General features: G+C 39.6%; 1 protein-coding gene across 1 annotated transcript; it reads left to right on the top strand.

Moving 5' to 3' along the window:
• Positions 1-484502: 484502 nt before the first annotated feature.
• UNC5D (unc-5 netrin receptor D) lies at positions 484503-970240 on the top strand. Its single transcript, XM_036250102.1, has 17 exons — positions 484503-484680; positions 747617-747835; positions 760634-760777; positions 787862-787965; positions 860860-861040; positions 861868-862035; positions 863754-863918; positions 885494-885526; positions 901410-901595; positions 908553-908930; positions 913325-913409; positions 931601-931769; positions 933369-933596; positions 941942-942091; positions 950460-950624; positions 956680-956858; positions 969048-970240. The coding sequence occupies exons 1-17, from the start codon at positions 484578-484580 to the stop codon at positions 969250-969252; spliced, it is 2862 nt and encodes a 953-aa protein (XP_036105995.1). The 5' UTR covers positions 484503-484577; the 3' UTR covers positions 969253-970240.
• Positions 970241-1153433: the final 183193 nt, after the last annotated feature.

The raw sequence follows: 1153433 nt of genomic DNA on the forward strand, positions 1-1153433 counted from the left end.
TATAAATAGACTCAAAAGAAATTATAATAATAAATATAAGACCCAGTACTATAAACCTTCTAGAAGAAAAAAGTGAGCATATATTTGTGACTTTGGGTTAGCAAATTTCATAGGTAAGACACTAATAGCAAAAGCATGGCCCATAAAAGAAATATAACGAAAAACTAGATCCTAGTACTTAGATCCAAATAAAAAACTTCTACTTTTTAAAAGACAATGTTTAGAGAATGAAAAGGTAAGTCACAGATTTGAGGAAAATCACTTCGGCATTTATATCAGATCAAAGAGTTGCATATAGAATATATTGAGTTTCAAAATGTAAAGCAATCAGAATTCAATAATCCAATAGAATAATGGGCAAAAAACTTGAGCACATAGTTTCCAGAATTCACAGGTGGCAATTAAGTATATGAAAAATGAATATCATTTAATTTAAAGAAATGCACACTAAAATCATAATAAAATACAGCCACACACCTATTACAATGACTAAATTAAAAAACTGACCATACCAAGTGTTGGAGAGCATTTGGGGGAACTTGAATTCTCATACACTGACAGTGAGGATGTTGAATGACAACAAATTAGGATACTTTGACAGAATCTCAAAAAGTTAAACATCTATCTATCAATCAAAAAACACAACCATTACATTTGAAATTTTTATTTTATTTTTTCTTTATTGAACCTAGAGAGAGAAGAAGGGAGAGGGAGAGAGAGAGAGAAACATTGATGAGAGAGAACATTGACTGACCACCTCCTGCATGCCTCCCACTGAGGATTGGGCCCACAACCTGGGCATATGCCTTGACTGGGAATTGAACCAGCGACCTCTTGATGCATGGGTTGACGCTCAACCACTGAGCCATACCAGCTGGCTTCAAACATTACATTTTTATATTTTTACCAAAGAGAAAGTGAAGCATATGCTCATTCAAAGACCTATACATGAATATTCAAAGCAGTGTTATATGTAATATTTAAAAATAAAACCAAAGTATCCATCAATATTTAAATAAACTGTTTTTATTATGTTATTTACGTAGCAATAAAAGGCAATAAATGATATATGAATTATCATGGATTGATATCAAGATAATTATATGGAGTAAGAGCAGACAACTAAAAATTATATTCTATATGACTGAATTCATTTAAAATTCTAGATGTTCTAACTGGCCTAGAAAATTCTAACTATTCTAATCAGAAATCAGATATGTGGTTCCCTGGGGGAAGCAGGCAGAGAGGGTGTGATAAGAATTACAAAAGACACAGGATAACATATCTCTCTATAAATAGATAGATACATACATATACATATATACACATACATATATACAAACATATATATTAAAATGTGTCAAACTGTGCACTTTAATTATATAATTTATTTGTGCCAATTATAACTCATTAAAGCTGTTTAAAAAATGTGCCACAGGCTTTAGTAATAACAACTTTGACAGAAGATTCAGTGCCATTGTGAAAATAAAAGCATGACTGGTGAGTTCAAAATAGAATGAGAACACATATAACGTAGACACAGACAACAGTGTGGTGATAGCCAGAGGGAATGGGGTGGGGCTAGGTGGAGGGAGGCAAAGTGGGGGAGGAAGGGGATGGAAAGAGACTTTGCTTGGGGCAGTGAACACATGATGCGGGTGCAGACGATATTTTATTCAGTGGTGCACTTGAAACTTGAATGGTTTTGCAAACCAATATCACCCCAATACATTCAAATAAAAATAGTTAAATATTTCTGTATCTCTTAAATGTCATATTACACAAACATAAGATTAAAGGTATGTGAAAGTGATTTTCACTTGATAATTAAGACAGTATTTTTAACGAATGTCCAAAACTGTATCAATGAGAAATGGATTTTTAAAAACCTCAAATAACAAAAAAGCATAATATGTGATACATAAAAAGCACCTAATACATATCTGAGAATGAACAAATCAATAAATATATTTTATTGCTTCCAGTAAAAAAAAAAAAAAGAATGAGAAGAGAGAGAGTAAATAGTGAATATAGTTGTGAACAGTTTATTGATACTTGGTCCTGTTCTCTCCTGGACACAAACACTGTACTTCCTTTTCTCCTTGGACTTGAGCATAGCCATGTGAAGTGTTTTGGCCAATGAACTGTGTGCCAAAGTAACAGGCATCACTTACTAGTGAAGGCATTAATGCAGAGTCTTCAACTTCAGTTGATGCTTCTCCCTCTTTGATGAAAATAGAAGCACAGATTGGTATAAAGGAGTCTCTTGCTTGGTCAACATTTGGAGGACAGCTGCACTGTTTTGTTGCCTATACCAGCAGATTTTATATGAATTAAAAATAAATTATTTCTTGTCACTGCAGCATGATCTGGTCTGTCTCTAGTGATATGATATTGATTTCAGGAATTTTTGTTATAAAGAGGAGAAGAAAAAAGAGGTAGAATTAAGGATGGTTATTTTTTATAAGATGAAATTGTTATAATATTTTTGCATAAAAGTTCTTGAATAGATAAAAGTTTATAAAATTTAGGTAGGGTGGTTACTATTCCATTTAGAAATTATGTGGAAAAAAAGAAAAAACACCATCGTCTAGGTAAATGACTTTCAGTGACCACTTGTCCACTCAACCAGCGACTGTTGTACAGCGAACAAATTACATGATTTTCCATAATGCCCCTGTGTTAAGATCATAGGAATAAAAGTTGACCTTAGGAAAAGGAAGAGTCTACCCATTAAAATAGAATGTCCAGCCCAGCCCAGGACATTGGTGCAGTTACAGAGAAATGGGTAATTTATTTGTGGAAGATTTAATTATTTCATTTTATAAATATTTACTGATTGACTTCTATGTGCCAGACACTATTCTAATAGCTTGGGGTGCAGAAGTTAAAAAAACACAGGAAAAAAACATAAAACAGAAGCAGTCCTGCCTCCATAGAGCTTACATTCTAGTAGAATGAGGAGGAAGTTGGTGAAAGTCAAAACTTAAAAATAATTTTGTGTTATATTAGAATGTATAAGTTCTATAGACAGAACTAAGTTAAAGAGAAAAGAGGTGTGGAGAAGAAATAAGAAGTATGGATGTTTTCTGTGGGATGTCTATTCTCGGTGAAATAAGACGCCACGGTATCAGCTGAGAATGTGCTAACAGTTTGAGCTAGGGCATGAGAGATGAAAAACACAGTGATCTGGGAATGTGGGAAAGTGAACTGCTTTGGAAATGGTGGTTGGACTGCCAGGCAGCATGGAGGAACCGTGTGCAATTTGAGGTAATAAAATGAAATAAATCCAATCAATATGATACATATTTTTCTCCAGCCATCCTTAGCTGAATGGGTAGAGACAGTGAACATGTAAAGAATGAATTGGATTAGACCTGCATTTTATGTCATTTAATTATACTCCCAATCACCTGCCTGTAAACCCCAGGAACATTTAATCTCAGTTTTTATTTACTTTTCATATCCAATCATTCACTGTTATTCAATTTTTCATTAATTTGTTCAACTAATGTGTATCGATCACCTCTACTGTTTACAGCATTGTGGCAAATAGGAAAAAATATCCATGTCCTCAAGAAATATTAATGTAATATAGCACAACATAATGCAATAGCACAACATAACACAATATAAAATATTGTGGAAACCAGCTGTGCACCACGCAGCTTAAACACTGTGAGAGAGCAATACTCCACACTAGTCTAAAAGAGTGTTGGTGGGTTGACTGTGTTGTAAGGGAAAACTTCCCAAGAGATGGTCCAGATATATTTGGAAGGCGCTTAATGAATTAGCACAGAGAAGGCATTACAGACAGGTGAACTGTCTTGAGAAAAGACAGCGTCTTTGAAAAAGGGGTGAGAGAACAAAGTAAGTTCGAGGAGCAGATGTAGTTCACATTTCAAGGGTCCAGGTTTTCAGGCGAGGAGTGTCAAGCAACAAGAAAGTGAGAAAGGAGAGAGAAGCAGGGACCAAATCATGCAGAAACACATCCCATGTTCAAAGTTAGAATTTTATTAAGAAGGTGAGAAGGAGTTCTTAAGGGATAAATGAGGGACTAACATGATCACAGTTAGTTTTTAAAAAGACTATTCTGACAACATTGAAGAAGGCAACACTTAAGTAGAAAGACTAAGGGTTAACCTGTTATTCACTTTAAGTTTTCAAGGACATATTTTCTATGTACAGACTAATTCCTAAACTTCTTGCCTTGATCTACACATTCCGTTTTGTCTTTGCTCTCTGTAGTTGTATAGCCAGAAACTTAGGAGTGTTTTTGTTGTTATTAGCCAGTGTTGGCTTCTTGAACTTAACGTATACCTTCACCTTTTCAGTTATGCTCCTTGTTGCTTCTGAGTTTGATTCTCGTTCCCAGTTTTGCAATGTTTCCATGAACTTACCCATTAATGACACTTTCAGACAGACCCGAGACTTCCTCCCTTTGGGGTTTGTCCTTATCTCATGGATGAGACTAAATTAGGCACTGAAGAATGGCAATAGAAATTAAACAAAAACTTATAGTTCTGTGATGTTTAGAAGATACATTTATTATTCAATATTGGTGATAGACTGGATATGGAGGATAATTGAGAAAAGGAAATAAAGAATGATCTTCAAATTTTAGTTTCAGTATTAAATGTACCATATAAACAACACTGAAATGTAGACTAGAAGAGGAAGGGGAACAAGTTTTCAAAGGAAGATAATCATTTGAAGTTAAAGATTTCTGTAAGAGGATGTTAGTAAACAGTTTGATGCACAATTCAGGCTTAGAAGAAAGTCTGGCTGCAAGGGAACAATGCGTGTGCCGTGTACATAGAGGCAGTCTTGAAGGCCACAGGTGACATGAAGCCTCTTAGCGATGATATAGATAAGGAACAAATGGAGGAAAGAGCTCATGGGAAAATCTAGAAAAAATAATTGGAAGATAAACAAAGAAAACCAGGTAAGGATGTCACAGAAGCCAAAGTAGGAAGGTCTAGTCAATGATGGCGAAACAACTCTCAAGACTCTACCTTCTTAGGCCTCTAAAACCAATTTTCTCTTTTCCATTCCTATTACTTCTGCCCATATTGATGAGCATATTCAATTGCTAGTATTTGTCTGTCAAACTATAAGTGGTTTCTCAATTCATCCTTCATAATTGTCAGAGTTATCTTCAGAACAAATCAGCACATGTTATTTTTCCTATCCAAATACCTAAAACCTCACAACTTGGACAGTCAAGTCCAAATTTTGCACCTAATGTTCCAAGTCCTCCAAGTGATGGTCCCAACCAATCCTTCTAACTTCATCATCCTCCAGCATCTCCTTTCATCCTTTTATTCCATACACAGCTAATCACTAACATTGCTGGGCTGGGCAGGCACCTTCAACCCTCCTGACTTTATATGTATTCTAGAATGTACCTTACCCTAGATTACCTAGATACCCCTTCACATACATACCAAAAATATTCTTTTCATCCAGTTAACTCAAATGTTAGCTTCTTGTAAAGCCTTTTTTGAGCCTACCATTCCTAAATGTTTTCTTTTCCTGCAATGTGGACACTTGATGTATCTATTTTTACACTTAATTTTATTTATTTTTTTTGTAAAGAAAATTTCATAGTTATGCATTTCTTAAAATAAATGACTCTGTTTTTTTTTTTTTTTTTAATATTAGTATTTTCTACCCTTCTAGGTCTACCTTTCCAAATTTTGCATCATTGCCATATATGTGTTAAAGTGGTTGATCCTTGAATTCTGAATTAATTTGAGCTAAATTAAAGAGAGTTTTCTATAGAAGTGTGTATCTGTGTGTGTGCATGCATGCAAATGTATACATACAGGCATATCTCCGAGATATTGTGAATTTGGGTCCAGACCACTTCAATAAAGAAAATATTGCAATAAAGCAAATTAAATAAGTGTTTTTGTTTCTCAGTGCACATAAAAGTTATGTTTGCACTCTATCATAGTCTATTAAATGTGCAAACTCGATGTTCAGACCTTAATTAAAAATCATTTCTAACAATGCTAAGTATCATCTGAGCCGTCAGTGAGTCATAACCCTTTTGCTGGTGGAGTCTTCGCCTCCGTCTTGATGGTTATGGTAGTTGCTGAAGGTTGGAGTGGCTATGGCAGTTTCTTAAAACAAGACAACAATGATGTCTGTCATATCGGTTGACTCTTCCTTTCACTTGAATATTTAGAAATCATTGTAAGGTTATCAACTGGCCTAATTTCAATATTGTTGTGTCTTGAGGAATGTCCTCAGGGAGGCCTAAGGACAAAGGAGAGAGAAGAGGTAGGGCTGGTTGATGGAAGGGTCAGAACACACACAACATTTATGATTAAGTTCTTCGTTGTGTATGGGTTTGGTTCATGGCACCCTGAAATAATTACAATAGGATCATTAGAGATCACTGATTACCATAACAAGTCTAATAATAGTGAAAAAGTGTAAAATATTGTAAAAATCACCAAAAAGTGACATAGGGACATGAAATGAGCAAATGTTGTTGGAAAAAAAATGGCACTTATAGACTTATTCAAGGCAGGGTTGCCATGAGCTTTCCACTGGTAACAAATGCAATATCTGCAATAAAGAGATGCACAATAAGATGAGGTGTTCCTGTACAGTGTATCAATAACAGCTTGTTCATTTTTCCCCAAAAGTGTTTGCAAGTTTTAAGTAATTCATCTTATCAAAATCTAGGGGGTTTTATTTCCCAGTTGTTAAATGTAATATGTGATACTTGATATCAAACACACAGGTGCTAAGTGAAATTCTCCTTCTATTAAAGAGAAACTGAGGCCCAGTGAGATGTTATAATTCACTCCTGATGATACATATTCCAGCTGTACACTCTGGAAATTGTCCAAATCATTCAATACCATCTTTGATTTGATTCAGTTATGCAGGGTTATACATTTGTGGCTTTTAAGAATGTCAGGGCAGAGAGGTGCTTAAGGATAATCTAATAATAATAACCACATTTGAGGAGTTTCCACCTGGCACTGCATTAGGCATTTTACAAACATTATGATGAATACTTACAATGACCTTGTAAAGTGGGTGTTTCTATCCCCATTTTAATGAGAAATGTATTCTTAACAGGATGAAGTAGGTTAGCTGTAATCACTTCTAGCTAGTGGCAGAGCTAAATTTCAACTGCAGATCTGTCTAGCTCCAAAGTCCATGCTCTTAACAATTTAAAAGTAATATATTAGTTGACTTTTGCTATTGTATGTGACAAGAATATGATATTACTTTTCAAACTATTTTAGAGATTATCATCAGCAATGAGAGAAAAAGTTGTTGCAATGAATACATGAAAATGATTTTCGCTTAACTCTCATATATTTTGTCTTAACAAGATAAGTAGTTGTTTTAGTATCCATTTATCCATTCATTCACTCTACAAGATTGTACTGAGTACCTACTATGAGCAAACATGTTCTAGGCACTCCAGGGAGACATTCATGAGAAAAACAAGAAAGGTCTGTTTCCTTAGAGAGCTTACATTTTAGTAAGAGTAAGACAGAAAGTAAACAATAATCATGATAAATGAACTAATCATACAGTACGCTAGAAGATGATAAGTGTTATGGAGATATTTTAAAGTTAGAAAAGCAGATAAAAATTGTGGGACGAGGGACTGCATAGTTTGCAGATTTAAATAGTGGGCTTGGTGGAAGAGCCCTCCAGCATAAAGAACAGCCAGTGCAAAGGTATGGATGTATGTTGGAGGAATAGCAAGAACAGTGTGCTGGAACAGAGTGAGCAAGGGGCAAATTTCGAGAGGACAGATCTGGGAGACGCGAAAATAGAGGTGTAGATCTCTGCTGGACAAGAACATACTATATTTCTGTGTCCCTATTTTATCTTAGTCTATCTGCCTTTTAGTTTGTTTCTGCCCTTTCACAAATTTGGGTCAGAAAATCAATTGTGTCATATAGTGGTTTTATTACTCATAAGTGGGAAACCTCATTTTATAGCTTTTGATTACTACAGTGAAGTCAAAGTAAAATAGAGAATCTGCTCCTCCATAGATTCAAGACCAGAACAAAAGAGTGGATAGCTGAGTTCAGATTAGACTTTTCAGTCTACCTGTCCCTGGGCTCTGTCCAGACCTTGTCTTTTCTTTGAGTTGATATTAACCCTCAGTGGTAGAGATTCTCTAGTAAAACCCATAAGTGTTGACTCCAGAAACTGATGAAAATATTTGAACCTAGCAGCCATCATTTTCTAAAACTTCTTATAAATTATTATGGGGTCCACTCTATTCCTGACCTGAACACCAGACAAATACGTGGTAACTGGAAAATTTGCAGTCATATCTTGAGAGTCAAGTTTTTAAATTCTAAATTTCAAAGCTCATATACCCTTTGTCTTAAAAGAAATAAAATGGCCGCTGCTCTGCCCTTGAATTTTCACTCTAATTAAGCATGGTTTTCTCAAAGGGTGATCGTGTCCACTGTGAGTCAGAATTTTTGTTATTGTCCTTGCTTTTAACAAAAAGCATAATGATTTCTCTCTCATGAATAACTGGCCATCAGATAAAGTCTCAAAAGACATTGCACTGATTAGCATCTCTGAGTAAAACACAGGATTTAAATCCTGGCTAGGCTTTATCCCAGATTATCTCTGGAAGAAGGAAAACAAAACACCCAGAGGAGAGATTTTAAGTTTAGTCTCTCTTTTTTGTACTTATAATAAAGACTCCCCCTAGCCCCCAAACCAATCAGCAGCCCATTGGCCGGAACCCAGAGCTGGCTCATAGAAAATTCAAGTCTGCAATGGACAGCAGGAAGCTGTCTTTCTGTACTATATCTCAAGAAAAGTGAAACCAATTTGATCATTATGAAGCCTGTCGCCTCGTGGCTATGCAGCACTCCCCAACATCCTTGCCATTTTATGAACGATGAGAGCGCTTAACAATGACAGCCTGCCTTGTCCTCACTCATGGTTCATCAGTCACCCTGGATACCGACTTAGAGGTCTTGAACAGCTGTATTTTTTTTTTTCCTGGAAATAACAGAGGACAGCATTCTGTTTTAGCTAACATTAACTAGACCCGCATTCTGTGCCAAAGTCCATTCTGATGGCTTGCTGGTCCAAATGTTGAAGACTGGGAGCGGAGGGAAGGTCTGCCCGGAGTACAGCCAGACTTGGAGCAGAATGAACATCCCCCAGAGAAAGAATGGAATTAGAAACCCAAGCCTTTAAAATATGGCTTATTTATGTTGACAAAATATTCAAAGAGCCAGCATGAACATTTGCTGTAATGGAAGAGGAAAAAAAAGTCTTAATATAATCCATTTCATCTATCCGAACAAACTAAAATGCTGGTTGAAGTTGATTGTTTTATTTGGCACCTAAGTATGTGAAAATTTTTTCTTTGCAGATTAGTAGCAGTGGCAGGATTGTGCTGAGCATCTGCCAAGTGATGTTTTTAGCACTAACATTAACTGGATGAAAAGAAAAATAGTGGGGGATGGGATTATAAACAGCATCCCAGAGACCAGGAGAGTGATTTAGCTTTGCCTAACAATATTTAAATGAAGAATTCTGAGGCAGGAATCTTAAGTGAATAGAAAGATGATCCCAGAGGTTATCAGCAGTCTCTAATTGCAAACATTTTTTTGTTTTTGTTTTAATCTCTTTGTATACATCTTCCCAAAGGGATGAACTTGACCTTTTTATCTAGATTATTAAAAGTATTATGCTAAGTGAAATAAGCAGGTAAGAGGAAGACAAGTATCACATGATCTCATTTATATGCAGAATCTAATGAACAATATAAACTGACAAACAAAATAGTTCCAGAGACAGGGAAGTAGGGAACAAACTGAGGAACCGAGGAAGGAAGGGGGCAGGGGAGAGATAAACTGAAGAACATATGTGCATATATACATAACAAATGGACACAGGCAATAGTGTGGTGAAGGCCAGGGGTGGGTGGGAATGGGGAGGAGGAGGTCAATGGGGAGAGAAAAGGGGAAACATTTGTAGTACTTTCAACATAAAGATTACTTTTAAAATATATTTTAAAAAGTACCATGCCTACGCATTGTCAAAACTTTTTTAAAGTTATGGAGAAATGGCAGGCAGTGGTCTCAGAGTCTTGCTCAGCAAGTGGTCAATACAAATACTTGATGAATTCTTGAGAAATATACCATGATTGATGGTGCCAGGGTCAGTGCTTGGTAAGAGTATGAACCAACTGAATTTCATTCTCAGAGACATCGACAGTATGGTGGAAAGACTATTGCATTAGAAGCCAGGAACCTCAGGTCTAGTTCAACTGTTGCTCCTTCCTGACTATGGAACAGCTGAAAGTCACTTATCTTCTCTGGGTTAATAATGTTATAAAAGTTCTCTTAGTAAGCATGATTTTATTATGAATGAGAATAATAGTAAACTAAAGAGCACCAAATAAGGTCAATGAATATTATTTTTACTTTAGTCCCCATTAATATATTTTCTCTTTGTGGGTCTTCTTGCCTTGGCCTCTTTTTGGCAGCTCAAGTGTTTCTTCATATCTTACCCCGTATCAGGGCCTACACGCCAAACGGCATTACAAATAAAGAGTGAAGTCTGGGAATTTGAGAACAGTTAACAAGCAGACAGGAGATACATTTGGGAACAGACGACCTGCTTTTAACATTCTCAGATAATTCAGTTTCCTGTAGAAGTGTCCTGCCGTGCTTCTGTCAGTACAGACTAAATTTTTTATGTGGTACAACAGAATAAGCATGGTAACCACTCCATTAAAACCTTTTCAACAACTCCCAATTGTTATGAGAATAATCCAAATCCTTACTATAGTATGACCTGTTACCTTCCTCACCCTCCCACTCTGTTCCAACCATCATTCCAGACATAATGAAGTTAATTTCCTTGCACTGCTTTCTCTCTTTCCCTGTCTCTCTGCCTTTCTCTGAACTCCATGCCTTCACTCTTTTATAGTCTGAGATGAGGAAAAGACAGGGCAGGAATGAAAATAATTTAACTCACATTCAGGCCACACATTTGCTTACCCTTGCTCCAAAATGTCGTATCCGATCCCTTTCCCAAGGCCCATGCTCCCCTTAGCTCTTCTATGACAGGTCATTGAGCATTATTGTCTTGACTTCATCAAGTATTCCCTTGTTCATTTTGGCCTCATGCCTAGCACACTTCCTGCTACATAAACTTACTAGATCACCATATTTGAAAAATTGAATTGACAAAAACAGAAGACCGTGGTACTTCTATCAACTCTGATATTATAACTTGGATTAACCTACCCTTTTTAGCCTCAATGTCATAATCTATAAAAGAGAAATTTGATTATATATTCTTTTTTTTTTTTTATCCTCACCCGAGGACATTTTTCCATTTTTTTTGTACAGATAGAGTGGGAGGGAGAGAGAGGAAGAGAGAGAGAGGGAAACATCGATGTGAAGGGACACATCGAGTGGCTGCCACCCGCACGACCAACCAGGGCCGGGGACAAACTGCAACTGAGGCATGTGCCCCTCACGGAACCGAACCTGGGTCTCTCTGGACCGCAGGCCGACGCTTTAACCGCTGAGCCAAACCGGCCAGGGCTGATTATATGTTCTTTTTAATATGATACTTTGGTTTCTAGGAATATTTTTCCCACAAAAAAACAGCATCCGTAGAAAGGGACTCAGGCTTTTCCTCAATAACACCCCAACATTACAGGCTGATAGTTTGAGTAGAGCATTCACAAAGAACTGAAAGAGTTTATATGTTTATATCTAAGAAATGATCATAAAATGTTGATTCCTCATATTTAGAAAATGTCTATATTATTATAATAATGATTAAATTCTTAGTATTATCATCACTTCACATTTTATTATCTTTTTTTTTTTTAACTCAGTCAATCCTCATACACCTTACAATTTATCATAGGCTTGAATTAACTGTAGAAGGACATTCTTTCTCAGTTTAAAAGTTGATTTGGCAAATCTTCCTCAGATGACTTCTGAGTCAAACTAGTGGAAAGAAAAATGAGAAGAAGAAAAATGGACGTGCATATTGTTAAAAGAGAGAATAAATCTATCCAGGATAAAGATGCTGAACCACATGGTCAAGCAAAGTTATGTTTCTTGTACAGGACAAGAGGCTATAAGGAAATAAATAAAACTTTCTGTGGCTTCAATTTTCCTACTGTTTGTGGAAAGACTTGACATTTAACAACATGCACTTGGCTATTCAACAGAAAATGGAATTATCACATCTTTCCCATAATGGTCCACAAGGCAGATCTTGTTCCTTACTGCTGCCAGACGTCTTCTGGAGCCCAGAGTGGAATTCCTGCAGCGGAAATGTCAAGTGCAGTGAAAACAAAGGGTGGGGGGACACGAAGCAATGGCAAGAAATAGCTCTTAAATACAGCAATTTTCTAGGCCATGTCTTATTCTTCTGATGAGAAAGGGGAAAGAATCAGTGTGAATTCTGACACTTCAGTCATCTCTGCTACCCCTAGTCTCACAAAAAAGAATAATCTTTGGCAAATAAAAGGTGGTATTGTGTCATTGTCCTCTTTGCCAAGTTCATGCATTGTTTTCATTGGTAGGAAGGTTAGAAATGCAACATTCTGTTGGAAGAAACATAAAAATGAAATGTGGGCAGCTTATTTAGCAGTCGATCCCCCATCCTTTCTGTTTGCTGAACTCCCAGATCTCTGGAACAATGTCATTGCTAAGCAACAGGTCAGACACTTCCTTTCAAAGTGCAGGTGAATGGGAAGGCATACGGTCTGTTGAATCAGAACCCCCATAGCTGCATCAATCCTGTGCTCATCAGGGTGTGGGGTGGGCCATTCTTTCCTTGTGCTCTACACTCTTCATTGAGATGTGGGATGGGCACCAACCTGGATACAAGAGGCAAAGGTTCAGAGCCCAAAGATGTCATGAAGAATGTGAACGTTCCTAAGTGATTTCATGTCTCTAGACCTCAGTGTTCCCATGTGTAAAAGAAGGCAATTGGGCTAGACTAGTATTTCTCAAATTTTACTTGCATCAGAATAATCTGAAGAAGACATTCTTTTTTTTTTTTTTTTTTTTTATCCTCACCCGAGGACACCTTTCCATTTTTTGTTCAGATAGAGCGGGAGGGAGAGAGAGGAAGAGAGAGAGAGAGAAACATGATGTGAAGGGACACATCGAGTGGCTGCCACCCGCACGACCAACCAGGGCCGGGGACAAACTGCAACCGAGGTACATGCCCTTAGCGAGAACCGAACCCGGGTCTCTCTGTACCGCAGGCCGATGCTCCAACCGCTGAGCCAAACCGGCCAGGGCTGAAGAAGACATTCTTATAATGACTTATTTAGAGAACTCTGGAGATTATCCAGGTGTCTTTATTTTTAAACAATCTACTAGTGACTGTAATAAAAAACCAAAGACTATATCCTTTTTATCCTGACTTGCAATGAGTCTATAATCCTGATTAAATGTGTTAAAAACATTCATCAACCAAATATCTAGTAAACGACTCCTTAGCAGAATTTCATTGTCACTGAAGCAGGAAAACTTTGTACACTTCAGAAGCTCCAATTTCTAAAAATGTCCTAATTACTGGAAGTAAGATCATCCTACCCCTCTGGTCCCTGGAGTTACTTAATCTTCTCTTTTGTCTCCCAGGTACAATTTATACTTATAATGTCAATGGTAGCTAAGACTAACATGGCACATATTTTGTGCTAGAAGTTCTTTTAAGTCTTATTAACTAATTTAATGTATATAACAACTCTACACAATTAATTATAATTAATAACTTCATTTCACAGATGAGGAAAATGAGGCACAGAGAGCTCAACTCACTCACTCAGGGTCTCACAGGTAATATTAGGCTAAGCTGAAACAAATCCAGGCAGTCTAGCTCTAGTGTTCACACATAAAATGTGTTCTAAACTTGATTTGTTGGTACCATTTTGGTATTTACATAGTTTATGGTGCCCTCTTGATTTATTATTATCTTTTAATTACTACTGGCAAATCTCTAATGTGTGTTGATGCCTATTCACCATCAATAACCTTAAAGCTTTACTTAGCACTGGAAATGGGAGTAGAATCACGCTCCAGTATATAATAATAAAGGTCTCTGCTTCCAAGGAATTATAGAGTCTTTTTATAAATTTGTAGGTTTTCTTTTTCTTTTTTTTTTTTATCATCATCCAAGGACATTTTTCCATTTTTTGTTCAGTTAGAGTGGGAGGGAGAGAGAGAGAGAGAAACATCGATGTGAAAGGGACACATCGAGTGGCTGCCACGCACACAGCCAACCAGGGCCAGGGACAAACTGCAACCGTGGTACGTGCCCTTAGTAGGAACTGAACCCGGGTCTCTCTGCACCACAGGCTGATGCTATAACCGCTGAGCCAAACCAGCTAGGGCTGTAGGTTTTCTTACTTCTGGTCTGTATAAAACCATTTCTACAAGGGGTTTTGACCATAACTTTGCTCACTTCAAAAGCATTGATTTGCTGCTAATTTCCCAATGTTTCAGACTATGCTTTTAAGTGCCAATAATTAAAAAACAACAACAACAAAAACCAAACTGTATCCCGTAGCTCCATGATATCTAAAGGTGTTCATTGCTCAGTCTTTTGGCTGAGTTTTCATACAAAGCAGTCAAAATTCAAAGAAATGTTACCTGTATATAAATGTTCTAAATCAACCTTTTCCATTCTTACAATCCTATTTAAAATTCATAGTTGCTTGAAAATTCTAAATAAAATAAAGCAAAATTACTTTCCAAAGCATTTATAACTCCCAAAAGGATATTTTGCGAGTGTGACTGTAGATGTGTTTGAATACATATGTGGAAGAGTTTCACACACAGGTAATATTCAGGATTTATATCAGAAAAATACATTTAATTCTAGCCTCAGCTAGTTGAATCTGGTATCATAAAATCAATCATGTGTCAAAGCATATTTTTAAAATGTTAAGAATGTAATTCTTATGTAAATAAATAGTGATCATTTGTCATATTTTTATTTGACTTATTAGTGATGAAACCAATGATTTGAAAAAAAACTGATTCTAAAATATGTAAGAGAAATGGGGTTTTCTATAATAAATGAAATAAACTAATGCTGACCTAAGATTACTATGTTTGATTCAAAATAAACTGGTTCATATCTTACATTGCAATAAAATCACAGACTTTAAGTTACTTTTCCTAGTTACAAAAAATTAAGTCACCTTGTTTTATCATTGTGCTAAAGTTAACCTCTAGCTTTATGGAGTTATAAAATAGCTGGGCTATTATTGATAATAAACATTATGTCAAACACATAATCCCCAAGAGAGCTGGAACTTAGGTAAAATGTTAGAAAATGTTCCAGCATGATATCAAACATTTACATAGTCAATGTTTTCCTTTATTTTCAAATTTAGGATAATTTGAATACATATTTATTTCATACAATCTATTATGCATTCAGAGATTTGGCTTATTTGGGTGGATAAGAGTTGTTTTTAGTGTTAAGGTTAGCATTACAGGATAGATCTTTCCCCTAGGAAAAGTTATTATAGATCAAGAGAGATTGCATTAGTATGGTGACACTGAAGTCCATGAGACCATGAAGAAAGTCACTGTAATAGTTTAGGGAAGTGATGATAAATGTTTCAACAGGGAAAGCAGTGACTGGTACATGGGAGTTGGTATATAAATATTAATTGACTAAATATGTCAAAGTATAATTTAAAGTAAACGACTGACTCCAAAAGGTACCCATCGGCAAAAGTAAATGAATAAAATATTGATTGGATGGCCAGTTCTTTTAAAAGTGTTCCAAGATTTGAGACTATATTTTTCTCACCTATTTTATTACCTGTTGTTACTGCATCTACTACTTTGTTAATGGCCTCCAATAGAAATGCACTAATATTTTCTTTGCCATTTATCTTTTGTGATTGTACTTGCTGTTCTCTCTGCCTGGAACATTCTTTCCTCAGATATTCACCTGGCTTGCTCGCTCAGTTCCTCCAGGTTTCTGCTCAGGTGGCATCTCTCCACAGATGCTTTCCCTGACTACCTCCTCTGCAACAGTAATCTCACTTTCCATGTTTCTTATCCTGCTTTATTTTTTTCACATTTATAGATATTAACATCTTCATAGCTATAGTTATTAACACCAATGCTTATGTTTTAAAAAAATAAACTTTATTTTTTTAGAATATTTTAAGATCACAGCAAAATTGAGTGGAAAGTACAGACAATTCCCATAATCCTCCTGCCCCACAGTCTTTCCCACTATTAACGTCCCAAACAAGAGTGGTGCAATTGTTAAAATCAGTGAACCGACACTAATAAGCTATTATTACAAAAAGTCTGTATTTTAAATTAGGGTTCACTCTTAGCATCATACAGTCTGTAGATTTTTGACAAATGTATAGTGATGTGTATCTAGTATCACAGTATCATACAGAGTTTCACTGCACTAAAAATCCAACTATTTCACCTGTTTATTCTTTTATTCCTCCTAATCACTAGAAACCACTGATGTTTTTATCATTATTAGAATAAAAAAAAATTTCTCAAAATCCTTATTTGAATTTCTCAAAGGATGTTAAAAGCTTTAGAGGATAGGCACCATACTGCATACACGTCTTTTAACCTATAAGCACTTAATAAAGGTGTTTCTGTTATAGTAGAATTATAAGACTTGCTGGTTGATCAATTGATTGATTGACTTTGGAAAGTGGAAAAAAAAAAAAAAAAGAACTGACACACAAAAGTCAGAAACAGCATAGGAAAGGGCAGATGATTTTGTAACAGTAATTGTTTATTTTCTTATTTTAAAGTGATTTAATTCACTCAACTCATTGCAGTTTTTAAGTGGAATAAGACTAAATCGATGTGAAGACTGATAGGCTGTGTGTTCCAAAGATTCATATTAGAATTTGCTCTTATGTCAGGAAATAACTTAGAAGCCTGACCTGTACACACCTGCAGAGTTAAGCAAGTCTGAGTTGCTTGTGCTAATGTTTCCAGGAAGCTAACTACCATGCTAGATAGCTAACTTGTTGCCTGGCAACCTCAGTACCCAAGCTCTCACTGTACTCTGGAGGCACTTCTCTGATGTGGGTTGACGAGTATTTTGGAAACTAACCTTAGAACACTGTGACCTGGTTCCATACTCAAAGGAAAGTGGAAGATGAGGACAATTTTTCATAAAATTCATTAAATAATTCTATTGCTCTAATTTACCTCAAATGATTAAATTTTTTGAAATAGAAACTCTCAGGTTTGAATTCATTTTATCATCAGCAAAATCATGATTATTTAATGGATGTGAGGAATCCACTTCTTTTCCAGGGTGAACTAGAGTACTAATTTTTAGGTTGTGGCTCAGAGACAGTAGTGAATTGTGAGAATTAGAAACTTGCTTCATTCTATAGCTGGAGTCACTTGCTCCTCAACTGTGTGCTCAACATACTTGTAGATAACAATTTTATGACACTTAGAGGACAGAGCATGTGTTAATCCCTTCACATAGAATAATTCATTTAATCATCACAAGGATCATACAAGATTGATGCTGTTATCTATTGTTTAAGAGAGGAAACCAACAAAACACAGAAAGATCAAGTAACTAAGAAATGTTGCAAGATCATGATTAATGGTTAAGCCAGGATTTGGGCCCATGCAGTTTGACTCTAGATTTTGTTTCCTTATGGCTCAGGAGCCAATCTAACCTTCAGGAGTTTAAGAAATTCTACACTAACACATCAGTGGCTTCAATGCATTTGTTTGAGCTCTAACCTTATGCTATAAGTCTGACAATTGGATTTCTGCATTATTCCTAAGCCAAATTCCTATCTCCTAGGAACATTCTATTTTCTAGATCCTGGCTTTTCCCAAGCTGAAGAATATACTTGTCCAGCAACTTTATAAGTTAGAAAACAAACATTATTTTTTATCATTGGTTCACTCATTCACCCGTTTACTTATCCATCTATTATTTATCAGCAATGCACTTTGTAAGAAGTGAGGAAAGGAATTGTAGGCAAAATGAACAAGAAATAGCACAAGGAATTTCTTGAGTGCCTACAATGTGATAGGCATTTTTCTACGTAATCAGAAATTAATAGCTATGAAAGCAAATTTCCTGTCCCCATGGCACTTATGCTCCAACAGGAGAAACAGACAAATGCATGGCATAAAGTATATTATGCTATGTTAAAGTTTGAAAAGAGTTATGAAGCAAAATAAAGAAGAAAGAAGAAGAAAATAACAGAAGGGTGATTTTATAATACAAGCATGTTAGAAAGGACTCCCTGGTGGGATAACATCTGAACCAAACTAGAATAACGGAGGGAACAGGCCATGCAGACAGCTGGAAGACGCTTTGTGAGAGCAGGTACAGGGAATACACCGGCCCTGAGGCAGAAGCATGCAGCAATGAAGCTAATATGTCTGCAGAGAGAACTGGACAGTGGTAGAAGGTGAAGCTAGAAAGTCCATTTTGTGGACTCTGTAGGAATCGGTAAGCCAAGTAAGAACCTGGGTGCAGTTGTAGTAAAAATGTGTTATTATTTAATAAGGTCCATAAATTAGTTCATATGTGTATTATCAAAATCCTATTCATCATCTTAAAATCCTAGAACATTATAGATGGAAAGGACATTCACATTACCCTTTATAGTAAAAAATCGTATACTTGATTGTTTCATATAATGCCCAAAACAATAGCAACAACGGTAACAACTTAAGTGTTTAATGACTGTTTACCTGTTAATCATTGTGCAACAGAATCTGTGTACATTGTTTTCATTTCAGTCCCAGAAAGAAATGAAAAAAATAAGTTTCACAGAAGTAAAGTAGCATCAGCACCAGGGAACCACCCAGCTGTGCTTGGATAATGCCAGGAGGGCACTCACTGTGTAAGGGCAGAGCCAGCAATGAGAATGTGCTCTGTGATGATGTGGGTCATTGTGCCTTCTGCTGTGCCCCCTCCATTCCCTTTTTCTTATTTGACGAGTCTCTCTCTGGCTCTTTCTGTATTTTTTTCCCTAAACTCGACAAGACTGACATGGCCATTAGCATAGTCTGAATAGAAAGGACAAATATGTCACAATGAAATTAGAAAGACTTGATGCATCTTAAGAGCCCTCATGGGGTCACTTTTAAACTTTCCAAGGTCAAGTACAAATGTCTTAGTCTTTATAGGCTTAGAAACCTTTGAACATCCATTGTTCAATAAAAGGTAAACTTACATTAACCACGGTCACAGATACTGAGGTACAAAATCAGAAAATACATCTATTAATCTGCAATAAGAATTGAGAATGCTAAGAGGACTGGAAACTTGAGGTCTTCATCCAATACATTATTTTTGTGTGTATATATAACACGAGAAGCTGGAGTATATGAGAAGATTTCACAGAATGAGATCAATATAGTTAAATCATTCAAAGTCTTACTGATACCAAGCTGAGATTCTTGATATCAATAATACATGGAATGTTGAGTCCTTAAGCCTGTCTACCAGACAGTGCTCTGATGTGACCTGCCAATATTTGCCCATTTCTCCATTTTCCTTGGTTTTGTGGTTGAACTTATTATTTTTTTTTAATGTAGCACACCAATACCAGGAATCCCATATGGCCCATTTCTTATACAGCAACACTTGAAAGATAGCACAGTCTAGCATTAGTAATTAAAAAATAATTCTAGCTTTACTTATAGTTTTCAATGAACATTAATGAAGATCCAATTCTTAACCCACAGCAGTAATCCACAAAAAAACAATTCCTCTTCTTCTCCTCTTCAATTCTGTCACAAACTGTAGATGCCTTAAACCACCCATTATCTAATTACTTTCAGCTCTTTCCATGAAACGCCCCCAGACATCCTGCCTACTACGTGGAATCTTTGCTTTCCTCCTTCCCAATATTTTTACAACACTCAGGTACTTACCATCCAGCTCCGCTTCAGTTGTATGTCCATTATAACAGCAAACAAAGTAGCTTTAATTCTTAATCACCTGAAATCTTTCTTAAAGTACTGTGGAGCCAGTAAATCAGTGTATAACATCTTCTTTTAGTTGCCAGATTCGATTGAGTCATATAACAACATAATTTTGTCAAAAAGGGAAATCATGTCACTTTGGTATGATAAAGTTGACAGATGACAAATAATCTTATATGTAACAATTTACTAATTTAAACTATTTTCATGGGAAACATTTAATGTGTTGAGATTTTTATAGAAATTAAGTCAAATAGTGGCATTTTAGATCATTGGAAAAAGAATTGATTCTTGAGCCCAGTGTTAAGTGTTTGAGCTTTATTTTATTTTATTTTATTTTATTTTTCCATCACCATTTATCCCCTGTCCACTGCAAATTTGGTGTCACATTATGCAAGTCTCCAACATACTTTTTATGACCTTAGTGTTGAACCACTTTGACTCACCCATCTTGTAACACATTTTCTAGTGTTTTTCTCTTCTTCCTAATTTCTGACTTGGGGTTTACCTTCTTTTAATCACCTATCATTGTACATTGGTACTTTACATACAGCACTATTTCTTCAGCTTTATGCTTTACTCTCCCAGTTCAACCATTCTTTGAATGCTATGCCTGCGTATACTGCCTCCCTCCCACACTTTAGGTACACAGAACTAGTTTAGCTGCCAAAACGCTTGCTCTGTGCACGTCTCATTGGTCAGTAACCCACTAATTCTCTCTAGTAAGGTCAAGTAGATCTAGATAAAATTGTAATTGAAATAAATTTTGTTCGTGTAAATAAGAGCATTTTTACCACATAGACTTTGCCCTCATTTGGACATTTAGTCCATTCATAAGAAAATGGGGTTATTATTTTGGGCTCATGGCATTAAATAAAAATCATGTATACTACATGTGTATCCTAAATTTATTTCACCAGTATGTGTATCGATACCTCTTCAACTGGTTGTAATTCCAGTAGAATCTCTGTATTTGTAGGGTCATCAAACATCATCTCACACAATGCTTTGCCTATGCATAAAACTCCACTTCAAAATCCCCAACAAATAGATGCCCTTTTTGTTTTTGCTGAACATTTCTTACATTGCTTCTATCTCTAAAGAGCCAATTTTGCACTCTGGAAAATTACAATCATGCTAATAAAGATATTAATTTAAAAGAATGATTGCTGGGAAAGGGATAGTTGTGATCACTCATAATTCATACTTAACTAATACACATTATTCCCTTTGGACAATGTGGACACCAGAGGGAGTGAGGAAAGATTTCAGAAGTTTTGACATGAAATATGAAGCTTAAGGTGGGTCAGAGAGCATCAGTGGAACCAACAGCCTCAACGGGTAAACACACACTGAAACCAAACTGTCTTTTACCTGGATAGATTAAAATACCGGTTTATAAGAGTAATCAATATTTTAGCCATTAACCCTAAATGTGATCTATATTGCCCTATGAATTCCAAAGCCTGAATTATTCTATGGCACTGAAAATCTTTGGCAAAATAGAAGTAACCAGAGATAATGATTACGTTTCCCAAATAGAAATGTATTAAATATCGCAGTTCCCATCATAATACAAGTAATAAAATAAGCAATAATTCCAAATTAGAAAGACAGAGAATGGCTCTCAAAAAATAGAGAATGACAAATTTATGGTAATTGAGAAGCTCCAATACACACGTGCACACTCACACACACACACACACACAAGCTTTCACAGTTAAAAAGAAACTGTGTTAAAGACAGCTTTGGCATTATAGAAGTTCAGTCTGGAGAGTGCATGGGAGGGAGGAGCCGAGTTGTACCAACTGCCGTAATAGTCTGGGCTGTTTCCTATGTTTCTTGATTCCTCAGTGAAATGAGGCTATGCTTAAGGCCTGAACTCTTTTCCCTGGAAGACTGTCTGATCCTCGATTTCCAAATGGTCAGAAGGACCCTGAGGTATAACACAAAGACCCAGGGTCCAGCTGTTGCACAGTCTCTGGCTGTCTTGTAGAGGAATTGTAACAACGTTGGAGGAATGATGTGAGCTCAACTCAAGATTTGCATTAACTGAACATTAGCAAGTCCTAATATTTAAAGTGGGATAACTAAGTAAAAACTCTCTCTGAGCTGTTTGACAGCCTTATGAATATGCAAATAAGAAACCAAAAACTGACTTCCAGTGGTCTGCTGTAAATATATCAGCAGAAATATGCATCCAAGGCAGAGGATTTAAGTCTATACAGTGTTTTCTTCTAAGTACAACACTTAGAGGCAAGTTTTATTACAATGCACTGAATCTACTGAGCATTCAAATCAGCTGATAGCATTTTTAAATCACAGTTATTTTGGCAGTTCCTATTGAATGCAATAGAAGAGCAACCAAAAGTAATAAATTTGCTTGTGAAAGCAGCCTTGCTCTTCGTTGTTGTACATTGTTGTAACTAGGACAAAATTATGCAATAAATTTGCAGATGTATTGCCTTTATTGTCAGCAATGGCCAGATTTTTCCTGTTTATTTTAAGCATGTTTATATATGGAATGCTTACATTTTTATCATTACTGTATAGGAACATACTTTAACCACACTATAGCTACAACAGGAGAAGGCTCAGACTTTTTGAATAACATGTCTGCAAAAACCCTGGATTTTCAGCAAGTACTAAATTCAATGTTGTTGCTGTTTTCAAGGATATTTTTAATTTTTAATTTTTGACATTATTACAGATGTCCCCCATTTTCCCAACAGATTCCAGGAACATATTCATTTCAAATGCACAACTGTGTGTGAATAGCTCCTGCAATTACTCTCTGCTCTCAAATTATGCATGGGGTGGGAGGAGGTATGGAGGAGAGATGTTTCAGTTACTCCTGGTATATCAGGTTGGGCATTTGCTTAAAGTATATATATCTTTTGCTCAGCTGGTGTGGTCAGTGAACTGAGCATTGTCTCAGGGACTGAGAGGTCCTGGTTTGATTCCTGGTCAGGGCACATGCCTGGGTTGTGGGCTTGATCCCCAGTAGGAAGCAGCTAATCAGTTTCTCTCTCACGTCGATGTTTCTATCTTCCTCTTTCTCTAAAAAATTAATAAAAACATATTTATATATATATATATTTAGTAGTTGGTAGTGGATTGGCAGAAGAGTGTAGATGTCCTCTTAGTCTTGTATTTAATGAGTTTGACTAACTTATTCACAATCATCTTTCTGTTCAGTAGGCATTTGATTACCAATTTTCTCCCCAATACTGAAATATTTGTGCAATATACTTAATATGTTCTTTAACTTGAATAAACCATACAGAATTATCACTTCTCTGTCTTTAAACCACAAAACAAATTTGAGGATTTCATATGAAACAAAAGAAGAAATCTATTTCTAAGGAGACAAAATAGTTTCATGTACTTGTGGATGCAGAAAAGAGCAATTGCTTAGGGAGTTTATCACTGAGTTTCTTCAAAGGAGAGAAAAAAATAATAACAGGAGCAGAAAGCCCATGGGTATGTGTGTGGGTGAGGACAGAGAAAGGGGTCTTGAATGAACATGGGTTACATTGTTGAGGCAGGTTGTAAGGCTGAACCTAACAGTGATGTAAATTCTTTGACTAAAGGCACTATAGAAAGAAAGGCTGGACTCATTTCCTTAGGGGAAATAAAACTTCTCCCTCCACCACTCTTTAAATTTCACTTTAGTCTGCTTTTGCTTCCTATGGTGATTTTGATATCAATGACTTAACAAGTGACAGGCGGTAGATCTGTGTCAGAGTACAGTGGGAACACATTTTCCCTAGCTGTGTGCTTCTTCCTCTAGTTACGAGCTTGAGAAACAATAAGTGATAGCATATCCAAGAAGTCCGAAATGGTGCTCAGTACACATCTCAGTTGCTGTTCGAAGTGCCTGGAAAGCAGCCACACCTGCAACGAGGGTGGTTATCTCATATATCCCTTCTCTTGACCTTGAATTGCGCTCCTGTCCTCATCTCCCCTCTACCCAACTCACAACTTTAGCCTTCTTGACTGATTTCCAATCTTCATCCCCAACCTGTTGCACAGGCTGGAAATCACATATTCTGTGGGTTTGCCTTTCTTCCCTTCACCCCTACCCTCATATCTCATATCCTATGATTCTGCTTCCAAAACACTTATGAATATGTTTGTTTCTTGAAATTGTCCTTCCATCTCCCAATAACCTCAAAACACACTCTTTCCTTCCCTTGGAACACTCCCCTCATACCATGTTCCCACACAATCTACACACACACACACACACACACACACACACACACACACTCAACTCTTTCTCATCCTTGGGATCCGAAATGAATATAATACTCACTAGAAATGAAAGAAAGCCTGGTGTAATTTAATGTAATCTATCACCATCATTATCATTATCTTCTCCTTCTTTATCTTCTCCTTCTTCTTCATTGTTTTCATTCGAAGTTTCTAACCAATCCAATATTTCCTGTGATATATTTTTTATGAGTTATGTACTTTCAGTTTTATTATATGTATGGTATTTTGCAGTACAATTTTATTTAAAATCTGTTTCTGCCATTAGATTGTATGGTCTGCAAAGTCAGTGTCCAACTTTTATTTTTTTATTAATTTATTTTTGTTACAGAAATTTCTCCTCCCCCCCTCCACAGATTCCCCCCTCTCCTTACCACCCCGCACAGTCCCCAGCTTTGTTGTCCATGTCCATTGTTCATGCATACATGCATATAAGTTCTGTGGTTTATCTCTCTCCCACCACTCCCTCTTCTGAGGATTGTCAATCTGTACCCCATTTCCACGTCTCTGGGACTACCCCATTCTTCAGACTGTTATCTTCATTATATTCCACAAATAAGTGAGATCATATGATACTTGTCTTTCTTTGTTTGGCTTGTTTCACTTAGGATAATACTTTCCAGGTCCCTCCATGTCATCTCAAAGGATAAGAGATCTTTCTTCCTTACAGCTCCATGGCAGTCCATTGTGTATATGTACCACCGCTTTTTTATCCATTCGTCTACCAATGGACATTTGGGCTGTTTCCAGATCTTAGCTATTGTAAATAGTGCTGCTATGAACATAGGGATACATATATTCTTTCTGATTGGTGTTTCAGGCTTCTTAGGGTATATTCCTAGAAGTGAAATCACTGGGTCAAATGAAAGTTCAATTTTTAATTTTTTGAGGTAACACCATATTGTTTTGCATAGTGGCTGCACCAGTCTGCATTCCCACCAGCAGTGCACTAGAGTCCGCTTTTGTCCACACCATCGCCAACACTTGTTTGATGATTTGTTGATGGTGGCCATTCTGACAGGTGTGAGGTGATACCTCATTGTTGTTTTAATTTGCATCTCTCTGATGATTAGTGCTGTTGAGCATTTCTTCATATGTCTCTTAGCCATTTGTATGTCCTGTTTGAAGAAGTGTCTTTTTAGCTCCTCTGCCCATTTTTTTAATTGGGTTCTTTGTCTTTCTTTTGTTGAGCTGTATGAGCACTCTATATATATTGAAAATTAACCCCTTATCTGATATATCATTGGCAATTATGTTCTCCCATACAGTGGAAGGCCTTTCCATTTTTGTGGTTGTTTCTTTTGCTGTACAGAAGTTTTGAGTTTTATGTAGTCCCGTGGGTTCATTTTCTCCTTTGTTTCCATTGCCTTAGGTGATGTATCAGTGAAAAATCTGCTGCATATGATGTCTGAAATTTTGTTGCCTACAGTTTTTTCTAGGATTTTTATGGATTCATGAGTCACATTTAAGTCTTTTATCCATTTTGAGTTTATTCTTGTGTATGGTGTAAGTTGATTGTCTAGTTTCATTTTTTTGCATGTAGCTGTCCAATTTTCCCAACACCATTTATTAAAGAGGCTGTCTTTACTTCATTGTATGCTCTTGCCCCCTTTGTCAAATATTAATTGAGTATATTGCCTTGGGTCCATTTCTGGGTTCTCTGTTCTGTTCCACTGGTCTATATGCCTGTTCTTATACCAGTACAAGGCTCTTTTGATTATAGTGGCTTTGTAGTATAACTTGAAATCTGATACTGTGAACCCTCCAACTTTGTTCTTCTTTTCCAAGATTGCTGTGGCTATTCAAGGTCTTTTTTGGTTCCATATGAACTTTTGAAGTATAAGTTCTAGTTCTGTGAAGTATGTCATTGGTATTTTGATGGGGATTGCATTGAATCTATAGATTGGTTTGGGTAGTATGGACATTTTAATGATGTTCATTCTTCCAATCCATGAACAAGGTATGTGCTTCCACTTTTTTATATCTTCCTCTTTTTTTTTTTTTTTTTTTTAATGACCTGTAGTTTTCTGCAAAAAGGTCATTTCTTTTTTTTTTTTGGTACGTGCCCCTAGTGGGAACCGAACCCTGAACCGCAGGCCAACGCTCCAACTGCTGAGCTACACTGGCCAGGGCTTTTTTTTTTTTTTTTGGTACAGGCCCTTTATTTCTTTGGTTAAGTTTATTCCTAGGTATCTTAATTTTTTTGCTGAGATAGTAAATGAAATTTTTTTTAGTTTCTCTTTCTGTGAGTTAATCATTGGTGTATAAGAATGCCATCAATTTCTTCACATTAATTTTGTATCCAGATACTTTGCCAAATTCATTTATTATGTCTAGTAAATTTTTGATTGTGGTCTTTGGGGTTTTCTATGTATAGTATCATGTCATCTGTGAATAATGACAGTTTCACTTCCTCCTTTCCAATTTGGATCCCTTTGATTTTTCCTTCCTGTCTGATTGCTGTGGCAAGACTTCCAGTACTGTGTTAAATAGGAGTTGCGAAGTGGGCATCCTTGTTTTGTTCCTGTTCTTAAGGGAAATGCTTTTAATTTTTTTCCATTGAGTATGATGTTGGCTGTAGGTCTTTCATATATGGCCTTTATTATGTCGAGATATGATCCCTCTATTCCCAGATTTGTGAGCGTTTTTATCAGAAATGGGTGCTGGATTTGTCAAATGCTTTTTCAGCATCTATTGATATGATCATATGATTTTTATCTTTCATTTTATTTACGTGGTGTATCACATTTATTGATTTGCGAATATTGTACCAGCTTTGCATCCGTGGGATGAATCCCATTTGGTCATGGTGAATAATTTTTTTGATGTATCGTTGGATTCTATTTGCTAGTATTTTCTTCAGGATTTTGGTATCTATGTTCATCAGAGATATTGGTCTATAGTTTTCTTTCTTTGTAGTGTCTTTTTCTGGTTTTGGAATTATAATTATGCTAGCCTCATAAAATGAGTTTGAAAGTCTTCCTTCTTTTTGAATTTTCTGAAATAGTTTGAGTAGAATGGGTATTAGTTCTTCTTTGAATGTTTGGTAAAATTCCCCCATGAAGCCATCCGGGCCTGGGCTTTTGTTTGCTGTGACAGTGTTGATTACATCTTCAATTTCTTTTGTTGTTATTGGTCTGTTCAAGTTTTCTATCTCTTCTCGGCTCAGTTTTGGGATAGTACGTGTTTCTAGAAATTTGTCCATTTCGCATAGATTGTCAAATTTGTTGTCATATAATTGTTCATAATATTTGTTAATAATCCTTTATATTTCTGTGGTGTCAGTTATTATTTCTCCTCCTTCATTTATGATTTTGTGCATTTGGGTTCTCTCTGTTTCTTGGTGAGTCTAGCTGAGGGTAAATTGATCTTCTTTATCTTTTCAAAGATCCAGCTCTTTGTTTCACTGATCCTTTGCATTGTTTTTTGGTCTCCATGTCATTTATTTCTGCTCTGATCTTTGCTATTTCCTTCCACTTGCTCTGGGATTTTGTTTTTGTTTGATTTCCAATTCTTTAAGTTGTGAGGTTAGATCATCTATTAGAAATTTTCCTTGCTTCTTGTGGTCGGCCTGTAGTGCTACGAACTTCCCTCTCAGAACTGCTTTTGCTGCATGCCATAGATTTTGTGTTTTTGTGTTCATTTCCATTGGTTTCCAGGAAGTTTTTAATTTCTTCTTTGATCTCCATGGAACCCATTCATTGTTCAATAACATGCTATTAAGCCTCCATGTTTTCAAATGTCTTTGCATGTTCTTGTTGCAATTGATTTCTAGTTTCATGCCATTGTGATCTGAGAAGATGCTTGATATGATTTCAATCTACTTGAACTTGTAGAGACTTAGTCTGTGCCCTACCATGTGGTATATCTTTGAGAATGTCCCATGTGCACTTGAGAAGAATGTAAATTCTATAGTTTTGGGGTGTAATTCTCTGTAGATATCTACTAATCCATTTGATCTAGCGCTTCATTTACAGTCTGTGTTTCTTTGTTAATTTTTTTTCTAGAAGATCTATCCAGTGATATCAGCGGGGTATTGAAGTCCCCTGCTGTTGATTTCTCCTTTGAAATCCTCCAAAAGATTTTTAATATATGTTGGTGCTCCTATATAGGGTGCATATATGTTTATCAAGGTTATATCTTCCTGTTGGATAGATCCTTTCAATAGCACGTAGTGGGCTTCTTTGTCTCTAGTTATGGCCTTCATTTCGAAATCTACTTCATCAGAGATGAGTATTGCTACCACAGCTTTTTTTGCTTTCCATTTGCTTGAAAGACTTTTTTCCATCCCTTCACTTTCAACCTATGTCTTTTGTTGTGAAGTGGGTTTCTTGTAAACAACATATTTGTGAGCCATGCTTTCTTATCCAGTCAGCTGCTCTATGTCATTTTATTGGAGCAAACTATTCACATTTAATGTGATAATTGATATGTATGTATTTATTACCATTTTTGTTTAGTGTGGTTCTGTTTTACTTCCTATTTCTTCTACTAATTACAGCAGTCCTTTCAGCATATCTGGCAGTGCTGGTTTAGTGTTGGTATATTCCCTTTGCCTTTTTTGTCTGGAAAGCTCTTTATTTGAACTTCTATCTTGAATGATACCCTTGCTGGATAGAGTAGTCTTGGCACTCCCTTCTGGTCTGTAGTGTTTCTGTTGAGAAGTACGCTGAGAGCCTTATGGGGTTTCCTTTGTAGGTAACCTGTTACCTACAAGAGACAGCTTATCTCTTGCTGTCATTAGGATTCTCTCTTTGTCTTTAATTTTTGGCATTTTAATTACTATGTGTGTTGGTGTGGGCCTATTTGGGTTCTTCTTACTTGGGGCTCTCTGTGCTTCTTGAACTTGAATGCCTTCTTCCTTCACCAAGTTAGGAAAGTTTTCTGTCACTATTTCTTCAATATATTCTCTAACCCATGCCCATGTTCTTTCTATTCGGGTACTCCTATGATGCAAATGTTATTACGTTTCCGGTTGTCCCACAGTTCTCTTAAGCTGACTTCCTGTTATTAATTTTTTTTTTCCTTTTGGTTTTCTGATTGGTTGATTTTTCTCTACCCTGTCTTCTAATTCACTGATCCAGTCTTCAGATTTCTCTACTCTGCTATTTAGTCCTTCCAATATGTTATTAATTTCTGCTATGTAATTCTTCATTTCCACTTGGTTGGTTTTCAGTGTTTCTATATCTTTGCCCATGGTGCTAATATCTTTACTCATGCTATTGAGCTTCCCCAAGATCATGGCTCTGAAGTCTACCTCTGATAATTCGCTTAACTGTATTTCATTGATCTCATCTTCCATAGAGTTCTCTTGTTCTTTCATTTGGGATTTCTTTGTTTCAGCATTTTGGCTATCTCAGTGGGTTTTGGAGCCTGCCAAATTTTTCCTGTGGGTGTTGGTTTTCTGCTGTTTGTGGCTCCCTCTTCTGGGTTTGGATGAGCCTGGGTGGGTCCATGTTAAACACCACTGTCAAGTCTTAGTGTCCTGGGTAGATTTGAAAGCCCAGGAAGGGTTCAGTTATCCTCTACCTTTTTCCTGGTGGTAGTAGTCTCAGTTACTTAGTGCCTTGGAATGTAGTCCTGGTGTTCTGCATAAGAGGATTTCCAGAGGGTGGGATACAGGCTGGTTATTAAGGAGCCTCAATTTACATTTCTTTGCCTCACCTAGGAAAGGCTGAATCTCCGGGGGCGGGGGGGGCTGCTGCTTTTCCAAAGAGCTTGGGAAGGAGAACACTGGCTGCAACTTTGTGGCTGCAACTCAGCAATAACTCTGAGTGCCTTCCAAATCCTGGGTGTCTCCACACAATACCAGCCAATCTGACCCCCTTCTGCCATAGCCCCCAGGTGAGTGGCTGTGGCTCTTTGCGCTGTGGAGCAGGCTTGGTCTTCATTCCCCAAGGGCGCTGTTCACAGTTAAGACTGCTGCTGTCCATGGGCTCCCAGCCCACCACTCTCTTGTGCCTCTGCAGATCCTACCAGTGTCCCTGGTACTCTCCTGCTGCTTTTCCATTGCTTTTTCCTGAGGATTTGTCTTTATTTTAGTTGTAATTACCGTTTAGTCCTGGGAGATCATCTGTGTCACTTCTATTCACTCCGCCACCATTTTCACATCCTCTATGCCTATCTTGTGCACAGCTGGGTCACACAGGCCTTTCGGGTGCTCCTGTACCCTGCGGGTCCCTTGGGTAACTGGATTGCACAGTCCCTTTGGGGACCTGGCTCTGTGCCTATTTTATGGGCTGCTGGGTTGCTCAGGCCTCTCTAGTGCTTCAGCACCCTGCAGGTCCCATGGGTAACTGGATCGCACCACAGTCCCTACTGGGTCTCACAGGCCTCTCTGGTGCCCCCGCACCCTGCAGTTCCCATGGGTGGGCAGCTGGATAGTACCAGTCTTTCTAGGACTCTGGCTTCCCACTGCTCTTGTGGGATACTAGACCTCACAGGCCTCTGTGGGATCCCCAGGTCTTGCAGTTGGTGGTTGGGGAGTGCTGCTGCCCCGTGGGGCTCAATTCCTGCTCAGCTTTTGCTGCAGTTTTTGGGGATGGGTCTCAGCAGCTGATCGGTGCTTCTGTTGCCTGGGGATGGGTGTCTGCTCCTCAGCCTCTGTTCCTGGGGGTATATCTCGACCATGATCGGGCTGCTACCTTGGGGAATGGTGCTGAGATCCGGGCTGTCTGTGGTTTCCGTGACCGGCACCTTGGGAGCTCCACTACTGTGCATGGGTCTGTGTTGACAGAGTGCCCACTGGTCTGATGGTGCCAGGTGCGCTGGTGGGCTCAGCTTGCTGGGCCCTAGCCGTTCCCACTACCTCCTTCCAGGGAAGACCCGGGATCTTCCAAAATGGCGGGACCTCCCCGCAGTGCAGGGAAAAGTGCCCCGACGAGCCACTTACTGAGGCAGCCGATTGCTCCGTCCACAGCACTGGAATTTTCTGCTCCGTGGCTCTGCACTGCTCGCGTTTGGTCGTCCACCTTCACGTCCACTCACACTCTCTCACACTCACTCACTCTCTCACACACTCACCCTCCCTCCGGTCCTGCCCACCCCATCCAGTGTCCAACCTTTAACTGCCATATTTCTAGAACCCAGTATGGTATCTGGCGAATAGTAAGTCCTCACTAAATGTCAATCAAATCAGGCCTATATTGGACTTCTCTATTCTTCCTGACAGAAATCTAATCCAAATTACCACTTTTCCTCCATAGTAAATTTTAACTCTCTTAGCCAGATTTTCTGCCTTTAATATCTACTATAAAAATCTATTCTGCTTGATCCACTGCTGAAGTTATAGGGGATTAGGCACTTTCCCTGTAGTTAGATACTTGAGCACCGGTCACATTGGCATCCACTGTACTGGAACACAGGCAAAGGACTTCAGAGGAACATGGCATGGCTGTGTTGCTGGATGCGAATGAGTGAAATCTACCACCTGATCGTCCCTCAGTACCTACATGGTTGAGAAGTGTACTGATGCATTTCCATTGGCTGTGAGTCAGAGTTTCAGTGAGTGGATGACAGTGAGGATATGCACACTGGTCAGGGACTGCTGCCCTTTGAAACCAAGAAATGAGTGTACATGAGGAAAATGTACACGATGCTGCCAGCTCAGGGTCCAGCAGCAGTCTGCTCATCATTTTCATGGTGATTCCAGGGCACAGGCTGCATCTTCTCCAGGTGGTTTCCAGGCCCTCCACCGCAGAATCTGAAGAACAAGACCAGGAGTGATATGGTAATCAAGGGATGGTGGGCTAACAAACTCACTGTCACCAGGGGTGAACTGTCTTATAAGACAGAGATTCCACCTCCCACCAGAGCTTTAGTTTTCATAGGATGTGGGAAGGAGGAGAGAGAGTGGGGGAAAGTAAGCCACACATCCATCTGCCAGCTGGGGCCTCAGACTTGGATATTGGATGCTCATTCAGAATTCTCAGAACTGGTAGTGATAAAAGCTAGTAAGATAGATAATGGAATGAATATTGACCTTCAAGTTATGCACCATTAAATTGAATTGGGACCACAAATCACTGGACTGTACTAAACTTTTTTTATTTTTATCCTCACTTGAGGACATTTTCCCATTTTTTGTTTAGATGGAGGGGGAGGGAGGGAGGGAGAGAGGGAGGGAGAGAGGGAGGGAGAGGGAGGGAGAGAGAGGGAGAGGGGGAGAGGGAGGGAGGGAGGGAGGGAGGGAGGGAGAGGGAGAGAGAGAGAGAGAGAGAGAGAGAGAGAGAGAGAGAGAGAGAGAGAGAAACATCAATGTAAAAGGGACACATCGAGTGGTTGCCACCTGCACGACCCAACCAGGGCTGGAGATAAATTGCAAATGAGGTACGTGCCCTTAGCGGGAACCAAACCTGGGTCTCTCTGGATCGCAGGCTGACGCTCTAACTGCTGAGCCAAACTGGCCAGGGCTGTACTAAACTTCTTCAAAGGAACAAACGCTAATAATGGGAACCACTAATAAACTTTTCTATTGTTTCCTCCCTCTGCCCCATATTTTTCCCCTAGAGGATGGAAGGGTGGGGAATTGACAAAACTAAGCTTATTACAATTATTTTTTAAAATTAGAACTATCCCATGTTTGTACATTGTTCTGGTGATGGCCTTCAATCGAATGTATAATAGAATTATGAATGAAAATGCACGGAAAATCAGTTCCTTGTCCCAAATTAATGTAGTAACTTCCTGCTGCCTTCTTAAATTGGAGTATAAATTAAATTTTATAATACACGGCTTTTAGAGTCATTCTAGTAAAAATATTGCGAGTCCTTTCTGTAATATTTTGATCAGAACATGACTGGTTTTTTTGTGAGTCTTAAGACACTATTTGACCTGTTATTTGCATCACAAAAATTGATGAACTGGTCATACACATTAATAGCAACCCATTATATCATTCTTTCATCTGAAGTACTTCCCTACTCATCATTATATTTGATACTCACAATCCCTGTTTTGGATTGTTTGTTTTTGGTTTTTTTTTTTATCCTCACCCGAGGACATTTTTTCCATTTTTTTGTTCAGGTAGAGTGGGAGGGAGAGAGATGAAGAGAGAGTGTGAGAGAAACATCGACGTGAAAGGGACACATCGAGTGGCTGCCCCCGGCACGACCAACCAGGGCCGGGGACAAGCTGCAGCCGAGGTATGTGCCCTTAGCGGGAACCGAACCCGGGTCTCTCGGGTCCACAGGCCAATGCTCTAACCGCTGAGCCAAACCAGCCAGGGCTAGAATTGTTTTTTTAATCTTCACTTCCTTAAAAGATATTGGGACCAAGAAAGCTCTAGAGACTCAATTTTCTCTCAGCTAGTCAGTGGAACAGGGGAACTAAAAGTCAGGTCTTGGCCCATGAAGCAATAATGCACATACACAGTGATGGAAATGAAATGCAGCTGTGGCAGAGACATGTCCATTAATGCCACAGCATGTAAGGAGACAGGCTTCCTAGCCCCCTTGCGTCATTTGGAGCCAGGAACTAGTTAGTGCCCATGGAATGTTGGGAAAGATTTGAATGCTGCTTGCGTCTACACCAAATACCACCTGATATTCTCCATTTTTCTTTTATTGTTCACCAGCCAATGAAATTCAGAAAATACAGAGGCAGTTTCCAAGGCCTTGAAGGGTTGTGACTGCACAAGGTGGAAGGTATCCTGGATTCTAGATTCCCCTAGCTTAGAGAAGGGCCTCCCAGGAGATCCCCTCAAATGCAAGTGTCTTCACTGCACTTTGAGTGAATCAGATTTTTAAAAATTAAACCACTGAGATTTCAGGGTTGTTTATTAATAATACATATATTGAACTAAAGTAATTATATCTGTCAATTACTCTTATAAGAGAGAATTCTAAGTTTTCTCCCTTATTCAAATTGTTACTTCCTGATTTACTGTGATACACAATGAGATAATAAACTCTGAAATGATAATACATTGATATCTGAATAGTGTCTATGTTTTTGGTTTTTTTCCATTCAACAAATGCTATTTGAGAAACAGTAAACAGGAAAGCACACCTCTTATTGTAGGGAGAAGTACATGATTTAGTTTTACTGAAATAGAGAGGTGAATCTAGGGGTCCTTCCAAGCCTGTTAGAATAGAAATTTAGCAGAAAGTATACCAGTGATATATGAGGTTTAAAACCAAAGGCAAGGATTAATTATGTCTGAGAGATGTTCCTGGAAAGCTGTTAATCTGTTGTTTTTCACTGGTTGTCAGAGCAACCTCTAGAGATGAGTGGTCTGCCAATAATAATCAGAAGGGAGTGCAGTCAGGTCAGGAACTCTTACAATTGACAAATGTAAAACCTCCTAATGGAAAATCATAAAAGCTCTTTGATGCTGAGGACAGCAAGAGGCTTAAGTGGGGACAGTCAGCCTTGTCGACAGAAGACAGCTGGTAGTGTGTCATCAAATGTAATGCCTTGTCATTTCTCTTTTCTTGGGATCTGTGTTAGACAGTATCTCTGGTGCAAATCTGATTATCCTAGGAGACGCAGAAGTTGCTTTGTGGTCCTATTATCATAAATATGAGTATTTAATTCCCTCATTAGTAGTAGACATGTCTAATTATACACTATAGATTAAATATCTCTTTCTTCAATTATGATTGAGGAAAAAAAGGATTTTAGTAGACTAAAAAGACAAAAAACAACAACACCAGAAATAGAGGACAGGTTGAAGATGGGTGACAGAGAAGAAAGAAAAGCTCAAAGAGGGGAAATACAGTGTCAGATATCTCTTGCAAAAATAGAAGAGCTGTAGTTGAAGCAAAGTAATAAAGAGGGCAGTATTGCAGGAACAGATAAAATAGATGGAACCAGACTATCAGAATGGTCCATCAGAAAAGAAAGTCAATTGAAATGTATAAACAGGAATATCAATTACTTCAGCTATATCAGTGAAAGGAGAAGAGATTTTTCATTGTAGTTGGACAGAATGAATGAGATTCGGCAGCAAGACCAAAACAAAAAGGAAAAATTTTAAATGATAAAATTTGACAACTACTTTGAAATAATTAGCTATATTCTTCCTATAAAATATTATTAATTAACATAAATTTAATAAACACAAAGTAAAAGTTTGATTACTATCACAGAATTTGTGTAGAAACTTACGGTATAAAAAAACTTTCACAATATGGTTTAATGATTGCACTCATGACAGACTACAAAGGCATTATGTATACATATGTACAATGTATATGTATACTGTATGATACTCATATAATAATGTATATTCTATAATACATGTCATATATAAACACTGTATATGTTATACTTTATATACTATATAAAATATAATACCTATAGCATACCTATTTTTATAAAACATCTATAATATAATTATAATACATTAGATATTATACAATCATACCAGATGCTTGGTTCCAGGACCCTCATGGATTCCAAAATCCACAGATGCTCAAGACTTTTATATAAAAATGGTATAGTATTGGCATATAACCTACATACATCTTCCCATACTCTTCAAGTCATTTCTAGATTACTTATAATACCTAATACAATGTAAATGATATGTAAATACTTCATATTTTATGTTGTTATTGTAGAAGGCATTAGTTCTTTTAATTTCAAATCCTAATTGTTTATTGCTAATGAATAGGAATGCAATTAAATTTTAAATATTTAACTTGTGTTTTGAAACCTTGGTAAACACACTTATTAGTTTTAGTAGCATTTCTCTAAATTCTTCTAGTTTTAAAATTTTATCATTTTTTGTGGTATTAATGGTTGTACTTTCTGAATCTCAGTCATCTGTCCAACTGTATACAATGAGAAAACTCTTGCCCTTTCACTGATAAAGCAAAACTAATTCATATTTGCATAAATGATTGGATTTCCTGCAAATATATTTCATCTCTTCCTTTTCAATCTGCCTATCTTTTCTTTTTCTTGCAGTATCTATCACACTGATAAAATCACCAATTCAATGTTAATTAACATAGTGAGAACAGACATCTTTGACTTGTTAATATTGGGGAGAAGTATTTGTTTTTTCAACAAGAGGTATGTTAACTGAAGGATTTTCAAAATGGTCATCATAATGTTGAGGAAGTTCCCTTCTATTGCTAGAATTGACACTGGATTTAGTAATATTTTTCTTCATCATCTATTGAAATGATAACAAATTCTTTCTCTTTTACTTTGATAACATAATAATTAATATTGATAGATGTCCAGTGGTTCTCAACCTTTCTAATGCCATGACCCTTTAATACAGCTCCTTGTGTCGTAGTGACCTCCAGCCAAAAAATTATTTTTGTTGCTACTTCATAACTGTAATTTTGCTACTGTTATGAATCGTCATTGGAAATATGTGTTTTCTGATGGTCTTAGGTGACCCCTGTGAAAGGGTCATTCGACCCTCAAAGGGGTCACAACCCACAGTTTGAGAACTGCTGTGTTAGACTGTTAAATCAAACTTGCATTACTATGACAAACGCCATTGGCCATATTGTATTTTTCCTTTTACATTTTGTTTGATATGGTTTGCTAAAATTTTATTAAGAATTTCTGGGTTCATGTTCATGAGGGTTATTATTCTGTAAATTGAAATGTAAAGTCTTTCTCTGGTTTTGATATCAAGGTAATTATATAAATTGAAATGTAAAGTCTTTCTCTGGTTTTGATATCAAGGTAATTATATCATAAAATAAGTTGTGAAATGTTCCCTCTTCTTCAATGTTCTGGAAAACTTTAGTAAAAATTCCTACAATTTTATTGTTACATTTGGTAGAAGTCACTTAGTAAAGACTTCTGGGGATGGAGACGTCTTTGTGGGAAGGTTTTAATTGGAAATTTTATTTCTTTAATTAATACAGGGTATTTGGGTTATCTAATCCCCTTTAAGTGTGACGTATCTTGTCTTGAACAAATTTGTACATTTTATATTTAATTAGTCAATTTTATGAGTATAAAATTATATTTCACTATTTATATAATTCATAGCTATGTCACAGGTCTTATTCATAATATTGATAAATTGTATCTGGTTTTTTTTTGCCTGAATAGTCTCATTAGTGGTTTCTTAATTATATTGATATTCTCAAATAATCATCTTTTAGTTTCATTGATTTAGTCTATTGACTTTTTTCATTACATTGATTTTTTTACAATCATTATTTTCTTCTGTCTTTTTTTTTTTTTTTTGTCTTTGTCCTTGGGGAAGGTATTTAAATAATTTATTTTTAATAGTTCTACTTTTATACTACGCCTTGAATGCTGTTTTCTTCTAAGCACTTCTTTAAATGCACCACAAAATTTGTGATGTCATATTTTAATTTACCATCAGCCCAAAATATATTTCCATTTTCTTTATGATTTATTTTTGATGGGCAGATTAATTAAAGGTGTATTTATAATTTCCAAATATCTAAGAATTTTCTCTATATTTTTGTTATTCATTTTTAATTTAACATTTTTATACTAAGACAATACACTTCATATGATATCAACCATTTTAAATGTACAAGGCCATGTTTTATATCTTCAGTTATAGTCTATGTTGGTAAATGTTCTATGTACAATTGAAAAAAATGTATTCCACTATTTTTGGGTAAAGTGTTCTATCAATATTGATTAGTTAAGTTGCTCAATAGTATCCTATCAATTATTAAGAAAAAAGTCTTAGACCTTCAACTATTTCTCCTTGATGTTCTATCAGATTTTTCATTTTATATGTATTGAAACTATGTTATTAGTCATATAAACATTTAAAATAATTATAGTCTCTTCATTAATTAATCCTTTATTATTATTAAATAACCCTCTTCATTCCATGTAAAAATCTGTGTTCTGAAATCTTTTTCTGATATTAAATAGCCACTCTAATTTTCCTTGATAATTTTAAGCATGGTATATCCTTTCATTTATCTGTTCTTTTAAATCTATTTGTAACTTTATAATTAGAGTTAGTTTCTTGACAGTATAAAATTTAATCTTTCATATCCAATATTATAAATTCTTTCAATTTTGTGTGTGTAGTCAATGTAATTAAATGCATTTATTGGCATAGTTGAATTTAAAATTTTCATATTGTTATTTATTTTCTATTAGTCCCATATGTTCTTTGATTCCCTTTACTTTTTTCTTCCTTTTTTGGATCAACAGTATTTTTCCATTTGTTATAGGTTTATTACTTTAACTATTTTGTTTACTTATTTGTATTTTTTTAGGGATGGCTTGACTTGTTAGAGTACATAGTTTAATTTATCACAATCTACCTTCAAATGTTGTTATACTGCTATATTTATGGTATGATACAATAGTATATTTCCACTTCTCCCCTCAGTCATTGTTCTACAGTGGTGATACATCTTACTTCTACTTATGTTATAAACTCCTATATACAATGTTTCTATTTTTGCTTTAAGTAGTCAATTATTATTTCTTTAAGAGATTTAAAGATGAAGAAAATGTTTTTAAGATAATACCCAAACATGACCTTTCCTGGCATTCATCACTGCCCTGTAATATGTTCACACAGTCATTTTTCACTGTTCATAACGGTTACTTTCTATAAAGTTACCACCAACACTAACTTCACAAATAGTCATTTTTCCTACTGGAAACACAAGTTTAGTTTCCTTTGAGCATCTGGTCATAACATTTTCATCAACTGTCCACTATACAAACTTGCTTTATGTGTGTTTCTATATAAAGATATCGTATTTAATATGTATTAGTGATTCATTATCATTGAACTCACGGCCCACATCATTATGTCTCATGCTTGATTAAAGTTTATCTAATACACACATTTTTTCTGTAAGGCATATCAGTCTTCTGGGATTCAGAACACTAGACACATTTGAAGACTATGCTTCGGCCATTTTAAACAGCAAAATCACTGCCTGGCTGGTGTGGCTCTGCGGTTGAGCCTCGACCCATGCACCAAGAGGTCACTAGTTCGATTCCTGGTCAGGGCACATGCCCAGGTTGTGGGCCAAATCCCCAGTGGGGGGCACGCAGGAAGTGGCCAATTAATGTTTCTATCTCTCTCTACCTTCCCCTTCCTCTCTCTCTAAAAAAAAATAAAAATAAAGAAAAAAATAAACAGCAAAATCACCAACACAAAGCATAATTTATGTGAAACTCATGGTATTAAAGAGACGGCAAGAAGTACACTCATTTATAGTAGGAGAGCTGAGACGAAATCAGAGCATCACCATGTTTAACCACAGCAGGAAATGTTTATATCAGATGCCTAGATTTTTTGCCGTTCTGCACATGTCTGTGAAGGACTGCTGAAGTTCCATGAGTATTACTACTGGGGTTGCAAAATAAATGATAATGAGTTAGTGGGTTCACAAATATGGAATCTATGTGTAATGAGGATTGACTATTTTCATCTGAAATAATTTTCTTCAGGCTAATGGCATTCCTTTAGCCCATTTTATTACACTGAAAAAAATATGATCATTTTACAGTTCACATCTGGGTTGGTTTAAACATTTGACACAGTTGTTCAGTTTATACCTCCTGAAAAACTTTCCAGCCTTGACTTCGAAAATATCACACTCTGTTAGGTTTGCTAATTCACTGGCAGCTCATTCTTAGTCTTCTTTGTAAATCCGGCCCTTCATCTCAGACTCTGCATGTTTGAGTGACTCAGGGTTTAGTCCTCGGATCTCATTTTTCTACCTACACTTATTTCCTAGATGATCTCATTCAGCCTAATGGTCTTAAGTGCCATCTGTCTGAGGACGGCTTAAAAGCACATTTTTTCTATCTTTACCTGCCTCTCTGAACTCCATATCCTTTTGTATAAAGACATGGTACAAGTTCAACAATTTCACTTGGGTGCCAAATACACAATTCAAAAATTTCAGGTCCAAAAATGAACCCCTGGTTCTCCTAACGCACACATTGTTCCTGCCACACATTCCCTTTACATTAAATAGTGCTTTCATTCCCTCAGATGCTTAGGCCATATAATTCTTTGATTAATTCTGAGAATCTCCATGGTATGAGTTTCACAGTTTGAAAAGTTATTAGGCCACATATGCATGTTAATACATGCTTTTCCATTCTTTATAGTCCTCTCCCACCCAAATCAATTCTAAGTGTGTCTCAGGTTAGTCTTCTTAAGCCACCAGTTATCTTCAGAAATTTAATTGTACTTGTTACTTGGATAAGAAGACCTCAAATCCTACTATCTCACCCCAATCTTCTTGTGAATTTTATCAACCTCTACTATATTTTATAAACCATTTATTCCTTCTGAATATTGATGCATGCATGCTTTGTACTCTTATGTTATTCTGTCCTATTTGTGTTCTCTTTTATCTTTCAAAACTTTCAGTGATCATATTCTTAATTTCCCTTATAAATATACCCCTTAACTTCCAGCCACTATAATTTATCCTCTATTAAAATTCTTCAGAAGTCTTCTGATTTCCAATGAAATTAATGTCCCTCCTCCAAGCTTTTCTAAAACTCATTCTGTATGACACTTACAAAATATTTAATGTATTATAATTACTATATACATATCCAGGTTTCATAATTTAAAATCGCGCAAATACTTGTAGGTGAAAGTATGGCTAGATATTCTAAATTCCTTGCATGCCTACCAAAACCTACTTGCATCTATTAGATACCAAATGAATGTTTTGCAAAAATGAGCTCCTCTTAGATATCACTTTAATCTCTGCATGAAAAGATTTTACTCCCATAAATATGAAAATCGTTTTAAGTTTTGTGATCACAGTGTATTGACTAGAGTATGGTTATAAGAAATAAACCACATCAGTTATTTTCAGAGAGAATTTTAGATAAATAATTATCGACTAGGTATTGAAAAACTCAAAATTCAAAGGGAACAGTAAGGTTTCACAAAACTGCAGGAAGCAGCTTGAATTCTTAGCACAAAAGTTAAAAAGAAAGAGGTTGGAATGATTAAAATGTAGCAATTTGGCAGAGGATTGCTGTGGGCTAAAACACTTTAAGGAGTAGGTTCTTCCTAGCAGGTGTTGGTGTCTCTTAGCTCAGGGAGGAGTCACAGAGGTGAGGGGACAGACCTCTGTGGAGGGGACATCAAAGGGTGGTATTGATTTGCTTGAAGGGTCATGAGGCTGGTTTTGTAAGTTTTGTTAAAAACAAACAAACCAGGGAGAAAAAAATGGTGGCGGAGTGAATGGAAGCTACACAGACCATCTCCCAGGACCAAACTGGATTTACAACGAAAATAAAGACAAATCTTAAGGAAGGGGCAACCGAAAGGCAGCCTGGAGGACCACATAACCAGGGACACTGACTCAATCCTGGTAGGCTTGCGAGGACGCGAGAGGGGGCCGGGAGCCCATGGTCCGCAGCGGCCTGGGCGGGGACCAGCGGACTCGGCTGGGACCAGGGGACTCGGCTAAAAGCTGCTGCCGCCTTGGCTGCGACCGGTAACCGCAGCTGAGTCCTTTGAACTCTGCTGAGGGCTACGCCCTCGGCTGGTGCCGCAGACCCGGCCACCCTGAGCTGGAAGCAGCGCCCTCGGGTTAAAAGTCCCAGGCGGCTCCACTACGCAGAGTCTACACAGAGACTAAATTGGCAGCAGCCACTCACCTTGGGCCCGGGCAGAGGGAGGGCAGACTGGACTGGAACTATGTGGGGACACTCAGGATTTGGAGGGCGCTCAGAGATTTTGCTGAGTGCAGCCACACAGGACTGTGGTCATCTTACTCCTTCCCAGGGCCCTGGGGAGAGGCAGAGGCCTCTGCCTCAAAGATTCAACCCCACCTGGTGGCCATTGAAATGCTAATTGAGGTCCATTAACAACCAGCATCTGCCCCACCCTCAAAAAATCCTCTTACACTGAGCACATGAGGGAGTTTTTTAGGCAACTCAGAAACCAAGGTTCTTCAGGTGACCTCTACAAATAGCGTCCAGGCAAAAAAAAAACTAGAGGATAACCACCATTCTCTAGGCTAGCAACTCTAACCAGGAAAGTTAAGACTTGACAGTGGTGTTTAAAGTGGGTCCTCCCTGCCTCATCCAATCCCAGGAGAGGGAGCCACAAAAATCAGAACACCAACACCCACAGAAAAAATTTGGCAGACTCCAAAGCCCACTGTGATAGCCAAAATGGTGAAACACAGAAACAAAAGCCAAATGAAAGAACAAGAGACCTCTACTGAAGATGAGATAAATGAGGTGCAGTTAAGCAAGTTAACAGAACTAGAACTCAGAGCCATGATCTTGCTGAAGCTCCACAGCATGAGTAAGGACATAGAGATGCTGAAAATAAGCCAATTGGAAATTAAAAACCACCAAGAAAAGATGAAAATGACATATCAGAAATGAAAAACATATTGGAAGGTCTAAAAAGCAGAGGAGAGGAAGCTGAGGACCAGATCAGTTAATTAGAAAACAGGGTAGAGAAAAATCAACCAATCAGAAAACCAAAAGGAAAAAAATATTAAAAAACAGGAAGACAGCTTAAGAAAACTATGGGACAACTGGAAACATAATAATATTCGCATCATAGGAGTCCCTGAAGAAGAAAATGAGCAAGGGTTAGAGAATATATTCAAAAAAATAGTGACAGAAAACTTTCCTAACTTGGTGAAGGAAGAAGGCATTCAAGTTCAAGAAGCACAGAGAGCCCCAAGTAAGAAGAACCCAAACAGGCCCACACCAAGACACATAGTAATCAAAATACCAAAAATTAAAGACAAACAGAGAATCCTAAAAGCAGCAAGAGATAAGCAACAGATTACCTACAAAGGAAACCCCATAAGTCTCTTAGCTGACTTCTCACAAGAAACACTACAGGCCAGAAGGGAATGGCATGAAGTAATCAAGGTCATGAAAAACAAGGATCTGAATCCAAGACTACTCTATCCAGGAAAGCTATCATTCAAGATAGAAGGTCAAATAAAGAGCTTCCCAGACAACTAAAAGGCTAAGGAAATACATTAGCACCAAACCAGCACTGCAAGAAATGTTAAAAGAACTGCTGTAATTAGCAGGAGAAATGGGAAGAAAAATAGAACCACACTAAACAAAAATGGCAATAAATAAGTACATATCAATAATCACCTTAAATGTAAGTGGAATGAATGCTCCCATAAAAAGACACACAGTAGCTGATTGGATAAGAAAGCGTGACTCATCAATATGTTGTTTACAGGAGACCCACATCACAACAAAAGACTCACATAGATTGAAAGTGAAGGGATGGAAAAAAATCTTCCAAGGAAATGGAAAGGTAAAAAAAGCTGGGGTAGCAATACTCATATCTAATAAAATAGATTTCAAAAGGAAGGCCATAACTAGAAACAAAGAAGGCTACTACGAAATACTGAAAGGATCTATCCAACAGGAAGATATGACCTTGATAAACATATATGCACCCAATATAGGAGCACCAAAATATATTGAAAATCTTCTGGAGGACTTCAAAGGAGAAATCAATAGCAATACAATCATACCAGGGGACTTCAACACCCCGCTGACATTAGTGGATAGATCCTCTAGACAAAAAATTAGCAAGGAAACAGAGACTCTAAATGAAGCACTAGACCAAATGGATTTAATAGATATCTACAGAGAATTATACCCCAAAACCACAGAATTCACATTCTTCTCAAGTACACATGGGATATTCTTAAAGATAGACCACATGTTGGGGCACAAACTAAGTCTCTACAAGTTCAAGAAAACTGAAATCATATCAAGCATCTTCTCAGATCACAGTGGCATGAAACTAGAAATCAATTGCAAGAAGAACATACAAAGACATTTGAACACATGGAAGCTAAATAGCATGTTATTAAACAATGAACAGGTCACCGAGGAGATCAAGGAAGAAATCAAAAACTAAATGGAAACTAATGAAAATGAAGACACAATAACACAAACTCGATGGGATGCAGCGAAAGCAGTTCTGAGAGGGAAGTTCATAGCACTACAGGCCTACCTCAAAAAACAAGAAAAATCTCTAATAGACTATCTAACTTCACAACTTAAAGAACTAGAGAGCAAACAAAAAGAAAACCCCAGAGCAAGTAGAAGGAAGGAAATAGTAAAGATCAGAGCAGAAATAAATGACATAGAGACCAAAAAGCAATTCAAAGGATCAATGAAACAAAGAGGTGGTTTTTATCTAGACTCACCAAGAAACAAAGAGAGAGAAACCAAATACACAAAATCAGAAATGAAAGAGGAGAAGTAACAACTGACACCACAGAAATACAAAAGATCATTAACAACTACTATGAAGAATTATATGGCAACAAATTCAACAATCTAAGCGAAATGGACAAATTTCTGGAAACACATAGTCTCCCAAAACTGGACCAGGAAGAGATAGAAAACATGAACAGACCAATAACAACTATGGAAATTGAATAGGTAATCAAGACTCTCCCAGCAAACAAAAGCCCAGGCCTGGATCATGGGCGAATTTTACCAAACATTCAAAGAAGAACTAATACCCATTCTACTCAAACTATTTCAAGAACTTCAAGAAGAAAGAAGACTTCCAAACTCGTTTTATGAAGCCAGCATAATTCTAATTCCAAAACCAGAAAAAGACACTACAAAGAAAGAAAACTACAAGCCAATATCCCTGATAAACATAGATGCCAAAATCCTGAGCAAAATACTAGCAAATCGGCTCCAGCAATACACCAAAAAAATTATCCACCATGACCAAGTAGGATTCATCCCAGGGATGCAAGGTTGGTAAAATATTCACAAATCAATAAATGTAATACACCACATAAATAAAATCAAGAATAAAATCCACATGATCATATCAATAGATGCCAAAAAACCCTTTGACAAAATCCAGCATCCATTTCTGATAAAAATGCTTAACAATGTGGGAATAGAGGGATCATATCTCGACATAATAAAGGCCATATATGAAAGACCTATAGCCAACATCATACTCAATGGGCAAAAACTAAAAGCATTTCCCTTAAGAAAAGGAACAAGGCAAGGATGCCCACTTTCGCCACTCTTATTTAACATAGTACTGGAAGTCTTAGCCACAGCAATCAGACAGGAAGAAAAAATAAAAGGGATCCAAACTGGAAAAGAGGAAGTGAAACTGTCATTATTTGCAGATGACATGATACTATACATAGAAAACCCCAAAGACGCCATCAAAAGTTTACTAGACTTAATAAATGAATTTGGCAAAGTAGCAGGATACAAAATTAACGTCAAAAAATCGATGGCATTCTTATACACCAATGATGAACTCACAGAAAGAGAAACTAAAAAAAAATCCCATTTACCATTGCAGCCAAAAAATTAACATACCTAGGAATAAACTTCACCAAAGAAATAAAGGACCTATTCGCAGAAAACTACAGGTCATTGAAAAAAGAAATAGAGGAAGATATAAAAAAGTGGAAGCACATACCCTGTTCATGGATTGGGAGAATTAACATCATTAAAATATCCATATTTCCCAAAGCAATCTATAGATTCAATGCAATCCCCATCAAAATATCAACAGCATACTTCACAGAATTAGAACAAGTACTTCAAAAGTTCATATGGAACCAAAAAAGACCTCGAATAGCCACAACAATCTTGAAAAGGAAGAACAAAGTTGGAGGGATCACATTACCAGATTTCAGGTTATACTACAAAGCCACCGTAATAAAAACAGCCTGGTAGTGGCACAAGAATAGGCATATAGACCAGTGGAACAGAACAGAGAACCCAGAAATAGACCCAAGGCAATATGTTCAATTGATATTTGACAAAGGTGGAAAGAGCATACAGTGGAGTAAAGACACCCTCTTTAATAAATGGTGCTGGGAAAATTGAACAGCTACTTGCAGAAAAAATGAAACTAGACCATCAACTGACACCCTACACAAGAATAAACTCAAAATGGATAAAAGACTTAAATGTGACTCATGAATCCATAAAAATCCTAGAAGAAACTGTAGGCAACAAAATTTCCGAAATCATACGCAGCAGAATTTTCACTGATACATCACCTAAGGCAATAGAAACAAAGGAGAACATGAACACATGGGACTACATCAAACCCAAAAGCTTCTGCACAGCAAAAGATACAATCATCAAAACGAAAAGGATTCCCACTGTGTGGGAGAGCATAATTGCCAGTGATATATCAGATAAGGGGTTAATTTCCAATATATTTAGAGTGCTTATACAACTCAACAAAAGGAAGACAAAGAACCCAATTTAAAAAATGGGCAGAGGAACTAAATAGACACCTCTCCAAACAGGACATACAAATGGCCAAGAGACATATGAAGAAATGCTCATCATCACTAATCATCAGAGAGATGCCATTTAAAACAACAATGCGGTATCACTTCACACCTATTACAATGGCCGCCATCAACAAATCATCAAACAAGTGTTGGCGAGGGTGTGGACAAAAGCGGACTCTAGTGCACTGCTGGTGGGAATGCAGACTGGTGCAGCCACTATGCAAAACAATATGGTGTTACCTCAAAAAATTAAAAATTGAATTTCCATTTGACCCAGTGATCCCACTTCTAGGAATATACCCTAAGAAACCTGAAACACCAATCAGAAAGAATATATGTACCCCCATGTTTGTAACAGCACTGTTTACAATAGCTAAGATCTAGAAACAGCCCAAGTGTCCATCAGTAGACGAATGGATAAAAAAGCAGTGGTACATATACAGAATGGAGTACTATGCAGCTGTAAGAAAGAAAGATCTCTTATCCTTTGAGACTACATGGAGGAACCTGGAAAGTATCATCCTAAGTGAAAGAAGCCAAACAGAGAAAGTCAAGTATCATATGATCTCACTTATTTGTGGAATATCATGAACATAAGTCTGAGGAATGGGGTAGTCCCAGAGACATGGAAGTGGGGTACAGATTGACAATCCTCAGAAGAGGGGGTTAACCACAGAACTTATATGCATGTATTCATGAACAGTGGACATGGACAACAAACTGGGGACAGGGCAGGGAGGGAGGGGGATAGGGGAATCAGTCGGGGGGGAAAAAGGAGAAACATCTGTAAGAAAAATTAATTTAAAAAAACCAAAAACAACAACAAACCAATAAACAAAATACCATGTAAACTGGAATTAATTGCTATTATGAACAAATTGGCCCATTAGAGTAAAATATTACTGAAATGGCACTATAACAAAGTGGTAGCCAATATAAACAGCCAAAGGTAGTGAATGGGAAGCATGTCCTCCCTTCCCTGGCTTTCCCGTCTCCTTCTAGTGTCCTTATTGGCAGGGCTTAAAAGAGAGCAGCTGGAGAAACTGGAATGTGGATGGTAGAGTCCTAGTCCCAGCATTACAAAGAGTGAGATGGAAAATTAAACCCAGTAGCTTAACTTCTGACACACTCTCACACCTTTTTAGATCCAAATGCTGACTTTTCTTTTCTTTTTCAGGGAACTGCACTTTATTTCATTTATTTTTTTATTGTTGAAGGGATTACAGATGTCCATCCCTTTTCCCTCCATTGACCCCTCAACCCCCCTCCTGCCTTCCCCAAACTAATGTCTGTGTCCGTTGGTTGTACATATATGCATATAAGTTCTTTGGTTTATCTCTTCCCATGCCCCACTCCACATCCCTTTGAGGTTTGTCAATCTATTCCCTACTTCCATGACTCTGGATCTATTTTGATTGACAGCTTATTTTGTTCATGATAAACCATAAATAAGTGAGATCATGTGGTACTTGTCTTTTTCTGACAGGCTTATTTCACTCAGCATAATGTTCTTCAGGTCCCTCTATATTGTCTCATAGGGTAAAAGATCTTTCTTACAGCTGCATATATTCCATTGTGTAAATGTACCACAGCTTTTTTTATCCACTCTAAAAACAACAACAACAACAACAACAAAAATAGCCACAGTAATCCTGAAAAAGAAGAACAAAGTGGGAGGAATCACAATACCAGATATCAAGTTATACTACAAAGCCATCATAATAAAAATAGCCTGGTACTGGCACAAGATCAGGCACATAGATCAATGAAACAGAACCCAGAACCCAGAAATTGACCCAAGACAGTATGCAAAATTAATATTCGACAAAGGAGGCAAGAGCATACAATGGAGAAAAGACAGTTTCTTCAACAAATGGTGCAGGGAAAATTGAACAGGTAGATGCAAAAAAATGAAACTAGACCACCAACTTCCACCATAGACAAGAATAAACTCAAAATGGATAAAAGATTTAAAATGTAACTCATGAAACCATAAAAATCCTAGAAGAAATGTAGGCAGAAAAGTCTCAGACATCACATGTAGCATACTTTTCACTGATACAATCACCTAGGGAAAAAAAAAACAAAGGAAAAAATAATAAATGGGACTACATCAAACTAAAAAGCTTCTGCACAGCAAAAGAAAGCAGCATTAAAATGAAAAGGGAATCCACTCTCTGGGAGTACATATTTGCCAATGATATATCTAATAAGGGGTTAATATTCAAAATATATAGAGTGCTCATACAACTTAACAAGAGGAAGACAAACAATCCAATTAAAAAATGGGCAGGGAAAAAAAAAATGTGCAGAGCCCTGGCCAGTTTTGCTCAGGCTTAGAGTGTTGGCCCATGGACCAAAGAGTCACAGTTTTGATTCCAGTCAAGGGTACGTACCTTGGTTGCAGTTTTGTACCTGGCCCTGGTTAGGGTTGTGCAGGAGGCAACCAGTTGATGTGTCTCTCTCACATCGATGTTTCTCTCTCTCTCTCTTTGTCTCTCTCTCTCCCTCCCTCCCACTATATCTGAAGATAAAATGGAAAAATATCCTCCGGTGGGGATTAAAAAAAAAAAAAAATGGGCAGAGGGCCTGAATAGACACTTCTCCAAACAGGACATACAAATGGCCAGGAGACATATGAAAAATGCTCAACATCACTGACTTTTCTTTTTTAAACTACACTGAGTAAAGAATGTAAAAATGAGCTAAATAAATCACTTAAATAAGTGGATATCTTGTAACACTTAGTGGCGCTTCAAAAACATCCCTGTAGTTTTGAAATACCAAGATGAATGTGTTAGAAAAGACAGATAAGAAAAACACTGACTTTCTTAGAAAATTCTTTGAAATGAAAAACCAGTTTAATAAAAAAAAATTATTTTAGATGCTTTTTATTGAATATTCTTTAAATTCCCAATGGAAAAATTCACTGGATTTTAAAATATATTTCTTTTCTTCTTTTTTAAACATTTAAGTTGATCTTATTTATTTGATAGAGTTCTATCACCGAAGTTGTTGCTGCTGGTGTATTCTCAGCTTTTTACTGTAGCTCTCCTTTGGAATATTTTTTACATGATTGATCTACCCAAAAGGAACAAATGCATTACAACCAATCCCTCTGAGACTTGCTCAGAAATCCTCTGGTCGAAAGGAGAATATATGCAGTAAACTGTATTTCTCCTAAACTGAATTCCTAAGTCTTGTCTGTAGGGTCTGGGGAATTGTGAAAGTTGCCACTACTAACTCAGAAAGATTTGGAAACCAAGGAACAAGAAATCCTATTATATAAAAAAGAAAATGTATCTGTGGCTTTTAGTTTTCTGCCCAGTTTATCAGGGGAATGTCACGTTGTGGTGAGTTAATACTGTTCAAACTGAATTTGCATAGCATTTTCTTTCAAGAAGAGATAAAGAGGAAGAGAATGATAAAATTAAATATTTGCCCGGACAGTGTGGCTCAGTGGATTGAGCATCGTCCCGAGGACTGAGAGGTCCCCATTCGATTCCCGGTCAGGGCACATGCCAGGGTTTCGGGTTCGATCCCCAGTAGGGGGCATGCAGGAGGCAGCCGACTGGTATTTCTCTCACATTGCTGTCTCTGTCTCTCTCTCCCTTCCTCTCTCTCTCTCTAAAAAAAAAATCAATAAAAACATATTTTAAAAAAATAATAAATTATATTTTTTATTAAACAAATATATGTTTCCCTAGAATTATTTTAAAGAGAAATTTTATCAGGAAAGCATTTTGCATGTTCTAAATATCTGTCTACCATGTTATGGGATCCCAAGTAAAGGAGTTTGAACAATAGCATAAGTCTATCATGATTGACGCGGATGAAATTCTCAGTGTTAGTAAGAATTTATGGGAAATTATTCATTCACCAAATATTAAGTTAATGCCTACTATTGATGAATCACTGAGTCAAGTAATTTAAGACATTTTTTTCTCTAATCCATAAAGAAAAAATCAACGTCTTTGTTATTCCATATGACCTTTCAACTTTGACCCACACTCAGGTTATATATACACCCAGAAAAAGAACACTAGAATTTCAGTTGAGAGTTAGTTCTACCTTAAGCAACTACTTGTAATTTGTTCAGAGGTCCATAAAGCCCACTCCAGTTTCACCAATTGTTAGGTACACATTTTGTTACTCACCCAGAATAAAATATTACTTTTTCTTACCTCCCTTGCAAACATCAGTGAGCATTTTGCTAAGTTCTGGGCAATAATATATAAGGAGGAATACTGTAGGAGGCTCTGAGTAATCTTAAAGGAAGATGACTAGTCTGGAAAAGTGTTCTTTTGACATTTTACCTTTCCTTCTTCTGGTCTCAAATTCAAAGCAGCCCTATTAGACTTTGCCATGAACTTCAAGAAACCCAGCACTAGAAAGGTGAAAGAGATGATCATGAGGCCACTACGTATTAGCCTTCCACTGACTTCACTGCAATCTAGTTTACATAATAAAAACTTAAGTTATACTTAGTATAAGCTACCATTATTTTGAGTTTTCCCTCTTATATGCACATGAACACAGTACTAATTAAAAAATAATAATTTCATCTTTATTTTTCTCCATAGTAAAGGGAATTACTGGTTGATTTTTATTTTTTTAATGTTATCTTGAAAATTCAGTATACATTTTAAATCTAAATTTCCTAAATAAATTATTCACATCATTTATTCTCCTTTCTAAGATGACAAGTATATTAGTACAATTTATGCATTAAACCAAGCCCTCTCCCAACTTTTTAATGTTATTAGAGTTTGGTTCTATTATTACTATTATAAACACATACATTTGTTATTAATTTGGTAGCCAATGATTAATCAAATTTTCCAACATATGGTCCTGGTCAGTTTGGCTCAGTGGTTAGAGTGTCGGCCTGTGGTCCAGAGAGACCCGGGTTTGGTTCCTGCTAGGGGCACGTACCTCGGTTGCAGTTTGTCCCCAACCCTGGCTGGTCGTTTGGGTGGCAGCCACTCGATGTGTCCTTTTCACATCGCTATTTCTCTCTCTCTCTTCCTATCTCTCCCTTCCACTCTATCTGAACAAAGAATGGAAAAATGTCCTCGCGTGAGGATAAAAAAAAAACATTTCTAACATATGTATTAATTTCCATATCCACTGCTGTTCCTTGAAAGGCTCACCTTCCTTTTTAGTTCAAATTTCTCTTGAGTTTTCTTTTACTATTTGTATATCTGAAAAAAGTTTTTATGTCACTATCTCTTGAAAGATATTTCAACTCAACATAGAATTTTAGGTTCAGAGTTAATTTCTCATGGAACTCTGAAAATATGACTTCATTTACTTCTGCAGTCTACTGTTGCTGAGGAGACATCTTCTTCAGTCTGAGGCTCATTTGATTTAGTTGGTCTCTATCTTTTCTCTTTGTTTTTTTTCTCTCTATTGATATTCTGTTTCACAGTGATGAATCTAAAGTCAGACTTGTTTTTATTTATTCAGCTTTATTCCTGGATGGTTTTTTGGTTGTTTTTTGCTGTTGTTGTTGTTTATTTGTGTGTGTTTTTTTAAGTGAGTAGTCATGTATTCAATTCTAAGTAGTTCTCAAGTATCTCTTCACTGGCATTTCTTCAGTTTGCATATTCTAGAGCTCTATTAGATATATGCTGAAGTTGAGTTAATTTTTGTATATAGTATAAATTTTGGTTCAAAGTTCAGTGATTTGCATATGGTTATCCTATTGGGTTAGTACCATGTGTTGAAATAGATTATTACTTCTCCACTGAATTACATTTGTACTTTCCTCTAGTCAGTTGTCTATATAAGTGTGAGTCTACTTCTGGATTCTGTAGTCTGTTTCATTAACCTACTTTTCTGTCACCGAAATAACAAAAAACATTTTTTAACCATAACTTTATAAGCTTTAAAGTAAGGTAATGTTAGCCCTCCAACTTTGTCCATCTTTTTGAAATTTATTATAGTTATTCTCAGTCCTCTTTTTGTTGTTGTTGTTAATCCTCGCTCAAGAATATTTTTTCCATTGATTTTTTTTTTTTTTTTTGAGAGAGTGGGAGGGAGGGAAGGGGGGAGGGGGGAGAGAGAGAGAGAGAGAGAGAGAGAGAGAGAGAGAGAGAGAGAAGAGAGAGAAAGAGAGAATCATCAATGTGAAAGAGACACATTAATTTGTTGTCTCCCACATGACCCCTGCCAGGGCCAGGGATTGAATCTGCAACCCAGATAAATGCCTCCGAGCAGGAATGAAACCTGCTACCCTTCGGTCTGCGGGCTGATGCTCTAACCACTTAGCCACACTGGCCAGGGCAGTCCCTTGTCTTTACATATGGATTTCATGTATTATGTATTTTAAATTATATAATAATAAATTATATCAATTGATAATAAAAATTCTGCTGAGATTTTAATTGGGATTATATTGAATCTATAGATCAATATGAGGAGAATTGATATAATACTATTATTTTGAGTCATGAGAACAAGGTAAAGGTCTCAATTTTTATTAGACTTTTGAAATTTATTTTACCAATGTTTGTTATTTTCAGTGCATATGTCTTGCATATATTCAATCATATTTATTCCTAATCATTTCATATACTGAATCATATTGTGAATATTTTTTGTTTTAATTTCTAACTATTTATTTAAGTATTTAAGTATATAGAACACAATGATTTGGGGTATATTTATCCTGCATTCTGCAATTGTGTTAAATTCACTTATTAGCCTTACTAGTTGTATTTGTGGATTATTTTATATTTTCTAAATAAACAATTATATCATTTTAAAAATAAAGACAATTTTACATCTTCCTTTGTTTAGTAGAAGTTTTGAGAAAGAATACCCTTGTCTTGAACCTGATAGTAGAAGAAAAGTACTGTCTTCCATCATTAGGAATAATGTTTCCCGTAAATGTTCTTTATCTGATTGAAGGAAGTTTCCTTCTATTCCAAGTTGGCTACGAGTTTTTATCAGAAATAAATATTGGGCATTGCCAAATGCGTTATATCTACTGTGATGATAAAGTTTACTTTTTAGTTTGAAAATATGGTAAATTGTACTAACGATTTTCAGATATTGAACAGTTACATTCTAGAATAAACCCCATTTAGTCATTGTACTAATGTCCTATTGCTGCTCTAACAAATTGCCACAGCTTTATTGAGAGTCAGATGGTAAAAACAAGGTGTTGGCAAGGATGTATTTCTTCTGGAGACTCAGGAGAGGAAAAATTCTCCCAACCACTGTATTATCTATTTTAGAAAATTAAAATTTTTATAAGTTTTATTTGGTAAAGTTTGTTTAAATTTTTAATCTACATTTATAAGAAATATTGATATTTAGTTTTTTGTCTAATCAAGTATTTGTCTGGATTTGGTATCATGACAATGCTGGCCATATAGAATGAGTTGCAAAATATAAGGGCTAGCAAAAGTAGGTTTACAGTTATTTGTATGGAACATACAATAATTAATAACAATACAAGAATAAACTCTGAGTTTCACGAATTCACAACTATAAACCTACTTTTGCCCACCCCTGTATTGCCTCCTCTTCAATTTTCAGTAAATGTTTGCACAGAATTAGTGTTATTTTTTGTTTCATGTTGTGCCATGGTTTGTAATTTCTTTTGTGGGAAGATTTTCAACTACAAATTCATTTTTTTAAAACAGATATGGGCCTATTCAGATTATTTATTTATACTTAAGTAAACTTTAGTGGTATTTCTCAAAAAATTTAGCCATTTCATCTAAACTGATTAATTTACTGGCATAAAGTATATAATATTTTCTTATACTTTTTAAAATATCTGCAGATTCTGCAATGTCTTTCATTCCTGACATTGATTATCTTTATCTTATCCATTTTGTTTTCTAATCAGACAGGCTAGAAACTTATCAATTTTATGAATCTTCTCAAAGATCCAGCTTTCAGTTTTATTGATATTTTCCATTGTGTTTCTACTTCATTGATTTCCACTTGGATTTTTATATCCTTTTTTGTTTGTTTATTTGTTTCACATTTAGTTTGTCCTTTTTCTAGTGTCTTAAAGTGAAAGAAAGCTATTCTTATTTCCTTTATTATTAAATTTGTTGGAGTAATAATAATTAATAACATAATTTTCAGGTGTACAACATTATAATTCCACATCCGTATACTCTGTTGTGTGAGTCCCACACAAAGTCTAGTTTCCTTCCAGAACCAAATACTATGTAATCATCTTTACCCACTTTGCCCTTCCACCACTCCCTTTTCTCTAATAACATAATAATGTTAATATAATTGCACTTACTACTAAAAACTTTACCTAACCACGCTTTAGTAGCATTTTACAAATTTCCATATTTTTTTTCCCATTTACATTCAGTAGAAAATATGTTCTAACTTATATTTTCTTTCTTCCTTGACCCACAGGTTATTTAGAGGTATGTTGTTTTGTTTTCAACCATTGAGAGAGTTTATAGAGATTTTTCTGTTATTGGTGTTTAATCAATTCCACTGTGGTGAGAGAAGAAATTTTGTTTTGAAATATTTTATATGTATTGTGATTCATTTTATGGACCAGAATATGATCTGCTGCAGTAAATGTTTCCAAAGCACCAAAAGGAAATGCGCAGTCCACTGTTTTGGGTTGGGATCTTCTATAAATTTCAATTAGATAGTAATTAGACATTTTATAAACTTTTCTACTTCCATACTAACTTTTAGCTACTTGTTCTATCAGTTACTGAGAGAGGGGGATTAAAATCCCTAACTCTTAATTATGGATTTGTCTTTCCTTAAATTTGATCAGATTTGTTCTCTTTTTGAAGCTGTTATTGGGTACATAATTGTTAGAATTATGTTCACATATATGGATTTACTCATTTATTTTTATAAAATTACTTCATCTCTGGTAATGTTTCCTCTTCTCAAATCTATTTTATCTGTTATTAATACAATCACTTTACTTTTTTTAGTTAGTGAGAGGATAGTATGTCTCTTTTTATTCTTTAACATTTCTTAAAGTGTACATTTATTTTTTTAGCTTTCATGCATTTTAATGTCTTTATTTTGACTTAATAGTTCTAATATATATTTTGCTGGGTATAGAATTACAGGTTAATAGGGATTTCTTTTTTCAGTAATATTGCTCCACTGTTTTCTTTTTATTAATAAGAATCTTCAGTCCTTCTTATCTTCAATCATATATCACTAGCGTGTCTTTTTTTTTCCTGAATGTTTTTAAGATTCAGATTCTCTGTCATTGGTTTTTAGTAATTTTATTTGGTTCACTGGTATAGTTTTTCTGATGTTTCTTGTGCTGAGGAATCATTAACTTCTCAAATCTATTGATTTATAATTTTAACAAAATTTAGAAATGTTGGCAATTATTTTTCAAAGTTTTTTCTGATCCCGCCCACAGTGATATAAAGTACATGTAATTAGGGTAAAGTTGTCCCAGATGCCACTGATATTCTTTTCACTTATTAAACTCATTGTCTTTCACTGTCTTACTTTGGGCAGTGTTATATTTCTGTCTCTTTAGGTTCATTATCTTTTATTCTATTACCATCTAATTGGTCATTATTTCCATTCAGTATTGTTTTTCATCTCACACATTTTAATTTTTACTGGTCAGAATAATTGATTTATCTGTTACTATTAGTATAATTTCAAAAGTGCTTTCCTCTATTGTACCTTGTCTTTTACAGAACACGTGTACTAGAATTGTCTCTAATTATTCTCTCCTATGTCTAGGGACTATTTATTGAAAAAAGTCCTCAGAGTTGGTGAGATAGTGTATGCAATGCTTAGCATGATTACATTGAGTATTCACATTCAGATATTCTAAACTTTAACTTGATATTATTTTTATTAAAATTGGTTGTAATAGCTCAAAAAATGTATTGTACCCTCCTAAAACTAATATAACATTTTGTAATATATAATTCAAGAAAATAGGAAAAGAAAATAATGCAGACATACATATTCACTTCTCTAGTTCCTTCCATTCAGTCTCCAAAACTTCGGTCATTGTTCAACTTTGGACCCATATTATAGTGCACCTTTCCAGCTACTTGTAATTGGCTTGAGTTGATATCAACTCTAGAAAAAGGATATCAACAATAAAATTTAGCATTTTATTTTTAAATTATTTATAATCCTCTGAAATTTTCAGAAACATAAGAAAGAAAAGACATGCTCAAAATATTGTACTTTAGTAAATCTAAGAACACAGATCAGCAGCACAACTCCACTATAATTCAATGAAATTAAATTTGCTATGCAGGATCTGAGACAATGTACACTTTCTGAAGGTCAATTACTACCTGAATTGTGTAAACAGACAGATGCAAACTTTAGCTGCATTAGTTTTTCATTGATGATCTTTACTTCTGATCCTAAAAGAAAATGTACTTGTTAATAATTGTAATATTACTGACCTTTCCCAATAGCCTTTTGATTAATGATATAGCCTTTCTCTCTGCTGTAGCATTGGGTGTCTTCAGCCTGTGTCCTGGACACCAATTTCACTCAATGGAAGGAAAGCATAAGGATTAACCTATGAAATAAAAATTGTAAAACATTTGGACTATTGGGAATGCTCAAGCTCCCCAAATAAGATTTTAAAAAATTAACCATTGATCAAGGAAATAAATCAAGAACATACACAGAAGCAAAAGAACTTTCTCTGTGGAATCCTAGTTATCCAGGTAACAATGTCCTGATTTTGGCTTATAGATCTCTAGGTCTAAATTTAGAAAGGAGAAAGATTTCCCTTTAAATCCATCTATTTAGTTTTTACCTGTTAAGAAAGTGATCACAGAACACATTTCATTTGGAAGGCCAGACAAGAATGAACCATTAAACTCCTAATAGCTTATGAGCTGAACAAAACTCTTCCTAAAATGGAAGTTATTGCTTTCAGTGGTTCTCAACCTTCCTAATGCCGCAACCCTTTAATACAGTTCCTCATGTTGTGGTGACCCCAACCATAAAATTATTTTCATTGCTACTTCATAACTGTAATTTTGCTACTGTTATATCTTGGGGACCCCTGTGAAAGGGTCATTCGACCCCCAAAGGAGTCGCGACCCACAGGCTGAGAACCGCTGGCTTAGAGGAAGAACTGATTAAATAATTGAAAAAAATAAGTATATCATAACAAGTTATAAAAAGTGTTTTAGTAAGGGCACTGAAGGTCTGGAAACCTCCAATATTAATAAAATAGAAGAAAAATATAAGGAGACACAGATATAACTTTTAATGTGCTCTTAGTTCATTTCCCTTGTATTTTCATATCTTATAGAAATTATCAAATTTATACTATATTATCTTTTGTAATTTTGAATAGAGAATAATATCAAACATATACATTGTTATATCTTTAGGGCAGAGATATCCATTCATTGAATCTGTTTTCTTGTTAAGCCTGAACTACCTTAAATAGCACCTCTTCCGTTCAGTAGCAACTGGGATTGTAGGAACAGGTTACTAGGAGAAGAAGGGAGATAAAACACTATTAGTTTGCTTTGTGAACACAGTTTCATTCTATAACATCAAAAGTCATTCCATGTTTCAGAATCAAGCTTTTTATTTGAGATGAGGTATTTAACAGATTCAAAAGAATTTAGTAGATCCATCCTGGGATCCCTTCTCACCATTTTGGAGAAAATTTATATGGTTTACCTAATCCCGAGTTCTGAGAAAAATCAATTGAGAAACTAGGAAATGGGAAAAGTATAATTCTCCTGTGAGAATTAAAGCTAAACTATCAACACAGTCATGTTAATGCTTGGAAAGTATTCATGATGAGTTGAAAACACAGTTAAAAAATACTGGCAGAGCAGAAGGTAATGGCCAGCATTTCTGGAAACCAGGACAAGATGCTGGTAGAGGTGGTCACATGTGATCACTAGCTCTCACTTGTAACCATAAGAATGTTATAAGTGTATGTTGTGGGTCTGTCTGCTGCTAACAGTGATGCATTCATTCTTACAAATAAAATATATGTTAATAAATTCATACTCATAGTATACTTTATACTAATCCTATAAATGGTATTCTAAGAAATAATAAGTTTGGAAGCAAAATAAGCCTTAAATGTCAATTTTGACACATAATTATGTGTAGTGATATCCTTGCTAAAATCATATAATATTGTACTCTTTGAATACCACACAAAAATGTTCACTCGCATTCTCCAGTTTTGAATATTTTCTATTGATTCCTGGAAAAATGTGCTCATAAAATAAAAGCTGATCTAAAATCTGATTTGGCAAAAACAATATCAATGTCAAAGCTGAAACCAAAATCAGAGCAAACAGACAAAATATTTTAATCATTAAATAAAAAGGAGCTTATATGAAACAACCTGCGCCCCAACACTCAGCATGGAAGTGTTTGCTTTTATGCTTAATCCTCACCAGAGGATTTTTTTTTTAAATTGATTTTTAGAGACAGAGGAAGGGAGGAGAAGAGAGAAACTTCAGTGTGAGACAGGAACACTGACTGGTTTCGTCCCGCACTCGCCCTGATTGGGGATTGCCCACAGCCTAGGTCCAGGCCCTGACAGGGAAAAGAACCTGACACATTTTGGTGAACAGGACAACACTCCAACCAACCGAGCCGCCCTGCCAGGACTAGCATGAAGGTGTTTTAGACACTCAACACATTTCATTGTAAACTGGGAGGCACTGTAAATTGTAAACAACACCTAAATTTTTTTTCAAGATGAAAACTATAGAATAGTGCAATTTGTATTTTAAAAGCTTTAAAATTTCATTTTAAGAATGATACATTTCTGTGATATTCTTGTGGTATTATTTTCTGATAGGAGCTCTCTAGGACCAATCTTCTTTTCTGTGTGCTTACATGGTGGAGAGAGAGAGAAAGCTCTGGTATCTCCTCTATTTATAAGGACACTAGCCTTATCAGATGAGGACCTCACCTTTATGGCCTTATTTAACCTTGATTACCTCCTTGTAGGCCCTATCTCCAAAGACAGTCACATTGAGGGTTAAGGCTTCACCATGTGCATTTTGGAGCATACTATTTAGTTTATAGCACTGAACACTTACTTTTCCCAAAGCTTGCATTCTAAATAACCAAACATAAGAAATAGAAAAACATTCACATCAGTGATCCCAGACAATGGATTAAAAGCACTTGAAGAAAGTTTATGGAAAAATGCAAATGTCCAACTTTTAGACTCAATGGATCAAAGTCTTTAATGACTAGATGGTATCAAATCCAACTCTCATGTTGTCCAGATTAAAAATAAATCTAAGATTCAAGCTTCCTAAGTAATTAAGCCACAGACTGTTGATGCACAGTCAGCACTGGAACTCACGCTTCTCCATTCCCAGCATAGTGACATGTTATTTCCTTCATACTGTCATTCTTAGCATAACTCACAAGTCTTGATGAAATGAGAACTGAAATAATATGTAAATTAAGTAATTAGAAGCAAAAATATTAAAACTATTTTTCCAAAGTTGTCCATAAATTAAATTCTAACTTGCTAATTTTATATCACCTCCACTTAAGCCCATTTTTTTTGGTAAACATAAATGTCTACAATTAGAAAATGTCATGACATGAAAAGTAACGGTATAAGATATTCAAGCTACTTCAACTATAAGGAGTATGATTTTTTTGAGTCTCAATTTCAACTCCTGCCATTTTGTGACTGTTTTTCTCAGACATTCTTCACTCTATTCCATTCCATTTAAATTTTGCTTTCCACAAAAACTTTATTAAATATTTGAAAGGCAGTGATTAAAAAGAAACATTTTTACTTTAGAAAAAACACACATTTGAATTAATTAGAAACCAAAACGTCAACAGTTGTAGACTTGCTACTAAGTGAGAACAATGGAAAGAATCAGCACAAATATTCAAGTTAATCCACCTGTTTTCCATCAGGAATGTTTTCCATTAATTTTTTAAAACATAACACTTCAGCCCTGGCCGGTTTGGCTCAGCGGTTGGAGTGTCGGCCTGCGGTCCAGAGAGACCCGGGTTCGGATCCTGCTAAGGGCACGTACTTTGGTTGCAGTTTGTCCCTGCCCCTGGTTGATCGTGCTGGTGGCACTAACTCAATGCGTCCCTTTCACGTCAATGTTTCTCTCTCTCTCTCTCTTCCTCTCTCTCCCTCCCACTCTATCTGAAGAAAAATGAAAAAATGTCCTAGGGTGAGGATAAAAAAACAAAAAACAAAAACATAACACTTCATGAGAGGGATCCCAAGTAAAATATGAATGTGTTTCCAATAACAAAACTTGCTTATGGAAAAGAATTTTCACCTCTTACCAACCATATGTAATTTATCTCTTTGAAATAAATTGAAATCCTGTTTAAAGTAACTCAAATGTATAAATTTATATGCACAAACACGTGCATACACACAAACACAGTGATTAACTTAAACCTTGAGGACAATATTCTCCTTTTATTCTCTGAGTTTGTGGAAGTATGAACTCTACTTATTCCTAGTCAGATTGAAATTTTATTTCCATTTTTCTTAAGTTTATCAATTTAGGTAGTTGGGTAGAGCCCAAATAATTGCTCTATGCCTAAAAGAAAAAATGAGAAGGCAGTGTTGGGTGGGGATAAAAAGGACAGAAAAGGATTATGTAAAATTATAGTACTTCTGTGTTTCTGATTGTTGGTCATAGCCGGAATTGGTCTAGAGAGAGGTATCACCTGTGAAACTGGCCAACTGGAAAATAACTAGTTTCATTAAAAATAGCAGTAATGAAAGAGCACCTACCTACTATCAAATATATTCTTAGACAATTATAATAGGGAGCATGGCTCTGGTGCTACAGCTATCCACAGGCTAGAAATTATATCGTGTTTTGTTCAGACTGACTTAGAATTTAATCAAAGAAGCAATATAGCAGTAACTATCAAAAAAAAAAAAAAAAAGTGGATCTTTTTCTTATCTCCCCAGTGTAGGCCTTCTATAGTCATGTGAGGGTTCTGAAAGGGAATTGAAGAGTTAAATGGTGGTTGTCCGGTAAAGAATGCTCCTAGCACGTCCGCCTGCGGTCCGGAGAGACCCGGGTTCGGTTCCCGCTAAGGGCATGTACCTTGGTTGCAGTTTGTCCCCGGCCCTGGTTGGTCGTGCGGGTGGTAGCCACTCGATGTGTCCCTTTCACATCGATGTTTCCCTCTCTCTCTCTTCCTCTCTCTCCCTCCCACTCTGTCTGTACAAAAAATGGAAAAATGTCCTCGGGTGAGGATAAAAAAAAAAAAGAATGCTCCTAGCAGAGGGAGCCAGTGGCTCTGGGTCACTGCTTTCCACACAGCCCAGAAAATCCTGCAGCCTCTGCGGAGCCACCAACCCGTGGGTCACATACATGTTGCTGTCATGAAATCTCCAAGAACTCATGGGTATCACAGACTGATGTCACTGATAACGGAAAATCAAAATGGTCCCTAAAATTCTGGGGTTTTTAAAGCTTCCTATATTGATGCGTTCTGCCAAAACAGAAATTAAAAGCCAATTTGCATACTCTCTAAGGTTCTAGGGATTATATTTAAATTATATTAATCCTACATTAATCTTTGCTTGCACAGTACAAAGTTCTAGATGTTCTTGAATCAAGTTAGCATCATGTTGGGGGATCATCCTTCACAATGGATGTCTACTAAGATCTTCCTGATTCCATTCCTGAGGTTGTAGTCTCCATTTTTCTAAAGATCTTGTTTAAAGCTGACCTTTGTCTATAAGACCATAATTTTCAAATAATCCTTAATTTATTTTTTTCAATAAAAGCTAAAGATTTATGTCAACTAGTAACTTCAGTTGATTAATTTTGTCTTCTAAGAGCACTATGAAGAGAAGGCGTGTGAGGGCTGAGCTGAAGGGAGCGCCAATGAGCAAATGTACCTCCATTAAGCATGGAGAGTAGTATGGAATGCACTTCCCATCCCGGTGTTGGATTCTCTCACATCTCTACTGAATAATGTGTTACTGGTTAGCTAGCCAAGATGGATCCAGGCCCAGGTGTGCCTTTTAAGGCATTTATACATGAAAAGAAATGTTGCAAAATCAGAGTTAAGTAGAGAATTTTGTTGCAATGTAGCTATTATTGAAAATTCTGTCCCTGAGACAATTATTTTCCACAACAATCTTAAATACATTTATTTTACTCCTACTACCCTCCTTTCTTTTCTTTTCTTTTTTTTTTTTTTTTTTATGAATTTTTATTTATTTTTTTGTTACAGATATTTTACCTTTTTACCCCATTGGCACCCCCCACCCTACCCCCCCTCCACCCTGTCCCCGGCTTAGTTGTCCATGTCCATTGGTCATGCATACATGCATATAAGTTCTGTGGTTTATCTCTTCCCACCCCCCCACCCCCCATCCCCTCTTCTGAGGGATGTCAGTCTGTGCCCTACTTCCATGTGTCTGGGTCTACTGTATTCCTCAGACTGTTATGTTCATTATATTCCGTATATAAGTGAGATCGTGTGGTATTTGTCTTTTTCTGCTTGGCTTCTTTCACTTAGGATAATACTTTCCAGGTCCCTCCATGTCGTCTCAAAGGATAAGAGATCTTTCTTTCTTACTGCTGCATAGTACTCCATTGTGTATATGTACCACGGCTTTTTTATCCATTCGTCTACTGGTGGACACTTGGGCTGTTTCCAGATCTTAGCTATTGTAAATAGTGCTGCTGTGAACATGGGGGTACATATATTCTTCCTGATTGGTGTTTCAGGCTTCTTAGGGTATATTCCCAGCAGTGGGATCACTGGGTCAAATGGAAGTTCAATTTTTAATTTTTTGAGGTAGCACCATATTGTTTTCCATAGCGGCTGCACCAGTCTGCATTCCCACCAGCAGTGTATTAGAGTCCCCTTTTCTCCACACCCTCACCAACACTTGTTGTTTGATGATTTGTTGATGGCGGCCATTCTGACAGGTGTGAGGTGATACCTCATTGTTGTTTTAATTTGCATCTCTCTGATGATTAGTGATGTTGAGCATTTCTTCATATGTCTCTTGGCCATTTGTATGTCCTGTTTGGAGAGGTGTCTATTCAGCTCCTCTGCCCATTTTTTAATTGGGTTCTTTGTCTTCCTTTTGTGGAGTTGTATGAGCACTCTATATATATTGGAAATTAACCCCTTATCTGATACATCATTGGCAATGATGTTCTCCCATACAGTGGGTTGCCTTTCCATTTTGATGATTGTTTCTTTTGCTGTGCAGAAGCTTTTTAGTTTGATGTAGTCCCATGTGTTCATTTTCTCCTTTATTTCTGTTGCCTTAGGTGATGTATCAGTGAAAATTCTGCTCCGTATGATGTCCGAAATTTTGTTGCCTACATTTTCCTCTAGAATTTTTATGGAGTCACGGGTCACATTTAAGTCTTTCATCCATTTTGAGTTTATTTTTGTGTATGGTGTAAGTTGATGGTCTAGTTTCATTTTTTTGCATGTAGCTGTCCAATTTTCCCAACACCATTTATTAAAGAGGCTGTCTTTACTCCACTGTATGCTCTTGCCACCTTTGTCAAATATTAATTGAGCATATTGCCTTGGGTCCATTTCTGGGTTTTCAGTTCTGTTCCACTGGTCTATGTGCCTGTTCTTGTGCCAGTACCAGGCTGTTTTGGTTACAGTCGCTTTGTAGTATAACCTGATATCTGGTATTGTGATCCCACCTACTTTGTTCTTCTTTTTCAAGATTGCTGTGGCTATTCGGGGTCTTTTTTGGTTCCATATGAACTTTTGAAGTATTTGTTCTAGTTCTATGAAATATGTCGTTGGTATTTTGATGGGGATTGCATTGAATCTATAGATTGCTTTGGGTAGTATGGACATTTTAATTATGTTAATTCTTCCAATCCATGAACAGGGTATGTGTTTCCACTTTTTTATATCTTCCTCTATTTCTTTTTTCAATGACCTGTAGTTTTCTGCAAATAGGTCCTTTACTTCTTTGGTTAAGTTTATTCCTAGGTATCGTAATTTTTTTTGCGCAATGGTAAATGGGATTGTTTTTTCAGTTTCTCTTTCTGTGAGTTCATCATTGATGTACAAGAATGCCGTCGATTTCTTGACGTTAATTTTGTATCCTGCTACTTTGCCAAATTCATTTATTAAGTCTAATAGATTTTTGATGGAGTCTTTAGGGTTTTCTATGTACAATATCATGTCATCTGCAAATAATGACAGTTTCACTTCCTCCTTTCCAAATTGGATCCCTTTTATTTTTTCTTCATGTCTGATTGCTGTGGCTAAGACTTCCAGTACAATGTTAAATAAGAGTGGCGAAAGTGGACATCCCTGTCTTGTTCCTGTTCTTAATGGAAATGTTTTTAGTTTCTGTCCATTGAGTATGATGTTGGCTGTAGGTCTTTCATATATGGCCTTTATTATGTCGAGATATGATCCCTCTATTCCCACAGTGCTGAGCGTTTTTATCAGAAATGGATGCTGGATTTTGTCGAATGCTTTTTCAGCATCTATTGATATGATCATGTGGTTTTTATTCTTCATTTTGTTGATGTGGTGTATCACGTTTATTAATTTGCGAATATTGTACCAGCCTTGCATCCCTGGAATGAATCCCACTTGGTCATGGTGAATAATTTTTTTGATGTACTTCTGGATCCGATTTGCTAATATTTTGTTCAGGATTTTGGCGTCTATGTTCATCAGGGATATTGGCCTGTAGTTTTCTTTCTTCGTAGTGTCTTTTTCTGGTTTTGGAATTAGAATTATGTTGGCCTCATAGAACGTGTTTGGAAGTCTTCCTTCTTCTTGAATTTTTTGAAATAGTTTGAGGAGAATGGGTGTTAGTTCTTTTTTGAATGTTCGGTAAAACTCCCCCGTGAAACCATCTGGGCCTGGGCTTTTGTTTGCTGGGAGAGTCTTGATTACCTCTTCAATTTCCTTGGTTGTTATTGGTCTGTTCAAGTTTTCTATCTTTTCCGGAAATAGTTTTGGGAGACTGTGTGTTTCTAGAAATTTGTCCATTTCGCTTAGATTTTCGAATTTGTTGCCATATAGTTGTTCATAGTAGTTGTTAACGATCTTTTGTATTTCCGTGGTGTTGGTTGTTACTTCTCCTCTTTCACTTCTGATTTTGTGTATTTGGGTTCTCTCGCTTTGTTTCTTGGTGAGTCTAGCTAAGGGTCCGTCAATCTTGTTTATCTTTTCGAAAAACCAGCTCTTTGTTTCATTGATCCTTTGAATTGTTTTTTTGGTCTTTATGTCATTTATTTCTGCTCTGATCTTTACTATTTCCTTCCTTCTACTTGCTCTGGGGTTTTCTTTTTGTTTGCTTTCTAATTCTTTAAGTTGTGAGGTTAGACAGTCAATTAGAAATTTTTCTTGTTTTTTTGAGGTAGGCCTGTAGTGCTATGAACTTCCCTCTCAGAACTGCTTTCGCTGCATCCCATAGATTTTGTGTTGTTGTGTGTTCATTTTCATTGGTTTCCAGGAAGTTTTTAATTTCTTCCTTGATCTCGTCGGTGACCCATTCATTGTTTAATAACATGCTATTTAACCTCCATGTGTTGAAATGTCTTTGCATGTTCTTGTTGCAATTGATTTCTAGTTTCATGCCATTGTAATCTGAGAAGATGCTTGATATGATTTCAATCTTCTTGAACTTGTAGAGATTTAATTTGTGTCCTATCATGTGGTCTATCTTTGAGAATGTCCCATGTGCACTTGAGAAGAATGTGTATTCTGTAGTTTTGGGGTGTAATTCTCTGTAGATATCTATTAAATCCATTTGGTCTAGTGCTTCATTTAGAGTCTCTGTTTCCTTGCTAATTTTTTGCCTAGAGGATCTATCCAGTGCTGTCAACGGGGTGTTGAAGTCCCCTGCTATGATTGTATTGTTGTCGATTTCTCCTTGGAAGTCCTCCAGAAGATTTTTAATATATTTTGGTGCTCCTATATTGGGTGCATATATGTTTATCAAGGTTATATCTTCCTGTTGGATAGATCCTTTCAATATTATGTAGTGGCCGTCTTTGTCTCTAGTTATGGTCTTCATTTTGAAATATATTTGATCAGATATGAGAATTGCTACCCCAGCTTTTTTTTGCTTTCCATTTGCTTGGAAAATTTTTTTCCATCCCTTCACTTTCAACCTATGTGAGTCTTTTGTTGAGAGGTGGGTCTCTTGTAAACAACATATAGATGAGTCATGCTTTCTTATCCAATCAGCTACTCTGTGTCTCTTTATGGGAGCATTCAATCCATTAACGTTTAAGGTGATTATTGATATGTACTTATTTATTGCCATTTTTGTTTAGTGTGGTTCTATTTTTCTTCCCATTTCTACTGCTAATTACAGCAGTCCTTTTAACATTTCTTGCAGTGCTGGTTTGGTGCTAATGTATTCCCTTAGCCTTTTTTTGTCTGGGAAGCTCTTTATTTGACCTTCTATTTTGAATGATAGCCTTGCTGGGTAGAGTAGTCTTGGATTCAGATTCTTGTTTTTCATGACTTTGATTACTTCATGCCATTCTCTTCTGGCCTGTAGTGTTTCTTGTGAGAAGTCAGCTGAGAGCCTTATGGGGTTCCCTTTGTAGGTAACCTGTTGCTTATCTCTTGCTGCTTTTAGGATTCTCTCTTTGTCTTTAATTTGTGGCATTTTAATTACTATGTGTCTTGGTGTGGGCCTGTTTGGGTTCTTCTTACTTGGGACTCTCTGTGCTTCTTGAACTTGAATGCCTTCTTCCTTCACCAAATTAGGGAAGTTTTCTCTCACTATTTTTTTGAATATATTCTCTATCCCTTGCTCATTTTCTTCTTCTTCGGGGACTCCTATGATGCGAATATTATTACATTTCCAGTTGTCCCATAGTTCTCTTAAGCTGTCTTCCTGTTTTTTAATCGTTTTTTCCTTTTGTTTTTCTGATTGGTTGATTTTTTCTACCCTGTCTTCTAATTCACTGATCCGGTCCTCAGCTTCCCCTACTCTGCTTTTTAAACCTTCCAATGTGTTTTTCATTTCGGATATGTCATTTTTTATCTCTTCTTGTTGGTTTTTAATTTCCAATTGGCTTATTTTCAGTGTCTCTATGTCCTTACTCATGCTGTTCAGCTTCCTCAAGATCATGGCTCTGAATTCTAGCTCTGTTAACATGCCTAATTGCTCTGCATTGATCTCATCTTCGGTGGAGGTGTCTTGCTCTTTCATTTGGCTTCTCTTTCTGTGTTTCACCATTTTGGCTATCACTGTGGGCTTTGGAGCCTGTCAAGTTCTCCCTGTGGGTGTTGGTGTTCTGCTGTTTGTGGCTCCCTCTCCTGTGTTTAGATGAACGAGGGAGGACCCACGTTGAACACCACTGTCAAGTCTTCCTTTCCTGGTTAAAGTTGCCAGCCCAGGAAAGGTACTGTTATCCTCTAGCTTTTTGCCTGGAGGCTAGCAGTCTAGGTTACTTGATGCGTTTTGGGTCGTCAGTTGATTGAAAAACTCCCTCTGGTGCTCAGCCAAGGGGCTTTCACGAGGGTGGGGCAGATGCTGGTTGTTAGTGAGCCTCAATTAGCACTTCAATGGCCCACAGGGTGGGATTGGATCTCCGAGGGAGGGGCTGCTGCCTCTCCTCAGAGCCCTGGGAAGGAGCAATGTGGCCACCGTCCTGCGTGGCTGCACTCAGCCAAAGCTCTGAGCGCCCTCCAAACCCCGAGTGTCCCGGCACAGTTCCAGTCCAGTCTGCCCTCCCTCCGCCGGAGCCCAAGGTGAGTGGCTGTGGCTGTTTCAGCCTCTGTCCCGTCTGCGCTGTGGGGCCGCCTGGGAGTGTGACCCGAGGGCGCCGCTCCCAGCTGAGGCCGCTGCCGAGCTACCGACCGTGGGCTCCCAGCCCCGTCTCGCGCCTTCGCAAGCCTACCGGGATCGAGTCGGTGTCCCTCGTTGTACGGTCCTTGCAAGCTGCTTTTCTGTTGGTTTTTCCCGTCGATTTGTCTGTGTTATAGTTGTAATTCCAGTTTGGTTCTGGGAGACGGTCTGTGTAGCTCCGTTCACTCCGCCGCCATTTTTCCAGATCTCTCCCTTCCTCCTACCCTCCTTTCTATCTTACCAAATCCTTCTATCCTTTTCACTAAACTAAAGAATAACATATTATTGTGGAGTCAACACAACTGGATCATCAAGTATGAAGATAATATATCAATGATGAAGCTAGTTAAAATAAACTAAATATTATGGTCATCTCATGCCAATAGGAATGGTCTCAGAAGTTGTCACTTGGAAGTGCTTCTGTGACATAAAGAAAAATAAACGTTCCCCTGGTCAGTGTGGCTCAGTTGGTTGCAGTATCATCCCATACACCGAAAGGTGGCAGATGCAATTCCCGGTCAGGGTATATACGTGGCCTGCGGGTTTGATCCCTGGTTAGTCGGGGTGCATATAGGAGGCAATCTCTCACATCCATGTCTCTCTTGCTCTCTATCTATCCCTTCCTTTCTCTGAAAGCAATAGAAAGCTTACCCTCAGCTGAGGGGGAAAGAAATGTTAATATACAAAATATACAATATATTCATTCTGCTATTGTGCTTTGGTTGATGTTTATTACTGAACATGCATGGTTAGTGTTGTGTATATCTTCAAGTTATTTATTTTGAGACATTTATCCAAGTGTAGCAAAGTGGCATATAAGTGGAATTCCACATCAAGAGAATGCAAACAGTGCAAAAGATCAATGTATCAAAAAATGACTAAAAAACAGATGTTATTCAAAGTGAAAATAAATCATGAATAGAACTCATCATAATATGTTCACACAACTCTCTTCCATTTAATAATATATATATATATATATATATATCAATAAAATATCAGTCTTTAAATCATTCACTCGTATATATAATTGGTGATTCATTTGCTAAAGCTTAGTCCCTTCCTTGTGTTACAGATTAAGAAAGAAAACATATAGGATTTATGATACTTATCTCAGTCCTTCTGAGATGCAAGCACTCCACTATAGAGACCTCTACCATAGTATAACTATTAATTATCTAACATGTTTACTTTCAGAACATAGCATAGGTCATGAACAAGTGCACTGGATGATTTCTTTTAAATAATGGCAACTATATAAATTCAACTCTTTAGATATCCACAAAACAGAGATCTGCAAGGTGAGGAAATAAAAACGTACAAGCTTATACATACACAAGATAACTAGGAGACAGAGGGTACTGTAATTTACATATTAGTTGGGAAATAAGTGTCTGAAACCATTAGAGACACGTCTGACCTCTATTAGAATGATAGCCAGGCAGAGACTATGAAAATGAGAAGGCAATAAAGGCCTCACATTGTTTGAATACGGGTAAAATCATCCTCAGAAAAAGTAACAATCATTTGGAAATTCTGAGAATGGTTATTGAGACAGTTCTAGGACAGACACAACTAATCTCTGGTGGAAAAAAAATCAATCAGTTTGGAAGTGGGTGGAGGTGAAGACTGATTAAGATGGGTTAGGAGGAAATTTTCTGGAGGGATGATAATATTCTGTATCTTGAATTGACAGCTGGGTTACATAGTTGCATGCATATATCGAATCCCATCAAATGAGATGTTTGAAGTACGTACACTTTATTTCATATAAAATTTCCCTAATAATCTAAACATATATTGAACTCCAGTTAAAGATTAGTACTTGAAAGTTAGGGATACCATGCATTGATCTCAACAAGCTACTATTAAATGTATCCAGGGGGTGGCTAGAGAGAAGAAGAGATAGTGTTGTGATAAGGGAAATATAGCAGAATGTTTATTGTAGTGTTAAGTTTTTAGGTATATGTATTTTCTGTATAATTCTTTTAAGTTTTTGTATGACTGATGATTTCCTAATAAAATGTTAGAAAATGTTTTAAAAGTTTTACATTATACTATATTTGCATATGACATAATTTTAATACATAGCAAATGCTTAAAATTATTAACCATGGTAGAAAAAGTTTCCTGCGTATCACATGATATCATGGGAAAAATGCTCTTACACTAATACCTATTAATTTGAAAGCTGAACTGAACCCCCACAATTTTAGCACTTCCTATGAGGATCAGCAAGACTGCAATATTTCTTTTCTTCTTGTACTTATGATATTGTAAGAACTCTGTGATATATAAATTCATACACTTATTTCTTTACTAATTTACTTAATACATATCTATTTAGTGACTAAAATGTGCCAGATACTTTGCAAGCACTAAGAACACAAAAATGAACACAAGACAATACAGTAGTGAATATAATACAGAGAGAATCCTTGTCCCCTGGAGAGTGCAAGTATAACAGAGAAGGGAAGAACCAAACATGCAAATATAATAAGTGAGCTAAGTGTTTTGGTACCCCAAGATCACAATGTTAGTGAAGGGCTTTACAGGACACATGAATTCAAATGTATCTCTATGTCTGAGTAAGTACTGAGGAAGGTGCAGCCAAAGAGATGGCTCAGTGATGGGAGACAATACCTTCAGTCCTCTGTGGGTAGAAATTTTGATTAGTGAATCTTTTCTATTTTTATTTCTTGAATTTATTTTTGTTACAAATTTTTCTCCTTTTTCTCCAATTGACATCCTCTTCCCATCCCTCCACCCCCAACATCACTGTCTATGTCCATTGGTTACATTCATATACATATAAGTTCTTTGGTTATCTCTTCCCTATGCCCCTCCCCTCTTCTAAAGTTTGTCAGTCTGATCCTATTTCTATATATCTGGATGTATTTTGTTCTTCACCTTATTTTGTTCATTATATTCCACAAATAAGTGAGATCATGTGATACTTGTCTTTCTCTGACTGGTTTATTCCACTTAGCATAATATTCTCCAGGTCCCTCCATGTTGTCTCAAAGGATAAGAGATCTTTCTTTCTCACAGTTTCATAGTATTCGATTGTGTATATGTACCACTGCTTTTTTTTATCCATTTGTCTGCTGATGGATACTTGGGCTGTTTCCAGATCTTAGCTATTGTAAATAGTGCTGCTATGAACATAGAGGTGCATATATTCTTTCTGATTGGTGTTTCAAGCTTCTTAGAATATATTCCTAGAAGTGGGATCACTGGGTCAAATGACAGATCAACTTTTAATTTTTTGAGGAAACATCATGTTTTTCATGGCTGCACCAGTCTGCATTCCCACCAGCAGCGTACTAGAGTCACCTTTTATCCACACCCTCGCCAGCACTTGTTTAATGATTTGTTGATGGCGGCCATTCTGGCAGGGGTGAGGTGATACCACATAGTTATTTTAATTTGCATCTCTCAGATGATTAAGAACATTGAGCATTTTTTCATACATCTCTTGGCCATTTGTATGTCCTATTTGGAGAGGTGTCTATTTAAGTTCTCTGCCCATTTTTTTTAATTGGGTTCTTTGTCTTCCTTTTGTTGAGTTGTATGAGTACTCTATATATTTTGGAAATTAACCCCTTATCTGATGTATCATTGGCAGTTATACTCTCCCATATAGTGGATTCCCTTTCTATTTTGATGGTTGTTTCTTTTGCTGTGCAAAAGCTTTTGAATTTGATATAGTCCCATGTATTCATGTTTCCTTTGTTTTTCTTGCCTTAGGCATTGTATCAGTAAAAATTCTGCTCCGTATGATGTCTGAGATTTTGTTGCCTACATTTTCTTCTAGGATTTTTATGGATTCAAGAGTCAAATTTAAGTCTTTTATCCACTTTCAGCTTATTCTTGTGTATGGTGTAAATTGGTGGTCTAGTTTCATTTTTTTGCATGTAGCTGTCCAATTTTCCCAGCACCATTTATTAAAGAGGCTGTCTTTACTCCATTGTATGCTCTTGCCACCTTTGTAAAATATTGAGCATAATGTCTTTGGTTAATTTCTGGGTTCTCTGTTCTGTTCCATTGATCTATATGCCTGTTCTTGTGCCATTACCTGACTGTTTTGATTGCAATGGCTTTATTGTATAATCTGATATCCAGTATTGTGATCCCTCTTACTTTATTCTTCTTTTTCAAGATTGCTGTGAGAGGCTATTTTGGGTCTTTTTTTGGTTCCATATAAACTTTTAGAGTGTTTGTTCTAGTTCTGTGAAATGTCATACTCAAGGGCAGAAACTAAAAGCATTTCCTTTAAGAACAGTAACAAAACAGGGATGCCCACTTTTACCACTCTTATTTAATATAGTACTAGAAGTCTTAGCCACAGCAATCAGACAAAAATAAAAAATAAAAGGGATTCAAATTGGAAAGGAAAAAGTGAAACAGTCATTATCCACAGCAGATGACATGATATTGTTATGTAGTAAAAACGAAGGATTCAATAAAAAAACTACTAGATTTAATAAATGAACTTGGCATCCAGCTTGTGTGGCTCAGTGGTTAAGCCTCGACCCTTGCACTGAGAGAGGTCGCCAGTTCAATTCCCAGTCAGGACACATGCCCAGGTTGTGGGTCCAATCCCTAGTGGGGGGCATGCAGGAGGCCAATTGATGTTCTCTTTCATCAATGTTTCTATCTCTTTCTCCCTCCCCCTTCCTCTCTCTCTAATATGAGTAAAAAATAGACAAATAAAAATGAATTTGGCAAAGTAGCAGGATACAAAATTAATGTCAAGAAATCGATGGCATTCTTATACACCAATATTGAACACACAGAAAAAGAAACTAAAAAACAATCCCATTTACCATCACAACAAAAAAAATAAGATACCTAGGAATAAATTTAACCAAAGAAGTAAAGGACCTGTTTGCAGAAAACTATAGGACACTGAAAAAATAAATAGAGGAAGATATAAAAAAGTAGAAGCATATACCTTGTTCATGGAATAGAAGAATTAATATCATTAAAATTTCCATACTACCCAAATAAATCGACAGGTTCAGTGACTCTTTTAATTGGAATTCAACTATCTTGTGTTGAAAGTAATATATTACCAAAGTCAAGAGCCTGGTTCTAGACTGCCTCACTCTGGCATTCAGTAAGTCTACCACCCTCATCAAATTATTAAAACTCTTGATGTTTCAGGTGCTTTTTCTAAATGGAGCATTATAATAGAATGCACCTCATTTGACTATTTGAAAAAATAAATTGAATTCATGTGATGTGGTTGGAGTGGTACCTGGTACACAGTAAACATTCAATGAATGTTTATTATTATTATTATATGGTCACTGACTCTTTGATCAGATTATTTTTCTCCAGCAAGGAAGGTTACAACTTTTTTCAGTGAAAAATTTTTTCTAAATATTACTGAGAATGTTACGTATTTGCCAGTAACCCAAAAGAAACAAAGCTTTACACAGAGTGATGAAATGGAGAGACTTGCATGAAGAGAGTACTTCAGGGGAAAGAATGATCCTCAAGATGAGCAATGGCGAGAGCCTTAACACTTCTAATACTGTAGGAGCTAGTGCTGGAGAGTATTACTGAAGCCCACTGTGAGACGGAGCCTTGGAGGCAGGACTACCTAGCAGGAGCTGTAGGTGCAGAGGAACACTATCAGTGCCCAGGTTTTCAGTATACAAAGCAGAGAGGAAGCAGGGATTGAAAACCTTGATTGCCCATGATTGGCTAAAGCTCTCCAAAACAAGTGATGAGGTAGTGTGGGAAATGTAGGGATCAGTTTTCTAGGCTCAGAGCAAGAAAGGGAAATATGGAGAGTGGATCTAGGATAATAAATGGAGAAAAAATAGCATGGTAACTTTTTTTACATAGAGACTAAACAGATTGGACAAAGGGGTCACATTTAGAAATTTACCACTTTGATTGCCATATTCAGCGCTCCAATAACGGCAAGAGAAAAACACTCCTTAAGGAAAGGCAGTGGGAAAACTCAGTATTGGTGCATTCAGAATTTGCCTACTGCTTGATGCAAAAGTTGATGGTTTGTCTGTTATAGACTGGGCTTCACTTCTGCACAAGTCCATTCACTTTTCCTGACCAAAAATACTTACTAGTAGTTTTCTATAATATTTTGCAATAAACACATTTCCATAAACAATAAAATATTTAGAAGCATAATGCATAGAGACTAATAAAATTCCCCAAACAATAACATTTCCAGGGGTAAATTCAAAATATCCTAGTTAACTCTATTTTTACTGCCTAAATATAAAAACAATACTTAATCTAAATAATCCTTTAGCCACAGTATAATGCTATTTTAGCTCTGATTTCATAAAAGTACTTTTTGGGGTTGGAAACATGATGCTCACCTTTCTCTCTTACTCTTGCTCTCTACTGTTTTCTCTTAATCCAAAAATAGATTTGGGTATCTATAGTTAAAGACATCTCCAAATTTTCTCCAAGTACCGAAGTTTCACCTCTTAATGGAAGCCTGAAAGCCTTAAAGAAAGTTCAAACATGCTTTCACTTGCGTATTTGATTTTACTCTCCATTATATTGTACTTAGACAAGGCCTTTTATTTTTCTTTGCAAAATGCTGGTAATTTTCTTCCATCACTTTCTTTCTTTCTTTTTTTTTTTTTTTTTTAATGTCTCTGCAAGTGTTACAGTCTCGTGGAGGTATTACTTAGGTCTTATTCACAAAAGGCTAGGCTCATTTTCATATTAATACATAAAAGTCACTTTCTAATGTCTTTATGATCTGTAATTATTAGATTACCTAAAGCTATCTGCCAATAACTATGAATAGTGTCATATAACCTTCTCCACTGGCAGATTTATTGCTTAGATTTTTAGGGGAAAACCCCTTCTGTTCCACAACTAGACTTCATATTGTTCTAAAATATTTTTCATTATTTTTTTCTTGGTTTGAAATTTTGTATTTCACATTTTGTATTTATATAGAAAAATGTTTCTCGTGGAAATATATAGTATGAAATTGATACATTTGAAAAAATGTAAATGATGACAAACACTGAGAGTTATGTAAATGAAAGATTTCACCAATAATCACCTAACAAAATTTTCACTATTTATATATGTTATAAAGCCAAATTTTCACTGTAAATTTCTATAACATATGTCCTACTTTATATTTCTATTTATTTCTTCTTTCCTTCTGGAGTATGGGTCTCATGAAAGCAGAATCATACAGTTCTTGTTTACCACTCTACTTCCACTCCTCAGAACTTTACTGATACAAAAATAGGCATTATGTGCATTATATGCGTACAAGCATAATTGAACAAATAAAATGATGTGATTTAGTGGTTCTTGGTAGAATTTGAGAAAAATAATTTTTAAAGCAACTTGAACTAAATAAGTACCGCTTACTACACTCATGACAGAGTAGTAAGAATCTAAGAAAATTCTTGATCAAGTGGAGTGAGGAAAGTGAAACAAGAACATTAAACAAGGCCAAGCAGTCGAACAACTTACAGCCAACCAAGAGTGAGTCACAGACCTTATCTTCCCTAACCAAGGACATTTGAGATCGAATGGTTTATACTTCCCCTCCTTAACCAGAGAATATAGAATTTAAATCACCTGGTCTGGAAAATAGAGAACAGAGATCCAGTTAATGCCATTTGTGAGAACTAAATCCAAGGACAGATGAAGTCAGGGGAACACATAACAAAATACCCATTAGAGCCAGACAGACCCAAGGTAAAAGTAAAACAGTAAGGCAGACAAAAGAATAATCCCAAACTCCCCTATACTGCCATTTTGATGCATCAGCATATTAACAAAGAAAGTACCTGGAAAGCTGATGAATATTCTACTGAAACCATCCCCTAAGATTCTCACCCAAGGAAGAAAGATAAAAACCCTCAGGACAAAGACCCAGTGAGGGCTAGCTTTAAAGCATGCCCATGTCCCTTCTGGGACATGAACTTCTCACTCCCTCCTAAACTCTAAGGGACCCCAAGAGACCTGCAACCAGGGAGCAGCGGGCAGCAGCAGCTCATCTTAGGCGCACTCCCAGATCCTGTCTCCAAGGCCCCCTTCTCTCTGACTTCCCAATGAGCTAACAGCAGCCCTGCAGTGGCTCATTTCTTTCCTATAGCATCTCCTGGGAGCCAAAGCAGAGCCCAGCCTATGCTCTCTCCTGTTACTTCTTATACCCTAGCCCTTCCTTAGTTTCACTGTCCCCAGCTTTAAAAAAGTACTCTCAAAATCACCTGAATTTACATGGTAAAATCATTTCTTCACAAAGTCAAGAACCCACACACTACAGACCAGCCTAAGGGAGACCTGCTCTGGGCTGGTCCCGGAACGATAACATACTGACATAACATTTTTTTTTTTAATGTTGTATAAGATCATCTAAGTAAGATCACAAATAACATTTGTGAATGGTATCAATAAAATAAATTCTCACTTCAATATCAACCTTATTTTCTTTGCAAAGCCAGCTCTGCGGTACTAACAACACTGGGTTATGTTATCTAGCATCAAAATTACAAAATATAGACTTCCGGTCAAGATGGCACGTAGGTAAGTGTGGTATCGCGTCCTCCCACAACTACAAAGTTACAACTATAACTACAGAACAACCATCCTTAAAACCACTTGAAATCGAGCTGAACGGAAGTCCTACAACTACAAAATTAAAGAAGAAGCCTCATGGAGACTGGTAGGAGGGGCGGAGGCAGATGGGCTGGTCCCACACCCACATGTGGCAGATAAAAATTAGGACACCTTGGCTGGAAAAACCAGTGGGAACTGAGGATCAGGGAAACTGAGGCGGCTGGAGCCCCAGGCAGTTCCCCTTAAAGGGCCCGCACAGGGACTTATCAGACTCTCTCCCTCTCAGCTTGGAGGGGAGGCAGCTCGAGGGGCACCAGAGACATACAGGGAAGAACTGAGCTGTTTGGCACTGGAGCGAGGGCTGGAGAGGGGGCTTTCTCTGGGACAAACGTGCTGTCAGAGGCCTTTGTTCCTTGGTGAGCCTGTCCCTGGGGTGGCAGACAGCTGCCATATCTGGGACTCCAGCAACCTGGCTCACTCTGGTTGCCCCGCCCTAGTGATTCCCTGAGGCCCTGCCCCATCCAACTTTCAGGCTTGCCCAAGCAGTTGCCAGTTGTTTAACCATAAGATTGGCCTGTCTTGGATCCTGCTTCAGGTTTTCCTAAATTCTTTCAAACAAGCAGCATCTGGTCTCAGCTAGCCCCATACCACTCGTTAAGTAATACATAGAAACAAACAAAGGGAGGCAGCCAAAATGAGGAGACAAAGAAACAGGTCCTAAATGAAAGAACAGAACAAAACCCCAAGAAAAGAACTAAGTGAAATGGAGATAAGCAACCTAACAGATGCTGAGTTCAAAACACTGCTTATAAGAATGCTCAATGAACTTAGTGAGAACCTCAGCGAACTTAGTGAAGACCACAAGAGCATAAAAATGGACCAATCAGAAATGAAGGATGCACAGTCAGAAATGAAGGAGGCACTAATTGAAATAAAGAATAATTTACACAGATTCAATAGTAGAGTAGGTAAAGCCAAGAAGCAAACCATCAATTTGGAATATAAGGAAGCAAAAAACACCCAATCAGAACAGCAAAAAGAAAAAAGAATCCAAAAAAAAAAAAATGAGGATAGTGTAAGGAGCCTCTGGGACAACTTCAAGCGTGCCAACATTCGCATCTTGGGCGTGCCAGAAAAAGAAGAAAGAGAACAAGAAATTGAAAACCTATTTGAAACAATAATGACAGAAAACTTCCCTAACTTGGTGAAGGAAACAGACAGACATACAAGTCCAGAAAGCACAGAGAGTTCCAAACAAGATGAACCCCAAGAGGCCCACATCATCAAAATGCAAAAGGTTCAAGATAAAGAGAGAATCTTAAAAGCAGCAAGAGAAAAGCAGTTAGTTACCAACACAGGAGTTCCCATTAGGCTGTCAGCTGATTTCCTCAAAAGAAACTTTGCAGGCCAGAAGGGAGTGGCAAGAAATATTCAGAGCGATGAAAAACAAGAACCTACAACCAAGATTACTCTATCCTGCAAAGCTGTCATTTAGAATCGGCCATATAAAGAGTTTCCCAGACAAGGAAAAGCTAAAGGAGTTCATCACCACCAAACCATTATTATATGAAACGTTGAAGGGTCTTCTTGAAGAAAAAGATAAAAAATATGAACAAATAAAATGGTAATGAATACATATCTATCGACGATTGAATCTACAAACAAAACAGAAACATTCTCATAGATATAGAGAACATTTTGTTGGTTGCCAGATGGGAGGGGGGTTGGGGGAATGGGTGAAAAAGGTGAAGGATTAAGAAGTACAGACTGGTTGCTAGACTGACAAACCTCAAAGAGGAGGGGGGTTTCAAGAAATAAACCAAAGAACTTATATGCATATATGCATAACCAATGGACACAGACAACAGTGTGGGGAAAGGCAGGAAGGGGGTGGGAGTAGAGAGGAGGGAGCCAATGGGGCAAAAATGAGAAAAATCTGTAATATATTCAATAATAAAGATAAAAAAATTAAAAAAAGAATATACTTGTAAAAAAATTACAAAATATAAAATTATTTCAGAAATGCATCTTTCTAAGCCTTTATTTTAAGGAAGTAAAACAATATTTAAAGACAAGACAAAATAGAAAAAGAATATCTTATGATTTTTCTCACACATTAGCATATACATGTAAGGATGAAAAAGTTCAACAGATTATTCTCCATATTTCCTAAGATATTTTATTCTATGTTGTATAAATATAATATAAATAGAGCCATTTTAAAGTGGAATCAGCATTACCACCCCAGAAGAACTGCCTGGAATTTCTTATGCCTCAAATCTTCACAGTGTTAAAACTGGGCAAAAAAACCTTTGGACTGGGCCTAAAGTAGCACTACATCTCCCCAAAACTACCTGGAAAGATAACAAGAAAGCAGATATTATAATATTATAACTACTGGACTGATGGCTACAGGATTTAAAATTTAAAATTACATTCCTTAGGCCCTAACTGGGAGGGGGGCTCAATTGGTTGGAGCATCATCTGTCATCCTGTGAACCAAACAGGTTGAAGATTTGATCCCCAGTGAAGACGCTTATGGGAGGCAACCAGTCTCTCTCTCTCTCTGCCCCCTCTATCTATATAATCAGTAAACATATCCTTGAGTAAGGATTAAAAACAAATTTCCTTAGAATTGGTATTACTATGTTAGCTTATCTGCATTTATAGAAATGCCTCTCTTTTATTAAGTAATTGTTTCCCTTCACTGATATAATTGTTTCCCTTACCTTTCTCCTAAATACCTCTTATGTTTGCCTCCTAATAAGAACAATATTGAGTTTCTTCCTGAATCAGTGCTTCTAAAATTGCTATTCTTTTGGATCTCAAATAAATGCTTATTGCCTCTCACTTTGGTCTTTTATTTACAGGTTAACAATGTAAAACTATGCTCTACCAGTATTATGACTACATGTAACCCAGGCATACTCTGTGTGACTTTCCAGTTCTAACATTCTGTGAGTCAATAATTCTAACACTTTTCATGTAAAATTAAAGAGGCACAAAAAAAAAATCACTTAAATTCAGTGGCTGAGTACATATATATTTTGAACACTTGGAGAAAACAAGTTGTTGAATTAATTAACTATAATGTTTTAGAGCATATTAAAAACACTTAATAATCTGATCACAAGTGTGTACACCTTAAGTAGTGTCTCACTTAGCTTCTGTGCTTATATTTAATACCAACCATAATAGTGTTTGCTATGCTGTAGAGCAGGCTTTGCAAAAACAAAACAAGAAAATCTAATATTAAAACCATTTCACATCACACAAGGTTATCTAGGGAGATAAATAATATTTATGTGTTGTTGCATTTCTATTTGAAGATTTCATAAAATCAAGGCATTGAAAGTTATTATTTTGAAGATAACACAAAATAATAGAAAGTTATAAAAGTAGTTGCTGGAAACTATTAGCTAGTTCCTAAAATATAGAAACATCTCACTACAAATAAAGAAAATCAGATGTTTAAAAAAGCAACAATAGCAACAACACAACAACAAAAAAACCAAGTTTCCATACAGTTTAATAATTCAGTTAAATTAAGAATCAAAAACTGTAGACAGGACCTCTGCTTGTGAGATGATAGAGTAGATATATTTTCCCCTGTTCTTCCTGTTCAGTACAACTAAAAACTCTGGACACAAGCATAGAAGGCTTTGAAAGATAAAGAGAAAGCAGACCAACAAGAGACCTCAGGAACCGAAGAACCACATGGTGCTGAGCTCCTTTAGTTTTCTTTTTGCCCCAAAGAACCCGCATATTCAACTGAAAAATCTGGAAATCCAGAAGTACCAATGGGCACAGACTAAAAATGCCCCAACAAAGGTCTGCTGTCTAAGTTACCATAAGAATTGCAGACTTCAGCACCCCTTTAACAGCTGATGAAACAATTAGATAAAAAAGCAAGAAGGATATAGAATAACTCAACATTATCATCAAACAAAATAATCTACTTGACATTTACAGAATATTCCACCAAAAAGCAGAACATATACCAAGACAGATCATATTCCAGTCATTAAAGAAAATCTCCAAAATGTTAACAGAAAAACAACAGAAAAATCCTCAGACTTGGAAAACATCTTTTTACATAATCAATGAGTCAAAGAGGTGTCATGGGAAAATTTTCAAAATACATTTAACTGAATAAAAATAAGAATAAGGATATCAAATTTTCGGAACAGAGCCAAAGCAGTGCTGAAAGAGAAATTTATACTACTAGATGCATACAATTTTTCAAATTCTCAAATCAAAAAGCTACCACCTCAAGATTTTAGAAGATTTCTTTAGAAGAAGAAATAAGCCTAAAACAAGCCTAAGGAAGGATAAAGTTCAGAGCAAAATATTACTAATATTGACAAATATAAATAATAAAATCAATGAAATAAACAGCTGATTATTGAAAAGATAAATAAAATTGAAATCTCTCCAGTAAAACTGTCAAAGAATAAAACAATACATTGTATCCATATTTATTAACATTGAACACAAAGATACTAAAACTAAAAATACAAATATCATTTACAGTTGATAAAAACATAAAATACTTTTGTGTTAATACATTGAAGAATGTACAGGACTATATGCTGAAAAGTATACAATAAAACCAAATAAATGAAAGATCTAATCAAAGAACTATACTATGTACATGAACTGGAAAACTTAAAATAGTAGAGTTCACTCTCCTCTAATTGATAGACAGGTTTATACACTTTATATCAAAACCCTAAAAAAGTTTTTGTGTGTTTATAGACAAGATTTTTCTAAAATTCATATGAAAAGGTAAAGAGACTGAAGTATCTAAAACAATATTGAAAAACAAAAATATATTGAGAAAAATCAGACTGCCAGTTAAAGATTATATAGCAACTGTAATTAATACTGTATGGCATTGGCAGAGGGATAGACACATAAATTAGTGGAACAGAACAGAGAATCCATAAATAGATCCAAATAAATATGTTCAACTGATTTTTGATGAGGTAAAAAAAACAACAGCAATTTAATAGAAGAAAGATAGAGTTTTCAACAAATGATACTACAGCATTGGGACATCTATAATCAAAAAAATGAACCTTGACCTAAATTTCACAGCTTATACAGAACTTAACTTAAAATGGTTCATACACATAAACATAACTTGTAAAGCTAACCTGGCTGGGGTGGCTCAGTGGTTGAGCATTGATCCCTGCACCAAGAGGTCACACTGGTTCGATTCCTGGTCAGGGTACATGCCCTAGTTGTGGGCCAAATCCCCAGTGTGGGGCATGCAGGAGGCAGCCATCAATGTTCTCTTTCATTGAAGTTTTTATCTCTATCTCCTTCTCCCTTTCTCTCTCTCTCAAATCAATAGAGAAACAAAAAATTTAATGGTAATCTACAAAACTTTTAGAAAAAATAACTGAAGAAAATCTTTAGCATCTAGGGCTAGCCAAGGAGTACTCTGACTTAATACCAAAAGCAAGATTTATTAAAAAACAAAAAGAGATAAATTGGACTCTTAGTAATTAAACATGGCTGTTCTGTGAAAGGCCCTGTTAGGAGCATGACAAGATCAGCTAGAGCATGGGAGAAAAGTGTTTGCAAATCACATCTCTGACAAAGCTCTAGTACCTACAGTATTATATATGTATATAGTTATTTTTTTCAAAATTCAACAAATAAAAATAAATATATAAAATAAAACCATCTAATTTGATAAAGGGAAAATATATACATACAATCTCTAAAGAGGATACAGATATGACAATAAGCACATGAAAAGATTTTCAATGTCATTAGCTATTAGGCAAATGCTAATTAAAAGTACAAGAAGACATCATTACACACTAATCAGAATGCCTAATGGTAAATATAGTGCCAACACTTAAAGCTAGTGAGGTGTGAAGAAACTGGATCACTCTTACATTGCTGACAGGAATGTAAAATGATGTTGGTGAAAATGTAAAATGGTATAACCCTTCTGAAAACTGGTGATTGCTCAAAAAATTAAACTTGCAACTACCAAATGATTCAGCAATTGTACTCCTGGGTTTTGTACCAGAGAAATAAAGACTTACATTCCCACACATACACACACAAAAAAACCCTATTCACAGATCTATATAGTAGTTTTATTCATAATTGCCAAAAATATCAAAACAAACCAGATGTCCTTCAATGAATGAATGATTAAACAGTAGTATATTAAAGTTATGGAATGCTGTTATGCAATAAAAAGGAATAAACTATTGATACACATAACAACCTTATGATTCTCCTGAGAATTATGGTAAATGAGAGAAATCCAGTTCCAAACTGATGCATACTGTGTAATTCTATGCATATATTATTCTCGAAATGACAAACGTACAGATATTAAGAACACATTAGCATTAAGGAAGGGGTGGAGGGAGAAAAGTGAGTGTTGTTAGAGGGTAATATGAGATGTTCTTCCGGTGACAGAACTGCTCTCTATTTTGATTATATCAATTTCAATATCTTGCTTGTGATGTTGTACTATAATTTTGCAAGTTATCATTATGGAGGAAACTGGGTAAAACGTACAGGTATCTCTGTATAATTTCTTACAAATGCATGTGGAATCTACAAGAATCTCAAAAATTTCAATTAAAATAAAGAAAATTCCAGTAGGCAGGAGAGAAAGATGACTAGGTGGAACACAGAGGATTTTTAGAGCAGTGAAAACTATTTTGCATGATACTATGATGATGGAATCATGTCCTTATACATTTGTTCAGACTCACAGAATGCACACTAAGACTGAACTCTGATGTAAACTATGGACTTTGGGTGATAATGATGCATCAATGTGGGATTGCCAGTTTTAACAAATGTGGCACACTGGTGGAAATGTTGATAATGGAAGAGGTTATGTATGTGTGGGGGTAGAGTGTGTGTGGGAAATCCCTCTACCAAAAAATATAAAAGGTGTGTGTGTGTGTGTGTGTGTGTGTAAATCTATATATAGAGAGAGAACAAGAGAGAGAGAGAAGATTGTGCACAAAATAGAGTTTTGTTTTGTTATGAAAACACACTAGCCCAGCTGGTGTGGCTCAGTGATTGAGTGTCCACCCCTGCACCAAGAGGTTGCCAGTTCAATTCCCAGTCAGGGCACATGCAGGGGTGATGGGCCAAATCCCCAGTGGGGGGCCCATGCAGGAAGTGGTCAATCAATGTTCTCTCTCACTGATGTTTCTATCTCTCTCTCTTTCTCCCTTCCTCTCTCTCTAAAAATCAATAAAGAAAAAAATTTTTAAAAAAATGACACACTAAAAATGTTTCACACCAGTCAATCAAACAAAAAGAAATAATCTGATGGTTAGAGTTAGCGGTGTAATATATAAGGGGTAAGATGTGTAGAAAAAATTTACTCGTTTTACTTTTCTGTGGGGTCTTGATACTCAAGGATACAATTCTTTGTTTTAACAATATCTATACAAAGCTGTCCCTAACTTATATCTAAGCAAATAACACTAAATTTGAATAGAATTCCCAAAATGCCCAAGCAGTAAAACACAGTTTACATCTTAATAGAAATCTCAAAAAAACCAGTTTGATAAATTAATATGATTTTTAATTGGTCCATTAATTCTGGTATAGCCAATGCGTGTTTTCAAGTATTTTTAAATGCTTGTTAAATAGTGTTTTATTACGTAATGCAATAATTCTGTTAGCAGTCTTGTTTATATAGTACAACTCAGTTCCTTAGGAAGGAAAATATATTTAACCTTCAAAAGAGAATACAAACTTTAAACCAAGCAATTCAAATTGTCACAATTTTTGACTTACATATGAAATTGTTACAGAATCTTTCACATATTAGACATTGGAAATCAACTAATTTGGGAGAAGTGTTTCTAATTTCTTTATTGGAAAAAATACGATTGTTATATCTGACTTTCAGAGTTTCTAAGAGGATCAAAGGAAATGATGCAATTTAAGAAGCTTTATAACCATGAAACTTTGTTCACATGAAGTAGCTTTTATGATTTATAATAATTATTAGTATTTCACAGTGGTGGTTTGTTTTTGAAAACCATTCTCTCTGAAATTCACTATAAACCATTCTACATTTAATGCAATCTGTAGCTTAAGTTGCCTTTCATAATTTTTAAAACAAGTCCTTAAAAAAGTGGAACTCAGATCTCTATAAATTCTTAGCTAATTTTAAATCATAGTAAAAGATTTTCTTTAAACTATCATTGCAATTGCATAAGCAATGGCTCAATGTGCTTTGAAACTGTCATTTCTCTACCTTAATTTGGTATATTCAACTTAATTTCTTTTTTTTTTAGAGTTGATGATTTTAGAGAAAGTGCTGAATGACACTGAGGAATCTATTGATACTTTTATTGTTTTTTAAATATATTTGCATTGATTTTTTTTTTTTTCCAGAGAGAGATAGAAACATCAATGTGAGAAAGAAACATCAATGGGCTGCCTCCTGCACACCCCTTACTGGGGATCTAGCCCGAAACCCAGGCGTGTGCCCTGACTGGGAATCGAACGGGGGCCTCTCAGTCCATGGGTTGACACTCAATCCACTGAGCCACACTGGCCAGGCTCAATTTAATTTCTTAAGCGTTAGAGAACAAATCATAATTAAAATAGGGGTGGAATGGGTTCATTCTTTAGAAGACTATTTTTTTGCAGCGTTGAGTAATCAGTGTGACCTCAATATGGTGGCTTTCCTTGTTGCTGAGAGACAAGTACTTTTGTGTGACGGATAAACAAGCTCAGCTCTGCAAATCCTTAATGTGAACTGTCCTCCTGGATGCTAGGAGTAGTCTTTGTTGTCTTTGCAGTTAGAGGAAAGGGAGTAGAACCCACAGTGAAAACAAGAGTGGGAAGTTTAAAGCTGGACGTTGTTATTACCTTACCATGCATGGTTAACTCAATAGAAATCAACAGTCAAGATTCCACCATACTTCCTACACACACACACACACACACACACACACACACATAAGATATGGTTTATTTGTCTCATTTTAAAAACTAAATTTGCTCATGGAGAGAGTTATGAGCAATTAGAACTTGGTCTCCCGTAACGTATCAACAGTGTTTTTGCCTTTTGGGAGGGCAGAATACATATGACACAGAATTCAAGATGTGATCATTAAAATACTGTATTTATTTCATAAAAAGTGGCAATCCATTGGATAAATGAGGAGAATAAGTTGGAATTATAAGTATATTTCAGGAAGAATATTAATGCATATTTAATATTTCCTTTTTCAAATTACAGGAAAATTATATTCATATTATGATCTTGGCATCGTGGTTACATAGCCCTGTTTTCAGTTAGAATTTCACAACATGGAAATTAAGCTGTTCATTCTTTCTGTTCTTGATGATCTCTATGAAAGGAGGTTCCAAACCTTCATCAACCAACTCCTCAGTTTCACAAAATATATAAATTGTATTTCTGAGCTATTCCTTGTCTCCAGTAGCTTTCGTTATCCACTCCCTTTTCCAAGAGATTTTCCCATGTTTTCTCAGCAGATGAAATATATATCCACGTGCCACTGACATGGACTTACTTTTGTGACTTTACTTTGACCAACAGAATATAGGTGGTAGTGTCAAATGCATCAGTGTGAAGAGGAAGGAGTGTGGCGTGTTTCTCATTTCATTTTTGTAATTCTGCCTTCTAACAGGAGAAATGGCATGCCCTGAACATGGTTTAAGTTTTCTTTCTGTGTCTTTAATGACATGCAGAACAATTCTTAATCTGGCACTGAGCCCAGCAGGACCCTAGAGGCAGTAGAACCATCTCGTAACCTGGCAACAGGGGATGATAGTATAGCCTTGATGTTGGAATCAAGCAGTCTTGTTTAAAATCTCATGACTTTGAATGAGTTAGCTAAATATTGACTATTAGTTTTTTCATGGATATATTTAAGTTAATAATGTCCTACCCACAAATTATTGTGAAATTTATGTACCTCTATCTAGCCAGAGTGAGACTCAGGGTAAACACTCAGAATTTTTTATTTTTATTCTTCATTTGGTAACCCCCCTTTACATCGAAGCCCAAACCAGGAACATGGCCCAAGCAAAGATGGAAGGTAACTAAGTAAAAACTATTGTTAACATTGGTGCTGGTAAATAGTAAAAATATTAGTTTAAGAAGTTTGATTAGACAAAGTCTATGCCACATAGTACCTTAGTACCTTAAGAGAGTAAGGTATTATATTTGAGGTATACACCAATTTGCCCTTAGAGTCAGAAGGTTAGAGTGAGAAAGAATTTAAATGATGACTGATCACTGCCTTTCAAGAATGAGAGAATGCAGGCCCCTCCAAAATGAATGGTCTTTACCCAAATTAGTTAATGGCAAATCTGTCACTTACACCAACAAAATAATTTTATAAATATCAGTTGGATTTTTAATCTGGCATATTAAGAATATAATTCTTGTTTAGTATTCTTTTTCAAAAATAGTAAAATGTCTGCGTCCCAGAGCATATCACCATATCTTCTGTTTCTTTTTGTTGTTGTTGTTGTTATTTTCCCCCCTCCCCCGAGAATTGCACCCAAATATCAGTCTCCTGGGAAGGGTTTGAAACAATGAACAAGGATATATATTGTTCAGTAGGGAAACATGTGTGAAGTGCTGTTTGCATGTGAAATCTGACCATACTCTCACTAAAGAGGCTCGATCAAGGAGCAACCTCAAGGCAACCAAAGTGGTCTTGATAAGCTGCCATCTATGCATACATTCCTTGCTGTTTAAACTGACAATTTCACAATTTAAACACTAATTTTCCCTGTTTTCAAAGCCTTAAGTTTTTAGAAGCAACTGTAAAGATAGGGTTTTCAAATACTCGGAGGGTGCTCTGGCCATGCGATCATCAGTGAGACTGAGGCTCTTTGTATCGCCAGCCAGTCTTTGCTATCACAAGAAAGATAAATATATCAGTACCATTATAGTGGAAAGGGATTTTTAATAAGACTCCCATGTGGTAGCTAAAAAGAATAAAGACAAATGAAAATACAAGGAAAAGTAAGCTGAGTTCAAGACAAATAAGAAAAATAAATAAATGCAAGGGGGGACAAAAGCTTTTTAAAAAATGTAAAGAGGATTAAAGAGAGAAGAGAAGGCTGCTTAGTATTTTCATGACCTGCAGGCACACACTCCATACCTGCCAGCCACTGACTTGGGCCTGCAATCTGTCTTAGTTTGGTGCCATCTGAAGTCCTAAGCCACACAAGTATCAAACTTTGCCTAACCAATTCTTAAGAGGCAATTCTTTGGCAACTTGTTCTGCTGCTGAAGTGGCTGGCACCGTAAGGGGTTTACAATGAGGACCCTCTTACATAATACTGGACCCACTGCAGGACGACCTGCCTAGGAGAAGCAGTAGACTGAGAAGAAAATGGTTCCACCCTGGGGACAGCCTCCACACCTCTCCTGCTCTCTCCTCTGAAGGAAGATCAGTCAGTGAGAAATCCAGGACTGAAGTCTATCGTTTTGCTCTGAGGGCTGGTGCGGGAAAAAGGCAGCGCAGCACAGCCACGCTCTCTAACACTCCTTAAGCGAAGAAGTATACAAGTAAATCCACCTTGGGCTACTAGATCAAATACTGCCTCTCTGGCAAGTAGGTAAAGTGTGCATCAGATTCCATTTATCTTATGTGGTATTCTTTTCTTTTTCTCCCACTTCTGTGAGAACAATGATGGATTCGCAGAGAACTCCTGCACTTGCTGTCATGCAGCTATGAAGGAAGGTGTAATATTGGAATTGCACTAAAGCATGCTGGATTTGGCTGACTGGCTGGTAGGCAGTAATTCCCCCCTGCTCTGTGAATCCCAGCAATCCATCAAGGAGAATTGCTGGTGAAAGTGACAGAAAAATATCATAAACCTTGCTTTCATTTGATTCCTGTGGATGTGAGGACTGGCGCAGTTTAAGCAGATTATGCTACTGAACTGCAGCTTGGTTGAATGATTAAAAGATAAAGCACTTCCATTTAAATCTTTACCTAAATTTATCATCTTGGATTTTCTGAATTGTACTGTGCAGTTTTGTCATAAAATAGAAATGTTTGATTCAAAGGTAATAAAAGCTATTGATCTACAGTGAAGCAATATTAACATAGTGGTTTTATAATTAATTTGGTGCCAGATAAAAGAAAAAATCAAGATCTTTCAGCTTTGATGATTAAAAGAGGACTAGACCTTTGAAGATATATTGGTATGTGTAACAAGAAGAACTTGTTTTAAAGGAGGTATGGAAAGGGTTAGTTGTTAAAGTTCCATATTAGATGTCCAATTAGCAATGATTTAGTTGAGAGACAAAACATGTACCTCCTTTTGGTAAACTCCCACTTAAACATAGAACACAGACATACAACTTTTGGATTAAAGCTGAACAAGCTTTCACTTGGCCTAGAGGATCTAATGAATGTTGCCATATCATGACAACACAAAAGTTTGTCAAAACCTACTAGTTTTTGTCTTGAAAACAAAGTATTTTCTGTGGATCCTGTCCCAAGGCACAGATGGTAGGTGCAGCTGAGAGGAGAGCAGTTTACTCTGAGCCCCGGGTCTTCATCAGACCTCAGATGATGGACACTGAGGAGTATGAACCGGCTCTCACTGCCAGCCCAGGTTTCCATGCAAACACTAGTTCAGAGTGGATACGTGAGCCCAGGGATTTTCCTCCCTTTGGCTTCAGTGTCCTCATCTACACAAAAAAGAAAATAGACATATTTCAGAGAATAAATATGAATATGAAATAAGCTAACAAAGAAAAGGTACCTATTAAATCATGATATATTTATTCTCAGTGGATGCTTGTTCTACCTGCACTTTCTCTTTCCTTCCCTCCCTCTCCCTCTCTCTCACCTTTACATCTTTTTCTCCAAATATGTGTATGTGATTTAGTGGTTGTAAAAGACAGAGAAGAGGAAATGAAACAAAAGTCTAAAAAATGTAGCAAGTGCAATCTACAGAAAATAAGGCGACAAAAAAGACTGTTTAGCCACTTTTCTACATGTGCCTCTCCAACAGAAATAGTTTTCCAATTTCATTTGGACGTTTTGTTCAAGCAATAAAAGGTGACTTTTCTAAAAATCCATATACATTATCTTCCATTTGTATATGAGATGTACAACAAAATTACTTGTATAGCTCACAATGGCATGTTTTTGTTTCAACCATAGAAACTCTTAGAATGTCGCTATTATAATTTCATAGGGGCTGAATTTGAAATGTATATGTCTATAATGTTATCACTCATTCAGACTATTATAAGAACAATGCTATTTGTTATATATTTATATATTGTATTTAATAATATATTTTTTTCTTGGGTAAATATAAAGTTTTTCCTGCCATAAATGTTTCTTTGACTATAAACATATGATTATTTCAGGCTATCTACTGAATTACAAAATAATAATAATAGCTACTATTTGTTGAACATTTAGTATCTGACAGGCACTAAAGAAGATTTAAAGTGCATACCTAATTTAATCCTCACAATACCTTTAAGATTTTAGAGCTGTTTCCATTTTACAGGAGAAGAAATCAAAGCTCAAGCATGTTATATAACTTGTTCAAACTCATTCCCTTGCAATTTGTTAACCACAAATTTGAACCCCTTCATTACTAATTAAAAACTCAAACTCTAACCCTCTATAGTTTCTGAAGAAACAAACAGTACAGGCTCCTAATTAAAAAATAGTTTTACATGAAGTTTGATTTAGAAGTAGATTTTTCCAAGGAATTTTTTTGTCCTTTAAAAAAATTTCTCTTTTTATCAGAACATGAAAAACACAAAGGGATTTGCTTTAAGATAAAAATTTAAGAAACTTTTAAAAAGTAAGTTTTATAATATCATATATTCTGCCTTTCAACACCTTTTTTGGAGAAAACAGCGATAAGACTTAAGGGAGGAATTTGGGGTCTGGGAGGGCAATTGCCTCAAGAGTCAGCAAAAAATTAGGGACAACTAAAAAGCTGCTAAAGATGGATTTAGGTTTTCTAGGTTTAAGATTACAGCAGCCAGGATAGGAGAAGTTATACTTTATAATAGAGTTAGATTATTTGTGGCTTATAAAACCAAAGATTTATATGTTGGTTTTGTTCATTTTAAAAAATCTCTTATAACACATGTTCATCAATTGTCAGCTGGGGTTTGTGGTCACATCCCATAATCCTGGGATCTAGACAGATAGACCCATTCATATCTCAATTTTTAGCTGGACCATTGCCATGGAAAAGGAAAAAAAAAAACAAATAGAACTCTGGAGAGTAGGAACACCAGCAAATAAATGCTTAATCAACAGGTATATAACTTCTGTTCAAAGTTCACAGACCAGAACTAGATATATGGCTTTACCCAACCAAAAACAAGCCAGAAATTTAACTCTTCTAGGGACCTAAGGCCCACAGTGGTTCAAAGTAGGTCAAAGAGAATATGACAATGCTATTCCCATGGGCTAGGTGAAGCAGCGTGCGCCTACAAAGACACTGATATAACTCTTTGAATACAAGTTTACTTTTCCTAACAGCAGAATTCTCCTTAGGATGACACTTAATTATGTGAATTAGTACTTGGATAAAATCATCTGGAACTGAGGCTCTGGGGCTTGTGGGGCTACTAGTGATCAGGAAGGAGGAGAAGAGGAGGTGAAGATGAAGAAGAAGATGGAGGAGAAAGAAGAGAAGAAGGAAGAGGAGGAGGAGGAGAGAGATAATATGCTTGGGTGAAACCTAAGAAATGGTGGCTGAAGGAATCTTTGGAAAATAACAGTAATGTTTAAAGAGAATTTAAGTTGTTTGCTGTTTTCTTTTTTCTCCCAATGAGGTTTTCAGTTAAATTATAGGATTCTATAGAGTGCTTTGTGGAGCTGTGGCAGAGTAGTGAGGTGCTGAGCCCACCCAAGTTGGTATAGGCTAGAACCACAGGTAATGCCATAATAATGCTTGCCCTTCCTTTATTTTCTATTTCCAAACTACAGACCAGCCTATGCCCAGCCTTGGGGCAGGAAAAATGCCTATAACTTAGTATAGGAGAGTTTGCTCAAAGTCCATACAGGTGAGACTGTGAAAGAGGGAGGTCATTTTTGATCATTTTAAACAGGTTAGATTGTTCCTGCGATTAGATTGTGATCACCACAGCAAAGTTCCACAGGGAACATGTGTCCCACAGGCTGTGCAGTGCTCATTCCAGATATATAAATTCTTCTGCTTATGTCAAGTTTGAGAAATATCATACTTAAAATTTACAAATAAAATCACCATTTTGTTCTACACAACTTGAAAACATATACATTTTTATTACTTACATGAACTCATTTAATACATAAATCAACTCATCAATATAGGTAAGATACAGATTTTCTACTCATTTTAGATACTGGAAAATTGAGGACTAGAGGAAATGAACAAAGAAACCAGCGGCAGAGCCAGCAAATAATTGCTTATGTGCCATCTAACTCCCAATCCAGCACTTTGTTTATTGTATCTGCTGCCTTGTTAAAAGCTGTTAAACACAGAAACATTTACCTGTTGGAATAATTTTAACAAAATACACTTGACTTCTGATTTTCTCGATTTCCCTCTGCTCTCTTCTACCTCTAGAACTACCTTCTCTAGGGGCAGTTTTTTCCAAGAGAGTCAAGTGTTTTACACCACCTAGATCCCAGATGGACCGGAATATTTTCTGAAATAACTCCAGGAAGAGGTGAAGTGCTTTTATGCATGAGGCTTTCATCTCTTCTTATCTTTGGTATTGTTCTTGAAGTTGACTTTCTCCTCCCCTGGTGGCCTTGAAATGTTTCTTTCAAAAAAATCATCTTTTCATTTTCTTAGATCTTAGTCTTTTTTTTTTTTGAGATATTGTAAAAGGTTCAGAGAAAATGTTACTTTCTCTTTGCTCCTCCCATCACACCCTCTCTGGCTCATCAGCATTCATTTATTCCTCCTGTTAGGATATTAATTCACCCACTGAATATGGAGTCACTAGACACACTCACACTTTAACCTTTTAGTCTCTGGAGGCTGGTATTTTCCATTGGCTTCAGCCTTTCCATGTTTATTTCCATGTCCTTCCCCCAGCTTCCTGAAGGGTAAAAGTGATGAGAAGAAGAAAGCCATAGGGTGGCAGGGTACTGGCTACAACCAGCAAAAGATTATAAACTCCTTATGTGCATCACTTTCAGAAGAGTTGGAGTTCTAGGTCAGAGTGACTAATTACGCACACCTAGGTCACAGCTACATGCCTCCCTCAATACAATGAGAGGGGATGTGGGACATCTGTAACAATAAAAATAAAATGAAAGGTAAATAAATAAATAAAATAAAGGGACAAAACTGAAGCACAGAAAAGTAGGAGGCCACCAAGTTAGCAATCCAGGCAGCCAGCCTGCCTCTGGAGCCCACCCACACCTGCCAGTTGGTATTTCCTCTATTGTTTCTGTGCAGTCCACGGAGAGTGGCTGCAGTCCTCAATTCTGCAACTGGGTCCAAGGCAGCTGACGACAAATATTCCATCCTTCCGCTGTTGATATGCTTATTTTCCACTGGTATTTCAGATGCTCTGGGTTTTCACCCAGTGGAGTGGCCCAAACTTTCATTTCTGAAGGAATCTAAGCCTTGGTGCTCTTGTCTGCTTGCGCTTGCAGTATAGTCGCATGCACCTTTGCCCTTGAATGAAATAACATGGAGTTTTGCTGGTGATCCCCTGGGTTCAGTTTGTGCTCTCTTCTGCCTTCATTGAGTGGTGCCTCACTATTTCTTCTTGATCGTCAGGCTCAGTCTCTACAACCCACAGTATAATTCATGTCATGATATCTGGAATCTGTTAACAATCTCACCTTAAAGTTTTATACCTCTAAACTATTTCTCTTCATACTTTAGACAGTATCTTCTGTAGAAAAAATTAAAGAAAATTACTCCACTTTACAAAAGAAGGCAAATCATGGTATAAATAATAAAGTTATTTTCCCCCAAAATATGTGGAACCCTCTGAGAGTTTTCTAAACTTTTTCTCACATATAATCTTCAGTATTATTTGGTAATTAGGAAAATCTTCTATCCTTACTTTCCAAACCCTATTAAATAGTTAATAAAATATTTAAACAATAATATCAAATTGTTGCTTATTTCAATAATATTCACTCTAATCCTGACCTATGGGATAATTAAGCATTCCATGTCAATAGCCCTGCATGGTAAATACTACTGCCCTTCCATTCTAAACTTGTGTGCACACACAGATCCATTAATGTGATTTGTGTTCTTATTTACATACATTGTTGTAATAATATTCTGAGTTGAGAGCTTCTTGGAAATGTTGTTAAATAAGCCAGACATTACCATCTGTTATTCTCATACTGGAATCACCCAGTCTGAATCAGAATTTGAATATTGGCAAAGGTGAGATTTTGGTGCCTTGAAAAGAAATGAAGGGAAGGAGGGAGGGAAGAAGAGAAAGAGGAAGAAAAGGAGGAAGGGAGGGGAATGAAGAAGAAAAAACTTGCTCATTATAATAGTTACTCTCTGAGACATTTCAGAGTGAAAACTCGCTGTATCTCCTTGAATTCTCACTGGATATGTAAAGATAATGGATCTGTAGTTTTTGACAATCACCATCATCGAGGAAAAAAATGAGTAAGATGGACACCAAGTTTTTAAAAAAGTGAGTACGCTTTATCTTTTACTTAGTATATGCTTATTTTAGAAGAAGTTAAACCACAAGGAATTTAAAAAGTAAGCAACAATAACAAAATGTAATTCCATACCTTGAATATATAACTTCAAATCCACAATCCTCCACTTTATTACTGGGTGACTTTGGGTAGACCACATTTGTTTTCCCATCTGTACAATGTAAATACTATACTTACTTATATCTTAAAATTGCTGTGAAGGTTAAATGAGATAATAAACCTCACTTAGCACAAAGTGGGCACCTAGTAGAAGCTAATTAAATGCCAGTTTACATTTAAATTAGTTGGTAACCAAAACTAAATTTTTTAAATAAATTGCTTTAAAATTGGCAACAGCACTGTCACTAGAAAATCTTCTCAAATGATTGAAAAGCAAACATACACATATTTTATGGCTGCAAGAATAATGGTGAAAAAGAGCAGATCGAAGTAGTTGGTGTGAAAATCTTCTGGCTTTCAGTGAAAACAAACACTAAGACTAGATGTGAAAGGTGTAGATATCTTTGTGATTAATTCCATTATTTAATTTATTTGAACTTTCAAAGCGATGTTGTGTTGCTATATAGGTGTTGCCACAGGGACCCATTACTCATGGAAAGTCAACAACGTTTATAAATGGGAAACATAAGGCATTGTGGTAGTACACAGTTTTTTCCCGTTCCTTAGTTCTAGATGCAGGGTGTCTGAGGAATTACTGACACTGAATACATTTCTCACAAGGAAGAAAAGAGATAAATAGCTCCTAAAAGCCTGCTGTTTACCCAAACCTTTGATTTCTAGATCTGGTTCATCTACTTATCCACTCAGTGGATGGTATTTTAAGATAAGGCAAGGATTAAAATAATATTCTGCCTTTCTATTTTCAGATGCTTCAAACTGATATCCATTCCAGAAACACAGAAATCAACTGTAGTGGAGACCAAGATCACCTTAAATAAGAAGTTGTCCCTTTTGAAAAGTAGCCCCATTGCTTTCAGATGTTAAGAACCTCTTAGGACTTGAATAATTGTAAATAATCTGTATTAATTGAGATAAAAGACTATATTTGATTTTGTATTTGATTCTGAAAAATAACACCCAGTTTAGGAGTTTGATTCTATCACAGTATCCTTATTAAAACTTACTTTTAGAAAGAATAAAGTGGATAATTTATGTTTCCTATTTGAATTCTACTTTTTTAAGTCATAGTATTTTATTTTCTAACTTCAACCACGTCAGATTTTTAAAAAGAGGAGGGAGGAAGGAATAGGTATCATCATATTTATTTTCTTGATATGGACATTTTGTTTCTTTTAAAAATGCAAATAGACAGAAGGCCATATGTGCAGATCCTGAATCTAAGACAATGAAAAAGCTAAAAAACAGACAAACAAATAAAACATATGCACACAACTATAGAAGGAAGGTTAAGAGTCCACACCACTAGCACAGATATCTCCAGTATGTAACTCTGTCAGTCATAATAATTCTGGAGGACATTTTGGGAGGGGGAGGGTAGGTACGTGCCCCTAACGGGAACCGAACCAGGGACTCCTTGGACCGCAGGCCTCTCTGGTCTGAAGGCCGATGCCCCAGCCACTGAGCCAAACCAGCCAGGGCCATTTAATGAGTTTAAAAAGATTTTGAAGAATAACCAATGAGGAATCAATTTAATGAATTACATTTTAAAAGAATAACTATAGTCAATACATTATCTACAGAAAAGAAAGCAAGTATTCTCCCTCACTTCAATATATCCCCACTTGTGCACACAGGGGCATTTTTGGTTCCACAAAAGCTTGCCTCCTCTCCTCCACTGTCATCTGCAGGGAGCTGCACTGCTGGTACATCAAGTAGGATGAGAAGCAGAGTTGGTGAGACTCCATCATTGCTAATCAGTATGACTTATGTTTGGAATCCCTCTCAAGTACTGTGCAGACACCAACTAGGAACTGAGATGGAATCTGAGGGGGTTATATGTGATCAATCCCATTATTTTCATATAAAACTCTGACACCTACAGTCCAAAGTCCCAATTAAACCTTTTCAAAATTGTATATTTTCAGTTGCTATGTATTATCTAAGGAAAATGATTATGAACTCTTAGACTGAATGTATTGAATGCTTTTTCATCAAAACCTAGGCCAAGAGTGAAACGAGTGTACAGCACAGTTAAGATTGGTTTGCTGGCATTCTTAGCTCCTAGTAGTTTAATTGCTACCTAGGTTTCCTGGAACACCGCCAAAAAAATTACCTGCATGAATGTTTCCTACTCTATAGCTGTCACAGCCGACTGGTAACACTGCTAGACTGAGCAGCAGGCAGGTTTCTTAGCTGCTTCTTCCCAGCTCAAGTACAGGAGCAACATGTGAGCATTGTAACCTCTGCCTGCAGCTGTCGGCTGGCTTTTACTACAGCGATATGCAGGCAATCCTAACTGATGCTGCTGGTAATTCAGGCTCCCTGTTTCTAAGCAACAAGGATCCAGATCAACAATATATAAATCTTTGTAGTTTGTTTTTGGCACATTGCTAATAAAAATTAAAAATAAAAAACAAATTGAAACCTTGTGCTCTGGCTTAAAAATAAAAGAAAAGATTTGCCTTGAAGCGTTTCTATGATTAAATAGAAAAGTGTAGATTGGGAATGCATGGTGAAAGGGTAAAGTTTAAAAGTTAGAAAAAAAGGCCACTTGTCAAATATCAAAAAAGCACATTAAATTATTCTTCAGTAAATGAGCTGAGTTTCCAGAATAAGAAAGAGAAAATAGTTCATTAAATTGTTAATATAAGTCTTTAAATAAAATGGTGTAGTTGAATTCTCACTGACTACAAGAACAGTATTTTTACCAGCTCCTGCAATAAGAAATGGGAACAAGAAACTGTGGATGCTTTTCCTTTGGTGTAAATAATAGCAGATGACAGGAGAATTTATAAGCTGATCTTAATCAGCAGAATGAACCTTCTTTATAGGCAAATATGGCTGTACAAATACGATATTGGGTTTGGGGTAGGAAAATTATTGTTTCAATTCAATTCAATTCATAATGGAAAAGCTATTAGTCTAAAACATAAGCCAGCTAGTTGGAGATTGCATTGCTTATCTTACTGAACTTTGAAGTGGAAATCACAATAGTTGAAACATAGTTACAGTTAGTAGAGAAGGTAGAGATTTGAAAGAAAGAAAAAAAGAAAGCAAAGTAAAAATATAAGAATTACAGTTACATTAATTACTAGTCCAGTACTATATTTACCCTAGATTTTGCTACTTCTGGTTCTGTGATTTGGATCAAGTCACTTCCCTTCTCTGAACTTCATTTTCCTCATCCTTAAAAATAAGATGTTGGTCCGGCCGGCGTTGCTCAGTGGTTGAGCGTCAACCCGTGCACCAGGAGGTTGCCAGTTCTATTGCTGGTCAGGACACATGCCCAGGTTGTGGGCCTGATCCCCAGTGGGGGCATGTAGGAGGAGACCAATCGATGTTCTCTCTCATTGAAGTTTCTGTCTCTCTCTCCCTCTCCCTTCCTTTCTCTAAAATCAATAAAGGGGAGAAAAAAAGATATATAATATAATATCTCTAAATGTCCCTCCAGCTCTAAAATACTTTAGCCTTATTAGTTTTAAAATAACTTTCACATTAGCACTATCTCAAGTTCCTTCTGGAAAACCTCCACAATATTTTGTGGACTTGTCCATTTGCTTTTTTAAATTGAAGAAAGCATGTGAAGAAAGGCATGCATTCCTAATGGCAAATTTTTTTAAAAAGTATGAAAATGAAATTCAAATTGTGGCTTGAATAAGGAGAATTAGAATGACACATGACACTGAATAAACACTTATTCCAAAAGACATCACCACTATCACACAACTGTTGAAAGCATATTGCATTCAAAGTATTAAATATCATGTATTATTTCAGGTTGTATAATTAGGATAGGCTCAAAGTCTAAAATAAATCAATTTGCAGTATTTAAAGGCAGAAGAAGAATAAAAGAAAGAATGGACAGAAGGGGGAGGGAGGGAGGAAATTGGCCACATCACTGCACAATTCCAGTGGGCACATGTGCAGACAACAATGAGGACAGCGTTTCTCCCATTTTGCCATGAGGCAGCCTTGGACCATACTCTTCTTTGGCAGAGCCACCATTATATCTTGACAGACTTAAAGGATACCTTTCTTCTAACTGTTCTCGCCACTATTTCATTTAAATTTCTCACTCCCTAATCCATTCTCCATGAAGAATTAAGAAGTAATTTTCTTAAAACGAAAGACTGATCTAGTTGCTTTTCTGCTTATAATCCTTAGTTGACTATACACTGAACTTGGATTAAAATCCCAAGGCCCCACTCTGTTGACCAAGGCCCTGAATGACCAAATTCCTGCCAGTTTTTTCAGTATCATCTTGTGCCCACTTCAAGCCACACTGCCTTTAAAGTTCTTCAAACACAACCAGATTATGCTTTGGTCAAGGTCTTCACACACGCGATCCCTTGGCCTGCAATGCTCCTACTTGCCTCCCCATTCCTCAACAGGCTCATTTCTTTGGTCTCTACTTGAATATTACTTACTCACAAACCTTTCTCTTGACTTTTCCTCTGTCACACATCCCATATGGCAAACTAAATTAGTTCTCCTACTATACATGTTGATTATACTTCATAATACTTTTATCAATGTGTTAATATTTGTATCATTACCTGATGAATTCTTATCTCTTCCTTTAACAAATAAACTTCACATCTATTTTGGCCTGTTGTGTTTCCCATTGACTTAGAACACTGTCTGACACAAAGCAGTCACTCAAATTATTTGTTGAATGAATGAATAAGACCCATTCTCAAGTTATAGAGAAAGTGAAATATTGAACTATCCAGGTCATTTTATTGGGACCAGATTCTTTGATTATGAAAAAATCAGTAGAAGAGAAGAGAGTGACTGGTGTGATGTAAAACCTTAAAGTAATAACAGGGCTAGAAGAAACTCCCTGTAAGGGATTGGCTTGTTAAATGAGCAGTGCACCAAAGTGCTTTCTCTGATCATGTGCTTGTAAAGTAGTAAATACTATACAATGAAAGTGCTCCTGGGTTAGAGAAGAAAGCAGGCCCCCTTAATTCAACACACCAAACAAAACCCCAAAACAAAAGATGGGGGGGGGGGGAAAGGCCAAAAGAAATAATGCTAAGGAAGTATAAGAAAATTAAAGCAAGAATTTTCAGGAGACAGTACTAGGTGAAGAATGAGAAAATGGAAAATGGAATTAGCACACCAGGAACTAAATCATTGAGTGGTCCTTAAGAGTTGGGGGTCTCAAAGGAAAGATATTCTTTGAAAGAATTCCTTGAAAAGACACCAGGCATAGTGGAAAAGCACTAGATTCAGAGTTCGAAAATCTGCCTCTTTTCCTAGAGCAGCCCTTGATTTGAAAGTGACTTTGGTAGATCTTGGCATCTTTTGTTCATAGATATGATGAAAGCATAAAAATGAGTTGAAGATTTATATTGCATTTCTGGTAATTTTCAGCTCTAACATTCTATATAAAATCAAATAAGTCAAATCCTATTCAAGATGAAAGCTAGGGTGTTTGGGGAAAATATGAAGATCTCAGCCAGTGAACCTCAGGGAGAAACACAGAGCCCCAGACCCTTCCTCATCTTGATGATGCTCATCTTGATGATGCTCTCTGCTTACTGACATATCACATCACTGCTCTGGCAAACCAAACGTGGAAACCTGATTGAAAGTCTGTGAAACTAATAAATAACTTTTGTGTTCAAATACGTTTCTAGTTTTCTAGAAGGTGGTATTATTTTTAATGTTGCTGTTAAGAATTTCTATGGAGTTCGACTTAGCACCTGGTTGAAATGGCTTTTACTACCATCACAGTGATTCTAGCATGCAGACTGAGGTGGTTACCCATATTTTACATTTTACTAGGGTGATTTGCTTAACCAAAATTAATACTGCTATTTTCAAACGAATGGAGGTTGTACCAGAGAGGCAGGTTAACTGGATGTTTATAGCTACTCTCTGCTGGTTAGAAGATCACACATCTTGAATCTCTACCCTCCTCTCGATCTACACTCACTAGCTCACAATCCTCACATCTCTTACTCAGATTATTTTAACAGCATTCTAGTTGTATTTTCTGCCTCCCGTGTTTACCTCCAAAACCAGCATGCCCTTTGCTGCCAGAGTGAAATTTCTAAAATAATCACATTGTATCACTCTCCTGCTTAAAAATCATTAAGGGTGAGGCTCAAATTCTTTTACATAATATGGACTTACTTTCACAATCAGGGGCCAGTCTCTTTTCAGTCACTTCACAACAAACCAGATCATTCTTTGCTCCCACATATGCCATTTCATGTCTCCCCCTTTGCTCAGGCTTGTTCTTTGTCCTGACAGGTGCTTCTGTCACTTCTGTCTAGTAAACTCTGATTTATCTTTCAAACTCCAACTCAGCTCTATCTTCCCCTCTGCAACTTTCTCTGCTATTATGCTGCCTATTGTGCCACACCAACATTAATTACTTTCTTTTTTTTTTAAAGTTTTTGTTTTAATTTTTTTTTTTTTTTTTTTTATCCTCATCCGAGGACATTTTTCCATTTTTTATTCAGATAGAGTGGGAGGGGGAGAGAAAGAGAAACATCGATGTGAAAGGGACACATAGAGTGGCTGCCACCCACATGACCCAAGCAGAGCCAGGGACAAACTACAACCCAGGTACGTGCCCTTAGCAGGAACCGAACCCGGGTCTCTTGGGACCGCAGACCGATGCTCTAACCACTGAGCCAAACCGGCCAGGGCATTAATTACTTTCTTTCTGTGATATTAAAATACTTCATATATATTTCTCTGATCTCTTTTAACACACTGCATTATTTACTGAAATAGAAGATATTTCTAGAAGTCACATGTGTCTAAACCTCTGGTGTCCTGTATAATGTGTGAAATATAACTAGCATGCAACAAACGGTGATGAAATTTTCCGGAACCCAACTGAATTAAATGAAACTAAATAATAACAGACAGTCATGCCTATTGAGTATAAAAGACTGGAGATGTTTGAAAGCATGGAGAAAGACGGCAATGTGCCTTTTTGAGCCCCAGGGGAATGCAGCACACTGGTCCTCTCCTCCAGGGCAAATACTGTCATCTGCAGCCAACCTGGCTGTCAAGAGGGGCTCAGCTGTGGCTCCTCAACATGAAGAGGACCTGGATCTGCCGGGAGAAGGTGGATGGGTAAGATGGAAAGGAAAGCAGACATGACTACAGCAAGGTATTTTCTATAATTTAACTTTGTTCACAAGCCCTTGGTTGAAACCCATGGCTTGGAAAGCCCTGCAGGCTAAAACATTTGTAAGGGAATTTTTATAACAACGAAGAACTAAAAAAATTAAGAAAAATGAGAGATGTACAAATGCACAAGTATAGATACGTGTGTAGGAGAACCAATGTCAAACTGCCAACTGGTTTTTCTCAAGAAGGAACATCCTTCATTATGAGATTATATCCTTTCTGATTTCTTCCTATTATCATTTCCTGGTTTTTAAGCAATGATGGTCACAGCAGATGTATGTTTGTTCTTTGGTTGTTGCATCTTTGTTCTTTGGTTTATATTTTTGGTTCTGTTTTTGTTACTTTTTAAAACATTCTTACATGAACAAATTACGCCTCTTTTTTTTTCTTTTAATCCTCACCCGAGGATACTTTTCTATTTTTTGTTCAGATGGGGGGGGGGAGAGATAGAGAGAGAGAAACATCGACGTGAAAGGGACACATCGAGTGGCTGCCACCTGCACAACCCATCCAGGGCCGGGGACAAACTGCAACCAAGGTACGTGCCCTTAGCGGGAACCGAACCCGGGTCTCTCCAGACCGCAGGCCAATGCTCTAACCGCCGAACCAAAGCGGCGAGGGCTTACATGAACAAATTAAATGTAGTAATACTCTCATGGAACTTAAAAGAAATTAAAAAAAATTGATCCACAAAAGCTAAAATCTGGGAACAAGAGAGTTTGCAAGAACAGGATGTGCAACTGTTGACGGAGACTTGGAGAACCATGGACTAAGAAGCAAGTGGCCAGAGTTGAAGTCTGAATTCTGACACTGATTGAATATGCTATCCTTTGCAAATTGCTTCATGGAACTATAGGGAGCCCATCTTTCTACATTAATAAATGAGGATGCTGCAGTAGTTCACTTTTTTCAAGATCTGATACAAAGACTGCTGGTGGTCCAGTTTCCCCGAGAGCCACAGAAGGAGGCAGTGTGCAGGGGAGGACATTCCTCCACTGTTTCTCTCTCATCCCCTCACTTCCACCACAGCAGTTTCTCTCTCAGATCTGAGCTCTCATAAGACTTTTTTTGGGGGAAAAAAACCTATGTACGTGACATATCTACATAGATGTCTAATAGATAATCAAGTCCAAAACCCAACTCGTCTTCACCCCACATCTGCCCCATGCACAGCCTTCTGCTTCCCATCTAATTCCTCAGATAAACATCCCTCGGAGCCACCCTGATCCCTTTCCTTTTCTCACACTGCACGTTGGATTTTTCAGGATGTCATGTAGTCTACACCTTACATACATCCAGAATCACACCAGCTCAGCATCTCCTTGGAGGCTGCCCCCATAGTCTCTTACTCGGATCACAGAAAAGGCCTCCTGCCCTGATTTTACCTTTGAGCTCTATAGTCCATTCTTCTCACAGCTGCTAAATAAATACTGGTCAGATGTCAGTCATGGTATGCTTTTTAAAACATTTTATTATGCTTTGTTTAAAACTCTCTAGTAGTCCTTTCTCTCAGGATAAAAGATGAAATCAATACAACTGGATAAGAAATCCAAGTGTCCTATGCTGCTGGTAGGACGGGGGCCTTGCCACTCTGGCTTCTTCTCCCTCTTCTCTCATCCGTTACTCAGCTCCTGCCATTCTGTCCTCTGTGCTGTCTGCCAGGCTGGGTTTCTCCTGCCTCGGAGTCTCTTCACTACCTGGACTGCTCGTCCCCAACATACCAAACGATGAAACGTCGCCTCTTTTGTAGAATCCTGGAACCATTATGTACTACCTACAGCTTTTTATACTTTTATGATTTTTGGTATTTCTGTAATACCACAGTAACCCATTACATATTATATATAGCTTGGAGAAAGAAACTATTTAAAGTATTTTGCTAGCATTTTCTATCCTAACATTTTACTTTTCCAATGGGAAAAACCTTGACCACTTTATTTAAAACTTCAACCTGTGGCCTGCTCCAGCATGTCCTGTCCCTCTTAACCTACACTACATTTTTCTTTATCCAAAATTCTTTTTTTTTTACATACTTTACTTAGTACCCATATATCTTTGATAGAATATAAGCTTAATAATGAAAGGGTTCTCTGCCTACTTTTCCCCACTGATATATCTTAAGCATCTCAAAATGCCTCTCCTCCAAACTAAATGCTCAATTAATATTTGTTGAATATTGAAAAAGTCAAGAAAGAATTTCATGCCCTGGCTGGTTTGGCTCAGCAGTTAGAGCATTGGCCTGCGGACTGGAGAGACCCAGGTTCAGTTCCTGCTAATGGCATGTACCTCTGTTGCAGTTTGTCCCTGGCCTTGGTTGGGATCGTGTGGGTGGCAACAACTTGATGTGTCTCTCTCACATTGATGTTTCTCTCTCCCTCTCCCTCCCTCTCTCCCTCCTGCTCTATCTGAAGATAAATGCAAAAATGTCCTCTGGTGAAGATTAAAAAATAAATAATAATAATTTCATTACGTGGAAAAAAAAAAAAAAGAAAGAAAAAAGACCACTACTAGACCATACGGTCATCAAGATCTCTTCTACCTCTAAACTACTGTTATTCTATGAATCCATATCTAAAACGGATTCTGTGCCCTCCTGGGCCCACTTTGAGATCTAGCTGCTTCCAGAAACATCAGTAACAAAACTTTTTTTGGCTAGGTTAGTCACACATTTCTCAAACTCTCTTACATGCCACTGGCAGTTGATATACCCTCTCTGCTCCCCATGGCTGCATGATCATCACCCAGAGAGTGATTTGAAACTTTCCTGATGTTCTATTTAGCTTCTGGCTGCTATATGGTGCAGCCACTGGGAGACATTACTTAGAGTTTTGCATTGCTGCCACAGTCAGATTTGCCAGCAAACCAGTGGCCAAAGAGGACAGATGATTTAGCATATTGGATTATTCATCTAGCAGATAGTCCCCAGCATGGGTCCTCTGCAGATGAGTGCAGCTGAGGCATGCACAACTCTTTTGACTTCAAGGACATTTAGCTTGTCAGGGGTATGAAAGATGGGACCTTCTCCCACAGCTAGGAAACATATCTGAGAAGTCTCAGCAAAGACAAGAAACCAATCAACGATGTTGAGGAAGATGTTAGATTGGTGCTCCCAGTTTCCTCCTCCCTCACAGCTGAGTTCTGCACTTTTTCAACAGTTGACTGTCACACACACACACACACACACACACACATTTTTTTCACAAGTTCTTTTGTGAGAAAAAATAAGTGATATGATGGTGGGTTAGACAATATAATTTTTTGAGTGAAAATAAAACATAAAACAAATTCTTTCTGGTTTTGTCTGCCATTGTCTTTTTCTCTTATTTTTTTTAATAATTTTTATTTTTGTTGTATTCTCTTTTTCTCATGATTTTCATCACACTATGAAGGAAGAATCTGAATCAGAAAAGTGAGGTTGAAGTATTAAGATGTTTCTTTAATATGTTAATTGATTTGCAGAAATTACTCAAATTAGTCTTACTTTTCTTATCTTCAAATTGTGGATAATAAGAGTACTGACTAACCAGGTTTGAGTAAAGATGAAACAAGATAACATAATGTGTAGCATTATAGATATATGAATATGTATATATGTATGTATGCATACATAAACTCAATCACTGGGCCAGATGATTAGTATCTGGGACATTTTTTTAGGGGGGAAAAACTTTCTAGTTTTTTTGTGTGTGTGTGTTATTGTTGTTGTTGTTGTTTTTAAAACCCTCCCCCACTGGTATGGAGCACCTAGACTTTAAAAATTTATCTGACTCAACTCTGTATCCCTCATGCCAAAGAGAATATCGAATAGCCCGGTGTAGGGACCTGAAAAATTTGAAGAATGAATCAATAGTCTTTTAGGACTTTCTTTCTCTTTAAATTGTTCTATAAATTTGGTTAGGGACAGAAGTTTTTCAAAAATCTTAAGAGACTTTGAGAAACAAATGACAATTAAATTATCACCCCTCCAGGATTCTGGCTCTCTATCATTTCCTTTTTTTCCTTTACTCAATGGAGTCCCAGATGTAACTACTATGCTACACTGCTAAAGGAGAAAAGGGGCAGGCTTGGAGCTGCACAGAATTGTTTCCTAACATCTTAGTGGCATCTATGTCTGTTTTGTTTTACTTTAAGGGCTCAGGATAAAAATGATGGAGGGGTAAAGCTTAAAGTCAGGCAAAACAGGGTATAATTACATCAGTGGAAGACGTATGACCATGTGGATGGAATGGAAAGCTCTCACGGTTTTCTTTTCCAACCCTGGGGAAGCAGGTGGCTTCCATGAAACACTGGAACATGCTGTTCTCCAGGCAGTGACGGGGAGAATTCTATTTTCTCCTTGAAAAGAGTTAGTAGAACGACAAAGGCTTCAGATAAATTTGTTGTTAAAATCTCAAAATTCAACATAGTATGAGTATACATTTAGATATAATACAAAGCATACAATCTTAAAGACAGGCTGGATAAACAGTGGTTTTTAAGGGAAACTCTAGCACCCTAGAAGATATTTGGAGGATTTCATGGAGGTTTTTGCTTACTTGAATTAAACTGAAGAGAAGAAGAAAGGTTTTCAATGGAGTCAGTCAATCAGGGTGGCATTTCTGGGCACCATGTGCCCGATTATCTGCTCTAAGGAGGCGTGTAGAAGCACAAAAGGGAGGCTGCATCCCAAGGTCTGTCTTTCTGGTGTCACCCTGCCCACTGCTCTCGCTCAGTGCCCTTTGTCTCTGGATCTGGAAATGAGACTGGCACATCAAGCTCTACAGAATCACTGTGGGTAAGCTGGATGCTGCAGTAGGCAGATTTTGAAGATGACTCCCAGTATTCTCTGCTTCTTAGTAGTGGGCTGGATCTAGTAACTTTCTTCTAAAAAACACAGTAAAACCATAGTGGCAAAAGCAACTTCTGAGATTAAGTTGTAAAAGACAGATTTCCATTTGCTTACACTTTCTCTCTGGCTCTTCTCCCTTGCTCTGAAGAAGAAAGCTGCCATACCGTGAGCTGCTCTGTGAAGAGTTCCACATAGTAAGGGCTGAGAGTGAACTCTGGGCAACAGCCAGTGAAAACTGAGGCCTTAGCCCAACTTCAAAAGCCATGTGAACGAGCATGACAGATGATCCCCCCAGCTGATCCTACAGAGGACTGCAGCGCCAGATAATCACCTTGGTCACACCAGTAGGAGTCCCTGAACAGAGGACCCACCTAAGCTGTGTTGGAATCCTGACCCATAGAAACTGTAAGAAAATAAATGTTGTTTTAAGCTACTGTGTTTCTGTGTAATTTGCTACTTGTGTACACCTTGCTTCCTTTGCAAGGTTATTGTACTCAAACAAAAAATGTCAACACCAAATAAAGCTTGACTTTAACAGGTGATCAATAAATTAGAGCTGTAATGATTTTTGTTTTTATCATTTTTATAATTCTCATTTTCAAGTGTGTTTTCTAATTTCTTTTATTTACTGGACTTTGCGTTATTACCAATAAAGTAATTATATCTTGAGAAAATATTCTAAAATCCCTTTAATCATTTCTCTTTATTCAAGTAAATGATTTAGTAAAAAATAACTAAATGTCAGGAAATAAATCATAGATGAGCTACCAACAGTGGACAGTATTTTGTAAAAAAGGTAAACGAGTCTAGGGAGAGGTAGAAACTATTGATGTTTCCATAAAATTTCCATAGCACCTCTGGAAGGTGACTATATTATTCACTGGAAATTCATGATAAATATTGACTGCTGAAGGCTTTCCAGACTTCCCTATATAAAGAGGTATACCACCATCTGCCTAATTTTCTATTAAAATCCTAGGTTTCTTTTTTTATAATGCTGATTATTGTTTAAAATATAATCTTGCTTATCTTTTTATTTCTATGTTTAATGTGTCTATCATCTTACTACCAGTATATACGTTCTGCAAGAGCAGAATCCTATATTTTATTTTCATCACTCTATTTCTAGCACTTAGAATAGAAAAAAAGTTTATAAATGAGGAATGAATGAATAAATGACCTGTCCATATAATTTTACGAGTTGACAAAGAAGAAAAGGAGAGGGGTAATCCCTTTCTTATAGGATTGCTTAGAACAACAATACATGATGCATTTGACATAGATTCATTGCAAAGCTAGGTCATCAACCATATCTTTTCTTCAGAACTAAAATGAAATGGCCCAGACTTTTGGTCTTGGGTGGGAATATGCAGATACATTCTTTAGGATGTGAGAGTCTAGGTCATCTCTCCCTTTCGTTGGGTTCTCTGAAATGGGTAGTTTTATTACAAAAATTAAACACCCCATCCTAACTCATGCCCCCACCAAGAAGTGGAAGAAAGATGGTGTCAAACTGCCACACTTAAGGGGAATTGTCAATCTCTCCTGCAAATTTTACCCCTTTCCTCAGTTATTTTGAAGGATGTTACACATGCTGATAAGGCTCTGAATGTTAGGGCCGGATATGAAGCAGAAGGTATTCTCCATACTCAGATAATAAGCTATAATAGTTCCATGCTCCCACAAAATTCAAAGCTATCACAGTGGAGTCTTCCTGCTTGGGGACCAGAGATTTAGAAGAGCATAACTCCTCATGCGTGGGTTGGTGGAGGGATTAAAGGAGGAGAGAATTGATACCCTCATACTATTTGCACTAGTGTCTGAACTACCCCATGGTCCTCTCTTTTTGATATCTAGACAGGCACACAATGTAGCCATACACAGAGGGGCCCACCTTATCTGCTTCACTTTAGATGCACAATCTTTGCCATTTACATTTTGAGTGATGTTCCTACTGGTAAAGGTGAAATGGCTGAATTCCTACACAGATTCGGGGAATCTAAGTGAAGGAATAGCTTATGCCTTTCTCTACAAATAGCCCCTTGAGTTGTAGTAATCCTCACAGAGTTCCTTAGGCCTATGGTAGTGCAGGATCAATAGATTAGAGATGGTTGTGTGGGCGGTGGTGTCTAGGCTAACAGGCCTGTGATTTCTTAGAGCTCCTCAATTCAGGAAGAACTAAAATTTTCCATGAGCTCAAGAAGGCATGAAAGGACACGAGGAAGAGGTAGACTCAGGACATCTTGTGTTGGACATGAAGAAGTCCCCAGGATTGATTTCTATGGATTGAGGTTGAGAAACCAAATATGAAGAATGCCATCTCTGCGCAAACACCATAAGTAAATAATAATAATACAGAACCAAATGATGCACCGCTCACAGCAAGCCTCTTCTGTAATCTCCCTGGTACCACCTCACACACCCACTAAAACTTGGATGCAGCCTTAGAGATTGGTGGGGGCATAGTGTTGAACTGAGTGGGGCTTATAAATAACTGAGATTTCATTTCCATCATTTGGCAGCCAGGAGCTCAGTAAATGAAAATTAAATTGTTACATAAAATTAAAGTTGCAACCCTAGCTGGTTTGGCTCAGCGGTTAGAGCGTCGGCCTGCGGTCCAGAGAGACCCGGGTTCGGTTCCCGCTAAGGGCATGTACATGAGTTGCAGTTTGTCCCTGGCCCTGGTTGGTCATGCAGATGGCAGCCACTCGATGTGTCCCTTTCATGTCAATGTTTCTCTCTTTCTCTCTCTTCCTCTCTCCCTCCCACTCTATCTGAACAAAAAAATGGAAAAAATGTCCTCAGGTGAGGATAAAAAAAAAAATTAAAGTTGCATTCCTTTATTTGGTAAATGAGATTTTATACCCATTGCAGAGGTATTTTATTCTACAGAAAGTGTTGTCCTTTATAAACTCTATTTACCAGGCTTTAACCCTGAGGCAGCAATAAGCTAGTGAGGAGAAAGCATGTATAATCTTTGGCATCTGTCAGATTATGCCAGATGAAATTATGGTTCTGTAACCTATTTCCTATGTGAGTTTAGGACATTCACTAAATTTTCCTGGGCCTGTTTTCCATCCATAAAATGTAGGGGGAAATACCCATATCGTGGGATTTTGTGGAGGACAGATAAGGCAAGTGGAAATCCTTAGTCCTATACCTGATGTATGATCCATTCTACTGTCCAATTGTTAGCACTGATGAAGGTAGGCTCAGTTTATGAATGCACGGACACTGGAAATATTTTACATGGTCTGCATTTCTGGATGTGGCTCCCCAACTTCTTGCCACATCCAGAAGCAGGAGGATCAAGATCTCCTGAAAGAATGATAGTATGTTTGGCCATCAAAGCTGTGTGGTACTCTCAATAGTATTTCCACTCCCTCTGGCTCTGCTAATTCAGCATCCAAGAGCCTGGGTTTCTAATCCCCTTTATATCCCTGTCAATTCTTATACTAAACCCCAATAACTTGAATATCATGCTATCTTAATTTCTTTGCCTTCATAAAAAATGACTAATTTAATAAATGAGCAACGTATTTAATGCAATTTAGGCATTAAATATTTTTCCTGTTTCAAAATTTTTCCAAAAACTTACCATGTGACAGGCACTGTACTAGCCAGAAAGGATAAAATCATGAATAAAACAAAGTCCTTATTCTCGAAGAGCTCACAATATAATATGAAGGACAGACATAACTAAGGATATATGATGAGTTCAATAAGAGAAGTGTATTCAGGGTACTAAGGACTTGGCCTAAGGGTAAAGAGGGCAGAAGGAGAATACAACTACTAATTATTGACCTCTTATATTTTCCATACAACCTTTAACAATAGGGGTAATTGAATCCATTTCAGAGACGGGGAAACTAGAAGTCAAGAGTTAGGTGACATTTCTAAATTCAGAGGTCTGGCCAAGAGTGAGGCTGAAAAGAGTAGCTCGCTAGGTCAGTCCAAATCCAGAGCCCATGCTTTGTCCTCTGCTCTAAGGTCACTTCATATCTGCTTAGCAGGAAGAGAAGAAACAGCCCTGCTACCCAACTCCAAGATGCCACAGTCATTTCCTCTGCAGTGACTTCTACATCTGCCACCAAATAATTCCTAAAAAGTCCATTATCATCCATGGAGAGATTTTTTTCAAGTTGTTTATTTTTCCCATTGTAAGTGTTGCTATTTTGTATTTATGCCTTCCTTGTGAACTATATTAAATTTGACACATTTACTGTACATTTTTATTCCTTCTCTAGATTTGGTTGAGAGAGAAGGGTTTTCTCTAATTAGTTTATATATTAGAGTTTATGTTTCATTCTGAAACTGCCTAGAGATTCATTGGTGTAATAGGTATAATATAAAATTTTTTTCTTATCATGATAAAAACCCAACAAACAATTAATGTGAAGTTATAATTTGGGGAGTTTCTGGAAGAATCTGAAACAATTCATATCATGAACTAACCCATTACTAGGGGCTGCTGCGCTGATTTCAGTAATATATAGTGCTTTGTTCGTTTTTACTCTGGCTCTCCTTCTACATGACTCTATTTTGACAGGCAAAAGCAATTAAAGTCACTGTTTTGGAACTTAGTTCATCTTCTCCATTCCTCCTTCTCATTTTCTCTCTCCATCCAATCTGTCCATAACACACACAATGCTCTGGCCTTGAGTCTGCCCCAGCAGAGCCTAAGAAAGAGAAAGATAATTTCTAGGAAACGGGGAGCCTTGCCATGGAGTGTGAAGGGCTTTGCACCAGGACTCAAGGGCCCTAGAGGCTGCCTGTGCTTTCTGGCACTTGAAGATGTGTGTAGCAGCAACTTAATCACAAGTGCAAGTGTGCATCCTCTCTTAAGGACCAAGATCAACAGAGAGGTAGAGAGCTGCCCATTTGTAAAAGGAGGCAGTATTATGAGATGCTGAAAAAGACAACTTCCAGCTCTCAGTAAATGCTAAAAGCCTGGGCAAAGACAGAGGAATGGTCAAAGCTATATCATGGCTTTTCTTCTCATATTTATGGAGCAATATGTTGCACACACAAACAGAAATAATTTCTACAACAAGATCACTGCAATGCTGAATGGGTGTTGCAGAGAACTGTCTTACTTGATTCAGCTGATTTGAGCATCTAAATCTTGACTATAATAAGTAAGTTTAATGCATTAAACTAACTAGTTATATACATTTAATATCTATAGGGAGTAATCTTGTTTTAACATTATTCTGAAGTTATATTAAATATACACATTTTAAATGTGCATCTTGATTAATCTTTACATATGTATGCATCTGCATTATCACCACCCTTATAAAAAACATGTTTCCATTACCCCAATGATTCTCCCATTCTTCCTCTTGGAAGGATTGATTCTTTACCACATGATTTTATAAACTTGATAAAATGTTTTGACAAATAATTCATATTCTGAAATGATAATATAAAAAGTAGTAATATAAAGTGGATGTAATCTGTTTTGGATTCTTTGTTTTGTCACTCTTCAGATCCTTATTACCAGGAAACCAAGAACCACCAGTCAGGGTTGCAATGGGAATGGGTCTGACACAGTCTAAATTGTTATCTGTAGGTTTTTCTTTTTGCCTGTTTCTTATTGCCTATACCAGGGAGTCAACTTCTTGTATCAAGGTCCTTGCCAATGAGATTTATATATTTGTCCTTAAAATCCAACTCTTTTTCACTTGATTTAAACGGAAGGAGATACTTTCTTCTAATATAACCACCAAAATACAGTACTGGTAAGTTACCATGGAATGTTGTAGCTCTCTAATTCAAAACTGGAATACTTGGTGTCTTTCTCTGTGTTCCCCGTGGCAGTCACATTCTTCTGTAGGGTGAGCATTCTGAGTGCCTCCTATGGTGATAAGTGGCATTTTAAGCGTCTTTTTTCAGGTGGCATCACTGCCTGCTTGGATCATCCCTTTTGAGAGTGCTGTAAAACACTCTGTGTGATACTACTAAACACTCTCCCCACAGCAACAAATTCCATGGTGACAAGATGGTGACTTGATGTCAAATATCTTGTGCACTCACAAGACAATTATTATTATAATGCATTTAACTGCAGTTTTGTATTTTATTAGGTATTCCACCACATATTACATTCATACAATTATATGGTGAAGACAGGTATTCTTTTTAGTTTCATCTAATACATGAGCAGTAGGAGACTTCAAAAAGTTAAACAATTCTGCCAACACAAGGCAGAGCTGGGTGTTTTGAGCATATAAATATACAATATTATCTTCAAATCCTGGTGGGGTATAATCCAGCTGCATAAAATCAGCCAGCTGTCTCTATTTCTGTGGTTTGTTGGTGGATATGGTATTTTTTAATGTTATCTTGGGTTAAAATGCAGAGGACAAATTGCTTGGTGATAGCACTAGGGGACAGAGGTTTAAGAAAAAGCAGCTGTGGATACAAAAACTCTGTATCACATTGCTATCTCTACTATTCTACTGTAAGTATCTTCTTGAATTACAAATGTGATCATATCAATCTCTCAAAACTTTCATTGTCTTTTCATCTTCTACAGACAAAATTAGCAACTCCTAAGTAAGTGAAAGGGGCTTGATGATGTGCCATCTTTCCAGAACCATCTCCCCCTTACTTAGCCCTCACACACTCTCTCTCTCAAAATCTATACTTTAAAATCTACACTGTACTTCCTCATTTTCATTTTCAGGACTCTGTGAATATTCTCAGCAATTTGCAACTGTTTCCACCTTATGGAACACACAAACTAATTACGAAAATTTTGCCTGACACGCCTCCCCCCCCCCCCCAAAAAAATAATAAGTATAACTTTGATTCATTCACACTGGAAAGCTATTGTGTTCACTGTTGTCATTTTTTTATTTGACAATAAGGAAAAAGAGGTCAGTGCCCCTGACTAAATAGTCAGGTATTACATGTTTTAAAAATCCTTGCAGCACACAGCACCCTGGATGAAAATTGCTGCTCTATCTGGTTAAAATTTCCCTATTCTTTGTTCAGTTGACTTTGATACAGAACCCAGGTTCAGTTGCCTGCCACTCAAAAGCCAAAAGCCGAGAGACTGGAGCTGATGGAAGGAAAATTTCATTTATTCAACAGCTAGCAGCTTGAGAAGATGGTAGGTGCATGTCACAAAGACCATCTTAACATCTTAACGCAGGCAGGGCTTTCTGAGTGGGGAAGGGGAAGGAAAAACAACCACCCCTGGATCCAAGAAAAAACAGAGGGGCAGAGAAGGTTGTGAGTGCTCTCTGAGAGTGCTGTGTGTGAGTCAGTTTGGGGACAGTCAAGCTATGATTTGGTTTTTGTTCAGTCAAAGGTGAGCAAATTTCCTGGGGTTGAAATGCCTGAAGGCTTAAGTCTGCTTCCTTTGAGGTTAGCTCTAGAACCCTTTAAGCAAACAGGTTATTTATCCATAGCTACTTGGAATTCACAAGCCTTCATTTACAGCAACAGAACAATGGTGGGGTGGGTTAGGACCTCATCAAAGCGTACAAATCACTTCCTCTGAGAAGTCCTGAGGACCAAATGTGATACTCCATGTGAAGTACTTTATTTCTTAGGAATTCACTCTAACTAGCATTGTGAATAAAATAAGCAAAAAGCAATATGCTGCAGAGGGAAGAATGTGGGCATGGACTCTGGGATCCTACAACCTTCTCACGCTCATGCGTCCCCAGGTAACAGTAGGTGAATCATTTAATATTGTTAAATTATTTTTCTTTACTGATGTTGGAGAGAGAGAAGAAGGGAAGAGGGAGAGACAGATAGAAATATCAATGAGAGAGAACATCGATTGGCCGCCTCCTGCATGTCCCCCACTGTGGATCAGGCCCACAACCTGGGCATGTGTCCTGACAGGGGAATCAAACCAGTGACCTCTTGGTTCATGGGTCAATGCTCAACCACTGAGCCACTAAAGTTTGTGTGTGTGTGTGTGTGTGTGTGTGTGTGTGTGTGTGTGTAATATATACATATATACATACATATATATATATATATATATATATATATATATATATGAAATATAGGTATGGTGGTAACTACATGCAAAACTCTTTGCAAGAATTGAGAAAATATATATAAATAAAACACAGTCATTCTTTTTGTGTGCTGTTAGCTATTCTCGTCACCCTAGTTGTGCCTTGCCCTGATCCTAGTAGCTTCCTTTTTCCTGGTTGACCAACTCATGGCTTATTCCCAAATGGCCTGCCCCTTAGGATATCAAAGCACCTCAAATATATGGGCTAAAAACACTCTAAAGTGTTATTCCTCCCTTCAGGTATGCATTTTAATGGCAGTCCTTGAAAACCTACAAACCTTAAAAAAACCAAAAGATATCAATGTTTAATGGTAGAATTTGAAGCATTATGACAGGAGAAGGAGCTGAAAGGGATTTTAAATTTCACTGAGTGCAACCTATTTATCTTATGGGTGAGAAAACTTTGAAGTAGATAGGGAATAATAGGTGTCGCCCAACAGCCCAAGGTCCATAACTCAGGCATAAACTCAGATTAACAGATTCATAACAGCATGTTCTGCCTAAAGTGTCATGTGCTCTGTGGGGAGTCTCAGCAGCAACTACCTTACATCAACAACAAAGATTTCCTGTCCTTATGACCCAACACTCCATCTACCAGCAACTGGATCAGCTTTCTGGCCCCAGGATCTAATGCAGTACTTTTTTCTGAGCATCTCATCCTAAAGAACAGTATACTAAATTGATATTTTGCACTTAGAAGAGGTGAGGAAAATGGTAAATGCCTTACTTGGAAAATACTCACTAATCGACTACTATTAAACAATCATGCATTATTCAGGGACCATTATGTTACAGGAGGGGACGAACTGGCTTAATACTTATTTCACCCTACACAGAATTAGCAACCAAGCATTAAAAACATAGGCTGTAACAAGTTGTGTAATCCTGTATCATTTTCTCCCCACCCCAAATTAGCTCATACAGAAGTCACAGAAAAAGACTGTCTTTATTTTAAGAATAGGTCTTATGTCTGAGTCAAAATCTTGGACCCTAGTTTCTAACGGAGAGAAAGAAGGTAAGCAGTGCCAGGATCCCATCACAACTGTGCTTTCTTGGGCCAGTATAGAAAGCCAACAAATAGTACAAGTGACTTACGAAACTTTGTAACTTAATGTAACTTGAACATCTTTCAACCCATATAGGTGGTCTCCAGCCGTGTCGCTCAATTTGTCATCTCTCAGGCCTAGCTTGTTGCTTTAGGTGCTACAGAGTATCAGCTGGACCCTACCTTAAATAACCATGCCCTTCTGAGTAGTCAGCGTTTTTGCAAGAACCAGTTACAAAGGAAGGCAAGTAGGAGAGGCCAAGAGATGACCTAAAACAATACATTATTTAAACTCTAAGGCCAAGAATAGGGGATAGGACAGAAGAGAAGAATTGTGGAAACAGTAAAAGGAAAGTGGGGAGATTATATTTCAGAGACATGAAGAAAAAAATTAAAGATGATGAGAGAAGGCTAATAAAATTGTCAAAGGAAGATCAGTGAGCAGGGAAATTAAAAGAGTTAAATAAGAATTTGCATAAAAGAGACTAAAATGAATTTAAAAATTACAAACTAAAAGATCTAATGAAGATTATTGGAAAGTAAATGAACATAGCAACAAGAAGGGTTCTGCAAGGAACAATGCATTACAGCGCTGCAAGAGAAAAACATCAGAGAGAAACCGCAGAGTGAGGAAAATAGAAAGAAAATAATTTAAAGTTCAGCCCACAGAGGAACCGAGAAGATGGAGATAAAAAGGATATAAGAGGCAGTAAGTGACAGATATTAATACAATACACAGAAGGCATGAGAGAACTATTCAAAGCATAAAGGAGTGAAGCTGGGTGACAGGCACGGGCATGAAAGAAAATGCATGCTCCACACAGGCAGAGCATTTTTCAAAAAAAGTATCTGAGAAAGCATTCAATATTGCTTTAAATAGCATTGACAGGATGATAAAGGTATCTTCAGAACTGTAATTAAGAGTTTATTCATGTATAAAAACAGCACCTGCAATATTAGAAAAGTAAAGTCAGGGACACTTATATCTCCGTAAATATCTAGAAAGCCAACTCTGCCTGCCTGCATGCACAGTTTAGCTGTTATCTGCCTCACTAAAGGAAGTATCCCGGGATTTTGCATTTAAGAATCAAAGGAAAATGGTTTTGAACTTTTCTTCATACATATGACACAAATTTTAGGGCACTTGGATGACAGGGCTGAGTTCTAAGTGTATGGCTCTCTACAACGTGGTCATTTTCTTGCACTGTGCCCTTCCTCCAACTCCAAGACTCAAGCAAAATTATAAAGGATTAACTAAAGAACTTATATGCATATATGCATAGCTCATGGATGCAGAAAATAGTGTGGTGAAGGTCTGAAATGGGGCAGGAGCCAGGTGGAGGTGGGCAGAGGGGAAGAAAATGGGGGACATCTGTAATACTCTCAACAATAAAAATAAATAATTTTTTTTAAAGTGCCCACTCCACAGTGTCCACGTGATCCTGGTTTCAAGTACCTAGATATCAACACCTACTTATCCTAGGCCTCCCACTGGTAACCTTTATTTTGGACATATTTGCATCAGTGCAACCTCCACACACACATTTCAAACCACCGCTTTAAGACAGAAGACATTCTCTCTCTCCTAAACCATGGGGTCATCTAGATGACCCCATCATTATATTTCAAGAATTTCCCAGGTTTGTAGCATCACAGAATGCTAGCTTAGAAAGGGACTGAGGATATAAAATAATCCATGCTCTTATTTCACAGATGGGGAGGAGAGGTCAAGGCTATATTAATCTAAAAGTGACACCAGTGAGTGTATCATAACCCCTTCCATAGATGTTTTATGAGGAACACTATTTTAAAATGTTATTATACTTAGACTGTATAAACAATAATGTATTATACATATGAATGAGAATCAAGGAATTAACATAAAAAATGAAGCAGATGTGGAGTACTTAGCCACATGGAAAATTCAAACATCTTTTATTGCATTAGGTCAGAGGCTCCCAGTCTTTCTTGGTTCTCAGTGCCCTTACTGTCTCACTGATTTTTCATGGCACTCTTGGGAAAACAAACAAACAAACAAATAAAACTAACAGTTCAGTTTAAGAAAATAGGTTCAGACACTTGGAGAGTATTTATGTCTTAACTTATTACCTGCCTGAAAAAATAATACACATGAAATAAATTATTAAAATACACTTATTTGCTTCTTAACTTCAATACTGACTAATGGGCTGTGAGTACCTGCTGGGCACTGCACAGCTTCTCAAACCTTGGGATCAGATTACATATTGCCATCCTCATTTCCTGGTCCACATCCATTTTCACACCACATTTGCTTTTTATCACAACTGCCAAAATGAAAGTAATATGATGCATGACACTAAAAGAAAGGTAGCATGATTTGCTGTTGAAACTGTGAACTACCTCTAGCTAGCCGTTAACACGGTGTCCAATAAATGCCAACTATGATCATGTTTACCTCGAAAATTTAATATCCCACCATGCCCCTGTGAGTTCAGTGGTGCCTGTGGAGCACCTTGGCAGAGGGTTTTCCTTGCAAGCAAATACACGATGAAAGAAAGAAGCAAATCACCATGAACCTATTTCTGAAGAGTGTGATGTCTCCTCAAGAGGAGCCTCAGGTAGGTCCTTGAAGAGATATTCCACAAGAAGACATTGTTATCATAGGAGATGACAGTACCATGCATGTCATTGCCCCTAAAGACCTTCCAGGGGCACAAGTTGTAGAGGTGAAAGAGAGTGATATTGATGACCCTGACCCTGTGTAGGCTCAGGCTAAAGTGTGTGTTTGTGTCTTAGTTTTTTAACAAAAAAATTTAAACAGTATAACAAAAAGGTTAATACAAAATAGCTTATAGAACAAGAATATAAAGAAAATATCATACAGCTGTGCAATGTGTTTGTGTTTTAAGCTAAGTGTTATAAAAGAGTCAAAAGTTTAAAAAATGTTAAAGTGTATAAAGTAAAAAAGTTACAATAAGGTTGATTTATTATTAAAGAAAATATGTGTTATAATTAGGTGCAGCCCAAGTGTAACATGTTTATAAAATCTGCAGAAGCGTTCATGCTCATTCATGTTCCAGGCCTTCGGTTCACTCACACTCACTCTGACTCAGAGCAACTTCCAGTCCTGCTAGCTCCATTCACCATAAGTGCCCTATATAGGTACAGCATTGTTTATCTTCTATGCCATATTATTACCAAATCCTTTCTATGTTTAGATTTATTTAGATACACAAATACTTATATTATGTTACAAATGCCTACATTATTCAATATAGTAACATGCTATACAGGTTTGTAGCCTAGGAGCAATAAGCCATCCCATAAGCCGAGGTATGCAGTAGGCTGTACCATCTTTGTTTGTGTAAGTGCACTCTGTGATATTTGTCCAACGATGAAATCACCTAACAAAGCATTTCTCAGAACATATCCCTGTCATTAAGTAATTCAAAACTGTATACTTATTATAAAATGGTATAGAAAAGAGAAGGCACTACATGAGCTCATATTTTTGGTTAATCAACCCAAAGGGGGCTTTCAAAGTTATTTTCTGACAGAAAAGATAAAAGGGAAGGAAGGGGTAAATGGGGGGGAAAGGGGAGACATGTGTAATACTTTCAACAATAAAGATAAAAAATAAATAAAAATCAATTTAAAAAAAGAAAGACCTTCAACTTGGCATTGCTTACACAATGGTAATAACTGAAAGCTCTAAAGACAAATTTATCAACTGCTCCTTAACTTTCAAAGAAAATGAGCTTCAAGTTAGGTAAGTAAATAAATGGATGGATGACTGATAGATAAATAGATATATAGATGACTCAGAACAAATATTGATAAGATGAAATTGGAGTCAAGTTTTTAAAAGAAGTAAAAATGTTATAATGAGATCAAGGTACTGAGATCCCTAAAATATGATCAGGAAACTTTGAGAATGCATGAAGATTGGAAAAGGGCATCTAAGCAATTTTAAGAAGTGCAAGAAGTAAATTTATATAAATATATAAAATAAATTTATATAAATAAATAAAAGAGTTTGATACAGATTCGAGTCCACAGTTCAGAACTAACAAGTTAAAGCTTCTTTCGTGAGCATTTAGAAAGAGAAAAATGATCTAAGGTGACATTAGATTGTATCTTTAAAGGAGACTGCCTAGGTAAAGAGAAGGAGAGATCTCTTCTAGCATGACCATTATGTTCATTTTGGGGGCACCAATTTTTTAGAGTGATAATCCGGATGTAATTTAAAATAGAAAATCAGAATAGTGGGTGGGTTCAAGCAACATGTACAAAAAAAAAAAATAGTGTAATTTTTAAGATTGTTATTTTAAAAAATGCATTTGTATATGATTTACATTTTAAAACTAAACATTCATGGGAATTTCTAATAGACTAACCTCACAACTTAAAGAACTAGAAGGCAAACTAAAAGACAACCCCAGAGCAAGTAGAAGGAAGGAAATAGTAAAGATCAGAGCAGAAATAAATGGCATGGAGACCAAAAAAAAAAACAATTCAAAGGATCAATGAAACAAAGAGCTGGTTCTATGAAAAGATAAACAAGATTGATGGACCCTTAGCTAGACTCACCAAGAAACAAAGAGAGAGAACCCAAATACACAAAATCAGAAATGAAAGAGGAGAAATAACTGACACCACAGAAATACAAAGGATCATTAACAGATATTATAAAGAATTATACGGCAACAAATTCGACAATCTAAGCAAAATGGACAAATTTCTAGAAACACATAGTCTCCCAAAACTGAACCGGAAAGAGACAGAAAACTTGAACAGATCAATAACAACAAAAGAAATTGCAGATGTAATCAAGACTCTCACAGCAAACAAAAGCCCAGGCCCAGACGGCTTCACGGGGGAATGTGTCCGAACATTCAAAGAAGAACTAATACCCATTCTTCTCAAACTATTTCAAAAAATCAAACAAGAAGGAAGACTTCCAAACTCATTTTATGAGGTCAGCATAATTCTCATTCCAAAACCAGAAAAAGACACTACGAAGAAAGAAAACTACAGGCCAATATCCCTGATGAACACAGATGCCAAAATCCTGAACAAAATACTAGCAAATCGAATCCAGCAATACATCAAAAAAATTATCCACCATGACCAAGTGAAATTCATCCCAGGGATGCAAGGCTGGTACAATATTAGCAAATCAATAAATGTGATACGCCACATAAACAAAATGAAAGATAAAAACCACATGATCATATCAATAAATGCTAAAAAAGCATTCTACACAATCCAGCACCCATTTCTGATACAAAAGCTCGGCAATCTGGGAATAGAGAGATCATATCTCTACATAATAAAGGCCATATATGAAAGACCTACAGCCAACATCATACTCAATGGGCAAAAATTAAAAGCATTTCCCTGAAGAACAGGAACAAGACAAGGATGCCCACTTTTGCCACTCTTATTTAACATAGTACCGGAAGTCTTAGCCACAGCAATCAGGCATGAAGAAAAAATAAAAGGGATCCAAATTGAAAAGAAGGAAGTGACACTGTCATTATTCGCAGATGACATGATACTATACATAGAAAACCCCAAAGACTCCATCAAAATTTACTAGGCTTAATAAATGAATTTGGCAAAGTAGCAGGATACAAAATTAACATCAAGAAATCGATGGCATTCATATACATCAATGATGAACTCACACAGAGAGAAATTAAAAATACAATCCCATTTACCATCACAGCAAAAAAAATCAAGATACCTAGGAGTAAACGTAACCAAAGAAATAAAGGACTGATTCACAGAAAATTACAGGTCATTGAAAAAAGAAATAGAGGAAGATATAAAAAAGTGGAAGCACATACCCTGTTCATGGATTAGAAGAATGAACATCATTAAAATGTCTATACTACCCAAAGCAATCTAGAGATTCAACGCAATCCCCATCAAAATACCAACGACATACTTCACAGAACTAGAACAAATACTTCAAAAGTTCATATGGGCCCTGGCCGGTTTGGCTCAGCGGTTAGAGTGTTGGCCTGCGGTACAGAGAGACCCGGGTTCGGTTCCCGCTAAGGGCACGTACCTCGGTTGCAGTTTGTCCCCGGCCCTGGTTGGTCGTGTGGGTGGCAGCCACTCGATGGGTCCCTTCACATCGATGTTTCTCTCTCTCTCTCCCTCTCCCTCCCGCTCTATCTGAACAAAAAAAATAAAAAATAAAAGTTCATATGGAATCAAAAAAGACCTTGAATAGCCACAACAATCTTGAAAAAGAAGAAAAAAGTTGGAGGGATCACATTACCAGATTTCAAGTTACACTACAAAGCCACTGTAATCAAAACAGCCTGATACTGGCACAAGAACTGCATATAGACCAGTGAAACAGAACAGAGAACCCAGAAATGGACCCAAGGCAATATGCTCAATTAATATTTAATAGAGGTGGCAAAAGCATACAGTGGAGTAAAGACAGCCTCTTTAATAAATGGTGTTGGAAAAATTGGACAGCTACATGCAAAAAAATAAAACTAGACCCTCAACTTACACCATAAACAAAAATAAACTCAAAATGGATAAAAGACTTAAATGTGACTCATGAATCCATAACAATTCTACAAGAAAATGTAGGCAACAAAATTTCAGACATCGTACGCAGCAGAATTTTCACTGATACATCACCTAAGGCAACAGAAACAAAGGAGAAAATAAATACATGGTACTACATCAAACTCAAAAGAATCTGCACAGCAAAAGAAACAACCACCAAAATGGAAAGGGAACCCACTCTATGGGAGAGCATAAATGCCAATGATACATCAGATAAGGGGTTAATTTCCAATATATATAGAGTGCTCATACAGCTCAATAAAAGGAAGACAAAGAACCTAATGAAAACATGGGCAGAGGAACTAAATAGACATTTCTCCAAACAGGACATACAAATGGCCAAGAGACATATGTAGAAATGCTCAACATCACTAATCATCAGAGAGATGCAATTTAAACAAAAATGAGGTATCACCTCACACCTGTCAGAATGGCCGCCATCAACAAATCATCAAACAACAAGTATTGGTGAGGGTGTGGAGAAAAGGGGACTCTAGGACACTGCTGGTGGGAATGCAGACTGGTGCAGCCACTATGGAAAACAATATGGTGTTACCTCAAAAAATTATAAATTGAACTTCCATCTGACCCAGCGATCCCACTTCTAGGAGTATACCCTAAGAAGCCTGAAACACCAATCAGAAAAAATATATGTACCCCCATGTTCATAGCAGCAGTATTTACAATAGCTAAGATCTAGAAACAGCCCAAATGTCCATCAATAGGCAAATGGATAAAAAAAGCAGTGGTACATATACACAATAGAGTACTATGCAGCTGTAAGAAAGAAAGATCTTTTATCCTCTGAGACGACATGGAAGGACCTGGAGAGTATTATCCTAAGCAAAACAAACCAAGCAGAGAAAGACAAATATCACATGATCTCACTTATTTGTAGAATATAATGAACATAACAATTTGAGGAACGGGGTAGTCCCAGAGATGTGGAAGTGGGGTATAGACTGACAATCCCCAGAAGAGGGAGTTGGGGGGAGATATAAACTACAGAACTTATATGCATGTATGCATGAGCAATAGACATGGACAACAAAAGTGGGGCAGGGTGGGGAGAGAGGGGGAGGAGGGTGTCAATGGGGGAAAAAGGAGAAACATCTATAACAAAAATTAATTCATTAATTAAAAATAAATAAAGAAAGAAAATAAAAATGTATTTCTATATTATTTACATTTTAGAACTAAACATTCATGGGAATCAGTAATAAGTCTTCCATTGGAAAAATATTTTTAACAGCTTCCAGGTATAATTCATATGTCATATAGTTCACCCATATAAAGAATGGCAAAAAAAAATACTTCCAAATGGCATATCCAATAAGAGGTTTACCATATACACATATGTGTGTGTGGGCATGTGTGTGTGTATGTATCTTCACATGACTCAATAGAAAGAAAAAAAAATCTGATTAAAATATATGCAGACAATTTTCCAAGGACATAAAAATGGCCAAGAGGTACATGAAAAGGCGCTCAACTTCACTAAAGATAAAGGAAATACAAATAAAAACCACAATGAGATATCACCTCACACCTGTTAGAATGATAAATTTTCAATATTGGCCCTCATTTCTGTAAAGCTTGTTTCATATATTTTGATGCTTTGTTATTTGGAGCACACATATTTATAATTGTTCTATCATTTTGACAAATTGATTCTTTTACTATTATGAATTTTATCATTAAAAATATACTATCCTTATCTCCAGTTATATTCTTTGTTTTAAAGTCTATTTTGTTTCATATTAGTATAACCCCTTCATCTTTCTGTGATCACAGTTTGCATAATATATTTTTTCTATTTTTCACATGTAATCTACTTTTATCATTGAATATAAAGCTTGATTCTTGTGTAGTTGGCTGTTGCTTTTTATTTTTTTAATCCAGTCTGACATACTCTGACTTTTGAATGGATCTTGTTTAATCCATTCATGCTTTGTGTTATTTCTGTGTAGCTGGACTGACATCTGCCATTTCACTTTTTTCTTTATATGTGTCTCATTTCTACTTTGTTCCTCTCTTCTTCTTTATTGCATTCTTTCACATTAAGCAAATATTTTCTAATAAAATTTTAAATTTCTTGACTGTTTATTTTTCTCACTTTTTATTAATTTTTGTAGTGGTGACTCTACAGTTTACACCTTAACTAATCATAATCAGCCTCAGTTTTTTATACCATAATTCCAGTAACATATATAAACATTACTCCTATATACTTTGTTTTCTCCCTTTCTGTGGGATAATTGTTATGCATATTGTATCTAGTAATGTTACAACCCCAAAAATACTTTATTGTAAGTTATTATGCATAATTATCTGTCTTTTAAAACAGATGAGAGAAAAAAGAAAAGCAAATATATGGTTATAGTTTTTGATATATTAACCATCCTTTTTAACTTTTTAACATTTCTGATGGATTCACATTACTATCTGGAGTCATTTCCTTAGCCCAGTACAACTTTGCTCCCACTCACTATATCTTCCTTTACTTCTGTAATTACGGTTTTCTTTAGTTCTTTAAAAATTAATAACAGCTATTTTGAAGTATTTATCTCTTAAATCCAAAATCTGTTCACTTTTCCAGGCAGTTTCTGTTGTGTGCTTCCCCTCCTTCCCCCACTTAGAATATGGGTCATGCCTTCCTGTTTATTTGCATATGTCATCATTTTGTTGTTGTTTGAAAGTGAACATTTTAGATGTTCTAGTCCCTTTCCAGGGTTTGTTATTGTTACTTGCTTGTTAATTTCTTTAGTTACTACTTAGACTGCATTAGTGACCTAAGTTTCTCTCTTTCAGTGTTAAGTTTCTGATAATGCTGCTCAGGGAAGCACAGCTTGGACATGTTCCACAGCCTCCAGATAAAAGCATATCTTAGCCTACCCTTGCTGGCAGCTTTGCAAGACCCTAAGCTCACTCAGACTTCTCACCTACATACAGAATTATGAGTCTTATTTACGCCACTATATTTCTGGTAATTTTTTTATGCATTAACAGAAAACCAATACAATGTTTAACCCATCTCCAGTATGATCTCTCTCTAATCTATTCTTCACATAATTCTTTCTAAAAATCAGACAGTCAGAGAAAGACAAGTATCAATTGATCTCACTTATATGTGGAATCGAATAAACAAAATAAACTGATGAACAAAATAGATCTGGAGACATGAAAGCAGGGAACAGACTGACAAACCTCAAAGAGAAGGGGGTGGGGGACAGAAAGAGATAAACCAGCCCCGGCCGGTTTGGCTCAGCAGTTAGAGCATCTTCCTGCAGACCAAAGAGTCCAGGGTTTGATTCCGGTCAAGGGCACGTACCTCGGTTGCTGCTTGGTCCCAGGCCCTGCTCTGGGCCATGCAGGAGGTAGCCAGATGTGGCTCTCTCACCTGGATGTTTCTCTCTCTCTCTCTCTTTCTCCCTCCCTCTCTTTCTCCCTCCCTCCCTCTCACTCTATCTGAAGATAAATGGAAAAATATGTTCAGGTGAGGATTTTTTAAAGAGAGAAACGAAAGACCTTATTGCATATATGTATAACCAATACACACAGACAATAATGTGGTGAAGGCGGGGTTACGGGGCTGGGAGGAGGGGTCACTGGGGGAAAGCAGGAGGGACATTTGTAATATTTACAATAATAAAGATAAATTTAAAAATTATAATCATAAAAATAAAAGAGAAATCGGACTGCAGTTCTTCCTTGAGTCCCAGGAACTGTCAAAGAAAATTTAAACAGCATAATGTTCAAGGCTTCACCTAAATATATTAACTGTGCTGAAATCAAATGGTGAATTTGCACTCTGGCAGTAAGTCAGGCTCTCTTTCACCTCCACGTGATTGCACAAAATACTCTGCTCCCTCCTTGCTACATTTAAAATAAATTCTGAACTCTACTCTTATCTGTTAGTTCCTATATAATCTGCTCCTCCTCTCTTCACTTCCCTAAATTTAACTAGTATCACTTACCTCTTCCTTACTAAACTCCAGCCAAGCATTTTCTCTTTATTTGGTCTTTGGACTTCTCTCTGCCTGAAATACTCTTTTCCAGATCAGGGCTTGGCTGGGTCATTCTCATTCAGATCTTAGTTTTAATGACACATTCAGAGATGCCCTTCCTCACCTCTAAAAGAGCCCTCAAGTTACTCTCACATCGCCTCATTTTATTTTAGTCACATCAAATAACTGTATGGATCCATCAGAAAAACAGAGCAATTATAAACATGTATGCACCTAATACCAAAACATCAAAATACATGAAGTAAAAGTTGAAAGAAAGAAAGAAAGAAAGAAAGAAAGAAAGAAAGAAAGAAAGAAAGAAAGAAAGAAAGAAAGAAAGAGAGAGAGAGGGAAGGAAGGAAGGAAGGAAGGAAGGAAGGAAGGAAGGAAGGAAGGAAGGAAGGAAGGAAGGAAGGAAGGAAGGAAGGAAAAAAGAAAAGAAAAGAAAAGAAAGAGAGAGAGAGAGAGAGAGAGAGAGAGAAATAAAGAAAGAAAGAAAGAAAGAAAGAAATAAAGAAAGAAAGAACAATTTAGTATTCTAACAGAACTTAGGTGATATCATTGTAATATATTTTCTTAGTTATTTATTTATTTATATCTCCCCACCACCACACACTAAAATACTGTTTTTATAAAAACAGACACGTAGATCATCTTGTTTAACTATATTCCTTTTTTTTTTTTTAAGATAAAACACACATAATAGGCACTCAATGATTTAATGAAGTAATTACTGTCCCCAGTGTGGTGCAAGGTCTTTAAGTACAATAGCTCAGTGCACAACCTGTTCAACTCTCCACAGGAGGCAGCCACTGAGGGATAACACAAAAAACACAGCCCTATTTTATGTCTGTGACTTAATCTTCATAAGAAATCTATAGAACTATAGGAATGAATTGGGAAGTTTTTATTTAAACCAATTATCACTGGGTAAAATTGGCAAAAGACTTGATGACTCTAATATTAGAACTGTGGCAAGTATTATATCTGTAGAAAGGCAGGCAGGGGATAGTGGTTGAATTATTCAGTGGGATAATATAATTATACTAATTATTGTCTTATAATAAATTAATAGCAATCAAATGCTGTAATGAAGATGTTCAGTATTTTGGTCTTGGACACCAGATGGCTGAAATTTATTAAGCAGTCTATAAAATAAACATATTGGGGAGCACATACTGGACAGTGATGTCATAGGATTCTTCATTATAACTAGTATGAATCACTGAAATAATGCAATATGATCTCTAAAACAAACAAAATTTCAATTGTCATAGGATACTGATTGCCAAGAAAGTCCATATTTAAATGGAGACGGTATTTAGTAGATTATGAGTTTGAGACTCTATGGCATAGGAGTGGTAAGTTTTCTATGGGACATACTTTGAATATACATGTCAGCAAAGCTGAAACTAGCCTCAATATTCATTTAGTAACATTTTCTAGAGGAAGGCATCTCTAGATCTGGTATTAAACAATCAGTTGCTGCCAGTGTGGTTTTACACAAGTTGCTTCAATTTTACAACCCTTCATTTTTTTCTATGACACAGAGATAAAATAACAACAACAATGAGCTTTGTCATTCACATATGACAGTTTGGGGCTCATATAGAAAAAAACCAAAAAACTATATGTTATAATATTGTGAGTTTAAATGAATGATTAAAAGTAAGCTATGCACTTTTGGTAATAATGATACATGGGTTTACCAGGCATTGAGTACTCAAATAAATACACTGTAATACACCAACAATTTTTTATTTTCACAGCACAAATTACTATGAAAATACAATAAAAATTCAATAGAATAAGAGATATATTGATAATATGTTAAACCTGCTGACTTTCTCCTTTTATAACCCAGGGACACTGAGACCCTGGGTTCAAAGGCCAATGTGAATTTCTGTAGATAAGTTACCATAGCAGATCTCAAGGTTGCAGACCTTCATACCCCATTCAAATTTCAAATTTCAAGAGTACTCTATAACTTCAGAATTCTTCCCTGATCCTCAATGGCCTCTAGCCATAGCTACATCTGTCCTAAGGCCTTGTGCTTTTCTTCCCATTCCCCCTCCATGTGGCATTTCTGTCACTGCATCGAAGTCCTTAGAGGCCTAAGCATCAGCAGTCACAGCTGGCAGGAGTGATTTCTATAAAGCAAGTCAGGGTGAAAGGTGCTTCATCTACCTACAATACTATCATTATCAGTCATCTCAGCAAAATCAGAATTGAGCCTCCTGCCAGTGTGACGGCAGCTGCAAAATGCTGATTTCCTCTTGATATGGATTTGTTGATTGTTAACCTAGAACAAAATGTATATTGCTTTGATAAAAAAAAAAATGCATGTGGAAAAGCTTCTTATTTGAAGGATTAAAAGTAAAATCTGTTTTTGTTCTAATTTCCTTCTGTTCTATTTGAACAGCAGGAGTACAGACTGATTTTTTACTATCCTTCTGCTCAAGGCAGTAAGGTTTTGACATTAAACAAAAGGAGGTATGTATTGCAAATATCCAGGCCTAGGTCAAGGAACCTGTGACATGAAAATTGGACTTTGTTACATGAGATGCAACTCTGATATTTTTTTTCCTTAATTGACTTGGTGACTGCAGAAAAGTTCATTTACTGTAATCAATATTACTTTACATTGTGCCTAAGTCAAAAACTACTTTCCAAGGTCAATAACAATTAGACAGATGGACAGAATTGGCAGCATCAATAATGATGAAACTCAAGATTTATACCTGCCGCTCTTCAAAAAAAAAAAAAAAGCCAGGAAAACAGCTAATTGCATTGTATTGAATTTGCAACCTTGCAGGAGGACCTAGAATGTGCCCTGGAAAAAGTTCTAAGTACCACAAGTCAGGAAGCTGAGATGAAAAATCTCTCTATGTAACAATAGGGAATTGTAACCTACCCTACCATTCTTTTGACATTGTTTCTATAAATGCTGACTCTGACTAATATGTAGCTTATAGATAAACAGCATGTTTATATAGGAATCTTGGAACTAATTTCAGAAGATGCAGACTCTGACATTCAATCATCCCAATTCTAGGAGATTTGCTAACCTTCAACCATAGAACCAGGAAGATGTAGAATCAGGAATGCAAAGACCAGGATGATTGATGCACACCAGATCATGACTTGAACAGTTTCAAGATCCTTATCAGAACAGACTGCACTGGCTTGCACATAGAGAACTTTTCAACCCCCTCCCTTGATTTCTTTGTTCTGCTTTCCCTCTCCCTTCTTATAAAAACCTCTGATTGCACTAAGATGTTGAGAAGGGCTTTGGCTAAGAGTGCCCCCATCTTCTCGGATAACAGGTATGCAAATAAACCTCTTTCCTTTTTCATCAGCACCTGTCTCACAAGTTTGGCTTTTGTGGCGACAAGCAATAGAACCTTGGTTTCAGTTACATCTGAACCTTTACCTCTGATATCTTAAGTTAACTAAGATCTAATAAACAAGAGGAAGATGCAGACTCAAAGGATATGGAAGAATCACAAAGGATACCGATGAGAAATAAGTTGGTATCTTGTAGAAATTTTAAAAGAAATAAAATAATGTCACTAGAAAAGGAATTTATAAATAGTTGTCTTTGATGTTCATTAAAACTATGGTTGGTAAACATTGGAAAAATAACAAAAATAAGGGGAAGTCAAAATATGAGGCATACTAAAGAGAAGTGATGAGAAATTAATGAGCACCTGTAAAGACTGAGTAGTTTGTCTGAAAGAACATAGGAAAGTATTTACGTTCTGCCAGGGTATGTCAAGTCAACTATACTCATGCATCTCAAACATCTGCACCTTTGCTATTGGTTTTCTGTTTTTGTTTTATTTTTCTCTTTGATCTGCTTTTTAAACCTATATTGAATGGTTTAGACCAGTATTTCCAGGAAGACAGAATGGCAGTGATACCAAGAGAAAGGTTATTAATCATTGTTAGAATCAAGATAGGATGAGTTAAGTCAAACAAGGAATAGGACTAGCCAGAGAAGCTGTGGCAATGGTTCTTGTGGGCTGAGCAAAAGGCCTCATTAGCACAGCAAAATCAGCCACATTTAATCAAAGCAAAAATGAACAATGAAATACGTGATCAAGTCTAAAAGACAGTGGTTAATAAAGTAGCTAAATCCTGGAACTGGGAATCTAGATAAAGACTGCTGAATGGGATCCTTACAACCCAACTAACTACAGGGTACCAAGACTTAGGGCATATAAAAGAGACATACTTAGTATAACAAAGATCATAACTTGCTAATTTCTCTGAATATTCTTCCTCCTAAAATAGCAGTTCCTACAGAAAAAAAAAAAAGTAAAAATACATGAAAACACCAATCTCATATTTTTGCTTTCTGGTTTGAAGTTATTGAACTGTATTCCAAATGCACACAATCTCCTTTCTTCTTGCTCGAGAAACCCTTAAGTTTCTTTGACCATCTGCCTTCTTGCTTCTATCCTTGTCATCTCTCTACATCCATTCTCTTGACACTTAGAAGAAATCTTTTGAAAATGTAGTGAATTGGGTAATATCATTCTCCTACTTAACCCCTTTCAGTAACTTTCTATTATGCCCTGAATACATTCAAACATCTTTTAATAGCCTGAAAGAACCTGCAAGATATACTCCCCACTTGCATAGCCTTAACTCATGCTACTCCCTCAACTTACACTTTTCAATACACCAGGAACCTATTCACCTGAAGAACTTAACACTTCTACTTCCCTTTCTTTCCCCTCTATTAAGACTTTTCCCTAGTGCTTAGGAGTTTTTTGTTTTCCTATAAGATAATTTATGGGTGATTGTCCTGGAGAAGAATACAATTAGCCAGAAGCCCTGATGGTCACCTATAATATTTCTTTTATTATATGCAAATAGTTGTTTATGGTCATTCCACCTTAATTCTTAGTGGTATGGACTCACCAATGAGCATCTGACAGGATTTTAGGAAGCTAGTTATAAAATTAGCACAGAGGTCACAATCTCTTTGATTTAAAATCCCTGGGTACAAATTTGTATTTCTACCATTTCCATCACTATTTAGTTATGTGCATTTAGACAAGTTATTGTTATTAATTCTCTCTTCCTTCTTCTCTACACTGTGAATAACAATGATAATTTTTAAAGAGCAAATAAAATTTTTTATTTAAACGTTTCTAGTAATTTTGGTATTCAGAAATTTTGGGGAACATTATTACAGGTGAAGTTTTTTTTCACTCCCTTTTCTCAACCAGTATACAAAAGGAGAAAAGAACTAGCATGAATTAAAGAGTCAAAATGTATAGGGCATTTTAAGAAACTGTTTACATGTAATGCATTAATTAAAATGTAAAAAGAAAAAAGTGTGGTTACCAATTTTTACCCCCCAAATCAATCCTCAAATAGCTAATACCATGTGGTATGTACACACACACACACACACAGAGACACCATTCACACACAGACATCTATATGTATATTTTTAGTATTACATCCTTGTTATGTCATATGTAATTGGAAGTACAGGAATGAAATTGTTATTCCAGATTAGAGAATGTATTTATATTCTAGTTTTGTTCTGTATTTTACTTCTTTCTTATCTCCAACCCATATTCCATATATATCTTTAAATGCCATTGTTATTACAATTAGATTCTTCCCTTTCTACTTTCTGTCAACTTTCTAAAATCCCATCAGTTGCTTTCAACAGATGTAACACTATGAAGAATGGAAGAGGATGCCCATAAAGTTGTGCTGGCATGTTTATAACCCCAAAATTGATGATTGGTAAATTATCGAGCTGACTTGTTTATAGCTTCATAACTGATGATTAGAAACTCATTGTGTGACCTCTAGCTGAACCTGTTTTGTAAAGACCCCCTGAACCAAAAAATTGTTGGGAGCCAGCTACGTGTCTGACGGAGTCCACAGAACCTGGAGGTCTTGAGTCAGAGACTCAACCTCCCCCACAATCTCAAAAAATTGGGCTTGCATTGTGTTTGTGCAGCTTGGGACTAAGTACCTTGTACCTTGAAATGCCTGGGTATTCCTGTTATCTGTAAGGCAAACTAATTCTATAAAGCATTTCTGTGGCCCTGGGTATTATATCAAGAAGATCTTTTTTCTGTAAGATATAAAAGGCATATAATAAAGCATATTGGGGCTGATTCCAAAGACTGTCACAGGGGTGTTCAGAATCAGATGCCGGCTGGATAATAAACGGCTCTTATTTGGACTTCAATTCTCTAGTGGTCTTTCTTTGACTCTGTTGCGCCACAACAAAGTGAATCCAGAAAAAGGCATCCAGTATAGAAGGCAGACCTGGGAATCCCATGACAGAACACAGACATATTTCTGTGGGGGCATTCAGAGGAGACCGACAGATTACTATTTGCATAGGATCCAAGAATATCATGGCTCTAAAATCTGCTCTCCATTCTATCACATCCTCCTCTTAAAAAAGAGAAGAGAAGAGAAGAGAAGAGAAGAGAAGAGAAGAGAAGAGAAGAGAAGAGAAGAGAAGAGAAGAGAAGAGAAGAAAAGAGAAGAGAAAACACTAGGTACTGAATTCCAAAATGGCAGCGGAGTGAATGGAAGCTACACAGACCATCTCCAAGGACAAAACTGGAATTACAACTAAAATAAAGACAAACCGTTAGGAAAAAGCAACAGAAACATAGCTTGCAAGGACCATATAACCAGGAACACTAAATTGATCCTGGTAGGATTGTGGAGGCACAAGAGGTGGGCTGGGAGCCCACGGATAACAGTGGTCTTAGCTGTGAGCAGCACCGTAGAGGTTAAAATCCCAAGCCTGCTCCACAGCACAGAGAGCCAAGACAGAGTGCTCAAATAACCAGTCACTCACCTTGGGCTCTGGCAAAGGGAGGGCGGACAGGACTAAAACTATGTGAGGACACAAAGGATTTGGAGAGAGCTCAGAGCTTCTGTTGAGTTGCGGCCACACAGGACGGTGCCATCTTACACCTTTCCAGGGCTCTGGGGAGAGGTAGCGGCCCCCATCTGCTAGATTCAACCCTACCCAGGTGGGACATTAAAATGCAAATTGAGGCTCATTAACAACCAGCATCTGCCCCACCCTCGAGAAATCCTCTTATATGGAACACCTGAGGGAGATCTTCATTCAACTGAGAACACCAGCTGTTCAAGTAACCTGGATAAATGGCCTCCAGGCAACAAGCTACAGGCTAACTGAACCTTCCCTAGGCTTGCAAATCTACCTAAGAAAGTAAGACTTGACAGTGGTGTTTAACATGGGTCCTCCCATGCTCATCCAAACCCAGGAGAGGGAGCCACAAACAACAGAACACCAACACCCACAGGGAAAATTTGGCAGGCTCCAAAACCCACTGAGATAGCCAAAATGGTAAAACAAAGAAACAAATCCCAAATGAAAGAACAAGAGAACTCTACTGAAGATGAGTTAAATGAAATGCAGTTAAGCAAGTTATCAAAGGTAGAATTCAGAACCATGATCTTAGGGAAGCTCAACAGCATGAGTAAGAACATCAACACCAAGAGTAAAGACCTAGAAAAATTAAAAATCAACCAACTGGAAATTAAAAACCACCAGGTGAAAATGAAGAATGACATAGAAGAAATTAAGAACACATTGGAAGGACTAACCAGCAGAGCAGAGGAATATGAAGACCGGATCAGTGAATTAGAAGACAGGGTAGAAAAAATCAACCAATCAGAAAACCAAAAGGAAAAAACAATTTAAAAACAGGAAGACAGCTTAAGACAACTGGAAACATAGTAATATTTGCATCATAGGAGTCCCCAAAGAGGAAGAAAATAAGTATGGGTTAGAGAGACTATATTTGAAGAAATAGTTGACAGAAAACTTTCCTAACTTGGTGAAGGAAGAAGGCATTCAAGTTCAAGAAGCACAGAGAGCCCCAAGTAAGAAGAACCCAAACAGGCCTACACCAAGAAACATAGTAATTAAAATGCCAAAAATTAAAGACAAAGAGAGAATTCTAAATGTAGCAAGAAATAACCAACAGGTTACCTACACAAGAACCCCCATAAGGCTCTCAACTGACTTCTCAATAGAAACACTGCAGGACAGAAGGGAATGGCATGATGTAATCAAGGTCATATAAAACAAAGATCTAAATCCAAGACTATCCAGCAAAGCTATCATTCAAAATAGAAGGTCAAATAAAGAGCTTCCCAAACAAAAAGGCTAAGGGAATACACGAGCACCAAACCAGCTCTGCAAAAAATGTTAAAAGGACTGCTATAATTAGTAGAAAAAATAGAAAGAAAAATATAATCACACTAAACAAAAATGGCAATAAATAAGTGCATATTAATAATCACCTTAAATGTAAATGAATTGAATGCTCTGATAAAAAGATAGAGTAACTGATTGGATAAGAAAGCATGACTCATATATATGCTGTTTACAAGAGATCCACCTCACAACAAAAGACTCACATAGGTTGAAAGTGAAGGGATAGAAAAAAATCTTCCAAGCAAACAAAAAGAAAAAAGAAAGCTGGAATAGCAATACTCATATCTGATAAAATAGATTTCAAAATGAAGGCCATAACCAGAGACAAAGAAGGTCACTAGGTAATATTGAAAGGATCTATCTAACAGGAAGATATAAACTTGGTAAACATATATGTACGCAATATAGGAGCACCAAAATATATTAAAAATCTTCTGGGAGACTTCAGAGGAGAAATCGATAGCAATACAATCATAGCAGGAGACTTCAACACCCCGCTGACATCATTGGGTAGATCCTCTAGACAAAAAATGAGCAAGGAAAGAGAGGCTCTAAATGAAGCACTAGACCAAATGGATTTAATAGATATCTACAGAGAATTACACCCCAAAACTACAGAATTCACATTCTTCTCAAGCTCACAAGGGACATTCTCAAAGATAGACCACATGATAGGACACAAACTAAGTCTCTACAAGGTCAAGAAGATTGAAATCATATCAACCATCTTCTCAGATGACAATGGCATGAAACTAGAAATCAATTGCAACAAGAACATGCAAAGACATTTGAACACATGGAGGCTAAATAGCATGTTATTCAACAATGAATGGGTTATCGAGGAGATCAAGGAAGAGATTGAAAACTTTCTGGAAACCAATGAAAATGAGCACACTGCAACACAAAATCTATGGGATGCAGTGAAAGCAGTACTGAGAGGGAAGTTCATAGCACTACAGGCCTACCTCAAGAAAGAAGAAAATTTCCAATTGACGATCTAACCTCACAACTTAAAGAACTAGAAAACAAACAAACAAACAAACAAACAAAAAACCCAGAGCAAGTAGAAGGAAGGAAATAGTAAAGATCAGAGCAGAAATGAATGACAGAGAAAAAAAAATTTTTAAAGAATCAATGAAACAAACAGCTGTTTTTTTGAAAAGATAAACAAAATTGCCCTGGCCGGTTTGGCTCAGCGGTTAGAGCATCGGCCTGCGGTCCGGAGAGATCCGGGTTCGGTTCCCGCTAAGGGCATGTACCTTGGTTGCAGTTTGTCCCCGGCCCTGGTTGGTCGTGCGGGTGGCAGCCACTCGATGTGTCCCTTTCAGGTCGATGTTTCTCTCTCTCTCTCTCTTCCTCTCCCTCCCACTCTATCTGTACAGAAAATGGAAAAGTGTCCTCGGGTGAGGATAAAAAAATAAAAATAAAAAAAATAAAAAGATTTAAAAAAAAAAGAAAAGATAAACAAAATTGATGGACCCTTAGCTAGACTCACTGAGAAACAGAGAGAGAACCCAAATACACAAAATCAGAAATGAAAGAGGAGAAGTAACAACTGACACCACAGAAATACAAAGCATCGTTAACAAATACTATGAACAATTATATGGCAACAAATTTGACAATCTATGAAAAATGACAAATTTCTAGAAAAACATAGTCTCCCCAAAACTTGACTGGGCAGAGATAGAAAACTTGAACAGACCAATAACAATTAAGGAAATTGAAGATGTAATCAAGACTCTCCCAGCAAATAAAAGCCAAGGCCCGGACAGCTTCATGGGGGAGTTTTACCGAACATTCGAAGAAGAATTAACACCACATTCTCCTCAAGCTATTTCAAAAAATTCAAGAAGGAAGACTTCCAAACTTGTTTTATGAGGCCAGCATAATTCTAATTCCAAAACCAGATAAAGACACTACAAAGAAAGCAAATTACAACCCAATATCCCTGATGAACATAGATGCCAAAATCTTGAACAAAATACTAGCAAATCAGATCCAGCAATACATCAAAAAAATTATTCACCATGACCAAAAGGGATTCATCCCAGGAATGCAAGGGTGGTACAATATTCACAAATAAATAAATGTGATACACCACAAAAACAAAATGAAAGATAAAAACCACATGATCATATCAATAGACACTGAAAAGCCATTCGACACAATCCAGGATCATTTCTGATAAAAACACTCAGCAATGTGGGAATAGAGGGGTCATATCTAGACATACTAAAGGCCATATATGAAAGACCTACAGCCAACATCATACTCAATGGGCATAAAACTAAAAGCATTTCCCTTAAGAACAGGAACAAGACAAGGATGCCCATTTTTGCCACTCTTATATAACATTGTACTGGATGTCTTAGCCACAGCAATCAAATAGGAAGAAAAAATAAAAGGGATCCAAATAGGAAAGGAGGAATTGAAACTGTCATTATTTGCAGATGACATGATATTATACATAAAAAACCCTAAAGACTCCTTTAAAAATCTACTAGACTTAATAAATGAATTTGGCAACGTAGCAGGATACAAAATTAATGTCAAGAAATCGACGGCATTCTTATACACCAATGATGAACTCACTGAAAGGGAAACGATCACATTTACCATCACAGCAAACATATTAAGAAACCTGGGAATAAACTTAACCAAAGAAATAAAGGACCTATTCGCAGAAAACTATAGGTCATTGAAAAAAGAAATAGAGGAAGATATAAAAAAGTGGAAGCACATACCTTGTTCATGGATTAAAAGAATTAACATCATTAAAATGTCGATATTACCCAAAGCAATCTATAGAATAAATGCAATCCCCATTAAAATACTAATGACATATTTCACAGAACTAGAACAAATACTTCAAAAGTTCATATGGAACCAAAAAAGATCCCGAATAGCCACAGTAATCTGAAAAAGAAGGACAATGTAGGTGAGATCACAATACCAGGTATCATGTTTTGCTACAAAGTTACTGTAATCAAAACAGCCCAGTTTTGGCACAAAAACAGGCATATAGAGCACTGGAACACAACAGATAACCCGGAAATTGACTCAAAACATTATGCTCAATTAATATTTGACAAAGGTGTCAAGAGCATAGAGTGGAGTAAAGACAGCCTCTTTAATAAATGGTGTTAGGAAAATTGGACAGCTACATGCAAAAAAAAAAAAACAAAAAAAAAAACTAGAATATCAAATTATACCATACACAAGAATAAATTCAAAATGGATAAAAGACTTAAACATGACTCATGAATCCATAAAAATCCGAGAAGAAAATGTAGGCAACAAAATTTTGCACATCATACGCAGCAGAATTTTCACTGATACATCACTTAAGGCAACCGAAACAAAGGAATAAATGAACATATGGGACTACATCAAACTCAAAAGCTTCTGCACAGCAAAAGAAACAACCATGAAAATTTAAAGGAAACCCAATGTATGGAAGAGTGTAATTGCCAATGATACATCAGATACAGGCTTAATTTCCAAAATATGTCGAGTGTTCATACAACTCAGCAAAAGAAGGACAAAGAACCCAATTAAAAAATGGGCAGAAGAGCTAAAAAGACACCTCTCCAAACAGGACATACAAATGGCCAAGAGACATAGGAAGAAATGCTCAACATCACTAATCATCAGAGAGATGCAAATTAAAACAACAATGAGGTATCACCTCACACCTGTCAGAATGGCCACCATCAACAAATCAAACAACAAGTGTTGGCAAGGGTGTGGAGAAAAGGGGACTCTAGTACACTGCTGGTGGGAATGCAGACTGGTGCATCCACTATGGAAAACACTATGGTGTTACCTCAAAAAATTAAAAAATGAACTTCCATTTGACTCACTGATCCCATTTCTAGGAATATACCCTAAGAAGCCTGAAACACCAATCAGAAAGAATATATGTAGTCCTGGCCAGTTTGGCTCAGCGGTTAGAGCATTGGCCTGCGGTCCTGAGAGAACCGGGTTCGGTTCCCACTAAGGGTGTGTACCTCGGTTGCAGTTTTTCCCTGGCCCTGGTTGGTCGTGCGGGTGGCAGCAACTCGATGTGTCCCTTTCTCGTAGATGTTTCTCTCTCTCTCTCATTTCCTCTCTCTCCCTCCTACTCTACCTGAACAAAAAATGGAAAAATGTCCTCAGGTGAGGATTAAAAAATAAGAAAGAATATATGTACCTCCATGTTCATAGCAGCACTATTTATAATAGCTAAGATCTTGAAACAGCCCAAGTGTCCATCAGTATACGAATGGATAAAAAAGCTGTGGTACATATACACAATGGAGTACTATGCAGCTGTAAGAAAGAAAGACTCTTATCCTTTGAGATGACATGGAGGTACCTGGAGAGTATTATCCTAAGTGAAACAAGCCAAGCAGAGAAAGACCAATATCACATGATCTCACTTATTTGTGGAATATAATGAATATAACAGTCTGAGGAGAGGGTAGACCGAGAAACGTGGAAATAGGGTACAGACTGACAACTCTCAGAAGAGGGGGAGGGGCAGGTGCGGAGAGATAAACCACAGAACTTATATGCATGTACGCAAAACTGATGGACATGGACAACAAAGTTGGGGACGGGGTGGGGGGTATGGGGACGAGGGTGTCAATGGGAAAAAAAGGAGAAACATCTATAACAAAAATAAATAAATAAACAAACAGTGGTGGAAAGGAAATAAGATAAACCTATCTGGTTATACAACAGAGTTGTATTCTACCTTTTCAATAAAATAATGACTACCAGTAAATTAATAAACTAGTACAATTATTTTGGAGGTATATTCATTCTCAGAAAATAACTGCAAAGTTAGGGGAAAAAAGCAACCAAGGACTATAGAGAGAGTTCCTGGTTGCGTTAGAAGTGTAACAGAGGCTCAGAAGTATAACCGGAGTCTTCTGTGCTCCAAAGCAGCACTGTGTGATAGAAACAAAATTATGTCCTCCCAGCATTCATATATTGAATCCCTAAACCACAAATAATAGTATGTGAAGATGAGCATTTGGAAAGTAATCAGTTTTGATGAGGCCATGATAGTGGAGGGGTCATGATGGGATTAGTGCGTACCCTGTTTCTTAGAAGAGACACCTGGGAGCTTACTTTCTGTTTCTTCCTTGGCCACAGCAAGGTGGCCATCTGTAAGCCAGAAATAGTCCTCATCAGAACATGACTGTGCTGTGAGAAATAAGTATCTGCTGTTTAAATCACTGTCTATGGTATTTTGTTATGGCAACCCAAGCACACTACAACACTGACTAATAGATGATGAAAATATCTCTGCTGTTCAACATTATAGTCACTAGGCACATGTGGCTATTGAGCAGTTAAAACATGACTAGTGTGGCTGAAGAACTGAATTCTGTTTTTACTTCATTCAGTTTTATCTCATTTAAATGTATACAACCATATATGGCTAGTGGTTACCATATTGGACAGTGCCGCTCTAAAGAGTAAGGCTATGCAAGGACTGCCCGAGAGCAGGCGTGGTGTCTTGGGTTTAGGCCCAAGGAAAATAGACTCTGGAACAGAGCTTTGCACACAGAGTGTAACGGAGCATGCCCTCAAGCTCAACACCTGACTGGGTATGAAGGAAGTATACCTGGGTAGAGAGAGGGGTTGGACTGAAAAGCTGATGCCACCAGAGCTCTGGTGCCAAGGTGGCCCTTCAGAAATGCCTGGCCCTGAAACAAGGGGGCTGGGTCTTTATATCCCTTACTGTTCCCCACTACACTGATTGAGGCATACCCCCAGTAAGGTCCATGACTTGGACAAAGAACTTGTCTTCCTCTAGCAGGGGTGGGGAACATCTGCCCCACAGGCCATATAAGGCCTGTGAATTCAATACCAGCTAGCATCGCATGCCTCATCAAATTAGTCTGACCAAATACAGCAGGCTAATCTTTAAGTTGATAATTCTGCATGGCCCTCGAATGATGTTATAAATATCCAAATGGCCCTTGGCAGAAAAAAAGTTTCCCACCCCTTTAAGGGCACTTTCTAGAAATTGACTCAGCTGAACACTGTCATTTGCCAACATTCTTAACAGTTAGGAAAAATGTTTGTCTCCGCTGGGAAAAGAGAAGCTGGGCTCCATAGCATGGCATCAACTATGCTTGACTGAAAGTTCTATTACTTTATCTCCATAAACAAGTTCTTTCCTGTCAGATCATAGGTCCAGTTTCTCACTCATAAGATATTTATGTCACTATGAGGGCACCAAGTATATACTGCTACATAGGCTTACATCCAAGACAAGCAGTATGAAAAACACATTTAAAAAAGTAAAACAAACAAAAACAAAATTAAAAAAAAAAAAACACTTCTTTTCCCCAGATCAATTTATTTTAAATTATCAAAGGATAAAAGGGATAATCCTTTTGAAAAGTTTTGCTAAGAGGCTGAGAGTACCAGATTTTAGTGCCCTGCCTATTTTTACTATTCATTAAATGTTGAAAGGGATCAAAATAAATCTATTGAAGTAGCCTTTCGTTTTACAGATTCGGAAATTAAAGCCTGGAAATACATATAGAAGTGTTCAAGATTTTTTCATTCGTGTATATACACAACATGTCACTGAGTTTCAACTGTGTGCCAGAGTGCTAAATACCAGTATGCAAAATGAGTGAGGCATGAGCCTTACATCTGAGGAGCTGTAGTCTAGGAGAAAGATAAAACAACAACTGAATTATAATATAATGTGGTAACTGCCATGTAGTGAGTTAAACTATATGCTTCCCAATAAAAGAAAGTAACGAAACAATTTTAGTCCCCGCCACCCCCCTACACACACACAAAGATGTATTTTCCATGGATCCTCAGAATGTGAGTTTATTTGGAATAAAGGTCTGTGCAGATATAATTAAATGTGGGATCTCTATATGAATCAAACCAAATTCTTCCTGGGGCCAGTGTGTTTTTCCAAAAGAAATGTGGAGACTTAGAGCCCAGGACGATCATGTGCCATGCCTCTAAACTGGGGAAAAACCACAAAAACCAAAAAAGTTGACACTCCTATCCATTATTTTAACAGCTTGAGTAATATAAATGCTTTTTTCATCAGAAAAGTAAAGCATCAACCAGAACACTTTCCACAAAATGGCTATGTAATAAAGATTAAGAATAGAGCAAATATATTTCGCTTTAGGTTAAACACAACACCACATATTTATTGTTGCCATCTCCCCTCTGCTTTACTTTTTATTCCTTTAATTAAAATACAATTTAATTTCCAAGGGTTCTAATCACATCATTTTGAAGTCACTTTGGAGAGGGGAGAAGGGTTGGTAATAACTGGGTTTCTGGATCCCCATATACGATAAGCACCAAACAGAAAACAAAGGTTCAGTCACCCAGGCATTTTCTGTCTTACATTTCAAACTGTCATTTTAAACAAACAAATACAAATATTCCTGAGTGATGAGGAAAGCAAAGTGGGTTGTTTTTTTCTGGTTCCACTTTTCATTTCTCAGTGAGTTTCCTAATAGCACCTTTGACAAGTAACATGCTTTTCCACTGTGATCAAAATCACTGACAAACATGCAGCTCTCCTTTCCTTTAGTATCCTGCTCTGTTATGCTGCCCCAGGAGATTCTTCTTTTTTTAAATTCCCAAATAAAATCATCGAAGGTGACAACTAAAGGGGAGATGTTTAATAATGAGGAATTACACCACAATCATTTCATTAACCCTTCATTGCCCTCAAATTTGATTTAACCTCCCCCCCAAAAAAACATAATTGAAAATATAGGAAATCTATAACCACGAATGACAAAGCTGGAAGAGATATGCTTGTATAGTATGTGATGGAAAAATGCCCCTTGAGGGGCACTGCTTGACCTTTTTGAGAAATCAGCAGTCATAATTATGTACTAGAAGCACACTGAGTTTCCAAAGAGACCAAAGAAAGAAGAGACAAGGACAGCATATTACAGTCAAATGCACTTATCCTCCATTTATACTGAACATTTTGTTCAGTTAGTAAGAGCAAGTCAGACTAAAAATCTAGATTCAAATTTCCCATTGTGCTAGTTTTCTACCCCATCCCATGTCCTCCTGTGATAATGAGGATTACACCAGCTCCCAGAGAAGACTGTGAAGATGGAAGTTAATACTGCATATAAAGCTTTAAGCAGAGAGTCTGGCATATATACAACAGACCTCTAAATGATGTGATCTCTTCAAGATAAGGTAGACAAGCCACTTCCCTTTACTAAAGTGGTGATATACAGCATAAAGATTACAGAAGATGTTACTGTTTAATTTGTTCAGTCGATTTTGATTCTAGGTAAATTTGGAAGCAATCACTATTTATTTTGTTGTAGTATTACATAACTGTTCCTGGCCTCTGTTGTCCTCTAAAGCAGAAGTATGTTAATATCATTTTCCATTACATGTTGGGCCATGAGGAAAAGACAAAGATGACTCTTGTCATATTCAATTTTAGAACTCATCAACCATGAAAAGATTTAGCAGGTTAGTTTATTGGGAAAACTTGTTCATATTAGTCAAATAGACTTAGGGCTAATATTTCATTTGTTTAGTAATATTAATGTATGTACTTTCTATTTTTACTCCAATTTAATAACACTGTATTAAGGAGGAGTAACATCTACACAATAGTGCTAATAAGAGGCTTAAATATAGCATTTAAATTTTTTTATTTTGAAATATTAGATATATTAGATTTAATAGTGAAAATAACAGTTCTTCCATCCAGCTTTTTTTTTTCCAACACTGAGAAATGCGGCCTTCATTAGTCACAATATTTATCTGTTTATTTATCTGTTCATTTCTTGTATATATACGAGGTTGTTTCAGAATTGCTAAACCATACTTCTGTGAAAATCAAATTTATGAAATAGAGGATATTTGTATACATTTATTTTTGCCTTACAGAATACATAATCAAAAATGATTTTCCATGGTTATTTAAATTATTTTCTTCTTCTACTTATTTCAATGTAGTTATATCATTTATTTGTAATATAGTTTAATTCATTTTTTTTTTGTATTCTATTTTGGGTATCGTTGGCAATTCAGTTGATTTTATTCATTCATTCATTTTTAGGTCTATTTTAAAAGTCAGAACAAAAGCTACATTCAAGCCCGGCTGGTGTGACTCACTGGTTGAATGTTGAATGTCCACCAATGCACCAAGAGGTCATCAGTTTGATTCCCGTTCAGGACGCGTGCCCTGGCTGTGGGCCTGGTCACCAGTGGGGAGCATGCAGGAGACAGCCCACTGATGTTCTCTCAGTGTTTCTTTCTCTCTCTCCCTCTCCCTTCCTCTCTCTCTAAAATCAATAAAGAAAAAATATTTTCTTACAAAAGCTACATTCAGAAAGGTATGACTCCCCCTTCACCTTTTTACCCCATTCCCATCCCCTATTATTTTCACCCCAATCTCACTTTCTCCCTTTTGGTAGCCAACCTCATTAGTTTCTGGTTTATCCTTCTTGTGTTTATTTTTGCACAAATCGTCAGATACATATATATTTTATATCCTTTTTCTTTATATAAAAGTAGCTTACTATAGACACTCATAGGTATGTTGTCCCTTTTCACTTAACAGTATAACCAAGAAATTCCTCCACATCACTTCATAAAGATCTTTCTCATTCATACTGCATAGTTCTCTATTATGAGGATAAATCATAGTTTATTCAATTCATTTCCTATGCAGGGACATTTGGAAAACTCCCAATGTTTTGCATTTATAAAAAATGCTGGAATTAATAACCTTGTGTTATGTATTTTTATATTATTGGTGGTATTATATTTTTAAAATACATTTTGATTTTAGAAAGAGAAAGGGGGGGGAGAGAGAGAGAGAGAGAGAGAGAGAGAGAGAGAGAGAGAGAAATGAGAGAGAACTTTTGGTTGGCTGCCTTCTGCATGCCCCCCCTACTGGGTGAGGATGGATCTGATAACCCAGGCATGTGCCCTGACCGGGAATAGAACTGGTGACCTCTTGGTGCATGGGATAATGCTCAACCAACTGAGCTCCACAGGGCCCGGGCAGTATTGTAGTATTTTAAATGCTCCTGGTACATGGTAAAAGTTGGACATGAATCCTTCAAAGGGCCTAAACTTTGATCTGAGCTACATTATAGGAGGAGATTATTATTGGCTATCTATGTCAGACGTATAAAGAGGAAAAAAATATATCCCAGGTTGAGCCCTGGCCAGTTTGGCTCAGCAGTTAGAGCGTCGGCCTGCGGTCTAGAGAGACCCAGGTTCGGTCCCCGCTAAGGGCACGTACTTCAGTTGCAGTCTGTCCCTGGCCCTGGTTGGGTTGAGCAGGTGGCAACTGCTTGGTGTGTCCCTTTCACATCAATGTTTTTTTCTCTCTCTCTCCCTCCTACTCTATCTGAACAAAATATCAAAAAATGTCCTCAGGTGAGGACATTTTATCTCCCAGATTGAAAAGCTTGGAAATCAGGAGACAGTCCAAAGCACTGTCTATTGGGGGAAAAGAGGAGAACTAGACTTGACACAAAAATTTGCAAAGCCAGTTATGAATCAAGATGTTTTGAGAGAGAAAAATCAGTCAGAAGAAAGAGTCTGAGGCCACAGTGTGTGGAATCCTTCACAGGGAATGGAGAACAAACCATTATTAAAGTTGTCACAAAAGAAGCAAATGACTGGTTGCAGAAGGCCAGGCAAATGTGCTCGTTTTATTAATTGCTCCAAACTATTATTCATGGAAATGTAATAGTAGCTACAGGAAGTAAAATAACTTGTTTTCGGTTTGACATTTCTTGTAAATGCATCCTAGGGTTTCCTGACCCATGTTGCTCAATTTGAGAACTCCCCCTAAGACAATTCTCCAATTTTTATAACTTTGAATGGATGCATATTAATTGATATGATGATACAATGATCTTGTTAATGCTTAATCTTATCACAGGAGAAACTAGAAAATCAAATGCTTACCTTTGGGGGACTGCGGCAGAAAAGAGAAGCTTCCTGCTAACAGGCTCAGTCTCAAAATGGAGAGCAGGAGGAGTAAAACTGAGCACACTCAGGTACACCTTCCAAATTCATCAACAAATAAATGACTTCTGTTCCCACATGCAAACTGATTAAGGATGGAGGAAGAAGCTAGGGCCCCTCTGCATGAATAAATTAATGGTGGGAAAAGATTCTTCTCTAATACTGCAAACCCACTGGGAAAATAATTCTCCATATACACATTTCCAAAGTGAGATAGTAGAGCTACTTTCACACTCCAGATGCATTTTTAGAGCTACGCTCTTTGTCTTCTGACATGGCCTGGGTTTATTTTATATATATACATATATATATGTATATATATATTTATAAATATATATGTATATATATATATTATATATATATTTTTTTCAGTGAATCAGTACCATCTGGGTCCCAACTTCAGAAGAATGTTTGGTAGCCATGCTCTTAACAAGAGTCCTTAGGCTCCTTATCCTCGATAATTAAACACTGCAGACTCCTACTGCTTCTTCTTCTTTTTTTTTGTTTTGGTTTTTTAATCTGATGCTGGTTTTACATCTTGAATTAAATTATTCTTCCAAAGCTGCTTTATTTGTTTGTCTTTTGCAGGGAAAGACAGGTATGAGAGTTAATTAAATATCCTCTTGTCAGACAGATGATGAAATCTTCAATGCCACTGGTTCTGGGTGTGTGTGTGTGTGTGTGTGTGTGTGTGTGTGTATGATGTTCATTCTTAACTTATTCTTCTGCAAAGAAACTGAAAGGCAGTATCAGCCTTCTTATTTATTTTAATGGCTGGGTGGACTTGGCTTTGGAAAAGATCAGACTACAGCAGTACAGAAGCAAGGTGGCAGCAGGGGTCTAATTGGGTGGTTTGTCTGACAGTGCTCATAAGTAATTAGGGCCATGTCATTGCCAAAACCTCTCTCCCTGGCTCTGCACTAAATGCTGGACCTCTAGATCTCTTTCATTGTGTCCTGTGTGCTGATAGGGAAGACACAGCCCATTGCCTACAAGAATATAGAAGGCTGTTGGAGAGAATTGTGTTGCTACAAGAAGAACAAGATTACTACAAAAGGAAATATCTAGGTGAGGGACAGAGAGTGAGTGATTGGGATACCGGCAGGGCTTAAATGTCATCTGGGAGGAGAAAGTACTTTTTTATTAACTTTATGTGCAACAAAGAATAATTCCCAGGCCTGTTTTATCTATAGTCATAGATACTGTCCTTTATTTTAGTTAGGGGAGAAGAAAGGCGAGAGAAAAAAATATCAGATTTAGGATTCTTTGAAATTATCTCTAATATTATTTAAGAGATAATCTCTTGTTCCTAGGAAGTTAAATCATGGTTTATCACAGGTAGCTGGAAGATGCACATATTCTTTATATAAGCTATGTCCATTTATTCTTTCCAGGGAACAATATAATTACTTAGAATAAGTTATTGAGTTACTGTTTTGAAATCTCCTAGACAAGGTGTCTCATATCCCTTCGTTTGAATAATGGGGAAGAAGTTTTCCACACCATGGAAGAACCAATGGAATCCCCGGAAGGGCCATGGCTGCTCACCTGGTATTCCTTCCTTGATAAATGCCATTGTACTTTGGGACTCATCATCATGTGTCTTTAAAAATATTTGCCTATGCTTTGCCCTGAACATAGTCCTCTAAAACCACCCTCAGATCTCAGACCTGCACTGAAACCAAAAGATCGCTTGCATCACAAAGTTTTATTTGTTCTAGCTAGAAGTAGTCTTTCCTCAAAATCCTATGATATAATCACACTTAAAATACTTTTTACATATTGCCTTCAATAGTTTTTGATGTGCTCTCTATTATCTTTAGTACTTACAATAAATTCTTAAGAGTAGAGACTATGTTTTATGTGCCCTTCCATATAAATTCAACATTTACTCAGCTAGGTCCTGATCTCATGGAACTTATTTCTAATTACAGGTGAGGATAGGGACAATATAAAAATGAAGACATAAATAAACACATTACTACACAATAACCAAAAAAAATTAAATACATAAACATAGATGGGGGAGAAAGTGACCTGAGAAGGAGGAGTTTTATGCCAGGGAAGGTAGACAGTAAGTAAGTTGAATGGTCAAGTAGGCCACTCTGATGGTCAAGCTGAAGCCTGAATGAAAAGAAAGGACAGAGGATGACAATACCTGGGATCAGGTATTTTTAGGGAAAGAAACAGGAAAAGCAAGTCCTTTCGATAATCATGGGTTTGGAATACACAACAAATAAAATAAAAAGTGTGTGTGCCTTGGCATCATTAGAGGATGGGTAGGTGAAGTTGCAGGTAGCAGATCACATAAGCCCTTGCGGGCTGTGAAAAGGAGGATCTTAAGCAGAGATGCTTAAGGTTACAACTTGATTTTTGTTGCTAAAGTTCATTCTGGATGCTGAGTAGATGTGGTCCATAAGCCAGCCATCATGACAGCAGAAAGGTCAGTTAGGAGAATAAGGCATTTGTCTAGGTGCAAGTCAATGGGACTTAGACTAGGGTAGACCATAACATTTAGCACTGAGCTTTGTTGAAGAATAAATAAATGAGTGATTAAATAAATGAAATGAAGAGGAAGCTTACTGGAATGAGGGTATGTCTCCATTTTGGAAACGTCCTTTTTGAAACAGGGGAATCTGAGACAACACTAACTTCAACTGTTACCCTAACCCTTATATAAACTAAAGGGATTCACAGAGGAAATTATCCTGGGGAAAAGCTTTATTCTGCTTTGCACATTTTCATATAACCTAAATAACTTGTAAATTTTTAGAGATGAACCAAAAACTCTGGAATTCATTTGGAGCAGAAAGCACAAATTCTATGTCTCAACTAACATTCCTCCAAATAAGAGGCTCTCTTCACTCTTTTGGGCTGAACAGAACTGAATCAGCAAATGGGAATCTAAAAAGATGCAGTGTGAATTAAGCCAAAAAAAGTATAGGAATGGAATGATCCAATGTCTCAATCATGTCCTTAATTGTATCCACTGTAGACCCTTGATATACCCACCTCAGTACTCCAGTACTGCAGTACCCTGTTCCACCTGAATATCTTGAAAAGTCATTTTCCTGTTTACCTATGAATTTTATCTCTACCAACTGAGTGAAATACTCAGAAAAGCACTGACTGGGTCCCATAATATCACTATATTCTCAGCACCCATAAGGTCATATATATAACTGGTGTTCAATTAATGTCTGGTGGTGCTGCTAGTGACAAAATTGTTCACCATCTCTAAAGTGACCACTCTGGACCTGGATATGGGGGAAAGTTACCTGATAAAGAAATCCTTACTGGGAACTCTCAAGGAACACCCAGGAGGGGAGTTTTTGTTGTTGTTGTTTTTGTATAGGATGATGTCAGGTGTCCTCCTACATGTGAATTCTGACCCTTGCCTATTGATCTTATTTACATTAAAATTTTTTGACAATCCCTTCTCTTCCCAAGGGCAGTGACAGGTTTGTATGCTAATGGCCAGTTCTTTCTTGTGCCTGCCTGACTCTTCATTCCAAAGAAGAAAGATGCTATGTCAGTAAAATACATTTTTATTTCTTTTGCATTATCCAGTAAGAATAAGATGAGCCAAACCACTTAACTGCTTTAAAGTGGTGGCATTCAGTGACCCTGACTGCCCTTTTAGCCTGAGCTCAATCTGCACAGTGACCTGGAGGTGAAGATTTTCATTGGCCCTTCCTAAATGCCTAACCCTCAATTCCCCAAGGATCTTGAAGGTTTGCTTTGCAAATATAAATGTCAAAAGGTCTATATATAAATTTATATTTAGTGACCCAGCAGAAAATTTTTGTCTAAGAATTTATTTATTTGAGGAATGGTTCTAAGCTCTGAATCAGCTAAAAAGGTGTGGCTAACTAAAGGATGGTGTTGGTGTCCTAAATAGCACCGTCCAGAACCCTCTGACTCACCTTGTCAGACATGCTGTGCCCTGCTGTAAGCCTGGAGGATGAGCAGCCCATTACTCTGCTTTGGGACAGCATGATGAGAATCAACCCAGGGACAGAGATTTTTAAAGATGTTTTATTAATGTGTCCCTTGACTGTTCATTTGCTAAGGGTTTACAAATGCTTTATCAATTATTAATGGTCTTGATACCTAGCTTTAAAAAAATCCTTCAAGTTGGGAAGGATATGGACATTGAATAATTCACACTGTGTCAATTCTAGTAAACTAATGCCTTTTAACAGATAAGGCCAGAGTAATCTGGATTAAATTTGTTTATCTCTGGGTTTGTTTCCTTTTCATTCCTCTGAAAATGGGGACTATACCTTGAAAAACAAGGCATATCATCTAGCTGTTAAAATTGAAATTGGGAGCCAGGACTTTCATGGTTTCAGGCTAATGTTTCTCCTGACCTTGGTTAACGGTTGGAAAGTCATTTAATAGGCCTCTCTTCTTGACATTTTCAGATTTCTCTGGCTTTATTCTGCTACTCATTTCTAAATGAATTATTGAAGATGAATTTAACCAGCCACCCATTAGTTTGCACTTTTCTCACACTTGATATATCACTTTGGCCTGACTTTTTTTCTTGCAGACATTAAAACCATGACTAGTTCTGCATTCTGACTCTCAGTAGATGCTTTTTCGGATTTCTCACTACTTCACATATCCATTTTATAGTTTTTAACCAAGTGCAGTAGAAATCAAAGGTATTTTGCATTCTGTGTGCGTATGGATTTTTCAAGGTCAAGAATCACAGTGCATTTTCAAATAGAGCAACTTCAAGGCAGAAGGCATTTAGCGTGGGAAAGCATTTAGGGTGAGCAGCATACAGTGAATCAAGATGAAACCTGTTGTTCAGTGCCCCTTTCTCTGAGTTGTGGGATGTAGGCCCTGGGCAATTAATCTGGCTACATAAATTTGTCTAGGCAAGCACAGCTGCGAAGTCCAAGATAACGGGTTCATTCCAGGTGACCCAATTTGAATAAAAGGGCACAGTAACAATAAATCTCAGGTAGAAGGCAGTAATTTTCAAAACAGGTCTTGTATCTTAGTTTTTAGATATTGGAATATGATAAGACCCCAACTAATAGTTGGGGATATAAAGAATTAAGATTCAACATGGTGATTTAGGGACCTATAAAGAGTTGGGATCCCCATCTACTGAACCGATATGAAAGCCAGAGAACATGGAAGTCCACCATGGACCCACTATAGGCCCGCACCCATCCTTGCCACTGTCATCATGACAACCCAACAAGAGTACAGGACTGTGAGGAGTGAATATGCAGAGGCAAAAGGAAGGATGCCAACACAAATACAAACCCATTGTTGGGATTCATCAATTAGCCGACCATGGATAAGAGAAAGAAAACTTAAAGAAAATGGAGAAAAATCAGAGACTGATATGTGTCCATTTACTGTGCATCACATTATAATAAGCACAGTCAATACAACAGATGGAAACTAGAACCAGTATTTGTGTAATTCAGGAGTCATTAAACGAGAGCCCAGGGACCAAACCCAGCCTATTTTTGTAAAGTTTTATTGGAACACAACCATGACCATTTGTTTACATATTGTTTTTGGCTGCTTTCATGATATAACTCCAAATGAGCAGTTGCAACAGCAATTGCATGACCAACAAAGCCAAACATATATAATCTCTTGTTTCCTATGGAAAAAGTCTGCCGACTCCCTACCATAAATTGATTTGCAAAAGTATAACATATAAAGTGTCTTGTATTGTGTGTAGGGATAGTGGTGCTAAAAATGGGTAGGTGGTAGTTTTTATCCCTTCTCCCCTATAACCTTTCTAATATATACTTCTATAACCCATGTACAAAATTTGCTTTATTTTCAAATAAATACATTACAACACCGGGTCAATTATGTTTGATTCCACCACAGGTCTCTATTTTCCCTAACTGGTCATCTATTAAGTAATGAGTAAGTTGAAAGATGTTATGGTAAAACAGCATGGTATCCCTCAGAAGCCTATAAAAATAACAATGAAAATAATAATGACAATAACACAGAAATATAGTTTAATCCTTGAACAACTGGGAGGAGAGGGGCACCAACCTCTCAAGCAGTCAAAAAAATCTGCTCATAACTTTTGACTCTCCAAAAACTTAGTCATCCCTCAGTATCCACAGGACACAGGTCCCAGGATCCCTGTGGATAGCAAATCCCCTATATATAATGTAGATCAAAGCATACCGTCGGTCCTCCACATCAAAAAACTCCCAACCTTGGATTGAAAACAGTACCGGTATTTATTGAAAAAAAAAAGGAGTATAAGTGGGTCTTCACATTTGAAACCTATGTTGTACAAGGGTTCACTGTGCCTATAAAGTTTTCTGTGTGCTAGGCTCTATTCCAAATGCCTTAACATAGAATACATTTTCAAGCCTTAAAATAACTTTATGAGTAGGTACTTTTATAATCATCATTGTCATTTTATAAATGAAAAAATAGAAGTACAAAGGGGTTAACTAATGGGCCCAAGCTCAAGAAGCCAGTGACAGAGCTGGAATTCAAACCCAGATAGTCTGCCTTAAAAGTTTCTATTCGTATCCCCTACATAATGCTCCTTTAGCTTTTGAACTCTATGATATCCAGAAAGGTCATGAAACAGTGTATTCTCACAATGGACATGCTTCAGTTACAAATTGGAACCTAACAAATGAGAATTATCAAATATCTTTATCATGGAATTAGCACCCAAAATATACCACTTATATAAATTAATGATTAAAAGGTGTATCTAGAGTTTACAGATCTAAATTCTAAAAATCAGCTATTAACTTGGCAAAGAGTGAAGTCTTAGCTAATAGAAGTTTCTAGAAAGGAGAACAGAACATTAAAATAGAGCACATAGTGAATGTTTTTATCATATTCCCTTAATATGAGTGGGGCAGAGAGGAGTATATATGGACAAATGACTGAACTGATCATTAGTTATGTAAAAAAGATAGAAAAGTTTCTTCTGGAAATTCACAAGTGTAATGAGAATAAATGATGTACATTTAAAATGCCTGCAATTGAAAAGAAAATATTTTCTGGATGAAGCAAATTTTTATTTGTTTTTACTTGTATGATCTTTAACATCCTCCACTCTTATTTCATCAATGAATTCTAACACACTATTAGAAATGTTTCCCTACGTAGTATTCCAGGCTCTACCACTAACTTTCAAAAGTATTTCATCTAAACCATCTCAGAGAGATCTATTCATTCTTTCCTTCATTTAGTAAATATTCACTGAATGCTCACTGTGGGCCAAAATACAGTGTTCAGCCCAGGTGACACAAAGATGGGAAGACATGCCTCTTCCTGAGGAGCTCACTCTCTGCAAGGGAAGACAGACATGAAGAAAAAGTACATTATGATGAGTGCTTGGACACAGCCAGAGGAACTCAGAGCACAGAGTAGTTTGTTTTGCCTCAAGGAGTCAGGAGCAGCTTCATCAGGGAGACGACATTTAAAGATGTCCAACTAAGGCCATTCACATTTTCTTTCCATTTAAAATTATATACTTAAAATCAAATGATAAAATAGAAAAAATATTTTAAACTTTAAAAGTGTAGCTCAGCCGGTGTGGCTCAGTGGCTGAGCATCGACCCGTGCACCAAGAGGTTGCTCGTTCGATTCCCAGTCAGGGCACCTGCCCAGGTTGTGGGCCTGATCCCCAGTGGGGTGCATGCAGGAGGTGGCCAATCAATGTTCTCTCTCATCGGTGATTCTCTCTCTCTCTCCCCCTCTCCTTTCCTCTCTCTAAAATCAGTAAAGAAAAAGAAATTAAAAAAAAAAAAAAGTTAAGAATATACATTGAGAAAGTGGCTGACTCCAGGAAGGACATCTGTATCTGTGGCGATCACTGCAAAGTGGAACTCATTATGAAGCAGATCCATTTTGGCTAGCAGAATGCATACAACTTTTTTTTTCCAAGTTGTTTGAAATCAGGGTTTTGTCCCAAATCTACCTTGTAGTCTATCTCTAACATGGGCACTGAAAGATATGGATTAAATCTCAGCCCTCTATTCTGTTCCCCTGCTCAACTGTTTATTCCTGGATTCACAACCTTTCCTCATTATGATCACATCAAATTTTGCTATCTGGTAAGGGAAGAACCCTCCCCACATCTTCAGAGTTGTTGGCTATTCTGGGCCTTACGCTCTTCCAAATAAATTTAACAATCATATTGTCTTGACCCTATCAAGTCCACAAAAGACTCTTGGGAAATATTTGAAATTGGATTGAATACATGAATAATCTTGGTTAGAATTTATAGTATGACAATATTTTCCTCCATGAAAATGATATATATTTTCCTTAACTTAAATCTTTTAATATATATTAACACACATTCATAATTATCTCTTTTCTACTGCATTCCCTTCTCTTCTCTTTTCCCTTCTTCTCTTTAGAATTTTGAAAGTAACCTCAAGACACCAGAGATTCTGCAATCACATCCACAGCACTGGGTCCCAGGACCCGCTTTCTGTAAACACTGCGATCCAGTTTAAGCACACCGCCCCATCATTTTCCTCTGAAGCCTTCCCTGATAAATTTCATACCACTGGGATTACTCTCTAGCTCTTTTTCCCTTCCAGGCACATTCTTACCTGACTTCAGTATGCACTTGTTACCAGGCCTTTTCACTGATCTCTAATTTTGTGTTCTTTAGTTGTTTCTTGTAACATGTTTTGTCTCCCTGTAAGAGCCTATGACTGCTCCCTGCTTTGTAAATCCTATACTGGGCTTCACATTAGTTAGATTGGCATTCAAAATTGTTTATTAAAGGAACAAAAGACTTCAACAAATGCTTCTTTTATCAAAAAAAAATCTGTCATTTTTAGAGCCATTCCCAGTTGCTGAGGGATCACAGGAAGGAAAGCTTTCCCGTCTCACTGTTAGTTCCTCTCCTGGGCGTGTCAACATGGCTTTCTTCACACTAAAGAAAAATAATCTATCACTTGGTATCAAACTATTTGCTTTTCAAATTGAATATTTCAGAATAATAAATCATAAAAGAAAGGCCATGAATCAAAAATGCCACCTGAACATATCCTGTATTTTTCCCCCTCAGCATAGCCCAAAGTGACTGCTACATTAGAATAAATCATCAGATAATCAACACAAAAGGCCTCATTTAAGTTCATTATTCATAGCAAAAGGCTGTTTTTTTTTTTTTTTTTGGTCTTGATATACTTTTTTCAGAACTTTGGTTTACAGAGATAATAAAAACAAAGCTGTGTCAAACAAACCCGAGGGTTCCCATCTCTGCATAAGTGACATGAGTGCCCCCCAGCTTGGCCTTGGCCTCCCGAGGCAGCCTCCCCCTCCGCAAGCATCCTCTAGCAAACTCCTTTCTTGGCTCTGCCATCATGGAGAGTGGTCATTCTATGCCTTGGTTAGGCAGCACTGCCTCCTACTGAGATGTTGTTTGTTCACCCCTCTGCGAAGTCAAATAATACATTTTTTAAATAAAAGATTCCAATCCCACCCTACCCAAAGAAAGGGAGTTCATTTCTTTGGTCACATACATATTTAGCACACATTATGGAAGGCTCTGCGACAGTGTGCTTGGTGCTGAGGGAAGACAGATGGACAAGATCAGATGAAGTACAAGAGGAAGGACAACTCTGTACATTTGGATGGTTAAACAAAACACAGCAAATATCACAACACAGCACAGAAGGGTGTTGTCTCTCCTTTCCCTGAATAGACCTTCCGAGCAGTACATACTCAGAGGGTGCTATGGAGCGAGAGCTTAGGGGGAAGGGCAATGTCTTTGCAGACAGGACATTTCTACTCCAGATCTATTTGTACCACAAACGAGCTCAGTGACAGGACGACATACTCCTTTCTACAACTATTTTCTCATCTGCAAAGTGAGAGAAATTCAGGCAATGATTTCTAACTTTACCTTCAGCTCTGTCTTTTTATGACTATGAAGCTGCATCATAAAGTCAACCACTGTAAAGAAAATGGAACCATCAATGTTGTATTCCTCACCATTAGTTCTATATTAAATAAATCATGGCTAAGACGAACCACCTGGCAAATGCCAACTTTAAATCTTTATAATCATTTAAGATAGTAAAATTTTATTCAGGGTCTAGTAAACGAGGTTGAAAATGTACAGTATTCACATACTATACAAGAGATCCAAAAATAATGTAAAAGTTATAGACTTTGAATATATTTAATTACCCTTTTATAAAAATGTTATATAATATTTTGACTTATCTTTTGAAAATGAAACATTTTCCTCATTCTTAAATTAAAAGGGATTTGTTCAGAAAAATAAAAATACCAGTGATTTAAAATTTCTTCATGATGCCTGTCTGTATTTTATACAATAAGCATGTATTACTTTAGTAATGACAAAACAAAATTTTAATTTATTTATAAAATAAGTATTTCTGTGCCCTGGCCAGTGTGGCTGAGTTGGTTGGGCACCATCCTGTGCACGGAAGGGTTGCCTGCTCGATTCCAGTCAGGGCACATGCCTGGTTGCAGGCTAGATAACCAGTGGGGTGTGCAAGAGGCAGCCAATCAGTGTCTCACTCTCACATCAATGTTTCTCACTTTCTCTCCCTCTCCCTTCCTCTCTCTCTCTCTCTCTCTCTCAAAATCAATTTAAAAAATAAGTATTTTTGTGAGTTTTTAAATGGGTCTAATATCAGTGAGTGATGCTTCCAAGTTTCTGGAACAACCATACCCAAACCAAGCAACCAGTGAGCCTTCAGTATGAATCCACCCTCATTCAGTCTATGCAGCATACTGAGTCTCTGACTTCTGGACCTGTCATCACCCGCCAGAGTGGAAAGTCCACTGGCCACTATGCCCAGTGCCCATTCACATGAAGGTTACTGTAAAAACAGTCTGCACCTCCCTCTCCTCCCTGTTTAGATGAGATATTCCCATTAGTCCTCTCCCAACAATCACCTCCATATTTCTCTGAAGCCAGCACCAAACCTGTTCTCCAACCCTCCCCAAACCTCCCCAACTCTCCCTTTATAAAATTGCAGCTCAATGATGAACAAACTTTTCTCAATCTTTCAACTTCTTTCATTATCTTAACTGATATCTGCCAATACTGTGATGTTCTGCTTCCTCTATCCTCTCTGAGGTGGCGGCAGACTGTTTTCTTGTATCTCATGTCTCCAAACCAGAGATGGATCTGGGGTCATCTGTGCTGTCCTTCCTGCTTTCAGATCAGTATTGCATCAACATAACAGAAGAAGCCCATCCCTTCGAGGCTCGTGACATTCAGTTATATCATCCTTTTCTTCTCTCTACTATAATTATTTATCATGCCTTTGATAACTCCTTCTCATTCATCAAAAATTTTGGTACCTGGGACAAGCTTCCTCCTCACTCCAAGCACTAAACATTAGCATCTATTTCCCTGACTCATCCAAACTTGCCTCTCAGTTCCCAACCTCATTTCCAAGGACGTTCTATCCTGTGCCTTGGCGATTTCATTATTCATAACTGCTCCGCCTCCCAAACTTCAATTTAAACAGGTCATTTGAACCACAGCCTTGTTCTTTATCCGATTTGCTTCTTTCACAACCTCCACTACCACGTACTTTGAAAACTTTATTCCCGGATTGCTTTAACTCTGAGAAAGACTTCTAGTTACACTGTAATATCTAGGATTCCCCCTCTTCCTCAGTCACAGAAAACTTGAATGTTGGCTTGGTACCTGGCCATCTAGAATAAATAAATATCCAGTTTCTCAACTTCACCTTCCGTTTAGTTGTGGCCAGGTGACTACTGGGTGCAATTTCAGGGAGTGGCTTTAGAGGAAGAGAACATGCCTTGCTTGTTCTTTCCTCTTTCCAACTTGTTAAAAAGTAGAAATGTGGCTAGAAATGCAAAAACCCTTTTGTCTCATACAGTGAGCCTGGGAACAGAAGCCACACACAGTTGCTAAATCAGAAGGACACTGAAAAGCACAGTAACACTCATACATAGGCGATCCCTAAACTTACTGAATGTTGAAAGAGAAGATTCCTCTCTTGCTTAAGCTACATTTATTGTTACTGTGGAATTGCTATTGTTTTGTTTGGGTTTTGGTTATTCACAATTGAACCCAATCATAGCTAATATACTAATTATCCACTCTGTCCATGCCTGTCTCTGAAGAGCTAACCACTCATACTGGCAAAGGACAAATAACCCAAAAGATTATTTCCACTGTAAATTTATGACACAATATCACATGGTCCTTCAATACTACCCAAAAGTCATACCATATCTCTCCTTTCAATTTATTCCAGGACTATAAAACACCTTCTCTACTCTCTTCAAACTGTTTATTTACTTTATCAGCTACTTGTTTTATTAATAAAATATAATCCATTGGAAAAGAACTTCCTCATTTTTAAGATATCAAACAAATAAACCAACCTTATCTGTCACTCTTCTATAGAAGACTAATCCCTCCAACGGACTTCTCAAGAAAAAATGCACTGCCAACATACTTCTCCATTGTACACTCAGCCTCTCAACCTCTAAGAGCTTCTTTCCAAAGGTGTGTCGATATGAGTAGTGTTTCTGTTGTTTTCAGCATTTAAGCCTTACACCATCTGAAAAAGAAAGCATGCTCACTCATAGCCTTGTCTCTGTAAACTACCACTTTTTTTTCTCTTCTCCTCTACCTATCTTTTCCAGTTTGAAGTTAAATTTCTCAAAGGAGCCGTCTATTACATTCTCTTGGTCCTTGCCTTTCTCTCCCACTTCCACACACAAAAAGATGGGATATAATCGATTATCCCACTGAAGAGCTCTTACTAATGAAACCACTGGCTGCTATGTCACTATGATCATCATATATTTTTCAATTCTCATCTTACTTGACCTCCTAGTAACATTAGGAATTGATGTTCACGTTGTCCTTCTTGAAACATGACTTTCCCTTAGTGGTTGTGAGCCAACAAGCAGTATCCTGTTTTTCCTTCTACATTTTTGGCAACTCCATTTTTATTTCCTTGTTTACTTATATTCATCTATGAGGCATAAAGCACTGGAGTTTTTCAAGGCTCTTTTCCTAGTATGTCTTTTCTTTTTCTTCCTAGAAAATTTTATTCAAAATCATAGACAAATTTACCACCTAAACGCAAATAGTTTATTAATATATATATTTAGCAAAGCCTTCTCTTTAGAGTTTCAGAACCATTTGAGTTGATATATTTCAATCCTTTATAAGTATACTTTGCACACATTAAATGCCATATAAGTGTTATTGTATGTCCAACTGCACATTAATTGTCTTGTCATGGATGTAACAGAGGCACCTTGAGCTGAGGATATTCAGAGGAAAATACATGCACTTCTTTGGCCACCACATGTGGTCTTCTACCAATGTTTCTCTTTCAGTAAAATCTACCACCTACCATCTACAGAAACACAGCAGTCTGCTTTCATATTTTCTGCTCATTAATTTATCCAACAAAAATATCACAAATCCCTCTATTTACCTCCATCTCAATCTTTTACCCTTCCTACTCCATCACTATTTTCTCTTGCCTAAATAATTACAAAAGTTTGCTAAACATTTCCCAAATTCTCTTCTTTTATTTACCACTTTGAAGAGGATATAATCTTTTGAAAACAAAAGTAAATTTGTGTTACTCTCCTCTGTGGCACACGTACTTAAAAATGTTGTGTGATCTTAGGATAAGAGCAAATGCCTCCTCGGGCCAGAAGGGCTCTTCATAGGCACTGATTTCATCAGCCTTCTCTTGTTCTTCCTTCTTTCTCACCATCACTCCTATCCACTGCCACTGACTTTCTTTTGGTTCATCATAGTTTTCATGTTCCATCCTATCATAGATATTTGCACTTGCTATTTCCTGTGCCTAGAAAAATCTCCACTTCCTCGTTTGGGTAATTTCTACTTAGCTTAAAGCCTTCTTGCCCAGCTGGTGTGGCTCAGTGGTTGAGCTTCGACCCATGCACCGAGAAAGCCTTCTTGATGCTCCCTTTCTAGGATTAAGTAGTCCTAATATGTCTCCCATAGCACTGTGCACCTCTTTTCCATAGCTCTTGTCATTATCTCAATACCATATCTGTAAGACATTCTGATTAATGTGTACATTCCTCAATATACACAAAAGCAGCAGGTTTATTCATCTTTGTACCTAGGCTGTAGCAAAACTCTTTGGCACCTAGTTAATGATCAATAAATATACACTGAATGGATGAAAAAATGTCTAACTTATCTCCTATGAAGACTGTCCAGAAAGATTTCACCTACCTAGCTTTCTTTCTTTTGATTTTTTCCTCCATGAAATCTTCTAAAATACACAAAGGTTTTCAAAATAAAATTTCTGATTTTATAGCTGAACTTAAAATTGGATAACATTTGTTTAAAGGCACAGGATAATAATTAATAGTTCATTACTTTATTCATTTTTTATTTTTTTATCCTTACCGGAGGACATTTTTTGTTCAGATAGAGTGGAAGGGAGGGAGGGAGGGAGGGAGGGAGGGAGGGAGGGAGGGAGAGAGGAAGAGAGAGAGAGAGAGAAACATCAACGTGAAAGGGACACATTGAGTGGCTACCACCTGCGACCAACCAGGGCTGGGGACAAACTGCAACTGAGGTACACGCCCTTAGCGGGAACCGAACCCCAGTCTCTCTGGACCGCAGGTCAATGCTCTAACCGCTGAGCCAAACCAGCCAGGGCGATAGTTCGTTACTTTAATTTTATGTATGGGGAGAGAAGTTTCCTCTCCTTTTCTTTGTTCTTTTTTTTTTTTCTCTCTTTTCTTCCTCAACCTAAAAAACATTTTCCTTGAAGAAGAATGACTCCTAAGGTAAGAGTCAAAAAATATATGTTTTAAGGACATGAGAAAATTCATGATAATCCTTTATATCTGGGATGGTGGCCAGATAACTTTGGGATTCCACGAACAGAATCTTCCAGGTACTTTAAATGAATAAATAAAGTGTAGCAAGTAGTGTTGCCTATGTTCAATGTCTTAGCCAGGCCTAGTCCTATAAAGCATAGCACTGAATGAAGTCTAGCAAAGGAAAGAGGCATTCTTAGTTATCTAGCTCAATGAGACAAGAAATAACACTGTTGGAAAGTACTGCAAATAGGGCTCCCTATATATGATTAATTGACAAATGAGGGGTAAAAACAATAAGTACTAATCTTAAAAAGAACCATTCATTAAAGCTAAGGGAAATCATATGGTGTTGTGGATAAAAGGCACCAGTGCTTAACATTGATGAATAGAGCTTTAGTAGACTGAGAGAATTAGGAAGAAAATTCTAAGCAAGATAAGCAGTGAGAAACACAGGTCTGAAAGAGCATACTTTTCTTTTTTAAAAAATATGTTTTTATTGATTTTTTAGGGAGAGAGACATAGAAACATTAATATAAGAGAGAGATAGCATAAAATATAAGATAAAGTGTGGTAAATGTTTGCAAGTTAGTTTAAAAGTAAAGTAGGGCTGACAGATCCTTTTTCAATGATATTTTGAGCCCTGATAATTAAGAGAGATAAAAACAGGAAAGTCTTTTTTTCTTTCTTTTAAATTAGGAAATGGTAACCTAGATTTTAAAAGTGTTTACATGATATAATGGACATCTCATTAAGTAAGTGGAAGACACACAGCAGGACAGATAAAGAAGTGAGGACATTAAATTAGGAGTTATAGCTAATGATAGCCCTTATGACCTTATCCCAGTGTCTCACCACTGCCCACCTCTTTGATAATTAATTGAATCACTAGCTAATGAATTAGTCCTGCCTTGGAGTATAGGTCTCTTACATTGCCTCCTAACCAGAAATCATAACTGGTAGCCCTGAAAGTTTAACATCGAGCTAAACTTCATCTTATGTTGCTGTGATTTGTTGCCTCTGAACTTCTGCTTTGTTTCTCAGAACAAATCTGCTTTGCATCCCAGTTCCAGTAACCGGGATATGTTCCCTTTACCTAGCCTAAGCTATTGCTCACGTTTCGTGCAGTACTCCCATATTTTCCTAGATCAAAGATTTTAACCTTCTTCTTCTGTGCTTTCAGGATCAGATATTCTGTACTAAATTCAAATGAGTAGGCTGTGATCTTGATATACGGGGCCAGACCTTGCTGCCTATCTTACTGTCAGCAGTTTTGTGTTCCTATGAAGGACCACACACTGAATCATTTCCATCAGCATCTTACATGCTACATTGGCTCCATCTTAAAAAACAAAACACAAGAAAGAAACAAACAAAACACCTACTCTTGACTCCAGCTTTCACCTTTTGTAGCAAATGGTTTTTATATACAATAAAAATTTTAAAATGACAAAAAATTTCTATATAAAAATTTTAATCTTGTTCTCTGATGAACCAACAGCTGTAAGAGAGAGTGGGGTAAAGTTCTTTACTTTGAAACAAAGAATGGGAGGAGGGTCCAGGCTGGGGAAATCATAGGATTTTAATTACGATGGGGGAGCGTGGGTACCAAATTGCCAATGTTCTCCCAGCACAATTTCAGTCAGTCTAATATCAGAAGACATCACACTCACTGCAGACGTCCTGGGAGTCCCAGACAGCCATGGGATCCAGAACTGTTCCTGTTTATATTTGAACAGGAGTGGACAACATCCATGTGGTGGCAAATTGCAGTCAAGACCTGGACAAATGTGGATCACATAGCTGGACCATTGGAACTACAACATGACAGTTACACAGGTCATTTCATTAACCTTGAAGTAATGGCACTCTCCATTTTATACAGTTGAAATTTTTGGACTCTGTGCATTGGGTTATGGTAGAGTTTTCTGAAAACATGCTGTTTCCATTGCTCTTTGACCCTCTACAATCTGGTTTTACTCTCTCCCACTTCACTGAAACTGCTTTTGTCAAGGTCACCAATGATAACCATAGTGTTAAATCGACTGTACAAATTATTTGCCTTTATTTTACTTGACCTGCATTCAACATACCTGACCACATCCTCTTTTTTCTAACACACTCCTATCTTGGGTTCCATGAGAACATCCTTTTTTTTTTTTTTTTTTCTTACCTCAAGGGCCATTCTTTCTCAAACTTATTTTATGATTTAGCTTCTTCAATCTGACCTCTAAATGCTATAGTCCCTCAGGGCTCCATTCTAAACATTTCTCTATCTACATGATCTTACGCACTTCTATGGACTTAAATATTGATTATTTTCAAATTTATATTTCTAGTATAGAATTCTCTTTCACACTTTAAAATTGCATATCTAATAACCATTTGTACTTAATTTTCTCATAAATACCTCAAATTTTATTAATATGATTTTATTATAATCATTCTCATTTTCCTACTCTTCCTACCTGTCCCCCAAAATATCTCCTATTTCTAAATTTTCCATCTAAGCATTCGCAAAGATGCTACATTTAGAAACTAAGAAGTCATCATTGATTCTTTTTATCTCACCCTGTCTTCTGTTGAATCCATTTTCTTCTTTTTTTTTTTTTTAATTGAATTTACTATGGTGACATTGGTTCACAAAACCATACAGGTTTAAAGTAAATAACTCAATAAAACACCATCTTCACACTGCATCATGTGCCCATCACCACAAGCAAAATCTCTTTTCGTCCCCATTTTCTCCCTCTTTTGCCCACCTCCACTTGACCCTCACCAAATTGCTGTCTGTGTCTGTGTGTTATGTATATATGTTTTTTGGTCAATACCTTCACCATTTTTTTCCAGTCCCCCAACTCCCCTGCCATAAGACAGCTGTATTTGTTTCCTGTTAATTATGTGTGTAAGTTATATTTTAGAGTCATCCACACTCTTTTTTTCCAAAATCACTTCCTTAGCCAGACCACCGATCATCTCTTATCTGAACTACTGTAACAGACTACTGCCTGGTCTCTCAGTGACTCTCACTCCCCTGTATCTCTTCTCCAGATATTATCAAAAGTGATCCTTTTAAGGGGCAAATTAAATAATGTCACTCTTCTACACAAACCCCTCAGTGGCTTCCCTTTCAACTCAGAAGGAAACCCAATTTCTTTATCCATCATATAAAATACCATCCCAGCACTGAATAACTATCCCCACTGCTCACTGAATGCCAGTCCCACAGGTCTTTTCTAAGGTACTCTGCCATGTGAGGTCCATGTCATTTCAGAACTTTTGAATTTGCTGTTCTTCCTCTATAAGACAATTTCCCTCTATTTTCCTTTCCTTAGGTCTCAGCATAAATGCCACCTCCTCAAAAACGACTTCCTTGATTGTCTTAATTAAAACTGGTTCCTCCTGGGATTGTTTTATCTCAGCCTTGCATATGTTTCTTATTAGCACTTAGCATCATATGGGAGTGTTTATATTTGTTTATTTATGTAAGCATATGGACTAAAACTGTTGTCCATCACTATCCTTCACAATACCTCAATGTTTGCTACATAGTGGATGTTCACTATGGGTACATAGACTCTTTCTATAAATGAATTGTCAAAATGAATTATCATAGAGGAAAACAATTAGGAAGAATACAAGTACAAAGCAAAAAGAAAATATATTTAAACTACAACAAAAAATTTTATCTATGATATTTTCTTTAGAGCACTTAAGAATCAGACCTAATGTCAAAAGATGATCTAGAAAAAATAGTAGTAGGCTACAAATTACCTTTGAGAGACAGTGTCAACCTTATCTTTTCAATGTGAATTAACAAGGGCTGGGATCATGTAATCTTATTGGTCTGTATAGGACTTGACTGATAAATAACAAAGATTTCTTTCTTTCTTTCTCGTAGACAGTACAATAAAATAGTTACATAAAAAAGTTTGGGGAGTTATATTTCAGTATTTGTGTGACTTTGCTTAAGTTATTTAGCATCTTCAACCCTGAAAGTGTTCTCATTTTTCAAGTAGGGATGATAATGGCATCTGCCTCATAGTCATGTTATAAAGAATAAATGAAATAAAACATGAATAAGTATATTTAACAGTGTCTGGCATATGTTAAGTACTCAATAAATGCTTTAGCTACTGTTATTATATTTGTAATTTAAGCCTCACTCATGATTAATGTAGCTCTTCCCCATGTAACAGAACCAGTCTCAGCTAAGTCCCTACCTATCTCAACTCTCTCGCTTTCAAACTATAGAACTCTCAAGCTGTAGTGTGCCACAGAATCACATGGGGGATTGTTTAAAGTGCACATTCCTGGGATGTGTCCCCAGAGATTCTTTCATATTAAGTCTGGGGTATAAGTGCTTATAATAAACATTCCAGGGCACTATTTATGAAGAATGGGATTCTAGGACCTCATTTGGCTATTGGCATGGGACAGATCTAGGTCCTCTTTGCAGATGGCTAAGAAATTATTTTTACTAGTTGGAATTGAGAACAAACAAACAGGGAAGAGACTTGTTAAAGGGAAACCTTAAAGAAATGTATTAAATGAGAGCTTATTTGAGAGGGCCATGAGAGAGTGAAACCCACTGGGAAAATCACTGAGCATCAGTGTTAGAGCTTTATTAGAACAAACTTTCTCTCTACCAATCCCACTCTCAATCTCTCTCTCTCTCTCTCTCTCTCTCTCTCTGTCCCTCTCTCTCTCTCTCTCTCTCTCTCTCTCTCTCACACACACACACACACACACACACCTCATCTCGATCTCTTTCTCACAGAGTTTTGGTGACTCATTGGTCTATTTATAGATGGGTGGGTGGGAAAGAACTACATCAGTAGCACCATCACCAAATACAACAAAAAATCTAGCCATGTTTGAAAAACAGAAATTAAGCAAAGAACTTACATGCATATATGAATAACCAACGGACAAAGACAATAGTTCAGTGAAGGCCTGCGTTGGGGGTGGGAGCAGGGTGGAGGGGATCAATGGGGGATAAAAGAGGACATCTGTAATACTCTCAATGATAAAGATAATTATATATACATAATTGTGTGTGTGTGTATATATATATATATATATATATATATATAGAGAGAGAGAGAGAGAGAGGCATTTTGACTGTGCTGCTAGTGGGAATGGTGCAATTAAACTTCCCAGCCCCACCTGCTATGCTCAATTAATCATGAAGGGCAGAAAGAAAAAGAAACAAACAAACAAAAAAATCAGTTGAAAGAATTCTTAACTCTTTTGTTGACTTTATATCAGCTACATAGGGTTTTTAGTCCTGGTGGAGCAGCAGTTACACAAATCATAAATATGCTGCATGAAAAATTGATCTTGATAACATCCAAAATGTCTAAATAATTGTTCTATCAATGCAATGTATATTTTGCTAGTGTTTTTCTCTATACTATAGGTAACTAGAGCCTAGTGACAATGGGAAAAAAATAAAACTAACTGTGACATAGCAAATATTTATGTTTTTTAACTATAAAACTTTTTTTTAACCAAAAAATTATATTTAAATCATGCCTTTTGTTATCTGAATCAGAGCATTTTCTCCTCCAGGCCATTTTCTTCTATTTATCCACACCATATTTCATTGAATCATTAGAGATGAATGTCATTTTTCTGAATCAGCTTTACTTTTTAAAATAAGATCAGATTTTGTAAGCATTTTTCCACGTGTTTAGGTGTAAAAATACTACACATTTAATTTGAAGCCAGAATAATGCAGAAGAGTCTTTGTTCTTCAGTGTTTTAAGAAAAAAACATGTTGGTACTCCTTTAGTAATCACATTGTCTATTATCACAAAGGTGTTTGTGGCTGACATTAGTAGCCCATCACATTCTAACCTTCCACTTTCAACATGAATTTCTGCCACCTCTTTTGAGTTTGATAGAACAACGAATGCTTTCATTTTCAGTGTAATAGAATATGCAACCTCAGTAAAGATCAGAGTTCCTTTGTTCTATTTACATCAAATCTTCCCTCAATTGTTGCCATTTTGCTGCCAGTATAATTGTAGATGATACCCTGTGTCTGGATGACACAGAATCAAAAATGGTTTAACAGAAGCAATTGCTAGCTATCCTTACTTACCTTGCAAGAAAGTCAACCATTAATTGAGAAGAGGGCATTTATGTGAAAGTACTTCAAAAAAGGTATACTCTGAGTGGTATCATCTTTATTGTTTGCAGTCACTACTGTAGGAATCAAGACCTTCAACTATTTATCCTCAAATTATCCCCAACTTCCTCACTACTGACATGTCCATAGACTTTATGACTCAAAATGCGTCAGCCTAGCCTGCCCTAGATGGTACTGAGCCTCTGGGTCTGTTGCACCACAACTAACTAAAGTTATAACAGTGTAATCGTTTATTTGATGAGTATGTATTTGTTCCATCATGTTCCAAATATTATGCTAAGCACTGGAGATGTAGAGATGAATGGAACATCTATGATCACTATTGCATGAACTTTCAGTTTGGTAGATTTGAGGCACAATTAATAAATTATAATAAATTCTGATAAATGCTATGCAGTGAGTATATAAGGAATTATTTGAAAAATTAAAAGGGCAACTGCCTTTACCTAGTGGATTATTATTGGCATTATAAGAACAGTAATATTTAGGTTGAAGCTGGCTTGAAGAATTTAGGAAAGAAAGAAGTACTGAAACTTTTGGAAGAGAAAACCACATGTTCAATGCCCTGAGGTAAGAAAGTATAGCACATTTGAATATTTAAAAGACATGTTACACAGGTAGAGCATATAATGTAATTAACATAATCGTGCATGGACCTTTATAGGAGACTATGGAGATAGGCAGGATCTAGATTATGGAGGAATGACTCAAAAAGTTTGGGTTACATATTAAGAGCAATGAATGAAAAGCCATAGAAGGCTTTAAGCAGCAAAAGTAAAATGATCATACCGTTGCTGTTAAAAAGTTCACTGAAAAGAGCATAGACTATGACCAGGATGAGAATAAGACTAAAGAGGAGAAAGGAGAAGCATGCTTGAGATGTGAAGCTTAGCAAGTCAAAGTTTGTGAGACATTTAATTTTCTGAGGTGATGGTAAGATTGGCATGGAGAGGGAGTCACTGAACCAGGAACTAAATTCTTAATGGCTGAGATAGTAAATGAAAACAATGAGCAGGCACACTACTAGAATATTCAACAAGTGACTGTGTGAGAATCAAAGGAATAGGACTTTTTGAAAGGAGACTGAGAAGTAATAGAATGATGACCCAGGATTACACATACCACAGGTCTCATCTTAAAATTAGTTAAGTGAAAGAATGAAAACCTCCCCTTAGACTGCAAAAAATTCAACAACCTCAAAGGAGACCCAGGTTTTTTTTGAAGCCGGAAATTCTTGAAAATGTTTTTTTGTTTTGTTTTTTTTTAATAGGCTGATGATGCTAGGAAATGTCTCCAGTTCATCACAAATGGCTTCTTGGAGCAGTACCTATGGATGTTTCTTTCTCTCTCCCTCTCCCTCCCACTCTATCTGAAGATAAACAGAAAAATATCCTCCAGTGAGGGTTAAAAAAAAAAGATCTGAGAGTGATGGCACTTATGCCACATCCTAAACTAGAGATGCTTAACTTATGTTCAAGTAACACTCCAGTGCTCTCAGTAGAGACAATAGGTTACTTGGCAGTTTTAAATGTTATGTCTATATTCCAACTCTCACTAATATTTCCTTTGTGAAGATTATAAGAGATCATATGGTTTAAACTGTACAATCTAGGTTATCAATCACTGTTATTGGGTCTAGGGTTATCCTCTTCTCTTGACTAGATTATAAGCAATATGAAAGCAAGAATCTTTCTTTTTTTCCTGATTATTAACTATCTGACTTTGGATAATTGTATCAGTCAGCTATTGCTGCATAACAAACTACTCCAAAACCTCAGTGGTATGAAACAATAAATATTTATTATTATGTTCACATTTCTTTGGGTAAAGTGGGGCGGCTATGCTTCAAGCTGCAGGTCTACAGGTTGGCTGGGTGGATTCAGTTACCAATGTTTTATGGAACAGTCACCTAGGGTAGCTCTGCTCAACACAGGTCCTATTCTTCTGAGATAACTGAGCTGCCAAAGTCACACTGTTTTCAACAATGTTAGGAAAACTAGACACCTGTCTCTAGTGCAGAAGCACATTTCAAGTTTTTGCTTGGATCGTGTCTTATAACACCTTTTAGTTAAATTAAGTACATGGTCAAGCCTACCATTAATAAAAGTACACTTTATCCACAAGAAGCGAGGGGTGGGAGAGTGACTATTTGCTGAATCCAACTCTCAATAGGGTTCATTTCCCTCAAAGTAAATGTGGTGATAACCTGCAGGGCTCCGAGAGTGCCTGGTGACAACCGAGAAGAAAAATGGCTAGCATACACTGGCATTCAGTAAACATTTATTGAATTATTGAATTATTTTCCTACCCCCATAGTATAACAATATATAAGACCAAGTTATATTTTAGAAATGTCCTAGACTTTGATCAAGTTGGGATTTCCAGATTTGATCTTGACTTTTATTTGTGACCTTAGGCAAGTTCAGAAATGCTTCTCTGCATTTTATCTTGAGTTGTTACAGATCTGAGAGACACCATTTATTAGAGAATATTTTGAGATTTTGTAAGCTGTTCTAAATATTTAAAAGTTTCGTTTCTAAGATCTCAGCAATAACTGTATGGAAATGTTACTTTTTAAATTACTAATTTGTTGATTTTAAGTAAAAATTACTTCCACTTAAAAAAGCACAATTAACTTTCCAGCTTTTCAGGCATCAACTGTTATAACACATGAGTCCCAAAGTCAAAATCTTTGGCTTTGAAGCTTCATTTTTTTGAAACTTTATAAATATAAATAAGTTCTTATGAAGTATTAATAAATCACCTCCAGGCCACAAGGAAGAAAAATAATAACAAATAAAGAGACTCACAATGTCTTTAAATCCATAATGAAAGAACACATTTAAAAAGCAATAATCAGAAAACTAGTCATCATATACCATTTAATATTCTGCCCCCTCCAGTGGAAAACAATGGACTTAACACCATACTCACCCATCACAAAAGGAACAAGAGTGTGTAATATGATAGTGATCAGTGTGTCCCAGTAAAGAACACTCTATAGGAGATTTTATTTTCTTTCTTGAACTTTTAATTCCTTATGGCTGTTAGCACTTTGAAGGGAACTTTCAGGAAGGTAGAAATTTCACTCTGTGGAATGATTGTTATTTAGAATAGGGACTGTGTCGATTTTTTTTTCATATTATGTTTCATAAAACACCTGGCATGGGTTTATAAAAAATAGTAAAATATTAATAAACATCTGTTCATTGACTCAATTGTGTTTTTCTTTATGTATATCTATAAATTTTGTGTCAGAGAAAATAATATTAATGTAAAGTTAATATTAATATTGTGCCTATTATGCATCAAACAATATTCTAAATAGGGTTATTTATATTATATAACATTAAGAGGTAGATACTATTACTATCCCCATTTTCCAGATGAAAACAAAACACAGAGTATAAGTAGTTTACTGAAAGTCACAAAGCTAGCTAAGTGTCAATAAGTGCGATTTAAACTCAGGCTTTCTGGCTCCTAATCTATGCTCTTAACCATATGTGACCCAGCTAACAAGGAAGGTGCACACTTCTTAGGGAGGCAGAATAGCATCTTGATTAAAGACATAGGTTTTAGAACAACATGTCTCAATTAAAATCCCATTTCTACTCTTTATTAGCTTGGCAACCTTGGGCAATTTTCTTACATCTCTAAAGTTCAGTTTTTTCTCTGTGTCAATAAAGAGTATATTTACTTAGAAGGATTATTAATGAGATAAAAAAGCATACTTAACAGAATACTGGCATATAATGAATTGGAATTATTAATACTATTTTAGTCTAAGTGCCCAGGGAAATTAAATGGCTTGCCCAAGGTCATACATCTAGTTATGGAAAAGTGAAGTCTAAGCTATGAATTTCTTGGTTCAAAGTTCAATACCTTACTCTCTGATAATGGCCAGCCCCCAGGGAGTTTTTACATTGCTTGATGAGGTGAGGTGATTCAGAAAGGAAACATATTGCCTAACAATGTAGTTACAAACCACACAGGGAGGTCTGGCTTTGCAAATGTGTTATATCACTTCAATCAGCCTGCATGCTATTGTCATCATGTTTTCTTCACTAGATCAGAAATAATAAGTAACAGAATATTCAAACAAAGCCAAATTTCTTCATGAGAGTTTTCCAAATAAAATGTGAGGGCTCAATTAAGTTTACATCACATCATCAATATCTGCATCCACTTATTAAGTGCTTCTTCATTTCCCTAACATTTATCATCAATCATATTAAGAGTTTTTAGATTTCCATACCTCAGCATTTATCTGTTAGTCTCTTGCAAAAGGGTGGGCAAAAGTAGATTTACAGTTGTTGGTATGTAAAACCAATTTAATAAAGCTACTGTAATAATCATAACATGCATGTGTTTTTCCATACCAATAACTGTAAACCTGCTTTTGCCCACTCCTGTATAATGTTATATCAAGCATTTAAAAAATATCCTCTTGCTCCTAAACCATCAAATTGTCTTTTACCCTCTCCAGTTTATTAGGGGATATAAGTGTAGGGGACATTATATTTTCCTGGTGTTTTGGATTTTTTAAAGCTATTCATAGCCATTGTACTAACAAGCTATGTTGTACTCTTCTTACATATCACACTACTAAAATGATTTATTTTGCATTTAATTTCTAGGAATTCAATAAATGCAAACACACTCAAAGTGGTTTCAAACACCTTTGAGGTCTGCACAGCATTATTCCAGAAAGGCCCTAAACGTTGTTCTTTTAAGTCATATTTTTGACGACTCCCTGATGCTTTCTACAAATATTTTCTCTACATTCTCCAAGTCTGATTTGATTTAGCCCTACAGCTTTATAAATGTCCCTGAAACACATGGGGTATAACTATAATCGATGATTCAGCACATTTCCATCACATAAAAATCAAATTTCCACTGGCATCACTTACTCTTTATTGTTCTGAGATCAATAGTTGAAGGAACCCTTAACCCAGCCGCATGGCTGTCTACCCAACATTTATTCATAATATCAGTCTATAAATTCAATAGAAATATTAGGTTACAGGGGAATTCATGCTCAGCATAGCAAGATTTCTTGAGTTTTTAGAGTATGCTTCAGACAAATTGCTCTTCTAACTACCAAAGTCTTCCAGAATGAAAGTGCACCACAAAGCAGGACTCTGAGCCACTACACCTGTGGGTGGTGTGGAGATGGGCAGGTAAGTTTGGGGTGTTTTTAGGTAATATAAAAACACATTCCTTCCCATCTACTTAGTTTATCATAAGAAAATGACATCCTTGGATATGTCCATGTTCTTTATTAGCTGAACCTTTTGCAATATTTGGTTGAGATCCTTCTGAGTCAGAAAAGGGAGTTCTGAGCACCTTTCCACAGGAGGTTGGTTATACATCATTAAATACATACTCAGAGCTACTTATTAACTTGGTCCTGCTTTTCTTTTTATCCATTATCTCTTATATATTTATAGTAAATATAGCTACATATCTTTTTTATGCCACATGTAAACTCTAAGAAAGTTTTGAGCCCTAGCCAGTTTGGCTCAGCGGTTGGAGCATTGGCCTGCAGACCAAAGAGTCCGGGTTTGGTTCCCGCTAGGGGCATATACCAAAAAAAGAAAGTTTTGAATTGTACAAGAGGCATTTAACATCAGCTTTCAAAAATACACAAAGTTTAGCCCTGGCCGGTTTGGCTCAGCAGTTAGAGCGTTGGCCTGCAGTCCAGAGAGACCTGGGTTCGGTTCCCGCTAAGGGCACGTACTTCAGTGCAGTTTCTCTCCAGCCCTGGTTGGGTCGTGTGGGTGACAGCCACTCGATGTGACCCTTTCACATCAATGTTTCTCTCTCTCTCTTCCTCTCTCTCCCTCCAGCTCTGTCTAGAAAATGGAAAAATGTGCTCTGGTGAGGATAAAAAATAAAAAAAATACACAAATTTTAGAAACATCTTTTAAACTTTGGTTCTTAGAACTAAAAAAGAAAAACAAACAAAAAAAAAGTTTCCCTGATAAATTTTAATGCTTTATGACTTAAATGTATTTCTTAGATAAAAAGGTAGTATTTTCTTATGTTTTGCTTAAGCTGGCTCATTATTAACTGAGGGCAGGTATCATATCTGCAACCCAAATATGTGCCCTTGACCAAGAATGAAACCCGCAACCTTTCGGTGCACGGGCTGATACTTTAACCACTGAACCACCAGTCAGGGCTCACCCTAACAAATTTAATTTAAAAAATAAAAGAAAAAAATAAATAAATACCCTCCAACAATCTAAAAATAAAATAAAATAAAATGGGAGTTGGTAAAGTAGATTAGGTGTGCAGTTCCACATTGCTTTCGACTGACCCCTGCATTTCCTGGTTGCCTTCCTACACATACTATACCTCAAATAACCTACTAGATTACTCCATGTCTTCTAATACAATTTTTTGAAGAGTTAGAAAGTTTTATGTATCAAGCATTAAAATGAGTCTTGCCAATGGGATTGAAAAACTAAAAAAGAATTTAAGGATCAATGCCCTGAAATAGAACAGAAATAATTCAAGAATGGCAGGGCATAGTGTTACTAACTGTCTGGGAGCATAAATGAAATCCTCACTCCTCAGCAGACACTGTATAATTATGAGACACAAGAAGAATGTGATTGTGTTAACTTCATTTATATGAGCCCATGGCTTGCCTTTGTTTCTTCAATTTTGAGAAGTGATCAATAGCTTAATGAATTTTTCAGGAGAAATGTACACATCAACTGAATGATGCTTCTATAAGGACATCACTAAAGCAGAATCAGAGTTAACCATTTAATGAATATCGTGACCAGCAAGGTGGAATGATGCACTTTAGTTTTATTCTGCTTGGAGAACCTACTATTTAATCTTTCCTATGATTCTAAACCACTGCTCACCTCCTCAGAAACCTCACACACACACTTTACATGCAATAAGATGTCTTAGAATGTGTGCAGGAGTGCATGGATACCAAAGAGGGCTCCATCATTTCCTTATGTGAAACTTTGGGCAAATCAGTTAACATATCTGAAACCTCTTTTTCTCATCTGGAAAACAACAGAATCATAATAAAGAGTTAAAATATATTATTTTAGCCCAAATGGTGTGGTTCAGTGGATTGAGCATCGTCCCATGGACTGAGAAGTCCCAGTTTGATTCCCAGTCAGGGCACATGCCTGGGTTGTGGGCTCAATCTCCAGCAGGGGGCAAGCAGGCGGCAGCTGATCAATGTGTCTCTCTCACACTGATGTTTCTCTCTCTCTCCCTTACTCTCCTTCTTAAAAAAAAAAATCTTCCAGCTTAAAAAAAAAAAAAGTATTATTTTAAAAGTGTATTTTGTTTTATTTTATTACTTAATCCCTTCACCCATTTCACCAGCCCCCAAACCCCGCCCCCCTCTGTTCTTTATGAGTCAGTTTCTATTTTTGTTTGTTTATTTTGTTCATTGGATTCCATGCCACATATAAGTAAAATCACATTATCTGTCTTTCTTTGACTGGGTTAATTTCACCTAGCAAAATACTCTCCAGGACAACAGTATGGTGATTACCAGAGAGAACGGGGGTGGGGGCAAGTAGAAAAGGGTAAAGGGGGAATAAATGGTGCTGAAAATAGACTTGAAGTTGAGTGGTAAACAAAATACAATATAAAGGTGATGTATTATAGAATTGTACACTTGAAACCTGTAAATTTTATTAGCCAATGACACCCCAAAAAATCAATTTTTTAAGTGCTTTTTAACCAACAAATAAGTATATGGCTTAGAATGCCTGTTAGTTTTATTCTAGGTGGTCTTCTGTGCCAGCACCTTCATACTGTTACCTCTCATCCCCTACCAAGCACACCATGGCTTCTGCCATTTCTAATCATCTGTAAAGCCAAACAGCCTCATAGGCTAAATACATTTTTAATGCTCAGAGTCAGGAATCTTGCTGGTGACTGCAATAAGAGATATTTTGGGCCCCACTTGACTGTAGCAACTACATGCAAAAGAATGTAAGGGCTGGAAGACAGTGTATTGGCCAAGCAAATGCTACAAATGCCTATTTCTTTTTAAAATTGTTAAAAGCTGTAATTTTCACACACACACACACACACACACACACACGCACACAGGCACTACTGCTACAACCACCACCACCAGAGCAGTAGTCATTTGCTTCTCAAAGCCAAAATAAACTATTTACATTTTGCTTTCTTGGGATAACTTTTTTTTTTATCCTCACCTGAGGACATCTTTGCATTTATCTTCAGACAGAGCAGAAGGGAGAGAGGGAAGAAGAGAGAAAAACACCGATGTGAAAGACACTTCCACTGGCTACCACCCACATGGCACCACCAGGGCGGGAACAAACTGCAACCGAAGTACGTGCCCTTAACCGGAAGGGAACCCGGGTCTCTCTGGTCTGCAGGCCAATGTTCTAACTGCTGAGCCAACTCTGTAAGGGTGGGATATCTTTTTATAGGAGGTAAATATATCTCATTCCTCCAACTCTACAACTCTCACCTTCTGTTTAAGGGCTCTAAGAGTCTAAAACAGTGGTTTTCAACCTGTGGGTCATAACCCCTTTGGGGGTCGAACGACCCTTTCACAAGGGTCACCTAAGACCACTGGAAAACACATTTCTGATGGTGATTCATAACAGTAGCAAAATTACAGTTATAAAGTAACAACAAAAATAATTTTATGGTTTGGGGTCACCACAACATGAGGAACTGTATTAAAATGTTGCGGCATTAGGAAGGTTGAGAACCACTGGAGAACAGATAAGTTCATTGAACACTTGCTATATGACAGGGGCTGAGCTAATCATTTTTTCATCTTGGCTCTGAAACTTCACAATTATTGTCTTCAATTTACAGATACAGAGAAGTCACTCCCTCAATGATATGAGTGGTGAGTGCTAAACCTGCCTCATTTTGTCCACCTGACTCAAGTCCATGTTATTAATCGTCATGTTACTTGGCCTTCCAAGTTCTTCATTGACATTTACAAAAGGGTGGGCAAAAGTAGGTTTACAATTGTTTGTATGAAAAAAGATATGCAGGTTATGATTATTACAATAGCTTTATGAACTCAAAAGAATGCCACTCACAACTGTAAACCTACTTTTTCCCAGCCCTGTCTATATTATATATTAACTTATTTATTCGTATTAATATAGTATTAATATTATTTAGTACACATCTACGTGATAGGCACTGCTCTAAGTTCTTTATATACATTGTTTTATTTGATCCTTAAAACCATACTATGAGGTTGGAATAGTTTTGATCATTCCCAATTTACAGGTGAGAAAACTGAGGCATGAACTGAGGCAGTGAAAGATCACACTGTTATTAAATTGGAGAGACAGGATGCAGATCCAAATCCTGCAACTCTGCATCCCCTCTCTGTCCCGCACCCTGCCCGCAGGGCCAGGCTCAGGATGGGGAGCCTCGGGCTCGTTTGCAACACCACGCATGCCCCACCCTCAGCACGTGGCCTGCCCACTATCCGGATGTGCGCACCCTCCGTGCTTTCCCCAGGGTCCTAGGCCAGGGACTGCCTCTCCGTCCCTCTTCCCTGTGCTCACCGGGAGAAACTCCTGCATTGTCCTAGGCCTTCAACGTGGACTTCGCCCATGGGCTCCTCTGCCCACTTCCCGTCCCCAAACAGCATTTAATTATTTCCAGAGCACTGTGGGCAGTCTTCTGTTGGGCCCCTTTTCACATTAGGGTCGACCTTAGAGAGCGCGGGTTCGGTTCCAGCCGCGGTTATAACGCGAGGATCACAACACAGCGAGTCCTCATCCTTTTGCCGGTGGCGGGTCCCGCCTTCAGGCTGTAAAGAGCAGACATCTGGCCTGGACAATACAGTGAAGAGCAATACCAGGAGTCGGCTGGTGACTCACTGCTGCGTCCTCTCCTCCCCTGACGGGGCGCTCCTGGAGCCGGGTCGTGTTCCAGGAAGTCAAGGCGAGGGCCTGACTTCCGGTTGGCCGCTGCGAGTCCCGCGCAATCACAGGCCCCACCCCTTCCGGTGCTTGGCACGTAGGTTCCCAGCATTCGGCGCTAACGGGGGTGTTCTCCAGGACGCAGACTTCAGGGAGCAAAGTGTGCAGGTGAGTCTCCCGACCCTGGACGTGACCGAACTCGCTGATGCCTCTGTGTAAACCAAGACTCCGGCGACGGCTGTGGACAGCTCAGCTCGGGTCCCGAAATGCAGGTCCCCTTGCTTATTACACCTGCCACCCACCAATCTGGATGGTCTGCCTCTTTCTTAGGCCTCTTCTTGCCCTCCATGTAGGAGGACTAGTTTCACATCGCCCAGAGCTCCTGAGGCGGTGAAGCAGTAGATGGCCTTGTATTTGGCTGTGTCCCTAATGTCTGACAAAGTGACTGGTGTGTGGTAGGTGAGCATTTCATTACATGTTGAATTGAATTTGATACGACTGCTCTCTTTTTTATTCTCTGCCCAATAAGGATTGGAAAAGAAATAAAATCAGAGGCCCTTTCAGGTCGTTTTGCTCTAATTAGAAAATTTTAGTAAATAAATCACAGGTTTAGTCCCCATTCAGAATGGTTGAGTCCATGAATTGTGTTTCTGTGAGGTAATTTTAGATGACACTTAACATGTGCAACTCGGTTTTGATATCTCATAGTTCCCTTCCAGGAATAGAATGTTTCCCTATCAACGTGTTTATCTTTTAAGAATTCTGAAGAATCAGACACAAATATTAAAAACTTGGCTGTAGATGTATCTAGAAGAGATCTTTTTTTTTTTTTACTATATGTGTTAATTAGTCCTGCTTTAGCATATTGTTTCAAATGATTATCACGACCCAAGTTGCATTTTTATTTTTTAAATAGGAACCACAGAATTTGAGTCATTTGGAAGAGTAACCAAATACTTCATTTTTAATTCTGAGTAATTGTTGCACATATTTCGCAAAATCTCCAGGACTTATTGTTAATTGCCTTTAATGGTAATTAATACCATATTTTCTGACTTCTGAGTAACTAACTTTCCCTTAAAAGACAATGGGATTGCACCTAACATCATGCATTATATATGGAATAACTATTGTCCAATGACACACTAGTCCCTACTTTGGGGCATGAAATTTCTAAGAAAAAATCAGTGGTGCCAACAGAGCTTGCTGGAAGTTTAGAGGAAACATTAAAGGGGAAGGAGAAGAAGTAATGTATAATATAGTAGGGGAAGCTGCATAAAGCCATTGGCTTCTGCTAATAGGGTAATTTTTTTTCAACTAATGATCAAATTGGAAATACTTTCTTCCGACAAAAAGACAGGGAAGTTTATATAATCTCTTCAACCATCACATTAGAAGGTAGAACAGAGAAAGTTGTCATCTGAGGATAACTATTAACAATCAATTTGTAGTTAATGCCCTGAAAGAAATGGAGCTTCTAACATAAAGTAGGAAATCAGAAGAGAGATAAATAGGGTAATAAATTTACAATTGATGAAGAATATCTATCTTGAAACTCTTGAATTTTTACAATTACTTATAGAGAGACTGAGAATTATTTTCATTTATTTTAAAAGCCACATCATGGAGATAGCCCATTTTCGAAAAGACCAAGAATAGTAAAGATAATTAACAAATGGCATAGAACCAGAATAAGGTCTGGATTGCACTATAGTAAAGAGAATTCATTATAGATGCACCTGACTGTACATTTATCATGTTTTTAGTTGGCAATATTCGACATTAGTGTTGCACACTACATATAGTTTGCATTCACTTTCTCTCTATGCATATTTAAGTTGATTGTTTGGTAAACTGCATATTACTCATTTCATGATGTTTTTCCTGTCATTCTTTTCTGATCAATTTTGTTGCTATCTATATGCATTTTGAGTAAGAGAAACATTTAAAGGATAATGATATTGGACTAGGTAAACCTAATTAATAATTTAACAGAACATAGGACAAAAATGTTACATTACAAAAGGGTGATGGAGCATTGTCACATTTTGTTTTCCATTCTTTCTGGGAAGGTAAATCCTACAAGGACATGAAGTTTTAAATGAAGAGTAAAGTCAGGTTTCTTTCTGCAAATTTGTTCTATCTTCTTTCCTTTCCTAGTCCTCTCTCTCACTCAAATCCCATCACTTTCTTTCTCACCTTCCTTTTGTTTCTTTCTTTCCTTCCTCCCTTTAATACTTTCTACATCCATCTCCTACCACAAATGTATTTTGAGTAGCAAACAAAATGGATATTTTACTTCTTTTCTTTATTTTCCTCTATGACTAATGAAAAATGCCCAAAAAGAATCATTGTCAATGAGTTCCTCTACAGAGTCCGGTCTTACAGCCCTGAAATGATGTTATATGGTGCAGAGCTTTGCTGAATTGGACACACACGGCAGCACTAAGATAACAGATACTCAGATGATGCTGTCTTGTGAACTGAAGTGAGGCAGCTGCAAGTAAGAAGGGTGAAAAATGCACTTTAAAAATGTACTGAAGCGTGGCGATGAGCAATCTGGCATAGCAGGAGCTCCTAGGTAACAGCTGGAGCAGACAGAGAGAGTAGCCTGGTATTTAAAAATTAAAAGCTAGATTTCAGCTGAATATGAGTCTATAGTAGCTGATACTGAAACTCCACAGGATTGATATTTTTTAAAAGTTGAAATGTTCTCCTAATTGTCAGTCTTTATTTTGTGGACGAAAAGGAGCCACCTACTAACCTGACAAGCCCAGGGAAGGCCTGCGTGGTGGCCTTGCAAACTCAAAACCCTAAAGTAACCACAGAGGATGATCTGAAATTAAAACGTTTTAACTAAAAGCAGTCTGGGCAGGTAGTCATGTCCTAGGTCGGCACCTTCCCTGACAAAGGTCCATCTCAACTGAGCCTGTGTATTGTATTGTCTTTTTGCATCTATGATAACATATCTTTGTAATGTCAAAGTAATTTTCCTTTTTTCTGGACTCCTCCCAGTACAGGTACCACTCTGCAGAGACCACACATCTCCTCATTGTTATTGAGTTAATTGTTGACTGTTAACGATCCTGTACCCGCCTATGTAAAAGATGTATGTGCTATCATTTTACTTTTTATCCAGTCCCAGAGGTTTCCCCACTTTACTTTCTCTTGCCTCCTAATCTATCACCAATAGGTTTCATGTAACCCACTTATGTCTCCTCTTTTGATTGTAATGTCTAAAATAAGGTGCAGACAAGATCAGGCATGTTCAGGGTGATATGGCCATAGACTAAAATAAGGTTCAAAATTCAATAATGTTTTTTGGAGCAATATCTCAATCCATTGATATTTTGCTTCCCTGCAATTGTTGACAGTTTTGGCTCAAATAAACTCACAAAAATTCTTCACAGGTTGTTTCTTATGTTGACAATATCTATACGATGATTACCAGTCTTGAATAAGTAGGTCAATTTGGAAGATAGCTGAATATATTACCCAAGTGACCTGATAAAAATTATGAGCTACAGAGCTTTGGAAACAGAAACAGCAGACTAATCCTATGAGGAGCATTTTAATTTTTTTTTTTTTCATTTGTCATGTAGGATACACAGATTGTGCCTGACCCTCAAATTAGATAGACAGGTAGGTGGGTAGGTAGGTAGGTAGGTAGAGGAACATACATAAAAATTTGGGCTCTTCAATGCAGTATACTTGGAGGAAAGCTTTGTAGGAATAAGAAAGTGCATGGAACTAAGGGACAGCCAATGAGCTCATGTCCTATCTAAGGATAGAGCAGAAGGTAAAAGTTAGAGCATGATGGTATATGATATATGTTTGTTTTCTATTGCAAATTTAGAGGCATGTGAGTAAGTTCCTTATAGCCTCTCTATCTCTGAAGTAGTGTGCTGTGGATCACAACACAGCGAGTCCTCATCTTTTTGCCGGTGGCAGGTCCCGACTTCAGGCTGTAAAAACCATGACATCTGGCCAGGACAATAAAGTGAAGAGCAATAACAGGAGTCAGCTGGTGACTCATTCCTGTGTCCTCTCCTCCCCTGACTGGGCACTCCTGGAGCAGGGTCATGCTCCTCAGTCAGGGTGCATAAGGGAGGCAAGGGATCAGTGAGTCTCTCTCACATGGATGTTTCTTTCTTTCTTTCTCTCTCTCTCCCCCTCTCTAAAATCAATAAAAAATATTTTTTAAAAGTGTTTTTAATTATAATATGCATTTATACATACATATTTTTCACTTTGATCTGGTGTATGTATGTCAAATGTTTTCTCTCAGCCTACGTCTTTTCTTTTGATTTAAAAAAATTTTTTTAAACAGCAAACATTTTTTATTTTGATTGTGATCCAATTGTGATAAAAAAAACCCACAAATTTTTCTTTTATGATTTAAATTTTTTGTGTTTTAATAAACCTTTTTCTACCATAAGGTCACAAATAGTTTTTGCTATGTTTTCTTCTACTTGTTTTATTGATTTAGGTTTGTCATTTAAGCCTATGATCAATTTCAAATTAACCTTTACATATGGTGTGGTATAAGGATTGGTTTTTATTTTACTTTTATTTTTGGTTTGGATATTCAATTGATCCAGCACCACTTGTTACAAAGATTTTCTTTTCTCCCACTGAATTTTCTTTGCAATTTGTCAAAACTCATGTTGACATATGTTAACTGTATATGTTTGGGCATGTTCCTGGGCTGTTATTCTATTGATCTGCATGTTTATCTTTCCACTAAAACCAAACTGTCTTGACTATTTATTGTAACTATTTGGCAATTGTTGAAATCAGGTAGAATAATAATTCCAGCTTTGTATTTCTTTATAAAAATCCCTTTGGTAGTGTAGGTCTTTTGCATTTTCATGTAAATATTAAGCTTGCCATTTTTTACTGAAGTACCAAGTAGGATTTGTTTGGAGTTTGCATTGAAATGTCCTGGCCTTTTAGCACCTATATAAATTTCCTACAGATAAACGGTTTCATACTACTTAAGTTTTAAATAAACTACAACATATGTTGATACACTGCTTTGAAAACCTCTGGCAAATATTGGCCCTAACAGGTAGAGACATAAGCCTTTAGCTGCTGGTTTTCAACTGCAGACTCACTGAGGCATATTTTCAACTACTTTGGAACTGTGGCAGTTAAATAACTTCTTTAGAGGAGACAAGTGATACATTGGAAGTTAAGATTGTTATCACTGCACATTAATTTTTTTGGTATAAATCCATTTCTTCAAGACTTTAAGAGCTCAGTTTTCATAATTATTCAATAAACATAAGCAGAAAGAAAAAATTCCACCAGAATCCCAGAAGTGGAAATAACATTACAATGCTAATACATTCAGTAAGAGGCCACAGTAATCCAGATTATCATACATAACTGTCTCATGGAAACTAATTTGACTTTTATTGTGCTGCTAAATGAAATTATTACATGAGCTATAGATTATTGAGCCCTGCAGCAATTCTGGAAAAAGAGGCACTGTGCTGCAGCTTTTACTTTGATGATTGTAAGTTTTTTAAAGCACTTTACACATTCAGTGACTAAAGAAGACTATAATACTCAGAAACAACACAGTGACTAAATACATTACTTGCCAGAAACCATAAGGATGGCAGAAATAATGCAGCAAACAAAGCATTTCCTCATTAACCATGAGCATGCAATGAAGACAAGGCATTGAAAAGAACTTGCATGTGAGATCTGTGTAATTATGACAGTGATTCCTCTGACAGGAATGCCTAGGACAAAGCCCACAGCTCATTCCTAAGCAACCCCTTAATGGACTTTGAATATTCTGGAGAATTTTTCATCTTGCTTGGCGGCCTTGGCAACAATGCACTGACCATGAAAATTTTAAGATTTTGAAACCATTGGAAATGTTACCATCTGATTAAGGATATTGTTTATTTAAAACATAGTTTAAGGCAAAAAAGAGGACCTGTGTTTGGAGATAAGAAAGTCTTTTTGTTATAGAAATTACATTTAAACATTACAAGGAATATACTTCTTGATACAGGAATTGGCATTTGAATTATAATTAATATGTTAACAGCAGTGGTTCAATTTAGTATCACATTTTTTCTTTACTTTTTCATCACATTTATCCCCCTTATACCTTCTTCCACCTTCACCCCCCCACCACCACCACCACAATCACCACACTGTTGGCCCTGTCCATGAGTTCTTTCTCTTTTTTTCCTTTTTTGCTCAAACCCTCTACCCCTCAATCCTGCCCCCCCCCCCAGGAAAATTTTATGTCATTTTGGAGATCTTCTTTGGACACACCTTCCAAATATAGTTAGTGTCCTCTTTCTTGTTATGAGAACCACTGTGCTTTATTTAGATCGTCATTAGAGCATTTGTCCCATTTATTACAGGTAAGGATTTAATGTGCATATCTCTCCCACCACCCTGAAAACTCTGGTATTTCAGCGTCTGTACTATTAGATCATGCCACCCTATCCTCTGCCTACATGCAACAACCTGCCAGCCAGTCAGGCCCATTTATTGAATATTTTATTATGTGACACACTACCCCAAATTCTAAAACCACCCAGGGTGACTTCAACATCATTGTATAGCCTGGCCTCAGTCTTTTGTTGTCTTATCTCCAGTGACTTTTCTTCCACTCTACTTTAGTTACCTGCTCCCATAGAAACAGCATGAACCTGGCCACTACCCAAACTTGCTTTCTGTAAAAAATTATAAATGCAAAACTATCGATCTAAAACTATAACTTTCTCTTCTAGCTTGTTTATTATATTTATTTGTTTATTTGTTTGTTTGTTTATTTATTTCTGCTACAAGCCTTTCAGCTCATCTAGTTTTTATATATTTTAAACAATTTACCTTCTTCCAGATCTCTAGCTCTCTACTTTTCCAATTTTTGCTTTTATCCAGTGAAAGTTCTATGCTGTTTTGGTAATATTCTTTGCTCCATTGTTTTTTATCACTCATTTCAACCAAGCATCAACCTGGAAGACCTCTGCTGTCTTCTTTCTTCATGATTAATTTCCAGTAGCCTAGCACTACCTGGAACAAAATTATTCCATGGACACTTACAATCACTAGTTTCAAATGAGCTCTCAGTAAGTATCTAGTTGACTCATTCTCCCACTTTCTGCAACAATTATTTTATACTTTCTTCACTGTTCTTAAAATCCCAACCCACCCCATTTTCTCCTCTTACTATGAGTAGATAATTTGTTTCCAGTTTCCCAGAGCAATAGAAGCAACCAGAGAAAAAGCACTCATCTTTACAGTAACATATATCAAATTGCCTTCTTCTACACCTATCATTCTTTCCTCTGATAAAAGTGACACTATGCCTCTTCTTCTCTGTGGTCAGACAGTTCATCTGCCTATTCGCTGGATTCTACCTGCTCAACAATTCTTTAAAATTGTGAATGTTGATAACATCTCCTTCTGTATATTGAATTTCTTTCTTAACTCAAGCCTTTCCTCTGATATTTAAACATGTTGAGGTATCTCCCATATTAATTTTTTTTAAAGTGCTCCCTGGGTCCCCAAACCATTCAAGTCACATCCTTTCTGTTTCCTCTCTTTTATTGACAAACTTTTATTCTCACAGTCTCCATTCCTAATCTGTTACTCACACAAAAATCTAAAATGTAGTGTGTTTTCCAACCACCACATTGCAAAAGCTAATACTGGAATCCTCAATGAAATCCATGTTATTTGACATCTCCGTAGCATTTGACAGTTCACAACTCCCTCCTTAAGAGGCTTTTCCAGTGGCCTCTGGAACTTCTTTTCCTAGTTGTCTTCCTACCACTCTGGTCATTCTTTTTAAGCTTCTTAGAAAACTATTTCTCCTCTATCCAAACATTGAATAATTTGTTGTCTTAAAGTTTAGAATCTCACCTTTCTTTCACTCTATATTACCACTTAGATTTTTTACTCAATCCCATGCTTTTAAGTAATATTAACATGCCAGTGACCTTCAGCTTTGGCCTCACTTCTGAGGGCTGGACCTATGTATATAACTGCCTGCCCACTCAATGCTTCTATCTAGATACCTCAAATTCACTTTAAACACAACACAACCAAAAGTGATTTCACGATTCACTCCCATGTACAGGGGAAAAATACCTGGTTCCTTTTCAGTGCCTTTTGTCTTGGTAGAATAGTATCATCATTCAACCAGTTACATAAACCAGAAACCTTGGGGGCCACCCTTGACTCTCTTCATTGGCCTATATTTCACATTTGTTGCTAACATCCATTCAAAACATTTTTATTGCCCTGGCCAGTTTGGCTCAGTGGTTAGAGCGTCGGCCTGCGGTCCGGAGAGACCCGGGTTCGGTTCCCGCTAAGGGCACGTACTTCGGTTACAGTTTGTCCCCGACCCTGGTTGGTCGTGCGGGTGGCAGCCACTCAATGTGTCCCTTTCACGTCGATGTTTCTCTCTCTCTCTGTTCCTCCCCCCCCCTCCCACTCTACCTGAACAAAAAATGGAGAAATGTCCTCGGGTGAGGATAAAAATAAATAAATAAAAAAAATAAAAAAAAACATTTTTACTGTGAATATCTTTCAAATTCCTTCACTTCATCTTCACAGTCACTAAACTAGCTCGAGTTGCCATCCTCTCTTACCTGGAGCCCTATGATACTATATTACTAATCTTTCAAATCTATAACTTATTTTTTATAATAAAGTTAAATTAATTATCTCAATATATAGATATGATTGTGTTCCCCCAACCCTCTCTTGTGTAAAATATTTTAGTGTTTCCCGTTGCTCTAAGGACAGGAAAACAGAAAGTCTTTATGGGACTGTTTGGTCAAGCTCCTGACAGCTGAAACCTCTTGCCACATATTGTTTGTCTCACTCTCTGGAACTGTGCCATACCAGCTTTCCTAAAATCCCTCCAATGTGCCATGTTCTCTCCTGTAACAGGAACTTGACACATTTCTGCACACTCTTCCTGTCTTTGTTATTGAATAAATTCATAACCATCCTGATCACTTTTTGAGACATGCTTTCTCCGAACCACAGGCCAGGCCATATTCCTTTTCTTCCAAACACCTACATCATTTTTGCACACACAGTAGCATTTGTCACTTTGGTCGGTGCCTGTCTCATGTGCACTGCCACACCAGGCCGGCCACTCCATGAGAGTTGGACATGGTCTCTTTTGGACTGACCTTTAGTAAGAACTCAATACATATGTTTTTGTTGAACTGATAGAAGTATAGATAGATAAAATATAAAGAGCATAACAACATGTTCAAAATACGGTCAATAAATTAGGAGACAATATTTTTCTGTTTTCTTTCTATCATATTTTTTATATTTCAATCAAGAAAAATCTATTAGTGACATTTTAATCTGGTTTTTTTGTTGTTTGTTTGTTTTATTTATTGAGGAAAAAGTGTGTTCTTTGATTTTCTTTTACCTTAATCACTGGGGGTTTTATATTAGTCCAATATTCTGAAATAATCTTCCCTCTCCAAAATCACCTACCTAGGTTTAAACAGAAGCAGCAAAAATTATACCTAGGCAGTAAGTCTATTAATTAGGGAATAAACAGAAAAGTTCAATTATTAATTTAATTCCATTCTAAACTACTTGCTTTAAAGTAAAGAGTTTATACTTTGCTAACATGTATGTTGTAATTGTTGGGTTTTATAAAATGATGTGCTGTAATTTAAACTATATATTATTATATAAATATTAAAATATAACAAGAGACAGAAAATGGATAATTGTAAAAGCTGAGTATGGAAACCATTTTAGTGGGTTGACTTGACAAAACCTAACATTTCGGGAAAATTAGACACAACATACAAGAAAGTTTTACTTATTCTTGGTGAAATGGTTTTCCCAAGGTTCTATACAAAGCTTTCTTGAAATTGAATTGTAACTTAACAAAAGCATGCAAACTAATGGCACACACTGGCCTGTGTGTTGGTATAAAGTACTTGAATCTTAACTTAGTTTGAAATCTGTCAACAAAATAAGATGGACTGAAGAATGATTAGAGGGTTGGGTGGGTTGATAGTATTATATAAAATAAGAGTAAAAGATTAATTATAAAATCTAGGTATTTACTTATTCACCCTATTATCAACTTCTATGGATATTTGCAATTTTTCTACAAATAAAATCTTGAACAATTTTTTAATTGAATACAAGCAAAATAAAATAAAATTGCTATGTTTCTTTGTCCTTGCTCTTGACAGATTCTTAAAGTATTTTACCCATGGACTCCTTTTTCAACAAAAGGTTCCAAAACAACTCCTCTTAGTGTTGTCAAAGGAGCAATTCCAGTTCTGAGCCAAAATCTAAGATGAGGAAAATAGTCCTTTCCAGGCTGGCTCCCTTTTCCTGAGGTAATTTTATTACAGGGACTTTTTCAACATTTCCATTTTAGATATTTGCCTTAGAGTTCTTATAATTTGTCTCCAAAATTTATCCTTGGTGTAAACACTACATAAAGTTCTTTGGCCTCAGGGAATAAATCTGTAATTTTTCTATAAAATTTGAACATGCCTATTTAACCTTTGTTGGTATTATTGTTGTTTCATGAGAAACTTTAAATTTTAAGAACTGCTTATGAACCAATCACCAAGATCTCTCAGAATCTCAGGATTGGGGGCTGAGGATTAAGAGGAGATATTAACATGAAAGAGAACATGATGTCTTCAAGAAAATAATAGATTATCCAGCAATGCTGAAGGTCATGACATAGATTCGCCTCGTGGTATTCCTTCTGTTTTCAATTCCTGATGTTCACTATTAATGCCGAGGGACTTTGGGCAAACCATTTCATCAAGAATAAGTAAAAGTTTTGTGCATGTTGTGTCTAATTTTCCAGAAATGCTAAATAAGGAGAAGGGAACATAAATACAATGATTTCTAAGTAACTTCCATAGTTTAGGCTCAGATATTCAGTGACTTTTCCTTTGTACTACATGTGGCTAAGGACTGTTTTTTTCCCTTCAGTCCTACTTACTCTAACATCCATTTCTACAAAAGGAGAAGAGAAAGATGGTTTCTAGATGTGTCACAGTTTTAGTAAGGTTGCATTCTTTGGAACCACTAAGCAGGGCCATGGTAGAAAACCTGTAACACGTCAGCCTTATTACTGCCTCATTCAGAGAATTGGGTGTCAGGAGACTTGTTGCTTTTGTTCCTTGAGAGATGTAACAGCTCAATAGCTCTTCAACTTTGTCCTGAGTAGTCTCTATTTAGAAGTGGAGACTTAGAAGTTTTATGTTAAGATAAAAATAAAAATTTAGAAAATGCAAGGGCAAATAAAGCAGTAAGAACAAATGGCAAGTTCGGCTTTTTTCAGTGGAGTTAAAATATGACATACATATTTCAAGTGATATAGGAGAACCTCTTTGCAAACATTTCACTCCAGATATTGTTGTGTTGAAGTGTCAGAACTAAAGGATCTCAGAAGCTAATAGCTTGCCAATCCCCAAAGCTCCTCACAAGCCTGTGTAAATCCCCTCAATTAACCTCCATTTTAAAACCCAAAAAGTAAATAGATACATAAATAAAAATAACCAGCTGAACAGCATCTCCAGAACATTAAGGAAACAAATGCAATATATCATTTTTGTTTTATAAGAACAAAGCAACGGGGGAGAGAAAGAGAGTTTACATAAGGATATGGGCAGAGAGGAGTTGAGGGTGTTGAGTCAATAATGTGCACCAACTCACATTAAGAACCTTATTTGTGTTTCTGTTACAGATCCCATAGCTTAGTTGTCCAAGGCCACCCCAGCCCTGTTGCATGTGTAATGTTTGGTGTTTATTTTCACCCTTGCTATAGCATAGACTGGATTAAGTATCCAGGGAACAGAGACATTCCTTGCAGACTTTGTCTTACGCTGTACCTGAGATTATATTACTTCTCATGTTTTCTCAGTTTTGTTATCTATCAACTGTAAAAACTCAGATCCTCTGAAGGATAATGCATAGTTCCAACACATGCTGAAAGTTCTTGGAACGGCCTAGGGACTCAGAAGACCCTGTTTTAGTCTAGCCTATGACACTTATTATCCTATTTGTCTTGAGTAGAGTTTTTACGTTCCTGGAATCAGAGTTCCAATATTAGTAAGATATGAAAATTAATAGTGAACCACAAAGTTCTACCCTGTCTTCAGGAAGGAGGTTATAAAGGTGCTGGTGGGGAGGGATGATGATGGTCTCTAACACTGATCAGGCACCTACTCTATTTGAGCATTATGTTAAATATTTTACAAGTAATATTTTACTATATTCTCACAGAATTCCTATAGATGATACATCTAAAGCATATTCTTACATTGCAGAGAGAGTGTATTACAGGACTTCCACGGTATAAATCTTTTTTTTTCTCTTTCTACCGAGATCAACTGAGATGTCAAAATAAGTCAATGTATATAAAAATTCTTTAAAAATTGTAAAACAAATTACAAATGTGAATTACTATTTGGATCAATAGCTAGCACTGTATGTAAAATCAGCACTGTACATTATTTGCCTCTTTCCCTAATGCATTTCAATCTTAATTTCATCTACTCTCCAGTTGTTTGAACTTGTCTCTCCCTTCTTTCTTATCTGTCTTTCTTTTTATTTCATTCCATTCCAATAAAACCTTAGACATTGCTTAGCCTTTCTATTGGGATTTTAGAATTTTTATTCTCAAACCGTAAATAAATTGTAAGTACATCATGAAAGATTATTTTACATAATAATGGGATGGGGTTTTCAACAACAACAGCAACAACAACAAAACTGCAGTTATTGCTAGGTTGTCTCATGTTTTGTTCCTGTTCATGTTTTGGGCTAACTCTCAGGAACAACAGCCATGGAAGAAAATGATAGAAAACAGGATTGGTCAGAGGGAGAAGTTGTGTTGTGGCAGAAATTCAGTCCACAGGAAGAGACAGACTGCATGCACTGTGATTAGAAAAGGACTGTTTAATGTGCACCAGTGCTATCCCAGCGGAGTCACCTCCAAAGGCTGAGCCCTGAGCCCGGGTTCCAGCAGCTTTTATACATGATAAGCCTCCGGGAATTTGGGGGCTTTTTTGTTCCACTGTAGTTTAGGTAGTTGGGGAATGTATGGGAATTACATTACAAAAGCCAGGGGCAGGGTCTCTGCCCTGCCTAAGGGGTGCACCTGGCTTGCCTTCCCAGTTGAACTGCAATGCTGTTTTGATGGAAGTGCAGTCGAAGTTACAGAGGATTCTGAACCGCGGCGGTATTCTAAGGTGATATGAGAAGGCCAGGCCTTTCTCTTCACACATAGAGTAATCATTAATTCGGGCAGTCCCCCAGGAAGGGTTAGGACCTTGGCTCTGTTTGGTATAAGCAGGCCCCAAAGAGAGCTAACTCCTGAGGACTGGCTGCCTGCAGTAGGCCCAGATGCTGCAATAACAAGTTCTTCCTGCCTGAAGGGGATCTAGATGGGACATACTGACCTGGGCCCTGAGGCTAAGGCAACTAAATTCCATTTTTATCACCAATGGAATTTCCTCGATATTTTTCCAATAATAGATTAATTACCCCTAGAACTAAAGGAATTTTGCCTAAGATTATAGTTGCCCCATGTGTTAGGACGTATTTGCAGTTTCTGGGTATTGGTATTTGCAAGTATTGCAGGTACTTGTGAGCCCGGTGAATAATGCTAATTTTGACTTCTGTAATCACTGTCACAACCTCTATTGTACCAGTCCCCTGAGGTGGTGGCAAAAGGGGGATGAGGCTTCTGTCTTTAAAAATCAGATGAGCCGGATTCCAAAATGGCGGCAGAGTGAATGGAAGCTACATAGTCCATCTCCCAGAACCAAACCGGAATTACAATTAAAACACAGACAAATCAATGGGAAAAAGCAACAGAAAAGCAGCTTGCGAGGACTATATAACCAGGGACACTGACTCGATCCTGGTAGGACTGCGAAGGCACGAGACGGGGGCTGGGAGCCCACGGTCTGCAGCTCGGCAGCAGCCTTACATGTGAGCAGGACCTGTGGGTTAATCTCACAAGCAGTTCCATGACGCAGAGCCAGAACAGAGGCTAAAATAGTCACAGCCACTCAACTTGGGCCCCGGCAGATGGAGGGCAGACTAGACTGGAACTGTGTGGGGACACTCAGGATTTGGAGGGCGCTCAGAGCTTTTGCTGAGTTGCAGCCACAAAGGACGGTGGCCATATTGCTCCTTCCCAGGGATCTGGGGAAAGGCAGCAGCCCTTCCCTCAGAGATTCAACCCCACCCTGTGGACCATTGAAATGCAAATTGAGGCTTACTAACAACCAGCATCTGCCCCACCCTTGGGAAATCCCCTTATGCTGAGCACCTGAGGGAGTTTTTCAATCAACTGACAACCCAAAACTCTTCAAGTAACTGGGACTGCTAGCCTCCAGGCAAAAAGCTAAAGGATAACAGTACCATTCCTGGAAACCAGGAAAGTAGACTTGAGAGTGGTGTTTAACATGGGTCCTCCCTCGCTCATCTAAACCCAGGAGAGGGAGCCACAAACAGCAGAACACCAATATCCACAGGGAAAACTTGGCAGGCTCCAAATCCCACCATGATAGCCAAAATGGTTAAACACAGAAACAAAAGCCAAATGAAAAAAAGAGAGACCTCCACCGAAGATCTTATCAATGTGGAGCAGTTAGGCAAGTTAACAGAGCTAGAATTCAGAGCCATGATATTGAGGAAGGTCAACAGCATGAGTAAGTACATAGAAATGCTGGAAATAAACCAATTGGAAATTAAAAACCACCAAGAAGAGATCAAGAGTGACATATCAGAAATAAAGAACACATTAGAAGGTCTAAAGAGCAGAGTAGAGGAAGCTGAGGACCAGATCAGTGAATTAGAAGATGGTAGAAAAATATCCACCAATCAGAAAACCAAAGGAAAAAAACAATTAAAAAACAGAAAGACAGCTTAAGAGAACTGTGGGACAACTGGAAAAGTAATAATATTCGCATCATAGGAGTCCCCGAAGAAGAAGAAAATGAGCAAGGGTTAGAGAATATATTCAAAGAAATAGTGACAGAAAACTTCACTAATTTGGTGAAGGAAGAAGGCATTCAACTTCCAAAAGCACAGAGAGCCCCAAGTAAGAAGAACCCAAACAGGCCCACACCAAGACACACAGTAATTAAAAAGCCAAAAATTAAAGATAGAGAGAATCCTAAAAGCAACAGGAGATAAGCAACAGGTAACCTACAAAGGAAATCTCATAAGGCTCTCAGCTGACTTCTCACAAGAAACACTACAAGCCAGAAGGGAATGGCATAAAGTAATCAAGGTCATAAAAAACAAGGATCTGAATCCAAGACTACTCTATCCAGCAAGGCTATCATTCAAAATAGAAGGTCAAATAATGAGCTTACCAGACAAAAAAAAAAAAAAAAAAAAAAATGGCTAAGGGAATACATTAGCACCAAACCAGCACTACAACAAAAGTTAAAAGGACTGCTGTAATTACTAGAAGAAATAGAACCAAACTAAATAAAAATGGCAATAAATAAGTACATATCAATAATCACCTTAAATGTAAATGGACTGAATGCTCCAATAAAAAGACACAGAGTAGCTGATTGGATAACAAAGTATGACTCATCTATATGTTGTTTACAAGAGACCCACCTCACAACAATAGACTCACATAGGTTGAAAGTGAAGGGATGCAAAAAAATCTTCCAGCAAACGGAAAGTAAAAAAAAAAGCTAGGGTAGCAATACTCATATCTGATAAAATAGATTTCAAAATAAAGATCATAACTAGAGACAAAGAAGGCCACTACATAATATTGAAAGGATCTATCCAACAGGAAGATATAACCTTGATAAACATATATGCACCCAATATAGGAGCACCAAAATATATTAAAAACCTTCTGGAAGACTTCATAGGAGAAATCGATAGCAATACAATCATAGCAGGGGACTTCAGCACCCTGTTGACACCACTGAATAGATCCTCGAGAAAAAAATTAGCAAGGAAACAGAGACTCTGAATGAAGCACTAGACCAAATGGATTTAATAGATATCTATAGAGAATTACACCCCAAAACTACAGAATTCACATTCTTCTCAAGTGCACATGGGACATTCTCAAAGATAAACCACATGTTAGGGCACAAACTAAATCTCTAAAAGTTCAAGAAGACTGAAATCATATCAAGCATCTTCTCAGATCACAATGGCATGAAACTAGAAATCAATTGCAACAAAAACATGCAAAGACATTAGAACACATGGAGGCTAAATAGTATGTTATTAAACAATGAATGGGTTACTGAGGAGATCAAGGAAGAAATTAAAAATTCCTGGAAACCAATGAAAATGAAGACACAACAACACAAAATCTATGGGATTCAGCAAAAACAGTTCTGAGAGGGAAGTTCATAGGACTACCTCAAGAAACAAGAAAAATTTCTAATTCACTGTCTAACCTCACAACTTAAAGAATTAGAAAGCAAACGAAAAGAAAACCCCAGAGCAAGTAGAAGGAAGGAAATAGTAAAGATCAAAGCAGAAATAAATGACTTAGAGACCAAAAAAAAAACAATTCAAAGGATCAATGAAACAAAGAGCTGGTTTTGGAAAAGATAAACAAGATCGATGGACCCTTAGCTAGACTCACCAAGAAACAAAGAGAGAGAACCCAAATGCACAAAATCAGAAATGAAAGAGGAAAAGTAACAACCGACACCACAGAAATACAAAGCATTGTTAACAAATACTATGAACAATTATGTGCCAACCAATTTGACAATCTAAGTGAAATGGACAAATTTCTAGAAACACACAGTCTCCCAAAACTGGATCGGGAAGAGATAGAACACTTGAACAGACCAATAACAACTAAGGAAGTTGAAGAGATAATCAAGACTCTCCCAGCAAACAAAAGCCCAGGCCCAGATGGCTTCATGGGGGAGTTTTCCCAAACATTCAAAGAAGAACTAACACCCATTCTCCTCAAACTATTTCAAATAATTCAAGAAGGAAGACTTCCAAACTCGTTTTATGAAGCCAACATAATTCTAATTCTAAAACCAGAAAAAGACACTACAAAGAAAGAAACCGACAGGCCAATATCCCTGATGAACATAGATGCTAAAATCCTGAACAAAATACTAGTAAATCAGATCCAGCAATACATCAAAAAAATTATTCAACACGACCAAGTGGGATTCATCCCAGGGATGCAAGGCTGGTACAATATTCGCAAATCAATAAATGTGGTACACCACATAAACAAAATGAAGAATAAAAACCACATGATCATATCCATAGACACTGAAAAAGCATTCGAGAAAATCCAGCATCCATTTCTGATAAAAATGCTCAGCAATGTGGGAATAGAGGGATCATATCTCGACATAATAAAGGCCATATATGAAAGACCTACAGCCAACATACTCAATGGGCAGAAACTACAAACATTTCCCTTAAGAACAGGAACAAGACAGGGATGCCCACTTTTGCCATTCTTATTTAACATTGTACTGGAAGTCTTAGCCACAGCAATCAGACAGGAAGAAAAAATAAAAGGGATCCAAACTGGAAAAGAGGAAGTGAAACTGTCATTATTTGCAGATGACATGATATTCTACATAGAAAACTCTAAAAACTCCATCAAAAATCTACTACACGTAATAAATGAATTTGGCAAAATAGCAGGATACAAAATTAACATCAAGAAATTGACAGCATTCTTATACACCAATGATGAACTCACAGAAAGAGAAACTGAAAAATCAATCCCATTTACCATCATGGCAAAAAAATTAAGATACCTAGGAATAAATTTAACCAAAGAAGTAAAAGACCTATTTGCAGAAAATTACAGGACATTGAAAAACGAAATAGAGGAAGATATAAAAAAAAGTGGAAGCTCATATCTTGTTCATGGATTGGAAGAATTAACATCATTAAAATGTCCATACTACCCAAAGCAATCTAGAGATTCAATGCAATCTCCATCAAAATACCAATGACATGTTTCACAGAACTAGAACAAATACTTCAAAAGTTCATATGGAACCAAAAAAGACCCCCAATAGCCACAGCAATTTTGACAAAGAAGAACAAAGTAGGTGGGATCACAATACCAGATATCAGGTTATACTACAAAGTGACTGTTATCAAAACAGCCTGGTACTGGCACAAGAACAGGCATATAGACCAGTGGAACAGATTACAGAACCCAGAAATGGACCCAAGGCAATATGCTCAATTAATATTTGATAGAGGTGGCAAGAGCATACAGTGGAGTAAAGACAGCCTCTCTAATAAATGGTGTTGGGAAAATTGGACAGCTACATGCAAAAAAATGAAACTAGACCATCAACTTACACCATACACAAAAATAACCTCAAAATGGATAAAAGACTTAAATGTCACCCGTGAATCCATAAAAATTCTAGAAGAAAATGTAGGCAACAAAATTTTGGACATCATACGCAGCAGAATTTTCACTGATACATCATCTAAGGCAACAGAAACAAAGGAAAAATTAAACACATGGGACTACATCAAACTCAAAAGCTTCTGCACAGCAAAAGAAACAGCCACCAAAATGGAAGGGGAACCCACTGTATGGGAGAACATCATTGCCAATGATACATCAGATAAGGGGTTAATTTCCAAAATATATACTCATACAACTCAACAAAAGGAAGACAAAGAACCCAATTAAAAAATGGGCAGTGGAGCTGAATGGACACTTCTCCAAAGAGGACATACAAATGGCCAAGAGACATATGAAGAAATCACTAATCATCACTAATCATCAGAGAGATGCAAATTAAAACAACAATGAGGTATCACCTCACCCCTGTCAGAATGGCTGCCATCAACAAATCATCAAACAACAAGTGTTTGCGAGGGTGTGGAGAAAAGGGGACTCTAGGACACTGCTGGTGGGAATGCAGACTGGTGCAGCTGCTATGGAAAACAATATGGTGTTACCTCAAAAAATTAACAATTGAACTTTCATTTGACCCAGTGATTTCACTTCTAGGAATATACCCTAAGAAGCTTGAAACACCAATCAGAAAGAATATATGTACCCCTATGTTCATAGCAGCACTATTTACAATAGCTAAGATCTGAAAACAGCCCAAGTGTCCATCAGTAGACGAATGGATAAAAAAGCAGTGGTACATATACACAATGGAGTACTATGTAGCTGTAAGAAAGAAATATCTCTTAGCCTTTGAGATGACATGGAGGGACCTAGAAAGTATTATCCTATTTGAATCAAACCAAGCAGAAAAAGACATATACCACATGATCTCACTTATATATGGAATATAATGAATATAACAGTCTGAGGAATAGGGTAGACCCAGAAACACGGAAGAAGGGTACAGAATGACAACCCTCAGAAAGGGGGTGGTGAGGGGAGGGAAGAGATAAACCACAGAACTTATATGCATGTCTGCATAACCAATGGTCATGGACAACAAAGCCGGGGATTGGGGGGGGGGGGGGAGATGGGGGAGGAGGTGTCAATGGGGTAAAAAAGGAGAAACATCTGTAACAAAAATAAAATAAAAAAATTAAAAAAATAAATAAACATTAAAAAATAAAATAAAAATTGGATGAGCAAGAACAATCTGGTGCTGAGGATCTGGGGAAGCTGTACCCCACCCCCCAGCCCACAGGTGTAATGAAGTGCTCCTTTACAATTTGACTGTGCCTCTCTGGTTATTTCGGTGACACATTACAACAATACGTCACAAGGTACACCACCTAGTTTGAAAGGAACACGAAAAATCACCTTAGAGAACATTTTTATTTACAGAGGACTTCTTGAGTAGCCTCCTGTTGTTACTGAAATATAATTTAGTAGTCACCCACTGCCCTGGAGGATGGGCAAGGGGATTTTTTTTGTGACCTGGAAAGCTTTTCTTCCAAATATACTTTGCTATGCAAAACTGGTCTTTGCATAATTTTGCTAAAAACCATCCTAGAGGGAAAAGGTATAAGCCATGAACTTTTCCTGTTTGAGACAATGCTGCAAAGAAACTTTTTCTGTCTACTGAGATGTCCCTAATTGAGATCTGCAGGCAGGAAAGGACAAGCAACATGCTGAAGAACTTAGCACCTTGGAAATAGGTAACTGGCCTGGTAACTGGGGCTTTTCATGAAAAACTGAGCTTTTCATTCAGAACTGAATGAACTGAATGGTTGTATTCAAAATGAGTTATACCTGCTTTTCTCTTGTTAGTCTGTCTTCTGTTATATGGGGCCCAGCCAAGAATTCAGAAGGGTTAAAGGAAAATTGTTTTTTCCTCCCTTAAAAAGCCAATAGTTGAGAATGTGATTAGGAAATAAAAATGGCTGTTATTTAGCAAACTTAAGTGTGCAACACCACTGCAGATGTACAGAGAGCTGAACTAATAAAGGCAACACAGCAGTGGGCAAGAATGCTTAGAATTGGGTGAGACTTATTTTTACTAGTGGCATCTTACAGACTTGTTCAAGGCAATTCAAATATTTATTTAATAAATATTTATTGAGTGACTGCAATGTAATGAGACCTCATCTAGGCAACCAGGATGTAGCAACAAATAAAACAGATATAATCTCTGCCTTTAAGGAACTTAAATTCTAGTAGCAGAGACATAAAACAAACAAGCAGCTAAATAAATTAGATCGTTTAAGATAGGATATCTAAAATGAGGAAAACAAAACAGAATTAGTTGTGTGCAGAGTGCTAGAAAATGCTGGCTCCTAACAAGGACTATCTCCTTTACCAAACCTTAGTTAGGCTTCTCTGAGCCCTCTTCTCAACTAGGCCTTGACCTTGGCCCCTGTCATTGTGAGAGCTACATATTGAAGTCTTAGCAAGAATCTTGCTATGTCAGTTTAGTGAGAATACCCCCACCCTTAATATTGAATCAAATTCCTCACCCCTTACTCGACATCTGATCTGTCTTCAGAAAGTATCCTGTTGTGAGTCTAGCAAAAAAATCCCCCATACCCTTGATGTCTCTCCTCTTAGCAACTTCCATTCACTAATCTCTCTTTTTTTTTATCTGCTCATTGGCTATAAATCCTCAGCTGTCTTTGCAGTAGTCAGAGTTTAGCCTGATCTTTCTCAATCTCATTGTGATGGACTTAACTCCTATTGCAATCGTTTTGAATAAAGTCTAATTTACCATTTTAAAAAATATGTTTTATTGATGTTTAGAGAGAAAGAAAGGGACAGAAAGAGAGGGAGAGAGAAACATCTGTTGGCTGACTCCTGCATGCTCCCCCCACCAGGGATTGAGACCATAACCTGGACATGTGCCCTGACCTAGAATCGAATTGGAGACCTCGGTCCATGGGACGATGCCCAGCCAACTGAATCACACTGGCCAGGGCAACAAGTGTCAGCGTATTTTTTTTTTATAATAGCCTCCAAGCCCTGGCCGGTTTGGCTCAGTGGTTAGAGCATGGGCCTGCAGTCCAGAGAGACCCGGGTTCAGTTTCTGCTAAGGGCATGTACCTCGGATGCAGTTTGTCCCTGGTCCTAGTTGGGTTGTGCGGGTGGCAGCCACTCGATGTGTCCCTTTCACGTTGATGTTTCTCTCTCTCTCTCTCTCTCCCTCCCTCACTCCCTCCCGCTCTATCTGAAGAAAAAATGTCCTCGGGTGAGGATAAAAAAAAAAATTATAACAGCCTTCAAATCTCCTGAAAAATACGTTGGCAAGACAAAGCTGAATTTATTGTTTCAAGAACAACCACTACCTCAATAGTCTGATAGTCTTTCTTTAGGAAGAAGGATAATATCTAATCTATTGAGATTCTGAGGTTTGGTTTAAGGTAGATCTTTCAATAGGGAAGGGTGGTGTTGATTACCATTGGGTAAGGATCATAATATAGTAGTTTAAGATTTGTGGACACAGCCAAAGGAAGAGTTTGAGGCAAGGGTTTCAAGAGCCTTGGGATATAAACTTCCTATTGATTTTTTTTCTATTAAAAAGTAAATAGGCCTTCCTGGAAGTTCTTATAATAAATAATCAAGTTACTTGCAACTTCTTTTCCTAGACAAGAATCTCCTGGAATAGAAAAGGTATGTTGAATAATGACAGTAGAACAATCAAGTCATGTTGCTATAGACAAGTGGTGAACAAATATTTATTGTAAGGATAATATAAAAGATATTTTAGACTTTGAGGGCCATGTAGGAATCTGTCACATACTCTTTTTTGTTTTTTGTTTTTACTTTGTTTGCAACCATTTAAAATAATAATAATTTAAATAAAACAAACAAAAATTCTTTCCTCATATTAGAATAGGCTGGATCTGGCTAACAACCCATGAGAAGGCAAGATCTCACAGTGCAAAGACCCCCGCCCCTGGCTTTTGTGAGAAGGCAAGCCAGATGCAGATCCTTAAGCAGTGCAGGGACCCTGCCCTTGGCTTTTGTAATTCCCCTGGCTTTTGTAATTCCTCTACATCCAACAGTGGCTTAAACTACAGGGGAACTAGAAGACCCGCAAATGCCTGGGGGCTTATCATGTATAAAAATTGCTGGAACCCTACCCCAGGTCGGGGATCAGCCTTTGGAGGTGACTCCCCTGGGACAGCACCTTTGCACATTAAACAGTCCTTTTCTGATCCTCTGAGTGCGTTGCGGTCTGTCTCGCCCCGCAGACTGAATTTCTGCCACAACACCCATACTTTGCCAGCCCACTAAGTAGAGAGTAAATTGTGAGAAGGAAGTTGGTTTCACCCTTTAAGTAAGTTAATATAGGATGGTCAGGGAAGGCTCCAAACTTTAGCTTCTAGGACTGATGAGACATCCATTGTCTATTCAACTGACATGGAGAGTAAGGAATGGTCAAACTTCAGTTCTCTAACATTTCCCATCTTGAACAGTTTGGTTCTCAAACATGTAATTCACAGAAAAAAATGTATGTTTTCAAACAAAACTTCAGTTCTGGACCTGATATATCAGCATGACAAAAGGCATCTCTCAGTTTACAGCTAAACCTCAATCTTAACATCTCAGGAAATTTGTGCCGGCTTTTTTTGTTTGCTTTTGTTGCTGGTCAAATGGATGATTAGCACAATTTTAAAATATAAAGAGGCCATCAAGTGTCCTAATGTTGATAAGGGTGTGAATGGGCTCACAAAACAGATATCACCAGCTATTGAAGAGGTAGAAAACTGTTGTTGATTTAGATAAACAAGAAGCAGTTAGCCAGTGACAGCAAGCAAAGAGGGCACCTACTGACCTCCTGAAAGACACCCTGGAAGGAGCGCTGAAAGCAATTCATTGAAGGCTAGTAGGGGGTGGTTTGATACATTTAAGAAAAGAGATGTTTGTTTATAGATTAAACAGCACATTAGACATGTACTGTATATAAAGGTTAGTACAGGGAATCATTTAGGGGTCTGGAATGGGTTAATTCAATTTACATTATTGGAATTCAGTTGTTGAACAAATCGCTTCTCGAACAGCCTTCTGTAACGAATTAAGTTCAAGAACTGAGGTTCCACGGAATATAGTACTGTACCCTGAGGCAATCCACTCAGGATTGGGTTATTTGGTGATGGTGGAAGTCATTAAGAGGCAGGCACTGAATGTTCCTTAGTAATAACAGAAGGTAGCATTTAAATAATTAATTGAAAAAATAAAAGTGAGCTTAGTTGCACCCCAAATGTTGAAGCAGATCACAGATATTAAACCAACAAAAAAATTATGATCTGGAGGGTTGGATTCTCTTTGAGGAAGACATGCTTTTGAGTTAAAAAGTTATGCCTCATCTTTCCTGCTTCCCTTCTCACTACAAACTTAGGTTACTATAACTAGGAGAAATAATACTGCACCACTGAATATTTTATAGGCTTGTGAAGGTTAGCCATTATATATGTTCCAGGATGTGCCTTATTCACAGCAATTTGCAGCTAATTATAAAAGAGCCTTAGAGGTGTCTATAGAGATTAGGAGGTGGGGAAATGGAGGGAGCCATTAATTGCAGTAGAGATAAAACCTTTGGGTGTGTATATGTGTACTATAGCTTAAATCCAATTTCATAGAACATCTAGCACAATAATTTGTATATAATATGTGCTAATGACCATTATTAAATAAAGACATGAAAAAGCAATGAGCATCATGTAGTACTACACTGGGAATTATTGTTTTGTTTTCATCCAGACGGCATATGTTCTTGACAATTCTGTTTTCAGTTGCTCTCATACCCTTTCCCATTTGGTGGTTTTCATTGCTTACTGTATAGCTCCTCACTAGATGGAAAAAGAAAACTTATCTCTCTCTTTATTTCAGGAGCTGTTATGGTAGGTATAGACATAAAATAGATTGATAAAACAAGATAATATGGAGGCTTGATGATTTCACTGATCTTTATTTTTTTTAGCTATCCTATTTTAGCAATATAATTTCAAGGTGGTCCAAGCCAAATAATTCTAAGAGTGTAAATTGCTTTAAATTATGCTATCTATTTCAAGCTGAGTTAAACTTCATTCCATGGTTAGCTAGTTGCTATATGGAAGTAAATACTTTGTGGTTACTTTAATCTTCTTGCCATGTCTTCATGCAATAGAAGAGATCATTTATCAAGCAATGCAATGCTATATTTAAAAAAGATTTGGAAAAGTTTTATCTTGTCTTCAGGAAAACTGGCTATTTTTTTCAGAATCTCTTTGGTGTTGCTTTGTCTTTAGAGATAAGGATGCTCCTTTCCTTTGCCTATAGGGAGGGCACCTCTCACATGAGGATTTATGACCTATTTTAAGGGGGAAAGGTGGGGGAGAGGTCAGTGACTTTCCTGCTTTTTCTGTTTTCTCAAACTCCTTCACCTTAAAATAGTCACTATGCCAAGGTATACTATATTTTGGGGTAGCATGTCCTGAACTGCAAACTTTTGTGTTAATATCTGTTCCTAAAACATCCTCTTTAAATGTTAGCTAGGAATAGAATTGGTCTCAGAAATCAAGAAGATAAAGCTGAAATTAAAATGCAGGTAGATTCACATATTTGTCATAGAACACAAATATTTGTGGGCTAAGTCTCAGTTGGTGATATGGAACTCTGAGCTTAGTCAAGAGGTTTGGGAATATGAAAACTAGTGTTTTGAATTCCTTTTTAAGAGAGAATATAAACAGTGAAAGTGTCAAGAACAGGCCTCCCCAACATCTGCTACTTTGGCATGTGAATTATTTTGAACTGAGGGCAAGCAATACTCTGCATACTCAAGAGAAACTTTTACCTCTCCTTTAACAAGTTTAAGTTTGGGCCTTTTCCATAGTAAGAATTATTACATAAAATAACTTGTTATGACCTACCTACAGTGCAGGGCAAACTTCTAATTACTAAACATCTGCTCTTATCCTGTGAATTTTTCTCCTCTCCTCTGAAGCCCCAGGATGCCTTCAGGACCTCATTCCTTGACTCAGAATGTCATATATACCTCATTTTACTTTCTGCTTCTGAACTCCTTGTATAAGTAGGGTCTTTGACTCTCTCATATATGTGGAGTTCCCATACATATATATGTAATTAAATTTGATTATTTTCTCTTGTTACTCTGTTTTATGTTGACCTAATTATTAAACTGAGCAATAAAAAAAAAAAAAAAAAAAACCCTAGAAGGGTAGAGTAAAATGTCTTCCTTCCCAAGAACAAATTGACATTATATCTGTAGTACCAAATTTTATGGAGGTTACAATTGGCAAAGAAGTCTATACATGTTCCATGGGGGAAAACAAAGAAAAAAAAAATGTTTGAGAAATACTACTTTAGATTGAAGAGTAAGGAAAACTGAAAAAGAGGGTGCTTACAATGAAAAGAACCAAATTAAAATTGAGGGGGATGAACCTGGTTTCAGAGCAAAAAAGATGTTTTCCAGAGGGTAAAAATACACAACTAATTTCCAGTTGTGTATAAGTAGGGAAGACTAGCAAGTTAAACCAGTGGTTCCACAAATTTATGGTTGGAGACGATATCTGCTAACAGAAGGAGGATTGAAAACCGAAGGACTTTTTTAATGAATTAAGCCTATGTCAAATAGACTAACATCAAATGACACTTTTAAATTATGTCAGTTTTATATAATTTATTCTCTAAAATCCCCTACCACTCTGACAATAAGTTATGCAATAATTGACCAAGAATGCTGTACTTCAGGTGACTGGACAGAAAAAGATTTAGTATAGTCAAGGCCAGTCTCCTGGGCATGAGATGTGTTATAATCACACAGGGCCCCATTCTTGGAAGAACCCTGTGCTTGGTTTATGACTCTGTTGTCACTGTCTTGAAATTCTTTATAATTTTGAACAAGGGGGCTAATGTTTTCATTTTTCACTAGGTACTGCAAATTATGTTGTTGATACTGAGTACAGTAATAAAATAAGGGTGATCTAAAAGGAACAAATAGGTCTAGTCTTTGGAGGAGAAATTTCCCTTTCCCCATTCAATTTCTCTAGATGTTAGAAGAAAGCTTCCCATGGGAAGCAGTGGCCACATGCTTCTTTCTGTTTGGGTGCCCGAGGGGCCATGTTTCACTGAATATTAGCAGAAACAAGAGGCTGTGCTGTCTTTCTATGCTAAAATTTATCCCACTAGTAGAAAAGTAATGCTACTATTACCATTATAATTAGCTAGTTATTGAGAATAACAAAGGAGCAAAAGGGAGGTATACATTATAAGCATGTGGTTCTGGGCAGCTTCACTATGAGACTGAAACTTTATACTTCCCGGGGAACTACTGCTTTGTTCCCTGAAAATCATAGGGGAAAGGGGCCCAACAAAGAGGGTGCATGTGCAGTGAGTCAGGGTGACATGGGGAAGGTAATTGCCTGTCAATTTAACCTGGGAACCATGGACTCACTTGAGGGGGTAGGACCACTGCAAGTGTACAAAATCTTAGAAGGTTAAAAATCTCCAGGCACCAAAACCAGAAAAAGACACTACAAAGATAGAAAACTATAGGCCAATATCTCTGATAAACATAGATGCCAAAAACCTGAACAAAATACTAGCAAATTGGATCTAGCAATACATCAAAAAAATTATTCACCACGACCAAGTGGGATTGATTCCAGGGATGCAAGGCTAGTACAATATTCACAAATCAATAAATGTGATACACCACATAAACAAAATGAAAGATAAAAACCATATGATCATATCAATAGATGCTGAAAAATGCATTCGACAAAATCCAGCATCCATTTCTGATAAAAATTCTCAGCAATGTGGGAATAGAGGGTTCATATCTCTACATAATAAAGGCCATATATGAAAGACGTGGAGCCAACATCATACTCAATGGGCAAAAACTAAAAGCATTTCCCTTAAGAACAGAAACATGACAGGGATGCTCACTTTCGCCACTCTCATTTAACATAGTACTGGAAGTCTTGCCACAGCAATCAGACAGGAAGAAAAAATAAAAGGGATCCAAATTGGAAAGGAGAAAGTGAAACGGTCATTATTAGCAGATGACATGATACTATACGTAAAAACCCCAAAGACTCCATCAAAAATTTACTAGACTTAATAAATGAATTTGGCAAAGTAGCAGGATACAAAATTAACATAAAGAAATTGACAGCATTCTTATACACCAATGATGAACTCACAAAAAAAGAAACTAAAAAAACAATCCCATTTACCATTGCAGCAAAAAAATTAAGATACCTAGGAGTAAACTTAACCAAAGAAATAAAGGACCTATTCACAGAAAACTACATGTCATTGAAAAAAGAAATAGAGAAAGATATAAAAAAAAGTAGAAGAAGCATATACCTTGTTCATGGATTGGAAGAATTAACATCATTAAAATGTCCATACTACCCAAAGCAATCTATAGATTCAATGCACTCCCCATCAAAATACCAATGAAATATTTCACAGAACTAGAACAAATACTTCAAAAGTTCATTTGGAACCGAAAAACACCTTGAATAGCCACAGCAATCTTGAAAAAGAAGAATAAAGTAGGAGGGATCACATTACCAGATATCAGGTTACACTACAAAGCCACAGTAATCAAAATAGCCTGGTACTGGCACAAAAACAGGCAGATAGATCAATGGAACAGAATAGAGAATCCAGAAATGGACCCAAAGCACTGTGCTCAATTAATATTTGGCATAGAGGACAAGAGCATACAATGGAGTAAAGACAGCCTCTTTAATAAATGGTGTTGGGAAAATTGGACAGCTATATGCAAAAAAATAAAATAAAAAAATAAAACTAGACCATCAACTTACACCATACACAAGAATAAACTCAAAATGGATAAAAGACTTAAACATGACTCATGAATCCATAAAAATTCTAGAAGAAAATGTAGGCAACAAAATTTCACACATTATATACAACAGAATTTTCACTGATACATCATCCAAGGCAACAGAAACAAAGGAAAAAATAAACACATGGGACTACATCAAACTCAAAAGCTTCTGCACAGCAAAAGAAACAGCCACCAAAATGGAAAGGCAACACACTCTATGGAAGAGCATAATTGCCAATGATACATCAGATTAGGGTCTAATTTCCAAAATATATAGAGTGCTCATACAACTCAACAAAAGGAAGACAAAGAACCCAATTAGAAAATGGGCAGAGGAACTAAATAGACATCTCTCCAAACAGGACACACAAATTGCTAAGAGACATATGAAGAAATGCTTAACATCACTAATCATCAGAGAGATGCAAATTAAAACAACAATGAGGTATCACCTCACACCTGTCAGAATGGCCGCCATCAACAAATCATCAAACAACAAGTGCTGGGGAGGTTGTGGAGAAAAGGGGACTCTAGTACACCGTTGGTGGGAATGCAGACTGGTGTAGCCACTATGGAAAGCACTATGGTGTTACCCAAAAAAATTAAAAATTGAACTGCCATTTGACCCAGTGAATCCACTTCTAGGAATATACCCTAAGAAGCCTGAAACACCAATCAGAAAGAATATATGTACCCCCATGTTCATAGCAGCACTATTTACAATAGGTAAGATCTGGAAACAACCCAAATGTCCATCAGTAGGCAAATGGATAAAAAAGCCGTGGTACATGTACATGTACACAATGGAGTACTATGCAGCTGTAAGAAAGAAAGATCTATCTTTTGAGATGACATGGAGAGACCTGGAAAGTATCTTCCTAAGTGAAACAAGCCAAACAGAGAAAGACAAGTATCATAAGATCTCACTTATTTGTGGAATATAATGAACGTAACAGTCTGAGGAATGAGGTAGTCACAGAGATGTGGAAGTGGGGTATAGACTGACAATTCCCAGAAGAGAGGGTGGTGGGGGAGAGATAAACCACAAATCTTATATGCAACAAAGCTGGGGATAGGGTGGGGAGGGAAGGGGATTGGGGAATCATTGGGGGGAAAAAGAGAAACATCTGTAACAAAAATAAATTAATTAAAAAAAAAAAATCTCCAGACAAAGGAATTCTCACTTTCTTGGCTCTTGTTTCTCTGATTTTGCTCCTGCTTCCTTGCCTTCAGCTGTGTTCCTTGTATTCATCTGGGTGTCTTCATAAGTAAGGGACCGATAGACTGCAGCTGGAAACACTAGGTAAGTGAGCTGATGCTGGTTCGGACTATGCAGATATGGAACAGAAACTCTGGGCAATAGCTTTAATTCTAGCCCTATGGAAGACACAGCTGGACTTATTTCAAGGTGGAATGAAGGGAGGCGGAAACTTGGGAACTCAGGGGTTTGCTTTCATGCAAATAAATGCTACTCATTTTCCCATGTAAGTCTCAAAAAATTCCTTTTCTTATAACATCACAAGAAGCCTATTTTCATCAACAAAAGGTGGGGACACGGAGAGCTCCCAATGATAACACAACTGCCAACCTGTGCTTGAGATTGTGGCTAGATTGTCTGTCTTTTATGATTACCACCGTCTACCACCTTCATGTTGCCAGTAATCCACTAAATCAAATATAATATATGCTCAATTAGCTCAATTAGCCTTTTTCTTTGCCTCTTAAATCACATAAGGCTATACTTTTAGTATTGGTATCATTAGCAAATAAATTCCATGAAAGTAAGGTTATTCCAAAAACTTTACTCCTATGAACTCTAAAATTCTATCATTTTATCATATAAGAGTGGGAGAAATTATGGATAATTATGAGATATGCTTTAACCAATGTGAGAGACAAATAAAAATTTCTGGGTGGGCTAAGAAGTTTCTGACTGTAATGTTTTGAAAAGTGTCTGCAAAATGATGCTGGAGCAGCTGTTTGCAATGCAAAATGATTGTATTCCAGAAGCTGATGAACTTTAGTTGCCGGAAGTGTAACTGTGGCAATGGCAAAGATGACTGCTCCCCGAAAATGTTCTCTTTCCTTCCATATGAATGCTTCCTGTCAGGAGGCCTCTCAGGAGTAGAAACAAGATCCCTTTTCATGGCATCAGCCCTATTCAAAGATGCCATCAGGGAGTCAGGAGAGAGGCACTCAGTCAGTGGAGCTGCCTTTCTCCCTCAGGGAGGCTGCAGCTCTTTGCCGGTGATGAGAAGAAGGTGTGATTCTCACATTTAATGAAATCCCTGAAATTTGAGGCTTTCAGTTAACATCTGGTCTTGAAAGAGAAACTCTTGGCAGGCTGTTTTCATGCTGCTGGCTGACTGGTTGGATCAAAGGGACTTCCTGTCCTCCTCCCCAGTCAAGATAGCATTAGCCAATGGTTCAGCTCCATTCACCACAGCAGGGGCAAAGTAAGCAGAGGGAGCCCACTCAAAGTGCCAGAGACTCCTGACAGCTGGCTCCCGCCATTCTCAGCCTGTGCCCTCTAATCAGATAGCTGTTCAATTATGTCCAGTGAACCCCAGCTCAGCAATTAAAAAGGCAAACACTTCCTGAGAAGATTGTGGCTAGAGAAATTGATAAATTCGCTTTTGCTTGTGACTCAGGGCACAGTGAAAGCTGTATAAATGTTACTGTAGAGCCCTGGCTTACCTGAGCTTTAGAGAGAGCTTGCCCTTCTCAAAGGGAGGGGGCTGAAATCTACCAAAGACAGTGTGAAATGCCCACACAATTGACAATCATTACAGCTCTCCCTACCTCTCATTTTCCCTCCCAGTAAAAATTGTATCTTTCTGGTAGTGATGGCAGGTATTACTGCAAATGCTCTGATTGGCTGTTGTTACTATAATCAATGCCCAACCTTAGCTCTTTCTCTTCCCTGTCATAGTTGGGGTTGCTTTGATTCCTGAATTGATCAAAGGAAGAGTTGTTTCTTTGGTCATTGCCTCTCTCTTTTATTCTGGTGTTGTTTCCCTCTCCTCTCCTGTCTGGTTTCTGTCCACTTCAAATGACCCAGGCTTTTCCAAATAAGAAACTAAAAAAAACAAACAAACAAAACCAAACAACAACAACAAAAAAACAATGCAAGCAGGAGAGAGAGGGACAGAAGGGAGCCTGAATATATCATCCTGTTAATAGGGAATGGCTAGGCTATGCACTGAGGAGAGTTTATCCTGTGTGTGGAGCTAGTAGTAAATATATTTGTATTTTCAGAAACAACTGCTATTATATTGTTTGACTTAGGAGACAACCAAAGATGTGTAAAGATGTGACTTATTAGAAATTTACTAGTGTCATATGTAGAGGTAAAAAAGATGGGAGAGGTTATAAACTAAGTGTTAAATAATAGTATTGGCTAAATAAACCATGGTATATTTATATCATGAATTACTAGTGAAGTCATTAAAAAGGATTATGTAAATGTATATTTATTAATATTGGTTACCATATGCTAAATTATATACATGTATATATGTGCTACCTTTAAATGGCAATATAATGGATATAGAAGAGGTGGGTTATTTTTCTTTGAGGACACCCTTTTAGCTATGTTACAGGATCCTAGTGCCCTTACAGACCTCTTGCATTAAAATATCTCTCAGAAACACCTACACCCAAGATCCCCTGTCCTTACTTGCTGACACAAGGTAATTAAGAACTAACTGGGAAAAAATGTTGACTAATCACCTTACTTCTGGACCTTATATCCTGATTTGTACCATGAAGGGGTTTGACCAGATGATCTTTCAAAGTCTTTCTGGCTCTAATAGTCCATGATTCTTTATGTCAAAATTATTAATATGACCCTGATGGAGTTTTGTTTTGTCTTTTGGTCACTGTGACAGGCATATGATGAATACAGTTTTGGCAAATGGCTCTGTCAGCAGCCCTCAAATCACAGGATATAGGTAGGTGTGCTCCCACCTACTCAGCCCACACATAGAACTAACCCTGGAGTCCAAGGAAGAGAGCAACTCCAATGAACAAGCATCATAAAATACAGACACTGTTTTCCAGAAGCTTATGGAGTATTTCTCTGATTTCTCAAATGATTGTGAGTCCAGTCAAATATCCAAGAATTACCTACTTATTAGCATTCCAGGTATAAGTTTTCCCTTTTTATATTTGAGAGACACCTTTTAACTTCTACTTGAACACTGTTCATTCTTAATGTTCAAATAATGACTTTCAACTTTCTCTACTTGCTTTAGCTTGTATAGTAGATTCTAGATGATAGACTAGATAAGGTAAGGAGATGGCAAAGGCTTTTATCTGCCAAAAAATAAAATATTTTTTATTATTTCCAATTCCCTTTAAAGATCTGTTTCTCTAATTGCTTATGTATTTTTTTTGAAACATGAAAATAAAAAAGGGTTCTTTTTGTTTTGTTTTTTATTATTCTTTTAATCATCAAGTTTACATATTATTGTGCCCAGAAGAAAATAACTCTCTAAATATTTATATAAGCTTTAATTCTCAGTTCCTCAACACATTACTCCATTGGAAACATACCTCACTTCTACCTCTTGTCTAGGGAGACATGGCAGAATTTTATTCAATATATTTTAAAGTTCTGCAACTACTTCTTTGTCTGTTTTGTTTCATTTGATTTTTCTGTAGGAAGGAAGCATTTTTTTCTTCTTCTCTAAACACTTAAAATATTTTATCAAAGTTAAAAACTGCTCTTAACAAAGTTATAAAGTGATCTACTGATTCATAGGTGCCAAGCTCATGGCTGATAAGATCATTCTTTATTCAATACATGAGTAGCTCCTGATCATTCTACTTCTGAGTAAACCTACTTCTTGGTCATCTCTTGTTTGTCATCTTGAGTACACAGCTTAATTGAGCTATAACAACCAAGACAGAACAGTATCTAAGTTAGTACTGTTATGGCAGAAATTCGGTCAGCGGGAAGAGACAGACTGCAACGCACTCGGAGGACTTTAATGTGCACTGGTGCTGTCCCAGCAGAGTCACCTCCAAAGGCTGAGCCCTGAGCCTGGGTTCAGTCACCTTTTATACATGATAAGCCTCCGGGAATTTGGGGGCCTTCTAGTTTCACTGTAGTTTAGGCCTTGGTGGATGTACTGACCTGGGCCCCGAGGATAAGGCAACCAGATTCCATTCTCATGTAGGCCTCTTGGCTAAGGCGACTAAATAACTCCATTTTTATCATCAATGGACCTTCCTCAATATTTTTCCAATAGGAAGTTAATTACACCTAGAAGTAAAGAAATTTTGCCTAAGATTATAGTTGCCCCACGTGTTGGGAGGCATCTGCTGTTTCCAGTATTAGTATTTCAGGCATTTGCAGTTTCCTTAATCGGTAACTGCAGGCATTTGCAGGTATTGGTGAGCCCAGTGAATAATGCTAATTTTGACTTCTGTAATCTCTGTCACCCCCTATTGTACCTGTCCTCAGGGGGGCGGGGGATGAGGATGAGGCTTCTGTCTTTAAAATGTGAAGAGCAAGAAGAATTGGGGTTGCTGATCTGAGGGGAGACTATGCCCTCCACAGCCTGCCCGCAAGAATGAAGTGCTCCTTTACCATTTGGCTATGTGTCTCTGGTTATCTCACTGATACATTATAACGGTACGGGAATTACAATACAAAAGCCAAGGGTGGGGTTGCTGCACTGCCCAAGGGTCTGCACCTGGCTTGCCTTCTCACAAGAGCCAGGGGCAGGGGTCTTTGCACTGAGAGAGAAGGGGATTGTGTCTGGCAGAGGTGGGGGTTGTATCTGCCTTGCCTTCTCAGTACAACCTAAGAAGAGATCTTATGTTAAATTTACCATTTCAGATAATACCTCAGTCCATATTTAAAGACCATAAACTAATATAGAAATATTGTTTTTAAAGCTCAGCTCTTGAGAATTTTATAAATTAATTGAGAAGAAAGGCAGATGTCAGTGAACATACGTAAATGTATAACTAATAGAAACATATTAACTCTCTGTTATCTCATATTGTTAAAAATTGAATATTCTGGTTAAACACCACTGTATTTACTTTAGTGGTTTCCAAGCAGCAACTCCAAAATCTATTCTCTGAATTATTGAACTAGTTTACTATTTATTTATTTATTTATTTATTTATTTATTTATTATTTATTTATTTATTTTATCCTCACCCGAGGATATTTTTCCATTTTTTGTACAGATAGAGTGGGAGGGAGAGAGAGGAAGGGAGAGAGAGAGAGGAGAGAGAAACATCCATGTGAAGGGACACATCGAGTGGCTGCCACCCGCACGACCAACCAGGGCCGGGGACAAACTGCAACCGAAGTACGTGCCCTTAGTGGGAACCGAACCCGGGTCTCTCCGGACCGCAGGCCGACGCTCTAACCGCTGAGCCAAACTGGCCAGGGCAGTTTACAGTATTTTTAAACATACTAGTACTGTACATCTTTTAAAATGCCAATTACAAAAATGGTCAGCAGAATGTCCATTAATTAAAATTATAGGGTTTTTCACAGAACTACTGAAAGCTGTGCTAAGCTTTATATGAGGAATTTATATGTTTGTCTATGCTTGTATCTGTATATATGTGCACCAACATACATGTAAATAGTGGCAACCATGTGGTATATTTGTATACATTTCAGTGCAGGACATAAGTCATTTCAAAGTGTAAAGCTTATGATTTTATGAGGAACTACCGGGGTTTTCAACAAAAACGAATCATCTCTGTGACACTAACTCAACTTCATTCTGGTTTTGCAGTGCTTCTGACAATCTGTTACTTTTCTGTGTTTTTCTCCCGTCACCATGCTGTATTATCTTTCCTTAGTCTGAGTCCTGCATGAATGTCACACCACTCTCCTGTATTTTCCATATCATTCATGACACAATTATATTGTGATAAGAGCCTGAGTAATGTAGGCATTTGTTATTAAAATAGTATAACTTTGATTGATATAGTAATTCAGAAAACTCTCCTAATTCATTTTTTTCTATAGTTCAGGACTTTAACATAATGACTATAGAGTTATCTTATAGTTGTAGATATAAATATATGGCCTGTACGACCACTGTTTTATGCATTGTCACTTTGAATGTTCATGACAAATGATCATTCTTTGCAATAATATGTGAAGATGCTGCTATTACTTACATATAATGAGAATCTCTTCCCATCATCCAAAAAGGAGCTCTGAATCTAATTTGTAGCTCCTCATGTATTTTTACAACTTCTAAAGATGTGTAAACTTATTCAGGGTGTTTTGATTTCAGTTTTAACAAAGTCCAGGACGTAAGAGATCAGAGAGTGAAAGCTGGCATCATTGGCTTTGGTATATTATTATCTTGGTGCCTGGGCTCTAATGAATGCCATTCAAGGAGGCCAGATGCATCAGCCTAGGAAAGATCCCCGGGGAGGGACATTGTTATCATGGATATTCATTGCTAATGTTGATGTTATCTTTATGAGGAATAAGGAAATCTGCCAAGAGTGTGGTGAAAATCACAAACTGTTCTCTACTACGATCAAAAATCTCTTAACAAAGAAAAATAAATTAGGACGTGTTCTCTGGAAAAGAACAGAATCTCATACAAAGACAGAACTAATAATGAATCAATATGGCCGAAACAAAAATGTTGGTTGAAAGCTGGTGGATGTACCTGGAGAAAATGATGTGGTCTAGTATTAAAAGTAACAATGCCCATGCATAAAAAGTCTTTTTCCCCTCTTATGGAATTAAACTCAGATTCATAAGGTTAAACAGTATCATTCAAAGAAGTTTTAGAATTGTGAGTGGTCATTAGCTTCTGGATTGGAAAAGTAAAATTCTGATAAAGAGAATCTGAAAATAAATTAAGATTATGATGGCTGGGAAGGTTGAATCTGTAATATAAAGAAAAAAAAAAACTTTCATTTGTTTCATTTGTCAATGCTGATATATAAAAAAGGATACAGCACAGTTGCTCCTGGAGTATTTAGTTCTTTAAAATATGAAAAAGCAAACTTCGATGACATTTCTACCCATTACTTCCTGTGCAACAAGTGCTATCATTAAAATTGAATTTGGCATTGCTTTGTCTTCACTATCCTATGTTTATGAGGCAATTTTCTAATTTTCTCTGTCCCCAGGAGAAACTATTAGGTCCCCTGTTGAGTTCATTAGCATGGCTCTGTAAATTAAAATGTAGGAGACAGCTTGAAAGGAACAAGAGAGCACTATTTGTTAATGAAGCATCTTACCTGAACAACTTTCTGCTAATCAGACTAGGGAAAAAGAAAGCTACGTTCCACAAGGTGCCCATGCAGGAGAGGAGAAGGGAAGGGCTCATGACTGTATAAGTGAGAAGGTAGCTGGTATTCGGCCTAACCAGCAGGGACGGTACTCCAGCTCTCCCCTTAGTGCATTCCATAGACGGCAGTGTGATTACAGCTCAGTCCATAGGGCATGGGCTTTAATCTGTTTAAATGGAGAATTGCTGAGACATGTTAGGGAAATTTAATTTTAAGGAAATATCAGTGTTTTAGTGATGAGGAAGGGCAAAGCGAGGTGATTGCATGCTCACAAGGATCTTAGTCTCTCATTTCTTACCTGCACCAGCCATCTGATCAGCTGTGGTATTCCTGCCTTCAAGCTGCAGGCCCCCACCCCATCCAACCTCAAAACTCCTCAAAGTGAATGTCCTAGCATCAGTGAGATCATGTCACTCATCTGCTGAAAACCCTTCAGAGGTACCCACAACCTAAAGGACAAAAATCAAAATCCTTAGTCAAGCAGAGAAATTTCTATTAGATTTGGCACCAGATGACCTTTTCAGTTTTATCTCCGGCTGCTCTTTACTGTGGACGCTTGAGCATTAGCTGTACCAAATGTCCTTAGTTCTCCGAACTCACTGTGCTCCGTGAAAACATTCGACTGCTGTACATGCCGTTCCTCTGTGTGTAATGAAACCCTCTTCATCCCTTTTACTAATGGTCAGCAATCACCCTGCCTTTGAGACTCAGCTCCCATATGATCTTTTCTCATAGTAAATTTGTGTAGATTTATAGATGTATATTTGTATTTTATATACATGCAGAAAGAGACAGTCTTTATTTTGCACAACAATACAGGAATATATAATGACTGCAAGCTAAAAAACAAGCAAAACTATCTTAATAATCAGAAAAAGTATAATGGTCCCATGAACTTTAATTCTTTTTTGTCAAAACATTAAATGCTCTTTTAGTGTCAATTATAAATGTACACAGAAATAAAACGCAAAATGAACATTTACAGCACATCGTGATTATAAACATTGAGAATTAGAGTTTTATTTCTTTGTAAAAACAGGTAACGAGTCATTTGAAGTGTGTTTTTCTCCTTCTCATGGTATAACTTGCAAAACAGAGCGAGCATCTTTTCTATGCCTTGACAAATGGTCATATTGCTTTCTAAGTTTGAAACAACTTCCAACACTTCATATTCTTTGAACTTTCAATGTCATGAGGTATTTCTGAAGTTCTCTTTAATACAGAGTTTTTGCCAGCATCACTCCCTCTGGGACATCAGCACCCTTTTTGTTATAACCTGTTTCCTCATATGTGTCAGCTTTTATCAAGACCTTCTGGCTACATATCTAGGGTCTCTGGAACGCACTAGTGTTGATATGCCCACAGTAACCTGTTTCTTCTATAATTCTATTTAAATCCAATTTGAATTTTACTCCCAGTGTTAACACTTTTCTTTTCTTTTCTTTTTTTTTTTTTTTTTGCTGAGTTCTCTTCTTTGTTAGCCAATTCCCTCTTTTCATTATTAATACTTGTAAAATATAACAGGGATGCATAACTAGGAGGCAGGAGGCAACAAAACTACCTACTTTGTTGTCTGAGTCTGAAGGTGCATGGTGGACAATTATTGACAGCCTATAAAAGAAATGATGTGTCACTGATCATGATGAACTCCTGTTATTTACATTACAATTTGTGAATGGAAGAGCTAGGAAAGGAGTATGTAATTTTTGCAATTACCTTGTCTCTCAATATCAGTGGAGGATGGTTCCAGAACTTCTCATGGATACCAAAATTCACAGATGCTCAAGTCCCTTATATAAAATGGCAAAATGGCATAGCATTTGCATATGACCTACACACATCCTCCTGTGTACTTTAAATCTCTATAGATTATTTATGATACCTATTAGAATGTAAATGCTATGTAAATAGTTTTACACGGTATTGTTTAGGGAATAATGACAAGAAAAAATTCTGTACATAATCAGTACAGACACAACCATCTTAGGCTAACTACATAGTACAGGTAAGCAAAAATGTAACTTTTCCCCCAATATTTAAAAAAAAACTTTTTTATTGATTTTAGAGAGAGAGGAAGGTAGAGGGAGAGAGAGACAGAAACATCGATGAGAGAGAACATGAATTGGCCACCTCCTGCATGCCCCCCACTGGGGATTTGGCTCACAACCTGGCCATGTGCCCTGACTAGGAATCGAACTGGTGACCTTTTGGTGCATGGGTTGATGCTCAACCGCTGAGCCACACTGACCAGGCTTTCCAATATTTTTGATCCACAGTTGGTTGAATCCATTCATGGATGTGGAATCCTTGGATACAGAGGGCTGACTGTATTAGTTAATATATTGTGGAAACTAATATTTGACCATGTTGTTGAGGAACTGGTGTTAGTTAACTGTGAGTCATGATAGCTAAACTTTATGCATATTGAAATGGTGCAAAACAGGGACTGTGTGTGTGTGATCATTTATTTGCAAATCTAGCTTTCCATTTATAATGCAAATTTCTGTGTATCAAACACCTCTTATGCATCACTTCTGATGCTTTTGGCTGCTAGTTTCACCTCAATTGCTCTCCAACTGACTTTGCATGAAAAAAATTCAACTGTACCTAGCTTATATTCGGATCAGGTACTTCTCACCTCCCGTCCCACATTTTCCTGTTTCACTGAGCTATGAGATGCCAGAGGATCTGCTTGACACCCACACACATGCACCCCAGTATAGAAACCAGTAGAGAAAAATTTCTAGTTTCCTTTTCTTAGATAGATTGATCAGACTCAGTAATTCATATAGCCTTTCACAGGACATTCCTGCAAGATCAAGCAAGCTCTTGTGCTGAACAAAAGCAAAGATCTGGTGCTGAGTTCTCAATTGTTAACACATGTGGGTCTGGTAGTCCGTGAAGGCTTAAAGCGAAACTACAAGTGAAATTTGAAGATAACTATCAGGTTTCCAAGCAGACAAGAGGGGTAAAGTCCTTCCAGGCAGAAGGAGTAGAGCTACAAAGGCATGAAAGCATGCTAGAACATGGCATATCTGGGAGAATTGCCGGTAATTCAGAAAGACTGGGCTGTGTGAAGAATAAAGGTGAGAACTGAGATAGCACCAGTAACAGAGTCTTTAGACTACGCTTAGAAATGGAAACGTTATCGCATGGGCTATTGGTAGCTATTAGAAAACTTTAAGCAGGAAAGCAACATACACTAATTTTCTAGACAGAAAGGGCTCTTGGAATACAGCGAGAAGGATGATTGGAGAAAGGAGGCTAGGAGATCATGAAAGCCTGAAGTAGGCAGTGGTAACGTGGATAAAATCAGTGATCATGTTGAAGAGACTTTAAAAGGTACAACTAGTACACTTGATAATTTATTGGATTATAAGAAGGAGGGCAAATGAGAAGGAATGGTCTAGGATGATTTTCACCTAATAATAGTCAATGGAAATTTCATTATTTTTTGGCTTGAACAATAAACTGAGTGAGGGAATTTCAAAAAAGAGCTAAGTTTTTGTAACCTCAAGATCTAGCAGCAGAGTGTTTAGCCCAGAGCTGATGTCTGGTCATTTTTAAATTTATTTCTAAAGTATTCAAATTCTTATAATACGTTCTCTATCCCACCAATTCATCAAATTGATTCCCCTTGAGAAAGACAGCATGATTGGTTACTTAAAGAATAATTTAATGTTTCTCAAATATAATGACAAAAAAACGTGCAGCAATAAATAAGTAAAATGCCTTGACTATATTCAGGCTTTGAAGCTCAGTTTTTACATTTGTGAGTTGAGTAGTTGACCGTATGGATTTTCCCACATGGATCGTTTGAAAAGGAACTTTCAGTGGTTTATAGTGCTAAATTAACTTATTTCTAGGGCCAAGTAACAGATATTCTTCTCCTTGTCTATCCTGACAGCTTACTTCTTTGCATTTCATCTGTGCACATATTTGGAGAGAAATGCATCTTTCATTTTGATTCTTGACAGCCATATCATTTAAGATCTGAAGTGTTTTGCCTTCTGAGAACTTGAGTCACATTTGTTAATTTTGATTTATAGCAAATGTTTGGTACTCCACTCATGACTTTCACTTACCACACTTAATGAGCATCAGTTCTTACAGTGCCTCGTATGTGGTCTGAAAATGTTATTTACAGCCTCTTGGTGAGGGAAATGTCACAACAAAAACATAGAACTTAAACCTCAGGAGGTAGCAGAATAAAACAGACTGGATGAGCTGGGAGAGAGTAACTTCATATATGCAGTTCGAATGGGTCATATACTCCGAGATGAACCTTCCTGTAGGCCAGTGGTTCTCAACCTTCCTAATGCCACGACCCTTTAATACAGTTCCTCATGTTGTGGTGACCCCCAACCATAAAATTATTTTCATTGCTACTTCATAACTGTAATTTTGCTACTGTTACACCTTAGGTGACCCCTGTGAAAGGGTCATTTGACACCCAAAGGGGTCACAACCCACAGGTTGAGAACCACTGCTGCAGGCAATGTATATGTTTACCAAAATAGATGATAGCAAAGTTTCAAAAATCCAATGTCACAAGCAATCAAAATGGTATGTTGATGTCATATAGATTGAGAATTAAAGAGCACTGGAATTTATCAAGTAGGTCATGGATGATAACGATACAGATATTTCCAATAGGTTGCAGAGAAAGAATCCTATTTTCAATAGGTTGAGGTAAGAATAAAAATTTAAAAAGTATGGACAGTTGTTGTAACTTCTCTTGTAAGAATATTAGTGGTGAAGGAGAAAAGATAGAACTGTATTTTGATTAAGAATAGTGGGGAGGTAGGGCCTAACACTTTTTTTGTAATGAGAAATTTTTAAAGTCTAATTTTTTAATGAAATCTATTTTTTTAAATATGTTTTATTGATTTTTTTTTTTTTTAAGAGAAAGAGAGATAGAAACATTGATGCAAGAGAGAAACATCAATTGGCTTCCTCCTGCACACCCCCTACTGGGGATCAAACCCGAAACCTGGACATGTGCCCTGACTGGGAATTGATCCTGGACCTCTCAGTCCATGGGATGATGCTCAGTCCACTGAGCCCCACAAACCAGACATGAAATCTGTTTTTAATTTTAAGGGAGATAGAGACAATAAAAAGAAAATTTTAAGAAGAGAAAAGGACGATAAACAGTGCTGGAGAAATGGAGAAGAATTAAGTCACACAAAGAGAAGATAACAGATTCTGTTTACTTAAAATGTTGAAGCAAGACTTTGGCTTTATTAGATTATACCTGAGTAAGGAAATTGACTTAGACAAAGGAGATTTATGGTGAAGCTAATGTAGCTTACCTTCAGGAACTTTAACTTGTGTAGGATCCTCCCTTTCAATATGCTGGGAGGGCCCTAGTAATGTTTATTCAGTCATATGTGTTTGTAAAATTTCAAAAACATGATATTTTACAAGCTCTTGGTAAAGACTGCTACATATTTCTACTCTCGCTTTATTTCCATCACACCTCTCCTTGTGTGAAGTAGCCAAAGGATGGCTATGGACATCTTGGAGATCTATCTAGGTGGGATTTAATCCAGTAATATAGTTTGGTTTTAGTGGGATACTTATGTAGCTTATAGTTACTTTCATGTGTAGATAAATTACTGACCATCATTTTAGTATAGAAATGTCTTCCAGGAACACATTCCTACCACTGACCTATCTACTCACTGGGAGCCGTGGCATTAGCGTGTAGGACCTCAGGTTGTCTAGCAGTATGAAAGTATCCATTTGTGGTACCAAAGTATGCGGACAGTGGAGCAGAAACAAGATGTGAAATGTATGAAGCCAGAAGCTAGTCTTTGGGAAAATTCTCCAAACTATAAAGCTTAGCTATGAAAACACTTGAAGCCGACAACATTCTAAAATTAAACATGCTTATCAATGAGTAGTAAAGCTGATATTTTTTTAAATGATCAATGATTAAAACATAACGAGTTTAGTCAATCATAATCAACACAATTATCTGTTTTTCTATGGAAAATTATATTTAAAGAAGGGGCTTTCTGAAAGTATGTAGCCCAAACATGTAGGATAAAAAGAGTTTAGAAGTATCAAGCAGTTAATTAATAAAAATTATTATTTTTCTGAATTTTTTTATAATTGTGCTATTTATCATATTTTAAATATATAATTTATCACCATAGCTTCCTCTATAAATATTCAATTTTTGCACTCAATTTTGTATTCATAATTTTGTGGTCTTTTTCTCGAAGAGGGCTCTCAAAATTGTGTAAGTTTCAAGACACAAATTCTGGATTCTCTGTAGCGGGCTAAGTATCACGCTAGGAATCATGGGACTTCTAAATTCCCACCAGGGTATCTGGCAGTTTACTACAGGAAACAGAAAACTGACTTTGTAAACTCCAAACTTCTGACAATAAAAGCAGTGGGAGGAAGGAGTATGTGAGGCAGTGAACACAGAGGGTGATATTATAGAGCACTGCAACTTCGAGACACTGTAGTAGACACTTTATGTATGATAATTCATTTAGTCACTTACAATATGATAGGTGCTATTCTAAGCATTGTACATACCTTAACTCATTCCATCCTCACAACAACCCTATGACATGAGTACTATTATTATTCCTCATTTACTGATAAGGAAGCTAGGCCCAACTCTAGTAGAGTTATGATTCATACATAGGCTGTTTGTTTTCAAAACTACAACTTTACCCCCCCCCCCCCCCCCGTGTGCTTGCCTCACAGTTACACTGATAAATGTATTCTTTAGCTTCTCTGTTAACTATAAGTACATACCATGATCAGGTAATCTAAATAACTTGTTCAAGGTTGTCACATCATTTGTGATGGAGCTGAGATCTGAAATTCTGAGTGGTTTGGAAACCCGTATATTTTTCTGTTGCACTAAACAGCCACCCATTAAATCTAGTTACTCTGTATTGGGTACTCACCACAAAAAAAAAAAAAAAAAAAAAAAAAAAATCTCCAAATATGGGAAATGCAAGAAGTACCCATAGGTCAGTTTATTGAAATTCAGAAAAGAAAGTCACCCCCTCCCCTTTTTTCCCTGGTACTCAATGTAGCTGGGGGAGGAGGTTAGGGAGAAAATCCTGAAACACTTGGTCTGTGCCCAGTAGGACAGTGCTGTTGGGCACGTCACTGAGGTCCACTAGAGTAGAATTGTCCAAAGACACAGAAAAGCATGTGCTGGATTAAGAGAGGTGTCAGTACAGGTTACAGCTCAGTGCAGGTGTGGTTTCAGAAGTGCTAAGTGACCTTTTATTGAACTCTCAAAAAATTGGGATATAAATAAATTCTTGCCACCTTTATTTTCAAAATTGCTTTCTATTTTAGGGAGACTTTTTGTTTGTTTGGTCGGTCAGTTTGTTAACTCCGAGAGAGGTCTTTGTCATTATTTTGTCATTGCAAATCACTTAGTAAACTACTAAGTGTCTGTTACATGACATAAAATGACAAAGTCATATCTTGTTCCCTGAAGTTTTGTCACATGGGACAGCCAGGACAGGCTAAGTCAAATGTCAGAAAGATTTTAAAATTACATTCGTAATGAGTTATCAATAAGATATGTTTTTGCCTTATGTGGCCTTACTAATTTGGTAAAAATTAACTAGATCATAAATCTCCTGGGAATTGCATTCTAGATTTGGAAACATATTCATAAATAAAAATCCTGAAAGAGCTCAAGTGCCCAAGACATGGCATAGGAAGTTGGAGAAAGGGAAACTGAAAATGGCACTGACCCTGGGCTTCCAGGAAGACTAGATAGACAGTGGCTAAAAATAACTGTTCAGACTGTCAAACTTCAGAGGAGAGGGATTGGGGGAATGAGATAAACCAGTAATTTACATGCATGTATGCATAATCAGTAGACATAGACAACAATGCTTGGGGTGGTGGCGGGATAGGAAGGAGGGTGTCTGGAGGGAAAAAGGAGAGATAACTATAACAAAGATAAAAAAAATTAATAATAATAAAAAAAATGCAGCAAATGGCTAAGAGACATATGAAAAAATGCTCAACATCACTGATCATCGAAGAGATGCAAATTAAAACGACTAGGAGGTATCACCTCACACCTGTCAGAATGGCTGCCATCAACAAATCATTAAACAAGTGCTGGGGAGGTTGTGGAGAAAAGGGGACTCTAGTACACTGCTGGTGGGAATGCAGACTGGTGCAGCCACTATGGAAAACAATATAGCATTTCCTCAAAAAATTAAAAATTGAACTGCCATTTGACCTAGTGACCCCACTTCTAGGAATATCCTAAGGAGCCTGAAAGAATATAATTAGAAAGAATATAAGTACCCCTATGTTCATAGCAGCACTGATTACAATCACTAAGATCTAGAAACAACCCAAGTGTCCATCAATAGATAAGAGGATAAAAATGCTGTGGTACAGTCTGGCTGGTGTGGCTCAGTGGTTGAGTGTCGACCCATACACCAAGAAGTCACCAGTTCGATTCCCAGTCAGAACACATGCCCAGGTTGTGGTCCCAATCCCCAGTGGGGGGCATGCAGGAGGCGGCCAATCAATATGCTCTGTCATTGATGTTTCTATCTCTCTCTCTCCTTCTCACTTCCTCTCTCTCTAAAGTCAATAAAAGGAAAAAAATTTTTTTTTAAAGCTGTGGTACATATACACAATGGAATACTATGCAGCTGTAGGAAAGAAAGATCTCTTATCGTTTGAGACGACATGGAGGGACCTGGAGAGTATTATGTTAAGTGAAACAAGCCAATCAGAGAAAGACAAATATTACATGATCTCGCTTATTTATGGAATATAATGAACAAAACAAGCTGATGAACAAAATAAACCCAGGGACATGAAATAGGGTACAAACTGACAAACCTCAGAAAGGGGCGATGGGGGGAGGGAAGAGATATACCACAGAACTTATATTCATGTATGCATAACCATGGACATAGACAGCAATGCTGAGCAGAGGGTGGGATCAGGAAGTGGGTGTCAGTTTGGGAAAAAGAAAAAACATCTGGAACAAACAATAAGATGAGTGGGGAAAAAAAATAAAAATAAAGTAGTGGTGGGCAAAAAGAAAATACAGGAACAAAGTGAAACTTATATTATTAAGAAAGGGCTGGGAATCTGGCCAGTGTGTCTCAGTGGTTGAGCATTGACCCATGCACCAAGATGTCACTCGTTCAATTCCCAGTCAGGGCACATGCCCAGGTTGTGGGCCAAATCCCCCTGTAGGGGGCATGAAGGAGGCGGCCAATCAATGTTCTCTCTCATTGATGTTTCTGTCTCTCTCCTTCTTCCTTCCTCTCTCTCTAAAATCAATAAAGAAAAAAAAAAATGTTTAAAGAAAGGATTAAAGTGAAAACAATGATATGATAGAAGCCTAGAGGAGAGAGGTTTGTTTATATTGGAGAACTATGGCAAGTGATGTTTGATAGGTAGGTCAGGTATAGATTTTCAAGGTCAAGTTGAGGAGTCTGGACTTCCTAAAATGGAGGATTATCAAAATGTGAAAGAGATCAGTAACTAGGAAAATTGATTGGGTGTTAATATGCAGAGTTATTTGGGAAGTATGAGTCCCAGAAGAAAGATGAATGAGTAGATTTCCTATAAGATATTATTAAAACTTTCCAGCATTAGGTGATAAGAGGCAGAAATGAGGTGGAAAGTACTGGAATTCACCTTTTTTTTTTATTTTTAAGAAGAAAACAGGATTTGACAACTATACAGTCTAACTGGTTGTATGAGAAAGAGTGAAAACATTTATTAGGTCATGGATAGGCAGAATATGATGTTCAAGTAGAGAGAGAGAGAGAGAGAGAGAGAGAGAGAGAGAGAGAAGAGTTAATGTATTAAATTTCAGGGTTCCTGGAAGGGATTGACTTTTGTGGCAGAGACTGTTGATCTGTGTGTTTTGGGACACTCAACTCTAAAAAATTATCTACCCCCCCCTATGCTCTAGTTCCAAGCTCACTAATCAACTATGTAAATTGTTTGTTTGGTTTCTCATACATATATATCAGGATAGCACTGGCTGGAAATTGTGTACACCACAGACTCAAGAAAGTGCTCTCCCTACTATAAACAAATCCTTGGCTTCTTGTTTACACATATGTTCTCTGTAAATCTGACTGGCTGAATGTGTCTCATTGGGTCTAATTAACTCTGGGGCTTGGACAAGACAGAGCTTCTGAGATCAGCTCTGCACTATGCCCAATTAACCAAGGTAATGCTTCTTGTTAGGTTGTCTTGGTGCTAGTTAGACTAGCTATGCAGTCTCTTTGTATGGTGCACTTTTCATAGTACCATCCCCCTCAAACTGCAGTCCCCTGCAGAAGGAGGGCCATCCCTGTACTGTCCAAGATGTGACTTCTCTATTTCATCCTTTGAGGCTCATTAGAGGGATTGAAATTTACATAAATGAATGTTATTTAGAAGGTATGATAGAGAATATTATCCTGATATATGCTCACATTTGATTGTGATTCAGTATTTATAAATAGATGTCACTTTTCAGAAAGAAGGTCTGAAAAAAATAACTATTCTAGTGTCCTATGACTTTAGCTCACAGTCTTATGTGACCCATACTGAACCATCACATTGTCTTCCAAACTGTAATGCAATTGTGAGAAGTAATCAAATGTGTTCATATTGATTTAAGTTCCCCTGTTGAAGGTGTTTATATAAAGAAAATAAATACTATAAGAAGCAACTTATGATCATAGAGATGTTCTTGAATGGTCTACAGGTTTATTACTTAATGAAATACAAATGAAAATATAAGGACTTTTATTCAAGGTGCAGCAGACCACTAATCTAAAATCATGTCAAAGACTAAACATTTCTTTCTTTTTTTTATTTTCTCCTTTTTTCTTCTTTTCTTTATTCCACACTTCTTCTATATTAGAATCTGTGGTATACTGCATCATCGTTTCTATACCTTAATTACATTTAAAATAAGAATCAGAAATCCCATGTGATCCATGACTATAGAGAAGAGAAGACTGAAATGAAAGGATGTAAATTTGTGTATATATTTGTGAGATTAAAAAGAAAACAGAACAGTGTATCTTAGGAAAATAGGCAATATCTCAAAACCCAAACCCAGATGTAATCAGATTTCAATTCAATCTAGCATCTTTTTCAAATACTTTGCATCTAATAACAGCAGAAATGGGAGTGCATTACATCAAAATGACATATAGAAGGGGCTCACCCAGCTGGCAGATAGAGGCTCATAGTGGTTGGGATGTTGTTATTTAATGTGTTTATGACTATTGCTTAAGCATGTTCAGAATTTTATAACAGAGATATGAATAGTACTTACTGTATCTCATTACAGACACATCTGCATAAAAAGCATATGGAAAATGGATTCCCTCTGCACACTTTACTCCAAATTACCAGTGTTAATGGCTATCCAGAAATTTTATTGAAAAAACAAATACTGGAAATGAAAGCAAAGGTATAGTTGTCAGGAAGTTTGATCCTCAGATTTATTAGTAGGAAATATTTCAAATGAGTTTTCTATTAATTGCAAATTGATTACCTCATCATGGACTATGCTTGTAACATTGCATCATTTCTCCCAGGCATCAAAGTGATATAAACACCGTTTCCCATGAAATGTGCTTTTGTGAAACAGGTAGAAGAAGTTCACACTCTTCAATTTAGCCAATGAAGCTAAGAAGGAATTCAAGAGAAGGACAGATTTCAAGGAAAGCCTGATGACCACAAACCTAACAGCAGAATGCTGAGAAATGTTCTAAGGTATATTACGAATGCAAATAACTCCTGCCTGTGTAAATACCTGTGGGGGTGCTGCATCCAAAATTCCCTGGAATATGTGAAACAGTTTTATTTCTCAGTATTTCTTAGCTTCTGAATTTAGTAGGTTCCCTGTTTTGTTATAACTCTTTCTTTTATGGCAGCAATTTTCATGTTTTTATAGCGTTTTTACAACCCATTGAAAGGCCTCTTGGCACAATGTTTCACCTTAGATGCTGTCACAGAAGAATTCACAACAGTAGGGAGCAAAGCTTCATCAATGAATTCAAGCCTACACTTGCTTCAGGTCTAATGGATGTCCGTCCCAAGGTATCTCAAATTATCTTATGACTAACTTGATTCTACACAGTGTCCAAAATCAATGATGGCTAAGCCTACACAGAAATCAAGAAAGCCTTTCTCAAGAGTGATTTTATAGCTTTAAGCTTCTGTCTTTGGACACTCACATAAGAACCATACTTCTGTGTTCAGTCTCATTCAGTCTAATTTGTCTTCTGACATAGTTTCAGTAAGAAAGTTAGTTCCCTACCAAGAACACAACCTTGCAGTTAATTATAGATGAGTTGAGGCAGAAACTGACCCTCCTGCTAATTTCTTTCTATGTAGTTCATGCCAGTTTCCAATGTCCCATATCCTGGACCTGAGTCCTATAGTCTCAGATGCTAAATGGAGCCCTACCTGAACTTACTGAAATGTCTCTGAAATGCTGATGTCCATCCCTAAGACTGCCTAGACACTCCATTTGGACTCAGTCCTGATTTCCATCCCCTATCCCTCACCTACATCTCTGGATAACACCAACATAGGTAGGGCCAGGATTCATTAGCCTGTTTCAAATTACTGGTTCTTCCATTTGAGACAATCCAGTGTCCTCAATCTCAGCACACCCTAAATATTGTTTCAGAGCATACCTTGTCTGCTAGCTCAAGCAAATGAAAGAGGAAAGTAAAAACCCATTTTTCAAGAGAAGGAGGGGGCCATAGGGAACTAAGTTCCAAAACATCCCAAACAAATTGAGAGGTAGAATAGGGGGAATAATTGTGTTTTATTCATCTAATCCTGGAAGGCAAGGCAAGGCAAGGCAAGGCAGGAAGGAAAAAGGAAGGAAAGAAGGCAAGAAAAAGAGAAAAGAATTATACCAGTAAACCAAAGCCCAGATAAACAGACTAGACACGGAAAGTTTAATATTCCTTATACCCCTCCTTATCCCCATCTATTTAGTTGGCTGCACATTAGAAGTTAGGACTGAATCTCTTGCTTTTCAGTCTGATGCAGTCAGAATTAAAGTCAACCTGAGACACCTACTAAGTCTAGCATAGGGTAAGTCAACAACTGTTCCGGTGACACCAAGGGATTGTATTGTTTTGCTTCCAGATCCCTTCTTTCTGACCTCTCAGTACTAAGCTTTAGTTATAGAAAACCATTTCGTATGTGTTCCCTATATACCAATCTGTTTTATGTCTTTGAGCGTTTAAAAAATAATGTTCACTATTCTTGGAATTCCCTTTAGTCCCCATCATACACAGGGAACTTTGATTAATTTGCCAAAGTCAACATTTGAAGTCACTTTCTCGAGCATTTTCTGCAGCACCTGCCATTGTTTCTGTTGGCAGAATAAACCATCTTCCCTCAGAATGGTGAACTAATTGTTGTATTTCCCATTGGGAGGGGGTGTCGGGGATTTTGGGATCACAGAATGACAAGGTAGCTATAAATGATAACCAATGATTATAAATGATTACTGATGATTGTCAAATACAGTACAAATATAGATCTGACAGTGACTGACAGGTAATATTCAAAAAGTATTGTTCAATCAGCAAGTATTTTGTCTGGATGAAAGTTTTCTATGGTTTTCCAAAAGGTTCTGCCTATACTTTGCCTCATTTAACTTCCTTGCAGTTGTCCCAAACAAAATAGATGCCATATGTATTTTAATTGACCAAACCCACCAAGACTGCCAAATGCAATAGAAAACAAGATGAAAATTTAAAAATGTTTCAACAAGCTGGATATGCAGATAAAATTTAACTTGTGCTGCCTGGCCAGTTTGGCTCAGCGGTTAGAGCGTCGGCCTGCAGTCTGGAGAGACCCGGGTTCGCTTCCCGCTAATGGCACGTACCTCGGTTGCAGTTTGTCCCCGGCACTGGTTGGGTCATGTGGTTGGCGACCACTCGATGTGTCTCTTTCACGTCGATGTTTCTCTCTCTCTCTCTCTCCCTTCCACTCTATCTGAACAAAATATCAAAAAATGTCCTCGAGTGAGGATTAAAACAAAACAAAAAAATTTAACTTATGCAGTGGGTACTGGGTATTCTCATAAATTGCTGATGGAATTCTAATTTGATTGATACGGGTTTTTTTAGTATGGGTTTATTTTTTTAAAAAAACTTGGCATATATACATATATATAAACTTTTAAACAAAACATTTCATATTTAAAGATATATATATATATATTTTTTATCCTCACCTGAGGACATTTTTCTATTTTTGTTCAGGTAGAGTGGGAGGGAGAGAGAGGAAGAGAGAGAGAAACATCGACGTGAAAGGGACACATCGAGTGGCTGCCACCCGCATGACCAACCAGGGTCGGGGACAAACTGCAACTGAGGTACATGCCCTTAGCGGGAACCGAACCCAGGTCTCTCTGTACCGCAGGCCGACGCTCTAACCACTGAGCCAAACCGGCCAGGGCTTTAAAGATATTTTAAAAGAAATAATTATACACACTGTTTTTTATATTTTATATAATAAAAATCATATTATAAACAGCATGTAATTATAAGAGAAATACTATTATGCAAAATTGAAAGACAAAAGGCAAAATATGAGAAAATTTGAACATTTTATAGAATCATATTATAATTGCACACAACTCAGAGGTCATCAGAGAGCAATTTTCTCTCAGAGAATTACTGTTTAGTCATAATTTGTAGAAATAAAAAACCATCTCCCCAAACTTCTCATTCCCAAAAGCTCAAACACTCCTGGCTCAACACTTAAATTTATGGATGATGTCAATTTCAGCATCATCACACCAGGTCAAATGTTTCATCCTATTAGCAGTTTTCATAAAATATCCACTCCTACCAAATTTATGAGTTGTATTGAATTCACTGAAAATCAGGGGTGTGGCGGGATTATGGGAATGAGTTACACTGCAGTACACTTGAGCTTCTGCCACCTCTCTTGGCCTCCATACTCCCTAATCTGTACTCCTTCAACCTGCTCCCTCGTCTCCTACCTGTTCCTCACCCCTTTCTTGGTGCCCTGAAGCTATCTGATAACCCGGTCCTGTCAAAGGGTCAAATTCTATCTCAAGGTTCAACATATACAGCTATATATGTGTAGGTTGTTATAATAATTCAAATTTATTCCCAACAAATTGGGATGAAAGACAGCATAAGAGTAACCAAAATATTAATATCCGTTAATTCTTGGTGGTAGATTTAAAAATGATTTTACTTTTATTACTTATTATGTAATTTCTAAACTTCCAGAAATGAACAAGTGTTACTTTTTCATTACAAGGGAAAAAATGTGTTTTTTGTCACATAATATGGTGAATTATCCAAAATTAGAGACTAAATCATACTTTGAGGAACTATTTTACAAGTAATAGTATCAGAGGGCCCTTCTAACTATAGAATTTTAGAATTTAAGGGTAATTGTTAAGATAAAATGGTGCAATGAAAATGAAAATACTGATGAGATTCCAAAATGGCGGCAGTATGAATGGAAGCTACACAGACCATCTGCCAGGACAAAACTGTAATTATAACTAAAATAAAGACAAACCGTTGGGAAAAAGCAACAGAAAAGCAGCTTGCGAGGACCATATAACCAGGGACATGGAATCGATCCTGGTAGAATTGCAGAGGCGTGAGAGGGGGAATGGGAGCCCACAGACAGCAGCTGTCTTAGCTGTGAGGAGTGCCCTCACGGTTAAAATCCCAAGCCCGCTCCACAGTGCAGAAGGCTAGGACAGAGTGCTAAAATAGCAACAGCTACTCACCTTGGGCTCCCGCAGAAGGAGGGCAGACAGGACTGGAACTGTGTAAGGATACTCAGGATTTGGAGGGAGCTCAGAGCTTTTACTGAGTTGCGGCCACACAGGATGGTGGCCACCTTACTCCTTTCCAGGGCTCTGGGGAGAGGTTGTAGCCCCTCCATCAGAGATTCAACCCCACCCAGGTGTGCCGTTGAAATGCAAATTAAGACTCATTAACATCCAGCATCTACCCCACCCTTGGGAAATCCTCTTATGTGGACACCTGAGGGAGTTTTTCATTCAACTGAGAACCCAAGGCTCTTCAAGTGACCAGGACAAATAGCCTCCAGGCAGAAATTAGAGGATAACTGAACCTTTCCAGGGCTTGCAAATCTACCCAAGAAAGTAAGACTTAACAGTGGTGTTTAATGTGGGTCCTCCCAGGCTCATTTAAACCCAGTAGAAGAGCCACAAACAGCATAACACCAACACCGACAGGGAAAATTTGGCAGGCTCCAAAACCCAAATGGTGATAGCCAAAATGGTGAAACAAAGAAACAAATCCCAAATGAAAGAATAGGAGACCTCTACCAAAGATGAGATAAATGAAATGTAGTTAAGCAAGTTATTAGAGGTAGAATTCAGAGCCATGATCTTGAGGAAGTTCAACAGCATGAGTAAAGACATCAATACCATGTGTAAAGACCTAAAAACATTGAAAATCAACTAATTGGAAATGAAAAACCACCAAGAAGAAATGAAGAATGACATAGCAGATAAAAAGAATGCTTTGGAAGGATTAAGGAGCAGAGTAGAGGAAGCTGAGGACTGGGTTAGTCCATTAGAAGACAGTGTAGAAAAAAATCAACCAATCAGAAAACCAAAAGGAAAAAACAATTAAAAAACAGGAAGACAGCTTAAGAGAACTGGAAACGTAATAATATTCACCTCATAGGATTCACTAAAGAAAAAGAAAATGAGCAAGGATTAGAGAATATATTTGAAGACATAGTGACAGAAAACTTCTTTAATTTGGTGAAAGAAGAAGGCAGTCAAGTTCAAGAAGCACAGAGAACCCCAAGTAAGAACCCAAACAGGCCCACAGTAAGACACATAGTAATTAAAATGGCAAAAATTAAAGACAAAGAATCCTAAAGGCAGCAAGAGATAAGCAACAGGTTACATACAAAGGAACCCCCATAAGGCTGTCAGCTGACTTCTCAATACAAACATTACATGCCAGAAGGGAATGGCATGAAGTAATCAAGGTCACGAAAAAACAAGAATCTGAATCCAAGACTACTCTATCCAGCAAGGCTATCATTCAAAATAGATGGTCAAATAAAGAGCTTCCCAGACCAAAAAAAAAAAACCACTAAGGGAATATATTAGCACCAAACCAGCACTGCAAGAAATGTTAAAAGGACTGCTGTAATTAGTAGAAGAAATAGGAAGAAAAATATAGCCATACTAAACATAAATGGCATTAAATATGTGCATATAAATAATCACCTTAAATGTAAATGGATTGAATGCTTTAATAAAAAGACACAAAGTAGCTGATTGGATAAGAAAGCATGACTCATCTATATGTTGTTTACAAGAGACCCACCTCACAATAAAAGACTCACATAGGTTGAGAGTGAAGGGATGGAGAAAATCTTCCAAGCAAATGAAAAGGAAAACAAAGCTGGGGTAGCTATACTCATATCTGATAAAATAGATTTCAAAATAAAATCTATAACTAGAGACAAAGAAGGTTACTACATAATATTGGAAGTATCTATCCAACAGGAAGATATAACCTTGGTAAACATATATGCACCCAATACCAGAGCACCAAAATAAAAATCTTCTGGAGGACTTCAAAGGAGAAATCAAAAGCTATACAGTCATAGCAGGAGACTTCAACACCTTGCTGACATCACTGGATAGATCCTCTGGACCAAAAATTAACAAAGAAACACAGTCTCTAAATGAAGCTCTAGACCAAATGGATTTAATAGATATCCACAGAGAACTACACCCCAAAAATATAGAATTCACATTCTTCTCAAGTGCACATGGGACATTCTCAAAGATAGACCACATGTTAGGACACAAACTAAGTCTCTACAAGGTCAAGAAGATTGAAATCATATCAACCATCTTCTAAGATAACAATGGCATGAAACTAGAAATCAATTGCAACAAAAACATGCAAAGACATTAGAACACATGGAGGCTAAATAGTATGTTATTAAACAATGAATGGGTTACTGAGGGGGTCAAGGAAGAAATTAAAAATTCCTGGAAACCAATGAAAATGAACACACAACAACACAAAATCTATGGGATTCAGCAAAAACAGTTCTGAGAGGGAAGTTCATAGGACTATAGGCCTACCTCAAGAAACAAGAAAAATTTCTAATAGACTAACCTCACAACTTAAAGAACTAGAAAGCAAACAGAAAGAAAACCCCATAGTAAATAGAAGCAAGGAAATAGTAAAGATCAGGTCAGAAATAAATAACATAGAGACCAAAAAAAAAAGAGCAATTCAAAGGATCAATTAAATAAAGAGCTGGTTTTTCAAAAAGATAAAGATTGACGGACCCTTAGCTAGATTCACCAAGAAACAAAGAGAGAGAACCCAAATGCACAAAATCAGAAATGAAAGAGGAGAAGTAACAACTGACACCACAGAAATACAAAGCATCGTTAACAAATACTATGAACAATTATATGGCAACCAATTTGACAATCTTGTGAAAATGACAAAATTCTAGAAACACATAGTCTTCCAAAACTGGACCAGGAAGAAATAGAAAACTTGAACAGACCAATAACAACTAAGGAAACTGAAGATGTAATCAAGACTCTCCCAGCAAACAAAAGCCAGGGCCAGATGGCTTCACGGGGTAGTTTTACCGAACATTCAAAGAAGAACTAACACCCATTCTCCTCACAATATTTCAAAAAACTCAAGAAGAAGGAAGACTTCCAAACTTGTTTTAGGAGGCCAGCATAATTCTAATTCCAAAACCAGAAAAAGACACTACAAAGAAAGAAAACTACAGGCCAATATCTCTGATAAACATAGATGCCAAAATCCTGAACAAAATACTAGCAAATCGGATCCAGCAATATATTAAAAAAATTATTCACCATGACCAAGTGGGATTCATCCCAGGGATGCAAGGCTGGTACAATATTTGCAAATCAATAACTGTGATACACCACATAAACAAAATGAAAGATAAAAACCACATGATCATATCAATAGATGCTGAAAAAGCATTTGACAAAATCCAGCATGCATTTCTGATAAAAACGCTCAGCAATGTGGGAATAGAGGGTTTATATCTTGACATAATAAAGGCCATATATGAAAGACATGGAGCCAACATCATACTCAATGGGCAAAAACTAAAAGCATTTCCCTTAAGAACAGAAACATGACAGGGATGCTCATTTTCGCCTCTCTTATTTAACATAGTACTGGAAGTCTTAGCTACAGCAATCAGACAAGAAGAAAAAATAAAGGGATCCAAATTGAAAAAGAGGAAGTGAAACTGTCATTATTCGCAGATGACATGATATTATACATAGAAAACCCTAAAGACTCCATCAAAAATTTTCTGGACTTAATAAATGAATTTGGCAAAGTAGTAGGATACAAAATTAACGTCAAGAAATTGACAGCATTCTTATACTCCAATGATGAACTCACAGAAAGAGAAACTAAAAAAACAATCCCATATACCATTGCAGCAAAAAAAAAAAAATTAAGATACCTAAGAATAATGTTAACCAAAGAAGTAAAGGACCTATTTGCAGAAAATTACAGGACATTAAAAAAAGAAATAGAGAAACATATAAAAAAGGAAGCATATACCTTGTTCATGGATTGGAAGAATTAACATCATTAACTGTCCATACTACCTAAAGCAATCTATAGATGCAAGGCAATCCCATCAAAATACTAACTACATATTTCACAGATCCAGGACAGATACTTCAAAAGTTCTTATGGAACCAAAAAAGACCTTGAATAGCCACAGCAATCTTGAAAAAGAAGGACAAAGTAGGTGGGATCACAATAATGGATACCAGGTTATACTACAAAGCTACTGTAATCAAAACAGCCTGGTACTGGCACAAGAACAGGTATATAGACCAGTGGAACAGAACAGAATACCCAGAAATGGACCCAAGATATTATACTTAATTAATATTTGACAAAGGTGACAAGAGCATACAATGGAGTAAGGACAGCCTCTTTAATAAATGGTGTTGGGAAAATTGGACAGCTACATGCAAAAAAAATGATACTAGATCATCAACTTACACCATACACAAGAATAAACTCAAAATGGGTAAAAGACTTAAATGTGACCCCTTAATCCATAAAAATTCTAGAAGAAAATGTAGGCAACAAAATTTTGGACATCATATGCAGCAGAATTTTCACTGATACGCCACCTAAGGCAACAGAAACAAAGGAAAAAATGAACACATGGGACTACATCAAACTAAAAAGCTTCTGCACAGCAAACGAAACAGCCAGCAAAATGGAAAGGGAACCAACTGTATGAAAGACCATAATTGCCAATGATACATTAGATAAGAGCTTAATTTCCAAAATATATAGAGTATTCATACAACTCAACAAAAGGAAGACAAAGAACCCAATTAAAAAATGGGCAGAGGACATGAATAGACACCTCTCTACAGGACATACAAATGGCCAAGAGACATATGAAGAAATTCTGAACATCACTGATCGTCAGAGAGATGAAAATTAAAACAACAATGAGGTATCACCTCATACCTGTCAGAATGGCAGCCATCAACAAATCTTCAAACAACAAGTGTTGGCTTGGTTGTGGAGAAAAAGGGACTCTAGTACACTGCTGGTGGGAATGCAGACTGCTACAGCCACTATGGAAAACAATATGGTGTTTCCTCAAAAAATTAAAAATTGAACTTCCATTTGACACAGTTATCCCACTTCTAGGAATATACTCTGGAAAGCCTGAAACACCAATCAGAAAGAATATATGTACCCCCATGTTCATAGCAGTACTGTTTACAATAGCTAAGATCTGGAAACAGCCCGAATATCCATCAGTAATGAATGGATCAAAAAGCAGCGGTATATATACACAATGGAGTACTATGCAGCTGTAAGAAAGAAAGATCTCTTATCTTTTGAGACGATAATACTCCTGGAGAGTATTATTCTTGGTGAAACAAGCCAAGCAGAGAAAGACAAATATTACATGATCTCACTTATTTGTTGAATATAATGAACATAACATTCTGAGGAACAGGGTAGACCTAGAGCCGTGGAAGTAGGGTACAGAATTAAAACCCTCAGAAGAGGACGGGGGAAGAGAGAAACCACAGAATTTATAAGCATGTATGCATAACTGATGGGCATGGACAACAAAGCTGGGGACAGGGTGGGGGTATGGGGAGGAGGATATCAATGGAGAAAAAAGGAGAAACATCTGTAAGAAAAATACATTTAAAAAAAAAGAAAAGAAAATGAGAATACTTTGAAAAGTATGAATCTCCATAAAAACATTATTTTGATGCTTTGCAGCGCAACGATAAGTACAATTTCTGGTACTGAGTAGAATATAAAATTCAAACTGATTCATGAATAAAATTTAAGAACAACAGAGTTCATAGGTAGGAAGATTGATAAATATTTTGGATTATAAATGTATTCAGCTCTTTTACAGTTCGTCCAGAAAAGGTTAAAATTAAACAAATTTATAATTCTTGCTTGTTGCATCTGAAAGTATTAGACAGCCAGTTAAATCATGATGGGCTCTTATTTGTTTTGTTTAGTTTTAAAACGAATTCTTAAAAATTCAAGGTCCCTGTCATAATTTTTAAGGAGTGTCATCTATGAATATAAAACACTTTCAGCTCCGTGGAACCTTAGCATTAAGATTATTGCACATTTTATTAGCCTTTCTGAGGCTCTAAACTAGAAATTCATCTGCCTCTAACCTTTCCACCCAAGTCGACTTCATACATAAGTAAAGAGCAAGTTGAAATTACTGGGAGCTGTAAAAAAATGGAAGTTCTCTGCTTTCTTCTTTCAAAACCAATATTAAAATATATGAGGTGCAATTGTCAAACTAAAAATTGCCAGATGATTTATATGAAATGAGTGGCCAGAAGGCTAGCCTGACTGCGCTCTTGCATTTCTGACTTTAAGGGGTCTTTGGGAAGGATGGTGATTTCCCATCAAAGTCATACAGCAATGAAAGTGGGGGCTAGTGGGCAAAGGGTAAGGAGAATGGCCAGATACTGACTACAATTGGAAGACAGTGCTACTTGGCACAGCATGTTTAGACGTTAAACTCTTTAGTAAACAGCTTGTAGACAAACCCCAAAGGACTCAAATTTTCTCTCCAGTTTCTTATCTCTCCCATCTGCCTCCATCTTATCATCTCCCCAAGGAGAAACAAGTATACCTGTCAGGCATCCTTTTACCTTGTCAGGAACTTAACTCTAGCTGAGGTATCCAGATAGTACAACTAAATGGATTTATACACTTGAGGGTGAATATCTGCTTCTGTTCACTGAACTATAGCTTGATATCTAATTTGTTGCTCACTTGTCATAGCAGTATTGATTATTAGAACCAGTCTGTGAGCATGTGATCCTGTCTCATCTGACTTGGCCATCAGAGGCTGCTTCTTCCTGCAAGGTCCTCAACCAGGATCTTCTTCACTTATCTGATAGGGATGTGGTAAGAACTTGGAAAGAGAGCAATTGAGATGTGAAATCTTATTCCTGTTCTTCAGAAATTCCAACACCACTTCTATGAACATCATGATAAATAATATTTGGGGCTTTTTTCACACACTAATTGCCTTATATTGGGGAATTCTATTGACTTCTCCATTAATTCATCAATAATTTATTAAGATTATTTATAAAGTTCTATCAACCATCCTTTAAGGCCTTGAATCTAACGAACATGAAAACTGAGCTGAGCATATTCATGTGATATATATCTCAGGAGGAGAGGGAAGGGGATTATTTTTCTGGAACTGGGCATTGTCAGGTTGAATGTTTTCATTGCATGAAGACCTAATAATCCTAATGGGAAAGACGATTAAGATATATTGTGGTAAATAACCAATGCCAGAATTGAAACAATGGAATAGGAAAGAATGTAGATAGGAATGATCATTTAAACTCGGTAAGTTTATTAGTTGAGAAAAATCACTTCAGTAGAAAATGAATTTGGTGTGTATTTTATTAGAGATGCATTCATTGAATATCAGCCAGTATGAAGAATGATTTGAGGGAAATACTGTGTGGTATTAATTAAAGCATTTTTGACCTAGTATCTCAGGGAAGACATACACAACTTTTACCTAAATAAACTAAACAAGCAGTGTTAAATAACAGAGAAGTAATGCCATGAGTGACTTTTTAAAAAATGGACGTCAAAGCCCCCTCTCTTTGTGATTTAATAAGTAATTCTTATATGGAGGGGACAAAAGCCCTTCTCCATTTTAGCACAGTGATTGTTGAAGTGAGATCAGACATCAGGAACTAGAATAACACTGTCTCCTGCAAATAGATAGAACGGTGCCTGTACTAGGAACTAGAGGCTCAAGGAGAGGGACAGAATCAAAGAGATCAGTGCTAGAAAGTTTCTTAAAGATCTAGTACAAACATCTTTTTTATTTTTAACGGATGAAATCTGAAATTGAGATGAAAGATGTGCCTAAAACTCCACTGCTATTTCATGTATTGGCAGGGTTAGAACTCATATCTCCAGATTCCCCATCATTCTTTCAACTAACTCATTATTTTGTATAATTTTTGTTTATGATTAAATTGCTTTCTAAGCTCATCATTTCTTAGTTAAATTAGTTACAGTCTTGCAGCTTTACTTTATATTGTTTACCCTGAAAAACCTTATATACCTTATCTATCCTATGAAAACTTAATGGCCTGAGATGACTGGGTCAAACCAATCCCACCAGAAGACACATGACATGGCAAGACCACGAGAAACCTTGGCGTGAAGCTGTTGGGTCATATTTTAATCATAATTCCAATGAAATAACATCATATTTTTTACTTGCAACAAATCATGGAGAATAACTCAGCCAGATATGCTCAGAGGTTTCAATTTGGATATTCTCTGTCCAACACTGAAGATATAAGAGATGATCATTGTGATTTAATACAAAAATGGGAAGTGGGAGATATGGAATCACAAATCCAGAACCGTTTATTTAGAAAATGAGTAAAATTAAATACACTTTGATATCAGTGAAAGTTTATGAATTAACTTTAAATCAATTACAAATTCAATATTATCTGTTTCTCAATTCCTGTGAGGTAGGCAGTGCTATGTTCACCAGAGAGGTTTAGTGATTTACTCAAAGTGACATAGCTCCAAGCTAGGAATCCAGGACCTGAAGAATGGTTTGAGTTTCTTCATGGTATTCTTTCTAACACAATACTAGTTGCCCCCAACTTATCTAAAACATTTTGTTTTCTGAACTGAAAAAGAACTAAAGGAAACAAACAAGTATAACACTTGAGGGTTTTCAGAAATGATTTCCTGTAACACTTTCAACATAAACTGTATAAGCTGAGTACAAAGACAAAACCACAACTGGAAAAAGAATCTTAAAGGTCAACTGGTTTGAGAGGGCAGCCAAGGAAGTCATCTCAATTTTAGTGTGTTCTTGATATATGGATCTAAACACAATCTGAAAAGACTAACCTAATATCTTTCTGACCTAAAGTTGACCCAAACACAATCCTAATTTGCAAAAGAAGGAAAGCAGAAGTTAAAGGTTTAAGGCCATCAATCTTAAAGTATATTTCAGATGGAAAACATCAACAAACTAACCAAAAAAAGGATTACTGACCAAAAGTGAAAAAAAACAAATAACAGGCATGAATATTTTGGATGCACATAAACAAGGAGTGTGAGTTTAAGTATAATAAAGATCTTTATCATTGGCACAAATTATCTGTATTTAAACTGCTTATGTATATACACATACATACATACAGAGTAATATTATTTTTTTCAGCCAACATATGCTGAAATTTACCTGTAAAACTAGTGTAGGAAAAACAATGGACTATAGAGTAATGATCAACATTTTCTCATAAAAGTACAAAATGTGACTAACTATATTAGTCAGTATTCTCCAGAGAAACTGACTAATACTATATGTATACATATATATAAACTATATCACACACACACACACACACACACACACACATCAAGAATAATAGAGAAAGATATTTTTAAATTTTTTTATAATTGATATAACATACTATTTTCAGGTATACAACATAATGACTTGATATTTGTATATATTGCAAAATGATCACAATAAATCTGGTTAACATCCATCTCTATACATAGTTACAAATATTTTTCTTGTGATGAGGACTTTTAAGATCTACTCTCTTAGCAAGTTTCAAATATGCAATCTAGTATTATTAACTACAGTTATCATGCTATATATCACATCCCCATGACTTGTGTGAGATGAAATTATTACAAGTAATTGACCTACTGGCTCATGTGACTATGGAGGCTGGCAAATGACAAGATCTGCAAGGTGAGTTGTCAAACTGGAGACTCAGGAGAGTTGATGGTTTAGTTTCAGTACTTGGGAGAGAGTCAGCCTTTTGGTTCTATTTTATTTATCCTTCAACTAATTTAATGAGGCTCACCCACATTACAGAGAACACTCTGTTTTATTAAGCCAACCAAATTAAAAGCTAATCTCATCTGAAAACACCCTCCAGAAACATCCAGAATAATTTTTACCAAATATTGGGTACTTCATAGCCCAGTCAAGCCAATGCATAAAATTAACCATCACAATGGCTAAAAGCAAAGAGACCAATGTTATAACAGATACATAGAATTTATAAAGGCAAGTGAATGTTATTTCCTGTTGGAAATAATATGTTCATTGCCATAATGTGGTAAAACTTGTATATATGATGTTCTTAAGTCAGGTGTGTTGGCAAAGGACAAGGGCATCCAAGAGAAGAATTCCAAAGCTAAGTTTAGGTTTACATGAAAGAGCAAGTGGGTATATAATCCAGTTGTTTTAAATTGAAAATCAAAAGAAATAAAGAGTGAGCCCTCTACCCCTGCTCAGGCTCAGGGCATGTATATGGAAGGTTTTATATTGCCACAGAAATAACGTGTGTGTGTGTGTGTGTGTGTGTGTGTGTGTGAGTGTGTGTGTGTGTGTGTGTGAGAGAGAGAGAGAGAGAGAATATTGTCTTGCATTTTTTTCCCTCCACTGGAAAATGAGGCAAATACAAAGTAGAACCTAGAATTTCTCTACTTTAGAATAGTCTTGTTTTGTTGTTGTTAATCTCACCCGAGGATGTTTTTCCATTGATTTTTTTAGATAGAGTAGATGGGAAGAAGGGAGAGAGAGAGAAACATTGATGTAAGAGAGACACATAAATTGGTTGCCTCCCACATGACCCGGTTGGGCTGGGGATTGAACTGGTAACCCGGGTATGTGCCCTTGACTGGGAATCAGTTCTGTAACCCATGGGTCTGAGGGCCAATGCTCTAACCACTGGGCAAAACAAGCCAGGGCTACTAGAATAGTCTTGACAAATTGCCATATTGAGAGAAAAGCACTCAATTCTAAAAGTCAGATAGAGAATGTGTCTGATATTGTGAAAAGCACTGTCTGTAATTAGCACTTTTTTAAAGAAGCTGAGCAGGTAAAAATCAAAACAAACAAAAATGTAAGACAGCTTTAGACAGGGTTAGCTAAGTATGATTTTCATGAGTTTATTTTTAAACTCCTTACACAATACACATTGAGGCTTTATATTCCCCCATATTTTCTATTTTATGTAAACAAATAATGAATATACCTCACTACCAAATATCTAATTTGGATACAATAATATACAGTTACATTTCAAAAATACTTTTAGATTCATTCGTGTATTTAATTCTTACAAAATTATTTGATGTTATTAGAATGGGTGTCATATATCCAGTTTACAGATAGAAACACTGAGGCATAACTCAGGATAATGACTTTTTAAATGCTACACAAAACTTGAGTGGCATAACTGGGAAGGCAGTAGGCTTTCTAATTTTTATAGCACTATGCCATAAATTTCTCCATGGTTTTCCCAAGGCTTGTGTATAGTCATTGATGATCTTTTAAAAAATACTTTGTTTTATAAGGAGAGGTGATATATATTTCATTGCCTTTACTATTTTGCGTGGGCTGAACAACTCAATTATATCTGGGTCACAGGGACTACCATTTTGTAACTGTCTGGAATCCTCCTGTCTCCCTGTGCATGAGCTGAAAACTTGATGCATTTGCTTGATCCTCTCTTCTATTGCTTAAGCAATGAAGAAAGCATTACCCTAATCGCACTCAATGTGTGCTATCTCCCGGCACAGCTGTTGTGTAATCATTCCAAGCTCAGCCATTTAAGGAGTCTTACCAATGTCAGAGCCCAATGAGAGCTACAACTTCAGATACTTGCCCCCTAATAACATCCATTTTTGCTTTCCCAGCTGATTCCAGGAAAGACAGCCTGTCGGGCAAGGTTTCACAGTCCATAACTCTCCCTTTATTGTCATACCCCTCCTCCCCTTGAGGGGCAGTTTGCAAGCCAGCTCCCAAACATAGCCTATGGAGCAAAAGATTAAGCATGGCTTAGAGTCAGCCTCTTTATCAAACGAACCCATAGAGTTGGATCAAAAGCAAGCCACAAAAAGACAGATCTGTTTTGGCAAGTGGTCCACCAGTGAAGATGCCTGTAGGAAAAGCAGTTGGTATCAGAGATGAAAAATGGTATCAGAAGACAACAGCTTAAACTTGTTTCTTCTTGCTTAGTAAAGTAATTGGAACTGATTTTTAGTGAGCTTAGAAGATCATGCTACTGACCCACTATGGGTAGGCTTGGAGTTTTCTAGAAGTGGGAATGGAAGATGAGAATGCCAGATATTAATTTGATAAAACTTGATTTTTAATTACACTCATTTCTATTTACTCCTTTGAAGATATAAAGGTAAAAATAATGGATTTTCAGTCAGAGATCTTAGTTAAAATCTCAACTCTGTTTTTAATAGTGTTACTTAGAACAAATTATTAATACTATATTAAACTCAAATTTCTCTATCTGTGAATTGGAGGGTAATTATGTCTACCTTCCTAAGTCATTGCTTGGATTAAAATCTAGATGTAATTTAAGTGTTATATATAATACACACCCTTCATAGAATATAGAGCTTCTCTCATTAAATGGTGGTTATTAATACTTACTAAAAGAGCCTTGTGATTGAGCATGATTTTCATTTTAACAGTGAGAACAGTGAGGCTCATATCAGTGACTTGCCCAAGATCACAAAGCTAAAAGAAATAAAGTGAACACCCAAATATATCACTTAAACATGTAATTAATTAGTTCTGTCATCCCAGAAACTGGACAAGTAACCAAGAATTTAGAAGAGCCTCTAGTTCTTTACCTTGGCTTTTTTCTCCAAATTACATGAGCTCAGTCCTTGGTTGACTGTGATTACTATGAAAGAAGTACATTAAAGAATGGTGATGTAGTTGGTCTTGAATAGTATCAGAAAGAAAATCTGGTTGGGAGGGTCATAGGAATCAAATACGTCCTTCATTCACTTTAATTACTTCATAGAAAAAGCGTAAGATCAATGAATAGGAACAAATCTCTTAAACTGAAAAATAAAAGTACAAGGAAGGACTAAACACATTTACCTATAGAGGAGTATATGGACGTGATACGTGGTTCATCTATCTGAATCGGTAGGTAGAAGGAGACACATTAGATAGAAAAGGATAAGAAATAGTTCTTTGCACGTGTACCTTTGACCTAGGTAGCTTTTGTACAGCCTTGTCACCATCTATTGACAAGCAGATATAGGACAGGCTATAAGGAAACTACTAAATTCCCACAATGCCCTTTCTAAGGGTTAGACTCTTTCAACATATCAAGATGGCTATTTCTGTGGGGAAAAATCACTGCAGGATCCAGTGGGCTAATGTAACTTATTTTTTAGGTTCCATCATCCTAATTTCTTATCATGACTATACGGCCATTCTGCAGCTTTGTCCCTTTATATCCAAGGATAATAAGAGCTCTTACATTGTGCCAGACTTTTAAGTGTTTTATATCCTCACAACAATCCTAGGCGCACTAACTTTATTCTCATAATAAGATAAGCACAGTGAATCACATGGAAGTTAAACAATTTGCCTTTTATCACACAGCTAGAAAATGGCATTGGCATTGGGACTCAGGCAGTCTAGCTCTAGAGCACAATCTGGTATCTAAGACAATACATCCAATGCCAATTCTTCTCACACTATCTATGGTCAAAGATTTGGTTTATTTTGTTTTGTAATATGTTAGAAACAATATTCTTATAGACTACACTAAAAATCAGCAGAAAAGTGAAATTAAAAATATATCCAAAATAAAACTCTAACTTTTAAATTATTGTAAGATTTAATATATATAAAATTATTCTGTAAAGTGACATTAAAGTTCCTCAGTACTTACTCTCACTTTCTTTATGTGCCATGGTCCATTAGTGGTCCCCCAAACACATTTGAGTAATATTGCTCTAGGCTGAGGTGGCTGACTGGAGATGGGCACATTATGTGTCATTGAAGTGAGTCAGGTTGGCTACTCTGCAACAAAGTCCACTCTGATGCCATGAACATCTAGATCTGTGCTCTCTAATCAACTAAGTCAACCAGTCATCTACACTGATTGAGAAATTAACAGATTGAGGGACCCTTTAGAACTGAAATTAGGATTTATTATATATTACACTAAAGGAAGTTGAATGTTCTGGCACATTAACTTACAAAACAAATTTTGAGAAATGTCTCATGAAGAACTAGCCTTCTTCTTTTCCCAAATTACTCTCTTATCTTAATATGAATTTTCTATTTCATCCTGTTTTCTTATGAAAAATGTAGTTTCCACATTTTCTGAAAAATAATAGGTATTCAATGAAAGTTTGTGATTGAAAATTCGCATTTATTTCAACAAATACTATTCATATCAATTCTCCAGGTATGAATGACATCATATAAGTACTACCTGAGTCTAAAATGATGAGATATATGTTCCCTGACTAGAGGTTTAGTACTAAAAAGAAAATTTTATAGACAAACATCCTAAGTGATGATTTATTCAAATGAAGTAGAGGAGATTAGAAGGGACGAGTTAAAGTCAAAAGTGTTTACCACTTTGTTTTATTAAAAAATTCAAATATTTTAATATCCATGCTATAAACTTAATGTTCTTGTTATTATAACTTGGAGGCTTTAAGTACTGCTTGATTGCTCACACAGTAAAGTCTGTCTTTATAATAAAATTTTGTATAAAAGTCTTTAAATTAAGAGTGCCAAGTTTCATGTTAGTCTTCAAAAAATATAATTAGTCATTATTTTTCTAACAATTCATAAATATGAGTCACACATTATGAAAGTATGTAGTTTGTCACATGTGGAGATAAAAAAGATCAACCTCAGCACCTATTAAATACTGAATACTTGGTACTACTGGGTAGGGATGGGGAAGGGGTAAAATAGAATACAAAGTTGAGTTCTGCTCTCCAGTGTGCAGTTTAGTCGGAAGTCTGTCAAACAATGATGGTTATCTTCCCTTTGTGTAGCAGGGCTCTGTTCCCATCCCTGCATCCACCCACTCTCCAAGCCTAATGAAAGTTGACAATGAAAGAAGAAAGCCTAGGCTTTCTTTAAATGTTACATTGTTCAGTCCACTCCACAAGAGGTAAGGGGATAAGAGCATAGGTGAAGGCTGTATAACCATTGCCAATATATTTTCTGATTCTTAACATCAGAATGTAAAGCTTATCAGAAACTTGAGAGATCTTTAGCCAAACATTCCTCCTACAGAAGAGTGGACTTTGAATTAGTTTCTGGAAAGTAATGTACATTGACCTCTCCTTTTCCTCTTAGATGCTTTTTCAGCTAATATGTGTAAGGTCATGAGCAGGGTTAAGGATGCCTTTGGGTCTATAAAACACTGCAATCTACATTGTCCTCCCCTACTCATACTGGATTCAAACCATAAAATTCACCTTCTTTTAGAGTTAGTATTTAACCTAATCTATATACCAGAGTCATAAGAATCTCACCCTATTTTTCATAACCATTAAAACAATTGAAAACATTTTCAGTCTCTTTGGAAAAACAGGCACATTTCGGAACCTTCCCTACTCTTCAAATAATGTCATTATTCCTCCCTAATTATTTCTCTCTGAGAAATTTAGCTTTGTCCTTTTGGCATAGTTTTTATCATTTGGAACAAATTTTGATTATTATCTATGTAGATACTTCTTACTTCAAGATAGACTGATATGTTAAAGTCCCTGAAGGAGAGCCTGGACAGAGCAAGCATGTTCTATGGTGTTGATTAAACACAATAGAAAAGTTGCGTAAATGTTTATCTCACAACAGACACACGTTCATGTGGATGTACTTTAAAGAAGAAAAGAGAGAGCTTCCTCCTGATAAAGCTTGTTGGGAAAGGAATTATTCAGAGCAGGCTAGGCTTTGCTCTGTTAATCCCTAGACCCCCAAATTCTAGGGAGTATATAAAAAATTGCTTATTTATCTCTCCTGAAAAGTTAAGTGGCAATCCCTGGCAATTCCCTGCCCAAAAGTGATTCAGGGATCCATGCTCTTTACACTCTGTGGTATCATTATTGCCCAGAGTAGACTTTCTTGGAATCCAGGAAGAACTTAAAACTTGACCAAAGGCCTCCATGAATATAATAACATAACTTCTTTCTCATACATCTAGAATGCATCTACTATGTACCATCCTGGGAAGAACTGAGGAAAGAATCATGCAAATAAAAAATTGGACAGCTACATGCAAAACATGAGGCTAGACTACCAGCTTACACCATACACAAGAATACACTCAAAATGGGTAAAATGGATAAAAGACTTAAATGTGACCCGTGAATCCATAAAAATTCTGGAAGAAAATGTAGGCAACAAAATTTCAGACATCATATGCAGCAGAATTTTCACTGATATAACACCTAAGGCAAGAGAAACAAATGAAAAAATGAACACATGGGACTACATCAAACAAAAAAGCTTCTGCACAGCAAAAGAAACATCAGAATGAAAAGGGAACCCATTATATGGGAGACCATAATTTCCAATGATACATAGATAAGAGGTTAATTTCCAAAATATATAGCATACTCATACAACTCAACAAAAGGAAGGCAAAATACCCAGTTAAAAATTGGGCAGAAGACATAATAAAAACCTCTCCAAACAGGACATACAAATGTCCAAGAGACATATGAAGAAATGCTCGACATCACTAATCATCAGAGAGATGAAAATTAAAACAACAATGAGGTATCACCTCACACCTGTCAGAATGGCTGCCATCAACAAATCATCGAACAACAAGTGTTGGCCAGGGTGTGGAGGAAAGGGGACTCTAGTACACTGCTGGTGGGAATGCAGACTGGTGGAGCCACTGTGGAAAACACTATGGTGTTTCCTCAAAAAATTAAAAATTGAACTTCCTTTTGACCCAGTTATCTCACTTTTAGGAATATACCCTAAGAAGCCTGAAACACCAATCAGAAAGAATTTATGTACCCCCATGTTCATAGTAGCACAATTTACAAGAGCTAAGATCTGGAAACAGCTCAATTGTCCATCAGTAGATGAATGGATAAAAAGGAAGTGGTACATATACACAATGGAGTACTATGCAGCTGTAAGAAATAAATATCTCTTATCCTTTGAGATGACATGGAGGGACCTGTAGAGTATTATCCTAAGAGAAACAAGCCAAGCACAGAAAAACAAATATCACATGATCTTACTTATTTATGGAATATAATAAACAAAACCAACTGATGAACAAAATAGATCCAGAGGCATAGAAGTAGGGTACAGACTGACAAACCTCAGAAGCTGGGGGAGGGAGGGTGGGAGACAAACCACAGAACTTGTATGCATGTATGCATAACCCATGGACATAGACAACAAAGCTGGGCATGGGGCAGGGGGTGGGGAATGGGGAGGAGGCTGTCAATGGGGGCAAAAGGAGAAACATCTATAACAAAAATATTAAAAGTAATTTTTAGAAATATTCTTAAATTAAAAAATAAAAAAGAATCATACAAATAATTTTCTGTGAGTCTTATCTTACTTATAGAACCTCAGCTCTAAAAGACTACAGTGAGTAGTCTCCTTGGAGTTCTCCTCTAGATTGTCTGTGTCCTACCATCTGAAAGAGAAGAATGTCGAGAATCATTTAAGACATGAATGGCCTAGACAGTGAGTGATGTGAAACAATTATACCCACTTTCCATTGGCTAAAAAGGCCTACCTATTTGCAAGAAGTCCAGGAAGGAGAAACTTCCGGTGTGCCCAGGAAGAGGAAATAGTTTTGTTTTTTGTTTTTGCATATAGCTGTTCTTTGTCATAGGAACAACATAGATGGTTATCATTACAAAGCATTATCTTAGATCATTTCATCTTGGTAGGTCATCTGACATGATTTATGTAATGTACTGAAAATGATGCCGGAAACTTAGCAAATACTATAGGAGTGTTTAATTATGTTGTTATTATTATCATCAATAGTGTTATTACTACAATTATTACATGACTTGAACAATACACTATTAGAAATTCTCTTCAAAAAGACTTTGTTTCTTGAGAAAACAGAGAAGTCCCTAAAGGTGCCACCTAGCCCTCCTCATATTAGTTCATAGTCCTGGAGTTGTTTATCAGATTATCTAATTCTCCACTTAGAATGCAGACAGTACCTATCTCTAGGAGAAGGATACCCTTTCACCAGGGTAGATGCTCTGGCAGCTCAAAACCTTGAGTAGCTGTGACAACAGAAGTCCCAGCCCGGAGTCTCAACAGTATAGGCCATAACCTGGGACACCAGATGGAGAGTAGGGCCCTCCGGATCAGGTGCAGGGTGCAGGCACTTGGAATGGGCTTGGGCTGGAGGGAGAAAGCCTGAAAGGAAACTGGAATAAATGCTGCTCATAGAATCCCTCCCTCTGCATCCCAGTTCTCCCAGTGCTCTTTCCACTTCCCAGCACCTTTGGTAAAAGTTTTGTTTAGCCATTCTCAGTCAATGAAATTTCATTGTTCTACTAAAATGTCTAATTCCCCAAGGGAGCCTTTCCTCAAAACTTTAGTGCACTCTGACTCACTCTCCAAACCCTCAATCTCAAGTGCCAGCCATGTGCTACTATTGAGCAGGGATCTCCCAGGGTAACACAGAATGGCTTTTTCCTTGTTCACAGATCTCAACATCCCCAACCCCTACCCCAAGAAACACCAAAAAAAAAAAAAAAAATCTATGTCTTTAAGGCTCAAAGCCTGACAAACCTGGAAAGGTTGGAGACAGAAAGCTCATTTTACGTTACTGAATTTATCTTGCACTGTTTTGTTAGCTTGTTTTGTTTTGTTTTGTTTTTCTAAGAGTTCCAATTACTCTGTAGCCATGGCATTAGTTAATGCTAAAAGTGACCCCTTTTGACAGGAGAATAAAGACTGAAGAAATGGTTTGTAACCCACCTTCCATAGAGAAAATACATTTTTGGAGAGCAGGCGTTCTCCTGGACTTGTGTAGGTATGTTTCTGCCCAGGAGACAAACCTGATGGTCCATTTCCTACGGCAGCTGCAGCTTTGTCAGTGGACTGTTCTTTCCCCTAGTATGTAAGTCTGTAATTAAAGTTTTACCCATCCTCAGGACCCAAGGTTAACACATCCTTCCTTCTCTTCCCTCACCCTTCTTACAACTTGCATGGCACATACTCTTTCCTCAAGTAGACTTGAGCCCCCTACTGCCTTAGGAAGTTTTCAGGAATAAGATTTATATCTGATTTGTTTCTCTTTACCTCATACTGATGAGCACAAATTAAAAGCTTAATACTTTGAGAAGCTCATGTCAGCAGTATTGCCTGAAAAGAGCGTGAATATTATGATCCAGAATGTTGATTTCTCACAAGATGAAAGGTGACTTTGAAGGAGAATGCTATATGCACATGAAATTCAAATAGAATTATACTTCAATCTTCATTATGTGAATGCATTCTTTCCAAAAGAGCAAAGTTACAAACCACTATGTAAAATATTTCCATAAGTATCAAAATGTATAGAGAAGTGTTTATTTTTGTTGTTCTGCCCATAGTTTATCCAAAACATCCTCGTAGTCTTATTTAATAGGTTATTAGTCATAGCCAGAAACTTAATTCCAATGGATAGCTAAAGATTATCAAGTGGGTGAAAGTGACAGTTAGGTATGAGAGAGGATGGAGACACAGCCTTCTGAGTACCTGTTTAAAGGCAGATCCTTTCCTCCACATTTACAATGATTATAACAACATTCCTAACTTCTGACTAAATGCAGGTGTCAGACTATATGTATTTCAGAATATACAATGATGAATGAGGCCTGCCTCAAATATATTTCTATTCTGTTTAAGAGAAGTTAGATAAATACAAAAAAAAAAAAATTCACAATGGGATATAACACTTTTTTTTTTTTTTTTTTTTGGTATATGCCCCTAGCCGCTAGGGCCTAGCAGAAACCGAACCAGGGACTTTCTGGTCCGCAGGCCGATGCTCCAACCGCTGAGCCAAACCAGCCAGGGCATATAACACATTTTATATAAAGCATCTAAAGAAAATGTGAAGAGGGGTGAGAAAAAGGAGAAATCACGTTTGCTTGGTGGATCCGATTTAAAAAAACAGAAAGAAAACGTGTTGGGTGGGGTTTAAGAGAGACTTTGACATAGTGTAGAATTTGACTGCAAGGTGACGTGATTAGAAGTGGGGGCCCATTCATGAAGGGACCAGCAACAAGGAAGCCAAACCCATAGTGAAAGGATTGTTATTCCAAAGAATTTTTGTGACAAAAGAATCTTGTCTTTTTGTTTAATATACTTGAATCTGTGGTCCTTCTCTTAAACTTTATGCAAATATTGTTTTCTTCAGTTCACTCAGTATAAGTGACACTATGTGGGGTGTGTATATAGGTATCACCTGTACTGCATTTCCTTCTGTGGCTTTCGTCCAAGACCAGCCCTGCCCAGAAATCACTGGCTTCAAGACATGTCTTGGGTTTTTGCCTCATTTGTCAGTTCTCACTATCTCTTTCTTGATATTTTACTTTGATTTGAATAATTCTTGTTATTTCTGCCTTGACATCTCTGGGGTTGTGGGATTAACATATTTGGTTTTCTCCCAAACTCCACTTCTGGCTTAGCCTTTGGATTTTGAGCCTTCATCTTATCTTCCCGATTCACTGTCGTCCTAAACCAGGAGACCAGGAATGAAATTATCATGCAATGAAATAAAATGGCAATTAATATGGCCAAAGATAATTTTTGGATCATATAAATTGGGGACTAAAATTCTTTCCTTGATTTAATAAAATAGTCCCTATATAAAACAAACATCTCTATTATATAAGTAGAGGCTATTTTCCACACATAACCCAAACTTTCCTGTGCTGACCTTCAAGATGTGGAATGAAAGTAAACTAAAAAAATATAATTTTTTGCAATTGAAGTATAAACAAAACCCTAGTATGTAATTATTTCCCAAGTTATTCTCAGTTCTCTCATCTCTGGCTGTATAAATATGGATGCATTAATAACCAATGCTAATAGACTGTGCTGTGCTTTAAATCCATGCCAATCCTGCCCTCTATCACAGCTGTGCTTCTTAGCATGCCTAAAAGAAAGAAAATCAATGTCTGACTCATTCCTATTTGCTCATGAAATTAAATGTTAATTAATCATGATGATGACGGTATATTTTATAATTACTAAAAAAATAAAAAACACAGCAACCGCCTACGGAAATTCTATTTCTTCCCCAACTGCTCCTTCCCTCGTTCCACATCACCTACCACCTTGCCGTCTGTTATCGCGCCTTTCTTCACTGCCTCATCCCCTTGTCCTTTTTCCAGGCTCCTCTGCCTTTATTCTTTGCCAGACATTTAACATGAGGCCCTCCCTAGAAAACCAGTTGAAGAGAGAAGAAGATAAACCCTGCAATTTCATAAAGGCAGTCGCTGTTTTCCGGACTTAGCTACAAAAAAAAAAAAAAAAAAATTAATTTTCTCTGTGCACCCACATCAGTGTTGCCTGCTTTAGCAGATAAGCTTCTTGGGAGCGGGGACCATGTTTTTCTTAATTAGGTACAGGCTTTTTAAAAGCTTTTCATCCTGGACCAAGGTCTCAAGGTCCCTATAGGTGCTCAATAAATATTAAACACAGGCAATCATTGTCTAATGGCATTTATTAAGCATGCCCTTGCACATGCGGCTGTTCAGAGAAAAGCTCAACCGTCAGAGTCCTGCCTGCTAGAAATGTGCGCTGAAAAATGGACCGCACTGACGCACCGCACTAAACTGATAACATTACGAAAAACTTGCACATCGTGTTCTATATGCGAAGACTACCTCGTTTTCTTAAGGAAATATTCACGCTTTTTATTCTGGTTGGCTTTTTATCAAATCAGCCATCCACTGAGTACTGGGTCTCCAGTCCTATGACAAGTGCAGAGACATAACACATACTTTTTACATAAGATACCTCAAAACCTATTTGTAGTTACTTAAATTCCTATATTTATAAATAAGTTAACTGCTTGCACAAATGGTGCTACATGATGCACTAAAAGTCACATGAATAAATTGTTTAAGTAAGGGTTAGGTTTGAGGGGTCTTAGGCAAATGTTGAGCAGATTTATGCAACTGTCCTTTATTAGACCTAAACATATTTTTAGAAAAATGAAAGTTATAGTTCCTCTAAACTGTAACTGAGAATTTCAATCAGATACCCACCATCTCACTCTCACCCACTATCTATAACATCATTTAAAATTATATCCATCAAATAAGGTAATTCCTGATAGTTTTTTTTTTCGAAGTTAGAACGTACAAATTCATATGGCACAGAATAACATTATCTCCTCAGGTTACTTTGGCACTTTATGAATGGAAAAATCTTTACATGGTACCATAGACTTTAAATACTTAAATGACAACAACAACAACAAAATCACTAGTAAAATGATATATGTCCAAAACATTTCCTAGTGGGATATGATTTTACAGATATATATGATAAGTGAGGATAGCCTGCTCAAAGGTTTCCCCCAAGCATTTAATGTATTGATTGATTACTCAGAATTAACAAAAGCACCCATTCACTCACTCACACAGTCATTCAGTTATTTATTGAACACATGCTATATGCCGTGAAATGTCCTTTTTACTATGTACACATTATTGAACAAAACAGATGCAATGTTTTCCATTATGGAATTTTCACTCTATTAAGAGAAGCAAATAAAGCAGGAAAGGGAATAGGAAATGCTGGGACTGGGATTGCAACTTTAAAGATAGTGGTCAGAGAAAGCATTATGGAGAAAGGGACTTCCAGCATTGATGTGAAGACAGTGCGGGCTGTAGTCAGGCATTTAAGAGAACAATGCTCCAGATGAGGCAAATGCATATAAGGGAGCCTGCTGACACTTTGGAAGAACTCATTGCAAGTTCCAATGAGATCACAGCAGAGTAAGTAAAAGTATAAATGGCAGGAAACTAACCATAGAAGAGGTTAAGAAAGAGCAGTGTGAGGGGGAGAGGGGGGCTACCAAGGGGTGGGCAGAGGTCCTATAGCCTGTGTAGCACTTTGGCCTTTACTCTGGGTGGCTAAGGAGGCTTTTGGAAGGTTTTGGTTAGAGGTGGGATATGAACTGAGTTAGGATTTAACACAATCAAGCTGTTTTTGTCAAAAATAGACTTTAGAAAGACGAAGGGAGAAGAAGTAGGATGCCACTGAAATGACTGATATGTCAGATAACGTTGATATCAACAGTACTAGGAGCAGTGGAGGTGGTAAGAAGTCATGTCTGTATCTCTTCTGAAGGTAGAGCTAACAGCATTTGCTGATGAGAGACAGAGATCAAGTCATCAAGGATGACTCCACATTTTTGGTCTGAGGAACCAGAAAAATCAATTACCATTCAATGTAATGGGGGAGACTGAAAGAGGAGCAGTCTTTGATGGGTAGGTCAGGGTTTCCATATTAGATATAATCAATTGGTGATGCTTGATATACACCAAAAAGAAGATGCCAAGTGGGGAGGTAGACATATAAGTCTCGAGTTCGGGGAAGAGATACAGCCTAGAAATATAAATTTGGATGCTAGTAGCATACATATATGTGAAACCATGAGTCTTGATGAAATCATGAGAGAAATAAATGTAAACAGAGAATGAGTTCAGCATTAAAAAATATATGTGCTTGAGTGACATGGTGACTTAGACTGTATGAACTCAATTTCTTCAGCTGGAACAGAGCTAGCCACCATGATTTCTACAAATACAAACACGGTATAGTCTGATTATTTTTAAAGTACTGGAAACTTACTTCTTGTGGCATTTTATTTTTTTTTATTTTGTGGGCAATTAGATAATAATAAGCATTTTTTATATAGGCACAAAAATAAGCTTTTAGTCTAAAACAAGATGAGACCACCTTGAAATTTCAAATTAAACACTAAAATTACAAAAGCCCTCTATTGTATCTGGAAGGCATATAACAACTTTAATTGTCCTCCAAAGAGTTGTTTCCACTTTGTCTTATTTTCTACGGGCAGATTAAGATACTAAAGTAGATTTTGTAATAGGGGTGGGTTGGCCAGAATGTTAAATAAAGCAGCAGCTAGCGGTTGGAAGAACGGTTTCCATAGCTATTGCGAACATGTCACCCTGGATTACGAAGGTGTCTCTGTGGAATTTTGTCCTTATTTGAATCATGCAGTCCCTCTGTAGAGAGTTCTCTTAATTAAAAACTATTCTATTTAAGTAACTGGAGAGAGATCCTGGGAATGAAAACAATAAAATTAAAATTCTTTTTTTTTTATTATACACATGTTTCTATGGGCAAAGACATGTATATCTAGCACTTCCTCATTCACATGTGTAGACTTTCTTTAAGTCTATAGCAGCTCGTCTGTTCAAAGCAAATATCAGGACACTTGACTTTTTTTGAGTTACAATGGGTAAAATTAATTATATTCTAGAAAAATCTTAGATTTCCCTGCTGGTAATCACTTTGACATTTTTCTTTATGCTTTGCTCTCTGAAACCAAAGCTAGACAGCTTTTAAATGAAAAGGTGTGAAGTTTTATCAGGAAAGGCTTGCACATAATAGTGTGAGCTCAGTTACAGAGTGATTATCAAGACGGCAAGCACACGGATCCTTTTCCATTTCCCAAGGTAAAAGCAAACAATTTTCTCTCACAGGTTTTGCTTTAGTAAGAACGGACTAAAGACTACAGTAAAATCAATAATATCATTTGAGAACCAGGAGTGTATGCTACAATGAGCACAATATTTGGAGAGGAAAAATGAGAATTAGATTCTACCTTGGTCTCTTGCATTGTATGTGCCTGAACAGGTAACAAACTTCAAGGCATCATTCTCTCCATCTGGAATTCAGAAGGGCAGTTGGTAAGCTTAAATATAGCAAAATATACTAAAGGGCTACCTAAAAAAATAGGCAGTCACTATATCACTCTCTCAATAACATATTTATAATATATTTCATTCAAATTTGAACATTCTTAAAAGATATACTTTGCGATAAAATTATTGCATTTATAAACTTATCTAGGGTATAATTAATCTATCTACTTCTTATCTTATTGTAATATTTGAATTATAGTACAAAAGAGTTGTTGAGTTTTACATTTGGATTTCTACAGTTAGTTTGAACTGTTTTTAGAAAAATTGCAATGTGATGCTGTGTTGAAAGGAAAAGTCATTGTTTATTTAGAAGAACAGAGAAACAAATGTTCATGGTATAAATTAATGATAGAAAAATGTATTAGACAGGATATAAAAAGAGAAGACACCCCTAAGTAAGCAAAGTTGTGTGTCCTTGTCATTGAGACAAATGCAGAGCAGTTGCCTGTCACATGCTAGGCACACACCAATTAAAAGCTGTAGAAATTCCCACTTGGCCAGGGTGGCTCAGTGGATTGAGCATCATCCCATGGACTGTTAGGTCCTGGTTCGATTCCTGGTCAGGGTACATGTCCAGGTTGTGGGCTCATTTCCTAGTAGGGGGCATGCAGGAGGCAGCCAATTGAGATTTCTCTCTCATATTGATGTTTCTATCTCTCCTTCTTCTCTCTCTAAAAAAAAAAAAATCAATAAAAACATATTTTAAAATAAAATGAAAGCTATAGAAATTGCCAAATATCTTGGGATAGATCATAGAATTTTCAAAGTCAGGAAAGGTTACATGGCCCTGGACGGTTTGGCTCAGTGGTTGGAGCATTGGCCTTTGGACCAGAGTGCTGGATTCGGTTCCTGCTAGGGGCAAGTACCAAAAAAAAAAGTCAGGAAAGGTTATATGAACAAGTCATGACTTATAAAAATTATTATTCAGGTGCTGAAAATCTAGCTTCAGATTTTCCAACTGACTTGCAAGAGCCTGTTCAAAGTTTATAGGTGTTTAATCCAATCAAGGTGGGGAAAAATGAAGCTGGTTTGACAGTAGATCTTGAAGTATCCCATCAGTACTAAAGGCTGTTGAGAAGTCAAGACCTTTGATAAGTGAAGTACCCTATTGATACTATGCTTTCTTGCAGAGGACCTAGTGTGATTAGAAAATAAACTCTGAATATAAAGAGATGAGTCAAAAAAGTTTCTTGTGCCCTGGCCAGTTTGGCTCAGCGGTGAGAGCGTTGGCCTGCAGTCCGGAGAGACCCTGGTTCGGTTCCTGCTAAGGGCATGTGCCTCGGTTGCAATTTGTCCCTGGCCCTGGTTGGTCATGCGGGTGGCAGCCACTCGATGTGTCCCTTTCACGTCGATGTTTCTCTCTCTCTCTCTCTTCCTCTCTCTCCCTCCCACTCTATCTGTACAAAAAATAGAAAAAAAAAAAGTTTCTTGTACCCCTGTGGATAAAGTAAATTAGAATTGTATTGATAAATTTGTACTAACTTTGTTTGTTAATTTTAAAAAATCTCAAAGTTTCTTTTCTTACACAAACAGAAGTTGTTATGATACTGTCAATGTGGTAATTTTAAAATAACATAAATGATTTCTGTAAGGAATGATAATAAAACTTTAGATTTAAATAATATTTTCTCTATAAGTGGTCAAGTATTCTCAAGGCAAATTATCATTTTATTTTACTGTAAACTATTTTCATATTAGTTTACAAGTAGGGAAGTAGATAGAGTTGTTCCATGGTTTTGCTTTTCTTTCCTTATATTATTTATTACATAACACATTATCTTAAAATGTATCAGCTTAAAATAATAAACACTTATTATGCCACAGTGTTTCTGAAGGTCAGGAATGCAAGAATTGCTTAGCTGAGTCATTCTGGGTCGGAGTCTCTCGTGAAGCTGTAGTTAAGCTGTGGGACAAGGATGCAGTCTCTTAAGACTAGACTGGGTCTGTACAATTCACTTCCAAGCTCACTGACATTGCCACCTGGCTGTTAGCAAAGGCCTCAGCTTTTTCCGCGTGGGCTTCTCCATAGACTGCTCACATTATAGTTTCCAGAGCAAGTGATGAGAGAGAGAGAGAGAGAGAGAGAGAGAGAGAGAGAGAGAGAGAGAGAGAGAGAGAGAGAGAGAGAGAGGCAGAGAGAAAAGTTGTAGTGTCTTCTTTAATCTCAGAAATGCCATAGCATCACTTTTTCCATATTATGTTTACCACACAGACCAAACCTAGTATAGTAGAGTATGGGAGAGAACTATATATACAAGTGGATGACTGCCAAGAGGTGGGATCACTGGGGCCATGTTGGAGGACTGTCACAGCAGTTAGTGTCCATGACTGGTGACACAGCTGGTGCTAGTACTGTGAATTCCACTCTACGATTTAAGAAAAAAAGAATTTCACGTAGAAACTAAATAACTGCTCTGCATCCTAAAAGGCTAAAAGAGTTGGAATCATCTAGTTTGCTTCTTTCTTTTTGTTTAGGTAACAATAGAACTAATAACTTGATGACAGTCACTAGGAGTTTTCTGAAAGAATGGTATAATTAAGCCATACAGATGTACATGTACATGCAAGTTGGGAGATCAGATAAATGCTTCCCAAAACATGCTAAGCTGAAAGCATGCTTACTAACTGCTCCTAAACTAGCAGTGTAAATACAGAGCACTAGAAGGTGAATATAGAACACTAGAACTATTGGTATGGAGGATGCTAGAAGAATTTGGAAGGTCCATTCCTAGCCTGTGCTTTTATTAACTTTAAACTACATGACACCTAGAAAAAATTTCTGGTGGACAATTGTCTACTTTGTGAAAAAAACTTTTAGAATAATATAAAAATCTACAACTTGGAGTAAAAGGTCCCAGTAGCAATAGCTACTAATAATAGCAGAATACTTACAGGAATCCTTAATGACATAGAGTTTTTTGGGTTGTTTTTTTTTGGGGGGGGGGGTTGTTTTAAATCCTCACCTGAGGATATTTCTCTATTTACTTTCAGATAGAATGTGTGTGTGTGTGTGTGTGTGTGTGTGTGTGTAAGAGAGAGAGAAACCTAAATGCAAGAGAGACACATTGATTGGTTGTTTCCCACATGACCCTGATCATGGCTGGGGACTGAATCACAATGGAGGTATGTATGTGCCCATGACTGGAATCGATTCCTCAACCCTTCACTCCATAGGCCAATTTTCTAACCACTGAGCCAAACTGACCAGTGCAGAGTTTTGGGTTTTTTTTTTTTAACTTATCTTCATTATTAACTGTATTACAGATGTTCCTCCTTTTTTTCCTATTGACCCTCTCTGCCCCCCTCCCGCCCCCCTCCTGCCTTTCCCCACACTGTTGTTTGTGTCCATTGATTATGCATATATGCATATAAGTTCTTTAGTTTAATTCTTCCCACCCCCACCCCCCTTCCCTTTGAGATTTGTCAGTCTAACAACCAATTCATACTTATTAATACCTTCACCTTTTCCAACCATTCCCCCAATCCCCCTCTCATCTGGCAACCAACAAAATATTCTCTGTATCTATGAGAATTTTTCTGCTCTGCTTGCTCATTTTGTTTGTCGATTCAATTGTTGATATATATTTATTGCCATTTTGTTTGTTCATATTTTTTATCTCTTTCTTCAAGAAAACCCTTCAACATTTCATATAATAATGGTTTGGTGGTGATGAACTCCTTTAGCTTTTTCTTATCTGGGAAACTATATGGCCATCAACTCTAAATGACAGCTTTGTAGGATAGAGTAATCTTGGTTGTAGGTTCTTGCTTTTCATCACTCTGAATATTTGTTGCCACAACCTTCTGGCCTGCAAAGTTTCTTTTGAGAAATCAGCTAACAGCCTTATGGGAACTCCTGTGTAGGTAACTAAGTGCTTTTCTTTTGTTGCTTTTAAGATTCTCTCTTTGTCTTGAACCTTTTGCACTTTGATGATGATGTGTCTTGGTGTGGGCCTCTTGAGGTTCATCTTGTTTGGAACTCTCTGTGCTTCCCGGACTTGTATATCTGTTTCCTTCACCAAGTTAGGGAAGTTTTCTGTCATTATTGTTTCAAATAGGTTTTCAATTTCTTGTTCTCTCTCTTCTCCTGGCACCCCCAAGATGCAAATGTTGGTATGCTTGAAGTTGTCCTAGAGGCTCTTTACACTATCCTCATTTTTTTGAATTCTTTTTTCTTTTTGCTGTTCTGATTGGGTCTTTTTTGCTTCCTTATATTCCAAATCGATGGTTTGCTTCTTGGCTTTACCTACTCTACTATTGAATCTGTGTAAATTATTCTTTATTTCAGTTAGTGCCTCCTTCATTTCTGACTGTGCATCCTTCATTTCTGACTAGTCCTTTTTTATGCTATTGAGGCCCTCACTAAGTTCAATGAAGTTCTCATTAAGTTCATTGAGCATCCTTGTAAGTAGTATTTTGAACTCAGCAACTGTTAGATTGCTTATCTCCATTTTGCTTAGTTCTTTTACTGGAGTTTTGTTCTGTTCTTTCATTTGGGACCTGTTTCTGTGTCTCCCCAGCTTGTGTTTATTTCTATGTATTAGGTAGAGTTGCTATGTCTCCTGCGCTTCCTAGGGTGGTCTGTTGTAGTAGGTGTCCAGTAGGGTCCAGTGGCACAGCCTCCCTAATCTCCCAGCTAGGCCCTTGAGATTCACCCCTTGTGTAGACTTTACACCCTTCTGTTGTAATTGAGTTTTTATTGTAGACTCTATGTGGCTTCTTCTTTAATTTTGTAGGTGTAGGATTTCCATTCAGCTTGATTTCAGGTGTTTTTGAATGATGGTTGTTCTGTAGTTTAGTTGTAACTTTGATGTGGTTGTGGGAGGATGCAATACCGCGTTTACCTACACCACCATCTTGACCAGAAATCTCCAGTGCAGAGTTTTAAGCTAGAAAACATTTTTTGTCCTCCATGACATTAGGTTCCTATGAGAACTTCCCTCTCTGGCTTTTACCTGCTCTGAATTTATTTATTTTTTATTTTTTGCCTCAAATTATTTAGGATTAAATTTTTAAGGATTATTTTTTTATATTGCAATTTATTTCATCAGTTCACAATGAAAGCAGGATTTCTGTGCCTTAACTAGTGGATAATAGCTATTATATTTGAATAGAATTCTTTGGCTTTATTAACTGTTTCAAATAACTTGAATTCTAGAGCATCTATATTAGAGAATTTTTGTTTGGAATCAGCAGACTGTTATGGGACTATTAGAGATGTACAGTAGTCCAGGAAAGCTTCTAAAGGTATGTGCGTTTTCTCTGGTATTTTTTTTTTTTAATTTTTTTTTTAATTCTCACTCGAGGATATTTTTCTATTTATCTTCAGGTAGAGAGAGAGGGAGAGAGAGAGAGAAACATCGATGTGAGAGGGACACATCAACTGGTTGCCTCCCAGATGACCCCGACCAGGGCCGGGGATGAACTGCAACTGAGGTACGTGCCCTTGGCTGGAATCGAACCCAGAACTCATTGGTCTGAGGGCTGATGCTCTACTGCTGAGCCAAGCCGGCCAGGGCTTCTCTGGTATTTTTGATACCACCCAACTCTTTTCCCTAAATGAAATCTGATTGTATCAAAGCTTGGAAACCTTCACAAAACAAGAGATGTCTTTCTTATCTAGCAAAACTCCTCATGGGTACCCATTTCTAGTACCAATGTGATTAAAGAGAATCTAACCAGATGGGCCTGGACAAGGTGACTGGCTAAATTTGCAAGCTATTTCTCCCTCTTACAATTTCATAAAAGACACAATAAATGAAAATACAAGAATAAATACATGGTAATACTGGAAGAATGAAATAATGTTATCCCCAGATGGAAATAGTTATTTATTAAAGATATAAATATATTCTATTGTGTGAAATCCAACAGAGTGGTGGAAATTACAAACATATAAAAATGAAAAGATCCTCCAAAATAAGATAAGTCTTCTTGGCAGAAACTTATAATAAGACTCAGTTAGTAGAATTTAAATCAAAGAATGGGCCATGGACTAGTAGGCTGATATATTAATCAGCTTATGTTGTGACAGCAAACACATCCAAAATCTCATTGCCTTATACCAATGAATGTTAATTTCTTGCTCTTCTATAAGACAGTTGGCTATGGAAGCTTCACATAGGGTGTGGCTTTGGTCTACTTCCTCTCCAATTGTTTTCTCATTCTAGGACCTAGGTTAAAGCACATTCTGTATAAATATATAGCACATCCAATCTGGGGTGTCCTCTTTTCATAGTCAAAGAGTAGAGCACAATAAAGCGATAGAAGACCTGTGATGCTTGTAAAGCCTGTGCTTGGAACTTGGATACATTTCATTTGCCAAAGTAAATCACATGACCAAGCTTAAAATCAGTGGGACAAGAAATATATTCAAAGCCACAGAGGATATGGTGTCCATTATAAGTATTCAATAATAAAATCCACCATAGTTACCTCTTAGTCACAAATATTCACTTGATTCAAAATATAAATTATATTCACCTTATTCTCAATAAAGAAACTCAAAATCCCATTCAAAGATGATACCAGGCTTGAAATTTAGGACCTCAATATAGTCCCTTTATGGGTTCCAAATATATAGGTCCTATTCTCCCAGAGGCCTCTGACCTAAAATGCCAAGTTATCTGCTTGCACAACACCAACATACAATGTGGGAACAGAAATAGTATAACTGCATAAACACTCATATTTAGAAAGGGTAAGAATGGGAGATATATGGCGGTCACTGATTCACAGCAATTCTGAAATCTCACAGCACAACTTTACAAGGTTCCCCCATTCAGGTGAGAGAACTGATTAGGCAGCAGTCTTGCTCCCTGGGAGTAACCCCTTATTATATTTTGTTTCATTGGCTCGCAACTATGTTCTTGGGAATTTGTTTCCTTTTTTGTTTTTCTCCTTGACTGTATTTGAAAAACATGTCAGAAAATATTCTCTCCACGGTGGCTGAGCAGCATCCCAGCCTGCTTTTTGCCTATCCAAAATTTGGGCACTCAGGGTAATTTTGTATCTGAAAGATTTTAAGTATCTTTTAGTTCAGATTGGAAGTGCATTTGTCATAAACTTTATGTTTTTATTTTGGTTTGGTTTAATTTTTATATAATTTATTCTATCAGCTTCTTATGCAAATGTACTCATTCATAGCTCTTTGCAAGATATGACTTTGAGTTTCTGATGATTTTGAGTTTCTTGGATGTCAATGGGAACATGCCATGAGTTCCTATTATAAGAGTCATTTTGACCAGTTGAAAGGATAATCTCGGGCCAGAATAATCCAATCAGTGGATTTAACAAAATGTGCAATCATCATGCCTTGTTAGGTCTTTGCTCTGAGGTTGAGTCTTGATCTCGATCTCACTGGGCCCTTCTCACTCAAAGCCGTTCTCAATTTATCTTAGACTTGTTGATGAGAGAGGGAATTGAATCATTCAACTCTGCAAGTGACAACATTTATGGATTTTTCTCTCTTTGCCCTTATTCCTAATTTCAAACATTTTTTTGAAACTTTTTTTTTTTTTTTAGCTAATATCATTTTCTTTAGAACCTTCTCAAACACTACCAGTAACAATGAACTCAACTACCGACATTCTCTCTTCCTACTACATCAAAAGCATGAGCTTACCAGATATTTTGACTACTTTCAAGATATTGCAAGAGGAAGTTTAATCAACTGTTTACCTCTGTAACTGCACAGGTTATCTTTTTTCCAAACTTCTATAACAGTTTTCTTGCTATTCACTTGTTGTGGCAGAAATTAGGTTGGAGGGAAGAGACAGATTGCAACGCACTCGGAGGATTAGAAAAGGACTATTTAATGTGCACTGGTGCTGTCCAAGTGGAGTCACCTCCAAAGGCTGAGCCTAGGTTCCAGATGCCTTTCATACATAAGCCTCTGGGAATTTAGGGGCCTTCTTCTAGTTCCACTGTAGTTTAAATGGAGGTTGGAGGGATGGATGGGGATTACAAATGCCAAGGGTGGGGTCACTGCATTGCCTAAGGGGTTGCACCTGGTTTGCCTTCTCACACTGTCCTTGATTAATTTTGTTGTTTTTGCTTTTTTAAAAACAAAAATAAAAACATCACCCCATTTCTGTTACCAAATTCTATACTAGTTAACTTTGTTGCAGTAGCAAGAACTTCCCAGATCAATCCCTTACAGTAACAAGCATTTACTTCATGCTCACAGATCTGCAGTGGCTCTGCTCCAGGCATTGGGAGCAGTTCAGGTCTGTTACATCTGCTTGGTTAGCAGAGATCCAGCTAAAGTTACCTGGGGCATGTTCTATGCATTCTTGAACACAGGAGTAAAAGTGCGTAAGTGAACGGCACAAATACACTTAAAAGGCCTCTGTGGAAATGTGGTATGCCTTTGCAATGGCCAAAGTAAGACATGGCCAAATCCAGTGCTACTGGGGCAAGTGAATATAATGCTCCCAAGATGGGGGTAAGACAGAAATGAATATGTACTAAATAATGCAGTTTTCCTTAGCCAGGCAGTAATTGACAACTGCTGTTGGAAAAATGTGTCAAGGATGCATTTTCACAGAAGTAGGCACCTCAGAAGTATTTGCCCTCAGGATAAAACAAGCCAAGTTTACTTCTCACAAAACAGTTAGGAATCTGACACGAGACTCTCATAGCAAGTGCCATGAAGAAGTAAGACAGTGTCCTACATATATTGTTTCTGCAAAAGGGACAGGAAAATCCCACACCCAGAAGACAAGCTTCGTGTATGACACAAAGCAGGATTAATTAATGCAACAAGTTAAGGGAAATCAGTCGTTATCAAAACAAAAGACTTCTTTCATTTTGCAGAAAAAAAATGTTTACTTTTTTTTTATTTGAAAGAATGTAGACGTGATATACTCTCTAGTTCACCACAAAAGTCACCAATTCTTACTGTGTTAAAACCCCATTAGATTTGAATATTTGCTTGATCTACTTGGCCTATACAGATAATGCAGTGTCTCACGTTCTTTGAAAACAACCTCTCTGGCCACAGACCTACTCTCACTCTTCCCTCCAGTAAGCTGGGGCAAAGGACATAATTGCAGTCCTGTTGTCTGCCATGAAAACAGATACATGCCCCAAAGCTGAGGAAATACTGTCCAGCTACAAAAATTGGCCAAATATAGCACCTCACTCACAAAAAAGTTGAAAAAAAATGATGAAAATGAAGCTTAGAAATCAAAAAACAAGAATTATTCGTTAAGGAAACAGTTAACACAAAAATAAATATAAACTAGTAAAATTTTGTCAGTTTTAAGAAATAATTGACATACATCACTGTAGAATTTTAAGGTACATAGCATGACAGTTTGATATCAAACTGTGTTCATATACATATGTATATATATTTATATATGTATATATAAATATAGATATATATTTACCACAATAGGTGTAGTTAACTTACATTATCTCATGTAGATACAGTGAAAAGAAAAAATGAAATTCAGTGCAATTTTAGTTTGTAGATGTAAGATGAGGTAATAGGCAGAAAAATGAAAGAGCAAGTGAGAAAGGGAGGGAGAAAGGAAGGATGGACTTGCCAAGAAAGAGCAGTAATCAAAGTTATTGCAAATTAAATTCAGGAAATAAGGTTGCAAAATAAAATAAATAGGACTGTCTGGCTGGTGTGGCTCAGTGGTTGAGCGTGGACCCATGCACCAAGAGGTCGCTGGTTCGATTCCCGGTCAGGAGACATGCCCAGGTTGTGGGCCCGATCCCCAGAGGGGGGCGTGCAGGAGGCGGCCACTTGATGTTCTCTCTCATCGATGTTTCTATCTCTCTCTCTCTCTCACTTCCTCTCTCTCTAAAAATAATAAGGGGAAAAATTTTTTTTAATAATAAATAAAATAAATAGAAGGACCAATGAGTAGAATGTTCACAGATTACATACATTTACATATGTAAATTTAAATTAATAGGCAGAAAGATCAAGCTAAATTATTCTTTCAGATTTCCAAAACAGGAGTTAAAAGGATAAAAGCTCTGAAATTAAAAAAACAAATTAAGAGGTATACTGTATTTGTGTTGAACAGTTAAAATCCCACTAAACAGTGAAGATGTTCACAATATTTGGCAAACTGTATGGCAAAGGTGCCAGATGATTATAACACATACCAAGCAATGACAATGGAAGTCACCTGGTATATCATACTAATAGCTAATTAGCCTAGCTTTCATAGAAGACCCTGGCATCAAAACAGAGAGAACAAAGAAGGAAACATACTGAAAGTACTTAGGAAATAAAATTTTTATTCAATTAGTAAGGAATAAACTGGCCTTAGAATTCTAAATTGCAGCATGCTTGTTAGAATACAATAAATCAATATTGTCAAAGTTCTGAAAAATAAAAATGGTGGTGATTATGATGATAATTGCTATTCGTTATAATCACTTTATTCCTTAATTCTATACTCAGACAATGCCTCCAATAGTTTCAGTCTTCGACTAGAAATGAAATCTCCTTTCTGTTGACTGAGTTTGGTAGCTATCTAGATTCGTCCCTACCAATTCAAATCCTAATGTACTACCGCTTTTCTGTGCTTCTACCTGAACACCAACGAAAATTAAGAATTACTTACAGCAATGTGAGAACTGTTACACAGATGATCCTGGGGATTATATGAGGAAGCCCTTGGTGCTGCCCAATGTGAATTCTCTTTCTCCGTTGTCCCTCAGGTAGATACAGCGAGGCTTCCTGTCTGGCTTTTTGTTGTCTTTGCCCCACACTGCCTGGTTTTTCCCCACAGGGTGGTAGTCACATGCTGTTCTCATTGCAGCCAGGACAGGCTCTGAGGACGTCACAATAGTTAGAGAACCCGAAGTTGAAACTTGTGGCAGAGAAGAATTTATTGTTTCTCTGCGATCAGAAATTTAGACACTTTCTTCCTAAGACGCATAGCGTTGAGCAGGTAGGAAATGTTCAATTAATCCATGTTAAAAAGAATAATAATAATCAAACCATTACATCAATTTCTCCCATCATAAAAACTAGAAGGTTTTTTTTGTGGACTTCATATTGTTTACAACTTTGTTTTTACAGCAGAAGATAATGGGACCATGTGTGTTTTTCAAAGGAGCCTCCCCTTCGAAACAAGAATAAGTAATGTGAGGATGTCTTTCTTAATTTATCAGTTGTATAACTTGGAAAGTGTATTAATGTCTCAGAATTTCAATCTCCTTCATAGATAAATTGTGAATAACTCCTAACTTACAGAATTATTGGAAAAATTTGTAAAAAAAAAAAAAAGAAAAGAAAATGCCTGGTTCTTAGAAACTGACATCTACTTTTATTTATTTTTAATGATATTACTCACAAAAAAAACTCTGGATTTTCCACACAATTAGCATAGTTTAGAGAAAGAGTTCCTCTGGGGGGACATTATTCCTGTTTTGGCAGCCTGGTCAGCAGAGAGATTTGTGAGCAGTGTGATGGGCCAATTTGTTGCCTGGATGAATTATATTCAAATAACTTCACCACATCTCTCCAGAGAACTGTTTATAAGGTTACAAGCTCATCAAGATCCCTCTCTGTGTAAGAGAAGCCGATTGGGTTTGAACTGTGGGAACTTACGGCCTAAACCAAGGTCTCACAAAGCTGATTGGAGTTCTGCCCTCCTTTGCCCTCTGCTTCCATCTACTTTTGACAACTCCACATGGCGGGGAAACTTTCCGGAAGCTAATGCTTGTTGGGTTATGATTACGTTCTGAGAAAGGGAGAAGTTTCTTGAATGACAAGTTTCTTCTTCCCAAGAATTTGTATATTTACTTGCCCCCTGAAGCCAACTTAAATATTTATAGAAATGTTCAGGATGGGGAGGAGACCACACCATCCATTCTCTGTAGTTAGTTCCTGCTAATTCTGCTTCTTAAGTTAAAATTTGAATTAAGTGCTTGCCAGAGTTGTGCCTACATTGTTGGTAAATAAATATTACCTGGGGGGAACACTATTGATGTCATGTTTTATAAACACTTTCTACTTTGTTTCTTCATAAAATAGTGGAATTTAACTATTTTTTTTTTTTGGAAAAAATGATATATTGTGTGTTTCTGTCCATCCCTTAAGTTGTCCCCACATGGAGTACCTCTTCTTGGACCTGCCTTCCCAGTGTAACCTGTTGCTATAAGTCATGTAGAAGAAGTAATGACTGCCAGAGTGTAACCTGCCCAGCAGGGTTTGTCTCATGAGGCCTTGGGTTTCCACAGTATTATTCCCTTAATCATATCTATTCTCCGTAAACTCTTTAATCAGCCCTTAATCCTTCCTCCTTCCTTTGCTGGAACTAATTATGAGGAGGGCAGTCTCCATGATTTCTGCAGGACTGGACTCCTCGGAAGCAGGCCAGGGCTTCTGTGTGGAGGTAATGATCAGAGTACCTAGGGCAAAGGTGGTGAAACTGACCCCAACAGGAAAAGCTACCATATCTTTTCAAGAGGTGGGATTTCTCCATCAGGAAAGAGGGTCTTTTCTGACCCAGCATTCAGTTCTGGGAATCAGACAGGAAGCAGGGAAAGGTGTCTGTCTAGCCCTCCAGATCTCTGAAATCTTGCTTGGTGGTGAAAGGGATGCTGATGATGTAGGCAGATCCCCACCATACGGCTCACCATAGTCGGAAGGTGTTAACGCCAGTCTCATCAAAACGTGCCGGGCTTCAGTTCCTCTGTGAAGTCTTTCATTGATCACCTGCCCACCTAATCTCTCATTCTTAAGACTTCTTGTATCTCAAGTATAACTCACCCAACAATTAATCATATACTTTCTGGTAGCATTTCTTGTTTCACTGTCTTAAAGTACTATTTAGTCATTGGCATGCATTCATTAATGTTTTAATCTTTCATTTCTCAGTAACCAGGTTATATGTTTATTAATTTTCTTCCGTGTGTGGCTTTGTTAATTACATATAATTTTCCAAGAACTCTATAGGCAGAATATTTCCTAACTAGAAAAATCTCAGGGAGTTACAATTCAGCATTGCTAGGTAATCAGTTCCATTCCTCTGGCATTCATGTCTGAGATGAACTTTTCCTGAAGTAGATTTACTTTACGTAAGGTTTCTAACATCCTAGGGTATAAGGATGCCTAAAAAAAGCTCTTGTTCAAAAGAAAAGCAGTGCCCCCAATAGACCTTTCTGTGATGATGGAAATGTCTGTGCTGTCCAATCAGATAGCAGTTGGTTTCATGTGGTGATTGAGCGCCTGAAATGTGACCAGTGTGACTGAGGAACAAAATTTCTCATTTCATTTCATTGTAATTAATCTCACTTTAAATAGCTCAGTATATTGGCCCCTAAACCTGTCATTAGCCACCCCCACCCCACCCCCCCGGCCACACACACACAGAACAAAAATTACAATTGTAGTTAAGTTTGCAAATAAAAAATGTGGTCTCTGTCTTTTTTCCCACTGGTTATTTACAATGTAAACAGAAAAGTAAGCCATAAAGAGAAGGGAGAGAAAACCAAGACACTCTGGTATTGGAGAGACTTTCAGAAAAGGGGACCTCTCTCTGTAATCAGCGAATGAACTAGCACAGGACTTGCAGAATGTGAGAGATGTGAAGATAAAAGAACACAGATTTAGTTGTTCAGTGGTGTGGAGCACTAGAAAATAATTTAACCTTTGATAGTTCACTCTAGGGAACAGGGAAGAATGGATCTCACTCTGTAAAGAAAAGTGCTTTCTTATAATGGATCCCTATGTAGAAATGGATAAATTAACTAGTAGCTTTTAACTAGATTGTAGATAAATGGAAATGATTATAGGAAGCTACACAAATTAGGTGGTAACTATGACATCCTAACAACTCCCCACAGACATCTTTGGAAATACATTAGCATCTGAGACAGTCCTGCTCATTTATTACCACCTTATTTATATTCTCCTTCCAGGATGTCACACAGGATGTTTATATTTAAAAAAAAAAAAAGCAGGACAAGATAATCTGGCAAACTTTTCGGCTTCTGTTGTTAACATTAACACAAAAGAGACACTCTGGTTGACTTCCTACAAGCAGGCTGGGGACAGCTGACACTCAAGTTTGTCACACCACTCAGAGAAGTTTCTGTTAGCAGGAGTTGTTGAAGCTGAACAAACTACTCTCCTGCTTGAGTGCTTCTTTTGTCTCATTTCCATGCCCTTCTGAGGTTTTGCCCAGCTTGAGGCTGATGAATCAAAACCTTACACTATACACTGAATGATTGCAGAAACAGAGGCATTCATGGTAGGGATGACTTAAACGGTGATGCTGGGAAATTCAGATAACTGTCTATACTAGTGAATGTAAAAACAGAAAGCAAACACAGCAATGAATTAAATAGTACAATAACCTACAATTATTCCCTACATTAATGTGTAATGTTGAAGCTTTCCTGAGCACATCAAGAGAAGCACTTTGGGGAAATTCTTCTCAGGTTTCAGTTCTCAAAAGTAAGGTAGACTATTTTGTGCTAAGCCATCTAAATGTATTGTAACATAATTAGAGCTGTTTGGAGTTCTAGGGAACAGCCTGTCAATTCTTCCTGGATTTCATTTTTAATTTTACTCAGGAGCATAGGACCCACTTCAGAGTCTATTAAAATAGAGACAATATTGCACAGGTAAAAAAGTAAATATCCCTCTAAGGCTAAGTGGTGATGCTAAAATAAGCTGCTGTGATTATTTGCCAACTGGTTTGTGCTACACACTTGAGAAAGTCTGCTCTCTAGAGAGATCATTTTGAAATTTAAAATTGCCTGATAATTCTTCCTCATTCCTAAATCTGCTCTCAGTTTTGTTATTTTAAAATTTGTATAATATTGGATGATTTGCTATGACTGAGCAATTCCATTTCCAGGTATATACCCAACCAGTGTGTGTGTGTGTGTGTGTGTGTGTGTGTGTGTGTGTGTGTGTCTACTGATCAAAAGGCATGTATAAGAATGCTTGTAGAAGCACCATTTAGAAATAGCCCAAATATCTACTAACAGGGAAACTGATAAATATATTATGATATATTGATAGAATGGAATATTATACAGCAGTGAAAAATAAGTATGATTGCACACAACATGAGTAATTATCACTATATCACTAAAATAATGTTGACAAAGGGAACAAGCACAAATGTGCATTTAGGATTATACATATATAGCTAAAATCCAGGCAGTTTTTAAAACTAGCAGTCAGGAAAACAGAAAGAGACACAAGGAAATCTTTCTAATTCTGGGGTGCTGGGAATATTTTATTTTTTGATCCAGACTTTTAGGTGTATGTTTAGTTTAGAAAAATTCATAGAACAGAATACATAACAACTTGTACATTATACTGTTTGATATCACACTCAATAATAATGTAGTAAAATAAAACAAACTTGTTTCACATTTTAATTTTTACTAAAGAAAGAATGAAATCAACTGATTTTACATTTTAATTGTTTTACTAAAGTTCAAATAATATTAATTTTTTGTATAATATTTTATTAAAGTTTTATTAATATAGAACACAAAATAAAACAAATCATACACAAAAGTTAAACAATTTTTTTACAATGTATATATTCCCATATAACCAAAACCAGTATTAAAAAACAGAAAAGTATAATTTTATTCTTCAAAAGTCATATTGTCTACTATTATTTCTTTCTTGAATATGGCTCTATTGATAAGCTAATTAATGACCAGTGTAGGGTGCTTATTTTATCATATTTATGGATTTATAGTCTTTGACATTGGGTCATATACTTTGTGTCTCTATGAAAGGGTAATCAAAATGAAGAAGAAGAAATAAAATGTAAATTTATTTTGCTCTTTGTAATTAGATATTTGTCAATATTCACTTTAAAAATATTTCAAGTTTTTCTGTCTATGTGGCTCCGTTGGTTGGAGCATCTTCCAATGCACTGAAAGGTTGTGGGTTCAATTCCCAGTAAGGGCATATACCTAGGTTGCTGGTTTGATCCCCAGTTAGGGGGCATCTGATCGATGTTTCCCTCTCACATTGATGTCTCTCTCTCTCTCTCTCCTTCTCTCTCTTTCTCTCACTCCCCCTGTCACTTCCCCTCTCTCTAAAATCAATAAAACAATATTCTTTGGTAAATATGAAATATATATATGCTGATGAATTTGGCTTAAAAAACTGTTAAAAGATAGAATTGAATATTATATAGACTTCCTTGACATTTCAATAATCTCAGCCACTTTTGTCTTATATTGATAACAATTTACTGAACTTCACTCATTAGAGATCTGTGTCCTACATCAAATCTGCCTGGCTCTATCATTCACTAGATAAATAATTTAGCACATCACATAGCCTTTATATGCTTTTATTTTATGAAGCAGAAAGATGCCTGACATCTATTTTGGTCAATATTATAAGGCATTATGTTCTCTTCTATCTTTTTAACTTTTTGTTGCCAGTAATTAATTTATTCAATATACAATTTTATATATACATGTATATATAATATAGTACACATATATGTATATATACATATATACACAATATATATTGAATTGAATATGCTATACTACTTAACTAACTATAGAATAGAACTAAAATAAGAATGTACTAACAAAAGAAACTTATAAAAAAATCTATCTAAAGCAACTCATATTAATCTTAGTAGATGTTAAACCCAGCTTGTTACTCTAACCTGATTTTTTCCTCTTGAAATTAGAGCTTGAGAGTTAGAAGGTTTTTTTTTTTAATATAGTTTACAGGGATCTGCAGTTTCAGTTCCTGTGTGAACTTAAGGAGCAGCCTGACCTCAAGGTCCCAGCTGACATAAACTACCCAGTCACAATAATTCAGCTGACAAAAACCAGATGGGCAACTCAAGGATGCTAACTTTGACTAATATGTAACTTATAAATAAAAAACATGTTGTACAAGAATCCTGGGAACTAACTTAAAAAGATACAGACTGCCACCTTCAGACATTCCAGCTCTGGGAGATTTGCTGAACTTCAACTATAAAACCAGGATGACAAAGACCTGGATGATACACAGCAGACTATTGTTTGACCAGTTTCAAGGTCTTTATCAGAATAGACTGTGCTGGTTTGCACATAAGAGAACTTGTCAACCCCAACCCCTTGATCTCTTTGTTCTGTTTTTCCTCTCCCTCCTTATAGAAACTTCTGCCTGCACTGAGATGTTAAGATAGTTTTTGGGACAAGAGTCCCCCATCTTCTCTGGTCACTGGCACCTGAATAAACCTCTTTCCTTTTTCCACCAATACCTGTTTCACGAATTTGACTTTTGTTGCCAGGCAGTCAAAACTGGGTTTGGTTACATATATAATTTATCTCAGAGTTACATGATTAAGAAAAATATAGATATGTGATCAATATCAATATAAATCAAGAAAGATTTCACAAGCAGTGTATGGATGAGATTAAAAAGAGCTAAGATGGTTATCTCTGGTGAAACTTTTCTTCAGGATTCTGTAAAGATATTTTCCATTATTAGACGGGTTCAGTTACTAATTTGCCAAAACACAAGTATAATAGAACACAAAAATGTGTTTTATGAAAATATAAATGAAGCCAACTCTAATTCTTCACTGCTTAACTGGGTCTGAACTGTGTTTCTCTGATATTTCTACACTTAACTTCAATTCAGTTATTATGCTCTTGTTTCATATAGGAGAAACAAACTCTTGCCATTTTAGAGAAAGGAAAGGAATTTTTCAGGAGAATCTCAATGGTTCACAGAAGACTTCTGGTCAAGATGGTGGCATAGGTAAACACAGTCTCTCCTCCTCCCACAACCACATCAAAATGACAACTAAACTACAGAAAAATCATCATTCAGAACCACCTGACATCAAGCTGAACAGTTCCATCACTTCTGACTGTAAAAAGCAGTGGTAACTGAGGCTGAGGGAGGCTGAGACTCTTGAGTCCCAGGCAGTTCCTCTTAAAGGGTCCACACACAAGCTTATTCAAATTCACTCCTTCTGGGCTCAGCATTGGGGAGGCAGTTTGAAAGGCACCACAGACATATGAGAAGAATTGAAGTGTTCAGCAATGGGGTGAGAGCCGGAGGGGCAGCTTTCCCTGGATAGACTTGCTATGGGAGGCCATTGTTCCTTTTGTGAGCCCTTCTCCAGGGCAGCAGACAGTGGATATATCTGAGACTCCAGCAACCTGGCTCACACTGTTTGCCCCACCCTTGGGATTCCCTGAGGCCCTGCTCCACCCAACTTTCGGGCCCACCCAAGCTGTTTCTAGTGGCTTTACCATAGGATTTGCCTGTCTTGGATCCTGCTTCAGAGTTTTCCTAAAATTTCTCAAACAAGCAGCATCTGTTCTCAGCAAGTCCTGTACCTCTCATTAAGTGGCCCCAGGCCCGGCACTAGAAGCAGCCAGGCTTGATTCACAGCTTGGCTGTTCCTGGGTACCTCCGAGCCCAGAACAAGAAGCAGCCATCTACAGATCACTTTGTAGCGTATGCTGGGTGGCCCCGGGTAAAACACAGGGAGAGCTGACCTTGGCCCAGAGTCAGCACCCCCAGCGGACAGCTTCAGACCACATCGAAGAACCACCACCCACTACCTCCACAAATGACACACTCAATGAGTGGGCACAGTAAGTACCAGAGCCCTGCTGAAGTAAGTCTTGGTCTGTGCATTGGGCCCCTGCACAACTGATCCTCCAAGGGAGTCAGAGGCCAGTGGTCAGTGGGCACAGCCAGTTCTTGCAGCTAATCAGCCAAAGTAAATCCCTCCCATTGATGGGCAAACAACAACCCAAACTCAATTACAAAAGAAGGGTGTACAGTCCAATCAGAGTTATACCTCATGGCCCAGCTGGGGTGATCAGGGAGGTTGTGCCCCTACAGGACACCTACAACAATAGGCCACCCTACAAAGCTGAGGAGACATAGCAATTCTACCTAAATATGTAGAAATAAACATAGGGAAGCAGCCAAAATGAGGAGACAAAGAAACATGCCCCAAGTAAATGAATAGAACAAAATTCCAGGAAAAGAACTAAATAAAATGGAGATAAGCAATCAATCAGATGCAGAGTTCAAAACACTGATTATAAGGATGCTCAAGGAGACCTCCAAGGAACTTAGTGAGAACATCAACAATATAAAAAAGGACCACTCAGAATTGAAGGATACACTAACTGAAATAAAGAAGAATTTATAGGAAATCAATAGTAGAGTAGGTGAAGCCAAGAAAAAAACCATCGATTTGGAATATAAGGAATCCAAAAACACCCAATCAGAACAACAGAAAGAAAAAAGAATTTTAAAAAATGAGAACAGTGTAAGGAGTCTCTGAGACAACTTCAAGCATACCAACATTTGCACCGTTGGGGTGCCAGAAGGAGAAAGGAGAGAGCAAAAAATTGAAAACCTATTTGAAAAAAATAATGACAGAAAACTTCCCTAACTTGGTGAAGGAAACAGATATACAAGTCTAGGAAGAACAGAGAGTTCCAAACAAGATGAACCCAAAGAGGTCCATACCAAGACACATCATCATCAAAATGCCGAAGGTTAAAGACAAAGAGAGTTTCTTAAAAGCAGCAAGAGAAAAGCAGTTAGTTATTTACAAAGGAGCTCCCATAAGACTGTCAGCCGATTTCTCAAAGGGAACTCTGCAGACCAGAAAGGAGTGGCAAGAGATATTCAAAGTGATGAAAAGCAACCACCTACAACCAAGATTACTCTATCCTGCAAAGCTATCATTTAGAATTGATGAACATATCAAGAGTTTCCCAGACAAGAAAAAGTTAAAGGTGTTCATCAGTACCAAACCAGTATTATATGAAATGTTGAAGGGTCTTCTTGAAGGAGAAGAAGAACAAAAATATGAACAATAAAATGGCAATAAATACATATCTATCAACAACTGAATCTACAAACAAAATGAGCAAGCAGAACAGAAACAGACTCATAGATACAGAGAACTGTTTGTTGCTTGCCAAATAGGAAGGGGCTGAGGGGATGGGTGACAAAGGTGAATGAATTAAGAAGTACAAATTGGTTGTTAGACTGAAGAACCTCAAAGGGAAGCGGGGGAGGGCAGGAAGAGATAAACCAAAGAACTTCTATGCATATATGCATAACCAATGGACACAAACAATAGTGTGGGGAAGGCAGGAAGAGGGTGGGATTGGGGAGGAGGGGGCCAAGGGGGAAAGGGGGGGGCATCTGTAATACATTTAACAATAAAGATAAGTTTACAAAAATAAAATAAATGGTTCATAGAAGACTTCTCAAAGGTAAGGACTGACTTGAAAATCTACAACAATAATGACAGATTCCAGGTCTTAGAAAATAAGAAGTATAACCATAGTATTTTAGCAAGTACACACCATCAGGACACTTCTGCTGCCTCTGTACTATGCACTTACTAAAGTTAGGTATTATTGTATATCACCAGTACCACAGACATTAATGTTTTCATCACTTGCTTAAGATTTAAAGTCTGTGATGGGAGCATCTTTTCAGTGTGAAATGGCTGAGTCTTAGCCTCTGGGTGAAAAGAGGGGAAATATCTTGCTTCTCAGGTATTTATGCAGAGACACCAGCATTGCCTCTCACCAAAAAACGAAAAGAATTGGGGAGCATGTCCAACCAGGAAAAGTGAATAAAAGCTAAGTAGAAAAAAATGCATGTATTTAATAATAAAATGATCCTATAAGTGTAATTGTCTCATTTTCCTCTGTTACTGGTGTGTGGTCCACTTGATAGCAGAAACAGCATTTTATTGTTGTATCTCCCAGTGCCTACAAGAATGTTAATGTTTGTGCCTGGCCAGTGTGGCTCACTGTGGGCCTGGTCCCCAGTGGGGGCCATGCAGGAGGCAGCTAGTTGATGTTCTCTCTCATCAATGTGTCTCTCTTTCTCTCCCTCTCAAATAAATAAAGAAAAAATATTTTTTTAAAAAAAGAATGTTTCTGTTTGAGCACTTGATAGAAGCTCCAAAGGCTATTTGATGGGAAGATGGATGAATGAAAACAATTTGTGAATCACTTCAAACCAGAACTTATGCTTGCAATATTTTGTAAAGCTCTCAAACTATTATTGTACCAGAATCTAAGCCAAATCATCATTTGATTTGACCTTACATATCAATAAATAAAAGACTAATACTTCAACAAAAATGATAATAGCACATAAAGTTTATAAAAGAAGAAACACAATTAATTAATGTACATATGAAAAAGCTGGCTAGTTGCTATCACAATGCAAAATAAAGCAAATATGAGACTCTGTCTGATTCTCTGGACTCTATAGCAGATCTGGGTATATACAATGTTTATGCAATAACCATTGTATTAGTGAATATTATATTTATTGAATGAATGAACAAATGAATGACATAATCCCACTCTCGACCATAAAGTGTACAGAGATTGAATAAATAATCATAGGTAACATTTCAGGTTTGTAGGGGGAAGATAAGCCCTGGCCAGTTTGGCTCAGCGGTTAGAGCATTGGCCTGTGGTCCGGAGAGACCCGGGTTCGGTTCCCGCTAAGGGCATGTACCTCAGTTGTAGTTTGTCCCTGGCCCTGGTTGGTCATGCGGGTGGCAGCCACTCGATGTGTCCCTTTCACGTCGATGTTTCTCTCTCTCTCTCTCTTCCTCTCTCTCCCTCCCACTCTATCTGTGCAAAAAATGGAAAAAAATGTCCTTGGGTGGGGGAAGATAAATAGGTACATCCTTTCTGGAAAACAATTTGGCAAATATACTAAAAACCTTTAAGAAGTTTAACTCTTCACCCAACCATTCGTCTATAGATTTACTATTTAAAAATAACCAAAAATGTACATAAAGACTTACAAGGGTATTTATTTTCATGTTACTGATAATAGTAATACATTAGAAGATAATTTAAATGTTGAAATAATTGGGATGATGAAATTAAATACACATAGGATGGAATATTATGCAACTATTAAAACTTGTGTTATCAAGTAATATTTTCATAATATTATTATTAATGGAATAATTTTTATAGTGTACTATCTAGCAGGATATAAATTTGGGTATAAATATTATCCCAATCTATAAAACAAACAATGACACATACTGAAAATTATTAGAAAAAATATATCAAATGTTAAAAAGTGGCTACTTATAAATAGGGAGATTTAAGTTGACTAATATTTCCCTTTTACTCTTTTCTGAATTGTTCATGTCTTTAACAATGTACACATATTAAAAATTAACAATATAATATTTTTTAATTGATTCTATTTGCTCTTTCAAATTTCAGATCTCAAACTGACTTTATAGTTTTTTCTTTCATATTTCTCTTATTATAGCTTTTCTCCTGATAATCTTTTCTGTGCTTCTACTTTGCCTTTTAAAAGGAAGGATTTAGGAAGGATTCTACCCTAATATTCTAAGACATAAAAATAAGGCATACTTGTCTCTATAACAGTTCTGTCCTATTTACCAGTTTTTATAACTGAGCTATGCCTTGGATCCTTAATAAGTGATTTCTCCAATGACAATTATGTTTCCTTTGAACTCTATATGTTACCAGCTTCTAAATTTCCAAGCACAGAATCCTTCATTCATTACTGACACACTTCCATAATGCTGACCACAACACACAACCACACTTCCTTAGAGTCAACATACATACTCTCTAGACACAGTGCTGCACTTGCTGGAATGGCTGTTCCCGACTGAGACCATCTCTCGGCATCTATCTCACCGCAAAGGTCAGAGATAGCTCTAGATTCCATTTCTTTCCAGTCTGCTCCATTCAACTGCAGTGGGTCAAGCAGGGGGAAAACTGGGCTTGAGATTTGAGGAGCTCTGAAAAGATACAATTCTTGTTATTAAATTTGAACTTGGCTAAAGATAATTTCTTCTCTGAGGTTATTTAATAATTTTCTATAGCAGTGTGCTCTATGAGCCATCTAGGAGGTAAGAACTTGGACTTTGGATTCAGACTGCCAGCTCTGTCACTTACTATTTGAGTTATGTCTTGAGCAATTAATTTAATTGTCTAGTGTTTCCATTTTCTCATTTGTACTATGGACACAATTAATGCTAACTACTTTGTAGAGTTGTTGTAAGAATAGAAGATGTAATTATATGTAAAGTGCTTAGAACATTGTATGAGATATAGTGAATACCACCTAAATTGTAGCTTCTCCAGAGGTAGAACTACATAGCCCTGCTTCTGCAGTACTTCATAGCTTTAAATAAGGATTTTCTGAGGCACTCAGCAAAAGATCTCTGAATAATGTAGGGTATAAGGAAAAGATTTTAAAAGTTCTATTATTTGTATAACATGGATTGTAGACAATCTCCAGAAAGTAGAATAAAAGAATGATTATGGCTATCAAAATAACAAATAAGAGTATTTTTCTGATCTATGTTCACATTCTAACTATGATGAAACAAGCGTATTCTCTGCTACGACCTCTTCAACAGGAGGGTCTTAGGGACTTGATTACCTGGAAACTGGATGAAATCATGGGCTTTAGAGAATTTAACTGTAAAAAGGCTTTTATTCACAAATCCAAGGAATGTCTATGAATTACACCTATATTTGCAGTATGAGGTGATAAATGAAGCTGACTCAGAGTGGTGAAATCACCATCCTGTAAAATGGTAATTCACTTTGTTTTTCCTCTATGGAGATGTTGCTGAGACTAATTTACAGTTTTCTTAATTTTTTATCCTTCCACTGCTTGTTGTGTAACCTGTAAGCAATATGCTTCTCAATTTCTGGCTTTCATTAAATCTGTCACTATTTCATTCATTTTATTCTGTTCATCGCCTGTCACAACATCATTACTCTTTAGTAGCAATTTGAGAAGAGGTATGAATTCCCTATGTAGGTTTTACATATAATATTTAATATTAAATCAATAACAAAATTCTTCTATTCATTTCAGCCTATGTGAATACATTATATGGACACTCTCGCAGGCTTCTGGGAACACTCCCTTTTGGACCCCTGAACTGCCATGCAAAAAATCTCACTCCTGGCCACCATGCTGAAGAGACCACAGGGAAAGCCACAGAAACCACATAAAGAGAGGAGAGAGATGCCTATGCTCAGCAATTCTAGCCTCTAGCTATTGAGTCGGTCCATCTGTGGCTCCGAACTCCATGAAGCAGAGGTAAGTCTGTGCCACGCTTCCTGCCCAAATTTGTAAGAAACATAAACACTGTTGTCTTGTAAACTAAGTTTCTGAGTTGTTTGTTATACAACAATAGAGAACAGGAGCATAATTAATGTGTGTACAACCAAATTCCTTGGCCAAAAAAACCTGGGCACAACTGGGACATGTAATGCAGTCTAGTGCCAATGACCTGAAGAATGTATGGGACAGGATGCTTGACACCGTTTGCCCTGAATGCCGATTCTCGTAGCATAGTTGTCCTCCACCATGACCCACACTCAGGTTCACACACTTACCGATACTAACTCCAGATCTCAGCCGCATCCCACAGTGGTTAAGTCCACAATACGGACGAGTGGCCCTGCTGGCTGAACCCGAACTGCCAGAATTTGAGTTTTATCACATTCCACATGAAAATCACGAATATATTCCCCAGTATTTCTGTGAAAGCTGTATGAGCAATTTACCAGAAAAGTCTAAATAATTGGCCCTGGCCGGTTTTGGCTCAGCAGTTAGAGTGTTGGCCCTTGGACCAGAGAGTTCCGGGTTCGGTTCCCACTAAGGGCATGTATCTCGGTTGCAGTTTGTCCTCGGCCCCAGTTGGGGTTGCGTGGGTGGCAACCAGTCGATGTGCCTCTCTCACATCAATGTTTCTCTCTCTCTCTTTCTCCTTTTATCCATCCTGCTCTATCTGAAGATAAATGCAAAATTGTCCTTGGGTGAGGATAAAAATAATAAATAATAATTAACACCTTGTTAATTTTATTTTGAGGAAGCTATAAACATTTTTTAAGTATATATTATCTGATATTTTATTTAAGAGCAATAAGACATTTAAGTCAGCTGGGGAGAAAGAACTACTTCAAATCCATGCTGTTTCAAATAAAACTATATTAACTTAACAAGACTTCATACATAAAGAAATGCTATTGATACATTGTTGGATACATCATAGAGAGGTGCATAGAATTATGGTGGTGATGGCCAAATTTTCATCCTTGTGCTAACAAAGGTTCTGTGACATTTGCCGTTATGCTTTGATAAGTTTTTGGTATTCTTCCTCAGCCCTCCAAGCAGTCTTCCCCCAACTATGTGTTTCTGTTTCACCTATTTTCTGTCCTCTCTGTGACCCTTAAAGCTTTCTAAACCATAATACCACATCCCAAAGCCCCTGAAGGCAAATTGAAAATATTTACTAGGAGTCATAGCAATGGTCTTGGAAAGCCTATTTCAGATTCCTCCCATGGATGGGGGATTCTCTAGCTCTGAAACAATCTGCATTGTTCTTGTTACATTCCCTGTGTCTTAAATTTGGAATCTCTAGTTGGTCTGTCCAGTGCCTTACTTTGACTTCCTCCTAGGCACCCTGACTGATACATACCTCATTCCCTCCTTGTCCTATGTTGCCACCTGCAGTCATGAAGGCAGGGTCTCCAGCTGCTCTCCTTACTCTCCGAGGGATATCTTGTAGTTCAGGTGGGTGCCATGGAGTGAATTATGGTGCCCGGGATACTATATCAAGCCCTACAAGTAAGTTCTCCCCTTGGAGAAGGGGAGGAAATGGTTGGTGGCCAGGAGAATTTAACCACATTTCTCTAGTCAATTGGATTTCCATAGTCTTTATAGTTTACAAAACACTCCACATTTATGGTATTAATATCCTTGCAATGAGGGACATGTGCATAATCAGTTTTATAGACTAAAAAAATTGAAATTCTGAAGCTTAAGTGGCTTGCCTAAGGCCACATGGATGTGTAGCATATAGACTTGGAGTATCTTGGCATGAAGACTGTCTTTACAATTTTTGCTGTTCTAAGCTTTTGGATTTATGCCTTAGGGTCTCGACTAGGGATAAAACAGAGCTCAGATTTCTGTCGAGATTTCTTAATCCAGGCTTTCTATGAAGGATGGTAAAGGGCAAAAACAAGCTTGACCAATGGGTCTGTGACTAAAAGCAAATGCCATTTCAGAAGGGAGGAATCATGCAGCAGACCAGAGTCAAGAGCGGAGGGGTAGGCGTTCATCCAGGTGATTATGTAGGAAGAGTGACTAGATGAGAGGTGAGACACGTTAGACAAGGGTGGACATTGAGGAGGTAGAAAATAATAAAGTGCAGTACAGTTGTGTCAAAGAATATTAAGAGACCAATCTCTGAAATTTGGGGTGCTTGCTGCAGACTTCACTCTGTACAGTACTGGCATAATTTCTTGGGCTGCATAGCCATCTAAAACTGTGAAAACACTTTGATATGGCCCTCTCCCTACCTTTGTTTGCTTCCTATGCTTGAAACACCTTTGCTCTTTGTCATTTAAACTTACCTGATCTGTCCTAGCCTCTCCTCTTCTCTCCACTACTTAATGTTCCTGGAGACTAACAATCAAAGATTTATGAGAACTTGACAAGCAAGGCAATGACAATTCTGAGTCTAAAGCGTCATTTATAGATCCTGTTTAAATTTTCAGGCTGACAGAATACCACCTGATACTCTTTGACATCAAATCCTGATCTATGGCGAAAAAAGTAATAATAATAACCTGCTAAAGTCTTATACTTCCTTGTCCTCTCCCCTTATGGATATCTATGAATGAACTAAACAGTCTCTCATTAAGCTTAGAGAGATTTTTCAGTTTATTAGAACCACTTACCTAACAACCTTTTGTTGTTATAACTACAGGTAGAGAATTTCATGAAGTGCCACAATTTTCTAGTTTTTGCCCAAGTCTTCCCAACTATGTTGGTACCACTGGCGGCAGGAGTACCAACAGTGGGTTGTTGATGGTTCAGAGAACGTGAAGCTGGCTTCGCAGCCCTGAATGCTCCATGGCATCCACTGTGAATGACTTTAGGTATTTGCCTCAGTCGACAGTATTTGGCAGCTATTGATTTTGCTTGGCCCCATGGAGGACAGCAGGAATAAATCAAATGCCTTCATTATGCCTCCATTGGTTCTTAACCAAGAACTCATCTCCATCTCCTCCCAAATAGACATTTCCTAGTTGAGTAGGGAAAACCTACCCTACTCTTGTGTTTCGCCTTTATTTTCACACTTTTATAATACTAACAACACTTCTGACACCAGAGGTGTGAGTTTTTCCCTCACATCAAACAATTCTATGACACCAGCTGGGAGTCCTACATTATTACTAAATTCTGACATCATTTACGGGGATGTAGTGTTATCTATAACAGGTTAAGGGTTCAGTGCCACAAGACTGCACCCCTCAACCCACACAACCCCAGGCTGTGACTCTGCTTCTGACCAGTGCTGGAGACTTCTTTCATGTAAGAGCCCCTTTGCTTCACTTTCTGATGGCGACGTGGACAGTTAAAACCAGGGCTTGAAGGGAAGCTACAATATAACTAGAATGAGCAAAAGCTCTGGAAATTTTGTAACCAATAACCCTTACTTAAATGAGGAAGTGCTGAGCAAACATACAAATAAAACTACACATCCAGATGCATGTCATGGAAGTTGGTGTTATTTTTCTCCTTTTTTTTTGCCCTTTGATTTCCTGTAGTCTCTGATTTGGTGGGTTTGCACTGCAATCATGCATACCTAAGGGTTTGGTTTTCTTTCACTAATGTATCCAAAAGCTGTAATGTTTGTTTCATCTTTTAGTTTTGCAAACAAAACAGCTCCAATTTACTGCAGGGATTTACTCTATTTTACCCCACCTATTGTATCTTTATTTTTTCCCCTCTCTCCTTGCTGGTTAAAATTGGCAGCTGCTTTGCACATTCCCTAGAGATAACCCTACAAAGCTAGTGATGCTAGTAGGGGTTCCATTCACTGCAGAAAAATGTCAAACAACATACTTAGGAAGTGTTATTTTACATTATTATTTAGAGTGCAGAGGTTGGGGAAGGAAGGCCTGTCAATTCCTTGCATTTAAATGCATTCTAGTCTGTTTCATGGAATTGTATATCAGATTCAATATAATTGAGATTTGGCTAATATGAGTTAATGGAGCTATTTTGGCTAGTAAATATCCTTTTCTCTCCTTGTTTTCAGAAATTACATAAAAATATGGGCAGTCTGATGAGAAATCAAAGTGTTGTTATGCCTCTCACACACACACACACACACACACACTATGTAGTCTCTTGTCTCACTAAATTACAGTCTTTGTATTAATCACATTGTGGGTATTGCCCCAGCAAACCTATTCCATAAGTATTAGTATATATGACATACAGTTTTCCACTACATCATCTTATGTAGAATTAGTCTCTGACTCCTCTGCCTTCTCATTTTAGACCTTGTTCTCTCCCTTTCTCTATAAAAAAATCTCCATAAATATATGCACTGTCTTTTTTATGCATATGAAGACAATGAGTGTAGTTGGTTTCTGTTATGAACTAAATTGTATTCCCCAACTAGGCATATGTTGAAACCCAAGCCCCAGTGTGACTATATTTGGAAATAGAGCCTTTAGGGAGGTAATTAAGGTTAAATAAGTTTGGAACCCTCATCCAATAAAGCTAGGATCCTAACTAGAAGAGAAAGTCATGACAGAGAATTCTCACTCACTATCTGTGAATGCACAAAAGAAAGGCATTGGAAGAACAGTGCAAAAGGTGACTCCCTGTAAGCCAAGAAGAGAGGCCTTACTGAAAACTAACTCGGCTGGCACCTTGACCTTGAACTTTGAGACTCCAGAACTGTGATATGTCTATTTTACAGTTCTAGATCCAATTCTGGATTTCACATTGCATTTAACTGTTATGCAAAATTTTCCTTCAATTTGTGAAAGTTCTAGCCTTCATTTATCTCTCATATATTTGACAATTTTGAAGAATCCTGGTTAGTTGTTTTATACAATCTTTTTGAAATTTAAATTTCTTTGATAATTTCTCAGGATTAGATTGAGGCTATGTAATTATGGTAAAAATAGCATAGAAATGATGTTGTGCCCTACCCAGTGGTTCATAACAAGTAGCACATGATTTTGATATGCCTTATTACGGGTGATGTTAATTTTGATCACCTTGGTAAGGTGGTGTCTGTTACGTATTTCTGCTTTATAGTTACTATTTTCCCTTTGCAATTCATTAGTATCTTGTGAAGAGATACTTTGAGATTATGCACATGTCTTTTTTTCTCATCATATTTTTGTGTACTAATTTTAGCATCAATCATTGAACCTGAAACAAAATGCAGGTTTGACTGCCTGATGCTTTGAAAGCCAATACTCAAGAGGCAGGTGCTGGTGTAAAGAAAAGTGGTTTATTCAAGAACTGGCAGCCTACAAGATGTGGGACCCTTGCTCCAATGACCATCTTAACATCTCAGTGCAGGCAGAGGCTTTCATAAGGAGGAAGAGTGAAAACAGAGCAAAGAAATCAAGGTGTGTATGTGTGGGAGTTGGGGGGGGGGGGTTGTAAAGTTCTCTATATGCAGACCAGCACAGTCCATTCTGGTAAGGACCTCAGAACTGGTCAAGTTATGGTCTAATGTGCATCATCTTGGACTTCATCATCCTGGTTTTATGGTTGAAGGTCAGCAAATCTCCCCCAGAGCTGGAATACCTGAAAGTGGGAATCTGTATCTTTTTCAGTTAGTTCCTAGGATTCTTGTACAAACATGCTGTTTATCTTTAAGCTACATATTAGAGTAAGCAATTACAGAAAAAATTACAAAAAAAAAAATGGTGGGGTAGGTTGCAAACCTTGTCTACAACTATTATGACAGCAATGTTTTCCTAGTGACATTTTTTATTTCTAGCACTTCTTCCACATTGTTAAATTGAAATTCTTCTGTAAGAAGATGCTTTCCCTGATCCCTAATATTTACTTATTCAATTATTTATTTATATCTGTATGTTCTGATGAATATTTTACTCTTTGTATTATAATCTATTAATGTCATATTTTGTTGTTCAAGTTGTCACACATTTGCCTCCAGTGTTCGTTTGTCATACCTTCTTTATGTTTTAAGCACTTTTCTTACTTCCTGGCACCATAAAATATTCCAAAATGATTTTGTATTTCTCCTGCCACAGTCCTATTGTCAAACATTTCTCCAAGGAGCCCTACTTCCTCTTATTGAAGAATGATGTTTAGAAACTAAGATCTGGCCCTGGTCAGTTTTTCTCAGTGGTTAGAGCATCAGCCCGTGGACCAGAGAGTCCCAGGTTCAGTTCCCGCTAAGGGCATGTACCTCGATTGCAGTTTGTCCCCGGCCCGGGTTGGGGTTGTGTGGGTGGCAACCAGTCGATGTGTCTCTGTCACATCAATGTTTCTCTCTCTCTTTTCCTCCTCTCTCCCTCCCACTCTATCTGAACATAAATGCAAGAATGTCCTCGGGTGAGGAATAAATAAATAAATTAATTAATTAATAAAAGAAACCAAGATCTGGGTAATGGATATGTTCATTTCTATTTGTTTATAGGTCTCTCTTAGACAGAGATAGTGAAATGTATGTCTATTCACATATACAACAGATATAGCCTTCTCTATTTCGTATATGTAACTTATTTTTCCAACAGTGAGAAACCTGATTCTCATTACATGTATATATTTATTTATTTTCTCAATCCTACTATATATATAAATTAGTTTCAAAATTACTAGCTATATCCCCATGAAAACCAAGGGTACTAATGAAAACGGTGTGTCAGTGTATGGTTTTTTTGTTTTTAACTTTGCAACATATAATCAGTCTTCTTTTGGAAAGCTATTTAGATCTATTCCTTTCTTTCCCATGGTCTTCAAGCTGATTATTTTATTCAAGATATTCAAGCATAAAGAGTCACAGTCATTTGTTACAGTTTAAGTTCTATTTGGGATATCCCCACCCCTTCCCCACCACAACATCCTAGTTGATGTTAATTGTTTATTTGTTGAGGAAGGGGTTATGATCACCAAATTTTAATGTGGAGCTGGTGGTAGGGATGTCCCCTCACATCTGACAAGCAGTTCTAGGACACCAGCTGAGGATCCTATAATTCAGCTCAATTCTGACACTACCTGGGTAAAGTATCAGATCCCATAGGTTAAGGTCACAGTCTTACAAAACTCTCCCCCTCCCCAGTGTTGTCAGTGGAAATCAGGCTCTTCCACAGGATTGAGACAAAAGTATTCTAAGGACCCATGCATGGGAGATTGTGGTGTGACAAAATTTATGTGGGTGGAAATAGACCCCTGTGTTTCCAATGTCGTATCTCTACACAATCTGCCATGGAAGAAGTCTAACCATGTCTTTAGCAAGGCCAAAACAAAGCCAGTGTCCAAAGTTTCTGTTTCATATTAAAGCTTAGTCTTTTAAAGCCTGCATGGTCTGCTGTGGACCCCAGGCAGGGCTAGATCTGCATGGTTGCTTATGGAGAGAACTTACTAATGAATAGAGCCAGTGTGGGTCTTGGGTGGGAGAAAGAGAGAGAGAGCTTTTCTTTGTTCCCCTGGGTTTGGATCATGTTGGGCTTGGGAAGAACCAGGAGCTTTTCAAAATAACCAATCAACTTTCCAAACTTTTGGGGGCTTTTGATGGGTCTACCACCTAACCAATGATCTCTTTCCCAGGTTAGACTGACAGGCATCTATGATCAAACACCTCCCTGTGCACCGTTTTGAGTTCTATTGCACATGTGCTTACTTTCTCCTGCTGCCCCTGACAATGTGGTGCTAGAGAGTGGACAGTGCTCCTGGGGAGGTTTTCTGTCTGCTCTGAGAGGATTAAGTCTCCTTGGGGGCCATCCCCTGGAGTATGTGAATGAGTCTGTAGGTTCCTGGTGAAGCAAACAGGCTCAGTATCCAATTTCCTTTACTCTCTTTTCCTTCATTACTACCTAGCTAACCACAGTAACAACTCAGACACCATTTGCAAGCTCAGGTTGCTACCTGTCCTTCTGACCTACCCAGGTACAGATCAGAGGTTCTTATGACATCCTCAGTGAGTTACAATAATTTGCTAGCATGGCTCATAGAACTCAGAGAAACATTTGACTTACTAGGTTATGGTTTATTATAAAGATTTATAATTCATGAAAGCTAGATAAAAGAGATGAATAGGGCAAATACGGGGAAAGGGAGTAAGACCTCCAGGTCCTCTCAGAAAATGCCACTTTCCTTAAATTTCCAAATGTTCACCAATCTGGTAGTTCTCTGAGTCCTGTCCTATTTATTTTTTATGGAAGTCTCACTACAGAGGCATGATTAATTAAAGCATTGGCCATTTGCTACAATTCAACTTCCAGCTCCTCTCTCCTCCCTAGAGGTCAGGGGGTAAAATTCCAAATCCTCTAAATTACATGGCTGATTCTCCTGGCAACCCACCCCCATCCTTAGGTGGTTTCCAAATGTCCCCTCATTAGCATAACAGAAGACAACCTTATTGCTCTCCTCACTTAGAAAGTTCCAAGGGTTTTAGGAGCTCCGTGATAGAAAATGGTATGAAAACCAAATGTAAATAAATATCGTATTATAAATTACAATATCACATTGAGCATGTAAAACTTTCGGAGAGCTAACCAAAAGGTGTATTTAAATAAGTTTTTACTCCTAATTCCTTCTACCCTGTTACCATCCACCTGCTCTTTCCCACCCTCTTCTCTACATAACCCATCTCAGTATTTTCTGGTTTCTATTTCTTTTGTATAAATGAGCAGATACATGCATTTTTTCTCATATCTTTTTTATTCCTATGTAAATAATAGTATATTCTAGATCATTTATAATTTGCATATTTTGATGAGAAAACAGGATACCTTCTTCACTCATGTAACTAACCATAGTTTATAAAACGGGAGACTAATAACCTGAACTTTGGGGCCAGAAGAACCTAGGTTTGAATGTAGAACCAAGTACCAATTTGTGATCTAAATCTTAGATAAGCACATCTAAATCTTAGTTTATTTGTCAATAAAATGGAAATAATAGTACCTGTAGCGTAAGGCTGTTTAGAACAAACTAAATATCACATCTAAAGCTTTTAACACAATGGTTGGCATTTGGTGCAGTCACGTGAAATGTCAGAGTATTAGTAATATTATGTGTATTTGTATAGTAACTGACATTGTGATTAGATAATTGGCTATTATTAGCAATTTGTTTATCATAATTGCTTTCTTTAAATGAAGACCATCAGTAACTTTGCACACAAATAAATTTTTCCTCAGAGAATTATATAAAAGGCAGAACTAATCTTACTTTTAATTTGGAAGAAAGTCCTCAAATTGGCCACACTGAAATTGTAGCTGGACATATTTTTGAAAAGTTCAAGTATTCTGCTTCTACTAATCGTAATCTCTTGCTTTCTACTATAATAAGAGTCATAAAGCCTCTCTCTGCACCATCTTCATATGCTATTTGTGACAACTGAACTAGTAAAAGACAAGATCTTGGTGGCACATATAATTTTTTGTATTAAAAATAGGTAATGGTGAATTGTTTGTTAAATGGTTGCAGATATGCTGTTGAAGTAATTTTAATAACTTTCAAATTGCATTCAAAGTGGGTGGATTTTGTGTAGACCAGACTTGTTTGATGCACCCTGTACTGGCAAAATTTTAGTTCATCAACATTTACTAAGTGCCTTATGTGAGTCATACCTAAGTTAAGTGCTGAAGGTAAAACAACAACAAAGAAATAGCCTTTCCTTCCAGGATCTTGTTGCCTCATGGGCTCCCAGAAGTTATTTGTGTGGTGGAAACTCTAAACACTGGACTGCACATTTTGGGTCTTTTTGACCAGCCAGAATCCATCTGGATCACTAAGAATCAACTGGGGCCATTCAGAATGAACTTACCTAGTTATAATCAATTAGAATAATCTTTTAAATATGCTTTCATTGTACAAATGTATATTGAATAAATATCAGATGGCACATACTGTTCTCAATGCAGCAGCTACCACAGGAAAGTCCTCCTATTCAGAAAGCTATCATTCTGGAGGAACAAGGCAGTCAGTGAATCAGTCAATCCAAACCCCTCAGGTGATAATAAATACTATGAAAAAAATTGATGAAGCATGTAGAATGGATAAGTTGGATATTTAGTTAAGATTGGCTAAGAAAGGCCTCTCTAATAACAGCATATCTGAGCAAAGATGAAGAAATTTAGGGAGTGTGCTCTGTGGCAATTTCCCCACAGTAAGTTCTTCACAGCTGTGGAGGGTTCCCTGCCGCAAATTCTGAGGTCCAGAGTTGAAACTATGCTTGACATTGTTCAGGATGACCACTAAAGTCAGTAGGAAGAGAGAAAGCAAACGATAAAGTAAAAAGAAATCATGTCAGCGCAATAGTGAAGGCCATTTCCCACCTGTGAAGCTCTTGGAGGATTGTGAACAGGTGAATGGCATGATCTGGCCTACGATCTAGCAGGATTCCTTTGGCCACTGCTCTGAAAACAGGCTGCGAAGGTGTGTGTGTGCAACAGGGGGATCAGCTGGGGAAGAAATCCTGGCAATTGAACTCTGACTAGAGATGGTGGATTCTTGGACAAGTGTGGGAGCAGTAGAAAGTTGAAGTGGAGGTTTACTGAAAGAAACCTGAATGTAGAACCTACAGAAAACATCCTATGGAGTGTACCAAAAAGAGAGTGGTTAAGGACAAATCCAAACTCTGGACCTGAGCTTCCATAAGAACCAAGTCTGAATAACTCGTTCAGTATTAACGGTCCTGCATGGAAGCCATTCTCTTTCCTGGAGGGAAAGCTGTATTCCATTTTCGGGGGGTGGAGGTGGGGGGATGATCTAAAATTAGAACTCAGGGTAATATACATTTCAGGAACACTGAGAAATATTGTGGTCTTACTCATTTGCATGGAATAGAGACATCCAGATCTGCAGGGACAGTTTCTGGTCATCGGGACACCAGGACTGGGGGAAATGCTCGGGCTAGCCCAGGCCTGTGAAGCCCGATTGGAGCCCGAGTCGGTGTGGTTCACATCCCTACGCTGTAAGCTGATATGTTTTCTGTGTCCTCTTACAGGGCCTGAAATATGCTTCACTCTATAACCACTTATGAGAGTTTACAACTATATATCTTGGGATTTACTTGCAGCTTAGGAAGCACCATGCATGCTTGAAATTGCAAAGTGTTGGCCCAAAATGAGCTGGGGTCCCCAGTCCAGGAAATTAGAATATTTTCTTTAACTATAAAGTGGAAAGATAAAAGAGCTTTTCTGCTGAAATATCGTCACACAATTTGGAAAAATTAGATGTTCCTTTGCCAATGGTGGAGAAACACCTAACATATAATGTTCTGTCTTGTTTTTAGATGTGAAAATGTCCTGTATTCTTTAGATTTTTGAAGGCCATGGTAGATTTATTGATTGTTGGGATATGTGAGGTTGTTTTAAATGTCTGAAACATTGTGTTTATCTTTTCTCTCCACAGTGTGTCAAATTGCCTACACCTATCTAGGTTCTTAGAAAAATAAGACTGACTTGAGAAAATGAATTTATGTTGGCTCAGCCACTACTACACTGCCATATGCATTTTAAATGACCCAGAGAAATTCTCTGCATTAGTACAAATGAATTATTAACTACATCTTATAATTTAATAGTAGAGGGCTGATTTCTTAAGTTTAATTTTAGAAAAAGGTTCCATTTAGATATATAGTGAGCACATGCACATTTAGATAGACATATACTGGTCTATGTTTCAAGCCCTGCTTTTGGAGAAGGCAGTTCTAGTTACAAATCTTGCAGCAGAACCAAAGGAATAAACAGTAGATTCAAAGGAGAAGGAGTCCATGCATCTAACATGACACTTAGGCTATGTGAGAAGAAACAGAGAGCAACCCAGAACTTTATTCCTGAGGGTTCTGGCTATGCACGAAGCTGGTGTAAGCCAACTGAGCATATCAGGGTCTAATGAAAATGATTGTACTTATTTGCACACAGGCTCTATTTGCTCATTAAAAGCTTCATGCAGGTAAGCAGTGCTCCCACAGGATTTGGGGCTGGATTCATGGGACTAGATCCATTCCTGCTTTCCAGAAATAATTAAGCTAATTCAACACAGTCGAATCCAGTGATGTTTCAGGTGACAGCATTGGAAAGAGTCCTAAAGTTACAGTGGGGTGACATAAATGAAAAGATGTGACAAGTGGCAGGCCATATCAAATTTCTGAGCTTCCCTTTTCTTACCTGAAAAAAACTAAAGTGTGTGTGTGTGAGAGTTGGAAAAGATAAATTTTAAGGCAACTTCCAAATTTGAAATGGAAAAGAATTTTAAATGTCATTCTTCCTCAGAAGGCTATCAACATTTTCAATAATTCTTTGATAATGTAAGTGATAAAGTTCTGAGAGAGATATTGTCAAAACCAGAAAAATCTTAAGGGTCATCAGAGCTTTGTAACTAATAATTCAGGCCCTGAAGTCAAACAACTCAGGATGAATTCAGTCTCATCACATATGAGTATGGAATTGTGGATGAATTATTACACTACCTAAAAAAACTTGAATACAGGGCAAGTGAATAATTTACAAGCCCCCAAAATAGAGATCTAGTTATAAAAAGTAAAGTATAAAGATGAGGGTTTGGTCTGAAATTCATATTAGAAGACCCTGTACTTAACATAATTAAAAAAAAAAAAAAAGAGGAGATTAGAAATAAGGTTGGCTCAATACTGAACTGAGTCACCTCAATTTTAAATAGGGCCCCCTAAAATCAGCCCCAACTTTGGGCATATTTAAATAGATAGCTAGGTCACAGTTGGCAATAATGGGTGTCAACATTTATAGCTCCAACATTGGGAAGAGACACAGAGAACCAGTTAGATAGTAAGTTCTACCATAACAAAATGGAAAATGTGGTAAGGTTGGCTTTTGAGTGCTGATTAGTAATGCATCTATGTGTAGTTAGCTTGTCTGTTTGATAATACTTTTACCTTTCTAGTTAGAAAATTGGATTAGATGAAGAGCTGTCTACTGTTCCCTCTGGAAAAAAAAGAATCACCAAAGAGTGGCGTTATCTCAAAAAGTCTTTCTCATGAGCATTCATCATACTCAGAACTACAAACAACTGGCTGCTCACATCTAGCCTCCCTGGAGTGAGTTTTCACATGCCCATAGTCAGACTACTAAAGGTCTAGGTCAATCGCAGATTGTTAGTCAAAGACCCTGCTCACAGTAATAAGATCTAGCATTTATTCCTTTATGAACTAAGATCTTCAACTTTCTGAGAAATCCATGGAAACATTGGCAGAAGCTGGACCAGCAATACCAGGAAAGAAAAGGTGAAATTCTCTCATTATTATGGATTCTAAAATATACTATCAATGACCAGCAAGTAACAATTGAAGTTCAATAAATGCATCTTCTTTTAAAAAAAGATACACACACAAAAAAACAAGTAATCTTGAAAGTCCAATACACTATCAGAAATTAGATTTGCTTGCAACCCAAGACAACTACTTTGTTTATCAATCTCAAGACAGAAACTATTTTGTCATGGTTCCTAACTTTTTCTCTAACTTGGGTAAAACTTCATTATCAAATGTGACATGTCCAAGACATGTCACAGCAAGAAAAATAAGTTCACCCCTCTGTTTCTACTCTTCTGTGAAGTTTTGGAGTTACCCACTAACATTTAGCAGAAAACTGAGGTAATACACAAGCTGCTTAACGGTACTGATGCTGCCCAGGCATGGAGACACGTAGGGACCATCTCTCAACTTGCACAACATGACAGCCAAACACTTGACAATAATGTAACTCAGGCTGCTCCATTGTGTTTGTTGGGAACAGAGACCAACTCAATGTGAGAGCAACTTGGATTAACATAATAGAAGTTAACAGAGTAATTAAATTCTTCCACATCACATGTAAGTCTAATGTGTTAATAAAAAAGTAACCGCACCTCTATTGTTTCTGCAGGTTCAGTTTAATTACATGGCAGTTAGAACTCTCTCTCTCTCCTCATTCATACTCAGTAAGAACTCCCTTTACCATCTGCTGATGTTTAATTAATATACATTAAACACCCTGCTCTATTATTAAATGTAATTTAACAACTTCCTCTATACTCTAAATTCAGGGCAACATGAATGGAAAATGAAATGAAAGAAAACAGTCTACTCCCCTTATTAAAATATTGTATACATATTTACCCACGCATTATTTAATCCAATTTAGGGAAGATTGTTTTTTCACCTCTTAAGTGTGGAATGACTCTTGGAAGCTTAAGGAATTCATAGTTTATTGACAGCCAAAAAAGAGTTTTCTTGGTGAGCAGAATTATCTGATTTGAAAATAGCCCCCCATTTACCCTATTTCAAAAGCCTGGGGATTTAAAGAATTAGCAGATGATCAGAAGGAAAACTCTGTACTACTTTCTATCTAATACTTTCAGTAAATGTTTAATACTAGAATGTCATCATGTACAGACCTCAGAGGTTAAAGAGAATTATGACAGGGTATAGAGGACATAGTTGCCTTTTTACAGAAATTCAGATGATGCCAAGCTTATAGCTTAATTTATATGTACTTATTATTATAAACCAAAGAATATTAAAACGGCGAGTTTCCAAATTTTGTATGTGAGGAAACAAGAGGGGAGAACAAGTGGGATGTTCTGCTCTCTCCCCCAGTGCAAGCAGCAAGACGGTAGATATTGTTTAAAGAGAAATTAAAACAATGATAAGGCCAATTAAAAGTCAGTCTTCTTTTATTATCACCATGCAGTGGCAGTTTTGATGATAAAATACTTCTCCCAGCAGGGAAGACTTCTCCTCTCAAGTTCCCCTCATGTCCCATTGATGTGCCACTGCACAGAACTTCCAATGCAAAGATCCAGTCCCATTTCACAACATCGTTCAATCTAACCCCAACTCTCTAAAATAAAAACAAACAAACAAAAGACTTAAATGTGAGCCGTGAATCCATAAAAATCCTAGCAGAAAATGTAGGCAACAAAATTTCAGACATCATATGCAGCAGAATCTTCACTGATACATCACCTAAGGCAACAGAAACAAAGGGAAAAAAATGAACACATGGGACTACATCAAACTAAAAAGCTTCTACACAGCAAAAGAAACAACCATCAAAATGGAAAGGCAACCCACTATATGGAAGAGCATCAATGCCAATGATACATCAGATAAGGGGTTAATTTCCAAAATATATCGAGTGCTCATACAACTCAACAAAAGGAAGACAAAGAACCCAATTAAAAAATGGACAGAGGAGCTAAATAGACACCTCTCCAAACAGGACATACAAATGGCTAAGAGACATAGGAAGAAATGCTGAACATCACTAATCATCAGAGAGATGCAAATTAAAACAACAATGAGGTATCACCTCACACCTGTCAGAATGGCTGCCATCAACAAATCATCAAACAACAAGTGTTGGCAAGGGTGTGGAGAAAAGGGGACTCTAGTACACTGCTGGTGGGAATGCAGACTGGTGCAGCCACTATGGAAAACACTATGGTGTTACCTCAAAAAATTATAAATTGAACTTCCATCTGACCCAGTGATCCTACTTCTAGGGATATACCCTGGACAGCCTGAAGCATCAATCAGAAAGAATATATGTACCCTCATGTTCGTAGTAGCACTATTTACAATAGCTAAGATCTGGAAACAGCCCAAGTGTCCATCAATAGATGAATGGATAAAAAAATCTGTGGTACATGTACACAATGGAATACTATGCAGCTGTAAGAAAGAAAGATCTCTTATCCTTTGAGATGACATGGAGGGACCTGGAGAGTATTATCCTAAGCAAAACAAACCAAGCAGAAAAAGACAAATACCACATGATCTCACTTATTTGTGGACTATAATGAATATAACAGTCTGAGAAATAGAGTAGACCCAGAGACGTGGAGGTGGGGTGCAGATTGACAACCCTCAGAAGAGGAGGTGGTGGGAGAAGAAAGAGATAAACCACAGAACCTATATGCATGTAAGCATAACCAATGGACATGGACAACAAAGCCAGGCACAGGGTGGGGGGATGGGCAGGAGGGTGTCAATTGGGAAAAAAAGGAGAAACATCTGTAACAAAAATAAATTTAAAAAATAAATTAATTAATTTTAAAAAAGGTTTATACAAACAATGTTTCAAATGGGGTGTCTCCAGAGATGTAAAAATCCATTTTAGGTTTATCTGAGCTCATGTAAATAATGCAGATACCAGATTCTGCTCTGAGGAACCCTGGCATTCTCTCTGAAAATCGGAGAAGTATGCTTACTTAGTTATCAAGAGGTAGGCGGGGTCAGTGTCTCAGGAATCCCCCTCTGACCTATGCATCCCTGAAAACTCAAAATTGCTTTTGTCATAGTAGCAACACAAAATATTCATGTTTGAACATCACATGTGTCAAATGTGAGTGCTGGGGCATTGCTCCAGGATCCCAGGTCCAGGCTCTACAAACACAATTGTCTTTTTAGTTTTTAAGAATAAAATAGTGAGGAAATCTAAGTAGATAAGATTGGAGACGTCGTCCAAAGTTTCCTGTGTCTACCAGGCATTTCCTCTAATGCACCAATGTTTTCTCGTAAAAGGACATTGTAAAACATAACAGAGAAAACCCGAAAATAATTTCTATGAATGAAATTTTAGAATGGCATTGCTGAATGAACCTGGAGGTGCTGACGTCTCACATCATGATTTTGAAGTGAGGTACAGAAGTCATGGGTGATATATTCCTTTCTTATTTGTTGCTTTCATCTTCATAGATATGACATTAAGACCAATAATGCATATGCAGAGTCATCGAAAGAACTGTTTTAATTCCATTCTCAACTTTAACGTAACTTGTCCCCAGATGAATGGCTGATAAGCTCTGGACTAAGGTGTCACAACCTCAGTGTCTTCTCTGAGACTGTATGCTAGAGCACCCCATATCTGAGTTAGGTACTGACATGATCTCCCTGTGTTCAAAATGCCCTAATCATCTATTCTCTCTCTGTTTCCGCTTGTGAAGTGCTTCAAACACGATGTATATGAATATATACATATGGCACATATTAAGATATATAAATACATTTTTTAATGTGTGCTAAGCACTGCGCTAATTTAGTAGTGAACATGATTTACAATGTAGCAGAAAAGGGAGACGTTAAACCAGAAATCTTAGTTCAAAAATACAGAATGTTGTGGTGGGGATTTGGGATGCACAGTGCTTTGAGGACACAGAGCCCATTGGATCTAATTAGTCCTTGGGTCAAGAAATGTCTCCCCCAGGAAAGGATTCTCAAACTGAGACCTAAAGGATCAGCAGAAGTTAGTAAAAATAAGTCAGAAAAAAGGGCAATGTGTGACCTCTCTAGGGCCAATTATTTGGGCTCAAAGAATAAAGAGGGATCGTAATAGGAGGCTTTAGCTGGAATCCACTTGAGAGGTAACAATGGCCTGGATGGGTTTGGAAGGAACATTGAGAAGCAAAACTAAGAGGTGGGCATTCCCAGCTGTGGTGGGCTTGCCCTGATGGGTCAAGGATGGCTCCTGGGTTTGTCTGCGTCCTCACAGACTCGTTCAGCTTGTCTTAGTCCTTCTGTCCTCTAGGACGACAGAACCCTTCCTGCAATGCCTTAGGTTAAGGTTCATTATTTCATGTTGAGCTTATAAGATGATGTGGTATTATTTTTCTTTATGCCCCTAGTACTTTTCTCAGTGCCCTCATGTAGGTAACTTCAAGTTAATGTACATTTATTTGATCAGATCCCCTGTTCTACCAACTGTTACAGAAAAAAATTAATTGGGATTAAATTATTTGCTATGCGGTCATAAGGCAAAACAGCAAAATTCCTCATTTCTGCCTCTGAGATTCTCTTTCCAAAGTTCAAACAAAATCTCTCTCTCTCTAGTTCAGTGAGGGTTAAAGATTCAACTTTATTCTCTCAAGGACTATCTTTCAAGATCTTCTCTCTTTCCCCCACATCTTCGGTAAAATCAAAATCCCCTTAGGATAAGTAATTTAAAATAGATGAATGCCCTAAACTTTCCATTGCCTTTAAAGAGATGGTAAAAGGAAGACGTTCTCATCATTGTAGCTGAAGCAACATGTCAATCATTATTGACAGAAAGAGCCAGCAAAAGCTATGCTTGGGACCATCCTCCCTTCCTGCTATTTCTACCTTCACCATGGGAAATGCTCAATGCACTTTCTGTCCTATAGAGCCAATTCATTCCCAGAAGTCACACAAATGCATTAGTCAAGGTATCATTATTATTTCAGGGTTGCTTTTACTTTTTATTCAGTTATTTCTTTCAAAAAAAGTTGGGGAGATATGAAGGGAGAAAACAACCCAGGGAAAACATTTAACTGTAATTTCAGATAGTAGATAACAGCTCTGGGCTGGCCCTCTTCTGTGTTTGATTTTACAAGTGTGAAATTGAACGCATTCATGCCTCCATCCTCAGAGGGTCATCATTAGTTTCACCCTGCTGGATGCACAGTGCCTGTGTTCAGAACAGAGAAGACCAGACACTGGTGTGGCCAGGCTCATGATGTTCCCACTGTGATGAGGTACCGTTATTATTTTATGCGAGATGTAATTATTGCCTTGCCAATTGTTCTTCAACCTGCACATGTCTGACATGAAAAGTCCATGTCCTGTTAATTTCCAAAATTAATATTTTCTCTTCCTTTAGTATTATTTCTCACTTGCTTTTACCGTAGCATTCAAAACCTTTTAAACATAACCTAAAATAGGAAACACATTTTGCATTGTAATCCTGTAAATAAGCACAATGCATTTAAGTATATATGTGAAACAAATGTTTCATAAAATAATATTTAACCATATGAGATATTTTCTAATATTTTTCATTTTATTTTTTTCTCTTCCTTTTCTTCTTCCTCACCTCCTCCTCCTCCCAATCTCTCTCTCTCTCCTACCCTTCTTTTTCCCCCTTCTTTTATTTTTTAAACAATATGGCATGACCAACCAATGGGTTCCACTTCAAAACACTGCTTTATGCCATATTAATGAATAGTGTTCTTAGATATAAAAACCCATTTAATAAATGAGACTAATCATCTTTTCAATACAGAAAATAATCCTGCGATCCAGAGAGACCCGGGTTTGGTTCCCACTAAGGGCGCATACCTCGGTTGCAGTTTGTCCCCGGCCCTGGTTGGGTGGTGTGGGTGGCAACCACTCGATGTATCCCTTTCACGTCGATGTTTCTCTCTCTCTCTTCCCCTCTATCTGAACAAAATATCAAAAAAAAAGAAAAGAAAAGGAGAAAAGAAAAGAAAAGAAAAGAAAAGAAAAGAAAAGAAAAGAAAAGAAAAGAAAAGAAAAGAAAAGAAAAGAAAAGAAATCCTGGCTGTCATTTTGAATCATTTCTTGATGACTCTTGTTGAATACACTTTCATGGTTAAAAGACTATCAATATGGTTTTTAGATCAGCCAAGAATATGGGACATAAAACAGAAAAAAACAAACAAACAAAAAAAAAACATTTATACAAAGTTCTGGTTAGGCCACACCTAGACTAGTGTGTATAATAATTCTTGTTAAACTACTTCAAGAAAGAGATAATGAAACAAAATATTTCAGGGAAGGCAAATGACAGGGTAGAAGTACCTGGAGATACCACCCAAAGGGGGAGGTGAGAACATACGCTTGCACAAAGGACTCAGGTCCTGTTCTCATTGGCCTCATGACATAATCACACTGCTTTGTCTCTGCCACCAGCAGGGAGTCTGAGATTTTTTTAACTGGATTTTGGTTTAGACTGATATTAAAAGTTGGTGTTTTTTTTTTCTTTTTCTTTTTGGAAAACAAGGGAATACTACTATGGACTAAACGAATCCTCCCAAAATTTATATGTTTAATCTCCAGTGGTATGATATTTATAGGTCAGGTCTTTAGGAGATAATTAGGTTTAGTTGAAGTCATGAACGTAGAGCCCCCATGATAGAATAAGTGCCGAATGAGGAGATGAGGGGACCAGATGTGAGCATTTGTGAGCAAGAAAGTTGCTGTCTATAAGCCAGGAAGTGGGCTGTCACCAGACACCGAGTCGGCTGGCACCTTGATGTTGAACTTTGCAGCCCCCAGAACTATGGGAATGAAACGTTTATCATTTAAGCTACTCGGTTTGTAGTATTTTGTTATAGTAGCCCGAAATGAGTAAGACAAATATTATTTTAATTTGATCAGTAGCTGACAAAGAGGAAAAAACATCACTTCACCCTCCGTAGATTGTTTTCAATTCTTTGTTTCTCCTTATTCTTTGAATCCAATCTCTGTAACCAGACACAAGCAAATCAAATACCTGGATATGAGCAAGCCCGCCTAACCACAGCTCGGCACAGGCAGAGAGAGGTAAAGCACACACGATTATGCCTGAGATCTTTGTCATCTGCCATCAATATAATAATTGTGGACTTAAGCAAATATTTGGGTCAAGGTAATTGTCTGGAGAATTTATTAATTGCACTAGTTAATGAGTAATTATCAGATCACAGTCAGATGCTCTCTCTTTCTGTATTTTTCCCCACTGGTATACCTAATACAGCAACAATTTTTCTGTTTAATATACTAATAGATTTGCCTTATCTTGTGTTTCACTGGGAATTTATTTAACCAAGACTTCACTGATATGAGCAGTTGTTTAAATTGAAAAATTGCAATGCCTTCCCCAACAACCTTGATACAAGTTTTATCTGTGTGTGAAAGTGACAAAAACATATCTGTTTGTTGAGACAGTGTAGGGATGAGCTAGCTACATAGAGATGTTATTTTATATCTCGGATTAGAAATAAAGAAAAGTCATGGTCCTTTCTTAGGGTTCGCCTGATTGTCCACACTAACGATGTGAGTGTGTGACTGGACCATGTTCTTCTGGAACTGTATCACCAGTCCAGATGGAGAGTGCTGTACTTACATAGGGAAATTGTGGTTTCACATTTAGGTTTAAAGGGGACCGGGTGATAGAATCTGGAGCATTTTTGTTTTTTAATGTAGGCTTCTAACTATTAATTATATAGTGAGTTAATTTGACATTTTTATAGAGGCATTTGTAATGTATTTTATTAATAAACTCTTGTTTTGCAACGGCCATAATTAGGCATCAAGATAATAAAAGGATGTATTCAGAAGAGTCACTCCAGCTTAAATAAACAAAGTTTTAAGTATTAAATTTCTTACCAGAAATAAATACAACACCCTAGGCCAAAATATATCACACAGATGAATATTTGTTCCTACACATAAGACAAGTTTAAGGAAATGCCTTGACATGTGATAGCATGTTGAATTTTTTTCTTTAATTTTCCAGTATAAATTTTTTATATGTAATGGTAGAAATTGTAAGGATCCATAGTGTGGAGAAAAAGAGAATGATAGGTGTGTGAATATATGTGCATGAGAGAGAAAGAAAGAGATTGGGAGAGAGGGGTAATGGAACGGTTTGGTTAGATATTAAAGGTATAAATGGCCAGATTACTAGACCATAGGACATCCAGGGTTGGATGAGAAATGCTCCTCAGAGAGTTGCAGCTGGTTCACAAGAGTGACACTTGCTGATGTATGTACCTGGAGCATACCATTCTCAGATCAATCATTTCGCAGAAGCCTATTTTCTAGGTGGGCTGGTAACAATATTACTAGGATTTAAAAAAAGAACCAGGGAAGAACATGTAATATATTTTAGGGTGTTACACAGTCCCACAGCCTTAAAAAGATAAAAAATTTAAAAATGCTTCATATCTTTGATGAAGAAGATTCAGGGCCAAGTACGGAGAGTTCGCCTCATTCTCGTGAAGCGCCCAGGGCTGGCCATAACACATTCGTCTCGATGAGGCACTTGGAGGTATCTTCAATCTGTTTTCTACCGAAAAGCACACACGCACTATTGTTTTGTAGCACTTCTTTTCAGCAGCCAAGTCATCCCTAGGAGGGTCGGCTCACTTGTTTATTTCTAAGGACGCGAATGAAATTTATCTGTGTATAAGAGAATGTAGTCGCTGACCTTTACATGATATATAAGGAAACACTATAAATCTTACTTTGTTATCACTCACCCCTCAGCTAGTCCTCATCCCACAAGGCATTAGTAAAATGTTACCTGTAAGGAAATAAAATTTTAAAAAGTCAGGTAGGGAAATGACAGTAGCTAAAGACACTTGGTGCCTATAGGGAAAATGAAGGAATTCTGCCCGTGGATCTTGGTTGCAGCAGAATGAAATACTTTCCTAGCTTCAGAGCCTTTGCTAAATTTCCTTCTTGTTTTGCTTGCTACGAATCAATTTATAGCCTGTTGGCATAACACTGTCTTTTACTTATCATGAGGAATGTTGAAGCTTCTTTTAGGGGATCGGTATTAAAGAGGATAGTCTTGACTCAATAGAGAATGAGAGCAAGTCAAGTCGACACATGTCCCCAGGGTTCAGGACTGAGGCAGATGAAGATGTTGCCTTTGACTCTGGAAAGTCTCAGAATCCTCATGATGGAGGCAAGAAATCAGGGATGTAAGCAGTGATAAAACAACCACATTCGTCAAACACATACTGTCTGTTTTCCTTGCCTTATCTTTAGTTCATAGAATAATCTTCACAGACAAAGGGTCTATCTATTTTGCAAATGACTAAACTGAGGCTTAGAGAGGTTACTTTATTTTCTCAGAGTCACCCAGCTTGTGAAAAATGGCAGAGTCAGGGTTTGGTCACAGGCCTCTAACTGATTCTACATTTTCCTATTACTTCACAAAGGTACCCAGGAGTTAAACTTGGGAGAGGGGAGCTGCTTTTAATCCAAAACAGTTGGGCAATGGCTCTCATCCTAGTACATACATTCTGATTTAGTGTAAGAAAGACTGCTGTGTATCATGGGCCCATTTACACAAATACATTGTCTTGGAAGAGAAAGAAACAGGCACAACACAAGGAAATTATAATGAGTGTATATTTCACACACACACACACACACATGAGGGGGGGAAGGTGGGCGAAAGAATGAATGGAGGAATAGAAAAGAAATAGATTAACTCTGCTTTGGATAATTAAGAACACTTATAAAAATGGTTTAAATTTAGTTATGTTTTGAAGTATAACTACACAGAAAAATTATAGCTAGAGCAGAATAGTGAGGATAAGCTCTGAGCAAAAGTTTTGGGCAAAGTCTGGAAGTTTTGTGGCTTAGCTAAATTAATGAGAACATAAGGGTTAAAAATAGACTTCAAAACCCAAGTTAAGAAATTTATATTTTTATTCTGCATACAGAAGGGGTATTTGAATCTTTCTAAAGATGGAAGTGAAGTGCTTGTTTTATAGACTATGAAGATAATCTAGTCTCAGTAAACAAAAGACAGAATTGTAAAATCTTTAGATTCTGGGAGGACTACATAGAGTCTCATAGAAGTAAAAATAAAAATATCTGGAAAAATATTTCCGTCTGAAAGCATTGAGATTTGAAAAGAGTAACTGAATGACTTCCCAGTGTGCCCTACACTAAGTGCTAATAGATAATAACCCCAGATAGCACCCATTCAATTAGCATCTCCGTGTCTGAGAACCCATTCCTTGTGCTGAGAAGGTGATGGTCGTTTTTAGAGGCATGGATTGAAGGCATCTCCTCCAGAGAGAGTGAGCAATAAACATTACTTCCACCAACCCAGCTTTGGATAAGCTTTAAGGGCAGTGAACTTCCTGACAAGTGTCTGGAGAGCAGTAAAGTGTGGAGCCTTATCTTTTAAGTGCTAGCTAAGGTGAGCTTTGAGCTGACATCCTCTTATAAAAGTTGAGAATCTGAAAAGACTCTTCCATGCTCTTAAACCACTCACTCCCCTGCTTTCTCCGCACAGAGGCCTCCTAAAAATATCTGGTAAAAAAGACCAAAAATCTTTCTAAAAAGTAGCTTTTAGTGGCCACAGTCAAGTACCAAACAAACTAACTGCTTACCTCCAACTCTTATGACTATATTATTTAGGTCTGAAAATATTTAGAGCAGACAAACCTAAACTCCACACCTCATCATGATCAGTTTTTTAAAGTAAAGCTCCCAAGGACTCAGAAGTGGGTTTGGGTGGAGCTAATGAAATGTAAGCCATGGTGCCTGGACTGACAGGGCCTTGTAAGGCTCTAGAAAGATCCTGAAAACATAGGAACTCTGTAATATTTGTCAGATTTTTTGTTTCAAGTTGTAATTTGTTATGGTTTTTTCTTATCTAAGTAAACATGTACTATATATATATTTTTTTATTTTATAAAGAGGGCCTCCCCAAATATTATAAGTTGCCCCTCTATGGTTTCTTTACTTTGGGTCATATACCTTCCTGGTGTACTCACCAAGGTAAATTGATTGAAAACACAAGCCTAGCCCTGGCCGGTTTGGCTCAGCGGTTAGAGTGTTGGCCTGTGGTCCTGAGAGACCCGGGTTCGGTTCCCGCTAAGGGTGCGTACCTCGGTTGCAGTTTGTCCCCGGCCCTGGTCGGTTGTGCGGGTGGCAGCCACTCGATGTGTTCCTTTCGCATCGATGTTTCTCTCTCTCTCTCTGTTCCTCTCTCTCCCTCCCACTCTACCTGAACAAAAAATGGAAAAATGTCCTCGGGTGAGGATAAAAAAAAAAAAAAAAAAAAAAAAGAAAGAAAATACAAGCCTAGCGAACTACATGGATTAGCTCACTAGATACAGTCACACTAGTGCCCCTGTCCATAGTCTGGCTTTCTGCAGTTTCATTTACTTTGGTCAAAAATACTAAACAAAAAATTCCAAAAATAAACAAGTCCTAAGTTTTAAATTGCCTGTGGTTCAGAGCAGCCCGATGAAGTCTGGCACCCACCGGCTCCATCCACCAGAGATGGGAATCACGCCGGGCCAGTGCCTCCAGGTGTGCCCGCCCCCCCACGGTGGCCACGCAGGAGCCGTCTTGGTTCTGTGGTATCTGCTTGTACGTCTTATTTTATATAACAGTGGCTCTGAATCACAGAAGCAATGATGCTGGCAATTCGGATATGCTAAAGAGAAGCCATAAAGAAAACACTTCCCTTAACTGAAAAATAAAAGTTCTGGACGTATTAAGAAAAGAAAAAGCTTATGCTAAGATCTGCAGTAAGAAGGAAACTTCCATCCGTGAAATAAGGTATCTTGAGAGAGAGAGAGATCACATTTACATAACTTCTATCGCAGTATATTCTTATAATTGTTCTATTTTATTACTAGTTGTTGTTTTTCCCTGTGCCTAATTTACAAGTTAAACTTTATCTTAGATGTGTAATATAGGAAAAAACATGGTATATATAGTGTTAGGTATATTCGTAGTTTCAGGAATCTACCGGGGTCTTAGATTGTATCTCCCTCAGACTGCTGTATTGAAGTCGAGTCACCTAAATATCAGGGGTCATAGACCCATCACCAAATTGGTTGTGTAATGTTTATCTTACAGACACTCCTGTTAGCAGTTTACAAAAATGCTAGTTCTCTGTTAAGGCCAACCCTTCTCCTGACAGAAATCTATGTAATCTGCATATGAGAAGGAAGGTATCACCTTTTCCTCTGTGGTAAGGGACACATATTCACTTTATCCTAGAGTAATTTCAAGTTATTAAGGGACAAGTTAAAGAAGGGAGGTGCAGCACACATCTGAATTTTGAGTTGCTGAAAACTGCACTGTTGTCTGCTATCTCTCCTCTAGAATCGTGGTTAACGTCTTATACAAACAAAAATACAGTAACCAGAACTTATGTTGAGCTCCAGCAGTTTACCTGGTAACAATTCATGTCCGCAGAGACAAAGAAAGTGCAAAGGTCAATAAGAGCCATAACCTTGCATCCTTGCAACTGATTTGTACATAAGGTGATAAATAGTTCCATTAATTGGGGTCAACAGCAGTATAACTTATATCAAGCCTGTTTTCTTTTTGTGCAGAATATCAGCCTTAGGGTGAACAACACTGATCAATAGGAGAATTGGCAAATGTTTTATATGGAATGTTTAGTGAGCTAACAGCAGCTAATTAAGAGGAATAAAGGTTTGATCTCTTTAAAAAAAACTGAAAAAGTTCTACAATGGATTCTGGCAAAACAGATGTTGTTCATGGAGTTGATAAAGAGAAAGAAATTAGTAAGGGTATGTGTCCATCAGTCATGAAGAGTGGTTTTGGACAGGTGTGAAAACCAGAAGTAAACTCCATTTTTTTGCTTTGTTGTCTTCCAGTTATGTAGTAAATATGGACACCAAACAAATACCGTCAGCACCTGGGCAGAGAGTGCTTTGGCTTAATGAAGTTCAGGGTGGTTTGCCTCATTTGTGAAGCTCAGGAAAGCCAGCTCCTCTGTGTTCACAAGAGTCTACACTTTTATACCATTTGCATCGCAGATCTGTTGGTCACCAATGTCTTTGGGTTTCACTATAGATTGTTCCTATACCTGAGGCTTTGTGTTTTTGAGATTGAAAATAAGATTTAAGTAGAATAAAAATCCTAGAGAAGTTTTTAAGATTTTGCATTATTAATATATTTTGTTTTACTTTGTTACTTGCTAATCTGTGTTAAACATGACACAGTATAGAATAAAAGCCTTCTGTTTACTGACGTGCTCTGAGGGTAGAATTAATTTTAGAGTATCAGCAATCTGTTGATAATGAGTTGTTTTTAATGACTGGAAGGAAATTCTACATTTTAATGATACTGCATTTTCCTGATTAAAAAGTAGTAAGTGTTCCTTTAAAAAAACAACATAATTTTTATTTATTTATTTATTTTTTATCTTCATCCAAGGACATCTTTCCATTTTTTTGTTCAGATAGAGTGGGAGGGGGAGAGAGAGAGAGAGAGAAACATTGACGTGAAAGGGACACATCGAGTGGCCTCCTGCACGACCCAACCAGGGCTGGGGACAAACCGCAACTGAGGCACGTGCCCTTAGCAGGAACCGAACCTGGGTCTCTCTGGACCATAGGCCGACACTATAACCGCTGAGCCAACCGGCCAGAGCACAACATGATTTATTTTTAATTGTAATTGTTCATATTCCTTCTTGGTAAGTCACTTGACATTCTGATTCAACAGATACGATGTGGGCCCTGGACATCTGTGACTTTAATAAATCCCCCAGGTGATTCTGAGCTACACTAACTTTTAGAACCAATTTTGAATCATATATGCTATCTTGTTTTTATTATATTCTACATTGTTAAAATATTTTATGAGAATATTTTCTTTTCATTAAAAACACTTTGAAAGCATAATTTTCAATGGTCTCGTGGTTTTCTGTCACAGGAATGGATCACAAAATATTTTTCTATCTTGAACATATAAGTTTATTCTAAGTTTACTCTTATAAATTATGTAGCAGTAAGCATTTCAATATATAGACATTTGAAAAGTTCTGATACATTTTTGCAGATATGTTTTTAGAAGCAATATGACTGGATAAAAACTATGCATTTTAGAAGTCTCTAAAGCATGTTGCTAAATTATTTTACAGAAGAGTTATGATAATTTATAGTAGTAGCTATAATATTGCTCTGTGACACCACTCCGCCAGTTTTAAATGTTTTAATTATTTTTATCTTTGATATTTTGTAGCTGAAAATTGTTATTTCCTTGTAGTCTTTTTCTTTGTGTTTTAATCCTCACCCGAGGATATTTTTCCATTTATCTTCAGATAGAGTGGAAGGGAAGGAGGGAGAAAGAGAAATATTGATGAGAGAGAGACACATTGACTGGTTGCCTGCTGTCTCCCACAGGACCCCAACCAGGATGGGGACTGAACTGCAGTCGAGGCACGTGCCCTTGACTGAAATCGAACCCAGGACTCTTTGGTCCGAGGGCCAATGCTCTCACTGCTGAGTCAAACCAGCCAGGGCATCTCCTTGTAGTCTTAATTTGCATGTATTTGAGTATATAAAGACGAAACTTTTTTTTTCTATGTTTATAGGCCATTGGGGATTTTTCTTTAGAGAACTGTCCAGATCCTTTCCCAAGGCAGAGTTAAAAGTCCTCAGCTAGCCACAGATCACCAAGGGATTTTGAAATCCTCCTAGCACATCTAAATATTATCCTTCCTCTAACCTCTCAAGTCTAGCTAGTGAGTGCAGATAGGTTCCAGGCAGCTATACTAAGGTTACAATTTAAGGGTGCTCCCCAGTCCAGAATATTCCTTCTCAGGGTGAACGATGACAGGAATCTGCTCTCCTTGTCACTGTCCTTTCCTTGACCACAGGCTGAAGAGAGGCCAGCTGTCTGAAGCTCTGTGTGTTCCTGATGAGACTCCATTTCCTCTTCTGAAACACGCTCAACATCACTACCACCTTCTGAGAGATGACCGTCCCGGTGAGTCTAACCCTGTCAACGACTGTCTCCACAAGAAACTCAACGCTAAAGATTTTTCCAGCCTCATTCTCCAGACTCTGGCCTCTAACACTCCTTAACCCACATCCGTCTCCCGCCTTCTCTAGCCCCTGACCCTTTCCACCGTGCCCTCTGAGACTTGGAAGCCCGCATCAGCCAGCCTTTTATTTCCAGGCTCTTCTCAGAATGCGTTGGTTTCATATTGTCCTATTTGCCTAGAGAGGACAGCACTGCTTCTCTTCCGCAGCTCCCCCTGCTGGTGGCTGTCCTGTCTCTCACACACGTCATGCTCCTGGGCTTGGGTGTGTAGCTGTGCCTGCTCCTCAGGCTCTGCTCAGACCGTGGTCCCTTCACGTGCTGTACAAGCCTTCAGCTTTGAAGCTCGTGCCATCACTCTACGGGTGTTGCCATCACTCTACAGGTGTCCAGCCCTCATCGTTTCGGTCATCTGTACACCTGCAGTTCACTTACTCTTATTCCCGGATTGTTTTGGCTTGTGGCTCATTTTTGCTGCGTGGAACACTAGCCACATGATCTTTTTTGGTGACTTCAATACCCTCACTTTAAATTTAAAAGTCTCCTAAATGTAAAGAAATAGAGCTCTTGGACTTCCGAGAAAAGCAGCTATTCCCCGTAGAGTGCTTTACTCCATCTCTGACTATCTCTGTTCATCTGACCTGAAGTGGAGTTTGATCCTGGGAATGGGGAATATTATAGGGTACATGGGCTGGATTTGGGTCTTACTGGTAAGTCAGCCAAATAAAGTTTTTTTCTCAAGGATTAAAACCACCCAAAAGCTTGTGTAAGCAATGGTGGGATAAATGGTAGGAAACAACATCACTCAGCAAACCACATGTGCCAATGTGAAAAGAAAAGGCTCGGCATCCAGATCCGCCGATATTCTGGTGTGGCCTGTTTGAGCAAAGCGCCTAGTGACGAGGCTCCTCCCAGGGCACTTGGAGAACCGCTCACTGTAAAGGCCTCTGGGCTTAGGGTTCACGTTCTCATTTATGCCAACACACCTATAGCCGTCCACTATGTCCCCTGTGCTAGTCATTATAAAAACAAACAAAAAACATTTAAAATAAGGACACATATTAGAGGAGAAAGACTTTTAGTCTTCTTTAAAATAATGACTGTATAGCAAACCATTAAATGTAAATGAAAACTAAAATGCTGAGAGTAAAGTATGAGAGAAAGTAAAAAGAATCCAGGGAAAGTTAAAAATAAAAAATTCAAATTCCAATAAAATTAAAAGGTTAAATGTTAAAAATAATAAGGTAGAATAGATGAGATGTAAAATAAAAGATAGAGAGCAGGAAGCCAATGAGATAAAATGTTAAACACATGAAAGTAGAGAAAATGAAAAATTAAGATAAAAGACTAAAGGCCATGAGATAAAAAATTTAACTATATAAAAGAAAAGTGGATTAAGGATTAAGAGTAGAACAAGAAAGTTAAAATATAAAGTAAAAAATGTGCCACTGAAAAAGTAAAGAGCATCAGGAAAAAAATGTTTCTAAAGGAAAATGGAAATAAACAGCATTTTTAAAAATTAATTAATTTATTTTTGTTACAGATGTTTCTCCTTTTCTCCCCACTGATTCCCTCCCCCCTCCCTCCCTGCCCTGTCCCCAGCTTTGCTGTCCATGTCCATTGTTCATGCACACATGCGAGTAAGTTCTGTGGTTTATCTCTCCACCACCATAAACAGCATTTTTAAAAGCATAGGAGAATCTGCCAGTACTTGACTAAGAGTGAGAATCTGCTGTGACATATTTCTTGGGGGTACTGGTGGCACTCTTCTTCCTGCAGTGGAATGTGTCCTTTGAAGTAACATTCCCCTACGGAGCTCCACATGTAGAGAGCTTTTTAATGAACTAGATTTCATGATAGGGCCTGGGTCTCAATCGTATAAATTACTACCAGTACTGAGCTCTGGGTTTGTAAAAGCAACACCCCATTTGTCCTCTGGAAAACCCTAGAATAAAAAATATGTATATATGACATATGGAGTCAATACTCATCGCATGCGTGTATCTGTTATGTTAGTTCGGAAAGCACTTTGCCATTCATGATTTCCTTCGGGCCTTTCTAGCGAGCGCCCGAGGCTGGCAGAAACCGTGTGCTCCTTGCAGCAGAAACAGGTCCCGAGAGATTGGAGGCCCGCAGAGCGGAGGAGCCTGGGCTGGGAAGTAGAAGGTGAAGAAAGAGTACTAAACGTGAGACCATTCTTCCAGAGCCAGAGGAGACGAAGCCACGTGTTAACACACTCATCAAACAGCAGGACGAACTCGGGGTGGGTAAAAGGAAGCCTTCCTGAATGTTTGAAGGGAAGCCCAGCGCCGGCCTGCGCTGCGAGTCGCCTTAGCCAGGAGGGAGTCTCTGCGAGGCCCGAGCCCCTGCAGCATGATCCCTGCCCGCTGCCCGCGCCCTGCCATACGCAATCCGTCCCGCCGTCATCTGTGAGCCACCTCGTGACCTTGCTATGGCAGGTAAGAAATGAGAAATTTCGAGGACGGCTGCACTCCCTGGGTTTTCATGGCCTTGGCATAAAAGTACTCAGTGCAGGTGCTCCCGGGCAGTGAGCTGGCGAGGCAGGGTTGCAGAGTGTCGTGAGCCTCAAGCCACCTCTGTGCCTGCAGGGGCTACGCCGGCTTCGGGCCATGGCGGTCCGCAAATACCGAGGCCCAAGGCCAGCACAGGGAGAACTACTGTTTTCTGGGCCATCATTAGGGAATTCCCACCTCTTTTGATCTTTTCCAGACCTCAGTATAAAATATGAGTGATTTTTTGGTGGGTTTTTTGTTTGTCTTGTTTGGGTTGGGATGTGTTTGTACGTTTTTCGTTTTGTTTTCTTTTTTTGTCTTCTTGTTTCTTTGGCTTATTTCTGATCTTCGAAAGGAAGCGCTTCATAACCAAGGATTAATAGGGATTGGAAACCATTTTGTGTATGAAAGAAGCATCATTGTTTGTTGATAAACCCCATGTTTGATGTCGGAAATGTTCTGGAAGGAGGAGGCAAAGACAGTCATTTACTGTCCAGCCTCTGCTTTCTACAATTCTGAATTTCGTTAATAAGCTGACTGGACTCTCCGTGCTCTTGAGCTGTTGAAAGATAGAAGCAAATAGGCTTGAAAGGAAAAGGTTAGCAAGGGAAACAAAATAAAGATAGCAAGACATTGTAGGTAATAGAGAAACACTCATAAGAAACATACTTTTTCAGAGTCAAACCTTTTTAAGAATAATAATAAGTAAGCCATGGATGTCAGGGAAATCTGAAAAGTTTCTCCTTTGGCTCCTCTGTTGTAGACTCTTGTTTCTTCTCTGCCCTGACGTTCACTCCCGTTTCCTTCTCTTCTTAATCTTTTATTTTCTTGACTTTTTAAAATGCTGGACTCATAGCTTCTTTCTAACACCTCATGCTCCAGGTAGCAACAACGTGATATAACAATCCATTCAGTATTTTACAAATATTATTTTGTGACCGCCATGTGGCAGGCAATGTTCTAGATGCTGAGAGTACTAATGAAAATAAATGCTTATATTAAATATCTGCTATTTGCAATAATACACAAAAATAGTATAGAAAACTAGCCTAAAGCCTTCTGAGAGAAATGCTGACCCAAGTTTACTTCACTAAGAAGTTAACGCAAAGTCACTTCAAGTACCATTCTCCTTCCCTTGACCTGTATTTTTCACTCGCAGGAGGAAAATGTTCCCAGATAGTTCTTATTTATCCTTTGTGTCAATTCCTTATTCACCCAAATAACTCTGTTGGCAGAAGAGTTATAACTGGCATCGACCCCGTGTCTCACATCAATATTAATGACTCCTGCATGTAAAGTGGAAGACAATACAGTAGTCCTCCCTTACCCACAGTCTCACTCTCTGTGGTTTCAGTTACCCACGGCCAGCCGTGGTTCAAAATATTAAATGGAACATTCCAGAAATAAGCAATTTATAAGTATGAAATTGCACATTATTCTGAGTAGCATGAAGTCTTGACATCCCGCTCTCTCCCACCTGGGATGTGAATCGTCCCTTTGTCCCCTTATTCACTGTGTAACCTAGGCTATCAGGTTGATTGTTGTGGTATCACAGTGCAGGTGTTCACGTAACCTGTATTTTGCTTCATAGTGGCCCCAAAGCACAGGAGTGGTGATGCTGACAATCTGGATATGCCAAAGAGAATTAGCAAAGCGCTTTCTTTAAGTGAAAAGGTAAAAGTTCTCAAATCGGTAAGGAAAGGAAAAAAAAAAATCACATGCTGAGGTTGCTAAGATCTACAGTAAGGACAACATTTCTTTTGGAAAAAGAAGTCCCTGGTAGTTTCACCGTCAGACTCAAATGTGTCAAGAGGTTAATAGGAGCCGAATACTACATCACAATGCCTGCATCATTCACCTCACTTCCTCTCATTGCATAGGCAACTTATCATCTCACATCATCACAAGAAGAAGGGCGAGTACAGTACAATAAGATACTTTAAGAGAGAGAGAGACACATTCACATAACTTTTATTACTGTATATTGTGATATTTGCTCTATTTCATTATTATTGTTGTTAATCTCTTAATGTGCCTAATTTATAAATTAAACTTAATCATAGGTATGTGTGGAAAAAACGTAGTATATATATAGTATGTACTATCCAAGGTTTCAGGCATCCACTGGGGGTCTTGGAATATACCTTTCTTGGGGTAAGGGGGATTACTAAATACAGAAAGGGGTTTCCACGTGAAGTAGGTCTAAATGTACATACAACTAAGATTTGTAAACAAAAATAACTTTAAAAAATCTTAACAGTTTTAAATGAAACATGTCCTACTATTGGACCCCGTTATAAAGACTTGTGATTCGGATTAAACGTCATTAGGTGTGAGTCTGACACCAGAATCTGTGTCATGAATGCTGGAGCCTGAACTAAGCAGCAGGTGCCAACAAGATACCCAGAGGAAACAGGTGGGATCACAGCTCCGAAGACATTAGCAAAGAACACTCAGGGATGCAGAAACCCAGCAAAATGAGGGATACCCCCAGAAATGTGAGCAAGGACCGTGTGGCAGAAGACCACACATAGGCCGTCCTCCCAGTAGCTTCCCCTATACTAAATTTCCAGCATGGGAAGGGTGATGGAGAGAAACAGTCTTGATGGAGAATTTGCATTCTGAGTTGCCTAAGAGGAGCTTTATTTACAACAATTTAACAAGATTGACTCTTTTTCTTGAGAACAAGAGGAGATTATGTAAAATATAGGGAATGTTACAATGTTTTGGGCATAAGAGTCATTATGTTTCTAACGACGACTCTGCTTTGCATTGCTCTACTGGCCGGAACTGGAATTCTTTTTCGGAGGGATAGACACCAATGTAGCTTTGGTGTCTGTTGATTCTGTTAACAGAATGCCAGAGAGAAAACAGACCAATGAGTAATGCAAACTTTAGAATGAGCCTAACTTGATCTTTTAAAATGTGCTCTAAGCTCTTCCTTCTTGGTGAGAACCTGAGCTCACACTGGTGAACAGATGAGAACCAAAGCCAATGTTAGAAAGAACAATTTTTTCCCCCAGTATAATGGAGATAAAATACTATTAGATCAAACTCTTTCATACATTAAATATACTTTTGTCTCCTAACTACTAATCTCAGCAATCCATAATAAACTAAGAATTAATCAAGTAAATAAACTTGTTCTAATAAATATATCAATTTTTATGCCCTGTATTGAAGCAAAGGCTTCACCCAAAAATTGAAAAGAGGAAGAGAAAGGTTCATAGTACAATTTTTTTCTCACTTTTTAAAATAACATTAAAAATACAGTTTGGCCTAATCAGGAGATTTTGTTATTCTTTCATATTCCTTACTCAAGTGTTTATTTCAAGGACAGGATCTGGGGGTTTAATTAGGGGCGGGGTTCAGCAGAAAACATTTTCATCTTAGCTGGATGCAAAATCTCTCTTGAATTCCCATATTGTTCAATAATAAATATTTAACCGGAAGCCATGCAGAAATGGAACGTATTCAATGCAGACGAAGATGTACCACACTGGCCAATGGTTAAACCAAATTACTACAGTTTGCAAACTGGAGGCAGCAGGTTTATTAATGAACTAATAGAAAAAAATTGAACCACCTCCTAAAGAGCATTGAGTCTAGAATATGTTAATCCACCTGCCAAACTTAGTTATCTTTATTTAAATATGTATAAAAAGTATTTTCATTTAAATGTATGTGCAAATGTGTGTGTGTGTGTGTGTGTGTGTATGAACTGGTATAAACATTTCATTTAAACAGATATATGACATAAAGGAGGACATTTATACATCCAGGTAATAGCGATCAGAGAAAAGGAATCTTTAGAAAAAGGGCTGTGTCTGTCATTCCCCATCACAGGGGAAGAAATGATTGAAATGACTGTCCAGTCTGGGGGTCTACAGTTTTAATATATGAATTAACCCTTCATCAGGGACTAATGAGCTCTTGGTGAGTCTCCTATTCTTTTTCAAAGTCTTTTCAAATGTTTTCCTCAATCTTTTTTACTGCTCATTGAGAAATTTACAAATAAGGATTCAAGACTTTAACAAGATTTTCAGAGGGTCTAGTTATCATTAATGAAACCACGATATAAATAAATTAATAAATAACTGAAGGAAGGTTCTTAAAAAGCTGTTTGCAAACTGATTTTCCTGCAATTGAGTCCTCTTTTAAATACACCTAAGACATTTTCGGCTTTAAGGCAGCCCTGTCTTGAATAACTATAAAAGCAAAGATTACCTTGTATCTGTTTTGTATGTTAGATTTCTGCCCACTGAATTCCCTGCAGCAAGGCAACCATAAATAAATACCAATGATAAAACTCACTGTGAGGTTTTTAAATGATCCAAGCTCTTCCTTGTCCTTATAGCTGCCTTCCTTTTATGCCTTTGTTCTTTCCCGCCACACTTTTCTCATTAAAAGGAGACTAAGACTGATCTCTGGAGGCCATTATTTTTCTGAAGACAAAAGAACAAGACAGCAGCATCCCACCTCCTTCCCGTGCTGCCTCCCACCTCCTTTTTGTTCTTACCCCATGAGGGACCTAATTGTCTAAAATGGGTCAAATATGAATATTGTAAAGAAAGATTTATGGGAGGTTTCTTGTTCTCACTTAAAATCCCTGAGATACACACATATTTTGTCAGTCTTGGAGAAAAGAACAGCTTCAAATCATTTAAATCAGAATCTTTCTCTTTTCCTCTTGTTAAAAAAAAGTCACTCAATTCAAGTGACATTTTGCTAATAGTGATTTATCATTCAGTGAATATTTAACCTCTGTAAGCAACTTGATTTTCCTGATGAATAGCCTTTGTTGTGGACAGGAAGCCACTGGACATCAGGGCAGATGGAGACAGAATGGTTTCCTATAGGCAAAGGTATCAAGACAGAGGCGGATTTTTTTTCTCTATTTGTTCAATCTGTATGCAGAATATATACCAAAAAACTGGGCTTGGAAGAGAGGAAAGAGGAGTGAATATTGCTGGAATATTAATAACTTAAGACTTGAAGATTATGCCATCCCCCTGGCAGAAAGGAGCAATGATTTGAAATGACTTTTGATGAAAATGAAAGAAGAAAGTGTCAAGGCAGGAGTGCATTTTAACACCAGGAAGACAAAAATCATGACTACAGAATAAATACACAACTTTAACATGGACAAAGAAGACATTGAAATTGCTACAGATGTTGCTTACCTTGGTTCAGTCATCACTTCAATGGGGACTGCAGCCAAGAACTCAAGAGAAAGCTGAGACTTTGCAGGGTAGTAATGGAAGAATTAGGAAAAATCATTCAGAGCAATGTGTCATCAGAGATCAAGGCTAAGGTTCTCCTCACCCTCATGTTCCCAATTACTATGTACAGATGCAAAAGTTTGCAATGAAAATTAATGGAAAAAATATTGATTCTGTATGCATGTACACATAGCCAATGGATATAGACAACAATGCTGGGAGGGACGGCATTGGGAGGAGGGTGTCAATGGGGGGAAAAGGAGAAACATCTGTAACAAAAATAAATTAATAAAAATTGCAAAAAGGGAAGAAAAAATTGATTTGTAAAATATGGTATTTAGGAGAACTCTATGGACTCTCTGGACCAACAGAAAGATGACCAAGTGCATCCTAGAGCAAAGTAAGATTGAAACATCGCTGGAGGCAGAAATAAGGAAACTGAATCTATTCAGGCACATCATGAAAAGGCAGATTCTCTGGAAAAGACAATACTATGGGGAACAGTAGAAGGCATCAGGAAAGGAGGGAGACCAATTATGAGCTGGAGTGACTCCATAAAAGAAGCCACAGGCATGAGTCTACATGGAGCTGAGCAGGGCTGTTGAGGACAGGACACTGTGGATGTAACCCATTCATAGGATCACCAAGCGTCAGAGCCAACACAACAGCACATAACACACACACAAGCCACTGACACTATTCTTTTTAGTTTTAAACACAGATTTATTGAGCAGTATGTGCATGCATTTTATATACATTGAAAGGTTGAACATTTTAAAGCATCTAAATAATGTAAGGCAAAAGTAACAGTAATAATAATATTGATTAAAAGAATAGTATGTGTCAGGCACTGTTCTAAATAATTTGCATGTATTAATTCATTTAATATTCACAACAATATGAAATGAGTTATATTATCCCCATTAACACAGGAAGAAACTCAGAGAGGTTATTTGTCTAGGGATCCACAAACTGGAAGCGACAAAATCAACATTTGAACCCCGATAGACCGTACCCAGAGCCTTTGCTCTTAATAAAATGAAGAAATAGAGACGGCTAGAGATAAACTTCTTCCAGGGCTCAGGCGTCTCCCTCAAGTCTCTTCCAGACCAAGTAGAGCACGGGGGGGGGGGGGGGGGGGGGGAGTGCTGGGGTTTACAGGGATGGTTTCCTAGACCAGGGATTAGAAAAGGAACAAAAGGAACGGAGAGTAGAGTAAAGCAAGATAGCACCCTGTGGTCGAGATGAGCTTAGGAAGGGAATAGTCTATTTCAGCTGAGGGCCAAATTCATTCACAGCCGAGCAGAGGGGCAGAAGAGCAGGTGCAAAGCTATGGGACCTGGGAGAGTCTAGAGAGGAAAAGAGCACGGTGTCTGGGGATCTTGAACATGGGTCCATAAGCAAGAGGACAGGTGTCTTTCATAAGGAACTAACTGAGAGGGTTGGGGAAAAGTAGTGTTAAGTTGAAAAGCCATTTTTAGCATTGTTCACAATGGACTGCTATCAAGATTCAGCTTCAACTATTCTCTGATAACCCTAAATGTACTGTTTCTGTACTACTATCTATTCTCGGGAGCTCAGAGTAATCCTGTTCAAACATAAGTAAACACAATTGACTGTTCTGCCCACACACCTCCAGTGGCTTCCCATCTACTGGAAGCAAAATCTAAACTTGTACCATAGCCTACAGGCTCTTCCACGGTGGTCCTCAGTCACTGTGCTCTGGCCTGCTTGCCGGTCTTCAGTTCTGCTAAGTGATCCATCTGCCTCAGGACCTTTGCACCCTCTATACCAATAGCACTTAAAACAGCACCGGGGACACAGCAGACATTTAATAATCATTGCTGAATAAGCAAATGCGTTAGACATTGCTGAGAATTTTGAATAATGGTAATGAGATTAAAAGGTAGGAAAAAGAGGCCTTATTTTATTAGTCTAGTCCAGGGGCAATAGACGGCCCTTAGGCTGAATTCAGTCCTCAGCCATGTTTTGTTTTATCCACAGAGCAATTTTTCAACAATGTAAACCAATATGTAAATATTAAGACAGTTCACATAAAAATCTAGAATTCTGTCTTTTTTTCAAAAGTGGAGGGTCTTGACATCCACTGGACCTACTATATTGCTCTATTTCAACAACTGTCTGAGCTCAGGAGCAGCTGCCCTTTGAAGGCCAGGCCTGCCTTCTCCAGCTTGCACACCCACCGCAATCCCCCTGCAACATCAAGGCCAAGTGTGAGTTGCCATATATCATTGCTATTGCACTGTTATATGAATTAAACTAAAGAAATATTTCTCTATACCCATGTCTCTGTCAATAGCAGGAAAACAAAAGATTAAGAGAACGTCATGATTCAAGAAAAATGGGAGAGAGTATACTTTTTTGTAGAAGTGAAGACATTTCTATATGTTTAAAATGCCACCACTGGGCCCCTTGTGCCATATATATTACCTGTCTGGCCCCTTTCGTCACTTGAATTTGCCATACCTGTGCTCCCCACGAACAGAGAAAGGGACTAGCAGGCCTCTCGGTGATTGGGCTTCAGTGGCCTTAGGAGAAAAAAATCCTGACTCGACCATGTGTGTCTGCTTCTGAGCTTTTGTATTCTGTTTTTGTTTGATCTATTTTTTATTTCATTTCCTAGAAAAGTTTCTTTGGAAAGAACTCTATATCTCAGGTGAAACATGACATCTGCAATTTATTATCAAGTATCATGTAAAACAATCTTCAGTATTTCACATGTGCCGATTAGATCATTTAATCTGCCCAATGAACTCACACATTAATGATAACTATTACTGTATTTAATAGATAGGCAAATTGAGGCACAGATCCCTAAAATACCTTGTAATAGTGTCAGAACCAATAAATGGCAGAGCCAGAACTTAAGACCAGTTTGCCTGGCTCTAGAGTCTGTGGTCTTAACCATCTGTCTGCACTGCCTGCACTGTACCAGCCCGGCAGTCTCCCAGCCTGGGCACTTACGCTGCAGGGGGGGGGGGGGGGGGGGCTGTTCTGTGCATGGTAGTATGTTGAGCAGTATCCTTCACCTCTACAATAACATCTCCCCACGCCCACGGAACTACCCAAACTTTTCCCAGACATATCCAAATGCTCCCCGGGGAGCAAAGAGACCCTTGGTTGACAACGACTTTGCAGAGATGACACTAAGGATTGCTTGTCTCCTGCTGGCCAAGCGGATGAGAAGGCTGGGCGGGCCCACAGACAAGGCGACAGCAAGGTGGGGTTTTTCTATCTACAAGTTCCTGTTATTGAAATTAGCTTGAGTCAGTCCTTGTGCCTACCCACCTAAAGATTCCTGACTGGAATAGCGCTAGTGCAAAGGAAACATCACATATACTGTCAGTTAGAACTTTGTAAATTGCAATATTGTTATCATCGTCACCACCAAGATTTTTTAGAGTGGACTAAAATATGTCAGCAGAAAGGCAAATCTGCGTCCAAGGACATCAATCCAATGAATATTCAAGCAGTTGTACATATCAATGTATCCACTTATTTCTTAATTCTAATGTTTACTGAACACCTACTGTGTGACAAGATAATGCTAGATAACAGAAACTTTCATCTTTGTATTCCTAGCATTTAGAAAAGTACCAGGCACAGAGTTTCCATTCAATAAATGTTTCCCAACTTCATAAGGTTCACCTGGGAGGAGACCTAGAAACCCAAGGATAGTGATAATGAAAATAATTTAGCAAATTTTGAAATAAAAAATTTAGATACAAATTATATATATAAATTTTAGATACAGCACCAAAATGTGGCATGTAGGCACAGAATGAACCAAGACCGGGGAGATGTACTGGCACTGAGTGATTGTCAGCCCACCCTCACTGTGGATTTCCCTCTGTCCAACACCTGTGGTGTGATGTAAAGCAAAGACACTTGCAGTGCCGATGACCAGGGTGAGGGATGGCAAAGATGAATCGGAAAGTTAATAGAACCCAAAGAGCTGGAAATACTACCGTAGCCTAGCAATGCGCTTAGGCACCCAATTTGTTTTTAAAACATATGCATTAATTGATAAGCTGATTGGTTTAATTTTTGAACAGAACTAAAACATGCATTTTAAAATTTCACACTATGGAATAAACATGTTTTCCTGCTATCAAAACAGAAACTAGTACAAGAATAAAATTATGGTCTTCCCTGCTCCGCCTTGCTTCATTACTGTTGCTGCCTTTGCAAGTGCCTCCCCGCAGGACGGTCCCTGTACAAGCCCTTCCCTGCACGGTCTGCACCATGCTGTTAGGAGGGTTGCTTCGGTCATTCCTCAAGGCAGTAAGTGTTACTTCAGTTTGAGCAATAAGTGGCTTCTGGATTTAGTATTGGTTATAAGATTTAGATTCAATAGTGTATTTATATTTCATAAAAATAAATATTTGTTGACTAAATACCTAAACGAAATAAATATTTGTTGACTAAATACCTAAAGGAAACTTCTAACTATAAAATAAGAAAAAAATATATACAGCTAAAGTCACCTTTATGTATGAGTATTTGAGTATACCTTCCCTTCACTGAGGGAAAAATAATAGTATGTGTGTGGTTTGGCAAAATAGTATTTATGACTGGAGGACTGTTTGACAGGTAGCCTGTGTACAAAAGAGTGCTAATGGGAGGCACAGTGGCTTAGTTAAGACCCTTGCTCACTAGTCACCATCTCAACTGGCTTAATCATAAAGGAAATTTATTGGAAGAATTCTCAGCTGCCGCACAAAATCCAAGGACATTATTAAACCAGAAGTCAGGAAGAGCGGAACCAGAGCAGCCTGGGAATCTTAAGAGCAGGAATTCACAAGCTTACCCTGCCGTTGTGCTGTTCCCAGCGTTCACCTTCTGCCCTCGGCTCCGAGGTCTCGTTGGCCCCTGCGGGGTCAGGGCCACGGGGTCAGAACCCGGCGGCAGGAACACGGCTCTGAGAGGGCAGGTCTCCATAAACCAAGTCTGAGCAGGCACTCCCTCGGTGTCTAGGATTATAGTTTTGAGGTAGAGGGAAAAAATAAAGTAATACAGGGAGAAGTACGAATTCAGAAATCAGTGTTACCTGCAAGACGAGGAGATCTTGGTTCCCGTCTTCTTGAAGGAAAGATTTCAATCAAGAGACGAAGTGTAGACAAGCAAGCAAGAATTCATTGACCGCAGCAAAAACACACTTAGGACAATGAAACAGGAAGGGCAGGGGGGGTGGGAGGGGGGAGCCCAGGCTGGGCGGCTTTGACTCACTGGGAGTCAGAGAAAAGGGGCCTTGGAGAGAAGTTCAGGGGGTTAGCCCAGGACGAGCTGCCCTGCTCACTGCTCCCCTGGTTGCAAGTCTCTGGGGGTCCCTTGGAGTTTAGGAGAAAGTGTCTGTGGGGAGCGAGAGGAAGAAGGGAATGGCGCGGGTGTGTTCCCTGGAGGGAGAGCACCCAGCAGAGCTGGGCTGCTCTGGCTCACTGGGAAGTCAGAGAAAAGGTTTTGGGGAGAGGTTCAGGGGACTTGTCTGGGAAGAACTGCTGCTGCCCGTTGCTGCCCTGGTTGCAAGCCTCATGGGGTCCCTTGGAGTCTAGAGATGCTTGGCTGTGGGGGAAGAAAGAGGGCGGGGAAGCACAGGCGTGCTCCTGGGAAGAGCTGCGATCTCCGTTTTCACAGGTTTTGAAGGTTGATGTTTAGGGGAGGTTTTAGGGGAGGATCAATAGAATATTCATCAGCTTTATGCTGATGTACCAAAATTAGGTTTATTCTCCTAATTTGTCTGTCCTTGGCTGTGCCTGGCAAATAGCACTAATTGGATTTCTGTTATCTGTCTCACTGCATAGGGTGATTTAAGCTATTTACCCTCTGGCTGGGGGAGATGTGCAAACCATTCTACTCTTCAGGGTCCTCGGTTAGGGAGGAGAGGATTTACTAGGTGGCTGCAAACTGCTGTGTAACTGTCTTAGTTTCCTGATTCCTAGTCCACTTGTCCTGGAATGTTCCTAACTCCTTACTATCTTACAATGATAGTGGCGTGGTCTCTGAAACAGGTGCCCCTCGTTTCAAATTCTGGCTCTGCCACAGCTTAACTGTGTGATTTTCAGCAAGAATTTAACCTCTGGGTGCCTCAGTTTCTCCATCTGTCAAAGGAAGCCAGTAATAATATTTAACTTACAGCATTGTTGTCCAGACTCAGTAAGTTAATATTTAGATAATGCCTGGCTCATAGAAAATCCTAGATCAAGGTGTAACCCAGATGTGGCTGGCTTCTGATGCTGCAGCCTTGTCTCTTAACCTTGCCCACCTTTGGCTTATACTGAACCCAAACTTTGGGTGTTCCCTTGCTTGAAAAATTTCTAATGTTGCGATACATTAGTTAGATAGATAGATAGACAGATAGGTGGATAGATAGACAGATGATAGCACTTTTATGGGAAGGCAAAAAAAAAAAAATGGCTTACATATATATCAAAATTCAGTAATATCCTTACTAGGTTCTTCTGACCTTTCCTCAAATTTCTCTACTGTTGCAAGTTTCTTCCTTTATTCCATGCAGGCTTTGAAGACTCTTCTAACAGCTTCACCAATTCAAGCTCACTCCAGATTTGCACTTTGCTGAGGGGGTTAAAAAAAAAAAAAGGTGCTGAAATTAACCAAACTCCCGTAACAAGGGGCCCATTCTAGTATCCAGACAAATCAAACAGGCCCTGTCCAGGGCTGAGTCAGAGACAGGGAAAAAGCGAAAACTGAAGAGGATGGATTCTGTTGCTAAGAAAATCTAGATCATTTAGTCCAACTCTTTAAAATTTCAAAACTGGAAAATACAGGGATATTGTTTGAGGCAGAGTGTGTAGCTCAGAGAAAGAGTATTTCAACTCATCAAAGGCAAATCAACTGCAATAGGCCTGCACTAAGGAGACTCAGTCACGTTATCTCTGTGGTGGAAATGTAAAGCCTGGATGAAAGAAGATGAAGGGATCAACTATATAACGTACATGCATAACCCGTGAATACAAACAACAGTGTGGTGCTGGCCAGAGGGAAGAGGAGGTGGGGGTTGAGTGGAGATGGGCAGAGGGGGGTAAGATGAGGACATTTGTAATATTATCAACGATAACAATAAAGTTGAAAAAAGTTAACAATATGTGAATCCGGGTAAAGGATTAAAAGAAAGAAAGGAAGAAGGAAAGACTTTGTAAAGCCCAGAGTGAAGAACCCAGTGGCAATGTGTGGAGGAGGGTCAAGGTGCGGACGTCCTGCACTTAGGCTGTGAGCTGCAGTTCTGCAGCTCAGTAGGACTTTGGAAATTACTTGATTCTCTTCTATTCCAGTTTCTTCATCTGCACAAGTAGGATAAAAATAACACGTACCTCAAAGGGTGTTTTGCTCATTAAACACTGTATGTGCAGTACTTGTGACAGTGCCTTACATCACAAGAACAAGCTGCTATTATAATGATCAGGATGCACTGTGACTAAGGTGTCTTTCCAGGGGGCAGAAGACTGCACCAGGCTTGCGGGAGGGGCAAGGAGGGTGGAGATGATACTGGGAATCTGGTATAAAAGCCTGTTAAAATTCCAAATTGGCTTAAGTAATGGACATTTTTATATAATGTTTAAAGTTATGAAGTTGTTTAGTTGTATACACTTTTTTTATGATTGCAACAAACTTTAATAAAGTAATTTTTCACCCAAAAGAAAGAGGAGATGAAAGGGGAGTAAAAGAAACAGATCATGGTCTAATAAAATGTGGTTTAAAGAACAGTCTCATCTCTTATCTCCTTAGGCCCAGTGGCCTCCGAGTGCGGAACGCCTGACCTCAAACTCTACCTCACCAAAGAGCTTGTGGGACCCAGTACAGGATGAATCATGGTTGCTACTATACATGACACCTCCTCAGTGTGGTTATCTGTCTTCATTGTCATCATAATCCACTACCTAGTTTAGTGCATAGCTCAAGGCATATTTATTTAATAAAAAATACTAGATACTATAGCAGGCATTTCATCCTCTTAACCTTGTGAATGTTCTATTGACACCATCACAATGATCTGGTTACTATTTAACAAAAAAGGAGTAAAGGGGAGACTAGGTAATACAGTCTTGCCATTTGCACAGCTTTGCCAGAGCTGCAGTTAACACTCCCCAGGCCTCTTCCCCACAAATTAACGGGAGACAGACAGGACAAAGGCAGTTTAGATGCATGCCCAGTAAGGTGTGAGTGACGTGGGCAGATGCTTCCTTGTCAATCACACTTGGAAACAGATTAATTGGCCCAAATAGGCATGGCCACCGCAAGGGCGTGAAATCTGAATATTTAAGCTCCTAAACAAAGAAAGTTCCCTCTTTCCTCTCTTGGCTCTCAGTCCTCTTGCTGCCTGTGCTGGGCTCCTGGCTTGTGTGGCTCCCGTGCCCTGCATTCACCCATGTGGCTCAAGCCATGAGGGACCCACACAATGGACTGATGGACTGAATCTAGCCTGGTGCTCTGCCGGACTCAGCTTCACCATAGAACAGAAACTCTGGACACTGGTCCTGCTTCTAGTTCTGCTGAACCCCCAGCTGCCCCTCTTCCAGGACTGGACTCAGGGAACTGGGACTTTGCAACCTGAGAGATATAACTTCATCAGAATAAAATGTACTCATTCTTTCCATGCAAGTCTTAGAAAATTCATCTTCTCAAGATATTGCAAGAGCCCCACCCCTACTAGTGTCAGAGAACTGCATTTCTCCAGCAACAGTATCACCTTTGGATGTATTATCATCCATATTTACAGTGAAGTTCAGAGAAATAAGTACTTCTCCAAGATCATACCTCTAAGCAGGGTTTAAGCTTTGTCATCTCTTGTACTATTTTGCAACAATATTTTTTTTTCTGGTAAAAAGCAGACAAAAAGAAAAACTACCTATTGCTTCCTATTGCAGTAAGAAGTCATTAAACTGACGTTTCGTTAGACTGTGAGGATCTCATACACATCCGCCCTTCAAACGTCCTCTCCCTCCTGTTACTTACAGTTGTTCCATCTGCAGCCATCAGACAACTCTCCCAGTTCCTGAAATTGCTATGTGTTGCCTTTGCTCTTATTCCCATGCCTCAAATAATTCCTCCACCTCATGTCTTCTTCCTTAAGCCTTTTCCAACCCACAAACTGGAAGGGATTTTTTTTCCCCTTTCTTAATCAGTGTTGCATATTTTTGTGTCTCTATTAAAACATTTTTAATTTCTTAATTACAAAATGATGATTATAGTGACTGCTTTTATACCTGAACACAAGAAAAGTGAACCACAATGGGTACATCTCTATGATGCTTAAAGTATATACTCTCCGCAGCCTGTGACAGTCTTGAGCATAGAGCACAGTCAGTCACCACTGACTGACTGCATGAGCATACAGAATTCTTTTCAGAGGTGATCCGGCAGAGGAGTGAAATGCACGTGTGGACACTCAGTTATGGCACAAGTGGGATACAATTCTTTCGCAGGAAGAAGTAATGTCCTTTCAGTGTGATGTGTGATTTGAGCCAGCACAGGTCTGGGAACCTAAGGATGGGAATAAGAGTGGATCCGTGACATGTCATGGCCCACTAGAAGTGTGCTGTTTTTCATCCTCAAAACTTTTTAAAAAAATTATTATTAGAGTTTTCAGTTTCCAAAAGAGAGAAACCTCCAGTTGACATTCACCTGAAAGTCAAGAATGACACGTGGCCGCTTTGTGATCTTCAAACAGATGAAGTTTATATTTTGTCTGTGTGACTAATTATCACAGGAAAACAGGATTACTATTACACAACAAGGTATAAAGGAGCATGCCTAGAACCCAGAGATTCTCTGTGGAAACCTTTAATATCCCCACATTCCATAGTAAAAGCTACTGAGAAGCCACAATAACAAAAGACTAGCAAGACTACTAAAACACAGACTCCCTCCCCCCACCCCCCAAGATAAGAACCATAAAGTCTGGAGAACTGGCTGAGTGCAAAGGAAAAATTAAATGAACAGTAGAGGAAGAAAGTTACAAATTGCAGTTATAGATTTATGGCCAGTTGTAAAATCGACCACTGGATTCCTTATGCATATTTTCATTGATTTAATATGGATATGTGTGTGTGTAGGGGGGTGTATACACACAACACTATTTTCTCTTTCTCCAATTCACTTTCTATCTGATATAAGATGTGTTAATACTAGTTAACTCTGTAACTCGGTGTTTAAGTTAAAGGCCATCAAAAGGATTGTGACTTTACTAGAAGAGTAATAAATATCACGCAGGGTGACTAAAGTGGAATAACAACTTGATATGCCCATTTTTGTGAGAAGATGAGAATATGTTTGGTTGTAGTCAGAAGGGCTGCCTCATGTTAGCCAGATGTTCTGATCTTTTTTCAAAAGTTAACCAAGGATTAAAGGAGTGGTATGGATGCTAGGTTGACAAAAGGGTGGACTGTGCTAGATTGTTATATGCCAACCTTTTGCTAGATCCTCTGTGCAGTGGTCATGAGAATGTTTCATAGACCTCCAACTGCACAGTGCTTGCCCGAGGAAGCCCCCCCCCACCCCCCCACCCCGCTGTGTGCTCTGAGATTCATCACCACACTTGCACTGAGACCACACTTCCCGTAAGTTACTTATAGCCTGTGGCTCTGTGTGGCAGGGACATAAGGCAGGCATCTTTTGGGGAGAACTGGGATTCCACCAATGATCAACCTTTGCTTGAAGACTCCCCGACACCTTGGCAAACCTTCATTAGATTGGATGGAATGATATGTCATTTCCACCCAACTGTACTTCCCTTTTCTCTATTAAGACCAGAATAGCATTGTGGCCCGATGTCTCTCCCAACCTTCTCTAGCTGACTCTTTATACTTCTTTGACTGGTACTTACCCTAATAAAAACTCACATTGAGCTCCATCTTGGAGTCAGATGTTTAGAGGACCTAGACTGACATACCCCCATTCTCAGACCTCTTCTATAATGCAGAGTAGAAGCCAGGAGCTACATTTTACATGTACTTCTCTCCTGTATGGTGCTGGGATAGGGTTTCCTATAAAAATGACTTGTCTGACATTCAGAAGACATAATGAAGGTGAGATCATTAGCCTGTGGAGGTCTCTATGAGCAAATGTAGTGTTTTCATAGATTTCTCCATGAACTGTCTCTACTACAATAAACTGGGAAAATGGTAGAATTTGTCTCAGAGACTTCAAATTTGCAGTGGTTTATCACAGTACTTTTGAAAAATACCACTTTGTGTTTCAGTTAGTGACTCTTACTTACCTCAGTCTAATAACTGCAGCTTTCCAACGTCATTGCCCAAGATAAACCCTCTTGCCCATTCTGGGCCCCTTCATTCCAGGGATATTTGGAATCCCTCAATTTTTCTAACCATATCCAAACTGACACATGAGAAAATTGAGGTTTATATCTTTATATAATGTTTCAGAGACATAAATGTCCTCAGGGTCCCCACACTGTATTTGAACATGGAACACGTTCACTTCATTCTTAAGTAAAAGAACAAAGAGAGTGGTTCATTTAAAAAGGCATAATTATCATTTTTAAAAACTAGGTAAAATGCCTAAAGACTTGACCTTTTTTATTTATCTTGCCCCTTCCTGCCATTTCTATAGATGCTTTTATCTGTATTCCTGTCTCTGCTCTACCCATCAAGTGTCCACTCTCCCTTCCCCTCACTCACATTTGAACCACCAGCATTCATCAGAACCTTCCATTCTAAACTGACCTCCGCCTCCTGTTGGCTCATGTGAGTTTCTCTATTAATGATCTGTTGTTTCAACAGTAAATATAATGCATTCCCACACAGAACCCAGTATGATCTTCCCAAATCACAAATATGATTATGTCAAGTCTCGTGTTCTACACACTTAATGTCTTCTCATTGCTTTTATTTTTATTTTTTTAATATTTTTTCTTTACTGATTTTAGAGAGAGAAAAGGGGAGAGAGAGAAATAGAAACATTGATTGGCTGCCTCCTGCATGCCCCCCACTGGGGATTTGGCCCACAACCTGGGCATGTGCCCTGACCAGGAATCGAACTAGTGACTCCTTGGAGCATGGGTCGATGCTCAACCACAGAGCCACACAGGGCAGGCATCTTCCCATTGCTTTTAGAGTACAACCCAACCCAATCCAAAATCCTTCAATTGCCTTTCATGGCCCTATATACTTCTGTTCTTACTGAAAACACCTTCCTGCTTGCTCTCTTGGCTTCTACCACTCCAGCCCTTTTTGTTTGTTTCTCTAGTGTATATCATGTTACTTTCCAATTCATATATTTTTACATTATGTGCCTCTCCTTGAAATACTTTCTTCCCTATACACACTCACAGGCATGTGGGTGAATGATACACATCTTTCGCCTCACTCATCTTACTCATGCTGTGTGTTTTAGTTTAAAACCAATTTCTTCAGGAGAGCCATCCCTAACACCCTGACTAGGTCGAGTTCTAGTGTTATCCATTCTCAAAAGAGCTACTTCTGTGAAGTACTTATCACAATGGGATTCAGTTCATTGTTCTGTGATATTTTATGATTCCCATTTTCCATTTAAAAGTTCTATGGGAAGCCCTGGCTAGTTTGGGTCAAGAGTTAGAGTGTCGGCCCGCAGACCACAGAGTCTCGGGTTTGATTCCGGTCAAGGACATGTACCTCGATTGAGGTTCTGTCCCCAGACCTGGTCGGGGTTGTACAGGAGGCAACCAATCAGTCTCTCTCTCTCTCTCTCTCTCTCTCTCTCTCTCCCTCCCACTCTACTTGAAGATAAATGGAAAAGTATCCTTGGGTTTAAAAAAAAATTAATTAGTTAATTAAAAATAAATAAAATAAGAAAATAGAAGTTCTGTGGGAAAAGATGAATACTCATATTTGTTATCATATTTATGTATATTAGGCATTTAATACATATTTTTGAATAAATACATACTCTTGAATAAATACATACTTTTCATATAAACAAGTTCATAATCTTTTCTTTTTGTCATTGTAGCTATTTTCTGTGTTGGGTTTCAAGAGTGAGCTAGTGACAGTTTACTCTTAAAAGACAGAATATTGAAACTGGGGACAATGCTAACACTTACCTATATTTTCCTAGAAAATACAGTGATTCACTGGCTTATCAAGAACCCAGATCATATAAGTTAGAGTGGAAAAATTATAAGAAAAATAAAGCATGTTCACAAGCTTAGATCACTTAAACTAATCTTAGTGGAAAGAAAACAAAGTTTAAAAACAAAGATAAAATTAGTAGTCTGGATTGAATTTATCATAGATTTCCAGGGAACACCACATACAGACAAGGTCGGATGAAATCATATGGGAAGCATTGTCCAGATTTGTCTGGAGCAGCTGCGTAGGATCACCGACGAAGAAATGTGCCCCCCTCCAAATTACCCCCAGGCACACACGTCCCTTTAATGTTTCATGAAGCAAGCACACCTGCCTATGCTTTACGACAAGATTCTCACACTTCCTACTGACTGTGAGAGGAACCATTTTACTCTGAACAAAGGAAAATACAACATCTATTCCATACTAATTTTAGAACGAGGCAGTATAGAAAATGAACAATACTTCTTGCTGTGATGAAAATCCAATTAAGCTTAAAGACACCCTTGGATATGTCTATTGCTGGTAAATGGATTGCGTTCATGTTTCACACCTCATTCTTTTCCCTCCCAACTAAAACATTAAGAATTTCTCCAGCCCTGGCCAGTTTGGCTCAGCAGTTAGAGCGACGACCAACAGACCAGAGTCGAGTGTTTGATTCCAGTCAAGGCCACGAACCAAGGTCGCAGTTTGATCCCGGCCCTGGTTGGGGTCATGAAAGGAGGGATCCAATCGATGTATCTCTCTCACATAGATGTCTCTCTTTCTCTTTCCCCTTCCCTCCCCTTCTCCCTCGCTCCCACTCCATCTGAAAATCAATGGAAAAGTATCCTTGGATGAGGATTAAAAAAAAAGGATTTCTCCAAACAAACAGTCTGATCTATTAGTGTAACAACCCTGCCATGGTTAGATACCTGAGTACCTTGATCTCAGAAAAATATTTTCCTTGGTTCCCCCCCCCCAACTTTTTAACTTCAAAGTAGGCTAAAGACTGTTCAAGCTTAACACTCGGGCTCTAACAGGCTTGGTGAACATGTGACATGCAGTCCTTAGCATTCTGGACGAACCAAGCCAGAACTTAGAAGCCTTGGAATCTGGCTGCATCCCACCGTCCAGAATAGTAACCCCAAAGCCTTATCCCTTCCCTGGATGATTTGTAACACCATCCAGGACTTCCAAGATTTAGGAGTACGTGATTTCCGTCTCATTTACAAAACCTAGATGTGCCTTCCAGAGCGACTATAAATTGTTACAGAGTAAATCAGATGGGGAAGCCTGTTGTGGCTATAGTTCTGGAGGTGGAATCTGCTCTCACAAATCAGTCCGGCTCCTGGTACTTGGCAATGCAGATAGCAACTGAACAAATGCTTCCTTTTCAGTCCACATCAACAAAAATAATCAAAAGCAGTTTGCCTTCAGGAGGCAAAGACTGCAATTCAGCCTCATTGTCTCTGCTCGGAGGTAAGTGAACCTCCGGTCATCGTCCAGAGGGCATTGAAATCCTCGACATAGCACAGGGGACCACACAGGTTTTTCACATTAAGGGTACATTTCCTAAAATGTCCTAGTTATTTCTTGCCACTATTGTGTATGCTTAAATAAGACACATTCATATCAGAATATGAGAGATAAACTCAAAGAAAGTGGAGGGCCTGCCATATATATATATATATATATATATATATATATATATATATATACACACACACACTCACACACACACACATATCCCTTCTTAACAAGTGGGAGACAAGTTTTTGCCCTGTAATGCCAACTCAATACAATGAGGCACAGAATTGGGGGGATCATCCTTTTGGATTCTGGGAGACAACAAATGCCACACTTGGATGTACTGTGCTGTCTACTTGCCTGGGTAATCCCAAGTCTGCCTGTTTTCAATCTTACCTAGAGAAAGGGGAGACTCTGAGTTAGGAGCAGGCTATTGTGCGAGGAGCCCTGCGACTTGCGTCTCATGACCCAGTAGACCCAGGGGCATGTACATTATCGGTGGAACATCGAGGTGACTTACTGAGTCTCTGGATAAGCTTCCCAGGGTGTTAGAGTTAGACAATTCTTGTTCTTACAGATAAGTATTATTTTTAGCAAATGCCAAATGACTCCCAGACCCTGGTAGAGTCTAAACACCTGGTCATGGGACACATAGTAATTTCGCAGCCCAACTGCTCTTCAGAAACTGGGTGTATCTAATACACTGAATCATAAAAAATTGGATGATAAAGCTGTTTCAAGTGGGAAATACAAATAGTATATGTAAGATCAAATCTAAGAAGGTACAAAAGTTACAAATAAAGTGCATTTGTAGGTGGATCAGATTGTCATTTTCTTTAAATATGTTTTTATTGATTTTTTTAAAAAGAGAAGAAGGGAAACATCAATGTGAGCCTGGCCAGTGTGGCTCAGTGGTTGAGCATCGACCCATGCACCAGGAAGTCTCTACTTTGATTCCTGGTCAGGGCACATGCCCAGGTTGTGAGCCCGATCCCAGTGTGGGGCATGCAGGAGGCAGCCAATCGATATTCTCTCTTACTGATGTTTCTATCTCACTCTCCCTCTCTCTAAAATCAATATAGAAACTACACACACACACATAAAATAAACATCAACGTGAGAGAGATACATCCATCAGCTGCACACCCTCTACTGGGGATCAAGCCCACAACTCAGACATGTGTCCTTACTGAGAATCGAACCAGGACCTCTCAGTCCATGGAACAGTGCTCAGTCCACTGAGCCACACCGGCCGGGCTGGATCAGATTTTCTTAATACCCTCGGTTGCCACCTCTCCCTCAACCCATACATATAATCAATTAACAGAGGAGGAAAATACATGGGCCTGGTTTATGGTCAGGTGTGAATAGTATGCTGGAATCAGCTAGAAGTTCATAGTTGACACATTAAAGCCCTACTGAAGGTTAGCTCTGAAAAACAATGCTGAAAGAAAATCCTTCCAGTATAAAGAACTTCAATCTGAGGTTTGGATAGACATTGATTGATGGACAGTTGCTAATATTTTAGTGGTCAGGGATTTGGCACAAGAATGAAAGACTGAAGATATGTAGTTGGGTTTCTTAAAATGGAAAGAGCATGTAAAGATGTTTGTAAATGCCCACCAGAATGCTCCCATTGAAAAGGAGATAAAAATACCCATTTGCTAAATGTCAGTCAGCCTTTTTTCTTTTTTGTCTCTTTTCTTAACCACCCCAGTTTTGGCTCAATGCACCTATTTCAGAAGTGGTCACGGTAACAGTGATGGAGGCAAACCTTGAGCTCAACAACACAGACTTCACTTTCCTAAAGGTGATTACATGGTGGCCACTGAGTGCCGCAACTGAGAACCCAAACTGCCAGTGGAGAAGCCAACACTCAGACCCCAAAAGCATTATTACTTAGAAAAAGCAGCCATCTACCTGGTAGCAGGTGGATTACATTGGGTCTATTTTCATAATGGAATAGGAAGTTATTTATTTCTGTTAGGATCCAGGGTTGGAGTGTTTGTAGCAAAACAGTCCAACCTTACATATGTGGGCAATGTATGGTGATGTCTACCCATTCGCAAAGTGAATTTGTCCTGGAAAGAAGGGGTGCCCATAAAAGAGGTCACTGTCACTCTAACAGCTCACACTTAAGGGGTTTCTACTTCCCTTCTCCATTAGCTTGAATACAGTGGCTTTGGAGGTCCAAGTGCCAATGGATAAAGTGCTTTTACTGGGGAATACGGAATAAATTGAAAAACTGAGGCTGCCTCGTGGCCATTTTAGGTTCCTCATGCTACTTCACTAATACATGGAAAGGTAATCACTTTACTGGCTAGGACGATTCCTCCAGGTTACTAAGGGAATATTAGATAAATCAGGGACTTCACTGAAATGCAGCATACTCACTTTGACGCCTCTTAACCAATTATACTAGTCAATAAGAAACTGAGGCAATCCAATAGAATTAGGACCACCAAGGACTCAACTGTTGTAAGAATTATGTTTTGGTTCACCTTACCTTATGAAAAATTCTGTCATTAAATTAGTGACAGAAATAGGAAACTTTGATTTTCAGTTTTGTCCTTATAAGCAGCTATAGAATTAGAGACTGTTGTGCCTGTATATTATTTTAATTAATTGTTATTCTCTTTCTATAAATCCCCTTTTTCCACTTTCACCTAATACAGAGCATATTAGTGAGGGCTAATATCTTTGGCTTCATGTGGAAATCTGACTGGAATTATACCGCTCTGTGATAGCATGATAGCTGATGGGACTTGGTCGCTCCATGAGGAACACGAACTGCTATCTAGATAAAGAAACAAGACTGGAGGCTGAGGGACAAACTTAATGGACTGTACTACATAATCTCAATTTGCCACCATATTCATCTTTACCAGTTTCACTCTTTTTTCTTTTTCTTTTTGATTTTTGGATTAGAAAGGCTACATGCTATGGACTGCCTGAACTCTCTTGCCTTTGTTTGGGTTCAGAAGATAGCGCAAGAGATTTACACTCTTGAATCTTTGCCTATCAAGCCAGAATCTGTAGAGGCCACATTCCTCAACTGATGGTCAAATATCTCCAACAACCCTCTTCTACAGTTATATCTCTCCCTGAGTTTTGGTAACCATTTCCTCCCTGTCTCACTTAAGGCGTGGGGGGTAGTAACTACTGTATTAACTCCAGGTAGGTTCCATTAGCCTTGTTCATCTCTTTAAAAATATCTTCTCAAACTTTTCACACACACAAAAAAAAAAAAATTAAGGAGGAGAAAATGCTTCCACACTCATTTTGTGAGTCCAGCCTTATTCTGACACCGAACCAGACAATAATACCACACACAAAAAAGAGAAAATTATAAGCCAATATCCTTAATAAACATCCATGCAAAAAAAAAAAAAAAAAAAAAGAAACTCCAGACAAACAAAATAGATCCAGAGTTATGGAAGTAGGGAACAGACTGACAAACCTTAGAGGGAAAGGGGGTGGGGGTTGGGAAGAGATAAACCAAAGAACTTATATGCATATATGCATAACCAGTGGACACAGATAACAGTGGAGTGAAGGTGTGAGAGGAAGGGGTGGTGGGAGTCAATGGGGAAGAAAAGAAGGGACATTTGTAATCCTTTCAACAATAAAGAGTAAAAAAAAAGGAAGAAAGAAAATATTTGCAAACAAATTCAGCAAAACATTAAAAGGGTCATATAACACCCTGGCCAGTTTGGCTCAGTAGTAGAGCATCAGCCCCTAGACTGAAGGGTCATGGATTCAATTCCAGTCAAGCGCATGTACCTGGGTTGCAAGTTCGATCCCTGGCCCTGGTTGGGATCGTGCAAGAGGCAACAAATCCATGTGTCTCTCTCACATCGATGTTTCTTTCTCTCTCTTTCTCCCTTCCTCCCTCCCTTTTACTCTCTCTAAAAATCAATGGGAAAATATTCTCAGGTGGGAATTAACAAAAAACAATTTTTTTTAAAGTATCATACATCATGATCATGTAGGATTTATTTTAGGGATGCAAGGATGGTTCAACATTTTCAAATCAATCAACATGACACATCATATTAACAAAATGAAGGATAAAAATTATATAATCATCTCAATAGAACAAGAAAAAGCATTTGATAAAATTCAGCATTCATTTTTTATAAAAACTCTCTACAAAGTGGGTACAACAGGATTATATTTCAACATAATAATGACAAACCCACTGATTACATTATACTCAAAAGTGAAAAGCTGAAAGCTTTTCCTCTAAGATTAGGAAGAAGACTGGATGCCCACTCTAACCACTTTTATTCAGCATAGTACTGGAAACACTAGTCACAACAATTAGGCAAGGAAAAAAAAGGCATTTAAATCAGAAAGGAAGAAGTAAAACTCACACTATTTGTAAATGACATAATACTACATATAGAAAACCCTAAAGACACCAACAAAAACCTTTTAGAACTAATAAATGAATTAAATGAAGTTGTAGGATACAAAATCAATATACAGAAATGTGTCATTTGCATATACTAATAAACTATCAGAAAGAGAAAGTAAGAAAGCATTCTCATGTACAATTGCATCAAAAAGAATAAAATATCTAGAACTAGATTTAACCAAGCAAGTGAAAGAACTGTACACTGAAAACAATGAGACACTGATAAATTTAAGGACACAAAATATGTAAAGATACCCCATGCTCATAGATTTAAAGAATTAATATTGTTGCCCTGGCCAGTTTGGCTCAGCGGTTAGAGCGTCGGCCTGTGGTCCAGAGAGACCCGGGTTCGGTTCCCGCTAAGGGCACGTACTTCGGTTGCAGTTTGTCCCCGGCCCTGGTTGGTCGTGCGGGTGGCAGCCACTCGATGTGTCCCTTCACATCGATGTTTCTCACTCTCTCTCCCTTCCTCTCTCTCCCTCCCACTCTATCTGTACAAAAAATGGAAAAATATCCTCGGGTGAGGATAAAAAAATAAAAAAAATAAAATAAAGAATTAATATTGTTAAAACTCCATACTACTGCCCTGGCTGGTTTGGCTCAGCAGTTAGAGCATTGGCGTGTGGTCCAGAGAGACCTGGGTTCAGTTCTCGCTAAGGGCACGACCTCAGTTGCAGTTTGTCCCTGGCCCTGGCTGCATCATGCAGGAGGCAGCCACTCCATGTGTCTCTTTCACATTGATGTTTCTCTCTCTCTCTCTCTCCCTCTCTATCTGAACAAAAAATGGAAAAACATCCTCAGGTGAGGATAAAACAAAAACAAAAACAAACAAAAAAAAACCTCCATACTACTAAAGCAATCTACAGATTCAAAGAAATCACTACTAAAATTCCTATGGCATTTTTCACAGATCTGGAAGAAATAATTCTAAACTTCATTTGACTACATAATTTCTTCAATAACCAAAGAAGTCTTGAGAAAATAAAACAAAACAAAACTGAAGGTATCACGGTCAGATTTCAAACTATACTGCAAAGCTATAATAATCAAAACAGTATGGTATTGGCATAAAAAGAGAAACATAGCTCAATGGAACAGAATTGCAATATGGTTAATTAATTTATAAAAAAGGAACTGAGAACATACAATTGAGAAAAGGAAATCTCTTCCACAAATGGTGTTGGGAAAACTGGACAGCCACATGCAAAATAATGAAAATAGATCACAATCTTACATCACACATAAAATTTAATTCAAAATGGATTAAAGACTTAAATTTAAGACCTACAACCATAACATTCCTACAAGAAAACATAGGCAATACGCTCCTTGACATTGGTTTTAATGACCATTTTGAGGATCTGACGCTAAAGGCAAGGGAAACAAGAAAAACAAACAAATGGGACTACTTCAAACTAAAATGCTTCTGCACAATGAAGGAAACCATCATCAAAACAAAAAGGAAATCTACCACATGAGACAATATTTGCAAACCATACAGATGAAAAAGATCAATATCTCAAATATATAAAAACTCATACAACTCAACAACACAAGCAACAAAAAACCTGTTATAAAAAATGGGCAAAAGACTTGAATAGACATTTAAAAAAACATGTGTAGATGGCCAACAGGCACATGAAAAGATGTTTAACATCACTAATTACTAGGGAAATGCAAATCAAAACCACAATGAGATATCACCTCATGCATGTTAGAATTGCCATTAGCAAAAAGACAACAAACAAGTGTTGGAGAAGATGTAAAGAAAAGAGAGTCCTGCCCTGGCCGGTTTGGCTCAGCGGTTAGAGCGTCCGCCTGCGGTCTGGAGAGACCCGGGTTCGGTTCCCGCTAAGGGCATGTACCTCGGTTGCAGTTTGTCCCCGGCCCTGGTTGGTCGTGCGGGTGGCAGCCACTCGATGTGTCCCTTTCACATCGATGTTTCCCTCTCTCTCTCTTCCTCTCTCTCCCTCCCACTCTGTCTGTACAAAAAAATGGAAAAATGTTCTCGGATGAGGATTTAAAAAAAGAAAAGAGAGTCCTTATACACTGTTGGTTGGAATGTAAATTAATGCAGCAACTATAAAAAAACAGTATAAAGATTCCTCAAAATATTAAACATAGAACTACCATATGATCAAGCAATTTCACGTCTGAGTTATTTATCTAAAGAATACAAAAATCTGACAAGTACTACCTCAGCCAGGTGATCAAGGTTTGCCTTAACAGTGATGTCATGTTTTCATAACCCTATGATGTGATGAAAATCTCTGTGGTTTCCTCTCAAGAACCCATATCCCAGTCTATTCATAAGAAAAATACCAGACAAAACTCAATTAAGATACATTCTGCAAAACCTGACCAGTCCTCCTCAAAACTATCAAGGTCATCAAAAAAAAAAAGGTAAATCTGAAAAACTCTCACAGCCACGAGGAGCCTAAAAAGGTATGATGAATAAATAGAATGTAATGTCTTGAAAGGAATCTTGGAGCAGAAAATAGTACATCCAGGGAAGACTACAGAAGTCTGAATAAAATATGGACTATGGTTAATAAATACAAAATAAACAAATAATCTTATCAACACATGTTATGGTAAATTCCACTTTCAAATCTTTATGTTAATCTCCCAAGATGAAATGCTATTGGCCCTCCTTCAGTTGTTCATTCATTCTTTAAAGTTAAGCTGAAGACCTACTTATCAATCAAAATTGGCCCTAATATCCTGAACCCCGGTGATCTCTCATACTAAGGACTCAGGGTAAGAGTAGGTGTCACATCACTGAGCCCCATTTATGTTATAACTTTCCTTTCTGTTGTCTTCACATCTATATCTCGGCTCCTTGTATGATCAAAAAGCAAGTGGCTTTGTGTTTGTAAACTTCTTTTATATAGCAGTCATCTTTGAATATAATTATAGACTGAAAGGCATGTGGAAATCACAATTTGCTGATTAATTTAAAGAAATCATAAGGGACATATCCCAGATGCCTTTTCACACCCAAGAGTAGTTTATCACTAGGTACCATTTTCCTGTGTGTGTATATCACCACTACAGTTTTGGGATTTACAGTAGTAGCAAAGACTAATTTTTCTTTTCTTTTAAAGAGTTCTACAGCTTCCTAATGACTAAAATGTAAAATCTCAACTTTTCAGTTCCTTCACTGAATTCTGCTAACAACTTCAGTCTCATTCCCTGATATTCCCCCACATTTACCTTGTGTGCCAAATTAGTAATTCACTTTGTTTTGGGTGGGGATGTCCATGGTCTTCCCTACCTATACAAAGTTGGCAGTGAACTTCATTTACTCTGCTTAGACCAATTCCTCAAAGCCAATTTTAACCCTTAGGTTTAAGATTTAGGTACTTTTTACCCTGTTCTTCTATATCATTTCAAAGTATTGCATTGTACTATTTCAAAGTATCTATCTACAATACTTGTTACCTTGATACAATTATGTTGACCTATCCACCTTTTCAACTGTACTATGAGGCTGTCAGTAAGAAGGACTGCATTTTCTTCTTCATGGCTCCTGTAATTCACTGAGTAGTTGGCACTTAACGTATCTTCAAATGAGAACTTATTAATTGAATGAATGACTAAATATAAATATAGTATATAAGAAAGAGATGTATTCTAGCAGGTATGCTATCCAATACCTAAAAACGCATAGAAAGTTGGTATTGTGGGTATGTTTTCAATAATATTGCTGAAAATGCAAACTATCCAGAGATATATGTTGTAGAAACATCCACTCACCTTCTCAGTGAAGCATCTGAATCTTTATAGCACATATTCCATGAGTGCTACTCTGTAGACATGGACCTTCTTTGTTACTTTATATTGTATATTTTAATTACTTTATTCCTTTTTGTTGTTGTTAATCTTCACCCAAAGATATTTTTCAATTGATTTTCAGATAGAGTGAAAGGGATGGAGAGAGAGAGAGAGAGAGAGAGAGAGAGAGAGAGAGAGAGAGAGAGAGAGAAATATCGATGTGAGAGACAAATTGATTGGTTGACTCCCTTACGACCCTGACCAGGGCCGGAGATTGAACCGCAAACAAGGTATGTGCCCCTGGCTGGAATAGATCTCACAACTCTTTGGTCCATGGGCCAACGCTCTAACCTCTGAGCCAACTGGCTAGGGCTATTACTTTATTCTTTATATGGCACTTTACAGTCTATAATTCACCTATATTGTTTATGGATCTGCCCTGTCCCTACACAAATCTTGACCCAACTATCTATCTGAAGCACAGATGACCTCTTTCCATTTCAAGTTGCCTTGAGATTTCTCTGTATTTTATATGAATGTTAACACTAGAGAATGGCCCCATCTTCTGTAAGTTTCCAACCAAGCATTTGGGATTGGCAAGCACATTCGTCAAGGGGCCGACACCTGGCCCAGACAGACACGTGAGCAGATCCTTGCTTTCAAGATGCAAGTTAGCATCCTCACATGGTAAAGCTGGAAGGAGTTCCTCTTCCTTCACTTGGCACACGTACGGAGGGCATACCACCTGCGTGCAGGCGTGATGCTAGGCTCAGGGATGGTACCTCCAGCTCAACCCTTTCATGGTAGGCACTGGAAAACAGAGGCCCTGACGGGTAAGACGGTTCTCCCCAGTCACTAAGCTAATATTTGCTGGAGTACAAATGAAAAGTCAGACCTCCAAGATTCTTTCTTTATTGCTTTTTCTAGATGTGAAGAGCCTGGTAAAGTTTTCCAAAATGAAAAGTCTATCCTTTCTGGAGTGCTCTCAGTACTGAAATTTCACCATCCATTCTTTAGGGCTTCTTTCAAATTCTCCTGTGAGAAGTAACCGTATTAAAAAATCTGTAAAATTTTAGAAGAAATTAATTTTTAAGTGTGAAAAAAATCAAAGCAGCTTAGAAATACCGGGCACCTGGCAGGAAGACAGATCATCAGGGGCAGGAAGGCAAACTTAGGTGAAGCCCTGAGGCAGCCGAACGCCAGGTGCCTCACGTCTTTGTCTGGGGCCAGCCGGGTATGTCCAGAGCGGAGTCATTACCTTGCTCCAGCCTGAGCCCTGCTTCCCCTGCCAGCCAGTGTCCCTGTGGTTAATAAACTCCATCCTCCCGTCTGTGAGTAGGCAGCCCCGGTGAAAGTCTCCTCTGGCACCAAGGCTGCTGCTGATTATCAGGGTTACTTCGGGAGTGCCCACTGTGGAGTCCAAGAATGTTTTAGTGTTGTTTTTTTTTCTTTTTTTTCAAGTATCAATTACAGTGTTCTTCCTTGTTTTGGGTCAGAAATGTCAGCAGGAAGAAAGAACACTTAAGAAAAGATTTGTTTATTAATTGTTAAGACCAAAAGAAATGTTGGCAAGAGCACAAGATTTCTGCCAAAAAAATGCTTTAGCCTAGATGCCTGGATTATTATTATTATTATTATTATTTTCCTAATAAATTGGTTAGGAATACTAGGTAGATCCTGGGTGAAGTAGAAAATAACCATTCTTACTCGCTTGTGTTTCAAGTTGTGTTCCTGTTAGAAGGCAAGGGCTGGCCATGAGCTGGCCGTGCCCATTTCTCTCCTGGTCCTAACTATGCCAGTTCAATTTAAATTCCCAGCAGTATCTAAACTGTTGCCTTTTATTAAATGAAAGACGTTTTAGTGTGATTTATGTATAATACCTAATAAAGAACATTTAACACTTAAAAAAAAACAAAAAAGAAAAGAAGAGAACCATTCTGGACAATCCAAAGGTCAGGCTTCGCGGGGCTGTGGCTGGGCTGGCGGCCAGATGAGTGAGAGCTGCTTAGAAAAGCATATGGAGGAGAAGGGAGCAGGAAGGCTGCTACATTCAATTAGAAGGACGCCCCTTTTCTCCAAATTTTAAATGCATGCCAGCCAATAACATCGAGGACCACAGATGATGAGCCTGAACCCAGTACTCTGCTGTGGAAAGATCCATGAGCTTCTCAGTGTGAGATGTTCCTGCAGTGGCCCTTTGCTCAAAGCATTTGGTATCAGAATGTGGTGGCGGAAAAGCCACCCTCCATGCAAAGACCTTGACAAATCATCTTGTGTGGGCCTGCTCTGCCCCGCCACCCCCCGCAGAGTCCCTGTTTCACACCAGAAACACCTCCTTAGAGAGTCTGGATACATTTAGAAGCTCTGTCTTTAAGAGGACAACAAAAAAAGAGAAAGATGGATTAGATACCCTTTGGTGCCATTTCACTTAGAAATGAGAACTTGTCTGCTGAACAAGAATCACTTGTCAAAGGGAAGAGAAGGTTTAGTCTTTTAAATGGAGTCTGTACTTGCTGGGGGTGGGGGTGTTAAAGGAAGAATAATGCAAGGTGTTTGGTATCCTGCTGACATTAAACATACTCTTTCTCTTTCTGCCTGTTTCTTTCTTTTTGCTTTTAGTTGCGGAGGGATTCAAACATAAATGGTAGAAAAGAGTACCCATGGGCATAGTCAGGTACTCATCACGGGGATTCAAAATTACAATGGTTTGCCAGTCTTTTCTTCGTCCCCTCTCGCCCCCTCCTCTCCCTACTTTCACTGGGTTATTTGAAAGCAAACCTCAGACATCATATCATTTTGTCATAAATACTTCAGTGTACCTTGCATTTATATAACCTGTGTTTCTTAAGAAGCGTTTGACTGCTGCAGAATAATTTGGCTGGCTCAACTGGGGATCAGGCACTGCCTTCTTAGATAGCATGCCCTCATCTGTAAGCCCAGAACGCATCCCTTCGCTGTCAGCAACATGCCTAAGAGCATCTGATTCAGAAGCTCAGGAGGTACAGTTAGAAAGGAGAGGGGGAACCCAGTGATGGCATGGTGACTGTTTTCTGCTTGGCCCCTAGAGGCTAGACTGAGTTCTAGTCTCTGTGATTTGAATAAGGGCAGTAAGTGGATGGAACACTTTGTCTGTAAGACCGAGAGTCTGGTGTGAAGTTAGGGCTCGTGCCCAGAGGGGTTGTTTGGGAGAACATTGAGAACACTGATCAAAATCAATTCTGTTTGGAGGCCTATGTATGAGATGGGGCTCAGCAGAAAAATCACTTTTCTGACTTCTGCATGGAACTCAGCAACTCTGACACTGAGATTTATATGGTATTTGGAACTAACTTCTCAGGCAGAGTGTAAGCATTTAAACAAAGGGCACTTTCAACTCTGGCAAGAGCAAATTCCCACCATTTGTTCATTGATTGTTCTTATTTTACTCATTCCAAAATAAACTGAGCTCCTCCTACTGCATGCTTGGTATTGTTCATATTATTGGGGTCATAGCAGAGATCAAGATACACACAAAAATGTTGCTAATATTTTAGAGAGAAAAAGAGATAATATTCTCTACATATACAATACAATGTCAGGTAGATAAATGCTATAACAAAGAAAGTAAACCAAATTAAAAGGAGACTAACTTCAGGCTCAGGGCTGTCTTTTACACAGGTGGTCATGGAAAGTCTCTGTGAGAAAAAAACTTTTGAGGCGAAGCCTGAATTAAATGTGAGAGAGAGATATGCCCAGGTGTGGGTGAAGAGCCTTTGGGTTAAAGAAACAGCAAATGCAAGCTCCCTGAGATTTAAATCAGTTTGGTATGTTCAAGAACAGAAAGACCAGTGTGGCTGTGGTGTTGTGATCAAGGGGCAGGATGATAGGGGAGAGGCCAAGGCAGTTTGGATCCATCTTGTAGGGCTCCGGAGACCACACTATTGAATTTGTGTGTGTGCTATGCAGGGTCCCTACGTTGCTTTATGACAGAGGCATCAACCATTTCCTAGTCCCCGCAGCTGGACACCACGTAATCGGCATGAGCATGGACCATGGGCCTGAGGCTAAGTGTTTCAGCAACGGAGTAACACAATGTGTTTACATTTTAAAAAGAAACCCCTGGCTTCTATGTAGACAAGGGATTGCAGGGCAATACAACAAAAGAGACCTTATAAGAAGCCATTGGAATAATCTGGCAGCAGATGATGGGGTTAAGCCTAACAAGCAGATAGTGAGATGTGCTCCGACTGAAGCTCCATTATCAGATAGAGCCAATAGGACCTGCTAATGAATGTGAGGTACACGTGATGTTGCCCTTTTCCAAGACAGAAGAGAGGGAGTTTGAAAGTGATGTAGATACTTTTAGTTTCTACCAAATCCTTTCTCTTTGTCCTCTTTCTTCTGCATCAGTGTGCCCCTTTGTACTGTTTATTCCTAGGAGTGAACAAATGCACAATGTTTCCCGTATCATATCTACTCCTTGGACATCCCTGGCTCTGCAGAATCTGGGTCAGCAGGTTGTAGTTCCCATGACCACAGATTGGTAGGCTTCTGCTGGGTTTGGCCAATGAGAGAACAAAGGGAAAGACTGGCAGAGGAATAAAAATACAGGGTGTTGCTCCCGAGCCCTCTGCCTCAGGTGGGTGGCATGACTGGTGGAACTGAGGACTGATCCCTTTGGTGCTCTCTGTTTAGAGTTCAAGAAGGTCGAGAGAATCCAGAAACAGGGACTAAGATGGAGATGGTAATAGAAAAAGGGGAGCCCCATAAACCAAGTGACAAACCTTATCAAAAAGAGAATAATTGCCCTGGCCAGTTTGGGCTCAGGGGTTAGAGCATCGGCCTGCGAACCAGAGAGTCCCGGGTTCGATTCCCGCTAAGGGCACATACCTCAGTTGCAGTTTATTCCCGGCCGCGGTTGGGGTTGTGTGGGTGGCAACTACTCAATGTGTCTCTCTCACATCGATGTTTTTCTCTTCCTCCTCCCTCTCTCCCACTATATCTGAAGATAAATGCAAAAATGTCCTTGAGTGAGGATAAAAAAAAGAGAGAGAGAGAGAATAATTAACTGTGTCATCTGTCATTAAGGAGTTGTATAAGATAACAACTGAGATATCTCTTATATTTCACAGTTGATTCTATTTGAAGAATCAATTGGTTGGATTAGTGGGGATGAAAGCTTGATCAGGAAAGATTAAGGCAAAATACGAGGAGAGGAAATAGAAACAAGTATTGGTAAATTTTAAGGGGACCAGAGAAACTTGACTATCTTAAGGGGAATATAATGCTTGATAGGGATTTTCTAAAGATGGACTATATATCAGTGAAAGAGTCCATCCACTAAAACAGAAATCTCTTCAAACATTTAAAACAAAGGAAATGGAAGAGCTGAGGCCCCAACGTGGGCAGATGGAGCCCAGAGATTAGCACCTGCAGGCCACTGTGTCCTTCTGTCTAAAAGGACAAAGGAAGGACAGATGTCACTAGAGCCCAAAATTTGGTGTCACCTGCAGAAGCTGGAACTACAGTAGTCATGTCCACTTGGAGCTGCAGCCAAGGAGAAGACTCAGCTTTTATCAGAGACATTTTACCATTTAAGATTCTTCTTTCTGATGGGGCAACACTGACTTGGAGGAGTTTACAGGGGACCATGATTCTCAGCCATGCCTGCTCATATCGTCTCAGGAGCCTTTCAAACATACCACCTCCAAGACCACACCACTAACCAATTAAATCAGAATGTATAAGGTAGGAAGCAAAGCTCCAATATTTTTTTATTTTATTAAAGGTCCACAAATTATTCTAATGTATAGACAGGATTGAAAACTGCGGCTGAAAACCCTGCATGGTAAAATAGGTCTCAGTTGTTCCTTGCCCAAAACTGCCTCCAATGCTTGAATCCAGACCTAAGGTGTCCATCATCGTGGCCAATGCTGTAAGCCCCAAATCTCTCGTAACATTGAATTAATTTCCTTAATGAAATAGGTTGCCTGAAAGCTCCATCCCTTTAATGCTGTTTTGAGGTTATGAGAGCAAAAAAATGAAAAGCCCGGATAGCATTGTTTCTTTCAGGGCAGCAGAATGATGAAGCGGCGTGGTTCCCCGTGTGGCACCGAGGGGTGCATGTTCCAGGACGCTATAGGTCCCAGCTGAGAGGCAGAGGGGCCTGTGCTGGCCACGTGGAGTGAGGGCCTCACTATCTATTTCCAAACACTAACGTGCCTTTCAGAGTGGCTCAAGTTTGTGTCCTCTAATTTGAAATACATCATATACCTCATAGTTAGGGTATCTCTTTTTCTTGGAGCCTGAAATGTTTATTACTCTTAGGGAATCAAAATCTTGAGTCTGTGGATCAGAAACAAGTTCCTTGTCTTTTATTGAGAATCCTGCATCTCGGGTAGGTAATTCCCCCCAGCCGCTGGGATGTAGTCAGTGTTCTTCGTTATAATTAAATGATAAAACTTCCCATGGAAGGCATCCAACACCAAATATGTCAGTTCCATCAAAGTGGAGTAGATCACAAGGTACATTTACCCAGGGAAATGCTTCCACTTTGGAAAACTATATTCTCTCGTCAGAAGCAAAATGACAACCAGTTGCCTATGAAGAGTCAATAACAAAAGGCTCTGTAGTGGCTCATGGTGCATCTTTAGCAGCCTGCATCATGTAGTTTTCTGGAAATAATGAGTGGCTCCCTCCCTGTCTGATATTTCCTTATTGGCATCAACATCTCCAATGTCCAGATAGACTTCGCATCAAGTGTACATTTAGGGAGGTTGTAATACTCAGCTGGGATGTGAAGCACACAAATCATTCTGTCTTTCACGGCTATTACTTATGCTACTTTCAAATCTCTTTGCTAAGCAAACATTTATTAAATACCGACAATGGACTGGGCTTATATTAGGCAATGCAGGAGGTACAACCCCAAGGGTGACACTTTTGATTCATTCCCTCGTCCAGTCAGGCATTGGAAGTTCATTAAGATGAGGGAAAGCAGAGAGCTGGGAGTTTGTGATTCAAACTCACCTTTCCAAATTAAAAATTATGTGGCTCTGTTTACATATGTGCGCTTATCCCTATATATTTATATGTTTATGTAATACTGTTCAGTTCACTTTTGTATATCATGTGTCCTAGCATGAGATTCTGTAACCATAAAGAATTCAATAAGCTTGTGCTAACAATACATTATATGAATGAGATAATTAATTATGATAATTGGACATGCAGGGCATAAAAATTAAAAATGGTAGCTAACACATAGATTGTTTATAGTGTGCAGAACACTATTAAAAATCATTTGCTCCTCGCAAACCATAGGAAGTATTACTTTCATTTTCATTTTTTATCTAAGAAATTGGAGACACATAAAGGAACCCAACTAAGCACACACACCTGGACAGGGGCAGCAATAGGGTGCATACTCAGGCTTTCTGGTGTAGGTATTACACCAACAAAACTACAGTCTAGAGAGGTGTGATAAGCTAGGGTTTGATCTGTGCTAGGGTTGTTCCCAGAGGGAAGGCAGCATGAGGTTCTGGAAAGAGCTTTGCCTTTGAGATCCTGTATACCCAGCTTCACATTCAATAGCTGTGTGACCTGGGGCAAGTTCATGGATCTATCTGAGCCTCAAAGTTCTGATAAAAATTTAAAGTGCAATTTTCTTGTTAGTGAACAGACACTGGAGTCAGACTGTCTAACTGCATGACTGAGCAAAGTACTTAACCTCTCTGTGCCTCAGTTTCCTTGTTTGTAGAAGGACATAGGAATTATGACTATCTCATAAGATTGTTGTAAGGGTAACATGTCTCGCAAATGCTTTTAATGATGCCTGACACCCAATAGGTGCTACATCAATGATAATTGTTATTATATTGTTATAGATATTACTATTATTATTTAGTTTTACTAGAGAATAAATATTTTATTGCTACTTAAGGCCAATACTTCCACTTTGCAATAAATCCAACTCTCTCTAACCTACTCAAGGGTTCATTCCAGGAATTGCTCTATATCATCCACTTTGTCCTCTATTATCCTCTTTCCTGGAGCATTCCAATCAGTGCTCAGACATGCTGGAATTTCTCCATATTAAAGAAATAACTATTTTAATCCATTCCCATCCCAGCCATCACTTTCTTGTTTTTGCTCCGTGTTTTAGAAATACATTTTTTTAAGTTGTCTATGTTTGTTATTGTCAATTTTTCTCCTCCTATTCTCTTTTTGTTAAAAATATTTTGCCACTACATGTATATAAAACAAAGGTTATCATCTTTATAATTTTTAATTGTACAGTTCAGTGGCATTATATACATTGGTACCATATGCAACTTCCTCACTATCCATATCCAGAAATGTCACCCTTCAAAACAGACACTCTATACCCATTAAACAACTCCCCAGCTACCACCCCCACCCCTGGAAACCCCATTCTAATTGCTTTCTCTATCATTTTGGCTACTCTGATGACCTCATAAGCAGAATCACACAATATTTGTCCTTTACGACTGGCCTATTTCACTTAGCATAATGGCCTTAAGGTTTATCCATGTTGAAGTACATCCCAGCTTCATATATTTTGATGTTCTGCTATTACATGCATCATATTTACAATTGTTATATTTTCTTGCTGTACTAGACTTTTAAATACTATATACTCTCTTTTTTCACTTGAACGTTTGGCTCTGAATGTTTGACTGTAATATGTCTTGGTGCCAGTCTTTTTGATTTCATCTACTTGAAGTTCATTGAGTTTCTTTGATGTATACACATGCACCGATGGATGTACACACATCCAGTTCATGGATTTATATTTATGTGTCTCAGCAAGCTTAGGAATTGAGTTCCAATATAGTTACAGCAGGCATATTCTGCTTGTGCAATTTTTGTCTCCACTCTCTTCATTTTTTTTTAACTCAGGATCATTGATGTATACTTGATTAACACAATTTTTTCCCTTTTATTAGGTGTACAGTTCTGTGAATTTGACCAAATGCATAGTGGAACAATGACCACCATACTCAATATATAGAATATTTTCACCATCCCAAATGTCTCCTCTAGCCCATTGTTTTAGTCAATTTCCTCCCGCATTTTTAGTCTCAGAAAATCACTGATCTTTTTCTATCCCTTTTATTTTGCCTTTTTCAGATTGCAATATAACTGGAATCATGCCATATATATACTTTTGAATCTCACTTTCTTCACTTAAAATAGTACACATGAGATTGCTGGGTATTAATCTATTATAATATTCCATTGCATGAATTCCACTGTGTATTCCTTCACAGGCTGATAGATATTTGGGTTGTTTCTAGTTTGGGGCAAATATGAATAAAGCTGCTATAAACTTTTATGTAGAGGTTTTTGCATGGACATAAATTCTTATCTTACTTGGGATTAGGGTTGATGAGCAGTATATTAAGTATTTGATTAACCATAAGAAACTGCCATATGGCTTTCTACAATCCCTTTTCCAATTTGCTTGCCCAACAACACCACATCAGCTCCAGTTTCTCTGTTTCTTCACCAGCACTTAATATTGTCAGGGTTTTTTGACCATGCTAAGGGGGAAGGAGAAGTGACATCGACTGAATGTCTGTACAGACATTCCTATGTTGAAATCTCCCTATGATGGTATTAGGAGGTGGAGCCTTTGAGAGGTAATCAGATCTAAAAGCAAAGCCCTCATGAGTGAAATTAGTTCCTTTATAAAAGTGACCCCAGAGAGTTCCTTTGCCCTTCAGCCATGTGAGGACAGAGCAAGAAGATGGACATCTGTAAACCGGGAACTAGACTCACACCAGACACCCAATCTGCTGGCACCTTGATCTTGAACTTCCCAGCCTCTGCAATTGTGAGAAATAAATGTTTGTTTTTAAGCCACCCATCTCTTTGTTCTAGTATCACAAATGTACCAAAACAGGAATTAGTACCAGGGGTGAGTGGTGTGTTGCTGTAACAAATACTTAAAATGTAGAAGCAGCTTTGGAGCTGGGTAATAGGTGGACGCTGGAGGAGTTTTGAAGTACAAGTTAGAAAGAGCCTACACTGCTGTGAACAGCCCTTTAAGGGCAATTCAGGGGAGAACAGAGGAGAGCTGGAGGGAAAGGCTCACTTTCCTAGAGAACACCTGCAGGTACTAAACAGAGTGCGGGTAGAAATACGGATGGGAAGGCAGTTCACGAGGTGCCAGGCAAAAATAAAGAGCATGTTATCAGACATCAGAGGAAAAGTGATCCTTGTGATAACCTGACTGAATTGTGTTCACGATCTAGAGTTTTGCGTGAGCAATAAAGTTGGATATTTAGGTGAAATTATTTTTTTTTGTTTACCTTATTTATTTGTTTTCTTTTTTATTTACAGTTGAAATTCAATATTATATTAGTTTCAGGTGTACAGCATAGTAAACCTTTATTGATATAAAGATGGAGCTATTTTTAAACAAAATGTTGAAGGAGTGGCTTGGCTTCGCGTGACTTCTTGTAGTAAAATGGGAGAAGAGCAAAATTACTTAAAGATGGAATTGCTAAACAAAAAAAAAAAAGCAGAATGGATAGATTTGGATAATTCTTGGTCTATCCATATTATAAAAGAGTGTTCTAAAAAAAACCTGGTCAGAAAAGAACACTAAGGGTATGGCCAAGTGACCATTCCACAGGGAGGTTTGTATGAATCTCATAGGAAGCCAGAAGCTATTCTGCAAAAACAATGGAAGAGTGACCTAAAGGCAATTCGGAGATCTTCTGGGCAGCCACTTCCATCACAGGCCCAGAGTGTAAGTCGGTGGGGTGGGGGGCAGAGCAGTTTCTAAGGAGGGGCAGCTGGCCCCTGCAGACCTTGGCACAGGCTGCCCAGCGCTGCCTCATGTCATGAGCTGCACTCCACACTGTGGTGCCATGCTCTGGGTGGCATTGCCACCCCTGGGGCCTGGAAGGCACAGCATTGAGCCCAGGAACGTTATTCTCCAGCCTTCATGTTTAAAGTCTTGTTTCCCCTGTTAGGTATTGGACTTACCGGCACCTGGCAATTCTTTCTCCCTCTGTCTCTCTTTGGGAATGTCTTCGCTGTGCCTGTCGCAGTGTTGTATCTTACAGGCACGTGATGTGTTTGGTTCCACAGGTTCACTACTGCAGGGAATTTGAACAAGATGAATCTTTCCTTGGGTCCCACTCACATATGATTTATATATTTAAAGGAGACTTTGAACTTGGATTTTAAAGTTGACACTGGAATGAGTTAAGACTTTTGGGCTACTGGGATGGAATGAATGTATTTTGAATGTGAGGAAGACATAAATTTGAGGGGCCAGGAGCAGAATCCTATAGCCTGAATGTTTGTATACCCACAAAATCATATGTTGAAATTCTGACTCCCAAAGTAATGGTATTAGAGATAGGGCCTTTGGGAGGTAATTAGATAATGAACGTAAACTTAAAAGTGGATGTCGTGGACTTTATAAAAATGTTAAATGCTTGGTTTTCAAGAGATTCCTATGAATATTACTAGGCAGGCACAGACTCAGAAAAATATTTACAATTTATACATGATAAAGAAATTATATGTAGAAAGTATTTTTAAAACTTTTACAATTCAATAATATAAAGACAAGCAGCTCCAAGAAAAACCTGACAAATATTTGAACAGAAACTTCGCAAAAGAAGCAATATGGGGAGCCAGTAATTACTCAACATCATTAGTTATCAGGGAAATACAAATTAAAGCAACAATTAGATACCACTGCACACCCCCCTAGAGTGGCTAAAATTAAAAAGTAATCAAAGAGACCCTGGCTGGGTAGCTCAGTTGTTTGAGTGTAGTCCCAATGTGCCAAGATTGTGTTTTGATCCCCAGTCAGGGCACATACAAAAATCAATAAAAGCATAAATAAGTGGAACAACAAATCAATCTCTCTCTCTCTCTTAGGTCAAGACATAAAAAACAAACTAAAAATACTATATATTGGCAAGAAAGTGGAATACCCAGAACACTTGTACATTGTTGGTGGGAATGTAAAAATGGTTCAAGAACTTTTCAAAACAGTTTGGTAGTTTCTTGTAAAATTAAATGTACATTTACACTCGAATGAACCAGCAAGTCCACTCCTATTACATAAGAGAAACACAAATATATGTTTGCAAAAAGACTTGTACACAAATTTTCACAGAAGGCTCATTCCTAACAACTAAAAAGTGAAACAACACAAATGTGTATCCATGGGTAGATTCATACACAGAGGGCGATGTATACATGAAATGGAATACTACCCACCCATAAAAAGGAATAAACTACAGACATGTGCAACAATGTGAATTAATTCCAAAACCGTGATGAGAAAGAGAAGCAAGACAAAACAGAAACCAGATGCAATACAGTTCATACCGTATGTTTCCATTCATATGAAATAATATGAAAGTCAAATCTAATCTGCAGTGATAAAAATCAAATCAGTGTTTGCTTAGATCCAAGGAATGGTGGTGCAAGTGTGTTGGGGGGAAGAAATGAACTGAAACGGGCTCAAATGATTTTCTTGAGTTATGAAAATGTCAGATATCTTGATTGTGGTGGTGGTTACATGAGTTATACAAATGTGTACACTTATCAAAAGTCATCCAACTCTACATTTAAAATGTTTGAATCTTAATGTATGTAAATTACACATCAGTAAAACTGGATCAGAAAAAAATGTAATCAAAGAAAACTTTCTTGAAATAAAAGAATTACACCTACATATTAAAATGGTTCACTGGGTTCCTGGAATAATTGACTAGTAAATAGTTGACTAGTAAAGTGATTACAATTTAAAGATGAAGAAAAATTCTCAGGACTTAGTCTCTAAAAAACCAAAGTAAGAAATAGTATTGGAATCAAACCTTTCAAACCCAACATACAAAACAGGGCAATCTTGGAGCAGCCTTTTAAAGAAACTCAAGGAAAGAAAGCGTGATCCAAGGATATTATATCCAACTAAGGTACTATTCATTGTCAAGGCCACAGATAACGAGTTTACACCAGGAAGGCTCAGGCAGTTCTCATGAGTGTTTCTGGAGGAAACTACCAGGAGATGATCTTCATCCAGTCAAGAGATAATGTGATGGTGAACATTCAGGACATTTAATTATAGGTGTAAGACTAAAACAAGGATAAAGAAAGAGTAAAAGAATAATATGTAACTATGATCTTACAAAGCATAAAGAATTCCACCTTTAAAATAAAAAAGAGAATGAAAATATAAAAAATAAAATAAGTTCACTGATTGTGGGGATGGAAGTAAAAAAAGATAATCGATTAAAACTAACAAACCAAATAGTAAAATGAAAGTAAAAACAGGGATTATAAAAAGTAAAAATAAAAACATAAAACATATGTTTCTAAAACATAAAACCCCAAATGAACCCTTTTAAAATACTAAAAGAAACTATTGTTTTAAAAACAGAGCAAAGAGAATCATGTGAAACAAACACTTCCGTTTTAACTTCCCAGAGATGGCTAATGATAACTAGAGATTCTTTCCAATCTCTCCCCTCCCACCCTCTTTCTACTTCTTTCTCGCTCATCCATTTCCTCTCTCTCTCACGTGTATTTTAGTACAAACTTGGATTGTTAAATTGTATTTGCATTTAGTATATCACCATGAGCACTGTGCATGCCAACAAATGTTCACCAAAAAACATGACTTTTATAGATTCTTATATATTCCACATAATGGAATAATTGATATTTTTATGATTCTGAAACCTTGCTGGCTCATTCTGTACTTAAAAATCAAGGATGCAACCAGTTATTCAATCATTTCATATGTATTTATAAGATGTGCATTGCATGTAATACATCTATGAGCAAAATAGAGGGCAGTGAAACATTTAATTATATATGAGATTAATGTTAGTAATGTGGAAGTTAAGAGATGTGGGATGCAGTTTAAGGACTGTATCTCAATCTTGAGATAAAGTCTAGGCCTAGTTTAGGCATCTTTGGAAGGAACAGACATTTAAAATGAGGCCTGAACAATGTGAAATGAGCTCAGGAACAGGAGATAAAATATGTTTTGGTCATATTTTCTTATGTCTCTATTTTTCTATCATTTTTAAAGATTTTTTTCTCTCTCTATAAATGAGACTATATATTTACTGTTTAATTATAGAAGGCCTTAAGGATTTATAAAACATGTTGCATCTATTTTTTTTCCCCAATTATGGTGTCGACTCCTCCTTGTGTTAAGACGAGAGAGTATCAAGCTTTTCTTGTGTCCTTCTCCGTTGCCCCTTCTTTATCAGGTTTGCTATCATGAACTGGACCTTTGGATTCAGATTTTATTACTAATAATGTATTTTTCATATATATCTTCTCTAAAGTATTGTTTTAGACATTTGAGATATATTATAAACAGTTTAATACCTGTTAAGTGTGTGTAACTGGTTGTTGATTTATTTTATACTGTAACTTGTCCATTTTGAGATTCTTATGTTGACTAATTTTGTGGTTGACTAGAATATTTTAAATGTTTTCTTTTTTTCCTTCAAGAAAGTGATATGTGGATATTTAGGTATATCTAGTGCAAAATATTTTAAGGGAGTTATTGTAATTTAATCAACAAAGAAGTCAGTATGTTTTGGCAATATTTGTCTTAAAAAATGAAAGAATGAGTATTAAGAATCAGTTTAAATCTAATGTCCGGAACAGACCAATCTACAAACAGAGAACAGAGCAGTGGTTGCCTGTAGCTGTGGGACTGGGGAGACGAGGTGTAAAGCCCAGTGATTTGGTGTGGGGATTTTTTTGGGGGGACAATGAAAATCTTATAAAATGGATGCACCTCTTTATATATATACCAAAAGTCATTGAAATGTACGCTTTAAATGGGTGAATTATATCTCACTAAAGCTTTAAAAAATGAATCAGCTTATTTAAGTGTTTTTTTTTGTTGTTTTTTTTTTAATCCTCACCCGAGGATATTTCCTTTTTTTTTTTGGTACAGATAGAGTGGGAGGGAGAGAGAGGAAGGGAGAGAGAGACAGAAACATCGACGTGAAGGGACACATCGAGTGGCTGCCACCCGCATGACCAACCAGGGCCGGGGACAAACCGCAACCGAAGTACATGCCCTTAGTGGGAACCGAACCCGGGTCTCTCCGGACTGCAGGCCGACACTCTAACCGCTGAGCCAAACCGGCCAGGGCAGCTTATTTAAGTGTTTAGTCGTCCATTATTTGCTGAAATTTATCTTCTTTTCCTGAAAAAAGAAAGATCATTTGCTCATCTTCAGGCTTTTGGCATCTCTCTTCTTCACCATGGCTTCAAACTCAAACTATGAACTAGGTAAAAATCACAACAGCAATACGAATTTCAATCTCACCTAGCTATATATCAAAATACGAGTTTAAATTTCATTTCAATATTTACTTTTAGTTCTGTTTTGCTTTTATCTGTGACTCTGATGTCTGATGTTATGCCCTCCCCACACTTTTACCCCTCAGCCAAATAGGCTATTATAAGTGGGTCTAATTCATGTTCTTGTGTAAAGGCTTACACTATGACCCCCGGGAAACATCACATTAGACAGAATCTTTATCAAAATGGTAAAACCCATAAGCCAAAGAGCAGAAGTTCTAATCGTGGAATTTAAGGCATTATAAGAGGTTGCAGAAGCATTTGGGAATGTGAAGAGATTTTCAATTACCCTGAAGTCAGGACACCTGTGGGTCTGCTGAGTGCCCCTGGTTGGTAGGTACTTCCACCCTCTGCATTATAATCCCCGGAGCCATCAAGGCTGCTATTTCTCCAAGGACTTCTTCAGGTCTAACCTGGGTAGCTAAACGACATCTTTATATTTAGTTGGGTTTTTAATCCTCTCCCTCATGGCCCTCTTCCCTACAAACTATAGATGGAAGATGTTTAAGGCCAGTGCTATGAAAAAACTAGTAAGTTCAAATAATTCTTCTTTTCATTTATGTTACTTTATTGAACGCTTTTATGAAATTTGGCAATGTTTTTCTTCTCTTTATCTAAAATAATGCTAAAAGTACTAAAAAATTCATACAAGACACTGAGTAAGCCTTAGAAAGAAATACAAACAAAGGAAACATGATTTAAAAGATTACCTGGGAAGTTTTCTTAGTACTAGGGATAAAGAACAGAAAGTCATGTAAAGATCTTTTTCAATGAACTCAGCGCTGCTCACCAGCTTCTGGAGGTCTATGGAAATAAAATCAGCGTTGATGACACCTCACAGTGAGCGTCAGCCAAAAGGGAAGCTTTGTGTCCCTGGGGGCGGAATGAGGGAAGCCTTCCAAAGCCCTGCCATTCAACGTCCCCAGTCCAGTAACAGGGCTGTATCAGTGCACATCCTCATTGCCATTAATCACATCATTCTTAGAGAAAATGATGCTTTTATTTAATAGTACCAACAATTAGGTTTTTAGCTATTTTTGGTTTATCTTAACATACCTTTATTACAATATAGTCTCCCTTTCTGATCTTCTGGTGTCCTTTAACATTGTTTATTGTGAGTTTTCAAATTAAACAATGCATCTTCCTATTCCCTTTAACTTTGTCATTGGGGGTGGGGGAGGCGGTGCGTCAGCAGAAGCTTCTCTTCGAATTTCATCTCTAGCTCCAGCTGTGGAGTTTAAACTGCAAGTCCTCTGGCGGGCTCCTCTCCCAGTGCTGTGCGGTTCTACAACCTCTCACATCAGACCTTCTGTTATTTAATGTTTCGAACTCACCTTGAGCTAATCGTCCTCCATGCCCCCTCGAGTCTTTCTTATTCTCATTGGCACACAGCTCCCCCTGTGTTGACAACGTTCCTTTTCCTCTCACAAGGAGACACTTCTCTTTGCTTCCCGACCCTTCTGCAGCTTTTCAGGACGGCACGCACGTTAGCTGCTGCGGTGGCCTTTAATTACTGACTCGTCAGCCTCGGTCTCCCTGGGTAAAGGGAATCTGCTTTGCTCACACCTGTGCTATCGAGGGCAGTGTCTGAGACAGGAGAAATAGATCACAGCGTGTGATGAATGTCTGGTCCTCTGCGGCCGCAGGAGAAACTGGCAGAGCAGCCATGCTCCTTGCTCCTTTCAACAAGGCGTCGCGCCGCACTGGGCCCGCTGCTGCTGCGCACCACGCGGTGCTGCGAGCACACGTTTTTCTTTGTTTGGGAAAAGGGGGTGGCAGGTTTAATAAATCCTAGGTTGTGGGCCTGGTCTACTTTCATCCTTTCTCTGGCCCATTTTAAAGGAAGAAGAACGGAAGTGAGATTTCCTCTCTGGAGACCAAGATGCATGTCCTTGCTTCATCATTGTTCGCTTAGCAAGCTGCTGCCTCTTCGATCTTCAGCTTTCTTATCTGCAAAATAGAAATATCGCTTCACTCTGCCCACACTGCGTCCCTGCTAGGAAACCCCGATGAAATGATATGCACGGAACACATAAAATTATGAATGTGTATTAGCATCATTACTAGGAGGTGTTTTTCTTTTTCACTCATTCTTTCGTTTTACAAATGTTTATTTCAAGGTCTATGAAAGCTGGAGGTTTGCTTTGTTTACTGCTATATCCTCAGGACCTAAAGCAGCACCTGACACAAGGTGAGGACTCATTAAATGTTTGAGAAATAAATGGATGAAAGAATAAATAAATGAGTTAAGCATACACCAGGCAGTTACTGTGCCTGATACTAACTAATATAAAGGTGAATGAAATAAGCATGCGTCTTCCCTTTGGGGATTTGTAGTTTCATAGAAAATATAGTACTTAGAGCAAAGATACTGAGTTTCCCCTCAAGTTACACAGGACTAGGAAAAAAATACAACATAATCGAGCCTAAATTAAGTGAATTTTGAAGCTGGCAAAGCCATCTTGAGGACTCTGTTTTTTCTTTATTTCAAACTCTTATGAAAATACATCAGTGACTTTCAAATTAATGTAATTCTCAAACTAGAGTTCTTGGAGATGTCAATATTTGTTTCCAGTGAAAGTGGATCTTTATGTTTAATAACTGGAAAATGCTTGGTTAAACAATATTAAACAGGATGTCATTGACTTTATACAGGAATTTGTAAGAATTGACATCTTTGAAGGATTAAGTCTTCTCATGTATGAATGTGTCTATCTCTCCAATTACATAAGTCTGTTTAATTTTATTCAGCTACATTTTGTGGCTTTTAGTGTAGGGGTCTAGCACCATCCTGGTTAAATTTATTTTTAAGTCTGTTGTGTTTTTATGTTATTTTCAATATTTTTAAAATTAAATTTCAAATAGTTTGTTACTTGTATGGAGAAACACAGTTGATTTTTATACATTGATACTTTTATCTTCTAACTTTAACAAATTTACTTTACTTATTTTTAGTAGTTTTTATGGATTCTTTGGGATTTTCTATTCTAGTGATCATATTAGTTGAGAATAAAGAAAATTTCTTTCTTTCTAATAAATATGTCTTTTATTTTCCTAGTGTATTTTATTCACTCAAGATGGCCCGTTCAATGCAGATAAAATTAGTGATAGTGGACCTAATAGAGAAAATGTGCTCAATGTTTTATACTTAAGTATAATGCTAGTTGTGGGCTTTGTTAGAATGAGGAAGATTTCTTCTGTTCCCAGATTGCTGAAAGTTTTAAATTATTATGAAGTTAATTAAATTTTTATTAATTATTAATGTAAATGATTTAGTATTTTTTAATAATCTTATTTAATTATTATTTTATGAATTATGGAGTAAGTGTTGGATTCTCCATCTAATGAGATGGGAATGTGAGGTTGCTTTATTCTGTTAATATGACAAATCACATTGACTGGTTTTGAATGTTAAACCAATTTTGCTTTTCTGGAAGAAGACCCACTTATTCATGATATATTATCATTTTCTATATTTCTGGATTCAATTTTTAAATGCATTTTTAAAAAGTTTTGTTCTATGTTCATGAGAAATATTTATATGTAACATTATTTTTAGAATATCTGTGTTAGGCTTTGCTATCAGTACTTTGTTTGCCTTATAAAACAACTTGATACCTGCTGCCTCCTCTGCTTTCTCTAATATTTGTGTAAGATGGGTAGTATTACATCCATAAATGTTTCATAAAATTAATCTCTGAAGCAATCTGGACCTGGAATTTTCTTTGTGGAAGAATATTTGATAAATAATTGAATAATCTTAATGGGTATATGACTCTTCAGATTTTGTTTTATCTTGTACCACTTTCTGTCATTTAAAAAATTTTACTAATTTACCCATTTTGACTGAGTTATTAAATTTAGTTCCATAAAATTGATCATAATGGTCCCTTAGTACCACTTTTATATCTCTACATATATTCTAATATACCATATTTTATTGCTGATATAGTATTGCTCTCTCTATCAGCCTACCTAGGGATATGTTAATTCTGTTAAAACGTTCAAAGAAACAACTTTCAAATTTATAATTTTCTCTATTATATATTTTTTTTCTGTTTCACAGATATCTGCTGTGATCTTTATTACTCTCTTGTTTCAAACTACTTTATATTTACTTTGCTCTTCTTCTAGCTATACATATGGATCATTGATGTTAGACTTCTGTTTTCAAATATAAGCATTTAATAATATAAAATTTTCTTTTAACTTAATCCGTTTCATTTTTATTTTTTATCATTTTATTATCATTAGGCAAAACTAATTTATAATATTTCTTGTGATTTATTCTTTGGCCCTTGTGATTATATAGATACCATATAATAATAATTTGTAATTTAATTGTCTGTAAAAATTCAGTCTTTTAGCCATATTGAAACATTCACAATTTTTGTCAAATTGAAACTTGTTTTATAGCCCAGAGTATGGTCTGTTTTGATAAATGTACAATGTACACCTGAGAGAGGGGTGTTAAATTTTAAAATTAAATGTATAGATTTTTCTGTTTTTTTAATTCAGTTAATATTTCACATCATGTATTTTTTAATTCTATTAGTCATATACATACTTACGATTGTTATATCTTCCTGAAAATCAACATATTTATCGCTATAAAATGCCTTTTTTCTCCTGTAGTACTCTGTCTTGAGGTCTGCCTTATCTGATATTAATATACCCAATCCAGCTTTCTCATGCTTACTTCTAGCATTGCATTTAATGCATCAATTCCGGTTGTATTATCTTATGCTTATTGTGAATATTGAATTTTTTTTCATCCTTTTCTTTTGCAACTTCTCCTCTTCTGTTCCTTTTTATTGAGGCTTATTTTTAAAACAGTATAACTTTCACAGAAAATTTAAGGGGAAGGTACATATTTATGCCCTGCCCACAACATGCATAGGCTCCCCCACTGTCAACATCACTCACCAGAGTGATACACTGATTTATGACTCATTGCAAAAGAAAAGGATGAAAAAAATTCAATATTCACAATAAGCATAAGATAATACAACCGGAATTGATGCATTAAATGCAATGCTAGAAGTAAGCATGAGAAAGCTGGATGTCCACAGTTTATTCATTCACCTATTGAAGGACATGGTGGTCACTTCTGAGTTTGAACAATTATGAATAAAGCTTCTATAGACAACCATATGCTAGTTTTGGTGTGGACATAAGTTTTTAATTCCTTTGAATAAATACCAAGGAGAGTGATTGCAGGATATTATGGTAAGAGTATAATTAGTTTTGTAAGGAAATTCTAAACTGTCTTCCAAAGTGACTGTACCATTGTGCATTCCCACCAGTAATGATTGAGAGTTCCTGATGATCTATATTCTCATCAACATTTGATGTCATCAGTGTTCCAGATTATGGCCACTCTGATAGGTGTTTAGCAGTATCTCACTGTTATTTTAATTTGCATTTCTCCGATGATATATAATGTGGAGCATCATTTCAAATGCTTATTTGCCATCTGTATGTCTTCTTTGGTGCGGTGTCTGTTAAGCTCTTGGCCTATTTTTTAATCAAGCTGCTCATTTTCTTAATATTGAGTTTTAAGAATTCTTTGTATATTTTGCATAATATTTCTGTATCAGATGTCTTTTGCCAACATTTTTGCCCAGTCTGTGATTCATCTTTTCCTTCTCTTCTCATTTCTTTTGAAGAGCAGAATTTTTTCATTTTAATAAAATGTAGCTTATCAGTTTTTTTCATGGGCATGGGTTTATTGTTCTATCTAAAAAGCCACTGATATAATCAAGGTTACCCATGTTTTCTCCTACATTATCTTCTCTGAATTTTATAGTTTTATATTTTATATATGGATTGTGATCCATATTGAATTAATTTTGCAAAGAGTATAAGATCTGTGTCTAGAGTTTTTTTTTTTTTTTCATGTTGATGTCTAGTAGTTCCAGCTCCATTAGTTGAAAAGCCTATCTTGACTCCATTGTATTGCCACAGCTCCTTCAATATTGTGTGGGCTATCATGGGTCTTTTGCCACTTCTTACAAACTTTAGAATAACTTTGTCAATATTTACAAAGTAACTTGCTGGGATTTTGATTGGGATTCTTTTGAATCTATAAGTTAAAAAGAAGAGATATCTTACTCTGGCCAGCTTGGCTCAGCGGCATCACGGACTGAAGAGTAATGGGTTCGATTCCAGTCAAGAGCATGTACCTTGGCTGCAGTTCTGTTCCCAGGCCCTGGTCGAGGTTCTGCGGGAGGCAGCCAATCGACATGTCTGTCTCACATCTAGGTTTCTCTCTCTCTTTCTCCCATGCAATCTGAAGATAAATGGAAAAATATCCTTGGGTGAGGATTAAAAAAAAGAAAAAGAAGAGACATCTTGACAATTAGAGTATCCTATTGACATGACATACTTTTCCATTTACTGAATTATTCTTTGATTTCATTCATCATAGTATCATATTATTTTTCTCATACAGAACCTATACATATTTTGTTAGATTTGTACATAAGAGTTTAATTTTGGTGTGCTAATATAAATGATATTATGCTTTTAATTTTAATATCCACTTGTTAATTGTTAGCATATAAGAAAGAAATTGACTTTTGTATATTAATCTCTTATTTTTCATCTTTGCTATAATTATATATGTTTCAGTATTTTTTGTCATTTCTTTCAGATTTTCTGTATAGATAATTGTCTGTAAACAAGGATAGTTAAATTTTTTCCTCTAAATTTTTATCTTGTTTATTTTCCTTTATTGTTGTATTAAATTAGCAAGGGTTATTAGTACAATTTTGGAAAGGAGTAGTGAGTGAGGACAATCTATTGTTTTTGGAATAGTTTTGAGCTTCTCACCATTAAGTATGATGTTAGCCATAGGTTTTTTGTAAATATTCTTTACCAGGATGAGAAAATGTCCCTCTATTCTTAGATTACATAGATTTTTAATTTTGAATGGAAGTTGAATTCTGTCAAATGATTTTTCTGCATTTTTCTTATAATCATGAAAGTATTCTAATATAGCCTGTTTGTGTTATGGACTACAGTACATTGATTTCATTTGATGAGTCAGCATTGTATACTTGAAATAAATCCCATATGGTTATGTTTCATAATTCATTTTATACATTGTTGGGTTCAATTTACTAACTTTATACACACACACACGTGTGTGTGTTATGTAAGTATTACTTATGCTTCTGTGCTCAAAAAGAGATTGTAGAGAATTGGTATAACTTTTTTCTTAAATGTTGGTAGAATTCACCAGTGACCTATTTTAGGCTTAGTGCCCTTTTTCTTGGAAATTTATTAATTATTGATTCAATTTCTTTAATAGATATGTGCCTGTTTAGATTGTCTACTTTTCTAGCATGAGTTTTGGCAATTTGCATCTTTCAAGAAATTAATCCATTTTATCTAGGTTATTAAATTTATGGGCATACATGTATTCATAGTATTCTTTTTTTATCCTCATAATTTCCATGGAATCTGTACTGATGTCCCCTCTTTTACTTCTGCTGTTAGTAATTTGTGTCCTCACTCTTTTTATTTAGTCTGGCTAGAGGCTTATGGATTTTATCAATTTTTTAAAGGACTAGCTGTGGTTTTATTGATTTTTGTCTATTTTCTTTGTTATTTTCATTGATTTCTGCTCAAATTCTTTATTTTTATTTTTATCATTGACAGTATTATAGACGTCCCCCATTTCCCTCCTCTTTGCACCCCTCCACCCAGCCCCTGCCCCACCCCAGCCTTCATCACATTGTCCCTGTCCATGAGCTATGCATATATGCACATAAATTTTTTGGTTAATCTCTTCCTGTTCCCACTCCCTTCCTGCTGAAAACTGTCAGTTTGTTTCATGTATCCATGCCTCTGGACCTATTTTGTTCATTAGATTCCACATAGAAGTGAGATCATGTGATATTTGTCTTTCTCTGACTGGTTTATTATGCTTAGCATAATACTCTCCAGGTCCATCCATACTGTCACAAAGAGTAAGAAATCCTTCTTTTTTTACAGCCACATAGCATTTTGTTGTGTTAATGTACTACTGCTTTTTTATCCACACATCTACTGATGGGCACTTGGGCTATTTCCAGATCTTAGCTATTGTAAATAACACTGCTAATTATTTCTTTTCTTATGCATAATTTAGATTTAATTTGCACTTTTTTTCCTAGTTTCCTAATGTGGAAGCTTAGATGATTGATTTTAGATCTCTTTTGTTTCTAGTATGTACACTCAGTGATATAAATTTGCCTCTAAGCAATGCTTTCCCTGCATCCTGCAAGATTTGATAAGATGTGCTTTCATTTTCATTTAGTTCAAAAATATTTTAAAATTTATCTTGAGAATTCTTTTTGACCTATGTCTTGTTTAGAAGTATGTTGTTTAATCTCCACGTATTTTGAAGATTTTCCAGTTATTGATTTCAAGTTTAACTTTATTGTGATCTAAAAGCAGATATTGTATGATTTCTTTTTTTTTTTTTTACATTTGTTAAGATGTGTTTTATGGTCTACAATGTGGTCAATACTGCTGAATGTTTCCTAGGAACATGAGAAGACATGTATTCTGACATTGTTGAATGAAGTAGTCTATAAATGTCAGTTATATTCAGGTGATTATTGATGTGGTTGAGATCAGCCATGTCCTTACTAATTATCTGCAGACTGGATTTATTTCTGATACAGGGGTGTTGAAGTCTCAAACTATAATAATACATTTATCTGTTTCTCTTTGCAGTTCTATCAGTTATTGTCATGTGTAATTTGATATTTCCTTGTTAGGTACATACACGTTAAGAATTGTTATGTCTTCTTAGAGAAGTGAAGCCTTCATCCATATGCACCCACCTTCTTTGTCCCTGATAATTGTCTTGCTTTGAAGTCTACTCTGCCTAAAATTAATTAATATAGCTATTTCTGCTTTCTTTTGACTAGTGTTAATATGGCATAATTTTCTTCTTTTATTTACTTTTAGTCCATACATCTCTTAGATTTGAAGTGAGTTTCTTTTTTTATAATTCTTTTTTTTTAATCCTCACCTGAGGATATTTTTTCTATTTATCTTCAGATAGAGTGGGAGGGAGAGAGAGGGAGAGAAAGGGAGATAGAGAGAAACATCTATGTGAGAGAGACACATTGACTGGCTGCTTCCCACATGACACCAACCAGGGCCGGGGATGAACTGCAACCGAGGTATGATCCCTTGACCAGAATCAAATCCGCGACTCATTAGTCCATGGACCGACGCTCTACTGCTGAGCCAAACCGTCCAGGGCTGAAGTTAGTTTCTTGTGGACAACATAAAGTTGGGTCATGTTTTTTGACCCACTGTGACAATTTCTGTTTTTTAATTGGTGCATTTGACTATTGATGTTCACAGTGATTATTAATATAATTGCATTAATAGCTATCATATTTGTTACTGTTTTCTATTTGTCTTGCATGTTTTTTGTTTCAATTTATGTTGTACTCCTTTTCTGTCTTTTGTGGTTTCAAAACTTTTTTCTTAATCCTCATCCAAGGATATGTTTTTATTGATTTGAGAGAGAGAGAGAGAGGAAATGAGAGGGAGAGAGAGAGAAACATTAATGTGGGAGAGAAACTTTGATCCGTTGACTCCTGCATGCACCCCAACTGGGGACTGAATCGGCAACCTGGGTATGTGCCCTGACCGGGAATCAAACCAGGCCTTCTCAGTCCATGGGATGATGTTCAATCCACTGAGCCACACCAGCCAAGTATTTTGTGGTTTTAATTTAGCATTTTATATTATTCCATTTTCTCTTCTTAGTATATCAGCTACTACTTTTCAAGACTCTCTTTGTGTGACTGCATTAGAGTTTACAATATATACTTAAAGCTAATCAAAGTCCATTTTCAAATAACACTATACCACTTCACTGGTAATGTGAGTACCTGATAATAACAAAGTAGTACTAATTTTCTTTCTTCCTATCATTGCTGCATTCACTTCATTTATAAATAAACATATAGAAGATATACTGGGTAAGCATACACAATGCATATGTGCTTACTCTTATTTGAATAAAATGTTATCTATTTGATCAATTAAGAAAAAGACAAGTTTTTTATTTACCTTAATTCTTAATTCTTCTTTGATGCTCTTTCTTTCTTCCCAATTTTCTCACATATATATAAAGGACTTTTAACATTTCTTGCAAGGAAATTCTGGCAACAAGTTCCCTCCATTCTAGTCTGAGAAAGGCGTTATTTCTCCTTTACTTTTCAAAGGATAACTTTGTGGATACAAAATTTTAGGTTGGTGCTTTCTTTTCTCTCAACACTTTAATCTTTTATTTCACTCTGTTCTTGCTTGCAAGGGTTCTGAGGAGAATTAGAATGTATTTTTTATCTTTGTTTTTCTGTATGTAAGGTGTCCTTTTTCCTCTGGCTTCTTTCAGGACTAAAAAATAAAACAACTTTGGTTTTTGTCATTTGAGAATGACATGCCTCAGTGTAGATTTTGTTTTTGTTTTTTGGCATTTATCCCGCTTGGTGTTCTCTGAGCTGCCTTGGCTCTCGGGTTTAGTATTAGACATTAATTGAGGTATAATTTTCAGTCATTATTATTTAAAACATTTCTTCTGATTCTCTCTCTCTTTCTTCTCCTCTGCACACATATCCCCGTTATGTGCAGGTTCAATCTTTTGTAGTTGTCCCACAGTCCTTGGATAGTCTGGGTTGCCCACCCCAGTCTTTGCTCTGCTTGCTTTTCAGTTATAGAATTTTTTATTGTGACGTCCTTGGGCACAGAGATTTTTCCTTAGTTGTGTCCAGTCTACTAATAAGCCTGTAAAAGGCATTCTTTCGTGGGTGTTTTTTTTTTTATCTCCAGCATTTCTTTTTGTTTCTTCCTTAGAATTTCCATCTCCCTGCACATGTTGTGCATCTGTTTCGCATGCTGTCTACTTTGTCCACTAGAGCCATTAGAATATTAATCACAGCTGATTCAGATTCCTGATCACATAACTCCAACTTCGCTGCCGTGTCTGGTTCTGATGCTCACTCTGTGTCTCCCAAATTGTGTTTTTGCATTTTGGTATGCCTTGTAATGTTTTTCTTGATAGACAAACACATTGTACTGTGTAATAGGAACTGCTGTGTGTCGGCCTTTAGTAACGTGGTGGTGAGATAGTGGGGACAGAGGAAACTTTTTATAGTTTCTGACTAGTCTCAAAGAGAGCCTGTGCCTGTGAATGGTAAACTTAAGTATTTTTTTAGTTTTTCTTTTTTGCCCCCTCAGGTGGGAGAGGATGGCTAGAGAGGCTAGAGTCGGGTATCTCCCTTCCCCAGTTAGGCTTGATAAAACACCAGCAGGTTAGGTTCTTGTTAACTAGTTTCTCCTGAGGGCCAACCTTGTTAAGAACAGATTGCTCTCATTATTTTTAAATAGTTCCTTTTCCCTTTCCTTGCCAGGTGCCGGAGGGATAGCTCTACATTATTTACTACAGGAATCTGTCTGAGCTCCTGAAAATAAATTACAATTTTGTGGGTGCCCACCTATGACTGCGCCCCCCGCCCCGAGAATGTTTAACTCCAGAATTGTCCATAAGGAGCTTTCAGTAATTCTTCAATCACAGTCAGGTTTCTCCACCCCCCAACGGTTCCTGGCCATTTCCACTCGAGTCCAGTAGTTGTTATTCTCACTATTGTCTGTCTCCCCAGGCCTGAGGGTAGCAGTGTGCCCTGTGTCCTCACTTCTCTTACGGGTCCTAAAGGAATTCTTGGTGCTTCAGTCTGTTCAGCTTTTTACTTGTTAGGATGGAGTGGCAACTTCCCAGCTCCTTACATGAGGACACAGAGACCATAATTCATAATTTGCTTTTTATCGTCCTCATTCACATACACATGCTTAAACCCATGTTTATGGGTTTGGGTTCATTTGTTTAAACCCAACACTTCTTTCACACCATCACTTCTCTTTTCCCCTTTACAAGAAAACTTGTTTAGAAAACTCATTACGTTCAATTAGGTTGCTCCCATTTCCCCTTGGGTCCACTATAATAGGGCTTTTGCCTATAATACTTTACTAAAATTGCTCTTACCAAATTCACACAAGCCCTCCATGTTGGTAAATCTAAAGATCATTCTTAGTTACTGTACTTGATGTGACAGTAATACTTAACATAATTAATCACTTTTTCCTCTTGGAAATATTTTCTTTACTTGGTGTCCAAGGCATCATATGCTCATCTTTCGTCTCCACTGGCCGCTGCTTCTCTCTCTCCTCTTCTGGTTGTCCCACATCTCCGTGCCTTCCAGGTGATGTAGGACTCAGTCTCTGGACACCCATCTTTTAGCATCCGGTGATCTCATCCAGTGACTGAGCTTTAAATTGTACCTGTATACTTACGTCTCCCAAATTTGTATGTAAAGACTGGTCTGGTCCTATTAATTCCAGACATGTTATACTCAGCACATCCATCAGAAAATAGGCATTTCAAACTTAACCTGCCCCAAACTGAATGCATAATCTTCCCCTCTACACATATTCCACTCACAGTCCTCTCCATCTCAGCCAGTGGAGACGGTATGCATCTAGTTGCTTAGGGAAATCTGTCAGGAGATAGGAAAGGCCATTGCATCCATTGCAATATATATTCAGAATCCTCCATGATCACAATCTCTATTATATACACCCTTCCTAAGTAGCCTTTTTATCTTACCTGAATTATTACTATATTCTTATAACTTGTCTCCTGTTTTTTGTTGTTTTTTTTATCTTTGCCAAACCTGAATCTATTCTCAACCAAGTCAGTCAAATCCTATTATTTCTCTGCTGTACACCCTCTAATGGCTTTCCACCCACCTCAAAGTAAAGGTAGAACATCTTTCAAGAGCCTAGAAGTCCACCACCATCAGCCTCACCAATTACCTCTCAAAGCTCATCTGCTACTGTGTGTGTTCACTTACTCAGTGCCAGCCACACTGGTCTTCTGGCTACTTTTCCCCACATATCTACACACTTAGGACTTTCTGATGCAGCTTCCACTTCCTGTATGCTTTCCTTGATAACTGTGCTATGTTTTCTCACTCATTCAGGTCTTTACTTAAAAGCATTACCAATGAGGTTGGTTATGATCATTTTATTTAAACTTAGAGTCTTCCAACCTTTCCTACTCCCTTCTCTTTTTAATTTTTCCCCTTTATTGATTTTAGAGAGAGAGGAAGTGAGAAGGAGAGAGAGATAGAAACATAGATGAGAGAGAACATCAATTGGCCACCACCTGCATGCCCCCCACTGGGGATCAGCCCCACAACCTGGGCATGTGTCCTGACCAGGAATTGAATCGGCATCCTTTTGGTGCATGGGTCGATGCTCAACCACTGAACCACACCTGCCAGACTTTAATTTTTTTCTTTTGAGAACTCATCACCTCCTATAACACCATATCTATTTTTCTATAATCTATCTATCTATCTATCTATCTATCTATCTATCTATCCATCCATCCATTTACTTTTGTCTCTCCCTCACTCACCTCCATTTGTGAATAGAATTTTGCTTTTTCTATCTACATATTTAAAAGTAATATATATTATAGCCAAGTATTAATTTTTCCAGTTAATGTAAGGTGTATCTAAAATGTGAATAATGAGATAATTTTAGGTGTAGAATAATTAAAATAGCCATTATTTATTGAGGATTTATAATATGTCTGCCTCTAGATTAAGGGTTTTACATGTATTGACTATCTCATTTAAATTTCATAACAATCCACTGAGGAACTCTTCCCAAATTCTCAGGTGAAGAAACTATAGCAAGAGAGGATAAACAATTTTCCCAAAGTCGAACAGCTTGTCGGCAAGGTCAGTATTTGAACCAAGGCATTCTGATTCTTAGCCACCACACTGACATTTGACAGGTGTGCCTTTCCACCAGGGATTCTTTCTGAGTTTTGCCTCTTGCTGGCTTTGCATGGATGTTATAGATATGTGTGAACAAACATTGTTTGCTTTTCCTACAGGTTATAAGCCCTCCGAGAAAGAGATTCTACCTTCATCATCTTTGAATATACCTTAGTGCCCAGAGCAGGACTTTCTCATGGGCGGAGCTCACTGAATGTTGGGCTAGGAAATATAGACCAATGTGTGACAGTTTGATGACAGAAGTTAAAATACTAGTTTTTTGGAGGCTTGATTCTAGAAATGCAGTGAAGCTTCCAACTTCCTTTTTCTTCCTTTCAATTCATCCTTCGGATCTATTGCATGGGAGGAATTAGAGGCAATAATTTCTCAGAATGATGCCAAGCTTATCTTCTTTTAAATATCGTTTGGTATACAGTTTTTAGCATTATTCATAAAAATAGAATAAATTTATGTTACTAAAACTATCCAGATTAAAGTCTTTATAATTAATTAATTAATGGCAAAGTACTCTTCTAGGTGTTTGAGATATAAAAAATTGATATATATAAATTTGTCTTTCAGTTAACTTGAAATAATTTAATCACCAATAAAATGGTTATCTCTTCCTAATCACAAGCTTTTTTTAAGAATTTTTAATCAGGAAAAAAAAAATCTTCCAAAATGTTTTGAAATTTAAAATATAGAACCATGATCTCATCTTTGCTTTGGTAGGTTCATATTATGAGTTATACAGTTGTTAAAGTTACATTTTTTTTTTTTATTGGGCAGCTTTGAATATATAGTTCTTAAAACTCCTAAAAGGACACAACTAAAATTTTAATGGGCATTTCAGTTAAGTCTGTTTGAATTTTGTATTAGATTTCCCTTTAGCCTTGGGTAAAGACATAGAAAAAATTGCCTGTTTAAAAATGTAATCATCACACACAAGAACCTTCCTGAAGTCAGCATCAAATAGAATAAAATATATTTTATTAATGATACAATTCACAAAATTACTAGACCTGCCACTCTCTGCCCTCCAAGAACACCTCCTCCTTTTGTTACATGTACACAAGTCACTGGTGTTTGTTCGGTGCAATTTAACCTTCTGATTGCCTTGAACGCTGAATGAAATAGATTAAGTGACATGCTGGTTAGGAGTGTTGACTTCTGTTGTGAACGAATACCAGTGAAATCCCTGTCTTGAGTCAGGCCCAGTTCTTGTTGAGGAAATATAATCAAGAAATTATATGCAAGCTTTGTTTGCTCCAAGTCTAAAGTTAAGTTCAGTAAATAAATGGAGTCCATTTTTTTAAAGATCCAGTCAAGCTTAGGAATCTGGGTTCCTTTCAAGGTACAGTGGCCCTCTTTGTACTAAAGGACTTATTTCTTTCTCAGTAAGTATGTCTAGGATTCATACTGAATTATACTTACTCTCTTCCCTCCTGCCTCAATTTGGTTGGTTTGTCCATATCTCAAAACTAAATAAATTTCCTCCTAAAATTTGTCTCAAAGAAGAAAGAACTGTACCTTCCTGGAAGACTGGTACCCAAGCCTAAAATTTGCTCTACCGTGAAGCCAATATCTCACTGTTACAAAGATGCCAGCAAGGGTCTATGGCTTCTTCAAGAGATAAATAAAAATGCTCTTGGTTCAAGTTTATCATTTGGTAAGAAACAAAATTTGTTTGTAGTATTTTAATTTAGGATTCATTATACTATGAATATTTACTGACTATATTTTAGATATTAAAATTTGATTAGACGTTATGAGTGAACCTCCCCCTACCAAAAAAGACAATTTTCTTAAGCAGCTTATAGCCTCAAGATCTGGAACACAATGATGTAATAACTAAGAAGTACAAAGTAAAGTATTTAAGTGTTATTGGATATGATTGACCAAAAGATTATGATACAAAAGATAAAGCTGGGGCAATTTACAATAACAATTTTCCAATATCTAACATGAATTTTACTATTAGAATAGAATAAATTATCAAAATGGCATGTTCATTATTCTAAGAGTGAATTTCTACTGGCTAAGTAGAGTTATACAGAAAAATAATTTGATTTATTAAACGTTTTAATCCCAATGAAATTATGTCTCCACTTCAGAGGACATAAGTCAACGAGAAGGTAAGTTCTTGTTTTTGAGGTGTCTTAGAGTAGAAGAATAAGCTAACTCTGCTTCCACAGTCAGCTTTACGTGTGCATTTGTGTGTGAGCTGCAAAGGGACATACGCAGCAGCAAAGCCATAGCTACACACTGGACCTTATGTGATTGTCATTATTTCTATCCTGTTCAGAAGCTTCCCTAAAAACCCAACTCTGCACACAAACTATGTGAGATTCAGAGGGAGCTTTCAACCAGCACTGCATCTGCTGTAAGACACACATTTCACCAGAGCAGAATGTCCATACCATGAGTTAATTCTCCTCTGCTACAGGGCTGGGAAATTAGGGATTGATTAGCATTACTTTCAACTGTTCCTTTACTCTAATGCCCCAAATAGGGTGGATTTTTCTTTCATTTCATTTATTTCCTAAGTGCCTGGAGTTAAAAGTACTTAATTGGGCTGAATCATGTACTTGTGTTTTAAAAGAATTAAACAGGGTGTTTTTAAACTCCTCCAGCTGGCCCCCAAACCTTTCTGAAATACTGCATTAGACAACACAACAATTAAGTGAAAACATCATGAGTCAAAATACAAGTAAAGGAAGAGTGATTTTTCTATCCTCCTGCTTTATGACCTCTGACAGGATTTTTAAAACTGTTTAATCTTCAGTTGGTAAATACATATGTTTGGTAAACCTTTGTTGAATAAAGTAATTCACAGAAGGAAATAATATAAAAAATGTACATGAAAGAGGAGATAATTTTATGCTAGTGTCTTAATATTTTAATAATATTTGATTAGTAGATTTAAAGAACAGTGTTATAATATTTGATTAGTAGATGTAAAGAACCCCACATATTCCTAAAAATTAGAGAGGATCTGATTATCTGTACTTAATAAGCCTGTTGATTTTACAGTTATACTCAGTCTTTAAGAGCAATGAGATATTCATATTTGCTCAATTTATTATTCCAATTAATTCTTCATTTATAAAAAAAGATCCAATTTCAAAATTGAGTTAAAGATGGTTACAGGTGATTAGTTATGATGACAAGGTTGAAATATTTTCTGAAGAGATGGGAAAAAAAAGAACAACTTAATATAGGATAGTTAATGTAGACAGAAGAAAACTTCAAGTAAGACTTTTTTTTTTTACCTAGTTCTACTTCGTAAATACTAGAGTAGCTTGTAACAATAATAAAATGATAATTACTATCTATACATGTGTACATATGCACACAAATGGAAGTATACTCATACATTTACATACACTTGTTTGATCACACTAAATAATGACCCAAAGCGAGCAGAACTAGAAAAGACTCAATCCTTGAAAGTAAGGAATCACAATGCATAACAGTCATTCAAGTTACTTCTAACCTGCGGGTATTACCCGTTCTGCAGTAGGACTGGTGTGGGACAACTGGAACCCAAGCTGAAAGCAGTAGTATTGTTTTCAGGTGTGAGAGAACTGAATTCAGTGCTCCGGGAGCAACTGGAAATTGGGTATGGAATTCTGGAAAACAATGTATTTATGGAGAGATGAATCTCCAAATTTGTATCTGAAGTTTCCTCAAATACTTTCTTGACCTAGAAACTAAGAATGTATGTGTGAGACTCATACATTAGCTCAACAATAAGCAATAGTTAGAAATTTATAAGCGATTTCAGCTGATACCCTTTACACAAGAGACAGCGTTTTGAGTATGAATCCTGCCAAGTCAGGGGGATGTGGTAAATACTTTGTAATTATATAAAATCCCACCAGGGTAAAATCTTAAGAGTAAACACTGCATCCCAGGACTAAGGATATACCTAAAATAATAGGCAAAGCTAACACAAATCATCCCCCCCCCCCAAAAAAAAAAACTAGTGATTTACCAGTAATTTCTGCCTTCTAAAATAAAAATCATGACTTTTCAGAGAAGGATAAGTGAATTTAGTGTCTCTAAAATGTATCATCAAGTCAAGTATACAATAAAAAAATTTATACATATTAGAAAACTAGAGTATTTGAACCATAGTCAAGAGAAAAAGTAATAAAAAGAAAATGATTATCAGTTGATCTAGATATTGGAATTAGCATATAAGTATTTTAAAAAAGCTATTATACCTGAATTGAAATATTAAAAAATATAGACTCATAATGAATGCATAGAAAAATCCACAAAAAATTAAATACTATTGAAAAAGACCAAATGAATGTCTTAAAAATGCAAACTACAATATCTGAAATAAAAAATAGTTCACTGAATGGACTCAACAGCAGACTAGAGTTGAAGGAAGAAATATTCAGAAAACTTTAAAATTGATGAATAAAATACCCAATATGATATGAAAAAGAAAAAAAATAAGAGTCATAGACATGTGAAAAAATACTAAGCAATTTATGCAATATATTCATAATTCTAGAAGAAGAGCAGAAAGAGATCAGAGAAAATATTTGATTTGGTAATGGCTGAAAAATCCACAAATCAATGAAGGCTATAACTTTATAGATTTAAGAAGTATAGTGAACTCCAAAATGAATAAATACAAAAGAAATAAAATTTAGGTACAATATAGTAAAACTGCTGAATTAAAAAAATTGAAAGCAACCCCACCCTCCAAAATAATACATTACATGAAGAGGTAATAAAATATGTATGGAAGCTGATCTTTTATCAGAAATAATGAAATACATAAAATAGTAAAATATGATCTTTAAATACTGAAAGGGGGAAACAAAACCCAAATCCACCAACTCAGAATTTTATATCTTGAAAATTTAGCAGTTAAGAATGAAGGCAAAATAAAAACTCTCAGATAAATAAAAATGAAGAGGCTTGTTTCTCAGTTCATCTGCACTAAATGAAATGTAAACACAGTCCTTTAGACTAAGGACAATCAATGTTTCTAGATGGAAACTTGGATTTTCAAGAAGTGACAAAGAATCTAGGCAATGATAAATGTGTATGTAGACATAAAAGGTTATTTTTCTATTTTAAGATTGAAGGATAACTAAGTTGGAAGACTGAAACTATCTGTCTTTAAGACTTCTTATAAAGCTACATTAACCAAGACAATGTGGTACTGGTGAAAAAACTGGCAAACAGGTTAATGGAATAGAATGGAGAAGCAAGAAACCGTTCCACATAAATATAGTCAACTGATCCTTGACAATGGAGCAAAGATAGACTTTTCAACAACTGCAGCTGAAACAACTGGACATCACATTCAAACAATAAAAATAAAAGGACTTATAGTCAACAAAATTAACTATAAATGGATCACAACCTATATGTAAAATACAAAACTATAAACTTCAGATTAGATAGCATAGGATATAAACTAGATGACCTGAGGTATAGGAATGTCTTTTAGATAAACATGATCCATGAAAGAAATAATTGATTAGCTTGACTTTATTAAAATTTAAAAGTTCTGCTCTGCAAAAGGCAACATCAAGATACTAAGAACATAGATCCTAGACTGGGACAAAATGTTGGCAAAAGACACATCTGATAAAGGAGTGTTAGGTAAAATATACAAAGAATCCTTAAAACACAAAAATAAGAAAACAATTTGTTTAAAAAATGGGCCAAAGACCTTAAAAGACATCTCACCAAAGAAGACATACAGATAGCAAATAAGCATATGAAAAGATGCTTTACATGATATGTCATCCGAGAAAGGCAAATTGAAGCAATAATGAGATGCTACTACACACCTGTTAGAGTAGCCATAATCTGGAACACTGACAACATTAAATGTTGATGAGAAAGTGAAGCAATAGGAACTCTCATATGTTGCTGGAGGACTACAAAATGATGTAGCCACTTTGGAAGAAGTTTGGTATTGCCTTAGAAAACAAAACATACACTTACAATAAGATCCAGAAATCATGCTCCCAGTTACCCAAATGAGTTGAAATCTATTTTTGAATACAAACCTGCATATGGATGTTTATAGCAGCTTTATTCATAATGGCCCAAACTTGAAAGCAACCATGATGTCCTTCAATAGGTGAATGGATAATGAACTCTGGTGCATCTGGAGTTTTATTCAGGGCTAAAGAAATGAGCTGCCAAGCCACAAAAAGACATGAAGGAACTTTAAATGCATATTTAAGTGAAAGATGCCAGTCTGAAAAGACTATGTACTGTGTGATCTAGCAATACAACCTTCTAAAATAGGCAAAACTGTGGAGGCATTAAAAAGATTAGTGTTTGCCAAGGGTTGATATGGAAGAGGGGAGAAATAGGTGGAGAAGAGAGTATTCTTAGGACAGTTAATCACTCTGTATATTGTTATAATAATGAATATATATCATTGTAATATTCATATAAACCCATAGAATGTACAACACTAAAAGTGAACCCTAAGGTATAATATGGAGCTTGGGTGATTATTTGTCAATGTAAGTTCATCAGTTTAATAAACATACAGCTCTGGTGAGTGATGTTGATAATGGAGGAGACTTGCAGGTATGGCCAGGTGATATATGAGAAATATCTGTACTTTCATCTCAATTTTTCTATGACTATAAAACTACTCTAAAATAATTACATTTACAAAAAAGGAAAATAAAATAAAAAAGAATTATTAATGATGTTGAGCAAAGGTGAATTACTATAGTGATGTCCTTGGGAGGATGGGAGGATGTGATGAATTCAATCCTAGGAGCACCTTAAATTGTAAATGAGGTTGCAGAACATTGTGGAAGTTTTATTCTGATTATTTCTATTTTCTCAAAAAATTAGGAAATAAGACATAAACAGAGTGTTTAAGAGAAAGAGGAGAAGGTATAAAAAAATTTTTTTAGGAGGGTGCTACTTTTTCCTAATCTTTTAGTAATTATAGTGAGCTGTCCAGTGTGTAGGGACTACTATCTGCCAAGCTAGCTGATCATCTGATTATCTCAAATTAACATTTTCTCTGCTGAGATGACTGAAAGACTCAGTTTTGCCACTTCACTGTTGGTTGAGAACAAGGGTCATGTCTTTGTATTTCTGGCAACTATTTCAGTGTCTGGAACACAGTGGACATTTAATTAATGTTTAAAATCAATAAATGTTTTAGGACCTTATTGTATTTGTGTATATTGCTGATTTTTTACATATCTATATTGGTTGAGGGCATGTATGAAATGTTAGTTTCTGAACCCTTTCCAGTACTAATTACCCAGATATATCCAGAATACTCTGTGTTTCTCCTAAAGTTAAAAAACAAATATGCTGTCTTTTAGGGGCTATTTTAATGGCCCTATAATATGAAGATTTGGAAATAATCTTTACGCTGATATATGTCCCAGAGCAGAGATTTCAATCGTTTCTAACGTACTATCAGCATGAAGAATCTTAACATGGAAGAAAGACTATACTGTCTGAAATCAGAGAGATTGTAATTGAAAATTAACACTTCTATTTGTAAAATTATTTTAGTATCCTCATGGCCTCTGTCTATGGACTTGGATTACATATTAAATGAGATATTATGTTAATATATAGTGGGAATTTAATAAATTGTAGCTAAGGAACCAAGTACTTGCATATTATATTCCTATTTTTTTAAAGACAAACTGACATTGAGAGTTGTCCAGTTGGAGACCACAAGTTACCTTGAACTGTTTTGATTAAAGAAGAATCACTTGAGTGAAATCCCATTATAATATAAATGTAAGACTCATAGGTACCCAATGACCCAGAGAAAAAGGCTATGGTCAAATCTTTTTATGTAGGCTGAAGAAGGCCAATCACATTTAATGAATGAGTTTTGAACATGGAGACAAACTGAAGAGCTTCAATGGATGAATAGACCTTACCACTGAACAACCACTGAGATTTCTGCGTTTTAACAATAAGAACAACAAAATCATCACCATATCAGTGAAATTGATAGATTTAGAATGATTGGACCAGCAATGTTCTGATTGGTAAGTGTATAAGAAGCAGCCATAGAAGAAGCCCTCTATTCTCTTGCCATGATGCTTTAGGATAGAGGGTCTTCCTGGTTTCAGACAATTCTGCCCAAATGTCCAATAGAAATTCAAATCAGTTTTAATTTGAGAAAAAAAAATGTATATATATAACCTTATTTCACATTGGCCAGTGAACAGTGAATTAGGTCATAACAATTATGTTTTTAATTAATAATATTATAATTATAATTAGGTGTTACCTTCACAGGGGAACTCCAAGGGGAAAGTAGATTGGCCCACTGTTTCCCTCTTGTACGATTCCCTTGAGTGCCCAGTGTTCCTCTGAAGCTTTCTTATTTCGGGCATTTAACTAGGACCAAGATTCTAAACCCAAGGATCTACTATTTTTCAGTTAACTCTTTTACCCTGTTTTCTTTCCAGAGTACTCCAAGGACAACAGTAAAAACAAAGCAGCTGAGTGTTTCTACTCCCTCTTTAGAGAAAATGCCAGCATGGTCTTGCCTTCCTAGAACATCCATAAGCTCTTAGTAGGTAAGTACTATCTTATGCTTGATTTATGGTTCTCCCTAACATGCAGCACAGTGAGTAGATTTATTATTGATGGATTGGGTAGGTGTGAAACCATATTTTGTAGTAAGCAGTGAGCCCAGGAATGAAATAAGCTTGTGTCACAGCTGGAACTTCCAATGTGCCTGTGGCGCTAATCGTGACCTTCCTGCTGCTCTACTGGTCTGACAGACAATTTCTCCGCAGCCTTCACCAAGTGCTGCACTTGATGCTTCACTGTTCTTTACATTGACTTTTTTTTTTTTTTTTTTGCCAACCCAGCCCACCTTAAAATAAATAAAACACTTTGAAAACTTTCCATTGTTGTTTTTGGTGTAAAATGCTAAGTCTGTGAAAACTTAGTTTATACAAAGGTCAAAATGAAAAGAAAAAAAGGCTGTTGGCATAAAAACTACTTGATTCATCCTCACCCTGAGCACTAACATCACTGCTTCTGAGCCTTTCTTCTTCCCTGCTACTCTTTCTACAACAGCAGCTATATTTAGTACATTGGACCGTCTCCATTCTTAAAAGTGAAGACAATTATGTCAAAGCTAAGCATCCTTTAATAACGCTTTTTCAAGAATGTGAAAGGCATTGAAAATATTTAACCACCAGGTGAACTTCAGTCAAGTAGCAAGATTAGGAAGTACAGTGTTCCGATTCAGTGAGCAGCAGGCTGGAGTTAAAGAATGTAAGTCAGTGGAAGAGAAAATGTGATTAAAATGTCAGTCCTGCCGATGGTCAATTACTTTTTCCCAAAAAATATGTACTAATAGAGTTCCTCAAGCTGTTCATTGTGTTTCTTATCTCCACTATCACCTTTCTCTTGGGGGCAAGTAAGGCCTCCAACATGGTTTCCCAAATAGTTTCTTACTATTGAAGCAGAGGTAAGCCTTCAAAAATTATGTAATTATTATTTGACAACCAAGTGCTTGAATGTTTTGTCCTGGTTTATCTTCCTAATAGGAATTTCAGCCCTAATTCTCTGCCTTGGACTTTTAATAGACTGAAAAAAATTGCTGTGAGTGATTAGATAAATTGGGTACAAGTGACTCAAAAGTGTTGAAGCTATAGTAGGGTAGGGTAAAAATTGATATCAAGATTAAGTCCAAGGTCCAAAGAGCTGGTGCTCACCACCAAACCACTTTCTCTAAAGTAGCTCCTCTGATAGCAGGCTCCTGAACCTCACTCACCACTCCCATCCGCTCTGTTCTAATTCACTGTCTCGAAGTTTGTATATGTAGGTATTTTATTTATTATTTTTTCACTTCAACCATAAATATGTATACACACACACTCACACATGCACACACACAAATACACGTGTGTATGCACACACATACACACTTAAGTACCCCCTCTGGGCTAGTTATCAAGTTACAGAAAAGAAATAGAAAAATGAAATAACGTGTGGCCCTTTTCCTGAAAGGCTCACACAGTCTTCCTGGGGTGCATTCATACGAACAAATCAAAACCTAAACCAAGGGTAGTGAAGCATAGAAGAAGGAATCCAAACTGTGCATGGGGAGGCAAGCAAAAGAATCATAGGCACATCAAGCCTGAGATTGCCACAATAAATGAACGATGAGGGAGGCACCCCATTAGGGAGAGTGGCAGGAACAAACACACTGGCATAAAAGAACATGGTACATCCGAGGAATCACACTCAATTGCGTTAGCAGCAGAGCAGGGGGTACAGGGGAAGGGCAAGATGACAACAATGGAGACTAATAGATTCTATCACTGAGAGGAAGCTATTGAAGACTCATTTTGTAACAAAAATTATGCAATTGTTGATTCTGATGGGCACGTGTAGGTATGACTAGAGTTAAGGAAAATAATTAGTTGTGAAAGGAAAAGACACAAACTCTTGTGAAGGCAATGGCAATGGTTATGGAGAAAAGTGGTTGAAGAAGTATTTGAAGTAAAATTTTTATAACTGAGTTATACTGAAAGATGACAATAAAGAGACTCTTGGGTTTCTGACTTGTGCTTCTGGGTGAACTATAGTGCCTTTAATAAAATTGAGACTATAGGAGGAAGAATAAGTAAGCTTGAGTAAAAAATAGTTGTACCTAGATTTGAACATTTTTTTTATTTTGAGTTATTTGGGGGAATGACCCAAATTAGGCACTTAAGTGTATATGTCTGTAATTCAGGAAAGAGTTCTGGTCTGGAAACTTGGATGTAAGAGTCATCAGCAGACAGGTGCTAATAGAAGCTGTGTCTGTATGAGGAAGCATCTGAAGTCCTTACCAACCCTCCTCAACCTTGTTCTAGCATCATCTATAAGAATTATAATACCAACCACTTCTAGCATCATCTATAATAATTATAATACCAACCACTTCTAGCATCATCTATAATAATTTTTCTAGTCAATTACTTTCCTGCAGAGAATATATTCTTCTCACTATTTCAACACAAACTTCGTGCATTTTTATCCGCCATGCCCTGATTGTACTATTGCCACTTCCTAGACGTCCTCCTTGTCCTTCTTGACTGTCAATATGTTATTTTTCCTCTAAAATGAATGAGTCCCTCTTAGTCTGGGGACACTCTCATGGGCAGATCAATCCCACTAATGCTTATCATGACCTCTTTTGAATTCCTGTATAATATACTATCTACTCAACTATTAGTTACTTATTTTCTAGTTAGTATAATATATAATTTTACAATAATTTATATTAATGTACAATTTTTTTTTTTTTTTTTTTTTTTAATCCTCATCTGAGGACATTTTTCCATTTTTTGTACAGACAGAGTGGGAGGAAGAGAGAGAAAGAGAGAGAGGGAAACATCGACGTGAAAGGGACACATCGAGTGGCTGCCACCCGCACAACCAACCAGGGCCGGGGACAAACTGCAACCGAGGTACATGCCCTTAGCGGGAACCGAACCCGGGTCTCTCCGGACCGCAGGCGGACGCTCTAACCGCTGAGCCAAACCGACCAGGGCTTAATGTACAATTTTAATACACATTACGTGTAAGATTTTAAAAATATTTTACAAAATCATTATTTTTGAAGATAACTAATTTTACCCTCTGAAGTTGTATGTAATATATTATTTCCCATACATACTAGATATCCAACAATAGTTGCTGCAGGTTTTGTAATATAGATATTGCAATAATTATACTACTAATAATGCTTACAAAAAAAACTGTTGTGAGGTTCAAATGAAATAATTTATAAAAAGTACTCTGTAATTGTAAAACATTTTATACATTTTAAAAACATTATTATAATATTAATTACATAATAAATATCTGAGAATTATATACACTATCATATTCTTTACGCACAATGATTGATTATAAGAAATATTGGATCAACCGATGTAACATTTCGGACCAGACCTTGTGGAATCCTGCTTCAGGCTTAAATTGTTGGTTTGAAGAGTAGCCTCCCTGTTTGACCACGAGGAAAACTACTGTGTCCTGAACTAATGAGGCAAAAGAAAAGAACAGTGCCAAGATAGCGGTTGTTCTGTAGAATGTCATGTCAACTGCTTCCTCCTTATCCTTCCTTAGAATTATGTTTAAAAATAACGTCCGCTTGTCATCTTCTTTAGAAAGAAGAAATGCCCATAGTAAACAACTTTCAAACATGAGAAGAAAGTTGGAAGTTTATACTACCTAACTTCTAGACTGATTATAATATTTTAGTAATGAAGACAATGTGGTACTGACATCAAGATAGGAAAAAAAAAAAAGAAGAAGAATGGAAGTGAATGGGCCATTCATTTGTACTCATGTGGTCAATTGTTTGTTTTGTTTTGCTTTTATTAAGATGCCAAGAAAATTTATTGGGAATACCTTTCAACGAATGGTGCTGGAACAATTAGATTACTATATGCAAGGAATGAACCTTAATCTTTACCTTACAATTTATACAAACATTAAATTGAAACTGAGCACAGGTTTACATGTAAGAATTAAAAATCTAAATAATCTCAAAGAAAACGAGGAGAAAACCTTAATGATCTTGGGTTTGGCAACAATTTTTTAAATAGAATATCAGAATAATAAAATATAAATACAAAAATCAATCATTTGGACTTCATCAAAAATTTAAAAAAGAACAACAAAAAAACCTTTTCAGGTCTTTTTTTTTTTGATATGTGCCCCTAGCAGGAACCGAACCCGGGACTCTCTGGTCCACAGGCCGATGTTCCAACTGCTGAGCCAAATTGGCCAGGGCAACAAAAAACCTTTTCAAAAGATACTTCTGTAAAAGTAAAATGACAAGCCCAAACTTTTCTTTATTATTCTTTATTTATTTGATTTTTTAAAAAACTTATCTTTATTGTTGAGTATGTTACAGATGTCCCTCTTTTTTTCCCCCATTGATGCCCTCCTCCCCACTCCTGCCCCCTCCTGCCTTCCCCACACTATCGTCTGTGTCTATTGGTTATGCATATATGCATAGAAGTTCTTTGGTTTAGTTCTTCCTGCCCCACCTCCTCCCTTCCCTTTGAGGTTCAGCAGTCTAACAACCAATTTGTGCTTCCCAACCCGTCATCTTTTTCATCTAACTCCCCTCCCATCTGACAACCAATAAAAAGTTCTCTGTATCTATGAGTCTGTTTTTGTTCTGCTTGCTCATTTTGTTTGTAGATTTAATTGTTGATAGATACATGTATTCATTGCCGTTTTATTGTTCATATTTTTTTATCTTCTTCTGACAAGCCCGAACTTTGAGAAAATACTTACAAAACATATATCTGAGAAAGGCTTTGATTTTTGATTAAATGAAGAATACTTACAAATCAATGTTAAAAAGACAACCCGATTTTTTTAAATAGGCAAAAATAATTGAATAGACATTTCACAAAGATATATGGATGGCAAGTAAGTATGAAAAAAAAGTGCACAATATCATTAGTCATTAGGACAATGCAAATTATCACAACAATATATTACTACATCCCCACAAAATGGCTAAAATTAAAAAGAAAAATCTTATCAATCATTTGTTAGAGTATAGGGTAATTAGAAAACATATTTATTGCTAGTGAAAATATAAAATGGTTCAACTATTCTGGGAAATGTTTAACAGTTTCTTAAAAAGTTAAACATAATGTACAACCCAGATATTTTACTCCTAGATATTTACCCAAAAGAAGTAAAAATATATGTTCAAAATATGTGTGCATGAATATCCATAGCAGTTTTATTTGTCATAGAAAAATAGAAACTGGAAGCAATCAACATATCCAGCAGTATGTGGATGAATAAACAACTTACAATATATTCATACAGTAGAATACTACTCAACAATGAAAAGAAATAAATTATTGATACACATAACAATAGGAATTTATCTAAAAAATAATTATGCTGATAAAAAAGCTAAATAACAAAGAGTTTATACTGTATCATTTCATTTATACAGAAAAATTTTAAATATGTTTAATTGAATTTTTAGGGGGTGGGGAGAGAGAGAGAAACATCAATGTGAGAGAGAGACACAAATTGGCTACCTCCTGCACACCCCTGCTGAGGATAGAGCTGCAACCTGGTATGTGCCCTGACCAGGGATTGAACAGGGACCTCTCAGTCCATGAGAGGACACTCAATCACTGAGCCACACCAGTCAGGCTAAAACAATTCTTACAAAGTGAATAAACTATAGTAACAGAAATCAGATCAGTTGTTGTCTGGGGTCAGGTACAGGCATGTGGGGAAGGAAGAGACTAAAAGGAGTTACAAAGAGGCATGAGGTAATTTTGGAGAGTGATAGATATGTTCATTGTCTTGAATGGAATCTGTATTCATATGTCAAAAATTACCAAGTGGTAAACTTTAAATACAAGCAGTCTATCAAATGCTGATTATACCTCAATTAAACTATAAAAAATATATTAATGACTAAATATCTACCACAAACAAAAAGCATATGTTTATTTGTATACATTCTTAAAAAAGGAAAAATAACCAGCAGAACTTCTGCTATGTTTACATACCACTCTCTGCTTCAGATTTTTCTAATCAAGCCTCCTAGAGGTCCTACTTTCATGTTCCATATTGTGTCGGGTCAGTGGAAAAGGAAAACCAATTATCTAGGGACCAGGTATGGCATGAATCTGTCTCTCCAGCCTCACACTGCTCACCAGAGCCCAGAATGGCACCGTGTTTGGGTAAGAATTTTGCTATGTTAAAAGCAGGACACATTTCTACTTATCAGCATTGATGATAGAATTTTACTGAAAACTCCTGCTGTTTGGGACCAGACCTTTATATCTATATATATACTGGAAATCACTCATTGCAATAGGACCTCTATGAGACACTTTAATCATTCCATTTACAAAGTGAATTCTGAACCTTTTCCTGCCATTGGGAATTCTGTTTTGTGTGTGTGTGTGTGTGTGTGTGCACGCGTGCATGCGCGCACGTGTCTGTCTGTTACCAGGTAACTCAACAGATTGTAGAGATGTGTCATATAGACCACAATAAGGGTTACAACAGAAACTTACAAAGGTAATATGAGTTGCCTCAGAAAGCAATCTCAGTAAGCAATCTGAGTTCAATTCACTTGAAGATGGAGTGTGTATATATCCAAGAATGAAGGTGCTCAATCTTTTTTGGAGGAAAAAGAAAACTTACCAAAAGGGAGTGAGAATTGTCCACTTGCCCTCAGCAGCCTCCTCAGCCTTGTGCATTGAGAGGATCACTTATAGACTGAGCTAAAAGTCAATTCTGACTATGAGTAGCAGTACATCAAGAGACACCTTCCCACCATCAAGGAGCAGTGAGTCTGAAATTGGTGTTTCTGCATTAAACTTCGTATCATCTTTGAACAGTTGTGTGGTCACTGAGTTGTAGCTTCCCGCCACCCATCTGCACATAGTCTGTCTAGTCCTAAGGTTTAATTTTCTGAATGATCTGATTACATTTCAATTTATTTCATTGAATATTCACTACATCCTACTCTGTGCATTAAATTCTGTTAAATCAAGGGACTACAGGATAAATACTGATCAAAATCTCACCAGTCCATGATAATTCAAATCTAAGAAATACATGGACCTTGACTTCACTGAACTCATATCTAAAATGAGAGACTGACCACCAGCTTTTTTACTAATTCTGGTTATGTCTCTATTTATTGTTTGATTTTAGACATCTCCTTCTGGGGCCACTTTTCTGTTACTAACCATACTGCTAGCATACCAGAAGACATTTTGGACTCCTTGGGTACTGATCTACAACGTGTGTTTTCAAAAATCTTAGACACTATGGTTTGAATGATTGGTGATCGATCTCAGGGTTATCCCATCTGTTCATTGTTGGCACTGCCCTTCCTACATTCATTATCTTCCCTACCAATTTACCATATATATTTGCACCCAATCCTCTACGGGCCATAAAACTGTAGTCAACATTAGCTCCAAATATTCTTATGATCCACTTTAATATGCAAATATTATATTTGACTTATCAGAAATTCAGGGAGGGTATCCAAAGTAAGAGTAAATACCAAGGATCAAGAGCTCAAATGCCAGGCAGAGGCAGACACCACAATTTTATTCAAATGTTAACATAGAAAGAGATAATTTGGTCATTCTAAGGAGAAAATGACCAAGAAAAAAAAAAAAAGATTGTTCTAGAATAGTAGAATCTGGTTGTGTTCCTTGACTCAGCAAAAGAAGGAAATTGTCCATAAGGAGATGCTGAAGGAAATGCTAAAGGAGAGAGCTGACCTATGGAAGCTGGCCGAAAAGAACAAGAAGGGTTATGAGAAAGTGCAGCAAACTTCGGCAAAAGTGAAGAAAACTTCGGCAAAGATGCGGGATACAATTTTATGTGATGCTGTAGTAGGCAGAGAGGAATACCAGATGAATACTGATGATTTTGAGATGTTGAAGAAAGTAGAGAACCTCAAGTCAGAAGTTTTTTATTCTGCCAATATCATAGGTGCAGTTAGCACCTTCAGATGATGTGTGTAGGGGTGGAAATTAACAATGTGAAATAATGTGAAGCAGTTGCAGTGGAGGATGTGTTTTGCATCCCTCTCCCCTCCCCATATAAATAAATAAAGGATTGCTGAGCAGCAGGGTAGACCTAACTGTGTTTACTTAGCATGAAATTGCAGTGGACCCAATTATTTTAGTTTTGTGACTTTCTTTGGCTACTGCTGACAGCCCAGCAGAAAGAGTAGAGAATAATACTTGTTGGGGTTATCCAGGGTTAGGGATCTATAAAGTAGATTTGACAGAAGCTTGGGAGTGGTGTTGGAGAATCCCAACATGTTAATGAGATGTCCCTTAATTGTCTGACCATAGGCTCCAGGGTTTGTAGGAAGGCAAGTGGATTCAGACAGAGTTGGTCGACTACAAGAACTGGGAGAGTATCAGGGATTGAAGGTTATGAAGAAGATGAAAATCATGTCAGCAAGAAAACAGGATTAGGATAAGGGCCTGATAAAATTGTTATGGTCACACACACACACACACACACACACACACAGTCGTCTTAGAGATCCCATACTGAATGATCATGAGGGTTATTAGGCATCATTACTTCTATGTATCTGAAATGGAAGGATGTAAAAGTCAAGAAAAAAAAATAGAATAGAGAGAAAATGTATAAGGGAGATGTACTCATTGTACCAGATGGATAAATGCTCTGGATGTAGGTAGATGGATATGGTGAATGTAATTGGTCATCTAAAGGATGCTAAAAAAAATGGCATAAACCTCCAAGGTAAACATACAGTTGAGTGGAATAGAGTCTGGAAGTAGCCATAGTATGACAGGTTTAAAAAAAGTCTAACCATATCAACTTGTCTCTAGCATTGCCCACGTGAGAGAGTAGAGAATGATTGGTAAGGAATTTAGGAAAAGTAAGCCAATTTTCAACGAACGCTAAGAGACAGAAGGTTTACAAGTGGAAAATTTTAAATTATAGAGGCATTTTCTTGCTTAAGGTACCCTAAAGTTTCCATTAAGCACAATTAAAGGGAGCCATGGAGAGAGAGAAACTGTGTAGTGCTCCTAAGGCAGGAAGACCTAACCTGAAAGGAAGTAGGAATGCAGAGACAGGAAGGAAATAATTTGCTCTTCCAACAGTGAGCATTGGTAATTGGCATGAAGGAAGTGTTTAAAAATTAGACATGTTATCTCTCTACTCAACTCTTCTTTGCTAAGTTTATTATAGTTTCACATTACTATTTACAGATAATACTTTGATATCAAAAATAAAAGAAGTCATTGAGGGTTGGTGGAGGAAAAAAAAGGTTAAAAGTAAAGTGAGAAAGACATTTAGAATTCAATCAATTCTCACAGTGAGGAAAGTGAATTTAATGAAGTTAAATAACCTGTCTGAATGTCCTCAGCTTGGAAATAGAAGTCATGTCTTTTAATCATACTGCCCCTAATTAACTACCAATCAAAAGACTCATGTTTTCACTTCATCTCTCCTATTAGCTAGCTTTCTTTTTAATCACCGCACATTTTTTTTTTTCTTTTATAGTTATTTTACATGTAAGTCACACAAAAAAGCAGCTTTAATCTCCTGGTGTCTCTTGGTGGTAGAGTAAGCTCAACCTGGGGCTACATGCCAGCAATACTGCATGCGGCTTCCTTTCTTTTCTTAAGTAGAATGGCAGGTAAAACTTTGAGTTTGAATTCAGGGTCCTCACATTTCTACTGGCAGTTGTGATCAAAATCTTATTTTTATTAAAATTACAAACGGCTGCAGGGTTTTCTTTCTGGCTCTTTTTTTATTTCTCATATGCTTTCCCTGTGGATTAGCATGTGAAATATTAACAGACTTTGCTACTGACAAATGTTTAAATTTGATCAAGTCAATTCCTCTTTCTGGGTCTCTAAGTCATTTGTATGTGAAATGAGAAAGTCATACCACATTATTTCTAGAAGATGCAAGAATTTGCTATGAAACTCATCTGTCTGGATCTCTTTCCTCTTTTCCCCAAAAAGTTCAGTGTCAGGATTTCCCCCAACCTCTATGAGTTCAGAAATCTGTTTAGTTCTCAATTTGCAGCATGTATAATCTACCCTAAGGCCCTGCTACAGCAGCAAATGGTCCCCAAATTGCAATGTATGCACAAATGTACACAAAGTTCCAGTTACGCAAGATGAATAAGTTCTGAAGATTTACTGTCTAGCAGTGTGACTATAGTTACACTGTTATATTGTATACTTGAAATTTGGTAAGAGGGTACATCTTAAGTGTTTTCACTACCATAAGAAAGAAAAAAATGAAAAGAAAAAATAACTGTGTGATGTGATGGATATGTTACTTGGCTTGACTGTGGCAATTATTTCACAATGCCTACACATATCAAAACATCAAGGTGTGTGCACCTTAAAACTATATAATAAAGATGGAGAGAAATTACTCATTCATGCAAAGTCCACTGTGGGTCTGAATAAATTCCAGGTTAATGTCTTCCATGTGAAAGCCAAGCATTCCAGGCTGCTCTAATCTAATGGTGCCTCTACGTCACCCATGCTATCAAGATTCTGGGTGGCTTCCCAAGTGAAGCATTGAAAATAAAATGCTTTTCAGGAAAGTGACATGCAGTACATTTGCTCACATTATATAGGCCAGACAAGTTCTATGGTCCTGCAGAAATTCAGAGGCTGGGGGAATGCAAACCTCCTATGTCTTCTGAAGAGAGAACTGGTTAATAGGGAAAAGTTTAAATTCTCACCATGGGATGGGAAAGTAGCATTTAAATTTCATTTTTCCCACCTTATGTATTTATGATAGTTGGTCATAATTCAATATTCTGGGCAGTCTTGTATTTACATGCTAGTAAAATATTTATAGTAATGTACAGGTGCTCTCGTTGTAGTTTGAATGCTAGCTAAGGGAAATCAGTTGCTTTTTAAATGGTTGTAAATGGAAAATAGTTAACATTTATGATTCTAAATCATTTGTGTCCATGAATTTAATTCTCTGTATGTATTTTAAAATTCTGGGGGTTCTATTATTTGTGGGGTTGGGATTTCTGTTTTGTTTGGCTTTTTTGAAATTTTAGTTTGTAAAGGCATCTAGAATCTAAAAGTCATTCATCTAATATGGAAATCTGCTATATTAAATTATATATTAAATAATATAAAAATAAAATTCTTACCCAGCTTGTTGTTCCAATGCTATACTAAGGTAAATGTTCCTAGAGGTACTATTCAGAAAGGGAACACAGAAAGAACTGCAAGAATAAAAATTCCATGCAAAAAGTTTGGATTTCTTATCAACAGTGTGACAAAGTTACCCAAAACTTATTCAAACTTAGCAAGGCCAAGATAGAATGTCTGGATTTATGTTTTGGGATTTATTTATTCATGTATTTATTTATTTATTTAAAGAGGCATTTTACCACTGGCCCCTTTATTTTCTCTGATTTGAACTTTATCTTTGGAGAGATGGAAATATATACCAGGAGCCTGCCCGGACATAATGGGCATTTTCCTAACATGCTTCGTGCTGAAGTCATTAGACTAAATAATTTGTATGTCTTCTCCAGGCCCTTTCTCATACAGCATGCTCCCACAGTAACCGTGAACATGTGGGAGTCATGATCCTGGACTTTTACCTACAACTGATTGGACCAGGGACGAGGGACCATGTGACCCCCAAGAAAGTAAGACAGAGTGTCTGTCTGCTGTGGAAATCCTGAGGGCTTTCCAAGTTCTGGCTCAGGAATACCCCAAAAATCAATAATACTTCCCTTTCTGGTTTCCATAAGATATTATTTTAACTAAAAAAAAAAGTAACTTTTCACATATTTGTTTTGCTGGAGGTAGTTTCCATGCCTTTAGGTCCCTTTATAGCCAATTATCCCTGATGAAGAAGACACTAGGCATATAGTAGGATAACAGTGGGTAACAATTTTGAGCACTTACTATGTTTCAGACACTATTCTAAGTACTATAATTCTCACAAATGCCTAAGATAGTTGCTAAAATTATCTTCAACTAAGAAAAGTAGAACCAAGGCACAGCAAGGTTGAATCACTTACCAAAACCAGAGAGCTAATAAGTGGCAGAACCAGGATTCAAACCTATGAAGTCGGGTTCTAGAACATGTGCTTTAGCCATTGTGCTACAGTGCCCTGGTAGGCAATACTACTTGGGGTCTCTCTGCTTGACTTTGTATTCACTAATGCTGAAATCAGATAAGGGTAGGTCTGAGAAGTTCCAAAGTAGAAAACCTCCAGATAAGAAGTCTGGAAAAGCATTGGGAAAATGAGAGAGTCTCAGGTCTGGAGATGTCACGGTCTAGTTAGTGTACGGTGAGCAGGACACTTTATTTATTGCCTGAAAAATTTGCTGAAATCCTTGTGTGGAGCAATGGTGTGGAGAGGAATGTTTTTTCTTTTGCCTTTTAGCTTCTTAAGTAAGAGTTTATAAATTAAGGCACCAGCTTATATACATGAATTATTTACTGAGTAACTAGGTTTCTCAAGTTTTTACTTTCTCTGAAAGACAACTGATTGAGATGTTTTGAACTATATCTTTTCTGTTGTTAATAAACTCTGAGTATTATAGTGGCAAAGATTGACTAGATAGATAGATAGATAGATAGATAGATAGATAGATAGATAGAGGTTATTATAATTTTATAATCAGGTAACTCCAGCAATTGAATTAGTCTCTAGCACCCCATTACCAAAACTGGCACAGATTAAGCATTCTTCTGCCTGAACAGATTTTTGCAGAGATACTGCCACAAGTCATGCTTCTAATTTTCTCCTTCCTTGACAAGAAGCATCAAATATATTGTGAAGTGTGGCTGATTTTTATTGACTGTGTTAAACAAAGCACCTTTTGTTAGCTCAATCATATTCCGCTCCTTCATGGGAAACACTCAGCATGACTCATGGTACCTGCTGGTGCTTATTACCTTGGGCTGTGCAAAAGGTAAAATAAAAATGACCAGATTTAAAGGGCCAGAGATAACATAATGATGCAGAAAGAAAATGATCTGAAATAAATGGTTATATGAAGACATGGCAAGAGCCCAGTAGCTAAGTTCTGAGCCTTGGCCATGATTCCAGGTCCCCACTACACATAAAGGTAAAACAAAATTTCCTATCTTCTGGGCAGTAGAAATCAAATCAGTCACTCTGCAGGGAGAAATGCTTGTGATTGCTCTGGTACTTAAGTCTAAGTAGAAATGATAAGCAGATAACTCAAAATCATTGCAGGATATTGAGAACACCTTACTATTAACAGGTGAACATAAAGTTTTGTATCCAGGTTGGGTTAAAAGAGACAATGTTGATGAATATGTCTATATAAAATGTTCACAGATGGAGATTATTAAAGAAATATGATTCAACTTTCTTTTGACCAATAAAATAAATGTGCACTTTTAAAATCAGAAGACTGACTTCTGAAATAATGTGTCACCCTCTACGTACCTTAGCAGCCCAGCTATAGAAGTCCACATACCTTGCACTCTAATTTGAGAATGTCCTAACTGCTGCAGCCCTTGTTGTGAGCCTTTAATTGCAACAGTATTGGCCTCCTTTCATCAACTTGGCATTTGGGGGGGGCGGTGAAGGACAATTTTAGAGGACTATCCATCAATTTTATAGGGAGGAGAGCAGATGTATACCAGGCAGTTCTATAATCTACAATTTTCTTACCTACTAGGTTCTTCTATCATTGATCTAGGTTAGGGATTTCCCAATGCTATTGAATATAATAATCACTCAAAGAGATAAAACTTTTATTAAAATTCCTGGGATTGTCCCCAGTAATTCTGGGTGGGGTGTAGTAATCTAATTTTTTTTTTTCTTCAGATAGAGCGGGAGGGAGAGAGAGAGGAATAGAGAGAGAGAGAAACATCGATGTAAGAGAGACACACTGAGTGTTGCCACTCACACAACCCCAACCTGGGCTGGGATCAAACTGCAACCAAGGTATGTGCCCTCAGCAGGAACCAAACCCAGGACACTCCGGTCTGCGTGGGCTGACGCTCTAACTGCTGAGCCAAACTGGCCAGGGCAGTAATCTAATTTTTTAACAATGACTTAATAGGTGCTCCAAGGACCACACTTTGAGAAACATTTCTATAATAAACAAGTTTGCAGAGCGCATTGATTAAGAATACCTCTGGAGGTCTCTGCTTAATATCAACTTGAAATAGATTCCGAGAAGAGCTGGATAACAAAAGATGGATCAACAGGAGAGTACCACAGGCCAGTGATGCATCTATGTCCATGAATGGGCTGTCTGTCTCTATAATGGGAAGCAAGTCTCGTTTTTGATGAGTAGAGAGGAACTTAAGAGCAAGTTTCTGAAAAAAAACGGAGTTTCCTACGATCTTAGATCTATCCATTCTGGGGGTTGGAATCTTACTTATTTCTAATCAGATAACCTGGAATAATTCAGGAAGGGAAGATAATCCATCTCCTGATTGAGATCTGCAGTCTCCAGACAGAAACCCACTCCTCTCCACCTGCTCATGGTCTGGAATATCGCTCTCATCGAGGCTATTTCTTACCTAAGGTTGCAAGGCATACCAACACATTTTGATAGAGTTTTGTTATCACTTCTATCAAGTCCCCTAAAGTTCATTTTGACCAGCACAGGTCTAAGTCCCAAAGGAAACATGGGAGAGTTCAGTCATTTGCCAAATAGCTCTATGTCGTGTGGCTGAATATTCTCCCTAGGCCTCATATTTGAGATCAGAATTGAACCTTAGTGTATGTTAAATAAATAGACCTACTTTTAAAAAATTAAATAAAACACTGATATTTGATAAATGTTTAAAATGAATGGGGGGAGCTATTACATTATGCACAACATTTCAGTTAAAAAAGAAAAACTATTTTTCCCAAACAATTTAATAACTCCCCCAGTTCACACACTTCACTAAACAAAGCCCTCTAATACTAGTACATGGGGGAACCAAACCATATATAAAACTCAAAACTACCCCCAGCGAAGTGAAGAAGGTCTCCTTTAATTAGTTAAGCTTTCAAACCCCGACTGCCTCAGTGAATTAAGGAAAGCTGTTTTGCTTCTTGTTAACCACCAGCTCCTATATACTCCTTTCCTTTGGAATAGAAAATAAATCAAAATGGGAAGTATTTTTGGCTCCTGAATTGATTAACTGCTTGACCAACATTTACAGAGTATCTCCTTTAAGACCTATGGGAGCAATTTCTTAAAATAAGTACTTACAAGTTGCCTTCCATTTGCCTAGAGTCATCCTTCCTCTTAAAATGCAGTGAGGTGACTGAGTGTCAGTGCTATTTCTTTGATGACCAACAATGAGCCTTGCTCTAAGGGCAGTGGTCTCATCCATTTTAGATGACATTCCTTAGTAATACATCATGCCCCACACGGAACCCGTTGACCACTCAGTGGAAATACAGCCCCCGCCTCCCACAGTGTAAATGTCTGTGGGAGAACCAGATGTGCTCAGGGATGTAATCACTCCTTGTTAAGGGAAGTCATAGCCTTCCAGTAGCCTGTTTTTAATGTTTTTCAAAAGCTCACAACTGAGAGTAGATAAATCTGTCAGTAAATTTTTCATATTAAAGTTTAATTGTATTATTCCTGCAGAAGAGTGGGCTTCTTTGTGCAATTGACTTTCTTGCACACCAAATATGGGAATATGAGCAGGAGAAGTCAACGAGACAAAAACAGAACCTTGGACTAGTCAAGTTTAATAGAATTTAGAGATGATGATATCTAATTTCTTCATTTTTCAGGTGACAAAATTGAAGTCCAGAGAGGAGTGTCACTGCTCCATGTGTATAACTTCCCAATGACTCCTCCTACCTCCACCTGCAACTTTCAGCTCCCTTCTTCCATTTACCAGCTGCTAAACACTCTGAAACACCAACTCAGTGCTGCAAGTCCAAAGCCCTTTGTGTTTATAATAATACCTCTATTTCAGACTAACAGTGCTTTATTAAATAACTGGCTGCATGTTTATCACTTTAAGGGCAGTGCCTTAATTAATTAATCTTTTTATTCTCAGTCCCAACTGCAATGCATTGTACAGAGAAGTTACTGAAAGAAATCCATCTGAGTGACTTGCTTAAGGTAACACAAGCAGCCATGATAAGAGCCACTGATTTACTGATGTTGTTTTTAACTCTCTTCTACTAGTACTATTTCTATTTCATCATCTATGTCTGTTATGCTTCTCTTCTTATCTGGCTACATCTGAAAAAGTATGCAGTGTTGAAAAGACTTAGCCAGATGCATTTTTTTTTAGTGACACACTATCTCAACTTTATGGAATGTAGAAACAAATGTAGAAACAAAAATAATAAGAATTCTGGGATTTAAAATGCATAGGATTAAAATGCTAGTTCTCCCACTGTTTTTTGTGTGAAATTATTCAGCTAATATGAACTGTCTACCTGAGAAATTATTCAACTTACCTGAATCTGCTATCCTAAAAAGGTTATTGTATAAATTAAATGAGATTACATTCGTAAAGCATGGGCAAACAGGAGGCATTTTGTTGAGGTTACTTCTATCCTGTCTTCGCCTATAATTTTACACTTTATAATTTCCAGTTTTTTAAAAATATACATTATATCATATGAGACATTACTGCTCTGTGATGTGGGCAGAAGAGATATTTCCTCTAATTATAGACAAAGAAAATGATATGCTTGAGATATGTTTCTAAGAAATAAAACCAAGCATTATTTTTTGCATCTATCAACAGCGTATCCAGTCAATACCAAAAGTGAAGACTAGATGTTTCCATGCACTGCAAGAATTTTTAAAACATGTAATAACTGACTGTGTAGTCAGGGGTACTGATCTCTTTTGCCTTAGGCTGTCAAGTAACAAAATAACAACAGCCAACACAACAATAGCCGTGCAGTGTGAATGAATCAAAATTATACCTACTTTTTGTCAGATCAGCAAAAAATACAATATATCTTTTGGTGTGCCACAGAATTTTAGTAATTAGTTTGTGTGCCATGAGATGAACAAGGTTGAAAATCACTGCACTAAAATATAAGATAAACATAAGCTCTTTCTTCCATGGATACCTGAACTTCCCTAGAAAACTCCAGGAGAACTAAAGACAAACCATAGTAGGGTCTCAGAAATAACCACAATTCTGTTTGACAAGGTCTAGTTTGAATCAGATATACCATTAATTTTGTAGGAGTGTAAAGATATGCAATTGACAAATATAACCAAGCAAGAAGGTGATTGTCATTAATTTGTAAATAAAATATACAGACATATCTTTCTATATACCACGGATCTCTGTATCTATTTTTATGCCAGCACCATACTGTTTTGATTACTAAAGCTTTGTAATATAGTTTGAAATCAGGAAGTGTAATGACTCCAGGTTTGTTCTTCTTTCTCAGGATTGCTTTAGCTATTCAGGGTCTTTTGTGACTCCATACAAACTTTAGAATTTTTTTTTTCTATTTCTGTGAAAAATGTCATTAGAATTTCTATAGGGATAGCAGTGAATCTAGAGTTTGCTTTTAGTAGTATGGATATTTTAACATATATTAACTCTTCAGATTCATGAACACAAGATATCTTTACATTTGTTTTTCTTCCATTTCTTTCATCAAAGCCTTGTAGTTTTCAGCATACAAAATTCCTTGGTTAAATTTATTTCTAAGTATTTTATTGTTTTTGTTGCTACTGTTAGTAGAATTATTTTTCCGATGTTTTGTTTTTAGTACATAGAAATGCGCCCTGGCCAGTTTGGCTCAGCAGTTGGAGCGTTGGCCTGTGGACCAGAGAGTCCTGGGTTCAGTTCCCGCTAGGGGCATGTACAAAAAAAAAAAAAAAAAAAAGAAAGAAAGAAATGCAACTAATTTCCATATGTAGAAACATCTTGCAAATGTACTGAATTTGTTGATTAGTTCAACAGTATTTTTTTTTTTTTTTTGCTTGATAGAATATTTAGGGTTTTCTATATATAAGTTCACATCATCTGCAAAAAAAATACAACTTTACTTCTTCCTTTCTGATTTGGATGCCTTTTATTTATTTTTTCTTGCCTAGTTGTTCTGGCTAGAACTTCTAGTACTATGTTGAATAAGAGTGGTGAGAGTAGTCACGTTTGTCTTGTTCTGATCTGAGAGACAAGCTTTCCATTTTTCATCATTGAATTTAATGTTGGCTCTGGGTTTGTCATATATACCTTTCATTGTGTTGAGGCATGTTCCTTCTATACCCAATTTGTTGAACCTTTTTTTTTTTTTTTTTTACCATAAAAGGATGTTGTATTTTGTCAAATGCTTTTTCTGAATTTAAAAGATGATCGTATAATTTTATCTTTCATTCTATTAATGTGGTGTATCAGATTTCTTGATTCTCATATGTTGAACCATCCCTTCCTTCCTGGAGTAATTTCCACTTTACCCTGATAAAGACACAACAAGAAAATAAAATTATAGACCAATATCCCTTATTGATATAGATGCAAAAATTCTCAACAAAATATTAAAAAATTGAATTCAACAACACATTAAAGAAATCCTATATCATAAACATCACATATATAACAATTTTGCTAGCACTAAGGAAAAACTGAATAAGGGACTAATATCATTTTCAAGGAACTAGAACATGTGGAAAAGAGAAAAAAGCACACAGATCACCTTCATGCAAGCAAGATGAAGGCAGACAGTCCCAAACTTGAATCTCCCCTCTACAAAGTAATAGCTTGTGACATTGGAGAAGTCACTCAATCTTAATGAGATTAAGAATATTCTGAGAAAACAAAAATTCTTACTTTGTACACATGTTTAGAAGATAAAATTTAAATCAGTTTTAATTGAAATTGAAAAGGAAGGTAGTATTCATTGTGATTAGACCCCACACTTCTGCCTGACCCACTACCATCTCTTGATGAGTTAGAAAATTTGTCTAATTGGAAAGATTAGTCAAACTTTTTATCCTGAGTTTTAATCACCTCGAAATATAAAAATGGGGATAAAAATAAGATTGGGCAGGCCTGTGAGTTTACCAAGATCTCTGATTTATTTATTCTAAATGTTTTATTCCTTTAAGAGACAGGAGGCTATTCCAGGACACTTCATGGCTGGAGATATAGATATAAGAGTGTCAGGCATATAAGTGATATTTAAAGTCAGTATTAGATGTAAGACAGAAGGTACAAATGGGAACTTCAAAGGAGCATACACTTGTAAGGCTTTGTAGCAGCTGCCAACTGACTGGTGGCTGCCTAAGCCCTACCCCCAACATCAGATTCCACCTGTAGCATAAAATCTTTCCCTTTGTTTGTTTTTTTACTCATCTTTATTGTTGAATGTATTACAGATGTCCCCCCTTTCATCCCCATTGACCCCCTCCTCCTCAAACCTGCCCCCTCCTGCCTTCCCCACACTACTGTGGGTGTCCATTGGTCATGCATACATGCCTAGAAGTTTCTTGGTTTATCACATCGCGCCCTCCCTCCCCCCTTCCTTTTGACGTCCCTCCCCCCTTCCTTTTTACGTTCATCAGTCTAACAACCAATTTGTACTTAATTCCGTCATCTTTGTCACCCATCACTCTAGTCCTCCCCCATCTGGCAAGCAACAAAAAGTTCTCTGTATCTATGAGTCTGTTTTTGTTCTGCCTGCTCATTTTGTTTGTAGATTCAATTGTTGATAGATACGTATTAATTTTATTGTTCATGTTTTTGTTCTTCTCCTTCAAGAAGACCCTTTCACATTTCATATAATACTGGTTTGGTGGCGATGAACTCCTTTAACTTTTTCTTGTCTGGGAAACTCTTGCTATGTCCATTCATTCTAAATGACAGCTTTGCAGGATATGCAGAGGCAGCAAATAGGATGTAGAAAACTGTCCTGTTTTAGCTACCAGAGTACAATGTGTTAACATAAAGCAGCTGTTGATTTAAATGTCTGTCTCTCCAATGGAATCTAGGCTTCTTGAGGGCAGGATTGTATCACCAGCCCTAGCTCCTAGCACTTAGCAGAGCAGACACTGAATAATGTTTCTCTCTCTCTCTCTTTTAGTTTTTTTACAAAATAAATAATACATAGAAGTTTCTCAGTACTTGCTGGAACTTAACTTCCAAATACATAAAGTTCTTAACAAACAGCCAACACTGACATCAAATGACTTACATTCATTATTAAAGGATCAGAGGTGCAATCTGAAATAGTCAAGAAGCCAATTGCCCTAGAAATGAGATATGCCTGTTTCTCTGGATTCCAGCCTCCTCAGCTTCTTGTCTTGCAATAGTTATTGCCATTTTATCCTTCTTCAAGCTCAAGTCTGTCCAAGGCTCTGCTCGAGGTGAATGTGGTCCCTACTGAAGGAAATTGAAGAAGTAAGGAGTCAGATGACTCAATGAAGTCATGTTTCTACCTGACTACTAGACCTTTTCTGAAACTGAGTCAGAACTTTCAAAATAGGACTTCTGCCTTGTTCTTGAAGCCCAAACTCTACCTTCTTTCTGGTTTTGGACACTGGGCCCCTATTTTGTTAACTACTCATTATTCAGTCAGTGGTAAAGTTATTCTAAGACCAGGACTGTTTCAAACCTGCACCCTTTAGAACTGGAATATCACCACTGAATGGTAGACCTGAGTCTGAGGGCTAAATTTCAGAGCTCTCTGATAGTGATGAGTAGTCTAGCAGGCAACCTCTATCTGCACGTAAACTACTCAATTTCTGCACACCTATTAAATCTTTTTTTCTTTCCTTCCTTTTCTCTTACTCTTCCCTTTCCCTTTATTTCTCCTGTGAAAATAAATGAAAGACCACTCAAGTGAGAACATAACTTGCCGTGGCAAGGGAATCAGTCACTATCACTTGGCATTTTGCAGAGACTCAGAAAGTCAGAGAAATGGGAAAGCTTTTTAGAGAAAATAAAGGAAGGCTGCAGGTGTCCCTCAGTGGAAGCTGTTAGCCTGGGAAGCTGTGGGCAGGCTGGCGACGCAGGGCAGCCTGTGCGATTGGCTCCGGGTGCACATTTGGCTTTCTCTGGGTGATCCTAAGTTGGAAGCAAGGACAAAAACCAGGGAAGCTGTCAGTTATTAATCAAGTCTTGGTCATTTGGGGGAGTTACTGTTACAGAAGTTATTGTTCACCCTCCTAGATTGTGATTACAGATGGCATTCTGACTTTTCACAAGTTTGGCTTATGGCAAACAGGCTTCCTGGGCTATTCATTATAGATAAAGGGGTTGGTTTCCTGATCGGTTTGCTGCAGATTGTAGGTTATATTTTTATTTTTATATATGGTCTGGTCATTGCCCATTTGTATATTTAGCCTCTCATGCTCTTAACTTTTTCATCTCCTTTTCTTAAAATCTTTTTATTATTTTTCTTCATTTCTTCTAAATATGCATCTTTTCTCGAAGTTCAGTAAAGCCTGTGGCATGGACAGTGAGACGGGGCTGAGCATCAATGTGTCAGGAGGTATTCTGTTCCTGCATGTCAAGCTCTGACGAGCTCTCAGGTCAAAGATGGAGAATGTGGGCAACTTTATGATACAGAAGTTATGGTACGGTTTGTTTTCATGAACAAATATTAAATGCCATGTCACTGTCTGGCTACTGAAACCCTTTACTCTTTAAGTTTCATAGAAAATATAAAATTAAAATCTGAAAACATGACTCAGTATCTTCTGGAAGTGAGATTAAACTTAATGCACTTCAGTTTCTCTACTCTGGACTTGCCACCACATGGACATCTTTTAGGTGAGCAGCAGAAAGTGATGACGTACCCTTTGATGTGTACCTCCAGAATATTTCATCTTTTTTTTTTCGCTACTAAGAGTGGGTCTTTTAAAAAAAAAATTTTTTTTTTTCTTTATTGATTTCAGAGAGTGAGGAAGGGAGAGGGAGAGAGAGAGAGAAACATCGATGAGAGAGAACATCGATAGACCGCCTCCTGAATTCCCCACACCGGGGATTGGACCCACAACCTGGGCCTGTGCCCTGACCAAAAACCAAACCAGCAACCTCTTGGTGCATGAGTTGATGCTCAACTACTGAGCCACACCGGCCAGGCCAGGAGTGGATCTTAAAAGCAGCTATTTGGCCTGATTGCTTCTTGTTTGAAGATGATCCAAGGAAAAAAAAAATTGGACTTTAAAAAAAGTGGATGTTTGTTGTCTTCTTGGAGTATGGCCAACTGGAGCAGTAAACCTAAGTGAGTCAGTGACCATCCAGAGAAACTCACTTAGATGAAGAGCTAGAACTGATAATTTTGTAAGACATCTGCTTCTGTGTGCTGAAGACCTATGATCAAAATGCTAGAAATATAGAAATATTTCATATTTGTTGTAGATTTGTTAAATTTGAAGATCACACTTTGTTGTGTAAAATTTTATTTTCAATGGAATGCTTCCTTTCTTTTGGAATTTTTAAGCCAGTTAGGCTTTGGCCTCTTTATCTGTGAACACCTGCAGCATCTTCTCTAACCCACTCCTCACCTAGCGTTACACTGGGTCTTTCCACGGGAAATAACTGCTGCTGTGTGTCTCTCCACCCAGGGAGAAAGGCAGGGTAGCTACCAAATCACAACAGCCTCCTACTGAACGAATGTGAGCACAAGCAGCATTTTTGAAGGTGATCTAGCTGTGCCAGCTGAATCACTGCTCACAGTAATTTTACTAATGCATTCCATCCTGAATTTAAAAAGCCTGATGAGTCACCCTGTATGCCCAACTGCTTACATTATTAAGCAGAACATAAAAGCATTTACATATATTGGCATAATCCATTGCTGGATCAACCGAATTAACTCCGACTGTTACAATTCTTCAGACTTCACATGAACAAAATAAATGATCCTTTAACCAATAGAATGTGTTGGCAAATATAGAATTAAAATGTCAGTTGTTTTATTCAAGCTCATATTTTATGTCTATGTTGTTCTTGCATAAAAGTAGTTAACCACCACACATAAATCTGAAGGAGAATGAAGGAGTAAGTTAAATTGCCTAATATGCTAAAATGATACCCATGTGAAGATATAGGGCAATTTCCTACCATGGCTTACCAAGAGAGTATCTTTTCATTAATTTAAGAGAGGCAGGGAGTGGAGTAAATTCTCTCTCTGGATAGTGCATTGCATCTAGAAAATTCCCCTTTTCTCGAGAACCAGATTTATTTGAGGTGTCGTAAAGTCCTTTATAACGAAATGGCAATGTTACTGTGTTTCAGAAAAAGAAGCAACTTTTACCAGGTAACAAGAGTGTCTCTATTTCCTTGGCCATTCTCTAGCACTGTGATCATCACTCATCATTCATGGTACGTGGCACCTTTAATCTTCAGAACATGTGAGGCATTTTATCAAATTTTCCACACATCACTAGCAGGCACGGCTGCCTATGACATCCTGGATCTCACACTGTACTTTTGAAAAGTGTCTTGGGATTTTATTTATTGAGTCATTAATGATAGAAACAGAACATTTATATTTATCATTATCTCTAAAAGAACACAGTCATTTGTCCAAGCATTTGTTTATAATGATCCCCAAGGAAAAGATGTGATTGTTTCCGATATCACACTTCTTTGGGTCATGAGATGCTCTCTCCTTGTGCTGTTTATGTGTTTGCTCTGTACTGTATCGTGTTATCACACTAGGTCATCAAACATCTAGTTAGGCCGCGAAGGGCAGGAGCAAAACCAGACTACATCACTAACTGAGACGAGCGGTCCAGTGCACGGCTCCACCACATTCTGCAGCTCTCTTCCTGAGCCCATTTTCAGTCTGGCTTTCTTCAGCCTTTCTAGATGCTGCTTCTGCCTACCATCTGCTCAGGCAGAAGGTGGTCAGGCCTCAGGGGCATGGACAGTGCCAGTTTCCCTGATGCTGCAGAAGCCTCTGGTCACGAGCAGACTACCCATTCCATCTGAAATCCAACATCTCAAAACAATAGCCTTTTCTAATTTATCCACTCTCCAAATCCCAAGTCACAAGGAAGGGGGCCAAATTAAAAGGAAGTTGTGCACGGACCAACTGTGGACTGGAAATAGAATGCCAGAGTTCCCGTCCGAGTCCTGCCATGCCTCACCTTTCCATATGTACGGCTCTATTGCCTTTACTTGCAATTATTCTTTTCTCCCTGGGAGGATAACAATCTCAGGGGTGGAAAAGACCTTAGAGATTTGGTTGTACCGCTCTCTTGACCGTGCACCAGGCATAGGCCAAATTCCAACCTCCACGTCCAGTGACCTACTGTATCTCACAGCTGTTACACATGGAACCTTGCCTTGTCTTAGCTCCCACGAGTTTAAATTACAATAAATGCTAAGTAATCAGTCCACGTATATGTGTATGTATATAATATTTGTAAACATAATCTGAACACATTTTTTAAAAATACAGGTATAAAATGGTTGCATAAGTGATTTGATTTCCTTAGAACAGCTATACATAGCCAAGGAAATGGTAATGTTGTGTCAGGTGAAGCCAGGTTCTTTCAGTTTTTCTGCCTCTATGTGGATTCCTACCTCTGCAAAAGGCACAGATAGTTAACTAGTCACTACTTTGGGAAAATGAGACACACTGAGAATTTTTTTTTTTTTCCAGATAATACTCAGCATCTTTCCAGAGAATAAGACTTGACAAGAGGCAAAAAGCATGGGAGAGTTTTGTTTTTAAGTAATCCAAACACCAACTGTCAGCCTCAAAGGAAAATAATATGCAACACAGAAATAAAAATGAATGATGACTTAACCAGGACAGGGTTAGAAATGGCACTGAGAATTTTAACTATGCCACTTATAAAGTTTTCTTCTTTCCAGAATCAAGGCATAATCTATGTCTAAATATATGAATTTAGCATGATTTCAGATATACATCATGTTTCTGAGATTTAAAAATTGTTCTACTTTGGCTACAGTAATTTAAGTAAACATAGTTTGACTCCAGTGACATCTGCCATCTTCTTCATTACCCAGTGAGTTCTTCTGACTTGACAACCCCCAAGCCAGCTCTCCCAGGACCAGCCTCTCCCAAAGTATCTTCTGTGAGTCCCATTACAATTTCAAGATATTTGTCAGAAAAAAAAAAATTTTTTCATATTAAGTCAAATTTGAGAAATGTTGAATGAAACAAAGCTATGTGTACATTTTCTGCAGAGTGTTCAACAAAATCCGCTGCATTTCCCATATCCTTTTAGGGAAAGAACACCTTCATGCATCAAGAGAAGCACCAGAATTTCTTCAAATGTGACTTGGGAACCAAACCCTAAGCACTCTAGTTAACCTGCAATATCAAATCACAACTCATGGAATTCCTGTGTGAAACAAGAAAAATACAACCTTCATTTCTCCTTTCATGTTGCAAAAATTTTCTGTGGGATATGTGTGTGATATCATTTGCCACTTATGGTACAAAGCTTTGTGCTCTTAGAACTCTCAGAAGCAAAGAATGTGTATCTTTTTTCTCCTCGTCTGCCTGAAAGCTTGTATCCTACAATAGAATGATTGAATCTAGTTTTTGCATTGATCAGAGTAGACACCAACAACCTCATTCTCAACATCCTCCCCTTGTTTCTATTTTTTTTTTTTTTTAATCCTCATCCGAGGACATTTTTCCATTTTTTGTACAGACAGAGTGGGAGGGAGAGAGAGGAAGAGAGAGAGAGGGAAACATCGACGTGAAGGGACACATCGAGTGGCTGCCACCCGCACGACCAACCAGGGCCGGGGACAAACTGCAACCGAGGTACATGTCCTTAGCGGGAACCGAACCCGGGCCTCTCCGGACCGCAGGCCGACACTCTAACCGCTGAGCCAAACCGGCCAGGGCCCCTTGTTTCTATTTTTAATATCATGTATCTTTTGCCAGTCAGCAGGAATAAATTCATGCTCATTGTGGAAAATTCACCAAAGCACAAGAAAACTGATATTATCTGATTTGATATTCTATAAATAATCTTAAAGTTTATATTTAGTAATAAATACTTGAGAATAGCTAAGAAAATCATAAAACAAAAGGACAGGAATAAAGGTAGTATAGGGATTTTCCTTAACAATATTATATTGTAATGTAATTAATGTGATACTACACAGGAAAAGACAAGTAGATTCTTGGAACCAAATCCCTATACTACAAAAATATATCTAAGAAAATATAATAACTTAATATGTGACAGAAGGATTTTTGTTTTTGTTGTTGTTGTTGTTGTTGTTGTTGTTCAGATAGAGTGGGAGGGAGAGATGGGGGGGAGGGAGGGAGAGGGATAGAGGGAAAGAGAGAAAGAGAGAGAGACATTGACGTGAAAGGGACATATTGAGTGGTTGCCACCCGCTCGACCCAACCAGGGCTGGGGACAAACTGCAACCAAGGTACATGCCCTTAGCGGGAACCGAACCCGGGTCTCTCTGGACCGCAGGCCGATGCTCTAACTGCTGAGCCAAACCGGCCAGGGCGACAGAAGGATTTTTTAAATCAATGGCAAAAGGTCATTTCTTTTAAAAAGGACACATGGACATCAAAGAGAAAAATAAAATTATATCCCTTTCTCACACCATATACAAAAATAAATTACAATTACATTACACATTTAAATTTATTTTTTAATGGAACAATAAAACCCTTAACAGAAACTCTATGTGATTACAAGTTAAAGAGAGGACATTTTAAACCAAGACATGAAACCCAAACCCACTAAGAAATAAATATGAAAATTTCAGTATGCCAAAATATAAAATAGAAAGTCAATAGATAAAAGATTGGCTTTGAAAAATAATACAGATGACAAACTAAGTGCATATACATATAATGCATAAGGATTTTTTAAAAAATGCAAACAACCCTATAAAAAATTTGCAAAAATAGAAAAAAGCAATTTCCAGAAGAGAAAATTTTAATAACAAATTAATAATAATTAGATAAGTTCATCTGAAGGTAATCATAAAATATCTTATACCACTAGGATTAGCAAATATGTGTTTTTAAAAAATATTTATTGCTGGCAGAGATATGAGATAGAAATGTAAATGGCTACCATCACTGTAGAATGTGAAAAGAAATCTTTCAATTTAACATACTCATACTATTTAACACTGAATTTCTGCTCTTGGTCAGATTTCCCATTTAAAAATTCCTCAGTGTGTATAAATGTATGTACATAGATGATTTTTGCAGAATTATTTGTAGTGACAAAAAGTGAATTTTGCTTCCACTAGGAAGTAAAAAGATGGAAAAGGCTTGGCTCCCACATGAACACTGAGAAAAATGTGGATCAACTAAAAAATCATAACTTTTCCTGACCCCATTAGAGTAGCTTGAATAACCAGAGCGAGACAGGCCCCTCCCAGGAGAGACAAGACAGACAGACTGACCAGCCTGCCGCAGCACAGGAAGGGGAGGTGCTACTCAAGCTGTTCTGATGGACTCTTTCCTCCTCGGGCACTCACAGGACATGCTGAGGGCAGGACAGGGGAACAGGGCACCCTCCCCACATCTGCTTTCTTAGTGCTCCTTTGTGGCAGGGGTTGGGTGCCCCTGTGGGAAAGGCACAGAGCCTTAGCGCCCCCAATCTTCTACCACAGACATCTTCACAGGAAACTAAAGCCTGAAGCTTCTCACGAGGGCTAACAAATGCTACTACCTGCAGGGTACACATCAAGACTTATGGTAGCTGGAGAAAAGCAGAAGAAAGAAACAAAACAACTCTACTGCCAGTGGAAAAGCAAAAATGAACGTTGGGTCCTAGAACACACATCAAGGCCATTGAAGGTTAGTTACCACCAGGAAATATGTCAGAAATTCTCTTCTATTCAACATCTTCCACAGACACAAAGAAGGCTTCGGTTGTCATGGAGAGCAGAGACATGAAGGCTGAGACCCTCCTCTTGAGGTCCAGGTACGTTGGGTCTGCCGAAGACTGAGGCTGGACCAGAAGCACCATCACCAGCCTGGCAAAGCACTGAGGAATGAGAACCGTAGTCTGACAGTGCTCAGAGAGGGGGAGGAATTTGAAGACAGACCACCCTCTGTGCATGTGTAGACAGGCTAGAATGTAAACACTAAGAAAAATCCTCTGACACAACAGCCCTCTCCCTAAACACATGTGAACAGCAGATTAACACTAGAGATTTTTTTATTTTTTGGTAACAGCTTTATTGAGAAGTAGCTCACACAGCATACAATTTATCAATTTAAAGTAAAATGTGATGCTTTATAGTGCATTCAGAGTTGTGCTGTCATTTGCACAATTTTACATTTTCATCTCCCCCCAAAGAAACTCTGTACCATTTAGATAATTATCCTCAGTCTTTCTATTCCCCTTCTAACCACCATCACCTGACCCCAAGCTTTAAAACACTACTAATCTACTTTTTTTCTCTATCAATTTGTCTAATCTGGACATTGTATATAAATGGAACCATATAATTTGTAGCTTCTTGTGACTGACTTCACTTAGCATAAAGTTTTCAAAGTTCATCTATGTCATAGCACGTATCAGTACTTCATTACTACTATGGCAGAATAGTATATGACATTTTGTTTATCAATTCATCAGTTGGTGAACATACAAGTTGTATTCACTTTTGGATTATTATGAATAATGCTGCTATGAATATTCATGTGCAACCTTTCATGTGGACATATGTTGTCTTCCGTGGGGGGTATATGTTTAGGATTGGACTTGCTGGGTTGAATAGTAATTTTATGTTTAACATTTTGTGGAACCGTCAGTCTGTTTTCCAAGGTGCCTGCATCATTCCCATGCCCACCAACTATGTATGAGGCTTCCAATTTATTCATAAACTTGATGAAAGTTGTTATTTGTCTTTCAGATTACAGCTATCCTGGTTGATGAGAACTGGTATCTCATCATAGTTTTGATTTCCATTGCACTAATGATTATTGACGTTGAACATCTTGACACTTGCTATTGTCCATTTATATGTCTTCACTGAAAAAATATCTATGTAGATTCTTTGCCCATCTTTAATTGGGTTATTTGTATTTTTATTATTGAGTTATAGGAGTATTTTATATATTCCATATACAACTCCTTTATCAGATATATGATTTGCAAAAATTTTCTCCTGTCCTGTCTGTTATTTTTTACTGTTCTTTTTTCTAGCTTTATTGAGATATAATTAACATAACATTGTATAAGTTTAAGTTGTATGATGTGATTATCTGATACATGTATGTATATTGCAAATTTTTTTATCAAAATAAGGCTAGTTAACACATCATTCAACTCACATAATTACAATGTTGTTGTTGGTGTTACGGTGAGAACGTTGACGCTCAGAACATTAACACTCTACTCTCACCACAACTTTGAAGTGCACAGCACTGTGCTGTTAACTTTAGTCACCATGCTGAGCTTAGATCCCCAGAATTCCTTATACAACTGAATGTCTGTAGCCTTTGACAGACATCTCCCCATTCCACCCACCCCTCAGCCCCTGAAAATAATCACTCTACTTTCTGTTTTTTTGAGTTTGATATGCCCCCAAGGACCATCCATGTTGTTGCAAATGGCAGAATTTTTATTCATTTTTTTTGCCTAAATAATATTCCATGATAGATAGATAGATAGGTGATAGATAGATAGATAGATAGATAGATAGATAGATAATCACACTTTTTACCCATTCATCTGTTTATGGACACTTAGGTTGTTTTCATGTCTTGGCTATTGTAAATAATGCTGCAGTGATTGTGGGAGTGCAGATATCTTTGAGATGGTGATATCATTTCCTTTTTATATATACATGGAAGTGGGATTGCTGGGTTACAGGTAGTTCTACTTTTTATTTTTTAAGAATCTCCATACTGTTTTCCATAGCAGTAATACCCATTTGTGTTTTAAAAAAAAAAAAAAAGTGTGCCAGAGTTTCCTTTCTCCACATCCTCACCAACATCTATTTTATCTTGTCTATTTTATGATAGCCATTCTAACTCTCGTGAGGTGATATCTTATTGTGGTTTTGATTTGCATTATGTAATGATTAGTGAAGTTGAGTGCTTTTGCATTATTTGTTGGCCATTTGTATGAGTTCTCTGGAGAAATGTCTGAAAAGTCCTCTGCCCATGTTTAATGAGATTACTTGAGATATTATATATATATATTTGGTATTTGTTGATCTTTTGCTGTGCAGGACATTTTTAGTTTGATGTAGTCCCTCTTACTAATTTTGCCTTTGTAGCTTGTGGTTTTGGTGTCATAGCCAAATAATAACAATAATAATGATAATGATAATAATAATAATTGCAAAGACCAATGTCAAAGCTTTTTTCTATGTTTAATTCATTTCAAATTAATTTTTGTGAGTGGTATAATATAGGGGGCCAATTTTATTATTTTGCATGTGAATATTCAGTTTTCCTAACAACATTTATTGAAGAGACTATCCTTTCCCCATTGAGCATTCTTGCCTCCCTTGTTAAATATTAGTTGGCCGTATATGTGCGGGTTTACCTCTGGGCAATGTCAGTTTCCTGATTTTGATATTTAACTACAGTTATAAAAAATGTTTCCATTGGGGGAAGCTGGATGAAGAATGACAGGATTTTACTATTTTTACAACTTCTTGTGGCTCTATAATTATATCAAGAGGTGGGGGGGGGGAGAACCTAATATAATAAAATAAAATATACAAAATAAGAAAGGATATAGCAGATATAAACAAATAATCATAGATTCAGGGAAAAATTCAAATTCGAGACCAGTCCCCGCCTCCTCCCCCGCCCCCAATCTTAGGAAAGTGATTTTTGGATGGCATTAATCAATGGAGCTAGGTTTATAATTTACTGATTAACATCTCACATCTGTACATTTCCCCTCCATCAGCAGCTGCTCTGTTCCTGTGTGGCACAATCATTTCTCCCTTCACACTGCTCTAGCCTTCCAGCCCATCTCTCTGGTTCCATCTTACACCTTCCCAACCATTCTTCTCACGATAGCCATGACAACCTCTGTAAAATGTCAGTTCCATCAGGTCGCTGACAAAGTCCCTTTTCTATATTAAAATACAAAATATAGTTCTCTTGTGCTATCTTCCATTGTTATGGTTTATTTTTTTCCACATAACTTTTAAAATTTTTATTTTTAAGTCACTTATGGAGTCTATTTTTCTCCAAAGGAGTTACCTATTTTTCTATATTCAGTTATTAAGTAATCTCAATATATTTACTTGTGATGCTAGTTTTATCATTCAATATATCCAATGTACTCTTGTGTATTTCTGAGTTTTTTACTCTGTTAAATTGGTCTCTCTGTTAATTCATAGGGTGTTTCATACATACTATTTTATTTTGTTGTTTGTTTTTATTTTAATTTACAGTATATTGCAATACCTGCTAATATAAATCCTCCTTATAACTTTTGATATTCAAAACATTTGAATATTATTTTGGATATTGAATAAAAAACTGTACAAGATTCTCAGTCATTTTATTTTCACAGAATTCTTTATTCATGCTTCCAAGGTATAAAAAAACTTTTTTGGATTTTTCAATACATTTCCATTTAAACATATCTAAACTTGTCATCCTGAAAATATTTCAGGTTGACAAGTTGTCCCAGAATGAGATGTGGCCATTGGATTAGTTTCTGTTCATTTCAGTGTCCTCACTGATGATGCTTCCAGCACAGAGGCTCTCCGTTTCTTCACTGTTTCTCTTGAAATGGTCTTATCTTCCTCCGATGGTCATACCCTAGGAATCCTGTCCAGTGATCACATCTTTTCTTATCTTCAGTTTCCAACACTACCTATTATCTGTCCAGTTCACTGACTTAGAACCCCAACTGCAAAGGTTTTTAAGCCCTTAGATCCTAAAATCTTTTCCTCTCTTGCTCCTTACCTCCTCACTGGATATCTTACACAGTTTTGATACTACATTCTTATTTTATTAATGAGTGTTCTATTGTAGGGATACACTCAGCTCAGTTGCTCTTCTCTCCACTGATCCTAATCACCTGGACAACTTTAGCTCTGATTAAACTCAGTTCTCTTCCTACTCATATCAGCACCCATATAGCAGAATATGGCTGAAAACCAAACAAAAAAAATCATACACTGCAGATTATCACTACTTTACATCTGTAACTACCATCCTCACTGGGCCCTGGGCGCCATCCAGGAAATCCTACCATATTCCCCCATTCTATTCAGTCTCTAAATTCCCCACTGACTATTTCATGTCTATTGCAGTTTCTAATTGTTTAGCCAGACTCCTCACTTTCAACTCATTTTGCTTTCTTTTTCAGTAAAAAATAAAAACAAACGGAAAAGGGCTTAACATTCTCCTACTAATATATATAACTTCCAACTCACCTATATTTGTGCCCATATATAGTCCTCCCCCGTTCTAGTTCTAGAGTTCAATTATTTGTATGGTTTTCTAAGACCATACAATGGTTTATAAATCTAACCGTAAACGGAATTCTATTTCCTCTTGCCTACCCATAAACATTGCTTTAGTAATTGTCTCCTGCATCACAGAATGTCTCCTCTCTGTAGGCTCATTCCAGTCAGTATACAAACATTCTCCCATATTAAAAAAAAATGTTAAATTCTTTAGCAACATAATGTTATGTTCAGTTCCCTTTCACTGAACACTTCATTTATCAGCTTCTGTGACAAAATTTCTTAAAAGAGTTGTCTATATGTGTGGTCTCCCATTCTTTTCCATTCTGTTTGTAACTACTTCAATTATGCTTTAAACCCCACATTCTATTGAGAAAAGATTGTATCAAGGTGACTAATGACCTCTATATTTTTAAATTTAATGATTCATTCTCATCTTACACAATCTGTCACCAGCATCTGTCTCAATGATTACATCTTCTGCTTTGAGTCAGTTTTATTTTCTTAAGGTTTGCTTTCTATACGCTATTTCTTCCTTCCTCTCCTTTGCTCTGCTTTAGTCTCCTTGGCTAGTTCTTCATCCTTTTTTCCAACCTCCTAATGTAAGACTTTCCTAAGTTCCTCCGTTCTTGGTACTCTTCTCTATCTGTACTCTAAATCTTGGTAACCTTGCCCAGCCAGTGTAGCTCAGTGATTGAGTATCAACCCATGCACTAGGAGGTTGCTGGTTTGATTCCTGGTCAGGACACATGCCCGGGTTGTGGGCTCGATCCCCAGCAGGGGCTGTGCAGGAGGCAGTCAATCAATGTTGATGTTTCTCTCTCATTGATATTTCTCTCTCTCTCCCTCTCCCTTCATCTCCCTCTAAAAATCAATAAACAACAACAACAACAAAAAACACATATTTAAATCTTGGTAATCTTTTCTAGTTCCGAAGATTTTCACCAGGTTGAATCATATGAAATTGCTGTTATCTTTGGTAAAAACTCATCAAGCATTGTCAATTGTATCTGGTTTAACACACATACCATCTACATGTCACAAGTTCTCAGCTCAGATATAGCTTTTAAATTTCAATCAACTTAAGGAAATGCCCACTCAGCATCTGCCTTGGCTGGATGTCTAATACATAGCTCAGCCTATACTGTCCATGACTGAACCCCTGGCCTTTTCCACCAAACCACTCCTTTCTCCGCCCAGCCCATCCTACTTGGCAGTCACATCCTTTCAGGAGCCCAAACAAAAAACCTTTGAGTCATCTTTGTTCTCTTCCTCTTGCTCCCCATATCCAGGATGCCAAAAAATCAAAAACAAGCAAAACAAAACAACAAACAAAAATAAAAAATTTGGTTCTTCCTTCAAAATATATTCAGAATCCAACCAACTTCGTATGTTCCCACTGCGCTCATCCAAGTACTGATCACCATCACTTCTCTCCTGGGTTACTGTTCACCCCCTACATCTCCCTGAGTCTCCCTTTTCTCTCTACAGTCTGTTTTCTACAGAGAAGCCATAGTTCCCTTTTTAGAACGTAAGTCAGATTTTTCGACTTCCTTTCTCAAAACCACCAGTGGCTCGCCACATTATTCTGAGTAAAAGCCAAATTCAGTGCATTGATCTTGAGAACCTGGCTTCCATTTATTTCCTGTCTTCACACTATCCCCATCCCTCATTAGGCTTCAGTCCTGATGTTTATTCTGCACGAAGGGCTCTTCCCCTTGTCAGCCAAGTGGTGACCTTCACACCTACCTCATATCCTTTCTCTATTGTCACATTCTCAGTGAGGTCTTCCTGAGCCCCCCACCCTGACCCCACCGAGGCATTCCCCATCTCTGCAGTCCTGATAAACACCTTCATCATTCCACAGCATGAAGGCCCTCGCATACTATACAATTTATTTGCTAATTATAATTGTGGCTTATTTTTATCCTCTTCCTCCCAAATACAAGTTCCAAGATAGTTTGCTTTGTTTAGTAATTGTATTTGTATTCCAGGTGCCTAGAACATTATCTAATACATAGTAGATAATTAGATTTTGGTACATATCATAGAAGTATTCATTCTTTAATTTTAAAATATTACCTAAATATTAGAAAAAATTACACAGTCTTTCCTTGTGCATTCACTGAACTGAACTCTCAGCAAAAAATAAATAAATAAATAAATAAATAAATAAATAAATAAATAAATAAATAAAAAAGCTTTGGTTTTACTTTTGTATTTAATATTACCAGATAATCTTGTCTTAAACTATGGACATTCCTTAATTTCCCCTTTATATTTACCACTTTCCATTCATCCTTGGCTGTTTTATTTATTCTTTTGGACTCTAAAATCTCAGCCACTGACTGTACTGACATGAAATTTAAACAGAAACATCACTGTATTTACAGCCTTTAAAGCTTCTATGACAATTTACAATATAAAGTTTCTTTAATAACCACAGGTTCCCTAAATCCAGTTTTACTAGAGATACAATTTCTTTAACTGATTCTCCCCCCTCTCCTTAAACTTTTTAGCTGACACAGTAAATTGATGCAGGTCATGTGATGTACTAGAATATGAATCTGCCATCCATCTTGATACATCCCAATTCAATGTGTCAGCTGAATTCATTTTCAAAATCGCTGCAGCTCCACAAAAATTTAGCTTTTTAAAATCCCATAAAAATAATAAAAGACTGCAGGTTGGATGTTAACTTTCTAAAACACCACAAGCGAAAAGGGGACTCCTCAACATGAAGTACTTCCTCCCCCTCCCTCATAATGGTACACACCACTCTCCAGTGATATCCAGGATAGGACTCATCCATCTGAGATGAGCACAGGGGTAGTATGAGATTGCATCTACTTTGCAGCCCCAGACACAGACAACAAAGCTGGCGGAGGATGTAGCAGTTGAGTGTAACATGAAACTCATTCCCTTTTACTTGCAGTAACAACATTCTCTCTAGCCACCTAAATTAGAGATATGTAACTGACAAATGTACCTTTTTATATGTAATAGAAACAAATTGTGAAATCAGATATTACATCTTAATTTTCATTTAGTGTCTCTGGATTTAGGTACAAGATGTTAGTGTCTTCTTGCCTAAAAAAAAAAAATGCTCGAAAGAAATATTTTCCGTGTGTGATGGTTAATTTTATATGTTAATTTGGCTAGGCTCTAGTACCTAGATATTTGTTCAAATACTAGTCTAGATGTTGCAATGAAAGTCATATTTAGATGAAATTAATTTTTAAATTGGTAGACTTTGAGTAAAGCAAGTTATCCTCCATAATGTAGGTGAGCCTCATCCAATTAGTTGAAAAACTTGAAAGAAAAAGAACTGAGGTTCCCCAAGGAAGAGGGTGTTCTACCTGCACTCTGCCTTCAGATTTGAGCTATAATATCAACTCCTCCCCTGGTCCAGCCTGCCCACCTGTCCTAGAAGTTTTGGATTTGCCAGCCCCCACAATCATAGCCAATTCCCTAAGATAAATCTCTTATCACTCTCCTCTCTCTCATAAATGTGTGTGTGTGTGTGTGTGTGTGTGTGTGTGTGTGTGTGAGAGAGAGAGAGATCTACATCTATATGTATATTCTGTTGCTGATGATTCTCTGAAAAACCATGACAAATGCACTTGATGTATAATATTATTAAGGAAAGAAGTTCCAAATTAATACAAAGGAAAGTTAAATTCGTTATTATTTTTCATTCCCCTCACTTGTAAAAAATGAACTAAATTTGGTATCAATGAGCCAAGAAGCGTATTCATTTAATTATTTTTAACAATCAATGCTTCTAAGAAGGAAAATATTTCCTAATTTTGAACCTACAAAAGAAGAGTATGTTACACTGGCCACAATATTATACTTCATAGATTTCAAAGTTTCTCTTTACTAGTATAGGCTATTAAGTATCCTTTTCAGAACAAGTATAGAGAACATAACCCTTGGTTGACATTTGAAAATTGTTTTCTTAATAAAAAATGTTTAAAATGTTGAGCTTAATATTTACTCTCAAAAGATTTTATTTTATTTTTTTCAAAATAAACACAAGTAGGATAGTTTTACGTCAGAGAAGGTTTAGTATGCTTGGCCCTTAGATATGGGGAGAAGGGAAATCATTATTTGGGTGAAATACAGTGTTTCTTATGACCAGGGGATCAAATCTGGCCACCCTCTGCTGTGAGCTCAGCAAAACTATAAAACAAAACAAAACAAAAATGTGTAAAATATATTACTTTTTTTTTTTTTTTTAATTACAGTTTAACACAAAACCTTAAGCCATACGTATAGCATTGGTTACAAATGTGTCTGAGTTTGAATTCTAATTTTACCATTTAATAGCCATATAATATGGGGCAGTTTTTAGTCTCTCTGGGCCTTTGGTTCTCACCCATTTAGAGAATAAAATAATTGTATCTTTCCTCATATTATTGTACTGCTTAAGTCAGTTTATACATGTAAAACTCTTGAATGTAAAAGGCACTCAGTCCATCTTATCTTTATGTATAACTAGAGAATTTTAATTTATTTCTGATTATGTCTACATATAAAACCATTGACATTAAATGATACATCTGAGTTCAGTTTAACAGGAGTAGTTATTAATTATTTGGTTTCAAAAGTTTTATTGATTATATACACTTAGGCATTTTAACTAATTGTAATGTGACTTTTTTGCATTCATTCAATGGTGTTCTCTATGTTATTACCTTGTCTGTGGAAATAGCCCTTTCATGGAGACCTCAGATTTCTGATACGATGACAAGTTATCATCCCTCCTAGATAGAGGATGTCCATCTGAGAAATGTTCTGAATAATATTCCCTCTGGTTTAATCCTTGTTCTGCAAGTTTAGCCACCACTAACTTATACGCAAGAGTGTAATCTTTTTTTTTTTTTTCAAATTCATTTCATAAAAGTTTTCCATTAAATACTTGCATATTTTTCTTTGTTCACCAACCTCCAATCCCTCCCATTTATTATATTCCTAATAAGTTGCATCCTTTCTTTGCTTTAGATTATATCTCTTTAATTTGTTTATGTCTTGACAGCATAATGCCCTACTATGAAAGGATGGGCATATCTCAGTTCAGTTCAACAAAGAGGAAGTGGTTATTAATGATTTGGTTATTAAATGCTTTATTATCAATTTACTTTGATTTCTCTTTAATTTCTTATTTTGTTGTATTGTTGTTTTTTTCTTTTGTCTAATGACAGAGATAAAACTAAAAACCACATTCAGGTACCATAATACGAGTATATAAAATACACAATATCAATTAAATAATTAATTGAATCTTAGTTGTTTTTTTAGTTCATATTTCTCTATTGTCTCTTTAATTTATAGTCAAACTAAATTCATATTCCCCCAAACTATGAAGAAAAAATAAATCTTTACCTTTCCCCCCACCTTATCATTGTTTTGCATAAGGTATTTGCCATATGGACATGTTAAAAATTACATCTAAAATTATATGTATACAGATGTTCCACAAATACTTGTTTTAGAGAAATATATATATATATTTTTTTTTAATCTGAAACTCCAGACTTGTCCCATCTTTATTTAATGGAACAGTCTAAACCTTGCTAAAAAATGATAGCTTTCATGATTGATTACGTCATTGATCACACCAAAGCTATTCTGGGATTTACCTCTGTTAATCAACCAGATGTTCTCTATGGTCTCAGTGACTGAATAAGTCATTTTCCCTGCTTGTCATGGACTAATGGCGAAATGGTGGTTATGTTTGTTTGTTTGTTTTTGTATTCACAAGGGACTCTTCTCAATACTGAAGGAGGAACAATATAAATTCTATAAAAGCAAAAATGTATAGAAGCTCTTTAGATTTGCACTTAGCTACACTGAAGTTGATGTGGGCAATCTGTGTTCTTCTCTGGGTTAATAGCTCTGAGTCACTTTCTGACATCAACTCCAGCCTTATTTTAAGGGAGCGTATTTTGGCTTCCTTTCAGTCAAACATCTGCAACCCACACAAAAAATAAGCTACTTGTAAACCAAAGTTCTTTACCTATTTTTAACTCAATCTCTTACTATCCCTTCACTTGTCCAAGTAAAATGTCAATATGAAAATTTACCTCCCAGCAACAATACTAAACTCTGAGTGAGGCAGTCACAATTAGAGTATCTTTAGTTACATTCTTGTAGGTTAAAAAAAAAATTCCAATAATAGTCTTATCTCCTTAATGTAAAAAAGAAAAATAGAAGTGAAGTTACCAAGGTGGCCCCGTAAGTCATTCCTGATGTCACTCCCCACCCCACAAGAATAACAGCCAATATCTATTCAAGAACAAAAGACCACTGAGAGAATCTTAGGACACAGGGGTGAGGCTGAAGCATCTCCCTGCGCCTCGGAGACAAGACAGAACACGTGAAAAGGGAACTGGCTGCACACTGACCTCATCGCCCCTCCCCAGGACAGCACCGCACCATGCGCAGAGGTCTTCCAGGAGCCTCTGCCTCCTCCAGTGGGAAAAGTGAGCCCAGGGAGACGACCAGTCTCCCCGAGCACTGTGGGTCACTCCGTGGGCACCTCTAGTCCGATCTTGCACCATGGGGATTACAGGAGAATCTGTGGGGTCCAACCACTGAAAATCTGACTTTGATGGACAAGTGGGGGAGAGGCTTGAAACAAACAGCACAGGGATCTTGGCAGACCAAGTTCATAACTGCAGTACTAATCCCAACCGGTGGCTCTGCTCATCTGTAGACCCAAGTAAGTCAGGGGCACACTCTGACCAGGGAGCTCAGCAGAGTGTAGATCTGCCTGATTCAGATCCTCAAAGGAGGAGTTTTGCCTGCACTAGAGCCCAGTTTGTCTACACCTGGGCAAGGTGCTGAGTGACAGCCCACATATCTCCTGCTGTAGAGAGTGCCTTCCAGCCCCATCTGCCCAGAAGGGCTGGTGACAATGCCTGGAAACTGGGCCTTCTAGCAGCCAAAAAATAGGTGGGCAGAGTTGATTGAACCCAGAACAATAAAAGTAATGGACACAGAAGCTTCCTGAGCTACACATCAGCAGGAGGATTAACTCATACCTAAGGGTGGAGGTAGCCCCTGACCCCTCCCAACTGGAGACTCTGTTTAGGAAATCAAAAGTAGCTTGGAGAGGCCTCTCCCCTCCTGCCTACATAAGGGCACTGAGACATACCCCTACTCACTGGCCCCATCCAACCAGATGGACTGGCACAAATATTTGAAAGCTATGTTTTCAAACATATCTCCTGCCTACAGAAGAAGCAGATAGTTTGCAGGAAAAGGCCAGTGACCCTGTCTGACCAGGAGCTTGGGATGTAATTTGACTTGAATTAGGATGACAAAACTTTATTGGTTTGAGAGCTACTTCTCCATTGTACCTGGGCAGAGAATCTAATGTGTAGCCTTTCTCATTGCTGAATACAGCCTTCAGCCTGTCCAACCAGGGAAACTAACGAGAGCACACAGGAAGCGGAGTAGCCTATTCAACAGCCCTACCTACAGTGCCACTTGAACAGAGAGCACATGCTGTGGCTTCATCAATTTGCAGAGCAAAATTAGTGGCCTCATCTGACCAGGAATTCAGTATACACTCAGGTTGATTTGATCCTGCAAAAAACAAGCTATATAAGACTTGGACCCTGGCCTTGTGCCCTGCCAGGGCAGGGAAGTTATCATAGCCCCATATGCTACTGGATATAGTACCAATCCTGATCATCTAGTAAGCCTGATTGAGACTTCGGGCAAACATGGAGACTATCCTACAGCTTCACTTGGTTAGGGAATTAAGCCAGAAATCCTATGCAACTGCTATCAGCAATGATGCATACTTCCATCTTATCCTCATAGTTTGAATAGTTATCTTACCCCAAAATAGACCATAATGGTCCCCCCTCCCCAAAGACTTTACCAGCAGACACATCAAGAAACCAAAACTGAGCAGACTGAAGAACTGTCTGCCAAAGCAAATTTATAAAGTCCATTTATTCAAATGGACAGATATCAATGTAAAGAATCAAAGAACATAAAAACTCAGGTACATATGATACCACTAAATGAAATAATAATGTTCCAATAACTGATCCTAAAGAAATGGAGATCTGTGAATTCTCAAAGAATTTAGAATAATCCTCTTAATGAAGTTGAATAAACTGCAAGAAAATACAGACAACGAAACAAAATTAGGAAAATGATGAATGAACAAAATGAAAGGTTTGAAAAAAAGAATAATTCAGTATCAAAAAAGAAAATCCTAGAGTTGAAAAATACAATAACTGAACTGAAGAATTTAATAGATAATTTCCAAAGTAGACTCAGCCATATAGAAGAAATAATCAGTCACCTGAAGGATAGGGTACTAGAAATTAGAGGAACAAAAAGAAAAATAAATGAAAAATAGTGAAGAAATCCTACAGGAATTATAGGATACAGTGAAAATAAACAATATTTGCATTATGGAAATTTCTGAAGAAAGAAAGGTAATAGGCCAGAAAATATATTTTAAGTATTAATAACTGAAAACTTCCTGAATTTGGGGAGAGAAATAGACATCCAGATCGATGAAGCCCCCCAAACCCTGAATAGGTTGAACTTGAATAAGGCTACACAGAGATTCATTATAATTCAATTGTCAAAAATGAAAGACCAAGAGAGGATTTAAAGAGCAGCAAGAGAAAAGAGAGAAGTTACATACAAGGACATCCCTGTAAGAATATTTGCAGAGTTCTCAACAGAAGCTTTTTAGGCCAGAAGATTTGGGGATGACATATTCAAAATATTGAAAGACAACTGTCAACCAATAATTCTGTACCCAATTAAGCTGTTCTTCAGAAACAAAGGCGGGATAAACACTTCCATAAACAAACAAAAGCAGAGAGAGTTTATTAACAAGTGGACTTGCCTGACTAAAAACGTTCAAAGTAACTCTTTGAGAGGAAGTAAAAGACTAATTAACATAATAAAAACACAAAAAGGTAGCACAAATCTTACTGGTAATAGTAAACATATAGTCATAGTTGAATTCTACAATATGGCATTAGTGGTGCATAACTCAGAATTCTAGTTTAGAAGTAAGAAAATAATCATGGTAAAACTAAGTATAAATACAATCATCAGATTTTAGTTACACAATATTAGAAATATGTAAATTGTACCACAATAACTTAAAACATGAGGGGGAAGAGAAGTAAAAATGTAAAGTATATCCATTCTATTGAAGTTGTTATCAGTCTAAAATAGGATATTATAAGTTTATGATATTTTGTGTAAGCCTAATGAAAATCACAAGAGAAAATTTTGTAGTAATTACACAAAAGATCACAATAAAAAGTCAAAGCGTACTGATACCAAAAAACATCAAAATACATACACATGCACAGACACGCGTGTGTGTGCACACACACACACACGCACACACACACACACACACACCAGGATTTAAAACAAAACAAGGAGCCCGGTCGGTATGGCTCAGTGGTTGAGCATCGACCCATGCACCAAGAGGTCACTGATTTGATTCAGGGCACATGCCCAGGTTGTGGGCCAAATCCACAGTGGAGAGCATGCAGGAGGCAGCCAATTGATGTTCTCTCTCATCAATGTTTCTATCTCTTTCCCTCTCCCTTTCTCTCTCTCTAAAATCAATAAAGAAAAAAAAATGTATATGCAAAACAAACAGAAGCCAATTAATAAAATGACAATAGTAAGTCCTTACCCATCAATAATTACTTTAAACATAAATACATTAAATTCTTCAATCAAAAGACATAGATTGGCTGAATGAATTAAAAAAATCTAACAATACATTGCCTAAAAGAGACTCTCTTTAGCCTTAAAGATATACATACACTGAGAGTGAAGGAATGAAAAAAGCAAATAATGATTTCAAGCAACTGGTAACAACAAAAAAGCACGAGTAGCTATACATATGTCAGATAAAATAGACTTTAACATAAGAATGGTAAAAAGAGACAAGGGGTCAATTTAGCAAGTAGACATAACAAAAGTAAATATTTATGTGTCCAACATCGGAGCTCCTAAATGTATAAAGCAAAAACTAACAGAGCTAAAAGGCAGAATAAACAATGACACAATTACAGTAGGAAACTTTAATACCCCATTCTAGCAATCAATAGATCATCCAGACAGAGAATCAATAAGGAAACAGAAGATTTGAACAATACTATAAACCACATGGACCTAACAGAACATTCTATCTGAAAACAGCAGAATTCACTTTCTTCTCAAGTACACATGGAACATTTTCTAGGCTAAACCATATCTTAGGTCACTGACAAGTCATAGAAAATTCAAGAAGATTTAAATCATACCAAGAGTCTTCTCTGGCCACAACGTCATGAAACTAGAAATAAGTAACAAGAGAAAAACTGGAAAATCTTGAACAAATAGAAATTAAACAACACTCTCTTGAACAACCAATAGATCAAAGAAGAAATTAAAGGGGAAATCAAACAGGATTTTGATGCAAACAAAAATGGAAACACAACATACCTGAATTTATGGAATGCAACAAAAGCAGTTCTAAGAGGGAAGTTCATAAAATAAATGCTATAGTAAGAAACAAGAAAAATCCAAATAGACAACCTAACTTTACACCTTAAGGAACTAGTAAAAGAACAAACTGAGCCCAAAACTAGCAGAAGAAAATAAATAATAATAATAATAATAATAAAATAGAACAAAAATAAATAAAACAGAGAACAGAAACACAACAGAAAAGATTAACCAAACTAAATATTAGTTCTTTGAATAGATAAACAAAATTGACAAGCCTTTGGCTAGACTAACAAAAGAAGAGAAGATTCATATCAATAAAATTATAAATAACAGACATTACTGCTGGTGCAACAGAAATAAGGTTTATAACAGGCTACTATGAACAACTACTATACACCAATTAACTGGGCAACCTATAAGAAACGAAAATATTATTAAAAACATACAATATACCAAGAATCAATCGGTAAGAAATAGAAAACCTAAATAGAACAATTACTAGTAAGAACATTGAATCTGTAATAGAAAAGAATATGGTCCAGACTGACAAAACTCAGAGGAGGCGGGTGGAGGGGGATGGATAAGATGAACCAAAGAACTTACATGCATGTATGGCAACCAGTGGACATAGACAACAATACTGGGGGTGAGGAGAAGTGGGATGGGGAGGAAGGTGTCTAGGGGGAAAAAAGAGAAACATCTGTAACAAAAATAAATTAATAAAAATTGAGAAACAAACAATAAAAAAAACCTCTCTACAACAAAAAGCCCAGGACCATAGGACTTCACTGGTGGATCTTACCAAATATTTGAAAAGAATTAACATCCATTCTTCTCACCAGTTCCAAAAAATTGAAGAGGTGAAAACTCTCCTGAACTCATTTTACAAGACCAACATTATCCTGATACCAAAACCAAAAAAGGACATTAGCTGAAAAGAAAAGTATAGGGCAATATTCCTGATGAATATAGATGCAAAAGTGCTCAAACAATACTAGTAATCCAAAATCAGCAGCACATTAAAAGGATCATTCACCATGATCAAATGGAATTTATCTGTGGAATGCAAGGATGGTTCAACATATACTAACCAATCAATGTGATACATCACATTAACAGAATGAAGAAAAAGAATCATATTATTATTTCAATATATGCATAAAAACTATTCAAGAAAATTTAACCTTAATTTATAATAAAAACTATTAACAAATTAAGCATAGAAGGAACATACCTCAACATAATATAGGCTAAAGCTAACATCATACTCAGGAATAAAAGAATGAATGTTTTTCTTCTAAGATCTGGAATAACACAAGGGTGCCCACTCTTAGCGCTCATATTCAACATAGTACTGGAAGCCCTAGCTAGAGTAATTAGGCAATAAGAAAAAATTAAAAGATCAAAATTATAACAGAAGAAATAAAATTACCTCTATATGAAGACAACATGATTTTATATAAAGAAAATCCTAGATTCATTAAAAAAAACTGTTAGGTCTAATCAATAAATTAAATAAAGTTGCAGGATACAAAATTAACATACAAAAATCAATAGCATTTCTATACACTAACACATTTTTTCTGAAAAAGAAATAAAGAAATTGACCCCATTTATAATAGTATCAAAAACAATAAAATATTTAGGATTAAACATAACTAAGAAAGTGAAGGATCTCAAGCTGAAAACTACAAGACACTGAGAGAAATTGAAGAAGACACAACTAAATGAAAAGGTATTCCATGTTCATGGATTGGAAGAACTAATATTATTAAAATGTCAATACTACCAAAAGCCATCTGTAGAGTCAATGTGACCCCTGTCAAGATTGCAATAGCATTTTTTTTTTCAGAAATAGAAAAAAAACATTTCCAATATTTATATGGAATCACAAAAGACCCAGAACAGCCAAAAAATTTTTGAAAAAGTAAAACAAAGCAGGAGGTATCACACTTTCTGATTTCAAGCTATACTATAAAGTTATAATCATCAAAACAATATGGTATTGGCATAAAAATGCACAATAGATCAATGGAATATAATTAAGAGTCCAGGAATGCACCTAAATGTATATGGTTAAGTGATATTTGACAAGGGAGCCAAGAATACACAATGGATAAAAAAAGCCTCTTTAATAAATGGTGCTGCAATTATTGGACATTCACATGTAAAATAACAAAACCGGATCTATATTTTACAACCCCACAAAAATTAATTCAAAATGGATAAAAGAATACAAATATAAGACATGCAACAATGAAACTCCCAGAAGAAAACATAGGAACAAAGTTTTTTGTCATGGGTCTTGGTAATAATTTTTTGTATGACAACTAAGGCACAAGGAAAAAAAATAAACAGGTGGGACTACTTAAAACTAAATTTCTTCTGCATAGCAATAGAAACTATCAACAAAGTAAAAAAACAAACTACAGAATGGGAAAAAATATATTTTCAAACCATGTATCTGATAAGGAGTTAATATCCAGAACATAAAGATCTCATACAACTCAATAGCAAATAATAACCCAATTTTAAAAAATGGGCAAAGGACATAAGTATACATTTTCTCCAAAAAATATCTATAGAAAGCCAATGGTTTCATAAAAAGATGCTCAATATTACTAATCATTAGGGAAATTCAAATTAAAACCATATGAGATTATAACCTATTAAAATGGTCATCATCAGAAAGACAAGACATAACACATGTTGATATGGATACAGAGAAAAGGGAACCTTGTGCACTGATGGTGGGCTTGTAAATTGATACAGCCTCTCTAGAAAACAGAATGGAGGATCCTCAAAAACTAAAAAAATAGAATAACCATATGATCTAGCAAATTCTGATTCTGGGAATATACCCAATGGAAACAAATACATTAACTTACAAGATATAAATAACTAACAAGATATAGATCTTGTTCATGCCAAAATTATTTAAAACAGCCAAGACACGGAATCCTAAGAGTTCTTATCACAGGAAGATTATTTTTCTTTATTCTTTTGTTTTATTGTATCTATATAAGAAGATGGATGTTACCTGAACCTATTTGATAATCATTCCATAATATATGTAGATATAATCATCATGCTGTACACCTCAAATTTATACAGTGATATATGTCAGTTATTTCTCAGTACAACTGGGGAAAAAGAAAGAGGAAGAAGGAAGGAAGAAAGGAAGGGAGGGAGGGAGGGATGGAGGAAGGGAGGGAGGGAGGAAGAAAGGGAGGGAGGAAAGGCAAATGAGGAGGGAGGGAGTGAAGGAAAAGAAAGATCACAGTCTTTTATTTATCTTTTCCCCTAAGGATGTCTCAAATTGATGCAGGACCCGAAGTTATCCCTAGGAAGTATGAGGTTAGAATAAAATTTTAATTTTTGTAATTTTCCCTTTACTTCATTCCATTTCTAATGTTTATATAACTTCCGCTTTAAATAACTCAAAAGAGCACAGGAAGTTATAAGTTGCAAAATAGTTTAACCTTAGAGATTTAAAGCTAGAAGGATAATTTATGTCCAATACCAAGGACTGGCCTTTGCATTATGGAAAAGCTGAGAAAATATTTGCAGTTTGAGCCCCAGCTTGTTTTAGCAGCAGTTGGCAAATCAGATCAGCCTTGACTCTGTCCCCTCCCCACTGTCCTTGTCCACTTCCTACATCTCAATCCTGTCCGGGTAAGCTAGACACAGCAAAGGGAAAACAGGCCTGACCACAACCACCCAAAGACAATGCTGTTCATACCACACTCCAGCTGCATGATACTCTTCCTGTTACGTTTTGTTCGTACATCATCTCATTTTTATCCTCACAACAAGCCTGTAAGGTAATCATCATGACAATGATTTCACAGCCAAGGGAACCAAGGCTCAGAACAGTCCAGTGACCACCCAGGGCATACATATTTTGTAGGGAAGCTGGAATTCTAAGCTGGTCTTCAAATCTTGAGTTGGAGGATTTGTTCTTTCTCTGTTCTCCAGGGTGAAGAAGACAGCTCACTAAGACGACCGTGAAAGGTCAGAAAGGATCAGGGCTGAAGAAGCTGCCATTTCTCCTTCCTCTGTATCACAAAGTTTCTCAGAACGACCCACACAGACCCACAGGCACACGTTCAAATACACTCGCAAATCCAAGATGCTAGATTTTTAATGGAGGGGAGGACATCTCCAGAGACAGTAACCTGGCCATGTGACAATTGTTTGTTTCTTGAATCCATGGAAATTGAAGGAACACTGATGAATTCATGCTCACAAACAACCCCTTTTTTAAAAAAGAGCCAAAACGATTCATATTTGTGAGTGATCTTTGCCAGGTGGGACGATTACTGACCTTTTCTGAAACCACACACAGTGGGGAGCTGTATGCCTGTATCACCTTAGAAAAACAGCACGGAGAATTAATAGCCGCTTTCTTGATGGTAGGAGGGGTGAGGAACTTTGATTTTACCCCAGGGAGTTGGCAGGCTTTTACTGCTCTGAGCTTTTCATGCATTATGCTAGTGACACAATATTCTAGGGTTAAGACAAGCTGGCTTTTCAGGTCAAGTACCCACAGAGAAATCTCTTCCTTTCCTAGCTAAATTTCTAGCTGCAGCCAAACCCAGCCGAGGACGTGTCTCTTTCTCCTTTTCATAAGCTGCCCAGGCTCAGATGGTGTAAAGGAAAAAGGAATGCCATAAGGTTCTGGCCCATCCCCCAGTTGAAAAGTAATTAGAATTGCTTCCAGTTTAAAATTTGGCCCCCACTCACCTTCGATCTTGTGTCCAGCATGGATACGAATTCTTCAGCCAAGTTACCACATTTTTAAAAAATCACATTCATAGAAGTTTAGAAGGAGCATTTATAGATCCTATGGAAAGTCTCAAAGACAAGCTCAGCTAATTGTTGACACAAGATTTAGCCCACATTTGGTCTGTTTCTCTGAGATTAATTCTTTTTAGGACTCTTCTTTATTTATCCTAACATGTGGTCATTGGTAGGCTATATAGTTTTGTGATTATAGCGTGTGTTGGTGTGGGGTATAAGAGTCTGTGTTCAAATACAATAGTTCCCCCTTATTGGCAGGGGATACATTCCAAAAACTCCAGTGGATGTCTGAAACACAGATAGTATACTATATATACTGTTTATGTATATATAAACACACACACACATACATACATATGTATCTTCTCACTTAAGGGAAGCACTTTACAACTTTTCCTTGGCATATCCATATTGCCAGCATCATTCCTCTTGTGTTTTGGGGTCATTTTTAAGTAAAATCAGGGTTATTTGAACACAAGCACTGCAATACCAGGAAAATTGATCTGATAACCCAGAGAGCTACTAAGTGACTAACAGGTGGGGAGTGTATACGACATGGACACCATGGAAAAAGGGACTAGTGGAACAGAGAAGGCTGTGGGACATTCCATCACAATACCCACAATGGTGAGCAATTTAAAACTTATGAATTGTTTATTTCTGGAATTTTTTTTTAATTTTTTTCTTTATTGATTTTAGAGAAAGAGGAAGGGAGAGATGAAAATATCAATGAGTGAGAACGTCAATTGGCCTCCTCCTGCATGCCCCCCACTGGGGATTTGGTCCACAAACTGAGCATGTGCCCTGACCAGGAATTGAACCAGTGACCTCTTGGTGCATGGGTCAATGCTCAACCACTGAGCCACACCAGCCAGACTGGAATTTTCCATTTACTATTTTTGAACTGCAGTTGATCATGAGTGATTGAAACCACAGATAAAGGGGGACTACTGTACCAGCTCTACCAATTATTGGCCTATTTCTTCTACCTGTTTAGTGGGGAGAATGATAACTAACCTTCGGGGTGATTGTGAAGATTACAAGAGTAACAGAGGCAAAGCACTTAGCACATTGCCTTGCATATTACACGTGTTTAATAAATAGTAACTATACAGATAGCATAGGAATATGTGTACCACAAAGAAAATTAAAGAATACATCTCATACACTTCAAAACTAAACAAAACAAAAAAACACTCCTAAATAAAGTAACAACCAAACTCTATTTTTTAAAAGTTCATCTGAAAAGTTCAGTAAGTTTAGAAATGTTGACTACAGCTATAAACCATGTTCCTTGTCCTACTCACATCTTTTAATCTGCTAGTCCCAATCGGGACTCCGGTGATAGCCCGCTAACTGCGCCTGTTACTGCTATTGGCTTGGAAAAACAAGGTAGCAGCCCACGAGGACATAGAATGCAAGATTTTCCTCACATTGTCCTTTATAATTTAAAGAACTCAAATGTCTTGTATACTCAGTGGACAATTCAGAACAATGTCAGGTTGATTTCCCAAAGGGTAGAATTCACTGTTATAATCATCATACATATGGAATACAGCTTCACATACTTGAAAAAGAGAGCAAAGCTAGAATATATTCCTTGTTTGACGTTAATTAAAGTGGTAGAGAAACAGCCCATAAAACACTATCTACAGCCAACTAATTCAACTGTAGCAAGGATGTTGATTTATCTTGCTTTTGGTGCATATATTTTTTTCAAGGGTATTTTTCTACTTGAATTAAGAGAGAAAACAGTTCTGCTACTCAAATAAATAAGAGTGCCTTTTTTGTGTGTGAAAAATTGCCAGGGACACTTAAAAGTGGATATTTCAAGGACAAACTGCTGGTCTTTTTCAGGGTGCCCACTTCAGGTTACAGAAAAAGGGAACAAAACTTTTGTGCCCTGTTTTATTTTTCGTCTGTATTTTAGTCTTCGCCCTTTAAGCGTACACAATATTTAGAGAATAGACCGTTGTCCATTGTGTCAAGGCCACCTCAGATACAAACGAGAGGCAAGTTAGGCATTTACACAGGATAAACATGGGACCCGGGCTCTTTCCTGTTCATCTCCTCCTCTTTCCGTCCCTGAGCTAAGAACATAATCTGAATACGTTATAAATCCTCATGAATGTTTATTGAATGAATACCTACATTTCCATTCTTGTTTTGTAACCTGTTCACACCCACACATGTTCTCTTTCTATAATCAGTAAGGATCAAACAACTCCTAGGTGCTACGTGCTGGTTTTCTTTTCCTAAAATTTCACATGAAGAACCTTCTCCAAATTCACTCTGTATCACATCCATTCCAACGTCTTAACTGTTCAATTATCTTGGTAGCATTCACATGTTGAATTATTTACTCTATAGTTGGCATTGCGCTACGTGTTTTATAATCAATAATTTTTTAAACCCAAAAGCAATCCTAGGAGTGAGATGCTATCATGATTCCCGTTTTAAAGATGAGGAAATGAAGGCTAGAGAATTATAACCATTTGATCAAAGCTGCATCCTAGCAACAGAACTAAGACAGAGCTCATTTATTCCTTATTATACTGGACTGTCTTAACTAATAAAACAACTAAAATTTGTAAAGAGAGAAGGGACTTACAGAAGCCTGAGTCCAATTGCTTTGTTTTCCATAGGGAGGAAATGAAGTGATATTAAATGTTTAGTCCACAGTTTCACAGCTAGGCAGAACTATATTTGAAACCATATAATCCAACTTTAAGTCTATTGTTCTTTTCACACATCTGGAATGCACAATCGACTATATCATTCAATTCAACAAAACATACTCTTTGCCAATGTTTGTATTCATTGCTAACTGGTTTCATCCTTTTTGTATTCTTCTGTCCCTTTATCTTTCCTGCGCTTCTCACTCTCAGCCAATGTTTTTATCTTCATGTTTTGAGCTTCTCCTTCTTTCTCTATCTAGTCTGCTTTGGCATCTTTCACTATATTTTCTCCAGATTTTCCTTCTGCACATCTGACTACCCTGTTCAGTCTCCCTCATTTGCTTCTACTCTACCACACCTTACAATGAGTGGCCACTAACGTTTCATGTGTGGGTTTTCCTGTCTGTCACAACTTGATTTATATGGCCACCTAATCCTAAGAATTCCACCTTAGCCACTCCACCCTGGTATTCAAACTAGCTGTGACACTACCTGAAAAATATTTCAACCAGCATGCAGTTACACATGCGACACCAACTCAACATATCCAACTTGGAACTCATGTTCTTTGCTTCCCATTAGGATTGCTTTTTAAATTTTCTTTTTCTGGGTCATAGCATTCCCCTATACTGATCATTGTGGCAGAAACTGGCCAGTTGTTTACAAATATCCATGTTCTATTTCTTAATGTCACACTGCTAGATTGTATTTCCCGACTCCCTTGAGGCTAAATGGATTATGTGACTGAGATCTATCTAATACAATGTGGGTGGAAGGGATACACACCTGTTCTGAATCTGACCCTAAAGACTTGTGAAATATTTCATTCTGTCTTCCTCTCTTACCTCACCTGTTAAGAAGCCAGGTGCAGAGGCCTCAGTATAGGAATTCAAGACCCTGCAAGGTTGTGCAAGTCACAATGCAAAGAACCTGGATCCCTGAGTTACCTCTTGGAACAGAGCTGTCAGGTCTCACTAGAATGTGACGGAGTGTCAGATAAAATCTTATTGTGTTCAGCCAGTTTCGTGGGGTTGTCACATAAATTAGTTGATCCTGATCAATACCCTAAGTGGGCAACTTTAGTCAATAATAGCCCTGCTGTTTTATTTATTTTTTTATACCCAATTATTCATAATTCCCAGTATTTATCCCTGTTTATTATTTTTAAATTATTTTCAGTTTTGGTAAAAACTCTTGTCCCAGTGTAATTGTTCCCATTTATTCTTATGTTTTCATTTCTTTTACTAGAACTAATACAATTTATCCTCAATTGTTTTTTGCTTCAAATTTCTAGTCAATTCAACTCTCTTCTCTACTACCTAAATTCCTAAACACAAATCATCATCGAAAATATCAATGCCTAAAATAATTTGATGGCCTTGAATAATTGCTATGAGAGTAAAGTCTAAATTCCCAATCATGGTCTTCAAAATTCTCCTTTATACCTTTTCCTGCTCCAAATGGTTTAGCACTCTATTCAAACTATGTATTTCCTTCTTCCATCACTTTATTCTATGTATAAGTATATAATTATAAAAAATTATGATTATTCATATTTATTTCTGTTCTATCAAAATTCTTCTTATTCTTTAAGGGCCAACGTCATTTCTTCTATGGTATACTTTCTCTAATTCCAAGATTAGAATCGACTACTATACCCTTCATGCATATATATTCTATTACATTGTTAAGCTTAGTTCTGAATATTATACTTGTCTCTACTATTTTGATTCTTAGAGCCAAGTATCAATGTGTTTTTTAGTGTTTATTTCCTAGTTCATTAGACCAAGCTTTGTACTTAAAGGACGTACCCAATAAACTTTGGCAAATGTCTGTGGAAATGAATGTATGTACAAATGCAATATAAAATACATTTCACTTGTGAAACATGTTGCGAGGCACTGGTACTTATAAAAATGGCTCATGGTATACTCTCTGCTTTCAAAACTAAGTCTGATAGTTTCTCTCTGTATATTCCAACTCATCAAAGATTTGCTATTGTTTTTTGTTGTTCATTTATCTCTATTCTTTGAAAAGTTAGGAGTTCAATGATGCCTTTTAACTTTTAAAATGTTTTATGATGTTTTAGACTTTTCTTGGATTAAGAAGCATCAATCCTCTTACCTTAGAAACCTATAAGAGATGTGGAAAGTACACTTGAGAAATAAAAAGAGAAGGAATAATACCATATAATTATTTCAGTATATCTATCTTTTATAGCCAATAGTCTTGCTTTGCTTTTCCAGACCACTAGTAACCACTCCTTCTTACAAACTCATAGAACATCATGTGCTACTCATTTGCCAATTAAAATCACTGCCTTATTTGATATTCTGTCATTGCTTACTACTATTAGTTATTCTTCTGCTATTTACTCTCCTTGCTAGATTTTAAACTCTTTAAGCATAAAATCTCCCTTTGAGAATAGTGGTCTGCTCTACATATTATTCAAGTAATAACTCAGATTTTGTTTTGCTTTGTTTTAATCCTTAGAATGTCGAGTGAAATATTCATGCTTTAATTTGGAATAGTGGGTGCATTTTTTTCTTAGTTTGGTTAATTGAACCGTGTTGTATGTTTGACCTTTGCTATCCCTTGCTTCTGTGATGGTGATCAAGGCACCGAATGCCAGCAAGGTTCACTCAGCGCGATTTGATTGAACAGGAACTATTTGGTGAGACACAAGAAAGGAAATCATTTTGAAATTCATATTATTTTGCTCAGGATTTGAATGTTTGAGCATACATGTTTCTAGAATGGGTTCTGAGAGATGACAAGATTCACTCTGTTAATAATGGAGTTTAAATGCCAAGGCTGCTATTACTTACAATGTTTACTCTTCTGTTCCCTCCTATAATCAGCTATTGCTTCACCCATGTCATAGTTTGTGTTTACTATATAGACCATCAGGAAGGAATTTGTTTCCTCAATGGCTATATTCTTGGCTCAGATTTTAGATTTATAAGTTATTTCAATGAGGAAGAATTGATAGAAATTAAGGCCTGCAACAGAATCTTTGAGGCTACTTAGTTAAGATAAATACATGACATGGGAGTCGTGTTCATATGATGGCGATAAACCTGTTCCAGTTTAGAGTGTGAGCACCCATAAAAGAGAAGAAATGGTCTCTGCTTCTTACCATCAGCCCTGACTGCATGCAGCTCGGAACACCAAAATAACCCATCAGTTCTGCCCTGGCCGGTTTGCTCAGCGGTTAGAGCATCGGCCTGCGGTCCTGAGAGACCTGGGTTCGGTTCCCGCTAAGGGCGCGTACCTCGGTTGCAGTTTGTCCCCGGCCCTGGTCGGTTGTGCGGGTGGCAACCACTCGATGTGTTCCTTTGGCATCGATGTTTTTTTTTTTTTTTCTCTCTCTCTCTCTCTGTTCCTCTCTCTCCCTCCCACTCTACCTGAACAAAAAATGAAAAAATGTCCTCGGGTGAGGATAAAATAAATAAGTAAATAAATAACCCATCAGTTCTCCTTCACCTCTCATTCTGAATTCGGGGGCAATAAGGAGAAATGGTCAAGTGGAAGCCACGGGTCGAATTAAATCTATTCGTAAGAAGATTAGCACACCAGTGTTGTTAGGTAGCCCTCTTTCTCTTCCCACAACAACAACAACAACAACATTGCAACAGCTCCGATTACACTTGGAATGAAAAGTTAGGGAAATCTCGATAGTCAATGTTTTTCTGAAATTTCTACATAGCAGCTTAATTTCAGTATCAACACGGCCACGGTGCCTTACTAAGCATCCGAGAGAGCTACCTGCACCACCCTGCCTAGACGTGGAGGATGGGCAGTTTTGCATTTCGGAATGTCAGTACACAGCCTGTTCTCCAAGGCCTCTGAAATCCCTAAGCCAGAAAGTCTCTTTGCCGAGTGCAATTCCTTAATCCAACATTCAAAGCACGTTATCTTTAAAGAGGTCTGAAATTCCTTCTCTGTGACCACCTGACAGATGGAAAAAGGTTACTGCTACAGTTTCCACGGGGTGGAAATCTTTGTTAATATTCGTTAGTAGCATAAAGCTCGAAATCCTAGGCAGCACTTCTCTTGATTTAGTTCGAAAATCCCCTCACGATCCTTTTATGTGTAAAAGAGTTAATTCCCAGAGCCAGCCCTAAACTAACACACAATGACAGCTTCTCCTTCAGCTGTCACAGCAGGGGGAACATGCAGTGTCGGGTTCAGAATGAGGGTCTCCTGTCCCTTTGCCTTCTGTTCCCTACAGTGAGGAACACCACAGCCAGACAGGCCTTGAAGTCAATTTGCATGGGGCTGTCCCCTGCCCTTTGTTACCGATAGGTGGCGCTGTTGCAATGCAGATCATTACACATACACATGGACCTACAGTGACAGGAGTGTGTTCCACTGACAGCTGCAGGGACACGTGTGCACTCTAGCACATGGACTCCAGCACACCCTGACAAACAGCAGAGGAGCCAGCCCTATTTCTGTCACCAGAACTGGTGTTTATTTACTAAGCAGATGATCACCCACAAATTAGAACAGAACATTTGCACAAGACCCAAACTTTGGCCTATATTTAAATAAATGTGGGCTTCCTTTAATCATTTTTAGATTATTTTCCTTAAATGAGCCTAACTGTAGTTTACCTCATTAAAATTTTTTAAATATTCATTTCTTTGCAATTTCCTCAGCAAGTCCTACTATTAAAGTATTGATGTTGTCTGTTTTAATGTATGAGAAAAAAAACTTCACCACCCCCCCCCTTCCCTTGCCTGGCTCTGTCTTTCTTGACTTTGAGAGAAATACTGTCTAATGATGCCACAGACCACAGACTTCAGAAATATGTCCATCAGAGACAAGGAAAAATATCAAAACTGGATCAAAGATTATATATGCGTGTGTGTGTGTATATAATCTTCCCTATGGAATTTGTTCATGTTTTATTCATTAATGCCTTTTCATGTCTTGACAGAGAAAATGTAGCAACAAGTTGAAAATCACTCTCTCCATCTGAAATGTGTTGCTGATCAGCTAAAGAGAAACTGTGAGGGAGTAAATGCTAAAAAGGCCAAATGTCCTGCCTGCCCAGGGCTTGTCCATCTTTCTTTCACAGTTGTGGGATCATTAACCAGTGAGTGACAGTGGAGTACTGCTTCCTGGAATTATGATTCCACAGGGAATGTAATAGAGACCAGTGCAACTCTTCCAAATTCATGACATCGCTGATTTTTTTTTTTTTTTTGCTTTGTAGAAAAATGACTAAACATTCCAAAACTGACCTGAATAATTTTGCTTATAATTCTGGCAAGGCCTTAATTTCCAGTGGCACTCAAAATAACTTCCCCCCCAAATCATGCTCTTCCCCCAAGAAGCACAAAAACTGAACTGTTTCCAGGAGCCAGCTATGTACTCTTTACACGAAGAAGTGAGAATAGGCAAATGTTAGTTTCATAGGATTGGAAGAGCTGGACAGGACAAGGGTAATCAGAGCGCAAAGTAATTCCAGCAGCAATGGTCCATGATAAAGTCATTGCCACTCAGTTGGTCTCAACTCCAGTTGCACCACGAGTGAAGCTTATTTGTTCCTGCCAGGCTCAGTCCTTCTAAGGAGGGCCGAAAATAGGGTTAGCACATTCAGCTTGGTTTTCAGTGAATCTAAAACCTAAGCTGAGCCTGGCCAGTGTGGCTCAGTGGCTCAGAGGTCGCAGGTTTGATTCCTGATCAGGGCAAATCCCCAGTGGTAGGCATGCAGGAGGCGGCCAATTGATGTTCTCTCTCATTGGTATTTCTCTCTTTCTCTCCCTCTCCCTTCCTCTCTTTCTAAAATCAAAAAAGGAAAAACAATTTTTTCAAATATAATAAAATAAAACCTAAGCTGGGCACCATCCTAGGTTTCTCAGCATTCTTAAGGTATTCCACTGGCAAAAGTTCCATGATTAACATTTTAAAATATCTTGTTTCAGAAAGTCTGTGTCTTCTTATTAGGTAAATAATGGGTTTCTACTTAAGGGAAATATGATGGTATCAGAGAAACTGCTCTGACACCCTGACCTCCATCCAAATGGAAAATTATTGACTCATAAATTCAATATTATGAAAATCAATTCCTAAACCTCTACAGCTAGACATTTTGTTCCTGCTTCTATCCATGCTATTATATGTCTCTCTAAATGATGTGTTTTAAACTAATTCATAGTTTTATTTTTAGAAATTAAATCTTCCATTTCTAAATATAGAAATACTTGTAACCCAATTGAATTAATTTTCCTTAATAGAACATTTTTAAGTCAACTTTCAGTCAATGCAGGGTGTATCTTAGATGACTATAGAGAATTCCCTTTATTTCCGGTCTCTCTCTTCTCCTCCCTCCTTACTCTTTATTCTCCAAATAACATTTTAAAACACAAACAAACAAAAAACAGATACTGGTGCTGAGCCCAGAAGATCCTTGTTCACTTTCTCTGCAAGCAGGAGGTTTTAGAACCGGAGGTCCCATGGAAGGTTACAGTTTATTGAATTTTCTTTGAATAACATATTTTCACAACACTTTGAACGTCACATTTCCAAAGCATAATTTCAGAACACTCATGATGCATTGATTGGTCTAAAATATGTTTCATAAGTCTTAGTCAGTGGGGAGAATGAAATTTTAAGGCTGTAATTCTTCAAAGTGGTTCATCTCAATCAGAGCAATATTCTTAATACACTCCTCACTCTCTAAAGTTACCTTATCAATTTGTATACACATTTATTTTCTTTCTTACACTTAATGATATCTTTTTAAAAGAAAACATTTTTGTAGTGCTTGATACCTAGGGACTCAACAAGTAATTATGATGAATAAATAAACAATATCGCACACATTCTGGTATTACTGGTGGAAATAATATAAAAAGTTATGCCCTGGCCAGTGTGTCTTGGTTGGTTGGAGTGTTGTCCTGTACACCTAAATGTGGCATGTTCAATTCCCAGTCAGGGCACATGCCCAGTTTACAGGTTCCATCCCTGGCCAATCAATGTTTCTCTATCACCTCTCTCTCTCTCCCTCCCTCTCTCTCTCAAACCAATAAAAAAACATATCCTCACCCTGGCCGGTTTGGCTCAGCGGTTAGAGCATCGGCCTGCGGTCCTGAGAGACCCAGGTTCAGTTCCCGCTAAGGGCATGTACCTTGCTTGCAGTTTGTCCCCGGCCCTGGTTGGTAGTGCGGGTGGCAGCCACTTGATGTGTCCCTTTCACATCGATGTTTCTCTCTCTCTCTCTCTCTCTCTCTCTCTCTCTCTCCCCCTCCCTCCCACTCTACCTGAACAAAAAATGGAAAAAATGTCCTCGAGTGAGGATAAAAAAAAACAAGAAAAAAAATATATCCTCAAGTGAGGATTAAAATATTTTTTTAAAGTTAATAACCTTCATACATTGTTGGTTTTAATGCGAAGTGTTGCAACCACTTTAAAACTAGTTTGCCAGTTTCTTATGAAATTAAATATACACTTACCATATGACCCAGCATATGTGGAGTACAGCAATCCCACTTTTGAGTATTTACTCAAGTAAATTAAAAAGTTACGTCCACACACACACACACACACAAATCTGTACAGAAATGTTTATAGCAGCCTTACTCATAATTGAAAATAGCCAAGATATCTTTTCACAGGTAAATAGATAAGCTAACTATGGTACATCCACAAAATGGAATAGTATGCAGCAATAAAAAGGAATGAGCTATTGATGAAACTTAAAATCATTTTTTGCTAAATGAAAGAACACAGACCCAAAAGCCTACATATGGTATGGTCTATTCATGTGACATTCCTGAGAAGGCAAATCTATGGGGATGAAGAATAAATATTTGTCTGAAGGATTTGAGGAGAAGGCATGAACATGGATTTATAGGGTGATAGCACTTTTCTATATGGCACTGAAAAGGTATATACATGACTCAGTGTATTTGTCAAAACCCACAAAACTATACACCACAAAAGTGAAATTTATTATATGCAAACAAACAAACAGAAAATGTTGGGGGATCCCAGATGGCATACAGACTCTGACAAATGAATCTATGTTACACATATGTGAAAAAATTACACTGAAGAGGGTGAATAAACAAATAAGCTGACCTAAGTAAATTTGGTAAACAATGGTTTGAATGGAACAATTAGACAAAAGACAAAAAAGAACTCTATATAAGCACTGTACTGTAGTTGGGAAGTTTATTTTTTAGGGTTACAGGTTAATAATTCTGAAATGAGTTTACATGTATACTAGAGTTTGACAAATTGGTAAAAAAAAAAAAAAATTATAAATAACAGGGGTCAATTTTCTCACTGCCAAAAGAAATCAAGTATAAAATCAAATGAAAGGAAGGTCAGAGTAAGAGATGTAGTGTGAACTTTCTATATATAGTTAAGTCTGTGTGTCTCTCTCTAAAGGAAGAGAGAGGGTGAACATGTGCAAGAGGGGGGAGAGGGTGAGGGGTACTGAAATATGTGAGTATACATGGGGTAGTATCCATACAGAAATATTTCCTAGTTCTGTACAGTGACGGAACCTAAAAGCAATGACAGGCCAGGAGCAACAAGCACAGCTAGTGCCCAGATCTTGGCTTCTAAATGCCATTCTGTGATAAGAGCAACCAGGGCTCCTTGGAGAAAGAGTAAATTCTAGAGTCCAGGGTACGCAGGATGATCCTGGAGCATCCTGTAGTGCCGGAATGTAAAAGTGCTAAAAAAAAAAAAAAAAAAAAGTAGACATCTTAGAAAGATATGCAAGCTCCCAATGGATAACACTGGAACAAAATAAAGAGAAGATTGGATTATAATCCAAATAATACTACAAATGCCCGTGACATACTGATATAAATAATTGAGTAAATGAACAAATGCTCCTTATAGAAGAATCCAAAATAATAAAGAAATGGGGAAAATAAAAAAACACCATTAGATCACCATAAAAATAATTGCATTGCTTCTTGCAAGATCTACTGAGAGATGCTAAAATTAGTGAGGAAATGTTAAGAAGATACAGGATAAATGAATAGCCTCAAAGTTTCTCTCCTATCATGCTTATTAATTGCCATCATGGTTTTTAATATAGTCCCAGAAATTCTTTGGTGGTCCTTCTTATAGAAAGAAGGTGGACCCAAATTCTCCTCCCCTGAAAGGTGGGCTGAACTTAGTGAATCTCCGAATAGAATATGAAAAGGCAAAATAATAATACTAATTAATAATAATGATGAGAATAGAGACACCTGGAAGACAGTGGCTTAATAAAATGTATGAGGCTACACCTCCAGCACTAAGTCAAGATGCTCATGTGCCCTTCTGGTGCAATGTGATGATAAGGGCGCTGCATCTCTTTAGTATCCTTCCCCAAATGCATAGCCTCCATTCACTCGTGAGAAAACCTGAGACAAACACAAATGGAGGTACATTCTGCAGAATACTTGTCCAGTACCCTAAAGTGGCAAGGTCACACACCAAAGCAAAAAAGAAAGGAAAGGAAAGACTGAGAAATTGTCACGGGTTGGTATAGACTAAGGTGATGAGGTGACTAAATGTTGTGTGGAATCCTGAATTGGATCCTGAAACAGAAAAAAAAAAAAAAAAAGGATCATATTTGGAAAACTGGAGAAATACAAATAACCACTGCAGTTTAGTTAATAGTATTGTACCGATGTGAATTTCTTTGGATAAATGCACCCTGATTATGTGAGATGTTAACGTCAGGGGAAGATGAATGGAGGGTAGAAAGGACTCTCTGTACTAATGTCACAATATTTCAGTGCATCTAAAATCATTTCAAAATTAAAAATTTTAAAGGACAAACAAGTGAATTAACAATAGATATCCATGGGTAGTGAAGACCAAAATTGACAATGGATACCGTGGTGAGCATGGATGTTATCAATAAGGGAGCAGATTAGAAATGGAATTTTGAAGAGTGGTTAGAATTTAAAGATTTAGAAATTAAGAAGCAGGTGCAACATGAACAAAGTTATAGCAGCTGAAGTGCACAGCTGGGTTCCGAAAGCTGTGAGTGAACCAGTCCAACGAAATCTTGGGCTGGAGGAAATTGGAAGGCAGAGTTAGCAGGCCTCTCTTACTGTATAAATAATGGTTCTGTAGTGCAATCATCTCATTTAATTACTTGCCACATTTATTTTTCTAAATTAAAATATCTTTACCCTTCCTCTTCGATGAAAGAGTGAGCTCTGTGCTAAAATGCAGACATTATCTCATCAATTTGTGTCACTGGTGAAGACATAGTGTTTCTTGTGATTTGGTTCAGGGCATTTTTTCAGCTATCAATGAATTCATTACTGGCCAAAACAGTTGATAAAACATCTGTTTAAGTCATTGTCTCGAGAGGTAAGGTGGAGACATTAAAATTACCAAGTCCGATTGCACTCATTATTGGGCTAGAATGGTGAGAAATGATGTGGGCGACCTGGATCACTGACTTCCGTTTACATTTGTCAAAGACCCTTCCATGTGCTCCAGAGTCACTGTGCTCAGATATCGGCTACTTTTACTCACAAGGTGGTTTCTGCTCAAAAGTCTTGTCAGAGTTGCGCACGAAGGATTTGAGTCATCTTTCCTGGCCATGTTAATAGTGTCTCTGTATGATGTAACATGTATACTAGTTAAGGATTCTGCCTGGAATGACTGTAGCGTTGTGTGTTTTTACATCTCCTGTGACTGCGGTCCAGGAAGCTTCTACAACACTCCAGAGCCCTCTGAGGGCGTCTCCAGGGTGCACCATCTCTTCCCCCTCAGCCCTGTAGGGAGGACCCCAAAGCTGGCCCTCTAGGGCAGCCCCTTCCAACCAGGTGCCGCAAACATGTTCAAAACACGCAATGTCTGACTGTATAGTCGGGGGCACTGACCTCTTTCCCCTTAGACTGTCAAATAAAAAAAAAAAAAATGAGACCAGTCCACACAACAATAGTATCTGCTGTGAATAGATCAAAAGTATATCTATTTTTTTGGTTACATCAGTAAAAAAAAACAAAACAAAAAAAACATATTTTGGGGTGTGCCGCAGAATTTTAGTAATTAGTGTATGTGTTCCGTGGCTTGGAAAAGGTTGAAAACCACTGTTCTAGGGGGCTAACATGTACTCAGTTGAAGTTGGACTAATGAAAGGACCTGCAGACGAAGCATCGGAGCTAATTTCCCTCACTCCGTTTGTTTCATTGACAATCATTAAAATGCCTGGCGGAGCATTTCCAAGTATGTGTCACCATACAAATGCAGACACACACTGACCCTCCTCATTGCCATCAGCCCTTACACACACCCCAACAGACACACACGCACGCACACACTCATACATAGTTTGCTCTCATTACAGGGAATCAAGCCTGGAAACAGTTGTCAGCTTCTGGGGAGGAACAATCTCTCTTTCCTGCTAGTAATGAAAAGTGTAAAAATGTGCCCATAAAACCTCTGTCTCCTAGGAATTCCCACTGTTCAAGCCAAGCTCTCACTGAGACAGGGGAGGGAGACTTTCCACGGCTGGAGGTATCTTTATCAAATCCCACATGAAAATATAAACAGTAGGTGACAAAGTAATCCTGGAAAGTAAGTTTATATTTTGCACACCTCCTCCATGCGATCAAACATGGGTAACTTTGAATCATTCTACTTTGATTCTTCAAATTAATTACGGGCTAATCCAGAGAGCACCGGAGATGAGCTCCGTCCTGACAAGAGTGTCTGATTGGCTGCAGGAAGGCATTTCCTAGGATATGGACTTAATTAAACTGAAAATACAGAATGTTAAGGTTAGAACCTTAGACTCACAGTGTGGCATAATCCAGCAAGGGGGGGGGGGAGGAATGCATTTTGATCCATGCAGGAAATAATGGTGCATAAAAGTGTGAATTTGTGCCAGTGAGGGATCCCAGACGGAGTTCCAGAGGCCAAGACAAAGCCCGAGGAACTGTGAGCAAGGGCTCCGGGCATAGCCTCCGGGTACCTTGGCCCTGTGCCAGAGGTGCGCCATCCTCTACAGAGAGCAGCCCGATGCCCCATGCAGGCCTTGGCATTACTGTGCAGATTCAAAACCTTCTTTTTAGAAGTGGTCTCCATACTGTGGACACCCCATCTTCTGAAGGGAAAAAAGCATTGCGCCTCAAAAACGATTCTTCTTTGCTCTTTCGTGCTGCAGAATTCGCCCGCACGAATCCTCTCAGCTCTCCCCATGCTCCCAGATGCCTTCTCCTGGGCACACACACCCCCAAACTCACTGGAACCGAGGCCCGAGGAGAACCGAGACGCAAGCCTCTTTTCATGCGTGGTGTCAAACGGCAGCAAAGGCTGTCTGCTCCTACTCATCCATTCTGTTTCATTTACAAGAAAGCACACTCTTCCTCTGTCTCTCTCAGACACACACTCTCACGCACATCCACTCACAGAAATTCTCTAACTTTCAAGGCATGATCAATAGAGAGTACTCTGCGCGGGAGTCGCAGCGAGGCCTCCTGCACGGAGCCATGGAAACTGGCAAAGCTTTTCCTGAAGAACCAGCAGAGTGGTCCGCAGGAAGCCTGAGAGAGGAAGCGAATGGCATTGACCTGGGTGAGTCGGTACCCACAGTCACCTCACCAGGTCAGCAAGGTGCAGGTTGTCCTGACACGTTAGCTTGACACTGGATAAGTAGATGCACAGACGAGAAGTCACTGAGGAGAATAATTGCACCTTGAAGAGAGGATAGTGTGACACTTCTGGACCGCCAACCATCTTCTCTAAGAAATTACTCTGGCATCAAAAAGTCTCGGAGTTAAAGTCAGATGAGGTTAAAGGGTTTTATTCTCTCTAAAGAGAAAAAAGCAATAATCGAACAGAAAAATGTTTGCTAGAAAAACAATACCATGGTTTCTGTCACACCCCAGATGAACCTCAGAAATCAATTTACAAGGAATGTCTTGCTTTTCTTGTGAATTAGGGACTGCTGATGACAAATTCTCTTCTTTGACTTCGATTTCTGCTGCACAACTGAGAAGCATCTTGGCTGATGTTCTTGCCAGCTCCCCTGGTTAAGTTAAGGGCACATGATGCCCAGTTTTGTTTTTGATAAAATGATCTTTTCCTGGCTCACGCATACCCCTTCAATGTTCTCCTCCTTGATGCTTCAGGGAATTCAAGTAAGATTTCTGCATTCAAGCCAACTTCGTCATCTAATCCTCTTTAGATATCATGTTTAAGTCTAACCTGAAAAATTTCAAATACTACTTAATGAAATAATTTTCTTTGCTTCAAAAAAAGTGTGTGTGGGCGGGAGGTGTTCAAGCATTGAGATGTGATCATTCTGTTGCACATTTAAGCAACCAGTAATTATGCTCTTCTAGCCTCTGCTCCTATCTTGGACCAAGGATTCGAGAAAGTCAGAGGAACGGCGTTGTCATTCTCCATGAAGAAATGTGTCCTGCCCTGCCCTGGCCGGTTTGGCTCAGCGGTTAGAGCGTCGGCCTGCGGTCTGGAGAGACCCGGGTTCGGTTCCCGCTAAGGGCACGTACTTCGGTTGCAGTTTGTCCCCGGCCCTGGTTGGTTGTGCGGGTGGCAGCCACTCGATGTGTTCCTTTCACGTCGATATTTCTCTCTCTCTCTCTCTCTCTCTGTTCCTTTCTCTCCCTCCCTCTCTACCTGAACAAAAAAATGGAAAAATGTCCTCCGGTGAGGATAAAAAAAAAAAAAGAAAAAGAAATGTGTCTTTTGGGGCGTACCCTCTCATCCTTTTCTACTTTGCTTTTTTACTCGGGTCGCTTTCTCTTCGCTAGCATTCTCATTTTTGAAGAACGATGTTGAAAATGAAAGCGTGACTTTCAGAATCAGGAAGACACCCCCTTTTGGGCAGCAGAGAAGAGGCCCGTGCTGCCCTCCTCCATCCCGAGCCACTGCGCATCTCCCTCGTGACACCCTACGACAGGCATCGCCACTGACCTCGAGTTACAGTAAGGACACAGGTGCACCGGGTCTATGAACCATGCCCAGCTCAGCTGAGAGGCGGGACCCAATCCAGCTTCTAGTACTCCCGGGCCCAACTGCTCTGCTGCACTGTCCTCTTCCCAAGGACATTAAATGGGAGTGTGAGAACGAGCAGAGAAGACCTAGGAAGTCTGAAACTGGGCATTTTTTATATGCTTGCCTTTCAAATGAAACATTATGCCCTTAAAATCAGCATTTGTAGCCTAGCTGGTCAGGCTCAGTGGCTTGAGCGTCGGCCCATGGACTGAGAGGTCCCAGCTGGATTCGGGTCAAGGCACATGCCCGGGTTTCGGGCTCTATCCCCAGTAGGGGGCGTGCAGGAGGCAGCCGATCGATGTTTTTCTCTCACATGGACGTTTCTATCTCTCGCTCCCTTCCTTTCTCTCTAAAAAATTAATAAAAACATTTTTAAAAATAGCATTTATATTGTTTAAGCTTCAGTATGTAATATTAGTATTGTAGGTTTTCTTAATGAGCACCAATGGCAGTACACTAAATCAATTCATGTAAAATAATATGTAGAAACTAATAAATGTATATTTCTTAATCCTAAGAAAAATACAGAGAACTTTACCCCTCATTAGCATTTTCTGGGTCTTGATAAAAAATCCTAAGATAAGAAAAATCACAGTGTTGAAAGCTAGACACTGAATAGAAAGAATTTGGCCATTTAATTACCCAAGCTGAAGAGAATTTTAAAAGCATATCATGAATGATGAAAAATATTTTTTTTCTGTTGATAAAAGAAATCCAAATTTAATATAAAAATATATAAATCTGCCCTGGCCAATGTGGCTCAGTGTCTGCCTGCACATTGAAGAATCGCAGGTTCAATTCCCAGTCAAGGGCAGGCACCTGGCTTGTAGGTTCGATCCCTGGCCCTGGTCAGGGTGCATGCAGGAGGGAACCAATCAGTGTGTCTCTCTCACATTAATATTTCTCTCTCTCTCCCCCTCCCTCCCTTCCACTCTCTCTAAAAATTAATAGCAAAAATATCAAAATATCCTCGGGTTAGAATTAAGTATATATATACCCATCTTATATTAGTAACAAGAGTAAGAAATATTTTTAAATCTTAACTCTTTGTGAAAGGCATCTATAAATATACTTACATCAAAAGGCAAAAAATCATTTATCACCTCCAAATATAAATATAATCTCAGCATTTTACCCTTAAAATCTAACTCATCTCAGCATCTTATCATTAAAAGTCCAACTCATCCAACTCAATTTATTGAGAGTGTGAATTAAAATTCTGTGTATGTAGGAATCAGGAATCATATACAATAAAATCTATACAGCAATAAATCATAACATAGAACTGAATTCTCATTTTTTAATCTTTTTAATTATAATACTTTTATGGAAAGTAATTATTAGAGTACTATTAAAAATACTGGTTGAATATCATACCAGTGTTAGAAATAAATGATATAAAAAGTCAAAAGGAAATAGTTTTATATTGCATATAATCTAGTTTGAATGTAGAATGTGTATATGTACTGGTTCTATATCAGGGGTTGGCAAAATACACTCAAGTGTCAAAGCCTGACCACTTTCTGTTTTTGTAAATAAAGTTTGATTGGAACACAGCCATACTCATTTTTTACGTATTGTCTATGGCTGCTTTCAAGTATAAACAATGGCAGACTTGAGTAGTTTCAACAGAGACAGTCTGGCCTGCAAGGCCTAAAATATTTATCATTTGGCCCTTTATAGAAGAGTTTGCCAATCTCTAATATACATCTGACACATAACTAGGTAGCAGTTTTTGTGAGATTTAGTTTCATTAAGGATCTTTCCTGAATTTGTTGCAGCAACAAATTCTGGAGTTAATTCTGTAAGTTGATGAACAGGTAAATTCATATACTTGAATAAATTAATATACTTGAATAAACTCTGTGATTATGTTTTGGTTCAACATGATAAAACTGAAAAATCAGTATATATAGAGAGATGTATATGAATATGTAATACATACAAACATACATAAATCCTGTAAGTACGCATAGTGGTGTGTTATATAGGCAAATCTTCACATATGTAGGCAAATGTTCACATGAACTCTCTCGGAGGATTGAAAGTTGCTCCTGCCAGCTATGAGGCCTTGGTCTGTCTCAGCCTCAGTTTCCTCACTGGTAAAATGGTGACAGTGATGGTCATAGCATTGCTTGCTAGCATAATATTGCTGCAAAGATTAAAGTAAGTGAGAGCTTAGCATTTTGCCCAGCACAGAGTAAGCATGTAATAAATGTTATGTTACTAATATCTTCATTACTGTTGTAATTATCGAGAATCCTTGCCTAAAAGCAGGCACCTCTATGTATCTCCAGATGGGTGTGTGAATTCTGTAGGGAAGATTGATATCATTATCAGAATATTATCTAGATAACCAGTATGTGATGCAAATGGATGTCCTTATCAAAGTGCTGACAATCTGGTTTCTCCTCAGAGCATAATCATAATCTAGATTAGCTCTTATTCAACTCATGTGGAAAGAAAACACAGAATGATTGGAACACATCAAGGGTAGTACAAGGCACATGTTAATCATCCATTCTCATGGGCTTTTTCGAGTTTACTGGTAAAGAGAACAGATAATGTAGGATGCATTTCCTTCATCTTGAATCAATTTATCAGGCGCCAGGGAACAAACACCTTGGGGACATTAAAAATACTAGCCTAACCCTAGGGAACGTTGCTCTAGTTTTTTTTTTTACATCTGGTGACATTTGAGGTCTTTTTTTTATTTTTTTGTGAGTGCCTCTTTCTGTCGTCAGCTTAACCTGGTTTGAAATTATTGATGCCAGGTAGTTTCTTGGCTCTGGCTCTGGGTTCTCTTATAGGGCTTTTGTCATCTTCTGTGTACTTCATCATCTCAGTGTTCAGTCTGTTTTCACTTTGCCAGAAGTGAATAAGGTTAATTCACGGCTCCAGCAAAACAGCTCAGCTCCGGCTCCTGCCAATCCTCACCCTCTGCCGGTATCAGACCAGATGCAGTGAAATACCTTCTCTGAATTAAAATCTAACATTACATTCTTAATTTTATTTAGGGCCACTATAAGAAATGTCTTCATGAGGTAAGTTTTTACATCTTCTCGCAATTTTTCTTTTGAAGGATTTGTTTGTTATTAACCTGGAACTCAAATATCAGGATCTGGCACAGAATTTAGTGCCAGAAATTGTCTCTTTCGCATAAATGAAATACATGTTTTCTCATGCTATAAAGGCAATATAAATGTTTCTATCTATCTATCTATCTATCTATCTATCTATCTATCTATCATCTATCTATCATCTATCTATCTATCAGCTATTGGCTTAATACCTAGAAGTTCAGACTAAATATTTGAGTGCACTACCTAATATAAGTTTCTATGAGAACTTTATTCCATTTTCTATGAAATTACAGGTCTCTTTTTTGGGGCCTAAGAGAAATATGAAAACAACTCCCTAAATGTGTGTGTGTGTGTGTGTGTGTGTGTGTATGCCATGATTTCTTTTTTTTTTTTAAACTTATTTTTAATCCTTACCCGAGGACATTTTTGCATTTATCTTCAGATAGAGTGGGAGGGAGAGAGGGGGGAAGAGAGAGAGAGAGAAACATCGATGTGAGAGAGACACATCAAGTGGCTGCCACCCACACGACTCCAACCTTGCCTGGGACAAACTGCAACCGTGGTATGTGCCCTTAGCGGGAACTGAACCCGGGACTCTCTGGTCTGCAGGCCAATACTCTAACCGCTGAGCCAAACCGTATATGCCATGATTTCTGAATAGTATCCTAGAATTAATCATTATACTTAAAATGTTAGTGAAGTGATAAAGGTATACCTATAATTGTTAGTCATCTGAATTTTCCTGGAATCTTAATTTAATAAATTATCCAACAACTTTGATAGTCTCCAGTGGAAGTAAGTACATTTGGAAACAAGCTGAGAACCATATACAGAATGAGGTTGATATTATTAAATAAAATGGATATTGAATTTGTTTCTCAAAGTTAATCAGTAAATAGTGTTTTGTTTGTTTTGCTATGATCAGAATCCTCTAGAAGTTATGAAATCTCCCATTTTGTGCAGAAAGTTTTTATTGAGCTATCTTTGCTATATAACATTATGTTAGTTTCAGGCATACAACATAATGATTCAATATTTGAATATTGTGAAATGATAAACACAAACAGTGTGGTTGACATCCATCCCCATGCATAGTTATAATTTTTTTTTATTGTGATAAGAACTTTTAAGGTCTACTCTCTGAGCAACTTTCAAATATGCAAGAGATTATTATTATCTGTAGTCACCATGCTATATATTATATTCCTATGACTTATTTATTTTGAAACTGAAATCTTGTACCTTTTGACCCTCTTCACTTATTTTGCCTTCCCCACCCAACCCCCACCCCCTCACCTCTGGCAACCACCAATCTTTTTTCTTTATCTGTGAGCTTGGGGTTTGTTTTGTTTTGTTTTGTTTTTAGGTAACACATATAAGTACATACAGTATTGATCTCCTTATGTCTGATTTTTTTCACTTAGCATAATGCCCTCAAGGTCTATATACATTGTTATCAATGGGAATAACTTATTCATTTTTATAGCTGAATAGTATCCCATTGTATCTCTCTCCACTATATCATTCATTGTATCATTCATCCACCAATAAACACTTAGACATAGTATTGGCATACCATACATTCTCAGTAAATAATCATTAACTATAAAATGTATGTGACTATGCATCCATACATGTTTGAAAAGGAGAACTCCTTTGTAAAAATGCATGAAGATAAAAATCAAGTGCTTTAAAATCTGTATGTTGTTATAGAGATCCATTGATATGGGAAATTGGTACTTTAGCAAAGATATAAAAGTGAAGTAATAGGCCACCCATGCCTAGTGATTGCCGCGTAACTGAGGGAGGCTAGATCTTGGGAAATACAACACATAATAAATAGCATGCTTAAAAGAAATAACACAATGTTTTGTGACTTAAAACACAAACTTATTATGCTCTCTCGTGGTTGTGAGAGCTGACTGGGCCCACCTGGATTGTTTTGCTTCTGGTCTCCCATTCTCTTGTAGTCAGATGACAACGAGGCTTGTGTCATCTGGTGGCTTTTTCACTTACGTGCGCTCCTAGGCTGGGATGGTGGGATACCTGCGGCTGGACAGGCGTGTCTTTCTCACTCCCACTCTCTCCACGCAGCCTTTGCACATGCGCTCCTCCACAGAACGCCGGAATCGGGGGAGTCCGACTTCTCACGTGGCAACTGGATTCCCCCACGCAAGTGTACCAAGAGCTTAAAAATCATTGTCAATGGATAAAATAAAAGAAAACTAATAGTCAAATGATCACCTATTCCCATGCCAAGTATTATGAATATATTTTATTTCATTCTTACAAAATCCTGTAAATCGAGTACCATTATTCCAACATTAAAGAGGGAGAAACTGAGGCTCAGACTTGTCACCTTACTGCGTCAGCTCACATAGCGATAAATGGACAAATCAGACTCTGTTTTCTCCAATCCAAATCCAAATTGTTCTTTCCCCAAAACCAACCTCTTTTCTCCTATGTTGAGCCACCTCATAAAACCATGAAAAATTAAATGGCAATAACAAGATAGGAATAGCAGTTCAATATACAATATAAGGGATGTCATAAATCCCATGTGATTAATAGCCAAATTAAAGTATAGTCACCGACTACTCTAGGAGTTCAGCAGAGTGGAAACTCTCTATGAACTAGTGTTTCTGAGGAGCTTTCTTAGAGGAGAACAAGTGATGTAAGTGCTACAAAGTTTTCTTCGCAAACTAAAGATAATTCAACAGGGTTTTTATCTTTTGCATTTTATCTTTTGTTCATCAGAGATTTGTACTTACCTCAAAATTCTGTGGCTATGTTTTCCCCTTACATAGATATTAAAATTCCAGATCTGTAAAAGGCAGAGCAGATACAGTTTTCTTTAAGTGGCTTAGATAATAACTCTAGATATTTTTGCTGATTTCCCTTTTACTGTGTTAGATTATACGACCATTATTATTTAAGCCTAAGAGAGAGTCCAATCCGCTGATTAAAGCAGGAAGAAAGGACTCTTTCATTAGCGAGGCAGTTGTACTTTCCTTTATGGGGAGAAGGATGATTGCGATGTTACAGTGATGGGCTGTTTCCCCCGCTGGCTGCAGACAGGAAGACGTAGGCCTGTGCGATCCTAAATTCACTCCAAGCTTTGCCTTATTCCTGCTGGCTGTGTTACCACCAGGTTTAGAGCTTTATGTTTGTGTTGGCCCCTGTTTCCTACTGCATCCCCCTCCCTGGTGAGAGCTCCTGGGGGGGACTCTTTCAGCAAATACAGATTCCCAAGAGAGGGAGAGAAATGATGCAGGCTTGTATGGGATGTGCAGCAAATTCATCTTCATGCTGATTAAATGGCCCAAATCAAGCAAAGTGGATCCATGAAAATTAGGCTGTAGAGCCCTGTAATGGCTTTGCAAGCAGAAGTTTCATGCAGCTCCCAAAGTTTCCAAAGCTAGAGCTGACATCATTTGCTAGATCTGAGGGCAATACAGTTGCCTGGGTAAAGTCTACATACAAGTGCTGTCCAGAGCTTTCTCTTCATAGGCTTACACATTTTAAAGACTTCTGTGGAACTATCCAGATTCTTTTGGCTTGGTAAAAAGAGTAATCCAATGATACTGCCAGACACCTAGACTACAGGCTACTACAGGTAATGCAATGGGCAAAGCAAGCAGATCCTTCTAGGCGTCTAAGGTAAAGCTTGCCTACATTGTTGTTGTTTCTTCCCCTAAGTAAATACCTTTTGAATGTCTGCCTGTTGCACACTTTGCATACAAGTGATATCAAACTCATGCAGTTGGTTTCACATCCAAGTCATGCTCTGTCACTTGTTTATGCTCTTTGCTCTGTCATTCTTCACTTGCCTTACTCTGCTTAGCTTCAAGTTTCAGCTCAGATATTTTCTCCTCCAGGAAACTTTCCAAAGCCTCGTTCAGTGTCATGCACACTTCCATCATGTCCCTGAAATACTCCATTGGAGGCATCTGTATGTCATGCCTGGCTCCATAAGGTCATTGAGAATGAAGATATATATTTTTTTTATGATCATTTCTTATTCATCCTTGTATCTCAGTGCCCAGCTCAATGCCTGACTTGTAGTTCCAGCTCAGTAGTATTTGTCGACCAGAACAGAAGAATGGGAAGGATAGAAACTCAGTGAAGCGCACAAGGGAGTTGGGTGTCCCAGGCACAAGCAGTGTCTCCTGCATCTCCTAGAAGGAGTTGCTTGTACGGGAATTAACTCCAGGGTGCCTCTCACAACTATAACTCCATTGTTAAAATTTTCTGAAGTCCAAAGCTGCTACAGAAAACATAACAGGGAGGTTCTAGCCATTAATTGAGTCTGTTGCACCTCCCTTAGGAGTCATGAAAAGAGCCAAGAAGAAAAAAGTAGAACCTGATGCAACCAGAGGGGTTGCCTAGATCTCAGAGCTGGAGTGGGAATTTCTGATCATCACCAGAGAAGCACTAAATCCAGGAAAGGAGACAGAACAGAGGGATACCAAGCTGAAGACATGTGCTACTCTGGCATAGGGGGAGAGGCAGCAAGCCAGAGGTTACACATGAATGGAAAGGAATTCAAGTTAATTTCCTAGAAGAACTGACACCATTTGAGACGTGCCTGCAGGTGCCAGATTTTTAAACAGCCATGGGCTGAATGGAAGAGCTGCTGGCTGCCTGGTCGTGCTTTCCAGAGATCGGCAGCATACGGGCCTGCTCCGCAGCAGATCAGAAATGAGAAGGCCTGGAATGTTGGCTGCTCCTGTGAGCGATCCCAGTGCCAAGTCAGCAGATCACAAATTTATTTAAGGCCAGCACGAAACAAAGTGTGTATCAAGCCCCCCTAAGGTTTTCTGATCAGCTTGGAAGGCAGAAAGGCAATGGCATTCAGTAGATACTCCTCTAAAAACCAGTGAACCGTTATTTGCATCTCCTTGGGGGATCGGAGATGGGGCCAACATGGAAGCGCAGAGAACATTCCCTTCGCTGTCACACTGCGAAGCGACCAGGAGCTTAGCCCCAGCCTCTCTTGCTCCACTGCGATTTGAATGAGATCTTCTGCAAAATGCTGCTTGTGCAAAAGACGGTACTAATGTTTCCCACCGAGTTTAAAGGAAAAGAGTCAAAGAACTGCCTCATCTTCCTAAACCTCATCATCAGTGGATAGGATTCATGACCCCGGAAGGAGCGAGGTTTTAGCTTCTTCAGGTCAAATACGGTCCACAAGAGCGTAGTGCGTAGGTTGCCCTGAGCTACTGAGAGATGCTCCTGAACAGAAGAGAACAATGAATTGCAGTTCCCAGCTGCATATTGAATGCTTCCTATTAGCTCGCTATCCTTTGCAGTAAATCAACTTACTCCCCATTACAATAGATGGCAATAGTGCATTTCTTGTCAGCAACATGCTGCAGTAATAAGGCTCTTTCAGACAGCCTCTCAAATACAGATTGTGATGTCTGTGGAGAAATAGAACTGCTTTTAAAAAGAATATGAGCAATAGCTCCATAATAAGGCCAGATCCACTATTTCAACAGAAGGGTCTCTGAATTTTCCTTACATCATGACAAGAAATTTATTGCAAAGAGCATGATAAAAATTCATTATTTAATTGAAAACTGTTTAGGAAATCGAGGTCCTATTAATTCAGCAACAGAAATACAGCCTCCAAAATGTTTAAAGCCTACAGAAACTACAGATTATCTGGAGGACTCTGGGACCAGCCAGAAGCCTTGGATTCAAAGCCTGCCTCTGGTTTACAAGCTGTGTGAACATGGGTGGATTATTCAGACCCCCTCCTGATCTTCCCTGTCTAATGGACATAATAATAATGCCTCCATACAGGATTTGGGGTTAAGTGAAATAACATCAACAACAAAGCCTGTAACACAAGGATCTAATACATGTTATTCATTGGTATCTTACCCACTGTGTTTTAAAATTTCTAACATTGTAGGGCCAGATGCTCCATTTAATTCAGGGGACCTGTGGGATGCCTGCTCCTTCTCTCTTGGCTTTTCCTCATGCCAATATCAATTTGAGTTCTCAGAAAATATTCCGGGGAGATTGAATTTTGAGCCTCCCAAGTGAAGAAATGAAGAGACCAAAGTCGGCTTGTCCCCACTGGGTTGGCATCTGACAACAATTTGAAGCGGATCCGAGACATCGCAGAAAAGAGCCGAAAATCACATTGTCAGCCTGAGATGCGTCAAAGCTACTTGCTGGCTTGCACCATCGCAGGGAGAATCCCCATTCAGCATAGTCCCTGCAGCATCACACTTGGTCTTGGCAAGATGGGAACTAGCTCACCATTCCCATGTGGCACTAGCTTGTTGTAAGTGCTTGATGAGAAAGAAATAATGACAGTAATAACCTCTCTTCACCCACAAACAGTATTCATTTAGGGACATCTGTCACCATTATAACTGTGGACAAAAATTCCAATATCACTTTGTAAACCCAATGATGTTCTTCACTTTGAAGCCAGAAGGAGGATGCCTTGCTGAAGCTGTGAACGTCAAGGGAGTCCAGCGATGGTAACAAGCGCACCTGCGCCTGCTCTACTGGCTGTGTTGCTGGCACAGAGAAGGTGTGATGCATCCACTTCAGGTTCATTGTCTTGTGCTTAATTCCACTTCATTGGCCAGAATCTTTTCTGTACTTTAGTGTAATCCAGATTTAGTGAGTTCCTTATTTTAACTCTTGCTTGGCTAATGAATGAATCCCCTCCTACCAAAAAGGTGTCTGCAGACTTGGGCGGGAGTTCCGACTAGGAGAATATTGACTGACCTCTTCTCTCTCTCTAGCTGCATCACGCAACTCCGGTTACACGTGTCATACGAGCCTCTTAGTGACCAGGAGAACACCGTGTTCCTGGGACAGGGGTTTATGAGATGCATAAGATTGTTTTCAGTTTTTATGTAGAATTAAGGCTCCATTCCAGGCTATTTACACTCAGAAGGAAGCAGGTACATGACATAAGGAAGCAGGTTTCCAAACTCTTCAGAATTTGACAAAGTTCAGCCCCCAATGGAAGCTGTTCTCTCTCATGATTTCTTAGCAGATCTTAATATTCTGGTTAGTAAAGTAAAATTCCCATGTGTGATTACTCCAGAGCAACGAGCAAATCAAAGTCTAGTGAAATGTCTTTGGTCAAGGTCGACCAACCCACCTGGAAGTGGGCAAGGGGAACTCACATTGCTCTGGCTTTCACAGACCTCATTTTAATAAAGAACCTATAAATGCACTTAGTATCTTGTTTTTTTCTTATTTATTTTGCTAAGTCAACATTCTTTGTCTGAGCTATGAATTGATAGATATCTCAGGCAGGGTTTAAGAGATTTTGTTATAACGAGGGTTTGATGAGATTATTTCCGTGCAAGACAGCATATACCATCATAATGTGGTTTTTGTTTGTTTGTTTTTTCCTTTTATTAAGATATAATGGACACATAATACTGTATAAGTTTGTTATATAATATAATGATTTGATATATGTGTATATAATGAAATTGATACCAGAATAAGTTTAGCTAACATCTATCACCTTACATAGTTACAATTCTTTTGTGTGATGAGAACTTTTAAGATCTATTCTCTGAAAATTTCAGATATACACTGCAGTGTTGTTAACAATAAATCCATCATATACAGTCAATTAATATCTTACATGGTAACCAAGAACACTCAATGGAGAAAGAAACAATAAATGTTTCTGGGAAAATTGGATGTTCATATGCAAAAAGAAGTGAAACTAGACTTCTATCTTACCCTACTCACAAAATTTAATTTGAAATAGACTAAAGACTTAAAGGTAGTACCTGAAGTTATAAAACTACTTGTAGAAAACACAGGGGAAAAGCTCTTTGGCAGTAATTTCTTGGAGGTGATACCTGAAGCACAAGCCACAAAAACAAAAATAAACAAATGGGACTACATAATGTTTTATTACTAACATAATAATGACGATGGCTAATATTTGTTTGTTCTTATATGTGAACAGTATGCTAAGTACTTAACATTGTTTGTAACATCCAATCCTTACAAGAGTTTGATGAGGTAGATGCTGTGGCTGCCCCCCATTATGTAGAAGAAATTGAGTTTGAGTTTAATGGCTTGCCAAGTGACACACAAGAATAGATAATAAAATCAGGATTTGAACCTAAGTTGGTCCAAGCTCCAGTCTCTACTTGTAACCGCTATGTTCAAATGACACGCTGGTCTAATATCTATCTTTTCAGACCTTTCTCCTTCCATTTACTTTATTCACCTTCTCTACATTGTGGTGATGCTGGTGGTTGTGATTAATTGTGGCATAAAGCATTCGTTTATTGAGCGAATGTTTATTATGGTCCATGAATGTGTCACAGCAATTTCAACTAGTCAAGAAAATAAAGTGTATACACAAATAATTATTTTTAAACTCTCCCATATTATTTCTTTCTCCACATTTTATGTGTTAAGTATAATCTGTCTATTCAGTTTCTCCTATAGAGGCTCTGCTGGTTTTTGTACTTAACAATCCCTATTTCAAACTATGTAGTGATGTGCAAAACAGTGCGTAACATCTTTTAAAGACCACCTTGGGTAACTTTCCTGCAATGTTTGAATCTGAAATATTTTACCCCAAACCCACAATTTTCCATATAGTCAAGCTGCTAAATCGCCTTTCTGAAAGGTAGAAATTACTGTTGATTTGATTTCCTTAAGCAAATATAAGCTATTATAGATTTCACTTTAATCCTACCTCTATTGCCATGTCTCCCTCCTCATCTCTAGAATTCTAGACAATTTTTGACAAGATATACTTGGAAATGTTTATTTTTATAAAAAATTAATTTTTAGGTGTACCAATATTTTAATCATCACACTTAGCCTACTTTAAGAATGTTCTAGTCCAGGTTAGAAACAAAACAGCAGCAACAACAAGCAAGCAATCACAACGGCCAGGAATCAGCATTATTGTCTTTCTTCTCTGTTTCTGTGTCTACTGTTTCTCAAGCACTTACTATAGGGCTGCCTTAAAGACCCTGATGTAGATGCTTTATGAAGCTTTTCTATGTCCTATCAAGTCAGTTTGAGAAGACACATACTTCCCGTGTTATGAAAAGTTGTCATAGAGGTAACACTCCTTTTGGTAAAGATTAATTTGGACTCTGGCTTTCCATATATGAGAGTTACTTAAAATTAGAAGCAAGCAAGTACTTAATGACTAGTTTCTTCCTCTGAACCTGGCTCATGATACAATTAAGTCAAAAGAATATCAAGTAGGGATCATTTCTCTCAGTTATAGAACAAGTAAAGTATTATACAGATTTACACCACTTCTTTAAATAACTGGATCTGATCATTAAAGAGCTGGAATTTCATTATGTTCTTGTGACCAGAATCCAAGTTTTGTACGTACTCTACTGAAAATGAAGCACCTCCTAGTATTTTCTGTTTTGGTCAGAAGTTTCCCTATGGAATTTGGTCAGATTTTAAATGTTCACCTTCCTTTTAGACTATTCTGTGTATTCACTCTAAGTTAGTTTATGACTTAGGCATATGCTGGCTTTGTTCTGTGGACTGTTTGGGTTAGTTCAGGACCTCAGAGGTAAGGATTTCATCACAGTTATTGAATGTTAAAAATAATGAAAAAAATCCTCCAAATACAAAACAAAAAAATAAATTCCAAATTTAAAAAATCTGCTATATAATCAAGCTAACATCAGACTTCTCTCTCTAATACCATACCCAATTCCAAGAGACAGTGAAGTAGCACCTAAAAATACTAGGGACAAAATGATTACAAGTCAAATATTTTACACCTAACCAAGCTGCCCTTTAAGCATATAAAATATAAAAAGTCATATACAACAAATACAAACAATTAAAATGGAAAAATTCAGAGAATACTTTTTCAAACAGCAGCACTTAAAGAAATGATTTTACGATTTTCACTCAGCCAAGAAATGACTGAGAATGTTTAGCAGCAGGCTGGTCATGAGCAATGACTATATTTTGCTACAGCTAAAATTAAAGTATGTGGGGATAAGGGTAACAGAACAGTAACAGAACAGTATTGAAATACAGATGGCTTGATAACACAGAAGTAAAACAGCTAACAAAAGCATAGAAGAGAGTGCAAGGAAAATAAACTTGCAGGTGCCTCATTGCTAGTAGCTGAGTGGCACAGATAGCATTTAAAGCTAGCAAATCAAATGGCAGAAATATAAAAGTACAATGGTAAACATAAAGGAAAAATAAGTTACTTTGGGGATAAGTGGGGAGATGGAAAGGAGGGAGAGGAATAGGGATAAAGAGTATAAAAAGATGTAAAATAATTTTTAATGCTTGTAAAATTAAACTAATAGATATTGGGTATGATAATAATGATAATCACCTGAAAATGCAAAATTTTCAAATATCAGAGGATGTACAATTTTTTTTATCCTCACCCGAGGACACTTTTGCATTCATCTTCAGATAGAGGGAGAGGGAGAGAGGGAGAGAGGGAGAAAGAGAGAGAGAGAAACACCAATGTGAGAGAGACACATCACTGGCTGCCACCCACACCACCCCAAGGGGGGGGGGGGGACAAACCAACCGAGGTACGTGCCCTTAGCAGGAACCGAACCCGGGTCTCTCTGGACAGCGGGTCGATGCTCTAACTGCTGAGCCAAACTGGCCATGGCAAAGATGTACAATTTTTAAAAAGTAAATAGGGATGATTAATTAAGGAGAACCTAACCCACTTGGGTATTATCAGAGCCTAGATGCCTGGCGGGAAGGAAAATACCCAGCTGCAGCCCACTCCAGCCGCTCCCCAGCCTAGGGAGGGGAAGAACCGCAGGGGGCGCTGGCGAATGAAGTTCCCAGCCAGAGGCACTTGCACACATTACTGAGCGCATCAGCACACACCGTGGACGACCCGGTTCATAATTCTCTGGGTGGCATTCAAAAACTCAGGGAAGATATTCAAGAAAATGATACACGTGGTTGCCTATTAAAGGCCAACAGGCAAAAGCCAGAATAAATGGGGGCTTGCCTTGGAGGGAGACATTTCTCTTTATCTTGGTTGGATTTTTTTTTTTTTTACAGAAATGAAAATATATCCTCTAAAAATGTATTCTCATTATTCAAAATTAAAACAAGGATTAAATATTTATAAATAAAATAAGTTGGGTTCCAACTGCAGCAATTGTATCAGAGAACTGTTCTTTGATTCACAGTCATTTTATTTCCTTTTCATATATACTCAGACTTCTTAAAAGAGTAATAAATATTATTTTAATAAAAGCATGAGGAAATTATATCAGCTTTCTCCACTTCCTCACCATCTTCTACTTATCCCATAAATACTTGCAATTGACTTTCCACAGTCATCAATGATCTCATGTGGTCAAAACTATAAAAATCATCACCATTAATACACCTACTTTTACTTAACACTTATGTATACTGCTATAGCTAAATCAAATGTCGGTGAATGGAGAATGTTAAGCAAGCTTGCTATTTAAAGGGACTCAGAAATGACTTTTTTTTTTTTTTAGTAAATGATATTTATCTTATCATCTTTTGGTTTATATTTTAATTTTTGATAGTTTCAATTTTATTAAAATAATGTTAGAATGATTTTGACTTTTCAAATGAGGTTTTAGGAAGAATATCAGTTTTGATCTATTATTTAAAGAAGGTTTGTGTGTGTAACTGGGTGTGTGTTTACACAGGCTTCACAAAACATCCAGACTTGTTTCAGTGCAGAAATCCACGCTTGGCAATTTGCCCACCCGGATTCCGCACCACGTGGTGCTCGTTCACGGAGGGGCCTTCATCACCCATCTCAGGGTCTCTGCTTAGAGAGACCCACACACCCACCAGTTTTGAAAAAAAAGTTTTTTTTAAATCAAGTTCATTGACATGTCCTAGCTTCCTCTGATTAATGCCAACTTTATTCTCCAGCCTTTGTGTGATGAAAAAGAATCTGAAATTGTATTTTGTCTGAGGTGATAAGGAAGCACTAATTTTTGTGACGTAATTTAAAGAAAATGTGTTTTAAAAATAAAAGCAGGAACATATAACCTAGAAAGTGGCCTTTGTTTTTCTTTTGGCACTAAACCTTATTTCATTATGTTAATTCCAGAGGGCCAGCAAAAGAAAATTGACTTAAATTGAACAGTAATCCATAGTGAAATTGACCAATCCAGTTTCACTTATTATGGACTCCGGTAAATGCAAAAAGTAGTATACTAAATTGAAAATAACAAAAGAGCAAACGCTGTCTCTGAATTGCTAATACATTGGAAAGCCAAGGTTTCCTTGCATGAGAGGTGCAGGTCGTATAAGGGGCGAGTGGGCACACGGAAATCCTGCAGGCTGTTCCTACAAAAACCAAGGAAAGTCTACCGGAATTCCAGAGAGCGATCTTCAACTCGGGCAAATCAAAGAAGCATTTTTGTCTGGCAAAACCAGGTACAAAGAAAGAAGAGTAAGTGAATAGCAATTAAGAAGTTCATTAGGAAAAGCCATAAAACAGTACAAATGAATGTTCACTGTAGTATGTAATGAACTTCAGCTTTGTGTCTAACAGCTTCTTCCCATCCACACATTCACTGCACAGCAGCTTCTGGTATGACAGGCTGTCTTCTTAGGAACTGTCCCAATGCCAGTTTAATAAGCATTCTGTAAAGTACCAAAAAATGTGTATAGTTTGCTTTCATTTATCTAAGGGGGAAAAGAATACAAATGTGTGTGTGTGAGTGGGGGGTGCCTATGGAAAGTAGCTGAGAATAAGGTGAAGGGAAAAACAATTCAAACTGAACTCCCTTGAATATACCTTGCTTTAGAAATTAGACTTTGAAAATCATATAGTTATATGTTATATTACTATAAAACAAAATTCAATTTAAAAATGATCCTAGAAGTAAAAAATACAATGAAATAAATAAAAACTGTGTAATTAAAATTTTGGCATAACCCATCAGATAGGAACTATTTCAAGGGACTTCCAAACACAACGAGTTGGCTGCACGTCTATCATGAGACAGATCCGAAGGAAACAAACTGCAAAATGAGAGTGTGCAGATGGAGAGGTGCTACTATTGGGTAAAAGCGGGGTTCAATCCCCCTGGGGACTCTCAGAGACACGGCCTGGGGCCTGTGTCAGAATTGTCCCTCAGAATGTCAGGGAAACCGGGCATTTATGTACTGCACATCTGCAGGCTGAGAGTTACCTCCTGGGACTTCTGCACTATTCCCAGGGCTTGGAAATGTCCTCAGACAGAGGGATGCTGGAAGTCTGTGGCAGCCCCAAGAACCACTGTGCCTCTGACCTCCAGGACAGATGGAAGGAGTACACCTTGGACACAGTGAGCACCCCACTATTTCTCACGTTTCACAAATTCTATATTACTTTCACTCTTTGTTCATTGAATTGAGATCCAGACAAGGTCTAATATTGTGACTGGTTAACCTGTCTTTTAAGTGTCTTCTAATATATAGATTCATTCTCCATCTCTCTCTCTCTATGTTATTCTTATAGAATCTACCCATATTTTCCTGTAGAATTTGTCACAGACTGTGTTGTGAAGTTCACCTCCATAATGCTAACATGCTCTGTGTTCTCTGTATTTCATGTAGATTGCTAATTATGATATCGAAGTTTGATTTTTTCCTGACTAATTTATAGGTGGTGGAGTGTTCTTTCAACGGAAGGTACGTAATTTCTGGTTTCTCTCTCTTTGTAATAGTAATGAAAATTTAAAACCACTACTTAGATGCTTAACTCATTAAAGGTTACAGAAAGGTAGTATCTTAATTCTATTGTCCCTCCTTCAGTCATTAGTGTTAATACATCTATAAAGAGAAACATCTTCATCAACTATTTAGCTGACAAGAGTCAATCCCGTTTATGCTTCCTCTCACTCACAACGTGCTTCTGCTGATGTTAAAAAAGGAAGTGTTCTTGCCCAGCCAGTGTGGCTCAGTGGATTGAGCGTGGGCTCATGGACTGAGAGGTCCCAGTTCAATTCCCAGTCAAGGCACATGCCCGGGTTGCCAGCTCCATCCCCAGTAGGGGGTGTGGAGAGGCAGCCCATTGATGTTTCTCTTTCTCATGGATGTTTCTCTTTCTCTCTCCCTTCCTTCCTGTCTAAAGAAATTTTTTTTTTAAAACTGTTTTTTTTTTTTTAAAGAAGACCTCTTGGTTATATAGACGTTAAAATTTTCAGACACAAATTTTAATGTTTTACAGAAAAATAATTGTCATAAAAATTACAGAAAAAGCATAACCTCTGATGTTTATACTGTCAAAAATAACAACAACCAAGTAAAGGTCTTTTAATTTCTGGGCAAAATCTTTGTAAAAAAATCTTGATAGTACAAGGTATAATAATAATATACAGTGGTCTCCCCTATCCATGGGGATAAGTTCCAAAGCCCCAGTGATGCCTGAGACCATGTATTGTACCAACCCCGATATATATTATGATTTTTTTACTACACACCAATAATAAAGTTCAATTATAAATTAGCCGCAGTAAGAGATTAACAACAATTGCTAGTAATAAAGTAGAACATTGTGACAGTATTCTGAAATAACAGCAATGGGAATGTGGTTTCTCTTTCAATCAAAATATCTCCTTGTACTGTATTCACCCTTCACTTACCAAAAAAAACACTTTATGGCTTCTCTCCGGCACATCTGAATTGCCAGCATCACTACTCTTGCACTTTGGGACCATGATTAAGTTAAATAAGGGTGACTTGACCCCAAGCACTGTGATACCATGACAGTCGTCTGATAACCAAGACAGCTGCTAAGTCTCTAATGAGCATGGAAGGTGTTCAGCGTGAAGATGCTGGACAAATGGATGAGTCAAGTCCTGGGTGGGAGGGAGCAGGAGATATAAGATTTTATCAAGCTACTCAGAAGGGGGGGAATTTAAAACACATGAATTCTCTATTTGGGGAATTTTTTGTTTAATGTTTTTGAACCACACTTGACCGAGGTTAACTGACACCATGGGAAGCAAAAGTGCTGATAAAGGGGGACTCCTGTATGTTCATGAACATTATTTTTTTTTAATAGGCACTCAGTCTGATATTTTTAGCAGCACAGCAGGTGCACATCTGTTCTCATCTACTAAACTGTATTGTGAGTTAATTTTAAAAACGTTCTGAAGAGATTGAACATGTTTATTTCCCTTTCAGCTAGTTGTAGTGACTCACAGAATCAGTCTTTCTCTTCTACTCTGATACTAACCATGTCTGACTCAGCTACAAAAATCAGTTGATCCAGCAAGATAAACTATACTTTCAGAGAAGATCTATAATTGCTGCAGGAAGTTCTTCATCATGTAATGCACCTTTGGGGCACTGAACCCCAGCTTCTGTGCTTATGATGCCACTGATGTCTCGACTCTTACAGTCAACTATTTTTACATATTCATTCAAATAAGGAGGATCGTGATCCTATGCTTAAAATGTCTTATTAAATAACCTTCGAGTTACTAGCTCTTGAATTCTCCAGGATTTTACTGAGATGAAACCATGTCTTTTTGGGTGTTAAGATGTCAAATTATGTCTGGTTTAACTCCTTGCCTTTTATTCGGTAGTTCAGGAAGCATGAAAAGTGTGAGATTAGGGTTTAAAAATTGAGTTGCCCAGGGTTCATTGTCGTCGAAGTCCATCCACCTCTGTTATCCAATGGAATAAGTATAGCTGTCACTGCACTTGAGGTTCCTCAACATGACACCACCCAGACACGTGGGAACAATTGTTCTATGAAAACAACTCGAAACCAAAGCTTTAACAAGGAGATGTTAACTGAACTTGAACAAGGCTCAGCCACTCACTAGGACACAGGCTGAGAAAACCCCCGCAGTAGCCAAAAGGCAGGTCTCTTTAGCAGCAATAGCACCATCCCACTCAGTTCAGCTCCCCCTGCACATCATGTCATTTCGACAAGTTTTGCACCAGCAATTGTGACTGTTCACCAGAGAGTCATACACATCGATGAATTATTTTGTCAGAGCTTTGCTCTCATGGCTTATTTGGATCATAATTAAATCGTGGAGGGAAATACATCCAAAATATCAGTTGGTGCCAAGGCAGGAAGTAAATGCTAAAAAAAAAAAAATGGTTTGGCTCAATGTGGACATTTTTATAATCTTCATTACTGTGAGGTCTGAACCTAAGGTATTACTCCAATAAGGTAAAGCTTGTCCCTTCCTCTATGTCTGATAGATAAGAGAAATCTAGATATAATTTTCTTTTCTCTCTCTCTCATACATAGGCATACATGTGTATATATATATGATTGATATGTTTATATATCAGTCATATACATATATGTGTGTGTATTAAATATATAAATATATATTATATGTTGATATATATTTTATATATGAATTCTCATAGCCAATCGGTAGACTTGCATTTTTTTATTGGATTGTTCAATTTTGTAACTGAGCACCTTGGAATGCTTTGTACCATTTAATTACATGCTGGTAATTAAATAACTACATTCAGGGAGAAAAAATACCACCAAGCAGATGTCGTATACTCAAGGAATGTCATATTTGTTCTATAAATACAATTTTATTAGTTTACAGTAAATTCATGTTTAGCACAATATTTCCCATGCTGTGTTTGTGCTTTTCCTCTAGCTATACACACTCTATGCCAGGAGCACTTTTCTGTTTGATTCCAAAAGCCTCTCCCAGGTGTCAGTCAAGAATCACCTGTTGCTCTTGTCCACAGCATGGCTCGTGAGGACCTGAAATGAGGAGGTCACTTTCACCGCCACCACCCAGCCATCCTTCCCCTGCTTTGTGATTTGCAGTTCACACTTCTCAACAAACAGAATCCTCCGACACCAACAGTCATGCACAATGCAAGTTATTTGATTCATTTTTACCAAGTGGCTTTGCTGTGTTGTTGTTGTTTTTTTTTTCAGTATTTGTAATTTTGCTTTGTCTATGTTTATTTTTCTGAATATACTTTATTTTTGTCATGGTTATCATGAGAATCCCTAGCCTTGTGTTAAAACAACTAATTGATTAAATTTTCAAACATATTTTTCTATAATGCAGCAATAGCAATGTTGGCTGTGGCTGAGTTCAATGCTGTACAATTGTGTTCATTTTGACAGAATACTTAAGCAGTGTACAATAGAATTGCTTTAAGTTATAAGTTAATAACCACTTTGACCTAACACAAGAACACATGAGTAGTTTATTTTTGAAATAAAATTAAGCATAATGCAATTGCATTTGATATTGCTTTGGTAAAAACATGAGTAGTTTATTTTTGAAATAAAATTAAGCACAATGCAATTGCATTTGATATTGCTTTGGTACAAACCTAACTGTATTTTTGCATTAATGGGTTTAATTGATGCAGGTATAGTTTTATATAGAGTAATCAGTGCCCTTTAGAATCTATAGAAGGAATCACCACTCCTACTTAAAAATTTTGTTATAAAGTTGGAAAATATTCTACCCTAACATTTTACTACAAAGAATCAACATGTATTTAAGACTAGCCATTAAAATAAATAATTATAAAGAAAATAGTTTAACTGTGATTGATGGCATTTTAGGGATATCTTCAAAATTATGTTATACTTACATTATTTGGTAGTGTCACAACACCAGAATATTTTGATGACTTAAACAATAGAAAATAAAGGAAATATGTGAATTAAGAATTTTCCAAGGTGTTTTTATATTTTCCAAAACCTACCCAGATTACATAGTGAAAAGACCCTAAAATGAAGAATGGTAATTTATGTTATGATAATATGTTAAAAGTTTCTGATATTATCTGACATAATATCTTATTATTAACTTTTGAGAACCTGGAGCATTGCACATATTATAAAATGCCAACTTAAATTATTTTCACTGGATAAGAAGCAAGAAATCATTGTATACACTGAGACCAGAAAGCAAGATTGTAATTGAAACTTAGAAAGATTTACCTGCCCAATAGTTTGTAGGATAAAGGAGACCAAAGAGAGACTGTGGGCAAAATCAGGCAGTAAAGTCAGAGAGAGCTCAGACTAGGGTTGGCTGCAAAAACAAGAATAAAGAAGACATTGCTGGGTCAAAAGACAGTTCTATTTTTATTTTATTTATTTATTAAAAAAATTTTTTTATTGATTTTAGAGAAAGGAAGGGAGAGGGAGAGAGAGATAGAAACATCGATGAGAGAGAACATTGATCGGCTGCCTCCTGCATGCCCTCCACTTGGGATTTGGCCCACAACCTGGGCATGTGCCCTGACTGGGAATTGAATTGAAGACTTCTTTGTGCATGGGTCAACACTCAACCACTGAGCCATACTGGCCGGGTAGCAGTTCTATTTTTAATTTTTTGAGGAAACGCCATACTGTTTTCTATAGTGGCTACACTAGTCTGCATTCCCCCTAGCAAAGCACAAGGGTTCCCTTTCCTCCACATCCTTCCCAGCACTTGTTGTTTGTTGATTTATTGATAGTAGCCATTCTGGCAGATGTGAGACCATACCTCACTGTAGTTTTTATTTGCATCTATGTGATAATTAGTGAAGCTTTTTTCCATATGTATACTGGCCATCTGTATGTCCTCTTTGGAGAAGTGTCAGTCTATTCAGATCCTAAGAATTCCAAAACACCAACCAGAAAGAATATATGTACCCCTATGTTCATAGCAGCATTATTTACAATAGCCAAGATGTGGAAACAGCTCAAGTGCCCATCAGCAGATGAGTGGATAAAAAATTGGTGGTATATTTATATAATGAAATATTACGCAGCTGTAAAAAGAAGCAAGTTTTATCATTTGTGATAGCATTGATGGACCTGGAGAGTATTATGCTAAGTGAAATAATCTAGTCAGAGAAAGACAAATATCATATAATCTCACTAATATGTGGAATCGAATGAACAAAATAAACTGACAAAGAAAATGGAACCAGAAGCATTAATAGGTAGAACAAACTGGCCAGTGCCCAAGGGGAGGGGATGGGGAATAACTGGATAAAAAAGGTGAAGGAAATAGCTAAAAAAATATATGTATACCCCACAGACATGGATACTAATTTGGTAAAAGCCTAGGAAGGTAGGAAGGGGGGGATGTGGAGGAATGGAGGTGGGCAAAAAGGGGGAGGAGTGGAGAGGACTCCTACAACAAAGTCAAGAGTAAAATTTTTTAATAAAAAAACAGAATAACTATTTGAGTAGCTTTTATTTAAAAATAGTTTTTATTAAAAACAAAACAAAACAAAAATAATGTGGGACTACAACTAAGTAAAAAAAAGTATACCTTTCTTATGACTTTGGTAACAGGGTAATTCTGGTCTCATAAAATGAGTTAGGATGTATCCCCTCATCTTAAATTTCTTGGAGGTATTGGGAAGATTTGATGATAATTCTTCCTTAAATATTTGGTAGAATTTACCACAGAAACCACTGAGTTTTCTTTGTTGGGAGGTTTTAAATTACTGACTCAATCTCTATACTAAACATAAATTTATTCAGTAATTTTTTTATTTCTTCCTGATTTGGTCTTGGTAGGTTGATTTTTTTCAGGAATTTGTTCTTTTCATGTAAGTTCTCCAATGTGTAAATAAAGAATAGTTCATAGCATTCTAGTATAATCCTTTTTAAAGAAATTTATGTGAAATCAGTAATAATGGCCTCATTTTCATTACTGATTTTAGTTATTTGAGGTTTTTTTTCTCTTTTTTCTTAGTCAATTTAGCTAAAGGTATGTTGAACATTTTGAAAAACCAACTCTTGGTTTCACTGGTTTTCTCAATTGTCTATTCCCTATTTTGTTGATTTCTGCTGTAATCTATTTTAACATCACAGTTATAAAATTGCCTCTTAGAGCTGTTTTTGCTGCATCCCATAAGTTTGGTATATTGGGTTTTCATTCTCCTTTGTTTCAAGATTATTTTCTAATTTCACTTATAAATTCATTAACCATTGGTCATTTAAGTTGTTTAAATTCCACATATTTGTAGTTTTCCAATTTTCCTTCTGCTATTGGTTTCTACTTTTATTCCATTATGGTCAGAAATCCTACTTCATATGAATTTAATCATTTTAAATCATTAAAATTGTTTTGTGGCCTAATATATGGTCTATCCTGGAGAGTGTTCTTACATGCACAAGAAAAATGTATGTTATGCTGTGGCTGGATGCAGTATTCAGTATGTTTGTTAGGGTCAAATGGTCCACAGTGTTCAAGTCCCCTATTTTCTTAGGTAGATGCTACCTTGATGTTTTATTCATTATTGTAAATAGCATTGTGGAGTCTCCTACTAGTATAGCAGAGCCATGTATTTCTTCCTTAAATTCTGTCAACGTTTGCTTCATATATCTTGGGGCTCTGGTGTTGAGCACAGAAATGTTTATGATTATTTTTTCTTGGCGAATTGATACTTTTATCCATATATAATGTCCTCTTATATGAGTTTTTTATTTAAATTATTATTATTTTTTATCTGATATTAGTATAGCCACCCTTACTCTCTTTTGGTTACTGTTTCCATGAAACGTCTTTTTCTATCCTTGCAATTTCAACCTATATATGTCCTTAGATATAATATGAGTCTCTTGTAGACAATATAGTTGGAGTATGATTTTATATCCATCCTATCAATCAATGTGTTTTGATTGGAGATTTTAATCCATTTGACATTAAAGTAATAAATGATGGGAACTTATTTTTGACATTTTGTTGTTAATTAATTTATTTTTTGGTATGTCTTATAGCTCTACTGTTTTACCTTTATTTGTAACAGGTTTTTGTATTTTATAGCTTCTATTTTTTTTGGCATTCAATTGCTTCTTCAATGACTCAGTATATACTATTTCCATTTTATATTTTTAACATAGTTACCTTCCTTTCTTTGAAGAAATTTATAAACTGTTTTAAAAGATTTCTCTGCTGGAATCCGAGGACCGGATCAGTGAATTAGAAGATAGGGTAGAAAAAAATTAACCAATCAGAAAACCAAAAGGAAAAAATAATTAAAAAATAGGTAAACAGCTTAAGAGAACTATGAGACAACTGGAAACATAATAACATTCGCATCATAGGAGTCCCCAAAGAAGAAGAAAATGAGCAAGGGTTAGAGAATATATTTGAAGAAATAGTGACAGAAAACTTCCTTAATTTTGTGGAGGAAGAAGGCATTCAAGTTCAAGAAGCACAGAGCCCCAAGTAAGAAGAACCCAAACAGGCCCACACCAAGACACATAGTAATCAAAGTGCCAAAAATGAAAGACAAAGAGAGAATCCTAAAAGCAGCAAGAGAGAAGCAACAGGTTACCTACAAAGGAATGCCCATACGGCTCACAGATGACTTCTCAACAGAAACACTACAGCCCAGAAGGGAATGGCATGAGGTAATCAAGGTCATGAAAAACAAAGATCTGAATCCAAGACTACTCTACCCAACAAGGCTATCATTCAAAATAGAAGGTCAAATAAAGAGCTTCCCAGACAAAAAAAAAAAAAAAAGTCTAAGGGAATACATTAGCACCAAACCAGCACTGCAAGAAATGTTAAAAGGACTGCTGTAATTAGCAGGAGAAATAGAAAGAAAAATAGAACCACACTAAACAAAAATGGCAATAAATAAGTACATATCAATAATCACCTTAAATGTAAATTGACTGAATGCTCCCATAAAAATGCACAGAGTCGCTGATTGGATAAGAAAGCATGACTCATCTATATGTTGTTTGCAAGAGACCCACCTCACAATAAAAGACTCACATAGATTGAAAGTGAAGGGATGGAAAAAATCTTCCAAGCAAATGGAAAAGAAAAAAAAGCTGGGGTATCAATACTCATATCTGATCAAATAGATTTCAAAATGAAGGCCATAACTAGCGACAAAAAAGGCCACTACATAATATTGAAAGGATCTATCTAACAGGAAGATATAACCTTGATAAACAAATATACACCCAATATAGGAGCACCAAAATATATTAAAAATCTTTTGAAAGACTTCAAAGGAGAAATTGACAGCAATACAATTGTAGCAGCGGAATTCAACACCCTGCTGACATCACTGGATAGATCCTCTAGACAAAAAATTAGCAAGGAAACAGAGACTCTAAATGAAACACTAGACCAAATGAATTTAATAGATATCTACAGAGAATTACACCCCAAAACGACAGAATTCACATTCTTCTCAAGTGCACATGGGACATTCTCAAAGATAGACCACATGTTAGGACACAAACTAAGTCTCTACAAGTTCAAGAAGACTGAAATCATATCAAGCATCTTCTCAGATCACAATGGCATGAAACTAGAAATCAATTGCAACAAGAACATGCAAAGACTTTTGAACACATGGAAACTAAGTAGCATGTTATTAAATGAATGGGTTACCGAGGAGATCAAGGAAGAAATTAAAAACTTCCTGGAAACCAGTGAAAATGAACACACAACAACACAGAATCTATGGGATGCAGCAAAAGCAGTTCTGAGAGGAAAGTTCATAGCACTACAGGCCTACCTCAAGAAACAAGAAAAATCTCTAATAGACTAACCTCACAAGAATTAGAAAGCAAACAAAAAGAAAACCCCAGAGCAAGTAGAAGGAAGGAAATAGTAAAGATCAGAGCAAAAATAAATAACATAGAGTCCAAAAAACAATTCAAAGGATCAATGAAACCAAGACCTGGTTTTTCGAAAAGATAAAAAAGATTGATGTACTCTTAGCTAGACTCAACAAGAAACAAAGAGAGCGAACCCAAATACACAAAATCAGAAATGAAAGAGGAGAAGTAACAACTGACACCCCAGAAATACAAAAGATCGTTAACAACTACTATGAACAATTGTATGGCAACAAATTCGACAATCTAAGCGAAATGGACAAATTTCTGGAAACACATAGTCTGCCAAAACTGGACCGGGAAGAGATAGAAAACTTGAACAGACCAATAACAACTAAGGAAATTGAAGATGTAATCAAGACTCTCCCAGCAAACAAAAGCCCAGGCCCGAATGGCTTCACGGGGGAGTTTTACCAAACATTCAATGAAGACCTACACCCATTATCCTCATACTATTTCAAAAAATTCAAGAAAAAGAAAGACTTTTGAATTTGTTTTATGAATCCAGCCTAATTCTAATTCTAAAACCAGAAAAAGACACTACAAAGAAAGAAAACTACAGGCCAATATCCCTGATGAACATAGACTCCAAAATCCTGAACAAAATACTAGCAAATTGAATCCAGCAATACACCAAAAAAATTATTCACTATGACCAAGTGGGATTCATCCCAGGGATGCAAGGCTGGTACAATATTTGCAAATCAATAAATGTAATACACCACATAAATGAAATGAAGAATAAAAAACACATGATCATATCAATAGATGGCGAAAAAGCCTTCGACAAAATCCAGCATCCATTTCTGATAAAGACACTCAGCAATGTGGGAATATAGAAATCATATCTCGACATAATAAAGGCCATATATGAAAGACCTACAGCCAACATCATACTCAATGGGCAAAAACTAAAATCATTTCCCTTAAGAACAGAAACAAGGCAAGGATGCCCACTTTCACCACTCTTATTTAATATAGTACTGGAAGTCTTAGCCACAGCAATAAGACAAGAAGAAAAAATAAAAGGGATCCAAATTGGAAAGAAGGAAGTGAAACTGTCATTATTCGCAGATGACATGATACTATATGTAGAAATCCCCAAAGACTCCATCAAAAATTTACTAGACTTAATAAATGAATTTGGCAAAGGAGCGGGATACAAAATTAACATCAAGAAATCGATGGCAATCTTATACACCAATGATGAACTCACAGAAAGAGAAACTAAGAAAACAATCCCCTTCACCATTGCAGCAAAAAAAATTAAGATACCTAGGAATAAACTTAACCAAAGAAATAAAGGACCTATTTGCAGAAAACTACAGGTCATTGAAAAAAGAAATAGAGGAAGATATAAAAAAGTGGAAGCACATACCCTGTTCATGGACTGGAAGAATTAACATCATTGAAATGTTCGTACTACCCAAAGCAATCTATAGATTCAGTGCAATCCCCATCAAAATACCAACGACATACTTCACAGAGCTAGAAAAAATATTTCAAATGTTCATATGGAACCAAAAATGACCTTGAATAACTATAGCAATCTTGAAAAAGAAGAACAAAGTTGAAAGGATCACATTACCCGATTCCAGGTTATACTACAAAGCCACTGTAATCAAAACAGCCTGGTACTGGCACAAGAACAGGCATATAGACCAGTGGAACAGAACAGAGAACCTGGATATGAACCCAAGGCAATATGCTCAATTAATATTTGACAAAGGTGGCAAGAGCATACAGTGGAGTAAGGACAGCCTCTTTAATAAATGGTATTGGGAAAATTGGACAGTTACATGCAAAAAAATGAAACTAGACCCTCAACTTACACCCTACACAAGAATAAACTCAAAATGGATTAAAAGCTCATGAATCCATAAAAATCCTAGAAGAAACTATAGGCAACAAAATTTCAGATATCATACGCAGCAGAATTTTCACTAATACATCCACTAAGGCAACAGAAACAAAGGAGAAAATGAACACATGGGACTACATCAAACTCAAAAGCTTCTGCACAGCAAAAGAAACAACCGTCAAAATGGAAAGGCAACCCACTGTCTGGGAGAGCATAACTGCCAATGATACATCAGATAAGGGGTTAATTTCCAAAATATATCAAGTGCTCATACAACTCAACAAAAGGAAGACAAAGAACCCAATTAGAAAATGGGCAGAGGAGTTGAATAGACACCTCTCCAAACAGGACATACAAATGGCCAAGAGACATATGAAGAAATGCTCAACATCACTAATCATCAGAGAGATGCAAATTAAAACAACAATGAGGTATCACCTCACACCTGTCAGAATGGCCGCCATCAACAAAGCATCAAACAACAAGTGTTGGCGAGGGTGTGGAGAAAAGGGGACTCTAGTGCACTGCTTGTGGGAATGCAGACTGATGCAGCCACTATGGAAAACAATATGGTGTCACCTCAAAAAATTAAAAATTGAACTTTCATTTGACCCAGTGATTTCACTTCTAGGAATATACCCTACGAAGCCTGAAACACTAATCAGAAAGAATATATGTACCCACATGTTTGTAGCAGCACTATTTACAATAGCTAAGATCTGGAAACAACCCAAGTGTCCATCAGTAGACGAATGGATAACAAAGCTGTGGTACATATACACAATGGAGTACTATGCAGCTGTAAGAAAGAAAGATCTCTTATTTTTTTAGATGACATGGAGGGACCTGGAAAGTATTATCCTAAGCGAAACAAGCCAAACAGAGAAAGACAAGTTTCATATGATTCCACTTATTTGTGGAATATAATGAACATAACAGTCTGAGGAATGGGATAGTGCCAGAGACGTGGAAGTAGGGTACAGACTGACAATCCTCAGAAGAGGGGGTGATGGGGGATAGATAAACCTCAGAACTTATATGCATGTATGCATGAACAATGGACATGGACAACAAACCTGGGGACAGGGTGGGGAGGGATGGGGAGGGGGGAATCAGTGGGATGAAAAGGAGAAACATCTGTAACAAAAATAAATAAATTAATTAAAACAATAAATAAATAAAATAGAAAAAATCTAAAAATAATAAAAGCTTTCTCTGCTAATGCCAACCTTTCCACTCAGCCGGTTTGTACTGTCTTGACTATAGGTAACATTTTCATATTTCTTTGCATGGCCTAAAGTTTTTGCATAGAAAATGGACCTCTAACATAACATATTGTAGCAACATCTGGGTTTTCTTCTTCTCCTCCCTCTCCCCTCCTCCCTCTCTTTCTCTTCTTCTCCTTCTTCTCCTCCTCCTCCTCCTCCTTCTCTTCTCCTTCTCCTTCTCCTCCTTCTCCTTCTTCTCCTTTTCTTCTCCTCCCCTCCCCTCCCCTCCTCTTCCTCTTCCTCCTTTTCTCCTCCTCCTTCTCTTCTCCTTCTCCTTCTCCCCCTCTCCCTCCTCCTCCTCCTCTTCCTCCTCCTCCTCCTTCTTCTTCTTTAGTTTGTTTTACTTTTAATATATTTCCTAGACTGAAGCTTGTGGAATTTCTCCCACTCATGTGAGTGTTGTTTCTGCCTCATTTTTAATATTTCCATTTTATTTATTTATTTATTTATTTATTTTTTTTATCCTCACCCGAGGACATTTTTCCATTTTTTGTTCAGATAGAGCGGGAGGGAGACAGAGGGAGAGAGAGAGAGAGAGACATTGATGCGAAACGGACACATCGAGTGGCTGCCACCCGCACGACCAACCAGGGCCAGGGACAAACTGCAACCGAGGTACGTGCCCCTAGCGGGAACCGAACCCGGGTCTCTCAGTACCGCAGGCCGACGCTCCAACCGCTGAGCCAAACCGGCCAGGGCAATATTTCCATTTTATATTTTAGTCTGGTTCCCTAGAGTTTTCCCTTTTGTCTGCATAGCTCAGTCATCAGTCAATGATTTAAGAAGAACTTAGATTCAAACACCTAAAGCCCACAGGCTGCCTCCCTGTGCAGTTAGATCTCTGTGTGGTTTGGGAAGCACATTCAGTTTTGCGCCGGTTCCCACATCCCCCTTTTACTTGCTGGATTCTCTCAGACCTCTTTTGCTCCCCAGTCACCGAGGCGTGTACGGTGAACTTACCACAGTACTTCTGTGGCTTTCGCCTTTCCAGAATCTAGCATTAATTTCAGCCTAACTTCATGTTCGCCACAACTGGGACTCCTGTCTTCAGGTAGCATAGTCGCAGCTGTTTTCATTTCTCATTGAGTTTGCCATTTAAAACAGGAAAACTTCAAGATGCCACCCTGGCCCAAAACTAAGTTTCCCACTCTGGCAGCAACACCGCTGGGATGTGTGGCCAGCTCTGCGCGTGGAAGCTCCAGCTCTCCTGATTGGGCTGGGGAGGAAGGCTAGGCCACGCCCCTTCCCACTGATGTGGCTTTTCATTTCGTCTTCTTCATCTGTCTCACTTTCCCCTTTAAAATGGCTCTTTTTAAAACTTGTTTATTTACAGATAGGATTCTCTGACAGTGCCTCCATAATCACAGTTTGTCTTCTTTATCAACTTTTGAAAACTGAAACAGTTGTTGTATTGTATAGCCCGCTGAGTAAGTTAGATAAAACAATATCTCAATGGATTGTATTCTGTTTTGTTTCTTAATTGTATTTTCATATATTTTGCCTTGTATGCCTCTGTCTTCTGTGGCATTTTGGGCAATTATATCAACCAGAAATACTTACTGAACAATTCTTGTCTACTAATTGTGTGCAGGATCACATTTATATGGAGAAAAATATGACACACTCCTTGAAATGAAATACCCTGCAACCTTCCTGAGGGAAATAATCTATTCAGTCCTTTTTCATATCTGTTTAGTCTTCTTGTATGACATCTTGCCTCTTGCCTGCATTTTCAAATATTTTATTTCATTAAATATTATAAAAAGGCTTATTTAAATCTTATAAACAAAATTGTAATATCTGAATTTCTCAGTAATGTGATTCTTTAGCTCATTGAGTCTGTTCACGCACTTATGGAGGCTTATTTCCTAGTACTTGTCATATAAATTGTAAGCTCATATTTGTCTGGATTTTATGGGGGCAAAAATCCCAGTTTTTAAGAGTGTGCTCTCCCAAGAGGACATCTTTTTCCTTTTGCTGCATACTCTGGGACACTACCCATCCAGCACAAGTTAATTTCATGGTTTTGATGTTCTGTAACCACACAGGTAATGTAGTTTTGACCCTCAAACCTGTATTCAGGAAGGGCTCATTTAAAACTCTTACCCCTCAGATCTCTGGAATGCTTACAGTGAGCAAGATAACCTTTGGACTGGGACAAGCCAATATTGTATTTTATTTATTTATTTATTTTTATTCTCACCCGAGGACATTTTTCCACCTTTTGTTCAGACAGAGTGGGAGGGAGAGAGAGAGAGAGAGAAACATCGACGTGAAAGGGACACATCGAGTGGCTGCCACTCGCATGACCAACCAGGGCCGGGGACAAACTGCAACCGAGGTACATGCCCTTAGCGGGAACCGAACCTGAGTCTCTCCAGACCGCAGGCCAATGCTCCAACCGCTGAGCCAAGCCGGCCAGGGCCAATATTGTATTTTAAACAAGTGTTTTCAAAGCTAACGGGACAGACGACATTGTAACTACCAGACTGAAAATTAAAGACAGTCTTTAGAATTAGCATCACCATATATAGTTAACAAATAACTTTGGTTTATTTGTACCTATAGAAATTCTTTCCTTGACTTACCAACATCAATAGAAATCCCTTTCTTCTATTCGTGTCATTATTTCCCTTCCCATTCTCACAAAACCCCTGGCCTTCACCCCTAATTGTAACACCATTTGGGTTTATGGCTGAATCAATATTCCTTAAATACCTATTCTTTTGGACCTCAAACATTTGCTGCCTCTCACTTTTGGCTCTTTTTAGGATAACAGAATGATAATCTTCTAGTTCAGTCACTGTTTTAATAAGAATACCATGTATTTTGCTTTACAACATTGGCTCTGGTTTTGGAATAGTCAATCATAAGTGTTCTACTTTGTATAGTTTAAATAATTTTTAGTCAGCATATATATGAAAAGTTTAGCAAATGTAACAAATGCATTTTTAGCACCTATGGAGATGACTGCAAGGTTTCGAATATTCAAGTATTATAATATATCTGTTGAGTAATAGCTTCCAGGGGAGGACTCCCACTCCACCAGGAACAGTGGACTCAGGTTGTCAGCTCACTCCATTTGGGGTTGCAAGAAAGACACAACCCAAGTCACACAGATATTAGGTGAAACAAGACTTATTCCCAAACAGAAGAGACAGAGCAACATCAGCTTCAGTAGTAGATGTTGGACCCCGCATCCGGCAGGACTCCTCCCAACGCTAATGCAGGGTAATCGTCTGCATGCACCCCTCTCCTCCTGCAAGCAAAGGATTCGACCCCTCCCCCGTGGAGTCGGACAGAAGCTGGTGGCATGCCTAAAGGTCATATGGTACACACCCTTAAGCAGAAAAGGAAGCACACATACAGGCCAGAACAGGGAAAGATACTCCCAAACAGGGCAATATGCCCAGCAAAGGCTGTGGGACCTCCTAGTTTCTCTGAAAGGAAATATTCCAGGCCCAAGACCACCCTTACGTGGTTATGCTGGGGAGGAAGGCTAGGCCATAGCCTCCCCCTTCTCACTGCTATGCAGGGAAGGAAACAACCTGTCTTTTCCAACAATTTTCTAGCTTGAACCTCTTAGAATTATGGAAAAATCCCAACTTGGTCATATTTACATGCACATGTACATACAGGTGTAAATGTATATGAAATATATAATATATTTATAATATATATTTTACTATTATTATTAATTTTCTGGTTAATCCTCACCCGAGAATATCTTTTCCATTGATTTTTAGAGAGGGTGGAAGAGAGGGATGGGGAGAGACAGAAAGAGAGGAAGAGAGAGAGAAACATCGATGTGAGAGACACATTGATCTGTTGCCCCCCACAACAGGTCAAACCTACAACCCAGGCACATGGCCTTAACTGTGAACTGAACCCAAGACCCTTCAGTGAGTGGGCTGATGCTCTAACCACTGAGCCACACTGGCGAGGGCTGTAATATATATTTTATATATTATATATACACACATATACATATGCCATGCATTTATTTTAATTTAGAGCTTGATAATTATATTCATATCAAAATTATTTGTTATATAGTTTTCTGTTCCTGGTACATATTGTACATTGAAATATCTGAATTATGCTGGTTTTACAATTAGAAAATAATTTTTTCTTAACTTTTTTAATTGAATTTTGAATTTAAAAATAAACACATGCTCATTTTATCTAGTGGAATAATGTAAAAATATATAAAATAAAGAGTAATCTCCTTCCACTCTCAAACGTTTCCCATTTTATTTCCACATTTTTCTGTTTATAAAAGTACTTAACATATTTGCACTTTTGTTGTTGCTTTTGTTTAGGGGGCTTATTGGTTTTATTGAAATGAGATGCTTCCTGCTCATGACGGACTGTCCTACAATAATGATATTGTATATGTTAGATATCCCCTTAGGTCTGTGTGCATAGATTCCTCACCTAGTTTTTGATAGTTACGTAGTATTTGACAATGTGGATGAACTGCAATTTATTCAACTTTTCATGTAGTAGATACATACTCACATAAAATTTATGAAGATTTTGTTTTTGTTTTGTTTTTATTTGTCCCTACAAAAATAAACATCTTTGTATATATAAATTATATACAAGTATTTTCAAGTTTATAAGATAAATTTATTCAATTGTGATTACAGTACAATCTATATTTCTTAAATAATTTCCCAAAGGGTTTTAGTAATTCTATCTTCCATGAGTAAAATATAAGTGACTATTTCTTATTCATATTACCACCATTCCTTTATTACATCTTATAATATTATATTATGATGTGTGGGTAAAAGGATGAGTGAAAGATAGTATAACATCATAGATTTAATTGGCATTTCTCAGACTGCTAATGAGATTTATCATTTCTTCATGTGCTTATTTTCCATTGGATTTTCTTTTTTTTGATAACTGCCTCTTATTTGAGTGTAATATTATTAAAATACTTTTAGTTATAATATATAAAAGCATACTACATTTTATTTTTTATTTATTATTATTATTTTATATGTAATTAAATAATTAATTTTCATTACAGATGTTTCTCTTTTTTCTCCCCTCACTGATACCCCTCTCCCCCCCACCCTGTCCCCAGCTTTGTTGTCCATGTCCATTGTTCATGCATACATGCATATAAGTTCTGTGGTTTATCTATCCCCCTCAACCCCTTTTCTGGGGATTGTCAGTCAGTACTTCCCCATCTCTGGGACTACCCCGTTGCTCAGACTGTTATGTTCATTATATTCCACAAATAAGTGAGATCATGTGATATTTGTCTGTCTCTGTTTGGCTTGTTTTGCTTAGGATAATATTTTCCAGGTCCCTCCATGTTGTCTCAAAGGATAAGAGATCTTTCTTTCTTACAGCTGTGTAGTACTCCATATGTACCACAGCTTTTTTATCCATTTGTCTACTGATGGACATTTGGGCTGTTTCCAGATCTTAGCTATTGTAAATAGTACTGCTATGAACATGAGCATACATATATTCTTTCTGATTGGTGTTTAGGCTCCTTAGGGTATATTCCTAGAAGTGGGATCACTGGGTCAAATGGCAGTTCAATTTTTAATTTTTTGAGGTAACACCATATTGTTTTCCATAGTGGCTGCACCAGTCTGCATTCCCACCAGCAGTGTACTAGAGTCCCCCTTTCTCCATAACCAAGCCAATGCTTGTTGTTTGATGGTTTGTTGATGGTGGCCATTCTGACAGGTGTGAGGTGATACCTCATTGTGGTTTTAATTCGCATCTCTTTGATGATTAGTGATGTTGAGCATTTCTTCATCTGTCTCTTAGCCATTTGTATGTCCTGTTTGGAGAGTTGTCTATTTAGTTCCTCTGCCCATTTTTTAATTGGGTTCTTTGTCTTCCTTTTGTTTAGCTGTATGAGCACTCTCTATACATTGGAAATTAACCCCTTATCTGATACATTATTGGCAATTATGCTCTTTCATAGAGTGAGTTGCCTTTCCATTTTGGTGGCTGTTTCTTTTGCTCTGAAGAAGCTTTTGAGTTTGATGTAGTCCCATGTGTTCATTTTCTCCTTTGTTTCTGTTTCCTTAGGTGATGTATCAGTGAAAATTCTGCTGCGTATGATGTCCGAAATTTTGTTGCCTACATTTTCTTTTAGGATTTTTATGGATTCATGAGTCACATTTAAATCTTTTATCCATTTTGAGTTTATTCTTGCGTAGGGTGTAAGTTGATGGTCTAGTTTCATTTTTCTGCATGTAGATGTCCAATTTCCCCAACACCATTTATTAAAGAGGCTGTCTTTACTTCATTGTATGCTCTTGCCCCCTTTGTCAAATATTAATTGAGCATTTTGTCTTGGGTCCATTTCCGGGTTCTCTAGTCTGCTCCATTGATCTATCTGCCTGTTCTTGTGTCAGTACCAGGCTGTTTTGATTACAGTGGTTTTATAGTATAACCTGAAATCTGGTAATGTGATCCCTCCAACTTTGTTCTTCTTTTTCAAGATTGCTGTGGCTATCCGAGGTCTTTTTTGGTTCCATATAAAAGCATACTATATTTTACAATAGTAAATAATTTTTGTCATATAAGTAGCAAAAATATTTTCCATTCTGATGTTTATTTTTTGATGTTATGAAGTTAAGATGTTTTGACATAATTTTCCTTAAATAATTTCACTGAAGTGTAACTTACATATAGAAAATGAACAAATCAGAAATGTACAGCCTAATGATTACAAAGTGAGCACAGTCATGAAACATCATCTATGTCAAGAAAGAGGACAATACCAGTAGCCAAAAGATTCTCTTATTGCCCTAATATATTCATTATACCTTCCCTTATTGCTCACTTTTAACACTATGTATAGTTTTGCCCATTACTAAAATTTATACACATATTTTAAAAACATTATGATTTTATTGTTTGATAGGATGAATTTTTGTTTTACTGAAAATGTTATTTTTTGTGTTGGTTTTCTTCTCTATTTTCATATCTTTGCTTTCTTTCACATGGTATCATTTTTCATCTGTCTAAATAACTCTCTGTATCACTTCTAGTAATGTGTATCTGCTGATAATAACTTCTCTCATGTTGTTTGTGTAAAAGTGTATACTTACTTTACTTTCATTTTAAAGGGTATTTTCACTAAACACAGAATTTAATTTGCCATTTCTTTTCATCTTTTGATAATACTCTTCCACCACCTTATAATTCTCATTATTTTGTTGAGATGTGAGCAATTATTTTTATTACTCTGCCATTCCTTGATTTTTACTGCTTGTTCTTTTTTCCCCCCAACAGTTTTACTTGAAATGTCTTGATGTGGTTTTCCATTGATTGTCTGCTTAATCTTTTTAGCAGTTTTTAAACCTTTGTCTCAATGAATTCTATTGATTATAAAATTTTCAGGTGTTATCTCTTCAAATACTGTTCTTTCTCCATTCTTTTCTTCTGATACTGAAATCCAAATTAGACCTTTGCAAAATATACTATGTCTTTTGTTCTTTTCTCCATTTATTTTTGTTTCTTTGTTTCTCAATGCTTCATTCTGGATATTTTTGTCTGATCTCTTCTTCATATCAACAATTAACTCTTTATTTGTGTCTATTATTTTGTTACCCATCCAATAAATTTTTAATTTCAATTACTTTGTTCTTTAGATCTAGAATTTTTGATTGATTATTTTGACTTTTCTAGTTCATTGCTAGAATTGTCCATATTTTCTTGTTATTCATTAAAATATTAAACATATTATCACATTGATCTGTGTTTTGATTCTTAATCTTTTATGTGTAAAAAATCTTTTAAAATGTTCTGTATTATAGATTAATTATATTTTACATGGTTGCTTATTACATTGTAATATTCTGATGACATCATTCCATGATCTTCAGCTGTCCACAATGGTTGATGTTGAATCTGTTTCTTTCCAGGTGATATGTATTGTTTTCAAAAATATATCACCCGAGGACATTTTTTCATTTTTTGTTCAGATGGAGTGGGAGAGAGAGAGAGAAACATAGACAAAAAGGGTACACTTTGAGTGGCTGCCATCCACACGACCCAACCAGGACCGGGGACAAACTGCAACCGAGGTATGTGCCCTTAGCGGGAACCGAATCTGGGTCTCTCTGGACCGCAGGCCGACACTCTAACCGCTGAGCCAAACTGGCCAGGGCTATCTGATATTTTTAAATATATCTTTTTAACCCTTGATATTTTATCATATCACCATATGTGTTGATGTATAGATTTATTTTTATGTATCGTACTTAGAAATTTTAGTGTATTTTTAGCTAAATAATTATTTATGTTTTTAAACCTGGAAAAGTTTCATCTTCTAACTCTCAAAATGTTATTTATCCACAATTTTCTTTATGATAATTTTTGTCAACTTTTATTAGATGTTTGTGAGAGTATCTCAATCTGGCCTCAAAGTATCTGAATTTCTCCTATATATTTGAATTATACTTGCGTTTTTTCTATATCTGATGTTTCTTCAATGTCATTTTCATAGTAACTAATTGTTTCTTCTCCTTTGCCAGCCTTAAACCTTGTATTTATTACTTTTCCATTTCTAGGTTTGTATTATTTTCTTCTCCACCAATGCTTGTCTTGTATCAATTTGTTTTAGTTCAGTTTTTATATTTGTTTCTTATAATTTGAAATAAATATAGTTCTTTCTTTTAGAAATGGGTGCATTCCAAATAAATATATTTTAAGTTCTACAATATTTTTTTCCGTAAAGTGTGAATTGATGTTCACATTTTTATTTTACTTCTCTGTAGTTTTGACATTTTATGTCTTCAAGAGTTTTAGGATATTGGTTAGTATGGTCATTTTAAGGAAAGATAATTATTTTTCTTCTCTTTTTCCCTCATTATCTCTCTCTTTCTGTGATTACAACTCTTTGCATCGAGATTCGTGGCTACCTCCATCTAAACTCAAGGCCCTAATTCTAAAACCAGGTCTTACAAAAGCCATTTAGGACTTCTTAGTTGCAGCAGTGTTGAGAGGTTTCACATGCAGCCCTGGAGCCAGTGTATGGTTAGGTTCAGCTCCCAGTGAGAAAGCTTTGCAATTCCCACTTTCCTAAACAGCAGTCCTAGGTACGATGAATTTTTCTGATGCACTCCTCTTGCGTTTGAGAATTTCATCCTAATCTCTTCTTTAAACTGTGCAACTGGCCCTAATATCCCACCTAGCATGAAACCATCTATTCCCTATTACACTGCATTATCCGCACTCCCATCTACCCCTGCCTGCTTCAAAAGCCAGAGCCCAGAATGCACACGGCTTAGCCCCCTTTTCCATTGAGCAGTTCTGTGCTGTTGATGACCCAGGCAGATATATATCTTGGTTTGGAACCAGGCTATGCATCTTCACTTTTCTTTCCGACATACTGCCTTTCATTCAGAGCACAGAAGGATTACAGTATAAAATTACCATGCCATCTTGATCAGAAGTCATCGCTTTATCTGCAAAATGTTAAAAAATAATTGTTACAGGCACACACACACACACACCCAGGTAGATGTGATAGCTCATATGCACAAATGTATATATGTATGTACACACATATGACATATGTAGATACATTAATTCATTCCATATACACACAGACAGTTCATATATGTGTATACATATTCATGTGTGTATGTTTGTGTGTGTAATTTGCATTCTCTTCTCAGCAGAGAAGTATATTGTTGATAGTTTGAGTGCACTAGAATCAAAGGAGTTCTAGCTTTATTTTCTGTTTGGATTATTTCTTACCTAAGTACCAGTGATGATCTTGGCCCTCTAGTAATCTCCAAAATCTATCCTAGAACTATTGTGTCTGTCTCAAGGGAAGTTAGTACTTGAACTGGGATGAAGTCATCCTTATACCTGACAAGATGAGTAGAATATGTGTTTGAATTAAATTGCAAATGGTACCCTCTTAAATTTTATTTTCAGTAAAATACCACTTAACATGTAAAGTAGATATTTTCCCCTTCAAAATGCATGACAGCCATTTACTAATGAATGCTTTTAAATCCACTGCCTGAGCTTTAAGATATAACAAATTATAAATTCATAGTTTTTTTTTTCTTTCTTACACATATGGAGAAACGGTTGCGGGTATAGTAGGATTTGGGCCAGGAAAGTCAGAAAAGTCAAAGCATTATTTTAAAACTGGAAACAATTCCGTTTGTTAAGCTGACATTTGCTCTTTGCACACTAATTGAAATCATTAACAGTTACCTAAGTCCAATTTAAACAAATATACTATTGTTTTTCTTTTTCTTCCAGTGACAGGAATTTATTACAGAAAGCAAAAAATAAAATAAATAAATAAATAAAAAGAAAGAGAACTCGTATTGCTTTCTTCTTCTTTTACTTTTCAGAGAAGCCATTCCTTTCTTTCGTTAGTGACTTCTAGTTGGCATTTGTACAAGTGGCTTGTTATGGTTAAATGCTCTTTGATAAGCTCCTTTGATTGCATAAGCCACCCCCCAAATGTGTACATTCCTGTTCTGTGTGTCACATTTTGTTCCAGAAGCCTGATGTCTCCTTCTTCTTTTGGTTCTGGTACTCCAAAGGGAAATCTATTTTCTTACAGTCTTCAACTTTGGCATGCAGATATTCTCCTGACCACATCCATCTATCTCTGAGCCCTTGTTCTGGAGTAAAAAGGGCAGCTTTAGTGTACAAGGATACCTGATGGTCTTATTCAAGCCTGTGTACGAGAAACCCTGCATCGAACCCTACTGTCCCACGACCATTTGCTCTGGGTAGTTGTGCCATTTCTTAAAAAAACCCAAACAGCCCTGGACCTCCTGAGAGTAAGGGAGCAGTGGGGGAGGTGGGACTAGGAGTTTGTTTCATTGTCACACTTCTGAGCCTGCAGGGCAATCATGCCTTCCGCCCTCTTCTGCTTGGAGAGAGCTGTGTGGCTACCTGTGTGTCCTAGTAAAGGCTACATGGCAGTCATAGGACCTCAAACTATACGTGGACTTAAATTATCATTGGGTGTCTTCTCCCTTGTCTCCTCCAGCAGGCGCAATGCCTACCAGAGTAGGTAGAGAGTAACGAATGAATGAATAAGTGATGTCCCAAGGAGGAATATGGAAGGAACAAATAGAGACAAAACCAGGAAGCAAAAACCTGTCACAACTGCAGGCTCCATAACGGTTTGGCAGCATGTTCCATTCGCAGGGGGAGTCCTGGTATTTTTCTCCCACTATGGAAAGATTCCAAGCTATCCCTGAGCTACCACAGAGACCACAAAGTGCTGGGATGCGTAAATGGTCGTGTTTCTGATGCTAAGTGCCAAGGTCGGGTAACTCAGGGGTGGCACATTATGCTGTCATCAGACACTGTATCATTTATGAGTTAACACATCTCATCTTTTCTCATCGCAGTTTATTATTTTTTAAAGCGCGAACACATTAATTTTACTGCCAAAGAATTGTGTTTCTTGTTATTATTTTTAAGTTCTTTCATTCGTCTGTGTCAGCAGCTGCAGCTGAAACGCCAAGACGCCTGATTCCAGGAAGAATCCCCAGGGTACGAAAAGGGGAAGGCACACTGGCGGTGTCAGGAAAACTTGTTTAGTTAGGGTCTTATCTTGGTGCCCTGCTGCCCTTTTTCAACAAATGTATTGGATTTTTGTACTTTATTGCTGCTTCATAGCCCAATATCTAAAATAGAGTTCTCTAATTTTGTGTGTGAAGGAGTTTACTTAACAAACGATCCCATATTGCCTTTAACAGGCAAGGTTCTCGGCCTGGATTATTGTCCACAGATGAACATCAATGGACAGCCCTCACAGCTCCCTAGCTTGTAACCTCCCTTCCCACCCTCTGCTCCCACCAGGCTCACGAATCCCAAGCAGAGTTGTGAGCACACAGTGGTGAATGACATTTGGCATGCTCTCTGTGAGCTGCCTGCCTTTTTGAAATGTGCCGCTCTGATTGAGCGAGGTCTTCCTGGGGAAATGACTGCACAGAGCATATTCCCAGTGGAAATGTTGCTTGTAGAATATCTCATTTAACGGAATTGCCAAGTTTATCCATTGAAGTTGCCAGCTGTTGCCCTTTCGTCCAGTTGATTTTTGGCTTTCCCTGCTTATTATCATAATTGTATGATGAATAGAGACAGTGGCTTTTATCAGAAACATCACAGTGGCAGAGCTAGTTAGCTGGGTCTTCAGAAGTAGTCATCACATTCAGGAAAGAGGAATGTCACCATGTTAGCATCCGTCACGCGGGAAGTCTGCCTCTCTATGACGCATGCCTAGGAAAGAATCTGTGTGCAGCTTGAAAAGGCCCTAAGAAAGAGAGAAAGGTTATTACAGCAGTTACAACGAAAACTACCTGTTCAGCCCAGAAGGTTAATTAAAGTGATGTACACATGTATTGTAGAACTTTCTCAGCTCTTCTCCTTTGAGTCTTTATTTCATGTTCATAAGCTCACCTCCTCTTGATTTCGGCTACAGTTATGTTCTGTTCCCAAGGGTCTTGATGTCAGTGGCTTCTGACACCTTGCTTTTGATTAGATTTTAAATGAGGCACCCCTTTCTCCTAAAAGAATCCAGTTCTTTTATTTAGGGCAGTTCAAAACTGTTCCCATACTTTCTGAAAGCTTCCATGTGTAAGGTGTTTTTGTTTGTTTGCTTATTTTGTTTTTGCTTTTTTTTCTTCTGTCTATTTTGTCTTTAGTCATCTAGGTGGAAATGGCAATCCCTTCACTATTTTTCATGAATTCACTTGCCTCCATAATCTTAATGAATCTTAACCTGTAAACAGAAAGGCTACGTCTTGGCAGGCTTGACTTTCCACCAGCTCTTTGACTCTCTTCCTTCCCCATCTCCTAGAACAACAAATTCTTCCCCCTTACTCATGTAAAATAGTTTTACCTTCTTTAACTTCTCCTGGAGTTTTACCACTTACACCAAAAAGGTAGGATAAATCATTTAAAATAATGTTGTTATTTTTTTCAGGCAAATATAGGGCTTTTTCTAAGGAATTATGGTAAGTCACTTAAAAACAATTATTATAGTTGGAAGGGCATATCACTCTTTGCCTGATCTCTATCGCCCCTCCTCTAAGTTTGACTCGACTCAAATGTTTTCTATTTTTTGAGACTAACTTAGCTAGACATTATCAACAGGCAATGGAAAAAGAAGGAAGTCCTGCCATTTGTGACAACATGGATGGAACTCGAGGGCAATATGCTAAGTGAAATAAGTTAGATAGAGAAAGACAAATACTGCATAACCTCACTTATATGTGGAATCTAGAACAAACAAATAAAAAAACCCCAACCAAATTCATAAAAGAAACAACCAAATTCCTAGATACAGTAAACAGATTGATGGTTGCCATAGGCAGGGTGTGTGTGTGTGTGGCAGTGGGTGGGTGATGAAATGGGTGAAGGGGGCGAAAGGTACAAAATTCCAGGAATAAACTAAGTTCTGGGAATGCACTGTGAAGCATGGTGATTGCAGTTAACAATGTTTTATTGTAAATGTGAAAGCTGTAAAGAGAGATCTTAAAAGTTGTCATCACCTGAAAAAAATGATAACTGTGTGGTGATGGATGTTAACCGGACTTACTGTGTGGTGATAATTCTGCAATATGTACAACTAGCAGATCACTGTGTTGTACTTCTGAACTGAAGATAATGTTATATATTAATTATATCTCAATAACAAGAAAGCAATGGAAATAGAACCTTTCTATCTCTTTATGTATAATGTGTTAGAAAATAAGTATAGTCAATTCAAACAAAGAATTGAGAAAAAACACTCTACTAAGTCTATTCATTGAATTAATATTAATTGATTACTGTTCATACTTATAAGTTGGCTCTAAGCTAAAATAATCTCTCTAGAACAATATGTTTGTGCTCTAATTGTCCCAGTTCCAGAAGAGGTGACTTAATTTTCAATTTGGTTGTATTGAGTATCAAAATAATAATATGCTAGAGTTGAAAATGATGGATCTTAAGTAGGATTGATTTTAAAGTCATCTAGTAAAACACTCTCATTTTACAAATGAAAAAATAGAGAGGAAATGTTGACTGGCTCAGGCCACATAACCAGTCCCTGGCAGTGTCATGGAGGGGACTTTTGGTGTCCTGATTCTGCGGTTCTATGCTCTGCTCCTTGGCCAGACACAACGACCCTGGGTAGTGGTGGATGTGGGTATATCTCTAAATGAAATGGAATACAATTCATGCACATTTCAAAACAGCAAGGATTAGAGTAATACAGGGTGTATAAATATGGTGTACATGGTGTACAACCAACACAGGGTATGTAACATGGGGTGGGAAATACTGAAGAGTCAACTTCTCCCGACTCACTAGCTAAAAAGTACTGAGGTGGATGAGGTGGACTGTCTCTGAAAACCTGATGGAACGGACACTACCTCAATCTTTTTTTTTTTTTTTAAATCCTCACCCGAGGACATTTTTGCATGTATCTTTAGATAGAGCAGGAAGGAGGGAGAGTGGGGGGAAGAGAAAGAGAGAAACATCAATGTGAGAGAGACACATCGAGTGGCCGCCACCCATACGAGCCCAACAGGGGCCGGGGACAAATTGCAACCGAGGTACGTGCTCCTAGCGGGAACTGAACCCGGGTCTCTCTGGTCTGCAGGCCAATGCTCTAACCACCACTGAGCCAAACTGGCCAGGGCAACGCTACCTCAATCTTTTTTTTTTCTTTTTATCCTCACCCGAGGACATTTTTCCGTTTTTGTTTTTGTACAGATAGAGTGGGAGGGAGAGGGAGAAAGAGATAGAGAGAGAGAAACATCGATGTGAAAGGGACACATCGAGTGGCTGCCACCGCACGACCAACCAGGGCCGGGGACAAATTGCAAGCGAAGTACGTGCCCTTAGCGGGAACCGAACCCCGGTCTCTCCGGACCGCAGGCCGACGCTCTAACCGCTGAGCCAAACCGGCCAGGGCCTACCTCAATCTTTTTCTTGAGTCTGGAATTGTTCTCAAGCTGGTGTCTCATTCGTGACGTTCAGTAGCTTAGTTATGTGCCCCCGAGAAAAATCACTTCTATGCTCAGCCTAACTTTCTCCATCCGCCAAACAGGAATAATAATGTCTATCTTTCAGGGTTTGATTCAGCTCTGCACCAAATTATACCTGTGAAAGACATAGTCCTCGAGCAGGGCATGCAATCAGAGGTTCTTGGTTTCCCTACTTCTCTCTCATTTGTCTTTGCAATTTTACTTAAATTATTAACCTACTATTATTTCATCTTTTCCTCAATAGTTTTTTTTTTTTTTTTTTTTTTTTAATTTTTTAACTGTTTCTAATTTTGCTCCTCTCTGGGGACAGCTGTGATATTTAAATACTATCTTGGAAATGTAGTCAGTTATACTCTTTTTTTTTTTTAATGAAAATACTAATTTGTGATAGAACTGCCACATAGCTTGAAGAATAAGAAAAGTTGGAGGATGAACGATTGTTTTCCAGAAGACAGGCAAAGTATATTTGGTAGATTGATTCTCAATTCACCTTCTCAGAGGAAAAAGGACAAAACCCTCATTTACCAAGATTCTAAAGAGATCTTCAGGCAAATCCCTGGCCAGCCCCACATCACTTGGCTCTGAAGCATCCCTTCCCCAGAGCTCGGTTTTCTTGACCAGGTCTGAAACCTTTTATTGAGCTTCAAGAAGACTAGAGGAAACAATCGGTTCCCTTCCCTGACATTCGCGTGCCTGGTGGCACTCAGGACAGGGATGGCACATGTGATTCTCAGGGAATCAATCTTTCTGCCGATCAGCCTCTTTTTCTTTGGAAGAAAGTGAGTTAGTGCAATTACCTTATCCAGAACAATTACCTTGCTTTAAGCTGTTTATTCTCCAGAGAAAGGTGTTTTTGGAAACAAATAGCACTTTGACAAGAAAGGTGGATTTTAAAAAAGTACTTGTATCAATATTGAGTATGGGCATGGGGGAACTGTTGGGAAGATTGTCTTTCTTTCAAACTAAGATTTCACTTCCTGTTGGGGTCAACCAGGCAAAAGGGGACACATATGCTGACCAGCTGAGCTATGGCACCATTTTGGGGACTGGATATTGTGAGAAAGAATTCGATGCTCTGACCTTGAAGTTTTGGACACAGGGTCAACTATCAGGTGTGTTCTTTGCTCTGAAACCTTGTGGCCTAACCTTGTGGCCAATCTCTCTTAAATTACTCTTCTGCAGAGGGGAGAATAAGAAGCAACTATGAGGTACTTTTCAAAAGCAGTTCAATAAAGATTTGACAGTCTGTTCAAAACAACCCATGCTTTAAAGAAAAGTCTCTCCTCTATGAAAGGCCCAGCGTGACTTCCTTTCCCTGACACTTAGGATAAAGGCAATTCCCAGGGCCTAGATTACAACAAACAAACACAACAGAAGCCATCAGAAATGAGGGAGCTTTCTGAAAATTTGAGGGATCCCGGAGTGATTAGAATCATAGACAAGGGAATTGTGGGAGTTGGTAAAAATGAATATCGATCACATACCCTTCAATGCACCCATGACTGTAATTTTCCCACCTTTTTATTTACATGGGTGCATGTTTAGCGTAATTGCAATAATGGATTTATTCTAGTGTATTTTATCCAACTTGGCATTGAAAGTCTTTTTTTTTTTCTTTGAATTTTTCAGGAGTGATATCTCTGATCTGCTGTTAAAAAATGGAAGCAGGGGAGGCACGACTGTTAAAGGGCTGAAAGTTGAACTAAACCGAGGTTTCGCGGAAGCAGCAGACTGAGTTAGCTGCCAAGATGTCCTTGTCTTTCTGCGCTGGGTTCGTCTCCGAGAGGCCCGCCAGCTTTGCTCACATCCTGAGGCTCGTGTGGTCTCGGCGAGCCCGGCTCTGGACACGCTTCGGTTCTCCGAGAGCGGGTTTCATTCGCGGAGCGTGGAAAAACCTGGGGGTGCGCGCAGTCGCCACGGGGCTCACCTGCACCTCCCGCCCAGCTCGCCGCCGCCCCGCCCTCTGCCCCGCCCCGGCCCGGCTCATTGGCTGCCGCTCGGAGGGGAGGAGACGGGCGGCCGCGGGGGTCTCATTAGCGATGCGGACTAGCTCCCCTACTCGGTAGTCCCGGACCCGGCAGCGGCGGGCACGGCCGGCAACTCCGGGAGCTGCGGTGGTGGCAGCGGCCGCCCCGCCGTGGGAGGCCATGGGGGCGCGCTCTTCCTCCGGGTGTCCAGCCAGCAGCGTCTCAGAGCGCCCTGCCCGGCTGCTGTAGGGAGCGGCCGTGGAGCAGAGTCACTCGCTAAAGACCCTCGGGACCCCCTCGCTCGGCATCTGGCTCACCGTGCCGCTCTCGAGCTCCCGGGCGTGGAAGAGGAACCGTACCTCGGAACGGGGAGAAGATCATGGGGAGAGCGGCCACCGCAGGAGGAGGCGCCGGAGGAGCGCGCCGGTGGCTCCCTTGGCTGGGGCTCTGCTTCTGGGCAGCAGGGGCTGCGGCTGCCCGAGGTAAGCGCTGGGCAAAGCGGGCACCGGGGCTGGGGGCGAGGCGAGGGGGCGCCGGCAAGACCGAGTGGGACCCGTACCTACGTTGTTGGCTTCCCAAGTTGAGCCCCGCACCTCTCCGCTCACCGAGCCCAGCTGGGTGGGAATCGTGCGGAGGACCTCAGAGAGGACCACTGCCTCCCACCCCAAGTTTGCCATCAGGATAATCCTACAGGTTGCTGTCACGGGGTGCCTACCCTTTACTCTCGCTTGCTCCATTTCCCCAGCCCTCCCCAAATGCTGCAGACTGGAGTACCCACCTCTTTGCCTCCAATCTCGCTGTCCCCTCATTTCTCCACTTCCTTTCAGGGCGAGCTCGTTCTTGGGTGGGCGCCCACCGTGGTGTCCGAGAGTTCCTGGGAAGAGGGGTCGAGTGGTGGGAGTCTCTGTAGGGTGGGTTTGAATGGAGAGGGTGCCTTGACCCTTCTGGGAGCAGCATCCAGGCTGAAGTCCGCTAAGCTGGACGCCTCTCGGGCGACATTAGCCCGGGGTTCTAGGCAGCACTGGGCTTTCCTTTGAGGAGGCTTCGTGGGTGCGGGAGCTGGGGAGAGCTGCGTGCACCGCCCGCGTGTAACTGCGCCCGCAGTGCAGGGCGCGGAGAGCTGTTGGCCCGAGGCCGTCGCCTGGCGCGTCCTCTCCCTACCCCGTGCCTACTCCAGCTAGGGAGCTCGGGAGCGCGGGGCCCCACGAGCGGCGGGGAAACCGCTGCTTTTTCCGACTGAAAAACGCAGACCCCATTTTCCTGGATCCTCTGGACTCCAGCAGAGTGCAATTTTACAACTGATTTCAGCTCCACCTTGGGCGAGGACAGGGAGAATGAACTTAAAGATAAATCCCGCGGACTTGTTTTGAAGATGATCAGAGGCATTTTGCACATACCTTGAGTATTGTGGCTTTCCCTTTGAAACAATCCGGAAGCTTCTCCTTTACCTTTCTCTTTCCCCGTGTGGCATCCATTAGGCTTAGAATATGTAATTGCATTAAATGATGTCCCTAACGCTTGTCTGGTGAGAGATGGAACTGACCTGACTGGCTCACCTCTGCTCTGCTGGCTCTCCTGCTCTGTCTGTCTCCTGAGTGGCCGCGAGACAGAAAAGGCTGGAAAGGATTGAGGATACTCACAAAAGAACTGATATAATCTCATTTTTAGAAAAGCTAACAGTGTATTGAAAGCGGTCGTGTGGTCTGGAATAAAGAATGTTTTTTAAAAAGTAGATTGGGGCTTTCCATTTTTTTGACTCTGTTCAGTGACTATATGCATTTCATTTCAGAAAGTTTTTTTTTTTTTTTTTTTTTTAATGGAGCAAGCTTTTTAAAAAGCAGGAAAGGTTTACAGATGAGCCTCGGTGACTGCACACACTGGGTGATGGGGAAGTATGGTTCTTTTTTTCTTGCTAGAAGCACAAGCTTCAGCCATTTCATTTACCACTGAGAATGCTTCCTTGCAAAGTCGGCTCCGAGCTGTTTTCAATACACTGTGATGGGGAAAAGCAGGCCTTTTCTTTCCTAGATGTTGACATAAATGTCTGAGTTACCACTTGTTATTTGATGTGGGACACCTAGCAGTGACTGACTCCCTGTCCTGACCCCTCCGACTTTGGTTGGTGGAGTTGTCTTGAAGCCAGCTCCAAACAGGAAGTGGGGACATGCCGACACTGCTTGGATCAAGTTTTGCTGGCTGTGAAGCTAAGGCTAGCACCTCTTGTCTGCAAGCTGTTCTTTAAAGGTCTCCTGGAAAACATGCTGTACACTCTGCAGGCTTATTTACACCAAATGTGTTACACAGATCACGGTGATGCTCGAGACACATGGAGGGGAGCACTAAACCTGACTAATATTTCTCTTGTAATATTTTACTTTCTGGGGCATGAAGCCCATTACCCTTAGCATCTGTCAGATTCCTCAGTCAGCAGGCTGCGAAACCTATGAAGCCACATGCACCTGGCTTTGGACAGGTGGGCACAATTGGAGTTTTCAGCACAGAGGGTGTATTTTAATGTTACTTAGGTTCTTCCAGCCCAGGAAGGTGGCCTGTCATTAAAGGAAGGTCAGGTGTGCTCTCGTGGCATGCTTCCCAAGTCGTCTCACCCGGCTCTTTCTGGTTGGCCCTAGGTGGTTCTTCTTTATACAAGGGACTCTATTTTCTTCTGTGAGCCTTTCATGTGGATTTGAACCAATAGTCTGCCTTCCCTAGTTAACAGGATATCCAGAATTATGCCATTTGCTTTGATGATATAAGACTATCTAACAGTTCATTAGCATCTTCTTTACAATTATTCATCATTTATTTATTTCCATGATTGCACCAACTCCTTTCTTTCTTTCTTTTCCTTCTTCTTTTCTATCCCACACGATGTAAAACCCTCTGAAACTCACAGTGGGTTTTCTGATGCTGGGCTCTGAATATGGTCAAGGAGGAAGGTACTTGAGGTAAGGGAGTGTCTGAAGAAACCAGCAGTGTCCCAGATAGCAGTGTTGTGTTTCCCTCCCTTGTAAGCAAGACTTGCCTCTTCAGGTTGATGTTCCTGACTGGTGGCATGCTGTAAGGAAGGCACTTTGGTGCCATGATTACTGTGTATTTCAACACTTTCCAATTTAAAAGAAGGTTGTTTAAAAGTTGTTCATGACCATGGAAGTAGGGTACAGACTGACAACCCTTGGAAGAGAGGGTGGTGGGGGGAGGGAAGAGATAAACCACAGAACTTATACGCATGTATGCATAACCAGTGGACATGAACAACAAAGGTGGGGACAGGGCGGGGGTGGGTGGGGAGGAGGGTGTCAATGGGGTAAAAAAGGAGAAACATCTGTAACAAAAATAAAATTAAAAATAAAAAAAATAAAAATTTAAAAAAAGAGCTGAAAATGAATACCTTTGGGGACAGCAAGATTATATGGTAGTTTATACAACATTCTGTATTATTAACATTTTTTAAAATAAATCGCTCTTATAATCAAAAAAAAAAAAATTGTTCATGACCTGCCAAGTGCTAATTGAATCCACATCATGTTGTCATACTGCTTTGTTTTTGTTCTTTGAAAAAAGGAGAACCACTGCTGATCTGGGTGGGATTCCTCTGTTAGATACTGGGCATAGCCATCCCCGTCTGAAGGCAGGGAGGAGATGCTACTAGACAGGCTGAGCTTCCGCTCAACTCCTTGCTTTAAAAATTACCCCGCACAATGAAATCTTCCTGTGGTAACGAATTAAGGGCAAGAGAGTATACGTTTATTTTATAGGCATAATAGGGTCATATGGTTTATGCATACCTAAATCCGCTTATCTACCTAGTTCATACAGTATTAAATCTATCGTCATTTTCTTCTGAATGAATGTTAGTGCAACCCCACTTACCCCCACCCCTTTTCCTCATCCTGTTCCCTTTCCTCAAAAAACGTTTCTCTAAATTTCCTGCTGGGCTTGTCTTTGTCTGACTCCTGGGTTGTGCTCTTAACTTGAGCAGACCAGAGGCACCCTCTTTTCCTACCCAACAAAGTGTTCTGTTCACAAAATCACTTTAGAATCTCACTTCTTAAGAAGACATGCACAGTTGTGACCTGGCTCTATAATGGCAGCATTTGTCACCCCCTTTCATGGTCTTACTATGACAGTAATAATGCCCCCCTCCATCCTTCCTCACTATCTGTGGGTCTGTGGTTCTTCAAGTGGTGCCCCATAGGGTAGCAAACCCTTGGGAGCCCCATGAATGCTCCGCGAGATCCCTCAGAACCTCCTTACCGAATCAGTCAACCTGTCCAGACCTTGCTCTCTTATTACTTAGGGGCACACTTTTCTATCTCCTCACTGACTTGTAAACTTGTTTTTTTATTGTCCTCCTTCTGCCAGATACTGTATACAACTGAAAACGGTGCCAACTTGCAAGGTTTATCAAGACATTGGTCTATCAGGAGACAGTGAATATGTGATACCTTTCCCTGTGACTTTGCTTCCTCCTGTAATAATATGGGGGCTAGAGACCCAGATCCCATGTATTACCATCTAATCCCAAAGACAGGTGTACAGAGATATTCATTCCATACATCCTCGTAGGAAAAGGGTGGTGTCGAAGCAGGGCGCCCGTCTTTGTGGGTGGGCACCTGTGTTCACAGAAAGGCCAGCTGCTTCTGGATGACACCTTTGCCATGAATTCTCATTACCCTACACTCCGGGCAGCGTCCCCTGCCCAGCTCTGACCTTGTCTTCTCTTCTGTCCTCCTTATCCCGGTGCCTTCATGAACGAGCAGCATGTGGAGTAACCAGAGCCTCTGTCATTCTCAACTGCACACTCTAGATGAGGACACCTGTCCGCTCACCCCTCGCTGGCTAAGCGGCCGGTGTCGGCGTGAGCCATCGGATTGCTACCGTTTTTCACGTTGTGCTTATTTTTAAGAGGACGCATTTTTGCATTGCAGCCTTGTTTGAATATGAAAGAATGATAGTAATTATTGTTTGTAGTATCTGCCATTGATTATTCTAAAAGCTTTACACACATGGACTCATTTAATTCTTAAAATAAATCTGCGAGGTAACATTATCTTCTCGTTTTTAAGGTAGGAAAAGAAAGGGCACTCAGAGGTTTAATAGTTTGCTCAAGACCACGGAGGTAGTATATGGAGGAGCCTGGATTTGAACCTGTGTGGTCCAACTCCAGAACCTACAGCAATGCCAATTTTCGAAACTGCCGAAAACAAAGTGACCCTTACAGTTTGGTGACAAAGTACTAAAATTATATCTCTATAACTGAGAGCTGCAGAGGAATTTAGAGTAGCTTAAATAAATCTATAAATATATTCAGATAAATCTCAGAGATTTATGTTGTATGAAAACAACCACCCTCTCACCATTCAGCTTAATATACTTTGGGATTGGATTCACGCTTAACATTCTGAGCACCAGTTTCTAATATGATAACTTGCCTTTTTTTTTTTTTCAATTTTGAATTTCAACAGAACATATTACTCTGATTGAATACACCATCCATGGAATGGCAGATCCCAAGAGACTATTTGTTGCATGTCTTATATTTTTAGCCTTGTTTGCCGGGAAAATGTGGAGCAGGAGGTTTGAGAATAGATTGTTAACACCAGAGGCTGCTGTTTCTGCTGTTTTGGGGATTCCTGCTGCAGCTCTCCCAGGCAGATGGCTAGATTCATTTATAGAAAATAGATATTCATTCTATTTTGCATTTCCACTTTGAAAAGAACTTTTAATTGTTTGTGCCACATTGCATCATATGGCCTTATTGTGCGCACACACATGCTGAGTGTAGATAATTTCCAGAATTAGGCGGATGTTAATGTATTCAGTTTGGACTGCACTAGAAATCTACTACAAACTCTGCTGTGCTTTTGGAGTATTTCTTTCGAAGGTGGGTTTGTGTCAGTAGTGTGTACAGCATATTTGGTCCTTAACTCCCCCACCCCCACCCCTCTGACTTCACCGAACCAGAAATGGAGGGCAGAAATATTAAAGTTGTGCTTATGGAGCTAAGCTAAAAACAGTAAGCATGTATTATGCTTCTCTTATGACATCAGACCACTAGAGGACATGAATTATTTCCTAATATTGTTTCCAAGAGGACAAGAGTAAGGTGAGGCCTGTATTCTTCCTATATGACTGGTTCCTTTGACAGATACTGACTTTTCGCTCCCACATTTCTGGTTCATATAGTGCAAGAGAGCTTTCCTCCCAGACAGAGACCTTGGCCCCTGTATCTCTTGCGAACCCAGCCTCGTCAGGATAGGAGGAATTCTGTGGGAAAACATCACCGCAACAATGTGGAACTTGAATAAGAATGGACTTACAAACGCTTTGTTCTTACCTACATTGAAAATGTAATTTCTCAATCAGGGAAGTCCAAGTCTAAAAGTGACATTGGAGACGTTCCAGAAGGTAGGTGATTGGGAGGCAGGCATAGGAAGCAGGAGATACGAGAGACCAAAGTGAAGAAATCCTCTGACTACTTCAAGGATCCAACAAATACTGGGGAAACTGTTTAATATCATTCATAAATTTTGATAACTTACTATAAAAGCAAATGTATTTACTAAATATTGAATGAGAAGATTTGCCTCTAAATATATATGTGGCATGTTGTTTAGAGTTATTTGAAAATGATTGGTGGCTTCTGCTGGCAACAGTACTTATTTAGAAGTTATCATCTTTATTTGAATTTAATTTAATAAAATCTACTGGGAGAGACAGGGAACCAAATAAATGATCATGGGTTATAGAAGCTAAGCTGGTAATATCTGAAACTCACAAATCAGTGCCTTTCAAATGTTAATGTACATTTGAATCACTGCATGTCTTGTTAACATGCACATTCTGATTTCCAAATCTGGGGAGGAGCCTGAGAGTCTGCATTTATGCCAGGCTCCCAGATGACATCATCCATGACCACTCTGGGTAGTAGGACCATAGATGATAGTAATTCAGGTTTCTGATTTTCAGTGTGTGTGTGTGTGTGTGTGTGTGTGTGTGTGTGTGTGTTTAACTTAGAAGCCAGTATGAAGTGGAATTCAATGTAAGACTATTTTAAAAATACCAACCGAGGACTAGGCAAACACAAATGTCAGTTTTAATGCAGGCAAGCATACAGCCACTCATAAAACTAATAGACATTCAGGGAGCACCATTCTGATGCAATGTAATGTCTTACTTTCAGCATTTGTAAAGACAGATGCAATACTTTAGAAGTCTTGAATTTTGTTTTGAAGTCGTTGAGGACTTATGTTTGCATCTAATTAATTTCCTATAATAAAGAGGAAACTGAGTCCTCCAGAAGTTGAACAGTTTGCCCAATGTCAGATATTTGTTCAAGAATAGGCACTATTAGGCCTCTTCAACGTTGCTTCATTTTGTTTTATGTCTTGACTGGAGCTACACTTAAAATGATCCAGAGTACAGGATAATGAGAGAAGTAGGCTATAGTTTTGCTATAGAACAAAACCAGTTGATTGAGAAAACAAATGAACAGCAGTGTTTATATGGGATCCTGATGCCCCCCCAAGCAGCTGGATGATTGATGTCACACGTGGTATAGGAGCTGGTGTTGGGCTGTCTTTGCCACAGGACAGTTATCTCTACCTGGCAGGGCCCATTGTACACTTTTGCTCACCCAGCACCTGGCAGTGCTTGTCCAATAGCACGTGCTAAATTATCTTTTTTTTTTTTTTTTCCATTAACCTTTTTATGTTAAGGTATAAATAATATTGAGTTTAAAATTTCTAAAATGTAGTCAGTGTTGTGATAAAACAATCAGGAAAATTTAGTTGCCAGAGTAAAATAAATAACTACAAGAGGGTTTTACATTTTGTTTTCTTAACGTATTGTGAAGTCTACATTCCTAGGTAGACTATCCTAGAAAGATGATTAAGAGTCTGATGTGGCCCTGGCCGGTTTGGCTCAGCGGTTAGAGCGTCGGCCTGCTGTCCTGAGAGACCCGGGTTGGGTTCCTGCTAAGGGCACGTACCTCGGTTGCAGTTTGTCCCCGGCCCTGGTTGGGTCATGTGGGTGGCAGCCACTCGATGTGTCCCTTTTACGTCGATGTTTCTCTCTCTCTCTCTCTCTCTCTCCCTCCCTCCCACTCTATCTGAACAAAATATGGAAAAATGTCCTCGGGTGAGGATTAAAAAAAAAAGAGTCTGATGTGACACTATCCCTGACAGCTGCTTTGAATAATAATTCATTTGCATGGAACGTGACACTTTTAAGGTATCTTGACAATTGTGGTCACTTTCTCTTTTCACATTCACCCTGTTTAGTGATTTTTCAACCAAGGCAAGACAGGGAGCAATAAATACTACAAGGACTGGAAGCTAGCCCTCAAATGGTGTCTGGGCTGATTTTGACTTCTTTACCATGTAATTCTCTTTTATTACCAAATAGACGGATTATACTTAAGTTGGACAATGCAGCCATGTGCTAACATTACTTTTGTGTTAGGGCAGTGGAGGCATGATCACAGGAGCAACACATAAATAAACATTTTGAATGATAACTGTGTTTACTTCTTGGTGTACATGGTGTTTTGTGTCTCCTAGTTATAAACAGAAATAGCCCCACCTGGGAAAAGGGGCCGCAGGAAATGTGTCAGGAGTGATCGGAGGAATGAATATATTAAAAATGGTGTACTATCGCAAGGAATCATGGTATGTGAACTAGTCTAAGGAACCTGCTAAGCAATACTATTTTTTAAAAATAAAAGGAGTTAAAGTGTTCATTAAAGTATGTAAAATCACAAATCAGTTTGGTTGTTTTAGTTTTAATGATGCTCTTATGGATACCAAGTACATTTATATACTAGCTCCTCAATCTGCATAGTTTACCAAATACCTTGTCTTTATTACTAATTTTGTGTGCATGTGCTTTATTTTTTTCTTTCTGTGTACAGTTATAAAACAAGATAAAAGTCTTTTAACTTTGGGATGTAGTGTAGTAGCACAATGCAATCATCCTTCCAGTAACAATTTTCATCGATGTGTCCTTAACACTTATCGAACCTATTTTTTAAAAGAGATAGGGGGAAAATACCAACCACAAACATAAAATTCTTTGCCAGGAAATGTGTGTTACACGCCTTTTAATAGGAGCTGGAATGAATTCAACTATCCTGCACCTAAATAGACAAGCCCGTGTCTCCCTCAGCCCTGGGACCAGGAGCTACAGTGATTGCCAGCAGCTCGCATCAGGAACTTTCCTAAGTTGTTTCCCTTAAAAAAAGCAATCAGGAGGTTTACAGGTTTTGTCAGTGTGAGGTGTGTGGGTGGGATGTAAGTGTTTGGTGGTTTACTTTAAAGAAATAAAGGTGAATGAAAATTTGTCTTTAAATTTTTTCACCTTGGAGGAAAAAAACACAACAACCATTGGATATTTTCTCAAGTTTAGCAGACAGGTTGAAATGCACATTAACCTCTGGGATAGCAACGTGGGAAAGACAGCTCTATCATAACACATCCTGCAGCAGACAAGATCATCACGGCACAGCCAATTATTAATATTTGTCAAGCTGCTAAGTGCTTTAATGCATGGATATCTGTGTGTATGTATTATATATTAGTAGACTGTCATATATCATCATTACAGCAAACATATCATTAAGGTTCTATGCTATTCATTTAAAAGGCATTAATAACACTTACACTTGAGATGTAGACACAATTTTGACTTGAAAGTCAGCTTGTTCATTCAGGTGTTGCCCTTTCTCTCTTTCTCCATGGTGTCTCCCATCTAACCCCCAAGTCTTAGTCTCCTCTTGTTCCCTGTCACGTCTCATGTCAACACTCCCTTCTCAGTTGAGCATTGTGGTGGGCTGGACAAGGCAGGACCATGTGTCCTTCAACATGGCACGTTTTTCTCCGGTCCTTTTCATTTCTCAAGTGAGAAGTGACTAGGTTATTTTTCAAAACTCTTTCTCACTCTAACATTGCATGATGCCATCTATTGTTTCCAGTACCATTTATTCACGGTATTTGTTATCATTTCAGGAAGTGTTTCTTGGCATTTTAAGTATGTATCGAAACCTTCAAGAAAAAATGCTCTGCAAGTAGAATGCTTATTCAGGTCAAGGTTGGTGGGGCTTCCGGGATGATGCTGGTAAGCTGTGGCTTAAGCATTTTCAAGAATGTACCAACAATAAAAGAAATTAAATTTTGTGTATCAGTTTCTCTTAAATCAGTGCTTGTAAACTAATGTTTACCTGTGGAACTATAGCAGCACAATTGGGATGGATGGAAACCGGCCAAAGGGGTTAGAAATCCCTCCAGTGCGTGAGCTCATTGTTGCTTAGTTGGGCGCCACGGCACATAGTTACTAGATTGAATTGTTCTTTTTTTAGTACAAACTATATGTATGACATTTTATGTTACATTTTCAGATTTGAAGTCTTTTCAAATTATTGTAATAAAACAGCTTTGACTCACAAGTCACAAGATTCAGCCCTCCAGTTGTTCTCAAATCAAGACTCTCACATTTTGTTGAGATTTAAGGATCAGGAAATCAGCTGACCCTCATTTTTGATAGTTGTCTTTGAGCTATGCATATAAAGCTTTTCTAGATTTGTGGAGGAGCATCATCTGAAAGAAGATGATAGAAAACATTTAAATGGCCTTTTGTTTAACATTTGATAAACACTAATTTGATCATCGAGTTTCTATGGACCTCTGTTTCCCATTTGTAAAGAAGAATCATAAAATTAGGTTGCTGAAAAGGATCCTCGAGTATCCAAGCCAGAGCCTGTGTTTCTATATGGACCACCAAGGTCTAAAGAAGCAAGGTGTAGCTTGCTTGGTTTTTAGTTCCTATCAGAGCCCGCCCATGAATCCAGGTCTTCATTTTCTCATTGTTCTTGCCTCTTTCCTTTTCAGGACTGTAATAACAAAAGGAATCGATGGAGGCACAGAGGGAAAAAAAAGATACCAGAAGACTAAAGACTATTGATCATTTTGCCCTTCTGTTAAAGGATGTTTTCCTTTTATTTAACACATTTATATATTTTTAAAATGCCTTTGAAACAGGACAGATCCTCCCCACCCCCCTTGGCTGTGTTCTTAATCATAGAATGTTGGGGCTATGATTTGAGAGGCTCAAGTTGGCTCAGTGTAGCAGAGCTAATTAATATTGCAAAAGAGGTTTACATTATAGATGTTTTATGTTTGTATTGAAATTTAGGGTACGTTTTAAGCTTTTGTTCTAATTACTTAACTTCTGCATCCTTGGTAAAAAATTGGTCAGTATGAACTCACCAGTAGATCCTGAATATTTTCTAAGTCTAATTATTTGAAAAATCTATACAAAGGAAAATGTAATCACTTCATATTTGCTAATGAATGCATTTGCTAATATATTCACTTCATATTTGCTAATAAATATGGGATGTTAGTGCTTTACTCAAGGAAATATCTATACAGTGGTGTTTACCACACAGCTACTAATTCTTATCGGGATAAGTAAATTACTTCCAGTTTCCACTTTTCTCTGTTTAAATCTGGATTTGCATGGGTGGTGAGAAGGTAATGCTTTCGAGTCTGAAGGGGCAGCAGGTGTGTTGTTATGAGGTGGTGTTACAGAGAGGCTGCCATGGTTGGGTGCTCAGGAGATGCTGGCTGGAGCAGATTTTAAAGCACGCAAGCATTTGACTTGTGCTTCTTAGAAGAAAGTTTTTGATGTTGGCAGCAACATACCAATAATCCCCTCAAAAGGCCATACATCTGTATCCAAAGAGGCTGGATAAAATTTTAAAAGCTTCAGTTGCTTCTTCTCCTGTACGCCTTATTGTTCTTAATTTTAAAGTGAATTCTGCATCTCTGAAGGCCATGGTAACTTGCAAAAAACCTCTCCTGTAGTTGAACTGGAGTTTATAAACTCAGGGGGCTCCATCATGATTCTTATTCATGAAGTCACCTTGCTGGGGAAGTGTAAGACACGCAGGGTGTGGAAGACTTGGAGATGAAGTGTCAAATATGCAAAGTTAGTTATTTTTAGCAATTATCAGTGGAGGATCTTTCGCTGCAAATGGTGGTCAGGTTTTAAGTGTTCAAATCACTGGTTATCACCCAAAGCCAATTTTTTAATTCGCAGACAGGCAAACATCTCTAATATTGTCACGCAGGGTAGGTGACAAAGTGATAGACAGGTGCGTTCAATGTGCATTGCATTAGCGATTTTTTTTGTTTGTTTTTTTTGTTTTGTTTTTAACCTTAAAACTGATATTTAATAGTTTAACATTCATTTAGGTGTTTTTTTGAAGCATAGTAGATTGAAAGGTGCCCACCAGTGTTTAATGTAGCCCTTGTTTATAGAAATACACACAACTGTAATTTAAATTCAGAAGAGAAACAGTGTAATTCTGATGTCCTCAATCCGCTCACGCCAGGACCTGCATCTCAGAACAATTAAGTCTGAATCTCAGGGTGAGCACCCACTGACTTTTAAGTTTGTTGTGTGATTCTCAGTTTGAGAACCCAAGATGCAGAGCCGCTGACTTAATGGGGCATCGATTGGGTAAAATCGAAGAAATTGGTCTTTTTTTATTTGTGATTTAGAGAAAATATTTAAAAAGCCTCATCAGAGCAAAAGTGTACAGGATGAAGGTGCCCGCTCCCAAGTCCCCTCCCCTCTGCATTCGGCCTCCTCGCTCCACGTGGGATCTCAAACCACGTGGATGCGGCCCAAAGCGTTGCAGCGACAGTGCCTGCTGGGGAGGAAGCTCTGAGGGGTGGATGGAAGGGGTGAGATAGTGCAAGACGGATTGTGTGATAAGGGAGGAGACTTGTAAGAACAGAGTTGGAGGTTGCACCATATGTTTTTCCTCCGGAAAAAAGCACAGGACCAATGCAAGGAGATTCCTGGTTCCTTTGATCCCCCATCGAATATCGCCTATGCGATCAGTGACAGTATTTATGAGTGGATTGCTCTCTTTGTACCGGCCTTGGTGTCTGAAGCGTGTGGGCAGCGTCGTTCCCCCGACGGTGTGGGGCAGCATCCGGTCAGCACCCGTGTTGTGGCTGAAAAGCCCGCAGGGACAGCCGGCACTCCGACACCTAGGGAACCAGGCGGAGCGAGTCTTCCGAAAGCAACTTCTCCAACACCACTGTTCCCTTCACAGCTCCCCGTGGTTCCTCACGGGGGAGATCAGGCAAATTCTGCGAGACATTTTGTGAGCTATTAATTGTTGCATATGACTATAGTTTAAAATCAAATGAAAATGGATATCTGTGAATTTGCACCACACTTAAGAAGTAGAACTCTATCAACGTTTATCCGTGTGATTCACCCACCTCTCAGGTCCTCCTCTAAGTCATCACGCTCAAATTCTGTGCCTGGTTCCCTGTGTTTATAAATAGTTGAAACAGATATGTATATATTTTTAAACAGAGTTTACTTTGATTTTTAAAAGATATATTTAAATTATGTGATAGTCTGCATAATCTTCAACATTGTTTCATCTATGTTATTATTGCATGTCCTATTTTTTTTTTCCTTTTAGAGAGAGGAAAGGAAAGAGAGAGAGAAATATACATTCGTGTGAGAGAGAAACATCGATTGGTTGCCTCCCACACAGGCTCCCACCGGGATGGAACCCAGAGCTCGAGCATACGTCCTGACCAGGAATCGAACCTGCAACCCTTCGGTGTACAGGATGATGCTCCAACCAACTGAGCCACGCTGGTCAGGGCAGCATGTCCTATTTTTGATTCGCTTCCTTTAACTACAACAATCAATGGTGTGACTAAACCATAATTGACTTATTTATTTGCTGTCACTGAAATTTGGGTTGTGCACAGATTTTTTTCTATTAGAAAAATTGCTACTAGGAACATTCATGCACGGGTCTGCTGTTACATCAGAATTTTACTCTTTTGCTTTATGATTTAAATTACACACATATGTATTTCTATAAAACGGACTACATTAAATCCTTCAAGTGTTTCTCATATATCTGAGAGTAGATTACTAACAGCTAGGGCATGAACGTTAAATTTTCCAGATAATGCCAAATAATTTTCCAGCAGTATGTAAATTTCCATTACTTCACATTGGCCATCATTTGTTATTTCCAGGCCTAGAGATTTCTGCTAATTTAGTGGATATAATATGATTATCTCTGCATGGGCTTAATTTTCATATCCCTAATTACTAATGAAGTTGAACATTTTTTCATATATTTTATTGCCATTTATTTTCTGTGAAACACCTACTCAAGACTTTTGCACATTTTTTCTATATATCTAATGAATTATAGGAGATTTAAATATATGTGTGTGTGTGTGTCTCTATAGAATTAATAATCCTTAATGTGTGATTGGAATTACTTCATCTTTTTTTCTTTTTTACTTTATGGTACTTTTTGGTATCTTGAATTTTTTGTTATGTTCTCATGAACTAAAGTTTTAATTTTAATGTAATCAATGTTATCATTCATTTCATGCTTAGCTCTTTTGTATCATGCTTAGGAAATACTTCCTAAATCTCATTAAATATATTCTATATTTCCTCTAAATTTTATAATTTGGTCTCTTATATTTATTCCTTTAATCCACCTAGAATAGATTTGTGTGTGTGTGTGTGTGTAAGTTTGAGTTAGGGATTTAATTTCATTCTTTCATGTGAATAACCAGTTGTCTCAGGACCATTACTGAGGAGTCCCCCTCCTTTCTCTAATGATCGGCGATACCACCTTTGTAATGTATGAAAGTTTCACATATGCATGAGGATTTTTTAGTCTGGCATTAAATGTTTTTCAAAACAGTTCCAGCAAACTGTTCTGGTTTATTTTCTGCTGCCCTTTCATGTACCTCTAGTCAATTGGACTCCGTGCTCTGCCTCAAAATTATTCCTGAATTTCTTTTGTCTTGCAGATTTTGTTCTTTAAAAAAAAATTATGGTTTATTTTTATTGTTGCCATTATTACAGATGTTTCCCCATTTCCCCCTCTCTGCCCCCTCTACCCAGACCTTGCTACCATGTTCTGTTGTTTGCTGCATGGTTGTGTCTCTTTTGCCTCATATTATTTGTACATTTTTGAAAGTAGCCACGGTGTCTTGTTCAGATTTGATACCCTTGAACAAAATGTGGTGTCTCTTAACTTAATAGATACTTGATAAATCATTGACCTAATTTGGGGTTTGGAATTGAAGGGATCTTTGAAAGGGATCTCATTGTATTTTCTCACTTGTGCTCATTGAGATTTGGTAGAGTTTCAGTGCAATGCCCAGAGTCACATAACTTGGTGGGTCCCTAACTCTTTTTTTTCTTGAGTTTATTCAAGAACATCTTTCATCATCCATTCTATAGGCAAAGGATGGAACTATCAGATGCTATCCAGAAGTATGAACAATATGAAGGTACTGGAAAACAGACAAAGTGACACATATTGACAGGTCCAAGATCCTTAGTTGAGTCCATTGCCAACAATGATGTGCACGCCACATCCAGACACAGGGCATTTCTCAAACTGCTGACTCATGTCTTCGTGCCTTTGTCCATGCCCCTTGTTCAACAGAACTGTTTTTATGGACCACCATCCATAACTCTTCCCCACTCCTAGAGATTAATCTCTTCTTATGGTATTTGCATACTTCCACATCACTTCTGTTACTCCACCAATCAGATCATATTCTAGCTTTTTTATAAGTTTTTATCACCCTTGATTTTTACTGCCTGAGGTCAGAGATAATTTTCTTTTCTTTGTGTCTCCTCAATACCATGCACAGGGCTATGTTTGCTGTAAGTTAGGTTTCCAGTGTTCTAAATGCAAATCACAAATAAGCAAATACCTTCACGTAAGCTTATAAATATGCTCTGTCATTCCACTGTTTAGATGTTACTTTGCTTGGGTCAAGTCATTGTGCTGCCTCTACCTAATAATAATCCAAAGACTATGGGAAAGATACACTTCCACTGTATCAGTGGCTGTTACAGTCTAAATTAGCTCAAGAGCTTGGTACATGTATTTGAAGGTTCTGTGTCTAAGAAAAAAGCATGCTAGGTTTCTGGTTGAATGACGCTGTAGAGTTGGGAATTTGTGAAATCGGAAGAGTACGTAAGGGCTCTAGGTATTTGGGTTTAGGGTTCAAAAAAGGGAACGGTTACAGGAAATGGAAATAAGGGGGCACCAGCTGCCAATAACCCTGGAATGAATGGCCCTGGAAAACACTTTGGAGTGGGCATTCTGAAGAAGCCATGGGACTGCTTTGATGTAAGTCACTGAACCAGCAGGGTGAACAGCAGGGATTGGTTGAGCCGGCACCCTCTTCTCCACCCTGTAAGTCATGGGGAGGCTAAATGGTTAGACCAACACAACTAAGAAGAGAAGGGGGTTTTTATTTGCATCTATTCCAAATAGCTTTTTAAGATGAAAGTGGTTTTATCCCTCTTGAATTATAAAAATATTATGTGTTCATTGTAAGATGTTTGAAAATATAGGAAAGTATTAACAAATAAATAAAAATCCCCAACAGATAATCCAATGGTAACCATGCCAGGGGGTTCTCCAGGTAGAAGCCATGTTCCTTGTGCTGCCTGTTAGTCTGCAGGTCTCTGCTGGTCCTCCTTCCTTCCTTCCACCTTTTGGAAAAAGGAACAAACAACCAGTTACCCAAGTACTAAATTAAATACTTTAGTCCTGCTTTTCTTGGCTTTTTAGCATGTTCACGTCTCAGTAGCAGATTTTGAGTATCTCTGTGATATATCTTCAGTGCTTGGGTAATGTGGAAACATCACATGCTGCTTATTTTTTAACAACTGGCCAGAGCCAGTGGACATACCTTCTTAGTGCCCAAGCCACCGGCAGCAAGCTGCTCAGGAGAGCACAGCGCAGTGCTTTGTATGCACTGAGCTAACTCCATGAGACACCAGAATCCATTCTTATCTCTCAGTGTTTGGATGGTAGTGGGTGGATTACTGGTTTGATATTCAGAACAGAGGAGTTTCGTCTGTTCTTCCTAACCCTCCCAAGATAGCTTTGAAGGATGGTTTTCCTATTCCTGGTGTTTTTCCATATACAGCAGTTCCTTGAATAACATTGTTCTGTTCAACTTCGTTTCTTTATAATGTTGATGAGATGCCTTAGGAACTTCTCTTGCTTATATCAATTAGCCTGTGGTAAGATTGGGTTCATTATACATTGTTTTGAAAGTCTCAGAACCTATAGATAACATTAAGTGAAGATTTACCATACTGATTTTGTCTCAGCATAAGAATGAATCAGACCTTGGCTAATAGGAGCTTCCCTGACTATTGTAGACTTAGATAAATAGGGATACGTTTATTAAAAATATTTATTGTTCTTATTTGTATAGAGGCTGTCTCAGCTGTGATAAATCCTTGTGCACCCAAGAACAATGACATCATTACATATGCTCAAATTATATTCTGTATTTTTTTTTTTTTTGGAGTTGGATAGAAACAAACAATTATATAGAATTTTCATAGGCAAATTAATTAAGATTAATTAATTTTTATCAAGTCCCTTTCCCACCTTCTTCTTACATTGATTTATTAATAAAATGCATCTGAATTAAGTAAAATGTAGAAAAACTATGAAGACCACATTTTTCAACAAGCCGTGGCTCAACATGGTTTTGATTCATCTCTCTCCACCACCACCACTCCTCCTAGCCAAGACACTCACCTCTGAAGGGAAAGCTTCTGCAACTCCTAACTATGGACGTGTTTGCCCTGCGTGTGTCTGTAGTAGTGGTATCAGTTCTGTAGCTGGAAGTCATCTGTGGAGTGAGTTCAATGTTTGTTTATGTTTTCTCACAGAACACCTTGATGACAGGGGCTTATTGTCTTCTGAATTTTTGTATATTTGTTGTTTGGCACATTTTAGTAATGCAAAGAATAAGTGAATAGATGAGTGGATGGATACTTAGCATCTCACAATGAATATTTGTGTGCTAGCTGAGCTCTGGTTGGATAATTATCTATGAAAATGTGAATGTCGTGTCACTCATGGTAGATGCTTAACATATATACACTTTGATTCCTATAGCAACCCTATAAATCAGGCATTATTTCCTGTTTTATAAGTAAAGAAATTTAAACTCAAATATACATTCTTAAGCCCATACTTCCAATAGAAGAGCAGAGATTTGAGCACAGGTCAGTTTAGCTCCAAAACATGTGCTATTTCTTTTTAATATCATATGAGGGCTCCTTCCAGCGGTACAACAAAGGTCCACATGAATGTCCAGGATTTGTTGGGTATAATACTCCTTTAAGAGCATCTGTAGTTGATTTTCTAAAGTAGCTTTCTCAGCCCTTTCTTAGTCACTAGCAGTTTCCTAAGCAAAAGTGTATTGAATCCATCTTTTTGGTTCTGTCTTTGGCTCTTGTGTCTGGTTTCAGCAGTTAATAGATTACAATTTCTCCCCGTATGTAGATGACCTTGAACACCACTCCTGATTTCCCCTTTGGTAGTTTACACAGTGAGTCTGAGATGATGGAGTCTGGCTCTCTGGGGCTCTGGTCGGCTGGCAGGCCCACTCTGCTGGCTGGTGGCTGGACCCTCGCTTGCATGTCCCTTGGTTCGCGGGTCTATCTGATGCTTCCTGTACATTCAGGGGGAAATTGCAAGAGTAAGCTCTCTGCCATGGAGTCGGTGTACAACTGACCTTGCTTTGGGCAAAGATTGTACATGTGTTGACGTACAAACTAATAATAGTTAGAAATATTAATTATAGGCCAAATGATCACCTCGGGTAAAATTAGTCACCTGCATGTTTCACTGGGCTTTTATTGCCTGAGACTCACGGAGAGAATGAACGCCACTGGTGGCTATTTGGGCAGGGGAATTAACACACACTTAACACATCCATGATAGCGCTAGCCAAACTGCAGGGCCTTTTTTATTTAGTCCTCAAAGGGGATGCAGAGAAGGAAATACAATTGGCAAGTGTTTAGCTTCTTCTGGGTCATACATATTATAATTGATGGATCTGAGTATTTTTTACAATTCTTCCAGAAAACATTTACTGAGTGTATTTAATGAACACATATATTTGAAAGAGGCCATGAATGACAGTGATAAAGCACACGGTCTCTAGAATCAGATGATTTGAGTGAGAATTGAGTTTTTAGCACTTATTGGCTGTGTGGCCTCCCTGTGTTTTAGTCTCCTCATCTGTAAAATGGGGATATGTAACAGTATCTATAAATAGTGGTATTGTGAGGATCAAGTAAATCAATACATACAAAGTCCTTAAAATAATTCTGATACATAACTTTTCCTCTGTTGCTACTGTTCATGTGTGTGAGTTGCTGTGCTGGAAATGGAGGTTCGAGGTCAAAGTTGCCGTCATTGTCACCAGGGGTCTTACATTCTAGCCAGGGAGCTGCCAGAATAGACTTTGCAGGGCATGTGGGGCACTTGGGGAGTGAGACATCACAGGGTGCTCCGGAGGCATGCCAGGAGCCCCCGAATCTTGGAAGGCGGCGTTTACCCGGAGGAGCTGCTAACCAAGCGAGCTGAGGAGTCGGTCGGGGTAGAAGGTCTGGGAGTCAGAGGACACTCGGGCAGCACACGTTCAGCACACCTCTCCTCCTGAGAAATGCTCTTCCCCCAGGCTGACTGCATTTTAGGGCAGACGCAACCTGGTGTTCCATGGACAGAGGGAAGATACAGATGTCCTCGGGAGAGTAACTGCCGGATTGTCCTGAGGCTTTAAGTTCTGAAATCTAATCCTCTCTAGGATGTACTTTCTGCAGTGGCCTGGGAAGGTGGAGAGACGCAGCGGCCGGCGGTAGACAGGTCTGTGGACGTGGCTTCCCTTCTGCGAGGAAAGGGACCCACAAGCCCACGACAAGCTTCTGACGGCGAGGAGGTGTCCGGGGACTGGCCGCTGGAAGGAATGGGGAAGGTGGGGAGTGGGCCCGGGTTCGGCCACACCACGATATTGTCCAGAGTGGGCGTTCACACCTCCCAGACGTGCGGCATTGACAGTGGTTCGGAGAGGAGCTGGCTCCCCAGGAAACAGACACCACCGAGCTCCGAGCGGAGGCCGGTGCCTTGCGGGCTGCTCTGCGCCCGGACGCCGGGTGCTACAGATATAAATCGTGGTCCTGGAACGACTCCCCCTCACGTCGGTAGTTCATTTTTACCTTTTCCAAGTGAACACTTTAGGCAGGCTGATTTACTCCTCCCTGAAACAGAGAAGTGCTCTTTAGCACTTTTACCCTTTGAAAATTTAAAAATCACTCAAGGGCGTTCATATTTTCAAAGGGCAGAAGCAACTTTAGTGAGAGAGAGGAGTGCAAAAAGCTGACTGATCTTTTTTTTTTTTTTTAAGTGCTATAATGAAAACACGTATAAGACATACCCTCCAGGCCCATGCGTGCGGACGCTGGGGAAAAGGTGGACGAGGTGCGAGGGAAAGGCAGAGAGGGACGCGTATGCGGAGAATAAGACAGCTTCATCTGATGCTGGGAACTGACTTGATTTTTTTTTTTTTCTTTTTAACTTACTGGAGGAGAAACAGTCCTTACCATGTTCACCAAGCCCACACTAAGACACTAATGAGTGGTGTCACTCAAGGTTTTAATTGAGAAAATGATTGCTTCCTTCTTTGGCATTGACTTGCCAAATCTCTGACCCCAAGAATGAAATCAGAAGCATCAGGAACTTGGCAGTGTTATTCCTGAGTGAGTTTTGCCTTTGGAGTGACGGGTATAGTTATGTCTTCTCGAAAATGCAGGGAGAACAGTTCACATGTCAGGTGAGAAACAAATAACCGAGCTACCAGCCAGGCCTATTATCTCCGCCCAGCACTGCACCTGCGCACAGCAGACACCTCTGGAGCGGTCCATCATCCAAAGGGGCCATATTTCACCCAATGAGGTGCTTACTATGAGCGGCTATAGAAATGATCTACTAACTCAGGCCTCGTTGGCAATACTAGATGATGGCCTTCTGTGGGAGATGGGCTGTTTGCTCCTCCCAAAGCACATACCAGAAAGAATTATCTGCAGGTGGGGTTTTACTTATTTATGTTTATTTTTAAATATAAGTGTGAACAATGGCATAGGGAGTTTGTGGCAGTTGTGCTTCTTAAATACCATTTGCCAGAGATGGTGTCTTCCTTTGGCCACCCCAGGGGTTACAGCATTCATCACCAGGCTGAGGGGTAGCCCCAGACCCTTGTTCCAGGAAGGCCTGCAGGGCATGGCTGGCTGTTTCCAGAATGAGTTGTGCTTGGGTTTGATAGAGTCTAAAGGCAATAAAGAATGGACTTTGCCATTTCTGTGACTCAGTGGTATCGTAATGACTCTCTTTCTCTTTCCTTCTCCCTTTTTCTGTGTGAAGGTAGCCTTTTCTGCTCTGGTCAGGAGACGGACAATTTTCCAAGAGGCAGACTTACATTTTTCCTTGAGTTTACAGCAGAGAAACGATTAATTGTGAAACTACTATAAGACTTTATGATGCTGCTTCAGATGGACGTGTCCATCAAAGGGCCACTTAAAATTCACGCACAGTAGCAACTGTGAAAGAATACCTAAGACTCATAAATAAAGCAAACCTATCTTAATTTATTGCCTGAAACTTCTATACCCATTGAGATATTCCGAACCCTGCACAATTGATGTTTCTTTCCTCCAGTTATTTCAGTAAAAAATGAACTCTATTTTATGCCACACAAGCATACTAATAAACCAGTGTTTTGCTGCTTATAAAGGCAAACTGTCACCCGTTAAAATATGTAACTGTCATAGAAAGATAAAAAAGGATCATTTAATAATGATGAACAATGTGCATGTGGCATAAATAGAACCCAAAAAGTAAACAGTGCTTTGTTATGCTAGAGCCAGCACAGCTACTCCTCGGTGGAGGGCTCTCAGTGCTGGGCTGTGCACTCTTCCTCTGAAGGGAAATCCAACCTGGCTTACAATGATTTCTGCGTGCGTGCGTGTGCGTGTGTGTGTGTTCAATGGAGGCTCACTCCTGGTTCAGAATATGGGCTCTTGCTCTTATTGGGAGGGAAAAATGATTTTCATACATACTTTCTTAACTGATAAGAACAATCCTAAATGCTCTATGTAACCGTTTTCTAAAGCATTGCAATGGGCAGTGTTTAGAAGTTCATTGTGCTGGTAGGTTTAGGAAGGAGATTTTTAAAAATTTATCTTTATTGTTGAAAGTATTGCAGATGTCCTCCCTTTTTCATCCATTGACCCCCTTCATTGCCCCCCACCCCATGAAAGGAGTTGTTTTTAATTAAGCTCTTGAGCTGCTTTTTCCTTTTTAGTGTTGGAAACCAAATATGTCTCTAGAAAGAATATATCTAATGTTGCAGAAATAAAGCCAGTACTAGCAAGAAATAAAAATGGGTTTGTTGTCGCTTTTGGGGTTTCCTTATCTCTTCTTGTTGACCTGTATGAATCACACCTCCAAGGTTTTCTTCATGTTGTGAGGGGAAGATTGTAGGCAGTGGGACAGAGTTAAATTTGTGTACCTGAGACAGAATTTTAACCGTCATTGACGGGTTTGGGTCTTTGGTTTTGGTGCAACTAAGAGATTATAATGAAACCTTTTTTTATGAATAAATACTTCATTTGTAGTATATTAAACGTCAGGGAATTAAAGACCTGGACAGTCACCACGATGAGAACTTCTTCTCTTCTAGAGTCATTTCTTCCTCTTGTTTCCAGTTAGCATATATTTACATTAACTAACGTCTTGGAAATGACAAATTATGGCCAACTGAATAAATATTGAATGTTTTAAAGATTGTGTAAATATTTGCCCAGTAGACAATCCTGGCTTCTGAAAGAAGTGGGCTGTTATATTAGGTTCAATTTGAAATGATTTAAAAACTTACTTAACAACTGAACACAGGCAAACCAGCTTCAAAAAACCCTTTCTAAGCAGAGCTGAATTTAAAGCATTGTATTCTGTAGAAAACAGATTTTCACCCAAACAAGAGGGGCTAAGATTGTATTAAAAGAATTAAGAAGGCTTTCATTGGAAACCCAGAGTGAGCTTGTTTCTGGGCCCGGGAATCACAGTTGCTGCCCCTGCTCCACGCTAAAACGTCCCCCTCACAGTACAGATTCTTGATCTGCAAATTTCATTTCTCAGCAAAATGCTTACAATCATTGTGTTGTTTGTCAAAGTGATTTATAGACATGGAAAACAATCACTTCATAAATTCAAGATGGAATCCTGTAATATTAGGTACTAGAGCAAGAGTTGGCTGCTTTCCTATACCCCCTAGTAATTCATTTTCAGTACGAGAAATCTATTTCTAAAACCCTCATTTTTATTATTCCTCCAAATCGACAGCAGTTCTCTGTTGCCTTTAAGGTAAAGTAGGAACTGCTTGATAGTGTCATTTGACCCCTGTCTGCCCTTCCTTTCATTCCTCGCCCTGTCCACCAGGTGCTCTTCACTCCAACCACAAAAATGTATCAAGGACTTTTCACAGCTCTGCACCTGTGCACTTGCTTTTGTTCAAGACAGAGAGTTGCCTGACATTCCATGAGGCTGATGAACTCCTACTGAATCTTCTAAGCCCATTTCAAAGGTGAGCATCCGTGGAAACTCTTCTAGTAATTCCACTGAGCAGAATGAATCGTTCCTCCCTGAAACCAGTACTTACAATGTGGCGCTCACGGTACTGACTTGCCGTGCGTGGACTGCCTGTTTCTGTGAGTTTGTACTGAACTTTAAGGGATTGTGTTTTATTTCTCAGTGTGTAGCACATTATGGATACTTAATAAGTTTTTATTTTCGAACTAATAATGGGCTTTGTCGTTGAACCTAGTAGTGATGACACTTCACACCTGTGACTTTGTATGAAAAACAATGATGACTCTAGGCTTTCAAAGGGCATTTCGGTAATAAGCCTTGACAATGGCAGAGTGGATTTAAGTATACATACCAAACAAGTCAACTGACCTCAGGCGTAAGAATCAGGTGGGGGCTTTTTTCCAGTTCCTCACATCCTCCTGGGTGATCCTCATTTGACCACTGATGTATCTGTGGCTGTCAGCAAGTTTTCTAGTTCGTAACTTTCTTATTTGACAAATGAGAGCAAATAATATTATTCTTTCTTACTGTACTGCATGCAAACCCCAATGGTATACATTTGCCATAGATTTATCTAAAAATAATGTTCACATGTGATTTTTTTGTGTTTTTGTTTTTTTTTTGCTTTTTCATATGACTGGCTTTAATAATAACAATAATAATAATCCAGCAGGCTGTCTTACTTAATTAGTTATTATGACAAATTAATAGACTGTGTATAATTATCTTATAGCAGTGGTTGGTGTGGTTTGGGATATTCTTCAAATTAAAAGTAAAACCTTGTATCTGTCTGATCTTAAATTATAAGACCTGACACAGAGCCGCATTTATATTTTTATGAACCTCTTAGCTTTGTACAAGTCTCTAGCAGACATCTACTTCATGGCCATTTAAAACAGTGGCTCATAACATACAGTAAATTTATAGGCAGTCATTGCTTGCAGTGGCCAGCTTGTGGCACTGTACTTGTGACTGCAATAAAAAAAATCACTATTTATTTCTTTAACTTTTAACATTGGAATGTGCCTCTAAGGTACATTTTGGATATATTACTATATTACTGGGAGTGGCCTCCTGCTATTCTTCATCAGCAGAGCACATCTGTTTGGCCTCGCTTTGTTTTTAAAATATATACATGTCATAGTAAACACAACTGATCTTTTAAGGGATATTAATGAATTTGGTCCTGGTACTCATATTTCATCCTTAAAGAGGGTGTGAAAACAGGATTTCAAAGACTCTTTCATTCACCAAATAGATGTATGAAGCATCTGTAATTGGCTAGACTCTGCTAGAGGCACTGGTATAAGATGAACAGGTGCCCCCCTCACGGGGCTTCCCTTTGAATAGATATGTTTAAGGTAACTCCGAGTAGAGCTTTGTAGAAGTGTCTGTGGAACGGTGCTGTAGGTGAAGCTGCCCTGGCAAGCCCAGTAAGGACGGAAGCTCTATTTAGTGCCGTGCAGTCTTGGTTGGTGGAACACATGGTTGTTCCGCCCACCTTGAAATAACCCTGCAGAACACACAGCGGCCGTGGGGCAGAGTTAATGCGATGCTGTTTCTGAAATTGTGGGATTTTCAGAAGGAAAGTAAGTTTGAGTGGCTGAGTGTGTATGCAGCCCAACACAAAACTGAAAAAAAAAAAAGTTTAAAACCTAAATATAATGTAAAAATAGAATGTAATATTTTCTTCCATTCCTAAAAGTTTTGTTTCAAGTGGCTGTCACAGGTTGGGGGTGCAGACCACATGCAGGACGTTCACTGTGGGTCACATTGGGAATCAGCTTTGGGGACATGCAGGGCGCAGGACTGGACGAGGGAGAAGTTGAAAGGCGGCCTACCTGCAGCGGAGGCTGAAGGAATTCCACTGGGGCCCTTTAGAGTTGCCCCAAATTGAAGCAAGTGCCTATGACTTGTAAAAACATCCCATTGTTTTTTTCTGCCCCCAGCAGTCACCAAACCTGGCCTCCATGGGGAGGGGTTACACTTTCGGTGAGAACTCAGCACAGGGCCTGCTCCAGACTCTACAACTACATGCCCCTGGGCTCCCCAGTTGCAGCCACGGGCCTCGGAAGGAACTACCAACTCAAGATAGATCCGTTTCCATATCTGATTGCTGTTTTTCTTTTAAACCCAGAAAAAGCAAGTGCCCTGTGAAAATCAATTGGAAACAGAAAATTAGGGTGGTGGTGTCTAATCTTCCAAGGCTTAAAATTGTGCCCAGCGGATGCTAAGAGGTTAGGACTTGAATGCTTATTAAGCTGTTTGACCTACTTATAAATGGAAGGTTAGGTATATCTCTTTGAATTGAACGCATTCCGTGAAAGGCTCCAAGAAGTGATGAAGCTTGAGCAACTCTGGCCTTGAGCAGTTGTTGGAAGACAAGGGCTCAGCTGAAAGCTGTCAATCATCACTGCTCCCGGTAGCTGGGGGACATGTGCTTTTGTCCTGAAGATGGAATCTGGATGCCACTGTGGACCCTGGGAAAGAAGATGCCTACTGAGAAGGGCTCCTGGTGGCTTAACTGGGCTCAAATGTTAAAAAACAGAGCCTAGCAGCCGTTTCTAAACAGGGGCCTCTCACACAAGCCTTGCTTTAGGGAGAAGCGTGCGCCGAACTACTGCCTTCCTGTGCCTGCACTATAGTTTCTGCTCTGAGCCAGCCCTTCTAAAGGAGTTCCTGGAATCCTGCTTCATCTAATAGCAGCTGTCCTCATCCGATCAGAGCTGCACACCTATATCCCCATCAGCTTCTTCGCCTACAAAGTGGCTCTGTTCTGACCAGTCAGGACAGTGCCTTTTAGACCAATTAAATGGCGGGGATTTGGAGTCCTCATTTGCATAAGACAGACCAGTCAGGGACCTGGGCCAGGGACTGCTGTCAATACATGTTGTCTTCCATCTGGCTCTGAGAGAGCATTTTTCCTCTCCCCGTGTTTCCCGCTGGAGCCGGAGCACTGAGGATGTCTCTCCAGAGCAGAGCAGGCCCGGGATGGAGTGGGCCAGCAGAGCACCCTGGAGCCCAGCGGAGCCACGCCGGGCCCAGCTGTCTCTGTCTAGCTGGAGAGGGGCCTGGCCCAGGCCTGCCTGACCCCAGGGCCGCCTCACAGCCGTGTGGTGTCACAGTTGAGCGCTTTTTCACCGAATAGTTTTCGTACCACAAATGGGGTTCCTGTTGGCTTTGAATTGGCATCCATTACCATCAGTTGACACAACCCACAGCATTTATTATAGTAATAATGTATCGTGTTTCTTACAATCTTCTTTCCAGGTACAAGTCTTGAAAGTCCTCAGACACAAAATCAAACAAAATGCCACTTCTTAAATTAATTCACATAACATAATTAATTATGTGAATTAATTTAAGGCCAATTAAAGCAATTAAGAAAGTGTGGGGATTTGTGTATCTTAGGATCAGCTGGTTGCTCTCCATCATGGTAACACACACACAGAACCATAGGGAAACATGTTAGTGTTTCAAGATGGAATCAGATGCGATTTGAGTACTGAAGTTCTTTGCCCCAACTTTGTACTTTGGTGTTTATACTGAACCTTGTTACAATGGGAGAGCTCATAGCAAGGCCTCCAGGGGACTTAAGTAATCCAGTTTCCTTCCTTAGGGGTCTGTCTGAATTCTTCTGTGAAAACAGTGCTTCTGAGTTTTCTGTATGTTTGGAAAGCTCCCCAAAAGGTTGATTTCTGGAATATTTTTTTCCTTGAAAATTTAGAGAAAACTAATAGCTAAAACCCCGCAAAGACATACTCAGCTTAATGCTGATATTTTACTTTCGTGTCATAAGGACTCCAGGTTGGTAATATTTGAAAAATTTCCATGTGACTGAAGGGTGTTTATTAGTTTATGTAAATCCAGTTGCTTACCCACTGGGTCAGAAGCTGTCTACTGAGTCCACAGAGCCTGGAAAAGTTTGTTAGATACAAATTTAACATCAACCCCGTACATTTTATTTATAGGTTTCGGGGAGACACAAGGCTTAACAAACACCACAAACATTTAATTTTTTCATAGGGATTCTAATCTAATTTAAATGCCTATTATGAACTTGTATCAATTCATTCTTGGTTTTGTTTTTCTTTTAACTGTCTCAGTAATGAGGGCTCATTTATCTACTTCAACCGACTGAGCATAATTATGGTTTGAATGGGAGCTCTTTCTAACCTTTGAGAATCTCAAGTCATGTCTGTGAAGTTTAGGTCAGTTTGTTTAGATCGGCCGGCATTTAAAGGGTACGATCTCTTTTAGTTCTTTAGGTGTCCTCTAAGTATGATGTGATTGTGAGTTTCTAAAGGCATCATGATGCAAAAGGATGACCAGAGTGAAAAGCCAAGAGTAAAATGGTTTCCGCAGGTGATTTCACAAATCTCCAAGGAAGGATTTGTCTTTCGAGCCCATTGTGTAAGTCCAGCAGAGCAGCAGTCACGACCAAAGAAACCAAACTTTTTCAAAAGGGAGAGAAAATGATTCTCTGGCTGAATTGAATTTGTAACCTGTTCACTCAGCAAACACTGGATGAGGTCCAGCACGTCTGGTGTTCAGTGTGTGCGTGCGTGTGTGCGTGCACGTGTGTGCGTGCGTGCACGTGTGTGCATCGGTGTGCATGTTGCAGCTTAGAGGACGAGCACAGGTGGATTTATGACAAGTTCTTTATCAGTCTGGAAGAGAAACTTCAACTCTCAGTGCTTTGGGATATACCCCATTTTGTCTTCTGGTGAGAGTTTGATAACAATATTGATTCATTATTTGTCCCCTAACACAAATTTACCACTTCGAAATGTGTCTGTTTGAGTCTGAAACATTCAATACATATGTTAATCGTAGGTAACCTCAGCCAGAAACATTTTAGTAGGCAAAATGACAATATGTTGTGTGAAGTGTTTAAATGCATCAATTCTCAAAATCGTATTTTAATTAAATTATAATAAAGTGGGAAAATAAATCTGTACTCCTTCTCTTTCACTGTTCTCCCTCATTTTACTATTTGCGTTTTCACCAAATTTCTTTTCCTCTGTTTCCCGGTTTTTCCACCATCCTTTCTTCCAAAGAGCCTTGAGTAGAAGTAATCTAATATTTTGGATTAAAAGTTAAAACATAAGTCACCATCCGTTATAAATAAATTAGTGTGTCCTAATTTCAGACAAAGTGTGTTAGGAAAAAGTTTCATAAATACAAATTAATATCATTGTGACCAATCAATGTGGCAAATCATGTCTTTCGTACAGAAGAATGTGACCTCCTTTTCTTTCCTCTAGAGCAGCGGTTCTTGACCGGTGGGTCACGACCACTTTGGGGGTCGAACGACCCTTTCACAGGGGTCACCTAAGACATACCAGTATCAAAATTACCATTATGAAGTAGCAACGAAAATAATTTTATTGTTGGGGGCACCACAACATGAGGGGCTGTATTAAAGGGTCGCGGCATCAGGAAGGTTGAGAACCGCTGCTCTAAGAAATATAATTGAAAATTGGTATCTGTTCAGGGGGATGGCGAGGTGGAGGAGGGTATGGGGGCTAAATGGTGATGGACGGAGACTTGACTTCAGGTGGTGAACACAAAATACATTGTACAGATGAAGTGCTGCAGAATTGTGCACCAGAAACCTATACAATTTTGTTAACCAATGTCACCCCAATAAATACAATAAAAAGAGAATAAAGAAAATTAGTATGTATTTTTCTTAGATACGTTTCTTTTTATTTTTTCACATTTCAGCTCTGTGAAATGATGCTTATTTAATTTGTTTTCATTGATTTTTGGAATCCAGGTGATACTTTGACAAAAAACACGAGCTTTTGAGATCTGATCTCATTTTCACCATTTACTCTCTCTGACCTTGAAGAAGTCGTTTTGCCTCCGTTCCTCATCTGTAAAATGGGCACCCTGATACTTCCTAGGGCTTGAGATTGTACATACATTTTTGATTTGTCTTTAACTGCAGTTTTGTTTGTATTCCTTAAGTTGTATATATCTGTAGCTATCAATCCACTGATATTCTAAATAGTTTCCATTTGTGGTTTCGAAATTTTTTTATAGCATCAAGCCCTTTTGTAAATAAAATAGTTTAAAATTTGTAAAGCATTAGGGAGAGTGTATGATCAGGGAAATAAGATATCTGTGAGTTCGGATTATATTTTTTGGAAGGTGAGGTAAATGGAGAGACAACAAGATTGTCTTTGTGGTTTAATATAGGATTAATTTTTTGTCAATGATTCATGGAAATTGAAAATAATATGTTTATTTTCAGCTGTAAAGGCTTTAATGTACATCTAGTTAATCACCCCTCTCAATACATTGTTCAGAATTTCTGGAAACGTCGTCAGTGCAGGGGTTTGTAGTGTTGGTTGGACCATAGCATGGTGATGACGACAGTAAGCTTCCCTCTGAGTGTTAAATATTTACTTGTAATAGATCAAATGTGATGCATGGAAGGTTTTTTTCTTGTTTCTCTGCCTTTTGTGTGTGGGGGTGGGGTGGGGGTGGTAGGAATCATTTTGGGGCCAGCAAGATTTAACTGGAACATAATTGATTACATTAGCATTGCTAATAACCCATCAGCGTGTCAATCAGTCTCTGGTGCAGTAAGTGATATGGGATGTCAGGGAGTCCGCACGACCAGTGACAGTGCAAGCGTGTTCCGAGTTAGGGTGAGCCTTTGCTGGCGGATCCAAACAGTTTAGGCCACTTGTATGGCCATACAGATTCCGACATGGCGGTATCCAGCTACTACATACGGGTTTCACTGAAGTTTTGATGTAGCCATCTTTCCATTTGTTTAAGTTCCATCCAGACTCACTGAGGAACCCTCTGAGCCATGCTATCATTTTCCATGCAGATCTGTATACAGGAGAATAAGGTGAACTTTGCATGATACAGTTCCTGGGACCGTTACCTAGCACTGTTAATTCATAAATTAGCATTTCAGTGCTAGTGTGGCCAGTGTGGCTCGGTCGGTTGAGTGTCGGCCTGTGCACCTACCGGTCACCAGTTTGATTCCCAGTCGGGGCACCTGCCAGGGTTGTGGGTGATTTCCTGTAGGGGTGTGAGGGAAGCAGCCAGTTGACATTTCTCTCTCATGTTAATGTTTCTCTCTCTTTCTCCCTTCCTATCTCTAAAAAATAAATATTTTCTAAAAAAAGGACTTAAAAAAAAATAAATGATGCAATTACTAGCTTGTCGGTTGGCAGGAATATATTTTTAGGTTAGTTTTTACAGACTGGTAAATGGAGTGTATGTTTTCAGAGCACTTTTTCACTTACGGAACGTTTTCAATTATTTTTGTCCTTTGATAATTCTTTTTTCCTATCTACCCTGGTCTCTGTTTGATGTTCCTATAATGCGTATTGTCCAGCCTTTGCCTGCCTGCATTGTCCTTTAGCTTTTCTTTTCTAATATTTATCTCTTTATCCTTCTTTTTGAGTCCTGGGAGACGTTTCCAAAGCTTTTATTTTACGGATTTGAGTGTCTCCACTCTCCTGACTGTTCCTCCACCTTCATTCCTCTCTAATTATGTAGGCTGGGCTTTCCATTTCGCCCGCTCAGGACTGCTGCTTTTCAGAGAGGCAGTGTCCTTTTGAGTTCTACTAAAAGAAAAGAAAAAATTGAAAGAAGTTCTCCCATATCGTGTTATAACGGTTTTTCTTAGGAAGAGAGTCACTTTGTTTCTTCCAAATTTTGCTTACGTATGAAAAGCTTGCCTCCGCTTTTCAAAGATCGGCAATTGCAATGTGTTCCTTCAGAGATGGTATTGAATACCATTCAAATTTGTTAGTCGTTAATGAGAAAAGAAAGGAAAATTTTAGAGATTCAGCAATTTGGGCAGCGGTGACCAGACCAAAGGAAGCATCTCAGGCAGCTTGACCTGTTTGCCAGTTTCCTTGTAGAGAGTGTGGCTTTCACGAACGAGGTGGACTCCTGCCTCTCTCCTTCACCTGGTTTGGGTCTCCTGACTCGCAGCCAGGCAGGACTGTGCTCCATTCCTCGTGCCCAGGGAGAGCCAGGTGGAACCTAGCAGTGAATTATGATGTCAGAGCCCTGCTCAGAGTGCCCGCGGCTCCTCGTTTCCCCAGATACTCCGGGAAAGTCACACGTGCCCCCCAACTACCACTCACCACCAGCCTGCTGCTGCTCCTGGTACGCGTTAGCAAAATACATTCCAGGGGTCATGTCTACAGTCTTCCCAGGGATAGACTCCCTTCATATTTAAATGTCTGTATCAGGTCATGTTTTCCTTAATTTGATTCCATTTGCATTATACCTAGCAAAAAGTCCTTGAAGTCTGGTGTGAAGAATATAAGCAGATTATTTCTTATTTTAAAATATCTAGTTGTCTGTCATTTCAGTGGATGTCTGAGTTGGGGGATGGAGTTTCATGTGTTCCAGTCTGTGTCATACCTAGAGAACCAAGTATCTTTCAAAAACAATTCACTAATTGTTAAATTTTATGAGGTATGGTAGATCCCAGTTATTGTCACCTGCAGTGAATGAGTTTCTGTCCTAAGAAGACACGGGATTTGTGGCCTTGAAGAAATCCAATGTGTGCCCTGTTCTTGGCTCCCTGCTCTGAGCCAGCTGAGGGGACCCTGTGACACTCTCCCAGAATCCCTCTTGCCCTACTCAGACACACTGGGGAAGACAGGTGTACGTCCTGAATCTAACGGTCCTGTGTCGACTCCACGCCTATGTGCTCAGTCGTCTTGTAAACAGTGACTGGTGCTTACACAGGTGAGTTCAGGCACCACTCCCTGGGCGTTTCCAAAAGAGGAAGGTAGATAAACTCAAAAGAAATATTTGCAACTTCTCTCCATTGTCCACCTATAACTTGTGTGTTTGTATTTACAACGGGGAGAGATGATGGGACTAAAAACCTGTGCAGTGCTAAACTTGTAAACTATTCAAGAACACAAACATAATATAAATTTTATGTGGGTAGCAAATTGCTCCCAGGCTGACCGACCCTTTGCAATGAAGAGAAAAATTGTCAACGCTGTGTTTTTGTTGTAGGTCACACTGGTGATTAATGAACACTTCCCAAATGTAAAATACAGAGGAATTAGTCCTCCATGGCCGGTTAATAAACGGGTCTGCTTACCAGAGTAAACCTCAGGGATGATGGTGACTCCTCCCACCTTCATGTCCCCTAACTCTACACACTGAAGTAAGTTTCTGAGATGACCTTGCTTTGCCTCAGAAAGACATTGGGTAGAGACAGACTCAGGCTGTAGTTGCTGTTGGCTCTCCCACAGGCAAAAGATCCCCAGCTTCCCATTAGCTAAGAGCAAATTTGAGCCAAAACAGAACCACAGGATACAATCTATAGACTTGGCCTTGTATAATCAAGAAAAACGCAGGATTCTGGAGACTGGTATGGTGGAAATGGAACATCATCTTTTCGATCATGTAGCTATTATGTGTACAGCTACTCCATATGAAGAAATGCTACCTTTTCTTCATAAAGGATTAAAAGTTTATACATGATCTCTAACTACTCTGCAAAATGCCTGTGATAGAGGATCTTTCTGAAAAGATAGTGCTGAAGTCTCGGTATTTAATGATTCAGTGTTTAGTGAGAGAGTCCATGGTGTCGTGTTGTATATTAGATCCGGAATTGACCTTCCTACTCATATTTTTCCTACATCTTCACTGATCTGTGAAATTCTGTGTGTGCGTTGGGGCGGGAGGCGGGGGTGTTAATGTGAGGATGATGGGCCGAGTCACCTGGAACACATCCTCTGTGTAGTGACTCTCTTTGCCTGCGGTCAGCCAAAACGAAGACCATACAGGCTTGACAATACTTGCAATGCTCCCTGGCATGTCTTATAACACATTATCTCTCTAGAAATCTGCAAATTCTAGTTTCCTATTGCCTCTTCTTTTCATTCTCATCGCCACCCGGTTTTCTCGGGCCCAAAAGACTGCATTTAAGTGGACTTCTATCCCGAGTGCCGTCCCCCATCCCTCCATTCTGTCCTCGGTCACCAGATTAATCTTCCTGCTGCTCCACCCAAATATTGTCTCTCCCTTATCAAGTTCCCGCTCTGCTTCCTCATTGCCTAACAAATAAAGTTCCCAAATGATATTTATTTAAAGCATAGTGTGCCTGTCTGCCAACTCATTACATCTCTCAGCTCGTTTCTTTCTACCTGCCAGGCCCGCAGGAAGCCTCTCTCTGCGCCCCTCGCCCGGCCTCGCTCAGCTCCTGGCCGGGTCGCCAGGCCTCGCTGGCCTGCGATCTCCACTCTGGCCACCTCTCTGGGGATCTGCCTGTGGGCACCTTCTCTCTATACTGACACTCTTTTCTCCAATAACCTTTGTAAGTCCTTGCCTGATGAACCTTTGCCTGTTCCTGCCAGTGCTGTTCCCTCGTTTTGTCTTTGCCCTCCTGCCGTCGTTCACAGAAGAGACTGTTGATGGCCAGCCCCTGGCTGTGTTTATCAAAGGCCCCCCTTCGCCACCGTGCGAATGATTCTCCCACTAAATGAGTAACTACCACTCTTTCCCACTAATGTGTTTTGCCAAAGTTCTCTGTTTTGACACTTGAATGTTGCTATTCCACCTGTTCTGAAGACACTCTTCTGGGCCACAAGAAAGGGTTCTCGTTGAATGCTCCCTGTGAACGTGCCTGATAGCGGAGGTTCAGGCCAGCCTCATCCCACCGGCCCTGTGGCTGTGTCTTCACTGTTACAGGGGTTAACCTTGCTGTGCAGTCGATGCTTCTTAGTGGACATCATTCTCTCCATTTCCAGCCCACCGCCTTCACTTCACTTGGGGAATGGTGTTATAATATCTAGGTATCCTTCTCACTTCCGCATTCTCTGTATTATGGATTACTTTGATGTCATTTTTGGTGTATCCGCTTGTCATGATCTCCCCCTTCACATGAACTCCGTTGTTCTAGGTGCTGAAAGGTTGCATTATTTCCCATCATTTGGTATCCTTCTAAGCAGGCTTGGACAGAGCAGTTCCAAATCTTCGAAGGCTCAGAGCAATTTGCAGAGGCAGCAATTTGGTCCGAGAGCATTTTGCTTCTCTTAAAATATAAATGGGGAACGACGCAGTCATCATTGGCTTCCTTTTTGATATCCTGTGATGCAGCGGCCGTTCTGCATGTCCCCGTGGCTGCAACCGCAGCCGCTGAGGTGCAGGGCAGCGCGCTCCGGCCCCCCCGGCTGCCGGCCCCTTTGAACAACTTCACCCCCTACTTTATCTTCTTTACGCCAGTTAACTGCTAAAATTTAGTTACAAATTATGTAAATAATGTAGTAAAGTAGCCTCCTGTCCTTGTATAGGAAACAGCAAACCAAACTTGAGCTACACAACTCCATGACCCCTCCCCCCCCCCCGTAACACCATTTTAATCACTTTCCTGAACGGATTATCCAAACTTTTTGTCACAGGTGAGGTCTCTCTAGGAGAAGAGAAGAGGTTGTCAGGGAGAAGGTGGGATTTCTGTATTTTTGTCCCATGTATATATAACTTTGCATAGACACCTCTGTGTTACTGAGGATACACAAGGGACTGTACAGAACTTGACTCAGCACTATGGTTTCTGAGATAAAAATTCTTCCCATTTCTTTAAAATGTGTTATTTCTGACCCTGGCCAGGTGGCTCATTGGGTTGGAGCATCACCCCTATACCAAACATGTTGCGGGTTTGATTCCCTGCACTTACCCAGGTTGCAGGTTTGATGTCTGTTTGGGTACATGCAAGAAGCAACTGATTGATGTTTTCCTCTCATGTCGATGTTTCTCTCTTCCTCTCTCTCTCTCTCTCTCAAATCAGTACACATGTTGTCAAGAGAGGATTAAAAAAAGTATTATTTCTGTACTAAACTTTACTTTGCTACTGAAACGGGTTTGATAACACAATGAATTTTCTTATTGTTTTTTCACCCTGGAACAACATTTACCAGCTAACATCAAGTCAACTACTGAAAATAATACTAATGGAACTTTATAAATATATTAATTATGGACATTTATTTTTAAAATTCAGAGTGAACCACCTTATAAAGGATTCCCTATTTTATTGGTAAATCTTTTACATCAGTATGTTTATCTCTCTCTCTCTCCTTTCCTCTCTCCCTAATATCATTAAAGAAAAAAATTTAAAACAAAAATAGAATGGCAGCAATATCACCTTCTTTTGCCACCACCAGCACGATCCACCGAAACCCCAGTTCAGTGCAATGAGTTGGAGATGTGTTACCTCCTGACACGTTCACTTACCTGTATCAGTTGTCACTGGTAAAAAAAAAAAAAATCACATCTATTTTTAATTTAGTGGCAGAAAAACTAAGGAAAAACTTTTTAAAAATAAAATGTGTATTTTCTATATGTAAAACATTTCTTTTCTCTGGGTTATATACTATATAGTAAAGTTATTTTCATCATTTTCTCCTTTGACCTGGAGTGTACTTTTCCTTTTCATACTTTTCTGACCAGTGATTTTAAGATGGATTTATTCTGGTTGGCTTTGAGATAGTTATCAACATGTAAATGACCCACTTGCTAAATGGTGGCACTTGTGTTTCTGGTGTGTGTTAAAAATTATACTGTCATACGGTATCACTAATTGTATAATTATGACTTTCACCTCTGTGGCCCATGAAGCCCAAATGGTAGCTAGATGTATGTGAAACTACTAGACAATGTTGATAGTCTCATAGTCACGTTCATGGATCAGGAGGACAAAACCAGTTTATCTTCAGGTGACCATCTTCCCCTGGGCCTTCTTGGAGAACTGCAGCATTTATTCTAGGACATTCTGCAGCACAGGGGAGCTAACCCTTATTCTGAATGTTTGGCCATAGTTTTGTTTATAGGTAGTACTTGTTTCAGGTGAAGCGTCATGTCAGTTCTATTTCTGGGGTTCTATGAGTCTGTAAAAATATTTAAATCTTCCCCATAGATGATGATAGATGAATCTGAGCCTCTGGGTAGCATTCACTTTTTATATGCGATAATGGGCCCTTTACACATATTCAGGGATCTGGAGTAAACAATTTGTTCTTTTGATTCAAAGCACAGAATAACAAATAAAATCACTGTTTGACATCAAGTTAAGCTTCTTATTGAGCAAACATGCCCTGGTAAGGCCAGTGAAAGGGGTCTTACCTGGAGAAAAGTTGGCCCTATCCCCAGAAGGCTGGGGAATCCACAGATCTGTTTCCTCATCCATGAACCTGATGATGAGCCTCTCAGTACTGCCCAGCAGTTTCACGTGTCTGCCTACAGTTTGGAGTTTGTAGGCCACAGAGGTCAAAGTCTTGTGATTACACAGTCACTTTTATATGACACTTTGAAAAAATATAATATGAGAAACCGAAATATTATAAATATATGTCACAATTTTGTGAGTGTATCATTTTTTTAGGAAAAAAGATCAAAATTCAAAGTGATAACTGTTTATAGGGCTCCAAAGTTTTAAATAAAGATGAGAAAGCTGTTTGGGAGTTACTATAGCCTTCTGTTAAATCTGTCTTGACAACTGTTAAAAGGTATTATCATCAGAAATAGGGCTGTGGTTTATTGTCTGTCAAATATAACCAACATATAGGTCTTGAAGAGAGTATAACCAGAAGTGTGTCAAAGTGATTAGAAGGAATAACCAAAGACCAGCTACTTCTCGCTGCTCTTAGGGAAAGGCTTCAGAATAAAACTCCCAAACCAATGCCCACTACCCTAAGGGAGACTGAGCGGTTCAGAATTATCACTCATAAGCTGAGAGAAAATAGAGTGATGGAATTTCAGATCACTTCTTTCTTGTACAAGTCAACCAACCAACTATTATAAAAATAAGCACCACAAAGGAAATGTCTCTACAAGTTCACGTAACATCCTTGGTAGTCTGAGGATCATTTGTGGCTGTAATCTACCATGTCCAGAAGCCTGTGGAGGTGCTGAGGGGGTGGTGGGGGGAACACACTGGCTTTTGCAGTGGGAAAACCGCTGAGCTGGGAAACAGAAGAGTTGGTTCGGCATTCACCTCACCTGTCCATATGATTGGCTCTTAGATACTTGGATTACTTCTTAAATGAGGTGGGTGGTGGATTGTGTGACCTTGTAGGCCATTCCTGCTCTGGAACACCTTTATTCTACATTTAGTTTTGTCCATTCGATTCTTCCATTTCTGCTCTTGTGTTGCTGAATTTCAGCTAACCAGATACAGATGTAGCTCAGAGTGATACATTTGCTGTAATGATGAAGTTCAGCTTGAAGTCTAGTGGAGTACTCCTATTATACTTAATTACGTATATACTTAAGTATTATAATATTTTTATATTTATATTAAATTGTAACTATATATAAATAAGATATATATTTGCTCTCTTTGTGTGTATGAACACACACACACACACACACACACACACACAGAGCGAGTACCCCGTTAGTAATGAATGTGTCCCTTTGATGTGTCACATCTGCATCTGGTCCGCTGAAGCTCAGCAATACAAAAGTATATATTTAATAGGTTATTATAAATATTTACTGTATTATATTAATATAAACATATTATAATTATGTTACAAAATATATCTATTATATAACATATAATATAATATACATAAATATGCCAAATAATATATATATATATATCTCATGTGTAATAAACCAAATTTATTCTTCATCTACTGAGTAGAAACACATTCTTACTTGAAATGATTGCTGTTAGTGATGGAAAGATGTGTGCAGTCATGTGGAAAAGGGCACACTTTCCCTATAACATTCATCCAGTGGTTTTCTTTTAATTCCTGAGACCATTATTTGTCTTCCCCATTTTGGCAACCTATCTGAACTTAGACTGTTTCAAGGGAGAGATTCATTAATTGTAAGTTGGCTGGTTTCTTGGGAGGTTTTGGAAAGTCAAAATAGCTAGAAGGGTTTTAACAGCTCGCAAGCCCCAAATCCCTTTGTGATGGATACAGTTCGATTTTCCCTTTTTCAATTCCTGATCTACTGTATTTCCTCTCTTCACTGCTTCCCTTCTCCAAAGATGGAATCACTGTCCGAATTGCATGCAGGGCATTTAAAAAGAATTTGTTCTGCATCTCTAATTACCTTTATCTATTATGTTAGAATTTTACTCACTTTGCCAAATTACATTGCTATAAAGCTCATTAGGGATTTTAAAAACCAGGATTAGTGCATGCTGCATAGTCAAACTTCAGTTATTAATTCATTTCTAGTGGAAATTTTTTTTGTTCTAATTATTGTAGCTTTGCAGTATTGGACTTGGTCAAAGTTTCCAGAGATGGTTATGCAGCTACTTGAATTTATTTTAAATAAATTAGTTCATTATATTCTAGAGTCAAAACCAAGTACACCACACCATTCCCTAAACACCATTACAGTACATTACGGTGTATTGTAATGCCCGTATTTTTTAAGTCTAAGGACATTCAGCAAATATCATGCCAATTTGTGATATCTAGAGTCAACTGCACACTAATATTGACATTAGTGGATTCTTTAGAGTTGAAACTCTTATTTTTGAAATTAGTTCAATTAAAAACACTTATAATACCAATTTTTATGTCATGGGAGAAACAGATGTCTACGTAATGACCATCAGTAGGAAGCTTTGGTTTGTCTCCATTCATTTGAATCAGTAGGGTTGACCCCAGGCAAACTAGTGAAGTGTATCAGTAACCACTTATGTGACCACACTTTGCGATGCCTCCCACAAAGGTACATGTGTTATATCGCCCACTCTCCTAAGAAAATTTTCTCATAACTAATCAGATAATAACTTTTTGACTATTGGATTAATTTTTAAGAAAATTTATTCTAAGTTATGGCTTAACCAGTTTTCCCATTTTTCAATAAATGATAGGCATATAGCTATCAGAAATAACTTCAGTAGGAGGGTCGAGGAGCCTCTGAAATGATGTTGTGTTCAGTTTCTTGGACCTTCACTTCCGATGATTTGAGTAGCAGAAGGTGAAAATAATTAAATGATGGCACCACATTCCTTCAGACTTGAGATAGTAATAGTCTGGCTGGGTCCACATCGGGCGGTTGAAAAGTGAGAGAGGACCCTAGAATTTATGCCAGCAGGTCTCTTATCTTCCCACTAGGACCCAGCTCCAGCCGGTCCTTCACTCTACCTAACCTCAGCGGCCTTCTTAACTACTGGAGAGGACTTATTGATGAGTGGGTAGAAAAGTTCCAATCCTCTCCTTTAGCATTCAACAAGCTGTAACGGTGACAGGCATGAATTGTGTTCCCTAATACTCTCTGTAAGATGTCTTTCAAAAAATTTAGTAAGTTAAAGAAGGCTCAGTGTCTGTACTCAGCAGGATGCTAAGAGTACTAAGACCCAGACTATCTCAAGTTTGGCTGGTACCATTGATTGTCATTGAGTGGGTTCAAAAACTAGGGGGTGTTCTTTGATGTTTGGAACAGAGTAGTGTAGGGGCCTGGACTTTGCTCAGCGGGTTCCCCCTGAGCTTCACAGTCATCTGTGGTGCTATTTTTTGCCGGTCTCGGAGAAGCTGCCACAGGGCTGTCTTTTGTGTTGGTTCTCTCCACAGACCACAGACTCAGTCACAGGGACCTCTTCTGTTTTCTGCAAAGGGCAGCTCTCGGGGAAGCATTTGCTGGCTGTCTGGAGCCCTTTCCCACGTCTCTGGGCCCTGCATCCAACAGGGACCAGGACTGTTACAGACACACCCCTTCATCTCCTGCCTCTTTCCTACTCTCAAGAAAGCCAGCCTTCTCTTCCCCATGGGGCCCCTGGGGCCTGCTTTCTCCCTTGGAGATTCCCTGCCCACCTCACGCCCAAGCCAGCTCCATGGCCTCTTTGCAGGTGTGTGTTTTAAAAAGTACTGTTAGGCCCGGCTGGTGTGGCTCAGTGGTTGAGCGTCGACCCATGCACCAAGCGGTCGCCGGTTTGATTCCTGGTCAGGACTGGTAGCCAGGTTGTGGGCCCGGTCCCCAGTGGGGGGCATGCAGGAGGCGCCCAATCGATGTTCTCTCTCATAGATGTTTCTGTCTGTCCCTCTTCCTTCCTCTCTCTCTAAAATCAATAAAGAAAAAAACTGTAGTTCTTACTTGGGAAAAGAGAGGTCCATTTCTGTTGCTTCAAGGGCTTAGGTGGGTGTTCCTTTGCGAGTGTGTTGGGACGGGGGCACCTGTGACACCAGAGAGAACCCAGACTGATACCCGAGTGGCTGTGTTGCTCCCTCTGTCCGAATGAAGGTCGGCGGCTTAGACGTGCAGTGTTTTGACTGCCCGAGTGTCTCTGGACGTCGAGAGGGAGGGGGGTGCGGGGCAGCCCGTGTGCGGAGTGGCGCCCAGATGTGCCTCCGTGGCGGCGAGGACACCAGACGAAGGACACAAAGCATCTTTCCGGACACTGCTGGAGGGACGGCCCTGGTCTGCGCTGTCAGGGCGTGGGGTCAGGCTTGAGCACGATGAAACCCGAGCCTAGACGAGACGGAGAGCGGCACGTGTACCTTCGAATACCGAGCCGCGTGGTTTCCTGTCCCGCTCGCTCAGCTCTGCCCCGGTGGGAACGCGCCCGCACTCTCGGAGCCTCAGTGCAGGGAGAGGTGTCCCCACGCCAAGGACGAAACGCCCGAGCCAGGGCCAGGTGCGCGCAGAGCCGGCCGCACGCAGGGGATCCGCGCGGCCAGGCTGGCGTGGACGGAAGAGTCTAGAACCCCGACGAGTAGGTAAGGTGCAAACCTGGCCTGAGGAAGCAGGGCTGACCCGGAGCCAGAAGGGTCAGGAGAGCGGGGATCATCAGGCAGGGCAGCGGGGTGCAGGTGAGGGTTACAGGTAAGAGGAAGGAAGAGCAGCAAAGCTGTGAGACGGGGACAGACCATGGACCGTGTGGGGATCGGAGGGCACCCGCTAGAGTCCCGTGGCCGAGCCAAGTCCGGAGAACGTTGCTGAGGACGAGGCTGGCCTCGGAGCGACCGTCAGGGCCTGAAGGAGCTTCCAGAGCTGTGAGAGCTTCAGCCCGGGGACAGCTAACCGTCCCCTGTTTGTAAGCTGGACAGGGATGTGCTCAGGCCTGTGTGTCAGTACATCTTTCTCTCCTTTCTCCTTTTCAACATGATTTATGTGATTGTGGAAACTGTGGTAGGACCAAAATAAAAATATATATTTGGCATTGTCACACTTCACTGGTGGGAATACAGACTGGTCCAGCCCTTCTGGAGGAAAAGTTGGCAACACATATCCAGACGACATATGCTCTTCTCTTTAGACTCAGGGTCCCAGTTCTAGGAATTTACGCAAAAGATCCATTTCCAACAATAAGAGGACACATATGAATACGATTATCTACTGTAGTATCGTTTCAGAGTGCAAACTCCTGAAAACAACCTACATGTTCACAGATAGGAAAGTTGTGGAAGAAACGTGGTCATCGAGATGAAGGAACAACACATCTCTGATTATACCTTTCGTTTGGCTCTGCCTTTTAGAGCCAGAGCGATGTTTCAGATATTTTAAAAAAATAAACAATTAAAATAACTAGGATGTGGATGGAACCCAAAGGGGATAGAAGCAGTAATAAATAAATTAAATGACTTAAATAACCACCTGGAGAAGAACCAACCTAAGTAACGTTGGAGAACAGTGTTTTGACGATACGGTAAGACTGAAGGCAAAGGAAGTGTGTGCAAATGCCACACTCCATCTAGTTAATTTGCTTCCCACGGGAGTGTGGGTTAGCAACTGGGAAACTGCTTTCAGTATTCTAGGATTGAACAAATAGATAAATATTTTATAAATAATGTGAGCTAGACTTTTCAGCAGTGGAAAAAAGTTACAAATAAGGAAAGGGCAAAGTATAGAATAAATGCTGTGGTGTTGGGTTGGAATTGGAGGTATCAATGTGCACACATGGCTTTTAAAATATGTGCAGGGGTGTGGCTCAGTGGATTGAATGTCGTCAATTCCCAGACAATTCCACAGGCTCGATCCTAAGTAGGGGGTGTGCAGGAGGCAGCTGATCGATGTTTCTCTCTCACATTGATGTTTCTATTTCTCTCTCCCTCCCTCTCTCTCTAAAAAAAAAACACAAACAATAAAAACATATTAAATGAAATGTGAGGTGATTTGAAAAATTCAGCAATGGTGGGAAAGTCATGGGTTTGAGAAACAGTAAATTTTGTGCCTGATTAAATGGGGTGAGAGATAGTGGAGGCTGGGGGAGAGAGAAAGGGTAAAATTGAACTCTTGTTAATCCAGCTGGGATACATTCCACAGCTTGCCCTTCTGTTGGAAATATTTGTTTGGCATTGAGCAATTCAGTGCTGCCATTGGGTATCAAGGAATGAGAGAGGCTCCGAATCTCCAAGCGGGATGGGCTGAGAGCCACATCTGGAAAATCCTTTCACGGGAGAAATTCAGTCTCTCCACCGTTTCCTTTTCTTAGGACGCTGGGTGTTTCCTTCACTATCAAAGGGGGAGGCTATAACAAATGCAACAGATACGTGATGCAACAAAATGACCTTATCACCCGATGGAAGAATTCCAAGGTTCTCTGTATGTTTTCTTTTCCTTGGATGCTGTGCAACATCATTGCTTGTTGAGGATTTTCAAAAGCTGTTTTAAAGAACCTTCTTTTTATGACCAGATATAATAGTGTTAGCGTTCTCTCTCTCTCTCTCTCTCTCTCTCTCTCTCAATGTGTGTGTGAGAGAGAGAGAGAGGGAGAGAGAAAGAGAGAGAGAGAACAAAGAGAGTAGGAATTTTGAAGAGATGCTCTCTGAAGACAGGATAGAAGATGAGACATATTTCTTTAATTTCTTTACTTCAGAGAATATATTTTAAGCATTCATAAAGACCTTGTATGACAAAATATTAAAGAGAAATAAAATGTCCATCTGGGAAATTCAGATAGCTTATTAGGATTTCAAAGTAAGTAAGCAATTCTCGTAATGGGTAGTAGAAATCATAAATATGCCATTTTTTGAGTGGTATGTTAGACACTAAGGGATATGCTTTTTATATGTGCATTTTAATTTTCCCAAAATTTTACAGTGTAGTTATTTATCTTTGCATTTTAAAGATAAGGAATATAAGGTTTGGAACAGCATCGCCAGTGTAAACATAACATAAGCCACACATCTAAATTTAAAATTTTTAGTAGCCATATGAAAAAGGTAAAAAAAAAACAAAACTCACATGAAATAATTTTATTTTCTTTTTCTTCTTCTTTATTGATTTTTAGAGAGAGAGGAAGGGAGAGAGAGAGATAGAAACATTGATGAGAGAGAACATCGATTGGCTGCCTCCTGCATGCCCCCTACTGGGGATCGAGCCCACAACCTGGGCTTGTGCCCTGACTGGGAACTGAACCAGTGACCTCTTGGTGCATGGGTCCACACTCAACCACTGAGCCACACTGGCCAGGCACATGAAATAATTTTAATAATATTTATTATTTAATTCAACTACACCAAATATTATCATTTTAGTATGTAATCAACATAAAACATTATCAGTAGGATCTTTTACATCTTTTTATACCATCTTTAAATCAGATTCTACTGACACATAGAACACATCTCAATTTGGATGCTAAATTTTCATTGGAAATACTTGATCTGTGCTTGATTTGTTAAAATGTACACCAAGTTGCTTTTACGTGCTTAAAAATGGTTCCAATAATTGAATAGAGTATCTGCTTTTACATTTACATTAAATTAAATTGAAATAAAATAAAATGTAGAATTCGGCTTCTTGGTCACACTTGCCGCATGTCAAGTGCTCAGTAGCAACATGTGGCCACTGGTCATGATGTGGGACAGTGCAAGTTTGGAAAATTAAAATGAATCACCCAAGGCCCGGAGAGCTCAGGAATGCTGGAAGTAACATTTACATTTGAGTTACCAGGACTCAGAATTACATGATCGTCACTCTGACTTCTCTAGTATGAACGTTTTGTTGCTTAACAGAAGTTGTGTGGTCATGAGCATTTACTTAGTTGAAGGCATCCTCTCCTCTGCTTTTCGATCATGGTACCCAACCGAGTTCATGGGCCTGAATGTCTAAAATAGTTGTCCATGGCGAGGAAGCTTGTTTTATCAACAGGGGAGGCTGGCCTTCCAAGAGCAGCCACAGGCCTACTTCACAGGCAAAGATGCTGATGTGTTTCTTCGTTAATCTCCGGCGCTGCCACAGTGGAGAGAGAACCCGAGTGCAGAGGGTCCGCCCCAGCTCTGCACCAGGGTTTCCCAGGTGTGCTTCATTAGCAGTCTGAGTTGTTTGTCCTTTTTGTAGTGCTTTTCATTTCGTTGTGTACATTTGGGGGGCCCTTTCATGTTAAAAACAAAGGCTACTGGACTGCATTTCTCAAGGGACTCAAATCCCCAACTAGGAGTTTGGCTTCTAAAATAAGGGAAATAAAAAAAAAAAAAAATCCTTTGATTGGCAGGGGAAATTGCCATGGATTTTATTTATTTATTTTTGGGGGGGCACCACTAGAGAATCATTTTGATGTTTCATATCTTTCACTGATAATAATATTTTAAAAACCACAAACACATTGGTTTCATTTCTCCAAGCTGGCCTTCCCGGCTCCATGGTTTCCAGGGAGGACGCTTGTGTGCGATTTGCAGTTCGGACAGCAGGTTTTCTTCAACGTAGAGAACGGGGTTGTGCTGGCCGAGTCGCGATGGAAGCAGAAAACTTGACTTTGACCATTCTTCACATGGTGGGTAATTGTTTTTGTAGAGAGGGAGGGAACAGAGTAAAAAGAGAAATTGAATGACATGCCAGCAATTTTAGGTAATTTATAATAAGTTAATCTATGTCAGACAAAGTAAAATGAATCACAACCTAAAAGGAAATGTCTCTTTAATGAAAATTGTTCAGGCATGTCATTTACACTGTGTGTGTGTGTGTGTGTGTGTTTCTATTTCAGACAGAAAAGCCATTAAACAGAAAAAAGGGGCGAATATTAAAGAGCTGTAGTAATTTTGTGAGCCAGTGTTTTGTTTTTCTCTTTAGTTTCCTATATGAAATGTTGAATGCAAATTATATGGGATAAAATAATTGTTCTCTCCCTGAACTATAGTCACAGTGTGACCTATTGGGTTTGCTCTATTTACTGTGTCTGCAGCATAATTATGAAGACTTAGCTGCTCTCCCAAACAGTTACAGATGTGGGAGAAAAATAAATTACTTTTGCATGCTAGCCCTGGAAGTCGTGCTGTTGTAATATAATGTAATCGGCCATGAACAAAAGGAAGTTATTATATTCATTTATATTAGTTTGAAAGCGGCAGAAAAGTGCTATATTATTTTAGGCTGAATAATTGAGGCAGTGCCATTGATAATTTACCCCACCACCGATCATCCAGCTTTACTCTGAAGGTCATTGTCATGAAATGTGATGATTTCAGACTTTAATTTTACTTCAGATATAAGCAAATCATGACAGTTGTCATCAAATATTTGAAGATATATGGAAGAGGGGTTATCTTTGTTTTTTTATGACTTCAGGTGAAGAGAGAGGATCAGCAGATGGAAGTGACAAGATAGGTTTTAATTGATTATAAGGAGAAAATGGTTATGGTCAGAACTATTTAATAGAAGAATGGAATTTGCCAGCTGGTGAGTTCCCAGTGTCTTATGTCTTATTTGCAGGCCCTTCTTTTTAAGCCCAGAAATTCTCTGAAGTTTGATGGGTGATAAATAAAAAGAAAAGAAAAGAAAAAGCATCTAAAGCCCATTTTCTTCCAACCCAGAGACCCATGAAATCAGACCTCTAGAGGGAGCCTATGTTTGCATCAAAATCCTGTAGAACTATGAGTAAGCCACTTGGGTATCATGACTTTGGGAAAAATTCCTCCAAATTAATATATATACATATATACAAATTTTGAAATATATATATATATTTCAAAGAGGATAATGGTACTTTTTCCTTTCCATATATAGAAATATGATTAGATTAATATGGCTCTTTGTGAGATATATTGATATTGATCATTAATGTAACATAAAGATCATTGTGTTTCATTCTCCACTTGAAAGATAAAAGAATAACAGTAAGTTGATTTAAACTACCAGACTAGTGAATGAATGATGCAAGTTAGGCAAAAAAATATATAAAATTATAAACCTTGGATCTGGTGACATTTTTAGGATTTTTTTATTTTTTATTTATGAGATGGCTTAAATATATTCCCACCTAATGGTTACCTTATCTATGCCTTGCTTGCTTAACAATGTCCCCTGCATTTTTCTCAGTTTCTCAGGGTTATCAGTTATATTTTCAGGTTTAAAATACAATTTTATAAGCATAACTTTAGTTATTGTTTAAAGGGAAAGATACTATAAGTGGTGTTGTTTTATCTGAATACCATGAAAAATATTCATTCAGACATACACACAGAAAGAGAGAGAGAAAGAGAGAGAATAGAGAGGAAGAAGAAGGAGGAGGAGGAGGAGGAGGAGGGGTGGGGAGAGTAGAGAGAGATGGTCCTGGAAGGCAATTCTGTAGATATTTGTAAGGGGATTGGAGGAAGAAGACCTTGTGTAATAAATTATCACCATAATGAATTATCTCTGAAATTTGACATTGATGACTTTTTACAGAAAGTATTTTCCTAAATTGGAATACACTTCTGGGACGAATAGACATTTTTCTACGTCTAAAGTTCCATTTATATTTGGAATTGCTTAAAATTGTTCAACGGGGAACTTGAAACATGATCAATCACATTCATTCTGTTGCTGATTTTGTTGATTTTAGTTAGTCATTTGAGATTTTCAGTTGAAAGACAATTTGGCAAATCTGAAATTTTGTTAGTAAAGGTTATTCACAGTTGGGAAACGAAAAATAATAGTTAACACCATAGCTTAGAAATCAAGCATAGGCCTTATCTTGCGGTAAATGCTATACTTTGCATTGACTCCTTACTGCTAACTGGTCACGGGTTATCTGGACAGAAATCCTTATCTGCCAGGTGTTCTCTAACCTAGATTTGGTTCTTTCCCAAGGGACTCAGGTAAGGAGGCATCATTAATCTAAGCAGCAGGTATTCTTCAGCATTCCATGAGATGGTTGTGGTTGTCATTTGCCTGGTACTAGGGAATAAGACATGGGAAGACCTAAAAGTTATTCTTTGGGTTGAGTGAGGAGAGGTTCCAGAGAGAGTGAGTAGAGGAAAGGGAAATCCTAGTTAATATAGAATCATTTAAATTGCTTCAGATTTAAATGGTGGAGTTTGAAATAGAAAGAAATGGCAATACGTTATCATGTGCAGTGTACCTGGTTTAATTAACCTTGCATTTCCTCTGGTGCAGTCTTCCAGGTAGGTGAGGAGTGACTGCCCCGGGATAAAATTGACCTTGCCTTCCTCCACATGCATATGGAAATTCCATGCAGGGACTTTACAATTAATATTGATTCAATGTCAGCAGCACAACATTGATTGCAATGGAAAAGACTGTGGGGGGCGGGGAACCTCCTGAAAATTTCATTCGGAGTATATGAAAGTGCAGGCCCTAATTATTGATTTATGTGGAGCTATTGAGGGTATGTGCTGAGGCCTGTGGTAATCCACTTTTCATTTGCTATAGAGGCAACTTTTTCATTCCACTTTGATTATGCCTTATATATTTTTTACTGAAAAGAAGAAAATGTGTGCAATGGAAGCAATAGAGTTACTCATTTTAAAACTCACATGATGATATATATGCATCTATAAATATGAAGTTTAGAAAGAGGGCAGCTTTTATTCTGGCACATGATTTTTGTGATTCATGGGTCTCTGTCCAAAGGCCATTCTGCCAGCAGGTTGTTCACAAATCTTATGTGGAGTAGACACCACCAAATTCTTACTGGCTAACACAGTGCTACTGTCTCACCTGGGACACCATTTTGTGACATGAATTCAAGGACATTCTTATAATGAAACTATAGACATGTGAACATGTTTTATGACCAAACAGTCCTGGGTTAACAACTACCACAGGGAGGGCCTATTAGCAAATTTATTCATTTGGGCCCTATTTACACTTCTGCTGTCAAAACTAATTACTTGTTTTTGAAATGAAAACTTTGGCCTTCACTGCGGTCTCCAGTGCCTGTCAGTGAATGATAATCTGTTTGAATCACCTCAGCTATATTAGAATTTCACAGGTCTGCCATCTGGTAGTAGGAACCAAAGCTCAATCAATATTTATACATGCAAAATGACAATTCCTGAGAAGGGATGGTTTTGACTTAAGTGAACGCATGGCTAATGTTTACACTAGAATTATAAGCAGAGCCATGATCTGTGAATCAATAATGATTATTCCATGCCATGGATGTTTTCGTCTTTAACAGGGAAGAGCCATTATGCTGTAAAAATTATGGGACGTGAAACCTGTGCTTTCACTGCTTGGAGGGAGGAGAGAAGGAGGGAGACAGCCAGGTTGGATGAATGACACTGAGCGACACTGGGGGCAGCTATGGCAAGACAGCGGTGTGTGCTTATCCCTTGCTTTATCCTTGGCGCCTGGGGGAACAACTGCATTCCGCAGCAGCGCTGGCTGAGCGCTGATCCCTGCTCAACTGGACTCTCTTATTCCTCGACAGTGAACAATTTGGGGACCTTCCAGTGCTTGAGAAATCCCCCACAGTTGTTGGTGTTGACAAGCAATGATATTTGCCATCAGAGCTCTGTTTCAACCTACAGATTTAGAAACTGAAGCATGACTCAGATGAATGACCTTGCCACCCAAGTCCTGCGTGCGAGGCAGGCGGTGAAGAGCCCTGCACAGCCCTGTGGCAGACGTGAGGGGCAGGAGAGGAAAGGGGGGCCCTCGGTGGAGCGGTCACCACTCTGTCTGTCCAGGGACAATGCCCGCAGTCACTGCGCACCCCGTCCCTTCCTCAGAGCTCATCCAGGGTCTGAGCTTCTGCGGGCCTGCGCCTGTGTGAAACGAAAAATACGTGTGTGGAAAACTAGCTTTTCTTTGTCAATGTGAATACCGAGTGTGGGTCCTCTTTGACACAAACCAAGACCACTGACACATAAGTATTAATCCAAAAGGTTAATTGTGGATAGTTATTGTTAGTAGTGGCTCTCAGAATGATTTGTTCTGGACCAAAATAACCAGAATTCCTTTGAGTCATTTTTCTTACATTTTTGTCAATAGAAGTTATTGTTTTTATTTAACAGTTTGGAATGTTCTCAAACTTTAAAGATATAAGCTTCTCCGAGGGAGCTTATTGATGATGTAGATTCCAAGGTCATAGCCCCCAGAGATTGCTATTGAGTAGTTCTGGTGTAGGGCCTCGAAATTATATGCTCCACAGATTTGCCAGGTGTTCCGTTACAAATAATCAACAGGCGTTTGGGGGCTGATCAACCAAGTTTGCTGGTTTTGAAATCTGATTAGATTTTAGTCATTGTTTTTGAGAAATTATGAATTACATTATTGTCTTTAAATGAAATGTACATAAGTGTTCGTATAGTTTTGGTGCTAGTCAAGATTCTTCGTGGCTCCGCCTCTATTCTGTTAACTCAATATTTATACTTAGGTTCCTTTATTAGAATATTCTTTGGAAGTTACAAGTGTCTTTTGTCGAAAAACCACAATGCCTTAGAAATTGAAACTTAACTATTTTATTTTGTTTATGTCTTAGTGTACAATTCAGCGAGGAAGTGAAATTTTATTTGCTTTTATATCTTTTTAAAGAGATCTCTCAATAAGCAAATAAAATAAATGAAAGATGAGGAATAGAGGGGAAATTATACTTCATTACCTAAAATTATTAGCCGTTCAAGAATTTACAGCTATTTACAAAGTTCTCCGGTGATCTATATGCAGTAGTCTATGTGCATCAGTTAGTACAGCCTTCTTCACAGAGTTTCAATAATGATCTAGAAAAAGGGAGAATAAAGGATAAAGAAATGAGAAAAGGGAAAAGAAGAGGGAAAAGTATTGAATAATTATATACTATAAATTATTTGCATGGGAGCTTGGCTCTTGCTTTATATGAAGTATATCACAAATGTATTTCTAATTTAATTCACAAAATATTTTTAAGTATCTACTGTGCATGGGACAAACTTTCATAGATATAATAGTTTGCTAGGGCTATCGTAGCAAAGTACCACAGCCTGGGCGGTTGAAGCAACAGAAAGATATTTTCTTGAAGTTTGGGAGGCTGGTAGTTCAAGATCAAGATGCCTTCAGGGTTGATTTATCCAGAGGCCTCTGCCCCTGGCTTGCAGGTGGATGTCTTTGCACGTGTCCTCACATGGCCTCCCTTCTGTGGTCCCACACCTCCAGGATCTCTCTGTGCAGCCTACTCTCTTCTTATAAGGTCCGGTCAGGATGAATTAAGACCTCACCCCTATGATCTCATTTAACCTTAACTTTCTCCATAAAGGCCCTCCAAATCAGTCATATTGGGAGTTAGGAATTCAACATACAAATTTTGGAGGGAGGGTCGACAGTCTATGCCAATGGATAAAAAGGTGAGATTAAGAGTTACATATCTTAATATATAAAATGTAGTGGACTAATTGGACTAAAGACAATGTTTTCTCCAATGTGGCAAATACTGTGATCAGCTTAGAGAGCACCTCTGAGAGCGTGGAGAAGACAAAGCTGCCCTAGGACCCTGGGGAAGGCGTCATGGGGAGCATTGCATCTGAAACAGGCCTACCGAGCCGAGTACCTTACATAAAGGAGAGGGGATGTTGGGGAACTGAAAGAGGGTGCAAGGCATAGGAGTTGCTTCCTTGGGCACCTGAAAATAGAAGGACTAGAAGTGAGAATGTGTATAGAAAATAGTGGATCAGAAAGCAGAGAAGGTCATTCCAGAGACTATTAGCAAAGTCTTGACACTTGGCCGAGGAGTCTGGGCCACGCATTGGAGGCACTCACTCTGTGCAGAGGAGTCATGTGGTGATGCGCTCACGTAGATCATGTAGGCATGGTCCAGAGTGCAGACTCAAACGCCAGGCGTAGTATGGCCTTGGCTGGGCAAATGACAGCCTCAGAAAACCTTTGCTTCCTCATGCTAAAATAAGGATAACCATCTGCCCCCTTCACCAGGCTGCTCTGGGATCAGGTGAAGGAGGTGCCTGCCATACGGCAAGCCCTCAGTCTGTTCGAGTGAGGATCGTGGGTTTCCTTCAGCCAGTGCACGCAATGGGCGTGGTGTCCCAGCTGTGGTTTAATAAAATTACACTCGTATATAATTTAAAATGCATCGTCATACCCTCATCACCAACAAGTAACGCAAGTAAGCGGAGCAGTTGGATGCAGGAAAGAATAAAGACCACAGATCAAAGCCGTTTTAAAAGCATAAGGAAGAGAACCGTATGTTAGGTCCTGGAGAATTGGTGGGATATGTTTTAATCTGTGTATCTGCAATCCTTGTATCAATACTCCTGACTCCACCTTCGCATAATACATTTCCATCTGTTTCCTAGAGTAATGGAAAAAAAAAATCTACCACTCGTTTTTGTTTTTTTAAAATTTCCTCATTCTTTTTAAAATTCTGGGCTTTTATGCTAGTGCTGTGTTCCATTCAATCAGTATTTCATTCTCAGAGGTACAGTCGTGTTTCCCAAACTAACATTGTTTTTCAATTAATTAAAATCAGTTAAGAGCGATTTAATTGAAGGCTGTCAGAAGCACCACGAATCATTGCGCTGCCTTGCTGTCATCACCCAGCTTCGGAAAACACCTCTTGTGGCAAGATCCGACACAGCTTATGGCAGGATCCAAACTGTTTAACCAGGATGACATAATTGTCAAATATGTAATTGTGCTTTTACTGCCTGTAGCTTTCACTACTACTTGCAAATGTCATAAATTACTACTGTAGGCAAGTCAAACATTTAAATATATGTCCAGAATACATTCTCTGCCTGGATGGAAAAAAAAAAAGCATCAGATCTCCTTAGTAACTTTAAAGCTTAATGCCCTGTGTATCAAGAAGTGTCTCCCTTGGTGTTCACACAACATTTCAAGTTTGGGCAGCATGCAGGGTAGTCGAGCTCCATCCATGTGAATACGAACCATTATATGTGGAAATTGGATACAAGGATCTTTTGAAGGGAATGAGAATGGGTTTGTCATACTGGGTAGTATTTTAAAATGAATTTTGACATGTTCAGTAGGCTTCATAACAAATGATTAGCATCTCAGAATACTAATGGACTCCAGTGACACCACCTGTCTTAGGAGAGACGTCAGATCATAGCACAGATTTGTGGATCAAAGGAAGTGTGGAATTTGTGTAGAATTTTCCCTTCTGTTCTAGCACCTAGTCTTTCAACTTAGGACAGTATGCCATAATGTAAACTCAGTGAATTATCACTGTTGTCTAAAATTCACTTATTCTGTTGCTTTCTAACCTAAATTGTCAAATTAGTATCCTCTGAGCAACTCCCTTCCCCCATCAGCGAAGTGCCTGGCTTTATCAATATACACTCATTTGACAGTTTTATGTCATATGGCAAGAAAGTTCTGTCAAGCTCCTGTGTAACCACTTTGAAATGATTCGGCAGGTCCCTTGAAAGGAGTAATCAGTTCAAATGCAGTGGAACTTTCTACTTCAAGGGGAGTATGAGGTCACTGCTGGACTAGATATCAGTCCACATTTGTTTTGTTAGAGCTCACCTATGATATGTCATTAGTATGGTCTGTGCTTTTCCTAAAATACAAAGGGAATAAGTTCATGTAAATTGCAAATATGCATCCATTCAAATATTTATCTAGAAGGCTACGGTTCACGGAAATCTTTTCTTTGTCATTGAGTACAATCATGCTCTTTAATATCATGGTGCTTTGTTCCTGTGATCCTGCTTTTGACTGTAGACTGCTCATCAAATTGTCTCCTCTGTGAAATGAAACAGAGCCATGTCCTAAGTGGTAAAAATTACTATGATTATCCCATTCCACATGGAAGTTTTGTGATTATTTGCAGAAAGAAACCCCAGCAACCTTTCCAGCCAGAGATGGGCAGACTCCTGATGGGCTTTCACTGACATTTTTTCTAAATGGGATAATACAGGTGGGAGGCCTGACTGATGACACCAGGTGTTTCTTTTTGTTTCCCCCACAGTAGTTAAGAGGATGGACACAAGAGAAGGCTGCCCAGGTCCCAATCCTGGCCCTGCATCTTGGGAGATATGTGACTTTGGCAAGGAAAAACCTTTTTGATAACGATTCCGTCATCTGTTACAAGACATAATAATAGTGCGACCCTCAGGATTGTTTTTAAGAGTGCCTGAGTTTATATACCAGATAAGCTTTGAGCAGTGCCTGACACATAGTAGGAGTTCACTACATTTAACCATTATTATTATTATTCTAACTTCTGTTAATAGGAATTGACGTGGTGAGATTAAGTACTGCTAAATGTTTCGATGCTTCATTGAGCACGAGAAAGGTGTCAGGGGAATGGAAATGTTGTTCTAATTTTCTAAATGGATGGACTATTTTGATCCTGAAAATAATAGATTGTTATAGTTTCTCCTTTAAAAAATTCCAGTCACAATGACTAAACAGATGGCTGTTGAGCACTCAGAAGACGCCGTGGTGGGCACCAGGCACCCCGATGCGTTGATCCTGACAGCAGCCCGTTTCACACCAGCCTGGTCTCGCTTTCGGAAAGAGTAGTTGGATGGTTGGAGTAAGTGATGCCTCGTCCGGATTCCTGAAAAGGACATAGATTCTTTCGTGAGATAATTTGACTGAAAGGAAGAAACATACACTTGGTCCAGTAGAGGTAGTTTTCACGGGCAGAATACCACCAGAGTGACTGTCACCCTCAGCGGCCATCTGTCATAGCTTAGAGCAGTACAGCCTTGTGCCCACTTGCATTTCGTACTGGTATCCGTGGTTTCTGCGAGGAGCTGGAAAACATACGCCACGTTTGACCCACTCTTTGGAGAGGTATCTAATGTTGACGACAAATGGAAGTTTCAAAAATAAATTATTTGGAACAATGGTTGAAACAAGTGAAGTAACATTTGATAATGATATATGGCAAGTCATATTAATTTATTTTTAGAAACACTCAACAGTAAAGTGGCTAGGCTTAATAAAACCTTATTTCACAACATGTTGAGCCTTTAAACACAAATAATTTCCTTTCAGAGAGTCAACTGTTGTTGGTTGGACTTAGCACCGTGTTAAAGAGGTATCTCAAGCGCAACAGTAACTCACAGCATTTGTGACAGAGCCCCCACCCTTAGGGAGCGTGTACATGCGGGAGGGTCTTCTACGAGTAATGGCAGCACAATATGGAAAAACTACAACGGGCTAAGATAAGCACAGTGTTCTTAAGAATTCGCAGAAGGGACAATTGACACCACTGCGAATAATGGTGTCAGGAAACAGTCCTCAAAAGAAGATATAATTAAACTAAGAGGCCTAGCAGTTTGCCAAGTGAGCTAAGGACAATGATATTCTAGGCTGATAAAGGATAGGAAGGCTTAGAGATGTGAGCATATGTACATTCCAGGAGTAATAATAGAAAGCAAGGTAATAATAGAAATAGTATTAATAATAATAAAATGCAAGGTCCAAGTATAGTAGAAAGAGAGGTAGAGACTGCTGAGTTATTATAACTTATATTCCTATGTGCCTGGAACTTTAAAAAGTGCTTTACATAATGAACTCATTTCATTGCATTGTATCTGTTAGCTTTTGCTACATAACAAAGAAACCCATAACTTGATTACTTAAAACTCTCATTTATTGTTACTTATGAATCTAGGCATCAACAGAGTAATTCTGCTAGTATGGACCCAGCTTGGGTCTTCTTGGCCGTGCACCTGTGCTCAGGTGGCTGTTCTTCTGGTCTGGACGATTTAGGATGATCTATTCATATGTTTGGCAGTTGTGTTACTTTTGGTTGGGACAATGGAGATGACCTAGCCCGGTGTCTCTGGTCATTCAGCAGGTAAGCCATATTGTTCAGTAACAGTCAAAGGTCAGCAAGATCACAAGCCTCAGTGTTCAAGTAGGTTACAAGCCTCTGCTAATGTCCAAAGTAAGCAACAGGATCAACTCAGATCTAAGTATATGAGAAAGGACTACATCTTGAGAAAAGAAAAAAAATGTATTTAACCAATTTTGCCATCTATTACAACTTAAGAAAAAATCACAATGAAGTAGGTGCTGTTATTTGACTTGGTCAAGGTCACATTGCTAGTAAGTGGTAGATCTGAGATTTTGCAACGAGGCGATCTGATTCTGGGTCTGATTTTTACCACTGTTCTCTTCTGGCTCCTTAGGGGAAAAGTAAGATAGGTACAGAGCATGAGGGATGCTGCATGCCCCTGTAAGAGGTTCTGGAGGGTTCTGGAGACCCATTGAAAAATGATGATTAGAAGACTGACTGGCATGATCAGCTTTACAGCTGTGTAAAGATCCATTGAGCTGCATGATGGAGAATGAATTAAAAGTGGGCAAGATTGGAACTTGATCAACCAACTAGGCATTACATTAATCTAATAGGATGCTGATGGAAAACTGACCCAAAGCTATGCTAGTTGAATTACTATCTAGTTTTATCTAAATTAAGGAAATAACTATGTTCAAAAAAACGTTCATATAAATAGGACAGTATTGACTAAGTGTTAGTAGCTTGGGAAAACTAGAGTTGTGAGTTTGTAGCACATTTAAGGAAGTATGCTTTATCATTTGTTAGTCAATAGTAAGTAATTAAAGCTGAAGATTTTAGTGATATAAATAAATGATTGGAGTTGACAGTGGAGGTGTGAAAGGGACTTTAACAGATACGTTCGCTAATTGGCCTTGTAAGGATGTCAGTCCCCATCTGTCTCTGAAAGTGAAACATATAAATGGTACTTATTCAATGAACACAAAACCCCTTTGTGATCGTCAATGCGCCAAACTAACTCACAAGTTGTGAAAACACATGTTTAGAGAATACCGATTTAGCATCTTAGAATAATCCGGTGCATTGCCCTAACTATTCAAGAATGAAAGGGGAATTTTGTTATCTCCTTTGATATAGCAACTCCTAGCTTCTTGATTTCTGGGATGGTTAATTACAGATTTAATCGAGATCATAATTATTTAGGTTACAGTTTTATCCAGCCTGCATTTTGGTGTGATGAGTAAGTAAGGTCACAGATAATGCAGAGACTACGGAGATTAGTTTTCTTCATTGCTTGTATTACTTTGTATTTTCAGGAAATATACTGTCAGACAGGTTGCCAGTATTAGAGGCCACCAGAAGACATTAATTTAATCACCAAGAGCAGCTATGACAGCCAAAGAGCCAATATTTGAGAGAAAATGAAGTCATTGAGCATAAAATAAATGTTCTGACTTTTAGATGATAAGCTAACATCCTATCTTCAAGCGAGAGATTGTTAGAGCTTCACAAGTTCCTTAGATAGCATAGATTTCAGTTTCTTCATTTTATGGATGAAGATATTGAGGCTCAGAATAGTTAAATAACAGTTCCAAACTTATGTAGCTAATTAGCAGCAGTGTTAGAAAAACAGCCCAACTTTTTGTTTTCTGTTCAGTACATCTTTGGTCATCATTTGCTATTTCTATGGCCCATAATACGTATGATTAATTTATTCTCAAACATTATGTGTCAGAAGAGGACTGGTATACCTGTTACTGCAAATCAAGAACTCTGTTCCTTTGCTGAGAGAGAACATCTATTCTTGAATAGTTAAATGGGTTCTGAAGATGTTTTAAAGAAGGCAGTGTGGGTTGTTCTGGTTACCTGATTTCACTGCCACAAAGGATGTTGTAACAGTATCTTGATATATTTGTCATGGTCAAAGGTATAATTTTTAGCTTACTAGTCCAGAAATTAAATGGTAACAGTATATCAGGATGAGTTCGAGTAAGGACCCTGAATCACATTAACAATATGTGAAAGAGACTAATGGATAGAAAGCAGAGTACCTACCTGCTCATTTTGTTACAACGGGAAACATAATCATCAAAGTAGGCATTTCTTTCCATCTATTATGTGGGCTTTCCTGAGTCCACTGACCTGGGAAGCCAGATTGCTTGGTGAGGTCAGAGACAGGCCGAGGGTTAAATATCTCACGATTCCAAGCAAGCATTGCCCTTTCATCCACTACAGGACCTCCTTTCTGGGAGGAGACAGCTTCGTTCTTGGGTGTGCATAACACACCTGGTGAGCACGAGGCAGGTGCTTCCGAACTTTGTTCTGGTGACTATCTCCGCTACTCAAGTTCTGAGAGCCTCTCTTCCGGTTAGTACTCTCTCCAGAGCCTGGCCACCATGTATGCTAATACATTTTCAGGCTTAAGAGATAGTCTCTCTCTGAAAGGAGACTTTACATGTTTCTGATCTAATTTCACCATTTAATTCTGAGAAGGCAACCTAATTTTCTTTCTTTCCCTGTTCTTGGAAGATACCACATGACCCCATCATCATTTCTGTGTTCTGCCTCCTCTTCTGCCTAAGTAGGAGCCCAAATTCCACATAAATGTCAAAATATTTTGACAGGGGTTTAGCTAGACCAATAGTAGAAAGAATTTATCTTCCTAATCTTTAGAAAAGTCCTAAGTACTGGTTCATGTTCACTCATCAATAGTAACAAAATCGACAAATGATGTCTCTTAGGAGCCTGTAAACAAAAATCACATGGCGAGTACAAAAAGGCTGGGCTCGAGTCAGACGCAGGTTTGAAGCAGGCCTCACTTCCCACTGACTGTGTGACCTGGGGTGGGTATCTTTGCATCCCATCCTCTTAGCATCCATAACATCGTAATGATACCTACCTTTTAGGGTTGTTTTAGGATTGAGAGTTTTGTACATTTAATGATCTAATGCTTTATTAGTGTGACTACCACATTGATGTTTAGTAATTATGTATTTTCCACCTGAGAACTGTAGTTTGTTGATATTTAAAGATGGAGAAAGTAACTTCCCATTTGATGAACCTTTCTTTATTGTCCTAAGCTCAGTCAAAACAGCTGGCACTGTGTCAGAATGTGCTGCCATGTGGCACATTCTCAGGAAGACTACAAAGTTTGACCAGAGACCCTTGGATAGCTAAAGTGCAGATCTGTGGGTTTCTGGAACAGCTGTAACTTAACCCATTCAGAGTGTATTCTGAGTGTGTATCTGTATAATACACAAAAATTAATATTCACTTAGGAGTTTCAGATAATAGAAAATCTGCCCAAATCCATAGAGCCTGAGAGAAGGACCTCATCAACATTCCTCAAACAGGTGATCTAGCCTTAGAATTTTTAGAAAATAGAAAGGATTCTGTGATCTGCTGTGGCAGCATTTCGTAACTCATGTTGCCTGTGTTCAGTGCTTTAAGCTGACAAGGCATCTTGCTCTGAACTGCAGAGGTATGGGGTAAAATCTGGACATCCCCCCACCTTTATGAGGTATATGACTCCATTAGTACTTCCTGTAGGTGTCATCAGTAGATGAGAGGATAGAAATGCACTGGTACATTTACACAATGGAATACTATGCAGCTATAAAAAGGAAGGATTTCTTACCCTTTGAGACATCATGGAGGGACCTGGAGAGTATTACGCTAAGTGAAATAAGCCAGTCAGAGAAAGATAAGTATCACATGATCTTGCTTACATGTGGAATCTAATGAACAAAATAAACTAATGAACAAAATAGGTCCAGAGGCATGGATGCATGGAACAGACAAACAGATCAGTGGGGAGGGGCATGGGGAGACTGAAAGACACTAACCAAAGAATTTATATGAATATATTCATAGCCTATGGACAGACACTAGTGTGGTGGAGGCCTGGTGGGTGGAGGTTGGGTGGAGGGGGGCAAAGTGCGGGAAAATAGGGGACATCTGTAATACTGTCAACAATAAAAAATAACTTTTTTTGAACAAATATTTTTTTTTATTGATTTTAGAGAGAGAGGAAGGGAGAAGGAGAGAGATATAAAAACACCAATGAAAGAACATTGACTGGCTGCCTCCTGCATGCCCCCCACTGGGATCGGGCCCACAACCTGGGCATGTGTCCTGACCGGCAATCAAACCGGCGACCTCTTGGTGCATGGGTCGATGCTCAACCACTGATCCACACCAGCCGGGCATAAAAAATAACTTTAAAAAGTAAAATAAAATATACCCTTCAGGCCAACTTAACATCTCATTTATGGAAACATGAGTGTGTCTCCCTCCCTCTGTGACCCAGTGGCCTCAACGCTGTTGACTTGCTGCCGTTTTCAGACAGCATTAATAATACTCCTCAGCTTGTCAGTAACAGACCACATTTTTTTGTCATTGTTGTTTAAGAAATAGCAGAGAAACTTTAAGGGCTGCGTGTGAAGCTGTCTGAATCCTTGATGCAGTGTGCACTCGGATAAAGGTCAGGTTAATCTGTATTCCTAAATAGGACTGTCTATTTCCCTATGCTATAATAGGTTCTTGTCTCTTTGAAATGTGGATTTTGATGACGACCACTCCACTATCTTATGTTGCATGAGTTTCTGCCTTTTTCTCTTTTAAAATGGTGGTGAGCTAAGAGAATCACTCGACTGAGATAAATTGATTTCCATTTACTTAGTAAGGAAGCCAGAAAACAAGACTAGATTTTGGCCATAAGCTTCTGATGTGATTGAAACTTTGTAAATTGACCAAATGTAATATGTTCCTCCACAATTGTCATGTTTCTCTGGAAGTGTCAGTAGTATTTGGAGACCAAAGAGAATTGAAGAGGAGATGATGCATTCCTTGGACCGCAACGTGCTCTTGGCACTGGGCTATCATGATGGCAGGCCTGCCACCGAATTCTTTCCAACACACAGACATTTGCTAGTGGGCAGCTGTCACAAAGCCTTTCTGCGGGCTCGCGTGGGACCTGATTGTGTCCTCATGACTACAACAAGCATTGGCACAGAAGGCTAACTCTGTAGCAGATTCAATAACATGCTGATAACAGGACCAGGCAGCTGAATAGGCAGATCCAGGGTCAGGTTCCCTAGGTCAGCGGGGCTTTGCACTGCAGTGCTACCTGGGAGATATTAGAGGCTCCTGCCTGTCTGTGTTTGATCACCTCTCATTTCACCACCTCTTATGCTAATTAACAAACACCCTCGTGCAAATTTTAAGAGAATCTTTTGAACCTGTGAGTGGATATTTTTATTCCCATTTTGTAGGAAACTAAAACTCACAGTACCTATTTCACAGGTGTCTTAGGAGGAACACATTAGAAATATATGTAAGGAATGGTCAGCTCGGTGCCTTAAACAAAGCAGATGTTAGCTTTTATTGTTACCTGCATAACCGAGAAGAGTAGGAGGAAAATATTTTTGATATTTTAAAAATATAAAATGAAAATTATTTTAAATGACTAAAGTTCATAATGTCATTATATCAGCAGATTCTGGTATTCAGAGTTAGCCTTATTAAAGAGGTTATTTACTTACTTGCTCAAGGATTTTTTTTTTTCTTTTAAACATGGCATCTATTCATATTTATTACCTGTTCATTTCTCAGCTATGTTAATTCCACATATTTAACAGTTTTTATTCCTTGTGTAAAAAGTTGAAAACAAATAAGGGTTTTCTTTCCACTTTCTTTTCTTTTCTTTTCTTTTCTTTTCTTTTCTTTTCTTTTCTTTTCTTTTCTTTTCTTTTCTTGGTTTCTTTAAATGAGAAAACACTGATGCTTTTGCAGGAGTACCTCATAAATTGACTAAGACAAAACATATGTAAATCTTCATTTTTAATACTTACCTTCATAGCATATTGGAATTAGCACCTGCTGTGGCTACATCCTTTTACTTGTGGTCTCACACTCCCTGTCTCAAATTGCTGCTTTCACGTAATACATATTTGGATTCCCCCCAGGGACTAGGGGAAACTGCTTTAATCCCCTCACCCACCCTACCTTCTCAAGAGAATTTAATCATGATGTGAATGAGGAATAAGTGTATTTGAATGTCCCTCATTTGCAATGCATGTTGTGTATGCCTCCTTAAATAAACTAAAGGTTAACATGTTGATTTCCTATTTATAGGTAACTTAATGCTTCTAATTTTTCCTAATTATGGCACAAAGTTTTGGCTCAGTGCTATGATTTCTTAAATGATCTTTCTAAATCATTATAATGATTTGATGAGTTTACTACTCTCCAAAGAGGTCAGATTGACAGGTTTAAAGAGACAAAGCAGCCCTGGCTGGTGTTGCTCAGTGGTTAGAGCATTGGCCCTCAAACCCAAGGGTCTTGGGTTGGATTCCTGGTCAAGGGCACATACCTGGGTTGCAGGTTCAATTCCGCCCAGGTTGGGGCATGTGCAGGAGGCAACCAATCGATGTGTCTCTCTCACATCAATGTGTGTGTGTTGTTTTTTCTTTCTCTCTACTTCCCCCTCCCTCCCTTCCACTCTCTCTAAAAATAAATGTAAAAATGTTCTTGGGTGAGGATTAACAACAACAACAACAACAGAGACAAATCATACAGTACTTTTTTTATTTTGGTTGCCACATAAAATCTAGTTATAGTGGCAAGTCCTTCCATTAAGTAAGCTGTATTTCTGGATGATAGATGTCTAGGCTTTTTATTTTAGCCAAAGCATCTCTACCTTGACAATCCAGTTTTAACAGTGGGGGTAATGTGATGGTCACATGTATCAGAATAGAATCACACATTGTTTAACCAAGCTGAACTGGTACTACCCATCAGAGCGGACAGATATCAATTCATTACATAATTTTCATTTCTGACATTGAAAAACAACACCTTGACGTGTCACTGTTTTCTCTTCCTACTTTCCTTTTTTATGTAAATTAAATGTTAGAAAAGCCTTTCTTCAGTCAGCGTGAGACCTGGGACCATCTTGAAGAGGTGATAGGATAGGCAGTTAGACAGTCACGAGCACAGTAGGAACATTAGGCCAAGTACAGAAGGTTGCCAGGGTGGAAATCCAGGTGCCTAGCAAGGGGCAACACTGGGAAAATAAGTATTATAGGGTGGCCATGTGATTTATACCCCCTGACCGTTCATATCCGGGGCACGTGGTTTGGACGGGCCCTTGACCTTTCTCCCTGGCATGTCGCTAGTCCTGTGTAGACCCGTAAGTGAAGGACAGGGGGCTGGAGAGCAGCTGCACACTACTCCCATCCTCACCCTTGTACACTACTCCCTTAAGCACTGAGCCCTCAGGACGAGGAGCTTCTGGCCCACATTAAATAATCTTAAGAACAAAGCCTTTGGTATGTTGACCACAAAGAAGGCGTTCTGATCAAACTGGAGATAACATTTAGGCCTCAATTGTGTTTCAGCTCCAGGCTCAGAAAAGCAACACAGCCAGATTAAGAGGCTATCGGGACCTTGGCCCCCGAGCACTGACCAATCAGTAGAGATCGGGACCCAGAAAGGACAAATCTGAAAAGCTGATGAATATTCATTCTATTGAGATCCTCCCCTGAGAACTCCCATAAAATCCCCACTTTTGTAAAGCAAATCAAAGCCCTCCAGACTAGAAGGACCCAGTGAGCTGGCAGGAATGTATTTCCTCCCCACCACACGCGCCTGTGCCTTTCCTCCCACTTTCTCCCCTCAAGACAAGTTCTATGCCTTGGCTTTCTTTCTCCTAAGCTCCAAAGGCCCTTCTTTTGCCTCTAAATTGTTTCCTTAGCCCACTTAGCCCAGCTGATTCATTTCTACCTCTGTGGCTTTCTAAATAAACTGATTCGTTAGAGTTTTGGGCTCTGAATTCTTAGCAGAACCCAAGGACCAAGGTCTCACTTCTAACTCCACCAGTAACATCTGGTGCTGTTTGCAGGAGTAATAGAAGTTAATAGAAGTAATCAGAACTAAACTTGCCTCAACAGACTTGTACATGTTCTCTGAAAAGGAATGGGCTACCTAGTTGGTATTTTTAGGTTTTATTGAGTCTACATGACACAACCTTTCCTGTATGTCACTTGGCTTCTAAAAAAATGCAGTATACCATGTTTATTGAGCAGAAAATCACCTGTCTGCTGCCTTCCAGTCTGTCCCTTACTATTTTTTAGTGATTTGAGAGCATCTAGACTATGAAAAATATATATTTCTTCCAAGTAGAAACAAGTCTGAAGGATCAATCATTTATTCAACAAATACCACTTAGCAACTCTTTGTGGCAAGCATTGTGTTAGGTACTGGAAATATTACTACTACTAAGTCCAAATACATATATAGTGCTTATAGTGTGTGAAGCATAATTCTAAGCATTTTTGCATATAGTAATCTAGTTTTCTTTAGGACATCCTTATGGGGCAGGTACTCTTCTTATTTCTATTTTAATGATGACTTAACTGGAGCACAGAAGGTATAAGTTACTTGCCCAAGATGCTTCTATGGAATTGAAGCTGAATGTGTACCCAAGCCGTGTGTCTCCAGTATACAGTTAGCCACTTGTACAAAGGCAATTGATAGCAAAGTCATTGCTTTTATCAGACTCTCAGGTTGGCGAGTTGTCCATTTTTGTTAGGAAAAGTCCCTGTTCAGTGCTTTTGAGAGCATGCCATGTATATACAGGTCTGGGCAAATGTAAGAGTAATGATGAGTCATTCTGTCATCTGTTCATCAAATGAATGTTTATAGGGTACTTACAAAAACCTAGTACAATATAAGGCACTTGGAGACAAAAAGAGGAATAGTAAAAACTCTTTTACCAATTTCATATGCAATTTAAGTTATTCATTACATCATTTTCATGTTTTGTTTTCCTGCTGTTTTAAAGTATTTAAAACGGCTAATGTACATATTAAGAAAGTGCTTCATACCTAAACTGCTGTGCAAATATTAGGTTTTATTTTTATCATTGCTTGTTCCATCGAACAACGTTTTATGAGCCCTACTCATAGGTACCTTCAGTCAGTTGTTTCTTTCGTTTATATTCTACCTCAATGATTAAACTTGGTGTTTGTGGTTACTGAATAAAAGACACACAGTCAATTAAAATTTAAAAGCTTATATTCAGGAGGAGATGGCCGTGTTGCTAAATAAAAATGAATATCATATGATGAAGGGGAAGCTGCAGATTTTCTGGGTTATTTCTCTATCAAATTAGGACCTTGCTTGTTACAGGAAATGAATGCTAATTAGTTCTCTGTGCTGCTGAAGGCGTCGCCTCCCTGTCCCAGGACAGTCTCATTTCCTAAGGTCTGCTCTTGGTCTCAATTTTGGCACTGACGAGAGAAAAGGGCAGGGTGGATCAGTGTTCGGTGCCAGGACCCCTATTGAGGCAGGGTGGATCAGTGTTCGGTGCCAGGACCCCTATTGAGGCAGGGTGGATCAGTGTTCGGTGCCAGGACCCCTACTGAGGCAGGGTGGATCAGTGTTCGGTGCCAGGACCCCTATTGAGGCAGGGTGGATCAGTGTTCGGTGCCAGGACCCCTATTGAGTGATACCGCTCATCACCTCATTTTGCTGCAAGGCTGAATCTGAGGTAGCTGCTTCTCAAAGTAGAAAATTCTTGGAAAGACTGAAGGTTCCGAAGGACGTGGGCTGTTCCTAGCCAGTGGGAAGCTGAAACTGAGGAAGGCCAAGAAAGGGGAGACTATCGAAATCAGGGCTCAAGCAGGTGAGTAGAACCCAGTAGGAACATGACAAACCAGTCTTTATCAATGAAAAATGAATTTTAGGCTTTGGGGTTCCTCAGTAGATAGTGGAGAAAATGAGTCTTGTAGATAAAAGTCTGAGTGTTGTGAAGAAACGTATACAGTAAGATATTCCCATGATCCTAATTGGGAACTTCTAAAGCCCATATTCCTTATTTTCTGATTTGTTCTGTCCTGAAGGGTTAGAAATGGGACCAATGGATAGAAACTTTAACAATAACTTAGATTCCATATAATGAACACTTTTGTTTTTTAACCAAATTTCAGTGAGGAAGGAAAGCCTTCACTGTGGATGTAGTCGGACTTAGCAGGCTCTCAGAATGTTGTATGGCAGTTATAGATGGGTTCCCTCCAACCCTGAAAGGGTGTGGTGTGTTTCAACTTGATGAATGAACCCAGACGGAGCATCAGGGCGAGTAACAGATCAGAAGCCAAAGAGGGAAACTAAAGGCAGGAGGGAAGGGGCAGGTCAAGACAGGCAGATGGTCAGAAACCAGAAGAACCTTTACAAGGCACGGCAGGGGGGACCCAGCTGACAGCTGTAAAAGCAGGAAGATCCACAGGAGCCCCAAGGGCAGGTGTCAAGTGGAAAATAAATTAGGTACAAGCCATCAGCACCCCAAGAACACTGATCCCGAGGTGAAGTTCTGCAGAGTCAGCCATCCCCAGTGGCAGCCAGACCCATGTGTGTCACAGGGCCCCGGGATGATGGCCGATGGATAAATGTGTTTGACTTCTATTTTGTTTTAAAGTTCGGCTGTGCTGGAGTTGTAATGAACGTTGCCCCCAACTGGGTTGACTTGTTGAGCGGGACATTTGTCTGAATTAGTGGAAATGGACAGATGCGCATTTCTAAGAAGAGCAGAGCACCAAATGGACATTACCAAGTGCCTTGGCAGACAGATGTACAGGGGAATCACCTATTGAAATTAGACACCCGCTGAGTTCTGAAACATAGTGCAGTGGTGTTTTCTACATCATGTTTTTCAAAGGACGTTTAAGTGACAAGCATACAGCTCACTCGCTTGAAACTATGTAGTCATACCAGTTACTATTAACATGAACTCCGTGTCCTTCCCAAATGATGATGGTGATGCTCTATGCTCAGGAATGGTTTTTCTGTGTGTTTGCTAACGTATATACTGTCAACAACCTGCTCATACAACTGTTAGTTCATCCCAGCATCCCAAGATCGAAGAGAATCCCCAACGCCGGGAAAATGCCACATGGTCTGTGTTAGGCAGGAAGACCATTTCCCATCATCCAGACTCTGGGACTGCAAGGGAGGCCTGGCCAGGTTCCTCTTCCAGGGCAAGTGTCTGAACTCTCTTCCTCATTTACTGTTAACATGTCTCATTGAAACAAGATGCTGATCTGCTGAAGGGGGAACATGGGAAATGGATTCCTAAACTACTTAATCGACTGCAACTGCTCTTTCTGAGGCTGCAGTCTGCAGTGTAGAGCTGTGACTCCCCTCCGATCTGCAGTGATGGATTGAAGGTGACAGCCTGAGTTAAAGTTCCAAGCTCCCAGCTGGTCAGGTGATTTCACAAGTACAATGTTGCAAGAGCATTTATCAGAAGTGCGAACCCAAGGATGTGGATGTTGAGGTGACAGCTGTTAGACACACTACTTAGAGAAATAACTCACAGAGGATTAGGATAAAAAGGTCTTTGATAGGTGGCAGTGGGCTCATTTGTTAATTTTTGGTCTGTGTGGTTGGGAAATTGGGGTGAAGAAAAGTCTCCATGGACATTTCCACAATTTAAATGCCAGGATGGTTTCTTCCTTTCGGCTGAAATAACACCAGAGAAGATCAGGGTGATCCCAATGTCGGTTGATGCCACCCTTATATCATGTATTTGTAAAGAAATTTAAAATCCTAAAGCAGAGATGCCCTGGAAGTCATTATTTTAACAAAGAATTCCTTTTGTGTGTGTGTGCCTAATGCGGTATTAGTGGTGCATAGATAATCCCTTTGAAAAGTCACAGTATTGGGTCAAATCCTTTTAATCACAGACTATTGAGTCCGTGAAAATTGTGCTCTTTAGACAATGAGAACTTTTTTCCTCCACAGGAAAGTAAAATTAAATCATCATCTGTGACGCTGTTTGTTTTTTATTGTCAAGTCTAAACATTGGCTCGGAACAAGACTTCTGACGTTCATTTCCTGGCCAGGGCCCAGGCTCAGTCTATTTTTGTGAACTAATAAATGCATTCCCAGCATAGGCTCAAACTCCGTTTCTTCCCACTGTAATAATTATCCAAGTTACACTTCCAAAAGATATCTGCGGATCTCCTCTCTTATCATCTTTAGTTGGTATCGAGCCTCGTGATGTAACATAGCAGTTCCCAAGGCAGATAAGACTTGAGTTTGAGAGAAAATTTTAATACACCAGCTCAGACATTACATATAAACTTAATAAAGTCGGATTGGCCCGATGTGTAAACTTCTTACACGGCAGTCAGTCTGTATCAGAAGCTGCATTTACTCTCGGAGGCCCAGGGGTACCGTTCGGCATATTACCACCGAGGTGAACCGGTTCTTTCCTAATACATTTTGGAAGTGCTCTATTTTTGTTTCTTCCCCAATCACACACACATACACATTACATTCTCTGTGTCTTTTTCTCCGTCCGTCTTTCTTGCCCCAAATCCCCGCTGTAAAACGCACGCCCCTGCATCAGCGTGTTATCTGGACTGTGTTCCCCGAGATACTGATGAGTGAGTTTGCAGATTTCCTTTTTTCAAGATGACTCATAAAGTCATCGCTTTCTCCAGGTTTTCTTTTTTAATTTTGTGGACTTTAGCCTTTTTTTTTTTCTTGGACTGCTTAGTCTCCTATGAGTATTAAATGCTCTATTCATCACTGGCACCCATAAAATAGATATAATTCCTCTCATACAGGAAATTGTTCTCAGGTCAAATCACTTGCTCAGAGTCAGCCAAAATTTGATTTTGGAACAACTGTCTACTTCCCAAGTCCTATTTTTTTATTCCCATGCTGTAGTTTCTATTCCTTTTCTGTCTTGGAGGAAGATTATATATTTCTGAGCGCGCTCTCTCTCTCTCTCTCTCTACACACACACACACACACACACACACACACACACACACACACACTGATAGATAGGCATCTTTTAGTACATGAAAGTAGTATCGGTATTATCTAATATTATCTAATATTCCCAATTTCCTGGGTTTTGGTTGGGGTGAATTATACTTGAAAAAAGAAAAAAAGAAGAAAATCAGACGTTGATCCTGAAAGCAATAAATTAGATTGGAGTTCTAATGAGACCAGAGAATAGATAATCACCAGAAAAATGCTAAACACCGTTATATCAATTTTTGTTAAGACTGGTTGAAGTCTTACTCCATCATTTTAGTTGCATTTTTGGTATTTCTTCCTCTCTGACTCCTTTCCATATATTAGGCCATAACCAGGTTTGCTATAAAACTGAATCAGTAAAAAAAAACAGACGACTGATAATGATAAAAATATAAAATCTGTAACTATGGTGCAGCCCAGTTTGCCCGAGGGTAATCTCATCCTAGGCAGACCCAAGGCTTCTGGGCCCTTTGCACACACCTTGTGGATTGGACTGAACTGACTCCATTATTATTCTTGGTTTCTCTGCTTGTTTCTAGACTTGGACCTTCTGGCACCTATGTAGGTATGGACAAGACTTGAACTTGTAATAATAATAATAATAGCTAAGATTTAATGAATTCTTAATAAATTCCAGGCACTGTGCTGAGCTCTTTATTTGCATTATCTGATTTAATTGTTCACACTTACAAAGAGGAAAGACTAAATATATTTGGAAACTTAATAACTAATCTGTGGTTTCACGGCTTGCTAAGTAATTTGTCCAAAATTACAGACATAGTAAGTAGTAAAGCCAAATTCAAACTCTTAATTTTTCTGACTCCATAGCCGAAGCCCTTAACCCTAGTTCATACAAGATTTTCATTATCTAATACAGTGTTGATCACATATTAATTGCTCAATAAGTGCTTCTTGGATTGAAAAAGAAGAGAGAGGCTGTATTCTATTAAAACAAACACGACATAATTAGAAGATAAAGGTTTGAATTACACTTACACTGCTTTTAGCTTTGTGACATCAATAATGCATGCCACTCTCTGGACTCCGTTTTCTTCATCTGTAAAATGAAGGGGAGAGGGTTAAATGAACTCTGAAGTCTCTTTAAAACTCTGGCAAATAAAACCAGAAGTGGTGACTAGAAAAATAATTCAAAAGCATAAGCGGATGCCCCAGCATTGGGCAAATAGCTATTGCATTATTCCAGTGGATCTTAGGTTCAGCTGTAGTGGCATAATTCCATTTAGATCCAATCTAGATACGTTTTTGCAGGGCCTCTATCATTTTTCAGAATGTTTGAAAAACAAAATACATTTAGGCGACTCACCCTGAGTTTGGAAATCTGAAATATACATAAGATGATATGAACAGAGGCTGACTTTGATTACCATAGAGTGGCGTGGCTGGGGGCTGCAATAAAAATACCTATAAAATTGAACTCGATATGAACCATGACAGGCCTCCTTAATGTGTGGATGCTTTGGGTTTCGAGTGTATTCTTTCACTGTATTATACAAAATGTGGATCAAGTGATAAGTGAGTTTAAAAATGATTGTGTAGGAGAATTGCACTGTCGCATTGTAAAGCATTTTGCCCCAGGGAGACCAGAGATGTAAGGCAGCCTTATTTCCTTTCTTTTAAGTACTTTCTGCATTGCTTGGGGTTGCTGACCAGGAGTTGGTCGGTTTGTTTGCTAAGTTAAGATCATCTTAGTCTTGATTGTTTATTTTTTTTAAGGAATTGTTATTCAAAGGGGAATTTTTGAGTGGTAAATAAATAAATAAATACCTACATACATAGGCAGAGAGATTGAGAAAGAGAAAAGCTAGAAAAAAGAAAAAACCAGAGGAAAAGAAAGAAGATGAGAGAGAGAAATATTAATTCATAAGCCTCTATAGAATTTGAAACCGTTTTAAGGTACAAGCGGAGGCCGCTGGGCTTGCTTTAAGTCCAAGGATCCAAAAAAAAAATTAAAACACCAAAGTTGATGACCATTGCAGCTGCCTTCTCTAGCAGTTTCCAGGGCACCCAGGTTGCCTATCGCCAGCCTCAGTGGCGTGAACATTCAGCACAGATTTCTTGGCTCCCTGCGTGTGGTGGCTACATCAGGCAAGTAGCAGTGACCACAGGGTGTCAAGAGGACCTGCAGACTGACTGATGGAGCGGCCGAGCTGTGTCCACTTGTCTTATCTCATCTCTTACATCATTTGCGCTGTTCGTTTACTGGTTCCCAAATTAACCAGAGAGAAAACAATTTGAGCTTACATTGCCTGTCAGTTTCTACGGTCTTTGAACATGGATCAACCCTTGCAGTCTGGCCTAACTTACATATAAATTTCTGTAATGTTTCCTTTGCACTGTGAGGCAGTTTTTCTAGGGGAAGGATAATGAAAATGAAGTGAACACAGTCAAACTGGCTGATATAAAATAAGAGCAGCCTCTGGTCCAGCCTTCCGCCATGCCCCTGTGACTGCCCACTGCAGGACGTTCGCCGAGTCTTCTGTCTCGTGCTCCTCACCTCGAAAATGGAAACCATCTTCGTTCCCAGGATCTTGGGACAGGTGGAGACAACACATGTAAGGCAGAGTTCCTACCCTGTAGCGTGTGTTTAATATTTGGTAGTCTGATGGTGATTTGATGACCTTTGTTTGCCCTCTTGCCTGAAGGTATAGTACACTCTTCTCATGTAGGGGTGCCTTACATTGAAGCTTCAGACATGGGGTCAGGCTTCTCATTGACCGGGGAGGGCCCGCCATTGGATGCTAAACCATGAGCTTTCTGATTCAGGCCTACACATGCTAAAATTGGGTGGACGTGATGCTAGGTTTATACTCACCTAGCAGTTCTGAAAACATAATATTGCACCCTGGCTGGTTTTGCTCAGTGGTTAGAGCCTCAGCCTGTGAACCAAAGAGGTGAGGGTTCGTTCTAGTCAAGGGCATGTACCTCACTTGTGGTTCTTCCCAGCGGGGGTGGAGGGGGAGGCAACCAGTTGATGTGTCTCTCTCACGTCGATGTTTCTCTCTCTCTCGCTCCCTCCTCTATCTGAAGACAAGTGGAAAAATATCCTTAGGTAAGGATTAAAAAAATAAATGAAAACATAATAATGCTATTTGGGGAGTTGCTTTTAGTCTGCATTCGTTTTTGAGGGCAGGTTTATTAAAAGCTCAGCTTCAGACTTCTTGATCTAATATTCTCAAATGCAAAAGTGTTCTGCATTGCAGGGCAGATAGTGTAATAATAACAGAAGATGCAAATATCTATCTTTTGCGTTCTAGAATTATCTTGTGAATTATTATTTGAAATGCGAAGATTTCACGTGAGCTCTTACTGAATTTAGACAGATCTTTTGTTTTAGTTGCTGCAGTTACATATGTCGAGTATTGACGGTCAATGCATCGTTATAAAGAAAAAGTCATGTGGTTTTAAAAGATAAAATATTGGTAATTAAGCAGTATAATTACACACAATCAACTGTCAATTATATGGGGGCAGACCAGTCATAGTTAAGACAAACAATTTCTAGACACTTCATTTCTTGGCCAAGAAATCTGGTCATCGGACCACCACTGATTAGTGCTAAACGCTCACCTGTGCCCACATTGGCTGTAGTGGGTCAGAAGGCAGAGCAGGCCTGGTTTGAGGTCTGGGCAGCTGGAGTGTGGAGACCACGCAGAGAGGGCACTGGTCCTCCCTCCAGCAGTAACTGAGCTGTCAGAGGCACCCCTCAAAACTCCAAGTCTTGATTGCCCTTCTAAGTGGGCTTCACATGGGGTTAATCAAGTGCTTACTGTATACTTTTCCAGCTCATCTGGGGAGAGGAGCATGTCCCAGGTACCTGATGCCGTTATGAATAAGCTGCTCTGAACTTAGATATGGATTTCCCATGTAGCTAATGACATTTAAGCTTTAAACCCCTTACTTGTATAGGCTACTTTAAAACCCTTTTAAAATTTTGTATAACTTTTGGGTCTCTCAGAAGCTGGAGAATTAGTATGTTTCAATCATGCATTGGGAATAAATCTCTTACTATAAAGCTATGTTTAGAACATAGGGTGGTATACTACAGTATTTTAAAGTGTTAAAATAATACTGTAACTTTTATCAGTAAATTACTAATTACCCAGCATTCAGAACTTGGACACTTGGGAGCAGTTCACATTCAACCGTATGTACTCTAAGGGACTCAACCATTAATTCAATGGACAAAAGGTGTGGCAGAGGCCTCCTGCAGCACGGAACATTTTTGCTATTTTTTTTTTTTTTACTTGATTTTGTATGTGGTATATGCTTGCCACCTTTACATAACTTCACAATCCAACATGTTAGAATCACAAACAGTGAAGAAAAATAGATGAAAGGAATAAGTAAAACAACAACAACAAACTCACCTGGAAAAGCAAAAAGTAACTGTAGGGATCAGAGACAGCAGGGAAAGGACAGAAGCAGCTGCGATGAAAACAGGGAGTTTGGGGCCATTCCGTGTAGGGACAGACGCATCAAAACTCAGCTTGTCCCCAAGGATTTCACTTGCAGGGAGGTGACAGAACTACCACATAGAACAACAGGTATCGATTAGGCTTTTATATCTCAGAGTAAAATAAGTGATGTCACACTACAGTAAAACTGAATTAAAAGCAATATGCTTTTTCTAGTAGGAGTTTGTATAATATTTGAGACTATGGTGGTTAAGGGCACAAGCTTTTGATTTGGACTGCCTCGATTTCTTATTGAGGTGCAATGCATGTATAATAAATTACACATATGTAAAGTTCCCAGTTTTGGGGTGAATTTTGACCTATATAAAGTGTAAAACCATCACGATAATTAATATAATAAATCTATCCATCATTCCTGAGTGTTTTCTCATACCCCTTATACATATTTCCCTCCATACACTTCTACACCCTTTCCATGCAATCATTGATGTATTTTGTGTGACTATAGATTAGTGTGCATTTTCTAGAAAATTATACAAATAGAATTATTCCATAAGTGCTCTCTTTTTTAATATTCTAGCACTTACCTTAATTGGTTTGAGATTCATCCTGTTGTGTGTATTAGTAGTCTGTTGCTTTTTATTGCTGAGTAGTATTCTATTGTATGTCTATGTGCCAATATTTAGCCATTCACTATTGATGGACTTTTGGATTGTTTCCAGTTTTTTACTGTTACAAATAAAACTGCTACGAACCATTATGCCAAGTCTTTGTGTGGATGTGCTTTCAATCTCTTGGGTAAATACTTAGGAGAGGAATGGCTGGGTCATGTGACTGCCTGGATTTAAATCTGTTTTACCAACTACTAGCTTATGATTCTCTGTAAGTCATTTAACCTGCTGGTATGTAAGGTACAAATTTGTTAGAAGAATTAAATTACATGATTCATGTAAAGCATTTAGTATCATGCCTGGCTTGTAGTAAACATTTATAATTTTAATATAATTTTTTAAAATGTATCTTTATTGTTTCAAGTATTACAGATATCCTCTTGTTTTTTAAGTTTTAAAATTTTAAAACTTCAGAAAATTTCAGTGTTGAAATTTCTTAGCTTTACTTCTTCATTCCTGTGAAACTGATTATTCTGTCATGCTGCATAAGAGTGGGTCTAATAAATATCTGTTTAAATATATATTTACTCATAACATGAGGTATGTGCATGGTTATTAGCTAATGACATTCATAAAATGATAGGAAATCAACCTTTAAAATGATAGATTGAATAAGATTTCACTCCTAAAAGGCTATGTATATATTAAAATGCATGACTGTGTAATCAATATGATAAGAGTTAGTAATACTTATCCATATATATATATTTGGAGATTCAATAATAAAAGAGCTAAGATAAAGAAAATGTACTTCTGAAGCTTCTCCTTTAGTTAGTGTGTAGTAATGAGGACTGATCTCTAGATTGAGGACTGAAACCACCTTCCTTATTAGCTGTGTTGCTTTGGGACATCATTTAACCTCTCTGCCACTTAGAAGAATTAGCCTCCAGCTCAAAAATCTATGTTTCTGTACCACATTCTATGACAAGTTACTTCCTTAGCCATTCTGGCAGTCCCTAAAATCTAAACATTGAGTTAAATCATTGCTAATTATGCCCATGGAGAGTTTTATGATTGCTTAAGGAGAGGTGTAGTATTTTAATGCATTTATACAGGAGTCTTCATGGGTGTCCAGATTCAGTGCTGTTATCTTTGGGTCTGAATGCTGAAAACCAGCCAGGATCACAAGAGACAGAGCTGGGCACTCAGGTTATCACCACCGAGGTCAGAGCGGAGCCGCCACCCTCTCGCCGTGTCTGCTTGAAGGTAACCAGGACGTGAGTAGCAAGCACACACTTTCCTCTCCTCCCAGCTGTAGAAGAGTACTTAAGGAGGGACCCTCTCCCGAGGATGTAGTTTTTCTAACACAAAGGCCAGATGGATGCAAGGAAATGGTGATATTTTCTTCTACATTTTTTTTTAGCTTTACAGTTGTTTTGGATATTCTTCCCTTCTCAGCACTGCCTTATATGAAATTAACTATAATGCTGCACTTAAATTGACACCTGCTTTCTGTCTTTTCAACTCACAGCTGGGTGAACAGATGCCAGTGAGCAATTGCTGCCCAGTAACTCCCCTCGACTATTTTGTCAAGACGATCATTTGCATTTTTCATGTTTATTTATTTATATGTATAGCTCCTTTTCCCTGAGTAATATTCAAAATGATGACCCCATCATAGGAGAGTAATGATTTAGAAATACTGCAGTGGTTATAAATTCTGAGATAATACATCACAGACTTCAACTGCTGAATGATCTTAATGTGGTCTCTTCCAGATGTACACTTGTGGAGACATCGATGTCGTTAATAAATTTAAACCGCTCCCCACCCCCAGCTCAGCATCAGCACCTCGCAGTTTGCAGGAGAGGACTTTAGATAGGCGTTTCCATATCTCTCTTCAATGAAACATTAGTTCTTTCCTTGAGGAACCCCCAGAGGCAGGAGAGTGTTTGCAGTGCCTTGTTTGAATCTTGCTTTTACACAGAATGCTCCCCTCCCCCATTCTGATAGAAGGAAGCCATGTTTTGGGTCACTGCTGACATTTTACTTATACATCTAGCCTATTCAGTGAGTCTGCCAGGACTTCAGCTTCCAATCCTCAAGACAGCAGTCAGCTATTCTTACTGAGTTAACAGAATATACCCAATTTGCGGGCAAGTCCTCTGAGCACTCTGGTATGATATCCAGCGTACATTGAATTTTACTCCCTTCAGTGAGCTGCTAGGATGTTTTCTCTCAAACAGACTCAACTTCTATTCGTCTGTTTTGGAAAAACTATAAAAACCTCGTTCTGTGCAAATATGGAAAACTCTCATCTTTTCCTAGTCTAAAAAAAAAAGCAAATTAGATAACCAAGAAAGTCAATTGTTGGTTTAATTTCAACATTTCCAAAGTGGTAATTATATTTTTAGTTATTACTGTCAGAATATAAATTATTAAATGTTTGTGATATTTTCTCACTGGTGCATTATCCAAATTGATTGGCATGCGGTAAAAATTTAATTTGCCTTTTGCTTTCTCATTGCTTCAACATGTTTGCAGAATGCAAATGATTATATTAAAATTTTTGTGCATTATTCATAATCAGAGACTAGTTCAAATTTTTCAAAGGAAACTCAGGGTGAAACCTCCCAACATTCATCCCTTGGTCTGCTTGAATGTCTTTAATTTTTGTACCTAATTTCTGGGGAGTTAAATGATCATTTAACACAAAGATAACATATTTTCCCTTAGAGTGTCGAAATTTCACCAGAACATATTTTTACAGGATAGACTGGCAAATTTCCCTAAAAGGGAAATTTGTCAAAATTTTCAAATTGTCTATTTCTTGACATTTTTTTTTCTTCTATTTTTTTCATGCTGAGCAACTAATAAAAAGGGGCAGGAGTGAATTTGAATCTAAAATTCAGTGAGACCTTCAGCAATATTCATTTTAATCAAGTCTGGGATCTCTGAGGGGTGTGTGTGTGTGTGTGAAGCAAGAGAAGTCAGTGAGATAATTTTCCAAACGAAAAAAAAAAGCTGATTCCCAAGGATGGATTTGAGAAGCGGATCATCTGAACCAAAAAAAAAGACCAGTGGGTATATAATTCAGATTCAGACTTTTCATTGACCACTGAGATCTTCTGTAAGCTACCAGACCCTTTATAGGATTGGTTTGGGGGCTAGTGGGGCAGAGGGAAATTTCTGGAAGCAAAGAGGTTCTGATCTCATATCGGACTTCAATATGCTGTTGTTCCTGGCTCACTGTTTAGAAACATTGCCGTCTCTTGACTGCTTTCATGTCTGCTGTTTACCCCCCTCTGGCCTCTGGCTCTCGTGTTTCTCCAGGCACCAGCCCTGCCCTGCTAGGTGAGTGCACTCTGACCTCCTTCTGTCCTGAATCATTTCCACCTTCCCACGACCCGCCTGGCAGCACCCACAGTAATCCCACTCCGGGTTCCCCTGACGAGTCAGTCTGTACCCCGGGCTGCTTCCTTCACTCCTTGAGGGCATTTTACTGAACATCATTGAATAGTTACTTCTATACCATTCTTTTATACCTCCTATGGTTTTCTGGTAAACTAGTTTGAAGAGAAAGGAAGGATAACCTGAACGAGAGACATGATTTATCTAATCATGTCACGTGGAGAAAGTGTGTAGCCATCAGTTCTTATCAGTGAAGTGCCCTGTGCTGTGCAGAACCCACCCACTATTTCTCCATCCCTTCCTTTCTTCTTTCCTTCCTTCAGAAGCTATTGACAGTCGAGGGGATAAAAAGAAAAGAAACTATGTATTTTCTCACACCCACAACTTGGGAGGTAATAAAATGGGGGAAGAGAAAGAGAAATAAACAAATACATACTATACGACACGACCGGTTTCAGTATGATAGGACTGTGCACATGATGGGGGTTTCAGTTACAGTCAGGGTGTGGTGGGACTCACTTCCTCTCCTGTTTGTTACCCATGCTCACAGTGACGTGTTCTCAGGGAAGATGATGTCTGTTTGGAATCTGAAGGATGGCTGGGAATTCTGCAGGGCATTGGGGTGGGGGAGATTCCAGGAAGAAGGAACGGAAGCATCAGGGTGCAAGGAGGTTTAGGACACCTGGACCAGCTGCGTTCTGCTGGAGCAGAGAGTGGGTGTCAGAGTAGAAGAGTATATATCTAGGCTGGAAAACATGGATCAGGTGATGGGGAGACATTTGTAAATACATTTTTCCCATTCCCCATTTCTGCAAAAATCACTTTATCACAATAGGACAGAAGACTTCTTAATCTGACAGCAGGGATATCCTTGTCTCAATAGAAATATCCTCAGAATGCCTTGCCCTTGGGCACCCTGTTCAGAATCATGGAAGAATACTGTAAACTGTTGAACGACAGATTAAACAATATAGCAAATGGTTGTGTAGAACCAGAGTTATTCCTACTCTGTGGGTTTTTATTTTGTAACTAATAGCTTTACTTGCAATATGGTCACTGGTTTGGTGTGCTTGAGGGTGGACATCGTTGTTGTAAAGAGTGGATGGAAACGAGGAGGCAGCAGATGGGCTGGAGAAAGAACACCACTGCGTGGGCAGTGGGAGGATGTGGGGTCTCCCATCTGCTGCGACAGAGGACTCCTCTCTGTCTCTGGCAGCCAGGTCAGAGATCCATGGCACCCCTCTTCAGAACGTGTTTGGTCATTTGGGATGTACGACTGGGAGAAAAAACTGAGTGTGTGTCCGTATATTAGGATGAGCATGGATAACACATTGGACTCTGATTTGATGACTCTAGTGTTGAGATGTACAGAATAACTACACAAGGGAACATAAAAATTTATTAGTTTTTTTTACCAACCTTGAACCTCAGGGGCTAAAAATGTCCCGTCACCTGTTAGGTAGGTGAAAATGTTTTGGTTAAAATGTATTCTTTTGACATCCACCTTCCTAAGAGTGAAAGATATTTTCAGGAGAATAGAATAGTTTTCTGAATCTAACGTTCAGTAGTTTAGAAATGGTGGATTCAGAACCTAGGAACATACCCTGACAATGTTAATAGCAGGTATCTGTGATTATTCAATTATGTTCTGTGTTGACACAACTAATCCACAAAGCTATCTGTTTCCAGGAGCTGTAACACTCAGAGCAAAATCCAAGACATTTTCAACCATATAAATATATTAGAATAATTTATATTTTTCAATATAATCTAGAAGTGATTTTTTTTTAAAAAAAAACTCAAAACTATATAAAATATAAGACATTTGCTAATCATTTTTTATGTATACCTAAGGGAGAAAAGGCAGGGCTTACTTAAGTAATAATTCTTCTTGAGTATAACTGCATGATACATGGATTTTAATTCTTATTTGACCTATTACTCAGATAGCCTTCCAGGTAGAAAGACTGTAAGCAAACCAGCCAGAACCAAAAAGGGACAGAGTAGGGTAGATGAGGGAGGAATGTTTGTTTTTAAAGGGGACAGATTTAAAGTTGATTGAACTGATTGATCGTTGGATATGCTAACAGCCCTTGGATTTATTCCTTTCTCTCTTTTTTCACCGTTAGAAAACATTTCTCGCCTCTCATCTTGATATGACCTTTACATAAGTACTTGGAAGAAAGTTGGGATGCTTAATAATTATTTAAATTAGGCAAAACAGAAACATCTTTGATAGGATAAATAACTAATAGCTACATGTGTTATTACCAAGTGGCCAGTGATGTGACAAATATTTGGCATAAACTGGATTAGTAGTGAGACGTGCAGCAGTTAATATTGTTCAAATGAGACACTCACAGTTAACTCAGCTTTATGAGCCAAACTCATATTTAAAAAGATGTTGCATAGACGACTTATACAATCACATGCGGATGCTTTTCATTTTTTTACATTTGGGGAGAATAGGGCAAAATGTCAAACACTGCAATTTTACAGTAGCCTAAATGGCATACTTCATGGTATCAGTACTGCAGAATACAGCTGTTTGTTTTCTCTGTCCTGTCTTCCAGGTTTGTGGCTATCAATCTTCTAACAGTCTGTAAAATTTAACTTACCACTGACTCTTTGAAGGGATTTCTCCCCCAGGTTATTTGCAGTCTAAACAAAGCCCTTATAGAATTTTTAGGGCTCAGTGGAACATACAGATAAATTTTGTAAATAATATAAAATTCAACAAGCCAGGTCTATGAGTTCTGATCTTTCTTGTGACTTCAGAATCTCAGGTAGATCAGATCTGGTCTCGTGGACAGACGGAAAGAAAGAAGGATGCTATTGTACCTGATACTCATTCTTATTCATTCTGTGGGACCTGATCTTCTGTTGAGGATCACACAATGAGTTTATAAAATTGTTTGCCATGTCTAATTCTGATTCTAAAGAGGTTGAATATGATCTTTTTTTTTTTCTTTTAAGTGATGTAAACCATCATCAGACTAAGGAAAATCTGAGATACTTGGTAAAAACCCACATGCCTGGGCACAGACCTATTAACACAACCTGGCTAGACTGTATGTTAATATGCTCAATTTAGATTCCAAAATTGCTAATTTTACCAACTTTTCTTTATATCTGTGTATATCTAATATAGAGAGGATATTGTGCTATTTCAAAGTAAGCTACAGACAATATGACACTTTATCTGTAACTGCTACAATAGGAGAGCATTTTAAACAAGTACCTCTAGCACCATTTCATCCAAGCTACAACTTGAAACTAGTTCTTTGAGCAGTGGCTCCCAAACTTGAGCGTGCACCAGAATCTCCCGGAGGTCTCACTGGGGCACCCCAGCCACCCTCTAGAGTTCTGCGTCAGGAAGTCTGTGGTGAGGCTTGTGAATTTGGGGTGTGAATAAATGCCCAGGTGAGGTAGACATTGCTCTCTGGGGACCACACTTGAAGAAGAGAATCACTGTTGTGTATCAAGACACAGATTGTTGTTTTCTGTGTGGTCAAAAAACACTGTTTGTCACGTGGCAGGTGTGGCTCAGTTGGTTGGATGTCGTCCAGTGCACCGACAGGTTGCTGTTTCCATTCCTGGTCAGTGCATGTCCCTGGGTTTTGTGCTCAATCCCCCGTAGGAGGTGTGCGGGAGGCAACCATCCATGTTTCGCTCTCATATCAGTGTTCCTCTCTCTCTCCCTTCGTCTCTCTCTAAAAATCAATTTAAAATTTTTTAAAAAAGGAAACCCAAAATCAAAAAACACCGTTTCTTACCCACTATGTCAAGCTTCTCCTTCAATTTTTAAAATCTGCTTCACATTTCTATAATCGAATGAGAAGGGGTCCCACTCCAAATTACGCATTATGTTTGTACTCCCATCATAGATGTTCTTTTCCTCTTACCCTTAGTTCATCAGCCAAGAGCCAAGTATCCTGGATGAGAACACTGATTCAGTTCAAGCGGAGCGGGTGGTGGTCTTGTGGCCAGTTGAGCTCCAAAACTGGTGCTCCGAGGGCATTGGCCTTCACCCCAGATGGATCAGGAGAGACTAGTGCTATCTTATAACACTTCTCACTCAGTTTCGGTGCTACTATGGGGAGGGGGTAGGAAACGAGGAACCTCCAGGAAAATGTATTATCACTCTGTCGCTGACACTTCATTATCCACAAAGAAATAGTAAGACTGATCCTCGGAGCGGCTCGGGGAGGCTTTCTCTGGCTGGGCGCCCTGGTCCTGAGGGCAGGTGTGCTGGAAATGGAGAAGCCGGAGGAGGCTGTGCCAGGGACGTGGGTAAGTACCCGGGTCAGGGACAGCTCCGAAAGCACCTCGTGGCATCTCCAGAGGTCCCGGCAGGATCTGGCCCCGTCGTCCAGGGGAATCTGCTCTGTCTGTCCTGTGCATTGTCCTCCTGTCCTTCCCTGCTTCCTTTTGGTCACTCTGTAGTGACAGGCATTGTCATTACTGTCACATCCCAGTGCTCCCTGGCAGTACATCCCAAAGAAACCAACTTCCACTTACGACCCTGTTGCACAGGTTGCCTTGGGGGTGGGGGGTGGGGAGTAAGACAGCCTTCTCTGCTAGACCTTAAGTGACACTGGGAAATGAACATGAACGTAGACATAAAACAGCCTTTTAATATCTCTTTGGGAAATATGCTTCTTATTTTATTAGTAATAAATGCTCATTACTGAAGAACTAGAAAATTCTTCAGTGTATTGAGCATCTAGGTACATGTTGGGGGAAATCGGGTACAACACACACCCCTGGTCATGACCCCAGGATCTGGTCCCAGGGCAGTGTTGTGTTCAAAAGACCACATACCTCTGCCTAGAAGAAATTCAAAGTAGCTCAAATTATTTTATTTTTTTGGAGCATTTAAAGATTAAATATGTGAAACATGGTAATTCACCTCTAGCCTATGCTTTTGTCTTCCTGTCTACATCCATCAAGTTCTGGGCCAAGATGTTTTCATACAACTTCTCTCCAAGTAAAACTCCCACTAAAGAAATCCACCCAGTATCAGGTTGGTCTCACTTACCCTGTATTCTCTTCTTTTTTCTTCCTAAATTTTCATGATATTAAAAATCTGAGAGAAAATGCCTGTCTAGTTGGCTCTCTCCTTCGAAGGATGAGGAGTGAAATACAGCGGAAACTGACCCCCAGTCTCCCTTAGCAGGTTGGGGAGGGGGATCTGAAGACATTTATTCATAATATGTGTTCTATTACACAGATATCTATAGTTTGCTTTATTTTTCTGTGACAATTTTTTTTTTTTACTCAGCAGTGCATTATATTCTTTGTTCTTTAATAATTATGTATGCAGAGTCATCATTATGGTTGGTTCTCATAGATTCAATTAAAACTGTAATTTATTTGCCTAGTCTTCTATTACTGGATACATATGGCATTTTTGTTTTCCTCTCCTACTATAAGTTGTTCTGCATACATATTCATGTACTAACTTGATACTTTTCTTAGGATCATTTGCAGACATAGAATAACTAGGTTGGAAATTTCAGTTTTCAGAACTTCTGACGTATGTTTCCAATTTATCTTCCAGCGCTATATAAGGGTATGGTGATTTTGCCAGGACCTCAGAACCTAAGAGGTCATCATTCTGTTTTAATTTTTGTCAATCTGATAAAAAAAAAAAAAAAAAGCCAAGAAACAAACAAGCAAATAGTATCTTGTAAAGTGTTTGCTTCCTTTGATCACTCTTAATACTGCCACCTTTTTTTTTTTTGTATGTCACACACTCCTCTTTTTATTCTGTAAATAGCTTTTCTATCTGTAACTTTCTTTTTCATTGAGGCTTTAATTTTGATGTTTTCTAAGAGTGCTTAATGGATAAAATAAGGTATCCATTTATCTGGGAAATATTTCCCGCATTGGCATTTTTCTTTTTAACACATTAAGCTTTTATATTGGCTACATGAAGAATTATAGTTTTAATGAACAAGTTAAACTCTCTTCTTTGCTGCACGAGTCCCTTTGACCTCGTGGCTGCGGCAGGCTTCCCATCACACACAGGGGGCTCCATCTCATCGGCGGGGCATCATGTGTCTGCGGCTCGAAAACAAGAAGGCACTTTGCATCATTCTGTAACATTGCTGTATTGAATGTAAATGAAAGTGTTTGCAAATTCCACTTAAGGGCTGCTTTTGGCATTCTCATGGCTTAACGTTATTAACCTACCTAAGAATTACATGAAGGGTTAATCTGAAGGTTATGTGAGATTGCCTAATCGAAATTGGTCTCGCTGACAAATGCTGGAGAATTTCAGAGATGGCTGCGACCCGTGTCAGATGGTCAGTTGCTTTTTGTTGGGGGGCAGTGACTTGAAATGGCTCTGTTGGGGTTTCAATAAGAAGAGGTAGAAAAAGACAATTCCGGGTCTGGTTCTATTGTCTTATAAGCAAGAAAGGCCTCTTCTAACACAAGGCAAAGAAATCTAAATAGATGGTGAAGCTCGTCCCTGGGCCAGCTGCTCATCCACAATTGACTTGCTCAGTGGCAAAATTCTGTTGCGTGTAAACAAGCCCTGCTGACCTTCTGGGCTACTCTCCACATGCAAAGCACGCAGTGGCCTTGTGTCTTGGGTCAAACGTGGCAGTAAATTACATGATCTCCATGATTCTGCTTGGAGAGAAATTCATGCTCTTCTTTATTTTTACTTCAGGTTCACATGCATTGGCTCAGATATTTGTACTGAGTAACCATAGAAGACTATAAATGATTTTCCTTGATATGCTGAATGGCTGTGCAGGAATATAAATGATATTTACGAGGAAGTTGGGAGGGCTTGAAATATTGTGGAAATGCTGACTTTGACACATTGGGGATAATGATGCAGAAACTGTAGGCTCTTTGTAAATTGTTTAATGGCAACAATTTTCTAAATCAAAGCAATCTACACTTCCCAATTTACAATTTCATCTCCAACTACTACAGTCTCATAAAGAGATTTACTACACGGAGTCTCTTGCTTTTCCAATGGAATGGTTATCCACTACTCTGATGCTTTAAACCACTTATATTTTATCTTTAAAAAACATGGAAATGTTAGGGGAGGGTTGGAGGGGTAAGTCATTTTGGCAGAAACATGGTGTTTTTTGATAGATAGGTAAAAGATAATTTAGAAAATAGAAAATGTATTTAATAAGTACATGTTTAAAAATGTGAGATGATTTCCTTATGTTAGAGTTTAATATTCTAGATAAATATTAATACTTACATAAGTGGGCTTGTGTCTTTATATAGAAATAATATAATAAAATAATATAATGATACTGTACATATATCTCTAATCCATTGAGTAATGGGTTTGCCGTAGTAAATGCAAAAAGGATTACACAGTGCAACTCAATTACATTTAATGTTTCAAATACGGCACTGTTTAATCTATATATTAACTTTTGTACTTGCTAAATTATAGACATTTACCTTAAAATGCACATTTTTCTGCATGTGTGAGCTAAAAGAATTCTTGTAATCTAATTGTATTTGATTGTAGCCAGTGCTGTTGATATTTCATGATGCCTACATTTATTCCTGACCGGCTATGTTCACTTGAGTTTCTTTGAGAATTTTCTGTGACCCTCTTTGCTTTCATCAGAAGAGAAAATAAGTTAAAATTGCAGAAGTATGAGAGAAAAATGCCTGCTAGAAAATACTCGAATTTTTCCACAGGGACGTGGAAAGAAGTTTCCTACTAGGTGGTTGGTTCCTCTTGTCATATGGAGCATTTCTAGAAATAAAAGTTCTGCCGTACTCTGCTTTGGGTATGTTTGAATAACACATCTCAATGTTAGTAAGCCTCCTCTGCTTCCAGGTAAAGAGAGAGATGTCCTTTATTGGAGGAAGTAATTTTCGTCATCTCTGACAGTGAGAAGCATGGGAAGAGAGTCAACAGCTGTGTGCTCAGAAGCACAGTGTGCCAACTTCATATCTCTGAGACTTTGCTATAAACTTTTATTTTAAATGTTCTTCTGCGTGCTCACAAAAATTTAGAGGGTATGAAACACATATTAGATTATTTTTAACCTCAAACACTGAATAAAAATTCATGCATGAAAGTGCCTAATAAAATGAATAATGTCCAAAGGAAGGATCAGGGGTTTTATGATTCTAATACAGACCAGACAGAAAAAATTAACTTAAAAAGCAGAGTCAACCCATTGTAAGGAGTATCACCAACCAGTTGATAGGTAAAGAGGATTTGCACATTCAATTTCCGGTGGTCTTTAGTTTCAGTGTCTGCCTATAGTCAACCCGGACCTTTTGGGTCATGGTACATATTTCACTAGAGGAATTCCAAGTCATTTTTTGAAAATATATTTTTATTGTTCAAAGTATTACAGATGTCCCCCCTTTTTGCTCCATTGACCCCCTCCATCCTGCTCCATCTACCGCCCAATCCTTCACCACACTATTGTTTGTGTGCATTGGTTATGCATATATGCATTTAAGTTCTTTGGTTTATCTCTTCTGACCACCTCGCTTTGAAATTCTTAGAAGAGAAGAAAGTATTCTCGAAGTTCAAAAACTCTTTGCTCTATCTGATGCTTTCTGTTTTGTATATTCTCCTGGGGAAACGGGAAATGACCTCTGGCTTGGGGCAAGGTAGGCAAAACTTGTCAGTAGAAATCATGATGCTAACATTATTTCCACCAGTAGAAACTGACAGGGGAACTGTGTGGAAACAATCATTGTCTTTGTATGGAATCGCAAATCAAATTAGAGACTTTCAATGATAATGACTAATTAAATACAGATTTATGTAGAAAGTAGTGAACACTGATTAGGATTGCAAAGATTTTGTCCATGAAGATATTTGAAGAATCAATATAAAACATTGGTAATGTATGGGATTCCAAGGTGTATTTTCATCTTTAATTATATGCACTGTTTTACTGCATTTTTTCAATATATGGTTGTAGAGTGAATATATGGATTATAGTTGAAGCAGGCTTAATTGTTAAAAGAAAATAGAGGGATAAACTAGAAGAGAATTTTCAATGAGTAACTCAGCTTCAGAAAAATTATAAAACCATGAAATAAAAATTGTCATATATATTAGTGTATACAGGGGTGGGTGAATGTAGGTTTACAGTTGTGAGTACACACAACACAGTTTATTCTTTTATTTTTATTTATTATTGTATTTATTATTACTATTGACAAACTTCTGCTCACCCCTATATAAATATTTTATTACATCTTCATACAACTGATAATTTTTAAGCTTAAATATTAAGTAGTTAATGCATTAAAATCAGATGAATGATTTGTGTCACGGTCTTGAATGTACAATATAATCATTTGCTCGTTTTGGCTATGGATAGTGCAATGTCACTATTCTAAATATTTGTCTCTCTACTAGACTTATGAGGGTGACTGTTCCGGGGGTGCAGGGAGCCACCACTGCACCTCATGTACACACCTCTTCTTTCCCCTAATGAATCTGTGTGTCACGTATTGGCATTCACGGCAATGATTTTCTCTCTTTGTGTTTGTTTCTGTAAAACCACATTGGCCTTCTTCAGAGTAACACATCAATGTAATGTGAATCAAATACATCAATGCAGACAAGACAATTTATACATTAGAGAACAATAGCCATTATTCTTTAGGCTAATTGAAGCTTGGCAGAAGTTGAACTAAAATTAAGCAAATATAATGGAGGAATGCTTGCCACCATTAAAAGCACAGGAAAGAACAACTTAATGTTGGAAATGGCCTTTGAGCCTTATAGTGTGAATGTGTCAACAGATCACACCAGTTGACAAGTTAAAATTATTGACTCATGTGGAGCAGAACTAGGTTCTTTGTGGCAAAGAGCCCAAACAGAGACTGGTCCCATGAGCAGCAGCTGTGTTAGATCATAAGACAATAGTCTACCCGCAAAGTAGGTGTTGTAAGGTGTATATTTAGCCATTCTCTTTTAGCATCTTTGTAGCACAGACTTCTTTTCCATATTTCGAAAATATGGCATTCACTGGGCATCTTTAGTCTATACTCAGTTCAATTTAAAAACACTCATGTGGTCATTTTGCTTGCAGCTGGCATGCATCCTTTGGGATGAAGTGACCTTTCTCTTAAGAATTTGATACAGCCCAGCTGGTGTAGCTCAGTGGTTGAGCATCAACCCATGCACCAAGAGGCCTCCAGTTCGATTCCCAGTCAGGGCACATGTCCAGGTTGTAGGCCAAATCCTCAGTAGGGGGCAGGCAGGAGGGGTCCAATCTATGTTCTCTCTCATTGATGTTTCTATCTCTCTCTCCTTTCCTCTCTATCTAAAATCAATAAAGGGGAAAAAAATTAAAAAAAAAGAATATTGATGCAAATGTTTTGTTAGAATCATATTTAGTGTTTTCTATCCCCCCCCCCCCCCCCCCCCCCGTATGCTTAGAGCTCATTCCTGACACCTGTGATAAAGTTTCTTTAGGGTTTGGTTGGAATACGTTGAGTGTCATTTTGCATTGTTCAAACTCCAACTTAAATTTATACTGTATGGCCAAAGTGGTCGCATGATGGAAGACTAGAGACGTTTACTAAAGACTAATGAAGGTCTAACATAAACTGAGCTACAAATAACCTGTGATTGGGAACTAAATGCAAAGGACATACTGTTTTATTTTGTCTTTCTTTATTAGAAATTCCTCAGATTACACAACTTTATTTTATCTTTGTTTTATCAAGTGAAACAAGGCAATGCAAAGATGTATTAGACAAAGCTGGTCATAGTTCTTCCTTCTGGGTTTTATCCCAGTGCCCCACCTGATACAAACTGTTACTGACAGTTCAGTATCTATCCTTACACTTCTTCTTGCTTATACAAATATGGTAAAGCAGATTTAATTCCCACATCATTGGTGTTATTATTTTACTAAAAGAAAATTATTCTGTATACATTCGTGTAATTTGCCTTTTTCACTAAAAATATATTACGGAATGGACAAGTTGTGAGCACATAATATGTAAGCAGGAGAGCAAAAATTGGGGGCTTCTGGAGTTGTGCTAGGCATTCTTTAATATTCAACAGAAGTTCAAGTTCAGTGGTTACAAAGTCTATTTTATGCTACAGGATATGATGGATATACCCAGTGTTACTTATTCAGTAAAAATTAGCTTCTTTATTACTAGTACTCCAAGATTTAGAAATGCCATTAGAAGCTTTAGATCTACTGTGAAAACCAGTGAGAGTTACCACACTGAGTTGCTCTCATTTTGTCATGAAAAGGAACTTTAAGACAAAAATAATATATTATTACTCTGGCATCAGAATGATGAACATTAAATGTTCTGATAATTCAGAAAATTGGAGACAGTGTAGAGAAGAGGAACACTTATATGTAAAGTTAAGAGCAAAAATTAGAAAATAGCTTTTCATTTTTTAATAAACTTCAAGGTGTGTATATTTATTCTAAACCCAGCATGTCTATACTAGAAATGTTTCTGAGAACATAGATTCTTAAATACGTTGTCTCAGGACTCCTTTAGAATTTTAAAAATTATTGAGAACTCCAAAGAGTTTTTACTTATGTAGCTTTTTTCTATTGAAGTTTACAAATACACATGAGATTTTAGATGAATTAAAAGTATTATTGCATTTAGAATTTTAAAAATTAACCAATTATATGTTATCATGAATGGAATATTTTTATGAAAAATGGCTATTTTCTAAAACAAAAATTTACAGAAAATCATGATATTATTAATTTTTTTTTTTTTTTTTGCAAATCTTTTTAAATGTTTGTCTTAATAACAAACAATGATTATGTTATCTGGAATCAGTCTATTGTGATATATTGCTTTGTTTGCAATCGATGAAGAAAATCTGGCCTCACACTAATGTATGTATATGTGTGTATGTATGCATATTTATGTGTGTGTGACACAAAAACACACAGAAGCACACACTTGACAAAATGAGTGTTTCTTATAGCTTTTTCACGTGTTTATAGGCATTCATTTTGATACTACACCAAAACTTGACAAGTGATAACTTTCTAAAGTTTAATAGCAATCTGAAATACTATCAAAGAACTTTTATTCTATTTCTACACTGTTAGCTTGCATTTAGAATGAGCCTTTACCCATGCATAATTTTTTTAACATCATGTAACTGTCAAATGAAAATATTAGTTCACTGAGGTCTGTAAGAAATCTTCCAAGTGTTGACTTACTTCATAACGAAATATAAAAATGACTTTCATAAATATTACTACTGATGTCACCTAAAAGTCTTTGAGTATGAGAAAGCTGAAAAATTTCAGTGGCCAATAAACGTTTTCAAAAATCCTAATTTTCAAATGGAAGCACAAATTTTGGTATTGGCATAAGTTCTGTCAATGTTTTTATTTGAAAAGATGTTCTCACTGTTTATTTTCAAGAAAATTGCTGCTAAGTATCCACATCGGAATAATAGTTTGGTTCATTTTTTCCCCAATCTTTCAAGTAAAACAGGGTGTCCCATGGGGGGGGGGCACTAATTTAACTTATAACTCACAAGGGTTTTTCTTTAAGACTACTATTCTGCTTCAGTATGCAACAGCAGGGCTTTCTGCATAAGTTATGTTATTAAGAAAACATGCACTCAAGGGTGGAGACCGAATGAAACGAATGATTTTTGCTGCTTCATCAAGGACCTGAAAAAGGCACTTTTTTCTGCTGCAAGTGTGTGGCGGTAAAAAATAGAGCGATTACCAGCAGAGGTTGGTGCCACCGGTTCCGGTTTGCTAAGGTACCCGCAGTTCAACCCATCATTGATTTTACACCATCAGAGCAATGCCAGTGCAGTGGAAAAAGAAAATCATGTTTTCATATTATTAGTAAGATATTTTGTTTCTTCCTGGATCCCCTGAAGGAAGGTTGAGAACTGTTAGGGTTCTGTGGACCACATTTTGAGAATAATTGCCTCAGAAAAACTTGCATGTGTTCACCAAATCATATGGACAAGTATGTTTACAGTACAATTATATGGGATAGGAAAATGCTCCGAAATACTCTCAGTGACCCTTGACTTGCGAAGGGGTAAATCAGTGGTTGCGGAGTTGGGTAAAGGAGTTCTGTCTCAAGAGCATAATGTTGGGTGAAGAAAGAGAAGAGAAAATGATCACGGCAGACCAATGCCTCCACTGGAATGTGATCTTCGTGAGTGTGGGTGTCTTTTTCTTTTTCCTTCGTATTTGTATCTTACATAAATGAAGGTGCCTAGCACATAAATGTTCCTCAATAAGAATTTTTCCCAATGAAAGAATAATTTCCATTAATAAAATCCAGGAGCATGTCAAACTCAACAATATGATGTTCAGAGAACACTAAGGAAATCAAACTCCTTCAACACTCCCCACTTTCGATTTCAAATCTTAAATCTTTAAGATTGATCCAAACAGTGAGTTCTCTATTTTTCAAATGATTGTTTAGGGCATAATTATTTGGAAACAGTCAAATGTTCTATCCTCCATTTTTCTTCTAAGTCTTTATTACAGTGAGGTTTATAGGTCGTTTAATGAAGCAGGGGCGGGGTGGGGGAGTTGTGTTTTGAAATACATGTAAGAACGTGCTGTCTTCTGTTTTTGAGTTCGTTTTGATTTGCAATCTGTGCACCCTCTTCTTTCGTGACCAAGTGCTTGATGATGGTTGCATTTGTTGTAGTTTTCAGCATAATTTCCTGTTTTCATTAAGTAGACAATGTCTAGATTTCATTTAGTGGGAAAGAAAGGATTCTAAAAATTACTCTAAAATTTTTGAAAGTTGCTTTTATTGATTTTAGAGAGAGAGGAAGGGAGAGGGAGAAAGAAAAACAGCTGTGAGAGAGGTACATCGATTCTGCCTCCCGCACACCCCTGCTAGGCACTGAGCTGGAAACCTGGGCATGTGCCCTGACCAGGGATGGAACCAGCCACCTCTCAGTGCACGGGATGGTGCCGAACCAACTGAGCCACACCAGCCAGGGCTCTAAAAAGTTTTTTTTTTTTTTTTTTTTTTTTTTTTAAATAGAAGCATATTGCCCTGGCTGGTGTAGCTCATGGAGCATTGGCCTGTGGACCAAAGGGTGGTGAGTTCGAATTTCAGTCAAAGGCACGTCCCTCGGTTGTGGGTTTGATCCACAGCCCAGGTCGGGTTTGTGCAGGAGGCAACCAATCAATATGTCTCTCTCACACTGATGTTTCTTTCTCTCTCTCTCCCCTTCCCTACTTTCCACTCTGTCTGGAAATGCAAAAATATTCTCAGGTGACGATTTTAAAAAAATAAGTATATAATGAAATCAAATAAAAACAAAAGAATAGAATCTCATGTCTTGTGATGCCAAGTTATTTTGGTGAATATACTTCTTTCTATAGATTTTAAAACTCTGTGTGTGTGTGTGTGTGTGTAATTAACTTTATAGACAGCCAAGTTGAAAACTAGCATAAACCTGCTTAAGCTTCTGATGGCTGATACTAGTTTCAGGAATCCACGTGTGTAAGTACTTTTATCAGAGGTCCCAATTCCAAAGTCATGAAATGTATTTTTTTATCAAAATATCATTGAAAATCCTTTATTTTATTGTTGTCTTACCCACCTATTCCCCTACATGTCTCATAAAACTTTTAAACAGTTACAGCCTTTAAAAATTGTAAGTGATCCTAAAGGGGATTCGTAAAATATTTCTGATATTTAAAGCTCTGAACTCGGAATATTAAATATATTTATATATTTTAGTTACATTTTATAAAGGTGGACATTTGACATATGCCAGTGTAAATATTTTATTTATTTATATATTTTATTATTATTTTTAAAAATATGTTTCTATTTATTTTTGTAGAGAGAGGAAGGGAGGGACAGGAGGGGAGAGGGAGAGAGAGATCGAAACAACGACGTGAGAGAGAAACATTGATTGGCTCCCTCCTGCACACCCCCTACTGGGTTGAGCCCACCCCCCAGGCATGTGCCCTGACCAGGAATTGAACCAGTGACCTCTGGGTACATGGGAGGATGCTCAATCCACTGAGTCACACCAGCTGGGCACCAGTGTAAATGTTTTAAAGTCTCATATATTATGGAATGTAACCATTAAGTTATAGCATCCACACACACACATACCTGCCTGAGAAATATTATCCCTTAGGAGGGAAAAAGTTTATAGCATTAAAAAACCATTACCTACAAAAGGTAAAACTTACTATGTTCATTCCATTTTTTTTGGATCAGTTAGTGGAATGTTATTCTTTTCCTTTGGTGGTGTCCTGTTTTTGCATTCATGCTTCTTATGGCTACTCATTGACATCTAGGGGGCAGTGTCCTCATCTAGCTTTCTTCAGATTGACTTTGGTGGGGAAAGACTTTCTCCTGAAGATGGCTGCAAGGATGCCACCTGGGTGGGGTTCAGCATCTCTTGTTTCTGGGAGGCCACAGTGGCACCATCTCCGTACATCTGTTAGCTAAGGTCATCTTTGGGTTTTCCGTGCCCAAGACAGCAGAGGGTCTGTCTGAGTAGCAGTGGCTGATGGGGCTTTTACGATCCTCACAGGTGAAGGATGCTGTGGTCCTCTTGCTCTTCTCTTTTTGCCCGTGGGAGGATGTTTTATCTTAGGGGATCTCTTGGTGCCAGGTCTAGTGTGCTGACACTCAGGGCAGCAGCAGAGCCAGGCTCATGGAATCAGGTACTTGCCAAACGACCACAACATTCATGTCCTGGGACGTATATGTACTTTCTGTGGTGGTGGAGTCAGTGTCTGGAATGCAGGCCTGTGCATGTCTCCCAAGGAACGGAAACCTGGGTCTCTGGGGCCCATTGCAATGACTTGGGCCCTGTGTGTACGTGGGGGATCAGCAGCAGCACAGGTCCTGGGATGACAGGGTACAGTGTGTTTTGGCACACGGGGCAGGATGACGCAGAAGCGTGCCCTGGGGATGGTGGGTCAGTGTCCAGAAGACTGGCAGCTGCTCAGCTCTGGTGATTGGGCTCAGTGAGGGGCTGATGCAGGTAAAATGCTTCCTGTGTTTTCCTTTGCAGCTGTCCTTGGCTTCTGAGCTCTGCAGGGTTCTTCCACGTGTTTGTTATGGTCCAGAGCTTTCCCGGAGCTATTTTCATCTGATTTGTAATTGTGTGTTGTTTTGCTGTTTTGGTTGGGGAGGTAAGTGTTGAGACTCTCTAGTCCTCCAACTTGCTGATGTCATTTCCTCAATAATTTGAAAAGTAAAAAAAGATTCACATCAAAAATTACAAGTAAAATTCTGTTGTGTAGTGAACACCAAGAAATTGTCTCCCTTTAAAAAAATTACACTATAATTGCATTGATTCAAGTGTTATTGGAAATCAATGGTTCATTAATAAAGATCTTAGAAGACATTTTTTTGTTCTGTAAAGATTTCTCAATGATGATATTTCTAAGGGCACTTGACCAATCCCTGTTTGCTTTTTGTAGAGCATGGTGACTCATTAAAGCAAAATAAACCAACAAAGGCAGTCTTTGCAACTATGACCTGAAATGCACAGGTCATGGGAGAAAAGTTTGATAAATTCAACTATTTTAAGAACCCTCATAAGCAAATTCAAAAAGCAAGAATTTACATACATATATGCAAAACCGAGGGACACAGAGAGTAGTTCTGTAAAGACCTGAGGGGAGCGGGAGCAGGTACAGGGGACAAGGGGCGGGAGGGGGGCCATCTGTAACACTTTCAACAACAACGATAACTTTTTTTTTAAAAAAAGCAGCTCAGAAAAACAATTTTGGAACTCCTGTCACAGCCAAAACGTTAATTTCTTCAAAAAGAAAAAGGATTCCTAGAAATTAAGAGGAAAAAGACCAATAAACTCAATGGAAAAGTAGACAAAGAATATGAGCCAAGACTTCACAGAATATGAAGCACAGATGCCTTTAAACAGGAACAATAATACATGGAATTTTAAAATAAAACATACCAAAACACTAAGTTTTTACCTATCAAATTGGCAAAAACCTAAATAAGTATTAATAATGCTGTGGTCATGTCTATGCACAAACTCAACCATTGCCTTTGGGACTGTAACTTTATATAGTCTCTAGATATGCAAAAGGTACAGTGATTATCTAAATTATGAATACATACACCCTTTTACCCTGAACTTTTACATCTTGGAAATGCAGGCATCTTACTGTTGAGCCAAGGGGTTGTGAATAAATACAGAGCAGTATGCCAAATATTATTACTCAAAAGATGAGCATGATAGCTCTATGTGTATTAATATTCAAAAGCCTCCAAAAATATATTGGGGGTGGAAGGTTCAAGACAGTGTATAATGGTTGTGAAGGAAAGGTGGAAAATTACACACATTTACATATTTACACTCATACATAAAATTTTTATATAAAATGCACATATATATACACATACAAATATATATGGAATGTATTTAAATATACTTATATTAAAGCAAATGTGCTCTCAGTGAATAATATGTTTATAAAAATATGCACAAAAAAGTAAATCTATTTGTTGTCTCTAGGGAAGGGCATGGAGAGGCTGAAGACAGGGTTGGGAGGGTAGCTTTCTCTCCATTCTCGATACAAAGTTTGGAGTTTAAATAATGTAAATGTATTACTTAGTCTGAAAATAAATGAAATATACATTGAAAATACAATATAAATAAAATATTAATGACTGCCCACGGTTTGTTTTGGCTATGTTCAGTAATTATTTGAAAGGTTGTGCTGAATACAAGGAAATTGATTGGAATCAAAGAGTGCTCTTTTTTTTTTTTCTTTTTTAATGTCTTCATCTGCTATTACTCTCCAAATAGGATCAAATAAGTGGGTCATTTTTTCTGTGCTGATGTGTTTATTCTTTCTTTCTTTCCCCTCTTGTCTTACTCTTCTTATATATTAGGCAATGCAGGGACACTGCTGCAATGCATGAGTGACAGCCTGTCATTGGAAACACTTATTGTGGAAATTATTCTGAGCTTATGACATCTTTGTTAATAAGCATTTAAAATCAACATCTTGCAAGATGTTAACAGAGGGGTGTAGTGAACTCTAGTGCAACTGAAGCTATTCCATATGCATATGTTTTCAAGGTAATTGAGCCTTTCCTTTTGTTTTGCATAATTTATTTTACTTTGCTTAGTCTATATAGTACCCAAGATCACTGACCTGGTCACATTGTATGTTGCTATATTCTCCCTGAGGTGAGGGAGGGGTTCTCTTGATCCTAAAACGATGGCCTCGTTTTCTTAGTTCACTTATAGTTCCATCCCAAATGTCTTTGGAGAATTGCTACATAACAAACTTCATTCAAATTTAGTGGCTATACAACCATTTTAGGTAAGTCTCAGTTTTCTCGCTGAGGATGTTAGGAAGGGCTGGACTGTGTCATTTGCTTTGAATCCATAGCTGGGGCTAGAAGATTTCTTTCTAAGATGGGTTCTTCACTCAGTGTTCAGCACCTCAATTCTTTGTGGCTTTCTCTCCACAAAGCATATTGTCCTGTAGAAGCTTTGTATGTGGTGCAGAATTCTCCCAGTTCGGTGGTATCAGGATAGTCACTCTTCTCCCGTGGCTGATGGTTTCCAAGAGCACGTGCTCCAAGAGACAAGAAGTGAGAGCTGCCAGTCTCGTTTGGGCATGGACCCAGCCTCTCAGTGGGAGGCATGTTAAGGAATCTGTGGCCCATTTGAATCCACTACAGCTTCTTTCTTTGGAGGAACTTAAGGTCTGTATTGGGAAGTCTTCAAATGCCATCATTCAGCTCAAACCCCAAAGTGTACCTTCCTACCGTGTTAGCAATTAACCTGTGCTTCTGTGCCAAGTCAAAGCAACTTAATTTTTTTTTTTTTTTTTTACATCTTATTAGGAAGTACCTGCCCAGATGGGAGCTCTGAATATTGAGTTCAGCCTCTCTTCTTTTAATCTAGCAGCCTGTAAACCTGACTCTCAGTGACAAAGCTATGCCTACCTTTCCTTCCGAAAAGCTTTTTAAAAATAGCTTTCTTGGTCTTCCACCTGTGTATGAAGTAGCCACTGAGAGCCTAGTAATGCAGTACCACCGCTGACAAGACCCTGGGGCCTGTTTCCCGTTCCTGGGCTCTGTCATTCAGCCCGTGGGTGGGGGTGTGCCGTGCACCTTGTTCATGTGTTTCCCTGGCTCCAAGGAGCTTTAGGAATAGGGTCAGTGTTCAGTGTGTTCGCTATGCAAATGAATGGAAAAAAACAATTATTCTCTCTACACTTTTATGAATTTTACCTTTTTTCCCCTCCTTTCCCCTTTCCTATAACCTGTGTTTTGGCTACTATTATATCTTGTCTTGTTCATCCACAGTTTCCTAATTGATTCCCCTGATACCAGCCTTGTCTGCCTTCTATTCTCTTCTTCACATTGCAGCTGAAGTGATCATCCTAATGGGAAAGTCTAATGCTGTGATTTTTCTGCTTAAATTTCTTGAATGGCTCAGCTGCCAGAGGAGGACAGCCAAGTCACTTGCAAGGCTGTGCAGGACCGGCCCCGGCTCTCTCCCGGCGTCCTCGTGACCTAGTTTCCCCTCTCACTCCATGTTCCGGTGGTCTGGCCTGCTTCTGTTGTCCTGGTAAGCTTGTCCGTTCTGCCTGCGCTACTCTTCCTTGTCTTCTCTCTCACCCTTACCCCTTCTTGCATCTCAGGTCGGAGGACAGTCAGTGCCTTCAGGTGGCACGGAACTAAATGGGTTTGTTTGCCTGGGAGCGTCAAAGCCCAACGAGACGCCAACAGGTGTTTGCAGCAAAGGAAGTAAAGATTTATTTGAGAAAATGGTGCCAAACCTGGAGCCACAGGTGGGTCAGTGCTCTAGCACCTGGCTTCCTGGTGGATGTTAGGGGATGGGTATATAGGAAAAACATCCTCAATCGTGGTGACTAAGGGAGTTAGGGTTGTGGGCCCTCCTGAGTGGTTGGGGGTGGTCTATCAATGCCTCTGGTCCTGATGTCAGTCCTGGTGCGTTCTGTCTGGCTTCGGAAGGATGTGGTCGGTGGGTTTGTTTGCTTCTTTGGGTCTGGAACTGAAACACAACAAAGGCCTGGGTGTTAGCTTTAGTTTGACTGAAATTCTGTTTCTGTGCTCAACAGCCCTGAGGCTTTGTTCTGCAGACGGTTGGTGCTGCTGCCCTACGGGCTTACTGTTTAAGGGGGTGGACGTGAGGGAACAGGGAGGCAGGTGACCAGCCTGCTGGAGACCGGACAAGGCCAGCTTGAATCAGGAGGAAAGAAAGGAGGAAAGTCGTATTAGAGAAAGAAGGTTTCTGTCCTTACACAGAAGGCCTTCCCTGGCCCACAAAAGCGGGGCTAGTTCCACTGCTATGTGCTCCTGTCTCACCTTATTTCCCCATGACAGAGATCATTGTGCATTGCTCTGTTGGCTTTGTTTATTTGCTGGTCTATATCTTCTCTTAGACCGTATAACCATCCCCTAAAAGCCATCAGGAAGACAGGTGTTTGGGCAAAAGCTCACCTGTGACTCCGGGTTTGGTGCCATTTTCTTAAAACTTTACTTCCTTCGCTATAAACTCCTGTTCACGTCTTGCTGGGCTTTGATGTGCCCAGGCAAATGAACACCCCGGTTCAGTAACACGGGTGTTTTGAGAGTTATATTGCCAGTGCCAAGAGCACCACCTGGTACATCCTAGGCCCCACATGAGGTTCATTTGTTTGAATAAGTAAATATGCTTTGACTAATAGTTCTTTGAGTGAAGCAATGTAGCCCATGTCTTGAAAACATGCTTTCTTTTGTTCCAAGAGCTAGCCAGCTAGCTAGTTTTCTTCCTTTTCTTTCCCCTTTCCTTTCATTTCCCTTTTCTTTCTTTTATTTTCTCCCCTTTTCTTAACCCCTCTCTCCTTCCTCCCTTCTTCCTTCCCTTCCCCTCTGTATTTCTTTGTTTTTTCTTTTCTTATTGGTATTGTTTTACTCTAGACAGTTGAGGTGTCCATATGACTGTCCTCCAGGTGAATGGGGAGTTACTGTAATCTATAATAGCACTTTTCCATATTTATATTAAATTTGGAGCTCCAGGCCCCAGATTATTGCTTACTATCCAGATATTTTAGAACAAGTTTTCTGTTTTGTATCTGCTATATTATATATTTAAATCATAGTTCGATTTCCATCTCTTCAAAAAATGTTGTAACCCTTGAGTCATTCCATTCCAACTATCTTTTTCTCTTATGAAATATTCTTGGATTTGTGGTACAAACAATTATGTACAGTGACAGTCCTCAACGATTTCTTATACATAAAATTGTAGGAACTGGTACTATGTCTTTTGGTGTCCTGTAGAGCTGATACTGCAGTAAACTCTTATTGGGATACACAGAAATGGTATTTTTATCTGAATAAGTTGAAAGTTAACCTATTTAAAATTATGATGGATTATGAATATATGTGATATAGATGGGAAAATGGACCTATACATTATAAGCCCTTTTAAGCAGAAATTGTATTTGTGCTTGAATGCATGTATTTTTATTTGGTTTTACTTTCTTGCTTTAACACTTAGCAAAAGTCTGAACACATCCATGACCTCACACTTTCTTTTTCTTCTTGCACATGGACTAGTAATGCTCTCAAAACAGAAATTCTTTACATAGCTACCAGAGAAGACTTCTTTTGGTTTCTAAATTATGGGATGAGAAGATTCACCATTCATTTAGAATGCATATCCATTTGCATATATCTTCATTTGTGAGTGTTTGTAATGTAATTGAAGTCTCTTGTGCGTGAAGAGATTGTGAGGCATGCGGCAATCACATGTAAATCCTGTCATCTTTGACATGAGATACTGTAGGGAATTGAATGTCCTGAAATGAAGTTACCATTCATACCATATGTGGATTACCAGGTTTTGAAAAACACAGTACAATGTCATTAGTTCTCTCCTTCAATACCTACATTATGACCTTGTATTTTGTAGACGCTCAGCATCAAGTACAGTTGCTTATTCAAAGGATACTGTGCATCATATTCATTAAGTAGATGTGTTTCTGATGATCTTCTATGATGATTCATAAAGAGGTACTGAATCTAAATCTATGAATACCAATTATCATTATACCATAACAGCTTGGAAGTGGGGGTTAATGGAGAGTTTGTATACATTGGCTGACTCCGTGATCACTTTCAATTTTTTTCTGAATTAGTTAAAATGTTTCTAGTTGGTGTGCAGACTCAAGTAACAATGCATTAGAAATCTGTTTTGTTCCAGGGTTTTTTGGTGTGTGTCCCATCACCATTTCCACTTTCTTTTCCTGTCCTTGAGGGTTCTGTCCGCAGTACATTTATCGATGCGGTCAGGTGCCTTGCTTATCTCACCATGCCCCTGTCCCCTTGTTATGTCCTGTTTTCTGTCACATGCAGATGTGAATGGCCCTTCCAAATGGTTGTAACATGCTGAATCACCATCATTCACAGCGAAGCTTTCTTTGCTATAGGGAGTGTTTTAATTAGAAATCTCTGTACCCTAAATTTTGTCAAATGCTTCTTCCTTTGAAGTGGCTTCTGTGAACTTCATTAAATCAGAGTTACGGAAGACGTGGTCTGATCTTGAAGGGCTTTGCTGAGCTGCTGATTGGCTTGATGTGCTGCTTGACATATTCTCGGGAATGCTGAGTGTTCCAGAATTCCATAATCTGTCTTGTTTAGTGTACTGTCTGTAGGTTACCAGTCATTACTTAGAAAGAAAATTGTCTGCGCTGCCCCATGCATCTGAATGTTAACTGCAGCTGTGTTATACGTCCAGTATGTGCCTCTCAAATTTCAGTCTGTTAATTTCTGCTCTCTGAGTACTTAGTTCAGAGTACATAGTTCAGGAGTATGGAAGACAATATAGGCAGGGTGGTAGGTATAAGCCATGGCTATAGGTTCATTTGAATATACATCTGAAGAACTGATATGAAATTGGATTTATATATATTTTAATTCAAACTACAGCTACTGACAGTAGTTTAAAACCCCTACTGTGTTTTCTGATTGGTCTCCCCAGACAGGAGATTTGTTGTTGGAATACTATTACAAAACTGCTATTGCTTTAGATGGCTTTATTTTTATACAAGTTGCTTTTTAAAAGATTTAAATATATATATATTTCTCCTCAATCATCAGCAGCACATTTGGAATCATTTTTTTAAAAGGAAAATAAATTTAATGGATGCCAAAATCTATGAAAAGAGGCATGCTTGCCGGATTGTGATAATGGTATGTCGGTGGCGGAGGAATTTCAGGGTGGCTGCAAGTATCAGACAAGGTTCAGTCCTGTGCATGATGGGATGGAAGTGTTGGATCAAGAATGGGGAGGCCTGGCCCGTGGGCTGGGCGTTGCTCTAATCTGCTTTACTTCCTTTCCTTATGCAATTGTTCTCACCCTCCTTTGCTTTTTATTTTGGAATAAAGTATCTTAGACTAGATGATATCAAAGACCTAACTGAGATTTTATGGCTACCCTTCATTTGAACATGGACAATAAACAAAGAAAGAAAGAAATAGAGCAGGTTGATCTTAAGTTATTAGACCACGTAACTTTTACAGAATAACCGCCATTCAGAACTAAAGGTACAAAAAAATTAGCCACTTATTCCAGTGTCTTCAAGATGCCAATTCTGAATGCTTAGAAATCAGCAATAAGGGACTGATTTCTTTCAGGTGGTGTATTGACTGTTACTGATACCAGGAGCATTGAATTTATTTTCCTTTTCAAAATAGGAATGCAGAGGTGTGTGAGGAGGTCATTGGCTTGCGGCCGACATCGTCTGTGCAGGAGGCAGTTTGGATTCTCAGAATCCAATCGTGCAGCTGCTTCTATTCATCAGATGTGAAATTCCCCAGTTTTGACCACCATGCCCATTAGTGTGAGTCTCAGCAACAACTTCAACTGGTCATTTGTTCTGTCAATATTTTCTTTGTTAAGTCAGACCTGGAATATCACTCTACATAGAGCAATCCAAATTAGTAAAAGGCACTTCCAAACATATATGTTGACCATATATTAAGTATATGCCATATATTGTATTTTATTCAAAGATACACATTTTATTATCTCTGAATTGGGAAGTATTAATTGATGACATCTTCCAATTAAAATTGGCAAAACTTTTTTCTTAGTGGTACATACGATACTGGAGCAACTTTTAACAATGATACCTTAGAGCTGATGGATTATGGTATTAACCTGTGTCCCCAGGCATGATATGATGCCTTTTATTCAGGTAATGTTTATAATGAAGTAGGGTCAGATAACCTCCATTAATATGTTGGGGCTGTTTGGCATGCAGGTTATTTTGCTAAAAATAACCCAGTTGAAGGTTGAGTCACTATTTCATGCTGTTCCTCTCCAGCCTGTGCTTGCTTACTTTACTATCTACTAAAAAGTGTGTTTATGGAATTAGAAATCTTTAAGTAAATGGATTTTCCTTTTTGCAAATGCAGTTCTTTACAAGAAAATAGGCATAAAGCGCTGAGCCCAGGGCCTGCCTTGGGATAGATGGCAACCATAAAGGGCCTTCTGGTAAGTGCACTTTCTGGCTAAGTGCATGGATTTTGCATTTCCATATTTAGCCCTCCGTAAGGGTAGCCATTTCTCACCAGCGGCAACGAAGAAGACTCCATCTTACAGATGACTGGACCACTCTGACAAGGGAAATAAGTAGGCTCCAAGGCATAGATTTATTTTTGAACTTTGCATTTTGAAATATTTTTAGACTTACCAAACAGTTTTTAAAAAAAAACCACCCAGAATTGCTGTAAACTATTCTCTCAGATTCCCCAAACTAACATTACAAAAAAAAGAAAAACAGTGCAATTATCAAAATGATGAAAGTAACCTTGATCCAATACTATTTTTTAATCCAGAGTTGAGCACACTTTTTCTGAGTACGTTTTGGGGCTTTGTTGGTTGTAAGGTCCCCATAGCTACTTCTCACCCGTGTTGTGCGAGAGCAGCCATAGAGGACATTTACCTGAATGGTAATGGCTGTGTTTTAAAAACTTCAATCCTAAAAATAGGTGACCAGCTGGCTTTAGTTTGCCAACCCGTGAAATCAACAGACCTTTTTCAGAAGTTTGACAGATTTCCCCAGCAGTGTTTTTTCTTTGGTCCAGAGTCCAGTCCCAGATCACATGTTGCCATGATTCCTCAGTTTCCTTTAAGTTGAAACAGTTCCTCCCTGTGTTTTTATATTTTGTGACCTGAAAACTTCAGAAGCACCTTGGCCAGTCATTTTGAAGGTTATCTGTCATTTTGAGCTTTTTCTGATATTTCTTCATGGCTACATTTAGATTGTACATTTTAAGAATAACACAAAGTGAATATTGTGACCTTCTCTGGACATTCTATCAGGAGACACATTATGTCTATTTATACCATCACTGGTGATGCGAACATGGGTCATTTAGTTAGTATGTTATCTGCTAGGTTTCACCACTGTAAGATGATTCTTTTTCCATTTGTAATTTAAAAGTTACCATTTTCCCTTTGTAATTACCACTCTCAGGACGATGTACTTACCCTTTTCCCCATTAATTTTAGTGTCCGATATTGATTCTTTAGTAACTGTTGATTTCTCAGTTAATACTATGTGATTTGCCAATTGGAGACATTTTAGTTTTATATTCCCTTTTCATTTATCAGTTGAAATTTTATGATAAGGACCTTGCTTTTCCTTATCTGTATTTGTTTGCATTAATATGAGACATTCATGGATTCTTATCTTATATTTTGGGCTAAGTTTTATGGCTGACACTTTATTTATTTATTTATTTATTTATTTATTTATTTATTTATTTAATCCTTACCCGAGGATATTTTTCCATTTATCCTTAGATAAAGTGGGAGGGAGGGAGAGAGACGGAGAGAGAGAGAAACATCGATGTGAGAGACACATTGACTGGTTCTCTCCTGTATGACCCAACCAAGGCCAGGGACGAACCACAACCAAGGTACATGCCCTTGACTGGAATCGAACCCGAGAGTCATTGGTCTGCAGGCTGATGCTCTAACTGCTGAGCCAAACCGGCCAGGGTTTATTTTGTTTATTAAAAGTATTTCCAATTTGGCTACTGAAGGCTCTTCCAGTTAACTGCCATCCCCATCATTTCTAAGCACATTTTAAAGCAGAGTCTACATTTCACACCCCAAGCTGTTGTAGGCTCATCTTGTGGTTTGCTTGTCCCATCCTGGAATCGGGGTGTTTTACCTAGTACACCTGCTTCCAGGAAGTTACCACTGACGTCGGGCCCTCTCTGTGAACAGAGCTGGAAAAGTGTGCACACACATACAAATATACATTTGTTTCTGTGTCTCTACCAGTATATATATTAAAATCCATAACTTTGAACAAGTACTTCTAATTTCAACCCAGCATAACAAGAATTCGGTCTTGTCTTTCTTATTTATAAACTCCCCCCCCCCCCCCCCAGTGAGAAAGCTGCCTCCCATTATCTATGATAATAGAAGTTGTTAACCTGTACCCTGTGAAAACAAACCGACTGTTTGTGTGCCTTTTAGCTTTGAGAGGGGAGTCTTTAGCCTTAGATTGTATAGTCAATATATAGTATTTCATAGTTACTTAAGTTACCCCCTTCACTGTGATTATGCTGTACACTTATAATAAAGTTAATTTTATTTGTTAGTGTTTATGTACCATCCTCTCATAGTTATTTACCTGGATTATTTATATTATAATGTGTGACACGTTAGCACAGCTATAAAGGCAGACATATATGAAAAGTTACACTGAAAGAAACGCCACTTCCCATCCCTTTACCCTCCACTGAAGCACTTCTTTCCATCCTGTTCCCGTTTGCCCGTCGGGTGCAACTCACCCCTGTGTGCCTAGGGTTTCTCGTCTGGGTTTCATGCTCTGTAAGTGAGCAGATGCATGGGTATTTGCGTCCACTCCTCTAGACTCAGCAGTAGAAATTACACACGTATAGAGGTTTTATTTATTGTGGTATTGTTTGTAATTGCAAAATATTGGAAGCAAGCTAAATGTCCACCCGTATGCGGGGTGGCATGAACTCTTGTACATCGTTCAGCACACAGTGGGGCGCCTGTAGCTGTTGCAGACCCGAGGGCGGTCTCCCGAACTGCTCTGGAGATCACTTCAGGGTGTATCTCCCGAACTGCTCTGGAGATCACTTCAGGGTGTATCTCCCGAACTGCTCTGGAGATCACTTCAGGGTGTGTCTCCTGAACTGCTTTGGAGATCATTTCAGGGTGTGTCTCCTGAACTGCTCTGGAGATCATTTCAGGGTGCGTCTCCTGAACTGCTCTGGAGATCATTTCAGGGTGTATCTCCTGAACTGCTTTGGAGATCACTTCAGGGTGTGTCTCCTGAACTGCTCTGGAGATCATTTCAGGGTGTATATGGTTAGGCGAAGACAGAACAGAGCAGAGGGAACAGTTGTGAGAGAAGGAAGCCCCTTGGCTTGTGCTTCCACACAGTTCCCCACCCTTTTTTATCCCAAATCCTGTCAGTGGAGGGTTATCTCCTTCGCTTGTAGTTTTTACAGGAACAAACTACCACAGATGCGGTGATTCCTGCGACTCCGGCGCCGCGAAGAGGAGCGGAGTCTGGTGCTCGTGTGATTTGTAGTCCCTCCTTCTAGAGTCCAGCAGGGTCGCGACTAGTCAACACTTTGCATGGAGCCTACTGGGAAAAAAATGAGAGTTTCATGAAAAAAGAACAAGGCAGAAGCCTTGCTGTAAACCTGAAAATGAAATGTTTCACCTACAGTTTACATTAACTAGGCAATGAAAGAACTGTCTTTGTCTTTCGGAGGGGGGAGAAAATAGAAGAAGAAGTTAGGCATAAACATAACAAATAAGAATTGAATCTCTAGCCAAAGGAAGCCACGGAAACGACGATTTTCAGTCATTGCACACCCTCCACACTACCTCGAAAATGTTGTGAATTTGGGTGGTGCAGGGAAGAAAGAGATGAGAGAAGAGGTGATACCATGTGGGCTCCTGGGATGCTTGGCCAAAATGTAGTCATGCTTGGAATTCAATGCAATTAACTAATCGCATGTTTATGTTTTTTAAAGCAGACAGACGTCTTGGAGTGTGTGAGGACGTATGGAGTGATCGTTTCTCGTTCACTCTGCACCTGCCCCTCCTCTGGTAGAGATGCCAGTGCCCTTCTTCCGTTTTCCCTAGGGTCCCAACTCTTTTCTGCCTCATGCATTTGCTTATGCACCTTACCTGGACACCCCCACCCCAGCCCCTGCGCACATGATCACTCTTATTTTGTCTACTTCCATTCAGTCTTCCAGCTTCCCTGACATGTACTTTTTCAAGCAATATTTTCCTGACCCCCCAGAATCAGTGTGATTTCTCTGGTTTGTCAGTGCATCTAGCAAGCCATACGGTGCTTGCTTACTTAAATGTTCACTTCTTCTTCCTCTGCATCTTTGAATGCGAAAGCCATAGCTGTTATCATTATATCCACCTAGAGCAGTATTCACCACCCACACCATCTTTCCACCAGTGGTTTAGCGATCTAGGATGCTAGAAAATATAAAACCTGGGTCCTCCTTCCCCTGGGTAATTTAGAAGCCATGGGCGTAATTGGAAATGTATTGAAAAAACAGTTAATAAAAGAAAACAGGGTTATTAAAGCATGATTACTGTCATTTAAGATATATTACATATTCTACTTTGTCTCATGGTAGACAGCTTGATAAAAAGCCTAATCACTTAAGATTAATGGAAAGTGTTTTCTTAGCTCATGCCATAATAGAGATCATCAGCCTAGTGCAGTCTTCTTTTGTACAGCTCCAAACGGGATGTGGATTTGAAATGTGTTGCTATTTGACATGCCTATAGTGGTTATAATTTAGTGAGCGGAAGCCACAACAGGCTCATATCTTTAAATGGTACCAGTGTTCTTGTTCCTGCAGAACTTGTTAGAGCCCATCACATACTACTCCTCAATGGTGCGGAAGAGGTAGCATGCAGCATTTCCAGGGTGATCATGGAACATCTATCATCTATCTATCTATCATCTATCTATCTATCTATCTATCTATCTATCTATCTATCTATCTATCTATCTATCATCTACCTATCTATCTATCAATCATCTATCATCTGTCATGTATTGATCAATTTATCAACCACTTACCCACCTACCTACCTACCGATAGAAGGACTGAACATTGAGTTCTTACCTCCTTTTCTCCCCCAGCTTTTATGCCCTTCCATAATTCCTGTCACCATTAAACTTTACTTTTTCTAAATTCTCATCTCATATATATATATATGACACACTTTGTCACCACAGCAGTGACCGCACCCTCCTGAGTGCTGAGTGAGAACCTGATCATAATGACTCATGCGGGGGCCGGGGTGTTGGTCGTAGGTGTGGGAATGTGCCCCCCCCCCCACCAGTTTCCCAGAGGGGACCATTCGTAACTGTTGAGAACATACTAGAACAGTTGAACATGCATATCTCAACTGTGGAAAATCTGGAGTTCTCCCTTTCCATTTCTATAATGCTACAAAATGGCAAATATAAAAATAGTGAAGTCAAAAATTAAGGCAAAAATGGGACATTAGTCAGAGACATTCATAAAACAATATAGGCAAGAAGAGTGACTTCCTAATGACAGTACTGTGGCTGCAGGAGCCCTGGCGTTTGCTCCACTGTCTCCTCAGCTCGTTCGACCGAAGGAGCCAGACCAGTTAATCATCCTGTCGTGGGGTGTGGACACAGCGAAAAGGTTGCCAGGACAGGAGTCATGTACAGTGCCCTCCGCTCCTTCCCTTCGCCCTGCCTTATTTGTTCCTTCCCTGCCTGCACTTGTCCGTGCTACCATTACCTTAACATGCAGAGCTCCTGTCCTGCCTGTGAGCACAGGTGTAATCCTACCTTTGTTTTTAATTGTAAGTCATGGTTTAATAATGTGGCAGAGCTCACGAGGGAACAAAACAAATCAAATTATGTCCACTGCGTGACATACTTCTAAATGCCTAGCAAAAGAAAGAGATCTTAAAGGTGTTGCAACTGTCATTATAATATTTAGATTAAAAACATCATTCTTGTTAATTCGGTGATTTTTCTCAATTTTTGTTTTGATGAATTTCAAACCTACAGAGAAATTAAAAGAACCACAAACTAATGATTAATAGTTTGTAACCTGTGTGCACACTCTCTCTCCCCTTTTTCGCTCTCATAGACACGCACACGCTCACATTAACACACACATGGACACTCAGATTGTTTTAAACTCAAATATTTTAAAGAAATTTGCAGATATGTTTACAGTTTATTTCTGAATGGACATTCTGTCCCATAATCACCATTTCCTATTACACTCAAAACATGTTATGTAAAGTTAAATATTTAATATAAATGTATATACTAGAAAGTAAGATAATATAGAGTATAATCAAATATGGTATGTCACATGTATATAAACAATGTATCTTACTTATATTGGGTATTTGTTGTGGACTGAATGTGCCCTCATAGTCTATGCCGAAGCCCTACCCTGGATGTGATGGTATTTGGAGACGGGCCTTGGAGAGGGAACTCGGGTTAGATGAGGATGAGGATGGGGCCCCTATGCTGGGATTAGGGCCTTTCTAAGAAGAGACAGTAGGCAGCGTGTTCTTCCTCCGTGAGCACACACCAGGCCGAGAGGCCAGCTCAGGAGCCAGCGCGGAGCCAGCACGGGGGTCTCGCCAGAACGTGGCCCTGCTGGTCACCAGATCGTGCACATCCAGTCTCCAGATCTGTGAGGAAGTAAATCTCTGTTGTTTAAGTGACCCAGTCGGTGGCATTTTGTTTTATTAGCTTGAGCTAAGACAAAAATGATAAAATATGTAGTATGTGGTGATTGTCATATAGATGACATCTTTAAGATAATCTATCTTGATTCTATTTAAACACATAGTATCTAACAGCATAAGGGCTGGCAGCTCAGACATAACAATGTCGGTGATTAGCTGAGGGCAGTGACCAGGCTTTTCTCCCAGGCTGTCTCTCATCCCTGGAGGGTGGACTCCTAAAGGTCAACACTCAGGTGTCATTCAGGAGTCACCTGCTTTTTAGCTTTGGATTTCCAGCATCTGGATTATGCTTACTGGAGCGCAGAAAACATGGTCAATCGAGCTACACTTTGAATTAACTTTATTGAAATGAACAGGTAAAATGGCATTCTTTCCACAGTCAGGTTTTAGAGCCTTGGAGATAGAATTCGAGTCTGTATACACTTCAGAGACAGCGCTGTGCTAGTTTAAGTGCAAACACTAACAGGAGATATGTATGAAGGGGAGTTTGGCAGATGTTCCGTCAGAATTTTTTCTTACGTCGGTCAGAGAAGGCTTGAAAACGTATGAAGTGTAAATGTAATGTCTCAGCAGTTTCTGCCTCTCGGGTCGGTCCAGTAATACTGAGACTTCGTCTCCTTGGCTGTGACCATCCATAGATCTGTCCTGCAGAGTTTTTTGTTTTTGTTTGTTTTCTTTTCTCCTCTTTCTCTTTTGGTTTGTTTTCTTGGTTTGCAAACAGTTCCTCTATGAATAGGCATTATGTTTGCCATGGGAAGGTATATAGATAATTCTAGGTATTCTCTCTATTTTTATCTGTTCCCTTTTTCCTCAGAACAGACCATCGTGAACAGAACTCTGTCTCCTGATCTTTGGTTCAGTGAGGATTTCATGATGTCTTTTTCTGCCATGCTCTTCCTGTAAATTCAGTAATCATGCTGTCAGTGGCACAAGAAAGGCAGAATTAGACCCACCCATGATTTTCTGCATCGCAGAATGTTTCTGTCTTTTTGCTTTACATGTGGAAACCATCTCCTTTCTGCTTCCCATCCCCCACTCCTGGGAGTATTCCAGATGTGTTTTACTTTCCTTTTTTCTTTATTTTTCTTATACCTTGAGACCAAGGTAGCGATGAATGTGCATCCAGAATTTCTGAGACACTAACATATCTTGGGGGGGAAGGCTTTTTCTCATTAACTTGTATCTGTGGTCTTCCTGACTTGAACCTCATGAAATATGACTCTGTGGTGATCTCTAGTGCAGAATAAATGCCATGGAGTAACCATGGCTATTCCTTTCTAAGCAGAATTTTCAAATGGAAAATGAGGAGGAGCTTGGGTGCTTTGCCACAGCACATGGCAGTGCCAAGATAAAGAAGAAATATGGTCTCTGGTAGCAGATGGATTTGAACCACATTTGAGTCTGTTGAATACTTTTTAATATTTAACTTGCAATGAATCTTTAATATAGCATTTAACTAAGTGCTCTGTCATATTCTTTTTAAATATATGAAGCCTTTTCAATGTAATTGTGTCTAGAAGATTTCATAAGAATATTGAGCGTTTAAAATTAAAACTGCTGTTGAAGGAAAGAAACAGTAATTTTCCCAAGATTTTTATGGTTCACTTTTATTTGTGCTGTTTAGAATGTTGTATATATATTTTTTAACAGTTTGTCAGCCTCTTCTTTATTTCCTGTTAGCTGGGGGAAAAAAAAGAAACTAAATAATGAAAGTCACTTTTAGCTATGAAAATGAATCACACATGAAAGTCACGCTGAGGCCGTTGAATCTGTTCTGTTGGTTGGCGTCAAGCCAAGGACCACAATAGTTTCCTAACAATATAAGAAATTATGGCTGTGGCACAGTCAGGATTGTTATCCTTCCTGGAGATAGGCTGGATGAATGAAGTCACCAGTAGGTGGTAAAACACACTATTCAGTCTCATCTACAGAAACCCAAGTGACCTTTCTGTTGAATTAATTATAATGTACCTATTAAAATATTTCATACAGAACTTATTTTTAAATTTTATTTTAAAGAAGCATATTAAACAGTAAAGATGGGGAGCCTAGCAGTTAAGATGTGGTCTGATTTCTACCTCATGCTGCTTTGGCGTTGGATTGCTGCATCTTAATCATGATTCTGACGCCTGGATGCCATTAATGTGGGAAGAGAAACGTACAACTGTGTCTAATTCCAGGCCAGTACTTTTGCAACAGTCCCTTCCCTTGGATTTGATGATGTTCTCAATTTTAGCCTGTGTTAGGCTGACATTATCATTTCTGAGAAATACAGGGGATGTTAAAAACATACAAAGCTCAATCACGGATTACGGTTGGAAGTCAAGCCTGTGTCTAGGAAACACCTGGTATGAACACTGATTGAAAGTCTATCTGGTGCGATAAGAGGAACTTGAACCAAGTTGCAGTTTGTTAAGTATTAATAGCTGTCATCACTTCAGAAGACTCCTTTTAGAAATAAAGATGGATCTGGGTCATAATTCTTGAAGTTGTATCTCTAGATATTTCTCACACAGCCCTTTATCATTCTGGGTTCTAGAGGTTTTCTCTTTGTTTAATGTTGTACTTGCCTCAAAGTGTGTGTTATGGTGAGTGTTTCGGCAAAGTGCCTGCTTAGGAAGTAGATGCTTAGAGTTAATGACAGTTCTGTAATCCGTCTTCATAACTAGGACCTGTGGGCCGATGGTTCTTAGAACCGAACAGATAGGCTGAACAATGAACGGTTGTCTAATGGGGTGGGTTATGGAGGAGCATACATCAGCCACTGTTTGGATCTCTGAGTTTAGCATCTGATCTGAATCCACTCTTTCCTCGGCCATTTGATCATGACATGATAAGATGTATTACTTGCTTTGGGTCATCAGCAGTCTGGCTCTTTGATACTGATTAATCTGTACATCTTTAGGAGTTGATGCACTTTTACAGAAGCAGGCTGGCTTAGCTGCCATAGCCATTGTTTGATGTTTGAAGCTGAAACTTCGGAAAAAAGAGTAATAAGCACCCAGTTTCATAATGGGTCAAACAGTCTCAATGTCTTAATTCACCCATTGCACCCATATTTGGACTAAATCATCCCTGTTCACCCCAGTGAGTGCCCAAAGATGAGTTAGTGCCAGAGCCAATGGCTTGCTTTATTTTATGTGCCGGGTGAACTGAGTCTCAGTTCCCTTTGCCTGGTCCACTCCGATCCTCAGGTGTTGGCAAACTTAGATATCCTTTCCGGAAGCATAGTTCCTTTCCTCTCGCATCGCCTCGGTGGCTTTGTATGTGAAGAAGAGTAACTTCTCTAGTGCCATAGGACCTCAAGCAGCAATATTGTATCTCAGAACAGTTTTACTTTTTTAAACAAATGAGTACAAAGTGAAGTGAATCGTGAGTTATTTGTGCCCCACTGTTCAGGGACATTACTGCACCATATGGTGCTACACTGAGTGATTTCAAACACACTGGGAAGTGTTACCTACTCCACAGTGCAGTAAGCATTTCATAAAAAAAAGTACATGTAGCAATAAAGCATGGACATATTTATCCTTCCCTTCCCCTATCAGGAATATTCTTTTAACACTGTTTTTATTTTCTAGTTAATAAGCATCACATAGTTGGAAGCTGTGTGCCTGTCTGCTTGCTCCGGGCCATATGTGTGAGCTGGGGAGGGGTTAATTTCTATCTCTAGTGCTATAAAGCCGACAGTTCATGAGCCGAAGGCCCCCTGATAAGGCAGATGATGCCATTTTGAGTTTGCCCTGTCTGGAGAACATACCAGGAATGCACTTAGGATTGCTAACCCCAGAAGGGGCACAGAGAGTTATGAGAAAGGACCAGAATCAACCCTCTGCTGTTGATCACTATTTGAAAGTTTAAACCTCAGAGTTCGCCTAAAATTTATGAGTCTAAACTCATCTTTCCTTTTTTTGATATCATTATAGAAGAAATAATGATAATAATAGTGTCAGAACAGACACTCCCTTATCTTATTTGAGCACCAGGGTTCTGGAGATCAAATGATCTTTCTTTGGTATGCTTTATTTTCCCAAATGCGTTGGGAATTACTTGTCTTCGAGGAAGGAATAAGCAAGGGAGTGATATGGATTTAAAAGGATATGTTTTAATACAACAGATTAGCTTCAGAAAATGCTATGAACTTTGCAGAGAAATCATGTCTTTTTGGTGACATGCGAGAAGTTTTATGTACATTATAAATGTGTATTGATGATATTGCATTTCAAATGGAGAAATCACCACTGCTTCTTTACTTTGCTTTTTTAAAAAAAAAATATTTTTTAATTGATTTTAGAGAGAGAGGAAGGGAGTGGGAGAGAGAGATAGAAGCATGGATGAGCGAGAACATCAATTGGCTGCCTCCTGCACGCCCCCCACTGGGGATTTGGCCCACAACCTGGGCATGTGTCCTGACAGGGAATCAAACCAACGACCTCTTGGTGCATGGGTCAACACTCAACCAGTGAGGGCTAAGCCAGCCGGGCTACTTTGGTTTTACCATAAACTGTTTCTTTGCTGTTTAGTACAAGAAGTCATTCACTTAAATGATGACAGAAAAGCATGTGTTTTAAATAGTGTTAGTGTGGTGTTCCCAGTCAGGTGTCCAAAGGTGATGATGTAACATTGGGAGTTTAATGTTATACTGGCCAAAGAAGTTGGAGGAAAGAAATACTAGTGAGGGTGATCATCAAAAGGTGTTTGCCCATTTCTGGTTAGGGTGAAAAGCTTCTGTGAAAACAACCTGCTGAGGTGTTACAAGAAGGTAATGTATGTGGCTTAGAGAATACACAAAACCTTTGTGTGTGAAGAATGGACCTAGTGTGCAAGGCTAGGTGGGGCCCATAAAGGGACCAATGCAAAAGGAGGTTAGTAGGGGTTAGCAAGCCCCTCACTCCCTCCCCCCGTCCCTCCACCACCTCACACCCAGGGTGAGCATCAGTAAGCGCCCAGATGCTTGCTTGTTGCTGTCTCAGAAGGACACATTCTACTTTTGTTTCAGTTTCCCTCATCTTCCTCTAAATTCTAACAGAGATTGCAAATGTGTATCCAGGTACTTCACAGATTCAGACTCTCTTTGAGGAAAGCAGAATTAGGGGTAATTTTGGCTCATATAACTTAAAAAATAAAACCTATTTCATTGCTGTGTGATGCATTCAGCATTAAATGCTCGCGGCTCTGCCCGAGAGTCTTTGAGGCTCTGCTTTAATAAGGAGGTAAGACTAGTTTTAATTAGCTTAGCAGATCAAATTTTAATATATAAATGAATGTTTTAATCAGAATGGGAACATTTGTTTTATTATAAGGAGCAAAGTGTCCTTCTTATAACCCTTTCTACGTCACTTATTTTTTGTAGTTTTTTTCTTTTTTTTTTACCATGTATAGTATAAAGATGGAATTCATCCAAAGATTGTATATCAAGGATTAGAGACTGTGATGAACCGATGAAGGTAGTGACATTGTCTTTTAGGGGAAAATAACTGCAGTCTAGTATGGGGGAAAAAATATTTACATGTGACCTGTGGCGTCTCTCCCACATGGAGAGATGAAGGAAAAAAACTTTGTGAGTTTATTTTTCTGTGTAGACTGTCCACAGAGGAACCGCAGAGTATTTGAAAGGCAAAGTGTCTGTTGGCAGTGCTTTGTTAGAGGGAACAAGATAATCCATATGAATTCCTGAAAGGTGCCTTCCTCATGACGTCCACCTTGATGACTGCCACACTAGCTTTGTGCTGGGAAGGAGAGGGAAGAGAAGGAGGCCTGCATGGCAGGTGTCACCTCTAGAAATGAGAGGTGGTTAAGAAGTCCCCCTCCCTCATCTAATAAAAAGGACAACACGCACACACAAAATACACACGAGTTACAGTTCGGATTATGCGCAATGATGGCAAACCAATCCTCATGCAATACCCATAGTAACAGGTAAGATTAATGGTGGTGGCTTTACAACCTGTATTTAATTTCAGCAGCGGGGATTCCATTTGTTAGAACTCACCAACATTTTAGAGAAAGCACTGGAATAAATAAAGGTCATTGAGGAATTTCTTCTCTAACCCAGGCTATTGATTCAGCTGAATTCCATGGGCTCTGCAGTTCCTCAAGTTATAGAGGAATTGCTGGGCGGTGGAATTCGTCCCATTAGGTCAATTGCATTTTTGAAAAGAGGAATTATGTTTTTAATCCCTTTTCAGTAGGTGCCCGGGTGATATTTGGAATTCCAGATGCTGATTATTTTTAGAGTCCCTTTCACTTAGAAAATACCAGGTAAAACCACCTCTCTGTACTCTCCCACCCGAGTCTCAGAGGAAATGTGAGATGTTCCCAGAGTCTATTTTTGCCAACCACCGTCTCTCTCTTTATACTGAGGAAGTGCTTATATTGTGTTATGTATTTATTTTTTTTAAATATGTTTTTATTGAATTTTTTTTAGAGACAGAAGAAGGGAGAGAGAGAAACATTGATGTGAAAGAGAAACATTGATCGGCTGCCTCCTGCACGCCCCCCAGGGCGGATGGAACCCACAACCTGGGCATGTGCCCTGGCCGGGAATTGAACTGGGACCTCTCAGTCCATGGGACAACGCTCAATCCACTGAGCCACACTGGCCAGGCTGTGTTAGTTTTTTCATCACGAAAAAAATCTTACCACTTTCTATCTTAAGTAAAATTGAGGTTTCAAAAGTGACTTAAAATGTGCCTTAGAACTGTTAAAGCATAAGCAGAGCCTGCTGAGTGTGACATTTTGGGGAGACCCATTGTATTTGGTGAGATCGGTTGTACCATGCCCTTTGCCTCAGTACGAGTCAGCGTGTAAACAGGCGCGACTGGAGCAGACTGGCACCTGTGAATTTTAAGCCTCTCCTGAATGACCTCTGCTTAAAAGGCTTTGCTTATCATAATGTCTGACAATAGGCCAGAGAGGATTTCTGCAGAATGAAGTGTTTGGTTAAAAAAAATTCCGTTGGCCTATGAGATGTTCTTTGCGGGATAGAACATACGTAGGGCAGAGTGGTGACTAACACCCGGGAATGGGGGCTGGTTAGCTTGGCTGGGGAGAACGCTGGGCCAGAAAGCCCAGGTTACATGTACAGAAGCATGGCTATGTGGAGGGGAAGGAGGGATGGAAGATACTTTTATAAAAGCAAATGCCACTGGACAAAAAGAGAGCCGATGAAAATATGTGGGAAGATGTATCCTACAAACCTGTGACTCCTTTGGAATTCCCTCTCCAACGCCAACGTTTTCAGTGGCTCCCATACTAGATAATGGAACCTCTGCAGAGCCTTCTGCCCTGTGCTGCTAACGTCCCCTACAATACCCAGTTGCCCTGCAGTGTGGTATCTGTGCCATGTAACCAGCCGCCCTCTTCCTCCGCCCCTCTGTTCACAGTGTCCCTTCAGCCAGGAGCAGTTGCTCCTGCCCCACCTCAGTCCATGCACTCGCCGTTTTCTGTGGGTAGCAAAACCATAGCTTTCAGGCAGAAGATTCCTTGACCACCTATGTCATAAAACATGTTCTCTTTCTACTTGCCTTCGGTAAACTTGGGTTGCCAGACGTTGAGTCCTTACCTCTCCTTATACATTTGTTTCTAAATGTGTGTCATCTTCTCCAGCTGGATCTGAGAGGCTTTTCTACAAAAACACCCTGTGGTATATTATTTTGTCTTCTTCTCTGATCATACTGCATGGTGTACGGATCATTGGACTCTTCCGTCACAGAACTGCTTGTGTATGTCCAACATGATCTGGAGCAGAGTCCGCTCACCTTTGTAACAGAGATGCTTTCGGGGAGAACCCTGTCCAGGCTCCAGTGCAGAGAGCCTGTTGTCCTGTGCTGTGGAGCACAGGTGTCCTGCCTGCATCTGAAATCTTCCAGGAGCCACAGAGCCCAGCTCAGGATGCACACAGCCTCCTGCAGGGCACGGCAGGGGCACCAGGGCACAGTGCCTGGTGTGTCTCTGCAGGTCCTGGGCTTGGGGTTGTTAAAGCAGAATGTTTCTGTAATTGCAGCACAGCGGGGACAGCTCCCCATGTCACCTTCCTGTCTGCTGACCCCAGCTTCCTGCTGTGCAGCCTGGGGCTCTATTAGTAATTCTCTATAGTACTGCAGGGACAGCTTGAGTGCCTTTGATCCATCTGCCCTTGTTCCTCCAGTTTATCTGTGCTTACACAGAAAGGTGGTGATATATATCAGAGGAGTCTCCAGGTGAGCCACAGGGAAGTCGTTTATAATATCGGACACCCTGGATCACTGGGACTTTGTGGGTCACTTTTCTGAAGGGTTTAGCAGCAGGGTCATATCTGCACTTTTTTTATGTGCTCATCTCCTGAGTCTCTCCATTGGCTTTGAGCTTACAGCTAAACTCCTCCTTCCTCCTGAGAGAAGTTGTCCATTTCTAGGGCGTATACTTTATTTCTGTTTCCTTTTTATGAGGTCCATCCTTCATCTCTCACCATATTGCAGGCATTGCAGTGCCATCCAGGGCTCTGGCTGCCACTGTGGCATCCTTTCCAGAACTCTCTGTATAATATCTGGCGCCCAGCGATTATGTGATTATGAACCACGAGCACTGTTTTCTCATCTCTCACCTTCCGTCTGTCTCTACCCCCAAACCTTTCGTGTGTTTGAAAACTGCTGCGAGGATAACATGCTCGCTTCCTAAGTCCTGCTTCCCCATCTCCTCGCCTACCATGTCTGGTGACAGCCCTTCCTACAGGGGTATGCACGCGCGGTCCTTAAATACGTGCCTCTCAGGTGGAACAACCCAGATGAGAGTCATTTTCTACCCAAACAGGAAATTTTACCCGTGACTCACTCTTCACGGGTCTCAGCCCTCCAGATCTCTTGCAGTACGTCCCTGGGGCATCCAGCCGCCCGCATGGGGTCCAGACAGGCCAAAGGAGTTCAGGACACCGGCTCAGCTCTGAAGGGGAGGGCATGCTTCCCGTCGCCTGTCAGACTGGAAGGGGTGTGTGATATTCCATTTGGAGCCGAGCCTCCTGTCCTCTGGACTCAGTAGTCGGGTCCTGGGTGTGCTGCTCGCCCCAGGCCCTCAGGCCTGCCAGTCCCGGTGCCCACCTTGCTGCCGGGCCTTCCTGTTTGAGGCCGACTCCTGCCGGAGCGCTTGAACTACAAGCTAAATCGGTGTTGAGAGGTTGGCACCCTGTAGTTTGTCCCATACCCAGGACCCAGCCCTACCCTGTGAGTTTGCACGTTCAGATTTCTCCTGCGCACAGTGCCCAGCCCCTACGGTGTAGGCTGTGCCTCCTCATTCTTGCCCAGTGTCTGGTTCTCACCTTTCCTGGAAAGTCCTGTGACCACCCAGGATGTGGTGATTATGCCATCAGTTTCTTAGGTTTTGAACTCATTCTACTACATTGGCTACAGAGAGAGCTGAAACAGTGGACTATTTCTGGTTTACACCTGGAATGTAACGGCGCTGTGGGTGGCAGGGCGCCGCGGGTGGTAGGTAGGGCGCCGTGGGTGGTAGGTAGGGCGCTGTGGGTGGTAGGGCGCCGTGGGTGGCAGGGCGCCGTGGGTGGTAGGTAGGGCGCCGTGGGTGGTAGGGCGCCGTGGGTGGCAGGGCGCCGTGGGTGGTAGGGCGCCGTGGGTGGCAGGGCGCCGTGGGTGGCAGGGTGCTATGGAGGAGGACGAGCAGTGGGACACTAGCCTGCAATGTCATGGTGGGCTGGGGAATTCCTGCAGGCGTCGCAGCCAGATGCCTCCTCATTGTGCTTCACTTGCACCCCAAAAAAGTGAAAGGCAAAATCTCTGGCTGTATCAGGTTGCAGGTGTGCTGGTGATCTGGCATGAGTCCTTGATTGCTGGGCTAAACCTGGAAAGACGAAAAGAAGAAAATTCTCTAGTCTTATTTTGGAGCTACCTCCACGTTAAGGAGAATACCTTTTGATTTCTTGTATTGCTGATTGGGGAAACAGGGGTGATAAAGTTAGTACTGTAGTCCCTTGAGCTGAGGAAGGAGTAAAAGGCATCTAATCCAACCTGCTCATTTTATAAGGCATAGTGAAGCCTAGGGCGACGTGCATGTCCTGCCAAGGTCACACAGCTGCTCAGCAAGGGCACCTGCCCAAGTGTTCTTGCCATTTGCTCTGATACCATCCAAATTGTTTAATTACATTGCAGCTTATTTCCCACCAACCCCATGACTCAGTCCACCTGCCTCTTTTCCCTCTTTGTACACATGGCATCACACCCGCAGGTGGGAGATCTGGCATTGTCTTCACCCTCTCTTTACACTCTGCCAGTCACTGAGCGTGGTGGGTTCAGCCATCCCGGATTGGTTGTTATCAGCTGTTCTTTTTATTATCTTTGTGTTCTTTGTACTTGTCACTGTGCCTGTATGACCCTTTCCCAGAATAACTGCAGTAGTATTCTCCACGGGTTTGCCTGACTTTCTGGGGTATCCTGCCCTACAATCCTACTGTCAGATCCACCTGCCAAACATATGGCTGCACTTCTGCCTTCTGTATTCCCTGTCATCTAAGTCCCCTTCATTGCCCAGAGTCTCTATCTGACCCCACGTTAGGAAAACCAGTGACAGAAGCCTCAGCTCAGTTATACAAAAGCTCCTGTGAGGAGACACAACAGGGGTACTGAGACTTTATGAAGTTAGCTTTTCATTGTCTAGTAGCCTAAACAATGTGCACTTTGATATGTAAGGCTGCCCCTTTAATATATATTTATATGTATTCCTGCATACATTTACATATATGCACATAAATATGTCTTAATATATTTGAATGCATTATACCATGGAGCACATGAGCTCCCCATCACGTTTGAAAGAATGATGTTGCTTTCTAAGCATGCTGTTTTATGTAGAGGAATGGTGTTTAGAGGAAAGCTCTTTGTGAGAAGCACCATTAAGGATTACTTGGAGATCATTTTTATTGATATTGATTAGACTTTTTTAGTATAGTTATAATTTTATTATAATTACAGTTTCATTATAACATTGTAACAATGATGTTAATACCTTAACACCATTGTAAACTATCATGCTTTTCTTTTATTATAAAACCAGAAAGTTGAAAGTGAGGCTTATTTGAACCTGATCTTGTAAAACAAAGGAAACAAAAAGTTTATTGTAAAATTACAAATTAGATGAAGTAGGAAGATTTGGGATCATACACAGACAGTTAGGACGGACATACACTGACAATTAGAGCAATATGTCAATCCACCTGTGTGTATTGTACTAAAACCAATAGTGTGTGTGTCCTAATCATAGTTCTTCCATTCAACCAAGAGAAGTTTCTGTGTCTACTTGAAAGAGAAATAAAGAAGCCCCAAAGCAATTTGTCTAAGATCACACTTTCCACGATCCTGTTGGTCACTCTCTTGCTCTAGGTGTTACCGTCTAGTGAACTGAAGAATGTTCACTGGGGGATGAGAAGGAAGATACTGTGTTAAACTCTGTGGATAGGTACAAAAGTGTGTGTGTGTGTGTGTGTGTGTGTATGAAACACTTAGCCAGGAAGAATAATGATCTCATTAAATATAGAAGGTAGTCAATTTAGTATGATGATCAGCATAAAAATCAGCTTCCAAAATTCTCCAAATGAGTGGAGGAGAAAACTCCTAGGATTTAAAATGAGATCTGTGTGGGTTTACTGGAGTGACCACAAAAGATTTTTAAGGAACAAATAACATTTAAATTCCGCCTTGAGAGTCCAAATAATTTATCTTGCTCTTTTTACCTCTGCCTGATCCAGGGCCCTGACTCCTAGGTGATTTATAGGTGCAGACTTTTACGTTGGAGAGGATGCTGGCTGTTCACAGGCCCCGCCCAGCAGTGGCCCCGCCCCAGCCCCTCAGTGACTCAGCCTGCTGAGATCCTGGAGAATCGCCAGGGCGGCCTCCTAATCTGCTGCAGGACTCAGTGAGGGCCCTTCTTGTGTTTTTGACTATTATTATTTAGAGTGAATCATTTAAATTTAATTCAAGAGATGATCTATATTCCTTCAAGTTTCATTAAGCTGTCATTATCATTATGATGCTCAGTCTCAGGCACCCTTCTGTTTCCCTTCGACGGCACAGCCATTCCTTCAGGTAGCACTGAGGGTGTTTTGTGTCCTGCCAAGATGCTCCGGCAACGTGAAATAGTGAAGTTTTGCTCCTTTGGTTCTAGCCCACAGCTTTATCCCAAAGCTTAGCGTTGTCCTGTGCTTTTGTACCCTGGCTGGGGCTCGACTGACGGGAGCCTGGGCTTTCTTCCCGCGCCCTGCTTTCTTGTCACAGACGTCTGTGCTTTTGTCCTGTGCCACAGTTTTCATTCCTCATTAAATCTGCATTAACTTGAAAGTGGGCAGACGCAGTCCGGCTGCGCTGCCAGGCCCACGTGCCGTAAGGAAGGCTGGACGTGATTTCAAAAGTCAGGGGGGCGGCCGTTGGAAAGAATTCATTCGCCTTTTGGGATTTTTAAATAACTCGGTAATTATGAATTAGTTCAGTGCAAATACATTTTTAAGTCACAAGTGCCTGAAAATCTGGACACAAGAGACCTGACGTAAAGCAATCTCCAACAAGCTTGAGACTTCCCCACAGGTGTGCACAGAGGAAGATAAAATCCATCAAGGTGAAATGAAAGGCATCTGGGAGCCTGGAGCTGGAGGTTCTGTGTTTTCCCTACAGGGGTTGATGACATTCTTTGATATGTAACTTGGGCCAGACAAGTGTATTTCATATTCTCCTTTAGGTGTCTGTGATGTCCTTAAACAGAAAAGCAAAGAACATTGGAGGGACTTTCAGGATTGCCTCAAGTCACTTTTTCCAAGGGAAAACTGACCTCATTCAAGGTCCTTAGCTTGCACAATTATGAACGGAGACGCCCCTTTTTATTTTCTTGATTTAAAAAGACGTATTTTTGTTTTTTTGCTGATTTGGGATTTTATGGACATATTTATTTTAAAAAGTACAGTATTTTTTTTTTTTTTAATGCTCCATAGAAGTTACTGGCTAAATTACTTTATCTTTTGTATTGTCTTGAGGCTGAGCTTCAATATTTCCTTGGTAATAAATTCCAACAGATGAGTAAGAATTGCAAAAGAGCTTTTTGCTTTGTAGTTTTATAGTGACTGTGTCTGGACTCGCTTCCTACTGTCACATCTCAAGAAGGACATTCACACCTGCCAGCTTAAAGAGTGCTTGTTTGTGGAACCCAGCATGCTGGTGAGGTTGTGTGTGCCCCGGGTTGAGCCCACGGCTCAGATGCTTCTCTGGATGTTTGTGTCTCACTTTTATATTCTTGATCATAATCACGTCTCTATTTTATGGATATTACTGACATTCTGTTACTACTTTTATTATCTACTTTTAACTGAATGTACCAGGAATTCTGTACTAGAAAACTGCATAGCCTCAGTAAACTTCAGGTGTTAGATGGGAGGGTGCTTAACAGACTCCCTTTTGGGAAGTAGGAGAGAGTAACATGCATTTAGTGATGGTTTAACAGACTGTTGCAACTTCAAGAAGTCTTTCCTACCAATGATCAAATTGAAGCAATTCAGCAAGAGGTCATTGTCTTATCTTCCTGATTTTATGGACAAGGAAACGTCATCATGGTGACATTAAACAGTTTGTCCAGCAGCCTGATGCCGGAAACCAGAGCCCTAGGTGAAACCTATGCCTTTTTATTTGAGGGCAGTGTGGCTTCTACTGGTCGGTGTCATTTCCTGCAATATCTGTCACAAACAAGTGTTCTAGGTCAATATCTTTGTTAAGGGTTAAGAGAATCTGTATGCATATTACAGTAATTAGATCATACTTTGAGGAGCCCACAGCTTCATGGAGGGAATGCAAATTATAAGGCCGGTTGAGAAGTGCTCTTAGAAGTAGATAATTATATACCCATTCCTTTGAATTCATAGAGGAATAACGGGCTGATGTTTTCTGAGACGTTTCCAAGAGGACAGATCTTTCCACAGAGGTTGGAAAGATAAACAGTGCAAGTGCATTTGAGGTAGGGGAGAGCGTGGGAAAAAACATGGCAGCATGAATGAGTGTGGTCTGCAGTTGAGCACAGGAAGACAGAGTAGATCCTGAGTCTACACAGGTGGGATTTAACATAAATTAGAGACCAAAACGTAGCTTCTGGTTTACTGTCTTGTTTTGTCGTTGAAATGTCCTCAATTTTTTTAATAAAGCTAAGTCCATCACATGCCTGCAGTAAAAAAACAGTCATTAGAAAAAATATGGTCTTAGAAACTTATGGGTGTCTTTATAAATTAACTTTTTATCCGCAGTGTTTAAGACAGGTTGTACAGGTAAATAGGCTCCGTGAAGACCTGATTTGACTCATGGAGTGTACTGTAAATACGGTGTATTCCCATGGAGACATTAAAACACACCCTACCTCCTTTTTTTTTTTATCCTCACCCGAGGACATTTTTCCATTTTTTACTCAGATAGAGTGGGAAGGAGAGAAAGGAAGAGAGAGAAACATCGATGTGAAAGGAACACATCGAGTGGCTGCCACCCACACGACCCAACCAGGGCCGGGGACAAACTGCAGCCAAGGTACGTGCCCTTAGCGGGAACCGAACCCGGGTCTCTCTGGACCGCAGGCTGACGCTCTAACCGCTGAGCCAAAAAGGCCAGGGCAACACACCCTACCTTCTGTCCCAATTTCTGTCTCCTTTTCCCTGTTGAATGTGGAAGCAGTTTTTATCTTTCAAATCCATGTTGATAGAGTGGACCTTCTAAAAAGCACCTGGTGTTGTTAATGCCCATTTATTTGGTGGAACTTTGCTCTCCAATGAGTCTGCGTTTTCCCTGAGGCACTTTGGCTGCCTAATGAAATGCTGGACTCTTAATCAAAGTTACAGATGGTCGCAGGTGCACAAACCTAACTGGGACAAAGAGAAGAAAGAGGTGAGCAATTGACCCACATTTAGAGACTGTGCTAATTAATTAGCAGGTAAAAGTTGCAGTTTATTTCTTTCTTATTTCTTAACTTGACAGGCCCAGTGAAGATATTTGCCCCCCACAAGGAAGGTTTATCTTCCTACCATAAACGTAGCCCTGGAGCTTGGTATGACTGAATGTTTCCATTTCGGGGTCTGCGAGTTGACAGCGGTCTGGCAGCAGTGTGAGCACCCTGCAAAGCATCGGACTCAATTGGAATCTGCGTGAATGGCAGTATACTAGTGGGAGACCTTTGGGGAGACCCAGAAGTTGAGGTGGTGAACAAAGCCAAGGTCCTCTATATCATACATTGAAAACGTAGCCTGTGGTATCCTCAGAATGCCAGTGTAAAGTCAAAGGCGACTTTGGCAAGAAGTCATGGCTCACAGCACGCTGCCTCCTTGGTGGAAATCTCTTGGCTTTGCTGGTGCTTTGAGATCATGGAAATTAAGATGGGAAAGGTCTGTTTTGTCTCGGCCACCTGATCCCTCTCTGCCGGCCTGGAGATGGTTGTAGTTGAGTCTCTGATTCTTTGTCCAGTCCACTTTTAAGTGATGCATGTGAGAAGATACTGATCTTCCCCAGTGTTGAACTTCTGATTTGCCCACCCTGTCATTCTGCACACAGACTCCTGCAGCTCCTGGTTAAAATCCGCACGCCACCCGAAACTACATGCACCAATGTCTCAACAGGGATGGTTACTCCACTGGACGGGGTCACACTGGTCGCTTTGTGTTCACATCCTCTGCCTTCCTCTTCTCGCCAGAGGCCATAGTAGGCACCCTCGTCAGACGTACGCCAATATTTAGCTAAAATAAAGACCATCTTCTAGCTGAGGTTTTTTCTTAAGTTTTCCAATAATTTCTAACACCTCTAACCATATGCCAGCAATCACTTAGTATTTGGTTGCAGCAGATTGTTTCAGTTTTACTACTATCTGTGCTGCTGTATGTAATTGGTTTATTTTATTCATTTAGTTCTCTGGCATGTTTTGTAGCATGGAACGACTATTCTGTGTACTCGCAATTATAAAGGAGATTATTCTCTATTTGAAGTGTCAACACTCATTTCTAATTTGATTTTTCTTTTTACTTCTTCCACCTCAGCCTCTCTCTCTTTTTTTTTTTTCTTCCCAGTAAAAATTTCTAAGGGGAAGAAGAGAATAAAGTCAGTTATCACTGAGTTTTCAAGTCATTTAACCCACACTCTGTTAAGAACATTATGTGCTCATGTTTAAAGATGAACTCTCCAATAAGGAATTATTAACACTGTTAGCAAAGAGCAGAATGTGGTATATCTTTCTTTAGAGGGACACACACACACACACACCACAATTTAAATAAGGAAATCACTCAACCCCAAGAGCCTATAAATCAATTGCTTGCCTTTCTAACAACAGCACCTCATTGTTTTTTAACTGGAAGATTAAGTGATCTCTTCTGTTAATTATTTTTTTGTGAAAGGAGACTTGGTGCGGTGAAAGGGAAATCTACCAAAAGCCTGAGGAGGGAACGAAGGTCTAGGTTATAATTTTAGAAGAGCTATTGCTGTATTGTTAACCAAACTTCGACTGCATCGGATGCCCTGCATCTCCGACCTATGAAAAATTGTTCGGACTCCCCCCATTTATCTTTTTTGAGCAGTAAAGAAAATATAATTGAAGAAATGGCATTGAAGAGTACCCTTGGTTATTTGTTATCAAAAGTGGCATGAGGTTTTCCACATTAAATTTAAACATAAGTGGCTAAATCTGCAACTGCGGGCAAGGGACATGTTGGGTTTACCTTTCAAAGCTCTGGTAGAAAATGATATAGACAGGGCTAACTGTTTTTCTCTTCCTCTTAAAACTGAAGCTCTGAAGGTGATGATGAGAGGGAGTCTAAGACTGAACGTGAGAAGTGCCTTTTGAAACGTGATTATTATAATTTGCAAATGATGGATGGGGAGAAAGAATCCCTCCCATCTTCACCACGGTGGCAGCATCAACACGACGTAGGCACCGTGAGAAATGCAAATTCTCAGGCCCTGCAGGTCCGGCTGAAATAGGATAACTTGAGGCCTCAGCAGTTTTCCTAGATAAGTCCGTCCTTCTCGAATCTCCAAATTACTTTGTACAGCTGCTGGAAAGCCTTCTCTGTGTTTGCCAGTGCCGCCGCATTCTTTAACACTGAAGAAATGCTTTTCGTAAATAAAAGCTAGTAGAGAGACAAACAGAATTGAGATGCAGTGTGAGGACCCTGACCATCTGTATTTGAATCCTAGCTAGGCCCCCCTTGGTAGGTGAACAGCTTCCTTAGCATCTTGGATCGTCCTTGTTTTTATGGGTAGACTAGGATGATGCAGTGATTAATATGTTATCCATACCAATAGATTTTGTGGGCACATATGTTTAGTGACCACGCCTGGGACCTAGTAAGTATGCAATTAAAATACCTATTATTTTGATTATGACTAACACAAATAATTTGGGAAGAGGTCATCTATGTATTTAGTATTATAACGTCGTGTAGAAGACTGTTATCGGGTTCTTTTCTGAAAGCAGGCTTTGATGGGATAAGCAATTAAGATGAAAAATAGTATCAGATTTCCGAAAGAGCAGGGCATAAACATAGGAGGAAAGGGCCGAGGACGAGCATTAATACCAAGGAGGGATTTTCTTAGGTCCTCATCAGGAAACAACTTTCTATTAAGAAGGATGATTTTAACATGGAAGCTGATCCAGAGCTCCTAAACCAGCTCCGTGCCCCCACGCTGCCCTGCACCGAACCCTCAGGCTGCCACACGTGACATTCAACCTGCAGTCCTGAGAGCAGTGTGTTTCCTCGTTTCCACAGCTTCAGGGGTTTACATCAGAAAGTCTACAGTCCAATGAAAGGGTTGAAAGTCAAATAGATCCCTGGCAAGTGCTGGCATGACTGTGGTGATTTCTTGGGGGTTAGTGCTAACACCAATCTATAGGTAAGTTCTTAGTCAATTCAATTCAATGCAGATATTTTTTATGCGTCCTCCCCAGGCTCAATGCTGTAGATGTAAAGATGTATGAAAGGTAGTTTATGCTATCAAGATTCTAACATGTTATTTTGCTAAATGGGTCTCTTTTGTTTGTCCATCTGATTTTAGAATGGAAAGGCACTGATTTGTTCCAGAACGTATTTGGATTAACTATCATTGACATAAAAGTTGGCCATTGATAAGGGAGTCAACATTTAGAAATTTAAAAAATACTGCTCTTACGTTGAGGATGTTCCAGCTCAGTAGAAATGAGTAGTGCTTTTTTTTTTTTTTTTTCTCCAAGAGATTTCAGCATTTTTGGAGTAAATGGTGTGGTTCCTCTCACTGAATCCATTCAAAGTTTATTGTGGTTGCTTTTTATGTTTCTTTCATGAACTTCAGAGTTGACAAGCAGAGTGAGGGACACTTGTGTGTGTGTGTGTGTGTGTGTGTGTGTGTAGTTATTTCTTAACTGATAGGGAGCAGGATTCTTTGAATGTTTATCTGTGGTTTTCCACACCAGCCAAATGTCAGAACCACCCATGGAATTTTCTTTAAAAATATAGATACTCAGGATCTATAATTGGAGATTCTGACTTTGTAGGTCATGTCCTGCCCTCATGTCTAATAGACAGCTATGATTGAGAGGCTTTGAATTACTCTTCATTTCTGTTACGTATGACATTTTTGAGCTGTAAGAGTAAAAATAAACTAGGTCATTGCTCTCAAATTTTAACATGCATGCAAGTCACCTGGGCATTTTCTTACAATGGGGTGGGGCCAAAGGCTCTGCCTTGTTCAGAACTTCAATGAGAAACAGATGCTATAGGCTCTCAGCCCACAGTTTGAGTCGTGAAGAACAAGATCGTGACTTGCTCTTTGGAAAACAGGACCATACCAGGCTGGTAATTATGATAATTCCGGTGTCCACTGTCTAACCCACAAAATTCCTCACATCCTTCCCCTTTCTATTTTATAACAAACAGAAACTATTACAACCTGCTGAATAGCTTTTCCTTTCTTTCTGTACATGACTAAATCTATATTACCAAACCTGAAAATGAAATCGCAGTATAGAAAGGATCTTACAGCCATGGTTCAGCTCCCTAATGGAATTCTAGAAGTTAACGTTCTCACTGATCAAAAAGTCAGTCTTCTGGGGCAATATATGGAAGCAACAAGGAGTTACCGGAAATGAGCAAGGATATCTATGTGTATATCCACACGCAATATGCCTATATAATTATAAGTATCACTGCCTGTTAAGATGCCTTGTTATACAGACCTGTTTAGAGCATTAACTTAAAGTAGGTTTGAAAAGCTCTTGGGGTGGTGAGCACACAATACAATAGACAGATGATCTATTAAATAGAATTGTACACCTGAAACCTATATAATTTTATTAACTAATGTCACCCCAATAAATTCAATTTTAAAACACTCAAGATACATAGTAAATCCTTAATAATTAGCAGTAACGGCCATCATTGTTATTGGTGTTGTTAGTGTTATCTGTAATAATGGCAAGGTTTATTTTTCATAAGATTCATCTAAGAGAACTCAGTGTTGGTAACAATATAAGAACAAAAAATTCTGAAGAGAAAATTTTGAGAAACAAAATCTTAAAAGGATAGAATAAAAATGAAATATTATAAAAATTTTGGTCAAAAAAGAAGCAAAAATGCTCTTTTTGTTAAGTAAACACCCCAAAGAAATATTTTTTTCCTGTTCATTGATAACACTGTCGTTTTGTTAATCCTAGCAAAGTTTCTCTAAATGTACTGATGCATGTATTCCATTTTCAAATATCTCATTAGTTCCTCTTTATGGATTAAATGCTCATGTTCACTAGTGAAAACCTGGTTCCAACTGACAGATGTAATTTGGATGTAATGGATTATAACTGCGCTTCATTGTCATGTGAACTGCTGAAACTAATGCACCCATCTACTCCCCCTACAGTTCAGAGAGGGCTAACAGCAACAAGAAAAAGAGCAAGAACCAACACTAAACTCCACATGCAGAAAGGCAATCACTTTTAGTTGCAATGTCCAAATGCTTTAAGGTGATCTGTGAACCTTTTTGTTTGTATGAAATTGGAGCATATGTGAGTTTATCCATGACTGGCAACTGGGTACAATGTGGAGGGAATACAAGTTGGGAGAAAGGCATGAAGGATGCCGTAGGCATAGGTAGATCAGTCTTGATAAAGACATTTGTGACTGGATGTGATTCTGTTGCGGCGAGACATTTATTCAGCCTTAAGGTTGTGAAACACAAGGTGATGGGGGCAAAAGCCATCTCATATACATTCCTTAGTTAGAGTCCCAGGAGTCTTCTTCCCCATCGTCATTCCTCAGCTCCAGATTGAATTCTTCAGTTCTTGGTAGAATAAGCCCAGCTAATTGGTTTTATTGGAGATGGACTTATCCCAACAGAAAAAAACAATACATTTAAAATTTGGATATATAATTTTTTTAAAAAAAGAAACAATCTGGTATTTAGTCAATGTACATTTTGATGTCTATAGTTCCTTTCTCAGATTAGTAGGAATTTAAAATATACTCCGGGTTCTCATGCCCTCCCTTGAAAGCTACATTGTGGACGTTCAGTTATACCAATGGAAGGACTGTCCCATGTTGTGTGGGACTTCCCTCAAAACAGGAAAAACGTTGGCAAGGTCGAGTGAATTTAGCATGGTGGACTTACTGCTCCAGGAGAGAGTGCTAATTTAAGGATTCTTAGTAGCCTCTCAAAAGGAGGAAGATGCGGGAGGATGTGTATAAGACCAAAAGCCTGGGAGGAGGAGGATTCTGAGATGGGTCTTACAAAGTGAGGAACCATTTAGAATTGGGCAGTTTGGGCCATAAAATCTGGTCAGGAGGGCACAGTGGGACCAGGGTCTGGATGCAAGTATTGGTGAGCAAAATGTTAGTCTTATTGGTAAGTCACCTACTTTACTTGGTTTATAGCATTATCTTTCAGAGTCAAGAGACAAATTTTTCTTTTTCTTTTGCTTCCTTAGAATAGTAGCAGGAGAATGTGATGGTTTTAATTCTCAGACTTGATGGAAGAATTATATGTATTAGTTTCATATTCCTGCCATAGCAAATTACCACAATCTTAGTGGCTTAAAACAAGATAGCTTCATTATCTCACAGTTCTGTAGGTAAGAATCCCAACAAAGGTCTCACTGGGCTCAATGCAAGGGGTTGATAGGGCCTTGTTCCTATCTGGAAGCTCTCTAAGGAGAACCCTTTTCCTTTTCTGCTTTTATAGTTTGCCCATATACCTCAGCTAATGGCCCCTTTCCTCTATCTTCAAGCCAGCAAAATTGCATCTCTCTGACCCTTTTCCCAAAGTTGCATCTCCATCTTCGACTTTTCAGGACCTCTGCTGGGTCCACTTTGATAATCCACTTCGCCATTGCAGATCACATCTACAAAGTCCCTTTTCCCATGGAGATAACATATCCACAAGTTCTGGGGATTAGGATGAGGACTTCTTTGGGGAAGAGGTGGTGTCGTTATTTGACCCAATATGTGGGAGATAGAGTCCCCAGAAATTGGAGAAACTTTATCTTCTTGCAGCCTTTGGCTACCAGAATGACCTCATGGTGCAGATCTTTTTTTGGTATTTATTAATAAGTTAGTGTTTATTTATGTGAATAAAAGGAAGTAATTGAGAGCTTCTCCTTGGAATGAGGAAGGATGTCAGAGGTATCTATTTGATAATACTCACTTTTTTTCCTTTAAAAATCTTTTCTCTGATGCTTTTTTAAAGGAAACTGCTCTTTTATTCTTTGTATGCTAGTGAGTCCCAAGAGGACATGGGATACCTACTTTAGATGATTATGCAAATATAACTAAATGTCTGAATACCTGTTCCTACTTTTTATTCTCGGTAATCTAATGACTCCCTTGACACAATACTATTTCAAATTATCTTCAGTGAAAAATGACTTACATTTTGCTTTTTATATCACACTGTCATAGAGATCATTCTCAGTAATGCTTTACTTAAATTAGGAATCCGCCTTTCTTTCAGGTACTCTGCAAATAGTACTCACCAAATTAAAGACAGTGTCAACAGTATAGTCTTTGCATAATTTATCATATGGTCTTTCAGCCACAGAAGGTGTTCTCACTAAAACCTCAAACCACCTTATGACATGTTGCGGCTCCTATGTGAAGTATTTTTAGTTTTCCCCACAAATGGGATCTTTGACTTTTTACCATTAAATGTCTGAATTTTAAATAGGTTCTTGGACTGGGGCTCATTCAAATTTAGCACCTGTTTTACCAACCCCATATCTTTTCCAGAACTACTACCTTCACTGTGACGTTTTCCTAATTCAAACTTGGGCGTCTTCAGCATTTTGCCTTTCTAACAAAGACATTATAGAGAGGAAAGTAGATTCGCAAGTGTTTCCTATGTCTTTTCCAACGCTGTCTGGAATCAATTTAGTAATCACTTCTTTCAAGTCATTTGTCAGCACCTCTGAGGTCATGATTTCCATCTTCTTCCCCAGACGTGTCTGACGTGCTGATGCTGAGCACGAGAGGTCTCCCAAATCTGGTTGTGGTGGTTGACAATAAAACGAACACAAAATAAGACAAAGCAAATAACTGTCGGTGGTCTTGCCATCAACGTGAGTTTCCATCGTGGTCTGCCATTTGTTTTCTTACCGTGGAGCACATTTTGTTGTGGGGAAGATCCATGCCATGGAAATCAGGCAGTCTCTTTCCCTGAGCAGCCTGAGCAATTAGCTTGAATTTTCTAAATGCAGTTTCATCATTCTGCAGATCAGCTAGGCTCACTTCAAAGTCACAGCTCTTGAGACCATCAGGTGCGATTTTGGTTCCTCGAGTTCTCGCGACTAGTGTTTTTCTAGCATTTCTTATACTGAACAGAGCTGGGGCTTTTACATCATCCCAACCTCTCTTGGAAATTGGACCAAGCACTTTCTTCTTGGTTCCTGTGTGCGCCCCTCGTAAGGTGCTTGTTCTGCACCACCATGGTGCTGCTCCGAAGGCCTATGTGAAGGTTATTTTAAGAAAAGAAAAAAAACTTGCTTTGTAAGTGTCAAAAAAGGCATTTTTCTGTGGTAGTTTTAGATTAGATTGGATAAACCACTGTAGGCTTAAACCAAGATGGTATCAGTTTTAAACTGGTGTGGCTAGAATTTAAAAAATGAGTAAGTATAAACCTGATATAGAAATTTGTTTTTTGTTCCTCTTCCTCCCTCTCTTCTTCCTTTTCCTCCTCTTCCTTCCCTCTCATTTTTAATTTTTTCTCTCTCTCTTTCTCTTCTCACACCAGGAGTTTAAACGATACCTACTTTTAACAATCCACTCGACCACTGTCATGGAACCAACAAGATGTGTGTCAGAGAAGGAAGTCTTCCCAAGCAGAGAAAAATTAAATGCATAGAAATATTTATTATATATTCTTTATATGATGAAATTTGGAAATTACCCAAATGCCTCTGAAATAGAGTTCAGTTAAATACTTTCTGAAAGCAATGCAGCTAGTGAACGGATGCTGATGTGGGAAGTCACAGAGCAGTAGAAGCAATTTGTGGTACATTTCTAATGTTTATTTATCTGGGAACTAGTTACAGAGGTACGAAGTACAGAGTCTGTGCATTCATGACGTGCACTTTTGTGTATATACCTTTTATTTGAAATAGTGTTCAAAAAGTACGCATTATATTTATGCTGAGAAGAATGTGGAAGAATACATTAAAAAATCCATAACACCAGGATTCAAGTAGTATTAGGGCTTTTACTTTATATACATATGGATGATTTGAAATTTATGATACACATTTTTTTTTTTTTTTTTTGCTGTCTAAAGAAAGAAATAAAAATTAAGGGAGCTGCTAAATTTATGGTATATAACAACTCAATAAAGCTGTATAAAGCAAGCAAAAAATATGCAAACTACAAAATGCTAGTACAAAAAAAAATGGGTCAAGCTCTTGTCAGCTTCTGTGTCATCCAGAGAGCATGAACATTAAGGAAACAGGAGAAGAGTTTCTATGTGAAGATGAAGAGGTATTATTTCACTTATTGCAAGAAATCTTGTCATTATAATTGTCAGGTCACATTAGTAGTGAGAAAGGCACAAGGAACAATCTTTAGATCAAGGGTAATGTAAATTGAATTCCATGCCTTTTTTATAGCTCTAGAATGTAGCAGAGAACCTAGTCCTTGTCACAGATATATTTGCAGGAAGAGTAGATGAACGGAGGAGAGGGAATTCCTCAGCCTACCTCAGCGTTCTTTGGCCAGCATTAATTTGTTTTCCCTTTAAAGTATTTTCAGTATTTATGTTTATAAAAAGTAACCATAGGGCTATTCTTCTTTCTTCATAGAACTAATCCAAAGTTAGATGGGTAATGTGTACTGAGGGCTTTGGAAATCCCAGGTCAGAAGGGAGACCATGGATTCAAAACCGTGGTGGTACAATGTTAAGATCTTAAAGAACAAGGACTATTTCTATTTTTATTATTTTCTGCTAATAGGTAGCACTGTGATTTGAAGATTTGGACAGTTGCTAATGCTATTTAATTGTAAAATGAAGAAGAGGTAGATATTGTTTTCCCTAAAGATGTGGCTATCAAACCAGTTTCCTCAGACATCAGTGCGCCCCGTCTCTCCCTCTGTCACGCTCCCCGGAGTGTGCTGTGTGGCCCGCAGATGCGAAATTGAAACTTGATTCTTCAGCACAGTGGAGAGCCAGGCACTGGAACCCTGGGACATTTAACCTGAATTGTCAAGAAAATATTGTTACCAGTAATTTCTCTTCTTGGTGTGGTGGCTTGGTCTCCCTGGGGAAGGGAAGAGAAAGCCCCGGAGCCTGGGCCAGGCAGACCAGTCTGGAGAGCACTTCGATTTGGGATATTTATCAGACTCTGTAGCCCCTGAAGTTGCACCCCTAAAGTATTTATTCGGCATTGCCCACCCTCCCTTCTCTGATCTCCTATTTTATTATATTTCAGTCTGAGATCCACGTTTTAGCATTTGGCCTTTGTGTCAAGACCACCCTGGGGTTTGATGGTTCACTTGGAGGAGTCCCAGGACTCAGCATGTGATTCTACTCGAGGCTACAATGTATCACAGCGAAAGGGACAGCATCAGCACAGGGAAAAAGTGTGTGGTCCAGGGGAAATTGGGGACAAGCGTCCCGCAGTTCTTTCCCAGGGGAGTCACATAGGAGCCACTCAGTCTCTCCAGAAACTGATGGTGATGACACGTAAGGTACTGCCAGTCAGAGGAGCTCACTAGAGACGCACGCAGTGCCAGGGTTTTTATTGGGGCCGATGAGGTTGACACCCTCTTCGTGGTATGAACCAAAGTTCCAGGCTCCCATTAGGGAAGCCAGTGTTCCACACAGGCCACTTGCTTGCAGACAGTGTAATCACAGGGTGTCATTTTTGTCAGTTCTGGGAATAGCAGACACCATCTTGAAATCCCAGTTCCCAGAGACCAGGTAGTGCCAACTTTGTAAACCGTCATTTTAAAGGATAGCAATCTGGCCTGGCCTGTTAACACCTTTTTTTCTGCAGAATATGTATAATTACAATCTTCCCCACTTGTTTACTAGAGATGTTGAAACTTCATGTACAGCAGGCACCACTGGGAAACTCTCGTGTACCTAACATGTTGCTGAACGCTTAGTCGGTGCTTTTTCCCCCTGCTCCTCACATCAACACACAATCCCCTGCCAAGTTCCATTTCCTCTTAATTTAATACATCTGGAGTCCACCCAGTTTCTTTCTCTCCCCTGTGACCCCCGGTCCAAGCCTCTCTCAGTTCTAGGTGGGAAAGTCCCAGTAGCCTCCAAACTGGCTTCTCTGTTCAACGTTTGCCATCTGCTAATGTATGTGCCACAAAGCAGCTAGAGACTGTTTCTTTAACTTAAAACTGCGTAGCATCACTCCTTACAATACTTCCATGACTTCACATTGTTCTTAAGACGAACCCCAGAGTCCGCAACAGGACATCAGCTCGCCCTGACCCGTGCATCCCCGTGTGGGATCATTCGCTCGGTTATTTTGCAGCCACACGGGCCTTTCATTTCTTCCAACTCACCACGCTCTCCGCTTCCTCCGGTTCTGAACAGGCACTAGCGTTTCTTTGTTTTGTTGGGCTGACACCTCCGAATCGTTCAAGCTTAAAAAGGGGTGTTGTTCATCGTTAGTCCAGGTCAGCAGGTGCAGCCTTGAAAATGTCATCATCCTACTCATCAGTCCTTCCCTTGCAGAGCCCTTTCTTGCTCCTGCCTTCTGCCGTTTTCCTTCCCACCACTCATCTCATAATCATTAATTATATACTCATTTGTGTGGCTATTTGTTTAACATCTTTTACCCTCACTAAGCTGTGCAGTTTTACAAGTTCAGGGGCAGTATAGCAGCATCCAGCTGTGCCAGGTAATATTTCCTTAGTCCCTAAATTCATTGTCAGACGATAGCAGTGCTTCTAAATAGGCATTTTCTGGTAAGTCTCTTCTTCATTCAACTTGCTTTATTTTTTTTAACCCACTGAGATGTCTTTGGGAGCTCTTCATTAAATCATTGTGTTTATCTTTCAGTTGCTGTCTTGACAGAATATATAAAGAATTAATTTGGAGATGTGTTGGAATGTTTTACCTCTGCAAAAATTCTCAGGCTTACCCGTTTGCTAGTGCTTTGTGTGCATTTTAAATTAAATGAGCATGCTCCAAATTTCATTTTATTATTTAAAAATAATAATAGTACTATTAAATTAAAAAAAAACAGTTCTCTTTATATCAATTAATTTATCTTATCCTTGTAGGTATGAGTTTGCTCTCATTTCCTGAAAGTGATCAAGCACAAAATTGGTTTCTATGAACAAAGCAATATACTGAGAATGCTAGGAAGGCCCTCTGGCATTTCCCAGCTGTTTGGGTGGTGATCCAGACAATACTGCTTTTTCTCTTCTTCAAAGGCCTAAACAAGTCAAATAGGTCTACAAGTTTAGGAGGGAATTAAGAATTTGGCTCAGCTGCGGTCCTCCTGCTGTTCTGAGACCCTATTCTCAGGAATGAGACTTTTATTTGGTTTCAGAGTCAACCCACAGTGAAGGGTTTGCATATCAATTTTCCAGTCTCTTTGTAGATTTGCTTATATGACAATTTCTGCCACTCGGCACCACAAATTTACATGCATACATATGTCAAAAGTTTGTATACTTCACATCTTTGATTCTGTAAGGGATAAGAAAAAAGTTAGAATTGGAATTAAGACCACTTTAATTATACAATATAGGCTTTTCATTGATCTTAATTCAATACAACAATTTAAATTTTAATTGTGAAGGCTGGCTGTGGACACAGCTGGTTGCCTACCCAGTAGGGTCTTCTTTGCCAGCAGAGCTGTTCGCCACTACAGGCTGAAAGATGCAGGACTCCCTTCTTCCGGAGCCCCCGCAGCCAGGGAGCGGACATGCGGCTCCCAGAGAGGGTGTCTGACCACAGGGTCTGAGTGCAGTCAGCTGGGGAACTCCTGGAAATGTTTCCCTCGTGATAAAAACAGTTGCGTGTGGAGAAACTGCTTTTGGATAAAGTTAATAAGGATGTGATGCCTGGAGCAATGGCAGCCCTCTTTCAACCACAAACAGCCAAGCCTGGGAATGGCCAAGTGGAAAGAAGGAAACAGATGGGTCTTTAATGATAACCTAGGGCGGTTGTACCAGCCTTGCGAGCACTTGGCCCCAATACTCTTGCATATTAATACATGTCCTTGTTGTTTAAGCTACTTTTAGTTGAGATTCTGTTTCTTTTTTCTTTTCTTTCTTTTTTAATCCTCACCCGAGGACATTTTTCCATTTTTTGTTCAGGTAGAGTGGGAGGGAGAGAGAGGAACAGGGAGAGAGAAACATCGATGTGAAAGGAACACATCGAGTGGCTGCCACCTGCACGACTGACCAGGGCCGGGGACAAACCGCAACCGAGGTACATGCCCTTAGCAGGAACCGAACCCGGGTCTCTCAGGACCGCAGGCCGACGCTCTAACCGCTGAGCCAAACCGGCCAGGGCGAGATTCTGTTTCTTAAATCAAACAAACAAGAAAAAAAAAACAACAACAACAATGCATGCTAATGTAAATTAATTTCCCAACACATGGGAAATTAATTTAAACATTCAAATACATTTATAATAAATTTATTTTTAAGGTGCCCATTTTCAGTGTGTGCTTGTATGCATATTCTGATGAAATGTTTGAGCCAGTATCCGAATTCAGATGATATATGTTTTACCATTGTGCTTAGCAATCATGCTATTCTTTATCCTGGATGATGCTAACAGCGATTATGGCATAATTTTGTTAGCAAGGATTCTTTCTCCTTTGCTGGCCTTTTATCTTCCTTACTTACAGGGCTACCCACAGACACAGAGTTCGTTTTTGGTTCATAAAACAAAACCCTACATTCATCATTTCTAACTGTTTTTCTTTGGGCCATTATAGCAGTAAAGATACCAGCATGGTGTGGAAGTTTTTTTTTTTTTTTTTTATCAACACAGGTGTTACACAAATACTTGACCAGCTTATGGAAAGTTTTATAGATATTCCACCACCATTATCACTTCCTCCCACGCTCCAAATTGACTACAGTTATAGTCCTGTACAACCCCTCCCTGTTCAGTTCAACTGTTGGAGAAAGGTCGGAGCAGTGACATTAGAAAGCTGTGATTGTCACTGTTGCCCTTCAGAGTTACTCATCTTACTGGGTCCTGTGTACGTACACGTGGGGGCCATGCAGGACATCTGACTGATGCCCATTGCCTGTTCATTAGCACTAGAAGAGTCCCCAGGAAGCAGTCAGCCTCCCTGATACCTTGATGTGAATGTTTTTTTTATCCTCACCCGAGGACATTTTTTTCATTTTTTGTTCAGGTAGAGTGAAAGGGAGAGAGAGAAACATTGATGTGAAAGGGACACATCAAGTGGTTGCCACCCGCATGACCCCAACCAGGGCTGGAACTGAACCTGGGTCTCTCTGGACTGCAGGCCAATGCTCTAACCGCTGAGCCAAACCGGCCAGGGCAATATGAATGTATTAACCCAACTTATATTCATAATATTTTTAGAATTATCATAAATGAACACTAGTATTATGTCATTTTAAGAATGCCAGCCCATACTAGCTATGTCCGTCTTATAAAAGATGAGATATTCCTATTTTTTTCTCTTTTCTAATTAATTATATTATTTTCATTTTTACAGATGTCCCTTTTTCCCTCATATTGACACCTTCACCACACTACTGTCTGTGTCCACTGGTGTGCATATATGCATATAAATTCTTTGGTTTATGTCTTCCCACCCCCTCTTTTAATGAACAGAATGCACTTAGCCATAACATAGGTACTGCTAAAAAATGAGGAAAAGGAGCTAGGAGAAAAATATTATCTGAGCGAGGTGGTTCTGAGGTTCTGCTTGTGTATTTCCTCTTTAAGCCTACCTATCACCAGAGGTTTTTCTTAAGCATAAGTACAAGAGAAGAAGAGACACTGCTGTTACAACCGTGTTGCTGTTCTTACCTAACCTGAAAGGTGGTGCCGCAGACACGGGACTTGACCGCGGAGGAGTCTTACTGAATCTCAGGGCAGGCTCAGATCATCACCTGACTTCATAGTCTAGCACAGATTAAAAAGAAAATATGTCTGATGTTTATGGACCTTCTAAAATACTGCCATGAATGAAGATATATAGCAAAGAGCCGTTTAGAAGCCTTCAAAAGTACCCAGCAAAGTGGGCGTCATCCTGTGCAAAGGCTGCTGTCCCTGATGCTCTCTTCCAACGGCTGGGCTCCGAGGGAAAGGCGAGGTCTGCTGATCTTAATTTTGCTTCATAAATAATGGATAAAACCTAGAAAGCTTTTGCTCACTTGCATACCCATGCACACTCTCTGATCGGTCTTCGCATGATTGCTTTTCTGCTCTGTTGTTCTTGCCCCAGGTGGGGTTTCGAAAAGTCCCATGTTTCTGAATGTTAGTATCCAACCTGCAAGGAGTTTGGTCTGCTTTGGACATGTTGAGTGGTTCCCAGAAAACTGATTCTTTATCTGATGCATCTATCATTATCTCCTATCCTCCTAAGTTGGAATTTGAAATTTGTGAAAACTGTATAGAATCGTGAGACTCTAGGAAATTGGTTTCCTTGGGCAATCCACCAACTTGATGACCACGTTAGCTGCCTGTCCATGGCTTCTCATCTTGACCGTCTAGATGGAGGAGGAATTAGGATTCTCCAGTAGGAGCCTAATTACCATTTTTCTCACTAATCTTTACTCTTCAGACTACCTTTCTTATCCTTACCTCTTCTTCCTTATTAGCCTCAAAATGATGGATATTGAGAATAATGTCCCTTAAGGTATCGTGGACAGTTTGATACCCTGTACATTTTTTCACCCTGTTCAGTTTAGGGGTTCTCCATATTTGTAGCCCCCTTGGATTCTAATGGTCCAGTGTTCACTTCTGGTGTTGTCTTGAAAGGCATTCATTCTGCTGCCTAGACCAGTTCTTTCCTTCTAATGTGACAGTCACGTGCTGCTAGGTCATCACAAGACAGGCGTGATCAAGTCCTGGGAGGCAGGGAATACATGAGTGAACATTAGCTCCCTTTTGCTGTTTCTGTTTTCTGCCACCTGTATTGCCATCACATGACATCGTGCAAATCATCTGTTTCTGTTTTCTGCCACCTGTATTGCCATCACATGACATCGTGCACACCATGGAAGTGAAAGCAGAAGCCATTTGTCATGCTTCCACCTTTTGCGGAAGCTTGTTGGTCAGCAATGCACTGTCACTGTGTCACAGTTGTAAAGGCTGCATTAGAGGCACCTCCTCCATGAAAATGCTGTGTGCTCACGTTGGTGTGGCCGCCTGTTCTGGGCAGCAGACAGTTGGAGGAGGATGCTTCTGTACGTAGCCTAACGTGTCTTCTGTGTAGCCACAGTCCTTCTTGCCAGTCCAGGTGCCGTCACCCTGCATCTACTTGTGGATGACAGTGAGCTAGACACCGGTACATAGAGAGTCATGAGAGGTACTTGAAATAGAGAAAAGTGTAAATACCTCAGTGTCTTGAATTCATCTACAGTAAAAAAAATTCTGTTGTTGATGTGGAAGATGATCTCAGAAAGGATCATCATCACCATCTTCTTCAGCTGGGCCCTGAATGACTAGACCAAGCTAAATCCAGTCACAGTTGGCGGAGCAGAATGGCCTGTGCTCACCTGGCCATCTCTCCTCCATTCTCTGCTCTGCCTTTCTGTCCATTCCTCCCACCCAACCTTATCTCACGCCAGCTCTCCAGATGGCTTGTGTGGGGATTAGAGTGTGGGTGTTGACATGTGCTCCTCATACTTGTTCTGTGAGCCTGAGGTCCTGCAGATGGCATTCTCCTCTCTAGCCTGGCCTTCCTGGAAACCCGAGACAGCCTGTTAGCCTCTCTGGGACTGAAATAAAAAGACAATAATTCGGATGGATGATAACTTCTGGGAGGTGTGTTAGAAAACTCAAGTGTATGTGGAAATGGTGGGAGAGGGTTTACCCAGGAGGGCTAGACATTTGTGGAGGAATGGGCCTCTAAATGGTTTGGGAAGAGACCAAGAGAGCCATTCAAGACGGAGCCCCATGTGTGAGATACCTGCTACTATCCCAACTTCCAGCAGCAGGTTTGAGGAGGGAGAGAAGGAACAGACTAGTTATAAAAGAAGCAGGGTTCTGCTGTGCTGGAACTTGGAAGAAGACAGGTTCAAATATTGTCTATTCTTTTGCTCTTCTAAGAATGACCTAAGACCAGCAGAGTTAACATTACCTGGGAGAGACTTAGAAATTCAGATTCTCAGGCCCCAACCCCAGAACTGTATCATATTAGAATCTGTATTTGAATAAGATTTTCCAGGTGATTCTTAAGCACATTCAAGTTTGCTAAGTATCAGTTCATACAGTAAATCCTCACTTGACGTCATTGATAGGTTCTGCGACTTTAAGTGAAACATTTGTAATGAAACAATTTTGCTGATTGATAAAAAAGAAGCATTCCTCTGGCGTCTCATCAGTGCTATAACGAAATAATGCTGAACAAAATAACGTCATTCCAAGACCAGCTGTACTAGTATTTGTATCCTTATGTACAAAATGAGGATTTTGTATTTTATATTATTGTTAATATCAAATATATATATATGTATTTGAAAGCATGTATAAAAACAATGTTCTTTAAAACAATATTTAAACAGAGAGCTGTGGAAACCAAGAGCTGAGACTTCCTACAAGGAATCTCATTTTCAACACCAGCAGCAATTCCAACTCAAGTGATGATAGTCGCTTTCACCTGGATGATGGAAAAAGGAGAAGCAATTAGAAGCCAAGGTTGGGAGTGAGGGGGTGGTGTTTATAATAGAAATCAGGTCGTAATGATGAGGGTGTAGTGGTTTTCAGTGAAAATGAAACCCAAGACCTAATTAATATGTTGCGTTGTTCTGAAATTCTAGAGATCCAGTAGACAGAACCCCGCCGATGTGGCTTCAGCCGAGCCTGTGGTGCACATTGGGTCGGATTTGAGCAACCGGCTTTAAATTGCACAGAAAGCTGACCTGGCGATGGAAATATGTATTTGATGAAAACCGGAAATTCTTAACCAATGCCAGATGTGAAAAAAAATCCCTGAAAATTCTTTATTTCCATAAAGGTGCATGTTCATTTGGTAATGTAGGTCCCTTTAATGTTAAACTGTTACTAGGAGTTGACATTCTATTCGCAACTTTTTTTTTTTTTTTTACAGGTTCTGAAATCACATCATCTCAGTTGATTTATTTTCTAATTTTCAACTTCATTTCTATTTACAACTCTGACCAGCTTTTAGCACTTCTCTCCTGTAAGAAAATATTGTTACATGTGATGGTGTATTTCCTTTTGTTGTGCTGAACTGGAGTATGTAAAAATTATATCTGTATGATTATTACTTGCTGAATTGAGAATCCTGACATATATAACTTGAAGAGATAGCTGTATTCTGTTTGCAGATCTAAATGGGCTGAAAAGGAGGGACATGCACAATTAAATGTTTCTGAGCATTCTATATTTATGAGTATAACATTAATTTAAGTTAATTATGGAATACAAATAATTCAGTGTGTTTGGTGAGACTTCACCTCTCCTTCCTTTTTATCCTATTTCAGGCTTTTTGGTGAAATAATGCCTCAAATAAGATAGACTAGAGATAAGAAACTTTGATCTTCCAATTCTAATTATCTTTTATTTAAAAAATAAATAAATAAAAGCTGCCCTGGCCAGTTTGACTCAGCGGTTGAGCGTCGGCCTGTGGACCAGAGAGTCCTGGGTTTGTTCCCGCTAGGGGCACTCACCACAAAATAATAATAATAATAACAACAACAACAACAACAACAACAACTGAATCTTCTCCAATTACATGAGTTGAATGCCATATCATAAGGTGACGACAGCCCTGGCCGGTTTGATCAGTGGTCAGAGCATCCTGTATACCAAAATGATCGTGGGGTCCATCCCCGGTTGGGATTCAGTCGGGAGGCAACAATCAATGTTTCTCTCTCTCTCTTCCTCTCTTTCTAAAATCAATAAACATATCCTCGGATGAGGATTCAAAAAGAACAGATGAAAATAATTGGTAAACAATTATTTTTACAGTGCATGCTAAGAATTATGAGTAATACTGCTTTTCAGAGATGCCTTTACCATGATAAAGCTTAGTAACCTTGGTTTTACAAGACTGTGCTTTATTCCAGTCATATTGGGTTCATTCTAAAATATCAGTATAGAGTCATTTAGTCTCAGAAAGTTTTAGAGTCAAAGACAGTAGCCTCAACTTCAGCAAGTGTTTCCCAGGGAGACTGTGTTACTGAGTGAGGGGAGGGGCCAGGCGGGAGACACGCAAGAAGCGCGTCCATCCCTCTGAGGGGCTTCCTCCAGACTTGGGCATCACTTTAGAACTGGAAATAACCTCCTAGATTCAGGAAACAGAAGATTAAAGGAAAAAATGTCTTGTCCAAGGTCCCACAGCTAGTTGGTGACATTTACAATTCTGGTTTTCTAGTATACTAGACTTGTGTGTATTCCAGTTGTTTTCACTCTACCACAAATTACACGTCTAGAATTTCACGCACACATTTTATACAGGTGGGGCAAAAGTAGGTTTACAGTTGTTCATATGGAAAACTACAATAATTAATAAACAATACAAGAATAAACCCTGTGTTTCATATACAACTGTAAACCTACTTTTACCCCACACTATGTATGGAATACATGGTGTATGTACGTATGTGTGTATGAATTACCACGCATATATATGTATGAGTAATATTTTTGAGCATAAACAATTTTGATTGTCCAGTAATATACTTTAAGGCAGATGACACACTCATATACACACTCACCATTACACTGAATTAGATCACTGAGAAAAATCACAAAGGCTACATTATAGAAATAGAGGTTTAAATATGGAAAACTAAACTAGTTATTCCTCCATTTTCAGATCATTCGGAATCAACTCTCTACTCAAGAAAGTTTATGATCATATCACTTCAAACAGAAAATTTTTATGAAAATATTTTTAGAATTGATATTTGAAAAGGTGCCAACAGAATCTATTTAAAACATTCCAGATGTAATGACTTGTTTTCAATCAGCCAGCATTTAAGATTGAAGAGCTATTTCATTTTCTTTCCTTCTTTGTAATTTTTTGTGTTCCTAGAAACTATTTTCTGTATATTTTTAACTGACTTTTAAATGACAATCCTGAAATAAACATCTTTATTTTAATAATAATAGGGTCTTACATCATGTGAAATAAAAAGAACAGAATGTAAAAGTCCATTAGAGTAATCACGTGTGTGTGTGTGTTTGATTTTGTCACATTGTGTTAAACTCCAGTAAAATAGGTAGCCAAATCTGGACAATTAGCTGTTGCAGATGTTTGGCTATTCATTTACATGATGGTGAGAGAGTGGCTAAAATATGTTAATGGGGGAAAATGAAAACCAGAAATAATGTTTCCTGTATTAAATCAAGGTGTGTGCATAACTATTGAATGCTTTGATGCTGCCACAATTTAAAACTCATGTTCACCCATAAGATTTCAGAAAAGAATTCCACAATGTATACATAAACATTTAGATAACTAGGTAGGTAGACAGAGATAAAACCAGAGATAGAGAAATTAATGTCTATCACATATGTTCATGTATTTAAGTTTCTTAAAGTGTATTTTTTATTTACAAACAGTAAAGTGTATAGTTCCACCAATCTTGACAAATGCACAGTCATGTAATCACCATCACATTCAAGGCCAAGAGTACTTCTCTCATCCTCAAAGACCTCCCTCCTGTTACCATGTTTTAGTTAATTCTCCCCCTACACTTAGCTCCAGGAAACCCCTGATCCATATAGTTTTTCATTTTGCAAAATATCTTTTAGAATATGCAGTCTTTTAAGTGTAGTTTATCTCACTTAGCTTAATGCCTTTTGTCCATGGTGTATGTACCAATAGTTTATTCCTTTTATTTCTGAGTGGTATTCCATTGAATGGATGCACCACAGTGTATTCATCCAGCCACCACTAGAAAGATACTTGAGTTACATACAGCTTTGGACAATTGTGAATAAAGATGGTCCAAAATTTTTTACACAGGTTTTTATGTGGACATGAGTTGATTTTTCTTGGATACATATGTAGGTGATGGAATGATAGGTCTTATGGTAAGTATATATTAACATGATTAAAAATGCACACATACATGCACACACACGCACACATGCACACACATACACAATTACCAAACCAACTTTTACCCTGGCTGTATCATTTTGCATTTGGCATTCTCACCAGGACTACATGAGCTTTCTCGTTCCTCCATCTCCTTGCTATCATCATCTTTTGTTGTCACTGGTTTTACTTTTAGCTTTCTAATATGTAGAAACTGGTATCTCAATATGATTTAGATTTATGTTTTCCTGATAACTCATGATGTTAAGATTCTTTTAATCTGCTTACTTGATGAAGCCATAACTTTGGTGATATAGCTGTTCAAATCTTTTGCCTGTTTTTAAGTTTGGATTCCTGTTTTCTTATTTTTGAATTTTTAGAGTTCTTTGTGTATATTCTAAATATGATTTTTTTTACTGTTTTTTAAAAATTTATTTGAAAAGTTAAAAAAATTTTTTTTCTTTATTGGTTTTTAGAGAGAGAAGAAGGGAGAGGGAGAAAGAAACATCGATGAGAGAGGACACTGATGGGCCGCCTCCTGCATGGTCCCCAGTTGTTCCCAGTCTGTGGCTTATCTTCATTCTCAGCACTGTATTTAGCAGAACAAGAGTTTTAATTTTGACAGTCTGATTTATCAAGGTTTTCTTTTATGACCATGCCTGTGATGTCACATTGAAACCCAGCATCTCCACAGCCAATGCACTGTGAATTTTTACCTTTGTTTGCTTCTAAAAATGTTATGGCTTTATATTTTATATATAGGTCTATAATTCATTTTCAATTAGTTTTCTATAAAGTTTGATGTATGTGTTTAATTGTATTTATTTATTTATATAGAATATCCAACTGTTAAAGCACCATTTGTTGAAAAACTACCTTTTCTGTATTAAATTGTCTTCGTACTTTGTCGAAAGTTAGTTGACTATATTGGTGTGATTCTATATCTTGGTTCTCTTTTGTGTTGCATTGGTCTATATCTCCATCTTTCATCAATACTGCATTCTCTTGATTACTGTCATTTTATGGAAAATCTTAAAACTGGGTCATGAGTGTCCTTCAATTTTAATCTTCTTCAGAGTTGTTGATTATTTTGTGACTTTGGCTTTCCATATAGATTTGAGATTCCGCATGTTGATCTCCTCAAAAATTTTGCTGAGATTGGGGTTTTGGTGAGTTTATAAATAAAATTGGAGGAGAATCGACATTTTAACAAAAACGAGTATTCTAATCCATGAGCATAGGTAACTCTCCATTTGTTTAGGTCTTGGATTCATATTTAATTGGGGATTGTGTTCTATTTTGAGAAAATCTAACTCCGATGAGCAACTAGTATCTGGTATATAGTAAGCATTTAAGAAATATTTATTGGATAAAATATCAGCTTAGCAAAGATACTATTGATTTTGCCTTTTCTCCTTATGCACTTTAAGTAAGGGAAAACTTTAGAAGTCAATTATACAATTTAAAAAAAAAGACCAAGAGGCCTTCAGGAAACTCACTGCAATGGTCACTGAGCTCGGCTGCCAAGCTGCAGTGTGGGTGGTGGCACGGCAGCGCCTCCTGCCTTGGAACGAAGAAGGTGTGAGTGGCTTTGCTGGGCGGGCTAAGAGTTTGTGTCACCAAAAGGTTCTCCCGTTCCTGCCGGGCCACCACCGCAAAGCCAAGAGTTATTCCGAACCTTGGTTTTATGAAGTAGAAAGAGGCTTCAGAGAACATCTCTTCCAGTCATTATCAAATTGATTTTTACATCAGGGCACATGTTTTCCAGTGAAATCTTCCCCAGAAATACAGTTGGAACAGATAATAGCCGAACCGCTCAGGTTGCGCTGGACTCTGCAGAGATGTTTGAAAGCCTCATATCATTACGGCGATGATGAGAACACTGAGCCTCCAAGAGATTATGTAGCTTGCCCAAGCTTGCACAACAAATTGGTGCAGAAGCGTAAATAGAATTTCTATCTTCTGACTCTTAAGACAAAGCTCCAAATGACTGTCTTTTTAGATTTTCCTCAAGATGGATTATACGTTTCTATGGGAACTGTGTTTTTTTTTTTTTTATTATTTTCTTTGTACGCTCTAGTGAAAAATGTGACTGGACTTTCTCTTAGCTTCAATATTTTTATTTATTTATTTTTTTTGGAGAGGAGGTTATCTTGAAGGACTTCCCCTGTAGAAAGAAGCCCTTACCGATTGCTACGTCTCCAAGATCAGTACTTTATGATTTTACATTATTCCTGTAATCTAGGTGGGAAATGCTGTTAGACTTGGGAGAGAGATCACTGAAAACCAGTTGTCAGGTCAGTTTAAGGAGGCTTCCTGGCAGGGGACTGTGCTCTTCCAGCTGTGACCATGACACCTTGAGCATTCCTGCAGATGCGCAGGAGTGTGTTCTTACCTTGGAATAAAATCTCTTCCTACCTCAGAATGGATGAAAGGCCAGGCTGAGATTTGCCAATTAAGCTGTTTAAACCTGGTGCATTTGTGACTTCTTAAATCTGTGAATTGGATTTTATTGATATTTTGCAAAGAAATGAAAAGAACTACAAACTTAAATTGGATGAGTCCTATTAAAACTAAAAATACCATTCCCAATTTCAGAGAAGCAGTATTATCTCTCTTCTTCCATACTTCTAAATATTTCTTATGAAGCCAGGCTTTGCAAATGCCATTTTTAAATGTATACTGAATGCCCAGAACACTGCTGGGCAAGAGTGGACAGTGACCACATATTTCATGAATCGAATGACAGAGTGGATAAAGTAGTTCTTCTGTAGATATCGGGTTGAATGTTACCTCTGTAAAGAATTCCACCCTGGCCACGTTGGCTGAAAACACAGACTCTGTCACTCTTGATTCCCTTAGCCAACTTCTTTAAAACCTCATATTATAAATAGCTCTGATATTATGTTAGATGTATTTACTTATTTCCTCTCTTTCACCTTTGAAGGCAATCTCCAGGAGGCCAAGTAAGGGTGCTTGCTTTAATTACCCGTTTATATCCATAACACCTGGAATGGTGCTTGGCATATTGTATTAAAAAGTGTTCCATAGGTGTTCAAGACTGGGCGAATGAACTGATTCTCCTTTTCTCCAAATGATTGTATACAAAATGAAAGAATAAGTCATATGTCACTTTATGTCCTATCCTATCCCTGTGACAGTAGGGAAATAAAAAGAGGGAAGGGGTTGGTCTTTCACAATGAACAAAACATCTTTTATTGAAAAAAGTCTGTTTCCGGCTGGGGTTTACCTCCTTGTCTTTTCTGTTATCTCTTTGTTACTTTATTGGTGTATAAACTGCTTCTGGTAAATGTCTAGTGTTCTCCTTTACATGTACCTCAGTATAAATGTTTTAGATATATCTTGAATGCTGTATTATTGGCTGTTAGATTCCCTGAGCACCTGCCACTTGTCCTATTTTAAGAACTGTCCAGTGGGCACCATTTAGGAGTATCCTTAAATTGTCTTCACTGACAGTAATAGGGATAAAGTGTTCTGCTCAGATTGGTGGTATTGGCGCTTCCGGTCTGAATTTAGCTAAAAATACAAGCACTATTGTGTTAAATAAAAACAAATGATTTGGCAGAAACTTCAGATGTGTCCCCTTGGGCTAAGGATTCTCACTGTTTTACATTGCCTAGGTCCTTTGCTTTTTGCGTGCAATAACAGAAAAACATGAACCACAAACCAGAGAGATCTGACTTCTAACCCCAAATACCACAGTGTTCTTTATAACCACAGAGAGAATGGTTAGCCTCTCTCTGCCATGGCTTTATCATTTGTAATATGACAAAGTGGTATCTTTTTTTTTTTAAGGAATGGAAATGTTTTTTTAAAAAACAGGAGAAGCAATCCATGTAAATAAAGCACTCCAAGCCTTTTAGACAGGAAACCTCACAATAAGATAAGACCTCCTTAGATTTGCCATTGTTCTGATGAGCCTTTTCTACTGAGTAGACTGCCTGTTACCAGGTACTGGAAACTACTCTGACACATCCCTGCTTATCATGCACAGCTAGTTGAGTTGGATGTTTGTTCCAACTTCCAAGATTAGTAATCTAGGAAAAGAACCAATCTCTGATACCACTGAGAGCCGAAGACAACTCTTTCAAGAGGAAGGCAGGGATGCAGTCTACAGAGAGAGCTTTATTGCATATGCAGGTCTCACTGGATTCTTTCTCAGCATGTGAAATGACCTGGTTCTATTGAATTTCACTGCCTAGGTAGTTTCCTGTTTACACCGAGTGGCTGCGAATGCCCCGTGTAGTGGATTAATGCTCGGAGCTGCATACAAAGTGTGCTGTACTGGTTTGTTTACTCGGAAGAGCAAGTGTGAATTATACTGTGCAGGCAATGCAGAGTGAATGTACATCAGCTATATTCCATGTCCCTGCATCTTGGGTTTCTGAAGATACTCCTCTCAGGTTTCCTAATTAGGGGTTATGATTGTTTTCCCTCTTCTTTTCGGTTTTAGGCAAATTGGAGATGGACATCTGGAGTCTAGGGTTTTAACAGACTTTGCAAAAAAAAAAAAAAATCAGCTGTTTGTTCCCTCCTCTCTTAAACTCATTAAGCATCCAGCCAGAAGCTTGATGCTACCAAGAGCCTTTTACTGCACCATTCTGAATGTGAAAATAGCAGCTCTCACTGTACTGATGACAGGCATTAAATGGGCTGATGATGAGGATGATGAAGATGGTGGCAGAGGTGGCGGCAATGATGATGATTGATTTCCCTTTGACTTTCTGCCATCATCTAGGTCACATGACAGAATGTAAAAGTAGACAATTTTATCTCGATGAAAGGTCCTCTCCCCCCAGGGAACTTGAATAATGTGCACAGCCCAAAATACTTATTTCAGATTCCTCAAATCATCCCATTCAACTGAAAGAATGGCTAAGATCTTTGCACATTTCAGTGAAAGTAGTGAGGCTGGCCTAGGAAATCACAAAAAGTGGAGGAAAAAGCAGCTACTTCAATCCATCTCTTAAACTGGTATCAGAGAGGAGGTCCCCCCCCCCCCCAGTAGAATAGGTCTACATATTTCCAATAGTGTAGAATTTCATCAAGTATAGACTCTACATCAAGAGGTCTTAATTAGAATAATTTTGAGAGCTTTTAAAAAATATGTGTCCTAGAGCCATCCTCAGATTCTTGGTTGGAAGGAAACCCAAGATCAGTGTGTTGTTTGTTTGTAAAGCTCCCCAGATTGTTTTAAAGTTCTGTTGAAGCTGCGAACCACCTACTGTAGCATTTATCTATCTTGCTAGCTCAACTTTCTCAGCTCTGTTATATTAATCTCACTGGGAGGTCTGCAGTCAATATTGCTATGGGGGAATTCAGAATGGATCCACGAACCTCTGATGAAATTGTGACTATAAGTCACTCAGCAGCAGGAACAGTGTCTTATGTCTTCTTCCTGTCCCCTTGAATATTTATGTTGTATATCTTAGTTCAGGTTTAGTTGTCATTAAAGTTTAAAATTTATGGTGGTGACTTTCTTGTCATGTAGTGCTAACACATGATATTGTATCTGTTCTTAAACTCTAGCCTGCTTTTGGTACCTTTGATACACTCTTGTTGCAATCTTAATTTGGTGTAGTTCAGAAATCTTCTAGCATGGTTTGCTAGTCTAATGAAAGTCTTCCAGTTCATTATTTACCAACCTGAAACTCTAGAGGGACAACAAAAACTGATTTGCTATCATGATAATTTCATTTTTAAGAAGGGAGATTTTAAGAACCAAAACATTAACATGGTCATAGAAATCAGAGGACGTTGAGTTCCTTGAAGACAATGCTGCACTGTTTTGTTTGTCCGATTTTACCAAGGTGATGTGAACTCTGGCCTGGATGGAGGTTTAGAACTTACCTTTGAAGGTATTTTCTTGTCATCACACTGATTGTTTCATTTCTTCCTACTTTTCCTTCAACTCTTTTAGGGTCAGTTTTCCAAATCATAATAAACTTGAACATGGAGATATATGCTCTGGATCTTGAACATTATCATTTTTCCCTATCTCTTGTCATGTAGTAGAAAATCTCTAACAACAGCCGCAGTGCTTAATGGATCTCAAGTAGGAGTGTGACCCAAATTATGCAGGGACTGTCTTTAAGGTAGATGAGGACAGACCTCATGTCAGAGCCACTAAATCAGAATTTTGCTTGAGGAAGAGGAGGTCTGGGACTTAGGTGACTGTATTAAAACAAAATCATCGAGCCCTGGCCGGTTTGGCTCAGCGGTTAGAGCATCGGCCAGCAGTCCAGAGAGGCCCGGGTTCGGTTCCCGCTAAGGGCATGTACCTCGGTTGCAGTTTGTCCCCGACCCGGTTGGGGTCGTGCGGGTGGCAGCCACTCGATGTTTCTCTCTCTCTCTTCTTCCTTCTCTCCCTCCCGCTCTATCTGAAGATGAATGCAAAAAATGTCCTCGGGTGAGGATAAAACAAAACAAACAAACAAAAAAAAACACAAAATCATCTAGGTGAGTCTGCTTAGAAAATTTTGCCTCTCCTGATATTATGACAAAAATTATGAATTTTCTGCTAATAGTTTACTTTTATTTATAAAAGTGTCATTGCTCTTGACACGATTATGTATGTATCTGGTCTGACAAGCCCTCAGAACTGTGCTTTCCTCCTTTCCAAAGGAGCGGCCAAGTGTCTCAATATAACTGATGCTGCTGTGAAGTCAGGTTTGCAAAGGAAACACTCGGCCCCTCTTGGACAGCATGATCTACCTGGCTTATTTATTTTTTTTCTTTTAAATTTTATTTATTTCTGTATTAAATAAGTAATAAACGTACATCATGAACTATTTAAAATGTATTCAGAGTTGGAGAATAGAAAGTCATCCTTTCTCCTGCGCCCTGGCCACTTAGTTCTTCCCTGCCTCACTGGTTTTTCCCAAAGCAATCACTGGTTCCTTGAATATTCTCCATCTGACTCTTCTCAGCTGGGTTGCTCTATACATCTCTTACCCGATGACCCTGGGTGTGTGCAGTACCCTCTCACTTGCTAATGAGAATTGTCCAAGTTGTTTTGAATTTTCAATCATCAGCTGTTCCTATTTTCTGATGTTTGTATCCACTTTTAGTTGCACCACTTTTAGCATTTAGTAATTCAGAAAATCTACCAATGGTTGTGAAGGCAATGATAGCTCCCCCTCCATGCTCTCTCCTTTTTTCCTTCAACCATGTAAGTGACTTAAAATTTAAAATTATTTTATGGATCAAAAAAGTAAACTACAGTGGAGTAGGGGCATAACCGAGCTTATATTGAAAGCCCTGGGTTTGATTTCTTCTGGGAATGCACCTTGCACGCTGTAAAGTACTGAGCAAAATGAAGTATTGTTATTGCTGCGACTGTTACTATCACTCTTAGATGACTGGCAGGATTCTGAAGTACCAAGAAGGTCAGACATAATCATAGCAAAATTGACAGGTCTAGAGCGGGGGTGGGGAACCTTTTTTCTGCCAAGGGCCATTTGGATAATTATAACATCATTCAAGGGCCATACAAAATTATCAACTTAAAAATTAGCCTGCTATATTTGGTCAAACATTTAATTAACTCACCCCTAATGTTATGGCTGGAACTGTACTCTTTGGGGAGACATGTGATGTTAGCTGGTATTGATTTCATGGGCCTCGTAGGGCCTAAGGGCCAGACATTCCCCACCCCTGGTCTAGAGAAAGCCCCTGCTGGCTACATTGCTAGATTAATCACTGAATTAGAAAAGGAGGACCAGATGTCAGGCACAGAAAGGAGATGCAGGGAACAACAACAACAAAAAAAGAAGCAGAAAAGCCATGCGGTGGGGTTGGGGGGAGTTAGTTTCAATTTTTACTGCACTGAATTTTTTTTTTTTTTGCACTTAAAAATGACTAATTAAAAACACACTTAAATATGGCATTTGTTTTCATCAGTCTTTCAGAAACAGAATGATCTGTAAAAGTCTGGTTGATGTAAATATCAAACATCACTAATGAATCAGAGGAGGTACAGTTGAGGATGACCCTAAAACGATCTCAGTGGATAAATGTGTGAAGAAAACACAGGTGGCCTCACTCTCTACCTTTGTTGTATTTTAGCAAGTGTTTGAGTTTATGCTATTTCCTTTCTCATAATAAGAATCAAGTCAGAAGTAACTACCGTGGTTTTTCCAACTGGGAGAGAAGAAAATGATCATGACTTACATGTACCGATGCTAACATGCCACGTACAGTGTTGCCCCAGTTGCAGATAAACTTCATCTGAAAGGCAGTAGATAAAGACGCGACAGTGATTGTATAGGTTTTAATGTCCATGATTCCACAGCTAGCTCGGTTAGCATTGACATAAAACTTGGCGATTTGAAGGATCTTTAGAGTGAACCATTTGAATGTGGGATCTGCTGTTCAAAGTTAACGTCTAGCACTCAATTGAGGAAGGATATGTGGGGTGTTGTTTACATCAGATTCTGTGGGGCAAGAGATGAGTTGTGGTACCCGCATTCGGTTTGGATGTACATTTTAACTAGGATTGATGTGGCTAAAGAGTGGGCTGTACAAATAATTCATTTTATCCAACAGAACCGTTTGAAAAAAGTTCGTGTGCAGGAAGGCAATGTAACGTGCAAAGAATCAGCCAGTACTGTACTCCATTTTCATTTTGCTTCAAGTAGCAGATCAAACATGGATTTTAAAAAATATGACAGAAGTCTAGGTGTTACACAAATAAATTTTCTCTTTTAAACATGCTGATGTCATTTCATTTACTTATTTATTATGGCATGTATTCACCTTTTGGTTATTAAATTTCTCTGTTGAAAAGAACCTGTCTCTTCATTTTAGAAGTGATTGCCGAAGAGACACGGGGCATGTTATATTTCTGCTTCCATATTTCTAAGCAAACCAACAAAAGAATCATTATCCCTGATTCACAGATGTGAGAGCATCCGAGGCAGAATATTTGTGTCACACAGTAAATCAGTGGAGTGAAGACAATGGGACTTTTGACTCCGATTTCTGGATTTTAACTATGCTCATTTTCCACTCTACTGAACAGTGCTTAGGTGAGCTAGTTTAAATCAGGTGAGTGCATTCACTTCTTGTTGAAAGCCACCAGCGACCCTCCTTCCAGGCCCTGAGCCTGCTGCAGAGTGTGTGCCGAGTTTTAAAAATAGGGATGAGTGTTGGACTGCCTTGGAGCTAATTGCTTTTCAATATTATTTTTATTTAATTAAAAACAAGTTTGCCCTCTTCCTGTTTGCCTCTCACCGCTCAGGGCTCCTCTCAGCCGTTCGGGGATAATGCTGGTGGTTTATTATGGTGACCCCTGCCCCCCTGGGTTTGCTGACAGCAGTCACGGCCCCAGGACGCCGTTGTTATCAGAACCCAGCCTGTTTCCTCAAGGCCTGCAGGGTCGGGCCAGCACTGCGGTTCATTTTCATTCCGTCTGTAGGTGCCAGACCTTGTTCCATACTTGACATGTAAAGGCATTTGGGGCATATTGTTGTTCATCTCAGTGTGCATTGATGATGAATTTAAAGCCCTAATTGTGGTCCCACTTTTCCCCGTGCCATAGACCCCTGGGGCAGCCTGATTGAACATGGACGGACCACTGTTGGATTGGACAAATGCTAAGCATTTGCTCTCCTGTCTTTGAACTACATGTTGAAGTACCATTCAAAGTCTGGTCAGGGTTCCTGAGTGTGATGCAAAAAAACAAACAGACCAAAAAAACCAGCAGCAACAAACAGGAAAAGCAAAACCAATGAACTGGGCCTTGTCCAGGAAGCCCCGCCTCCACGGGCACCTGTGTCGCAGCAGCAGCAGCAGCAGCGTCCACGTAACACCGACCTGGCGGAACCGGCTGTTCCCATCAGCAGGCTCTGGCACGTTCAGCTCTTCTCTCTGTCTCTATCGTTGTGTCCAAACCTTCAGCACAAAATCGAGGACCCTTCCTTGTTGAGTCAAGGAAGCCTTCCGAGGATTGGAAAGATGCAACGGCAGAGGTGGGCGTTAATATTTGGTTTCGGGTGGAAATAGCCGAAGTCCCCGCAGGACGGTCACTGACTTCTGCTAGGCTTTGGGTCTTGGAAAATTTGAACAAACTGTTAGGATGCTGTGGCGGCAGCAGCCAAGAATCTTCAAGAATCACTTATTAGTAGAATTCACAGTTCTACACGGGTCCCAAAATAACAGCCTTGGGTATCCCAACAAACTGGCTCATTATCACCTGCTTCTAAACCACTGCACTTCTTAAGTGGCATCAGCACCTCGGGGTACGTGTGATACAAAATGCATGCGGGTTTCTGTGCAGCAACAATGCTCTCGCATCTCAAGCCATGCCAATTAAACAGCTGACTGGACCTCCCACCGGGAGGAATCCTTTGTATCTTTGTGGCCAACTAATGAAGAATCATTTGAGCAGCTATTTTTCTTTTCTCTCTCTCTCTCTCGCTTTTTCATTTATTTGCAGCTAAAGAATATGAAATTAAAGAACCCTCTTGTAGAAGCCACATAGTGTTTATTGATATATATTTCACTTAATAGCATTCACAACCTGGTGAATAACTCATGCACGTCCTCTAGATCAGAGATTTAAGAACAAGAGCTGACCTCCCAGGAAACGTCTCATTAGAATCAACTAACACAGCATCTTCTCCTATTTATTTTCCCTCCACTGATGCCTTTCTGTCTGTTCGTAAAGGTGATGACCAATGTAGTACTGTGTGAGCTGACTTACAATGTATCTTGAAGCAAGATATGAAAATTGAATTTAGGATACAGTGCCTGCTACTGCCATTCGTTTGAATACAATTAGTCTGGAGCCTGTGGAAGCCGCAACTCAAGAATAGACTAGCAGATGCATTAGTGAAGACACCAATCCCCCCTTAGGGAGCCAGATGTGCTTCCTAGCCTTCTCTTCCTCCCTTAATGGCCTACAGTTTAAGATGTAAGCGAATGGAACAATCATACTGATGCCTTATTCATTAAATGCATTAATACCATGGGTTTTTCTGGAGAGACGGCTATTTCCGTACTTTGGAAGGGAGTGTGTCTATTTCCCTCATGCCTTAGTATAGAAAGGGTAGACCCGGGAGAGCTATAAAAATCACCATTATATATAGTATCTGACAAGTCAAGTAGGACACAGGTCAGAAATGCTGTGTGACTCCTTTGTCCTGGCATTACCAGGCACTTTGACTTAAGTTGTAGCTTGGTGGCTGCTGTCTTTCTCCGCAGGGCTGGGCCTACACTAACCCGTGAGGGTGTGAAGTGCCCACTATTCCCTCCCTATGTTGCGTCCTTCTTCCGCCAGCCTTGCCTGCAGAGACTGCGCCACGCGGGCTCGGGCCTCCCCGCTTGGGTATCGGAGAAGGGGGAAGGGGACTATCGGGGGTATCGGGGGAAGGGGACTATCAGCGTTCGGGAAGAAACGCGGTTTGGGAGGGAGGGCACTTACATTGCTGACACCTCTATCAGGTCTCTACTGGGAGAGTCAGTGGATGAGTATAACTCCTGGTTCTAAACATTTTTACATTATGCCTTAATAATGGGTATATTTTAATGAGCAGTGTTGTATACAAACTGGTGTGATACTTTATACACCATAGTATTGATTGCTTTATTTTCTTTTCTCATGAGCATGCATTTTATAGCCATAAAATAATTATATATCAAATATGCATATTATATGTGTCTGTGTGTATGCAAATAACTTTTTTCTTCAGTTTTAGATTACTTTTTGACTAATCTAGATTTTTCTTGTACCATCATTTGGCTTTTAAAAATAATGAAAAACAACAACAAAACTAAAACTTGGCCCGTATACAGGTGTGGGCAAATGTAGGTTTACAGCTGTGAGTACACAAAACGCAGTTTATTCTTGTATTATTATTTATTAATTATTGTGTAATTTTCCATGCAGACCACTGTAAACCTACTTTTGCCCCATCCTGTCCATCCACACATCTGGCAGTGGGCCCTTCTGAATAAAGACATTTTCACTGAGGCCCCTCCTAAAAGACACAAGATAAAAACCAAACTTTGAACAGAGTCATATACCTTCTGCCTTTGTCACATCCATTAATAGAACACTTTCTCAGCAACGACTGTTGGGCTGTTTGAATCCTGAAGTGGTTGTTTGTGTGTGGTTAACTGAGGGTGTGTGCCCTGGGACAGCGCGAGCTGTGTGAAGTGTGGGGAGACCCCCTCCTGCCGTCTCCGTCTCCCCCGGTGGCGGCAGACACCACCCTGGTCCCTGTCCTCTGCCGTCTCCGTCTCCCCCGGCGGCGGCAGACACCACCCTGGCCCCTGTCCTCTGCCGTCTCCGCCTCCCCCGGTGGCGGCAGACACCACCCTGGCCCCTGTCCTCTGCCGTCTCCGTCTCCCCCAGTGACGGCAGACACCACCCTGGCCCCTGTCCTCTGCCGTCTCCGCCTCCCCCGGCGGCAGCAGACACCACCCTGGCCCCTGCCTCTGCCGTCTCCGCCTCCCCTGGTGGCAGCAGACACCACCCTGGCCCCTGTCCTCTGCGCGTAGGGCACACAGCAATGACAGCTGTGAGTGGGACTCTGTGGAAACAGAAAAACAGGGAAATGTGCTAATAAAAGTGTGTCATGTCTAGCGTGAAGTTGGAGAGGACTGAGTTTCATCGGAGACCATTCTTTCAGTCACTGTTTTGCTGAGCAGAGTGTGTTTGAATTGTTCCTGGTGTCAGAGAAGGTTGGGCTGTTCTCGAAAGAAACAGATCCTTCCATTGTCAGTGAAGGCCTGGATACTTAGAAGAAACAGATCCTTCCATTGTCAGTGAAGGCCTGGATACTTAGAAGAAACAGATCCTTCCATTGTCAGTGAAGGCCTGGATACTTAGAAGAAACAGATCCTTCCATTGTCAGTGAAGGCCTGGAAACTTAGAAGAAACAGATCCTTCCATTGTCAGTGAAGGCCTGGATACTTAGAAGAAACAGATCCTTCCATTGTCAGTGAAGGCCTGGATACTTAGAAGAAACAGATCCTTCCATTGTCAGTGAAGGCCTGGAAACTTAGTGCCGGTGCCCCGGCGGGAGGCCACGCGTTGAGTCGAGCCGGAGGGTGGAAGAGTTGCCTCCGCAGTATAAAATGCGAAAGGTGACTTGTCTTCCCGTGAGTGCTGCAGTTCTGTTTGCCTGTAAGTGTCCATATCTTTGCACACAGGGAATTACTTTTTCATGTTTGACTAAAACCGATGCTGATTTTGTGTGCATAAACATTTGGCTTTGGCTGGACATCATTTGAAATAGTAATAATGAGAGAGGGACCTTGTCATTTATTGAATGCATACTGTGTGCCAGGTGGTTTATATAAATGATCTCTTTTAGGTTTTATAACAGCTATATGAGGCACATGTTGTGGTCTCTCTTTTATAGTTTGGAAGCTGAGATTAAGAAATATTAATTTAATAGCCTATCTCCAAAGTTTATGTTCCTTCAAGTCACCATATTGTGGTCATAATAAATTAAAGTGGCAAAGGGTACATATTTTTATTTGAGGCTCTCAAACAAATGTCCCACAGAGGAGGACCCACAAGCCTCCATGTTTTTTAGTGACTTGCATTGGGTAACAAGGTTACTACCTGAAGAGCAGGTGCTGGAATCGGGTTTTGTCACTCTTCCTTCAATACTGACCCCCATCAAGTGATAATTAACCTTTTGCTTTGAGAAGCAGCTGCAGTGCAATGTAGCCAATGGTGTAGTGTGTTACAGGGCATGAGCTCATTCTGGCTGCTTGGAGAACTGTGCAAGAACACACCACATGATTGCATCGAGTAGGGCACCTCCTCAGACTTTATACTCTCATACACACACACACACACACACACACACACACACACACGAGTCACTGTCACCACACCTGTCTTGACGCACCCTCCCAGGAGCCAGGCTGGCCTCGTTGTGCCCTACACAAGTGACTATTATGGCAGCCTCCTGACTTTCACTCATGTCACTGTTCCACGCTGAAATGTCCTCCCTGTTGAGTCAGCTGCTCCTACTCCAGTGTACAGTAGACCATCTCTTACACCACATCTAACCTGATGAAACTAACTTTCTTCAGGTTAGAAACCATATGACTTATTTTATTTCTTTCCATCCATTGATTAATAGACACATAAGCATCGAACTTCACTCAGTTTTTCAAGAATTGGTACAATAGACAGGAAAGTGACAGCGACTTGAGCCAACACCACTCAGGCAAGTGATGATTGACTGCCAAATATGTAATCATGACTGTAATGTTCAGTAAGCACCATGCTTTGGAGATCAAGTCATTGGAAAATACCCCCCAAAAGATGGAAAACGAAGGGTAGCGTCATTTCTGTGGAAGCATGAAGGCTGACTACTGTTGCCTTTAATTGAAACTCAAGGTTTTAAAGAACCCGGAGTGAGTCAAGACATAAAAGAGCAGTAAGAGGTTTATAAACGGAAGGAAGTTAATAAAGGGTGTAGCTCCGAGTGAGCCTGAGTGATTTCCTTCTGTTGAGGTTTCATATGGACAATGAGACAAATGAGACAGAGCTTGGAAAAGCATACGCTCTGAAAATACAAAAGTCTGTAGTAATGAAAGAGGTAATTAATATGTTGCCCAGAAGCCACATATAGAGTTTAAAATTTTCTACTTACCCCATGTAAGGAAATTAAAAGGAACAGGAGGAATTAATTTTAATGATATATTTCATTTAATACTATGTATCCAAAATAGTATTATTTGAACATGTAATCAGTATTTTACAATCTCTTTTTAGTACTGAGATTTGGGAATCTGGTGTGTTTTTTGCATGTACAAATGCATCTCAGTTTGGGTCCGCCGAGTTTCGGTTGCTCAAGAACTCCTAGGGCTACTGTGCTGGACAAGACAGAGCTTCGGGGTCAGCCAGGGATGAGCTACAAGCCATGTGATTCTTGTGTGAGCTGAAAATCGTCTAGAGAGCTTACAAAAATAAGGATTCCTGGATCCTGTCCTAGGTTTTGACTTGTTAAGCCAAGGATGAGGCCTCAGTGTCTGTTGATAAAGTTCTCTAGGTGATTTTGAGGTGATTCTGATTCAGCCCCTCACAAATGGTTCCGTAGGGTGAGCTTGGGCTTCAGGTGCATTCGCAGCTGGAACTTGGTGAAGCCTATAGGATTGCTAACCTTTTCTTTTTGTTTTCACCCTTGTTTGTGGGACAGTGGTGGGGATGTTTGTTATAGTGTGAGTGGTGGAGAACAGAGTTGAAACTGTTCCTCTTCCAGCAAAGGTGAATGCTAGGGAAGTTGTCTTCAGTCTGTGTTTGTTTATTGTCTGTTTGCTATTGCCTCGCTCAAATGCCCATTACTTTTTAACTCTCTGTAGAAACAGTGTCAGTAAAAAGGCAGAAGACTGGGAAGGTTCTGTTTCAGCCCGTGGCTAAATGCATTATTCTTATAGCTACACTTTTAGCTTGTTGGTGCCTCTGTTTAAATCCATCCACAGAATGTGGTAGATGCTGATGCATGCACTCTTCGAGACCCCCAGGTTAAGCACTCTGGGCTCAGTATACTGTGCCACTTTAGGATTATGGTAAGCTTCACAGCATGCCTGTAAGTTAAGTAAGTGTTTATAGAAATATGAACAAAGCTGTACTTTAGAAGGTCAAGTTGATTTGCTCAAGGACAGTAAGTTTCTCCAGGGCTTTGACTATTCTCTTAGAACCAATCGACTTTCTCCTGTTAACTACTCTTTAAGTCCTTTGTTTTCCAACAGCCCTGCCCTGCTCCCCCCTTCAAGAGGAGCTACACTGGCAGGCTTTGAGACTGCGAAGGTTTCCTTTTTGGTGACATAACAATGACCTGTTTTCTAACCTTCTCAGGATGGGGGGGGGGGGGGAGAACACCTGAAAACCATCTTGTTTAACTAATGTGTTTTGAACACCTTTAAAAATGTCTGTATCTTTTATTCCCAGGTTTATTTTTTAACCACACTAATGATAGGAATTTCACTACCTCCTAAGTTTATTTCATGTATAAACATTTCATTCCCCTTTTACATGTTCTGAAATATTTATTCTGATAACATGTAGCCTTTGAAGCTGTATAGGACTTCTAAACATGACAAGCCTTTAAATATATTTGGAGATAAGTATCTTAGCAATGACTCCTCCCACCTCCACTAATACATCCCACCGGCTTTTTCTTCTTTAGGTTGAGTAATTCTGAGTCTTTTCAAGTGTTTCTCATACAAATTTTCTTACTCTCCCTTGAATGGACTTCAGGGACCATGACTAAGTGTGACAATTTAAATGTAATCCAACCAGTGCAGAAATAAGAAAAATAAGTAAGGAAGAAATGAGAAAAATAAAGGAGCAACAGAAATCTATGTGAAGGTTTTCTTTTCTCCTCTGAATAATCATACAATTAGGAATTTAGAAAATTATAAAGCTTCTACTTTTTGTGCTACTTTTGTGAAACAAAGTAGGACAGTGGGAATCTTTCCTTTGTTAACTGTCCCTTTCTAGGAGGGTTGTTTAGAGGTTTACTTGATATCATGAGTAAGATACTTGTGATGCTTTTCAGTGGACACCCATACACTAGTGTTCTTAACTTGAAGTTGTGTATCTCTTATTTGTGCAGTTGGCAGACTTAAAACTATCGGAAAGGTGGTATTTTTAACTTCAGAGTTTTGTTGCCCCGACATGCTCCTTTTTGGTGCTTCAAATTAAACAGCAGGGAGATTTAGGCTGAATATTCCAGGACCATTATAGTGAGCTAGACCTCTGAGATGCATTCAGCTTTGCAGAGCTAACAAAGTACTTAATCCACGTCATGGCCTGGACTCTAGGGTGCGTGCCCAGTGGAAGGCATTTATTTACCAAATTAAAAGCACAGCAAGCCAAAGCCAAGGTATTATTTAGGCACATTCATGGACTCCTATTCTGCTCCTATTTACTAAATTTTTCACTGATAGAAAATGATGAATGAGTTGATTTTTGCGATCACTTGGATCCATTAAACATGAAATACTTCTTTCTTGATTTATTCCCCTTGCGTTAACAAAACAACTCTTGGAAGAACTGGAGGGTTTCCAGCCCTAGTTGGATACAGTAAGTAGAATTCAGGGATTTTTGTTGTTTGTTTTCAAGTATTCTGTCAAGCTTTCTGCATGAAATCACCTATAAAGACATGCTGACATGCTTGGGATTCAACACTAGCCTTCACCTCCGCATACCTAGGTCCCTTCTTTCTCTTCTTCTAGTGAATGTTTGTTCCCATACACATAGGTCAACATATATATATATATATACATGTGTGGGTGAACACGGTCCTCAAACATTCACCTGTGGCTACCTGGGGCAGCATCCACCCAAGTCGGAAAACAAAATGAGAAACCCAGAGATTTTTCAGTCTCCTGCTCTAGGAAGTCCCACTTGCTGAACTGCTTTTATCATCAAAGAATTTTTCATGTGTTTTCATGTGTTTTAGATACCAGCCAGAGCAGGGTATCTCCAGCCATCGGCAGCCTCGAGAGACAAAGGGATGTATGTATGCTGCCGTTAGAAGAATGGGTGAGGCTATTAAATAGGGTGGTGATAAAATGTGGGTAAATTAGGGAGAAATTGTTGATCAAAGATTAGTTAAGTTAGGATCTTTCTGCTCTCAGATCCTGAGAGAGTCTCTTTTAATCTGTGCCCCATCTTGTACACTGATCAGATGGGGTAACTTATTTGGTTCTCTTTGACAGTTTTGCCTTCACTAATAATCTCCAGTATGGAGTCAATTTGATCAAACTAAGGTTATCTCTGTAATGCCCATTCATGAGTCACAAGCTCTGGGGTATGTTGGCTCTTTCCTGCTTGTATGATTGCCCAGAATTCTGTGACAGGGCCATTGAGAGCCTATGCATTTGAAACTCATTGTTGCAGTCGGTCTGGTGAGAGTGTCACACAGGTGTAGTTTACAAATATTTTCAACAAAAAACATTTTTTTTTTTCCGAACTAAGTTTTTTGTGGAAGTCCAATATTTGATATAGATAATTGAAGTAGCTCTCAGGTTGTACTGAGGATGCATTGTGTACAACCCTTGCTCAAGCATCTTCTCCCTCATTCACTGACACAAGTCAGGAACTCAAGGCTAGGTCAGATCCTATTTTTAATCCTACTTCTTATAGAATAATGATGGTGCTTCTTCCAGCCTCTCTTGTTCCCACTTAAGACATATTTTCTGTTGTATAACGTGAAACCCTACACTGGTACTCAGAAACTGTGGCATACTCAGACAGACCCCCTCTTCTCTCTATTTTTGTTGGATAATACTTGAGATTCATTAACAAGTTAGTGTTGAATCCATTGACCGGCAAGGATTCATTCATCAGAGTTTTCTAACAGAGCTTAATCTGAGGGGAAAAAAATTCACAGTGGTGAGGAAAAGACAGCTCACTAATGAACTTGAACAACAGAAATCAACCCTCACTGCACAGGATAGGGGCCATTCTCCAGAACATTTTTACTTTTTGTTAAAGGCTTTACTTCCTTCAAATAAATAGTAAATATTCATTGGAAAAGTAGGCAATTTAGAAAGTAATCTAATATCATAATTGATTAGTTATTGAGAGAATGGGAGATGCTGCTAATCTGGAGTAAATCCAGCTCTTAAAATTAAGCCTTTGCCTAAATTTGCTAGTTAAATGGAAAATATGGTTGCGGTGAAAGTGAAATCTGTTGGCTGTTTTATGCTTCATTTACATTGTGTAAAACACACATCACAGTTGATTGTCAGCACAGATATGGACTGTGTTTTAAAAAGCTGTGTTTGGAGGGACATCAATAGATCCTAAAATGGGGCTGACCTCAAAAAAGACTATTTAGTCTCTTCTTACTGCCTCTCTCCTGAATAATAAGGAAAGAGACCTGGTATTTGTGTACAAGTTCCTCAGGATATTAGTATTGCAATTTGAGGATTACTGACATATCCATCTGTAATGAAAAACTGACTTCAGATATATACACCTCTTATGCTTTTGCTTTATGATCAATAATAAGTTAAATTTAGTTTCCCAATAGTTTTATACTTATTGCTGCTGTTCTTTCCCTTTTGTCCTGTTTAGAACTTTAGTGGAAATATAGGCTGTCGAGCTCCTAGAATAAGCAGGGCTCATTTGAATTTCTGACCTCTTTGAATTTGAAATATATTCTGTAGGCTTTCCTGGATTTAGTAAAGTTGTAAACTTATTTATTGTTTTTCTTTTTCAAAAATATTATGAAACAAAAAAAGAAGAGAGAAAAATCTAGTAAAAGTGCACATTAGTCAGCCTCCCTGTGATTTACATTTTAAAATGTTTAGATCTCTTTTAAAAAGAATATTAAATAAAAGATGCATTTGAAGCTAAATATACAAAAAAAAAAAAAAATAAAATAAAAAGCTGTGTTTGGCCCTGGCCGGTTTGGTCCAGTGGTTGGAGCGTCGGCCCGCGGGCCGGAGAGTCCCGGGTTCGGTTGCCACTGGGGGCGCGTGCCTCAGTTGCAGTTTGTCCCTGACCCAGGTTGGGGTCGTGTGGTTGGCGGCCAGTCAATGTGTCTCTCTCACATCGATGTTTATCTCTCTTTCTTCCTCCTTCTCTCCCTCCCGCTCTATCTGAGGATGAATGCGGAGATGTCCTTGGGTGAGGATTAAAAACAAAAAAGCTGTGTTTGTCCCCATATTTTTTGCTTTGATAATGCAGACCTAAGTTGCAGTACAGGTTAGTGTCCATACAAAGTCAAAAGTATTGTGCCAGAAATTTTGAACTATAGATTTTCCATAGAGATAGTAATACTTTATAACTGAGGTTATAAATTAGAAACAATTAGTTATATGATTTTTTTTTTATTCTCACCCGAAGACATTTTTCCATTTTTTTGTTCAGATAGAGTGGAAGGGAAAGAAAGGAAGAGAGAGAGAAACACCGATGTGAAAGGGACACATCGAGTGGCTGCCACCTGCACAACCCAACCAGGACTGGGGACAAACTGCAACCAAGGTACATGCCCTTAGTGGGAACTGAACCCGGATCTCTTGCAACTGCAGGCTGACGCTCTAACCGCTGAGCCAAACTGGCCAGGGCAGTAATATGTTTGTTTATGTAACCTAAGCAGAGTACCAATAATTTAGTGTTTTATGTCTGTAGTAGAGACAAGGTAAGTTTGTTCAACCTGATTGTTGCTTACTATGTCAGTCTCAACAGTTTAGATACTTAAGCCACAGCATCTGTAATGTCTTAAATCCAAGTCTTTGTTTTTTAATTTTATTACATCATCATCATTATTGTTATTATTTAACTCTTTATGGTTGAAACTATTCTTTGGGAAAATGAGTTTCATAAGCTCATTCTTCAAAGCATAAAATAATATTTCCCTCATTTTATTCATGTTATTACAGCATAATTTATCTATGATAAACTGTACCCATTTAAAGAATACTGTTGGATGAGTTTTGACACCACTTTGACCAAGACACAGAATACCTCCATAAGCTCCAACAGTATCTTGGTATGCCTTTGTGGTCTGTCTCTGCCCTAGCCCCAGCCCCAGCCTGTGACAACTACTCATCCTATTTTTATTTATTTTTTGCTAACACAAACAATTAATATTTTGTTTGGATTTGCCCTATAACTACCTTTTAAAATTTCAAGACCTAGTGTTTTTGCATTTGGCAAACAATGGCAGAAAGCAGAACATGATAAAAATTATATTCAGTTTGGCTTTTCATTTGAGGGTTATAAAGGCTATAAATATAACAGATTGTTTGTGAGGAAAAGCTTGAAAATAATACCTTAAAACCCCTATAATGTCATCATTTAGAAATAAAACACAAATTTTTTAAATTTATATTAAAGAATATTTTTATGAATAAAGTACAAGAATTCTACTCATCAGATAATGAAAGCAGTTTTGTATTATTTTAATACAGAAGTACATAGTTAAGTTTCAGTCTTTGTTTTATAAGGTGTGATTAATTTCCAACCTAATGCAATGTAATCTTTAATTTAAAAATAATTGATAAATTATGCTTTACTTCAAATAATAGTAAATTTTTCTTGAAATAAATTAAGCAGCATGGGCCACTTGTTAAATGGAAGAAAGTAAATAATTGTCTTCATAGTTCTAATTAACTTTAAATATAGTATTTAAAGTAATTTTATGACATAGTCTTTAAAAATATAGTGATTTTGACTTAAACTTCCTTCTTTATTATGTCACAGAGGAAGGGCATAGGCTGTGGAGTCAGGATATCTGGCTTGGAATCCCGGATCTATAATGTACTAGCTGTGTGAGCTTAAGAAAGTTATTTAGCCCTGGCTGGTTTGGCTCAGCGGTTGGAGCGTCGGCCTGCGGACCAAAGAGTTCCGGGTTCGGTTCCTGCTAGGGGCACGTACCAAAACAAACAAAAAAAGAAAGTTATTTAATCTCATTGTATTATCTATAAGATAGTAAAAGTAATGTCAGTCTACATCATGGTGTTGTTGGGAGGATTAAACAAGGTTAGCTATCTAAAGTATTTAAAATAGAATCAGGTATATAGAAAGACATCTATTTTTATTATCCCTCCTAAAAATAATTTTTAATGCTGCAAGTTTTGAAAATATTATTATTGTCACAGTTTTATAAATCAGTAAAACCTGGGAAATGTTCAACTGGAAGATCTCTAAGTTTTGTTCTCTTGTTTCATGAGATACAGGCCTACCTTATTTTATTGCCTTTTGCCTTATTGCGCCTTGCATTTTTACAAACTGAAGGCTAGACCTTCCACCAGCAAAAAGATTATGATTTGCTTTATTGTGATACTCACTTTATTATTTATTACAGTGATCTGAAACTCAACCCAAAATATCCAGGAGGTATGCCTGCACGCCCTCTCTGGTTCTGTGACACTGTCCAAGGTGCTGAAGAGACCCAGTCCCCTTTCACTGTATTATGCTTCATGCGGAATATTTTAATTCTAACTAGAATCATTTGGGTTAAAGCATCTTGGGTTTATTGCATCATTCCATGAACTTAATGTCTGCTCAGTGGTGGAAAAGCAGGGGGGAATGTTTGATGGTGGAAAGACTTGGGAAAGTGGGTCACTTGTCAGTTAAATAACAAGTGATTTCTTATCTCACTTACATTGAAATCACATTTTGTGTATTTTTCATTTTTGCATGAGAGTAAAGGTTTTCAATTTCTCAGTTCAATTTAACAAACAGTTGGCTGTCCTTGCTGAGCCCTTTTGATCTGCAATCGCTTTCAAGGCCAAGACAGTTTTGTCTAGTGACAGGAACAATTAATTTCTTGGGACTCTAATAAAGATTGTTTCAGTTGGTTACACAGGGAAATAGTGAGTTTGTAGTTAAACAAGTAAACAAAGGAAAAGATATTCAAAAGTTATTTGTGAGATATCTTGAGATATGAGACTATGTCTTATATATCAATATACACTTGACAATTAATTGTGTTGGCACACAGTAGGCACATACATTTATAATTGAATTGAATAATTACCTGACTTCTAAGTCTGAGTCTGAAAGCTGAAATTTATCTTCATTGGCTATCTTCTTTGCCTGACAACTTGGATGATAAATTTCCATTGGTATGCCAAATTTCTCTAAAAATAACAAGAATCAAATTATAGGATGGATAATCTAATGTAGTGGTTAGGATCTAAAAGGAGATGGATCCATCTGTAATATTCACAGGTACCTTGGAATCTCCTCTTTCATCTCAAAATGGTTATATCCTTGGTCCATTTGTTAAAGATATAATATTGAGTCTTAAATTATATAAAACGTTCTCTGTCTGGATTTTCTAAAGTTTATATCTTGGTTCATGATGGGAATAATGTATAAGAAGAAAAACTCACTATTTTTTGCCTAAAGAAAGAATATATTATGCAAATTTAAATGAACTAACTTAATTAATCTCCTCCAATGAAAATATAATCATACACATTTAATCAATTTGATTGTGAAAGACTACTATTAAAATAGTATATTTTACTAGAATGTAATATGAACATAAATGAATAAAGCACTCATGAAGAGTATTCACATATTTATTTTTAATATTTTTCTATTGGTTTACAAACCATTAGTAGTAAGTCATAAGAATAAGGGAAATGCGATTATAAATATTGTAGTGCTAAATAATTATTGGCTTCATTTTAATGAAGAAGACCATTTCCACTGGTAATCATCCTATATTCTAACTTATATCAGTGAAATGTTATCAATTAAATGTTATCAATTGAATTATACTTATAAAGTTGTCTTTTCCTGACTTCTAATCTATTTTGTGACATATACTTGCAGTATATTCTATTATTTTTACCTTATTACATATTATAATTAAATTTTAAACTAAAATTTTTCATTTATTAAGGAGTTAGAATGTGTAACATACCGATAAGTCTTGGGATAAAATACTAAAATCTGTTACTTGACTTGGGAAAGTAAGAATTTTAACCTTTATTAGAAAGCCAGGTGAACTTTTGAAGTAGTGGGATAGGACTAAAAGTAAATTAAATCTAATCAATATTATATAGCTTTTTTTAGCTCATCCATAATACCAAAATATAGAAATAAATTTGGTAATATTTTAGTGAAAATATAGCAATTTTTACTAAAACATTCACTGGTTCAATTTTAGATTTTAAGTTGTTACCTTAGAATTTTTCCAAGGTGAATATGTATATTTTTTTGGTCAGGGTGGGGTGGGTGTTGGAAATCAAAGGGACTAGTGTTATAATTATTTTGATTATAAATTATACCTATGTAACAAGAAAAGCAACCTTTTTATTTAACTTCTGACCTGGAACTGTAGAATATTTTCTTTCGGTGTTTTTAATACAATGTTGGTTTTCTGATAAGAAACTATTTCCAAAAAATAAAGTGATCATTTTTCTCCTTTTTGCTCTTTGATATCATCTTTCTCCTTTCATAATTGTTATTATCACACTATGAGTGACTCATATACCACCCTTTAGGAAGTGTACATTTTTAATGATATACCAAAATTTAAAAGCAAGTTAAGTGTCTGAAAGGTATCATGAAAGTTCTTTGCTAGATCAAGATCCATTAAAACAACAAAAAGCCTACAATTTATTCAATTTATATTGTAAGAGTTAAAATATGTTTTTCTGGCAAATGATAGACTCAAACCAATGCTGCTGTCAATTATTAATGAGAGGATGGGAGTCAGCTGTTGGTCTGTTATTGTTCAAGTTGTGGGTAAATGCTTCCCTGTAGGCACATGATTTTTTGTTTTGTTTTTCAGGACAATTCATGATTCTTTTTCCATTAGCTAGTGCGAAACTTAAAAAAATATGTTAACGTCCTTTAAAACTCGAAAAAGTGTGGAGTATTATTTTTCTGAAAAAGGTTCAACGACTTGGGGTAAAAAAAATGCTTTTTATTTGAATATATGTAGGTGTCTTCAAGTCATTTTATCTTTATTTCATGAATGACCAGCTCTATGGTGGATCCTTAATTTATTTTGGAGTATTGTAAGCACAATAAACAGATTAATTAAAGAACACTCATTTACAATTAAGTATAGTCCTCATATTAATGCAGACTTTAAGGACTGCATTTTTTTAAATGTGTCTTTATTGCTGAAAGTAATACAGATGTCTCCCCTTTGGTCCCCCATTGACTCCTTCCTTTCTGCTCCACCCTCTGACCTTAACCCTTAACCACACTATTGTCTATTGGTTATGTATATATGCATGTAAGATCTTTGGTTTATCTCTTCCTGCCTCTCCTCCCCTTTCTCTCTGAGATTGGTCAGTCTGTTTCCTGCTTTCATGTTTCTGGGTCTATTTTATTTGTCAGTTTATTTTGTTCATTAGATTCCACATGAAAGTGAGATCATGTGATACTCATCTTTCTCTGACTGGCTTATTTCACTTAGCATAATACTCTCCAGGTCCCTCCATTTTGTCTCAAAGGGTAAGAGATCCTTCTTTTTTATAGCTGCATAATATTTCATTGTGTAACTATACCACAGCTTTTTCATCTACTCATCTACTGATGGACACTTGGGCTGTTTCCAGATCTTAGATATTGTAAATAGCACTGCTATGAACATAGGGATGTATATATTCTTTCTGATTGGTGTTTGTGGCTTCATAGGATGTATTTCTAGCTATGGGATATCTGAGTCAAATGGAAGTTCCATTTTTAGTTTTTGAGGAAACTCCATACTGTTTTCCATAGAGGCTGTACCAATCTGCATTCCCAGCGGTAGTGCACTAGGGTTGCATTTCACTTCAGGAATAGAAGAGATGCTATTTTACAATTTCACAATGGTTTTAAATCATTCTCTGTCTTAAACTCTAAATTTTGGTAATTTTTTTTCTTGTATTTATGGGAACAACTCGAAAAATAAATTGCCAGTCAAAATGTCACTGACTTGATAATACAGAATCATCCAATTTCTAAGAACTGGAGATTATAGATAAAATGACCTTAGAAGTAGTGACCAAACAGTACAGCAGAGCCATGTGTGACAACCATAATCCAGTTAGATATAGCATTATAATGTTTCTAAGAACATGAAACTGTAACAGTGTATAGAAGGGGAAAAATCTGAAGATAAAGTGAAACTATCTTAAAGGACAAAGAAGTCTCAAATCCAGTAGACTAAGTTGTACATGGGAAGGTACTGTAAAACTTGAACTTCATGTATTTGAACCCATCTCTTTTGGGTTATCAAGTTGCTGACATGGGTCCTGGCCGGTTTGGCTCAGTGGTTAGAGCATCAGCCTGCGGTCCCGAGAGACCTGGGTTCAGTTCCTGCCAAGGGCGCGTACCTCGGTTGCAGTTTATCCCTGGCCCTGGTTGGTCGTGTGGGTGGCAGCCACTCGATGTGTCCCTTTCAAGTCAATGTTTCTCTCTCTCTCTCTCCCTCTTACTCGATCTGAACAAAAAATGAAAAAATGTCCTCGGGTGAGGATTAAAAAAATAAAATAAAATAAATAAAGTTGTTGACATGGAAATTATAAATAGTGTTCCCATTGTCCTGTAAGAGTGACAAGAATGCAGTCAACCTCTTAGCTTGAATTTCTGGTCATTTTGTGAGTTATAGTATACTGAGAAATCAATTCCAAATTTATGTTGGAAGCTTACATTGTGAGAACTAAAATAATTATTTCCTTGGGAATAAGCATGTATCAAACTCCCTTAGAAAGTTTTAACATGATGTAAAAGAGGCATTGATTTTATTGTGTTAATATTTATATAAAAAGAAGTGTGTAAAAACTTGTACTTGCGCCCTGGCCGGTTTGGCTCAGCGATTAGAGCATCGGCCTGAGGTCCAGAGAGACCTGGGTTCGGTTCCCGCTAAGGGCACGTACCTTGGTTGCAGTTTGTCCCCGTCCCTGGTTGGTTGTGTGGGTGGCAGCCACTCGATGTGTCCCTTTTACGTCGATGTTTCTCTCTCTCTCTCTCTCTCTCTCTCTCTTCCTCCCTCCCTCCCATTCTACCTGAACAAAAAATGGAAAAATGTCCTCGAGTGAGGATAAAAAAAAAAACTTGTACTTGCAATATTTAAGAGTATTTGGACTATTAGAAAAATATGTTATCCTGTGACTTCAATTCTAACTTAATATTCAAATTTGTAATTTGAATAATTAATTTAGAAGCATGATTTTAAATTCCTTCTTAATAAGCTAGTAAATATTGAGTACTGAATTTATAAATGTTTTATTTCTTTATATTATATATTAAATATATTTGATTCTAACAGTGATCTAATTACTCACTAAAGTCTATTAGTGAGGCCATTGAAATATTCAAAATATTAAAAGTATAAATGCAGTTTCAAATGTTTGAAGATGTTTAAATTTATAATAAAACAAATATTATTCAGAGGGATAAAATAATAAGTATTAGATTTATAAATAGAAGGTTTATATTTAATTGTTCAAAAATTTAAGAAAGATCTGGGTTTGGAGCTTATACGCTTTTTAAATTGAATTCTATTGCAGCAATGAAAGTAAAGCCCTGAATAACTTTTTCTGTACCCAAAAACTACTCTTCAATACACACACATAAAAACATATTACCTGAAAGAGATGCTGGTATTTTCAACAAGTGACATTCAGTTCTGCTGACAGGTGAACTCATCCAGAAGTCTTTGGAGCTAACATTGGCTACTGCCATGTAGATACTAATAAAAAACTCCCTATCTGACTGACAATAGGGACAATCACAATTTGTTCAATTGATCAGAAGGTGGAGATTTCTGGTAACTCTCAAACTTTAAGGGACTATAACCTGAAAGTAATGACTACTTAGAGTCTGAAACCCTTCCATGTTTCATTAAAAAAAAAAAAAAAAAGCAAAAACGAACAAACAAAACAAAACAAAAAAATCCCCATACCTGGAGCCTTCTCTTTTTTCCTACTATGTAGTGCTAACATGTATGACTCTGTATTGGGGGGAAAAAGGAAAATATATAAAAACTATTTTCTTTTTGCCATTGAAGTTTTGTGTGTATAAAATTCAAAGGATTTTATTAACATAGGAATATAACAAAAGGAATAATAATAAAATGTATACTTAAATATTTTTTTGATGTTCTGCAGTTTCACCAGATTTTATATGGTTGTCAATTTCTATTTATGTTGTTTGAAATGTGTGTGTTGCTTAGATCTGAGTTTTGGAGTCTTTTAACAATTTTTGGAAAATGCAGACATTATTTCTTTGAAGACTGCCTCTTTCCCATTATTTATGCAATCATCTTCTCGTAGATCTCCAAGAAATACATGTTAGACCTTCACACTACGTCTCCATGGTTCAGATCTTTTCTGGTTATCCGCACTTTTGTCTGCACTGCATACTGGATAGTTTCTTAAAAATTATCTTATCAGTTCATTAATTTTCTCTTTAATTCTGTCTAATCTATTATAAATTAATCTACTAACTTTTCCATTTCAATTATTATATGTATAAATTTTTCCAAGAAATTCTTTCTGGTTCTTTTACAAATCGACATAAAAAAAAAATAAAAATGACGTCCTGTGCTATACTCATATTTACAACATAATTATTTGGTGTTATATATATTGTGAAATGATCACCAGAATAAGATAACACCCGTTAACATACATATTTATAAAACTTTTTTCTTGTGATGCATGCTTTTTAAGATTTACCCTCATAGCAACTTTCAAATATGTAAAGTAGTATTATTAACTGTAGTCACTATACTGTACATTATATCCCCATGACTTACTCATCTTATAACTGAATGTTTATACCTTTTGACCCCCCTTCACCCATTTCTTTTACCCCTTACACTTGCCTGTGGGAACCACCAATCTGCACTTTGTATCTATGAGCTCATTTTGTTGTTGTTCTTGTTTTCAGAATTGGGGTCATACAGTATTTGTCTTTCTTTGTCTGACTTATTTTATTTAGCACAATGCCCTCAAGGTCAATCCATTGGCCATTGTCACAATTAGCAAGATTCCATTATTTTTATGGCTCAATATAGTATTCCATTGTATACACAACTCACATCTTATTTATTTATCTATCTATGGACATAGTATGTTTTCATGTCTTGGCTATTGAAAATAACTGGTGCAATGAACATGGGGATGCATATAAAATTCTTTGGTTTCTCTTCCTTTAATTGTAACAAACACCAATTCTTTTTTGTCTCAATTAATTCATATATGTATTTTTAGTTTTGCCCATCCTCTACTTCCCTCCCCTTTGGTAACCATAAGATTTTGTTTTATATCTATGGGTCTGTTTCCGTTTTGTTTATTCATTTGTTGTGTTTTGTTTTTAGATTCCACATATAAGTGTAATTGTATGGCATTTGTTTTCCTCTTTCTAATTTATTTTAATTAGCATGATACCCTCTAGGTCCATCCATGTTGTTGCACATGGCAAACTGGCATTCTTTTTACTGTGAGTAATATTCCAGTGTGTGTGCGCGTGTATCACATCTTCTTTATCCATTAATCTATCGATGGGCACCTAGGTTGCATCCATTTCTTAGGTATTGTAAATAATGCTGCAGTGAGCACAGGGATTTGTATATCTTTTTGAATTACTGCTCCATTTTCCTCAGATTAACACCCACAGGTGGAATTGCTGGGTCATACCATACAGCAGTTCTATTTAAAAAAAATTTTTAGGACTTTTTATACTGTTTTCTATAGTGGCTGCACCAATTTATAGTCCCACTAAGAGTGACATCAGGGTCCCCTTTTCTCCACATTCTGGCCGGAACTTATTTGTTGTTTTTTAATGGTAGCCATTCTAACAGGTGTGAGGTGATGATATCTCATTGTGTTTTTGATTTGCATTTCCCTGGTGATTAATGTTGAACATATTTTTGCATGTTTCTGGGCACCTGTATGTCTTCTTTGGAGAAAAGTCTATTCAGGTTCTCTGCCCATTTTTTAATTAAATTGCTTGCTTCTATTGGTGTTAAGTTGTGTGGATTCTTTATATATTTTGGATATTAACCCCTTATTAGATGTATCATTTGCAAATATTTTTTCCCATTCAGTAGGTTGTCTTTTTGTTTTGTTGTTGGTTTCCTTTGGTGTGCAAAAGCATTTTAGTTTGTTAGGAATTGCATTTAAACTATGACTAGCTTTGGGTCATATGGACCTTTTAAAATATTAATTCTTGCAATCCATAAAAATGGAACATCTTTTTTTTTATTTGTGTCTTCTTCAATTTCTCTCATCAGTGTCTTACATTTTTAGGTGTGCACATCTTTTGAGTCATTGGCTAAATTTATTTCTAGGTATTTTATTCTTCATGTTGCAATTTTAAGTGGAACTGGGTTTTTTCTAATGTTCTGATTGTTATTAGTATAGAAACATAACAGATTTTGTCATATTAATTTTATCCCTTGAAATTTTACTAAATTCATTTATCAGTTCTAACAGTTTTTGGTAAAACTATTTTAAACACATGTTTAATAGCAATGCTTGAATGCTATTTACTACTGTCATTAACTAGAACTGAACTTCATTAAAAATATCTTATTTTCATGTTTGGTTATTCTAAGCAACAAAGTGTGCCATCACGTTGTTGGGTTAGACATTGTGTATGTCATTTTCACTAAAGCTAAACATATGGCATGATTGCTAGGTGTGTTCTTGAAAACCATCAGCTTTTTACCATAGCATTGACTTCTTGATTTATCAATGTATTAAAGTTCTTCTCCAGCATTGAATGAATAGATGGTATAATTATAAGAGAAAGCAGTAATGAAAAAAATCTGTATAGAGTGGTCAACGAGTTCTTTTCTGGCAATAGACAGACAAATAGCTATTCTTCCCAATATATTTCAACAATAAGTGGAATGAAACAACATAACATCGATAGATGATTGCCTAATTAACACCTGTTTAATACTCTAAACCAGCGGTTCTCAACCTGTGGGTCGCAACCCCTTTGGCGGTCGAATGACCCTTTCACAGGGGTCGCCTAAGACATAACAGGAGCAAAATTACAGTTATGAAGTAGCAACAAAAATAATTTTATGGTTGGGGGGTCACCACAACATGAGGAGCTGTATTAAAGGGTCGCAGCGTCAGGAAGGTTGAGAACCGCTGCTCTAGACCATGAAATGTGCTACTATATATTCAGTTAGACTAAACCCAACCAACATCCACATAGCTGAATGGTATTTCATTAGCTTCCTGTATTATTATTTATTAATTATTATATTTTTCCTATGTGAACAACTGTAAACCTATGTTTGCCCCATCCTGTATTTTAACCATTTTATTCAACTCACTTGTATAATGAGAATAAGGTTAGCTACATTTACAAACTCATGTTAAAATTAAAAGAAAATTGGCCCTGGCCAGGTAGCTCAGTTGGTTAGGACATCATCCCAATACACCAAGGTTTCAGGTTTCATCTCTGGTCAGGGCACATTCAAGAAGCAACCAATGAATGCATAAATAAGCAGAACAACAAATCAGTATTTCTCTCTCTCTCCCTCTCCCCCTTCCCCTTCCCCCTCTTTCTCTCTCTCTCAAATCAATAAAAATCTTAAAATTAAAAGATTAAATGAAGTCTGTGCAGTGCCTTCACAATACCTCAATGATGCACATGATTAAGATAACCTTGAAAATGTATCATTCAAAGTGAGACTACTTTGTGAGTTAAATGGGGCATCAGTAATTATGCCAGGACACTTGGCATGAAATCAGGTCTGTTCTAGGCGAAGATGTACACTCACCTTGGACATCGGAAACTACGAGTGACTTTCACTTACATAGGCTATCAGGGATCCTCCCTCCCTCCCTCCCTCCCTCCCTCCCTCCCTCCCTCCCTCCCTCCCTTCCTTCCTTCCTTCCTTCCTTGCAGGTAGTATTTAACATAAGTCAAACAGGCCACCTTCATTGGGAGGTTTTTGTTGATTCTTTCACATGGTTTACTTTGGAAAAAATCTGTGGCAAGTCTCAAGACCTAAAATATAAGATTGAAGTTTAGCCCTGGCTGGTTTGGCTCAGCGGTTGGAGCGTCGGCCTGCGGTCCTGAGAGACCCGGGTTCGGTTCCTGCTAAGGGCACGTACCTCGGTTACAGTTTGTCCCCGGCCCTGGTCGGTCGTGCGGGTGGCTCCCACTCTATCTGAACAAAAAATGGAAAAATGTCCTCGGGTGAGGAAAAAAAAAAAAAAAGATTGAAGTTTAGGTTAAAACTAGTTAATTCACAATCAAGAACATGCAAGGTGGAGAACCAGAACTAGAGCATTTGGGATATTGGTTTATTCAAGAGCAGAGAACACTTATCAGAAGCTTGTTTACCAGAATTAGGACATGAGGTGGCAGTCAAATGTCAGGTAATTCTGAGATCAGGTGTGGGTACAGAGACAGCAGAACCTGTGTGTGGGGATGAAGGGACCTCTGTTTACGGACAGAATGGTGCAGAGTCTAGAAATATGGCCTGAGAAATTAGATCGTTTTGGTTCAAACACTGATTTTATGATGCTGAGTAACCGGGCAAGTGCTTTAAATTTAGTCCTCTTTCTAGATTTCCTGAAACATTTGAAAAATACTTAAAAACAGTGCCTTATGCCCAACAGGCCTTCAAGCAATAGTAGCTATCGTTGTGTCCCAGCACAGGGACTGCATTCTATAAGCTGGTCCAGTGTGTGCAATTACTGTTAAAATAATTAGAGAGCAGCCTTTTCTTAATTTGCAGGAAACCTACATTTGGTAAGAGATTCTCCTTGGACAGTTCCTGTGAGATCCATGTTTTCACCCTTTGGTGCCGACTGCGTCTCATCCACCAGTGGGCGGCAATAGATGACAAAACACATGAATGAGCACTATCAATATTTCATGCTCTTCTTCCCAAATCAGCGAATTCCAAGTGTTTCATGACATGGGCAAGTTTAAGAACCAGTGTCTGGTGTAGACACTGAATCTGTGACATAATGAATGCTTGTTTTAGCAGAGTCTCTGGAGCCCTTGGAAAAGCAACTGCCTGATGTCCCAGACTTCGCTTGTACTACCTGCAAAAGGAGGGATGAGACGCAAGTATTCCCGTCACCTCCAGGGGACTGTCATTTTCTAGCTATGGAAAGTGTCGTTTCCCAGGACCCTTTGGGGTGCTGAAGAAAAAAAAAATCTATAATTTTACTTAATTCTTGACTGAGTCAAAGTATCAAAAATCTCTCAGGTTGGCATAATTCACCTTTTAAAGGTAAACCAAAGGAGATAGGGAAATTATTTTCAGTTGTAAAAAGATACGCCCAATTATGCTATGTAGGGATCTAAAAGTATTTTTAAGATTTAGTTCACTTTCTGCCCCACCTTCTCACTAATTCTGCCTGTTTTCTGAGTCATCCTCAAGTTCAAGCCTATCACTCTGTGACCTGTGAAGGTAGGCAGCAGCACCGGCCCCTCGGGGCTCTAACCCCATCTTTGTGTTTGGGAGAAAAGTGTCCTCATAGGTAAGAAGCTAAGCATAGCCATCTGGGCTTATCTGAGATCTGAGAAGCCGTGTGTGTGTGTGTGTGTGTGTGTGTGTGTGTGTGTGTGTGTGTGTGTTGATGTCTCAGTTTTACGTTCCCAGTGCGTGATTGGAGCCCATCACAGGAAAACAAATCACGTGAGAGCGCATCATCCACACGCAGGCAGCCCACACTGCGTGGAAGATACAACCACTTTGAGCAGTTTTCCATGAAGCCTGTTTTATGGGGCAGGGGGGAGGTGAAAACATGAGTGTTAAGATTTTTGTGTTCTCTCTTTATTTTTATTTTATTTTTTGAAACGTTGAGCTTGCCTCCAGGTAGACAAATGGTCTGGTGACTACTTCTGTTGGTACCTGCCGATGTATTCAGGCCCTTTTTACAGGTGGACTACACCAGACGTTGAAGCCCTATGAGTCTCACCCCACACCGCCTCCCTTAGCTGTTCCTGCCCTGATTACAGATGGGAATATTAATGCCCGTGGAAGTACTATGCAAATGTTAGTTGCTGTTGCCAAATGTTATCTTCCCTAAACAACTCTGCCACATAAAACATTTGTCAAAAATTAATTTGTATAGACTGATGAATCTCAGATGGAGGGGGGGAAGATGGGAGGAAAGAGATTAACCAACGAATTTATATGCATATATGCATAACAATGGACACAGACAATAGCGAGGTGAAGGAATGGGGGGAGGGCAGTGGGGGGTCAATGAGGGTAAAAAGAGGGGAGCATCTGTGATACTTTCAACAATAAATATAAATTTTAAAAATTAATTTGTATATATTCATTGATTAATGAGTGCTATTTTTGTCTTCATACTATTGTTTCTGATTCATGTGTTTTCAAATATATTGTTCAGTGATTCATACATAATGATCTTATCTCTATAACTAGTCACAAAAATGATCTAAGATGAGGTCTAGGACCAGGTTCTATCTAATCCCTTAACTAAGCTTTAATAAGGGTTTTCTGTTTCGTTGTTTTCTACAACTTTGGCTGCTGGAAGAGCCCAGATCTCCTGGGCATGCAGTCTCCTGGAGGGTGTGACTGGTGCCTCGCTCTCTGCCCTGAACATCACTTTTCTCATACCAGCACTTCCTTGTTCTATAACCACTTTATTGAGGTATGATTGACATGTAAAAAGCTGCACATATTTAATTATCCAAGCCAGCAAAAAGGTGGGGAGTAGGTGATGGGTAAAATTTTAAAAAAAAAGTATATTGAATTAATTGAGGCAAATAAGAATTGGTGTTTGTCACAATTAAAGGAAGAGAAACTAAAGAATGAAAGACTAAAAAAGCTTATGAAAAAATTAGAAATGGAAATACCATATGATCCAGCAATTTTAATTCTGGGTAACTATCTTGTCTCCAGTAATAAGATGCTTCCTACCCTCCTGGTACAGGGAGAGTAACATTCCCATAAGATATTTATTTCCTGCTTTTAGGGAGACAAAGAAGGGTCAGAGTGTCTTTCTTGTACTAGCTGTTTCCCAAGTACCTTTTTAAAAAAAAAAAAATTTGTTTTTATTGATTTTAGAGAGAGAGGAAGGGAGAGGGAGAGAGATAGAAACATCAATGAGAGAGAACATCAATCCGCCGCCTCCTGCATGCCCCCTACTGGGGATCAGGCCCACAACCTGGGCATGTGCCCTGACCAGGAATCAAACCGGTGCCACCTGTTGGTCACCGGCTAGTCTCAAGTACCTTTGATTCAACATAATCAATATGCCAGAGTGGCATTTGGGGTGACATAATCTCCTTCCCTTCAATTCCTGGTTTGATTAGTGAACATTGTATGGAGGCTCAAAGGTTTCTTCTTTTTGAGTGACAATAACAGTGTTGGGCTGCTCATCGTCACCGCACCAAACTCCGTGTCCCTCTCTCTGCATCCTTCCATTTCCCCCTCACCACTGGGCCTTTCTCTGGCACATTACATCTCCGCTCTGTTCTGTCACTGAAATCCCGCCCACTGTCCACGCCTGCGTGCAGAGGGCCCCTCGTTCGTGGAGCGTGTCCCGACTCTCCCACTCACCTTCCACGTGTTGACCTGTCCTCCCCTTCCATCCAGCACATTTCGTATTTCCATATTTACTGAGCACCTACTTTTGCCAAAACAATAAGATAACAGATTTGGTTCTTGCCTTTACAGCACTTTTATCTTATGTACCTGGGAGCTAGAATTTTTCTTATGTGATTTCACTCATTCCACACCATCATATTGTCATTGTTTTCTTTTCTTCTTTTGTGCATCCAACTGAATTGAAAGCTTCGTGAAGTTATCAGAGCCTTCTTCCAGCCTGCTGTCTATTGTTGGTACACAGTGATTGTTTAGTATGTTTTTGTCTCATCCAGGGCCTCTCTGCATTATAACTGAACTTACTGTAATGCTTACTACCATGTGTTGTACTTCTTAGATTTTAGTTTTCTACTGTGTTGATCTATTTGGCATGACCTACCCCTCCTATGCATCCCTGTCTTTCAACAGTCCATTCCCATTTGTGATAGTGTGATTTATAATAAGAAATATATATTTAGTCCTGGCCAGTTTGGCTCAGCAGTTAGAGTGTTGGCCTGCGGTCCAGAGAGACCCGGGTTCGGTTCCCGCTAAGGGCACGTACCTCGGTTGCAGTTTGTCCATGGCCCTGATTGGTCGTGCAGGTGGCAGCCACTCGATGTGTCCCTTTCACATCGATGTTTCTCTCTCTCTCTGTTTCTCTCTCTCCCTCCTACTCTATCTGAACAAAAAATGGAAAAATGTCCTCAGGTGAGGATTAAAAAAAAAAAGAAATACATATTTATTCTTTGACCCCTTTTCTGGCATAGAGCTTCTAAAACCCTGGGGATTTCCTTGAGAGTAGTCCAGGTGCCTTTTGTTATGTTAACGAGGTGGCTTTTGGAAACCACCTAAGGGTGGGGACTGTTGCCAGGACAACCCAGGAGGATTGGAAGTTTCAGTTGCACCCCCACACCCAACCCCGGGGAGTGGTGATTGAGTTCAATCGCCAGTGGCCAATGTTTTAATCAGTCACACCTAAACAATGAAGCTGCCATGAAAACCCAAAGGACAGGGTTCTGGGAGCTTCCAGGCCGGGGGATCTGAGTGCTTCCCTGTGCCCCCACCCGGCTCTGAACTCCAGGACCCAGCTCTTGTCCAGGCCCCCCCATGTGCGTCTTCATGGGTTGTGGATGTGTACTCTTTCATGTCTTGTGCAGTCAGTCGGTAATCTAGTGAGTAAACTAGTTTCCTGAGTTCAGTGAGCCACTCTAGTGAATTAATGGAACCCAAGGAGGGGTCCTGGGAGCCTCAGGCCCAGCCAGCCAGTCAAGCGCAGGTGACCTGGGATGGCATCTGAGGGCGGTCTTGTGGGGCGGGGCCCTTGACCTGGGAGACTGATGCCATCTCTGGGAGAAGTGTCAGAATTGAGTTGAGTTGTAGGACATCCAGGTGGTGTCGAGGAATTGCTTTGTGGTGCAGGGGTGGGGGCGGGGGTGCTAGAATGTTACCATTTATCTTATTTCTCCACAAAGCCTTTTTAGGCCGTTCTGACCTCTACTGATTTCTTTCTTAAGAAATACTGGGCTGGATATTACTCTGTATTTTTCTGGAACTGTTTAATGCCACATTTTTACTAAGTTTGTTATATTGGAAATGATACCTCAGCTAAATGTTAAGCTCCTTGAGGGCAGAAAATGCAAATGTCACCTGTTTAGCACTTAGGAAAACATCTTGTCCATAAATGCTGACTACACCTGCACTGATGAAACGCACACAGTTTCGTGCTCACTAAAACCCTGTCCTTATCACTTCGGTGGCCCTTGGTTACATGTCCTGTACCTTGCCCGGAGTATCTTCTAGCAGCAAAGAAATTAATCCTCCCTAAATGGCCAACCACGTACCTGCGTTTTCCTATCCTGGCCTATACTTATCTATAGAGTATCAATACCTGTAATGACATCTAGATTGGTTCTTTAACTTAGAACATTGCTTGTGGTATGTCTAATAGTAAAATAATCCTGCCCGGTCGGTGCGGCTCAGGGGACTGAGCTTCGTCCCATGGACTGAGAGGTCCCGGCCCCATGTTCTCAGGGCACGTGCCCGGGCGTCGGGTTCGATCGCTGGCGGGAGGCGTGCAGGCGGCAGCCGATCGATGTCGCTCTCTCACTTCGATATTTCCTGTCTTTCCCTTCCTCTCTCTAAAAAATCAATAAAAACAGATTTTTAAAGTAATAGTTCTTATAACATAGGTACTATCATTCTTACATTTTCTAGGAAGAGCTAGAATAAAACTAGTAATAATCTCTATAACCTAGGTGACTCAGTGAATACTTCACTTATTAGCAAATCCTTATAAAAGGCTAGGTACAGGGAATTATTTTAAGCCCTCTATAATTAGACGCTAACTCCTTGCCCTGGTCTATTATTTCAGTTTGTTTGTTTTTTGTTTTTTTGTACAGATAGAGTGGGAGGGAGAGAGAGAGAAAGAGAGAGAGAAACATCGACGTGAAGGGACACATCGAGTGGCTGCCACCCGCACGACCAACCAGGGCCGGGGACAAACTGCAACCGAGGTACGCGCCCTTAGCGGGAACCGAACCCAGTTCTCTCCGGACCGCAGGCCAACGCTCTAACCGCTGAGCCAAACCGGCCAGGGCTATTATTTCAGTTTTATAAACGGAAAGTCAGACCTACAGAGAAGATGCTTGCACTCAGATTGCAGCTCCAGAAGAACTGTTCTGGAGTTGTAATCTCTTCACATTCTCAAATGGTGCGCGACGTGGTACCCTCACCCCTGTCCTTGCCTGCGAGTCCCCAGGGGCTAGTCCTGCTGCGATTCGTCTTCCTCTTGTTACTGCGCACAGGCTGTTTTCTTCTGCACTCGCTGCTGAAGTCTCCAGCTGCGTCACTGAGGATTCTGCCTTTGGTCTTTCTCGTAGTGGAGTTCTCTCTCCAAATTCACCTTGTTCTGCACACTGAGAGAAAAAAATTGAAATTGCTTTGATAAGGCAAAGCCACTTCCTGCTTTGAGGCCAACTTGAACAGAGTTTTCTTTTGCAAAGCCCCTGACATTTCCTGTGGATCCCCGATCCCTTCTTCCCCCAAACCAGGCAATGAGCAGCAATTTAACGCATTTGTTTAATTAAAGAGTTATATCAAATACTTCTCCTTATATGGTAACCTGTTTATGGACAAGGCGATAGTTATCCAATTCCAAGTGCAGTTCAGTGCCTGGCACAGAGCAACCACTTAATGAATATTTAATGAATTAATGTATGAATCAATGGTGTGAGTCACAAGTGCACCATACAGTTTGTTAACTTAATTGCTTAGAGTTTGTGTGTGTGTGTGTGTGTGTGTGTGTGTGCATGTGTGTGTATAAAAAAATAAAAAAGAGTTCTGATTTCCTTCATTAGCAAACATTGTCAAGCACCTAATCCATTTGAGATATTCTAGTTAATACCCTATGTTGGCTAAAAAGAGATACAGTGGTAGCTTTCTTTGAATTCTTTGGGATTTAAAGCACAAGAACAGTGTTGCTGATGAATTTGCACAAGACCTGCAGACAAAGAAGGCAATACATAAAACCAAATGGATACTGCTGACTAGCGTTCCAGGAGCCACAGGTATTTATTGTCCAAATGGACTTATGTGAAAGGTTTCTAATGGAAAGATAACAGACTTATGGCCTCTTCAGATGAAGGCATTAGTATTCTGATCCAAGAGTTTCAGAGGCATTAGTTTACTTTGAATATTTTTATATCTTTTTACCACTGGGGCCTTTAGTATTGGAACAAATTGATGTCTAAGAGTCCAGAAAAGCTGTTTAGTGTGTGATAGTCGAAAATTAAATAATGCATTTGTCCTGCAGGCTTCTGGCTCTCACATTTATGCAAAATCAGCCAAATACCCACAGCCTCTTTTTTGAATTCTGGAGGTCTTCATTGGAATGAGAGGAGATCTATTTAATTACTGACCTCAAATGAATGGCAAGAGGATGGAGTTGCATTTCTGTATACGAATTTCTGTTGCTGTCTCCAATGGCCTTGGCCAGCACTGAGGACAGTGAATTCTCGTCTGGAGTTCTTTCTTCGTCATTAGCAGTGGTGTGCATTCTATGTAGTATCTTCATCAAATGGAGAGGGGAGGTTTGTAAAGTGAATGTATTGTATTTTGAGGGCCTTGAAGAATGGATGCATTAAAAGGGAAATCTTGGGCAAAGTTAACCTGGATGTGTGTGGCAATGCCTGTGAACATTCAAATTTCCAACAACCCACAGTCACACCAGTCTAAGTGACAATACTGGGAGGCACATGCAGGGTGCAGCTTGGCTACAGGGTCCTAAAAACGGTAAAGAGAAGAGCAAATTGAATAAGGGAAAAATTCTGCTTTGTTAGCATTAAGTTTCAAGTTTGTGTCAGGGAAACAGAGAAGAGAGAGGATAGAGTCCTCTGGCATTTTCTCAGTTAATTTCTTCTCCTAATTGCTGTTTGGCCTAGTTCTTTTTTTGTCTGTGTTTCCTCCTTGCAGCCTCTTTGCTGCCTTGCATCTCAGGGGGGTAGCATATTTAGGACTTCACTTCGAATCCTGTGTTTCTAAAAGGCAGAGTGAGACATCTGCCACCCACCCACTCTCCTGCCTGCTAGGACATTCCTCATCTTCCTTTAGCTGGAGTGTAAAATTAACCTCCTGCCCACACTCAGCAGAGGGGGCTGGCTTTGTTTTTTTCAAGCCCACTTTTTCTTTCCTCCCTCCCTCGTCTCCCTGCATTTCTCCCAATGGCAGAAAAATACAGAATCAGAGGAACAGATGAAAGCATTTAAGAAAAAAATATTAATACTGAATACTAAAATATTAATTTTCTTCCGATTGCCTAGCACATTTAATCGCGTGTTAGACTTGGATCTTGGAGTCCTGGGTTTATGAACTGCTCTGAGATCTGCCCACCTGACAAGTATTCCCTCTTTTGCCTCTGTTTCTTCGTGTGGCTATGACTCTCGCCATAGGGGCCCTGGAGCCCCTCGACCTGGACAGGGAGACCTCCAGATCTTACAGACAGCTGCACACGGGGGCACCAGTTGTAAAATGGGAACAATATCTGGCTAGACATTTTTCCAAGGAAGATGTACAGATGGACAACGAAACATGAAAAGGTGTTCTACCTCATCAGTCATCAGGGAAATGCAAATCAAAGCCACAATGAGATATCACCGCGCACCTATTAGAATAGCTCTTATCAAAAATTCGAGAAATAGCAAGTGTTGGTGAGAATTTGGAGAAAAGGTATCCCTTGTGCACTGTTGGTGGGAGTGTGTATTGATGCAGTCACTATGGAAATTGGTATAGAGGAACCTCAAAAAATTCAAAATAGAAGTACCGTATGATCCAGCAATTTCTTGTCTGTAAGATAACCAAAACACTAACTGAAGAAGATATCTGCACCCCCATGTTCACTGCAGCGTTATGTATAATAGCAAAGATGTGAAATATTATTCAGCCATACAAATGAATGGAATCTGGCCATTTGAGACAACATGGATGGATCTAGAGGGCATTATGCTACGTGAATTTAGTCATACAAAGACAAATACTGTGCCCTGGCCAGTTTGGCTCAGCGGTTAGAGCGTCGGTCTGCAGTCCGGAGAGACCCGGGTTCGGTTCCCGCTAAGGGCATGTACTTCGGTTGCAGTTTGTCCCCGGCGCTGGTTGGTCAGGCGGGTGGCAGCCACTCGATGTGTCCCTTCACGTCGATGTTTCTCTCTCTCTCTCCCTTCCTCTCTCTCCCTCCCACTCTATCTGTACAAAAAATGGAAAAATATCCTCAGGTGAGGATAAAAAAAAAAAAAAGACAAATACTGTGTGATTTCTGTTATGTGAAATCATACACACACACAAATATACAAGGTGAGGCAAAAGTAGCTTTACAGTTGTGAGTTCATGAAACACAGAGTTTATTCTTGTATTCTTACTTATTAATTATTGTATTCTTTTCCATACAAGCACTGCAAATCTACCCTTGCCCCACCCTGTACTTACAGCTCATAGAAAACAACAGATTGGACGTTGCCAGAGGCAAGGGTGGGAGATGGACAGAGGGGTGAATTTTTATATTATTTTTTATCTTAGTTTAAATAAATGTTAAAAAAATAGATGGCAGCTGTGAACAAATATATGAACTAGCCAGGCATTCAGAGCCCGTACTTCTAGCAGTGAAGGTAAAGCCCCCGTGGCCTGCATAATTGAGATGTTTTCACTTTAAGAAAAAACCCATTTATCAAAAGGGGCAAGTATGCTTCTGATCCCATGTTCTGGAAGGAATGTCATCAGAACATGACCTAGCATTTTAAGCTCCTGGGTTACTAGACTGCTGTTCTCTTTATGCCAGTGGTTCTCACCCTCGATTGCATATCACAGTGCCCTGGAGGTCTTGTGAGCCCGTTGCTGGGTCACCTCGGGGAGTTTTGACCCTGAGGTCTGGCATGGAGCCAGAATCTTTCATTTCTGGGTGTGCTGATGTTGCTGGCTAAGAAAATGCACTTCGGGTCCACTACTCAAGGACATGAGAAGTCACAACAGATTTGGGCAAAATGCACTCCTGTCTGAGGATGGCCATGCAGTGTGGCATTCGGTTGCACACACTTCCGCCTAACATTCCCCGCTGTGTCCTTACAGCCCTGTAAGAAGAGGGGATGCTCTCCCAGAAGGCGTTGATTTATGTCAGTGTGGTTGTCACAGCATCACTTTGCTTAAAAAGTAAAAACATGTTAGGCGAGGCAGGACCTACCTGACCACAATGGGTTACAGGAGGAGGGATGGATGTAAATGACCTTATTTGTCAGAATATTTGTTAAAAGTCGAGAGTTGTTAAACCCATAGTGCCCGGCTTCATCACAGAAGAATCTGGACCTTCGTGCTGCGCTTTCTTAGTGATGTTCTCTGGCTTGTTAGAAAAGGACGAGGGGAAGCATGATTTATGGTGTGGGCATTGGACCCCTCTCCGAGGTGTTGCAAGGTCACACCCACTAAACATGTACCTCACTTTTAATTGTCTTAACAGCTGTCATCAATTAGCGCATGACATGCCTCCACCTATTTTACTTGTAGTGAATTTAGACAAGGTTTGGGGTCTTGGCTCAGAAGTTTATTAATATGTACTTGAGCAAGTTTTCTTGTTGTCTCTGACTTGGCCTCATATTTTTCCTCTGTGAACAGGATAATAATACATACCTTTAATTCTGGTTGCTCTGATGACTAAATTGTATAGCCTATAAAATGGCTGGCATGTAATACATACTTAATTCTTCCCTTTTTGTTACCTGGCCAGTGGTTAGAGCATCAGCCTGCTGGGGCATGTGAAACAACCAATCGATGGGTCTCTCACATCGATGTTTCTCTCTCCCTCCCTCCCACCCTCTCTCCGTTCCCTCTCTCTAAATATCAATGGAAAAAATAATTCTTCCCCTTACTCTCTCTTTCTTTTTAATCCTTACCTGAGGATATTTTCTTAATTGATTTTAGAGACAGAGGAAGGGAAAGAGAGAGAAACATCCATTGCTTGCCTCCTGTTTACTCCCCAACCAGGAATCAAACACACAACCTAGGTATATGCCCTGACTAGGAATCAAACCCTCAACCTTTTGGTGTGCAAAACGATGCTCCGACCGGGTTACCTGGCCAGGACTCCTCTTTCTCTTTTTATGTCATTTGCTTAATATTAAACATGTTAAAATTAATTGATGTTCTCTGATTCCAGACATAATTGGAAAGATTCTTTGGTCTCCTGACGGTTCAGTTTTCTTTAAGCCTCTGCCTAGAGGCCTCTCAGTTTTAAGATTGGCAAACTTCAAATTCTGACCGCCCACTCCCTGTATCAACTTCCTCCTCTTTCTCAACTGGGTGACAATGAGTCTCAAAGGGTCTAACCATTTATCACCCCCAATGTAACAAGTTTGAATATGCCTTCCAGTTCTGATAGGTACGGATAACTTAGCAGTTCTGTTGTAATAGAACCAAGTATTGCCTTTCACAGGAGTCTTTCAGATGTTTGAAATGTGCTTGTCCTTTTGGGTGATCCCTGCAGGCAGGGACATGGAGCTTGATTCTAAATGGGAGAGTTGGAGATGTGTCGGGACTGCATTTAATGCCTCATGGGGAGGGACATGTCCCAGGCAGTTCTTTGCTATTTTAAGAAGTTTCCAGGGCGCTCATCCCGAGCCCTTTAGGAACTCGCAGGGAAGACTGAGTGGAAACACTGACTGGGTCTGATTTACTCTCTATTTCCAGTGCTTTCGCCCAGTGTCTGCATGGTACAGGGTCAGTCTTTATTTCTGAATGAAGGAGCTTATACAAATATCACTGTGTCATTGGGATTCCTTCACAACCCCAAGTGATTCAAGAATTTCATGAAAGGTTGGCAGGCACATTTTCCAAAGACCTATCTATTCAAATTGAAAGTGAAGAATGGAGCCTCCTACAAAGACATGCCAAGTTTTATCAGTTGATCCGCTCTGTGGTGGACTGGGCATTGAGCCTACAGTGATCGCTGAAGAGCATGGCTGTCTGCTCTACACCCTGACAACGCGGCTGCAGGAGAGCCCCCCGCCCCCACTCATACAGAGCAGTGTTGGAGCAGGGCCTTGGAGGTTGCTCAGGGCAACCCCCTTGGTGAACAGAGGAGGAAATTCACTGCCCTCCTGGAGAGGCTGTTGCCGACACACAAATGCCTACCAACCCCTTTCCCTACCTTGTAATGACCCCAGCTGTGACTTTGGTAATTTAGCACAAATGATCATCAGGATACATTCCACAGAGAAGCACCACCGCTGATGGTGGTTATTGACCCTGTCAGCTGCTTGCTGCTGAGGAGTCACCATGATTGGTAGTTGGACAGTGTTACCATTTTCTGAGGCTACCAGCCCTGACCCTATTGGCCATGGGGTTCAGTCTCTCTTCACACCAACACAAAATCTTTAATTAATAGCATTTGAAGAAAACAAAGAAGAGAACAAGGCTGGCGTGGAAACCTTCACTTATGCCATTAAGGAAAAACAAGATGCTGATCTTAAATAACAAGTCATTTCCAGATGGATAAAAACAGGTGCATCAGGAGAGGAGCTCAGGGATGCTGGAAATGGTTGGGACACATCCGGGGTCAGAGGCGTGATTCAGAAGGGAGGCAACGGAATAACCCAGAGTGAGTAGCCTTTTTAAAACCAAGGGACTTTATGTGAGCCTCAGATTTTATCGGGTTTCCATGTTATTTCTTACTCTTATCCAGAGAAGTAGCATTTTCATTAAGTATAACAACTCTTCTCTCCCCACTGTTTTCTCTTTCTTTTCCTCTCTTTCAAACTCTCTGTCTGTCTGCACATCCATGCGTGCGTGGGGAAAACATTTCAGAAGGTCCATGCGCTGGTAGGTTATCTCAGTTGAGCTCATTGATTGATGTATTAATAACTCATTTTTTCTAGCTCTTTTACAGACTGCGGTAAAAGGAGGAAGGAGGGTATTATCGGAGAGGCCAATTTATCTGGTTTCCAAGTAGTTCTGGTTTCCTGTGGAGGGCGCCCTTCGGTCCTCGGTGGAGGCTTGCTTCCTTTGGGACATCCTTAGTTAAGTGAGGTCAGAGATTTGCAAGCAGCCATGCTAACTAAGCCTCTAACTGGAAATGATAGTGTTGCCCATATCAAGGAGAGGCTGGCTAAGAACATTTCAATTTTTAAATTCTTGGCCCCATTTTTCTTTCATGCTGAAATTTTATTGAAGTAGAACTGCTTGTTGAACACACATTAATTCCAGAATTTGTGGTGAATCCAATCACCCAGAGCTGAATTTGCTAGGCTCCCTGCACAAGCCTTTGACATTTGAGGCCAAATGTTCAAATCACAGAGCTGAAGGTCATGTCCTGTATCAGACAGGAAAGAATTAAGAAGACACATAGCCCCACAGTGGCCAGCGCAGTTTTGACAAACCTGTCGCTATCACTGATGCATTATTTATTAGATTAGATGAAGGAAATGTTCTGTCTCCCTCCTTTTTTTAAAAACAGGGCTTCGTTAACGGGGGAGAGTGAAGTCCACCTTTACTAAGTGTCAAATGGGAAAGCAGCTTGCCTCAAGGCTAGACCCCTCCTGTTGTAATCATGAGCCTTCGTTTTGATTTCTCTTTGTTGCATATATTTTTAGCCTCAGTGTATGCCACTGGGCAGTCCTTCTATAACTGACAAACATTTGCGTGGGCGTGGCTCACTAGGTGTTTGTAGGTCTGCCACGGCCTTCAGACGAGTGTAACCAGCTGGAGGGTTCTGTCCTGTAGGATTCAGCTCCATAAAAGACGTCGTGAGAGCAACTCCCGAGTGCCCGCCGGCTCATCGGAAGGAGAGCTGGTCCCTAAGTGATGTGGAAGTGTGGGGTGAGGGGAGAGGAAACGCAAGCTCACTTTTACATAGAGAGACCCCAAATTTATAAAACTTGAGTTATCAAGTTTTACTTCCAGAAACGTTAGAAGACTCTTAACTGGGCAGTGAGATGGCAGATCCTAGCTCTGCTGCCTTCTAACCACAGCGGGGAGGCTCCAGCTTGCAGAACATCCCCGAGGCTGGCTTTCGGGGAAGGGTCGTCTCCCTGAGGCGCTGTCGGGACAGCCTGAGGAAACACCGGAGTTGGGGCCACTCCAGACTCCTCATGGAAATGTAGGATAAAACAAACTCTGCGCTAGGAAATACTCCATCCAGATGCTGCACCATGAAATGCAAAACCTGAGCGTGTTCCCTCGAAATTACACCAGGACCACAAAACCTCTGAAACACACATGGCTTCATCAAGTCCCTCAAAGCCCCTGGGGGGATAAGGTTTGAGCCAAGGAAACAGTGGCCGCGGCTGCTAAACCACAATGCCAGTTAATTTCATACATTGATTTTTGAGGGAACGTTGTATTTATCATCGCTGCATCTTGCCCCCTCTTTGTTTAGAGTGTGATAAAGGCTTTACAGGTCTGCAAGTTGCTTGAAGCCTTTGCTGGCGCTTTGCAGATACTTTTTCTTAACGTTCTTTCCTGCCTGTTTTTCTCCCTTTCTTGTGTTCTGTGCACATGCCCTTCAGGCTCATTTGAATCACCCTGGCCTTTACTCCAACACTTTCAGAAGGCTCACTTGTTCTCCATCAGCGACAGGGCAGATCATTCTATTAAAATTTTTTGGACTTTGTCCATCCCAGGGTCTCTTTCTTTGGAAAGAAAAACAGGGATTATGGTCAGGATGATTTTCATTATGGGCTCATGAGTCGATCATTACTATATTATTATTTCCGTTTTGCATTTAGGCCAATGAAGCCAATTGGATTCCTGTGGTTGGGGTTGCTGGATATGACATGTTTTGAGTGTGAGATGTAGTAGTTCTGAGACCAAGACTCCTAAGTGAAGGCTACAGCACGTTGACATGATGAGGTAGTTGGGTAGTTAGCAGAAAGTTACAGTGCGTTACATTCTTTGGCAGGAGTGGTGAAGGGTGAGTTGGGTAGAGAATGGACAGTTAATGAAGGGTATTTGTTAATGATGCCATATTCCACGGGGGGGCTTTTAATTCCAGAGCTTCCTATCTCTGGGTTTTCTAGCTCATGCTTCTGCACTGCTTATGGTCCACATCTTCTCGTTCCGCGCTATTATAGTCTGATGAAAAGAGGAGTTCTCAGGGTTGCATTTGGAAAGGTTGCATGAGCAGAAGCAACGTGGAACTGTGTGCAATGGTGGAGAGCGCATTGATCACCTGGAGGAGGTGAAAAATCCAATATACAGGACCATTAATGGATTGCAACACATCATAACAGCAATTCCATTCCAGCTGGAGACGGGGTGCGTTCACCTCACCATTGGAACATTGTTTACACACACCTTTTGGCGTTTCAGGAGCAAACAGGAACAGAAAGGTGTTACAAGCAGATCTTGTAGAGATGCATTATCTTCAGGAATGAGGAGGCACACTGCTTCCTTAGCCCTCCCAGCATCCCATCCAGCAGGGGCTGGGGAGTCTGTTTCTGAAGGCAGATAACTATTTGTGAGAAACAACTTGCTTAAGGTCAGAACTGCAGTTCTGTGATAAGAACTGAAATTAGATCTGGTCGCCCTTTGTAGAAGACTGTAAATATGCCCAACAATGAATAAACTAAAAGACTGCCCAGCAGGATGGACACAGACCTATGGATGTAAAGGAGGAGCGGGAAGGGACTTAAGAGGTTCTTTAACTCAGAACTTTCAAAATAGATGAGGAAACAGACACCCTGGGTAGTTGCATGATACATGTGTGAACTTTTTGGTGTCCTTAAACATGGCTTAAAAAGATTAAGGGCTACTTTCACTGTGAATGTTAATACTCGGTTTATTAAAATTACAAAATCAAAAACCAAGTTCTTAAGCCTTTTAATTCAATTTACAAATCTCATTATTCTTTTACTAAATCTAGCGACTTTAGCAAGGGCTTTTTAAAGAGTTTTTTTTACAACCTAGTTAATTAAATTGCTTAAATATTTAAAATTGCATTTATAAATTTAATATACTCTCTTTTCTTTTTATGTACTTAAATTGTCTAACAAATAAACTTCCCCACATGCTTAAATAACACTTGTAAATCTCATAAATTAAAGTTATAAATATAGTGGATCTTAGTTCTTCTTCTGCATGTTACAATGTTATTTACAACTATAGAAATGTTTTCTTATAGCTGCCAACTTAAATGTATGGTTTTAAAAGTTACTTAATTATGAATCATTTAAAATGTGAATCATAAGATGATATTTTAGATATGCTGTGTTCTCTTAAACAATACAAATGGTGTATTTAAAATACCAAGTATAGCCCTGGCCGGTTTGGCTCAGCGGTTAGAGTATCAGCCTGCAGTCTGGAGAGACCCAGGTTCGGTTCCCGCTAAGGGCACGTACCTCTGTTGCAGTTTGTCCCTGGCCCTGGTTGGTCGTGTGGGTGGCAGCCACTCTATGTGTCTCTTTCACTTGATGTTTCTCTCTCTCTCTCTCTCTCTCTTCCTCTCTATCTGAACAAAAAATGGAAAAAAAATAAAATAAAATGCCAAGTATAGCCCAGCCAGTGTGGCTCACTGGTTGAGTGGCAGCCCATATACCAAGAGGTCGCCAGTTTCATTCCTGGTCAGGGCATGTGCCCCTGTTGTGGGCCCAATCCCCATGGGGGGGGCATGCAGGAGGCAGCCAATTGATATTCTCTCTCATCGATGTTTCTCTCTCTCTCCCTTCCTGTCTCTCTAAAATCAATAAAGAAAAAAACAAACAAAAAACAAAAAAACAAGTATATGCAGAATATTCTTTTTTTTTTTTTTTTTTTTATCCTCACCCGAGGATATGTTTCCATTTTTTGTACAGATAGAGTGGGAGGGAGAGAGAGGAAGGGAGAGAGAGAGAAACATTGACGTGAAGGGACACATCGAGTGGCTGCCACCTGCACGACCAACCAGGGCCGGGGACAGACTGCAACCGAAGTACGTGCCCTTGGCGGGAACCGAACCCGGGTCTCTCCGGACCGCAGGCCGACGCTCTAACCGCTGAGCCAAACCGGCCAGGGCTATGCAGAATATTCTTTAACAACAACAAAAAAAGTAATTTTCTGGGATTCCTCTACTACATTATATTTGTACTTCATTCTCAATTTCCCTTGGATTAAATGACACTTTCACCTAATGTGAAAAAGAAAATGACATGTCAGAAAAAACGGGTCCCTGTCCTCGTAGAGCACGGCAGACTCGGGAAACAGGATGGGCAAACAACTCGATTCTTGCCAGAGACATCGCCTTCCCGACGTCTGCAATAAAGTAGCGATCCCGAAACTTGAAGAAGTGTTTGATGTCATAGCTCCAGCTTCAGATGTAAGTAATACTGGAATTCATTTCTTGGCCTCTCCTCCCAAAGCTGTGACCATCGGAAGGCACGCAGCTACCGCAGGTGGATTTTGTCGTGATGGCACTTTCTGAGGACATGGGATGTCTTTCTCTTTAAAATGTCACACCCTTGCGTAATACGTCCAGTACCTCTTAGGGTTGGGTAGATACTGGAACTGTATTCTGAACATATGTCTCCTTCCTGGCAGAACTGCCGCTCCTCTCGGTTGTGTATTGAAAGCACGACCCACTGAATCTGCCTGGGTCACGGCCTCGCCTTCGTGGGTTTCCCCGGACTAACATGATGGCCCGTTCCCACCGCGGGGCACACCGCTCGCCCCACGCGGCTGCTTGCGGAGGCCTGGCGGGCTCTTTTATTGATAAACCTCTGAGCCTTTAAAAATAAATGCGTGACAGGTGAGAAAGCGAGAAAGTAAACTGAAGTGTTTATTCAAATCTAGAAAGCCACTACAGCTAATATAGAAATAACTATTTTTTTTTTTTTTATCCTCACCCGAGGACATTTTTCCATTTTTTGCACAGGAAGAGTGGGAGGGAGAGAGAGGAAGAGAGAGAGAGAGGGAAACATCGATGTGAAAGGGACACATCGAGTGGCTGCCACCCGCACGGCCAACCAGGGCCGGGGACAAACTGCAACCGAGGTGCACGCCCTTAGCGGGAACCGAACCTGGGTCTCTCCGGACCGCAGGTGGATGCTCTAACCGCTGAGCCAAACCGGCCAGGGCTGGAAATAACTATTTTTAAGAGTCTGTTAGGGATCACTTCTTCACGCTGGGTACAGATCCTATCTCAAGAGGCAGCACTTGCGACCGCGCGACCTGCTTCGGCCTCTCTGACTCTCCCGGCTGCGCCAGTGACACCTGCTTCAGGTTTGTTGTCTAGAGAACAGCAGTAATGACACCTGTCGGATGGATTGAATCCACTAGCGTAGAAGCTTCACGAGTACAAGTTTTGTCTGGTCATTGATATATCCTCAGCATCTAGAATAGTGCCTGGATATTGAGTAAGTTTAAGAAAACATTTGTTTAAGTATGAAGTGCTTAAAACAGTGACTGGAATGTAGATAATGTCCGGGAAAAGTTGGCTGATTATGCTTTGGTGACAACGTGGCCACTTGTGTGTGTGATGCTGCAGTCAACCGAGAGAAACACCTTGGTCTGGCAGGACTGAGCGCGTGGGTGCCGAGGTTCTCCGAATTCCCTGGGTTTGTAGGCCTTCTTATCCTGCCAGCACACGTTCAGCTTTCTTTTTTCATTGTTTGTTTGTTTTTTTCCCGGAGCTATCTTTTCCGTAAGTCTTCCTTGACTGTCTTTTAGCCTTTTTTTTTCTTTTTCTATTTTCTTCTTTTGTACACCTTTTAAAGTAGTCCTTGAAGGTCAGTTCTTGGCTATTTATTTGCATATTTTAGTAGTCTTCCTGCCTGATCTCACTAACTCCTGTGGCTTTGAGTACACCTCCGTTTATCCCTAACCCTGACCACCTCTTAAGTCATAGACCCCCCCACTCCCACAAACATTCTTGCATATTATCGACTGTGTTCCCAAATTCAGATGTCATATTTTTCTCACATTTGAAATTTGAGTGCTGTTAGAGTCCTTTATTCTTTCCTCCAGAACCCTGATTATCATCTCTGGCTTGTCTATTCTCCCTTTACATTGTTTTTCACATTCGATATTTCCTTCACACATTCACTGTGTCTGTTCAGACCCTTACGAGTACCACCTGGGCTCCTTGCTCATCTTCTGGTTGGTGTCTCCATCTCCAGTGATCCCACCTTGCACCCTGCTCTTAGGGTTATCTTCTTCATAGCGAGCTCCGATTATACGCGCAAATGCCTCTGAGGCGTCTCAGCTCTCTCTTTTCCCACTGTATGCACCCTACGTCCTTCCCATGTGCTTTTGTTTCTTTATGTGAAACTCAGTCTACTCACCAGTTACTCGGGTCTCTTCCACTGTGATAGGCAGAATCATGCCTCCCCACATCCTCCCACAAGACCTACGGCTATGTTAGGATATATGGAAAAGGGGCGTTAACGTTGCAGATGAAACTGAGGAACTGAAGATGCTAATCAGCTGATCCAATAATCCAGGTGCGTGTGCTGGATTACGTTGTGGGCCCAGTGTGATCACAGGAGTCCTTAGAAGTTGAAGGGGAATGTCAGGGGATGGGGCTACAGAAGGAGACCCGTGTGGTGGGACAGGAGATGAGCTTGATCTGCTGTTGTTGATGTTGAAGGTGGAGGAAGGAACCATGAATGCCTTTGTCTGTTGCTGGCTTTGGCAATGGGGGAAAGAGCCATGAGCCAAGGCATGTGAGCAGCTTCTAGTCGCTGGGAAAGGCAAACACAGATTCTCCCCTAGAGCCTCCAGCAGCATAGCCTGCTGACACTTTGAGTTAGCCCTGGGAGACCCAGATCAGACTCCTGAACTACAGAGATGTAAGATGACGAATCCGTGTTTTAAGCCCCAAGCATGTAGTAATTTGTTACAGCAGCAGTAGGAAACTAATATATGCCCAACTCCTCACTTTTATTCAAGCTGACCATAATGTTGAAAATAAGCTGCATCTTTATACTGACTTACTGAAGTCTGATAGCGATTTCAAGTTCAGGTATAAATCTCACCTGCCAGTCAAAATGCATCTCTCTACCTCTACCATATGGACCTAAAACCTCATGTCCTGTATTAGCATCTTCTCTCTTTTATCAGCTGTGTGTGTGTGTGTCCTTCTTTAACGTTGGATTGAGTTCCAAGAAAATAGGATTTGTATATTATTTATTGATGAATTCCCCATCAAAAGCTCTACCTTCAAGCTAATGCTTTTTGAAACAAATTATAAAAACACAACACAGTGGAAATGATGCTAAACATAGAGTCCTAAATGCCCACAAGATGGAGATATTTCCTTTAAAAAATAATCTCCATTAGCCCATGAGATCATTTCTCGTTGACCCCTTTCACAAACAGACATTCAGTTCTTTTTAGTGGAAAATGAGTGTTGGTATTTCAACACACTTGTATTCACCATCATAAGTTTAGAATTTAAAAATATGTGATATAATGAAAATCTCATTGAGTGGCCATTTTAAAAGTTGACGTGCACATACATTAGAGTTAAAAATGTGTTTGCCTCCCAGGACTGTCCTAGCCAGCGCACCTGTGGTTCCCTGCGCAGCGCGGGCTGACGATGCTTGTGTCTCATTGAGCGTGGTGGTGTCACACAGCACATTTCCTGTGTTCCCTTCAGCAAGAGGTCAGGAGCAAATGGGGAAATTGTCGCGCTGGCTACAATCTAATTTCACTTTTTCTACTGGAATACAAATTAAAGTCAAGGATGCTCTCTCCTGGAGGCCCTATGGTAGTGGGTGAACTTCCAGGCTATGTGAACATGTGCGGCTGTAATAAATCTCAACTGTGAAGACACTTATGTCTTTTGACAAGCAGGTTTTGAATGTGTAAGTTCAGAAATTCATATGCCCTCATCTTCCTTAAAAATTGCTCCTAACTCAAGTGCCAGTTGCTTTTTTATGAAGTAATGGATGGCCCCTTTTTAATATCAAATGTCCTTTCCTGTGAACTCAGCCAAAGCTACCTGTTTTTCTCTTTCCAGTGCCAAATTCATCATGGACCTGTGTTCTGGGAAGAGGAGGAGAAGTGTGGGAGGTGTGTGGACACACTAAGTCACTTGGTTTCCACGTGGGTGGATTGACAGTCTGAAAGCGAGTTAAGCTCTGAAGACAGGCTGGAAGATAGTTTAAATTCTGCTGAAATACACGAGCTTCTGGGTTCATCTCTTTTAGGTGCGCAGCATTAATGTCCAGGGTAATCCAGCACCACTATTTTATATCCTGAAGCATCCCAGCCATAATGACTCTGTGGCGGGCAAAAATATTCAGTCTTGTCTGAGTTACCTATCAGCAGCTGTCTCCATATATTTAAAGAACTCCAGCTAGAGAAGGAAGGCAATTCTCATTCAGTGTGGCATTAAGAGCAAGACTAGAACTTGTGGGCAGATGTTTGGAGGAGGCAGCGTTCATTCTCGATCACAGGCGCCGTGTTGCAGGCAGAGCTGTACCCTCCTGGAGTGTGCACTTCTGATACCGAAAGGCTTTCAACAGAAGTCTGGGGGGGGGGGGGGGAGGGGCGTAGTGGTGCTGGATGACCTTTGTGACCCCCCCACCTCTAAAATTCTGTGATGTTCTCAAAAGCACAAATGCAGTCTCTTTATGAATTCTGTAAGTGTCTTGAAAAGCAATCCAGAAATGTGCCAGCTCATTTCTTAAGGCTAATAACCCAAATTTAACTTATGATTAGAGCAGAATTCACCTGCTCTTGACTTTAGTCAGACAAATCAAGATCGTACTCCCAATGCAGTGGTCAAGGAAACCAACTTAACAAGGAAGCATGATTGCGGTACTGGGTCTGCCCATGTTAGAGTGACAGGCAGTCATTGAGGACATGTCACAGTGAAGCCTCAGCTAAATGGAGAAACGAAAGTGCTTTGGGGCTTCGGAAAGACAAGAATCTCCAGCTTTTTTATTTAACCAGTTTGCTTCTTTTTATTTTGCCTGCACTGTTTGGGAAACCGTAATCATCCTTCGTGTGGAGCAGCATAACTCATTGGGGTAAAAGTTGTATTTAGGCGTCCCCCCCTGCCCCCCGTGAAGGCGAAGTGAATTGTCCAACTCGGATGTTCAGCCCTGAGCTCTCCTGTGCACAGTGGAGATTTCCATGTTGGTTCTTCTGTTATTGTCAGTGGCCTGGCTCCTGGGGGGATTGTATTTACGGAGGTCAGGGTTCTCCATTCGCTCAAATTGTCACAATATAGAATGCGTAGTTTCGTGCACTAACTGGCGTATCACCTGGCCGGTGGCAGCAAATTGCTCGGGGACTTTTAATCTTGCAAAGTGGCTAGAGTCCCATTTGGCTCTCATTCCTGAATACCAACATATGGCATCCCTGAACACCTCCGGGCAGAGAAGGTGTGATTTCTGTGGGGCAGGGCTGACAACTTTTTAATTATGATTCTTCTCTTTGGTGTGCTGCCTTAGCAGGTGGTTAGAAGAACGCTGAGGGTGGAGGCGTGCTCGAGAAATGGGGGAGACCCTGGTAACTGGAGCTAGAAATGGGAGGAAAGTAGCCAGAGAAACCTCTGCAGAGAGAAAATGAAATATTCCTGCCGTGCGGAAGGTGGGAGTTGCAGAGGGTGGTAGCTGATAATATGAAATAATCTATTATTGCACCTTTCTCAGCAAGTTACAAATGCTTTAATGATTTGACAGGCGCTATTAGCCTACTCTGATTAAAAAGAAAGCAAGTTTTATGAATACAATTCATTATCAGACTAGCATAGGTAAAACCTTCTAATTATCAGGACATATGCTTGGTTAAAATTTGGAACCGACTAGATTCAGCTTCAACATCGGCAATTCATTTAGGCTCCAAAAGGCTCATTTTCTTCATCTTTAAAGTGGGGAATACTAATACGTGCCTTAATTGTATTATCTTTCAAGTTAAAGTAAATGACGTAAAGCATAGAAGGCACTTAGGCTAGTATCCATCCATAGGCAGTATTCAAAAAAGAGAACTAAATAGTATTTTCAGGACCCACACTCAGAAACCTATAAGTTACCAGAAAGACTTTTTTATTTTATTTTTTATTTTATTGTTTTTACTGGGGCAGCCCATCTTAAGTGCATATACTGGGGGGAAAGAAAGTATGCAGTCTTGATTTAATGACTCACTTTGCTTTGGAATAACCTACTTAATACTATTTTTGTTCCTTAATTCCCCTACTATTCTAGGAGCTTGATAGTGCTAACTGTTCCCTGATCTCACAACGAAGTCAGAAAGGTAGATATTACGAATCTGAGTAATGCTTCCCTTCAACCAAAAAAGGGCACTGGACGGGAACTGAATGCATTTCCCCAGGAAGACCTGAATGATCAATATGAGGTTTTCAGCTAAAAATCAGATCTCCTGACCCTGTGATTACATCTGTGTTCAACATACATCACAGTTTTTACACCTTAAGAGAGGAAGAAATCTCAAAATATGATAGAAATTTAAGTATATGGCAGTTATTTTTTTGGAGTGTGGGGATGAAGGAAAGAACACTGAACTTCGTGTCCTTCTTGAATACATGATGGATGCTGCATAATGACCAAGCCACCCCTTCCTTGTTTTTTGGGTACCATTGAGGAAGGATGTTGTAAACATAGTATTGGGCAAGTCACAGGTCCCAGTAAAGACTTTTTGGGTTTGATTTTTTTAATGACTTTTCAGCAGAATAGTAAGTGAAGTCATGAATAAATATTTGGCCAGGAGTTAAGGATTAAAAAAAAAAAAAGTAAATAAATGCAACTAGTAATTGAGGAGACCGATACATATTCGAATAATCACAATGAACTGGACATGTATTAATGCAGGTCTGTGTACAATGATTTGGAAACACCACAGGATGGTGTTGGGGATCTTGGGATAAGTTTCTCCTCTTTCAAATATGCTTTTGTGACCAAAACATCACATGATAGAATTTTGTGTAAGTTCTGCATTAATATACCCAGGATTTATTGAGCATCTCTTCTGGTTGTGGCAGCTGTGGCCTGTGGAAAATCGATCACGGAGTCTCACATTAAGGAGATGATTGTTTAGCTGGGGAAGGACGATGCAGTCATGTATACTTGGTGTGAAGAATTAGCATCAGTGTGTGGCACTGATTGGAGAAGCACAGCTCCACTCCCCACCAGGGTGATGCCCTTTATTTTGTGGATCATTAAAACATGCTTTCATCCAGGTCATCTCACTTAAAGTTTGCCACACCCCTTTGAGGTTGACTTTCCTTTTTTGTAACTACAAAAACGGACCTAGGGAAGTTTAAAGAATAGTCGGGTTCAAAGAGCAAGCTAAGAGGGGTTCCAGCACTTGGACCTGGATTTCTGGATTCTAGTGCTAAGGAGGTGATTCCCTGATCACCGCTGTCTGCCCCGCCCCACTTCTGGGTCCGCATCATTACACGACAAGTGCTACTGGGACTCTGCTTCCGCAAGCACAGGTGATAGACGATGTGTAGCCACTAACTACTTCATCACTTCACATTCATTTTAAATACCCGATATCCAGTGAATGACCATTCCACGAGATCCCTTAAGTAAATAAATATCTCTACGGGTTGGTTTTATGCTGTAGAAGGTTTGATTAGATGACTTCACAAAGACTAGAAAATGGAGGAATTAGAGGACCTCGTCATCCCCATCACTGCATCTGGAAGATCCTGCCTGAAGCTTTCATTTTTATTGAGAAAGCATTCAGTGAAGGCTATTAAAGTGGATTGCAACCCCTTGCAAACCATCATACCAAACATTGAAGAAGCACAAAATAATTTTTTACTGGACACATTCAACAAATAGTGGACCTTAAAGCAATTCATACCAAAAGAAAAGTAGTAAAAACATCTAATCATTGCTTTATCGCATTTCATTGCATTTCATCTTTCTCTTGTTAGTGTGTGTTCTTATTCTTTCCTCCAGCTTGACTAAGACTTAATTAATATTCTGGGAGTTAGAAATGTTATCGTGAGTCACTAGACCACAACCACTTTTATATGTTTTACTTAATGAATTAAACAAACATATACTGGTAGACACATCTTTTGCCTGATGGCTATTGTAGAATGTGGCATTTGGTGAGTATTTAAAGATCCTTTGAGTTATTAAAAGAGGAAGCTGCCATTACAATGAGATATATTGATGCCTTACTGTGGATTACTGCCAACCATTTAATGGCTATATAAATTACAAAAAATCAAAACGAGCAAACATTGAAGTGTTTGCTTTGTGATTCACTGCTGGACAAGTAAAGCTGTTTAATTATCCGAGGCGCTGTCTTGAAGGAGGTAAGACAACAAACACAGAGTGGAAAGAGACTGTGAGACCTCAAGACAGATCTCAAGCACGCAGTGTTTAAATGAAGTCTTTCACTTGTGCAGAAACTAGGAAGTAAATCTATTATAAGAAAGCAAAGGGGGTACTGAGATTTTTGTTGTTACACAAAAAGATTTCCTCCAAAGAACACTCAACTAACTATTCCCAAAGATCAGGGAAAACTGGGGGTCATGGGGGGTGCATGTGTGGGGGTTTGAGGCAAAGTCAGGATGGTCCAGTGGAGGGGGGAGCCCAGGAAGTTAGAACCTGCACTGAAGAGGGGAGAGGGTTTGGTGAACAGCAGCCTAGGAGAGCTGTCCACAAACAGGGAATGATGAGTGATTCCTGGAGACAGGAGTAGGTGGGCAAGATGAACAGTAAGCTGATAAGTGGTCTTAAGCTGAGATAAATGGTAGAGTGGGAGGAAGCTAGAAAAAGACTGTTTGGAAAATCTTTGAGAAAAGTGTGGGGCTTTTTATCTGAAGGCAGAATGCCCTGGTGAGCAACCATATGAACTGTAACCACCTGTGTTTTTAATGGAAATGAAGACAGTCTGACAAGAATGATAGCGTACTGAGGGGGAAAGGTGTGTGAAATAGAGACCATTCTGGGAGAATAAAAATAGAGCTTCTCGTCTCTATCATCATAAAGCCCCTTGGTAAATAAAAGATGAAGAAAAGGCTCTTCGCTCAGGAACTCGGAACTGAGAATCCTCTTGAAACACAAAAGAGGGACAGTGACTCTCTTAAAGTCACAAAAGTACCTAGTGGCAAAGATAAACATAGAACCCATATTCCCCCTCACGTTGGACCCTTCCAGGATGTGTCACCGATCCCGCGGGAGAACTGTGAGTAGAGAAGGGGAAAGAATGGACGATGGGAAAGATACTGGGGTGCAAGGCACTGCAGAGAGCTGGGCTGTTGCAAACCAGTGTTTCCCCAGGGCTTAACGGCACCGGTGTGAAGGTAACAGAAGCAAATCACAGGGGGAGACCAGAGTCATCGCCTTACAGACGGATTGAGCAGAGAACCAAACAGAGCAAAATGCAGAAATAATATTCAGGTTGTCAGTTGCAGAATGTGGTGTTTCTTTAGATGTGATCGCCCTGACGGTAGGTGACGGGACCTCTAAGAAACGATGAGCTGATGACCTGGATGACAGGGAGGGTGTCAGCCTCATTTGGCGGCCAGAGAGGGTATAGAACCTGGAAACAGCCCCTTCAGTTCATCCGTGGCGAGTGCAGAAGACAAGGAAGAGTGAAAGGAAATAACCTACTAGAAAAACATATTACGAACCAGTGAGTCCAGGTTTATGTTGGAAGGGAAATCCGATGAAGACGGGTTTTTGTAAACGTCATTCGTTGTGGCTTCACCAAGCTTCAGAAGGGTGCCTGGCGCATGGCAGTCATTCCATATTCGGTGGGTGTGTGGGTGTTGAGCAAATGCCTCAGACACTCCAACCGTTGCCAGTAATGGGCCCACCCAGCCGTGAGACTTCCGCTCACAAGCTCAGTGGCCCCCTACAGCTCGAAAATAGTGTGAAGGACATCTGATTTTTTTTTTTTCTTATTAAGTCAACTTTCTCAACCCAGGACACTGAATGGCGGGAGGTAGAAACCACCAGAATAATAATTGGATACCATTTTCGTTGGGGCATTAAGTAAGAACCTGCCATTTGTGCATACAATTGACAATACAACAGTGGAATTTGGGCTGTTGGGGGAGTGTGTATGTGTGTGTACTTGTACCATAGGATATTTACATTCAGATGCACATCCATTTAGTGTTCATCAGAAATATTGTCAATTGTGATATTTCTTTTTTATGTTCCATTCACCCCTTCCCCACTGTTTACCACAGTGCATTCTTAATCTTACCTACTTTCTGATCCTTAATACGTGCAAAAACAAAAGAATTTTTGACAGTTTTGTTTTGTTCATTTGATTTTTTAAAATGGTTTTCAATGTACCCAGCTACCTAAAACCCTAACACTCAAAGAGAATGTTTCCTAGCTCCCCAAACAGGGATGACAACTGTTGAGAGGTAGACTAAGACCCGTCCAGATATGTATGTATGCTGATATTATACAAAATAATTATTGCTCTCCTAGCAGCATTTGTGCACATTAAATATGCCAAAGGCTTTCTTATGTTTCCTGGTCTCTTCTGTAATTAGGGCAAAGCCATGGGACTAGTTCTGGTCTTTGAACAAAAGCAGGATATGTTGCCTCTGGGCAGAGGCGGTTAAAGCCAGCATGATTCCTCACCTCTCACTTTCTCAGCAGCCTTGAAGGCCACATGTTGAGACAGTGGCATCACAAGATGGCAGGATTATGGGTCTCTGGGTTCTGGACAGAGGAGGTCCCCATTGACCTGCTTTGGATTTTATGTGAGCAAGGAGTAACCCTTCATCGTATTAGGCCACTGAGATTTCATTGCTTGTTGCAGTAGCTGAGATAAATTATCTGGACTAATAAAGTTTTATATAAGGCTTCAGTGAAGTGGGCTACTTTATAGTGGTGGAAAGAAGGCCCACCAGAGGAGTGAGTTATAGGCATCTCCTTAGGTGGCTGGAGTTGATTATCTAGCCTCAGCAGGAGCCGTCATTCATTGAGTAAATCACTTAAGTCGTAGGGGATTGAATTGTGAGGACGACGCAGGGACTGAGTTCAACGTCCTCCCCGGAGGACTTAACCTGGAATTTTCACTTTTGGGGGATTAGGAAAGAATATTTAGGGGTAAGGGAAGAGTGTTTGCTTGGTTGGATTTGGGTTTGGTTTACTTTTATGTTTCCTAAATATTAACGAAAATGTTAAATAACAAGGAGTGGGATTCAGGTCCAGCCTGGGTGCTGTCAGCGACAATCCAATGACACAAAGGAGGCTGAGTCCCCGACTGTGCTGTCTCCAGCCTGCCGTTGTTTTTGCTAGACAGGCCTCCGGAGCAGTCACCGTTAGGCCCAGTGGGGTCCTCAAACAGCTCCCCCAGCTTCCCAGACCCCGACCATTGATTGCCTTCTCTGTGCTGACTGTCCCAGGACTTGAACTTCGGGCTGCCTGTGCTTTTGCACTCGGTGCGTGAGACCTTTGGCTTTCCAAAGCGCCTCAGGCTTATCTGGTGCCTCTGGCTCTGAACATTTCCCAAAGGACTCAAACCCTAGGCCGGCCTGACCCCCTGAACAGGTGTGTGGGAGGAGTCGGGGGAGGGAGGCAAATTCTACACCTTCTTTGAGAATGAATTTGTTCCCAAAGCCACGTACTCTTCACCTTTTGTTTCAACCAGACAGTGTGAACAAACTGGTAAGGGTCTTCATTTCTTGTTCTTACTTCATTTTTTTAAAAACCGTGGCATAGATGCATGCTGTTGGCACATGTGACCCCAGTGACTCTTCCCATTTCTGTTCTGAGCAACTGCGGGGACTTGGCAATCCATGTGGTGCTCGAAGACGAATCATCTTGTTCTGTTGAACATCAGTTGGGCACCAGCTGGCAGGTCCTGGCACCATCGCTTCCAGCTGCTGTCTCCAGAGCTCCCACTAGGTGTCACCCTGAGCACCCAGTGCGGCTCCTAGACTGCAAGTTCCGTGCGGGCAGAGTTGTCCTCGTCGTCCACGCTGCATCATCAGGCAGCATCTTGCACATAGGAAGACCTCCAGCAACATCTCCTGTGCGGTGCTGCTGTGTGAGACCAGGGGCCATTCTTCTGGCCCGGGCCTCCTTGCTGTCTCTTGCTACTGGGTGTGGAGTCACCTCCTAACAGGCCTCCAAATGACTCAGCTGCACACACACATTTCAGGAACCACTGCGTGGGGCCGTGGGCCTTGGCCAGTGTACTTATGATGCAGAACAGCAGCCTCAATGAAGGAAAGCCTGAGGTCCGGTCCTCCCGCTGCTGTGAGGCCCACCAGCTCTGCCATCTCTCTGGGTCTTCACTTATTCATCTCGCTGTAAAGGCGTCCTACTAAATGCTTGCAGAGTTTCCGAATTCTGGACTGGGATACATTTCTGGTTATCTTTCATTCATGTCAACAGGAACATGATTTGGGGTGTGGTATATGAAGACTGATAAGAAGAAAGGGTTATCTTCTGTGATACAGAACGTGAACACACTCTGGCCTTAACTGGGAACCTCATGACCCAAGGTCAGAGCAGTAACTGTCTTTGCTCAACACCACCACTGATCAGACACCTCTCTTAGTTTGTTTCCAAACCAGCTTCCCAGGCTGTGTTCTCCTGCGCGCCGTGTGCAAGGGCACCTGTCCTAGAACAGCCTTGAGTAAAATTCAGACTTTGTCTGGAAATTAAGACAGCCCATCTATGGCCATTCTTTTCTGTTTATTTTTCTCCTCAAAGCTCAGGCCAGATAAATAAATAAAGGGTTATGCATATGTATTTTGTTTTATTTTCTCGAGCTCCACAGCCCAGGGTCTGGACGTTGAGTTGTGGTGCTTTGATCACCCATTCTGGCATTAATATTGATTTCCATTCTGTTTTCGCATTCCCTCCCTGACCCTCTGCTCCTGGAATTAGGTCCCTCTTTCCAATGCCTGCATCTCATTCCTTCTGTGATCATTATAGCAGGGCCTTCATTTGAATGTTTAGCAACAGCCATTGCCTTTGCCAGGCAGCCAAGCCCCCTTGTGGGTCCTTCTGGTTTATCTGATGCGTTGCACTTGAAATGACACTCTTAATCTTCTGAGGTAATTTTCTTTTTACTTGAAAAGACATTTGCCTTTTTGTGTGATTCATTTCACTTAATGTTGAAGTTATTTTAAGGCCTAATTTTCATGTGTTCAAAGCTTAGAATGTAGCCATTTTTACCCCTATCTCTGTCTTTGGTTAGTTTAAGAATTTCCTTTTCCATACTAAGTGTTCCCAGTGTACATATTGCTTCCATAAGCCTGAGACTCATGGAATTGTGTCTTCTCTTTTGCCTTCTTCTTCTTTTTTTTCAAGTTTTCTTTTTCTCAGCCATTGCATAACATTTACCTGCATAATTTCAAAGTCTGAATCACACCATTGAAAATCAGCTTCTTTTCTCTCTCTTCACCAAATGGTTTTTATGATGTTCACTGTTTAAAGATGCCACTGTTAATGATGATGTTTTCTGCGTGCCAGAAAGAATTACTCTTGCATATGTGTGTGTGGAGGAGATTGGAGTGGAGCTATGCACAGGCTGTTCTGACACCGACTCAAAGACCATCTTGTGTGGCTATTAAGCAACAGAAAATAAAAAGCAAAAAACAAAAGACTGCTATAGCTCATGGACCAAAAACTTAACGTTACATTATTATTCTGTACTTTTTACCAAACACACATTAATCACCACTCAGTGGTTACATCTGGATACACGGTGCAACTTAAAAAAATGACATGATTCTACCTTGTCTGTGTGCTTCCTGGTAATCACACACAGTAATAAGCCACTTTTACTGAGTTTCTGTTTTTATTTCCAACACTGGTGGTTTAAATAGGGAGATAATCTTTGAGCATGATCATTGGTAAATATAAGTAAATATTCATAAGGAATTTTGAATTCCTCACCAGGGAGCTGACATCACTAATGGAAATGGACAGAAGGCCTATATTCATCAACAGATCATTTCAAGAAGGCGTTGTATACAGATTTATAATCCACGCACTTCCCGAATGCTCATCATTTCCGTAACCTTTAGATATTAACCTATCTTAGGCCAACATTCAGGCTCTCTCTTGTGAAATAAGATACATATGCAAACTAATCCGCACATCTGTGCTTTCCACTTTGAAAGTCTCTAAATTTTTTTTTAGCACATTTCAAAACGTGACACAATCTACGCGCGCCCCCATAAGGAGGCCAGCGCAGTGTCTGTAGCTTAGTATCAGGTGCTCCCTTTGCGCCTTCAGGGTGGTGACTAAACATCTTTAATTGGATAGCCAGAGCCTGCAAGTTAGAGGCATTGGTGGTAAAGCCCCTTTCCTTCAGCGGCTCCTACAAAAAGCAACTTGTTATAAAATAGTTGCAACATTATTAATATCCAGACCCCCCCCCCAAAAGAAAAAAAAAACCACAGATAAACAAACTTAGATTACAATGTCTGTTCTCACTAAGATTCTTATTTCAAAAGCCTGTGTTTCCTCAACCATAACTACTTGGTGCTCCAGTTATTCCTTCGTAAGGGAACCGAATTGCAAGCAGAAGAGCCCATTTTACTCGTAGGTGTGGATTCGTCTGTGGAAGGAGAAATCAGCACTGGATTCTGGCCTTTCTTGTTTTAAATGTTGTTGAATATCAGATCTGAAGCTGGTAATATTGAAATGTGTTAATAACATTAAGCATTCAATGTTTTTGAAGTGTGAGGTGGCTGAGGAAGCAAAAACATCAAGTAAAGCATTTTTTAACCTGCTTTTAATTAGATCATTAGGGATTTAAGGCTCTATTGGTTGAATTACACTGTAGCTCCTCACTCTTAGCTATTGAGTTTATTTAAATTACATTTCAAACTAGTCATTGTAGAAGGGGTGTTAGAACATTTTCTGAGTAAAACAAAGAGCCACTCTTTGGAGAGAATGGTTTCTTTTTAGAGTGAAAGATTTAGAGACATGGTTTTTGTCTTTGGAGCTCAGGAATAGGAATGCGGTCCGTAGAAGCATCTTCAGGACTTCGTCGCTGCGTTTTCTGTGTCGGGCCCATCCTGTTTGCTCTTAGAGGCGCTGAAGACTCGATCCCTCTCTCCTGTGGTGAGGTCACTCACAGAACCAGTGAGGCTGCCCTGCCTCAAACCTGGAGCAGAAAGTCTGAAATTTCTAATGAATAATTTGTTAGCCTTTGAGAGGCTGTGATTCATTATGAAGGAACAGCAGTGCCCCCTTATCTGTGGGTTGCTTTCTATGGTTTCAGTTACCTAAGGACAACTGTGGTCTGAAAATATTAAATGGAAATTTCCAATAATAAACAATTCATAAGTTTTAAATTGTACACCATTCTGAGTAGTGTGATGAAATCTTGGCTCCATCTGCTCTGTCCCGTCTGGGACATGAATCATCCCTTTGACCAGTGTATCCACATTATATATGCCGCCCACCCCCAGCTTCTAGATGCTGAGTAGTCATCTTAGTTATCAGATTAGTTATCAGATATTTTGAGACAAAGAGAGATACCACATTCACATAGCTATTATTACAGTATTTTTTATACTATTGTTCTGTTTTATTATTAGTTATACTATCTCTTATGGCACCTGACATATAAATTAAACTTTATCTTGGTATGTATATATGGGAAAAACATAGTATATGTAGGATTCAGTATTATCTGCAGTTTCAGGCATCCACTGAAGGCCTTGGAATGTATCCCCTTGGATAAGAAGGGACTACTGTAATTTTCTTTTCTAGAGAAGAAATACAAAGGATTTGAAATCATTAAGTGCTATTCTCCATATATGATTACTGGGGCAAAAGTGTCAATCCTGTGACTGGGATGAATGGTCATAGGATTAACATTAACAATATATACATTAAAATATGGGGAATCCTGCCTTGCTGGTGTGGTTCAGTGGTTGAACATTGACCCATGCACCAAGAGGTCACTGGTTCGATTCCCGGTCAGGGCATATGCCCAGGTTGTGGGCCTGATCCCCAGTGGGGGGCATGCAGGAAGCAGCCCGTCAATGTTCTCTCTCACCGATGTTTCTATCTCTCCTCTCTCTCTCAAATCAATAAAGAAAAATTGTGTGTGTGTATATATATATATGGAGAATCCTTCACTGAGTCCTCTGGAATACATTGCTAACTGACTTCCTTCAACCATATCTTTCTAATTGTGATTGTTAATACTGTTCTGAAAATATGAAGTGCTTAACACAAGTTCGATTGTTTTATTCTCCAATATTTTATTATGTGCTATTTCAGTAATAGTGATTTAGATGTATAATGTTGATAATAGATTAGTCTTTATTGGTAATAGATTCCCCTACATTTGCTCTTAAAGGTATGTGATTGCATTTTCGTAACACTCGTCTTCTGAAGAAAAGGGAACTAAAGTTATATTCAGCGATACACACTTTGTCGCTTACAAAATAAATGAAAATTCCAAGTTAAGGGGGAAAAATAGTGAAGCTAAACAGAACTCTTCTTCTAGATATTTTGTAATACCTAGAAGATGAGTTTTGTTAGAAGAGTTGTCAGTGGGATTAAGAACTCAATCAGGATTTTGAGAATTACTTTAAGCATTGTAGGGATCAGATCCTTCTTCTTCGGTAGAGTTCCTGAGGAATTTTATAAAGGTTTCTTGGTAGAAAAATATAAAGAGAAAATATTTTTCATTGTTTAATTCTGGTTGGTGTGGTAAAACAGAATAAAGCAGAAGTCATTATTAAAAAATATTAATGGAGGCCTACTCTATGAGTCTGTTCTAGGTTGCTAGGGTACATCAGTGATTAGAATAGACACAGATTTCTGTTTCTGTAGGACTTACATCCTAGCAGAGGTGGGGCAGGAAGTAATAAACCTCATAACTCGGTTAATTCTAGAGAAGGCTAGAATGTCAACGTGCTGTGGAAAAAAGGCTAGAGCAAGACAAAGGGGAGCAGGAGGGGTTGCCATTGATGTGGAGGGGTTGCGGTGGCCCTTACTGAGATCGCCTTTGAAACTAAAAGGGAAGCTTGAATGTGGATGTCAAAGAACATTTCAGGCAGAGGGAAGAGCTCAAGCAGAACCTCTCCGTGGGAGAGTGCAGTGGGGTTGTAGAACATGTGCACCGTTGACAGGGGAGGTGTGTGGGGTGACGATCCAGTTCAACGTTTGAACAATGTATGAAGAAACGTGATTTACCTTTTAAAAGCATCACTCTGGCTTCTGTCTGACTGCTGAAGCTCAAGGGAGAAAGTAGAGGGATGGGATATGAGGCTATTACAATTATTTGTTCAAGCATGAAATTCTGATTTGGCAAGAAACAGGTCCAATTTAGATATATATCTTGGAGGGAGAGCCAACAAGATTTCTTGATAATTGGATTTAGGGTGTGAGAGCATCTGTTCACAGTGACTCCAGACATCTTGGTCTGGCTACCTAAAAGGATCAAGTTGCCTTAACTGAGACTCGAGAAACTTTGTTACAGTGTGTTGGGGTGGGGGCTGAGAATTTTAGTTTTGGATATGTGTAATTTAAGATGACAGACTTCCAAGTGGAGATGTGGGGTTTTGTCTAAACGTGTGCATTTTGTGAACGGAGTGAGAATCTGGGGAGTCAGTAGGTTCTTGCAAAGGGATCTCAGTGGCAAGTGTCTTACCTGGTTCTCTTTGTTGAAGGCAACTGACTTTGTTTGCTTTTTAACATGTAAAGCCTTGCACATTTTATTGGGCAAACACATTCTACCAGAGAAGGGATTGACCTTTTACATGGAATAAAGTGCTCACAGCCCATCTGACAGGGCAGGGGATTAGAAGCAGAAGGCAGAGGGGTGACATTCTTCCTGTTCTTATCAGAGCTCAGGCAGGGTGTATTTGTTCTTACCTCTGCACCCAGTGCAATGGAAAATCACAAAAAAATATAAAACGTAAAACAAAAACCTGCCTTATACAGTAGATTTGTGCTTTACATGCTTAATGCTTGAAAACATTAGTTTTATTTGTATTGTGTAGTATTAAACTTGAGAATAGATACTCTAACCTCTTCACGGACCATACATCCTTTGACCTTGGAATTCAAGAAAAAAATAAGGATTAGTCTTTTAAAAAGTGTAATATTGAAAAAGGCTTAAAACAACATATATTTAAAACTAAAATTGCCCACAATCTCATAATCTTTTTAAGTCAATGATTTCATTAGAAAATGTGACCTTGTAATTATCATTCATATGCATATATAATAATGCAATTTTGTGCTAATATAGATAGAATTTTATATTTTTAATTTTTACTTAATGTTATAATAGTCTTTTTGTTCAGTTGTGTTTTGTTTTCATTTTGGTTTTGTTTTAAATATCTCACTCCAACACCCTGCAGTTTCCAAGACAACTAGTGTAAATAGCCTATTAAATTGTGATTCAAAAAGAGTTTCCTGAAAAATGGGATTTGAAGTGTCATAGAGGTAGATAGGTGGGTGGGTGGGTAGGTAGATAGGAAGGTAGATAGAGAATATATATAATTTTTGGTCCTTTTAGGATCACGTTATCTAAATTTATTTGTAGCTACGCTGAATAGTGATTATTTCTCCAGGTTTATAGATACAGATGTAATAATTGTTTTTAATACCCACACAATATTTCATGCTATTAATTTACTGTGATATTTTAATTGTTCCTCTACGGGCGGACAATCAAGATGATTTTTTTTTTTGTATTGACTCTAGTGCTTCTAAAACACTTTATGCAGTGTCTGGCACAGAGTAAGCACACAATAAACGCAAGCTGTTACACTTGACAAATTGGATACAGATAATAAATGCCGGAGCCAAAGCTGAGTCTATCTCCTGAGCCCGTGCTCTGTCTTTTACTGTGACTTCCACACTCTGCCCCTCTCCTCCCTCCTGTCCTTTGCAACGGCTGTAATACTTCCTGAGTCTTAAGCTCCCTCTTGAATTTGAGACCCACATCTGACCTTATGATGGGCATTTCCATAAGCACAATGTTTCACAGTAAACTTTTAACTTCAAAATTAAACTTGAATTTTTCCTCCAAAGCTAGTTCTGCCCTACATAAAAATGTTATATCAATATTGCCCATATTCCTTTACTCATTTGTACCTGAAGCTTGATTATTAGCCTGTACCTTTTAACACCTTCACCTCCATAGTCTTGTTCATCACAAAGACGTGTGGCTTGGATTCTGCCCACGTTCCCTAGATACATTCTCTCCCATTTATGCTCATTTCTATCACCCTACTGTCGATATTTATGACTTCAAAAATAACATGCTTTTGTCTTTAGTCCTTCAAATATATCCTATCAAATACCAATTAATTTAGTAGAACATGCTTTAAATATGTCAGTTTCAATCTAAAACAAACCCAAATGCATCTTTTAATTTAGAGATTGAAAGTCACCACCAAGTCATGGCATTTTAGGAGGAAGGGACATCAGTGTAGTTCAAGGCCTCTTCTCCAGCATTTCTGGTGGCTGTGGTTGAGCGGTGGCTCGGAAAAATTATTAGTGGAATCTACACTTCTTCCTAAGAGAGAGATTTAATTTTTGGGTAATTCAGATTATGAGCATGTTCTTTCTTAACTTGAGGAAAATGTGCCTTTTATTTGTTTTCACACATTTTTAATTTTTTTCCTTTTGCAGTTTCAGAATAAGTATAATTTTTTTAAAACATAATTTTTAAATCTATAAAGAACACTACTGTATCTCCATTCTTTCTCATTCCTAGGTGTAACTGCTGACTCTTATGTTGCTAAGATAACAAACTTTCTAGTTCCTTTGCCATCTTGGTCAGCCAATTCTGGATACACTAAAATCCTATTAAAATAGGAGCCTTAGAATTTTAAACATTTGTGTAAATGAAGCCAACAAAATAGAATTTATTAATTCATCAGCAGTTTTTTTCAGCACTTTGTGCAGATTCACTAATAGGTGCTAGACTACTAATGTTTAAAATAGATACTAACTTCATGAATTAGGAGAGACCACAAACACGAACAATACATTTTAAAAATGGACATTATTGGCAAGGTAACTAATTGACATTGAAGAAATCCGTCCAGCTCTGTTAGTGCTTCTGTTCAGTCCCACCTGACTTAGGAAAGAGACACTGGTCATCAGGAGTCTGCAGTCTTGGTGGACAGGCCTCCAAATCTCAGGTTCATCTTTAGCAGTGCAGAGTGACCCCAATCTCATCTCATCATTGTGAACAAATTTGGTTCTGAAAGACTGCTTCTTCCTAAATTCACAGTGACATCTCACAACCAGCTAGGTGTGCCATCTACTGATGGCGGCCAAATTAGATGAATTTGTGTCTTTGCTAAATTCCCTTGCCACCAAGAGCTCAAGACAGTCAATCTTCATTTATGCCCCGTCGCCAGTCTGAGGTGTGTGTGTGAGCGACCAGCCATGGTCTCTGTTTCACACTCCCCTACCCGAGAAGCTGTCCGGAGGCAGATTAGATTGGGTTACCCATCGGGGTGGCTGTTATTGAGGGAATTCGGCTTGAAAGGTGGAACTGATCCATTTTAATTCGTTTGACCTCATCTGAAGAGCAATATGGTTCTTCCCGCAACGTGAATGCCCAGTTAGCCGAGCGCCCCGAAAATTTACATCCCTCCACTTATTGTAACAGATAAGTGTCCGGGCACACACAACATGAAGGGTTTTGTTTTATTTATTTGTTACCCACCCACAACCTCCGTGGGCCTAAGAGGTATTGATTCAAAAACACCATTCACAGAAACAGTGCTTAAGTCAATATATTAGCTTAGGATGAATCTCAAGAACAGACACCATGCCGTAATTATTTCTCTCTTAGGCAGTCACTTAGACTGCTTTTCTGACCTGCGAGGCTCCGAGTGGTTAACACGGCGCTGCTGGGATGGAGACTCGGCAGGACATTTGTGCTGCATCTAAATGCAGGGAGGAGGGAGGGACTTGTGAACTGGCCAATCGATTGGCTGCCTCCAGAGGCTTGGCTCCAGTTTACAATATAATCATATCTAGATAATGACCCTTAAGGGAAAGCTGAGTTCCTTTATCTCTGCCTGTAATGAATTAAGCATATTTATATTCAATCACCAGGACATCAATGTCAAGCTCCTTGTCAAAGCCTGTTAAGGGGCGGACAAGGAAGAGAGGATAGAAAAGCAAGACCACTGCAGCGCCGGAGAAGCTCCCCATTCGGATCCCGGCGGGGTCTCCCCGCGCCCAGAGCTCGGTGATGCTTCTGCTCACCGCCCAGGCTTCCACCGGGGCGAGGAGCTCACCACGGCAGACTCTCCACTCACCCCACTGTCTCTCATTTCCTAAAGTTTTACCACCTATGCCCCCAAATATATTTCTATTCCCTTTATGTCCTCTATCCTCAGTGCCAAATTCTTGGGCAAGGCACCATTTTCTATCCTTGTCATTGAAACAGCTCCCTAACTGGTGTCTTGACTGTACATTGGCCCCTCTGGCAGCCACTCTTCACCCCACTCTTTACCTGGAAGGGTGATCTTAGAGGGGAGTTGAGTGGCATGTTCCTCTGCTTAGACTCCTTCATGGTTTCTCCCTGACTTGACAGTGTAGTGCATACTTGGTCCTTCAAGGACTGGCACCGTTTGGCTCCTCTCATACTAACATGGCCTCTGCTTGAGTTTCAGTATCTTAACAACACTAATAAAGAGATATGCCTTAAATAAAGAGCCTTCCTTATAAAATTATTTTGTTTTTACTGAGGCAAGGATGTTTTGCTAGTAACACTCTAAGTCACCATAATATTTATATAATTTCATTGGGTCACTCACATCTATGACTGAAGAAATTCTTAAAGGCATGAGATACAAATTCTGAGAAGCAAAACACAGGTAACAGGGAAGGTGGGAGGGTGTTAGGGATGTAATTATTAAAGACTGATACCATCTATCTTACTGTTTGCTTCAAAGTTTATTCTGGCCCCGGCCATTTTTCCCAGTGGTTAGAGCATTGGCCTGCAGACCAAAAAGTAGTGGGTTTGATTTCAGCCAAGGGCATGTACCTCAGTTGTGGTTTGTCCTGGCCCTGGTTGGGGTCATGTGGGAGGCAACCAATCAATGTGTCTCTTTCATATTGATGTTTCTCTCCTTCTCCCCCCACCATCAGAAGACAAATGGAAAAATATCCTCAGGTGAGGATTAAAAACTTTTTTTATTCTGGTACTGATTATTATAATTATAATAACTGTTTCTATATCCCCAGGGCTGAGACTGTATTTGTTTTTAGAATACCTTCAGGGTGACCTTACTGATAAAAAGACAACATAACTAGTATATATTTCTCTAAAATGTAGTAATATTTTAAGAACTTAGACTGAGAGTTAGGAAGAAACTATCTTACTAAGTGCACACACGGTGACTTTATTTGAGAAATATCTCATTTAATCTCCTTAAGGTAGGTAACTATTACACCATTATATGATGGTGCAATCTGATGCATAGAAAGCTTTAGGTAATTTTATATTCCAGAGCGTAGATTAATTTCCCATGTATCAACCCACCTACCTTGGTACTTTTTTGGTACTACCCACCCAAATACCTGTAATCTCTCAGGTAGCATGGGCAGTAAAAATAGCAAAGGCTTTGCCTTTAGAAAGACTTTGCTTGCCAATCTGAGTGGCCCTTTTTTACTAACATTTAGGCCGTGAGCACCATTTTCATTTTGCTATGGTTTGGTTTTCTGAGCTATACAATGGAGCGATCAGAACCCAAGAGCCATGAAATAAATAGCACATGGAAAACCAGGGTAGAGACAGGGGCCCGTTGCTGGCCTTGATGTGTCTGAATGTGTGCACTGTACCTGCCTCGCCGGGCGGTGGCTCCTCCATGGTGCTGATTTCACCCCGGTCTTTCTGCAGCTGGGGGAGCACACGGGGAACTGGCTGACTCTTCCTCAGCGCTGCAAATGTCGTACTGCTTTCTGTTTTTTTCTAGGCAGTCATTTACCTTTGACAGTGATGGATTATTATTCAGCTTTGATTCATAGCAGGGTTGCCATATAAGGAGAGAGTGGCATATCAATGAGGAGTGCTGCTGTTTTAAATATGGGAAATATTTTCAGTAATTTCCTAATTAGCATGAGTAGATATAAAAGCCATTTGCTGAGCTCTGCGAGGAGCACGTTCTAATTTCTGTTATGCATACGTAGGGCTAAATTGCCTCTGCAGTAGTCAGTTCCCCCAGCACATGCCATCCAAGAGATTCGTTCCCTGAACACACACCTGAGCGCCCGGACTGGGGACAGCGCGCCAGCAGCCGGTCCGTCCTGGTACTGATGCTGATTTAGCATGGGGCCCAAGGACACTTTTGAAATCTCTCTCTCAGCCTCCTTCTGATAAATGTGAAAAAGATTGTTGCCCTTTCCTACTTCATGGGAAACTTATAAGGGTTTGAGTCTGGAAAAAATTAAACTTAGAGTAAAATATAACAAACAGTTATTATTATTAACCTGGTTTTATTTTAATCATCATCATTGGCTAGTTGGCTCCATGAAATCAAAGCCAGTGATAGTCACAATGGCTGTAATTTGTCACGAGGGAATTAGGTAAGGAAATGTGATTATATAATATATCTATCTTTAAAACTAGGAAAAAAAATGCAAAAGGAGTATCTACTTCAGTGAATTTAGTGTTTGCGTCCCTATGAAAGGGCATAGGGGGTCAACCATATGGTGATAGAAGATGATTTGACTACTTTGGCTGGTGGGCACACTATGCAATATACAGATCATATAGCACAGAAATGTGCACTTGAAACCTATATAACCTTAACCAATGTCACCAAAAAAAATTAATTAAAAAAATCACACATTTCCAATTTCCAACTCATGGGTGACTCACCAAGATCTCTGGAGAAGCTCCCCTGAGTATTAGCACTGTGCAGACGGAAGAAGCCTTATTTCTAATGTGCCCTCTGATTGAGCAGAAGGAAACCTAGGCTGATAGATGGGAAGTGACTTTCTCTGGTTCATACAATCACTGCTCATGAGGCTGGACACTGAGTCTTGAGACTCCCACCACAGGACTCTTGCACTAGACGCTGGCAGAATCCCAAACCAAAGTATCCAACTCAGGACACAATGTTATAAGGAAGATTTAGTGGAAATTTCCGTACTGTGCTCAACGCCTAAGAGTTTGAGTCCAGTTACTCTTCTGAGAAGGTGGAGATCATCAGTCTGGAGCCTGGCAGTCGCTGCTGGTCTTACGGCGGGCGTAGCGTTCCACCTGATGCACGTACCGTATGGACTGAAAGGATATCTAGTGTCCAGTAATTTTGTGTGTCAACATGGCTGGACCACGGCGTCCAGATATTTGGCCAAATACTACTCTGGATAGTTCTGTGAAGGTGCTTTTGGATGAGATTAACATGATTCTTTGGGTTATTGTAAAGGTTACATATTGTGACCCAGGATATCCCACCAACTGTGGAATCATGACAGTTCATTGGAGACATCATTGGAGACAGTTCGTCAGAGATTTATGATCAGTGACAATTATATTCAGTTCTTATTGTATGTGTGTATGTTTTTGTTGAGGATTATCTTTCAGTTTCCACAGTTAATAAATATTGCTCATTTAAAATTAAGAAAGAGAACTCACTATTCGTACAAACACTGAGTTTATTTAAATATAACCCCAGTAGAAAGAATACATTATAAAGACATTACAGTATAATTATTATAGTCTGTTTTCTTTTTTAAATTGTGAGCTGGTTATTATTTGTAACCCGAGTTTTTTTTTTTTTTAAATTTAGCAATTCCATTTTATCTTTGGCAGCCAGAAACATAAGAATAGAAATGCCTTATTTGTTTTACCTTATTTAAGATTACAGATAGGAAATCTGTAATCTCTAGAAAGAATTGATTTCTCATGGAAAAGAAGTTTCTAGATAACCAACGTTTTCCTTTATGCACCAAAACGGAAACAAACACCCTGATAATCTTAGCTGGAAATGTCTTTAAGCACATTATATGATGCCTTAGCTGGGCATATCAAATAGACTAGACCTGCACTGGCGTTTTGAGTGATTTAAGGTTTTCATTATGACCATTGTTATTCCACTGGGGAGCTCAGGAGACATGAAAGAGTTTACTCCTGATTGTCATTTCCAACCAGGTGGCTTCATGTTGCTCTGTACCTTGACTTCCTAGGAATAGTTTTATACTTTTATTTAACCAAATTTTATTGAACTATTTTTCCTGTTTATTTTTCTTCCTGTTCATCCACTCACCTATAGCATTCCTTTCCCTATTCTTTATTTGCTTTTTAAAAAATTACTGTGTGCTTAAATAATTGAATTGATATAGTTATTTGCAAAATAGTCACAAATAGGCTAAGATGATAAGCCTAATGTTTAGGGCAGGGACTTTACAGCAATAATGTTAGTTTTTAAAAGAGTACCGATGTTTTTCATTTGCTTGTTTACATTTAGGTTGTTGAGGCTTCTGAGTGAACTTTAGGTAAAGCAAGTATTTTCTAATAGTATCATCAAGTAGTGATGTCTTTCCAGAAGGTATCTCAGAGCTTTTGTGAAAGTAAAATATAAATGTTCTGTTGTAGAGAACACAGGATCATTTATTTACCATGTGTCTTTTTTCAAAACACGTTAAGTGAATTAGGGAGACATTGACTATTAATATGACTATTCACATGACAGACTTGGTTTTAAACAGTAGGCCTATATTAGGTAAATTAGATTCCACCTGAATTACACAAAAGCTGTCATTATTTAATGATAACCCCACTATTAGATCATTATATGGCTGTGTCCTTTCTTTTAACTAAGTTTTAAAAATTGGATGTTTTATATGTTTAATTCCATAAAATGAGGGACCCCAGTATTATACGTGGTAGCTTGTAACAGAAAATACTCAAAAATATACTCCCAGAAGAAGGCAACACTTTAGAAATTGTTTCTCTGTGGAAGGATCCGCAACTCAACATAATTTTCTGTGTTTTTGCAGTCTCTAAGAATGGCCTATAGGGATTGGCAGGAAGGTATGTCATGACACATGCATCCTTTGGTTTGGCACCCTCCCCCCAACCTGCCATATGCTTCTAGTATTTTAACTGCATTTTCTCACTATACACTCAGACCTCTATTTGACAGAATCCAACTGTCTATTAACCATGTATATTACTGTCATTAGCTTATGTGGGGATACTTATTAATCAGGTCCCTTCTTTCTTAGTGTATTTCTCCCCATTTTCTTCTCGTCACTGTCATGACCCTGTAAGGGGACAGCAGTGTCCTTGAGCTTCCTTTGGCAGACGGCTTTTCCTGAAGCAGGAACTTGATACACAACAATTAAATCATCTCACATCTTCCATGACCTGATTTTCTTTATTTTCCCAGTGCTTCCTAAATGCTATACTTTTCTTTCTTTTTTAAAAATTTCTTTCCTAGAGTCTAAATGTAAGTCTTCATTTTCTTGCGATTATTTCCTTCAGGAAAGACCGAGCCTCGAGTTTAGGTGAAATGCAACAGACAGCAGCCGGGTCCTAACTGCTCAGACCACTGAGATTCCTTTTTCTGCTCGTTTGTTTTCCTTTCATTCTGACTAGGACAAGATGTCAGTCAGAAGAACGAGCTGTGTCAGCGGGGGATGCTGCTCCATCCGAGGGCAAGGGAGGGGACTGTAAAGTGTCCACTGAACTAGCCTTTTCCTCCTTAACCGAGGGAACGCTGGAGTCGGCCACCAGTGGCTGAGAACTTGGGGTCCCAGAAGCGATCATGTGCGTGATGACACCGAGAATGTGCTCTTATCTATACTGTAATTTTGTTCACAATAAAGATTTGCTTCAGGGAAGCCTATGACAAAAACAGTTTGCTTTGTAGTTAAGCATCTGTTCCTACTCTTGAAACTAGGGAGCGTGTTATCCATCTCTCTGAGGGGAGTGCCTGGGTTGTGTGTGGAATGAAATGTTGTGTCACAGGGTTCTAGAGGCCACCTGCTTTAAAACTCCACGGCATTTCCTTATGCCGTTGGTCTCGTGTTTGTAACTGCTAAATTTGATTTTCCACTTGGCACATCACTTAAAGGTGGTTTTAGGTTGTTTGGATTGCAAAGCAAAAAAAGTAAACAAACCAATGAAAACATCCAAACCCACAAATGGGATCAAACAAAAAGAGAGAGCTTTTGTTATAAATATAAAAGAAAAAAAAAAAAAACTAATATTGAGTGTTTGGGACTTCTTAAATTAAAACAAATATTATTGAGTTTTTCTATATGCAATCTGATTTATAGAAGGCTTTATAGTGGGTTTTCATGGAAACTTTGTTTTCTTTCTTTAATTCCTGAAAGTTCACCATATTTCTGTGAACAGGAGACCCTGCATTTTTAGGTTTTACTGGAATATAGCAGGGGAAAGTTACTGAAATTGATAAGTGAAGATTTCTCTTAAGCAAAGGGAACATCCCTGAAAATATTTAGAAATTAATTTGATTTTGTTATTTTGTTTTCAAATAGCTAGCATTTGATTACACTGAGAGACTACGTAAATAACTTTTACTAGTTGATGGGTCTCTTTAATAAAGTGATGCTGCCTGAGAATCAGATTCTCAAAATGACCTTTGTCATCTCCCCATCTTGCTTTTTCTAAATGTTTACAGATTTCTCCTAGTTACCCTTCTCTTTCCTGAACTCTAAACAAATATATGAACTACCTTCTCTGTGAGATTATTGCCATTTCGTGTTAGAGTTAAAGTGAAATATAAAATTATGCAGTTTCCGATGACAAAGTGTCTAATTAAGTCATTGGCGTCTCTTCAGAACAATTCCTAAGAGTTTAGTTCAAAATGTTTCTAAAGAAAATTAACCAATGTGTTAAACACGCTGTTATTCTCAAACAGTATTTTGCATCACAATGAACTATTTTTTAATGTGATTGGATTATTTACCCTAATGACAGAAGTATGGTATTATAATAGTATCTTTCCTGAATTCCTGGAACTTTGACTTATGCTACAATATTTTTGCTACTCTTCAAAAAATCCTATGAGAAAGCCAAGTGTTATTATGTTCATTTTACAGATAGGAAATCTATAATCTCTAGACAGAATTGATTTCCTAAGAATTACAGATAGTCACCATGATGAAAAGCATACTCTGCATCCCACTGTTTGTTATTCAAACCATTTGTACACACTGGCAGAATTCTAATTTTTAAAGTGTGTGCCTTGCATAAGTTGAGTCAGATGTTTGAAATATTTATTCAGATGCAATTGTCTAGAATAATTCTGAAAGATTAGAATATCGTGACCATCTACATCAAAATCTGTCCATTATACAATTTTTGTGATTTTAGCTCTTCATCTTCCAAGTGTATTTTAATTCTACTTTATAGAAATGGACTTTCTTTTGCCCTGTTTTAATTGTACCCTCTTCTTGTTTAAAACTTTCTTAAAGTCTCTGGTAGAATAATCCTCGAAACAGTTTTGCCACTTTTCCTACCCAGTATTTCCGATTTCTTTCGCTGGGTTTGGATTAGGGCATGGTGCCATGGGGATGGGCCCCAGGGAGGCTGGAGGTTCTGCCCAGGGCACAGAAAAGAGTGACTGAGTGGGGACTCGATGCTTGACAGCTAACCTATTGCCGAGTGATGGCTGGAAGCTTGTTTTTAATCACAGGGAAGATACCGAGGAACCTGGACTTGCCATGGGTGCTGTCATAGCCCGGAACAGAGGCGCTGGGAAAGTCAGTGCACGCGGAGATAAGGAAAGGATGTCAAAACATTTTTTCCTAGCAGTTTTTGAAGAGTGAGAACATTGATGTTTGGCTGGCAGAGGCCCCATTAAATAGGAGAACAGCCATGATGTCGAGACAAGCTTTAAAATCATTTCCAGCTGATTTTAAAGGAGGTGAAGCTTTGCCGTGTTTTCACTCTGGCTGCTCTTTTCTGGGCCTCTCAGAGACCGACTGACCTGTTCGTTCCAGTCCTCGGTTTACCTGAGTTCCGTGGAGATCAGGAAACCAGATTATTCCGCAGGTGTAATAAGGGGTGTGTGTGTGTGTGTATGAACATGTCACTGAAATCCTGAATAATAGCTGCAAGGTCCTTTAATCTCCCATCAAGAAAGGATTTCTTGAATTCATTAATAAAAGGGGTCACTGTTAAATATTGCTGGTGGAGCCCTGGCCGGTTTGGCTCAGCGGTTAGAGCGTCGGCCTGCAGTCCGGAGAGACCCGGGTTCGGTTCCCGCTAAGGGCACGTACCTCGGTTGTAGTTTGTCCCCGGCCCTGGTTGGTCGTGCGGGTGGCAGCCACTCGATGTGTCCCTTCACGTCGATGTTTCTCTCTCTCTCTCCCTTCCTCTCTCTCCCTCCCACTCTATCTGTACAAAAAATGGAAAAATATCCTCGGGTGAGGATAAAAAAAAAAATAAAAAAATATTGCTGTTGGAGAAGTTATCCTTTGACCAGTATTTTACAGGCAGGCAGGCACCAGTCTAGGTGCCCGAACTACCGTGTGGGAAAAAGGTCAAAAGCACGTGTGCTCATGACTCTCATGCAACCTACATGGGTGGGGGAGGGCCGAACAGCTCCTAACCCAAATCATTACGGTGGTGAATGTTTACAAGCGAGAACTAGCTTTCGGAAGGCAGGAACTGTGGTTCCGTGAGGACAGTAGTCAGTGGGGTTGACTTAAACTTAGGGATCAGGGTAATTCCCTCGCGTCTGGCTGCTACCCAAGGGCGAGCAGAATCAAGCAGAGACCGTGGGGAAGAACACTGCAGACAGAAACATGTGGCTGACCCAGGAGAGGTGGGGGAGGAGGAAGGCCGGGGTGAGAGGGACTAGAAAGGAGTCAGTGGCACTCAAGTTATGGAACGTGGTCTTTAAGGACTTTGGAAGCCAATAAAGGGTTTTTAAGCAGAAAAAAATCTCTGGCTGAAGTGGGTAACAGTTTGTTGTGGGCAGCAGAACTCATGGGAGACACTAGTGAAAAAGCTATTTCAGTAGTCAGGGAAAAGATGCTGACTTGAAGTAGAGCATGATAGAGAGAAATGAATGAATGAAGAAACATTTCCATAGTCTAATTGGTGGACCTGAGGAACACATTGCAAGTGGAAGTGAGAGGACTGGGAGAGACCTCTACCTATGTACCTTTTTAAAGTTTTACTGAGATACAATTTACATGTCATAAAATTCACCCATTTTCATGTGTAGAACTCAGTAATTTTTAGTATATTTTTAGAGTTGCATCGTCAACATCAAAACCTAATTTTAAAAGACTTCCCTCACCCTGTAAAGAAACTTTGTCATTTATAGTTACCCCCCATTCCAATCTCTGGCCCTAAGCAGTAGCTAATTTATTGTTGATCTCTATAGATGTGCATTTCTGGACATTTCACATAAATGGAATGATACAATCTGTGTTCTTTGTGCGTGTGTTTGGTTTCTTTCGCTCAGAAAGATATATGTAGTGCCTCCCTGTTGTGGCTTACCTGTGCATTTCGAAACCTGGCGAGAGATGGGGCCAGAGGAAAGGTGGGCTTGGAGACGAGGAAGGAAGAAATGGAGAATTCGCTTTCGGACATAACCTCTAATTTATGGGTGATAATTAAAGCTCTGAGCATGGGTAAAAAGGAAACAAAAGAAAAAGTGATGGCTGATGACTAGACCTGGAGCATTCTAACATTTTAATGGTCGAGCAGAGCATGACTTTGAAGGAAGCAAAGAAGAAATATCCCTTGAGATAAGAGGGCAAACAAGAGCAGAAGTGAGGACAACGTTTCAAGATCAAGGGAGTTGTTAAATTTGTCGTTATATATAACGGATGTAAATTAAGTTGGAGGCTTAACACTTTCATTGAAATTTTTGCCATCGAAGCCACCGGTGATGTTTGTGGGAACTGTATGGGTTGAATGATTCCAGGTCAGTAGGTTGAAGATTAGATTCCAAGGGATAATGAATGTAGGCTACCCGTTTGTGCAGGAGAAGACAGTGGAATGTAGGTCCAAATACTAATTTTGACAGATGATAGAGATTTAGGACAGCTCAGTGTTGACTAAACGGATGAGAAAGGAAGGCAAACATGGTAGGTGAGCACCCTGAGAAAGCAGGAGAAATAGGATACTTGGAGGAATAGGAAGACACACCCTCCAGCACACCAGGAAGAAAATGCAGGGCTAAGTGGAGACCCGAGTAGTAGATTTATGTTTGGTTTTAGGACTTGAGTTGCAGTCCTGTTCACACATGGATATTGACATGTGTGGGCTGTTCCTCTGAAGATAGTTGAGTGGATTTAGTCATTAGGCATCACCACAGAGCCATGGTTGAGTGTGTACAGAGGATTCGCAAACCTAACTTCATTAGCTCGAAAGCCATAATCACTAAAGGAAATGTTAAATCACACCACAGTAGACAAAACTTTAGTTTTTCACAACTTATCCTATTTTTTATTACTCTATTTCCTATGCTCTTCTTTTCCTAGATGATCCTGTTCCCCAATACTTGCTTCAAAGTGAATTTTTGAAACGTCTTTACTTAGAAACAGAAGCTCAACCAGCAGGATGTGAATAAACTACTGTACGCACCTTTCACATTCGAATCAGCAGTTGACTCCTTCAGATCCCTAACGTTAAGCGTGACAATTGATCTGCAAGTACAGGGAAGAAGTTAGGGGTTGGATCAGACCAATAGCTTCAGGAAATGAAATGTTTCTCTAGCTAACACTCAACAGCACAACGCAGGTACAGTTATGACGAGGACAGGATTCCGTTTCATTTATGACTGTCCTCACGCCGGTATGCAGGTCCATGCATTACGTCTGCAAACAGCTCACACCAGACATCCGATGAGCACCTACCTTAAGTCAATAATTGCACTTGGAAGGAAACTTGGCTTAGTCAACCTTTGTGGAAGACTGAGTATTAGCCTTGCTGTCGATTAGTTCTCCCTCATAGATATTTGTCTCTGATTCATCATAACTTTACTGACCAGAATTACAAATCTTTACACCAAACAAATCATGTTTAGGATGGAAATGTAAAACTTCTATAATCTAATTGAATTTTGTGCAAGTGAAAATATCAAATTGTGAACAGATACATGTTACCTTGCACCACTCAAACCTAAGACAGAATTAAACAGCAACGAAAACACATCAGTGCCATCACCTTTTATTTTAAATAATTGATTTTGAGTTTGAATGGCCTTAGGCTGTGTATTCTATTAATATTACTTAGTTTTCAAGATTTGTCTTTACCTCTTTTATTGGCTATATTAGCCTTATAAGACGAACAATACTTCTACTAGTACCCTTATGTTTCTAGTCAAGCCATGTGTAATTGAACCAATGATTTAAATAGTTTCTCCTCTGTGAAGCTGCCCTTGACATCTCTTTCTGAACTTCCCATTATATCACCCATCAAATCCTACTCACCGAGAGTGTGTCCACCTTGCCCACGAAACCATGAGCACGGTGAGGGCAGGTTGTCCTGCGTGTGCTTACGACCGAGCCTGGCATTCCGTGGCTGCTCCAAAAAGGAGTGACGGCTGGCTGGATGAATGAATGAATGAAAGCAAATGATCAGCTCAGATCACTGTGAAGTTCACCAGATATTGTCTACACCTAGGGGTAGGGTTGGGTAAATATGACATTTAAATGGTGGGTTAGTTAAAAATAAAACTAAAAAACTCTGTAATCAGGATTCATAAAACTGTTAAAATTATAAAGTAAATCGGGGGAAAGGTAGCAAGAAGGACTTCTGTAGACATTTAAAATACAACAGTTCTTACCAGTGCCCCTCCGGGTCCCCTACTATAAGCTTGCTGATGTCAAGAACCGTGTCTGCCCTGTGCACCAGTGCCTACAGTACATTACCTGGTAGGTAGTAGGTGCTCAATAAATATGTGGTATCTGATGACCGAAACAGGCAGTCAAACGAGGGAGTACTTGGTGGAAAAGTTTACAGTTGAAAATATGTGATTGCTAAGGCTGTCGAAATAAGTCCATCTATATAGAGAGACTTAGTGTCAGAAATAAATTCTCTAAAGAACTCCATCACCTTTAGGCACTGTCAGACCAAGGTTAAAGGCACAGGAGCCCTCTGTGGCTACTGTACAGCATGTTTGTCCCTTAGGTATTGCTTTTGTATTGCTGGCTGCTTTCATTTAGGTTTCTGTCGAAGGGGTCCTACGGAAGGGGAAGGCGCGCTCCCACGTGCAGGTCTTAATGGACCAAGGTTCTGGGTGGAGACAGTGGAGCGCTATGCAGGAGAGAAAATGAGCTTTTCTTGGAACATGAGCTTAACTGTGTCTGTCTTGGTTTTTGAAGTTTCTGTGCCAGGGCAGCAGATATTCTATAAAACAAACATGTCAGGAAGCCTCTCTAGTCCTGGGTAGTATGCATTTTTTAAAAAAAAAGATAAAAAGGAAGGAAGGAGGAAACGTTTAGAATCACTTCTCTTGTTATTCAGAACTCAAATAAATGATTTGGATTAAATTACCCCATTCTGATCATCATTAGAATATATTTGATGAATACAGTATTCCCATGAGCCTTACAGACTTCCTGCTTGGGCATTTCACCTGAGAGCAAATACTCTCTTGTGCTTTGTTTGATCTAGTCCCTAAAAGTCTGCGCGTGGTTGAGGGATGGCTTTGTGTTTATTGAATGCGATTTCCACTCTTAACCAGGGAGGCATGATTATTTGTGATAAATTGCATTCTATTTAATATTTAAATTGGAATGTTTTGCAACTATATATATGTTAATAAAATATGGACTTGAGATGCAAGGGAGGCTGCGCTGGGAGGAGGCCTTTTTGGGAGGCAGGAGAGCCTGCGGCCGCCAGTGTTTTAGGAGCACACTAATCCTGTCGGAGATAATGTGTTAGTCCCCCATAGCCCATCGTAAACAAGTTTAATGGGAAGCCACCCCTTCTTAATTTCTGCAGAATGTCTCTGAGGTAAGGACCTCGTGCACATGCCTAATGCACATGCAGAGTGGATAGAGTCCCAGGGTGCGGTGAATTTAGCGATGAGGGCTGCCCACAGAGGTACATACAGCAGGTCCTCGAGTAAGTCCTTCCACGCCATTCTCTTATAACATTGATGAGACTTCATAGTAACTTAGCTCTTGTTTCTGTCAATTAGCCTCTGGTCAAACAGGATTCATTATATGATTTTATGTTGCTTCACTTCAAGTCACAGATCCTAATGGCGCGGAGTGAGGACTGACTGTATCCTTCCTACAAGCCAAAGACCTTTTTAATATTAAGAATAGGTGCACCTGGCTGGTGTGGCTCAGTGGTTGAGCATCGACCCAGGCACCAAGAGGTCATTGGTTTGATTCCCAGTCAGGGCACATGCCCGGGTTGTGGGCCTGATCCCTGGTGTGGGGCATGCAGGAGGCGACCAATCTATGTTCTCTCTCATCGATGTTTCTCTCTCTCTCTGCCTCTCCTTCCCTCTCTCTCTAAAATCAATAAAGAAAAAAAGAGTAGGTGCTATTATATCCAATTAAAGATGTTACACCTGTGTGTGAGCAAGGTCAAATTTGGGGGCTGCCTTACCACCCAGATGCAAGTGAATGCTCCCTGAGCTCAGTCCGAATATTTAATGACCAGCCTTGTACATGGAGTATCTCAAAGTGCACCCTGTTGCTTTCCAAGGCTGTGTCCTAAGTGTTTTATATGGATTCTCTCATCTAATGCTCAAAAACTCTGTCATGCAGATACTGCTGTTTATTTTCTTTCACAGATGAAGAAACTGTGTTTATCAATACGGTCTGTAGGCCACAAGCATCAATATCACCTTGAAATTTGTTAGAAAAAAAATATATCACGTCTTTCCCCTAGAATGACTTAAGCAAGCTTGTATTTTAATAAAACCTCCAGAAGACTTTCAGCACTGTCCAAATGCTCACCGCTAGGTAACATGGCACAGCAAGGGCTCAGACAGAGGCCTGGCTGGCACCACAGTTCACCCGCGGGTGGAATGACTTGTCCAAGGTCACAGAGTGGGCGAGGTCAGAGTGTATCTGAGCCCAGCTCAACACCTTGTGTATTTCACTGTCTCTTACAGTCGCATTCTCTGATGGAGAAATTAAGAGTAATGAGTAGCATACGTTTTTGTTAATTAGGATGCTTAAAAGTGTGTTGGAAGTTTGCTGAATAGGAAGGGAGTTAGAATTTTAATTCCTACCCCTGGTGTTCCTCTCTCTGAATCATCATTATGGAAAAGAAGGTGTAAAAAGTGCCTCTGTGTCTGCTGTCTTACGATTTAAAGAGAGATGGAGCATGAAGAGAACGTTAACCGAAGCTATCTGCTATGCAGGCTAGCTGTGGGCGGTGCGGTGCTTACCAGCATTTAACATACGTGCTTTAAATTACCTGAAAAAACCTATAAAGTAGGAAATCGTCTACAATTTTAACCCATGCAATGGTTGCCGTGTTTGGCTGAGCTTAATTAGCTGTAGACCTTGAATGTTACAGAAGAGGCAGAAAGGTAATGAAGATAGGAGGGTCCGAGAGGGATGTCACAGAGTCACAGGACTTTCCAGCTGAAATGACGCAAAACTCGTTGAGTTTTCGCTTAGTTCTGGCATTACAGACTTCTGTTAGCCCACCACCTCCAGACCCGATCCTGGCTCAGGTCCTGGCTCAGCCATGAGACCCGTGTGACCTTGGACGAGTGAGTGAACCTTTTTGCTTTGACCTTTGCAGTCAAGAATAATAATAGTCACAAGCATTGTAAGGGTGATTAAAAGAGTTAATCTACGTAGGGCTTAGACATTGCTCTATAAGTGTTAGTTTTTAGTTTTCAAGCTATTTTGGGGATAACAAGAAGTATTAGATATACAGTAGTTCCCACTTATCTGTGGTTTCAGCTACCTGCTGTCAACTGTAGTCCAAAGATATTAAGTGGAACATTCTAAAAATAAACCATACGTTTTAAATCGCTTATTGTTCTGAGTAGCATGATGAAATCTTGAGGCGTCCTGCTCCATCCACCCAGAAGGCGAATCGCCCCTTTGTGCAGTGGCTGCACCTGTATATGGTACGCACCAGTTAGTCACCGAGGAGCCTTCTTGGTTATCAGATCAACCGTGGTGATTTCTTAGTGCTGTGTTCAGTCGCTCTCGTTTTGCTTAATAACGGCCTGAAAGTCAAGAGTAGTGATGCTGGCAGTTCATATGTGCCCGAGAGAAGCTGCACAGTGTGTTACGTTTAGGAAAAACAGCATATATAGAGTTTGGTACTATCAGGTACTATCCATGGATTCAGGCATCTACTGGGAGTCTTGGAATGCATCCTCTGCAGGTAAGGAAGGACTAGTGTAGTTTCTGTCAATTTGTGGAGCTAGTTTGATTTTCTTGTGAATGGTGGAGAGGTCCCCAAATGGGTGTGATGTTGCAAGAGAATAAAGGAGGAGAAGATAAGGAAGACACTTTTACCCCAGGCCTCAAAGTAATATGAAGGTGCATAGATACCATTCAAACCCTCTACTCTGTTGGTTCCTTTGTTCTTTCTGGCCATCATGATAGAAAGTCCAAGATTTGCACATACATTAGAATCATCTGGGAAAAGGTTTGCAATACTTATTCCTGATCCCTGTCTCTAAAATGTCGATGTGTTGAATCTGACGTAGGCTTCAGAATCAGAATTCTAACAAACCCTCATCTGTAGTGGTCATTCTATGATAGCTTTTCTTCCCTCACAGTAAAACAGAATCCTCCTCCCCTCTCCCACTCAGCCCCCCATTTCCACCCTCCAGTTCCCTCTGCAAATGGAGGAATGGCTAAGTCAGAGCCATAGACACCCGCATGATAAAAGAGCTACTGTTGTAGCCTTGACAAAGATGTCAAGTGGAAGGGACGCTGCTTTGAGAGTCAGGTGTAAGAGAGACCAGTCTGAACCCAGATCTGTGAGAGGGTTTTAGAGCATCCGGACACCCCTGGGGGGGGTTACAGTGGGTGAGGAAAGGCCTGATATTGCAAAATGACCAGTATATTTGAGTTCTTCCTACTTTGCATCAGAGACTATCTAGATGGCTCTAGTTTCCAAGCTGAGCCTCTGACTCCCATAGGAGAGCGTGCATGGAAGGAAGGAAGGAGATTTTGCACAGCGGGAGGCCCAGGTACCAGGCTGCCTGTGCTCCAGGGTTCACCTGACGGCCCACCTGACGGCCCCTATGAGTGAATGCAGGAGGTTCCTTAGCCTCCCTGCTAGTGCTGTTTCCTATCAGCCTCAGAACATTGCTTTGATAATTCAGTTAATATACTGAAGTGTTTGAAGTAATACTGACACTGAGAAATTGCCTGATGTTAGAGACTGTCATTATTTTCACTTAATATGTTGTCATCGAGCTTCAGGTGGTAGAAAAAAAGCCCTGACTCAGATGATGTAAGTTAGAAGGATATTTATTATTTGATGCAACGTAAGTCATTAATTCAGAAATGCAGTGAGGACGTCTAAAAACCAGGTCCTTTTGAACTCTGTAATATTCAGTGAGTTGAATGTGTACTCAGGTTGCCTCCACTCATGCTCACAGATTGCTACAGCAGTTCCAGCCATCACATCCAGACCCAACAGTGTCCAGGAGAACAAAGCTTCTTTCTTCTGGGGTGTATCTTTTGAAGTTCCAATGTCCCCTAGCATACGGTCATGCACATCGTCATGGTCAGAATTACTTCCTCTGCCCATTACTGGTAGGGTGGATAGAGTTGGGATCATCCTGATGGGCTAAGAAATTGCAGGGCTATAGAAGGGGAGAGTACTACAGAGGATTTCTCTTCAAAGGGAGGATGGGGTGAGTAACCGGTAGTATCCACATGACATACTGGTATAATCATTCAGCATCAGAGACAGTCTGAAGTTCAAAGATTTAAGTAGTTTGCCAAAGATTACATGGTTGGAAAATGAGGAGCCACTTTTTGAACTGAAGTGTTTGACTTAAAACTCACAATTTAAAGAATGTAACTTACAACATCGTTCATAGACCCATTTGCTTCGAGTAGGGCATGCATCTGTTTTGGGGTCTGAGAGTGCTGACTAAGTCCTCGCGGGGAGTATTCAGAGAGAAGGATGCGGACAGGACGGCTGGGTGCAGCAGAGGCTAGTGGCCCTGTGGGCAGCTGAGCAAGGTGGAGTGGGAAGGACCTGTGGATCCTGAGGTGGGACAGGCGTGACTTTGTGGGTCAGGGCTGTCGGAAAAGGGCTGTGAACCTCAAGAGGAAATAATGATATGGGTCACGTTGCTTAAATTGATTTATTTAATGGTGTCCTGCTTTTCCGAATCATGTTTGACAGATTCAGCCGTCCCCTTTGAAGGTGTTTTTATACAGGTGAGTCTTTGGGGCACATTCCCACGAGAGCTTTCCTTCTCGGCAATGCCTGCAGACAGAGCCACAGGGGGGGCAAAATACTGTGGCTGCGGGTGTCGGAAGAAGGAGTCTGCCGTTGACTCCATGATTAAGCAGGGCTCCCTGGTGGAGGTGCTGGAGGACCACGGTGCAGTCGGGCAGGCGGAGACGTTGTCATGGGTGTCAGTTACCGATGAAAGAGAAGACAGGAGGGAACGGCAGCGCAGCAACCTTGCTTGGGGAGCTGAGCAGGTTGTAAGGGCTCTGGTTTATGGAACAAGGCTGGACCCGATGCCAATGCAGCATTTCAGTCTTCTTCCTCAGTAAAAGGAGTGTAATCATGGCAACACCTGGGCTGCTATATGCCTGGGCTGGTACAGGTGGGCATGCTCTGAACGTTCAAAACTCCCACCTGAGAACTTCCCGGCACCTCGATAGTGTAACCTCACCATTTGGACTTTAGTGCATTTTAACACAGTGACTTTGGAGGGTCTTTTGTTTGTTCTTTTTAAAGTTAATAGGTATTTTCAGATGCAACTGGGGAGAAAAGTTAGAACTCTGACCTAAGTCTAAATCATTTCAATTTTTTAAATTATCCTGGTCTGCGGAGGGCCTGGCACTTTGACTTTACAGAGAGTGCCAGGAGTTTTCTAATGAGACACTGCGTTTCTCTTAGAGACCAGTCAGCAACAGAGGCAGGGATGGTTTGCACCGAAGTACTGCCTCTGGGTCTTCTCTCCTAATCACTCAGCAGGCAAGTCAACAGTGAGCCCTCCAAAGAAGACGAATTGCATATTTTTTGAAGTACCCCTGGGAAGTGGAATCTGGCTTCACCTCTCTCCCAACTTCCTTCTCGCAAAGAGGATTTCAGGGAGGGAAGTGGCAGCGTGGCAGACGACAAGTTCTGGCAGCTGGCGGGATGGCACCGGGGAGGGCTGTGCCGTTGGAGTGCCGGCGGCGCCCTGAGCCCTTGGTGGCGCCCCCTGGCGATGCGCTTCGGCTGAGCCCCGAGGGAGAGCGCTGGAAAATGGGGGTGTAGGGCTTCGCTTGCAGACTAGAAAGAAATGGGAGGGGGTTGGCAGGATGCTGCCATCTTCAGAAAATGAAATTGCACAGTGCGTATGCCTCAGGTGGGATTAAGCAAGAATATTTTCAAGTCTGAAAAAAAAAAATAGTTTGAATATATTCATAGTAATAGCTAAGGTCTGATGAAAATGCAAAATGAATTACTTTTGTCCTTTGATTCTTGCTGGCACTTCTCAAAGTAGATATTATAAACGGCATCCTACGAGGTAAGGAGGGCATGAAGGCCTGGGAGTCTTGGGGACTGAAACGGTGCCCACTCAGGTGTGTCTGGGTTGTGACACATGGCTTGTCCCCATGTTTTCTGCTGGGTCATAGGGTCAAGGTCTATACCCAGAAATTGTGTGAACACAGGAAAATAGCACACGGTGGAGTGTGGACCCAGAGGGAGTATCAGAATCACAGGAGGAACTCAACTTCATTTCATATGGACTGTTCAAGAAAGAGATATTTATTACTGCATCGAGGCCTGGCCTCCGCCCTGCATGGGATACTGGGAGATGCACGAGGGCCAAGACGTGGGAAGGGAGGCCCAGGCCGGGATACACCCTGCTCGGGCCCAGTAGCTAGGAAGAGAGGGCGGGGCCAATGCACACCTAGCTAGTCTGAGTTTCTGGGGCAATAAAAAAAAAATTTTAATTAAGGCAAACATGGCTTTTGGAGACTCCAGGATATACCACACACTGGACTTCTCTTGTGTTCTTTCCTCCCACTGGATGACTTCCCCATTCTTTCTTATCAGTTTCTATATAAAAAAAGGCATCGCCCAATGAGTGTGTGTATGTTTTCACACTTGTGGCCAGTTCTCACCTCCTGGCTGTGGCTTGTTTAGGGAAAAGAAAGCTTCATGGTTGATGTGGCTAATAGCCTCTTCTAACCTCTGCCCATGAGGTTGCCCTGAGCCCAAGAAACAGGTGATTCCGCACCCGCGCAGCCTCACCAGTAGTCTCGAAACAGACAGCTGGCCTGGTTGTCTATAAATCAGAATCAAAAGCGTGAGTCTGGCTGGTGTGGCTCAGTGGTTGAGCATCGACTCATGCAGCAAGAGGTCACTGGTTCGATTCCTGATCAGGGCACATGCCCAGGTTGTGGGCCCGATCCCCAGCGGGTGGCATGCAGGAGGCGGCCAATCAGTGTTCTCTCTCATCGATGATTCTATCTCTCTCTCCCTCTTACTTCCTCTCTCTCTAAAATCAATAAAGAAAAAGAAAAAGAGTTAGTTTTGTACATTTTTTCCCCAGGTGGTTTACACGGGTCCCGTAAAAGTGCCTCTTGATAACCTGTTTGCTTCTGGTAGACACGCGTCTATTTTGGAGCACGGGAGTGCTGATCAGGCCCTTGCAGGGGACAATATGACAGGAGTACAGTCGTCCCTGCCACTTTGTGCTTCGACTTTCACCGCTTCACTCTATTGCAGGTTTTTCAAATATATTCATTAAAGAGTTGACGGAGACATTGAAAATGATACAGCATGCGCTCAGTTGTCTGAGTCATTTCTACACGCCTGTGTTACAATTAAAATTAAAATTACTGTACGTATGGACTGTAGGGCTATATATTTGAGCACCCCAGGCCTCCTTCAACGCCAGGGGTAGCCGCTAGAGTCTGGAACGGATTAACCGCGATAAACGAGCGACCACTACACTGGGGACAGGACAGCTTGGGCCAGTGATGCCAACATCATTGAGGACTTGACAGGAAAATGGATGTGTTCTCAAGACACGAAAGATGACACACATAAATCCATGTCTGGTATTTATTTAATGTCACATTTAAATTATTAATTCATTCTTGACAGGGACAAATGTACAGTAAAATTTACTAATTTGGACTAATTGAGGAAAAGGCCAATTAGATAGTAGAGCCTCCATTAAGGAACCCAACCAACAAGACCTCAATTAATCATTTCCTGGGTCTCCCTGCATGTGCAAGAGAATTCCCAACTCTTCGGAAATCACTCTCTCAGGGTCTTTTCTCTCCAAAGTGATTTCTAGATCATGCCCTCGGGCTGGTTCGAGAGCAGCTTCTCTCTCACCGAGCTGAGCTGTGATCTTTCCTGCTACCTAGCTCCATGAACTGGTGCAAACCCCGAAAAAGAACTTACTGAAATGAAGTCTCGTACAGTCATGCTCTGCTTAATGATGGACGTAGGCTCTGAGAAATGGGTCATTAGGTGACTGCTTTGTTGTGCAAACCTCTCAGAGTGCACTTACACACACCTGGGGGTAGAGCTGACGGCCACTCACGCTAGGTGGTGTAGTCTGTGGCTCCCAGGCCGCCATCCTGTGCAGCGTGTTCCTGTACCAACAACCTGAAATTAAATCAAACACAAGAGAAAATGGTACAATCAAGAGCTATGGTAAGCATGAGATACATGAGGCTGCTGACAGAGTAACACAGCATATTGTCTTACAACAAACTTTTTTTATAAGTAGAAACAGGATGCTCTCACATCATGGTAAGAGGTATAATGATGGCCCTGGCTGGTTTGGCTCAGTGGTTATAGCGTCGGCCCGCGGACCAGAGAGACCCGGGTTCGGTTTCTGCTAAGGGTACACACCTCGGTTGCAGTTTGTCCCCGGCCCTGGTTAAGGTCGTGTGGGTGGCAACTACTGGATGTGTCTCTCTCACATCTATGTTTCTCTCTCTCTCTTCCTCCCTCTCTCCCTCCTGCTTTATCTGAAGATAAATGCAAAAATGTCCTCGGGTGGGGATAAAAAAAAGTATGGTGATATCCATAAACCAGTAACATAGTTGTTTATCATCATTAGCTTTTATGTACTGCACCTCATTGTATGTCTGTACATTTATACAACCAGCAATGCAGTAGGTTTGTTTACATCAGCATCACCCCAAGCAAGTGAGTACAGTCATGCGCTGTGCACTACTTAGCAACGGGGCTGCACTCTGAGAAATTCATCGTTAGCTGATTTTCTCATGTGGACATCACAGAGGCACCTGCACATACCTAGGCGACACTGGCCTCCTCCAGTCATTGCCCTGCGATACTTTCATACGACTAGCAGTGCAGTAGGTCTGTGTGCGTCGGCATCCCTCCAAACACGTGAGCAGTGTGTCGGACTACTATGGTATATTGCTCACAAGGTCCCTAGGTGACAGGAAGCTTTCAGCTTCATCATCATCTTATGGAACCACTGTCGTGTATGTGGTCTGTCGTTGACCAGATGTCATTATGTGACACGTGACTGGATAATGAATCTGATTTCTGGCTGACCTGCTATAGCCCGGGACCAATGTATAGAATGATGTTAATCACAATCACAAGAACAATAATACTGATTCTAGCACCTTTTACAAAATAATACACACTTTATGTAGTTTAAATCTTAATTTTTACAACCAACCTAGGACGTTCTGGGATGGTGTTATATATAAGACAATGTAGGTTTTGAGGGGTTAATTGTTGAAGGTGTCATACTACTAAGTAGTAGCTGGGGGGGACTCCGAACCTAAACCTCGAACTAACTCCTAGGCTGGTTCACTTATCCATCAATGCTCTGCCTGGCATCGGATTAACAGAAGGAGAAAGAAACACCTCTGAGAGGCGATGACCGCCTCATCACCAGCCGTGCTTCGGAAGATGGGCAATCTATTGATATGAGGCCAAAATATAAAGGATGTTGAGATGAGTTTATATTTAAATTTCATTCCATCTCGGCAATACTATAATTCTAACCAGAAACACACCCAACTAAAATACCTCATCCCCATAGAATATAAACAAATGGAGGTTGTTCTCTGATAAAACACATTAAAAATATAAACCATAAATTTTAAAAATAAGATTTTTTGATAACTTTTTAATTTTATACAGTCATGCAAGTAAAGGTAAGCGTTATCTGACTACATTACCAAGTGGAGATCCTTAGACCTCATGTAGAAGGGAGGCTTCTGACGACCTTGAAACACACGTTTTTTAACTAGCTTCACCAGGCTTTTCTCCCCCCAATCCTGTTCACATTTTTAATTGGCTTGGCAAACTCTCCTTTTATTGAGAATGTAGAGATGCATCCGTATAAAGCATCACGATTTCTAATTAGGGTATACATTAAGGATACTTAATGTATAAGTCTATTACATTATTAAGTTTGAGACCAGGTTGCAGAGGTGTTTGTGTTGTACTGGACCTCAGTTAATTATGCGTTCTGAGGACCACTCCTCAGCGCACAGTCACACGAGAAATAATGAAAGGAGAGGACGTCAGTCTCTCCTCACTCACACACACACACACACACACACACACACTCCCACACTGGAAGGGCAATGAGGCCTGGAGTCACTTCATTACTTACCTGGCTGCATTCTTGTTGGTTCGTAGAAAATTTTGCCATTATCTACAAGAAAACAAATCAGATTTATTAAAACAAGTTTAAATTACTTTTTCTCCTGCAGATTATTAGGTAGGATTCTTATAATCTGACCAAGAACAATTTCTCGAACTTCAGAGGAGATTGAAATCTTGAAGAGAAACACTGGCAACTTACATTGTTTCCTTCTCACAGTGATTCATCCAAGGTGTGAGGACTTTCAGCCTCATTCCACTTTCTCTTCTACCTCATAATCTGGGTGATAAAGAACTAGTCTTTCTTCTTAGTTCTCATTTCCTCACCGTATCCCTTTGTTATTCAAAATATAGACACCTTCTAGAGCTGTCTTGAAGTCATTCTTAGCATCTTTAACATCTGCTTTAATGACTCAGTAAGAACAATTTATAAGGTCACAGCCTTACTGAGCACCTACTGAGTGCCCAGGACTCTAGTTGCTTAAGAATGTCAGTGCACAGACTGGATACAAGTCTCTGCCTTTGTTTTGTGACAGTGTAGCAGAGAAGACAGGAAATAAATAATATGCCGTATAAATAAGAAAAACATCTGGACAATTAGAAGGTGAAAGTACTATGGACAAAGAAAGTATAAGCAGATCAGGGCATGAGGAACCAAGAACAAAGAGGGCACAGGCTGCAGTGTTAAATAGGGTTGTTAAAGCAGGCTTCAGGGAAAAGGTCACGTGAGCTGACGTGAAATGAGATCATGGCTCCTTCGTCCAGAACCTTCGAAGTTTCCTCATCTCACTCAGACTCAGACTCAAAGTCCAGGGGCCCAAAGGCCTCTGTGTACATCTCCTCTCCCCTCTCCATTCTCATCTCCTTTTCCATCTGGGTTTTGCCACCGTCCCACCCTCCCCCATATACACCTGGCGCCACACTAGCTTCCTGTGATTTCTCTCGTGTCGTAGTCCCACCTCACCTACAGAGCGCACGTTCCAAGACCCCCAGTGGATGCCCGAACCTGGGGACAGTGGCGAACCCTCTACCATGTTCTTTCCTATACATACACACCTATGATAAAGTTTAACCTGTGAGTCAGGCACAGTAAACGATTAACAACACCAGCTGCTAATAAAATGGAACAGTTATAACAACATACTGTAATAAAAGTTATGTGAATGGCTTTGGGGCTGTTATTAGGTCAAATGTAGATTACTTGAATACAAGCCCCGAGATGCAGCGACCGTCCACCTGGTAACCCAGCCGGCTACTGAGTGAGTGAGAGGCAGGGAAGTCTAGAGTGTGGAGATGCTGGACTCGGGGTGAGACACACCCCGGCCTGAAGTGGGGTGGCGCGAGATTTCATCATGCTGCTCAGAACGATACGCGATTTAAAACAAGTGAATCATTTATTTCTGGAATTGCTTATTTATTATTTTCAGACTGCCGTTGATGGTGGGTAACTGAAATCATGGCAAACAAAACTGGGGATTAGAAGGGACTGTGTGTTACAGACATGCTCCTGCCTCAAGACCTTGGCACTTGCTATTTATTTTGCTTAATGGTCCTCCCTAAATGTCCATGGTGTTGCTTCCTCCCCAGCTTTGCCCTTTGCCTTCCTGGGCCCTTCTAAGCCACAGTCGTAGTTGCAATCCCCTTGCTCAGTACTCCAAATCCCGCTTCCCTTTTCTGTTTGCCATAACACTTTACCATCATCTAACATGCTGTGTATTTTAAAATGATAGACAATACATGTTTCTATCCCCACCCCCCAAATGTCAGTCACCTGAAGGGGAGGGACTTTGTCTCCTTGGATGACTGCATGCCTGACACAGAGGTGGCTCAGAAGAGGTTGTTGAATGGATGAGTGGTGTGTGTAAAATGGTTGTTTACCTGTCAAACGGTTCTTTGAGAATTTAAAAGTGTGCTTTTTAAAACCGAATAGTACATTAAACTGGTCATTTTGTTTACATTATTCATTGAACATTGGTAAGCTATTGCAAAAATACACTTCAGGAATGGACTGCATGAAATCCTAGCTACACACATTGGATTCAATTGGTTATCATTACAAACATAAGCCACATAAGAAAACTAGAGGTGAAGGAGGGGGGATCCAAATAGAAGGAAGCAGATTTAATTAAGTTGTTCCGCGTGGTGTTTCAATAGCAGAACCCTTATTCCCCTCCTGTCCCTCAACTGGATCCATTAGGCATCTCAGCAGCCACGTGAGCTGACAGCAGATGCCCTGCACAGGAGAGAATGGCCGAACAGGTCATGTGCGGAACTGCAGACCAGAGTGCTGGTGTGCAATCCTCTCTCGGTCATTAACTTGATGCAAACCCTTTTAGCCTCCCCACGCCATCACGTACCCATCTGCCAAGCTCTTACAGTTAGGAAGTGAGCAAATGAGGGCTTTTGAGAGAAGCCTTTAAAAGACCTATTATCCGAATGCCAGAGTGATCCATCCCTGCATCACAGAGCAGATGGAAGTGGCTGTAACCAACCAAAAAGAGTCAAACCCCGACATGCATTTCCAGGCTAGCTTGTGCTCGGCATTCTAATCTGAAGGATAGATGGTCTCACAGTTGCTAGGAATTAGGTAATGGGAGAAAATGGTCTTTTGGTCCCCGCCTCTTGACCTGAGAGATGCTACTAGCCAAGTACAGCTTTCAACATGGCTTTCCTTTGTTTGAATTCAGCGTTTTCTTGGCTTTTTATATCTGAAATATGTTGTCTTTCCTTAGTGGCAATTCAAACACAAAGAGAAATCAACATTTTAAAATTCAGATAAGCAGGAGTAGGTTTACAGTTAGAGATTTTGAGCACACTGCTTTTGTGTGATAATATTTGAAATTTATTTCCACAAGTTATTGCACATTCATTTCTGGAGTTTTCATTGCAGAAAATTGCCAGAAGGAATGGATTTTGTCTTCTTCAGCTGGCAGAACAATTTTCCACCTGTCGCCCAAATATTTGATGAGAAGGATTACGTTACTGGCTCTGAAAGTTTATATCGTGGATCCTTCGGAAGAGAGAGGACCTAATGAAACTGCTACCCTGATATCAGAGTCCAGCTTGCTGAAGTGTCTGTGACGCACTGGGTGGATTTCTGGTGGTTAGCGCAGTTTCTGAACAATGGGCTTCAGCGGTACACACGATTGTGTGCGTGCACACACACACACACACACAGTCCTCAGCCTGACACATGGCAAATGATGTTTTTTATCCTTTATGCTGTAACAGCATTCTCGTGTTCAGCAAAAACGCTCGTGGTGTTGCCAAAGATCTGAATTAATTGCCTGAAATTATTGTTGTTCATCTTCCTGGTAAATGGATCCAAATAAAAGCACTGGTGGTGCAAAGGTACAGATGAAATTGTCATTTGATTTCAGGTTCAAGTAATTTACTGTCTCCATTGAGTTTTATGCTCCTCTCCAGTTTGTTAGGTATATAGCCAGCCTAGCCAGTGCAATCAGCAAAAACAGATTTCAAAAATTCATACATAATGGCAGCAACCTTTTAAACTGTCAGAATAAATATAAAACTGGTTTCCCCTTGTTTCTTCAAACACTTTATGAACATCATAAGTAATAATAATATTGCTGCTGTCAGAAGAATGCTTCTGAAGTATAGATTCTACCACGCCGTATCAGGACGCTCCAGCTGCCCCAGAGCACGGGCTCGAATTCTTGGGCTGGCATTCCCTTCCTGGACGCTGACTTGGCTTTTCCATCGTATTTCCCACTGCCCCACAGACTCAACAAGCCAGTTCCACTGAACTATTATTTCCAGCCTAGTCCTTGCCAGTTACCTAATCCCCATGCTTTGGTTCATGCTATTTCCAATCCTGCTTTTCTATCAAATTTAAATTTCACCTACCCATTATGGCCTAACTCAAATTCTGCTCTCTCTGCAAAGCCTTGCGCAAAACATGCAGCTGGAAATAACGTCTTACTTGGTGAACTCAGACCACTTCATAGATGTTGTTGATCGAATCTTTCGGTTTACGCGTTTTATTCCCAACAGTTGTGTACAGATAGATCTAGAAGAAGACAGATTCCTTTGTGAAGAGCACTCTGTTAGGTTGTTGTTAACGTGGACATCATAGTCGTGCTCCAAAATGAATTACGTATTTTGAAAACCTGCTCTGGTTGGGGCTGGATGTTTGGACTTCCCGCAGCTCGTCAGTCACCTGGGTGGCATTGGGGTCAGTCCGCCACTGACAGCTGCTTCAGTGTGTTGAGGGCTTCGACCGTCTGCTAGAGCCACAGTGTCGACCAGAACTGTTCTTCTGTTTTTAATCGATGGAAGCACATCACTAGGTACACTCAAGACACAGAATAAAAAAGCCGGTCATAAACCCTCCAGTTTTTTTCCTCTCTCTGCTCTGCCCCTCCCAAAGGCACCTGCCCAGACCTTCGCCTTCAGGCTCAGCTTCGGGGCTCCTTTTTCCTGTCCCCATCTGGGCACAAGTCCTGAGGATATCTGTTTCATTATTTTGAGTTTCCCGAGAAGAGCACTCCTGTCCTGGGCGAGTGGTTGCGTGCAAGTATCATGAGTATCATGAGTCCCAAGTGAACCGTGTCCCGTGTTTAGGGAGTGGCAACTTTACTTACAAATACAAGGACATTAAAAAAAAAAATTAACTGCACTATTGTAAAGCAAAATTCAAAATCTGCCTGGATTTTAAGATGGGTTAGATGACAGCAGAGAAATGTGTGTTCCGGTCGGGTCGTGTGTTCTCACCCACACACAGGACACCGCATTCCCTCTTCTCGCCGTCAGGGTTATTTTAGCGCCGTAATTTAAAAGGTACTGATTTCAGATTTTGGTGTTATCTAGCCTTGTAATTGACAGATTCCTTTTCCCCCCTCAAGAGTTTCCCTTCATTTCTCTCCTTCCTCAAACCGGTGGTCCGGCCCCACAGTCGGAAACTGCTCCCCCGACGAGGCAGCTGGGCGGTTTGTGGAGCGTCCAAAGCGCCGGGCGATCTGGTCCAGCGCATCTCGGAGCTAGGTGTGCGGCGGAAGAGAGTGGAAAGGTGGGCGCCAGATCTTGCTAGTGGAATGACAGCTCTGTTATAAAACAGATCTTAACATGGGGTAATTGAAAATAGGCAATATTTTCATCGATGCTTCCTTTTACTTTTTGTTTTTTAAAATCCTCACCTGAGGATACTTTTCCATTGATCTTCAAATAGAGTGGGGGGAGGGGATAGAGAGAGAGAAAGAAACATCAATGTGAGGCACATGGACCGGCTGCCTCCCGCACGGATCCTGACCGGGTCCGGGGACCAAGCCACCACTGAGGTATATGCCCTTGACCGGAGTTGAACCCTGACTCTTTGGTCCTTGGGCCCATACTGTAACCACTGAGCAAACCAGCCAGGGCGCTTCCTTTTACATTTAAAGAGAGGGAAGTGGGATTGGGAAGGTATCATTTACTTGTTCGTGTGCAGACCTGTGCAGTCTAGAGCTGGAAGGGATTTAAGAGAGGGGCCACCAGTTTAACCGAGAGGGCCCTGGGGCGCCGGGGGTTTGCAGGGCAGTGTGGGGGGTGCACTATTTTCAGGGTTTCACAGAACATAATGAACATCGTGCATCTACTCACAATGCGTTTCCCTGATTTTGGCTGGAGCTTTTGAAATGTAGTGGGGTTATATTGGTAATAATGGATTAATTACAGATTCTGATTACTCATTGTCTCTGAGAATTTTTAGATGCAGGAAAATGAACACCTGTATATCCATCTCTAGCCCTGGTGATTCTTAATTATTATTGTTGTTATTATTATTATTTAGTACGCTCATGACTTCTTATATATATTTTTAATCCTTACCTGAGGATGTTTTTGTTGATTTTAGAGAGAGAGGAAGGGAGAGAGAGAAAGAAACATCATTGAGAGAGAAACATTGATCAGCTGCCTCCTACATACCCCACACTGGGGATTGGGTCACAACCCGGGCATGTGCCCTGACGGAATCAGACTGGTAACCTCTGGGTTCATGGGTCGCGCTCAACCACTGAGCCACACCAGCTGGGCTATATGTCTCTAATTATTAATAAGTGTTGGGGGGCAATTATTATTTACTAAGTGCGTTTGCTAGGCCCAAAACTTTATGAACTCCAAAGGAAGAAGTGGTCAGAGCAATTGGATGTTGTTGATGTAATGCACCTCTCTGACTATGAGCAGGACTGGGTTTAAGTCATCTTAGAAATTTTCTCTCCACCCTTTGAAAAAATACTCGCGTACGAGTCCATAAATCCCTTTGCGCACATATTTTAGTGTCTCTAGAGCTGGGAAAATGTTCACAGCATTTGACCTAAAATCCTACTTCCATAATTGGATCCCCATTCCCTCTTGCTTTCGGTAGAAGCAACGGAGCCCAGTTTCCTTCCTCCTCTCTTACCCCTCCACAACGGCGTGCTGGTCGGAATTCTTTTCCTTTAATCAGCGTAAGTCCAGACTCTTTAGCCTTTCTCCTAGGATTCCTTCCCCTAGGTCATTTGTGTAGTTATGACCAAAGCTTTATCAGATATATCCGTATCTTGTTTAGTTTACAGGCCTTAAACCTAAAAAAGCTATGATCTGATGATGACCTTGAACAGGGCTGATAGGATTAGCTCACAGTTTTTATATATGATGTTCTGTATTTATATTATGTAAACACATGCCTACATCTGTCCCTTTAAGACATATATATTGTGTCCCTTCTGCTTAGCAGCCTTACGTGCTTATCACGCACATGCACACACACTCACACACCAGCAGTCCTAGGCGGCTGGATTGTGTGTACTTAGCATGTGGCCTATTAGGTTGAACAGTTATGCCTTCTGATATGTTGTACAAAGCCAGGCTTCACTCTTCGGACATTTATTTAGTTGATAAAAAAGAGGAGGGGTGTGATTATTTAGTGTAATTATTTAGCGTATACCCAAAGATATGCCAAGAATGTTTATCGCAGGATTGTCTTCAGTAACAAAGCAAAAGAAATAAGGTAAACCTAAATTGCTATTGACAGTAGAATGGATAAGTAAATCATATGTTCACACAATAGAATACTGCAGCGATGTCCAACCTCTTTCATTGCATGGTACACAAACTAAGTACTAAAATTCTGTGGCACATCAGAAAATATATTTTTTGCCAATGTGAAAAAAAAAGATATAATTTTGATTCATTCACAGCAGATGGCTATTGTTTTATTTGCTGTGATTGTTTTTAAATTTGATAATCTAAGGGAAAAGAGTTCAGTGCCCTTGACTAAATAATCAGGTGTTGTGTGTTTTAAAAAAATTCTTGCAGCATACCGGTTGAAAATCATGGGAATACTGCAATGAAAATGCACGGACTCTAAACACATGCTTGGCAAGGATGAATTCTAAAAACAATGTTGAATGCAAAGAACAGTCAGAAGACTAGGAATAGTTAATAAATATATTAAAAGATGCTCAACACCATTAGCCATTAGGAGCATACAAATCAGAACCATAGTGGGATACTACTTAACTCTCACTAGGATAGCTGTAATATAAAAGAACAATAATAGCAAGCGCTAAAGAGAATGTGGAAAAACTTAAACATTTATGCATTGTTGGTGGGAAAACAAAATGATTTAGACACTGTGGGAAAGAGGCTGTTTCTTCAAGAGTTAAGTGTATAGTTACCATATGACCCACCGATTTTACTCCTAGATACATATATACGAAGACATGAAAACATACGTCCACATAAACACGTTCTCAAATGTCAAAGCAAAATTATTCACAATAGTGAAAATGCTCAGATGTCTATCGACTGATGAATGGATAAACAATGTGTATCCATACAATGGAATATTACTTGATAATAAAAAAGAAGGCAGCACTAAGATATACTACACCAAGAATGAACCTTGAAAACATGCTAAATGAAAGAAGCCAGTTCCAAACAATTACATATTATATGATTCTGTTTACACAAAATGTTCAGAACAGGCAAATTCATAGAAACAGAAAGTAGATTAATGGTCTCCAGGGGCTGAGGTCAGGGGAAGAGGAATAACTGCAGTGGGTACAGGATTTGTTTCGGGGCTGATGAAAATATTCTAAACTTAGGTTCAGTGATGGTTACACAAGTCTGTGAATAGACTAAAAACATCAAATTGTACAATTTAAGTGGGTGAGTTTTACACTAGAGGAGTTATATCTCAAGATTTTTTTAAAAGTAATCAGAAGAATGCATGAACTCTATTTCAATTTCTATAAAGCTCAGAAACAATTATTTAAATAATGCTTTCTAGGGTTATATACCCATATTCCAAAAACAAACATTAAGGAGGAATCAGAGAATCACAGAGAAATTGTATTAAAAAGGTTTTATTTTCTTAGGTTGAGTAGTGTGTTTCTTTTATTATCATACTTTTTTTCTGATGTTTACATTACATAATTATTTTAATCAATGCTTATTACTAAAAAGGATCTGCATCAAATCCTTATGATAAAAATGGGAATGCAGCATTCCCTGCCTTTTGAAGGAGATGGTAGTAGTGGGAAATTTGTTTATACTGTTCCTGATACTTCAGAGACACTGGTACGGGGACAAAGGGTGAGATTCTTTAGAGAGAGCTTATTGCTTAGCCAGTATATTAATGTATTTTTGGTTGTACAGATTTGAATTGTTCTCTATTAGAAAGTGGAGGGAATACAACTTTATTTCTAAAAAAGTAAGGTTTTTGGCTCTTTAAGGTGAGAGAGTGAGAGAAAAAGGACAAAACTGCATGGTGGAGAGAACCAGTTGTTTTTATGGAAATGACTGTCTGATGCCCAATTTGAATTACATCTTTCTGAAATTTAAACGCCTTCTAGCTCTGCTGTCCAGCAAAGATATACTATGAATAAACTGGACATTTATTTTTACTATTATTTTTATCAATATATAATTGACATATAGCATTTTATATATATATATATATATATATATATATATATAGTGAAATAATCACAGTAAGTTCAGTTAATATCTATCCATCACCCCACGTAGTGACAAATATTTTTGTGATGAGAACTTTTTAAATTTTAATACAGTATAATTAACTATAGTCACCATGACTTACTTATTTTATAACTGGGAGCCTGTACCTTTTGACCCACTTAACCCATTTATCCCGCCCCTCACCCCCTGCCTCTGGCAACCACCAATCTGTTCTTAGTATCTATTAGCTCTGGGTTTTAGACTTGTTGTATTATGTTATTTTTTAGATTCCACATGCAAGTGAGATAATATGGTATTTGTATTTCTCTGTCTGATTTATTTCACTTAGCATAATATCTTCAGGCTCCATCCATGTTGTCACAAATGGCAAGATTTCATTTTTTATGACGGAAGAAAATTCCAGTGTGTGTGTGTGTGTGTGTGTGTGTGTGAGAGAGAGAGAGAGAGAGAGAGAGAGAGAGAGAGAGAGAGAGAGAGAGAGAAAGAGAGTATGTGTTGTGTTGTAAATAATACTGCAGTGAACATGGGGGTACAGATATGTTTTTGAGTTAGTGTTTTCATTTTCTTCAGATAAATAGCCAGAAATGGATTTGCTAGATCGTATAGTCATTTTATTTTCACTTTTTTGAGGACTCCTCAGAGTGTTTATCAGTGTCTGCTTCAATTTATAACTCTAACAACAATGGACAAGGGTTCCCTTTCCTCCACCCTCACCAACACTTGTTTTTTCTTGTCTTCTTGGTAATAGCCATTCTGACAGGTTATGAGCTGATCCCTCATTGTGGTCTTAATTTGCATTTCCCAGACAAGTAGTGATGTTGAGCACCTTTTCGTGTGCCCATTGGCCATCTGTCTTCTTTGGAAAAATGTCTATGCAGATCCTCTGCCCATTTTTAAATATGATTGTTAGTGTTTTTTGCTATTGAATTGTATTATTTCTTCATTTTAGATATTAGTCCCTTATCAGATATATGATCTGCAAATATTTTTTCTCATTTGGTAGATTGATGTTGTTGTTGTTTTTTTTTTTCATTTTATTGATGATTTTCTTTGCTATGCAGAATTTTCTTTTAAAGAAATTATGGAAAAGCAGCAAACTGATGATTGTGTCACAGACGAGGAATGGTATCCATGACATGAAAAGTTAGTTGATAAACTAATCTAGAGAGAGAAAAAGACAGGAGCACACGCATCCAGAGGTTGGGAGCAGTTGATTCTGATGCTGTGATTTCCAACCCCATCAATCATTTGGTTGGTGAGAATTTCAATTAAAACCCCATATGAGCCCAGCCAGAGTGGCTCAATGGATTGCGCATTGTCCCATGGACCAAGAGGTCCCGGCTGGATTCCTGGTCAGGGCACACACCCGGGTTTCGATTTCAGTCTCAATTCCCCCAGTAGGGAGTGTGCAGGAGGCAGCCGATCTGTGTTTCTCTCTCACATCAATGTTTCTATCTCACCTTCCTCTTTCTCAAAAAAAAAAAAAAAAAAAAAAAATTAATTAAAACGTATTTTAAAAACCTAAATGAATTTTATTAAATAGTATATCCCCAGGTTACAAGATGATTCTTCCATCTGAAACATATCTATTGACTTCTTTAATATGTCTTTCTGTTTTTATACGCCCACTCTTCAAAATTGTAAAGTTACATGTTATTTTAAGCAGCTGCTCTAAAGTTGTTACATGCTTATCTAAATTGGGTCTCATCAGCACCTTAATGAATAAACTCTCTATAACCCAGCCTTAATCAAAATTTTTTTTTTTTAAATTAGAGCTATGATCAGCTATCAGGCTCTATGTGCTTCTCTAGGATGTTAAACTTCAGATCCCTTGAGAAACAATTCACATGATTATTTGAATATCCAAAGTCGTAGGTTGAATGATTTCATGTTCCCCAGCTACCCAAGCACTAGACACAACACCCTCCACTAATCCTCGTATAATGTCTGCTAATTCTAAAAGTTAACATTTAAAGATGTTTATTTTGCTCTTAGTCTTTTTAGAATAAATTTTGTGGCCATGCTTTAGATAACTGGTGTCTTGCTTGGATGTCTAAGATCAGATTTTAGGAATCACTTTGCTAATCAGTTGTCCACCCCCTTGGCAGCCGTCTGAGCGGGCTCAGTTCTCCTAGTCTTTTCTGAGCTCTCATGTGGAGCCAAAGCTAAATTCCCTCCGAGAGAAATGTTTCCCTTGCCCTGTTTCTGATCAGTGGAGCCCTCAGAGAACTCCAAGAGCTTGTGGAGATGATTACAATGAGCCCTGTGATTTCAACCAATTCCTAAAATGCCTTGGGATATTTTTACTCTGCAAGCTGTTTATGCAAAGAGAGGAAGTTTAATCTAGCAGGAAAGAAAAATTTAAGGCAACTTTGGGTTCAAATGTCAGATTTTTTTTTTTCAGTTGAATCTCAGTATTATATATATTGAGCTGTTTCTAGTTCCCTAACCTTGACTCCGTCATGAACTTGTTGAGTATGCCTAGACAACCTAGCTTCTATGATTGGCACTTTTCTTGTCTGTGAAATATAAATGAAAGGGGATGCTTTCTACCTGCTAGCATTAACGTGAAAAGCTTCCGACGATAGATTTGGACCACTCTGACCCTTTCTGCTTTTACAAGAACCAAATGTCCATCTCGTCTCTTTCCTAAGCACGCTTTTGTTTCAAAACACAGCATTCTATTGACTTCTACCCTCGCTCTGAAAACTTGCTTGTAGAGATCTCATTAACAGTATTTACCAATTAATGATTATCTTTGCTAGTTACCAACTTAATATGCTGTAATGTACATTAATCAGATCTAGAAGTATTTTCTTCTTCAACTGCTTTTAATTATTTCAGACCCTTTTTTACTCATAATCACAATAGTATTGTGATTGGCTTATCAAGAGAACATTAATTCACAGTCAAAAAAGCAACAATGGAGAGATACTGCTGTAGCAGATAATTTTCAAAAAATGACAGATCTGATTATTCACTTAGAGAGTCACATGGATACAATCTTTTTGGAGTTTCAGAGCAACTCAGAATTTCTTTGGAAGCTCTGAAATTATGAATGCACTCTTTTGACTCTTTGCTTTTCTGTCCAATTAAGACAAAAAATGTTAATGTGTTACTTCAAAGGTATTTAGTCATAGCAAAATCCGGTTCAGCTATTAGAAAAGAAAATCCTCTTTTCTCTTCCTGCCCTAGAGTGTTCATAAAGAATCTGCAAATACAGTCTGTTATTCTGTGTGTGTCCCAAATATAACTGGCACGATTATCTTCATAGCTGGCTCGTTAAGCACTGCATTCTTCTGTGGCTCACTGCGGTGTGACGATGGCCCAGCAGCGAAACAGTTCCCTGAGAAACAAAGGGGAAAACACACGGTTCTGTTCTAGTGGTTTTACCTTTAAGTTTATTGCTGTCTGTTGAGCACATTACTTTGATGTATAATTAATCTACGTAAAGTCCAGTCGTCTCCATCTACTAATAGCAAACCAGTCATCTGCGTTTGCGACAGTCCCAAGCCTTCACCCAAACCCAGGGTCCACATATATCTTGAAGACTTGTTTTGTTCTCTGCAGTCATAGGGGGGAGCAGCACATCCTTCAGGAAGTGGATCCCTGAGTCCTTGGACACTGGAGTTATAATAGGGGTGGGAAGCGCCTCATCCATCGCCCCTGGTTCTGTCACGCAGACACGACCTCAGAAGCACTGTGCTTTGGAAGACAAGCGAGTTCCTCGATGGAGGGGCTGTTGGTCCTGAGTTGTGGTGGCTGTCACAGTTGTTCCTTGTGGGATTACAGTGGGCTGAGGACCACAGACATAAGGTCATGGGAGACAAGGGAGTTCTTTTGTTTATGTGTGTGTTTGTTTTGCAATGTTATCATTTTAAGTTCTACAGAAGTATTACCAAGGACTTTGAATATTGAGAAATGGAGTAATTTTTTTTTCTTTTTTTCCATATGAAGAAACTGTATGTTCAGCCATCCAAGAAAAGGGAATTAAACAGGAAGGGTAAATGCTTGTCTCAAATACTCTGGTTGTCCCTGCATACTCCAGTCCCTGCACCCTGCCCCCCCCCCCCCCCAGGTTGTTTTAATGGCGTGGGAGTAACCAGCGTGCTCCGGGGTTGCATGTTGATGCACCTGGTATTTCAGGACCCTCCGTGGCTGCCCCTGCTCCAGCTCCACGGCAGGCACACTGGCCTCCTCCCTGCCCCTGCCCAGGTGTGAATGAATAAATGATCACGAGTCTTCACTGCGGTTCGGAATGGTGTGTGCCTTCGTTTCTGCTCTCGTAACATCTTATTATGGGTTTTTCTCTGTAATGTGAAATCACTGGGGAAAAAACACAGAATTAATAAAAACTTTATGAATTGCACTCTGAAACATGGGATAGTACACAGTTGAAGGCTCCTTGGTGACTTGTTCTCTGTTCTGAACGGAGACTTTGAGGATCTGGCCGATGCCCTTGCCGAGGAGCTAGTGCCTTGTTGCCTTAGACAGAGCTGCTGAGCAAGGAGGTGTCCTCTATCCCTTGTGTGTGATGGTGATCAGCGCATGCCAGGGGCTCTTTCCCAGGAGATGGGCAACTCCGATCAGGCTTTCTTTCACTGCTGGGATCAACGGGCCATTTTTATAATGCACATATTTAGACGTGCAGTAGAAGAAATCATCTCTACGCCCCAGTTTGCTCTTTCAGTTTTCCGTCCGAGGAATTGTGTTACGGGGATAAAGTGGTGATGAAGCACATATCTAGGTGTGCTTCTTTTCTCCCCGGTGAGCGGCTCAAATGGCCCTGTCCGCTTCCTCTTGGCATTGCTGTGCTACTGTGGGCATCATACCGTCAACTTTCAAACTGTCCAACACTGATTTTTAATGTATTAGCGTTATGTTGTCTTTAGTTATAGGTACTAAGTGTGCTTTGTTTCTACTTTGCAGCTGTGATGTTAAATTCTAACCCTAATTATAAACACCCCCGGTGGTCTCCTGTTAATGGGCCCTTGGGTTGATGATTCTAGAATTCCCTAAAGAGCAATTCTACATACGTATTATTTACTCACATATGTGATGGTTTAGCTATTTCGTACACTATCTGAAAAGTATTTAGTCTCATTTTGTACATGTGTTTTTTATTAATATTTTGGAGAGAGAGCTAGAAATATCGATGTAAGAGAGATACATTGATCGGCTGCCTCCTGCATCCCCCCTATTGGGGATTGTGCCCGCAACCTGGGCATGTGCCCTGAGCGGGAATTGAACTTGGACCTCTCAGTCCATGGGACGATGCTCAATCCACTGAGCCACCCTGGTCGGGCTATAGTCCCATTTTTAAGTAAGAACACGAGAAAATGTTTTCTTCCTAGGATTTTGCAATGCCATTGTTTCTCTAATTTTATATTCGAAATGGCCACAAACTCTATTTTTCTAGGAGAGCACTGTAATCAAAATTTTTTTAATGTATATTAGTGCTACACACACAAAAAAAAACCCTGAGCAATAGGAGAAAACAGATGATAGTGTAATACTATACACACCCATTCCTTCCTCTTCCTTCTTATCTCCACTTACCTGAAAAGAACATGTTGATTATGTCTGGACTCTATAAATCTTTGCCCTGACAGTCACCTCTAGGTTAGGAAATGTTTCTTTTCTTTTAGGGCACATTGACCCATTTGATTGATGGTTTAATATTGTCTCCCAAAGTACCAACTCATGTTGGTTGTTTCTTTTAATTTCAAAACCTGTTCGGCAGTAACTCAGGTCATTTCCTATCTCCTGACCACACCCTAGGTGCCAACAAAATTAAGTGCTTGCTGTAAGCCATAGACACCTGCACGTGTCAACCCGGTGATGACAGATGGCAGACAGGAATAGCCTACCAGTGTGCACGTGACTGTCTGAGTCATATTCATTTATACATGGAGGTAGGATGCTGAGACAGCTAAATAATTAAATCACATAAAGTAATTAAGCTGGCTCTATCAGAGTGCCCCCCACCCAACCCCCATTCTTCTTGTTGACAGTATGCATAGCAGGCTTCACCCCAGTGAGGATATTACTAATTGTGCCAAATAGTTCCTACTAAGCCACTCAAGGATGTGGTAGTCTTTTTGTTTTGCTTTTTTTTTTTTTTTTTTTTTGTTAAGTTTCATAAGTCAAATGCCACATTTCCAAGGTACAACTTCAGGTCTTCAAATGATGTACATAGAGTTCTTTACCAAACACATTACAGCCAAAGATGAGTGGCCTTAACCCTCCGAGAATATCCAGGTCTCCAAAATTGGTCACTGGGTTATGATCTTAGACACTGCTTTGTGAAGAAAAAGTAGGTATGTTTTCAAGTATTTCTCGAAGTGCCGCTGCGTAGACTGGGCTCTCGGTCTGGAGGTTCCTTCCTCACAAACAATCTGCAGGATGCAAATCTGCATCTTTTCACCCTTCGCCCATCCTTCCCTTCCTTGATCTGCCTTTGGGAATTGAGAGTAATATCCTCACAATAATTTCTATTATCTATCGATTGCCTCTTGTATGTCAAAGAATACCCCAGTCGATTTATATGTATCTACTTGACGATTTATATTTATCTACTTGAATGTACACGATAGCCTGGTGGCACTACATTGTTCTCTTTCTGCATGGGGTAAAATGGAGCATGAGGTTAGTAGACATGTTGAAGGTCATATCACTAATTAGTAAGAACTAATGGATTTGGTTCTAGCACTAACTCCAAAGCCCACACTCGTCCCCTTGCACCAGGCTGCCTGAGAAAAGGTATCAGAAGGAACGATATTTTGTGCTTCCACTACAACTTAGTATAAATCTGTTTCTGACAGTGTCTAGCATCTTCTCTAAGAAGGATAGGGAAATTAAGCCCCCTCTATTCTACCGGTTCCACCTCCTAATTAGATGACTGTCAATTCAATCAGGACACGACTTCTATTACTGGTCTCTAGTGGCATGTGGTGTATTATCAGTCTTTACTAAATACCACATCCCAGCAGGCTCAACTAAATCTGCAAATTAGGAAAAATAACAAGGGAATTAAAGGATTTCATATGAGCACCACCCTCATATCAACATCTTAGGTGACTTCTAGAAGGACTTTGTTCAGCAAGGAAGGTCATCTCTTTAAGAAATGGAAGACAAATCTATTCCTTCTCCTCTACTTTATGAATCCTCCACATAAAATATTGATTTTTTTTAGAAGATGTAATTTTTTTTCTGCATAAGGCATTTTTGTCTAGAGCTAACCATTCAAGTCAATATTCTGTTGCTTTTGGAATAATGAAACTGTTCTTTTGATTGCTGTAACTCCAAATTGGTGAAGAATGAGGGAATTAATTGATTGGAAAAAATAACATAAAAAGTAAGGAGTTATTGGTATTATTAAGCATTTGATACTTAAACAGTGGAATATAGACCTTCAAGTGACATTTTACTTTTAGAGATTATATAGCTACCTACGTTCATCTTAAAACACTAGAACAAAATAAAAATGGTAAAAATACGAATATGCAATTTATAAAAAAATTAAATGAAATTAGTTAATAAACATGTTTTAATGTTTAACTTTGCTAGTAACCAAGATGAGTATACTAGACAATTACTATTTATTTTTACCCGTCCGTTAACAGCTGTCCCCAGAATATCATGTTTCCTGCTGGTGAGGATGAGGGAAATTGGTACCTGTAATGCTGGTGGCTGTGTCAATCTGCATAGTCCATTCGCAAATTAATTTATCCAGACATCATATGTACTGAAGACATATCTATTGCAAAGATAATCGTCACAAAGTTTCATGGTGGTTTCATTTGTCTGATTGTTTATTTAGATTCTTACTTTGTCTTCATGGAATCTAGAGTCTAGAGGAAGGTGCATTGATGTACATGAATAATTATATAGTAGTTCAGCGTGTTAGGAAAGGACAGGGAAGAGGAATGTCAACCAGAATTCTTGATGTTCCGGTGGGCTGCACATATGATGTGTCAACTAAGCTGAACCTGAAAGATGAGAATGAGCTTTAAGCAATGGAGAGGAAATTAGTACCCTAGGCAGAAGGAAAAATGTGGGTGCAGGTCCCAAGTGAAGAGCATTCGATCCCAGAGGATTTGAGAGATAGTCCCTGTAGCACCCTGGTGGTGACATCCTTAGGCACGAAGCTAGAGATGTAAGCAGGGATCAGCGCATGAAAAAGCCATGTCAGATAGGGTTATTATCCAAAAGATTGAAGGGTTTAAGACAGAATGACATATTTGGGTTTGCATTTTGAACAGCTCATGCTGCTGCAGTGTATAGAATGATTGAAGGAGGCCAGGCAGGAGTGATGGAGAAGATCGTTAAGACCAATCATAGCAATTTAGGGAAATGATGGTGGTGACCAGGCTAGTTGGCATAGGGAGGAAGAGTGGATACTGAATTTAGAAGATGTTTAGGAGATAGAACCATAGGGCTCAGTGGTGACTTGGATGTGGGGGCTGAGCAGGGGAGAATAGGTGAAGCCCACCTTCTGGCATGGGGAACTCAGTGACTCTTAGGCCGTTCTTGATTTAGGGAGCCTAGGCCAAAGAACGGGTCCAAGGGGCTAGGCAGTAAGTACTTTTTAGGCAGAAGTCTGAGGGATCTGTGGGGACATTTAGATGAGTACGTCTAGAGGCATTTAAGGTATAGATTTGAAGGTTCAGGGAGAGAACTGCTCTGAAGTTACACATTCAGGTATAATCAGGGTACAGATGTGAGGGGAGAATCCTAATAGCAATATAAAGCCTACATTTAGAAATAAGTAAATGTTAAATAGGAAGGAAATGGCAAGATAAAAACGGACAGATCTATTTTCAATCATTAAGAGTTGGTTTAATGTCCTAGTCGGTTTGGCTCAGCAGTTGGAGTGTCAGCCCTTGGACCAAAGAGTCGCGGGTTCGATTCTGGTCAGGGGCACATACCTTGGTTGTGACTCGGTCCCTGGACCTGGTCACGGTCGCACAGGAGGCAACCAGTTCATGTGTCTCTCTCCCGTCCATCTTTCTCTCTCCCCGCCCCCCTCCCCATTCCTCACACTCTATCTGAAGATAAATGGAAAAATATCCTTGGGTGAGGATTAAAAAAAAAAAATTAGTTTAATGAAAAAAAAAAGTAATACCATGAAAAAATGAAATAACATCTTACATATATATATAAATAACATCGTACATATATATATATACACCCTATATACAGAAAGCCAAAATATTAAATATGCATCTGAAAAAGGAAGATATTAGAATAAAACATACCAAATTATTAATAGTTTTAGCCTTGAAAATTGGGTGACAATAGATAACTATCTATCTATATATAAGATAGATATATAGTTATCACACACACACACACACACACACACACACACGTAGTGATACTTTTTCTATAATGTAGCATTTTATAATAAGCCATAGTTTTCAGGGGAAAATACATCATGAAATGTTAAAGACTATTTTTTTTTTCATTTGTACTTGATCTTACTAGCATGTTTGCAAGTTACAAGGTCATCATGAAAGAGACTTTACAAGATTGTTTTCTGGGTAAAATTTCTCAATACACAATAATACAAAATTCCGTTGTAAATTTAATCTTTTGTGTTTCATGCAAACAAAAGCAGCAGAGTATAATGGAGAAAATACTATTCTAGATGTGAATAGAGAGATTTTTAACTAAGTCTTCTCCATAGAACTCTTCAACAAGCTGTTTAACCTCTGAGGGCCTCGATGGCTTGTAAGATAAGAAAGCTGCCTCCAATTTGATCTCAGACAAACTCCCAGTCTATTTTTCCTGAGTCCAGATCACATACAAAACATTCTATCAAACATGTTCCAGTCCATCGGCCCCTGTTCAGATTTTGAGATATGAAGCTAAATGGTCACAATCTGAGTTTGTAAAATGTGACCTGACATCTAATAGAGATGTATATATTTCAAAGGGAATTCAGTATTTATTTCTTATGCTTTTGTTTCCCCCTTTTGTTTCTTCTCTCTGTCATAAAAAGATTGAAAGTCCCTGCTGTATTAGTGTGCAGAACATAAAACAGAAAGTCTTCCTGAAAGGTAATTTTCCAAGAATGAAAAATAGGAGAATGGTTTTTGATTGTTTGGTTTTCTGTCATTCAATGTTGTATTAAAACAACCATTTTTCCTTAACTATGAATGGCCCCACTCTTGAAAACTGTCACTTACAAATGAAAGGCGATAACACTTGGAAAGCAAAACCTTTCCCAAATCCCACAAGGTTTTCAGATGAATTTGAAAACTAGTCACTGCTACACATTCATACACAAATATATCCATTGTTGGGAAAAAAATTAAGAATCAATTTATAAGCTCCATTGCATTCACTATTTTCAGCAAAATATCACTATTTTTTACATTTTAAAATGAATACTTTTCTAAATCTTATATTCTCATTCTTTACATTTTTCCCCCTAGGGAAATATTTATTTAGTTTTCTCCTGATTTATTAATTTTAGTACACTTAGCAGTTAGATACTAGGAAGTAAAACCTAGACATTGCCAGAGTTTACAGAGTCTTTATGATTTTTCTTTATTGGAACAGAGAAGTGTGTGTGTGTGTGTGTGTGCACGTGCTTGTACACACACATGCTTTATTACTGATTCTCAGTGCTTATTTAGAATAGATTTAAACATATAGAAAAAGCAAATGGCATAATAAAAATTTAAATCGTCAATAATCCCATGACACGTAGAAAATGATTGGGATAAATGTGGCCTCTTGCAGAATTTCTTCAGAGAAACAGTTATGGAAACAGGTACCTCGTGCTAAATCTGATTGTACATTGCTCGTTCCATTAAGGGACACGGCCTGCCATCGGAACTGGTATAAAAATCTCTGGCTTAGACCCAACATCGGAAATCAGTTTTGCAATGACTCAAACAAGAGCTAAAATGGAGATCGTAATTTAGAAACCTAACCCAAACAGAAACTTCCCCCGGTGACCTTGGGAGCTATGTCACCTGTGTCACTGTGGCTGAAAGAATCACTCTGGGCTATTTCTGCATTAGCACCAACCTGGTTCCTCATCACACTATTCACACAGAATCACTTTCAACTGGCCTCAGGGTTCATGCTGCAAACCAAGGCAGCTATGTGTCTATAATTTGGTGGTTACTTTGTGTCTACATCTCAGACAGCGCTAGTGAAAAGTACATAGAAATGACAGATGTTAGAGCTGAACAGGGCCAGAGGTTTAGTACAAGTTTTAAAGTAAGCTGGGAACTCTAATGAAGGTGATATTTACCTCTACCTAACCTCCATTCCTTATACTCATGGCACACCTGTCATGACCTGGGTCAAAGTTCCTTCTCCTATTCCTTCTCCTGTTCAACTCATATATCCAAACTGTGCTGGAATGTAATCCTTCCCTCTGATGCCTGCCACAACCCTCCCCTCTCCCTCTCTCTCTCCCCACCCCCACTCCCTTCCCCGCCCCCCCCCCCCCCGCTCCTTCCCTCCCTCCCTCCTGTGCTGCTGTGACATTTTGTATATACTTCCAGTATATTGTTAGCATGTTTGTCATTGTTCCGTAATTATTTGTCTCTAATTTTAGTTTGTAAGCTCCTTGAGGAATTTAACTATGTCTGAGTGATCTTCGAATCCAGAGTGGCTAGAACTGCCTAACCCTAATAGGCATGCACTCATATGTCCAGTGAGAAGAACTGACTATGTTAAGGTATACTGTGGTAACTTGAGGAATAATCAATGTGCTTTATAAACTCTACTGAAACCTGCAGCTTCTTGTTTGAGGAACTAAGATTACTCTTCGGATTTCTTTGAATGTGTTGTAAGTGTTGTTTACCATCTTCCAGTGCAGAATTTAAGATCTGCTCAGTGGAATAATGTCTCAGGCTCACAATATATAAGATCGACACAGATGAGGAGAGCTATGCAAATGCAGTGATATAAAACATTTTCATTTTTATTAGAGGTTGGGAAAAAGGCAGAACAGTTTCTGAGTTTAAAAAAAGAAAACTTTTATTGGGGCCTAGAGAGTCTGTGTTTCATCAATTACATCAAATATTTGATATGTAAAATTCCGGCTGTTGTTCTGCACTAAATGGGTACAGTGAATCCCCCATCTAATTAAGTGACTATGAAGAAACAGGTCACATTTACATAAACCAAAGCAGAGAACCCAGTTAGCTCTGTTGTGTCATCTTAGATTATGTAACTTGGTTTCCCTAGTATGGCTTTCTGCTCTGACTTGCATATTGCTGTGGGCCAATATGCTCACAGGCATCGAGGAGAACTTAGAGAGCTATTTCTAAGGTACCTTGCCTCATTTAAATATGGCAGGGAGAGGTGCTCTGCAGTGCTATGAAGTCTCCTATGTTTAATAACTGCTTACCTATTAAAGCCAACAGTTTCAGATTTGGCCAACAGGAACTCTATGGTGTATCATCACGCTGCTTTGGAGGACGACCATGTGCCTGGTGGGCGGTGTAACCTTTCCCTACATGTTTATTGAATAAATAAAAGGCTTCACAGCATGTTTTCAGAGGTTTTGACCTAAAAGAATTTTACTAACACACATGTAGATAGAAAATCATAAAAAAATGTTATAGACCACAGTTTATATCATAAGGACTCTGGGATTAAAATATTAATCATAAAATTGAAATACAAATATTAGGATAATAATTTTGAGAATGAAAATCATAGAGATCATAATTATAATGATCTTTGCTTACTCTTATGGATCCAGGCAGTGATGCTGATGGTGGCAGTAGTGATGGTACTTTCTATTTATATAATATTTAACCATATACTATTTTAACATATATTATCTCACTTTAGTATCACAAAACACTGAATAATAAATTTTAATTGCTCATTATTATGGATGAGAAACTGGAACTTCAGAATTAAGTTACTCACCCAAGGTCACAGAGTTAACCCAGATTAGGTTATTTTGTTATAAAGTTATTTTGTTTTACCAGATGTAGTCCTTTTTTTATGGTAGCACTTTGCAACAAATAATACTGTTTTGTACCAGTGAGAAGACAAGCGTACTTTGGAGATAGAAAAAAAAAAAAAAAGTGTATTTCAAAGTAGTCTTGGAAAAAGTACAAAAATAATTGAGAATTTTTCAAAATCTGATGGAAATCAACTTGATCTGCACTCTCACCCCATGGAGTACCAGCATGCATTGCCAGGGTTTTACAATCCCAATTTGGAATGACTCTGGCCTCCAGGCTTCCCAAGACCATTACAGATTTAACAGATCAAATGGTCACATGTTGGGAGTTTTATGGTTAATCATAATGGGATGACAATGCCTGGGTCCCAGTCCCTTTATCTTAATGAGGTTCACTGTCTACTGTTATACTCCTTGTATTTTAATTGGCATTTTAGTGGTTAAATATTTCTGCATAAAAAGAGATGAAACCATTTCCAAGTGAGTCATAGAAAAATCATTCTTGTTATTTTATTCTCAAACACTTACTCTTTGACTTTTTTGTCTGTTTCTGAATGTAGTGAGGATGCCTAGTCAGTGGAATGTAATTAGTTGAGTTCTTGCTGTGCTATTCTCTCAAAAATATTTATTTTTCAATGTCTTTTCTGGATGTGTCCATAACCCCATCCTGACCTGGAATCATAGTCTAGCTGACAGGATAACCGAGTGATCTTGAAGATGACCGTCACACCTACTGTAAGCGGTGAGGGACCACACACATGGCACATCATTTAATATCATCTTCTTTTGGTTTTATGAACTGCATGCTATTGCCATGAGGCAGGCACTCACTAAATTGCAGTATCAGACTTCTAGAAGTTCATTCATCTGAACTAAATGTGAGTTGGTCTGAGACTTGTGTTCAAATCCTCAGTCCCTGTTTATGGGCTACATGACCTTAGATGAAACACGTAATTGAAGCATTTCCTCAAATGCAACCTGGGACATTTCCAGTACTCACCCCAGGTTGTTGCTGTGAAACTTAAATGACTTCATCTGTATACAAGACTTATTACCATAACCTGCAATCACTCAATAAATGGCAGCTTTTTACAAATAAATTTTTTTCATTGATTTTAGAGAGAGAAGAGAAAGGAAGAGAGAACATTGATTGGCTGCCTCCTGCACGCCTCCTACTGGGGACCGAGCTTGCAACCCGGGCATGTGCCCTGACTGGAATCGAACTGGGACCTCTCAGTCCACGGGATGATGCTCAATCCACTGAGCCACACTGGCTGGGCTACATGGCAGCTTTTATTTCTGTTTTCTGCTAACAGAGTTTCAATGTTTTTTTAGCTTACCAAAATTCTTTTACAACTTAGCACATTGGGTTTTAATTAAGTGACGTTTGAAACTCTGGCTTTGTTTAAGAAGATCTAGTTGTGTCAATAAGATATGTTTTCTGAGTCAAATGGCAGTTTCCATTTTTAATTTTTTGAGGAAACACCATATTGTTTTCTATAGTGGCTGCACCAGTCTGCATTCCCTCCAGCAGTGGACTAGAACACTCTTGTTTCCATCCGGGGCCAGCACTTGTTTGAGGACTTTTTGATGACAGCCATTCTGTCAGGTGTGAGGTGATACCTCATCGTCATTTTAATTTGTATCTCTCTGATGATTGGTGATGTTGAGAATTTTTCACATGTCTCTTGGACATTTCTATGTCCTGTTCGGAGAAGTGTCTATTCAGGTCCTCTGCCTATTTTTTAATTGGATTGTCTGTCTCCCTTTTGTTGAGTTATATGAATACTTTATATATTTTGGAAATTAACCCCTTATCCAATGTATCATTGGCAAATGTGTTCTCCTATACGTTGGGTTCCCTTTTCATTTTGATGCTGGATTCTTTTGCTGTACAGAAGCTTATTAGTTTGATGTAGTCCCATTTATTATTTATTTCTTGATATGCATATATGCGTAACCAGTGGACACAGACTACAGTGTGGTGAAGGTGGGGGGCTGGGTAGGAGCGGGTAGGAGGGTGTCAATAGGGGAAAAAAGGAGAGACATCTGTAATACTTTCAACAATAAAGATAAATAAGATAATGAAAATAAAAACAACAGAAAATCTCATTATTAGTAGCTTAAATAAATAGATATATTCTGTCCTGGCCAGGTGGCTAAGTTTGTTGGAGTGTTTTCCTGTACACCAAAAAGTTTGGGGTTCAATCCCCCGTCAGGGCACATATGGAGGCAACCAATTGATGTTTCTCTCTCACATCAATGTTTCTCTCTCTCTTCCTCTCTCTCTAAAATCAATAAAAACATATCCTCAGGTGAGGACTAAAAAAAATTATCCGGAGGTGGATGCCGGCTACTGTTAGTTCAGCCCCTCAGTGTGGTGCGAGCTGGTACATCTGTGGTCGTCATAATCTCCCCCAGTTAAAGGCAGGAACAGAGAGAAGGGTCAGGAATATAAAAGCTTTCTCAGAAACTTCTTTATGACTCATTTGCTAGATCAGTGCTGCATGACCATTCTTACCTGCAAAAAGGAACTGGATCCATGACTTCCCAGTGTCCGCTAAAAGTAGTGTGGGAGAAGGCAGTGGGCTGGGTCAGACGGTGCCACCGTCTTTCAGCCCAGGTTTAAGACTTTTCTCTGAATTCTAAAGCAGTGGCGACTGGATGGAGATTACAAGTAAATTCACCTGGAAGCCAAAACGTATTCCTGCAGTTCCATCAACCACTTGTGCAAGTGTTACCACTTGAACAGTCCTATGAAGAACAGGAGCTGTGAGCGGACAAGCCCCTTCCAAGTTCCCACTTCAGTTCCTTTCCTGCCTTCCCTTCGTTAGGTCAGGCCTCCCCTGAGAATTCCCTGAGCTGTTCAGGTCTGAGCCACGAGGTGGGGCGGAGCCAGATAGCACCCTGGAAGCTAGAGGGAGGAAGGTGACAGCGCCTGGGGTGAGGAAGGAGAGCCTGCCCGGTAACCCAGCCTTCTTGCTGCAAAAAAGCCACCTGCAGGGCAGGGCACAGCTCCGGGAGCTGGAGCCCTGGGCCCAGGAAGGAACTTGGGGGAGGGGAGGTGGGGAAGGGAGAGTGTCAGGTAAACATCACTCCCAACACTTCACTATGCAAACCAAAAAACAGAGAAAACTATATCATACTTCTGCTTTCACTTACTTCATCTCTTTGTTGGAAATAAACGGTTATACATGTACCAATATATACCTGTGACCTTTCACCTTCCCAGTGCCACCCTAATGTAGTGATTGTTTTATTTGTTTCTTGTTTTCATGGATCCTGGCCCTTTTCCTGTTTATACATGATTTTGACATAGCTTCAATAATAAAGAAATAATGTTGCATTCTGCCTTTAAATTTTGTTTCTCCTCTGAATATTAAGATTGATTGATTCTTAATGGAAGTTTTTGAGCTAGCCCGCAGACTTTTCCATTCCGTTCTGTGTTTCAGGTGAAGGCTGACTTGTTACTTCATCTAAAGGGCATTCATTAAAATAGCAGGAGGGCGACCTAATTGCTTTCAGATCTCTCTGTGTTTTTGTGAACTGGATGGTTAAAACTTGATTTATCTTATGATCTATTTCCTTTATTTGTCACTTTATTTCTGCTGGATGAATGTGGTCTCACTGTTTGCTTAGAATTTGTTCTAAGTGATCCCCACCCCCCACGTTGGGTTATGTCAGGCCTCCATGAGTTACTAGTGAACTGTCCACTCAGGCTACCGTAGGGTTTGATATATATTCTTCTGTGACCATTTTTCGGCACCAATGAATTACTTTGGACAGAGCTCAAGTCTCTGATGAGTGCGAGCTGTTTGATGCCCATATAAAATCTTTTAATACCTTTGTCATTTTCTCTAATGCATGGATTTACAAAAGCCTGAGGGGCTTCATGTTTATTGAAGATGGAAATTGGCATGAACAGTCAACAACAAAATGAATTAATAAATGATATGTTTTATGAAGTCGGTTCTAAATGTAATTGAAAACATTTTAAAAACCCTCTCCGATTCTATCCTGCAACCCATCTTATTCCATGTGTTATATACATATTTTACTTTTTGAGTGACTTTATTGTACTTTTATGGCAAACTATTTGCTCTCTTACTACTTAGGGTATTTGCTTTATGATGATTTTTTTGGTACTTTCAATTACTTACACATGAGTAAACTTTTCTATCACAAATGTATTTTAAAGTTTATAGCATCTAAAATTATTATTTTTTTCCCCCTTAAGTTGATGTATTTCATAGAAAAAATAGTTTGGAGAATCATACTGTTTTTATGTTTAATTTATTGCTGTGGTACAAATAGTGCTTTTTTGTTACTGTTGGAAGGAGCCCTTTTATAACTGTTCCTATGTTTTCTTTCTTGCACAAACATAATTATAGGCAGTCATACCTCTTGTGCCCTAGCCCCTTCTCTTTACGATGGAGAAAACCCCCTTAAAAATTGATTTACATTGTTTTTGTTTTTTGATTGTTTTTTATGGCAGAGTGTGTGTATATATATATTTATCCTCACCCAAGGACATTTTTCCATTTTTGGTTCAGATAGAGTGGGAGGGAGAGAGAGAGAGAAACATCGACGTGAAAGGGACACATCAAGTGGTTGCCACCCGCATGACCCAACCAGGGCCGGGAACAAACTCCAGCTGAGGTACGTGCCCTTAGCGGGAACCAAACCCGAGTCTCTCCAGACCGCAGGCCGACGCTCTAACCGCTGAGCCAAACCGGCCAGGGCCAGAGAGTATATTTTATCCAAAGGGTAATGGTGGATGATTTACATTCGGTGTGACTTAGAGGTTATGTTTGTTCAGAATCACGGTGACAGCACACAGAAAGTCAGGTTAGGTCACAGGCTGTGTGCCCTGTCTCGTAGGTTTTCTTCTGATTAACCGGAATGTTCTTCCAGTGGTTTACTAAGCTATTTTCCCCGGCTTAATCTTAAGACTGGTTTGCTTTGAAAGGGAATGACGCTTTCCAGGGCCTTGCTGATGCTGGTATCGAAGACCTTGCATTCTTTGTTTCTCTGGAATGGTCATTGGAGGGCACAGATATCATTCCTCTTGGTCATCTCCACATGGCTCAGCAGTCACAGCCTCTTCCCTGGACTTTCAGGTCGTTTTCTTGGGCTTAAGTTTTGCTGCGTTGAATGAATAGGCAATGAAGCAAAGTCTGGGCTCCTGCCTTTCCCTTTTCATATTGCTTTACTCTACTCATCAGTTCCCTCAATCGAGGGGAAAATCATATCTATCTCTCTTTTAAGCAAATGTGATGATAGGTCCGGAGGTAAAAGTACATAGGTATTTTAGTGATTGGTTTCAGTGCTTGGTCTTGAAAGTGCGAATCATAGTACACAGAGAAGGTGTGCCGTGGGTAGAGAATGACGGCCAACGACAGGCAGAACAACGTGCATTCCGTTTAGAAAGTTAAATTGGTTTAGCTAATCGGTGAGTTTTTGGAAGAAACTCTATTCAAGGTAGACTAGCACACAACCTCCACAGTTTCATAGGTAAGGAAAGTGGGCAGCTTTTGGATGTGTCTTATAGCATCCTCCATCAACATAACCATTATTCATACTCGTTGTGGGAGAACAAAATCTATTTTCATCATTATTTTACTGAACACCTTGAGGTAACCACTCATCAGGCTGAATCTTAATAGTCAGCCTCTCACTACACTGATATTTATCTCAGTTCTTCCAGCAAAGATATGCAGATTTAAAACTGTGGTAAGCCCTGGCCGGTTTGGCTCAGCGGTTAGAGCGTCGACCTGCGGTCCTGAGAGACCCGGGTTCGGTTCCCGCTAAGGGTGCGTACCTCGGTTGCACTTTGTCCCCGGCCCTGGTCGGTCGTGCGGGTGGCAGCCACTCGATGTGTTCCTTTCACATCGATGTTTCTCTCTCTCTGTGTTCCTCTCTCTCCCTCCCACTCTACCTGAACAAAAAAATGGGAAAATGTCCTCAGGTGAGGATTAAAAAAATAAAATAAATAAAATAAATAAAACTGTGGTAAGAGGGGTACTCCTCTTCACTATTTTCATTTGCCCAGCAACACTGGAAGATAATTCTACACAGGCCTTGCAAACATGCTTGTTAACAAGTTGCAGAGTTTTTCAGCAAAGATTCTAAGAACCGGTGCGGGTTGTGCTTAGTGTCTTGATGCATGCGCTGCCAATGTAGGCCCTGTTCTAACGTCCTCTTCAACTTCGCAGGAACCGACAATGGCGAAACCCTCCCCGAGTCCATCCCATCAGCTCCTGGGACACTGCCTCATTTTATAGAGGAACCGGACGATGCTTACATCATCAAAAGCAACCCCATCGCACTGAGGTGCAAAGCAAGGCCAGCCATGCAGATATTCTTCAAATGCAACGGCGAGTGGGTCCATCAGAATGAGCACGTCTCCGAGGAGAGTCTGGATGAGAGCTCAGGTGAGAACGTAAAGCCATCGGAAGAATCTTAACAGCTCTTCTGATCCTCACATTGTTGTGTGGTTGGGAAAAACGAGGAAGTCACCCACCATTGCCTTAGTTAAATAAGGGGCAGTCATATCTTTAAATGGATCCACAGCTCCCTCGCTGGTCTGCTCCCATTTGGTGGAGGGGTGATGCTTTGTCCTGCTCTGTGTAACTTTGCATGGAAGTGAGTCTTCTCACTGGAAATGTCCCTGTCTTCATTATTTTTTTATCTTTTCCTTTTTTTTCCCAGATAGAGCAGGAGGGAGAAAGGGAGGAAGAGAGAGAAACATCGATGTGAAAGAGGCATATCGAGTGGTTGCCACCCACACGACCCCAACTGGGGCCGGAGACAAACTGCAACCGAGATATGTACCCTTAGAGGGAACCGAACCCCGAACTCTCTGGTCCACGGGCCCACGCTCTAACCACTGAGCCAAACCAGCCAGTGCATCCCTGTCTTCATTTTTGAATTCTAAATATTTTTAAAGATAGATTTTTTCCAACAAATGCCTTTTGTTGTTGTTAATTCTCACGTGAGGATATTTTTTCCATTTATTTTAGATAGAGTGGAAGAGAAGAGGGGGGAGAGAGAGAAAACAAAACAAAACAAAACAGAAAAACATCGATGTGAGAGAGACACATTGATTGATTGCCTCCCAAACAACACTGACTGGGCTGGGGATCGAACCTGCAACCCAGGTACTTGCCCTCAACTGGGAATCGAACCTGCGACCCTTCAGTCCCCAGGCTAATATTCTAACCGCTGAGCCAAACCAGCTGGGGCACAAGCTGCTTTTGAGCAGCATAATTTCAGTTTCTTTAATCTTCCCTCCTAGGTATTGTTCTTGTACAGTCAGTGGTTTCTGAGTCTTCTTTAAGTTCTTTTGATTACTGTGCAATGACAAAGCCCAGATCAGTTACCAGATATGAATGGGATTTCCAGTATAAAAGAATTTTAGGACCATCTTTTATTTATTAATTTGGCTATTGTGGGTGACGAGTGATGATGATGAGAATAATGATCATACCAGCTAGTGTTTATCGAGCACTTACTACGTACTAGGACATATCTAAACATTTGACAGACTTTATCGTACTGTCTTGGCAATCGTCCTCTGTGGTACATAATGCTCATTGCCTTCTTGTAGATGAGGAGACCGAGGCGCAGAAGGTGAAGGAAGCTATGGGCTGGACCTCAGGGCAAGATCGTTGGACTCAAACTTTAAAAAATTGCAGCTTTATATACTTTAGTCTACAACAGAAACAGTATATACTTTGGAACTTTGGCTCCTCAGACTAGCTGAAAATTTAGTCTCATTCTAAATCCAATCTGATCTCACCCTACATCATTGATTTTATTAGTTCCGACTCACTCAGTCGATATTAGAATTTAAATACGTCAAAAAGCTGGAGTATAATTAGGACATTTCAATTCAGTTTAATTTATTTACTATATACCAATGCTATTCAATACACCAGGCTGGGCTTTTCAAAGTATCCAAAGAAGGGTTAGATGCAAACATTGATCTCTCGGGCTTTATACCGACTGGTAAGTGTAAGATCAATCTGCCCATAAGTGCAGTACAGATTAAATGTCTAAGACAGGTAGATGGTGCTGTGGAAAAAAAAGAAAAAATAAAATTACATCTAACTAGGACTATCAGGAAAGGAATGGGAGCAATCACATTTGAAAGGGACATTGATGAATATGGAATTCAAATAGGCGTAATTGATGCTACACTAAGTAGACAGAGGAGTCTCTGTGGTTTTAAATTCAACATCAGCAAACAAAGCTTGGAATGTGTTCAACAAGAAGTTTGGTTTGGTTAAAATAGAAAATTGATGTTAGAGAACAGCAGCTGATAGCTGGAAAAGTGTGTTCAATTAATGGCACGGAAGGCCTCACATACCAGAGTGAGGAGTTGTTTACTTACTTTTATGGATACTTTGCTGGTGATGGGGATTGATTACATGGACAGCGGCTGGAGCGCTGCTTCAAAGGTTGACTCTGGCACACGTGTTTGGAATAGTAAGGAGGGAAAAAGAACAGGGAAGTTAGGAGACTTGGATAATTTGTTTGAGAGAGAGTAGGGTCTGTTTCTAGAGGGGTGACCACAGAAATAAGATATCTGGTGTAAGAAGCACTTTAACATAACAGACTTAATAGCTGATTGAATGAATGAATGAATGAATGAATGAAGAAGGTGGAGGAATAAAAATAAATCTCTTAAAGAAGCAGAAGTATGCTCTGGATCGTTATGCTCAGTGGTTAGAGTGTCAGCCCACGGACCAATGAGTCATGGGTTCAATTCTGGTCAAGGGCATGTACCTCAGTTGCGGTTTGTCACCAGCCCTGGTTCAGTCTTGCAGGAGGCAACCAGTCGATGTGTCCCTCTCACATTGATGTCTCCCTCTCTCTGCCTCCCTTCCACTCTATCTGAAGATAAAAAAAAAAAAAAATGTCCTCGGGTGAGGATTGAAAAATAAAAAAGCAGAAGGGTAATGCAATTAATATAATTAATTCCATCAGCAAGGAGAAAAGTGTGAGTTCATTGTTTGGACAAGCTGAATTTGTAAAATTTATGGCTGTAATGAAGAGATGTTGATCTGGAACTTAGAGCGTTCAGAGATAGAAAAGTGGATTTGGTAATCATCAGCAAAGAATGAGCCATTGGGATGGAGGAGTTGTCCAGAGAGAGCAGGTAATTTGAAAAGGAAATGGATCTGGAGACACACCTCCTTCAGAGTCAGGGAGGGTGTTATCAGCAGTCGGAAAGGAAGTAAGCAGAGTGTGTGCTGTGATCTAGAGCAAAGGAGAACATTATTACAAAAACATCTTGATATAAAATTCTATCTCTGCTTAGGGATCAATAAAGAGGAAGGTAAAAAGCTATATGATACATACACACGCACGCGCGAGTGTGTGTGTGTGCGCAGTGTTAAATATTACATAGTTTGAACTAATTTGGGACTGCAGTATAAATACATAATGTTAAAAGGCAGAGAAACACCTAAAACCTTATCACAATTCCCTGTTTATTCCAGTGTGGAACTAGTATGAGGACGAAGGAAAACAAAAGGGCCTGTTTCAGAGATGTTGTGCAGACCAAAAGCATGTTTAGAATTCTGGAATCTAAGTGGGAGAACTGGAAGGGATCTTTGTGATAACCTAACAGCCCTGTTTTATACATTAAAAGTCTTAAGTTCCAAGAGATACAACTAGTTCATGGCGTAGCTCTTTCTAGATCCTGTATCCCCTGGTTTGCATGTCAGATATACGTCCTTGACACTAGAAGCCACCTTTACATCCAGATCCCTATGTTCTCCTTCTCAATGACAATATCGCCATATTCCTTGACTGACAAAAGGATGGGTTTCAGCACATGGCTCATCATTTTCCATCTGTTTAGTGTTTCAATTTCCTGAGTGTATTATCCTGTAGCTATTCCCCTAGAATTTATGTATTCCCAACCGCCTCTACCATCTCTGTGAGGGCCAATTGTATATTCTGTGTCTTGTTTCTGGCCTTGTTAGATAGACATTTATTATAACCAAAGGTACAGAGACATTTCCACAATTCCAGGTACAGTTGTTTTTTGTTTGTCGGTGGTTGTTTTTCAAGATGAATTTGGCATAATCAAGGCAAAAGAAGACAACACATCAAATCTTGACGTCAGGGAAGATTCTGCTTTTGTCCTCCCAAGACTGGGAGCGTGATAGGTCTGGTGTTGGGAGAGACTGAGTCACGAACAAGAGCAGCCTCACTTCTCTGGCATGAACATGTCACAGGAAAGCCCTGGAATTTGGAGGAGGACAACACAGGGAACAGCACTGACCACATGAGCAAAAGCCTGTAAGGCAGTGGTGGCGAGCAAGGTTTCTGCACCGTAGCCTCAATCAGTCCAACTGGAAAGCACCCAAATACCAGTGGCTCACTGGGGCTGTCTGTTTCATCCTCAGATGTGTGTGTCCTAGATTTTGCTCAATAACGAACTCAAAATAGCAGAGTCCCATTGGGTAAACAGTTCCAAATCAAAGAGAGGAAGAACGTTGAAAAATGATCAGCTGTTTTTCACACCACTGCTAGAACATCCTATATCCGTTCTCATTTAAAGGCCCCTTGGAAAGTATCGCGAGCCCCTTTGACACGCCACCCTCCTGTAATTACACAGCATTTTGTTTCGTTATCGCTTCCCCCTTTTAAAGCGCCCGGCATTGCTAGGCAACTAACTCCATGTCTAGCAGATAGCAGCATTGATTATATTCTCTGTCTCCGTGCAAAAGCCTTATCTCCCCATTTCCTATATGTATATGAAAAAGACCAATAAAAAGTCGCGAATTTCAAAGGAACTGGAAAGAACAAAAATTTATAAATGACAGAAATCTAAAGAGATTATATACCATTTTTTTTTAAATGCTGTCGAGAAAGAATTTAAATTTTAACAGCTACCTTTTTGAAAAGAATTTAATAAGCACAACCAACCTTTTTTTCCAAGTCATTTTGATCGAATCAATAGGAAGGAAAGGTCTCTCCCTAAACAGTTTTCGTCTGTGCAGTTAATGAAAACCGCTGTCTACCACACACTGCAATTATGTTTCCTAAGCTCTGTATTAATAGTGGAATAGTGGAAAGTGGAGCAAGATGAGTGGAGATATTATACCCAAAACCAATACATAAGTGCAATTAAAGTTGGAAACAAAATGGCCTCAGGTATTGAAAAATAGATGCATTACTTCCCTTGGGTTCTTGCATGCTGAGCTCGAGCTCAGGGCTTGACTACACTTACAGACTTAATGACTTTTGATTGGGTGTAAAATAATTCCTGCCAGTCCAGCAGCAGTGAGTGAGGCTGAAAGACCAAGGACGGTGAGACCGCATTTGACCAGAGGTAGAGAAATGTTCTCATTCTTTTAAGAAGTTGCAAAGAACTGCGCCTGTATCTGTGGCCAATGCATTCTCCATTTCTAAAATCCCAGAGAGTTTTGATATTCTTTTTACTTACGACTTTCTTTCTTTGCAGGACTAATGGGAAATGCGTAGGACCTAGGAGTGTTTGGAGCAAGACACAGACTCTTTTGTATTTCCAAATTGGAAGAAATAAGTCCTTTCAGTTGTTAAAGGCTGCAAACTGCCTTTGGTCTTTCTGGTAATTTGGCCCGTCATATAACAGTTCAAATAAGAAGAAAAAGGATCGTGTGTTTTCATGCAATTTAGCTTGAAAAACCCAGAGCTGGAGCTCTTGCCTGCAAAAAGTAGCATTTATTTGACATGAGTTAGTGTGTTTGCACAGCCATGGCCATACCTCTCAGTAATGTACTCCTTCTGTTCTCTGCACAAGCCAGGGGATCCTTTCATTTGCTCTGCTTCGTTGCATCTGGAAATATGGGAACTCTTCTCCCTTGCGTTTCCCTCTGTTAACATCTGGAATTGAGAGGTAATCCCAACCCAGGAATCATGCCCCTGAGGAAAGGGTGCCACCATCAGTAACCCAGAAATGAAGAGATTTAATCTATCAAATCGGCGCGCACACACATACACACAGAAACCACCGTCCCCAGCAGCAGCAGCAAAACCCATCATTGGCAATCAAGATAATGTCGCCTGTGGGAAGCTTGAGTTATTGATAAGCTAAACCACTTCTTTATTGCTCAATAAAAACAGGAGTTTCCCTAATGGTGCACCGTGGTTCCTATCTTATTCTGCCTTGGAGATACCGAACTCTGATGAGGGAAATCATGCGTATTCCAAGGTGTTATGGGAAAAGTTTTAACTCGATAAACTAATATTTTGCTTCTTCAAGAATATCCTTTCAGGGATTTCATTATGTGCGATTTCCTTTTTAAACAGCTGGAGTCACTCTCTGGGGATAAAAGGTTAATGGGTTGTGTGAGAAAAGGGAGAAGAATAGGAATAAAAGTGGATTAAATCTTTAAAGTTTATATCTGAGAACTTTGCTTGCTGGTGATGGGGATTTGAATATAGCATCTTCCAAAAAAAGCCATTAATTTGGAGTTGCCTTCAATGATTCACAAATCACCAAAGCACATTCGGGAGGCATATATTTTAGACCACCCAACACAGAAATAATCCATTTCTCAGATGTTTCATTGACAGTTTGTGGGTTTAAAACTCACTTTCATGGAAACATTCTCCCACCCCATCCCAGACTGCACCTGTTCATCACTCTGCTTCTGGGAGAAGACTGACAGAGTCTTAAAAGGTTTTCGGGAAAATATTATGAATTCCTCCCATAAACCTGTGACAGAGTATGAAGGACTTGTCTCTTGTGCCTAATTTAACCTTTCCTAGAAAATCTGGAGATCATTTACTGTCATTCCATCCTTAGCAGAGACAGAAAGCAGCCAACCAGTTTATGTAATTTAATAACAATTCCCAGTATTGAGCAGAGCTTTGTTCTAAATCCTGAATTCTTGACCAGTGTCTTTGGACATGTTTGATCTTTTTTGTTCATGCAACATTCAGGTGTATGTCTCTTTTATTTGGAATGGGAATCATAAGGATCTTAAAAAACAAACAACGGACAATAGTCTAGTGGCTAAGAGCATGGGTGTTAGCGTTAGATGATACCATGTTTGAAATCTGGCTCTCTATCTACAAATCCTTTTAGGTAGATATGTTACCTAAAACTATCAAGTTAATTTGCTTTCCTCTGCCAGATACCTTGGTGCTGATTAATTCTAATCTCTAGTGTGGAGGAAACTGGAGAGCTTGGGTGTATTAGCTTCTGTACTTAAGACTGAACTTGGCAATGCTTCTGAGGAATACGTGGAGCGGTTATTATCCAGAGGAAAGGAAAGAGGATTCCTTAGTCATAGCGCACATTCAAAGGTGACTATTTTTTTAATCAAAATACATTTTAATCTTGTTGCTAGAGTGAAGTGGCAAAAGACATTCAGCCCTAATTAAGCATCTGCCTGTAAAATGAAATGTGGTTCTACCTTTTAATCATCTACATTGAATTTACTATTTCAGTAGCATGTTGGCCTGAAGACATACCCTGCCTCACCCAAGAAATGGAGGCACAGTTCCCTAAAAAATGCTTTCATACTGTATCTCAGAATTTTGAAACTTCAAATACGTTTCAGATTCATGTTTCCTTACCAGAGCCTTGCCCTTGACACCAAGCTAAATATTGGGTGAGGACAGAGCCTTCTGTTCCTTGGTAGACAGGTGACCACTGCCAGCAGATTGTGCTGATGCTGTGGAAGGCATGATCTTGTCCCGGTCTGCTCTGCTCTGGTTGAGGTGATCATCACACTGCATTGTTGGGGTGAATTGAAACGTTTTCCAGTCTAGCCTATAATCTGTAGGGTGGGGTTCTCGGTCACCTACTTTGTCATAGCATCATCAGCACCAGGTATGATGGTAGGCACATAAAAAAAATTTTAATGATGTATATCATAAACCAGATGATACCTTTGATCTATTTCCTATGGCATTGGATCTAGGCCAAAATAATAATAGAAATGGAAATAATGGCATGGTGTTAAGATGGATAAGATAATGCATGTGATGGTATTAACGAGTAAAGTACTTATGATGCAAAGGTGTGATCATCAATAATGACCGAAACAATATGTCATTCAACACATGAGGAAGCTTCTCATTGTTCAAGCATGGTTCTTAGTCTCTAACCTGGAGTAGTAAGAGACAAGTGAAAACTTTCTTTTAATGTAAGTGCTAGATTCACTTCTTGCAGCTGAGTGGGCTGTTTTCTGTCTTCTCGGGAGGTAGTGGAGAAAGGAGGGCCTGTCTCAGAGCCCAGGCCAAGCATCGGGGGACTGAGCTCCCTAGGGAGATGATGGTCCTTTAGAGAAGGCTGTTCACTATGTGGATTTCATGGGGAGTTTGATTTTTTTTTTTCTCAGAGTAGTGAGCAAGGCCCTGTACTTCTCCAGAGGTTGTTTTAGAAGAGGTTTTGGAGCTTTGTCTATGGAAAGCTATAGAACCATGACGATGTGGAGAGCCAGGCACAGAGGAGGTAAAACACTGGGCTAACATGGCCCGGGAAATGGGAACAGAGACGTGGATGAGAAAACAACTCATCAAAACATAGTCTGCTGGTCTCTTTCTGTTTCTGTGTCGTTGGAGAAAAGAAAAACATCTTAGAGGCAGAAGCGGGGTTCTCACTTTCCTTCTTGATTTTCTTATGCAATTTATTGCGACAGAGATCCTACTACAGAGAACTTCCAAATGGTTCAAGAACATGAAGCTGTGAGGAATGGTAAGCATTGGAGAACTGGGTTAAATTCCTCCCCAAGTGCCCATCACCAGGCGCATCTAAGAAATGGTTGGCAGCCCCAGCCACGGCAGAGTGCTGCTGATGGGCTTCGTGGAAATGTGGGAATGAGCAGGAGGGAAGAGGCATAGGGACAGCTGTAGGTAGGCACCGGGCTGCAGTTGGCATGGTGCTGAATGTTAAATACTACTTCAGAATTTGTTTTTTTCTGCAGAACAAATTGGCACTAAGACTAGAGCCCTTTTATTAAAAATTCACCAGGAATAAAAAATTTTCATTCTTTTCCTCTTCCTTTCCTCCTGTCTTCTTTATGTCTCTTCCCTGAACAGTGGAGCATATACCTTCAATTAGTTTGGAAATGCTCTACCTTTTAGTCTCCCGACAGGACCAGACCTGCTAAGAGGCACTAGTGGCTTCCATCTGATAAGGAAGGGGATTACCGCAGCCAATGCGGTCAGCATTTTTCTCATTTAAACGAATAAAGCTGACAAATGATGAAGCTCTGTGCTGCCCTGCTATGCTTAGTCCACGCAGAGCAATTATTCCACTGCTGCCACATGAGTCTACAGTGAAACCGTCCAACAGCGTCGGAAGCTTATTAACATATCAGTCTCAGTCATATTTTTATATTCTGTAAGACACACTCCGTACAAAGGCTGGTGGTGATAACTTGCGCAGTAGTTTAAAGGGTTGGATTTTTCCAGGCTTATCAGAGTTATACAGCCTATCAGATAGGACGCTACTCTTGTTTATGGGATGCCATGTTCTCTTTGCCTGGGACTTCTGCCCCCCGGTAGCATTTCCTGTGAACGGGTTAGCCACCGGCCATCTCTGCAACCCTGAGGCCCGGACTCCCGTGCAGGCCAGTGGGTGGAGGTGTCCTGAAATAGAGCTGCCTTCTGTAAATGTTTCCCATGCGTGGCTTCCCGTCTGTGTCTGCGTGTGACATTTATATATAGTATATAGACAGAGCTAGAGTGGAGATTTTATTTTTTTAAACAGTGTTTTTAAATTCCACTTTTTTTTTTCTTTATTGATTTTACAGAGAGAGGAAGGGAGAAGGAGAGAGAGATAGAGACATCGATGAGACAGAACATTGATTGACTGCTCCTGCATGCCCCCCACTGGGGATCTGGCCCACAACCTGGGCATGTGCCCTGTCTGGGAATTAAACTGACGACCTCTTGGTATATGGGTCAACGCTCAACCTCTGAGCCACACTGGCTGGGCTTTAGTGGAAATATGAGAGAGAATATACTAGTTTTAAACTTTTTACCTTATTCAATAATATTATTTCTTGTTATGGTAGAAAAAACTATAATAGATAGAAAGTATTCGTGTTTTTCCAAGGGTTCTCCTGGAGGGGATGGTTAGACAAGTGTGATGACCTTACTTTAGAACAAGAAGGCCTAATCCAGGGGGATAACAGAGAGATACCTTTGGGGTGGCAGTGATGTCACTTGGGGCCTTTTAAAGAAGCCTATCACCTAGAAACTTCCTGAAGCAAAAATACACTGTGTTTTGAAATAGTTACTTTACATTTGTTTTATTTTTCCAATCTCATGGGGAACCTCAGGAAGGACCTGCAACTGAGCCATTCGAATGCTGACAGTGTGACTTCAGCATTGTCCTCTCAGCTGCAGGTAGTGTGCATGAAGGACTGCAAATCTTCCTGACAAGAGCGGGCTGAGAACAGTTGTGACCGTCATGGTGGGGTCGATGGCCTGCTACTGAGGCTCCCAAAGCAAGGCACAGCTGTCTGCCACGTGCAATAACCACGTTTCCGGTTTCTGTGTTTGGTGCTCTGCCGTCTTGGGGTTTAGCTCACTGTGGGGGGACTGCACTGCCCAGGGCTGGCTAATGTCGAGAGAGAACAATATGCCTGTGAGCATGCCTTTCATGTGCACGCCAACCAACCCAGAGCCCGATACCCCCACAAACTTCTTTTTATTTTTTAAATTTTTTTCTTTATTGATTTGAGAGAGAGAGAGAGAGAGAGATCGATGAGAGAGAACATTAATTGGCCACTTTCTGCATCCTCCCCACTGGGAATTGGGCCCACAATCTGGGCATGTGCCCTGACCGGGAATTGAACTGGTGACCTCTTGGTGCATGGTTCGATGCTCAACCACTGAACCACACTGGCCAGGCCCAAACACTTCTTTTAATGAGTTCTTACACCCTGGACCAATAATATTTCCCTGCCCTAACCCCTTGACCAGGTACCAGGCAACTAGGGAGAGCAATTATATCCCAGAACCCACAGGAAGTTTTCAAACTAGCCAATTCTAAGTCTGTTTACCCTGCCTTTCCAATTCCTTCCCATGGAAACCACCCAAAAGGCTCTTGCCCACATTCTCCTGCCCTTCTGCCCCTGACTGACCCTGGTCTCCCCGTGTGGCCCTGCTTGGTGTTCCTGGGGATTTGGGCGTGTAAACTTTTTCCTTTATGACAGACATTTCTGTTTCTGCATGGCATACCCTACTTCATTTAAACTGACCCCACGTACCCTTAAAACACCGTGGTTCCCCGACTAAATCATAGCAGGCTTTGAGGTTTGGATGTGGAAACTTCCTGCTGCAAGGACGTGGTGATCCTGAGCCATGTTTGCTGTGATGTCTGTCTTCATTTCCACCGAGAGGAAGCTGGTGGCTTAGATATCCTCGTAAGATGGAAAAAGGAAACTCACAGCCTCATTCTTCATCAACCTGAGGTGTCTCTGGCCTTTCAAGCTCATCAAATGCTTCCCAGTGAGGCCCTGATTCCCAAGTGCTGGTGTATTCTGTCCTCATCCCTCTCCGCGTCCTCTGCCTGTCCTATTGAGACGCCCTGCCTCTCACCTAGACGCGTGATGCCCCCCCTTCACTATTCAAAGTAGATGCTCCACCATTGGCTTCACATCCAAGAGAAAAATGTAAGCCAAGCCCTCTTCCCTGCAGCCTCGCTCCTCATTTTTGTTTTTTCCGGCTTATTTTCCGATCCCCAAAGAGGCTGCTGCACTCTAGTCTGCTCTCTGTCCTGACCAACCATCATTTTCATCTTACTTTATTCTCCCCTCCGCGTGTCACTGACTGGTGGAAGGGAACGTGTCCCCAGCCTGCCTAATTCCACACCTCCTTCTTGTTCCTTGAACCCTCCCCTCGCCCGAGATGTAATCACGGCCCACCTCCTCCACCAAGCGCCGCTGGCGCCTTCCGTTTCTACTGATGATTCTGCCCCCTGAATTCCTGTGGAACTTAAAGGAGAAACTTAAAAAGCATAGTCGTGCACTTTTCTTTAAATGTTCCATATGTCAGTGTTATTTCCATAGTGAAGTATAAGCACTTAAAACTCGGGGACAGAATTGAATTTTTAAGAGGGACCTGCACGTCGTGCTGGTTTTGAGACAGGTACAGGCCAAACCCCAGGTCTGCTGACGGATGGCGTGACTGCGGACAGATAACTCTGTCAGCCGCAGTGGGACGCAGTAGTGTCCGCTGCACTCCTGCCCCGTGGAAATGAATGAGTGAATAGGCCGAAGGCGTATCACGATGCTAGTGAAATTCTTCAGTGAAATTCTGCAAGCGACACCTTTTCTCCCACGCCTGTCCTGAGCAAGGCCCGGCCTCGGCAAGTGTTCGATGTACCTGGACAGAGCACACCGATGGGAAAGGCTGCTGCCTGGCTTGTGATGATTTAACTAACACGGCTGGTGAGGAGCGTGCCCTTTCGTTCTTGGCCTCCGGTGCAAGGTGACTGTCCTTCCCAAAGAAAGGCTGGTCGTCCTAGGTCAGAGGTTTGGAAGAGACTCACACTCCCCAGTAAGAAGCACCAAGCAGATTTCCTAACTATTAGAAGGAGAATGTAAGGCACTTATAGAAATAATAATAATAACAACGACAACATTAAAAGGTCAAGGTCTTAGTTTTATCTTGGTTCACGAAGGTACCCTTAGCCGTCTTTCTACAGAAGCCTCTGTTTCCACCTCCTCCTGCCGATGTTCCAGGGCCCTTCCTGAGTCCTCCGCTCAGGGCTTTGAGGCTCCGTTGCACTTGCCTGCCTCGCATTTGCTGGCCCCTTCTCGGACCCGTCCCATGCATGTTTGCTGTCCCCTTCTTCTAAGCCACACGGCTACGGTGACCCTGTCCCCACTGCCATGCCCAGGGGTAGGGGCGTTTAGAACCCCTGTCACTATGTCACGGGGGTTGGTATGTTGAGGCCTCTGTCTTCTAGCATCTCAGTACCACATTTGTCATAGTCGGTGTGACACCAAGAAAGATTTTAAAAAGAATAGCACTAAGTCCAGGCACAGCGGAAACTATTATGTTGTATTGGAGCCATATTGGTCGGTGATATTTTATACTCAACGGTTGGGATTTAATTAGCAGTAATATATTATTGTCAAAGTAATTAAAACTGCTCCTTGATTAAAAACAGAATTTTTTAATTAATGAGAAGAGATTTGGCTAGCCTTAACTTTCTGTTTGAGAAATGTAACAGCCTCAGCGGATTTGCTCTGTCTCCCCATCAGGCTTGAAGGTCCGGGAGGTGTTTATCAACGTCACCAGGCAGCAGGTGGAGGACTTCCACGGGCCAGAAGACTATTGGTGCCAGTGTGTGGCGTGGAGCCACCTGGGGACCTCCAAGAGCAGGAAGGCCTCTGTGCGCATAGCCTGTGAGTACATTCTGGGTGACTTTCCTGTCCTGCGGGAACACAGACAAGGCTTCAATAAGCTTGAAGGGGGGCTTAGGATGTGCCAGGTGCTTCTGCAGAATATGCATTAGTGGACAGCAGAAAACCATCGGAATTGTCTCTACCTCTACTAAATTACTCTTTTAAAACTGTACATTAAGTGTTTGATAATTTCCTCTGGAGTACAATCAGCAAATCAGTGTGGCTAAGAGATTCTGCCTAGATTGTCAGAGTGCAGGTGTCTCAACAATGCCAGGAAAGAACGGTTCTCCGGAGAAAGAAGCCCACGCAAATAGATTCTGCTGTTCGCCATCAATGGTGAAGTTCAAGGGGCATTGATGGGAAGAGCTGAGCAATGACTGTTTACTGTACTTTCCAGCAAATCTGCAAAACTAATACATTAAAGAGTAAGGGATTTTATTGCCTGCTGTTAAAACTCTTCCTGCTGAATCTTAAAGCATGAAAATGGGTTTTAAAACTGCATTTGTTTGCCCCGAGTAGGGCTTAAAAAAATAGACACTTGGGGAGGGGGAGAAAGAAAGAAAGAAAATTGCTTTTCAAGAGAGTCCAAGATTTCTTTATCATATTTCACATATTTCAGCATCAGTGTTTTCTTTATCTCGAACCTATTGAGAAATTCACAAATTTCCTTACTCCTGCTTTAAGGATCTTTATCTCACCTGCCTCCATGGGTCCCCAAAAACCTCCTTTGTGAGCTCAGGAGTATAAGAGCCCCTAGAGAAAGAGACTGAGAAGCGGAGAGGAGAGATGGTTATTGTTATGTTATTCAAATGCTGCCTCTTTGGAGTGTCATGAAGAATATTGCTGGGGGTGGTTTGTTTGAGGACTCAAGGAATTCTTCGTAGCAGTTGTCGATGGTTTCGGGATCAAGAATAAGAACAACGTACTATTTGTAGAGACATTTATGCTTCTTGGGAAATGAAATCTTCCTCTCAGAATCTGAATTTTGTCTTCACTGAACTGGCAGTTTGGGAGTCTCTCTCCCGGGTGTCAACTTGGCCCCAGTGGTCAAGCAGAAGAGGTCATGTTATAGGCTGTGCTCTTGACATAAGGGCCGTAGGAAACACTTCTCCTATACTTATTTAGTTAATTTTAGCCAACAATACTTTATGACTTTAAAGTCACAGGTCAGCTGAGAGAGGGAGTATGTTTGCTTTTTTACTCTCCCTTAGCTTGTCCAGTCTGGACTCCCTGCCTGGCCTCATCCAGGCTAGCCCTGGGGCATTGACCCTGGTCCGGGAAAGAGTATCCTCCGGGTGCTGTCCGAAAACAAGAGAGGCCATATAGCACATGGGATTCCAGAATGGATTCCACCAAACTCCTTCTTTTCAACGTCACTTTTCCCCTTCTTTGTCTTCCTCAACTTCTGTGGGGCCCAAGTGATATATTCTATGGATTACTAAAAGTAGCATCTGCCTCATCTGGCTACCTCGTCTGTCTCACCTCCATGCTTGCTCAGGGCCTTCCTGACTGTCACATGCCTGCTAGACACCTCTAGGGTTCTCCCCTGGCTTACAGAGCTTGGCAAAGAATGGCTCAGACCCACCTATACCAATTCCCATAGCCTTTGGTTACCGGCAGCGCACTTCACCCTTCAAAGCTCTTCTTGTTCTGCATGTCCCCGTCCCCTCGCCGGGCCGATGTGTGCGTTTGCCCCTGCAATTCCGTACATGTACCCTGGTGGTGAAGACCCCAGAGCCTGGAGTCCAGTTGACTCCAGGTCTAGTGACTGGACAATTTATTTTTCTCTCTGTGTCTTAATGTCTTCAATGACAAAAGGGTGCCGATTCATAGAATCATTGCAAGTCTTAGAAGTGGTGGTAACTAGAAGTGCTTAAAACCCTACCTGGCACAGTTAGTCCTTATCAGTCACTAGTTACAATTTCATGACGTACTTAATCCTCCCAGGCACCAGAGTCACTCACCAGGAGATGTGTAAACACTTACTGAAATTAATTAAACTGAATTAAAATTTTAGTGCCTTGGTCATGTTTTCTGCAGATTATGGCGCTGTGGACTCAAAAAAATGTATTCTATGCCAGTTTCCCAAGCGTGATAGGATCAAAGAGTGTTAAAAATGGAAAACACTTTTCTCTCACTTCCCACAAAACAATTTTGTCATTCTTGTGTATGACATGTTCATATGAATATGGTAAAGATAGGTGTTTTAAGTTATAAAATCAATATCATTAAAGCCTATATTATGTAGTTAATATAATCTCTAATACTATTTGCAACACATTTTTAATTTCTTTCTATGTCACTAGTGGCAGATTCTTTAATGTATTTAAAATTATGCAAGTTAAGACTTGATTTGTCATTAAATATTGCATCTGACTTGGGGACCAGTGTACATTAAAATGCAAATTGAAATTTAACTATGTTTAATGGCATCAGAAGGGAAAGAGAAAGAAAACTGCCTTTAGGACCTTGCTTGGAATTCTTTTGATTTGCTTGTAGGGAGGAAAAAAAAACACTTTTTAAATATATATATATATATATATATATCTTTCATGTTTTGTTGAAATAAGAGATTTCTGGCTGCTATTTGCAAGCGCTCCTCAGCAAACAACACATTGCATATGAGAAGAGTCTTTATTTCCAATAAATGAGAAACCAAATTGGATGTAATTGTCACTATTTTTTCTTCAGATTGGTTTTTAAAATATTAAAGACATTTTAATGTGCTAAATAAGGATTTTGATAGATGAATGGATGACAATTGTCTTGAGGGGACTTTGCAAAATTAGTATCATTTTTATATTATTCATTAAATTATTGTATTTCAACATCAGAGCTGCTAACACTTCCTACATGTAACCAATGACCCACTAAGAATTTAACGATTTCACAGTGAACACAACCTTCATGGCAGCTGGGACATGCAGCTGAGGGATGTGTTGACTGAGTGTCTTGACATTATCAGTTTAGCTAATCTCTACAGAAACACTAGGAAGCTCACTGGAATGATAGCACGAAGATCCTTCACTGTTAAAGGGAAACAATATAGCTTAGCCAGTGTAGTGCAGTGGTTGAGCTCGTGCACCAAGAGGTCATCTGTTTGATTGCCAGTCAGGGCACAGGTTGAAGGGCTCAATCCCTGTTGAGGGGCGTGCAGGAGGCAGCCAGTCGTTGTTGTTGTGATGTTGATGTTTCTCTCTCATCCATGTTTCTCTCTCTCTCTCTCTCTTTCTCTCTAAAATCAATAAAAACATTTTAACAAAAGGGGAAACAATATAAACACAATTAATATTTTTTAATTTATATAACTCATATTTTCATCGACAAGGACCAACCTGGCGAATCATTTAGATATGTGCATTTCTGATTTCCACCCCAGACCTGTTGGATCAGTCTCTGGAGGGAGGACCAGGGAAACTGTGTCTGTATGAAATCATGCACATGATTCTGTGATCAGGTAACTTTGAAATGTCTTGTCCAAGAACAGTGTTTTTCAGCGTTTAACATGCATGCAGATAAACTGCAATCCTATTAAAATACAGATGACTTAATTAAAATGATTCAGTAAGTCCAGTCCAAAGTCGGAGCTTTCTGAGAGTTCTCTCTTATTTCTGAGAGTTCCCGGATGATGTGGACCCTGCCAGTTGTTCCGGTGAGCATACTTTGAGTAGCAAGTCCCTAGGAAACCTTTAGGAAGCACTATTTGGGAAATATTGATTTAACCCATTCGTCCAGCTTTATCACGTAATGGCTGAGAAAGTGATGTTCATGGAAGGTTAGGTGGGTTGACCAAAGGTCACCCAGCTGAGGGCAGACCTCACACCCTTGTACGCCTCCTAGAGTACTCTTGTTCCTGAGCCATGTGACTTTCTTTCTGTGAGAAAAGAGATTGAGAACCATAATAGAAAGAAACGTTCATAGGCATTTGAGTGTTTCCTTGAGGAAACCAGTGATTGCATTCCTGTTCTGTTTCTGAGAAAATTACATTCTTCCTCACAGTCAAGTTTTTGCATATATATTTTTATATTTGTGTACTTATACATACTTTCCCTGTGCAGTTATACATATATATTTATTTATATGTTTATGTATTATATATAATTATATATATATACTTATAGATAATATATACTATATACTTATATATTCATATATACTTATATATTTATATGTGTTCATACATACTTACATATTTTTTATACACTTGTGAAATCACAACACATTGCTTGCTGACTTAGTGGCTATAACACAGTATGCAGTCAATGTTCCTGTCACCTTAAACTTGGACGTCCCTTAATAATTCCACACAATGTCAGAGATGCTGGCTGCCTATCCAACTGCCTGGGGCTGGGAAGAGCTGAGGCCCTGTTTCAAAAGTACGTTTTCTAAAGGTAAAAATAAACAAACAAAGCCAGCCCACATTTCACCCCCACCCCGTTGGCAGAAATCTGTCCCCAGGGAGCAGCTCCCACAGGCCTGCTCGCGCGCCTGTTGGTCCAGCTGCAGGCATCTGTGAGCTGCTGCTGGACGGTTGTCAAGACTCGGAGCATTCAATTATGCGTAGTTCTCATTTTCATGGATGAACATTTGGCTGCTTAGCCATTGATTTTCTTCCCTGTTTTTCTCCCTCTTCTTCGTCTGTGCACAGAAGGGTTTGCCTATATCTTTAACCCTTGGTCGGTCAATCTCTTCTTGACACTTGGGTCTTTTTGTTCATATGGGAGTGGGGTTGGGGAGAATAAGGGAGACATTTGCCTGTTACAGTCGCATAACAAGTTGACTATTTGGAATAAAACACAGCAGGATACCACTATTTTGTTGATTTTTTAAAAATATACATGTATGATGCATCTTGAATATAATTTAAATATGTTATTTGTTTGAAACACTCCTAAAATATCTATGCAAGTATGCTAAGAATACGCAAAGAGCTTAGAGGAGGATCTCATTTCAAAGCTGTCAAACTCCCTAGCTAATTTTATAGGCACATAGTAAAAACACTGTTTTCATTTGTGGTTTATTTGGGGGAGAGGGGAGGAGGTCATATCTTTTTGGAAACTATACAAGAGAGATATCCAATTAAATCTCAAATGTGGATCTCTGCTTCATGAAATTGATATATAATTTCAGCTGCTAAAGCTGTCAATGACCCCCTCTAATGGCAAAATTCAATATAAAAATACATAAATACAGCCACATCTGTCTGGTATTCAAATTCAACCTTGACCTCCATTACTAGCCCCATCTCCCATTATGTCTATACACGTGTGCTGAGTGCCGGCCGAGTTCGCACAGCTTGGATTCTGGAACACGTGCCTTGCTTCCCCCCTCTTTGACATGCTCATGTTCGTTCTCCTCCCTGGAGCATCTTCTCAGCCCCATCTCTCACTTCTGTGTCTCTCTAACTAATCTCTACTTCCAAGGCCCGTCTTGCCGTCTGTCTCCTTTTCTTAGTTTAGCAAATCCCTTTGTACTAATTGACCTCAGTAGCCTGACATACCAACTGAGCCATTGAAGAAGATAACCTTCTAGCATTTCCAGCTTCAAATCTGATAAAACCTAAATCTCCACCGCAGAGTTCTCATAGCATTTACTTGGTACTTTTCCTGTAGTACTCAACCTTATTTTAAGGTTATTTTTGGATTTATTTTCATTAGATTATGGCCTGCTTTGAGATCCAACTGCATTACCTTCATTGTCTTGACTTCTGAGCCAGGACAGAGCCTTATGTATCACCTTTGTATTATAAATGTTTGTTTGGTTTGAAAACAGCCCTGCCAATACCAGCTCTGGTCCCATGAAAGGGCGTTTGTTGGCTGCGTGTCATGATTGTGCCATGGGGCTGCTTAGCGAATCCCCAGCTCATGAGGACGTTATTATAAGGATCATCGTAGTTCTCCCTGGCTTGTGCACCCCTCCTAGTAATCTCTACTTCCGTAAAGAAGAGGACAAAGGGGTTGGGAGAAGGTGAATCATTACAACCATGCAGCTCGGTGATGGGCAGTCTGAGGCTCTGACACAGCTCGGGGTTGCCAGCTCCGCCTGCACTGTCCCCTTCCTCCTTCCACCACGAGAAATTCGCCCACGGGTTATGGGAAATGTGTTGTGACTGATATTGAACACTTGGTAGACATTGCACAAAAGCTTGGAACCTCCCCCTTCCCCCCATGAAAGAAATGTGGCCAGAGTCAGGAGAAAATATTATTCTATTCCACCAAATGTCCATCACTACCTTTAGACTGCGTTGGTGTCTGTGAATGTTACTGAGGGGTGAGAGTCGCCTGCTGTTGGAGCTGAGCGGGTAGGAGAGCTCCTAGCTGAGGAAGGGAATGGGGCTGACATGCACCTGCTCCCCACCAGCCCGGACGGACACCCTGGAATGTGGTTGTAAGCACCCAGAGGAGGGGGCTGGCTTTTCCTGGCATAAAGGTGCCGCTGTCCAGCCAAACCCTATACTCACAGCTGCCCAGTTTACACGAAGGTGCCACATAGGCGTGTGGCAGCAGAACGGGGTACATAATCTGTGGTTCCACGAGCAAAATGATTGCATGGAGCCCCTTGTTCAGAAATCATTAAGAGTTTCCAGCCATCAACATTAGAGCATTAAGTCAAGCACGGGGCTTGTGCAACCACACTGGTCCGTGTCAGTGGCACTGACTGTGGGTGGCGGTCGTGGTGATAGTTCAGTAAATCATTTCTTTTATGTCATGAAAGGCTGGGGACACATTTGAACTGACTCCACATTGAATTGGAGACATGATTATTCAGTTTTGCTCCAAAGTCAGAGGCAGCACCCCAGGAGCTAAGTGTTAAGATGGCATATTTGGGGTTAAGCTGGCAACCAGAAATGCCCAGTGATGGGACATTCTTCCTGTGGCCACATTCTCCTGTGAGCTATGCAGAGGCAAGCTAGGGATGTATGTCTGGCTGATGATACCACAGAAGGAATTTCTGTGTTAGGTGAGTAGGCGTGGTATGGATTAATACAGTTTTCTTTTAAAATATTTTGATTTCAACACAATTTCAGACTTGCAGACAAGTTGCAATATAACACAAAGAATTCCCTGAAGCCCTTTACTGATATTCTTCCGATGTTAACATTTTACCACATTTACTTTGGCATTATCTCTCTTTCTGTGTTTATCCAATATGTATTTGAATATAGGCAATTACAGGGTTTTTTTTTTGTTTTTTTTTCGTATTTAAGATTAAGTTGCAGACATGATACTCCCTTTCCTCTAAGTATTTCATTGTGTATGTTTTTAAAAAACAAAGATATTTTTTACATCACTGTAGCATAACTATTAAGAAATTAACATGAATAGAATACTATTATGTGATCCAGAGATCTTATTCACATTTCATCAGTTGTTCATTAATGTCCTTTATAACAATAACAATAACAAAAGCCCTAGAGCCTGGCTTACATCCAGTTGAGAGGTTTCTATAGCCTCCTTCGATCCAAACAGTTTCTACTTTCCTTTGTCCTTTATTGCATTGAGGTTTTGAAGTGTAAATGTCAGTTATTTTTCATAATATCCCTCAGTTTGAACATGTAAAAAGGGAACCTAGAGGGGCCTCTCACTGGCCAAATCTGGGACAATTTGAGCATCAAAATAAGTGATAGTGAGATATAATTCATTAAGTAAGAATCCTGGAATCTGGGAGAGCACCCTTATAGTTTCTAGATGGGATGCTGCCCAATTCATGAACTGCTTAATAAAGTTAATGGGAGAGGGTGGAGGATAAAGAATCTATAAATCTACACTCATTATTTTTGATGAATGAATGAGTGAATAGGTAAATAAACAAATGTAGATAAAGGGAAACTTCTTATAGTAGAATAAATGAATAAATGTAGAAGAAATGAAGGAAATGAAAAATTGTAATGTAGCATCTACCCTAATATTAATTGATTCGGACAAGTATTATGGATGTTATAACTTGTGGGTTAAATTTCAGGAGTAACAAGATGTTTACATACTTTCAAACTCTCTTTGCACAAGATACTTGTTCATTACAAAGGGGGGATTAGTAACTTTGCAGTAGAAGATTCTGCCATACACCACCTTAATCAGTGAGTGGAGTTGATGTAATCAACAATGGAACAAATCCACAGTATATGTCTCCTGATGTGGTGAACTGAGAAGACTGTATCACTTCAATGATGTCCCTTCCAAAAGTATCAACTGCACGTTTAATCATAGGAAAACATTGGAAAAAACCTAAACTGAGAAACATTTTACATAATAGGCCATTTTTAACTACACTGATTTCTCAATGTGGCAGCCCCCTGTGGAACACTGCAGGGTTTTCTGGGGATACAAGAAGCTGCAAGATAGACACGAAACATCCTCTGAAGTACTGATGATAGTCCCCTTCATTCCCTCCAATGTGAGGTGAGTGCCGTGAGGATGGACCGCAAACTTCCCTTCAGTGGGGAAGATGCAGCTTGAACTTCAAAGCCACTTGTTTTGTACACGCCACGTCTTCTCAGGCTCCACCTGTACATGTCTGAGGATGGGAGTTTGTTCCACTCTGCTGGGGATGGGCACCTCTGTAGCAAGTGTGAGAAACACGGAACTATAAACAATCCTGATTCTATGAACTGAGTAGAATGATGTGTTCGGAATTGATATAAATTGTGCTACCTTTGCTTACTGTGTGCACAACTGAGGCCATCAACCTAAAGATAGGAGCCACTTGGTAGAATCACATTGCTTTATGATATATTCCACCCTGGATGATGAAAAGAGTTTCCCCAAATAATTTTTCTTTATGTTATTTATTGCCAACTATTATTTTACCAAGAAGAATTGGCAGAAATATGGCCACAACCTTTTTAGAAAATCACAACTAAATTCAATCTTCCATTCTTGGGGTGAAATAAACCTTAAACTTCCTGGAAAATGGCCATTTCTATATATAAAAAAAATCTCAGTGAAATTTTATCAGGGAAGAAGATACAGATTTTTATTTCAGTCACATTTTCTCCACTAAAGGAAACTTCCAACCGATAATGCAAATAGACATTAAGCTGCACCCCGCCCCACCCCGCAAAAAAAAACTTGGTTAAATTTTGAGGACTTCTTGAGCCTGGTGATATTATTTTTAAATTAGTTTCTTTAACATCCCTCCACTAGAATAAGCAATGTCAAGAGGGTGAATCTAGAAATGTATCAAGTGGACAGTCCTGCTAAGATGTGGGAATGTCAGCCATCCATGAATAATTGTCTCCCATGTTCTAGGTAGGAAAGCAGTAAATCCATCCCTTCTATTGAAGAGATCACAGCCTAGTGAGGGGATATACTTATAAATAAGTCTTTTCCATTGAGCATGGTTAGTGGTATGCACAGGAGCCCACAAGAGGGACAATTTACTTATCCTTGAGGTCCAAGATGCACTTCCTGAGCTAATTTGAAGAAGGATGGTTACCAGTTTAAACAATGTGTTCAGGTTAGGGAAAGAGCGTGAGCAAAAGCACAGAGAGATGGAACAGTATGGGAACTACATGGACCTATTTGGGCAAACAAGGAGATGGGGCTACCAGGGACAAGTAGATGGGTCAGATTATGGAGGTGTTTGCATTCTCTAAGAGTCTATGTTGTGTGGGACCATTGAAGTGCCATAAGCAGGGCACTGATGGCAGTGATGTGATCATATTTTCAAAACCCCCACCCTGCCATGTCCCACAGCTGGAGAGATTTAAGAGGAACAAGACTCAAGACAGAGAAGCTTTGTGCCGATCTATGAGCAGCTGATGGGACTTGAACTTTTGCAGGGATGCTCTTGGTTAAAGAGGAGGTGGAAAGTTCGAGGTTCCAGGAAGGTAAAATCACCAAGTGTTTGTGGCTTCTTGGGGATAGAACTAAGGGGGAAGTAAGGTAGGAGTTTAGAAATTCCTCCAGGTTTGGGGCTTTTCTGGGTTTCTGGCTTAAGTGACTGAATTGATGATGATTCTATTAATGACATTACAAGCAGAGCAGAAGAAACTAGTGTGGAGAACAAGACCCCAAGTCCAGTTTTTGATCATGTGATGTGCATCATGCTGTTACGTGTTTGACCAGAAGTCCAGCGATTAACATGAAACTCAGAAATAAGAGTGATTGCCAAGTAGGTAGTTGTTAGGATAGTAGATCTTTGTCAGGAAGGTAGGAGACATGGAGTTTGATCAGAATTGCTTAGGTGTTTTTCCATACTGTGCATTCTCCCTCACTTTTGGGAGGGCAGAAGGAGGAGCAGGCCAGGGGTGAAATTGTGTGCATGGTTAATGGGTGAGCTAGATAAGCCCGAGGGGGGATAGTTGAAGGCACCAGGAGACCCAAGAGGGAGAGGAGGATTTCTTAAAGGAATAGATGGTCAGTAGGGTCAACGTCACCACAAGATTAAGGTAAGAACTAAGAAGGATCCATGAGATTTACTAACATGAAGGCCTGGGACCGGGGCAAAGCAGTGTAGTGAGGGAGGGTGATGTGAGATCTTGGCGGACCTCAGGGTCAATAGGAAATGAGAAAGCAGAGAGGATATGAACACTCATTTCCAAAAATTTGACTGAAGAGAGTAAAGTCTGAGCAATAGCGGGAGTTAACTGAGGAAGAGATGGTGATTTAGTTTCAAGCATATAGATCAGATGGCTCAGATTGTAAAACATTACAGAGAAGAAATAGGAGCAGTAGAAAGAACACAGAAGTAAACGTCAGAAGAACTGGGTTTGAGTCCTGGGCTCAACTGACTAGCTTTGCACTTTATTTTTTTTTATTTTTTTATTTATTTTTTTATCCTCACCCGAGGACATTTTTCCATTTTTTGTACAGATAGAGTGGGAGGAAGAGAGAGGAAGAGAGAGAGAGAGAAACATCGATGTGAAAGGGACACATCGAGTGGCTGCCACCCGCACGACCAACCAGGACTGGGGACAAACTGCAACCGAGGTACATGCCCTTAGCGGGAACCGAACCCGGGTCTCTCCAGACCACAGGCGGACGCTCCAACCTCTGAGCCAAACCGGCCAGGGCTAAGTAAATTTTTTTTATTGATTTTTTTTTTTTTTTTTTTTTTATCCTCACCCGAGGACATTTTTCCATTTTTTGTTCAGATAGAGCAGGAGGGAGGGAGGGAGAGAGAGGAAGAGAGACAGAGAGAAACATTGATGTGAAAGGGACACATCGAGTGGCTGCCACCCGCATGACCAACCAGGGCCGGGGACAAACTGCAACCGAGGTATGTGCCCTTAGTGGGAACCGAACCCGGGTCTCTTTGTACCGCAGGCCGACGCTCCAACCGCTGAGCCAAACAGGCCAGGGCGCTTTGCACTTTATTATAGATGAGCCTAGGACCTGCTGCATGTGAGATGTACAAATTTGCATGTGCAGCTCTTCAGACTTAAGAAAAGCTCGTGGGCTATGGAATCATAATCACGGGGAGTGGGGCCCAGGAATGATTTGTGACATTGCTGTCTTCTGCCTTCCGCCTTTCTGCTGATCACAATTCAGTTTCCTGTGCAGATTCTACCCTCTCCTCCCACCTGTAAACGTTGCAGTAGTCTATGTCTCTCCTTAATGCGCAGACTTACGCTAGGTAAAATTTCTCACTCTATGGCTCTAGGTACTGTCTATATGCTGGTTACTCTCACCCTGACCTTGTATCTTATTTCTCAGTGTCTTTGCTCACTGACTGCCTGATCTAATACCCACTTGGGTATCTCCTAGGCATCTCAAATGTACTGTGTCCCAAAGGGAATGTTCTTGGTTTTCATCAATTTCATCATCAGTTCTCCTGCAAACCTGTGTTTAGCCGTGCCTTTCCTGGTTGAAGACTGTCCCCTCAGAGGCTCACGACATGAACTAGGTGTCACAATCTCGATTCTTCTGTTTCCTTCAGTCACATCCCACCCAGCACCAAGCCCTGCCAGCTCTATCTTCAAAACATATTTCGAATCTGTCCACTTCTCACCATCTGGTACAAACAATTGTTGTTTCTCTGCTGTGATAATCCTACTGCTTCTATTCTTGCCATCTTAAAATCCATTCTCCACACAGTGGCCTGAAAGATTATTAAAAAGAAAATGCAAACCAGATCACAATGTTCTCTCGGCTCAACTTCTCCCTCTGGCTGTCCGAACTGCTGGATATTGGCCCCCTAGAAATTACCCCCCCCCCCACTTTCCCGCAGTACAAAGCTCCCTTCCCTGTTTGGCCTCAGTGCCTTCTTTTATTCCTCACACACCCACGATCGTCCCTATTTCGGGGTCTTTTATCTTTCTCTTTTTCTGAATTGCATTCCCCAAACCTCCGAATGGTTGGTTCTTTCCTGTCAGTTTTAGTTTTATCTACATGATTGGTTATGTCTCTTTATAAGATTTAATACCTGGTACAAATTTTGCTACCAAAAAGGTGACCAATCTGTGGCTGAGAATCTCTTAGATTTTTTTGGAAAGACTGATGGAAGGTCAGGTAAAATGCAGGTTACCTTCCTTCCCCTCAATTGCTTTATTCAGCCAAGAGGAGGCAGGCGTGCTGGAGGTCTGGGGGCATAGCCCATGGTGTATGTGCTCAGGAAACTGGGCCCAGCTTGTCCCCATCGACCTTCCTGGCTTTGGGGAGACATGGAGTGGCGGGGGGCAGGGGAAGGGTCATAAAAGTTAACAGTGTAGTTAAAAAATATATGTCTTCTTTGTTGCTCTTTCTTTCCTCTTTTTTTCTTCCTATTTCTCTGCAGTGCTAGTCCTGAATTATAATAAGGCGTTGAGTATTAAAGCTTGAGGTTATTTTTAGGTCACTTCTTTTGAAACTCCTTGCTCGTTCACATCCTTCTGATTTCCTGTGGAGGGCTGGGAGCCACTGAGGGAAGTCAGGAATGATTCCTCACGTCTGGGTTGTTCTGGAAACTCTGTCCCATCAGCCATGGGATTCTGCTTGCATCCTGCACTCACCGGGACATTGGGGTGCACGCACATGCACTCCAGTGCTCTTGTAGGGGGTGTGGGGTCTCACCAACGCCATGGGTAGGAGTCAGACAGTCGGAAGACGAGCAGCATAGTCTTTCTATAAGTTTCTGGACAACTGAGCCGCTTGGTCTAGTCAATGGCTTCTGGGACTGCATTTAAAAAAAATTTTTTTTTTCATTGATCTTTAGAGAAAGAGAGGAAAGGAGAGGGAGAGAGACATAGAAACATCGATGAGAGAGAATACCGATTGGCCGCCTCCAGCATGCCCCCTGACTGAGGATCTGGCCCACAGGGCATGTGCCCTGACCGGGAACTGAACCAGAGACCTCTTGGTGCGTGGGTCAATGCTCAACCGCTGGGCCACACTGGCTGGGCTGGAACTGCATTTTTTAAAAAACTACATCAAAAGCACTTTGTTTCAGTAGCTATTTCTTCACTCAAATAAGAGTCAATATTCCCATTAGTAGCACAGTAAGCAGAACAATCATACTCACAAACATAGGCTGTGGAGCTTACGATATTCTGTTCCCATACCTTCCATTGGAAAGTGATGTAAAGATACAAAATGTGAATTATTCGCTTTATTTTAATTTGATTTAATGCCTTAAGAACGAAGGAGCAGAGAATTTCTGATTTTTTACCTCATAACTGTTGCCTGTTGAAGATTGTTGAGATCTGCCGTTTAGGTCCGACGTCAGCTGTCCTTACGTGTTGACACAGCCACGTCAATATAATCAACGCGCAGAAAGTGCCTTTTATGGAACTTGGAGACCAAGGAAACCCCACAAGTTCTTCCTCAGGAATAGTTTCCCTACATGGAGTTCCCACCCATAGTCCCTGCTGGAAGAAGTGGTCCTGAGTGGCTTCTGAGACGAAGGTGGCCGAGTCATGGACCACAGATGCCCACTGTCATGTCCATCGGACCAAGAATGTACATCCGGGCAGGTTAGCGGCGTATGAGTAGACTCAAGAAGTAAGAGTGATTATGTGCTTGTGGATTCTTGCTCCTCTGAGTATGACTTGATCCTGAAAGAGAAACAGCTATTGATAGTGGTGACTGAATGAGAAAGACGAAGAAGCAGGCAGTGGTGACCCGGAACTATCAGAAGCCATGAGTCAAAGCAGAATAGAGTGAGACTACTGTTTCGGAGGAGCAGAAGTGAGAGACGCAACATCTGTGCTAAAAAGACTATGACATCACCCCGTTCATGGAATTACCCTGGATCTCTTCATCCCCTCCCCTGGCCATGTACCAGTACCATGAAGACCTACTTGTTTTGTGATCCTTACTCTTTCTTTCAAGCCTGGTGTGTGGTCTGTCTTGGTTTCTAATCAGTCTTGGACTCAAAATTAAGATTCTTGTCTTCCTGATTTTTAAATAAATCTTTAACTTTGGGAATCTGAGTGAATTTTTTTGCATGTCCTTGTAAACAAAAGCAGCCAAATAGAGTGGAATGTATTGAGGAAATAGCTCAACGGAGTGCTTGCAGCTGTCTCTGCCCACCATCGTGTGTCGCTGCTGCTGGATACGTCCTTTGCAATGTCACTGTGCCTGATGACCTGCGCTGACTTCGTGGAAGGGCTAATAACACATGCTAGTTGTGAAATGATTGATTGATAACCGCAGAGGAATTGCAGAGCACAGGGGGTCTGACATCGCTCCCAGGTTATTCTAGGGCCCCGAAAAACAGCCACTGGAGCCTCTGTTGACAGGACCACAGGCATCAGCCCAACTCCTTGTTTTCCCAGATCCTGCTCATTACCTGGCACCAAGGTGAGGTCAAGGGGAACATGAAGAGGCCCATGCAATTCAGCTTTGCCAAAGGTGTCTCTTCTTCACGGTTGCAGAAGGATTTACTCAGCAGCAGTTAAGTCTGCAATATTCAGAAACCTTAGGCACAAACAGATATCAACCATGTGCTCCTGACATGTGGGACTCTACATGTGGAATTGTGCTTTAGTGCCGGTTTCTTTCAAGGAGACCAAGGAGAACAGAACTAGGAGGTCCACAGCAAAGACACGAAGTAAAAGGCAGGAGCAGCCTAGTATTAATATGGATCAGTGGGTTAAGAAATTTGCAGAATTTGGATCTGAGCAGGGAAGAGGGTTTAAGCCAGGCTGGCAAGAGATGTGTATATAATGTGCCAAATCCAAGAAGACTATCATCGAGGAAAGGACTGACCAGACAGGAAGCCTTTTATACGCTTCCTTTGGGACCTGGAGTTAGTAGCTGACTTCTCAGACCATAACCATCAGGGCTGGAGATTGAGGCAGAACCAAACGGAGGCATCAGGCCTTGACTCATTTTGCTGGCATCCATCTGTTCCGCATGTGAACCAGCCCTTTCATTACAACTGATGTGTATTTGGCTAAGTTACAAATTCCTTTTATGTATGACAAATGTGTTTTGTTGTTTCTTCAGAAAAATATGGGTGGGGAAGATTCGAAGCTGATTTGAATACCATTGTAGTTGGACACTAGTGGGACATTGTACCATGTTCCTGCGATCTTAAAAGAACATGGCCATGCCTATTTTTTTTTTTTAAATGACTATGATTTTTCACTGGCTGATTTGGTTTGAATGAGTAAATTATTTTTATTTCATTGCATTAACTGCCAGAACATTGAATGAGCCGATAACTCCCTAGTGTTGCTGAGCTGCAAAGAACTATTATTCGCAATTGAATTTTTATTGATTTTCTTGTGCTATAATGACTTTTCTAACATAGTAGCATGAAAGGAAAATGAGAAAAAGGCCAAATAGGGCATGGGGTGAGGAAAAGAAGGCTGCTGCTTCCCATGTTCCAGCCCCAGATGCACTAGTTATTGGCAGTTACTGCTGACGGTATGGTTCTATTGCTGATTACATGATTTACAAGTTGGCCAAGTAACTGGCTTCATCACCTTTCCCTCCTCTTCCCTTCTGATATTTTTGTTTCCAGCTATTTTTGGCCTTGTTGGCATTCGACTGCAGAGCTGAATGGGGTGGTGAGATGAGGATGGAGCAGAAGTAGACAGGATCATGCTCCAAATTGGCCAGGGCCAATGTTTGTTAGTATCATTCAAAAAAACACTCACACACACGAAGGTGAGAATGAATGTGTTACTTTAACATCATTGTAGCCCAGTTGGCTATTCATGTGTTTGCTTTTCCTAGCCATCTTAACTGTTGGAAACATGGTTGTATATGGGCTTGTAATAAACATTCAGATGAACTGAAATGGAAGCTCACTCATTCATTCAATCAGTATTTACTAGGAAGTGATGACTGTAGACCCTTCCAGGCACTAGAGGCAAAGCAATGAACGAAACAGATGGAAAACGTTGTCCTCGTGCACAGAGTCCCACGATAAAAATTAAGTTAAGAATATGTTAGAATTCACTGAAGATTTTAAAATAGAGTGCGTCTTGCTTCCTTCTTCAATAGACATGTAGGAGTGAAACTTGTGTGATAAAGAGAAATGAAATGTATTTCTTCTTTGGCTTCTGATTCTGTGTGGTCTAATTAAGAGACTCTGGGCAACTAATGGGAAAGAGAAAATGTTTGGACATTGTTTTTTCTGGTTATACAAGTAATTAATGTTCATCCCAGAAATTTGGGGAACTAGAGAAAGAAATGAAGAAGATAATTAATATACCTGTAATAATCCAGTAGATCTTTAAAATGTTGAGTGATTTCTCTTCAGGGCTTTCCTATAGCGTATGTTGTAGCCCCATGCCAGTTGCCATTATAAAATCTTTAAATCATCAATCTTGTGTATGTGTGCAGTTCGGTTTAGTTCCCTTATACCAAACAACGTGACAAGTATTGCTTTTCTCCCTCCCATAGACCATGTGAGCATGATTATAAGCGAGATCACAAGGTAGGAAGCTATTTATGTTCCATCCTCTCAATATGTATGACTAGAAGACCAAGTCTAATAAAAGAGTGTCCTTCTGTGCTGTGATAACTTATGGAAAGAGAGGTAGCCAGGCAAGCATTTTGCAGACTTGCGGGAAAGGAACAAGAGAGTGTATAGATGTTTTTTAAAAAATTAAGCCAGTAAAAGTCTGACTGAAAAGTAAATGAGGTATGGTATGTCTGCTTCTGCTTACTTATAACTTTCTCCGAGAAACTTGCCTGGAATCACTCACTAGATTAAGATAGGCCCCACTGTGCTACATTTTTACAGAACTATCCCCCTCTCTAATCTCCTTACTCATCAGAATTACCTGTTTAATGTCTGTCCTCCCTGCTGAAACATATGCTGTGGGAGGGCTGGAATGGTCTATGTCAAGTTCAGTAATGCGCCCTCACTGTCTGGCAGCGTGTGTGAATGTAGGAGGCTGTTGCACATTTACTGAAAACCTGAAGGTAAGTTAAGAGAATGGCCACCTGCAGAAATAAGTTTGGTTGTTGTTTTTTAAAAATTTTTCTTTATTGATTTTTAGAGAGAGAGAGAAAGGGAGAGGGAGAGATAGAAACATTGATGAGAGAGAACATTGATTGGCCACCTCCTGCATGCTCCCTACTGGGGATCGGGCCCACAATCTGGGCATGTGCCCCAATTGGGAATCAAACTAGTGACCTCCTGGTACATGGGTCAATGCTCAACTACTGAGCCACACCAGCTGGGCCAGAAATAAGTTTTTAATGCAGTTGTACTTAGTTTTATTTGGTAGTAGATACATTCCATAAAAATATAATTGAAGGAAGACACTTCTTACTTATTAAAACTATATTAAAGATAGAGATTATTCACTACAAACTATTATTCAAACATTTACTTGAAAATAATTTTTTAACATTGTTATCGATTTTTTAGAGAGAGAGAAAGGGAGAGATAGCTAGAGACATCAATGTAAGAGAGAAACATTGATCGGCTGCCTCCTGCATTCCCCGTACCTGGGTTCGAGCCTGCAACCCAGGCATGTTTCCTGACTGGGAATCGAACCGGGACCTTTCAGTCCATGGGATGACACTCAGTCCACTGAGCACACCATCTGGGCTTGAACATTTTTAAATTCTCTTTTTAATTAAATTTTCAATTTTGAGATAATTATTGACACATTCGGTCATAAGAAATAGTAAAAAGCGATTCTGTGTATCCTTTGCCAGTTCCCCCACTGGTAATATATTATAAAACTGTGGTAATATAATATCACAGCTGGGGCTCTGCCATGGCCACAGTCGAGATACAGAGCATTTATACCATTTTGAAAATTGTTCATGTTGCCCATTAATGGGCGCGTCCACTTCCTTCCTGCTTTTACCCCTCTCCTGAACCCCCAGTGACCGTTCATCTGTTCTTCATGTCGAGTGTTGTCATTTAAATAATGTTTTATAAAAATTGAATCATACAGTTTTGGGGATTGGCTTTTTCACTCAGCATTTCTCTGAAGATTCATCTTGGCCATTGTTGTATATATCAATAGTTCATATCTTTTTAATTTTTAATGTCTGTATAGTATTCCATGATATGAAAGCACCAAAAAAATATTAACCATTCCGGTGCTATTAAATATTTAGATTGTTAGCAATTGTTCAGCATCATAAATCATTATTTGAGCAATATCACAATACTCTATTTTTATATAGCTGTCAAATCATTTTCTTAGAAAATTTTAGAAGTGTAAATTATTGAATCATATAAATGAACTCTTTCTAATCGTAGCTTTATTGAGATATAACTCAATACTTGTAATTGATTCACCTATTTCGAGTGTACAGTTAAATAACTTTCAGGGCACTCTCAGAGGTGTGCAGTCATTGCCAGTGTCAATTTTAACACCCTCCATCCCACCAAAAAAGAAAACTGTTTCCAAGCAGTGATGTCTCTACCCACCCACCCACCTGCAGCAATGACCAGTCTACTTTCCGGCCCTATTGATTTGCTTCTTCTGGATATTTGATTGAAATAAAATCATACAGTGTGTGGGCTCTTGAGTCTGGCTTCTTTCATTCAGCATGTTTTCAAGATTCATCCTTGTTGTAGTATGTATCAGCACTTCATCTCTTTTTATTGCCAAATAACGTTCCATGGCATGGACACACCATATATTGTTTGCTCATTTATGGGATGACAGACATATAATATAAATGAACACTTGAAGTAATCTTGACACGTACTTCAACTTGCTCTTCCTACTTACCCATTTTTATTTTTTCTGGCAATGTTTAAGACTGTCTAGTTTCCTATACTCTTTTTAATGCTATAAATTATTTACATCAAAGACATACAGAGCCTGTTTGGATGAATAAAAGGCCACATTAGTGCTTTATTAGTTGACACTTAAATAAATAGTGATATTGGTCCCCCTAAATGTCTTTATTAGCCATTGTGTTTCTTCTTTTGTAAATTCTGTTTCTATGCCCAGTTGCCATTTTATTTTAGGGCATTTATCCTTCTCATTTTGCTTCATAAGTGCCCTTTCTATATTAAAGGTGCCTCTGCCTAAAATTTTGTTTATACTATTTTAGTTAAAACTGATTTTTAATTTTGATAAAATAATATCTGCCAATCATTACCTTAAGTGTTTGTTCTTCCTTCAGTTTTAAGTTAGAAAGGCCTTCGCCACCCTAAGATTCAATAGTGGGGAGGGGATGGGCTGGATGGAGGTGGGCAAAGGGGGGGTGGGGACATCTGTAACAGTGTCAACAATAAAAATAAAGAAAAATACTTTAATACTGCTGTGGTTTTGTGCAGAAAATATTTTTATTAAGTTGGGATTTGCTTTGGTATAAATAAGACATAAATCTAACTTTTTTCTTTTTCTCCAAAAGCGCATCCTAATGTCTTTGCCCACTCAATTCATATGTCATTTTTATCATATCCTTCTTACTGCTTTTATTTGAGTGTCTTTTATTTTATTTTATTTTTTTGTACATGGATGTTTATTTTGATACTTTTTAAAAAATATTTTTTTATTGATTTTAAAGAGAGGGGAAAGGAGGGGGGGAGAGAGAGAGAGAGAGAGAAACATTGATGTGAGAGTGGAACATTGATTAGCTGCCTCACGCACGCACCTCAGCCAGGGATCAAATCTGCAACCTGGGCATGTGCCCTGGCCATGAATCAAACCAGTGTCCCTTTTGGTGCACAGGGCAACACTCAACCAACTGAACCACACCGTCCAGTCCTTGAGTATCTCTTTAAAATGCTCTGTTTTATAATTAATTTGTCTATCTGATTTAAGACACAATCATTCCCTTTTGCCATCATGGCTTTGCGATAGGATTTAGTAACACAAGTGATCTTTATTGAGCTTCCAGAGCTCTGAAAGGATTTTACATGTCTTAGCCTTTCATTCTCACAAAAACTATAATGGGAATTATTATTCTCATTTTATAGATGATGAAACTGAGGCAAAGAGAGATAAAGATACTTATCGAAGTGTAAGTCCTAAACCCAGAACTCAATCAGATCCTCAGTCTCCAGCCCCCATCCCTTCCCTGGTTTGCAATATTGCCTAGTGTATTTCTGAACACGTGACCTAGCAGTTTAACATTTTACTGTTGGTTAGTTATTATGCATGTTTATGAGATGTTATGCACTTCTCTTTCCAGAGTTTTAGGTAATTACATGAATAATTTTATATATTATAAAAATTATCTAGACTTATATTAAATGTTTTTTATTTCCCACTGCCAGATTTCTTAAAACCATAACTTCCAATTAATTCATTATTTTGAGTGTGTTTTCATCATTTATTTTATTTTAAAAGGTAATTTCAGGAAGGGTATGAGGTTTATTAAAATCTCTTGACTCAATCATGTCTGAGACTATTATCAATTTGCTCATGAATAATAACTTGTTTGGGAATAGAAAGTTAGTACCATGTATTTTACTAAAAAAAAAAAAGAAACCGATTCGATTAATTATACTCTTTTTTTTTTTATCCTCACCCGAGGACATTTTTGCATTTTTTTGTTCAGACAGAGCGGGAGGGAGAGAGAGGAAGAGAGAGAGAGAAACATCGATGTGAAGGGACACATCGAGTAGTTGCCACCCGCACGACCAACCAGGGCCGGGGACAAACTGCAACCGAGGTACGTGCCCGTAGCGGGAACCGAACCCGGGTCTCTCTGTACCGCAGGTGGACGCTCTAACCGCTGAGCCAAACTGGCCAGGGCTAATTATACTCTTGTATATGCTCATCTAGAGAAAACTTCTAGTCATAGCCTGATTATTTTTTCATTGTCAAATAATTCTTTTTTTAAAAATGTATTGAGATATTGGTGACAAATAACATTGTGTAAAGTTAAGGTGTACAGTGTGATGGTTTGATATATGTTTATATTGGGAAATGATTTCCATAATACAGTTAGTTAACATATCCATTACATCACATATTTACTTTTTTTTTTTTTTTGTAGTGAGAACATTTAAAATTTAATCTCTCCTTATCTTTCAAATATTTAATTCAGTATTGTTAACTATATTCACCAGGCTGTCTGTTAGGTCCCCAGAACTTATTCATCTTGTAAGTGGAATTTTTACCCTTTGACTGACATCTCCCTTTTCCCTCACCTCCCAGCCCCTGGCAACCCCCAGTTGACTCCTCCTTTCTGGTAATTCTGCTTTATCAGATTTCGCACATATGTGAGATCACACAGAGATTGCCTTTCTCTAACTTATTTCACCTAACCTTGTGCCCTCAAAGTCCATCCCTGTTGTAGCAAATGACACTGAGTATGATCCGTGTGCATGTGGTGTTCATCCCTCTGCACACTGAGGTGGTTCCCTGTCTTTGTGAATAATGCTGCAGCACAGAGGTGCAGGCATCTGTTTGAGACAGTGATTTCATTTCTGTCCGATACCTATCCAGAAATGGGATTGCTGGACCATATGGCAGTTCTATTAAAAACTTTTAAGGAACCTCCATACTGTTTTTCATAGTGGCTGCACCAATTTTATTCCCACCAAACGTACATAAGAGTTCTTTTTCTTCACCTTTTCACCAGCACGTCTCTTGTCCTTCGGATAATAGCCATTCTAGCAGGAGTGACGAGATATCTACCTGTGGATTTGATTTGCATTTCTCTGATGACTACTGATGTTGAGTACTTTTTCATGTACCTTTTGTCTTCTTTGGCAAAATGTATAATCAGGTCCTTTGTCCTTTATTCAATCTCGTTTGTGTTTTTCCTGTTGAGTTGACTGAATTTCTTATATATTTTGGATATGAACCTTCCATTCGATATATAGTTTGTAAATACTTTCTCACATTTTGTAAGTTGTCTTTTCACTTGTGATGGTCATTTCTTCAGCTGCGCAGAAACTTTTTACCTTGATGTAGTCATACTTTTTATTTGTACTTCTGTTCCTTGTGCCTTTGATGTCAGATCCAAAAAATTGTTGTTAAGAACAGGTCAAAGAGCTTCTTTTCTGTGTTTTCTTCTTAGAGCTTTATGGTTTTAGGTCTTACATTTAAGTCTTTAATTCATTTTGAGTTAATTTTTGTGAATGGTGTAAGCTAGGGGTCGGATTTCATTGTGTTGCATATGAATATCCAGCTTTTCCAATGTCATTTATTGAAGAGACTACCCTTTCACTAGTTAGCATACTTGGTCCCCTTGTGCAGTATTACTTGACTGTGTATTTGATGTTTTATATCTGGACTCTGAATCTTGTTCCATTGGTCTATGTATCTGTTTTTGTACCCGTACCATACTGTTCTGATTACTACAGCTTTGTGGTGAAGTTTGAAATCAGGAAGTGTGAAGCCTTCAGCTTTGTTTTCTGTCTCAAGATTGCTTTTGCTCTTCGGGGTCTTTTGTGGTTGCAGGTGAATTTTAGGGTTATTTATATTTCTGTAAAAAATTGGAATTTTGGCCCTGGCCAGTTTGGCTCAGCGGTTAGAGCATCGGCCTGCGGTCTGGAGAGACCTGGGTTCAGTTCCCGCTAAGGGCATGTACCTCGGTTGCAGTTTGTCCCCGGCCCTGGTTGGTCGTGCGGGTGGCAGCCACTCGATGTGTCCCTTCATGTCGATGTTTCTCTCTCTCTCTCCCTTCCTCTCTCTCCCTCCCACTCTATCTGTACAAAAAATGGAAAAATATCCTCCGGTGAGGATAAAAAAAAAAAAAAAAAAAAAATTGGAATTTTGGTAGAGATTGCGTTGACTCCATAGATGACTTTGGATAGTATGGAAATTTTAACAATATTAATTCTTTCTACCCATGAAATTGTTAGATGCTTCTTTACTACAAATAAACTTATAAAATTGTTATTCAAAAAAATTTTTGTTATGCTGAAATTCAAGATTTCAACTATGATATATCTAATATCTTTTTTTTTTTTTTAAACTATTTTGCCATATATCCAATGACCTCTTTGGAAACACACTTTTTTTTTTTTAGCTCAGAGAATAATAATAATTATTATTATTATATTGATGATCATTTCTTTCAGCTTGTTGTCTCATTCTACAATTCCTATTCTATTTAATGTGATATTTCTCCATCTCAGTATTATCTTTGTTATTTATTTCATCTTTTTCTGGTAAATTCATTATCATTTAATTATTTTTCTCTTAGCTTACTTAGTCAACATATATGTATTAAGGCTCTGTCCCATTTCTGATATCCAGTAGGCCCTGGGGATGTAAGGGGGGCATGTCAGACGCAAAGTCCGCGGTCACAGACCTTAGATCTAGTGAGGAAGACAGATATGGAGTAAGCATTTACAAGAGCTCTGCTGGAGGAAATTTTCTAAACTGGGATTTGTTGGTTACCAAACTGTTGCCTCCCATTTCTAAAACCACTGGTCCATAATTAGTGAAGCTTGGGGCTGGGACGCCCTTACCAGACCCACCATGGGGATGCCAGAGGAGACTGGCCAGCAGTGTCTTCATCTTGGAAGTGGCAGTTGCTTCTTATTTCCAGCTTGTTTTTTTGTTTGTTTGTTTGTTTGTTTGTTTGTTTGTTTGTTTTCTCATATGTTTCCAGAACCATCATCTTAAATTATGTCCCCTAGAGATGGCAGCACCAGTCTCGTGGGCAGTCCTTCCGAGGTCTGGGTCTCGACTTCTGATGTTCTGAGGTGCTAGCACCACTCAGTGGCCTCTCCTTGGACATTTGATCTCTTGCTAAGCTTCAAAGTTCTGTAACTCCAACCTCTCCCCCTTGTCCCTCTCTCCCCTCTTCTAGGGTTGACCTGCTCCCAAAGTTCCACTCGGCCTTTCTCCTTTTCCAATTCTTTACATTTTATTTTCTGTTAAAACAACTGGTATGCTTTGTTTTACAGCCTGGATCCTGACCGATGCCCCTATCTTCGGTGTCATTAATTCAGGTTTCTGCAATATTAAGCATGCTATTTACCATCTCTATGATAGATATATTACTAATTCAGCAGTTTGGGGTTTTTTCTCGTGTGTGTGTGTGTGTGTGTGTTTTCTGCATAGTGGCAATTTCCTTGATCTCAGGTGTCATCCTATTTATAACACCCTACTCTAGATTCTCAGTTGCTGTTTCCTTTTGACTTTTAAAGAACTTAAATTACACGTTATCTGAAAATGCCTCTTGTTTCTTATCTTAAGAAGAAGCCATTTAATTTCAGTTCTATGGTTTGTCTCCTTCATTTTATTATAATTCTTTTTATGTGGCTGGGGATATTTTTCCTACTATTAGGAGTTTCATAGGTTTCCATCTGAATCTTTCAAGCCTTGGAACTAACATGGGTGCTAAAGGTATTGCCAATTCAGAAACCAATTATGTTGGGTGACCTCTGGTGGAAATTAGAGGTAGAGTTGGATGCATTTACCTCTGATTCTAAGAGTCTATTTCAATAATTTGTATTATATTCAGTAGCTGGCTGAAATTTGTCTAGTATGTTTGCCCTCTTTGGGGGGTCAGAAATGTTGGTATCCCTGCAGGCCAGGCCTTGGTGATACTTGGGTGTTTCTCTTGGTGTGCTATCTGGTGCATGAATGACTGCCTGTTGGGAGTTGGATGCAAATATATGACATGCCAGTTTTTCCCTGACCCCCTTCCATTGCCTTTAATCATTGTGTCTCCACACCAAGAGGCGTTAATATGCTTCTTGTTGGAACTCTTCCAGTTCTTTCAAAAGTGAGTTGGGAAGAGTAAGGGGTTGGGTGGGCCCTGTCTTCCAACTGATCTCAGCTGTATGAGATCCACTAGAAATTTCTCAAAGTATTTTGTTTATAGATAATACCCTTTCCTATATCCCGGTGTCAATACAGGGTTTTCCTTTTATGTGTGTGCATATTTAATTATGTATTTGTTGAACAGTTGGCTCTGTGCTTCAATCGGTTGATCACAGAATATTAGCTGTTGTCAACCTGCAGTCTGTTTTTAGCACCACTGAGCAAGACTTCCTTCAAACGACAAAGCAATAAAGGAAAAGAAAAAAAATGGCAAACACACTAACAAAATTTGCCACAAAAACACAGCCCTTTCCTTTAGCAAACTGATGTCTTGTGTTAGTCACTCACTCTCTATGACAGACTCATTTCTGTATAGTTTTGATAAATAAACGAGACAGAGGGATTTTCGACTCAAAGATCTCTTGTTGCGGGAGCAAAGGGGAATTTGTGGTAAGATTGTGGAGGAAAGGTGAGATATTTTTATTCTGGAGTTTACTCACAGTCCCTTCATTCACAGTTTCGTCATCAATTATGTGACCTTCGTCACACTTGGAGTCAGAAATTCTGAATTATAAAGGCTGTGAAATATAGATGCATCTCTGACACAAGGAAACTGGCTTTACCGTTTTGGGGACAACAGAGAAATAAGAAGATGGATCGTGCCATCTGCCTACAGTGCAAGTCTTGGCAGGATCTTTCGCCTCCTATATACTCATGTAGATCTCTGAATACATAGCACCACTGACAAAAGACATTGGTTGCCTCTGGGAGGGAAAACATTAAGAGTGAAATTCAAAAGCAAATGAATACATGGATTGCTGGGCTTGGTATTCGTCGGGTATTTTTGACTTGCTAAAAGCAAGTTTAATGTATTTATAAAATTTATAAAGATGTAACTGATTCTGGAGCTCCGCTCTTTACAGGGAACATATTTCATGTTATTGTAAGCACTGAAGAAAATTAGATCAATAAATCCACAGCCTGTAATTTGAGATCCTCAATTGAAGAAAAATACATAAGGAGGGAGGGGGCATCGTTTACATGGAGGAGGACTTGTAAAACTGTCATTGCAGTGCGAGCTCACACTTTCAAGGGACTGCAGGAATTTAGCTGGTGCTGTGAAATTATTAAAGTGTTGTTATGACACCTCAAAGGAAGCAAAGGTCAGGTCCTCCTGTTGTTAATGAAGCATCCGCTCAAGTGGAAAGCCATGCAAATGAAGCTCTTTCTGAACTGCCATGTGTCCCTGTTCCTGAGAAAGCTTTGCTGGTTCACAGTCAGGCTGGGTGTCCGGAAGCGTGGTGAATTTCTCCCTATCCCTGCATTGATGTTCTGTGACCACTGGCCAGCCAATTAACCTCTCCAAGCGGCTCCCTTCCATGTATGAAAGGTTAACAGTGCAGCTTGTTTGCAGAGTGCCCGGAGGCCTCCATGAAGAGCACTACACAGATACCCAGCATTTGTGTTTAAATAGAGGGCATTGCATTTTTTTAATTATGTGTTTGGTTGGCTAGATTATAGATTTTGTTGTGGTTCAATGTGGCCCCTTCTCCCTGGTTGCAAATAAAAGACTAATAGGTAATCTCACTCTATTATCATCTTCTAGAGTCCCTAGAGGGTTAAGGGAACAGCAGAGGTTACAGATTAATAACGTATTTTTTAGTTAATAAAAAAATAAGAATCACGTGCATCTCAACTGCATAATAGCTGTGGATGGCAATTTATTAGGCCGAGTGTTTCATCTGTTGCTAAGCAGATAATGCTGGCAAAGACTCATAACATGTTGTGTTCTGTTTTTTTCTGCTCCCCTGTAACTCTTTCATCCTTCTCATCAGTACAGATCATTAGGAGCAGTTTCGTTAAGGTTTATTTCAAATGCGCTTGTGCCTGTTTGGGGAAGGGCCTCTCTCGTCTGGAACTCCTGAAACAAGTGACTTTGCATGGGTGTATGTAGGTCATGGCAGGAAGCTCACTACGCGATTGTGCTTGGAGCCAATGTGACCGATTCTGCCCCTGGAACTAAGTGTCATGTATCTCCCACTTCTTTGCAGATTTGCGGAAGAACTTTGAACAAGATCCGCAGGGAAGGGAGGTTCCCATTGAAGGCATGATCGTGCTGCACTGCCGCCCGCCGGAGGGAGTCCCTGCTGCCGAGGTGAGGGGACACTGCGGCCACCGACCGGCCTGTGCCCAGGAGGGAGGGCGGAGTCCTGTGCGTTCCTGTGTGTGCAGTAAAAGAGCCTGTGTCCTGCATTCTTGCCATCTGGACCCAAATGATAAAGATGGTGAAGAAAGTGTGAAGGAAATTAGTTGGAGCAGGAAGCTGTTCCTCATCTACTTTCTCGCTGACACTGTACTCTTGCTAGGCAGGAGTAGGATTTGGTGTGTGTTCTTGCTTTGGGTGACCTCAGATCGGGAGGGTGGCACCTCTGTGTCTTCAGTCAGTCACCTCAGGCACTCTGACATGCACATGGCTTATGGAGCATTCTGAGCTCCAGCAAGCAAGGTCATGTTATTGGGGAAACACGTGGATGGAATTTCTTTATTGCTAGTGGGAGTGGGATTCTTGGGGTGCTGATGGAATAAGCATCTCTCGAGGCCCTCATGGGAGGATGAGACGTGGTAGAAAGCTTTATTTGTGTGGTATCACATCGCTGGGTCCCATTTCCCTTAAACCAGTCCTGGAAGACGCACAGCTGGGGACTCAGCAGAGCTAGAAGCAAAGCCAGCATCCAGAGCTTCCGTCCACGGGGCAGCTGGGTCCAGTGTAGCATCAGGCTGGTTACAGCCCATCAGTCCACTGTGTGTGGGGTCATGGCCATGTGGACAAAGGCAGGAGTGTGAGAGCCCCACAAACCAGCAGCGTGAACCAAGAGGCAAGAGAGCAACTTCTTTGTTTAGGAGATGAAACATCAGATCTTCCCAGGCTTGCAGTGGCCACGCCTACTTTGGCCAATAACCTGTTCCCAGGCATGACTGACAGGCAAGGAACTTTGTCACTCAGACTTTACTGGGCATGCCTATAATATTTCCCTTCCCTTTGCTTTCCCCGTTAATGAATAACTGGGTTCATTTACAGTGGTGTCTGTGTGAGTGAGTGCCCAGGCAGGGAGGTCAGCCCCCAGTGCTGACTTTCAATGGTGTTTGCGTTTGCTCAGTCTTCATTTGCTGATGGAAGATTCCGTGAGCACTTACTATGTTTGAGGCACCGTGCTGACATGATGGCCAAGGTGGCGAGCCACCCGTCTTCGGCCTCTTATTCTTTCTTCACAGTGAGGCATCTAGAATCCCGTCACTGTGGTTTTTATGTTTTGCATGTTTTCTAGCATTTCTGCCATATTCTTAGAATATAATTGTTAGTGATAGGAGACTGTGGTCAGAGGGAAGCTACCTACACCTTCCAGTCACTCTTACACGATGCTCTGCTGGGAGTAATATGATCATTAAGGCTGCGTTGGTGGAAACAGAGGTGACTCAGAAATACAAGGACTGCTTCGTAGAATTGCAAGGGTATAACGTGGGCACGAGCTGAGCATCACACAGCTGTGGTTTTTCTCTGGGAAGCTGGGAAACTGTCCTGAGAGCTCTGGTGTATTCACTGAGGAAGAGGTATTTAAAAAAACACACAAATAAACAAAAAGAAAACAACAGGAGCCTCTGCCTCGCAGTTTAGCTGAAGTTACTGTGGGATTTCATAGTTGAACAGACAAAGGAGCAGAAAAATAAAGGGGAATGAAAAGACACACACAGTGGCGGATTTAGACAGAAAGCATGCTGGGCGGACACTATGCAAAGTTCTTACGATTCATAAGAAAAGAAATAAACAGACTTGAAAATTAAAGTGAATATTCCATGCATGATACAAAATGATTAGAAAGGAAAATGCTTATTTCTTTAGAGTTTTATTTTTTGTGAAACAGAAAGATAACTTGATTCCCCCCCCCACCACCACCCTGTTCTTTCCAAAGTGTGACCTGGGTTCCTGAGCAGGGTGACAGGCAGCAGGACATTCAGTGCACAGGTGATCGTGTCAGCCTCATTTAGAACACCCTAAGCACCCGTGGGAGTCTGATTTGGGGATCAGCAGTTCACTACCCCTCTCTCAAAATCCCAATTCGGAAATGCTTCATGCATAAAAGCATCTCGTCTATGTCATGCTGGCTGTGCGGACAGCCAGGCTCCCTTCCAAGCCTGTGCTGGGTCACCGCTGTCAACTTTGGCAGAGTGAAACGGAGAGGAAGGTCATGTTTTTATTAGCTATCTGCCTGTGGGAGCCTAACGTTCTCAGATGTCTAGTAATCAATTTTTACAGCTGGAAGAGAACTTTGATATTTACCTGGCACAGCCTTTGCATTTTAAAGGCAAGAAAACTGATGCTCAGATCAATGACCTACCAAAGGTCTTGCAGCCATTTAAGGGTAACTCTGTTTAAAATCTTTGAACAGTTACTCAAAGCACTCAGGGTAGAAGTCTCTGTTCTTTTGGTGCCTGCGTGGCCTAACATAATCTGGCCTGCTGTTACCTCTGACCTCATCTTCTGCTTTTCTACAGCTGACCTCCCTGTAGCCACATGGGCATCCTCACTCTTCCTTAGGTGTGCCAGCCATGCTTGTACCTCAGGGCCTTTGCACATGATGGCCTCCTGGTAGAACATTCTTCCCAGCTATTATATTGTTTCATTCCTCCCTTTAGTCTTGCTCAAATACCACCTGCTCAGTGAGGCTTGCTCTGGACACTTTATTGTTATTGGAGAATTTGGGGTATTCCTTTCCCCACTGAGTTCTGGGAGTGGGGTCCTGACAATATCTCAAGAAAAAGAATTTTCTGAGACTTGCATGGGAGGATGAGTGATTTTTATTTGTGTGGAATTACATCCCTGGGTTTTCAAAGTCCAATTTCCCTGAATCCAGTTCTGGAAGAAGTGTAGCTGGGAACTCAGTAGAGCAAAAAGCAAAGCCAGTGTCTAGAGTTTCTGTTCCATGTTGTAGCCAGGCCCAGTTCAGTAGCTAGTTACAGTCCATTAGTCCATAGTGTGTGGGGACCGCGTGAACCATGGCCACTTGTTTAGGGGATTGAATATCACAAATTCTGTGCCCTTGCAGTGGCCACTCCTATTCTGGCCAATGACCTATTCCCAGGTGTGACTGACAGCAGGCACCTTTGCTGGTCCCTCCAACTTTACTGGGCATGAGTCTGTTTCCCCCCTGACCAGTCCCTTCCCCCAGTGATCTGTGAGGAGTAGATGGGTAGCTCCCTGGGGAGGGGAGGGTGAAGCTGTAGCTTCCAGGTGACGCTGCCCAGATGACATGTCTATACTTTGTCCTTCCCTTTGCTCCTTTCCTGTTATTGACAACGAGGTTAATTACAGTGGTAACAGTGTCCCTAGCCCACCCCCTACATATACTTTCAAGCTCCCTTTTCCACTTTATAGTTTTTCCTTAGCTCTTATCACAAACATACTACTGTATTTACTTTGCTTCTTTTCCGTGTACTCCACTAGAATTTCACCTTCATGAGGAACATTTTTGTTTATTTTTTTCCATTGCTGTTTCTCCAGAAAAGAAGATACCACTTCTCATATCCAGGTGCTCAATAAATATTTGTTGACTATGAATGAAAACCACTTCCCCGTTTTCATGAATACGCGAGGTTGTAGCAGGGTCTGCTCCGGACAAAGCTGTGAAACCCATTAGGCTTCGGTCTTGTTGTTTTCCTCCCATTCTGGTGCTAAAAAGTGAGTAAAACACTCCCCACCTGCTCTTTGAAGACATAAATAAATAAGTAAGTAAAAGAGACAGAACAAAGGAGAGAAGCATAAAGGACGTGCAGTCTATTAAGATCGTAGCCAAAAGGGAAAATATACCTTGGTGTGTGAATGCACCCAGGAGTGTGTATGCACGCACCCATACCCACATGCCTTCTCCCTCCCCCTCTCCCTCTCTCCTTCTCCCTCTCCCTCTGGAGCTGCGTCCCAGAAACTGCAGGGGATCTGCGAACACGGCGGCAGCTTGGTCAGGGCCGTCGGTGGAGTGTGCCCGTGGGGCTGGGGCTGACCCTAGGGAGTAAGCAGTTCCCTCTGGCCAGCCACGTGGCAGAGGCGGAACTGGGTGACACTTGGACGCAGCCCTCTGCACACCCCCCTCATTTCTCGCCCTGTCCTCGAAGGCAAACGCTCTGCCCGTTCGCTCAACTCCTCTCCATCTTCACTAGCTTCCGAGGGGGCTTTCCATCCGTGAGCACGGGAGCAGAGCAGGACGTGAGAAACTGCCGGTGCCGCCCGAACCCGAGATAGCCTCAGACAATGAACAGTGTCGTCCCCCTCGGTTCTGGGCGGCCGAAGTCAGAAACCAGCACATGGGCCGGGCTGGTTCTTCCCGCCCCTCTCAGCTCCCAGTGGCTTTCGGCAGTCGGTGTCCTCGCCGCGTAGACACATCGTGTCCGCCTCCCCCTGTGTCTTCACATGGTCTTCTCCCCTCTGTGTGTCTCAATTTCTCTCTTCTTGTAAGGACACAAGTCCTTGGTTAGGGCCAACCCTGATCCAGCAGGGCCTCGGGATAATATCTGGGTCAGGGTCCGTCTGCAGAGACCTGGTTTTCGCAGCAGGTCACACGCACGGGCTCCGCGTGGACGTGTTGTTGGAGCGGGCACTGCTCACCTCAGTGCACACCCCAGTCCCCCTCTGACTCCTTCATTCTAATCATGTGAAAGTTCTAGGAATTCATTTTAGAGTCAGCCTGGCTAAAATCGAAGAGGACCATCCTGAGGAGCAGTAGGGGCTGGAGGATGGTTTAATGCACAAATTCTGGGCCGAGGGGGATTGGGGAGGCTTTGTTTTCTTTTGTACATTTATTTTGTAGGCGCATATGGAGAGTGTTTCAGCTACATTGTGGAGTGAGCTGTTGTGGGGCCCTAACACGCAGATACAGCATGTCCTAATACAGGCTAGCATCCCATTTCCAAACACTTGAGTTATTTGGAAATTGCACTCGTTTATGAGTTGGTGCTACCTGTATCTGTACACCAATATCCATAACTCCTTCGGTTTTAGCAATGACTTATACGGTCGTTACTGCCACCGACACCTGTGTAGCTGTGGGAGAAAAGGGAGCAGGAGAGCAGAAAGCTGAGAGAAAGAGAAGACTAGGGAAGGAAAGTGAAAATATTCATGACCTTGCAAATGTTGGGGTGTCCCAGGGTGGAGATGTCTGCCAATGCCTGGCATGGGGTCTTCAGCTCCTGAAAAGTGAATCTTCGAGCTTACTGTGCTCAGTCATGTGAGGACCTGACAGTTAATGACTCTTGGGTATGGCAGTAATTGGGAACCGTGCTTGGAAATTGATCAGCTATGTAATTGTCACTGTGAAATAGTATCAGTTATCTTCCCTGAGCAGACCGTGTTCCACCCTGTCCACTGCACCACCTGGTTCCCTTTCTGCCCACCTCCTGGGGGCCGACAGGTCATCCCCAGAAAGGGTCGTGGCTGCCAGGGCAGTTGGTTTTGCCCTGCAGTGGCATAGGAGGTCTCTTGCTTGGCACATTAAGAGGGATGTTGGGCGAAAGTCCAAGTCTTGTTTTCACAAAACATGTGCAATGGTCTTCTTGCTGTAAGTTAAACGTTCCTTGGCAACTAACTCATCTACATGACCGGTGACGATGGTTTGTATAAGAATAGAAAGACCTACCAACTCTGGAATGCCCCCATGTGCCAGGTACTGTGTTAATTGTTTTCTGTATATTGTTCGACTTATTTTGCAAAAGACTGCTATGGCATTCTCGAAGACTATCGGTGTTTTCATGTCCAGCGTACGGGGACTTGTCCAAGCTCTCAGATCACTAGGAAGCCAATCTAACCTTAGAGCTTGGATCATTTCTTTCTCTAATAGCTTCTGTTTGTTTTTAATGAGACTGTGGGATTAGTTTCCCCAAGCCTTCTTGAAGCTTGGGAGCCATAGGCCAGTGATAGCATATGTGTTTGCTATAATGCCTGACTGTCTACCCCTGAGGAATAGAAATTTTGGGATTAAAATCTCTTCTCACTAATGTGCTAATCCTAAATCTACTGTAAATTCTATTTCTTCGTTGCAAATAGATAATCTTGTGGTAGAACTCAAAATAGAGTGCTGAGAGTAGAGGCGGTGGGGCTGGGGTGGGGGGCAGGGAGCTGCAGCAGGACGTCTGTGGAACATCGGTGTGCCAAGGCCAGGGGCCTGGGTTTGATGCCATCCTAGGAGATAGGATGGTATAGGATGTCTCCAGTTACAGGCAGGAGGCCTTGGAGACATAAAAGCGAAGGCAGGAGGACCGAGGGTAATTTGTATCTCATTATAGTTTTCCTGTGTTTGGTCATGGCCCTGACATACGTCATTGTCATCAAGGGCTCCAGATACATCCTGACAAATGTATACTAACACCTATCACAGCGTTCTCTTTCCTGGTATACCTCAGTGAGGTTGGGAAATGGTAGAAACAGAACTGAGAATTTGTTAATGAGACACAGAGGCAGAAAAGTTTGAACTTTTGACCTCTAGCAATTTACTAGTCACCCTGACCTCAGACTCCTCATCCAAAAATGAGAACAATATTTTCCTTGTAAGATTGCTGTGAGGCAGAAGAAACAACCCCAAGAATATGCAAAACATTTACCATAGTCCTAATACTAAATAAATAATAGAGATTATTGTGATTTCTGTGCTTCCTCTTCCTCTTCTGAAGTTTTATGAACCTTTAGTTCTCAAAGATGCAGGGCTCTGTTATGGTTGAGGAACCTGATTAAAATGGAAACTCTTGCAATATCTAGTATGTTTTCAGCCCTATGAAGACTAGGATGCTGCTAAGACCAACCCTTCCTCACCCTGGGCTGCCCATGAGCTCTGCCTCTCTAGCCTGTGCCCTCTGTTCTTGCCCTTCAGTTTCATCAAAGGACAAAAGCACTTACCACAGAGACGTTGCAGCAGGTTCTACAATGTCCTGCTGCAGCGGCCTGTCCTCCTGTCCTTCAGGGCTCTGTTCTGAGCTTGATCACAAGATTATCTATTTCCAATAAAGAAACAGAATTCGCTGCAGATTTAGGATCAGCATATTGGTAAGAAGAGATTTTTAATCCCCAAATCTCTATTCCTAAGGGGTGGACTGTCAGGCATTATAGCAAATATGCTATCACTGGCCTATGGCTCCCAAGCTCCCCTTTGTTCTAATCTAGCACGTGGAGGAAATAAATGGTTATTGATGGAATCTGGTAACTATTAATGTTTGTTCACCCTCCTTATCCCATTAAAGAGTCTTATGAAAGGTAGTATTGTTAGTGAAAAAAAAAACCTTTTAAAAAATGGTGCATGAACTTGAAGATTCTCACCAGACTCATTTAGATACTGGTTTGGATGGAATAATAGGTCACACTTTCCAAAATACCTGAAATGTAAATGGATGATAATTCAAGCTTCCTTAAGTTTCTGAGCTCATCCTAGAGCTAGGTGGACTAGAATATTTTTGCCAGTACAGATACTTTTAACCTTAACCTTGGGGCAGTTCTAACTAAAGATATCTTCAGTGTTTGACATTTGTTGTTTAGCTAAAACCAATTTGCTCCTTTCAAAACAATTCATTATCACACATGACACTATTTTATACTCCCCAATTAGATGGAAAATCTATCTTTCATAAAAGTTAGAAATTATATCCAATGAAAATCCGACATTTTAATGGTTTTCCACAGATTAAAATTGTAGAGTTCTCAATAAACCCTGATTTACTGATGTTGGCTGTAAAATGGTTATTGCTGTTAATAAAGCCTGTAAATCTTAACAGGTTATATTTGCCTTGGACAATAAAACTTGCCATAAAGGCTTAGTGTCTAAGGCTAATTCTGCTCACATCAAGGTAAACAGCATCCTCCAAATACTTCAATGTCTTTGAGAATTAAGGCCCCAGAGCTGAGAAACGGACAGATTCTAGCCTTGAGCCACCACCTGCCAGGCCTGCTCTTGTTTTTAGCTCACCGAGCAGTCAAGACGGCGCTGGAATTAGAAAGCCCAGGACGCCTGGACCTCCGTCAATGCGGTCGGGTGAGGAGAAGTCTCCCTTCTTTCTGCCGCCCCATGAGTTTCATCCTTCCTGGATCAGGAGGTCAGATGCTTGTGTAAGAAGGGGAGAGGTTTCAAGAGTGGAACAAAATCATGTATTTTTTATTTATAAAGTGCGCCAGAGTCCTACAAGTGTTAGAAGCAAAAATTACTGGGGGGAGGGGGGTGCAGAATTTAGAGAAAGGGGATCCTTTCCCTTCTAGATGACCTTGTGGAAATCAAAGTGTTGTTTTTGTTTTGTTTTTTAAATCTCTATTAATCTTGGTAGACTTGGTAGGTGTTTGTCATTTCTGAAGTGTGGGTAAGTTCTTTGTAATTCTTAGCTCCCTAAGCTAAAAACCGAACAACGCTTTTCTCGTCGTCTGTGTGGTTAGGTGTTCGCGCACAGGGTGGGATGGAGAAGTGAGCAGTGCGAGGTGGTGTCTGGGTGGAAACCCCTCTCTGGAGAGGATGGTGGTTGAGATGCCAGCTCTTGGTGGCAGCGGGAAGACCCAGCATCTCTCCCAAGTCTCCTGGCTGTGAGCCATGTGGTGTTTCTTGAATTGCGAGGGTGTTGCTAAGCGACTGTCTCCTTCCCTACAGTGTCCTTTACGCTGTTTCTGGCTGCTTTGCAGCTGGGTCTGGCTCTTCGGCCTTCCTGAAGGTTCGGGGCACTACTTTTTAATGAAATCCTTTCCTGCACAAATAAGCCAGAGTCTGTTGTGTGCAACGAAGGACGCTGCCCAGTGCAGTGCCTGCGCCACGTCTCACTACGTCCGGATGCCTATGACCAATATCTAAACGTAGCCACTGGAACAAAGCAAGTCTGTGAGCTAAGGGCCATTTGTGGATTATTAATCTGTTTTTTGTTTTTTATCTGTAAAATAAAGAAGGAGACTAGAGAGCTCCCAAGGCCCTTTTCATTCCTCTAATTTATTTCTGATATGTAAACAATACCATCTGCATACCATCTATGACTCACTTTAATAATTCTGCTCAGACTAGTGCCAGCCCTTTCCAGGTCAGACGTCCTTTGCCCTCCTTCCCGGAGAGGGTATTCTTGCTTAAAGGTTTATTTGTTTCAAGTGTGTTCATTGGCATGAAACCCAGGAGAGAATCTTATGACATTGAACTGTTTAATACAAGAATCACTAGACTATTGTGTTTAACCTCAGTCAAACAGACTGTGGAATGAGGATTTTATTTTAAAAATAGGAATCGTAATAACTCACTAGGGGAATGTTAAGTGAGGTGCCCAAGTTCTGAAGCAGCGGACCTCAGGTATAAATAATTAATCTAATTTGGTGTAGCCAAAGCCAGGAGAATATCTAATAGTCCAGATAAACTTCGCCTTGAGGAGACTGACAATGAGGAGGACCTTTGCAGAAAGCCACATTTCATTAGAATGTATCATATTCTAATAGAAACCTAATGGACTCTTAAGAAAAGAGAATATTGAATTGCTTAAATACTAGTAATTAAGTGCCAGTAAATTACTTCTCTAAAAACATTTCTGCAAAAAAAAATTTGCTATCGTAAGGGAGATGGGAAATGAGGTTAATATAAATTATTTAAAAAGTGAGTGTCTGTAGCCCAAATACCATCATCGTTAATACTGGTCCTTAAGTAAATTTTATTAATGTGCTGACTTTTACCGCATCCTTATCTAGGAAGCTCTGCTTTACTGAGGAAGAAAAGGACAGAAAACACCTAAAGTTCCTGATTTGTTTTTCTTCTTCTCTTTCTTCCTTTTCTATATTTCTGGAAGGGTTGAAACATGGGAGAGAGAATTTCAGTAGTCCTTTTTTATCCACTGTTTTACTTTTAGTGGTTTTCATGACCCACAGTCAACCAGGGTTTAAAAACATTAAATGGAGAATTCCAGAGAGAAATCATTTTTTGGTTTCAAATTTTGTGGCAGTCTGAGTACTTCACGGTACCCCATCATACAGGCATTGTGTCACCTCAGATCTTCACAAGAAGGGTGTGTACAGTTCTAATAGGATATTTTGAGAGAAAGAGAGACCATTTTCATATAACTTTTTTTATAGTATAATTGTTCTGTTTTTATTAGTTATTGTTAATCTCTTACAGTGCCTAATTTATAAATTTAACTTTATCACAAGTATGTATGTATAGGGAAAAAACAGTATATATAAGTTTGGGGACTATCCATGGTCTCAGGCATCCACTAAGGGTCTGGGAACACATGTCTCAGACAAAGTGGGGCTACTATACACTTTTCAAAGCAAGGGTGCAGGCCCAGATGAGATTAGAAAGGTTGCTGGTCTTGCCTCCCCTTTACTTTTTCTCTGTGCTCTGCCAGGTCAGCTCCACACACTCTGCCCTCGTTCTTCCCGTGCAATGCTTGCTCTCTGACCGTTACAGCCCTACCTGTGTCTTCCTCAGTTCTCCTTGCTTGGAATGTCCTTGACCTCCAGCCTCTATCTGTACTTTACGCGGTCTTGGAGGATCTGTTTAAACCCAGCCAGTCTGTGACTTCCCCCAGCTGACACTGATCTCTCTGTCTTAGAAATAACTAACTCAGTGGGTGTGGACTGCTCATGTAAGGACAGCATTCTCTCCATCCCTCTGAACACTTTGGTTGCTTTGGACATTTTTTGTTTGTTTTCTTTTCCTCTTCTTGTATTTAATGTTTCATGACTGTATGTCATATTTCCTCAAGATGATTTCCTTCAGGATAGGAAATGCAAATTGTACTTTTTGGTACCCTTCCCCATCCCCCATTAGCAGATTATGCAAATGCACCTGGGACTGTAGTAGATCTCTGGGAAGCACTCATAACTTAGTGGATGAATATTTACAAAATCACTGGGAGTACACATAATAATAAACTCTTAAATGATCACTTTAACATTTACAAAGACTTTCACATATATGGACTCAGTTGATCCTTAAAGCTACCATTTATGGGTAGGCAAATATAGCAGTATCTCTGTTTTATAGAATCATTTATTTCCTACATAAATACATTCACGGAGAACCTGCTGCGTCGCTAACTTTTATTCCACGTGCACTCTGTGCCAGGCACTGTTCACCGAACCCTCCCAACAGCCTCTCAGGTGGGTGCTAACAATACGCCAGGTTTATAAATAGGGAAACAGGCACAGACAGATTAAGCCGCTTACTCCAGGGTACAGTTACTGAATGACTGAGTCAGTAATTGAACCTGGACAGCCTGGCTTCCTGGCCTGTTCTCTTAAACTCTACCTGATGAAGCTTCTTTGCGTGGTGGACATGGCATCTGAGCACAAGCGGAGGGAGCATGCCCGCTGTACACCGGCCCGGCGTCCCGTGTCACAGGATTCGGCTGCGTGTCGGTGCGAGAACGGCGTCTGGGAACATGGACGTGTGTGCACACAGGCTCGCCTGCCACTTCCCTGCTCTGTCGCTCAGTCTGGGATCTGAGGTCAGAGCCTCATTGTTCCTCAATGGCAAACCCTGTTGTTTTGGGACTTTGGAATCTGCATTGCGTTCAAGTTCTAGAGATTGTTTGGCCGAGTTGCTCAGTGCCAGCGATGGTTTTGGACAGACTTGATGGGATGGAGAGACAGTGTTAACAGACTATTTCCTTTATCCTCCTCCCCCCACCCCCACCCTTTTTTTTCCTGGCAGGAAATTGCATCCTTATTCTTCCAAAAACGTAAAATTGTCACATTGTGTTTAGGGTTTCTCAAATTGAGAGAAGATGCAAATGGATCAAGCGGGGAGGCTGTTGGGAGGGAAAATTAGAAGGCTAGCAATCAATCAATCAATAGTAAAAGTGTACAGACCAACACATCAGGAAGGGAAAGGTCTGAGTTCTAAATTAACACCAGGACGGCATCAGGCTGTTTCTCTGTCCCGTGCCTTCTCCCACAGTTCAGCGGCAATAAGCAGGCTTTCTATCTTGAATTATGCGGGAGTAAACGCAGTCTGGGAGGCTCCCCATAAAGAGCTGCCGGTCTGTAATCAGCAGGAATGCTCCATGGGCAGGCACGGAGAACCCATCCCAGGCCTGCTGAGGCAGCATGGATTTAATGCCTCCAGGAGGCACACCGCACACCACCCGATTCACTTAGCAACTGTAGACTGCCTTTGTTTTTTAAGCAGAACTTAATAAAATGAAAACAACCAGCATCACTACAATAACAGCTTCTCCCGGTAATCCTTTGCCATGCTTCCCAAATCCTACCTGCTGTCCCTCTCGTCGATCTGGGCAGAAACGCCACTCTCTGTAACGTCTCTTGCTTTTAGGTAACTGGGGGCAACTAGAAAGTACACCAGCACTGCGGGAGGTTTTTCACATAATGGCTAGTAAATAGAGCGTGTCCATCTCTCCTTCATGGGGTAGTTTAGAGACCCGCAGAATAAGCACCTGCCTGCAGGTACTGTTGAGATACACCCAGCTGATCTTATTGCAGTTTAGCTTCGGTTCCAGCATCTGCGGCCTCCTTCATTGTGCTGCACGGCTCTCAAGCTGTTCCACTCTACAGAAACCCAGAGGAGCGGAGACCTTCCCCGGAGCCGCCTTAGGTTCAGCATAGTGAGTGCACCAGTGAAGGAGCGACTTCACTGCAACGCCCAGAGCTCGGGTGGGATGTGTGTACATTGCCCTGGCTTCCACACCACAGATTGTGCGCACCCTCCCCCCCCACACACACTTAGCAGCTGCACATCCACCATCCACATGTAACTCACATTCATTTGGTTGTATCAGTGAAGCTTCCAAGAAAGACATCCAACATTCTGAGCCGAACAGCTGATGATCCCCTGCTGTGATGATTTTTGATTTAAATATAACTGAATCTCTCTTGGCTGGGACTTAACTGGATTGGAACTGTTCTTTTAATTGTTGATTCAGTTTTGGCTTACGGATCTGGCTGTCAGTCCTCCCCACAGATTCCCTCTGTAGATGTGTTTATTAGTCGTGTGTGATACTCCTCATCCTGCGCGGACAGCCAGCAGTGGCCCTTGCTAGTTACAAGTGATGGTGTAAACCTCGGTCTGTGTGCAGGGAGTGTCGGGCTGGTGACCCGAGTGCTGACTCACCTGTGTCTTTGGAGATCACCTCAGCGGGCAGCTCTGGCATCCACTGCGGGGAAACAAAAGAACAGGTCTGCACAATGGACCGAAGGTGAGCAGTGCAGGCACTCTGGGGCATCAGTTACCTGTGAGGCTAACTCTTCCCTTTCAACACTGTCATCTACGTACAATAGTCCCCCTTTTTCACAGTTTTGCTTTCTGTGGTTTCACTCACTCACGGTCAACCACAATAAGAAAATGTTAAATGGAGAATTCCATAGATAAACACTTCATAAGTTTTCAATTGCATGCCGTTCTGAGTAGCATGCTGAGATATCATGCCATCTGGCTCCATCCGCCCAGCATGTGAATCATCCCTTCATCCAGTGTATCGACCCTACACATGCTCCTGCCACTGGTCCCTTGGTAGTCATCTTGGTGTCCCAGTGTCTCAGTGCTTGTGGTCAAGTCACCCTTATTTTATTTAATAATGTCCCATGAGTGCTGAAATAGTGATGCTGTCAATCCTGATACGCCTAAGAAAAGCCATAAAGTGCTTCCTTTAAGTGAAGAGGTGTGCATGTATAGGGAAAATACGTAGTATATATGGGTGTGGTACTGTCTGGTTTTAGGCATCCACTGGGGCCCTTGGAATGTATTGTATCCCCTGCAGATAAGGGGGATTTAGTTACAATATCTGGGTAGATTTAGAGGAGTAATATATCACATGGTAATCAACATTGCACATTTGGCTGGGAAAATGTGGCTCCTTCTTGATACCAGAGAACTCACATTTTCATTTTTTTTGGTCACTCTAGAGTGGGAGGCAGAGAGAGGAAGAGAAAGAGAGAGAGAAACATCGATGTGAAAGGGATACATCGAATGGCTGCTGTCCACATGACCAACCAGGGCCAGGGACAAACTGCAACCAAGGCACGTGTCCTTAGCGGGACCCGAACCCGGGTCTCTCTAACCGCTGAGCCAAACTGGCCAGGGCCACATTTTCATTTTTAATTACACATTTCAAGTAATAAGCCATATGAATTGGTGCTATAGAGGAAGTAATCATAATGATAGATGAAAAAGGAAAATAAAGCTAATGGGGAGAAAAGGTCTCAAAGTAGATGAGAGCTGATAAAAGCTGGATTATGTTTGTTTATTTATTTGTTTGTTTATTTATTTTGTGTTACAATGAGGTTATTTTGGAAGATATTAAGACATAACTTTTGCTTTGTCCTTTCAACTTTTTAATTTTCTTTTTATTTATTAATTAAATTTATTGGGGTGACCTTGATTAATAGGGTTTTATAGGTTTCCACTGTACATTTCTGTGACACATGATCTGCACATTGCATTGTGTGCCCACCACCCAAGGTCAAGTCATCTTCCATCACCATATATTTGACCCCCTTTACTGCCATCCTACCCCCCTTCCCTCTGGTAACAACCTACTGTTGTCTGTGTCATGAATTTCAGTTTTATGTCCCACATATGAGTGAAATCATAGGGTTCTTCATTTTTTCTGATTGACTTATTTCACTTAACATGATATTCTCAAGTTCCATCCATGTTGTTGCAAATGGCAGTACTTCATCTTTTCTTATGGCTGAGTAGTATTCCATTGCATATATGTACCACATCTTCTTTATCCAGTTATCTAACACAGGACACTTTGGGTGTCTCCATGTCCTGGCCACTGTGAATAATGCTGCCATGAACATAGGGGTACATATATAATAGCAAATACATGTTTTCGCATTTGATGATTTGTGTTCATATGTTATTTCATTCAATATTGTGATCTACGGGGATGGTGGGATCTTCATGAAGGATCGTTTGTTAGTTGTCCTGTGTTGAGGACTGCATGCCAGGCCCTGTGCTGGGCACTTACCACCTGCCCTCCTGTTTCATACCTCAGCTGAGTTAGGTACTATCATCATTTTCATTTTACAGATACAGAAATTGAGGCTTAGATTAACTATCTTCCCAAAGTCTCTCAGACAATAAGTGGCCTAGTTCTCTTTGGTTTCAAAGCCCTCAAAAATCTTGAGACCACCCTACAGGGTCTCTTGTTAGTGACCATAGTCCATGCGCTCAGTAAGCGAAGGAGCAGGGGTTCTAGCAGGAGCGTATCTGATTCTAGTGCTGGGTTCTTTCTCTCTATCACGCATCCACTCATGGTGCGGGGTCAGCTTTGTTGTACCTGATATCCGCGAACGTGGTCACAGGCCTTGCTTGCTGTGATACAGCGTCAGTCTCGACGACTGTAACAGATGGTGTCTTTGCCTCAAGGTGTGCAGCAGTAAATGAAACATGGTCTCTATTCCTGACAAGCTCAAGAATCAAATAAATGAAATTTATATGTAAATAACCATCTAAAACAGAGTGTGCTGCCTATGATAACGATAACAACAGGAATATAGAAGGAGCATGGTCATTTCTGTTAGCCAGAGTGGTCCACCAAAACTTTGCAGAATATTATTCCCCTGCAGGTTTTGGAAAGATGAATTAAGAATCATTGTGGTGGCAAGTTACACAGAACACTCAGGGCCCAAGATCAGCATGGGCAAAGCACACAGATATGAGGCAGCATGGTTGACCAGGAAGCCCAGTTAGTTTCATTTTCAGAGCCTGAAGATTCAGTGGGACTCTCGCTGAGGGTAGGGAGGGCGACGCCACAGGAAGCCTTGTTTGCCATTATGAAGAACTCAGATTTTTTGCTTACAGGTGGTGGGAGCTACTGAAGAGTTTAAACCAGAGAAGCAGGATGCCATATTTATTTATCTGTCTGTTTTTTTCAATGTCCCTATTACTTTTTAGTTCAAGGACCCAGTACTTAGATTGTAATCGGGAAACTGGTAGGGAGTTTTAAATATGTATTTCTCTATGTCATCATTGGAACTAACTTTTTAAGAACTGTGTTTTGTAACTAATTGTGAACTTGCAGGAAAGTCTTGAGAAGCAGAATAAGAAAGCCACAGCGTGTTTCCAAGTGCTGTGACGACCGTCCCTGCCTCCATCACCCCAACAAGAGGCAGGCCTGTCTCCCCAAGGCCTCTCGTCCTCTCTGCTGCAGAGGTCGCTCAGAGCTGACTTGAGGAAGTGTGGACAGTACAGACATTTAAGTTCACCAGCCTTGACGTTGCTGCCACTAAGCAACAGGGCCTGGACTCACCCCTTCCCTCGCGACAGCTTACCTACCCGGTGCCCGTCTCTTCCCCCATTCAGAGCAAAGGGAGCATTTGAAGAGAGAGGTCAAAGGCCTTTATGCCATTAGACGCCCCTGCACCAGCCCTCCACCTTTGTATTCAGTGTGGACTTCCCCACGGTTTGACAAAGCCTTTGAAGATTTCCTTTGTGTCTTTGTACCTGCGCCACATTTTCCTTAAAATGTGCTGAGATCTTTCTCTTCCCCGATGACTTTGAGTGCATTAGTGGTGTGTTTAAAGCTCTGGCTTTCCGGGCTAGCTACCAAGTTGCTGAGTATTTCACTGAAGCCTGGGTTCAGGGCCGACAGAGAACAGAGTGTTATCGTTATTGTTGCCATGAGGCAGGGTCTATTCATCCAGACGAGGCAGACACCCTCTCAGAGGTTCTTTGGTCCTGTAGTGGTGCAGAGCTTTTGTTTTCTCCCGGATCCCCTCTGCGGTTCGTCATGTGAAGAGTGTCTCTCATCTCTTCCTGCCTTCCCCATTGTCTCAGTTACCCTTTGCCTCTGCTCTTACCCTGGATGCATTTGTTCAGTGAGGCTTGTTTAATCAAGTCTCCTTCTCACTATTGTGCCTCACCTTATCTGCTGCATTTAAAGTGCCAGGACCATTATTCCTTTCATTTGCCTGCTTTGAAGTCTGAAATTTTGCTCGAAATCACTTCTGTACCTGGCTCTAATCGTGCTCTTATTACTGGATTTCCCGGCGTAGGTTGCTTTCCTGGCTCCCAGAAGTGACTACGGACCCGTGAGGCAACTGAGGACAGGTTCTGTCAAAGATAAACTCCTTCCCTGTTCTGTGACTGGCCAGTCCGCACTTAACTCCGACTGGGACTTGAAGAAGCATGAGACAGAGCAGAGGCTCTGAACCTTAATGCTACTGACATCTGAGGCTGGGTATTCCTTTGTGCTGGGGGCTCTCCTGCTCGGTGCCGGACGATGTAGTAGCATCTTTGGCCTCTTCCCATTGGAGGATAGTAGCACCTTTACCCTGACACCCTCAGTTGTGAAAACCAAAAGTATCTTCAGACATTGCCATAGGTCACCCCTCATTGAGAATCCAGAAGGCAAGAGTCTTTGCTCGTGGGAAGTTCAGAATCTCACTAAGATGATGTACACAGTATCTCACACAGAGGCTGCCATATAGCAGGTGCTCAATACTTTTCTTGTTGAATTGAGCCCAGCATCAATAGATACTTGTTACTGTAAGCCCCCTGGCCTGTGATCACCTTGTAGACAATGAGAACTGTGCATATTGAGTTCTCTATAGCCAGCCCTTAGCAGAGTACCTCACGTGCAACAGGCACTCGGCAAATATACATTGAGGGGATGCTTAAATGAAAAGAGAAGGCAAAAAGCTCCATGAAAAATGATTATGTTATATTTTGCTGATTAATCAAGGAGTTACATGTTTTGGATGGGCACGCGCTTGGGAGAGGGAAGGACATGATACATTTGTATAAGAAGAGATGGATAAAGAGGAAATCAGTATGAGGAGCACAGTGAGCTAGAGGTAGATGCTGTCTTCCCCAAAGAGCCGTCTGCATTCTCCTACTCGTCATAGGGCCTGATTTACCTCACATGACCTAAAACACACGTCGTAAAGCTGTAGACGCCTTAAACTGGTGGGTCAAAAATTCACACCATGGATGAGTCACACTGGGCCACCACCTGAGAGAAAGTTACTTTGAAATAGAGAGCCTGTGAACCGCACCAGAACCTCAATGGGTGCACAGTGACAAATACAACATGTTTCTGGAACGTGTACCTCAGTCTCCACTAGGGTTGTCTCTTCAGATCCAAGGCGTACCCTCTTACCTCACAGCTCCACTTGGCCTGACCAGAGGAAATGTGATGTGTTGAAGGCAGGAGACCTAAGCGTCAGATTCCTTCTCACCCTTATAAGTAGGAGAGTTATAGTCCATTGGGATTTTCTTAAGTTGAGCTATTACTTTGTCTACCTGAAAGACAAAGGGGTGCAAAAGACAGTTGTTAGGTGGTCCCATAAAATCGAACAGAGGCTTACTTTACTATAAGCAGGTTAGGAGCATGAACCTTGCAGAAAGGTAGAGTACCTCCTTTTCAAAAGAATATTTTTATTGATTATTAGAAAAGAAAGGAGAGGGACATGGTATCCATCGGCTGCCTCCTGCACACCCCCTTCTCAGGATTGAGCCCGAAACCTGGGCATGTGCTCTAACTGGGAATCAAACTGGCAATTTTTGGTGCCTGAGACTCCGCCCAATCAACTGAGCCACACTGGCCAGGGCAATCCAAGCACCTTCTTTAATTAGCTGTTTGATCTTGGACTGATTCTATAATCTTTTTGAACTTCAGGGTCTTCTTATGCAAAATGGGATAATCACGCCTCATATGGATGCTGTAAAGATTAATTTAAATGAGGTGATATCCTTATAGCATTTACCTTAGTTCCAACACATAGCACAGCAGATGGTTACTGATTAGTAGGAGCAGTATTAGGTGCATTGATACTTGGCTTCTTCGTTTTGCTGCTTGTCTGTACCATGCCACTGACATGTGTGGGGAGCTAGCTCTCCTCTGTGCGGTTCTCACATTGTAATTAATATGTTGCTGCCTTCAGGTCATGCTGAGATTTGCATCTATTATTCCCTCTTCCTAAAACAATTTGGTCCAATTTCATCCTCACCTACTTACCCTGTAATAGCTCATCGTATTCCATTCAGGGCTAATGTATTCCTTCCAAACAACAGTGATCTCTCTTGGTTTTAGGGATGTAGCATCTGTCGGAGTCATGTTTTCTCAGTGACAAACGCATTTACTTTCAAAGTAACACGATGAAGAATGGGAACAACTTGACTTTGTCATAGCAAGTGCTCTGCACCAGTCAAGGTGGAAGGTCTAGAATCAATATGACTAATGGATCTAAGCTCCAAGTGATAGAGTCAGCAGGAAGAATAAATTATCACTTCCCCCATGCCTCTGGGATGGTGATTTCTCCTCACTGTCTGATCCGTGAGCGTTGTCAGCTGTCAGACCGATCACAAGCCAAGTCTGGGAAGCACTTGGTCAGTACATCCAGAGTGTCAAGCTTTGAGTCATTTTTATGTTTATTTGTTTCCCTTATTACTTTCTTTGGCTGAGTAAAATCTCTATTACTTTGGGCTCAGGAACAGAGAATGTGCTGTGAACACCCGAGGCGTACATTCTATTTTATTTTTATTATTTGTTGTGATGACTTCATTATTCCCTTATGCCTGAGTTTTTCCCACCATTGTTTTCTCCCTTCCTCTTTCTGCAGCATCCTCTTCTTTGGCGTCTCCATTGATTTACCCCAGCTGCATGCAAGTGGGTGTGTGCTGCCCTCCGCCCTTCTCCTTCAGAGTAGTGAGCGGCTCCCAGACTTGAGATTTCACAGGAGAATCCACCCTCTCCCCTCTCCCTAAGATCTGCTGAGCGTTGCCAACTTTTAATTTTTTTCTTTTCAGGGAAGGATATTAAGACATAACAAGAGCTATTTGCCTTAAGTATTATTTAAGGTAGAAAAGGCCATTTAACAACATGCAATCTCAGAATTATACATTTAAATACATTTTTGTTTTTCTCAGTGTTCCTCTACAAAACTAAAAAAAAAAGTCATACCTTTTGTAAATGATTGACACATGTCACCAGCTCCCTTCACTCCTATAACACTGATAGATTAGGTTAGAGATAAGAGCAAGGCTAGAAAGTGTGGCTCAGGGGATTGAGCAACGTCCCATGGACTGAGAGGTCCTGGTTTGATTCCCGGGCAGGGCACGTGCCTGGGTTTCAGGCTTGATCCCCAGTAGGGGGTGTGCAGGAGGCAGCCGATCTATGTTTCTCTCACATTGATGTTTCTGTCTCTCTCTCTCTCTCTCTAAAAAAAATTAATGAAAACATTTAAAAAACAGCAACAAGCCTAGGGAGGCATCTATGGTAGAAGCAACAATTGAAGATCTCGTTAGTCTTTCATCTACTCCTATGCATTATTTTGATTTTCAGGAATACCTTTCTTCACGTTTTGTTGATGGGCTAGCAGTGAAATCTGGCCTTCCCAGAAGAGAAATCATTTCACATTTCCATTAAGAGCTACCGCAGTAAATAAACCATCAGAGTTTATCTAGATATCCATAAGAACATCCACGGCGGCCCATTAAAGAGCCAAACCCTGCGTTAAATACTACTGTGACATGATTGGCCTTTCCCCTCGATACCATGTATCACTCATTCACAACACACCTGACTTATGATGATTGTTTCAGTTTGTGCTTGACTTGCACATTCACGCACCAAGACCTGAGCTTTGGAATCAAGAGACAGGAATGCAAACCCTGCTTCTGACAGTGACTGGCTGGGTGGCCCTGGACCAGCTCCTCCCTGTAAGCAGATTCCCTCCCTTCGGAAATGCAACCGGTGCTCATGCCCACCTCCAGGTTGTGCTGAGGTTGCCATGAAGAGGAGTACGCGAGAGCGGCAAGAACGACTGGTGCGTCTCCTGGCACACAGCCTTAGGGGCACAAACACATTCCTCTGTTCTCTATCATTTACTCCAACCTTATGTTCAAAGGGAAACCCCAAATGGAACCTCTCAACACCATTCGCAGCATCTCTCTAAACTGACTAATTGCCGTGGCTCTTCCCGCTCCTCTGTCAACCAGCTGTTTTGACCCACATTCCATTTGCCTGCAGAAGCCTCCTTGTTAATTTATTCTTTAAAAGAGGGCCTTTTCAATTACGGGAATGTTAATTATTATTTATCAGCCCTTAATTATTGTAATCTACTACATGTTATTTTGCGTGCGCGCGGGGGGTAGCCAGCCGACTCTGAACTCCAGCCGTCTGGGGGAGCCTCCTCTCGGCTTTCCAGTGTCGCCCCGTTTTACTCCCGTCCGGCAGGGCACTGGGTGGCGATGAGCTGTACAGCCGCTTTGCTGACAGACATAACTTCCCTTGATTTTTGAGTGTTCTGCAGAGGTTGGTACAGTATTATAAAATATCTTTAAAACTCTATCACTTGAAAAAAAATGTTGGGAATGTGCCTTCTAGGTACTCTTTTATCAAATGTTTAACACAGGTTTGGCACTTTAATGGGCTCCCCTCGATGTTCAAGTGGATATCTACATAAACTCTGATGGGTTTATTTACTACTGTAGCTTTTAATGGAAATGTAAAATAATTCCTCTTCTGGGCAGTACTGATTTCATTGCAAACGTATCAACAAAATGTGAAGCCCACATAAAAAGCAAAGTTGCAAGTATCACTAAAGCCGGGAGAGTCTGCAGCTGCATATTTCAGACGGGCCAGTGTATTTATGGTTCTCGTACACACACTGTAAAATGTAATGTGGCAGGATTGCTATATTGTAATAAAACAATGTGGTGCTTGCTGAGGAAAAAAAGGGGCTGGTGAATTATAGCAGTCATTGTACCTTGTTTCCCGTTATTGAAAATGGAGTATGATTATTAAATGCATGCAGGGTGCATTTTACACACTTCGTTATAGATCTCGGTTTTTATGTGTGCCTGGAATATCAATATTTGCTTTACTTTAAGGAACATTAGTTACAAATACAATAAGTGTGTTTCATTTTTCATTGACGACGTCCCGGCTTCAGTCCTCAAGTCAGACTATGCAATATATGTTTCAATGATTATTGATCTGCGAACCGTTTGGAAAGTAAGCAAGGCTGGTTTTGTAATAAGCAAAGGCGGCAGCGGCGGCTGCTCCCTGAAACCCATGAAACTGGAGTGTGTAGCAATAAATAAGAGTTTAATTAAATTGCTCCTTGGCAGATAACAGGGCTGTCTCTGGGCTTTGGTTTAGAATCCGTGGGGTCTCTTTTCCCCTTGATGTATGTGTGTCATTGCCATTCATACTAATGGGAACTGTGTGCCATACAGGGCAGCTGACCCCATGTTCCATTGTGTCTGCGAAATACCACATGGATTTTTCTCCCTTGGGCTACTCAGAATTTTTTTTTTAATACAAAGAAAGGAGGAAATCTAAATGTATGAGAAATTCTCAAGGTCTAAACTCTGCACAATACTCCAGAGTATCTTACACATGCTAAAATAATAATCATCATATCTTAGAAACCCATAAAAATATCTATATGTGTTTTATGTAGGATTTAGTTTCAAACTGTAATTATAATGAAAAGATTAAACTACAGCCTCCCCTTGGAATTTAAGTCTCTGGTTAGCTATAAGCATATATGTGATTATAGTGCTTGGTAAACCATGGAAACCATGCTCTTAGGCGAGAAGAGAATGAAAAATGATTAATTAGATTCTGTAAGGTGTTGCGTTGATAGCAGGGCACGTAGCCTTCAGCTCATTTGGGTTCAAAGCCATCTGAAAGATACAAGTGCTTGAAAATGATGACAGCAGAGCTAGCGAGATACAGTTTCCCCTCGCTGTGTTGCTGTGACTTTCCCCGAGCACTAGCTGGGAATACGTATCGTCCGGGCATCCCCAGTGCTCTCACAAAAGAGATGTTTCATGATTGCTCTGTAGCAGGGCAGACGTTTTCTGATGGTACAACAGGCAGACACACATCTACACGTCGGGCTGGATCTACCTCTGCAGCTGCCTGGCTGGTTTGTAACTGTGTGTTCTCTCCCAGACACCTGGCCTGTTGGTACCGGAGATATACTTACTCAAGTAAAAATCCAGACTGGCTCCAAGCACATTGGTGAACACTCAGCACTACTCATAACCAAACTCTTCCCCCGTAGAAACGGATGTCTCACTCCCCGCCACCCCAGCATCTATCTCCTAATGGTTAAAAACGCAACAACTTTATTCATCTTTCTATATTAAACGCAGGCATGAAGGACATGTATTCAGGAACTTTGTAAAAAATCTAAAATGGGACCAAGTGAAAAAAGCTTTCCACTGATTCCATCATATTAGTATTAGTCTCTTCTTCCCTGATTCTTCTCATCAGTTTTATACACACCCTGTAGAGCAAAACCCAGTGACCTATCGGGAAGAGTCACGGGTTCCAAACAACACGTTCAGACATAATCACCTGGCTTAATGAATCTAGTCATTTCTCCTCGGATATGTTTGGTTCATCATCTCCTATGACAGAGGATCGGGGCTGCCGCTTCTCACACTCAGAGTGTCGCTATCGTATTAATTTGCCACCGTCCTTCACAGCAGTTGTGTGGTCTTTGCCCTGAAAAGTAATTTACAGTATGTGGCTGTTCTTCTGTCTGAGGATGTGGCCATCTCTACTTAATGGTCCAGCCCTTTGCTTCTCTGGAAAATAACCCAAGATTTTCAGATACTCATCATTGCAGAAGATCTCAAAGCCATTCTCTAGTTGATAAACAAACAAACAAACAAACAAACAAACAACAGAAACTCTCCTTTTGCTTACTCTCTCTTCTTTCTTTGTCCCTGAAGCAAGGCTAAAGTTTGGTCTATATGTGACAGGTAATACCGTATTTTATAGACTGTAAGATGACATCAATTGTAAAAAGAACCATTACTATATATACCACTAAAAAAAAAAGGCCACTTTTTAACTCTAAGATGCTATTGACTATGAAACTCATCCTGATTTCTAAGATGTCAGTGCAGAAAGTGGGCATGTATATTGCAGAATCAGAGAAGTGGGCACTGTTTCTACTTCTTCTCCTGTGGCTTTTGTTTCTTTCCTTTCCCTTAATGTTGAACTCTTTAAAAAATACCCTGAGCTTAGTTATTTTCAGCAATGGGTTGGGTATTAAATTCCTAGGTGAACTAAATAACCCTAGAGTATCACAGACACTCCAGAGCTTGCGTAATGATGTATCACAGTAGGAGACTTGCCCTTGGACAACAGAGATTTCCAACAAAGTGTTCCATCTAGAAAATGCATAAGTCATAGAATTAGTGATTGTCAAACCTGAATAGAATCAAAATAATCGTGTCGACTTGTCCTATGCCCTGTTTATAGAGGTGAGGACCTGTGTCTCCAAATGTACACAGTCAGGTTCCAGGTTGGCACCCTGTCCTCGGAGTGGGGATTCTTGTGGATTTCTTTGGTGCTGGGATCGGGGGCAGGCCCATGGTACAGTTTCCACCCAGAACTTCTAACCCCTGGCCTTTTTGGTCTGACATTTTTCTCCCAAACTACCAGCGCAGTTTCAATAGCAAGCCTTCCCCTACCCCAATAATGGCAGCAATATTTTGTGTTGTTTAAAATCAAAGAGCAGAAGCTACTTCAACATGGGTATTTTATTCCATGTTAAACCTTTCAGTCATCCCATAATTAGAAAGCGGTATACTTTCAGTTTCACAGAAGTGAGTCCACGTGCTAGCACACGACGGTAACATCCCTGCTCTAATGTGTTGTCTACTTACCTCAACCCTACGTTCCCCTCCGAGTCACAAAAGTGTGGCGATCATTATAAAGGAAGTAATTGCATGATGCCTAGATCCTGTTGTAGTTGTAGGGTAATCATGAGTTGTGTTTTTTCCTTGCTTTTTTTCATTTCCCATTTTTTACTGAGTTATTTGGTTACAATCCTTTCTTGCCTTTTTTTTTTTCTTTCTTTGGTCTTCCATTTTCTGGACGGAGTTGATTAATCCCAAGAAATAAGTTTCATCAAGTACTTCCCTGACAACAGATGAACTCGGGGCTTTTTGTGCCGGAATTTATCTACTTCTCATAGGAAATGTTGCTGTGGTCGGGGAATTAGTGGTCCAATGTCAGCCACTTAGACTGTGTACAGACTTTCGGCACCTGGTCCGGGATTCGCAGGCTCGCACTTGTCCGGACCATTCCCACCTCGGCCTTTGCGGAGAGTTTGCTGCCTCCGACTCCGAGAGGCTGGCCCCCCTGGAGGGCAGGCGAGGCAGAGCTCAGTCCTACTGGTGCCCGAGGGGCAGCGTGTCCTCGTCTGTTTCTGTGTCAGCAAAGCCCCGGGGGTGGACAATGGCCGGGCTCTCTCCAGGGCCCCACTGCAGGTTCTTGTCTTGTGCAATTTCTGAGGATTCTCTAAAATGTTAGGAGTGCACCTCCTGATACAATTTCTCTCTTTCTTGTACAGTGATTCCTAGAGGGGAAAAATAAAAAAAGGCTAAGTAAGTGCTACCAGAGCTACTCTGATGAACTCAGAGCCAGATTGGACATGGGCGACCGTGTGGTGCTGCCGGGGGTGGAGGTGGCAGAGGGGCACAGAGGGGACAAATGGTGATGGAAAAGACATAATAACATAAATTCAGAACCGGAATAGTTTACAAGGGGAAGAGAAACTTTGCCAGAAGGTTACAGGCTTTATCCCACAGGTAAGCCAGGCTTCTCGCAAGGGCATACTTTGGGGCGTCCAGGATTCAAGACCACACATGGCCGTCTCTGCCCAGTGCTCATTTGGGAACGGCAGCCGCTTCTCTGTGTGGTGGGTCTGTGATCTCCGCACCGTGGAAACACCGGTTATTTGAGTTTTAGAAATAATTTGAAAACGGAAGCAGTCTTAGAAATCATTTAGCTCAACTGCCTCATTTGAGGGGAGGCGCAGGGAGGTCCAGAATGGCTTGAATGGTTTCCACAGTCTCACTCAGCTGGTGAGGGTCAAGGCAGCCGCTCCACGCAGCTCGTCGGACCCCTGGTCCCAGGTCCTCCCAGCGGCACCTCGTACTGCGGGGCGGCCCCACCATGGGCCTCTAGAAAGCTGGGACCCAGCTCTCTCAGATCGCTAGGTGTCAAGTCCCATCTGTCACCACAGCACATGCACAGAGAAGGGGAGACTGAGTTTATTGAAGATGAAAAGTGCCTAAGATGTTCATTCCCACAGCAACAAAATAGGTGGGGAAGGAACTTACTCTGCTTGTGCTTAGAGCTCATATGCAATATATTCGGCCTCCTGGGGGCTCAGTGTCTTCACCTGTGATATGAGGTTATTGAGCGTGGTGACCCTGGGGCAGGACCTTATGCGATTATGTACAGGGGTTGTTTACCTGTTATAGAGCTTCGCTTTGGGACTCACATTTCACGCTCTCGCCTTGTCTTCAGAGCATGCTTTAACATGACTATTTTCATATTCCATATGATTTTATATTAGCCAGAAAATAATTCTTATGCATCACTTATGCAGTACTCTCACGACAAGATGCTTTTCTAACGGGTCCATCTAAGCGTTTGCACTCTGCGTGTGTCTGGCATTACTTTCTGTTTATCCAGCTCACTGTAAAAGCCTTGTCACTCTTCCCAGACGTGAGACAAACATCTGTTGCTTTCCCACAGAGCAACCTGGGCCTCCTTGCACCCGAGACCAGGAGCCAGGTATAAGTAAACTATTTATCTTGCTATCTGCATAGGCGAGGTGAAACCGGTGCCATCTAACCCTGCTGTCACTGGATCGTTAGTTTGGGACAAAACTACCCCTTGATGTCTCACATCTCTGCAAAATGCATCTTAGTGGATTCTCGCCTCCTTTGCTCGGACTCTGGCTTCAATCAGTTCCCTCCTTACAGAAGGCAATTTGGTTCTCTGGTGCCAACTTGCAGTCTGGTGGTCTAGGCCCCAGGTATTTCTCACCAGGTCAGGGTGCTTGGGGTGTCCGCTGTCCCTGCCTCCCTCTGGCGGTGCCCCTGACAGAACCTGCAGCCGGGCTGCCTGCTCCTTGGTGTTTTGTGCTGCCTCCGGGAGGTGAGTCCGTGTGCAAGAAGAAGGGATTACAGCGCCACGATGTTTAGGTAAATCAGCAGTCTGCCTTGACATGCTTGTTAACTCGCTGCCAGTTCTAAAACCTGACTACTCCCTTGTAAGTGGTCCCTCGTGTCCCATTTTTCCTGATTTACCGACTTTTTCTAAACCACAGCCCATAATTTTAGGGGCACATCCACCTTCTAGTCCAGCACTGAACAAATTCCTTTAGTCTCTTTTTGTTCCCTGAGATGAAAATCATTTTCTGTTTAGATCTCAGGTACAGCCTTTAAAATATCTGGTCAGAATGTCTAGACCTGCAATTTCTAGCGTCCCGTGGAAACTTCCAGGCCTGTGCAGGCCCGGAGCAGTGTGTCTAGGCAGTGATGTGGTGTCCCGGTCCTGGTCTAGGCACGAGGCAGAGTCACTCACCAGAGGTCAGTGTGGCAAGAACAGTCATGTGGAAGGTAGATTCTTGGTGAGAAGCCAGATCAGAGCCCTGTAGTTGGTCCAGACCAGCCATCCATTAGGTTTACAGAGAAGAACACAGGCTTTGTAGTAAAAAAGCGAAGCAACAACCAAAACAAACAAACAAACAAACAAAAACCCACAAACAAAATAAAACAAAAACCTGGCATTTGGTTTTACCTCTACCACTCATTGACCCACACGATCTTAAGGTTTCTAAATCTCAGCTCAGGTAATATCTATCTTCCTAGGCTGTTGTTAAAATTTTAAATCAGTATCATTTGGGAAATGGTTTATAAATAAATAAGTGTGATTAAAAACATTAGCTATTTTCTTCTGTGGTGCTTAAGCATTTTTTTTTAGAATCACGTAGCATTTCCATTTAATCAAGGCAAAGTTGACATGGTGCTCATTTTCCCTAAGAAACAAGAAGCCTGCATATTTTTACTTCTTTGTTACACTGTAAACTAAACAAGGCAACACAAAAGAAGTAGCAAAGGTCACAGAACAGGTGTGCTGTGCTAGGACGCAGAAGGTCTGCACATCCCAGGGTCCCGGGCTCTGACGAGACAGGTCCTGCTGGAGCTGTGAGGTCACCTCCTGGGCCTGCGGTGACCTACATCTATCCATTTGGTAGAATTAAGAGCATTAGAAGAAATATACTGAGTTCCAGGTACAGAGAGACAAAGTATTTAGTGTTGAAAGGATACAAATACTGACGCAGGGAAAAAAGAGATCACATGTTGGCACACATTGATTTTGAAGTGCTTTTTGTGCAATTATAAGGTAAATGAGGGAACCGTTCTTATGGTTGTTTTTTTCTCTCTGTATTGTTCTGCAGAGTTACCCAAAACAGACTTCGTGAAAGGACCACTATTCCACTATCCACCCCCCACCCCATCCTTTGGCACCATAATCGAATCCTATTGTGGGAAGAATGTACCTTCCACTTTGTTCTTTCTCCCAACTCTCCTGCCCTGCCTCCGTCTCAGGGGTCTCGTTAGGGTGTTTGCACCCAGGTGTTTCCTGTGGGTTATAGTGATCCATCTTCAGACTGCTCGCCTCGGGGCTGTCACCCAGCATATCCACACACAGCAAAATCTTTCCACTTAGAAAGAGATGAGCATTTTTTTTTTGACCCATTAAGTGTTTGTCTTCCCATTTTTTTGTCACTCATCCAAGGTCTGTTCACCTATCCAGGAAACCCACTCTGGCTCTGAGGCAGTTCAGCTCCTAATAAGAAGTTGAGCTGAAGTTATAATAACTCATTGCCTTGCCTGCTTGGAAAACATGATAATGCTCCTTAGTTGTAAGAAATCATTTTCACAACGCTGCCTGGTGGCAGTTCATTGATGAAGGCTATGTGAAACCTGCTATAAATAGCACATGATGCATGGAGGAAAGGGTTCTTCTGTGTGGCATTTATTTATTTGTAATTTATACCATGCCTACTTTCACAAAAGGATCTGAGCTGGCTGACAATAAAAGACACATAGATAATAAGATTGTCATGTATGTAGAAACGGACGATCAAAAATCGTGTGGAAAAGGAGAAAGGAAAAGAGCTGTTTGTAGTGTTTCCTTCTCTTGGAGGCCATGAGAAGGTGTTCTCAGCCACCTGCCCCCAGATCACCGCCATGTACTGAGGAGCAGACATGCAAACCACGCTTCACAAAATTAAACAAGAAAAGTTCTAATGGTGCACAAAGGGGAGGAAACTATAGTTAGAAAGGAGGAAGCAGAAATCTTGGACAATCTTGTTGGCTGAGAGGAGGTATAGATGGATGGCCACAGAGTAAGCAAAACTGCACAGTGATAATATTTTCCCTAATCACTTAGGGTTCTGATCACCTATAGCCCAATTCTGTTCTGCACTTGCCTGGGACTATGCAGAAGATATTGATCTGTTCCACACTCGTTTGTATAAATTATTTATCATGGGGGCAGGGAGTGCTGGGCAAACAGAATCCAACAATAGGTTTTATGCCTGTAAGTAATAGGTTTTGGTAACTGAGCATCTGTCACAAAGGAGATGATGAATGATCTAAAACTAAACAAGTAAAGGGTACATTCTTTTGCTTTAGGTCAGGTTTCCTGAAGCTCAGCATTGTTGACATCTGGGCTCAATAATCTTCTTCATGGGGCTCTCCTGTGAATTGCAGGAAGTTCAGTAGCATCTCTGGGCTCCACCCATTTAGTGCCAGTAGAATGCCCCGCCCCCTCAGTTGTGCCAATCAGAACTGTCTCCTGACATTGATTGACAAACGGTCCGCCTGAGTAGTGGCAAAATTGCCCCCAGTGTAGCCATTGATTTAGGTAAAGGCCTATACACAGGCTGCCTCACTGAGCAGGGGCCCCACTCAGTCCTTCTCTGGCTGTCTCATCCACAATGAGGGAACCCCGTGGGCCCTCTAGGAGCTTATCCTCCCCTCCACCTCTCATGAGGCCTTCGTATATCTTGCCCATACAAACATTCGAAGCTCCTGGGCTCGTCCGGGCTCACTGAGCAGGTGCAGAACCACCCAGCAGCATTCCTGAGCATTGGCTCAGACAGTCCATAAATCACCAGTCAGTCTCACAGTTCCCGTGTCCTGGCGGGAGCAGTTCTTCACACCTGCCTGAGGTCAGTCCTTCTGACTTCCTATGGAGAAAACTCTAATAAAGCCCCTAAGTCAGCCAGTAAGGGAGAAATGTCTGAAGCACAGAAAGGCGGACTGCAATACGATCCTGCCCGAGCGCACAGCACACTCCATCGCTATCGGTTTCCCAGCAGAGGTGCAATCATGACTTTCCTAAAACGGTTCCTAATCAGAAGCACACGTTTGTATGTCGAGTCCAAACACAGATTTGTATTCTGAAGGAGTTTGTCTCTTTTCTCTTATGTTTTTTAATGCGCACACATTTTTCTCATGATTGAGTCACAAGCTTGCACTTGACCTCCGCTCGAGTTGCACCGTCACACCAGCCAAAAATACTGTCTTATTTAGATGCCATGTGGGAGCCAAGCTTCCCAGGTGCATAGACGCAATGACTTTCTATGTAGTTTGGCTTCATTTTCCATCTAAAACCCTCAAAGCACTCACAGAGTAGCCCTTTTATCTTTATAATCCACCTGTGAGGTTGAGAGGGAGCCCTTGATAATGAGCCCATTTTGGGGATGAATGTGAGAGATGGGATTAGAATCCACCTTTTCCTAGGCCTCTCTAATTGGTCCAACGTGTCTTGGATTGGACAGTATCTGTATATTAAACCGTGATAATGAAATAAACACACAGTGATAAGATCTTAACACAAGAATTCAGCCCATTCTGTTGGCATGGGCATCTCTCGGTGCTAATTGGAATTTCTCACAGGTTTCAATCAAAGGGGAAAGATAGGGTGTGCTTCCTTTTCTCAGAGGGCGCGTCTTCATTTATTCCTGGTAACGAGGTTGCTCTCAAGAGACACTCGACATCTGGAATTATTCAACAGCTGCTTTTGGAACTGAGCTTTGCCGACCCCGCTCTTTCGGCCCCTTGCACCAACAAGCCAGCGTGTGTCACGATAGACACGTCCCCTCGTGATGATACTGCTTCGCGACCAGCGTCACTCGCGGCCTCCCCATCCCGCGGGTCTCTGAGATGGGCTTCCCTTGGTCTTGAGAAGGATGGGAAGGAATGAAACAGACTGTGGTACCTTTTGCACGGAAACTTTCCTTTATTTATTTTTATTCCAAGAACAGCATCTACACCAATAAAAGGTTTTTCACACTCTTCTTCCCCGTCTTTATAAAAGGCAATTATTTGTTTTTTGAGCCATAAGAGTAAAAGAAGATATTTTTTCCTGCATCTCCTGCAGCTGTTTTTGCTTTAGAACAGACACTTGCCTCCCAGCCATTAAACCACCAGGCGCAATGGTGTGAACGCTGGGCTTTGAGAAAGGTGCTGACGGCTCACCTGACTCAGGTGCCGTGTCTGTACACAGAGACTGGCGCAGGGCAGAGGCATTTTCTGAGTGAGAATGCAGTGCTTGCGATAATACCTGGCGAATAATAGATACAGGGAGGGGCAGAAGTTCGTTTACCGTTGTGAGTACACAGAACAGTGTATTCTTGTATTATTATTCATCATTGGATTATTTTCCATATGAACAACTGTAAACCTACTTTTGCCCCTCCCTGTGTTCAATTTGTCTAAATGAATAACTACAAGAATGGACTATGTCCTTTATAATCCTTTTCCACCATGTTTTGTTGTTTGTCGTCGAATAAGGAAAGGATTAAAGCCTAATGTATCTTGAGACTAGCCTCAGTCACAGTCCCAAGAGTAGGTGAGAGGAATTAAAATGAATATTCTCAATGATGAAACTTACTATAGTTAAGACACGCTAAAAGCAATCAAGTGTCTATGAGTTATACCTACTTTGGTTTATTTCATTTTTCTAACTAACATTTGTTAAGTCTCCTATAGGTCAGATTAAGGAAAGGTGCTGTAGACATCATGATAAATATAGCCTTTTCACTTTGAAGTATGTACCCAAAGCACACCTCGTGTGTAAGGGGAAATGAAACTGTTTCAAACACGTATTGGATCCAGCACGTAAAGTTCCAGAAGTCAGTGGGACTTGGAGAATGGCAGTGACTGTGCAGAGACCCTGACTAAGCCAATGGCCGTACTGCTGGCCCCAGGCAAGTAGCCCTGGTCGGAATTAAGTGATAGGGAGATCCAGGAAGAATACCTCAAAGAAGAAAGTGCAACGATAGATTACCTAATTTATTTGTACATATTGAGAGGTGTTTTTGGAGATTTGAAAGGAAAATTGCGCCCATCACAAATTAATGGAATTATTAACTCGGGAGCAGAAGCGGAGGGGAAGATGTCGAGAAAAAAAAATAATCCATGACACTAAGTGCCTCAAATGCAAATGTGCTACATAGCCACATTATATAAAACCTGAATATCAGCCTAATCAATGTGTAATGCATGTATCGTCCTATTGGGCGGCGACTGAGAGACGTGCTGCTAAGGGATTAGTATAATATGAAATCCTCATTCTCAAGAGTGAGAAACAAATAGATAATCACTAAAATCTAAAATCCAGTTAATACTCGTAAAATCACATTGAAAATATTGATCTAAATACTAGATTATAAAACTTAAAAGTAGGGAGGAGTAGGAGGGAAACTACTTTTTTTCATTAAAGTCATGTAAAATCTTTTGACTTGTAAAATTATGTACAGGATCCATTTTATTATTTTTTTTTTAAATATTTATTTTCTTTATTGATTTTAGAGAGAGAGGAAGGGAGAGGGAGAGACAGAAACACCAATGAGAGAGAACATCGATTGGCCACCTCCTACACGCCCCCTCACTGGGGATTGGACCCACAACCTGGGCATGTGCCCTGACCAGCGAACTGATGACCTCTTGCTGCTTGGGTCAACGCTCAACCAGTGAGCCACACCTGCCAGGCTCCATTTTATTGTTTTGAAACATATGTACAATGTCTTCTGTAAGCCTTCAAAAAGTTTTTTAAAATGTTCTTAAAGAAAGTGAAAATAGTAATTTCCTACCAATTATGAAACTCCGGTGTTTCTGTTTCCACTTTAATGTCTACTTTATGTGTAACAAAGCTAAACCCAAGACAGGCCAACTATTTTTCAGTTCTCAAAGATTCTCCGTTACACAAAATTGAGGATTTATTCACTCCCTGGCCTGTAGTTCATACCCTGATCAAATTACGATCTTTCCACTCAGGACTGTGGAGCTAAGGAACACAGCCCTTCAACACTCTGCGTACCCAAAAGTCTGTAACTCAGAATTAGCATGACGTCAAGCCGACTTTTTTTCCTTCTTTGTGTGATGTTCTATGGACTGAGCAGCTTCAATTCAGATTTGATTAAAGAGTTTGATCTTCAGAGGATGACAGGCTGTCATGACATGAGCCCTGGTGTTAGTAATTTCAGGTATCTTCCTTTATCACAGACCTGCCTGGAGAAAGATAATCTTGAAGGACACTGCAGTCAAAGGTTAAACTAAAGACTGCTCTGATTCCAAATAATGTGTCTTTTAAAACCTGAAGTCCCTGGAAGCTCAGAAATCTTTTCACACTTGTCATCTTAACTATCGTACCTCTTGAATTCTGATCTACTGAACAGTTCCTATTTAATAAATTACACATTTTAAAACCTGCCCCAGTTCCACCATAGGAGTAAAAGAACATTTTCTGCGCCGTTGATTTTTCAGATATTCTTTCTCCTGTTTTCTTTAGTCCTTTAATCCTAACTCTGCCCGTCCATCTCTCCACTCTCCTTCTTCCACGATTGTCGGAACTGTAACTTGAACCCCAGAGCATGCCCTAGCTTTTGGTTCTTTTCACTTGTAAGAGGGCCTTTTTGAGATATGAAAATGGATTAGATGTCAGCCTAGAATTGTACATTGTTGAACATACACATTCATAAAATACAGGTTACGGTTTAGAAAGTTTTTCAAAAAGATAAGTGTCTCATACATCTAGACTTCTATTACTCATCACTATATACTCATCACTCATTATATAGTTAATTATTTATATAATTAATTTTTTATATATGTCTATTGAGCAGAATTGTTTCCCATGTTCACATTTATCTAATTTCATATGATAGCAAAGTCTATTAAGTATATTTTGCAAATGCCAAAAGCTTCTAATCATTTATTTTTTTCAATTTTAGGATAGCAGGATTATATAACTATATATCTTACTGCCTACCAGAAAAAAAAACCAAAAGAGTCGACACCATTTGGGAGGTCAGAGGTCACTGGGATGGTGGTCCTGATCAAACCTTGCAAACTGTTTAAGTGAGTGGCCTGTCCAATGCATAACTATCTTTCCCTCAGTGAGAACACATACAGACTTCATTTTAAAAGTAATGCTAGCCTTTGTTAGAAATTGAGTCAGATTCTACATTGTGTAATGTTTTATGACAGTCAGCATAATATGTTCTGTATCATCCTAGAAAGGAAGGGAAGGAGAAGCTGGGACTCAAGATCTTGGCTTCATCACAGAATCAGTGCAGAAATTCTGCTACTTCGGGCTTGCTTGGGAAATGGAAGTGCGAGCCCTCTAAATAGACAGACTTTGAAAACAGTATTATTTAAGCTCACTCCAGGCCCTCAGATTCCAATTGTGAGCGCTGTCTAAGGTTGTTATAATCTAAGTATACAGGGCTGGCACAATTTCGTAGAGAGCTTATTTCTCTAGGTCCTTTCCCAGATGCATATGGTTGCACAATCTCACACTTTAATACCCTGAAATTTCTGCAAACTCTCTGAGGCAGGCTGTTGAGAGCAAGGCGCTAGGATAGCTCTGGAAAGACCATGGACATTTGTCAGTTCACTTTTTCAGTCTGAGACTTTAAACTTTCCCTTGGCTCCCAGAACTCAGGAATAATCTCCTCTGGGTGAGATTCTGCCCCTACTACTGTTAGAGTTGATTTTGCTCTTGCTGATCTACAGAAATGTAGATGTTTTTTAATTTTTAAAAATTAAATTTACTAGGGGTGATATTGGTTAATAAAATTATATAGATTTCAAGTGTACAGTTCTATGATACATCGTCTGAATATTGCATTGTGTGCCCACCACCCAAAGTCAAATCTTCTTCCATCATCATATTCTTGATCCCTTTATTACCCTCCACCCCTTTCCTCTGGTAACCACCATACCATCGTCTGTGTCTATGAGTTTTGGTTTGTTTTTCTTGTTTGTTCATTTGTTGCTCTCAGTTTTATATCCCACATAAACATGAAATCATATGGTTCTTAAGAATTTCTGTCTGACTTATTTTGCTTAACACGATATTCTCAAGATCCATCCATGTGGTAAACTGCAGTATTTTATCTTTTCTTATGGCTGAGTAGTATTCCATTGTATATATGTACCACATCTTCTTTATCCAGTGATCTGTTGAAGGACAGTTCAGTTATTTACTTGTCTTGGCCTCTGTGAATAATGCAGGAGTGAGCATAAGGGAGCATATATCTTTGTGAATAAATGTTTTTCCAGTGGATACTCAGAGCAAGGGTCACTGGGTCGTATGGTAACTCTATTCTTAATTTTTTGAGGTGCGTTCACACTGTTTCCCAGAGTAGCTGTACCAGTTTACATTCCCAGCAGTGAATGAGGGTTCCTTTTTCTCCACAACCTCCAACACTTCCTACTGGTCTTATTGATAATGCAGATCTTAATGCAATATCCTTGCATTCATATGATAACGATGAGCAGGAGTCCTGCTGCCTCTTACCTCATGTTATAGCTGTAAATTAGCGCGTGATCCCTGGGACACGAGGGTCAGTGAAAGCTGTGTTAGAACCCAGGCCTAGCATCAAGAGCTGTTTCTTTTACTGTGTCTTTTCTGTTTATTTGTATTTTACTAATAGTATATTATATATAGTAATTTTGAGTTTGTATTAGTCTCTTATCACAAAAGCAATAGAAACAACATAGGACATTATATTTTTAGGGATATTCTGTCTTCTCTCTTTCCCCAAGTCTTTCACTGGACGAACTGTCGTTGTGCATCTAGGTCTACACTCAGACTTGAGCCAGTGGGTGTGTATTTTTCCTGGCAACTAAGTGGCACTGGCCCCTCTGACCCCTGAGTCACATCGATCTGGTGAGGAGGCATATTCATAGATTGCTTTTCTAGCTGGGTTCCTGGCTAATCTCAAAGCATTTGTTAGTACATACTCCACTGCCCACTGGAAAGTACTGTTTTTTGGCAGGTGCAGATTTAATTCAAATGAGGCATTCGGTACCTGTAAGACATTTTAACGATGCACTTAAATGAACAGAAGATATGTTTTTGCATAATTCCAAATTCCTTTCTTTCCTATCTCTATTTAAAGGGAATTGTTTTCCTCTTTCCCCTATCCGACTCCCACACACCCCAAATCTGGTAAAGTATGGGTGCTTTGTTAAATAGTTCAACATCTCAGTGTTAGAAGCATGCTCGAAAGTCATCCTTAAGGAAGGGGACAAAGCTTCTGGTCATCCTGCGAATTTCTTGTCTGTAGGAAAGTAGAAGTTCTTAGTGTCCCTAATTCAGGGTTTCTCAACACCAGCACTTATATACATTTGGGGCCAGGTAAGCCTTTGTTTTAGGGGGTTTCCCAGTGCAGGGCAGGGTGTTTGATAGCATCGCTGGCTTCTGTCCACTACATGCCCACTTATGAGAACTAAAAATGTCTCCAGACATTACTCAGTGTCTCTTGGTGAGGGGGTGTGTATGCAAAATGACCCCTCTGAGAACCACTGCCCTAATTCTGTCTTCATGTCTTGAAGCTCTCTCTTCATGCAGCCCATCTGTTTTAAAAGCTCTACAATTGAGATTTATAAAGCAGATCGGTCTTTATATGATTCAAAATGACTTAGTGGCTTCTAAATGTCTAAAACTGTTTCAGCATGCTAATAGGTCAGGAAGGAGAAGGGAAAAGAGAATGAAATCCAGAGAGGTTGCTTTACCGTTTTAATTAAGCTGTAACAGCAAAATAGATAAATGATAGATGATGAACTGCAAACTCCCGGGCTTTATCAGCATTCCCAGCCTCAAATGCAGCCCCTCATTCTGCTCCTCATGCCTGCGGGAAGCAAGGGGGAGCACAGTGAAGGAGGCTCGGTGATGGGCCATCGCCTGCTTCTCACCGGTTTAAAGGTTCACTCCCACCCACGGTTTCACCATGTACATTTCACATCTGTCCCTCCACAAATTTAGAAATTGTAGTGTCATGGAATTTGTAATTGCTAACAGTCAAAAATATAGGCTTTGAGGGTTGAAACTGAGGCTTATATAAAAGTCATAGGTTTTGGTCTCCTGGTCCCTTTTTTGTTTTGTTTTTATTTTTTGCTGTTGTTTTGAAAGTATTACAGATATCCCTACTTTTTTCCCCCATTGACCCCCTGTTCCCATCTCCTTCCCACCTCCTGCTTTCCCCAAACTAACGTCTGTGTCCATTGGTTGTGCATAAAAGCATGTAAGTTCCTTGGTGCATCTCTTCCCACCCCCCACCCCTCTGAGGTTTGTCAGTTTGTTACCTACTTCCAAGACTCTGGGTCTGTTTTTTTTTTTTAAAACCTCACCCGAGGACATTTTTCCATTTTTTGTTCAGATAGAGTGGGAGGGAGAGAGAAACATCGATGTGAAAGGGACGCATCGAGGGGCTGCCACCCGCACAACCAACCAGGGCCGGGGACAAACTGCAACCGAGGTACATGCCCTTAGTGGGAACCGAACCCAGGTCTCTCTGTACCGCAGGCCGACGTTCCAACCGCTGAGCCAAACCGGCCAGGGCTGGATCTGTTTTGATCAACAGCTTATGTTGTCCATGGTAAACCATAAATAAGTGAGGTCATGTGGCCCTTGTCTTTTTCTGTCTGGCTTATTTTACTTAGCATAATACTTTCATGTCCCTCCATGTCATCTCAAAGGATAAGAAATCTTTCGAACAGCTGCATAGTATCCCATTGTGTACATGTACCACAGCTTTTTATCCACTCATCTACTGATGGACACTTGGGTTTGATCCCTTCTAGTAAGAACAGGAAGACAAGATTGAGATATAAATGGTTAACAGAGTAAGTGGGGATGAGATTTCCCTTGGGCCTATTGCACAATCCATGCCATGCTTTGAATATTTAAAGAAAACTCTTATTTCTCATTAGCAACATTGATGTCAATTATCTCTCAGCAGGGGACCAAGAAGTTTGCCTTCAGTATGGCTGCTTTAACATCTTCTCTCCCCTCCCCCACCCAAGGTATTTATAAGACCTTGAGAATTAAAGTTGATTGTAGACCTCAGAATGCAGTTTCTCATCACACTCAGCCCCTGAGTCTACAACTTCGGACCATTTTGAGCATGTTTAAAGATCTCTGGGTTGTCATGTCAGACTGACCATAGCTACGTGAGCACTAAGAATGCTCCTGCTGTAACCCTCACCCAGGTTGTTCCTCCTGCCTCCTGTCTGCTCCTGCCCTGGTTGATACAGAGCATCCAGACTCTACTTCCAGGATGTATAGCTTATCCTCCCTTCATGTGTAAGTTCTTCTCTCATCATCTCGAAGGGTTATGATTAATCACACGTGTGCCTTGCTGGTAGAACTGCATGCAAACCATAAGACTCATTGAACCACTTGCAACATTTCTCCATGAAAAAAAAAATTTTTAAGTGCATTCTCACTTGTTTCTCATACTTCCAATCTTCTTTTCAGCATATGCCATCTAAATAAGGTGAAATCACTAAGAGCCAGATGTCTTATGACTGGAATTTCCATTGATGCAGACACATATCACTGAGACTTAGCAGTATCTAGTGAAATTCTGGGACTGATTCTCTTCAGTCCCCGATATAAATATATCTCTGATATAAATATAGTATCTATCCCACAGTTCTGTTTTGAGCAAGCTAAGAATCCAAGCAATCAGGGTGACTTTTGGACAGGGTCGTTGCAATGGCCCCTGGCTGGGTTTAATGTCTCCGGTAACTGGCATGTTGAGTTCACATAGACACGTAGCAAGCGGCCCTCTTCCCCACGCCTTTTCTCCACCAGTCTGCCTTTGTTGTTCTGATATAAATGTCTCTTTCGGGCACCTTGAAACTCTTGGAGAAGCTTCCCTGAGCTAGCTACATAGAGGAATTTCCTCTGGATGGGTGACAGACCGCTTATTTGGGCTTAATTTGTTGTTTTTGAGGACGCTGAAGCAGCAGCCTGGCCTCTGATGAGCCCGGCTTGGGTCCGCGGGGCACCGTGCGCTCTGCGGGAAGGGGCTCACGTGTGTCTCTGCAGCTCAGCCTGCAGGTGGCCGGGTCACAGCGCAGCCGAGGAACCGGGGGAGAAAGGCAGCAACACTGCGGGATTCCTTGCACCCACTGGCAGCGGGTCTCCCTCCAGAATAAGATCCTTTTCGGTGACCTCCCTTGTTTCTAGTACTTCCACTCTTCTTGGCTGCATGTGTAATGTAAGTAGGTGTTTTCCTGGGCGGAACCTGCAGCCTCGATTCCTCGCAGCAGCATATGTGAGGGTCTTGAAACTCCGCCACGTTCAAGTAGATATGGGGGTTCTTCCGGAAATCCATGGTGACAAGGCAAAGGAATCACATTTTTTTAAAATATGTTTTTATTCATTTTTTGGAGAGAGAGATGGAAATATTGATGTCAGAGAGAAACTGTCGGCCGCCTCCCGCACGCCCCCTCCTGGGGATCGAGCCCGCAACCTGGGCATGTGCCCTGACTGGGAATGGAACCAGGACCTCAGTCCACGGGGTGGCACTCAATCCACTGAGCCGCACTGGCCAGGAGAATCACATTCTTATGTCGAGATTTTTGTTCTCTTTTCTGTTTTCCTAGACTCTTGCTGGTCAAGGGCAGACAGATGGGACATTTAAGTCAAAGACTAAGACATAGATCCAGCTTCCTTTTGTCTTTAGCCCAGGATCCTTGATGAGAGTGAGGTCCGTGTTCTTTTTTTTTTTTTTTTTTTAGGGTTTTAATTTCCTAAAAGCATTTTACTTTGAGGGATTTGGGTTTTAGGAGTAAGATCCCTCTTTTACTCAAGAGAATCATTTCTCTGTTCAGTTCAGTAGAGGCTATGACCCATGGAGTAATATAAATGACATGAGAACATCTGGAAGAAAAAAAAACTAGAGTAGATAGTATTAAATAAAGTTTTAAATAATGCAAAGCGTTGGCTTACAATTTCGCAAATTTAACACGTTCTAAGCAGGTGTTATGCTAGGATTAGAAAAGGTAAATAGAACATATTATCTGCTTTAAACGTATAGATAATTAGGGAATACGTGAAGTTGAGAAATAAGTTACCTATGTAGATATGGACAAATCAAAGAGTACTGCACTATACTTTTTTTCTATGCAGTCAAACCATTCTTTACAAAAGTGGCGAGATGTCAAAAGCAGTGTGAATCAAGAATGACTGTAGAACCCTGACCAGTGTGGCTAGGTTGGTTGTAGCATCGTCCCATATGCCAAAAAGGTTGCGGGTTCAATTCCTGGTCAGGTCATGTACCCCAGTTGTGGGTTTGATCCCGGGCCAGGGCATGTGCAATGTGCCACAGATCAATGCTTCTATCTCACATCGATGTTTCTCTCTCTCTCTCTCTCCCTCTCTCCCTTCCTCTCTCTAAAATCAATTGAAATTTTTAATGGAAACAAAGAATAACTGTGGAATAAAGCACTGGAAGAACATTGGAAGCTGGTTATGAGCTGATTAAAACCAGGGCACCACTGTCTGTCTCTCTTTTCCCTGATGACATCTTTAGTTTGGATATTATTGCCACCCCACTGCTTCTACCAGTCATTGCAACACTCAGGATGAAAACCAGAACACCTGTGTCGTGATTGATGTTTGTCAGTGATGCAGTGGCGGGGATTAAAGACACTATTTCAGGACTTAAAACTAATACTTCTATATCTACATATACCTCTCCTCTGCTTTCAATATGGGTACATTTTATACATATAAATGACTTTTTGTATGATAATGAAGATAGATAGCATAGACACTAAAACTTTTATAGTGGTTATTGCTGAATGATGGGATCGTTGATGATAATTATTTGTTGTTTGCTACATTTCTTACAATAAATGTCAGTGAAAAAGAGCAATATTAATTTTAAAACACTAACTCTGACTTGATAAATATATTTATCTTAACAGTATACATGTGTATTTGCTTAGGTGAAAATGGAATGTTGCCACTGATGTACTGTATTTTTCTAGCATAACAGACCTAACGCCAGCTTGTCGTTAGTATTCATCCCACTGTACCACCTAAATGTAACACATTTGTTAACCAATAATTGTATTTCTTCAAACACAAATATAGCATTGAGTTCAAACACGTATTCCCGGTGCAAATAGGAGGATGATTCATTAGCAGATCTTAATGATGTTTCTGTCTGACTTCATCTGCATTTTTAAATAAACAAAAAAATATATTCTCTGAAAGTAACTATTCATCACGAGAAAATGTCTTATATCTACACCTTCTTGGTTAGCTATAATTCTAAGCATAATCATATGTAAACTCTACTGCTTTTATACACAGTGTAGAAATAGTCAAGTTGCTGCTATAATAAAAATAAGGATCACACAAGCCCGTGGTGGAAAATCATTTAATTCTTCAGACCATTGTACATTTGTCAAGGTGCTTCATTATCATTGAACATTCTGGTTTTGAGCTCTGTATAGTGTGTGTGTGTGTAACAAAATGTTTGTGTACATTCAATGATGTGTCTTTAGGAACCTCCAACATTATAGAAATATTACTTATTTTCTATGTTGTATTTGCCTTTCTAATGCTTAATCTTCTTAGTGGGGGATGGAAGATATGCAAGGAGAAGTTCACTGGTTTATAGCATGAGTTTTCTCTGATTGTTGTCCAGATCCAAATCTTTGAAATGAGCATTGTATAGACCAATGCTTCTTCGTAGATTATACAAAGATACACTCACCACATTCTTATCTAGTGCTGCCCTTTGGCACAGTGTATCTTTTGGCAGTGTGCGGGCGCCTTCTGGTTAATTATGAATGAAGACAAACTAGAAATAAGCACAGACAGTGGTTTTGGACTTCTTTTATCTTTCAATCGAGATTTTGTAAATCTACACCATAACCATTATAAAAAGCAAGTCTCTGTGTTTTTCTCCATCTCGACTTCCCAAGTTGGCGAGATCAAGTTGTATTCGAAAGGCAATCAAGATAAATTGCTATTCTCACTGTCATGAATTGTAGTCAAGATATCCAGAGTTTCAGCAACAGTCAGGCCCTTGATGTCTTCCTGGAAAATAATTGAAGTCAGCTGCTCCCTGCAGTGTGCATCACTTCAAAGTGTGCGGCTCTGAACTTCCTGGGGTTCCGTCTGCCAACAGTGCATCAGCGCACGGTGTCTGCAGAAAGGGAAGGAGTGGGTATCCAATTGAACCGAAAAGGAACTCCCAAACCTCTCTTCTTTCGAGGATGTGCTCTTCCACTAGTGACTTGATCTCACCTTTTTTGTCATTATTATTAATTTATTTTTGTTACAGATGTTTCTCCTTTTCCCCCTATTGACACCCCCTCCTGATCCTGCCCCCCCACCCCCTGCATTGTTATCTATGTCCATAGTAATGCATATGTGCATATAAGTTCTGTGGTTTATCTCTTCCCTTCCCCTCATCTCTTTCTGCAACAACATTCATTTTATGATCATTAACACCATTTATAAAGGGGGCGCTGGTACCTGTTCCCACAGTATCCTCAGGGGACTGAATCCTTAAAGAAACTAAAGATCCCCAGCTCCTTCTAAAGTCCATTGTGACAGAAACTACAGAGAACAAGTGTGAAAGTGATAACTCTTGGCAATACTCAACTCAGGATCTAATAATGTACAGTTATGTCATTGACAAATGGGGTTCATTATACTCTGGCATGATGTTATGCCAAGGAAGTCTGTCGGACAAAGTAAATCTTGCCTCTGTAGGCAAGAGATTATAATCTAAAATACTTAACTGATTTTGGCATTTATAAAGAGTACAAGCAACTGTATTCACTCTAGTGAGACAATGCAATGTCAAGAACAAGAAAATATCAGAAGGAGAAGCTATTGCATTTTTGTCACAGGCAAAGATTTGGCTTGTCTTCGGGATTTTGTTCTTAGAACAAAAATGAACCCTGTCACATTTCCATAATCACATTTGTACATCAGAGTTTTGGAATCCTTGGGGGAAAATATTTCTGGAATGGAGGAAATTTCTCAAAATAATAGAGGGAAACTATTATAATGAACAGGCGAGGGAAGTTACAAACTGTCAACTCAGACCCTGAAGACTGAGAGCAAGGGAAGCAACCACTTCCCCCACATCAACAAAGAACCCGTAGCACCGGGAGTTTAGCATGGAGAGTGGCTGATGGTGAGGCTCTGGTGTCTGCTTTGTTCCTGACTTGATGGGAACCTTGTGGTCCCTTAGCTCCTCCTGTATTATTACTTCCTCTTCAAGGTAATACTAACTTACTGTGGCTGTCTGGAGCCTGTATCAGCCCTGATAAAGCAGTTTTCTGATATGATAGATTTTCGACAGCAGGAGTATTTTACTCTTTTTAAGTGATCACTATCCTGGAGTGCAAGGTAGAGACACTGTAGGAAAAGATTACTATTTTTTTTTATGCGATACCAGGATAGCAGGTATACAAAGAAGCCAGGGAATTAAAATTTGCTTTGCTAATAATCAAAAGCATCTTTGCAAATCATGATGCTTTCATTGAGAATGAGATAGATAATTTGTCGAGAAACAGGCTTGTTTGTTTGTTTAATTTGTTCCTTATTATTTATTTATTTATTTATTTATTTATTATTTTATCCTCACCCAAGGACACTTTTGTATTTATCTTCAGATAGAGCGGGAAGGAGAGAGAGCGGGGAAGAGAGAGGAAGAAACATCGATGTGAGAGAGACACATAGACTGGTTGCCACCCACAGGACCCCTACCGGGGCCAGGGACAAACTGCATCCAAGGTACATGCCCTTAGTGGGAACCGAACCCGGGACTCTCTGATCTGCAAGCCGACGCTCTAACCGCTGTGCCAAATCGACCAGGGCTAATTTGTTCCTTTAAATCCCTTCAAGTTGTTGTAGTCTCAGTGGCTTGGCAGGTGTTTGGCTCTCTGGGCAAATGACAGGCTCTGCTCATAGAACTTTCCTTATGTGTTATCTATCAGAGACAGTGAGATGTTCATGTGGTCTGGCTCGTCGCATTGCTTGACACAGCGGAGTCCAAGGACAGTTCTGGGTGGGGAGTAAAGACACACAACCTTTATTTTTCTGGTATCTGTAAACTGGGTCACTCCAGGTGGGACTGTCCTTGGAAACCGTATATGTGAACAGGAGTTCCCAGGGGCCAGGCCAGAGCAGGACTGTGTGTAAATCCAGGGAGCCAGAAACGAAGCAAAGCCTTGCTGGAGGGACCCGAGGGTAGAAGCTAAGAGTCACCGTCCAAGGTGCACAAGTGAAGGGAATGATGGAAGCAGGGAAGGAAGAGAAAGAGAACACTCTTGAGGACAGGGCTAGGAGCCAGGTTTGGAGAGGCTGACATCAGACTATTTGAGAAATCATATTCTTGATACGTGGATGAATCAGATTATGCTTTAATTAATGAGAAATATAAAAGAGTACTATAACAGTTTTTGCTTAAATGAGAAAAAAAAACTCACTCAACAACAGTTTACAGAATAAAACACTGCTGGGTGGGACCCCCCCCCCCTTACAGCCCCTCTCTCTTCCCACCAAAGATCACTTTTATTTTGAAAATTGGCTAATTATTTATTTAATTGTCTGTAGCTTTTCTATTTTAACATATAAGATATAGCCCCAAACAGTATCATTTAGTTTTGTCTGGACCTGAGTTTTATGTCAGTGAAATTGTACTCTTCTTTGGCTTAGTTCATGCGATTTGATATGACTGAGACCTCCAAGTTGGTGCGGTAATTCTGGTCCGTCCATGCTCCCTGCTGTAGACGGTTCCGCTGTGTGTCACAGAGGATGTGCTCCTTCTCCTACTGAAGAATCTTTGCATTGCATCCAGGTCTTAGATACACGCAACAACGCTGTCATTTCCACTCTTGACGTGTTTCCTGTGCGGAGGCACAGGCGTTTCTCCAGGGTGGGTTCCCAAGGGTCCGCTGGGTGGGCGTCCGCACAGCCCGCTCTGCCACTCAGCGACTCAGCGACAGGCCACGTGCGGGGAGACCCTCGCCACCGCCGGTCCGCACAGCGCCACGTGCTTAGCGACTCTTTTCAAACTTTCAGTTTCGCCAGTGAGCAGGGAGGTAGGTAAAACTGTCTTTTTTGGAAGTGAAACATGCTTGCTATTTGGTCAACTCGTTTAAGGAGATTTGCTAAAAAAGAAAAATGCATTCCTTGCTCCTTAGAGCTATTTATAATCACTCTAACAGTTTTTGGTTTGGTATTTCCACTTGTCTTTCAATTGCTATGCTTTGATTTCTCAAATTGAGAGACTACTTACTGCATTTCTCATAGAAAGGGGGGATTTACCTTTCTCCTGACGCATTGTATATATACATGCAACACAGCCTCCCTGTCTTCCCAATATAGTTTTACATTTTGTTAGATCATTATATGATATTTACACTAGTATGACTATATAAAAGCTATTCATAGATGAGCAAAGTGTAGCATGATTTCTATTATTATACAATAATTGTTTTCCTCCGGAGAGTAATTATTAGATTTTTTTTTCATTTTTTTACTTTTCTATGTGGCTATCAGTCATTCAACCCCTAATTTTTTTTTGCCAGGTATGAAAATCTTTTTTATTCATTTAAGGATGTTAGGTATTGAGTGTTTAGTAAATGTTATCTGGAATAAATCTTTCCTTTAGCTTTTTCATCTGCTTTTCTCTGGATTGATCTCTCTGTAGGCTAGACTCTGTTTTTGTGATCTGTGACTGAATTTTTTCACTGAAAGTGTTTAAGATCGTGTTGTCTTTGGTGTTCTCCATTTTCACTGTAAGTGAAGATCTCTCTTTATTTCTCCTGTTTGAGATCCATTGAACATCTTGAGTCTGAGGAGAGGTGATCATTTATTAATTGAATACATTTTCAACTATATTTTGCAGGGTTACCACTCCAATATTTTATATGTTGTCTATTAGAACTCAGATTAGAGATATATTAGATCAATACACTCAAACTTAACCTACAAAAAAGTTGTCTGCATTTATTTATTAATTTACTTACTTATCTTATAGCACAGATTCCTACTACACGGTGGGTCTACGTTAGGTCTTGAGATGCTGATGCCAGTGCTGATTGTCTGCGAACCCAGCTGTGTTCAACCGTTTCACTCTGTTTTCTCGTGCCTCTTACCCACGTGAGCACATATGCTTTTCCCTTCTCGTAGTACAACTTTGCGTGTTGTTTCTTGATATGTGTGTGTCCGTTTTCAAAGTTTCTCTTCACTATGTCAAATTTTACATTTTGAATTTTATTCTTTTGAGTTTTCAATTTGAATCTTATTTTAGAATTCCCTGATCAATTCTAATAGACTTTTTTTTTCATGTGTTACACTTTCATGTGTTTCTATTCAAATGTATCAAGACTATTTTATATTCTGTACTTGTTCATTATATATCATCAGTCTTATACATCTGAGACTTCATTTCTCTGCAGATTCATTCATAAGACTGGTTTCCTTGTGTATCTAAGAGATAGAGCTCATGTTTGTTGGAATGTATCTGTAGGAATTCTCTGTGGCCGATGCTCAAAATGTCTTTTTCTAGAGTATTTGCAACTTGTTTCTGCTAGGTACTTTGGGACACTGCTCATTTGATGCTTAAGTTTTTCCCTGATATTTTTCTTACATAAATCCTGGCTTTTCTGGAAAATAGATTTTGAATAAGGAACTCTCAAGAGACACTTTTTTTCTCTGTTCCACTTACTGTCAACTCTAAGAAAAGGTCTTCTGTCATTTCTTGCCCTCTATTGGTACCTGCTTTGTAGAGGTGTCTCTGATGACCTCCTACTTCACTCGGATGTCAAGCTTTGTCCCTGTCCTGTGTGTGTGACTTGACTACCTTGGGAACTGAAAAAAATATGATGGAAAATGTCTGTTCCAAGGCTAACTTAACCCAGGAAACTCCTTGAGATGTCTGTCCCCTGATTATTTATCTTATTTTATCACGAGCTTAGCTATGCTTTTAAAGAGGTTTTGTTTGTTTTTCATGTTCAGTTGTTCTGTGCTAATAAGGATTTCTCTACACATCTGCTCTGTCACATTTACAGAACCAGTATTCCCAACTTTTTCTTGGGAGGATGGGGGAGTTAGTGCAAAGTTTGGTATGTCTTCCTATGGTGTGAGCAGCTAACTACAGTTAATGTCCCAGGCCAAAAATGACCGATTAGTTGTGTAATGTCAAGTTACTTGCCCCCACTTTCTTGGATCAAAAGCAAGGGGATAGAGCTCATGGATTCTAAGTCTCTTCCATCTCTAAAAGCCTGTGACTTGAAGGTGGTGAAGAGGGCACACAAGATCTACTTCTCAGGTGGGAGATTGATTAAACCGACTACTAGGACCCTGAGCAGAACTAAGTGGCCACGTATAACACGCTTGCTCATGAAATCCAACTGTTCAGTTTTCCTTTTGTCTAATAAGAAAAACAGTAATAATATTAGAAACGTTTCTTTCAGCCCGCTTCGTGGAGTAAATTTTAAAGAGTTCACTGGATTATCAATTGTTTTACATGGATCCTAAAATTTTCAAGCTGTCATTCTCTCCATAGTTTTTCCATATTCATCTGGGTTTAGCCAGCTATCACATGGATATTAGCCAAAAATGTTGCTCTCTCTTACTGAGATGAATGTCTCCTGGTTATGTAACAACTATTCATACACATTGTCTTCTCAATTAGTGATATTGGGTGAGTGCCCAATTCTTTGGGGTATTTAATTGGTATCTAAGGAGTCATGCATGAAGATAACGGATTGTATAACTATCTAACTCCTTTTATACTTCAGCTTCTTTATTAGAATGACATCAATCATTTCTGCACTTATTCCTAAAAAGAAGCAATATAGTCACATCTTAAAAATAACTGTTTTATCATAAACATAGATATCAGGAGTCCCCAGAGTTGTATTTCATGCCTTAAGACATTAAAATTTTTTTTAATTTAGTTCAAGAGATAGAATTTATAAAAAAAATAATTTAAAATATAAGATAGACGATGCTAAGTCCCAGTATAAGGTACACACAGTAAGTGCTCTAGAAATTTCGAGGAGGAGGATAAAATAGTTTGAAAGAAAAATGAGTTATTATAGGAAGGGCAATCCACCCAGATGGCATGATAAACAAGAGAAGAAAAGGGGTTAACAGCCACATTATAATAAATAGCTACAAGGTGTGGGCTTTGGTCTAGATTTCACCAGTTTTGCTAGATGTAACTTTGTAGTCTAAATTTGAATAGTTTAAAGTGAGGCCCAATGTTAGTCATATATTTATATAAAATATTATCTGGCTCTGGCTGGTTTGGCTCAGCGGTTAGAGTGTTGGCCCGTGGACCAGAGAGTCCCAGGTTCAGTTCCCGCTAAGGGCACGTACCTCGGTTGCAGTTTGTCCCCAGCCCTGCTTGGGGTAGTGTGGGTAGCAACCACTCAATGTGTCTCTCTCACGTCGATGTTCCTTTCTATCTCTTCCTTCTCTCCCCACCACTCTGTCTCAAGATAAATGCAAAAATATCCGCAGGTGAGGATAAAAAATTATATTATCTGAATTTGCATGGGCACTACTGATCTTAACCTTTTCTATGTTCAACAGAAAGAATATGTTATAGTTTTCAAGTTACATTTATGTAATCCAAGCATCCACCTCCCCTCTCAAGTGACCTCCTTCTTCTTTGTTGGGAGGGACAGATTATCTCACATCTCCCCTGAGCCACCTGCCTCTCAGCTGACAGGGAGGTGCCAGGAGCTCCTGCTCACTGTCCCCTTCTCCAGCTCAGACCACAGGTGCAGTCGGCTTCAATGCAAGGGATGTGTTAGGACACTCCGTTGTCTCAACCTTCATTCCTCCCAGTATAACCAGACAACGCTATCAGGTCTTAGTGAGAACCTGGAGGTTAAGGAAAGGGAATTGTAGTATAGAAAGCAAAAAAGTGAATACAGTAGGTTAAATATAATGTTTCTCATCACTCAAGGGTAAAGCATTAAGAGTTAAACACTTCATAGGGTTCCCCCTCTTGAAAATACCATTTCCTACCTTTCCTGGTTCTCCTGCCTCCTCCCTATCCTCAAGTCAGACCATAGAGAGAGTCACCTTCGAACTTCCATAATGTAAATCTTAACCCTGTTTGGGGAGCTCCATCCCAGAGTTCCACCCGTGTGGGGTTTGGCCTCAGGCCAGCATCTATCTCCCCACCCATCCTTTGGCTATCCCAGGAACACAAGTGCCACTCACAGTCCACTGCCCAAGGTCTGAATTACTCACTTTCAGCTGCACACAGGGAAGATTCAGCAGCACAGTTCAGAGTGGAACTTGATGCTACAGTGTGTCCGTCTCTGTGCAAGAGCCTAGTGCACAGGTCTCAGTCATCCTGTGTTCTAGCAGCTCTGTAACAATGTAACAAACAGGCAGGTGCAGGCAGAAAGACACACACTCCACCCAAAGCAAGTAGAGTTTTTCAGATATAGTAGTCTGGAACCAAATTCAACACTTTACTATGATGATATATATTAAAAAAAAAATATATATATATATATATATACACACACACACACACACACACACACACACACACACACACACTAGAACCAGTGCTCTTTGCCATTCTCTGTCTATACAAAGACCAGGCTGAAAGTTTGGAATTCTGAGAACTTTTTGTTTGCTGGTTGGTTTGCATCTTGGGCCAGATTAGATTCTTAAGAAGAGTATGTGCTTACACAAATGTCCACATGCAACATGGGCAGTGTGGATGTGCATTGTCCTTATCCAAGAAACTCGAAGGGCTAAGTTCTAGTTATAAATGATCATTCTTGGACATTTCCATCATCATGCCTGATATTGTGATTATTTTATAGCACTTACTATTAGTAGAACAAAAATTTGAAATCCAGAGAGGGGAATTTTATTTCATCTTTAAAGAATTATTGGACCAACAAGGTACACTATTATAACTTCATAAGTAAAACAAAAATGTAAATGAGCTTTGAAAAAATCAAGAGGCGAGATGAGAAAGGTTTGAAATAAAATGTTCTGTAACTTGCCACCATCAAAGACATCATGATTACATACATGTGACACAGGGAGGCATGTTAATGATACGTGTGAGTTAACAAGTGCATTTTTAAATATCTTTGTAATCCTTAATAGAATTCACATTTTTTTAGGTCGACTTTGTTCCTCTTTAGAATTTAATTATATTATATGGCCTCAATAGACCAGTGGTTTTTTTCGGGGACAAAATGTAAAATAAAGAAACAACTTTATTTTGTCTGTTAAAGAAATTATTAGTGTTTAAACAATTTTTAAGATTTCTAAAAAGCATATTATGTCCACAAAAGGCATTGTATAAGGCATGTCTATTCATTATAGACATGTCAACGTGTGCATGCCAACATTTTAAAAACCTCTTTAGTTGGGATTTAAATTGTGATCTTTTTTCCCCAAATGTATTGAAGTCAGGGCATGTGTCGTCTTCTCTTTTCCATCTCATTTAACGCCAGACAGAGTGCGGGACATGTTGTAGATACTCTATAAAAATAAATGTGTTGGTGGTCTCAGAGAACCCAGATGTTGCATGATATTATACAAAAAGAATAACTGATGTAATTAGATGAAGAAAAAGTGAGGAAGTGACCTTTGGGAAAGATTTATGAGTAAAAGTTTTAAAATGTATGATTGCACTGAAAAATGGAAGTCAGCACGACGGGCCTTGCAGGGCTGGGATAAATCAACAGTGGAAATACGAAGCGCAGTGGCTCATAGCATCCTCCGAATGGCCAATACCGGGCGGTGCCGTGCCTCTTTAGCACACCTTGTTGCCTTTTTTTCCCTTCCTTGGGCCTCAGGAATAGAAGTAGAAGCTGATTTATGAGTTGAGAGTCAGTGCCGAGTGTCAGATTTCTATAATGAGATTATATATGAAATCTAATGAAGGGAAAATATGCTTACCCAAACCAAATGACAGCCCCATGATTAAACGACTCAAGATCCCTCGATGGGTTTGTTTAGACAATATAGCAGGTGTAGTGACCTCCTCTTCTCCTAGGTTTGTGATCAATTCTGTGAAATGAAGATTTATGACTTTTATTATTCTGATGACATAACAATATGATCATGGAAGCCAACATGCACAAGATGGAACTAGTAAACCAAGTGATGTGTTCTGGATTCGGTGGAGGTTTGTTTAGATTAATCGCCTGTTACATTTTATGCTGCTGACTTCCTCGTAGCTATTCAGTGATGTGCCTCTATTTATTCTTTAACTTAAGCCTTCAAAGTACATTTTTGTAAGCACACGCATGCATGCACACACACGGAGGCATGACCTCATGCTCTGCCTTGTAGGTGACAGCTATTTAAATGGGTGTTGTCCTTACTGTGAATACGTGTTCAACAAGAATGGGTTCTAAGATCCCTGCACATGGCTGGAGCAGTAGAGAGAGTGTTAGCAAAGGCATGAAAGGTAGCTGGACTTTTACAGCGTCAACACTTGAAAAGCTTGATATTTCTAAGCTCTGGGTACACCACCATCCATTCTCGGAAGGGAAAAGAATAAATAAGAGTTAGAGCAGCGGTCAGTCCCATGGAAAAAAAAAAAATCTTTGTGAATAAAGGCAACCATATATGTGGTATAATTTAAAGAAGATTTCATTTTCCAAAACTTCCATCCATTCCCAGCTCGAGTTCATTTTCCCATTCTTGCCTGAAATTCCACTATTGGAGAGTCGTTTCTTAGATTACACCTTCCGCCCCAGGTAACATGCAAATATCTGGGGGCTATGTCATTGACGTACTCTCCAAATAATTATTTTCAGATGCTTTCTCTGTAGGTACACCATGATAGTAACAGAATGATTAAGGGGTGTGGAAAAAAGAGAGAAAAGGTGAGACACTGTTTGAAAAGACATTTTATCTATATTATGGTTTGCCTAGAGCTGGCCGTATGAAAGGAAGTAAGGCTGCCGGATGTGGTTTTCCCTCAGCTTCTTCCTCCACTTTCAGTTGCTCCACTGCTGTTTTCTTCTTTAATATCCATGCACTTCAGGTCTGTGATCTGTAACCGAGACTTCATGGTCTTTAGTGTTGCCACATGCAGGTTCTTTGAAGAGCAACCCCATTACAGATCATCCCTCCTGGAGCAGTCCGAGCTCTCTGCTGGTGTTTGTCACCCAGCACTTAGTTTTGATCCCTGTAATGTATGCCAAACCAAAGACACCCCTACATCACTCTGACTCTGCTGGGGGTTGGTTTCTGTTGTAAAACAGGGGAAATGGGAAAGATGGGAGCCAGAGGGGAGCAGAGCTGCCGATACACAGTAATCCGTGGAGGTGAAGTAATGCCATGAAACTAGACAATTAGGGAGGGTGGTTTGGAATACATGGATTTCCTCCCCTCGGGTTGGTCTGTTTAAGGCCAGTTCTGGCTGACAACAACCAACTGCCTGCTGCCCGACTCTGTCTGGGTTCGTGTCTCCTACCGATGCAGTATGCTTCCAGCAAGCTGCCGTTGTCCCTCGCCCCACGGTGTCCACAGGTGTAAGGCGCATACGGAGAACTGATCACGGGGCAAGGTCCTAGGTAAGTAAGGACAATAAAAAGATGATTTGGAATTCAATTCCTCATGCGCTCCATTCCCGTTAAATACTTCAAGGCACAGCCGGGTTGCCTCAGACAAGAAGTGTTTCTGAAATTCACTGGGGTAGAGAGGGGCTTGATTGACAGGTGCTGGCATATTGGGTCCCTTGCTCATTTCCAGTAGTTGAAATAATGAGACTGTTTTTTGCTGACAAGATGGAAAACTCAGGATCTTGTCTGCTAGCATGCCATCCTAGTTTCTGGTTGCATTTTTAATTTAATATTTAATTTAAACATATTTTTGTATTTTAATTGTAAGCATGTTGTTCTGGTTTAATGTTTAATTTTTTTGTTCCTGGTTTAAACCCCTGGTTGGGGGGAGGGGAGGTCAAGGTGGGAGTTGCGGTTAGGAGGCGCTTGGGAACGGGCCTGGCTTGACAGTCTGATGGAAAGAAACCACAGAAAGAATCCATCATGTTCAACTTTATGACGATTGGCTTTCTTTCTCTTTTTGTCCAAGACCATTGTCCCCAAGTCTAGGCTGCTCTCGGTGTCAGATTCTAGAACCAACCCTCTGCAGGACTGGGGCAAGCTGAGGAGCCTCGGGCCACCCGTCAGACGGGGGGCTGGCCCCCGGCACAGCTTTGCCATCACCTGCCCCTGTCGGGCCGTATTTTACTACTTTCACATAACCACCCTCAGTCAGAAGCGAGGCACATAGCATTTAAGAAACAATCAAACCAGTCACTGTATCTATTTAGTTAGATTATGATTTTCTCACTCTTCAGGCTGCTGGTCAGGGGCTCCTGACTGGACCCCAGCCCCGGAACCCGAGGCTGTTCCAACCGAGAGGGTGCTTCCCACTCACTTCCTCCTTCCCGCTGCCCCTCGGATTCCGGGGCGGAGGACCTGGCATCAGTGTGCCAACGTTATCTTCTAGGAAAAAGGGCGAGAGGTTGCAAAACACATTTTCTCTGCCAGGACTGATTACTCTCATAAGCGTGTATCGATTCCAGCACTTTCTCCGTATGAACTAGAGAGGAAGTGTGATTCTTTGTATTGCTTGCTTTTAGCGGAGTCGAAAGGAAACAAGCTTAAAAAAGAAATAAACTGCACACAGTAGTTTAGACAGATTTAAGTGAAATCTGATCCTGTAATAAGATGCGGTCTGGCAACCCCATCTGTAGTTAGACTACAGACGAGACGGTGAAGGCCTGTGCTAATGTCGCTGAGGCTGCCAGTGGCTCACAAAGCCGATGATGCCCTCTGGTGATACTCCATTACCACCGAGCCTGGGGCTGCAGATGTGCAGATGAGAAAGTAAACGACTATACTCAGGCCGTGATTGGTGTAAAAAAAATAGGAGCTTATAAGAGATGAGTCTTGGTGGAAAGCGAAATAAATACAGGGAAAGCACAGGGTCTTAGAACTCCAGGGTCTCAAAGTGGAAGGGACAGAGGCAGAACACAGAGCAGTTAACACCCACCCCTCCCTCCAGAATTTCAGCACATCCCCACGAACATTTTCAAACTAGCCAACTCAGGCTACAAATGAGCAGCCCTGAAAAGGAAAAGTCATATAAGGGCAGTCTGCAGTGGCAGGTTTGCTGGAACGGGGGGAGACTGTTACTCATCTCCTTTAGGGGGTCCTTCAGGGGATTTACTTGTTACCAACCAGTACGTACAGACAAACCCTTGAACTGGTGGACTCCAGTTACTGCTGTGTGCTGGAGACAGTGGTCAGGGTGGAGGAAAAACAGCTGACGCACACCTCATCTTCAGGTGCTCCAGACCCTGGTAGAAAATGATTGTCTGATGCTTTCAGCACCTCCAGGCCAAACAGCCTTCCCACCTTTATTCCAGTTCGTTGTATTCCAAAGGTGGATCCAATCAGCTGACATTTTTACTAGTCCTAAGCATTAGAAAGATTGGCCCTGTTGACTGCAGTGGCAGCTATAGTGCATTTGATGGTTTGAGCCTCTTGGCCTGATGATAGCATGAGCATTCATGACAAGCTAAAAGTCCCAGGACAATAAAGAAAGTACCCCTTGTCAGTGATCATGTCTGTAAGCCATTTCTGAAGAGCACTTGGATGATGGCGGCCGTGGTGGTGAGGAGGTGGTGTAGCGGCTAGGGTGATCGTGTGTCGATATGGCAGAGAGACCAGAGAAAGACAGAGAGGGAGAAGAGACTTATTTCAAAATGGGGGAAAGAATTTGATCATAATTATTCTCAAATATAATGCCCTCATTTCTATCCCAGGTACTATGTACTTTGTAAAAGGATTAAAAGAAGGATGAAGTGTTTCTTTATTTTGATGTCTCCCGCCTAATTAGAAAATGCTGATAAGTGGTTGGTTTAAAAATAAAGGGTAAAGAAACTTCTACCAGTTTTTATTTTTTAACAAGAATATGGTTTATAAACTGAAAAGAACGGGCTACCAGGGAATGAGTTGTGACCACCAGCCAGATGTTGCCCTTTTCTACATTAAACTGGTTACAGTTTTATCTTGCATCCGGAAAACGATTGATTGCTCTCCTCGGGTAGTGCTGACATTCCGGATGGGATACTTCTAATGTTTGTATACCTCACTTATTGACCACAACGGAAAGTCAGATATATTTAAAGGTCAGAGTGGCCTCATCATAACTCAAGAATTATAAAGTTATTTTATAGTTTGACCTATAAAATGATCACCACCAACCTGAAGCCCAAAACAGGCGTTGTTTTCTTTGAAGATTACCGATTATTTATTCTCAGACCAGAAACACCAATTGCTGCATATTGCTGGGAGGTCTGTTTCGCTGGGTGAGTCCAGTTGCTTAAGTCAGTGGTCGGTTCTTAAAAGTGTCCCGTGGTAGAAAATGCTAACTGGTACAAAAGACATAACTCAGCTTTGAAAATGCAGAACCCCGAGTCCTAAATTTAAGGTACCAGTTGTCCAAGCTAGGACCTGCTCAGTCATGCTCATCGCCTCAGTTCCTGTATCACTCTTTCTCTCATTTTCAGTTATTACTACTCATCAGTTCTATTTATTCTGCATTTTGTCTTCATCTTTACTGCACTTCCTCATTCAGGTCCTCATTATCTCTCTCCCTTGTGGAATAATGACTTCCCGTCTGGCTCTGTAATCCTCAGTGTCACTTGGCACCTTTCACAGTGATGGCAGGATGATTTTTCCTAAGCAAATCTCCTTTAGTTGAAAACCATCAGTGACTCCTTAGTGCCTCCAGGGTTGAGGTCGAACTCTCTGAGTAGCATGCAGGGTCTATATTCAATCTGTTCTTGTTCTGGTCCCATCTACTTAAACATTTGGCACCTTGATTGAAGCCACATGAGACTGTGTGTTTCTGAAATCTGCTACCACATTTCATTCATTTATTGCTTTCCACTTTTACAAAAATCCATTCATCCACAGTTTCATTTTCAATCTCCAGGGATCCTTGTAAGGTAGAGGAAAGAGGTGACGCTTTTGTCATTCTACAGAGGAAGAATGGGAAATTAACTCCACACTGATTTAATAAGCCAGCACTACACAAAATCAGCTGTTGATAATCTTTTTGTAGGTTATAGAATTTGTGCAATGCATACTTTCATGGTCTAGTATCCTACTGATTTTTAAAAATTCTGCATTCAGCTGATTCTTTATGAACTATATTCACCCATTTATGATACACATATGCATTTAGTTTTCTCCAAATAAATAGTCAAATATTAATTCTAAAATGGGTTATACTTTTCTTTTTCGACAGTTTTGATCATGGGTTTTATTTCTTGAGTGTGTTATTCTGAATTGACTTCTCAAGGGTTCTGAAATAAATCTATAACCACCACCTCTTTCAAAAAACAGTTTAGGGGTTGCATGGTGATTTTATTTTATTTTATTTTGTAAATGTATAACCATGAAGCAATAAGTAATATGAAGAAGTTGACTTTTAAGGCAAATAAATTGCTAACTATGTTATATATAGGCGCTGTGAGGTCATAAAACAACGATGGGTAGGAGTAGGGAGAATTGTAGACTAAGCTGTACATTGCATAGAAAACAAGTGTCTCCCCTAGTAATATTAATGAAATATTGTAAGCTCATTTTAGTACCAAAATTTAAATTAAAAAGGAAGGAGGGGGTTATGGAATAGAGGCTGTTGAAAAGTCTCATTTTCAGCAAGTTAAAAAAAAAAAGTCATGAAGCAATTTAGTTTATTTTTTAAACATTCCCTGTAGTGTTGTGAAGACCAAACAGTGGCTTTGAGTTAGTTCATAAAAACCAGAATGCAAGGCAGAGGAGGATAAACGGCATAGAAACAAATAGGAAACCACCCAAAATAATTGACCAGGCTGATTAAGATGAGAAACATAAACACCCTCCCCAAATGAGAATATATAGTTACCTTTTTTCAGATCTCTCTTGGAATGTTTGGAACCCATGAAACTACCTATGTTATTTAAAAAATAAAAACAGAAAAGAAAATCCCAATTTTGTTCATGAAGTTCTAATAAGTATGACATGTCAAAGAAACAGAATTTCAAGTTTTTCTCCTTGAATTTAAAGGTTAGAGTTTTAACACAATGACTCATTATCTATGATCTACACTGTGTAGGTTTATGCAAAAATCAAGGTGTCTAAAATAGCCAGGTAAGGACAGCTGTGAAGATAAAATGCCACGTGGGACAGTCACTTAGACTCTTAGCTATCTAGAAATGGATTGTTTTTCTAGTTAATGTATTTGATTATGAAAAAGAAGGATATGCAATTTAAAATAATTTGTTTACTTCCTAGAGACAAGGAGTATTAGACATATTTTTGGGACCATATATGTTTGTTTAATGAAAACGGCTTTTATATCTGCTTATAAAAATAATATGAATTGTGGAAAATAGGGTAGGCTAGGTAATGATAAAGTAACAAACAACCTAGAAAAATCGATGGCTTAGAACAATAATGATTTGTTTCTCTCTCATATTGCATGGCCATCAAAGGGCAGCTAGGTGGTCTGCTTCATGGACACTCTTACTACAGTTCCAAGGTGGATAGAGTGGCCATTCTCCAAACTATGAGCTGTTGTGACAGGAGAAAGAGAGAGCTCTGGAGAGTCTCAATAGGAAATTAACTACTCAGTCCTGGGATTGACAGGTCCCTTTTACTGACAAGTCATTGGCCAGCACAAGCAGCATGACCCTACCAAACCAAACAAAGTCCAGGAAGTGCAGCTTTGCTTGTACAAGAGAGTGTCAGACATATTTGTTGAAGAGCTCAGACCAAAACTTACAGCAGTTTAAGAATCTATGAAGAAGAAAAATCCAACCCCTGAAAATTTCACCACCCAAATAGCATTTGCTGAACTGCCTTGCCTTCCAGATCTTTGAGTGTGTTTAATATAGAGTTAATAAAAATAAAGTTTTATGATCAGCTTTTGTACACTCAATACAGTCTCATGGAGACATTTCCCATTCTATTAAAATTAAAAATGCATCATTCTTTTTGGTGGTTGCATGGTATTTCATTGGGTACGTAAATGCATATGTACATTATGGATTTGTTCTGTTAATGAACATTTAAGTGGCTTACACAGTTTACTATAAATGAGGTTATAATTAACATCTTAGCACATATGTCTGGATTTTACTAATAGTTATTGTACTGAAACCAATGATTATTGCACAGAAACCCATTTAATATTGGTATATTAAACTATACCAATATTTTTTTAAAAAAATAGCATAATTGTCCCACAACAGAAATGTATTACTTTAGACTGTCACGTAAACTGAAAACATCCATTTCTTTACACTTTTGCCATCTCTATATTATATCAGAATTTGCCATGGTAATAGGTTAGTAGAAATATCTCATCTTCATTTTCATTATTGGAAAGATTGGACAACTTTGTGTATGTTAGTTATCCGTTTGTATTTTTCTCCTCTAAATAATCTCTTCAAATATTTAGCTCATTTTCCATTGGCCCACTTGTTCCCTATTGATATTAGCATGATCTTTCTATATTAGCAACCAGGCTGATATTCACCAGATACTGGTAGGACATGCTAACTAGCATTCCTTTTTATTGGTTGGGCATTCGGTTGCACAAGTTGAAAAATGTATTTGATATCTCCCTTGATTTTGGTATAATAATCCTTTGTGATATGTTACAAACATTTTTTCATGTTTATTCTTTTTTGGCATCCTTTTGTTATATTGAACTTTTAAACTTTAATAGACAATATTTATTGGCTTTAACATCATGCAGGAAATCCTTCTCTACTGTAAAATTACAAAAATATTCACCCATGCTTTTTTATGGTACTTTTGTGGCTTCACTTATTATATTTTTAATATTTTATATGCCTAGAGTTTGGTTTTGCTCTTAGGAGTGAGCTAGAGATACTACTTTATTTTTCAAGTGGCCAATTGACTTCGGGGAAGTTTTAGTGAATATCGAGGAAAAGAAACAGAGGAGGATAGTGTTTTTATTATTATTCACTGTAAAATTAATAAAGACAAGAGTGGAGGCTTTGAACAAGCTATAAAAGGAACTTCCTGTTGAAATAAAGCCTGCGACTTCACTTACACTCAACTTTTATTTCAGCGGTGGTTTTAAGTGCAGTCATGGGTAACAACTTTCTCACCAGTGACAAACTACGTACGTTTGTAATAGAGCTAAAAAGACCTTCGTGTGCTAGTGGTGTCCCAGTCACCACGACATCACAGTGTCACGCAGTGTGGAGTGTGTGGGAGCGAGGAACCCTGTGCGGCCCTTCCTGTACACACTAGCACACACAGTATGTACTTGATGATGATGATAAATCTATGTTACTGATTTAGGGATTTATTGTGTATCTACTATACTATACCCTGTCTCATGATGCTAGAGTGTCCTCTTCAACTTATAAAAAAAGAGTCTGCTCTAAAAGAGGGTTCTGTGTTACATCAGCCGCAGCCTCATACATCTCGTGTTCACCGCTCCTTTTGATGGCATCATTTTCTCTTGTGCTTGATTTGGTCTCGTGTGGTGTTGTATAGTAACATGCTACACGGGCGGGCAGCCTAGGAGCAATAGGCCACACTGTAGAGCCTACGTGGGCAGTAGGCTTACCTTCTAGGTTTGTGTAAGTGCACTCTATGTTGGCACGATGATGAATCGCTTAATGACACATTTCTCACAACATATTCCTGTCATTAAGCGGTTGTGTGACTGTGCTTAAAATATTTTTCTTTACTGGTTTCCACTGATACATTTCTGACTTTTTCTTACCTCGTGATCAGCCCCCTCTGGTCTTTTCTGACCTTAAAGTGCTGCTATTCTTCATGTCGTATCTTAAAATCCTTTTTTCCCCCATCATAAACTTTCTGCATGATTTTATATATGCTTGGGATACAATTCATGCTGAAGGCTGTGGAGTAAATATGCCCCGAAAGTAGTTGACTATATAGGTCTGGAGCTGAAGAGTGATCTGGGTCAAAGATGTTTATTTCAATGCCTTGTATACATCTTAACTTCACTGTGTGCATCACTGAGTTAATTATTCAAGCATTTGGCCTGTTTTTCTGTTGCCATGTTTGTCTTTCTCCCATTCTTTCTTCCTGTTGATTTGAGAATACTCTTTGTATATTAGGGACCAGAGTGATATTCAGTGCATATCAGTGCAGCATCGAAAAAAGGTCCTTTTTTACATGCTTTTCGTGTATCACTTGTCTAGGTCAGAAATATGGGTGCCACATGTTTATTGTTCTACCTTTAAATCTTACATCACATCAGTCACTCATTTCTATTCATTCTGTTTTCCCCCTCAACGTCTTGTCAAGGCTCTGTGCTGTATACATCACAACCTCCAGTTCAGGCCCGCACAGCCTCTTCACAGGGTCATTGTCGGTGTCCTCATGATCTCTGCTCCTGGCTTGGCCTGTCTCTCTTCACCCCATATATTTTGTATACTATGTCAAGAATGTTATTTTTAATGTAAAATTATTATTTCATCAACTCTTAATTTTTTAGTGAATCCTTATTTTCAGATGATAATATTCAAATATTTTATTGTCAGATAGACAGGTAAGGAAATCATCTATCCTGTTATTTCTGCAGGGAATAAAAAAGTATCTAAATCCAAGTCCACATGTTGAACTTGAAGTATCTCTGGAGCATACTAAAGTAGATGCTGTATAGACAGCTGAATATAAGAGTCTGTGTTTCAGGAAGGTCAACAAACTGAAGATATCGACTTGGGAATATTCAGTGTATAACCATGAATACACATGAGTCTGGAGTTGTCATATGGGGAGACACTGTATGGTGAGATGCGGAGAAGGACCTAATCCCGAGACCTTACAAAATGCGATAGGATGTTTGGATAGAGAAGAAACCAACAAAAGAAACAGAGCAGGAACGGCCAGAGGGTGCAAAGAGAAAATATGTGGTATTGTAAAAACCAATGGAAGAGAAAATTCAGGAATGGTCCTCATTACCCCTGAACATCAGCTAAGAACACCGAGCAGTGCACCCTGAGTGCCGCGACTTGGAGACCGGGGTGACTTGAGGGAGAGCAGTTTCAGCAAACTGACAGGGTGGCAGCCAGACTGAAATGTAAAGATGAGGGATGACTAAGGAATTCCAGAGAGATGACTGTGGAGATGGGGGTGGGGGGGACTTTTTGGTTTGTTTACTTATTTATTTTAAGATGGCAGAATTTTGAGCGTGTTTGAATATTTCACTTCTTTGATAGTTATTTCTTTAATTATAAAAACAGACTTAACACCCACCTCACCAAGTGGCTGAAGAATAGAAAGAGCCTAGAATCTTAACTGATGCACAGCAGACCATCAGTAACAGTCAAGTATTTGTCTGCCTTCCCTTTTCCCTACCTCAGCACCCCTGGGCCCACGATCCTTTGGAACAACAAAACCCATTGTACTTGGTTACAATAGAACTTCCTTTTTGTCTTCTTTGGAACCGGCCATCTCTTGAGTATCTCCATAATGCTTGTTTCCTTGAGTGCTGGTCGCAACATCTGTATAACATCTTAGCCATTGAAATAAAATTGCCCTTTCAGCTCTCAAATTTTGAGACTAAATCGTTGCCTCCTTTACAAGATATGTTGACGGTTCTGTATGCTTTCCAGGTTGGCAATGGTTAACAAGGCAACAGGGTCTATTTGCAATGGAAAGCAAAATGAAAAACAAAAACAAAAACGGGAACAACAGTGAGGCTGCCTTTTGCAAAGCAGCTCTACCTTTCTGCACAAAGAACTTTTGTTTGGCTCAGGTAATGACAGGCTTAGTCACCGTTTTATTCCTGATCAATATTTTGGAAAGAACACAAGAGATGATGTGAATTACTGTCTAAAATTTAAAAGCAGTAGCTGAACCACTGACCTAGAGAAATTACACACACAAGACTTTAGAATGTGGTTATTTTGCAGTTGTTAAGTTTAGCATATTTTTTTCCTTACAGCGTGTAGTTCTTTCACAAAGCTCGTGTCTGTCAGCCGAAAGGAAGCGTGTACGGCATGTGCAGTAATCAAAGGGATGAGAGATGATGAGTGCAGAGCCTTTTTTTTTCAGCCCCATTAACTCAGTGGCATCTACCTGGAATGTCGGTGCACTTTGCTGATTTCATTTTGATAATGCTATAAGCTGGTCTCTGATAATTGCCTTCTGTAATTGGAACAAATTTATGATTATGCTAATTCATTCTCAGCCACCCAATATATGGAAGCTGAGCTAATCCATATCTGTCCCTGCGTTTCCTTTGTAAATCATTACATGATTGGCCTTTCACTGTGGCTGATGGAATTGTTCTTCTGAACAGATCTGATTTCTCAGATGATGTGCAGGGTGTGTGTGAGTGATATGTGTTTGCGTTCTGTAATTACATATTACTTTGATATCAGCATTTAAAACCAGTTTTTTAAAATATGTTGTTTTTTTAAATTAACTTAGAGAGAGAAGGGAAGAGAGAGAGAGAAGGAAAGAGAAACGTTGATGAGAAAGAACCACTGATTGTCCGCGTCCTGCATGCCCCCTACCAGGGATTGAGCCTACAACCTGGGCACGTGCCCTGACCGGGAACTGAACCGGCAACCTCTCAATGCATGGGCCGATGCTCAAGAAACTGAGCCACACTGGCCAGGCCTACAACCACTTTGAATGAACATTTAGAATCTTGAATGCTCTAATCTTTAATAAGATGGCTGTTATCTCAGCACCTGAGTAGATATTACATGGTAGTAAGGAATGGAAAAGGGGGAATTGTTAATTAATATCTTCTCACTGCCCCCTTAAAACCTTATTACATACCACAAATTGCAGGAGGACATGTGAAATCAGAAACCATCTTGAGGCACTCCGAAAGCTAACTCTGTCATCTGCCTAGAGCGCTCTTCCCCTCTCAAAACGAAGCAGCGTATTACACTGTATCTTAGGTCATTCTTAGTATATCAAGCTTTGGAAGCATCTCCTATATGTTGCTTCATCGGAGATTCAAAACCAGAGTTCCTTGTCCCCTGCGATGGCAGTGAGAACAGGTGGACTCCTCCGGGAGCGGGATCCCTTGCACCACGGAAACACGCTGGGAAGCAAATGGCAGCCTGTGCCCTGCCTTGGGCATTGCCTTTGGATTGCTTACCTCTCTCCATTCTTATACCTATGTTTCCTATGTTTAATAGTTTTCCTTCTGATCACCGTTCTTGAAAATGCTTTACATTAATGTAAACATCTCTCATCTGCACTAGTGACAATGTTACATTTTCTGTTAACAGTGGATACAGGGTGTTTACTTTCCTCACCACCATTTGCCTGTCAAAATGCATTTTTTAAAAAGCTGCTCCCGACGTTCGTAACTGCAACGGGGACGTTAAAGGACAACACTGATCTGACAAGAGACACACAATGTCAGAACATAAAGTTCCATACTCAGAATCCAGGCCTCTTCAGAGGTACTCATGTCAGTCACTTCATTCAGCATCAGTGACGACGATCCTGTCTGTGATCATTAGGTTTCCTCACGTGCCTGGTTCTGCTGCTGTGGCTTCAGAATGAGGCTGGATTTCTGCTTCCTTTTGTGATGCCTGATCAGATAAGCAGAGCTAGATGGGAGAAACTGCTGTGTAGGTGGCTTCAACATCAATCTATACAGTCTGGAGAAAGAGGGAAGACAAAGGAGAAACATGATAGTACTATTATAAATAACTCAAAGGAAATATTAACAAGGAGAGAGAAAAGGGCAGGTGACATCTAATCTGAAAGTGGCCAAGAGAGTCATGGCCTCAGCTAACATCAGAGGACGATATGCTCCCTTCTGAGCAGAGGGATGCCACTCCTATCGATGGTTAAGTCCCGGTTAACTTGGCAAGTGTGCCAGGTCTAATCGTGGCAAGTGGTCGGGAGCAGCAGTTTATTTGGTCAATAAGAGACATAAAAAAAATGGCTCATGTCTTGCGAAAGAAAAATTATTTGAAGACTACTAGGTCTAGTTCTACAGTTTCTCAAGTGTTTTAACTTAGATCACGTAATCTGTAAAACGGGGAGAATAAGGTTTTCTTGGCCGACTTCTTTGGGTGGGGTAGTTATTGTGAGGCGCAAAGGAGATCATGTGTGGAAGAGCTGTGTGCCCCGTGAGTGCGGAGAGGACGACCAGTGTCCCCGTGTGTTCACGGTCACTAGACAGCTCTGCTCAGACTCACGTTTGTGCCCCAGCGGGTGAAAGGCTGGAAATGCCTGGCCCTCCCCTCAGGAAAGCAAATGCTTTTCTCCGAGTCATCCGACAGACTCGGACACGATGGGCCTTCTTAAATATTTTAAGGCTGCTGACTTTATCAGATTCTGTGGATACTCATTCCACTCGTTTCTGCTCATTACCAAAAAAGCAAAATGCAACGCCAGATAACCTTGCGAGGCTACTGCATAGCTTCTCATGATCTGTAGGTGCACAAATGTTGTTTGAGCAATTCCATTTATTCACTTAGTTTGTTAGTTATAATGAACATACAACATTATAAGTTTCAGGTGTACAACATAATGATTCGATCTCTGTATATGCATTGTGAAATGATCACCACCATTAGTCTAGTGAACATCTATCACCATAAATAGTTACAAAAATGTTTTTTCTATGAGGAGAACATTTAAGATTTACTTTCTTAGTAACTTTCAAAACACGCAATGGAGTATTACTAATGTTAGTCATCATTGTGTGCATTGCATCGCTGACATTTATTATATAACTGGAGTCTGTGTCTTTTAATCCCCTTTACTTACTTCTCCCCCCCCACCCCCACCCCACCCACTGTCTCTGACATCCACCAGTCACTCTCTACATGTATGAGCTTGGGGTGTGTGCTTTTGTTTCCTAGATTCCACATGTAAGTGAATATTATTTTGGAAATAACACATGGTCATTGCATTCAAATCCCGCAAGTGATGTGGATGACTGAGCACAGTGGTGACGTGACTTGAAGTGAAGTAGACGTCTATTGCTTAGATCGGCTTCTCAGGGTGTGGAAGTCTCGAGGTCTCCCCAGGGTGGCTGTGGAGCCCCGTCTTTACTCCGCCGTGTGCACTCTGTCCCCCCACGCGCTTGGTGCCATCTCAGTTCCGCCTGCACCAGAGAGAATGCGTACCTCAGCCTTCTGTCTTCCTCACTGAAATCAATCACTCTTGTTGTTCGGTAAGATGGTAACTTTACAAGAAGTCTGAGAGGGTGTGTAGGGAGTGACTACGTGAACTGTGGCCTTCCAGTATTTCCCTGGTGTACGTTGCATACCCCCTAGTGTAGTCTTGCCTCTCCACCCTATCTCATCAGACAAGGTTGCCTTCTTTAGCAACTACTCTAAAAGTGTCTCTCTGCTGGATCGTATCTGTGCTCAACCCTGGGGTCTAAAGCAAAGAATAACTCTCTCCCTTGACCCTACCCCAAAAGTGCACTTGGAGCTTTCGCTGTACGTGCGAGTGCATGTCACTGGTCTCTGATTCGCATGTGCCTCAGTTTGGGCTAGAACACTATTCACGTGGTGCCAGTGCATGTCCTCTGAAGTAGGTGCTACATGATATGTAAGAAGATTTAAATGTTGATCACATTCTGAAGGAGCTTACCAATGAGCAGTGCAGAAAGAAAATGACCACAGGCGATAAGTAAGTAGATAAATCGAGAAGCTTCAAAAGTCATAAATCTGAAGTTACATCTCTAATACATATGGGTAACAGTTTTATATTGAGTCTAGCAAATCCTAATTGGAGGATAGAAACACTTGGTGGCTAATATCAATAAACAGTGCTCATTGGAATTTTTTGTGGAATTCAAAGGGAGAGTTCCAGGTTGATACCATCTAGATTCAAAGTACAGAAGGCTTTGGATCCTGCCTATGAAAATGGCTCTTTCTTCCCAGTCTCGTTTGGGCCCTCCTATTTCTAAATGGTTAATACCAGCAGTCACCTTCTCATTCTCTTACAGAATATTAAGAACAGGAACAGGAGCTTGAGAATTCTGACATACTCTCTGATAAAAACGAACATTTAGGTGTCAGGTTTATGTACATGTATATATATATACACACACATACATGCCTTTGACCTTTGACAAAAGGTCAGAAGAGGTGACCAGTTAGGACGCGTGCAAACATTTTCAAATGTAGCTCAAGTCTCAGATAAAATCACCTCCCACTAAGTATCAGTCTGTCACTCTTCCAAAGAAGGTTCCCTCCCCAATTACACCGTGCTGCCTGTTGCTGAGAAAAATCTACTGGCTGGTCAATTATGTACCTTCGGTCCCCAGCCAACCCGCATGACCGATCACAAGCTGATGGTGTCGTCTGGGATGACGTTGTGCTTTTTCCAGACTTGTTTACAAACTGGTAAAATGTACACATTGCAGACCATCTGTACATGGCACTCTACTAATGAACGTAGACATCCTGCGAATCCATCAGCTCATTATCGTGACTAGTTTCTTCACATGCTTCTCACTGGGATTACCCATGTAAACGAAATAAACAGAAACCAGATGACTTGTTTTCCCGAGGGGTGCGTGTTTCTAACAACCGTCTGGCATGTTCAGCCTCTCTGTCAAAGAGATGACCTGTTTGTCTGAGGTCATTCGGATCAAAGACACAAACGTTCCTGAGCCTGGAGGTGGTCAATGTATTGATCCCATAATGCTAATTTGAAAATCTGTATTGCCTTTGTTAGGAGCTAAATTAGGGTTTTCCTTGTTGAACAACCTCTTGTGAAATAATTTCTGAACTCAGTACACGTGTCTTTTTGATACTTCGGAGAAAGAATACTGTACCTGAGTTCAAAAGCTCTTTGATGCTTGCCAGTCATTTCCATGAGAAAGCCTTGAGAGTGAGCCATGGCACATGGCAGTAATATTCCAGGGTGACGGGGCAGCAGATCTAATGAAAAGGGATCAATTTAGGGAGGACACTGAGCTCCTTTTTGTGATAACACTCACAAGGAACCAGAAAGCGAGTGTGTTGTAGTGCCTGTGGAGCAAAGAAAGTAAATCTACAAAGAAAGTCAATCTACTCTGGTCCATGGATATGTTAGATTTGGCTCTCACAATATACTTTGTAACATATGAGCAGTCATCTTAAAATCAAGAAACGTTACATCCACAGATGGAAGATCTGGTTACACTGGGAACAGTCTGAACCAGCCTGGTGGCTGCACCTTTGCACAGCTCCTGTGGTCTGCATTTCCACGTGGTCGCCGTGGTCGCCGTTGCCTCCACTCCCCAGTATATACCGACACTGAGGCTAAACATTCCACAAATTTGAAGACCACTGTGACACATTAGAAGCAAAAGAGATATTTAAGCAAGAATGAGTTCGTTGTCTTTTTTCATGGCACTATCATTGTTAATTTTTTTTTAAATACTCATGTCTCTGTCTAAAGTGGGAAAACAAAAGGAGAAAGAAAGCCTTAACACTTTTTAAGAAAAATGAGAGTGAGCTCATTCCTTAGTGGAAATGAAGAACAGCCCCTGGTCTTTAATATGCAAGCATTGCACGTGGATGTCTCGCACCCGAGGCCACTGCAATAATTTATGTTGCCTCCCTGGCCTCCGGAACCATTTGAGTTTGCAATGACTGTTGTAGGGAATGCTTTTTTCTATCTTATTTATTAAACTAGTCTACATTAGGAGCACTTAGCTCATCAAAAATGTTTTAAAATTTCTGTAAGTGACAAAAGCATAAATCCAAGAGCAATTTGTCACTTTTATAAGCCCAGAAAATAGCAAACTGATTTCCTCATAAAGATCCTACCATCAGTCAAATGGATAAACTATTAAGTCAGGAGTCTATTAATGTGCTGATTGTTTATAGACATAATTGGATTGATGGACCTCAGTCATGACACCATAAACACCAAGTGTACCAGAATGTGTGCATATCTGTGACACCTCATTCATCCTATATCGATATTTTTCAAACTATGATCTGGGGAGACCCAACAGAACACCATTGTACATGCCCAGAGTACATGTGTGTGTGTGGGGGGGTAAAGGGTGGGAGGCATGACTTCTGTGTTGGCACAAGTGTGCCCTGCACATCTCTTCGGGGTATGATTGACATAGAAGGGGAAGGATGTGAGGGAGATCCCCCAAAATAATGCAAACCTGGTTTGGGCTGAGACCAATCTTATGCAGCTCAGAGCCCCTCCCTTCTGCGGCTCTGATACCCTCCCTTCTGCAGCTCTGATACCCTCCCTTCTGTGGCTCGGATACCCTCCCTTCTGTGGCTCTGATACCCTCCCTTCTGCGGCTCTGATACCCTCCCTTCTGCGCCTCTGATACCCTCCCTTCTGCGGCTCTGATACCCTCCCTTCTGCGCCTCTGATACCCTCCCTTCTGCGGCTCTGATACCCTCCCTTCTGCACCAGTCATCAGACCTTTCCTTCTTAACCCATTTTTCATTTGGGGTTTCAGATAAACTAACTCGAGGAAACATTTTATGGAAAAATATAAATTTGAAACTGTGCTACATGAGTAAAAGAGGTATTTTTAAGATAAAGTGATTTTTCCCCCCAGATTACTAAATAGCTTTTCCTTAAGGTGCCACAATTAACCAACAGAAAGCAAAGAAGTCACCCTAGTCTTCCCTCAAAACCTCTGTGAACATATTTCTTTCCAATCCTTTTTCATTTTTTAAAGCATATACAGGTATGTATGTGTATATATACATGTGCAATATTTGTTGGTTTATAAGTATATAATACTAAACATGCAATTTTGCATTTTGACTTTAATGTATTATGGGCATTTTCTGTGTTTTTACTAGGTGAAATCAGGACTTTTAAAGCCTGTATAATACTAAATCATATTGTTAAAACATGATTTATTTAAACAAAGCTATATTACTTGGCTTGCATGTAGCTTTGGCATAATTTTTTCTTTTTCTTTTTTTTTACCAGAAATAATTTATTGTGATTAAGGTTTTGCTTGTAGCCCTAATACTTTCTTTTTGATAAACTCCTGGGATCATAATGACAAGAACAAGAGTCACTATCTTTAAGACTATCAGATGAAGATAACCTCTAGGTAGAAAGTTAAAGTTGCTGGGAAAAGTGAGGAAGGGAACTTGCGCTATTAGAAAAGGTTGTTAGACACAATCTGTCTGAGGAGGTAACGTTTGATCTGACATCTGAATGAGAAATGGAATTGAGCCCAGCCGGTGTGGCTCAGTGGTTGAGCATCGACCCAAACACCAAGAGGTTGCGGGTTCAATTCCCAGTCAGGGCACATGCCCAGGTTGTGGGCTCAATCCTCAGTGGGGGGGCATGCAGGAGGCAGCCAATGTTCTCTCTCATTGATGTTTCCATCTCTCTCCCTCTCCCTTCCTCTCTCTCTAAAAAAAAAATACAATAGGAAAAAAAAAAAGAAAAGAAATACAAGTGGAATTGAACCATGGGACACCTGTGGGAAAGAGGAGTCAGCAGGTGGCAAGGCCCTGAGGTTGGAATTTGCACGGAGCTTTCTAGCACAGGAAGGAGCCGGCAGGACTGGAGTGGAGTGAGCAGGAGCTGCTTTGAGGATCTGAAATAGAGGATTGATAGGAGTCGAGACCACAGAAGGACTTACTTAGCCTTGGGAAGGATTTGTGATATTGTTCTAAGTGAGATCTGAGACCATTCAAGGATTTCAAGGTACAAAGTCATATGATCTGATCTCCTTGTAGAGCATCAACTGTAGAGGCAACAACAAAAGCAGCAGACAGCCCGGTTAGTTAAGAGGCTGTTGCTAACATCCCAGAAAGGAGACAGTGATAAAGGCAATAAATATCCCACACGCTGCACACTCAGCAAAAATCACACCAGCCACAAAAATAAAAACTGTGTGTATATGTGTGTATCATTTTAATCTTTGCTATTTTGATAGGGAAAAAAAATATTATACCACTGTTTAACTTTTGTACTAGTGGTGTAGAATATTTATTCAATTGTTTAATCGCCTTTTTTTCCCCCCTTTAATGAACTTTATACTTATCATTAGGGCATATTACCTAGAATGCAATATATATGTGTAGCTAGTAAATTTCGAACTATTCAAGTTTTCCTCAGGTCATCATAACATTAACCTTTTATCTATCAAATCTCTGGCAAATATTTTCTTCATTTATGGGCCACTTAATTGTGTATATGATTTATTTTTATATACGTTTTCAATTTGAAGCCAAACCTCTACTTGGTGATTGTGTTTTAATATCCTCTGGGCCAAGATTTTTTTTTTTTAATTTTATCTTTCAATCACAATTTATAGTCAATAGTATTATTTGTATTAGTTTCAGGTGTGCAGCAGAGTGGCAGAGACTCGTGCACAAGGTTTGGTCGGAAAAGCTGTCCTTGGTCTCCGGGTGCTGGGACTTCCCTGGGCTTCCATCTCCAGGGACACTGCACAGGGATTCTTGCCGGGTCACTGACTAGCGATACTCTACATCCGAACAGGCCCATTTCCTGACTTCCTGGCCAGCTGTCTGAGAGGAAGTCCGGGAAAAGATGACAGAGGCGGGGACACCTCACGGTAGCATGAGGACCGGGAACAGCTTTCTAAGTGCTACCAGCCTCAGAAGGAGGGAGTGGATCCGAAAACCAGGCGATTCCCGCTCTGAGCTCCGGAGTCCGGGGGAGAGAGGGCTGGAGGAAAAGCTTCCCGGCCCTGCTTCTAGCAGACCAGTTTGTTCTTTCAAAACGCCAGTCGTAATGGCTTTAAGTATGTGCTCCGTCCCAGACTTTGGTGACAGTCCTCCTTTCTTCCAGCTTTTACTTTCCTGGGGCGATGTGCGTGGACAGGTCTGTTTCACGGTGCCGTTAAATATGAAGTTCATGAAAAGAAAACTGTGCTGGTTTTGTTGACCTCGCTCTACCTAGCTCTCCGGTCAGCTCCGATGTTCAGTGAATGCGTGACTACTTGTCAGATGAATGTGAATGACTGGCGTGTGCCCTGTGAGTGGGGAAGGGAGGACGATTTGTCACAGACGGGTGGCCAGATGGGAGTCACACTGGGCTGCCCTGGGCTGCTTCGCCCCCCGAGCCTTGCTCCTGGGCTCTGGGTCGTTAGGCGCCGCACCCCTCCGGGTGGACCGGGTGGCAGCCAGCTTGCTCCCTTACTTCCCCGCCCTGCATGGGCTGCCTTTGCAGCTTGTGGCTCTACAGCAGCTCTCAGAGCGCTTCTTTCGGCCCCTTGCTATCATTGTCCTCTTAAAATGGACCCTTTCCAGGGAGGATCTGGGATGGTGATGATTTTTGGTACTCTGAACTCTCATTTACACGTTGGTACTTGAGGTTTATTCTTGCAAAAGATTCTCATAGCCCAGCCGGTGTGGCTCAGTGGATTGAGCGTCATCCCCTGGACGGGGAGGTTCCCGTTTGATGCCCGATTAGGGCACATGCCTGGGTTGCAGGCTCCACCCCCAGTGGGGGGTGCAGGAGGCAGCTGATCTATGTTTCTCTGTCACATCGATGTTTCTCTCTCTCTCTTCTTTCCTCTCTCACTCTAAAAAATTCAATAATAAAACAAAGAATAAAATTTTTTTTAAAAAAGATCATTATAGGTTTTCTTCTGATAAGTACATTCCTTTTAGTAGAGACCAACACATCTTGATTTTAACAAATTGTTCTGTAGCAGATGCCATTTGTTTATTGGTGATAAATTAGAATTCTCTAGATTTGAATATGAAATGAGGCATCTTACTCTAAAACCATGTCTCCATTGTCTGTGCTAATGGTGACCAGAATGATGCAAGTCCATGTGCTTCTGTTGATGTCCCCGTGGTGCGGCCGCTGCCCTCCTTCCTGTGCCGAGTAACTGCCGTGTGCACCGCGTGCTGGTCACCAGAGCTAAACGGTTACTGTCAGACAAGACGCGGCCAGTGCTACCAAGGTGGTGTGACAGCGGAGATGTCGTTGAGACGTGGAACAGAAGACAGCATGAGGAACGGAAGCAGTTAGCCCCGGGGGAGTCTGGCCTGCGTGGTGAAATAGGGGAGAACGTGGTGGTGGCACCCCACCGGGGGGGGGGGAATGAGCGTCTAGGGAGCAGAAGGTTCCAACGTGTCTTCTTCAGGTGTCCAGGGGAAAGAGCAGCTTAGAGCAAGGGGAGGATTCGGGTGGAACTAGAAGGAGGAAGTAGGTTGGAGCAAACAAATCCGAGGTGGACCAGCCTGCCCTGAGGATGTGGGAAGCAAACTTCTCCAGAGGGAGGGTGGCCCTTGAAAGCGTCGGGTGCCTAACGCAGTCTAAACATCCATCGCGTCGTTGACCGAGTGACATACGTGATCGCCAGAGAAACGTGTTCCCAAAGCTAGGAAACACTGAGATTTGAATTTATGCGCCCGATTGCCCGCATACATATCACAGTGGCCTTAAACCCTGTCACACCTTTACTGCATCGGTTTAAATTCGGCCACACTGACTTGAACCTCGCCGGACAAAGTAACGTCCGCTCAGCACAGAGTCCAAGTGCTGCGTGTGCGGCTCTCGACCCCATTGCGCACAGGTGACCGAAACGCCGTCATCGCCCTCGGAACTGGAATAGAGTGAAATATAATGACATGACCTAATTGCGGTCACCTCTTTTCCCTCTTCCGCTGCATTTTTAGAAAGTAGGTCAAAGTCAATAGGATATTTATGTCCTTTTCCTGCCTCCAGTTTATTAACTTGAGTATTCATTTCCTGAATATACCCACTTTCCCAGTGAAAAGGGATGGGGTATGGAATACAGAGAGAATAGTCATTGCTGTTGCTCCCTCCCACACACCAAAATTATTGCTCGCCTTCCAGTGCCAAAAGGTGTGTGTGTGTGTGTGTGTGTGTGAATGACCTGTAGAGTTAAGATTTCTCTCTTCTTACAGGTGGAATGGCTGAAAAATGAGGAGCCCATTGACTCGGAACAAGATGAGAACATTGACACCAGGGCTGACCACAACCTGATCATCAGGCAGGCGCGGCTGTCCGACTCCGGGAATTACACCTGTATGGCAGCCAACATCGTGGCCAAGAGGAGGAGCCTGTCGGCCACAGTGGTCGTTTATGGTAAGACCAGCCCAAAGGCCAGGAATGGATACCGAAAGCAGAGAAGTAGAGGGCTGTGTATTTATTAAACGTTTAACTTTCAGAGCTGAAAGGTCTCTGAGGGTCATCCCTGCGGTGCTCGCTCCTGCCTCTTGGAGTGGGCGGGTGAGAACGCATTTCTATTCACCGTTTGCTCTTCCGTCCAATATTGGACGCCGGGAGACAGTCAGTGACATTTCCAATCTTCCTTGTTTAGAACATAATTTTAGGAGTGGTTTATTTTTTTCCATTGTGTTTATATATGAAAAGAATTGAGGGGGCAACTTCTGCTCCCCTCCCCCATTCTCCCCAGACCCCCTTTCGGAAGTTTCCCTCCTGACATACAAAATCCACCGAAAAACAAACACCACTATTTGCCGAATATGTCAGGTACTGTATAAAAGAAATTCCCAGCTATTTAAGTAAAAGGCATCCCCTACAATAGAAGATCCCTGGGATTTATTTTTGAAGCACTTAAAGTAATAGAAATTCAAATGCCGATATTTTCTTCTCATGCTCTGGATTTCCAAGTGCTTTAGAGATATGTTGATGAGTTATTTCTGTCTTTCATAATTTCCCAGCAAAGACAAGGATCTGTGTGCCTCCTTACAGCAGGTGAATAGGCTGAGGGGCAGAGACGAGGGAGCCTCCGTGGCTGACCTCGCGATGGAGCAGCCAGCGCGGGTCCGCAGGGTCTCTTGGTCCCTGGGTGCCCAGCTCACAACACCTGGCACAGTGGCTTGCACATAGTAGGCAATCAGTAAAAACCTTTCTCCTTTTTTTTCTCCCCTCCCCATTTTCTCTCTCAGTGAATGGAGGCTGGTCTTCCTGGACAGAGTGGTCAGCCTGCAATGTTCGCTGTGGTAGAGGATGGCAGAAACGTTCCCGGACCTGTACCAACCCAGCTCCTCTCAATGGTGGGGCCTTTTGTGAGGGAATGTCAGTGCAGAAAATTACCTGCACTTCTCTTTGTCCTGGTGAGATATACACAGACCCCTTCCCTTCTGACCCACCGACACCATTAAGCTGCTGCGACTCTTTCAGTAGGACCTTCTCTGACAAAGTTACCCTCTGCCAAGTTCGGAGCCTTTGTCCAAAATGCTATTGTAGAGCTCAGCGTAATGGGAACAACATGGGTGAAATACCTCTGTTTGGGCGAATACGTATTTCTTAATACTCACATGACCCTGGACACTCACCATCAATAGGCCAAATGCTTTGAGGTATTTTTATACCCCCAGTGTTTGGATGGGCTGAGCCATGCCCTTCTCTCTCTGGGTTCTCCCATTCTGTGGCATTCATCTGTGTAGTAACTAGCAGAAATGGAGTTGTGCGTGAGCACAAAACAGGTATCAAAATTTTGAGGTTTTGTTATCAGTTACCAATCAACTAACCCTACCAATTTTAGCTTTGTATGCATTTACAGTACAATTGGCAGAGAGTGTACCGTATCACGGCAGTTTAGTCTACATTTGGTCTATGCTTGCCTTCCTTCCTCAATAGAGACAGACTTCCTTTGCCAAATGCGGCATGTATAAGTTATTTTGTTCATCTCTTACTGGCTCTAACCCAATTTATACGATGAAAAATAGATGAGATGGAAGATGACTTTCTTTATGGGAAGTATATCCTCCCACTGAGAAATAAATTGATCCTGGGTCTCACATGCATTATACAACATTAACTCCAAGGACACAGGACTAGAGGCTCATGTCTAAACTTTCAAATCTAGTTCCACTCAAAACTAAGGTGGGGCTCTCCCCAGCAGCGTCTTCTTGGAGTTTCATTAACTTACATTCAATAAGCATTTATTGAGTGCTTACTATGTGCAAGATACTTTTACATATGTAATGTCATTTAACTCTGTGTTGTGAGTTTTATTATCCCCAGTTGACAGAAATAGGCTAAGTGACTTTCTCAGGGTTGCTCAGCCAATTAAATTGACAGGCAGGGACTCAGACATGTTGCTTCAGATTCAGTATTTTTTTGTTACCCTACTCCTAATTGCTCTAGATTACAAATTGCAATATCTTAACCCACATAAGCATGGTCGGACTATTCCTAGGAGGGAACGGGACAATTGCCTCTAACAGCTGCCACAATCTCTGGGGTTGATTTTTAGTGGAATTTAGTTTGTTCATTTCTACATACAGCAGCAATTCATGACCCAAGAAATTCTATTTATGTAAGTCTTGGTATCTTGGGGTTTGACTGACCTGTTTTAGTTTAATGCCATCAATATATGGGTTTAACGTTTTATTGTTTAGGGGCTTCTAGGGCTTAAAGATAGTTCATTCTGCTCTCTGTTCTCAACTGTCAACACCCAAGGAGGTAGTGATTACCACTGGTTACTGCACATTGTTTATCTGTCCGTCTGAGCTGCACTTGAGCGTGAAAGACTGGGGAAGAACGGATAATGACATTATTAGCCAACCCAAGGGCACTGGTAATTGGAATGCTTGCCTAAATTCAGTAATTGGTCTCATCCTGAAATAGCTAGAGAATTACACCACTGCGTTTGCTAGCCTGTCTCTCTAGGAAAGAAACCATGGGGAGCAGACAAACGAATACGTTCCTTTGTGGTGGTGGTGATTGCTTTAAAATCCAGCTCCAAGAACCACGGCAGTCCTGGGGTGAGTCTCCCGACAGCTGCTGGGTTCATTCTAACGAAGGCTCCCTTTGTTTCCCTTCGAAGTGGATGGGAGCTGGGAAGTGTGGAGCGAATGGTCCGTCTGCAGTCCGGAGTGTGAGCATTTGCGGATCCGGGAGTGCACAGCACCCCCCCCACGAAACGGGGGCAAATTCTGTGAAGGCCTAAGCCAGGAATCTGAAAACTGCACAGATGGTCTCTGCATTCTAGGTAACGCCTCCTGTTAACATCTTCACTGCTTGTCCATAATGTGATACAAAACATCATAATTAGTACTTTGGTTAAATATATTTGCAGAAAGCAGAATCCCCATGAGCAGAAGGAAAAGGGGTGAAAAGTGTAGAGAAGTCGACAAATACATTTTTAATAGAGATAAGGCAATTTTAAATATTTTATCACTGTACGTTTTATAAATGTGTGCACTTATTATTAATTTAACCAGATAAGGTTTCAAGAGAAATGATGTAAGAAGACATTTCAGACTTTTCAGAAGCTTAGCGATTCTTTTCTTTCAGTAGCCTTCATTGTTAAGTTTGTGAAACCGATACTGACCACCGTGTTTATACTTCTTCCAAGAATTTTATAGCACTATAAAGCATTTAATCATCTTCAGAGCCCATGGTTTTGCGGCAAGGGACATATGTTATGACTGTTATCTTACAAATGAGGGGAAAACATATGACAGCTGAGGAGGTGGGTGGCTTCGTACAAAATTGGTCTGGCAGAGCAAGAACTGGAGTGTGCACTTCCAAACTCCCAAGCCTTCATTCCTGAGATGACACTATTGCCCCTCCAAGTGACCCTGCCCGAGGAAGAAAGGATGGGAGGATCAAAGAACCACATAACAGCCCAGCCAGTATGACTCAGGGTATTGAGCATCGTCCCACGGACTGAGAGGTCTTGGTTCAAATCCCAGTCAGGGCACATGCCTGGATTGTGGGCTCCATCTCCAGCTTCCCAGTGGGGGCTGTGCAGGAGGCAGCCGATCAATGTTTTTCTCTCTGTCATTGATGTTTCTATCTCTTCTTTCCTCTCTCTAAATAAAATCAATAAAAACCTATTTTAAAAATTTAAAGGAAAAAAAGAGTCAGATAGAGACAGGTGCTGTCCCTTTAATTTGGTACTACCTTTGTGACCCAGGATAAGTCATTTAAAGTCACTTAACTTCTCTAACTGAAGTACCCATAATGGTACCTATTTTGGGTTATTGTGAAGACTAAATGACAAAAGAATATACTTGTATATTTCATGGCACAGAGTAGGTGCTCAGTAAATATGAACCCATTCTTCACCTGCCCTCTCTTTGAGCTAAGGTATGATTTTGCTTAGGTCCTTAAAAAATCAAAAACAACCAACCAACCAAAACAAGACATTCAGGGCATTGAACTACTAGGTAGCTTTCTTGGAAAATATACAGCAAAAAATAATGTAGCTCAGTATTAGTTTGTCATCTTTTCCAGAATATGTGTCACTTTTTATTTGGATGAAGAAAATCTCTAAGTTGGATTTGTTTTCCTACATCAATACAACTGGGTATCCTTGCAAGCAAGCATATTCAAACATGCTTTTATATGTTTTTTTTTTCATTGACGTTAGAGGGAGAGGGAGATAGAAACTTCGATGAGAGAGAACATCGACTGGCTGCCTCCTGCATGCCCCCCCCACTGGGAATCGGTCCCACAACCTGGGCATGTGCCCTGTCCAGGAATTGAACCAGCGACCTCTTGGTGCATGGGTCAGCACTCAACCCCTGAGCCACACTGGCCGGGCACATGCTATTATATTTTTTAAAATAAGTCTTTATGGTTAATACATTGGTTAAATTTATTAATACGTTTAAATGAGCAATGATAGTAGCACGGAGCGTCAGCTGCAGCGCACAGGACTAGAACAGAACGCAAACTGGCCCCGGTCTCAGTGAGAAAGGACCATGCATGTAATGAATATATTCCACTCATCTGTGTTCCCCAGAATGCCTTCGCCCTGCCAAAATGTAAGGAACCTAACACACTCAGTAGCAAGAAGTTTAAGAAAATGTGTTTCTGATTGCTCTTAACTGTCACCAGGTTTTTCTGAAATACACCTTGAAGTGTGACGTTTTTCTAAACACATAGCCGTATTTTAACTGATGCAGTTAGGACTGTGACACTCATAAGTCTTCTATAGAGGCATTGCCAATATAACTGTTTGTTTATTGACTGATAATGGTCATAACCTTCCCATCAACCACCAGTTAGATTTGCACTGGAAGAAAAAAAAACCTATGGAGATCAGGCTAAAACTGTAGTAGACTGGTACTAGTCCTAGAGTTACCGTTGAAGACAGGCAATGGTTAGCATTTGTCAGTTGGTTCAGAGTTGTTTAGCACTGAGAGTGTATTGGACAGTCTAGATCCCAACTCTAAAATTTGAGATGTCGTGATTGTCAGGTGTCTCCAGAGAAAAAGAACCAATATGACACATATATAAGATATAGGGGATATACAGGTAGATAGATTAGGAGACTTATTATAAGGAGCAAACTTACATGATTATGGAATTTGGCAAGTCCAAAATCTGCTGAGGCAATGTCTCAGGTCAGACTGGCAGGCAGGAGAATTCTCTCTAACTTGAGAAAGAAGGCCTTGGACAGTTGGTTGAGGCCCCTGGAGGCAATTATGGGGGGCAATCTCCTTTTCTTAGCCTGCGATCCCAGTGCTGGTCTCATCTGAAAACACCCTCACGGAATAATGTCCAGCCAATTAGCTGGGCACCTGATGGCCAGTCAAGTTGACACATAAGCTTAACGGTCACAGATGCACGCGTGCTTGTGAAGTTCCAACGTGCCGTTCGTTCCTTGGAGCCAGCCATGGCATAGTTCAACGGTTGCTTTAAGCAGTTCCTATGCACAATGGCCATGTGCAGTTCAGTGGGCCTTCCATTCCCGTTTCCCACAGTGGAAATCCTAGAGCCAGGAAGATGATGAGGTTTGGCATATGTTCAGCTTCGGCGGTGAGTTTAGAACGCTCTGTGAGCCTTTTCTTTCTAGTCGCTTTACTCAGACCTTTATTCCCTTTCTACCTAAGCATATTTTATCTAGCATTTTGTTTTGTCTCCATGGTATGCATATTCATATGTCCGTCAAATGTGATCAATAATCTTGTTGGCTACAATGACTAAGAAATCATAGAACTTGATGAAATATATGTATAGATCAGTGGGGAAAGGGTATGTTTACCAGAGTCCAGCACCAGGATATATTCTATCCTTTTAGACAGAGGGTCTGCCAGTGTCGACAAACATGGATAACATTGCCAATCTCTGCAAGAAGCAATGAACAGCATTCTAGATAAAAGATGTCAATACCCCCTACACTTCTTGCCCGGCACTCTGAATGCTCTTGGTGAAACTAGCTGTGCTCTCAGGACAAAGATCCAGTGAAGGCTGGGTTTGATTAAAATAGCATTTGGCAACAGCTTTATGGAGCAATAGCTCTGTGAAGGATCTAGGCTGTGTTACAATTTGGGAATTTCTCTCATCCTATTTTTTCCATCTGTGCCAAAATAGACCCTAAAGCAGTCCCTCAATACCCAACTTCTCTTGGAAGACCTCTAATTATTTTATTTCATTTTATTTTACTTAGCTCTCAACAAAGCACCTGGATTGGCTTTACTATCCCCAAAGGCTGTGTTTCTCTGCAGACGGAGCTGCTAGCTCTGAATGATCACTTTTATATTTGGGTGTGATTGTTGCTAGGTCAGTTGTGACTGGAGCACAGAAACTTAGTGGGAAGTTGTTACAGATGGCCACACCCTAATGCTCTCAACAAGAAGTTAAATGCCCCAAGTCTGGTGACAGTAAGATTAGGCCTTTTTTGCTGATAGCTGTTAGTGCAAGGATCCAAATGGAAAGCATAAGCTAATCCTCTAATGCCTTTTTGATAGATTTCTTTTCCAGGAAAATAGTGATGTGGCATTATTGTTGAGAAATAAGGACTTGTGTGGAGCCATGCTTTCTACACTTAAACACCAGAGTCAGATAGTCTTTTGACCACCGTCCTTTCTACTTGCTGAACTGAGTGGCTTCTCTGCTCTGAGGATCACAGCTAGAAGTAAATGGCATGTGTGTGCCTCATTGACAGAAACAGAGAGTGAAAATGACAGGCTGTTTAGTCTGATCCTAAGAAATAAGAAAAGCCTGCCCCCTCTTCCTTTATTCTAGCAGATGTAAAACTAAAGGCTTTGGTTTGAGAAGATTAAGTGGATCTGCTTCCGAGGGATTAGTGCCTTGAGGTGTAGTGAGGCTGAAGCCAGAGAAATACCAGAGGGGGCTGAAACAGACAGAAAATCTTCAAGGCTGAGCTACCTGATAGTTAATCTATCCTTCTGGTCAAGATGTAAGACATTTCAGTTTTTGAGGTATCATGACCTATAACTTAAATTGTGGTTTGTGTTCATTTCTGATGGATACATTGATAAGAAAAGTTTGAATTGACAGTTTGGAAAGCACATCAAGGACAAAGAAAGTAAATTCAAATAAACAACCCCAAGCTACATGTAATAATCCAAGAACGCTGTCTATTGGATGATCTACTTGCATGACCTAAAGGAAGCACCTGAAAGGGTTAGCCTATAAACCCATCAAAGTAAAGGTTGCTTTGGTAAGCATTTTCTCTTGGACCATTCTAAACCTCATTGTTACCCATTACAGTAATTACCTGAGTTCCTCCCCTGTCTTTCCTAGGGCACCAAATAATAATTTTTATTATGGAGTTAGCTCATTGCATCTGAAATAACTTTTATATTTTGCTAGTGGTTTATGAAATGCTTACTTTGTTTATAGGATTATAACAGATCAGTGTCCCTTTACTGAAACAAAACCCATTAATTTCTTTCTTTAGGTAAAAGGTCCGGAATCATACTTGACTCATTCTTAAACTTTTTATTGGATAAGTTCATATTTCAGAACCAGATGCAGTGCACAATTGCTTAATTATAGTGTAGTTAAACTTTATATAGCAAAGACTTGAAAATGGCACCAGCAAGATAACATGCTAGCACAATCTATTTTTAAGTTGTCATGAAATTTCCTACTGCTTCCTAATTCTCCCATGTAGTTTTAATATTTAAAACCCATTTACAGTACATAGTAGGAGCTCCTTTTTATAATAGCTACTTTCTGCATAGCAAATGTGGATACACTGTTGCAAACCCACCAGAGTATTAAGAATGTAGGTTTGGGAACATATGGTGTCATTAGCAGCTTAGCAACAATCTCTCCCTCATGCCCCCATAAGAAGACCAGTGAGTAACAAGTTTTAAAAAAGACAGAGTGGAGTGGCTTGTGCCTAAAGTTTCCATTGTGCTTAATTAAAAAAGAATATGGAGCTATCTCTGCTGTATTTTCATGTGTCTTAGTGAAAACATATAAGGCTGTAAATTTCATTTTTGTGCCTTTTGATAAGACTTAAACCATATACAACAAATAACAAAACATCTCCCCTTTTTATCCAACCGCTGCAGACTTTTCTACTTGTATGCCTTGTTAATTAATAAAGAGATAGAATTCTGATCAGGATGACAGAGTAGGTTAAATGTGGTGCTGGCCTCCTTCCAGGGTCACATTAAAATTACAACTAAATTATAGAACAATGATCGTTGAGAACCACCTGAAGACTAGCTGAACAGAACTAAGTATGTAAAGAAAAAGCCACCACAAGACTGATATTGGGGTTTGGGGGCTCGGAACAAGCAGGTGCCATGCCCACAGTGTGCCCATTAGGAATAAGGAGGGACATCATAGCTGTGGATGTTCCCTTGACGAGCAAGGGGTCCAGGATCCCCACTCTGGGGCACCAGCGCCGGAAAGAGGAGTCCCTATCGCGCGTGGCTGTGGAAACCAGCACGGACTGCATCTGGCTGAGACTGAGCGCTGCTGGAGACAAGGCATTCCCCTTGAGGGACCCACACAGACACTCGCTCAGGTGCCCCTGCAAGGACAGTGGCTCCGAACCACCAGGAACAGATGGGGAGGAACTAAAAGGACTAGCTCTGGGGCAAGCACTGCAGGATAGTCACTCCAGGGACAAAATGCTGGCAGAGCATTTGTTCCTTTTTGGAATCCAGCCACAGGTACCAAATCTGAACATTCCTTTGACCTAGCTGATGCTGTTTGCCCTGCCCCACCCAGCTCCTGCACCCAGCTGGGCCTCTTCCAGCAACTGTTGCACACGAGCAGCCTGCATTTGCATAAGCTGCAAACTTTCCTAAAACTTCTCAAAGGTTCACAAATCCCCCCAAAATAGTGGCTGGCCTTGGCATACCCTGTATCTCGTACTAAGCAGCCCTGAGCCTGGCACAAGTGATGACCAGTTTAAACTTGCATTGTAACTCTTATCAGGTGACCCCAAGCCTGGCATAACCTGTTGGCTTAGAACAGAGCTTCAGGCCTGGCAGAAGCAGCAGCTGGTCTCAGTTCACACTGTGGTGCTCCCAACAAAGGGTCCCAAGCCTGGCAACTAGAGACAGCCTCAGTTTGCAACATAGCCTCTCCCAAGTGCCTCCACGCACAGCACAAATGGCAACATTCGGCAGATTATTTTGTAGCTTTACACCAGTGGCCCCAAGTCAAGCATACATAGCAGTTGAACTTGGCCTGCAATGAAGCCCCTCCCCAAAGGCTCTAAACCAACACACCTGGTGGCCAGTTTGTGAACCACGTGAGAGGACCAACCAGCTCTGAAGATCAAACTTGGCTGGCACCAGAGCCCCTCTAAAGCAACTCCTGTTCCCTGGGATCAGCCTCCACACAGATTGTCCGCTGTCATTATAAGTAGCCTTCACAGCCAGTCTGTCTGAGGATCAATCACACCAACTGATGTGCCGACAGCAATCAAGCTTCAACTACAACAAGAGGGCACACACAACCCATATAAGGGAAACCTCTAGAGCATCTGGCTCACAGGACATCTACTACATGAGGCCACTCTGCAAAGACTAGGAGAAGAACAATCACAGGGAGAGACAAAGAAATATGTTCAAAATTAAAGGACAAAACTCCAGAAAATGAACTAAGTGAAACTAAGACAAGCAATCTACCAGGTAGAGTTAAAAACACTGGTAGCTCAATGAACTTAGGGGAAGAAAAGATGAACTCAGTGAGAAATTTGACAGATAAAAAAACAACAACAACAAAACAACAGAAATAAAGAATACAAAAACTGCAATGAAGATTACATGAGGGGGCAACAAAGCAGATAAGAAGCAGCAGATATCACATCGGTGATCTAAAAGATAAGGTAATGAAAAACACCCAATCAGAACAACAGTAACAAAAAGTAAAGGGATCTCTAGAACAACATCAAGTGTACCAGCATTTGCACCATAGGGTGTATGGGTACCAGAAGGAGAAGAGACAGAGCAAGATATTGAAAAATTATTTAAAGATATAAAGACTGAAAACTTCCTCAACATGGCAAAGGATATAGACATACAAATCCAAGAAACACAGAGAGTCTCAGACAAGAGGAAGCCAAAGAAACCTATACCAAGACATGGCATGATAAAAACTCCAAAAGTTAAAGACAAGGAGAGAATCTTAGAAGTAGAAAGATTAAAACAGTCACTAAATAAGGTTGCTCCCATAAGACTGTATCTGACTTCTCAACAGAAACATTGTAGACCAGAAGTGATTGGCACAAAATATTCAAAGTATGAAAAGCAAAGATCTGTAATCAAGATTACTCTACCCAGCAAGGCTATCATTTAGAACTAAAGGAGAGAAGTTGTTTTCCAGACAAGTAAAAGCCAAAGGAGTTCATTACCACTAAACCAGTATTACAAGAAATGTTAAAGGGACTTATTCAAAAAGAAAAAGAAAATGAAAAAAAATTCACTGACAAAAACAAAAACTGGCATAAAAAAAAGCAGTAGATCAACCAACTATGAAGCCAGTTCAAAGGTTAAAATGCAAAAGTAGGAAGATCATCTATAATTACAATCATAAATTAAGAGATATACACAAATACACATGCACAAAGTAGTAAAAAAATAAGGACAATGACAGACATGTAAAAGTGAGTAGAAATTGTAATCATTTTAGATTGTGTCTGAACTTAAGAAACCATCAACCTAAAAGAGACTGCTATAAACATGGCTTGGTATATATGAAGCACATGGTAACTGCCAACCAAAAATCTATAAGAGACATTCAAGAAATACAAAGAAAATAATTCAAATATGACTCTACAGAAAGTTATCAATATAAAAGTGAAGCGAGCAGAACAATACAAAAGGAAAAGACAACTATAAACAATCAGAAAATAATGAAATGACAATAACTACATATGTATCAATAATTATTTTAAATATAAATAGACTAAATGCTGTAATTGAAAGACAAATGGAGATTGAATGGATAAAAAAGCAATACTCATATATATGCTGCCTACAAGAGACCCACTTTATATTGAAAGATACACACAGACCAAATGTAAAATTATATTTCATGCATAGGGAACAGAAAAAGCTGGGGTAGCAATTCTTATATCTGACAAAATAGACTTTATTGCTTTTCTTTTCTTTCTTTCTTTTTTTTTTAATGTTTTTATTGATTGTTTTAGAGAGAGAGAGGAAGGGAGAGAGACATAGAAACATTGATGTGAGAGAGAAACATTGATTGGCCGCCTCCTGTGCATCCCATATCTGGGATTGAGCCTGCCCTGACTGGAAATTAAACCAGGACCTCTCAGTCCATGGGACAACACTCAGTCCCCTGAGTCACACCAGCCAGGCAGACAAAATAGACATTAAAACAAGGGACATAGTAAGAAACAAAGGAAGAATACTACATAATGATAAAAGGATCAATCGAACAAAGGATATAACCCTTGTAAACATTTATGCACCCAGCCTAGGAGCACCTAAATATATAAAGCAAATCTTGATGGACATAAAGGGAGAAATCAACAGTAACATAGTCATAGTAGGAGATTTTAACACCCCCATTGACATCAGTGAACAGATCTTTCAGACAGAAAATCAACAAGGTAATAGTAGCCTTAAATAACATGACACAAAGATCAGATGGATTTAATTGATATCATCATTTTGCCCCAAAGCAACAGAATATACATTATTTTCAATTGCACATGGAACATTTTTCAGGATAGACCACATGTTAAGCCACTAAAGAGTCTCAATAAATTTAAGATTGTAAATATATCAAGCATATTCTCTGATTACAATAGTACAAAACTAGAAATAGATTAAAAGATAAAAAAACTTGAAAAACTCAATCATGTGGATGCTAAATAACATGCTACTAAACAGTAAATGAGTTAACAACAAGATAAAGAAATCAAAAGGTACCTAAGTCATATGAAAAATGCATTGACCCCAAAATCTACTGGACACAGCGAAAGCATTTCTATGAGGGAAACTAATAGTAATACAGGCCTGTCTTAGGATATAAGAAAAATCTCAAATAAAGCATCTAACCTAACACCTATAGGAACTAGATAAATAAGAAAAAACAAAGTCCAAACTGAATTGAAGGAAGAACATAATAAAGATCAGAGGGGAAATAAAATGAAATAGAGTCTAAAACAAAATAGAAAAGAAACAAAATTGATAAACTTTTAGCAAGGCTCATTAACAAGAAAAAGAGAGGGCCCAAATAAACAATCAGAAATGAAAGAGAAGTGACAGCTGACACCACAGAAATATAAAGGATTATAAAGAAATACTATGAACAATTATATGCCAACAAATTGGACAACCTAGAAGAAATAGATAAACTCCCGGAAATATACACTCTTCTAAGACTAAATTAGGAAGAAACAGAAAATATGAACAGATCAGTAACTACTAATGAAATTGAATCAGTAATGAAGCTCCCAACAAATTCCTGGACCTCATGGCTTCACTGGTGAATATAACCCAAACATTCAAAGGAGAATTAATACCTGTCCTCAAATTATTCCAATAAATGGAAAAGGAGGACAGGTTCCCAAACTCATTTTACAAGGCCAACGTTACCCTGGCACCAAAACCATACAAAGGCACTACAAACAAAGAAATGTATAGGCCAGTATCTCTGAGGAACATAAATAAGTTGTCAACAAAGAACTAAGCAAAACATAAAAAAGAACATTAACTATAATCAAGGTGAATTTATTCCTGGGATGCAAGCTTATCAATACTCTCAAATCAATTAATAGATAGACCATATAAACAAAATGAATGATCATATGATCATATCAATAAGTGAAGAAAAAAGATTTGACAAATTTAGCATTTCTTTAGCATAAAAACTCTCAACAAAGTGGGTATAAAAAGAATTGATCTCAACATAAAGGCCATTTATGACAAACACACAGCTAACTTCAAACTCAACTGTGAAAGGATGAGAGCTTTTCCTTAAGGTCTGGAACAAGACAAAGATGTCATTTTACCATTTTCTTTCAACATAGTATTGGAAGTTCTAGCCACAGAATTAAGATAAGCAAAATAAATAAAAGGCATGGGAATTAGGAAGGACTGTCATTATTTGCAGATGATGTGATTCTATGTAGAGAACCCTAAACATTTCACACACACACACACAAATTGCTAAAACTAACAGATGAATCCAGTAAAATACCAGTATACAAAATTTATAATAAATTGGTTTTATTTTACACACCAATAACAAACTATCAAAAAGAAATTAAGAAAACATTTCATTGCCCAGCCAGTGTGGATTAGTGGACTGAGCTTCATCCCATGGACTAAGAAGTCCTGGTTCAATGCCTGGTTGATTCACATCCCCAGGTTGCAGGCTCCATCCCCGGTAGGGGGCAAGCAGGAGGCAGCTGATCAATGTCTCTCTCTCACATCGATGTTTCTATCTCCCTCTCTCTCTTCCTCTCTCTCTAAAGAAATCAATAAAAACATATTTTAAAAAAGAAAACATTCCATTTACAAATATGTAGTGATAAATTTAACCAAGGAGGTAAAAGACTTATGACTGGATTATTATAATACTATGAAGAAAGAAATTGAAGAAGATATAAATAAATGGAAGCTTATGGGTAGAAGGAATTAACATCAATAATATGCCCATATTACCCAATACAATTTACATTTTCAGAGAAATCCTGATCAAAATACCAACACAATTTTTCAGAGCTAGAATAACACCCAAATTTATATGGAACAACAAAAAACCCAAATAGCCACAGCAATCTTGAGAAAGAACAAAATTGGAGGAATCATGCTACCTAATATTAAACTATACTACAAGGCTGTATTAATAAAAATGGCATGGTAATGGCATAAAAAAAAAAAAAAAGATTCATAGATTAATTAAACAGAATAGAGAGCCCAGAAATAAACTCATGCCTATCTAGCCAATTAATGTAGAAAGAAGGAGGCACAAACATGCAGTGGGGTAAGGAGATCTCTTCAATCACTGGTGCTGGAAAAATTAGACAGATATATGTCAAAAAAATAGAAAGAAACCTGATCACTTTCTTATACTATACACATGAATAAATTCAAAATGGAGTAAAGTTTTAAATGTAAGATTCCAAACCATAAAACTCTTAGAATAAAACATAGGTGGTAAAGTTTTACTAAGAATTTTTTTGGATATGTGTTCCTGGGTAAAGGAAACAAAAGAAAAAGATAAATGAGTGGTATTACACCAAACTAAAATGATTTTGCACAAAAAAGGAAACTGTTAAGAAAACACAAAGCCAACTTACTGAATGGGAGAAAATGTTCACCGATGATATATCTGATAAGGGTTAAGGTTCAAAATATTTAAGGAACTCATACAACTTAACACCAAAAAAAAAAAAAATTCAATTATAATTGGGCAGAGGATCTTAATAGACATTTCTCCGAAGAGGACATACAGATGGCCAATAAACATATTAAAAGATACTCAAAGTCACTAATCATCAGAGAAATGCACATTAAAATCACGACGAGATGTTACTTCACATATGTCAGAATGCTTCAAGAAATCAACAAAGAAGTGTGGGCGAGGATGTGGAGGAAAGTGAACCCTCATGCACTGTTGGTGGGATTATAAATTAGTATAGCCACTATGGAAAACAGTGTGGAGGTTCCTCAAAAAATTAAAAATAGAACTACCATATGACCCAGCAATTCAACTCTCAGATATTTATCCAAAGAGATCCAAAACACTAATTTGGAAAGATATCTGTACCCCTCTGTTTAATGCAGGATTATTTACAATAGCCAAATATGAAAGCAACCTAAGTGTCCATCAATAGATGAATGGATAAAAAACATGTTATACATATATAATGGAATATTTCTCAGCCATTTTAAAAAAAGAATAAAACTTTGCCATTAGTGACAGTATGGATTGACCTAGAGGGTATTATGTGAAGTTAAATAAATCAGATAGAGAAGGACAAATATAATATAGTTCACTTATATGTGGAATCTAAAATATAAAATAAAACAGAAACAGCCTCCTGGACACAGAGAACACATTGATGGAAGTGGGGTAGGGAGAATGAGGAGAAAGGTGAAGGGAAGGTTCACATTGGTAGTTACAAAATAGTCACAGAATGTAAAGTGCAGTGTAGGGAATATAGTCAGTGATATTTTAATAACCATACGTGGTGTCAGATGGGTACTGGGCTCATCAGGGTGATCACTTTATAAGTTATATAAATGTCTAATCACTGTGTTGGACATCTAAAACGAATATAATATTATTGTACATCAACTGTAATTATTTTTTAATTTAACTTAAAAATATTTTAAAAATAAAAATATAAAGACATCTGATTTTAAAAAACAACAACACATAATCCTACTTCCACATAAGGGGGGGTTCATCTGTTGGGCTATGATTGATATGAATTTTGTAAGCCATTTAAAATCTGTGGCCTTTCTTATCAACTAGCTCTGAAACAGCTAAGATATCTTTTTTTTTTATCCAGGAAATTTTCCTCTATCACCGTCTTTTCTTTATTTTCTCATAGACCTGTGCTACATGTACATAGTCATGACAGAGTAACTAAGGTAAGAATTCCTTTCTCAGCCAATAGAAATCAAGGCCGTTACTCTGCCTGTGTCTCTCTTCTATCCACTTTTCTTATTCCTATGCACTTCCCTCCTCCAACATATATCGCTGTGTACTTTTACACCAGGCTTACATTCTGCCGGTGGATTGGACAGGAAGTACTATGTCCTGCTTCAGAAACATGATCTCTGGAAGTTTATCTCAGGTGCATCATGTTAAATTTGTCCATTTTATAAGAATTGAAATAAAACACCTCCACTGTAAATAGGAAGGGCTTTAAAATTAAATTTTGGCAGCTGGAGAACAGGATACATTACTTCCAGATCACATTACTTAGAGCAGAAAAGACAAAAACAAAGCAAAATGAAACAGAAATCCAAGGAAACGAAACAGACAAATAAGAACTGATCCCCATGATAATGTAAACTGGAGACAGAAAACCTATTAGAAAACTTTAAAACATTTCTTAAGGAAATTAAATTTTAGCCATAAAACCAGAGGGTTCGTAGGAATCCATTACAGCAAAAAGAAAAATATTTGCAGATGATATCTGCCTATCAAGCACAGGGGAGGTAGAGTTCTGAACCAGGCCTTGTTAGTAGACGCGGCGGCTGAACTTCCAGGGCGGCTGGCCCAGGATGGTCTGGGTTGGCTTCGCGTTCAGAGCAAAGGGTGAATAGCCTTCCACTGCCGTCCATGATTCTGAATTCATACTGGTTATTCTGTTTGTAAGATTAGAGATGGCCATGAACCTAGAACTGGGAGAAATGAAGGAGCTGGGCCTACAGGATTTAACATTTATTCCGCAGAAAAGAACAGGTTGAAGATTCAGGGATCTGGGGTCAGGTTTCCTGAGTTTGAATTTTAATTGCAACACTATGAGCAAGTTTCTTAATTATTCTAAGCCTAATTTATACTTATCTATAGAATAAACAGTATAATAGTGCCTAACTAGAAAGGGTGGTTTTTGAGGAGGAAATAGGCAAGTCCATGCAAAGCATTTAGCGTCCATAGTAAAAACAGTAACTACTGTGTGTGTGTGTGTGTGTGTGTGTGTGTGTGTGTGTGTGTTTTAGTAAAGAAATTTCTGTGTCAGAAAAAACATGTTTTTCATGACCTGAAAAGTGTTGACAGTGTGACACTTTAGATATTTGGTTAAAACATTTTCTAATATATCTAATATAGTGCATCTAATGAAATAAATGTATATGTCATTAAACTCTATAAGAGATACAAATTGTGCTCTTTATATGAACCAGCTCTTTTTTTAAAAATGTATTGGGGTGACATTGGTTAATAAAATTATATAGGTTTTAGTATACAATTCTATAATACATCTGTATATTGTATTGTGTGGTCAAGAGAGCTGTATACTAGCAATGAAAGGCTGCAATTCAATATCTGCAAATTAATTAACATGATACACCACATAAACAAAATGTGGGATAAAAATAAATGGTGAAAAGCTAAACCTGTTTTCCTTTAAATCGGTAACAAGACAAGGATATCCACTTTTACCATTTTTATTCAACAGAGTATTGGAAATCCTAGCCACAGCAATCAAACAAGAAAAAAAGAAAATGTATAAACATCCAAATTGTAAAGAAGTAAAACTGTCATTGTGTTCAAATGAGATAATGCTATACAGGGTGAGGCAAAAGTAGGTTTACACTTTTGAGTAAAGGAAACAATTCATTCTTGTATTAGTACTTATTACTTTTTTTTTTATCTTTATTGATTTTTAGAGAAAGAAGAAGGAAGAGGGAGGGAGAGATAGAAACATCAAAGAAAGAGAACATTGATTGGCCGCCTTCTGCATGCCCCACACGGGGGATGTGGCCCACAACCTGACCTCTTGGCGCATGGGTCGACACTCAGCCACTCAGCCACACTGGCTGGGCAGTACTTATTACTTATTCATTATTGTATCATTTTGCACACAAACAACTGTAAATCTACTTCTCCCCACCGATATATAAAGAACCCTAAGGAGAACCCTAAAGATTCCAACAAAAATAATTAAAAAAAAAACTGTTAGAACTAAAAAAGGAATTCAGCAATGTATCAGAATATGAAATTAATATTCAGAAATCATTGGATTATTATATACCAATAGCAAATTATTAAAATGAGAAATTACTAAAACAATCCTAATTATAATTGTACCAAATAGAATAAAATACCTAGGAATACTTTAACCAAGAAGTTAAGATTTATAATTGGAAAATTATAAACAATTAAAGAAACTGGAAAAAATTGCAAATAGTAGAAGGCTATGCTGTGCTCTCAGATAGGAAGAATCAACATCATTAAAACGCCCATACTACCCAAAGAAATCTATAGATAAAATAAAATTTCTATCAAAATGCCAATGGCATTTTCACAGATTTAGAACAAATAATCCTAAATTTACATGAAATCACAAATAGTAATGAGTAGACAAAACAATCTTGAGAAAGAGGTTAGAGATGTCATGCTACCTGATATCAAACTATACAATAAGGCTATGGTAATCAAAACAGCATGGTGCTAGTAACCAGATGCACAGATCAATGGAACAGAATAGAGAGACCAGAAATAAACCCACGTCTGTATGGTCATCTAATATATGACAAAGGAGACAAGAGTATACAGTGGGGTAAAGACAGTCTCTTCAATAAATGGTGGTATGTAAACTGGACAGATATGCAGAAAAAAATGAAACTAGACCACTTTTTTACACCACATACAAAAATAAACTCAAAATATACTAAAGACTAATTGTAAAACCTGAAATCATAAAACTCCTAAAAGACATAGGCAGTAAACTCCTTGACATCACTCTTAGCAATATATTTTTTTGGATATGTCTCTTTGGGTAAGAAAAAACTAAAGAAAAAATAAACAAATGGGACTATATCCAACTAAAAAGTTTTTGCACAGTGATGGAAACTATCAACAAAATGAAAAGAAAACTTACTGAATAGAAGATATCAGCCAGTGATATATCCAATGAGTGGTAAATATCCAAAATATTTAAGGAAACCATACAACTTAACACCAAAAACAAAGCAAAACAAAAACCCCTTAATTTAATTAAAAAATGAGCAGAGGACATGAATAGACATTTTTTCCAGAGGACATACAGATAGACAGTGAACATATGAGAAGATACTCAAAGTCAGTAACAGTCAGGGAAATGTACATTAAAACCATAAGGAGAGATCACCTCACACCTGTCAGAATAGCTGTCATCAATAAATTAATGAATACCAAGTGTTTGCCAGGATGTAGAGAAAAGGAATCCGTGTGTACTATTGGTAGTATAAATCGGTTCCTGAAAATAGAACTACCATATGACCCAGCAATTCCACTTCTTTGAAAAAATCCAGAATACTAATTTGAAAAGATGTATGCGACCCTCTATTCACTGCAGCATTATTTACAATAGCCACGTTATGGAAGCAACGTGTTTACTGATAGGCGAAAGGACAAAGAAGATGTGGTACATATATGTGATGGAATTATTAGCCATAAAAAAGATACAGTCTTACCATTTGTGACACCATGGATGGACTTAAAGTGTTATGCTAGGTGGGATAAGTCAGACAAAAACAAATACCATATAACTGTGCTTATATGTGGAAGCTAAAAAACAAACATAAGAACAAACAAAACAGAAACAAACTGATGGAAACAGAAAACAACCTGATTGTCCCCCAGAGGGAGGGGCGTCAGAGGGATGGGTGTGGAAGGCTAAAGGAATTAAGAAGTACACATTGCCAGTGGAAAAATAGTTACAGGGATATAGAGTACACTATAGGGAACACAATCAATAATATTGTAATAACTATGTATGGTGTCATATGGGTACTAGACTTATCAGGTAATCACTTCATAGGATTTATAAAGGTATGATCACTATGTTGTATACCTGAAACTAATATAATACTAGTTTGTCAACTGTTATTGAAATGTATTATTTTTAAATCGATCTATGCCTTGGAGTGAGGACATATTTATGTAGGAGGGTTGGAGGGAGAAGGACATCCCAAGGAGAGGCGACAGCATGGGGAAGAGAGCTCTGGGAGAGGCTGGAGAGGTGATGGACTGATAGACTAGAGCCTGGATTTGTGTTGCGGTGCTGTGGAAACTGTTATATTTGTGGCGTGGGATCAGTTAATAGAAGACCATGAAGATAGGCAAAGACGTTGGCTATGACTGCACGCAGTGTGGGATCACGGTAGATTCCTGGGTGCTGATGCTAGAGAATTATCCCAGCGAGCAAGGGTGTGGGTAGAGAAGAATGACTGTTCCACAGACGATAGAATCACCTCCTAAATAATTTAAGATCACAGGCACTGCGGAGGGTGAATTAGAATAGTCCACACATATATTTTTCTGTGGGATGAAAAAGCTTTCAAAGACTATGATCTATGAAGAAGGAAATAATAAAATGTATTTGGAGATGAACATGAACATGGCTGATTCAGGGGAAAAGAAGACGGTAATCGTAACTGTGATGACACGTGCCGTGCTGTCTGGGCTTTCTGTCTGGTGGGTGTTTAGTCCACAATGAGTGGCTCAGTGCCTGCATCTCACAAAACAACAGACTCTGGTATCAAGCATATTTGTGTAGTGGTCAGAACTCATAGAAGCCGATTTCCAGCCATCACAACCACAGCCCCTTGCTCGGTCTATAGGCTGGAGATGGAACGCCTCTGTCCACCCATGCTGTGTCTCCTCGGGCCTGCTCTCTTAGATCCGCGGCTTGTGGGCTGCATGAAGCCGGTCACATTTGTTCTCTGGCAAAGAAGGGATAAGGCTGGATGTGGGTATGTGGGTGGGAAGGTAGGGGTGCAGCTATAAATATATCCTGAGAACAATGGATACCATGGAAATGCTTTGGGAGCATCCCATAGAACAAAGAAAGCAAGAAAGAGGGGTGGGGAGTGAATCACCATAAAAAATAAAAAGATCTTTCTTTCTCTCTTTCTCTCCCCCCCTCATAAAGGCATTATACGAATGTACATGCAAAGCAATATTTGCATTGTAGTACCAGGAAATAAAAGCAGGTTGCAGAATAATAGATAGAAGACAGTTCCACGTTTTTATAGGTAAAAATGATCAATAACTAATTTTCTTGCAGTTTCCTGATAATATATAGGAGTAAGTGTATACGTGTGCATATGATCTTATACATATATAAAATCATACGGGGGAAAAAAGCCTAGACTTGTATATATAACCTAAAGAATGCACGACAATTTAAGACACTATTAAAATTTAAAAAACATTCCTGCGTCTTTGGTTTATAAGTACACAAAATAATAAGACTGAGTTATAATTACATATTATCAATTTTCATTTACCCAGAATGTACCTCTCAGTGTATGTTAGACTCTTAGAAAACTGTTTCGATTTTCACAAACTGCAGCTCAGTGGCCATTGGCTCAAGCTTATATTTCTCTGCCTACAGAATAAAAAGGGATCTTTCTGGACCCATCCGGATACTATAGCTACCCCAGAGCCTTGTAGGGAGGCAGAGACTAACTGAAGTTCAGTCCGCAGACCCCCAGGTCTGTTGCCGCGAAGTGGTGGTGGCCACAGTAATTACAAAAACAAACCCCAATTAGTCAAGGGCTCTTGGACTGGGGCCCAGGCATGGGTATTTTCTTTCAAAAGAATCTCCCCTGGGGATTCTGACGTGCAGCCAATATTAAGAACTGTGGCTCTAATGGATTAATTTACTAAGGGGTCATTTGAACATGGCCTTGGAGAGAGGTAAAATTAAAGCAGAGAGGATTTGGTTGACCAAGGCCAAGTGGATGCATGACCCTCAGCCTTGTGAGAAAATGATTATGCAGACAGAATGAAAGAACACGGAGAGTGGGGTGGGACGTTCTTGCAAAAGATAGTGAGGTCAGGGCGTAGCCCTCTCGCAAGCTCCTGGATCAGAGACTGCCCAGACATTTCAAGCTGGGAAAATGTTCTGTGCCAGCGGTTTGCGACATGGTGCTGGTGTTTTGCAGAATACAGCAGGACCCAATTTTGATGCCGATGCCAGGGGACTAAAGCCCTCTTGGGCACCAGAGGCTCCCAGCCTTTTCCACGAGAGGATGCACAAGGCATGCTGGACTTGAGCAAAACAGATCCCACGGTAGAGCAGAGCCCTTGAATAATGTTTCCTCTGCTCTAAGGAATCATGTCAAATGGATTTCAAATGGAATGTCATTGGTTGTTATCCTGCTGATTTATAGTGGGTGAGAGCTAGCGAGCCCACCGGGGTCTTCTGGTCCCTGCCCGTTTTAATCCACGTCAGGAAACTGGCGTTTTGATTTGGTCTCATAAAACAGAGGCCAGAACTAGACACCAGTGCCTTAACTCCCTTTCCAGCACCCCTGAAACCCACTAGTTGTGACTGACTCATTCCCAAGAATCAATTTTTTTTTTTCACTCTGAACAAGTGATGATGATGATCCTCTTTATAACATGTTGAAATGATATGTTTTTAGCTACCATTGATTGACGCTTAGCATGTGCCAGCCCTGTGCTGCACACATCACATCCATGTATTTAATCCCTGGCCCCGATCTTAAAGGAAACTATCCTTCCCATTTTCCTGTGGGGAAGGGCACTGACATCACATGGATGGAATACAAACAGTTCAAGGGTTCAGTCCTGTTCCAACTCAGAGTTTGCACTAACCTCATAATGCCCCACTGCTCATAACGATGCCACCAGAGCTGGGTGGGAGGAAACTTGTTCCAGCCTCTGTCCTGTGTGCCCTGGGGGCCCGAGTTCCGCCTGGGGACCTACCTCAGCCCTGGGCTTGTCAGCCTCAGTCACTCTTTCTCCACCAGCCCCATCTTTTCCTGGCTGTATTTGATTTATTCTTCTGGGGAGTAGTTATATAGATCACCTTTTTTTAATAGAGTTTCATTTTGCTACCTGGCACCATCTCCGTTCCTGTGGTGTAGAAGGAAGATAATACAGTTAAGCTCAGCCAGGGTTCTAAACAGATGTTCTGCGTGTCCCCCTGTGCAGTCCTAAGCAATGCATCACTTTCGGATGGCTTAGCCGTGGCCTGCCAGCAGCGTGGTGCCCGTGCCAAGTGCTGTCAGATAGCATGCAATGAGCAGAGACTGAAGTTAGGTTCAAACCCACGGTCGTTTCTTCTAATCCCTGAGTGCGTTAGCATCTGGACTTCGGAGGCGGAGTCTGCTCTGGGAGAGCCGGTGGCACGGAATTTCGGTGGTCAGCGGGACGACAGTGCCCTCCTGTTTTCAGAAACCTGACAGTCTAAAATGACCTTGTGCCAGTTCATTTTCCCTATATATTGAAAACAATTTTTAGAAAGGTGGCCCATTGGCAAGAGTGTGATTCACGTGCAACTTTGAACAGCTCCTCCCTTAACAAATCAGGGCAAAACACACAAGAGTTGTACTTAAATCAGACTGCAAGGACTTTCTGTCAAGATCAGTATTAAGTGAAGGACTGGGCTGGGGGAAGAGGAATTCTGTGACGGACTCTGACCATAGCTGGGTCGAGCTGCCTGGGAGGGGTTCCGGCGCAGTCAGTCAGATGATATTTGTGAAGTTCTCAAATGTGTACTGGACTAGATTTGGTTCAGTTAGAAGCATAATCCAAAATGACAGTGTCTCACGCGGCTTGGCTCGCCCCCGGGCAAACGGAGGATGGGAACTACACAAGGTGACCTTTCCAGGTCCCCCGACCATCGTGGGATTCTGTGACCGCCAGCAGCTGCCTCAGGACTTGTAGTCACAGTGTGCCATCTGAGCCCTTGAAGGGACTAATAAGCGGGATGACCCACCGCGCACATCTTCTGGAATCTGGGCGTGGGTGTCTGAAGTGTAGGCTCCCCAGGCTTCTGCATTGCCGTGGGGTCGCTGGCCTGGGCTGGGACCAGGCAGGGCAAATGACCAGTGGAGGGGGTTTCGGTATAAGACAAAGTAAGTCCCAGATGCCAAGTCTCACAGTGATTTAGAAGATTGCCGCGGGGTCGTTTGGCGACGGGAGACAAGGCAGGAGAGGGTGGAGGGAGACCAGTGGGGAGAATTAACAAAATATCTCTCCTGGGTGCTCCTTCCTGTGGCCCTAAAGGCTGAGTACCTTTCCCCTGAGCCCACCTCACCTGGCCGCGGTGCTGCTCAACACCACAGCTATCAAATGACACCTTTCCATTAGGAGAAATTCTACACGTTTTAACCAATCATAGAGATGTAAACCAAAAGGGGTGATTTCTTAAAAACAAACCTCCAAGGAGCTCACAGCACCGCACGCATCCCCAAGGAGAATGCATCCGCTACATCGTTTGGAACTTTGCATCCAGGCCATGGTAACTGCAGACTGATGCGGGATCCCTTTAAATATCCATTCACTGCTTCTTTTCCCTCTCGTCATGTATGGTGACATAGCATCCCCCGCCCGAGCGGTCCTCTGACTGCAGAGAAAAAGGGACGAGCTGCCAGCTCACTGCTCTCGTCAGGCTGATAAGAATCTAGCAGATGCAACAGAAAGAGACTAGTAAGCCCGAGAGAACATAAAGGAATGAGGCAATCATCCTAACAAATATGACTAACCAGAAAAATAAAAAATTAGAATAAAGAGGAAATATATGGACAACAACATAATCCATATTCTCTGCAAAAAGTAGAGACGATGTTTCATTTATAAAGGTAGACAAAGTGATATAGGAAATAGATCTGCTCCGTTTAAATTTATTAAATGCAACTTTTTTTTTCTCTTTCTTTCTTTTAGATAAAAAACCTCTTCATGAAATAAAACCCCAAAGTAAGTTATCTTTCCTCTTGTGACTATAATTTATTCTCTTAACTGCTGCCTTACTTTTGTATTTGCTTAGGAGCCAAACAGAACCGGAGTTTGTACGAAAGATCCAGGGCTTCCGGGGCTTCTGCTCGTTGGGTTTGGAGTCACATATCAGAGGTTTAAATCAGAGAGAAATATGACCATCCCTCTCCTCCCTCAGAATAAAAGTAAATCTCTCCTCTCGATTCCGCCTGCCTACAAGTCCATTTCTCTGCAAATGTCATCTAGACTTCTTATTTCGAAGGAGATTTACAGCATTAAAATTAATAAATATTTGTCAGTACACACTTTCTTGAAAGCAGCCTTGGACAGAAGCCTGGCTCCACACCCCTCCACCTGGGAGGAGGGTGTGCCTGAGATTCAGACTAAAATCCATGGCAACGGGATAAATGAGGAACCCGTATTCCCCAGGAAAACTATCAGGAGCTGAAAACTTGAGGGGGTACCGGCTCGAGCTCTCTGACACAGCTTGCTTCCTGGAGGGCCCTCCAGCTTCTCAGCCGGCACACTTGGGGGTCAGAGACTAAATGGGTGCAGCTCAGCACTCACTCGACACTATGGTGCTTGGCCTTGGCTGAACTTGAAGACCATGTGGAGGGCTTGTAAAAACCCCAATTCCTAAACTATTCCCCAAACCAGTGAAATCAGAGTTTGGGGGGTGGGTCAGAACCCAGTAATCTCTAGTTTTTTGTTTGTTTGTTTGGTTTTTGCTTTTTTTAATATCCTCACCCGAGGACATTTTTGCATTTATCTTCAGACAGAAGCAGGAGGGAGAGAGGGAGGAAGAAATAGAGAGAAACATCAATGTGAGAGAGACACATCGAGTGGTCGCCACCCACATGACCCCAACCAGAGCCAGGGACAAACTGCAACCGAGGTACGTGCCCTTAGCGGGAACCGAACCCGGGTCTCTCTGGTATGTGGGCTGACGCTCTAATCACTGAGCCAAACTGGCCAGGGCAGTAATCTCTCGTTTTAAAAGCTCCTCAGGTGATTCCAATGTGCAGCTAGGCTTGAGACCCACTGTCTTAGAAAATATTTCTCAAAAGGGGGATCAGCCGCCATGTACATGAGTATCTTGGGGTGTGGTGGGAGATTGCTAAATATGCCACCTCGGAATAGAGCAAATGAATTAGAATCCCTGGTAACGGGCATGGGCGCCTGAGAATCTACATTGTAATATGTTCCCCACATGATTCTCCAGTGCCCAGAAGTATGTAGAGCGTACTCGAGGTCAGAGGGCTTCACACAGCTCTTATCAGTAGGCATGAGGCAAAGGCCTGGCAGGTTCGGTGGGTAAATCTTGCAGACGTCCCTGCCCAGTACTGCCCATTTGAGTATAAAATGAATGGCGTGTGATCCTTTAAATCCCAGAATATTAAAATACAAATAGTTTTGGAGAGTTAATAGCTCTTATTAGCCACCTTCTTTGAAAACATTAAGACCCTATGAAGACAGCCAGAAAAAGAGGTACCTTGAGACAGGGGTCTGGGAACCTGGGAGAAGATCCCATAAAGCTGTTTATGTTCCTAGTTTATTATGTGGCTTCTGGCAGGCTGGAGATGTAGCGATGCCGTTGCTTCCAGAGTCTGCAATCTTTGCAGAACAACCAAAGCAAACTGTCTTAGCTACATTTCCTTGCTGCCTGCTGCCCATTAGGTAATCTTCGGTGCTCCCGTAGCACCCTTCTGACATCATGTGTGCTTGATTTTGAACTCACAGAGAGACTGAAGGTGGGCAAGTCTAGTTGTGTGTGTGGCTGTGTGTCTGTATGTGCGTGTTGAGGGAGGGAGAATGAATGGGTCACTGCATATTTGGCATGTGCCTGAGTGAAGAACTCGGGGTGACAGCTTGGATAAGTCGACCCACAGGTGCCTCGTGCTCACGAGCTCATGCCGCCCGCCATTCCGGGGTGTAGCATGAGCAAGATCATGGGTATCCATGTGGTGGCCAATGTGTGAGTTATTTAGCAATGCATGTGTGTTTTTAAAAAATTAATTTCATGCTTAGTTTGTGAGTCCTGTGCCATTCTAATTCGGTTACATCTGTACTTTCAGCCATAAACCCCACAGTAGCTATTCCTAGTCTTCAGGGACTCCTGAATTAGTTTTTGCTTGGGGTTCTCGCTCCTGAACACCAAGCTTAATTGCTGGATACTGCCACCATATCGCTTAATCTGTTTTAATTTGTCATTTCCTAAAAATAAAACCTTAACAGAATCAATGTGATTGCAAAAGGCTCCCAGAGGAATCCGATCGGGGTTCTGCAAGCTACGTGGTCAGGAGTGCATTACACAGACTCAGGCTGCAGTCGCTCAGTGAGCGAGGGGCTTGGTTGAAGAGTACATGAATCATCACTGATGCAAAATCAAAGCCAATTATGAAGATAATTGAGAAACAACCTGTTCCTATATATAGCTGTGCGCACGATCCTCCGCATCACTCGGAGCCTGGCACGCGGTCCTCTGAGCAGGCGGACAGAGCAGCCAGCTTTGAATTACAGGGAGATGTAAAAAGAAAGTGAAGTCGCTTATGAAAACAAACAAAAACAGACCTAGATAACAGCATGGGGAGATGGAAGAGAGCAAAGGGGGGATACACGGTAGCTGAAAGAGACTTGACTCTGGTGGTGAGCACACGGGGCAGTTTTGTTGAGTTGTACACTTGAAACCTATATGGTTTTATTAACCAATGTCAGTCCAATACATTCAATAAAAAAGGGGGGGAAAGAAGAAAGTGAAGTCTTCAGATATCTGTCGGCAAATCATAATGACAAACTGGGGAAAATATGTGCGGTGCATGGCTCATGAAAGCACTTATTGTAAATGAGATAATTTAATCAATTACGTTTCCTAATGTACTAAACTGAATGTTTCATTTTCTGCTTCTGCACATCTTAAATTATCTTCAGGTGCTTTATGAGATTTAATCATAGTTAATAGAAACTTCATTACCATCAAATGTGCTTTCAATAAATGTTGTGTAACAATGTCAGGAGGTGTGGTAAAATGGAGTAGGCTCTGAATAGCAACATGCACCCCCAGAGTCAGGCTGAGACGTGCTTGTGTTCAGACAATGACATTCTTTGGAGCTTTGGGGATGGCTTTCTGAGCGGCTGTGAGCTCCTGGGCAGTGACTAGTTCAGCAAGTTCATCTTAGGGGTGAAAGGAATTTAGCTTCCCCTTAGGAAATAACTAAGAATCACAGATTCCCTCCCCATCTGCTTTCCACAAAGTTGATTGTACCTAACAAAGTATGAATCCAGTGAATAGTTCTAGTGTCCGCTACCTCCAGGTCATGTCCAGCTGAAGATCTCTCAGTAACCTTAACCTCAACTTCTTCAAAACTGAATTTGTCCTTTTTTTGTCCCTGTTCTGAATTCAGCTCGACTCTCATCTTCTCTAGTTCAGTCAATAGTATCTTAGCAGCTCAGTTGTCTAGATCAGAAACATGGATAGCCTTCTAGACCCTCTATTTCCTCTTCCTTCTCTTGCTTAGTACCCAATAACTCATTATTATCTGACTTTTCTACCACTTAGAGAGATCGAAGTCCATCAACTTTATTCCATGTTCATTCTATTCATATACATTGCTCCACTCACTCAACAGCTAGTTACTGTGTGCTAGGAACTGTTCCTCCCATGTGCTAGGAAACATTCTAGGTGGTGGAGAGTCAGCACTGAGCACAGCAGATGCAGTTTCTGCTTCCATGTAGCTCAGGATTCTAGCGAGGAGAGATGTAAACAATTCAGGAACTGTGTAGTGCTGAATGCTGTGGAGATGGTGACATGTGTCATGAAGAGACATGAAGCAGGGTAAAGGGCTCAGAGAAGGTTGGAGAGAGTGTTGCTTTTTTTTGTGTATCAGGTGTTCAGGGAACTTCCCTGTAATAAAGTTACAGTTAAGAAGAGACATGAAGAAAAGCAAAGAAACGAACATCTGCATATCTGGGGGGACAGCATTCCAGGCAAGGGGAGCCACGGGGCGCAGAGGATTGCTTGGACTATGGGGAACAGCAAGGAGGCAGGGACATCTGGAGCAGAGAGGCACAGGGAGGGCGTCACCATACTAAGATCAGAGATGCAGGGCAAGGGGAGAAATGGCCAAGAGCAGTGCAGGCCATTGTAAAGACTTTGACCTTTACTCTGAGCAAGATGGAAAGTCTTTGAAGTTTTTTTTTTTTTCTTTTTATTGATTTTATAAAGAGAGGAAGAGATTTTAGAGAGAGGAAGGGAGAAGGAGAGAGAGATAGAGACATTGATGAGAGAGAATATCGATTGGCCGCCTCCTGCATGTCCCCCACTGGGGATGCGCCCATAACCCATGTGCCCTGACCAGGAACTGAACCGGCGACCTCTTGGTTCATGGGTCGACGCTCAACCACTGAGCCACATTGGCCGGGCCCATTGAGGGTTTTAATTTGTGGTGACATGACTGATATTTCCAAAGATACACTGTTCCTGCTGTGTTGAGTATAAACACACAGGGAAGGAGAGCAGAAGCAGGAGACCTCTTACAATGACCTACTATAACAATAATCTGTTACAATCATCTAGGCTTTTACTGGTTCAAGATGACTGTGGCTTGAGCCAGATAGATAGCATTTGAAATTATAAAATCAGCTCATAGTCTACATATCTTTTGAAGGCAGAGTCAAAAGGATTTGCTAGTGGATTGGATATAGAGTTTGAGAGAAAGAAAAGGATTAGGTTGAGGGAAAGAGTTTTAGGTAGAAGTAACAGGATGTATAAGGTATTATTTGCCAAAATGGGTGATGGATGATTCCAAAATTTTAGCTATGCGAATTGTCATTACTGACAAGGGAAAAACTTAGTATAGCAAATTCAGGAGACTCAAGAGTTCAGTGTTACAAAATTTAAGTTTGATGTATCTATTAAACATCGAAATGGAAAGGTTGAATAGGCAAGTTGAATGCATGAGTCCACGGGTCAGAGGACAATCTTGGCCGATGACATGAATCTGGGGCTTGTCAGTGCCCAGATGGTATTTATAGCCATTAGATAGAATGAGATTACTGGATAGTGAGTGTGACTAGGCAAGGGAAGAGATCTGGGGACTGAGCCCTTATGGATATCAACATTTAGTTGCGGAAGAGGTCAGAAGTCACTGCACAAGAAACAAAAAAGTACCAGCCAGAGTAGCAAGAGAAAAACCAAATGATAAGAAAACGGTGTCCCAGATAAGTTTGAAAGTTCAGGCCATCTTCATTCCTAACCATGGTTTCTACAATGTCCTGCCTGTATCTAGTCTTGCCCCTCATCAATTTATCTGATCTTTTAAAAATATAAATTTTGGTGATATCATCTCCATGTTTAAACTTCTTCAATAGCTCACTTTTAAGAGGAAGTCCAAAGTACTTAATATGTTTTTGGTCTGATCTAAACTTTCCTTAATCACATCAGGTTCTCTCAATCATCTTAATTATTAGCATTTTCCTTCCTGCCCTCCCACCACTTCCTGTATTCTTCAGCCACACGGATGTCTTAGTTCTCAGAATACCCTGTGCCCATTTTTGCTGGTGATACCTTATACATTCTGTTACTTCTGCTGAAAACTCTTCCTCAACCTAATCCTAAACCTGTTTAATTTATTCTTCTTTCTGGTTTTGACTCAGGTGTTATTTCCTCCGCAAGGCCTTCACCAACACCTCGCCGAGTCTGAATTAGTTATTCTTGTAATTTGCTAAGCATTTGACAACTCTCCTCTTTCTAAACAATATTTTTAGTGCCTTTATTCTGGCCTGGATTCCCTTTCTAATAGACATAAATCCCTGCCTTCTGGTAAACAGTTTAGAGGCATTCACTCTTACACCCGTAGCATTTACCACTGTGCCTACTAGTAAAGGTTCAATAAATATTTGTTGAGTTGTGGTCTGACATCTTCCTGCTAACTCTTCACTGGGCCTTTTATTGTTAAGGTGAAAATAAAGACTTCGCTTCTATATATCCATTGCTACTCATTCATATAGTAGATATTTATTATACAATTATTCTATCTAATAGTCTTGGCCCAGTGAAGCTTGAAGGGAAAAAACATAAAAAGTTTCTTTCCCACAATTACAATACCAGATAGTAGAAAATGATACATGATTTGAGAAAAGGATAAGAAAACAATTTTAATAATCATCTGTTCTATTCCAGGTATTAGGTTAAAGCCCAGATGTATGCTTACCAGAAGCATTTCCATCAGAATAGCCTGATTGTGTCCTTAAAGTCTGAAAACTGCATATGTCCTTGTCTTCACTCACAGGGATTCCGTTCTGCACCCTTCCCCAGGGTATACTGGCTTCGCCTATAGTGGGATAATGTCTGCAACTTTAGGCAATGCCTTTAAATTCCCAACAGACTCCGAGGCTCTCCTAAGCTAGCACCAGGTTACAGGCGTCAGTGCCGATCATCTACCATGCCTTCAAAAACTTTTTTATCTCTTTTGCCCATCATTTTCCTTCATCTCCTGCTGATTATTTTTGATTACATAACTACAGCACTTAACACAAATTGCTTTGTCCTTCAAAACTGTTCCTACTGTGAATCAATTCAACCCATATACATGTGCAACATCTGTAGTTTTCTTCCCACTGTCAATTTTCTTGTTATCTCATTTTCACCCCATCAGAAGCGTATGCCTTTTTTACGACTATTTTTGGTGATATCATTGACTCTGCCTTTAATGAGCATGCTATAAGATTTTGTTCATGAAATACCTGAGAACTGAGCCCAGACATGATGAATAAGTCGTAGACCAACATGTTCTTCAGCAGTGGAATAACCCAGGTTGCTTGTTGAAAATGTGAATTCCCAGCCCCATCTCTCCACCTGTTAGTATATTCAAAGTATATAGAGTTAATATCTTTAACCAAGTGAAGTCATTTTTTCAAGGGCTGGAGTTCGAATCCTGCTCTCTTTTACTCTCTTGACCATTTTAACTTGGTCTTTCTATGTGATAAGGAAAAGCACAGTTTTTTTGCAGTCCAAATATAGTTACCAGATAAAACATAGAGGTTCTTTCTTTCTTTATTTTTAATAATTTTTCTTTATTGATTTTAGAAAGGCAGGATGGGAGAGGGAGAGAAATAGAAACACCAATGAGAGGGAATATTGATTGGCCGTCTCTTGCATGCTCCCCACTGGGGATTGGGCCTGCAACCTGGGCCCAATTAGATTAGATGCCCTGATTGGGAATCTAATGGAACCGGTGACCTCTTGGTGCATGGGTCCATGCACACACACAGCCACACCAGCCGGGTGAGGTCCTCTATTTAAGTTTCATTGTCAGATAAATAAGCAATGCATTTTTAGCACAGGTGTGTCCCAACTATTTTATGGGGAGTGCTTATACTAAAATTATTCTTTATTGATCTGAAATTCAAAATGAACTGTTTTATTTGCTAAATCTGACAATTTAAAAGGAGGAACAAAACAAGTCTGAATGTGCTCTATCAAGAAATATTTTATAAATTAAATTCCCCTTATTATCAATCTTGAAAGAATGAATAGAATTGAAACAGACATTGGCAGAGGAGAGCCTTTGGTAAGAGGGGGAAAAAAGTCCACTGACATATAAGGTCTACTTGAAAAAAGTGAGTAATCAGGTTTGCCAGAGTAGGGTTCGCAGAGATGAGAAGTAGGCCAAGCAGTTGAGAACTGGGATGGGTGGAGCGTCAGGTGTCTTGAGCTTCTAAGAGAAGTTTCTGTTGGAATGGGCGCACATGAAAGTCACCGAAGGGTATGGGAGTGGCAGTACCAGCACCACACTGGGAGGAGTAATCTGGATATAAAATGGTTCCGTGATCAAAGATTGGAAGGATGGGTACTAAGCAAGACAAGACTGCAGTGTGGACATCCACGGGGGTCTCTCCTATTGAAATTGAAATGTAGAGGCACTGGAGATGCAAACATTAAGGTGTGTGAGTGGAAAATATTTGAAGGGATAAGAATGGTGAATTTGTAAATCAGATGACAAAGTTGAGATATTAGCACAACATGCAGATGGGTTTTTTTTCTCATCGAGCAGGACAGAAACATGGGATGATGCCTACAGACAGGAAACGAGGCAGGAGATCTTGACGTGAAACTGTTTGGCATCAAGGGAATAGTTACACTGCTGGTGTGGGAATGGTTACCCAGTTATATAAGCGTATACATAGGAAGAAAGCCAGGACCTGAACTTGAAAACCCATTTCTAGAATAATGAGACTGAAGGGTAGTTACTAAACAATAAGAGAAGAAAAGGTAGGAGAATAAAATTGAAGGGACTTTTTTTCCCTATAAGGTAGATTGGCTATTGCTGAATACCGCTGCAGAGCAGTGGTCAAGAATAAGACCAAGAACATTGCTGTTGATGAGTCGTTGAAAATAACCTTCAGACAGCGGTTTGGGCAAAAGGGAGACTAGAAAGGAAACAATCACATGATATGGAAAGAGCGGACCTGTCAATTATCCTACACCCTGTCGGTGGGCTAGGCAGATGTAAGAAGAAATTAAGTAGTTCTGTAGGTTCTGATAAGAATAGATCTATAAGACATTATATACAGTAAAGGAAGTATAATCTGGAGCCTATAGGGTAATGAAAAATAAATGAAAGACAGTTACTTTTTTTTTTCTTTTTTTTTTTCTGTAAGTTCTCAAAAGTACTATGCAGAGTGGCTACTTTTGGAGAAAGGGTAGTTGGAAGATAAGGTTCCCTTTGACAGTGTGCCTTTTTATACTTCCTAAAACATTTTCTCATTGCATATATGTATTCGATTTATTCCCTTACTTTAACAGGGACAGGGGATCAAAGATTAGGAAAATTATGAAACTTGCATTAAGAAATGTTTAATGTTAAAAATGCTTCAAGGTCTTTTAAACAAAGAGCTAAGAATTCTGTGGCTGAAAAGAAGGCTACGTCTTTGAGAAGTTTATTAGGAAATAAGTTGGAGGAAGGGTTGGGGGAGAGGCGATTATGGACACTAGACTAGGTTTATAGGCAAAGGGCAAGGCTCAGGGTTGGAGGAAAATTTTGAAGATGCAAGACAAAAAGGGAATAATGAATGAGGCCAGGTCCCCTTGGGGGCGGGAAAGGGTGTGATCAGAGCTCCCGGACACTTGCATGGAGCAGAGGAAGGAAAAGAGAAATGCCTGAAGGGCAGAGGAACTGAGACTTGTGAGGGTCTGAACTCACAGGGAATGACCTCTATTTTCTCACCTAAAAGAGAAGCTGGTATGAAGAAGTCTTGAAGAAAGGAAGCAAAGGTCAAAGTAACTGTTACAACGAAAAATGTTTTTTGGTCATAAGACAGGAACAAAGTAGTTACCCCACTGTAAGAAGGCCCAGGTTTTCTGATGACACCGGCCCGTGGGGTTGGTGACTTCCTCCAAGCAAGGCTAATTAACTGGTACAGGCATAGACAGAGCAGGGAGAAGGGGCTAGGAAGCCATGCAGTGATGGTTAAGCCACTGGGAGTAAAGACAGATGTGTATTGTATCCCTGGCTTTGTAGTTGTCTAATTACAAAGCCTTGGGTGGTTTCTACCTTATCTGAACCTATTTCACATCTGTAAAAGAGGAAATATTACGCTGTCTGCAAACAGATTTGTTTGTGAGGATGAGAATGTGGTCACATCTGCGCTTCTCAAATATTCGACCACAAACAGTGCTCAGTTACTGTGTTACTCTTGTCACCCAGAGGTAGTCAGCAGTGTGATCACAAAGACGGGGTTAACACCTGGAGAGGGTCTGTCCTAATCCATTGATTCTGGAGCCAGAGTGCCTGGGGTTGAACCCAGCTCTGCTCCTTATCAATCATGAGGCTTGGGCAAGGCAAGTGATTTTCATGCCTTGGTTTACACATCTGAATGGGGACATTTTTACAAGGTTGTTGAAAGATCAAAATGGGTTAATAAGCCCAGCCAGTGTGGCTCAGTGGATTGAGTGTTCTCCCATGGACCGAGGTCCCGGTTCAATTCCAGGTCAGGGCACATGCCTGGGTTTTGGGCTCGATCCCCAGTAGGAGGCGTGCAGGAGGCAGCTGATCTATGTTTGTCTCTCAGATCGGTGTTTCTGTCTCTCTCCTCCCTCTCTCTCTAAAAAATTAAAAAAATATATTTAAAACAAGGTTAGTAAGTGTAAAAGTACTAGACCAGTATCCAGCAGATAATATTGTAAGCACTACTTAATAACTTGCTATTGTTGTCATTAATTACAATAAAACAACAATCACCACAATAACAATGATGAGGTTTTTGAGGCTGGGAGATTGAAAAAGAGCTGAGATATTGATTGGTGAAGGGATTATGAGATTCCAAGCAATGCAAATATAATTGGAAGTGCTTACAATGGTTGACCATTTAAAAGCTATATTCTCACGTGTTAAATTAAAAAAAAAAAAAAAGTGTTGCTTCTTAGTGAAAGCAAGAATAAACAACTCTAACAAGAACTTCTGTTAGGTCACTTTTCAGCATGCAGTTAATATTTTGGCACATCGCTCTGCCCACCGCCCTGGCGGGGCTGGGTGGAGATGGGGAGTGGTCCCGGGTGGCTACCTCCCAGGCTTCCACGGGAGTCCAGCACAGCAGATGGTTCTTTGGTCTTCCATCGGTGGGCCTCTCTCATCCCTCACTTTGTGCACATTGACCATGTGGATACCTTAGGTCATTCACTGTCCCTTCTACACACCAATGCAAGTTGTTTTTTCCTGAAGTGGGATCAGTGTTCATTCTATACTATCAACTAGGAGATCGAAAAGAACAGTGTGTTTTGAAAGGCATTTCCTACGCTCCTTCATTAATTTTGTGTAGCTATATCTAATCCTGTAAAGTAGATTCTAACCTGATGTATAGTTAAGCGTGTACCATGGGAATTAAGTGAAATTTCCATTCACAAGTGGCATTAATATGTCTTTCAGAGGGGAGTCAGGTGAAGAGAGAAAGGCCAGCTAAGTCAACGACCTTCTACTTAACCCTTCGGGGACACTGGTCACTATAGCAGACTAGGTGTGGTTGTAACTCATAAAGCCGCTGACCCTGTTACTACCTCTTCCTTGAGCTGTGAAGTTCAAAGGGGCTGTGAAAGGTATTTAGTGCTTCTCACCAGACTTGACCCCCAAAATAACTAAATAACTAAATACCGCAGACTTGTAAAATCGTTCTGTCTTTAAAGAGTTTCTGAAAGGAGTTTCTCCCTCAGAAATACAGTGCAGATGTTCACCACCCTCCTTGTGGGAAGGTCATTTTAGTATCGAACCAGAGTCCCGACTGCGGTAACGGAAGCCCACGCCCTCCTTCCCGGGCCTTGCTAGAGGCGGGGACACCTGCTCGCTGGCTTCGTCATCAGTGAGAGGCCCCTGCGCCCGGGGGGCCTGTCCTTTCCTCGTAACAAACTTTCCGCCTTCCAGGTCACCACCCGTCACGTCTCAGCGCTCCTCTCGGGGCCACGTAAGCCCACGAACATGTCCCTGCCAGGGTCCTAGTCGACTCTCCACTGGACACATCCCACAGGGCTTGCTGGTCAAGTTGGGCTACAAGAGATTTCTCAGTCACAGTCGGTGCTCGGATTTTTGTTTGTTTCTTTTCCTCTAACCTATAGACTCTACACAACAATTTATTCTGCCACAGGTTGGGTCCTTCAAGCTTTGCCTACAGCTTTTGTGACTCTTTTTTTTTTTTTTATCCTCACTCGAACATTTTTCCATTTTTTGTTCAGAGTGGGAGGGAGAGAGAGGAAGAGAGAGAGAAACATCGACGTGAAGGGACACATCGAGTGGCTGCCACCCGCGTGACCAACCAGGGCCGGGGACAAACTGCAACTGAGGTACGTGCCCTTAGAACCCGGGTCTCTCTGGACCGCAGGCCGACGCTCTAACCGCTGAGCCAAACCGGCCAGGGCGCTTTCATGACTCTTGGATAGAGGAAAAGGGGACGCAAGCACAGGCGGAACTCCAAGAAGACATTAATACGTAAAGCTTCGTCTGTGAAACGGAAAGTTGGAGGAAAGTATCCTTGTCCACAAAACCCCCGAATATCCTGCTCAGTCAGGGAGTGTCAAGCTTTAGTCCCAAACCACTCTGAGCCGAGAAACTAGCACCTCATATGTATGTGAGTGAGCAGACAGGTGTAAACACACGTGTGTAAAGGCGAAAGAAAAAGTCCCTGTGGCAGGGGTTCTGAAACTGACCTCAGACTGTAATTCCTTTAATGCTTCTCTCCTCGTGTGAAGCGAGGCCAGCAATCAATAAAGAGTCTCACACGATGATCTGCAAAATTTCTGGGGGAAATTAGAGAGAGACTACTGCTTTTGAAGAATGCATTGGCATTCAGATACTTCATAATAGAAAGTATAATCGAAAGTGAGTTCTAGGGACCTTAAGTAATATAAGAGTTTAGATATAGCTTGGCAGGGTGGGCTAGATTTTCCAGGACAGAGTTACTTTCTTGGGGAAGGGAGCTTCAGCTGTCACCCGACAGATGGGTAGACAGAGCTGGGGAATTCCCAGATGCCTACTGGAGTGGGGAGGTATATGACAGTGACCTGTGGCTGTGATGTGGAAGGTAAACAGAGCCCTTTGCCAACAGGCATCCACCTAACAGGAAATTAATTGCGATTGCATCTGGGGCATATGCAGTGTGGCCAAGAAGAGCAAGTGTGCAGGAATGGATGAGAAGATGCTGTCAGGCCCCCAGAAGTGCCTGCACCTTGTGGTCGGTTTGGTCGAGCGATTTCCCTGGGACAGAGCAGCAGTGGTTCTGGCTTCCTGACAGGAGCTGGATGCATGCCTGTGAGCACGCATTCACACGTACAACATCTGTGATTCTGCAGTGGTGCCCCTCCAAGTGTGCATGTGCTCACAGACACACGTATACCTGCAGTGGGAAATGTGGAACTAAACCTCAGGCTCCTCTGGGGCCAGTCCTGAGTGTACGTAAAAAGAAAGTCGATGACAGTATTCACAAGCACACAGAAATCCTTACAGGGAAAGCCACCTGCTCTCTTGGAAGGACAGATTAGACAGTGGTGTAGAGGGAATTAAGGAAAATAAAAGAACGAGGTTAAGTGAAAACAAGTAGATAGAGAAAAGAGTGGTAGAAAAAGAAGAGAAGGAAGAAAGAAGCACCGTGACCCAGCTTCAGAAGAATGTGAGCTGCAGCTAAGGATGTCTGGTTCCACGTCCAGAGACACGCACGTGCGGCTCTGAGTGCTTTGTGTAGACCTCTGCAGCTGCACCGGATGCCAGGGTTTACCAGCCTTAGATGACAAACAGCTGAGAATATGGACCATGTGTTAACTTGGCCATGCATCCTCATTTCCATGGCATGGTTGGCTGTCAACAAATGTTGAATAAATGGAAATATTAGCTCCTGAACCTTCTAATTCCCAGGACAGCTTGTTCTTGTAAAATCTATAGCACTGTGTTTATCTTTTTGTAGAAGTCCGTTGACTCTGGCTTTTAGATCAGACTGCCCATCAAGTACCAGGGTGAGCCTTAGAAGGACAGGTTTCTCCACACAGCTCTCTCCCTTCTTTCACCACTCTCTCCAAAGTCCTCTGCTCGTGGCTCTTAAATTCTATAGTTCAGTACACAGTTCATTTCCTTGACTTAAGTCAAATGGATTCTGCAAACATTCCCGGGAGAGGAAACACAAGGATCCATGTCACACTTAAACCTCAGTCTGAAGGCATATGTAGGGTCCTTTTCCAAACACAGGATTTGTATCTAGAGGGAGAAGGAGAATTCTGGTTACCTGGGTAGCAGGGGTTGGAAAGTAAAGAAAAGATGCGAATCCAAAGGAGTAAAAATAATTTGCTATTCAGTTTTGTCTCAGAATGCTCTTGTCCAGTGATGTCCACTTTCAGCAGAAGTATTTACCCTGGTCATCCTTCTGGCCCTTTCTATTTTAGTACCTGGGAAGCTAAAGATGTCTTTGTCTGTACTTTGCCAACTCAGCCACCGAACAGCTGCATTCAGTACACTGCCAGGCTGTTTTTCTGTACGTGCTCAGTTGCTGAGCAGGTGTGTTCTCCCCAGATACACCCTTTAAGATGATGGTGTCATCAGTCATCGGTGCCCAAGGAACTGGAGGGAAGGGGAAGAAAAGGCTAACTGGTTTCATTCCAAAGTTTTCTCACTGCTGATACCCTGGCTTTCTGTATCTGTTGTGTCCCGTGTCCCATCTCTCCTCCGAGCACAATCTGTTATCCCCTCAAAGGAGTGTAACCGAGTAGGGGAGCGTGGGAGCAGGGGTGGGATGATAGATGCCCTACATGTGACACAGGCAGACATGGGAACTTTGGAGTTGTCACTGACCCCGGTGCCTGTGGCTCTGGGTGGTCAAAGGACAACCACAGACATCTCCGTCCTCCACTCTCTCATTTGGGCCACCACGAAGTTGGAACTAGAGCCTAAATCATACCCTGGTCCTCAATACCTCCTAGGTTTTTGTGGTTATTTAAAGTGTCTGATAATCTCTGACCTTTCAGATTCTGTTCTTTCTGTTGGCGCTCTCCCTGGCGAATTATTTTCCTGTGTTTACTGCCTTATGACTGAATGGGTTCTGCTTGGTTTCCTCATTCACTCTTTAATTTGATAGCACCTTATTTTACAGTCTACTCACTTTGTTGAAAATAAATTCACTTTGCTTGTGTGGTTAGTATTACTTATTTGATAACATAAGTGCCAAATTAGGGTGCGGTGGATGCATAGTACGTGCTGTGCAATTACAAAGTAAATATGGAATGGGTTTATTTTATCCTAGACCAACACAGGGTGGCATAGTAATTACTTTTGGACTTATTGAGTTTACTGACCACATAATCTGTAGGGAGATCAATTGTGTAGTTAGCATTTGCAACCTTTCATTTCCACACACTTTCCAAGATTACACCTCCTTGGAGTATGTAGTCTTGGATAAATCTCATGCTGAATTGTAGTCGCCACTATGCATCTCTTTAGGAATGAACCACACCCGCTGTGCATTGAACAAAAGAGTTGAAAATCGGCTACAACATATCTTGGGGGGTGGGGAGACACCCACAGTCTAAATTCGAACTAATGCTTTTATTTTTGCTTTGCCCATGCATTCAATAGGATGGAGTAGGAGAGGTACGGGAGAAACAGCATGTGCCCTCTTAGAGACCAGTCCTCTGCCACAGAAAAGTATTCGAGTCTAACATCTAATTGGTGCTAGAAAACATTTACCATGGACATAAGAGCACCTAGGACCAAGACCTTTTCATATCTCACAACAGAAAGTCTCTCATAATGACTGTATATACCCTAAACTGATGTTGTCAATGTTCTCTTAAACTGAATGATGTGTGCCAAAGCTAAAAGTCATAACTGTGAACTCCGGTCGACTCTCGACTCATAGACCATGTGTTACCTTCTCACCCTAGACCACTCTCTGTGAATGCATGTGCCCAGATCATATATAAGTAGAACAGTTCACCCACATTTTGTCATTGTATGTGGATCTCATGTTTTCCTTCTAATAAAATTGTAAAAAATACTTTTTTAGGTAAATATAACTTCCTAAAACAAGTAAATTAAGAAGTTGCCTGTTTTTCCTTGAAACTATTACATTCTTTGCAAAACCGATTGCCTTCAAGATTCTATTACATGGTAAGCTACCTTAATGCAGTTGAGATATTTGACTAGCATACCTTTGATTTATACAAGGTATTTTAGAAACGTGATTATTGCACAGAAGAGAGTATCACTTATGGCTAGCTGCATATATCATTGTCTCTTAGCAGTAGCTCCAAAAACCCAACAGCATTTCATTTTATGTCCTGGGGTGGCTCTTTGACTGTGTGCCCATGTTGGCCACTTAGGATTTCTCTTGTGTCTTTCAGGCATTGAGAACGCCAGCGACATTGCATTGTATTCGGGCTTGGGTGCTGCAGTTGTGGCCGTTGCAGTCCTCGTCATTGGTGTCACCCTTTATAGACGGAGCCAGAGTGACTATGGCGTGGATGTCATTGACTCTTCTGCATTGACAGGTGGCTTCCAGACCTTCAACTTCAAAACAGTCCGTCAAGGTCAGCAGCGTAGGTTCCCCCAACACAACGTCCTCAGGACCGAGGTCTACGCTCACACAGGACCCCCATGCTCTTTGGCCCTGTGTGAAGGTAGCTCTTGGCACTGGGGCCGCTGCAAAGCTGTCTGCACACATTAGGAAACCTCACTTGATGGAGTAGCCGGCTCAAGTACTTGGCTACAAATGGCTCCCGACTCACCATTAGCAATGTTTCCAATGCAACATTTCCATCTTTCTCAAGTAGTGAGCTTAATAAGCTATTGTTTTCACAGACTATCCAACTTTCTATTTTAACAAACCTGCTTGGAGGAAGTATATTTAATTTAGATAACCAAAATACTGATTATTCAAAGCTGAGGGCCAAATACTATATACCATAACCTCCCAATCATATGTATCACACAATCTATGAGGTGGAGTTAATTTTGTATTTCTGTTTTAAATAAGTGAAAGGACTTTGGATATATGCCGAGTCAGTTAGCCAGAGCAAAAATGAAATTCCCAGTTTAAATAACTCTCAGCTGTTGCCCAGTCAGGCAATCTTTTGTTGTGGAGGAAGGAAAACCTATCGTGTCAAACTACAGCAAAACTCATTTTCAAAACAGAGAGTCATTTAATTCTCTTATATGAACCAAATCTATTTCTGATTGCAAGATAGTGATGAGACATACACAGCTTTTATTTTAGAAAAAAATGAAACTCTCTTCTATGGATGAATATTTTCTACTTTAACTCTTTGTCAATATCATCACCTTCATTCCTGCTTATTGTGTGTCAATATCACCTGCACCACAGGACAAGAAGAAGCCTTGCTGCTTGGCAGTGGTTTAGTAGAGACCAGGTTCTGAAGTGGAAACCCAAGGGTGCTAGAAATTGGGACATGGCTGGGAGAAACGAAATGCTTTATGTATCACCCCTCTCTTCTGGGCACCAAAGTTTCAGGTCTGAGTCTTCTCAGCCTCATATAGGATTTAGTATATTTGATGTAATTAGAAATCAATTAAGAGCTGGTCTTTATGCTGCATAAGAAACTAGAAATAGAGACTTCCGGTCAAGACGGCAGAGTAGACAATCACTGTGCTCACCTCCTCCTGTGACCACATCAAAATTACAACTAACGAGCGGAGTGGAATTCCTATGACCAAGGGTATAAAGAAGAAGTCAGCCAAGACAGGTAGGAGGGGCAGAGACGTGGAATGGGCAGGCCCCACACCCGTGGTGTGGCAGTTAAGAAAGGGGGGGCTGTCTCAGCTCTGAGGTTGCCCTGAGTTGCGAGTGGTCCCAGCCCCACACCAGGCTTCTCAGCCCAGGTCTCCAGTGCTGGGAAGAGAACTTCTCATAACATCTCGCTATGAAAACAAACAAGTTGGGGTTGTATTCAAGTGGGGTGGAGGGCTGCTACAGACCTAGTAGCTTCAGGTCTTAAAGGGGCCACGAGCAGACTCACTGGCGCAAAGCTCCCTCACTGGTTCTGAGCTCCAGCACTGGGGCAGTAGCTCAAAAAGCCCAAAGAACAGACAGAGAGGAATTGAACTAATTATCCTCAGCAAGGGCTGGAGGTGCAGGGGTCAAGATAGCTGTTTTCCTGGCCCAAAGTGCTGGCAGAGGCCCTTGTTCCTTTGTTGAGCCCTTACCCCTCCCATGCTTCAGGCGTATGCCCAAGCCATGTCTGAGCTCTCCATTACCTTGGCTAAAATCTTTCTCCCCAACCCCCATTCCCTGAGACCCCACCACACCCAACTCCCTCATCCACCCATGCTACTTGCAGTGGATTTTTCATACAAGTGCCCTGCCTCAGCGTATACTGCTAACTTTCTAAAATCTTTTAAGGTCCACAAACCCTAAACAAGCAGCAGCTAGGCTCAGCATGCCCTATACCACTTGCTAAGTGGCCCCAAGCCTGGCATTAGTCACAGCCAGCCCCAGTTCACAGTATAACCTTTCCCAGACACCTAGAATCCCAGCACAGGTAACAACCAACCATAGATCACTTTGTAGCTCCTAACAGTTGGCTCCAGGCCAGACACAGATAGGCTGTGACTGAGGGATGCACCAGTGTTCCTCCCAAGAGGCCCAGAACCAACACTCTCAGTGGCCAGCTTCAGACCACACCAGAACACCCCCCAACCAGGTCCACAAATGACATACCCAAAGGCAGGCTTGGCAGACATCAGAGCCCAACTAAAGTGAATCCTGCTCTATGGGGTCAGCCCCCACACAATACCATGTTTGTTGTAGTCACAGACATTTCTCATAGTCAGTCATCCGAGGATTAGTCCCACTCATTGAGTGCCAACAGCAGTCAAGGCTCAACTACATCAGGAGGGCACATACAACCCACACAAGGAACATCACAAAGCACCTGGCTCAGGTGACCAGGAAGACGATGCCACTGGGCCCCAAAGGACATCTGCTACATAAGGCTACCCTGCCAGCACTGGGAGATGTAGCAGATCTACCTAATACCTGGAAACACACAAGGTGTCAGCCAAAATGAGGAGACAAAGAAACATGATTCAAATGAAAGAACAAGACAGAATTTCAGAAAAAGAACTAAACAATGTGGAGACAACAGTCTATCAAATACAAAGTTCAAAACACTGGTTATAAAGATGCTCAATGAATTTAGGGGAAGAATAGATGAACTCAGGGAGAATTTCAACAAAGAGATAGATAGAAACCATAAAAATCAAATAAAAAATGAAGAATACAATAACTGAAATGAAGAATACATTAGAGAGAATCAAAGATTAGGTGAAGCAGAAGACCAAATTAGTGATCTGGAAGACAAGGTCAGTAGAAAATACACAATCAGAATGGCAAAATGAAAAAAGAATTTAAAAAATGATCATAGTTTAAGAGGCCTCTGGGACAACATTAAGCATAATAATATTTGCTTCCTAGGGGTACCAGAATGGGAAGAGAGAGAGCAAGGGATTGAAAACGTACTTGAATAAATAATGACAGAAAACTTAACCTAACCTGGCAAAGGAAATAAACATAAAATCCAGGAAGTGCAGATAGTCAAAAACAAGATGAACACAAAAAGGCCTACACCAAGATACATCATAATTAAAATGCCAAAGTTAAGACACAAAGAGAGAATCTTATAAGCAGCATGAGAAAAACAGTTAGTTACATACAAGAGAGCTCCCACAGGACAATCAGCTGATTTGTCAACAGAAACTTAGAAGGCCAAAGGGATTGGCACAAAATATTCAAAATTATGTAAACGAAAGACCTACAGCCAGAATTACTCTACCCAGCAAGGCTATCATTTAGATTAAAGAGTAAGCAATGAGTTTCCCTGGCAAGAAAAAAAAACTAAGGAATTTATCACCACTAAACCAGTATTACAAAAAAAAAAAAAAAAAATTAAAGGGACTTCTTTAAGAAGAGAAGATCAAAACCATGAATAACAAAATATAGTAAAGAAAAAAATTCTCAGTAACAAAGGCACTTAGTAAAAGCAGTGGATCCACCAACTTTGAAGTTAGTACAAAGGTAATGAAGGCAAAAGTAGGAAGAGCGTGTGTAATTACAACAATAAATTAAGATACACAAAAACACATGCACAAAGGAAGTAAAAAATGATGACAAAAACTGTAGTGATTTTAGCATATGTTTAAACCTAACCAATCATCAGCTTAAAATAGATTGCTATTGCATAGCTTTGTACATAGGAAGCACATGGTAACTATAACCCCCAACTCTACAAGAGATATACAAGAAACACGGAGAAAGGAATCCAAACACAAATTGATGGTTGCCAGATGGAAGGGCATTGGGGAATGGATGGAAAAGGTGAAGGGATTAAGATATACAAATTGGCAGTTCTAGAAACAGTCACTGGGATGTAAAGTACAGCATAGGGAATACAGTGATACCTCGGTTCTCGAACGCCTCGGATTTCGACCAAATCGGTATTCGACCAGGAGATTCGAGAAACTTTTGTCTCGGAATCTGAACAAATATTTGGAACTCGAACTTCCGAGATGAGCCGAGTTGAGCCGAATGGCATTCATTCGGCCCAGCGCGCCTTGCTTGCGTTATCAGTGTGAGTGCAGAGAGAGAGTCACGCTTTGTGGAGAGAGTCACGCTTTACACTGAATTTAACCCTTAGACATACTGTACGCTTTTATTTCTTGTTGAGACTTATGTTTTTCTACATATTATATACAAATTAGGCCAGTAAATAGGCATTTTCTGGGGCTTGGAACGAATTAATCCAGTTTCCATTATTTCCTATTGGGTTTCATTGCTTCGGTTCTCGAACAATTTGGTTCTCGACCGTCCTCCTGGAACGAATTATTTTCGAGAACCGAGGTATCACTGTATAGTCAATAATACTGTAATAACTATGTATGGTGTCAGGTGGGGACTAGACTTATCTAGGTTGTCAGTGTGAAAATTGTATAAATGTCTAATCAATATGTACACCTGAAACTACTATAATATTGTATGTCAACTATAATTGAAAAAAATGTTTTAAGAAACTAGAATATATATATTAATCAAATAATAAGACATCAGTGTCTTCGACCATAGCACTTAAAAATGGAAGAAAGCCAGTAGAATGTGAGTTAGGTGTGTAAGTGCAGAATCGTTGAAGTCATATAGATGAGTCCAAATTTACTAAATGACCTAGTTAATCAGTTAGTGAGTCTCAGCTAACAGCTGTAAAATGGAGGTACTAATATCCACCTCGAAAGGTTCTGCTGAGAATGAAATTACCTGGAATAACATGAATTACAAGCCCTCTGCATATGGAAGCTGCTCAAGTGCAGTGAATGTTGTCTGGTTGTTTCCTCTTGCCTTGGTCCAGGGTGCTCACTGTTCCAGAGCACCAGGCAGCAGCAGGGGGGTGGCTCGTTTGGAGAACGCTGACTTGCATAAGCGTAAACACATCTCCTTCCTGGGGGGCTTCTCGGAGCTTACGTGTGTAGTTAAGTCTCTGAAAGACGATGTAGCCTTTCCAGACTTGCTTTATTATTTCGATTTTTTTAAAAAACCAGGAATCTCACAAAACGAGTGATATAAGCAAAAATTCTTTATTGAAATTCCACTCTGTACTCATTGTAATACCTCCCATTGCTGCTCATGGGTTCTCCCCTCCATTGTGTCAGAGACGTCCCCTCTTGAGCACAGGTAGCCAGAGCCCAGGAAGGTGAACAGCGAGGCTCTGAAATAGAATGCACACTTAGAGTGCACCAGGAACTTAAGGGTTTCCAAAGAGAAACTTGTGGTGATCAGGTAATCATCCCTGATCAGCTGGCAGCCAACTTGCGTCAACTGTGGACCCTCACACGTACCTACCGTTGCAGGTAGAAAAAAGTAGGTTTACAGTTGTGAGCATAAGAGACACAGAGTTTATTCTTGTGTTATCATTTATTAATTGTTGTATTATTTCTTTGCATTACAACTGTAAACCGAATTTTGCCCACCCCTGTATAATCCCATTTTCCATTTCAGGGCGTAAGTCAGGCTTAAGTCTAACTCTAGGACATGTTTTTGCTTCATGGCTTCACTTAAGTTGGGAGGGTCTTTTAAAAGTAGCCAGGAATTAAACTTCAGAAGGTGAGGGCTTGAGATAAAAATACCCATGAGGCTCAGGGACACGGTTTCTCAGGTCTCAGTGGAAACGCCTGCTCCCAACTCTTCAGCTGTTAGGTGGATCTGAAGGGCCGTTTCTTGCCTGGGAAAACCATAAACACGGGGCTGGTGCCCGTAGAGCCCAGTGCAGTTCTGTGAACAGGTACAGCTCCCCGATAATGCTGGTGTCCTAGCCCAAGAGCCTCAGGTGTGGAAAAACCGTGTCCCCAAGGAGCCTTTAGATCTCCACGGTTATATCACCGCGTTTTGAACCTGTTCCTCCAAGATGCTGGATCCTTAGAGCATTAGAACCAGAGGTGCGGAAGTCGGGATTACAGATTTCCTGCTGGGCTTGCTACGGATTATGAAAATGGAAAAACAATAGAGGCTAACACAGTGTGGCCTGGAATGACAACATTTTCAAAAATCTCATACTTGAAACATTTTTGTCAGGCCCGAAAGGGAAATTGTTTAATATGGTTCGGGCTTCAATTTGAGATGTCACATTGACGGACTGATATGGGTGGGAGGTTTGGAGCTGAGGGTGATTTTGTTATTTACTAAAAAAATGAGATTACTTCATCACAAGAAAATATCACAGCATTTCGTTTTACTATTTGGCTTAGAAAAAACTGGTAAGCCCCAACAGATGAGAAGGTTTGATTTCTCATATTTTTGTAAAGACTGGTTTTTGTTGTTTTTTTTCCATTTGTTTTGAGACAGAAAGGAAGCCATTCTAAGCTGCTCTCCGCATAGACTGTTTCTCCCCACCCCGTGTGGCACCTCCTTTCCCACGCAGGGTGACCTGTGTGTTAGTCGAGCAAAGTGTCTGCTCAGACGTGGAGCGATTCCTGAGGCCCGCGAACCTCGTGCTCGGGGGACATCCCCAGCTCCAGAACGGCCCGGAATGCCGCACGGAGTGTGGGCACCGACACAGCCTGTTGGAAACAGCACTACCTCGTCCCCATGCTGTCATCTTGTGCCGTTTCAAAGGCACAGATGTTATTTTTTGCTCCAAACTGGATTATAAAACATCTTTCTTCCATTTTTCTTTTTTTTTAAAGTTTCTCTTTGCCAGTTAAAAGCACATAAACAAAAATACCTGGTGGAGAGCCAGAATGACTTGTTTTGAAGAGACAGCATGTAAGGAACTCTGGGAGGTGAATGACTTTGGTTAGTGGCATTCAGAGAATCGCATGGGAAAGCCAGATCCCAAGGGTCCAAGGCTGTGGTCACCCCGAAGGGCTAGCTCTGCCTGGAGCAGCGGACACGCACACAGGATGCCATGCAGCTAGTGGGTGCAGGTGGAAGGGGTAACTGGGATGCCTTTCAGTTTCTGAGTGACAGAGTCATTTTCTCTTACCAGGTAACTCCCTGCTCCTGAATTCCTCCATGCAACCAGACCTGACCGTGAGCCGGACATACAGTGGTCCCATCTGTCTGCAGGACCCTCTGGACAAGGAACTCATGACGGAGTCCTCACTCTTCAACCCTTTGTCAGACATCAAAGTGAAAGTGCAGAGCTCATTCATGGTTTCGCTGGGCGTGTCGGAGAGAGCAGAGTACCCTGGCAAGAACCATTCCGGAACGTTTCCCCATGGACACAACCGCACCTTCAGCACAATGCACCCCCGGAATAAAACACCCTACCTCCAAAATCTGTCGTCGCTCCCCACGAGGACAGAACTGAGGACAACTGGTGTTTTTGGCCATTTAGGAGGACGCTTAGTAATGCCAAATACAGGTGGGTGGTAAATGTGCGTTTGTGTATTTTCTAGCAGTTGTTTAAACATTTTGTATTTACACAGTTACATCTCCTCACATTAATTTTGAAGGTGTTTGCCATCCCCTTGTCAGATCTACAAATACTGTGGCTCCAACCGTCTGCGTGATTTACACAACAAACCAGAACCAACGCTGAGATTAGACTTTGCATCTTCATCCCACCATGGACCGCACAGTCCATCCGATGTCCTGTGCGAGTTCACAGCCATATTGGTTCAAAAGACTTGGGTGGTCCCCAGAATTTAAGCCTCTTTGAAGTAGATTTCCTAAAACATGACCAGGAAGCACTGAGAATGTTCTCTGACATGACCGACAAACACCGTGTTTATAGCCAAGCATGGTTTATGCACTAGTAGGTCATTTAGTGAAATGACACTCAGACCTGAACTTCCTCAGTAACAACCTATTAAACAGCTCCACGGACCTTGCTGTAATGTTACTTCCTGATGAGCAATGATGGAGGATCTTTTTTTTTTCTTTTACTAAAACTGCAGCTCCAAGGCTATATCATAGGTACACTTATTTCTTAAGAACATTTTCCTCCTTTGCTTTGATGTTTTAACAAGGACACTTAATGTATACAGCCCACGACACTTTAAAAATTCTTCCATCTATGGATTAGTCTTCAAAGTGGCCATCTAAGACCTAACTGTAGGACAGAGAGGGTAAATCTCTCCTCTGATTTCTGAGCAACGAGAATGAGGTGGTGCTCAGAATCATCATCATTTCTGGCTACAGCAAGAGAAGACAGTGCCCAGGGTCTGCCAGTTTTACGAACCCACAGGTCAGCATTGAGTCAGGACCACTGGGCCTCGTCAGACTTCTCTCTAGAGGAGAGGGAACTTCCCTCTCCAAGTGAAACATTTTATCTAATAAAGTGAACTCTGCAACAGGACTAGTCTGATGCTGCCATTCCCGCTGATGGATCCTCTCCTGGCTTAGTGACTTGAGACTGCAATTTGTTTCAAGTTGATGAATACTCTTGTTTTCCTATATCAGTTGCTTTCTTAAAAACTTCATTTCAGGCATATAGCCCTCAAATGCAGCCCTAATCATGATTTTGTTTTTTAAACTTCCAATTCTCTAAATTTTCCTCCGTCAGTGTTTTAGGACATAGTGAGGGCAAAGGTTTAAATATGCATGTGTGTCATGGTATGAGTGCCAACGTGGGGGCAACCCTGCCCCGTGACAGTGGCAGATAGACCCGTGTGGAATGAGTCAGTGAGCCATACTGACCTACCAAGTACCCTCCATGTAACAATCTTGTGAACTGGAAGTGTGGGTTCTGGAAAAAGAAAACGAAAAGATGCGAATCCTGTCCTTTCAAAGACAGGAGGCTGTGTTCATTAGAAACAGAGAGGTTGCACATTGAGTTGCTGTTTATCTCATCTCCACATTGTAACCCAGTGCTTGGCACTTAGCAGGCTCTCTGGAGTCACTGGTTGAATAAATTGGCCCACACTCCTCCTCTCTCTCCTCATCCTCATTTGTCAGTGCGTATTTGTGTGTGTGCGTGTGTGTGTTTGTGTGTTTACACACACGAGGAGGAAATGTCAGGATCGATCCATTTACTGGCTATGTTTGTTTAATGTTCATCAAAGAAAAAGAGATGAAACATGATGAAAGAGATTTTTCTCTTTCCTCCCTTCTGACTTGAGAAGCTCCGTGTTAAAAACTAAAAGTTTTAATCGCTCTGTCTCTGATTCCCAAACACTTCCTTTGTGAAGGGGCATTTTTAAAGTCCCTAACAAGAAGCCCCACACAAGTGAAGCTGTTCACTAGGAATGAACTTGAGGACAAATACGTGTGGGGAAGTGAAACATAACTCTGTTATTTGCAGAACACAAATGCAAAATATACCTTGGGGAGCTACATTGTAAAGCAGCAAGGCACACGGTTGAATTGTTCCAGTGCCATCCATCCCAGATTGTTGTCTGGTGCCTGACTGATTTCTCAACAATGCAGGGATGGTTCCCGCACTGCAAAGATCATTTATTACGTAAAATGTGAAACGAGAAACTCAGACAGGTGCTTCTGTTGTCATACCAAATAAAAGGCTGTCAGGGTAGCAGGTGGAGTTTGGGGAAGAGTGTATTTTTCCTTAATCAGAGATAACTGGTGAATGACATATTAAAAATGGATACTTCTCTAGGGGGCCACAGCATAAAGATTTCCCACAGTGCCTTTCATCCTTCAGACAACGTAACTTACCAACATGACCGCCCTCCATGTAACTCTCTCCGGTCTCCATACACTATTTGCCTGTCTGGCTAGAAGGAGGGAAGTCTGTTCAAAGGATAATCATACACTTTCTGATTGAAGAAAAGATGAAATAGTGTAAAGCTCCAGTGCTCCTGTAGATTCAGATTGAATTTAGGAGTATTATGAGTAATGTTTCAATCTAAACACAGGGAATTAAGCTGACTTGGAAGGAATGGGATGGGATCTGCTCTACAAACAGTCCTTTCTCAAAGTCCACACTCTATTTTTTCTGATTTGATCTCAAAGTTGACCATGAGGCCCTCCTGACATACAGAATATAGTGTGTCTTAAAGCCTGGCCTTTTTTTTTTTTTTGAGGGCTTACTGTGTACCAGGCATTGTGCTCTGAGTTATTGCGTTGTTTTTTGGTTTTTTTTTGCACACTGTGTGATTTCATTCATTTGCTTGTTTAGACAAACTAATCAACATGCCAGAAAGAAGTGATCACTTGGGCTCTCACCCTCACAGAACTGACTTCTCAAGGGCACGAGGAAATTTTTTTGTGGCAACAAAAATGCTCTATATCTTGATTATGATGATGGTTACAGGAGAGTATACATGTGTCAAAACTCATCGGCGTGTACACTCACTTCTTTGGGGTTGATTGCCTGAGATGGCATTATTGCTTGATAGTAGCCTCCAGTACTTCTATAGCTTAAACAGTCACGACTTCGTGCCTCTTGTCATGATGGCCTGGACCGTCTGAATGAGAGGCAACAGAGGGAAAGCACCATGTCAAACAGAGAGAAAATACACAATGTCTAGCGTACGTCTTCCGGTTGACATGCACACACACTGAACACCCTGTGTATTACAACTTCGCTCGACGCAGGGAGGGAGAAAGGGGGGCCCCTTCATTTGGCAGCTACATTTCAGGGGAAATGGGCGATGAACGGAGGAGCCTGGGCAGAGCCCTCCGAGCATGGCAATCACAGGCCTCCTCCTTCTGGCAGTAAGGTCCAGAATATAAATCCACACCCTTGCTGAAAAGCCCCGTTCCCTGTGCTCGGAAAGACGCTGATGGTAACGAGCATGTTACTGGATAATGCTCATAAACGCGAATCACAAATAACTTGTTTGGCAACGAGCCTCGCCTGCCTGGATTCTGCAGCAGCTCACGGCACAGAGAAGGGTATCACTGAAGCCTGCCATCTCTAGATTTCAATTATCATCAGCGTCCTGGAAGCTTTCCGTGTGATTACATGAGCTCGAATGAAAGGAGGTGAGAGCAGTATTCTTCAAAGAGCAAGAGGATGCCCTGAGATTTCGTTTTGTAAAGATCTTCCTGTGTCCCTATTTCATTTCTTTCTATAAACAAAAGGCTACATTAAAGAGACTCTCTGCCCTCTCTAGACTCCTCTCTCTTGGCCAAAGTGAAATATTTACTTCACAGCATTTGGGGGGGAGGGGCATTTCAAATTTGCTGTGATGTGCCCTCCCGGTGGCCTGCTCCCAGCTTTGCATGATTCCACCGAAGCAAGGCTACTGAGTTTTCTCAGTTTGATGCTGACATGAATAGGGTTCCGTGCCTCTAACCTTAACCTTTCTTAGGTTCTGTTCTCAAATGGAGGGCTCAGGAGTGGCTGTGCAGCCACCTACGAGGTTTCCAAGCTCATCTGGGCTTTTTCTGTCTCCAGTTGTCTTAACAAAACACAGTGCTCCTCTGATCTCTCCCTAAACATGCCTCAGGACGCACGGTTCACACGACAGTTTTGTACCAGACTCTGGCCCAACGTCGCATGGCCCACCCACCCTCCCAGACGCCTTTGCAGGAAATGCAGGGACAGAGACAAGATAGAGAAACACATTTCTACATTTCGGAGCAGAGTTACGGATATATTGATAAACTCTTCTCTTCTCAGACATGTTTGATAGTTCAGGACATCTAGCTTTTTCAGAGAATGTAAAAATGGTAGGAAGACTCGAATTAAAACCTACTTTGAACACACTTGATTAATATGTTTTTCTTTATGTCGCTGTTATGTCGGGGTTTCACAAACTGCTGTGAAATGTTGCTTTTGCGGGGGACCATCTGTAAGGTGCCCAGTAATTGGGAAACCTAGAAATAACAGCTTGGCTTTTTCTGTTTTAGGAGTGAGTTTACTCATACCACATGGCGCCATCCCAGAGGAGAATTCTTGGGAGATTTATATGTCCATCAACCAAGGCGAACCCAGGTGAGAGACAGAAAAGGGTGATGCATTAGTGACCGTATGCAGGGAATGGAGCTTCTGCAGACACTCTGACGTCATGAGATCTGTGACATGGAGGTGTGCAGGCGAGAGCGTGAGCTACTTGAGTACGTAGACAGTGGTTCTCAACCTTCCTGATGCCGCGACCCTTTAATACAGCTCCTCATGTTGTGGTGACCCCCAACCATACAATTATCTTCATTGCCACTTCATAACTGTAATTTTGCTACTGTTATGTCTTAGGCGACCCCTGTGAAAGGGTCGTTCAAACCCCAAAGGGGTCGAAACCCACAGGTTGAGAACCGCTGACGCAGAGGCTAAGCCACTTGTGAAACTATTGGCCTCACACGGGTAGGTAACTAAGTCAGCCTCTGACATTCAGACAGCAGACACTGAGTGTAAAATAGTGGATCGGTGGGCAAGTCCTAGGCAGGGCTTCTCCACAAGCGTTGACTGCCTCCCTGAGTCTTCCTCTCAAACGAGGGAAAAAAATCAACCCCGGTGGCACTGTGTGGTGCTAGGGATGATGCAAATGCAGGGAGTGACTAACCTGTGACCTTTTAAGCTCAGCAGCAGACCTGCTATCTGCTGGAGACACCATTTCTTAGGCCATTTTTCTCATGTAAAAATACGGTCCACGCCTCACTAGCTTTCAGGTCTGACCAGTTCCAGCAGCACTAATCCAATAACATTAAATTCAATAACAAATACCAATCTTGTCACACACTCTTTTAATGAAGGGAGTTGGTCATTTTCTTAGCACAGCTATAATTGTGGCAATGTTGCCTTGACCACACAAGATAAAGCCAACTCCTTTGTAGAAAGCAGTTTCTCTCCCGAACTGGCTATACCTCTGGCATTGTCAGTCTTAACATCTTGGTTATTCTAGAATAGATTTTTGTTGTTGTTAGCAGAGAACCCATGAAGGAAAAACACTGAAGGGAAAAGCAGCCAGAGAGACAGATGGTTGAGCAGATTGGATAGCTCTCTCCATAGAAGGATGCATGATGCCCACTGGTTTGGGCTTCGAGCTCTGGGGCTCGAGGGGGTGGGAGGAAGCCTCTGGCCCGTGGCTGCGGGCAAGGCTGAGGACGAGCATCTCAGCGGCGCTGTGTTGGGACCACGTGCCAGTCCCTCGGTCCTGCACAGCTAGGTCCTTCACCTTTGCACTTGGAAACATCCTGGTGTCTAACTATCTCCACTTAATTAGGGGAAACTGAGCCACAGAGAGATTTGAAGCATTTCTTCAAACTTTCAGTTAAGCAAACCTAAAATGTCGTGCTTGCGATGAGAATCACCTCTGGTTTTATCCCTTTGGTTGATTTATATGAGAAATCATGTGTTTAAAAGTGAGGTCGTGGTCAGTGACACCTGGCTCGTAGACACATCCTCCTGCAGAAGTCAAGTCGCCGTGCACCGCCTAACATTTCCATCCGCAATGGACCACACATAAAACAGTGGTCCCCGAAGGTTACAGGGAGCAGGAAAATTCTGCCACCTAGTGAAGTGACAGCACAGTGATCTCGTCACGCGTTTGTGGGGATGCTGAGGTCAACAAGCTACCTTTCTGCCAGTCGTATTGTGAGTACCATCCAGGTCTGTGCAAGTGCTCTGGGCGATGTTCTCACAGCCATGAAGTCACCGAACGCCACACACTTTGCAGACCTTATCCCCCTTGTTAAACATAACCTGCAGCAGGCAAAGTTCACGTTTCCACAGGCACCTAATTTACAGCTCACCTCAGTGTGTATCTCTTACTACGAGCTTCTTAAGGAGGTCAGACGTAGAATGTGCCAAAAGGCATCAAATGTAAAAGGACTTAAACAAAATGACCCCACAATGTGGGAACTCTCACTGGAGGCATCCTGTAATTACAAAATAAAAAGGAGAGATACATAAAAGTTCACCAGAGCCCACAGACCTTGGAAGACAGGCGGTCACTCCCTGGACCTCTGAGCTGAGCCAGGTTCGTGTTGACCACCGTGGTTGATGCATCTGGTTCGGAGGTTGAGCTCGTTGTTGCTGTGTAGGCAGGTGGACAGAAACAGTTCGTCCAGGCAGATCTGTGAGGTGTGTGCATTTTCCCATCTCTTAAACTGAAAATACATTAACATTGCTGGAAGCAGCCATCCTTTTCCATGTTGCTGGCTGGCACCTTCCAGATGTCCAGCTCGGAAGGAAATGACCGGTGCCTGGGCGACCGACTGCCCATCCGCCTCCTGGGCCCTCTTCACTCCCTGTGAGGAGCTCCAAACTGCTGACAGAAAACAGGGAAAGCAGCAAATGCCTTTCTGTTACTGTATTTTGTTTTTTTAAAGCTCCGTTGGAATGATTTTCCATCCCTGCCAGGAGGCTCTTTGGATCTGAGTTCTTCAGCTTTTCATCCTGTGATTAATCAGGAGAAGGCCATTTCGTGTGACCATTTCTCTGTGGTGTCATTTGAAGGCCCGTTTTCGTTTCCTGGAGCCCTTCTGTCACTGGAGCGTGTGCTCCGATCAGGGCTCGCCTTCCTCCCAGCTGCGGAGCTGAGGCCGCTCTGCCGTGTCCTGCACCCCTGTTGGTCCTCAGGTGTGCCCCCTGGATTTCCTGACCCCATCCCTCCCACACACGGAGAATGGCAGCGGGGTCTTCCGAACATCCTGATGTTGTATTCAGGTTAAAGTCTGTTCCGTTTCCCTATGGATGTTACAATTCCATTGCTCCTTTGTGGGCGAAGGCCTGGTACAGCAGGGAGATGATTTAGTGCAGCTGTAACTGATCTCATTGATCTAAATTCTATACCCGATACCAGGGATATGGCTGTGTGGAATGAATCACAGACGCAGAACAACCCTCTGAATTCAAATAGCCTCAGATGGCTGGTAATATTTCAATATTTGGGGAAGTTTTGAGTGAGGTTGTGGAATGCACCCTGTTTTTCTTTTCTTTTGTACTTATCTTCAGATAGAATGGGAGGGAGAGAGGGGGGAGAGAGAGAGAGAAACATCAATGTGAGAGAGACACATTGACTGGCTTCCACCCACATGGCCCTGGTGGGGCCGGGGACAAACTGCAATTGAGGTACATGCCCTTAGCAGGAATCAAACCTGGGACTCTCTGGTCTGCAGACCAGCGCTCTGACTGCTGAGCCACACCGGCCAGGGCCACTCTGTGTTTTTGGGGGGAGAGCCTACTTGCATTCCTGGGATGCCTCCAAGAGAGGACAGACACTGTACTTGTCATTAAGTAGAACAATGTCACTTTTCTTCCTCAATGTCCCTGCTGTGTCTACACTTTCAGACTTGGACAACCATCAGTAATAAATCGATTCCAACCTTTTTTAGCAATCTGGACCTTGGGGATGGTTATAACGCTTAGGAAATGATCTCTGTTGCCTCTTTGTACATATGTACCTATTAAAGGGTTTGCTGGGAGGGAATTTGCATCCTTGGAAAAGTAATAATTACTTGCCTCTGTTTTAATGTCATTTTGAAAAGTGCTCTTACATACATTTGACTCATTTAATCTCCACAATAATGTTTAAAAGAAGAGTATTTTATACCAATTTGAGAGATGTGGGGAATATTTTTAAAAAAGGAAAAGGAGAGATTTCAAGAAGCAAAGATGCTTCCCAAGGCATTTACTTACTAAGCTGAGATTTGCCTTCAGAGTATCTGGCTCCGATTCCAAAGCTCCTGGACTACAGGATGCCACCCCTCCTTGATGCCGGAGTCTGAGGGAAACAGCTTTCTGATGTTGCATTCCGCTCCCGGCCCCTGTAAAGGGCCACCCGTGAAACAGCTCTGTGAGAGCACAGAACTAGGCGAGGCAGGATGGAGTTGAACTTTTCTTAGAAGTGAGTGGGATGAATTGCTGTTGTTATGTTACAGACTTTAGATAAGAAAGGCTAGAAGCCTGTCTCACTCCAGAGCTGCATCTTAGCAGACACATTAGGAAACATTTGAGCTCAGTGGCGAAGAGTGTGAGCTCAGGCAGCAAGGCCCCGGGTTCAGATCTAAGCTTCCCTGCTATTATCTGTGTAACCTCGAGTAAATAATGGAACTCTCTGTGACTCTGTGTTCTTATCTAAAAATAATAGTAGGGATCTACCTTGTAGGGATACTGTGGGATTGCATGATACCAAAAGGTACAGTGATGTCAAAGATGATAAAATGAAAGAAAGCCTAAAGGATATATTTATATTTGATGAAGCATTCTACCTACATTATATCCTTTAACTTTTGCATCGATTCTATTTGGTAAACTAAAAAGTCATCCTAATTTTTATAGAAAAGTTAGGTTTGTCTCAGGTTTCTTAGAAGGTAAGAAACCCCTAAATACCAAAGCAACATTTCTGTCTTCCATTGTAGTTTTAGACTATATCACACTCCCCCATTTAGCCTTAATTAGGCATTTTATTCTTAAGTCCAGTAAGGGGACAGGCTTATGCTTTAATACAAATACATCATGAAACAGAAGGGCCCAGATTTAGAAAGACAATACAGTTGTCCCTTGAGACTTGGTGCTTCGACTTTCGCGGTTTCACTCTTTCATATTTTTTTCAAATATATTCATTAAAAAGTTGATCAAGACAGTGGATGTGATACAGCGCACACTCGGTTGTCTGAGCCAGTTATACACCCTCTGTTACAATGACGATTATAATTACTGTAGTATGGACCGTAGGCCTATGTATTCCAGCACCCCAGGCCTCCTTCCACGCCAGGTGCAACCGCTATCACGAATTAACCGCAATAAACCAGGGACGACTATACCTTTGTCAGTCAACATGGAATTACACTGTAACAGAGAATCTCACAGAAAGCAATGGAAAAATAGAGAAGGACTCTTGGGTCTGTTCTGGAGAGACTTCCACGGTAGGGCGGTGGCTCCCAGGAGAGGTCACGTGGGCCGAATCTAAAAGATCCGCAGAAATGAGCGGGACAAAGAAGGGTGAAGAGCCGTCCCGCAGTGCGTCCCAGCGCCAGGATACACTCTGCAGTGCCTGCGCAGTGTACGGTGGGCTGTGGGTGTCCTTCACGGTGGCTGCACCCAGGCGTTCTCACTGCTTTGGAGTCACTCCGATGCCAGAGCCTGCCTTTGCAGCTCCCCCGGCTGCACTGCAGCCTCCCCTACAACTAAGGGAGGAGGCAGGGTCCATGCAGCGCCCCATTCACAAAACGGAGTAGTGACTTCCCAGCATCCTCCCAGAAACGCGCTGGTGTGAAGACGGGGCGGCCAGTGTTGTGGCGAGACGCCCGTCCTCCTGGGTCGAGGTCTGCAGGGAGCCGCTCAGTGCCCAGCATGTCTCCTGCATCACAGGTCCCCTTGCAGGGCGGGGAGCTCGGGTCGTCATTCTCAAAAGCCTGCACTTCCTCACTACAAGAAAATGGGTGGACTTCTGGAATAGTTGTCACAATGAGCCCAGCTCAGTCAAGGACTATTAAGTACCAAACGAACCTGGAACCGTGGACCAAGAAAAATAGGATCCTTTTCTTATACGAAGTTCGTTTCTTGTTAGAGGAAATAGTTTGTGTATATATCGCAGGTTGATGTTTGGGGTCAGAGTGCACTTGCTCTCTATTCCTAAAATTGCAAAGCGTAGAACTAATTTATTTTCACAAAATAAAAGAAAAAAGAACTAGGTACCCCAACATTCTAGTTTCAGATATTTGCCAGGTGTGATGCCATGGCTAATATTCCCACCTCCCCAAAGCACCTGCTGAGAAGCATCATTTCTTCGGAATGGGCACCACCAGTCTCCCAGCCTCTCCGGCCCTCCCCTGCCTACTGATGTAAGAACGGGACTTGAAGAGACAAAAAAGAGAGGGCACGTTTTGGAGGACTACAAGGCATCAAAAACGAGTGTCCCTGCTCTCATCAAAGCCAAAGAAAGAAAATAGCCCCAAGAGAATTACTCAAAACCTCGTGTCGTCTGCAGGAAGTGGACGTGGACACCTGATTTTCTCACTGTGCATCAGTTTGTTAACTTGTTTCATGCTACCAGAGAACAAGGACAAGGAAAAGCTTTGAGAAGACAGGATGTACTGCTGAAGTCAGGGTGAGGGGACAAAGAACACTCCCATAACTTCCAGGTTCCCGTAGTCCCAAGAGGTAGAAAAGATGAACCCTGGCCAGGAGCTGGGTAAGTGAGGTGGAAACAGGTTTTCCAGGGGGCACCTCAATGTGACGCAGAGGCTCAGAGAGCAGGGTCAAGATGCTCAGTGGGGAGCCAGTTGGCAGATGGAACTGAAACCCACAAGGTACTGTAGATGCTTCTGGGCACCTGTTTCCAGTCTAGTCCCCTGCACCCTCTGTCAGTGAGGCCATTTGGAGTCACCACCCATCTATGCTGGATCCATTAAGGGTTACCTTCAGAAACTTTTAAGTCACCCAAGGAAAAGAAGATCATCTTGCCACAGGAAAAAGTAAGGAGATGATGTATGTTTCCCTTCTCTTTCCTTTCCATCACGATGCCCTTGGGATACGCTCATGCCCTTGGGATACGCTCACTCTGCTCCCTCCTCTCCAGACCAGGCATCGAGAGCCTTATGTGTGTATGTACCAATGTGCGTGTGCAGGACTGTGTGTCCGTGTGCATGGATCCTGGGGGATGAGGATGGAGTTTGAATCAGAGGTAAGATTAACATTTTAAAATGAATAAAAGTGAGTCCTAAAAATGAAATCAAACTGTTTTAATAACTGGGTGTTAGTGAAAGTTATAGAATTGAAATGAAATGCAACCATCGGTGGTTCCACTGAGCGTGATTGTTAGCAACTGGTAGGAAAATTAGACATTTAGTATCATGAGAGACGAAGCCCCAGAAGCAAGCCCAGTCACTAAAATGAAGAATGATGTTGCAGTGTGTTCATGTGGTGACAGACACAAGTGTTTACCAGGAGGGAAAGCAGGGACTCTGACCGAAGGCTCAGGGGGGCTCGGAGCGGGAGTGACAGCCGACTTAGACATCGAAAGGCAGAGCAAAGGGCAGGCTGTCCGAGAGAACCGGGCATGAGAGGGCCCGATGAGCACCGGTGTGACCATCACACGTCTTAGAACTTAAGCAAGTCAGAGCAGACTGTGAGAGAAAGAGTGAGACTGGGAGATTTCCTTTTACCTGGTTGGTAGGGATCCATGAGGGTTAAGACCTGGAGAGCTGGTCCCACTCCCATCTTAGGTGGAATGTCTTCTGCTCCATCTCCGTGGCCACCCCCAAGCCCAGGCCTCCACTGTACCCTCACCCTCCCCGTGGGCACAGTGAGAACATGCCTCCTTCCACTCCGCACAGTTACTAATAGTGCCCCCTTTCACCCTCAGAGGTATCTCAATATGTGCAATGAGTTGTAGTCACTTTGCTTTGGAGTGCCCTTGTCTCTAGTTGTGAGCAGTTTAACTCCTTTCTCTAATCTTCACAGTGCTGCCTGTGGGGAGTTTGGGGAGACTCGGGGAGGAACTCAGCAGCTCGGCTGCATGTGTGTGCGTGTGTGTGCATGTGTGTGCGCCTGTGTGTGTGTGTGCGCGCGCGTGTGTTGAAGGAGATGGAGGAGGTGAAGATAATTCCCAGGATTCGGGCGTGGGAGCTGGTGATTAATTAGCAGAGAGGTTTGCTCGTTGAAGGTCACCAGAGGGTTTGTGATAACAGCGGCCCTGGAGCAGCTCTGGATTCCCTTCCAGGGAATAGACGCAGCTCTGACGGAGGACAGGGACTGGAAGAAAATTGGCTCGAGGATAAATAATAGGGGAAAGTAATATGTATAACCAAGAAGAAGGTGACTGCTGAATGGAAATGTCAGGCCACACACTTGGCCATGGCGCGTGGCCACAGGACTACTTAGAGCAAAATGTCGCAATATCAGGCAGAGACTGCGCCTGCCACGTGCAGGGGGCATCTCCTGCCTCCCCCTGTGCCTGTGCCTTCCTGGCTGGCAACCTGCCTGTCCTGGCGCTCACTGAACTGAACTGATAATGGACATAACTTATCAGAAAGCAGGGCAGACCCGGTCACTGGCATCACATGAGAAACAGAGAATTCTCAGAAATGAGAGGACATCGCGGAATGAAGGGGTCCAGGAGGCCTGGGTGTCAGTCTGCCTCGCCACTGATGACCTAGCCTGCTCTGGACCCCATTCTCTCTGCAAATGTTGTCTCTCCCTAACCGCGTTCCAGGATTCGGGTGAGGACGGTAAAGGGACTTTACATGTGAAAAGTCCTGGCCAAACTTTAAAGGGCTGTATAAATGCTACATTTTGGCATTCGTTTTGTGCCTATCCTTGTATCTCTTGATCATATAGATAAGCTCTCTAAAGTCCATGGCATTTGTTTTAGCTCTGTGCCAATGATGCAAAATAATGTATGATCTTTCCTTTTGACTGCTACCAGATTAATTCAGTGATGGCACACATGTTACCTGCTCACTGAAAATCAAGAGCCTTGTGAAGATACAAAGGACACCCTGCATCCGTTCCTTTGTGTCTGCCTCTGTTTCTCGTAACGTTCTGGCCTATGACGTGTACGTTAGAGGTAGATTGTGTGAGTCCAGCAGTGGACTCCAGGTGGGCTGGTGTTAAATTGAGGAGATCGACGACCAGTCAAGTGGGCAGGTGGCTTTGTCCCTGTCCACTTTGCCATGCTTTCTTTGCTAGATAGTGATGGACAGAGAGGAACAAGTTATCCCTGTCACCAGCACTGTCCAATGGTCAGGCATGGATTTGAATCCAGTTGGTTGCTTTGAGTTGTACAAAATTGTATTGGAAGAGTCATATTGATGGCATATACCTACCCCTCGAAGAGATTGGCATTAATTAACTGCATATCAGGCTCAGGGAACTTCTGAGGAGGTTAAGGTCCTTCCTAAGTCACAGACAAAGGGGCTCTTTCTGCTAGTGCGGGGTGTCGATTGCTGCCATGTCAGAAACAGGTTAATTACTGTAGGCTACCTGTGCCATGTGGTGGTGTACAGGGGGCAATTTATCAAATGGTATCTTAATGGCCTAGAAGGGTTAATGCACCTTTAGCAGAAGACTGTATTCTTTTCTGCAGTAAAATCACGATGGTTTTCTTCACAAAGTCATTTAGGTTAGACTGTAATTCCATTACCCCCAAAAAGGGAGGAAGAGAAAAGAAGCAAATGAAAAAGGAGGGGGGGGATCCTCACATTGTCATTTTATGATCTGCCTTTGCGGGAAGGAGAATGTCCTCATACCATGATTTTTCCCCTCCCTTCCGCCTCAGAACCCCTCGGTCCACAAACAAACATGCACAAATAGAAATCGCTGTCATATTAACCAAGGTGCATTGAAAGCCCCTCTGAGCTCACAGTGTGAAATTGACGGGCGTGGTCCAGAGGGGTCTTGGGTTAAAGATGCCATTGACAAGATACTGACGGTTTGCGAGTGTTAGCAGATCTGAATGGAAGGTGCACCTTAATTCAATAAGAGGAAAGTCACTGGTTCAAGAGTGTAATTGCACATTATAAAGGACACCACGCACTGTAATTATTTTTATTTGTCTGTGCCATCTCTTTTTATTGCCCATGCGGGAAGGAGAGATAACCTGTCCCATTAAGATATTTAATATATATCATCCTTTCCACTTCACTTAGTTGCGGCCCCATAAAAACGCTGGGAGAAGACAGCACCCACACTGGGCTGCCCTCTGCTCTCTAACGCAATCTGCACAGCCCTTCCGGAACCTGGGGGATCGACCTCCTAACTCCCTTGGTGAAAACTTCAACACGAACCGTAATAACTTCCCTGACTCCCTCAGGTTGCATGCAGATACGGGGTTTCGCCCTGGCAGATACGGTGCGGGAGCCGGCCGCGGAAACAGCGAAGGTAACATACAGGTCAAGCACACCTCTGCCGGGGTGTGTGACGTCTGGGAGGGGACACCGGATCAAGAGGCCGCAGCCAAGGGGCCTCTAGGTTCTGGCTTAAAGTGAACAGGCCATGAGAAGCCCCGTGGAGGAGAGAGGAATGCCACCCCTCCCCCCAAAAACAGATGTCCACATGCTAACACCTGGTACCTGTAAATATGTCACAGTGCACGGCAAAGGGGACTTGGCTGATGCGATTACGGTTAAGCACCTTGAGAGGAAGAGATTATGCCGTTCTGCAGGTGGCCCGGGTAAGGCCCTTGGAAGAGGAAGGCAGTAGTAGCAGGGTGAGACACGGATCTGTGAAGATGCCACACCGCTGGCTCCTGGGAGGAGACCCCAGCCGGGAAGGCAGGCGGCCTCTAGAAGCGGGAAGAGGCAAAGAATCGACTCTTCTCTACAGCCGGATGACACGTCTGTCCTAGGTTACTGAGAGTCTGACCTGCAGATCTGTAAGACAGTCATTATGCGTTGTTTTAAGTCAGTGCATCTGTGGTACGGCATTCATAGGAAACACCAGCCTGTTCTGAGCACTCTGTATCCCTAAGGCCCTGCTTCCGCACAGCTTCTCCAGCATCTGTGAATATAATCTTAGCGACTCTCATCCCACCATTTCACCTTAAAAATCTCAGGTTTGGAGACTGTGTCCCAGGGGACATCTGTTCTTTCTACTGCCTCACCCCCCACCTGACCATGGTCACCAACACCAACAGGACGGGGTGGTCCCAGCTCTGTCACAGTGAGGTGTGACTTTGGCCCTGTCATACCCTTTCGCCTCCTCCACTACGCAGTGCTGTTGGGCCTGGTTTCTCCTGGCTCCTTTCCCCCGCCTAACATGAAATGATGCTGTGAAATGGGACTCGGGTTTCCTCTCGAGGCTGTTTTCCCCATTCAAAATGTAAATGAATAAACAGCCTCGCAGATATAAAACGCCATCGCAGCGTGCTGCACAGATCACTCTCCTCCCCCCTCGCTGTTGTTACTTTAGAGTACTTTCAGTGAGCCATCATTCCACTTGTAGTAAACAAGCTAACCCGGGCCTGACACTGCATGAGAGATGAGGCTTAAATTATGTCTAGGAACTGGTGCTTTACACATGATTTGTGATTCCGTAAGTATATTAATTGGTAAACACCCTATGAATGTGTGTGCAAACTAAAGCCATTTAACATATGCAAACAGTTTAATCTCTCAGTGTGGTGTTGCTCCAATTTCAGCAAATTCAGATCCTCTCTCCACTGTGTATGCAGTTCCCCTCCCGCCCCGGTTCCCCTTGTGCCATCTCCCTTCCTGTGATCCTATTTCAGATGCTACCGGGTGGGTGACCCAGATCTTCAAACTCTTTAATAGCAGCGCTGCATGCCGGTGTCCTCGGTGCCTGCACTTGTTGCTGCTTGTATTCCACTGTTCCCACTACCCCTTTCCCAGCCCGACTAATGGAATGGAGGGGCCTGATGAGCGTCAACATGATTTCCAGTTACTGCTAATCAGCCCCCAACCCGACATCCTTGCTTATTACTATACATGCTACTTCAAGAAAGGGGGCGTAGGAGCAGTTCCTGTGCAGCTGAATTTTCAATCTCAGTAGCGCCGTCTTGACATTGAGCATTTAAACTTAACCAACATCCAATTCCATTTCGGAAGCCCACCCTACCTGCGCTCGACAGACTTCCAAGCCCCCATGCGTGAGGGGTTGCTTTGGATATTTTCTCAAGAACTACATAACTTTTCTCAAATGTTAGTGCCAGGGCTGTCTTGCATGTAGGGTATGCAATGAAAAGAGCAGGTTTCACCCAGTTGGTGTGGCTCCATTGGTTGAGTGTGATCCCATGCACCAAGAAGTTGTGGGTTCGATTTCCGGTCAGGGTACATGCCTAGGTTGCGGGTTCGATCCCCACTCAGGGGGCATGCAGGGGGCAGCAGATCCATGTTTCTATCTCTCCCTCTCCCTTTCTCTCTAAAATCAATAAAAACATATGTATTTTTTTTAAAAAGCTGGTTTCTGGGCCCGATTGGAAAATAATCAGAATCTTTATTGATGGTGTCCAGAAATATAATTTTAAACAAGCTGCCCAAGGAATTCGGAACCACGTTGCAGTTTTAGAGTCACCTAAAGACTAAAAGAGGAATCTGTTATGATAAAGAGGAGATTTTGCTCAGCTTCACTCTTTTTCCTTTATTATGCGCCTGATCCCTGCTCTCCCTTTCCGGGGTCTGTTTGCCTGAGCTAGAGAATTAAAGCCCTTAGGAGACCTAGTCATGATCTAGGGGTTGACTGATAACCACACTGGACTTAAAGAGCCCATCTCTCCAAGAGATTCTGTGATGTCATTTTCCTGGGGCTGATCGGAGAACTGGAGAGTGAGACAGGTTTCTGACTCAAGGAAAAACAACAGAAATAATAAAACCCAAACTTTGATTTTTATCCACAGCAATGTTAGCACCTTAGGTCAATATCTGAGGGTTTTAATGAAAAGAGAATAATATTAGTTGAAACTATGTATCTTCTTTGGTAGAAAACTATAGGAGACTAGAGCTACTTTGCTTTCTGAGCTGTAATTTTAAGACTAAGTACAGCTTCCATCTATCTGCCTTTTATGTCTATTCCATTAAAATATGATTTAATTATGTATCGACCCAGGATCTGGCATAGTAAAACTATCATTACTCTCCTGCCTGCATTCCTGAGTGATACTCTGGGTAAAGGTGATCAAACCTACATTAATCTATAATATAGACCATAAGGAGGAAAGGAGGGAACAATAATTACCAAGCGCAGCGTGGCAGAAAACAACAACAATGAAAATCTCATCTCAAAATATGGAGCTGCTTGTTGTGCTTGAGGAGAGTGACATGTTACAAGTCTAGAATCAGGTCAAAAAATATTGAAAGCAAAAGCAAAATGTGCACAGATATACCTCCAGACCTCCGTGGTGAGCAGGCGATGCACTGTAGCCGACCTTCAGCAGTGTGACCTTCCGGGGGAGGGGGTGCAGGTTCCGCAGAATGTTAGTTACTGTGTGGCCTGATTTGGACCATCGCTTCATCATGACCCAAGCAGCACTTCTGTCACCCACCACTACACGTTTTATACGGTGATCAGTGACCTTGCTGATTTTATTGTAAGAATCCTGGACAAATTCTCTCTGGCATCTATTTTCATTCACTTATTTGTTTTTTAAAAATTGTTAAAATGTTTTAAGTTTTGACACAGTTTCAACCTTAAAAGTTGCAATAGTATAAAGAATTTCCAACTATCCCACATCCAGATTCACAAATGGTAACACTTTACATTTGCTGTATTCTCTGCCTGTGTATACACAAATAAAACACATGCATTCACACGTTTTTTAACTATTGTGAACAAGATATCCCATTGCCCCTAAAAACTTCAGTGTGTATATCCTAAAAACAAATTATCTTACCTAACCACAGCACAATGATCAAAATCAAGAAATTAACACTGACATAATACTATCATCTATTCCGCAGACTTGATTGTAGTTCACCGGTTATCTGAATAATGTCCTTTAGAGCAAATGAAAATCCAAGTCTATTCTCTATATTCTATCACCGTGTCTTTAGTCTCCTTGAATTTGGAAGAGTTCCTAAGATTGTCTCTATTTCATGACTTTGATGGGTTTTAAGAGGGTTGATCACTTATTTTGCAGAATAAACCTCAATTTGGGCTTGCCTGACATTCCCTTACAATTAGATTCAGGTCACGTATAATTGGCAGGACTGTTACAGAAGGGATGCTGAGTTCTTTTCACTGTGTCATATCAGGAGGTATATTTTGCTGACTCATCTCATTATGGGCAGTGTTGACTTTGGTACTTGGGTTAGTTTGTGCCTGCCAAAATTCCCCACTCTAGAGTCGTATTTTACCCTTTATAATTAGTTTCAAAGATACTGTGAAGTGATGCAAATAATTCCTGACTATTTTCCAAACTTTCACCAAGTAGATTAGCATGCATTTATAGTTTTCAGCTAATGTTAATGTTTCACTCAAATGTTAATATGGTTGGTTGCCAAGTGATGACTCTCTACATGTATTAGCTGACTTTCTATCATATGGAGGACTTTTCCCTTCTCATTCATTCATTCATAACCATAGAGTTAATGGGTTCTTAGGTTATGCAATGGATGGTTATCCTTTAGCACAAAGTTTTCCAGATTTGATCAGTAGGAACCACCTCAAAATCCTATGTCCTTTTCAACAAATATACTTTAGTCCTCACAACCAGCATATATTCCTCACTGGGGATACAACAATGAACAAAACAAGAAAACAAATGTATTCTGACCTTATAGAATTTACATTCCAGTTTGTGGAAGGCAAAACAAGTAAGGAAACAAATGGTAGAACGCATTAAAGATCAATTAGTGTTGTGGAGAAAAGGAGGTGGCCAGGTTTGGTGCAGGGAATGTTGTAACTGCCCTGCTCAGGCATGGTCAAGGAGCACCTCATTAGTAGCCAAGACCTGAAGGGCATGGGGAGCCAGCCATGTGGATCTGGAGGAAACTCTTCCGGGCAGCACTAAGCGCTCAGGAGCAGCTGGACCAGCTGTAATTCCTGGAGGCGGGAACAAATTGACATTTTAGTGGGACTCCTCTGGTTGCTGAGTTGAGCTCAGACTGGGAGGTATAGATGAAAAAACAGTAACAAGATGCTTTAAATTCCCATAGTGCACATCTTTCTAAGGCACTGCAAATTTTGTCAAAGCATGTGTTGATGTAATGGCAATTTTATTGAATGAATTAGCCACCTCAAAGAAGCAAGGTTTGGATAGAAGTAAGACTCATAAAAAGGCAGGAGGGGTGGGAGTTTGGGGTTGGGGAAGCAGAACCTTCACGGATTGAGCATGTACTGGGAGCTTTTCATGCATCTTTTGGCTCTCGAAGCAATCTGAGAGTAGGCATTATTTTGCACGTGAGGGAAGTGAGGCAGAGAAAGTCATGGGCTTTCCCTTCTACCACACTGTCTGCTTTTAATGACAGAGAAAACGTGAGGCAAGGGGTGAGGTATCAGGGACGATGCCAGGGAGAGCACCGTGAGGACACCAGAGTGTTCTTATGCTCCACTCACTGCTCATGTCCTCTGCAGCCACGGTTCTAATCCAGGCTTCCCTTTCTGGTGACGAAACAGGGTCAGCAATGCGGGTCTTCCCGTGGTGCCCGATCACCAGGCAGGATGCCCTGTGCACCCTCTCCCACCAAGTGTGTCCTGCATCAGAGCTGCAGGGCTGTCAGTGTTCCCCAGAACCCTCAGTGGCACTGTGTGAGCTGAAATATTCATTCACAACCACACTTTCCTACCGTGGCTCAGTAAGCCACCTGGTTACACAGACCTGACTCCTAAATCATTGATCCTTTCCCATCCAGAAGCTTTCATAAACATGCACAGCATAACACACACACACACACACACACACACACACACACACATGTATTACAAAGAGAGAGGGAGAAAACACAATGAAAAACTTAAGTAGCAAAAGTCCATGCAACCAGACCTTTCGATCTACGCTATTGGTACATGCTGCCCTGAAGTGGTTCATACAATGGTCCTGAAATCACTGCTGTTATTATTTCACAGTTATTATTAGCTCACAGCAATTTTAGAAAACTGTCACCATTTTTTCTTCTAGCAGGAGCATGGCTACTTTCTTGTCATGGACCATATAATGTGGGAAAGCTTAAATGCCATCCATGCTTTTCTCATGAATCTTCATTTATGCCCAGGCCCAATTAAAGGCATCTCACCCCAGCCCTCTGTCCTCAAAGGCCCTAAATCTGTATCCATGACGACACTCAGACTCTGCTTCCCCCGTCTTTCCTTGGATGTCACAAGAGCCAGCAATTGGATCAGAAATCTACTGGTAACAGAAGAGGAAAGTACATCTGGTCACAAAGAGCAGGAGCCTCGGAGTAGAAATTTAGGGATATTTTCCTGCCACTGCTTTGATTTACTTCTCTGTGACCTTCTGCTGTTAACACCTGCCTCCCCAGATGTGTGCAGAGCTTTAATTAGTATTGTTCATCTCCCTGATTGCCACAGATAAAAGGTAGCAGAAAAGGGCAAACTTTTATTAATCATGGAGGGGGAAAGGGAGAGATTTAAAGTTTGTTCCTTCACCAGAGAGAAACCTACACCCAGACACTGTTCTTCACCGTGGGATGATTAGGTATAAATCGTGATTTACTTCCTTTGCACGTATGGAAATGCCCGGTGCCTGCTTGATGCAAAGCTGCCATCCACGCCACGCCGAGGACTGGACCCGCACCGCCTGTGACTCCTAATGCTGTTCAACTTATTACCAAAAGGAGCCTTGCTATTCGCGAGTGTGAGAGTTCATCTAATTAGCTGATTTCAGTTCATTTGGCATTAAATAATTCCCCAAATTCCCATATGTTTGAACAATATGTTCAACAAGGGGGATGATTCTCTGAAAGCAATTAAATAGTTCTTTTAGGAGAGCTTGTCATCGGTCACTCATAAGCGTCTCTGCTATTCCTGTCTGTGATGAACGCAGGAGGTAATTACAGGGAAAGCGCTTAACCCTCTCTAATGGCCTGGCAGGCATCCACGCACAGGCCGCCGCTCCGTGCTGCTTACAGCTCACGCTGCCATCTCCCCCCAAACCTCGAGTATATTGTTCTAGGCTGTTCATAGAGCATTTGTTATTGCTAATACACCACTTTCCAAACCCACCTCATAATTTGCCTGCCTCGCTTAAAGGTAAATGCAGACATATCTTCAGTTGCCCTGTGCTTTCTTGTACAGAATGAATTGTCAGCTGTGGACAATGGTTGCCTATATGGGAGACTACATTGTTGTTGTTTTTTAACTCATCTGCAGTGCTTCTTGGGGAGGGAGGGAGCCCGTGTGATGTGTTCAGGTCTGTTTTAGGTACAGAAGATGAAAGATGTTCCTGCTCAATTATATGCCCCGGCTTTTATTGCAGCAGTAAATTAGAGATAATGAACTAGAGTGCGACCATTACTAACTTGAGCCAGAACAAGGATGTCAACAAAATCAAGTCAGAAATGAATAGCATGTTAGATGTACTCACTGAAAAACTGTTTACTCAAGATCACAGAAAAGGTGGGATCTTTTAGTACTGACTTTCATGTTTAACTTGCTCAAGAGGTTGCTGTTTTGACCAGGGATGACATATTTTAATGTCCTTTCCAGGTCGGGTTGGAGAAAGCCTATGCAATACCAATCCCAGCTCGTGTGTAGCTTTGTTCATCTGAGAGCCCTAAATTACTTTATTGACTACCTTCTGTATCTCTCACAAGTGAAAATCCATCAGAAAAGAAAAGAAAAGAAAAGAAAAGAAAAGAAAAGAAAAGAAAAGAAAAGAAAAGAAAAGAAAAGAAATTGCTGTTCAAAACCACATAAGTGTTTGGGAGGGGCCTGAGTAGGCGTCTATGGTTTCCTCATTGACTACTGTCCTATAAAGTACCCCACCTTACTGTTTGGGGGCAGAGATTAAAAACAAGACAGAAAATGAAAGAGGGAGGCAGGCACTGAGGTGGTATTATTTCCCTTTGATTAAACTTCACTTTCTTTTATCTCTTTCATGACTTTTCATTCCCATCGTAAACAATTCACAACACAGAAAAATCTGAACACCAGCTTTAGGTACAATGATTTAAATTTAGATCTAGAGTAGAAAAGAGTTGAAAGATATGTGCGTGCGTGTGTGTGTGTGTGTGTGTGTGTTTGATTATGCACATTTATAATGAGTTGTTGACTGCGTTGTCACTATGTAATCTATGTGTCTGTGCATTAGCAGAAAATAAATGATTTCAAAACCAGAAGAGACATACTTAATTCAGGTGTGTTTGAAAGTGTTGCTTTGTTTCATAATAATTTGTTTTATCACTTACTAGCATTAAAAATAATTGTAGAACGTATTTGAAGACAGGAATCTGATGGTGAGATTACCAGATTAGTCATTTCAGTGCCGTTCTTGGCTTTGGTCATTAATAATGTTATCAATAAGCATAAGGATTCCCTCGTTGGTGTGTGACACACCAGCCAAGCCTTGCTTTGTTCTGTTCTGCCCTTTACTTTTGAAGAGCATTTGTTCTTTTGTGGTCAGACCCAGACTTGAAATCTAGGCTGAAGCTCAGCTGGTGTGCTTGGGAGCTCAGGAGGAATGGCTGCGGTCCAGACCAGCCTCTGCGCGTGGTGCCAGCCAGGAGGGCTGTGCTCAGCCTGAAGAGAACCTCAGTCTATAGCTGAATTCTCATCCAGACGAGCCCCCTCCTTGACATGCTTCTCTCTTTTATTCCTTCCCAACTGCAAAGCCTCCAGTCAGATGGATCAGAGGTGCTCCTGAGCCCTGAAGTCACCTGTGGTCCTCCAGACATGATGGTCACCACTCCCTTCGCCTTGACCATACCACACTGTGCGGACGTCAGTTCTGAGCACTGGAATATCCATCTAAAGAAGAGGACACAGCAGGGCACGTGGGAGGTGAGACCCTATTTAATCGTTTTGAAAAGCAGGATGTGGGTTCCCTGGGCGGGATAGTTTTAACCTTAGGCTCTTTGAACACCAAGAGTCAGCTGTGAAATTTGTAAACATTTTCTTGTTTTGCAGAGGATTGGTGACATGTGTCTTATAACACCCTGAAGGTATCGGTTAGTGGTTTTCCAGCATAATGGAAAAGAGAGATGAGAGAATTCCAAGCTCTTTTGTTTGGTTTTAGAATACAGTTGTAATTCCCCACACAGACATATATCCTTATGTGCCCCTGTTTGGTACATAAGACTTTGTCACTATATCTGTTTTTGTCATCTTGAGGATTATGCGGGATTATATAAATGGGGGTTATATGAAAATCACTGAATCTGTTTTATCATCACAGGGATTATAACAAATCTATGTTTAAGTATTCAGTAATGCAGTAGGTGATAAATATATTTCAGTGAATTAATGAATGCATCAAAATTATTCTGAGTGTGTTTCCCTGTGTTTATGAGCACACGTAAAACTTACAGCACAAAGAAAGAACAAAAGAGACAAGAAAAGAGAGTGAGGAAACATGAGACAAGAGAGACAGTCACAGCAAAGAAAAATTGCAGTGGAATTACTGTTTTAAGTGAAACCTCTGATTTATCTGTCTGATAGTGATTCCTCTTATGTCCGTCGGAAGTCAGTTTGCATGAAAGCAGGTGAATTATCTTGTTGGAACACAGTGACCCATTTCAGCTAGCCCAGGGATCCCACCTCCCAGGAGGTACTTCCGGCAAAAGGAGTAGAAGGAAAATCATGTTTCCCTATGAGAAGAACAGCATCAGTTGCTGCGGTGGATTACATTTGCTCTGCCCAGCTATGTCTGCCGCGCAGTCCGTATTCACCACCGAAAGTGCGCTCTGCTATTTATTCGGTCCTCATAAACCACAGGCAAATTTTCTGGAGCCTGAAGTTCCACAGGTTTCCTAACGGGGCCAGGTTTCGGTGTCTTCTTCATTATGTTTTGCTTTGCCCAGATTCCCACCTCTTTAAGTTCTCTTCTCAGTACTTCCTCGCAATCATTCACATCCAGACGGTGTGAGATTGATGCTCTACCAAACCAGCCACACGTACCTAAGTTCTTATCAGGGAGAGGAAAATACTCTTAGTACATCTTATCCAAACCATTTATTTAATAGTTCCTTGTGAATGATTTTGGTGAAATGAAAGAGGATAAAATATTAGAAAAAATATATATCTATAGTACCTTAAAGATATGGAAAGATATTTTCAGCAAAAGACCTTTGCAAAAATATAAATGTTTGCTTATTGATGTTAGTGTTTCAGACAATTTTTTAAATTCAGCATTGAACAAATTAACCAAAAATAGAAGAACTTTGAAACGGATGTTTGTTATAACCTATTGAATAGAATTCTAACACTGCATAGAACCATTTCTTGAGTTGCTGATGTAAGCAGTTATTTTGATAGAAGAACATTTAATGGTAAGAAAATCGGGGCAATGAAAGTATTTGTTTGCTTATGCCCTTGGAAAGTAACTGTTAAATCATATCTTATTTCCAAACTGAGATATTTTAACACACCTTTTCCCAACAGGAAGTGATGTCAGTGGAGGATGAATCCACATCCTGTTACTGCCTTTTGGACCCCTTTGCATGTCATGTGCTCCTCGACAGCTTTGGGACATACGCCCTCACTGGAGAACCAATCACAGACTGTGCCGTGAAGCAACTCAAGGTGGCAGTCTTCGGCTGCATGTCCTGCAACTCTCTGGATTACAACCTGAGAGTCTACTGTGTGGACAATACCCCTTGTGCGTTTCAGGTCAGCCTTTCTCTATAATTCTTTTGTTTCATGAAAGCATGGGGTTTCCTAAAGATCAGTATCAACAGAGAATTCTATTGCTGAAGGTCTGGTAAATGGACCCACACCACTGGCTTGATGGGGACACCTGTCTTGAAGCTCGAGCTGTGTTTACTGTGTGTCCAAGAAGGTGCGTAGGTACCTGGCTGTCACAAGAAGAGAGGGTTAAATGAATGCAATGTGTGCTAAATTGTCAAAGACTAGAGGTGTAGTTGGAATTCAGCAAACAGAGACCCAATTCAATAGAGGGATTGGAGAAGAGTTTTGAGAACTCTGGACTGTCATGAACGGATGAGATTTAGGAGCAGAGGAGAAAAGGATACCATGCTAAGAAAGGAGAATGGGATGAGCTCCAGACACAAGTTATTTGATGTGCAGGGGCAGCGAGAAAATTGCTTGAATCAACCGAAGATTGTAATTAGAGAACAACAATGATAAATCATGCCTTATAAATTACAAATTTAATTTATAAATCCTGGTCTATTAATTATTAGGGCTACTAGGGCAGAGATGGTTCAAGGTTCCTTTCCATTTTTGGTACTTTTAATCATGTTTGATTTACTTGAAATTAGCAGCTCACAAAGAGTGTGGGTTTATTAGTAGCGGCAAGGATGGTACAGAAGGGGCAGTGTAAGCTGTGCCCGTATAAAGAGCAGAGATCTCCTGACACACCTCATCCCAGATCCCTGCTAGCCCAGCCCTGGATCATCAAGTTCATCATGCAGAGCATTTCCTCAGTAACTAGCTTTTAAGACACTGAGCTGGAAAAACTCATGTTTACCAAGAAAAGAGATACAATGACCTGCAAAGAAGACACAGTACCAACCTGTATTTCTAAACCTTCCTGGACCATCTCTTAGATAGCACAGGTCACTCTGAAGGGCACACTTACTATTCGGCTGCCCGTAAGTGGGTTCCTTTGTAGTGTAAAGAACTTCAGTGTAAGTAGCTACACCTCACCCTACGATAGGCATTCTATGGCCTTCATCTGCTTTCGCCACCCCTACTGAAAAGATTTCTCTGGGAATGTAATGAGAGTGTTACTATCACTTAAAAATTATTAAATGTACCATGACGCAGGTTGGATGTTTAGTAACCCAGCCGGACTCCGAACGCCGAGTGAACTGAAGGGGGCGGGGAGGCCAGGGAAGGGTCTCCTGAGTCAGGTGCATGGTCCACGGCTGCCTGGTGTGCTTGTGAGGATGTCTGTCGCAGACGTTCGGAAGTAAGCCTCCATGACCAGTTTAGAATGTTACCTGAATAATGGTCTCACTGCTGTTGTGAACACCAGTGAGTTAAACATTTACCTAAAGAGTTTATTCTAATAGACTTTCCAAATAATCTATTTTTATTCTTGTTGACTGCTAGCAGACTCCACAACAGCTCAGCTGTTCACAGATGAATGTGAATGAGGCCCCGAACACAGCTTTCCCAGCCACTACCCTCTCCTGTGGGTAATGCTCTCCTTAGTTAATGCCAGGCGAATGGCGTTCTCCCTCTGAATCAAATCCAAATACCTTAATTTCATCATCTAGAGATGTTTCTTAAAACTCTTTAATTTTGCTTTAGAGAAACGTTTTCCAGTGGAAGTACTTTTGACCCCATTTTTCATAATCTATTTACCTCTTCCAGTGATTCTTTCTCTCTCCTATGGTGTCGAATAAAGCTGATGTTAAGCCCTGGCCAGTTTGGCTCAATGGATAGAGTGTCGGCCTGTGGACCAATGAATCGTGGGTTCGACTCTGGTCAAGGGCACGTACCTCAGTTGCAGTCCGTCCCCAGCCCTGGTCTGGAGTAGTGCGGGAGGCAGCCAGTCGATGTGTCTCTCTCACATCGATGTTTCTCTCTTTCTCCCTCTCTCCCACTCTATCTGAAGATAAATAGAAAAATATCCTTGGGTGAGGATTGAAAAACTAAAAAGCTGATGTTAAGGTTGGGTTTGGTTGTCCTTGTTATTGACAGGATGTACTTGACAGCTGTCATGAGCAGCAAAGGACATGCTTCCCCCTCGGGGTCCTGAGAGAGCATCCGCTACGGTTGAATAGCTTTTCTGACCCACAGAAAGATTAAAACATAACTTGCAGCTTTTCTCTTCACAACTATTGTGCTCCCTGGCCTTAATCTTTGGGTTTTGCTTGTAAAAGGATCTTGCTTTCTGGATTTTTACCTTACTAAGTGCATGTGCTCAGGCCCTTTTACACAGGTTCATTTAAACCACCTTAGATCCCAAATCATCTATGTCTTATTTTTCACGGCTTCATATGTGGTATTTAATTTAGAGGGGCGTGTTATATAGTTACTAATCCATTAAAACAGTTCTCCTTTAAGAACGCCTTAGCATCAAGTCACATTTTAAAATATCTAAAAGACGTCACTTGTTAATATGAGTTTCCCCAATTTGTGTGGTATGAGCTAAAAGTATGGTATGCAATGGTGACTCATTTTCTATAATGCTGATGGAACCTTGGCTTCCTCATCAGAATTAATACGTAGTTTTCCATGAAGCATTTCTACCGAAATCACCTATCTAGGAATTTGCCTGTTATCACTGTAATGAAAATGATAGTTGTGATTTGGAAGTAGATACAAGTATGGTTGTATAGTCACTACATTTATTGTACATTTTTTTATATCTCAAGGAAATGATGACAAATACATGCCCAACTAGAGCTGTACTCTTAACCAAGAAAGAAGCCTGATTAATGGGCATGGTTCTATCTTTCATTTCAGTCAAATCTCATTGGGAAATTATGTCCCATAAAATCCTTAAAACCCCACCCTCTCCAGACCCAACACACCAGTCCTCTTAGAACTAGGTGAGGGCCTAGCAATATAATGGTTTCACCAAAAAATATTCCTTTAGAGGATTTTAGTCATCAAACAGAAACATGTTAGGTCTTCAGACACGTCCTCCTTCCTTAACCCTCCTGCAGGCAGGGCTACTGTTGCTCTTTATTTGCTCTGGGGAGATTTTGTTTGAATCATAGCAGCTTTGAATAACAAGAACAAATGCCTCAAACACCTTGGCAAAATGTAATTGAATTAGCTTCAGATTTTTTTTTTTTTTAAGATCTGTTCTGATAATACATCTAAAAACATCCCTATAAAAATTACTTCAGCTCAGGTATGTTCTTTAAAAATAAAAATGCCATCTGCCTGAACATGAGAAGAGGGAGAGAAGGACCAAATGACTCCTTCTCCTTCCCACTGCCGTGTTTCTATAATAATTAGAGCTGCCATTTTATGTCTCTGTGTTTGACATCACCTCCTTGGATGAAGTCAAAGCAAAGGTTGAGGGATGGTGATATATTGTTCAGAGCAGTAACATTTTAAAAGCTAGGTTTTTGTGATTGTGTTCTCTCTTTCTCTCTCTCTCTCTCTCTCACACACACACACACACACACACACACATGTGCGCGCACACACAGAGAGAGAGAGAGAGCACTCAGACAAACCATGACATAGAGAAAGCAAGGAATTAAGTGCTTGCCTTATCCTCCGCTGCGCCCAGCCCTCCTATTCGGTACCTCTTGGTGCTCATTACTTACTTGGCATTAATGTGGATTTAGAATCTAATTTCAAAGGATTTCCTCCAGATGTAGTTCTTGTATTTATCAATAACGCAACCTTGGGAAATATTGTTCACGTAAAGCATTTAAAGGAAAACACCACAGCAACATAATTTTTCCGTGTGTGTGTGTGTGTGTGTGTGTGTGTGTGTGTGTATGCGTGCGCGCACACTTAAGTTCAAACAGTTTTGTCTCATAAATATGTAAATTCGGCCTGCCTGTTTTCGTATCCCTGCAGCACACCTGAATTTTGTTGTCTGTCTCATTAAATCCACATAAAGAGCTCTGTGGGCCCAGAGCACACATTTCTTGGCCACAGCTCCTAGACCTGGATGACGAGCAGCCCCCAGTGTGAAACGGTGATGCAGAGAGACTGGAAAAACCACCAACCAGAGCCTTTAGCAACATTTCATGTACAAGAAACTGACAAGGCCCTGTTTTCTCGTTTAATTAATGCAGATATCAATTTAACAATAGATTTAACAGAAGGTCCTTAGTATGCAGGAAGCAGCTAGGCAAAAACCTCTGAACATCAGGCCCCACTCTGGGCGGTGCGTCCCCCTGAGTGACTGAGCACTAGCTCAGCAGTTACTTGTGTCCCAGCCAGGGTTCAGAGCCATCTGAGGAGCAGTTAAAAATGTCGATGTCCAGCCCCAGCCCCTGAGAAGAATGCAAGAAGTTGGGGGAATAACTGGGAATTCTGTGTCAAGTACAATTCACTCTATTTGACGAGTGTTTTAAAGCTTGGACTCTGGAGTTTATTTCTTTAATTCGAAAACCAATTGTGCCTTTACAAATATATAAATACAGGCATTAGTTCATTATTGGGCTTCTTCATTTTAATAATTAGTTGTTTTGTTACAGAATAACCATAATTGCTTAATATTTTGGGCAAGATTACGAGACACTTAATTGTATACAGTTGGTTCAATATATGGTAAGCCAAAAAAGCAAAAATAAATCATAGTTATATTTAAATTTGGAGCCCAATAGCAGAAAATTTTAAAAAGTACCATTTTCCTCCGTGATAACTGTATGTAGATATTTGCTTATTAAATTCCTAATGTTCTTCACTCCGCATTTCAGGGATTACTTAGTATATATAGCCCTAGGGCAAGTACAGACCGACTTATATATCTTTACATATATGTTTACATATATCTTGCATCAATGAAAAATTACTTATGGGACAGAGTTAGTAGTAGTCTGACTATCACATTATATTTTATTTAAAAAAAAAATCAAGCCCTGGCTGGAGTTGCTCAGTTGGTTGAGCATCGTCCCATGAACCAAAAGTTTGCTGGTTTGATTCCTGGTCAAGGCATGTGTCCGGGTTACGGGCTAGATCCCCAGTAGGAGGCATACAAGAGGCAGCTGATCCATGTTCTGCTCTCACATAGATGTTTCTCTCTCTCCCTCTTCCTTCCTCTCTCTCTAAAAATCAATAAAAGCCCTGACTGATTTGGCTCTGTGGTTGGAGTGGTCCAGAGAGACCTAGGTTCGATTCCCGCTAAGGGCATGTACCTCGGTTGCGGTTTGTCCCCGGCCCTGGTTGGGTCGTGCAGGTGGCGACCACTCGATGGGTCCCTTTCACGTCAATGTTTCTCTCTTCCTCTTTCTCCCTCCCACTCTATCTAAACAAAATGAAAAAAAAAAAAAAAGATAAAAATCAATAAAAATATTTTTAAAATCAAGCATAGTACAGGAAAATTCAGAAAAATGTAGTAGAAAAAATACTAGACAATGACCAAGTTACCCTATTCTAGTCTTCACTTGCTCACTAACCATATGGCTTTAGGCAAATAACTCTCTTGGGGGTGGGGGTCTGCATGTTTTCATCTGTCAATAAGGTACTTAGTGATTGAAAACTTGATGAAGTTCCCTTCTGGTGTGATGATTCTAAATATTAAAATAGCCTAGCTCAGCACTAAGTAATACCATGATGTCAAAGAAATCATTTCAGCCCCTGACCTCCGTTTAAATTCTCTGTTCCTTCCAGCATGTTAGACTGAAAGAAAAGAAGTAGACTGCAGAAAACCTCATCAACTATACTTTGAAGACTCAATACTATTGTAATTCTGTGGCTTAAATATGGTTTTAATAAGCAATAAGCACATTTCTTATCTGTACTTGTTTCTAACCTTGCACGAGAATTGCCAAAAGAAGTTAGTGTATTATCATGCTAATTATTTGGCTTGGCTATGAATAAACTCATGTAAAGAACTCAGGCCTAAAGAAAAATAAGTAACTTGCCTAAAACCACACAATAATGAGATTAGAATCCTGTGTTTCCATTTGGATTTACAAGATGAGAACTCTTTAGAAGTGTATGTAGCCCCCAGAAGATTCCCACGCACCTTAAATCCTGAGCAACGTCACTCTAACTAAAATACAAGCCCTGAGCACAGCGAGGGAGAACTCAGGATCCGCCCCGGCCCAACACCGGCAGCGTCTCCAGCCACACGCTTCCCGCCCCAACCCTCCACTGCAGCTCTGTCTGGCCTCCGTGCCCTGTGCTCCCCTGCTCTGATCTGGAAGGAACGCTCCCTCCACTTCCTATGACGAGGCCCTATTTTACTTTATTTATTTACTTAAATCCTCACTCGAGGATATATTTACATTTATCTTCAGACAGAGTGGGAGAGAGTGAGAGAGAAAAACATGGATGTGAGAGAGACACATCGACTGATTGCTACCCGCACAACCCTAACCGGGACCAGGGACAAACCGCAACTGAGGTACATGCCCTTGGCTGGAGTTGAACCCAGGACCCTTTGATCCACGGGCCGATGCTCTAACCAACCACTGAGCCAAACCAGCCAGGGCAGCCCTATTTTACTTTAAGAGTCAGCTCAAATATGACTTCCTCTCTTAATTTTCTGGCCCCTTCCTGGCCTCTCCTCCCGTCTGGGTTAGGTACCCTTCGTCCTGCCTTAACTTCCAGGCACACGTACGTTGGACTACCCCCATCCTTATCACCAGAAGCCTACTTCTCTGACGCTCTCACCAGACTGTGAGCTCCTTGGTGCAGAGAGTTTTGTTTCTGTACACCCAAAATCCAGCTCAAACACAGCCGGTGGACACTCACTGATCTCACAAGAAGGAAGCAGTGACGAACATCTGTAAAAGACCTGAAGTCAGCATCCAGAGTGAATTTCCTTTTCTCCCCACCCTGCCACTTGCTGCCCACTGTTCGAGGCCCTCACTGGACACTGACTGCCACGTTCTACCCAATTCTTAGAGGCACAACATTAGCGATCACTTAGCACAGCACTGTCAGGTACAGTAATGACTGACTACGCAGGAATTTAATTTAAATTTAGTGGAATGAAAAAGTAAATTTCAAGGTCACTCTAGCCACTTCTCAAGTGCTCAATGCCACTGTGGCTAGTGAGTGGCATATTCCACAGCTCAGAGAGAAAATATTTCCATCATCACAGAACTCAGCCCAAGTGACCTAACGGCCCCCGTAAACACCCTCCCACTAGCAAGACCAAAGAGCTGCAGGAAATGACATTGAAATTGAAACAGTCAGTCCTAACAGAAGATACTTAGCAACTGATTTATATGTACATGAAGGATTAAAGCTGGGCAGCCGCTTCTTAGTCAAGTGTTTGTATTAATGTTATTTTATACATAGAAGAGAGAGAGAGAGAGAGAGAGATTAAGATAAACTTTGAAGCTGCTGGTAATTGAAATTTATATTTATAATTAAAAGTTATTTATACTGTACTTCTAAACCTATTTGCCTGACTTCTTACCATCTTTTTTTACAATCTGGAAAGATTATAGGACATAATTAAAGAATTTCAGTTTTCTTGTTTATCCTAGCTCTGCAAGAAAGGTATAAGTAAATTAATGGTGATTTAAAAAGAAATCGATTTAGGGAGATCTCTTATCTCTAGCGACACTGAAAGTCTCTCCCCTCGCACAGTAGCTAAGGGTTTTGCAGAAGTCACGTCTATCATTTCACCTGTCCTGGCGTCTCCCCAGTGTTTCTGAACAACACAAATTTGGATCCAATTAAGTGGTTTACTCAATAGGATGTTCGTGCATTGTGTTTGCATGAAATATATTTATAATGATTTCTCAGTGACAGATGCAGGAGTATTTCTCTCAGGAAATGGATTATTTATTTATTTTTTTTCTGAGATAAAACTGACTTGATAACTTTTTTTCCTGGCCTTTGGAAACATTTTACAAACTTTTACAAACATTAGTACAAATAAACATGACAAGTGCACTCTGGAACATCTATTTTGAGCTAAAGAATAAATATGGATAATGCCTGTGTTAGTGATGAACAAGTGAACCAGATAGGAAGGCAGCTGTTTCTACCTTTATTGTAAAATATGATGATGTGTCAAGGTTAGGTACAAAAACATCCCAATTATGGTCTTATCAGAATGAAATTTATACAATTGTGGAAGTTCAACAGTGCTAAAATTTGCTTGGTGCAATGGAGGTCTTTTAAAGAAAAGCACAGCATGTTTAAAACCTAAGCAACATAATAATAAAGAACAATTGCTTCTCCCCGCCCCAAACCTATTCCTCAGCAGCTTTCTGTCCTTGGTCTTGACCTTGCAAGCGTGTGGAGGGGAAAAGAGGACCGCATCCGTCATGCTGTTGGCCTGTTTCTGGGGACACGGGTAGTGAGCATACGTATCCGTGGAGGGAAAACCTGGAGAGACTTGGATACTTCATCACTGTGCCTCTTTTCTTCTCCCTGTCCTGTAGGAAGTGGTTTCAGATGAGCGGCATCAAGGCGGACAGCTACTGGAAGAACCCAAGTTGCTGCATTTCAAAGGGAACACCTTTAGTCTTCAGATCTCTGTCCTCGATATCCCCCCGTTCCTCTGGAGAATTAAACCGTTCACTGCATGCCAGGTACCTGCCAAATGGCTTTGTTTTAAGCAGCCAGCATGTCACAAAACCTGGTGAGGGTGCTCTTGACTTTCCTCCTCCAAAAGTATGGATTTAATATCAGAACTGTCAGAGATGTAACGGTTTGGGCCACACACAGGCAATTAAACATATTGTCATAAATTCGCAAGTTTCTAACAGGTGGGGAAAGAGGCGCTTATGCCTCAGGTAATGTGACGTGTCTCCCCTCTTGTGTTCAAATCGTTGCTATAGGTGGAAGGTGGTGATTTAACAACTCAGAGCAAGGCTTGTTTGTTGGTTTATTTTCATTAAAATCAGTTCATCATGAGATAGTGTTTTAATCATGTCCAACAACTAATGAACTGGATGTCAATGAGACACCGTTTAAGGGTGGTTTGGAGTTGTAGAGAGCTGTGGCTGGCCCGGTGGAAACAAGAGGTTTATATCCTAAATATATGAAGTTCTTGCTGCCAAATGGATTGGGCAAGATGTGAAGAAGAAATTATAAATTGAGAAACAAAGAAAAGAGAATGCCTCTTAGAATCCTTTCATCAATATAAAGATACTCACATATGTTATTGCTCATATAACTCTATATCAGAGAATTTTTAAAAAAAATTACAAAATGGCTTAGTGTCTCCTTGGATATAACTTTCAGAGAATATGAGTGGTGGCTTAGCATAAAATGATCTCTTAACATGTGACTATGCCATAAGATTATACAGAGATTCCTAGTGTCGTCATTATAAACAGCCGGCTGGTCTACCACAGTCTCTTAAGCCAGAGTCACCTGCGCTTCCAGCGACAGGACATTTCCTTAGCTCTGGAAAAGTTCTGGTGGAGTGATATTGATCTGGAATCACAGGAGGCCTTCAAACTCCTGCATTCTGCCCATCAACATCACCTGCAGAGCCCTGTGGGTATTTTAACCTTTCATCCTTGCAGCATTCATTTAAAAAATTAAAAAAATGAAAAAACTTGCACAGGGCATACCCGCCTATCAGAATGGGAACAAGCCACATCACAAAGAGCAAAACCTTGACTGCATCATAAGAGCTAGTAAGAAGTTGAACTGCCATCCCTTTCAATGTCTAAAATTCAGAATTTTCAAATTGGACGGGACTGTATATCCCCATATACTTTTCAGACTTTTCATTACCTTGGGAATTGCCCTTCTACGTGCAGTCTTAGTGCATTCAAAGGAACAATAACACCTCTCACAGCCCTGAACAACTGTTTTTGGCACGTTCAGCATATTTGCTTATGGAGGGAAGTTTTCTATGAATGCATATATTGTTTAGGATATCCTAGACTTATGTGATGTGTCTATCTCCCTGAAAGCAGTATTCAGAGTTTCTCGTCCAAATCGAATGTCGAGGTATTATTAAACCAGACACTAGCAGTATATAAATTACTCTGTATTCATCTTTATAGGTTTAAGGATGTCACTCCACTGGATCTAATGCAAGTAACTCAGTCCAAAGTAACTATTAAGTTTAACACTTGGAGATAAAAATTCAGGTGAAAGAACTCTAACCTTTCAGCAGTACTTAGCCAGTAATAATTCCGTCACCAGGGGTTTCAAAGAGAACCCTGGGCAGAAAAGGCTTGGGGGTCCAAGTGCCTGCCGACCTCAGAGGATGCAGCAGGCCAGGCCAAGCAAAAGGAACAGACTTACAGGAAACCCAACCAGCTTTCCTGCTGGAATGGGTTGGATTGCTCGGAGGCTGTGAACGTGTATAAATATTTGCCTTCTGTAATTGAGCATAATTCTAAAGAGTCTTGGAAGGCTGAGAAAGAATTTAATTTTCTCTGCACCAGGAGGCTTGCCACTGAGTGTTCATTTCCACTTCATTTTTTCTACCCACAAATGGCTTTCTGCTTCATTCCCCCTGTCTCTCCACCACCCCTGCCACCACTGTTCTTGCCCCCGTCATCCCCGAAATTCCCCAGCTTGTGTGGATACATATTGTGCTTGTCTTAATGGCCCTGCTGTGTTTGCTCCCGGCGTCGAGTGGAAGCACTTCGGGGAGGGTTGGTGTTCAGCCTGCTCGAGCCTCATGTAGAACATCGTATGCGCTGACACACTCGGCATGGGGGACAGAGAATGGCTCTGCGTTAGGACTTAGTGGACGGGAACTAACGGAGCTACTGTGGGACAAGAAATCTCACGACTGTGTCTGACATCACTCATGGGTTTCTCCTGCAGCTGGTAAACCTCCTTGTCACCCTGTCGTCTTCCAACCTAGAACATGAAGACCTTTGGCATCCTTTTCTTCTTCCTCTCTCCCTTTCTCTGATTTCAAATCACGAATCTGGGAATCAACATATTCAAAGGGGCACCCAAGGCCCCTCTCCTAAGAAACCTTCCAGCTGTCTTCTGGGAAAGGTGGAATGTTTCTGGAAGGTGCATGCCTGGGAGGTGTCTAGTGCAGAGAGTATTTGCTCTGTCAGATACCAACCAGCCACATGAGAAATGTTTTTCACACGCCGTGAGTTCCAGGTTGAGTCCAGAGCTGTGGGATGAGAGCCTATGTACCGGAGGACCACCTAGATTTCAAATCCTGCGGGCTGAGGTTCTGGAGGTCACACGTATGGGCTGCCATGCTGCAGCCCAGCTGCTTGGGAAGCCAGGTTCACGTGCGAGAGGAAAGGGAAGCCACGTGAGTCCTTGGATCCGGCTGCAGTAGCACACGTCAGCTTTGACTCGAAGGAAGAATGAGGCCCACACTGCTAGTCCTCCCCAAATCAACAATTCAGTATTTATCCGCCCCCTTTTTGTCTCAGGATTTTTAAGACTACCTAAATTAGGGTTACTCTGTTGGCCCCTCCACAGATTTAGAAACCCTCCTCCAGGAGGTAAATAGCTCTGCTCTCCATAGACTAGTGGGACCTGCCTGCCACTTAATCATGGTTTTGTTTATTCCTTGCTGACTATGGACTGGAGAAGCTGTAATAAAGAGTATACAATATTACTTAATTTTTTAAATCCTGCAAAACACACAGTCAGGCTGTCTCCTCCCTAGGGTAAGAGCAGCTGTCTTTTCGGCATGCTGTGCTGTGCGTCTTGGAGGACCCAGTGTCTGCCTCCTGCGAGGCTGTGATTTACATTCTCTCCATCTGCTCGCAGCCTCCTTATAATGGGAATCGAAATAAAAACATTTCCGGAATTCTTTAAACACTCATAGCTTTGCTATACTTTGTCCTCCCCTATTCTTCCCCCATAATTCCTCTCAGCTCAGCGAGCATCTTGGTGTTTTTTTGTTTTTGTTTTGTTTTTTTGAATAAATAAAAGCAAAGATGATTGCCCTGAAAACACACTAATCACAGTGGTTTAGTTCTTTTCTTTTCTTTTCTTTTCTTTTCTTTTCTTTTCTTTTCTTTTCTTTTCTTTTCTTTTCTTTTCTTTTTTCTTTTCTATTTTCTTTTCTTTTCTTCCCTCTCCATGTTTTGTGGAGCACTAATGGGAGCTGCCACTCAAGTCAACAATAAAACATTCTTTTGAGAATGTCTTAAAATCAGATTTTTGAAATGTTTTGATGATGTACAGTGGAGTGGAAAGAAAAAAAGGATTTTGTGTGTGTGCTGATTCTCATATCTTCCTCGCAAGGAAAGATTATTTCTGCAGTGGGCATCACTCTCCTACCTTTCTTCCATGTTTTCAGGAGAAAATATAGGAAATTTAGCAGTAATACCAGAGAAGACACTTTTCAATAAATGGTCAGTGTCATTTTTGGGGGGTTGGCGTTGTGGGGTAACTTTACCAAGGATTCACATCCACTACAAAAAATACAGGTTTGGCCCTGGCTGGTTTGGCTCAGCAGTTAGAGCATCAGCCCGCGGTCCAGAGAGACCCAGGTTTGGTTCCCACTAAGGGCATGTACTTTGGTGGCAGTCTGTCCCCGGCCCTGGTTGGAGTCTTGTGGGTGGCAGCCAGTCGATGTGTCTCTCTCACATTGATGTTTCTCTCTCTCTTCTCCCTCTCTCCCTCTCTCATAAAAAAAAAAAATACAGGTTTAAGAGCTGGACCTTGAATCCAGCTCTACTGACCCTGCAATCCAAGAGCTTCTGTTGTTAGCGGCACAATAACCTGGTTATTATTTAACAGGGAAGGATAAAGGGGAGACCACGCAGTGGAGGCATGCCACGTGTACAGCTTCCCTGGAACCTTGCCACTAACACACTCCAGGTCTGTTCCCCATGTGGGGGCAGGGGCTGGACAAAGGCAGTTCAGACACAAGCCCAGTGAGGTCTGAGTGATGTGGGAGGTACTTACCCATCACACCTGGGAGCCAGTCAGTGGTCAGAATGGGCGTGGCCACTACAAGTGCCTGAAACCTGAATATTTAATCTTTTAGACAAAGGAAAGCCCTCTCTTGCCTCTGTTCTCTCTCTCTCTCTCTCTCTCTCTCTCTCTCTCTCTCTCTCTCTCCCCACACACACTCATGCCAGACTCCCAGCTGACAGGGCTCCCACACCTGCACCCACCATGTCCCACAGCCATGCAGGACCCATACAATAGATCAATGAACTGGTCTGGCCCGACCCGGATCTGAACACAGCTGCACCGTGAACGGACACTCTGGACTTTGGCTTTATGTCTGGCCCTGCTGAGTCCACCACTGCCCGTCTTCCAGGACTGGACTGAGGGACATCACTTTACAGCCCCAGAAGTGTGATTCCATGCCAGGAAGGCGCACCCCTTCTCCCTCCCTCCCGAGCCTTAGAGAATTCATGTTCTAAAGATGTTGGAGCCCTGGCCGGTTTGGCACAGCGGTTGGAGCGTCGGCCTGCGGTATTGAGAGACCCGGGTTCGGTTCCCGCTAAGGGCACGTACCTCGGTTGCAGTTTGTCCCCGGCCCTGGTTGGTCGTGTGGGTGGCAGCCACTCGATGTGTCCCTTTCACATCAATGTTTCTCTCTCTCTCTCTTCCTCTCTCTCCCTCCTGCTCTATCTGAACAAAAAAATGGAAAAATGTCCTCGGGTGAGGATAAAAAAATAAAAATAAATAAAAAAATAAAGATGTTGGAAAGAACTTCCTGCCCACAGGTGTCGGAGGCATCTGGCCCCCTCTTCCGTCCAGCAACACTATTACACTGCAATGACTTAATTTCAGTTTTAGAAAACAAAAGCTTCCTTAGCCAGCTTAGCAGGCAAAACCACCTTTGTTAAGCAAAACTGCCTGTTAACCCCAGAGCCCTCTGTTATAGTTACTCTCACTGAAGGTCTGGTGTAAAGTAACTATAACATTTGCTGGTTGCCCAGCTAGCTCCAGTAAGGTGAGAGAGGACCATGAATGGAAACAGTGAGCGTGGATGGTGCCAATCATCAGCTGCCAGCCGAGGCACAGCCCAAACAAAGTGCCGTGCAGGGGGTAGGCATCTAAGCCAGGGGTGGGTGATAATGGGATGCATACCAGCTCTGGGAGTCCCCCACGGAGAGGTGGCAGAGATGCTCCACAGGCAGAGAGGGACATGTCAGAGGCTGACATAGGAGGTCAAGGTTACCTGTGCTGGGAGAAATAGACAAAAGCTCAGGGCGAAGCACACAAAGACAGTTTGGCCAACAGGAAGGAATAGCAGAACTTGTAAACACGTGATATTTTTAGCTGGGGGAGGGTTTGTGCAGGCGCAAAGCCATTACTGAATGCTTTATGGGAGATCGCTCCCCCAAAGGTTGTTGGGAGGTACGCCACTCAGAAGTGCCCTTCGCTGCCATGTGTACCAAGATCGGACGATAAGTAAAAGCCTCTGCTAGGGAACGTGGGAAAGAGGTACCGGTCTTGGACCTGTGCGGGCCTGCTGGTGGTGGGAGCAAGCTGTGGCCGGCCGTTAGCTTAGTGCTTCTCCCACCGTGCCCCCTAACAGAGGACAGTCTCCACGTGGAGCCCACCTTCAGTGTTGTCCAAGCTGTATCAGTGTCTAAGAGAACTTCTTCAAATCCACTGGAGTTTATTGAGTGAGCTGTTTTGGTCAAGAACACATCAACCACTCAAGCTGTTTTGAACAAGGAGATACTTCATCGTGGGCGTTAGGCGCTCACGGAACCTTTGGAAGGCCTGGGAGAACCAGGGTCAGAGAACGCCACTGATGGTAGGGAGCCACAAAGTCAGGAATGTCAGGAAACAGCGCTGAAGCAGGTGGTTCCCGGGAATGCCCGGAGCCCTCAAACTTCACGTGTGCTGACGGCTGGAGCTCTTGGGCCCCAGCTGATGTAGAGGGGTGGTGATGACCTCACTCCTCCACCGTCCACGCCCTAGATGGGGATGTGAGTCTGTGTCGTTTCCCCGCTCCAGCCCCTGCCACGGCAAACAGGGTTGTGTCCCAACAGCCCGCACCTTGTACAGGCTTGAAGTCAAAGAAACACACGGTGTCACACACACAGGCCTTCTCCTGGGTCCCTTTTTCTACTTCCTGAGACAAAGGTCCACCGCCTTTCCCTTGACTCGGGATAAAGAGCAAACAAATGAAACAAAAACACAAAGCCCTTATGTTTTTTGCTGGGATGAGGGGTCAGTGCTTGCGTTGGTCTTTCGTTCCCCGCAAAGCTGACTCTCCTCTCTTCCCAAGAGTAACACCCCGAGGTCCCTGCCTCCTTGCCGGCCCCCCAGGAAGCGTCCAGACTCAGGACGGGAGACTGCTGTAGTGAAAATCAGGAAATGAACAAGTGTGTACAGCGGAGCTCAGGGACGACTGGGCAGCTACAGTCCCTCAAAGTGAGCAGACTGAATTTTAATCATGGCCCTTGGTCTTACAACACACGCTGGCTTCATTACCAGTCACATTTCAGGTATCTAACTCCCAGGCCACCTTTCAGGGATGGTGTTATAGAAAACTACATTTATGGCAACAGGTAAAAGTGCAAATTAATGAGAGCAGAGGAAGAGAAAGAATTGAGGATTAACATTACTAGAGGTTGGACATATGTGGTCATTGCCAGGGATCCAGCCAGATTTGAGTAGGCATGAGAGACTTTTTAGCAGATAAAAGTGTATCAATTTCTGATATTCTGACCTCAGAATATCTACTGACCTCTACTTCACATTATTATTATTATTATTATTATCCTCACCCAAGGATATTTTTCTATTTATCTTCAGATAGAGTGGAAGGGAGGGAGGGAGAGGGAGAGAGAGAGAAACATTGATGTGAGAGAGACACATCAACTGGCTGCCTCCCACCTGACACTAACCAGTGCTGGGGATGAACCACAACCAAGTTACTTGCCCTTGACCAGAATCAAACCCATGGCTCTGGTCCGTGGGCCGATGCTCCAACCACAAAGCTAAACTGGCTAGGGTGTACTTCACGTTTGTTTAAAGCCACATGCCTGCCCCAGCCGGGTGGCTCAGTTGGTTTGGAGCGTCATCCCGTACACCAAAAGGTGGTGTGTTTACCAGTCAAGGGTAAATACCTAGCTTGCAGGTTTGATCCCTGGTCGGGCACATACAGGAGGCAACCAATCAGTGTTTCTCTCTCTCTCACACTCCTTCTTTCCCTCTCTCTCTAAAATCAACTAGAAAAATCCTTGGGTGATTAAAAAAAAAAGCCACATGCCTGAGCACAGTGCATTGGTGGCATTACTAACTAGTAATGGGGTAAAGGGTGATCTATAGAGATTTTATAATTTCTCCCCTTATTTAGTAAAAATTGTTGTTACCACTCAATTGTTTGTAAGTCCCTTGAGAGTGGGGAATGAACCTCATTTCTTATTGCTCATCTAGTAGAATGTCTGGTCCTTAGCAGGCATTCCCCGCAGAATTCTGAATGGATGGACTGAATGAGGAGCTGGCAACCTAGACTGCTGTGGGCGGCCCGGGTGTTTGGGCCTGTCTCTGGGATGTACGTTATACGTATGTGATTTTGCAGAAGGTATAATTTTTATGCTGGATACATTAGCAATGCTGTGTTCTGTTTACATGATTCAGCTTGAGTTTAGGGTATGGGGACAAGTTTTGGTCAATCAGTTCTTTAGAATAATTTTCATTTAAGTGAGAAAAGATATCCTATCCCGCCTTTGGTAGGACGATGGACCATAGGAGTATTCTAAGAACATGTTTTAATGAAAAGCATTATGATTCATGTTCGGTGGCATCCTTTCTGAGCTCTCAAGTGAAGTCTGAGCTCTTGCAGTGCAGTTTTGGAATTTAAATGTTATCAATTGGAATTGACATTAATTACTTCTGTGCTGCTTGGCATATGCTGGAACATTATTTCTACAACAATTCCGCCAAAGTCACTTAGGCAATTATCTCTGCTGCAATCATCGTCATCATCATCATAATTATTGCTATTAAGTCTCTCCTGTTCCCTGCTCATCTGAGCCGGGCTCTGCATACCACAGCCCTGTTCTCTGCCCCGTGTCCCTGCAGGAGGTCCCGTTCTCCCGTGTGTGGTGCAGCAACCGGCAGCCCCTGCACTGTGCCTTCTCCCTGGAGCGCTACACGCCCACCACCACCCAGCTGTCCTGCAAGATCTGCATCCGGCAGCTTAAAGGCCATGAACAGATCCTCCAAGTGCAGACATCAATCCTCGAGGTGAGTCCTTGGTCCACAGGCCTCCTGACCCCATTTCTAAAGGACCATCAGAACTATATACCCATTGGAGTCATGCTACTCAGATAGCAGCCAAGAGCATCCAAATGCACTAACTCTTTTAATCCGCATTACTGATTGGACAAATCGTTTGGCCTTACTGTATCTGGCAACTCTGCCTTTTGAAAACTGATTATCACCGTCTCGCTGTCACTTGCATTCTTCAGTCCTTTCAGTCCTCATTACTGATAAGGGAAGATAAAATTTTTCTCAGGCTTCAGGTTAAACTGAGCTTCCCACTGGTCAGGGGAACCACCCGTCAGAACTCAGGCTCTGGGAAGGGGCCTTTGGGGAAGGAAAGAGCTATCTGTACACACCACCACACGCGATCTAGCACTAGCCTGTGGTAGGCTTGGAACATGGACCGAAATTCATTATTAGCTCATTGTACAGTGAGACACGCACGTCAGAAAGAGGCACGAGGCCACTGGGCAGTTTTCTGTCACTTCCGACTGGTTTTACAAAAGTCAGTTGCCCCGTGTGTGTTATTGTAACTTCAGCGTCTTGGTTCCTTTATTGTCTTACAATTTCTCAGACCCTCCGGGCTCAAGGTTCTGCACATCTCTATTTCCATTAAGCCTATATTCATTAATTCCCCAGGGCTGGGGATCAAATTGCAACCCAGGTGTGCCCTTGAGCAGAAACTAGCCCACAACTCTCTGGTGTGTGGGCCAACGCTCTAACTGCTGAGCCAAACTGGCCCGGGCTCAGAGGGGTGTTTTTTGTTTTTTTTCTTTGAAAACGTGTAGCCTTATAGCATCATCACTTCCCTCCATTCTCATTGTTCATGCAGAATGAGTATTGCTAATTCCTCAAATAGTTTTTCTAAGAGCGGATGGCTTTCCAAAGGACTGTGTCTCCAAACTGATAGCTGTCATGACTGACATGTGGATACAGCATTTGCATTCATTATTGACAATTAGCATTATGTGCTGAAGTAGCTTTAATGGGAACGGAATATCCGGAAACCTAGCTAGGATATTTTTAGAGTATCTTTTCTGAACAGTCATGGCATATTTAACACAATACATTTCAAAATAAAATAAAAATTGTAGGAAAGTTTTAAAATAAACACCAAAGGCAAACACCCAGTTGTCTTTTCTGGTGTTTAGAAGCAGGAAGGAAAAAGCATAAAGATGCCTGTGATACAGATTGCTCGAAATGTCTGTCAACAGGTCAACAAAAGAATTCTAAGTTTAAAAGATTTTTATTTTTTAAGGCACTCAGATACTGAGGGTCAACTTTTGCTATTACAGCATGTTGATGTAAAAGGAATTGATAGAGTTGATACATCCTGGTACCTCTGCTCCTTGCTTAAATAAATTATTTGAAGGGCATGAAAGGAAAATGAGCTAGTAAACATAACCCTATCCTTTACTCTCCCGTTTCTTTCTTAATGCTTCACAAAGTTTACAATCACTTTGAAAGACCTTGAAGAAGGTAATATCACAGTATCTCTTGATAAAAGAAGGCAAGGAGGAGAATAATATTTAGATATTCCGTGTTAGATGACAGTCATCCAATTTGTAAGCTACTGCCTTCTCGAAGCTTTATGAACGCTTTTGATCCTGTAAGGATCATTTTATTAATTGCCTCGAGTGTTACTGCTAGAATTGGGCCCAGTACAACTCCATCGCTTTGGAATAAATTGTATTTCTTAGGCAAATCTAGTTTGTTACAATTCCCTCTGTCAGAGGAAAATTAATAACTATGGACAGCCATGCATTTCAGGCGCCACTTCATGTGCTCTCACATACGTGACCACAGCTCCACGGACTGGTATTATACCAGAACGATGTTACATGCTGTAACAGTCTCAAGGGGTCAGACTTCTTGTCCAGGGTCATAAAGCTAGTAAGATGGGCGTATCTCCTACTGAGATACCTGACGTTAAGACTCAAGATTGGATTTCCCTGCTACGCTGCTACAGGATCCCAGCCCAGGAGGTCTCAGTATCAGTCCTGACTATGAGCCCTGCGTGTGATACAAGTCTTCTGTTTGGGAGTTTAGGCACTAGTGACAAACAGCACAGCACCAGCAATGTCAATGAGTATGAAAGTATATGAAAACTGAGACGTTCTTTCCTTACGACTGCAGAAGGATGAGATGCAACTGTTTGTGTGATGGGCTAGAATAAGTGTTCATTCTATAGATCCTGAAGAATAACACAGGTTTCCTACACATAGGTCTTCCTGCCAAGAGATGTCTTGAATGATCACTCAAGGTCCTTCCTACCCTCAGAATGTCTCACTCCTTGGAAAAGCATACATCTGGTGGTATATCTGATGAATAAAAAACATCCTCTTCTCCTTAAAAAATGACTTGGTTTTTGTGGTAGATAGTTCAAGAAAATGTGAAGATACATAAACTGCTGAACAATTGGGATTACAGTGGTGGGAAGCAGGATACATTCCAGACACAAGTCTGTATCAATCAGCCAATCAGGAATAATAGATCAATTATTAAGCTGCATCATAGTTCATGGCTGCTAGGCTGCAAGAGAGTGCATTGGGTGGTTTTAATAAATTAGCAATAGGGTTTTACTAATTATTAATAAAATTATAATAATAAGGCACTAAAACTTTTGAAGATTTTAAAAGATTTATTTGAAATACATTTTTTAATATCCCCCCTCCTCCAAAAGTCCCTGCATATTTAGACTGAGGGCTCTCACTCAATTCCTACCTTACTTTAATGGGTTATCTTAGTGTTGCTATTTCATGAATTGAATCATGAGAGGTAAAAGAAGTATATATATAATTTTCAATATCTCAATGCAGTGATTATTCTCATTAAAAGCGTTTGGTTCTTTATGTTCAGCCTCACATCCATCGTGTTCCCTCCATGCCTCATACCTATGAGATAAATACCATCATTCATATCCTCTCACACTTAAAAATCATTTCAGTAATCAAGATAATACATCTTTTCTGTTCTTTAGAGTGGTCATTATAGGGTTAATCTTTAGAAGCTGGTTGATTCTCCTTAAAATTGACCCAACCGAATTAATTAATGATTATCACCGATTGATACTCTATAGAGCAGTGCTATCACTGATCTAAAATTTGTGGATGAAACATAAATAATTTTGCTTATATGGAAGAGAAGGGACGAATCACCAAGTAATTTATTTCATCATTCCTTATTAATGTAACATTAGTGAAGAATCTATTTTTTTGGTAGGAACAACTTTAAATGGGAATCTTACGTTACATTTTTCCCTTCAAGCAATTTCTCTTATCTTTCTTCCAAAAGTGGGGAAAGTTGGAGATGATTTGTCTGTTACAAAGAAGAATACTTGGAATTTCTCATTGATTTACAACTCCCGAGCTAACCAGGTAGCAGCTGCTTATCTCCGATGTGCAGGGCGTAAAAATCTACTGTTCCTCTGAATATTTAATTTAAACAATCAGAAAATGTGATGTATCTACAGGATTCTTATTACTTGGCCCAGATGTCTTTTAGAATGCATCATAAATGTTACATAAAGTGTCATCCTTATGCATGGAAAATATTTAAATTTGGAAACTTTGAAAGAGAAATGGGCCCCACTTATTAAAGTATAGTAAATAGAAAAAAAATACTTACTTTCATAGTCTCATAATATGTTATTTACCTTCAAAGTGCACCACTCTATTCAATTTTTTCCGAAGACTTTCCGTATCAGGGTGGTCTTTCTTCTTCTTTTATCAACAGTGAGATAGAACTTGGCGCATTGGTCAGTTCCCAGAGGCCACGAGGGCTTCCAGAAGCCAGTTCCCTGTCTACCGCAGTCCTCTGGCATGGGTATTTTCAATGTTTTCAGCTTCACTGGCATGCCACCTTTTCCCGTTAACACGTTTGGGTGCCATTTTATAATAACTACCACGTTTTCTTGCATAGAATCCCTTTTCTTCTTCTATCCTTAGCTTCTAGCATCCTTTCTAAGTGCATTGTCCTGCCTTAAGTCTCGAAATAGTTAACAAAGCCATTCCTACTTGATTTGTAGTGTTAAGGGCTAGGGGAAATTTTTACACACTATGATTTTTAAAAGGTGATATATCTTGTAACCTATTTTATTCAGTAAGATGCCTGAGTTGGTTTATTTTAAAACCATCCAATATATCAGAAAAGAATTCGCCATTCTGCCTAAAATAATCACTTCTCCACTCCATTTTTATTCAATCAATAGCTACCCATTCTTCAAGGCCAACTCAGATGCCTTCTCCTTGAGCCCTTCCTCCTCTTACTTCCTGAAGTGTAAAGCTAATACCACTCAGAGAGCATTTTTCTAACCACCCTGCCTTGTGGGTTTCTTGTACTTGTCTTGAAGCAGGATGGCACAGTGAAATGAGTCCTGGTGTAGACATCAGGATATCAGAATTCTAGTTTTAGCTTTGTCACAAGCAACCTGGGTGACTTTTATCAAGTTTCATCATCTCTCTGAAGTCTATGAAAATGTCAAAGGATTGATTAGGAAATTGAGGATGAGAGAGGTCATGTAGCTTTCAAGGTCGCTGAGCTAGATGTGTAAGCTCATACTCTATCTCTGAAAGCCATGTTTTTTCTATTACCCCATGCTAACTTCAAATACTGGAAGATTTTGATGAACATTTTTCTATAGTATTCCAGGGAATGGAACTAAAACCAGTAAGTAGAATCTGTTTAATATGATAACATGTGCTTCGATTTTCCGAAAAGAGATAATATGCAGCATTTCTCAAATGTATCTGACCACGGGACTGCTCTTACTTGGAACATGTTCCCAGATACCCTTTTGGAAATGCTGGGTTAAGGCTTTGTTTCCAAAACACAGCCCTCAAAATGCAACTGTGTTATATGGTCATGTAAAGATAAAACACATTGTCAATCATTAATAAGATCTGTGCATGGACCAATTTCCTCAATTAAATTTTTGAGGACATAAAACTCATCAACTCTGAAGGTTTACAACTGTGTGAGCCTGGGCACTAGCCAAAAAGGGCCACCATGGCTTGGTACCCTCAGTAGGAAGATGTGTAATGACTTGAAAAATCAGGGTAGGGTCACAGAGCAGTTCAGGAAAGGCATATGTTGACCTGAAGGACAGCCAAGGCGACACGTTCCTAACAGAAAGGATAGTTTATTGTGTTTAAACAGTCCTAAGTAGTCCCTTAAACCAGTGTCACATTGATGTTTTAATTTCCCTGTGCATGAGCTTTCTTTTGCTGTGTAACAAATTCCTCACACATTTAACAGCATAAGTAACGCCCATTTATGGTCTCGCATGTCTCTGTATATCAGAAGCCTAGGCATGGCGTCTCACAAGGCCGAGATCCAGGTTATGGCAGAACACGTCTTCTCAGCTGGAGCTCGGGGTCCCTTTCCAAGCTTATCTAGGTGGTGGGAAAAATCCGTTTCTTGCACCTATAAGACTGAATTTCTCATTTTCTTGCTGGCTCTTGGGTAGGGGTCACTCTCAGATCTTAGGGAGCACCCTCGGGCCCTACTCTCATTTCCTTCCCCCTCTCCCGTAGTTCATGCCATGGCTGTTTGTTTCCCCTCAGGCCAGCAGGAGAGAGAACTTCTCCCTTTTAAGGGTTATCTGATTAGGTCAGGCTCACCCAGGAAAATCTCTCTTGATCAATTCATAGTCAACTGTGTAGGGACCTTAATGATATCTGCAGAATCCCTTTTTCTCTTGTAACATATTGTAATCACAGCAGTGATTCAATCTATCCCCCAAAACAAATAAAAAGTCTAATTCCGCTCCCCCCTGATGTGTCCTCAGATGTAGGAAGCTGGTCGTTGTGACTCCTCTGAGTGGAAGAGGCTGCTATAAATCCCAGCACTCAATTCACCGGGCTACTGAGAGTTATTTAGTATTTTAGAAGAGAGGGGAACTTGTCAATGTATTTTACAGAGGTCATCGCGTTAGGCAAGCATTTTGTGCATGTGAGTTAACACAGATTTTCTTACAAAGTAAAAGTGTTGATCAGTAGTGCTTGGACCTGATCCTGCTTTCCCCGTTTTGTTTCAGAGTGAAAGAGAAACCATCACTTTCTTTGCACAAGAGGACAGCACATTCCCTGCACAGACTGGCCCCAGAGCCTTCAAAATCCCCTACTCCATCAGACAGCGGATTTGTGCTACCTTCGATACCCCCAATGCCAAAGGCAAGGACTGGCAGATGTTAGCACAGAAAAACAGCATCAACAGGTAACTGGGGACAACTTCTGAAAGCAGATTTTTCTCAAAGAGCTTTGAGAAGTGATGTGGGCTGAGTATACCTTGTGCTCAGCAGGCTCTGACAGCTTGGTTCCTCTGGCCACGGTCCGTGTGAGGTTCAGCTACGCAAATGGGGAAAGACAAGAACATCAGTGTGTGTGGCATCTCCTGCCACCCCACTCTGCCTTGGGGGATTACGGAGAAGTCCTACTTGGTCTGCTCCCATCCCATTGCTAGCTGGGCCACACAAAGGGGAGGGTTAGACTATGTCACGTTGGTGCTTGGGAGGGATCCCAGCACAATCTTGAGACAGAGACACAGAAACAAAGAAGCAAATCTCTCAACCCTCCTCCCTACCATCAGGTCACGTAAGCATTATTTAACCCTTAATGAAGGCATGCTCAGCCTACAGAAGTGGGTTCCTCCTTATAAAAAGAAAGAAGTTAGAGGATGATAACTCTCAGGTTTGAAGGCAGAGGGCATTAGAAAAGCAAAAGTTTGCCCAGGCACCGTGAATAATCTGCTGCTTACACAAGCACTGCTCATTGTTGGACTAATGTTGCAGTGGAGTTGAGATTGAACAGAGATTCGTAATGGGCTCCGCTACATTCGATGAGAAGCAGGGTGATGCTCCGAGAGCTGCCAGTGGGCAGGCCGGTGTCAGCTGCCCTTGATGGATGACTGGCTGGGGAGGCATCGGCACATAATTCCACCTCTCTCCCTAACCCACCTTCCATGCCCCAGAAAGGAAAGAGAACAAGTTTTGCCAGAAGTGTTTTATTTCTCTTTTCTTTGGTACTACTTTTTTGTTTTTTCTTTTTGAGGCGAAGCCTTCGTTTCCTACCGTTTGACTTGCTCTGTCATTTCCAGCTCCTGTTCTTCATGTTCACAGACATGCTACCCGACTCTTTCTTCTCTGACAGGGGGGTAGGTGTCTGCCAAGGAAGAACAGAGTGCTGTTCCCTGTTCGAAAGGGGTGCAGAGTCCAAGAAGGAAGGGCGCAGCTAGAAAGCAGTCAGGCTCACGGAGGAAAAGCAGGAGGGGGGGAGACTTGCTGCAAGAGAAGACGGAATGTGCAGAGGCAGCAGGCCCCAGAAGGACAGACACCTTCTTGCGAGGACACACATTGAAAGTGAAAGCATACAAAGATGAATGAGTGTATAGGAAACAATAACGATTTGACTATTTCCCAGCAACTTTGAAAAAGAATAGGTGTCTTGTTTATAACACGAACGCCATGACTATGGCAAGTTCGCTTTCTGATCAGCATGGAGACAAGAATGAAAACCCAACCCAGAAGAGAGTCCTTGGTTTAAAAAGAACACTGGGCTAGGAGTCCAAAGACCTGTGGGGTCCTACAACCAATCCCAGTGTGCCTAGACACGTCGCTAATCACCCCTGTTCCTTTTCCACACATGCAGCTCATGGAATTCAGACGACGTTAACTTTCTAATCCATGCTCGCTGTAAGGGTTTATGGGTTTTAATTCATCATTTATGAGAAAGGAATTGCCATGAACTCTCCGTGTGCCATGGATGCTGTCATGAACTTGCTGAATGAGTGTGTGCGTGTTGCTGCCTCGTTCCATTTGTTCTCCGTTTGCAGTACACGTAAGAGAACCACAGTGAGTGCCTGCACAGCCCTCCGTTTCTGACCTTGCACAGTAGGGAAAATGCATCTCGAACTGGGAGAGTGAGGTTAACATCCTTTGTCCCTGGGCTCTAATGAGCAGCAAATGGCTCTGCTGTGCAGACTGCCCCTCCAGCACCCAGGGGCACGAAACGTGAGCACTCAGTGTGTCTCTTTGTTTGCTTGCTTCATCTTAGTAGGTCCTTTCTCCAGGAAAGCCTACATGGCCTTGACCTAAGATATTCAAACCACCTACTTTTTTTTGGAAAGGTTCTAACATGGTCCCCAGAAGCTGTCAATTTTCTATAAATGCTAGTTACTCCCTTTGAAATGTTCACAATTAATAGCAAATTGGAATAGCATGAATATATGTAATCTTCTTCTACTTTAAATCTCATTTAGTTATTATATTCAGCATCAGTGAATGGCATTTCCTACCCTCCTTTTTATTCTTTGACTTAACTCTCCAATAGTCTAATTAGGGAGTAAGAATGATGTCAACTAGGGGTCAGCAAACTTTTCCTGTTTCAGAACAACATAGAAAATAGTTTAGACTGTATGGCATCTGTTGCAACTTCTCAGCTACTATTCCGTTCTGCTTCTGTAGTGTGAATCAGCCAGAGCAGATAGGCACACATGTGTACCAATGAACGGTATTAAAAAGCAGGCAAGGACCTCTATCTGGCCTGTGATACATAGTTTGCTGACCTCTCATTTAAAACTTCCACAGGATGTTATTGCTTCAGTTAGAGGAACACTGTGAGCTACGGTTTCTCCATCCCTCACGGGAGGGGAAGTTCTGCAGGACATGGCTTGCTTCTGCAGGCTGCCGTGTTTCCAGAGAGGGCCACCAAGACACTCAGAGGAAAAGAATAGGAGAAAGGCTACTAAAAATCCCCTTGCACTGTGTTAGCTCATTCTCGTTTCGTGGGAACTGTCGGGTCCCTTTTATATTTTCATTAGTGTACCAAAAATACATCTTCTACGTGGGAAGAAACATGTGACATAGACGAAGGGGATGTTCAGATGTAATTTGTCACAACTTTCTATTTTGTAATCCCAGATCACTGGTCTTGCTCTTAGGGTTATAAATGACACGGTACAGAACGATCATCAGTGTGTGCAAAAACACAGGAACCTGGCACTGTCAGTATGCCCATGCGTTTTGGTAAGGAAGCTTTCTGTAGCTTTAGATTTCATCAACTGGGGGGTCACAAAAGAAAGATTATCCCAATTCAGAGAATTCACTGACCTTGATTTTGTGACAACACGTTTCCCTGACTCTCCCCTTGCTTTTCATTTCCAAAAGCGTTGGACAGCTAGTAAAGCAACAGCCCTCACATCACGAAGGAAGAGTCAGCAAAGGAGGCGGTGGGAATCATTTGCTTGTATTTACTTGTCAGTGGACATGTTCTCTTAATGCAAATGTCACTGATGATCATCTGCCTTTTGCCAAGCAAGTTTCTCTTAGATCTGAATAGGAGAGAAGGAGGGGGGATGGAAAGTTAGAGGCTTAGGTGAGCAATCGATGAGAATGTGAGAAATGGCAGTGGGGTGTGTTGTACGGCGGCAACACAGGCAGCCTGGCCGCTCACCTGGCGTACGGATCCTGCTAAACACGACCCACAGCCTAGCAAAGAATTCCGTAAGTAGCAGTTGCAGTTGTAGATTCTGTGAGCAAACTGTGACTACTTCTCAGAGCCCATGCTTGCTGAATATCAAAGCGGAGGCTGCACATTTATCCTATAAAGTCAGCTGCAATAATTCTCCATTTTGGTGTTCTTGGCCACCTGTGATGGGTAGGGGGCTAGGGCTGAGAAAATGAAGAATTGATTGCATGGAAGTAGATGCTGGGCAGCACTGCTGAGGAATAAACAAATAATATTGGAAACTGCTTCAGCTAGAAGAATCCTCCCAGCTCTGAACTTCCATAGCACTTTGTATTTTATCATGCTTTATTTATTTTTTTAACTACAGTTACACATATATTAGAGGAAATTCAGTACACTTGTCTTTAATGAATGACATGAACTTTTTCATTGGATAGTGTACTAGACCTTACAAACTTGCCTCCTAATAAATAGAACAGATGTAACAAGCATCAGAGGATTTTGAAAATTGGTCTCAAAAGAAAGCAGGTTCTACGGCTTCCGTTGTGGAGAACTCCTGTCTTTTCTCAGGTCATAAGGAGTACATGATACCATGAGATCATTCTTCTTTAAGGCCTTACGATTTTCATATTCCAGAAACCCTGTGGAAACATAGCCAGCCTGACCAAGTTGCTATGGGAACAGATGCTGGATAAAATACATGAGATATGGGAGGATGGAGAGAGGGGAAGCAGCTGAAATGGAAGAAAGAATTTCAAAATGGCAAATAGTAGATAAATTGTACCTTATTAATAGGTTTTACAGAATAATAGTATACTTATTCTATTCTATAGTATACTTATTCAAAAATCTGTAAGCACTTCCGAAGAAACATATTTCTTATTGATTAACTGGGTAAAATAGTTCAAGGGTACTTCCGAGGTTCATGGGTGCTGAGGAAGAAATTATGGACAAATGCAATATTGCAAACCTCATGGCTCGTACACAGTGTTATAAAACTTGTTTTTCCACCAAATGTCTTAACAGCACCTCTAATGAGAAGCAGAATCTTCTCACCCTAAGGTCACATCCTTTCATTCCCTCTGTCCACCCTCTTAATTGGACGCGCAGGAACAGTGCAATGGCCAGAGGGCCGAGGGAGAGGCCAGAGGAAGGTCACAAGGCAGCTTATTAATCTGTGTCTGAATAACTGCTGAGAATTCAGTGGACGTGGAACAGTCCCAGCTCCAGCTTTCTTATGGGATGAAAACGGAGGGAGGAGGAAAGAGAGAGAAGACGAGAAAACCCATGCAGAAGGCCTGCTTCGTAGGAAGACCACTTTACAGGGTCACTCCAGTGGCCACGGAGACTGGATATTTTCGTTCCTGAGGTTTGGGATTTATTATGATTACACCAAATTAAGCATCCTCGGTTCTGGAGGCTAGAGGCTAGAAAATATACTCATGTAAAAATGGGTGTGAGGCTGCCATTTCTTCGCGACTCTTTTAAGGAGAATTAATACACAGTGGGATAGCATTACAGGTCCTTAGAGGCAAAATATGATGAAGCTTGAATCAGATTTTCAGGTCTGCCCCAGTGGATTTATACAGTGTCTGAAATTTAAAGAACCCTTACTGTGAAGCCAGAGGGACCCAACATAGCCAAGTGGTGAGTGTTTGGGCTTCATTGCACCAAAGTCAATGACTCGTGAAACTCCCCACTAACATGAAGCTGCAGACATGCAGCCTTGGAACTAGTTTAGCTGTGAACAAGCTGTGTGTGGTTTGTAAAGGCAGGTGTCCCTCCTTAAGGCAGTATGGAAACGTTGCTGTTTATGTTCCTCTAGGTCTGGGAAAGCCAAGGTCATCCTCCGACCGTAAACCCCAAGGGGGTGGTGACAAGGGACACCACATACCTTCTAGGCAAGGGGTGAATTTGTCCTGATCTTTGAAGGAATACGTTTTCCTTCTTTAAGTAATATAGTTTCAGAAAAGATGGACATGCCAAGCCCCCTTCAGAGTGTAAACAATACCCATCACAATGCAGTCTCCAACAGGACCGAAAAACCTGACCATGTCAAGGTGTCTGAATATGCTGTTTTCATAATTTGAGACAATAAAATTATAGGAAGGATTATACCTAATTCATTAGAGTATTCTTTAAGTGATTCACTATTTCTTTTCAGTTATTTGTGATGTGTTATTCAAACACATATTGAGTGTTTTGCAAAGGGAGAAGTATAAATATTTCGCCCTTCCCTCATTCAGGATTAGCACAATAGTTTTTCCTCTTGGAACAAATGGTGGTCATTCTGCATCACCCTAAAGATGCTTGCAATGTCTCAAGGTTGTTGAAGTGGAAAATTAATTTAAATGTGACCTACTTTTTCATGATACCCCAATCAAAGAAAAGTAGAGATGTGACTTGGTAGTTTTCAAAAATGCCCTTCATTTTCACATATGAGAAATTAACATAGACTTTTCCTGTCAGGAAATTGGCTTTATTCTCATCTGACAACTCACAGGCGGTCCAGGGAGCTCCAGGTCTATTAATACGTTTTCCAAAGAAGGAAGAATCCTCGCTATTCCCTTGTAAGAACCAGACAATGGACTAAGCAAAAGGAAAAACTGGAAGGGGAACTGCATTGTCAAATTTATTGGCCTAAAAGAACTAAGGCAGCACTCTTCGGCCAAAATGAAACTCAGCATGTCTTAACTGCCTGTGTCGTGTCCTGCGGGCTCTCCATCCGAGCTTTCTTCCATTGGAAGGCCCAGGGGCCAGTAGGCGCAGGCTGCAGTATGGCGCACACTTCGTGCTTCTTCTTGGACAATGGAGCACGGCTGGCTGGACCCTGGACGCTGCTCTGCGGCTTGTTGAGTGCCCAGCGGGCTGAGCTCGTGGGTGAAAGCTTGAGGAATAGGCCAGATGCTCATGGTGTGTCCAGTTACTACTGTACAGAATCAATGTGTTTTTCTCTTCTATTTGCATTTAAAAAACCATATAGAGGATTGGTTTTGGTCACATAAGAAGCTCTCATTAAATAAGACAATTAGGATGATAGCAGGGATATTAAGGTTTTTTTTCATTATGACTGTGTTTCAATTCCCTCTTTGGTACTATACAGTAGGATTATGAACTATTCTTAAAGTGATGTTTCTCAATTTATTATAGGCAGCTAAGCTTAGTATTTACTTTTTATACTGCCAGCCTAGTCAGAAAGAAGATATTTTTTAAAAATATACTTGTTAATATATAAAAAAAAAGTTGTCTTACTACACATGGCAATAGTTTGTAGAATATAAACACACTTGCTGCCCTCGTGTTACCGGTGCCAGGCTCCCTTCTGCTAGAGAGGGATGGATGAGATCCCATGTCCTGAATGACACTGTGGCATGTACCTGGTTACAGGTGCAAGGGCTCCCTTCTGCTGGAGAGGGATGGATGAGATCCCACGTCCTGAATGACACTGTGGCATGTACCCGGTTACAGGTGCAAGGGCTCCCTTCTGCTGGAGAGGGATGGATGAGATCCCACGTCCTGAATGACACTGTGGCATGTACCCGGTTACAGGTGCAAGGGCTCCCTTCTGCTGGAGAGGGATGGATGAGATCCCACGTCCTGAATGACACTGTGGCATGTACCTGGTTACAGGTGCAAGGGCTCCCTTCTGCTGGAGAGGGATGGATGAGATCCCACGTCCTGAATGACATTGTGGCATGTACCCAGTTACAGGTGCAAGGGCTCCCTTCTGCTGGAGAGGGATGGATGAGATCCCACGTTCTGAATGACATTGTGGCATGCACCTGTTGTGAGGTATCTTCGGTGCTAAGGTTGGGGTGCTGCGGCTCAGACGCCATCCCCTTCCACATTGAGCAGGAAAGTCACTCTTAGTCACAAGAAGAGCTCACGGCTGGTGAATAGGTATATTGGCCCCCTGGTAATATGGTTCTGAGCAGCTAAAATGAAAGCTTTGCTATCTGGAAGTCAGGCACAAATCCAGCTGTGAGTACAACGTGCCCTTGATTCCTCTGCAGAGCATTTCCCCGAGGCTCAGCTAGGGCTCCAGACGGGCCTGGCTCTCCTCCTGGCGGCCCTCTGATCTCTAGTAACAGACTGAAGAGCTAGATGTTACTAGTCCCTAAACACCTGCATTTGGATACAGCTTTCAAGTACTAAAGAAAGGGTGGTATCTCTAAATCCACACTGCATGGACACCCAGCCACTTCTCCTTTTGGTAAAACTGGCCCTGGGTTACAACAGTAGGTAAAGACAGTATGTATATTTATCTTGGTTCCTTCAAGCCTCCCTTCCTGTTCCTACCCAAAGAAGAAAACAGACGGCACAGTAACCATTTCCAAGAATCCTCAAACCTAACCTAATTTCCATGATCAACAGGGTCATTAGCTTCAGGTTGTATTTTGAAAACTGAGATTTTATATAAAAATCCAGTTTATGACACCACTATAAGTTGGCCGGTGTTTGGCTAGCGATATTTCTAAGGTAAAAATTTATGTTCTCAATTCTGCCCTGGTTTCCACATGAAGCATGGGATTTTAACTGGGGCTCAGAGATGGGGGTAGGGGAGTGGGGAAGACAGATGAAATTAATCATAGTAATAAAACAACCCCCCAGGAACTCAAGTGAATAGAAAGCATGTAGGCTTACAAATAAAATTAAACTTAATAAACCATTACTACTCAATGAATTTAGATGGATAAATCTACTACGCTGTCTGAGCATGTGCGTTGTGCAGTTTATCTGAACTCTTTCAATGAGGGGTCCTCCAGAGGAAAAGATAAAATCACTGAGTCCATAGGGCCTAAGACAAATGAATTGAAGACAGAATGATTCTAACGTAAATTTCTAAAATTTACAGAGTAGATAATCTTATCTGCATAGCATACAGCATCTTTATGACATCACCAGAAAAATCTTAGTTTTCAAAAATTACCTCATTCAATCAGAATTTGAAAAGGCTATGACAAAAAAAAAAAAAATATGACAAAATGTTGCCAAAAATTCAATGCATAACATAGAACAATTTGAAGCATTTAAAATGAGAACAAACATGTACTTGTTTAAATATTTTTTAAAGAGAAAGAAAAACAAGTTTTATTTAAAGGCATTCACCTAAATTTCAGGACTACTGTTTTTCTACATGTTATTTTACTTAAAAAAAATATCAAAGATATTCAGGAAATTTCTTAAATCAACTATTGCAGTGGATCCTTTTTTTCTAGTATTAACAATCTTCCCTAAATTGTGTGTGCATTTATTTGCTGGTGTCCAAATGCACCAACATAATTATGAAGGGAAATGAATCACATAGATTGGAGTCGGAATAATTTTAAAAGGGTGGTATGAATTTATGGTGTACTAATTTTCATAAAACCATAATACATTTGCACACAAGCTAGCAGTAAAGTAATTCCGATGTCTAAGAAATAGCTTATTGGATTCAGATTTTAGGGTCTTTTATATATTAATGTGGCATAGATAGATAAATGTAGTTTAATAGGATGTCTGTTTATCACAAAGCTAATTGAATCATTTTTAATAAGGCTGGTATGCTCCTATATGTATCTACTAAAATTAAGTGGAATGTGAGATTTGTGTGTGCTATACTGAGCAAGTGTCCTTATGTAAATTCAGAGAATTAATATGAAAGTACTTTGGGGAGCACATTTCACTTGGTCCAGTATGTTCAGAGAGCTGTGCCAAGTGAGTGTTATATTCCTGTCATTTCTGAGCATTTAGCTCCCTTGATCTGTGGAGGAATTTTCCACGAGTCAGGACATTTCCTGGACTTTGCAGGACCGAGTGGCTAACAGGCGTCATTCTCCACTCTGCCCCCCTTCCTCTGGGCGGGTGTATTTATACACCTTCCCGCAGCCCCCAGGGACTTAGGATTTTCTTTATTGTTGTGTTGAGACAAAGATTCATTACAGCCTCCCAAACACATTCCTTGTGCCTCTCCGAAAGCGCTCTGTTTTTATGCCCAGGTCCTCCTCGCATGTCTTGAAAGGGCCAAGATCTGGAGCAGTGACTGAGGATACAGCTGTCAGAGTGCTCGAGGCAGAACATGTAGCTCTGGGATTCCGCAACTGCGGCCCTCTAGGTGCTTCTTTCCAAATGAAGCACAAGAAAGGCTCAGCCTGGTCTCTCCCAGCATGCTACCACCTCTGGGAAGCTAGGTTGCGTTTAATCCAGAGCGGGACAGAGATCAGCACCATAGCCGGCAGCCCACATCTGGCCCTCCGTCTGCACTCCACGCCCAGAAGTTAGAATAGGTTTTACATTTTTTAAATGGTCAGGGGAAAAAAAATCAAAGGAGAGTAATATTATGTGACATGTGAAAACTGTATGCCATTCACATTTGAGTTTGCTAAATAAAGTTTTATTGGAACACAGCCATGCTTGTTCACTTATGTATTGTCTATGGCTGCTTTCACACTACCATGGCAGAGTTGAGTTACTGCAGAGACCACCTGAGGCCCTTTAAGTCAAAAATATTTATCTGGCCCTTTACAGAAATATTTCTCAACCCTTGTTATAGAATAAAGTATAACTGGGGTGACTAGGATCACAACAATTCTGTAAGTCACTCCCATAGGACTCTAGTCCATTGTTGTTAAGCAGCAAATACAAAATATAAACTGTCAATAAAATAACAAATCTGTGCTTTTATTTTCATGCATGCTGGCATTATTTTTCTTTTCGAAATGACAATGGAGAGGATAAAGAATTATTTACCCATGCCAGGAACAAATGTTTGCCCCGTGGTCATTATTCTCATAAATTATAGGAGAAGAGATTGTCACACAGCCCACCCGGAGTCCACTCAGACCTACCTCCCAGTCTGCCTCTTTCTCAGCTATTCTTCTCATTTGTATTTGCTGCCTAAGTGTTGGTTGAGGTGTGTCCATCTATTTCTAGACCTGGTGATGCAGCATCTTTTCCCACAAACATGTCCACAGGACCCGGAAGAAGTGCCAGTATCCAAAACAATGTTCTTAAATAGGAGAAACCAGGATCCCTTCAACTCCCCAAGTGAGGTGGCTTTACCATTTCTATTAGTGTAAAAATAAATAATAATAGTTGATTCTAGGGCGGCCCTTGGGGTGGGGGTGGGGAGTGGAGGTGGAGAAGGAAGGAAAGATAAAAAGTGAAAGACACTGGAGAACATTTGTAAGTTGGCCTTTTCCCTTCCGAGATTCAGATGTAGTGGAAAGTATCTATAGTACCCTATTATTTATGCTATTTAGCAACCGAACAGTCCCTTGAGACCGTTGAATAAAACAGCACTTGATTCACGCAAAAGTAACTGTGCTGCTTGTGAACGGCAGGTGCCCTCCAGAGCTTGGCTTCTCTTCCCCGCCCTTCCCTCCTGATCTGCTGAGTGTGGTGAGAGAAAGTGATGCCGTCCTCAACACAGGCAATTCTTGGTGGACAGGAAGCTCTTTTCAACTCATCAGAATTGCACCAGAGGCTGACATTTCTGTCCCTGATGTAAAATGTACCTATGAAACACTGTGACCTTTAATACTTTGTGTTGCCTTAGTCTTCATCATAACAAAGTTATTATACAAAAGGTTACCATTTGTTTTCCCTGAAGACCCCATATCATCTGAAATAAAAGCTCATGCCAGTCAATTACTCAGTCGATGGATATTGAATAAACACCTGTCACAGTATTATGATAAGTGCTGTTGCAAAAATCAGCAAAGTATTAGCTATGATCCTTCCCTGTAAGTGTCTGTAACCGCACTGGAAAGGCCCGGCTCGTACACATGAAACATACAAGCATTTTACTCACATGAAAATTTAAGTACAAGCATAGAACGAAGACAGAGAAGAAATAAACCACTTTGAGCAAAGAGATGAGAATTGAACCAGGTTATAGTAGTGTAGGATCTTGATAAACAGGTAAAGAGAGAAAGTCAACGTTCCGAGTGAACAAAATAGACTGAATGAAAGCAAGAAGCCAGGTATTACCTGAGTCAGCATTAATGACTGAAATGACAAACGGATACTTAGTAAAAATACATGCATACTACCTGAGCTAGGTTGAGGGCAGACCAAGGAAAATACTGAAAATGCGTAGGGTAGATAGCTGACAATTGAAGAAATGGAATGCAGGTATATTAGAGTTTGGAGGCATAAAGAACTTTAAAGCTTTTGGTGTGACTCAAGCCATAAAATAATAAAGCGTAAATTAAATATAAGTACTGTGAATGGAGAACAATGGTGAAGCTGATGTGTATGTCAAAAAGAAACAAAGGGAAGACGCAAAAATACATGTCCTAGTGTGAGAGATTGGAATGATGGTTATAGTTACTGGGATATGGTTTATAGTTCGAATGGGAGCCAACATATGTATAAATTTCTGGTGTATTAAGTTTGAGGATGAGATCTAATTGGAGTAATTCCAAAGCATTTAGACATTTTAACTGGCTCACATTAACCTGTCAGAAGGGAGGTGCAGATCTAGACACTATCAGCTTAGAGTGGTAACTAATCTACTTAGTATATGAGCCCACTGAGGAAGGAAAAGAAGAAACCAAAGACAAAAACTTGACATTTACTAAGAGAGAGATAAAGAGGGGTCAGCCAGTTTGAAAATATAGGAATGAGTTGCATCATCACATAAGCTAATAAAGTAGAGACTTTCAAGGGGGTTAGTCAGGGAGAAATACACACACAGAGAACTCAAGGAAGATGAGGATTAAGAAAATAATTAGAGAATAAGAAGGTCATTGGTAACATTCCAAAGTACAATTTCAGCTGTGTTGGGACACAAACTAGACGGTTCCCCTAGACCTGCCTCAAGAGCTTTGTGCTTCTATTATAATAATATCCATTATGGTTTATTTTTAATTTTCTTATAGTGACTTTTATTTGTTCCTTTATTTCTATTTTCACTTTTGTTTTGTTATTCTTTTTATTTAACTCTTCTTTCTAGGAATTTATCTTATTTTGCTACACAAAGTAGCCCATCTGCTGTCATTTTGAACCTGTGGGAAGCTCGTCATCAGCATGATGGTGACCTTGACTCCCTGGCCTGTGCCCTTGAAGAGATTGGGAGGACACACACGAAACTCGCAAACATTACGGAATCCCAGCTTGATGAAACTGACTTCAACTACAGCAGGCAAAATGGACTCTAGTCCACTTTCTCTCGAGAGACAGAGTGATGGCCAGCTTCGGGACACTCGCTTTACACGGAAGAAAGAGGCAGCTTGCTGCCCAGCGGCATTTGGGGAATTCAGCCTTCATTTACAACCAGTGAGAATCCCTGGTTGAGGAAACTGAATTTAATCTAGGTAAAATATGTGAATAGGGAAAACTATCAGCTCTCTTAAAGAAAAGAGGGCTCTTCTGTCTCCTTTGAATCCATACTTGGGTTAACACTTGCTGAACTTGTCAGATTTAGAGTGGCAAAGGATAAAAGTGAGGGCATGACTGGATTGAAGGACCTGGTGAAGGATGAGCTCCAGTAAAGCTGGGGAGGCCGAGAATGAATGAGTGCATGTTTTGAAACAGGTTTTTAATGATGTGCCCCAAAAGGCCAGCTGATTCTGGCAGCAGATTGCCAAGAGATTTCTACCAACTGGCATCTGTAATGTCGACGATCATTGTAAAATTGGCTTTTGGAAGTGAAACAGAGTTACCAACCCATTTGTATGACTTGAATAACATCAAGGAGGGCATTACAGTTTAGAATCTGAGTACATCACACCAGCACCAACCAATTCCTTATCTATCCCAGCCACTTAATGGAAACTAGATCGAGAGGTAAGATAGAACACAAATGAGTTCTTGCAGTATACCCCTCCTTCATTTCCTTCAAGGACAAATGTACCCACATTTCCCTGCCTTACCATTGTAGTAGAGGTGATGTTTCCAGCAGTGTAGACTTTTTAATATGGAAATGTATGTCTTTTAACACAGCAAAGCAGAACCAACTCTATTCCCAGCTAAGCCAGTCACATTGCAGAGTGCTATGAGCACACAGCTCATTGCATGGATTTGGAGATGAGAAAGGTCAAACTAGACCTGAGAAAACAAACTGCAGATGCCATAGTCCTCAAATAAGCTGTAATTCTAGGACGCAGGTGTTGAAGCCCTTCCCCAACATTATTGTAAGGGAATCAGGGGTTTTACTGTACTTTCTAATCCATGTTCTTGAAATTTTCTAGCCTTTTGGTACTGTGTTATCACCAAATCTTTCCATAGGGCTATAGGTCCCCTTCCTTTTGCCTTTTGGGAAATTAGCAGATAGTCTGTGCTCTAAATGATATCTGAGCAAATAGACCTCTACCACAGTGTCCTAGAAAACATGTATTGTTCGGGGAGTCTTCAAGCTCTGATAACTTGACCTCACCAAGTATGCTTTCTCTATAGCACCATTAACATGCTGCTTTGTTTCAAATAAGAGGCAATGGTACTGTGGAAAATCGAAACCCACAGATAATTCATTACCCCCATCTTTACACTTTACTTCATCTTTTATCCTATTTAATCATTTTTGACAAGATGTCAGGGTAGACTAAGTACGAAAAGCTCTGCTCCTGCTTGTCTTCTAGTGGATGTTTTAATTAGCTGTCCACAATCAGGACAGCCAAAGTCAAGGACCTAGATTAACCGCAAGGCTGATCAGCTGCTTAGAGGTTGGCTATATAGGAGTAAAATAAAATAGTCAGGAAATGGGGGAGGTGGGGAGTACCTAGCATTTTTTTAAAACAATGTGTTTTGTAGATCCCATGTTTAAAAATATGTATATTGTAAATCTCCACCTAAGTGAAAAAGGCCTAAAGATAGGATGAATTTATGATACCACGAATAAGGCATTCAAGAACCCTTAAAGGTGTTGGCCATTTTCTCTAACTAATGTGTGGTATATAGGGTATGGTCCCCTATAATTTGATAGAAGCCTCTGCTACATGAAATTCAAAAGCATCTTGCTTTTCTCAGGAACCAAAGGCATATTACATAGAGCAAACAAATCCTCTTAGAACTGTCCAACATATTTTCAAAATACCATATCTAGATCACAAAAACATCCTTTTGCTAGTGGGCTCGACTTGTTTATTCCTTCTAGGGAACAATAGAGAGAAAGCACGACAGTATAAATCATTTGACATTCCTAGTATAATTTCTGAAAGAGAAAGAAGTGGGAGTAGATGGTCAGTCACCACAAATAAACTTGAGATGAACTGTCATGGGTGGTATGCAGAAAGAATCTGTGTTAACTGTTGAATTATTAGTAGAAAACACATTTAAAAAGATGATGTTAGTATCCCTCTTGGAGGATTTTAGTTTTAAACCATCCTATACTTTTTTCCTCTTCCCTTCTAAGTAGCCTTATAATTGTTTTGTCTCTTCTTTGAATCCACACAGATCCTTTTTAGGTTTTTGATAATTTTTTAATTTTTTTTTATTTTAAAAACAGATGAAAAGTCTTCCCTAGAATCTATCCAGTTTATTTTAAGAGGTTGTTATTAATCCCCGAATGTCTGGAATTTCCTCCATGGATTTTTCTTTTTATTTTTTTGGTCTGGGTTTTATAAATGCGCTTCATCATTATGTCACATTGAGTGACAAAGGAAGAGATTTTACATGATTCACCTCTGATTTCAGCCCAAGGTTCAAATCCATGTTTCAGCCCATTTTGCTCCCTCTTTCTCTTACTTAATTCTGCTAGGATCCTGCACAGGAATTTTACAGAAATGCATGAAATGCTGTGTCCATTGCATGTCAGGATTATTTGAATCCTATTTTACAATAGAATTCCAAAAAGAATCCAGCTTGTGAGATTTACAAACCAAAGTGCGTGGGGGATAAGGGGTGGCCGGAGGGGCATAGAATTGCAGAACAGACAAACTGCACTGGAAAACTGGGATTACTCACTGTGACCTAGACTCTTGTGCTATTTTATTGATTTTTAGAGAGAGAGGAAGGGAGAGAGAGAGACATAGATGCGAGAGCGAAACATTGATTGGCTGCCTCCTGTACACCCCTACAGGGAATGAAGTCTGCAGCCCTGACCGGGAATGGAACCAGCAACCTTTCAGATGCCCAACTAACTGAGCCACACTGGCCAGGGCAACCCTTGTACTATTTTAATATTTGCCTGTCCACACAAATGCCCCTCTTGAAAGAGATATACTCATCAGGCCAAGCACTTACTTTAGAAGTCTTACTGTCCTAATGAAAATGAACCAAGAAATGAAAAGTACCCTTTGATACTTGGTAGGCTACTTAAACTTTTTACAGTATAGCCCACTTAATGCCAAGTCTTTCATTCCTCAAAGGTGTTTAGGTCTAATAGTCACGCTTTAAAGTTGGCTTAAAATCATGCCACCAAAATGGTAAACTTCAGAGCTTCACCAGACTGCAGCATCATAAAATTAATTTATAATTTTTACAACGTTGCTTGTGCAGTTTTTGCAGTTTAAACTAAAATCCTGGAAGCCAAAAGGAAGCTCACTCTATGGATTTAAATGAAAAGTTCATTTACTGATGCAGAAAGTCCTGTAAAACTCAGATGTCCTCTCACAAAAATTTTATCGGCCTTTTGTAAGACACAGTTCTCTTTAAAGAGGGGAACTTCTCTCTCTCTCTTTTATTTTTATTTTCAATTTCAAGTGTTATCCTTTGCCATGGCATATATATATATATATATATATATATATATATATATATTTTTTTTTTTTTTTTTTTCAGTTGACTTAGGTGATATTAAGTCAGATGATTACAACGGGGTTCTTTTTTGATTAAAAGTTCTGGATTTATTGCAACTACTTCCCTTAACAGAAATTCTCAACATCAGGATTGATACGCAAAGGTAGAATATTATAATGATACAGCTGGTTTTGGATAGTGTTCTTCACCTAGCATACTTCTGGCAAATCAACTGGTGAATTTCAAAGTATCATAAAATATTTTGATGTGCTTTGGTCTTTCCTTTTTGCCATTTTTCTCTTCAATTTCTTAGTCCCTCTGTAAAGGTGTTGAATAATATAGCTATCAGATGTGTTAAAGGTGAAGTTCTGGCAGAAGTCTTTGTTCCAGATCTGTGAAGGTCACAGGAACCATGAAGGACCTGAGAAATGTGCTTCTCTGGCCCATTTGTTTGGCAATTTTCATTAATTTTCCACATGAAACATCGCAGCGTTCTGAATCCTTAGTAACTCCCATTGACTGGACCAGAGGTGACATCCATAGCAAATGGGAGAGCAAAATGTTGTCCTACAGATAGTGACAAAGTTTATTAGCCTTGGGTGTTCGTGGCCATAGCTCTGTATTTGAAAGTTGATGCTTTAGCCAAAAGCTGAATGACCATTGTTTCCGCAGTTTCCACTGTTTCGTCTGCATAGAATTCTCCTGAACTACAAGCAAACCTGTATTTTGTCAAATGTCACAAAGTGAAAATGTTGCTGATCTTAGATGTGTTGCATATTTTGTGTTTTCACTTTCCAAACTCTTTCAAAAGCTGCAGTTACAACGCTGTTTGGCTGTATTGACAGCATGTGGTGTTTTTTGCAAAAGCAGTTCTAGGAGAGCCAGTGTCTACCATGGACTCCTCACATCCCCACTCCAGGGTTGGCCACAGAATCAACATGGCGATTTGTATGCTGTATTTTTCCAAAAGACAGAAGGGGATGGACATCAGACCTGGCTGTTAGTCACTAGTGTGTAGTACCGTGATCTGAAGTAGGAAATTTAACTCACATAGAATAATTGTGGTTTTTGAAGCAGCTACTCTGCTTTTTCCTTTTGCTGTGAAGATCATGGATTTGGAATGTCCTCATGAGGTGGGCCTAAGACAGGAACGTTGAACTTCATGTCTTAGAACCCACACTTCATCTGAACCCAAAGATAAAAAAAAGGCAGGAAGCTTCATGTTCAGGCCTAAGCTTAAAAATGTCCTCCCCCACCCCTAGTATTGAGTTTAACAGGGGGTACACCTTTTTCCCCCCAAAAAAGTTATAGCCATGAATTATAAAATATATCACTAAATTTAATAATGTAATTCTTTGCATGAATGGAAATGTATGTTAAATACTTTCACAAAAGGCATGATTATAATGAAAATGTCCTTTTGTATCAAATTTTGCTAACTCCAAAAAGTATTTCATATTTCAAGCATTATATACATACAAATTCCAAAATTGGGCAGATTATACAATTTTCTTGATATTTGATATAGTAGGTAGAGAGTTCACTGTGATTCTGTTGAATCATGAAAAGAAAAGATGATATTTGAGGGAGTTTGTAAGCAGAACACCATGCCTATGACCCCGATACTGAAATACAGACATTACAATCAGCAATAGGTCTAATGACTGTAATATCCCTCCATTAGGGAGGGCTGATGATGCTGAAGGAGAGCACCCCTTACCAGGGGGGCTTCCATCTAAGTCTCATCAGAGGGTAGCTAAAAAATCTCAGTGTGAAACTCTCTCCAAGGCCCATCCCAGATTATGTCAGTTGCTCCCACTCAAAACTTCTCTGTAAGAAGGTGGAAAAAACCTAGTCTGTGGGAACTTTCCGATCAGGAAAACAATTCTCTCCTTTTGTAAATTAGAATAAAGACTGACTTAAAATTTTCCATTCTTCGTAATTGATTCTAATTGGTACATGCAATCCAGTAAGCGTTGACCTAGAAACATTGCAAATATAAGTAATTAGAGGAAAATTGGCATAGTCTTTTGACCCAAACTAAAAATAATATATATATGAGTAATTATTAACTTCCATTTTTGTATGTAAGAATTTCAAAACAGATTTTGTTTGGCTCTGTTTATTTGGGGAAGGTACATGGGTGGGAGGGTGGTGGTTCTTTCAAGTGATTCATATCTCAGTCCCATACCACTCTCAACTTTTATTTGATATGTTCAAAGCTGACAAAAAACAAGCAAACAAAAATAACAAAGGGAATACTTAATTCGACATGAGGCTGAAGGAGTGAGCAAGCCAGAGGAGAGAGTTGAATAAAGCATGGCCTTGGCTTCATACCACACTTTTTGTGCCTTGTATTATCAATGTAAATTCTGGATGTTGTACAGTAAATACTTGGATGGACTTCTTAGAAAAGGCTGCACTGGCTTCTTTTTCAGCACATGTACATATCTATAAATATATATACATATATATTTGGTAATGCCAAACAGCTGTGTTATATTGTATTGAACAAAATGGACCGTTTGGATGTTTTATGTAGAGTTTGCAAAAAAAAAAAAAAAAATGGATGGTTACAGACTTTTCAAGATAATTGTACAGACATAAATTACTGCTCATCGGTTATTTATGAATAAAGTCTTTTATTGACATTTTAGGATCTTGCATGAGTGGAACTCTGAAATCCCAAAGAGGACCTCCCTCTACATACCTCCTGCCATATCCTGGCAGGAGCTAGAGTGCCCTCCACATCAAGGGCAAGATCCAGGTACCTGCCAACACACTGGAGCTAAGTTCTCTTTCTGGCCTCAAGAAGGAGCCACTGTGAAGCTATGAAAGCAAAGATGAGTTTACCTTGTTTCCTTTCCATGTCACCCCAACACACACACACACACACGATTTTCTTGGGATACAGTGTTATGTACTCTGAGAGAATCCTAGCTATACCACAACTGAGATAACCATTCACCTTATTCCTCAGAATGCTTGGGTTATTTCTACAGATGTCATAGAAAATTTTCTGCCTCTCCATGGGAAAATGTTAAGAAAGTGCAATGTTGACCATTTCAGATATATCTTGACTGATTCAATCTGTGTGAAATGGTTTTAAAATGCTGGAAGCGCTCAAGAATTCAAAGGTAACTATGGAGAGCTTGTCAGAACCAGTTTAAACAGCATGATCTACTCAAAGACGGTTTCTGATCTATTTCAACGAATGATTATAAATTGAAAGTAAAATTGCTTTAAACTAGTGTTTTCCAGAATCTGTTTTCTTAAAATACCATTTCCATAGAAAAATAACAGTTTGTTTTTGTTTTTTGTTTTTTTAAATTAAGCTTGGAAAGCTATGGGAAATGAAACACCATTCTCCAGATTTCTGAAATCCTTTATTTGTATGATGAATCTAATGCAAATGATGGATATCCAAGAGGGGAGAGTATATGCAACATTTCCTACACTTTTTCACCATTTAATTCTTTTCCTGGATCATCACACGGAACTGTAGGAATGAGTATGAATACCAACAAAGTGGCTGTGGGTGGTTCCAACTGTCATTTCTGACCACCTTAAGTTATACAGCACTTTAAAGCTGACTAAAACATATTTTAGCCTGACTGGTGTAGCTCAGTGGTTGAGTGTTGACCCATGCACCAAGAGGTTGCCAATTCAATTCTCAGTCAGGGCACATGCCCAGGCTGTGGGCCCAACCCCCAGTGGGGGGCATGCAGGAGGCGGCCAGTCCATATGCTCTCTCATCAGTGTTCTCTCTCATCAATGTTTCTATCTCTCTCTCCCTCTCCTTTCCTCTCTCTCTCAAAATCAATAAAGAAAAAACATTTAAAGGAGATAATAAAATCAAGCTCACTGGGCACAAAATAGATGTTCAAGAAATAGTATACAGTCTTGTTCTTCTGAGGAATGAGTCCTTAGGAAATTTTGTTGTGTGAACACCACAGAGTGCACTTACACAAACCTAAATAGCATCAGCCTACTACACACCTCGGCTTGTGGTATAACCTACTGCTCCTAGGCTACAAGCCTGAACAGCGAGTTAATGTACAAAACAACTAAATCAAGCACAGGAAAAAATATGATCAAGAGATGTGGTACACAATGTATGGGGCTGCTGCAGGGGTGACACGGTGTACTGTTTTAAGGCAAACTGATTTTTTATGAGAGTAGACTCTAAAGTAACAAAAGTATAGTATTGTAAATACATAAACAAGTAACAGCCGTTTATCATCATCACCAAGTATTACCTACTGTATATAATTGTATCATAATACTTTTGTACAATTGGCAGTGCGGGTTTGTCTACACCAGCATCGCCACAATCACAGGAGTAATGAGTTGCGCTGACATGATGGCTTTGATGTCACAAGCAATAGGAATTCTTCAGCTCCATTATAATCTTATGGAACCACTGTAGTAGCCTGTCAGGACCAAAACATTATATGTCACTTGACTGTAATGATTAAACACATCTCCACTGTCTGTCTAGTTCTGGTTCTGAGGACATCCTCAAGGGTTCATTATACAAACACAGTATAGTAACAACAGGGCTAAAAATGTACTCAACTTTAGTATCTTTCTGATATATGACATTTATTTAAGAAATAAAAAGCGTGTCTTACTACCCCTGAAATAAGTGAAATGAAATGTTTTCAAATATAAAGGTTAATGATGAATAGGAGTAAGTTTAAAAATTACTCTAATAAGGTCCCATATATCCATTTACATAGAATGGTTTTAAGAGAGAAAGAACTTGAGGCAGATGATGCCACAGATACATCTTTAAATACATCTTTAAAGAATATCTACCACCAAGACAAATAGTATTTTGTCTGATAGTGATCTCGCATAGAGTAGATACTCCATCAGTGAGATGATCCAATTTATGCTTTTTGGATGACACAAGAACCTCAAAACGAGAGTGTGCACAAACTAAACATTAAAGAATTTACCTGGGCACTATCACCTGCTATATGCCAGAGCCTCTGCTACAAGCCAGGAATTCATAAAGAAAAGACATGAACTCAGCCTTTGAGAATCTTGCTCTCTCGGCATCAAGAAATTATCGTATCATCAACCAAGTGTTATGAAAGAGGTGAGCCCAGCCAGGTGACTCAGCTGGTTGGAGCATAGTCTCATACACCAAAAAAGTTGCAGGTTTGATTCCCAGTCAGGGCACATACCTAGATTGAGGGTTTGATCCCCAGTTGGATGTATATGGGAGGCAACTGATCCATGTTTCTCTCTCACATTGATCTCTCTCTCTCTCTCTCTCTCTCTCTCACTTTCTCTCTAAAAATAAAAAACATATCCTTTGGTGAGGATTTAAAAAAAGGAGCAGTGAAACCAGGTTATGTTGTGTAAGGAAAACTTACATGGACAAGTTGCCATTGGGCTAAGATTTAAAGATTATACACTTAAATATATATATATGGAAGAGAGAGAGAGAGAAATATATAGCTATTTTTATAATAACACTTTGTAACAAGTAACAAACCCTTTAATTTGTAGCATAATACAACTATTTATTATTCTGACAAATTTTTGGGTCAGCTGGGAAGCCCTCGCAGTCTGAGCCGGGCTTGGCTGCCCCCAGCTGAGCTGACACATAGATCTGCCATCAGCCCAGAAGCTGGCTGGACAGGCTCTCGCAGACCGGGCTGCCGCATGCTTGGGGTTTGGGCGTGGACAGCAGGACTGACTACGCTCTGCTCCGTAGGTCTCATGATTCAGTAGGTTAGGCTGGGTCTGTTCTCATGGTAGAGGCAGAGGAAGAGAGGTGTGCAGAGACTTTGGAAGCTTAGTCTTGAAACACCATCATTTCTGTGGTATTCTAGTGCCTGACATAACACAAAAGATCATGCATGATGCAGTATACAGATAATTTTTATTGAGTTGTACACTTGAAACCTATATGGTTTTGTGAATCAATGTCACCCCAATAAATTCAATAATAATAATAATAACACAAAAGATTAGCCCCATTCAAGAGACAGGAAAATAGAATCTCTTGATGGAACTTGCTGCAAAATCAGTACAAAGGTGTGGATGCAGGAAAGGGAGAGAATTTGGGTCATGGTTTCAATTTCTCCTCTTGAGATGAGGAAGAATTTGTCCAATGCAAACCAAGACGGAAGAGCATTCAAACAGGAAGATGAGAATTGCTAAATATATTAATAAGCATTTCATCCAGGAGAGGCTGTATTGCTTTTTGTACTTGTAGTGCATGTAATCCCTGGGGTCTTCTACAATAACGCTTTCCAAACTTTGATCCTATGGTTGGTTAGCCATGTTCAGAAAAAGCTGAATTAATCACATTTATAAAGATTTCTTTATTGTAAGATGTCTCAAAGTTTTGTACATAATAGTCAACATTTTTTGAATAGGGTAGGCCTTCCTTATTCTCAGGGGGTATGTTCAAAGACTTCCAGCTGATGCCTGAAACTGCAGATCATACTAAATCCTATTATACACTATGTTTTTACTATGTATACAGACCTATGATAAAGGTTAATTTATAAATTAGGAACAGTAAGAGTGTAACAACAATAATAAAATAAGACAAATACAACAATATACTATAATAGGAGTTATGTGAAGGTGGCATTTTTAAGTATAATGAGGCTTTACTTGAACACAAGCACTGTGATTCCAAGACAGTCGATCTGATAACTGGGAAGAATACTGACCAATGGGCAGGTGATGTACACAGACGGCATGCAGAACCCGGACAAAGACGATCCACATCCCGATGGGACAGGAAGATTTTATCATTCTATTCAGAATGGTGTGCAATTTAAAATTTAGGAGTTGCTTTTTATTATTTTCTATTTAATATTTTCGGACCGAGGTTGATAGCAGTAACAAACTGAAGAAAGTGAAATTACAGAGAGTAAAACTGTGCATAAGGGGAGTGGGGGCTGTATTTTCAGTGTGCTAGGTACTTTACATGGATTTACTCATCTAGTTCCCTAGCAACCGTATGAAGTCAGTACTATTATTACTCACATCTTGTAAATAGGGAATCTGAAGAAAAGATAAGCTATGCTAATGTGAATTTTTAATCACTCAGCCAAGGCTATTGTCTGCAACATTTTTCAAATATTTATCACCGACTAACTCCTATTAAATGAGCATGTGATAACATCTCCCCGTTCACATTTGGAGATCCACTTCTCTAACGATATAAGAGATGAATTGGGTCCTCCGACCTAGATTAATTTAGTCCAAATTTTCTTCAACATCTTTTTTCTCATCAACCCATTTCTTTGCACTAGGCGGAATTTTTTATCTCTAAACCTAAGGTAAGTCCATAGCAACCTTTTCAACATTTTAATTCTTGCCTGTAAGTGCTTGATTGAACTATGTTATTCTACAACTAATTACAAATGGACCCTTAAAACTGATAAGAGTTAGTTATAAATATTTGCTCAACCTTATAAAGACTACTTTTAAAAGCTGGAGGCATCTGTACAAATAATGAAATGACTTGTAACAAATAACCTTGCTCTCTCTAAGCACAGAGAAAAAGTCAGTGTCTCCCTCCTTTCAAAGGTGTGAGAGCAGGTTGCCCAGCCATGGACAAGATGCTGTGCAGGTAAATGGAAAAGCCCAGAGAAGATGAAGAAGTCGGTAACTGAAGAAGCTACTAATCTTAGCTCTTGTGCCTACCAGCGGAGTCTCAGACAATTTTACTTTTTGAATCTGTTAAATCAGCACCATGAATATCCTGTCCCACTACCCATATGTGGCTATGGCAGGGATCTAAAGAAACTCTGTGTAAAAAAAAAAAATTATATTCTAAAAGTCCTATGCAGGGATTTTAACAGAATGAAAACTACACAGTGACTGTCAATGGTAAATACAAAAACAGAAATTCATAGTGTTAGGTCGAATTAATTGTTAGACATGCATGTAAAAATTTTAAGCGACCTATACTCGTTCCTTCACCTCCTCTGACCCCTGGGTTGAATAATCTGCTTAGGATCCCCAGAAAAATGGAGATGGTCTTTTCTCTCAGCTTTGAACCTCCAGAAATCCAAATCCTTTGAGAAAGGTCATCAATATCGGTGTGTTCTTGGCATCATAAGTGAGAAATTATACAATGCTAAAGTAGGCTACCCTTTTGTTATCACTGAAAGAAGAGTTAATACTTCTCTTCTGGCTTGTATGGGCCCAAACTGTCATTTCTTTTTATTGTCCTTTATATTCCCTGGCAAAAAACCAACAACAACTTACTGTTTGATTATGCCTTATATCGGCTTATTAGTTTACCCTGTTGAGTTTATTAAGAAATAACATTATTGACTGTCTACTATGGGGAAGCACCATAGTAGGCAACAGAAAGAGACCAGTGAACAAAAACAAAACACCCGCTGTCACAGAAATTTTATTCTTCTGCGAGGAGGCGAAGAGTAAAGAGTAAATGCGTGAAATAGAGAGTAAGTTAGACACGGGCAAGAGGATTGGGGTGTCAGGGGTGTGATTCAGGTGTAGTTTTCAATGGCATTATCAGATGGGGGATGGTGCGGGAAAGCCTACTTCAAGTAGATTGCGGAAAACAATGGGAAGAGGAAAGGGGGTTACCGGGTACCATCAGCTCTTTCGAGGAGCTTTAAGGATAGATGTCTTTTAAGGAGGTTAGAAAGTGAGATTCTTGAAATGGAGATTATGGAGAGGCGTGTTTGTTACAAACAACAAGATCTATGTGGGGACTGCTCCATCTTGGCACTACTGATATTTGGGGCCTGATAATTCTTCACTGTGAGGGGCTGCCCTGTGTTCTGCAGGATGCTTAGCAACATCCCTGGCCTGTCCCCACTAAATGCCAACTATGACAATCAAAAACTTATCCAGCCATTCCCAAATACCCTCCGGAGAGCAACCACGGTCTATAATATGTTAATACGTCTCACGAAGTAGCTGAGGTAGGGTGAGAGATGAACTCATTGGACAATCAAAACTCAAGGAACGGAGAGAGTGTGGAGGTAGAATAACCATCTGTATGTAAGCTGAAGTCTGCACAGTGGGCACAGGAGAGGGTTGCCTGGATGACAGTAAGCCAGAAGCTTGCTCTTCAGTGAGGAGCAGGAACTGATTTAGGTATCTGTAGGTTATTGCAACCAGGAAAGAGAGAGTGGCTGGTATCATCGAAAATATGAGCGTCAAAATGGAAAATGCGAGGGAAACGAGAGAGAGATGGTCAGGAAGTGGCATGAGACGGAGCAAGAACTCCTTCCCCACCTCTGGTGGTACAGCAAGTGTAGGAGAAGCAACGGAAACCACTGAAAAGGGCTCAGAGGGAGTATTTCTTTAAAGAAGGGCCAGCTTTTAATAGAAGCGAGAAAGAGCAGAAAACATTCAGAGGTCATTTGTAGAGGAGGAAGACCCTCTCCCCTGTTTGGTTCTCTGGCTGGGCCTAAGAATTAAGCTGATATAAAACAGATAAACAAGAGAAAAGCATACACATTTTATTGAATTTTTCCATGTATGTGGGAGCCTTCAAGAGAGAATGAAGACCCGAAGGAGTGACCAGAACAGGAAGCTTTATACCTTTTCAATAAAGACATAATTAATATGCGAAGACAAAGGTGTTTGGGCTAGTGTTAGTCAACAGGGAAGTAACAAGGCTTGTGTGTACCTTCCCTGTCTATGGGGCTAAGAACCTTACAGGGTAATAATAGATACCCTATAGGATATTGACATATTGTGGAATAACCTATAAATGAATATTCTACAGTGGAATAAAAATGTAGTATCCTGATGATCTTTTATACAGAGTAGAGCTCAATTGCATCTGGCCAAACTCCACTTGTCTGGCTATGGATACAAGCCATGTGCATTAATGCCAATTTCCTCTAGTTTAACTTCTCCCCTAAGCAGCTGTGAGGTAGCCAGGGAAAAGATGTCAGCCCAAGGAATGCACCCCTGTGGAATCAGATAATCCCACGTCAGTGAAGCGAAACCCAGCACTTCCCTGGAAAGACACTCACTACTTGCTTTTGTCCAAGTTCACACCTTTGACAAGCTTTCCTTGACAATGCTAAATGTGCATTGGCTCTCAACAACTTTTCAAGTCACTATTGTGTTGTTGCATTTTCCTTCTGTTACCCCAAGAACCTGCCATCTTTGTCCCTTCTTTGTCACCGACCTCAGTAACTCAACATCTGAAGCCACTAGGTGAAGACAGAAGTTGCTTGGCCTCTCCTACTATCTCCAGGCTTCTCTAAATCTACACAATTGCCAATTCTGAACCTGAGAATTGTTTTTCTATAGTTACTATAAAATGGTGAGCCCCAGGGGCTGGGGGTGGAAAAAAAAGTCAGCTTCAGTGTGTGAGGCTCCATCCATCACTGACAAGTACCAATTCCCCTCCTTCTGTTTCTTTCCTATTTTACCCCCATTTCAATATAATTAGACTCAAGGGGACTTGACATGTGTCTTCAAATATTTGAAAGTCTGTCACATGGAAGACGGATTGGACCGGGGCTGCCTGGCCCCATATGGGAGAACGAGGACCGGTGCTGCGGAAACCACAGGGGGAGTTTTTCATCCCTTGTATGAGGATGGTTTCACAGAGCTGTCCAAATCTGGGAGGGGTTTGAAGGAACCTTAAAAAGCCTCAGGGCTTTCACTGAAACATGCAAATAGCGGCAAGCTCTCTTTGTGACACTGTTTCTACTTTTAGATGAATCCTTCCCTCCCAGATGGCCCCCATTTATTTTTTTCCCTTTCCCTTTCGATTGAGATTCGTGTTTCCTCCCACTAACCAGATCTTCATCCCCTAACCCAGGGATGAGCAAACTGGTTTTTGGTAAGGCTAGAGTGTAGACAGGAAGCCGGGAGGGTCACGGGTCTCTGTTGAAACTACTCAGGGCCGCCAGCCACCCCCAGGGGAGCACCTGGTGCGGTCATGGACCCAGGGCTGGCTGTGCTGCTCACCACTCTATTTACGGACACTGGAATTTGACTTATGCATAATTTTTTGTATCATATTTTAAATCCTCACCTGAGGATATGTTGATTGATTTTAGAGAGAGAAGGAAGGAGAAAAACCTGGCTTGGTTGCAAACCCAACCAGGAATGGAAACCACGACCCAGGTATGTGCCCTGACTAGGACTCAAACTCACAACCTTTTCGGTATAGGGGACACGCTCCAACCAACTAAGCCACCAGGCTGGGGCTTAGTATCCATTTGAAGTTTGCAAGTCCATCCTAAGCAGCGACAGCCTGGATTTGGCTTGGAGCCCTAGTCTTCCCATTCCCGCCCTGCCTCAGTGTAACTGTCCAAAGGACACCTGAGATCCACTGACATCTCGAAGGAGGCCCGGCAGGCTGAGATCTGCGGAGATTTGGGGGTGGTAAAAGTCCCAGGGCCCAATCAGAATTCTTCACATCTTACTGTTTTTTAAATCAAAGTCGACAGTTTTCATAAGTGGTTCCATTCCAAAATATTTTGTTGGTATGTATGTTTTAAACAAAATATCTGGAGTAAAAAAGTCAGAAACTCAAATAGGGGAAGTAGGAGCAGAAGTCTCTTTGGTAACAAAACCCCGAGCCTGGCCACCCACACGCAGTGTGACGTGGGTCAAAGAAAGCTTCTTGGGGATAAACTGCTCGACAGTCTCCCTCGCAATGAAGTTTGACTGTCCAGACACCACATTATTGCCTCGTGAAGCCAGAGCATCCCCTTCTATTAGTATCCATTTCAAGCTTTAAGTATAATAGATTATAATAAAGACTCTCTTTATAAGATAGTTTAAAGATTACTTCCCAGTCCATTTGGTAGCACTTATGTTAATACTATCAAGGCAGGTCCCCAAAAGGTAGTAACAAAACATTTCAGTAGCACTTATAAGATTTCCTCACAGGGAAGTTCTGGTGACAACTTCTCAGTTTGGAGAAAGTAGTAGGAGAGGATTTCTCAGGAACTTATCTCTACTGTTACCTGCATGTTTCAATACATGAGGCTTCATCCATCACTGACACACACTGCTCCCCCCACTTCTTTTCCTGTTCTATTTTATTTTTTTCCATTTTCAATATAATTAGACTCAAGGGGACTTGATATTTGTCTTTAAATATTTGAAAGTCTGTCATATGAAAGAGGGATTAGACCAAGGCTGCCTGGTCCCATGTGGGAAAACTAGGACCAATTCTGCAGAAACTACAGGGAGACTTTTTAAAAAAATTATTCCTGCCCTGGCTGGTTTTGCTCAGTGGTTAGAGCGTCGGCCTGCGGTCCAGAGAGACTGGGGTTCGGTTCTCGTTAAGGGCACGTACCTCGATTGTAGTTTGTCTCCAGTCCTGCTTGGTTGTGTGAGTGGCAGCCACTCGATGTGTCCCTTTCACATTGATGTTTCTCTCTCTCTCCCTCCCACTCTACCTGAACAAAAAATGGAAAAATGCCCTCAGACGAGGATAAAAAAAAAAAGTATTCCTTATAGTGAGCACATCTGAGAAAGCTGAACCCTGGGCCTCTCGGATAGATGTCTGCAATAAAATATAACACATGCTCAGCAATCAGAGGCAAATGTACTAAAGCCATTCATTTTATTAGTTGAAGAAATATTTATTGGGTGCCAAGTGTCACTCTGAGGGTAAAGGAACGCATGAAGGTGGGATGCAGTCAGTCAGCTTGCAGGGTCGGTTTGAGACAACACTTAAAAACAGACTTTCACAACTGCACGTAGATTCCATCACAGAGGTTAACTTTGTAGAAGTTGAACCAAACAAGCTCTAGGGGAAGAGTTCAAGTACGCTGCAGAGAGGGGCGTGCACCACTCGTAGACCAGTGAGAGTGAGACACTGCACACTCCTCCCTCCACTGCTGGTCTCCCGCGATGCTTCCACCACCCACGCAGGAAGTGACTGGATTTCTCCGTGGGGAAACGGACAAGCCTAAAAGCAAAGAACACTGGGTACTGACATTTGGAGGTCCTCAAACAAGACAGGCTGGGTCAACCTGAAGACCCAACCGTGACATTATCAGTGGATAAGCCCTGCCCATTCAGAGAGCTGTTTGAATAGGGTTGTGTGTTACTGTCGGTTGCATATGAGTGAATACTCAGTGATGACCACACATTTGGAGAAAGTCTCTGGAAGCCAAAAACAGGATACCAACATTGAAAGGGAAAAATGTCAATATAAGGGGAAGATAAATATTAAGACTAAAACTTAAAAAAAAAATCTTAGAAATATGTATGATTAATATTCTTAGAGGGATAACAAATGCAACTATGAAACAAAGATTCTATCAAAAAAAATCAGAGAACAAAAAAGAGCTCCAAGGACCTAAAAATGATGCCAAAATTTAAAGTAATTTCATAGAAATACTTAGTTTCAACTTAATGGTTGGGAAAAATTCCCCAAATCTAAAACAAAAGATATAAAAATTAGATTAGAAAATATAACCAAATTAAGGAATTAAACTTGGAAGATTATATTCAAATAATAGTAATTCCAGAGGGAACAAATAAAACATTAAAAGTGAAATTGCCAAAGGAACGTTAAAAAATACAACTCAAATGTCAGAGCATGACAGAAATTGAGAACACTTGTGAAACATTGAATTAAAACGAAAGACCCACAGTTAGAAATACTACTTTGATATTTCAAAACACCTCAAATAGAAGCCCTACAGAAGTCCTTCAATGTTTCCACAGTAAAAAAGACAGAAACGAAACAAACACGCACACACGTGATAAAGGATATCATTCTACTTCTGTATTCCAAGGGAAATAATTTATAGTCTGAAATTCTGTAGCTAGCCTAACCATCACTATATAGGCAGATAGAAAAAGGCTTTTTTTTTTTTTTTCAGACAGAAAAGTTCTCAAAATTTTCTTTTCTTAGGAAACTTCAAAAAGATAGGCACATGCAGACAAGAGAAAAAACTAGAAAGAGATAAATCTGGAATCCAGAAAACAGAGCTGCCACACAAGAGAAGCGCAGGGAAGTCTCAGGAAGCCGGTGAAGTTCCGCGATCACTCTTGCGCTTCGAGCTGAGAGAGCGACCAGTCAGTTGGAGCAGAACATCTGTGGTTTCCAGAAGCAATGTCTCCAGTAAGAAAATAACAGATAAAACGCCAGATATGCTTGAATATATTCAGGGGATATCTTCAAATCTGTTAGAGATTCGGAAGAGAAATTTGTGACTGACACAGAGATAACTGGGCGAAATTAAAATGTGGTAATGAGACCTCGGGAAGGACCTGACATTCTACAAGAAAGAGAATGTGATTGTGAATATATACAGATTCAGCTGTAAATGATTGCTTCATTGTCTCAGTAATATAAGCACATAGCATCAATCTAACACAAATGTGATAAAACTATATTGGAAAAGCATATACCGAAAGAACAGGGTATTTATGAATATGGTTGTATTGTATGTACATGTGATCGTGTGTGTGTGTGTGTGTGTGTGCATGTGAGTGGGTGTGTTAAGTATTTAAGAGAACTGAGTTCTCATCCTCCCTCATAGGCATGCAATGAAGAATATGGAAATTAAAAAATAATTCAATAAAGAGTAGTATAGAAATAGTATTTACAGATACAGAAAAAATATGAAATAATAGCTTAAAAAGTTGAAAGGAATTTCCTCAGGGGATCAAGAATTAGACATGAATCAGATGGAGAAAAACTGCTGTATTTTAGTGTAAGCTCAGAAGTTCCATTTAACATCTTAAATTTTACAAGTATATTTTACTGTGATAAAGAAAGGGGAGGGGAAGAGAAAAGGAACTAATATGCCAAAAGACAAGGAGGCATTTTATAAAAAGGAAAAGATTTCTTTGGCAAAGGTAATTTACAGTAGAAGGAAAGAATACGTGTATAATGGAAGGGGAATGCCCCCAACACATACTTCTTCATTTTAAACTAGAGAATGCAAAAAAAAAGGAACTTTACCAACCATGTCAATACCCTGAAAAAAATCTTGATTAAGCTGAGCAGAAACCAGCATGAGGCCAAAGGTTAACTGTGTGATCATCTTTGCTCTGAGGTTTTACAAGCTTCTCCCACCATGTTCAATGCCAAGCACACCTTTAAAGATGCAATTAAAATAATAATGATCTTAAATATACATGGTGCTTGTAGGGTGTGTTACGCATGTTAAGCCTGATTGAAAATATACTATGGATAGATGCCTCTTTCTGACACGCCGAAGATTCAATCCAAGTCAGATTAATGATGTAACATTACTTCAGGCTGTGGGAGCCGAGACAGGTCAGAGCCGGAGTAGCAGAAAGAAAGATAAATTGCCTAAAATCGCATGGAGTTATAAACCAAAGACACAACCAAGTGTTTCATCATACATCAAACATCTCTCTGTTCTGAATTTTTTTTAAATGTATTTCAAGCCCCAGAAGGTGAATACTCATAATAGTCTGATCAAGAAACATGAGCTATGCAAGGAATTAGAGCATTCAACAAAATCACCTAAGTTCTTCCCACTGTGCCAGGTGTTTCATGAAACAGGGAATATATGATATGGCTCCTGCTTTCAATAAGCATGCAGTCTAGTTGGGGAGATATGGCTAGCATGTATCAAAGGCAAAGAAGGAATTTGGACACTTACAATGAATAATAGGTAACCAAAATTACAGGCAAACTTATACGACACAGGGCTCAGAGAAAGGAAATTAGGAGCAAGAGGATTCGTAGAGAAAGTGGCCTCGAGTGAATCTTTGAGCGGTAGGTAGGGATTTGGGCTGGTGATTGGAAGAGATTTGAATTATGTGTAGTTTAAACATCTGAGTTGGAAGCGATCACAGTGTGTTGGGGTAGTGGGTGGAAAAAAACAAAACAAACAAAAACAGGAAACTGGTCAGAATAGAGTGTATCATGTCTACTTTTTATCAATTTACTCTAGATTCTAGGTGTATTTCCCTACCTATCCGTTAGCTTTTTAAAGAAGAGAGTATGTCTACAGTAATTACATAATACCCACCAGTTGCCACATGGTAAAAACATTCGTCAATGCTATCTTACTTTTCAATTTCCTTTATTGCAACAGTGTGTGTGTGTTTCTTATATTAAAGTCATTTCCCTAGTAAAATTATGTTTCACTGCAAATAGTCTTTTTTTTCTTTTAAAACTTATATTTATTGTTGAATGCATTACAGATGTCTCCCTTTTTTTCTTTCACTGAACCCCTCCTCCCCACTCCTACCCCCTCCTCCCTTCCTCACACTATTGTCAGTGTCCATTGGTTATGCAGATGTGCATAGAACTTCTTTGGTTTATCTCTTCCCACCTTCCCTTTCCCTTTGAAGTTCCTCAGTCTAACAACCAATTTGTACTTCTTAATTCCTTCACCTTTTTCACCCATCCCTCCAAACGATAGCTTTGCAGGGCAGAGTAATCTTGGTTGTAGGTCAATGGAAAACACCTGAACTGTGTTTTCTTTAGGTTTTGTAGAGGAAATACAGGAACATTAGATGACTATACTTCAACAAATTGGAGAATTAAGACTTAGCTTAGAATGTATAGCAGAGAATTTTAGAGCTAAATAGCATTTTTTTAGTGGGAAAGTTGTGTATGGAAATTGGTAGGGAGAACTAGAAATTAGTTGTTCCAAGACCCTGGGTTTTAGAATTGAAAAGTATGAATCTGAATTCTCATTCTGTGGTAGGCGTTTAGATGGACATGGGCAAAGCAAGGACGATGGGCCAGGCAAGGAAGGTCACCAGGGCAGAGTCCCAGGTGCCTAGCAAAGGACAGTTGTCGGGTGGGACTTTGCCCCAGGGCGACCTTTCCTCCCCAGCATATAGCTGGTCATGTGGTTTGGACCCCGTGACCTTTCCTCCCTAGAAATAACATTTAGGCCTCAGTTATATTTCAGTTCCAGAACAGAAAAGCAGCAAAACCAGGCAAGCAGCACCAAGGGTGACCTCAGGATCAACCGCAATGAATGATGATCTCCCTCCCTGGTAAAGACCAGTCAATCAGTGGAGACCCAAACCCTGGAAGGACACACCAGTAAAGCTGCTGAAGAGTCTATTAAGATCTGAGTGAAGAAGATCTGGCCCTAGTGCCTTATCAGGCCTGAGAAATCAGTAGCAGCTAATATCACATGCCTCACAAAATTAGCCTGACCAAATATAGCAGGTTAATTTTTAGGTGGATAATTTTAATATTTTATGAATATTCAAATGGCCCTTGGAAGAAAAAAATGTTCCCCATTTCATATAAACCCGTAGGACAGAGGACCCAGCCCGCTCTCCCTCCGGGAGCACACCTGCGCCATCCCTTCCCCCCATCCCTCCCCATCCCCCAGGTGTCACCTTTACCTTCCTCAAGGTTAAAGGCATGCATTTAACCTTTTTAAAAGTCATATTTCTCTACAGTAATTTGGGGAAAATAATAGTACACATCTCAGTGAGGTTTTGTTTATTTAAAGACTGAATAAGAGAATGTACAAAAGTGCCTGGCACAGCAAGAAGCATGTAGCAAATGCTTAATCAATGTTAGTTGTTGTTGTTATTTTTAGGCCTAGGAAATACCCAGGAATCACACTGTGGTTGTCTTTCTCCATCTTGGTGGCTCGTTAGGTATAATCTAAAGATATTATTACCTGTATGATGTAAAGGCAGAGCATGCTAACAGAATTATGTTTTTAATAATATAGAAGTGAACATCATTCAGGGGTGAAATCAGAGCTAAGGCTAAGAAAAATTTTGTCCTAAGTCTTCTGTTGTTCCAAGCAGGGCCTTGTAGCTAAAGGCCAAAGAACCTGGATTCCTGTAACCTCATGTACCCTAACATCTATATAATCTTGTAAAATCTACTTGTCTTTCTAGTACCCCCAAATACTTCATGAGCATGAGTATCAAGAATTCCACCTTGCCGATAAATTGTTTTAAGGACTTAATGTTAACAACATGTTTAAAAGTGACCAGAGAACATATGAGCTGCAAATACTATGATGGTTCATAAAAAATCCAACGTTATGGAAAGCCTACCATATATCAAACACTAATAAAACATTTAGACACTTCATTGGTATCACCATCATCATTATTGTAATATATCATTAAGAGGGTAAGAACATTCAAAAGAGAATTTAAGATATTAACACAAACATGTACTGCACACAGAAGTTCATTTCTGTCTGTTAAAAGAAATGCAGCATATATAATACATGATAACGAAAGGAGCAGCCTTAGAAATCTCATAAAACAGAGTCATTTGCACAGTATATGGTGTTTGGATTCTTCTCTACTCAGAAAGAAAAATGTCATTCTTCTGTTACAGATGGTTGATGATGCCAGAAATCTGATTTCCTCATAAAGAGGGCATTCCCCACATTGTTTTTATTATAATTGATGCTAAACGAAGTGGAGTACAATGAGGTGCATTTTTTTGGCCTCTCCTCATTTAAAGTTTGGTGTTTGTACAATTCAGTCTACCATGCTGTCTTTCTGTCTGTCTCTCTGTCTTTGTCTCTCTCTTTTTTTAAGCTGTGTTGTCAAGACTTTAATGATTTGACAAATATTCATGATGTTCAGGAGAAAACAAAAGCAGGTTACAAGTTATTCCAGTTTGGCAGTACAGACACAGAAGCCCAGTAAGAAAATCCCTCAACATGCTGATATCATTAATGGTGATCTCTCTCGGGAGTGAGATCCCTATTGATTTTCCTTCATCTATTTCCTGATACGCTTGAAAATTTTCCAGAATGTTTACAGTAAGAGTCCAGCATTGTTTTTCTCCAGTATTATTGAAATAATATTAATATATAACATGTATAAGTTTAAAGTTTACAACATGATTTAACACATGTACATATTGTGAAATGATTACAATGAGGTTAGCTAACACCTTCATACTCTCAAATAATTGTTGTTGTTTTTTTTTGTGTGTGTGTGTGCGTGTGTTGTGATACTATTTAAAATTTTCTCTCTTAACAACTTTTAACTGTATAACACAGTACCATCAATTATAGTCACCATGCAATGCATGAGATCCCCAGAACTTATTCATATTTAACTGGAAATGTGCACCCTTTGCCCAACATCTTCCCATTTCCACTACCCCTCTGCCGCTGACAATCGCCATTCGACTCTCTAGTCCCATGAGTTCAGCTTTTTTCAATTCTACATACAAGTGAGAACATAGAGTATCTGTCTTTCTCTGTCTGACTTATTGTCCTTAGCATAGTAATGCTATCAAGGTCCATCCATATTGTTGTAAAACACAGGATTTCCTTCTTATTTATGGGTGAGTGCTAGTCCATTATAATAAAGATTGCCTGCACAACCATACAAATAGGTGTTTTCCTTTAGAAAGTGTGGTTTCTGGCAAAGCATTATCTGGAGGTATATTGTTTATAAGAGTTAAGGACCTTTCTTAGTACATATTACAGATATTAGTTGTTGTCAGAATCATAGGACTGTTAAACTCTGTAAGTACTGAGAACCAACATATAACTAGGAAAAAAAAAGCAGATGCCCATGGTAGAAACTGGGTAAAACTGGATAAAACAGTTCCACATGTTGGCATTTTAGTACTACGTATGTGGTGCTTTTCCTTCACCTGGAGTATAGGCCTAAAGCCCTTAAAATCAAATCCTCATATGCTCACATTATAAGAACCCAAATGCGTTTTCTTCTACAGCTTTTCATTGTTTCACTGAGTTAAAACTAAACAAAAACAAAAAGGCCATAAAGGAAGGGTTTTAGAAGAAATGTTTTGTATGACAATAGACACTTTGTTTTCTACAAAATATTTTTTCTTTATTTTATTTCCATCACCATGTATCCACCCTATACCCTCTCTCACCTCCACCCACACCCTTCCCACCTGCAGTAGACACTTCTGGTTGACCAGCCACCCAGCTGTTCTGTGGTTTCTCACTGGCAGAACACCTGCTGTGTTGGGCGTTCCCTTCCATTGCCCATGTGACTCCGAGTTAAATTCTGATCAGCCTACGTTCATCATGGCATCTCACTGCCTTGCCATCGTTGGTTTAAGGCTAGGTATCCGACCCATCCAGATGCTATATGAGAAGATGCCTGCCGCGGGCCTTCTGGGAGAGAGTTCCTCATTGCTAAAGAGACACGGGAAAACGCACTTCCTCTTCTTCCTAAAACTACAGCATGTCCTGCAAGATGACAGCACTTGCTTTCTCTGTCTTGAGGGTTTTAGAAAACATATTAATTCAGTTTTTATTTTTATCAAAAGACATGTATGTACTTGAAAGAAAACAAATGATCTACAGCACTTATTCTAATGATAAACAGCCTCCACCATTTCCAAACAGTCCAAAAGCAGAGGAAGCTGCTTTTAATTTTCTGTTTACTTCCATGTTTCCAAATAATACTGTTACTTCTAAATTTTCAGTTTTAGAAAATTCTAATTTTTCTCAATAAAAGATGAAGATTTAACTCTGATACTACAACTTCCATGTAACTTTTACCAACCCCCCCCAACCCTCCCAACATATTTATTAATTAAACACATGTTCGGTGTTTACAGATGAGCCAAGCGGGGCAATATATTAGTTACAATGTCTTCTTGTACCATTGGTTTTCCCTGGAGTTGACAAGTGCCTCAATGTGTGTGTGTGTGTGTGTGTGTGTGTGTGTGTGTGTGTGTGCATAGTTTTCTGTTAAGATATACCATACTGATGAACCTCTAATCTCTCTACCCAAACTGGAAAACTTCTCTCAATGTAGCCAAACTCAATCTATCAGCTCCATTTTTCCATGCAGTGTGTCCACGTTGGCAAAGGAATTGACAGCTTACATGGAGGGATTTGGAGATATGGCAGCATGTCTCACTCTACTCCTCTTAAAGATATACCCACTGTCTTTATTGATATTTCGAATCTACTTTCAACCCTTTGTTTCTTTCTATTAGCTACTAGGTTTCCCTGATGACCTTCCTTGAAAATGTGTGCTCGTTTAACAGAAGAAACACGCTGAATAACCAACATGGTACCGTGACTGGGTCATACATCTTTTCTTCTGTGGCAGAGAGGACGTGGCCCAGAAAGACTAAGAGAGGGCAGGTGGCAGCTAGCTCCTCTTATTTCAGACTCCTGCTGCCCAGCTCTGCCAGGGAGTTCTTTCAACTTGTTGAAGCACCAAGCAAAGGTGAGAGCATTCGACTTGAGACAGCAACATTTATGACCTCTCATCCAATGGAATGTACAATAAGTGTGTCATGCTTTTAAAAGCTACAGCTATTAGTATAATCTTTCTTAAAATATTTCTCTTCACAGGTGAATGGCAAAGATTAGCATATGTGCACACACACACATACACACTCACATGCATGTATGCACAAATATAGCTTTCACACAGAGAGCCTCCCAGAGGAGAGTTGAAATAGATCAAGTGGCTTGATTTTGGGGCTGAGTAAGAACAAATGCTATATATACCCTGCCCTTCTCCTTCCATAGCAGAGTTGTGAGAGAACAAAAAGTTGAGTCTAATATGAAAACAGTTTTGCTTTCCTGGCATCTGCATAAATACCTTAAGACATAAAAAATCAAGTTGGAATTGCAGGTGATACAGAAGATAGACAAGAGCATGCTCTGTGGCACTGTTATTGTGTGTGTTTGTTAAATTTGACAAATTTAAAAATTAAATGTTAAATTTAATATTGTCCACGGTCAATATCAACATGGTTATTTGGTCAAGATTTAGCATTACCTAACTAACATTTATAACATTTCCCTTTGTTTAGGTTGGATGTAAATATATCATTTAATAAATGTCCAGAAAAATCAGTTAATCACAGGCTAGCAAGTTCCAGACTTGTTTTTCCTCTATTTATTTTCCTCATGTGGTGCCAGTTGGATATCTTGATATAGGATGTGCAAGAATGTGAGGTTAAGAAAACATTTCGTTAATCCCCACCCCTAAGAAGAGACACATTTCATGATTTGTCTGGGATCTAGGAGTCAATGGTTAAGAACATAAACCTTGACCACAACTGGGATTCAGAGTGGCACTGATATTTATGAAGGATTGAACAGATCCTCATGCAACCATACTACTGGGAGGGACTATAGGGCTTTGAGGGAAAACATCAACATAAAGGATTCTGGCCCAACAGTAGGGACTAACTTGGAGGGAAAAGTGTATCTAAATACACGGAGGGTATGTTTAAATGCATCCCAATCAGCTCCCTGAACAAAGAAGTGGTGTGTGGTGTGTGTGTGTGTGTGTGTGTGTGTGTGTTGTGTTAAACTTCTAATGATGGCATTCTTTGAGGGTGAGAACAAGCACCTGGGCTGGGAGATGCCCTCCTGCTACAACTGTCCCTCTACCTCCTCAGTAAAAATGACGATGTTAGAAAAGAGGGAGCAAGGAATTTCCGTATAAGCCAGAGAGAGATGAACATCAGACATGTGGAGAGAAGAGGTAAGAATTCCAAGCAGGAAAGGGGTAAGCACAGCAGCCCAGAGGTCTGTGAAGGGGGTGGCGTGGGGGATGAAGGTAAGAAGATGGGCACTACCCATTTTGAGCAGGTACAGATGAGCAAGCACTAGAGCATGCAGGGCTAGCAAGAACAGAGATGTTGTCCAGGGCCAAAATGCGTGGAAAACATGTATTGTCCTGTTTACAACTCTCATTGAACATCTGTAGAAATACAATGAACTCCTGCTATCCACCAGGAGGAGGTTGTCAACATTATAGATGTAGGGTCTGACGACTACAGGAATCTGATTTAGGATCCATACACTGGTAAGCTTAGAGGGCATTAAGGAATTTTATGTATTTACTTACAAACACACACACACACACACACACACACACTACATATATATCACTTAAAATAAAAGCAACAGCTTTATATATGAGCTTTATCTAAAACAAAAACTAACATTGGCTTCATAACTATAACATAGGAATTTGAGAAATGGTTATTAATATATGCACATACATATCAAATATATTACTTTTCTTTTACAAATGAATCATTTTCAAGAGGAAACTAAATGCATGTACTTCTAGACTGAAAAACGGTAGTGATCCCTTTTCTGTGTTTTTCATAGCTAATATTAAAATAAAATATTAAAATGAAGAATGTTGCCCCTCCCTTCTCCCACCAGGCAATATGGCTTTAGGCCTTTGTCAAATAGCTCCCAGCATATGGTGCTAGCAAAAGAGTGTTATTTTCATTTCAATGATGCGGATACAAAGAACTGACAAATAGGCTAAGAGGCTAACTAGCTAACAATTCATTCGCTTCATATCATGTTTGGGTCACATCCATGACCTCCTGGCTTCCCTTTCAAGTCACCATCCTGAGATCTGAGGGCTGCTAATTGTCCCCCTGAGGCTGCTTTCTAGCCACGCTGCCACCCTGCACCAGAGGGGACCGGCATCGGCATCGTTGTCCACTGCACCTCCCTTTGCAACTGGGCACATCTTGAGGAAAGCTGGGAAGTTGGGCGCCAGGTTCTCCCTTCCCTGTTGTGAGATCACCAGCTCATTAAGTGTGAATGTGCTGGTTTAGAAGGGCGTTTTATTATGAAGAGTCAAATCCAAAGATTTACTTGCCCATTTTTCACTCGCTCCCCCCTCCTGCTTATTCCTTTGTAGTCACTAATGGCCTTTCTCCAAGAAGTTATACAATCCTGTCGCGGGTATAAAAATATCACTCCAAGGCCGCTCGCGTGGCCTAAATCACTCAGCCGATGGCGGTGACAGGTGAGTGCAGGAACCTGGCTGGAGGCAGGAGGACAGCTGTCCCACGTCCTCCCGGCGTCGCTGGGCTAAGACACGGAGATTTTAATAAGACCATAAAGAAGAGTGACACGGACTGGCACGATGGGTAGTTTGCATTAGCACTCAGAATGCCTGGGATAATAAATTAGAGTAATTGAGCAGAAATGGGCAATTTGACTATTTCACATTTTTCAACACCAGCCCAAGCAGCTGGACCCGGGCTTCTGCTGATTCTTCCCAGGCAACCAGGCTGGTGGCACCGCTGAGCGGGAGGCGCCGCGGGGTTCCCTCCCCCACACCCGGGGAGGGGCTTGGCGGGTCCTGCTGGAGAGTGAGCTGATGATCCATCCGGAGGGGCACGTCTGCGCGTCTTTACAGTGGAAGTGGCAGGGTTTGACCGGCTGACTTTCTTTTATTGCATCGGGCCTGCGCTGATTGAGGGAACACTGGTGCAAAGCAACGTGAGGGTCCTCTACAGACGGGCTCCGGTCACCAGGGGTTTCCTGTGGAAACTCCAGCATAGTGTGAGACTTGCTTTTAATGTATTCGCTCTGGCTAGGAGGCCGATTGCTCTAGAACTCTTATCAAACCATATAGATACAGAATATATATGTGTGTATATGCATATGTGTATATATACACACACACACTAAATATCAGTTATACATTATGTATTATAATCTATATTATGAATTATAAACCTTGTATATAAGTTGATTGGATAGGGCAGTATAAGCAATTATAGAATTTTATTTTTAATGTGACACCAGATCACTTAAACATAAATTTTTTTCTGTTCATTTGAGCTCCATGCTTTTTTTTGTATTCCATTAAAAAGAACACCTCACGAAGGTTTTGTTAATAAGAAGGTAAATGAAGAAGTTCATCGGAATTGGTGAATGTACAATGGCTTCCTTAGATATTTTTTACAGGCATCTTTGAGGAAAGTCGAAGTAGGTTCAGAGCATACCATGGCTTTATGAGTAACTGACTGACGAAGTGCTGTGGTGACGTCTTGCTCTACACCGTCATTTCTTGCAGTCAGTCGGAACGCGAGGTCATGTGGTTCTACTGCTCTTGAACAGAAAGCCTTTGGTTTTCTTCATGTGTCATCTCATTACTATTAGTTAGGTCCTTGGTGTCAGGGCCTGGTGTCATTGAGGGGTCTCCGACCTTTAGTGTCAATAGTAAAAGAACTCCAAAGAGTTCAGTGCTAAAATTGATCCTGATGTCACAAGTTTAAAAACTAAAAAATGTACCAATTCAACCATAGAGACTCTACATATTGCTATATAACAGGATTATCAGAATCATGCAGGAACATTTGGAGTGAGGACTCAATCTATATTTGTGTGTGTATGTGTGTATACACAAACATATAAATATGCACACACACATATGTACCTTTACATGTAAATTAATTCTGCCTTTGCAATAGGTTAATTGAGAGATTGCCCGCCCATCCCCTCACTGACCATGCAGAACCATTTGGAATTACTCTTCACAGATGTTTAACAGTTATATTATAAAAATAGCATTATTGCTATGTTAGGTGGCATCTTACATTAACCAAATATGTTTCCTGTATTTCTCCTCCTCTCCTTGTTTCTTCTAGTTAATTCTACTTCTTTTCACTCTGTCAGTTTTTCAGGCAGCAGCCGACAAAGGCCCACAGAGGGTGAGTATCAGAGCAGAACGCACCCCTAGAGACTCAGGAGGATCGAGAACCCTCCAGGGCGGCCTGGGAAGGCTAGTGGTGGGATACTCACGAGATGGGCCCTGAGCGGGAGCGAAGTTGAAATCCTGATCTGAGTACTGGTGCCAGTGTGACACCATTAGGTTGACCTCTGAGCATCAGTTTTCTTATCTATGAAGTTGAGATAATCATTTAGTTACATCATGAGATGATTGTGAGGATTATGTATAAAGCACTTACAGTGGCCCTGGGCACAGTACTCAGCCTCTTGTCTCCTCTGTTTTCACTCATGTAGTCTCAGGACTTTAAAAATCATCTATATACCGATGGCCCCTATTTATATATCTAAAACAGACCTCTCCCCTGAACGCCAGACCTGTGTAGAGAGCTGTCTGCTCGACACCTCTGAGTTTAACATATCCCCAGCCGAATTCTTTATTACTACCCTTTCGTCAACTTTCTCTTCTTGGAGTCCATCTTCCCAGTCCTCAAGCCAAAATCCTTGGCCTTGTCCACCGCTCCTCACTTTCTCTCAAACCACCAATCTCACTCATTTATAGTCCTTAGGGGGGAGTCTACCGTTAAAATAATTCTAGAATCCAGTCACTTCTCAGTGTCTCCTCTACTAATGATAAACTTGACATAGTTGACATGTATAGACTACTTTGCCAAACAGCAGGAGAGCACACATGCTTTTCCGTTGCTCCTGAAACATTCACTGAGATAGGCCTTATGACGGGATATAAAGCACATCTCAACCATCATCACCTCATGCCCGAGGCACTAGATGCTGCCATCTGCCCCCACCCCTCCTCACCCACTGTCCACCAAGCGGTGTGTCTTCTGCCCTGGAGGCAACCTTGTGTGGGCATCAGGGGTCAACGCCTCTTTTCTGTAAAGGGCTGCATGGTCAATATTTAAGGCTTTGCGGGCCCAATGGTCTCCATTGCAACTACCCGATGCTACTATTATGGTGTGAAATCAGCTGTAAATAATAAGAAAATGAATGACATGGCTGGGTTCCAGCACAACTTCCTTTACAAAAAGAGGCTGGGAGGCCAGATTTGGCCTGTGGTCCACAGTGGCCCAACACTTGGGCCATATGAAGCATCCCCTTTCCCTGTGGATCCCACTGCCTTTTCCAGTGGGGGAGTATTAACATGCAGTGGGAGGGAGGGAGGTGGGAGGCTGGCCCCCCTGGCCCCTGCAGAGTCACTTAGCCTGGCTGCAGCCCTCAAGCAAGGCTCAGCTTCCATCGCGCAGCCTGTTACACACGTGGCAGTCTGTCTCCAATTCTTGTGACAGTTTCCTCCCCTACCTCCTCAGGTCTAGGCGTGGGAACAGTAAATGCTTCTATACCCTGTGGTGTCCTGACATCCTGCCCATTGTTTTGTAACAGTCCCTTTACTAAACTGTTCTTCAAATAAGCCACTTTAGTGTGCCACTGTTTCCTCTGGGACTCTGATACACTTAGACGATAGCAATAGCCCTATGTCCACCCTGCCCCCCTCACTCAGTTTTTAGCACAGCAGCTAAAATGATCCTACTAGGACCGGTAGGATCAGGTCATGTCCCTCGTCTGCTCCACGCTCCCGTGGCCCCCGCTTCCCACCGAGCGAGAGCCAACGTGCTGACCGCCGCCCGGAAGGCTCAGTGCAACTGGCCCTCCAGTCCCCCGAAGTCTTGCTTTACCCTTTCTGCCCTCCCCTCTGCCACCAGCGCACATCGGGCTTCCTCCTGCCTCGGGGTTCTCGCCCAGACATCCACAGGGCTCCCTCCGCACCACGTGGCTTGTTTCCTCACCTTTGCTCAAAAGTCGGCGAGGCCCTCAAGTAAAATGTATGCCCGCCTCCTCCACTCCCAAGTCAACTTTCCCAGTTCTATTTCATTTTTATTGGTTTTAATCCTCACCTGGAGACATGATTGTAATGATTCTAGAGAGACTGGAAGAGAGGGGGGGGGGGAGAGAGAGAGAGACATCAATTGTTTGTTTCCCTCGGCTCCCCGACCAGAGATCAAACCTGCGACCTGGGTATGTGCCCTGTCTGGGAATCAAACCTGTGCTCTTTCAGGACATGGGATGACCCCCAAGCAACTGAGCCACACTGGCCAGGGCCGCAGCTCTATTTTATTTTCTATAGCACTTACCAGATTCTCACGTACCATATAACCTTCTTCTTTGCTTATTATGCCTCTCCCCACTACAAGTAAGTTCCATGGGGCCAGGAATTTCGGTCTCCTGACACCTACAACAGCATAGGTATTCCACACATGCGTATTAAGTAAACATCAGTTATTGTGAAAAGTACTCTGGGCGTAGAGACGGGAATCTGGTCTGGAATCCAGACTCCACTCCCCTTTTCCATCTTTCCTGTCTTTCCTCCCTCCTTCTGTTGCTCCTTTCTTTCTCTGAGAGCCCTTAACGCGTTTGTTTCTACAACTGCACAGAAAAATGAACAGAACCCACATTTAACCAAATCAAACACTATTCTCACCTCCGCAGCCTTTAGATATTGATCTCGATGTTCCTTTCCAATCATTGGTCACAGGCAGATACAATCCTAAGGTTATAAACATAACATAGGTCCTACTTTTTAACACATTTTTGGCTTAAATCTTCCACAAGAAAAGTGGATTCCCCTCACTGTTTTCCAGGAAGCAATTATGCTCTGAAAAAATATGCCCTGGCCAGTTTGGCTCAGCAGTTAAAGCGTCGGCCTACGGTCCGGAGAGACCCAGGTTCGGTTCCCGCTAAGGGCATGTACCTCGGTTGCAGTTTGTCCCCGGCCCTGGTTGGGTTGTGCGGGTGGCAGCCACTCAATGTGTCCCTTTCACGTCAATGTTTCTCTCTCTCTCTCTTTCTTCCTTTCTTTCCCTTCCATTCTATCTGAAAATAAAAAAATAAATAAAAAATAAATAAATAGTACATAAAACATGAAAAGAAAAATGGGAGACATTAAAATCTCACCACCTGAGATACTACCATCAGCATGATGAGCATCCTTAAATGCATCTCTTTAGACCACTTATACATGTGTGTATGGAGGGCTGTATTTATTTTTTTTACAGAAAAAAAATGGCAAAATAAATGCTATTATTTTTTATCACTGGATCTATTTAAAAATAAATAACCAGGGTATTAATCTGGTCTATAATATTTTATCCATGACTTTCTTCAGTTTGCTTCATTTTCAAGTTGTGATGCTGGAGTTTGTTTGCCTTTTCCTAGAGGAATCAGCACGATCTCACTCATACTTGAGTATTTTGGATTCTTTTAAATTAAAAATAAAAGTATTGTAAGTCTCATTACTGAGTTTGGTTATTTTGTTAAAATGTTACTTGGCCCTACCAGTTTGGCTCAGCAGTTAGTGTGTCAGCCTGAGGACCAAAGGATCTCAGCTTTGATTCCCAGTCAAGAGCACGTACCTGGGTTGCAGGTTTGATCCCTGGCCCAGGTCAGGGTCATGTGGAAGGCAACCAACTGATGTGCCCCTCTCACATCGATGTTTCTCTCTTCTCTCTCCCTCCTTTCTACTCTAAAAAAAGAAAAAAAAATCAATGGAAGAATATCCTCAGGTGAGGACTAACAAACAAACAAACAAAAGTTACTTGATATATACTAACATATACTTTGATGTTTCTTATGTTTATAAGTCTCGTGTAAAACCAAAGCAAGTTTATAAATTAAATATAAAAACAACACAGTAAAATCAATAAAATTTAAATTAATAACATTAATATAACACATGATGCTGTTTTAATGAAACAAAATTACTATTTGGTTTAATGATTGAACAATATAGCCTCAAGTTTAGGCCTCTATTTAATTTCAGTACTTTTACTTCAATAATACAGAAAATGTTCATTTGTAATTGTGTTTTACAAATTAGTATTAATACCTGTAAGGCATTTTTGCCTAGTTCAAGTAAATGAGAGCCCATACTTAATCAAAACTGCCACCAATCAATTCATAATTGCCAATGTTAATGAAGTTTCATTCTGTAAAGTTGTCTTATTCAATTAAAGATACTAATAATCTCAGCATTGCTGCATTATTGGAGACTGCTTTCAAATGGTCCATTTTCACCGGGATTAAGACTAGAAATAGTCCCCGTTTCGGTTCACTCCTACCTGCCTGCTCCTGCGCAGACACAGAGGTGGGCATCTCGACAGCTGTTGGCCGGCAATCTGCCTGTGGTCTCGGCAGCTGCGGCTCCAGCTTCGGCTGCATGAGGCTGCGGGGCTTGGGGGCTCTCATTTCTTACTCCTCGTTACTACATATCGCACAGTAAAATACTGATGTCTAAGGTGGTCCCTGATATTATCTGGTTATCAGTTGAAAGAAATAAACCCATCAACACAAACTTGGACTTTTAATTTACCAGGTTATTATATGGTTATGTTTGGTGAGAAGGTGATCCAAGTGACGATAAAAGTGCTTCTGTTTCTCGTGAGGGTGATCGTTTTAACGAGACACAAAATTAACAGTTTTTTTTCAGTGATCTCACTGGCCTGAGGGAATAGAATCCGAGCCCCAGACTGAACCCCAGATAGAATGGGTTTTAAAATCTGCGTGGTTCTGGACTCGAAGGATGCCTTCACAGCCTATAAGCCCTGCAAACCTGGGCTGTTTGCTTAACCTCTCTGAGCCTCATTTTCCTTCCAGGCAAAGATGAGCATCCGCACTGCTTACAGGAGAAAAATCAACATTGTGGTGTTGTGATGAGGGCTTAATGAATTGAGACTTTTCAAGCACCCCCAGAGCTCAGAGCTTTGGAACTCTTGGTTGACGTTACCAGCAGTGGCGCTGATGGAGTCTCCAGCCCCAGGGGAAAGGCCTCGGCAGTTCGTTTGCCGACATCCTAAATCACTACACTGAGTGGGTGATTACAGACTTAATCACCAGCCAGATTATTAAGACCCAATTTTACAACCACAACATTACATAACTTTCCAACAAGCAAGGGGATCATCTTTTTGCATATGACCAGTCTCTGATCTAATGGAAGCATTTTTCTTTTCTAAGATGAAGAGCCAAACTCAGTCCAAAGAAAGCAAGCTAGTTAAATAAACATTTGAATTAGTTACAATGCTCTTAAGGAGCAGCGTTCAGGACAGAGGAGAAGACAAGGCAATGAAAAAACTTCTTTGGGTGATTAATGTTCAAACACATGCCGTGGACAGCTTTCCATATCTGATGGCAGTAAAAATATAAGAACTGCGGTTGATTGTAATGGCTTCTATCTAAAGAGTAGCTTTTAATGTAATTCATTCAGTAGATATTTATTCAGACCTACTTTTCCTTCGAGGCTCTGGGAACTCCACGGAGGAGATGGTAGGGTGCCGGAAAACAACAGTTAGACGCACGAAGGCAAAACAGGATGAGATGTGTGATGGTATTACTGATGTCTACTGAATGTCGTGGAGGGGTTAAGAGTAGTTCTATGGATTTAAAAGAAACACTTACAAATATAGCAAGCCTTCCTTTATTTTTATCTGTACATGTTTTTAAATTGATTTTTTTTAGAGAGAGAGGAAAGGGGAAAGAGAGAAACATCAATGTGAAAGAGACACATCGATCGGTTGCCTCCTGCACGCCCCCTACTGGGGATTGAGCCCAGAACTTGGGCATGTGCCCTGATCAGGACCTCTCAGTCCATGGGATGATGCTCAATCCACTGAGCCACTCCGGCTGGGCTACCTGCACACTCTTGAAGCATAAAGTGCATACTACCTTCACAGACCACTTGTATCTTCTCTAGGGTCAAAAGTTAGGTGGAAAATTGCCCTCAGTTGGAGGCCACCCTGATGCCTCCAACTTAGTACGATTTACATGTGGATGGGTGATGGTAAGTCAAAGAGGTCACAGTAATGTGGACCTAACACTGAGCTGGGAAAGAACCCACGTCCCTTCCTGCATGACAGCTGACATGCCTTTGTCTTAGGATGCACACTTCCTGAGTCAGGGCAGGGAACGGGCCAGCTTTAAAAAACCATCGAGTTTGTAATAAAAGTGCTAGGAGGATGACGGAGCTGAATATAAATGGCCAGGGGAGGCTGGAAACCAAGAAATGATGCTAACTGTGTTATTCCTGTAGTAACGGGCCTCTAAGCCTGGCACCACTGGTAACAGCATGCTGTAAGCCAGGGATTAGACCCAGAGCCAGAGCAAAGGCACATTCCTTTCTCTCTCCATTGGAGCTCTGGACACCTACCGTCATTATTTGCATTATCTCTTCTTCCATGAGGCCACCTGGCCACCGCCCAGCTTTTCTCAGCAGACACTATTGATCGTATTTATTCAAAGTCCTCTGCGTGCTTGCTCTACCTAGCGTTTCCCGCACTGGGCTGTGTGGGGCTGGGAGCTCACAACGTGCCTCTCAACAGCTGGCAGCTACAAATTAACTTTTTGACTTCATTAGGCTAATATGCTGAATTACCCCTAATTTGGAGCACCTGAAGCACTCCGCACCCCTCCCTCTCCCCTCCAACCACCTTCTCTCATCAACCAGGGGCCGAGTAGCAGGAAACAAGCATATGTGGCGTCAGGCTGCTTGGTCAGACCCGCCAGTGTGTTTTTCCATCCCTGCTGAACCACCAAGGGCACCGGCTGTCCCAATCCACGCACCCCCTCTCTGCAGTCAGGACTGGCATGGATACAAGATGCCACTGCAGTGGTACAGCGTGAACATGACCAAAGAGATCGGTCACCCCTCTGCCTTTGGGCATGCGCTCCTCCTCACCCAGCAACTTCCATCCTGGGTGGTCTAACTCAGGGTTGCCTTCAGTATCACTACTTCATTTGTTAATTATTATTGAATAAATTTGATGTGTAACATTGTGTAAGTTCACGGTGTACAATATGTTACTTTGGTACGTTCATAAATTGCATATGCTTGCTCATGCAGTGATATACAGACAATAATACAGAACTGTCATTATGTAATGTGCATATGGCTCTAGAACTGCTGTTCCGATCTCCTCCAGCGTTCCCGCAAAGTCGGACTAAGCGGGACAACATTCCTTTCCACCCCCTCCCCGTTTTTCTCAGCAACCAGATGGCTGAAAGCTCTGACTTCGCTTAGACAGTGACAAACAGAAACAAAAACCAAAAACACCAAGTTTTATCCTTTTTCTCAAATCGCACCTGCACTTACTGATAGGGACTCCTGGCCGGCTTCCTTTCAAGTGGATTTCCTTAAAGCCTCCAAATGGTTCGACACAGTCTGTAAAGTTGAACAAAAATCTCCCCACCATCCTGTCGGGCTCAAGTGCCAATTTGCTTCCCGGAAAGTTTTCCCGGAGGGCACTGAAGGAAAAGCAGCTCAAACGGAATTCTTAAAATCTCTTTTGGATCCACGGTGCAGGCTCCCCGCAGCCTCATCGTACGGCGCTCCTGGAACCTCCTTCCCCAGAAGCTTGGCCTAGAGAATGAGGCTGGGGAGGCCAGAGAGGCAGATAAACAAGATTTGCTGGGACAAAAAAGCCAACTCATCCCCGACTTAAATCTTATAAGGGGAGTTACACTTCGTAAAAGCAATTCAGACACACTTTGTACAAGGGGCGGGAGTGGGAAATCGCTGCTGAGTGATCGAAGTGGAGCACAGAGAGGGAACGTCAGTGCCAGAACCTTAAATTGGAAACTACTTGATTTCGTTCCCCGAAGGTTTTGTTTTCTGTAAGCTCTTATTTTGATGGCTTACAGTTCAGGCAACCATATGTTCCAATTGTCCTAGGACAATCCTCGTTTTACACCTGTAATTCTGATATCATTTTCAAAAGGGCCTTCTTCCACTTTCGAAAACATTCCAAGTAGTACGATCAGTTGTAAGGGCCCTTTATTTGCTTTGAACTCCCCAGTAACCAATTGTCCGGTGTCTGAATCTCAAAATAAGCAAACTGGATCAGCTAGTGTTTGAGAAGTCACCGCAATGTTATGAGAGAAGAGTAGTCTTTCCCTTCTCATTTCCTCGTTCACCTTTTCCCTTCGGCTGGGGCAAAAAGGGATGAAGGAGCCACATGTTGGAAAGAGTGTAGAATTCGGAGTGATAGGAGGTTAGGTTTTAATCCCTCTACTGACACTTACTCTACCTGTGGTCAAGTAAATTGAGCTCTAACTGCACCTCATTGTTTTGGTCTAAAAAATGAAGCTACTTATAGCGATCTTAAAAGATGATTGAAAGGATTTTATAAAGACACTGTGTGTGTGGAACCAGCATGGTGTCAGGAGCGGTGGCTCAAGCGACAGCCTGGATTTGGCTGCTTGGTGGCTGAGTCGCAGGGAGGGCAGTCTCCGAGTAGCGGAGGGAAAGGGCTGGTTTTGGTTAGGTGATCTCTGGTTAAGCTCTTCTGTAACCAGATCGCTGTGTAACCTTGGACAGGCAAGCCGATTTCTACCCCCGAGTTTCATCTAGGTCTTACCTAAATAGCAATTTCACTCTTTCTTGGTAAAATAGAATAATACTGACCAAAACCTTTGTAGACTATGGAGTTCATACGGACATCGAGTACCATTTGCTGGTTGCTCTCTCAGTGCTACATTAGAGAGTATTCCTACATATTGTGAAAAGATGGTTGGTGTTATAGTCTAAGCACTGGAGAGTGTGCTAGACTTGAGAATGAGGATCTTGGTTTCTGAAGCCCCGAGGTCTGCCAGGAGTGAACTGTAAGGGAAGTAATGGATGAAGGTAGATAGGGGCAAACGGTCATCACCGGAAGAAAGAGCTTCCTAACAGTCCGAGTGGTTGGAAGCACAGTGTCCATTCTGTGTGGCTGACAGGATTAATTGCTTATTTAAGAGCCACCTTTTCTTATTATCGACCAAAAAACCCCTGATGGTGAGGTGGAAGTCAGCCCTGTTCCTACACCCAGGGATGAACCATACTTGCTGCAAGTCAGCCATAGTGATCCCATTCCTTGTGCGAGGATCACCCTGGGTGTGGGCTCAAGCTTCAATCCCGGCCAATGAGACATAAAGGGAGGTGTGGGAGAAGGGGACTTCATGTCTAGGGTATAAGCGAGACCTTTGCTAGGAATAAGTCTTTCTCCCACATTCCCATTTCCTGCCTTGACTTTCTTGTTAAAGGGGTTTAGCAACTGCCATGCACTCAAGAGACCATAAGCATGAGGATGAACAGCCAGAGAGTGAAGACAGTCCCATTGATGAGCCAATGATCAGCCCAGGAGTGTCTACCATTATTTCACTTAAAGGAGACAATAAATACCAGGGTGGGCAAAAGTAGGTTTACAGGTTGCATGAAACACAGTTTATTCTTGTATTATTATGTATTAATTACTGTATTTTCCATACAAACCACCATAAATCTACTTTTCTTTGCCCCATATATGTGTATTGCGTGTTCTACTCTTAGATATACAGCCAGAATGAGCATTCCCGAGTGACACACCTCCATGAGTTAGAGGAGGAAATCCGAGAAGTACTTCATAGTGTTTTTGTTTGTTTGTTTGTTTTTTAGTTTTGTTTCAACTGTCTTTGGCAATCAGTAGTTTGGCTGAATATCTGCTCGGGTCATGAAGAGAAGAAAATATAGCTATAGATGAGACTCTCTCATATCTTTTTAAAATGCATTCCTATTTATTTGCAAAGATAAATGTGGAAATTATGGGGTAGCCAAAGGATGCTGTTCTCAAAAAGAGAGGGATTTTAGACTCAATCAGTGGATACATAAAATTCTGCTGTGATGAAATCACAAAATGTAACTCACTCAATTGGCCTGAACATTTTGAATTTGTATTATTGGAGTCTGGTATCCTTTTTGTGTCCAGACCAACACATTATACACATATAAAAACTAAGAATTAAAATAATAAAAATAAGGCTTGAAACCCACACTGGGCTTCCCTGTCAGCAGGGGCTCTATTTCCATGTGTCAGGATTAATATTTCACACATACCAGCTCATTAAAAAAGTAACCTTGGAACACAGTGTCAGGTGGAGATTTTTTTTAAAAAAAGATGCACTGGAAATTATGCAGCCATAAAGAGCATTCCCACTAATTATCTCCTCACTCACTTTATGTGGACCAGTGTGTCACCATGTTGGGGTGGCAGAGAAGAGAAGCCCCTCCATGCTGTCTCCCCATTGCTTTGCTCCATTTCTCTCAAACCCATTTACCCAATGCTCATATATATGCAGGGAGGGTAATGAAGTAGCCAGAGGTTACAGGGGGTGCAGAAGGCCTTTGGATGATGAGAGTACTGGTAACTAGGGAGGCCAGCCTCAGGCTGTCTGAAATTGAAATTTGGGGCTAAATTAATGACAAACTGAGCACATGCAGTTTTACAGTAAGACTGTCTCCTCTAGGGTTGACACTATGGAGTTTGACATAAAAGGATCTCTAGAAGTGAGAAAAAAAGTTCAAGATGATTCCATTGCAAGTAGCACATTGGGGGGGGGGTGGTAAACAGAAAGGGGTGCTGGGACTCCCACTTACTTCAGTCTATAGAGTATGTGTGCCTGCATGTGGTCTTAGAGGTGAATAACGATCTTACACATAATTGTGTGTAAACGAATGGGCACCTGTTGTGCAATGATGCTCCTCAGAGCTCCCCCTGCCGTCTGAGCAGGGTCTCAGTCAGGCTCAGGCACAGAGCAACAGGCTCTGCTCATGGACTCGCACCTGTGCTTTCTTTTACTTCATTCCTCAGCATTTCAGGGCAGAAGTACGGAGATAATGTCCCAAAGTCTGCTGAAGAAGATGGTGAGGTATCTATCTGTATTTTCAGTGTGGGAATGTTCAAGGGAATGTCCCCAGAGGGAAAAAAATGTTCAAGAATGACCGTGAATAAGCCAGAAAAACGATACGTGGGGGACAACATAGACTGGCTCTCGAAGACACTAGCGTTCAGCTACTCTGTAAACTAAAAGGCAACCGCAACAATCTGAGGCATCACTGAGACAGATTAGAATGAAAACAGAAAATACAATCCTATCTTTCTCCCAAACCATGTTCGCCCTTCCGGTCTGAGATGCTGTACTCGATTATGTTTCAAAGTAGGTATCAGGTCTAGATAGGATCCAGAGGACACTCAACCGATTGGAAGAATTAAGGAGTTGCTCTAAGAAGGCCATCTACAATGATTTGACCTCTGTAGTGTGGAAAGTCATGGCTAAAGCATGACTAACTGGAGGCCGCATTGGGAATGGAAACGGTGATTTAGCAATATTCAAAACTGGACAAACAGCTGGACAAATCAAAGGATTTCTTTGTACAAATGCAGAAGACGGGATATAAATAATGTTTTAAAATGTCATACAGAAGCTGTGCTAGAACCTCGGTCCCATGACTCACCCTGTGGAGGGTGTTCACTTCCCAGCAATGCTTTGTGAGCAGGGATGTGAGCTACACGAAGGAAATGGTCTCCAAGTTCTGGTCCAGCTCTCGGTTGCGATGGTACCACCTGGTAATCTGCCACACTATCGGTACGGGCATCTGTCCCCTGCTGAGACAGAGGTAGTGAGATGTCCACATACTTCTTCAGCAGGAGGCTCTGTGTTTTCTTTCTCCCAAGACTGTGTTCTCTCACCGGTTCAGAAGCAGCACAGAATAAAGGCAAGACCCTTTTCTCCTTCCTAGCACAGGCAAGAAGAAGAAGGTGTTTTAAAAACGTCTCCTTCATTTAAGTTTTTTTTTTTGGAAATAGCTTTTAGCTACAGATTTCCTTCCCACTTCTCCAATGAGGCAGCCAGAGGCTGAAGGGCAGGCCTGCTAAACCTGTACCAATGCCCCATACAATTTGGCCCCAATTTTCACTCACTGTTTACTTTCCCACAACTCAAACCCTCCGTCAAACTGAATTGTATTTTTCTTTCCACAGGTGCCATTTTCATGCTCTTCAAACCCCGTACAGCATCCCCTTTCTCTAACTCGCTTTTTCACCAGCAGCAAGTTATTGACTCTCCAGGTTCACAGAGGAATAGAACCACCGCTGCATCCTCGACTTACACTCCGAAGCTCCAAACCTGACGCCCAGGCCCTGCTTCTCTTGGGTTTTCTTTCGCTTAATCTCAGGTTGTCCATGTTCTACGTTCTCCAGAGACCACACCCTTCGGCTTTTTATGGGATATTATGCTATTGGTTACTTGTTCTTTGACTTCTACCGTGACGTTTTCTTCCAGATCCCTGCTATCAGGATGTCCACATTTCATCCACTATGAAAATACCCTTCCTCAAGCCCACTCTCCTGATAAGTATGACATTCCTCTTACCTATAGTACCTTACAGATATAGTACCTTTACAATTATAGGTAGATAGTAATTTTACAATTAGCTACATAATGTCGGGTTTTTGTTTTTGTTTTTTTTCACTCTTAAATCTAGTGCCATGCACAGTGTCTCACCATACTAAACACTTTTTAATGACTGATGAATAAATAAGTAAGTGAATGAAGGAATGTAAGAATAATGTTCTTCCTTTGGCCCTTTGTTCTTATTGTTCCTTCCCTGTATTCAGAATGACTTTCTCTGTCCCCCTTTTTCTTATCCAAATCCTATATATCATCACTTGGTATTCATATTGCCCACCCACTGCCATACCAGAAGGATTTGCTAATGTCTCCAAAATAACTGCTCCCTCCTCAGAACTCTCATTTCGAGAAGCTTCTGCTCCCTTACACTCCAGTACCGCGTGCACATGACTCCTCTGCTGTCCAATCCTGAATGCTCACTGAGAATCGGTCCCAGTACTGTGGCAGCATGGTCTTCCACGAGAATGCAGCTTTGTGTAGGACAAGGGTTCAGCAAGTCCTGAGCTAATCAATGTATTCACTTGTGCATTCCCTCAATTATTTATTGAACTGCCACCAAGGCACAGGCAATTGGGCTAGGAATAAAATGCTATATAAGACAGTCTTTGTCTTACAAAACTTTTAGCAGATGACACAGAAGAACTAAGAGGCCATTGTGTTAGTGTGACAAGTATTATGGTAAGGATAACTGCAGGAAGGGGCACCCAGGGCAGGCTTGTGGGCTTCGAAGAAGGATGCTCAGAGCAAGGGACACTTGAGTTGGATCCTGAAAGATGAGTAGAAATAAGCCTGGGCTAAAGGAGCGGAGGTTAAAGCATATTAAAAGCCCAAAAGGTGAGCCAGAGCCTAGCAAACTCAGGCAACAAAAAATGTCTGGTGGTGGAGGCTCGCTGGGCAGCCACAGGGGAAACCAGGGCTAGATCCTCCACGACTTGATTTAAAGGCAAAGGGAACCATGGAACCGTTGAGTTACATGACTGGGGTTGTGTTTGAGACAGTTGTTTCTGGCTGGAAAAAGGAAAGCACAAATAAATGGAAAAAAATTAAAAAGATGAGGATTTTCAGTGTAGAACATTTTCATGGTCGAATGTGGAAATTAAACTCCTCCATCTTAAATTTCTCTCTCTGCGTGTACATTTTCTGAGATTTAGCATTTACCCCTGAAGTCAAGTGTGCGGCGCATCTTGTCCTTTGGTCATTTTTTTTCTGTGAGACTTTAATAGTCTTCTCAGGTTGTTTAGAATTAATGAGGCAAATGTCCTCAATCAAGAAGCAATTTAAGAACATGCTGCTAATTTCAATGAGTTCTGTAAATGAACTAATTTAATACAAGTTGACCTTTTTATTGAGGGAGAATGATTTGTGGCTGTATTTTCTTGATTTGTGCCTATAAGCCTCAGCAGTCTGAATGGGCATTTTGAGCCCAGGGGTAAACATTAATCATGGTGCAAGGATGGTGCGCTTCTAAGTGGAGCATGGGATATGCGCTTCGGTTCGTAAGGGAAGACTATCTTTTAAGAAGGTCTTCACTATGTTTATTGAAACCGAAAGCCATAGAATAAAGAATGCTATACTTCTCTGGTGATACAGGCCAGGCAGAACGATGCTGAATCTCATTATGCCATTTTAAGCAAGTCCTAGAGAGTTTGCTACCCTATCCCCTTTTAATGTTTTTAACCTCTTTAGAGTGGGGAAGGTACCAATTGCCTTTGAACTTCTTTAATACGGTAGAAGTTCTCACTTTCTGAATAAAACTGAGGTACACTGAATGATACTTCAATGATCCTGCCATTTCTTTGGTCCTTACCACTTTATCTAGTAAAGAACCAATATTTCTGTAGTATTTTCTCTAAGACCAAGCTATCAGTAGGAATGAATCTTTTACTGATGATTTTGTATGAAGGGTTTTACTTTAAGCCAGCAAATCTCTAGGTCCACAAGCAACGAGAACATTTGACAATGCCATTATACCAATAAAAGGACAGAACCTATTTTCTGCCAGTGAAGCACTTTCCGTTTAATGAAGTTATTGTTCTAAGTATGGTTTACATTGTAGCATCAAGCCTGAGTCAGCAGCTTCAATGATCTGGTAAGCTCAATCTTCTTGGAAAACCAAGGGGAAGGGGAATTGAACTGACAAAATCAGAATAGGATAGTATTCCTTTTAAAAGAGGTAAGAAGCACCAATCATAAAAAAATGATTAATAAAATGACTACTGAAATTAAGAACTCCTACTCATAAAAAAAAAAAAAAAAAAGATATAAACAGAGCAGAAGACAAGTCACTGAATGGGGAAAATATATCAGCTGCACATAACTGCCAAGCAGCTTGTATCAAGAATAAACACAGAACTGAAATCCTATAGAAAAATGGCCAAAAGACAGAAATAAACATTTTGGGAAAGAGGAAATTCAGTGGTCAACAAATATTGGAAAAGAAGCTCAAAACCCTTATCAATAAGAGTGATGCAAATTAAAGTACTAAATGTCATTACATACCCACAAAATTGACAAAAATGAACAAATTGAACAATGCCATATTGCTTGGCATGAACCAGGAAAAAACAGAACTACCATGTACTGCTGGAGTAAAAGTGCATTAGAACACAATTTGTCATTGCCTAGAAAAGTTACAGGCTCATGTACCTGTGACTCAGTACTTTATTCCAAAGCCAGTGTCACGTGTGTGCGTGCGCGTGCGCACACACACTTTTGCTCACATGTTGTTTCACTTTCTTTATCTGGAAGAAAGTTTTGTTTTGTTTGAATGTGAGAGTCTCTGGAGCAAATGTAAGGTGATAGAGAATGATGGAGGGAATAAAGGGATATTTGCACACACACACACAAAAGGAAGAATGAAGGAGAGAGGAGGAGGAGAGGATGAAGAAAGAAGGGAAAGATGGGCGGTACCAAGGGGGAAGGGAGGGAGGGAGGAAAGAGAAAGGAAGGAAGGAAGCGGGAGGGGAGAAATGGAAGAAGGAAGAGAGAACGTTTTGTGAAGCACTTTGCAAAATGAGCTCTTGATGAAGAAACTGAAAAATGTTTCTATTTTTATGCTCTGCAAATCAGATAATTTCCTTTAATTTTTATAAAAAACTAACTAGGATGAAAAAAACTACTATTTCTTCAATTAGACATTATGGCCTTATAAGCTAATATTGCCCACAAATGTGGGAAAGTCTAAATGAAATCCTCATTCATTTGGATGATAAGAAAAGCCAACATTTATTTAGTACCATTTACTATACCCTACATTCAAAAATCTTATTTAATTATCATAGTGTATAAATTTTCACTATAACTTCAAATTTAACTATAAAACCAAATAAAGTGTATCTTGATTTTACAAAAATAGACACTTAGAAAAAGTAAAAATTTTCAGGATTACGAAACCTATAGGCAGTAGGAGCTGAGCTATAGGCCAAAACCATTGTTAGAGGGAAAATTAGAATACTTTAAAACCCACCCCCCAGACCCCAAAAGGAAAAAAAAAAAAACTCTTTTTGTTTCGTTTTGTTTTGTTATTTGCAAAAGTAATAGCTCTTTGGCATTAGGGTTCTTATCCTCTTAGCGACTTTGTAGGGAAGGCACTGCTTTTGCCCATAGAGAATAAGAAAGGCAAAGGAGCCCCCGGTTTGGCCCTGTCTCCTTTTCTATGATACAGATACAGGAAAACTATGTCCCTGCCCTCTGGACGTGCCAAACAAAGAGGTAACTACGGCATTTTGGCACTATGCTAGCAGATGAATGCAGGAAGTGCAGATCATGGCAAGCTGAAACCCAATTTTGCTGAAGATACGACATTTACATATTGAACACTAATTGAATGCCCCCCCCCTTTGGAGAATGTGTCCATCTTTAAAATAACACACATTACCCAAACTGAAAACAATAACTGTTGTCTGTGACAGAAAATTGTTAGTGACATCAATGTAGAAGCCCGATAAAACCATGGAAAACATACTGGAGAAGTCTAATGCATACGCACCCTTTATCAAGGAGCGTGTGTCCAGTGGGTTATTTGAAGATGCATTTCCTTCTTCAGTAGCAGGTACGGAAACTTTTCAAAGGCAGTTCATCTAGTCCGTCTTAATCTGCTTCAATTATTCATGTTGAGTCTGAGCTACACAGCAACAGAAATATCTCAGTGACTTGTGTTCTCCACGTCTTGGGCAAAGTATCACAAGAATTAACATCTAAAGAAAAGAAAGCAAAAAAGAGGGCATAGGAGTATAAGAATAAAAAGTGTAAGGCATGTTTTATTCTGGGATCTTAACATATTTTGCTTGGGGCCTGAGACTGATCTTTCTTTGAAAACTAATTTCACAAAGAAGATAGAAAATGACATATCGTGACTTTATAATTTTATATTTTATCCAATTTTTACTTAGGTTTCCAAGGTCCAAGTGATTTCTATTTCCCTAAATTCTTTGTTTTCTTTCACTGACTTCTAGCCATGAACTTGATTTCTATGCATCCTATTGATATCCATTAGTAAAATGAAAAGAGTACTATCCATGTTTCTAGTTCCAAGGAAAATGGCTATGACTATCAATGATGTAATAGAATTATATCAAACTAACACACTGAGCTTTAAAAAAATTTTTACAAGTAGTCTCATACTTTCTATAGCTTTAAATTTGGCTGAAATTCTCATCTAAAAAAAAATATATATATATATATATATTTGCAGCTTTTCTTTAATGTGGGGGAAATGTAAGTGAACACTTGGCTGTGGAAGGCCATCTGGTGTTGCTGGGGAGTAACTACCAGTTTATGTGGAAGCTTAAAAAATGTGTTTTCCACCTCATGTGCTTTGTAATGTGTGTCTTAAAAGATGCTGTACACATCCAGACAGGCTATTCTTTATCTCTGCCAACTGGGAGCCATTTTGTACCTTTTGGTATTGTTTTTATTGTTTAAGGAATAATTTTATAGGATTTAAATTTGATTTCAGCAAATGTTTGGACTGCCATTGGACTATGGCTATGTCTGATAATGTTGGACTTTATCATATATTTCTACAGTACTGTTCACAGCTCTGGCCCAGAAGTTGTTGATTTTCCCTACTGCCTCCTCTTGCTCTTCCCTGGCCTCCCGCTCCACTTAGTACAGTCCGGAGCCGAAATATCTTATCCGCTGAGATGAATAGCAAGTCCTCCTTCTACCGCATTCTTGCCTCTGAACCGCCGCAGTTCTTAGGTGTATGTAGCCATAATTATGTCTCTTGGGACATAGTGCTCTTCCCACTCCTTTTGGTCTAGAGGGGAAAAAGAAGGCCTGTGTGCTTTAAAATGGACAAAGTATCTAATTTTCTAGTGATGAAAACCTGAAATAATTGTGGTAGGTAAGTTGGAGCAACAATACCATGATCACTTTGCATATTTTAATATGGTCAATACCGTAGACATAGAACAGATAAGAGTCACCCTTTATTCATGGTGAAAAGTGTCAGAAACAAAAATTGCAGAAATGGTAACTGTAGAACTTGCATTTGATTGTTGGAAGTGGAAACAAATGGACTCATTCCGTTGCCCTCTCATCTGATTTGTTTGTTTAAAAACCCAAAAGGACTCCCTCTGGATAGATTTCTGTAAAGAAGTACCTTGGAATGTAAATGAACCTGGAATTAACATTTTTCTCTTTGGGAATGCTTTCTCTCTCATGGTATGATGGATGGTGTTGTCAATGATTCCCTCAGTTTTGGGAAATAACTTGTGTCAGCTAACCTGTTCTTTTGAGTGCTCTGTGTTTTAGGCTGATAAATAAGGAGAGCATAATGGAGATGCCTAGCGATAAGAGCCTGGGTGGGGGAGCATCCCTCTTTTGTTCTTTGCCTCCTGTGGATAATTTAAACTGCAAAACAGACCAAATTAGTGAGGACTGGGGGTCTGAACTCTTTTTTTCTGGATGATCTTGTTAAACTTCTCAATGCCTATTACCTATAAAACAGAAAATAAGATGGGACCTGAGAAAATGATAACGATACAGTTTTAAAAAACAGTGGCTACCCTCTAATGGAAGAAGTGAAGCATTTTGCTGCGAAAAGAATGGGATGCGGTTTGCCTTGCCGGGGCGTCAGGAAATGTAATTCATTAGCGGTCTGAACAGTGCTTTGAGCTAATGGAAAAAAAGGCACTGGAGAAATTTGAACTAATATTATTAAAAATGAAAAATCGCAATGCAGAAACGTGTTTCCCCTAGAACGCAGACATCAATATTGAGCCTAACAGCGCCAAAACAACCAGTTTGAGGGGGGAAACACCAGTCACTCATCCGAACATGCCGTCGCCACATGTCCAAATTACCAATTTGACTAATTTTGTTTTCCCACTGAATTGTATGAATTTGGGTCTTTGAGAGCCTAGAGTCTTATTCATATTTGGGATACAACAGATTTAAATCTGCATCATACGTTATAAATTCTTTAGTCCCACTACCTTGTTTTTTCCTCTGGAACTCTATCTGGACCTATGAGGGCACATATATTCTTCTCAACCTCTCCCCACACAGCCCTTGAAAATCATATTTCAGATCAATGCGTGTCCTCCTCTTTAGAGACTACTGTATTCATCATATCGCCACGGTAATTAAGATGGGGCATTCCGAAGTAAATGTAATGGCTCGAAAGCATTTGTGAAGGTTTCTGAGACTATGAGGAACATTATTCCTTTGTTCCCCTTTAGTTTTCCCACAGTAATGCTGGGTTGGGAATTAATGAACACAATTAGGGCTTTTTGATATGGTAAGCCTTTGAAACTATTCATTATTCTGTTAACAGAACCTTGCTAATTTTCTTCTAAATTAATGTACTCCGGTTGTAATGTAGATTATGTTTTATAATGCAACACAGTCTGCGTTCCCTTTCCTTCCTTTGTTGACTGATTTTTGTTTCTTTGTTCATGGTGTCATTCAGGTGAGTAATAAACTAGAGTAACTTTCAATAATCTTTTGGGAAAGAAACATACTTTATCTTTTTTTTTTTTTGATTATGACATTATTTAATACAGCATGAGAAAACTAGAAGAAACAAATGTTATCTTAATGATAATTGTTTATCACTGCATCTCGTTTTTAATGTATCATCCAGATTCAAAGACCAAAAATAATTCATTGTATGTATTTTTAGTTGTATGTATATAATTAGCTAATTATTAATAATAGGAAAGGAGCAAAGGGAAGGCCAGACATTATAGGCACGGTCCCTGCAAAACACTGGGGGGAGAGGACTGGACAAAGGGAAAGTAGATGCCTGCCCAGTAGAGCTGGGGTGACACAGGGAGGGTGCCTGCTGTCAATCACATCTGGGGACAGAGAAGGCTGGCCAGAATGGGCATGGAGCAACAGGAAAAGACAAGGCACGTTTTCTCTGATAACACTTGCTTTGAAAATTATACTTCATTTCCTCTGTCAAGACTCTTAATACCACTCATATTTTGTCATTATTTTGTAACGCAATCTAAGTGCCCGCAGCAACCACAGAGTGAACACCAGAGAGTCTGGACATATATTACGTGGAGGTGTCTACGTAATATAACTCTACATAGGGAATGGAAGAGAGCAAAGGTTAAGTGTCTATCTTTCAATGAATTTTAAACTCGAATGAACTACCCTGAGCCTTATGCAAAAGCAGGGTTGGCTCATGCTAATTCACAAGTATATGTGTTAACAACAATATTTTATTCTACTTCTCAGCTGCAGAGACAGAGCTTCTTTCTCATGAATAGCACTAAAATCCAAAATTCCAGTGAACTAAGAAAATAAAAGACTGCTAAAGCTGTCTTCTACGTAAAAGATGGAGGGGGTGCGTTAAGGTTGGCCTTTCAAAGAGATATTTTCTGAGCTCTTATCTCACTATTTTGCATTTTTAAAAATGTTGTTGTTTACTCCTTCACCATTTTCTTTCTTTCCTCATTTCTTCTCTTGTCTTTTATTTTTTCTTTCCTCCCTCTCTGCCTCCCTCCCTTCCTTCCATCAGTGGAGGAGAATAAAATGCATTTTTAATTCAGTGGAGGAAAATAAAATGCAACAATATAATCTGCCATATGAGAATCTATATAATCGCAAAAGATGAAAACATCAAGTTCAAACGTTGAGAACCTTTAGCAGAATGTCCTCTGCACGGTTTCCGGAAGGCAGGCTGCTGTGAGCCAGGTGTGAGCGTACCTGTCCGGTTCAGACAGCTCAATGCCTGGGGTCTCCTGCGCCTAACCAAGCTGGAGTTCAGTCTAACAGAAAGGTCCACAGAGGATTAAGTTTAATGCACTATAATGGGTAACGGAGCTTTTGTTAGTGCACATTTTATAAATGTAACTCTCAGTAAGGACCGAGAAAATTAGGTTTATAAGCATCTTTGAATGTGTCCTTATGAACTTTTGCATCTTTTCTCTTTTGTGGTGATCTCTAAGGAGACCATATGAATGTTAGAAATGCCAAGTGAAGTCAGAGAAGGCGGGAGTGAGAGAGACTTTGAATCCCGGTGCTTTGAAACCATTGTTTCAAGAGGCTGATGGTGAGATTAAATTGAATTGATTTACACAAAATTTGGACACAGAGTACCAAGTAAAATGTCAAATGCAAAGGGAAAGAATTACAAAATCTGTAAGCATAATAATTATACAATAGAACAATCATGGTTTTCACAGCAAGGGGCTGAGTGTATCCGACTTCAGCTTATTTACCTCTGTGTGGGAAGGGAAATGAGGGCCATCGAAGGAAGTGTGGCACCTCCCGGTGCCCTGGATAACCCGAGGAACCTGGCGCTGCCAGACTTCTGTTGAGCACAGAAGCCAATGGGCTTTACAGAAATACTTCCAGCGGCAACCCGCTTGTGTTTGGAGTTTAAACCTTACAGAGCACTCTCGCTTCCAAGCTTTTAATTAGTGTTCCTAATTATTTTAGAATACAGTTAATGTCGGTATTCAACAGATGAGGCTATTAATACAGAGCAAAACTACAGAAACAAGTACAGTTTTTTTTTCCCACTAGACCAATATAACTGTTTAACCGTGTTACTCAACCTATAGTCACGTACTGTTCATGAATTTGAACTTCATACCTCTGGGATTGGGACCCCTGATTTCGGAAGAGAGAAATACTAAGATCAGAACTGTGTTTGGGGAAACATCCAGAAGGGTTTGGAGGAGGCGGGGGCACAAGAGACTGCACTAGTGAGATACTGAGTAAAATGCAAAGGAAGGGATGCTTTTGAAAGGTTTGTAAACAAGAATCCTCAAATATGCTGGCGATGAACCTCCTTGAGAGGAGGAGGGAGTCAGAGACGGGAAAAGTAGGTGGGGTTCCCTCTAGGTTGGCAGAAACACCATGGTTTTCAAGCACCCACATTTTCAAACTAGTTCTTCACAGGTTCAGTCTGTCTTGATAGAATTTGAACACTATTCCTCCAGAAACATTATCTTGGAGATGGAAAAAATATTGATTATGCTCTAGTTTTACTAATTTGAAATCTGTGATCACTTGAATAGGGTCTATTGGTTAGACATTCTGTGACATCTGTAGAAAATAATTTCTCCTGAGGCAGATGACTAATCAAGGCAGGCTAACATTGTCCTCCAAGCCCAAAGGAAACGGCTTCAGGTATCTGAAACCACTGGAGCAACAGCCAATGGCATACGATCAATGTTACAAAATAGAGGCGTTTCACGAGTATTACAACTAGGGTGTTCCACAGCCTCCCGCTCAAACAGTTCACTTATACAATATATTATATGTGTGTGCTTAAAATGCTACTAATATTTCTATATTCTGGATATTTCACTTCTGCCTAATTTATTCCAAATTAATATGGCTTTACTGACACTGCAAATCTATAGGTCAGACCCATAAACATTTTTACTTTTCATAATACTCTACATACTCAAGAAGTCTTATGTTTAAACAAAGTTAAACAAGTTTAAATAAGTTCAAATGAGTTCCAGAAAGTTTAAATGACTCCCATTTCTGTAGATATGTGTTATTTTACGGGATGCTACAGAAAGAAAGTAAACCAAGCTGCTGGCCTTTTCACCAGCCATTTCACCAGCCCTAACTCTGCTCCCCAAGTGGAAGGTAGTTCTCACTGAGCACCAAGGCCTTGTTGATTTGATCTGCCACCAGGCCTGTGGAGCTGTGGGCAGCCTCGGAGTGAGAGGCAAATCACTGTTCGCTCAACCCTCTTATGAATGGCTTCCCCCTGGATCCCTGTGTGTATGCATGTGACATTAAGTTAGAACAAATGTCAACCACCATTTGGTTTGGCGATACTGTGGGAGTCAAGGCTAACTGTATCCGTATGTTATAGAAAGAAAGGAACTTGAAAGGCAACTCTTTCTTCCTGTGATTCCTCAAAGTGGTGTCTCCTACTCAATATGCCCATCATGTGCACATTCTTAATTTTATCTTTTTTGGTCCCTGCTACAGTTGCACTGGAGGATGCTGTTGGTTTCCATGGTAGCAAGTTCATCATGGGAGTGGTAGGCAACTCTGTATTAAAATATAATGTTGACTTGATTCTTCTTCATGTATATAAGATGCTTTTTGACCGAATGCCATCGAAAGATTTGCTTACTAAGATATTGGAGAATCGTTTTATTTTCTCATATATTTATTTCAAACTTGATTCGTAGCTGCCATAGATGATTATGTGGATGTTCCTATTAAACGCTGTTCTTCCTTGAGAATTTTAAAATAGAATTATCCATTTCCTCTGGTTTAGTTTTTTGCCTTATTTTAATTGCAACCAGGACTTTTCGTGAAACCATGGCATATTGTTAGTAATGGCCTCTCTATCGAACTTTGCCTTGTCAAAATAATTTTATCATTCATAAATATTTCAGTGAAAACCAAAGACTGCTTATAAATTATTGATTCCATAGAGTTCACTGACTTTTCCTATGAAGGCTTTTATTAAAATTAGAGTATCCCATCCTAAATCTGACCATTAATTGTTAATAATGCGTTGAATGAACCCTAGGTTTCTCTAAAACATGAAAAATTAAATTGGTAGTTATAATGATATATTGAAATTAAGGAGGGTCATTACAGTTCAGAGCTCATTCTCAAACTTAGCATTACCTAAACTATATTTTGGTTTCTAAATTAAATCAGGCAAACTTTGTACTTAGAAGTATTCTATGTTCTCTGAAGAGGTCCAAAAACAACAAGGTAAGAAGACTTTGAGAAGCTGGAAATTAACATGAGTGGGCTATTTATGCCATCTTTTTAATCTTACTATTTTTTTTTTCTGTGTTGAAATGCGACATTGTTATTTTAGATGGGCATATAAAAATAATTATCACTTAAGCAACCAATCACCACGTGGTCCGAGAGTTCTAACCTGATATTATACAGGTCCCGTCATGAATATGAGGTTAAATTAGATTTTAAGATGGAGCCTGTTTTCTTACTTTCATCATCGTAAAAAAGTAAGATTTAAAAAATTACTACTTTCCAAATTTTCTAAAAAAGCATATATTGCTTTTATGAAAAACAAAAATTACAAATAAAATAAAATAAAAAATGAAAATAGAAAACAATTCTACCAGCCACATATATCGTCTTAAAGAACATATTTCCTTTCAGTTGTTTTTGTACTTCATTTTTACAGTTTATTCAAGGCAACAAGTATTTGTGGAACAATGCTGTATCTTAGGCACTAGAATTGAACAGTAAGACAGAGACTCTGTTCTGCAGAAACTTGCAGTATAGTTGGAAAGGTAAGCCAATGTCTTATAGCATCAAAAGGGACCATGAGTTCTGAATGTTTGATAGATAGACAATACAGTCATGGAGTCTGAAGAAGATGAAGATGCTCGGCTGTGGCGATTAGGGGACCCTTATTGAAATGTAGGCAGTAGGCTTGAGCTGGCTTTGAAGTGTTCAGGTTTGTGTCCCCCACACCCCCCAGTGGCCTCCCTTGATTAATGCAGCATACTATAGAATGTGTACATAACACATCACAGGGCTCCCCAGTGCTGTAACCAGAGGGCTGCAGAAATTAACTTCTATAACAGATGCTCTAGGTGTTTCCACTCCTTCCACTGACCTCACCATTTCCATGCAGTCTGGCTGACTTCCAACACCATGCACCAGCTCTCTTTGCCTGAGGATACTCTTTGACCACCCAACCCTATTATGTCATCCATGGCTTAGGCCAAAAATACTGGGAAGTCAATGCCCCAGTTGAAGCAGTCTTCCACAAGTGATTGATGCTAGAAGAGCTCAGGTAACTCGGCTCTCACAGAGAATATCTCTAGGTCATAACCTACACTGTCTTTCAGAATCTATCAGGGGGCTTGAAGGCTAGTTTATAGCTGGTAACTAATAACTGATTAGTAGTGCACTCTGTATCGGATTTTCCCATACTACTCTCATTTCTCTGTACCTCTATAATTTTTTAATAGCCTTCCAGCTAAACAACTAGCACTTGATCTCTGATGAAGGGTCAGTTCTGGGGAATCCAAACAAAGACAGAAATTTTACCAACTTCCTACCACCTACTTATTTTTTGGTTTGTACAGCTTATTGTATAAAATTCTAAAGATGTAGTTCAAGATCACTCAGTAACATCCCTGTCTGCTAAACAAGTTTCCAGGGGTTGACGGCAGTAGAGGTCATCTATTCCAACAAATGGTCTTGGTACCCTGCCTGTATCTCCTTGCCTCACCTTAGACGGTTTCCCCTGTGCTCAGGTGGTTTCCTGAAACGTCCTGTGCTCTGGTGGTAGAAGCATGTTTGGTTCAAATGGGACAGGACTAAGTGTCCCGGCAGCAACGAGCAAGGAATAAGAGAGAAGTGTTAATGAATAAACATTCTGGGGGAGAATTCTGGTAAGCAGTCACTTCAAAGGTCTCCAGAAGGATTTATCTCCAGTTTTCCACAGGGTTGATTCATTGGTTCATACTCTTTTTCTTTTCCATATCTCACTTCTTCACTCTTCACTGTGCTTCCTGGAGTCATTGCCCTAACAAACTATTCTACTAGTCAAACCCTTGATTAGGGTGTGTTCTGGAGGAACTCAAGCCAGGACACATTATAGAGAAGAAGAAAGTAAGACCAAGAGATGACATTCACTTGCCAGTAGGTCTATGCTGTTTTGTTAGATGGCAGAGATTCTGGTACGTATGTTGTTGCTATCATCCTTTTGCCACACTATTTTCATTATCTTTGAATTTAACGAAATAGATTTTAAAATAATAATAATTCATCATATAAAGCAACCATGATATACTTAACCAGTCCCTGATGGTGGACATTTGGGTAGATGTATTTTTTTTCACCAAAGGAAAACAATACTTTAGTGTTATAACTATTTTTATTTGGAGGGTGATTTATCTATTAAAGGAATTATGGAAACTCATCGAAAGAAAACCTGTTTTACCAGAGAAGCTCCTGATGCCACATGAACTGAAGATGTTCTTCAACTGCATTTATAAATGTCAAAGTCCACCCTCCTCTGCATGTATTTATGAATACCAGATGGGCTTTTTTTGAATGGTAGCATAATGAAATAAAGGCAACCCATTAAGGTCATTAAGGGAAGATGGTGTGGAATTTATGATCAGTGGGCTGCCATTTATGCAACCAACTAGGATCCATAAACTACAATATAATCTGACACAGGTTTGATATCTGACCTGAGTGAACCCATAGGAACCTCTACATCTGTAGACATGCAGTGTTTTCTAAGCTCTTTCCAGTGCTGTTCATTTTTGTCCCATTGATTATCATTTCCACTGCATTATTCAAGGATAAAATTAATTGCTAACTGCTAGGTTTCCTGAGCATAGTCAGTTCATGCATAAGCCTGTTTATTGCATGCCAGATGGTTCAACAGTTACTTGGGAAGAAAAAAATATCAACAAAACCGTGTTTTTGGTACAAAATGGCCAACAAACAGGTCTCTACAATAGATATCGGAAGCTAGGGGACTTGGAGGAAAGAAAAGCTTCCCAAGTAGTTGCAGATTCTTTCTTTCATTGAAAAATAATCAGGCCTGCAAATGCCTTATTTTTTTAGCCTCCAAGCCCTGCGTGATGAAGAAACACATTTCTTAGATATCTTTAAAACGGGTGTTACTCTTGTGCTGCTGTTAAGATGATAGACAGTGAGGGGAAAGGGCATGGTGCCAGGAAGTCTGCAGAGTGGGGAGGGATGAGGGCAATGGCAAATGGACCCCTGGAGGTATTTCTATCAGCCCCTGCAGTTTGTGTTTTTGGGTACACACTTCTCTGAGTCCTCCTCCCCTGCCACCAATAACTGCTTTTCTTTGTTTGGGCTGCAACACCTGTATCTTTCATTGGGTGTAGTGACTGGGGGGCACTCATATGACAGTGCTGTCAGAGTGACAAATGCATCTAGACTTCTGCCAGCAGTGCTTCCGAGGGCTGACGTGTTTGTCCAGAGGCTGACACCTGAGCACTAAGCTCCAGCAGCTCAGGGTGGACTCACTAGTGCAAAATCGTTTTTGAGAAGCTGGTTATTGATTTTTCATATTTCAGGAAAAGGGAGGTAGCATTGAAGTTGCTCTTCCTGCAAGTGTCTGGATATGAGATGGTCTGTGAATTAGCCCTGAGCTCTATTAAATCAGCAAATTCCATCTTGAGAATGTTAGGTGTCTTCTTTAATTTAAAGCCCCAAAATGCAAGTATGTAAGCATGTTGCCTGGCAGAGGAACACGTGAAATTCTTCTAAACCATTAACACATGCATGCAAATTAGATAGCTACATCACTTTGGCATTGTAGCAAGGTGTCTGCGGAACAGAGAGGAAGGGAAGCAGAACTCAGGGTTCCAGCAGGCTCTGGGTAGTGGGCAGTGGGAAGGCACCACACAACTGGGGAAGAAACACCAGTGAGGGCAGAGGTGGGGAGGGAGTAAGGCATCTCAAAGGGCAGTCTACTTCCTTATAGAGACTCCGCCCCTCCCCAAGCAGCATCAACAGAGTTCTGTTTGGTGCCTCGAAAATTATAGATGTGTCTATGAATGTTGATGAATGATGATGAAGCAGGTATAAAATGTTACAGGATCTCTGGAGAGATTCAAAGAGCCATTTCTTGATCAGATTAGGAAATAGAATGCCCATTAACATTACCACTTTGGAATTGCCTTGTAGATAAAACATTAGCATTTAGTTCAAATTAAAATTACATTTCTTCATTTATAGTTTGAATAATTCTGCCAGTGCCAGAAATAAAAGAAAAATGTGTCATCTTTCAACCACTAAATAAAGAAAAGCTGATAGGTGCAGATTACAAGACCCCAACATTCCTCTTAATAGATCTGCTGAACCGGGCACTTGAAATCCATTTACACGCGAAGGATTGATTGCAGAGCATTAATTTCATCAATACAAGCCCAACAGTTTAAGAAGAGGGTTGAGTTAAATGTAACATAGGGCTTGTCAGTTCTGACAGTTGAAAACCCACCAGAATACAAACAGAACAAAATGTTTTTCCCTTTCTTTTCCAGAGTCTTTCTCTCCCCCTTTTCTCTTGGTCTTTCCCTCCCCTCCCAGGCCCCCACCCTCTCCTCCCTGTCTTCCTGTTTTGCAATGACAAGTTGTGCCTTTTGATGACACACAAACTTCCCTTTCAGGTGAAGGATTTTATGCCTCCTGCACTCTCGTGCCTACGACTTCGTTGTGAAGAAAGGTGGAGAAGGGGACATGTGTGATAACAGAAATGGCTGCTTGAGAACCAACTATTCCTCCGTTTTGATTTTGGCCACAAACACAAGTTCTGTGCCCAACTTGAAATGGTTTGGATGTTATCTTTTTAAAAAACCTGATTTCACACACACAAATTCACTGAGAAATTCAGTCTGTTGGGCCCATAGATTTGACTGGAAAAAGTAAACCTTGACTCTTCGGACATAGTGACCTTTTCAAAGTTTGACAAATAAGAGTTGAACCAAGTAAACAGTATTTGTTGCTCTGTGATTTTTGTTGCTTTTCAGGATCCTGAAAACCAACAAGTTCTGCCTGTGTGGTTACAGAGGAAAAGGCCAATACCTGCTGGAAATGCTAGCCAAGGCTGTTTCGCACCAGTGTCTGACTTCACCTGAGCTGGTGATTCACAAGTAGAAGTTTCTCCAATCAGACAAAAAGTGACAAAATTTTAAATTGGATATTACCTCGCTGCTGTAAATGTGGGCAAAATATAGTAGAACAGGAGAATAATTTGTGGAAAAACAAGTTCGGTAGTTTCATAACATCTGAGAGATACAGTTTCACTTTTTTTTTAACTCGGTACATAGTTGCTGCTCTGGACCTGGAGAAATAGATTCTTAATTGCTCCTTAGTATTATATTTACTCCAACTGAATAAATGTCAAGGTGTGCTAGTTGGCCACGTTGAGGGTCATTAGCTCTGACAATGGCATCACGTCCTTGTGATTACATTTACCTTTATTAACTCTGCATAGTATGTAAATGCAGTCAGGCAGATACTCAGGGATAAGTTCTGGCCTTGAGACTTAATAGTGAAAGACATTTCAGCTCATAATTGGTCAAAACTTAGAAAACACACACGCTTATGAAGAATCAAATCTTTGGGCTACATAGATTTAAAATATTGTCTGCGATCTCAATAGCATTCACATCCCTAGCAAGGGATTGAATTTCTATACCATGATATAAAACACAAAATATGGATTCTAAAGATCTCCAGGAGAGTCTAATTTTTTAGATAGAAGAAACACAGGTTTAGCGGTATCGAGAAGTTTGAACCAGGTAACAGGGATTGGTTATAAATAGAAATCACATTTCTAGCAGTTAGTTATGCTTTTTAAGAAGCTTAGAGAGGCAAGAAAGGGGAAATTAATTATTTTTCTAAGAACTATATTGTTAAAATAATATTCTATACTAGAAGTTAAATCATACGCCACTGTTAGTTTCCTTGAGATTTGGAATTCTATCATGATGTTTAATATCCTAAGCTTTAAATATATTGACTAATGATCTAAGTTGGGGGAAATAAAAAGGAAAGGCAATTTATGAAATATGCTGACATAAACTTAAAATAAGAAACGAATTCTTCCAGCAATACATTACAATTGATGTTAGCCACAGTATCTGACGGATAAGGAGAAATTAAGTCTTAAAAAGGCTCATGAGCAGTCAAGCGGCAGAGCTCGGGTATGAAGCCAGGATGTCAGTCCATCCGCTGCAGAGTGAGCCTCCGGATCTTTCAAAACACGTAGTGAGAACCTCTCCTTACATCTTCACTGCGCTGGTGACTGTGTTTGGAGTGAAAGGTGAGGATATGTTCTTTAGCAAATACGAGAGAAAGCAGGAGATGCAGAGGACAGACATTCCTTGCAACCTGTGAAACTACTAACGATGCAGAATGTCAGTAAGAAAGTGTCCACAACAGACAACAGGAGGATTAAATAATTGAGTGGAGGAGAGTGTAGGCCAGTCTTCTGAGGTAACAGATTACTGTTGGGTGATCTGTGGGCACAGGGCAGGGCATCTAGCCATCCCAATATGGTTCCACCGACAAGAAGATGGTTCTTTTAGTCCTTTGGTTCTACAAGACTCTGGGACCAGAGAGCGATAAAAAGTACCCCTGGAATATGTTAAGTGTGTTCAGAAGAAAGCAAGGGACTAGGATAGAGTTGAGGCCCCAAAGTATTTCCACGAGGGACATTAGACCAGGAAGACCTAAGGAGGGAAGTGGAAATAATGGGATTTCAGACACAGACTAACTTCATATTGTGTTCCTTGTTAAAATGGGCCACCAGATTATTTTAGAGAACAAAACAAATGCGTCTGAATATCATTGCCTTTTCCAGTTGATTTAGCATGTGTATGGACACACTTTCCCAGATCTCTGGTCCCATAAAGGTGAACTAATAGACAAACAAATATATTATCATTATGAAACAATTCTCTGAGCATAAGACATTATTACTAAAACCTAAGAAATAGTGAGGCCCATTCCCCTTTTCTAGTGGGATTGTGAAAAGTGGGTGAAGGATTTAACTATTAGTAGTAGGTGACAGAATCTCTCTCTTAGCCTTAGGAAAATAGGGAGAGAGAGAGAGAAAAGGAGCTAGTGCTGTAATCATGTGACAGATCATGTCTGACAGAGTGAACACAGTCCCGAGACATAGTCATCCAGTGCTAGGATCAGAGGCAAGATTTATATATTCTGCAAAATGGCTTAGTTCAGTCATTCAGTGAGTCAACACATTCCCTAAAGACATAGAGCAGTTGGCAGATGAAGTAAGCTCTCCGCTGCTGTCTTTGCCTGTAGCACTCCTGATAATCTTGTCAACAATGTGGGTATAACACATTGCATCTGCTTATTTTTGCTGTTCTCTAAAGGTGAGAGAAGATATTTAACTTGAGGTCCATCCTCACTTTCTTGCTCAGCGAACTTTTTCTGTGTAGTTCTCAAGGCACTTAGAGAAGGTCTTAGGGATGGCAACACGTGTTGGGCAAAGATACCGGGTCTCTCAGAAGGGAGCAGGGGTGGAAAAAAACATACAATCAAACAAAATATGAATTTAGATTCCTGCAGATGGGCAAAGCGATTTGTTTTAGAATGTCTCCCTTTGTGGGGTGTGTGTGTGTGTGTGTGTGTGTGTGTGTGTGTGAATAAAAGGGACATTTCAGAATGCCTGTGGTTTGGAGATAGGTGATTTGAAAATACACCCCAGGTATCTATCGATAATTTTCCTTCTCAAGCCCTTAATACTCAGTAATTTTCAAACCCATCAGAGTCATGAGGAGGGCCTGTTAACACACAGATTGCTGGCCTGCCTTCCCAGAGTTTCTCTGGACCGCAGGCCGACGCTCTAACTGCTGAGCCAAACCGGCCAGGGCCCAGAGTTTCTGACTCAGTAGGTCTAAGGTGGAGGCCAGGAATTTGCATTTCTATAAAATTCCCAGGGGATGCTGCAGGGCTGAGAACCCGAGAGCTAGTCCACTTGGATTATCACCTGGTATGTACTGATTTTCTCTACACAGTAAGTGGCTCCAGGAGTTTTGATTCCAATTCCAGGCTACCCGATGTGGAATTATTTAGGAAGGAGATCTCTGTCAGTGTTGGCCCTAGCAAGCTTGTCAGTCATTCACAGCTAACCATAACCAGTGCATTCTAGTCTGAAGACAGCCAGCCCAGCTTTTGTTTCTCAGGTCTTTCATAGTGATGCTCTTCACCACTAAAAGCTTTCCTTGGCATGTTGAGAAACTTGTTATATTAGCCATTTTATTGCCTCCATTTTAATAATTTAAAATAAAGGTTTACTTTTTTCATTTTAAAAAGTAGTATTTGAACATGTTGAAAATACAGTAGCAGTGTAAAGAAGAAAATAATTTTATCATCCAGAAATAATCTTTAAAATAATCTTTTAAAGATTCTGAGGTTAAGTTTTTGTTTAATAGAGTTGTGTAAAATTTTTATCTTTCTTAAGTCTGTTTTTAAAGCAGGTTTATTGATTCATATATGCATACGATTATTTAATTCGCATGCCACAGAGTTCACTCATTTAAAGCATACTATTAAATTGCTTCTTGCCCAGCTGGTGGAGTGTCGACCCATGTACCAAGAGGTCGCTGGTTCAGTTCCCCAGTCAGGGCACATGCCCAGGTTGTGGGCCTGATCCCCAGAGGGGACATGCAGGAGGTGGCCAATCGATGTTCTCTCTCTATCTCTCTTTCCTTCTTCCTCTCTTTCTAAAATCAACAAAGAAAAAATATTTTAAAAAATAAATGGCTTCTCATATATTCACAGAGTTGTGGAAGCATCACCACAATCGATTTTAGAACATTTCCATCACCTAAAAAGAAACCTCAGTTTAGCAGTTACTCCCCATCCCCTCTCTCTTTCTCCCAATTCCCTATCCCTGGGACACTACTAATATACCTTTAAAAATATCTATATATCTCTTTATTGTTAAAAGTATTACAGATGTCCCCTCTTCTCTATGTATTCGCCTATTCTGGACATTTTATTTATATGGGATCTCTTGTGACTGGCTTCTTTCATTTAACATGTTTTCAAGGTTCATCTGTATGGTAGCATGTATCATTGCTTCATTACTTTTCATTATTGAATACTACTTCATTTAGTGGATATACCACTTTTGTGTATTCAGTCATCAGTTGTAAACACTTGGGTTGCTTTTACTTTTTGACTATTATGAATAATGCTGCTTTAAATATTTGTATACAAGTTTTTGTGTGGATGTGTTATCTATTTTCTTCCACCTAGGAGTGGAAGTGCTGTAGCAGATAGTTACTCTACTTTTCACTTTTTAAGGAGCTGTCAAACTATTTTCCAAAACTGCACCAGTGTACATCCCTAACAAGCAATGCATGAGAGTTCTAATCTCCATACATTCTTGGCAACACTTCCGGGACTTCGATGATAGCCATCCTAGTGCGAAGTGGTGTTTCATTGTGGTTTTGACTTGCATTTCCCTAGTAACTAATGATGTTGAGTAGCAATTCATATGCGCATTGATGATTTATATAGCTTCTTTGGATAAATGCCCATTCTGATCCTTTGTATCTTCTTAAATTTGGTTATGTATCTTTTAATAAATGAATTATAGAAGTTTTTTAAAAAAAATAAATATTCTGGATACAAGTCTGTGATCAGATAAATTATTTGTAAACATTTTTGCCCAGTGTATGGCTATCCTTTTACTTTTTCGAAAGTTGTCTTGACTGAAGCACAATTTTTTTTTATTTTGATGAAGTTCAAGAAATCTATTTTATTCTTTTTTCACTTGTGCTCTTGGTGTTACATCTAAGAAATCTTTGCCTAAGCCAAGACAATGAAAATTTACTCTTATACTGTGTTCTAAAAGTTTCAAAGTTTTAGCCCTTACATGTTGATCTATGATCCATTTTGAGATAATGTTTGCTTACACTGCAAGGAAAGAGCCAGCTTCACTCTTTTGCATGTAGATAGCTAGTTGTCTCAGGACATTTATTAAAAATAGTATTCTTTTCGCCACTGAACTGTCTTAACACCTTGTTTTATATGATGTATTTACATAAAACTTTGGGAACCTTTCTCTGTTGTTTTAGATATATTCCCCAATTTGGTATTTAGAAATTTTTGTATTTTTATTCTAATTTTGTACTTATATTTTTAAAGTCACTTAATCCATAGTTTTACTATTTGATATTATATTATCTGGATTTTGTTGGTATCTATTAACTGCCACCTGTTGTCTATACAGTAATCAATTATGTTACTTTATTTTTCCCTATTATTTTTTGTCAAAATATGTAATATTGTAAATTGGTTTTTCAGTCCCATTCTTACCTTTGTTTTTTGTCTCAGATATATCTCAGTGGGGATAATTTAGTTTCCTTGCAGATGTTTGGCAATATCTGGAGACATTTTTGGTTGTGGTAGGGGTGGTGTTGCTATTAGCATCCATTGACTTCTAGGCTAGAAATGCCCCTGACATTCTGCACGTTACAGGACGGTTCCCCAAACAAAAAGTTTACCCAGTCCTCAATAGGTCCAAAGTTAAGAAAACCTGATCCACAGTCTACATTTTAAAGTGCTCGCCATTGAGCCTCTTGCTGAAATTATTTTAGTTTAGTAACTATATCCTGAGTGGGTAAAGCTCATTCTCTGTAGATTCTTCAAGAAAGGTGAATGTGTACAGAATTCTCGAGGTCTTTGCATGTTGAAAACTGTTTAATGTTCTCAGATGCTTGCTTGAGTATATTTAATTCCATTTGAAGTTGGTTTTTTTGTTGTCTTTTGTTTGTTTGTTTGTTTTGCAGTTTCTTCTTCATGGTTGTTGTTCTGGGGTTAGAGAGGGACCTTTCCTTCAGTTGTGTACTGAAATTCATTGTCTGACTTTTTGCAATACCTCTGTATGGATCTGTTGATTTTTTCCTGCTTAATTTTTCTGTGGTATTGGCTGTTTTACAACGAGGAATAAGAACAATCGTATGAGATTGCTATGAAGATTAAATGGGAAGAAGACAGCAGAACAGTGGGGTTGAGTGCTTGAGTTTAATTCTGTGACTTTGGGCAAGTTATTTAACCTCCACTGCGTTAGTTCTTCACTTGTTAGATAGGGATGCGAACATTACTTACCACAGAGAGTTCTGTGAATATTACATAGATTAATACATGGAAACCCACTTAGGGACATTACCTGGCACATAACAAGGCCTCAGTAAGTTTTTGCTCGACTATAATAAGGTATCTAAAGCATAGCATCTGACACATAGTAGGCACTCATTAAATGTAGCTATTGTTAATTCATTATTTAATATAATTATTTATTAATGAGATGGTTGTCCCTGAGAAAATTTCTTTAGAAAGCAAAAATTATTTCTTTCCCTCTCTAAAGTGCTGGAAAGAATACAGGGGACCCTAATTCTAAGAGCCTCATAGTCTTTAACCACAACCTTGTCAATTACCTCAGTTCTCTGGACCTCACTTTGTTTCAGTTGTAAAATGAAGTGCTTAGGAGATATTCTCAAAGCTTGCTTGCAAACTGAAAACATCCATGGTTCTAAGCAGAACGCACGCGTGCCCACTTACACCTTGTAGAGAAGGCTCGCGTCGGTTAAGGGCTCGTACAGTGACGTGCAAAGTGCGATCCGCAGAACAGTGGAACCTGGGAATTTGTAAGAAATGTAAATTGTGTGCTTCACCCATGCCTTCTAAATCAGAAGCTCTGGGGATGGGACCTGACACCTGCATTTTAATATCCCCCCACCAAGTGATTAAAATAGACACTAAAGTTTGAGGATCACTGGGCCAGACTAATAGAAGAAACATAGGTTCCACACGTGACTCACATCTTCCATTTTACTTCGTTTCAGACTATTTAAAAACTTCAATTAAAAAGAAAGTTTGCACATTCAAATGTATTATATGAACATTTAACACACTGCAAATGGCCAATGCATTATCTTCACTACTTACTGATTAGCTTTACAAGTATATGTTATAAATTTGGAATTGTTTACATTAGCACGATACTAATAAATATACTTGTGTTTTACTTATTGGGGATTTTGTGCATCTTATTAATATGATTCTAAGTCAACAAAGTTTGAAGATCACTGGACTGGAGAAAGATAAACAGAAATGCTGAAGAACTACTGGAGCTACTGGCCACCATCTAAATAAAATAGCCACCTGAAAAGAAAATACTTTTAGGTGTCTGAGGCATATTGACATCTACTTTGTTAATTGGATGGATTACTAGACACTTTACATATATGATGTGTGTGTGTGTGTGTGTGTGTGTGTGTGTGTGTGTGTGATGGATTTTACAAAACTTATCTGGGATCTCTATTGGTATCAAATACTGTAGATCATTTCCCCTTTTCCTTATTTTTTATAGTTCTTTGTTGGTGATACTCCTCCTCCCTCAGCGGTCTGTAAATAAAGAGTCTATTAAACTTGGTTAGAGAAGAAAGTAATTTCTTTACAAAGTTTCTTTTCTTCACCAGGTGTAATCTATACCCCCAAAACTGAAAGTAGAAATATGTTCATAAATAGTATATCCATAATGGCAAAATTATGAATATTTAAGAAATAGTTCTCCTCTCTCATTTATTGTACCACAAATTCCAACAGCTATGATCTCCCACAGACTATAAAGAGATATAGCCATTGCCTAGATGAGCCCAGGTTTGCTTTAACAGCACTGGGTCCCATGTCAGAGGTAAATTAAACATGGTTGATATCGTCTCTCATTCTTATGCTTACTACTGGCTCAGCCAGGACCACATTTTAAGACCTATAATTTTCATCTATCCGGCAACCTCTGGTTTTCTATAATTGTGCCAGTAATAAAGGATGCACTAAAAGGGAATGGTCCGTAAGAGAAAAGCCCTATTCAGTGCCCTTCTTAGCCTTGAAGGATAATGGACAAAAGAAAGTATTCCAAAGAATAAAACTGAGGGTGACCATATTAGTTCAACAAGGGGTCTGTGCTTTTCTATAAAGCAGGACATGGTACTAGATACACTTTTCCACATTGCCCTTCTCTGCCTTGGCATTTTCAATGTGCTGAGCCTGCTTTTCCCATACTTTATACATTGAAAGTATTAAGGATGGTTGCGACTTCAACTCAAAGGTTGTAGAGTCATGGGGAATCATATCGATCTAATTACATATGAAAATGAGATATAGAAAGAAGATGGGCGTGATTTTGTTTTTTCTCCAGTGGGGAAAATTGTTATGGTTATTTTGGTTGTGTTTATTTATATACAAAGCAGCATATTATGATAAGAACAGATATTTTTTCAAATTGTATATATAGGAAAGGGTGTGTGTGTATGTGTGTACACATACTCATATACACTAAGAAGCGTGCAGAGATACTGTAATAGATGTAAATTGCAGTGGCTTCCTGGCTCCCAGCACATCCCTAGTGGCTCTTTCCATGCCTTCTCCCTCTTATTTAGATAACATCCTACCCCCTGGCCACAGTGACTGGTTTAGTGGTAAGTACTTGGACCAAATCAGTTCACTCGGTCTCCTATTCCAGTATTTTTCAGGCATGAACTGGTGAGGAAGTGACACTTTGGCTTTTGGTCATAGAGCTATAAAGATGTTAATTCAAAGCTGCCATCACTATTGTGGACATTCTCACTCCAGGACCTTCTCATTCGGTATCTCGTCTGGAATTCTTGCCCCTGTTTTGCATGGCCGGCTGCTGCGAGTCATTCAGTCCTCAGCTCGAATATTACCTCCTTAGAGGGAGCCTTCTTTTATTTATACAAATCAGGCTGTCTGCCTCACTGCCCAACCCTAAATCTGCAACCACTTACTTTCTGTTAGGTAATCCTATTTCATTTTCTTCGTAGCCTCTATCATTGTTTTAAAATAGACACCGCTCTCAGTCTTGGCTTCCCTCCCTTTTCTCTGTCCGTCTGTTCCCTCACAACCTGAGCCCTGACAGGATCCCTCCCGTGGCCTCTTAACTATGACCCCCTCTCTAGTATTTCAGCTTCAACTTCATCTTCTACAACCGTAACTTCACAGATTCAATCCCTATGATAATTTAACTAACTGGCCTTTTTTGTTTGTTTGTTTGTTTCTTTCTTTTTTTTTTTTCAAACCATGTCAGATGTAAGCAATCAGTTTAAATATAATCTAATCTGGGGTCAAGTGTACACTCCTCTGTTATGGGAATAATCTTTTCTTCATTTCCTCAAGAGGTCAGTTTTTTATCAAGAAAAACAAATGCTTTTCAATGTGGGTTCCCAGACCAGCAGCATCAAACATTACTTGGAAATTCATTAGAAATACAAATTCCCAAGCTCCACCTCAGACCTGTTGAATCAGAAACACTAGGAGTACTTTAATAATCAGTGTTTTAATCTGTGTTTTCATAACCTCCCTAGGGCTGCTAGGTACCTGGGGACGATGAGAGAGTTGTCTCACTTCCCTTCCCACAATAATTTCTCCAGGATGTAGAATAATAAAAAAGGAAAGATAAGTCTACACTAAAATCATGTTCGTAGCATAACTGAAAGACAGAGTTTGCAAAAATTTCAAAAGAACTCTAAATAAAATTTTAAAAAACAAAAGAAAAATGACCAAATCTCAGTGCACTGCGTCTCAGTTTCTCACTCCACACTTCTCCATAGCAGGGTTTTTGGTGCAAAGGCAGACTAGCTAAGAGAAACTTCAGGGAAGACAGCAAAGGGGAGCAATGACGAAGCCATGGGTTGACAATACACCACTGGAGAGACTGAGTCAACCTTACGTCTAAAATTACTAAAAAAATTATTCAGGTTGACTAGAGCACAGACTATAGGGAAAGGACTTAAAAGTTTGTGCAGTTCGAAGGTTCCATCTTAAAAGACAGATTCTTGGAGAGAAGGATACAGAACATAAGAAGCATATTTTGATAATAGGAAAAAGAAGCAGAGGACACATTTAGAGTCCTGAAATTCAAAAGGTAACCACAAACAAGAAAACAAGCAACTTGATTTAAAAAGTGGGCCAAAGACCTTAATAGACACCTCACCAAAGAAGACATACAGATGACAAATAAGCATATGGAAAGATGTTCCACATCATGTATCATCAGGGAAATGCAAATTAAAACAAAGAGATACCACCTTATGCCCATTAGAGTGGTCAAAATCTGGAACAATGAATCCATCAAACACTGGTGAGGATGTGGAACAACAAGAACCCTCATGAATCACTAGTGGGAATGAAAAATGGTGCAACCACTTTGGATGACAGTTTGGTGGTTTCTTATAGAACTAAACATACTCTTACCATATAATCCAGCAATCATGCCTCCTTGGTGTTCACCCAAAGGAGCTGAAAACTATCTCCACACAAATACCTGTAGACACAGGCTTATAGAAGTTTTATTCATAATTGCCAAAACTTGGAAGCAATCACGATATCCTTCAGTAGGTGAATGGATGACTAAACCATGGTGCATCTAGACAATGAAATGTTATTAAGTACTAAAAAGAAATGAACTACCAAGGTGTAAAAAAACATGGAGGAACCTTAAATGCATATTTCTACATGAAAGAAGCCAATCTGAAAAGACTACATACTTAATAGTTCCAGTTATGTGACAAAAGGCAAAATCATGGAGACAATAAAAAGATCAGTGAAACACTAGATTTTTCGGGTAGTGAAAGTACTTTGTGTGATATGCTAATGATGGGTATATGTTATTATACATTTGTCCAAACCTATAGGATGTACAACACTAAGAGTGAACTCTAAGATAAACTATGAAATTTGAGTGATTATGATATGTCAATGTAGGTATATCCTTGGTTTAAAAAAAAGTACCATTCTGGTGAGGGATACTCATAATGGAGGAGGCTATACATTTGATGGGGCAAAGAGTATATGAGGAATCTATGCACTTTCTACTTAATTTTGTTGTAGACCTAAAAGTGTTCTAAAAATATAAAGTCTAAAAAAGAAATGTAAACACACACACACACACACACACACCGCTTACAACACCTCCTTTCCACCAAACAGAAACAAATCCATTAAAGTATCTGACAGAAGAGGAGTGGTTAAACTAGAACTCCTGTAAAACACCAAATACCACACAAAAATCACTTGGTTTGACACTCAATAGAATAGGCTCTATTGGAAAAACTTAGAAGTAATTAGGTCAACAAAAGAGGATGCATGTCCCCATATTTTACTGCCATTCTCCGGAGAGGCATGTTCAATGTTTTAGCAATAAGACCTTAGGAAGGATCCTACAAGTAGGAGAGAAACACTGAGTTTTGGCAGCTGCTACTTGTTGAGAGACAAATCTTTATGGGTCTCTCACATTTCTGCACTCCTAGCTAAGTGACACCTTGTCCACTCTTTGTTCAAATTACCTTTTTGAGGGTGTTCTCATAGCAAACAACCTTAGAAGATAGAGTGTCTCTGGAGCAAAAGGCAGGTTTGAGTACAGCCTTGGAAGGTAAAGAGAAAGTTTTCCTCCAGAAAAAGGGCTAGACATGCTTATGCCCATTATTAAAGGCTGGGTCTCCAAAGTGCTGGGTTTCTCTCCTGGAATACAAACCGCTGCATGTGAAGATGTCATGTGCCCTTCTTCATACCACCATGTAGAAATACAAGCTCAGGTTACTAGCACACAGTTCCTCTGATTAGTGACAGTACTGGGAGGAACAAATTGCTCTTTGTCTCTGACTTAGTAGTCTCTTGTCTTCTGCCAGCATTGATGAAAATGCAACAGGCTAACTTGTTAGGTTGTACGTAAAGGAAAATTTCAGAGGTTTCACAGCTATAGAGATGTACTTCTATGCTCTCATGAATTGAGAGTCATTATGGTCAGGATTCAGACAACTGGTTGGAACACTGGAGAAGGGGGTCAAGGGCATATAATATTTGTGAAGGAAGAAAAGTAACAGCTTGACCTTCCTGAAGCCTGTCATGCAGACCTCAGACCAACTTGAAGATGACAGTGAAAGGTGTCAGAACTTTTTATAGTAAGATTTGAAGCTGTAAGAGTGTTTGGCCTTTTTGGGAGATTTTCCCGAGAGAGAAAACATCCTGTGGAAAGCCAGAGATAAGACAAGCGAATATTTCTTGGGCTTTAATTGCCCCAGAATGGGTTTCATTGCTGATGAAGGTGAGCCACCGGAGAAGGAGAAACTGTCCCAAGGAAATTCAGAAACATTCTTGTGATCAACCCCATTGTCCTTGATACTTCCTCATTTCTTGTGTTGAAATCAGGCAATTTACAAGGAGTCATCATGACAATGGACAGCAAATACTTGGGATTAAGATGAACTCCTTAAAAAAATTTTTAAAAGAGGTGTTACTGTGACATAAGAATAGACATATATATCAGTAAATGGAATTCAAAAGCCACAAATAAACTCTTTCATTTATGGTTTGTTAATTTTTAACATGAATGCTGAGACAATTCACCAAAGAGAAGAATGGTCTTTTTTTTTTTTTTTTTTTAAGTGCTAGGACAACAGATATCCATATGTTAAAAAATAGAGTTAGACCCTTTCCTTACACCTATACACAAATTAACTCAAAATAAACCATAGACCTACATGATAGAGATAGAATTTTAAAACTCTTAGAAGACATCACAGTTGTAAATCTCCATGACCTTACGTCAGGCAAAGATTTCCTTGATATGATGTCACAACAACAAGGAGGGGGGAGGACAAATTGGACTTCATCAAAATTAAAGTCTTCTGTGCTTCAAAAAACACCATCAGGAAAATAAAAAGACAACCTACAGAATGGATGAAATATTTGCAAATTTCATATTTGGTAAAGGATTTACTTCTAAAAAACGTAAAGAATGTCTACAGTTAAAAAATAGGCAAAGGATATAAATGGACATCTCACCAAAGAAGATGAAGAAGCATATAAATAAGCACATTACATAATGATAAGTATCATTTGTCATTTGAAAAATGCTTACCAAAACCACAATGAGATATGATTTTACACCTACTAGGATGACTAAAATAAAAAACACAGATAATAACAAGGATAGGTCAAGATGTGGAGAAATGAGAACCCTTGCACATTATTCCTGGCATGGCAAAATGGTGCAGCTGATTTGGGGAAACAGTTTGGCAACTCCTTCAAGAGTTAACATTATTACCATATGACTCAACAATTCTACACGTAACTATATACCCAATAATACTGAAAACATGTGTCCACACAAAAACTGGTACATGAAATGGCAGCTCTATTCATAAGAGCTAAACAGTAGAAATAACTGAAATCTCCATTAGCTGATGAATGGATACATAAAATATGGTATTCACATAATGGGACCTTTGGCCATAAAAAGGACTGAAGTTTTGAGACATGGTATAACATTGATGGATCTTTCCAGAGAATGAAGAAAGTAGAGAATTGAGAATCCCTGCCAACAAGTGCACAGCTTCCCCTTGGGGTGATGCAAATGCTATGGAGTCAGATAGTAGTCATGCATGCACAACAATATGGATATACTAAAAGTCACTGAATCATACACTTTAAAATGGTGAATTTTATGTTGTGTAAATTATATCTCAATAATAAAATATTGCAAAAAAAACAAAAACAAAACCCATGGCTAAAACTGTTTATATGAGATGTCCAGAGTAAGCAAATCCATAGAGACAGAAAGCAGGTTGGTGGTTGCCAGTGCTGGTGAATGATTAGTGACTGGTAAGGGGCATGAGAATTCTCTTGGGGGTGAAAATGTTTTAAAATTGATTGTGCGGATCATTCTACAATTCTATAAATATATAAAAACACTGACTTGTGTACTTTAAAAAGGTAAATGTTATGGCACGTAAATTATATCTCAATAAAACTGCTATAAAAATACAATGAAGGAAATAAATAAAAGAAAGGAAATTCTGATGTATGCTACAACATGGATGAGCTTTATAGACATACTAAATAAAATAAGTCAGGCACAATAGAACAAATATTGCATGATTCCTCTTATATATGGTACTAGAATATAAATAAATGTCTAAACAGAAAGTCCATTGAGGTTATTAGAAGATGAAGAAAGGAAACATAAGGAGTTATTGTTTGACAGGTACAAAGTTTCTATTGGGGATGCTGTAAAAGTTCTGAAAATTGATATTGAAGATGGTTGTACAACATTGTGAATATAGTTGTACACTTAAAATGATTAAAATGGTAAATCTCATATTATGTATATTTTATGCAATAAAAACCATTTAAAACAAGAAAATAAGGACAATGATTTTATCTAAGAAGTAGAAAGTTATGTCATACTCATAAATAGTACCCTAAAAAGGTACTGTGCAAGTCAAGCCCACATCCATAAAAAGTATAAACCCTGTGGTCCTAGATAGAAAATAATGTGCCCATGGCTACTGAGTCAAAGAATTTCCAAAGTTAAAATAGACTGGCATTGAATGGACAAAAAAATAAATAAAAATTTTATTTGGTTGAGCCACAGATAGCCACCATATTACTCAAACCTGAAAGTAAACATACCTTTCTATTAGTACTCCTGATTCCTCCCTCCTCTACTCCAACCTTAGCTGCATTAAGGGGAAGATGATGAGAGGTAGGGTTGAGGTCTCTCAGTCTCTAAAGACTACCAAAACCCATTTATACCAATCTATCCAGGCTAGGGATCTTCTGGGAGGTGAAGGACTTAAACTCATGGTTCTGTTGGACACAGGCATCTAAGTCACCATCCTACCCAATCTTGTGAAGGGAGAGGGCACCAGAATTCAACTCATAGATTTTGGGCAGGGTTAGAGAGAAAGAAAAACTAACAGACTGTTTGGGTGGAGCTTTGGAAAGATTCAATGTACTTATGTTGTTTTTACACCTGAACGTATGGAAAGAATTGATGTTATGTGCTTTGATGTCTCTGTCTCATAAACAACAGAGAGGTTTATTCTCATTAGGAAATGTTACATCTAGAGAGATTCTTACACATTTGGGGTCCCTTAACTCTAAAGACTACTTTGAATTACAAGTCTCTTTGACATAGGATTCCACCAAGTGGAGTCCCTGACCAAGGGAGCCAGCCTCTATCTGGAAATATTCCTTAGGATTTGGGATTTATTGCCTCCCTTTTGAAAAGCAGCTATTGGATTGCTATTGAGCTTCTGTAAAAATTGAACCCTCAACGCATGAAGGATGTAATATTCTACAGCCTGGTATTTCTATTTGGGGTGGATCAGCATGCTTTCTGACCAAGTGGGAGGGGCCCAGCAAGACCAGCTTTTCAAGTGGAAATGGTATATTCAAGAATGTAGGGAGCCTGGTTTCAGCAGCATTGCAGTTTTCCATGAACAAGTGACAGCTATTCTATTTCAGGGGAATTTCACTCTCGACTCTATGCCTGTAGCACAGTCGCTGTCTCAATGAAACTTGATTTTCAGAGGCTCTCCTGAATGCATGGGCCTGGCTAACAGATGGTCTGGCTAAGCTCACACTTGATATTATCCACTGTGTTGCTGCACCGACTACATATTGGTAAAAACAGATGTGGACAGATCCAGGGTTTTCTCACAGCTCTGGTCAATACACACCTTCAAGCACTTTGTTATGCTTTTACTGATTATTGAGATGTGGCCAGTAGTCTGGCCATTTGATCTGCCACTGGAAAACCACAGAGACAGGCGGATTAAAGATACCTTTTGGAGCAAGTTAAAGGCATCCGTTGGAGCATACCAAAGGCACTTTTGGGACTGCTAACTGAACCATGTGTCACTCTGTTACTCACGAAGATGTCCATGGTGAGGGCCTGTTCTCTGCTGAGACCAACTGTAAGCAAGCTGCTCATGGAGCCTGAACTATACAAATCACCACACCTGCCTGGTCCATCCTTATACCACACACAGCAGCACATCAACCACCACAGACAGTGTACAAAGGGCTCAACATTGTCGATGTAGGTGACTATGTTGCTGTGCCAGTCCAATAAGCCAACTCTGGCCATACCACATGGCCTTTGAAATTAATTGTGCCATATTTCCAGCTTTCCAGAACATTTTCAGACTGAAACTGTGGTACAGTGGTATGCCACTCAACAATGAGCTAACAGTAAAGATACATGATGGAATTTTCACACTCCTTGTCATCATAGGCATCTGCTTTTTTTAAAAATTATTCATTTTTGTTACACATTTCCCCCTTTTCACCCACTGATTCCCCTCTCTCTCTCGCTCCCTCCCCACCCTGTTTCCACCTTTGTTGTCCATGTCCACTGTTCATACATACATGCATATAAGTTCTGTGGTTTATCTCTCTTCCCACCCCCTCTTCGGGGGATTATCAGTCTGTACCCCACTTCCACATCTCTGGGACTACCCCATTCCTCAGACTTTTATGTTCATTATATTCCACAAACAAGTGAGATCATATGATACTTGTCTTTCTCTGTTTGGCTTGTTTCACTTAGGATGATACTTTCCAGGTCCCTCCATGTCATCTCAAAGGATAAGAGATATTTCTTTCTTACAGCTGCATAGTACTCCATTGTGTACATGTACCACTGCTTTTTTTATCTACTCATCTACTGATGGGCACTTGGGCTGTTTCCAGATCTTAGCTATTGTAAATAGTACTGCTATGAACATGGGCGTACATATATTCTTTTTGATTGGTGTTTCAGGCTTCTTAGGGTATATTCCTAGAAGTGGGATCACTGGGTCAAATGAGAGTTCAATTTTTAATTTTTTGAGGTAACACCAAATTGTTTTCCATAGTGGCTGCACCAGTCTGCATTCCCACCAGCAGTGTACTAGAGTCCCCTTTTCTCCACACCCTCGCCAACACTTGTTGGATGATTTGTTGATGGCGGCCATTCTGACAGGTGTGAGGTAATACCTCATTGTTGTTTTAATTTGCATCTCTCTGATGATTAGTGATGATGTCTTCATATGCCTCTTAGCCATTTGTATGTCCTGTTTGGAGAGGTGTCTATTTAGTTCCTCTGCCCATTTTTTAATTGGGTTCTTTGTCTTCCTTTTGTTGAGCTGTATGAGCACTCTCTATATATTGGAAATTAACCCCTTATCTGATATATCATTGGCAATTATGCTCTCCCATAGCGTGGATTGCCTTTCTAGTTTGATGGTTGTATCTTTTGCTGTGCAGAAGCTTTTGGGTTTGATGTAGTCCCATGTGTTCATTTTCTCCTTTGTTTCTGTTGCCTTAGGTGATGTATCAGTGAAAATTCTGCTGCGTATAATGTCTGAAATTTTTTTGCCTACATTTTCTTCTAAGATTTTTATGGATTCATGAGTCATATTTAAGTCTTTTATCCATTTTAAGTTTATTCTTGTGTATGGTGTAAGTTGATGGTCTAGTTTCATCTTTTTGCATGTAGCTGTCCAATTTTCCCAACACCTTTTATTAAAGAGGCTGTCTTTACTCCACTGTATGCTCTTGCCAAGTTTGTCAAATATTAATTGAGCATATAGGCATCTGCTTTTATTGAACTTGGAATGACCTCAAGAATCAACTGAAAAGATTTCTGACTATATCCTCCTATCTTCTATACATCTTAAGAAGATGGTCTGGTAAGGGAATGAGTTCTGCCTAGAGAAGGTTCATCTTCTCTTAGCTGCCTCCTGGGTAATGATCAGGATGAAAGAAGTAAAAAATAATATAGACCTATTTTGAAAATTTGGGATTCTTCCTTGACTATTCTTAGGGCTGATGCTTTTTTCCATTTCCCTAACGACAACTCCAGGTCAACCCAGTTGGAACATCCTTTGGATGACAGTCAAGCCCAAAGGGGACCTCAGAGATGGAAACTCAATTGTGGTTCAGACTTTTAGATTCTCTTGTTTGATTAATAGGGTTCAAAATCTTAAAGATAATAACCAGTTGGTTGAGTATTCCACCTGCAGAACACCACTGTGGAGGGCATAATGGGTCTCAGTAAGATTTACAAAAATTAACTTCTCTCTCTTGCACTTGACTGTCCTAGGCAAAAGTTCTGAGTGCATGTAGTAACAGGCCACGTTTTTGTTTTTTCGGCAGTTGAATGAAAACAATGATAGCAGCACCTGAAAGGGGAATGCCGTAGACTTTGGGAGATATTGGTGGAAGCAGATATTAATGATCTCTATCTTTCAGAGTTGTTTCCAGGGCCTTCTTCATAAAGGAAAACACCCTGTTATGCTTTTCCCAAACGATTTCAAATGGCTTTAATTTTACTGAGCATTGGGTTGCCATTTCTCACTACACAGTCCTGACCATGACTTGGTCACATTTTCTCTCGACCTTCCTGACAGGTGTATCAGAAAGAATAAGGGATGGCCCCAGTTTCTACTCATCATCCCCTTATGTCTTCGCCACCCTGCTCCCAGTCATTCCGTGGGGCAGACAAATGCTGCAGAGTGTGATGTGGACAAACATGATGGATTAGACTGACTGCTCTTTGGAAGTTCCTCCAAAAATAATTATTCAAATTGAACCGGATAATTTAAGACCTGTGACTAGGAGGCCATATTGGCAGTTCTGTCAGCCTCTGCCATCAGACTGATATAAACTCTACTGGGCAGGCCCTGATCATTACAAACTTTTTGAAGTGGTACCATGTACACTCTCAAGATTGTACTTCTTGAGAGAAAGCCAGACATTTATTACCTTGCCTCTCTCTAAAAATATGGTGACTTGTACTTTGTAGGTGATCATAAGAGACTTTCAGTGTTTAAAGAAACACCAACAATAGATCATGCAGCTCTCTGAAGACTGCAAGGTCTCTCTGAAGTAAAGCTACCCTTGAATATTAGGAGGCACTTCTGGGAGGCATAACTGACTCATTATTTATGTCCACCTTGAATATAGATATTCACATGATGGACAGTTGTCCATATAATAAATGCCATCCAATTAGAAAAGCTGGTAAGAATTTTGTGTCTGATACAAGCTGATATAATCAATTACACAAATTTTACTCTAGAAGGCGTTCGATTTAGCTGCAATTCTCTGGCAAGGGTTATCATGGATGATAAAATCGCTATAAACTAACTTTTTACAGACCAAGGCATGGAGTCTAGAAAAATCCTAAAACACCATGTTATACTTGGATTAGTGTCTCAGTCTAAGTGGAAAAGTCAATAGAGAAACTTAAAGAGAAAGTCACTTGACTTTCTAAAGTAGAACCTCGTGGCTTATGTGGTTTGTTCAGCTAACTGGATCTGGGATCCTGGGAGGTGAGGTTGAGGTTTTTACTGCAAGTGGCCTCATCCTGCTACTTGGGGTCTGGCTCATAGTAGCCTTTATTAAATGCTGTCTAAGACAAATTGAATGGATTTTGTCCTATATTCTGTCAGATTAATCCAAGTAGGCATTGGAGTGAGATACTCATGGGAAAATTTGCTAGAAGCAGCGATAACATAGAAATGAGGGGTAGATATTGTTTGAAGACAGTTCTCCATGTGTCTCTTGCATTTCTGCACAACTTGTGAAGCAAGTCACTGACTGTTCTTCCTTCTAGACTTGCACAGCAAACACCCTCGAAAGGTCAAAATTGTGTTTCCCTCCACAGCAAATGACAGATTCACTTAGAGTTTTGGAAGACAGGCATGGCGTCTCCATCTGGAGCAAAGGGTATGCATGTTTTCTGACCATTACAAAATATTCCACTTCCCTAAGCTCGGAGTTCCTCTCTTGTAATGGAACCTGCTCCATGCGATGGTTTCATTTGGCCTTCTGTGTGTTACTGTGTCAGAGAAACAGTATAAATGGAAAAGTCATACTCTGGTACTTATTGTTACCATAATACATACCCTTTGTCTCTGCTATAGGGGTGCTATGTTTTCCACCAGAAAATTCACAAAGCTGTGGCAGGCTAACTTGTTGGCTTGCAAGTAGAGTAAAATTCAGAGCAGTTGGTACTGTTCAGAGCAGTTACATGACAGAACTAGAAATAGTGCTGATCATACTAAAGACTGATCATTCTAAAGATGCTGAGACCTTGGCAGGTACCTCACTTGCTGAGGTGGGAGAAAGAGAAATTGGGGGGAAAGCATAGAAAAAAATGTATAGGACAAACAGGAAGTACATCATCTGCATTAAGCTAGCACTAAAAGACCGACATTGAGTGACAATGGGGAGCTCATGATCATTATGCCAGAAAAAGTACAATGAAAGCAGTTTGCTAAGGTACATTAATTTGTTAGCATTTTGTAAAATGGACTGTAAATCGATAAAAAAAAATTAAATTGAAGTAACATATTGAATATATTGAACACCTACTAGGTACAAAGCCACTATGCTGAGCTCTCCAAATGGTGCAGAGATGAATAAGAAGAGAAATATAATATAAGATGAATAAGAAATATAATTTAGGTGGAAAAATATTTGTATGAAACCATATTACAAGTGTTAAAGAAGTTAAATAGATTGTATAAATGCTATAAAAATAAAGAGATTAGACCAGTAGTAAGAGATTAGACCTTTTACAGGAAGGAAAGTAGGTGACCGCTGTTTTAGCACAGCTCCATATGTGTGAGTTCCGTATCTCTGATTAGTTCGCATGCTTCCAATGGAGAGTTAATGGACAGTTCTCCCCCTGAAGAAGGCCAGAGCAGGATCATTGAGAGGACATTCACTCCAACATCTACTAAATATGCCCAGGCATTCGTGACACTGACTGGATTTCTCCAACTGGAATAATAGAGATGGGATCATTCATCATTCACTGGGCAAGACATTATTTGAGTTAGGGAGAGAGCAGAAGATGGTGAATTTAAGGCAGAGGATACATATTAATCATCCTTCATCTTTTTTGTTGTTGTTGTTGTTTTTTAAATTTTCTTTAAATTTTTATTTATTGACTTTAGAGAGTGAAGAGGGGAGAGAGAGAGAGAGAGAGAGAGAGAAAGAGAGAGAGAGAAATTCATTCTTTCACTTATTTATGCATTCATTGGATGCTTCTTTTATGTGCCCTGATAGGGAATGGAACCTACAAACTTGGTTGATCAGAACAATGCTCTAACCAACTAAGCTACCCGGCCAGGGCCATCCTTCACCTACTTATGTAGGAATCTACTTCCGTGCTTAAATTTATAGACACGGAGAGACCCAGAGACTAGCTTCTGGCCTCCATCTCTATAATTGCTCGCGGGATTATCCCTTCACCAGCACCACCCTGAAGCGCATGGTTCAAAGTAAGCCTGTGATAAAGTGCTGCTTTACAAGTTCATACTTTTGAATAAAACACCTGGAGGGATAGCTTTATCTGCTGACAAATTTTAAACTCACAATTTATAGTTTTATTTTGGCAATAAACTCCTTTGGGACCACTTAAAGGGTGGTTGTAAGGATTAACCAGGATTAATATATGTGACAAATACTTGGTAAATAGTAAAATAGTAGAAATAGCTAAAAATTTGTTATTTATTTATTCCAAGTCTTGCTCCAGAAAGAAGTTAAGACTTATTATTTATATTTCTATTAATAGCTGACCATCTACCTTTAGGTTAGGAGCAAAATAACTGAGACACTCCCTTCACAGATTTATCATGACTCTACCATCTTCGTCCAGAGTTTCCATGCTGGAAATACTTCCTTCATGGGGGAGATGTGCCTCTGGAGAGATGTGTGTAAAAACTATACACACATACTTAAATATGTTCATTATATATTATATGTTTACTTTTTCTATGATAATATATATCTGTCTCAGAATATTTAGAAAGAAAAGTCTTCTGAAAAAAATAAAGCTACCCTTAGAGATAACCATTGTTAACATTACTGTACAAAGTTCACTGTTTTCCTAAAGAACATACACATTGTTTGAGAGCCTGTTTTAAATTTTTTCACTTAACAATGTATTATTAAACATTTTCTCATGTTCATAATATTCCTCAGAATCATAATTTAAACTATAAGTTATTGCATAATATTCCATTTAAAGATAGCACCATTAATTTACCTAATTGTTGATTTTTGTTGTGGCGGTGTAAAATTTTTTCTTATTGAGTTAAACGTACACCTATCACATGCTACAGCCATCCTATTGCTTAGATATTTACCCATGAGAAGAGAAACATCTGCCATACAAAGACTTATATACAAATATTCATAGCAGCTTTATTTGTAATACCCAAAACTGTAAATAACCCAAATGTCCATCAATGAATGAATGAATAAACAAAATGTGCTATATACATAAAACACAATACTACTAAGCAATTCAAAGGAAAGAACTACTGGTATATACAACAACATAGATGAATCTCCAAACCATTGTGCAGACTGAAAGAATCCAGATACAAAATAATAAGTGCTGTATGATTTCTTTTATGTACATACATCCTGTAGACTACAAAGTACTCTACAGTGAGTGATAGCATTTGTCTGGGGATAAGGGTAAAGGAAGAGATGGATTTTAAAGGGGCATGAGAAAACTTTTAGAGGTGATGGAAATGCTTAGTATTAGAGTTTTCTGATCATTTCATGGGTAAAAATATAAATCAAAAGTCATTGAGTTTTACACCTTAAGTATGTTGGTTAGTGTACATAAATGACAACTCAGTAATTTAAAAACTCTATAATTTGATATGACAACAATAGTGTTTGACATGTAATGATCAATTGAGTTCATAAATCTATTTTTACAAAATTGTGTTTCTTATAACATACTCCGGGAAGTTAGTTTCCTGGGGTGGGGGTGAGGGGATGGTGTGAACTCTTCATAGTTTTCAGCACATATTGTATAACTGCCCTTCAAATAAATCTTAATATTTAGAGTCCCACTAGAAGTACAAATGTATGCTCATTAAAAAACTTTTTTTCTTTATTGATTTTAGAGAGAGAGGAAAGGAGAGGGAGAGAGGCAAAAACATTGATTAGAGAGAACATCAATAGGCCGCCTCCTGCATGCCCCTCACTGTGAACTGGGCCCACAACCCAGGTGTGTGCCCTGCCTGGAATCGAACCGGCGACCTCTTGGTGCATGGGTCAACGCTCAATCACTGAACCACACCAGCCAGGCATGCATACTAATTTTTTGACAACTGGGAGCCTATTTTTACATTTTAATTTTTTTCTTTTTTATTGAATTTATGGGGTGACACTGGTTAACAAAATTATACAGGCTTTAGATGCACAATTCCACACACATCAGTATATTGTATTGTGTGTTTATCACCCCAAGTCAAATCTCCTTCCATCACCATTTATTCCCCATACCCTCTTTCACCTCCACCACCAACAAGCAGGCCACACTGTTATTCCTGCCCATGAGATTTCTCTCTCTCTTTTTTTCTTTTTTGCTCAAACCTTCCACCCTCTTCCCCAGGCCCCTAATCTCCACTTCTGACAGCTCCCAGCTTGCTATCTATGAGTCTGTCTCTATTTTGCTTGTTAGTTCATTATTTGTGCACCCTTTCATACTAGTATGACTTAACTCAATGTGTAGTCTATACAATCAGTAAATTAGTAGACAGAGCAGAACCATTTCATTCCCAAATTGCACAGCATCTGGTTCTAGGAATCAGTGCTTATGGGACTGAAGACAAGAGAAAGCAGGCATGTACAGGACTGTTATTCACCATTGGTCAGCCACTACCAAACAGAGCCTTCCTTGCATTATTTAAATTGTTATCTAACTCAAATTGCCCAGTTCTATGGGTAGACCAGAGACTTGAACACATCTACATAGCCCAGAAAGCTGGCCATGGGGAGCAGGACAGGAACTCCATTTGCACTTGGTCACATGACAAGGCTGAGAATCAGCCGGGGCTAAGATCCCCACAGCCCATGAAATCCCAGCCGGCGTCCCCATTGCTGACCTCACTTCCATCACTAAGTGTGAGGACCACGGAAACACCAACGCCCTGTGGCTCCTCGGCAGCAGCGTGTTTGAAAGAATCACTGCAGGACGACTTGTTACAGACAGGAGTCTGTGTGATTGAGTGGAAGGAGCGGTGTTGGAGCTGCCTTCAAATGTGTGACTTGGGACATGTTACTTTCTTTTGCTGAGGCTGATTTGGACAATTTATCTTACAAAGTTGTTATGAGGAAAAATGATATAATATATGTAAAAAATTTACTATAATGCATAGTGCGATGTTAGGTAAATATTAGCTTCCTTCCCAATTAAAAAAAAAATGGACAAGTCCTATGTTCCAAAATAGACCGTTACTACATCTTCTACTATCTAATCTGTTATTGGAAGGGAAATACGACATTTATGAAAACTGTGTAAACTGTGGAGTGCGATACATATGTAAAATGCCATTATCTCCCCTTTTCATCTTACACGAGCTGATCACAGTGAGCTCCACAGAAACAAAGGGAAGTTCTGCAGTGACTGATTGACACAGCAAAGACAGCAAGTGTTCAAACACTTCAACTGATGCCATGGTGCCAAACTGCTCTTTTTTATTTAAAAAAAAAAGGAAGAAAGCCCTGTGCTTACTATGCCCATTGATAATGACTGGGAGGGTGCCACACTGATGGGGGTGGGGGGTGCAGAGTCACTGTGGAAAACCTGGAACAGAGCCAGACAATTTATTTCAGGAAGGAAGGTTGTTTGATAACATATATCCACAAAAGCAGCAATGGCTATGATTTCTAACAAAGGGAAGACTTCAAGAAAACCAGGCTTCAAAAAAGCATTTTCTTACCCTTGATCACAAGGTCTATGTTGATAAGGACTGTGAATTTGGAACGGCTGACCTGCTGTTAACAAACCCTTCCATGAACTGCGAAGCCGGGAAGGAAACCAGAGGCCCTTGTTTCCTGAGGGGCAATGCGCATGCTGACAGGCTGTCTGCACACCTCACGACAGCTCGGGAACCTCTGAAGATCCCTTGTACTGTTGGAAGGTGGGAAGCCACACACACACACACACACACACACACACACGCATGCACGTTCTGGGAAACCATCCAAGTTTTAAAAACATCTTTTCTCTTTGTGGGCCTCTGCTGTAATTTTCATTCGGCAAAGAAGGACAATCGATAGTTATTTTTAGATATTTAACACATCTGAGATTGGTAATTAACCAAGGCAGTGTTTCTGAGAATAGTTTGCTTCTATATGTGAAGGTAATATTTGCATGAGGGTTTTTCTTCTCTACAGCAAATGTTTGTTAACTCCTTGCAGACATTGATACCTTCCAGCCATGGACAAAGGTCATGATTATCTGTATTGTCATCATTTTTTCCTACCTTGTACTCAACCCGGTAGAGAGGATGAGGGGAAGGACCAGAAAACCCAAGCAAGTGAAGTGACAAGAGAAGATGTCCAGAAACACCAGGTCATTGCTTTCTTTAAAAAAATTTTTTTTATTAGTTTTAGAGAGAGGAAGGGAGAGGGAGAGAGAGATAGAAACATCGATGAGAGAGAATATCGATCAGCTGCCTCCTGCATGCCCCCCACTGGGGATTGGGCTCACATCCTGGGCATGTGCCCTGACCGGGAATTGAACCTGGCAACTTTTTGGTGCATGGGTCAACATTCAACCACTGAGCCACACCGGCTGTACTGCCTTCTTCTTTTGGAATAAAAAGATAATACATGAAGTAAAACTTAAAAGACTGAGAAATACATAGGAGAGAAAAAAAGGATTACAGTTGGTAAGATGTTTTGATAGAAGGTGAAAGAAAAATAAGACAGTGTCATGGACCATTACATGGCCCACAGTAGAAACGAGAGAGCTGTCAAGCAAAAAAATCATGCTTATTCTAAACAATCATACGGCAAATAGCACAGATGATTATCTCACGTTAATAAGCGGCAAGCATAGTCCTTGTTCCAATCCTCTGTGAAGATTTAATCTTTTACAATAGATTCTTTTCCTCATTGAGAGCGGGAGGTGGGCTCTCCACAGTCTTACACACTTTCTGCCAGAACTATGCCATTTTCTTATAATTGCAAGATCTGCTTCAGAAGCATGAAATCCATGGGAGAGAGATGCCGGGACATTAGCACATTGTGAACATCTGACCTCTGATTTGGGGAAATGATGAAATATTAATGGGTGCAGATGTGCCCATCCTGCAGTGGACAGATGTTCACTTTACACACCATTTAGAATTCCCTGGTGTGTCTGACTACAGGATGATGAATACAATGGCTAAATGATACGGGGATCAGCAAAGTACTGGAAAGACAAAAGTTGATGCAACAGGATGGGCACGTTGTTCTCCATCAAGTGGCACTGGTGCAGTGCTGGGTTGGAGATGCTTCAGCTCAGGCAGCTGTCCACTCAAGCCGCCTCGGATTACTGTGACCTGCACGGGTCTCCCGAGAGGGCAAATCACTTTTAAATTCCAGCTGGAGCCCCAGACAGGTGAACGTTGTGTACTTATGTATTTAATTTGGCAATCTCTGACTGCCTTGTACGTCGAACGTGCTTTATACTCCGACTAGGCTGTGCTGCTGGCACCTTGCTTCCCAGATTTCTACGGAAGATGTTATATAATATACAGATATTCTGCAGTATTCTTTTCCGATACACACAATAAAGTATGCCTTTTCCTTGTGTGAACTTTACAAATTAACTTACATGAAAATAATTTCCAAGCAAGAAAAAAAATCTGTGAAAACACGTTTACCCGTGTGTTTAAATCCAACCCAGTGAAGGTTTTAACATAAGGTATAACATTGAAATCTTTGTCATTGAAGAGAAAGACAAATACCATATGATTTCATTTATATATGGCATCTAATGAACAAAAATAAACAAATAAAATAGAAAGAGACTTATAGATACAGAGAACTGACTTACAGCTGTTGGGGGAAGGGGACTTAGGGGGCCGGGTGCAAGGGTGAAGAGGTTAAGCGGTGTGAATGGGGAGTCACAGAACAGCCATGAGATGTAGGTTACAGCACAGGCAATATGGTCGCTCATATCCTGATAACAATGAACGGGGCCAGGTGGGTCCTTGAAGCAGTGGGGAACCACTCTGTAAAGTACATGATTGTGCAACCACTTTGCTGCACATCTGAAACAATACAGAGTAACACTGAGTATAAACTTTGTAATTAAAAAGTTTAAAAAAGAAAATCTTAGTCATTCAATAAATTTTTGGTGACTACCTACCATATGCCAAGGAATGTATTGAGGAGAATAATAGTTATACATAATACTCAACATCTAATATATATGCAGAGTATAATACATACAATATAAATATATATTACCTAAATATATCTTTTGGTGCATTTTATACATAGCTACATAATTTTTTAAAAATAATTTTTTATTAATTTATTTTTGTTACAGATGTTTCTCCTTTTTTCCCCATTGACACCATCCTCCCCATTCCCCACCCCCACCCCATACCCGGCTGTGTTGTCCGTGTCCATGGGTTATGCGTACATGCATATAAGTTCTGTGGTTTATCTCTTCCCTCCCCCCATTACCCCTTCTTCTGAGGAATGTCAGTCTGCACTCTACTTCCACATCTCTGGGTCTACCCAATTCCTTAGACTGTTATGTTCATTACATTCCACAAATAAGTGAGATCGTGTGATATTTGTCTTTCTCTGCTTGGCTTGTTTCACTTAGGATAATACTTTCCAGGTTCCTCCATGTCATCTCAAAGGATAAGAGATCTTTCTTTCTTACAGCTACATAGTACTCCATTGTGTACATGTACCACAGCTTTTTTATCCATTCTTCTACTAATGGACATTTGGGCTGTTTCCAGATCTTATGTAGCTACCTAATTTAATATAGTAATATGGATGGAGTTTGAATACTGTTTGGACCTTCAAGTCCCAATTACATAACAGAATTTATGTTGCTATATATGAAGTCCCATGTGAAAGAGAAATTTGGACAATAATCACAACAGGATTTCATAAAAACAGAGAACAATGTGGTCTGAAATAAACGAGAGTGGCTTCATGGACGAGGAAAGAGAGATGGACACATGATTAGAAAGAGCGAGAGAAACAAGCAGTCTGTGCAGACACAGCCTGAAGCGAGCTCTATAATTAAGAATTACATGAGAATTGTCTCGTGACTGTTCAAGGGTCAGGGAAGCACAGTATGTCCAGCCATGAGAGTTCTGAGCAGTGAGGTGAAATGATAAAGCCAGTTTTAAGGAATCACTTTCCCCAACTCAAACTTCAGTCTGTTAGTGCCATACCAAGGGAGGCAAACAGATTAAATGAAGCCTGGGAAATAATTCTGTTCTAGGCAGTCTTGGATGTGATCTGTATCCTTGGATGAGGCAGTGATTTGAGTCTATCTCTAAGTTGCTGGGCTTTGCATGCTGAGTTCAAATTAAGAACTATATATCCTTACTTTATCAAGATGAAGCATTCTATATATCAAGATAGAATATTTGAGATGTGTCAGAAGAGGTCACTTTAGAAAAACCATAGCTAAGAAAATAGTAACTCTGTTTAAAGGTTAAATAAAGAAAATAAACATATCTATCTGAAGAACAGAAGGCTTGCCGGTGAGAGAGTAAGAGTTTTTAGTTCCTCTACTGAAACTGGATAGATGCTTTAATGCAATAATTTGGATCAAAGTGAAAAAGTCATGACTAAAGACATTTAGAACTCTAGAATGGTATCAAAACAATATTTGAAATCCATCTCCTTTAAAATAGGACAGACATCCCCTACAAGAAAGGTTTCTGAACCAAACTATAGAGAGAGAAAGATGGAATGAATCTAAGAGACTGGAGAGTCCTTCCAGAAAGATCTAAGGAGACTAAGGAATGAGGACATCCAGTAAAGCTCACATTACTTACTTCTGACGTTTCTCCTAGATCACATACTCTAAAGTGTTCTCCATGCTCATTTCTCTTGTCAGTCTCATCACATACTCCTTTCTGGCTTTCACAGCTCTTAGGCTAATCTAAAATGATCTAGTTCATTTTGTTTAGTTACTAGTATGGTGCTTCGTCTCTCATAAGAATGTGTGATCCCCAAGGGCAAAGAAGTAGCCCCCCTCCCCCACTATACAATGCCTTGTCTTGTGTATAGTAGGTGCTCAATAAATATTTGTGAAAAAATAAAATGACATGCAGTTGTTCAAGTGAGGGGAAAATGAGGTGGAATGAGACGACAAACAGTTTCCTTCTTAGTTGCTAAACTATTTGCTTCGGAAAAGGCTTTTTGGAATTACTTCAGTTTCTGCTGATTTTTGCATTGAGACGGGGGGCAGCGTGGCCGCGATGGGCCTCTGACGGAAGACTCAGGCGCTGCAGAGGCTGGTCCTGTCGGGTTTCCTGAAGACCATTAGGTGCCTCCTAGTCTGATCCGATGTGCTCGAGGAGTTGGCCGCCTTTCCTGAAATTATTTTTTCTCTCTTCTATTACGCTTGTCCGATGTGGCACTTATACTTTAATGCCTTATAGATAAAATGGTCTCTGTCAGTCTGCACTTCTCATGCCTGGAGAAAGTTTTACTGCTTCATAAAATCCTGTAATGCACCAGTGTTTAAAAAAGATCTATCACTCCATCAGTGGGTCTTTATGGGTGCTGTGTACATTTCTTTCGCAATGCAAGGTTGGCTCCTGAAGCAAAAAAGGGACAGAGATAAATGGATTTGTGTGTGCTGACAAATGTCAAGCATTTAACTCAATTGATATTGAGGGTATTAAATAGTAAAGCAAATTGTAGAATATCTCACACCCAACGGCAGCAAGCACGGCGAAGGAACGGGAACATCAGATTTCCTCTCTGTAAGTGATCACAAGATGGTGACTGTTTTATTCACTGGTTTGGAATGGAGAGACTTGGTGGTTGCTCTGCTTCAATTGTTCCCCCCCGACGGAGGCTCAGAGCCCTGATGCCTGGGAGTTTAGCTGGTGGACAGGGGACATTGGCCCTGACCTGTCTCCTGCTACGTGTTCCACACAATCCTCTGCGTGGATTACAAAATCCTTTAAAGGCATCTTCGCAAGGTGTAAGCCAAAGGGAGAGCTGTCAAATTTCAGGCATAAAATACTTCTCTCCAATCTGTTGTTTTGGGACTGGGTAGCCACAGACTGCCAGATTTCTGTCAAAGATATGTGTGTGAGTGTGTGTATGCACATGAGCACATGTGTATGCACGTGTGTGACCAAGCACATAGTCACGGGATGCCAAGGCTGCAGCTGTATGTGTGGGGGCTCAGAGCGACCTGCGGGGAAGGCACGTTCTCCAGAGCGAGAGGAGCTCTCAGGTTGCTTCTTCCCTCTGCAGGGCTGTGCACTCGCTGCCTGCTGTGTGTGGGCGTGTGCGGTGCTCCCCTCCCATCCTCTCAGGCATCGGCAGCAAGGAAATGCAGAAAGCGTCACCTGCCCTTCGGCCGGGAGGTGGGAATAACCTGATTACCTGGTGATGGGTACTTGGGCCAATTAAGCATGTCATTCCACTGCCCAATTCGCTGCAAATAGCCACCCTCTGTCACGGCGCACTGAACCCTGTGTCCAGAGGCTCTCAGGGAGGAAGGAGCGTCTGCTTCTGCACCGCTGGACAATTCCTCGTGCTGGGTTCGGGAGTGTTTACTAAGTAGTTTATTTATGCTTTGTGCTTTGATAGCAAGTATGATGAATAAACATACAGCAAGAGTAACTGGAAGTGGGAGCTGATGTAGGGGTGCTTGGGTAAGTTAGAACAAATAACACAAACGAATAACACGGGAAGCTGGCAAAGAGGAAGTAGGCAGCTCCTCTGTGGACATGCCCTCGAAACCTGCTCCATCACACAAGCTTTCTGCGCCTCTGCAGCTCGCCAATAGTGTATTGAGCAAGTCATATGGAATATCAGCTGCTTGTACTACCCAGGGTAGGGGACCAAAAAAAGCATAAAAAAAAACAAAAACCTGCCACCAAAATGTTTATTTTTGACCTTCAAAGATGTGATTTTTCAAAAGGAAGGAGAAGGATGGTCTGCTGGCACTGAGATCGTTGGAAACCCCCTCCCATTCCCATTGCAACACACCGGAGAATGTCCTCTGAAAAGGGCACACACTCGGGCAGAAGAAAACAGCAGCGAGGAGGAGAGGGCACGCTGAGGAGGCACAAAATCCGCTCTCACAACTTCCACACCCATGGCATGCATGACCTTCCTCTTCAAGTCTTAGTTTTCTCTTCCGCAAAAGGCAGGGGGTGTGTGTATGTGAAGAAGCGGGGTGGGGGTGGGTGGAGATAAAAGGTTACATTGTTGACTTCTCAGCTTTGTTGTGTGAAGAAAGACGAAGGGATTGGGAAGTACAAATTGGCAGTTGCATAGCAGTCTTGTGGATGTGAAGTAGTCAGTAAATGGTAATAGCTATGTATGAGGTAAGATGGATACTAGACTTATTGAGGGATCGCTTTGCAACTTATATAAATATCTAACCACTATTCTGTACACCTGAAACTAATATAATATTGAATGTCAACTGTAATTGAAAAATAAAAAATTTAAATAAAAGAAAGATACAGCATGTGCAAAGGCTTTGTGAGCTGGAATATTCTTCACAATTTATTAATTAGTCATTAGGCCTGAGGAGTGCCAACTCAAACAGGTGGGAACTTGATTCTGATGCAGTAACCCTCAAAGGAGAGCACCTAACAGAACCACCTCCTCCCTGTGAGCATGGTCAGGCACTTGCCTTGTCCTGATGCTCTTTGCCCAGTGATCTGCCTACTCCCCAAGATATAGACCCAATAAAAGGTCATTTCTATCACTATCTTTAATACTATTAGCACTGAAATGCTAATAAATATCTTGGACCTCTCAAAGGCAGTATCAGACCTCCAGACAAAGGTCACTCTGAGGTGTTTCAGAACCTATGACTGCTCAGAAACATCCAGTGACCTCTCATCGCCGAACATACTAAGTAGCATACAGGCCCCTAGAGACACAATCTAACCATGGAGAATGCTGAAAACCAAAAAGCAAATGCTGCTCTCTTGATCCCATACTATTTGGGTGTAGAGAGTGCTTTTCCTCATCTGTGCTAACAAGTTCAATTCTGATTCCTGTATGTCAAAGAGATGGGTGTAGCTGGAGCATCAGTCATTGCCTGAAGACCAGCGGTGGCTGAATAGGATCAGAAGTCTGCAGTCTTGAGGGCTGGACCTGGCATTCTGTTATGTTGGGCTCTGATGGATCTGCAACCTGGGGAGAGCTTTTCCAGGGACGGCTCCTCCCTCCATTCCCCGTGCGAGAAGTCCAGTCTATGTGCTTGAGTTGCTGTCCTGGCTCTAGGCTTGGACGCTGGCTCCCTAGAGTTCTGTGACTGGGCCTCCTCTCTCTTTCTGTAAGGATAGATCTGTCTCACCGCACCTTCAGCTCAGTTCCAAGAACTGAACCATTAGAATTCATTCAACGAGTTATCCACAGTAATCGTTTTCTCCAAGGTGAATTGACACTGAATTCTTGTTTTTCCTGAATTCTCGATGAATTGACACTGAAAAATGTGTTTCTTAAGAGCTGCAAGAGAATGCGCTGTTTCTTCAAATATGGAGGTTTGATATTTTATTTTCTGTATAAAAAGCTCATTTAAACCCTGCTAAAATAATTATATTTAAGAATTTTGATTTTAAAGGAAAAACGAAGAATTGCTACATAGGGAAGATTGCATTCTTTGGGGATCAGCCTCTTCTTTTTACATATGTTTTATTGAGTTTTTAAAGAGAGATAGAAACATCAATGTGAGGGAGAAACATCAATTGGCTGCCCCCTGCATGCCCTCTACTGGGGATCGAGCCTGCAACTGGGCATGTGCCCTGACTGGGAATCAAACAGGGATGATGCTCAATCCACTGAGCCACACCAGCGGGGCACGGAGCAGCTTCTTAATGTAAGTTGAAGGGTGAAGAAAAAAATTGACACACAACTCCAATTCTCTTGTTCATTGGACTGGGCTTGGAGTGTGCGGTTAAGAGATGAGGTCTGTTAATTATTAGGAAATTTGTGGGTCTCTATTCTTAAGCCAAGCTGCTTTAGGTACCGGGTGACAAAATGTAGCTGCTCAGTGAGAGAAAGAATGATGCTCTCTCTCCTTTTGCACAGAACCCAGCTCTACTTTGGCTCCCTGAGAAATGGCAGATTTGGAAACATCAGGGGTTGTACCTCTGACTCCTGTGTTGTGGTTCTCATGATAGAAAGTCTGAGGACTTCATGGATGTGACAAGTGGGAGCCAGAGTCAAAGAGGGCATGTGTCATATGTTGCTTATAGCTGAATGATTGGTCTTTGGGCATGTCAGGTACTATTTTGGAAACCACCAGAAAAAAACAAAAATTAAAAAACAATGATATTTACCAGAGGGGACAAACACCATGCCATTATGCATTTGGAGGACATTGGGCGGAAAGTACCTGGGTTGCACTAGGGCCACGATTCTGCCACCTATTTGTTGAAGAAGAAACACGGCTATTTGGTGAATCCTACTGCTCATCAGATAGGACATGTAGATTGTCAGCACCAACTTTTATCTACCTGGAGCCTGCCTTGGGCATTAGTTGGGTCTGCTAATAAGCACATCATACAAATTAATTCCATGAACCCTAAGCTGAACTCAGTCCCTCTTCTGGGGTCAAACCCTATGTATAGATTCATGATATGGAGACATTTGGTGAGAGAATCTGAAATGCTCAAGAAATTGTAGATTTGGGGGCTGTAATATGAAGCAAGATAAGTGGTGACAACGCCTAAGTATAGGGAACAATAAACAAAAGGTGACATAGTAACATATTTATCAAAAAGCAAAATGTGTGGGCATATGTTTACCAAAGCACAGGCCAAAAGAATTAGGGAGCTTGCATGAAAAGTTACAAAAAGGAAAATAAGAGAAAATAGTCAATGCAAATTTCATTATCATCTTGACATAGAAAGTAGCAAATAATTTGCCCAAGTTATTATAGAGCTTTTAACTTTTTTTTTTTTTTTTTTTTGATCAGTTCAAAGAGCATTCTCATTTTGTTAGGTAATGAGTTAGTTAGTGTAGAAGTTCACCATCTGAGGAAATCCTTAACTTCTAAGGTTGATGCCATGGAAGATGCCATTTTCCCTCCATACGAGGCCTGATGTCATCATCTTAGACATAATCTCGGTTGGATAAACCATAGGAATGATCAGCTTGTGTTTACAATTGTTTTAACTTTTTTTCAGAGCTGTAACGCACTTAGCCAAGAGAGGAAAAAGGTGAATTTCTGTAGTTAACATTGTTCCCATAGCTTGGAAAGACATAGAATAGCCCTAGAGTATTTTCTAGATAGATTGAATAGAGGGGCGTTCGTATTGTTACCTGGGTGAGTAGTTCCTAGAGCCTCCACCAGCGAGCATCCCAAGAGGTAATGGTATCAGCCTTTGAAGACTGAAGTAGTGCACTTTCCTGGAGGAACAGCTGGTCAGTGAAAGAACTTCTGGGCACCAGCCCCGTGCCTTTCCCAGTGTACCTTGCTGACCTCCCCCAGTCTGGGTGCACAGAGGTTACACATACATGTGGAAAAATATTTCTTGAGAACAAACTGAAAATCCAGTTATCATTGGTTGAAAAGTCAGTTTGAGGCCAGGCATGTCTCAGTAAAAAACAGATCACTCATGTACCACATTGCATCTGTTTGCGAAGAAGGGCGGGGATAGATTCTGTGCAAATCAAGAGTCGGGGTGTCCTATTGATATGAAGTCAGGATTTCTCGTATTCCCTTTCAGAAGAAATGTGGTGAGGGCCAGGGCAGTCATGTGAATGCCTAGACTTTGACTCAGATCAAGCTCCATAGGTTCTCACTCCAAACTTAGTGCTAGTGTGGGAGTGACCCTGCGTGATTTGCCCAGCTTACCAAGGCCTCCACTTTGATATCTCTAAATGAGATCCACAGAACCCACCTCATAGGAATCTTGTGAAGATTAAATAAAAGAGCCTGCTGGAATAAATGGCTGACTCATTGAATAAACATTTAATAAACTATAGCTCCCATATCTTCTTTCCTAATGTGAAATATCTATATATTTTAGAGAGAGAGAGAGAGAAACATTGATGTGAGAGAGAAACATGGATTGGCTGCCTCCTGCATGCCCCCTACTGGGGATCATACCCAACACACAAGCATGTGCCCTGACTGGGAATCGAATGGGATGACACTCAATCCGCCGAGCCACACAGGCTGGGCATGAAATATATATCTTTTAAACAAATTTGGTGAGCTCCTTTCGGTGTGGTGCAAAGTTTATCACAGAGACAAATACATTTAAACACAAATATTCTGACATACAATTGTTTGTACCACATGCTAATTTTATGGAAAAACCGGGGATGTCAATGGGACCCAGAGGATGCTTTCATCAGCGTTGTCACTGAATATAGTGTGGTTACAATCATGCCTCACACAGCGGGGGCCCAGGACCCAGGCCAGAAATCACCTAACAAGTGCCAGTGCTGGTTGAAAGGGTGTAATCAACATTAATCCTTGAATATTACTTACAGGGTTTATAGGGAAGAAAATGTGACTAATCCACACAAAAAGAAAAAAAAAAATTCCACTTCTCAACTGAGGGGGAAAATTCCTTTGAGCATAAACAGATTGTACTATTTATACATGAAATATTTTCTGCATCTATAAACTTACCATGCTCAAGTATTCTAATTAATCGTGGTGGTTGCCAGGGAAACCAAACTAACTCAATTATAGGTCTGCAGGAAGGTGCAGTGTATTTATGACTACGAAGCAGGTACTTTTCTGTGCAAAACCTAAAACTGAGCAGATGCCTAAAGAATTTAAATGTTCTAAATAATACAGTGTTATCTGAATGGATTTCCTTAAAGAATGTCTTGATTTTCTTCTTAATAACAACTTGGTTTAGTGACATGGACCATGAAAGTGATAGATTAAGAAGAAGTAAGTAGGAACATGTTCAGCAATAAAACCGTAGGAAACGGCTGAATTAGGAGACTGTGGTTCCCATTAAAGGGAGTCTTATTCTATATACCATTTGTGTTTTGCTATCTTCTTATCTAAATACCTATGGTATAAATAATACGAGAAATAAAGGGAAAGCAGCTGGCACTGAAAAAATAATTTTAAAAAGCTACAGAACCAGTAAATTTAGCTGAAGTAATTGTTAGAAAAAATTGTGAGAAACTGATGACATTTGGTCAGAGGATCCAGGAATGTCCACATTTTCACTTCTAACCAACTATTTTCCCAGAAGATCCAAAATATATATGTATAAAACAAAACAAAAATCAAAAAACAAAACCCTGATACCAAATAAAATAAACGAAGGGTGAGGGTCAAGTTTCATCAGGTTTGAGAAAATCTTTAACATACCATATAGATCAAGAGAAGTTATAATGATTAAAATCTATTGCTTTACTTTTGTAATCCAGATATCCCTAGTATTTCCTGACCACATTACAAATATCTATAATTAGAGTTTTTAAAAAATATCTGAAAGTCATTGAATCATTGTTCAAAAACAGTTTAATCTTGTTATGTAAAAAAATATTATGTTTTTCGAGGGCCCATGCTAACAATCCTTTTGTCCATCCAGCCATCTGTCATCAAATCATTTATTTAATTCAGCCCAGCTTGTGTGGCTGCCCAACCGATGTGGCTCAGTGGATTGAGCATCACCCCATGGACTGAGAGGTCCCGGTCTGATTCCCTGTCAGGGAACATGCCCAGAATGTGCGTTCAATCCCCAGTAGGGAGGGGTGTAGAGGCAGCCGATCAATGTATCTCTCTCAAATTGATGTTTCTATCTCTCTCTCCCTTCCTCTCTCTCTAAAAAATCAATAAAAATATTTAAAAAAATTATTGTGTTTCTATTCTATGCTAGCTCTATGCTAGATCTTGGGTATATTATAATGAATAGAATTTCTACCCTTAGTGAATTTATAATATGACTAGGGAGATAAATCATAAACTAATAATTATAGAAACAAATGTTTAATACATTATAACTTTGTGAACTCTTGAGAAAGCTTGACAAGAATTGAAAGCTTGATATACTATCCTAGCTCTATAAAAACCCGTACTCCGGGTGAATGGCCACTTTTATCTTTCATTTCATTATCTACAATAATACTTCTTACTTTAGGGTCTACTTTTTAAAAACTATTGCCCTGGCCAATTTTGCTCAGTGGTTAGAGTGTTGGCCCATGGACCAAAGAGTTACGGGTTCAATTCCCAGTCAAGGGCATCTACTTGGGTTTCAGGTTCAATCCCCGACCCTGGTTGGGGTCATGTGGGAAGCAACAAATTGATGAGTCTCTTTCACATCAATGTTTCTCTCTCTCTCTCTCTCTCCCCCCCCTCCCTTCCAGTCTATCTAAAAATAAATTGGAAAATATTCTCTGGTGGTGAGGATTAACAACAACAAAAAAATTAAAAAATAAAGTTTTTTATCTGCTCTAGTGATCTTGTGTTTAGTATTACAATCTTTCTGTGTTTTTCTGTCTAAGGTGTGTCTTAGATAAGTAAACTATGATTAAATATATTTTAAAATTTAACTAGTTAGCTTAGTTTTTTAATTGGCATTTTTATTCTATTTAGATTTAATGTAATTACTGATGTATTTCGTTTAAAATGTACCACCCTACTATTTGCTTTTTTTAAAAAAACCTAAAGCTGCAGTTTATTTATTTTTAAAATATGTTTTTATTGATTTTTTAGAGAGAGGAAGGGAGAGAGAGAGATAGAAACATCAATGAGAGTGAGAGAGACATTGATCAGCTGCCTCCTGCGTGCTCCCTGCTGGGGATCGAACCCATAAATCAGGCATGTGCCCTGACCCAGAATGGAACTGGGACCTCTCAGTCCATGTGACGACGCTCAGTCCACTGAGCCTCACCAGCCGGGCAATTTGCTTTCTTTTTATCTCACCTATCATGTTTCTATTTCTCTCCTTACTTTTTCGTAACAGTATTCTTTTTATCATTCAATTTTTCCATTTTAATAGTTTGTAAGTTATGATTTTATAATTCTTCATTTTTAGTTATTTTGAGATGATAAAATGAATCCATGACTTACTAGATCTGGCAAAACCTGGAATAGTTCACATTTTTCAGACAATGCAGGGACCTGAGAACACCTAATTCTCTCTACTCATTTTACTCTTTGTGCAACTTAGTCATGTTTGTGTTCCACCTATATTCTACCCCCAAATCACATAATCAGTATTAATGTGTGTTCATTAACTACTTACTCTTATATTTACTCATCATGTTTTCTGCATTTCTGTGTTTCCCTCTAGAACTATATTCCTTGGCCTGATTTATTCATTTTAACAGTTCTTTTTGTGCAATCTACCGGTGAAAAACATCACTTTTGGTTGTTTGAAAACACTTTTTTTTTTTTTCTTTCATTAATTCTTGAAGCATACCTTTATATTTTTACTGGATATAGAATTCTAAATTGGCAGTTATTTCCCATATCCTTTAAAATAGTTTTCATCATTGCCTTGCTTTGTTAAAAAATGCACATACCTCCTCTCCCCAGCGGCTTATAAAATCATCCCTTTGTCTTTGGTACGCACAGGTGTCTAGGTGTGGCTTTTTTGTAATTAACCTGCTTGGACAGTGTAGAGTGCTTTTTGCTTGGAGGTCTGATTATTTTTTAAATCAGTTTTGAAAAAAGTCTTGGTTGATGTACTGCTTTCTCCTTTTCTCTCCAACTGCACATATATCATAGCTTTGGACCCTGTCCATGTGTGACTTAAATGCTTTCCTTCTTGCTAGGTGCTTCTCTAGTTCTACCTCAAGTTCACTTCTCGCACGCTAAGTCTAATCTAGTTTAAGCATACTTACTGAGTTCCAAATTTTATTTTTCAGAATTAAAATTTGAATTTGACTAATTTTATAGATTTTCATTTTTCTGGTGAAATTCTCCATCTTGTCTTCTAGTATCTTCAACATATTAATAACAGTTATTTTATATCATATCTCATAACTGTAAAATCTGGACCACCTAAGAATCTGCTTGTATTTAATATTTATTTTACTTTTCAGTCATTTCATATTTATTCCTGGCATATTGAATTTTTTTTTTTTACTGAATGCCAGACATTATTATGAAAAGTTATACACATATTTAAGACTCTGGCTCAAGTTATCCTTCTCCAGACAGTTACTTTTGTTTTGGGAAAGGCGGTCGGAATTTAGAAATCTTGCTGCACTAAGTGAAGGTTTTACAATTTGTGACACTGAGCCTGTTTTTTGTTGCTCCTACTCCTAGAATGTAGCTCTTCTGGCTCTTAACTAGCTATCTGTGATGTTTGCCAGGGCCCCTACAACTTGGTGGGTCCAGAAATATACTTTTCTTATTTCACTCCTGTAAGATTGTTGAAAGTTTTGCTAAATTTTCCAATTAGCTACTGAGGTCCACTTAGCTGCTTTGTCTTTTGTTTTGGATTCTTGATAAATGCCTGACGAGAGAAACATTTGTCTCAATAATCTTTTTTCCTGGAACCCCAAGCCCTCGAGTCCTGGCTGCTACGGTAGGGCCATCATGTTTCCAACACACTTTTAAACATTGCCCAGCTTTCCTGGTGCTCACTAGGTGAACCGTTGGTTTGTGGCAAACTCCTCCACTACCAAAAGGGAAAATTCATTATTATATTATTTTCATTTTCCTGAATTTCCACATTTATTTAAGCTGCACTGACAGGTCAGAAATGTGTGTGTGTGTGTGTGTGTGTGTGTGTATATATATATATATATATATATATATATATATATATATGATAACATTTCCCCCCTTTAAGAGAAGTCACAACTTGTGTTATGTTTTGTTTTCATCAGGATTTATTATTCATCAGTATGTTGGCAAAAATGTTTTGGTTAGTCTTTATTCAGCCCCTACTAAGGTGGGTTTTCCATAATCTCCATAATGAGCTAGTTCATTGAAATGAAAAATAATTTTGATTCTAGCTTTTACATAGACATCTCTTATTCAGAGTCGTTGATAACTGTGTTTTTCTTGAATCTTTCTCTACCTGTGTCCTGGACCATATTAACTACACTTCTACTCTCACCCACGACGGTATCACACAGTGTGGAAGGCCCTGCTCAACAACACGTGGATGTGCCTATTTGTGCTGTTGCCTCACATTAAAAAACAAACAAACAAACAAACAAACAACTCAATAGGGAAAATAAATAATGAGTTTTAGCAACGCATCTGTGGTGCTTGACTCGTGCACTATCTTCGAGGAAGAGCGATACAAATGAATTCTGGGCGTTGCGGCCGGGCTGCGCTAGGGCTGCAGGGCCTATGAAATGCTCCTTGTTCCGAGAGTAGCATCTAGAAAGGAGACTGTATCCTGCGCAGCTGACCAGCCTGGCTTGACAGCGTATCACACGGCGCCTTTGACAGCACCAAGGATTGAAAAATGGAATTGCAGCTATCAGGCATCAAGTTATGTTTTAACATTTAGTTATAAAGGCCGTGTCATGCCCTCAGAGATGCAGCAGGAGTATTAGGCCTGACATTTTGAATTTCAAATGCAAATTGGAAAATCCAACCCAAACTAGGAAAGGACAATGTGTGTAAATGGACTAAGTTCAGGATTCAGAATTGGCTCCTGGGTCAGGCTGATCAAGTCTCCCAAAGGCTCTTGTTTTACTCTATCACCCACAAAGCTGAAGAAAAAAATTCAGTTAATACACCTGAATCATATCTGAAGAGCAGCATCTTTGTATCTTTTTGCCAAAAAGACTGTTGATAAGATGTACTCACATGATACAAGTAAATGATGCCGCACTAATCTAGTTTGTTCCACATCCTGATTATAGCACACAATTTTATTTTTTTACTACTGGTGTTTAAAACCTCTCCCACTAATGGTACCCACAGTAAATAGATTTATAGTTTTCAAAGTCCTTAAGTTAACTTGTCACGACAATTTTTCAGAGTAGTTAAGTGACTTTTCTAAAAGCACGTTTTGAGGAAGTAGTAAGATTGGGGCTAGAGCCTGTGTGTCGCACGCCTGTTTCCCTAACTTTGCCCCCGCTTCAGCACACGTGTGGTTGCATGACACATGCAAGCCTGAAACGCAGAGGAGTGGAGAGAACACACGGTGCAGTAGAAACAGGAGCCCGCTCCTGTTTGTTTAGTAAGCATAGGGATGCGTGAGGTGTGAGCATTGGCCAATAAATACATGGCTTTTACGATGGGCCACAAGCCCTAGAAACTTACTATGTTCTCAGTGCTCCTTTTAGAACACACATTTGATAAAGTTCTTTTCCTATTTAAAACCTTTTCATGGCCCCTTATTGCCGAGCATAACGTCCAGCTTCTCTGGCACAGCTTACAAATGCTCACCCTGCTTTTCTCCCTTCTTGCAATTCCTTGCATGTTCCACGCTCTCTTCACGTCTGGCTCCAGAACGTTGCTGGGTCCTCTGTCTAGGACACCTCCCTCTCTCTCGTCCTTTCCCTGGCTGGTTCCTTATCATTCGTCTGGTTTCAGCTGTTGCCACCCCTCCAAGGAACATTTTGTGTGCCCCAGATCTAATTTAGATTTATCTTCCTGTATGTTTTCAGGCACCCAGTACTTATTTTATATATTCCTTTGTTTTCATTAATTTATTTTTGTTACAGGTATTTCTCCCCTCCTCAGATTCCCTCCTCCCTATTCCCCACCCCCAGCCAAGCATTGTTGTCTGTGCCCATTGGTTATGCATACATGCATATAAGTTCTTTGCTTTATCACATCCTTCCCCTCCCTGCTCCCACCTCTGAAGTTTGTCAGTATTACAGGAATCATAATAGGCATTGGAATTGCCTATTTGTTGGTGTATATGACCCATTATTCTCCATGCACGATGTGTGCAGGATACGCGTCTATCTTGTTCTTCGTTTTATTTCTGACATTTAGCACCCAGCCTGGCACAGAGCAAACACTCTACACATCTGAAGAATGACTGAGTACAAACATCCTAACACTTTGAGAAAGGACTTTAATAGGCAAAAACTTCACAAGGAAAAATGTCATACTGATTTATTATCTATTATGTACCAGCCATTTTCTATATATTATCTCTCATTTGTGCTATGTTTATTAAAAAGAAAAAAAAAGAAAAAATAAGATCTTGTGGTAGAGAAATCAGTGCAGCTCCCTCAGGAAATACGTCTCTGCCCTGTTGAATTCAGGTGTGGTCATGGGAAATGGGAGCACAAATGACAAGTGTGACTTCTATACCTTAACTTCCTGAAGCAGGTCACGGTGGCTAGCCATGTAACTGTTGATAGGTTTCAAAAAGGTTTCTTTCGTCAAACCCTCAAATACTATGAAACATAGTCCCAGCTAACTTAAGCTGAGTGAGAAATAGAAATGTTTGCTTTTTTTGTGTGTACACCATGAGTAAGATGAGAGGTTGCAATGTTCGTTATTGTAAACCACTGTGATTTTTGTGTTACATCAGCATACTGTAGTCTCTCCTGACGGACAGAGATCCATTCAACCCAGGTCAAACAAAGAGAAGTTTAGTGACAAATTCAACACGAAATCTATCTTACGCACAACACAGATCAGAACCAAGAACACTAAGTCAGAATCTGGTGCTGTTTTTATTCGTATTGTAGAAGCTGTAGAGCCGTTCACATTTCTGCTTCTTTCTCCTACCTGCTACTGTTTCTTCCTCCCTCAGTAGATTTTTCTATACTCACTAACCATAAATAGGACCCAAATGAGGATTGTCTCCAAACCTTTTATCTATATAATTTTCTAGCTCAGAGCCTACTACCAACTGCCACTTCTCTCTGAGTCTCTTGGTTATATTACTGAGAGATATATTTATGGTTTTAGAGCATCTTTTTGAACCGAGTCACACGTCAGATATCACTGAATAGTTAGTGCTACAGGTTACTGGTCTACAGTTCGGTTATCAGCTGTGCCTCTGTGGGCCTGTGTTGGGGAGGGTGGAGGTAGTTCAGTAACAAGCCATGACCCACATGGCTGTTTGGGACAGCAAATGCTATCTGGCAGGGTTCAGTGTCTTTAAAAAGTATGTAAAATATGCCAATTTGCCACATTGATTTTATGAACAAAATATTATTATTATCATTATCATTATTACTAAGTTTCAGACTATAAAACTAAAAGCAACAAGGTAACAGCTAAAATTGCATACAAATACGTGAAGAGCAGAGGGGATTTACAACGTAGACCTTGGTATGTTTAGCTGACCCCAAGTTTCATGCTCTGCAATATACTAAATAATCTCAAAGATTTGAACTGTCTCCATCAATGAAACAAGTATGAATAATTTCATAGCAAAAATAAAATAAAATGAAAGTTATTTCAAGATGTAGCACATGGGGTTATTTTAAAGGAGAAGAGTGTATAGAGATATAGTTGATATATACTGAAGAAGAGGGAGAGCTTCAAAACCCCCAAAATATTTTCTTCTCAATTCATTTTTATTGTAAAAAAAAATTAAAGGTACAGGACTTTAGAGAGAACAGCCATAGATCCACCACTTAGCTTCTACAATTTATATTTTTCTATATTCCTGCTTTATCATGTATCCATCTACATATCCACCCATCAATCCATCTTATTTTTGATTCATTTCTAAGTGAGTTGCTTGCCCCTATCTTCAAACATTTCATTAGTTTGGTGGAGTCTGTCAAAAATACTTTCTCAAAACTACTGCAAGTCCTTGCTGCTCAAAGTGTGTCCCATGACCACGAGCGGCATTGGCATCACCTGGGACTTTGTTAGAAATGCAGACTCTCTGGCTGTACTCCATATCTGCTGAAGCATAATCTGCCTCTTTCCAAGATGCCCAGGTAATTCGTGCATGCGGTGAATATTGACAAAGACTGATATAAATGATTCCAATGAACAATGAAGGTTGAGAAAATATTAGATTAGATAAGTAGTTTCATTATTTATTTCTTCCACGTCCCCATACTATGATCTTGGACAATTACCCATTTGAAACTCAGGACTTCTATCTGTGGTGTGGGGGGATGATAACTGCTCTGCACAGCAGTTACAAGGGTCAGATATGATCATTAATGGAGCAGAGTCTTCGCATAGGTACTTATTTCCACAGGCAAATGCATGTATACATGGGCACAAAAGCAGTGGCATCCAACTCTAGCTCCTTCCCAAACAAAGTTGTTCTAAGTCTGTCTTGTATCATCACCTCATTTCTTAGATAATAAAGGAGAAAATAATCTGGGTAAGGTCTAAAGAGAACAGATGAACAGAGTTCAATTAAGTTAGGTAAAACTGCTTAAAGGCCTGAATAGTACAGAGGTCTGAGCTGTACGTAAAGGAAGAAAATAGAGTTTTGAGTGAGTCTCCGGGCCAAAGAGAAGAGATTAAAGATAAATTTCTTTGTCATTTACAGATAAGACTTACTGACATAGAGAAGGACAATATGGAAGGCTCACTGATTCAGAGGTGCCAAGAGTCCACAGACAGGGTAAACTGTAAATGGTCTAACATTTATTGAATGAATAGTCAGCATCACACTAAACATAAGTTCTTTGCTGATAAAGAATGGTAAAGAGGATATCACACACACACACACACACACACACACACACACACAAAGAGAGAGAGAGAGAGAGAGAGAGCAAAAGGTAGTTTCTTTCAGCTGTAAGGCAGAAATGGGAGAAAAGAGAAATACATCACCATTTCCAGGAGCTCAGGGCATAAAGAAAAGAGAGACATTGCAGAGTAACAAAATTCAGAAGGAAAGAAAAACAACCCCCTGTGCACTCCACAGCAAACTCAAGCTTCTCAGGGCTCACAATTAGTACCATAAAATCAATAGTGCCCAAACAACATTGTTGTAGAGTTCTCCAGTATTGTTACTCAATTCTGTGTTACTCCAGCACCCCTGAATTGGGCCAAAGTCTCTCCAGTGACTGATTCATATTACCTACCCTTTTTGTTGAGTCACCAATTACCCCCCCCCCCCCCTTTTTGTAAGTATGTGTTTCCTTCTTCGTTTTAAGCTCCTTTAAAGTAAAGTCACAATGAAGACAGGGCAAGACTTTCACAAGTAGAAAGTCCCAATATTATAGGACAGAAACGTAAGGCCATTTGCATTATACCTTAAACATTATGAGTAACACCAAGCTTTTGTTTCTGCTCCAGCTTCTTAGGGGATCGTAGTACTGGTATAGTTATGATGTCCTAAATGCTTTAGGCACCTTCTCAAAAGTGCCACCTGAGAAATGCATTCTTTTACCAGATGTTCTTCCTTCTCATCAGCAGTTATGGATGCTATTTTAAGCCTGGGCTGAGTTTTATCTTTCCACAGCAGGGCTGTTGGTTCTGTTTCTTTTATTTTACTTCCATTTGTTTAAAAAAGACTCATTTAAAAAAAAATTCTAAAGATGACTTCAGCAAATTTTAATGCTATTTCTTTCTAGTCATCTAGAATAGGCCAAAGAATGTAGCCTTTAGACATTCTCTTAAAGGTTAATATTTACTTTAGGAAAAAACAATATCAACTGTTATGATATAAAGTAAAAAAAAAATCTAAACTGTCCAAGAATTGAATATTTTTCTTTTAAAAGGAAAGAAATGTGTGATAATCAGGCAATGGGAAAGAGAGTTAGAGATACAAAGTAACTAGCATAAATAAAATTTATCTTCTACAGAAATGTATGCTAATTTCAAAATCATACTTACATTCTATCCCATTTATAAGATATTGTATGTAACAAGGGTAAAAGCAGATAATTTTCATTTGCCTTTCCAGATTTGTTCTCCAGCCTTTCCTACCCTACTCTAGGTTTGGGTGCTAGCTCTTTCTAATTGTATTAACAGGCTTCCTTGTCCTCTGGCATATAGTTGGGCATGGCCAATGGGAGGTATCAGCAGGATATATGAGGGCAAGAGGAGGCAGAGTTTTGAGAATTTATCTTCTAGGCTCTTTCCCTACTGAGTCACCTCTGATAGGCTGTGTTTCTCTACTGAATCTGTAAGTCTTGTTGGACAGTTTTGTATGATAACCACTCTCTTCATATCGTGACATCTGACACCTTTCCTTACTCCTACAGATACAGGAGTAACAACACCCCACTGTTACTGGCCCCTGGGTGTTTCACCACCTGTACTAATCTCTTTCACTCCTGTCCACACTTTTGTAAATACTCCCTTCTTTAAATTTACCTAAATTTCCTGACTTGAATTTTTCATATGTTTCCTGCTGGAGTCCTAATACAAGAATTTAGCTTCATTCATTCATTCATTCATTCATCCATCCATATATTCCTTCATTGATTCATTATTCAATAAATTTTGAGTATCTAATAGATTGGAAAAATGGCAACAGAGTGAATGGAAGCTACACTGACCATCTCCCATGACCAAACTGGAATTACGACTAAAATAATGAAAATAATCTGGAAAAATCAATTGAAGACTAGCTGGAGAGAACCCTTCCAGGGACATAAAGAGGAACCCAAAGCGAGTCTGGTAGGAGGTGTGGAAGCATGAGAGGGCTGGCTGGGCTCCCACAGGCAGCAGCTGCGAACTATTTTAGTTGTGAGAAGTTCCCCCGAGAAGTCTTGGTTTTAAACCCCAAGCTGGGTTACCCAGCACAGAGTGACAGAACAGGGAAAGGTGCCCACATAACACCTGGCTGTGTAAACACCAGAGCAGAGGTCCTGTGCAGCAGGGAGAGATTCTGGGAACACAGGCACCCACCTGAGGGGCCAGAGCACTGAATTTCAGCTACAGCCACTCACCTTGGGCTCTGGGATGAATGGACTGGGGCTGCATGAGGAGAGTTGGGGGTTGGTGGCACTGAAGAAAGAGCTGGGAAGGCCATCAGGAGCCCTCTGCTGACTCATTCCCCACACTACAGAAACCATTTTTGGGGGGGCAGACTCTTCCCACAAAAGTGGCTTTTGCCCAGGGTGGGGGAAATCAACTGCCCCACCTGTTGGAATTTTGCCCTGCCTGCCAGGAGGAGTTTGCATCTAGCACAGAGGCTGTAACCTGAGGCTCATGAACTGTCAGAGACTACCAACCAGCCTGCAGGCAGAGATGGGTCTCTGGGTGCTTTGAGCCTTGGGCCTAGCTTGCAGTTGTTGGGTATTGTGGCTCTGGGGACTAAACTGTGAAGACAGATGCCTAGGTCTCTGTGCTGAGTCATTAACCCACACTGCAGAAACCATTTTTCTCAGGGAGAATTTTCCTCTTAAAGCATCTTTAGCCCAGGGGAAAGCAATTGCCCCACCCAGTGGAAATCCTCTCACCCTGCCCACTTGCAGGGAGTTGATGTCCAGCTGAAGACTATAATCTGAGGCTCATTAAGTGACTAAAACTAACAATCAGACAGACTGAAGCAGATCTCTGGGCTATTTGAATCTTTGCCTGGCCTGGGACTCTTCTCAGGAGAATAAGACCAGACATTGGTGCTCAGCTTTATCTCTTCCATAAATATCCAAACCCAGCAGAAGGAGCCATAATCTATGGAACACTGATATCCACAGAGAGATTTTATCAGGCTCAAAATCCTATTGAGACAGCCAAAATGGTGAATCAAAGAATGAAAGAATTCTCCAGAAGAAGGGCTAAATGAAATGGAGATAAGCAAATTATCAGATATAGAATTCAGAGTAATGATTACAAGGATGCTCAGCAGCATAAGAAGATATATAGAAACAATGAAAAATAACTAATAGGAAATCAACAATGACATAGCAGAAATAAAAAATACATCGAAAGAAATAACTAGCAGATTAAAGGGAATCAAGAACTAAATCAGCAAATTAGAAGATAGAGTAGGAAAAAATCAGTCATAGAACCAAATAGGAAAAACAATTAAAAAACAGGAAGACAGTTTAAGAGAGCTGTGGGAACAATAAGAAACATAACAACATCTGCATCATAGGAGTACCGGAAGAAGAAGAAAGTGAACAAGGGTTAGAGAATCTGTCTGAAGAAATAGTGGCTGAAAACTTCCCTAACTTGGTGAACGAAAAAGGCATACAAGTTCTGGAATCACAGAGTCTCAAACAAGCATAACTCAAAGAGGCCCACGCCAAGACATATCATAATTAAAATGCCAAAAATTAAAGACAAAAAGAGACTCTTAAAGACAGCAAGAGAAAAGTAACAGGTCACCTAAAAAGGAGCCACCATAAGGCTATCAGCTGATTTCTCAACAGAAACATGACAGGCCAGGAAGGAATGGCATGAAATATTTGAGGTAATGAAAAACAAGTATCTGAAACCAAGACTACTCTATCTAGCAAGAATATTGTTCAAAATAGAAGGTAAAATAAACAGCTTCCCAGACCAAAAAAAAAAAAAAAAAAAAAGGCTAAGAGAATGTATTAACACCAAACCAGCACTGCAAGAGATCTTAAAAAGACTGCTGTAATAATAAGAAGAAATAGAGAGAGAAACATATCCATCATAGATAAAAATGGCAATAAATAAGTACATATCAACAATAAGCTTAAACGTAAATGGATTAAATGCACCAATCAAAAGACACAGAGTAGCTGCATGAATAAGAAAGCATGACCTATATATATGCTGTCTACAAGAGATCCACCTCAGGACACAAGACTCACACAGGATGAAAGTGAAGGGATAGAAAGATTTTTTTTCAAGCAAATGGAAATGAAAAAAAAGTTAGGGTACCAATACTCGTATCTGATAAAATAGACTTCAAAATGAAGGCCATAACAAGAGACAAAGAAGGCCACTACATAATATTGAAAGGATCAGTCCAACAGGAAGATACAACTTTGGTAAACAGATATGCAGCCAGTGTAGAAGCACCAGAATATATTTAAAAACTTATAGAGGACTTCAAGGGAGAGATTGACAGCAATACAATCACAGTAGGAAACTTCAATACCCCACTGATATCACTGGATGGATTCTGTGGACAAAAAAGTAAAAAGAAAACAGAGACCTTAAACAACACACTAGATCATATGGATTTAATTGATATTTATAGAGAATTACACCCCAAAACTACAGAATATACATTCTTCTCAAGTGCACTTGGGTCATTCTCAAAGATAGACCACATGTCAGGACACAAATGAAGTTTCTACAAATTGAAGAAGATTTGAAATTATATCAATTATATCAAGTATCTTCTCAGATCTCAATGGCATGAAACTAGAAATTAATTACAATAAAAACACTCAATAACATTCACATAGTGGCTAAATAACATGTTATTAAACAATGAATGGGTTACCAAGGAGATCAAGGAAGAAATAAAAAAAACTTCCTAGAAATCAATGAAAATGAACACACAACAACACAAAATCTATGGGACACAGCAAAAGCTGTCCTGAGAGGGAAGTTCATAGCACTACAGGCCTACCTCAAGAAACAAGAAAAAACAGAATATTGAATATCTACTGTGTGCTATCTATTGTTCTGGGCCTTAGGAATATAAACACTGCTTTTTAAAAAAGCAAAAAATCTCTGTCTTCAGAATGGTGAAGTCTAGTCAGAGGAGACAGACAATACAATAAAGAAGTAGCTAAATTATACTATGTTAGAAGGTGGAAAGTGCTAAGAAGATAAAATAGAGGAGCAAAGAGGGATAGAAAGCATATATGTAGGAAGGGACAGGCTGTAATTTTAGATAATGTGGTTAGGAAAGGTCACATTGAGAAGGCAGTGCTTTGGTCAAGACTGTAGGAGAAAAGGAAAAACAAAGCAGATTTGTAGGCAAAGCATTCTAGGCTGAGGAAATAGCAACGGCAGGGGCCTAAATGCAGGGGCGTGCATGGATGTTACAGGACAGCATGCTAGAATAAAATGCAAGAGGAAGGAGCTCTGTGAGATGAGTTTAGAGTACTAAGGGGCTCTAGGACATACAGGACAAATGAACCACTAGAAGGACTTTGACTTTTATCCTGAGTGGGGCAGAGAGCCACTGGAAGATACTGAGGAGAAAAATAACACATAAAACTCCAGTTTTAGGAGGATTACTCAGGATGCTGTACTGAGAATAGAGTATAGCAGAGTGAGAGTGTGATATCAGAAAGACCAATTAGGAGGCTATTGCAATAATTGAATGGAGAGATTTTGATGCCCTAGGGCAGGCAGAAGAGAAGATGAAAAGCGGTCAGCTTCTAAAGAGACTCTAAAACAGCACTTGGCAGATTTACTGATAGACTGGATATAGTGTGGAGTATAGACTGAATGCTTGTATCTCCCCAAATTCATATTTTGAAATCCTCACCCCCAGTGTAACGGTAATCAGAGGCAGGGCCCTTGGTGGGTGATTACGGAGAGCTCCCTGGTCCCTTCCACCATGTGAGGACACAGTGAGAAGGTGGTGTCTATGGACCAGACTGAATCTGCTGGCACCTTGATCTGGAAATTCCCAGCCTCCAGGACTATGAGAAGTAGATTTCTGTTGTTTATAAGCCTCTCAGTCTATGGTAGTTTGTTATAGCAGCTTGAATGGACAAAGACAGTCTATGGAAGAGTACATTCCAGAATAACTCCAGGGTTTATACACTGAGAAATGGGAACATAGAGCAGCTGTTAAGTGAGGTGGGAAAGACTGAAGGAGGAGCAGCTTTGGGAGTGAAGAACTAGATTGTAGGGTTAAGCACATGAAAAGTTTGAGATGTCTATGAGACATTCATGTGCAGATGTTGCAAAGGCAAGTTGGATAGATGAATCCAGAGTTCAGAGAAAAGTTCTGGATAAAAAATATAGAAATGGCAGTTACTAGCTGTTATCTTGCTGGCGGGGGTGGGGGGCATGTGTACATAAGATGCATGAATTTGTCAAGGCGGAGAGCCTCAGTCAAGAAGAAGCAAAATAAATTAATTAACTTCAACAATAAGATGTTAGGAAGATGAGAAGGCATTGATAGAAGAGACTAAGACTGTCTAACAATGTAGAAGGAAATCCAGGATATCATGGAGTCCTGGAAGTCAAGTGAATACAGTGTTTAAAGAGAGAGTGATTAACGCTGTCAAATGCTCCTGACATTACAAGACAGAGACTGAAAATGGTCTGTTAGATTTCGTAGCATGGTGGTCATTATTTAGTTGCACTGGTGATCTTCCAAAGAGTAGTTTCTAAGGAGTGGATGAAGGAAAAGCTTTATTGTAATGGGTTCAAGAAAGAATGTGAAGAGATAAACTGAGGATGAGAGTATAGACAACCCTTTTGAGGATCTTTGCTTAGAAGAAGAACAGAAAATTGGTTAGTAACTGGATAATAAAATGGTGTTGAGGAGAAAAATAACATCATATTTGTGTGCAGATGGGGAGTATCTAATAGAGAGGCAAAGCAGTATCACATGATAATGAAGCAAGAATTTTTGGAGCAATGTCCTTGAGGAAAAGGGCATGGCATAAAAATCTACTTGTGAAGTAGCCCTTGCCTGGAGCATGGATGGTATAAATAGTAACAGGAATAAATGCAGGCAGGTGAGTAGATGAGATGGTGGAAATATGTAGAAGTTCTATCTATTCTTCTATTTTCTCATTAACATATAAACAAGATTGTCAGCTGAAACTGAGAACGAAGAGGAGGTGTTGGATTTGAGAAGGGAAGGAAAGATATGAAATAGTAATCTAAAAGAGTGTGAGAGTTAATGGACAAGAAAATATAGTAAAATTCCGTGCAGCACCTAACGCCTGTTTGAGTTTAGAGTTCATGAATTTAAAGAGTCACCATTGCTGTATGAGCATTGCTGTATGTTTTTCTCTGGCCATCATCAACTTCATGAATGTAAACATGGAATGAGAAGAGAACTGTATTTAACCAGGGTTTAGCACAAGTGTCATAGGTTATGTTTCCTGGAAAATAAATTCTGAAGCAGACCTTTGCATATAGGTGGTTTTGTAGGAAGTATTCTTGGGAAAAACACTTCTAAGGGAGTAAAGAAAGCAGATTTGAGGAGAATTAGTTGAACTGATCCCTGGTATAGCCTTTCAGAAATCCTCAGCATTCTGAAACTGAATGACCCTTGAAGGACATCCTCAATTTAAGAAAGAGGGTAGAAAGCTTTATACCCCCATATCTGCCAGGAACTGGAGGTGGTTTGTCCTAGGGATGGAGGACCACTTTGGGCCAGGTGGTTTTTGTTTTTTGTTTTTTTGGCTGAGGGCAATGCCTGGGGAGGCAATCTGCTGTGAGTCACCAGAGGCAACACTCCTGGGAGTAGGGAAAGTAATTGCCTGAGTGTCAACGGGAGAGATCTGGAAAGCATACCACAGAATTCATTCCACTACACTTCTTGTGCTGTTTAAACCCATTTGCTTTGTATCACAAGTTCTCACCATTGAGACTAGTTTCTGCAGGATTCCAGGTGGTCCCTTTTACTGGAGAAATTTACAAGAGAAATATCTGTAGGATGAACTATGGTCTCTACTATGTTGCTGGTCTTGGAGGCACAAGTGATACCCAGGGTCCTCAATCTGTCACCCGTCTTGGGCTACTCTTACCACTCATGAGCACCTCTGTTAGTCCAGATGGCTAACCTAATAGAGGGATTCAAATCCATGAGAGTTTGAACCCCTGGTCACCCTGCTCCTCATGGGCCATGACTGCTGCACCTGTTCCCTGACTGTGAAAAGGTGGCAAATGTGTTCTGTGGCAGAAACATACTAAGGTGAGCTCTTGATGTTTATACCCTTGTGAAATCTCTTCCCCTCAAATATAGGTGGAATCTGTGACTTGTTTTTAACTAATAGAATATGGCAAAAGTGATGGGATGTCACTTCCATGTTTACATTAAAATATATAAGACTCTGTATTGTCAATAGACTAATTCTTGCTCTTCTGCTGGTCTTGACAATCCATGCTTCCATATAGTGGAACCATTTATAGTCATCTGTGGATGGTCTCTAGTAGCTGAGGGTGTCCTCTGAATGATAACAGAAAACAAGTTGAAGCTCTAAGTCTCACAGTTGCAAGAAAACAAATTCTTCCAACAACCTTAATAAATCTGGAAGCTTAATAAATCCTCCAGTCAAGCAAGAGGAGAGAATTGGCCTTTAACAGAAAAAAATGGCCAATGCCTGCAGACCTAGAATGTTCATGGAAATCTGGGCAGTCAACATTTTCAGATGCCTATATGTTCCCATCTCAAGTCTCAGAGTCACATTACTTCCCAGTCCAGGCCTCAACCTTGGTGTAGCAAACTTTCCAGGATTCAGAATTGAACCTTATAAGGCACACCACTGTCAATAAGGTCCTGGGCCTGATATTTAGCTTTCTTTTTACTCCAGCTACAGCAGATGACAGATTCTTTGCATGTTGTCAAGGCAGCTTGCTCTATTTGCCTTAAATAGATGATTTATTACCCTTGGCCTTTCATTATCTTTCTACAATGCTTTAACAACCCCAATAGCAGCTATACAACTGTACAGCTCCTATAATTAAAATTCTTCTAGCTTTCAAACGCTTGAGACATTGTATCTCTCTGTGCATTGTCTTCCACCTCAGTTTACCACCAAAGGTAGTTTAGCAATCACACTGTTGCATTGTGCCAGAACCTATCATGACTCTACCCCCACCAGTGATGGAGGCAGATGATTAAGTTCCAAAATTAGACTTTAGAATCTGCTCTCTAGCATCACTTCTCATTTTAACCATTTCAGTCTTCTTCCTTGCCAAACTGACTCTGAGCTCATTGCTATGCAGGTGTTTTTTTAGGGCAGCAACAGGGAAATCAGCCTGCATGGGGGTGAGCGAAGTAGGATCGGGCAGAGGGAGAAGTTAAGATGCAATGCGGCTGATTCCCCTGGGAGCACGGAGTTGGCATGGTCTCTCGGAGATGTCTCTGATTGAATCAACAACCAACAACCTGGACCTTTGTATCCCTACATCAACCAGTCACTGACTGTGAGATGCCCCTGGGAGAAAGTGTAATCTTGGGCAAGTCAGCTGCCTTTGGTGGAAGGACTCCGTTGTGAGCCAAGAATAGCCAACAGTTTTGGCAGCTGGGCAAGTGGATGCCTGTGCCCTGAGGGGGGCATCCTGACCCTGTGCTGCAGCTCACAAGGTGAAGTCCAGGGTAAGGCAGCTCAGAGAGACAATGGAATTAAATAGGCGATGAGACGAAGGAGGACAGGAGAGGTGAAGAAGTGGTCCACGGATTGTTCGCATACCAGAGGCCACAGACTAGGAACATAAAAGCGCCATTTGGAGAGTGGGATGATTATAACTGGAATTTTGGAAACCTTTCTCGGATCCTTACAGGAACATTTATTCTAAAGACTGAATCACTCAATCAGAAAGTCTTGACATATATAAAATTATTTGCCAAATGAAAGCTTTTCTGCATACACCAGTGTGCAATTTTGCTAGAATTGTATGTGTTTAAACACAACCACATGTATAATCTTAAGAGTGTGAAGGCTACAATCATTTTTTTGCTCCAGTGCTAGAAACAGATTGCATCGAAAAGTTTGGTGATAAGTAGTTCAGCAGTTTTCCGTTTATCTTGGTAGAAATAAATGTTTTTGAATCAGAAGCAGCTATTACCATTTCCCCCTTTCAAATCTAGTTAAAAAGTAGATATTAAAACGCAAGTAATCAAATATTCTTTGTCTATACTTCAAAAGCCAATTCTCTTTCTGGCCTTTGAAGTTTTTTGTTTTGTTTTGTTTTTTTACAATTGTACTGCAGGAGTTCCTTAGCAAGGTAAACTTTGAAAAAGAAATTGAAGGTTGTAGATTTGAAATGCCAAATAAAATGACTGCAGACTTTTAAACTCCGACTAGAATATCCTTCACGAGGAACTTCAATATTTCATTCATTTCTAGAAGAAACTCACTATCCGCCTCTACATTTTGAAGGCTGCTAGAACAATGCAGAATGAAATGGCTATTTGCACATGGCATATGAGACAATGATGTGAACTTTAATCAAAATTAGAGACTGAAGATAATATTTGAACTTTTCCTTCCCTAGGGCTAATATTTCCTATAGTAAATAAACTTTTGTTATAAAAATTGTCTCCAATTCTGCCGTTGTACTTATACACACGCACACAGATTTGTATATGGACAGCTCTATTCTGGGTACACCCAGGCGAAACCTACTGCTCTGGTTAGAGCCCTCTGAAGGCTTTTCCTTAATATTCATGATTGCTTCTTTCCATTTCAGTTGAGGAAGGATTGTGTATGTCATAGCCAGGGCCTCAAACGGCATGACCAAGGGGGACAATCGCACAAATAATGAGTAGGCAAAAGGAATAAAAAGAGAAAGAATCTGTGTAAATGTAAAACCAACAATGAGCAAACATGAAAATAAACAAGTTAATGGTTTTAGATCAATTGTGTCATCTTCTTCCCCATATTCTATTCTTTTTTTGAATAATTAAATTTTTTTTCCCTTTATTGATTTTAGAGAGAGAAAGTGAGAAGGAGAGAGACATAGAAATATCGATGAGAGAGAATATTGATTGGCGCCTCTTGCATGCCTCCCACTGGGGATCAGGCCCACAACCTGGGCATGTGTTCTGACTAGGAATTGAACTAGTGACCTCTTGGTGCATGAGTTGATGCTCAACTGCTGAGCCACACCGGCTGGACCCATATTCTATTCTTATTTATTTATTTATTTATTTATTTATTTATTTATTTATTTATTTTTGTTACAGATGTTTCTCCTTTTTCCCCCACTAATTCCCCCCTCCCCCTCCCTCCCCGCCCTGTCCCCAGCTTTGTTGTCCATGTCCATTGTTCATGCATACATGCATATAAGTTCTGTGGTTTATCTCTCCCCCACCACCCCCTCTTCTGAGGATTGTCAGTCTGTACCCCACTTCCACGTCTCTGGGACTACCCCATTCCTCAGACTGTTATGTTCATTATATTACTCAAATGATTGAGATCATATGATACAGTGATACCTCGGTTCTCGAACGCCTCGGTTTTCGACCAAATCGGTATTCGACCAGGAGATTCGAGAAACTTTTGTCTCGGAATCCGAACAAATATTTGGAACTCGAACTTCCGAGATGAGTCGAGTTGAGCCGAATGGCGTTCATTCGGCCCAGCGCGCCTTGCTTGCGTCATCAGTGTGAGTGCGGAGAGAGTCACGCTTTGTGGAGTCCGCTTTCCTATTGGTTTCATTGCTTCGGTTCTCGAACAATTCGGTTCTCGACCGTCCTCCTGGAACGAATTATGTTCGAGAACCGAGGTATCACTGTACTTGTCTTTCTCTGTTTGGCTTGTTTCGCTCATATTCTATGCCCAAACATTTTCTTTCACAGACTTTTTGCGTTTATCTGCATAAAGATGGTTGAGTGGTTTGGATCAATGTGAATAGCCAATCAGATCTTTTGAGAAACAGTCCAGATTAGCTTTGCCCCTTTCTCCCATCATATATAATAGAATGTTCAAAGACTGTTAAGTTTTTTGAGTGGAATATGATTAAACCTACATATAAAAATATTTTTATGTAAAAGCTGAGTGGTATAATGGACAGACAAAAACAAACCAAAAAACCCCACCCTAAACATTTTGTTTCCATAGAATGAAGATAAACCTGTGTCCAGTCAGAGAACACTAAAGATCCTAAAGAATATATTTTTTTACAGGTCCCAGAAGAGGCTGGGATTGAGAAAAGGGTACATAGGGGATTCATCTGTACTGTTCTAGTTACTTAAAAAAATATCAAGTCTGGGTGGTGGCTAAATGGATGTCCACTATATTATTCATTTTTCTGTATGACTGTGGTATTTTATGACAAAATATTATAAATGTTTATGTAAAGAATTATAATATGAAGTTGAATTATATGTAATTAAATTTTATTCAATTGTGTTTACTTATGAAAAATAGGAATTTCATATTTGATCTATCTCTCCTTGCTACCCTCATAGAAAATAGTTTTTTGGAAATTCAATCTTTTGACGAATGTGGTACAAAAAAGGAAAACATATTTACAAGGCTAAGTGTTACATCACATTCCGGAAATATAGTTTCTCCAGTGTCATATTTATTTTATAACAGGTAATGTCTAGTACATCCATGTTACTGTAAGTAAAAAAATCCCGTAATATATTTTTATTCTGTTCCTTAATAACAATGTGAAAAATTACAGGAGTTCTAATATGATTGTTTTCTGGGGTGAATTGAAGAATTTTTACAGTATTCTAAACAGATCAAATAAAACTTATTTGAAGTACATGATAAATTGAATAATGGCCCACTACAGATGTCGAGGTCCTACTCTCAAAACCCTGTGAGTAAACTCCTTCCATAGTAAGGGGAGCTTCTAGAAGCTGAAAAATGCAAGTAATGGATTCTCTCCAGAGCCTCCATACAGAACACATTCCTGCTGATGCATTTTAGATTTCTGACCTTGAAAACTATCAGAACATAAATTTGTGTTGTTTTAAGCCTCTAAGTTTGTGGCAGATGGTTATGTTCTCACTGTGTCCTCACAAGGCAGAGAGAGAAAGAGGAAGCTCCCTCTGGTCTTCTTTTCATAAAGACACTAATCCCATCATGGAGGCCCCGCCCTCAGGACCATATCTAATCTGAATTACCTCCCAAAGACCCACCCCCCAGTACCATTGCACTGGGGGGTAGAGCTTCAACATACACATTTTGGAAGACGAAAACTTTCAGCCCATGACAGTTTTTTAAGCCAGTTTTATTTCAGTGTTCTGTTACTTCCAGCTAAAAGAATTCTAACATTTATGTTTCTAGCCCAGTTTCTTCAATGTCCTCCTCAGAAATTGGTGCAAGATTTTTCACAGCCTTGGCTAATTTATATTTGTTTTTCTTATGTATATCTACACCTGTTTCCAAGAGAGGGGATGAATACAGAGCCCTGGCCCAAGTTTAGTCTGACAAGACAGAGAGAGTAAAATTAGATGATCATTTATTTTAGATTTTATAGTAATCTATTACTTTACATTATAATTTCACAATTTTTAAAGTAGCCTCAGCCCTAGTTGATCTCAAATAAGTTTGCCATTGATTCTGTAGCATCTGCTGAGCTACAGCTCATCTGTCATGTAGTGATGCAATTGATTGTTGGGACCCAAGTGTATTATCTTAGTCCTGCTGACCTTAGAGCTAGTTGATCTTTTTAAGATTTATTCTTATTTTCTAATATATTCTAATACTATTGACTTTTAATTTAAATTGTTCCATACATGCCAGTCTTGGATGATCCACACATATGATGAATGTTAACTTTTTTTTTCTTAAATTAAGACATTGTAGAAGACAGAGTCTCATGCTGCTCCATGCGACTTCTTCAAGTTCTTAACGGTCCAGTCATGCCATTGGTTACAAATTTAAATAACTGCACAAGAAACTCCATTAGATCATAATTACCTTAAGTAGGGATTAGAATTTACCCATCTCTGTTAGGTGTTGGAGATGCAGAGCATCTAGAGTCTGGCAGGGACTGACAGGTATTTAATGCATTGGTCCTCCACCCTGCCTGCATATTCACGTACTCTGTGAAGCTTGTATAAAATATCAGCGCTTCACCCTGATCCAACTGAATCAGACTTTAAGTGTTAGGCCAAGGCACTGATATTTTTAAAGAGCCCTCGGTTAATTTTAATGTACTGTTAATAGTTTCAAACCACTGATTTATTGAATAATTATTGCATGAGTCTGGCTCAAGTTTTTTTTATCACGTCTGTGAAGTTATCAAACATTAGATAACTTTTTTAGCCACTTTTCCTCCATCACATTTTGTTTTTATTCATAATGTGTATAAATGTCCCTCCTATTATATGGTAAGTTACTTAGGATCTCAGATCCCAGCAAATTCCCTGTAACAAAGAGTCCAGTATCTTCCATGAAGTAGCTCCGCAATACAGGCTTAAATAGAACTGAAGAATGAGAGCTAAGAGCAAGGATTGGAAGTGATTTACGTATTCCTAAAAGAGGTCACTTAAATGTGTAATGCTTTTATTTTGCTTTTAGTGCTAATACACTATTTGTGGAATTTATTCTCATGTTAGTTTTGTAGATGGCTTTTTTCTTTCTTTCTTTTGCTTATTTGTGTTCTCGTGTTTCCAGCCTCCTGCTAAGTTGATGGACTGGGAAGAAAGTGTGTTTGGGGAGAAAATGCATTAGCCAGAGTTTGCCAGAGAGTTTGTTTTTTTTCTCAGTTACAGTTGACACTCAATATTATTTTGTATTAGTTTCAGATAAACAGCACAGTGGGTAGACATATAATTTACAAAGTGATCCCCCATCCCCGCCCCGATATATTTCAAGTACCCACCTGGCACCATACATATTGTAGTATTATTGACTATATTTCCTATGCTATACTTTATATCCCCATAATTGTTTTCATAACTACCAATTTTACTTATTAATTCCTTCACCTTTTCAACCAGCACCCCAACCCACCTCCCAGCTGGCAACCATCAGTTTGTTCTCTGTATAAGTCTGTTTCTGTTTTGTGTGTTCATTAATTTTGTTCTTTAGATTCCATATATAACTGAAATTATATGGTATTTGTCTGTCTCTGTCTGATTTATTTCACTTGGCATAATACCCTCTAGGTTCATCCATGTTGTCACAAATGGTAAGATTTCATTCTTTTTATGCCTGAGTAATATTCCATTGTATATATGTACCACATTTTCTTTATCCAATTGTCCATTGATGGGCACTTAGGTTGCTTTCATATCTTGGCTATAATAAAGAATGCTGGTTCCATGTGCACTTGAAAAGAATGTATATTCTGCTGCTTTTGGGTGAAATGCTCTAAAAATATCAATTAAATTTACCTGGTAAAATGTGTCATTTAAGGTTACTGTTTCCTTGTTGATTTTCTATCTGGAAGACTATCCACTGAAGTCAAGAGGTGTTATAGTCCCCTACTAGGACTGGAGTACTGTTGATCTCTCTCTTCATGTCTGTCAGTGTTTCCTTTACATATTTAGGTGCTCCTACGTTGGGGGCATAAATGTTTACAAGAGTTATATCCTCTTGTTGGATTGAACCCTTTATCAGTATGGAATGTCCTTCTTTGTCTCTTATTGTAGCCTTTGATTTAAAGTCTATTTTGTCAGATGTAAGAATTGCCACCCCAGCTTTTGTTTTCTGCTTCCATTAGCATGAAATACTTATTTTCATCCCTTTACTTTCAGTTTTTGTGTATCTTTCTATATATCTTGTAAACAGCATATTGTATAGGTCTTGTTTTTTACTTCACTCAACTACCCTATGTCTTTCAGTTGGAACATTTGATCCATTTACATTTAAAGTGATTATTGATGGGTATGCAGTTATTAGCATTATATTATTAATTTATTCCCTTATTCTTTTTTTTTATTCTCACCCGAGGACTTTATTCAGACAGAGTGGGAGGGAGAGAGAGGAAGAGAGAGAGAGAGAAACACCAACGTGAAAGAGACACATCGAGTGGCCGCCACCCGCACGACCAACCAGGGCCGGGTACAAACTGCAACCGAGGTACGCGCCCTTAGCAGGAACTGAATCCCGGTGTCTCTGGATCTCAGGCTGACGCTCTAACCGCTGACCCAAATCGGTCAGGGCTTTTCCCTTATTCTTAAAGAAGTCCCTTTAACATTTCTTACAATACTGGTTTGGTGATAATGAACTCCGTTAGCCTTTTCTTGACTGGGAAGTTCTTTGTCTCCCCTTCAGTTGCAAATTATATCCTTGCTGGGTTGGCAGAGAGATTTTTGAAGACAGAGAATTTCACCATGTGTTTGCCATATGTATGTCTGGTGTTTATATAAAAGATGTTCCATTTAAGAATTGAGATTATGCATTTGCTCGAAATCCTTCTTGGTCACTGAGATTGTGAATATCAAGGTATTTGAAGACATATAGGAAAATAAAGCATCTTTCAGAATGCTACGTGACTTAGAGTAGAGCAAGTCCGGAATAATTTTTTTTAGTAATTGAGTTGATGACTTGCTTGCTTTCAATTTTTGTTACTAGTGATCCAAACATGATTATTGTGCTTAGATGTTTTTAATAGATAACCTGACCACAAAATGTGTAGCAAAGAAAAGTATACATATTTCAGACAACGAGTTGAAAATTGTCCTCATGTTGGAAAAAAATGGGTTTTCTACTTATAAGGTTTACTTTGGTACCTGCTGAAGAATGTGATGTCATCAAGCTTGATTCCTTAGATGTATATACTGAGAGATATTCATATTATTTTAAAAGTCCAGAATAATAATATTGGAAGATACCATTTAATCTCTCTAAACCCCATTTTCTTCATTAAAATGAAAAAAATTTACCCAGATAAGTGACTTGTCCAAGTTCATATACCTACTTAGAAGCACTGTAAGAATTAAATCTAGAATTTTAGACTTTTTCTCTATCTACATAATTTGGGGGGTGGAGGAAATAGAGAGATGTTGGTAAAATTATACAAACTTTCAGCTATAATATGAGTAAGATCTGAGGATCTAATATAAAATATGTTGACTATAGTTGATAGCACTGTATTATATAAATAATAGTAAAAGATAGTAAAGATAGTAAAACCTAAATGTTCTCACACACGCAATAAAAGAAGATAAATATATGACATGATGGCTGTGTTAACTAATTAAGATAGAATATGTAGAATCCCTTCACAGAGTAATTGTATATCAAATCACCGTAATGTACACTTTAAATATCTTACAATTTTATAGGTAAATTAAACTTCAATAGAGCTGAAATGAAAAATATCTGTATTCTATAAATTCTATAAAACACACTAAAAAGAATGTATAGCTAATAAGGCAACAGTGAAGATAAAATGAAATTTAAAATATCCAAAAGAATCTAGGGGAAAAAAAAAAAGAAATAGGGATACAAACACATGGGATAAATAGGAAACAAATAACAATATATTAAATTAAAACTGATGCATATAATTAATCACATTAAATATAAGGGGTCTAAATACTCAAATGAAGAGGCAGAGATTATCAGACAGGATTTTAAAAAGCTAGATTCAATCATATGCTGCCTAGAAGAAATGTACTTTAAATATAAAGACACAAAGAGTTTAAAAGTAAAGGATAGAAAAAGCATCTACCATTTTTACAGCAATAAAAAAAAAGTTGAATTGACCATATTAAAATCAAGCAAAGCATATTTCAGAATATATAATAGTGCCAAGGACAAAGAAGGTTATTTTATAATGATAAATGTATTAATTTATCAAGAAAATATTGTATTCTAACTGAGCTACAAAATATGTGAAACAAAAAACTGTGCTTTACAATCACAAGGAGAAATAGAAATTTTGCAATTATAGTGGGAGACTTTTAATACCTCTCTCAATAATTTATTGACCAAGTAGAAAAAAAAGAAAGAAAGAGAGAAAGAAAGAAAGAAAGAAAGAAAGAAAGAGAGAGAGAAGAGAGAGAGAAAGAAAGAAAGAGAGAAAGAAAGAAAGGAGGGCCATAGATTTGAACAACTCCATCCACAGCTTTACCTAAATGACATTTGTAGAACACCCGACTCAGGAGAATACACTTGCTTTTCCAGCGCATAGAAAACATTGATCAAGGTAGAACATAATCTGGGGAATAAAATAAATCTCAACAATTTAAAATAATTCAAGTCATATAAACTATGGTCTCTGGCCAAAATAGCATTAAATAACAAATCAGTCACAGAAGTAATATCTATATTTTGAATATCATATGAAATTGCAAAAAATCTAGAATTGCCAAAACAACTTTGAGAAAGAACAAAGGTGAAGAACTAATACTGTCTGATTCTGAGTATTATAAACCTACAGGCATCAAAACAGAGTGCTATTAGTATAAAGATAGACACATAGATCAACATAACAAAATAGAAATTCGAGATATAGATCCATAAATATATGAATAACTAATTCTAGACAAAGTTACAAAAGTAGTTTAGTGAACAAAGTAAACTGTTTTCAAAACACAGTGCTGAAACAACTGGATATTTATATGCAAAAAAACATTAATTCATACTTCACATTATATACAAAAAAATGACTGAAAATTAATCATGAACTTAGATACAAGATGTAAAATTATAGAATTTCTAGAAAAAAGCATAGAAGAAAATTTTCTGACCATAGGTTAGGCAAGTATATTTTAGATATGACACCAAATACATAATCCATAAAATAACCCATTTATATATGGAATTTCATCAAAATTTAAAACTTCTGCTCTGTGAAAGACATTATTAAGAGAATGAGCCCTGGCTGGTTTGGCTCAGCTGTTGGAGTGTCGGCCTGTGGACAAGAGAGTCCTAGGTTCGGTTCCCACTAAGGGCACGTACCAAAGAGAGAGAGAGAGAGAGAGACAGAGAGAGAGAGAGAGAGAGAGAGAATGAAAAGACAAACCATAAACTGAGAGAAAAAATTTCAAATTACATATTTGATGAAGAATTTATATCCAAAATACATTTTAAAAAAACTCTCAAAATTTAATAAGAAAACAAAACCCCAATTACAACATAGGGAAAATACCACGTAGGGTAAAAGTAGGTTTACAGTTGTGAGTACAGAGACTTTATTCTTATATTATTTTTTATTAATTATTATAATGCTTTCCATGTGAACTTACTTTGCCTTATCCTGTATAATAATATACACTGCATCAAAGAAGATAAAGAGCTAGCAAATAATCACATGAAACAGTATTAGTCTTTGGGGAAATGTAAATTAAAACCACAATAATATTCCACAATTTATCTACAGTCGTCCCTCACCACTTCGTGTTTCAACTTTCGCGGCTTCACTTTACGCAGTTTTTTCAAATATATTCATTAAAAAGTTGATCAAGACAGTGAAAATGATACAGCATGTGCTCAGTTGTCTGAGTCAATTATACACCCTTGTATTACAATTAAAATTAAAATTACTGTACGTATGGACTGTAGGCCTATGTATTTGAGCACCCCTGCAAATCCTTCAGTGCCAGGTGCAACTGCTCGACCACTCCTTGTGTGTGGGCAATAACGTTCTTCCAAAAAATCAGGTGTGGTGAAACCAAGCCAATCAGAGCGTGCTGTTCACTGATTGGCTATCCTATCCTCTTCCTATCCTGGCCACTGATTGGCTCAGCCTCATGCAAGTTTGTTTCTCTCATACATGCTTCTACATCGCTAGGCATTGGAAGCATCTTTGCTCTTTTTTTTTTTTATCCTCATCCGAGGATATTTTTCCATTTTTTGTACAGATAGAGTGGGAGGGAGACAGAGGAAGAGAGAGAGAGAGAGAAATATCGACGTGAAGGGACACATCGAGTGGCTGCCACCCGCACGACCAACCAGGGCCGGGGACAAACTGCAACCGAGGTCCGCGCCCTTAGCGGGAACCGAACCTGGGTCTCTCTGGACCGCAGGCCGACGCTCTAACCGCTGAGCCCAACCGGCCAGGGGGCATCTTTGCTCTTTTAAGTGCAATTTCTGAGAACTTTTATCTAAGCCCCACGATGGCTCCTAAACATGCTGCTTCTTCTAAGCCTTCTGATGATGAAACTAAGCACCGGAGGAAGATGCTTACCACCCAGGAGAAGGTGAAGCTCTTGGACATGATCAAAGATGGCAAGAAAATTGTGGAGGTTGCCCACCATTACAACTTGAATGAGTCTACCATTCACTCCATCCATAAAGATGAAGAGAACATCCATGCACCAGCTACTGTCTCTTTCAACAAGGAAGCAAAGCACATCGTGACAAGTCGTAATAAGTTCATAGTGAAAACGGAGTCTGCCCTAGCCATTTGGATCAGCAACAGCTGCAAGAAAAACATTGTTTCATTCTCTGTTCATCTGGGAGATGGTGAGGCAGCTCTATCAGCACTTTACGGTGGATGAACTTCAACCAGGACCCTCTTCTGCAACATTCATGGATTTCATGGCAAGCAAGGTTTGGTTTAAGAAGTTCCAGAAGAGGTATCACCTGAAAAGTGTCATTCTCCACAAAGAAACTGCCTCTGCTGACCAGCCTGCAGCAGAGGACTATGTGAACAACACCTTCGAGAAGATCCTTGAGGGGGTCGAGTATCATCCAGAACACGTGGATGAGCTGATGGAGACACATTCGGATTCCTTAACTAATGAGGATCTGGTGGAGATGACTAAGTCTGCGAGTGAGGAGGAGGAAGAGCAGCCAGAGGTTCCTGGGGGTCAGGAGGAGGAAGTTGGCCTTACACTTGAGCGTCTCTCGGAAGTTGTGAGAACTATTGAGGTAGTAGAGGACATGACTGGCGAATGGGACCCACAAATGATGTGTACATTGTGGTTCCGGAATGCACTTGATGAAGCAATAGAACCCCACAAAAGCCTCCTCATGCATATGAAAAGACAGCACCACCAACTGCCTATCACAATGTTCTTCAGCCCCACACCCAGACACCCACTGCCTACTCCTAGTACTCCTTCAGCAGAAGACGACAACAATGCACCTGCTGAAGTCACTGCACCAGCTGGAGACTCTCCTACTGAGGTCATGCCTTCAGAGGAGCAATAACCTTGCTCTTCTTTGCTGTGCAGAACACCTCTTCATCTTCAGCACTTCATCATCGAACAAGTTGCACTATTTTTATAGGTTAGTGGTTGTATGTAAGAACTGTATGTGTGTGTAATTAAATGTACAATAATAATATGATATTTGTAACATCTAATATGTCTTATTTTCTCTTATTTCTTCTAATATATTGGGTAATACAAGTGTAATGGTGACTAAAGGGTGTTATTTCATGTTTAGAGGGCTCTAATAATGTTAAAAATGCATTTAGAAGGTTGTAAACATATTTTCTATGCTCTGAGAAGATATTTGATTTATAAATAAAGAATCCTACTTTGCGGAAATTCATTTATTGCGGTAGAGTCTGGAACTGATTAACCACAATAAACGAGGGCTGACAGTATTAGAAAGCCTAAATTATAGACTGACAATATCAAATGTGGGTAATGATGTGGAAAAATTAATATTCCTGTATATTGCTGGTGGCAGTGTAAAACAATATAACTGTAATTTCTTTTTTAAAAATATTTTAAAATTGATTTTTAGAGAGGAAGGGAGAAGAAGAGAGAGATGGAAACATCGATGAGAGAGAACATTACCTGCCTCCTGCATGTCCCCCACAGGGATTTTGGCTCAAAACCTGGGCATGTGCCCTGACCGGGAATCGAACAGGCAACCTCTTGGTGCATGGGTCAACGCTCAACCACTGAGCCACACCAGCTGGGCTAACTATAATTTCTTTAGGCATAAATTTATCATATGGCTGGCCATTTCAGTCCTAGGTATTTCTCTTCAAAAAGTGAAAGAATATGTCCATAGCAGCTTTATTTATAATAGACAAAAACTGGAAACAACTCAAATGTCCATCAACATTTGAAGAGAGGAACAAACTGTTGTATTTACATACAGTGAGATACTACTCAAAAAATAAAATTGAACAATTGATACTACAAGAACATGGATAAATATCAAAATAATTATACTGAAAGAACTTGGACAAAAAAGGAGTATATAAAGTATGGATCTATTTATATAAAATTCTAGAAAATACAAACTAATCTATAGGGACAGGAAGATCGGTGTTTGTTTGGGGGAGGGCATGACAGTGGGAGGTAAAAGGGGAAGATTGTAAAGGGGTACTAAAAATTTCAGGGTGGTGGTACATATGTGTCCACTACTTGGATGAGCTGATCATTGCATAGATATATATATATGTCAAAATGTAACACATTGTACAATTTAAATATACATAGTTTATTGTCTGTCAATTTAAAAAAACCTACACATGCTTCTTTATCCCGAAGAATAAATATCTAAGCACCAAAACAGTATTATCATTATATTTCCATAGTGTTTTCATTATATAGAAGCTTACCAACTTTTTATACATTTCATTTAATCTTCCAAAATTATTGAGATTCTATACATCTAATTTCCTATTCCCACCCCTATTCTAAATCTCACAAATGTACACGAAACTTAGAAATAAGATATTCCTCTGAGGAGTGTCTTTAAAATCAGTATAAACAGATCAAAGCAAAGGTATGCAAAATCTCCATTTAGAGTCACGGCTGTTTCTAGGTAGAAATACTTGATTGATTACAATTTGAAAGTTTCAACTTGATTAATTGCATTAAGAAAAGAATATGACAATTATGAAGACATTTAGCCACCAACATCTTTGAATCCTCCTTTGTCAGTGACCACTAAGTATTATCCTGGAGAGGAAGTACCCAAGAACTTGACCTATCCAGTTTTGTAACAAATGTATTTTTGTTATGAAGATGGGTTCATAATCTGAGTATATTGTAATCAAATATAGAGAATTAGATAATAAAATGTTCTTCATCTTGAGAAAATACTCTTCTACTAATAATCTGGCTTCCCATGGACCCCACCTTTAGGGAGGTGGTGTGCTGGTCAGAGAACTCCAGTGCCCCTTGGTAGTTACAGTTCTCATTTTAAGATAAGCATCGGCCTTTAGGAGTGCCATCTCAGGCTCTGTGCACATGACTAATGAGAAGCCTTGCTGGAAAGACTAGTCATTCTCCTTGTCACAGAGCCTGCAAGACGGAGATGGAAAGTGGGGCTTTGTAACACCTGTCACGACAATACCACCCTAGGGGGACCTAGCCACAGCAGTCTAACAGCCTTTTCTATAAAAATGTTTCTTTGGTCATTTCCTCCTGTTTTAAGACTTCTACGATTAAGTCTTGTTAATAGCCATTTTCACAGAGGAAAAACTGAAGCTCAGTGATGTTATATTTCTTGTTCAGGTTTACCCAACTGGTAAAAAAGCTTAGAATCTGTCAGGACTTCTGACTACAAGTCCAAACCTTTCTTTATTGTTCCTGGTAATAAAATGTAGTCAAAGTCAAGAGATTTAACCAATACCTGCAGGCTCTCTGTAGGTGCTGCTGGAGGGAAGGTCAGTGGGCTGGTGATCGGCTGATGGATGTGGGCAAGAAGATAATGTTTCTTAAAATGTATCTACCAAATGAAGTAAAAACATTTAAATCTTTTAAAAATACTTAATGTATTATTATATTTTTTTATTACACATGTCCCTCCTTTTTCCTCCTTTGACATCTCCTCCCTGCTCTTGCCCGCCCCCAACTCTCACTATACTGTTGCCTGTGTCCATTGGTTATGATACATGCATATACATTATTTGGCTTATCTCTTTCTGGGCCCCCCAACCCCCTTTCTCTCTGAGGTTTGTCAGTCTGTTCCCTGCTTCCATGTCTCTGGATCTATTTTGTTCATCAGATTATTTTGTTCATTATATTCTACAAGTAAGTGAGATGATGTGATATTTGTCTTTCTCTGATTGGCTTCTTTAGCTCAGCATAATGCTCTCCAGCCCATTCCATGTTGCCTCAAAGGGGAAGAGATATTTCCTCCTTACAGCTGCATAGTATTCCATTGTATAAATATACCACAGCTTTTTTATCCACTCATCTATTGATGGACACTTGGGCTGTTTCCAGATCTTAGCTATTGTAAATAGTGCTGCTATCATCATAGGGGTATATACGTTCTTTTTGATCCATGTTTCAGGCTTTTTAGAATATATTCCTAGAAGTGGAATCACTGGGTCAAATGGCAGTTCCATTTTTAAGTTTTTGAGGAAACACCATATTGTTTTCCATAGTGGCTGTACCAGTCTGCATTCTCAATAGCAGTGTGCTAGAGTCCCCTTTTCTCCACACCCTCGCCAGCATTTGTTGTTTGAGGATTTGTTGATGGCAGCCATTCTGGCAGGTGTGAGGTGATAGCTCATAGTCATTTTAATTTGCATCTCTCTGATGATTAGAGATGTTGAGCATTTTTTCATATATGTCCTGGCCATTTGTATGTCTTGTTTGGAAAAGTGTCTATTCAGGTCCTCTGCCCACTTTTTTTTTTTTTTTTTTTTAATAATTGTTTTTCTTTAATGATTTTAGAGAGAGAGAGAGGAAGGGAGAAGGAGAGAGAGATAGAAACATCAATGAGAGAGAACATGAATTGGCTGCCTCCTGCATACCCCCACTGGAGATTGGACCCACAACCTGGGCATGTACCCTGACTAGGAATCGAACTGTCAACCTCTTGGTGCATGGGTGGACACTCAAATACTGATCCACATTAGCTGGGCCTCTGCCCACTTTTTAATTGGATTGTTTGTCTTTCTTTTGTTGAGTTATATGAGTACTTTATATATTTTGGAAATTAACCTCTTATCTGATGTATCATTGGCAAATATGTTCTCCTAGAGAGTAGGTTCCCTTTTCATTTTAATGTTTCTTTCTTTTGCTGTGCAGAAGCTTTTTAGTTTGATGTAGTCCCATTTATTAATTTTTTCCTTCATTTCTCTTGCCCTAGGCAATGTATCGGTGAAAATCCTATTACACATGATGTCTGAGATTTTGCTGCCTACATTTTCTTCTAAGATTTTTATGGTTTCACGAGAGACATTTAAGTATTTTATTCATTTTGAGTTTATTTAGTGTATGGGTAAGTTGGTGGTCTAGTTTCATTTTTTTTTTTTTCATGTAGCTGTCTAATTAAGACATTTAAGTCTTAAATTGTCTGTCTAAACCCTGATTTTCTCACAGCAAAAGCATCCGCTGCCAAGATTCAGCTTCATGGCATTTATTGACTTGTTGCGATTCAGTAGGTCTCTGCTTTGAACCAGGAATAATGTGTGTCCATGTGTGCTCTGTCTGTTCCATGTACACAAATGAGAGTGACTAGGTGAGTTTTCATGATTATCTTTAGACATCTTTGGTGATTGGAAATGATTTTACTTCAATAGCAAATGTTGAGCTGGAATCTGATTGGGAATTAGTCCATGCCTCTACCACATGGGTAAATCCCAAGGGCTGGGATTATCAGGCTTAGTTTAGCAGCGAGTTACATTACAGTTCATTGTATGTGACTGCCTGTCTCAGGGGGCCTGGAGCAGCCCAGCTAAGGCATTCAGGAGAGATATCAGCCTGCATGGCTTATATGTGTGTGAAAAGGGGGGAATGAGGCAATTTTTTTTCATTGTGCTAAAGCTCAAGTAATTAAAAATGACAGAGCTAATCTGTTACTGAGATCACAATGGCGATTGGTTTTTCTTGCATATTTAAGGATGACAGCCTCACCTCACACTGTCTTCTTCACAAAAGGAAGAGTCAGCATTTGGCTATCTTGCTAAAGAGAATACTCTACACAGATCTATAATTAACTCACTGTTCAAGGGAGGTGAGGGCCTGGTATTTTGTAAGGAAGTGGAAACTAGAACTTCAAAGTCTTTAGTGAAAAAAAAGAATCAACTCTCAAAATAATAAGAATTTACAGTAGCCCGGCTGGTGTGGCTCAGTGGTCGAGCATCGATCCATGTACCAAGAGGTCACTGGTTCGATTCCCAGTCAGGGCACGTGCCCAGGTTGTGGGCCCGATCCCCAGCGGGGGCATGCAGGAGGCGGCCGATAGAGGTTTTCTCTCATTATTGTCTCTATCTCTCTCCCTCTCCCTTCCTCTCTCTCTAAAATCAATACAGAAAAATTATTTAAAAGAAAAAAGAATTTACAGTAGAATTTGGAAATAAACTCCTTGAAGGCAATAACTGTATCAGTAACTGGTACATAATAGGTGCTAAATAAAGATTTGTAGCATTTCACTGAAGCACGATTTTGAAAAGAAAACCAAAACTGATGAACAAAACAGACCCAGAGACATAGAACTGGGTACAGACTGACAAACCTCAGAAGAGGGTGTGGTGGGGGAGGGAAGAGATAAACCACAGATCTTAAATGCATGTATGCATAACCCATGGACATACACAACAAAGCTGGGGACGGGGTGGGGGTGGGGGATGGGGAGGTAGGTGCAAATGGGGGGAAAAGGAGAAAATACTGTAACAAAAATAAATCAATAAAAATAATTAAAAAAAAAAAAGAAAACCAATGGCAATTCAGGGTTATGTTTTGTTTCAGGACTTTGTTTCAACACTGTCCAATTCAATCCTACCTTCCTATGATTTAATACCCACAGGAATGTTAAATTTACTTATATAAATATAAGTTTCTATATTAACTTATAAATATTTATTTACCTTGAATTTATAAGCAATGAGTGAAGCAGTGCAAATCAAAATAAGAATTTCCATGGGAGGATCGTTTATGGTGGGAACACTTCCCAATTTTTTAAGAGACCTGGAAGATCATGCAACAATTATGAACTAGCTGAATTAGTTTTATGTCTTTAAGACCACTCCACTGGTCTTTAGACTTTGGCTTTATTTTAAAATTTCATAAAATATACAAATAAAATTTACTCTCTTAGCTTTCTTAACTATTTAGCTTAAATTCTGTGTATAATATCTGACTATGACCTTTCTTAGATATTTTTCTTCTCATATTTTATGTTATTTTCCATAACATTTTGATATCACAGTTAAATTGATACTCTTTCATGATAATCCTTACAAATTAAAGTGTTTTACTTGAGCATTCATCTCATATTTCTGTGTTCGTGAACTAATTGATTATTACTATCACATATTATATGTGCTATATAAAAAAATTACAAATATAGTTATATTGGAGTCTATGTGATTAACATTTCATTATATTTTGAAGTGCTTATAAACTAAGTCACTTGTGATGACTTAATTAATATCATATAATATATATCCATAAATGTGCACATGTGTATATAATATATAAATATATTCAATATTTAATTAAAAATTTAATCTCTAAGAATCAATGATCTGAGCACTGCTGAAATGTTGAATATAAAATTCCAGGGGAATGGAATACCTTATAGAGAATAAAGTATCTGACAAAACAATAACTTATTTGTCTGAGTCTTCTGAGACAGAGAAGGCAAAATTATTTTTAATCTTGTTCTTAATAGTATCTAATAGCTCTAATAAATATTTAAGTTTGAATTGCTGAAAACTAAAGGGAATGTATTAGTTGTTTTTATACATATATTTTCATCTGGAAGCAACACAAATAATCTCTAAAAATAATGTGGTAAATGTTTTTAATTTTTCTCTGAATTAATTCATCCATCAATATATTTATCAGTGTATTGGGCTATGTGGAAATCACTATGATAGGCAGAAAGCAAAACACAAAGAAATAAAAGGCACATCATTTGTTCTTATAGAACTAACAGTTTATTTGGGGAGAAAAGTCCATGTAACATCCTTTGTTTGTTTTGCACTACCATGTAGAAGGTATGGTGGTAAGTGTTTTGAAGGCTATAAACATGATTAAAACACAGACTTCAACTAAAGAGGTTTATTGTCTAATAGGAGGCATAAAACAGCATATAAACACATTTAGTGATAGAACATAAAATTTATTATAAAAGAGATCTAAATAAAGTGCTTTGGAATTCAGAGAACAAAGAGAGCATTCATAATCTCAGGGCTTTCACTGAGCAGGTGGCCTTTTAAATAAAGTTTGACAGACGTAAAATACCAATTGCTTTCTAGTCACCTTCAATATTTCTAAGACACCAAAGAGAGTTTGACACCTTCTCAATTTCTCTTAGTAGTTATAATTCCAGATGGCTCTGGAGAGAAATCAGGATAGAATGTGTGTGTGTGTGTGTGTGTGTGTGTGTGTGTGACATGGAGAACTGTAACCTTATAGGATATTAATGGATGGCATCTATTTTTGCAATCTCTTCCATGTCCATGACTTTAAATAACTATATATATATCAATGACCACCCGACTTGCATTTTTAGCCCAAACCTCTCCCTCTGAGTTCCTAGCCCCACAAAGCTAATTGCCTATTTGACACATCACTGTGGGAATTTTAAAGGCACCTCAAACTCAACATGTCTACAATCAAACTTCTAACCTTCCCCTCAATTAGTGTTGTTTCTGGATCTCTTCTTTCTGACATTGTACTTCTTTGTGCCCTTGAAGTTAGGTGTGGTCACATAAACTGCTTTGGTCATGGAATATGAGCAGAAGTGATGACATATATCATTTCCAAGTATAAGCCTTTAAGAGCTGCTATAAAATCTGTCATATTCCCTTCCCTTCTGCCAAAGAAATCACCAACATTTCACATGGAGGAGACATCGTCAACTTAGTTTCCTAAATGAGTATGCCATGGAACAGAGACCTTGTCTTGCATGAAATGGACATGTAGTGTAAATGGGAAATAGAACTCCAGGGCTTTTTTATACCTTTGTTGAGATATATTTCACAAACCATAAAATTAATTCAGTGTTTTTTCGTACATTCAGAGTTGTGTGACCATCACTACAATACAATTTTAAAATAATTTCAGTACCTCCAAAAGAAACTCTCTATACATTAGCAGTATTTTTCCATTCCCACTTATCCCAGTCCCTATCTCCAGCTACAGGTGAATGCTAGTCTACTTTCTGTCTTTGAGCCTCTGATTTTTACATCAATAATAATTTGGGGATGCTTGTTTGTGAAGCATAACTCAGCTGACACACTAGTCTCCTCTAGCGTTTTCTCTCCTGATAAATGGCACCCAGCATCACAAAAGTCAGAAACTTAGAACTTATTCCTGACATTCTGCTCTACCTCATTCCCCATATCCAGCTAATCAATAGCTCCTCTGAATTTTACTTCCTCGATATTTTCTGAATTTATGTATTTCTCTCCATCTCCATTGCAGCCACTACAGTCCAGGTACTGCCATGTCATTCCTGCACTTTCTCACAGACATTAAACTTCAGGATTTGGAAATTAGAAATCAGACTTTCTTGGAATTTTTTTTTTTTAAATCCTGAAATCATGAACTAGTCTGTATTCCTCATAACAATTTATGTATCTTTTTTGGTGGGGGAGTTGTAATAATTTTAATAATAAATGACTCTAAAAATCAGCATGCATTTTTCTGTAACAGGATTATATTAAAAGTTCAGGATTTTCTATAAAAATATAATAATAAATGCATGACTTATGATTATCATGAACCAACATATTATGACAAGATTCTGAATTTCAAAAAATATAAAAGTGATCTCTGCCTGCTAGAGACATTTGGTAACAACAACAAAAAAATGCATTTGGGAAGAAAAACATCAATAAAGAAAATATTAATACAAAATAAATGCCAAAAAATTGTTTAAAAATTAAAATATGAAACCATAAATGTTTAATAAAGTTATTCTTAAAATAAAATTTAAAAATAAAGCATTAATTGCCCTAATAGCCTTGAACTTTGCTTCATGCCAAATATTGCAGATACAGAACTATTCCTTACATTATTCATTGGCAGTTAAAGTTTTAAGAATCCAGAAGCATTTTCATTTTTTAAAGTTTTATTTACTTGTTTTAATTATTTAAAACAATTATTTATTTATTTATTTATTTATTTATTTATATTACTGACACCACCAGAAGTATTTCAAGCTGGGTAGTAAGGTATATATTACTTCATATAAGCTCATTTTCTTTTTTTATCGGTAAAAGTATTGTGTTTGCTTGCCCCAGTTTTGGCTTTGCCATGAAATCCATATTGCTTTTGCTAATCCAGGTTTTAGATCAGTTTCTAACTTTGTGTTGCTGTCCACAACAACAATTTCTTCTCTGTGCATTTCCTCTGTTAAAGTGTTTACATTGAACTACAGCCATAGTAAATATTCAAGTGCTAGAAAACACCAGTGAATAATTTATGGCAAAGCATTAAAATAACATGCCTTTGGATTTCCCAGCAAGCATATTAACACTACTCAGTGTCAAAATGGCCAAATTAAGGACTTCACATCCAAAATTTGTTATGTTTTTGGAATATCAAACATAGGGTTTGGATACTACGGGACTACATTTATTCCTTGCTGTTACTTGTAAGAACAACCCACCCTTATCAGCACAAGAGGCTGCAGATGCACACGTGCAGTATGACAAGAACTACAAGCCAGACTAAGCGTGTAGACGGTGGCACTGCTGTCCCGTGAGCTCCTGTCTGCGTTCCTCAGCCTCCTCCGTCCTGTCCGCATCCCCTGCTCCTGCGGTCGCTTTGTCGGCAGATCCTTCAAGCCAGCAGTCCTTCTGTGACTTGTGGGGCTTTCATTCTCTCAGGAGGATTATGTCATGTTTTTCTGAACAATTTGACTGATTTTTCTTAGGGAGAACACATTTCCTGAGGAATGGGGGAAGGAATTCTCACATGGAAACCCTAAGTCTTACAACAGTCTGCCTGCATCCCGTCTGGCTCTCCTTCATCATATTTAGTTATTTTCCAAAACCACAAACGTGATGAGGTCTTCCTGGTGTTGAAATGTCTTCAATGGCTTCCTGATAACTTTTGGGATGAAAGCCAAATCCTTCAAATGGTTTTCAAGGTACCTGCAAACCTCTCTGGCCTCTGACTACGCTATTCTTCCTCTCGGCTTCTGTGTTTCCCGTGAACTGCACGGGTCTCCTTCAGTTCCATACTCTTCCCATCACGGGTCCTTTGTACTACTGTTTTCTGAAGGACAGGAGGAAGAAACACAGCGAGCCGTGAAGGGGAGGGGTGCAGACAGTGTAGGTACTTGCAGGCTATTGTCACTTCCTTGGCTTTTACTCTGAGTGAGATATGAAACTACTGGAGGGTTTTGAGCAGAGTTGTGACCTGACCTGACATATCTGAGCAGGAGAACATGTGTGCCTTAGTCGAGAATAAGCACGGAAGCAGGGGATCAGGAGGCTATTGCAATAATCTCAGAAGCCGTCTGTGATTAATGGTGCTGAGATGAGTATGGTAGCTGGGTGGTAAAGAAGCGGTCCGAGGTCAAGTGCACAGGCTGCCCCTTGATCTCTGCCAATGACGCCTTCAGTGCGACAGAGGGACGGTGCAATCTGAGTGCAGGAGGCTCTCCCTTGAGCCATTCGACTGGATTCTGAGAGAAAGGCAGCTGAGTTCTGAGACTGTTCGCTCCCTTTTGAATTCTGTTGATGCAGGTATCGAGGCTAGCTAAGAGGTGGTTTTACTTCATATGAGATGTAAATGTGCATTTGATTAAATGTAATACTTTGATTCGCAAGAGAATTGCTGAATATGTATTCTGTTATCCTGTGTTGATTGGAAAACACTACTTCCTTAAATTAACTTATCTTTTTTGGGCGGGGAATGAAGAAGGCAATTAGGACATTGGGTCCTGAGCTAAAACTGCTCACATTGGCGGAGCCTATAACAGCACACAACAGCAAGACAGGTTTAAAACCTCATTCTAGCCACCTTCTCTTATACTACTTTGTGTGATCATCACACGTGTTAACGTAATTTTCTATGGCTCTCAGATACTGTTTTCGGATGTTTCTTACATAGACAAACTATAATAAGCATCTTAAAGTGAGAATGAGGTATAGGAACTACCTTTCCTTTGGTTAAAGATAAAACTTCAGATTATTCCAGAGGCATGAAGATGTCAGCATATAGCTGTTAAAATTAGGATCAAAGATGGTTTAACGTGTTCACCCTTGCAGACCAACAACCTCAGCTAAATGGACTAATCTTCCTTTGGACTCTGAGAAACCTAGTGTTAAGCTAAGTTCAAATCCGGACACTATCACTTATTTCGAGTTACCTCAGGCAAATCACTTAATGTTTCTGAGCCTTGGTCATCATTTGTACTGTAGAATGGCATCTCCTTCGTAGGTATGTTTGAGGATTACAGGAAAAAACTACATGTGAAAAACTTAGGACAAACCAGGTATTCAACAAAGTGGAGTAGGTGTGGGTGAGGTCAGCCTGGCCCTGCAATGTCAACAAAGACCTGATAAAGAAAGAATCAGATCAAAAGTTAGGAGACCTAAAAAACCAAGAGAGGCACAGAAACAGGTAAGGGAATCTTAAACCTTACAGCCAGCCCCTTCCTGGAGGCGAGCTGGAGCACACAGCCTGCCGTAGTCAGGAAGGGGGGGTCCTGGGTGTGAGATGGGCATCAGGTTTATGGGAAGCATTAGGAGGGAGCCGTCCTGAAATAAATATTTCTAGTTGGTAGTAAAATTAATAGCAATCTCAATTAACAATTATATGAAGCCTACCTTCATTTTATAACTATCCCATTTTGGATGTGTCATTGCCCTCATTTTACAGATGAGGAAAATCAAACACTGTGTTTAAGTGACTTCACCAAGGTCACAGGTCGGGGGTGGGGGAGGGAAGGGAGACATGCAGAGAGCTGGCTGGATAATCTACAAAGGGCTTACACTTTTTCTTTCAGAGTGGATTAAAAATGACATGAAAAGAAAAATGCAAAGTTGATGCTTGACAACTGAACAAGCACAGTAGTTTAGGAATATGTAAACATTTCTTATACAACAGTCATTCAAAATGTGTTGAGAGCACAAGGCTATCTTTAGTTGGCAGCAAAACAACAGCAAAAATCATTTAGAAAAAGGGCACAGTGCCATCAAGGCCTATATGATGATTAACACTTATTTGCCTCTTCCTAAAAATTAAAGCAGGGAGAGAAAAAAGCTTAGAGTGAATGAAAATGTAGCTTACTCAGTCAAATGAAATATTACGGCCTACTGCCAAAAAAATGAAAAATACTATGATTGAATTATTTTCAGATGTTTAAAATTAACTTGCTTAATTTTAAGTTTCTCTGTACCTTTTCTCATCTATAAAGGAGGGTTTTTGGACGAAATAATTTTTATGTTTCTTTTTTTTTTTTTTTATCCTCACCAGAGGACATCTTTCCATTTTTTGTTCAGATGGGGGGGGGGGGGGAGAGAGAGAAAGAGAGAGAGAGAGAAACATCAGTGTGAAAGGGACACATCGAGTGGTTGCCACCCACACGACCCAACCAGGGCCAGGGACAAACTGCAGCCGAGGTACGCGCCCTTAGCGGGAACCAAACCCGGGTCTCTCTGGACCGTAGGCCGACACTCTAACCGCTGAGCCAAACCGGCCAGGGCTGTTTCTTTATAGCTCTTAAATTTCATGACTATTCAATTTGTTAGTTAAGGGATGAGGTGAGAGACTTTAACTTTTAGTAGGAAATTTTGATTTTATCAGAAAGATAAAATAACATGTTTTGTCTTAGTAATACTCCTTATAAAATAGTATTCTCTTTGCATTTTATGCTTAACACATCAGTGAAATAGATTTCAAATAAATCATTTCAGGCCTGATAGAGGTGGAAGGATTATAGTATAAAAGATATAACGTCTACTTTCAGAATCCTAATTCTAGATTAGAAAGATTCTTAAGTATATTTAAAAATTAGAAACCAATGAGAATTTTTACATATAAAAATTATCAAAATTCATCATCTTGAATGGTCTGTTCAATATGACTATTCTGCCCTTGCCAGTTTGGCTCAGCGGTTGGAGCGTCAGCCTGCAGACCAGAGAGTCCCGGGTTTGGTCCCTGCTAGGGGCACGTACCAAAAAAAAAAAAAAAAAAAAAAAATCAATATGGCTATTCTAATGGTCAGTTTGCTATGTGAATTAATGGTGTTGCAGAATTAATAGATGACAATATCAAATCTATAAATGTAAGAAAATTTTACAAACATTTTGAATAGAGATTTAAAGTCATCTAAATACTTTCATGGCAATATTTATTATTATCTAGGTTAAAAAAGTCAAAGACAAGTTTATCATTTGAAATACTAGGCCATGGGGTCTTCAAATTCCTGTCAGTTTTTCAAAATATCTTACCCTTTACAGGATGCAATATAACCCCATCAAGCTACAGAAAATTGAGAAAGAAATAAAACATATTCATGGGGTTCCCATTACTAAAGCTAGAGTATAGTGTGTTAATGTCACCAGGTTAATTAAGAATTATTAGTAACAAGAAAATAGGTGCTTTTACAGTTATGACACCACTAAAAACACTGTTTCATAAGATGCCGATTTAACAATTCAAAATAATCATAATGTGACAAGTTTTATAATCTAAATGCCACTATATAATTTTGTGTAAATCATTTAAGTTCTTTGAAACTCAATTTTCTCATCTGTAAAAGACATTTGGATTGAATTAATCTTCTCAGACCGTGAGGGCACATAATAATTGCAAATATTTATTGGACATTAACTATGTGTCAGGAATTGTTCCAAGTGCATTTGCATGTAAAAAATTAATTGTGTTTTTTAAACAACCATATGAGGTAGTTACTAATACTGTCATTTCTAGTTGTAGGGACTACAAAACTGATGCATGGAGAGTTTCAATAATTTGCCTAAGACATCATAGCAACTGAATGGCAAAACTAGGATTTCAAGTTAGGCTGTCTGGCACCAGGCTCCATGGTCTTAACCACAATGAGATAGTGCCTATTTTTGAAATAATGTGCTACTATACTCTCCCTTCCCTTACTTGAGAACACTAGCTATGGTGGGCAGAATAATGCCTCCCTTGACCCTCATAAAAACTGTCTAAATCCAAATCCCTGACATTTACTAAAGGGATTTAGCAGATGTGAATATCCTAGATTACCTGGGTGGGCTCAATGTAATCACAGTTGTCCTCATAAGAGGGAGGCAAGAGTCAGAGACAGGGGGTCCAAGTGATGCGATTACTGTAATGGGGTCACAAGCCAAGGAACGCATGTGGGGTGGCCTCTGGAGAATCTGGAAAAGGCAAGGAACAGTGTCCCCTACTACCTCCCAAAGGAGCAAAACCCCATCAACATCTTGATTTTAGCTCTGTGAAACTCAGTTCAGAATTCCGGCACATAAAACTGCGAGATAATAGATTTGTGTTATTTGAAAACACTAAATTTGTGGTAATTTTTCATAGCAGCAATAAGAAAATAGTAATAGTCTGGCTGGTGTGGCTCAGTGGTTGAGCGTGGACCCATGCACCAAGAGCTTGCCGGTTCGATTCCTGGTCAGGACACATGCCCAGATTGTGGGCCCAATCCCCAGTGGAGGACATGCAGGAGGCCGCCAATTGATGTTCTCTCTCATCAATGTTTCTATCTCTCTCTCCCTCACACTTCCTCTCTCTCTGAAGTCAATAAAGAGAAAAAATAAATAAAGAAAATAAAAATAGTACATTACCAAGAATCTCTGATGATGATCATTGTGCTTCTCAGGTATGCTGAGGGAAAGAAAGGTCATAAACCCAAGGATTAGACAACCCCTAAAGTCTGTTTATCTCTGTAATCATACATTTATATATATATATATTATATATACATATATATGTTTTGTAGCTACACGTGGTGAATTACTGTCTTAACTGTTAATCTTGAAGATGATGCATTAATAATGACATTGATAAAAACAACAGTAACAGATTCCAATTATATGTATAAGACAATACCTGGAACTTACAGTAAAATTGAAATAATATCTATGGTTAATATGTTTCATGTTGTTTTATATAGTCTCCAAAATTATTATTATTATTTTTTTTATTTTTATTCTCACCCAAGGACATTTTCCCTTTTTTTTGTTCAGATAAAGTGGAAGGGAGAGAGAGAGAGAGAGAAACATCAACGTGAAAGGGATACATTGAGTGGTTGCCACCACACGACCCAACCAGAGCGGGGGACAAACTGCAAGCAAGGTACGTGCCCTTAGCGGCAACCGAACCCAGGTCTCTCTGAACTGCAGTCTGATGCTCTAACCGCTGAGCCAAACTGGCCAGGGCTCCAAAATTATTTAAAACACTGAATTAACAAAGGTTTCAAAGTAAATGAACAGATTAATGGCTTTTTATGAGAAAAGGAAGTATTTAGTTTACTTAGGAATAAACTCAGCAAAATGGTTTAATAAACTGAACTAGGGTCAGATGCTATTAGATGACAGTCCTAATTCAACACATGAATATAGTTGAGAAACCTTGTTTTATTTCATTATACTAATTTTCTTGCTCCAAGAATAGTTAGTGACAAACTCTGGCACTCCTGATGCGGGGTCAGACTGTGTGTGCATGTGTGTCTTCACCTGAGAAGACTGGTTGCCACCAAAGGGGACATGCATGTATCAAAGTGTGGTGGGATGAAGGAGGATACGCTGATTGAGACAGTTTAGATCTGTCTCTTTCCTAAGCAAAATCAGTGTCATGAAGAGATTAAGGTAGAGAAAAATATTATGTTAAATTCACAGAAGTTGCCCAGCCAGTGTGGCTCAGTGGTTGAGCATCGACCCATGCACCAAGAGGTTGCCGGTTCAGTTCACGATCAGGGCACATGCCCAGGTTGTGGGCCAAACCCCCAGTGGGGGGCATGCAGGAGGCGGCCAGTTGATGGTCTCTCTCATCAATGTTTCTCTCTCTCTCCCTCTCCCTTCCTCTCTCACTAAAAATAAATAAAGGAAAAAAAATTCACAAAGGTAAAAATCTATGTGCATAATTCTTTATACAATCATTTGGTGAGCTTCTCTAACATTTCAAAATATCAGAAAATTTAGAGCTGTTCTTATAACAATATTTAGCTGACATAACTAATTTTGATATTTTCTTAGAGTTCTCAGGTTGCATATGAAGAGATTTTTCTCATGCATCTGATTCTGAAACAAAACTAATTGGCAAGCACTTCAAGAAGCACTTGCTCAGGAGCGTGTATATTACAGTGTTCTGTAATGCCTTACACAATGCTGAAATAATTTAGAGTATCATAGCAAGAAGCTAAATCTCAGTGGAGCTTTTTAAAAATTTTTTAACATCTAAGGATTTCCAGTCCATGTGGAAAAGTGGATTCCATTTCCTAAAGAGAGAATAATCAGTGTGTGAGTATTAGAACAGAGTTTCTTGTGTAGCTCAGCTGGTTTTGCCTGGAACTTATTACTGTATAAATTGAAAACGACTATATGCATTTTGCCAAAAACAGTGTGTTGTCCTGAAGTAGCATCTTCCGTCCTCTGTGTGGGGTTAGAAAGTTCATTTTGGTGGGTTAGCAGTTGTTTCTGAGGCAGGGATTGAAAAAGTGCACGTTGCATAATGACGAAGCAGCAGAAGAGGGGGTCCAATGGAAAAGGAAGTGAATACCGTTCTCAAGGATCTAGTTCGACAAACAAGGCATGGGTCTCTGAGCCGGACGAAGGGAACGGAGCACACAAACGCACGGTGATGTGACCCGCTGTGGCAAGAGAAGAGCAGTGTAAAGCTCAGTGAGTGAGAAAAGGTCCTGGAGGACACGCATCTCGAGTGGCCAGTCTGTGGCCTTAATTCAGCATTTAGACAGTCTGAGGAGAGGAAGAAGAAAACCCAGCCAGAGAAGGATGAAGAAACTAACATTTATTCAATCAAAAAACATCAAACGATGCCTTTGTGCCAAAAGCAGTTCGAGGTGCTAAAAAGACAGCAGTGAACAAAGCAATAAAATCACTTCCCTCCTAGTTTACACTCCATACAAATACGTGAACTGAGTGGCTGTCAGAGGATGATAAGAGCTAAGGGGGAAAAGCGGAAGCAGAAAAGTTGATATGAGACGCCTGAGGGAACCACTTTAAATAAGGTAGTTTGGGTAGGTGGCATTTAGAATGGGGCATTTGAGAACCATCTGAAGAAGTGAGTGAGCGAATCCTATGGATTTAGGAGCCGAGTACTGAGGTAATAATGGGTGCTGAGGCCGCATCATGCCTGGCGTGTTTGAACAGGACTGGGCCGGGAAATGGGGCTGGAGCAGGATGCGCAGAGGCAGAACGGGAGGAGCTGAGGCTGGGAAAGTGACACAGGTCAGAGACACCTGAGTCACTTCAAGGACGTCGGCTTTTACACTGAGTGAGATTGGGAGGTGATGGAGAGTTAAAGTACAGAAATAGTATAAGCTGGTTTATGTTTAACAAGATTACTTGATGAGAATAGAGTATAAGGGGCAAGAATGGAAAGAAACCTTGGTAGAGACTGACGAACCTCAGAGGGAAGGGGGGCCTGGGGGGGGGCAGATAAACCAAAGAACTTCTGTGCATATATGCATAACCAATGGACACAGACAGCGGTGTGGGGAAGGCAGGGGGTGGGGAGGGGGTAAAAGGAGGGACCTCTATAATACTTCCAACAATAAAGATAGACAGACAACCCTCGGTGGGAAGTGTGCCGCTTCAGTAACCCAGAAGATAGAGAGTGATGGCTGGGACCACAGAGGTAGTTGTGTAGCCTGTGAAAAGTGGTCATACATTTTAGGTGGAAGTAACCGATTTTGCTAATAGGTTAAAAGTGTGGTGACAGGGAGGAAGGAGAGGAGAGAGGGAGAGAAGGAAAGGAAGAGAGAATAAGAATGAGGATAAATTCTGAGTAAGTGAAAGGATGGGTTTGCCATTAACTGACGTAGGGAGGATTGTGAGTTTGAGGTAAAGATCAGATGCGCAGTTGAGGGCAAGTTAAGTCAATGACACCTATTGAACATTCAAGTAGAAATGCAGAGGGTGTGATTTTAGAGTTGAGGAAGAGTCACATGAAGGAAATAAACTCTACCAGTTATAAGTGCACATTGTATTTAAATCCTTGAGGTTGCATGAGATCACCAAGGAACTGAATGTAGAAAAAGAAGGTTCAAGGCGTGAAGTCTAGGGCTCTAGTGTTTTGACATTGAAGAGATGAGAAAGTGGTACATGAGATTGAAAGCAAGTAGCAAGTTATCCACAAAGGTAAAGCCAAGAGGGCGGGATGTCCTGAAAGTCAAATGAAAAACTATTTAAAGAAGTAAAGAACGGTCAACTACGTCCAATGTTACGAAAAGGTTAAATAAGGTAAACACTGAGATTTAGCTAAGTAGAGTTTATTGACAGCTGAAAGACTTGGCAAATTCTGACATTATAAATGTAGTCATCAATTTCCTGTCATATCTCCCTACAGGTACAATATGGTTTCAATGCCAATTATAAAATAGTTTCAGATGGTTTAAAAATATGACTCCCAGTGATTTGATACACTCTCCTTCAAACGATGGGGCTTCATACCTTTTCTCTCAACTGGGGACTGGACCTGATGATTTGCTTCTCATATATGTGACAGAAGTGAAAGCATGTGGTGTCATTTAGGACATAAAGTATTCTGGCTTTTTCCGGAATTGACTGCAACCTCATGAGATACTGTGAGCCAGAACCGCACAGTTACAGTCATGTCCAAACGTGTGACTCACAGAAACTGTGAGATAGTAAATGTTGATTGTTTTAAATTTGGGGATATGTTGTTATGTAGACATAGATGACTATCTCAGATTTTAGCATGTGGAAGTGAGGAACTGTCATAATAAAACTAAAAAAATGAGGAATGACTTTGAAACTAAATAATGTGCAGAAGATAGAAGGACTTTGAAGAGAGGGTTAGTGAAAGCCTACATACCTTGAACAGACTGTTGGTAGAAGCTGGGCCTTTTTAGGGAGATTGTCAGTGAGGCTCAAAGGAAAGTGAGGAATATTTTATTAGAACCTGGAAGGAAGGGATCCTTGTTATATAGTGACAGGCAGCATAGCAACACTGTAACCTGCAATAATATGAAAAATAGAAGAAGACTTCATGAACTGAGCACACAAGCTAAGGTAATTTCTACACAGAATGTTGAAGATCCTACTTGGTTTCTTTCTACTTACAGGAAAATGTGAGGAAAAAGATAAGTTTATGGAAGCTCTGCTAAACAAAAAGAAGCCAGTGTTTTGGCTTTAAAAATTTCTATCCTCTCCATATGGTGAAAGATGATAAATTAAGAAATAGTCTCTTGACATGGAGGGACCTAGAGAGTATAATGCTAAGCTAAATAAGTCAATTGGAGAAAGACAAACATCACATCATCTCACTTACTTGTGGAATATAATGAATAAATAAGCTGATGAACAAAATAGATCCAGAGACATGGAAGTAGGGAACAGACTGACAAACCTCAGAGGGAAGGGGTTGGGCGGGGACCGGAAGAGATAAATGAAAGAACTTTCATGCTATATGTACAACCAATGGACACACAACAGTACAGTGAAGGGGTAGGGGTAGGGAAATGAGAGCAGGTTAGAGGGTGTCAATGGGGGGAAAAGAAGGGACAGCTGTAATGAAAAATATTAATAAATTAAGTATTTATAAAAAAAAAAAAGACACAGTCTCTGTACAAATATAAAATCAAAGTTTCTACCCAGTCTAACAATGAAGCTGAGGGTGTGGCTATAAAATCTCTTATTAAGACTTCACAAGAATCAATGGTGCAGCTTCGGAATACCATTTAGTCAGGGAAAAAAGTGCTCTCTGAAGATCTGCATGTCTCAGAGCTCTCCTCAATCAAACAATATGGCTTTAAGAAGCTTAAGGACATTGTCCCTCAGCAGAAGCCCTACATAGAGAAGAGCTTATCTTGATTTATATGCGTAGATTTATCTAATGAATTGGAGTCCAATCACATTCACAAGAGACCTGCAAAGTTTTAGAAAAAGAATTACATCAGCAGAAACAATGTTAGCTTAAACTGAAAGGGATAGAGATAGTACTAAATAAAAAGAGATCTTTGGACACCCCACCCCAATTCTAGTGACAGGAATAGGACTCAGAGAACTACTGAGTTTTCATGTACCTTTCACAAAACACGTTATCTTTCATTAACAATGAAGGATGACTCAGAAGGCAAAAACAAGAAAGGGGCCAAGGACCATGGAGAATTATTCCCAGGCCTTGAATGCCAATCATGAAACTGCCAACCTATGCTAGATTGGATTTCAGAACTAGTACAGACCAGGGACTCCAGTGTATCTTCTATGTTTATAGTGAATCTCTTGTGCCCGTCCCAGCACCGAATACAGGGCATGGGGAGGAAGCAATCACTTGTCTCTTCAGTTCATAGGTCTTTAGGTCAAGAGAAGCTGTACTCAAAGGTCTATACCTAAGGAACCACATCTGAGAGGCTTATTTCATGTTGCAATGTCATTTATATGACAGCATTCTGGATTTCAAGCTAATCCTGTATTGGGGTTCTTGTGGGAGGGGGAGCTATATTTTGCACATGGGACAAATAAATATAAATAAGCTGTGACCAAATTACAAGTTGCAATGATTTAAAAGCATGTCTAGAAATTCTTGACACATGTTTTTTTAAGATGTAGAGCTTAATCCTCCTCCTAAGTGGCAGAGCTAGACTTCGGTGCTGAGGACATAAAAGGCACTGTAGCGTCCTTCTTCACTAACTCTTGGATTGCTTGCTTGGGGAGAGCCAACTGCCATATCACAAGGACACTCAAGCAACTTTATGAAGTGAGAACTGAGGCCTCCGGGCAAGCGCCACTGACTGAGCTTGGAAGCAGACCATCCAGCTCTAGACAGAAGCAGAAGGCCCAACTGATGTTTTCATTTCCACCGCATAAGAGACCCTGAGCCAGAAACACTCATAGTCATAATCCATAGAAACTATGAGATACTAAATGTTTGTTGTTTTATGCCAAAGTTTTGGGGCAAATCGTTATGCACCAATAGGTAACCAATATAAGGCTCATCACCCTCTAGCAGAATCACTGGCACCCTAGTCCCTAAATTTTCCTTTAGAGGGATGTGCATGTGTGTGTGTGGGGGGGTGGGGGGGCAGAATTCCAGGGCTCATGTATGATGCTGTTTTTCTTGCTTCTACCTGGCTTTTCTCTTCTGGTCACAGGAGGCTTTATCTTCTGCTATACCCTGCATGCTGCTGGCATATGGTATTCTCTTATCCTGTACCAAGTCTCATCATGCGAATCTATAGAAAGGTTATTCCTCCTCACTTGTGCTACAGTCTATCACTAAAGCCACAAAAGATATACTTTTTTTTACATATTTTGTTTCTAGCCCCACCTCAAAGAGCATCGCTCTTTTGCCTGTTTTAGGTTTCGACACATCCTTTCCTAGGAAGCTAACACAGTTTGTTCCCGAGGGACAAGCCTGGAAGAGAAGTCTGAGAGACACTCAGCATCTTTCTACAGTCTGACTACTGACTGCAGCCCTGGAAAAGGTGTCTGCGTATCATTTCCCTCTGAGTAATTCCACTAAGTTTGCGCCATCTACAAGTTTAACATATGCATAACAATATGACTATGATGGTGAAGATAGACTTTCTAGATTAAGAACTTAATAAATGGATAGTCATATGATCTACAGTATCTTACTAGATGATTTTTCATAAGGTGCATAAAGTTTAGCATTACCATAAGTAGTTATTATAGTGACATAAATTTCCTTTCTCAATAGACACTATCCCGAAGGGATCAGTAGGGTGATAGATACACCGAGTTTCTAGATACTTCTCTAATAGTCTCTAAGCAATAAGAGTAAAATAACCTGTTACTACTCCTAGACAAAATGACCCAAAGCAAGTCCTTACACACACGTCACACTGTGAGCCATTTGGCTTTGCCACCCTCAAAGCTAAGGATTATGCTCTCCTTGAAATTCTGTTGAAATCCTGCCATGAAAAGTCTGCTTGGCATAAATGGTCTACACTAGACGGTGACTAAGCATTCTCAGTGGAGAAAGGGAATGTGACAGAGTACTCAAGAAAGGCGCAGATGTGGGGAGGGCGTGGAAGGGGAGCCGCGGGTTACGTCAGAGAGCACGTGGCATCTGCGGAGTGGCCGCAGAGCGGAGAGAGCGGACTTGGGGAAAGAGAGACCATGAAACTGTAGGGACACTGGGGCTTCTGAGGTATCTGAGAGGTCGTTCTCTACGAGGCTCCATGCACTACCAATGAGAGTGATTCCCCTCCTTTCTTGCTTCCAGGTGTCTTTATACTAAACTCCTGTCAGAGAGGACCTGATTACTGGTTGTTTTAAATGACATGAATCAAGCACAACAGTCTCAGTTCTTTGGGCCAGTTATTAACTTCACTATGTCAAGTTGGTTTTCCCATGAGCTTCCTCAGGTTCTCATAAAAATGACCCCTGCTAACCATCTTCTCTGTTTCTACATCCAAATAATAGCAATTGATGCCATTTATTGAGTGAGGCATTGTTTTTAGCATGTATCATCCCCAATCTTTACAGTAACCTGAGAGAGCTGAGTCAACAAATATTTATCTCATCATTTATGCTCAGCATTTTAAAAATGAAGAAATTGAAGCTCCAAAAGATTAAGGACTGACCCAAGGTCACATAGGTATTTAAGAGCCAGAGCTTGGATTCAAACCAATCATTATCTGACCCCAAGGTTCCATCCACTAATCCAATGGTTTCCAATCCTGATTCCAAATGAGAGTTTATTCATTCAACTAGTAAATACTGAGCAGCTGACATGTGCCAGTTCCTGGTCTAGGCACTGCAGAGTTAGAGCCTCTATCTTAAAAGATGAAGACAGAACAAATAGAATGGTTAACTGATGGGCTTCAAGACGATTCTCAGGTGCTAGCCCAACAACCATGCTCTTGCAGGCCAGGGGGTTGGGCTGTGGAATTTATATTTTCAACAAGGACCCCGGGTAGCATTTTGATACCAAGTCTTGACTTGGGTCCACTGTACTAAAGAATGCCGACTCTTTCTAAACATATTTCAATTCATTATGGTTATGCTGTTTAAGTCCTCATTCTTAAATACGTCTTACATAGTGTGGTCTTATATCGTAGGAGAAATGGTAAGATCTCTTAAAATTAGAGACTAATCCTTTGCAGTGCAGTGTATGCTGATTAGTAATGGGAATACTGCGATGCACACATTTCTAAATATCTGATTGGGACTGGAGAGAGACTTAAAGTGCCTTGTAAACCCACTAGCTTGAGAAGCACTGATTGTAAAGGTGCAATCACAGGGTTTTTACTAAAGAACCTCTATTCAGGTTATTGATTATTACTCTATAAGTTTGAGTTTTATAGGCACAACATCTAAAGAAGAAATAATGAGATTTGAAGGCCTGACTTTGGAAGCTCTAAATCTCCAGAAAGGACATGAAGTAAGGGAAGAGGGGTTTGAATACACTGACCGGGATGGAAGGCATTTGGGGGGGAGGGGGAGTGGAACAAGTGGGGACATTTGTTAGAGGCCAGCAGACGCTGACATGTGCTTTGATTTAACACGGGAAGGTATTTTATTCCAAGAAGGAAAGAGGAAATAGGCAATTAGAGCACATGGCTAGTCTGGAGAGAGGAATAGCAACTACCAAATTAATTCATTTGCTCAGGGAATAAGAGACTGCTGGGGACTCCCTGGCTCTAAGAAGGGCTCGCTGTGTTGTAAAGAGATAATCTTAAGGCCCAGCATTGAAGACATGAGGCTTTGAGAATCACCCCACCTGCCCTGGCTGGTTTGGCTCATTGGCTAGAGTGTTGGCCTGCGGTCCAGGGAATCACCCTACCCATCCTCTACTATCATTCCCCAAATGTCATGGGCCTGCAGACTTCCATGAATGGTCTGGTAGTATAGAAATGTGCTTAGTCCGCTTTAATTGTGACCTGTCTATGGGGTATCACACTGAGATGCTCACATTATGTCAGCACCATGGAAAGAATATTCTTAAACCCAGGTCCTAGAAAACAAGCTTCATTTCTCATTGTTTTCCTGTCCATCAACCAGGACTCTAGAGGACATGTTGAATAATAACTATTCAAGAAATTACTAGCATGATTCAGCCTTATTACAGATGAAAAGTTCATCACTAATGTATTTAACACAAGTTCTTGTTCTAATGAATTAACTGCACTTAAGTGGCCTGCAGCTGAGACGTTGCTTGGGGAAAATGACTTGGATACAAATCCTATCTGTAATCCCCCTTTAAAACACTGCATACTTGTGCAATATTTAAAGCAAGGATTCTTTCTATTCCATTGTCAGAACATCTTAAAGAAGTGTCAACATCTTGTGATTAAAAAACAGCAACACAAAAAGCAATACGCGAAGCATGCCATTAGGGAAAAGTAAAAATATAAAAGGTCTCTGTAATTGAGACCTTTCCCCCCCTTTACGCTGTGAATGCTGAATTCCTATGCAGCGTAATTACTTTCCCAGAGAAAAGCCCAGCTGATGGTCATCTCTACAAGGTACAAAATCATATTGTAGATCAGCTCTAAATTCTGTGAAGTCAAACCACCATCATTTGATTTATCCACAGTTTGTAGAAAGGAGATACACATGTCTAAGTGACTCTTGGGAGTTAATATCAGAAGTGCCATGAGATCATCTAGTGTACATTTCATCATGTAGTGATCTGAGCAGCATTGGGAGCCTCCTGTCACTTCATAGGAGGAGAGCCTATAAATAAACACTGCTGAAAGTGCTTTGCCTGTGAACTACCAATGTCCATAATGTCTAGAGCAAGCCCACGTCTCTCTAAGAATCCACGACTTCCTTTGGTCAGAGCACAGATACAGAGTTCTTGCTTGCACTGTTCTGGTTTTAAGAGGTCTTATATAGGCTACCCTGACTTCGGGTGTGAAAAGGACCCTCTGTCAATGACTCTGAAGTTTTAATAAGAGGCAGAAACATAGATGCTATTCAAAAGGGGCCAAGACCTCAACAGCACAGTTTTAATTTCAGGATGTTAAGAGAGATGCCTGGAAACTGGATGGAGTCCAGAAATGAAAACAAGAGAGATGACTGAATGGTGGGGAAAAAAGAATAGTTCCTAGGAAAATCTTAAGGAATTGAGATTTTTAAAAAAATTCTGAAGGAGATGAGAGCTGGAAAACTTCTTTAAAAATCGTCTCGTCTTTCTTTTCATGACAAAATAGTATAAAGGTAGATTGAGAGAGGAATTGTACATGGAGATAGTTCATAATACATATGAGTTTATCTGGACCATAAGGGAAATATGCTCTCTGCTTTGAAAGGTTTTCAAATGCAGAAGAAAGGGTCATGGAGGGTGAGAGGGACGCCTTCTCTCGCCTACTGCTGAAGAAAATCACTGGTGTCAGAGTCAGGACTAATTCTCACTGGGCCCTCTTCACAATTAACTTTTGATTTTATTTCAGTCTTGGTACAATTTCCCTCAAACACTTATTCATGGTCCCTACCAGAGACTTATTGATTGTAATCTTTTTTTTTCTTTTGTCTAACCCTACCAATAGAAAAGTGTATTTTTTTCAACTAATTTTTTATCTGTTGAGCATAAATTCACAACATCTGATGTAGTTTTATAAAGTATGGAACTCTGAAATTCTGCATGTCTATTGTAGCTCAGTCCACATGACACACGTCTGAACACCCACTCCTTTCATTTTATATACTGTGAACTAGCAACAGAAGGCATCTTTCACTTACTGGCCAACTAAATTTCCTTTCTGACTACTCTTGCCACAGAGTTAGATACACAGATGGTAAATGTATTAGTGATTAATTCCTCCTGCCCTACATAACTGAATTCTCACCAGGTAAAGGATTCTTGACAAGACCATTATATAATATACTTAGTCAAACAACTTTTATAAAACGGGAAGGAAAGAGATGAATTTATCTCCTTGACTGAATGAAAGGTATGTCAAGATCACTCTGAATAAAGGATATATGTGTTTATAAAATATTTCTTGAATGAATGAATAAATGGACTGTGTTTTAAAAATTGTGTCTTAAATACACAAATTACTCTCAAATCACACACCATGGTGAAAGATTCATATTGGCTATTTCCTAATTTCTGCCTTTTCTCAGTGGGTCAGCAAAGCATTTGAGTTCAGTAAAGACAGTTTCCCATTTTGAATTAATAATCAACTCCGCCTTTCCTGTACCCATGGCCATGAGCCACAGCAGTGAAGAATATATGCTTACCACTGAAAAAATCACTCCAGCAATAGCTCAAGTGTAATTCCATAAATAATGAATCAAATACTCCCACTGTATCTCCTGTTTCTTACTGAATCATTGCACACTTTAAATTGCTCTGTGGTGTGTTTAACAAATCTCTAACCATGTCCCAAAGAATTACTCATCATTTAGTCCGAAACACTTAGCAGTTTCATAAAGTTTTGCATTCTGGCTCTAAAGTGAACCTTTAGAACAGAACTGAAATCTTAAGTGTGTTTTATGTAAGAAGAAGTGATGTGAATTCATACATTACGGAACATTTTTATACTTCTTTCCATTTAACCATTAATGCTTTCTTCCTGCATGGTCATTAATTTTTGTTGTAGCCAACAGATATTAAGCCCCTTCTTGCTCACTTACGGTGGAGCCAACAGGTACAATAGAATAAAAAAAAAAAAATAGAAGCAGCTCTTATACAGATCTGTCTGGAGTCCTGGAATGGCTAAGGTTACTGTTAACAATCTTGCAGAGGGTAGAACTCAGAACATGGAGGAAATTGCACTGTTACTGCTTGCTAGCCAGGCAAGGTCTCCCATACTGGTTGGAAAGATAAATTATTTTAGGGAAGAAGGTAAAGGCCAGAAGCCATCATGAAATCCTGTGTCTCTCAGGCAGCCACGGATCTGATTCTTCCCTTTCCTTCCCTTGTCCTGTTTCCATTTCTACCACTTTCTTTTCATTCTCAGTCTCAGATCCCTCAACCAACTGCACCTCTTTTACTTCCCTCCTCACCCAGCTGCTTTTCCTGAAGTGTGAGCTGCCAGGAGATCCAGTTCCTCTGGCTGGACATCCCTTCCTTTGTTTCTGCTCCATGCACACAGGTGCACTGCAGAGGAGGGGGAGCAAGGAGAAGCATGACCGAGATCCATCTCATTGTCCTACCTCCACCGACTGCACGGCGTGTGTCTCGTGCCCTGATGTACAATCTTCCATTAGAAACCATCTCGTGTTTGTCTCTGTGGATAAAAGTTTGAGGTAAAAAGAAATATCTGAAAACTTTTCTTTATAGAATTATACACAAGGGTTATGAAAACACTTTAGTCTATTGACAGGTGGTATCTTTAACTTAGTATGTTAGCTTTCTACTGCTGCATAACTTATATTTATCATCTCACGATTTCCATGGGTAAAGAGACTGGGCCTCGCTTAGCTGGGTCTTCTGTTCAAGATCTCACAAGGCTACAATCATGGTGTCATCATGATAGGACTGGGGTCTTATCTGTGGCTTGGATCCTCTTCCAAGCTCATGCAGTAGTTGACAGAATTCATTTCCTTGTGATTGTAGGAATGAGATCCTTGGCTCTTAAAAGCTCTCTCCCCAATCTCATTAGAAATTAACCACATGCTCTTGATTTCTTAAGGGCCAGCTGGAGAGTATTTCTCTGACTTCTTCCGTGTCTGACCTTTAGACCTTCTTTTAATGGCTCATCTGAAAAGGCCAGACTCACCCCAAATAATCTCCTTCTTGATAAACTTCAAGTCAACTGATTATGGATTTTAATTACATCTGAAAAAATTCTTCATCTATGCCCTCTAATATAACAGAGTCATAGGAATGATATCCCATCACCTCTGCATGTTCTGCAGGTTGTAAGTCCCCTCTACATTCAAGCCCACATCATTCTGTAAGGATTTGGGTTATTAGAGTTAGCTTTAGAATTCTTCCAACCACAATTAGGAATCAACAAGTTTAATAGTTTTCTTATTTTTTCCTAGCCATCCTTGTAGTAATCGCACCTTTCAAAAAGGTCATATAAATTATTTCTACCTTTCACATCATCAAGAATGACTTCAATGTCAATTTTCTTAAATATTCCAACTATCCTGACATTTATTTACTCAATCCTAAAGGTAATTTTTTCTGTGCATTTTTCTTCTCCTAATCCTCTTCACCAACCTGAAATGAGAACTAAATAAAAAATCTTAAGTGCAACTATCTCACTCTCTGAGCTCAGGCTCTTATCAATCATGCTCATGTCCTCACTCTGACATCTACTCTTGGCAAATAGGCAGAGGCCTCATGACTGTTCACTGCTCCCAGATTATCAGCTGTCACCTCACTTATTTCCCTAACTTGTCTAAGCTACTTCAATCGCTTTCTCACTAAAATCCTCATTTGTCTTGAATTTCAGTATTTCCTCCATAATCCCAGCTTTACATTCTCTTTCAAACCCTAAATTGTTTAGCATCGGTGGAGAAAATCAACCAAATGTGCCTTTTGAAGCATTACAAACTCAGTAGGCCAGGCTCTTAATTGCCTTCCAGTTTTAACTTGTATTTGTTCTCCCTCCCACTCTTCTCAGAGACTCTGTCCTGGCATTATATGAAAAACTCTTACTCAGCTTGTATGTCCTTTAATCTAAGTGAACATCCTATGTTTCATATACAAAGTTGAAGCCTTCAGGAACAAACAGCCTGATCCTTCGACCAAATACAAAATGTATCCATAACTGCACTTATTGCATGCCATGTCCCCTAAGATAATCAATTATCCTCCTTCTTTTCAGTTTAGTCAACTTTCCCTCCCTTCTTATTCTTATCTTTTTTATGTAACTATTTTATCAAATGAGCATACAGCACACTCTATCTTTTCCTGTTGCCATAGCTCTAGTTCATGCCCTTATCATCATTCATTGAGTCAATATAAATAACATCCTAATTGGTCTCCCTGTATCTACTACTGTCAGAATACTGCATAAACTAAAAATATCATTATGTCATTTCTTAAAGACCTTCAATAATCCCCTTTTGCTTCTGAAACAAAAGTACATTTTTAGCATCGTATACCGCCCCGTCCAAATACATGTCTGTATTTAATGCTCTGGTATTATTTCCTGTCCTCTCATTTTATATTCTATTACTAGTGAATGGCACTCTGCAGCTTAAACTTTGTGAGAGATGGCAGTATTTGTGCAACCTATGTGCTGCTCTTACTTTTAAGAGGACAATACTTCCCTACTCCATTGTGCTATCTGATCATATAATTTTCTTTAACCAATAGAATGTGGTAAAAGTAGCAATTTCCGCTTCAAAACAGAATCAAGAGCCTTTGAATCATTTAACTATTCACTCTTTTCCTCTCTGCCATTAGCCTGGCATGTTCCGGATGGGGCTACTCCTGCAGCCTGGGTCCCAGAATAGGAGCATGTGGAGCAAAGTCACGGCCAATGAACAAGAACATTCATGTCAGTGAGAAACAAACTTTTATTATTTTAAGCGATTCAAGTGTGGGGGGTTGTTGGTTAATGTAACATGATCCAGGGAAATCTGACCGACATGAAATGATGCCTCCATGAAAACAACTGAAATATGTAGCTTTGACTTCTAAGCCACATAGTGGGGACCAGTGATTTGAGGAGACATGATCCGTCACTATTCTTCCTCCCTCTATTTTGTGAAACCATCCCTTGTAATAACTCAGAAGGCAAATAATGTACCTAGTAAACCTGTGGCTTTAGGGAAATGAAGAGGAAAAAGGAATATTGGGAACATGATTGCTATTGGCTATATTAGAAAAAGTACTATAGGAAAAAGAGCGCAGAAAGAAACCAATTGATTTGCACAGAATTGGAAGGAATATAGAAAAATCCAAAAATAATGAGACTTGCAGAGTTTGAAGATGAAATTAATTGCCATTTCTAACTAGTAAGATATAAAATCTAGAAGGTCCATGAACACCAAGGGCCAATTAAAGCAGCCTAATGACACAGTCCAAATTCAGGGTACTGGCAACAAACTGTGTTAAAAACCTTGAATTGATACAGAGAACCTGGTTAATCTGGAGCCCCGAATATTTTACAGATAGGAAGCAGGCTTGGAATGCCCGAGCCTCTAATAAATATACATTCTCCAATGTCACCTGCAGATGTAGCCAATAATGATAAAAAGGAGACAAAGGACCCACAAAGAGTGGAGACAAAGGTTACAGAGGGTAATGAACAGAAGAGGTATTTCTAGGATGCAGAACTTGGGCAAAATTAAGAAAAACTTCAGATCTCTAGGCTAGGAATCCCTTACAACTTCTACCTCATGAAATTTTTGGATTGCTATTGACCAGCAACTAAAGAGTATCTCCTTTCTGCTCCTTTCCAAGTGGGAGGGTTTATTTTAGTTACACTCGCCCTGTTCCATTGTTATATATTGGATATGTGAGGAAATGCAATTTATCTTTTTTTATATATTGGATATGTGAGGAAATGCAATTTATCTTTTTAGTTTACAGGTCACTGAATCAAGAAGAGCCATAAATAGATTTGATACACCAAAGGATCCTAGATTTTAAGCTTGAATGAGACTTTTGGGTTGTCTCCCTTTAAAAAAGAAAAGAGTACGTGAAGTTAGTGTACAGGAGAGAGAAAAATCATCATTTGTGATTAAGACACTGTTATTTTACTTCTTTGAAATATTTACTACCGCTCCATGTAGATTATTTTATATTCCTACTTCATTGAGGTCAGGCTTGGCCCTGTGGCTTTCCTTGGCCAATGAAATACAAGATAAAATGAGTTCTGCAATTTTCCCAAGTAACTTAAGAGCCATTGTGTCATTTGGTTATTTGCTCTTTTCTCTCTTCTGTGCAGCAGATGTGTCTTAGGTGAAAACTGCTTTTTCAGCCTAGGGCATAAAGGAAGGTTAAAAGATGTAGCCAGAAGCAATGGACATTAATGTGAACACAACAAACAAATCTATGTTGAAATTTTGAAATTTTTCATAGTACAGTCTAATGAAAGCGGACACATACCTTCTCTGTGTCTTCACTTTGATGCTTTCTTTGTCGGCAATTCTATTTCTGGCATTCTTGGTCTCCTTATTTCATACATATTATTGAAAATTTAACCTAATCTAACAAGTTTTCTTTGAACCCCATGCTTTGAGAAAAGCCCCCATGGCTTTCATAGCACCTGTGTCTATATAGCTTTACTTCACTCTGTTGGCACGAAGCAGCAGCTGAGCCTGGAACTGGTTTTCCTTCCCCTAGATCTTCCTTCAGCTTCTGTGACTCCTGGGCTAGGGGTGTGTGTGTGTGTGTGTGTGTGTGTGTGTGTGTGTGCGTGTGTGTGTGTGTGTCTGTGATGAAGGGTCCAGACTTCTATAAGATACCCTCATCACCAAGATAAGAGAAATAGGAACAAATACGGGATTCAGCCTGTTCTCATAGGGGTCCAGTTCTTTATGTTCATAGATTCCAGTCTGCTTGTGATCTTTCCTTTCAACTGTCTGTCCTATGGACCTCAAGTTCCAGCATCAGACACAGAGACAACATTCTTATAGACTTGAATGCTTAACCTGCTCCCCAAGTGTTGTTACCCAATTCCCTAGAACACACACACATATTATATAAATATCTAGATGTATTGTCTACTGGTTCTGCTTCTCTGGTTGAACCCTGACTGGAAAATAGCTACTTATTGGTCAAGTTTAAACTTTCATTGTTCACTCAAACTTCATCTCATTCATCCTGTTATACAACCTAAAAATCCAGATGTCTCCCTTGGAATCTCTTTTCCTTCCAGTCTCGATATTCAATCTATAACTAAATCTTAATAACTATGCCTCTTAATTACCATCTACTGCTCTCCATCTCTGCTACCAGCAACTTGGCCTAAGTTTCTATTACCCCTTGGGTGGTCTACCTCAATGGCCACCCAATTCTTCTACTTATACACATCGTACTAGTCTTTAATCAGTTCTCTATTTTGCAATGTAGTGATGTTTTCTAAAAACAATGAGGATCATATTGACCTCGACTTAAAACACTATAATGCCTTCTTCCTCTTGATCTTAAAAGAAAGACCAAAATCCTTAACATACGTAACAGAAACTTTTGTGGGCTCCTTCTTTGTTTTGTTTTACTTTCCCCTCTTTTTCAATTATTTGAATGTTTCATACTCCAACTAACCAACCCAGGACCATTATACATGTTATGTTATCTGTCTATAATGCACCTCCAGCCTCCACAACCTAGTCAACTTCTATTCCTCTTTCAAAAATGTGGCCAATTATCAAACTTTGAAAAAAGTAAGAAATTTACATTACTGCTCCTAACACAGGTTGACATTGTATAATTATTCACACGAAAATTTCTATGAAGCACCTCTCTTGGACTTAAGTTCAGATTTGCACCTAACTCTCCTAAAGTTTAGCCATTGTTTATTGTGGCACTCTCATACACAACCTTTTTAAGGAAGAGATTTTAAGAAATTAAGCTTAGAAGTAAAGCCACATAACAAATTACATACATAATACTTTAACATGAAAGTGATAGATGATTTATAGTTTTCTGTACTTCTGTAAGGTTCTTGAGGGCAGGAAATTTATTTTATCATTAATTTCTGTGCCTGAAAGCACCTTGTGCATTGTTTCGCACATGATAGATGTTCAATTAACGTTTGCTACACAAAGTTTATTTCTAATACAGTATTCTCACAGGCTGTATTTGTCTTTGTTTGCCTACTTGTTCATTTGTTGCCTACCAGAAATAGAAGGCATGCTCTGTGAAGGAAGAAAACATGTCTACCTTTTTTTTTCTTTTTACAGCTATAACATTAATTCTTTGAACAGCATTTGCCACTTAACAGATATTTGTTAAATAAATAAATAGCATATATAAAAATATCTGGCATTTAGTATGTGCTCAATAAATTTAAAAATACATTTTGGGATACATACAACAAGTTCGATGTGAGAAAAATTTGGTTAATTTTCTCTTGAATCAGCTTCTCTTACCATTTATAGAGGAAAAAAAGTTTTATTTAAGAAGAATATGTTTTAGGAACTGAGAAACATTCATCAGAAAAGTTTTATAGACATTGCTCTTTCTGTGCAATAGCAATTTTTTATTATCCAATGCAGCATAAAAAAGTCTCATTGAATGACACGAAGCATTATCCAAAGCACAGGAGGTGTTCTGAAGGTAGGTTTAGACATACTGTAATATGATTACATTGTTTTGAAGTTTCATTATTTTTTCATCTGAATGAATATAAGACCTAGAATATTAATACAATCAAGATTGACAGTTGATGACCCCACAGAGGCTGCTCCAAGTTGCTGATAAGCATGGACTCTGATACCTCAAAATCTCAGTCGTTTGTAGATGTCTTGTCTGTAATCAGGGTTTGCAAGTGATGGTGCATGAACTGTTCTCTGGTCATTATGATTCAATGCAATCGCTTACCACTGTCTGCAATCTTAAATGGGCTGTCTCATTTATCAAACCGCCCCTTCCCATACTCAGTATCCGGATGATAAACAAAGCATGTAAAACCAGCACTTTATTTGGTCCTTGAGGGGGTGCTGCTTTTGACATGAGAGTTCCTCCTTTCCCCACCTCTCCCCAAGACAATTTATAGCCCATTCTGCATTTGACTTTTGCAAATACCTTCCCTCAGATATAATGAGACCCCAGGGGTTGAAGGTGAAAGGGGTTCTGAGTAATGCCATTTCCTTTTCTGATGTCTTTGCCCGAGTACCTTGTGAAAGATTTAATACCAACTCTATTCCTCTGATGCATATGACAATATAATATTCTCTGATTGCATCCGTTATGTCTTTGTACAGGGAGGAAAAATAATTCTTTACAGCAAGACCACAAAATTATACACATTACAACTGAATATTCAGGTATTAAAATAGGTTTTCTTGCTTATTAGGGAAAAAAAGAAAGTGGAAATTGTTTTTGTTTTTATTTGCTATTTCATCTACCATGGGCCTGAAGAAGCTGGAGTGTATAATTTTACAGGTGTTTTAAAATATATGTCTAATGGATATTTGAAAGGAATACCTCTGGATGGTGATACAAAAAGTTCCTTCAAGTAAACAGTGAATAAATGCGTATCATTTTTAGTGCTATTAAGGGGAAAGTTAAAGGGTGATTGAATTGCCATTTCTTTTAAGCCAGCATCTGTTATGCTTTTTATCACTTCTATTAATCTTTGGATGACCAGACTTGTGCCCAATCTATGTAGTCTACGGAACTATGTCACTGCATGTCTGTCCAAATTTGACCATTTGCATTGCAAGGGTAGGAGCTTTTGCAGAATGTGTCATGTTCAGGATGCCAGGCACCTCATAGCCACTAAGTAAATATAAACTAAATGCAAATGAAAATGGCTCTCAACCATTAAAAAATAAAACCATTTATTAAGCATCCAACTGTATTGTTAATGTGGTATAAATCATATCCTTTACTCTTGCTTGTGCAGAATCCATCATTTCCAGTAACCAATAATGGCACATACCTGCTAATAAATGGCAATGGACACATAAACAAATATGTAGTTTTTGTTTTATATAAAGATGATGTCATGTTCATGAGGTGTGTCCTTGTAATAACCCCTTTTTGCCCAATTTTCCTTGTGGAAAGACAGATGGCAGCACTCATTTCTAGATGCCTGAATCAACGATTTTATTCCTCTAAAGCTGGCTATTCCAGATGGAAATGAAACATTCTATTTTGGTCTCACAACATGATCTTAATCAACAAGCCCAATTAAGGTAGTGCCCCCCACACTCCTTTGCCCACCAACATGACTACCATTTTGTATCTGACTACACAAAAGAAGTCTATTAACTTTTATCTTTGAATAAATACACACTCACACTCAAAATAATAACATCAGAAATATCTACCTTCTCAGTAACTTTGTTACTGAGTTCACTCTCAGCTTCTGAGCTACACAGAAACAATACACTTGAGAAGGGAAGAAATCTAATTCTGCTAATTTGTCTCTTCTTGGTCCTGGCAGGAATGATCAGTAACAGTATATGCAGAGCTCTATACATATTTCTGTTGGGCTTAATTAAAGCTTTAGAATAGAACTAAGTGACATAAAAATATAAAATGTAACAAGTTTTACAAACAATAATTAAAAGCATGTTTTGTTGAATGTGTGATGGGCAAAACCATTAATATTCTCAAAAAAGTAAGGGACAATAATTTTACCCATCCTTACTCCATTTACTCCTCTTTCTTGGTCATAACTAAAAAAGCGATTAAATACCAAATTAAGAGCTTTCACACTCAAAATCAATAATTAACTCTGTTCTATAGTGCATTTGAAATCATTGGAAAACTAATAAGTTTACCTGTGCTCACCACAGTCAGACTCTATCTATGATATCTAAAATAAAGACCTACATCATTCTGCAAAAGCCCTCAATGTTTTCTTTTTGCACAAAAACTAAAAGTACAAGATTGTTTGCCTAATGTGTATTCCTACTGAGATCTACTTCTAGACTGCTAACTCTGCTTTATGAAATAAGTACAAAGATTGAGGTTCGAGTGTCAAGTTTTCATGTCTCCCACCATGAAGAGGCCCAAATAAAACAATGACATAAGCTCAGTAGGCCCTTGCTGCTTTCTCTCTTTCCAGAGCTCAGCTGGAGATATTTACCCTATCACCTAGCTTCACCCATTCTGTAATGAAGTTCTCACTTTTGGCTGTCAATTCGATATAATGACAAAAGAATAAAAGAATGATAGACTTTTAGAGCCAGAAGAGAAATTAGAGACTAGCAGGCCCCTAATTTTCAGAGGAGGTTATTGGAATCTAGAGAGCTAATGATATCTAGCAGCAGGGTCAAGACTGGAAACTGTTTCCCGACTCCAGGACCAGCGTGGCATCTATTCAACCTCACAGTCACGTGTGACCCCGTGTGACAGTGAAGCTGAGGCCTCCTACTAATTTTACCAAGTCGAAATGCTTTTTGGTATTTAGCATTGTTCTATTCCAGACCACAGATCTGTCCAGCACATCTGTATGGGTTTTCCGAATATTAAACATCCCATTTTCTACTAATAAAGTTTAAATTGCCCATCTGCTAGTATTTCATTTATTCAATCAATATATAACAAATGCCTACCAGAAGTGTACTAGGTACTAAATGTAAATGAATAAATTGTACATTTCTGCTCTGAGATAACTCAGAAGAGAAAAAGGACGGGAGATGCTTTAGCTCAGTTTGGAGCCAAGGTGGGAAGAAATTAAAGAATCCATGTCTGATGGAATTTGTGTTTTATTTATTTTTAATTTTTCAATAGAAAAAATGTAGTCTTATGAGGGTATAGTTGGAGGCTTGAGCAAAGAGGAGAATCTTTGAAAAAGAAGAGCACAATAGGAGTGAATTAAAGCGTTACCAAGCAGAACTGAGATTCCAGCTGTTCTCTCCCCTGGAACAGGATATAAGAGGGAAAGAACGTTGTCATTGTTAAGTCCATTACATTGACATGATAAGACCAAGGACATTGCCAAAGTAAGTCCAACGTACAGTCATATAACAAAGGAATCACTTGAAAGCTTAAGAAAGTGCTTTGAAATATTTAGTCACGAGTTCCAAGCAGAAAAGAGAGAAAATGGAATTTAGGAAACTTGTTAGGAAGTAGAAGAAAAATGATTTAGTATCTAAAATCAGTAAGACCTTTAAGGAAAAAATAAGAAGGAATGAAGAAAGGGTGTGGTAATTGTCTAAGGGAGAATTTTAGAAGTTTGAGATGATGGCAAATTATGGTTCTGAGAATGGCTCATTGAGAGAGTAATGGTGAAATACACTTAAGGAGGGGAATTTGCGGGACTGTGCAACAGAGCACGGAATAGGCCATGAATGTGACCTGGACCCAGAGCATCAGGAACACAATGAGTGACCTGGTTGCTGGTGGAGGTCAACCAGGAGGGTAGGAGGAAAGCACATTTATTTCTGCACCAGACCCTGTCCTGAGCCCTGAATATGAGGTAAATGAGAGCAACGTTCTAGTAATAAACAAGTAAATAATGAACAATGTATTTTAAGGTAGTGATAACTGTTATAAAAATAAAGCAAGATACCCCTTTTCTCCACAACCTCGCCAACACCTGTTTGATGATTTGTTGATGGCGGCCATTCTGACAGGTGTGAGGTGATACCTCATTGTTGTTTTAATTTGCATCTCTCTGATGATTAGTGATGTTGAGCATTTCTTCCTATGTCTCTTAGCCATTTGTATGTCCTGTTTGGAGAGGTGTCTATTTAGTTCCTCTGCCCATTTTTTAATTGGGTTCTTTGTCTTCCTTTTGTTGAGTTGTATGAGTACTCTATATATTTTGGAAATTAACCCCTTATCTGATGGTGGTAGGGGAGAGATAAACCACAGAACTTATATGCATGTGTGCATGAACAATGGACATGGATAACAAAGCTGGGGACAGGTGGGGAGGGAGGGGGAGTGGAGAAGGAGGTCTCTGCATGGAGACACCTGGGCTAGGAATGTAGCTAGAATGCATCAGAGCACCGCTGAGCCGGGGCTGGAGGTCTGTGCGAACTTGCCTGCAAATCTCTCCAGAAGACTCCGTGCAGGGGCTGTGCAGCAAGTCTGGACCGGGGAGGGCAGCTTCTCCCCATGAAGCCGGACAGGCAAAGCCTGGTTGGACCTAAAAGATCACACCCAGGATTCTGACCTGGAGCCTGAATCCTCAGAGACAGATTTATTTTTTTTAGTTGAGATGAGGAAAAAACCTGAGACACGAGAGTGAGAAGGAAAGAAGGAAATAGTTCGCAGTGACAGTATCTCTGAGGTGCAGCCTTCCAGGGCTGGAAAGAAGGGCCGTTTGTGTTCAGCCTGAGGGTCTACCGGGTGTGGGACGCACTCTTTCTGTGACAGCCCATCACATTTCCAGCTATTGAGGAAGACACTTCCTCATCTTTGGTTCCCTGTCATTAGCCCAGTTCATGACACATGCTCAAATCACAATGAATCAGTGAATGATGGGTTTGGCCTCTGTGATACTGAGGATGGTGTTGACCTCTGTAACTCTGCTTCCAGAATGGTCTTTAAAGTGACATCAGTGGGATTATAAACTCAAACATCTTTAAAAATCCCTCAGGCAGGTAAAGTGACTATGCAAATCAGCCAAGTGGAAGACGTATGAGGGCAGAGAATGGTCCATCGTAGAATTCATGATCTGCATAGAGGCATTTAATTCAATGAACACAAAAACCACACTGTGTGAATGAAAGCCCTGCTCTGTCCGCTGCAGGCTGCCACTGAGAACTCGCCACCCTAAAGGTGATCTCTAAGAACAGCGGAGAAATACATATGTGCCCAAATCCCAGACACACTAGCTTTGATCTATTCATTAACTTCTCAATTGTTCATTCACTCATTAGTTCACTCAATGGCTATTTTTTAGTCTCTACGAGGGATTGTTTTAAGTGCTGAAGATACCACCACACACAAAGCAGACAAAAATCCTGCCTTCCCAGAGGCTCCTTTCTAGAGAGGTGAGACAGACAATTAAAATATATGTATTTCTAGATGATGATATAAAGAACAGAGGAAAATAAGCACAGGATAGCTAGGGAATGTGAGGCAGGTGCGCTAGGAGAGGTTTCCATTAAAGAAGACCTCGCTGAGGAGGTGACTTCAGAGAAAAAGCCAGTGGTTAGGAGCGAGGCAAGTGACTACTCAGGAGAAAGTAGATGAGGTGGAAGGAACGGCAAGTGTTCAGCATGTGAAGATAGAGGAATAAGTGACCTGTTTGAGCAGCAGTAAGAAGGCCAGTGTGATGAATCCCGAGTGAGCAAGGAGTGGAGGGGTAAGACATGACGTTAGAGAGGTAGGAGGGGAACCAGATCATGTGTGGCTTTCTGGACTGTTGCAAACACGTTGGCTTTCAATCTAAATGGGATGGGAAGCTGCTGGAGAATTTCCAGCAGAAAGAGATGACAAGATCTAACATATGCTTTAACAGGATTATTCTGATTGGGGATAATAGATTATTGGGAATAAAAGGAGTAGCAGAGAGCTCAATGAAGAAGCTATTAAAATAATCCAACCAAGAGATGATGACGGATTGAATGTAGTAGAGGTGATAAAAACAAGTCAGATTTGGGACATACATTGAGAGCAGAGCTGACAAGATGTGCTAACATATTGGACATAGAGTATAAGAAAAGGAGATAAGTCAGGACAAATCTAAGCTGTTTTTTTGTTCTGTTTTAGCAATTTTGCTGTTTGGCATTAACCAAGATGAGAAAGATGTTGATGGAGCAAGTCTGGACAGGAGTGTAGTTAAGGTGATCCATTTAGTGCATATTGAGTTTTACAGGGCACACCTGCAGTGCTGTGGCCAGTCTCTGACCTGGAGCTAGCCTGCAGCAGCCAAAAGCCAGGAGGCAACATTATTCATTGTATCTTATGTCATCAAAGAATCCTGCACCTACCCATCAATGGCATAACTTAAAGTTCACTCTATGAATGAAAAGAGAACTCTGTAATAAATCTGACAAGTTCAGTGACTGAAAGTAACCTCAGAGGGTGATCTGAGCATAACTTCCTAACTGGACAGATCACGCCACAACTTATAAAAGATTTGTCTTTGCCCCATCCATTGTTCTTGTTCATCTAGGTTAAGACATGTTTGAAATGCTAGTGATCCTCTTTTTCAGACCCCTGGGAAGTACATAATCATGCCAACTATCCTTTAATTCCATCACAGAGATTTTCCCATCTTGCTTTCTCCCACCTCTATGTAATCTTCCTAGTTTCGTCCTTAATTCCAAATGTATAAGAAAAAAACCTGTAAAACGGTCGTTCTCTGGAGCATTTTCTCCATCTGTCGAGATCTTGCTTTCAGGATGTCCTCTGTTTGACTCAAATAAACTCATGCAAAGTATCGACAGGTTTAAGTGTTATACTGTCGACGACTCTATTCCAACTGCTATTCTATGGCTGATGTAAAAGGCTAATTGTTGTCAAATCGGATGCCTAGAACTTGATAGTTTTTTATGATATGACTCATACTAAGTAACAACTTATAAAGTTCTTACTTTTTCTGTATGTGTAAAGTAACTTTGTTCTCTGTTATGTTCATATGTAATGTATACAGAAGGGAATGCATAGTAAATTTTCTCCCTCACCTCTACCCCCCTCCCCCGCGACCCCCCGCAAAATGAACAACTATATAAGATGACACGTGCTGCATTCGAGACCATAGATGGAGCCTTGGCATTTGTAGGCGCGGAAACACTATCTACAAAGTTAAGAATAAAAATTAAAAACTAAAGAACTTTTTATTTTGCTTTTCAGAATATTACTACTCTCAGGATAGTAGAGTGTGTGCTGAAGTAAAAAGCATTGTGGATAAGAAGTTCAGAGATCTGGATTCTGGAGCTGACTGACATACACAAAGTATTTCTCATCTTGGGCCACATATTCAAAAGAAGGGAAAGAACAAACAAACAAATAGCTAACTTTTAGCTCCTTCAGTCTGAGACTAGGCTGGAGTTTGACTACTCCCAAAGGTAACATATGCATTTCAACATAGGAACCTTGGAGCCAAAAACAACCATGAGTGTTGGATAAAGCATAGGACACTCTGGTGCCAACAATGGAAACACCTTAGAAATCAGGTGTATTTTTTTGCTTTTCTCAAATTAAATAACAGAAGTTTCCACTTAATTCAATCACTGTTGTGGCTGGTTCTTCTTCTCTTTCTTTTGGGTGCTTGTTCTCAGTCAAGCCTTTCCTATCCCAGAGTCCTGGAAGCAGCCAGACACTTTCGGAAACTGTCTCAGAAATGTTTCTTGTTCAACAACAGTGCCCAGATTGCTATCTGGGGCAATCTGCTTGGTTACTTCCCCTTCTCAAAGCACGTGGTCAAACAGAGTCCTGCTGACAGGAATACATCTGATGAATCCATTTACCATTCAGCATCCGTGGTCTCCAGGAAAGACTGAGCAGGGACCCCTGTCCCCTAGCTTTGTTTGGGGACCGACAACTGCACTGCAGAGAAGAGGTCTGGGCTGCGGCTCAGGCAAGCGGACATGGCAGATGGGACAGTAAAAACGTTGGATATTAGGATGTTGTCCTTGGGAACATCAAATAGCAAAGCAATAATGTCTAAGTCATACTGGGTATGTTTCAAAGCTGATGTGTACATCTTTTCACTTAATAGCTTCCGAACTGTGTGAAAGAGGACAGGCAGATGTTAGCCAACTTTTACAGATAAAGAAGCTGAAGCAGTGCCCAGCCCGCGTGGCTCAGGGGGTTGAGCGTCATCCCATGGACTGAGAAGTCCCAGTTCGATTCCCGGTCGGGGCACATGCCCAGGTTGCTGGCTCGATCCCCGTGGGGGACGTGCAGGAGGCAGCTGATCAATATATCTCTCACATCGATGTTTCTATCTCTCTCTCCCTTCCTTTCTCTCTAAAAAATAAATAAAAAGATATAAAAAATTAAAAGAAAAAAGAAAAGTACCTGAAGCAGTGAGGTTCAACCTGCCTAAAAGTACTCAGTTTGGTTAGGGTATCTGAAGCAACCTGTGCTCACAAACCCCTAAACCCATGCAGCTTAACAGATACAAATTTCACACTCACTCAGAGTCCAATGTATATCTTTGCAATCAGGAAGAGGCGTTCCATGTGGCCCTTCAGGGACCCAGTATCCTTCTATTGTGGGGCTACCCCCTCTCCAGGTGATCTCTACAATGTCTTCTTCATGAAGCTAGTAGATAAGAAGAGAGAGAGAGTCCATTTTTATGGGTTCGGCATGCAAGTAGCAACTAGCATGCTTCCACTCTCGCTCCATTGGCCGACGAGTGGCACGGCCACATGTAAAAGCCAAGGACTCTGAAAAGGCAGTCAAGTTTGTGGCCAGGAGGAAACCGAGACCTGTTATGAGAGTACACAGTCGTCTCTGCCACAACCAGGAGGGAAATGAGGCCTGTTATGAGAGTACACAGTCGTCTCTGCCACAACCAGGAGGGAAATGAGACCTGTTATGAGAGTACACAGTCGTCTCTGCCACAACCAGGAGGGAAATGAGACCCGTTATGAGAGTACACAGTCGTCTCTGCCACAATCAGGAGCAGGTCACAGGAAACACCACCATTTGGCTGCTCTTTCCGTTGGACTACTTCACTTTTTTTTTTTTAATCCTCACCGGAGGACATTTTTCCATTTTTTGTTCAGGTAGAGTGGGAGGGAGAGAGAGGAACAGAGAGAGAGAGAGAGAGAGAGAGAGAAACATCGATGTGAAAGGGACACATCGAGTGGCTGCCACCCGCACAACCAACCAGGGCCGGGGACAAACTGCAACCGAGGCACGCGCCCTTAGCGGGAACCGAACCTGGGTCTCTCAGGACCGCAGGCCGACGCTCTAACCGCTGAGCCAAACCGGCCAGGGCTGGACTACTTCACTTTTGCTAGTAGTCATTCCTCGCCCCGATTTTAACTTTAGTTTGTTAAATTCCTCAGCATAGGAACATCCCTAGAAGAGGGCATATCCATAAATTCCATCTATTCACCATCCGCAGCATCATTCTAAAAGTCACAGCTGCTCTCAAGAGGATTTAAGAAACAGCCAGATAACAGAGAAGCAAAATGAGCTTTGACCTTATCTAGAAATTTGAATTCTGACAGGGACACCTCAATGCCATGAGTTTGTCATTACTCTATTAAGTTTTATGATAATGATTTAACCCAAATTCTTGCATGGTATTTTGCCAAGTTCTGTGGTTTATGGATAGAAGCTCTAATATTTGAAAGAGAAAAAAAAATCCCATTTGCCATTTCAATCCCAAAATCCACTTGCTGCCAAGAAATGTGCACGGACCCCACAAAGGTGGCCCGGAGCCCCTGCTCCCTGCATCCCTTGCTCCTCCTGGGTTTCCGTGTCCCCTGCCCGGAGTGCTTCCTCCCTGCCCTCTCTCACCTGCTTTCCAGTTTCAGGTCTCGTGCAGGTGTGTGTAATTTTACCCAAGGCCATCTCTAAACAGAACCTCCTCCTTATTTGTGACATAGCCAACTTGGTGTTTCCTTTTCTTTGGCTTTCAAGGAGTGCTGGACTGCAAGATGGAACGGGGATTCCGATGAGAGGTAGGGTAGCAAGCTGGGGAGGGGGAGGAGGCCTTCACAGGCGTGATTAAAGTATTTTTAGGAGGAACCATCTTGTCTTTACTATGGACTAGAACCATTTTAATGTTCACTAGCCTTGGGCAGCTGGGCAAGTGACTCTCTCTGCAGAGTCAGAAGAGATTTAAGGCATTTGGTCTTTTCCTTTTTTACTGCAGAGCCCCGCGTCCTGCTCTGGCATTTATTCTCTGTTCACATGCAGAGGAGGAGAGACATTTCCCTCTGCCCCTCTGTGCAAAGCAAAGGGGGTCTCGTTCTGCTCGCGGGACCCTGCTTCTCATGGGGTCTGCCAGGCTCTTTCAGTTCTGAGTGATTTAAATGATAACATCATTCTTATTATCATTAGAATCAACTACGCTCTCAAATCCTTTTCATTATTTTTTCATAAGTTCCAGCTTCTTGTTGCAGCCTGTGATGTTAAAATAACATTTACCCTGAAGCTTTTATCAAATTTTCAGAACATCTCTATTATTTTTAACCCATTTCAGTGATATCTCCTCTGTTTGCCATGTTGAGTCTGGAGCAAGAAGAGTACCAGCACTTCTAGGTGGGGTGAAATTGTACCATTTACACTTTCACCCAAAGTTGGAAGAGCAGCTTACTGGACAGAAGGAGGTTAAAGAAGCCACCTTAGCAACCTTGACATCGATGCTTCAAGATAAACTCGACCTGCCTGCTGTCCTTCTCTAACTGGCTGGACTTGTGAAATCGACAAAACGCATCTTTGGTCTTCATCCGTCAGCCCTGTGAAGGGCCCATCGGCTTGTCTTTCAGTTGTTTCCATTTATCCCCACAACCCACTTCTCACTGCCCTTTATATATGTCTCAGGCATGTTTCTTTGTAGTAAGGAGATAAAGATGATCCCTATTATCCTTAACTTTCAAGTCCTGAAGTCTAGTAAGAGGGACAGACTCTGCAATGATTCCGTGCAAGACATCAGGAGCCAACTCCACGCTGCAACTAGAGTGCAGGGGCCCCGCACCTGCGTCTGCCTGGGAGCCGGAGGAGGGTTCGGGGAGGGGAGCGGGGATGGAGGCAGCGGGCATGGGGGAGCCGGCATGGCGGGAGCGGGCATGGGGGGAGCGGGGATGGGGGGAGCGGGCATGGGGGGAGCGGGCATGGGGGGAGCGGGCAAGGGGGGAGCCGGCATGGGGGGGGCGCGCGCATGGGGGGAGCGGGCATGGGGGAGCGGGCATTGGGGGGAGCGGGCATGGGGTAGCGGATGGGGGGAGCGGGGCATGGGGGAGCGGGCATGGGGGGAGCGCGGGGGAGCTGGGAGAGCGGGCAGTGGGGGAGCGGCATGGGGGATGCGGGCATGGGGGGAGCGCGGGATGGGGAGCGGGCATGGGGGGGAGCGGGCATGGGGGGAGCCGGCATGGGGGGAGCGGGCATGGGGGGAGCCGGGCATGGGGGGAGCGGCATGGGGGGAGCGGGCATGGGGGGAGCGGGGATGGGGGAGCGGGCATGGGGGGAGCGGGCATGGGGGGAGCGGGCATGGGGGGAGCGGGCATGGGGGGAGCCGGCATGGGGGGAGCGGGCATGGGGGGAGCGGGCATGGGGGGAGCGGGCATGGGGGGAGCCGGCATGGGGGGAGCGGGCATGGGGGGAGCGGGGATGGGGGAGCGGGCATGGGGGGAGCCGGCATGGGGGGAGCGGGCATGGGGGGAGCGGGCATGGGGGGAGCGGGGATGGGGGAGCGGGCATGGGGGGAGCGGGCATGGGGGGAGCGGGCATGGGGGGAGCCGGCATGGGGGGAGCGGGCATGGGGGGAGCGGGGATGGGGGAGCGGGCATGGGGGGAGCGGGCATGGGGGGAGCGGGGATGGGGGAGCGGGGATGGGGGAGCGGGGATGGGGGCAGCGGGCAAGGCTGTGCCGGGCACTGCGAGACGAATGGGAAAAGCAGAGCAGAACGTCCAGATCCAGGGGTCGGCACGAGTAAGGTTACATAGGAAGAGGATGAAGTGCTCAGGGGAAATATCTAAACCTCTATCTTCTAACAAACTCCATTCAGCAAAACATTTTGTTTAATACAGACCAGAGTTTCTCGATATTATTTTACAGCCCAGACATTTCTGAGAGATGTGCTGGCTAGCCCTGGGAAAGGTAACTCTGTGATTAGCAGTATATCAGGGTGTACCTGCATCTGTGCAGGAAGAAGAATCATGGGGTAGAGTTTAGAAAAATCCCAGGAGTGACTTTGACATACTCTGGTTAAAAACCATAGGCACAGATGCTCCCAGGCTAGGGCAAACTGTTTGTCTCTTTTTTCCTTAGTAAACTAACAATTTTTTAAAAAAACTTGTGATAAAATAGAACTTAAAATTTCAAAACAGTAAAAGGAGAAATCTTTTCAAGAAGAAGATAAATAGTGTTAGGTAGCTTTCTTGTACCGTTTAAAATGTACCCTTATACATAAACAAGGCTCTATGAACAATCCCTATGAAGAATTATTTTTTAAAAAGACATCTTCAAAATTCCTACTTTTGAACGGCACCTTTAAGAAATAGTAGCATGAACAATGGAAACTGGAAAGCTTTTAAGTTATTATATCCCTAATAAAGCAATGGATAAAGCAGAAACTGTGTTCCAGAGGACTCAGCTTGGTATCATTCACAATTGAAATGAATATTTTTCTCTTATTTGCTTCAAGTCTGTGTAAAAAAAAAAAAAAAATCACGCTTTCCCAAGGAGATTCATTACCATATGGACGAGCTGGGGCAGAGGGAATAGTCAGAGTAGGATAGATGAAGATGTTCCAGAATATGAAGGTCTCTGGAACAGTCCTTTTTCATGTTGTCTCATGGCACGATGAGCGTAGAAGCTACAAAGCGATCAGGCGGTAAATTTAGAGCCAATAAAAAGGAGACACTTCCCAGGGCATGTAGCTTGCTTGTGGGAATCAGTGACAGGGAAGGTCAAGGAATTAAATCCTGAAGTTGGATTTATACTAGCGCTGACTGTTTTTATGGCCAGTACAACATTTATTGGTATGCTAAGATAAGTCTTGTGCTTCACGGGGAAGCAAAGATTACCTCTCAAGAGTCAGAGAGGGATCTCTGCCAGAGCACCCCAGCACACACACTTGCACAATCATTTAGTTTTCTCTCCTCTCTGGAGGTTATTAAAAGTTTAGGTAATATTTGATATACCCATTGGCTTTAAGGAAAAATAAACATCACTCTGAAGTTGTCACACTTTTGAGGGTCCGTTGTCCCAAAATTCTTCATTTTTCAACTTCTCACAAGCAGAATGTAACTCTTATTTCTGTACCTAATTGTCTGCATAGTCAAAGGCCAATATCCTAAATTCTCTCCTTTTTCTTATTTAATATTGGGGTGTCATACATTTTAGGGCTATATAGTTGGTTAGATTAAGGCAAGATTTATAATCTATTGTCCTTGAAGTATATCCTTCAGTATAGTTCTCAGTTATTAATGACCATTTTTGAGGGAACTGTTAACGTGATGTAAGATTTACAATCAGAAATACCAATAGGTCAGTATTTAGGGAAGGTACGATCAATTTATGGTTTGGGTTCTGACAAAGATTAAAAAGTATCATCATATGGTTAATTACTGATTAGTTTTTTTTTTTCAGTTTTATTTCAGAGTTTGGGTTACTGTATTGGAGACAATGGAATGCTGAAGAGGTAGGTGTAGGGTAGCCACTAACAAGCAGCTTAATGTCATGGAAAAAATAGCGAATTCAAATTCTGGTTCTGCCACTTGGTCTCCATGTGACCTTGGCCAATCATTCGCCTTCACTTGGTCTTAGTATCTTTCTCTATGAAATGGGGACATTAAAAGTGAACTTGTGGCCCTGATTGAGGTGGCTCAGTTGGTTGAGCATCTTGCAGTACACCAGAAGGTGGCAGGTTTGATTCCCAGTCGGGGCACATACCTGGGATGATGTTTCCATTCCCAATCCAGGCACATACAGAAGGCAACTGATCCTTCTCTCTCAAAAAAAAAAAAAAAAAAAAAAAAAAAAATCAATTAAAAGAAATAAAGTCAACTTTTAATGTGGAGGTAAAGGTTGGATCTGATAAATGGTTTGCTGCCTAGCTGACATGTATTTGGGTGTTTAGGGAGCCCCACCAAGGCCAGAAGAACCACTAGATAAAACAGTTATAATTTCCAACCCATAGAAATGTTAACTAAATAAATGCACCTTGGTTTAATCTATGATGTTTTGGGATTATCAATTATACTACAATAATAAACTGATAACAAGCAGTATTTTTATTGAAGTGTTTATATGATCAAGGAGATGTCTTTAAGTAACTCCAGGCAATACTTGTCTGACACACACAAAGTAGATAGGCAGAATTTTCTTTTCCTAAGTATGAAAGCATCTTTACACGACATTTTTAATTTGGCTCTCAAAGCACTGATTTTGTGCAAAATGTCAGGAAGTAACTTCCGTAAATGACTACAGCAAAAATCAGGTACAGATAACAGCAAAATAGACTGGAAGCCCATGTTGCTTCTTGCAAAAATAGCTCTTTTAAAAGGGTCTGAAGAAGGGTTTGAAGAAATTGGGAAATTACCACAGAATGATTTGATGATAGCTTTTAGTTTTCATTTTTTATTTACATATTTATATTCCCTAACACACATGTGCACACGTGCGCGCGTGCACACACACACACACACACACACACACACCCCAAAGTCATTCCTTCCTTTTGCAATTGCATTTTCAAGGGCAGACAACTGTACCCTTCACCCTTTGTCTCCAGAAACCAGCATCAGCCTCAGGCCACCCATTGTCCCAAAATGTTTTCTGTTTCATTCTAGTGTTAAAAACAAGTTCATTTATCCTACCCGACACTGACCTCCGCATTTTCAGATGAGTTCTTACTGACTACAGCTTGGCCCCTGTCTCCAATGGAGGCTCCAATGGGAAGCTGTGCTGTTGTTCCCATGCCAGATGTCTGCCTAATGGGCAAACCGGGTCCGGCCTGCAAACAGACAGAAGACGAAGACTCTCCAGTGCAGTTTGCTTTGGTTCTTGCTGGGAAACAAGGGTCCAGACTTCAGAGAGGACTGAAAAATCAGGTCACGTGTCATGGGAACTCGAACAGAGGCAACTGTTGCTTTTTATATTTGTTTATAGATTTTTTTTTTTTTCTGCAGAATATCTTTCAAGAGCAGCAGGCATGGGGAAGTTTGGCAGAGGAGAAAGTTTATTATTTCTTTTCAGCGAATTGCTCCTCGATATATCTTTGGCTGGATGCCTGACCAAAGACACCTACCAGTTTCACCTTAGGTTTTGATAAAGAAAATGAGTTAGAAAAAAGAGTGTGGTATTATATGTCATCTCAAACTCAAATCTGAGTAATCTACACAAGAGAGAACTATATTTTCCCCAATTATTCTACATAGCCATGAATATCTTAAAAAGTAAAAATTATATTTACTTTGAGGGGCAAATTTAAAAGATCCCAAAATTAAACATTTTAGATATTGAACAGGCCTGAAAGATCCTAGCATTTGACAGAGAGAGAAACTGAAGTCTAAATAGTTGAAGCTGCCAAGCATCTTTCCCCAGAAAAGCAGATACATTTAGAAATCTAATATTAGACAATGTTAATTATGCAAATTGGAACACAGCAGATTAATTTCTTTTTTTATTAATTAATTTGTTTTTGTTACAAATGTTTCTCATTTTGCCCCCATTGACACCCTTCTCCCCTCCCCCCCCCGCCCCATCACCAGCTTTGTTGTCTATGTCCATTGGCCATGCATACATGCATGTAAGTTCTGTGGTTTATCTCTCACCCCTTCCAACCCCCCTTCTCTGAGGCTTGTCAGTCTGTACCCCATCTCATTGTCTCTGGGTTAATTTTGTTCACCAGTTTGTTTAGTTCCTATATTCCACAAATAAGTGAGATCATGTGATATTTGTCTTTCTCTGCTTGGGTTGTTTTGCTTAGTGTAATACTCTCCAGGTCCTTCCATGCCATCTCAAAAGATAAGAGATCTTTATTTCTTATAGCTGTGTAGTATTTCATTGTGTATATGTACCAGAGCTTTTTTATCCACTCATCTACTGATGGACACTTGGGTTGTTTCCAGATCTTAGCTTTTGTAAATAGTGCTGCTATGAACATAGGGGTACATATATTCTTTCTGATTGGTGTTTCAGGTTTCTTAGGGTATATTCCTAGAAGTGGGATCACTGGATCAAATGAAAGTTCAATTTTTAACTTTTTGAGGTAATACCATAGTGTTTTCCACAGTGGCTACACCAGTCTGCATTCCCACCAGCACTGTACTAGAGTCTCTTCTTTTCCACACCCTCGCCAACACTTATTGTTTGATGATTTGTTGATGGCGGCCATTGTGGCAGGTGTGAGGTGATACCTCATTGTTGTTTTAATTTGCATCTCTCTGATGATTGGTGACGTTGAGCATTTCTTCATTTGTCTCTTGGCCATTTGTATGTCCTGTTTGGAGAGGTGTCTATTTATGTCCTCTGCCAATTTTTCATTGGGTTCTTTGTCTTCCTTTTGTTGAGTTGTATGAGTACACTATATATTTTGGAAATTAACCTCTTATCTGATGCATCATTGGTGATTATGGTCTCCCATATAGTGGAATCCTTTTTCGTTTTGATGGTTGTTTCTTTTGCTGTGCAGAAGTTTTTTCGTTTGATGTCGTCCCATGTGTTCATTTTTTCCTTTGTTTCTCTTGCCTGAGGTGTTGTATCAGTGAAAATTCTACTGCGTATGATGTCTGAGATTTTGTTGCTTGCATTTTCTTCTAGAATTTTTATGGATTCACAAGTTACATTTAAGTCTTTTATTATACATTTGGGGTTTATTCTCATGTATGGTGTAAGTTGGTGTTCTAGCTTCATTGTTTTGAAAGTAGCTGTCCAATTTTCCCAACACCATTTATTGAAGAGACTTTCTTGACTCCACTGTATGCCCTTGCCACCTTTGTTAAATATTAATTGAACATATTGTCTTGGGTCAATTTCTGGGTTCTCTATTCTGTTCCATTGATCTATCTGCCTGTTCTTGTGCCAGTACCAGGCTGTTTTGATTACTGTGGCTTTGTAGTATAACCTGAAATCTGGTAATGTGATCCCTCCTACTTTGTTCTTCTTTTTCAAGATTGCTGTTGCTATTTGGGTTTTTGTTTTGTTTTGTTTTTGTTTTTTGGTTCCATATAAACTTTTGGAGTATTCGTTCTAGTTCTGTGAAGTATGTTGTTGGTATTTTGATGGGGATTGCATTGAATCTGTAGATTGCTTTGAGTAGTATGGACATTTTAATGATGTAAATCTTTCAATCTATGAACAAGGTATATGCTTCCACTTTTTTCTATCTTTCTCTATTTTTTTTTTTTTCAATGACCTGTAGTTTTCTGTGAAGAAGTCCTTTACTTCTATGGTTAAGTTTATTCTTAGGTATCTTAATTTTTTTACTGTGATGGTAAATGGAATTGTTTTTTTTAGTTTCTTTTTCTGTGATTTCATCATTGGTGTATAAGAATGCCATCGATTCTTGACATTAATTTTGTATCCTGCTACTTTGCCAAATTCATTTATTAAGTCTAGTAGATTTTTGATGGAGTCTTTAGGGTTTTCTATGTGCAATATCATGCCATCTGCAAATAATGACAGTTTCACTTCCTCCTTTGTAATTTGGATCCCTTTTATTTTTTCTTCATGTCTACTTGCTGCAGTACTATGTTAAATAAGATCAGTGAAAGTGGGCATCCCTGTCTCATTCCCGTTCTTAAGGGGAACACTTTTAGTTTTTGCCCATTGAGTGTGATGTTGGCTGTAGGTTTTTCATATATGGCCTTTATTATGTTGAGTTATGATCCCTCTATTCCCACATTGTTGAGTGTTTTTATCAGAAATGTGTGCTGGATTTTGTCTAATGCTTTTTCAGCATCTATTGATATAATCATATGATTTTTATCTTTTCTTTTGTTTATGTGGTGTATCACATTTATTGATTTGTCAATATTGTACCATCCTTGCATGCCTGGGATGAAACTCACTTGGTCATGATGAATAATTTTTTTGATGTAGTGCTGGATTCTATTTGCTAATATTTTGTTAAGGATTTTGACATCTGTGTTCATCAGGGATATTGGCCTGTAGTTTTCTTTCTTTGTAGTATCTTTGTATGATTTTGGAATTAGGATTATGCTGGCCTCATAAAATGAGCTTGGAAGTCTCCCATCTTCTTGGATTTTTTGGAATAGTTTGAGGAGAGTGGGCATTAGATCTTCTTTGAATGTTCGGTAAAACTTCCCCATGAAGCCATCCGGACCTGGGCTTTTGCTTGCTGGCAGTTTCTTAATTACATCTTCAATTTTCTTTGTTCTTATTGGTTTGTTCAAGTTTTCTATCTCTTCCTGGTTCAGCTTTGAGAGGCTGTGTGTTTCTAGAAATTTGTCCATTTCTCCTAGATTGTCCAATTTGTTGGCACATAATTGTTCATAGTATGTTTCAAAGATCCTTTGTATTTCTGTGGTGTCAGTTGTTACATCTCCTCTTTCATTTCTGATTTTGTTTATTTGGTGTCTCTCTTTTTGTTTCTTGGTGAATCTGGCTAAAGGTCCATCCATCTTGCTTACAAAGAACCAGTTTTTTGTTTCATTGATCTTTTGAATTGTTTTTTTTTAGTCTCTATGTTGTTTATTTTTGCTCTGACCTTTACTGTTTCTGTCCTCTTACTAGCTCTGGGTTTTTCTTTTTGTTTACTTTCTAGTTCTTCAAGTTGTAGGGTTATAAAGTCAATTAGGAACTTTTCTTGTTTCTTGAGGTAGGCCTGTAGTGCTTTGAAATTCCCTCTCAGGACTGCTTTCGCTGTGTCTCATAGATTTTGAGTTGTTGTGTGTTGGTTTTCATTGGTTTCCAGGAAGTTTTTTATTTCTTTCTTGATCTCATTAGTAACCTATTCATTGTTTAATAACATATTATTTAGCTTCCAAGTGTTTGAATGTTTTTGTGTGTTTTTATTGTAATTTCTAGTTTCACGCCACTGTGATCTGAGAAGATGCTTGATATGATTTCAATTTTCTTGAATTTGTAGAGACTTGCTTTGTGTCTTAACATGTGGTCTATCTTTGAGAATGACCCATGTGCACTTGAAAAGAATGTATATTCTACAGCTTTGGGGTGAAATGTTCTGTAAATATCAATGAAGTCCAATTCATCTAGTTTGTCTTGTAAGGACTCTATGTCCTTGTTAATTTTTTGTCTAGAAAATCTATCCAGTGGTGTCAGTGGCATGATAAAGTCACCCACTATGATCGTGTTGCTATTGGTCTCTCCCTTGAAGTCCTCCAGAAGTTTTTAAATATATTTTGGTGCTCCCATATTTGGAGCGTATATGTTTACTAGGGTTATATCCTCTTGTTGGATTGATCCTTTTAATATTATGTAGTGACATTCTTTGTCTCTTATTATGGCCTTTGTTTTGAAGTCTACCTTGTCAGATATGAGTATTGCTACACCAGCTTTTTTTTTTCATTTCCATTTGCTTGGAAATTTTTTTCCATCCCTTCACTTTCGTCCTGTGTGAGTCTATTGTTGTGAGGTGGGTCTCTTGTAGACAGCATATATATGGGTCATGTTTTCTTATCCAGTCAGCTACCCTGCGTCTTTTGACTGGAGCATTTAAGCCATTTACATTTAAGGTAATTATTGATAGATAGATAGTTATTAGTTGCCATTTTAATGTTATGCTGTGTTCCTCTGTCTCTCTTTCTATGTTTCTTTTTCTTCTTACAACAGTCCCTTCAACAGTTAGTTCTGATTGGTGGTGGTAAATTCCTTTCGCTTTTTTTTTTTATCCATGAAGCTCTTTATTTCTCCTTCAATTTTGAATGATAGCCTTGCTGGATAGAGTAGTCTTGGATTCAGACACTTGCCTTGCATTACTTTGTACACTTCATGCCACGCCCTTCTGGCCTGCAACATTTCTATTGAGAAATCAGCTGACAGTCTAATGGGAGCTCCCTTATAGGTAACTTTCTGTCTCTCTCTTGCTTCCTTTAAGATTCTTTCTTTGTCTTTGATGTTTGCCATTTTTATTATGATGTGTCTAGCTGTGGGTCTTCTGGGGTTCATCTTGCTTGGGACTCTCTATGTTTCCTGGACTTATGTGACTTTTCTCTTCACCATTTTAGGGAAGTTTTCTGTCATTATTTTTTCAAACAGGTTCTCTATTTTTTTCTCTGATTCTTCTCCTTCCGGTATCCCTATAATGCGAATGTTGTTATGTTTTGTATTGTCCCACAGCTCCCTTAAACTCTCCTCCTGCTGTTTAATTTTTTTTCCATTTTCTGCTCTATTAGAGTTTTTTTCTCTACGTTGTCTTCTAAGTTGGTGATTAGATCTTCAGTTTCTTCTAATCTACTATTGAACCCTTCTAAGGTATTTTTCATAACTGCTATGTCATTCTTTATTTCTTCTTGATTTTTATGCATTGCTTCTATCTCTTTTTTTAAGCTGAAGTAGTTCCTAGTGAGCTCTTCATAATTCTTATTAAGTTGCTTGTAGTTCTCACCAAATTGTTTGAGCACCCTTATGATCATTGCTTTGAATTCTTTATCTGACAAGTTGCTGTCTTCCATTTTCTCTAGTTCCTTTTCTGGTGATTTCTCTTTTTCTTTCCTTTGGGTGTTGTTTCTTTGTCTCCCCATATTAGCTGTCTGGTAGCTCTAGACCCACTAAGGGATGTTCGGATGTGTATGCAGCTCACTGTACATCAAATAAGGCTACTGTGCCTCCCAGACTGTTTTGTTGCATGTTGCCTCTTGCCTGCTGTGGATCCTGGAGGATTGACTATTGGGGGCTGGTATTGGTGTGTCCAGGTAGGTGCTGCTGCTAGATCATGTGGGCCCCTCTGGAGCTGTGTTCCCAGCTGGTTACTGGTGCCAGCTATAGCTGTATAGCTCAGGCCCTGTTGGAGCCACACTCTCTGCCTGTACCGTGGGCAGCTGGATTGCACAGTCTCTTTGGAGACCCGACTCCAAATCTATTTTGTGGGCAGCTGGGTCACACAGTCCCTTTGGAGTCCCGGGTCTATGCATATCATGTGAGCAGCTGGGTTGCACAGGCCTCTCTGGTGCCCCAGCATCCTTCAGGTACTGTGGGCAGCTGGATTGCACCAGTCCCTCTCAGGCTCCGGCTTCCCACTGCTCTTGTGGGTGACTGGGTAGCACAGGCCCCTGTGGAGTCCCAGTTCCCACTGCTGGCAGCTAGGGAGTGCTGCTGCCCAGTGGAGCTCAACTCCTGCTCAGCCTTTGCTGTAGTTTTTGAGGATGGGTCTCAGCTGCTGGTCTGTGCTTCTGTTGCCTGGGGATGGATGTCTGCTTCCCAGCTTCTGTTGCTGGGGGTATATCTCAATTCTGATCAGGCTGCTACTATGGGGGATGGTGCTGGGCTCCCGGCCGTTTGCAGCTTCCATAACTGGCACCATGGCAGCTCCACTACCATGCACTGGTCTGTGTTGACACAGAGTATCCACTGGTTCGATGGTGCCAGGTGCACTGGTGGGCTCAGGTTGCTGGGCCCCAGCTGCTCCCACTGCCTCCTCCCAGGGAAGACCTGGGATCTTCAAAAATGGTGGAACCTCTCCGAGGCGCAGGGAGAAGAGCCCTGAAGGGCCACTTACCGTGGTAGCTGGCTGCTCCATCCACAGCACAGGAACCTTCTGCTCCGCGGCTTTGCCCTGCTTGGGTTTGGTTGTCCACCTTCACATCCACTCACACTCTCTCACACTCGCTCACTCTCTCACACTCACCCTCCCTCCGGTCCTGCCTGCCACCATCTTCTCCTCGCAGATTAATTTCTGATATATTTTCTCAGAGAAATTGACAATGGCACTTCCTGAGTTGTAGAAACAACATCTTAATTTTCTCCCCTCACCAACTTTTCATTTTTACCAATAACAATGAAATATTCTGAATATTCACTAATTCTACATTAATAATCTATTTATTGCAGAAACCACCACTGTACCCCATAAAGTAAATTCTATGTGTGTGTGACAAGCCCCTGCACCCAGACTCCAAAATTCAAATTCTTCAATAATTAGAAAGATAAACTTATCTGTGACTTCTAATATCATTTTTTCAAAAGCTACCCTAGCCTATTCATGGCAGTTTCCTTCTAAACACACAGAGTGAGCACAGAATGGCTGCAGCTTAGGGTTTTCCCAGAACTGATCCTCAAGTGATCTACACGATCCTGCATGATCTGGCCTTTGCCGACATCTCCAGCTCTATTCCTGTTTCTGTGTCTCCAGGCTGTCAAGCTCAAGACGCAAGGCCTTCACACCTGCTATTCCCACAATCTAGAAAGCTCTTCCCCACTTATACTAAGACACTGGCTTCTCCTTTCCCTCCGGATGTCAGTTTGTGTATCGCCTCCTCAGAGTGGCTTTCTCAGACAGCCCTATCTAAATCTTCCCTGACTAACAATTTTTACCGAAGCAATCTGTTGTTTTACTTTTCCACCCTTAGAACAGTTGGATCTCAAGCAGGAGTGCTTTCGTCCTCCAGAATATATTTGGTAATGTCTGGAGAGATTTTGTGGGGGGAGCGCAGGGGAAGACTTGCTACTGACATGTAGTGAGTGGAGGCTCGAAATGCTGTCAAACATCCTACAGGACGGCTCCCGCAACAAAACGTCATGTGGCCCAAAATATCAGTAGGGCCAAGGATGAGAAACCCTGACTGCTGGAGGGTCAGGGAGGTCGTGACCACTGGTTGACCATGAGCTAGACCTGGGCATTGGAGGCTCCTCATGTCTTTCCTTGTTCTTAGAGCATATATGTTCTCCCACCCTCCCCACATTGGGGGCCATTTTCAGGGACACTCTTGAGAGAATAGTGAGCCAAGTTGAGACTGTCTGCACGGTGTATGTGACCGAACCCTGTGAAGGCCTTTATATAAACGTTTGAGATTCTGGCAGGTGGGTGCAGAGATCTACTTGTCTTGTGACTGCCAAAGACAGGCCTCACAGTTATGTTTCCTTGCTTATTAAACCTGTCATCTACCAACCCGGGGTGGTCTGCCTCTTTCTTTGGTCTCTCCTTCCATCATATACAGAGCCGGTTTCAGACAGCCCCTGGGAAGCTCCCAAGGTGTGTGAACCAGCAACTGGCAAGCCAGCTAGGAGACTAAAAAAAATAAAATCTGGGGAAGAGGCATCCACAGGGGGAATCTCGGGTGAGCCATCAGCCTTTATGAGGGGATGGCTGGCTTATCTGTTGGATGCTTTGTGGGTACGGAGACCTATACCCAATATTTCTGGCTTCTCTAATGTGTTTGTTTGAGGAACTGCACAGAGCACATGGCACAAAGAAGGGAACACAGCAGGGGTCAAAAATATTTGTTGAAGGAAAAGTATGATTCAGCCATATTTAAGGACAAAGCTAGGGCTGACAACCTTTCAAGACAAAAACAGGAAAAGGACACTGAGAAAAGACATTCCAAATTTAGCAGGAGGCAGTATTCTCCGAGGAATTAATTAAATGATTCTTCTCATTAAAACAAAGAGGTTTTCCTCAGGGTTTGATACATAATATACTCGGGTCAGGAGAAGAAATGTGCACAAAATGCTAAGCAGATCAACGCTGGTTCAAGGGACAGGTTCGTCAAGGTGGCTCAGCCCATAGAACCAATGACCTGGAATGGTAACTAAAACCAGAAGAGGAACTACAGCATAATTACTTAAAGCTGTAGTATGCAAACATTCTGATAATGGACCCCTGTTAATAAATATTTTGGACTGTGCACACCAATAAGTGCTACATATTTATTCATCGGTGATATGCACATAACACCAGCATGAGCTCACATTGTAAGAAACATAATTCACTTGGGCTGGACTTCATTTTGAAGCATAGCTTAGTGACCCATGAATTGTGGATATAAATCCATATTTTAAATTATATTCTTAATAATATCTAAAAATTCTGGCAACTTCTTGTGAACCCTCATTACATTGCCATTGTTTTCCTTTGTAATATTCATGAAGAAAATATGCAGGAAAGTCAGACTGTCAACTCCATCAATTTTTGTTGTTTCTTTGTACTTGTCTTATCATCTTTAATCAGTGATGTTTTCATTCATGAATGTATTAAGCCAGTTGTCCATTTCCAAGGTTAGTTTAGCTCAAACTAGACAATGTAATTTATAAAGCCACTTGAGTGGACAAATGTAAATTGCACAATATTGAGACACTAAAAGCAAAAGAGGATGCCACTGTCCAACCTTGGGTGGCAGACTCCTCCTATTTCTTCTGGGTACTTGATATACTACATATGACATGCGATCCATGAAAGTAGGAAAAAAAATTAGAATGAGCTAATGTGACTCTATATCATTTCTTTCCTTTCCCCGAATAGAACTATATTAAGGAAAGTTCTAATATTTTCTTCCTACATTTTAGGGATCATCTTCCACAACCCAGGAAGTATATATACTTCTTGCTTGGCATCACTAACTTAGAGAACGGGCAAAACTACTAGTGTGCCCTTTGACCAGAAGGGAGCAGAACTTAGAGAAAGCACAGTGCTGGGATTGATGTGGAATGCCTTATGGCAGGAAGCGTACCTATTCTCAGCTCCTTAAGGGTACAGAAAACTACCTATGTCTTTCTCAGACTATGAAAACTAGCCCAAAGGAGCTCATTTAATACTCCTCAAATGAATGAATAAAGAAATGACTATTCAGAAAGAAAGATATAGGAATGGTAGAAAAAGGCCTTTCAATGATAGAAAAACATTATCTCATGTGAGGGTAAAGCCTGGTATGATGATCATTAAACTTTGGACATGAGCAGAAGTATGTGTAGCCAACACATACTTTTGAGGTTCAGGAGGTATACACTCAAAAAAGAAAAAAATACAAATCAGTGTAGGAAGAAACAAGAAAGATGCCCCATAACCTTGTTTCCTGCTTGTTTGTACTTATCTACCTATCTGCCTATCTCCATGGCTTCCACGTCTAACAGAACATCTCACACAGGAAAAGAGGAAAAAATTTTAAAAATATTAAAATCTTTATGAATCTTAAGAACTATGATTTCGCAAAACAATAGCAAACAAAAAAAAATTTACAACACAGTTATTTCCAATAAAATCCGGCCCAGAATATTTTATTTTCCAGAATATTATTTGACTGTATCTTCTAAATTAAGATGAAAAGATGAGCCAATAATTAAGTTCTTGTTCATCTCAAGAGTAAATAAACCAGTGAGCATCCTGCTGCTGAATTGAACAGTCCTGGGAATGATGACCCGATGAGGCAGGCACGGTGATTTTGGGTGGACAGGGGCATGGCCAAGAAGCACTAAGAAGACTGAACTTCAAGTCATAAAGTGGAGTTACTATGACTGGCATGATCACATCCTTCTTTTTCACATAGTACCTTAAAATTCTGACTTTTTTTTTTAGAATTTTCACCAAAACTCCAGCACAATCATGTTGTAGTGAAAAGAGGTTACTAGCCTCCAATCTACCACCAGCCACATCTGTCTGAAAGATACCATGATCTTATAAGCAACCTGTCCGAGGGTCAGCCCAGGAGAGAAAGGACTGTGCAGTGGGTGCCACTCCACCTTTGCCTATAGCTCCCCGAAAAGAAGCCTATTTTTCTTGATGTAAAAACCTGGTGTAAACAGTGCTCAGTCCAATGTTGATGGGATTAGGAGAAATGAGATAAGCATGCCATCTGTCTGCCAACTAATCCAAGGTCATTTGGGGCATTAAGTAAAACTGTTAAATATGTCAGCATTTTAAATACCCTATTAATGCTTTTTCCCCCCTCCTTTGTTTGCAAATACTTAATTTTTGCTTTTTGTTCAAGCTTCAACATAAAGAACTCCTTTATGTATTTTAAGCCATTCTGGGGCCGATGCACAGTTGTCATCCTGACAGAGGTGATTGCCATTTGTGCCAGAACAGACCTGCCATGGGACTGGTCACGTGCCTCTGCTGCATACTTATGTATCTAGAATGTCTCATTACATATGTGTGTTTCATGATCTGATGAAAAATTATGAGTCCAGTTGGTAACACCTGTGTTATGCACAAAAGACTTATTGTCTTGATCAATGAAGTATCCACAGATGTTTTGAAATTCCATACTCAGTAGGTGATTCCTCTTATCGCCCACAAATAAAAATCGTCAAACACAAGACCATTAAAATATATGCAAGATTTGATGCCGTGAACTACCACCTAGAGGAATCAGAACGTGCGTTTAGTAAGGGGGCAGGGCAAGGTAGAAATTCTTAAATATAAGAAAATGATAGCGATTTCTGTCTTAACCTCTTCGGCTCTGGTTGCTAAGTTACCATGACATGCTGTGTGTGCTTTTCAGTTTTTGGTCTTGGGCCTGACAGTTTGATTAATTCTCTAGAGTGCAAAATCTGCACATTGCATATTTAAAAATTACACATGCATGCACACACACACTCACCCAGCACCCCATTATTGCTTCTGATTTATAAAATCTGTTTTATAATTAAATTGACGTATGCAGGTGGAAACCTAAACTGACGCTTCATTTTGGGGAGTGAAAATCCTCTACGTGGCGTTTCTTGAGGTTTTCTTTTAATTATACTACAGTTCACTCCTCCCTAATAGCAGGCATTTCTCCCCTTTAATGTATGCATTTAACTCTTGACTTAATGCCTAAGAAAAACAGAAAAATAAGACAAATGTTATTTAATAATTGTCACTGCCTTTTCTTCTTCTGTATGTTTTACTTGCTGTGTGATTGAGTTCAAAGGTGTCCGTAAATATTACTGTCAGCTGGCTGACTAGTGGGGCTGTGCGTTGTCAGAGGTATCTACAAAAAAATATGTCAGTGTCAGCCAGCTCAACTAGTCATAGCTCAAAATCCCAAGGCACTGCATTAAAAATAATGTTAAAAAATTTTTTTTTTTTTTAAAAACTACATTAAGAAATGGCTTACAAGCCATGCTGTTGTCTTATTCTTCAGCATTTTGGTGCAGTGGTTGTGTAGTCAAAAGATACACTGCATTCCTTTCCCAGCCTGTGTGTGTACCTCCTTATTTTTAGACTTTTAAAACAAAAATGACAACTTAAAACATTACTGATAAAACAAAATAAGTTTTTATAACACTGATAAGAAAGAATTCATAGCAGCAGGTATGCAGTGTGTGAGTAAATGCAGGGAAAGGACTCTAGATGGTGGACAGAATTTTCCTTTTACTATTATGCTTCATCGTTATCCAAAGTCTGGCATCTCGCTTCCAGAAAGCAGCTAGAGAAGTTAGAATCCAGAGCTCAGCTGACCTGGTAGCAAGGAGATACCTGATTGGTTTCGTCTTCATCTCTTTTTGCAGTCCAGAATTAGGGTTTGCTCACTCTCCCGACCAAAGAGGGGTTGGTAAAGTCTGGATTTGTTCTGTAAGTCTATGTAATTATCTGCATCAATTCTTCTTTCTCATTCTTCCTGTTATAGTAGCAAAATCCAATCCCTTATTTGTGTTCTGGATCCCATTATTTTTCATCTTCCCAGGAATATTACTCTTATAAATAGTCTCTTTTTGGATTGCATCATTGGTCTCTTTCATCTCTTCTGGATCACTATGATTGGTAGGTAAACATGCTCTCGTATCTGCCATCTTTTAAAAACCTTCTTTTACACCCTGTCCTTCTTAGTGTCCCATTTCTTTGCTCTCCTCAGAGATAAAGATCTTGAAACAATCGTCTATACATGCTATCTCACATGTCCAATTGCAATTCACTATTTTATCCCCCTTCATTTTATTGATTTACTTTTTTAAGATGTGCTTTTAATGAAGAGAGAGAGAGAGAGAGAGAGACATTGATGTGAGAGAGAAACATCAATCAGTTGCCTCTGGTATGCACCCTGACTGGGGCCTGAACGCAATACCTGGGCATGTGCCCAAACCAGGAATCGATCTGATGACCTTTCGGTGCACAGGACGACACAATCAACTGAATCACGCCAGCCAGGGATACCCCCCTTAATTTTATTTTTTAATTTAATACTTTTTCCCACCTTCCTTTCTTGTTCCTCCAACTCACGTTATTCAAATTAAATTGCACTTGTCAAGATGGCTAATTACCTCTGTGCTTACAAATTTTGAAGACTATCATCTTCTTCAACCTCTTAGCAGCTCCAACACAGGCGAATACAACTTCTTCCTGAACACTGTCTTCTCATGGCTTTCACGTAGCTGCACTACACTAGCTTTCCATTTACTTCATTGTTCTCTCCCACTAACAATCTCCTTTGCTGGGTCCTCTTCTACCCAACTTCTAAATGTAGGAGTTGCCAAGAAATTTCTTTCTTTTTTTATAGTTAGTGCTTTTTAAAAATTTTATTTTTCAATTACAGTTTATGTTCAATGTTATTTTGTATTAGTTTGAGGTATACAGCGTAATGGTTAGACAATCACATACTTTACAAAGTGTTCGCCCCAATACTTCGAGCACCTACTTGGCACCATGCATAGTTGTCACAATATTATTGATTATATGCCCTATGCTGTACTTATATCCCCATAACTATTTTGTATCTACCAATCTGTTCTTCATTCCTTCACCTTTATCACCCAGCACCCAATCCTGCTCTTCTCTGGAAAACATCAGTCTATTCTCTGTATCCAAGAAATGTCTTTACGTATCTACTCTCTCTTCTAGAGTCATATGCTTCATTCATATATCTTTAAATGCTATGTTTATCCTCATGACTCAAATATTTTTCAAAAGTATCACATTTAATGTG

The sequence above is a fragment of the Molossus molossus genome, unplaced genomic scaffold (assembly GCF_014108415.1).
Source record: "Molossus molossus isolate mMolMol1 unplaced genomic scaffold, mMolMol1.p scaffold_m16_p_9, whole genome shotgun sequence".
Classification (NCBI taxonomy): Eukaryota; Metazoa; Chordata; class Mammalia; order Chiroptera; family Molossidae; genus Molossus; species Molossus molossus.

Coding starts and splice junctions, on each gene's coding strand:
- UNC5D (XM_036250102.1), top strand. CDS start 484,578: ATGGGGAGAGCGGCCACCGCAGGAGGAGGCGCCGGAGGAGCGCGCCGG. Junction 901,596..908,552: donor CTTCAAAACAGTCCGTCAAG/GTCAGCAGCGTA, acceptor TTCTCTTACCAG/GTAACTCCCTGCTCCTGAAT. Junction 913,410..931,600: donor ATCAACCAAGGCGAACCCAG/GTGAGAGACAGA, acceptor CCAACTGCAAAG/CCTCCAGTCAGATGGATCAG.